Raw genomic sequence first — 1,153,433 nt, forward strand, 5'->3', positions numbered from 1 at the left:
TGGTAGCTTGGCATGAGCAGTAGGATTAACTTCAGAGTGCTAGCTTTAAAGTATTTGTACCAACACACACAGTAACTTAATGAAAACACTACAAAATGACACAGCACAGGTTTGGAAGAATAGAAAATATTTCTCTAAACAAAACAAGACCAAAATGACAAAAATCCACAATACACAAGTCAAGTTATCACCAACAATTCTAAAAGAGTCTTCATGTAATTTTAAACACACACTAACACTGTTAGTGTGAAAATGTACCTTGGGTGTGTCAAAAATAACCCTGCACAGGCGAGTGTGTGTCTAAAAGGGCTTACGATGCATCGATATCACTCACGAGTGAGACCTTGCATTGTTTCTCCTTTCTTCAGGTCAGGGCACGTCGTTTCTTCTCTCCGCAGGTGTGCAATGTGTCGATCCGGTCAGCACTCTAGGGTCCAGGCAGGCCTTGCGTTGTTTTTATATGCCCAGTGGTACTTGCGTCGGAAATCCAGCCGCACGATGATCCGAAAACCACGCAGCGCGGGTTGCGATCTCACCAGCCTCCGTCAGCGATACTGTGCATCATTTCTCCAGCTCCGTGCATCTCTTCTTCTGTCACATTGCAGGCGAGCGTTGATTTTCAACTGTGAAGCCGGGGGCACGTCAATTTTTCAGCTGCAGATCTGAGTTGCATCGATCTTTTCCCCGCACGTAGTTCTGTGCGTGGAGTTCTTCTTCTTAGGCTGCCAGCTTTTCCTTTCATGGTCCCAGGAACTGGATGGGTACCACTTGGCAGAGTAGGAGTCTCTCCAAAGACTCCAGGTGCTGGCAGAGAGAAGTCTTTGCTGTCCCTGAGAATTCAAACAACAGGAGGCAAGATCTAAATCAAGCCCTTGGAGATCTTCACAAGATGGAAGGCACACAAAGTCCAGTCTTTGCCCTCTTACTCTTGCAGAAGCAGCAACTGCAGGATAGCTCCACAAAGCACAGTCACAGACAGGGCAGCTCTTCTTCCTCAGCTCTTCAGCTCTTCTCCAGGCAGAGGTTCCTCTTGGTTTCCAGAAGTGTTCTAAAGTTTGTGGTTTTGGGTGCCCTTCTTATACCCAATTTCTCCTTTAAAGTAGGGCTACTTCAAAGCAAAGGCTCTCTTGATTGTGAAATCCTGCCTTGCCCAGGCCAGGCTCCAGACACTCACCAGGGGGTTAGAGAATGCATTGTGTGAGGGCAGGCACAGCCCTTTCACGTGTGAGTGACCACTCCTCCCATCCCTCCTAGCACAAATGGCTCATCAGGAAATGCAGACTACACCCCAGCTCCCTTTGCGTCACTGTGTAGTGTGAGGTGCAACCAGCCCAATTGTCAAACTGACCCAGACAGGGAATCCACAAACAGGCAGAGACACAGAAATGGTGTAAGCAAGAAAATGCTCACTTTCTAAAAGTGGCATTTTCAAACACACAATCTGAAAATCAACTTTACTAAAAGATGTATTTTTAGATTGTCAGCTCAGAGACCCCAAACTCCACATGTCCATCTGCTCCCAAAGGGAACCTACACTTTAATCAGATTTAAAGGTAGCCCCCATGTTAAACTGTGAGAGGGGCAGGCCTTGCAACAGTGAAAAATGTATTTAGCAGTATTTCACTGTCAGGACATATAGAACACATTACTATATGTTCTACCTTAACCATACACTGCACCCTGCCCTTGGGGCTACCTAGGGCCTAACTTAGGGGTGTCTTATATGTAAGAAAAAGGGAGGTTTAGGCCTGGCAAGTGGGTCCGAATTTACAGTTACAAACTGCACACACAGACACTGCAATGGCAGGTCTGAGACATGATTACAGAACTACTAATGTGGGTGACACAATCAGTGCTGCAGGTCCACTAGTAGCATATGATTTATAGGCCCTGGCACCTCTAGTGCACTTTACTAGGGACATACTAGTAAATCAAATATGCCAATCATGGATAAACCAATAAACAATACAATTTATACAGAGAGCATATGCACTTTAGCACTGGTTAGCAGAGGTAAAGTGTTCAAAGTTCAAAAGCCAACAGAAACTGGCCAGAAAAAATAGGAGGCAGGAGGCAAAAAGATTGGGGATAACCCTGCAGAAGGGCGAAATCCCACAATGGCAACCAGGAGGAATTTGATTTTCATGGGGTTTAGTATCAGCTAGTTTGCTCACATCTGGGTTTGCATTTGTTTGAGGCACACTTTGTGCTTTTGTATATCTTTGGTTGAGGAGATTTTGAGAGACAGGAGGAAAGCATCAGCATGCTGGTGGATCTTGCAGTTGCTGTCTACAAGGATGCCTTGCAAGGGTTCCATATAAAGGTTAAAAATGATGGGAGACAGGTAGGAGCCCTGTGGGCCTTAGAAGATGATGAGAGAGACCAGCATTTGGTAGTTCTTATTACAAATAATTGCTGTTGGTTGGTGAGGTAGGATGGCAACTGTTATACAATTGACCCAGTGAAGCCCAATGGAGTTCTGAGGGCCTGGATTCATGCTGGATGTGTGCAGACCAGTCAAACAGGACTGCGAGGCAAGGCTCATTCATGTTCTTGAGGAAGAGGGTATCATCACATTTTTGAAGCATGGCTGCCTCAATAATGCAGCTGGTATGAAGCTGAATGATAGTCTCAAAGTAGGTTATTCTTGGTGAGGTGCTCTTGTACCTGGGTGGTAGTAGCCCTTGTGGTGATTTTTCCAACAATTGGAGGTGGGGTTATACAGCAGTAGTTAGGAAAGTCGGTTGGGTGGGATTTTTCATCAGGGAGAATCTGCCCAGTGCCCTTAAGATAGCGAGGCATTGACAATGTGAAGACAGGATTGTAAGAGTTTCCCCCTGTGAATACATGATGATGGAGGGGGAACCATGTCATCTTTGTAAGAGGTGGCTTTGAGTGAGTCCAGAATGGTGAATAGTTGTGCATGGGAGATAGTGGTGAAAGTTGACCAGTTATTAATGTGGAAGCTAGATATAGGTATTTGTGTAGAGGACAGTGATGGATTATTGACATTAGATCTGATTTTGTTGATTGTATTTGTGAAAAAAAGGTTAATAACTTTGCATCTTTCAGCAAGGCGTGGGTTAGCAGTTTCTGGGATGGGGTTTGGGACAGTGCTTGACAGACTTAAAGATGGATTTGCTTCTGATGATATCTCTACTGGTGGAGTCTTGCAGGAGGTGACTTCAGATGTTGTGATAATGAAATGATTGTGGGTCAGCATCACCAATGGTCTTTGCTGGAGCTTCGTGTTGGCAGTCATTGTGCTGTAATTTCTGTAGCCCATATTGCAGATGTCACATTTTCTGGTCATCACTGGTGGTTGCTGTAATGTGAAGAGATGGTCTTCACTGGAACTTCACGGTGTGGGTGGTGCAATGGGATGTGGTCACAAAGAGCCCAAACTTAAGTATTACACATTCTCTCCCAACGAGCCCTGACTGATGCCTGCCAAGGGACCAGGCCCTGTGGGCATCCCTTGTGGATCAGGAATTCATTCCAGTAGAAGTTAGCGCAGCTCAGGCAGGTCCAGTTGCAGGTTCAGACACGTCTAGTTGCAGCTGGTCAGCTGGGCAGTTGCAGGGAGGTCACTGTAGCTTGTCATGTCCGTGTAACTCAAGCAGAAGGTCTGCCAACTGACGTTTGGAGTCACTCAGGTTAGCCTGGGTGAAGGTAAACAAATCCAGTCTTCCTTCTCAGAGAGTAAGGCAGTGCTCAAGCAGCAGGTTATTCCTCGGGCAGGAGGGCAGTTCTTCTGTAATGTCCAAACGTCCAGGAAGAGTGGCTCTAGAGTGCCAATATTTATACCTGGTGTCAGGTTTTCATGCAGGGGATACCCCATACTACCCCCACCTCTGGGTTGGGAAAGTTCCCCTGCCAAACTGTCTGTGGTGACAAATGGCCAGCAGGCATGGTGTCAGATTCCATTAGTGCGAGTTGGAGGCAAAGCCCCTTTGAAGTATAAATGGTGCTGGGTACAGCTCCTTCCAATGATTCTGCCAGGATGGCCCATCCTGTCCACAACTAAGCCCCCTTTATATTACTGTCTGGAAGCAATACACAAACCCCAACAGCATGTGCCCCTTGACACCTGAGAAGGCACAAATGGTTTGGGCAAGAAAATTCTAACTTTCTAAAATCGATATATTTAGAATTGTCACTAGAAATGTGACTTTACAAGTAAGGATTTTATATTACAATTGGGTTGAGTGTAAACAACATAGTTCTCACGGCTACCAATCCAAAAGTATTACTTTTTACATGTAATAAGGTCATTTAAAAAGGGCAGTTTAGGCCTGGCAAAAGGTTTATTTTGACAGGTAGAAATGGCAGTTTAAAAATTCACTACAGGCCTCAGAGGATGGTATGAGGCATATTTGAAAAGGCTACTTTAGTGGGTGGCATAATTGCTTCTGCACGCCCACTAGTAACATTTAATTTACAGGTCATGGATACATGTAATACCATTTACTAAGAACGTACAGGCAAACTAATTGTACCAATCAGGTGTAGGCCAATTTGAATATGTTTGAGGGAGAGAGCACAAGCACTTTACCAGTTGTTAGCAGAGTAACCATGCAAATCTCACAGATTATGAACAGAAGGCAAACATCAGAGGGAGACCCTGCAAAAAGGGTCAGGTCCAACAATCTGCTTAATTTCCAGGGTAGAATAGAAAGTTTCAGCCAAACAGCAACACGCAACATCAAGCAAGTGTCCTCCTCCTTCAAGGCAAAATTAGTCTAAAAGGAATAATGTGCATGAAAAGTGCAAGGTATCCACATCAACAATAGGTACTTAACAATCCCTGTGCCCCCCCTCAAAATCAGCCTACACTTTACAGTGTCCAACAACAATTCTTGAAATATTGTGTTAGGAGCACCATTGTATCAGCACACGCCATCCGAAATCCCAAAGTTCAGCCCCAGAAAAATAAGAGAACACATTACAATATTCCATATCAAGGTTTAGAAGCTCATATGCGTGAATGCTGAGCCCATATGTAGGTGTAAATCTGAGCTGTCTGTGTCATTCCCTGTTGTTGATATGCCACCTCCAGAATTGCTGGCCAGATCAAAGGTTTCCAGTTTAGGTGCCTCCACTGCCACCACCGTTGCCACACCTACAGCCCTATCATTTTTTTTCTGCATGGCTGTAGCTTCTTTAAAGGTCTGTTTTTCCTTCCTAAGGTGTACCCCTGCTCGGAGGCCCAATTGGTTGGACCCTCTTTATGGATCCTTAGTATTTGTCGCTGATGTTCTGGCTTTAATACAAATTCTGTTTTAACAGATTACCACATGCTTGTTTGTAATTCAACTCAATCCATTTATTGTCCTCTTTACCCAAATGAAAACTGTCTTATTTTGCAACAGTTCTGTTGAAATTGTTACTTGTTGGTACCTGATAAATTAATAAATGAATGAATATATTTAACATTGTATGGATGCCCGTTGCCTGTCAGCCAGTATCAAAACTTTTAGTGGATCATAACCACACTCTTGTTTTAGCAGAGCATTAGTGAATCCCTTGTGATGTCCAACTTCATGCTACACGATATCAGAACTGACAAGTACTAATACAGGTTATACAGTACATTCCCTAAAGCATCATTTCCAGTTTTATTGCATTTCAATCCATGATCCTATATGTAATGGAAATGAGAGGGCATGACCAACAAGATGCCCGACAAGACATAGGCTTGGTACCCTCTGCCCTCAAGTGCTCTCCATCCATGGTGTATATGCATCATCAGCATCTAATGAACCCCTGTTAGAATTTGGGCTACTGGTTGGCTGCGGTGTAAGCACTGGTCAAACAGTAATCACAACCCTAGTCAAGGTAAAGCACAAGCAACCCCAAATTAACCTGTACTAAACTCCCTGGTAGCTTGACACAGAGTTGTCAGGCTTAAATTAGAGGCAATGTGTAAAGTATTTGTGCAACACTTCATGAAGTAAAAGGGTAAACACACACCAAACAAAATGTATCCCAGCCCAGGTTAGAAAAATAGAGCAGAGGTTAATAAATAAAATGAGTCCAAACAACAAAAATCCACTCAGTAGAACAGGAGTTATAGATTTTTAATGATTAAACTGCAATTTAGCACCTAAAAGAATAAAGCTCCTACGCCGACTATCTGGTTGCCCTGGACCTGGTCAAAGTCAAAAGATCAGGCCAACTGTAATGGATAGTTTGGGTCGAATATAGGCCCATATCTATACCTTTTCACGCAAAAGTGGGCAAATGCAGTTTCGCGTCAAAAGGTTTAGCGCTGGTAAGCACCATTTTTTAACGCCACTGTGTTATACTATGATGATGGGTGGCGATAAAAACTTCTGACGTTAACCATTGTGCCTTAACGTTAACACCAGAAAAACAACTGTAACCTGTTTTACGACATGTAAACATGTCGCAAAACAGAAATGCAACATTTTCACCTGTAATAGTGTCAAATTCAGATGCTAATGTAGACAACAGTGCAAAGAAGAGGCAAAATGGACCCAGAAAGCCAGGAGAGACCCCATGGTCACCCCAGACAACCAGGAACCATCCAGGAGGACACACATTAGTCCCAGGGGAGGAAGAAGAAAAACCGCAAGTGTCGTTTCTGTGCAGAGGAGCATGACATTTTAGTGGGGAGGTGACAGAGCACCAGCAACAACTATTCATCACCTCCAAATTGCCAATTTGCAGGAGAGAGGCAATCTGGCAGCAGATAGTTGACAAGATCAAAAGTGTGGCAGAGGTGAGGAGAACTGTAACTGAGTGCAAGAAATGCTGGCATGATTACAAGAGAAGGACAAAGGAGAAAATGGCAAGGAACACGAAGGCTGCACTGCAAACTGGAGGTGTAAGTCCAGCACCACAAAAGGACCTGGATGAGGTGGAGCAGATGGTTGCAGCGGTCATCTCGAAAGAACTGATCACTGGTATAGAGGGACAGGACAATGCAGACTACCAGGGAACACCACAAATGCAGGATAAGTTGCATGGGGGGAAACTAGTGCAAAATTATCAAGTACAAGAAGGGGGAGGAACATAAGACACTCTCAATGCATATCAAAGGAGCGCAGAGGGACATATTGCACATGAAGCAAGTTGCTACATTCAAATGTATGCAATATAGGTATATATGTCTTGGTAGTGCCATGCACCACAACACATACATAACCTAGATATATGTTAAACCACCAGGGATACATACCTACATGTACATATGCAGCACATAGGATGGAAGTCATGAGTAATGACTCTGCCCCTGGTTGTGTCATCACAACATTCCTTGCATATAGTCAAACAAACCCTACCAAGACGACCAAGACATCAGAGACTAGGAAGTCAGTCATTACCATTCCAGGGGTTACATCATGGTGATGTCCCTTGCACAAACATCTTGCAACGGCCTTGTCTCATTGCCAAAACAAATGTGTACTGCATCTTACAGCAAACAATACATTGAAACCTTTCCCAACTGTAACCAGACATGTGCCAGAAGCACCAGGACCCCACACATAAACAACACAGCCCATAAGGCAGCCACAACTCCAATATGCAGTAAGGATGCCACTCTGGGTGCATGGCAAATTAATCTGGGAAGGAGCTGGGGAAATAGCAGGGTGGTCCTGTATCACATGAAACATGCCACTCCCCATTGTAATTAAACTGGTGTAGTATGGAGCCACACATTTTGAAGCTGATCAGAACTGTGCCACTAGAGAAAACCTGTACTACAGGCTGCAATCTCTGGGTCACAACAATTACAGGCTGACCCCACAACTACTCTGACACAACCATGTGAGACATATAGGAATGGGGAAAGAACCACAAAAATACAACACATGCTGTACATGTGTGAACATAATGGTGTACAATATCACATTGATGGGTGGGGGATGGTGCATGGGCTAGTCTGGTGTTGGCAAGGCTGCTAGTGCAGTATACACTTTGCGGTTGGCAGTATGAGTGACACGCTGGGATCGCGGGTGGAAATCTGTATCCTCATGGTAGCTCTGTGGGGCAGTTACCACCAAATAGAGTCAGTGCCAGTCTTGGAGTACATTGGGTGTGACAGGAAATGCTGCCCTTAGCTCTCCAAATCAGGCAGTGAAAAGCGCAAAGGGCCTGGGCATGGGGCCCCCAGAGGCACACCACACCACATCACCACCAGCCTTTGCATGGGGGTTTCACCGCCATGCAAAGGCTGGTAGAAAAGCAGGAACATACCTCCAATAGCAAGTCAATGATGTGACATGTCATCTGCTTGAACATTTAAAGATTGATTTTACATCATCTCATTGCAGAGGATGATGGCTCTCCTGTTGGCTCTCCTGTTGATCTGCCTGTCCTGGAGTTCCCCGATGACCTGGATGACCAGCTGACAACCATCAGCCAAGAGACCCTCCAAGATGTCCTGGTATGCCTCCTGGCACCACCTCCAGTTGCAAGGAGGACAAATAATGTAGCAGCCACTCCAGATGCCCCACCCAACACCCCAATAGTACAGCCTGCCAGCACCGACACAGCTGAGGACTTCGAGGACCATGGGACAAGTTTCGAGAGGACAGTGGTAGCAGTCCAGTGGGAGGTGGCCAAACAGGTGCAGGTGGCGATGGAGTCTGTGGCAGCCAGCCTAGAGGGGATGCTCACATGCCTTGTGACAGCCAATGAACATACAGCTACCAAATGAGGCACATACTCCATAAAGTCCAGCAGTAACCGAGGGACATAGCTGCTGCCATGACAGAGAGGTCACAACAACTGCCCTCCTAAACTGGCATCAGCATGATAGAGAACAAGCTAGGCCCCATGCAGTGGGAAGTGGCCTCCCTCAGGGCAGACATGGCTGCCTACCAGCGGGATGCTGCTTCAATCCTGAAAAATCAGCAGCTTTTCCTTGCTGCACTGATGCCATATGCTGTTCCACAAATGGCAGCTGCTGGGAATTTGGATTCCACATCTTCACCACTGAAATGTGTGTGTGGCCCCTTTGACCTACCCCACCACCACCTTCAAGGGCAGAGGAGACACCACATACATCAGAGAATGAAGATGTAGAACAGATCAGCTTCACTTGTAAGAGTTTCCGGTAGCACCAGCCAATGCCAAATGGGCACTGTTCTCCGTTGTCCTGTGCTTGAGATCATGCCAATGTTAGCACAATTGGATATGTTCACTCTTCACTCACACACTGTTGGCCTGTCTGCTATGTCATTGTCTCTCACTTACCAATTGGCAATCATTGTTCCTCTGCACTTAACAACACTTCAACCAAGCATGTTCCATGACATGTCCCTCAACCTTGGACTTGTGTTGTGTCATGATTGTATGGACTTCACAAATGGGGTCACTCAACTGGACAATATCGCACTACGACACTTGTAAATAAACACATCCTACACAAATAGCATGTCTTTGTGTATTGTGACCCATCTACTATGCTAAGTAATTATGATGTGTGTAACTATGTATGTCATTAGTCATAGAGTGTCAGTACAAGAGTGCAGGACTGTGGGAGCACAGACCTACATACAAGGTCCCAACATGACAAATGTTTATGCTGGTCTCATCCCCTACAAGCAATTCACTGAGTATGTCACAAATGAAGAACACATGAATTCTTCACTCACTACATACAGCAGAAATGGCTGTGAAACAGTTCTAGGGCAATATCGTCAGCCGGGAGTACCAGAAGAACACATTGGTGTGATATAGAAGTACCTAACCTTATTAGAGATTGCTACAGGTCAGTTTAGCAGGATAGAGTTCAAATTTAGGCTGTTGTCAGATGTGCCACATTTCCCAACATTCCTACAAAGGACCCCAACACTGACAGCTGAAGTACCCCACATGACTGTACAATACAAAGGAAACATAGTCACCTTGAGTGGTGGGTACACTGGATGGCAGAAGCATAGACAAGTAGATGTGTTGTTGCTGTCAATGTGACAGCTCATTGTCAATAGGTTATGCACATGTCAAGAGAAGTACCCGGAGGAAACACGGAATCCCTAGGCCAACACACAATTTGCACTGTGCACTCATGGGAAGACCCTGAGACACAAACATATAACACAAAATGTATAGGAGTATGCAAAATTGTTTATTAAAATGTAAGTACACCAAAAACAATAATAAAACGTGCCCTATCTTATACTAACCTTTTCTAACTATGCTTAACCAACAACTAAAGCGAACTACACTGTGCTAAACATAACTAACACATTTAACACCACACTCTAAACATTAGCCCCCCGCCCCCGTTAAGTTACAAGACACATGCAGGACAACATATACTAATCCTACACATATACTAACTAAATCTAAACAAATACATATTTATTTTGTAATTTTTTTTAAATAGAAAACACATAGATACTCCAACATGACCTACCAATAAATACGCAATAAGTAAATAACTAACCACGCGAATACACTTATCCTATCTAAACTACATACCCACACTAACCTAACACTAACCCCCTAAAACCCACAGTAAAACATAAATTAAAATCAAAAGGGAGGGGACAGAACTTGGAGGTGGCAGTTCAGAGATCACTCAAAGTTTGTCATTCTTTAGTTTTTTCTTGATGAATTTTAGCCTTTTGGTGTTAGCAGCTACCTCCTTCTCCAAACTGTCCAAACGTTTTACAACCAGGGAAACATCCCTGTAGGAAGTTGGCTCTGTATGCACTATTTCAAAGTAAGGAATAGTATGCACAGAGTCCAAGGGTTCCCCTTAGAGGTAAGATAGTGGCAAAAAGAGATAATACTAATGCTCTATTTTGTGGTAGTGTGGTCGAGCAGTAGGCTTATCAAAGGAGTAGTGTTAAGCATTTGTTGTACATACACACAGGGAATAAATGAGGAACACACACTCAGAGACAAATCCAGCCAATAGGTTTTGTTATAGAAAAATAACTTTTCTTAGTTTATTTTAAGAACCACAGGTTCAAATTCTACATGTAATATCTCATTTGAAAGGTATTGCAGGTAAGTACTTTAGGAACTTTGAATCATTACATTAGCATGTATACTTTTTACATAAAACTCAATAAGCTGTTTTAAAAGTGGACACAGTGCAATTTTCACAGTTCCTGGGGGAGGTAAAGTATTGTTAGGTTTCACAGGTAAATAAGTCACTTACAGGTTTCAGTTTTTGGTCCAAGGTAGCCCACTGTTGGGGGTTCAGAGCCACCCCAAAGTCACCACACCAGCAGCTCAGGGCCGGTCAGGTGCAGAGGTCAAAGAGGTGCGCAAAACACATAGGCTTCAATGGAGAGAAGGGGGTGCCCCGGTTCCAGTCTGCCAGCAGGTAAGTACCCGCGTCTTCGGAGGGCAGACCAGGGTTTTTTTTTAGGGCACCGGGGGGGACACGAGTCAGCACAAAAAGTACACCCTCAGCAGCGCGGGGGCGGCCGGGTGCAGTGTGCAAACACGCGTCGGGTTTCCAATGGTTTTCAATGAGAGACCAAGGGGTCTCTTCAGCGATGCAGGCAGGCAAGGGGGGGGCTCCTCGGGGTAGTCACCACCTGGGCAAGGGAGAGGGCCTCCTGGGGGTCACTCCTGCACAGGAGTTCCGTTTCTTTAGGTGCTGGGGGCTGCGGGTGCAGGGTCTTTTCCAGCCGTTGGGAAATGGAGTTCAGGCAGTCGCGGTCAGGGGGAGCCTCGGGATTCCCTCTGAAGGCGTCGCTGTGGGGGGTCAGGGGGGACAACTTTGGTTACTCACAGTCTTGGAGTCGCCGGAGGGTCCTCCCTGAGGTGTTGGTTCTCCACCAGTTGAGTCGGGGTCGCCGGGTGCAGTGTTGCAAGTCTCACGCTTCTTGCGGGGAGTTGCAGGGGTCTTTAAATCTGCTCCTTGAAACAAAGTTGCAGTTCTTTTGGAGCAGGGCCGCTGTCCTCAGGAGTTTCTTGTTTTTCTCGAAGCAGGGCAGTCCTCAGAGGATTCAGAGGTCGCTGGTCCCTTGGAAAGCGTCGCTGGAGCAGGTTTCTTTTGGAAGGCAGGAGACAGGCCGGTAAGTCTGGGGCCAAAGCAGTTGGTGTCTTCTGTTGTTCCTCTGCAGGGGTTTTTCAGCTCAGCAGTCCTCTTCTTCTTGTAGTTTCAGGAATCTAAAGTTTTAGGTTCAGGGGAGCCCTTAAATACTAAATTTAAGGGCGTGTTTAGGTCTGGGGGGTTAGTAGCCAATGGCTACTAGCCCTGAGGGTGGGTACACCCTTTTTGTGCCTCCTCCCAAGGGGAGGGGGGCACATCCCTAATCCTATTGGGGGAATCCTCCATCTGCAAGATGGAGGATTTCTAAAAGTTAGAGTCACTTCAGCTCAGGACACCCTAGGGGCTGTCCTGACTGGCCAGTGGCTCCTCCTTGTTGTTCTCATTATTTTCTCCGGCCTTGCCGCCAAAAGGTGGGGGCCGTGGTCGGAGGGGGCGGGCAACTCCACTAGCTGGAGTGTCCTGCGGTGCTGGCACAAAGGGGTGAGCCTTTGAGGCTCACCGCCAGGTGTGACAGCTCCTGCCTGGGGGAGGTGTTAGCATCTCCACCCAGTGCAGGCTTTGTTACTGGCCTCAGAGTGACAAAGGCACTCTCCCCATGGGGCCAGCAACATGTCTTGGTTGTGGCAGGATGCTGGAACCAGTCAGCCTACACAGATAGTCGGTTAAGGTTTCAGGGGGCACCTCTAAGGTGCCCTCTGGGGTGTATTTTACAATAAAATGTACACTGGCATCAGTGTGCATTTATTGTGCTGAGAAGTTTGATACCAAACTTCCCAGTTTTCAGTGTAGCCATTATGGTGTTGTGGAGTTCGTGTAAAACAGATTCCCAGACCATATACTCTTATGGCTACCCTGCACTTACAATGTCTAAGGTTTTGTTTAGACACTGTAGGGGCACAGTGCTCATGCACTGGTGCCCTCACCTATGGTATAGTGCACCCTGCCTTAGGGCTGTAAGGCCTGCTAGAGGGGTGACTTATCTATACCTGCATAGGCAGTGAGAGGCTGGCATGGCACCCTGAGGGGAGTGCCATGTCGACTTACTCGTTTTGTTCTCACCAGCACACACAAGCTGGCAAGCAGTGTGTCTGTGCTGAGTGAGGGGTCTGCAGGGTGGCATAAGACATGCTGCAGCCCTTAGAGACCTTCCTTGGCATCAGGGCCCTTGGTACCAGGGGTACCATTTACAAGGGACTTATCTGGATGCCAGGGTGTGCCAATTGTGGATACAAAAGTACAGGTTAGGGAAAGAACACTGGTGCTGGGGCCTGGTTAGCAGGCCTCAGCACACTTTCAATTCAAAACATAGCATCAGCAAAGGCAAAAAGTCAGGGGGTAACCATGCCAAGGAGGCATTTCCTTACAATCCCTCTGTAGATCCTGCAGCAATTGCGTGTCCATGGCAGCAGGTGGTGTGGGCTGTTGCACTGTTGTTTTTGTGGTTGCAGCCAATGTTGTGGGTGGCCTCCCTGCACTGCTGAGGAGCTAGGTGTCTGCTATGCCTTCTTAGCCAGTGTGGGGCCCGCATTCCCCTGTTGCCCTCTCTGCACGGTTGCAACAAGCCATTTTTCGGAACCCAGATTCCACTGCCAGGAAAAGGCGGTACCTCACTGCCCTCTTTTGAAATTCATGCAGCTCATCATTGGCCTTGTTGTCAGCTGTTAAATTTAAATGGAGACAGGCAATCATCAGTGTCAGCAGATTAGCAGCTTACATTACTAAATCGAAATACACATGTACTCCAACTCACATTCCAGAAAAGACAATGGCCCTGATAAATGTAACAACAACGGTACCTTAGCATCATATTTATGACACAGAAGCAACGCAAACCAAGAAAATGAACCAAGCATTTGAAAGTGTGCATTGCTTTTGCATAAAAAAGAATAATGTAAAGGCAGCGCTAACTTTACATAGATCAGGCCCAAACTTCCTCATCATCTGTGTCTTTTTCCAACCATACATCACCAGTAACTTGCTCATGTTCTTGGGAGGATGGAATGCTGTTGGTAACCATGAGGGGTCAGAGCTGATAGGTACACATGCAATCCTGATCAATGTGACTGTCTCTTACACTGTGAGCATCACATCTACCTACAAGTTTAGTATTGATTTCCCCCGGAGCCTAAGGGGGGGATGTTATGCAACCCATCATCTCATCTGTCCTGGTCATCCACCAAGGCATGCCCAGTCATACATGGAGTCAAGGGGTGGATCATATGTTAGGAGGGCTGATAACTAGGAAGCTGGTATCCATAGGTCTATCACATCTACATTCATGTGTCCATGTGTAGACAGCCATCAATACCAGATCTGCCACTACTATTCCTTTAGCACCCATTTCCATGCCAGCACACATTTGGCCTGGACCTGCACACAAGCCAATTACATTCCACATAAGTGTAACATGCATGGAGTAAAAAAGACGGAGCACCATGCTGGGGGAAAATTTTCAGGCCAGTTCTCCATCTTCATGACAATACAGAGATGCACCAAATTGGGTTCAATATGGTGCATCCCTTTGTTGTAAGAATGATGGAGTGCGCCACTGACAATATTCTCACAGTATTGCACTCTGTCATTCTTAGTCACATATGGCCCTACATGTGGCTTGTCACCATCTTGTGTACATAATTCTGGCCATTGTGCACCACAAGCCTCATAAGATGTGACCCTCTGGTGGTACATGGGGATCCTTTAAATGGGCCATAATGTCAGCATCCAGCCTACTTCAAAATCTGATCATTGGACAGCTTATCACATATGGCATTATATTCAACACACATGACTCACTCACACCAAACCCTGGATTACTTCACACGACACACATTGTCACACTTACTGGATACATTTTTGTCCTCAAATCGTGCCACTTTCCCAATTGTTTAGGGGGCAGGTCCACCTGTAAGACATGAATGATAAACCATGCTTAGTGTCAAATCATAGTCCGATTGGACAACAAATTTCAGAGTGAACTAGTTGAGAGGAGTGAGCTTTTTATCATAGTTGAAAACAGTGCAACAGACACACCACTACAATCACACAATGACACTGACACTCAGGTGAGTTAGAGCCACACATCTGAACACTAACACTGGGCCAGAGATTCATGTAGTGCTACACCTTGAAACATCTATATGCCGGCCACCTGTAGAAGACGGAATAATATGGTATAAGAACAAGTTGTGTAAAAAACATGACACTACCCTGGTGCTTTGCAAGTCCTTCAAGTCACCCAGAGGCGCTTTGTGATAGACATGACACTCAATTTTAAGTCTGCAATGATCATGCATTGATTAATCTTTGACTGATGTGGCAAAGTAGTCTAATGGTATGAAATGCCCCATAGTCATTGCCCGTAAGGTGGATAAAACCCCATTTGCTAATATAATGGCTGAGGCAGAGGTCATATGCGTGAACTGTGGAGAAAGTTGCTCTATGCATGCATTGCGCCACTTTGTTGACACAATCCAGGGAAAATACGGTAGGCTGGCAGTGCATTTGTATTTCATACATGACACTATGCCGGGGCACAGGTGTCACTGTGGCCTCTGAAATGTGTGCCTTCATGATGGTTGTGCAGGACTCCTCAGACATCTGACCTGCATTGGTATCAATGTTGGACATGTGAACTCCATGGCTAGACTGGTGCACTTCATTCTGGTTGCATACAACCTGTCCACAAGCATTGCATGTAGCACTCCAACTCATCTGCTACTGTCATTCAAGAGCAGTGAACAGTCAGTAGTATGCCAATGGGAGACTCACCAACAGGGCCGCCGATATCAATCCCAAGGTCATCAAGCAGATCCTGCTCCCTGGCCACCATATCTGCCCAGCGATAGTTTAGCTGGTGCTCGTTTCTGCCGGTCCTGTATACTCGCTTCCGGTTGTGGAGCACCTTACACCTCCACAGCCGCCTGGCATTGGTCTGGTATCCCTGGATGCCCGGCATCCCATCTCAAGCATCATTGGCAGGTAGTGAGATACCAGTCACACAAATCCACTTAGCTCATCCTCTGACATCCTCGTCAACCTCCCCCTACCAGACATGTCAAATATGGTCAAAGTTGACCCCAAATAACAAGAACAAAAAAAAAAAAAGAAACTTAACCCCACTCACTTATCCAACTATCCCAAATGAGCAACTAACCTGGACAGACACCCCACAGTACAAATACAAATAGTGACCAAAACCTCAACTACTGGGACAAAATGCACACAATATATAACAGGACACGACAGGAGGGACACCTTCAATACACAACCAAGACTCAACCACCAGCTCCAAAACACAACCACACAGTCACAAAGGCACAGACTGTAAAGAGAAAAAGAAACTACACCCACTGTACCATGCTTGTAGACAGGATTTCCTGTCCTGTGTGTCACATTTTTCAGTTATGCATGTATTTATGTGACGCATTTGACATTTGCGTAGGGTTTTTAGACACATAATCCACGTGTGTTGTTAACTTTTTTTTTTTTTTTTTTATTGTTCGGTAAGGAAAGAGAGGTAATTTACATTAATTTTCCAATTTGATCTATAACATAGGAGATCAAAGATAAAAACATAATCTAAATGCAAATTTTTTTTACCTTCCGTAGAGGGGCAGATCTTTTAGCCACAGCCCTCCCAACACCCTTAGTGAGCCAGGATCCATTCTTGAAATTGCCCCCATATAACTTTTCCTTTTCTCTTAGCCACTCTCCCCTTCCGTTCATACAGAGCGACTTCAAGGTGATACACGGATAACAATTTGCCCAACCACTGTTGCCACTATGGGGGTAGTGGGACCAACCATGCAGAGGAAATGCACAATCGATAAACCGCCATAGCCATAAAAATAAAAGCTCTGTGCATTTCCCCCGTTGTCTCTGCAATCCCCAAAACCACGATCTCAGGGGTAAGATCAACTTCATATCCCACTACTCCTTTCATCACAAAGTGAATACCCTCTTTCAACGCCGTCAGCTTCCCACAGGTGGCAAACATATGAATGATATCCGCTCCAATTACCCCACACCTTGGACAATTTATCCCTTGTAACCCACCCCATTTGGTGAGATGAGCTGGTGTATAGTATAAATCAAACACCGTCTTATAGTGTTGTGCTTGTAGCGAGGAGGACAATAGCATGGTACATCCCAGCACTAATGATTTAAAAAATTTGGTACCACCCTCTGCAAACTTGCCCTCCCACTTCTCGCTATGTTTCTCCAGATCATTGGGCTGTTCTGACATCAATGTTGAATAAATTAGCCCTATTGCTATATTAGGTTTTTCAATTAAATCCTCCAAAAAGGGATTACTTGCGAATCCCTGTGCCCCCCCTTTTTTACTAAAAAAAATCTCTTTATCTGCAAATATTTGAAAAAATCCCTTCTCTCAAGACTAAACTGTTCTTGAAGATTCTCGAAAGACTTAACCCCAAAATTATCAAAGAGATCCACTTGCCTTCTTATGCCTAGAGAAGCCCATTTTATCCTTAAATATTTCAGGCAAGGACGGGTTATTGTTTATTAACCTCTTTGGTGCGGGCATCGGCCACTGGCCGACGGCCACACACCCTCCCTGGTGCGGGTCACGACCAGTGGCCGACACCAGGAAGGGCATTAATAAATCCTCGGGTGCGTTGCACCCGAGGCTTTTTTTTTTTTTTTAAACTTCCCCCGGGAGACACGGAAGCTTCCGTGTCTCCCCCCGCCCCCCACCCGCCTCTCTGTGACGTCAGCGCGCCGCGAGGCGCGCTGACGTTTCAAAGGTGTTTTCCCCATCAAAGCAGGAAGCAGCCTTGCGGCCGCTTCCTGCTTTGATGGGGAAAACGGCCTTTTCCACGTTCGGGAAGGCCTCGTAAGAAAGGGGAGAGTCTCCCCTTTCTTACGAGGCCTTCCTGAAAGTGTTTCCTGGCCCCCGGTCGCAGCTGTGCTGCGATCGGGGGCCAGGAAACACTTTCAGGTTTCCTGGCTCCCCCGATCGCAGCACAGCTGCGATCGGGGGGCCAGGAAACACTTTGAAAACGCCTTGTAAGAAAGGGGAGAGTCTCCCCTTTCTTACGAGGCCTTCTGAAACTGTTTCCTGGCCCCCGATCGCAGCACAGCTGCGATCGGGGGCCAGGAAACACCACTAGACACTAAGGATTTCACTTTGGGGGGGCGGCCCCCCCGGAAAACGGGCCGCCCCCCCGCATAATTAAAAAAAAAAAAAAAAAGGTAGGTGCCACCTGGGGGCGGGGGTCGCGCCCCCCCCAGGGGATTTAAAAAAAAATAATAATAATCAAAAATAAATAAAATGAAATGACAGGGGGTCGCCCGTGGGCAGGGTGACCCCCTGTGGGGGGCAATATTTTTTTTTTAGATGTTGTAGGGTTTCCCTGGGGGCCATTTTGCCCCCCAAGGAAACCATACAACAACTAAAAAAAAATAGATATATATAGATCTATATATATCTATGTAGATAGATATATCTAGGTACATGGATATATCTATAGATATATCTATGTAGATAGATATATATATATATATATATATATATATATAGAGGTAGATCTATATCAAAGAGATTTATAAAGCGCGCTACTCACCTGTGAGGGTCTCAAGGCGCTGGGGGGGGGGACGGGGGGAGGGAAAGGGGCTGGGAGGTTCACTGTTCGAAAAGCCAGGTTTTGAGGCCCTTCCTGAAAAGAAGTAGGTTTTGGGTCTTGCGAAGGTGGGTTGTGAGGGTGTTCCAGGTTTTAGGTGCAAGGTAGGAGAAGGATCTGCCCCCGGTGGTGGTGTGTTTGATGCGGGGGACAGAGGCGAGAGAGAGGTCAGCTGAGCGGACGTTTCGTGTGGGGGTGTGGAAGGTGACTCTCGTTGAGGTAAGCAGGGCCTGTGTTGTGGAGTGATTTGTGTGCGAGGATGAGGATCTTGAAGGTGATCCTTTTGTCAATGGGGAGCCAGTGGAGGGATTTGAGGTGTGGAGAGATGTGTTTGTGTCGGCGGAGGTCGAGGATGAGTCGTGCTGCTGAGTTCTGGATGCGTGTAGTTTGCGCTTGAGTTTTAGAGTGGTGCCGGCGTAGAGGGCGTTTCCGTAATCAAGCCTGCTGCTGATGAGTGCGTGAGTGACAGTTTTTCTGGTCTCTGTGGGGATCCATTTGAATGTTTTTCAGTATACGGAGTGTGTTGAAGCATGAGGAGGTAAGAGCGTTGATTTGTTGGGTCATCGAGAGGGAGGAGTCTAGGATGATGCTGAGGTTGCGTGCGTGGTTGGCGGGGGTGGGTGCAGGGCCTAGCGTGGTGGGCCACCATGGGGGGTCCCAGGTGTTTTTGTGTGGGCCAATGAGGATTATTTCGGTTTTGCTTGAGTTGAGTTTCAGGTAGTTGGTTGTCATATATATATCACTTTTGTCAATATGTGTGTGGTTTCCCTGGGGGGAAAAGGGTCCGACTTGTCTAGTGGCAGTTTTAGTGCCATAAAGAAGCGCAGAAGGTTTATATGCCTACTGCAAAGAGCAAATCTGTATTTTATGTAAATAGCTGAGTACATTAGTAAAGTCTATGGAGAGATGAAGGGCACTTTTGCTGGGTGGTAATGAGGGAATCCGAGGAGGAGGGAGTGGGAGCACCAAGAATGATTGTTGGACTGGGCGCAGGAGGTGCTAAAGACTGTGACGAATGGTATGTGACAAGGTGTTTTTTGAGTGTCTTGAAAGTACGTGCTGATTGAGGGAAGAAGCGCAGGTAAGTTGGCCTCTACTGTTGCACGTATCTCACACACACCATCGATTTTGTGACTGTCTACGTAGGCTAGTGTTTTAGAGCGACAGTTTAGCCAATAGCAGAGATGGCATCTTGATGGATGACTGCTGCCTGCACTCGGGTTATAGAGGACCGCTTTGACAAAGGATCAGAGACTGAGACATCAGATACTGAGACAGCATCTGAGGGATAGGAAATGGCGCAGACTCTGGGAGTGATTTTTCAGTCAGAGGAGTCCCATTCGATAACTCCTCTTCCAGTACATTATGAGGGAGGTGATGAGGACAGTCCTGCTGTCCCTTCGCAAGCTGTTCGTGCAACTGGGTAATAGTGGGTTAGGCCAACCCAGAGAGCAGGTGAATGCGGCGGCAAGCAGAGAGAGAGTGCTCTCTTGGGAGCTCCCCAATTTAGTTCAGCCCCAAATTCCACCACCCAAATCATATTGTGGAGACATCAAAATTGTCTATGGCAAAACAAACTGGTTTTGTAAGGCAGGCAGCTGTGTTTTTGGTCCTGGATTCGGCGGCCATATAGAGAAACACACTAAAACCAAACATTTCTGGAAACTAGACATTCGGGGGAGTCCACAGAGGTGTGACTTGTGTGGATTCCCCAAAGTTTTCTTACCCAGAATACCCTGCAAAGCTGAAATGTTGAAAAAAAACTCAATTTTTCTCGCATTTCTGTCACACAAACTACAGGAATATGCTGGGATCCACAACATTCCTACCACCCAGTGACTCCTCACCTGTCCTGATAAAAACACTACCCCACTTGAGTGCCTACACCTAGTGCCTGTGTCAGGAATGGATCACCCCAGGGTCAACAGCTGCCTCACGTAAGGACCAACATTGACCGTTGTGTGATCTATTCCTGTCGCAGGCACCAGGCCTAAGCACACAAGTGAGGTATCATATTTATCGGGAGACTTGGGGGAACGCTGGGTGGAAGGAAATTTGTGGCTCCTCTCAGATTCCAGAACTTTCTGTCACCGAAATGTGAGGAAAACTTGTTTTTTTAGTCACTTTTTGAGGTTTGCAAAGGATTCTGGGTAACAGAACCTGGTCCGAGCCCCGCAAGTCACCCCTCCTTGGATTCCCCTAGGTCTCTAGTTTTCAGAAATGCACAGGTTTGGTAGGTTTCCCTAGGTGCCGGCTGAGCTAGAGGCCAAAATCTACAGGTAGGCACTTCGCAAAAAACACCTCTGTTTTCTTCCAAAAATGTTGATGTGTCCACGTTGCGCTTTGGGGCGTTTCCTGTTGCGGGCGCTTGGCCTACCCACACAAGTGAGGTATCATTTTTATCGGGAGACTTGGGGGAACGCCGGGTGGAAGGAAATTTGTGGCTCCTCTCAGATTCCAGAACTTTCTGTCACCGAAATGTGAGGAAAACTTGTTTTTTTAGCCACTTTTTGAGGTTTGCAAAGGATTCTGGGTAACAGAACCTGGTCCGAGCCCCGCAAGTCACCCCTCCTTGGATTCCCCTAGGTCTCTAGTTTTCAGAAATGCACAGGTTTGGTAGGTTTCCCTAGGTGCCGGCTGAGCTTGAGGCCAAAATCTACAGGTAGGCACTTCGCAAAAACACCTCTGTTTTCTTCCAAAAATTTGGATGTGTCCACGTTGCGCTTTGGGGCGTTTCCTGTCGCGGGCGCTAGGCCTACCCACACAAGTGAGGTATCATTTTTATCGGGAGACTTGGGGGAACGCCGGGTGGAAGGAAATTTGTGGCTCTTCTCAGATTCCAGAACTTTCTGTCACCGAAATGTGAGGAAATCTTGTTTTTTTTGGCCACTTTTTGAGGTTTGCAAAGGATTCTGGGTAACAGAACCTGGTCCGAGCCCCGCAAGTCACCCCTCCTTGGATTCCCCTATGTCTCTAGTTTTCAGAAATGCACAGGTTTGGTAGGTTTCCCTAGGTGCCGGCTGAGCTAGAGGCCAAAATCTACAGGTAGGCACTTCGCAAAAAACACCTCTGTTTTCTTCCAAAAATGTGGATGTGTCCACGTTGCGCTTTGGGGCGTTTCCTGTCGCGGGCGCTAGGCCTACCCACACAAGTGAGGTATCATTTTTATCGGGAGACTTGGGGAAACGCTGGGTGGAAGGAAATTTGAGGCTCCTCTCAGATTCCAGAACTTTCTGTCACCGAAATGTTAGGAAAACTTGTTTTTTTAGCCACTTTTTGAGGTTTGCAAAGGATTCTGGGTAACAGAACCTGGTCCGAGCCCCGCAAGTCACCCCTCCTTGGATTCCCCTAGGTCTCTAGTTTTCAGAAATGCACAGTTTTGGTAGGTTTCCCTATGTGCCGGCTGAGCTAGAGGCCAAAATCTACAGGTAGGCACTTTGGAAAAAACACCTCTGTTTTCTATAAAAAAAATAGGATGTGTCCATGTTGTGTTTTGGGGCATTTCCTGACGCGGGCACTAGGCCTACCCACACAAGTGAGGTATCATTTTTATCGGGAGACTTGGGGGAACATAGAATAGCAAAACAAGTGTTATTGCCCCTTATCTTTCTCTACATTTTTTCCTTCCAAATATAAGAGAGTGTGTAAAAAAGACGTCTATTTGAGAAATGCCCTGCAATTCACATGCTAGTATGGGCACCTCGGAATTCAGCGATGTGCAAATAACCACTGCTCCTCAAAACCTTATCTTGATCCCATTTTGGAAATGCAAAGGTTTTCTTGATACCTCTTTTTCACTCTTCATATTTCAGCAAATGAATTGCTGTATACCCAGTATAGAATGAAAACCAACTGCAGGGTGCAGCTCATTTATTGGCTCTGGGTACCTAGGGTTCTTGATGAACCTACAAGCCCTTTATATCCCCGCAACCAGAAGAGTCCAGCAGACAAAACGGTATATTGCTTTCAGAAATCTGACATTGCAGGAAAAAGTTACAGAGTAAAACATAAAGAAAAATGGCTGTTGTTTTCAGCTCAATTTCAATATTTTTTTATTTCAGCTGTTATTTTCTGTAGGAAAACCTTGTAGGATCTACACAAATGACCCCTTGCTGAATTCAGAATTTTGTCTAGTTTTCAGAAATGTTTAGCATTCTGGGATCCAGCATTGGTTTCACACCCATTCCTGTCACTAACTGGAAGGAGGCTGAAAGCACCAAATATAGTAAAAATGGGGTATGTCCCAGTAAAATGGCAAATTTGTGTTGAAAAATTTGGTTTTCTGATTCAAGTCTGCCCGTTCCTGAAAGGTGGGAAGATAGTGATTTCAGCACCAGAAACCCTTTGTTGATGGCATTTTCAGGGAAAAAACCACAAGCCTTCTTCGGCAGCCCTTTTTTCCCATTTTTTTGGAAAAAACTAAATTTTCACTGTATTTTGGCTTTTTTCTTGGTCTCCTCCAGGGGAAACCACCAACTCTGGGTACCATTAGAATCCCTAGGATGTTGGAAAAAAAGGACGCAAATTTGGCATGGTTAGCTTATGTGGACAAAAAGTTATGAAGCCCTAAGCGCGAACTACCCCAAATAGCCAAAAAAGGGCTCAGCACTGGGGGGGGGGGAAAGGCCCAGCAGCTAAGGGGTTAAAGTATAATAATTAAATCTTCCCAGCCCCCTCTTCTTCCGCCAAGGTCGCCAGCATCTATAGGCAGCCTCCAATACCTTATATCATACTTTCTTGTAGTACCCGGGTTCATGAAAGATTAGCAGACTTCCATTCGCTATTGGTCCTACCAGCAGTTCGTAGATGTTTGGACAGTATTGTACCCCAGTCTTACCCATCTTCCCCCCCAATAGTGGGCGCATATACTGAAAGGCTGCTGCAAGCTGATACAATTTCAAATCGGAAGAGCCCACCCCCCCTTTTCCCGAGGTAGAGACATAAATTTGCTCGCTCTCCTACATCTGCTGTATGCCCATATAAATCTTATTATTAGTTGAGCTATCTCATCGAAACGGGAATTTATAAAGCTCAATCTAATATATACAACAGTTTAGGAAGGAGGATCATTTTAACCACATTACATCTTCCCATTATGGTCATATGTAAATTATTCCATTTTTCAAATCTTGTTTAGCTTTACCTAATATCGGGTCCAGATCCAGATTAACAATCTCTCCTACCCTTGGGATGATATTGATGCCAAGATATAGTGAATGATCGACCCTCCGGTTATCCTGTGTATTCACATGTCTATTAGTCAACAGCTGGGTTTTAGCTCTATTTAACAAATAGCCAGAGAACATCTCAAATGTATTTGTCACCTCTTCAATTTCTTTCAATGCAACATCTGGGTTAGAGGTTATAATAGCTACATCATCTGCATATGCCAAGACTTTTGTATCCCAGCCAAACCTACGAACTGGCAATATAATATTATTCCCTTCCAGCTGTCTGAGCAAGGGATCTATATAGATAGCAAATAACAGTGGGGAGCGTGGACACCCCTGTCTGGTGCCCCGCTTCACTTGAATACACTCAGATTGCCCACCCATTAACTGTATTCGCAACCCAGGGGACCTATAGATAGCCTTTATTGCTAAGATAAATTTCTCCCTGAACCCATACATTTTCAATACCTGCCGCAGATAATTCCAATTTACCCTATCAAATGCCTTCTCAGCATCTAACAGTACCACAGCCATAGGTTCTTCCGCCACCTCTGTAGCTTCGAAAAGCGTAATGAACCTCCTAATGTGTTCGGTGGTATCCCTCCCCGGGATAAACCCGTGTTGTTTTGATATGACTAATTTCTCTATAACCGCAAGAATTTTTTAATAGATTTTTACGTCACTATTTATCAATGTGATTGGCCGATATAAACCTCGGTTCTGTGGGGTCTTCCCTTTCTTCAAAAAGACCACCATATTAGCCATATCCTAAAATGGCGGGGATTTGCTACCATTTTGCACTTGAATAAATAATTCCATCATCAAAGGGAATAAAAGTGTTTTAAAACTTTTATAAAATTCTAAGGGAATTGCATCAGGACCAGAGGCTTTTCCCGTAGAGAGATCGTTCAATGCCATTTCTAATTCCCAGCTGTCGATATGCCCCTCCAGATTCACATAGTCTTCATCTGATAGTTTACTTGTCTTAATAGACCTAAAAAATTCCAACATCTCTACCTCTGTACATGGAGGTGGAGCATTGTAAAGCTCTATATAATACCTCTGGAACACTTCGCTAATCCCAACCGTATCTACTACAAGTTGTCCTTGTTGATCCCTGATTTCTCTAATGACCCTGATTGCCGTTTTATGGTGTGCTTTCGCCGCCAACAGGTGCCCAGACCTCTTTCCATATTCATACGCTTCAGTGCATTTAGCCAAGTATTATTCCGCAATCTTCCTTGCGGTAGCCTCGTTTATTGCTGCTTTTAGGTTAGCGATCCGCTCCTGAATACTATTTATACCTTCCCCCATTTCTATAGCTATAATCAACTGCCTTTCTACAGCTCTAAGCTTAATGTATGTATCTTACATTAAAGCCTGAGCAATTTTCTGTTTCCTGAGACTAAAACGTAAGGTTTCCCCCGCACCCCTGCCTTTAAAGTGTCCCATACTATTTCAAGCGGGGCAGTCCCCTAATTAAACTCCAAAAATTCGGTTATCCACTTCCTCATATGAGCACAGGATTCGGGGTCCATAAGAAGCCCTCTTTCAAAAGTCCACCTCCTAACCTTATGCTCGAGGCCATCTAGATCTAAGTCTAATACTAATGGGTTGTGATCCGACATGAATCGTGGATATAATTCCATACTAGCTCGCACTAGCATATCAGAAGATGTAAAAAAAAAATCTAACCGAGCAAGCTTTGCATGAGGGGCGGAATAATAAGTATACCCCGGATTTGGTTCGCACAGCTTTACCCACTAACCCTAACTCCTTCGGCAGCCCTATCATAGCGTTATACACCTGGGGCTTCCGACCCTGGTAATCCTTATTTGTAGTTGCTGATAAATCCTGCAGTCCATCCCAGCATCCATTAAAGTTGAAATCACCACAAAGAATATAAGGGGGGCCATCCTGCTAACTCTACTGCCAAAAAGTCCAATACAGCTGGGTCATCAGTTACTGCACATATATAGAGCATAGGGTAAAGCACCCTTTTCCATAATGACATTCTACTATCGCCCATCTTCCATTCCTGTCTGCCATCTGTCTCGTATATTTTAATGTATTGCTCCGATCCAATACTGCCACCCCTTTAGTCTTAACACCTTGTTCTGAACTGATGACCACTCTCATACCCAATGAGCCTAAAATTCCGCTATTATTGTATTCCACATGGGTCTCCTGTAAGCAGCATATATCAGCTCTGAGGATTTTCAAATCTTCTGCAATTTTTCACCATTTCGGGGGTCATTTAAACCACAAATATTAATTGATGCTATTCAGAGTCTGGTCATTTTTTTCCGCTTTCTTTTTCCCCCGCCTACTTTCCAACACTTCTCCATCTCCTTGAATCATACCTGGGGTTTCATTCTTCTCTTTTTCTACTTTTTCTACTCCATTGACCTTACAGATCCCATTCTCCCTTTCTTTTCTGCTTTTTTCCTTCAATCCATCCCCCTGTACCCTCTTATCCCCCTTCACCCCCCTCCGTAACCCTCACCCAGCCACCCCACCCCCTCGCCAGACGGTCTGGCTAGGACCTCCCTCTCCCATCCAACCACCCCCCACCCTGCTGAGCAATCAGACCACCACTGGCCTGAATGTTGGTGTCACGTAGGTGTATGCCGCCACCCCACCCCCAGACTGCCGTATTTGAATTTCATGTATCGACCCCTGAAAATGATATTACCAAGAGGCCAATCCCTCACTTCTTTACATCTTTAAGCCCCATTAGATACTCTTTTGCCTGAACCTCCGATGTGAACACTCTTCCTTTCCCATTCACCACTATTTCTAAACGTGTGTGGTTTACGTTGACGCATGACGGTTATGCATCAATTTCACAGAAGGCTGCATTAGGAGGAGTGTGAAGGTAGAATTCACGCTATGGGCCCATGTGTCATTTTCTTTGAATTTCCAGATGTTTTAGACGCATTTGTGTCATATATTTTGACTTGTTTTCCTGACTGTGTGGTTTTTCGCATTGTCCTTGTAGGAGGCTGGACTGGCATATAGTGGGTACCTGATGGTACTTACACCTTGTGCCAGGTCCAGTTATCCTTATTAGTAGATTAGTAGTGTTCTAGCAGCTTAGGCTGAACTAGGAGACATGCAAAGCTCCTACTATAACACTTATATCATATAGCACTATATCATATGAATCACAAAACTCAGAGTTACTAAAAATAAAGGTACTTTATTTTAGTGACAATGTGCCAAAAATATCTCAGAGGAAATACTGCCTTAAGAGGTAAGTAAAACACACAAAATATACACACAAACCAAAATCAGGTAAGTAAACAGTTAGAAAAGTAGTGCTAACACTGTAGAATACAATAGGATGCAATAGGCCTAGGGGCAACATAACACATATACTAAGAAAGTGGAAGGCGAACCACTTAGGGACCCCAGGCCTAGTGTAGTGTGTAGAGGGTTGTTGGGAGTGTAGGAAAACACTAAAGATACCCCACCCCAAGACCCTGAAAAATAGGAGTAAAGTGACCATACTGCCCCAGAAACACACTAAAGTCGTGATAGGAGATTCTGCAAAGACCACAACTGACTGCAAAGCACTGAAGACAGATTCCTGGACCTGAGGACCTGTAAAGAAGTGGACCAAGTCCAAGAGTCATGAAAATGTCCAGGGGGCCAGGAGCCCACTAAACCCCGGATGAAGGTGCAAAATGGCTGCCTCTGGGTGGAAGAAGCTGAAGATTCTGCAACAACGGAAGATGCCAGGAACTTCTCCTTTTCAAGCTTTGAAAAGTTTGAATTTTGTTTCCTCTTTTCTTTAAAAGTTCTAAAATGTTTTTCTCTCTATCTTAACCTCTTTCTTAACAACTATGTCTGCATTAGAGCTCACTCCCACAGTTGATCAGGCAACCTATGGTAGTTTAAACTTTAAACGTTTGAGGGGTCTCTGCATAGAAAGAGGTTTAAGCATTGGTAAGAACCCTACCAAAGATCTTCTCCTTAGCCTTCTACTAGAAAGTGACCAGAACCAGTGTGCCCATCCCAGGATCAGGAGGTAGAGGAGGGGGGTACCCAGCAAGAATCAGGGGAGGGCCCTGAGGACTCTAGGGAGGGTTCATCCAAAGACCTGTCAGCTAACAGGCCATCTAGTGAAGCTGGTAGTGGGAGTGGGGTCACACATCAGTAGGGCACCTTTCACTCCAAAGGCCAGGTAACTAGAGTCCAGCCAGTTAGAGACAGGTCCACTTCTGCCAATTCCCACATTTCCTCTGTGTCTCAGAATTCCCAAACCTCCCACCCTGAGGATAATACCCTAGACAGGGAACTCAGAAAGCTGAGGTTGGAAGAGGCCAGACTGAAGCTGAGACAGCAGCAGTTGGCCTTAGACAGGGAATCTATAGATGTAGAGAGGGAAAGGCAGAGGTTGGGGTTAGTTCCCCAATGGTGGCAGCAGCAGTGTTCTTGATAGTAATCCTGTAAGAGAACAGGACTCTAGGAACCTGCACAAGATTGTCCCCCCTTACAAGGAGGAGGATGACATAAACAAGTGGTTTGCTGCACTTGAGAGGGCCTGTGTGGTACAGTTGGTCCCTCAAAGGCAGTGGGCTACAATCTTGTGGTTATAGGCTCCTTACTGTTAGAGAAAGTGATGCCAATAACTACAAAGTTTTGAAGGATGCACTCTTAGATGGATTTGGCTTAACCACTGAACAATACAGGATAACGTTCAGAGATACCAGAAAAGAGTCCTCTCAGGACTGGACAGACTTTGTAGACTGTTCAGTGAAGGCCTTTGAGGGATGGTTATATGGCAGTAAGGTGACTGACTATAAAAGCCTATATAATCTAATCCTGAGAGAGCATATTTTGAATAATTGTGTGTCTGACTTGTTGCATCAGTACATGGTAGACTCCTATCTGACCTCTCCTCAATAATTGGGAAAGAGGGCAGACAAATGGGTCAGAACAAGAGTGAACAGAAAAGTTCATACAGGTGGTGACAAGGATGGCAAGAAGAAGGATGGTAAGTCTTCTGACAAGGGTGGGGACAAAGATAAGTCTTCATCAGGCCCACAAAAATCCTCTGGGGGTGGTGGGTCCAAATCCTCTTCTAACAATCAAATGAAGCCATGGTGTTATTTATGTAAAAGTAAAGGCCACTTGGCAAGTGATTCCACCTGCCCAAAGAAAAACACCAAGGCTCCCACTACCACAACCCCAACTGTGTCCTCTAGTGCCCCTAGAAATAACAGTGGTGGTGGGAAGTATACTACAAATAGCCAATCAAAGTGTGCAGCTGGGCTCAGCACTGGTAGTGTAGTTGGAGTTGGTCTTGTTAGGGAGACCACAGAGGCTGTTTTAGTCTCTGATGGTAGTATTGACTTTTCCACCTTAGTTGCTTGTCCCCTTAATATGGGTAATTACAAGCAACTTCCCCTAATAAATGGTGTTGAGGTTGAGGCCTACGGGGATACAGGAGCCAGTGTCACTATGGTGACTGAGAAACTGGTTCACCCTGATCAACACCTACTTGGTCAACAGTACCAAATGACTGATGCTCGTAAAAACACTCTTAGCCACCCCATTGCTGTTGTGAATCTCAACTGGGGGGGAGGGTTACTGGTACAAAGAAAGTTGTGGTAGCCACTGATTTACCTGTGGACTGCTTACTAGGCAATGATTTGAAGATATCAGCTTGGGCTGAAGTGGAGTTGGAGGCTCATGCAGCAATGCTGGGCATTCCAGGGCATATATTTGCTCTCAAAAGGGCTCAGGCCCAGAAGCAAAGAGGACAGGGAAGCTTGGATCCTGGAACAATGGACCAAGCTGTCAAACAGCAGAATGGGGAGATCACTAATAGCCATAAGGTCTATTGGGAAGATAACCTCCTTTATACTGAGTCAAGGGACCCTAAACCTAGAGCTGCCAGGAGATTGGTCATCCTTTTGCGGTATAGGGAGTTTCTTCTGACCTTGGCACATTATATTCCTTTGGCTGGGCATTTGGGCCAGAGTAAAACTTGGGACAGACTTGTTCCATTGTTTCACTGGCCTCACATGTGAGAGGACACTAAGGAGTTTTGTCACTCCTGTGTGACCTGCCAAGCCAGTGGCAAGACTGGTGGCATACCTAAGGCCCCCTTAATTCCACTCCCTGTGGTTGGGATGCCCTTTGAAAGGGTAGGGGTTGACATAGTTGGCCCCCTTGACCCTCCAACAGCTTCAGGCAATAGGTTTATCCTTGTGGTAGTGGACCATGCCACTAGGTATCCTGACGCCATACCCTTAAGGACCACTACAGCTCCTGCAGTGGCAAAGGCCCTCCTGGGAATCTTTTCCAGAGTGGGTTTCCCTAAGGAAGTGGTGTCAGACAGAGGTAGTAACTTCATGTCTGAATACCTCAAAGCTATGGGAAAGGAGTGAGGTGTAACTTATAAAGTCACTACTCCTTATCATCCACAGACAAATGGTCTGGTTGAGAGGTTTAATAAAACTCGCAAAGGTATGATTATGGGACTCCCTGAAAAACTCAGAAGGAGATGGGATGTCCTGTTGCCATGCCTCCTTTTTGCTTATAAGAAGGTACCCCAAAAAGGAGTGGGCTTTAGCCCCTTTGAGCTTCTCTTTGGGGACCCTGTAAGAGATCCCCTTGCACTTGTGAAGGAGGGTTGGGAATAACCTCTAAAAGCTCCAAAGCAAGACATTGTGGACTATGTACTTGGCCTAAGATCCAGAACGGCTGAGTACATGAAAAAGGCCAGTAAAAACATTCAGGCCAGCCTAGAGCTCCAAAAGCAATGGCATGACCAGAATGCTGTCCTGACCCAGTACCAACCAGGACAAAAGGTGTTGGTATTGGAGCCTTTGGCCCCAAGAGCACTCCAGGACAAATAGAGTGGACCCCATTTCATTGTTGAAATAAAGGGTAAGGTCACCTACTTGGTAGACCTGGGCACCGCCAGGAATCCCCTTAGGGTGTCAATCGCCTGAAAACTTACTATGACAGGGCTGACTTAACCCTGCTCATGGCAACTGATGAGGGGCAGGAAGAAGAGAGTGACCCTTCCTCTGACCTCTTCTCCACCACTGAAGCTGATGGCTTAGTGGATGGAGTGGTGCTTGCAGATAGCCTTACTGCCGAGCAGAAGGACAACTGTATAAATCTCCTAGGCCAATTCTCTGACCTCTTCTCACTGATACCAGGTACAAATACCTGGCGTGAGTACACAATCAACCCTGGAGACCGTTTACCTGTCAAAAGTAAGATTTATAGGCAGCCTGGCCATGTCAGATATTGCATAAAACAAGAGGTACAGAAAATGCTGGACCTAGGGGTGATTGAGCCTTCAGAGAGCCCATGGGCTAGCCCAGGTGTGCTTGTCCCAAAACCTCACAGTAAGGATGGTAAAAGAGAAATTAGGTTTTGTGTTGACTACAGAGGTCTCAATAAAGTAACCAAAACTGATGCTCACCCTATATCCAGGGCAGTAATTAAGCACTTGTGACTTAACTGCAGGGTATTGGCAGATTAAGTTGTCAGAAGGTGCTAAACATCAAACAGCATTTTCCACCATTGGAGGGCACTATCAGTTAACTGTTATGCCCTTTGGTTTGAAAAATGCACCTGCTACTTTTCAGAGGTTGGTGAACACAGTCCTGCAAGGTTTGGAAGCTTTTAGTGAAGCATGTCTAGATGATATTGCTATCTTTAGCTCCACCTGGGATGAGCACCTGGTCCACCTATGGAAAGGTCTGGAGGCCCTGCAAAAGGCAGGCCTCACTATCAAGGGTTCAAAGTGCCAGATGGGGCAGGGGAAAGTGGTTTATCTGGGCCACCTGGTAGGTGGGGAACAGATTGCACCACTGCAGGGGAGGATCCAGACCATTATGGAATGGGCTCCTCCTACAACTCAAACCCAGGTGAGAGCCTTCCTTGGCCTCACAGGGTACTATAGGAGGTTCACCAAGAATTATGGCTCCATTGCAGCCCCTCTTAATGACCTCACTAGTAAGAAGATGCCTAAAAAGGTATTGTGGACAGCTAGGTGCCAAAAGGCTTTTGATGAGCTAAAACAGGCCATGTGCTCTACACCTGTCCTAAAAAGCCCTTGTTACTCCAAGAAATTGATTGTCCAGACTGATGCTTCTGAATTAGGGGTTGGGGCAGTTCTATCACAGCTTAACACTGAGGGCCACGATCAAACTTTTGCTTTTATCAGCAGGAGGTTGACCCTTAGAGGAAAGCGTTGGTCTGCCATAGAGAGGGAGGCCTTTGCTGTGGTCTGGGCACTGAAACAGTTGAGACCATACCTGTTTGGCACTCACTTTATTGTTCAGACAGACCACAAACCTCTATTATGTCTTAAACAAATGAAAGGTGAAAAAACTAAATTGTTGAGGTGGTCCATCTCCCTATAGGGAATGGACTATACAGTGGAACATAGACCTGGGAGTACCCACTCCAATGCAGATGGACTATCCAGATATTTCCACTTAGACAATGAAGACTCATCTAGGCAAGGGTAGCCTTATTGTCCCTCGTTTGGGGGGGGGGTTGTGTAGGAAAGTACCATCTTGTCTGGCATGTTACCCCCATTTTTACTTGTGTGTCAGTTTGTTTTTGCCTGTCTCACTGGGATCCTGCTAGCCAGGACCCCAGTGCTCATAGTTGTGGCCTGAATGTGTGTTTCCTGTGTAGTGCCTAACTGTGTCACTGAGGCTCTGCTAATCAGAACCTCAGTGCTTACGCTCTCTCTTCCTTTAAAATGGTCACTGCAGGCTAGTGACCCTTTTTACCAATTCTAATTGGCACACTGGAACACCCTTATAATTCCCTAGTATATGGTACCTAGGTACCCGGGGTAATGGGGTTCCAGGAGATCCCTCTGGGCTGCAGTATTTCTTTTGCCACCCATAGGGAGCTCAGACCAATATTACACAGGTCTGCCACTGCAGCCTGAGTGAAGTAACGTCCACGTTATTTTGCAGCCATTTTACACTGCACTTAAGTAACTTACAAGTCACCTATATGTCTAACCCTCACTTAGTGAAGGTTAGGTGCAAAGTTACTAAGTGTGAGGGCACCCTGGCACTAGTCAAGGAGCCCCAATATAGTTCAGGGCAATTTCCCCGCATTTTGTGAGTGCGGGGACACCATTACACGCGTGCACTACATATAGGTCAATACCTATAGGTAGTTTCACAATAGTAACTCCGAACATAACACACTCTGCCTACATTCCGCCCAGAATATGTTTTGATCACAAAAGTTTGATTAAACATGTTGCATTTACCAATGGTTGTTGGTTTTGTGTGGTAGACCTGCAACCCTAGCTGCATATGTTCTCATCCATACTGATGTGTATTCCACAGACGTGTCCGTGCAATGAGTGATGTCATGTGTACCCTTTGTCAGGACTGGACCCCATGGCAGTGGCAGGAAAGATTACCATGGATAGACTGCACAGGCCCAGCTTCTTCCATTGTTTGTTAAACCTTGGCAAATCATGATGACCATAGTTACCAATGATGTCCCCCCCTTGTCACACATGTTCCATGCAGCCATTGTAGCTCTCACACTGAGTTGTGACAGTGCTCTGTTCCAACAGAAACACATTTCTATTTTTTGACATGACTCATGTGTGGGCCCCTTGCATACATCCTATTTGGGCATGATGTAGCTGTGTGTAATGACTTATTGATTAACAAATTGGCAATGTGGATGTACAAGATATCTTGTGGTCCATAGATTGTGTCCTTCAGTTGTCACATACTACTGATGAGGCTGTTAGTAATGTATGTGATGGTGGCAGTACAATCTTCCACGTCACATATGATGTCACAACAGTACTTGTCAGATTCGTATTTGTAACATGCTGGCTGAGGTTAGACTCACATTCCTATGGTATAAGTAGTGGAGACTGAAGAGACCAAAGCACGATCGGTTGTATAAGTGAAGAGTTTATTTACAAAATTGACAAGGTGAATTAAGCGGTTCTTAAAAGTTCTCAACTGTGTGCTGTCTCTGGCGAACCCCAGCAGCTGTGTTGTGCTGTTCCTACTCCATATCGTCACCACCTGTAGGAAAGTACCATCTTGCCTGGCATGTTACCCCCATTTTTACTTGTGTGTCAGTTTGTTTTTGCCTGTTTCACTGAGATCCTGCTAGCCAGGACCCCAGTGCTCATAGTTTGTGGCCTGAATGTGTTCCCTGTGTGGTGCCTAACTGTGTCACTGAGGCTCTGCTAACCAGAACCTCAGTGCTTATGCTCTCTCTGTCTTTAAAAATGGCACTGCAGGCTAGTGACCATTTTTACCAATTCTGAATGGCACACTGAAACACCTTTATAATTCCCTAGTATATGGTACCTAGGTACCCAGGGTATTGGGGTACCAGGAGATCCCTATGGGCTGCAGCATTTCTTTTTCCACCCATAGGGAGGTCGGACAATTCTTACACAGGACTGCCACTGCAGCCTGAGTGAAATAACGTCCACGTTATTTCACAGCCATTTAGCACTGCACTTAAGTAACTTATAAGTCACCTATATGTCTAACCCTCACTTGGCGAAGATTAGGTGCAAAGTTACTAAGTGTGAGGGAACCCTGGCACTAGCCAAGGTGAACCCCACATTGTTTAGGGTAATTTCCCCAGACTTTGCGAGTGCGGGACACCACTAAACGTGTGCACTACATATAGGTCAATACCTATATGTAGCTTCGCAATGGTAAGTCTGAATATGGCCATGTACCATGTCTAAGATCATGGAATTGTCCCCCCATGGCAAATCTGGTAATGGGGTGCCAATCCCATGCATCCCCGGGGCTCCAGCATGGACCCGGGGAACTGCCAAACCAGCTCTCTGGGGTTTTCACTGCAGCTATCGCTGCTGCCAACCCACAGACTGGGCAGCTCAGTCCCAAGAAGGCAGAACAAAGGATTTCCTCGGAGAGAGGGTGTTACACCCTCTCCCTTTGGAAATAGGTGTTAAGAGTTGGGGAGGAGTAACCTCCCCAAACCTCTGGAAATGCTTTGAAGGGCACAGATGGTACCCTCTTTGCATAAGCCGGTCTATACCGGTTCAGGGATCCCCCAGCCCCTGCTCAGGCGCGAAACTGGACAAAGGAAAGGGGAGTGACCACTCCCCTGTCCATAACCACCCCAGGGGTGGTCCTGGAGCTCCTCCAGTGTGTCCCAGACCTCTGCCATCTTGAATGCAGAGGTGTGAGGGCACAGTGGAGGCCTCTGAGTGGTCAGTGCCAACAGGTGGCGTTAGAGACCCCTCCTGATAGGTGCTTACCTGGTTAGGTGGCCAGTCCTCCTCTGAGGGCTATTTAGGGTCTCTCCTGTGGGTTTCTCTTCCAATAATGAATGCAAGAGCTCACCAGAGTTCCTCTACATCTCCCTCTTTGATTCTACCAAGGATCGACAGCTGACTGCTCCAGGACACCTGCAAAACTGCAACAAAATAGCAAGAAGACTACCAGCGACGTTGTAGCACCTAATCCTGCCGGCTTTCTCGACTGTTTCCTGGTGGTGCATGCTCTGGGGGCTGTCTGCCTTCACCCTGCAGTGGAAGCCAAGAAGAAATCTCCTGTGGGTTGACGGAATGTACCCCCTGCTAACGCAGGCACCAAACTTCTGCTTCACCGGTCATCTGGGTCACCTCTCATCATGACGAGCGTGGTCCCTGGAACACAGGAGCTGGATCCAAGTGACCCCGACAGTCCAGTGATCCATCTGTCCAAATTTGGTGGAGGTAAGTCCTTGCCTCCCCACGTCAGATAGTAATCCTGTGTACTGCATGAACTGCAGCTGCTAGGGCTTCTGTGCACTTTGCAAGGAATCCCATGTGCACAGCACAGCCCAGGTCCCCACCACTCCATCCTGCATTGATCAACTCACTGAGTTAACCGCCGGCTTCGTGGGACCCTGTTTTGTGGTGTTGATACGACCGCCATGCTCAGTTCTCTTGAACCCATGTTCAAGTACTTCTGTGGGTGCTGCCTGCTTCTGCTTGGGCTCTCTCTGTTGCTGAGCGCCCCCTCTGTCTCCTAGTCCAAGTGGCGACCTCCTGGTCCTTCCTGGGCATGGGCAGCACCCTTTTTTTTCAACTGCGACCTTTGCTGCCAGCAAGGCTTGTTTGCGATCTTTCTGTGTGGAAACAACTGTGCATCCTCCAGCACGCAATGTGACATCTTCTGTGCAAAGGAGAATGTCCTGGCATCTTCAGTTGTTGCAAAATCTTCATCTTCTTCCACCTGGAGGCAGTCATTTTGCACATTCATCCGGGGTTTAGTGGGCTCCTGCTCCCCCTGGACACTTGCATGACTCTTGGACTTGGTCCCCTTCCTTTGCAGGTCCTCAGGTCCAGGAATCCGTCTTCAGTTCTTTGCATTCAGTTGTCTTTGCAGAATCCCCTATCTCGACTTCACTGTCTTTCTGGGGTAGTAGGGTAACTTTACTCCTACTTTTCAGGGTCTTGGGGTGGGGTATCTTCGACCCGCTTTGTGTTTTCTTACACCCCCAGGGACCCTCTACATGCTACACTAGGCCTGGGGTCCCTAAGTGGTTTGCATTCCACTTTTTTAGTATATGGTTTGTGTTGCCCCTAGGCCCGTTGCATCCTATTGTATTCTACAGTGTTTGCACTACTTTTCAAACTGTTTACTTACCTGATTTTGGCTTGTGTTTGTATATTTTGTGTATTTTTCTTACCTCCTAAGGGAGTATATCCTCTGAGATATTTTTGGCACATTGTCACTAAAATAAAGTATCTTTATTTTTGGTAACTCTGACTATTGTGATTCTTATGATATAGTGCTATATGATATAAGTGGTACAGTAGCAACTTTGCATGTCTCCTAGTTCAGCCTAAGCTGCTCTGCTATTGCTACCTCTTTCAGCCTAAGCTGCTAGAACACTAGTAATCTACTAATAAGGGATAACTGGACCTGGCACAAGGCGTAAGTACCATCAGGTACCCACCATAAGCCAGGCCAGCCTCCTACACCACCAACCTCCTCTTCCTCATCAGGCAGGTCATCAACCTGGTCAAACATAGGAGCGTTCATCTGCACGCATATGTTGTGCAGGATAGCACACGTCAGGATGATTTTACGCACAATGTGTGAGGTATTTAGGACGCTTTCCCCTGTGAGCTCTAGGCACCTGAATCTTATTTTCAGTATGCTAAATGTCCTTTCCACGATATTGCGTGTCTTATGGTGCCCCTCATTGTATGCACGCTCTGCTGCTGTGCTTGGATTTGGAAATGGGGTCATCATCCACGGTTGTATGCCATAACCCTGATCCGCTGCTAAAGATAAAAGGTGTAAGTTGTTGGCTTGCAACAGGTTTGTCATGTAGCATGGCAGTTGTTATTTTGAGATGGTTGTGACGCATACGTGTTTGTGGTATGGTGTGAGTTCCTGGCCTTGTGCAAAGTTTGATTAGCACTGTGTTGTTGAACATGACACTCTTGTGGATTGGCTCAAGGACCTGGGACATATAGGCCCTCATTATGACATTGGCGGTAAGTCCTGCTTACCGCCATGCTGACCGCCGCCAACATACCGGCGCAGTGACAGATTACTGCTACCCATATTATGACACACACATACCAATTCGTCACTATACAGACACAGACACAAGTCCGCCAGTCCAAAGGTCAGTGATAAATTGGTGATACCAAAACCCACACTGTTACGCCAAAAGAACTACGCCCAAAGCATTATGACCCACAAATCACCGCAGCAGACATTCAATGGCGCTAAATCATTGGTGGTACATACCGCCAAACGCAAAATACACACACACATACAAAACTGCATTACATTGGAAAATTCAAGCTACACACACCTGACATACATACACACACCACGCCCACACAATCACAACACTATAAAACACACACACACAATACCCGCTACCCCTTACGATAAAAAAATATTGCCAACTGAGAGAGACAGACCAAGAGCACCCACAGCACCAGAGCCACAAAACACCATCGCCCATACACTATCCACGCACCTTACAGCACACACCCCAATACATCACCCCACACACCCTCACATACACCACACACACTACACCCATGGCACCACAAAGACACCCCAGGTTCTCAGAGGAGGAGCTAAGGGTCATGGTGGAGGAAATCATCTGGGTAGAGCCACAGGTATTCAGATCACAGGTGCAGCAGACATTCATTGCTAGGAAGATGGAGCTATGGCGGAGGATCGTGGACAAGGTCAACGCAATAGGACAGCACCCAAGAACAAGGGATGACATCAGGAAGAGGTAGAACGACCTACGGGGGAAGGTGCGTTTTGTGGCAGCAAGGCACCAGATAGCAGTACAGAGGACTGGTGGTGGACCCTCACCTCTTCCCCCACAACTAACATGGGAGGAGCAAGTCTTGGCAATCATGCATCCTGAGGGCCTGGCAGGAGTAGCAGGAGGACTGGACTCTGGTAAGTCAACTCTCTATTGCTATCACCCCCCTACCTGCATGCCATCACATACCCCACCCCTGCCCTCACCTCATCAACCCACCACCTCACATACACCCCACCATCACAACCCACTCATCCCAATGCCAAGCCCTGCACATAACACCAATGCACGGACCCCCATCACAGACCTGCATGGACACACATCACTAAAGCATGCACACTAGAGACAGTCACCTAGCCCACCAAATCACTACTCACACAAGGCTAAGCTGCCAGGGCAATAACAACCTTAGAAGGCAACACACCCATGTTCAAGATGGCACACACATAACAATAACACTGCATTTACATCCCCACAGGTCCCCCATCCAATGTCACAGAAGAAGAGCTGTCAGCAACATCCAGTCACCCCCCCAGAACATGCCCACAGTGATGACATCAGGAATATATCCCACATATGGGATGCTGCTATTCCTCAAGATAAAGGAATCGTGCACAGACCCAGGATACTCAGCATTGACATGGGAGATGTGCTGCTCCGCCAGGCACTCTATCTGAACATTCATCGAGTGAAAGCTCTTTCGATTTCTGAACACCTGTTCATTTCTCCGGGGGGGGGGACAAATGCAATAAGTGTACCATCAATCACCCAAATAATGTTGGGGATATCTCCCATATCATAGAAATCAGCTTTCACAGTGGCCAAATCCTCCACCTGAGGGAAAACATTGTAGCTGTGCATGTGTTTAATCAGGGCAGACGACACTCTGGTCCGCACTATTGAGAACATTGGCTGAGACATTCCTGCTGCCAAGCCCACTGTCACTTGGAAAGAACCGTTTGCCAAGAAATGGAGCACAGATAGGACTTGCACAAGAGGGGGGATCCCAGTGCGGTGAGGGATAGCAGATATGAGGTGTGGCTCCAATTGGGTACAGAGCTCTGTGATTGTGGCCCTGTCAAGTCTGTAGGTGAGGATAATGTGCCTGTCCTCCATTGTTGCCAAGTCCACCAGGGGTCTGTACACGGGGAGATGTCTCCATCTCCTATTCATCTGCAGCAGTTGTACTCTGGGGGGCAAAAGAGTGAGCAGCTGGTCAGTATTCCACATTTCCAAACTGCACACTGTATTGCATATTGTGACAGAAACAGTATGTTTTTGGATAGGCCCAAATGGTGCCTATGTGTACTGTGACGCAGTTAGGTGCCATGGCCTGCCCCCCTGTCCTGTGTGGATGGACATGTGGAAATTAGGTAATGCCGCTGACGTGGGGTGCCGTTGCGGGAAGCAGTGGAGTACCGCCGTGCAACTCCTCATTGGTTGTCATTGGGCCCTATGGGTTACAGTGGTCAATGGTGAAGTATGCCAGCGGTGGGGGTACGCACCGCCACGGACGTGACTGCCATTTCCTATCTGTTCTCTCACTTGCTACCTGACATTCAACAGTAGAGGACCTACACTGCAAGTGCTGCTGTGACCTGTCTCGAGTCACTGGGGAAAGGGCCCCTGCCTTCACCGCTGCAGAGTTGGAGAGAATGGTGGATGGGGTCCTTCCCCAGTACCGAATGCTCTATGGGCCTCCAGACCAACAGGTGAGTACACTGTGAGCAAGATGCATGGGGCATGAATGAATGTAGTGCTGTGTGTGAGGGCCTCATGTAAGGGGAAGTTGGTGGAAGGGTCCTGGGCAGCAGGCTGCATGCTATGGTGGGACATGAGTGTAACAGGCCAGACGGTATGGCTGATACCTTTTTCTTTCTTTATTTGTCTGCAGGTCAGCGCCCATCAGAAAAAGGGCATATGGTGTACCATTGCCAAGGACGTGCGGACCCTGGGGGTCTATGGCAGGCGGTGCACCCACTGTCGCAAATGGTGGGAGGACCTGAGATGCTGGGCACGGAATACGGCGGAGGTCCAGCTGGTGATGGCCTCCCAACAAGCAACAAGCAAACCCTGACGCCCCTGATGTTCCACATACTGGCGGCGGCCTATCCGAAGCTGGATGGGCGCTTAAGGGCATCACAGCAGCCACAAGGGGGTGAGTATAGTTTCCAAATCTACTAATTGTGCGTGGTGGGGTGGTCTACGGGTGGGGGATGCGGGACTTTGGGTGCCCCTAGGCCAGGCTGGACATTGCAGGGTAGGTCCCATGTTGGGCAGGGGCTAATGAACACCACCTCCTACAAAGTTAGTAGGCATGCACTACTGGGCAGGGTTCTGTGGGTGTCAGGTATGCTGCTATTGGCATTAGGTATTCCTGTCCTTGGGCTGGTGACTAGCATTGTGACTGGTAGTGCATTGCATAGTGCGTAGGCCTGTTCTCTGTGTGAGGGTTCTGTGTACGCCAACGGTGTTGTTTGGGCGGCCATTGACCAAGTGTATCCTTTGACTCTCCCCCTTTTTTGTCACCCTGTCCTTCTGTGCATTAGCATCAACTGGCAGAGGAGCAGTGGCACCGACGACGGAGGGAGCTGCATCCCACAAGGCCCATGAGGCCGAAGCCACCAACGGTGAAGGCACCCGTTGGACGGAGAGCAAGGGTAGCACCACGGCAGAGACAGGAGGGGACACTTCTGACAGTGATACCTCCTCCGATGGAAGCTCCCTGCTGGTGGCGGACACCTCTGTGCCCACCCCTACTACAGGTACAGCCGCCACCCCCGTACCAGTGCCGCCCTCCCAGTAGCCCCTCAGCGAGTTTCCCATGCTCGCTCACCCAGGAGGGTGGGCATCTCCTTCTCCCCAGGCACCTCAGGCCCTGCCCCAGTCAGCCCTGCTGCCCTGAGTGAGGAGGCTATTGACCTCCTGCGATCCATCTCTGTTGGGCAGTCAACCATGGTGAATGCCATCCAGGGGCTGCCAGGCCATTTGCAACAAACAAATGTATTCCTGAATGGCATTCACTCTGGCATGGCTGCCCAACAGAGATCAATCCAGGCTCTGGCGTCCCCCGTGATGGCAGCCGTTGTCCCTGTCTCTAGCCTTCCCCCTCCAACTTCCTCTACCCAGTCCCATTCCCCTCAACCCCAATCTATCCCAAGCACACATTCAGACCAGAACGCACCCAAGACAACACACAGGAGTGGCTCAGGCAAACACAAGCACCACACATCATCCCACAGGCACTCACACAAATACCATCCAGATGCAGACACACCAACATCCACTGCCTCCACTGAGTCCCCCTCCTCCTCCTCGTCCACCACCCTCCCAGTAGAATCTCCACTCACACCTGCATGTACTACATCCTCATCCACTACCCCATCACCATCATGCCTATCATCACACACCCCTCACTGACAGTCATCACCCCCACCTCCATGCCCACGTCCCCTGTGTCCTCTCCCACTGTGTCTGTGCCCCCTCCTCCCAAAGTACACAAACGCAAGCACTCAAACACCCAACAGCCATCTACCTCACAACAGCATCCATCCCATGCACCTGCACCCAAACACAGCAGACAGACACCTCCTACAACCACTCACTCTTCCTCCACTCCCAACCCTTCACGCCCCAGTGTCCCTAAGAATCTTTTCCTCTCTGTTGTTGAACTCTTCCCTACAACTGTCCCCATCCTCCATGTCGGGCCAGGGTGGTCAGAACCCAGCCGAGCACCTCAGCCACCCAGTCCACGGCCACAGTAGTGTCAGCAGCTACTGCAGGCGTGAGAGGCTCCAGGGAACCAGTCACCAGCACTGACAGTGTGCCTGCACCAGCTGCCAAGGGGAAAGGCAAGGAGGCACCATCAGCTGCCAAGGGGAAAGGCAAGGAGGCCTTACCAGCTGCCAAGGGCAAGGAGGCACCACCAGCTGCCAAGGGCAAGGAGGCCCACCAGCTGCCACGGGCAAAGGCAAGGGGACTGCCCTGCAGCCCAGAAGGACAGGAAGCTTGGTGCTGGGACTGATTCTGAGCCCCAAACACCAACCATGGCGGTTCAGCCGTCCGAGGCTGCAGGGGAAGGACTGGAGCCTCCCTCCACCATTGGCAAGCCCAACACCAGCACCGTCATCAGCACCGTCACCAGCACTGCCACCAGCACCACTGCCAGCACCACTGCCAGCAGCAGCAGCCAGAGTATGCAGTTGCTGAGGCTGTAGGGGATGGGCTGGAGCCTCCCCCCACCACTGGCATTCCTGACACCAGCACAACCACCAGTACCACAACCAGCACTGCCACCAGCACCACTGCCAGCAGCAGCAGTCCCAGTGGGCAGCCATCCGAGGCTGCAGGGGATGGGCTGGAGCCTTCCCCCACCACTGCCAGCACCGACACCAGCACCGCCACTGCCACCACTGAGCAGCCGTCACTGCCGGCGGGTAGTGTGTAGTCCTGCCTCCATGGACTGTAGCTTATCCTAGACCCTGCAAATCCTGTGTGTGTGACACCCAGGTGAGAGAATGTGACCTGGCACTCCCCAAGTGCTGCATCACAGGGCACCAGGCCCCCTCCAGAACCAGTGGAAGAAACCATCAACTCACCCCCTCCTTGGCAGGATGAAGCACACTGGGCACAAGGCCCTCTCCAGAACCAGTGGAAGAAGCTATCCACTCACCCCATCCTTGCCAGGATGAAGCACACTGGGCACAAGGCCCCCTCCAGAACCAGCGGAAGAAGCCATCCACTCACCCCATCCTAGCCAGGATGAAGCACACTGGGCACTATGCCCCCTCAAGAACTAGTGGAAGAAATCATCCACTTACCCCCTCCTTGCCAGGATGAAGCACACTGGGCAAAAGGCCCCTTCCAGAACCAGTGGAAGAAGCCATCCACTCACCCCTCCTTGCCAGTATGAAGCACACTGGGCACCAGGCCCACTCCAGAACCAGTGGAAGAAGCCATCCACTCACCCCGTCCTTGCCAGGATAAAGCACACTGGGCGCCAGGCCCCCTCCAGAACCAGTGGAAGAAGCCAACCACTCAACTCATCCTTGCCAGGATTAAGCACACTGGGCACAAGGCCCCCTCCAGAACCAGTGGAGAAGCCATCCACTTGAGAGACGGTGGCTTTGCACTCCCCAGGACCAAGCAGCGGGCAAACCACCCACTTGAGAGACTGTGGCTTTGCACTCCCCATTTCCAAGCAGTGGGAAAACCACCCACTTGAGAGACTGTGGCTTTGCACTCACCAGGACCAAGCAGTGGGCAAATCACCCACTTGAGAGACTGTGACTTTGCACTCCCCAGGACCAAGCAGTGGGCAGACCACCCACTTGAGAGACTGTGGCCCTGAACTCCCCAGGACTTCACACAGGGCATGTAGCCCCCTCCAGGACCAGTGGTGTTGTACCCTTTCCGGCTGAGGTGCACCCCCATTCCCCATCCCCCTGAGGTAACTGTGTATTTTCGACCTGATGCTCCTGCTGTGTTCTCTCCGTGTTGTTGCAGGAGTCACATGGTGTCTTGGCCTATGTGATGTGGCCCTGTGGCCCACGGACATTGTGGACTGGGCTGTGTCCCTCCATTTGTATATATGTATATACTGTTTTGATTTTAAAGCACGATTTTCTACACTTTTATATTATTACACTCACTTTAATCAATTCCTTTTGTCCTTGCATTATTTCTGAGTGGTACGGGGTGAATATGTAATGTTACTGCATCTGGTTATATTTATGGTGTTGAGAGTGGCGGTGTTGTGTGTTGCATGTTTGTGTCACTCTCTTCTTCCTCCCTTCCTCCCCTGTGTGCTAGGCGGCAGTACTCACCGTGGTTGTCTTCGCCGGCGTTGGTGTTCATAGTGAAGAACGAGATAAACGAGCATGGGGAACACCTGCAACTCGGGCTCCCTGGCGGCGTGGTTCTTCCTTGTGTCTCCAGGGGTGAGTCCTTTGCCTTCTGTGTACTGTTTCTGCCGTGCTTTTGATGTCGTTGTTACCGCCCCAGAAAAGGTGGCGAATAGGCCTGTTGTAATACTGTGGGCGGTACATTGTCTTCCGCCTGGCTGTTGGTGGTTACTGATGTAGTGCTTGTTGCTACCACCATGGCAGTCTGTGTGTTAAAGGGCTGTCTGTCTGAGCGGTTACCGCCGTGGTGATAGTTCCATTTTTGTTACAACTGGCCTGTTGGCAGTATTACCGCCACTTTATCACCGACCGCCAGGGTTGCAATGAAGGCCATAATTTGGAATCCATACTGATGCTCAGTATGCATGTACCATGTGTTGTGTGGAGCACCTTTGTATCAGGGTGCTATCACTAGAGGGGACATGACCTTTCCTCACAACACAATGGGGTCAGATGTGGTGATAATGTGGTATCCCTACAGAGCCTGGACAGCCCAGCCATTTTGACACATGTCATTTCAGATGAAGTGCAACACTTAGGCCCATTTTAATGAGTAAGTGGCAATGCACAACACAGCTTCAACATTGGCAACACTCTGCTGCAACTTTTTCACTATGCATGTTTGACATGCTACTAGGCAACACTTTGTTGTCCTCTGCGCAACCTTGCACCAGGGTGCCTGGCTAGATGCCCTGTGGAGGTAGATGTATCTGTGCAGAAAGGGACACCTTCCTGTACATATACTGTTTTGATGGCCAATTGGCTCTTTCTGTGTGTGCAGCAGTATGCTGCATGCATTGGTGGCACATTCATATGAGGTCATATCACAGTCTATTTCCTTATTGCAACCTGCAAATGTCACCCCTGAGTTGATGTTTGGTGACACCTACATCTGAGTCAGCATCATCATGCTATGTATCTTGTGGTGACAGACCTGCAGCAACAAACATTGCATGCCCCTTCCACACTAAGTGCTGCATGGGAGGGTGGCCGATTTACAATGTGGCTTCAAGTCACAAAAGAGTGGTCATCCGCAAACTTGAACATACAGTGCAGGCCATGACAATGGCACTGAGGCCTCTTTCATAGGTCCCTTAGTGATCCAGAGTGGCAGCTGTTGTTTGTGCCAGCCATCAGGTGTCCAAAGGTGTTTATCCCATTATTTCAGGATGATCCACATTACTACCAGTGTGTCTCTTATCTTCCAAAACATGAATCAGCATTTATACACATGCACAGTGCAGGCTATGGGATGGAGCTTAGCTACTCAGCAAATGTGTCCCTTAGCACATTGCATATATAGTCATTGATGTAATACTCCTACAGGGCCCCATTATGGCATCCATGATCTGCACTGTCTAACAGTGACTCTGCCCTATGGTGGTCCATTTATTGTTTATGGTACAGACATGATGGTGTTGTGGGACAGTAAGTGGTGCATGTGAGATGGCACTACAGTAGGTGTGGTGCCACTTCTCACAAATCTGGCACATGGTATGTGATGTCTGTTAATGTTGCATTCCTATATGTGTGACCCAATGCATCAGGCAGATGTATATGCGCACTACAGGTAAGTCAGGTATGTGTTGATGAGATGTAGTTGGCATTGGCTACAGTTGTCTGGCATTTTATGTTTGGTCTGGCAGAGACTTGCACAGCATGATTTGAGGGGTCTGTGCCTATGTGTCAACATCAGGGCGGTGTGCGCTCTACGGGCGACAAGAATGCAAAAACCCAACAGTTTCAAGCTAACATAATTTATGCATTGTGATGATATGATGTTGTTTATCCTTTTGCATTGCAGAGTTTAATCTTAAAGACTTTTGTTCGGCATGCATATAAATAGTGTTCACATGCTATGTAGTGCTGCAGGTTTTCAGACTGTGTCAGGGTGTGGTCCCCTTCCAGGGCCTTCTAGAAGCTTTCCCTGCAGCATGCCTGGGTGTGGTTTGTGGGCTGGGCCAAGACTCTATATAAGGGAGTCAGCCCAGCTCCACGTGCTCACTATTCAGAGGTCCCGGAGCAGAGCAGTAGCAACTTCCTGAGCTCCTGTTCCGGTAGCCTACTTTGATCTTCCAGGCCTCTGCCCTTCATTTTACATTGGTGATCCTTTATCAGTGCAGTAAGATGGAGGTTGGGCTGGGCCCCGACCCCATTACCGAGGACGCTCGAGTTCTTGGGCCTAATTCTTGCATGATAAACAATTTTACTCTTGCGCGTGTGAATGTGCGCTTGGGCGTTTCGTGGCATTTGCATGCTGATACTAGAATCGGCAAGACTCACAATTCTTTTTCCGTGCTTAATTCATGTTATTCATTGTGCGCTACCATTCCTTGACAGTTACATGGTGGCATTCGAATCGGCAAGACGCGCGATTCATGTTCTTGTGATTCAACCCTTGATATTCATTGTGCGCTACCAATCCTGGGCAGTTACATGGTGGCATTCGAATTGCCAAGACGCGCAATTCATTTTCTTGTGATTTAACCCTTGATATTCATTGTGCGCTACCAATCCTGGGCAGTTACATGGTGGCATTCAAATCGGCAAGACGCGCGATTCATATTATTGTGATTTAACCCTTGATATTCATTGTGCGCTACCATTCCTTGGCAGTTACATGGTGACATTCGAATCGGCAAGACGCACGATTCTTTCCTCATGCTTAATTCATGGTATTCATTGTGCGCTACCATTCCTTGGCAGTTACATGGTGGCATTTGAATCGGCAAGACGCGCGATTCATTTTCTTGTGATTTAACCCTTGATATTCATTGTGCGCTACCATTCCTTGGCAGTTACATGGTGGCATTCGAATCGGCAAGACGCGTGATTATTTCCTCGTGCTTAATTCATGTTATTCATTGTGCGCTACCATTCTTTGGCAGTTACATGGTGGCATTCAAATCGGCAAGACGCGCGATACTTTCCTCGTGCTTAATTCATGTTATTCATTGTGCGCTACCATTCCTTGGCAGTTACATGGTGGTACTCGAATCGGCAAGACGCGCGATTCATTTTGCTGTGTTTTGAAATCACGGTGTTCATTATGCGCTACCATTCTAAGGCATTTAGGGCCAGATGTATTAAAAAGTTTTGCACTCGCAAACGGTGCGAATTGGTAAATTCGCCCGTTTGCGAGTGCAAAACAGTGGTCTGCAATGCATGAAATGCATTCGCAGACCACAAGTAAGAAATCGCAAAAATTGCGATTTCTTCCATTGCGACCTGGAAATTGTGAGTTGCAATTCGCGATTCGCAATTTCCAGGTCGCAAGGCTATGCAGAACAAAATCGCAAATATCGATTTTTCCAAAAATGGCATTTTGCACTTGCAAAATACCATGAAATGCAACCAGGTGGTAACCTGGTGCAAAATTTAAAAATGCAGTAAAACTGCATTTTTAAATTGAACATGTAAAGCACACATGCCCTTTTGGCATGTGTGTACCTTACAAGTTAAAAAAAAAAAAATTGTGGTGCAGGAGAGGGGGCCTTAGGCCCCCAGCACCCTGGCCTTTTGCATTTCCAAAATTGCGATTTCTGGTTCAGAAATCGCAATTTTGGAAATGCAAAAAATCGCAGCTATGGGCCAACAGGCCCATAGCTGCGAATGGGGCCGGTATCGCAATTTGCGATTCGGTAATAGCATTTGCGATTTTTAAGAAATCGCTATTACCGATTCGCAAATGTGATACATGACCCTTTGCGAGTCGGTAATAGCGATTTCTTAAAAATCGCTATTACCGAATCGCAATGGGCCGTGATGATACATCTGGCCCTTACTTGGTAGTTTTCAAGTTGACAAGTTGCGTGATTTATTCCTCGAATCTACGTTGTGTTATTCATGGTGCACAATCCTTCTATGGTGTTTACTACCTATGTCAAAATCTGCAATGTGCGCAATTCATGTTCCGACAATTTTAGAGAACAAAAAAGGCCAGAGTTCTAGATGTAATGTTGTGTGTTCCTAATATGTTTTCTCAAAAAAGATTCACATGATGGTTTAGAAATTATTCAGATTGTTTCCTGATTCTCATGCAAAGGAAAGTACTTGAATTTGAAAGTTTCATTTAACCTTTCTTGATTCCCTCACAGGTATCCAGTCATCTTGAAGATTGGTCATTTTAAGTCTATGCTTAGATTGTTCATGTTTTCAGAATGACGATGCTTAGAGTCATAGCCTAGTACTGATTTCATGAGATGTAATTTTGATGTTGTGTGTTTTAACTTTTTGCTTCCTACAGGTCTCCTTCCCAGCTGTTCCCTTCCTAATCCTCTTTTCCCCACTTGGACTCTCTTAGACTCTGTGACAAATCTAATCAGAGTATTGGAGCTGTCTTGTGGTGGAAGTGTTGGGAACGTGCACAGACCCCGAGGATCTGGTGACTCTGACACTATGTGTGACTTATGTTACATGAGCATGGTGTATGCCATTGACATTTTTGTGCTATTCTTTGTTTGGTGTACTGTGTGTATGAAGTGTACGCAGTAGGCAACCTGTAGGCACTTGTAGTGGTTTGTGTACATCTTCTGTTTGCAAAGGGTACACATCTGCCCCTGTCCTTCACGTGGGATGCCTATCAAGTTCTGGGTGTGTTACGTAAATGTGGGTGTATTTTGTGTTGTGCACTAATTGTGCTGTACTGCACATGGTGCATATGTGTTGTTACCTGCATATCTGTGTTACCCTGGCCATGTGTTTTTGGAGTGGTGTATGTCTTGTGTGTCCGACAGGGTTGGTGTGTTGTATGTACATTTCTAGGTTTATTGACTTACCCACAAGTAGGCCATTTCCATATTGGCCATCCTGAAAGAGTTAGTTGATCCTGCTTTGCCTGAATATGTAGGCGTCATGGACACTCCCAGGATACTTGGCCAAAATGTTTGTGAATAGTCCTGGGTGGTCTACTACGGCCTGCACATTTATGGAATGCGTGTGTTTGCGATTCTGGTATAAGTGCTCTGTTGCTGCAGATGGAGCAAGTCAGACATAGGTGCAGTCAATCGCAGAGAGCACAAGCGGGAAGCCATCAAATTGGTAGAACCCCTATTTTATCTCCTGCTGCCTTTGCTGGGTGTTGGGAAAGCTGATGTGGCGGGGTGTCAGATAGATAATTGCGTCTAACACTTTTGGCAGGAACACAAAGTAAGACTGCTGTGATACACCAGCAACCAGGGCAACTGTTGAAATGAGCAACTTGCCAGCATGGGCAGGACAGCTAGCAGCTTTGTCACAGGTGGTATATTATGTGGAGTCTGCAGGCTTTGATCTGTGGCTCAATGTGGTGCAGTAGGTATAATATGGCTTGCAAGTTGAGTCTCTATGTCCTTATGATGTCTTGTTCCCTGAGGCCAAGAAGGATTGTCCTGTTTCAGAATATCCTTTCCTGCCTTCTGTGTTGCCTTTGTGGGCCCCGTTGCGGTGGTTGTGGTTGCTGCAGTGGTTGTGGTGGTTGCTGTTGTTGCTGCTGTCCTCTATGTTGTCTCACAAACTGGAGCAGTAGCACGTCCATCTTGTCCTGTAATGTTGCTTCTGTGAGTTTTCCTTAAGTAGTGGTGTGTGGGCCTCATTTTAACACCTGGTCCGCCCCAGCATTAACATTTGATGCTAATCAGAGTTAACGTAATGTTTTGGTCTGCCTCCCACCCGTGCGTCATTTTTGCCTTGGTGGATAAATATGGCGCTAGGGGCTTAGACTAGTTTTTTGGGACGGGAACGCCTACCTTGCATCTCATTGACACAAGGACGTTTCACCCATCAAAAAAATGATTTGAACTCCAATATTTTGATGCTAGACTGGTCTAACGTCAAAATATAAATAAGAAGTTAAGTTTTCACTGAATAAGCATAAAAAATTACGCTAATTCACTGCAAAACAATTATAAATATGGGCCTTAGTTCCTTATTAGTCCAGCTGAAGTTTTACTTTTACAGGTTTTGTGCCAAGAGTCCGGTTCACATTGACGAAAGTCAAGAGGAGCAAGGAGAGTGTGGTAGGCAGTAGTCGGCATGGCATGAGGGCCAGGCTGGGCATTCTGGGCAGGCAATCTGGTTCTTCTAGCTGGTGGTCCCCCGCAAACGGTCTATGATGGTGTGAAAAGAGATGGGCTGGTGGTGGTTCGCAATGATTTTCATGGCGAATGGTGTGGTTCTGGTGCAAGGGGTCCATTTGTGTTTGTGATTGCAAGAGCTCGAGAGCCACACCAAAGGCTTAGACCTGGGATGCACCATTTGGGGTTCAGGAACTCACTGAAGACAAGTCCAAAAGCTGTTGGAGAACCTTTCATATCCCTGAGGCTCAAATCAAGATGCCAGCAGACTAACCCTTTGAGTTACTCAGGAAACCTTGTTTCAAGACGAAGTTGCAAGTCCAGTTCTTCTTCCCCAAGCAAGAGGGTAGCAGGCAGCAGATCAGCACAACAGTGCAGCAGTTCCTTGTAGAGCAGCAATCCAGCAGAGTGTAAGTCCTTGTAACAACACAGCAGTCCTTCTTCCTGGCAGAGTATGCACAGGTACAGACGTGTACTGAAGTGGTGCTATCTCGGGTCCTTCTTTTATTCACAGTTGTGCCATTGGAGTATGGAGAAGCTTCTAGAGGCATGCATTTGAAGTGCACAGATGCCTTGCCTTCCTGGCACTGGCTCTTGGCTAACTACAGGGAGTGGGTGTCCCATTGTGTGCTGCAGGGCACAGCCTATTTAGGAATAAGTGAGGCTTGGCCCAGCTCCTCCCTCCCATCCTGCTAGTGATGGCCCATTTAGTTACACCCAAGCTCTCATTGTGTGTGCCTGTCTAGGAAGAATACAACAATGCCCATCTGCCAACTGCACCCGGTCATGTGACCAGAGACAGGCTGTAGGAACAAAATGGATTAGGCAATCAAATGACTTTCTAAAAGTGGCATTTTCAGAACTGGAATTTAAACTCCGACTTCACCAGAAGTTAGGATTTTAAGTTAGGATTCCAGAGACACCAAACATGAGTCTGTTTGTCTCTTCCTATTTGGAAATTACACTTTTAAAATGTAAAAAGGCAACTCCAATGTTATTGTATGGAAGAGATAGGCCTTGCAATAATGCAAAGCAAATTTAAGAGTTTTTCACTACCAGGTATGTAAAACTTAAAAGTACATGTCCTATCTGTTAAACACACTGAACCAGGCCCTCTGGGTTGTTCGGGATCTACGCTAGGGGTGACATATTTATAAAAAAGCGGAAGGTTTTGGCCTGGATTAAGGCCTAAGTTGCAAGGTTGAAATGGCAGTTTAAACTGCACACACATGCTCTGCAATGGCAGGCCTGAGACATTTGTCATGGGTTACTTCAGTGGATGGCACAATCAGCGCAGCAGGCCCACTATTAGCATTTAATTGACATGTCCTGGGTACATGTAATGCATTTTACTAGGGACCTACAAGTAAACTAAATATGCCAATTGGGTGTAAACCAATTCTATCATGATTTAGGGAGAGAGCACAAGCGCTTTAGCACTAGTTAACAGTGATAAAGTGCACAGAGAGCTTAGGTTCACAAAATTACATTCAGCACAAATAGGAGGGATGAAGGCAAAAACGTGTTAGGATGACCCTGCAGAAAGGACCATTCTCAGCCACATTTTTAAGGTATCTTGTGAAACAGCAGCACACAGCACAGCCACCTTCAGCCCCACTATGCCAACAAAATCCTAAGTGCTATTTTTGAGCTTCATTATAATATAATTTTGAGTACAACACCCATAAGGCATCCCTTAAATGACACTAGAAGGGTTTGTGACAAAACAAACAGTCCTATGCTACACTAAGATATAAACATAATAGCATCGCTCAACGTGCACATTTTCATTAGTAAACCCATTGTGAAATTTACTATTGTATATTACACATTTCAAATGTTTCCTAAATTATATTGGTGGCAGTATCTCTTAATTTCCATATTGTTCAACTCAGCTGAGGAACTCACATGTCGAACATATTTCTAAAGCGATTGGCATTAAAAACAAGCCCAGAGGTCATGATACAATTCCATTTTTTTCCCTGTCCCCTAAAGCCCATGGACACCTCTTTATGACCAAATAACTGCAGGTGCTCAAATTCAAACCTAACATGCAGTTTGATGAATGCTGTCAATAACAATTACAATGACTCATGCAAAAGATTATTTAAAACAACCATTTTTCATGTAGCATTGTGGCATAAGCTAGGAACTTTTTGCCTTGCCACTGTTAGTGTATGCTGTTGTAAAACTGTACTACTACTTTTTCATGTGTAAGTGTTTATTTTGCATGTGAATGCCATTACTGAAAGATAAAAAAAGCCAATGAACCTGTGTGCCATGTATTATGCAGTAGTGAGTGGAACAAAAATGTAAATGACACACTGTCTGACCAGTGAATGAAGAGAGCTGGCCTAAACCCCCTAGTAACAAGTAGATGGTCATAATATCCCTCGGGTATACATCATAAGGATATTGCAAATCACAGATGAGTTCGGTGACCACATAGAGGAGCAAGGCTGAGTTCTTTTATGAAGCCATGGAACTCCAAGGTGACCTGCCTTTGCCTTCCAATGTATGGCAAGAGATACCTTGGCCCATATTTATGGGAAAATGATGGAGCGCGATGCTGCGCCAAAATTGGCAGCGCTGCACTCCGAAATTTTCACAACACTGGGATGCTCTGTATTTAATTGAATATGGCTCACCCCTGTGCTGTCCCCTGCTCTGGCACTAAATTTAGCTGCCAGCACCAACACAGGCATCCTTGCAGCCTCGTGCAAGGATGTCTGCATTGAGGGGTGTGATTGTTTATTTGCGGGAAGGTGTCTCTTACTGCACATAAACAATCACTAATGGTGCTTTGGCACTTATGTGTGTGCTTCACTTTTGTGTGACACAGAAGTGCCAAAGTGGCATTTTCAAATGATTGTTTATGTGCAGCAAGGGACACCTAAATTTCTGGCATTTTGCTCACTCTATGTGTGCTGCAGCATGCAGCACGCATAACAAAGCAAAAAACGAGGAGGAAAAGTATTCCTCCTCGTTGTGCCTTGCTAATGCCACCCCTGGGGTGGCATTATATTTTGTCGCTGCCTCAGGTTTACGGAATCTCGTAAATCTGAAGTAGCGTCAAAATGCAATGGCACGCCCATAGCAACACCCATTGCATGCACCTCTGAAGCAGAAAACTGCTTTGGATGGGCCCATATTTACAAGGAGGCATAACGCTGCAAAAAGTGGCATTACCCCTCCTTGTAAATATGGAGTAGAGGTTAGCCCCACTAGAGCATCATGTACAGTGACGCTCCAGTGGCACTAGGGGCTCTTAAATATGCCCCCTAATTCTTTATAATACATGGCCACACCATAACCTTTGCTTCAAGCCACTTAAATCTTTGGTTTAGTGCTCTTTCATATGAAAAAGATAGAATCTTTGTAAACATGAAGAATAAAATAAGAATCTCTAGTGCAAAATTAAACACTCCAAAAAGCAGTTAGATATTTGTTGGAAATGGATCTTACGATCAGTTTGGTACAAACCAGATTAAAAGAAAAGCGCTACAGCACAGAATGCAGAGAGATTCTGTTGTACCTAAAAGCACCTGAAGTATTCGAAAAATAAACATGTTAAAATACATATCAATTAATCAATCAACCAGTCAGTCAGGATTTATAGAGCACTGTAGTCCCCACGAGAATATCGAGGTGCTGCAATCCAAGCTGCTCTGGAGGCATCAGTTGAAAAGCCAGTTCTTGATTCCCCTTCTGAACTCCTGAAGAGAGAGTGAAGTCCGGAGACGGAGAGGAAGCTGTCCCAGGATTTCTTAGCAAAGGAGCAGCATCCTCTGTTGCTTCGGTAAATAAGGGATATGTGAGAGGGAAGCAGATCGCAGCAGTCTGGAGGGTAGGTGAAAGCTCAGGCAGTGGTTGAAGTATGCTGTTCCTTGGTTGTGAAGTGCCTTGCAGGAAAGAGTCAGAATTTTGAATTGGCATCTCTTTTGGACAGGGAGCCAGTTGAGTTTACTCAGGTAAGGGTGATGTAGGTCCATCTCGATAGGTCAAGGATGAGTCTGGCCAAAGAGTTTTGTATGGTCTGCAGTCTCTTGAGGAGGTGTGAAGTAATTCTTGCAGAGTGTGTTTCTGTAGTCCAAGCGCTGATGATGACGGCCTGAGTGACAGTGAGTCTTGTGGAGGCCAGGAGCCATTTGAAAATCTTTCAGAGCATGTGCAGGGGAAAAGTGGTTAGAACCCAAATGCAATAAGTTATTACAGTTGAGTGGCTACATCACAAGAAGCTGTGTTAACGAGATTAGAGACAAGCTTTTATACAGGAATTGTGGGCTTCCATTTAGTATGTATACATATAATATTATTAAGTCAAAAGGTCTTGCTTAGCTACTAACCTTAAAAAGAAACAAAACAGTAAAGAACTGTATATCATATTAAATCATTATGAAAACCAACTTGAGAACATGTAACATTTATGCAAGAAAAAGGGAGTGAAATTCCAATGCCGTTTATCCTGTTCTACCCCTCTGTCCTCACCAATCCATTTGAGCTCAGTGCTGTCTTTGAGAACCCAGATACCCTTATGTGTTCTAATTTACATGAGGGGGTCACTGCCCTGTCCTTCAAAAATGACTCCCAGACATTTGTTGTCATTGTTAGTAGGGAATGACTTTTTGGGGAAAAAATGAAACAATGTGGTGAAAAGAGGCTTACCTTCTTTACATTGCATTTGGTAGGGCTCTGTTTTCCAATCTTTGTACAGCTCTTCTTGATGATTCTAGATCCACAAGTTCACAACCATTCCTTTCTTCTCAACCTCAACCCAGCCCATTGATTCACCCATTAGCTCTGCTCTCATTCCTAGCAGCAATCCTTTGATCCAAACAATATTAGTCAGTCATGGCCTGGTCTAGACAACTTCCTAATCAGGCCCTTTAAATACTGGCTCCAGTCAGCAGTGTGTTTTGATTCAGTCAATGCAGTTCACACCTTTTTTTGTGGAGAAGAACCTATTTGCTCACCTTATTCATCCGAGAAATCTGGCACCCTGTAGGGACCTTTAGAAAAATAAGAAAGGAGACCCTACTGCATTAAGGCAGCTTTCATTGTCCCAAGGTAGCCTCTCTGATTCCAGGACTCTAAGTCCTATCGTACTATCCCCCGCAATGCAGAGATATAAAAGAGTTTGCTTTACATCAGTTTTGTATATGTGTTATGTGTATTGGGCTAATAGGGAGGTACAGTGAGATATTGGTATTTTTGTGAAGGTGTGTGGGAGTAAGGAAAGGGAAGAGGAAGAGATAGAGTTAGCATAATGAATATATTTGCTAGCTAGAAGTTTATTGGGTTTTATTTTCGAAAGTACCAGCTGGTCAATTAGTGGACAAATACACCCAGTTCAAGAATCTGTGTTTGATTCCTGGTTCGAATTCTGGCAGATCCACTAAGTCTTAATTCTCTCCAAGCTCAATAAAATTGGTACCTATAAGTTGGATAATAAACATCTGATGTTGCCAAGAGTACCAAGAAGCCCTTAGGGGTAAACATCTACTTTTCGAATACACAAATTAGGATACATTGATTCTTCTTTGAGCTGAATATGCAACATTTCCTGCCTAGCTTCTTTTTTCCAACGAATCTGAAAAACAAGACTCCCATCATTATCGGGTAACCATTCCATGCATGCTTATTATATGAACCCAAAGGACCCCATTGAGGCGTTAGCAGCGCAATGACTGGACAGGAATCTAAAACTGTTTTTGTAGTCCCCCTGATGAAGGGGGCTTCCCAATGGTTCCTACAGTTCTTTGGATTGATTTGTATGAATACAGTGTTATTACACCTTGTCTTTTATCATATATGACTAGTGAATTTATTATTATATCCTATTTTGATGTGTCTAATATGAGATGTTTTATGTATTAGTCTGTCATTTGTATTGGTCTTTATGAATTGTTTATTGTCTGAGGGTGAGTAGATTGAAGATCATTGTGTACATAGGCCCTCTTTAAAACCCTGGCGGTCGGTGCTAAAGCGGCAGTAAGACTGCCAACAGGCCGGCATTAAAAAAATTGAATCATGACCATGGCAGAAACCGCCAACATAGACAGCCACTTTAACACTCCGACCGCCACGGCGGTACAAACAAACAGCATGGTGGTCACCGCCAACAGACAGGCGGAAGACATTTTACCGCCCACACTATTATGACAGGACAATCCACCACCTTTTCCAGGGTGGATTCAATGCGAACAAAAACACGGCGGAAACAGGACTTGGAAGGGAAAAAACTCACCTCTACACACCCCACGAGGAACCAGGACGCCATGGAGCCTGAACTCCAAATACTCCCTGCAGTAGTGTTCCTGCTCCTCTACCAGGAGCAAGACTGACGGCTGCGACAACCGCGGTGAGTACTGCACCTACAACACAGGGGAGCGGGGAGGGAAAAGAGAGTGACACACACATGCAACACGCAACACCAACACCCCCACCCCCACCCCCACCCAGCCCCCATTAACACACACACCAATACATGCTGAAACATTACATTTACACCCCCCAAACCTCCCTGGAAGAACGCAATGAAAAAATGAAATGAGTGTAACCATTGTAATCTTGAAAAATCCATTAGCCAAAAATATATATACAGATTAAACAATTATGTACACCAAGTATTCAAGTCCAGGTATTGCACCTATATAGTCCGTGGGCCACTGGGCCCAAAATGTATGGGCGAAGCCCACACTCGATACCCGATGGAAACGGAGAGAACACTGCAGGGGCATCTGAATGAAATAAAACAGGCACCTCAGGGGGAAGGGAAAGGGGGGCACCTCAGCCGGATGAGTGCACAACGCCAGCTCCACGAGGGGGCTCCATGCCCATTCTGCGGTGGTGCCACTGGCTCAGGCTGTCACCGGGCCGCTGGCGGCGGGGTCACTAGCAGCGGTGCTTGCGGCGGTCATTGGGGTGGCGGTGCATGCAGCGGACATTGTGCCTGTGGTGCTGGTGGCGGCCTCACTCACTGCGGTGCAGGTGGCTGGCTCATTAACTGCCGTGCTGGTGGCTGGCACACTGACTGTCGTGCTGGCGGCGGTGTCAGTAGCGGTGGTGCTGGTGGTGGGCTCACTGACTGCGGTGCTGGCGACGGTGGCAGTAGCGGCGGTGCTGGTGGTGGGCTCACTGACTGCGGTGCTGCTGAAGTTCACAGTGTCTGCGGTGCTGGTGAAGGGCTCAGTATCTGGGGTGCTGGCAGCGTTTTCCGTGGTGGCGGTGGTGGCGGTGCATGTGGCGGGGCCGGTGGCGTTCTTGTCCGCCGTGCAGTTTGGCGGCGACGTTGACTTGCCTTTCTTTTTCAGGCTCTTCCACCTTGGATGGTGGCGCAGCTGTCTTGACACTCCCAACTATTGTCTTGGCTGAGCCCTTGGTGGCAGGTGTTTTGGCCTTCTCCCTCTGGGATGTGGGCAACTTTTTCTGTTTTGGCGGTGGGGGAATGTCCTTGGCCTCGCTCCTTGGGACACTGGCAGCCCTGTTGCTTGGCGCACTGCAAAATCCAGGTATTGCTGGCCCCACTGTGGTGGCTGATGTACAGGGTTGGGACCTGCAAAGGTGGGCCCTAGGGGACGGACGGGGGGAGGTGTAGGGAAGAGGTCAACATTTAAGAGGAAAAGTTTTTTAGACACACTGGGACGGGTAGATGGAGGGGGTTTGGGAGTGGAGGAAGAGGTAGTGGTTGTAGGAGGTGTTCGTTTGCTGACTTTGGGTGAAGGTGCATGGGCTGGAGGATGTTGTGAGGTGGATGGCTGTTGGGTGGGTGTGTGACTGCGTTTGTGTACTTTGGGAGGAGGGCTCACAGACACACTGGGAGAGGACAAAGAGGATGTGTGAATGGTAGTGGGGGTGGTGAGTGCACATGAGTGGTGTGTGGTGATGGGCGTGTAGGTGATGGAGGTAGTGGCTGAAGATGTAGTGCATGCAGGTGTGAGTGGAGACGTGACAGGGAGGGAGGAGGGAGACGTGGAGGAGGGGGACACAGTGGAGGCAGTTGATGTTGGAATGTGTGCATGGGTATGATGCTTGTGTGAGTGCTTGTGGGATGTGTGGTGCTTATGTTTGCCAGAGCCACCCTTGTGTGTTGAGGTGTGTGCCTGCTGGTCTGATGGCGTGCTTGGGATACTGACTCCATTGTCTCGCCCTCCAGGACCATGTGGGATGCAGCTCCCTCCTGCTCCGGTGGCACAGCTCCTCCGCCTGATGATGCTAATACACACAAGAACAGGGAGACCACAAAAGGGGGGGAAGAAAGAAGAAAGACATGTTCAGTGCATGCAGTATCGCTACAGTTGGCAGACACTACAGACACAGCAGCCCTCTGCACTACACCATGCACTTAGAGTTCCCTAAGTAATCACAGGGACATGGGGTACATGGCCTATGCCCGATTGCTGCCCACCTGGAAGTCAAAGGAGCCTGATTAGGTGTTGATGGCTCTTACCATTGGTGGGGTTGGGGTGCCACTTAGCCTGCCTCACAAAGGGTCCTTGCCTACAAAGCTCGCCCTAGTCTAGGGGAACCCACTGCCCAGCTCCCCCAGCTAGACACCTCCAATGCGTGCAGAGTCAGATGGATGTGACAGTACTTACCCCCTTGTGTCTGCTGTGATGCCCTCAAGCGCCCATCCAACTCCGGACATGCCACCGCCAGGATCCGGAACATCAGTGGGGTTATGGTGCGACAGGCACCCCTCCCACGTTGGGAGGCCATCCCCAGCTGGGCCTCCGCCGTCTTCTTGCTCCAGCGGCGAATGTACCCCCATCTTTTACAACAGTTGGTGCTCTATCTGTGGTGGACACCCAGGGTCTGGACGTCCTTGGCGATGGCATGCCAAATATCCTTCTGGTGGGCGCTGACCTAGAGGATTAGTTCATGGGAAAAGGTAAAACTTTAACCGTCCAGACCGTCACAGTCATTGGCCCACGTTCCCACCCTTGCCCTGATGCACATACACACACCGTCCGATCATGCAGGCCTCACCCCCCGATTTCTTCCATCCACACCACTCCAAACGGGTATTTCCCATACATCACGCTCACAGTGTACTCACCTGTTTGTCTGAAGGACCATAGAATAGCGTGTACTGGGGGAGGACCCCATCCACTAGTTTCTCCAACTCCTCCGATGTGAAGGCAAGGGCCCTTTCCCCAGACACATGAGCCATCCTCACTTCCAGACTCAGGTCACGCAGCACTTGCAGTGTAGGTCCTCTCCTGTCGTAGATCAGGTATCAAGTGAGCGAACAGACAGAAACCGCCGGCGTACATCGTCATTGGCTCATGGGACCCATAGGGCCCAATGTTAACCAATGCAGGATTGCGCCGCGGTCTTCGACCGCATACCGCGACGGTGTACAACGCCAGCGCAGTTACCTCATTTCCCCTTGTCCCACATTACAGGTCAGGCAGCCGCCATTTCGGGGGGCCATATGGCATTACTTTTAAATGCGTCACACATATCTAGGCCTTGCATACACACAGAGACAGGCAAATAGCGGATTGAGAAATGTGTGCAATAATTTGCACTACCTCAGTGTTGGCTGACTCTGTGCTCGCTGTTCTCATCCATAGGACACGTCCGCTGGGGCAGGTGAGGAGATGGCGGCATCCTCCGGTGTACAGACCGCTGGTTGACCTGTCGACAATGGAAGAGAGACATGTAATAGTCACCTACAGACTTGATCGTGCCACAATCCAGGAACTGTGTGCCCAGTTGGAGCCAGACCTGATGTCAGCTATCCGCCTTCCCACAGGAATCCCCCCTCTAGTGCAGGTCCTGTCAGCACTCCTTTTTCTGGCAAGTGGGTCTTTTCAAACAACGGTGGCCATAGCATCAGGGATGTCCCAGCCTATGTTCTCCAACGTGTTGTCCAGAGTGTTGTCTGCCCTGTTGAAACACATGCGCAGCCATATCGTGTTCCCTCAGGTGGAGGATTTGCCCACAGTGAAAGGTGACTTCTATGCCCTGGGACATATCCCCAACCTCATAGGTACCATTGATGGGATACATGTGGCCTTGGTACCCCCCCCCCCACATGAGTGAACAGGTGTACAGAAACCGGAAGAGCTACCATTCAATGAATGTGCAGATGGTGTGTTTGGCCGACCAGTACATCTCCCATGTGAACCCCAAGTTTCCTGGCTCAGTGCATGACGCTTACATTATGAGGAATAGCAGCATCCCTTATGTGATGGGGCAAGTCCAGAGGCACCGTATATGGCTAATAGGTGAGGACAAGGACCATATACCCTGTGAATAGTTGTCTGGGTCTGGGGTTGTCCCTAAGGGTTAGTGTGTGTCTAACAGATTTCCCTCGACATTTGCAGGTGACTCTGGTTACCCCAACCTGTCATGGCTGCTGACCCCAGTGAGAAATCCCAGGACAAGGGCAGAGGAACGCTACAATGAGGCACATGGGCGAACTAGGAGAGTGATAGAAAGGACCTTCGGTGGTTCCCTATACTACTCACCAAAGAAGGTGTGCAAGATCATCGTGGCCTGCTGTATGCTGCACAACTTGGCCTTGCGACGACAGGTGCCTTTTCTGCAGGAGGATGGTTCAGAAGGCAGCTGTGGAGCCTGTGGACAGTGAAGAAGAGGAGGCAGAAGAAGAGGACATAAACAACAGAAACAACATGATCCAGCAATACTTCCAGTGAGACACAGGTAAGAAGACATCACTGCTCCTACATCTGATTAAATTGTTAGACCTATCATCTGTCTGTCACTTCCACCCAGTGTATTGACCCTGATTTGTCACTTTGCCTTTCCATTTCACAGATGTGGGTCCCACTGTGTGACCTCTGCTATGTTACCTCATGGACTAGAGCTGTGTGACATAGGTATGTTGACAATACAATGGACATTGCTATTTTCCTCAGTTATTGAAAATACACATTTGTGAAAGCAGAGACTGACTCCAGACTGTTTTGTGATTCAGGGGTGTTTATTTAAGTGCTAAATGGTGGAGGGAGTTGTAAAATGGTCATGGGTGATGGTGGAGGAATGCCCATGGCAGAGTTCAGTTATTTGTCTCACAGGTGCATTGTCCAAAGGGACATAGGAAGTGGAGCAATGGCAGTTTAAGGATGGAGAGGGTGACAAAGTGGGACAGAAGAATGACAATCAGGGTGGTCTCATTTCTTGGCAGGGGTCTTGGCATTGTTCTCTGTCTTTGTCCTGGATCTCAGGGACCGCTTGCGTGGTGGTTCTCCATCTGCAGGGGGTGGGGTGCTGGTGTGGTGGTCCTGTGGCGGTGCCTCCTGTCCACTAGTGCCAGCGGAGGTTGTGGGCAGTTTATCATCCAGGCTAGTGTCAGGGGCCCCTTGTTGTGCCACAGTGTCTTTCCTGGTGTTCACGAGGTCCTTCAGCACCCCTACAATGGTGCCCAGGGTGGTGTTGATGGAACTGAGTTCCTCCCTGAACCCCAAATACTGTTCCTCCTGCAGCTGCTGGGTCTCCTGAAACTTGTCCAGTACCGTTGCCATCGTCTCCTGGGAATGATGGTACACTCCCATGATGTTGGAGAGGGCCTTGTGAAGCGTGGGTTCCCTGTTCCTGTCCTCCCCCTGTCGCACAGCAGACCTCCCAGTTCCCCGGTTTTTCTGGGCCTCTGTCCCCTGAACCGTGTGCCCACTGCCCCCAGGTCCCTGCTGTTCTTGGGGTGGTGGGTTTGCCTGGCTTCCTTGTAGTGGAGGACACACTGCAGCTTGACGTGTCCTGGGGACAAAGGTATAGGCCCGCTGGGTGGGTGCTGTGCTGGTGTTTCCTGAGGGGGGAGGCTCTGTGGTGGCCTGTGACTGTGTCAGGGGAACCGACTGTCCCGGGGTCCCAGATGGGCTGGGCTGGTTATCTAGATCCAGTTGACAGAGCTGCTGTCATCACTGTGGGCCTCTTCTGTGGGGGGGTGGACATGTCTGGAACCTCCTTTCCGGTGACGTTGGGTAGGGGTCCTGCAGGGGTGTGAAGGCATGATTATTGCATCTGTGTGTGCCATGGTGTGCAATGGGTGGGTGACCCTGTACCCCAGTGCTTACATTCTTGTGTAGGACCTTGTGTGATAATTGTTTTGGGGTCTGTGTGGGTATATGTAGTGGACATGCTTTGGTGATGGCTGTCCATGCTTTGTTGTTGCATGCAGGGCTTGGTGTTGGGATGTGTGGTTGGTGATAATGGAATATATGTGAGGAGTTGGAGTGATGCGGGTGAGGGCGAGGGTAGGGGTATGTGATAGCATGCAGGTAGGGTGGGGGATATGGTAGTTAAAGATTTGACTTACCAGAGTCCAATCCTCCAGCTACTCCTGCAAGGCCCCAGGATGCAGTATAGCCAAGACCTGCTCCTCTGATGTTGTTAGTTGTGGGGGAGGAGGTGGAGGTCCGCCGCCAGTCCTCTGAACTGCAATGTGGGGTCTTGAGACCATGGAATGCACCATCCCCTGTAGGTCGTTCCACCTCTTCCTGATGTCATCCCGTGTTCTTGGATGCTGTCCCACTGCGTTGACCCTGTCCATGATTCTGCGCCATAGCTATGGAGGTTTGCTGCACCTGTGATCCGAATAGCTGTGGTTCTACCCGGATGATTTCCTCCACCATGACCCTGAGCTCCTCCTCAGAAAACCTTGTGTGTCTTTGCGGTGCCATGGGGTGGTGTGGGTGATGTGTGAGGTGGTGTGCGTTGTGATGTGTGGGGTGATGTTTTGGGGTGTGTGGTGTTTTGTGCGTGGATGTGTATGATTGATGGTGTTGTGTGCCTCTGGATGCTGGTGTGGTCTTTGCTTTTCTGTCTCTCTGCTTCTTCCAAATTGTTCATTGTAAGGGTTTGTGGGTAATGTGGGTGTGTGTTTTATATTGTATTGGGTGTGTGGGAGTGGTGTGTGTATGTGTATCAGGTGTGTGTATTTCAAATTGTCCAATATGGTTGTGTTTTGTAAATGTGTGTGTATTTTGAGCACAGCGGTGTGTACCGCCAATGGTTTACCTCGGTTGAAAGACTGCCACGTGAATTTGTGGGTCATGATAGTGTGGGCGTATTCCTGTTGGCGTGACTGTGGAGGTTTTGTTATCGCCAGTTTATCACTGACCTTTGGTGTGGCGGACTTCTGTGGGTGTCTGGATTTTGGCGGATTACGAGCTGTGGGTCGTAATAGCTGTAGCGGAATTCCGCCGCGGCGGCGATGTGTTGGCGGTCTTCTGCACGGTGGTAAGCAGGATTTACCGCCAACGTTGTAATGAGGGCCTTAGTCTTTAGTTATTTTTGTATAGTATTGTGTTTTATTCCTTGTTTTATGTTTATTTTTCATATAAATAATAAAATATTGATTAAATATGTGATTGATCTCATGATATATTTTTGTTTTTTGTTTTGAAAAGATAGATTTACAGTACAGTATTGTTTGTCCTCAGATAGGACATATAGGATAATGAGAGTTTGACATACATTATATATTTTTACTATATATATATCCTGATGTTCTTCTATATAAATCTATATAGTGGTATTCAATAGTAGTTCTGTTTCTTCTTCCTTGTTTCAATGATTACTTCCCTGGATGAGCTACTAGATTTAATCAGGGACCCTCTATGGTTTTCTTACAATAATTCCTTTATAATCGGTGACTTGTGATGCATTCAGTTGCCTATCATAAAGAAAAGACATCAAAACTCCACTGTAATAACGTATTAGAATTACATTCTGACATCACAAAGATTGCTGCCGAAGCAGTAGCCAGGGGAAAGGTAGGTCTGTCAGGGGGAATAATTAGGAAACAAAGCAAAATGTTGCTTTTCTTTCTTTTGCTCTGTTTTTGGAGCTGTATAGTGACAAGCAGAAAGGAGATATTTATGACAACATTGGATTGTTGTGTAGCCATTTTAGCTATAGCTCCATGCACATTATTTTAACATACTAGGCCGCTGTGCACTTGAACCTAGATATATTTTATTCGGCTCCGCATTGTTATTATTATAATGACCATTTTTACGGTCTTGTTTTATTTTCATCTATCTAACTGTTTTTGCCTACCTAGCACTCTGTTCTCAAACAATACTTTGTAGCTCATTCTGTGCTTCATTCAAGGCTACAGTTCGGTACATTGCCGGTGAACGTGGTAGAAGTTTAGTCTCCAACATTCGTAGAAAATACACATCCTTACGTAGGTAAATTTTTTCAGAACATCAGCTGTGTTGTTATATAAACACTTCCTTGTCTCTTACACGTTAGAGGGAGATTCTAGCCAGGCAACCAAGACTGTATTCTGATTGCTGAATGCTTCACTACAGATGCTAACGCAAACCACAGGCCTTTGCTCAGGTATGAGGGTTGATGTCTTCCCGGGGGAACTTGAAAGGCAGAACTAGAGTTAAACATCCTGTGCTCAAATTATAGCTTAGACAGGAAATTGTCCATTGATCATAGTGACAATATGATAGCGTTGTTTTTATGCTTCACTCTTCTCGTCACAATTTTAATACTGTCGTGTTGTGTCGTCCTGGTAATTGCAGCTCACTCTTTGCAATGTAAGATGCAGTCATTTTATTAAACTCATTATTGAAATACATACTGCCTCTGTTTGTTTTTTATATATGAGGCTGCATTGTAAATGAGAAAACCGGATGTGACCTGAATGACCACGACTTCCCTGAGAAGCCCAGTAGGTCATGCGCTCGGCTGCCCAATCATCACTACCCTCTGGTAGAGATGAGGGACTGCTAGTTAGCCGGAGCAAAACCTGGATTTAGAGTGACAGGCGTCACCCGCAGTGGGTTAGACTCAGTGTCCCACACTGTGGACTATCCTGCTGCTCAAAATCCAGTAGTCTCATTAGGATAATGAGAGCCTACACAACAGGATTTTGCCAAATATGATTGTTGGGGTGCCTGGTCTTGTGATCATTCCTTGGAACAGACTTTGCTCCATTTCACCTTTTCTTTGTAAATTTTAATCATTTCACACTAGGCACATATTGCTACCATTTCCTAAAAAGTGTGGTTCTGTGCACCGAATCAGTTTGAGATTTTTAGAATTGCTGGGTACAGAGGAAGTCTGCTTTCGGATGGGTATGTTGTGGAAGCTTGCTGTTCATCAGAGGAAAATTATGATTAACTGATTCCTCTAAGAAGATAACTTTTGCTTTGATTGATATATGGACTCTCTAATTACTAGTCCCTTCCACAGACAATGAACCACATCCTGTTTATTATCTCATTGATTGGTTGTTTTTATCTTTGTGTGCATGCTTCTGAATTGTTTTCTGTCACAATTGTATATCTTATTTTTTATTCTGGTGTATTTTGCTCTGCTTTTATGCACACTTATGGTACGCAAATACAGTCTTAGAATTGAACTGAACTGGCAACATGTTTATTTCTTGCACGCCATAGGTATTTATGGAAAACTTCAAATCTCTCTGCATGTTTCTACACATTCCAAGCTATTGCGCCTTTTTAATATCTTTTACAACAAGTATCTAACAGCTTTCTGATGTGGTTAATTTTGATCTAGAGAGTCTATTTTTAATCTTCATGTTTACAAATATGCTTTCTCTTTCATAGGAAAGAGGTACCCACCAAGGCTTTAAGTGGTTTAACGGACAGGTGATAGTGTGACCATGTATTTTAGGGAATAACATAGGCCCTTCCATTTAGAGTGAGGATATTGTAAGTAACCTCAGAGTTGCATTATCATATAAAGAAACTCGGCCTTTAGCTTCATTCCTCTATGTGGATATGGAAGTCCTTGGTGACTTGCAATATTCTTCTAATGTTTAGCAAGAGGTAAATGATCCCATATGTAGAGTCATCCAAGTGTTTTTTTCTGTTCTATCACCTGACGATCTTCTTGTTATGAGATCAACTTTGCATGATGCATAATCAGTCCTTTAAATAAGGAGGCCTAGTGTGGTGTTTATTCAAAATGTCTCCAGGGTGCAGATTATGAAGTGAGGACACCAAACATGCTTCCTAAAGGTTTCCTATACTACAAGGAGGGTTTATTCACTTCCTTCCATAAAAAAGCTATTCGGCGTGCTCACAGAAGCAGCACTTGATTTTCCTCAAAATGAGACACTGCTGACCTCATGTATGCAAGTGTGTTTAAAGATATTTTACTCCAAACGTTCTTGAGTCTGAATGGTACTATTGGATGAATTAAATACCACTCAACAAATGCAGTATTGTGCAATGTCTGCTTAGCTAGAGAGTTGCCCATAAAAGGCATTAACCAATACCGTAAGGTGGGCATCTGTTTACTTGAGGTGACTCTTCTAATTGGGGTCAAACAGGGCCCTCAAAGTTTCTTACTTAACTTTAAGAAACATGCATCTAACACTAAGGGGGTCATTATGACCCTGGCGGAAGGCGAGAAGCGGCGGTAAGAGCCCAACAGGCTGGCGGTCTTTTTTTTTGTATTATGACCATGGCAGTTACCGCCATGGTCATCCGCCAATTCTCCGTTCCGCCCCCCCAGGGCGGAGACAACCGCCTGGCTGGAGACCTGGGTCTCCAGCCCGGCGGTCATCACTATACCGCCAGCGGTATTTTGACCCGGCTTACCGCCGTGGATTTCCTGCGCTTGGAACCGCCATGAAATCCATGGCGGTAAGCACTATCAGTGCCAGGGAATTCCTTCCCTGGCACTGATAGGGGTCTCCCCCACCCCCATCCCGACTCCCTCCCCTACACCCCCCACCACCCCTGCCACCCCCCAAAGGTGGCAGGGCCCCCCTCCCCACCCTGACCCCCAACATCACAGAAACTCACACACACACAACACGCATGCAGGCACCACCAACACACACACGCACACACGCCGACATACATGCCTACATCCACACACACAGTCAGACACGCACACCCACATACAAACATACACGCACACATCCATACAGACATACCCACAGACATACACGCACTCATTCCCAAAACACGTAACACCCCCGCAAGCATACACGCACTCACACACCCCCTCTACATACACAGACGCACACCCCCATGCACCCACACAACACACAACACCCCACCACCCCCCTCCCCTAACGGACGATCCTGTTCCGTTGATCCTCCGGGAAGGGACGGGAGCCATGGGGGCAGCTCCGCCGACACCACACCGCCAACCGAACACCGCCACAGCGAATCACAGTACGTGATTCGCTGGGCGGTGTTCTGTTGGCGTGGCAGTGGAGGTGGAGCAACCTCCACTTCCCCGCCTCCCGCCAGTATGGCTGTTGCCGGCTCTCCGGCCGTAAAAGGACGGAGAGCTGCCAATGGTCATAATAGGCCAAGCGGCAAACCGCCACCACTGGCGGTCTTCCGCGCTGCGGTCCCTCGGCGGTCTTGTAAAAAGACTGCCAAGGTTGTAATGACCACCTAAAACTGTTAAGCATTGCCCCACTTTATGTAATTTAATACATCATTGCTCCCAAAAACATAGCCCTCGATAATTAGAAGCAGTTAGCTCTACAATAGTATTGTTCAATTACCCATCATGAGTATTATTTCAAAGCATAAATAACTCTAAAACCCTCTATTGATATCAGTATGCAATCTAACACAGCCTTTGTATGTGCAGAGAAGCGTGTGCTGTGAGGGGGTTATTTTTTAAAGAAGAAACCATTTAATGTATGAAAATATAAACAGTGTCAAAAGCTCAACAGGTCTACTTCGAGTTTGGTCGCAGGAAAGGATGCACTAAAAAAAATATTACCATCTCTTGTCTGACCTGTATTCTTGTCACCTCAAACTAGATTTTATGTCAATACCAGGGGCTCATAATATACTGTAATATCAATATAAGTGCACTGTTCCACAAGAGAGAGAGAAACAAGACAACCAATCGAGTTTGGAAGTGGCAAATAAGTACTGAGTATACTCAGGAGGGCCCTCAAGCACCCACTTGGGTGACAGGTATCATCATCGGGCTTACTCCTCGCCAGACTGGTGATGCAATTCCTGGCGGGCTACCCAGCATTCTGGGTGGCACTCAACCATTGTAAAATTGCTAACAAGATTAAAAACAAAAATATAAGAGTGTTGCTGGAAATAATGTACCATTACACTCTATAATTAGGGAAGGTAGTTTACCTAATCCTACATGGTCAACATGTTTCGCGTCTATGGTTGGTCACAGAGTGATCCAGTGACGCTTCTTCAGGACCCACAAAAAAAAGCCTTTGATTATTGAACTACTTCTCCTATGTGTCATAAATTAACCAAGTGCACATATAGTCACTTACGCGTCTACAGGCGCGCGGCAGGGGGCAGGTTCCTTGACGAACCAAGGAATATATGAATTCGTTCTCGTTGGTTGATGCTAGCGCAGACCTAGGGAGCCCAATCTCTAATATGGGATGGGCGACTGTACTGACCAACTGACTTAGGTATATTCTGTCTTCTCTGTAAGTGACTATATGTGCACTTGGTTAATTTATGACACATAGGAGAAGTAGTTCAATAATCAAAGGCTTTTTTTCGTGGGTCCTGAAGAAGCGTCACTGGATCACTCTGTGACCAACCATAGACGCGAAACATGTTGACCATGTAGGATTAGGTAAACTACCTTCCCTAATTATAGAGTGTAATGGTATATTATTTCCAGCAACACTCTTATATTTTTGTTTTTAATCTTGGCCTGAACGCAATCCCTATCGCATTAAAATAATGGCTCAGGTTCAGAGCTAATTTTAAGAGTTTTGTCTCTCTTTCTACACTCTCCGTTTCTTACTCAGTTTTTTTCCCAGACCCTTGTTGTTAGCAATTTTACAATGGTTGAGTGCCACCCAGAATGCTGGGTAGCCCGCCAGGCATTGCAGCACCAGTCTGGCGAGGAGTAAGCCCGATGATGATACCTGTCACCCAAGTGGGTGCTTGAGGGCCCTCCTGAGTATACTCAGTACTTATTCGCCACTTCCAAACTCGATTGGTTGTCTTGTTTCTCTCTCTCTTGTGGAACAGTGCACTTCTATTGATATTACAGGTTCATTTTGGGAGACTGTGCACTGTACCAGTAAATCTCACAGTCCCCATATTTGTTTATAGCTCATAATATACTGTCTTACTTGCTGATGTATTGTGTAGCAGCCAAATAGCTATGCAATATTAACACGCTAATGAACGACCTAACCAGCACTCCCTGGTGCTGGATTACCAATGTCGATAACACAGGTCCCTCATTATAACACTTGTGTGAGAAAACAGGGCTGATTGTAGAGGCCCTCTAACTTTTTGCCCCCATTTTCCACTTTTTGCTGGTGTTTTCCTGACTCTGATGGTGCCCTGGGTACTGCTAACCAGTCCCAGGGCCTGTGGTAGGGCATGTAGGTTTAGGGACCACAGCATAGGTAGTGCACCCAGAGGTGTACTGCTGAGGTGCCCTCTGTCATTGTAAAGGCAGGTCTGCCTTGCTGGCTGCTTTTAAATGAAAGTTACATGCAAATTCGACTTTGGAATTAAAAGTAGTTCCAAAGTCTTAAACTACCTTATTTTTACATATAAGTCACCCCTAAGGTGTGCCCTCTGTGCCCCTAGGGCTGGGTGCCATGTAACTATAAGCAGGGACTTTATAAAAATAGTTTTGTAAGCCCTGGTGAGATAAAAACAGCCACGTTCGTTTTTCCCTCATTGTAGTAAATGGCCTTCATAGGCTAGAATGGGGAGACTTTATTTTAATTTTTAAGGTCTCCTTATATGATGCATACCAAGAATTTGGTATCAAATTAATTGTTGTAATAAATCCCACAACTTCCAGTTGTTGAATTTAATATAACTTGTTCAGGTAAAGCATTTTAAACTTTACCTGAAAAGTTGCCAATTTCAGCCCTGCATTGTTTTTGCTGCTGTGCTCTGATTGGCCAGCCTCTAGCAGCTTGGCCAAGCTGCCTTAATGAGGTGTGAAGTGGCCTGGCTTCACACAAAGGAATGTGCCTGTGGGAAGGAATCTCCCCTCAGCAGATGGTGTGGCAGGAAGGGGAGGGCTGCCAAACTGGTCTTCAAAGGCAGAGAAGGACATTTGGAGCAACCAGCAACACCCCGCTTCCTGCAACCCCTGACAACTAGGTGCCCCCTTGATTAGATTGGGAGAGGGCAGGAGAGGGGTGTGTTTATGATTTTTAGCCACACCAGTGGGTGGGCTCAGCCAGATGTAACCTCCAAAAATCAGATTCAGCCATGATGGATTTTTAGAGAATGTTGCCTCCTGGGATTGATTTTTGCCACACTTCCCAGGAAGTGGTCATCACAGGGGGAAGGACCCTGCACCTGATTGGAGAACCAGGACCCCCCTGCTTTTCACCCAGGAGCAAGGATAAAACTGGCAGACCTGCACCCACACCTCAGTTCCCTACGACATCCAACAAGGAAGAACAACAGAAGAAGAAGGACTGCCCTGCTGGACCCCTGGCCTGCACCTGGAACCTGCACTCAGAAGGACTGCACCAGCTGCACACTTGGGCTTCTCCAAAAGAAGGACTTTGCTTGGCTTCAACTGCTTCAAGGAGGGACTCCCTGTTTGCTACAGGTGAAAAATTGCTAACCAGAGTCCCCTGCACCAACTCCTGAAGAAAGCGACCAGCTGACCACTGTCCAGTGGCCAAAAAGGAGTTTGCCCCGGGTGCATTCTGGGAGTTGTAGTCTGCACCCCCCAAGGACCATCTTAGAACTTCTGGACCCTTGGGGTGAGCTGTGGACCTCAAAAGAACCTTAAAAGGACATCTGGGAGAAGCCCCAGCAGTTTGAAGAAGTTTGGACAACTTTTGAAAAAAAAGCTCCATAGAGGGACCGACCCTCCGCAGCAACTCTAGCCGGCTTGCCTCAACCGCGACCCGGCCTGATTTTCTGGTTCGTCCCGATAAAGAAAAATCTCAGAAAAAGAGACTAAGTCCGAAGGTAAAAATTTGACCGGGAACTCCCAGCCAGCGTATCCGAGGAGGGCTCCATGGACGTCGGATCAAGATCCAGATTTACCCCGGTCAAAGGATTTTCACCTCGAAAAAACGACTGAGTCCGAAGGTTAAAATCTCCACCGAGGATTCTAGCATCGCGTATCCGGAGAAGGGCTCCAGGAGGTCGGATTGGACTGGCAGGTTCGTCCCGCTGAAGAAAATCTAGAAAAAAAAGACTAAGGGGGTTCCATTAGTCCATTATATCCTATGGAACTCGTAATACGGCTGGTGGTATATCCGTCACTTTACCGTCACTTTTGGGACGGATTAACACCTCCTCCAAAGTTGTAAAAACCCCCTAAGTGTGAAGGTAAACTTTTAACCGAGGCCTCCCGCGGCCTGTAGACGAGCAGGGCTCCATCGCGGTCGGCCTTAAACTTTGACTTTGCCCCGGTCGAGGTGCAACCAGATGACCAGATTGGCGCTTTTTGTTTCTAGGCGCTAAAAAAATTATAATTCTTTAAAAATTCATATCTCCGGTTCCCCTTATCCAATTTTATTCGTTTTGGTGTCATTTTAAAGATACAAATAAAATCTATTGTTATAAATTGGTTTTGGATTTTTAAACTTTTTCCTGTGTTTTATTTAATTACTGTTTTGTGATATTTGAATGCTTTACAGTCTGTCTCCTAAGTTAAGCCTTGATGCTCGTTGCCAAGCTACCAAGGGTTGAGCTGGGTTTAATTTATTGAGACCTAACTGGACCTTAGTGGAGGTTAGTGGCCTATTGCTAAGTGTAGGTTCCTACCTGCCCTTACCAATAACCCATTTTCCAACATTTTTGGTGAGCAGTGGTGGAATCCTGTACTTTTGTTCAGTATCACGTTACAGTTTTAAGTAAAACAAATTAAAAATCCTTTAAATTGTCCTAGTGCAAAAATTGTTTTTAATTTTTAATTTGGATTCATTTCATTTATTGAATTTCTGTGATTTTTCTAAATTCTTGTTTCCAATTTTTGCAAAAAGTTTTTGTCGACACAAAACTAGGGAACGATGGAGCTTGATCTGGCTAGCCTACCCACACTGACAGTAGTCCAGCTTAGGGGGTTGTGTACTGAAAGAGGGTTGCCTGCAACCACTGACCACAGGAAGCATGTCCTGATCAAATCCCTGACAGCATGGGCAGAGGCCCAAGAGGTAGACCCAGAGGAAGCTCCAGAGGAGGGAGAAGTAGAGGAGGATGCTAGCTCTCACCACTCAGGGGAGGGAGGGCATCTGAGCCTAAGTGAGGATGAGGAAGACCGGTCCTCATTACATACAGTGACTAGGGGCAGTCCCAAAGCTAGTTGGGGGAAGGGGTCCCTTCAGGAGGAGAGAACCTGTCCCTCAGAGAAAGAGAGCTGGAGGCCCAGCTAGCATTTATAGCTTTGGAAGCACAGAAGCTGGCCCTAGAAAAGAAAAAGTTGGCAAAGAGAGAGAAAAGAGATTGTGGCAGCGACAGAGAAGTTGAGGTGTCCATGGGTGGTTTTTTTTGCCCCAGATTACCCAAGGGGGTGGTTCCTGCTTATGTAGAGGGGGATGATATAGACAAGTGGTTGGAGGCCTTTGAGAGGGCACTCCAAATGAGAAGGGTTAGGCCTCAATACTGGGGTTCCCTTTTGTGGGAGTTGGTCCCCAAATCAGGGAGGGATAGTCTTCTTACCTTAAGGGGGGAGGAGGCAGATTCATACCCTAGTATGAAGAGGTGCTTAACCAAGAAGTTTGGTCTAACCCCAGAGCAGTATAGAATGAAGTTCAGGGACACCCAGAAGGTCAGTTCCCAGTCTTGGGTTGACTTTGTAGACACCTCACTTAAGGCACTAGAGGGCTGGATTATTGGTAACAAAGTAAATACTTATGAGGGGTTATACAATCTGATCATGAGAGAGCACATCTTGACCAATTGTATCCAAGAAAGGTTACGCCAGCATCTAGTGGACTCTAAGCAGACCAACCCTAGAGAGGTAGGGGAGGCAGCTGATGAGTGGTTGAGAACCAGGGTGGTTGTCAAGTCCCAGGGGGGAGACTCCAAGAAGAGGGGGTCAGGTCCCCAAAAACCTAAGGAGGGAGGTGGTAAGCCCACCACAGAGACTCCCTCTGTACCCCAGAACCCTAAGAAGGAGGAGAGTAAATCCCATTCCCACTCTGACAAGCAGAGACAGGGAGACCCAGGGTTAAAAAAACTCTTGGACAGTAAGGCTTGCTTTGACTGTCAGCAGACAGGTCACTTCAGAGGAGATGCAGCCTGTCCAAAGAAGGTGGTTAGCACTGGGGTGTCCAGTGTAGCCATGGAGGAGGACTCCTCAGATGATGAAGTCCTCCTAGCATTGAGCTGGGAGACAGGACCAGATGGTAAGCTGGTGATCCCTGAGGGTGGCAGTAGGCACTTCCACCCCATTCAGGTGAATGGGATCCCTACCACTGGCCTGAGAGACACCTGTGCCAGTCACACTATGGTGAGTGACCGGTTAGTGACCCCAGACATGTATGTCCCAGGAGAGACCAGGAAAGTCAGGATAGCCACAGGGGAGGTCACCTCCAAACCTGTAGCCATAGTGCCCTTTAGAGAGGGAGGCTGTCCTTGACTGGTTTAGGGTGGTAGTCATTGCTGACCTCCCCCTAGATTGTATCCTGGGCAATGACCTCCTAGAGGTGAGTTTGGTCCCAGATGGGGTGGTCGCCCAGGGCGCCCCCCCAACCCAAAGTACTGGGGAGTCTGTCCCTACACTTAGGAGACAGGGGTCCCCAAGAAAAGGAAAGAAGAAAAGGAAAGGTAGGCCACTCTTAAAGAGAGTTCCAGGGAGCCAAAGGCCTTCTGCCCCAGTAGGGGGGGAGCCCAGAGTTAGCACTGGTGAGGCCTCACCTGACCCCAAGGAAGTCCTGAGTAGTCAGGCAGCTGTCCAGATGCAGGGTGTTGCCCCTGCACGGTCAGAAGGGAGAGTGGAAGGAGGGTGTCTGCCACAGGAGGTGGTAGCCCCCCACTCTAGACAGCAAGAGAGATACCAGGACCCCACAGTTGCCCCTAAAGCAGCTCAGCCACCTGTCAGTGGAGAGCTTAGGGTGTGGTTCTGGGTACTGACAGCTGTCAGTATCCTCTGCTGGGTGCTAGGCCTCCTGGCAGCACTGTACTTGGCCTGGGAGGCAGACCCCAGGGCCAATAGCAAAGTAGGCCCCCTGAACCTGTTGGTCATGGTGGGGTTGCTCAAGTGTTGGGTGACCTCTTTGGGTAAGCTAGGTGTTGCCCTAGCAAAGTTAGGAGTAGGGGAGGTGGGCACCTCACTACCCAAGTTGGCAGAGAGAGAGGTGGAAGACCCCCCTAGAGGGACGTTTCAGTTTGAGATAGGTCCTTTCACTGTTGGGGTGGGTTCACTACCCAGAGGGAGTGACCATGACAGGAGGATGTAAGGCAGAGTAGGCCGTGCAAAGGGACAGCCAGTTTTCTTCACTGTCTTCCTCGCCTAACAAGCCAGGAAGACTCTCCCAGGATGGGCTGAGTCTCCTGGGCGTGTGGGCTGGGGGGGGGACTTGTGTGAGAAAACAGGGCTGATTGTAGAGGCCCCCTAACTTTTTGCACCCATTTTTCACTTTTTGCTGGTGTTTTCCTGACTCTGATGGTGTCCTGGGTACTGCTAACCAGTCCCAGGGCCTGTGCTCTGTGTAAAATGGATATGCAAATTAGGCTAATTATAATTGGCTAAGTTAACCTACCTATAAGTCCCTAGTATATGGTAGGGCATGTAGGTTTAGGGACCACAGCATAGGTAGTGCACCCAGAGGTGTACTGCTGAGGTGTCCACTGTCATTGTAAAGGCAGGTCTGTCTTGCTGGCTGCTTTTAAATCAAAGTTACATGAAAATTCGAATTTGGAATTAAAAGTAGTTCCAAAGTCTTAAACTACCTTATTATTACATATAAGTAACCCCTAAGGTGTGCCCTATGTGCCCCTAGGGCTGGGTGCCATGTAGCTATAAGCAGGGACTTTATAAAAATAGTTTTGTAAACCCTGGTTGAGATAAAAACAGCCACATTCGTTTTCCCCTCATTGTAGTAAATGTCCTTCAAAGGCTAGAATGGGGAGACTTTATTTTAATTTTTAAAGTCTCCTTATATGATGCATACCAAGAATTTGGTATCAAATTAATTGTTGTAATAAATCCCACAACTTCCAGTTGTGGGATTTAATATAACTTGTTCAGGTAAAGAGTTTTAAACTTTACCTGAAAAGTTGCCAATTTCAGCCCTGCATTGTTTTTGCTGCTGTGCTCTGATTGGCCAGCCTCTAGAAGCTTGGCCAAGCTGCCTTGATGAGGTGTGAACTGGCCTGGCTTCACACAAAGGAATGTGCCTGTGGGAAGGAATCTCCCCTCAGCAGATGGTGAGGCAGGAAGGGGGAGGGCTGCCAAACTGGTCTTCAAAGGCAGAGAAGGACATTTGGAGCAACCAGCAACACCCCCACATCCTGCAACCCCAGACAAATAGGTGCCCCCTTGATTAGATTAGGAGAGGGCAGGAGAGGGGTGTGTTTATGATTTTTAGCCACACCAGTGGGTGGGCTCAGCCAGATGTAACCTCCAAAAATCAGATTCAGCCATGATGGATTTTTAGAGAATGTTGCCTCCTGGGATTCATTTTTGCCACACTTCCCAGGAAGTGGTCATCACAGGGGGAAGGACCCTGCACCTGATTGGAGAACCAGGACCCCCCTGCTTTTCACCCAGGAGCAAGGATAAAACTGGCAGACCTGCACCCACACCTCAGTTCCCTACCACATCCAACAAGGAAGAACAACAGAAGAAGAAGGACTGCCCTGCTGGACCCCTGGCCTGCACCTGGAACCTGCACTCAGAAGGACTGCACCAGCTGCACACTTGGGCTTCACCACAAGAAGGACTTTGCCCGGCTTCAACTGCTTCAAGGAGGGACTCCCTGTTTTCTACAGGTGAAAAATTGCTAACCAGAGTCCCCTGCACCAACTCCTGAAGAAAGCGACCAGCTGACCACTGTCCAGTGGCCAAAAAGGAGTTTGCGCCAGGTGCATTCTGGGAGTTGTAGTCCGCACCCCCCAAGGACCATCTCAGAACTTCTGGACCCTTGGGGTGAGCTGTGGACCTCAAAAGAACCTTAAAAGGACATCTGGGAGAAGCCCCAGAAGTTTGGAGAAGTTTGGACAACTTTTGAAAAAAAAGCTCCATAGAGAGACCGACCCGCCGCGGCAACTCTAGCCGGCTTGCCTCAACCGCGACCCGGCCTGATTTGCTGGTTTGTCCCGGTAAAGAAAAATCTCTGAAAAAGACACTACGTCCAAAGGTAAAAAGTTGACCGGGACCTCCCAGCCAGCGTATCAGAGGAGGGACCCATGGACGTCGGATCAAGATCCAGGTTTACCCCGGTCGAAGGATTTTCACCTCGAAAAAATGACTACGTCCGAAGGTGAAAATCTCCACTGAGGATTCTAGCATCGCGTATCCGGAGAAGGGCTCCAGGAGGTCGGATTGGACTGGCAGGTTCGTCCCGCTGAAGAAAATCTATGAAAAAAAGACTAAGGGGGTCACTCCAACCCTGGCGGTCGGTGTTAAAGCGGCGGCCAATCCGCCAACAGGCAGGCAGTAAAAAAAATGGAATTCTGACCCTGGCGGGAACCGCCAACACAGCCCGCCACTTTAACACTCCGACCGCCACGGCGGGGCAAACAAACAGCGCAGCGGTCACCGCCAACAGACAGGCGGCAGACAATGTACCGCCCACCCTATCACGACCCACCAATCCGCCACCTTTTCCGGGGCGGGAGCCCCATCGATAAAAACACGGCAGAAACAGACCACGAACGGGAAAATGCTCACCTTTATACACTCCACGAGCAATCTGGACTGCATGGAACCCGAATTAAACATCCTACCAGCGATTGTCTACCTGCTCCTCTACCAGGAGCACAAACGCTGCCGCAGGAGACAACGGTGAGTACTGCACCTACGACACAGGGGAGGGGGGAGGAGAAAAGGTAGCGGGCACACACATACGCGACACCCCCCCCCCAAATCCCCACACACCAAAGCAGAGCAACAAGTCAGATTTACACCCCCCAAACCCCCCCGGAATAATTCAAAGACAAAATAAAATGATCATTAAAATAGAAGTATATTAAAGCATATTTGAACTGAAGTGAAATATGAGATATTTAAAATAAATAAATCACAACATGAACAATGTATACATAGTCCAAAAGTCTGGCACATATTGGGTACATGCCATTGTTCGTGGGCCAATGTGCATTAACACATGGGCAAAGCCCACACACGAGACCCGATTCCATTGGAGAGAACACTGCTGGGGCATCAGATAATAAAACCACAGGCACCTCAGTGGGAAGGGAAGGGGGGGCACCTCAGCCACATGAGTCCACGACGCCAAATCCACGAGGGGCCTCCATGCCCACTGTACCATCCTGGGGAGTGCAAAGCCACAGTCTCTCAAGTCTCTACAGTGGGTGGGTTGCCCACTGTACCATCCTGGGGAGTGCAAAGCCACAGTCTCTCAAGTCTCTACAATGTGTGGGTTGCCCACTGTACCATCCTGGGGAGTGCAAAGCCACAGTCTCTCAAGTCTCTACAGTGGGTGGGTTGCCCACTGTACCATCCTGGGGAGTGCAAAGCCACAGTCCATCTGGTGGATTACACTCTCCACTGGTTATGGAGGAGGCATGGTGCCTAGAGTGCTTTGTGAAGCCCTGCCCGACACAGATCCGGCCCTACCAATGGGCCAGCGGTGCTTGAGATGAAGGGCCCAGCGGAGTGGTGCTTGAGAGGAAGGGCCCAGCGGAGCGGTGCAGAGACGTCGGGGCCCAGCGGAGCGGTGCTTGAGATGAAGGGCCCAACGGAGCGGTGCTTGAGATGAAGGGCCCGCGGAGCGGTGCTTGACAGGAAGGGCCCAGCGGAGCGGTGCTTGAGATGAAGGGCCCAGCGGAGCGGTGCTTGAGATGAAGGGCCCAGCGGAGAGGTGCTTGAGAGGAAGGGCCCAGCGGAGCGGTGCAGAGACGGCGGGCCCAGCGGAGCGGTGCTTGAGATGAAGGGCCCAGCAGAGCGGTGTTTGAGAGGAAGGGCCCAGCGGAGCGGTGCTTGAGATGAAGGGCCCAGCGGAGCGGTGCTTGAGATGAAGGGCCCAGCGGAGCAGTGCTTGAGAGGAAGGCCCAGCGGAGCAGTGCTTGACAGGAAGGGCCCAGCAGAGCGGTGCTTGAGAGGAAGGGCCCAGCGGAGCGGTGCTTGACAGGAAGGGCCCAGCGGAGCGGTGCTTGACAGGAAGGGCCCAGCGGAGCGGTGCAGAGACGGCGGGGCCCAGCGGAGCGGTGCTTGAGATGAAGGGCCCAGCGGAGCGGTGCTTGAGATGAAGGGCCCAGCGGAGCAGTGCTTGAGATGGCGGGGCCCAGCGGAGCGGTGCTTGAGATGAAGGGCCCAGCGGAGCGGTGCTTGACAGGAAGGACCCAGCGGAACGGTGCTTGAGATGAAGGGCCCAGCGGAGCGGTGCTTGAGACGGCGGGGCCCAGCGGAGCGGTGCTTGAGATGAAGGGCCCAGCGGAGCGGTGCTTGAGAGGAAGGGCCCAGCGGAGCGGTGCTTGACAGGAAGGGCCCAGCTGAGCGGTGCTTGAGATGAAGGGCCCAGCGGAGCGGTGCTTGAGATGAAGGGCCCAGCGGAGCGGTGCTTGACAGGAAGGACCCAGCGGAACGGTGCTTGAGATGAAGGGCCCAGCGGAGCGGTGCTTGAGACGGCGGGGCCCAGCGGAGCGGTGCTTGAGATGAAGGGCCCAGCGGAGCGGTGCTTGAGAGGAAGGGCCCAGCGGAGCGGTGCTTGACAGGAAGGGCCCAGCTGAGCGGTGCTTGAGATGAAGGGCCCAGCGGAGCGGTGCTTGAGATGAAGGGCCCAGCGGAGCAGTGCTTGAGATGGCGGGGCCCAGCGGAGCGGTGCTTGAGATGAAGGGCCCAGCGGAGCGGTGCTTGACAGGAAGGACCCAGCGGAACGGTGCTTGAGATGAAGGGCCCAGCGGAGCGGTGCTTGAGACGGCGGGGCCCAGCGGAGCGGTGCTTGAGATGAAGGGCCCAGCGGAGCGGTGCTTGAGAGGAAGGGCCCAGCGGAGCGGTGCTTGACAGGAAGGGCCCAGCTGAGCGGTGCTTGAGATGAAGGGCCCAGCGGAGCGGTGCTTGAGATGAAGGGCCCAGCGGAGCGGTGCTTGACAGGAAGGGCCCAGCGGAGCGGTGCTTCTGACGGCGGGCCCTGTTCAGCGGTGCTTGTCTTGGCGGGGCCCTGTTCAGCGGTGCTTCTCACGGCGGGGCCCTGTTCAGCGGTGCTTGTCTTGGCGGGGCCCTGTTCAGCGGTGCTTCTCACTGTGGGCCCTGTTCAGCGGTGCCTGTCTTGGCGGGGCCCTGTTCAGCGGTGCTTGTCTTGGCGGGCCCTGTTCAGCGGTGCTTGTCTTGGCGGGTCCCTGTTCAGCGGTGCTTGTCTTGGCGGGGCCCTGTTCAGCGGTGCTTCTCACGGCGGGGCCCTGTTCAGCGGTGCCTGTCTTGGCGGGGCCCTGTTCAGCGGTGCTTGTCTTGGCGGGGCCCTGTTCAGCGGTGCTTCTCACGGCGGGCCCTGTTCAGCGGTGCCTGTCTTGGCGGGGCCCTGTTCAGCGGTGCTTGTCTTGGCGGGGCCCTGTTCAGCGGTGCTTGTCTTGGCGGGGCCCTGTTCAGTGGTGCTTCTCACGGCGGGGCCCTGTTCATCGGTGCCTGTCTTGGCGGGGCCCTGTTCAGCGGTGCTTGTCTTGGCGGGGCCCTGTTCAGCGGTGCTTCTCACGGCGGGGCCCTGTTCAGCGGTGCCTGTCTTGGCGGGGCCCTGTTCAGCGGTGCTTGTCTTGGCGGGGCCCTGTTCAGCGGTGCTTGTCTTGGCGGGTCCCTGTTAAGCGGTGCTTGTCTTGGCGGGGCCCTGTTCAGCGGTGCTTCTCACGGCGGGGCCCTGTTCAGCGGTGCCTGTCTTGGCGGGGCCCTGTTCAGCGGTGCTTGTCTTGGCGGGGCCCTGTTCAGCGGTGCTTGTCTTGGCGGGGCCCTGTTCAGCGGTGCTTGTCTTGGCGGGGCCCTGTTCAGCGGTGCTTCTCACGGCGGGGCCCTGTTCAGCGGTGCTTGTCTTGTGTTCCTAGGGAACCAGATCTGGGCAATCATTCCCGCTCAGTCGCCACCTGGGCCCGTGGGTGTCCTCCGTCACACCCCAAATGGGGCTGGTGGGGCCCTCCTGGGCAGCTCACCTGCTGCCGGACTTGTCCGCCCTGCTGCCCTTGCCCCCCTTGGCGGAATCTCTGGTTCCCTTGCCTCCCTTTGTGGATGGGCCAGGTGACGGTGCAAGGGTGGTGTCCTTGGGGGCAGCCGTCTCAGGCCTGTTGCGCCGGCCCTTCCCTTTTTTTGTTCTTTTCCCAGGGGGTGGCCTGCTGCTGGCCGATGTTCCTGCCCTAGGAGCTGGTGGACTCCAATAGCCCTGAACGATGGTCCTAGTAGGTGCAGGGCTTGTGGTGGCTGAGGTGCTGTTTGGACTCTTGCGAGATGGAGGGGGTGGGTCAGGTGATGCAAAGAGGTTAATTTTGGAGAGGAACAACTTTTTTGGAGCAATGGGAAGGGTAGGTGCAGTGGGTATGGGAGTGGAGGGAGAGGATGTGGTTGTAGGAGAGTCAAGTGTGCTGTCTTTGGGTGCAGGTGCTTGTGCTGGAGGCTGTCGTGAGGTGGATGGCTGTTGGGTGGGTGACTGCCTGCGTTTGTGTGGTTGGAAGAGGGGGTGACAGACACAGTGGGAGAGGACACAGGGGACGTGTAAATGGCAGTGGTGACTGCACGTGTGCGGACTGTTCTTGTGGGTGTGGTGGTGATGGACGTACTGGCTGATGGTGGTGTGCATGCAGGTGTGAGTGGAGACGTCACAGGGAGGGAGGAGGGAGACGAGGAGGAGGGGGACACAGAGGAGGCAGTGGCTGTTGGCATGTCTGCATGTGGGTGTTGCTTGGGTGAATGCTTGTGTGATCTGTGGTGCTTATGTCTGGATGAGCTGCCCTTGGGTGTTGAGGTGTGTGCAGGCTGGTCTGTAGGTGTGTCTGGGATAGGCAGAGGAACAGGGGAGTGGGACTGGGTTGATGAAGTTGGAGGGGGGAGGCTAGTCACAGGGACAATTGCTGCCGTCAGTGCTGAGGCCAGAGCGTTGAACGATCGCTGATGAGCAGCCTGACCCGAATGAATGCCCTCCAGTTATGCATTGCTCCGATGCACCTCCCTTTCTACCCCCTGGATGGCATTCAAAAGGGTAGACTGCCCAACAATGAGCGTCTGGAGGAGGTCAATGATCTCCGCACTGAGGGCAGCAGGGGTAACTGGGGCAGGACCTGAGGTGCCAGGGGCGAAGGAGATGCCCGGCTTCCTGGCCGAGCGGGCACGGGGCGAACGCTGAGGGGCTGCTGGGAGGGCGGGGCTGGTGTGCTGGGTTGCGGCTGTACCTGTTGTTGCGGTGGGCACGGGTGGTACCGCCACCACAAGGGAGCTCCCTTCCGAGGACGTGTCGGTGTCGCTGACGTCTCCATGGGTGTGGAGCCCCCCTCGCCCTCCGTCTCACTGGTGTACTCTGAGTCGGTTGCATGGCCCTCCGGGACCATGTGAGATGCAGCTCCCTCGTGCGCCGATGCCACTACTCCTCCGCCTGATGATGCTAATGCACACATGAACAGGAAAACCAAAAAAAGGGGGGAGATGAAAGAAAGACATGTTGAGTGCATGCATTGGCGGCCCCGTTGGCGGAGAGGACAGACACAGAAGCCCCCTGCACTACGCCGCGCACTCGGGGTACACTACTCAATTATTGTGACTTGGCCTACAAGTCAATGGACGACAAATGCACACATAGGTGAGGCCCAACCATGGATATCTGTACTTAGCACCCTACAGAGGTGGGGGGCGGGGGCACAGGGCCATGCCTAACGGAGGGGCCTAGCCTACAGAAACCGCCCTAGAGATAGCCACAGCCCTCCTCCCCCACCCAGACACCTCCACTGTGCGCTAATATAGCAGAATGTGCTGATACTCACCCCTTTGTGTCTGCTGTGATGTCCTCATGCGCCCATCCAAATCGGGGTAGGCCACCGCCAGGATCCGGGACATCAGGGGGGTCAATTGCCGTGTGGCACCCCTCCTAGGTTGGGAGGCCATCCCCAGCAGAGCCTCTGCGGTCTTTCTGCTCCCGCGGCGGCAGTGGGTGCCCCGTCTGTTGTGGACCCCCAGGGCCTGGACCACCTTGGCGATGGCACGCCAAATGTCGATCTTCTGATGGGCGCTGACCTATGTGACATGGACAGGATGGAACAAGAAATATCATCACTTCCCTGCATGGTCGATGTGAGTGGCCCCCCCTCCCCAACCTTGCCATGTGGCACATGCTCTCATCTGTCGTGCGTTGCACTCCCCATTCGCACCCCTCCACACCATCTTACACCCACCCCACTCAACACAGGCATAGCCCATACTACGTGCTCCCTGTGTACTTACCTGTTGGTCTGGAGGACCGTAGAGTAGCGCATACTGGGGGAGGACCCCATCCACAAGTTTCTCCAATTCCTCAGATGTGAAGGCAGGGGCCCTTTCCCCAGTCGCAGCAGCCATTGTATCTCCCAGACCGAGGTCACAGCAGCACTTGCAGTATAGGTCCTCTCCTGTGGATGATCAGGTCTCGAGTGATTAAGCAGTTAGAAAATGGCGGTCACGTCCGCGGCGGTGCGTACCGCGACCGCCGGCGCACATCGTCATTGGCTCCTGAGACCCATAGGGTTCAATGTTAACCAATGCTGCTTTGCGCCGCGGTCTTCGACCTCCTACCGCCACGGTGTGCCACGCCAGCGCATTGACCTCACATCCCATTGTCACACTTCACAGGTCAGGCAGCCGCCATTTCAAGGGCCTACATGGCTTAATTTCTACTGCGTCACACAGGCCTAGGCCTTGCATTGCCACTCATACAAGCCATTCAATGCATAGCGAATCGTGTTTTGTGCAAGCTGTGGTTACGTACCTGTGGGTTGCTTGACTCTGTGCTCCATGTTGTCCGCTGGGACTTGCGAGGAGATGGAGGAATCCTCCTGTGTACAGACCGCTGGTGGACCTGCGAACAATGGAAGAACGACATGTCATACTGACATACAGACTTGACCGAGCCACTATACATGAACTGTGTGCCCAGCTGGAGCCAGACCTGATGTCCCCCATTCGCCAACCCACAGGGATTCCCCCTCTGGTGCAGGTTCTGTCAGTACTCCATTTTTTGGCAAGTGGATCATTCCAAACAACAGTGGCCATATCATCAGGGATGTCTCAGCCTATGTTTTCTAAGGTTTTGTCCAGAGTGTTGTCTGCCCTGATGAAATACATGCAGAGCTACATTGTTTTCCCTGAGGTGAGCGATTTGTCTACAGTGAAGGGTGATTTCTATGCCCTTGGACATATCCCCAACATCACTGGTGCCATTGATGGGACCCATGTGGCTTTGGTTCCCCCCAGTGGAAGTGAGCAGGTGTACAGGAACAGAAAAAGTTATCATTCGATGGATGTCCAGGTGGTCTGTTTGGCTGACCAGTACATCTCCCATGTAAATGCCAAGTTCCCTGGGTCTGTGCATGACGCGTATATCATGCGAAACAGCAGCATCCCTTATGAGATGGAACAGCTACAGAGACACCGTGTGTGGCTAATAGGTGACTCTGGTTACCCCAATCTGTCGTGGCTACTTACCCCAGTGAGGAATCCCAGGACAAGGGCAGAGGAACGCTACAATGAGGCCCATGGGCGAACTAGGAGGGTTATAGAAAGAACCTTCAGCCTCCTGAAGGCCAGGTTTAGGTGTCTGCATGTGACAGGTGGATCCCTAATGTACTCACCAAAGAAGGTGTGCCATATCATCGTGGCCTGCTGTATGCTTCACAACCTGGCTTTGCGACGCCAGGTGCCTTTCCTGCAGGAGGATGGTCCAGATGGTGGTGTTGTAGCAGCTGTGGAACCTGTGGAGAGTGAAGATGAGGAAGACGATGGGGACGACACAGACAACAGGGACACAGTGATACAACAGTATTTTCAGTAGCACACAGGTACGAATCAACCACGCCATTTTACATTTACTTAAAGTCTCCTGCCTCTCTACTGTCTGAGTTCCCCCCCAGTTCCTGTTAACTGAGTTGTGACTTCCCCTTCCGTTTTCAGAGCTGTGGGCCCCACTGCGTGACCTCTGCTTTGTTTGCCCATGGACTACAGCTGTGTGACAGTGGTATGTTGTCATCACAATGTAACTGAACATTTTGGCACCGTTATGTCTAATACATTTGTTCAAAATACAAGCAGACTCCAGATTTTTTTAGTGCAAAAAGTGATTTAATTAAAGTGCTAAATTTAAGGAACATGATTGTAAAACGGGGATGGGTGATGGTGGAGTAATGTCCATGGCAGAGTCCAGTTCTCAGTCGCACAGGTGCATTGTCCATATGCCTGTGGAAGGATGGAGCAGGGGCAGTTCAAGGTTGGACAGGGTGACAATGTGGGACAGTGGGATGACATCAGGGGGTATCGTTTGCTGGCGGGGGTCTTGCAATCCTACTCTGTCTTCTTGTGAGATCTCAGGTTCCGCTTGCGGGTTGGTTCTTCTTCTGCAGGAGGTGGGGTTCTGATGGCCTGTCGTTGTGTGGGGGCCTCCTGTCCACTAGCGCCGGCAGAGGTGGTAGGCTGTTCCTGGTCCAGGCTAGTGACAGGGGCCCTTTGTGGTGCACATGGTCCCGCAATGTGGTGACTATCTGGGTTAGGGCCACGACGATGGTCCCCATTGCGGAACTAATGTTCCTCAGTTCCTCTCTGAACCCCATGTACTGTTGCTCCTGCATGACCTGGATCTCCTGGAACCTGGCCAGTACCGTAGCCATCGTCTCCTGGGAGTGGTGGTATGCTCCCATGAGGGAGGAGAGGGCCTCTTGGAGAGTCGGTTCCCTGGGCCTGTCCCCCCCCGTCGCACAGCAGCCCTCCCAGTTCCCCTGTTTCCCTGGGCCTCTGTCCCCTGGACGGTGTGCCCACTACCACTGCCCCCAGGTCCCTGTTGTTGTTGGGGTGGTGGGTCAACCTGGGTGCCCTGTAGTGGTGGACACACCGCTGATTGACGTGTCCTGGAGACAGAGGCATGGGCCCGCTGGGTGGGAGCTGTGCTGGTGTTCCCAGAGGGGGTTAGGTCTGGTGTAGCCTGTGGCTGTCTGTGGGGAACCGACTGTCCCGAGGTCCCCGATGGGCCGGGCTGGTCATCAGGGTCCAGGGAGACAGAGCTGCTGTCATCACTGGGGGCCTCTTCTGGGGGTGGGATGGACATCTCTGGACCCTCCGTGGTGGTGTGGTGGCGTTCGGGTCCTGCAGGGGTATAAGAGTTTGGTTTTTGCTTCTGTGTGTGGCATTTCGGGTAATGGGTGGGTGGCCGTGTCCCCCAGTGCTGGCATTCCCTTGTGGGGGCTTTTGTGACGTGGCTTGTGGGGGTGATGAGTGTGTGCAGTGGGCATGCTTTGGGGATGGGTGTCCATGCTTTGGGGACGCACGCAGGGCTAGGTTTTGGGATGGGTGGGATGTGATGGTGAGCCATTTGCAAGGAATTGGTGTGATGGGGGTGGGGGTGAGGGTGGGGGTATGATTTGGCATGCAGGTGGGGTGGGGGGAATGAAGTAATGAAGATTTGACTTACCAGAGTCCATTCCTCCGCCTACTCCTGCGAGGCCCTCAGAATGCAGGATGTGCAAGACTTCCTCCTCAAATGCTGTGAATTCTGGGGGAGTAGGTGGGGGTCCGCCGCCAGTCTTCTGCGTCGCAATGTTGTGCCTTGATACCATGGAACACACCTTCCCCCGTAGGTCGTTCCACCGCTTCCTGATGTCGTCCCGATTGCGTGGATGCTGTCCCACAGCGTTGACCCTGTCCACTATTCTTTGCCATAGCTCCATCTTCCTGGCAATGGTGGTGTGCTGCACCTGTGCCCTGAAGAGCTGGGGCTCTACACGAACTATTTCCTCCACCATGACCCTGAGTTCTGCGTCAGAGAACCTGGGGTGTCTTTGGGGTGCCATGGGGTGGTGTGGTTGAGGTGAGGGGTGGTGTATGTGTTGTAGAGTGTGGTGGGTGTGGTGGTGTATAGTGTTTTGTGCGTGGAAATTGTGTGGGTGATGTTGTGATTTGCCTCTGTGTGATGATGTACTCTATGCTGTGCTCTCTCTCTCTGTCCTTCACTCGCAATTGTGGTCGTAGGGGTTTGTGGGTGATGTGGGTGTGTGTTTTATATTTAATTGGGTGTGTGGGAGTGGTGTGTGTATGTGTCTCAGGTGTGTGTATTTTGAATTATCCAATGTGGTAGTGTTTTGTAAAGGTGTGTGTATTTTGACCGCGGCGGTGTGTACCGCCAATGGAATACCGCGGTTGAAAGACCGCTGCAGGGATTTGTGGGTCGGAATGGTATGGGCGTATTTCTGTTGGCGTGACGGTGGAGGTTTGGTCATCGCCAGTTTCCCGCTGACCTTTGGTGTGACGGACTTTTGTGGATGTCGGGTTTTTGGCGGTTTGCCAGTTGCGGGTCAGAATGACCGTGGCAGGTTTACCACGGCCGCGGCGGTGTTATGGCGGTCTTCTGGCCGGCGGTATGCAACTTTTACCGCCGAGGTCAGAATGACCCCCTAAGTGTGAAGGTAAACTTTTAACCGAGGCCTCCCACGGCCTGTAGCCGAGCAGGGATCCATCACGGTCGGCCTTAAACTTTGACTTTGCCCCAGTCGAGGTGCAACCAGATGACCCGATTGTCGCTTTTTGTTTCTAGGCGCTAAAAAAAAAAAAATCTTTAATAATTCATATCTCCGGTTCCCCTTATCCGATTTTATTTGTTTTGGTGTCATTTTAGAGATAAAAATATAATCTATTTTTATAAATTGGTTTTGGATTTTTAAACTGTTTCCTGTGTTTTATTTAATTACTGTTTTGTGATATTTGAATGCTTTACATTCTGTCTCCTAAGTTAAGCCTTGACGCTCGTTGCCAAGCTACCAAGGGTTGAGCTGGGTTTAATTTACTGAGACCTAACTGGACCTTAGTGGAGGTTAGTGGCCTATTGCTAAGTGTAGGAACCTACCTGCCCTTACCAATAACCCATTTTCCAACAAACACTATAAATAGACACCCCTCCTTACAACACTATAAATAGACACTCTACAGTCTAATACTTCCTCTGTCTTGCTGCTATTCACACACATTGGATTTATTGTGCTTCTTATCATGAGTATTGTACTATCTGATGACTGTTGCTTACCAATGTCAATTCTTATTTTTTTACCTCCCAGCTGACTCTTTTCCCTGGGTTACATGTTGTGATCTTTCTGTCCTACTGGGCCTGCATTAACAAGCTTAGCAGTTCCCCTTTTCTAGCGTGTGCACACTGTCTTTCTTTTCCTCACAGCACTAGTCATAGAGAACCAAGTGTTGTTCAAAGCTGGTCTCTGACATTCTTCAACATTTGTACCACCTCTACACTCACCATACAGTTACATTGTCTGTCGCAAGGAAGCAAAGGCAAAAGGTTTTGCCTTTGCTGACTCGTGAAGGATAGTGTAGCTGTGCAGCTCGAAAATCACTGTAAGTTATTGTATTCAGCAATGGTTTCCAATCTGTGGTCCGGGAACTGCTGGGGGTCCTTGAAGCCGACTCAGGGGGTCAGTGACTGTTTAGAAAATTTAATAATCTTAACAGATTAATAACAGGTATATACATTTAAAAAAACAAAATGTAAATCTGTGCATTTTAAAATGTTCTATAAAAGTGAAGGAATTTAAAATTGGAGCTTAAAAATTAAGTTAATGACCTCATTTTGATTAGTGGAAGCAGTTTAAATGCATCAAACAGAATGCAGTATGGACAACTAGTGGCCTCAATTGGATTTAGAAAATGTCCAGCCTTCCCATTAAAATTTAGATTATTTTATATTTGTTTGCAAATTAAATAAACAATTGAATATTTTGTGTATTTGTTTGATAAATGCATGTTTCTGTATTTTCTGTGTATTGTTCTGCAGTTCAAATAATCGAAAGTGCTAGACTGTAGCCTCCTAATTCAAGTAATGACTCAGTTGGGGTTCCGGGAATCCAATAGTGATTCATTGGGGGTCCCTGAGTCCTAGTAATGGTAAGAAATATAACACACATTGTAAATTGCTAAAAATGTGCTATTGCAGCTGAACAGTATGTGGTGCTTTGTTTTGTATTCAAAACTATTTATTGGTTTTGAGGGTATTCAGGGGAAATAGCATACGTGTTGTATACAATGCATACAAAGTTTGAATAGTGGGATGACACTACAAACCCATGATGTGACATAAGAGATGCTGTTCAGAGTAAAGCCTTGTTGGTTATAACCTCATTATTAAGTGGTGTAGCGAGTAAGAGGACGAGGGAGAGGGTGGAGGGTGAGGAGAAAAATGAAGCCCACAGGAAATAGAGAGAGGTGAGGTGGGAGAAGAAGATGTAAATGTGGCAGACTGAGAGATGTGGAGGTGATGTGTAGTGATAGTGCAATTCTAAGTGACTTGGTGGTAGCTTGCTGTAGTATATACGTGGTTTATATCCCTCAGTGATCATTAAGGTTATGCTTGGATATCGGTGAAGAAGAAGTCTTACAGTGCCTTAAGTTTTTTTATATATAGATCTAATTTATTCCATAGTTTGTGCAGGCTCTGGGAGTTGATGTGGATCATACATATGCCTTCCAGGAATTGTGGGTTAGAAAATGGAACATTTGTACTCATATGAAATATATTGTACTCCTCTACTTAGTAGGAGGTCTAAGATACTTGTGGACAGTGTGTTTAGCTTTATTTTAAGGGTGATAGACCAAGGACCTAGTGCTCTGTATACAAGTTAAGAGGAAACCTGGGGTCAAAAATGTCAGTTATTATGTTTTGGATTTTCTTCCAAAATGGTTATAGCATATTACAGTTGAATAGCATGTGCTTGACAGTGCCTGGAGATTTGTGACAGTTAAAGCATTAGTCTGATTCTAGAAGAACTAGTTTAAAGAGTTTTTCTGGTGTCTAGTGAGCTTCAGTTAAAGTCCCATATTTGCATTGCGAGAGGATGGAAGATCCTTTATTCTTGTGTCAGAGGGTCCAGAGTTTCTTCCAGGTATATTCAGTTATGGTCATGTGATCAATTGAGGGTGTGGATTAAAGCATCTGTTTTGAATCTCCGCTATCAGTTTATTATTAGCATCGCAGGAATTTAAGATTGTATATGTTATGGCTGCTGCATGAGGTAGTTTAGATAGTTGTGTGACAAAGTTAATAAGGTCTGATTTGTGGGGTTTATTACATTTATTTAAAGAGAACTTGAGTTTGAGGAAGTTGTAGACATCTTTATTATCAAGGTTGTGTGTGGCCTGCAAGTCTGTGAATAATTTGGATTTGGCTGCTGAACTAGAGCATTAACAACTTTTGTTGCCCATTAACTCTATATTGGAGATTTGCCTTCAATTTTAATGTTGTTATTGTTACAAAGAAATGTTAATCGTATCTTGAATGTTGTTTGGGACATTTTTATGAAGGCTTTTAAAAGCAGCCATGGTATTTTTGATTGTGGTCTGGGATTCTTGTATTTCAAGTGATATTTAATCATTAACGTTGACAATAGAGGGAGGGTTTTTGTGAGGTGTTTATATGTATATGGTGCTTTAAATGATCATATAGTCAGGTTGTCTTGTGTTAGAGGTTTAAAGCTTCTGAAGTATAGTTATTGATGTCCCTCTTGCCCTGAAGAAGCGCTAATATGTACTGCAAAATACTTGTTGGCTGTCCATGTAGCTGTCCAGGCGCTGTATGTTGGAAGGAACAATGGACTTTCTTATCTTTATGATTTGAAGAGTCACACAGAATTTATAATACTTATTGATATACTTTTATTCTATTCCTCAAGAGTGGTATTACGCTTTCGAAACATGAACTGTGGTTGATGAATATCATTTAAGTTTGTATGAGTAATTGAGCAATACATATGACAAATTGACCAATAAATACATTCTTATGTTTATAAATACAGTAGGTGGTTATATGCAATGTTAACAGTATTCCCACACTCTATGGTTGCATGTTATAAACCCTTAAAGTCAGAGGGGAAGTTGGCTTAGTTGGAGTACTGCACAGGGATTAGAGTTCTGATGTCCCCTATATAGGTTATTCCATCTGCCTTTTAGGCAAAGTTAGCAGTGCAATATGAGTCAGATGAATGAGCAAAGGAAAGTAATAGCACAAAAGACCTTTCAGAACTCTCCAAGTGGACACAAAGAGCCATCGCCCTATTAGGCAATGCTAACACTGAAATATCTATGGGGATACACAAAGATTTACTTTTAAAGTGGGATCCTAACCTTTAGAAATTGGCTTCCTTACTTGTTGGCCAAGAAGCAAAGGGTCAACTATTTAATGACAATTTCATTAGTACATTTTTCAAATATGTTAACACTCTGAGTTCCATTGATGTGGTACAACTTTACGTTAAACAAATCTTTTGACAACATACTTTTACTCAGACCATCGGAAAAATATGCTATTCTGATGGGTATAGGCAATTCAATACAAGGTCTCAGTTTGATCGTAAGAGAGCCACATCTTGGTACCAGTACAGTAGACCTACTGTCCAGTCACAAAGAAAAAGGGATGAGAGATACCAAACCAGATGCTATTCCAGGCGTAATGTTACCACCTGTGTGTATAAAGCCTCTTCCAACAATATTGGGGGATTGAGTTTTAGGGCCTGATTACAACTTTGGAGGAGGTGTTAATCCGTCCCAAATGTGACGGATATACCACCAGCCGTATTACGAGTTCCATAGGATATAATGGACTCGTAATACGGCTGGTGGTATATCCGTCACTTTACCGTCACTTTTGGGACGGATTAACACCTCCTCCAAAGTTGTAATCAGGCCCTTAGTGTTTTACCAGTCATAGCTTAAGCTTTCAACAGATTTCTGGGTTCTTCAAACCGTGGATGGCTATCAAAATTAGTTTTACAGTGAGCCCCCTTCCAATCATTTCTCTCACACTGATACCAAACTTAATTTTCAGGAAATAAAATGATTACTTTTAAAGGGAGCGACACAGAAAACAACTTCCCATTCTACACACATTTTTAAGCAATCTACTTTGGGTTGAAAACAGAAACAAAAAACTGAGGCCCAGAATAAAGATGAAGCAATTAAACCATTATGTTGTACACAGACAATTCAAAATTGAAACGACTTTCCGCCTCAGAGACTGTCTATAACCTGGATGGTGTGTCTAGATTTGAAGGATGTCTATCTCTCAGTGCCAATATATCCACCTTATTTGCAAATTCCTACAGTTCAAATGAGATGACTGCTTGTATCAGTTTACAGCTCTTTCATTTGTTTTTTCTTTGGCCCCTTGCTGCTTTATTGGACTGCTAAAACAGCTATTACTCACCTATGTGCTCATGAATTTTGTTAAATTATATTTAGAAGATGTTATTATTCTGTCTCAAGGCAAGAATATTCTGTTAGTCAGTTATAAGTTGCAATTGCTTTTCTAAAAAATGTGGGTTTTGTTATAAACTAACAGAAGTCCTTGCTAATACTCATACAATTCATAGAATTCCTAGGTATTCTTATGAACTTACAGTCATGGATCTTAAAAAACTCCTAAATTCAAAACAGATCCTAATCAGGAAGGAACTCTCACATTTGATGCTAATTACTAACATATCCCTACATCATTTGCATGCATAGTCGGGCTTTTAGCTTCCTTGATCAAGGAAGATTTCTCGGGCCCACTGCATTGCCTTGGCCGCCAGAATCCCAAACTTGAAAAAAGGTCTAAGCTATTCAGATCTAATTTTGTAAGGACAGGAAACAAAAAAAGATGCAAAGTAGTGTTTGGAACACTTACAAGCATGGAACAGAAGGTCACATTTTTATTCTACCCCAGATCTTCTATTAGCTTCTGGGCAAGTTCATCATGATGGAGACCTTGCAATGGCTTGTTCTAAACTGGTGGCATATGGTCACATCAGGAGTCCATGATGCATACAAATTATTTAGAGCTTCTTGCAGACTCTTTGTGAGCCACACACTTTCAAATGTTCACAACAATTATTTCATTTTCCTCAGGATGTGGTGAGCTATATCAATCACTTTCAAGAAGCAGGCTCCAAAATTATAACAAACCCAGTGAAACAGTGTTGAGAAATCTGTCTCCAACACAATAACTTTGTGACAGCGAACTATTCACTGGGCCAACTGAATTCAGTAATGGATTGGTGCTCCTCGCATCTCAGTGATTACAACAACTGGAAACCTCATGTTCCAGTTGCCAACATGTTAAAGAAATGTGGGGTTCCCTATCTATAGATCTTTGTGCATTCAGACTCAACAAACACTTTCTCCAACTTTACAGCTTAAGACCAGATCCAATGGTGTCAGCCACAGATGCATTTTTCAAGTCTACGGACCATATACTCATTTCTTCTGTTGACCTCTCATTGTATATCCAAGGTCAGATGATAACTATTCTCAGTGAGCATAATGATTCCCTTCTGGCCATCGTTGTTTTGGCATCTTCAATGCTTGGAGGTTTCAGTAATCCCTGATGTGTAACATTACTTTTGTTGGAAACAGTTGGTTTCACCAACAAAGCCTGGTCGCCAGCAACTTCTAAGGTTTACAAATCAGCATGGATTCACAGGCCTAACTGATGTTTGGAATCAAATTCAAATCCCATTTCATTAGATGTCTCACTCTTTCTACTAAGTACAATTATTTCTGGGAGATTGATCTACTTTTAAATATGATTAATGTTTGGTCTGATAATCCATCATTGTGTTTAAAAGCCTTATCAGCAAAATGTTCAATGTTGTGATGCTTAGCCTCTTCCAAAAGAGTGTCAGATGTCAAAGCCTTGTATCGTTTGGGAAGACAAATTACTAATGGTGTTTTATTTAATATTAAGAAAATAGCAAAAACATTACACTCAACAATAGAATATCCAGCGTGTCTGCATGATCCAAAACTTTGCCTTCAAAGATGTATAAAATAATGTGAATCTGAAACAGTTGATCTTGGAAATTTGACTTGTCATTGGCTCATTTCCTTTGTCTAACTCCATTCTCCTTTTTCTTCAACTACTCTAGCAAAATTGGTCAAAAGGGTTATGTGCTAAGTAGGCATTGACATTTACAACTTGAGAACACATTCCTCCAAAGGAGCAAGATATTCTGAGAACAGCTGATTGGTCTTCAGGCATTTTAGAACATTCTACTGTAAACCATTTATTTATTTTGCTCTCACAATTCTAATTATGCTTTTAAAACACATAATGAGTCTTGATGTAAAATGTGAATTTTTCAAGAGCTATTGCAGGAAAGTCACAATTTTATGAAAGACACAGAAACTATTATGATCCCAACTAAATTATGAAAGTGATGTTTTTATATTAGTTGACTTCCTCTTTTTGGGACATATTTGAAAGCCTCTCGTGCCATTCTAATGCCACATTAGCATCATTTTTTTACGCTAATGTGGCGTTAGAAGGCCAAAAATGCAGCGCCACATTTACAAAGTGGCACAATGCATACATTGCGCCGCTTTGTAACCTTTTGCACTACATTATGCCTGTGCTAGGCATAATGTATGCAAAGGGGACATTCCCCATTAAAGAGGCCGAAAAAATGACATAAGGAAATCTAACAGATTTACTTGCGTCATTTTTTGTCACTTTTAACGCTGGCTCAGAGCAGGCGTTAAAAGAGGGCATGGCATTGAATACAATGGACCCCTATGTATTCTGCAGGAGTAGCACCAACATTTTTGCGCTACTCCTGCAGAGTACATCAATAGCGTAAAAAAATGATACTATTGCCTCCTACCCTGAACCATGGTCCACAGTATTTTAAATACGGTGCACACATGGTGGTGGTAAGGGGACACTAAAGTGTGCAAGAAAAGTGGTGCTGCACTATGTGCAGTGCCACTTTTCTTAAATATGCCCCTTTGTTTTTAGAAGTTACCTTTATGCTGCTTTCATTGCCACAATCTACAATTGGTCATTTCAGACCAGCAATGCCTAAGATGTCAAGGAGTGAGTTCTATTCTTCCTGATGCTAATTATTTGTATTTACTTCATCCTATACCACTGACGTGACTGACCTTTGTAGTTCCAAGAAAGGAAAGAGGAAGTGGTGAACAGAGAGAGAGTCTATTTATAATTTTATAATACATGGGAGCCTGTAATCCCTGTACAAGAGTTTGTCTCGAGTTTCCTTATTACAGGCTACTTGAGATGTTCCTACGCATCTATAGTGATAAATGACATAGCCGCTCAACTGTACTAACACATTACATTTGAGTTCTGACAATGCCTGCTGCCAGAGCCAGCAGCCCAGGGTAAGTGCTGGTTATATAGCAAAACAACAGATGAATTTAAAAACCAAAGATAAACCATGACTTTTCCTTCTGATCTGATATTCTAAATAATGTGATCTTGGAAAGCAAAAATGATATAATTAGGACATGTTTATTTTCCCCACACTTTAGATAAACATAAAAACAGGGGAATCTCTGCATCTTTCACACATTCTGAGCTACAGCAATTTATTTGTAAATCTGATTTGTATTAAACTGAAACTGATTGTAATATATTTTTAAACACATATCTAACTGGTTTTTGGTGTGTCCGCGTCTGCAATGGAGATTCTAAATTTCTTCTTCATGTTTACAAACATCCTGTCTTCGTCATAAGAAAAAGCACAACACCAATTATTTAAATGGTTTGTGGGAAGTGTTCTGGTATGACCATGTAGTGAAAGGAACAAAGTATCTGTCATGAAATGACATGAAATGATATGGTCATGAAATTCATAATGTGACTTATAAAATTCTCATAATATACGATGGGGTACTTTATCACATTAAATACGACATCTGGGTTACCTGCATTGGTAGTCGGGCACCAGAGATTGCTGGTTACTGTATTCTATTTTTGTTAGTATTTGACCTTACTATAGCATTGCTATGTTAGAAATCAGCAATGAAGACAACAATATACTCCTTCTGTTTCTTTAATAAAATTAGGACTTTCTGGAATAGCTCTTGAAAAATCCACATTTATTTTGAATTCTACTGTAAGCATGACCTGAGCCTCGAACGCTCAGCTTTCAATCAACAAATTGGCTAGGAAAGGCCGATTTTAGAATAATACACACGTTGCATAGAAGAAAACACCTATTATCCTGGCTTTACAAACAAAAAGGTCTTCGTATACCACAAGTAAATAGCAAACAGAAAAGGTTCATCACTTGCACTGGCCTACACTTAAGATTATAAGAAACATAGATTGAAGGTCCCCCACAAGAATGACGTTTCTTTGATTTGTGTTTGCTGGGATGGCAAATTCAGTTTAGGAACCTGATTGATTTTGTAGTCAGTCTTTCCAGTAAGGCAATAATGTCACAGGAGCTAATTCATGGCTCCCTCGCAATGCACTGATAATTACCCACAAATTATGGAACTTATGACATCTTTGATTACAATGTAATATTTGAAGTAAAACTTTTGACAAAAAAACTGCATGTCGGGGCAGTGAGTTATAGTTACCTTAGGGCATGAGTTTTAATAAGTAGAGATAACTCTAACTATAACTGGCAAATTTCAAAGATTTCGTACGTTTAAAATGTGAGCCTAACTATAACATCCATGTAACGTTTGTGTCTGAGAGTGAGTGCGTGAGGGTCTGACTGAGGCTGTGAATGAGTGCATGAGGATCTGAGTAGGTCTGTGAGTGGGTGCATATTGGAAAGTACTAAAATGAGGGACAAACAAATTTGGCTAGTTTCCTCACCAGAGCTTATAAAACATCTTTTAAAAGGTCCCTGCTTATAGTTACACTACACTCAACCCTGGGGGCACCTAGGGCACACCTTAGGGATGACCTATATGTAAAAATAACATAGTTTAAGACTTTGGAAGTACTTGTAATTCCAAAGTCGAATTTGCAGGTAACTTTATTTTAAAAGCAGCCAGAAAGGCAGCCCTGCCTTTAAAATGACACTAGGCACCTCATCAGTGTACTTATGGGTGCAATACCTGTGATGGGGTCCCTAAACCTACATACCCTACCATGTACTAGGGACTTATAGGTAGGTTGACACAGACCATTATAATTAGCCCAATTTGCATTATCATTTTACTCAGAGCACAGGCCCTGGTACTGGTTAGCAGTGACCAGGGTACCATCAGAGTCAGGAAAGCACCAGCAAAAAGTGAAAACTGGGGCAAACAGTTAGAAGGCTTCTACAATCAGCCCAATTTTCCCACCGTTCGTGAGTATTTGAGTGGGTCTGTGAGTGGGTGCAACAGACGAAAGCCAAGAGGAGAAGAGGAGTCGGACTGCGGAACAGAAATCTCGGTGACCCAGGAGGAGTAACTCGAACTCGAACCTACCATCCACGCTTCAGGACAAGCGTGGCAACCTCAGGTGCCTTCCGGGATCAAGCAAGGGGTGCAAGGGTGGTTGGGTGGGGAGAAGGGAACGAGAAACAAGGGGGAGTGGGAAGACAGGAAAAGAAGGGGAAGAAAATGGGGAAAACGTTCACAGAAAAGTACAAGGAACAGAGAAAACAACAATACATATATATATACCAGCAGTAGGAAAACCAAGGGCAGTAAAGAAGACGCGGGATTGCTACTCATTAGGGCAAAAGAACCAGCTTAAAGGGCAGAAGGGTACAAAAAAAAGGGAAGAAAAAAAAGGAAGAAAGAGGAGGGAAGCATGACAGAAGCTACAAAGACAGAGAGGTACAAAAGAAGTACAAAGAAGAGTCAGTAGAGGAGAAGAAGCAAGAAAAGGATCCTACAATAGAAAGTGTTTCCAGTAAATAGGAGGAAGATATAGCAATACATAACTCTTGTTAGAAGAGGTGCCAGTGAGAGATAAAAGGAAACAAAAAGACTTTAGAAAGACAAGAGAGAGAGAAAGCCCCTACAGTACGACAAAGAAGAAAGAAATGCAGGGTAGGGAAAGAAAAGAGCCACCAGATAAAAGAAAAGGAACTTACCAATACTTTCTCTTGTTCTTTTCTCACATGCGCTTCCTGGGAGCCCTGCAAGAGAGAAAATCAAGGAAGAGGTGAAACGCCAGGAGAAGGAAACGAAAAAGGAAACAGCACAGGAAGGACACTTATATGTCATGCCAGATATTCCTAAAGCCAATAAAGTACACCTGAAACCAACCATCCCTATCTCTTCGTGTCGTCCTTGACCCCGTCCGGTCACAGACATATTTGTGTACGATTTGAAAACAAAAATGCATTTCTTATTTAAAAAAATAATATTTTTTTCATTTAAAAAAAAAGGATCCAGTTGGACTCGAACCCACAATGTTTAGGGGGAAGGTCTGTGACCTCCACTCTGAGATATAGATTTTCTTTTTTTTATTGTTTTTTTAAGCCTTTTATGGGCTATCTGGGACCGCGAGGTAGCCCTCAAGGGCTCCGCCGCCATCCCTATATACATAGTATTTTTAAATAAAAAGCCTTTCACGGGCTATCTGAGACCACAGGCTTTAAGGCTCCCCCTGCAGTGCCAAATATCTGGGACCGCGAGGGAGCCCTCAAGGGTTCCCCCGTGGTCCCTATATATTTATACATATATATCGCCTTTAGGTAGTTATAGATAGGACCTAGTTTCAATAGAAAAGGCTGTTTTTTGCTTGCCTACATCTTTGGCTCAGCTTGACGAATCTTCACAAAATTTTGTGAAAAACGTTCAACAGTCACATGAGCTGCTGTCTGGAAAGTTTTAGCATGATTTATCAAGCTGTGTCTGAGATAAACGAGGGGTGAAATTTAAAGCACTTCTAATGTTAATTCTTCAGGAAAAACTGAACAGCGATAGCGCAAAAACCACTGGGCAGAATGACACCAAATTTGGCAGAAAGGTAGCTCTTGGTCCAGATAGAGCCCTTTTCGTTTTTTGGTGTCAATCCGTTCAGTAATTTTTGAGAAATTTAAGGAAATCCAAATTTGTATATTTAGGGATGTGAAGGATTGGGGACCCCTCACGATCTCATTCTGAGATCTGATTGGCTGGCAACACTTCAAACCAGGAAGTGTTGGCAGCCATCTTGGGACTCGGCTTGAGCCAAGACACAGAAAAAAATACAAAAAGGGCCAGGGTATGAACACCCTGACCCCTTAGCTCTGGTTCAGTGGTCCCAAACAGAACCCCCAGGACTACAAAGCTTTTTTTTTTCAAATTTACCACGGAATCATGACAGGGTCATAAATGCACAGTAACATTTTTTTAAAAGACAAGTACGGCTCTTGTGCTTGTTTTTAAAAAAGCCCATAGGTGGGCCAGATCCTGGGGTCATTGGTTACTTTTTATTAGTGGGGGGCTCCTGGCCTCCCGCAGACCACCACCCCAAGGAGCAAAAATACTTTTTATATGTGGGGGAGACCCAAAGGCACTGTGATGAAATGTTGTGAGTGTGTCAGTAGTCTTATAAATCTCTGAATGAGTATGTGAGCAGTTGTATGTGTGGATGTACAATTGTTTGTAAGGGATATGAGTGGGTGTCATAGCTTTTTTTGTAGATAATGTCATTAGTGATGTCACTGACCATGTCATGAGTGATGTAATATGTGAGGTCAAAAGCAGTGCATTATGGGGCACAAGTTATAGTTAGCTGAGGTTACTATAACTGTTGAATTTCTCTTGTTTTGTATGTGTGAAATGTGAGCCTAATTATAACGTCCATGTAACCTTTGCTTTCTTTAGTGAATATATATATATGTATATATGTGAATCTTTGCCTCTTTTTGACAAATATTCACAAATGTGTCCACAAAACAAAGTCTGAACCACCTCAGCCTCTCCCAGGAAAGTTTTGGGAGGATCATTCAAGCGGGGCTGAGGAAAAGGGGAGGGGAGGGGTTCCAAAAAGGCGTTACCCATTCATTTTTCTAAACTGCAAAAATTGCTGAACAGATTCACAACAAATTTGTCAGAGAGCTAGAGCTTGTTACAGAAAGTGTGTTTTTTGTAATTTGGTGTAAATCTGTATCCTTGTTTTTTGAGCGAATGATGCTCCAAAGCTTTGTTTATTTCACATTGTGTGGGATCCGCAGGGCCAACAGATCTCATGCTGAGAACTGATTGGTTGCCACCACATCAGCAAGGAGTCTTGATTTAAAACCCTATCTTATGGTGAAGTCAGATTTTAAATTAAATTCCAATTCTGAAAAGGGCACATTTAAAAAGTTGCCTTTTTAAATCTTAGCCATTTGATGCCTGCTCAATGTCTCTGATCACATGACTAGGTATAGTTGGCAGTTGGGCTTTGTGTGTTCCTTATAGACAGCCAAAAACAATGGGGGCCTAGCTGTGACTGGAAGGGCCATTACTGATAGGATAGGAGGCAGAAGATGGGGCCCACCCCAGTTATACATGAATGGGCCATGTCCTGCCTCCACACATAGGGATTAATAACCCTGTTTTGTCACTTCAGCCAGCTAGGAGCTGAATCAGGAGAAGTAGGGAATTCCATGTACTCCAGTGACACTTTCTAGAAGCTTATCCCACCTTTCAGAACCTGGACACCAGTGTATAAAAGATAGACCTCAGACACCACCACTTCAGCACACTTCTGATCTGGTGGATACTCTGCCAGGAAGAAGGACTGCTGTGCTGTTACAAAGACAGCTAGTCTGCTGAAATGCTACTCTGAAGGAACTGCTGCCTTGCTGTGCTGACCTGCAGTCAGCTAGACTCTTGCCTGGGAACAAGAACTGGACCTCAAACCCATCTTGGAACCAGGACCACAGAGTGACTCAAAGAGCTAGTCTGCTGACGTTCAGATCTGAGCCTCAGTGGCACAAATGGCTCCCCAAAAGGTCCTGAACCTGTCTTCTTTGAGTTCCTGACCTCCAAGAGGTACCTCTCGAGTGCTGGACCCTTGGATTGGCTCTTGAGCTCTTAAATACAAGATTATGGATCTTTGTGACCATGAGCAGGCCTATTTGCACCGGAACCGTGCTGCTTGCACAGAAAATCAGCACGAGCCACCACAATCCTGCCTCTTCACTCACCATGCATCATTTTCCTGCGTGAACTGCCAACATGAAGTTCTAGCCAAACCATCTGAGATGCCCGGTCTGCCCCACCAACCACCTCTAGCTACACTTTCCTTACTCCCTGCAACCTTCTTCCACACAAACAGGCTGTTGTCACAAAACTTGAGAAAGTAAACCTTCAGTGGGGCTTATCTGGGACTGTATGGTGCCTGCACTCTATCGCAGTTGGCTTGAACTTTTGACTTTGACCCTTTTTTTTTTTGTTATTATTTTTTACCAGGATCGAATAACACCGAAACAAAACAAGATACATTATCACTTTCAGTTCAAAAATAAAAAAGTTGTGTACAATCAGTCAAAAAAAGTTTTAAGCCATAAACAAATAAACAAAATCAGCCAGGCTTTTCTAAGAAATAATCCCCCCAAATCAGGGATAACTTTTTAGCACTACCTACTCTGCTAGCACATCTCATCTCCTGAGCCCTGACTTGCGTCATCTTACAACGACATTCTTGACTAGTGGGAGACAGCTCAGAGCACCAATTTCTCAACAGAAAAGACCTAGCAACCGCAGTGGTGATAAATACGAGCTTCTTCCACCTAGAAGGGAGTCTTGCCTCATGATCGTAGCCCAAACTCATCAGCCAAATGCTGGGAGATATGGAAACCAGCGCCATAGTTGTTAACATCACAAACATTCCATCCCCATATCCCTGTATACATCGGCATGTCGCAATCACATGAGTCCAGCCTGCCACTCCTACTTCCTTACAATGAAAACACATATTGGGATAGCCGTTCCCCATGCGAGACAGGGCCTGCGGGGTTCGATACAATAACCATTTGCTGAAAAATATAATTCAGTGCCAGTTAGCCCCTCTAGGAACTGAGAAATTTAGATGATTAATGGTCTCCCAGCAATCACTTGAAAGCTCTAAGCCCTCCTGACGAGCCCATTTCCTTTGAGCTTTTATCCCAAGATCTGCTTTGTCCCTGTCTGCCAGAAGCCTTCTCCACGACCCTGCAGTCCTTATCGCAGGAGGATCCACCAGTTCTGAGACCAACAACTGGACGTTAACAATAGAATTGACATCTAAATCCCTCAAAATATCTAACAAAATATTATAGGATCCAACCAACAGGAAATCATTTTTAATAGCAGACAGAATATTTAATGGATTTTCCCAGTTGTCATTGGCACGGAAATCCCCAATTTTACTGAATCCAGCGTGCTCCCATCTCCTTACTAATTCTTCATTAAGCTGAGCACAAGAGTGGAGCAAGATCTGTGTAGGAGGAGTGTCGAAATCTAAAAATGGGATTGAATATTTTCTAAAGAAGTCTGATCTTCTCTTAAAAAAACATTTGAAAATCTTATAGCAAACTTTTTTAGGCGATTTCGCCAAGAGTGCTGAGTTACGAATATTATGCTCCCTACATATTAAAACTCGAAAATCAGAGCCTGCCAAATTATCCATTTTAAAGGTAGCGCAGTAATGTGCAAAAAAAGCAAAATAATAGTCTTTGAAATTTGGCAAAGCTAATCCCCCCTTTTCTTTAGCCGCATATAGTATACTTAATGCGGCTCGAGCCTTCTGGTTTTGCCAAATAAAAGGGTGGAATATGGATTCCAGTTTTCTGATTTTTCTTTGCGTTAGAACACACGGGATGGCCGCAAACAAAAAAATTGAAGAGTGGTAAGATTGACATTTTAATTAACGCAATTCGACCTAGTATAAAGAGGGGAAGGGACCTCCACCGGGCAACCAGAGCCTGAGTTTTCTGAAGTAATGGAGCAAAATTTAGATCATACAGGTCTCCTATATTGGCCGAGAAATAAATCCCTAAATATCTCTTTGGATTGGCATTCACACACCCTCTTAATTCAGGAAGCAGATTGATAGGAGAAGTGCCGCAAAGAATAATATCAGTCTCACTCATATTGATCTTATAGCCACCAATTTGCTCAAATTCATTAAATACATTGAAAACCGCTCCCTGAGAAGAATGTTCTATATTTAAGAACATGATGATGTCATCAGCATTGAGTTTGATCTTTCCCATTGACTTTAAAGGAGGTTGAATCTGAATGTGTTGTCTAATTCTAATGGCTAGAGGCTCAATAAAAAGAGCGAATAATATGGGGGATAAAGGCCAACCCTGACTAGTCCTTCGTTGTATTTAAAGTTGGCCGATGCACTTTGAGTTTATAATAATATTGGCCTATGAATTTAAGTACAACCTTTGAATTAGTGCAGTAACCTGAGAAGGCACCTTGTAGCTAGACAGAACTGCAAAAAGCGTGTCCCATCCAACCAAGTCAAATGCTTTTTCTGCATCTTGCAAAAGAATGATGGCAGGGACATTATTAGAAGGAAAATAATCAAGAGCCTCCGCTAAAAAATGTGTATTTGTAGGCAGTTGCCGGCCAGCTATAAACCCATTTTGATCGGGATGTACCAGTTTATTAACTACCCCATTAAGCCTATTGGCCAAAAGTTTTGTGATAATTTTATAAACTGTGTCTAACAATTAAATTGGACGATATGCATTAGGGTCCTCCCTGTCCTTGTTTTTCTTAGGAAAGCTAACCACGTTTCCTGAATGCCAGGTCTTAGGAATCTGCTCAGTAGGCCTTTAATTAAGGCCATAAAATCCTCTGCGAATGCGTTTATAAAAGCCTTATAAAACTCAGCCGGGAAGCTATCCGGTCCACAGGCTCTCCCCATGGGGAGGTTCTTAACAACGTCTAGGAGTTCTGGCTTCGTAAATGGCTGTGACAGCACTTCGCAGTCTTCGTCTGAGAGACTGGGAATTTCCAGGTCCCTCAGGAGTTTCTCAATAGTCCTGGGATCGATAGCTGGGGCATAACTATAAATTTGTCTATAATGCTCCAGCATAATTTTATCAACAGCTCCGGGGTCAGTGTGTCTAGCCCCGGTGACAGGACATCTTAGAGCATGTATGATATTACCAGCAATACGATCTCGAGCTTGCCATTCCCAACATTTTCCTGTAAAGTTACTCTCTTCGTAGACCTTTTGTTTATAAGTCCGATATTATATATACACCTTCTTAAAAAAGTTATCAGCCAATGCCTTCTTAGCAGCTTCAAAAGACTGCCTATTAGTATCCGAGGGGGCATGTAGATAGGCAATTAAACACTTTTGGACTGCCTCTTCCAGTGCAGTAATTTGTTGTCTCAAAAACAATTTATCAGCTGCCTCTTTGGCAATTACCCAGCCCCTAAAAAAGGCCCTATCCAGTTCGAACAGATTACTGCAGTTGGAACTCCATGCTTTTAGGCACTATGTTGCAGTTTATTTTTTAAAAATCCATAACTTCAGTTCTACTGATTGGATTTTTGTCATGTTAGTCTTGTTGTGTTAATTGAATTAAACACTATTATTCTTGTAAGGTGTTTTCACTGTTCTACTCTTTCATGTGTTAAATATATATACATATATATGTATGAGAACACTTCGTACGGCGTTCCCTTGCCGCGCCTAAACGCCAATGGTGGCAGTCCTCGGCGCGCACCACGGCGTCTAACATCCAACACTTCCTTAAAGAATTTAAGGCAGACAGCACTCCACGAGTGAATAAACTGTAAGTTTTATTGCCAGAAACAGGAATGCGTTTCGGCGTTACCGCCTTCGTCAACCTACGGGCCGCCTTCTTGGCCCTCTTTATATACCATTCAATTGTGAAAACACCATTGCCCCAATATATTTATTATTAAAACACAGTGAATAAGAAAACAATAACTATGACGCTCACCACCAAACCTTAACTCATTGTGTAACGAAATTCTAAATTTTAAAGAAAATTTTTGTTTGTTCTTAAAATTTTCTTTACATTCAATGCCTCTCTAAATATTTCATGTTTAATCAAATGTGGGTGCTCTCGTTCTTGTGTGGCCTCCCAGTTGGCTTCCCTATGTCTAAAGAATGGACTCAGGGACTGTAATGGCCGCATGCCTTCTGATTTAAATACTGCACCCACATTCAAACAAGGCATGTCTACCAGTGTTATTGATTATTATCTAGTGGACGTCAGATTGTGGTCTTTATTAAAGGATATGAAGGTGGAACCCCGGTGGGAGAGTGACCATAACCCCTTGCTTCTTACCCTGCAAGGGGATGTATTTAGGAGGTCACTGAACAATCAACATACAGTGGTTCCATCTCCACTCTTGAACAACAATCATGCACAGGTTTGTTGGCCAAAGGTGTTGTCTATCCCCTATTTGATAGGTGGGATTTACAAAATGTTTGTCGAAGAACTGGCAGTTTCTAACGAGCATGACGCCAATAATGTTCCTATTCCTAATATTCATGATAATATGTTGACAAAATTACAGTTTCTTTTATAAAAAGTCTTGTCTTAAGCCCCGCGATGCTAACATGAATAGTAATGGATGGTTTAATGAAGTCTGTTCTAAGGCTAAGTATGCACTAAAAACTGCTATGACGACTGGCTCCCTAGGGGAGATTCAATTAGCCAGATGTACATATAAGGAGGCCATACTGCAAGCAAAAAAGACATGGGAAGATTCTATTTGGCGGGAACTGCTTGATGCATCCAAATCTAATAACAATATGATGTTTTGGGAATTATTGTTTAAAAGACAAAGAGGGGGAAAGAGTAACATTAGGAGTCATATAAAACCCGAGAGTTGGGTGGATTATTTCACCCAGCTCTATGTTACCCCCTGTAATTCTTCAATTGGTAATCCCCAAATCTGTGATTCTGTTTCCCTACAGCTGGCCAGTTTGAATATTAGCCTTGACTCATTTGGGTCGGGCATTTATATCTCTGAGGACTGTATCATCTTTTCCTTAGAGGAAACTATAGCCGCAATTAATTCCTTAAAATCAGGCAAAGCACCTGGTCCGGATAAGTTACAGGGAGATCTATATAAATCAGAGCCAATTATATGGTTCTGGTATATAAATTTGATCTTGAATAAAATTGTTGCAGTTGGTGCAATCCTGAGTACTTGAAAAGGGGCTGAAATCATCCCTTTTTACAAAGGGTAATGTAAATCTTCCAGCTAATTATAGACCTATTAGCCTCATTGATAATCTACAGAAATGTTTTGCTGAACAACTCATGGGGAGGCTTGTAAGTTGGGTTCAAGATCATCAGGTCCTTTCCTCGTTACAGGCGGGCTTTCGCCCAAAAACCAGTACGATAGACCAGGTTTTTAGGCTGGTGCTCTTATACTGGAAATATGTAGTCCTTGCCAAGCAATATTTATATGTTATTTTTGTGGACCTACGATCTGCTTTTTGACCTGGTCTCAAGAGAAAAACTATGGGAAGTACTACATAGATTGGGCACTCCAATTATTATATAATCCATCTCTTACAGCGGCTGCATGAAAATGCATATGTGCAAGTGCGATGGGGTAATCAAGGCGAGTTGACTGAAAATAGTCCTATTCAGAGGGGAGTTTGTCAGGGTTGTGTCCTGGCCCTGATTTTATTCACCTTATTTATTAATGAGGTGGTACAAGTTTTGATCTCCTGTCAAAATGATGCTCCCACACTGAATGCGCAGAAAATCCCCATTTTACTTTTTGCTGACGATTCTCTTCTCCAAGATCCCTATAGGTCTCCAAATCCTTGTTGATAGATTCAAATCATTTTGTATGGACTATGGGTTTGAGTTGAATGTCAGTAAAACTAAATTAATGGTGTTTAGTCCTGGACCTTGTAGGAGATGCACTATTAACTTGGATAGGACTTCCTTCAGTAAGGTCAGTTCAATAGGTTATTTGGGTGTGAGGATATCAAGTAAATTACACTAGGAGGACCAGATCAGCAAAAGTGTGGGGCTCCTCCAGCATAGAGCGGCCGCTATGCTGCGCTTTTACAAAAGTTCTGTATTCAAAGCTGTATCTCCAGCTATTAAAATCTATTTGGCAAAGGCGAAGGGAGCGGCCGCCTATGGTGCTGAGATATGGGGGTTCTCTAACCGTAAAAGACTAACTGTGAGTGAAAATAATTTTGCCAGGGCTCTAATTGCGTGCTCTCGTAGCAAACCCTTGATCCCAATGTTTCTGGACTTAGGGTTCAATTGTATAGCTGATCTGGTAGCTTTAAGACCTTTACTCTTTTGGATGAGGATTTGAACGGTTTCCGAACTTGCCATATATAGGGACTCCCTTCTTGATTTACTAAAGAGACCTAACATGGTTACCATCCCATGGTTTAGACATGTGTCCAATTGGTTTCATATTTTGGGTCTGGGAGTTTTAGGGAGAACCCACAAAATTTGAAAACATCTCATAAAATTACCTTGAAAACAGCTTATTGGTCCTACGTAAAAAATGATTCCATCTGTTGTAAATCATAGGGTCGGTTGACCAATCTATTCATTGAATTTAAGTGGTATCCCCAGTATGACCCATATTTAGATATAATACCAGATTTATTGGGCAAGGGCCTATACTCTTGCTTCCGTTTTAGGAGCTTACCGCTGATGTCTTTAACAAGTAGTTGGGGATTAATTCCTTTCTCTGATTTCTGTCCAGCATGCTATGGTAGCTCAGAAACTGCTGAACACTTTATGTTTTTTTGTCCTGCCTATTCCATTCCTCTGTCAAAATGGATCTGCAGAATTTGTCGAGAATTGGGTTTGAATCAATGTTGTACAGCTATACGGGTTTTAAAAGCAATATTTCCAACTATTTAATTCTCGCAGTTAGCAAGTTTCTTGTGGCCGCATGGCATATACAAAGTCGCATTTTAAATAACTCTTCCTGATGGAATATTAGGTATGCAAGTATTTTAGGGCTATGAAGTTTAAAATTGTATTTATTCGTTTTCTGTTTTTATATTTTGTATAGGTTTTAAATTTTGAATTTAAATTGTATTATGATGCTTTGATGGTTATTTGACCGAATAAAGCTTGTTTTGTACTGTATCCCATATATGACTCACAAAGCCACTGACAATCATAGAATAGTGGCATAAGGGCAAATGGATGGAATTATGGCAAATATTTACAAGTAACTGGGACAGCACGGCACTGTATCGAAATTGGCAGTGCCACACTGCATCACTTCTGAAATGTAGGGAGGTCCCATTTTTACAAAAATATGGCGCACCCCTGTGTTTCCCTTGGCGCTGGTGCTAAATTTAGCTGCCAGTGCCAACGCAGGCATCCATGCACCATAGTTCTAGGGTGTCTGCATTGATTGTTTATATGCAGAAAGGGACACCTTCTTGCACATACACAATTATTCATGGCGTTTTGCTCTTCCTTTGTGTGCTGCACAATGCAGCACACATAGAAAAAGCTAAAATGAGGAAGAAAAAAAAGGATTTCTCCTAGTTCAATCATTCTAACGCCACACCTGGGGTCCTCAAACACTTGCATGCTTTAAACAATTGGCTAAAATGTGTGCAAATCGTGTAACAGAGGACCGGCTGTGGAGTATATCTTCCTTTTTGAGGTGGACCTTGACAATCAGATTGATGCAATGGGCTAAACAGAGCACTCTGAATTTTAATCTATTTTATTTGTCTTTGACAATATTACTGTCTTCGTCATTGGCAGCAAATCTTATTTTCATATCCTCTGGTTGAAGTTGTTCATAGACCTTAATATTGAATTGTCCCATTTTTTTGTTCCTGTATTTTGGAGAACATTGCAAATGGTGCATGCTGATGAACATTTTTAAATACATCAGTAATGGAGGCACTAATTGATTGCCTTCCCTTAGAGGGCTTCAAGCAACAGCAAGATTCGGCATACAGACAATCCATGTGTTGATGTCAGGCCCGTAGTCAAGGTGATGTGTTGATTTTGTCCACACAGTGGTGCAATGCATCGGTTCTGAGGGTGAAGAGTTGAGATGCGTTGGTTCTGAAGCTTCCTTTTTTGTTTCTATAGACCTGAAGAAGCAGAGTTTCTGTGAAACACTTGTTGGATGCTTCAGTGCTAAGAATGCAGATTACTATAGTGCCTAGATGGCGAATACAATGGGAAACAAATGGAAAATTATTTGTAAAGACATGTGATCAAATCTGGATTTGAATGGATGTCATTGATGGATAAATTAGAATATTATGCATATTATGGAGGAAAGAGGGTTTCTTATGAAGTGCTATACTTATGCTTATATGCTTTAACAGAATAATATAAAAAAAATTAATCACCCATTTTTCCCTCGTGGTGTATTTCATGTTATGCATTTGATTGGTTTAAATATGCCCACGATACCCCATTTGAAATGATTTTGAAGTGCGATGCGGCGGGATTCTCCACACAGTTGAGGCGATATGCCGGTCACTACAAGGCGCTGCAATAGCAATGTCTGAATCGAGTGTCAGGCTCTCAAGGCAATGCAGTGGTTCTACTCCTGCAACAGGTTTATGCACCGGTTGTGCTCCAAGCAGACTGGAGATGCATCGATTTTTTTGGTGCAAGTATCTGGGTTACTTCAAGTGAACAAGACACAGGAGCAGGAGTAGAGACTTATATAGCCCTGAGTCTCATGCAACAGGAGGGAAGCCGACAAGCCCTTGGGGATCACTTGGGTTGCAAGGAAGAGACCAGCTCTCCCTCAGCAGGGTCAGAGAGCAGCAGACAGCCAAGAAGCACAGCAGAAAAACAGTCCTTACAGGTCACACAGTCCCGCAGACTAACAGTCCTTGTTTCAGCACACCAGTTCTTCTGACAGACTCCAGTTATTGGTTCAAAAGAGTCTGATTTAGTTGGGTCTCAGACACATTATTTATACTCAGTTGTGCCTTTGAAATGGGCATGACTTCAGAGAAAGGTCTTTGAAGTGCACAGAGGCGTTCTCAGCCCTGGCTCCAGTCGATGTGTAGGGGTAATCACCCCTTTGTTTGGGGTTAGGCACTGCTTATTTAGGTGAAAGTGTAAACCCATTCCTTCCTTCTCAGGAAGAGCCATCAGAATGCAGATGAGTGCTCAGACACACCTAACCTTCCTGTGTTTGTGGCTGTCTAGAGGGAACGCACAAAGTGTAGCTGTCACCCACCCCAGATACGTATTGGAGAGAGGATGCAGTCACATAGAGCTGTAAGAGCAGAGAAGGTTAAATTGTCTTAAGGATCCTTGTATCTCTATAAGACTGCTGGATTGGGGACAGCAGCAACTCTGATTGTAGGCAACTGAGTCCCTCCCACAACAGTAGGCAACTGTCAACCCATTCCTCCCGGTTCTCTAGCAGCACTTCACCCAATAACATGAACAGTAAAGGTGATTTCTGGCAGCCTAGCACATGGACTCTGAAATCCTCTCAAGGATTTGTAGTGCACTAAGTCTTACCCTTTTCTCCCATTAGAAATGAGTCTCTTTCACGCACACAGGCAAAGAAGAAGATGCAGGAAAGTGTTCAAGATATTTATTGAAAAGACTGCAATCTACTGTAAAATACATGAGCTGCAATCATTAGGATAATAACAAGAGACAAAATCAGGATTGTGAAAATAAGCGATGTTAATATGAACAACCCTAACATTTTACAATGAACATGAAAACTGCTCCCTAGAAGCGTATTGTCTACCCTAAAGAGAGCAAGACATGATAAACCTAATCTGCCCAAACCAAGTCCATGAGAAGCGCCCCATCCCCATTAACTTTGAACAAGGTCGGCCCCCAGTCCCCAATTCAAGCAATGTAAAGACCCAAAGGCAGAGGACTGCTGCAAAATGACACACAGATTATATGGAAGATTCTGGGTGGAACCCCCTCTAATGACCTTGGACTCACAAAGTGTTTACATAAGGCCCATGCTATTGTTTGTGCAGACAAACCTGACATGGGTATGTACCTAAGCGTTAGATTGTATGTGCAAACTTGAATTGTCAATACCATAACAAAAATGCCAGACATGTTCATATTTTGTGAAGCAGGGGGACATGCTGACAATTCAATACGTACTTTACTGATAATGACGCTTTCATGGAATGGCACCGGATTATAACATGAAAACCTTTCTTAAAAAATGCAGGAACTGCAAATACTGTTAAAATGAATAATAAAACAGAGCATGTGCATCTAGGTAAAAAGGGCACAGGCCTGCAAGCCGAGGTTAAGTTAAATTCCTGTACCAGATCAACCTAAAAGGGATCCACAACAAACTCCAACTTTACCAGTAAAGAGGATTTATCATTACCATTCCAGTGATATGAAACACAACATAGGTACTCCTTCTCAATTAGGAATTACAGCTTAAAGATGTAAAAGGAAGTCCCAATATTAACCTATGATGTGAGTTTTTTCACTACTAGTAATTCCAAAACTTAAATGTACATGCCTTACCTTTTACTTACACAGCACCCTGTCTTATGGGCTACCTGGGGCCTAGCTTAGGGGTGACATATATGTAATAAAAGGAGAGTTTAAAGCTTGGCTAAGAGTTTTAAATGCCAAGTTAATGTGGCAGTAAAACTGCACAACAGTCTCTGCAGTGTCAGGACTGAGACATGTTTAATGGGCTACTTGTGTGGGTGTCACAAGCAGTGCTGCAAACCCACTATTAACATTTAATTTGCAGGTTCTGGGTATATGGTAAACCACTTTACAAAGGAACAAGATGACCACAGCACACAGAAGTGTATAGTGCAATTGTGTAGCAAGGATAAGTATCCCTGATGGTGTATTTGAGGTCGGAGAAAGCAAAAAGTTGTAGAAGTCCCAAATCTTGTTTGTAGAAAGTGTCTTTATTGGTAGGTACTATTGCACCCAAGACCTACTCACCTTACCGCAGGGTTCTTTCGCAGCCTACCTTTCTGGCCAGACGGCCCAGCCTTGATGAAGTCACCTGAGTGACGAAACACGTGTTGGCTGTATCTCGACGAAGGCACAATCCTTTGACCAATAGTACCTACAAATAAAGACTCTTTCTACGAACAAGATTTGGGACTTCTACAACTTTTTGCTTTCTCCGACCTCAAATACACCATCAGGGATACTTATCCTTGCTACACAATTGGACTATACACTTCTGTGTGCTGTGGTCATCTTGTTCTGTTTGTCTCTGGGTACTCTGGTACCCTATTTGGTGCCTACTGGGTAGTAAGGCACTTGGCCAGTTTGCACCAGACTCTGTTTACATCTACGTCTGTCAAATATATTGTTTTACTGCCTAGATGTGCGGCACCTTTTCACCCATACTACCCTTGTGTTTGGTCTACACTTTACAAAGGACTTACAGGTAAATTATATATGACAATTGTGTCTACTAGTGTTACCATGTTTAGAAGCAAAAAAAGGAGGTAAGCAGGCCAAATGTTTGGGGGAAGAACACTCTAATGCTGACAGGTCTAACATGTTTCCCCCCAGCTGAAAGTAGGGAGATCTACCCAATCTCTAGGGAGTTCTCATCAGTAAGGTGGAAAAGCGTGGAATGACCATCACATTTGGTGTGGTCTATCCCTGGTCTGTGTCCCACCCTAAAGTCCATACCCTGTATGGCGATGGACCAACTCAACAATTTTGGATTCTTATCCCTTATTTGCATTAGCCACCTGAGGGGTCTGTGGTCAGTCCAAATCAGGAAGTGAGTACCAAACAGATATGGCCTCAACGTCTTCAGTGCCCAGACCACAGCAAAAGCTTCTCTTTCTATAGCACTCCACCTTTATTCCTTGGGAGTAACCTCTTGAAGATGATGGCTACAGGTTGGTTTAGGCCCTCTTCATTAGGTTGTGATAGTACTGCCCCTATGTCATGCTATGAGGCATCTGTCTGAATGATAAACTCCTTGGATAAGTCAGGGGCCTTGAGCACAGGGGCCGTGCACATAGCCTACTTAACCATACGTGGTAGTCCAACCCCCACTGTGCATGGCTTTTGACCAAGCCGAGCAGGGTGGGTATTGGGCCAGAACTCTGGCCAGCTCTTACCGCAAGTCAGTGTCATCAGCTTAGTGTTTGGCTGTGTAGCAGGGTTTGGCTAGAGGGTGTGTACCAGTACTCCTCTGGTAACCAATCCTTGCTGCCCATGACTAAAAACTGTGTGCAGCTGGGTATAACTGTCCATGGAGTGTTGCAGCCCAGCACTACTCCCCCCCTACAGATTGTGGGCAGCCCCCAAGTGTGACCAATAACCAAGTGCAGTGGTGGTAAAAAGAAAAGTTTTCCTTTTTCTTAAAATAAATAAATTCCTATGCTGTGTACACAAACATTGCGGTCCAGCGATATCCAATATTCAGAAATTCAGCATAGATTTGTTGGGGATTTTTTTTTATTTACCAGTACTACATTTGCAGACTTCCCTGTCAAAGTGGTAAGGGTAATGCGATTTATAATCTCATCCTAAGATGATTTACAATTGCATGATGAGTCGGCTGGAGGTTGGGCCCTATGGTTCATGATAGGATTCTCGTCCACTCTGGCTGGTTGATGAATTGATGGCTCAGGCGGGCAGACCTTCAGGAGGTTAAGATGACAATGCACTCCATTTGTGGTCTTCAGTGACAAATGTTGGGCTGCTTCTAGGTGCTTCACAATTCAGCTGCAGCGAAGTAGTCTGATCGGGTGCACTTCTGGTCAGCATCTCAGGCAGTCACAAAGTCACGTTGGCATACAGTATACAAATATCTGAATGCAGCAGATTCAACTGCAGTGGCGTTTCTTGCTCAGGCACATGTTGGAAAAGGACTAACCACTCAGTCATTTGGGCTAACCGGGCAAGTGCCACATGCCTGCCATCAGTTACTTTTTCCGCAGTCCAGGCTTCTTTGGCAAGTGCCAAGGGCTGCAACAGCCAGGGTCCATTTCAGGCATATTTCAGACAAGTTGCACAGACTAGAAGCATGCAAGTTTTGTTGGGGATATCCACTTGGGCACACGTTAGCAAGTGCTGTGGATCCTTCGACTCAGTTAGGGTGACAAGCTTCTAACCTAGAGCATGCTGGTTATATCCTTGGGAGTCTCTGGTGGACTGACCCTTAGCTCCAGGTCAACTGCTTTTGTCCACACAGGCAATCTACTTTTCCTACAGGGTTGACTCGCTCCTTCCATCTTCTCTCAGACAGTTGACTTCAAGGTTTTTCAGAACAGGAGACAGTTCTTCCTTCAGATCATGTTCCAGCTGATGTTCACACACCTAGGGAAGCTGGCTGTCAGGCAGTCACCAACTCTGGTTGTGCATTAGTCCTGTGGATGCTCTGAAATAAAACCTTGTTCATCAGAGAGAACTTGGAACCGGAACAGTGGGTCAACAGTTTCCACTTTTATACAGGGATTGGAGATGCATAATCTGAGTCTCTAGTTTCACAACTGTTTGGAGCACATATTCCTCTCAGGCTGACTGCTATAAATTATTGTTTTCAAAAGTACCTTATTGGGTTTCCAACGCTAGAAGCAGAGAAAGCATACATTATTTAAATATTGTGATTGGCATAGGGTATGAGTACAGCCCAGTTGAGCAACCCAGACAGCCTCAACAGAACTCTTCTGTGCTTTCTTGGTCACATTTATTTAAATGTATTCTGGGACCTCATGTGATACTAAAAGTCTCCAGCATTGTGCCTGGCAAAACACTGATGTGAATCCCCGCTATATGGATAGCAGGAGGGAATGGAGGAAGCCTATGTGTTGGAGGAAGTGAGAGTTGGCTTTAAGGTTACTTAGACTTAAGTCAGCACAACAAAAATGGGGTAATTAGTGGCAGTAGAGACCTACTCTCCTTTCTTTTCTTTTTTTCTTTTTTTTTATTACTACCCAAAAAAAAACATAGACATAAGTATAGTTACCAAGAACCACAACAATAAATCTGCAGATCATTTAACCACATATAACATATCTTTGTAAAATCGTCACTTATTGACAAGCCATTCACCCAAGACCCCCCATATTTCTCGCCCTTTTTGTCTCCCTCTTTTCCCTTTTCGCTCACCCAAGGCCTTTTCCAGCTGATATACTGCAAGGAGACGATCTAGCCAATTCTGATATGTAGGGGGTGTTTGATCAAGCCATACCGAAGAAATACACAGTCGATATACTGACATAACCATAAAATTTTCTAACAGTAGGCCTCCTTTTCTTCATAACCACCCCCGGTGATAACTCGATTTCTAATCCTACAACATCTTTAACAAACTGTTCCACTTTTCCTAGAAGATTCACTAATTTTATACAGGTCACAAACATATGGATTATATCCACCCCGTGTTGCTGACATCTTGGGCAATGTACTCCTTGTTCTCGACCCCATTGTGCTAAATTCCCGGGAGTGATATACAACTCAAATATTGTTTTATAATGTTGTGCCTGGAGAGATGCTGACAACAGGGAGGTGCGCCCTAACTAGAGAGACTCATAGAAAGCTTCCTCTTCCACATTTAACTTAACACTCCATTTTTGACTATGCTTCACCAGATCATCAGATAGGTTATCTGTCAATTCCACGTATAGTAATCGTATCGTATTCTCATCAGGTGAAATCATCTTTTCTAGTAAAGAATTCTTAACAAACCCTACTGGTCCACCTTCTCTCCTTTCAAAAGGCTGGTGCGACAGATTGGGCCAGAAGGGTTGACCTGACCACACAGTGGCCCATCAGCACTCCAGCACTGAAGATAAAGCATATTTTTGGTGCTGCATTGTAGTAAGATTGTATGCTGACAGGTGCTTTTATGGAGTACCCATATCCAGCCAAGCTTGCGTCCGGATATTTGGAGTGACCAAGTACGTGCAACACAAAATAAGTCAGATTGACAGGCCTGTGAAGCTGGCATGCAGTGATTTCAATCATACAGAGAAGTCCTGAACTAATTGGAGTAGGACTGTTAACAGAGGTGATTCACCCTGAGCCCAGCATGAATAGTACATTAAATAAAAGGATGTCATAGGACCTAAGGAGAGGTTCAGAGACCTAATAGAAATGCATTTCTTTAATGTAGTGCACAAACTAGTAGACATACTTTTGAGTTTATTTCTTATGACTGTAATTCTGATAGTTCTCAGTTAAAGACTTTACTAAGAGAGATTAAATGTATTTGCATATGAACAGAGCTTTGCAATCCTAAGAAAGGGACAGTCACATTATACTAGGAAAGAGACCCAGTGGTGGAAAGTTTGAGAGACCAATGGGCCATGGGAGAATTCGGATGCACCGAAATATGAGGTTGACAGTTGTGGAAGGTTTGTATTCTGAATTGTTATTTCACTAGTGTTTTGGGACCTCAGAAGGAGTTGGTTGAGAAATGAAGCGAGATGCAGGGCTTAAAGATGTGGGGTGGCATGTTTTCTGATTTCTTGTCTATTCCCTATCCCACTTCAGAATATAATAGACTAGAATAGATGGAATCGATTTGTATTAACATAAAAACACAGTTTTAAAGCGTGCGTAGGTGGGGAAAATGCTTGAAATACTTGATGTTTTATACTTTGTATCTGAGAACATCGTTATTTGTACCACTCCCTTATTGGTAAGGCGTAATGCAATGAACCCTAGCTTAGCTGCTATGGGTAAAAGACTAAATAGCAGATACAAGGCAAGAAGTAAAAGTTGCCCTGGTTTGTATGGTGTACTAGAGCAGTATGCATTATAATGGGGTTAACCGCTAGTACTAGCATGAGTTGTCCAGTATAGACAGTATGGAAACTTAAAGATGCACATACATAGTCTCTCACTTGATAGGAAACCTTACAATCTTGCACACCTCAATAAGCTTTCACTGATTCTCTTAATGTACATAAAGCTGGGTGGAAATCCACCCAACCATCTGAAACACAAAATTGTCATCACTGCACATCATAAAACAGAATGAGAAATGTGCAATGAGTTTTGGCTTGGAAGTTCAGAAAGTATAATTAGTACTATGCCATATTCTTTTAACCGTTAAACCCTTGGCCTGTAACCACCTTTGCAGTTTTTACATATGTATGTGTAGTGTTTTATGTTTCACTTCAAGCATTCTACATGTGCTGGGTTGAGAACGTCCTTGGTAAAACGGATGTGCACCCTTGCCCTGAGTAACCCAACAGGATGTGAAAAAGGCATCATGATTTTCTTTTGGCCCCAGCCCACAGGGAATCCTGCCTGGAGTGTACCACCAGAGCCAGGGCCTGGCTCTGAGGTCAGGAGAGGCATCCACGTGTACTCTGTAATGGACCCAAGACTATTGGGATATGTACTGTGAACAGTGGTGGCAGCTTATTGTTTTTTAATCTATAGTATTGGACAGGCTGTTTTACCTGTTGAAATTGAGAGTGCAATAACTACCTGCTCCTACAAAGCTGCTCATGCAAAGTTTTAATCATGTCATGCCTAGACACAGTACTGATATCCCTTGTGTATACTGAGTGAGTATATGTATGGTGAATGGTTCTTTGCCAGTGTATGAATGTTGAACTCAATGGAACCCATTTTAGATGCCCCTGTTTTGACATGGCATAAGATGGAGGTTAGTATACATTCTCCATAGTGGAAGGGTGTTTCATGTATTCCTGAGCTGGAGGGTGAAAATAGGTGCAGAGGTGTGCAGAAACTCAGTGGAAATCTTTTTCAAAGAATGATTAGTCCTGAGAACTGCCATTTAGTTGATGGCGGGGAATAGTGGTAAGCCAGCAGATTCAGTTTTTAGAGGGAGACAAGATTCTGGGTAGAGCTTCAATCACAACAAACTGGTTCCTGGACTTCAGGAGGTGGATCTACATTCCCTGACCAGGAATCCTGTAAAAAAAGGGGACTAAACTCTCCCACGTTGTTCCAGTTGCCTGCTTCTTCACGGACCAAGGACTAGGAGTAATTTGGGAGCTGCTGTGGTCCAGGGTGTTTATTGCTGATAGCCATTATCCCAGAGGTAAAGGGACATCACTCAGGTCTGCAAAGTATACTGGAAAGCTGTGGGTCTGCATGCGATCTTGGAGCTTGCTTACCAAGATGTGCGAAAGAGCACCAACTTGAACCTGTGATAAGCCAGTGTGTCTGCTCCTGTGACCATCAAAGAGGAAGACCAGAGGACCCGTGCTGGCTCTACCTTTGCTGCACTCTGAAGGCCGCAAATCTGGACTGGAATATGGAATTCCTCAGCCACACGTGACAGACAGCCCAATCAAGAGTGCCTACTTCCTATGCTGCTGCATTTTTCATGGGCTCGAAGTGGAGAGGAGGAGGAGCTGCCTGAACGAGCCCCTGCAGTGTTGGCTCTGTGCAGCCGAAGACTGCATACATGCGCTTGGAGATCCTCTGTGCATTTCACCTGGGGTAAGGCCAGTGCTTTAACAAAACAGTGACTGAGATCTTGATTAATATGTTTTAGTGTGTCTCTGTTGAGATTATTGCAGCCCTAAGAAGAGAATTGCCTAATCAAAGCACAGAGACTAAACTATGAGCCACAAAACTCAGGAAAGATGCTCCATTTCAACTTAGTGAGCCTGCACCTGTGTTTTAATTTAAAACGTTTGTTTGTCTGTGCAAGCAACGCCAGTAACATCCATCGGATACCCTCCCTGTAGTTTTTCATATTCCATATACCAAGCAACTAAACTATGGAATTCATTACCCCCAAACATAAGAACCACAGATAACTATCTTGTCTTCAGAAGACTACTCAAGAGTTGGCTCTTTCCTTCATAACCACCATATTCAAACAGCTACGGACTGCAAATGCCTGTGTTGATAAATATTTTTAATCTGATTATGCGTCTTTAGGAAATATGTAACGCTACTATGTCTTAACAATAAATCACACACATACTCTTTAAACCTGTTTAATGTATATTTACTCATGGTTTAAACATGTAAATGTATGTATATATATATATATATATATATATATATATATATACATATAAATGTGTGTGTGTATTTATGTATTCATGTGTGAATGTATGTGTGTGTGTGTATATATATATATATATGTGTGTGTATGTTATTCTATGCTTAACATGTTCATAGATAATTACATAGCTCCTAGATAAGTTGTTATTTTAGATACTTATGAATCCTTGCTCTCATTTAATATCACACTGATCAAATGTTTTATTATTATAAGCATTGTCTATTTAATAATTGAGTAGAGATAAATAAATGTTGGAAAGGTACACTTATTAATTAACATCAAAAATTACAAATCTTGAAAGTCTGTGTTTATACTATACTACTTTTCTTCTCATACTATACCCATTATTATATTCCTTGAACATATATTCCCTTACTTTGTATATACATATCTACTTATTCATTACTCTAGTCCTACTGTCCCTACTGTATTAGAGAAAAATGTAATAAAAAATAAAATAAAATCTGTAAATAAAATTCAAATTATAAATAAGTAAATAATAAAAAATAAAATAAAAAAAATTAAATAAAAGTAATGATCATAAAATATGTGTGTGTATATATATATATATATATATATATATATATATATATATATATATATATATATATATAAATACATTATTATATTTTAAGTCTCTTGTAAGCTTTACTTTGTCTGCCAATCACTATATGTCATGTCTCTATCAATCTATCCTCCATCCCCACTCTAACTCATCCCAAACCCATTCTGCTACTTTCATCTCCTAAATAACCCTGCCTAAGCTCTTCCCTCACCTTCCACATGTAACTCACCCAAACCTCAGTTTAGTACCATGATCCCCCAAACACCCCTGTTAAATTCTCCCTCATTTATCTCACGTTTGACTCATCCAAAACCCCTCCTCCTACTATGATCTCCCTAACCCTTTCCACAGACTCTTCCCTCCTCCATCCCCCATTTACTCATCCCAAGCCTCATCCTATTACTATAAACTCCCACTTAACACTTCTGGATTCTTCTCTCTTCTACCCCTCCATTACTCCAGTCACACCAACTAACAAACTCACATATCCGTGGCGCAAATTAACTCATAATAATACTAAAACTATACTCATATTTCCCTTTACTAATCCACAACTAATTCCTTTTGGGTTCCGGAGTAGCGTGCTACTCACCGAAAAGCGCTTTGACACCTCATCAGTGGTAGTAAGCGCTATGTAAATACTATTACAATACAATACAATCTGTTTCATTAAAAGATCACTGCAGTTGATCTGGAGGTTTTGGCTTACATGGTTCCTATGCAAGTTATCAACTGTGCTCCTAACTATAACTGCATTTTTTCTACTGAAAAACAAAGGTTAAGAATTGAAATGACATTGCAGTTTGGGTGTTAGTTTTAGTCTAATATTTGAAAAACAAAGCTCTTAGAAATGCATTGAAAAACACAGTTACATTACAGTTGTGGTTACCAACAAAACTAAAAACACTGTAATTCACCAGTTATATTTAATTGAACTAACAATAATGTGTGTACTGCTCATGCGCTGCTCATGAATCCATATATCACATCACTCATGACATGTTAAATGACATAATTGATGATATCACAGATGACATCTCATTGACATCATGAATGGATGTTGACATAATAATACCAAACCCAACCATAACGTCCCTATAGCCCTTGTTTTTTCAGGGAATTTCTAGGGTTTTTAGGTCATGTTCCAAACTGATGTTTTTTGGGACATAGCCTGTGTTTATGACTAATGCTCTGCTAAACTACATACCCCACCCTTTGCAGGTGTCTGACCTCAGTTGCAGACCGCCTTCAGATGGGCATGCTGGGAGTAAGGGACAAAGTCCCATTCTGTACAAGTATTCAATGCATATACTGTTCAGATGTGCACAGTGAGTATGAATTGCTGAGCTTGTTTGCAGGCCTGGGGGTCACAAGTGAGACCCTCCATCCTTTCCTTCCATAGTCATGCCAACCTGCATCGCAAAGCCATATGCCGTGCATAGGTCCTGCACCTTCCCCTTTCTGAGGACCAGGTCCTACTTCACATTGCCTGCTGCTGTGTGTAGAAGGAAAGGTGCAAAGACCTGGCCTGTGGCCAGCCCCTGTATCCTGCTCTCCACAAGGGCTTAACAGTGTTGTGCATAGTTTTTTCTGAATTTGTAGTACAGAAATGGCCAATAGTAGCAAAAGTTCCCTCGGTCAATCAGATGGAGTATTTTTATTTTTTATTTTGAAGACATAGAATATCTGATGTTCTGGTATGATGGATCCTCTGTGATGTAAAAGTCCAGATATCTATAACTTTCACTGAGGGTTAACTCCCTCTTGCATATCCAAGTCCTTTTTTTAAAGAAAATAATACTTTTGGAACATCTCTTTTTTTCCACTCCAGTTTGACTGATCAGCAAAAAACGTTCAAGGAAGGGCCCAACTGGGATGAGATTTTTAAGTGTTGTGCAGATTCGGCAAATGTTGCCAAGGTTATTAAGAGAACAAAAAATGCCTCACATAGAAAAACTCAGACCCGAATATAACTACACCTGTCCTATTGCATGTCACATCAAAAATAGTTTCTAGCTCAAAAGGAACATGTAATACATACAATACATTTGTAGGTGCTTTTATTGCTTAAAGTGCTGTCAAATGAAAACACAAAACATGGACAATATTTCACAATTTCCTGTGAGATATAGATGTTATCATCTGAATGATAGATCCCAAACCATATATCTCTGAACATTATACTGACCTTCAGAGAGTGAAAAGGCTTTTCATTAACAATCTCCTAGAGAAGTCAGGTCTTAGTTTTGTGAGTACTGCACCACTCTGGAAAAACCTTGTTGGCCTAGTAGGAGATTTCTGTTTTTGAATCAAAGCCATCATGATCCCCAAGAAGGAATCCATTTGGGAGAGGGTACTATAGAAAGGGGAGACTATCCCAATTCTAATGGTGCCTCTCTTAATGTTTTCCTTACCAAAGTAAATTGCACTCACAGACACTGGATTCGTAAAAAAATGTCAGCTGTTATTTAACCCTGGCAAAAAGTTGGCTTATCCCTCTCCAATGGGGGATAACATTGGGAAGTTCCAAATCACCCCTCAGGGAAGTAAAAAGGATTTTCTATTATCATAGAATGTAAGGTAACTGATGTATTCATTAATCACAAAATCAGCTAGCACAACATTGTACAAAATCATCTCTAAGTGCTCATTCAAAACACAGGAGAAGGATCTAAGCTCAAAAACCCCTTCCCATTGTCGAAGTAAGCCTCAGCAAGGCCTATTAGTGCAAGAGGTTCGCCCTTCTCTGCACAAAGTCCTCAGACCATATAGGAAGAAGTTGCCACAGAAACTGAAATAAAAGACAAAGTTTATTAAACCTCATGAGGTGGTACTACATTTCAAACAGCACCCTTCGGTAATGTTTGAAGTAGCACACTGAACTAAGAGGGCATGGTCCTTTTATACCCACGCAGGGGCTAAAAGAAGGTGGTACAATTATAGAAGCAAGACTTATATACATATAAGGTCATATGGAAGTCCACAGTCAACAGGTAGGAGGGGCTAACAGTTTTCAAGGACTAGTTGACACATTACTGTCTGTTACTAATTACTAACAGCTGCAGATCTTACTGGGCATGTGCGAAAGTGGGAGATGCTAAATATAACTTGTCACTAGACAGATTTTCAAGAGTAGTTAACAGGAAGGTGGGACAGAGCACATGGCGAGCACATGGCAGCATGTGGCAGAGATAATGGCTGCCATGAATACAAAATGGATTCCGCGAAATGTTCACAATGGTTGCTAAATACAAGATGTCTTCTGCTAATGCTTAATCTAATCACTACTAAATTACAACAGACCACCCTTTCAGCATTAGCTGAAGACATTCGTCTTTCTGGGATAACCTAAATATTCATCATGTATATTTATGCTCATCATTTCAGCTATTTCCTTATCTAACATGTGTTGTGCTTTCATTTCTGTAATATCTCTTTTGGTAGGCATACAAGCAGTAATACACATGGAGCAGAACATTGGACCACACTGAATACAGATACAGCATGTGAAAAATATTGTAATCATTGCACACAGGATAGTCAGTAGTTTCCAGCCCCAGGCGGAAACAAGAGCCCAAAACCATCCAGAAAAAGTCCAAGTACCAGTCTCTGTGTGAATTTCTTCAGCAATTTTATGCAATTTAGATATTATATCATATACTGAAGGTGAGTGATCTGGAATGATGAGACATGCACCACCTCGATCAGCTAATATCACATCTAGTACAATACGATTTTGGAGCGCTACAATCCTCGCAATTTGGAGCTCCTCTGTAATATTCTCAAGTGCCAGAGCTGCCTGATTGGTAACAGCTTCCTCAACCCTAGTCAATCGTTCCACTTTCCTACTGTTTAACGCAGCACCCACAAAGGAGAACAACCCTAAATTAAAATCAACATATTGTTTCAGGCTAGTGTCCGTTTGGTCTACCTCATTTGTACTTATTGTCCATTTATATCTATTTTTAATGGTGTCATTAAACAGTTTAAAATCTCGGTGATATGATGCAGGTGCCAAAAACACGGGGGGTAATAGAAAAGATACATAACACACACCTGACCACCCAACAGGTAGATGGTAATATCCATATTTACCACAAAAAAAATATGTATTATGTGAAGCTGTAAAACTGCTATTATTTACACCCTCAACAGTTAAAGTCAAGGTACAATCGCTTGTCCCCACTGGAATTCGCCCAATGCTACGTATACATAAATCTGCTTTAGTTTTTGTAACAGAAATCACAAATTGTTCTTTCTTGTCAGAGTCTCTTATATTTGTGAAGACACATGGTATTTAAACATTGCCCGGTTGATACTCTTCCCATTCCCATTTAGTTCCTTTGGCTTGGGGATACCCATCTTTGTCTTGGTAGCATACTTTATTCAGGGGAAAAAAAAAGTCTGCCCTCTGTACGTTTTCCAGATGCGAACAAAAGTGAATACCAAGCTTGACAAGAACCATTGTGTGAAAAAGGAAGAGGAATGAATGGTGTTCCTCCTTTCTTTTAATGCGCAGGTATCATTCCACATACTCAACAGTTAGTAGTATTTGTAGCATTATGAGTATGATGTAACATCTGAATGAAAGTAGTACGATTGACGGTGCTTCTGCTCATGATAGGGAAGTGTAAAGTAATAGTGATCCTCTGGTACTGGAGTACTGGCAACAAAAAACTCACGAGCAGGAGCCATCTTTTCAACAAACCAGGTGATTATTGCCATGACCACCAAAACAAAACAAAAAAACATAGTACTAATGATCACTTTGTTATTCATTTTAGCAACAGTGATAATCGACCCTTCCAGAAATTAATTAAAAACAATCGTTGGAGCTCTTATCCCTGGGCAGCTGCTGATTTCTTCACCATGGGCCAAGACGGGTGTCACTACTCTAATGCATGGCTGATCCCCCCCTTGCCACATTGGCTCTCTGTTTCACTAACCCAGGGCGGTAGCTCAACCAGTTTTTTTCAGCACTATAGATTCTTTCCTCGGTCTCAAATTATATCGCGACACTCCAGAAATCGTATGGTCCGGGAAGAACTCCGCAGATTCGTCAAGTGATATAGCACGGCCTTTCTCTGTAGTCAAGATCTCTCGATGATCGGTCAGCACAGCAGGTTCCACCAAGGTAGGTAGCACTCTCTTGCAGTGAGTACTATGGACCCAATTCTTTCGGTTCGTCACTCGAACTGCTGTCCTTGTCACAAGGAGCTCCTGCTCTGGGCCTCGCCACCTTGGTTCCAAGATGCCTGATCTCTCAAAGGACTTAATCATCACCTGGTCACCAGGTCGGAGTTCATGGCCTTCACCTGTAGATCTGTCAGGAAGTGCTTCTCGAACCTGTTGATGAATAGAAACCAAATTGTCGGTTAACTGTGCCAAATAATCATTCATCAGGACACAAGGTACATCATATACAGAATTTGGCTTAGGAACTCCCCAAATATTCATTGGCCTTCCAAATACTATTTCATAGGGGGTAAGGCCTGTTTGAGAGTGTGGCACTGACCTAATAGACAATAATGCCAACGGTAATGCATCCGACCAAGTTAAAGATGTGGAAGCCTGTATCTTCGCTAACTTCAGCTTCAAAGTAGCATTATACCTTTCCACCAACCCTGCTGATTGTGGGTGGAAAACCGCATGGAACTTCTGTTTGATCCCTAATCCTTGTAGGACATACTTAATAACTTCCCCAACAAAATGAGGTCCGTTATCATTCCATAAAAGTCTGCAAACACCGAACCTAGGGAAACATTCTTTCAAAAGCACCTTCGCTGTGGTAATGGCAGTATTATCCTTTGTGGGGTATGCCTCTATCCATTTAATAAAGGCACATACTACCACCAACACATACTTTAAATTGTTGCAGCGTTCAAGCTGAATATAATCCATTTGTAGAACTTCGAAAGGTGCAGTTGGTGTAGCAAACCCTCCCACAGGAGTTCGTGTCCCTTTTCCAGGATTGTATTGTAAACAGATCAAACAAGACTGTACTACTCTCTTAGCTGTACTACAAAATTTCTGGATGCTCCCAAACTTGCGAAAGCAACTTCGTTATTGTTGAAGCTCCAACATGTGCCAGTCCATGTGCCATCTGAACCATAGGTTATACAAAAGCTATAGGCAATTTCCATTTATCCATCTGCTTATTCCGCCAACAGCCCTCATCATCCAATTCTCCTTCTTCAGACCATTGCTCACGTTCTTTCACAGAAGCAGATTTCTGTATATCTAATAAGCCTTGTCTAGCATTATACCAACGTTCAGCTTGTGACTTCACTACATACATAGAAGTAGTACTTTGCTGCGTCGCAGTCTCACGTGCTACGCAGTCCGCAAGGGCATTACCTTGCCCTATCTTATCGTTCACTTTCTTGTGTGCACTACATTTCACAATAGCTATTTTCTTTGGATATGTCAATGCAGTCAAGAGGTTATGCACTAATTATCCGTGCATTATCTGCATCCCATGGGACGTGAGAAAGCCTCTCTCCTTCCAAAGGAGAACAAAATCATGAGCCACTCCATAAGCATAGCAGCTGTCTGTATAAATGTTCACATATAAGTCAGTACTAAGCTCACATGCTTGTGTCAAAGCTATTAGTTCAGCTGCTTGAGATGACTTCTGTGATATACGAGCTGTCTCCACTACCGTGTGTATTGTGGTGATTGCATATGCAGCTGAGGTCGTACCGTCTGGCAACTTCAAACAAGACCCATCAACCCACAATTACCCGTCTACATCTGGAAGGGGCGTATCTTGCAAATCAATAAGACCCTTTGTCTGTTCTTCAGTAAGGAATATACAATCATGTGTTTCTTGTGACTGAGGCTGAGTCACCAGATATGGCAACAAAGTGGCTGGATTTAGTGTTGCACATCTCTTCAGTGTAATGTGAGGAGCCAGCAATGTCAATACATATCCTGTCAGGCAAGCGCTAGTTAAATGTTGTATATTTGTTTGATTTAAAAGAGCATCAACCGCATGGGGTACTAACAACAACAGCTTATGTGACAAAACTATCCCTTCACTCTGATGTATTGACACAGCTGTTGCCGCAACTGAACAAAAACACACAGGCAAAGCTCAAGCGACAGAATCAAGTACTGCTGAAAAATATGCACAGGGACGCTACTTATCGCCATGTGTCTGTACTAAAACTGACAATGCACATCCATCTTTCTCATGTAAGTTAAGTGCAAAAGGCTTCGTGTAATCTGGAGTACCTAACACTGGTGAAGAACAAAGGGCTTGTCGTAGCTGCCGGAAAGCAGTCTCACATTCATCTGTCCATGGGAGGGGCATTGGAGTATCTTTAGTCAAAAGTGCTAGCAAAGGTTTGACAATGTGTGAAAACCCTAATATCCATTGCCTGCAAAAAGAAGTAAGACCAAGGAATGCACAAACATCTTTCTGAGTAGAGGGTACTGGTGTGTCTAAAATTGTTCGAATACGATCTGATGTAAGTGCACGGCCCTTCTTAGACAAAAGGTGACCTAAATATGTTACCTTTGGTGTACAATATTGCAATTTCTTTCGTGACACTTTATGATGGTGTGAGGCAAGAAAAGAAAGTAAGGACAAAGTGGACTTTTCACATTGCTCAGGGGTATCAGCTGCCAACAAACTACAATCGACATATTGTATGAGAGCCACACCTTCAGGCAAAACAAAAAAATCAAGTAGTCATTTTAACGCTTGACTATAAATACTAGGACTCTCAGTATAGCCTTGAGGAACTCTGCTAAATCTATCTGATCGTTTATTTAAAGTAAAACCAAACAAATATCGTCTGTCAGGATGAATAGGAATCGAAAAGAAAGCATTCTTCAAGTCTATCACAGAGAACGTAGTTGCTGTCGGGGGAACCAAAGTAAGAAGTTTTGTGATGTCAGATAGCACAGGATATTGTGGTACCACAATCTTATTTACTTTTCATAAATCAATAATGAATCTGTAAATCCTAGTATCAGTATTCTTTTCAAAATAGGAAGAATCGGACTGTTACAAACATTATACGGAACTTTCTCAACAACTCCAACTGCAACAAGATCATGCACAATTTGTGTGAGTGCTTCTTCGCCCTCCTGTGAAATGTTGTATTGAGGCAAACGTGGCAATACAGCTCCCTCCTTGACACTAATATGTACTGGTGGAATAATCATTTGTCCTACATCAGTATCTGAAGTAACCCACAAAGTACTAGGGAGTGAAGCTAATGCAATTTCCTCTTTAACAAGACAAACTCTTTCCATCACAGGATGATTATCATTCAAAATAACACGCACCCCTTCAGGAGAACATTGTACTGTAGCCCTGAAATACTTGAGCATATCAAGACCCACATTATTGTCTGGTGTATTCGGAGAAAGCAAAAACGGACATGGAGCAGTAAATTTATCAACATGGAATGCAAGTGGTTGTGACAATGGGCTAGGGGAAGGTGTTCCATTGAAACCTATCGATGTAATGGTTAAGCCAGACAGGGGAGCCCTTGAAATCAATTGTTTAGACAAGGCGCTACAAGTAGCTCCTGTATCAACCAGAAACTGATCAGTAGAACCCAAAACATGTGCTGTAACATAGGGACCCCTCTGATCTACTGGAACTTCAACTGATTCCTTACCCCATCCTAGGCAATCCTATGCATAAGCAGAATCTTGGAAATCAGGCTGCACATAGTTAGACATCTGGTATTGGTTCCGTCTATCAAAAGTGTTAAACCCATCCTGCCCTCGTACATTAGCATCAACCCTAGCATGATCATTCATGCTTCTTCTAGGCCCTGAATATCCTGAGCGATTTCTCATTTGTCCCCAACCACGTGAACACTGCTGAACACGTAGTGCTGGGCAATCGGCAGCCCAATGCCCAAATTTCTTACAATACGCACACTGATCAACAGACAAATTCGAACGAGTGTAAGAAGAACCATAAGATCCACATCCACCTCTATCACTACCTCTAAACGGCGGACCATAAGCTTGAGCCACCATAACCTTTGTCTTTAATTCTTTTATCTTTTTATCCTCGCTACCTTTTGCTTCTAATTCCTGACGTTCATAATACTGAGCAATAGTCAAAAAAGAAACCGGAGTAGAGGTAGTCCATGAACTTTCATTAGCTTTTAAATGACTGGCTATTCCTGGTAACAGATTTGCGACATATTTATCGACAAAGAAATGTCTGTCCGTATCATCTGACAATAACTGGCCACTAAAATCATGAAATGCTTCTTCAAAGCGTGCAAAGAAATCAGAGACCGATTCATCTGCCTTTTGCTTACAAGACGCTAAAACAGTCCAATCTATCTTTTTAGGGGGAATAATCATTTTTAACTTAACTAATATGGCTGTGGGAAGATCTAGAATCAACTGATACAGCTTTTTCGCAGGTTCCCTATACCCGTCCATCTGTTCTAACTCTTTCCATGACGCCCCAAAAACTACACGATCATCAACTTTACGAACAGTTCTTCACATATCTGGTGGTAATATCAATCCGAAAAATAAATCAATGTCAGCCAAAGTCATAGTACAAGAACTAATTGCTCCCTCAACTTCCTCATAAATGGCAGCTGGATTTTTCTGCGGGTCAAGTAATGCTGTTTTACGTGCCATTACATCTGCCCTATTCCAAGGATTATACACCCAATTATACATAAAATAACCCTTAGCGTCAACAGAAGTTTTATCATCACTTGTACCCGATCCTTTAGGAGGAACATACAAAGGCGCAGCCTCCCGCATTGGTTTCACGTGAACTTTCATAGTCTTATCAGTTCTGAAGATGGAAGCTTGCACCCCGCCGGTCTGAGATGTCCATGCAACTACGTCCACGGCCCTTTTCTCCCCTCGCAAACGGTCTGCCGCAACACATAATTTCACCGAACGCCTGATTGCATCAGCCACCTCAGAGAAAACAAAAAGACCATCACGCATTTGCTTACGATCAGCTGCTACATCATCAGGCTCTAACTCATCAGAATATTTCCGAAATAGTTCAATAACTTCTGTGCCAAATGCCTCAGTAAAATATAGCTGCCCCTTTTCCGTCCACCCTTTCATGTTGTCTAAAAGTTCAGAAGCAGAGACAACGCTACAAATTGTTTTACGAGCAATAGATCTGAGCTCAGACGCACGGTCAGCAGGCAACATAGAGCGTCTGTCTCGTATCTTCTGTTGCTCCATACCGGAGACCTCAGCTAACTCATAAGGGGCAGAAGGAACGACATACGGAGGTGGAGGGCGATCTAGTAACAAAAAATCATCATGCGGTTTATTAAGGATAGGATAGAGAGGTTACCAAACAGTGTATTGGCCAGTTACCTGTAATTTACGTTCTTTATCTTCTATCTCCTTTAAATCGTTTATTTCTTTCTTTCTCATTTCCAATGCTTTCACATTTACATTCTTCCGCTGCTCTTTCTCAAGCAAGGCTTGCTCACGCTTTCTTCGTCCACGCACGTCTTTCTCCCACATTCGTACACAGTCAAACATATCTTGCCTAGACCTTCGCTTACACATACATTGTTCCACATACCCAATCTTTCACAAACCAAATGATCCATGCATAGGCCAACGTAACTCAGGATCCGCACGAGTGTATTTATTCCATAATGTGCTGTACATTATAGAAGAAAGACCATGTTTAACATACATATCTCTATTGGGCGTCCCCTCTGGGGGTGCCAGTTGCGATTCTTCCATTCTCAAATTGGTACCATTACAAAAGCAACACATCTTACGAAGTGCGCTAAAAACAGGCATGCCAAAAATAATGCAGAATATGCAGTATTATAATCAAAGTAGCACTTAAGGTGCCGTTCAAATCAAAATTAAATTGGAGAAAACTCTCCTCATTACCTGCCTATATAAATTGCAATTTATATATTAATTCAAAGGACACAAATTGACTAGTCACCCAAAACACGAGAGCCACAGTAAGTGGTGAACCAAAGGCATCAAAACCCACAGCAAGTGCCGTAAAACGGCTCTTACCAATCACAGTGCGTCCAGGTTCCAACTGCTAAGTTCTAAAATCGACCAAATGGTCACTGCATGACGAATTAACAAAAAGGATCTCAGTCAAGGACCGGCGCCACCTGGGTGGTCAAATCAGAAAGAAGGGAAAAACGCCGTGGTTGCGAAGACTCGGGTCTCCTCAGGCATTGATCGTCCGCAGCAAGATCCCAATCCTTCGTCGCGACCAATCTGTCGGGCGTCCGAGTCGCCGATGAGTCCCTGTTCGGGTGCCAATTTCTCGAAGTAAGCCTCAGCAAGGCCTACTAGTGCAAGGGGTTCGCCCTTCTCTGCACAAAGTACTCAGACCATATAGGAAGAAGTTGCCACAGAAACTGAAATAAAAGACAAAGTTTATTAAACCTCAAGAGGTGGTACTACAGTTCAAACAGCACCCTTTGGTAATGTTTGAAGTAACACACTGAACTAAGAGAGCATGGTCCTTTCATACCCACGCAGGGGCTAAAAGAAGGTGGTACAATTATAGAAGCAAGACTTATATACATATAAGGTCATATGGAAATGCACAGTCAACAGGTAGGAGGGGCTAACAGTTTTCAAGGACTAGTTGACACATTACTGTCTGTTACTAATTACTAACAGCTGCAGATCTTACTGGGCATATGCGAAAGTGGGAGATGCTAAATATATATCGTCACTAGACAGATTTTCAAGAGTAGTTAACAGGAAGGTAGGACAGAGCACATGGCGAGCACATGGCAGCATGTGGCAGAGATAATGGCTGCCATGAATACAAAATGGATTCCGCTAAATGTTCACAATAGTTGCTAAATACAGGATGTCTTCTGCAAATGCATAATCTAATCGCTACCAAATTATGTACCATACTTCAGCAATAATGATGCATCTGGCATTAGAACCATTCAGTGCTTCCATGCTTTCATCAACTAATTATGAGCATTTGAAAAAAGGATGGCTACATTCCTTACAAAGCGCAAATTTCTCCTTACAGAAATGGGCACTGACAGCTTCATTTACTAGCCCTTTGTACCAACTCGATGTATTTTTTTTTCTAACACAGTGGTGGTGCTAGCACTGCACTACACTGCTCCATATTTTCAAACTGACACAGTAGGCCCACTTTGTCAGTTTGTAAAGCCCTGCGTCACATTTTACCTGCGCCGGTTATATAGTATGCAGGGTGGGTGTTCCCTCTGAAAAAGCCACGTTGCGTCAGAATTTCTGATGCATCTGTGAAAATGTGTGCTATGGAGCGCTGTATTGTAAATACAGTGCATCCATGGCGTTGTTAGGGGATGTGCAGCAGGTGCAAGAAATCTGCGTCAGATTCTTGTAAATTAGGCCCAGACTGATCAAAAGAAGAGAAAGCAGTTTCATTGTCATGACTTCTACTATCACATATGCAGTTGGCTAACGTTTTTTTTGGCTTCACTACAGAGTAAACCCTTCAGATAAAGTGCACACATATAAGATCTATAAGGCCAAACTGGAGACAATCATTCAGATACTAAAAGGTTCATTTTATTGTCATATATAAGAGGCTTAATGAAGTTGTTACCATTACTTGATGATTCCCTATATTGTCCTGTTCATAATATGTTTGCTTCAGAATGGCTCTTTCTATAAATACTATTGTGTCTTGATCCAACCATGTTTTTTGCAGCTCAAGCTCAGAACGCTATCACACCTAAGTATGTCTCTTAGCTGGAATGATAAAATCTTTAGTCTTATATTGGAACACAAACTCTTGTATCATGCACTGTTTCTCAATACCTAATATTTTACACCTTTTCTCATAGACCGCCAGGGTGGCTGTCCACGGAAGCACCGCCAACAGGCTGGTGGTGCTTCATGTGGAATTCCGACCGCGGCTGTAAAGCTGCGGTCGCCCAGCCGGGTCCGGCGGTTTCCCGCCGGATTAGCCCCGGCTGGGAGAATCCTCCATGGCGGCGCTGCAAGCAGCGCCGCCATGGGGATTCCAACCCCCTTCCCGCCAGCCTGTTTCTGGTGGTTTTCACCGCCAGAAACAGGATGGCGGGAACGGGTGTCGTGGGGCCCCCTAACAGGGCCCCAGCATGATTTTCACTGTCTGCATAGCAGACAGTGAAAATCGCGACGGGTGCAACTGCACCCGTCGCACCCCTGCAACACCGCCGGCTCCATTCGGAGCCGGCTTCTGTGTTGCAGGGCCTTTCCCACTGGGCCGGCGGGCGCTCCCTTGGTGGGCGGCCGCCGACCCAGCGGTAAAGTCTGAATGGCCTCCGCGGTCTTTTGACCGCGGAGCGGCCAATTGGCGGTTTCCGCTTGGCGGGCGCCAATATTGGAATGACCCCCTGAGTCTTTTGTATTCATGATACTGTTAAAAGGATGGCAATAACTAGTGCCAATATTTTGAGGAGAACTGCCTTGATGCATTTGTTCAAGGCTGTATCATCTGCATAGAGTAAGCTCATTAAAGGTTTTCTATTTAAATAGAGGACATCAACAGAATTTGATTTGATGCTAGCTAAGAAACAAGGTTGTTAATAAAAAGTTTACGTAAAATGGGAGCAAAGTGACACCCTTGTTGCAGGCCCTTATTTATCATATATTCCTTTGTCAATTCACGTCTAGACTCAGCTATGCCCTATCCAAGTTATTTGGTAAATCAAATCTCTTGGGTAATGGAGGAGATGCACATTTTGTAAAACCTCTTTCAGTCTCCTACTGTCAATATCATCAAAGTAGCATTCACATCAAAGAAATTATAGAAAAACTAACTTTGACATCTTTGAATATTGAGCACATCAAATTCACACTTTGGAAAAACTTCCCAATAGGTCAACTAGAGCATTCCTGACAATCCTCCAAATATGGCAGGTAAGAATAGATTGGTGTTATTGGTAGTGGTGGAATTAGTAGCATTATTATTGTTACATCACCTATTTTTTTAATTTCATCAAGATGACCTGACAATACGATGGCTGTCCGTGGTGATAACAAAAAGCAATTCAAAAGCATTGCTGGGGTTAGACTTGCACTAGAGTCATGGTAAATAAATTACAAAAGTCCTGCTACAGTTAAAAAGAGGTTTTATCTAGACAATGCACATATGAGATAAAGAATTTGCTGTGACAAAAACTGCAATAGTTGTGTGTAAACTTTTAGAAAAAAGTCCCTCATACATGTTCAGTACAAATGCTCCAGAAGAGGTGTAATAATACCCTAAACAGACAGCAAAATGAAAGTGAAAAATATATATTTCTCTCAGTTTCTCTAAGATGTTATGGACAATGCCGGAAACCAGAGGCTGAAAAAGTGTGATCTGATCTGAGCCTGATCCAAATGAGCTAATGTGTAAATGTTGATGATCCAAACCTCTTTAAATACACATTTGACTAACAAACTACTCAGGGATTAATTATCATCACTATGCTGATGATATCTGTAAGAACGTGGATTGTTAGTTGAATAGGATGGTAGCCCTCTTCAAGTAATAATGGCACGGATCCTTACTAGGTCTAGTTAGGTCTGAATACTTTAAACTTGAGCTTAAACCTTGGTAGCTGTAGCACAGATCAGACAGGCGTAACATAGTAGAAATGTGTAAAGCATTACTCAGTACAAAAACAGTAGAAAGGGCAATAAAATTCCACTACAGTTCATAAAATTTGTAAACATTTTATTCATTAAAAAGATACCAAAATGAGAAAAATCTGATGTAGGGAACCAGAAATATGATTTTTCAAATTTTCAGATGATTCTATCACCAAAAAGCGCAAAGCGCCAACTGTGGGCGGGTATCAGGTCACATTAGACTGGTCCAAATCAAGGTGATGGGCCATATACTAGGACCTGGTTTGCCTCCTGCGGAAGGCCCCTTGCTGGCCAGATTCTTTGGATGCCTTCACCCGTGAAGATTTCTACCTTCTCTAACTTTTTTTTGGAAGTCAGGATCCTTTCCGCATGGTAGACCAGCTAGTTGAGTCCCACTGGCTTTTTGACTTTGGCAGCTATGGCTCAGCAGTTGTTCGCTGGTGGCGCTTTAGGTGAAATCCTTGGAAAAAAGTACCAACTTTTAGGGTTAGGCAGAGGGATTATACTCTGACAACGGCCACAGGACCTAAGGGGCAGAAGATGGCAGTCAGGCCAGTTGGAACTGGTCAGCTGGGCTCCCAGATTTTGTGTCCCTGTAGCTTAACAGGGGCTGGCCAAGCAACCCTTGGAGTTCCCTCTTAGGTCATGTGTTCAAATGGGTTCAAACGGGAGTAGGTCCCACCCTTTGGGTTTCTCTACATAGGTTCCTCTTTATGAAGTCCAATGGCTTCAGCCAGTGCAGTGTTACAGTTGAGAAATCTTCTTAACAAACGTTCCCACCAATTTTAGGTCCATCTCAGTCAGTAACCCGCCTGTAAACAGATTGTCCTGCACATTTTGTCTGTGACCAAGCGTTCTGCTTTTCTTTCAGTACCAATAATATACTCAACAAATACAATTTTTTTTATTTTTCGATTGAAGGAATAGTAGTACAATTGAAAAGGATATATAATGATTTGAGGACAGTTAATACATTCTGAGAGCCTCATTCGAAAAACATCGGTAAAACCCATTCTGACAGTAGGAACTTGAGCCTAAATTGGCAGCTATGCCTGAACTTGCACTATTTGCAGACATAGGGCCTCATTACGAGTTTGGCAGTGGGACCGACTGACCACCATAGTGGTGGCTGCTGGTATACTGCCATGTAGGCAGACACACAGACCGCTGTATTATGAGTAAACAGCCAGGATCTAGCCAAAACACAGCCAAAAAAACAATCCCGCCAGGACTCTGGAGGGTGGAAAATAGGCAGTCCGACCACCAGCATAGGCAGCATGTCAACCAACCACCGACCGTATTACAAGTCAAAAATGGCAATGACCATCCTGCTTTGGCAGTCCTCCAATGGCAGTCCGAACTGTGGCGGTTGGCACTTACACTACTCCACAGTAGTGTAACACTACTCCAGTTTGGATACACAGCTCATACATTACTACACATTGGATGCATTTGAAAACAACACAGCTGACCTATATTCACACACCGACACACCTGAAAACCACACTATAAAACACACCCCTTCCACACCACAATCCTTTGCATTTCCCACAGCAAGACCCAACAGGACAGCTCAAAAGAGAGAGTTTCCGAACCATAGATTGGGCACCCCTCCAACTATCACAACCACATATCGCACATCCTCAACCCACACCAATCACATCCAGTTGCACAAACCCACTCTAATTACTCCCCATCACCTGTTTAGCACCCAGCACCAACCAGTTTTTTGCTACTACCACAGTTACCCCAGAAAAATCCCTGTTTCACAGATGACCAGTTAAGAGTCATTGTGGATAAAATCATTAGAGTAGAGCCCCAAATATTTGGACCCCAAGTCCAGCAAACAACTATAGCTAGGAAAGTGGAAATGTGGCAAAGAATCATGAACAGAATGAATTCCTTAGGCAGCTCCCAGCGCATAAGGGACGAAATCAGGAAGAGGTAGAATTACCTCAGGGGCAAGGTCCATCTCATGGCATCTAGGCACCAGATTGTATTCCTGAAGACTAGCAGTGGTACCCCAACTCCTCCCCTACAGCTCACATTATGGGAGAAGAAGGTCTTAGCCATCCTGCATCTTGTGGGCTTGAAAGTAATACTTGGGGTAGTTGAGTCAGATAAGTCACAATTATTAAAATGGCACCAAAATGCTATGTCATGCATGCTCACTGATCACATTTGCCCACCTTGACTGTCAACCCACTCACCAGCCCAGTCGCCACCTGTCCAAAGACCACTGTTTGACATCTCACATGGGAACTAGACTGACCTGGGGGAATCACATCTTGCATACTATGTCCCAGCAGACTCTGTTCTGTTTTACCATTACCTAAACTGGAACATTGTACCACACTCAAAATCACCTTGTCCTCCAATTTTCTCGTTAATGGTACTCACCTGAAAGAAGGACAACTGTAAAGTGTGTGGGAGTAGGCCAATCACTGACAGGAATGACAAGGCCAGGGGCAATACTAGTGTCACCCCCCCGCCGACACTGTATACCCTGATACAAAAAACCCTTCTCCCTTTACTCACCCATCAAACTGTTTTCACCTGACAGGAGGATAACTCTATAGTATGTGTGATTCAGGGAGAGAAATGGCTAGAACTCATAGAAGGATCCCTTACTCTCATTCCAAGTAATAGTCCACTGTACACCTGCCAAAATACCTTTCCTGGGAATACACACATGAGGTGCACACACCTGGGTTAGTTACATTGAACAACTGGATGTAGTACAGGGAGTCACATGGCTGCTAAAGCCAGGAGGCTAGGTCTACCCAATCCAATGACCCAGTCCACTCTGCATATGTTCAAATACCGTATTGGCATACTTGCTATGGAAGTCTACTCACCTCAGAGGACAGACAATGTGAACTGTGAGTTGTGATATGAGTAACTGCACTATAAATCCCAGGAGGGCCTGGCCATGCAACTCCAAACAGTAGGCCAGTGTCCATATGACATTGCGCCACTGCCCATGAACCCAGTAATGAACCTGGGAGGGACAAGGATATAGGTCATGCTACACCATTTGATGTAGCCACACACTCAGATTTATCTTGAGATGCTGTGCCACAGTGAAAATATCCTGGACAGGTAGAACAGACAAATCTTAAGCCCCAAGATACGTCATCTGTATGGCATTGGCACTAGTCACATCCACAATGCATCTGCCACAGGATGACAACTATCACTTTTCCTCCAAGGTTCTGCCAATGCCTGCATGACAGACAACTAGGTTTCAAGATGATTCAAACAACATCCTGCCCAGCCACTGTTCTGCCTGCACTGCTGGCATGATATGAGTCCATTACCATCCTTCCAACACCTAATATTTCCAGACAGTCTAATGGAACTTATTTTCATTATCCAATCTCCAATTTTACAATCTTGCTCTCTTACCCTATGTTTACTGTCAAAATATATTTCGGTAAAGATTTTTGATTTGCAATGGTGTTTGAAGCTTTCCCTTTGTCTGTGCATGCACAAAAACAGTTTTTGAATGTAAACTTGTAACCTAATCTGGACATACTTTAGATCTGGGATCCCGTTTACAGAAAAAATGAAATGGAGAAATGTGGTATTGTGTGGTGTTTTACCGTATGAACTCTTCTTCAGGAGTTCTCATGTCATCTCTATTCCCTCCTTCAGGGATTTGGTCATTCATCCCATGAGACCATTAGAAGATGTTGAAGAGCTTCCTTCAAATGCTTTATTTTATGTGCATGAGTAAAATCTTTCATCTGTGCCGATGTGAAATGTCTGCCAATGTCTGTTAGCAGCTCGTACGGAGGACCTTCCACATTAAAAATTCTACTAAAAAATGTTATTACAACTGCCATAGTTGGTGCTGAAGTACATTCAAAATAGACCAATTTAGGCTAATAGTAAATCAGTACTATAAGGTATTTAGTATCCGCAGGTAAAAGCTCAATTGGTCCTGATCTAGAATTACCTTACACCAAGCATCTACTGGTAGTGGCACAACATGCTGGGGAGTGTGACTTGTCTTCCAATGTTTGTCAGATAAAATACAAATGTTACAATTGTCTATCCACTTTGAAACCTGAGCGTCCATTGAAGGTCACCAAAAATGTTGTTTAATGTTTCTAGATGTTCCACCCACTCCAAGGATGAACTTCATGAGCAGCTCCAATGAGCTGCTCATGAAGGTCACACACCGACACAGGTGATATGCAAATATCACCAAGCATAAGGATGCCGTTCACAATTGATATCTCATTGCTTACCTGAGCAGATGGTTTGAGAGGTGAAAGTAAGGACCTCTCTTTAGGCTATCCTTTTTTAACATGATCCATAGCCGTACAAACTACTTCATCTCTTTCCATTGCGGCTAACAAGTTTTAACAGAGGATTCTATCACTTCTTACACTGTGGTCACTACACACTGTACCTCATCTAAGTCTTCAACCTGAGTGGGGACTTGAATAGGCATCCTAGAAAGACAATCAGCCCTAATATTGCACCCCCCAGAAATGTATCTAATGGTAAAATTGTATTCTTGCAAAATGTTTCTTACTAGCTTCGCAGTGGCTTTGCCTGTCCCATTACCATTAAGTAGCCATAAGAGAGGCTTGTGGTCAGTGAAAATCTAAAATTTGATCCCTCCAAAAATGTTTGACATTTCTCTACTGTCCATGAATATGCAAGAGCCTCCCTATGTATTATGCTGTAGTGGACTTCTGATTGCTTTAAAATTCTTAATGCAAACGCTATTGTTTTTTCTTTACCAGAAACCCACTGAGATAAAACTGCACCTAAGCCCTACTGGCTGGTCTCTACAGTGAAAAAACACTTTGGGCCAGCTGGGAATTGTGAAAGAGCATGTGCAGAAATAATAAAAAAATTTACCTTTTCAAAGGACTTATTGGTTATGGTATACAATTTTGCCCGTTTTTTAAAAGGTTAGGTAGGGGTTGAACAACTTGGGCATAAAAATAAATAAATCTAGAGTAGTAGTATTTGCTCATACCAAGAAATGACCTAGGGCATCTTTGTCCTTGGGAGGTGTACCCTCATAAATGTCTTGTATGAGCGAGAACTTTTGTCTGATGCCTGATGGGCCTAAATAGTCCAACTCAGTAGCTAAGAATCAACATTTCTCTCGCTTGTATGTGATCCCAGTGTTTCTAAATATGTCTAACACTCTAGTCAAAATTGTTTTGTTTCGATTCACTGTTTCTGAAAAGATTAGGACATCATCCTGATATGCCTAGACACCATCAATTTGGGACAATAATGTATCCATTTGAAATATGCTTGCTGCTGAAGCTAACCCAAAGGGCAATCTCAAAAACGTATCTGCTCCAAAGGCTGACACACAAAGGTAGTTAGATCTTGTGATTCTGTGGCTAAAGGAATCTGGTGGTATGCTGACCTTAGGTCTAAAAGGCTGAAAGCTTTTGCAGTACCAATATTGGCTAATAGATCCTGTATTTCAGAGAGGGAATGACAATCAATAATGATATTCTTATTGAGGGTGCATAAATCAGCACATAAACACAATTACTCTGTCTTTTTTCAAACAATGACAGTAAGGATGACTCATTCTGATGAATCTGTGGTAGTGATTATTACTTTCTCCACAAGTTTGTGTAATGGTTTTCCAAGATTCTTCTCTCACACTAAGTGGAATTGACCTGACCGTATGTGCTACAGGAACAGTGTTCTGTTTGAGTTTGATTAAATGTTCAACTTTGTTGATGTTTACATCTTTGTGTTAAACACTCTGGATATTTATCTACACTCATATTACTAAAATCATTGTCAACTTTGCTTATGAGAGGAACACATGTATCATTCAGTTGCACTGGATTGTCCAGGTACTAGTTTTAGATTAATTCTTGCTAGATCTTACCATCCAATTATATTGTTCCTTTCATTGCAACATACACTTTAGTTTTTATGTGTCTTCCTAAACACATCAGCTCATCCCACAAGTACCCTAACATCTCAATTTCCTGATCCCCATAAGCTTTAGGTAAGATATGGGTTGGATGAAGATGAGTGATGTACCGCAGATCCAAAATGATAGTGACTGCTGTTCCAGAATCCGCCATCATGGTCGGAGTTAAATTGGCAACCTTATTATCACAAAATGGGACTTTATCTTTTTTAGTCATTTGAAAATTAACTTTAACTGTCAGTGCATCTTCGTTACATCAATTATGCAATCCTGCATACTATTTTCATTAAAATTAAGTTTGCTAACTTGGACCACATTCTTTCCTGCCTTACACACACTTTGAAAGTGTCCTTTCTTATGGCATTTGTTACATCATTTGTCAATAGCAGGACATGCAGAGTCATTGCTCAAGTGTGATTTTGAACCACACTTGAATCAAGCTACGCCAATGTTTTTTTCTGAATATTCTTTGTGGGCTTGTCTTTAAAAGAATCTGCAGTGATGGATTCTGAGTTCTGCATCAAATTAACAGAAGCAAAATTAGGAGTGTCACTAGCTATGCACTTGCTCGAAATTATGGCCCGTTCAATCCTTTTCACTATGTCCACCACATCAGAAAGTGACAGATCTCTACAGCTAAGTAGGCATTTCTGTCTCTCCTTTAAACAACAAATATAAATGAATTGGTCTCTGATATAAGTATCTAATGATGAGCCAAAATTGCAAGTTGAATTCAAATTTCTCAAAGCTGAAACATACACTGGGTTGTTCCATTTATTTGTCACTTAACTTTTTGACAGCTTCTGTATGAATATCACAGTCATCAAAAGCACCAGAAAGGGGACTTACTACTGGTAAAATGTTGAAGATTTGCTGCCCTTCTTGACTGACTGAACACAAGGGCAAGTTTTCTACTAGAAGGAAATCTTTCCACATTAACAACAATGAGAAATTTTTCTAAAGAGCAACACCATACTTTCCAGGGTTTTAGTGCTTTTGCTGGTAGCGGCAGGAATGGTGTCAATTGTTTCAATTGTTGTGACGTTGCCATAACTCAGTAAATGCTAGTTAATGTAAAGCAGTAAACATACTCAAGTTGTGTGTTCTTCTGTAATCCTTCCAGAGGTTGCACAAGGAAACGTAATATGCCAATCCAGTTAATGTGCATGACACCTTGAGAACAAATTTGAAACTGAAGAAAACCCAATAGAAACATATTTGGCTGAGCCCATTTCAAGATGGCCGCCACAAATAGCATGATGACGTCACTAACCTATGTGACATGGTAACCAATAAAATACTGGTTTCTTTCAAACAGCGCATTGCTAGGGTAGTAGCGTGCGCAGTGAAGAAAAGGGGCTGGAGGTCACATGTGCTGGAGAAATCCCAACAAAAACCTCTATACAGTCCTTGCTCTGCTGAAACTCCAAAGGCTGTGAATAATGATGCTGCACATCTGGGAAAATCCATAGCCACCAGCCAGCAGGAGTGTGCACCGGAGAGAATCAGCGGGACAGCCAAAATGCCATACATTTTTAAAATCCATGGAGGTGGGCTCAATGAAGCAGTGATCCATATCGCCAAGTGTAAAATAAAAATCCAAGGCAGGGGTATCTCATAAAAATAGTCTATTTTGTATCAAAGGGAGGATTCTGCAGCTAGAGGATCCTTGTCCTGTGACTTCCAGCATAATCACTTTGCAAAGGCGTTTGAAACTCCCAGCGGAAGAAGGTGAGTATGTGAACACACGTCAAGCAACAACAATTCTACCATGTAATTGTTAAACAGTAACAATTCCATATGACTACAAAACATGAAGAAAGGACTATACCCAACCTGTACAAGACTCTTTAACCTGTATTTAGCGGATCTGTCTGCAAAGTTAAATGTGGAATCATCCCATTCCTCCTCTCTGGGTGGCCAGCAACTATCTAATATGTTATATGCAGATGAACTATTACTAATTAGCAACACCAGTATAGGCATGCAGAAACTGCTAAACAAATTAGAAGAGTTTGTAAGGATAAATGAATTAGAAATCAACCAAAACAAATCTAAAATGATTACCATAAATCGCAGACCCACCAGCCAGCGTAAATGGTAACTAAATGAAAAGACTTTGGAGGAAGTAAACACCTACAGAAACCTAGGAGTCGTGGTCGATGCCAAGTGCAACTTCGAACAACAAAAAGAAGCAATGAAAAACAAGGCGCAGACACTTGCTTATGCCTCTTGCAAACTCTCTAATTCAATCTGTGGCCATGCCTTGAACCCCTTGACAGCCATAATGAGAGCAAAATTATTGCCAACCCTCTCATATGGGGCAGAAATAATGAGGGGTAAGGAGGTTGCTCTTTTGGAGAAGCTTTTGATAAAGACGCACAGGCATGTCTTTCAGTTACCAAGGCATGCCTCCGCAGCCCCGGTCAGACTAGAATTCATGTCGGTTAAGCAGTCGCTGGTTCGCCCGGCAGCATTCATCAAATGTTGTTACAAACTGAGTTGCACCCAAAAAGGATCGTTAGCCAACCTAGTCTGGCAGGAAATCACCCTAGAAAGATGGAATGGAAACTACAAAAGGTATCTGGAAAAGAGTATAAGCCTCTTGAACCTAGGTGGGGTATGGGATCAGTCGCTTCCCACACCAGCTTTTAACTTTTCAAGTAAACTACAGAGCTGGTTAAAAGACAGGGAGGCTCTGACCAAAAGGTCACAGGGCTGGCTGATTCTCAAATCGTATAAAACTCGTAAGGAATCATCACTTATGGCTGCCCCCTATTCACGGAAAATTAAGCAACGCTTTCTAAGGCTCAGGCTGGGGTACGCCAGACCTCCTGCCAAATTGGAAGAAGGGGCCACGAGCGGGCATGCATGAGTGCCGCCTTTGTCATCTGGCAGTAGAAAACTTGGTGCATGTGGTCTGCATTTGCCCGGCCCTGGCTGTAGAAAGAAAACGCCTACTGAAAAAAGAACTAAATGGCTAAGGGATTAGGGGCCAGATGTAGCAAACCATTTGCGACTCGCAAACGGCGAAAATCGCCGTTTGCGAGTCGCAAACGTGGGTTTGCCATGCAGAAATGCATATTGCGAGTCGTTACCGACTCGCAATATGCATTTCCGACTCGCAAATAGGAAGGGGTGTTCCCTTCCTATTTGCGAGTCGCAGTGGGATGCAATACCATTTGCGACCGCGTACGCGGTCGCAAATGGCATCGCAGTTACCATCCACTTCAAGTGGATGGTAACGCACTCGCAAATTGGAAGGGGTCCCCATGGGACCCCTTCCATTTTGTGACTGGACCCAAAAATATTTTTTCAGGGCAGGGAGTGGTCCAAGAGACCACTCCCTGCCCTGAAAAAATATGGAAACAAAAGGTTTCGTTTTTTTTTTAAGTGCAGCTCGTTTTCCTGTAAGGAAAACGGGCTACACTTTAAAAAAAAAAAACTGCTTTATTTAAAAGCAGGTCACGAACATGGAGGTCTGCTGACGTCAGCAGGCCTCCATGTTAGCGAGTGCCTATACTCGCTATGGGGCCGCAATTTGCGACCCACCCCATGAATATTCATGAGGTGGGTCATTGCGACCCCATAGCGAGTCGCAGTCGGTGTCTGAGACACCGTACTGCATAGCAATTTGCGACTTGCAAATTGCGAGTCGCAGTGACTCGCAATTTGCAAGTCGCAAATTGCCGATTTGCTACATCTGGCCCTTGATCCTGTAGACAAGCACTAAATGAAGCATTCAATCTGCAAAACACCATATTGAATATTAGATTGGTTAAATTTTTTTAAATCTATTCCGGTAAAATAACATCTGCTGAAGCAAGCCTGAGATAGGGAGGGCGCAAATAAAGCCAAAATCCATTTACTTTGAGTAAACACATCAAAGCAAGAAAGGTAATTTGGTAACATCGCTGGTCACACAGCTAGACCGCTATGAAGTCTTGCACCAGTAACCGGAGTCAAGTAGGAGTAATTCAAATTTGTAGAATGTATTTAGCTCTTCCCAGTTTTATACATTTATGTAATTTATATGTTTCAGTGTACTAACATGGTTCTGTCAAATTTTATGTTGAAGGATTACTTTTATGGTTTTAATTAACTAATAAAATAAACATTCTCTCTCTCTCATGTGACTACAAAACATGAGGAAGGACTACACACAACCTGTACAAGCACTCATTACACACGTATTGCGGTACTTTGACAGCTAGTGTCATTAATGTAGGAGGCTGGTCTGGTTTGTAGAAGGTACCTATGGTACGAAAGTGGAATACGAATGTCGGTTTCCGACCTAGGCAAGTTTAGTGTGTAGAGGGGAGCTAGGAGTACTAGAAAAACCCAAAGGTAAGTACTAGATCCCACCTCAGTGCCTAGGAAAACAAGAGCAAAACGCAGTAACTTTTCCAGACCACACACAGTAACTAGAAAGAAGATTATGCTAGAACTAGAAGAGATTGCAAGACACCAACAGTGGAGTCCTGGACCTGAAGACCTGTGGAAGAAGGGGACCATGTCCAAGAAGCACAGAAGAGTCCAGGGAGAACAGGAGCCCCTGACAAACCGGATGAAGGTGCAAAAGTAGAACCACTGATGAAGAACAGTCACTATTGCACCCAAGAAGTCAGAGTCAGGTTCCTGGTTGGTGCAAGTGATGTCTCACGCCGGATAGAGGATTGCAGTCTGGTTTGCGTCGCTGGAGTCCGCCAACAGACCTTGGCACTTGCAAAGCTCTCGGTTAGCAGAAAATGGCGCTGCATGGGACCATGAAGAACTAGGTGGACTCTTCCCAGGAGGGGGAGTGGAAGGGGGCTCTCAGCAACTCATAGAGCCCACAGAAGACCAGGCAGCGCACACAGGAGTCCCACAGCATGTGGACAAAGGAAGGTGCAAAAGAAGCCCATGCAGCAGGACAACAAAGGCTCCCACGTCGCTGAAGAACCACTCAGGAAGCTTTGAGTTGCAGGATAGAGTGCTGGGGGCTGGAGCTGCAAGATGCATGAAGAACTTCATGGAAGGATGGCAACAAGCCTTGGCAACTGAAAAACACGCAGTGCATGCGGGTGCTGTCTTGTGTGGGAAGGCAAGCTCTCACCTCCACCAAATTTGGACAGTAGGCCGTCAGGACCATCGGGATCACTTCTGTCTACCACCCATGATACAGGATCCACACAGCTTAGCTGGAGAGGGGATCCACACAGCCACTCGTCATTGCTGTAGGTGCCTACTTAAGCAGGGGAGTGACTCCTTCACCTCAAGGGAGATTCCTTCACTCTTCTGGTGCAGGCTGAAGATGGGCTATCCTTAGAGCATGCATGACTGGGAAACAATTGCAGTTGCTGGCAGGAGCTGAAGAAACAATGTTGCAGAAGGTGTCTTGATTCTTTGTTGCAGTTTTCAGAGTTCCTGGAGGGTCCAGATACAGTTTCATTGGTGAGTTGAAGTGGAGGATGCAGAGGATTCCTGCTGGAGTCTTGCTATCCGAATCTGAAGAATCACCCAAAGGAGAGACCCTAAATAGCCCTGAAAGGTAGATTGGTCAGCTAAACAGGTAAGCACCTATCAGGGGAGGGCTCTGACATCACCTGCTGGCACTGGCCACTCAGATGCTCCCAGAGTTCCCTACCATCTTGGAATCCAAGATGGCAAAACCCAGGGACCCTCTGGAGGAGCTCTGAGCACCACCCCTGGGGTAGTGATGGACAGGGGAGTGGTCACTCCCCTTTCCTTTGTCCAGTTTTGCACCAGAGCAGGGACTGTGGGTCCCCGAACTGGTGTAGACTGGATTATGCAAGGAGGGTACCAAATGTGCAGTTCAAAGCATTTCCAGCAGCTTGGGGAGGCTACCCCTCCCAAGTCTGTAACACCTATTTCTTAAGGGAGAGGGTGTAACACTCCTCTCCCAAAGGAAATCCTTTGTTATGCCTTCCTGGGCTTGAGCTTTTTAAGCAACAGAAACCTGTCTGTGAGGTGGCAGCAGCTGGGGCTGCCTGAAAAACCTCAGGAGGCTTTAATGGCAGTACGGGGGTCCTCTAAGGAGCCACCAGAATGCATGAGATCATACAACCAATGCTTGCAAAAGCATGGGGGTATGATTCCTACATGTTTGATTCCAAACATGCCTATGTTCGGAGTTACCATTATGTAGTTAGACATAGGTAGGGACCTATGTCCAGTACACATATAAAATGGCGTCCCCACACTCATGAAGTCCGAGAGATTGGTCCTGAAGGTCATGAGGGCACCTCTACTAGAGCAAGGGTGCCCTCACATACAGTTACTTTGCACCCTGCCATCAGGGCAGGAGGACCTGCTGTGGGGGTGTCTTAAAGAGGCCTGGTGCATGCACCCTTTCACGCAGGCTGCAATGGCAGTCCTGCTGAAGCCGTTGCATGGGCTCCATATGGGTGGCAAAATAAATGCTGCAGCCCATAGGGATACCCTGGAACAGCAATGCCCTGGGTACCTAATTAAATATGCAAGGGACTTATAAGGGGGCACCAGAATGCCAATTGTGATTGAAATACTGGTTTACCATTATGCAACAACCAAATTTAGAGGAGAGAGAGCATAATCACTGGGGTCCTGGTTAGCAGAGTATACCCTCTCCCACAAAATGCACAAATGCCAGATGGATAATTATCCGTAAAACTTCTATGGTTGCTCTGTGAATGTTGATAATACAGCTTTTGGAGCAGTGGCATCTGTACACTTTTAAAAGTAAGCATGAGTAAAATTTAGATATTTTGAAATGCTAAAAACCTAGTGATATTTTTTTTTGCAAGATTATGCTTAAGAAAAGTTTTTGTTGGACCTAACATTATAAGACTTGGGGTCTCATTTACAAGAATCTATCACATTTGCCCTGATGTATCAGATTTCCTACGACACCCTAATGATCCCACTGATGTTCTAGTCCAATTATGCACTGTATTTGCAATACAGAGCTCCATGGTGCACGTTTTCACAGATGGGTCAGAAATTCTGATGCATCTGTTCGCGCTAAACTAACGCATTGCTGGACTAGCTAAGAAAATGATGCTACTCCAGCATTGTGAAGAGGCCCCCATAGAATGATGCAGTAAAATGTAGTAAGTTCTGCAGGGCTTTTCCCGTGGGAACGCCTATCCTGCATACATTATACATGGTGCAGGCATAATATGACACAAGGATTTACAAAATAACACAATGGGCCCAATGTGTCAGTTTGTAAATCTGCAGCAGTGTAAAACACTGCTTGCGCCACCACTGCCTCAAAAAAAAATGATGCAAAGGTGGCACAAAGGCCTTATAAAGGAGGCCCTTAATGTCTGTCAAATTGAAACTCCAAACTAATCAAAAAATTCACTCATAAACACCGGAAATGTGGCTGCGGTGTCTGATGTATCACCTTTCTATTTTCCATCCATACGGCTGATTAATTTTCCTTTCTCCCATTCAAGGTCTAAAGATGTGCTTTGGCACAGACTGGGTCGGCTTGACATGGTTCTTTAAATAGACACCGTTTCATTGCTCCTCAAAGAAACTGTTTCTTATTCACTGGACAGGATGCAGTAAATCTTCAGCAGAAAGGCGTCAGGGTTGGTTTCTCTATTGGAAGTCGTTATTAATACAGCCAATGAATCAAAAGAAACAAGACACGGCCTAATGTTTTCAGGGCCGTTTGATGAAGAAATGACAACAAATTACTTCTCTTTATACAAATGTAAAGTTTTCAATTCTGGGCAGCAACACGATAAACCCCTTTGAGCTCAAGTGCTTACCCATAAGGTTAAAGGATAAATACCGTATGACCTTTCCCTTAATGAACAATAGGGATAAAAATCTTATGAAATTGCTCATTATGACACAGTCGTACACTCACACTTTGAAAAGGTGACTATATATAGACTTATTTTATTTTCATGAATATAATTTGCCAGGAAAACTGTGAAGCAGGCAGTTCAAAGTGAGAACCAAGTTTCTATCACTACTGCATCGTGTATGTTTGTGTTTCTTCTCTTTTCTCAGTAAAACTAATGAAAAGAGCCAATCACACTGAAACACTGAGCCACTGATGCTTGCACAATATCAAAAGGTTCTCTGCTGCTAATTTTATGCAGGTGCAAATAAAAAAAAACGAGCATTGGCTAAGCTAAAAAGTGTGATATTTGCAGCCAACCTTTTGATTTCATCAATCCTTGTTTTGTTTTGCAATGGTTTCTCCATAAGTATATTGTTGGGGAAGCTGCCAGGTTCTCATCAATCTATAAACTAACCACAGAAGCACTGCCCAGTCCTGGGTTGCTTGTGTTCCAGTTCAGAGAAGACCTGGCCTGGCAGTTCGGGCTGGGCTGTTCCAACTGGAGTAGAGTGAAGACTGATTTCCATATACCTGGTTCCAAACTGTGGCGGCATGGTGTGCAAAAATAATGTTGCATTGGGTTACATCCTGAGTAATTATCAGTGACTGAGATTAATTCAAGCATTCATTCCATCACTCCAGTTTGTCACTTTAAGTGGGACAGGTATGCCCAAATGTGGGTCCCATGCACTGGACTGGACTGATTTGCACATAACTGGGTCAAAACTGAAGTGGCATGATGTGCAAAATAACAATGGACTGTGGTGCGGCCCGAGTAATTACCACAAGCAGAGAATAATTCAAGCATTGCATCCTTCCCCTTTTTGTGTACTACTCATAGCAAGTATGGCACTGCATAATTTTCCCTACTGCTTGCAATGCAGTGCTGCGAATTTTCACGCTTTTAGTTTTTAGTAACATGTCTTAGTGGATTGAGAATATTTGTACATGTCTTCCTCTATTGTCTCAGCCCTGAGAAAATCAATGATTGTGGTATTGAATGGATTGGATCAAAGAAGGTTTATCCTTTATAGGGGTAGAATTAAAGTGTGAAGCGAGGTTTATGACTTAGGAAGGGGTATGATGAGTAAGAGAACTTTACATGTAATAAATTGATTTGTCTCTATGGATCACTGTTTGAAATAGTGTTGACATTGCTACTTAAAGCAGCATATTGTTATAAATATAGGGGTATGTTTATGAGAAATTCACGCAGCACAGAATTTCTTTTGCTACGCTGAGCTGCATGACAGGGAAAGGGCAGGAATGCACCACATTTAAAAGAATATGGCGTATTCCTGACTTTTCCCTGTGCTGGAGCCTTTTAGGCTGTCTAGTGCCACTATGGTGCAACGGGTGCCTGCGTTGTAAGGAGGACTGTTTTTTAGCAGGAAGCTATCCCTTCCTGCAAATAAAAATCCCCTGAGGCATTGTCCTCATTCTATGTGTACTGAAGAATGCAACATACTAAAATAGGGGGGGGAATGAAGAAATGTTTTTTCCTTACGCCTCACCCGGGTCGGCATAGCAGTTTTGGCGTATTCCCAGGGCAACCACTTTTGGCAAATCTTGGAATGCACCAAAAGCCATGGGTGTTGTATGGGAACACCCATGCAACACCCATGGAAAGCCTCCCTGGGGCAGAGTAATGCAATACAGTGATTTATGCTGCGTTGTATTACTCTGGATTTATCTAGTCACTCATGGCCATGCCAAGGTGGCTTTGCGTGGCTTGATAAATCGCATTTTGGAGTTGTGTCACGCATGCACCATGGTGAGTGGTGCAAGAGCAATGTAACTCTCTCATAAATATGGCTCATAGCATATTTTTCTGAAATGAAAATAAAGAAAGCTAATGTGGAGTTGGCAACACCCCAAAAAATGAATCGTTCATCGTGTGAAATTGTCATTTATGAACCTCTCTGTGTGGCGAAACTGAGGTTATAAGGTTATGATCACATCCATTCAAAATTGATAACTTAATCTGTGGCAACACAAAACTTATGTATGCATAGGCAGATGAAATCAGGGTATTTCACATTTTGCACAGATGTGTGAGGTCTGAGAAGTTTGACAATGAAATTCACTAGCCCTTGCAGATATTCTGCCAACCAACTAACTGGAATTTACACTGCAGGAATTTGTTGGGGCTGTGTTTAATTACCTCTCTTTTTCTTGAACCCATGGTACTTTTTCCCCTAGAGGACTTCCCTGAACCTGAAATAACCATTGGTAATTTCTGGCACAGGAAATGGAAAAGGGCAGTGGCATGGCCAAAGCTGGGTAGGCAGCTGCTCTTCGCTGCACTGCTACAAAAAGTAGGTTTTAACATCTCTGTGGTTAAAGAATTCTGTCAACTGTGCAGTTGTGTGAGTTGTCAGTTCACAACTTAGAACTTCCCACTTTACTTTTTCTTTTTTTTACCCCCTCTATGACCAGAAAAGTAGCACTGACTACTTCACTCCCTTCTATGGATCTATTTCACGCTCTTTTGAATCGAATTCCACTTGTGCTCTGCTCTACTCTTCTCTTCCTCTATCCAGTCTTCTCTTCACTCTGTTATGTCCAGTATGCATTGGAGTAATTCTCAGTGACTTTCAACGAAATTGCTAGACAGTCGGCGAAAAAGACTTGCGCACTTTAAAGTGCACAGCTCACTGCTTCCATTCAGCAGCAGTGGCTCCGCCTCGTCCTGATATTCTGTTTAGGACGGAGATGGAAAATAAAATTATAACAAATTAACTTTATTACCATTTTATTTGTCATCACTGGGAGCCATTTTAGGCAAAAGGACAACACAGTTTTTTACACTAGGAAAAATTTCACACTAAAAATAGGGCAAAAAGCACCAAAAACAAGAATTGCTCACATTCTGTTTTTCCTGTGGTTTTGTGATATTTTTTTCACAAAGAATGGTGCATTTCAGTGTAAACGTTTACTACAAATGACATCCAATTACTAGGGGGGTGGGTCTATCTCATGCAATTCTGTGCAGCATAATCATGTGGAATTACCTAAAAATTCAGCAACATAATATAAGGTATCACATCATTTTTTACAAAGATTGGTGCATTTCAGTGTAACTTTTTCCAACGAATGACATACAACTACTAGTTTTGGGCCTATTTCATGTAATTCCATGTAGCATGATCATGTGGATTTACCTAAAAATTCAGCAAATCAATATTACGTAGAACCTTGTGAGGAGTAATTCTGTGATTGGTGCTATTGCTTAGCCCAAAAATGGCAACTTGCATGCAAGGATCCATTTTACTCTAGGAAATAGCACTAAATGCAACAGAATACGAATACTGAGCGCGAGTAACCACTACACTCTCTAAATATGCTCTTGGGATAAGATTTCACCCCAACGTATTACAAGCATTCAGCGCTATTTCCTTACTTGAAAATAAACCCCCATGTTCAAAATGGGTGCAAGCAGCCATAGTTGTATTAAGAAGTAGAACTAAATGTAGCAGAACATGAACAGCTTGCACTCACTAAATGTGCCGCTGTGGTAGGATTTTTCCCCGAAGTTACGCAAGCAGGTGACACATAATTATTGGTAATTCTACACCAAGGAGCAACATGGAATCACTGAAAATACTCAGATTAATCTGGTATAACTGAAATTCCATCCAGGGTTAGCAATTATGTGACATGGCATAGTCAGGAAACATCCTCAACAATGACTCTGGACGAACGATGCCGTGAACAACGTGAGTGTAACCACGCTTTCAGGAACAATGACTGCTTTTTTCTCTGCCTTAACCATACATGTGCTTAACAACGCATATGCGTGGTTAAGGCAGAGAAAAAAGGCAAAGTGGATCGGGAGATGATGTGATCAGGTAAGTGGAGTTTGGGCAGCGTTTAGGGGGTAGGTTTTAGGGGTGGGGATGGATTAAGGGCTTGGGGTGGGGGGTCGGGGTAGTTTTGTTTTTGGGGTGGGGGAGTCGGGATAGTTTTTGTTTTAAGGGTGGGGGATCGAGATAGTTCTGTTTTTAAATGCAGGGTGGGGGAATCTGGGTAGTTTTTTTTTAGTGGCGAGATAGGGGGTTTAGGGTATTTCTGTTTTTGGTGGCAGGGCTGGGGGTTGGGGTAGTTCTGCTTTTAGGGGCAGGGTGGGTGAATTGGGGTAGTTCTGTTTTTAGAGGCTGGGTTGGGGGTTTGGGTACTTTTGTTTTTGGGGGGCAGTGTAGTTTTGTTTTTAGTGGTGGGTGTGGGGGGATAAGGTTAGTTTAGTTTTTAGGGGCAGGGTGGTATTTAGGGGTGGGAGATCGGGGAAGTTCTGTTTTTAGGGGTGATGGTGGGGGAGGGATAGTTTTGTTTTTGGGATGGGGTGGGGCAGGGTAGTTTTGTTTTTGGGGTGGGGTAGTTTTGTTTTTAGGGGCGGGGTGGGTGGGCCAGGGTAGTTTGTTTTTTAGGGGCAGGGGTGGGGGATCGGGGTAGTTCTCTTTTTAGGGGTGGGGTAATTTTGTTGTGGGAGGTGGGATCGTTTTGTATTTTGGGGGTGGGGTAGTTTTGTTTTTCCTGGTGAGCATTGGAGTAGTTAGGTTTTGAGGGGTTGGAGTGGGGGGGATTGGGTAGTTTGTTTTTTAGGGGCGAGGGTGGGGAGTCGGGGTCGTTTTGTTTTTAGGGGCAGGGTTGGGGGATCGGGGTAGTTTGATTTTTAGGGTGGGGTGGGGGAATCAGGGTAGTTTAGTTTTTAGGGGCTAGGTGGTATTTAGGGGTGGGGATTGTGGTTGTTCTGTTTTATGTGGTGATGGCAGGGGGTGAGGTAGTTTTGTTTTTGGGATGGGGGTAGGGGTAGTTTTATTTTTAGGGGTGAGAGTGGGGGGTCGGGTAGTTTTTTTTTAGGGGCGAGGATGGGGGGGTCAGGGTGGTTTGGTTTTTAGGGGCAGGGGTGTGGAATCGGGCTAGTTCTGTTTTTAGGGGCAGGGTGGGGTAGTTTTGTTGTGGGTGTGGCATACTTTTGTTTTTGGGGTAGGACGGAGTAGTTTTGTTTTTACTGGCAAGCATTGGAGTAGTTAGGTTGTCGGGCAGTGTTGTTTTGTTTTTAGGGTCAGGGGTGAGGGGGTCGCTGTAATTTTGTTTTTAGGGGTGGGGTAGTTTTGTTTTGGGGTGGGGGACAGGGAAGTTTTGTTTTTAGGGGTGGTGGGACTGGGGTAGCTTTGTTTTTAGGGGCAGGGTTGTGGGTCAGGGTTGTTTTGTTTTCAGGGGTGGGGGATCAGATTGTTTTGTTTTTAGCGGTAAGTGTAGTTTTAGTTTTAGGGTGGGGTGGGAGGATTGGGTAGTTTGATTTTTATGGGTGTGGTGGGGAATCAGGTTAGTTTGGTTTTTAGGGGTGGGGGATAGGGGCAGTTTGGTTTTTAGGGGTGGGGAGAGGGGATCAGGGTGGTTTGGTTTTTAGGGGCAGGGTGGGGGTTTGGGGTAGTTTTGCTTTTAGGAGCGGGTAGTTTTGTTTTAGGGGTAGTGGGGTAGGGTAGTTTTGTTTTTAGGGGTGGGGGATCGGGGTAGTTTTGTTTTGAGTGGCAGGGTTGGGGGTCAGGGTTGTTTTGTTTTTATTGGTAGGGGATGGGGTAGTTTTGTTTGTAGGGGTGGGGTTCGGGGTAGTTTTGTTTTTAGGGTTGAGAGGTCAGGTAGTTTTGGTTTTAGGGGTGGGGTGAGGGTTTGGGGCAGTTTTGTTTTTGAGGGTGGAGGTAGGGGGGTCAGGGTACTTTTGTTTTTGTGGGAGTAGTGTGGGGGTCAGGGTACTTTTTTTTGGGGGGGCAGGAATGAAGGGGTCTGGGCAGTTTTGTTTTTAGGTGTGGGGTGGTGGGGCAGGTTAGTTTTGTTTTTAGGAATGGGGATAAGGGTAGTTTAGTTTTTAGGGGTGGGTTTGGGGGGTCAGGGTAGTTTTGTTTTTAGGGTGGAGGATTGGGGTTGTTTTGTTTTTAGGGGTGGGGGTTGGGGTAGTTTTGGTTTTAGGGGTTAGGGTAAGGGGCAGGGTGGGGGGGTCGGGGTACTTTTGTTTTTGGGGGTGTGGGGTTGGGGTAGTTTTGTTTTTAGGGTGTGGGGATGGGAGGATTGTAGTAGTTTCATTTTTAGGGGCAGGGTGGGGGAAGGGGTAGTTTGTTCTTTAGGGGTGGGCTTGGGGGATCAGGCATTTTCGTTTTTAGGGGTGAGGAGGGGGATCGGGGTAGTTTGGTTTTTAGTGGCAGGGTGGGTGGTTGGGGTAGTTTTGTTTTTGGGGATGGGGCTGGGTAGTTTTGCTTTTAGGGGTAGGGGTGGGGTGGTCATGGTAATTTTTTTTTTAGGGTTGGGGTAGTTTTTTTTTTGGGGTGGTAGAGTAGGATAGATTTGTTTTTAGGGGTGGGTGGATTGGGGTAATTTTGTTTTTAGTGGAGGGCTTGAGGGGTCGGCGTAGTTTTGTTTTTAGGGGTGGGGGATCAGGGTAGTTTTGTTTTTAGGTGTGGGGTTGGGGTAGTTTTGTTTTTAGGGATGAGAGGTGGGGGGTCAGGGTAGTTTTGTTTTTACGGTTGGGGTTCGGGGTACTTTTGTTTTTGGGGGTGGTGTTGGGGGGGCGGGGTAGTTTTGTTTTTAGTGGTAGGGGTGGGGATGTGGGGGTTGGGATAGTTTGTTTTTAGGGGCAGGGTGGGGAGATCGGGGTACTTTGGTTTTTAGAGGTGGGGTGGGAGGATCGGGGTAGTTTGGTTTTTAGGGGCAGGGTGAGGGAATTGGGTCAGTTTCTTTTTCAGGGGCGGCGAGGGGGCATCATGGTAGTTTAGTTTTTAGGGGCAGGGGTAGGGGTCAGGGTAGTTTTGTTTTTGGGGTGAGAGGTCAGGGTAGTTTGGTTTTTAGGGTCAGGATGGGGGATAAGGGTACTTTTGTCTTTTTGGGTGGGGTCAGGTTAGTTCTGTTTTTAGGGGTCAGGGTGGGATGTTGGTTATTTTTAGGGTGGGTGGGGGTCAGGGAAGGTTTCAGGGCTCAGGATGGGTAGGAGGTGTTGGGGTACTTATGTTTTAGTTGCAGGGGTTGGGGAGTCGGGGTAGTTTTAGTATTAGGGGTGGGGTACTTCTGGGCCTAAGGGCAGGTTGGGGGGTGGGATGCTCGATCCACACATGTCGTTCCCACACATGCCTTTACTAGGCATACTTTTACAATGAAAAATCATTGTAAAGGCATGCGTGGTAAAGGCATTTGTGGTAACAACGCGGTCGTTGTTCCAACCACGTCGTTCAGGCATGCGTGGTTATCACATTTGTTGTTCCATCATACATTCAGTATAATCATGTAATTTCAGGAATTTTGCATGAAAAATGTAATACAGAATTCTTGAAATTAGGTAAATTATACCCACATAATTTAAATTCTTCCAAGCAATAGTAATTTGCAATATTTTGTGCTGCAAAAGTGAAATGTGATACCTGTTATTACACCATTTAGTCATGTAAAGTAAATTAGATTTTTTTGTGATAAAACACCTATCCCAGGAAAATCGAAACAGTGATAGAGGAATTACTAAACAAACACGCGGCTGTTCTTTTTAAAAGTGTACCAAAATCAAGTGAAAACTAACTTTGAGATGAATTTTTACTTGAGCTGGCCAATCGGATAAAAGTTTTTGCACAAAACGCAAAAGAGAAAATGCCACAGTGATGCCTTTTTACTTGCTATATCAACTTCCTCTTCCGTGTTCTTTTTTGAACCATTGGTCATTTTGGATCTAGATTCTTTATGAAAAGTACCTTTTATCATTTGTCTGCAATCTATGCTGCATAACATACCCTTGGACATGTTATACTTTTGGGCAAAACCAAGTACGTTGCACATGTACGGGCCCACTGTTTTGTGTCTGTCTGTGAGGAGGCTGTTTAATGTGCATAATATGCAACATTAAATAATCTGAGGCTGGGGTAGTTGTTGCTTAAGGCTGTTTGTGTTTGGAAAAATGTTAACGTTTATTTTGAACATTTTTATCGCTTTCCATGTTAATGTGCTGCTATTATTGTTTATCTTGGCTGACTTTTTGCATTCTTGTTACTGCTCAGCTGGTGGTGCATAGGCTTGCATACGAGCCCTGGTAATTTTTAGGTTCATATTTCTGTAAACCTTTCAATGCAATGTTGCAAATCTTCGTTGGTGAAGGGTAAGGAAGGGGCGCCAACTAGTGAAGGCAGCCAGAATCGCTTTGTCCTCCATTCCGCCTCCTTGCTTCCATGTGCTTATTCACCACTCTTTGGAACCAGAATAGCCATGTGCATGTCCATCATTGCTCGGGTACAATTCGGAATAAGTGTTATTAGGTCTTGCTAGCTGTAGCGGAAGAGGTCTTTGACACCTCATGTTACAATACAGTGCAGAACAATACATAGAAGGGTATATATATAGAGAGAGTGCCCTTTGTTTTCTTTATGGTATACCATTGGCTGGATGGGCTGTCCATCAAGCCCATGACGTTTCATGGGCTGTGCAAATGGTTAGGGGTTATGCTTGGTGTTGGATTTCATTGAGTACTCCTTCCCTGTTCTTGCTATTTTGTTTTATCTGTCTTCTTTCCCTTTCTGAATATCCCCTACTCCTTTCAATCATGTATGTGCTTTCACATCCAGTCCCTTTTATTTCACATATCCCCTGAGGTCTAAACGAATGGGCTACTTCTCCTCTTCTAGACTTGTAAGCAGCAGCTCACTCACATTTCCCCACAGACTTGGTTCACATTTGAGAACAAGGTGATAACATAGGCAGTTCTAGGCCATGCCTGACCACTGTCAGGGTTGTCCCTTCCTGGCACTTGCCCAAAACAATAACACTGTTTTGAACCATGTGCTGCCCTTGATTGGTTCATATTTCTTCTCTATAGGTGCAAAGAATGGCTCTGCAGCACCCAGCCTGTACTTACATCAGCAGTGTGGAATAGCAGGGAGAACAGCTTGATTTTACTTTTAGCATAACTGAAACTTAAGCCGGTGCGCTGGTCCCTAGTTCCTGCTATCTGCTCAGCCTCCATGTCATTATAAATCCCTGTATCCAGGAAGTCCACTTTTGTTTTAGGAGCATATAAATAACAAGGATAATCACAATGAGGTAGTTTGTTCGGCTGTGCCTCAAGCACGGGACCAGGGGCGGACTGGCCAACAGGGCACTCTAGCAACTTATAAAACACCTATGCAGCATGTACCCACAATTTCGGAACTGCCCTGATTTGCACATATGGGCCACTGCTTTAGCCATCTAATTCGCTAAGGGCACAACTTTTATTCTCATGTTCGGTCCTTTCTGTCCCAATCAACCCTGCATGGGACTCAGCAGAGCGAAAGTAACTGAAAAGGGAGTGTTAGGTAAAAGTGAAGCACATCAGCCGTTCTGTGGATCTGGAGGTTCCAATAAAAAAAGAAAATCACCCACTAGTGTGATCTCTGTTTGACCCCAGTGGTAAGGTTATTTTTTTAGCAAGTCATTTCGAACTGTAATCTTTCCAATCATTTATGTGCTTTTACATCCAGTCCCTGCAAGGGACTGCTTAGATAAATAAACATTACCTCATGCCCATCTTTCTCTCCCTAGACCTTACTGGTGGAGTTCCCCCCATTTCCCTGACCCTAACAAGCAATTTACTGCCTTGACGTATAATATAGCAGGTTAGACCATGAGAAGTTATCTGATTATTTTCATTACAACAAGCGAGACTAATGGAGGTATAATTCTAGTTTCATGGCTGCGCTGTAGTGAACCGTCTTTGTTTATTCTTATTAGGCCAGGGCAAAATGTCTATTTGCGCCAGAATAATTCGAGTAATTTTGGTAATTCTCCATCACTCTTTGATGCATAATTACTGATAATAATGTGTTCATGGCTGCTCGTGTAATTAGGAGTAATTTGCGGGAAAACGTCCTACTACTAGAGCATATTTAGCCGGTGAAAGCAGCTGTGAACAATTCTCTTTATGTTCTGTTGAAGTCACACTATTTCCCTAGTGCAAAATGCATCCACAGGTCCATTTTGGATTCAAGGTTGCATTTTGTGCTAAGCAACTAGCTCTAAATGCTGTGAGTAAGTTGGGGAAAAATCCTACCGCTAGTGCACATTCATGTTCTGAATTACTCTTTGGGTAATTCCACATGATTACGATGAACAGAATAATGCAAGTTGTGCCTACCCTTAGTTATCTGCACTTTCTGCAGGTGCTAGTTATACATTGGCAGATGCAAGGCGAGAGCTGGGAGCACGTTTTGGCGGCCCAGCTAATTGGAGATGGATGGCATGCTATGGCGGACTAAAATCACCAAGGACCTCTTACCTTGGAGAGCAACCTTGGAGCGTGTTCGCATGTGCATCTTCTGCAGAGGAAATTCGGTATTTTTATGTTTTCATCAATCATTTTAGAATTGAGACTGGGTTGCTAAGCAATCACTATCGAAGAAAGTACTCTTCTTCTATGTTGCATGCTTCATAAAGGACCCAAAAGCAATTATGAAGAGAAATCAAGTAGAGCCTTTCTCTTTTGAAGCAAGCAGAGCCTTTCTTTTTTGAAACAAGACTCAATTTCCTTAATGGCTGTTCCAAAAATGATTGACAGTCTAGTGGAAGATGCCGCTACAGGCAGAGAAGGGGCTCTTCCTCCAAAAATGTTCAGAGTATCCCCTGACAATTTTGATCATGCATGCATGAGAAAGATGTCAAGCGGTGTTACTTTAATGTAAGGATTCATAAGTACTTAGGGCCTCATTCCGACCCTGGCGGTCATGGACCGCCAGGGCCGGGGACGGAGGAAGCACCGGCAACAGGCTGGCGGTGCTTCAGGGGCAATTCTGACCGCGGCGGTAAAGCCGCGGTCAGAAAAGGGAAACCGGCGGTTTCCCGCTGGTTTTCCCCTGCCCCAGGGAATCCTCCACGGCGGCGCTGCAAGCAGCGCCGCCATGGGGATTCCGACCCCCTTCCCGCCATCCTGTCCCTGGCGGTTTTTACCGCCAGGAACAGGATGGCGGGAACGGGTGTCGTGGGGCCCCCTAACAGGGCCCCATAATGATTTTCAGTGTCTGCTTAGCAGACACTGAAAATCGCGACGGGTGCCACTGCACCCGTCGCACCCCAGCAACTTCGCCGGCTCCATTCGGAGCCGGCTTCATCGTGGCTGGGTCTTTCCCGCTGGGCGGGCGGGCGGGCGGCCTTTTGGCGGTCGCCCGCCCGCCCAGCGGGAAAGTCAGAATGACCGCCGTGGTCATTTGACCGCGGTGCGGTCTTCTGGCGGGGGAACTTTGGCGGGCGGCCTCCGCCGCCCGCCGAAGTTGGAATGACCCCCTTAGTCTAGCTAGTGACTGGGACTTTTTCAGTGAGCTTGAATTGGTCGCAGTACATGCAGCAGTAAAGAAGAGGCTGATGGTAGAATAGTAGGAAGTAGACCACCAGTCTTTTCGCAGATGTTTGTTCTACCAATGTCTCTTACACAACTTTGCAGAGGAATTCTCACCTACAGTCAAGGAGGACTGTCTCATAGCACGTTTCCTTTTAAGGGTTTAGCATTTTTTGAAGAAGCAGTGCTTCCTGAAAAAGTAAATTGTATTTAGAAGCAGCAATTAAAGATCATAAGTAACTTTAGACTTTGCGGTCAGAGCAAGCACCTACGCAAATTATACAATTTGGTCCCTATTGAAAGACTTTCAGTCTTTGCCTGATCAGATCCATGACAGCTCAGATTTGACACCATCCATTGCCAGCATGGAACAATAGGTGTGTTTCCTATCTGATGACTCTTTTAGTTTGCTACAAATACACAGAAAGAGAGCAAGGGAAGCAAGGCTAACCCACACCGCCTCCCAAAAGAAACTAAGTAATCACAAAAGGTGTGGGGTAGTAGGAACAGGGGGTAAGACTGGGTTAGTCTTTAACCAGTTCCTAGTTGCATTAGGTTGCTTGATAGGGGGTGCTGTGTTGCCCTACAGGAGTAGCAGGGGATTTTCCTTTACGGACTAGGTGGTCTCACACACATAATAGTGTCTTGCTTCATCATATGACCACCTAGCCCCACCTAAGTAAGATGATACTACTCAGGCGGACTCGACCTCTGGTTAAAAGAACCAGAGGGAGTGCTGAAATTGAATTGTCTGGATAGTTACAGTGATCCAGAGGGGGTGAATAATAAAATGACATAACATGTCACCGGTGGCTCTTGTTAGTTTTAATGGTGGTGCATGTTGGTAAGACTAAAACTAAGGGGGAAGGCTCGTTAGAGGATAATGTCTCTTGGAGTCTAAAAGGGGTTGAACATGACCAACATGTTTCTGCCCTCACTAAGTGCTGGTGGGTCAGGGGCGGAGCACCTGTAATGAGTACGGTGCTCAAAGTGAAAGTGTGTGTCCTACCTGAACAGGTAGTTCACGGTGGGGTAGGCCTATAGTAAATGATAAATAAATCACAATTAATTCAGAGTGACAGAGAGGTGGCAAACCACAGCACACGACACAGCAATCAGTGAGAAAATGAAAAAATGCACTCACACATGCATGCAATTGTGACTTACCCCGGAGCTGGGGGCGTATTGCCTCTGGTCTGGCTAGAACCGGGGGGGGGGGGGGTTTCCCTTGTAGTCACACTCTGAGGAGATTAAGGGTTTAGCAAGAGGGGACAAGGAGAAGAAAGAGAGCTAAGGACGCATAGTGTGCTTAGCAGAAAGGAGGAAACTGCGCAGGGTGCGCTACAGCCAGGGAGAGGCCAATAGGGCAGGTTAGTGAGGTAAGGAAAGGGCAAGGGGTGAAAAGATAAAGAGAAAGATCTAGGTACAGAGAGAGAGAGAAGGAATGTCACAGTGAAAAAAAGAAAGAAAAAGAAAAAGAAGAAGGAAGAAAAGGAAAAAAGGAAAAAGAAAGAAAGCAGAGGAAATACAGATAGAAGAGGCTACCAGAAGGATGACCGGTAGCAATGAAAGGAAAAGAAAAAGAAGATGAAGATTTCACGGGCCAAATTAGCCCACACTTACCACGCCAAAGGGAATACCATGGGGGGTACCTACGTGCCGGAGCCAAGCCGCTCTGGTACTGTCTGACCGACTTGCCAGGTCTTTATGAGGAGCTCAAGCCAATCGACGCGGAGCTGCCGAGGTCAGGGGCGGTGCCCGGTAGTTACACTCAGGTGTGCTGCGCGTCGAAGAGCCCAGTGCGTCGGGAAAAGCGGTGCCCCCTCGGGGGCTGTGCGGGGTGCGGAGCCTCAGGGGCCCCGATTGGTCTAAGTGAAACGCACCACCCCGCGGGGGCACCCGGATACGGGGCCCCGCGGGGAGCGTCGCGTATGGTGACAGTGAGGAGGAACAGGACGCCCCGCCCGCGGCGCGGCTAGCGCGCACGGGCGACCGTCCTGCAGTGACGCGTCTCGCGATGCGTGGCGCGCCACTGGACCCGTGGGACTCTGGGGAAGTGAGTCCCACGGGGGGAACGGGCCTGGTCGTCCAAGGAGGGCGACCAGGAGAAAAAAAGGAGAGAAAAAAAGAACGGGAAGGGGGGAAAGAAAGTGGGGGGGGGCAAAAACAGGGGAAGAGGGGGAACACTAAAGAGGGGGGGCAAAACAATAAAAAAGAGGAATGGAGAGAAAGAGGAGAAGAAGGGAGACTGGCAATGTGGGACTAAGGGCGGGGAACAGCGCTGGGGCTAAAATAGAAAGACGGGGTAAAGGAGAGGACGAAGGGGAAGAGAGCAGAAGGGTAGGGGGGAAGAAAGAAAGAAAGAAAGAGAAGAGAAAGTGGAGGGGGGGAAAAAGAAGGGGGGGAAACAAGGAAAGCCTGAGAAGAAAAAGGGAAAGAAAGACCGAGTGAGATGAAATGAATAGAAAAAAAGGAAAGAAAGAGAGGAGAAAGTAGGGGGGGGGAGGAAAAAAAAAAAAGGGGGGGGGGGGAAAAGGAAAGCCTGGGAAGAAGAAGGGAAGACCAGAGGCAATACGCCCCCAGCTCCGGGGTAAGTCACAACTGCATGCATTTGTGAGTGCATTTTTTCATTTTCTCACTGATTGCTGTGTCGTGTGCTGTGGTTTGCCACCTCTCTGTCACTCTGAATTAATTGTGATTTATTTATCATTTACTATAGGCCTACCCCACCGTGAACTACCTGTTCAGGTAGGACACACACTTTCACTTTGAGCACCGTACTCATTACAGGTGCTCCGAACCTGACGAATGCCCCTGACCCACCAGCACTTAGTGAGGGCAGAAACATGTTGGTCATGTTCAACCCCTTTTAGACTCCAAGAGACATTATCCTCTAACGAGCCTTCCCCCTTAGTTTTAGTCTTACCAACATGCACCACCATTAAAACTAACAAGAGCCACCGGTGACATGTTAGGTAATTTTATTATTCACCCCCTCTGGATCACTGTAACTATCCAGACAATTCAATTTCAGCACTCCCTCTGGTTCTTTTAACCAGAGGTCGAGTCCGCCTGAGTAGTATCATCTTACTTAGGTGGGGCTAGGTGGTCATATGATGAAGCAAGACACTATTATGTGTGTGAGACCACCTAGTCCGTAAAGGAAAATCCCCTGCTACTCCTGTAGGGCAACACAGCACCCCCTATCAAGCAACCTAATGCAACCAGGAACTGGTTAAAGACTAACCCAGTCTTACCCCCTGTTCCTACTACCCCACACCTTTTGTGATTACTTAGTTTCTTTTGGGAGGCGGTGTGGGTTAGCCTTGCTTCCCTTGCTCTCTTTCTGTGTATTTGTAGTTAGCGCAGCAGCCAGCTGTGAGAGTCTTGTTCTATAAACCCTGTGACAGGCGCACAGGTCAACTAGAAACCTCTGCCATACTCCTCCGGGTATGGCTGAAGGACTTGCCTTCAGCGAGGAGGAGCTCCAGGCCATCCTCGCAGCACCCTCACTTTTAGGAGATTCTTCACTTTCCAAGACAATAGCCCAATTAGGGGACTGGGACACTTTGATCGAACTAAAAAGGACACAAGTTAAAACCATACTACATGGGGCTGTCCTCACTGAATATCTGAGGAAAAACGCAGCACCAAATGGGCTGATCATCACTACTGAACCGCGTATCTTCCTAGAAGATAAAGAATTTAGAAAAGACTGGTCATTAATAGCCTGGAAGTGCACACGTGATTGGTTAATCCTAATCATTAATACAGCCACCAGACTATCAGATACCCTAATGATTCAAATCAAAGTGGCAGAAAGTAACCTAAAAACTGGACTTGCAGCCGCGGCATTTAAGAAGAAACTAGAAGAAACTAATAAGACAATCGGTGAGTTCAAAGACTACTTGACTCACCGTAAAATTGCCAAATTCCAGAAAGATCTGGACAGGTTCTCCCTAGAGAGAGTACATCCCTACTCCAGGGAAGATTTTGTAGCCCAATCCTCTTTGCCTTCCGACACCTCCTCGGGGGGTTACTCCAGTTCAGACTCCGACTCTAACCGGACACAACCAACACGGCCAAGGCGGGGTAGGAGGGGGAATACTCGGAATAACTGGCCTACACCATTCACAGGCCCACCACCCCCGCTGCTGAACATACCTCCCTGGGGATGGCCCTCCCCTTATGGGCCACCCAACCAATTCCAAGCCCCACTATATCCCCAGTCACAAACGACGTGGTCTTATCCCAATGTTCCTTTTTTTGGGAGAGGCCCCGGACGGGGCAGGGACAGGAAAAAGGGAGTCAGTTGGAACCTAAAGGAGGGACCAACAGACGACGAATCCCCCAGCACCAGCAGAACGTAACTAAGGGGTCCACTACTGTCGTCAACTTAAGCTCACGAGTGCTAAATACTAACGAACTCCAAGCCTTAGAGAAAGGTCTGGGTTTCGTCCCCACCCCAAAACTTGACGTCTTTAAATTAAGGATAGAACTAGCAGAGTTCTTTCGGAAGATCAGGCTTAGAACCTTCTTTCTCCAGAACCCCGAACCCAACCCGGAACGTGATCAAAACACTGGGCTACGTCCCAAATCCAAATCCACTCCCACCTCCCACCTCATGCCACCCGAAGTCTTGGCATTTGAAAAATCGGTGAGCAGGAGGATTGACGATCTACAGAAGACTCAGAGGGAGTCTGTCCACAACATCAGCACTGAAGAACTTTCAGCCCTCCACGACCTTAGTAACGACTCTTCCATCACTATCAAACCAGCCGACAAGGGCGGGGCTATAGTAATAATGCCCACAGTGATGTACAATTCCGAATGCCTACGCCTACTAAATAATGACCATCACTACAAGAGACTATCAAGGTACCCAACAGAAGAGGTCAGGGAAGAGATCACTTTCCTTGTAGACAAGGGCATGAGCAATGGTTGGATCACCAAACATGAGGCCTCCTTCCTCACTCAACCTGATCCAAAAACTCCGTATTTCTATATTCTGCCCAAAATCCACAAGGACAAGCATCCACCCCCGGGGAGACCAATTGTTTCCGGGATTGGTTCTTTGCTGGAACCTCTGTCGCAATTCTGCGACTGGTTTCTTCAACCTTTCGTGAAACAAATTCCCACCTACCTAAAAGACACAACAGACGTGCTCTCCCTTTTAAACACCTTAGAATTTGACAAAGATAGCGAACATCTCATGACATTGGATGTGGAGTCGCTATACACCAATATTCCACAAGAAGCAACTCTCGAAGTGGTCAGCGATCTATTAAATAAGGGCACCTGGAATTACATCACCCCTCCAGAATTCATCCTGGATTTAGCCCATTTAGCTCTCACCAGAAATTTCTTTGAGTTCGACAAGAACTTCTTCTTACAGATCCAGGGCACCTCAATGGGGAGCACCTTTGCACCCAGCCTGGCATGCCTATACGTGGATCACTTCGAGAAAACAATGGTACTTACTGAAGAAAACCCATATATCAACCATATCAGGTTATGGAAAAGATATATCGATGACATCCTGATTATCTGGAGAGGTACAAGGGAAGAAGCAACCATCTTCATCACGTGGCTTAACACCCTTAATCTCTTTCTAAGATTCACAGCCACAGTAGGCAACCCGGCAGTCTCCTTTCTCGACCTACTAATAACTGAGAGAAATGGCTCCCTTATAACAGAAGTGTATTACAAGCCCACTGATAGGAACACTCTCCTCCAGTTTCAGAGCTTTCATCCACGCTCCCTCAGGGAAAACCTCCCAGTGGGGCAATACCTCCGCCTTAGACGGAACTGTACGGAACTAACGGACTACAAAAAGCATGCTCAGCTACTTAGTGGCAAACTTCGAGCAAGAGGATACCCGGATCACCTATTGAGGAGAGCAGATAAACGGGCCCGTGTGAGCCCCAGAGAGACTCTACTGCACCCAAGCAGTCGAAGCAATAAGGGGAACCCCTTGATCTGTGTGACCACATTCAACCCAGCGTCCAACATGATCAAAAAAATAATAAATGAAGACTGGAAAATCCTCACCTCTGGTGGTCTCCCTTTTGAGATCCCCATGAATGCCTACAGAAAGGCAAAAAGCATCCGGGATATGATCGTGCACACCCGCCCTCGGATAAATCCCACCACAAGCAGACAGAAGACCCTCTGGGACCTTCCCCCTCCCAAAGGACATTACCCTTGCGGCAATTGCAGTGTTTGCACCTTTACTAAGAAAACCCTCACACTTGACTTGGGATTACAAACACCCTGGGAGCTTAGGCAACTAACGAACTGCAACAGTAAAAATGTGGTGTATATGATCACATGTCCTTGTGACAAGAAATACATTGGGATGACGACACAAAGAGTGGGCACACGCATCTGCGAGCATAGAAGCACCATCCAGTGCAAAAGAGATGCCACAAGACTCACAGAGCACTATATCTCCAGCAATCACCATCCTGATGATATGCAGTGGGTGGTACTGGATCAACTTAAATCCACAGCAATCAATGCCAAACACAAGCTCCTAATGTATGAACAGAGATGGATTTGGAGGCTGCGAACAGACACCCTAGGACTGAATGACGATATTCAATGGTCAGCTCTATGCTGATGACTTAAAATACCAAAAATGAGACCTCGGTTCTATGACAACCCAACTAGAATCATAACTAGTATTAGATAACTTGACTGACATTCCTCGAGCCCTGCTTATCCCCATTGCGGGACCTATTAATTTTCATACTTGTGCATCATAACCTTACCTGACCTACCAGAGCAGTTCCCCCCACCCCTAGTAGACCAGCTATTGTCGTTCTTTCACCCTCCCTTTCCCCCCCCCCGGATTTTTCCCCCCCTCCTTTTCTTTCTTTTCTATTTTCTAAACATCATCTGGATTCCCCCCACTCCCCGCCCCTGGGGTTTGTCTCCCTCCTTTCTTTCCATATTTTTCTTCCTCTTCTTTCCCCCTCCTTTTCCCCCCCTTCGTCTTATCCTTCCTGCCTTCTCTGTCCATAACCTCCTCTCCCCTTCCCTGCTTTAAAGCCCCCCTTTTTATAATAATTTCCCCTTTTTTCTATTCATTTCATCTCCCTCGGTCTTTCTTTCCCTTCTTCTTCCCAGGCTTTCCTTTTTTCCCCCCCCTTTTTTTTTTTTTTTCCCCCCCCCCCTACTTTCTCCTCTCTTTCTTTCCTTTTTTTCTATTCATTTCATCTCCCTCGGTCTTTCTTTCCCTTTTTCTTCTCAGGCTTTCCTTGTTTCCCCCCCTTCTTTTTCCCCCCCTCCACTTTCTCTTCTCTTTCTTTCTTTCTTCCCCCCTACCCTTCTGCTCTCTTCCCCTTTGTCCTCTCCTTTACCCCGTCTTTCTATTTTAGCCCCAGCGCTGTTCCCCGCCCTTAGTCCCACATTGCCAGTCTCCCTTCTTCTCCTCTTTCTCTCCCTTCCTCTTTTTTATTGTTTTGCCCCCCCTCTTTAGTGTTCCCCCTCTTCCCCTGTTTCCCCCCCCCCCCCCCTTTCTTTCCCCCCTTCCCGTTCTTTTTTTCTCTCCTTTTTTTCTCCTGGTCGCCCTCCTTGGACGACCAGGCCCGTTCCCCCCGTGGGACTCACTTCCCCAGAGTCCCACGGGTCCAGTGGCGCGCCGCGCATCGCGAGACGCGTCACTGCAGGACGGTCGCCCGTGCGCGCTAGCCGCGCCGCGGGCGGGGCGTCCTGTTCCTCCTCACTGTCACCATACGCGACGCTCCCCGCGGGGCCCCGTATCCGGGTGCCCCTGCGGGGTGGTGCGCTTCACTTAGACCAATCGGGGCCCTTGAGGCTCCGCACCCCGCACAGCCACCGAGGGGGCGCGGCTTTTCCCGACGCACTGGGCTCTTCGACGCGCAGCACACCTGAGTGTAACTACCGGGCACCGCCCCTGACCTCGGCAGCTCCGCGTCGATTGGCTTGAGCTCCTCATAAAGACCTGGCAAGTCGGTCAGACAGTACCAGAGCGGCCTGGCTCCGGCACGTAGGTACCCCCCATGGTATTCCCTTTGGCGTGGTAAGTGTGGGCTAATTTGGCCCGTGAAATCTTCATCTTCTTTTTCTTTTCCTTTCATTGCTACCGGTCATCCTTCTGGTAGCCTCTTCTATCTGTATTTCCTCTGCTTTCTTTCTTTTTCCTTTTTTCCTTTTCTTCCTTCTTCTTTTTCTTTTTCTTTCTTTTTTTCACTGTGACATTCCTTCTCTCTCTCTCTGTACCTAGATCTTTCTCTTTATCTTTTCACCCCTTGCCCTTTCCTTACCTCACTAACCTGCCCTATTGGCCTCCCCCTGGCTGTAGCGCACCCCGCGCAGTTTCCTCCTTTCTGCTAAGCACACTATGCGTCCTTAGCTCTCTTTCTTCTCCTTGTCCCCTCTTGCTAAACCCTTAATCTCCTCAGAGTGTGACTACAAGGGAAACCCCCCCCCCCGGTTCTAGCCAGACCAGAGGCAATACGCCCCCAGCTCCGGGGTAAGTCACAATTGCATGCATGTGTGAGTGCATTTTTTCATTTTCTCACTGATTGCTGTGTCATGTGCTGTGGTTTGCCACCGCTCTGTCACTCTGAATTAATTGTGATTTATTTATCATTTACTATAGGCCTACCCCACCGTGAACTACCTGTTCAGGTAGGACACACACTTTCACTTTGAGCACCGTACTCATTACAGGTGCTCCGACCCTGACGAATGCCCCTGACCCACCAGCACTTAGTGAGGGCAGAAACATGTTGGTCATGTTCAACCCCTTTTAGACTCCAAGAGACATTATCCTCTAACGAGCCTTCCCCCTTAGTTTTAGTCTTACCAACATGCACCACCATTAAAACTAACAAGAGCCACCAGTGACATGTTAGGTAATTTTATTATTCACCCCCTCTGGATCACTGTAACTATCCAGACAATTCAATTTCAGCACTCCCTCTGGTTCTTTTAACCAGAGGTCGAGTCCGCCTGAGTAGTATCATCTTACTTAGGTGGGGCTAGGTGGTCATATGATGAAGCAAGACACTATTATGTGTGTGAGACCACCTAGTCCGTAAAGGAAAATCCCCTGCTACTCCTGTAGGGCAACACAGCACCCCCTATCAAGCAACCTAATGCAACCAGGAACTGGTTAAAGACTAACCCAGTCTTACCCCCTGTTCCTACTACCCCACACCTTTTGTGATTACTCTTTTAGTTTGCTGGCATCAGCCTCCTTGTCTTCTGGAGAAGCTATTGCAGCCAGGAAACACTAATCTAAAAGTTTGTTGAAGGCAGAATCTTCTCAGAAGGCATTGCTGATACATCTCCGCTTCACCTGAGCTAACTTTTAGGGCCAAAGCTTGAAGACCCAGTTAAAAAGTCAGTGGAGGATCACAAGCTGCTCCAGACGGTGTGTTTGACATTCAAGGAAAGTTGACCACCAAACTAGAGGGTATTTGGGCCTGGTTCTCTGGTAGGAGGAACGTCACAGCCCTTGCAAGGGATGGACATGACCAGAAGCCCCTTAACTCAGACAGAGCTCATTCTCAGACAACCCAGCTAGCTGTGTAGCCAGACCTTGAAGAATCTTGACTGTGCCGAAGGAGTCCAGAGCACTGTTAGGGGTTGATCAAAATGTTGAACTTCTGGAAAAGCCACATTCCAAACAAATGGGCCCTGAAGATTGTAGCTTCAGGATATCACATAAAGTTGTCTCAGGTCCCTCAGGAGACTTTTCTACAAACCCCAATACCTGGAGACTTTGAGAGATGTTCAATTTTATGAGAAGGGGTGCAAATCCTCCTGATCAAAGCTGTAATAATACGATTATCAGAAGTTCAGAGGAGGGCTAGTTGCTACTCAATACTTTTCCTGGTACAGAAGTTATCATACCCATTTCCCACTTAAATATCTTCAGTTCTTTCGATCCACATTAGACATTCAAGATGACAACCTTATCAAGCATTTTTCCATTCTTGAAGCACAAAGACTTCATGGTTTCAATAGACATTCTAGATGAATTTTTGCATGTATCAAAGAACACATCATCCAAGAGATTCCTTAGATTGTGTATCGTGGAGCACCATCTTAAATGTTTGGTCCTTCCATTTGAGTTGGCAAAAGCCCAAAAGGTGTTCACAGAGCTGTTGACTCCAGTTGTAGATAGATTACATTATTTAGGAATTTCTCTCTTCCATTATATCAATAATTGGTTGGTTATGTACCTTTCTTTTTCTAAGGCTTTGGAGGCGGTGGGATTGGTGCTCAAGGTTCTGGATGAACATGGGTTTCTGATGAACTGGTTTCTGATAAACTTCTTAAGTTCACATCTTATCCTATCACTGTCAAACCAGTTCATGGGAGCACTGTTCAATTAGAAAGTTAGAAGAGTGTTTTGACTAACTACAGAAGAGTAGATCAACTGTCTATCTGCCGGGTAACCTATTGAGGCAAAGAGCTACTGCAATACAATGGCTGACCTTAAAAGGGATATGGCTTCCGCAGAGTCTTGGTCCCATGGGCTCATTTGCATATGTACCAACTACAGGGCACCTGCTATAGCATTAAAAACATTATCAAAAGAGAAGGAGTACCTGATACCAGTAAACTCTCTGATTTTCATCTCTCTACAATGGTGGCTTGATCAGGGAAATTGTCATTTTTAGTTTCCACTTTTCAATTGTGTGAGCATGGATGCAAATTCAACAGGTCAGGGAGTGACCCTAAACTCACTAGAGGTTCAAGGAAAATGTGATCTCCAAGAATGTTACATGTCTTCAAATTGGAAAGAGTTAAACGTGCAGTTGTCATTAACCCAATTCTCTCTGTGTCTAAGGGAACATGCTGTCGAAATTTGGAAGGACAATGTGGTGGCAAAGTCCTTGAAAAGCCACTGGAGGGCAGGTTTCCTAAATCTGTGCCTAGTAGCACAGGGGTAGGAACTTGGGCAGAGAACAATCAAACCAATGTCAGTAAAATTTACATTCCAGGGAAACAAGACTCCCGTGCAGATCACTTCAGACGATCATTTCCAACCTCAACCTTCTGGTGCCTTCATCTGAGTGTTTTCAAGATGTTGGCTGAGAGGTTGGGAATCCCTTGGTTGGATCTCATTGCACACAAAGAGAATCATTTATTCCTACAATTTTGTTTCTGGAACAATCCAACCGAGGCTGGGCACAGGATGATCAATTACTTGGCCTCAGATCCGGATTAAACAGATCGGATCTCAAGAATGTTCTGCTAATGTTGCAGCAGAAATTCAGCAGTCCAGACATCCAGCAACCTTGAAGATCTATAATCATCATTAGTAATCCTTCGCGAATGGGTTATGTCTAAAGGATTTTTTTTCATTCTGTGTGCTCCGGTAAGTGTGCTGGACTTTCCCAGAGATGGTGTCCTCCTGAGATTAGCTGTGTCTACCCTTAGAAGCCAGTAGGCAGCAATTTGCGCCTTTAGAGGAATGGACTGTTCAGTAATAACTAGTCCTGTGGGCAAGTTGTGAAGGAGTGAACGAGTTTCTCATTGAAAAGACCAGTGCTACATTCCTCTATACTCACTTAGGATCAACCCTTCATTTTAAAAGCTTTCCACTCTCCACTCTTTGAACCTCTAGAGACAGTAGATGTGAACATTTTGTTATACTAGGTGCTGTTTTTGGCAACTATTTGTTCAGGGGTAAAATTGAGAAATTGGGTGCCTTGTTATAATCTGATCCTTTTTAGTGTTTTTTTAAGACTGTGGGCCTGATTTAAATTTGCCAGAGGGGTTACTCTGTCTCAAACATGACAGATATGCTGTCCACTGTATTACAAGTTCCATAGGCTATAATGGAATGGTAATGCAGCGGATGGGATATCTATCAAATTTGTGACAGAGTAACCTCTGTCAAACTCTAAATCAGGCCCTAAGTAATTCTTCGAAGACTGGGGTCATGTTTCCTTCTTAAGTCTCAGTCATATTTTATCTGTCTTCAGGTTTAGTTCTTCCTTCTTTTCATGCCAATTCCAGCTCCCAGGCAGAATTCTAATGACATACTCTGGATGTTTTTTGATATTTTTCTATTTATTTTAGGAGAATCGTTCCATTTCAGAAGTGAACTCCTTGTTTGTCACCTTCAGACGGTCTGGAGAGGAACTAAAGCCATCTACTTCCACATTGAATAGCTTGTTAAAGCCAACTATTATTGGTGTTTATGAATCAGAAGGGAAAATCATATCAGAGACAGGTCAGGGCAGATCCATTAGTGGACTGGCTATGTCATGGGCTTCTTTAAAGTTGCATTAATGAAAGGGCTTTGTTCAGCTGCTAGGTAGTCTACCCCACACAAATTCATGACTCAATATAGATTTCACTTGGAAGTGGAGTCTTGTGCTGACTTCGAGGTAAAAATACTAGATTTAGTAAGTATATTGTAATTTCATTAATGTTTATTATTTACATTCACAGGACGTAGCAGATGAAATGACTGTTTTCATGTTACTAGTTGATTGATGTCTTCTTGTGTAAACACTCCACCAGTAAGGACTGGGGAGAGGAAGACCGGGGAGGAGTTAATGACCTCATTGCTTAACGGTAATCTTCATTCACTCACTTGGCAGCAACAGCATCAACTATGGCAGTTTGACTCAGTGACACTTTTGTTGAGATCCATTATCCAATCAGGACAAATTGTGCACCTGGGGCATCTTTTGTGTATATGTTTAAAAGGTGAAACTCCAGTGGTGCTATGCGGGGTGATCAAATAATTCCAAATCTTCTTTCTGAAGAAATTCTCTAACATTATAACCCATGGCAAACACTGTTTGTACACCCTCCTGGAGGACATAGCTCATTCTTTCCACTAAATCATATGAAGTCAGGGAAGATAAGGCAACGTGCTTTGAATTGAAAAAGTTACTTGTTTGTATGGATGTAAAATGGGCACAGTTATCATTGACAACTTCCTTTAGTGCACTCTCAGTTTCAAAACCTTTTTTAAAAACATGATAACAACATCTGTATTGGGTACTGGAGTAAACTCAAGGTACATCCATTTTGAAATGTATTTCAGTAGAACCAGCACCTATCATTTCCCAATAGGCAGAAGTTCAAACTGACCTGCAAAATCTAGAACCACCTTTGATCATACATCTTCAGGCAAAGGAACCATATAGAGTGGAGTTTAATGTGTTTTCCAATGTTTGTCAGATAATTAGCAAGTACTTCACTTGTCAATAAATCTAAATATATGTGATTCCATAGAACTATTTCACCAATAGAACTAATAGAACTATTTCAAGTTCCATTGAATCCAAAATGACCAGTATGTACTTCTTCAATCAAGACTTCTCATCCGAAACCTGAAGAAAAGGTCTCAAGGAAGACTCCACATTTCTCCCTGAAAGGCTGAATGATATTTATAAGCTTCTAGCCACTTTTAGGACATGATTATCCCTTTGTTATCAAAAATGGTTTCCACCAGGTTCACAACACACTCAACCTTGTCATTCATAAGTTCCACTTCATCATCAATAGGCATTCTGGATAGATAAATTGCTCTGACATTTCTCCCACAAACTATATACTTAACAATGAAACTGTACTCCTGAAGCAGTGATGACAATCTGACCAACCTCAAAGAAGTATTTCCATTTCTATAACCACTGAGCTCGTAAAGTAGAGGTTTATGATCTGTGAAAAGATCAAAATGTAAGTTCCATAAAAAAAGTTGTAAAGCTTTCTATGGTACAGCTTTGTGCTAGTGCTTCATACTCAAATTGTACTTTAACTGGATTCTGATTTCCTCAAATAGCGTGTAGCAAAGGCAGTCATATGCTCCCTACAATCACTCATTTGGGATAACATAGCACCAAGACCAACCTGGCTGGCATTTACAGTCAGACACTTTTATTCATGCAACAAATGGGATTAATGCAGATGAGGAAACTATGAACTGCTTAATTTTCAAAAAAGTGTTATTAACTGTGTCAGACCAAATGTACTTTTCACCCTTCCTCAGTAGATTGCGTAAAGCATGCACAATGAAAGTTTATCCTTTCACAAAGTGTTGCTATTACTCGCTCAGATCCAAGGAAGAGCTAACAGTGTCTTTATCTCTGGGTGCATCCATATCATGAACGGTCCAAATAACGGAAATGTTTGGACCTATGTTATGACACATATAGTTAATCTCCAGAGACAAAAATTGACACTTGTCACATTGCAAGGTAATATCATGTTCTTTGAAAATAGTCAGGACTTTATGCAATGCCTAATTATCATCTTGGACATCGTTGGCAAAGAATAGGACATCTTTCTGGAAGGCCTGAACAGCCACAATGCCTACTATTCGGTCCGCAGAGGCCAGTCCCAATGGTGACCTGCAGTTGTTGAATGCCCAGAAAGGTGTTCTGAACATGGGTAACTCCTGAGAATTTGCAATTAGGGGAATCTGGTGATTGGCAGATCTAAGATAAAGTAGTGAGAAAAATTCTGCATGTCCAATCTTAGCAAATAGTTCATTAATTGAAGAAAAAGGGTGACAGTCTAAGAGTCTATTTTTAATGAGAATACAAAGATCCACACATAGAAGGATTGTGTCAGATTTCTGTCATACAAGAACCATTGGACTCACCCTTTCAGCTGAGTTGGTGGGTTAAATATTGCCTTCCATTACTAGGCTAACCATTAATTTTTGGAGTTCCCCTCTGATGTTCAGTGGAATGGGCCTGACTTTATGAAAAACTTGTCTGGTGTTTTTCTGAAGTCTAGTTTTGTGAATACACTTGCTGATAATTCTAATTTTCTCATAAACAAATTGCTGGGAATTTATCAGTAATGTATTTGACAGAATCAGTGTCAACATTTTCTACCAAGGAATCAGGAAGCTCAGCAATCATAACAAGAGGATCAGCCACAGAGACTGAAACTCTGAGACCCAGCTTGGAACTTTTGACCTTCATCATGGAATCAGTGACTACATCGAAGGTGAACACCATGTTGAAATGGTTTATGAGGAAATCATTGTGACCCAAATCAACACCGCTTACTTTGATTTGATAGGCGTCCTGCTACTTTTGCAAACACTAGGAATGTGGCCCACTTTTTTGCACTTGTTACAGTGTTTGCCTTGTGTAGAAAAGTTTAGGTTGTTACTCAAATGTCTTTTGGAATCACTTCTGAAACACACAGGCCCTCATTATGACATTGGTGGTAAATCCCACTTACTGCCATGCTGACTGCCGCCAACATACCGCCACCGCAGCGGATATCCGTTCACCATATTATGACACACACACACTAATCCACCACTATTCAGCCACAGACACATGTCCGCTAAACCAAAGGTCAGTGATAAACTGCCGGTATCAATACCCACACCATTACGCCAACAGAACAACGCCCTCAACATTATGACCCACGAATCACCACGGCCGACATTCAATGGTGGTAAACCACTGGTGGTACATACTGGTGCGCTCAAAATACACACACACATACCAAACAACACCACATTGGTCAATTCAAACTACACACACCTGACAACCATACACACACCACATCCACACACCCACACCACTATAAAACACACACCCACATTACCCACAACCCTTTACGACTACAAACCATTGCCACCAGAGAGAGACAGCAAGACCACTCACACAACCAGAGCCACATACCACCAACACCTATACACCACCCATCCACCTCACAACACACACCACAACACATCACCCTACACACCCTCACCCACAATACTCACACAATACCCATGGCACCACAACGATACCCCAGATTCTCTGAGGAGGAGCTAAGGGTCATGGTGGAGAAAATCATCCGGGTAGAGCCTCAGCTATTTGGGGCAAAGGTGCAGCAGATATCCATTGCTAGGAAGGTGGAGCTATGGCGGATGATTGTGGACAGGGTCAACGCCATGGGACAGTACCCCAGAACAAGGGATGACATCAGAAAAAGGTGGAACGACCTACGGGGGAGGGTACGTTCCATTGCAGCAAAAATCCAACTCGCTGTACAGAGTACTGGCCGGGTACCCCCACCTCCTCCCCCACAACTACCAACATGGGAGGAGCAAGTCTTGGCAATCATGTATCCTGAAGGCCTTGCAGGAGTAGAAGGAGGACTGGAGTCTGGTAAGTCAACTCTATACTACTATAACCCCCCTACCTGCATGTCAACACATAACCCCACCCTCACCCTCACTCCATCACTCCACCACTTCCCACATACCCCACCATCACATCTCACTCATCCCAATGCCAAGCCCTGCATGCTCTACCAATGCCTGGACACCACTCACAGACCTGCATGGACACTCATCACTAAAGCATGCACACTATAGAGAACTAATCATCCCACCATATACCAACGTCCCCAAGTGAAAGCTGCCAGAGGAAAAAACAACCATAGAGGGCAAGCAGTCCATGCACAATATGTCACACACAGAAACAATAACACTGCCTCAACATCCACACAGATATCACCGGAGAACAGGTTCCAGCAACATCCAGTCCCCCCCACAGAAGAGGCCCACAGTGATGACAGCGACTCTGCTCACCTGGATCTAGATGTCCAACCTGGCCCATCAGGGACCTCTGGACAGTCGGTTACCCAGCCACAGTCACACACCACCACAGAGCCTCCCCCATCAGGAAACACCACCACAGCACCCACCCAGCATGCCCATACTTCTGTCCCCAGGACACATCAATCAGCAGTGTGCCCACTACTACAGGGACCCCAGGGCACACCACAAACCCAAGACAATTAGGGACCTGGGGTCAGTGGCAGTGGGCACACTGTTCAGGGGACAGAGGCACAGGGAAGACTGCTGTGCACCAGGGGGAGGACAAGCCCAAGGAACCGACTCTCCAGGAGGCACTCACCGAGATCCTAGGAGCATACCAACATTCCCAGGATACGCTGGGCCAGATCCTCGACAACGTGCAGGAGAACAGGCGGCTGCAGGTGGGACACTACCAGGGGATCAAGGAGGACTTGAAGTTCATTAACACCACCCTGGTCACTATTGCAGGGGTGCTGGTAGACATGGCCAATATTATGAGGGAGACAGTGTCACACCAGCGGGCCCCTGCCACTAGCCAGACTACTGAACTGAACAGCCCTCCACCTTCACTGTTGCTAGTGGACCGGAGGCCCCTCCACAGGACCAATGAGCCATCAGCACCCCTCCCCCTGCAGAAGGAGAACCACCCCGCAAACATTCCCTGCGATCCAGGCAGAAGCCAGAGACTATTGCCAAGACCCCTGCCAGGAAATGAGACTCTCCTAATTGTCACCCTTGTGTCCCACTCTGTCACCCTGTCCACCTTGAACTGCCATTGCTCTCCATCCTATGCCCCCTTGGACAATGCACCTGTGCTACAAATAGACTGGAACTATACCCTGGACTTTCCTCCATCATCACCCAAGCCCATTGCACTTCCCCCTTTTCTTCGTAGCACTGCAATAAACACACTTTGAAAAAATACAAGTATGGAGTATGTCGAATGATTGAATTATGTATTAGTTTAACAAGGTTTAAACATTGCAATTCAACTCTTACCTGTGTGTCATTGGAAGTATTGCCTAATCACTGCAGATCTGTTGTCTTCATCCTCATCCTCTGCCTCCTCATCTTTACTGTCCACAGGGTCCACTGCTGCCACACTGCCATCTCCAGCCTCCTCCTCCTGCAGAAAAGGCACATAGGCGGTCATTCCAACCTCGGCGGTAAAAGGCGCTTACCGCCAGACAGAAGACCGCCATAACACCGCCGCGGTCGCGGTAAACCGCCACGGTCATTCTCACCCACAACAGGCAAACCGCCAAAATACCGACATCCACAAAAGTCCGCCACACCAAAGGTCAGCGATAAACTGGCGATGACCAAACCTCCACCGTCACGCCAACAGAAATACGCCCATGCCATTACGACCCACGAATCCACGCGGCGGTCTTTCAACTGCGGTATTCTATTGGCGGTACACACCGCCGCGGTCGAAATACACATACTCGTACAAAACACTACCACATTGGACAATTCGAAATACACACACCTGATACAGATACACACACCACTCCCACACACCCAATACAATATAAAACACACACCCACATCACCCACAAACCCCTACGACCAGATATTCAGAGAGAAAGCGAGAGAGAGACACCACAGTCAACTACCAAGCATCCACAGGCACACAATACCAATACCCACAGAACTTCCACGCACCTCACACAACACACCACTAAATAGCACCCCACCTATCACTACACACTCCACCCCACACATCATCCACACCACCCCATGGCACCTCAAAGACACCCCAGGTTCTCAGATGATGAACTCAGGGTCATGGTGGAGGAAATCGTATGAGTAGAGCCCCAGCTGTTCGGGACACAGGTGCAGCACACCACCATTGCCAGGAAGATGGAGCTATGGAGCAGAATAGTTGACAGGGTCAACGCTGTGGGACAGCACCCAAGAAATAGGGACGACATCAGGAAGCGGTGGAACGACCTACGGGGGAAGGTGCGTTCCATGGTATCAAGGCACAACATCGCAGTACAGCGGACTGGCGGCGGACCCCCATCTCCTCCCCCACAACTAACAACATGGGAGGAGCATGGCTTGGCGATTCTGCATCCTGAGGGTCTCGCAGGAGTAGATGGAGGAATGGACTCGTGTTAGTCAAATCTTCACTATTACATCCCCCATCCTACCTGCATGCCATCACATACCCCCATCCTCACCCTCACCCCCATCACTCCAACTCCTCACAAATGTCCCAATATCACAAACCACCCATCCCAACACCAAGCCCCACATGCAACACCAAAGCATGGACACCTATCACCAAAGCATGCCCATTGCACATACCCATACACCCCCTAAACCATCATCACACAAGGTCCCACACAGGAATGCAAGCACTGGGGTACACGGTCACCCACCCATTGCACACCATGGCGCACACAGATGTAATAAACATCCTTTTATACCCCTGCAGGACCCCTACCCAACGTCACCGGACAGGAGGGTCCACACATGTCCACACCACCAACAGAAGAGGCCCACAGTGAGGACAGCACCTCTGTCCAACTGGATCTAGATGACAAGCCCGGCCCATCGGGGACCTCTGGACAGTCGGTTCCCATCACACAGTCACAGGCCACTACAGAGCTTCCACCCTCAGCACCCACCTAGTGGGCCCATACCTCTATCCCCAGGACACGTCAATCAGCAGCGTGTCCACCACTACAGGGAACCCAGACTAACCCACCACCCCAACAACAACAGGGACCTGGGGGCAGTGGTAGTGGGCACACGGTCCAGGGGACGGCGGCCCAGGAACACAGGGGAACTGGGAGGGCTGCTGTGCGACAGGGGGAGGACAGGACCAGGGAACCCTCTCTCCACGAGGCCCTCACCTCCATCATGGGAGCCTACCACCACTCCCAGGAGACGATGGCAACGGTACTGGCCAAGTTTCAGGAGACCCAGCGCCTGCAGGAGGAACAGTATTTGGGCTTCAGGGATGAACTCAGAACCATCAATTCCACCATGGGCACCATCGTAGGGGTGCTGAAGGAAGTACTCAACACCAGGAGGGACACTGTGGCACAACAAGGGGCCCCTGACACTAGCATGGCTGATGAACTTCCCACCACCTCCGTGGGCGCTAGTGGACAGGACGCCCCGCCACAGGACCACCACACCAACACTCCACCCCCTGCAGAGGGAGAACCACCCCGTAAATGGTCCCTGAGATCCAGGACAAAGACAGAGAACAATGCCAAGACCCCTGCCAAGAAATTAGACCACCCTGAATGTCATCTTTATTTCCCCCTTTTTTGTCACCCTGTCCATCCTCAAACTGCCCCAGCTCCACTTCCTATGCCCATTTGGGCAATGCACCTGTGAGACTAATAGACTGGACTCTGCCATGGACATTCCTCCACCATCACCCCTCACCATTTTACAACACCCTCCAATATTTAGCACTTACATAAACACCCTTGAAGCACAAAACAATCTGGAGTCAGTCTGTGATTTCAAAATTGTGTATTAGCAATTACAGTGACAAAATGCTCTTTCAAATGTAATGTCAACATACCTATGTCACACAGCTCTAGTCCATGAGGAAACAAAGCAGATGTCACACAGTGGGACCCACATCTGTGAAATCGTAAGGGAAAGTGACAACTCAGTGACCATACAGTCGGTGAAAACAACAGACAGTAGAGAGGTAGTAGTGTTAAAGTACATGTAGTAGGCAGGTCTGTACTCTAACCTGTGTCTCACTGGAAATATTGCAGGATCACCGAGTTCCTGTTGTCCATGTCCTCCTCTTCTGCTTCCTTGTCTTCACTGTCCGCAGGCTCCACAGCTGCAACAACACCGCCATCTGGACCATCCTCCTGCAGAAAAGGCACCTGTCATTGCAAAGCTAAGTTGTGAAGCATACAGCAGGCCACGATGATCTGGCACACCTTCTTTGGTGAGTAGAATAGGGATCCACCTGTCATATGGAGGCACCTGAACCTGGCCTTCAGGAGGTAGAAGGTCCGTTCGATAATCCGCCGAGTTCGCCCATGGGCCTCATTGTAGCGTTCCTCTGCTCTTGTCCTGGGATTCCTCACTGGGGTCAGTAGCCATGACAGGTTGGGGTAACCAGAGTCACCTGCAAATGGCGAGGGACAACTGTTAGACACACACTAACCTGTAGGGATATCCCCAGACCCAGACAACCATTCCCACTGTCTTGCTTCCAGGTGCTCACCTAATAGCCACACACGGTGCCTCTGGAGTTGCCCCATCACATAAGGGATGCTGCTATTCCGCAGGATGTAGGAGTCATGCACTGAGCCAGGGAACTTGGCATTCACATGGGAGATGTACTGGTCTGCCAAACACACCATCTGCACATTCATGGAATGATAACTCTTCCGGTTTCTGTACTCCTGTTCACTCCTGCGGGGGGGACCAAAAGCCACATGTGTCCCATCAATGGCACCTATGATGTTGGGGATATGTCCCAGGGCATAGAAATCACCTTTCACTGTCGGCAAATCCTCCACCTGAGGGAAAACAATGTAACTCCGCATGTGTTTCAGCAGGGCAGACACCACTCTGGACAACACGTTGGAAAACATAGGCTGGGACATCCCTGATGCTATGGCCACAGTTGTTTGAAATGATCCACTTACAAGGAAATGAAGCACTGACAGCACCTGCACTTGAGGGGGGATTCCTGTGGGATGGCGGATAGCTGACATCAGGTCTGGCTCTAGCTCGGTACACAGTTCATGGATTGTGGCACGGTCAAGCCTGTAGGTGATGATCACATGTCTTTCCTCCATTGTCGACAGGTCCACCAGCGGTCTGTACACCGGAGGATACTGCCATCTCCTCACATGTCCCAGGGGACGGTGCCTATGAAGGACAAAAGCGAGCACAAAGTCAATCAACTCTAAGGTAGGTACCCACAGCTTACACAGAACACAAATCCTAATCCGAAAAGTGGCCTGTATGTGTGTTGAGTCTAGGCCTAGGTATGTGTGGGCCCCTGAAATGGCAGCTGCCTGACCTCTAAAGTGGGATAATGGGATGTGAGGTAACTGCGCTGGCGTTGTACAACGTCGCGGTAGGCGGTCGAAGACCGCGGCGCAATGCTGCATTGGTTAACATTGGACCCTATGGGTCCCAGAAGCCAATGACGATGTACGCCGGCGGTGACAGTACGCACCGCTGTGGACGTGACCGCCATTTTCTATCTGTTCAATCACTCGATACCTGATCTTCGACAGGAGAGGACCTACACTGCAAGTGCTGCTGTGACCTTGGTCTGGAAGAGACAATGGCTCGAGTGTCTGGGGAAAGGGCCCCTGCCTTCACATCGGAGGGGTTGGAGAAACTCGTGGATGGGGTCCTCCCCCAGTACACGCTACTCTACGGTCCTCCAGACAAACAGGTAAGTACACTGGGAGCATGCTGTATGGGCTATGCCTGTGTGAAGTGGGGTGGATGAAAAATGGGGGGGGGGAGACTGAGGCGAGCATGAAACGACGATGAATGCATGTGCCACATGGCAAGGTTAGGGGTGGGGGCCAATGACTGTGACTGTGCAGTGGGTAATAAAATTTATCTTCCCCCGTACTATTCATGTAGGTCAGCGCCCACCAGAAAAAAGATATTTGGCGTGCCATCGCCAAGGACGTCTGGACCCTGGGGGTCTACGACAGACGGAGAACCCACTGCCGCAAAAGATGGGTGGACATTCGCCGCTGGACCAAGAAGACGACGGAGGCTCAGCTGGGGATGGCCTCCCAACGTGGGAGGGGTGCCCGTCGCACCATGACCCCCCTGATGTTCAGGATCCTGGCGGTGGCATACCCAGAGTTGGATGGGCGCTGGAGGACATCACAGCAGCCACAAGGGGGTGAGTACACTCTCATCCTGCTGATTTTGCGCGCAGGGGAGGTGTCTGGGTGGGGGAGGTGGCCTGTGGGATTCCCTAGGCTAGGGCGAGTTTAGTAGGCAAGGTCCCTCCGTAAGGCAGGCCATGTGGCACCCCACCCCACCTCTGTAGAGTGCGAAGTACACCTAGTCATGCCCCTGTTTCATCCATGTGTGCAGATGTCATCCATAGCCGTGTAGGCCATTTCCCAGGGATTGAACAATGGAGCCCAAGAGTGTGGCGTAGTGCAGGGGGCTTCTGTGTCTGTCGTGTCCGCCAACGGTAGCGGTAATGCATGCACTCAACATGTCTTTCTTCTGTCGCCCCCCCCCTTTTTGCGGTCTCCCTGTTCTTGTGTTCATTAACATCATCAGGCGGAGGAGCAGTGGCACCTGAGCACAAGGGAGCTGCATCCCACATGGCCCTGGAGGTCGACACTACGGACTCGGAGTTCACCAGTGGGACGGAGGGCGAGGGGAGCTACACTGAGGGGACAGGAGATGACACCAGCGACACGGACTCGTCCTCTGATGGGAGCTCCCTTGTGGTGGCGGCAACATCTGTGCCCCCCGCATCTACAGGTACAGCCGCCACCCCCTCTACCAGCACCGCCCTCCCAGCAGCCCCTCAGACTTTGCCCCATGCCTGGTCACCCAGGAGGGTGGGCATCACCTTCGCCCTAGGCACCTCAGGCCCTGCCCCAGTCACCCCTGCTGCCCTCAGTGAGGAGGCCATTGACCTCCTCAGGTCCCTCACTGTTGGGCAGTCTGCCATTTTGAATGCCATCCAGGATGTAGAAAGGCAGTTGCAACAAACAAATGAATTCCTGGAGGGCATTCATTCTGGTCAGGCGACCCTTCAGCAAGCTTTTCAGACTCTGGCCTCAGCACTGATGGCAGCCTTTGTCCCCTTCTCTAGCCTCCTCCCTCCAACTTCCACCACCCAGACCCAATCCCCTGAACCCCAGCCTATCCCAAGCACACCTTAAGATCAGCATGAACACACGTCAACACACAAGGGAAGCTCAGGCAAACATAAGCACCACACATCCCACAGGAACTCACGCAAACATCACACATGTGCAGACACACCAACATCCACTGCCTCCACTGTGTCCCTCTCCTCCTCTTCTCCCTCCTCCCTCCCAGTCTCGTCTACACTCACACCTGCATGCACTACATCTACATCCACTACTACCATCACCAGCACACACACCAGCACACCCCGCTTACGTGCAGTCACCACCCCCACTACCATTCACACGTCCCCTGTGTCCTCTCCCAGTGTGTCTGTGACGCCACCTCCCAAGATACACAAACGCAGGCACACACCCACCCAACAGCCATCCACCTCACGACAGCCTCCAGCGCATGCACCTTCACCCAAAGTCACCAAACGAATACCTCCTACAACCACAACCTCTTCCTCCACTCCCAAACCCCCTCCAGCTACCCGTCCCAGTGTCTCCCAAAAACTTTTCCTGTCCAACCTTGTCCTCTTTCCCACACCTCCCCCACCCCGTCCGTCTCCTAGGGCCTTACTCTCCAGGTCCCAACCTAGCACCTCAGCCACAACATCTCCGGGACCTGTGGTGCCTGTAGTCACCGGAATCTGGAGTGCACCGGCCACCAGGGCAGCCAGTGTGGCACGGAGCCACAGCACGGACAGTCCCCCACCTGTCAAGCATCAAAAGTTGGCCAGTGCCCGGCGGGAGAGGGGGAAGACTCCAGCCACCAAAGCCACTCCCAGGGGTCCCGGTGGGAGTGTGGAGTCAGCTACGACACCTTCCAAGGTGGGGAAGGGCCACAAGAAACCCGGCAAGTCTGGGAAGAGCAGCACGGCGGAGAAGACCGTCATCATCCCGCTGCCCAGGAGGCCACCGTCATCATCCCTGCTGCCCAGGAGGCCACCACCAGCACCTGCCCTGCTGCCCAGGAGGCCACTGCCATCATCCCCGCTGCCCAGGAGGCCACCACCAGCACCTGCCCTGCTGCCCAAGAGGCCACTGCCATGATCCCCGCTGCCCAGGAGGCCACCACCATCATCCCCGCTGCCCAGGAGGCCACCGCCAGCACAAGCCCCACTGAGCTAGAGAGGACCACCAGCACAAGCCCCTCTGGGCTAGAGAGGACCGCCAGCACAAGCCCCACTGGGCTAGAGAGGACCGTCAGCACAAGCCCCGCTGGGCTAGAGAGGACCGCCAGCACAAGCCCGCTGGGCTAGAAAGGACCGCCAGCAGCTGAGTCACTGCAAAGGAGCCCGCCGCCTCAAGCACCGCTGAACAGGGCACCGCCGCTACAAGCACCGCTGAACAGGCCACCGCCGCTACAAGCACTGCTGAACAGGGCACCGCCGCTACAAGCACTGCTGAACAGGGCACCGCCTCCTCAAGCACCGCTGAACAGGGCACCGCCACCACAAGCCCCGCTGGCTCATGAGCGCCAAGGGCACTGACGCTACTGAGTCTGTCACAAGCAGGATGAAGCACTCCTGGCACAATGCCCCCTCCAGATCCAGTGGAGAAAGACATCCACTACCTCTGTCCTTAGCAGGATGAAGCACTCTGGGCACAGAGACCCCTCCAGAACCAGTGGAGAAAGACATCCACTACCTCTGTCCTTAGCAGCACCCTGGGCACCATGCCCCCTCCAGAACCAGTGGAGAAAAACATCCACTACCTCTGTCCTTAGCAGGATTAAGCACTCTGGGCACAGAGCCCCCTCCAGAACCAGTGGAGAAAGACATCCACTACCTCTGTCCTTAGCAGGATGAAGCACTCTGGGCACAGAGCCCCCTCCAGAACCAGTGGAGACTGTCATCCACTACCTCTGTCCTTAGCAGGATGAAGCACTCTAGGCACCATGCCCCCTCCAGAACCAGTTTAGACTGTTATCCACTTGAGAGACTGTGGCTTTGCACTCCCCAGGATGGAACAGTGGGCAACCCACCCACTGTATAGACTTGAGAGACTGTGGCTTTGCACTCCCCAGGATGGAACAGTGGGCAACCCACCCACTGTATAGACTTGAGAGACTGTGGCTTTGCACTCCCCAGGATTGTACAGTGGGGAACCCATCCACTGTATAGACTTGAGAGACTGTGGCTTTGCACTCCCCAGGATGGAACAGTGGGCAACCCACCCACTGTATAGACTTGAGAGACTGTGACTTTACACTCCCCAGGATTGTACAGTGGGCAGCCCACCCACTGTATAGACTTGTGAGACTATGGCTTTGCACTCCCAAGGATGGAACAGTGGGCAACCCACCCACTGTAGAGACTTGATAGACTGTGGCTTTGCACTCCCCAGGATTGAACAGTGGGAATGTGGCCCTCTCATGGATTTGGCGTCGTGCACTCAACCCCTCCAGAACCAGTTGAGACTGTTATCCACTTGAGAGACTGTGGCTTTGCACTCCCCAGGATGGACCAGTGGGCAACCCACCCACTGTAGAGACTTGATAGACTGTGGCTTTGCACTCCCCAGGATTGAACAGTGGGAATGTGGCCCTCTCATGGATTTGGCGTCGTGCACTCAACCCCTCCAGAACCAGTTGAGACTGTTATCCACTTGAGAGACTGTGGCTTTGCACTCCCCAGGATGGAACAGTGGGCAACCCACCCACTGTATAGACTTGAGAGACTGTGGCTTTGCACTCCCCAGGATGGAACAGTGGGCAACCCACCCACTGTATAGACTTGAGAGATTGTGGCTTTGCACTCCCCAGGATTGTACAGTGGGGAACCCACCCACTGTATAGACTTGAGAGACTGTGGCTTTGCACTCCCCAGGATGGAACAGTGGGCAACCCACCCACTGTATAGACTTGAGAGACTGTGACTTTACACTCCCCAGGATTGTACAGTGGGCAGCCCACCCACTGTATAGACTTGTGAGACTATGGCTTTGCACTCCCAAGGATGGAACAGTGGGCAACCCACCCACTGTAGAGACTTGATAGACTGTGGCTTTGCACTCCCCAGGATTGAACAGTGGGAATGTGGCCCTCTCATGGATTTGGCGTCGTGCACTCAACCAGTTGAGGTGCCCCCCCTTTCCCTCCCCCTGAGGTGCCTGTTTTCTTGCTCTCTGATGCCCTTGCAGTGTTCTCTCCGTCATGGTCGGGGATCTTGTGTGGGCCTCGCCCATACCGTGTGGGCCCAGTGTTCCACGGACTTCATTAGAGCACTACCTGGACTACTAAGCTTGGTGTATATTTTGTTTATGGTGTATAAATATATTTTTGAGTATATTACAATGGTTACACTCATTTCCTTTTGTCTTTGCATTCTTCCGGGGGGAAGCTGGGGGGTGTAACTGTAATGTATCATGCTGTATTGGTGTGTTTGTTGTAGTGGGTGATGGTGGGGGTGTTGCGTGTGTGTCCCCCTGTTTTTTGCCTCCCCCCTCCCCTGTGTCGTAGGTGCAGTACTCACCGTTGTCTTCGCCGCCGGTGTTCGTGCTCCTGGTAGAGGAGCAAGAAGATAAGGGCTGGCAGGATGTGCAGCTCTGGTTGCATGGCGTCTGGATTCCTCGTGGGGTGTGTAGAGGTAAGCGTTTTCCCTTCGAAGTCCTGTTTCCACCGTGTTTTTCTCCGCGGTGAATCCGCCTCGGAAAAGGTGGTGGATTGGTAGGTTGTGATACTGTGGGCGGTACTTTGTCTTCCGCCTGTCTGTTGGCGGTGACCGCCAAGCTGTTTGTCTGTACCGCCGTGGCGGTCGGAGTGTTAAAGTGGCTGTCTTTGTTGGCGGTTTCTGCCACGGTCGTGATTCCAATTTTTTTACCGCCGGCCTATTGGCGGTCTTACCGCCGCTTTAACACCGTCCGCCAGGGTTGTAATGACCACCTAAATGTCTTTTAGTGCCAAGAAACTGAAAGTGCCACTTGGGATATCTGGTCGCTCTTCGACCGGGGCAAAGTCAAAATTTGAGGCTGACATCCATGGAGCCCAGCTCAACTACAGCAAGCAGGAGGCCTCAGTCAAAAGTTTACCTCTGGACTTAGGGCCTCATCATGACATCGGCGTGAGTGATAAAGTGGCAGAAATACCGCCCACAGGCAGGCGGTAATTACTGTCAAAATATGACTATGGCGGTGAGAACTCCCTTTCACAGCCAATGCCCACACCATCTGCCAGGGTATTAACACCACGCACCACGGTGGTAGCCATCAACAGCAAGGAGGAAGACAAAGTACCGCCCACCATATTATGACACAGCACACCGCCAAGATTTCCGGGGCGGTGCCAACACCATCAAAAGCCTGGTGGAAACCCAACACAGAAAAAAAGACTCACCAACAAGTACACAGAGGACTCTCCACCACATGGAACTGGAACTGCAAGTCTTCCTGCTGCTCTTCTATGCCATGCTCCACCTGGAACACCAATGATAACGAAGATGACAATGGTGAGTACAGCTGCCTAGCACACAAGGGATGGAGGGAGGAAAACGAGAGTGACACACACACCCACGACACGCACCAGACACACACCATACACACAACCAGCATCAGACGTAAACCAATCGCACACAACACACGGCACACTAAAACATGGACCAGATTATGTAAGTACTGAAAATATGTGTAGCAAGGGAAAAGCCACTACATAAACATGTTATGTACAATTGTCCACAAAGGGCCAATGCCCATTCCAAAGTACAAAGGGCCCACATAGCCACAGGGCACAGTTCAAGGCCCAACTTGTGTCCTGACATCAACTGCACAGAACTCTGCAGGGGCATCATGCTATAAGTGGGCAGACACTTCAGGGGGAAGGGGGCATTGGGGGCACCTCAGCTGAGTTGGGGCACTTGCCCACTGCTTCTGGAGGGGCTCCATGTCCATTTCTCAGTGCTGGGGAGTGCAAGGCCACAGTCTCTGGAGTGGGTGTCTTACCCACTGCTTCTGGAGCTGGCTCCATGCCCATTTTTCTGTGCTGGGGAGTGCAAGGCCACAGTCTCTGGAGTGGGTGACTTTCCCACTGCTTCTGGAGGGGGTTCCATGCCCATTTCTCTGTGCTGGGGAGTGCAAGGCCACAGTCTCTGGAGTGGGTGACTTTCCCACTGCTTCTGGAGGGGGCTCGTGTTACAACAGTCGTAGGAGGATAGCCTACATGCCCTCTGCTAGAGGTGAGGGCTGCCCTGTCTCATCTAAAGGTGAGGTTGCACTGTCTCAGCAGGTGAAGGTGCCTTCTGGGCAGCCTCTTCTGGAGGTGAGGGCTCCATGGCCACTGGTGGTGGTGGCAATAGTGTCATCCTGCCAGCCTCTGCTGGAGGTGAGGGCTGCACTGTGTCAGCAGGTGAAGGTGCCCCCTGGGCAGCCTCTGCTGGAGGTGAAGGCTACACAATCTCAGCGGGTGAAGGTGCAGCCTCTGCAGGAGGAGTGGGCTGCACTGCTTCAGCTGGAGGGGAGGGCTCCGTGACCGCTGGTGGTGGTGTCACCTTGCCAGCCTCTGCTAGAGTCGGGAGCTTCTTCCCCTTCATGGCAGACGTTGAGGGCTTCTTCAGCCTAATGGCAGGAGGCGCGGGCTCCTTCCTTTTCATGGCAGGAGTTGAGGGCTTCTTCCCCTTCATGGCAGGAGGCGAGGGCTTCTTCCTCTTCATGGCAGGATGTGCGGCCTTCTTCCCCTTCATGGCAGTAATCGAGGGCTTTTTCCCCTTCATGGCAGTGGCTGTGGGATCCTTACCCTTCCTGGATGGTGGAGTGGGAACCATCACTGTCTTACCTTTGCAACTAGGAGGCGCCTCCACTGTCCATGTGGACACAGGGGGGCAGGGGTAGAGAAGAGGTAAAGTTGGGCAAGGAAAAGCTTTTTAAGGACAGTGGGGGGATAGGGGTAGGGATGAAAATTGAGTTTTAGGGAGTTTGTTGTTGGAGTAGTACGTCTGCTGGACTTAGGTGCAGGGGGGACAGACAGGGTTGGAGAGGATACAGGGGACGCGTTCATGGATGTTGTGGAGGTATCTGCTAGTGGGGTTGAGGAGACTGGGACTGGGAAGTGGTAGTTGGAGGGAGGACGGTAGGGAAAGGGACAATGGCTGCCATCAGAGAGGAGGCCAGTGCCTGAATCAATCTCTGTTGGGCTGCCAATCAATCGTGGATGCCATCCAGGAATGCATTACATTGCTGCATCTGGAATGCCAGCCTCTGGACGGTATTCACCATGGTTGACTTCTCTACAGAGATGGATCTCAGGAGGGCAAATTACTCCTCACTCAGTGCAGCAGGGCTCACTGGGGCAGGGCCTGAGGTGCCTGTGGCAAAGGAGATGCCCATCCTCCTGGGTGAGCAGGCATGGGCAACTTGCTGAGGGGCTACTGGAAGGGCAGTGCTGGAATAGGGTGGTGGCTGTACTTGCATCTGGGGTGGTCACAGAGCTGTCTGCCACCACCAGAGAGCTTCCATCGGAGGAGGTATCTGAGTTCTGTGATGTCACCTCCTGTCCCCACCGTGGTGCTCCCCTCACCCTCTGTCCCACTGGTTCCCTCAGTGTCGGTGGACTCTGCCTCCTGGGTCCTGTGGGATGCAGCTCCCTCCGGTGCCCCTGCTCCTCCACCAGATGATGCTAATGCACACATGGACAGGATGACAGAAGATAAAGGGGGGGGAGAGAAAGAGAACACAGGATCAATTACTGCAGCAAGACCACTGTTGGCATACACAACACCGTCACACACAGGGATCAGAATTGAACACCACGCATTGCACTGCCCTTGATTGGGCTAGATGCCACAGCAAGATGAGGGCCAAACACAGTCAAATGCATGCCTCCTGGGACCCACTAAGCCCTGTCTGACATGGAATGCAACCTATCTAGGTTACTTTTCTTTTCCCTTTCAGCCATTACCCTTGAGTTGGATCACACTGCAATGTCTGGCCAGGCATTAAGGGGCACCCACTAACTGACACCCACCACCTGGAACACATGCCACCTACAAATTATTGTAGTAATGCCCACTGTCCTCACCCCCCTTGTGGCTGCTGTGATGCCCTCAAGACCCCATCCAGCTCTGGGTAGGCCACCGTCAGTTTGCGGGCCATCAGGTGGATCAGGTTCCAACAGGCACCCCTTCCTCGTTGGAAGGTCATCCCCAGCTGGACCTCAGCGGTCTTCTGTGAACAGTGTCTCAGGTTCTCCCACCGTTTCCAACAGTGGGTGCTCCACCTGCAATAGATCCCCAGGATCCGCATGTTGTTGGCGATGGCACCCCATAACCCCTTCTTTTGATGGGAGCTGACCTGCAGAGGTGATACAGACAGGAGGACACCATTACACATACAATCCACATATGGCCTACCAATCCCGTTTCTGTCACCATTGGCACACACATGGGCCAGCGCACAACAGGTACACCACCACATTACATTCCCCCCTGACACAATGCATGCACACACATCTCCATGCATCCTTCCATCATGCATCGTGCCCAAGGTGTACTCACCTGTTGGTCTGGAGGCCCATACAGCAGTCGGTACTGGAGTAGTACCGCATTCATCAATCGCTCCAACTCCGCCGAAGTGAAGGCAGAGGCCCTTTCCTCGTTCACACAGGCCATGGTAGGATCCAGTCACAGGTCCCTAAATATATTAGGGACTTATAGGTAGGTTGATATAGCCAATTATAATTAGCCTCATTTGCATAATCCATTTTACACAGAACACTGGCCCTGGGACGGGTTAGCAGTACCCAGGGCACAACCAAGTGTCAGTAACCACCAGTATCTGTCCAAACAGTTGGGGGGTGACCAGGGCAAAAAAGGAGGACTTTCCAAGATTCCTCATCCCATTATCTTGGGCACATTCAGAAAATGGTTTCCTTCATGCTTTTGCTCTGATACTTTTATTCATTTGATTTTGAAAATGTGAATAGATGCATGGTCTCTGCACAATAAAACATTATGAGCTGCAGCTCAGTTATGTATTGCATGTTTTGGACAATTAACAAATGCTATGAGCCTTATGAACATAATTGTATATTTCTTTTGTTGATCCAGTCATAGAGGCATAAATTTACAGATCATCACCTGTTTTTTCAAACTTATTTAAATTAGCTTTTGATTTCAGTGGTTAGTTTCTTTAGGAAACCATGAACAATCTAAATTAAGGACTCCTTGCTGACTTCAGAATGTTGTCTAAAATTCAGAAGTATGTAGCTTTCTGGGTTTAACCACAGATTTTTTACCTGTTTCCACCACAAACTGTAAGTAGGCAGAAAAATCGACTACCACTTAGGACATTGCAAAAACTGCCTTAAAAGGGTTTTTTAACAACTGTTTTTGAAAGCTAGGAAGAGGTTGATCTTAGCCTAATACATCTTTTCTTGATGTTACTTATAGAAAAAATACTTTCCTGCAGACCACTGTTTCCAATTTGTACAAAAACACATCATGTTGCTACATGTTGGCAATGTTATTGGTTTCCTTAAGGGAAATTAATAAATCTGTGACCTTTAGGATCCTCAATATTTGGGGGAAATGGCTGCAAGTTTGGCCAGGATAACTTCTATTGAAAAAGCTATGTAGTTTTGAAGTGCAAGTTGCCTCTAGCATCAAAAAATGCCTCAGTACTGTAGGGGAAAGCTTCAGCACTTAAGGAGGTAACTGAAGATGACGACAATGTGTAAAACCTATAGAAGTAAAAAGAATTGGTAAGCTAGGCCAATAAGATAGTTAAATCCTCTACCTTATCCACAGTAATCATGGTATACTGTATAAGTCAATATTGTAGTAGAACTATCAGCTGACATGGATTCACAATTATCATGATAATGGTTAATTTAATTGCCAACACTTTCCTACAGTAACTGACAAGCCCAAAGCAACAGCAACAATTGATTTCATTTTAGAAAATATATTATGAATGCATAGATTACCTACAGTAACAATCTCAGGAATAGGATTTCAGCTCATTTTACGATTTCAACATTCTGTAAAGCAGTAGGATCTGAAGCCCATCTCCATATCATCTGCAGTCTGCTGGTCAAAGAAACCAAATGAATTCAAATTTAGAAACATCTTTGTGATAGTTTCTGGAAGAACAAACATCGTGAGAACAATATTTTCGGTTGGAAGAGTTTTATCAAAATAGTTCACTTGATGCTCATGTGTGTTACAGCCCATTCTTTCTGGACCATGGCTAACATCCTAATTTCCTGGTAGATCTAAGACAATCTATGTCATCCATTCCTTCTGAGACGGAGTGTATTCATATGATTACTAATACTCAGGAGGAAATCAAAGCAGCATTATAAAGTTATACAAGAAATAAGTTGACAAAAAACAGCGACAAGCCCCAGTATATTAGGCAGGAAATGCTTTATGGTTTTCTAAAAATATTATACTTGTACTCTTGTGGAAATAGAAAGTTTCAACCTTATTGTTATAAATTGGGTCTCTAGTTGGCAGAGGTATACTCCCTGAAAATGTAGGGACCACATTCCTAGTCAGGGTAGGTCAGTGACACGCCTTAAGTTAACCTGTGCTCACCCTTTAGTAGCTTGGCACAGACGAGGCAGGCTTAATTTAAGGGCAATGTGTAAAGTATTTGTGCAACACTTAAAACAGTGAAAACATCTTACAAAGGGCGATCGCAATGAAGCATGGACTGGCTACAGAGACCCACCTTGTCCCACTGAAAAAATACCTTATATTGAAGGTTGTGATGATGTCAAGATCTGATGTAAGGAGCAGAGGGGGCGATGTGAAGGGGATGCGTCTGTTCTGATCCACGAAGTCTGGGATGCATCATTGGCTAACCCTTGGCATTGAAGATGATGAGCCATCATCGATCTGCCCAGCTAGCAACGTGAAGGTGATGTGTCAGGCTGAGGGCAATTCATTGACTCCGAGCCACGCAGTCGACATTGCAATGTCTTTGTCTTCAAGGGGTGCGATGATATGTTGACATCGGGCAGTCGATGCTCTGATTCCGATCGGCACTGTGACAGCTATGTGTGGATTTTTGTAGAAACAGCTGAAGAACCCACTTCCAAGGGCTCAGCACTGGAACGACTTTGCAACCTGGGCTCACACTTGGCAGAATCCAGAAGCTATTGCAGCGTGAAGTAACGTTTTGATGTCTCTGAAACTTCATAACAGGAGTCAAGCCATCAACCCCTTGATGTCACTTTGTTCTGGTGATGTAAAGATGTAGGTCCAGTCCTTCTCACTCCCAGGCAAGGAGGGCAGCAGGGTAGACACAGCAAAGCAGGAGACCGGCAAATTACAGCAGAGTTCCTGCAGAGTGACAGTCCTTTCAGCAGAATTTCCTCAGGTCCAGACGTGTACTGATTTGGTGAGTCAGAAGTCTAATTCTTATACCCAGTTGTGCCTTTGAAGTGGGGGAAACTTCAAAGAGAGGTTTTGAAGTGCACAAAGTCCCTACCCTTCGTACCCTGGCTCAAGACACACCACAGATGGGTTATGCAGCACTTTGTGAGGGCTCAGGACGCAGCCAGTTCAGGTGTAAGTGTGAGCTCCTTCCTCCCATCCTGCCCAGGATGACCCATCAATATTCAGATAGCACTCATTCCTACCTAGGCTCTCTTTGTGTGTGGCTGACTGGAGGGAATGCACAAGAGCCAAGCCATCACCCACCCAGACATATATTCAGAGACAAGCAAAAGGCAATAGATGATTTCAAGTAAGAAAATGTCAACTTTTCATAAGTGGCATTTTCAAAATTGCAATTCAAAATCTGACTTGACCATAACTTGTGATTTTAAATTGTGTTTCCAGATACACCAAACTTGGGGGGGTCACATCTCTTCCCAATTGGATATTAATCTTCACTATCTGGACATGTAAAGCTTAAAAGTACATGCCCAACTTTTTAAATGCACTGTACCCTGCCCTGGGACGTCTTGGACCTACATTAGGGGTGACACGTGTATTAAAAAGGAAGATTTGGGCCTGGCAAGATTAATTTGCCAGATCAACATGCCAGTTTAAAATTACACACACAGGCTCTGCAATGGCAGGCCTGAGTCATGTTTAAAGGTCTACTGAAGTGGAGGGGCACAATCAGTGCTGCAAGCCCACCAGTAGCATTTAATCTGCAGGCCTAGGGCAGAGATAGTACACTTTACTATAGAAATGTATTATGCCAATTGTGGATAAGCCCGTGATATCATGTTATATGGAAAGAGTACATGTACTTTGGTTCTTGTTAGCAGTGGTAAAGTGTCCAGAGTCCTAAAGCCAGCAAAAATTAAGTCAGCAAACAGGCGTTCAGAAAACAAAAAGTTTAAGGGAAGCCACACCAAGGATGCCAGGTCTAACACGTGTCTCCACCAGCTGAAATTCAGGAGAGCTACCCAAGCCCTGGGGAATTCTCTGCACTAAGACAGAAGAACCTGGAAAAACCATCAGCGTTGGGGTGATAGAGAGATGAATCACCTCAACAGTTTGGTATTCTCAGCCTTCACCTGCATTAACCATCTGAGGGGCCTGTGGTCTGTCTGAACCTACACGTGATACCACCCAGGCATGGCCTTAGCTTCTTCAGCACAAAGACCACAGAAAAGGCTTCACTTTCTATTGCACTCCATGTCACAACTCCATTGTGTACCCTATGTGCTGTGGGTTTCACTACCAGGCTCATGTTATTCTTCCCTTATGGTGCCTCCCTGTCCTGAGCACTCCAAGTCACTCTTCACTTCTGGGGCCTTCTTGTTTTGAGTACTCCGTGACCCCCCTCACAGGAAGCTTGAACAATTAAACCTCCTGTTCCAGTGCTAAGCATGTTTGCTCTGTTTTTAAACCTGTGGATTATCATGTGTCTTTAGGACAAGTTACGCTATCTACTCTGAGCCACTGAACTGTATCATCATACACTTGGGTTTCTGTTATACTTGTTTATTCTTTCCAATTACCGTTTGCACCTGCCAATTGTAAGGCCTCATATCCGTTGTATGTTACACTTGATTTTCCCCTGGTTCATTGGGATATTCCACACATCTATATGGGAGACATGTGCCTTCTGGAGCAATCTTTTCTTCCAATGTAACTACCCCTTCTGAACCAGCATCAGCACTTGGCCTTGTTCCAATTCTGCGCAAACATCATCCCTTGACTCACCTCCTGAATTGCCCAGAACTTCCAGTGCTGTAGTTTTCTACAGTTGAAGTTTGTCTGGAGATTCCCTGGGCTCCAGCTCCCTCTACACATCCTTTGTCTTTGCCTCATACACAGCTCTTCTTGTTCCCTGGCAACTTCAAGAGTCAATTCCTCAAGATCTTCTCAAAAACAGGACAAACGTAAGACCTTAACTAAGTATTCAATATTAGGTTAGTGCACACTAATCGTCTTATAGTAGTAGCAGGCCTGAGTATCAACATCTTTAAGACTATAGGCTAGGCTTTAGTTCCTTCTCCATAATTTTCCTCCACCTCTCCTTGCCTGTACATGCTCTGGACCCTTCCTGCAACCTTGGAATTTGAACTATTATTACACAAGGACTAGAGACTTAACTTGTCTGTTTCTCTGATGTACAGTAATGCCATGAAGAATTTCCTTCAGAGTGATTAGTATGTGCATGAACCTTGTGTACTACAACCTGTGCTTCTAGCATACCTAGGGAGTGTTCTTAACTCTAACCTGTGTTCCAAGTGTAGTCTTGGGAGTGTCCCCAACTCAAACCTATGTTTTGAGTGTAGCCTTGGGAGTGTTCTTAACTCCAACCTGTGTTCCAAGTGTAACTTTGGGGGTGCTCCCAACTCCAATCCATGATTCAAGTATATCCTTGAGAGTGCCAGTAACTCCAACTTATGTTCTGAGTGTAACCTTAAAAGTGCCAGCAGCTCCAACACATGTTCCGGGGGTAACCCTGAGAGTGCTAGTAACTCCAATCCATGTCCTCAGTTTACCCATGAGAGTGCCAGTAACTCTAATCTAGTTTTTGAGTTTATCCAAGGAGTGTCAAAAGCCCCGAGCAGTATTTTGAGTTCTGCCTCAAGAGTCTCAGAGACACTTATCTAGGAACGTGGTTATCCTGCTGTCATGCTGTGATTTTGAAGAAATCTGAAAGTGTTTGTCACTAAAGTTAACACATTGTTAAAGTATGTAGAGGCCTGCTAGTGTATTGATGGTAATTGCCTCCTCTTCCTAGTGTTATGAGTCTTCACGAAACCAAAGGTTCTGGTCCAGTCCACACCCACTTTTGCAAACACAGAAGGTATTATGAGCAACACATCTTATTAAGTAGTATTACACAATCGCTGAATGGTTCCAGCTCTGCAAGTCTCTCTTTTTCTTATTTTGTCCCAACTTCCCTTCCCCCTCGGGATGGTGCAGGGTCTTGGAGTTCTGTCCCTGGACCTTGTGTAATCGTGAGAGGGATAGGAGGTCCAGCTTCTGCTTCAGTGCAACCTCTGTGGTTAGGACCAGATGAGTGCCCAACACTTCACCTCTGTTCCCTAGGAAGTAGCCTCATGCTGACGAAGGCTATAGGTTGATCAAGACCCTCTTCAAATAGCTGTGAGAGCATTGCCCTACAATAAATTCTTGGGGGCAGTAAGGGTCCTTGAGCCCTGTTGCTGTGCACATGGCCTCCTTCAGGACATCAAAAGCTTTCTGATATGACTCTGTCCTAATCACCTGACATGGCTGCTTCCTGGAAGTCACCTCTGCAAGGGGGAAACAATGGTACCATACTCCTTGACGAATCTCCTTTAATGACCAGTGAGGCCTGCAAAAGCTCTCACTTCTGTCTGGGTCTTGGGGGATATCCAAACCCAAAATGATTTCAATCGTGGCCTGGAGATGCTGCACTTTGCCACCTCCCACGGGGTGACCCAATTAGGTCACAGAACCCTGCCCTATCTGGCACTTACTGGCCTTGATAGTCAGGCCTGCCCTCTGCAGACCCTGAAGCACTTCCCTAAGGTGGCACAGGTGGTCCTCTCAGCTAGAACTGAAGACCACAGTGTTGTCTAGATAGGCGGCACTGAAGTTCTCCATCTCAGCCAGGACCTGGTTGACCAACCTTTAGAGGGTGGCAGGGGTGTTCTTCAACCTGAAGGGCATGAGTCGGACCTGGAAGTGCCCTGCCGGCGTAGGAAACGCTGACCTCTCTCTTGTCCCCTTGGTCAAGGCAATCTGCCAATATCCAGACTTTAAGTCAAATGTGCCGAGAAACTTGGAAGATTCAAGACTATCTATGAGCTCATCAGCTCTGGGGATGGAGTGTGAGTCTGACATAGTGACCATATTGAGCCCAAAGTAGTCCACACAGAATCTAAGTTAAGGTGTGACACCTGGAGGGACCAACAGCACTTGGATGGTCCAAGGGCTATTAGAGGGCTCAATTACCCCTAACACTAGCATTTTGAAGACCTCCTCCTTATTGGAAAACCTGTAAATTGTGTTCTTTACAGGTGTGCTGTCCCCAGTACCAATACCATGGGTGCACAATATAGTGAGTCTTGGGTTAAGGAAGAACAAAGAGGCAAACTGCCCCAGCAACTGGTGGCAGTCTCTCTGTTGGTCTAGTATCAATGTAGGCGAGAGGCTGACACCCTCCACTGACCTATCCTGCTCCTTGGAAGTCAGACGGTCAGGAAGAAGTGCACTATCCTCTTCCACCCCATCATCTGTGACCGGAAGCATGGTAATCTCAGACCTCACGAATTGGGGTTTGAGGCAATTAATATGTAGGACCATCAAAGGGTTCCCAGGAGTCTTGATGCCCCCCAGGAAGGTGACCTCACTCTTATGCTCTTTTACCTCATAGGGCCCAGACCAGTCATCTGGGCCCTCTGACCCACAATTTTTGGCCAAGCTGAAACTCAACCAGAGTGGCATTGTGGTCAAACCAGTGCTTCATGTCCTCCTAGCTGGCTTCCAGATTCGCCTGGGTGACTTTCCAGAAGCTGGCAGTTTGGTTACAAAGGGCCAGTATGTAGCTGACTACATGCTAGAAGGCTCTCCCAGGAGCTTGCTCCCAGCTGTCCTTTGCCAAGCTGAGAGGCCCTCTCACAGGGTGCCCATACAGAAATTCAAAGGGGCTGTAACCAAACCCCTTCTGTGGTACCTCCCTTTATGAAACAAAAGACATGGGAGGAGGACATCCCACTTATACCTCATTGGTTCGGGTAGACACAAAATCATGCCTTTGAGGGTTTGGTTGAAACTTTCAACCAACCCCTTGGGTTTGGGGTGGTAAGGAATGGAGAGCTTGTAGGTTACCCCATACTCCTTGCACATGGCCTTCATGTAATTAGACGTGAAATTGGTACCCTGGTCATATTCCACCTCCTTGGGGAAACCCACACATAAAGATCCCCATCAGTGCCCTGGGAACCGCAGGTGCCATGACAGTCCTTAGAGGGATAGCTTCTGGGTACTGGGTTGCATGGTCCACCAATACCAGAACAAATCTGTTGCCCATGGCTATCTTGAGGTCCAGAGGCCCAATGGTGGAGATGCCCAATGGCAGGTAGGACAAGACCTACAAAATGCATCTGAAGCCTTCTTCATTTGAGGCTAGTAAAAGTGGGTGACAAGCTGATCAAAGGCCTTGCCTTTCCCAAGATGACCTGCCAATGCCACATCATGAGCCAGGCCCATTAGGAAGGCCTAGTAGCACTGGGGAACCATCAACACCCGTGTCACACCAGGCTCCAGAGCCTTAGGCTCACTATACACGAGATCAATCTCCTAGTAGCTCAGGGGCTTGCCAGAGGCATCATCAGCTGCATGGGCCTCAGCCTACTGCTGAAGACTCACAAGAGTAGGCCATTCCATCTGTGCCTTTCAGAACTCCTCCCTGGTGGTACTCCCTTCCTGCTTTTGACAGCAGTTTGACAGCTCAAGTAGGTTCCCTAGTTCGGCCTCTTCCTCCCCTGTAGGTACCAGTGTGCTCCCCCTCAGTCTTAGCCACCTCCTTGACTGTGGGAGTTTCAGGGCCAAATCTGAATGCTGATTTGCTCACAATGAGCTTCTAAATTGGTCATTGAAAGTGTACTTTAATTACAACATAATTAGTTGCTTCATTTTTTGGGCTTAAAAATAAAATGATACACATATAACAATATGTATAAAAAACAGTAGTCTTAAATCACAATTATCTACAAAAACATATAGACAATCATATACAGAAACTGTCTTCATCAATCTCCAGGAGTTTTTGAAGAATGTGGTTGTCTAAATACATTTAAACTTCAATTCACATGGAAGAGGTAGTTGCGACAGCTATCACATCATAACTTTCTATATTCCTTAACTACTTGTTAAAGGAGAGATGTGTGCTCAAATCATAGTCCATAAACTTAATATTTCTTGCAACCTCCCTATTAAAAGGTCGACGCGTTTCGGCCCCTCCACATATGGGCCTCATCAGGACTCATGGAGAGATAAAGACCTATAAATGTAATAATTATACAAAACTAAGTTTGAATTATCCATGATATATCGTACCAAAATGTGGTGTTGTTAGTCTTTATAATTATCATACTCTCAATCTATTTGTGCAATCAAAAATCTCAATCACTAATGTGGTTTAGTATACTTAGAAAGAAAGAGAGAAAAATATATAATTAACATGCTCTCTATCCATTTGTGCAGTTAACAAATCACTGCTAAAAATGTGATTCAAATTACGTAAGGAAAAGAAAAGACAAAATATAGATACCCACCTCACCATCATGATTAATCCATAATATTAACTGCCTTACAATATGAGTCCGAAACTCTCCAAACAAGCAGCCTCTATATATCTACAAGTAAAAGAAACAAGTTTATTGCTGTCTGGGAATCGGGTACAAAGTCGCTAGTATAACTTATTAAAGCAATTCAGATCAAACAGGTCAAATGCTTTTATGAACTTACTTCTTTCTTTATGGAAAATCTGCTAATTGTTTGGCAAATCAGCCCTCCTGCGTGCTAGACGCGCTCCCGTTGCTGTTCATCCTGGATGTGGCGGTGGGCATTTTAGAACCGGGAAATAACCACGGCGGCCATCTTAACTGCTGGTGGCTTATTAGATCGCACCCCATTTTCAAAAGCACAGACGGTTTTGGATATTAGACCGCCCGACTGTCTCCACTTCTAACTTTATGCCTCTCGTTGGCAAATCAGCCCTCCAACACGCTAGACGCGTACCCGTTGTTGTTAATCACGGCTGTGGCTGCGGCTATTTTAGAACAGGGAAATATATCCCTGTGGTAATAACCGCGGCGACCATCTTAACTGCTGGCTGCTTACTTAATCATACCAAGTTTTCTAAAACACAGACGTTTTTCAATATTAGACAATCAGACTGTCTCCTCATTATATCAAATTACCCAAACTTTCTTTGCGGTCCAAAAGGAAGCATAAATGATAATCGTTGTAACAGCAGCCATCTTAACTATTGGAAACATTTCAGGTACAGCTAGTGGCCATCGTAAGCTGGTTGAGAATTTAAGTAACAAGGTACAAAACATTTCAATATCTTATGATATCATTATTTATTTACACAATCAAAATATCAGTGAAACGATTCTGGAAAACCAAATTTGACAAATTTAAGAGGACTGATTATCAGTGTTGTAGCAGAGTTATTTGCTAAGCGAGAACATTACCAGTCATCCAAGTATATAATCAATTGTTTCTTCAGCTATTTTTTTAAAACTTATCACTGTCTGCAGGAATAAACTCTCTATAGGTACACGTTACGTGCTTAAACAACACCTTATGTTAAAAGGATTTTGGAGAATCCGAGATATAAACATATAACACAAATTTGTGTATTCATTAGTTCCTTGGACTCTTCTTTAACATGAAGTGAACATCCTTAGTCTCTATACCTCATTGGACCCAAGAGACCAGAGTTAGATATTTCCCATCTGTGTACTGGTAAACATTTATCCATATAACATTTTTACCACCATGATGACATAATTTACAATTAAATTAAACACCATAGTTCATCCTGGTCATTCAGGCCACATCTTGCTGTACCATATTTCTCAATAAGTCTTGCCTCCGTCATTCTCAGATTTCTATTAAGTCCCTGACTTAATTCAAGTGTATCCCTTGCAAAACTGTCCACCAGATGTCGTCTGGTTTATGATTCAATTCTCTATAATGTTCCACCAAAGGAGCACCTCTAATTCCGCATTTATTTCTTGATCTGTGTTGGAGGATTCTCATCTTAACTGCTTGAGATGTTTGTCCAATATACACCAGTTCCCTTGGGGCACTTGATGCAATACATCATGTTCTTGGTGTTGCAATTGGAGAAACATCTTTGTCGATGTACTTGACCGTTTATCCTTATTTAATTATTATCGTTTGTGAATTGACAGGCTACACAATTCTGACATCTATAATGACCTTGTAAAGGTCTTGTAAAGGGCAATTGTAACATCATTCTCAGATCTTTTTTCTTTTTGTCCCTGGGCAAAGATTCTTTTACCAAGAGGTTTTGCAAATTTTGAGCTTTTTTGAAAGCGAACAAGGGTTTCTCAATTTTTAGTCTACTCAATATTCTCCAGTTACTCTCTATGATTGATCTTATTTTGTTTGCTATAGGACAGTAAGTCATCACACACGTTAAAGCAGTGTCTTTTTTCTTTTGTTTAGGAGTCAAAAGTGCCTCTCTGGGTGTGTACGAGGCTCTTTTTAAAGCATTTCTGACAATTTTTTTTGGGTATCCCCTGTGCACCAATTTATTCGTCAACTCAATTGCATTCTCAAAATAGTTTTCATTGTTACTACAATTTCTTCTAAGTCGTACAAATTGGCCATAAGGTAATTTTTCTTTTAATGTTCTTGGATGACCCCTTGAAAAATGAAGCAGAGTGTTAAGGTCGGTCGGTTTTTTGTATAGATTTACTTCTAAATGACCTGCTTTGGCTAATATCCATAAATCTAAGAAATTAATTTTCTTAGTATCACAATTCAGTGCAAATTGGAAATCTATTGTACGCTGATTGAGCCAATAATGGAAGGAGGATAACACTGCTCTCTCGCCTTCCCAAATCATTAATATGTCATCAATATATCTAAACCACTTGATGATGTTCTCTCTGTATGGGTTAGAAGTCAAATACACCCACTTTTTTTCAAAGTAATCAATGACAAGGTTCGCTATCTCCGGTGCAAAACTGCAACCCATGGCTACTCCTTTTTTTTTGTAAATAAAAGGTCTCTTGATACATAAAAAAATAAGCAAATAATTATGTTGTAATTAAAGTACGCTTTCAATGACCAATTCAGAAGCTCATTGTGAGTAAATCAACATTCAGATTTGTTCCTACTATTGTACCACTTGTGTTTATATTTTGTATTTACTCTACCCAGATATAGTAGGATATTAGGGTAGACCCCTTTTTCTTCCTTATATTGTGGGAGTTTCAGGGGCAGGTATACTACTCCCCTTGCCCTTCCTCTTCTTGAAAGGACCCTGTGCCATTCTTCAGGGCTCCAAATCCTCATGACTACCATCTCAGGCTGCCATGCACTGTATGGTCAAGTGCATTCATGCAGGCAACCCCAACATTCCTAAGTGTGACTTGAGTTCCACCTCCTTCTAGGCATCATGCTCCAGGTCATTACAAAGCAGATAGTCCACAAGAATGGATGGACTCACAGCTATCCTCAAGGTGCCTGACCCCCCTCATTTACAGGAAAGGAGACTATCTGCTCTGAAGACACCAGATGGCACCAGACGATTGCCATGCTGGCTCTTTTGTCTCTCAGGGCCTCTACCCCTGCCTACTGATGGTGACCCATTGACTTTACCTTCTAGTATTGTCAGGCATGTGGGTCCTCTGACCCATTTCTCCATCACCTAGGGACACTAGGGTAACTTCTGCGCTGTCCCCCAAACTATCTGGCACAATCTCCTTCTCATGTGATACATCAGCTAATCCCAGTGACTGCCCACCGGTGGGCAGCTGTGCTCTCTTGGGACACTTAGCATCTCCCTTGAAGTGCCCTTGCTGCTGACAATCAAGGCACTTCAGGGGTCCCTTCCCTACAGACATACTGTCAGGGAACCATTTCTTCCTCTTTTCAGTAGGGGGTTGGGGGTCCTAACCCACATAACTAGTTTGGGGCCATTTATAAAACGTGTCGCTCTTGCTCTTTTCTCCCTCCTTCATGTGGTGATGACCCTGCCCACCCTTGTGGTCATCCCCCAGATACCTTCTAATGGACCCTGGTGTTGACCGAGTGGTCTGCCTCCTTAGCAAGCTCCCTCGGGTCAGACAGCTTACTGTCAGCAAGATGTTGGTGTGGATCCTGGAAACAAAGACTGAACATGTGCTCTTTTGTAATCAGGTTATACAGCCCAGAAATACTTCACCTCACTGCCCTTCACCAAACCATCTAGTGCCTTCAAAAGATATCCACACAATCTGCACAGGCCTGATGCTAAAGCGTCTGACTGTCCCTGAACATCTGTCTATAATTTTCTGAAGTCAGAGCAAAATTCCTGACTAGGCCCTCTTTTATTGGGGGGGATGCCTCATCATGTAAGCCCCCTTTAGGGCCGGTAGATTTCAAATTGATGCTAAGTTTTAGAGTCAATTCACAATCTTTAAGAACATTGAAAACCCCTTTCAGATTGGTCATTACAACTGAGCAAAACCTGACAAAATACTTAAAGATCACCAAAGTGTAGTATCTTTCGAGGTGACTTAACCTTCAGAGGGAAATTAAATACAGCTTTCCTGAAGGTCATTCACTCATCTCTGTTTTCGTCAAGTAGGATAACTTTAAATTAAGTCATAACACTACCTGGGCATGAAAGAAATGCCACATTTACAGAATTAGTGAGAAAACAGATCAGATCATTCCACTCCACCGGTAGAGTCAGACTAGAAACAAATAATTATTCAAATGATAGAGTGAAATTTACACATGTATTGATAAGCATTTCTCATATTATTGCAGAGTGATTTGTAAAGTAAAACAAACAGGCAGACGCCATGTGGTGCCATGCAGATGAGTGTCAGATATACTGCAATGGGACTACTCTAAGTAATGTTGCTGGCATTAGCATACATATCATTTTTTTCTTCTTTTCCAGTGATATGTACATCAACTAAAATGGAAGCCATATTACACATAAAAGCCCACACAAAGAAACTAGTTAGACAAGGTCTCGTACAGCAGCACTAACATCTGCTGTTTCTCCCATTCTCCTTCCCCTGTGGACTACATCTTCCAACCATTAATTTCTTCTCCTGGCTGTGGGAACTGTTCATGAGTGAGGTGTGAATTAACACTGGGATCATGATGCCCCTGAAGTGGAATATCTGGTATTCTTTAACAACACTATATTTCACTTCTACTTTGTACGTAAAATGTCTGTCCCACTGTATAGGGGTCCCACTCAGCACTTTTCTTTGGAATGCTTGATGTGTAATGGAGAGGATCAGTAAGGAGATCTTACAGGCAACTAATGGACAGTAATGAGTTTGTAATGTTTCTGCTTTGAGATGCTAAGGCATATCTAAAGCGGGTGTCTTGTATCTTATAAGCCTGCGTATGTGCTGTAGTGAGTGGTTAGAATGAGAAAGAACAAGAGTGATAATCCCTTGCACACAATGGAGAACTCGTAAGTGAGTGAATACCCTTCTAATGAGTCTAGAGACCTGACAGCGGGTTTCACAACTAAATTCACCTAAAGATTCAAATTACATCCAGCACATACAACCTTTTTGCCGCTACAGATCTATATGTGCAACAGACAGTTGGTAAGACCAGCTCAGTTGGTCAGAAGTTCTGGTCAATTCAAAATGAGTAATATGTGCCATAGATCCAGTTTTGCTGCCATTTAGTTATATGTGGATCCTGGAGGAATTGACACTTCACTAAGGTTACTGCAAACATCTACTTTATTGAACCACTACAAGTGGCCTAAGATGGCAGCAGTTTCACACAAGTTGGAAAGGGGAAAGGGAGCATTACATTTTATAAAAAATGTTTGCCTGGGACACATGGAGATCCATGTGTAGCAACAGGTCTCTGGTCTAATAGTTCTTTAACAGTAACAGTAGAAGATCCTGTACGTCTACCCACTTGGGTAGAAAAGTTCCAATATATGAGATAAATTTGTGAATAACATCTGAAGTAGTATGATATCATCTTAGGGAGTTCTTTGTATGCTTATATACCCACTTGGGTGTTATAGGATTCAATGTTAGCAATTGAGACATGGGTATGAATATTTAAGATTTATAAGAAAAAATATATTACATTTTAAATTTCAAATTCTGAAAGTATTTATATTTAATGTACCTTGAGATTATAATGAATGATTTTATAATTTTGTACATTTGCTATTAGATTTTACTTGCTGATTAATGATGTCATAAGGAATGTTTATGACAGATCTTGAACAAGTATTAGAGTCAAATTGGATTAACAACTTGCAAGATTATGTTACTAACTATTGTGTAATTGGTGTATAGATGCACTTTAAGATGGCCGCTGCAATATGTGTTTCATGGTGGATGAATTTAGAATTTGTCTGTTTTTTATGTTTATGATCAACTTGGTTTTTTATGTGGAGCACTCCAGCAATGACTTATCCATGAGTAAGGCTGTTGCCGAAACGCGTTGGATGTTTGTGCTGAAATAAATTCAATTTTTCCCATTGGAGATGTCCTGGTTCTCCTGATATCTAAGGGAGTGTTGGAGGATATATATATATGGCCCCAAAATGGCCCCATCTAGGTGCGCTCCATTAAGTCGGTGCTCGTGTCAGGGACGGGCCAGCCCTGTGAACAATTCTCCACCAAATGACGAGAAGTCACACAAGGCACTCACAGCAATCCTTTAGTTTCTTCTTTATTCATTCAACAAAGATCGAGTTAACCATCACCCCCAACGCGTTTCAGCCAACAAGGTCTTGATCACGGTGAGTGAGTTATTGATTTTCACCTAAGTTATGGTCTCTCCCATTTCATATCTTAATGGGGCATTATGGGATATGTAGTCCTGACATTTACAAATATAACACCAAATAGTGAATAAAAAAACAAATATTTACACTAAACCCATTCTCTCCATATATTAGACAAAAACTACATATATACAACCATTATTTTACCTACTCTCACTTGCAAACACCAATTTTAAATTTGGGGTCTCAAACACCTTTGGTTGAAAGAACCACACCTATTATATCACTTTTTGGGCTAGTTCTCACTCTATGCAGTCCAAATAGTATCATTCAAGTATGTTTGTGAGATTTACATTTGTAGAACTATACCCTTGACATAATTTGGACATTCCTCACATTCTATGTAGTATTCATAATTTCTCATGAGTTAATGGTATCACATCATGCAAATCACCAATTATTTTGATAAGTGGTTCAGAATGAATCCATGCAGTCCAAATAGGGTCAATCAAGTATTTTTGCGAGATTTACATTTGTACAACTATCCCCTAGACATAATTTGGACATTCCTCACATTCTATGTAGTATTCATCATTTCTCATGAGGTAATGGTATCACACCATGCAAATCTCCAATTATTCTGATAAGTGGCTTAGAAGAATTTACAAAGGTGATAACAAAACACATCAAAAACCCAATATAAATACTCAGAGATCAAACATAGGGGAGTTATAAGCTATAGATGGCAATACAGTTCTTCCTTCCCATTGATCCCATACGGGGTCTTGGTTTTTAAATTAATAATAAACCTACTTTCTAGGCGTCTCAACTGTTGAACTCTATCCCCACCTCTTTCCTGTGTTTTAATCATGGATATACCAAAAAACATCATATGTAACTGATCAGCTCTCTCATGATTTTTCAAATGTTTGGTCATTGCATAATTCATGTCAACATTGTGTACTGCCCTAATGTGTTCCAATATTCATTTTTTCAGTGGACAGATAGTACTACCTACATATCTCATACCACAGAGACATTCTATGACATATACTACAAACGTAGTATCACATGTAATCCTTTCTTCAATTGGAATGTCTCTGCCCTGAGAGTCCTCTATTTTTTCCCTATTGCTCCCAATCTTGCACGCTTTGCATTTATTGCAACAGAAAAAACCTTTCTGCAAGACTGTTAGCCAATTCGACACAGCTGGTAGTTCAAAATGGCTTTTTATTAACATCTTTCAAACATGGTACCTTCCCATATGTTACATAAGGTTGTTCTCCCACTCTTAGACCAACATCCATATATTTTTTGATCAGGTGCCAGTGTCTATTCAGAATATTAAAAATGTGTGGGTTTTCTTTGCTATAATTCAAAATCAATCGTATCTTATCATCTTTCACCACTGGTCTTTGATCCACCACTTTGACCAAGGTCTGAGTTCTAGTTTTTTGTTTTGCTTTCTATTTTCCCTGTTTTACATCTCTAGCCTTATATCCTCTTGCCAGAAACCTTAATTCCATCTCTTCAAATTTCTTATCCATATCATCTTCGTTAGAACAATTTCTCTTAATCCTAATGAATTCTTCATATTGGATACTTTTTAGGAGTGATTTGGGATGGAAACTTGATCCATGTAGGATTGTGTTAGTGGCTGTTGGTTTACGATATAATTTTGTTTGTAGTGTATTATCCTCTATATACACCATCACATCTAGAAATTCTATAGAGACCTTATTCATTTTACATGTAAATTGAAGTCCTATATTATTACTATTTAGTTTGTTAAGGAACTCCACAAACATATTTTCAGTACCATTCCAAATGATGCATAGATCAGCTATGTATCTTAACCAGACTAAAACTTTCTCCATATGGTGTTCATTTTCTTCCCCTCAAGCTATGTGCTTCTCCCACCAACCCATCGTCAAATTCACAGAGCTTGGAGAAAATGAAACTCCCATGGCAGTCCCACAAATTTGTTGGTAGATGTCATGATGAAAAATAAATACATTGTTACACAAACACAGTTCTACCATTTCTGCCAACATTTTTGTTTTAGAAAATGAATACTTTTCTGCTGTAAGAAATATTTTACCACTTTCATTGCCAATTTATGAGAAATTGATGTATAGAGGGAAACAAAATCTATGGTGATCAGAATATAATCTGTCTGCCATATTACACCTTGCAGAAGTCTCAAGAAATCTCCTGAACCCTTTATATATGAGTTAAGATCTTTCAACATTGGTTCTAAGAAATAGTCCGCATATTCAGATACTTTTTCATATAACAAACCACAGCTAGAGATAATGGGTCTCCCTGGTTTTTTTAACGTCTTATGAATTTTTGGTAAAAAGTACAAAGTAGGCAAAATTGGATTGTCATTCCTTATGAACTTCAGTTCATCCACACTAATCAAGCCATCTGAGAACCACTTCTTTAATTTCTGATTTAGATCCAATACCAGATTGTTCATCGGATTTTTGCTCAATTTACAATAGTTTGTCTCCACGCTCAATTGTTTATAGGCCTCTTCTAAATGGTCATTGTTCTCTCAGATCACAATAAATTCCTTCTTTGTCCACCGGTTTTATCTCTATATTGTGATTAGCTATTAACTCCTTCAATTCCTCACGTCGTTCTTTCATCAGATTTTCTTTTCCTTTGTTGTTTCTATTGTATTGTATTTTTTCCAAATACATAACAACTAGATCATGGAATACATCGATCTTATTTCCTGGTGTTAATACTGGGTAGAACTTGGATTTAGGCTTAAACTTAGTACTCTCCCGTTGTTCAATATCAATCCCTAATGTAGATAATATTTGTGTTTCCGTCAAATTCTCATCTTCTAAATCATGCATTAGATCATCTGCAGTTTTTAGCTCTGATTTTTGTTCTATTATCAAGTCTGATTTCCAAATAATTTCCATTTCCCTTGTTGTACTCATATTTTCTGATTTGAGAAATATTTGCCAATTTTAGCTTCCACAAAAATTTATATAGATCAATCCTCATTTGTAAAAAATCATGATATTTTTCTGGGCAAAAGCTTAGGTCTTTCTGCAAAACGCTTACTAACATCCGTTAGTTGATGACTTGACAGATTCACAATCAAATTGTCTGCCTTTTCAGGATTAGTTATTATGTCCTTCATTTTTCCGACTGCGTAGCATGTAATCCTTTCCTCTTTCTGGTCCCCCTTCTTGTTTTCCTATGTCCCTTGTTTCCTTCGTTCTTTCCCATCCTCGGCCTCTGCCTCTGTTCTGTGGTGTATTTTGATCCAAGTACACTAGCTTCATTTCGTCTAAAAAAGTAGTCTTCTTCCCACTGGTACTTGGACCTTCACCTTCACTTTGATCCGTCTCCGAACCGCTATTTTCCATAACTTCAGTCTCTTCCAAATGTATTGCTCCTGTATGTAATTGTTGTTTGAGAATATCAAACCTTTTAGCAAAAGTTAGGATATGGCCTGTTTCATAATCCTCATCGCTTAGGAATTTATTTCTCTTCCGATCTTCTATTTGATTTTCATACTTATCCACAGTCATGTTCAGCGCTTTTTTGTATTTTTCTTGTTCCTCTCCCGGATCCAATGCCTGTATCCTCATCTCTAATTCCTTGATACTCTCTCTTAACTTCAGGATAACCTTTTTGGCATACTTGAGGACGATTTCCATCATATGTTTAGAACATTGCATGCTTCTGGCTCCCCATTCCTCTAGCATCTCAGGATATGTGTCTGGGTGATTCGGAAGAGTAAAAATTTGTAACGCCCTTGGTACCCATTCCATTTGTATATATTTTACAAAATAATAATTTCCCAGCTTTTCGAAATCTCTTTTTTCATCAACCATTCTAATTGTATGTATAGTTAATATTGTCTTTTGGTAATGTTCTTCCATCCCCTCGGGACACCTTGGTAGTTTGTGATCCATTTTTCGTACAAAAAGTCAATTCTGCTCATTGTATTCTTCTTGCGGCCCTCTCTTCCATGTTGGTGGATTGATTAATCCTCAAATTTGGATGTTTAATAAGCAAGGTCTGAGTAGCAATTCAAAATAAAATAAAACCAATCCTAGATTACTCAAAAAGTCACTCTTGATGGGTATTCTCGATCTAATGTTGTTATATATTTATATACTGCAAAAACAATAAGGAAACCCGGGTTCTTTATTAAGTAAAACTATTCTGTTACCTCTTTGAACCACTGTGAAATGTATACTTTTATTCTATAATAGAGTTGTGCCATTTGCCTGAAGAACAGTCCAAACATCCATCATGGCTTCCACCGAGCCCACAAATTTGGTAATTCAATTCAACAGTTCGACCCTTATTTTCATGTTTACTTCTGGGACATACTCCAAATTGTATTCATGAGAGTTTATCACCAAATGATTTTTTTTTGTTTTTTTACCTTTTTTTCCTTTTTTTTCCTTTTTGCCACAACACAATGTGTTCACTCTTCTAGAAAATGCAGTAAGGAAAAAAAGCCCTTTGTAATTTACCCGCTTTAATGCATTCAATGTTCTGGGGAATGCAATAAAGACAAGATGCAGTTTATAATTTACACGCTTTGTATCATCTGCACTTTAGACAAATGCACGCTTGGAGACTCTTTGCCTTCCAATCGTGTTTACTCTGTGTTCCATCTTTTCCACAGAGCTCCCCAAATGCCAAACAAAACGAAACAAAAACAAACCACATGGCTTCAAACAGAACACCGGCACTGCCTCCACACTCGGACGTGTTCTTTAAATGTTGCCGCGAGTCAGAGTCATTACAAAGCAACTTCCGTTTAGCAGATTGTACACCTCAAAATGTGAGTCTTTTCTGCGTTTTATTACTCATGCACATCTTTTTACTCCTTCAAAAAAGCCACTCACAATTACAAACGAAATATCGATGTTAAGTTAATTACGAGGTGCTCAGAACATCTCTCTGCCAGCAGATTGGGCCGAGTGTTAATCTCACCGGGGTTTGTTCGTTATAATGTTGCTAAATATGCCCATTTGTCCGGCAATTTCTTATCTCAGCAGAGTCTAAGCTCTGCGTTCATCCCACACTTTCTCCACTCTTCGTTAAGCAACTATAATGTTATTTTATAATATATTATTTATATATGTATATATATATATATATATATATATTCACTTAAAAAACAAAGGTTACAGGGATGTTATAGTTAGGTTCTGAATTTACTCGCACAAAACCCCAGAAATTCAGCAGTCAGAGCCACAGTAGAGCCACAATTGTTTGGAGCCCAAGTCCAGCATACTCCTCTCAGTAGGGAAATGGAAATGTGGCAAAGGATCGTCAACAGAGTGAATGCTGTTAGCACCACCCTGCACACAAAGGAGGACATTAGGAAGAGGTGGAAGACCTGAGGGGCAAGGTGCATTCCTTGGCTTCCAGGCAACAGATGGAGGCTAACAAGACTGGTGGTGACCCTCCCAGTGCCCTATTGAGTCTCTTTCTCTGGGAGGAGAGGTTCTTATCCATCCTGCATCCTGGGGGTTTGACAAGAATACCTGGGGGAGGGGAGTCTGGTGAGTTGCAACACAAAAACATTAAAAAGAATGCAATGTCCTGCATGCTCACAGCTCAGCTTTTGCCATTGTCTTGTTCATGTACTTTAGCAACATTCAATACCCACAGCTTCCAAAGCTCATCACATACCATCAGTCGAAATTGTGCCTATAGGTCTTTCCATGTCAAAAAATCATCCCAGGAGTCATGGTATGTTCCAACATGAAAATATGTGTACAAACCTAAATGCAGTCTGCCTACAGATATGTAATACCCAATATTTGTCAAGTGTTGGGAAGTGGAGGGGGTGACCTGACTGCAATTCACATGAGGCCCTGTGTCTGTAATTACAACCACAATCCCACTGTTAATTTGTCCATATTCCACTTAACTCACAAAGGAAGTTTACTCACCTGGGAGGATACCATTTGTCAAGTGTTGGGAAGTAGAGGGATTGACCTGACTGCGAAGCCCAACAGCCCTGTTTCTTCTAACTCCACCCACCATCACAGTATTCACTTGCCCAAATATATGCCTGTTGTTAACTCTAAAATAAAGTTTACTCACCTGCGAGGATACCATTTGTCAAGTGTTGGGAAGTAGAGGGAGTGACCTGACTGCAAAGCTCAATAGACCCTGTGCCTGTCATTCTAGCCACCAGCCCAATGTTCACCTGCCCATATACCCCTGTTTGTTAACTCTCAAATGAGGTTTACTCACCTGGGAGGATACAATTTATCAAGTGTTGGGAAGAAGACGGAGTGAGCTGACTGCAACTCCCAGGAGGACATGTGTCTGTCATTCCAACCACCAGCCCAGTGTTCACTTGCCCATAGACACCTGTTTGCTAACTCTCAGATAATGTTTACTTACCTGGGAGGATACCATTGTTCAAGTGTTGGGAAGTAGAGGGACCTGACTGCATAGCCCAATAGAGCCTGTTTCTCTCACTCCAACCACCAGCCCAGTATTCACTTGTCCATATACCCCGTTTGTTAACTAGCAAACAAAGATTACTCATTTGGGAGGATACAATTTGCCAAGTGTTTGGGGGTAGAGGGAGTAACCTGACTCCAACTCCGACAAGGCTCTGTGTCTGTCATTCGAACCACCAGCCCAGTGTTCACTTGCTCATATACCCCTGGTTGCTAACTCTCACATAACATTTACTTACCTGGGAGGATACCATTTGTCAAGTATTGGGAAGTAGAGGGAGTGACCTGACTGCATAGCCCAATTTGGAACAAGGCCCTGTTTCTCTCACTCCAACCACCAGCCCTGTGTTCACTTGCCCATATATCCCTGTTTGTTAACTATCAAATGAAGTTTACTCATCTGGGAGGGTATCATTTGTCAAGTGTTGGGAAGTGGAAGAAGTGAACTGACAGCAACTCCCAGGAGGTTGTATGTCTGTCATTCCAACACCACCCCAGTGTTCATTTACCCATATCCCCCTGTTTGTTAACTATCAAATGAAGTTTACTCACCTGGGAGGATACAATTTGTCAAGTATTGGGAAGTAGAGGGAATGACCTGACTGCAACTCCCACGTGGCCCTGTGTCTGTCATTCCAACCACCAGCCTAGTATTCACATGCCCATGCTTGTTTATTCTCAAATGAAGTTTACTCACCTGGGAGGATGTCATTTGTCAAGTGATGGGAAGATGGGAGAGTGAAGCGACTGCAAAGCCCCTTGGGACCCCCACATTCAGATTTCATTTACCCCCAGGGAGGTGGCGTGACCAAGGGCTCTGGGGGAGGCCACACAGGCCTCCCCCATTTCAAATTTTTGTTTTGCCCTGGGGAGGTGGTGGTCCCCAGGGAGCAGGGGGGCTGTGCGTCCCTCCACATTTTGTCTATGATCTCCCAGGGGAGGTGGTGTTCCCAGAGGCTAATACAAGCCCTAGTAGGGATACCCAGTGCACCCCTCTTTTTTAAAGCTCCCCCGATGCCCCCAGGACCTGGCCCACCCATGTTCAAAAGAAAAGGGTAGGAGACCTCAGTTTTTTTAAATGTCAGGAAAATCCGCTGATCCAGATCTGTGGATTTTCCTGACATTTAAAAAGAATACCTTTTAGCCTTGGCTGGGTCCATGAGGGACCCCCATACAAAGGCTAGGGACTCAGGGTGACCCTCCCCTGGAACTTTTTTTTTTCATTTTCTCTTTTTTTGTGGGACTTGGCTGAAGCTGAGTCCCAAGATGGCTGCCAGCACTTCCTTGTTGAAGTGTTGGCAGCCAATCAGATATCAGCAAGGAGACAGTGGGATCCATGGAGGTTCTACATACCTAAATATCTATATTTTTTAAAGTCTAATATCTACAAAACTACTAAAATGATTTACACCAAATCACAAAAAGCACGCTTTCCTGTCTGTACAAGAGATTAAAAAATCATTCTCTTGAAGGTTTTACTCTGTATCACCACCACCCTATACTTCTATCAATCTATCCTCTTTCTCAACTCTCTGACTCATCCCAATCATAATCTACTACTATCATCTCACAAATACCCTTTCATAGACTTTTCCCTCCTCTAGCCCTCCTGGCTTACCCCAAACCTCAGTTTTCTACTATGATCTCCCAAACACCTCTACTAAATTCTCCCACATGTATCTCTCTTTTGATTCATCCCAAACCTCATTTTACTACTATGATCTCCCTAATCCCTTTCTACAGAATCTTCCCTCCTCCATCTCTCCTTTACTCATCCCAAGCCTTGTCTTACTAGTATGATCTCCGAATGACCACTTCTGGATTCCTCCCTCTTCTATACCTCCATTATTCCATTCAGTCTAACTAACAGACTCACATGACCTCCACTCAGATTAACTCATACCTCCCTATACTAATACTGTACTCATATTTCCCTATCCTCATCCACCACTAATCCTTTTGGGTTCTGGAGTAGCATGCTACTCACTGAAAAGCAATTCAACACCTCATCAGGGGTAGTAAATGCTATATAAAGACAATTACAATATGCACCTGACCATGGAAGCCATCTAAGAATCATTATATTTTTCCGCTTTTAAGTACACTCAGATTGCATTAAGATATCGCTGCATCAAATTAACAAGTATCAGTCACAAAGACATTCAGTGAATTCATCTTTCTCTGTGACATGTATTAGAGCACTGAATAGTGGCAATGTGGCACTTCTATACTCCAGCTCATCTCAATAAACTGCAGTAGTCATCCAATTGAAAAACAAGTGGCTGCATTGTACAGTGCCTAAAACCTTGGGAATCTGTGTCTCTTTTTCTTGCATCCCTCTTATGGCCATGCCTAAAATCATAAACCAGCAACCATGCACTGAGTTACTACATTTAAGAACACACAACTCATAACCCTGAAATTAATATTTGCCCTATAATAATCACTGCTTAGAATAGAGTAGGTGCAACCATATATAAATAACGTTTCTAAAGTGAAAATAAATGTACTTTTTTGGCATTCATGTACATGCACCATGAACAACAGTCTCTTATGCTTTGTGCTTCCTTTCAGTTCACAACAAATATTTACAGAAAATGGTGCATTGGTTGTACATGTTTAACCTAAATGGTGTGTAATTATGTGAAGAGGCGTAATAACAAAATTTGGGGAATTTTGCATACACAATCACGCCGCCTGTAGGAAATACACCTTTTCTGCGTGGACATCCCTCAATTTGTTTCCCTTTCTGCGAAACCCTATATTTTTCTGTAGAGCTCTATGCACTTTACCCCTGGTGACTAATAGTAATATGCCTGTCCAACCCCTTTTAACATGGGTGAATTGGCATAATGCTAACTGGAATCTATTAGTTACATATAAGTCAGTATTATATGATACAAACTGTGCCCAGAGTCTGTAATTTAAATGTCACTAGTGCAATGCAGCAGCTATTGTACTTTCCACTTACAGACAGTGCAAACATGACTTCAGGTTTATCACCGTAGCCTGAGAGAGTTAAAAATATGCACTTCAAAGTGTCAAAATAAACCATTTTGACATGCCTAAACCTTCCTTTAATTAATATTAAGTCGCCCATAAGTATGCTTTATACTTCATAAGGCCATTGCATGATGTTTAAAAGTAGGACATGTAGAAGTTCAATATGTCCTTACAGTGACTAGCACCTAAAAGGTATTTTCATTGTAGCAAGGCTGGCCGTTCCATGGAGAAACTGTGGGGTGCACTATTAACTTTAATGATGAAATATCTGCTAGGACACTATGAGAAATACCATTATTTCACTCTTGGTAATATTTATCAAAAACTCAATTCATTACTTAAGTTGGATTTTAAGTAAATATTTGGGAAAATGTACTTTTAGGAAGTTACCTTTTCCCTGTCTAAAACATCCAGAGGCTAATTTGCACTAACACCCACCAGCAGCTCCTGGACTGCCAAAGCTTGGAATGAAGTGTGAAAACTGCTCCCAGAGCAGAACCAAAGGCCTTGATGTGGACAGGTGTTTCTGTTTATCTGGCCAGATGACCATTTGGGCAGTACCCAGGAGCTTATTTAAATTCAAAGGGGCCTCTCCTGTCACAGCCAGAGATGACACCTGAACTGACATGTTTTTTGTTCCCTCAGTCAAGTAGGTACCAATTGTTGTGGGAAGGGAGCTTCCCCTAGTAATAGTATGGGGTGACATTATCCTGGCCACTCCTCTGAGATGGGCACACAGATTCTGCACAATGGGAGAAGGATTTCACCATCTTGAATTTGGGCAGAGAGGGGCACTGTGGAATTGTTTGAAGCAGGGCATCTCAGAAAAGTGGGTAAAGTGGCTAGAGTAAACCCTGAGAACTTTTACAGAATTGAGAAGGGAGGAGCTAGGAGTCACCGCCACTACAATGTAGTGCCAGGCATAAATGTGGCATCCCTAGTACTCCTCTCAGAGCACTACTGTACCTGAGGAAGTTTGGAAGAGAATTGAACCAACTGTCTGAGAACTAAGCAGAAGCTTGAAAGATTGGACCTATTTGCTCTTGCACTCAAGACACTCCAAGAGTTATAAGGCTGACCTCCCATTAAATCTAGAGGGACACAAAAAAGAAACAAGAGGCCTTTCATGAAGATTTCAGTTTGACCAGTTCCAACTATAACTGGCCTACACCTGCTGTTGTCCTCTGCTGAAATGAGCCCAGAACCCGAGGTGCTGTCCCTGGCCTCCTCAAACCCTTCACTCAGTCTGGGTGAACTTCCTCTACCACCACTGAAAGCCTGGGCTTTGCAAACTTTTTGGCTCAAAAGACCTCAAGAGCTCAAGAGGACAGGGAAAAACCTGCCAAGCCAATTTGACCACAGTGCATTGCTGCAGAGGTGAAGATTTCACCAACTCAGAGCTTCTCTACAGCAGCTAATTGGATTCATCAGAAACTCACAGAGAAAGTGTCAGACATCATGGAGCCCTCTTTGGCTACAGCCTGCAGTCTTGCCCAACAGGAGGTATCCAAGCTCCAAAAAAGTGACTGAATGTGAAAAAATAAATCAGTGTGCAGGATGGCTACCCTACTTTACAGAGACCTCCTCAGCTACAGCCTGCTGCTTGTCCTGATGAAGATTTTGACTTCCATTATCGAGTCCTAAAGTAAACCATCGAACCTGGTCAAACCTGGTTTCTCTATCTGGCATGCGCTCTATCACAGCTGGTCCCAAATCATGCCTGGGCCCCAGTCTACTGTGACCCGTTGCCAGCTGTTGATGTTTTACATTTTTTTGGCACTATTTTTTTTTTTTTTAATTCAATTATATCTCCTGTTTCCCTTACTTGATTTTTGTTGTTTTGGTGTCATTTCATTTAGTAAAAATGTACTCTATTTTTGTAAAATAATTAGGGATTTTTCTTGGGTGCTGTTTTGTCTTTATTACTGTTTTGGTATTGCATAAATACTTTATGGTTGCAAACTAAGTCCCTCATTACGAACACAGCGGTAAACACACCACCAGCGGTGGTGGCGGTAACAACCGCCAACAGTTGTGCAGTCTGGACCGCCAAATAAGGAACCACCTTAAACACAGGCAGCCTGAAGACCACTCACCACCAGCAGAGGAGTGCCGACATTGGCGGCAGAGCCCGCCCACAGGCCGACGGAAAGGCCCTACTCGCCCATCAAATAATGAAGCACTAGACCGCCGTCAGTTCCGGGGCTGCAACCACCGCCAAGCAGAGCCAGGCAGAAACAAAACAAATAAAAGGAAACACTCACCAGAGGCACACGCAACACGCTGAAGCAGAAATGGATAGAGAGTTGCAGATCATGCCAGCCCTGCTCCTTGCCATATACCTCCACGACCGAGACCGCTGATGAAGACGACAGTAAGTACCGCAACCTACTAAACAAGGGAAGAAAGGGCACAGTTACACACCCACCCACTCCACCCACCCCGCAATGCACCCACAACCCTTCACAACAGCACAAGCCATACACCCCACAGCAAGAGGTACTTACCCGACACAAGGCAAATCCAACCTGCCCAAAGTACACACATGTGCCCAACACCCCCAAGCAAAGAAACAATGAACCACGGATCCTGAGTGTGCCATAAACAACACTGGTCACACATGAATTTTTTTTCAGCTCAATGAGCAATATAAGTGCAACATAAGGCCAATGGCCAGTCCAGTGTACATAGGCTGATGGGCCAAATTGGCCCCAACTTGACTCCCACAAGTGCAAAGGTACTCCTCCTCATACTCATACTCCTCAACAATAGGGCATCCAGCCACCTCAGGGAACAGGGGCAGCGGGTGGTGGGGACTTACGACTGGGAGGGGGGGCGTGTCCTTACGTTTGGATGGTGGAGGGGGTTGGATCTGGACCTTGAGGCAGGTGGAGCGGATTTGGCCTGGGGTGCTATCACGGGGTCTTTTGCTCACAGGGGAGGTAGCACGGGAATGGGAAGGGAGAACAGGGGCAGGCTGTGACCTGAGAGGAGTGGACAGGGCAAGGAGGTGGGCACGTTTAGGGACAATATGGGGTGGGCCAGTGGGTTTGAATAGGTCTACACAGGATAGGAAAAGTTCCTTAGGGGCAAATGGGGTGGACCTAGAGGAAGGCATGGGAGTGGAGGTAGAGGGAGTGGTTGTGACAGGTGTAGGTGTGCCTGACATGGGTGCAGGTGACTGGACAGTATGCTGAGGTGTGGTGGATGTGTGATGGGTGGGTGTTTTGGTGCGTTTGAGTGTCTTGGGAGGGGGTGGACACAGTGGGACAAGACAGGCTGGCAGTGTAAATGTATGTTGTCTGGGTGTCTGCAAGTCTGGTGAATGTGCTGCATGTGTCAACTAAAGTTGTGGTGAGTGCAGGTGTGGTGTCTGGGGTGCATGAATGGCTGTCTGATATTGTGGTGACTGCAAGAATAGGATTAGCAACATTGAATGAGGGTGCAGAGCATGTGGTGTGCATGTATAGGGGACAGACAGGGAGCCGAAAGATGCCGACAGACTGCGGGAAGTGGATGTTGGTGTGTGTGCCTATGTATATTGGCTGTGTGTATGCCTGTGGTGGGACGTGTGGTGCTTGTGTTTTGAAGTGTGCTTCTTGTGTGTTGGGGTGTGTGCCTGCGTGTCAGAATGTGTGCTTTGGAGGGGTGAAGGGAGTGGGGTGCTGGAAGGGGTAGAGGTGGTTGGAGGGGGGATGGAATGACCAGGGACACTGGCTGCCATCAAAGAGGAGGCCAGCGCCTGAAAAGATCTCTGTGGGCCAGACACAGTACCGTAAACGCCATCCAGATAGGCATTGGTCTGCTGCACCTCTGATGCTAGCCCCTGGATGGCATTGACGATGGTTGTCTGCCCTACAGAGATGGTTCTCAGGAGGTCAATAGCCTCCTCCATGAGGGCAGCAGGGCCGACTGGGGCAGGGGATAAGGTGCCTGGGGCGAAGGAGATGCCCACCCTTCTGGGTGAGTGGGCACAGGCAACTCGGTGGGGAGCAAATGGGAGGGCGGTGATGGTATGGGGGTGGCGGAAGATGACACAGAATGGGTGGGCCCACTAGGGCCCGCCACGGCCAGGGAGCTCCCATCAGAGGTATCAGAGTCACTACCTCCAGTTGCCTCCCCTGTGGTGCTCCCCTCACCCTCCAACCCACTGGTCCGCTTGGCGTCGGACGACTCTGCCTCCGTGGTACCGTGGGGCCCTGCATCCCCACTCGCCGGTGCCTCAGCTCCCTCACCAGATGATGCTGATGTACACAGACAACACCAGAGAACAGGGATGAGGAGACAAAACAGGCAATACAATTGTAAATAGCTGAATGGAGGTACATAACTGGTTCACACATACACCCACTCTGCAACTTTCAGACCATACAGCACCTGCAGCTACCTACACATGGCTATGCCCTTGACTAGTGGCCACAACCCTGCTCTACAGCCATCCCCCACAGCGCTGAAGGACCTGAAGTCCTGTAGACCTGACCCTTATAACCCTACTCCCCATGGGGGCAATTATGTAGATGGACATCAGTCAGAGTCCCTGCCACTAGACAGCATACATACGACCGCACACACATACACATCCATCAAGGAGCCAAAGTATGGTTTTTGTACTCACCCCCTTGTGACTGCTGTGCAACCTTCAAGCGCCAATCCTGGTCCGTGTACGACATTTATAACAGCACAACAGCACACACGCCAGCAGCTTGTCAGGAACCCTGGACTATACAGTGTCACACATGCACACATGTTTACAGCCATCTACCACCATTTCACACATCCATGCCCCCCAATCCTCCTACTCACCTTTACCTCTGGCCAACCGTAGAGCTTGGCGTGCAGGGGCAGGACCCTGTCCACGAGCTTCTCCAATTCCTCACTGGTGAAGGCCGGGGCCCTTTCCCCTGCCACACGTGCCATTTCCAAGACCAGAGGCAGGACACAGCAGCACACTCAGTGGAGTACCTGCAAGCATGAGATCCGAGAGTCAAGTGAAGTTGGGGTGATGAGTTAGCGTACGCACCGCAGCGGTGTGCACCGTCCCCATCGGCGGAAATTATGACACGCTAAGAATACCCATTGACAACAATGTTAACCAATAAATTTGCGCATGGCGGTAAACACCGCCTTACGCTATTATGTCAACCGCTAGTGGTATGAGGTCACTTCCACCACAACACTTCTGGATTACAGGGGGCAGACATTTTGGCCTTAACTACACAGTTGTTAAATCCTCATCTGCCACACGCAGGCCCTATTGTCTCAAACACCCATAGGCATGAACCAATATACATTTGCTCACCTGAACAGTCCTGATGTATCATTGTGGACATGTTGCTACAGTGTCACACATGCTATGCATATGTGTCGTCGACAATCATGCCAGCAGTGCTGAATAGGAAACATTGTGGGCATATGTATGTGTGTTCTTCACATGTGTTCTCAACTCCTCCTAGGTACAGACCCTTGTGGCGAGGGAGGGCCCCATTGGTGTACAGACCACATGTTGATTTGCGGACCATGGTGGAGCGTCACATCATTATCAATTACAGACTGCTACTGTTCATGAACTTTGTGCATTACTGGATCCAGCACTGAGACCGGCTAATCGTAATCAGCATGCCATCCCTACTGAAGTGCAGGTGCTCTCTGCACTCCATTTCCTAGGCACAGGCTCATTTTAAGTGATAGTGGGCATGGGTGCAGGTTTTTCACAGCCAATGTTTAGCATTATACTGTCCAGATTCCTGAATGCACCTGCAGTCCTATGTGAGGTTTCCCCAAAGTGCTGACCTCCCTGCCATCAAGTCGGATTTCTATGCCTTTGCCAACATACCCCATGTGATAGATGCCATCAATGGAACCCACATTGCTCTCATCCCCCTAAGAGTCAGTGAACAGGTATACAGAAACAGGAAGAACTTTCATTCCATGAACATTCAATTGGTGTGAACTGCAGACCAGTACATCTCACATGTGAATGCCTTGTTCCCTGGATCAGACCATGATTCCTTTGTGCTAAGAAACAGCAATGTGCCACACAAGATGGAACAACTACAAGGTGACAGAGGATGGATTATAGGTAGGTGTGTCTGACACTTATTGCCACATAGCCGACAACCAGGCTGTCTGCCACTGGGGGTTGTCATTGACAGTCCTGTTTAGCTCCCTTTGTTAGGTGATTCTGGCTACCCCAACATGTGTTGGCTCCTGACACCAGTGAGGAATCCTAGGGCAGATACAGAGAGGAATTACAATGAGTCCCATGGACGTACTAGGAGGGTGATGGAGTGCACAATAGGTCTCCTGAAGGCTAGGTTTTGTTGCCTACATATCTCTGGCGGATCCCTGGCCTATGAGCCTGAAAAGGCGTGCAGAATAGTGGTGGCCTGCTGCATGCTGCACAACGTGGCTGTGATGTATTCTAAACCCCCTCTTGGAGGAGGATGGTGCTGTATATCCAGACCTTCTTCCTCAGAGAGGGGGTGAGAGTGATGGTGATGATGAGGAGGGGGAAGATGTACATTCCAGGAACCAACTGATACAACTCTACTTCCAGTAACTATGTGGTACTAATCAATGAGATTGCTGTCTGTGCAGCATACTGTCAGTGTGCCTTTTCATTGAGGGGGTGTTGGGTCAATAGACATTGCCACTGTGACCAGGTCTGCATAGGGCATATAACAGTATGGTAATATTGTTTTACAATTCTGTTGGCACAACCACATGTTATGTGTGGTGTGCAATTTCTGCTACTCAGATAAGAATAAATTATTTATAAGATAATTGCATCCATATTTCAATTTGTTTCGACATAATAACAGGGGACATTGTAATTAGTAAACTGGTGTTTTATTTGGTGCAGGGATTACAGTGTGCAGTTTACAGTGATGGGAACGGGCTACTGGAGGTTGTACAATATGGCAACATGGTCGCAGCATTTGTTGGCAGTGGTGGTATGTCCATCTAACATTTCCAATGTTTTGTGTTGTTTTTACACGGTTTGGTCGTTGGTTCAGTGTGACACTTGGAGGACAGTTCTTGCCAGAGTCACTTCTTTCAGGGGCATTGGTCTTGGCAGGTGTTCCTGTCCCATATCTTGGCCTGAGGGACCGTTTGGGTGCCTGGTGTTGGCCTGTATGGGTTGAGATGCAGGTCACCTGTGTGTCCTGAGATGGTGGCACAAGTCCAGTTGCTGCTGCTGATGTTGTTGCCCGGTCTGTATCTTGGCCTTTAGTAGGGGCTTCCTGGTCTGTGGGGGCCTCAGGCTGTGTTGGGACAAGGTACAAGAGCGCACCTGCTATGGTGGCCATTGTGGCATTGTGCAGTTTCCACTGCTCTATGGCCTCTTGGTGGTATCCTACCTGCATCCTTTGACTCTGCTCCAGGGTGGACACTATCTAGGCCAATCTGTCCTGGGTACTGTGGTATGCTCGCACGACCTCAGGGATCACATCCTGGGCTGCAGCATCCATCCTGTGGCCTCCCCCCTTGGGCCACTGCTGCCCTCCCACTGGGCCTAGTCCACTGTGCCTGTGTCCCCTGCACAGGTCTGGCGGTACCACTTGTACTGGGGCCATCGTCTTTCTGCCTATTGGTAAGGGGTGACTGTGGCCTCTGTCCATATGTTCCACCAGTCTATGGCCTGGATACACAGGTGTGGGGATGGTTGTCCTGGGCTAATGTTGTTGGTTCGGTGGTAGGGGTGTCAGTTGTGTCCTGGGTGGGGCTGCTGGATGGTGACAGTCCAGGACTGTGTGAGGGGCCAGGGTGTTCATCAATGTCCAGGGTTCCATCTCCAGTGTCCATGTGTGGTGCCTCTATCTCCCTGTGGGGCACTGCCACTCCTTGTCCTGTCCATCAGGGCGGCATGGGTGGGGTGCCTGTTGGGGGGAGTGGACATCTCTGTTACAATTGGATGATTGGATGGGGTGCACAGGTCTGGGCTGTTTTGTGCAGGTTTTTACACTTTGGGGCCATGCAGGGTGCCTTTGTGAGGTTTGCATTGCATTTTGCTCAGAATGTGGAGGTGCATTGTGGGTGGTGTAGTGCCTTTGTGATTCCTTGCAGGGGTAGGTAGCTGTTCACAGGGGGAGGGATGTGGGCCTGTTAGTGGGTTTGTGGGCATGCAGGGTGACTGGGTGTTGTGAATGTGGGCTGGGTGGGGTATTGGTCCTGGTGGCTGTTGGAGGGGTGCGGTGGTGCATACATTACAGGTGTGATGGATATGGGGTAACTGTAGATGACTTACCCGAGTCCATTCCTCCAGTGAGTCCAGTGAGTCCCCCTCAGGGTGCAGGATGGCCAATACCTTTTCCTCCCAATCTGTGTAGACGGGTGGTGTTGGTGGAGGTCCTCCCCCAGTCTTCTGGACTGCAATGTGGTGCCGGGATGCCATGGACCTCACCTTCCCACGCATGTCGTTCCATCTCTTGCAGATGTCGTCCCTCGTGCGTGGATGGTGTCCTACTGCATTGACCTTGTTCACTATTATCTGCCATAGCTCCATCTTCCTGGCGATGGGTGTGTGCTGGACCTGTGCCCCGAATAATTGTGGCTCGACCTTCAGTATCTTGTCCACCATGGTCTTTAGCTCCCTTTCTGTGAAGCGTGGGTGTTTGGGGCGTGCCCTGGTGTGTGTTGTGAATGGTGTGTTGTGTGGATCTAGGTGAGGGTGCTCTTGTGTGATTAGGTGTATGTATTGTGTATTGTAGCGTTCGGTGTCTGCCTAAGGGGTTCTCTGTATCAGTTGTCCTAATTTTGTTGCAAAGGATTGTGGGGTGTGTCTGTGAGTGTTTTATAGTGTTGTGGATGTGTGTCAGGTGTGTGGGTTTCAAACTTGCCAATGTGTACATTTCTTACTGTTGGGTCCACTTGCCGGCTGTGGCGGTCTGTACCGCCAATGGTTGTTCGGCTTCCACTGACCGCCGCGGTGATTTGTGCATCATTATTTGGAGGGCGGGGTGTTTGTGTGCTCGGCGGTGGCGGGGTGGGAGATTTTTGTCAGTTTCTGATTTTTGCATCATTATATGGTGGGTTTCTGTTCACCGCCAATGGGGTCTTCTGTTCGCCGTTGGCACGGTGGTCGATGGTGTTTACCGCCGTGTCCATAATGAGGGCTTAAGTCTTTGTGCTCTATGCCTTAGCTAACAGGGGATTGAGTTCCGGTTAATTTAGCGACTTTAGTGGGTTACCTGGACAAAGAATGTGTTTATTGCTTGACGTGAATCCAAATTCTTCCACCAACATGATTTAAATTTCACCCTGATATATTGATGCCTCCACTGCTCTTGTCTTTTATGTGTGGAAAGCTCCTCCTCGACTGTAGAGATATCTACACATGTAGCTCTATGTTTTAGTAGTAAATGTGGGAGTGATGGGGGAGTGGCTGGAAAATATGGAATTTTTGCAAATAAAGGTGGGGGTTGGATGAGGGACAGTAAGAAGGTGTTAAGAGAGCGCTAAAGACGAGTTTAGGAAAGGCCAGGCCTCTAACCACAAAAGAGTAAGCCCATTGCTCTTCACAAGCTGTACTTTTATAGTTACTCCAGCCAAAAAGACCAAAACAGTTGTAAATATCAGAGCTGGTGTAACTCCAGCACCACACATGGCCAACCACTGGCACTGCGGTACCCTCTTTTGGAAGATAATGGAAGTAGGGACTGAACAAACAACTCCATTGAAAATATTGCTTCAATAAATTAATTATTTTTACTTTTCAAAAAATATATATACACATTTAGCTGAATGTTAAAAATTAAATATAAATTACAAATATACTTGTTTTATTTTTAAGTATGTAATAAACCTTTTTTTTTAAAGCATCTTTTTGTTAAAGAAAATAATATTTAAAATTCATGTCATACATATCTTTTTGCAACAGTTAATACTTAATAAATAAATATCAAAAATACGTGTTTGTGAATTATTTTAAATAATGTTAATTTCATTTATTATAGTTAAAACAACTAAATACTTAATTCAAGATTAACAGTGCTGTAGCGTTTTTAAAAACGTTCTTACTTTTTAAATAAATATATAGCCTTAAGTTACATTAACACCTAGCATAAAAATTTACTTTTTTACAATATTAACCTTCCTATATGTTAACAGGGAAATATTCACCCTGATAGTGGGGAATGTCAAGTTTGCGAAGCTTCAAATTGCACCAAATTTATGGAACCCCACAAGCCAGCGCAAAGGGTGGGCCAGCGTCTGGGAAAATAACGTTAGCTGGGTAGGGATGGCGGTACGAGGGAAGGTGGTTTTGCACCAAAAAATGACGCTATACTAGTTAGAGGCAAAAAAATGCCTTTAGGAAGTCTAGCGTAATTTCCTGATGCAAAACTACCCATACCACATGACTCCTGTCTTACAAAAAGACAGGAGTCATGACCACCACCCCAATGACCAGCACAGGGGTTAAGGGTCCCCTGGGCATGGCCATTGCACTCAGTGCCATGTAGGGGGGCCCATTTCAGGGTCCCAAATTGCACTTCAACATTTTTGTTTAAATACTTTCCTCTACTTACCCTTCTTACCTGGAATGGGGTCCCCCCATCCTCTGGTGTCCCTCTGGTGGGAGTGCGGGTGTTATTGGGGCTTGGGATGGGCACCTGTGGGTTCTTTCCATGGTGTTTGACCATGGAAGTCGGTCCACAGGTTTCCTAACGCTTGCCCTGACACAGGCGTTAAATAATAGCGCTAAGCAGGTTTAGTGCCATTATTTAAGCCCACCTCCCCGTGCACCTTTTTTGCACAAGAGGATAAATAAGGCGCTATGGGCTTTGAGTAATTTTTTGGATGGGAACGCCTACCTTGCATCTTATTGACACAAGGTGGTTTCACGCATCCCAAAAATTACTTTAACTCCAAAATGTTGACGCTAGACAGGTCTAGCGTCAAAATATAAATATGGAGTTAAGTTTGAGCTGAATTTACATTAAAAAAATGATTCTAATTCAGTGCAAAGAAAGCATAAATATGCCCCTAAAATTCTACTGGTTCTACCCTGTTTCAGGGGGTGGGAAATGTAACATTTCACTCGCAAAAGGTGAATAGCCAAAAGTAATAACGTTACAAAAAAGTTTAAGAGCAAACTTTCACTTGTAGATATTTTTAGATATGGGTTTACTTTTCAGAAACCACCCCTGCATGTTTTAGTACATCATTATCAAGTAATCCCTATTAAAAATATTAATTCTGCGTTTTTGCCGGCTTCACTTTATTGATGTGGCGTCGTTTTTGAGCTGTTTCAAGAATGCCTTGCAATCTGCATGCAGTGGCAGAAATTCCTTGGCTGCTATCCAATATTAGAGTTAAAGTGTTGAGTCTCCGTTCAGACAAGCTGATATAGTTTTTGGCAACACATAAACCCTGAGATCGCGGATAAATCAACTGGATGAATGATTATTTACCCGGACTCGCCTTCTGAGAACAGGTTCTGTTTGCAAGCTGCCATTTCTCTAGTCAAAGTCAACTTTATAGATGCGAGTGAACAGAAAATCCCTGCACAATGACTCATTCAGACCTCCCCACATGGAGGACCTGCTCACATGGCAGAGTTGCAGTGTGCAGTCTCAGAGCTGAACCAGCGTCCCTAAAATATTCTTAGAAAAACATGTTAAAGTTTTTTTTTTTAATGCATTCTGTTTGTCGTTGAGAAACACAACACTTTAGCCGCTTTGAACTTGGTGGCACTGAAAATATTTAGGTTAAATAAGCAGAATATTGGGAGTCTGAATGAGGCTATTTTTCAGCATTTCTCCGCTGCTTCGATTCAATAGAGAGACTCTTGTAATGGGCAGGACTGCAGACTTTAAACAAGCAGACTGGGCGAAATAGGATGAAGAAGCAACTGAACAAGTATAAATATTCGGTGGAATATTTTCCCTTCAGCTCATCGGAATGAATGGAACTTTGGAGTAAAGTGATGCTAATTTTTCAGTGTTTTCTTTTTTCAAAGTGACTATAAGGTGTGCTTTTCTTTCCTAAATTCGGCGCGATTGCTCGCATGAGATGCAAGTGCAAACGAAGACAATGAAGAACCGGTTCGTTCATAAAACCACTGTGCAAAAAAACAGAGAAGCTGAATGTGCAAGGAAAGCACAGGCACGCCTGCTGGTTCTTTTTAGAAGTCAACTATTTCCCTCGAGTGCTGTTCTTTTGATTCCTGTGTACACAGAGCTGATGAATTTACGGTATGTTCAGCCCGACAGTCTATGCAGTCAGATATCATCAAGCAGACCATCTGTACGGGCTCCTATTTGTTCAGCGTTTCTCTGTGAATAGGTACTTCAATATCCTGTGGTCGAGGTGTCAGGAGTGAAGTAAGCTGCAGTCAGTGTGGCGAGTTTCAAACCTTTAACTGTGATGTGAGCATGGAGGCAGCCATCACTGAGGACTTTCTTCTTTTGGTAACCACTGAAAAAGTCCGTAGGCCATCACATTAATGTACAACGTTGGCAACAGACACTTTGTCAGCACCTCTCTCATTTGTTGCTCAACTTGGAAAGTAAACCTCTCCAGTTTTGCGTGCTCCCAAAAGAGATGACGGAGACATTTTTACTATTGTTTTGTTAAAAACGCATTCGGTTAATTTCATACGTTGGCCTTAGTAACTTTACTATGTTAGCTCTCCATTCACTTAGACACAAGACCATAGCAATTAATGCAGACATAATGAAAGGCTTGAGTATGTCAACTTTCTATATTTCAGCATCCATAACAGTCTTATGCCACAGAATGCCATGGTGCACCTGGAGTGTGGCATAACGAGACAAGCATTTGTAATGCAAAAGGTCTCGCATTTGCTTGAGTTAGAGCTATTGGTGTTTTAAATGCATAACTGAACTTTATCGCCACATAAATTGGTCAACCATGCCGCATAATGTGGTCCTCTCTGCCACATAATTCTAGTGGCCCTTCATATAACTAAAGCACTTCCATTTACCTTCTTCCTCTATCTGCAGCAAAAAATGAAAATATTGTCATTATTTATTATTTTTTTATATTATTATTTTGTGTTTTTTCATAATACCCCTCAGATTAAGTTTTCAGACTAATTATTAATGTAGGAACATAGGCCCTCATTACAACCCTGGCGGTCAGTGTTAAAGCGGCGGTAATACCGCAAACAGGCCGGCGGGAAAAAAAATGGAATCATGACCATGGCGGAAACCGCCAACATAGACAGCCACTTTAACACTCCGACCGCCACAGCGGTAGAAACAAACACTGTGGCGGTAACCGCCAACAGACAGGCGGAAGACAATGTACCGTCCACCGTATCACAACAGGCCTATCCGCCACCTTTTCCGGGGCAGAACCAACGCAAACAAAAACACGGCGGAAACAGTACACAGAAGGGAAAACGCTCACCCATCCACACCCCACGAGGAACCAGGACGCCATGGAGCCTGAATTGCAGATACTGCTGATGCTGGTCTTCCTTTTCTTCTATCAGGAGCACCAAAGACGGTGGAGACGACCACGGTGAGTACTGCACTTACAACACAGGGGCTGGGGGAGGGAAAAGAGAGTGACACACACACGCAACACGTAACACCCCCACCCTCACCCACAACACCATACACGCAAATACATGCAGCAACAGTACACATACACCCCCCCACCCCCTGGAAGAACGCAAGGACAAAATTAAATGATTTGAACAAATGTAATCATGTGAAATCTCATTATCAAAGTTTAAAATCCAGTAAATACAATTATGTACACCAACTACACAAGTCCGGATAGTGCACTAATCATTGTCTGTGGACACATGGGCCCGAAATGCATGGGCGAAGCCCACACATGATACCTGACTCCAAACGGAGAGAACACTGGAGGGACATCAGATCAAAATGAAACAGGCACGTCAGGAAGAGGGGGAGGGGGGCATCTCAGCCAGATGAACGCACAAAGCCACTGCTGCACGAGGGGGCTCCATGTCCACTGCTTTATCCTGGGGAGTGGAAAGCCACAGTCTCTCAAGTCTCTCCAGTGGGTGGTTTGCCCACTGCTTTATCCTGGGGAGTGCAAAGCCACATTCTTTCAAGTCTCTCCAGTGGGTGGTTTGCCCACTGCTTTATCCCGGGGAGTGCAAAGCCACAGCCTCTCAAGTGGATGTCATTCTCCACTGGTTCTGGAGGGGGCCTGGTGCCCAGAGTGCTTCACCCTGCCAAGGACTGAGGTAGTGGATGCCTTTCTCCACTGGTTCTGGAGGGGGCCTGGTGCCCAGAGTGCTTCATCCTGCCAAGGACTGAGGTAGTGGATGTATCACTCCACTGGTTCTGGGGGGGCCTGGTGCCCAGAGTGCTACATCCTGCCAGGGACTGAGGTAGTGGATGTATCTCTCCACTGATTCTGGAGGGGGCCTGGTGCACAGAGTGCTCCATGTGCAGTGTGGCCAGTACAATTCACTCACCTGGGTGTGCGTGGCATGACATTGGTGAGGTACAGGGAGCATGATACGCCATGGAGGCAGCAACATACCCCACACTGCTGCGGCTTCGCATTCCACCTGCAGGTGCCAACAGTGATGACAGTAATGCTTCATGGAAGCTGCCCAGGGTCCTGGAACTCACCACCAGCCTCGGACGACTGACCACTGGGGATGGTAATCATTTCAGCAGTGCTGCCACTGTGCGAGGACGTCGCGGGTCCTGTAGTGGCAGTGCTGGCGGCGGTGTCTGTGGTGGCGGCGGGGTCTGAGGTGGCGGGGCTGGTGGTGGGGCATGTGTCAGCACCTGCTGAGGGAGAAAGTAGGATGTCTCCTGCAGCCTTGGACGGCTGCCCACCGGGGAAGAGGCTGGGGACTGTCGCAGCGGCTGAAGACGTGTCAGCGGCAGTGCAGGTGGCGGTGCAGGTGGCGGTGCAGGTGGCGGTGCAGGTGGTGGTGTTCAGTTGGCGTGGACGTGGACAGAAGGTGTGACACTGGTCCCTCAGTCTGTACCACCATGCCCTCTCCTGACCTGCCCTTCTGTTTTTGGGGCTTCCCCACCTTTGATGGTGGTGCAGTTGTCTTGCCACTACTCCCTTTCGTTTTTGCTGACCCCTTGATGGCTGGTGGTTTCGTCTTCTCCCTCCGGGATGTGGGCACCTTTTTCACCTTGGTAGGTGGTGGAATGTCCTTGCCATCGCTACGTGGCACACTGGCAGCCCTGATGGTTGGCGCACTCCTTGACCCCACACTTGCTGGCACCACTGTCCCTGGAGATGTGGTGGCTGAGGTGCTGGGCTGGGACCTGGAAAGCCTGGCCTTAGGGGAAGGACGTGGGGGGAGGTGTAGGGAAGAGGTCAATGTTAGCCAGGAAACGTTTTTTAGACATACTGGGATGGGTAGATGGAGGGGGCTTGGGAGTGGAGGATGAGGTAGTAGTTGTGGTTGTAAGTCTGCTGAATTTGGGTGAAGGTGCATGGGCTGGAGGCTGCTGTGAGGTGGATGGCGGTTGGGTGGGTGTGTGCCTGTGTTTGTGTACTTTGGGAGGAGGGCTCACAGACCTACTGGTAGAGGACACTGGGGATGTGTGAATGGTAGTGGGTGTGGTAAGTGCACGTGTGTGGTGATGGGCGTGCTGGTGATGGAGGTAGTGGCTGAGGATATAGTGCATGCAGGTGTGAGTGGAGACGAGACTGGGAGGGAGGAGGGAGACGTGGTGGAGGGGGACACTGTGGAGGAAGTGGATGTTGGTATGTGTGCATGGGTATGGTGCTTGTGTGAGTGCCTATTGGATGTGTGTTGCTTATGTTTGCCTGAGCCACTCTTATGTGTTGATGTGTGTGCATGCTGGTCTGATGGTGTGCTTTTGATAGGGTGACGTACAGGGGATTGGGTCTGGGTGGAGGAGGTTGGAGGGGGAGGCTGGACACAGGGACAATGGCTGCCATCAGTGCTGAGGCCAGAGCCTGAAATGCTCTCTGTTGGGCTGCCTGGCCAGAATGAATGCCCTCCAGGTATGCATTTGTTTGTTGCAAATGCCTCTCAACACCCTGGATGGAATTCAGAATGGTAGATTGCCCAACAGTGAGGGATCTCAGGTGGTCAATAGCCTCCTCACTGAGGGCAGCAGGGCTGACTGGGGCAGGGCCTGAGGTGCCTGGGGCGAAGGAGATGCCCACCCTACTGGGTGAGCGGGCACAGGACAGATGCTGAGGGGCTGTTGGGAGGGCGGTGCTGGTAGGGGGGTGGCGGCTGTACCTGTTGATGCGGTGGGCACAGAGGGGCCCGCCACCGCAAGGGAGCTCCCATCAGAGGAGGAGTACCGGTCGCTGCTCTCTGCTCCTGTCCCCGTGGTGGAGCTCCCCTCACCCTCCGTCCTACTGGTGTCTTCAGACTCCGTAGCTTCACCCTCCAGGGCCAAGTGGGATGCAGCTCCCTCCTGCTCTTTTGCCAATGCTCCTCCGCCTGATGATGCTATTGCACACAAGAACAGGGATACCACAACAAGGGGGGGTGAGACAGAAGAAAGACATGTTCAGGGCATGCAACACCACTACCGTTGGCAGACACAACAGACAGTGAGCAGCCCTCTGCACTACGCCATGCACTTATAGTTCCTAGATTTTTCACATGCCCATGGGGTACGAGGCCTAAGCCCAATTGCTGCACACCTGGAAGTCACAGGAGCCTGACTAGGTGTAGATGGCTGTTACCGCTAGTGGGGTTGGGGTGCCACATAGCCTGCCTCAAAAGGGACTTTGCCTACCAAGATCGCCCTGGCCTAGGGGAACCCACTGCCCACCTCCCCCGCCCAGACACCTCGTAATGCGCGCAGAGTCAGCTGAATGAGAGTGTACTCACCCCCTTGTGGCTGCTGTGATGCCCTCAAGCGCCTATCCAACTTCGGATAGGCCACCGCCGGGATCCGGAACATCAGGGGGGTCATGGTGCGACGGGCACCCCTTCCACGTTGGGAGGCCATCACCAGCTGGGCCTTCCCCATCTTCTTGCTCCAGCGGCGCAGGTCCTCCCATCTTTTACGGCAGTGGGTGCTCTGTCTGTGGTAGACCCCCAGGGTCCGGACGTCCTTGGCGATGGCAAGCCAAATAGCCTTCTTCTGGTGGGCGCTGACCTAGAGGAATGGTACAGGGGAAAGGACATTACTCACCCGGCCGGACCCTCATACTCATTGCCCACCAGTTCCCACCCATGCCATGACGCACATACACTCACCATCCGCACATGTAGGCCTCATCCCCCCCATGTATCTTCCAGCCACACCACTCAAAGCAGGCATTGCCCATTCAGCATGCTCACAGTGTACTCACCTGTTTGTCTGGAGGACCGTACAGTTGCGTGTACTGGGGGAGGACCCCATCCACTAGTTTCTCCAACTCCTCCGAACTGAAGGCAGGGGCCCTTTCCCCAGACACATGAGCCATCGTTGCTTCCAGACACATGTCACAGCAGCACTTGCAGTGTAGGTCCTCTCCTTTTGAAGGTCAGGTATCAAGTGAGTGAGCAGACAGAAAATGGCAGTCACGTCCGCGGTGGTGCGTACCGTCACAGCCGGCATACATTGTCATTGGCTCCTCGGACCGATAGGGCCCAATGTTAACCAATGCTGAATTGCGCCGCTGTCTTCGACCACCCACTGCGACGGAGTACAGCGCCAGCGCAGTTACCTCATATCCCCTTGTCCCCCCTTACAGGTCAGGCAGCCGCCATTTCAGGGGGACACATGGCATTAATAATAACTGCATCACACCTATCTAGGCCTGGAATACACACAGTTACAGGCACATTGCAGATTAATACATTTCTGCAAATGACATTTTGAGATACCTCAGTGTTGGATGACTCTCTGCTCACTGTTCTCCTCCATAGGGCACATCTGCTGGGACAGGTGATGAGATGGCGGCATCCTCCGGTGTACAGACCCCTGGTGGACCTGTCGACAATGGAAGAGAGACACATCATATTCACATACAGACTTGATCGTGCAACAATCCAGGAACTGTGTGCCCAGTTGGAGCCAGAACTGATATCAGCTATTCGCCATCCCACAGGGATACCCCCTCTAGTGCAGGTCCTGTCAGTACTCCATTTCCTGGCAAGTGGTTCCTTTCAAACAACAGTGGCCATTGCATCAGGGATATCCCAGCCACTGTTCTCTAACATGTTGTCCAGAGTGTTGTCTGCCCTGCTGAAACACATGCGCAGCTACATCGTGTTCCCTCAGGTGGAGGATTTGCTCACAGTGAAAGGTGACTTCTATGCCCTGGGACATATCCCCAACACCATAGGTGCCATTGATGGGACACATGTGGCATTAGTACCCCCACGCAGGAGTGAACAGGTGTACAGAAACCGGAAGAGCTACCATTCGATGAATGTGCAGATGATGGTGTGTTTGGCAGACCAGTACATCTCCCATGTGAATGCCAAGTTTCCTGGCACAGTGCATGATGCTTACATTTTGAGGAATAGCAGCATCCCTTATGTGATGGGGCAACTCCAGAGGCACCGTGTGTGGCTAATAGGTGAGGCCAAGGACCCAATACAGTGTGAATAGGTGTCTGGGTATGGGGTTGTCCCTAAGGGTTAGTGTGTGTGTAACAGTTGTCCCTCGATATTTGCAGGTGACTCTGGTTACCCCAACCTGTCATGGCTACTGACCCCAGTGAGGAATCCCAGGACAAGGGCAGAGGAACGCTACAATGAGGCACATGGGTGAACTAGGAGGGTGATCGAATGCACCTTCGGCCTCCTGAAGGCCAGATTCCGGTGCCTCCATATGACAGGTGGTTCCCTATACTACTCATCAAAGAAGGTGTGCCAGATCATTGTGGCCTGCTGTATGCTGCACAACCTGGCTTTGCGACGCCAGGTGCCTTTTCTGCAGGAGGATGGGCCAGCTGATGGTCTTGTGGCAGCTGTGGAGCCTGTGGACAGTGAAGAAGAGGAGGCAGAAGAAGAGGATATCGACAACCAAAACAACATAATCATGCAATACTTCCAGTGAGACACAGGTAAGAAGATGTCACTGCTTCCCACATCTCATACTATTGTTGGAGCTAGCATAAGTCTGTCATTTTCACTCAGTGTATGGACCCTGACTTGTCACTTTGGCTTTCCATTTCACAGATGTAGGTCCCACTTTGTGCCCTCTGCTATATTTCCTCCTGGTCTACAGCTGTATTACATTGGTATGTGCACAAGTAAATTGACATTGCTATATTCCATGGTTATTGCAATTACACATTTGTGAAAGCACAGACAGACTCCAGATTGTTTTGTGATTCAAGTGTGTTTATTTCTGTGCTTATAAGTGGAGAGGGTTGTAAAATGGGCTGGGGGGATGGTGGAGGAATGTCCATGGCAGAGTCCAGTCTATTTGTTTCACAGGTGCATTGTCCTAAGGGGCATGGGAAGTGGAGCAATGGCAGTTTAAGAATGGACAGGGTGACAAAGTGGGACAGAAGGGTGACATTCAGGGGGGTCTCATTTCCTGGCAGAGGTGTTGGCAATGTTCTCTGTCTCGTTCCTGGATCTCAGGGACCGTTTGTGAGGTGGTTCTCCATCTGCAGGGGGTGGGGTGCTGGTGTCGTGTTCCTGTGGCAGTGCTTCCTGTCCACTAGCGCCGGCGGAGGTGGGGGGCTGTTCATCGTCCAGGCTAGTGTCAGGGCCCCTTGTTGTGCCACTGTGTCCCTTCTGGTGTTGACAAGGTCTTGCAGCACCCCTGCAATGGTGACCAGGGTGTTGTTAACGGACTTCAAGTCCTCCCTGATCCCCAGGTAGTGTTCCTCCTGCAGCCGCTGGGTCTCCTGAAACCTGGCCAGTACCGTTGCCATAGTCTTCTGGGAATTATGGTAAGCTCCCATGATGTTGGAGAGTGCCTCGTGGAGAGTGGGTTCCCTGGGCCTGTCCTCCCCCTGTCGTACAGCAGTCCTCCCAGCTTCACTGTTGTCCTGTGCCTCTGTCCCCTGAACCATGTGCCCACTGCCACTGCCCCCAGGTCCCTGATCGTCCTGTGTTAGTGGGGTTGCCTGGGTTCCCTGTAGTGGTGGACACACTGCTGATTGACGTGTCCTGGGGACAGAGGGATGGACCCGCTGGGTGGGTGCTGTGCTGGTGTTTCCTGAGGGGGGAGGCTCTGTGGTGGCTTGTGACTGTGTCAGGGGAACCGACTGTCCCTGATGGGCCGGGCTGGTCATCTTGATCCAGTTGTGCAGAGCTGCTGTCATCACTATGGGTCTCTTCTGTGGGGGGACTGGATATGTCTGGCACCTCCTGTCCGGTGACGTTGGGGAGGGGTCCTGTATGGGTGTAAAAGCATGATTATTGCATCTGTGTGTGCCATCGTGTGCAATGGGTGAGTGACCCTCTACTCCAGTGCTTGCATTCTTGGCTTGGTCCTAGTATGATCGTTGGTTTGGGGTCTGTGTGGGTATCTGTACTGGACATGCTTTGCTGATGGGTGTCCATTCATTGATGTTACATATAGGGCTTGTTTTTGGGATGTGTGGGTTGTGTTGGTGGGGTATCTGTGGGTTGTTGGGGTGATGGGTGTGAGGGTAAGGGTGGGGTATGTGATGGCATGCAGGTAGGATGGGGGATAAAGTAGTAAAGATTTGCCTTACCAGAGTCCAGTCCTCCTGCTACTCCTGCAAGGCCCTAAGGATGATTATTTCCAAGACTTGATCCTCCCATGTTGTTAGTTGTGGGGGAGGAGGTGTGGGTCCATCGACAGTCCTCTGTATGTCTACCTGGTATCTTGCAACCATGGAACGCACCTTCCCCCGTAGGTCATTCCATCTCTTCCTGATGTCATCCCTTGTTCTGGGGTACTGTTCCACGGCGTTGACCCTGTCCACGACTCTCTGCCATAGCTCCATCTTCCTTGCAATTGACGTCTGCTGCAACTGTGATCCGAATAGCTGTGGCTCTACCCGGATGATTTCCTCCACCATGACCCTTAGCTCCTCCTCTGAAAACCTGGGGTGTGTTTGGGGTGCCATGGATGTGGTGTGAGTGGTATGTGTGAGGATGTGTGGGGTGATGTATTGTGGTGTGTGCTGTGAGGTGCGTGGGTGGTGTATGGGTGATGGTGTTTTTGTGGCTCAGATTGAGTGGGTGCTCCTGGCTTATCTCTCTCTCTGTTTGCAATCTTTTTTTTTGTTGAAAGGGTTGTCGGTAATAAGGGTGTGTGTTTTATGTTGGATTGAGTGTGTGGGTGTGGTGTGTGTATATGTGTCAGGTGTGTGTAGATTGAATTGTCCAATGTGGTGTGGTTTTGTAAGTGTGTGTGTATTGTGAGCGCGGCTGTGTGTACCGCCAATGGTTTACCGCGGTTGAAGGACCTCTGCAGTGAGTCGTGGGTCCTGATACCTGTGGACGTATTTCTTTTGGCGTTACGGTGTGGGTTTTGGTATCGCCAGTTTATCACTGACCTTTGGTCTGGCGGACTTGTATGGGTGTCTGTATAGTGGCGGATTTCTCAGTGTGGGTCATAATACCCATAGCGGTATACCGCCGCGGGTACGGTATGTTGGCGGCTGTCAGCACGGCGGTAGGTGGCATTTACCACCAAGGTTGTAATGAGGGCCATAGTAGTATGTTTTATATGTCCAGACAATGAAATACTGCTAAATTTGTTTTTCACTGTTGCAAGGCCTGTCCCTCTCATAGGTTAACATGGGGGCTACCTTTAAATATAATTAAAGTGTAGATTCCCTTTGGGAGTGGATGGACGTTTGGAGTTTGGGATCTCTGAACTCACAATTTAAAAATATATCTTTTAGTAAAGTTGATTTTAAGATTGTGTGTTTGAAAATGTCACTTCTAGAAAGTGAGCATTTTCTTGCTTATACCATTTCTGTGACTCTGCCTGTGTGTGGATTTCTTTGTCTGGGTCAGTGTGACAGTTGGACTGGTTGCACCTTACACTAGTCAGTGACACAAAGGGAGCTGGGGTGTAGTCTGCATTTCCTGACAAGCAATCTGTGGGAGGGGAGGAGTGGTCACTCACACCTGAAAGGGATGTGCCTGCTCTCACACAATGCAATCTCCAACCCCCTGGTGAGTGTCTGGGGCCTGACCTGGGCCAGGCAGGATTTCACATTCAAGAGAGACTTTGCTTTGAAGTAGGCCTACTTCGATGGAGACATTGGGTACAAGAAGGGCACCCAAAACCACAGACTTTAGAACACTTCTGGAAACCAAGAAGAACCTCTGCCTGGAGAAGAGATGAAGAGCTGAGGAAGAAGAGCTGCCCTGCCTATGTCTGTGCTTTGTGGAGCTGTCCTGCAGTTGCTGTTTCTGCCTGTGCTAGAGAATAAAAGCTGGCCTTTGTGTTGCCTTCCTTCTTGTGAAGAACTCTCGAAGGGCTTCATTTAGAGCTTGCCTCCTGTTGTTTGAAGTCTCAGGGACAGCAAAGACCTCTCTGCCAGCATCTGGAGTCTCGGGAGAGACTCCTACTCTGCCCTGTGGTGCCCATCCAGTTCCTGGGACCCCGAAAGGAGAAGCCGGCAGCCCAAGAGAAAGAAATCCACACACAGAACGCCTTGTGGGGAAAAGATCGATGCAACTCTAATCTGCGGCTGAAAAACGATGCTCGCCTGCAACGCGACCGAAGAATCGATGGACAGAGCTGGAGAAATGACGTGCAGAATCACTGACGGATGCTGGGAGATTGCAACCTGCGCTGCGTGGTTTTCAGATCATCGTGCGGCTGCATTTCTAATGTAACCACCGCTGGGCTTGTAAAAACAACGCAAGGTCTGCCCGGCCCCGAGAGTGCTGACTGGATCAACGCATCGCTCTCCTGCGGAGTGAAGAAATGACGCTCCCCGACCTGACGAAAGGAGAAACGATGCAAGGTCTCGCTCGTGAGTGAAATCGACGCATTGCAAGCCCTTTTTGATGTCCACTCGCCCAAGACGAGTTATTTTTGACGCACCCAAGGTACATTTTCACTCTAACAGTGTTAGTGTGTATTTTAAACTACAAAAATACTCTTTTTGCTTTTTAATTGATAACTTGACTTGTGTATTGTGGATTTTTGTCGTTGTGGTCTTGTTTTGTTTAGATAAATATTTTCTATTTTTTTAAACCTGTATTGTGTCATTTTGTAGTGTTTTATTAAGTTTCTATGTGTGTTGGTACAAATACTTTACACCTAGCACTCTGAATTTAAGCCCACTTCTCGTGCCAAGCTACCAAGGGGGTAAGCATGTTTTAGCTGAGGGTGATTCTCTTTTACCCTGACTAGAGTGAGGGTCCTTGCTTGGACAGGGGATAACCTGACTGCCAACCAAAGACCCCATTTCTAACACCACCCATCACAAAGCTCCTCACTGTCCTACACATGCTGGTGTCTGAATCCTTTCAGACATCAGGGGCACTAGTCGCTGGGATCTCCCAGCCAGCATTCTTAGTCTTCCTACCAAAGGACCTAGATGCCATCATCCGCCTCACATCCCACCACATCTGCTTCCCAAACACCCAGCAACTGCAGCAGGAGACCAAGCAAGGTTTCTATCAGATTGCTGTGTTTCTCCATGTGCTGCACGCATGTCCACCTTGTGCCACCTCCAACTACGGAACACCTATACAGGAACCACAAGTACACCCATTCCATGAATGTGCGAGCCATCGTGGACCACTGTGGGTTATTCACTAACATCTTGGCCAAGTATCCCAGCAGTGTTTATGATGCATTCATATTCCGGCACTCCACCATCAACGAGCGGTTCCAGGATGGAGAATATGGCAATGGCCTACTTGTTGGCAAGTCAACAAACTGATCAAAACACACACAACACACCAACCATGTAGGACAAACAAGACACACACCACACAATTACACATGGGCAGGGCAACACAGATGTACAGGCAACAACACATATGCAACATGCTGCAGTATACGGCAATCATTGCACATCACAAACTCATACACCCACTTGTGCCTAACACAGCCACAACCTGACTCCCACATCATGGGAAGGACAGGTGGAGCCATGTCTCCTTTGCATACAGAAGCCCACAAGCCATTACAAGTGTCCCCTGGTTTACTACTAAATACACTTCACACACATCACACCAAACCAAGATTAGCTCCTCTATGTCAATGGTATATGCCATGGCTATGTTAAGAAAGTCACACTTAAGTACAGCCCCACCTAAAGCATGGTGTGCACGCCTCTGGCACAATCTACATCAAATGCCACCCAAGTGTTGCCAAAATCAACTAGATCTCATCTACACATACTTGACATACCTCTAGCGTGCACATGTATTTATTTGTCTGATGCAATGTGTTGCATACATAGGAATACATATTTAACTGTCATGAAATAACATGGGGCAGAATCATGAGAAATTGTGCCACACCTACTCTTCTGCCACCTCACATGCACCACTTATCGCCCCCAACACCATCATGTCTGTTCAGTAAATTAATTGTTCAAATTTCTTTATTGATTTATTTTTTTATTATTATTAGAACAGAGAGTTACACAGCACTCTAGAACTGAAAATACGTACATCCAACCAACCTCACCACCTCACCCAGTGCACAATTAAGCCATCCAGTCCTGTATTTGAGCCACCCGACTTCCTTAGTGTTCTCCCACTTGGGTCCTTTAGGTGTCATCCCATTCTGATAGCAGTAGAAGTTGCGGGTATTTTGGGCAGGTCAGCTCCTGGAAATCTCAGGAGAAAAGTGAGAGAAAGGAGTGCCATATTTCTCTGAAGGATTGTCCCTGTGACACGAGGGTGAGTGTAATCTTTTCCATCCCCAGAATCCGCCATAGCCGATGCAGCCAACCTAGCTGTGTGGGAATTTGTGCAGTTCCCCAGTGGGTCAGTATGTTTTGTAGGGCTGCTCCTAAAACTAAGCCAAACTTACCAGTAAATCAAATATGCCAATCACGGATAACCCAATCACCAATCCAATTTACATAGGGAACAATTACACTTTAGCACTGATCGGTAGTGGTAAAGTGCGCAGAGACAATAAACCAGAAAAAACAGAGTCCAGTATACCATAACAGGAGGTGGGAAGGCAGAAAGACAGGGGAGACATGCCGAAAATCTTCCAGGTCTAACAGTCACTCACATGACAGATCAATTGCATGGTACTAACTGTTACCACCTAGCCCATACATATTTTGGAGTCCAACATCAGTCTCAGGTGTGGCATGCAGGAATATGTTCACCATTGATCAATACTGTCAGAGACCCAATATCAACCTGAGTGGGAGCAGACCTAGCTATAAAGGTAGCATTTGGCAAAAGATTCAACAACACTGAGATGATTTCAGATCTCAACATCATTCAGTCATGGTGAAACTTTGCTAGGTTGTGGCATGCAGGAAGTATGGCAAATCCAAGTTAAAGTAGGAGGCTGGCCTGGTTTGTAGTGGGTATATAAGGTACTTAGACCTTATACCAGGTCTAGCTATCCCTTATTATTGAAATGTAGGCAGTGTATAGAATCCAGGCTTTATATATGTAGCTGTAGCTGAGCAGCCTAGACTTGTCTAGGAGACATGCAAAGCTCAGGCAATATCATTGTAGTCACACAGTACTCACAAATGAAAATACTCAGTGTTACAAAAATAAAGATACTTTATTTTGGTGACACAAATACCAAAAATACCACAGAGATGATACCATCTTAGACGATAAGTAATACACAAATTATACACACTAGTATGCAAAACAGGTGTAAAAGCAGTTAGAAAACAGAGCAATCAGTGAAAATCACAATAGTTAGAAATAGGCCTGGGGGAACACAAACCATATACTAAGAAAGTGGAATGCAACTGTTAGTTTCCCACCTAGGCAAGTGTAGTGTGTAGAGGGGAGCTAGGAGCACTAGAAAACCCCAAAGACTAAGACCTAGAGCCATCCCAGTGACCAGGAAAACAGGAGTAAATCACAGTACCTATCCCAGAACACACAGAAACAAAAAAGAAGATTATGCAAGAACCAGAAGAGACTGCAAGACAACAACAGTAGATTCTTAGACCTGACGACCTATGGAAGAAGGGGACCAAGTCCAAGGAGCATAGAAGAGTCCAGGGAGAACAAGAGCCTCTGCTAACCCGGATGAATGTGCAAAAGAAGAACTACTGATGAAGAAGAACAGTCAGTACTGCACCCAAGAAAAAGTAGTCGGTTTCCTGGTAGGTGAAAATTTCGTCCCACACTGGATGGATGATTGCAGTCTGGTTTGTGTCACTGGAGTCAACCAACAAGCCTTGGCACACGTAAGGCTCACGGTTAGCAGAAAATGGCGCTGCCCGGGACCAGGAAAGACCAGGTGGAATCTACCCAGGAGGAGGATTTAAAGGGAATTCTCAGGAAGCCCACAGAAGACCAGGCAGCATGCACAGGAGTCAAACAGCACGGGGACAAAGAAGGTGCAAAATAGGCCTAGGCAGCACAGCTGCAATTCTCCCACGCCACTGGAGAACCACTCAGGAAGCTGTGCATCAGAGGATAGAGTGCAGTGGGCCAGGGCTGCAAGACACATGAAGAATTTTGTGGAAGAATGCCAACAAGCCTTGGTTACTGCAAAACACACGTGCACGGGGGTACTGTCTTGCGTGGGGAGACAAGCACTTACCTCCACCAAAGTTGGACTGTAGGACGTCAGGACCGTCTGGACCACTTCAGTCCACCAGCTGTGATGCAGGATCCATGCAACTCAGCAGGAGAGGATATCCATGCAGTCGGTCGTCGTTGCAGTAGTGCCTGCTGAAGCAGGGGAGTGAAGCCTTCATCCCACAGGAGATTCCTTCACTCTTCTGGTGCAGCCTGAAGACGGGCTGCCCTCAGATGATGCACGATATGGAAACAGTTGCAGTTGCTGGCAGGAGCTAAAGATACAATATTGCCAAAGGCATCTTGCTTCTTTGTTGCAGTTTGGAGAGCTCCTGGAGGGTTCAGATGCAGTTTCTTTGGTGAGACGTTGAAGTGGAGGATGCAGAGGATTCCTACTGGATTCTTGCAATCCGAATCTGAGGACCCACCCAAATGAGAGACCCTAAATAGCCCTGAAAAGGGGACTGGTCACGTAACCAGGTAAGCACCTATCAGAGGAGGGCTCTGACATCACCTGTTGGCACTGGCCACTCAGATGCTACCAGACTTCCCTGCTAACCTTGAATCCAAGATGGTTAAACCCAGGGACACTATGGAGGAGCTCTGCTCTGAGCACCACCCCTGGGGTGGTAATGGACAGGGGAGTGGTCATTCCCTTTCCTTTCTCCAGTTTCGCACCAGAGCAGGAACTGGGGGTCCCTGAACCAGTGTAGACTGGAATATGCAAGGATGGCACCAAATGTGCCCTTCAAAGTATTTCCAATGGCTTAGTGGGGCTAACACTCTCAAGCGTGTAACACCTATTTCCAAAGGGAAAGTGTGTAACGCCCCTCTCCCAAGGGAAATCCTTTGTTCTGCCTTCCTGGGCTTGAGCTTTTCAAGCAACAGGAGGGCAGAAACCTGTCTGTGAGGTGGCCGTAGCTGGGGCTGCATGGAAAACATCAGAAGGCTGTAATGACAGTACTGGATGTCCTCTAAGGAGCCCCCAGAGTGCATTGGGTCATACAACCAATGCTTGCAATAGCATAGGGGTATGATTCCTATATGTTTGATACCAAAATGACTATGTTTGGAGTTACCATTATGTAGCTGGATATAGGTAGTGATGCATGTTCAGTACACGCGTAAAATGTCATCTCCACACTCATGAAGTCTGGGAAAATGGTCATGGAAGTTGTGGGGGCACCTCTGCTAGTGCAGGACCACACAGGCTGCAATGGCAGTCCTGCAGAAGCCTTTGCATGGCCTCCCTATGGCTAGCAAAAGATATGCTGCAGCCCATAGGGATCACCTGGAACCCCGTTGCACTGGGTACCTTAGTAGAGGTGAGAGAGCATAATCACTAGGGTTGTGGATAGCAGGATCCCAGTGAACACAGTCAAGCACACTGACATCAGGCAGAAAATGGGGGTAACCATGGTAAAAAGAGGGTATTTTCCTACACAGGTCCAAAGGAGGATGTGGATGGAGAGTTCAGAGATACCCAGATATACTTTCAATACAACAAGTCATGTGACTTGGAGTCAATACAAGTGATGTGGTATCTGTAATGCCATGTGTGTGTGTGGCACTCATGACATCTTACTAATACCAACAATTGGACAGTAACAAGCAAGTTGCCAGTATTAGGAGATGGGTACCTCTGCACATAACACAAGTCACATGTTGGATACTGTCCTTATATGAACAGACAATGTTGCTGTGGAAGATGGGTGCAAAGTGTTAGCAGCCAAAAGACTGGAAGCAATGGAGGACACAATACATATCTTAACAGTAATGGTTGAAAAAAGAGGATAATGAAAAGACATACTCCAAAACAGATGCAACACATCAATGTCTACATGTCTAATTTTCACAAATGTACATTGAGGGTGGCCAGGTACGTGCATGACCCAGACATGTATGGCACTAATATACCATGGTATTTGGCCATTGCACGGCACCATGACAGGAGGAATGCACAGACAACACATCTGTACCATGCCATCTGTCCAACATTAAGGTCAGAATAGTCATACAATCCCTAATCAAGCTGCACATGGAACCAACTAAAGACTTCCAATAATGAGACATGTCCCACACATGCAAGCACCCAAGCTCTGTACCTGAGAGTGGAAGGCTGAATTCAAGTACCGCAGAAGAAATCACTACATGCTGGTCTATATGACCACATTTGTGCATGTCTCCAACTACTGGGGAGTGTGCATAGGCTGCTGAATAACAATCATTAATGGTTGAGATCCCAGCTCAATAAACCCACACATCACCACTCTGACTACAACAACGTATGATATTGTCAGGTGCCTGATGCATGTGCAAAGGGGGCAGAGTAAAGTGGAGCACCATTAACCTGCCCCTTCACATGCAACCATGGGTTTGTGTTGCCACACATACTCACACAGTGATGATGATGAGTAGGTCTGCCATCCATGCAACACTGCAACACTCCTACACAGTGGTACGGCATAGTATGTGACAGTGATGACAAAGATGATGATGACCAATCTGAGTGACCATTTGGAGGCTGGCACACATATACCACATATCTCTGCACACTTGTACCACGAGTATGGAGTAGGCATGGTAATGTGTATGGAGTCAGTACAGAAGACAACCAAGCACAACAATGATGACCTAGGTATCACAAGACCTGTGACAGTAAAAAATATTCATCAAATAGGTGCTGAGATATGTAAATATAGGTGGCAGTGGTGTGACTAAACATGCAATAATAAAATGGCAACTTCTGTCTATGAAGGAAGGTTGTGATGTGAACTTCCGCATCACCCTGACAAACCCGTGTAACAGAAATTACACAACACATGTCTTTACACACACACATGGCATATACCATAAATCACTAACACAGGTGTTCAGAACATTTCCAGCAACTAAGATGCATGGTGAACCACATGGCACACATGTAGTTGAGCAACATGAAATAACATCCTACGACAAATGACAGAGTCAACACACATGCACAGGTGACTTGCCAGGAATTATGTGATGTCAATGCAGTCCAAGTCCACTGCATACTCTGAGTCCAAAATGTAATGGGTGACACATGCCTTAGCATGTTTTGAAGATAGGACATAAGATATATCCTGTTGTAGGTATGCGTAAATATTTTGTTACAGACATAACTATGTGGTCCACCTAATAATTATGACCCCCACACAAATGCACACACATTGCACACATGCCAACATTCATGTGATCACAGTGTCAGTATACATGCACATATGCACATAGTATGAGTGATTTCATGCAGCTGACTCATAAACACACTTATTGGTTGAACATTCCAATGTCACTGTAATGTCATTACTGCATGGACTTGAGCATGTAACCATACCCCATGTACCACATTGTAGCACACGCCATATAACATGTTAAGTCAATCAGGGTGGTGTCAAGGCCTTCAATGCAAAAAGTGACACAAATCTGACATCTGTCAATAACAATTACGCAGATGCATCAACACAACAGTGCAATGGGAAGAAAATGAACGTTGGGCCCTGAGCGGCAAAATAATGTTCACACTACTTTCTGTACACCATGCAGAAAAATTGTCGCATGACCATCATACATCACAAAATAATCGATGCATAACCGTCATGCGTCCCAAAAAATCGAGGCATGACTGCCATACGTCAATAAAAACAATGCATGAACCCAAAGCCGCAAAAAAAGATGCATGACTGAAAAATGTGACGCCCATGCCCAGGAAGTGATGTATCAGGATATCCTGCCTGCAAGCATGGTACAGTGAGCGTAGTTTCACTTTCACTTCACAGTCTTTTCCCCTGTGACTGTGTGTGGTTGTGTCGGTGAGATACTGGTGGTATGCGGAGTGTACCCATTGTATTGTGTCCTGTGTTGTGTCCTGTGTATTTTGTGTAGATGTTGTCTAATTTCTTAAATTTTGTGTAGTAGTTGTATTGTATTTGTCACTGTATTGTGGGGTGATTCCTGGTGTAGTTAAGTTGTTGCGGTAGTTTGGGTTAGTTGGAGGGTTAAGTTTCCGTAATCTTTATACTTTTTTCCATTCCCCAGGGGAATGTCCGTGAAAGGGAGGATGAGTAGGATGTCTGCTGATGAGCTGGGGGGGGTCATCTGGCTGGTGGCACACTACCTCCTTCCGATGCTGGAACTGGGTGGCCAGGTGATCCTCTGCTACCCCACGTAGGCAAGGCGGCTGCAGAGGGGCAAGGTGCTCTACCACCTGACCAGGATTTTCAAGACCGGACGGAATGACCACCGGATAAAGCATCACTGGGCAGATCTGCTGTCAAGGGAGCAGGATCTCCTTGACCATTTCGGTGTTGTGATTGGTGGAACTGTTGGTAAGTATGCCATTGGCATGCATCTCCACTTGTTTGCATGTGCATGACAGTTGCAGATCAGTTTGAGTGCTGCATGCAATGGTTATAAACATGTTGTATGCAATCTGTATAAAGAGTCTCTGCGCCACTTTAGGCCTGAAGTAAAAATGTACAACAAATAAGCTAATGCATGACAGATGTATCATTAACCATGCACAACCATCACAAAGTGTTGTGATGCATGCATAGTGTAACTTGGTAATGAGCAGCTGCAAATGATGGCTGTGCAATGCAACAGGCATGAACGTGTGTTCCCAAACTCATTTGGAAGGCCAAAGTACATTCCTTTGAGTCTGAAGATTATTCCCTATGTGTAACTTCCAATCACTCTGAATGGCTGCTGAAAGTAGGTCTGATATGTGTGCATGTAAATGTATGAGAAGGGCCTCCTTGTACCCCGTAGAAGTTGTGATGTCCTGCTGAGTGCATCATTGAACTTCACATGAATAGATAAAGTTGGACCACAACGGCATCATGCTGTGACTCATATCTGGCAACACACACTTGGCAGTGAGTAAGGGGTGCTCTGAGAGCCACAAGGACAGAATGGATGCAAGATCAGGCATTAAAAGGGGGCTTCCGTAATTTAGTATGGGCCCCTATGTATTATGCAGGAGTAGCACCAATATGTTGGGGCTACTTCTGCAGAGTACGTCATGAAAATGCCCCTACCCTGCGCCACGGTGCGCCAAATTTATCATACGGTGCACACATGGTAGCGGGCGCTAAGCGGCTCAGGGAAAGTGTTGCTGCAATCGGTGCACTGACACTTTCCATAAATCTGCCCCTTTGTGTCATAAGCCAAGGCCATGTAAAGAAGCTTTTCCATGCAGTGGCTCCAGACTACTGGCAGTACCACATTCCAGTTCATTGTATATCACATACCGCCTATTCAATATCACAAACCACACACATGTGCAGTGTCTGTTCCACGGGCCTGTTGCTTCTCACTGACAGAATGGGGCTGCACTGCATCAGCTCCATCACTGGCACATCACTCACTAACCTGCACCACCAGATGCATCCTTTGACCACTGATCAAGTGTGTCTGTATTGAGCCGTATGTCTATCCTCATATACATATCCCTTACTGGACTAACAATGTTAAAACATGGCAACAATGGCAGGCCTCCTGGGTCCTGTGGGATGCAGCTCCCTCCATCACCGGTGCCTCTGCTTCTCTGCCAGATGATGCTAATGCACATAAGGACAGGGTGACAAAACAAAAAGTGGGGGGGAAGAGACAAAGGATACACTTGGTCAATGGCGGCAACAACACCACCGTTAGCGTATACAACACACACACACAGGGAACAGCCCTACGCACTAGGCAATGCAATACCAGTCACAATGCTAGTCACCAGGCCATGGATAGGAACACCTAAAGCAAATTGCAGATACCTGAGACCCACAGACCCCTACCCAGTAGTGGATTCCTACTAGCTTGGTTGGAGGTATTTTATATCAGAACCCTGCCCAACATGGGACCTACTCTGCAATGTCAGGACTGGCCTAGGGGCACCCACAGGCCTACATCCCCCACCCAAATACCACCCCACCAGGTGCAAGTTTGTTATTGGGGCACTTTACTCACCCCGTGTGGATGCTGTGATGCCCCCAAGCGCCCATCCAGCTCCGGATAGGCCACCGCCAGTATGTGGGCCATCAAGGGGGTCAGGGTTCGACTGGCACCCCTTCCTCGTTGGGAGGCCATCCCCAGCTGGGCCTCCACCGTCTTCTGTGCCCAGCATCTCAGGTCCTCCCAGCGTTTACGACAGTGGGTGCTCCACCTGCCATAGACCCCCAGGGTCCGCATGTCTTTGGCAATGGCACGTCATATACCATTTTTCTGATGGACGCTGACTGGCAGGGAAATGGACACAGGGAAAGGTATTAGTCCTACTGTCCTGCCTGTTACATGCGATTGACCATGCCCCCATAAGTGAACGAGGAGGGGACAGAGAAAAGAGACTACGACAATTGGAGTCTAAACACATCTTGGAGATTCGAACCTTGACCCCTCTGGGGATGAATCAGGACGAGGAGTTATTTGTACATTTGTAATTTTACATGGCAGCCATTGCAAATAATCATGAAACACAATTTTTTCTATTTTCCATTCTGTAGCACTTGCAGCTAATATTTAGTTTGGTTAATATTTTAGTTTTTTTATTATGGGGGAGACACGGACAGTATGTCACGCACGCACATTTATGAGGTGTATCAACATATTGATTAAATTGGTTTTGTTTTGCGGTAACTACAACTCCCAGAATGCAGCATTATAAGTTTATAGTGCACTAGTTAATAATTGAAGTTATTTGGAAATTATGGGTGAGTTTTAGTTGTGCAGACTGAAGTTATTAAACTTAACAAGCAGAGAGAAGTAGTTTCAAAGTGCATTTAGAAATATGTTGGGTCTTAATGAGTTGTTATCTGTAGATATAAATGTGGAAACAGAAACCCCCTACTGGAAATGCCCGTGATCAAGGTCTCTCAGACCGAAACGCGTTGGGCGGGTGATTGTTGAGCGGTAAAAGAAGTTAACAGAGCCTGAATAAATGAATTTTGTGAAATAAGAGATCCCGGAGTGCGGTCGTTCGTGAAGTATTTCATGAATGTTGTTGATAAATTACGGAGTGTCCTGCCGTCACCAGCACCACCGCTGAATTAAGCGCGCTAGTACATGCCAAACAGGGACAGTCTTTGAAATGCTTATATATATATACGTGTCTCATAAGGGGATGCTCTGGTGGCGCTATGGGCTGCGTCATGTTTACAAGGTGTCATTAAGCCACTTATTGTGGCTTGATGCCACCTTCTACATAGAGCCCCTTCCCATGCTTCAATTTGCATGGAAGGGGTATGCAATGGCTGTTGCTGTGTGTGATCCACACCAACACTGATTGCATTTTGATGCTGTCCCAGATTTACGTGTTTTTGTACACCTGAAGCAGCGCCAATAACTAACACCATTCCAGGGGTGGCCTTACCAAGCCACAATGATGAAGTATACTTTAATTCCTCTTCATATTTAGCTTTGTCTATGTGTGCTGCATTCCACAGCAAACATGGACCTAGCAAATTGCCTTTTCAGTTTCTAGTTGTGCAGGAAGGTACTCCTTCCTACAGAACAATAATCTCTCCCTCAACGCAGCCATTCTTGAACTATGCTGCAAGGGATGTGGCGTTGGGGCAGGACAGCTATCTAACCACTGGCACAGGGTTGGACACAGGGATGGCCGATATGGGTATGATTTGTTATGACAACTGCGTTTTGTAAATGACAGTCCCACCTAATTTTGTACTGAGCGTGCCACCTTCATTTCCACTTTGATAAGGGCCTCTAGCTGGTTTGATGGAGAGATTGCAGCTACTTGAACAACTGTATACATGGGCCCTCATTATGAGTCTGGCTGTCCTGTGACCACCAGACTTGCAGTGCTGATCGGACCACTGCCAACAGCGGTGGTCAAACTCGAACATTAGGACTGTGGTGAAAGTGGTTACGGTCCAATTGCCTTGCACTGCCAGGATGCTGGCAGCAAACAGCTTGGCAATGCCACTGGTCTTATTAAACCAGGTCAGGACTGCAATCAGCGCTGCTCTCCAGATTATGATCCCCCTTTTCCACCGGCCTTTGCATGGTGGTCCAACCTCCATGCAAAGTCTGGTGGTAATGGGGTGTGGCTGGCCCCTTGGTGCCCCCTTGTGCTTTCCACTACCTGATTTACAGGCAGTGAAAAGCGCAGCGTGTGCTTTCACACACCACGCACCCCAACATTGGCGGTGGCTGTATTACAATCCAGTGATAATGTTGTGGTGACATTCGCACAGAGCTGGCAATACGAAACCACGATGCCACCCCTGTCCCAACTGGAAACTTGTAATGCCTACCACAGAGGGAAGCCCACACTGGTGATCTTACCAACGCTGGACTTTCCAGAGCACCATCCATCGCACACCAGTGTTGAAATGGGCGCCCTAGTGTTTACAGACATATGCCACATGTTGTATTTGTATTATTGTTTCCCAATTACCATATGGGTAATTTGGTTGTGTCAGAGTTATTGTGATTTCACCCTGTATATGTTGTGTTCTACAGGTTGCAAGTTTTAGTGCAGATATTTCTCTGGTGGCACGGTTCAGATCAGCCTCAGTGGATGTTTCTTAACACTGCACCAGGTTAGATACGCAGGGAAGGGTCATGTTTACTGAGATATGGGACCGCCCTGCAATTCCCCCTGAGGCTTCACAGATTTGTTCCCCCTGCACCGAGACAGGCATTGTTTCAGCATAATGAAGGTGTGGCTGCCTTTAGGGGATGAATTGTATATGTGCTGGGTGGTGTCCCTTCCTGTACATGTGCAAGTCATGTCAGCTAAGGTGGTACTTCAATGTGTGCTGCTAGATGCAGCACACATGTGTTTAGGCAAGGGGACATATAGGTAGGGGAGTATTTTAGCAAGATACACCACCATGACCTGACCCCAGGAATGGTATTGACTTTCTTCCTAGTCTCAGATGTCTAAGTTGTGTATAAGGTATAAGAGCTTTGACAATACGCAAGGGGTGTTGTGATGGCACAGCCACAGTATTTAGATGTCTCTTCCAGCCAATGTACTGCATATGTAAGTGTTGGAGTATAGCCCTGGTGATTGGTGTATGTCCATGTTGTGTATAAGTTTAAGTGCATAGCACAACCAAGTCACGTGTAAATGTGCTGCTTGTCTGAGGATAGGGCATCTTAAATCAGGGCCAATGTGTCCGAATGGAATCCCTTAGTTTGCATTGAGTGTGTCCTATGTACCTCCCCCTTCTGGCATTTGTAAAATTGCAGTTATTTCCCCCATGCAACTTACCCTGCATTTGTGGTGGTTGTTGGAAATCTGCGCTGTCTTATCCTTGAATTCCTGTGATCAGCTCTTCCGGGATGACCACTGCAACCCTCTCCTCCAGCTCATCCAGGTCCTCCTGTGGTACAGGACTTCCACATCCAGTCTGCAGTGCTGCCTTTCTGTTCCTGGCCATTTTCTCCTTAGTTCTGCACTTGCAATCATGCCAGTGCTTCTTGCACTCAGTGGCAGTTCTCTTCACCTCTGCCACACTGTTGATTTTGTCCAGTATTTGCTGCCATATAGCCTCCCTCTTACCAATTGGCAATTTGGAGGTGACGAAGAGCTGCTGGTGGTACTCCATCACCTCTCTGACAAGGATGTCATGCTCCTCCTCACTGAACCAACACTTGCGCTTTTTCTTTTCCTTCTCCTGGGACTTCTGTGTATTCTCGTGGCTGGTACTTGGATGTATGGGGTCTTCTTGGGGTCTTTCCTGGCCTGACGTATCTATCTTCCTTTGCAATTGCACTCTTTCCTGCATGAGCGTTTACATTTGAAGTTAATGTGGTGTAAAGATGGCGCTAATCCATTTGCAACATATACATGTGCAGCAAAATGGGCACTTTTGCAGCATTAACGTAATTTTGACTTATGACAGGGCACAAGGGTTAGAGTCATTTTGTTTGATGCTGACCATTCATTAGTGCCGGCTTGCACCATTCCATAAATATGGCACCCGTCTGGCGCTGATAAATAAAGCAAGCCTGCGCTAAACTTTTTGACGCAAAACTGCATTTGCACAGTTTTGAGTCAAAAGTATAAATATGGACCACAATTTATCCCTCTACTGGCTCCTGGGAGGAAAGACCAGATCATTAAGCACAGAGAGCTGGAGATTTCCACAGTGCAAGACGTTAAGATCACGTCCCTAGCACTACATCTGTTTGAACTGCTTGGTCCTTATACGCCTTTGAGGCACAGCTCCATGCTACCTCAACTTGTAAGTACTTTCTTCTGCTCTTTCACAGGAACTCCAGCAGATGTTTTCATATTGAAACAATCCTCCACAGGAAAGTAAATGCTTGCTTTGCAATCCAAAGTAACTTGGAACTGAGCATCTAGAGATATTACCACCTTTATATGCATGTTCCAGGAACCTTTAATGTGATTTTGCCTGCTTATATGGTCCTAGCAGAAATCATGCATTACATTCTACTAAAAAGTAATCCCACTGGTAGGGTGGTAGTTTGAATTTTCATGAGTAACCACTTGTGGTGATCTCCAGATAGTATAACATGCAAGGTGAACGTCAGCTATTCTGAAGTTTAGTAATGCATACATGTAATGCATGCTATCAAGGCACACAGAGACAGACGATAAGCTAATGTCCCTGGGACATGTAACTCAAGTTTTGGATACTTGCCTCAACTTTCTACATGCTTGAATTGCAGCACGAGCATTGTTATCAGGATGACCATTTCAAAGGGAAGGATGATATTTTTTATTTATGTGTAATTTGCTCACATATCAGCAATGTGTGGGCCTGGTTTAGGCAGCTACCGATTTGATTTTGTGTCTGATCATGAAGATTATCACACTTAATTTAGATTTTTGAAAATAGCTTAAGTGAAAAAAAGGTTGCAGGTAGTGCTACATGATATCAATAGGGTAGTACGTAATTAGGGCTCCCGGTTTTATGATATTTATTTTTTAACATTTTTGTCTTTATTTATCCACATTTATTTTTTGGCCATCTGATTGGTATTTATCCATATTTATTTTCTGTTTTAAGAATAAATGGAGTTGTAAACTGGCACATTTCAGAATTATTTAACTGATAACTGGGCACTCATACGTTGCTGCCTGTCACGTTTTAGCATAATTAAGCAGATAAATATAGTGAAACACTACACCCACAGGTAAATATCAGGATTATAGTGCAACTGTATGTTGACATATCCCTGTATCTCGGAAAATCTCAGCTTGTTTTTGTACTTCCCTATTATGTTTATCTGCTCAGCTGTTGTCCTAGAAATCATGAGACATCATGGAGAGTCCCCCACAAGAAGTGCTATTTTCTGTATTTCTCTGCTTTAAAAAAAGATACAGACAGGAAACATGCTGTTTTCTGTCTATATTTATCTGTAATTACAGTAAAAATGGAAAACTGGGAGTAATTAAGTAACAAATAGTCTTTCTACATTTCATTATTTTCTTTTCTCTTTTCCTACCATTACTGGATTGTTCTTTTTCCCTTCCTCCTTTGTTCACTTGTGTTCCCTTATCCTACATTCCAAGTGTCTACCAGTTTATCATAGTCTCTGCTTTACATCCTTGCAGATGTTTATTCTTTCCTACTACCCCGAGGCAGGATACACAGTTATCATCGGTGTGAGCTTTTGAATATGCTGGTTAATTAATGTTTTCTCAATATCTTCCTATCATACTATTAATTTCCAATTACTCAAAGGTAGATTCTTGTTAGAAATGGGGTTTCTGGTTGGCTAAGGTATGCACCTAAGCCAGGCAGAACCCACCACTCTAGTCCGGACAAGAACGTTACACACCGAAGATAATCTGTGCTCACTGTGCTAATGCTGCAGCAGCAGGTCAATTAACACTACGGCCCTCATTTTGACATTGGTGGTCAAATGACCACCATGCTGGTGATAGCAGTACTACCATCACCAGGCTGGCGGTGAAGACTGCCAAATTATGACCATGGCCGTGATTCCTCCCATATACAGCCAATGTACCACCTGGACCGCCAGTGCAGTCCAGCCACCGACCAAGGTGGTTGCCATCCTCAGGCTGGCGGAACACCATTCCCCGCCCACCATATTATGACATAGCACACCACCAGGATTTTCCGGGGCGGGACCACCACCATGAAAAGCCTGGTAAAAACTAATCATACAAAAGGAGACACTCGCCTTCATGGACACAGAGGAGTCCGCGGCCGCCTTGTAACCTGAACTGGAAGCCCTGCCGATGCTGTACCATGCGATGGCAACCCAGGTGCAGCAATACTGCCGACAATGATGAATACAGCCATCTAGCACACAAGTAAGGAAGGGAGAGTGACACACCCACATGCAAAACACACACCAGACACACATACCACACACCGAAAACAATCTGCTGAGAAATCCAAAAGCAACATAAGCCAGAAGTAAAGAAAGCCAGGGCAAATACCTTTGGACCAAACACTGTATTCTGGTGGGAATAGCACCCACAACAATATCACAACTATGTACAAAGGGCCATTGGCCAGTCCAATGTGAGAAACAACCCACAGGGCAACAAACAAGGCCCAACTTGACTCCTGACAGCTCGAGGCACTCCACTTGGCAGGGACATCATTATGCAAGGTAGGTACTTCAGGGACCTCGAGGAGGTGGGGGGGGTTCTTTAGATGGGGGGCCTTGGGCTTTGGATTGGGAGGGACGGGCCTTTGCTCTTCTGTTTAGGGGTGGAGGAGTGGGCTTGGAGCAGGTGGTCAGAGTGTCAGTCTTGTGCCCCTATGTGGGAGATTTTGCTGCAGGGGGAGGGACATGAGAGGGCTGGGAGCTGGAGGTACTGGGCTGAGGGAGCGGGACCTTCCTTTTCCAGACAGGACGGGGTGGGAGAGGAGGAGGAAGAGGTCAAGGTGGGAGAGGAACAGTTTTTTGGGTACAATGGGGTGGGCTGAGGGAGCGTGTTTGGGAATGGAAGTAGAGGGAGTGGAGTAGGTGTGTTGTAGGAGGAGTAGGTTACAGGTGCATGTACAGTGTGTGTGTGTGTGATGTGGGTGGCTGTTGAGTGTCTGAGTGGGAGCGTTTATGTGTTTTGGGAGGAGGTTGGGCAGACAGGGTAGGAAAGGACAAACAGGTAGTGTGCATGCATGTTGTGGTGGTATCTGCAAGTGAGGTGGGTGTGCTGCATGTGGTTGTGATGGTGGTGGTGACTGTGCATGTGGTGAATGGGGTTCTAGTCTGAATGTCTGCTGTTGTGGTGACTGTGGGCAAGGCTGTACAGGTGGCAGGATCAGGACTGAAGATGCAGTGCTTGCAGGTGTGAGTGACTGTGAGGGAAGAGGAGGAGGGGGAGACAGTGGAGGCAGTGACTTTTTTTCTGTGTGCTTTTGTGTGTTAGCTGTGTTTATGCTTGTGGTGTGATCTGTGCTTGTCTGTGCGAGCCCTGTCTGTTGTCTTGGGTGCTGGTCTGATTGTGTGCTTGGGATGTGTGGATGGAGAGGGCTGTGGGACTGGGAACAGGTAGTTGGAGAGGGGACGGAAGAACCAGGGACACTGGCTGCCATCAAAGAGGAGGACACAGACTGAAACAAGTCACAGTAAATGCCCTCCAGCTAGGCATTGCATTGCTGCTTCTGGGATGCTGTCCGCTGGATGGCATTCACTATGGTTAACTGCCCCACAGAGATGAAACTCAGGAGATCAATAACCTTCTCAGTGAGGGCAGCAGGGCTGACTGGGGAAGGGCCTGAGGTGCCTAGGGCGAAGGAGACATCCATCCTCTTGGGTGAGCGCGCACGGTCAACTGGGTGGGGGGCTACTGGGAGGGCGGTGCTGGTACCCGGGTGGAGAAGATGATGTAGCTGGGGTGGTCCCAGAGGGGTCTGCCTCCACCAGCAGGCTTCCATCAGTGGAGAAATCAGAGTCAATAGTATCAGTTCCTGTTCTTTTGTGGTGCTCCCCTTGCCATCCAACCCACTGGCCCCCTCAGTGGCAGTGGACTCTGCCTCCTGAGTCCTGTGTGCTACAGCTCCTCCACTCACCGGTACACCTACTCCTTCGCCAGATGATGCAGACACACATTGACAGGATGAGAAAAGGAGAGAGGGAGGGGGAGAAAGAAAGGGAGTACAGGGTCAATTACAGCAACAACAGCACAAATGGCATACACACCACAATGACTCACTGAGACTAACACTGTGCAGTATGAACCGCAATACCAAACCATTGTCTGGGAATAACAGCAGAAATGAACGCAAACACAACTATCTGCACACCTACTGGGACTCACGAAGCCATGTCTGCCATGGTATGACAGCTACTTGGCAATACCAAATGTACGTGCATTGCTAAGCAGGATTCTATAAGATTAACCGAACAGGCATATTGGGCCATACACTGACTAGTATGTTGCACCCATACAACATATCAGGCATCAAAAAATAATTCCACAAGTGCGTTCTCAACCCCTTGTGGCTACTGTGCTGACTTCAAGAACCCATCCAACTCTGGATTGGCCAGCACTAGTATGCGGGCTAGTAGGGGGGTCAGTGTCCAATTGGCAACCCTCCTTCTTTGGGAGGACGTCCCCAGCAGGGCCTCTGTGGTCTTCCTGGCCCAGCGTCGACCAGTTCTCCTACCTCTTTCTGCAGTGGGCGGTCCACAGAGCATGTACCCCCACTGTCCACAGGTCCTTGGTGATGGCATGATATAAACCTTTCTCTGATGGGCGCTGACCTGCATAGGGAACACAAAGGAAAGGTCACATTGAACTCCACACTACATTATGTTACAGCAATGGCTTACGTACTCCATAGATCCCACATAAACCTCACACATTACTCATACCTCTGCGTACACTTTGCATGCATCAAATATACACTCCCCAAATGACACACTGGCAGCACGCACATACATCTACATACAGCCATGTCGCATGAAAAGTACCCAAAAGGGGCTCAGCTGTTGATATCGAGGTACATATAACTGTCCATACAAGGGTAGCATGAGCCATTATGGGTTCCAGACACAGGACACAGCAACACATGCAGTGGAGGTGTTGATGTGTTGAGAGCCAGGAATCAAGTGAAGTGGGATAGAGAAAATGGTGATCACATCCGTGCCGGTGAACACCGTCACCACAGGTGATGATGATCATTGGTTCCTGTGCTCCATAGACTTCCATGTTAACCAATGAGGAGTTGCACTGCAGTGCAAACCACCACACGCCATGCATTTGGAGGAGTGAGGTCACTTCTATCTGTCTCTGCATACAGGACAGGCGGTTGCCAATTCATAATGCTGGTACTCATGGCAGTAAATTTAATGTGCGTCATGGGTAACAATGGTAGACACCAAGGCAATTCCAGTCCACTACATACTTTGGTTTGCTTGTAGACTCTGGCACTCAAATTAGATCTCATACCAGTGCACTACTTGCAGATGAGTAGTTGACAGAACATTTAAAATCGGATGCTACTAATCAAGACACATGACTCCGACTACATCTGTGAGACACAATGGCTAATGAAAAGTATTGGTATTTTTGAGGAAGTCTGTTTGTATGTAGGGGACATCAGTGCAAATTTCAATCATTGTTTGAATAAATTTAGTGTGACTGCTCTGTGTACTGTGATATTGTGTGTCCATTTTTCCTGTAGTCACACACTTCCGATGTTTGGTTTACTTAGATACCAACCACTGAGGAGGAAGAGGCAAGCACCCATGTACAGACCCCTAGTCGATTTGACTACACTGGAAGAACAACACATTATAATGACCTATTGTCTGGACAGGACCACAATTACTGAACTGTGTCAACAATTGGAGCCAGGTCTGATTCCTGCTATTCTTGGCACTACAGCAATACCCCCTGCAGTACAGGTACTGTTAGTGCTCCACTTCCTGGTCAGTGGTTCTTTCCAGGTGACTGTGGGCTTGGCTGCAGGAATGTCACCACCAATGTTTTCAAATGTGCTGAAAAGACTTTTGGCTGCCTTGCTGACACACATGAGCAGCTATATCTCACTCCCCCAGAGTGAAGATTTGCCCCAGGGAAGGCTGCATTCTACACAAACCACATGTGATTGGGGCCATTGAAGACCCAAATTGCCTTGATCCCTCCCAGGACAAATGAGCAGGTCTACAGAAAGAGGAAGAGTTTCATTCAATAAATGTCCAGATGGTGTGTCTTGCAGATCAATACATGATGCCTATGCATTGAGGAATAGCAGCATTCCACAGGTGATGGCACGACTAGAGTGTGGCTCATAGGTGAGCTAGAGGTTTCACCCAATGTATGTCACTGTATGCCACCTGAAGTTGTACTCTGTGCTATTGAAAATGAGTAATGTGCATCTCTCTCTACTTCCAGGTGAGTCTGGCTACCCAAACCTATCCTGGCTGTTGACATTAGTGAACAATTTGAGGACAGGGGCAGAAAATCATTACAATGAAGCACATGATCATACCAGAAAGGTCTTTTGGGCTACTGAAAGCCAGGTTCCAATGTCTCCATGTATCTGGTGGATCCCTACTCTACGCCCCTGGCAAGGTCTGACAGATAGTGGTGGCTTGCTGCTTGCTGCACAATTTGCCCCTCAGATGCCATGTGCCATATCTGCAGGAGAACGGGGAGACAAAGCACCTGTGACAGCAGAGAACACTGAAGACAGTGATGAGGATGGGGAGGATTATGATGTGGACAACAGGACACATCTGATACAGCAGTACTTCAAATGACACTCAGATAAGACTGTACTTTTGTTCATACCTCTATTACAGTTAAGTGCTGTGTGGCTGCTGCGTTGTACCAAACATAAATGTCTGCATTATGTGAGCTGGCACTGTTCCATCTGTGGTCAGTCGTACCAGTGTTATATTGTATAAGCTCATTCAGCCCATGCAATGTGTCAGTAGGTTAGCATTCTCAAATACATTCCCACTACCAACTGTGTCCTCATCCTATACAGTACATATGTGACTTACAACCTGCTTACACAACCGATCTCAATTTCCCTGACAGTGTGGACCAGACTAGATAGTCCACAGGAGCAATTGGCATGCTGACAACATGGCATAGCTAATACTGTGTGAGGGCCTGTAATGGGTTATTTCTCCTCACTTATGGTGTTATGAGTCAACTGTTGAGCAAATTACTGAATAGAAGTGACCAGCTAAATGTAGGCTGTTATGTTAGAGGAGCTCATGTTGCTATACTTTCTTTATTTCTCAAATAACTGTCACTAATATTTTCCCTTTTTGCAGATGTTGGTGTGGTCACAACTGTGAACTAATGTGATGACTACAGATTGCTTTCACACAGTTTGGTGGATGGTGGCTTGTGGCATGCTCTCACACTGGTTATGTGTACCCCAACTGTCCAATGTATGGATTCACAGATTATATTGTTGTATATAAAGCACAAAACCTTCAGTTGTGTTCAAGTGTGTTTATTGAAGTGACAATAAGGAAAGGATAGTGCAATAGAGTGGAATGATGGTGGACAAAAACTTTGGTGTAGTGGCCTAGTTGGTTTGTAGCACAGGACCAGTATCCGTGGGGCCATAGGAAAAGTGGCAATGGCAGTCCAAAGTGAACAAGGTGTCTCAGTGGCACACAAGCGAGGCATTCAGGAGGGGCTCATTTCCTTGCGGTGGTTTGAGTCTTGGCTACAGTCTCTGGTGTCTGTCTGGGTCACAGGAAAAGTTTGCGGCTGCAGCAGGAGGGGTGCTGGTGGCCTGTGAGTCTTGAGGCAGGTCCTCGTGTCCACTAGCTGTAGCAGATGTGGACGACAGGTGAGTACACTGGCTAGTGGAAGGGGCCTTCTGGTGTGTTGTGTACTCACGCATGATGTTCACCATGTCACCCAGCACCTCTGCAATGGAGGCCATGTTGGAATTTAAGCTTTGCAATTGCTGCATGACCTCCTGGTGGTGTTCCCCCTGCAGTTGTTGGTTCTCCTGCAAGATGGTAAGTACCTGGCCCATCCTGTCCTGGGATTTCTGGTAGGCTCCCAGGACATGTGTGAGTGCCTCCTGAGCAGTCGGTTCCCTGGGTTGGGCATCCCCTTGTTGCACAGCTAACCTCCCACTGGCCCTGGCCCCCTGTGCCTGTGTCCCCTGAACTGTGTGCCCACTCCCACTAACACCAGGACCTTCATTGTCTTGCCTGTGGGGTGTCAACTCGGGTCCCTGTACAGGTGGGCACACTGTTGAATGACGTGTCCTAGGGACAGAGGTTTAGAGATGTTGGGTGGTTGCTGTGGTGTTGGACTCTGATGGGGGGCCCTGTGGTGGACCGGGTGTTGGCTGTGGTGCCCGACTGACCAGTGGTCCCAGATGGGCCAGGGAGATCATCCAGATCAAGACATCCAGAGTTGTCATCACTGAGGGCTTCTTCTGGTGAAAGGACTGGGTTGCCGTGGCACATGCTTGTCGCTGTCATTGACTGGGGTACCTGTGGACAGATTTGTTAGACTGATTGTCAGTTACAGATTCAGCATTTCTGGCTTTCCCTATGGAATTGGTGATGTCCTTCCACCTATGGTTCATGTATGGTGATGGATTGTGGGTTTGGTAGTGGTACATGCTGCCCATGCCATTACTCTTGTGTGTGCATGCAGAGCTGGGAGGGATGTGCTTACAGTGGGTAGGGCATACATGGGTACACAGTTGAGGGTGGTCATAAGGATGGTTCTCTGTATGGGATGGAGTGGGGTGAAAGGAGTCGGGGGAGGAGTGACATGTCATGCAGGTATCAGTGGTGTTGAGGTGGTAATGGTGACTTACCATTGTCCAGCCCTCCAGTGATTCCAGTGAGGCCCGCTGGATGCAGGATAGCCAAGACTTTATCCTCTCATGCTGTCAACTGTGAAGGAGGAGGTGGGGGTCCACCGCCAGTCTTCATGATGGCAACGTGGTGCCTGAAGGCCACTGCGCGCACGTTCCCCCGTAGGTTGTTCCACCTCTTTCGAGTGTCGTCCCTTGTGCGTGGATAGGTTCCCATGGAGTTTACCTTGTCCACGATGCTTCGCACAGCTCCTTCTTCCTGGCCTTGGATATCCGCTGGACCTGTGCACCAAACAGCTGTGGCTCAACCCTGATGTTTTCTTCCACCATCACCTGAAACTCCTCATTAGTGAAGCGGGGGTTCTTTTGTGGGGACATGCCCATTGTGTAGTGTGTGTGCTATGCTGAGGTTGTTAGGTGTTGAGGTATGGTGTGTGGTGTGTGATGTGTGATGGGTTTATAGGTGGTTGTAAAGTGTGTGTGCAGTTCTGTCAATGTATGTGCTGGCAACATGTAGCAGGATTGTCGAGTTTGCAAAGAATTGTGGGTTGTGTGGGGGTATGTTTTATAGTGCTGTTGGTGGGTGTGTATAGTGTGCCTATGTGTCAGGTGTGGGTTTTTCAATCTGGCCAATGTTGGCTTCTGTTGGTGTGGAGTGGCCAAATCGACCGCAGTGGTCTGCACCGCCAATGGGTAACTGCCATTGAGTGTCTGCTGTGGTGATTCGTGGTTCATAATTTGGAGGGCGGTATATTGCAGGCGTAATGGGGAGGGCAGTGGGTCCGACAGTTTTTTGCCTCCGTTGGGTCTGGTTGATTTGTTGTTGTGGCTGGTTTCTGTCAGTTTTGTGTTTGTGTGTTGTAATCTGGTGGGTGGATTGCCACCTCCGTGGCAGTCTGTTGGTTGCCCTCACCACAGCGGTCTTAGGAAAAGACCGCCAATGTCATGATGAGGGCCTATATTCTGTCCACGACACTTTAAGCAATTGAAGGTTAAATATGCTGTGTCTCGTCTTGCTAATTAGTTTTTCAGTGGAAACTATTGTTTCACTCCGTATCTTCACTCCACTAAGGATACTTTAAACCTGCTAATGACCTTTGCAGCAGCAATACATTTCTAAACAGGCTACTTTAGAAACTTTTGGTTCGATTACAATAGGAAACAAGTGAAATTCAGATCACCATTTACTTTGATGTGGTCTCAGACTCTGTCCCTAGGCTCACTATATCGGTGACCATTGACAACAATACCTTGTTTTAGAGCCTGTTTTCCCTACCTAGCTACAAGGAACACCTCCATCCATTCACTGCTGTTCCTTGAACAAGAGACATCTGGTAGAGCAGGAAACAATTTGCTCCATCAAACATTACAGCCCGGAAAGCAGTTACAGAGCCGGGTCTGAGGACTGTCTTTCAAAGTACATCAGTTCGGAACACATTTTATACCATTCTTGGTGACCATAAAATGAGAACAGCTGCCCTAGAGTCATGAACATACATTTTAGAGAGTGAATGCTGGTGGGCTCCAACCTGGCATGGACACAAATATGGGCCATCAAGTTCTTATCCAGATGTCCAGCCTGAGGGGTGCGTGGTCACCTCGTGTGCTGTGGGTGTTGGGTGTTAATTTGCTGGGTGTACTTAACTACATGCAGTGTCTAACTTTATGGTGGTTAGGAATGTCTGTGTCCCACTGGCCATGTGTGCTTTATTGGTGCCAGTCTCCTGCGGCTCTGGCAGCATAGCTGCCTCTCTGTGGGACCTTCATCTAAGATGTCCTATGTGTGTGTTTGGCTGTCAGACAAATCTTATCCTACTGGTGATCTGTCAGTCATTAACCTTCAGACCTGGGCTACAGTGCCTGCCTGACCAAATACCTTTATGCTGGGGTTGGTGGAGAGTTCACAGTGGGAGAATCTAATAGCAGTGATGCAATTTTGGTTGAATATGAAATGTATTGTTTATATACAGAGATACCCTATTATTGTGCGCATCAACTCTGTTTTATTTAGATCAAGCTTCTCAGGGTTGCCTCCTCCCTCCAGGTTCTTACAGAGACTGCTTTCAGTCCTGGACTTTTGTGTGATAGCCTAATACATTTTGGGTGCTGTAGTATTTTTTGCTTCCCTTGAATTAATTAGAGACTCATACCTGAAATCAGTGATTTGAGTTGAAAGGTTCAGGTCAGGACTCAGTGGGGCCAAGTTCCATTATTTCACGCAAATGATCCCAGCAAGGCAACGTGCTGAATTACGTGAAAAGGAGATAGTGAACATGCACCATATCTACGAAGATATGGCACGTTTCTGCTCTCTGCTGGTGCTGGCATAATGTGTGCTGCCTGGCACCAACACAGGCACCCTTGTGTCCTGGAGCAAGGGTGCCTGTGCTACAAGAAGGGATACCTTCCTGCACCAAAACAATCCTACAAGACAAATTACTCTTTTAATGCATGATTCACAATGCATCACACATAGAAAGAGAAAGTAACAATGAAAAATAAAGATGCTTCTCCTTGTTACACCTCTCTGAGTTAGGCACATCATTTTGGTGCAATTCCAGGTTTATTGACTTTAGTAAATCTGGAATTGTATCAAGTTCTATGGGTGGATGCACACGCTTCACCCAATTGAATGCCTACTTAACGTGCACTGTTTTACTGTTAATTTATGATGTTTAACTATGCTTCATGGCCATCCCCTAACTTTAGTAAAAGATACTGCTGCATAATATATCATAGGGCTGCTCCTTCACAAAAGATGTATTTTAAAGATTGCTACTACTTTTTTGATCACAAGTCACATTGATTAGGTCATATCATGTCATGTCAGGTGTTTGTTCAATATCTGTGGTTGAACTGGGCTCAATTATTGGCCTGTTCTCTGGAGTACCAATTCAGCACAGAGCAGATGCACCATTTGCAAGTGGTTGTATAATCCTGCTTTGTTAACATGCATGATGCTTTATCCATTCTAGGACTGCTTGTTGACAACTATAAATGCAGACACGGGGTCATAGTAAGTCCCAACTAATGATTAATTTGTAAGATAATAAGTGCTGTATCCATTACTGGCAATTTTCAGGATTTCCAAATACCAAGATTGCATAGTCTTGATTGCACCTCATGCCTCCTTCTTCCACCACTAGACACTTTATGCGTCTAATTATTACTCTTGTAGGATATTTTTCATCTCTTCTTTCTCGCACTATCACTGCATTCTGTCTTTCCTTTCCTCTTCCTTTCCTCTATTTGTATTTTTCTCTCTCATGCTTTAGTCAAAGACTAATGAGAAAAAGGAAGTGCTGGTCACTAAAAATAAATGCAGGTGTGGCCCGCATGGAACCACCAGCTCAAATTAGGCTCTGATCAAGATCGAGTGCCATCCCTATACTTGCATTTAAAATGATTTGGTAATGCGATCTTCTCCTTTGAAGGAGCTATGTACCATACTAAAAGTATGCCGATTGCAAAATAAATATCAGAGCAAGCTTGGAGTGATTCATGAGCCCGCTGACTTTGGCCCTATTATCCACAATTGGCAATCATTCTGCATTGGACAGCTTCTATTTTGCAAAGCTTTACAAACTGAAGATGCAGTACGTAAACCTTCTGTGCATTGCAACTGCATATGTGGTTGAAAACCTCGCTAGGGATATAGCCCAATTATGAACCACTTTTCCTAATGATAACCAAGGAATCACAATATTGACACTGGGGATCAAAGACATTTGAACCATAAGGCTAAAAGTTTAGTGGTGGAGCAGTATAATTAATACTATAGGCATTTTATATACTTAATGTGCGTTTAACTGTAATAATTTTGGTGTATTCTTTCATGAAATAATAAAAAGCACCCATATACCCATACATTTTGCTGAAATTTAAGAACACTTAATAAATGTATTCATCATGACAGAAAATGTTTGCCCCACTTAAATTACATTTGATACAATAATTTATGCTAACTTGAAGAACCTGTTTTGAATCTAATTTTGGCCTAACCTGTAACTAGGTCCTAGTGCTCATGTTGTGTTTTGGAAAATGCTTTGCAAGTATTTCATTTTCTCTGCACTGCATTGGAGTACAACAAAACTCCAAGTTACAGCCTCGCAGGGTAATGTTAAACAGACCTGAAAACCTGTAAAAATAACTAACGTTAAGGCAAGAGGAGGTGGGGGTGAAAGAAGTAATTCGGGTGAGCCAGGGTAACAGCCCCTCGCTTTTGAATGACACAGAAGTGAGATTATCAGCAGCCCCCATGTGAAAGAATAGGGGTCCTTAAATTGGTTAATTGGTGGAGATTGATATAATGGAACCTTCTAGAATCTTTCATCACACTTTCACACTTTAATTGTGCACTGACTCACAATATTGACCCAGGGGCTCAAAGACATTTGAACCACCAGGCTAGAAGTTTAAGGGTGGCGCAGTATAATTTACCACCCAGTGCTTTATAGGCAACTTATATACTTAATATGTGTTTTACGGTATTAATTTTTGTGAATTTCTTTACAAATTAATAAAAGCCACCCATATACCCATATATTTAGCTGAGATGTAATAAATGTATTCACCAAGAATTAAAATGTATGCTCTGCTTAAATTACATTTGATATAATAATTTATGAAAACTGTATTTGTTCAAGAACCTATTTTGAGTCTAATTTTTAGCCTTAATTAGTGCCCACATTGCATTTTGTAAAATGTTTCACAAATATTTCATTTTTTCTCCACTGTGGGTGTGTATCAACGTGCTTGTTAAGTTACAATCGAAATCATTGTTCAGTTTGTTAGAATAGGAGTCTGATTGATATCTTTAAATGGAAGTTGACCTCAGATATAAAGACTGAGATGGGGGAGATACCGTCCTGAACCAGGCAGACTGGAGTGCTATTACATCCAAGATCACCCACATGACTGCTTTTTTGTTGAGAGCTGGGAATTTAGAGAATCTAACTACTCCCAGGGGTGTCAGGCTGCAAAGCCAGTGGAGCCAGGGGAGGCTGTGGTAGGAAACTGACAGCAGGCCACCTAGGAAGTGCTCCTAGGAGTGTCAGGCTGCAGCGCTGATTCCCCTCTGGGGGAGGATGAAGCGGCTGGTCGTGACCAGGTAGCAGGATGCCAGCATCGGGAACATTATAACGGTGGCCAGAGCAAGTGGAATTAAACCCCCTCCCAGAACAGAAGACAGCTGTAGAAGAAGTAGGCATGTGACAGACTATTGTGAAGGGGGGCCAGGCAAAGAAATAGACATGTATTGAGGAGTACAACAAAACTCCAAATTACAGCCCCACAGGGTAAAATTAAAAAAGACCTGAGAACCTGTAAAAATAACTAAGGGCAAGAGGTGGTGGGGTAAAAACGTAATTCAGTGAGCCAGGGTAACAGTCCCTCGCTTATGGTTAACACAGAAGTGATCTTATCAGCAGCCCCCATGCAAATTAGTAGGGGTGGCTCACTATAACAAACAGCACCTGAGAGTAACCCCCACTCTGACATGCTTCAAAATTCTGCCCAAACCTACCATTGGGGATGACTTGGAGGGAAAGGAAGGTGATTGTAGGGTTGGAAGGAGAGAATTCATCAGCATAAAAAGAAGTACATCCAGCAACCCCCTTTCACAGCAACTACAGGGTTTGATCACCTGAACATCGCATTTAAAAATTTGAGGATGGATGACATAGTACAAAAGAATAGATAACAAGCACTGGCTGAGGTGATGGCTAAGGAGGGAGGGAAACCTTGGAGAGTTTGCAGGAGAGGTTGGAGTAGGGACTGAAGGGAGGCATTGTCATTGGTAATGAAATAGGTTACACAAGATACCCCAGGAAACTGCAAAGTTGGGGCATAATTTATTGAGAGGGGACCCAGTGGAAAGAACATGGGTTTACCACCTCCACAGCAAATGAGGGAGAAATTCAGGGTATGTGCGAAAGCTTGTCGGAAAACTTGATTCACTGGTTTCTAAGAAGGAAGGCTGTGGATGACACTGTGGCAGAATTGAAAGCTGCTGCTACAAATGATAGAGAGGAGATGAGTGCTATAAAACTCAGGGAGAGAGAACGAGAGTGAGAGCACCAAGATAAACTCCAATCACTAGAAAATAGTGCAAGGGGAAATAACATAAGAGTCTTGAATGTGCCGGGGGGGGCGGAAGGCAGTGACATCAAAAGGTTCATTGCAGCTCTACTTAAAGCAGTGGCTCTGTTAGAATTTTCAGAAGGTGCCCTTGTTAACAATATTCAATGGGGTCCATAGAGACCCATTTAGAAAACATCCCAGTAGGAGGAAATTAAAGAAGCTCCTAGTGAATTTTCTAACATACTCTATAAAAGAGCAGATCTTAGCCAATGCACATAAACAGAAATCCCTGAAAGGAAGAAGGTTTGCCTTTGAGATCAGGTTAGCTATCTCACCTACCACCCTGAATAAACAATGAGAGTTGGGGACACAGAGAAGTTCAAGAGGCTAGGCGCTACGGGCCAACTGAAATTCCCCACCATCTTGAAAGTAATGTATAACAATGAAAAGGCACAACTTGAGCAACCACAATGAAGCAGACATGTTGATTGAGGCAATGAGGGGGCAATTCACAGGGAGACAAGTACATATGGAGCAAGTCGCTAGAGGTAAGCCTGCCTGATATTTCTCATTTCTTCTGTTTATTTCTTGAAACATGTTTTCCTTTGAAATTCCATAACAAGCACTAAAGGGGATTGTAAAAGCCATGAGAAAGTAAGGGAAGGTCATCTGGGCAGAGTGCAGGTCAGAGGTAGGGGGAGCACTAGGTGGGGAGTTTAGGAGAAAAAGGAAAAAATGATAAAAACACCCTCAGAATATCAAGGAGCTGAGGAAAGATAGGTGACAAGCTAGATCAGTACAATATCTAAAGGACTCAGTGGCTCAAATTACAATCTTGAAAGAGACCGATCTTACTAGGAAGGAATTTCTAGAGCTATTTAGTAAGCACAAAAGTGGGTACAACAAGTGGTATGCACTGACCAGACTTGTAATGTGACAGGGGTAGCAATCCTTGAAAAACAGCAACTTGATGCAACCATAATAGAGACTGAGATGGATAAGATGAGCACATGGGTTATTGCTACCCTACAATTGCACTGTAAAAAATATAATCTGGTGGAATCCTATGTGTTCAATGTGGAGGATTTTAACCCCCTGAAGGTAGTCTTCCCAAAATTGTTGCCTTTCTGCACTCCAATTATTATGGCCAGAGACTTTAACATTATTATGGATAGCAACCTAGATAGGTCTAATAACAGTAGGGCAAAAAGGTATCCCAACTTATCACAAAATGCAGGTATACCTAAAAAACATGATGAGTCACTAAAGTTTGTGCAAAATATGGAGGGTAAGATCAGGGAGAGATCGAGGATACAATTTCCAAAACAAAAAATATGCCCACTCTTTCCAGGATAGACTTATACTTGTAGATCAAGGCATCTGTGAAGATATTAAAGAGGTTAAACGTGTAACTGTTCACCTCTCTGACCATGCAATGGTTTTCCAGGAAATGAATCTGATCACCAGGCAAGAAGTAAAGAGGTGGTCATGAGACAGGTTCCTGCTATTAGACCAAGAGATTATTGAACATTTAAGAGCAGCAACCAACAAGTTATTGACCATGAATATCGACTCAGTACCACTACATATAGTTTGGGATGACTTGAAGGCACATTTGGGGGGGGGGGGGCTAATTAGCATTGTTGCCCAGAAGAACAGGGAATTTAGAAGAGAGGTCAAGACATCAGAGAAGAAATTGTGTCAGTTAGAGAACCTGTCCTTAGGCCAACAGTAGACACTTGAAAATTAAAGGGCATTGGAGAAAGGAGTGCTAGTGAGGAAAGAGCAACTTACAATTATATTGGAGGCACAAGTCATTGCAAGATGTGAGGTATTTAAGCTGGCTCATTTTGAGTACAGAGAGAGTGTAGGGAAACTGTTGGCTTGGAAAACCAGAATGGATCAGGTTAGGAGTATAGTGCAGGAAATAAAGGTTGAAGTGACAGGCCTAACCTCTTCAAATACTCATGCCATCGAAAAGGCCTTTCTTAATTTTTCCACAGATTTATATTGTGAGAACTTGAAAATTACAGAGGAGAATGTATGGGAGTAGCTGGGACATGCTTAATAAATTGACAGAAGATCAGAAAGCCCAACTAGAAGAAGAGATAGGCCAACATGAGGTTAGGCAGTCAGTTAACCTGACCAAGAGAGGGAAAGCAGCCGGCCCGGACAATTTTCCTAATGGGTTTCATTAGGAGAGATAACAACACCCTTCATTTCTAGGTTGTTCTTTGAAATTTTAGAAAATAGGACACCGCTTCCACATGGGAAGAGGCTGTAGTTTCTCTAATCTTAAACCCAGAGAAAAAACCTAAGCTTTGCAAGAAGGGGAGTCATGTAGACCCATATTGCTTCTAAGTAGTGACTATTAAATCTTTACCAACATTCTGGCCAAAAGGTGAAGTCAGGTAGCGGGAAACCTGGTGCCCTGGGACCATAAGGGCTTTATGAAGGGTAGATATCTCCATAAATTGACACATGAGTTTGTATGTACAATTGATCTGACCATTACCTTTGGAGCCCCACCGTGGCAGTTTTACACTTGATGCTACTAAGGCATTTGATAGGGCAAACTTGGGCCCCTTGGCCCAAATCCTTATAGATGCAGAACAACAACAGAGTTAAAAAATGTGAGAGGGACAAGACAAGGATGCCCTTTCTCCCCATTGCTTTTTAACTTATATATCAAACCACTGGCAAGGAAGTTGAGGGGAGAGAAAAAGATAACCCCCTTTAAGTATGATACATGGGGAATAAAAGATCTCCTTGTACGCAGATGATTTGATGATATATACCGCAGATTTACAATCATCGCTACCAGCAGCAACTGGTAGTGGACTTTGGAAAGGTATCAGGTTATGTAGTGGAGTTCTCAAGATGGAGATAATGGTCTGGATAATCAGGGAGCTCAAACAGAGATGACATACCTTGGGGTTATAATCACAAAGGATTTAAACAAGATCACATAATCCAGCTTTAAAAGTGTGATAAAAGAGGTACACTGTCTTTTGTCCAGCTGGTCTTATCTACTGTTAACAATCTGAAGTAGGGCCAACCTGATCAAAATTACCTTTGTACCAAAATGTACCTTCCTGTTTAATTCTATTCCTATGTACTTTAGAAAAAGAATGGTTGGAAAGGCTGCAGGACATCATAAGCTCATGGCCTTGAAAGGCTTGCAAATCTCAGTTGAAGAACGGTAGGTCTATACTTATGGAACCCGTGGCAAGGAAGAGCTCATTTAAAATGAAGGGGTGAATCCCACTACCTGTTTAACTTTGGGGATGTCAAATTCTACAAAAAAATAAGATTGAATGTATTACAGACAATGGCTTACTTTTGGTCACGGTCATGAAGGGCAACAAACCTTGCATATTAAAGCAGATATGCACTATTTTGGGAGTTCTCTGGTACACCTGATTGCCTTGGAGACAAATTGGGAATTCCCATCAATAAGACTGAGATACAATATTGTGGACAGTTAATACAGTACAGGGAGTTAATCCCGCGGGTATAGCTACAAAGGGCAGCTCAGGGTAAAATCACAGGTTGGCAACTAAAAGGTTGGACCCCAGACTGGAGGGCCGAGGATGGGAACTCAAATGAACTCAAAGGACAGTTAATGAAGGGGATAATGAGAAAGAGTGCTGACTCATGTTGGTACTGGATGATCGTAGACAGTATGGACGAGGACTTTGCAATCACAGATGACTTATGGGGAAGAAGCTTGCCGCAACTACAGACTCAAGACATCTGGCAAGTATCAATGTGCTTACTTTACACTTTGCATATCTGAGAAGAAATCACCTCCTTTCCCTTCATAAAACCTTTTGGTCCCCAACTAAGATTTCAAAATTGGGGAAAAGGGTCCCACTGTGCTGCATGAAGTGTGGTCTGAAAAAAAACAGATGGCATTCATCTTTTTATGGATTGCCCAAAGATACAACAATTCTGGGATGATGTAAGTAGGACCTTAAGTCAGATGCTCCAATCAGACATCGAGGTAAGCCTAGGATTAATCATTTTTGTGCAAGCATAGAAGGCGGTGAACTTGAACACAAGGGATAGTGAACTAGTGTTCTATTTGAAGTTGCTGAAGAGCAGGGTGATTTGCAGGAAGTGGGTTTCAAAAGATCCTCCCACTAATACTGAGAGGCTCGGTTCAGGGATATATACTTTGAAAATGGATATTTTACCCAGGCTTTCAAATAGATTGCATGTTTGGGGGCAACTGATTATGTAGTTGGGGAAGAATGTGGTGGAAAGGTGACCATCAAGGTCCCAGGATTACACCAGACCTTGAACTTAGAAATCCAGATGGTCTGGGTTAAGTTCAGAGAAGGTCAACAATATCTTCCCAGGCTCGTAGGACTAGGGCCCCAGACAGAAAAGATGGGCAATATCATGCAGCTGTAGGTTGGCAACTGGAAGTAAAAAGGTGATAATAAAAAAAAAAATCAGACGCCCATAAATCCAGTGGGGGAATCTCTTTGAAGACTTTACTAAGATAGTGAGATTTAAGGAATCCCACTCTATTAAGAGCTATCTGTATGTGATGAGGAAAAATTTTGTTTTTGCGATAGTATGAAATGCTAAAATCAATTTATTAACAGGGTAGACATTTTGACATGAAAATAACAACTCTGACCATTTCAACAACAAATCAATCCAGCTTAGAAAAAAAGTGCCATGAAATTCCATGTAGGTTTAAAAAAATCTGTTCCTAGAATTAAGAAGATTTCAAAATATCATTCAGCTCCATCAAGACATAAAGATACATGAGTGAGACTGGAACATGTGTCAATAGTAACCATCATTCCACCCATTAAATCCTGCAGAAATGATCCTCATCTACACATCAAATAGAAAAAAGAAACAAGTGTCATGTACTCCTTCAAAATGTAAGCAGTTAGCTATTAATAAAACACTAATTAGTTAGCTTGTGAATAAACCCAGGTTCAAAGAAATGCCTGTCGAGACACACATTCAAAGAGAAGATGTTTAAATTGTTCCCCACTTTCAAACCCACAGGGTGTTACCAATTACGGTCTAATAACCATCAGGGCCTTTATTCATGGATAGAGTGCTAGGACACACATCAGGAAAATATTTTGTGCTGTAACACGTCCTGCAGGATCCTATCCCTCCAATCTCTCCAAAGAATCACCATTGTCATCCTGCTTTAGGCATATTAAACGGATTTAATAAATTAGGGTGAGATCTGAAAGGTTTTCACAATCACCTCATCAGCAGCTCCTTGTGACAGGCTTGGCATTTAGGCAGCACTTCCACTCAACAATCAGAGAGGGCAGTCAAATTACCACAGTGGCACACCCAGCACATGGATAACATTATCCAGAATCTCAATTTTTCATTGAGTTTCAGACATCCATGACATTCTCTATAAAGGACTCTAGGTCTTGCAACACAGCAGTGATGTTTGTTAAGTGCTTATTCAGCACTAGCCTTTCTGTTTTGACTTTGCCCTCAAATCATTTTTATATTATGTACTGCATTTTCTATTGAGATGTTGTCTTTTTTAGATTGAAATGGAGGCCATTAACACAATGTAGGAGGGATCTTTTGCCTTGAGCTAGCTCAGCTTCTTCCACAAGCTCAGCATCAGAAGCATCTGATGAGATCTTGGACAATGTATATTTCAGTGCAAATAAGTTGCTGCGTAGGTTCTCATTATCCTAATGAGACTTCTGGATTCGGGCTACAGAATCACCTGTTCTGCGGGGGACTGAATCTAACCCAGCACCATGTGACACCTGTTGGCCTAATCCGGGTTTGTTCTGGCTAACTAGAAGTGCCTCACCTCTACCTAAGGGCAGGGATGATTGGGGCAACCGGGCCATTGACATACATGACACCTCAGGGGAATTGTGGTCACTCAGATCTCATCTGGTTCTTTCAGTTCCATTAGACTCACATATGCAAGGACAACCAGAGGCAGAGTAAAGTTCAATAGGGTTTTATTGAAGGAGCTTCATTTTAGACAATAAAGCATGTATTGCAATAACTAGGATGACGAGCACAATAAGATTAAAATTGTGACAAGGAGAGCAAAACACAAGAATAGCGCTACCACACTGTCACTGAGGTTTGTAGGGATAGTTCCTACATAAACTATGTTAGAGCACAGCATGTTAAGCTCTAATTCCACCTTTCAGGTTCTCCTCATACCTGACCAATAGGCCTGTAGTCTACATAAGCAGCTGTAGCTAGACTATCAGCAATCAGCACTCAGTCGTGGTCATCCGGCTGGAATCTCCCCCTAACATACATGAGTCAAAGTAGTGTTTTCATCATAAAACTTGTGATGTTCCAAGAAAGGACCCCCACATAAGAGTGTGTATGTTTCTGTGAACATTGGAGACAAAGTGTTCCACTTTTCCTGGCAACCTATCTTACTACAGCCTTGAGAAAAGCACAAAGTGAAAGAAATGTCTTGTTTAAGAAAGCAGTGCTGACCTAGGCGAAGAACAACTAGATGGAGAAAACAAAATAAGACCGCAAATGTGGCTAATGTTAATAATAATATAACAAAGCTAAATAAAATATATCTAGGTTAAAGTGCACGGAGGCAGGCCTAGTTTGCTAAAATAATGTGTATAAAACTATAGCTAAAAGGGCTACACAACAAAGTCATCTTTTCACTTCTACCCCCTAGCCCTGGTGTCGCACAGGCTGGTAATGTAGAGTGCCAACTACATGAAGCAAGTCAGATTAGCTCAGTGAATTACTACTGTCATTCTATAAACACAGATAGCACCGCCACCCCTCCACCGTCGGGAGCCACAAAAGACAGATATTCAATTGAAGGCAAAGTCTGCAGGTTTCGTGCTCTGATGATTTGAAAGATCCTTTCTGCTTGTTTCCTTATACCCATCACAGCTCTAGTTATGCTGCTGCTTACAAAATAAGTTTTTCTTCTCGCTTTTAGTCACATACAATGCCAATGGACTCTAAACTGCTTTCAAACTCTCACCCAGGACAGAGGTGAAAATAGAACTTCCACCACTGGCACGGAGGACCCATCCCACAGAGTGTGACAGTAGACTGACCATGGATAATCTGATCACTGCGACAGGTTAATACATCCTTGTTGGTCTCACAACTAGTAGTCTGCTGGGCCCACCAAAGACATACAGCCTTACAGCCATACACAAGTGGTGGCACTCAAATCTTGAGAAAAGTGCCATCCAGGGTGTTGAGAGGCATTTGCAACAAACAAATGCATACCTGGAGGGCATTCATTCTGGGCAGGCGGCCCAACAGACAGCATATCAGGCTCTGGCCTCAGCATTGATGGCAGCCATTGTCCCTGTGTCCAGCCTCCCCCCTCCAACTTCCTCCACCCAGACCCAATCTCCTGTTCCTCAGCCTATCCCAAGCACACCATCAGACCAGCATGCACCCTCATCAACACACAAGAGTGGACATGGCAAACATAAGCACCACATATCCCACAAGCACTCACACAAGCACCATACCCATGCAGACACAGCAACATCCACTGCCTCCACTGTGTCCCCCTCCTCCACGTCCTCCTCCTCCCTCCCTGTCTCGTCTCCACTCACACCTGCATGCATTACATCTTCAGCCACTACCTCCATCACCAGCACGCCCATCACCCCACACCGCTCACGTGCAATCACCACCCCCACTACCATGCACACATCCCCAGTGTCCTCTCCCAGTGTGTCTGTGAGCCCTCCTCCCAAAGTACACAAACGCAGGCACACACCCACCCAACAGCTATCCACCTCACAACAGCCTCTGGCCCATGCACCTTCTCCCAAATTCAGCAAACGTACACCTCCTACTACCACTACCTCTTCCTCCACTCCCAAACCCCCATCATCTTCCCGTCTCAGTGTGTCTAAAAAACTTTTCCTGCCAAACTTTGACCTCTTCCCTTCACCTCCCCCCACCGTCCTTCCCCTAGGGCCAGGCGTTCCCGGTCCCTGCCCAGCACCTCAGCCACCAAATCCCCAGGCACTGTGGCGCCAGCAACTGCGGGGTCATTGAGTGCGCCACCCATCAGGGCTGCCAGTGTGCCACGTTGCGAGGCCAAGGACATTCCGCCACCTGCCAAGGTGAAGAAGGTGCCCACATCCCAGAGGGAAAAGCCGCACCTACCAGCCACCGAGGGCTCTGCCAAAACAAAAGGGGACAGTGGCAAGACACCTGCGGCACCATCAAAGGTGGGGAAGGGACAAAAGCAGAAGAGCAGGTCAGGACAGGGCACGGTGGCACCGACTGAGGGACTAGTGTCACCCATTCTGTCCACGACTACACCAACCTGTACGCCGGCGAACACCGCAATCTGCCCAGTCACCAGCACTGCCACCAGCACCGCCACCTCCACCGCCACCAGCACCGCCACCTGCACAGCCACCTGCACCGGCACGTCTGCTACCTCAGCAACAGTCCCCAGCATCTTCCCCAGTGGGCAGCCGTCCAAGGCTGCAGGAGACGTCCTGCTGTGTCCCTCAACAGGTGCTGACACATGCACCACCGCCAGCACCGCTGCCACAGACACCGCTGCAAGCACCGCCACCAGCCCCGCGACGTGCTCGGACAGTGGCACCACCGCTGACATGGCTACCATCCCTAGTGGTCAGCCGTCCGAGGCTGGAGGAGACTTTCTGGACCCGGCCCAGCTTCCATGAGGCATGACTTCCATCACTGTTTGCACCTGCAGGTGGAAGGAGAAGCCACAGCAGTGTAGGCTATGTCTCTGCCTCCATGGCATATCATGCTACCTGTTCCTAGGCAATCTCGTGGCACACAGACACAGGTGAGAGAATGGGACTGGCACAATGCATGTGGAGCACTCTGGGCATCAAGCCCCCTCCAGAACCAGTGGAGAATCACATCTACTACCTCAGTCCTTGGCAGGATGAAGCACTCTGGGCACAAGGCCCCCTCCAGAACCAGTGGAGAATGTTATCCACTTGAGAGACTGTGGCTTTGCACTCCCCAGGATAAAGCAGTGGGCAAACCACCCACTGTAAAGGCTCGAGAGACTGTGGCTTTGCACTCCCCAGGATAAAGCAGTGGGCAAACCACCCACTGGAAAGACTTGAGAGACTGTGGCTTTGCATTCTCCAGGATACAGCAGTGGGCAAACCACCCACTGGAAAACTTGAGAGACTGTGGCTTTGCACTCCCCAGGATACAGCAGTGGGCAAACCACCCACTGTAAAGACTTGAGAGACTGTGGCTTTGAACTCCCCAGGATACAGAAAAGGGTGTGAAGCCCCCTCGTGTAGCAGTGGCGTTGAGCGTTCATCCACCTGAGGTGCCCCCCTTCCTTTCCCACTGAGGTGCCTGTTTTTTTTCGATCTGATCACCCTTCAGTGTTCTCTCCGTTTCGAGTCAGGTATCTTGTGTTGGCTTTGCCCATGCATTTTGGGACCACTGGTCCACGGACAATGATTGGTACACTATCCGGACTTGTGTAGTTAGTATACATATTTGTATATACTGAATTTTGAACTTTCACTATCAGATTTTTCATGATTACAATCGTTACAATCATTTAATTTTGCCCTTGCGTTCTTTCAGTGGATGAGGGGTGTATATGTAACGTCGCTGCATGTATTTGTGTTTATGGTGTTGTGGGTGAGGGTGGGGGTGAGGGTATTGCGTGTTGCGTGTGTGTGTCACTCTCTTTTCCCTCCCCCCCTCCCCTGTGTTGTAGGTGCAGTACTCAACGTGGTCGTCGACGGCATCTGTCCTGCTCCTGATAGAGCAGGAGGAAGACCAGCATGGGCAGGAACTGTAGATCGAGCTCCATGGCGTCCTGGTTCCTCATTTGGTGTCGAGAGGTGAGTGGTTTCCCTTCTGTGTACTGTTTCCGCCGTGCTTTTGATAGCGTTGGTTCCACCCCGGAAAAGGTGTTGAATAGGCCTGCTGTTATACGGTGGGCGGTACTTTGTCCTCCGCCTGTCTGTTGGAGGTTGCTGCTGCGGTGTTTGTTTCTACCGCCGTGGCTGTCGGAGTGTTAAAGTTGCTGTCTACGTTGGCGGTTTCCGCCATGGTCGTGATTCCACTTTTTTTTCTGCTGGCCTGTTGGCGGTTTTACCGCTGCTTTACCACCGTCCGCCAGGGTTGCAATGAGGGCCTAAATGTTGAAATAAAGGAATATTAAAAATGAGTAGGGAAAAAAGATAATTTTAATGTTTTTATCTGTAACGTTTTGTCACAAAGGCCATTTCACAAAAGTCATATTCCAATATGTAGGCTAGTCCCTTTGGTTTGTGAGGATATATAGGGTTTGTAGGTTCTCTAAGAACCCAAGGTACTCAGAAACAACAACAGAGCTACACTGTACAATGATTTTTCTTTGTGTACTGAGTATAGACTTATTCAAATGCTGAAATATGTAGAGTGGCCAATGGGTATCATGAAAACATATGGATTTCTAAAATGGGCAAAGGATATGAGGTTTAAGAGCAGTGGTGTTTTGTACATCTCTGAATTGGTGGGTACCTGTACTAACATATGACTTAGAGGGCATTTTTCAAAATATCACCTTTCCTACACATTGGCTAATATTTGGAAGGCACAAATGCAATGAAATCAAGTTGGTAATGATAAGTGTTCTACTATTCTACGCTTGCACAGATCTTCCAATAAAAATGGTACCTCACCTGTGTGGATAAGCCTAGTGGCTGTAACCAGAAATGGCCCCAAACACAATATGGACACAGCACATTTTTCCACTGCAAACTGACCTTTTTCCATTGTGGATAGCTATGTATTTTAGTCCCTATCTCAGCTGTCCCCCATGGAAACCTAGCAAACCTGAACATTTTTGAAAATTTGACACCTTGGGGAATCAAAGGTATGTTGATTATGTGGCTCTCACAAGGTTTTTGGATTCACCTACAAACCTTAAACTTTGACTAAAAACACATTTTCTGTAATTTCTGTAATAGAAAGTTCTGGCATCTGTGGGAAGTCACAAACTTCCTCCAATCCAGAATTCCCCCAAGTCTCCCCCAAAAAATGAATGGTTAGGCATAGTGCCCACAGTAGGAAATGGCCCAAAACACAACATTGATATATCACATTTTCCCATTAAAAACTAACTCTTTCTTTGCAAAGCGGGTAACTGTGTATTTTGGGCTTAAAACTAGACACATTGGGGAATCCAGAGTGTAGTGATTTGTGTCGCTCTCACCAGGTTTGTTTGCCCACAATCCCTTGCAAACATCAAACTTTGAATAAGAAGCACATTTTCCTCACATTTCTGTGGTGGAAATTTCTGGAATCTGAGGGAAGCCACAAACTTCCCTCCACGCATCATTCCCACAAGCTGCCTTTCTGGCTAAAAACAGTGCCTCACTTGTGTGGTTAGACTGATTGTCCACAGCAGAAAACGGCTCAAAATGCAACCTGGACACATCACATTTTTCCACTTACAACTGACCCTTTCTTTCCATAGTGGGTAGCTGTGAATTTTGGGCCATGGCTCAGCTGGTACCTCGGAAAACCTAGCAAACTTGTATATTTTTTTTAAACTAGATACCTGGGCGAATCCAGGGAATAGTGACTTGCATGGCTTTCACCTGTTTTTTTTAAACCCAGAATTCCTTAAAAACCTCAAATATTGACAAAAAAAATCCTCACATTTCTGAGATGGAAAGTTCTGTAATTTGTGGAAAGTCATAAACTTCCTTGCACCCAGTATTCCCACAAGCTGCCTGAGAAAAATGGTACCTCACTTGTGTTGGTAAGCCTAGTGCTTGTGGCAGGAAAAGGCCAAGAAAACAAAATGAATGCATCATATTTTTCTACTCATTAACTTTTTTGAACAAAAGGTAGCTGTTTGTTTTTCCATAAATCAGCCGACACGTATGGAAACCCAGAAAATGTACACAGTTTTGAAAACTAAATATGCATGGATATCTAGGGTACGGTGCATAGATCTCACTAATTAATTTTACCCAGAATCTCTTGCAAACTCTAAACTTTATAAAAACATACATTTCCCTCACATGTCTGTGATGGAAAGTTCTTAAATCTGTGGGGAGTCATCAATTTCCTACTACCCTATATGTCCCCTAATAAGAATGTTATCCCAGGTGTGTCAGTGAGCCAAGAGACCATGACACAAAAATCCCTGAAGTGCTATGTTGATAGATAAACAATAGGGTTAGCTACAGTATTTAGGGCTGTGCCTTGGTGCAATCATGCAAACGTACAAACCACATACTTTTTAAAAAGTAGACAAACAGAGAATTCCAGGGTGGGGTACTTTGTATGGACCCCATGAGGTTTGCTTACTCACAATGCCCTGCACACCTCAAACTTTACCTGAAACCACTGATTTTCCTTACAGTTCTGTGATCGGAACATAGGCAATCCACAGGAATCCACACAATGTCCACCATTTATTGTTACCTCACTTATGTCGATAAAAATACTGTACCACTTGTGTGGCTGGGCTTAGTGGTGGCAATGTGAACTGTTCAAACCAAGGTAATGGGAGCCCTGGCAGGGGGACTCATATTGACCCTGGTTTGATCTGCTTCTGTTGCAGACAGTATGCCCAACTACACAAGTGGCACAGCGATTTTATCAGCACCAGTGGAGCAATGGTGAGTGGTAGTAATTTTGTGGATTGCTATTGATTCTGGAACTTTCCATCACTGAAGTATGTTGAATGTGAGTGAAAATCATGGAATATCTCTAGTGGAATCAAACCTGTTGAGTAAACCGAGGGAAAACACAAGCTGGGGCAACAAATGTTAAACATGATTATGGTAGCCCTGCTTTAACAGTCAGGGCAGAGCAGGCTTGGGGTGTGACAAGTCCAGAATTGTAACTGACTGAGTGAAAGATTTTTAGGCAGACTCGCAGTGAAAGAAGCAAGCTGAAATAACTTGGCTGGTATGATGCAAGCAGTATGGTACTTTTTTCTTTTAAGAAAAAGTTTGGAAGACAGATTTATGTGGCGTTATATTTTTGTGCATCATTAAAAAGGTCCAGAATCCGTTTTCACACTAATTTACATGTATACACTGATACAGTATTGTTGCTTTTGAATTTCCTATGTTATGTTAAAGTGTGTCTTCTGTTAACTAATAAGCAGTTTAGATACAAATGCCATCTTTTCCAAGATATTCATTTTGAACAGCAGAGCCCTAAGCTCAATACGCCAGTGACTGCACTCTACATAGACTTTCTAATTTGTTGAGTGTGGTTAGTGAACCCATCATATCAGGTGACAGGGACTATGATAGTTGCTAAAAGCTGATTATAGATGAGGGACACAAGTCATCATGCCTCTACTTCAAAGCTACTCCTAAATGGAAGATACAATATTGGCCCTTTTCTAGAAATTCCATGCAGGCTACCATAACAGTGGCTTCTACATTGCTCCCTCTTTTATGTACAACACTATGGCCCTCATTACAACCCTGGCGGTTGGTGTTATAGTGACAGTCATACCGCCTACAGGCCGGCGATAACTACCGCCAAATTATGATCATGGCGGAACGATTCTCCAAAAGACAGCCAATATACCACCCGAACTGCCAGGGTAGAAACAACAGCCACCCCAGCAGTAGCCGCCTACAGCCAGGTGGAAGTCAATCTTCCACCCACCATATTATGACCCAGGAAATCGCCACCTTTTCCGGGGTAGTACCAACAACATCAAAAGCCTGGTGGAAACTGAGATCAGAAGGGAATGGACTCACCATTCAAGACACAGGGAATAACCACGCCACCATGGAGCCTGAACTGCATGTCTTCGATGGAGAGTACAGCGGTCTAGCACACAAGGGAGGGGGAGAGGAAAACAAGAGTGACACACACATGCACAACACCCCCCAACACCATACACACAATCAGCTGCATTACAAAGACAATTTTACTCTGTTACTCAGATAAATAATGCAAGGACAAAATGATTTCCAAAAAGTGAATGTAATGAGATCAACACAGCATGAAAAATAAGTTAGGCAAGACAATAGATATATACATATGTACAGAAAAAGGGACACAACCCAGTCCACTATTGCATAGCCCAGATGGCCACAGGCCAAAGTCCAAGGCCACACATGTTACCTGCTTCAACATGGAGAGAACACAACAGGGGCATCCGTTGGTAAATAGGCAGGTACCTCAGGGGGACGGGGGACACCTCAGCCTGGAGATCTTACAAGACCACTGGTTCTGGAGGGGCAACCTGCCCTGTGCTTGATCCTGGGGAGTGCAAGTCCACAGTCTCTAAGGTGGGTGTCTTCCCCACTGGTTCTGGAGGGGGCAATATGCCCTGTGCTTGATCCTGGGGAGTGGTGGGCCACAGTCTCTCAGGTGGGTGTCATACCCACTGGTTCTAGAGGGGGCATCATGCCCTGTGCTCTTGATCCTGGGGAGTGTTGGGCATGTGGGTGTCTTGCTCACTGGTTCTGGAGGGTGCATCGTGCCCTGTGCTCTTGATCCTGGGGAGTATTGGGCATGTGGGTGTCTTGCCCACAGGTTCTGGAGGGGACATCATGCCCTGTGCTCTTGATCCTGGGGAGTGTTGGGCCACAGTCTCTTGAGTGGGTGTCATACCCACTGAATTTGCAGGGGGCAGGCCGCACAGCAGCCCATGGAGGCAGTATTACATACCGTCTGCCGGCAGTGATCCCCTGCAACCTCAAATGGCTGCTCAGTGGTGGTTCTGCTGGTAAAGGGGGGAGGCTCTTGCCCAACCCCTGCAACCTCAAACGGCTGCACAACCAAGGTTTGTGGTGGGGCTTCATCACAGTTCCTGCCCTAGGCCCCATGGTCTTCCTGCCTGCTGGTGCAGGCTCCTTGCTCTTACTAGCAGCTGAAGTAGGCTCCTTGCTCTTCCTGGCAGCTGGGGCAGGCTCATTTCCCTTCTTGCCTTCTGGTGCTGGGTCCTTTGTCTTCCTGGCAGCAGGGGCAGTCTCCTATCCCTTCTTGCCTGCTGGTGCAGGCTCCTTGGACTTTCAGGCAGCTGGGGCAGGCTCCTTTCCCTCCTTGCCTGCTGATGCAGGCTCCTTGGTCTTTCTGGCAGCTGGGTCAAGTTCCTTTCCCTTGAGGCTGCCTGGTGCAGGCTCCTTCACCTTCAGGACATGTGGCCTGGATCCTTTTCCACCTCAACTGGGTGTGGTGATGACGTGGCCTGTGGACTGTGTGGCTGAGGTGCTTAACTGAGTTCTTCCTACCCTGCCCATATATGCAGGACAGAGGGAGGGGTAAGGAGGAGGTCAATGGTGGATAGGAACAGTTTTTTAGGGACATTGAGGTGGGAAGAGGGAGAAGGAATGGGAGTGGAGGAAGAGGGAGTGGTTGTTGGAGGTTTCTATCTGCTGCAATTGGGTGCAGGTGCATGGCCTGTATGCTGTTGTGAGGTGGGTGGCTGTTGGGTGTCTGAGTGCTTGCATTTGTGTACCTTAGGAGGGGGGGCAGACACAGTGGGGGAGGACACAGGGGACATGTGCATGGTTGTTTTGGAGGTGTCTGCCGGTGAGGTGTGTGTTCTGCTTGGTGTGGTGATGATGCTGTGTTGGAAAATGGGTTATTGATAGGGCAGGTAGGTACCTACACCTAGCAACAAGCCACAAACCTCCACAAAAGTACAGTTAGGTCTCAGTAAATTAATCCCAGCTCTACCCTTGGTAGCTTAGCATCGAGCGTCAAGGCTTAACTTAGGAGACAAAGTGTAAAGCATTCAAATATCACAAAACAGTAATTAAATAAAACACAGGAAACAGTTTAAAAATCCAAAACCAATTTATAAAAATAGCTTATATTTTTATCTTTAAAATGACACAAAAACGATTAAAATCGGTTCAGGGGAACCGGAGATATGAATTTTTAAAGTATTATTATTTTCTAGCGCATAGAAACAAAAAGCGCCAATCGGGTCATCTGGTTGCACCAGGACCGGGACAAAGTCAAACTTTCAGGCCGACCGCGATGGAGCCCTGCTCGGCTACAGGTCGCGGGAAGCCTCGGTTAAAAAGTTACCTTCTGACTTAGTCTTTATTTTGAAGTTTTTCTTCACCGGGACGAACCTGCCAGTTGGATCCGACCTCCTGAAGCCCTTGTCCGGATACGCGAAGTCGGTTTCCTCGGTGGTGATTTTTACCTTCGGACTTAGTCGTTTTTTCGAGATGAAAATCCTTCGACCGGGGTAAACCTGGATCTTGATCCGACGTCCGTGGAGCCCTTCTCGGATACGATGGCTGGAAGGTCCCGGTCAACTTTTTACGTTCGGACTTAGTCTCTTTTTCGGATGTTTTTCTTGACCGGGACGAACCACGAAGTCAGGCCGGGTCGCGGTTGAGGCAAGCCGGCTAGAATTTCCGCGTCGAGTCGGTCACTTTATGGAGCTTTTTTCTAAAATTTCTCCAATCTTTTCCAAACTTCTGGGGCTTCACCCAGATGTTCTTTTAAGGTTCTTTTGGGGTCCACAGCTCACCCCAAGGGTCCAGAAGTTCTGTGATGGTCCTTGGGAAGTGCGGACTTCAACTCCCAGAGTGCACCTGGCGCAAACTCCTTTTTGGCCACTGGGCAGTGGTCAGCTGGTCACTTTTTCAGGAGTTGGTGCAGGGGACTCTGGTTAGCAATTTTTCACCTGTAGCAAACAGGGAGTCCCTCCTTGAACCAGTTGAAGCCAGGCAAAGTCCTTCTTGTGGTGAAGCCCAAGTGTGCAGCTGGTGCAGTCTTTCTGAGTGCAGGGTCCAGGTGCAGTCCAGGGGTCCAGCAGGGCAGTCCTTCTTCTCCTTGTAGTTCTTTCTTCTTGAAATTTGGTGGGGATCTGAGGCGTGGGTGCAGGTCTGCCAGTTTTATCCTTGCTCCTGGGTGAAAAGCAGGGGGGCCCTGGTCCTCCAATCAGGGACAGGGTCGTCCCCCTGTGATGACCACTTCCTGGGAAGTGTGGCAAAAATCCATCCCAGAAGGCAATAGTCTCTAAAAATCCAAAATGGATGAATCTGATTTTTAGAGGAGAGATCTGGCTGAGCCCACCCACTGGTGTGGCTAAAAATCATAAACACACCCCTCTCCTGCCCTCTCCTAATCTAATCAAGGGGGCACCTAGCTGTCTGGGGTTGCAGGATGTGGGGGTGTTGCTGGGTGCTCCAGATGTCCTTCTCTGCCTTTGAAGACCAGTTTGGCAGCCCTCCCCCTTCCTGCTTCCCCATCTGCTGAGGGGAGATTCTCTCCCCCAAGCACATTCCTTTGTGTAAAGCCAGGCCACTTCACACCTCATAAAAGTGGCCTGGCAGAAGCTGCTGCAGGCTGGCCAATCAGAGCACAGCAGCAAAAACAATGCAGAGCTGAAATTGGCAACTTTTTAGGTAAAGTCTAAACTTTTTACCTGCACTAGTTATATTAAATCCAACAACTGGAAGTTGTGGGATTTATTATAACAATCAATTTGATACCAAATTCTTGGTATGTAACATTTAAGGAGACTTTAAAATTTTAAATAAAGTCTGCCCATTCTAGCCTATGAAGGCCATTTACTTCAATGAGGGAAAAACGAATTTGGCTGTTTTTACCTCACCAGGGCTTATAAATCTATTTTTATAAAGTCCCTGCTTATAGTTACATGGCACCCAGCCCTAGGGGCACATAGGGCACACCTTAGGGGTGACTTATATGTAAAAATAAGGTAGTTTAAAACTTTGGAAGTACCTTTAATTCCAAAGTCGAATTTGCATATATCTTTAATTTAAAAGCAGCCAGCAAGGCAGGCTGGCTTTTAAAATGACACTGGGCACCTCAGCAATGCACCTAGGTGTGCACCACCTATGCTGTGGTCCCTAAACCTACATGCCCTACCATATACTAGGGACTTATAGGTAGGTTAACTTAGCCAATTATAATTAGCCTAATTTGCATATCCATTTTACACAGAGCACTGGCCCTGGGACTGGTAAGCAGTACCCAGGGCACAGCCAAGAGTCAGTAACCACCAGTACCTATCCAGAAAGAGTGGGGGTGATCAGGCAAAAAAAAAGGACTTTCCTACATGCTGGTAGTGGATGATGATGTAGTGCATGCAGGTGTGAGTGTGGATGGAACTGGGTGGGAGGTGGTGGAGGACGAGGAGGGGGAGACAGTGAAAATAGCGGATGTTGGTGTGTCCACATCTGGATGGTGTTTGTGTGAGTGCATGTGGGATGAAGTATGGTGCTGGTGTTTGCCTGTACCTCGGAAGAGGTATCTGTGTCAGAACTGTCCCCTACAGTCTCCACCGTGGTGCTCCCCTCGCCCTCCGTCCCACTGGTTCCCTCAGCGTCATGGACTCTGCCTCCTGGGTCCTGTGGGATGCAGCTCCCTCCATTGCCGGTGCCTCTGCTCCTCCGCCAGATTATGCTAATGCACATAAGGACAGGATGAAAAAACAAAAAGGGGGGAAGAGACAAAGGATACACAGGGTCAATGGCTGCACCAACACCACCATTGGTGTACACTACACCCTCACATAAAGGGAACAGGCCTAAGCAATATGCCATAGCACTAGCAGAGAAATAGCTAGCAGCCAAAGCATGGCAGGGGCACACACCACCAAATGCAGCACACCTGGGACCCATCCAGCCCTGACCAGTTGTGGATGCCTACGAGCTAGGTAGCTAGATTTTCCCTTCTGAACCCTAGCCACCAGGGGACCTACTGTGCAATGCCAGACCTGGCCTAGGGGTACCCACTGACACACATCCCCCACCTGGATACCACCCTACCATGTGTAAGTTGTGATGATGGGCACTGTACTCACCCCCTTGTGGCTGCTGTGAAGCCCACAAGTGCCCATCCAACTCAGGATAGGCCACCGCCAGTATGCAGGCCATCAGGGTCAGGGTTTGATGGGTAACCCTTCTTCGTTGGGAGGCCATCTCCAGCTGGGCCTCCACCATCTTCCGTGCCCAGTTCCTCAGGTCCTACCACCTTTTGGGACAGTGGGTGCTCCACCTGGCATAGACCCCCAGGGTCTGGACCTCCTTGGTGATGGCACGCCATATACCCTTCTTTTGATGGGCGCTGACCTGCAGAGGCAATACACACAGGAACATTGAATTACACAAACAGTCCTGTGTGTTACACATTTGGCCCACCATACCCCTTTCCATCGCCATTGGCACACACATGGCCCAGTACACAACCTATGCGACGCCCAGAGGACATCCACCCAAACCACTTACACAAGGCCTTCACACACACCACTCCATGCATTCATGCCACATACATTGTGCCCACTGTGTACTCACCTGTTGGTCTGGAGGCCCATACAGCAGTCCATACTGGGGTAGGACCCCATCCATCAGTCTGTGTCACTCCTCTGAAGTGAAGGCTGGGGCCTTTTCCCCAGTCACACGGGCCATGGTAGGTGCCAGACACAGGTCACAGCAGCACATGCAGTGTAGGTCTTCTCCTGTGGAAGGTCAGGTAGCAAGTGAGAGATCAGATAGAAAATGGCGGTCACGTCCGTGGCGGTGCATACCGTCACTGCCGGCATAGATCATCTTGGCCACTGTAACCCATAGGGCCACATTTTAACCAATGAGGAGTTGCACAGCGGTTCCCGACTGCCTCCCACAACGGTGCCCAATGTCAGCGGAATTACCTCACTTCCACCTGTTCCTCCACACAGGACAGGTAGATGCCATTTCAGGGTGGGGCAAGCCCTGGTAAATTACTGCGTCACTGGTGAAATGAGGACATACTGGACAAATCACACTGATCCATTACAAGTTAACAGCATGCAAAGTTCCGTTGTGGCTCCATTGTTCAGTTTGTGACCGGCTCCTCCCTCTTTTGTCCCATAGATTTCTGTACAGTTGAATTGCAATGTTTGTACCTGTTTCAATGAATACATAATTGATATACATGACATACTCGAAACTCCAAGGGTGTTTACTGAAGTGTTAAAATATAGAGGGGCAAGTGCAATGGGATGGGGTGATGATGTAGGAAAGTCCAGGGTATTGTTCCAGTCTGTTTGTATCACAGGTGCATTGTCCAAGGGGACATAGGAAGGGGAGAAATGGCAGTTCAAGGTGGACAGGGTGACTGAGTGGGGCACAAGGGTGACAATCAGGAGAGTCTCATCTCCTGATGGGGATCTTGGCAAGTGTCTCAGGCTTCTATCTGGATTGCAGGGAATGTTTGCGAGGTGGTTCTCCTTCTGCAGGGAGAGGGGTGCTGGTAGCCTGTGAGTCCTGTGGGGGTGCCTCCTGTCCACTAGCGGTAGCGGAGGAGGAAGGGTGCACAAATAATTGGCTAGTGGCAGGGGCATGCTGTTGTGTGACTGCCTTCCTCATAATATTGGCCATGTCTGCCAGCACCCCTGATATGGAGATCAGGGTGTTGTTGATGGCCTGCATGTCCTCCCTGATCCCCTTGTTCTGTCTCTCCTGCAGCCACCTGTTCTCCTGCACATTGTCCAGGATTTGGCCCATCACATCCTGGGAATGTTGATAGGCTCCCAGGATCTCTGCAAGTGCCTCCTGGAGAGTCGGTTCCCTGGGCCTGTCCTCCCCCTGGGGCACAGCAGTCCTCCCAGTTTCCCTGTTGGCCTATGCCTCTGTCCCCTGTACCATGTGGCCACTGCCATTGACCCCAGGTCCCTGATTGTCATGGGTATGAGGTGTGGCCCAGTGTCCCTGTAGAAGTGGATACACTGCTGAATGACGTGTCCTGGGGACAGAGATGTTGGTACGCTGGGTGGGTACTGTGATGGTGTTTCCTGATGGGGAGGGTCTGTGGTGGTGTATGGCTTTGACTGGTTAACCTTCTGTCCAGAGGTCCCTGATGGGCCAGGATGGTCATCCAGATCCTGAAGACCAGAGTTGCTATCATCACTGTGGGCCTCTTCTTTTGGGGGACTGGATATTGCTGGCACTTCCTCTCCGCTGACATTGGCCGGGGTACCTTTGGGGATGTAAATGATGTGTTACGGTTTCTGTGTCTGGCATATTGTGCATCCATGGCTTGCCCTCTTTAGTTGTATTTGCCCTGGCAGCTTTCATTTGTGTACATTGGTGTATGGTGGGATGATTAGTTCTCTATAGTGTGCATGCTTTAGTGATGAGTATCCATGCAGGCCTGTGATGTGTGTCCATGCATTGGTAGAGCATGCAGGGCTTGGCATTGGGATGAGTGAGATGTGATGGTGGGGTGTATGGGAAGTGGTGGAGTCATGGGAGTGAGGGTGAGGGTGGGGGTTTATGATGGCATGCAGGGGTGATAGAAGTAGAGAGTTGACTTACCAGTGTCCAGTCCTCCTACTATTCCGGCCAGGCCCTCAGGATGCAGGATTGTCAAGACTTTCTCCTCCCAAGCTGTTAGTTGTGGGGAAGGAGGTGGGGGTACAGCGAGCTGGTGTCTTGCTGCTATGGAATATACCTTCCCCCATAGGTCGTTCCACCTCTTCCTAATGTCATCCCTAGTTCTTGGGTGCTGTCCCACAGCGTTGACCCTGTCCACGATTCTCCGCCATAGCTCCATCTTCTTAGCTATCAATATCTGCTTCACCTGTGCTCCAAATAGCTGTGGATCTACCCTGATGATTTCCTCCACTATGACCCTTAGCTCCTCCTCTGTGAAACGGGGGCATCTTTGTGGTGTCATGGGTGTTGTGTGAGGTGTGTAGGTGAGGGTGTGTTGGGTAATATGTTTGGGTATTTGATGTGGGGTGCTTGAGTGGTGTATAGGTGTATATAGTGTGTGGCTCTGGTTGTGCCTGTGGTACTGATGTCTCTCTGCTGGCTATGGTTTGGAACGGTAAAGGGTTGTGGGTACTGTGGATGTGTGTTTTATAGTAGTGTGAGTGTGGTGTGTGTATGGATGACAGGTGTGTGTTGTTTTGTCTATGGGTGTCCATTTCGAGCGCAACGCTATGTACCACCAATGGTTTACTGCCACTGAATGTCCGCCGTGGTGATTTGTGGGTCTTAATGTGGTGGGCGTATTTCTGTTGGTGTGGGTTTTGATACCTCAAGCGGTCCAGTGAGGGGACGAATTAGGCGCATAGCGAGCGCCTCATTTGATGCAAGTGTGACTATAAGGGGACACTCCCCCTCCTGGAGTCTGGGGGTAAGTAGCCTTTAGACTTGGGGCCTACGCTAGGTAGTTCCTCGCTTCAGGTAGGCCTCATCATTTCTCACTTTATTGTACCCACTCTCTTACTGAGTGTTGGATGTCTATCTCTACAATGCATGACGTTAAGGAATCCTAGGCCCTGAAGAATGCCCCCAGACCTTCCTTGGCTCTTTGTAGAGGGCAGAAACATGTCGGGCATTTTTAGATAGGTGACCCAGTGAGTCCTTGTTCTCACTACGGTGTCCCATCCTTGTTTTTAACACAGCAGCAGACACCATTATTACAAATATAGATTGCGCACTGGCAACTGCTTAGGTGTTTTTATATCTTTCCCTAGCTTAGCTGGATCCCACTAATTCCAGAAAATAAAAATGTACGCACTCCCTCCTGTTCTTTTAACGGTGAGGTTGATTCCGCCCAGGTGGAATTGTCCTACCTGGGTGGGGCTAGGTGGTCAAATGATGAAGCATGACACTATTGAGTGTGTGAGACCACCTAGTCCGTAAAGGAAACACCCCCCCATCACCACTTCACAGCACTCATGCTTCATTCATACACCCAGTGAGGTCAAGGAGCTCCAGGAAAATCTCCCTTGGGTACAGCTCCTCACTATAAGTGAACCCCATACCTTTTTGTGTTTTTGGGGTTTTGATACTGCCAGTTTATCACTGACTTTTGGTGTGGCAGATTTGTGTATGTGGCTGAATACTGACAGATTGGTGTGTGTGTGTCATAATATGGTGAACGGATATCCACCACAGCAGCGGCAAGTTGGCGGCCGTCAGCGTGGCAGTAAGTGGGATTTACGGCCAATGTCATAATCAGGACCTATACACAAGTATTGTGGGAGATTGTGTGCTGGTTGGGGCTATTTTTTTGACAAATGTTGAGTGCCTACACAAATTATTTGTTTCTGTCAGTTTTTTTGTCCAACCATATGCATATGGCCAACTGGGTATTGCTGTCCACGGTAACCATATTCTAGTACCCTGTAGATGTCTGATTGGGCGGATAAATATATATTTGTGTTTTTGCCTCTGGCTGCCTCAATGATTGAGCTTACCTGCTAAAATTTGTCTTGCATGAGACCTTGCCTAGTAAACATATCACCTTAATTTTGAAGGCCTGGGTGCAATGTAAAATTCTTTAAGGCTACTGACCTGTACTGCCCCACCTTTTATAAATCCTCTGAAGATACATCACATTTTGAGTTAAATATTTTAGCGCTGGTCATGGTTTGATTAGCCCTGTCTTCTCATTTGTGCTCTAATAATACTGGCCCCATGCAGACAGTGACTGCACTATGATTGTGTTTTGGAAGCAGACTCTTCACATCAATAAAGGAAGACGTTTTGAAAGAAATATAACTAAGCATGTTGCTGATTCCATCAAAGCCAGAAATATGCCTTAGACTCTGGAGTCCTGCTGCAGCATCCACAACTGTCAAATATGTTGTAGAGAATCATATCTCTACCCTGGAGGACAAATACAATGACTCAATTGACAGAAGTATGCATAGAAATTTTCTTTGGTGTTTACATTGCAATGCCAACACACAGCTAGCCAGAATAGACTTAAAAGCATCTTGATTACCAGGATGTCAAGAATGTTGTTAGCTTGCTACATCTCTGACTCATCCTATATCGTCTCTGATATCCAGTGGGTCTTGTTTTTCATGTTTGTGGACTAAAAGTTATGTTTTCTATTTGTCTCTGACCGTAGGGTTGTGTGCTGTGTGTTGCTGCTTCATTCTGAAACTGTTTGTATTATATCACTAGACCTTCCAGTTTCATTTGAAGTATGGTTGGACCCTACCTTCAATCCTACTTTTGAAGTACTAATTGGAAAACCTTTGCAGCTAGTGGGTATCATAGTTCTATATGTGGTCGCACCAACCAAAAATCAGGATTGTGATTTGATGCCTTTACTATATAGTAGTTTGGTACTCTTGCATTGCATAGTCAGTGGGGCAAAGGGAAATACTGCTGTGTGATGGTCACGTCCACTTCTGTTTGTCTAGCTTTTGAGGGGATCCATTCACAGGGGTTATTCCCGTCAGTTCATCTGTTTTCTGCACCGGTGTAGGAGAGCTATGTGGCGATGTTCTTTTCTAAGAATTGGTGAGTGGGCATGGTCTTGAAGTGTTGACCGCATCACTCATGATTATCAGAGTTGGGGCACATCTCTTCTATCAATGTACACACTGATGTTGCCTTGGAAACATGTTTTAGGACCTCCATGTTAGTGCACAACATGGGTCCATTCTTTGATTGCACTCTCTATAAAACAAGAAATGACACAATATTTTTTCTGAATTCAATATGGACTCCTTTGCCAATACCTTATTGGTGAGTTTTTCAATCCATTATGGCAAATTAACTTTCTGTATGCTATGTTCTTTTTCTTCCTAAAGAACTATTCTGCCTCACCAAGTTTCTTTAACTATTCATTGATTTTAAGAAAGATATGTAAATCCGCTCAAATTTCTTGATTAAAATGAACATATATACATAGATTTTCATGTTTCCATTGTGTTTGCAGGCTACAACTAATAGAGACTACCACAACAAAGACTGCTCATATTCATTAGCTTCCTCATCTTGCAATTGCTGCATTTCTTTTCCTAAATATACTGCCTAGCTGAAAGGGACTGCTCACACCTTGTGCTTCATTGGTAGAGCACCATTTTTGACATTAATTCAATGTTTAAAGCCTAAGGCATTACCAAAGGTTCTTGAAAAGACACTTGGGAACCCCTGTGAAAGCTTATCTAGTGCCATTTGTTCCTTGTCAACCGTGACTTGTTCCTTTGTGTCTGGTCTCAACACCATACCAAAAAATCCTTGGTAGCACCACCCCAGAATATTAAGTCTCTTCTTAGCTATAAACATTTTACCGTGATTTTTTTGTCTTTTGAGTTCAAGCATGTCCTCTATGTAATCCCTCCAAATCTATCTCCCTTCACATGAGACAAAAGACCTATCAGGTGGCAAAAGCTTCACCACTTTTCAAAGAAGTGGTTGCATGCTGCCCTTTAAAGAGCTAGAAATATTACATGAAGAGGATGATTTGCCAAATTGCTTCATTGCTGCAATCAACATTTCTACAATCTGTGCTTGCTCAGACGATTCATGGATGAGCCTTGAGAGAGTGATGCTATACTCAATAAAGTAAACCATTCTTTATCAAAGATGGTTGGCTCTAAGAAAGGAATGTTCTCCCTGGGATTCAACCCTTTTGTTAAGATATGTGATAAATGACTATTGAGGATAGTGTTGTTTTGAGAGGCAACAGGTTAATCCCACCTTTTAGTGTTCACATGGATTTTATACACCTAAGCCATGGAAAATGGGTTATTGGTAAGGGCAGATAAGTACCTACACTTAGCAATAGGCCACTAACCTAGACTTAGGTCCAGTTAGATTTCAGTAAATGAAACCTAGCTCAACCCTTGGTAGCTTCGCAACGAGCGACAAGGCTTAACTTAGGAGACAAAGCGTAAAGCATTCAAATATCACAAAACAGTAATTAAATAAAACACAGGAAGCAGTTTAAAAATCCAAAATCAATTTATAAACATGGATTATATTTTTATCTTTAAAATGACACCAGCACAAATAGAATCGGATAAGGGGAACCGGAGATATGAATTTTTAAAGAATTAATGCTTTCTAGAGCATAGAAGCAACTAGCACTCAAAGGGTTCAAAAAGGTCACATTGGAAAGGAACAAAGTCCAGAGTTCAGGCCACCCACCGGGTAACAATGTCACACGTACTTTCAGAAGTGTTTGATTCAGGAAAGTGGTCCACAGCACCAGCCAAGGGTTCAGAGGCTCCGGTGTGCCTCCTGGGGCCTGGGACTACAACTCCCACAATGCACCTCTTCAACTTATGAAGTTGCTCCAAACATCTCCAAACTTCTGGATCTTCTTCCAGAGGTCCTTTTTGTGTCCTTGAAGTGTCCACAACTTGATCCAAGTTTCCAGAAGCTCTGAGTTGCTCCTTGGGAGTTGGGACTACAGTTCCCAGAAAGCACATGGTCAGAATCCTCAAATGGACACTGGACGCTGGTCAGCTGGTCTCTGCTTGCAGGACTTGATGCAGGAGACTCTGGGCAGCTCCTTTGTACCTGTAGCAAACATGGAGTCCCTTCTTGAAGCAGTAGAAGACAGGTAAAATCCTTTTAGTGGTGTTGCTGGGTTGCTCCAAATGTCCTTCTCTGCCTTTGAAGACCAGTTTGGCAGCCCTCCCCCTTCCTGCTTCACCATCTGCTGAGGGGAGATCTCCTCCCACAGGCACATCTCTTTGTGTGGAGCCAGGCCACCTCCCACCTCATCAAGGCAGCCTGGCCAATCAGAGCACAGCAACAAAAACACTGCAGGGCTGAAGTTGACAACTTTTCAGGTAAAGTTTAAAACTCTTTACCTGAACAAGTTATATTAAATCCCACCACTGAAAGTTGTGGGATTTATTATAACAATTAATTTGATACCAAACTTCTGGTATCTGTTACTTAAGGGGACTCTTAAAATAAAGTCTCACCATTCTAGCCTATGGAGGCCATACACTACAATGAGGGAAAACGAATTTGGCTGTTTTACCTCACCTGGGTTTATAAAACTATTTTTATAAGGTCCCTGCTTATAGATACATGGCACCCAGCCCTAGGGGCACATAGGGCACACCTTAGGGGTGACTTTAATGTAAAAATAAGGTAGTTTAAGACTTTGGAACTACTTTTAATTCCAAAGTCGAATTTGCATTTAACTTTAATTTAAAAGCAGCCAGCAAGGCAGGCCTGCCTTTAAAATGACACTGGGCACCGTGCACTACCTATGCTGGGGTCCCTAAACCTACATGCCCTACCATATACTAGGGACTTATACGTAGGTTGACTTAGCCAATTATAATTATCCTAATTTGCATACTGATTTTACACAGAGCACAGGCCCTGGGACTGGTTAGCAGTACCCAGGGCACCATCAGAGTCCGGAAAACACCAGCAAAAAGTGGAAAATGGGGGCTAAATGTTAGGGGGCCTCTGCAATCAGCCCTGTTCTCTCACAATCTGCTATCACAAAATGGAGGATTTTAACAGCTTTCTGGTGGCCTTCAGTGGGCAATGATATTAACACAGCTGTTCAGAAATACATAGTATGCAGTAATTCTGAGAAGAGTCTCAAGATGTGTTCTACCCCATTAGACCCTGTGGAGTTTCCAGACAGACCATGGAATAAAGAAGGTTAGATATAGTTGGACCATTCAATATGTATCGCTACAGCATTGTGATGCATTTTTTAGAGGATTACTATTTTGAGTGGTCTGAAGTGTGGTTTGTTCCGCATCCTACTTCCAGAAAAATCTATCGACGTCTTGAGCGGATTTTCTTTTCAAGAGAGGGGTTCTCTGAAATTTTTGTTTCAGACAATTGTAGGCAAATGGTTGGTTCTGACATAAGAGATTTCCTTTCTGATTAGGGTATGGAACACCTCAAATGTTATCTTGATCACCCACAAGCTAAAGGCCTTGTATAAATGATAAACAGGGTTTTAAAATACTGGCTAAAAAATTGATGTGTAATGAAAGAGGCGATCAAACCCCTGCTATGGTACCATAACACTACTCCTCACTCTGCCACCAAGGTCTCTAATCTTGAATGATAAAGATATTAGGAGGCTGCAAACCAACATTAATTCTGTTTCTAGCTTGGATGTCCAAATGGTTGCTTAAAGAGGAGGTGGAAGTTGATTTGGATAACAAAAAGAGTGGCTGAATCTTAGGAGAGACAAAGAATTGTCTGCAACAGGAAGCATTCCAATCAGTGGTTGCTTTCTGTTGATAATGTAGTATGCATCATGAAAGCAGGCTTCATAAAAAAATGAGATTTTTGCTTTAGTGTCCCTCTTATGCTAGAGAAGGTTTGTGGTAATAATGTGAAGGGTTAAGATGGTTAGTGGTGGAATATTGAGAGGGCCATGAGGGTGCCACCTAAATAACAAGATCATTAATGTGCAAAGCACCTTGCTTCTAATAGAACACACTTTTAGCAGATAATGCCATGCCAAACTCCCACCATAGAAGTTCGATTAATGAAAGCTATTTTTAGATCACTGTACACTCCATGAATTGTTTTTCTTAAACAAAGTATATATTGTGTTATGTGTTATGTATTGTCCCCCTTGTTTATTTTCACCTTGTTTACTTTTGTTGTGTGTTGTATGTTTGTCTGGTTAAATTGCTTCTTTTTCATAAAAATAAATATTTATAGTTCTATAAAAATATATATAGTTATATAGTAATGTAGTTATGTGCTGTCGAATTCTTGCAGCCATAGCATAGAACCTTCTGTAATATGCAGGCTGTTACAAAGGCTGCAGTGTTATGCTGCACAGGTTGTCAACTGGAGGTTTAATCAGCTATGGACATACCATATGCATGAGATGAGCAGGATAGAAAATGGCACCCACCTATAAAAAACAATCCCTAGCAGGCAACTACTTAATCTTCTCCACTGGCAGCCATGCTGAAAAGATGAAAAGGAGAAGGGTTTGAAAAAAGATGAGAACAAAATAGACAACAGACTCAGTACATTGGGGTGGGAGACGTAGTGAAGGACATACCCCAGCAGAAACTGAAAATATACTTATCATCCAGGCAGAGTGACTGACGTGAAGAGGAGACTACACTTGGAAGAACATTGTAAAATGGGAAGGCAGAAAACTGCTTAACTCTGTGAAGGCCAGAGTAAGAAGAACAGAAGGACAGCAGTTTGGAGATTGAATGGCAAAAAGTGTTCAGAAGAAGAAACGTGGTGTGAGGACCAGAGGTCCTTCTTGGCAAAGGCTTCAGAGCAGGTCAGATCCCTGGAGAGCTGTGGCACTTCCAGTGAGTGTTAAAAACTGAAATTGCAAGTTGGGAGGAAGGAAAGAATGAGGAGTGGGAGGGAAAGAAGTGAGGAGTAGGGAAAGTTGAGCCTCTCACATTTCAAGTACCAGTATGCAACCACCACTCTTTCTTGACTACTAAATATCATGGGTAATCACCCTGTTGGCAAGAGCAGTGTTGGGGCAACTAACCTAGAACTGAATAAGAAGCACTGTTCCAAAAGAAAGGAATCAATTCTACCAATTAATGTAGGGGGTCTTTTTAGTCACCATATGCATTAGTCTTACAGGAACAGTAGCCCTCACTCACCATTGGGTGACATGCTTCCTCATCGGGCCATGCTCCTCATCAGGCTAGCACTGCAATGCCTGACGGGCCCTACAAGAGGGCTTTTGCTAGAGATCTTTTAGAAAGAATGCCAGTAGTCAGGGGATGTGAGAGGAACTGGGAAGACTGCTAAAATTGGCTAAAGGTGCCCAAGAAAACTATCTTTAATACAACCTGGCAACCCTGCCAAGTTGAAAAACAAAAAAGGGGGACGTACAGAAAACAATGTTCTGGTTCCCTACCTACAACTAAGTGTATGTCTACCACTCTAATCAGAGATTTAGATATTATGGAACTGTGTATCGATATTCCCTACACTACAGAACTGCTAGTCATGGTCAAGATGTTTCTCGCCTAATGCAGTCACACGGATCAGATGGCAATTTTTCAGGACCTGTTTGTTGTGCCCAACTGACACTAAGAGAGTAAAAATACTCTACTCCTATTGCCTATGTAAGAAATAACTGAAATCTTACGCTGGAATCATAAATGTGGAGATCCTTTTAGGAAGGTGCATGGGCCCCTTGAGGATCCCATGGACGCTTGTTGCTCTTCTATCAAGACAATTTAACTGCACAGTGCCATGGTCAGTCTGACTTACCCCGTTGTCAAAGCTCTCCTGAGCTAACTCCACTGAGATAAGACGGATAAACGTGTCTGCAAAAATGCTTGAACCGAAGGATTTTTTGTTCGTGACCACATTTTCTTCTTGTCTGCATGAGAGGTGTAGGTAGAAAAGAGAGCAACCTTTCTAACCAGATCACATCCATGACCCTTGTTGACAGGGGGCGGGGTGAGAAGAGACAACAAACAATCCTACAGAGGTGGAAGGATTAAGTGAACTTGTTTCCTTCTTCCATTTTATTTACCCAGGGCATACAGTGTCTCAAGGGTACATGGGTGGGGTCCTGAAGAAGTGCCTGGAAAATAGGAGAAGAAAAAGGGAATCAACCTAAGGAAAAGGCCACCATAGACATGCACAGGAACACAGAGAAACCATTGGACTCATACCAAGAGTGATCACGAGTTACCACAAGACTACTCCAAACCAGAGAATTATGTTGTTCATTTCTTGTTTTCTAACCATGTCTACAAATAACCAACAATTGCAAAAAAACTTCTTATAAAGTCACATAACCCTTGTTCCTTACCCACCCCAGACACTGCTGTGATTTCACTGGCACTTATTTCTGGAACAAACCTTCTGCTAAATCATTTTGTTATGCTTTAATGACAACACACTTGCTTACAGATGAAGGTTTCATGGGCAGTTAGATTGACTGTATGAAAGTCTACTTTTTCAATATCCCAGCCTGGATGAGAAGACCTGCTTGAAGCACAGCCTCCATGGACAAATTTCATGCTTGAGATTAGAAACAATAGGAAAACTGTATCTCTGCAGCCAACAGCTTCCCTCCTGAATTGTTAAGTGCACCAAATCCCTCTGATTTTACTTCGATGTGAAACTCTACTACAGAACACTCTTCTCAAAGAATACATGGCGTGTATGGCTCCAGCTATCCAATCTCAGCAGAGTCAAGGGCTTTCTACTAGAACCTAACTCTAGAAGAACCGTTCATGTACTAGGCCCCTCACATAATGATGGTAAATCACCATGCACACTGGCATCTTAGAAGTATCCCCTCATCTCCCCAAATGCATAATCACAACTGATAGAGAATGAAACACTGTGAACCAGCTTCTGTGCTCTGAACACTTTAGTGACTCCATACGCTTGCCCACATAATAATTTATATCTGCTGTACCACTTTCAAGCTGGAGAAAATGAGTACTCCAGCATTCTTCGCAAGCAAGATTAACATCTTAAGTGGTCAGTGAAACATTCCCAGTGGCAACATGACCAAATTCAATAAATTTAAGTACTAGAACAATAATAAGCAACAAGAGGTCATGTCCTGCTATAAACCTCGGATTTAGAACTTGATCCTACAGAAGTGATAAGTTTAGTCAATTCTTCACTTCCAGAAGGAACAAAAAAATCTTCTTCTTGGAATAGTATTTCCATGCATTAAGTCACCAGTTCCCCTCAACTACCTGATGGCAAGGGAACAGATTAAACCCTCTAATGAAAGTGTACACTCCAGGCCCTTCACATGTTAATTGTAATTCCTGATTCATCTGGAATCACAGTTTTGTTAATTTCAAGCCATGATAGCATACTGGAATTCTGGGTATGAACTATTGACATTCCACAAGTTACATTTTGGTGGAAGTACCATCTGGAAAAATCAAAAAATTCTGACTGAAATCAGGTTCAGCATTCCTAATTCCTGTGGTAATTCTCTATTCCACTTGGGCTCACTGGGAAAATCCTTTTAATACCACAGTGTTCCCCATCCCTAAATTACCTCTAGCCATAGTTTCATTTATTTCATATTCACCAATGCCACATTAATATTCCAAGCACATCTGTAATGAGGGGCTGTTTGCTCGCTGATCTCATACAGAGCCAAATTGTTTTGTTGTTAGGACCAGGCTGTACGTATATCGTATATGAACACCTACTGGCATTACTACTGCCCTCATTATAATATTTAATCATTATGCTCAGTGACAGCTATATTTCTTTTCAAAACAAGCACCACATGCACCTAAATAGGTTTGAAGCCCAGGGTCACCTTTCCTGAAAGCAGTCATCCATTATACTGCCCGACAACTCACTTGAGTACCAAAACATGCTCACATAACAATCATACTCTAAACACAAAAACCTATCATTAACAAATAATAGACTACCTAGCACAACAAACGCCTGTCATTTCTCAGAAACACACAACTTCTATCCATTTCTGGGTAATCCCCGTATCAGCAGTGAAAAAAATGAAATCACACTTTCTATCCCTCCATCCCATCATTCTGGAATGACCCCTCACCCCCACTTGAGTATTACACCATTTATTCCCAAATAACTTTAAGCTCTCCGTGTGTCTTGACATCTTGACCCCCAACTTTCTACCCCATTCCCTAACCAGACCCATAAACCAGAGTAACACCGGCAAAAAACATAATTAACACAATTTGTAAAATTGAAAATCTGCTTCACCTGTCATCCATTTCTCATATTGCTCTTGTAACACTCCAAGAAATAGTTGATGTGAGCCTTCTATTGCTCATAGTTGATGTGAGCCTCCTATTGCTTTTGCCATTCTCCATCCATGAAACCCACATTCAATGGTATTGTATTTGCTTCTTGCTCTCCCATGCTCTGAGGCTTGATACTCACCATTAGTCCAATTCCCAAAGCCATTTAAACCTGACTTTGAGCAGAGGGGAGACCTGAATTATGATGGTAATTTTTTTTTTTTTTTCATATTCTCAAAACATGAATTTACACTCACAAGGATGAATGGTATCACAGTGGTATCCTATCATGCGTAAATAAATCTTGTCACCAGGGTGAAGAGAACCTGTTCCAGAGTGTTGAGGAATTTAAATGTAGATGACGTATAAAATAGGGGGTTTGACCCAGTTTAGGCGATAGAAGGTAGAGGCAGTTGAATACAGTCAACAAAACAAGAACTTCATTCACTGTAAATAGTTACATTATTATTCAGTCTTAGACAGCAGACTTTTTTCATCATGTCAATTTAATTTATTACACATTCTTACATTTTTCTAAATCTCAGGTGTTTTTTAAGTGCTTGCACAACATAAATATGTTGTACCATATACTAAAAAATCACATAAAACAAGGAGAACAACTTTGCACATCAGTCCTGAGCCCAACCCCTTCCTAATCAAAAACACCAAAAGGCACACAATGCCTAATCAATAAAAACTCTGGATTCAAATTTCCAACTTCACTGTTTTCAATATACATACATAAACAACTTTGATTTGGAAAAATCCCCTTATGAGGATTTTTTGAGAGGCACCCTGGCACTTCTTCACTATGCCTACGTATTCTGATCTCCTGTTGGGCATGTATTTGATGAGATCGTCTTCAAGGCCATCTACTCATATAAGCTGGGTATAATGATCACAATGTTGGGTATATTTGTAAAAAGAAGATTACACAATACTTTTGTTAAAAAACAAAGGTCCTCATTACTAGTTTGACGGGTGGTCTCTGCCGCCTACCAATCTCGTACCACCATCAGGCCGTCTGTGCGGCCTGAACACCGCCGGCTATATTAGAAGTTCACTGCAGGGCTAGTGGGTGCAAACAGCATTTTTGCCTACCGACCCTGCGGTGAACAGGGCCTTAACATTGACACCGGCTCATAATCGAGCTGGCCCCAATGTGGAGGTGCAGCGGGTGCGGCAGCACCTGTCGTGCTTTCCAATGCCAAGAATTCAAGCATTGGAAAGCGTGACTACCACCATGCAAAGTCTGGCGGAATGGGGACTCGTAATCCCCAGGGCAGAGCTGTGAGCAGCGCTACCCCGGGGGATTACAACCGCGACACAGCCAGGCTGTCGACTGGTGGCAACCTGGCAATGCCAGCGGTCTGACCATGATGCTTTTGCCACGGTTGCAATGTCACGGTTAGACAGCCACTTTTGTGGTGGTCCGACTGTGACTGTGGCCCTGGCGGTCTCGTGAACGCCAGGGTCATAATGAAGGCCTAAGTGTTTGGCCAATACTGAGAAATTGCAGGAATTAGGTAGATTACATTTATTGTTCAAACTCCTGTCTAGCAAATCATCAGGTGTGAGGCAATGGGTGTTTTTGCAGTGTCCCCCTACTTTTCAACCCCATTTCTGAGTGATACTGTCTTTTTCTGACTCTGACTGTGCCCTGGGCTGTGCTAACCAGGCACAGGGCCAGTGCTCTGTTTAAAAGGTAAATGGAAATTAGGCATAGTTACAATTGGCACTGACAACCTACCTGCAAGTCCCTAATATACAGTAGGGCATGTAGGTTTATAGGTCCAGTAGACATAATGAACTTAAGTGAGCAATAGTGTCTTGTCTGCTATCATTTTGAAAACCAGCACTGCCTTGCAGGCTGTTTTTAAGATAAAACTATGTCCAAATTCAACTTTGGAATTAAAAGTACTTACAAAGTCTTAAACTACCTTATTTTCACATTTAAGTCACCCCTAAGATCTTCCCTAGGTTCCCCAAAGGTAGGGTGCATGTTAATAATAAGCAGGCACATTATAAAATATTTTTTATATGCCCTGTCAAAGGGGAAATTTTGCAAATTTAGACTTTATTATAGCCTTAGAACCCGCCGTAGCAGGCTCTTCTGGCCATTAAAGGCCTCCTCCCGCGTTAACAAGGGAAAGGGCCTTTAATGGCAGGTAGAGCCCGCTACGATGGGTTCTAAGGCTATTTGAACATTCTGCCACTATAGGGCAGAATGCTCTATCAAATAAAACAAATTCCTCACGAAACCCGAGGGGATTAAAATTATGCTGTGAACAAAGAACATTGGAATGTTAACGCTCTGAGATTTTGCCTGTGAGTAAAAGCCCAGAGCACTCCATTGTCTGCAATGGAGCCCCCAACATTCTAATGTTCTAATAAACTTTAGTAAAGTCTTATTTCTGATGGGAGTGAGCTTGAGTAAAGCAAAGTATCAAATAATAGTGACAATAAATCCAACAACTTGCCAAGGTGGGATTTATTACAACTATTGCAGGAAAGTAGTTCCATAACTGCTTTCCTAAAGTTACCTAAGATCAGTCCTGTAGCAGCCTCCTCTGATTAGTGCGCCTTTGACAGGCTGAGACAAGCTATATTATCGCTTACAAATGCCAATATACTTGAGAACTTTGCTGAAGAACAAGACGTGGGCAGTGACACTGCTAGACAGCGCGTCAGAGGTCACGATATGTCGCCAGAGTCTGAAAGAACATCTGAATGCGACCGCAACTAGTGATTTTGTTGCAGTTGGAATGGCGGACGGGCGTGTACTCCCACCAGATAGACTTTATGACCTAAAGATCCAGATTGAGGGAGATGTAGAACGCACCATTGGTGTGATCTTTTGGGACGAACTTAATTGTGACATCCTATTAGCCGAAAGAGACTGACCGCATGAACACATCCGTAAGCTACCGCATGGGGAAAATGTGATTTTGCCTTTTTTCTCCAATCTTGTTCCAACGCTAAAAAGGAAGCATACGCTGTCAGTTGGGCTCTGGCACAGGCACCTGCATTATACCGCAATCATGTAGGTTGGGACAGGAATTCTCCGTTTTATGTAATACCTATCAGGTCCACACCGCAGCCTCAGCCACAATATCCAGTTAAGCACGAGGTGAAAGGTCCAGTGAGGGAGATCCTCACTCAGCTGGAATATCAGGGGGTAATTGAGCCCTTGCCTTTGCAATGAATAACCCATTATTCCCAGTTGCGAAGCCAGATAATTCCTATAGAATAGTCTTAGATTACAGACAATTAAACAGCCACAGTTGTACATATGCTATACAAAACTCACATAGCACAGCACTAATAAATAACATAGTGCGTAAAAAATATAAAACGACGGTGAATATATCCAACGGGTTTTTCTGTCAGAATTTAGCAGAAGAAAGTAGGGACCTCAGTGCATTCTTATTTGGCTCACAAAACGCTTTTGCCGATTACCCCAGGGCTATAAGAACAGCCTAGGACTGTTCTCAGCCTGAGTAACGTCGATATTACATGACGTTGATCCTGAGGCGTTATCCTATGTGGATGACATTTACCTCACAGACGACCTAAGCATTCATCTTGTAAGGGTCGATCACATAATTTTGGGGTTTGCAAAAGTCGGTTATAAATTCAATTTTAAGAAAAGAAAGATCGCCTTTCTCAGTGTACTGTTTCTGGGATATGAGCTATCAAATGAAGGAAAGAGCTTAGCCCCACACTTCCTGAAAAAATGTGCACAACTGCACCCACCGAATGCGCTAAGGAAACTACAGTCGCTGCTTGGTTTCTTTAATTTTGGCAGAACGTACATTCCTGACTATGCACAACGCATTAAGCCGCTATATGACTTATTACACCCAGATTTTTCTAGCAGACACTGGACAATTGAACATACACGCATCCTTAAATTTGGTCATCAGAATAATTGCGGGTACCCTTGGGTTCACATATGTCACCTTTAATGAGGATGGCATGGTGCCCATAGCATATAAATCTCATCTATACTCGAATGCAGAGCAACACTTTGCGCCCATAGAGAAAATTCTACTGCAGTTCAGATAGCTGTCATAAAAGAGAGACCACTTGCACAGGTGAAACGGATCATTGTCGTTACCCCCGTGCCGGCACTAGAGGCGTCACCAAAGCGAGTGTTCCTAACGCCAAAGCATTACATCCATGGTGGATTCAGTGGGCGACTTCTCTGACAGCTACTGCTGTGGATTATATTTTTGATCCAAAACTTCAGACACAAAGAATTTCTACAATACGAACACGAGTGCCCCGTTCCTACCTCTAGACAACTATGATACTGTCATTTAAACTGATGGTTCAGCCCAACCGGCTGTAGGTACCAAACATAATTTCTCAGCTGCTTGCGCAGCAGTGAGTGGAGTGATGAAGGATGGAATTTTCTATCCTCACAATACCTATACACAGAACCTAGGAGACTGCACAGCTCAATTGGCTGAACGTAAAGCCTTGATTTTAGTGCTAGAAAAAACAGAGACGGGAAGACTGACTTTGATAGTCTGTGATTCATATTATTGCGTTCAGTCCTACAATGATTATCTTACTCATCGGAAGCTGAAGGGGTTCAGAGATTCTAAAGGGAACACCATAAAACACAGAATACTGTGGGGTAGGTGGCTGACCTTAAGGAGAAGCTACCGTGTGTCCATGTAGTACATACATTGGGCCACCAACGTGTAGGAGTACACATTATCGGTAATACTTGAAGACCTGATGAAGCAGCCAAATCTGCAGTGGCTACGGCTTCTGTGGCTGCAGTGACTCGTTCCCATACGAGATTGGAGAATGAAATATTGACTGCCGTAAAAGTTCCGGCTGAGGGCAAGTCTCTCCCAAAAGGGTACCCTACAAACTATTCTTACCATATCAGTGCACAGAATGTTGCCTACGCAACAATTCCTGAGGTTGGAGATCGGATGATCCCCAGTGAAGACCAAAGGTTAGATCTAGTGAAAGCAGCACATGAGGGTGTCACCTCAGCTCATGCTCATGCTGGTGTTTCGGCCTCTTACAGAAACGCTTCTGGTGGCCTGGTCTATGCAGACAGACAAAACAATACATTCTCTCTTGTGACATCTGCCAGCAAATTAAGGGATCCAACATTAAACGCCCACCACAGACATCCTTCTTAGTGTCCAACAGGTCACTACAATGTGTGTACCTGGACCATTGCGGTCCACTTCAACCTGATGGTGCACACAAAAATACCTTGGTCACTGTAGATTCTTGTTCTAGATTCCTGTGGATATGGCCGCAGCGGTCAGCTGACGCTTAGACTGTTATAAAAGACTTGCTGATCTTTATAGCTACATATGTGGTTGCAGCATTTCATTCAGACCAGGGCCCTGCATTTGCCTCTAAGGCATTCAGGGACACCATGGGGACAATGGGTGTTGAACTCCATTACTTCTCACCTTACCATCCCGAGGGAAATTTGGTCGTGGAGAAGCAGAATCGTGATCTAAAGCAGTATTTAACAGCTAGAGTATTAGGTTCTGGCCGCAACTGGCTTCATCACCTATATGGGGTCCAGAGAGCACTGAATAATCTGCCAAGATGGTCCTTGGGGGGACGAACTCCCTATGAGGTTCTCTTTGGGATATCTATGTATGTCCCAGATCTTGATGGTTATGGTATGGTGGCAGCAGAAACACCTTGTGACATAAATTAATGTCTCACTGTCTTTCAGGAGCTTCAATAATTTTGAGCTGAAAAATCATCTACCAGTGCTGCCGCTTTAGGAATAAGGAATATTCCAACAACTTCCACTGGCTGGATTCCTAAAATAGGGGATCTGGTTTGTGAAAAAAATTGCTGTGAAGAAAGAATTCGGTCCATCCTACAGAGCACCAGTCTCGGTGTTGGGAATACAAGGAACAAGAACAGTGATGTTGCCACCATTGTCAGTTTCCTGAGGAAACAGATTTCTTTCGATTGACGATGTCAAATTACACCATGTGGCCGATCCTCCACAATAGACCCAGAGGTCCCTTGGGTGGTTCCCGATTCCCTCTCACTACCCAACAGGACATTCCTCTTCAGAATAGAGTAACAAATGATACTGTGGACTATGTTATGATGGACAATAATGCTATGAGTTCCTTCGCAACCATGGGGAGAGCAGAAAATGAGCTACTACTGGTTCCAGTCAACAATTCTGTGACAATTTCTAGCCAAGAGTTGGCCGTATTGTACACCAATACAATGCAGACTGATGGCACAATTTACTACGAGCCCCCACGAGAAGTCAACACATCTACAGGTACTGGACTTGCTCCTGTTTTTGCAGAGACTGGCTCTGGCTACTTTGGCGACATTGATGACTTTTCTTCGGACTCTTCGACTCCTACGATTGATAATGATTCAAGAATGCGCAAGCTCTATCAATGGCTTAAAAAGAACTACTTGACATATCCATGGAAATATGTTTATTTCTGTTTGATATTCATTTCTTTATTTTTTGGGGTTGGATTTGTGACTGTATTTTTCTTGCTTATAAATGGTCATTACATCCCTGAACACGGAACCATAACACCAATTGATGACGTTTTGACTCCACACCATTCCTCACACAAGGTCCGCAGAGACTTATCCCCGGTGAACATTTCAGCTGTACCCATTTCTGATGGGATTGAATGGGACAAAGTTCCATTTGAAATATACTGGCCTACTGAGGTCATTCAAATTCCATATGTATTCAAAATTTTAATGACAGATGTAATTACACCCAGTGTTATTTCTGATGATTGGGATGTCCAGACAGTTAGTAATTTGTTAACTGAAATGAAGGACTATTCGATATTTGAAAGTGATGATGTGCATGTAGATGTAATGAATTATGGGGCAATGTTCTGCTACAACAATTGGGGACATTACTACCTGCACCGTGCCACTAGACACAGACCTGTTCTTAATTACACACAATGGGAACATTGTTCAATGCCACCGGTGGGGAGTCCTAAAAGTTATTTGCACGAATTCACTTACTTTACTGGGCATAATACAAGAAATTCTGAGTCATATTCTTTTAAACTGCCTCGTTCAAAAATTAGGAACATTTTGCTAACTAATACAAAACTGATATATTCAGATGCCTTTGTTTCCTGTCTCACCATTGAAGGTTATGATCACTGGAAGAACAATATTGAGTTAAAGAGTGTATGGGGAATAACGACTGGCAAATACAGGGTAAAGAGGCCTTGTTTGGGGCATGCCTGATTCCGAAACAAATGATTTTTTTGAATGACAATGTACAACAGACGTCCTGCCTTGGGTTAGCACAAATAAAAGAAATTAACATGCCCAGTATCCCCACACGGCTAAATTTAATGGTTGGCAATTCTTTTTGAATAACACCGAAGAAGAGCTAGATGCAAAGGTTCAGGTTGGTACCTATAATTCTTCACTTTCTTGTCCTGGCGGGTGGTTGGTTTGGCCAATAGACACCAATGAATGTCAGGCTTGTTTTTTAAATTCCTCAGGGGGTTTTACGATTAGCTGGCCAGATCCTCGTTTTATATCGGGTCAACACACGGGGAGGGATAGTGACTACGTACAGTGTGGGTAAACTGTGTCAACAATGGGTACAGTCTAACACGTTAGCCGCAGTGAAAAAACACTGGAACACACTTTCTAAGAATATAGACTGGCAGGACTTCCTGTTAGGTCCTAGGAAAGAGTGCTCGAAAAGATTTGTATATGCGATGTATAATGAGATATGGAAACTTTCTCAGATAGAAGCCGCTGCTCGCTTAAGGCAGGTAGATAAGGAAAATTTAGAAAGAACTTTGGCGGTTGTTGATAACGGCATGAACACTCTGTCCAACAGAATTTATTTGCTAACGAATATAGTATCATCTACGATTGATATTGTTCAGTCAGACATGTCCCATTTATACCATGGACAAAGTCAGCTGCGTTCGATCATGCACTTGGTTGGACGTTACAAACATTGAAAAATGGACGTGTTCCATGGCGGTACATTAACAGTAGTGAACTGTTCGCTGCTTTTAATTTGTCTGAGAAACAACAGCCAATGGCTAAAAGGGAAGCGAGTTTCACAATGCTTCATATAGAAAAATTTGAAAAATTGCCTTTCGCGATAGCAGAGTCCTTCGACTGTCTGGCTTTTACAAGGAATTATTAATCTGCCCATATTCACCTTTCGTTTTTCACAGTGCTTGAAACATCTTGCCCGGGGCAGGTATGAGCGTTTGGGTGATAGCTATATTAGGGAGGAGTGGGAGTTGCCATTTGATTGCAAATGTCTGAACGACGAAACAGAAGTCTTTCTTAGTGGAAGCGACTGTGAAACTACTGTTAGTCATTCTATGATCTGCAAACAGTTGTACCTTCACGGCAATGCGGAGGTTGCGAACTTGGCCTGTTTTCTTAAGGGTACTCCCGTCTCTTTGATTCGACCAGCATTTCATGTACTTACCAATGGTAGTTATGTTGTGCTGAGCGATCAAAGCTGTTGCGGTATGCGACCGGGCATTGCCTACACAATTTCGGTCTCGAAGGTCGTTACGTGTTGCAGACATATTTTATTTCCCCCCACACAAGAGATAGAAGTATCAGAAATGTGGCCTCACATTGATACTATTAATGTAAATTATGACAAGCTGAGTAGGCTAAAGGCGCTACTGTTTCAGAAACAGGTCGCGTTGACATCCACCAGAGAGACGTATGCGCTCCAGATTGCGAGATCATGAGCTGGGATACAATCCCTATTAAGCACCAACTTCCCCATCACTTTGGTGAGCTGGTATCCAGAATATTTCATGCTTCAAGCACTACTGGAATTGTCCACTTCTTTAAGGCTACCAGGTCTGAATTTGTGTCCATCTTCCAAACAATCTTCGGAGTCATCCCATCGGCCATCCATTCCCTCTTTTTGAGTGTGTTTGGTGGCTTTCCTATAATTTTGGCATTATTTGGTTTAATACTGCTGCTATTTTTTCTGATTTGCAGTGGTTGTCTCTTTACAACTACACGGAACAATGGAGCAACTGCCACCAGCGCAAATGTGCTGTGAACACATGGTTCAGATCTTCAATGTTTCCTTGCTGGAAGAACTAGAGTGGAATTGGTCACTGTCATTTCGACCACTCCTCTCGTGTGTGCAGCTGGTCTTTCGCTGTGTTTGGTGCTTCTTCGAACATTTGCCAACAGTGTCTTTCATTCTTGCCAGTGTCTCCTGTGGACCCAGAACTGCTGGTTCATACACAGTCGTGCCCCATGAGACTGAGGCTGATCCGCGAGGCCACTTATGATCATTCAGAGTTGGTTCTACCATCTATGGACAATGCTGTTGACGCAGGTGGACCCGCGCTTGAGACTATTGCGCACTTTTGCTCCGTGAATCCATCTGCCCATGTGATCGATCTCACATCAGACGATTTGGCTTCATTTTTTGATGACTTTTTGCAAGGTGACTTCGGAGCTGGTCTTCAAGATCATGATTATAGTTCCACGCCAAAATGATCCACTTTGGCCTGCTGTGCTCGTCATGGTTGACTTTAAATCTCTATAGTATGTTTTAAACGTTTGATTTGAACTATGTTTTTAACATCGGGTTTTATGCTTTGCTTTTAGTGTAGAACAGCTTTTTTAACCCTTTGGATTACCACACCTTCGGTGGCGGCCAGTACTGGCGGCATACTTGTAACGGCAATGGGGAGGGTGTAGTGAATCATAGTTTGTTTTAATGGGATAACAGAAGTTAGCTTAGCTTTCGCTTGCAGACTCGTGCCCCCATCACCTAGTGACTTTTAACCTACTTAGCTTGCTCTGTCTTAGACCATTTATTTAATTAAATCTTTTAAAATGGCTGCCGTGTTTATAGTTGGACTCTTTTGTTTAGAGTTATGTCATTAGTGTCACCTCGCTAAGGCGTCAACTCATACAACAAAGACAAACAAACTATATGGGCTCACATTAGAAATTACCGTCCCAAGCATGAGGCGTTATCTATTGTTTTGGAACAACCTACGTCAGGGGTCCAGGTAGATCTCTATAAATACATCACACTTTAGACAGATAATCAGAGGGTTTCCAACCAAATACCATCGCCGTTATCAATGCTATACGTCACCTTGATGCTGACCCGCACTTCGTGTTCTGCCGAAGTCTGAGCTCGAGACCTCATTCAAGGTAACCAGGGTTGGGGGCTCCTTCCAGGGATATGGCATTGGCAGATTAGGTTTAACATACCCAGCTCTCCTCTAGGTAGAATGTTAGGCCATTATGATAGGGTACACGGACATATGACACACTTCATGTCTTCCTATGCTATTACAAGATGGTGGGGGACTTCATAATCATGATCCTAGTCTTTACAATTTTATCTCTTGTCTGTTCATTATCCTAATCATTGCAGCTAATATGATTTACCACGTTATGTTGAATAAAAACTATTGAAACATTATTGTATCTTCGTTATTGCCTGTGTTTGGTTGAGATATAATATATCTGTGAGAAAAGGGTAATCTCCGTTTAACCACGACATTCCCTGAGATGTCATACTTCTGGGTCCATGCGTAAAGGCTGCCACAAATCACCTTCGACTGTTAGGGCTGTTGGTGAGGTACTGCTTGTGAGCCAGAAGGGTTGGGGCTACAGGGGCGATTTGTTGTAGGACAGGCATAGTCACCTACAAAATAAGTACTGTCATCCCCAATCCAGCAGTCTTGCCCAGGGCAAGAGTTCAAAGAAGTGGCTTGGACTCAGACAAAGGAGACATCTGGTGGGAGGAAATTTCCTGTCTGCAGATGCCACGACAGGAAGGGGGCTAAGTAGCCAAACTGGACCTCAAAAAGTGAAAAACAGGACAGAAACCAGGCCTACCCCCACTTCCTGCACCTCCAGCCAGGTGGGAGCCTCTCTAATTAGATTAGATTGTGGACTAGAAGGTGAGTGCAGGGGAAGGTTAGCCACACATGTGAGTGGGCGTAGTCAGACCTGAACCTCCAGAAAGATCCTAAAAGGACTTGCTGGAAGAAGCTCCAGAGGTTTTGGAGCATTTGAAGAATTTTTGTGAAAAAGCTCCACAATTTGACCGACCTATCATGGAGAGACAAGCTGACGGTGTTGAATCGTAACTCAGCCTGAAATTCGGGTTTGCTCTGCTGAAGCTCCTTAGCTCTTCATCATCATCAATGAGAACCAAGACCTCTAAGAATCTCAGAAGGCTTGCCTGAAGGCAAGCCACCATCATCAAACTGTAACCCGGCCTACCGAGGAGACTCGCTCAACATCGAAGAGAAAAAGCTCCCAAAAAGTTACTAAATGCAAAGGTAAAAACTTGACGAACCCCAAGAACTCGTGGTATCTGGCCTGTGCTTCTTTGGGGTCAGCCTAAAACTTTGACTTGGTCCCGGTCTAACACGACTAGATAGATGCGCTAGGCACTTTTCGCTTTTTTTTGCTAGCAAGCACAATTTTACATTTAGCCATTCAAAATTAATATCTCCAGTTCCCTACTTTGGATTATTATTGTTTTGGTGTCATTTTAAAGATAAACGTATTCTCTATGTTATTAATTGGTATTGGAATTTTTAATTCATGTTGTCTTACTCATTTACTGTTTTGTTGATATTAAATGCTTTACACACCTATCTTTTAAGTTAAGGCTGACTGCTCATTAGCCAAGCTACCAAGAGTTGAACAAGGATTCAATTATTGAGACTTTGACAGGATCTTATTTGAGAATGTGGTGTTATTATTAGTTGTAAGTGCCTACCTGCACCTACAATTAAGCCATTTTCCAACATCAGGAAAGTGTTTACATGATGTGGAATCACATTTACAAATGTAACTCTAGTTTGACAAACATTGACAGAAGAGCACATATTTGGGGTAGTCTAGTATTTCAACAGGAGTCTAACAAACACTGGTGTAAGTGTATATTTGTGTGGTGCAAATATGCTATTCTAATTCCCGACGAATGATAATTGAGAACATGCATACAGCTGAGAGATGAGATTTACTTTAATACCTTTAGTCTAACAAACATTGTGGAAAATGCATATACTGTAAGGGACTCTCATTTACTGTATCCAAGTAAGATAAGTGCCCAATAAAAGTTATTTCAGAACTTAAGAATTCCATTTAATTTTTGTAAAATACAAAAATAGCTATATGTGATTTATTAAAAAACAATGCAAGTTATGAAATAAATCATTTATAAAAATAAGAGTAGCCACAAAACCTAAAAGAAAAGTAATAAAATCTATTACAAATGTTTGTTTTTAAATATTTTACTCTGTAATTCATTATAACTGTAATTATAAACATGTGAAGGAGTAAGTAGCAATGGCAAGGATTAAAGATGTTGTTGTGCAGCCATTTTAATTATAGCTCCATGCACCTCAGTTTTACACACTAGGCCGCTGTGCACTTTGACCTAGATATATTTTATTTGCCTTCGCATTGTTATTTTTACAATAACCAGTTTTACGGTCTTATTTTATTTTCATCTATCTAACTGTTTTTGCTTAGCCCAGCACTGTGTTCTTAAACAAGACATTCTTGATCACTTTGTGCTTCAGTCAAGGCTACAGTTTGGTACATTGCTGGTGAACGTGGTAAAAGTTTAGTCTCCAACATTCATAGAAAATACACATCCTTACGTAGGGACATTTTCTTAGAACATCAGCTGTGTTATTATAAAAACACTTGCTAGTCCCATTACACGTTGAGAGGGAGATTCCAACCAGGGAACCACGACTGTATGCTGATTGCTGAATGCTTTGCTGCAGATGCTAATGCAGACTACAGGCCTTTGCTCAGGTATGAGGGTTGATGTCCTCCCGGGGGAACATGAAAGGCAGAAGTAGAGCTTAACGTGCTGTGCTCAGATTATGACTTAGATAGGAAATAGTCTATAAATCCTAGTGACAATATGATAGCATTATTCTTATGCTTCACTCTACTCATCACCATTTTAATATTGTCATGTTGTGTCGTCCTGGTTATTGCAGCTCACACTTTGCTATCTAAAATGCAGTCGTTTTATTAAACTAATCTTTAAAACTCATACTGCCTTTCATTGTCATTTATATATGAGACCGAATTGTGAATGAGAGAACCGGATGCCACCTGAGTGACCACGACTTCCCTGAGAAGTATAATATGTCATGCGCTCGGCTGCCCAATCATCTTTATCTCCTGGTTGAGGGGAGGCACTGCTAGTTAGCCGGAGCATAACCCGGATTTGGAGCAACAGGTGTCACCCACAGTGGGTCAGACTCAGTCTCCCACACTGTGGACGATCTTGCTGCTCAAAATCCAGTAGTCTCATTAGAATAATGAGAGCCTACGCAACATGACGCCCAATGTTTGGTCAGGCTCTAATTTTCGGGTCCACCGGAATATCTCATTACATATAATGACACCTCAATACCGTATGCGGAGAGGTCCGTGGTGCTGAGGATTTCCACCACAGCTGTGCAGGTAATCTTAATACAACTGGTGGTTGTTCAAGCTTGAACTTTAAAAGGAAACCCTATTTTGGTGTGCCTTCTCTGAACTCATAGTGTTACTATCATGGAGAATCCCCAACAGGTACAAATAGCTGTTTTTATGAGACAACCTCTCACAGCACACTTATTAGCAAATGGCCTAACGGCCCAGGGAGGTCCAGTCACATTCGTGGTGGACGCCCATGCAGCTTTTAGAGCAGAACTTTTTTGCTCTTGGGTCACATTTCCAGCAGTTGATGGGAACACAAATACATTTCATCAATATACACCTGCGAATACGCCTGGACAATACAGAGCGCACGCATATTTAGAGATACCTCTATATTATCAAGAAAATAATAATTGGCTTGATGGCGCCCTACCCCACACAATATTACCAGTAAGGTTAGGTCCACTAAGTAATGACGGTCCTATCTGGCCTCTACTGGCCACCTATACACCACATCCTGCGGTTGGAAATTTAGCACTAACTGAGGTTTGTCGCTTATATATTGAACTAATAGCAATATATAGACGATTAGTACAATTTGTGATGCAAACACTAAATACAAACCTAGCAGGTGCTGCTCCAGCACATCCACATGCAGTAACGCCAGGTATAAATCCTGCGACTGTACCTTCCATTATGGGTAAAGTACCCGCCGAACGAGAGGAAGCTCCGTTTTGGTTAGCACAGAAAATGAATGTGCTGGAGGCAGTATTTCCCCATACGGGACCTCAGGATAAACATAGAATATTAACTATGTGCTTGCCCTTCGGGATGGTCCCTACAGTAGAAAACTGTAATACCTGGGGCATGGTATTTTCCGCGCTCTACACAACTGCACACGGTATACCAACACTTGCCAATTTACCAGAAGTGCTGAAACAAATTCAAGATGAACATGGGTCTGCCCTGGCCCTAGATTTGGGGATGCAATTGATGGGCAATTTTGCCACAGTATCCTCAATCATTTTAAGTAACCTTAAAGGGGAAGCAGTCGCGCTTGTAGCGTGCATGCGGCTTCGTGACGTTCCACAACAAGATCAAGAACTAGAGCTGCCTAAAATAATAGCAGAGACCTATTCAAGCATCGGTCGAGATAGCCTAGGGGTGTGATGCTATTAATTGTGTTTGACCAATGACTTTGTTTTTCACCACTGAGCATATCAGTTGCTCAATGTTCACCAGTAGCACATTATATGTTTTGTTCAGTTTAGCTGCCTATTGGCTTTAACATGGAGTTAGCCATTACATTTTGTATTCAGCTCAGCTGCCTATTGGCTTTGACATGGCATTAGCCATTACATTTTGTATTCAGTTTAGCCGCCTATTGGCTTTGACATGATATTAGACATTACATTTGATATTTAGGTTAGCTGCTTATTGGCTTTGACATGATATTAGCAGCTTAGCTGCCTATTGGCTTTGACATGACATTAGACATTACATTTGATATTTAGGTTAGCTGCCTATTGGCTTTAACGTGGGGTTAGACATTGCAGTTGAGACATTACAAATGTCTGTGTTTTTCCAAGCTGTGTTTATCCACAAGATGAACCAAGCTGTTTTCTTCACACCAGACCTTAGCTGATAAGAGCACGTAGATTTTGTGTTTACCTCGCAATCCAGTCTGAGAGCGGAATTGCTCAGGAGAACTGGCCACTCTCCAAGGTTGTTCGGATCTCACACTGAGTTTGCTTTTAAGGATGACCCTGGGCTACAGTGAGTTGGATTCGAATCTGCTTGACTTCAGGCTGGAGCTAGACGTCAGTTGCCAGTCTCCCGTTTGGGTAGATAATCTCTTTCTCACAGTTGACCGGAGTCATCAACTTGCAGACCCCAGAAAGATGAAGCTTTAGGCCCTACCGCCTTGCCCATACGGTGATGAATTTGACTTTTATGCTTTGCTTTGCAGTTATGTTATATATTTGCTGTGTACATTGCAACTGAGAAGTACTGTGATATACTTTGCTTTCATCGCTGTGACTACTTTTGAATGTGTGCTTCCAATCTACTAATTTTGTCTCTCAAGAACTTGTGGGTGGGGGAGAATTAACAACAATAAAGGTCTTCTTTGAACTCAGAAGTGCATTCCAGAGAGGTTCTATAAGCTCCGATAGGAGATAAGTAGGAAAGCAGAACAAGGGGCCACACCACAGAAACCTCAATTTCAGGGTAAATCAAACAAAGATACCCCCAAGCAAGCACCTGAGGGTAATAAGAAACGCTGGGATAAAAAGCAACAAACTCCTAAGAAAGAAAGGGGAGAATCTCTGCGTATAGAGACCCCACAAAATAGGTATAATCTCAGAAATAGGGATAATATAAAAATGCGTGATAGATATCAATATACTGATACATGCCAATCTTGTTCCTTTCAGGACTCATCGGAAAAAAGAAATGAGAGAGGTGGGCGATCAGAGCGAAGAACAGAGTACGTGAAACCGAGACAGGAATCACAACGCTCTTCTGAGGTTTCTGTTAAAAAGGAAGAGAAACCCGCCCAACAAAAACAACAATTTAAAAAGCAAAAAGTGGCAGCAGTCGCAGTCCGACATGCCACACAGGAAGAGGGTCCTCTTGAAGAACAAGAATTGGGCTCTAGCCTTGCTAGACAGCGCGACAGAGGCCACAATAGTTTGCTGGAATCTTCTAGAGCATCTGGATGTGAAAGCAACTGATGACTTTATACAAGTAGAAACTGCGGACATGCGTGTCTCCAAAACTGATAGGGTGTATAAAGTAGCGCTACAGTTAGAAGGAGACAGTGAACGCACAATAGACGCAATCTTTTGGGATCGCATAGTAAAAGTATATGATGTCATGTTGGCTGAACAAAATTGGCCGCCTGACTTTGTCCGTACCTGCCCAAATGGAGAAGATGTCATTAAGCCTTCCTTCTCGCCCCTTGTTCCAGAGGAATTCGCTGAATGCTATTCCATTGAATGGGCTCTAGCACAAGCACCTGCACTATACAGAAATCACGTAGGGTGGGATAAAGAATCCCCCTACCATGTAATTCCAATTAAAAGTTAACCTCAGCCACAACCGCAGTATCCTATAAAACATGAAGCAAAAGCACTAGTGAGAGAAATACTCACGCAATTAGAGTACCAGGGTGTGATTGAACCATGTGTCTCACCAATGAATAACCCATTATTCCCAGTAGCTAAACCAGACCATTCATACAGAATAGTCGTAGACTAGAGACATTTAAAAAGTCATACACGTACCTATGCTATCCAAAATTCGCATAGCACAGCACTAATGAGCAACATAGTGCGTAAAAAATACAAAACAACACTAAACATTTCCAATGGGTTTTTCTGCCAGAATATAGCACCTGAGAGTAGAGACTTAACAAGTTTCAGCACACTAGGCTGTCGTTATCCACAGGTGTATAAGAACAGCCCAGTACTGTTCGTGGCTCGTGTCACTGCTATTTTGCACGAGATCGACCCTGAAGCATTGTCCTATGTAGATGATATATATCTCATGGATGATGAATTACTACAACATTTAAGGCGGGTAGCCCACATTGTTGTAGGGCTTGCCAAATTTGGCTACAAATTTAACTTCAAAAAAACCAAAATAGCCTTCCTCAGTGTCAAGCTGAGCTGTCAAGTGAAGGGAAGAGCCTATCGCCACAATTCTTAGAGAAGTGCGCACAGTTACAACCACCAAATAAGATTAAAAAACTCCAATCGTTATTGGGTTTCTTAAATTTTGGCAGAACCTACATTCCAGATTATGCTACACGCATAAAACCTTTATATGACTGACTTAAAATATCCTGATTTTTCAAGTAAATTCTGGACAATTGAACATACACACATTCTGCGAGAGTTGCAGACAGACATGCTTGCAGCACAACATTTACACACAAAGGACAACAAAACGCATTTGGTCATCAGAGTAATAGCTGGGGCCATCGGTTTCACCTATGTGACATTTAATGAAGGCGAGACTGTCCCGATTGCATACAAATCACATTTGTACTCTGCAGCAGAACAATGCTTTGTTCCCACAGAGAAGATTCCCACTGCTGTACAGATGGCTGTCATTAAAGAAAGACCTCTTGCTCAAGGAAAATGCATTATTGTTGTTTCTCCAATCCCAGCCCTAGAGGCTGTTACAAAAGCTAGTGTTCCAAACGCAAAAGCATTACATCCACGTTGGATACAATGGGCTACGTCTCTGACAGCCACTGATGTAGACTACATTTTTTACCCAAAGCTACTGACTCAGGAATTTCTACAGTATGAAGTAGAACATCCAGTTCCAGCAAATACTTTGCCTATTGATCAGTATCATAGAGTCATCTACACCGATGGCTCTGCACTACCTGCAATTGGAACTAAACATCAATATTCTGCTGCATGCGCAGTCGTAAGTGGCTACATAGAAGGCGATACATTTCGCCCTCTACATACCTTTACACAATCCCTAGGGGATTGTACAGGACAATTGGCTGAGCCAAAAGCTTTGCTGATGGCACTGGAACACACGTTTCCGGCACAGCCTACGCTGATTATTTGTGATTCATATTACTGTGTCCAGTCCTTTAACAAATACCTGCATTATTGGCACCAGAATGGCTTCCGAGATTCCAAAGGCAACACCATTAAACACAGACTACTGTGGAGGAAAGTAGCTGACCTGAAAGAGATGCTACCGAATGTCCATTTTGTACACACACTTGGACACCAGCACGTTGGAATACACGTTGCTGGAAATACACTGGCTGATGAAGCCACAAAGTCAGCAGTGGCGGTAGCCACTGTAGCTGCAGTGACTCACTCGAGTTCTAAACTGGACGCAGACATTTGGGCTGCCGTGAAAGCTACAGCTGATGGTACGCCCCATCCTAAAGGATTTCCTAACAAATATCATTATCGTATGGGAAGTATGCTGAACGCTGAAGTTAAGATACCAGGCATCGGTGTACGAGACATCCCTAACAAATACATAGGACCACAATTGATTAAAGCAGCGCATGAAGGGGTGGCATCTGCCCATGCTAGTGTGGTAGCCACAATTTCGATCTTGCAGGTCCGTTATTGGTGGCCAGGTCTCTTCAAAGAGACTAAGCAGTATGTCCTTTGTTGTGACATCTGTCAACAAATCAAAGTTTCCACTGCCAAGCGCCCGCCGCAGACACCCCTCTTAATTTCAAACAAACCATTACAATGTGTGTACTTGGACCACTGTGGTCCCTTAACACCTGATAGTACATACACATATATTTTAGTTGCTGTTGATTCATGCTCCAGATTTGTATGGGTGTGGCCACAATTCTCGGCTAACGCTCGGACTGTTATTAAAGATTTGCGAATCTTTATCGGTACATTTGCAGTTGCGGCTTTCCATTCGGACCAGGGCCCTGCTTTTGCCTCAAGGGCATTCAGGGACACCATGGCTTCATTGGGGGTCCAACTCCAGTACTCGTCTCCATTTCATCCCGAGGTAAATAGTGTTGTGGAGCGATTAAACCGTGATTTAAAGCAATCCTTAACAGCCAGAATCTTAGGTACGGGTCGTAGTTGGCTTAATCACCTGTATGGAGTCCAGAGATCACTAAATAACCTGCCTAGAAGGTCCCTGGGAGGGTTGTACTTCATATGAGTGCCTGTTTGGAAGGCAAATGTATGTTCCGGATCTTGATGGTCCTGGCGTGGAGGCAGCAGAAACACCTTCTGACATAAATGAATGTGTGACTGTCTTACAGGAATTGGAACAGTTCAGTGATGATAATTCTTCCAAAAGTGCTGCCTCCACAGGAATTAAGGATGTGCTTGTAACATCTACCAGCTGGATTGACAGAGTTGGGGATCTTGTACGTGAAAAATTCACAGGGAAAAAGGAATTTGTCCCTTCCTATCGAGCACCAGTCCCTGTACTAGGGATACACGGTACCAGAATTGTAATTCTACCACCGTTGGCCGGTGCAAAGAAAATTGTTTTGTCTCCATTGACAATGTCAAACTAAACCATGTGGCCGATCCTGCACAGCCGACCAAGAGGAACATCCAGTAGGTACTGAATCCCTCTCACTACTGGTGAAGAAGTTCCTCTTCAAGTTGTTTACAACAACACCGATAGCTCTCCGAGCATGGAGAGGGTAGAAGATGATTTTGCATTAATTCCACTAATGTCAACTAATTTAGAAACCCCGTAAGAGGGCCCCACTTTGTATTTCAGTGTCTGCTGTGCATACCCACTCCGCCGGCTCCATTCGGAGCCGGCTTCCTCTTGGGGAGGGGTTTCCCACTGGGCTGGCGGGCGGCCCTCCGCCCGCCAGCCCAGCGGGAAAGCCAGAATGGCCTCCGCGGTCTTTCGCCGGGCTCAGAATGAGCCCCATAGTGTGGGAAAATTATGCCAGCAGTGGCTAAAATGATCCTCACTAGACGCAGTTAGAGAACACATCACGTAAGAAGCGTTTCTTATATGCAGTATACAATGAGATTTGGAAACTTTCCCAACAATATGCTGCTGCCTGGTTAAGGCAAATAGATCAGGAAAAATTAAAAAAGGCATTAGCTGTTGTGGATAATGGAATTTAACACCTTGTCCGACCGGATATATACAATTAACAACATTGTCTCTTCTGCTATAGACATTATACAATCTGATATGTCTTCCTTACACCATGGACAGAGTCAGATCAGGTCCATTATGCAGTTGAGTTGGACGCTTCAAACATTGAAGGTGGGTCGCGTTCCATGGCAGCACATCAGTGCAAGGGAGACATTTTCTTCTTTTAATCTAACGCGACAACAACAACTAATGGCTAAGAAGGAAGCGACTTATGTCATGCTTAACATTGAGAAATTAGAAAAGTTGCCTTTTACTGTGGCCGAAATACCATTGGCTGAGTGGTTAATACTTGGGGTTATTAATCTACCTATTTCCACACTACAATTCACCTCCTGCTTACAACACATTCCGGTAGGCAGATATGAAAAGCTGGGAGATAGTTACATCCATGAGGTGTGGGAGCTTTCCTTCTCGTACAAATGCTTCAATGGCATTAAAGAGGTCTTTCTTAGCGGTAGTGAATGCAAGACTTCAGTCAGCCATTCAATGGTTTGTAAACAGCTGTCCTCGCATGGGGCGTGTGAAGCTTCAGCTGCAAACTTGGCTTGTTATCTTAAGAGAGTTCCAGTCCCCTTGATTAGACCTACGTTCCAGGTGCTTTCAAACGGCAGCTACGTCCTTCTCAATAGTGAAGACTGTTGTGGCATGCGGGCCGGAATAGTTTACGTTGTTTCGGTCTCTAAGGTCGTTACATGCTGCGGGAACGTACTGTTTTCCCCCACTAAATTTAAGGAGGTAGCTGATATTTGGCCTTACATTGCTACTTCAAACGTGAATTTTGACAAGTTAAGTAGACTCAAGGCTTTATTGTTTCAGAAGCATGTGGCCCTTACATCTGCACGTGAGACCTACGCACATCAAGTGGCAAGGTCATCAGCAGAAATACAGTTCCTGTTAAATACGAACTTTCCGAGACACTCTGGTGAACTAGTGGGACAAATATTTAATGCATCCAGCACGACTGGAATCGCAAATTTTTTCAAAGCTGATGGTTCTGGTTTCGTTCACACCTTCTCCCCCATATTCGGTTTGATACCTTCAGCTATCCACTCAATTTTCTGTATTATTTTGGGGGGATTTCCGATAACTTTGGCTTTATTAGCTGGTATCCTGCTGTTGCTGTTGTTTATGCGCAATGGCTGTCCCGCCACAACGAGGACAAATGACGGCGCTCCCATCAGCACAGCTGTGTTGTGAGCGTATGATGCAGCATTTTGGAACAACACTCCTGGAGCAATTGGAGTGTGACTGGTCTTTGTCATTCAGACCAGTTCTGTATTGTGTGCCGCCCGTGTTTCGGTGCCTCTGGTGCTCTTTCGAACATGCCATGGAAGTTTGTCTTTCACAGCAGCTCCCCCCAGCAATAGATGCTGATCTCTTGATGTTCTTGCTGAGAGTTAATTAGTAGGCATGCGCACTGAGGCTGCGTTTGCTACTTGAAGCTAATTATGAGTTACCCTTCCTGGAGGAAGTTGCCAAAAACTCATCAATGGGCACTCCACAGGATGCCTCCTTGGTTGACACTGGGGCTATGGAACACACTTGCTCCTTGATAATTTTTGGTGCGGACTTTCTGGTTCTGTCATCTGCCGAAGTGGAAGATCTCCTGTTCTCCATCACTCGTACTTAGTTTGGAACTTTTCTAAATTGACATGTCCGTTGAATTCGGTTATCAGCCACATGCTCATGTTTTAAATTGCCAAGTAGTATGCTTGTGTGTCCTTTTAACTTGTCAAAATTGTTCTGTTTTTTAAATATATCCTAGGTTGAGCTTTTAGCAATAAAATTTTAGTTTTGGCTTTCAACCACTTTAACCGACAAGGGGAGATTTACCTAAATATATTTTATTCGGCTTCGCATTGTTAGTTTTACAATAACCAGTTTTACGGTCTTGTTTTATTTTCATCTATCTAACTGTTTTTGCTTAGCCCAGCACTGTGTTCTCAAACAAGACATTCTTGATCACTTTGTGCTTCAGTCAAGGCTACAGTTTGGTACATTGCCGGTGAACGTGGTAAAAGTTTAGTCTCCAACATTCATGGAAAATTCCATCCTTACGTAGGTACATTTTCTTAGAACATCAGCTGTGTTATTATAAAAACACTTGCTAGTCCCATTACACGTTGAGAGGGAGATTCCAACCAGGGAACCACAACTGTATGCTGATTGCTGAATGCTTTGCTGCAGATGCTAATGCAGACCACAGGCTTTTGCTCAGGTATGAGGGTTGATAACCTCCCGGGAGAACCTGAAAGGCAGAAGTAGAGCTTAACATGCTGTGCTCAGATTATGATTTAGAGAGGAAATAGTCTATAAATCCTAGTGACAATATGATAGCATTATTCTTACGCTTCACTCTCCTCATCACCATTTTAATATTATCATGGGGTGTCGTCCTGGTTATTGCAGCTCACGCTTTCCTATCTAAAATGCAGTTGTTTTAGTAAACCAATCTTTAAAACTCATACTGCCTTTCATTGTCATTTATATATGAGACCGAATTGTGAATGAGAGAACCGGATGCGACCTGAGTGACCACGACTTCCCTGAGAAGTATAATATGTCATGCGCTCGGCTGCCCGATCATCTCTATCTCGTGGTGGAGACGAGGCACTGCTAGTTAGCCGGAGCAAAACCCGGATTTGGAGCGACAGGTGTCACCCACAGTGGGTCAAACTCAGTCTCCCACACCGTGGACGATCTTGCTGCTCAAAATCCAGTAGCCTCATTAGAATAATGAGAGCCTACGCGACAATGTAGCATATCAAACAATAACAGCAGTTACTATAAACTTCAAAAATAACACAACTCACTCAAGCATAAATTCACCAACCAACGAAAAATAAATTAAATAAAATACTTAAAGAGATGCATACATGCATAGTTTTATAACTTAAAATTGATTACATGTGCAAAAGAATTTAAATCAAATAAATTGCATAATTAATATAAATTTAAATATGTTTTATAAAACACTACCCACCTAGTCTTCAGTAAACTACAGTAAACACAATACAATAGTAAACAATAAAAAATTTATTAAACCACTAAACGGATCCAAAATAATAACTTTACACACTCATTAATTAACACTAATTAATATAGAATTTGAAGGGAAAAAAATATCCACCTAATCCCAAAATAAACCAAGCGATATAGGAGAAAGCCCCCTTGTTTGTTTACTTTTACCACACAGGCTTGCAACTGAATTAAACTTTGAGGTTCACTTTACAATGTCTTTATACCAAATAAAGTTTTTTTCCCAAAAGCATAACCTTGATTGGGTTTTATGTATTCTGTTCATACTGACATGTAAGAAATTAAAGATATCTAGTGGGTTGAATTTCTATTTTCTAGGTTATTGTTACATGTGTAAAACAACTTTGCAGAAGATAAAATACAAAAAAAACCAATTTAATGCTTCTTCGTGTGATTTATTGATCAAGTCTCTGAAAGTTGCTTTGCGTGGCCTTGTAGACATAGGGGGTGATTCCAAGCTTGGCGGGCGGCGTGAGCCGCCCGCCAAGCGGGAACCGCCAGAAGACCGTACCGCGGTCAAAAGACCGCGGCGGTCATTCTGGGTTTCCCACTGGGCTGGCGGGTGACCGCCAAAAGGCCGCCCGCCAGCCCAGTGGGAAACACCCTTCCACGAGGAAGCCAGCTCCGAATGGAGCCGGCGGAGTGGAAGGGGTGCGACGGGTGCAGTAGCACCCGTCGCGAATTTCAGTGTCTGCTAGGCAGACACTGAAATTCAAAGTGGGGCCCTCTTACGGGGGCCCCTGCAGTGCCCATGCCATTGGCATGGGCACTGCAGGGGCCCCCAGGGGCCCCACGACACCCCTCACCTCCATCCTGTTCCTGGCGGGCGAAACCAGAATGGTCAGAATGCCCAAAGGAGCACCGCCAGCCTGTTGGCGGTGCTCCCGCGGACCCCGGCCCTGGCGGTTTTTACCGCCAGGGTCGGAATCACCCCTTTAGTCCTGCACTATGCGCCACTGGTGCATCATGAAACGTGACACAACTGTGGCGCACAAGGCTTATAAATAAGCCCCGCAGTGTGTTTAGCCACTCACCAGACAGAACCAGCAGCTATACACATGACATTACCTATTATAATAGTGAAAAACAAAGTGAATAACATACTGACCGTGTACCTCAGAGCGCTGGTGAAGCAAACTACTTGTTCAAAGCAACTCCAGTCTCCAATTAATAACAGAGCATTCAGCTGCTGAAATGCTAACAAGCGTGGCAACGGCTAAAGCGGTCATGTCTGTTAGTTTGAAACAAACAGGAAAACACCAAAATGGGAACATGTCTAAATATTGAGCATGAGCAAACACCGACCTTGAAACATCCAGAATTTCCCCAGAAAAGCTTAATAAAAGAATGTCACTCTGTAGTGCATATGCAACGAAAATAGTCCTTAACTGGATGAAGGAAACAGGAAGCTACATTTCTTACTATATATTTACACTGATCTTTTATATAATACCGTGTAAAATGCACTGTTTTCAATTCTTTAAAAGACGTTGCTTGAAAAATGACATTTTTATTGTCAATGCTTGTAGTAACTAGAGAATGTCATACCTTCACTGAACCCCCACAGATTCACCTGCTGGCAAATCCACAGGAGCAGCAACCATATCTTGTTCATACCCATCAGAATGCTGTAGTTTAGGAGGTACTTGTTTCATACGACAAAATGTTCCTTTCTGACCACATTCTCTGGTTCAGGTTCAGAGTAGGATAGCATGAGGGGTCAATCCCCATGCTGGTCGTGTGGACAACTGAAGGGCGTAAGGATCAATGGGAGACAAGGGGTGCATAATTGGTAAGTGGTGTGCCACTTCTTTTCTGAAGTGTCTCATTTACCACTAACACTGCAGATAGCAAGATTATAGGACCTGTAATGCCACTGCTCCCTTGCCACTGTCACAATAAAGGTTGTCACTTACTGGGAAAAACGTGAGTGTGCCATATGGGGCAGGCTGCCTTAAATCATCTGCAACAGAAAATACCTGGACTAGGGGCAGAAGCAGCTTTCACTCTCATCCATTGTGGAGGGGGTTAGCAGAGATATTGCGGATGCATAAACCAGTAAAGGTTTAAGGGCCAGATGTAGCAAAGTGTTTGCGCCTCGCAAACGGCGAAAATCGCCGTTTGCGAGGCGCAAAAGCCACTTTGCCATTCAGAAATGCATTTTGCGAGTCGGCTCCGACTCGCAAAATGCATTTCCGACTCGCAAATAGGAAGGGGTGTTCCCTTCCTATTTGCGACTCGCAGTGGGATGCAATTCCATTTGCGACCGCGTACGCGGTCGCAAATGGAGTCGCAGTTACCATCCACTTCAAGTGGATGGTAACCCACTCGCAAATTGGAAGGGGTCCCCATGGGACCCCTTCCAGTTTGGGACTGGACCCCAAACTATTTTTTCAGGGCAGGGAGTGGTCCAAGGGACCACTCCCTGCCCTGAAAAAAACCAGAAACTACAGGTTTCGGTTATTTTGAAGTGCAGCTCGTTTTCCTGTTAGGAAAACGGGCTACACTTAAAAAAAAAAACTGCTTTATTGAAAAGCAGGTCGCGAACATGGAGGTCTGCTGACGACAGCAGGCCTCCATGTTAGCGAGTGCCTATACTCGCAATGGGGCCGCAATTTGCGACCCACCTCATGAATATTCATGAGGTGGGTCATTGCGACCCCATTGCGAGTCGCAGTCGGTGTCTGAGACACCGTACTGCATAGCAATTTGCGACTTGCAAATTGCGAGTCGCAGGGACTCGCAATTTGCAAGTCGCAAATTGTCGACTTGCTACATCTGGCCCTAAATGCATTAGAGGAAGTTATGAGGATTTACTGATCAACATATTGATTGACAGATCAAATTTTGCACAGCACCCTTACCCCAAGGGATGTCTTTCACACTGAATGTATCCATTCCTCAACCAAACGTGAACAAAGGGAAAAGAGAACACTTCATTTTAAGACAATGAATACATTACATTCACCCAATTGATTTTTCCAGATCTTCTTTGCAGGCCTTAAAATTGGCAAATGCTGGCATCACAAAATCTATTGATTTTACTGTTGCTGTTACTGAATAAAACTTGAAAAAGTGAATGTTGATCACAACATACTGAAAGTCATAGTGTCAACTTATGATACCAATCATTTCATAATACAATAGTAGTTGGTAAAAACATTGAAAAGGTAACATTTACCATGAAATAACACAGAGTTGTTATAACCAATGCACTTTGAGTCATGTATAAAGTTGCATCATCTGCAATGTACACCTTGCTTTGTGAAAGAGACAGAGCAGGTTGTGGTAATCTCCGGGGTTCTGGCGCATGAGAGTTGCAGGGATGGATGTGTGAGGTTGCCATGGTGTCAGGGAGTTCGCAAATGGTGAGACGGCCGGGGGAGTCTGATGGGTGAGACATTTGTACAGTGTTTCCTAACTTGGAAATAAACCCGCTTTTCTTTAAGAAACTACCTTGGATCTGGACTCCTTCTTCGTCACTCCATTTGGCACTTTCAGATATAACAGACTACCTTTTGGGTTAGTTTCAGTGGCTTCAGTTTTTCAGCGTGTCATGGAAAACCCGCTTGGTGATTTAAGTGGTGTATCAGGATGATATACTGGTTCAGGGTAAGGATGAGGTGGGACACGTGGAAAGAGTAACGATGGTCCTTGGGAGGTTGCAAGAATGCAATCTCACTGTCAAGACTGATAAGTGCAAGTTTGGTAGTCACACTATTGATTATTTGGGCCACACTTTAACGGGGGTGGACTAATGCCCAAAGCAGAGTTGGTGGATACCATTCAGAACTCGGTGCCTCCCATAAACAAAGAGGAACGTATGAGGTTTTTGGGAATGGCAGAGTATTAAAGTAAGTTCATTAGGAATTTTGCTGATGTTACTTTAAATTTATGGCGCCTGTTGAAAAAAGGGGTTGAGTTTGAGTGGGATGCGGAGTGTGGAAAGGAATTTATGAACTGAAGAGTAGATTGTCGCTGGCTCCCAAGTTGAAATACTTTGATTCTAAGAAATGCTTGATTTTGACCATAGATATAAGTTTAAAGGGGCTGGGGTGGTGCTCCAGCAGGAAGATGGGAAGGTTGAGAATACAATCATGTTTATTTCTAGGAGTTTGAAGGGGGCTGAGGTATGTTATTCTGTCATAGAGAGGGACACCTTGGCTATTTACTGGGCCATCAGAAAGCTCAAGAAACTTTTGTGGGGGCAGGTCATTTGTAGTGAGAATGGATCATAAACCGTTATATGAGGTTTTTAAAACTAAAGTAATTGATGCGGTGTCCAGTAGAATTACTAGATGGATTGTTGCTTTGCAGGGGTACGATTTTGAAGTGAGATACATTCCAGGGGTGGAGAATGTTTCTGTTGATGCTTTGTCCAGGTTGGTGTCTTCTGAATGTGTTGGCACTCAAGAATGTGGTGGAGAGTCTGATCAGGAAGAGTGTGTTTGTGAGGTCGGATTTGAGTGTGTATCTTCACAACGATGGCTGGATGAACTAAATTCTGATAAAACTTTAAGCACTGTGAGAGGTTTGCTTGAGTCTGGGCGGAAACATAAGAGCCAGGGTGGTTTGGAATGTAAAGATTTTTGGCTGGTTAAAGATCAACTGGCGATTGAAAAGGATTTTTTGTTCAGGGGTACCAGGCTGATTCCTCCCACTAGTTTGAGGGGAGAGTTGTTGGAGCAGGCACATAAAGCTTATTCAGGAATTTTTAAAACTAAGGAAAGATTGTGAATGTCATATTGGTGGCCTGGAATGGATATCCAAATGGAAAGGTTGGTAAGAAAATGTGTGCAATGTTCTCTGAGTGTTAAGACTCTGAAGGCTGGAGTTCAACTCATGGTACTTAGGAAACATCCTGTGGGTCCTTGGCAGGGTATAGCCTTAGACATTTTAGGGCCAACATATAGTAGTAATTCTCAAGATCATGTAATTGTGGTGATGGATACCTATTGCAGATGGTGGCTTGTGCTGGCGGTCCGTCATGGCCCAGCGGGGCTTGTGCTGGCGATCCTTCATGGCCCAGCGGGGCTGGTGCTGGCGGTGGCCTCCTGGGCAGCTGGGCTGGAGCTGGTGGTGGCCTCCTGGGCAGCTGGGGCTGGCGGTGGCCTCGTGGGCAGCTGGGCTGGGGCTGGTGGTGGCCTCCTGGGCAGCTGGGCTGGGGCTGGCGGTGGCCTCCTGGGCAGCTGGGATAGGGCTGGTGGTGGACTCCTGGGCAGCGGGGATGATGGCGGTCTTCTCCGCCGTGCTGCTCTTCCCAGACTTTCCGGGTTTCTTGTGGCCCTTCCCCACCTTGGAAGGTGTCACAGCTGACTCCACACTCCCACAGGACCCCTGGGAGCGGCTTTGGTGGCTGGAGTCTTCCCCCTCTCCTGCCAGGCACTGGCCATCTTCTGATGCTTCACAGGTGGGGGACTGTCTGTGCTGTGGCTCCGTGCCATACTGGCTGTCCTGGTGGCCGGTGCACTCCAGATTCCGGTGGCTACAGGCACCACTGGTCCCGGAGATGTTGTGGCTGAGGTGCAACTTCGGGACCTATGAGATGGACGGGGTGGGGGAGGTGGGGGAAAAAGGTCAAGGGTGGACAGGAAAGGTTTTTTGGACACACTGGGACAGGTAGCTGGAGGGGGTTTAGGAGTGGAGGAAGAGGTGGTGGTAGTAGGAGGTGTACGTTTGGTGACTTTGGGTGAAGGTGCATGCGCTGGAGGCTGTCGTGATGTGGATGGCTGTTGGGTGGGTGTTTGCCTGCGTTTGTGTATCTTGGGAGGGGGCGTCTCAGACACACTGGGAGAGGACACAGGGGACGTGTGAATGGTAGTGGGGGCGGTGACTGCACGTGAGCAGGGTGTTCTGGTGGGTGTGCTGGTGAGGGACGTTGTGGCTGTAGAGGTAGTGCATGCAGGTGTGAGTGTAGACGAGACTGGGAGGGAGGAGGGAGACAACGAGGAGGGGGACACAGTGGAGGCAGTGGATGTTGGTGTGTCTGCATGTGTGTTTTGCTTGCGTGAGCGCCTGTGGGATGTGTGGTGCTTATGTGTGCCTGAGCTTCCCTTGTGTGTTGAGGTGTGTGCAGGCTGGTCTGATGGTGTGCTTGGGATAGGCAGAGGTACAGGGGATTGGGTCTGGGTGGAGGAAGTTGTAGGGGGGAGGCTAGACACGGGGACAATGGCTGCCTTCAGTGCTGAGGCCAGAGTCTGAAAAGCTCGGTGAAGGCCCGCCTGACCAGAATGAATGCCCTCCAGGAATGCATTTGTTTATTGCAACTGCCTTTCTACACCCTGGATGGCATTCAAAATGGTAGACTGCCCAACAGTGAGGGACCTGATGAGGTCAATGGCCTCCTCACCGAGGGCAGCAGGGGTGACTGGGGCGAAGGTGATGCCCACCCTCCTGGGTGAGCGGGCACGGGGCGAAGGCTGAGGGGCTGCTGGGAGGGCGGTGCTGGTAGGGGGGGTGGCGGCTGTACCTGTAGATGTGGGGGGCACAGATGTTGCCGCCACCACAAGGGATCTCCCATCAGAGGACAAGTCTGTGTCACTGGTCTCAGCTTCTGTCCCTGCCGTGGAGCTCCCCTCGCCCTCCTTCACACTGGTGAATTCCGAGTCCGTAGTCTCGCCCTCCAGGGCCATGTAGGATGCAGCTCCCTCATGCTCCGGTGGATGGCGATAGAAGAAAGACATGTTGAGTGCATGGATTACCGCTACCATTGGTGGACACGACAGACACAGAAGCCCCCTGCACTACGCCGCGCTCTTGGGCTCCACTGTTCAATTGCTGGGAAATGGCCTACAAGGCTATGGACGACATCTGCACTCATAGATGACACAGGGGCATGAATAGCTGTACTTGGCACTCAGAGGTGGGCTGGGGTGCCACATGGCTTGCCTTACGGAGGGGCCTTGCCTACGGAACTCGCCCTGGCCTAGGGAAACCCACAGCCCTCCTCCCCCACCCAGACACCTCCACTGCGCGCAAAGTCAGCAGAATGAGAGTGTACTCACCCCCTTGTGTCTGCTCTGATGCCCTCAAGCGTCCATCCAACTCCGGGTAGGCCACCGCCAGGATCCTGAACATCAGGGGGGTCATGGTGCGACGGGCACCCCTCCCACGTTGGGAGGCCATCCCCAGATGAGCCTCCGCCGTCTTCTTGCTCCAGCGGCGAATGTCCTCCCATCTTTTCCGGCAGTGGGTGCTCCGTCTGTGGTAGACCCCCAGGGACCGGACGTCCTTGACGATGGCACGCCAAATATCTTTCTTCTGGTGGGCGCTGACCTACATGAAATGTACAGGGGAAAAAGAGAAGTAATTACCAACTGCACCGTCAAAGTGATTGGCCCCCATCCCTACCCTTGCCATGTGGCACATGCATTCACCGTCTTTCATGCACGCAGCACTCTGCCCCCTTCCTTCTTACATCCAGCCCTCTCCACACAGGCATAGCCCATACAACATGCTCCCTGTGTACTTACCTGTTTGTCTGGAGGACCATAGAGTAGGTTGTACTTGGGGAGGACCCCGTCCACGAGTTTCTCCAACTCCTCCGATGTGAAGGCAGGGGCCCTTTACCCAGACGCACGAGCCATTGTCTCTTCCAGACAGAGGTCACAGCAGCACTTGCAGTGTAGGTCCTCTCCTGTCGATGATCAGGTATCGAGTGATTGAACACATAGAAAATGGCGGTCACATCCGCGGCGGTGCATACTGTCACCGCCGGCGTACATCGTCATTGGTTCCTGGGACCCATAGGGTCCAATGTTAACCAATGCAGCATTGCGCTGCGGTCTTCGACCGCCTACCGCGACGGTGTACAACACCAGCGCAGTTACCTCACATCCCATTGTCCCACTTAAGAGGTCAGGCAGCCGCCATTTCAGGGGCCCACATGGCTTCATTTTCAACTGTGTCACATATACCTAGGCCCAGACACATACAGGCCACCTTTTGTGTATGGATGGTGTTCTGTGTAAACTGTGGGTACGTACCTCTGAGTTGGTTGACTCTGTGCTCGCTGTTGTCCTTCATAGGCACCGTCCGCTGGGACATGTGAGGAGATGGCGGCATCCTCCGGTGTACCGACCGTTGGTGGACCTGTCGACAATGGAGGAGCGACATTTGACTATCACGTACAGGCTTGACCGTGCCACAATCCAGGAACTGTGTACCCAGTTGGAGCCAGACCTGTTGTCAGCAATCCGCCATCCCACAGGAATCCCCCCTCAAGTGCAGGTGCTGTCAGTGCTCCATTTCCTTGCAAGTGGCTCTTTTCAAACAACTGTGGCCATGGCATCAGGGATGTCCCAGCCTGTTTTCCAACGTATTGTCCAGAGTGTTGTCTGCCCTTCTGAAACACATGCGGAGCTACATCGTTTTCCCTCAGGTGGAGGATTTGCCTACAGTGAAAGGTGATTTTTATGCCCAGGGACATATCCCCAACATCATAGGTGCCATTGATGGGACCCATGTGGCTTTGGTCCCCCCCACAGGAGTGAACAGGTGTACAGAAACCGGAACAGTTATCATTCTATGAATGTACAGATGGTATGTTTGGCAGACCAGTACATCTCCCATTTGAATGCCATGTTCCCTGGCTCAGTGCATGACGCCCACATCCTGCGGAATAGCAGCATCCCTTATGTGATGGGTCAACTCCAGAGGCACCGTGTGTGGCTATTAGGTGAGCACCTGGTAGCAAGTCATTGGGAATGGTTGTCTGGGTCTGGGGTTATCCCTACAGGTTAGTGTGTGTCTAACAGTTGTCCCTCGTCATTTGCAGGTGACTCTAGTTACCCCAACCTGTCATGGCTACTGACCCCAGTGAGGAACCCCAGGACAAGGGCAGAGGAACGCTACAAAGAGGCCCATGGGCGAACTAGGAGGGTGATCGAGCGGACCTTCAGCCTCCTGATGGCCAGGTTCCGGTGCCCCCATATGACAGGTGGATCCCTATTCTACTCACCAAAGAAGGTGTGCCAGATCATCGTGGCCTGCTGTATGCTTAACAACTTGGCTTTGCGACGCCTGGTGCCTTTTCTGCAGGAGGATGGTCCAGATGGCGGTGTTGTGGCAGCTGTAGAGCCTGTGGACAGTAATGAGGAGGAAGCAGAGGAAGAAGAAATGCACAACAGGGACTCAGTGATCCTGCAATATTTCCAGTGAGACACAGGTAGGAATCCAAACCTGCCTACTACATGTACTTTGACACTACTACCTCTCTCATGTCTGTCGTTTTCACCCAGTGTGTGGTCACTGAGTTGTCACTTTCCCTTACGATTACACAGATGTGGGTCCCACTGTGTGACATCTGCTTAGATTCCTCATGGACTAGAGCTATGTGACATAGGTATGTTGACATTCCTATTTAAAAAACATTTTAGCACTGTAATTGCTAATACACTATTTCGAAATCACAGACAGACTCCAGATCGTTTTGTGCTTTAGGTGTGTTTATTTAAATGCTCAATATTGGAGGGGGTAGTGAAATGGTGAGGGGTGATGGCGGAGGAGTGTCCATTGCAGAGTCCAGTCTATTAGTCTCACAGGTGCATTGCCCATATGGGCATAGGAAGTGGAGCTGGGGCAGTTTAATTATGGACAGGGTGACAAAGTGGGACAGTAGGATGACAATCAGGGTGGTCTCATTTCTTGGCGGGGGTCTTGGCATCGTGCTCTGTCTTTGTCCTGGATCTCAGGGACCGTTTGCGGGGTAGTTCTCCCTCTGCTGAGGGTGGGGTGCTGGTGTGGTGGTCCTGTGGCAGGGCGTCCTGTCCACTAGCGCTGGTGGAGGTGGTGGGCAGTTCATCGTCCATGCTAGTGTCAGGGGCCCCTTGTAGTGCCACAGTGTCCCTCCTGGTGTTGAGTAGTTCCTTCAGCACCTCTACGATGGTGCCCAGAGTGTAGTTGATGGTTCTGAGTTCCTCCCTGAAGCCCATATACTGTTCCTCCTGCATGCGCTGGGTCTCCTGAAACTTGTCCAGTACTGTTGCCATCGTCTCCTGGGAGTGGTGGTAGGCTCTCATGATGGAGGAGAGGGCCTCGTGGAGAGTGGGTTCCCTTGGCCTGTCTGCCCCCTGTCGCACAGCAGCCCTCCCAGTTCCCCTGCGTTCCTGGGCCTCCGTCCCCTGGATCATGTGCCCACTACCACTGCCCCCAGGTCCGTGTTGTTGGGGTGGTGGGTTGTCCTGGGTTCCCTGTAGTGGTGGACACACTGCTAATTGACGTGTCCTGGGGACGGAGGTATGGGCCCGCTGGGTGGGTGCTGTGCTGGTGTTTGCAGAGGGGGGAAGGTCTGTGGTGGCCTGTGCCTATGTGAGGGGAACCGACTGTCCAGAGGTCCCTGATGGTCCGGGCTGGCCATCTAGATCCAGTTGGACAGAGCTGCTGTCATCACTGTGGGCCTCTTTAGTTGGTGGTGTGGACATGTGTGGACCCTCCTGTCCGGTGACGTTGGGTAGGGGTCCTGCAGGGGTATAAAAGGATGTTTATTAAATCTGTGTGTGTAATGGTGTGCAATGGGTGGGTGACCGTGTACCCCAGTGCTGGCATTCCTGTGTGGGAGCTTGTGTGATGATAGTTTAGGGGGGTGTATGGGTATGTGCAGTGGGCATGCTTTGGTGGTGGGCGTCCATGCTTTGTTGTTGCATGCAGTGCTTGGTGTTGGGATGTGTGGTTTGTGATGTTGGGACATATGTGAGCAGTTGGGTTGCTGGGGGTGAGGGTGAGGGTGGGGGTATGTGATAGCATGCAGGTAGGGTGGGGGATGTAATAGTAAAGCTTTGACTTACCAGAGTCTATTCCTCCACCTACTCCTGCGAGGCCCTCAGGATGCAGTATCGCCAAGACCTGCTCCTCCCATGTTGTTAGTTTTGGGTGAGGAGGTGGGGGTCCGCCGCCAGTCTGCTGAACCGCCAGGTGGTGTCTTGAGACCACAGAACGCACCTTCCCCGTAGGTCGTTCCACCTCTTCCTGATGTCTTCCTGATTTCTTGGGTGCTGTCCCACTGCGTTGACCCTGTCCACTATTCTTTGCCATAGCTCCATCTTCCTAGCTATGGAGGTGTGCCGCACCTGTGATCCGAATAGCTGTGGCTCTACCTGGACGATTTCCTCCACCATGACCCTGAGCTCCTCCTCCGAGAACCTGGGGAGTCTTTGCCGTGCCATGGGGTGGTGTAGGTAATGTGCGGGGTGGAGTGTGTGGTGATAAGTGTGGTGATATGTAGTGGTGTGTTGTGTGAGGTGCGTGGAAATTGTGTGGGTGATGGTGTTGTGTGCCTGTGGATGCTTGGTAGTTGTTTGTGGTATCTCTCTCTGGCCTTCTCTCGGTAATTGTGGTCGTAGGGGTTTGTGGGCGATGTGGGTGTGTGTTTTATATTGTATTGGGTGTGTGGGAGTGGTGTGTGTATGTGTATCAGGTGTGTGTATTTGGAATTGTCCAATGTGGCTGTGTTTTGTAAGAGTGTGTGTATTTTGAGCGCATCGGTGTGTACCGCCAATGGAATACCGCGGTTTAAAGACCGCCGCGTGGATTCGTGTTTCGTGATAGTGTGGGCGTATTTCTGTTGGCGTGACAGTGGAGGTTTTGTTTTCGCCTGTTTATCACTGACCTTTGGTGTGGTGGAATTGTGTGGGTGTCTGACTTTTGGCAGATTCTGAGATGTGGGTCATAATAGCTGTGGCGGATTTCCGCGGCCGCGGCGATGTATTGGCAGTCTTCTGCACGGCGGTAAGCGGCTTTTACCGCCAATGTTGTAATGACCGCCTATGTTTTAACATAGGAGTTTTATAGTCTTAAAGCTCTCTTTTTAGTAGTTTATATACAGTTCTTGTTATTGAAGTTATACATCCTATTGTTTGTGTTGAGTGTTGTGGAAGGGAGGTGTGTGGTAATTTCTGGGGATCAGGTGCGTGAGTGTTGCAGGGATGGACGCGTGAGGTTCCCATGATGTCGGGGAGTTCGTGAATGGTAAGACGGGCAGCGGAGCCGGATGGGTGAGACGTTTATACAGTGTTTCTTAACTTGGAAAAATGCCCACTTTCATTTAAGAAACTACCTTGGATCTGGAGTCTTTTTTGTGAAGTTTACACAGGTGTGCACCATACCTATCAAGATATGGCACACTCCTGCTCTCTCCTTGGGCTGGTGTACTTTTGGATGCCCAGCACCAATGTAGGTGTCTGTGTTTCAGGCAGGATTGCTTTTGTGCAGGAGGGACACCCCTTGTACAAGAACAATCCTTTGATACTCTTTCCTCTTTCCTCATGTGCTGAAAAACACAAGGGCAAATAAAGCTATTTCTTCTTGTTTCATCTCCCTTGGGAAGGCATAGCATTTAGATGGCTTCCAAGGTCTGCCACTGATGGTAAATCTGGGAATTCGTGCAAATCCATGGGTTAATGCATGGGAACACCCACACTCCACCCATAGAATGCCTCCCTTGGCCGAATCATTGACATAATATTGATCCATACATGCATTGTGCTCCCCCACCCAAGCTTGCTGCTCCTGCCGTCCCTTCTTTTTGCAATCTATTGTCCAAGTCCATGTCCCTGCTCCCTCATTACCACCCGATGTGGCCATTGTTCTGCCACTGCTCTTCACCCTGCCTAAAACAATTAGCTTGCTGTCCTCTTGCTGCCTCATCCACTTCCTGCCTACCCTCTGTTGTCGAGTCCATGCACCAGTCCCTTCCCTCCTGCCCTGCATGGTCCGATGTGCTGCCACTGCCCTACATTTAGCTTGATCTGCCTGTTCACTCCTCCTGCCTTCCATTGCTGAATTCTAAGCCCCATCATTACATTCCTTCTTAGCCTCTGTGCTTAGCTTGCTTCCCCTATCCTCCTACCTCTGCCCTCTGATGTCTCTTTCCATGCCCCTGTTCCCTCCATTTTGGCCACCATGCTCCAGGGACCCACTCCTGTCCCTCCTATCTACTCTGAGTGTTTTGTTGGGGTGCCACTGCCTCTCTCACCTGCCTACAGTGCTGAGTTGCCTGCAGCCTGTCGCTGCCACCTCAACCCTACCTGTCTGAGTTCCATGCCCCATCCCTTCCCTCATGTCGTCCATGATCCATTTTGCTGACACTCCTTTCTGCCCTCCATGCTCTGTTATGCTGCAACTGCTCCTCCTGTCTGCCTTGAGTGGTCTGTTGTGAAACCCCTTCACCTTCCCTCTCTTGTCTGTGTCCATCCCCTGCCCCCCTTGCCCATCATGGCTGTTGTGCTTCCAGTAACCCTCCTGTTTGCTAGTCATGGTCTTCTGTGTAGCTATAGCCCATTTCACCTGCCCTGGGTGGTCAGCTTGCTGCCCCTGATCCCCTCCCACCTTCCCTGCATTGTCTGTGTGTATGCCATTATAATCTCACTGTTTCCCTCCATTGTGTGTTGTGCTTCCAGTGCCCATCCCACCTGCCCTCCATGGTCAGCTTGCTGCTCCTGCCCTGCTACTTTGCCCTCCATTGTCCATGTGCAGACCCCTATCCCATGCCCCCTCCCTCCTTCCCTTCATGGTCAGTTATGCTGCAACTGACCGTTCTATCTGTTCGGTATGATCAGCTTGCGGCCCTTGGCTCTTTAATTTCTGCTCTCAGTTGCCCATGTGTATGTCTCTGTCCTATCCCTATTTCTTTCCCTCGTCCATTGTGCTGCACTGCCTTCCTACTGGCCCTGTGTGGTGTATTGTGATGCTGAAACCCCTAACGGCCATATCCGTCCTGCCCTCTGTCTTCTGTGATGTAATTTGAGATGTCATCAGTCATGTCATCAGTGATATCACTGATGATGTTATGAGTGATGTTATATGTTAGATCATAAGCAGTGTATTGAGGAGGCGTAAGTTACAATTAACACAGGTAACTGCTGAATTTCTTTGGTTTTGTATGAGTGAAATATGAGCCTAACTAAAACGCCCCTGTATTCCTTGTTTTTTGTGTCCTTTTCTATGTTTTTTTTCAATTGTATTGCCTAACTATAACGTCAATATTACCTTTGTCTTTTTCCTGTAACCCTTGGTTTTCTCAGTGAATGTCTAAGGTTTTATAAATTAAATTTCCTAACTCTAAACAGTAACCTTTGATGGTGTGTGTGCGCAATTGCATGAGTGTCTAAGTTTGTCCCTGAGTGAGTGTTTCACTGGGTGTGTGAGTGTCTGTATGGGACTTTGAGTCGCTGCATAAGTGGCTCACTGGGGGAGTGAGTGGGTATGTGAGTGGACGTTAGAGTCTCTGAGTGTTTTTTTCGAGTGCCTACATTACTGTCTAAGTCAGTCTATGAGGGAGTAGATGTGTGCCTGAGTGTGTTTATGAATAGCTGAGAGAGTGTCTGAGTGGTTCTGTGAGTGGGTGCATGAGTGCCTGGGTGGGTCTTTCAGTGGGTGTGTGACTCTGAGTGAGTCTGTGAGTGGTGCATGAGGGTTTGAGTGGGTCTGTGAGTGGGTGTGGGAGTCTGTGAGAGGGTCTGTGAGTCAGTGTCTGAGTGTCTCAGTGGGTCTGTGAGTGGGAGCATGAGAGCGGCCTAAAGGACAGTGAAAAGGAAAAGGAATAAGAACTGTTAGGAGTGTTAAGAGAGAAAACACAATGGCCCTCATTACAACCCTGGCGGTCGGTGGTAAAGCGGCGGTAAAACCGCCAACAGGCCAGCAAAAAAAAAAATGGAATTATGACCATGGCGGAAACCGCCAACATAGACAGCCACTTTAACATTCCGACCGCCACGGCGGTACAAACAAAAAGCATGGCTGTCACCGCCAACAGACAGGCGGAAGACAATGTACCGCCCACACTATTATGACAGGCCAACCCACCACCTTTTCAGGGGGTGATTCAATGCACACAAAAATGCGGCGGAAACAGGACTTGGAAGGGAAAACACTCACCTCTACACAACCCACGAAGAACCAGGACGCCATGGAGCCTGAACTCCAAATACTCCCTGCGATAATTTTCCTGCTCCTCTACCAGGAGCATGACCGACAGCGATGACGACCACGGTGAGTACTGCACCTACAACACAGGGGAGGGGGGAGGGAAAAGAGAGTGACACACACACGCAACACGCAACACCCCCACCCCCACCCTCACCCACAACACACACACCAATACATGCTGAAACATTAAATTTAAACACCCCCAAACCCCCCTGGAAGAACGCAAGGACAAAAGGAAATTATTGTAACCATTGTAATCAATAAACATCCATTAGTCAAAATTTTATATACACTATAAACAAATATGTACACCAAGAATTCAAGTCCAGGCACTGCAAATATATAGTCCGTGGACCACTGGGCCCAAAATGCATAGGCGACGCCCACACTCGATACCCGAATGAAATGGAGAGAACACTGCAGGGGCATCAGATCGAAATAAAACAGGCACCTCAGGGCGAAGGGAAAGGGTGGCACCTCAGCCGGATGACTGCACGACGCCAGCTCCACGAGGGGGCTCCATGACCATTGATGTATCCTGGGGAGTGCAAAGCCACAGTCTCTCAAGTCTCTCCAGTGGGTGGTTTGCTCACTAATTTATCCTGGGCAGTGCAAAGCCACAGTCTCTCAAGTCTTTCCAGTAGGTGGGTTGCCCACTGCTTTATCCTGGGGAGTACAAAGCCACAGTCTCTCAAGTCTCTCCAGTGGGTGGTTTGCCCACTTCTTTATCCTGGGGAGTGCAAAGCCACAGTATCTCAAGTCTTTCCAGTGGGTGGTTTGCCCACTGCTGTATTCTGGGGAGTGCAAAGCCACGGTCTCTCAGGTGGATGCCTTTCTCCACTGGTTCTGGAGGGGGCTTTGTGCCCAGAGTGCTTCATCCTGCCAAGGACTGAGGTAGTGGATGTAATACTCCACTGGTTCTGGAGGGGACACTGTGCCCAGAGTGCTTCATCCTGCAAAGAACAGAGGTAGTGGATGCCTTTCTCCACTGGTTCTGGAGGGGGCTTTGTGCACAGAGTGTTTCATCCTGCCAAGAACTAAGGTAGTGGATGCCTTTCTCCACTGGTTCTGGAGGGGGCTTTGTGCTCAGAGTGCTATAACCTGCCAAGGACTGAGGAAGTGGATGTGATACTCCACTGGTTCTGGAGGGGGCTTTGTGCCCAGAGTGCTTCATCCTGCCAAGGACTGAGGTAGTGGATGTGATACTCCACTGGTTCTGGAGGGGGCTTTGTGTCCAGAGTGCTTCATCCTGCCAAGGACTGAGGTAGTGAATGCCTTTCTCCACTGGTTCCGGAGGGGGCTTTGTGCCCAGAGTGCTTCATCCTGCCAAGGACTGAGGTAGTGGATGCCTTTCTCCACTGGTTCCGGAGGGGGCTTTGTGCCCAGAATGCTTCCTCCTGCCAAGGACTGAGGTAGTGGATGCCTTTCTCCACTGGTTCCGGAGGGGGCTTTGTGCCCAGAGTGCTTCATCCTGCCAAGGACTAAGGTAGTGGATGTGATACTCCACTGGTTCTGGAGGGGGCTTTGTGCCCAGAGTGCTTCATCCTGCCAAGGACTGAGGTAGTGGATTTGATACTCCACTCGTTCTGGAGGGGGCTTTGTGCCCAGAGTGCTTCATTCTGCCAAGGACTGACGTAGTGGATGTGATACTCCACTGGTTCTTTAGAGGGCTTTGTGCCCACAGTGCTTCATCCTGCCAAGGACTGAGGTAGTGGATGCCTTTCGCCACTGGTTCTGGAGGGGGCTTTGTGCCCAGAGTGCTTCATCCTGCCAAGGACTGAAGTAGTAGTTGTGATACTCCACTCGTTCTGGAGGGGGCTTTGTGCCCAGAGTGCTTCATTCTGCCAAGGACTGACATAGTGGATGTGATACTCCACTGGTTCTGGAGAGGGCTTTGTGCCCAGAGTGCTTCATCCTGCCAAGGACTGAGGTAGTGGATGCCTTTCTCCACTGGTTCTGGAGGGGGCTCTGTGCCCAGAGTGCTCAACCTGCCAAGGACTGAGGTAGTGGATGTGATACTCCACTGGTACTGGAGGGGGCTTTGTGCCGAGACTGCTTCATCCTGCCAAGGACTAAGGTAGTGGATGTGATACTCCACTGGTTCTGGAGGGGGCTTTGTGCCCAGAGTGCTTCATCCTGCCAAGGACTGAGGTAGTGGATGCCTTTCAACACTGGTTCTGGAGGGGGCTTTGTGCCCAGAGTGTTTCATCCTGCCAAGGACTCAGGTAGTGGATGTGAATCTCCACTGGTTCTGGAGGGGGCTTTGTGCCGAGAGTGCTTCATCCTGCCAAGGACTGAGGTAGTGGATGCCTTTCTCCACTGGATCTGGAGGGGGCTTTGCACCCAGAGTGCTTCATCCTGCCAAGGACTGAGGTAGTGGATGCCTTTATCCACTGGTTCTGGAGGGGGCTTTGTGCCCAGAGTGCTTCATCCTGCCAAGGACTGAGGTAGTGGATGCCTTTCTCCACTGGATCTGGAGGGGGCTTTGCACCCGGAGTGCTTCATCCTGCCAAGGACTGAGGTAGTGGATGCCTTTCTCCACTGGTTCTGGAGGGGGCTTTGCGCCCAGAGTGCTTCATCCTGCCAAGGACTGAGGTAGTGGATGCCTTTATCCACTGGTTCTGGAGGGGGCTTTGTGCCCAGAGTGCTTCAACCTACCAAGGACTGAGGTAATGGATGTGATACTCCACTAGTTATGGAGGGGGCTTTGTGCCCAGAGTGCTTCATCCTGCCAAAGACTAAGGTAGTGGATGTGATACTCCACCGGTTCTGGAGGGGGCTTTGTGCCCAGTGTGCTTCATCCTGCCAAGGACTGAGGTAGTGGATGCCTTTCTCCACTGGTTGCGGAGGGGGCTTTGTGCCCAGTGTGCTTCATCCTGCCAAGGACTGAGGTAGTGGATGCCTTTCTCCACTGGTTCCGGAGGGGGCTTTGTGCCCAGAGTGCTTCATCCTGCCAAGGACTGAGGTAGTGGATGCCTTTCTTTGGGTCCAGAGTGTTTCATCCTGCCAAGGACTGAGGTAGTGGATGTGAATCTCCACTGGTACTGGAGGGGGCTTTGTGCCGAGAGTGCTTCATCCTGCCAAGGACTAAGGTAGTGGATGTGATACTCCACTGGTTCTGGAGGGGGCTTTGTGCCCAGAGTGCTTCATCCTGCCAAGGACTGAGGTAGTGGATGCCTTTCAACACTGGTTCTGGAGGGGGCTTTGTGCCCAGAGTGTTTCATCCTGCCAAGGACTCAGGTAGTGGATGTGAATCTCCACTGGTTCTGGAGGGGGCTTTGTGCCGAGAGTGCTTCATCCTGCCAAGGACTGAGGTAGTGGATGCCTTTCTCCACTGGATCTGGAGGGGGCTTTGCACCCAGAGTGCTTCATCCTGCCAAGGACTGAGGTAGTGGATGCCTTTATCCACTGGTTCTGGAGGGGGCTTTGTGCCCAGAGTGCTTCATCCTACCAAGGACAGAGGTAGTGGATGCCTTTCTCCACTGGATCTGGAGGGGGCTTTGCACCCGGAGTGCTTCATCCTGCCAAGGACTGAGGTAGTGGATGCCTTTCTCCACTGGTTCTGGAGGGGGCTTTGCGCCCAGAGTGCTTCATCCTGCCAAGGACTGAGGTAGTGGATGCCTTTATCCACTGGTTCTGGAGGGGGCTTTGTGCCCAGAGTGCTTCAACCTACCAAGGACTGAGGTAATGGATGTGATACTCCACTAGTTATGGAGGGGGCTTAGTGCCCAGAGTGCTTCATCCTGCCAAGGACTGAGGTAGTGGATGTGATGCTCCACCGGTTCTGGAGGGGGCTTTGTGCCCAGTGTGCTTCATCCTGCCAAGGACTGAGGTAGTGGATGCCTTTCTCCACTGGTTGCGGAGGGGGCTTTGTGCCCAGTGTGCTTCATCCTGCCAAGGACTGAGGTAGTGGATGCCTTTCTCCACTGGTTCCGGAGGGGGCTTTGTGCCCAGAGTGCTTCATCCTGCCAAGGACTGAGGTAGTGGATGCCTTTCTTTGGGTCCAGAGTGTTTCATCCTGCCAAGGACTGAGGTAGTGGATGTGAATCTCCACTGGTTCTGGAGGGGGCTTTGTGCCCAGGGTGCTTCATCCTGCCAAGGACTGAGGTAGTGGATGCCTTTATCCACTGGTTCTGGAGGGGGCTTTGTGCCTAGAGTGCTTCATCCGGCCAAGGAACGAGGTAGTGGATGCCTTTCTCCACTGGTTCTGGAGGGGGCTTTGTGCCCAGAGTGCTTCATCCTGCCAAGGACTGAGGTAGTGGATGTGATACTCCACTCGTTCTGGAGGGGGCTTTGTGCCCAGAGTGCTTCATTCTGCCAAGGACTGAGGTAGTGGATGAGATACTCCACTCGTTCTGGAGGGGGCTTTGTGCCCAGAGTGCTTCATTCTGCCAAGGACTGAGGTAGTGGATGTGATACTCCACTGGTTCTGGAGGGGGCTTTGTGCCCAGAGTGCTTCATCCAAGGACTGAGGTAGTGGATGCCTTTCTCCACTGGTTGCGGAGGGGACTTTGTGCCCAGAGTGCTTCATCCTGCCAAGGACTGAGGTAGTGGATGCCTTTCTCCACTGGTTCTGGAGAGGGCTTTGTGCCCAGAGTGCTTCATCCTGCCAAGGACTGAGGTAGTGGATGACTTTCTCCACTGGTTGCGGACGGGACATTGTGCCCAGAGTGCTTCATTCTGCCAAGGACTGACGTAGTGGATGTGATACTCCACTGGTTCTGGAGAGGGCTTTGTGCCCAGAGTGCTTTATCCTGCCAAGGACTGAGGTAGTGGATGCCTTTCGCCACTGGTTCTGGAGGGGGCTTTGTGCCCAGAGTGCTTCATCCTGCCAAGGACTGAGGTAGTGGATGTGATACTCCACTCGTTCTGGAGGGGGCTTTGTGCCGAGAGTGCTTCATCCTGACAAGGACTAAGGTAGTGGATGTGATACTCCACTGGTTCTGGAGGGGGCTTTGTGCCCAGAGTGCTTCATCCTGCCAAGGACTGAGGTAGTGGATGCCTTTCAACACTGGTTCTGGAGGGGGCTTTGTGCCCAGAGTGTTTCATCCTGCCAAGGACTCAGGTAGTGGATGTGAATCTCCACTGGTTCTGGAGGGGGCTTTGTGCCGAGAGTGCTTCATCCTGCCAAGGACTGAGGTGGTGGATGCCTTTCTCCACTGGATCTGGAGGGGGCTTTGCACCCAGAGTGCTTCATCCTGCCAAGGACTGAGGTAGTGGATGCCTTTATCCACTGGTTCTGGAGGGGGCTTTGTGCCCAGAGTGCTTCATCCTGCCAAGGACTGAGGTAGTGGATGCCTTTCTCCACTGGATCTGGAGGGGGCTTTGCACCCGGAGTGCTTCATCCTGCCAAGGACTGAGGTAGTGGATGCCTTTCTCCACTGGTTGCGGAGGGGACTTTGTGCCCAGAGTGCTTCATCCTGCCAAGGACTGAGGTAGTGGATGCCTTTCTCCACTGGTTCTGGAGAGGGCTTTGTGCCCAGAGTGCTTCATCCTGCCAAGGACTGAGGTAGTGGATGACTTTCTCCACTGGTTGCGGACGGGACATTGTGCCCAGAGTGATTCATTCTGCCAAGGACTGACGTAGTGGATGTGATACTCCACTGGTTCTGGAGAGGGCTTTGTGCCCAGAGTGCTTTATCCTGCCAAGGACTGAGGTAGTGGATGCCTTTCGCCACTGGTTCTGGAGGGGGCTTTGTGCCCAGAGTGCTTCATCCTGCCAAGGACTGAGGTAGTGGATGTGATACTCCACTCGTTCTGGAGGGGGCTTTGTGCCGAGAGTGCTTCATCCTGACAAGGACTAAGGTAGTGGATGTGATACTCCACTGGTTCTGGAGGGGGCTTTGTGCCCAGAGTGCTTCATCCTGCCAAGGACTGAGGTAGTGGATGCCTTTCAACACTGGTTCTGGAAGGGGCTTTGTGCCCAGAGTGTTTCATCCTGCCAAGGACTCAGGTAGTGGATGTGAATCTCCACTGGTTCTGGAGGGGGCTTTGTGCCGAGAGTGCTTCATCCTGCCAAGGACTGAGGTGGTGGATGCCTTTCTCCACTGGATCTGGAGGGGGCTTTGCACCCAGAGTGCTTCATCCTGCCAAGGACTGAGGTAGTGGATGCCTTTATCCACTGGTTCTGGAGGGGGCTTTGTGCCCAGAGTGCTTCATCCTGCCAAGGACTGAGGTAGTGGATGCCTTTCTCCACTGGATCTGGAGGGGGCTTTGCACCCGGAGTGCTTCATCCTGCCAAGGACTGAGGTAGTGGATGCCTTTCTCCACTGGTTGCGGAGGGGACTTTGTGCCCAGAGTGCTTCATCCTGCCAAGGACTGAGGTAGTGGATGCCTTTCTCCACTGGTTCTGGAGAGGGCTTTGTGCCCAGAGTGCTTCATCCTGCCAAGGACTGAGGTAGTGGATGACTTTCTCCACTGGTTGCGGACGGGACATTGTGCCCAGAGTGATTCATTCTGCCAAGGACTGACGTAGTGGATGTGATACTCCACTGGTTCTGGAGAGGGCTTTGTGCCCAGAGTGCTTTATCCTGCCAAGGACTGAGGTAGTGGATGCCTTTCGCCACTGGTTCTGGAGGGGGCTTTGTGCCCAGAGTGCTTCATCCTGCCAAGGACTGAGGTAGTGGATGTGATACTCCACTCGTTCTGGAGGGGGCTTTGTGCCGAGAGTGCTTCATCCTGACAAGGACTAAGGTAGTGGATGTGATACTCCACTGGTTCTGGAGGGGGCTTTGTGCCCAGAGTGCTTCATCCTGCCAAGGACTGAGGTAGTGGATGCCTTTCAACACTGGTTCTGGAGGGGGCTTTGTGCCCAGAGTGTTTCATCCTGCCAAGGACTCAGGTAGTGGATGTGAATCTCCACTGGTTCTGGAGGGGGCTTTGTGCCGAGAGTGCTTCATCCTGCCAAGAACTGAGGTGGTGGATGCCTTTCTCCACTGGATCTGGAGGGGGCTTTGCACCCAGAGTGCTTCATCCTGCCAAGGACTGAGGTAGTGGATGCCTTTATCCACTGGTTCTGGAGGGGGCTTTGTGCCCAGAGTGCTTCATCCTGCCAAGGACTGAGGTAGTGGATGCCTTTCTCCACTGGATCTGGAGGGGGCTTTGCACCCGGAGTGCTTCATCCTGCCAAGGACTGAGGTAGTGGATGCCTTTCTCCACTGGTTCTGGAGGGGGCTTTGCGCCCAGAGTGCTTCATCCTGCCAAGGACTGAGGTAGTGGATGCCTTTATCCACTGGTTCTGGAGGGGGCTTTGTGCCCAGAGTGCTTCAACCTACCAAGGACTGAGGTAATGGATGTGATACTCCACTAGTTATGGAGGGGGCTTTGTGCCCAGAGTGCTTCATCCTGCCAAGGACTGAGGTAGTGGATGTGATACTCCACCGGTTCTGGAGGGGGCTTTGTGCCCAGTGTGCTTCATCCTGCCAAGGACTGAGGTAGTGGATGCCTTTCTCCACTGGTTGCGCAGGGGGCTTTGTGCCCAGTGTGCTTCATCCTGCCAAGGACTGAGGTAGTGGATGCCTTTCTCCACTGGTTCCGGAGGGGGCTTTGTGCCCAGAGTGCTTCATCCTGCCAAGGACTGAGGTAGTGGATGCCTTTCTTTGGGTCCAGAGTGTTTCATCCTGCCAAGGACTGAGGTAGTGGATGTGAATCTCCACTGGTACTGGAGGGGGCTTTGTGCCGAGAGTGCTTCATCCTGCCAAGGACTAAGGTAGTGGATGTGATACTCCACTGGTTCTGGAGGGGGCTTTGTGCCCAGAGTGCTTCATTCTGCCAAGGACTGAGGTAGTGAATGCCTTTCAACACTGGTTCTGGAGGGGGCTTTGTGCCCAGAGTGTTTCATCCTGCCAAGGACTCAGGTAGTGGATGTGAATCTCCACTGGTTCTGGAGGGGGCTTTGTGCCGAGAGTGCTTCATCCTGCCAAGGACTGAGGTAGTGGATGCCTTTCTCCACTGGATCTGGAGGGGGCTTTGCACCCAGAGTGCTTCATCCTGCCAAGGACTGAGGTAGTGGATGCCTTTATCCACTGGTTCTGGAGGGGGCTTTGTGCCCAGAGTGCTTCATCCTGCCAAGGACTGAGGTAGTGGATCCCTTTCTCCACTGGATCTGGAGGGGGCTTTGCACCCGGAGTGCTTCATCCTGCCAAGGACTGAGGTAGTGGATGCCTTTCTCCACTGGTTCTGGAGGGGGCTTTGCGCCCAGAGTGCTTCATCCTGCCAAGGACTGAGGTAGTGGATGCCTTTATCCACTGGTTCTGGAGGGGGCTTTGTGCCCAGAGTGCTTCAACCTACCAAGGACTTAGGTAATGGATGTGATACTCCACTAGTTATGGAGGGGGCTTTGTGCCCAGAGTGCTTCATCCTGCCAAGGACTGAGGTAGTGGATGTGATGCTCCACCGGTTCTGGAGGGGGCTTTGTGCCCAGTGTGCTTCATCCTGCCAAGGACTGAGGTAGTGGATGCCTTTCTCCACTGGTTGCGGAGGGGGCTTTGTGCCCAGTGTGCTTCATCCTGCCAAGGACTGAGGTAGTGGATGCCTTTCTCCACTGGTTCCGGAGGGGGCTTTGTGCCCAGAGTGCTTCATCCTGCCAAGGACTGAGGTAGTGGATGCCTTTCTTTGGGTCCAGAGTGTTTCATCCTGCCAAGGACTGAGGTAGTGGATGTGAATCTCCACTGGTTCTGGAGGGGGCTTTGTGCCCAGGGTGCTTCATCCTGCCAAGGACTGAGGTAGTGGATGCCTTTATCCACTGGTTCTGGAGGGGGCTTTGTGCCTAGAGTGCTTCATCCGGCCAAGGAACGAGGTAGTGGATGCCTTTCTCCACTGGTTCTGAAGGGGGCTTTGTGCCCAGAGTGCTTCATCCTGCCAAGGACTGAGGTAGTGGATGTGATACTCCACTCGTTCTGGAGGGGGCTTTGTGCCCAGAGTGCTTCATTCTGCCAAGGACTGAGGTAGTGGATGTGATACTCCACTGGTTCTGGAGGGGGCTTTGTGCCCAGAGTGCTTCATCCAAGGACTGAGGTAGTGGATGCCTTTCTCCACTGGTTGCGGAGGGGACTTTGTGCCCAGAGTGCTTCATCCTGCCAAGGACTGAGGTAGTGGATGCCTTTCTCCTCTGGTTCTGGAGAGGGCTTTGTGTCCAGAGTGCTTCATCCTGCCAAGGACTGAGGTAGTGGATGACTTTCTCCACTGGTTGCGGAGGGGACTTTGTGCCCAGAGTGCTTCATTCTGCCAAGGACTGACGTAGTGGATGTGATACTCCACTGGTTCTGGAGAGGGCTTTGTGCCCAGAGTGCTTTATCCTGCCAAGGACTGAGGTAGTGGATGCCTTTCGCCACTGGTTCTGGAGGGGGCTTTGTGCCCAGAGTGCTTCATCCTGCCAAGGACTGAGGTAGTGGATGTGATACTCCTCTGGTTCTGGAGAGGGCTTTTTGCCCAGAGTGCTTCTTCCTGCCAAGGACTGAGGTAGTGGATGCTTTTCTCCACTGGTTCTGGAGGGGGCTCTGTGCCCAGAGTGCTCAACCTGCCAAGGACTGAGGTAGTGGATGTGATACTCCACTGGTACTGGAGGGGGCTTTGTGCCCAGAGTGCTTCATCCTGCCAAGGACTAAGGTAGTGGATGTGATACTCCACTGGTTGTGGAGGGGGCTTTGTGCCTAGAGTGCTTCATCCTGCCAAGGACTGAGGTAGTGGATGCCTTTCTCCACTGGTTCTGGAGGGGGCTTTGTGCCCAGAGTGCTTCATCCTGCCAAGGACTGAGGTAGTGGATGCCTTTCTCCACTGGATCTGGAGGAGGCTTTGCACCCAGAGTGTTTCATCCTGCCAAGGACAGAGGTAGTGGATGCCTTTCTCCACTGGTTCTGGAGGGGGCTTTGTGCCCAGAGTGCTTCATCCTGCCAAGGACTGAGGTAGTGGATGCCTTTATCCACTGGTTCTGGAGGGGTCCTTGTGCCCAGAGTGCTTCATTCTGCCAAGGACTGACGTAGTGGATGTGATACTCCACTGGTTCTGGAGAGGGCTTTGTGCCCAGAGTACTTTATCCTGCCAAGGACTGAGGTAGTGGATGCCTTTCGCCACTGGTTCCGGAGGGGGCTTTGTGCCCAGAGTGCTTCATCCTGCCAAGGACTGAGGTAGTGGATGTGATACTCCACTCGTTCTGGAGGGGGCTTTGTGCCCAGAGTGCTTCATTCTGCCAAGGACTGAGGTAGTGGATGCTTTTCTCCACTGGTTCTGGAGGGGGCTCTGTGCCCAGAGTGCTCAACCTGCCAAGGAATGAGGTAGTGGATGTGATACTCCACTGGTACTGGAGGGGGCTTTGTGCCCAGAGTGCTTCATCCTGCCAAGGACTAAGGTAGTGGATGTGATACTCCACTGGTTGTGGAGGGGGCTTTGTGCCTAGAGTGCTTCATCCTGCCAAGGACTGAGGTAGTGGATGCCTTTCTCCACTGGTTCTGGAGGGGGCTTTGTGCCCAGAGTGCTTCATCCTGCCAAGGACTGAGGTAGTGGATGCCTTTCTCCACTGGATCTGGAGGGGGCTTTGCACCCAGAGTGTTTCATCCTGCCAAGGACAGAGGTAGTGGATGCCTTTCTCCACTGGTTCTGGAGGGGGCTTTGTGCCCAGAGTGCTTCATCCTGCCAAGGACTGAGGTAGTAGATGCCTTTATCCACTGGTTCTGGAGGGGTCCTTGTGCCCAGAGTGCTTCATCCTTTCAAGGACTGAGGTAGTGGATGTGATACTCCACCGGTTCTGGAGGGGGCTTTGTGCCCAAAATGCTTCATCCTGTCAAGGACTGAGGTAGTGGATGTGATACTCCACCGGTTCTGGAGGGGGCTTTGTGCCCAGTGTGTTTCATCCTGCCAAGGACTGAGGTAGTGAATGCCTTTCTCCACTGGTTCTGGAGGGGGCTTTGTGCCCAGAGTGCTTCATCCTGCCAAAGACTGAGGTAGTGGATGCCTTTCTTTGGGTCCAGAGTGTTTCATCCTGCCAAGGACTGAGGTAGTGGATGTGAATCTCCACTGGTTCTGGAGGGGGCTTTGTGTCCAGGGTGCTCCATCCTGCCAAGGACTGAGGTAGTGGATGCCTTTATCCACTGGTTCTGGAGGGGGCTTTGTGCCTAGAGTGCTTCATCCGGCCAAGGAATGAGGTAGTGGATGCCTTTCTCCACTGGTTCTGGAGGGGGCTTTGTACCCAGAGTGCTTCATCCTGCCAAGGACTGAGGTAGTTGATGTGATACTCCACTCGTTCTGGAGGGGGCTTTGTGCCCAGAGTGCTTCATCCTGCCAAGGACTGAGGTAGTGGATGCCTTTCTCCACTGGTTGCGGAGGGGACTTTGTGCCCAGAGTGCTTCATCCTGCCAAGGACTGAGGTAGTGGATGCCTTTCTCCACTGGTTCCGGAGAGGGCTTTGTGCCCAGAGTGCTTCAACCTGCCAAGGATGAGGTAGTGGATGTGACACTCCACTGATGGTGGGGCAACATCGAAGCTGCCCAGGCCCCTGGAACTGACCACCAGCCTTGTACGAATTACCAGTGGGGATGGCAGCCATGTCTGCAGTGGTGCCACTGGCTCAGGATGTCGCGTGGCCACTGGCGGTGCTTCCGGCGGAGTCAGTAGTGGCTGTGCTTGCGGCGGTCATTGGGCCGGCGGTGCTGGTGGTGGCCTCACTGACTGCGGTGCAGGTGGCTGGCTCACTGACTGCCGTACTGGTGGCTGGCTCACTGACTGCCGTGCTGGCGGTGGTGTCAGTAGTGGCGGTGCTGGTGGCGGGCTCACAGACTGCGGTGCTGGCGGCGGAGTGAGTAGCAGCGGTGCTGGTGGCGGGCTCACTGACTGCGGTGCTGGCAGCAGTGTCAGTAGCGGCGGTGCTGGTGACAGGCTCACTGACTGCGGTGCTGCTGAAGGGCACAGTGTCGGCGGTGCTGGTGAAGGGTTCAGTATCTGGGGTGCTGGCGCCGGTGTCCGTGGCGGCGGTGATTGTGGCGGTGCCGGTGGCGGTCTTGTCCGCCGTGCAGGTTGGCAGCAACATTGACTTGCCTTTCTTTTTCAGGCCACAGTCTCACAAGTCTCTCCAGTGGGTGGTTTGCCCACTGCTCTATCCTGGGGAGTGCAAAGCCACAGTCTCACAAGTCTCTCAAGTGGGTGGTTTGCCCACTGCTCTAACCTGGGGAATGCAAAGCCACAGTCTCTCAAGTGGATAACAGTCTCCACTGGTTCTGGAGGGGGCTTTGTGCCCAGAGTGCTTCATCCTGCCAAGGACTGAGGTAGTGAATGTATCTCTCCACTGTTCTGGAGGGGGCTTTGTGCCTAGAGTGCATCATCCTGCCAAGGACTGAGGTAGTGGATGCCTTTCTCCACTGGTTCTGGAGGGGGCTTTGTACTCAGAGTGCTTCATCCTGCCAAGGACTGAGGTAGTGGATGCCTTTCTTCACTGGTTCTGGAGGGGGCTTTGTGTCCAGAGTGCTTCATCCTGCCAAGGACTGAGGTAGTGGATGTGATACTCCACTGCTTCTGGAGGGGGCTTTGTGCCTAGAGTGATTCATCCTGCCAAGGACTGAGGTAGTGGATGTGAATCTCCACTGGTTCTGGAGGGGGCTTTGTGCCTAGAGTGATTCCTCCTGCCAAGGACTGAGGTAGTGGATGTGAATCTCCACTGGTTCTGGAGGGGGCTTTGTGTCCAGAGTGCTTCATCCTGCCAAGGACTGAGGTACTGGATGCCTTTCTCCACTGGTTCTGGAGGGGGCTTTGTGCCCAGATTGCTTCATCCTGCCAACGACTGAGGTAGTGGATGTGATTCTACACTGGTTCTGGAGGGAGCTTTGTGCCTAGAGTGTTTCATCCTGCTCGTGGCGGCCTCAGTAGCGTCGGAGCCTTCGGCGCTCATTGGCCTGCGGTGCTTGTTGTTGCGTGGTCCTCTGAAGCGGTGCTTGTGGTAGCGGTGTCCTTGGCAACGGTACTTGTGGCGGCGGTGTCCTCTGAAGTGGTGCTTGTGGAGGCAGTGTCCTTGGCAGCGGAGGTTGTGGTGGCGGTGTCCTCTGAAGCAGTGCTGGTGGCAGCGGTGTCCTCTGAAGCGGTGCTGGTGGTGGCGGTGTCCTTGGCAGCGGTGCTTGTGGCGGCGGTGCCCTCTGAAGCGGTGCTGGTGGCGGTGGTATCCTTGGCAGCGGTTCTGGTGGCGGTCTTTTCCGCGGTGTAGGTTTGCGGCAACTTGCCTTTCTTTCTGTGCCCCTTCCCCACCTTGGATGGTGGCGCAGCTGTCTTCCCACTCCTAACTGTACTCCTGGGAGAGCCTTTGGTGACAGATGTTTTGCCTTTCTCCCGCCGGGCAGTGGCCAACTTTTTATGCTTCTGAGGTGGGGGACTGTCCGTGGTCTGGCTCCTTGGCACACTGGCTGGCCTGCTGCTTGGCGCACTCCAGAAGCTGGTTACTGCTGGCACCACTGTTCCTGCTGATGTGGTGGCCGAGGTGCTGGGTTGGGACCTGGAAAGGTGGGACCTAGGGGACTGAAGGGGTGAGGGAGGTGAGGGGAAGAGGTCAAGGTTGGACAGGAAAGGTTTTTTGGACACACTGGGACGGGTAGATGGAGGGGGTTTGGGAGTGATGGAAGAGGTAGTGGTTGTAGGAGGTGTACGTTTGCTGACTTTGGGTGATGGTGCATGGGCTGGAGGCTGTCGTGAGGTGGATGGCTGTTGGGTGGGTTTGTGGCTGCATTTGTGTACCTTGGGAGGTGGGCTCACATACACACTGGGAGAGGACACAGGGGATGTGTGAATGGTAGTGGGGTGGTGAGTGCACGTGAGCGGGGTGTGGTGATGGGTGTGCTGGTGATGGACGAAGTGGCTGTAGATGTAGTGCATGCAGGTGTGAGTGGAGATGAGACAGGGAGGGAGGAGGGAGACGAGGAGGAGGGGGACACAGTGGAGGCAGTGGATGTTGGTATGTCTGCATGGGTATGATGCTTTTGTGAGTGCCTGTGGGATGTGTGGTGCTTATGTTTGCCAGAGCTTCCCTTGTGTGTTGAGGTGTGTGTCTGCTGGTCTGAGGGTATGCTTGGGATAGGCTGAGGTACAGGTGTTTGGGTCTGGGTGGAGGAAGTTGGAGGGGGAGGCTGGACACAGGGACAATGGCTGCCATCAGTGCTGAGGCCAGAGTCTGAAAAGCTCTTTGTTGGGCTGCCTGACCAGAATGAATTCACTCCAGGTATGCATTGGTCTTTGCAACTGCCTCTCTGCCCAACAGTGAGGGACCTGAGGAGGTCAATGGCCTCCTCACTGAGGGCAGCAGGGCTGACAGGGGCAGGGGCTGAGGTGCCTGGGGCGAAGGAGATGCCCACCCTCCTGGGTGAGCGGCCACGGGGCACACGCTGAGGGGCTGCTGGGAGGGTGGTGCTGGTAGGGGGGTGGCAGCTGTACCTGTAGATGCGGGTGGCACAGAGGGGTCCACCACCGCAAGGGAGCTCCCATCAGAGGAGGAGTCTGTGTCGCTGGTCTCAGCTCCTGTCCCCGCCGTGGAGTTCCCCTCACCCTCTGTCCCACTGGTGGCTTCAGACTCTGTTGTATCGCCCTCCAGGGCCATGTGGGATGCAGCTGCCTCCTGCTCCGGTGGCACTGCTCCTCCGCCTGATGATGCTAATGCACACAAGAACAGGGAGACCACAAAAAGGGGGGGGAAGAAAGAAGAAAGACATGTTGAGTGCATGCAATACCACTGCCGTTGGAGGACACTACGGACACAGAAGCCCCCTGCACTACGCCATGCACTTTGAGTTCCCTAATTAATCAGAGGGACATGGGTTACAAGGCCTATGCCCGATTGCTGCACACATGGAAGTCACAGGAGCATGACTAGGTGTAGTTGGCTCTGAACACAGGTGGGGTGGGGTGCCACATGGCCTGTCTTACGAAGGGACCTTGCCTACAAAACTCGCCCTGGTCTAGGGGAACCTACAGCCCACCTTCCCCACCTAGTCACCTCCAATGAGTGCAGAATCAGCTGAATGAGAGTGTACTCACCCCCTTGTGGCTGCTGTGATGCCCTCAAGCACCCGTCCAACTCCAGATACGCCACCGCCAGGATCCGGAAAATCAGGGGGGTCATGGTGCGACTGGCACACCTCCCACGTTGGGAGGCCATCCCCAGCTGGGCCTCCGCCGTCTTCTTGCTCCAGCGGCGCAGGTCCTCCCATCTTTTACGGCAGTGGGTGCTCCGTCTGTGGTGGAGCCCCAGGGTCCGGACTTCCATGGCGATGGCACGCCAAATATCCTTCTTCTGGTGGGCGCTAACCTACAGGAATTGTACAGGGGAAAAGGAGAAGATATAGCCATCCGCACCGTCACAGTCATTGGCCCGCATCCCTACCCTTGCCATGACGCACATGCACTCACCGTTGTTTCATGCACGCCTCATTCTCCCCCCCCTATCTTCCATCCACACCACTCCACACAGGCATTGCCCATTCAGCATGCTCACAGTGTACTTACCTATTTGTCTGGAGGACCGTAGAGTAGCGTGTACTGGGGGAGGACCCCATCCACTAGTTTCTCCAACTCCTCCGTGCTGAAGGCAGGGGCCCTTTCCCCAGACACATGAGCCATTGTCTCTTCCAGACTGAGGTCACAGGAGCACTTGCAGTGTAGGTCCTCTCCTGTCGGAGATCAGGTATCAAGTGAGTGAACAGATAGAAAATGGTGGTCACGTCCGCGGCGGTGCATACCGTCACCGTCGGCGTACATCGTCATTGGCTCCTGGGACCCACAAGGTCCAATGTTAACATATGCAGGATTGCGCCGCAGTCTTCGACCTTCTACCGCGACGGTGTACAACGCCAGCGCAGTTACGTCATATCCCCTTGTCCCACATTACAGGTCAGGCAGCCGCCATTTCAGGGTGCCCATGGCATTAATTTTAAATGCGTCACACATATAAAGGCACATAGCGGATTTAAAAAAATGTGGAATAAAATTTTGTTTTCGTACCTCAATGTTGGCTGACTCTCTGTTCTCCTCCATAGAGCACGTCCGCTGGGGCAGGCGAGGAGATGGCGGCATCCTCCGGTGTACAGACCGCTGGTGGACCTGTCGACAATGGAGGAGCAACATGTAATTGTCACATACAGACTGGACTGTGCCACAATCCATGAACTGTGTGCCCAGTTGGAGCCAGACCTGATGTCAGCTATCCGCCATCCCACAGGAATCCCCCCCCCCTCTAGTGCAGGTGCTGTCAGTACTCCATTTCCTGGCAAGTGGGTCTTCTCAAACTACAGTGGCCATAGCATCAGAGATGTCCAAGCCTATGTTCTCCAACGTGTTGTCTGCCCTGCTGAAACACATGTGCAGCTACATTGTTTTCCCTCTGGTGGAAGATTTGCCTACAGTGAAAGGTGAGTTCTATGCCCTGGGATATATCCCCAGCATCATTGGTGCCATTGATGGGACACATGTGGCCTTGGTCCCCCCTGCAGGAGTGAACAGGTGTACAGAAACCGGAAGAGTTACCATTCGATGAATGTGCAGAGGGTGTGTTTGACCGACCAGTACATCTCCCATGTGAATGCCAAGTTTCCTGGCTCTGTGCATGACGCTTACATTCTGAGGAATAGCATCATCCCTTATATGATGGGGCAACTCCAGAGGCACCATGTGTAGCTATTAGGTGAGGACATGGACCATATACAGTGTGACTAGGTGTCTGGGTCTGTGGATATCCCTAAGAGTTAGTGTGTGTCTAACAGTTGTCCCTCGACATTTGCAGGTGACTCTGGTTACCCCAACCTGTCATGGCTACTTACCCCAGGGAGGAATCCCAGGACAAGGGCAGAGGAACGCTACAATGAGGTCCATGGGCGAACTAGGAGGGTTATAGAGAGGACCTTCGGCCTCCTGAAGGCCAGGTTCTGGTGCCTCCATATGACAGGTGGTTCCCTATTCTACTCACCAAAGAAGGTGTGCCAGATCATCGTGGCCTGCTGTATGCTTCACAACTTGGCTTTGCGACGACAGGTGCCTTTTCTGCAGGAGAATGGTCCAGATGGAGGTGTTGAGGCAGCTGTGGAACCTGTGGACAGTGAAGACGAGGAAGCAGAAGAAGAGGATATCGACAACAGAAACATGGTGATTCATCAATACTTCCAGTGAAACACAGGTATGAAGACATCACTGTATGCTACATCTAATACCCTTGTTCTAACTCTCATCTGTCTGTCACTTTCACCCAGTGTATGGACACTGAGTTGTCACTTTCCCTTTCCATTTCACAAATGTGGGTCCCACTGTGTGACATCTGCTTTGTTTCCTCATGGACTAGAGCTGTGTGACATAGGTATGTTGACAATACAATGGATATAACAGTTTTCCACAGTTATTGCAAATACACATTTTTAAAAGCACAGACTGACTCCAGATTGTTTTGTGATTTAAGGGTGTTTATTTAAGTGCAAAATATTGGAGGGTGTTGTAAAATGGTCAGGGGTGTTGGTGGAGGAATGTCCATGGCAGAGTCCAGTCTATTTGTTTCACAGGTGCATTGTCCAAAGGGGCATAGGAAGTGGAGTTAGGGCAGTTGCTGGATGGACAGGGTGACGAAGTGGGACAGAAGGATGACAATCAGGGTGGTATAATTGTTTGGTTGGGGTCTTGGTATTGTTCTTTGTCTTTGTCCTGGGTCTCAGGGACCGTTTGAGGGGTGGTTCTCCATCTGCAGGGGCTGTGGTGCTGGTGTCGTGGTCCTGTGGCGGTGCCTCCTGTCCACTAGCGCCGGCGGAGGTGGTGGGCAGTTCATCATCCAGGCTAGTGTCAGGGGCCCCTTGTTGTGCCACAGTGTCCCTCCTGGTGTCAACGAGTTCCTTCAGCACCCCTACAATGGTGCCCAGGGTGGTATTGATGGATTTGAGTGCACCAGTTCTGCTGTATGGGGCCCCACTTTGGGGCTATACGAATAATAGGGCCCCTGTGACTGAGGAAAATCGGTTTTGCAGAAGATTACTAGGGGTGGGCCAAAATATTCCTGGTTTTTGGTTGCATGCTGAGCTGGATTTGGAGTTTATAGAAGATACCATTAAAATAGCTCCCCTTCTATTGTGGATTTCAATTTGGACTAATGAGTTTGTGTCCCTTAACAGGGAAATCCTGCGGGACAGTCTGTTATGTGATCACGCTAAGGAAATGACCTGGCTGGCATATTTAAGAAAGGTAGCCAGTGTACTGGGCGTGCAGACATTTTTGATGCTCCAGAGGGACTAACCAGGGCAGACAAACGGTAGGTGAAGGAGAACTTCCTAAAAATTCTTGGGGCCGAGGGGGAGGAGGTAGAGCTAAGGAAAAAATCAGCGAGGGATTTTATTATGATAAAGGTGGGGATGGGCCCAGAGGCCTACCTCCTGGAGGTTAAAAATGTGTGGGGAAGGACCCTTATTACGCAATTTTGTCTGCGAGCAATTAGAAGTAATTTGTGTTTTCCGTTAGGGCAGTTTGACCAAAATTCCATAAAACTGTGCCCGCGTGATGGTTCACCCCCATAGTCCTTAATTCATTTTACTACGTTTTGTGAGTTTTATGCACCTTTTAGGAAACACTATCTACTCCTTATCCTGAGGGACAGGGGATTTGTACAATATCGCCCAGACTTTTTGTGGCTGTGTATGACTTCTGATGCGTTGGTGTGGCAAGGGATAGGCTCCTTTTTAAAGGAAGCTTTAAGTTGGCAGAATAGTGTAAATTTTTTAATTCTCGTTTAGTGCTTATATACATTTTTTAAAAATTATGGTTGTATCAAATGAGTATTGTAATTCTGAATGTAATTGCCTTTTTAACGTGACTTGATGACATGTGGAAGTATACTATTTTCAGGAAACACAAAAAATATGCATGAATACATAAAATAATAAGACAAAAAGTAACGAATAATTGCAGATGGAAATGACTAAAATATAAATGTCATAACACCGGGATATCTAACTGTGATACAGAGCACAAGCAAAGGGCATTCACTACAGGATCCAATAAGTGTCAAATTAAAAGGTATGTCTTTCACCCGCCGACATGTAGAGAACTTCAAAATAACTATAAGTTGTACATGTTAAGCATTTGGCCACAAGCTATGCACGGGCCTAGCTAACTTTACCGACTCTTGTGTTCTGCTGCTTGACTTTCAAAAAGGACACTTTTCACTCTGCCGCGGTGTCTAAGTGAATGATTAATCTTCTTGGAGTTGCAAAAAAGCTACAGCAGTATGCATATGGATCCGACGAAAAATATGCGTCACACATCAGCTGGAGGAAAGAAGAATCATGGATTGAATGAACCGTATTCATATACGTTGTTTCTGGTAAACCTTTAATGTCGAATGTGGTTAATAACAAATATCACTGAGAACCCAACCTTTCGGGGGGGAGCTCCAAGGTCTTCATTCCCCAAAATAATTACAGCAAATTGTCCATTTTACAGCAAAATCTTTAAATAACTTGAATAAAACGCCAAAGGTGTATATGCCGTTCATAAGGGTTAAATTTAATAGTTACCTAGCTCTCATTATTTCAGCCAAAATAGAGTTAACCCTCGGATTACTTGCAATCATAATATCTAACTATTGCTAAAGAGGACAACTTTATTCTAGAGTACCACAACATTGTCCACAGCAGACAAGTATGGTCACTTTATGCAGGCCATTGGAATTATACGATTCTATGGCCCCAGGATTTTCTGTATAATTGTGGAATTGCTGCACTTGGTAGAGAAGACACCTTCCTGCTTGATTTGCGGATTTTAGCAAAAAAAAATTCTGTAGCTCATACAGATTAGAAGTTGCTAAATATTCTGGGACAACTTTTGCTGCACAGTGGGACTCAATTCAAAAAAGGTGGTTGATTCACCTTTCGGGTGCTTCTTGCTGTATTTAGGTGTTAAACTGGTACTAATGAGGTAAAACACTTGACAAGCAAGCGTTTAAGTGTAAAAGTGACAAAATAATTAAGTTATGCTATCACTATGGCCCTGATTTATACTTTTTGACGCAAACCTGTGCTAACGTTGGTTTGCGTCAAAAAGTATACCACCGGCTACCGCCATTCCTAGATGCCAGCCGGGCATCATCTTTAAGGAATGACGCTAGCCGGCACTAAGGCCCGGTTAGAGTCAAAATAAATAACGCTAACTGGGTAGGGGAGGTGTAGGGAAGACTGGAGGTTGTGTGTCAAAGAATGGCAATAGTCAAGTTAGTGTAAAAAAAATGACTCTAACCTGACTAGTGTCATTTTTTGATGGACAACCCCCATGGACATGACTCCTGTCTAAGTAAAGACATGAGTCATGCTCCCTGCCCAATGGCCATGCCCAGTGGACTTATGTCCCTTGGGCATGGCCATTGGACACAGTGCTGTGTAGAGGGGCCCAAGTTAGGCAACCCTATGGCACTTAAAAAATAAAAACTTAGCTGGACTTACCTAGGATGGGTCTCCCCATCCTTAGGTGTCCTCCAGGTATGGGTGGGGGTGGGTGAGGGTGTCCCTGGGTGCAGGGATGGGCACCTGTGGACTGCTTCCATGGTCTCCGATAAATTCATATTATTTTACTTTAAAGTAATTCTGTGACATTTTTCCCAAGTAAACAAATGTAACTTTGTTTTTCATTAAAAGTAATTAAATTAATTTTACACATAACTTTTTAAACATAAATAATATAAAAGTAATTTAAGTGGTTTATTTTGTATAAACATTTTTAAAAATAATTGTCATTTGATTTATTATACTTACATTAATTAAAAAATATGAAGTGTAGTTAATAGTGTTAGCTAACTTACTATACATTTATAAAGAATATATAAAATTATCTAACACTGAGATGTAACAGACAATGGCCCTCATTACAACCCTGGTGGTAAATACCGCTTACCGCCGTGCAGAAGACCGCCAACACACTGCTGCGGCCGTGGAATTCTGCCACAGCTATTACGACCCACAGCTCGGAATCCGCCAAAATCTAGACACCCACACAAGTCCGCCACACCAAAAGTCAGTGATAAACTGGCGATAACAAAACCTCCACAGTCACGCCAACAGGAATACGCCCAGACTACCACGACCCACGAATCCACGCAGCGGTCTTTGAACCGCGGTATTCCATTGGCGGTACACACCGGCGCGCTCAAAATACACACACATTTACAAAACACAACCACATTGGACAAATCGAAATACACACACCTGATACACATACACACACCACTCCCACACACCCAATACAATATAAAACACACACCCACATTACCCAAAAACCCTTACTACCATAATTGCGACTGAAGGCCAGAGAGAGACACCACCATCTACAAACTAGCATCCACAGGCACTCAACACTATCACTCACACAACATCCACACACAAAACACCACACACCCAGAAACATCACCCCACACATCACAACACACAACACCCGACACCACCCCACACATCACCCACACCACCCCATGGCAACCCATGGCACCGCAAAGACACCCAGGTTTTCTGAGGAGTTCAGGGTCATGGTGGAGGAAATCATCTGGGTAGAGCCACAGCTATTTGGAGCACAGGTGCAGCACACCACCATAGCTAGGAAGATGGAGCTATGGCGCAGAATCGTGGACAGGGTCAACGCAGTGGGACAGCACCCAAGAACACAGGATGACATCAGAAAGAGGTGGATCGACCTGCGGGGGAAGGTACGTTCCGTGGTCTCAAGACACCAGATTGCAGTTCAGAGGACTGGCGGCGGACCCCCACCTCCTCCCCCAGAACTAACAACATGGGAGAAGCAGGTCTTGGCTATACTGCATCCTGAGGGCCTCACAGGAGTAGCTGGAGGAATGGACTCTGGTAAGGCAAAGCTTTTACTACTTCATCCCTCACCCTACCTGCATGCTATCACTCACCCCATCACTCCAACTCCTCACATATGCCCCCCCTCACAAACCACATATCCCAACACCAAGGCCTGCATGCAACAACAGAGCATGGACACCCATCACCAATGCATGGCCACTGCACAGACCCACATACACCCCTAAACATTTAGCACACAATGTCCTACACAAGAATGCAAGCACTGGGGTACAGGGTCACCCACCCATTGCACACCATGGCACACACTGATGCAATAATCATGCCTTTATACCCCTGCAGGACCCTTACCCAACGTCACCGGACAGGAGGGTCCAGACATGTCCACTCCACCCACGGAAGAGACCCACAGTGATGACAGCAGCTCTGTCCAACTGGATCTAGATGTCCAGCCCAGCCCATCTGGGACCTAGGGACAGTCGGTTCCCCTGACACTGGCACAAGCCACAACAGAGCCTCCTCCCTCTGGAAACACCAGCACAGCACCCACCCAGCAGGCCCATACCTCTGTCCCCAGGACACGTCAAGCAGCAGTGTGTCCACCACTACAGGGAACCCAGGCTAACCCACCACCCCAACAACACTAGGGACCTGGGGCAGTGGCAGTGGGCACACAGTTCAGGGGACAGAGTCAAAGGAACACAGGGGAACTGGGAGGGCTGCTGTGCGACAGGGGGAGGACAGGCCCAGGGAACCCACTCTCCACGAGGCCCTCTCCAACATCATGGGAGCCTACCACCATTCCCAGGAGACAATGGCAATGGTACTGGCCATGCACTGTGTCATAAAGAATAATCAAGCGACTTTCTTCTTGACGCAGTCGTAATTCAGAGTTACCACCTCTAGGATGTGATTTAAGTCGTAGGAGGCCACAGAAGGTGAAGGTGCGTTCTTCAGGATGAAATTCTTTGAAACTATCAGCCAGAGGCTACAACCAAAAGATCCTGAAAACAACTAAGGATAAGTTAAATGGGGAGACCGTAACATAATGCTAAATAAACTGAAAAAATCTAAAAAGAATACAGTCATTCATTTTATAACCGAGTTTCACAATGGTCACCATCTGATTCGGAAACTTTTAAGAAAGCACTGGCACCTCTTACAAAATAATCCATCCATTAGTCAATACATTTCACAATATCCCCAGATAGTATTCAGAAGAGCCCCCAATCTTAGGGATAAACTTTGTCCATAATTTTTTTGGGAAAGGCCTCCCCAAAACAGACTACTACCAAGACCTCAAGGCTTTTTCACTTGCAGTAAATGTTCCATCTGTAAACTGGGGTGATCAAAAACTAAAACCATTATAAACAATGACCACCTTCATAAAATCAAAGACTTTATCAATTGTGAAAGTTCCTATGTTGTCTACCTTATCAAGTGTCCTTGCAACAAAGTCTATATAGGCAGCACCACTCGAACATTGAAAACAAGGATTCAAGAACATTTTCGGAACATCCACAAATATGATCTCAGGGCCGCGCTTATGGATCATTTCAAAGAATTTCATCCTGAAGAACGCACCTTCACCTTCTGTGACCTCCTACAACTTAACTCACATCCTAGAGGTGGTAACTCGGAATTACGACTGCATCAAGAAGAAAGTCGCTTGATTATTCTTTATGACACAGTAGGTCAAGGTCTCAACAAAGACTTAGAATGGCACTATTGGCTGCTTTAATTCACTAAGAAAGCTGCATTTTTGTGATATAATGTTTATTTATTATTTGTTTTTTTTTTCGTTTCCAAACTATCAACTAAGTAATCTATTTTATGAGCATACATTTAGTTTTCTTTCATTCTGTTTAGTATTCCGTTCTATTTATACATAGTTTTCTTTATTCCCGACTACTACCATATACATATAGTTAGGTTACTTCTTGACCCTTCTGATGTCATTAAAGAAGATATCCCTGAAATTATTGTTTAATACTTCACACTCCAGTATGAGCTTTATTAATATATATGTTTTTGCTCATTCGAATTATACTATTCATCCTCTACATTGGATCTAGGTGATATTCAACTATATTCCTAATACCTGACCCTTCCAATTAAGGGGGCTGCTTTTCTTCCCTATAATATTTTGTTATTTTCTAGATTTCAGCTCCTACATGGCAAGTTCATAATAACTCAAGTGTCAGCAATATATTATTTTTTTCAATATATTCATGAGCCAAGTCTTATTAATTAATTCATGTTTTCAATTTTTTTAATTCATTATTTTCACGTTTCACGTTTATTTTGCTCACTGTTTACTCGTACATTTCAATATAGATAGATTAGCTGCCAGTAAGTTTTTTCAAAATTGCGCGTTTTTTTCGATAATCAATATAAATGATGGACTCCCGGTGTGGAGACCATAAAACAAAAGATGGTTTTGTGGTCACTTCAGCGTTCCTAAACATGGCGGCGGCCGAGGATGCTATTCTCTTTTTTCCTTCATCAACATAAATAAAGGAATCACGATGCAAGACCACAAAATAAAAGAAGGTTTCATCACCATTTACGTGTTCCTAACAAATGTCGGCGGCCTAGGACGCGACGGACTGAACTTCTCAGAATTGCTATTACAGCAACCACTAAACGGGTAAGCTTTAGCTGTCAGCGTAAGAATTACTGGTCCTTATGACTTTTCTCTGCCTTACACTATATTTTCACATCACCGTCAGGGCTCATTTAAATATGTTTCAGTGCAGCTCATTTTCGTGTTAAAACTCAGATTTGTTTTTGAATGTATTCATATGGTGAATCTTTACTATTTATTGAATTTATTATGAGCATAACTCCATTCACCTTTGCAGCTTCAGAGCTACATGTATCATTATCATATGTTTTCTCTCCACCTTTTTTACAGATTGATTGTTACCTTATTAACATTTTGAACATTGTTGTAAGCAGACCTTAAATCACATTTATGGTATGTTTTTACTTTCCAGTTTGACTCTGTAAACTTTTAGGTGTATCCACAATAAGGATGCATAATATTTGTATATAGGAATGCTCTCTGTTCAGCTTATATGCTTTCACAATTGCATTGATGACTAACATGTGACAGGCACCATTATCGGATTTGTTGTTCTGCTTATTGCTTAAATGTTGTATTCATCATATTCTCTTTGCTAATAATTTCACTTTAGATATCACAGAATGCTCACATACACTTTCAGATTTTTTCTACTTCCTTCACCAGGAATTGATCTGTGCAACTGCACCTCTATACACGGGTATCTCTCCTTGTTACAACTTTCTGCTGACAGTACCTTGGGGTATGGTAGCACAGCAAAGTTTTTCTTCTAAAAATCTTGGGTATCCACCCTTAGGTGTTTTTTGATCTATTGATCTATATGACTAAATAGTTTTTACTTCCATCTTTAAACACACTTTATTTCATCTTCTACAGCCTTGAGAAAGCCCTGGTGGACGCACCCCATAGGGCGAAACACGTGTTGGCTGAGTACTCTTTATGTTCTACGTGTCATCTATATATTGCACTATATGCAGAAAATTAAAACTGCTCCACAAACCACAAGTCCGACTAATGTCTCAGAAAACTCTCTCAAACAATTAAGGAACATCATATGCTTAGAGAATATTGTACAACTAGGTATTCCTGAAAGCAATTAGATGCCCATACATCAATATAAATAAGTGGGAACTCACCATTTACCTATGTGTTTACTTCTCAAATGGGGGAACTAGGGTCCACTTCCTCGGTCAGAGCTCCCACGCTCACTTAATCTTATCAATGACAAGGCATTCTATACAGGAAGTCATAACTGGACCCTCACCTACCTTGACTCAGCTGCAGTCATCCCTTCTTTAATAGCTTCATTAACTTTAGATATGGCATCCATGACTTCCCAGGGCTGGAGGAGTCTGCTAGGAGAGTGCCTAAGATCAGATTTAAGTTTCCCCCCACCACTTTCTCTGTTACTTGCTGAATATTTGCCTATTCCCAGCCCAGTTGTCTACCCTGATCTTTTGGTCTCACCAGGATGGGCCCAGCCCACACTGGTTTCTGCATTATCGCAGGAAAGTTCAAAGAAATCCTAAGGGGATTATGGTAACTAAAATACTGCACTAATACTTCACTATCCGTAACCATATTCCTTATAGAAGGGGACACAAAAATATAGTCTATTGTAGTTCCAGCCCCCCTACCTACAAAAGTAGGGGCCTGGGATGTACTCACTGCTTCTCGGTCACAGATATTCAAAGGACCCAGACTCCTTAAACCCTTGATCAAGGCCCCTCCCCTCACATAGTATAATTCCTCATCTGAGTGTATCTCATGGTCCTGCTCAAAAGGGTTCATCGTGGTGCTGTAGCTCCCTAGTTTAGCATTAAAATCCTCTGACACCACCGCACAAAAATCCAGCCCGAAACCCTCCAATCTAACTTTCAATTTCTGTAAAACAGAAAAAAGGACCCTTATTTGGCAGCCAGAGTCCCAAACAGCATTGTAGAAGTTAACCAATACAATATTACAATTGTTTGAGAAGACTACTCAGGTAATTAAAAAGCCCTGATGTTTACAAGTGATTTGATAGGCTCTCGCTATTTTGGAAAATCAAAGTAGGGTGACTAAACCCCCATTAGGACGACTGCTTTGAGACCTTATGGCCGGAACTGCAAATCCTTGAAAACAATCCCACTCAACTAACCCATCGGCCAGGTCTCTTGAAGTAGGATAACATCATAGTGTCCACAAACTTCAGCCAATTGGTGTCCAAAAGCTTAGAATCATACCCTGCTACATTCCAGGAAATAAGGCAACACTTCGCATATGAACCATCCAGAACTTCAGTGCCCCCGCATACCTCTGCACATAGCGTCAATCCACCCTCTCCAAATCCGGGGGAGAAGAATCATAACTCATACTATTTGGCTGTAGGGCACCCTGCCCTGGGTTAGAATTCCTATTTGGGATAACATCATTCAACTTAGCATTATTATAGAAAAAACCCAAAGGGACCATGCCAATCTTACTCTTCAACTAGAATGCAAAACATTGAGACAAAAGGATCCTCTGAGCCACACCTGGGTGTCTACAATTTACAATTATACAATCTCCATTACCATCTTTTGCCCGCGGCCCTACCCAGTCAATTCTCCTCATAAACAGAATATCCTCAAAGTCCCTACTGACAAAGTCACAATTTTTACTTGGTCAATGACAGATCTCATTCTTCAGTTGGGCCGTTGATTCGCTGATGCCCAACGGTAAGGGTGGGACATCGGTAAGCACCACCACATAGGGTGCACAGGCTGGGGGAAGTTCCAAACAGACAAGTGGGGGCCCTTTCCCCAAATATTGATTTTGTTTTGGAGTCTCATTTCTATCTTGTACTATTACGGCTTCATCCATATGCCTGCTGCCAAATGTCCGATCATCCCTGCTCCTTTGATTTGTCCCAGCAATTGCTGGGAAAGCGCCTGTGGCAGACTCCACACAATGGCTAACGGGCCTCAAAATGGGACAGCTTGCTGGATCTCCCTCAGCTGGGGTCTAGGATTTTCCTCTTGTTGGAACACCCCCTCAGTGAAGCTACTTTGGCACCTGGCATCCAGAAGGCCCCCTGTAGCAGAATCCAACCTTGGCCTCTCTTTTCCGTTTAGCTGGGAAATTGAGGTTTCAAGCACCCGCAGTTTCTCCATAACCGGGGCCAAACAGGACTCAATCATGACATTGCATTTTGCCAACAGATTTTATGAACAGGGGCCTGGACATTGATCCACAGAACCCAGGGAAGTTGAGATAGGTTTTGCAGACGTGGGCAATTTTGTTTTCTTCCCAAGTTTCTTTTGAGTCTTATTCTTTTTTGGAGGGGGATTGCCTCTTGCTCTTTCTTGTGCCTCCCTCCAAACCCTTTGCCCTTGGTGCCCCTGCAGCCCCTATTTCTACTTGCACTGAAGTTTGGGGGAGATCCCACTGGCCAATCCGAGGCTCTCCGTCCTCAACCTCAAAGATCCCCGGATCCCCCTCTTCTGTGGAAGCTTGTTGCCAGTCCCCATCTCCAACGAGAGTCTCCTCCCTGCGGGTCGATCTGATCTCTCTTGTAACTACCCCAACAGCACGCACAAGGAAGGAATCCAATGTTGAGTTTATTTTCTCCTTTTCCCCTCCACTCTGGTCCCCACTCAACAGTGTACTTCTCCTGCCCTTCCTCACGCAATTACCAATGGAGGGCCTCACAGGACTGTCACAAAATCGATATAACATCACAACACCACAAGGTGATTTTCCACTATTCACAGAAGAAAAGACTTCACTCCGCCTGAGGGTTAGGCTAGAAGAAGCATTGTGCAGAGAAGAACCGTATAAAGTCTACAATCTTAAGACCAAGCACTTACCCCCTATACCAGGATTAAAAGGGGTGGCCCAGCCCGACCTCTTCTGGCCATTGACGGGCAAGGGACGGACCCGCCGTTGGCTTGGGCTTCGCCCGGGCCAGCCCGCGGGCGTCCCGCGTATCGGTGCAATGGCACGCTTTCACAGCGCTTCCTGGTTCCGGCTTCGCCCTCTCCTGTCAGGTTTCCTGGGACACAGAGTCCCGTAGCTGTGTTGTGCACGTCCCGCGCAACGGTGCAGTGGCAGCACTTTCACAGGCTTCCTGGTTCCGGATCCGCCCCAGCCTGTCAGGTCTCCTAAGACACGGAGGCCCTCATTACAACCCTGGCGGACGGGGGAGAAGTGGCGGTAATACCGCCAACAGGCCGGCGGGAAACAAATTGAATTATGACCATGGCGGTTACCGCCATGGTCATCTGCCAATTCCCAACTCCGACCGCCAGGGCGGGGACTACCTCTGGGCTGGAGACTTCGGTCTCCAGCCTGGCGCCCGGCACCAGGCCGCCGGCAGTATCACGACCCTGCATACCGCCATGGATTTCAGGTGGTTTGGAACCGCCATGAAATCCATGGCGGTAGGCACTATCAGTATCAGGGAATCCCTTCCCTGCCACTGATAGGGGTCTCGAACCACCTGACTCCCCAGAAACCCCGAGTCCTCCCCCGCCCCCTCACCCCCTGTCCCTCCCAAAGGTGGCAGGACCCCCCTACCCCAACATGCACAGACACACACCCGTACACATATCCTGCAACAACAAATACCCGCACACATACAAACAGATATGCGCACAGACCGACCCGCACACATTTTCCATACACACAACACACCCCCGCATGCATACACGCACTCACACACACCCTCTACATACTAACATGCACACCCCCATGAACACACACAACACCCCCCGCCCCACTCCCCTAACGGACGATCAACTTACCTTGTCCGTTGATCTTCCGGGAGGGGACAGGATCCATGGGGGCTGCTCCACCGCCAGCACACCATCACCAGAACACCGCCACACCGAATCATGGGACGTGCCCTCCAAAAGCAGTCCCAGGGGAAAAAACCCCAAAGGGAAAACCTGTGTTGCAGGAACTCCCTGGAACAAAAAATAAGCAAAAAGGTAAGTCTTCCAACAAGAAAATAATACTGGAAGAAACTAGAAGAAGCAAGGGTAAAAACTGGAGAAAAAATAACAGGAGCGAAGATCACCACCAAAGGAAGTGTTGCAGTGCAAGGAGAGCATGATTCACACTCCTTATATACCCCTAAACAGGAAATGACCAACAGGAAGAAGAAAGATGCCATATTGGATTGGGAAAGATTCATAGGAGATTATAGAGAAAGGCACAATGTTGGAAAAGGGTCCTAAGGCATGCAGGGAAAAAGAAAGGCATACTGGGGAAAAAAAAGAACATGGCTCCTAAGTGAAAAAATCAGGAAACAAGAAAAGAAGAACTCACTGAGGCCCCATGCCCATTTTGGGGCCACATGCAAGGAAATACAGAACTGAAGGAACGTGGCATGCCCGGCGGCAAGAAACATGAACCGAGGCCACACCCTGAGCAGAAGGCTCAGTTCACGCCATGGCGGGCCGCGGTGCAACACAAAGCGGGATCCGTAAAGGTGTTCTATCTGTGTTGTCCAAGTACTCACGTTTCTGGTGACCATCTAATAGTCTATCCTCAACCAAGTGCTCTAGTAGAAGGTAATGTGTGTGCCCTCTTGAGTTGTTGTATGCCACGCATTCCAAATATCAATCAATCTGACATGATCAAGTTACAAATACCCCACCCCCAAATATTCGACTTCAGATCCAGAGTAGTGGCTTTCCACCAAAGTTCAAGGAAAACAATCTGCAGTGTTAGTAGTCACAGATAATGGCCATAGTATTTCCTAGAAGAATGCCATGCAGAATGACATAGTGCTCATCTTGATTGTAAACCACCTGCAAGTTACACCAGTGAGTGCTTTTTCAAATAAGTATGGCAGCTCCCCATCATAAGCAGAATAAGGTGCTATATGAGCCTCAGCAATCGAAGATGATTGCACTCTAAACTTAGTATGGTCAGTGAGATTAATTTTCTGGAGAAAGCCAATAGCAATATGTAGTGATTTAAGTATGCACATACTTGGTGAGTTTTGTGTGGATTATTAAGGCATCCTGAAATTCTACGAAAGAAATCTAGAGAAGACATCTAGCTTGGGTGAGGTCAATCGCCTATGCAGAGTCATCAGGGGGAGGACTGTGAACTACAGCTCAAAATGTGGTTCTGTGCCTTTGGAGAGCAAAACACCTGTGATGTCTGAGTTTGAATCTGGTGATGTCAACAAAGAAAGATACATATACTATACAGAACATTCCCAACCGCACAATAAGCACGGCTACTCCAACTTGGTGTAGTATATTATCCTCCCATTTCTCCACCCAAATACACGTCTCTAGCAGGCAATCAATGAGAATGTGGGACACTGCCAAAAGTGCAGTGATAACATATTTAGAAGTACAAGAATACAAATCAGTGATGATCATGACAATACAGCCAAAATCTTACACCAAACTAGAAAGACAATCTATATTTTAATGATTAAAATGATACCACATAGAAAACAAAGTCCAACCAGTAGAACTGGAATATGTAATTTCCAAGTCTTAGGTAAAATAGCACCAAGTTCAAGCCACCCTCAATGGACCATGCAAGGATCACACTTACTTTCCAAAATGGGAATCTTTTACTTTTTAAAGCAACAGCAGTGAAATAGTGGTTCCTTTAACAATTTTGGGCTGCTTTAAAATATTTCAGTTTAGGAATGCAAACAAGGCGATGGCAATCTCCTATCCCTTGCAGGCCATTGTGTCTGTGTTTGAAGCTAATCAAGGAGATTGTAAATCGGGACCTTTTTAGTATTCATTAGATAATTAGTTATGCGACCTCCTGTGAATTGTGTTTTTGCAGACTGTCCTAAGATTGCATGAATCAATTTTCAAAATCAGATGTCAAAAGTCTTTTTCCAAATAGAAGCTTTGTACTTTTAGTATTGTGGTTCTAATATGTGCTAACAATAGAAAAGCTGTTGTTATTCTGCTCTGCCAGTCCTTAGCACAGTTTGATAAATATTCCTTTCAAATTACAGTTGGCTCTTATCCAGTTGAGAAAAAAATAACATTTTTGGAGCTGTTCAAACTCACAAATTTCTATTCGTCTTTATGAGCCAAGGCTAACATGGACTCTTGGAGGATCTATAAAGTTTTTGGAAATATGTTGTTATGGAACATAATGCAGGCAGTATTGATGTACTCTTTGTAGATTGCAGATGACAAAGAAATAATGTTACATACTGCCACAGTAGAAGTTATGTCATGAACACAAAAGACAGTTAAAGTAGTTTAGAAAAAATGATGAGGGTACTTCTTATTTGATCACTCCATTTCTATTTTAAAACAATAGAGGTATTATTTACACAACACATTAAGAGTCTGCCAAAACTCCAACAATCCTCAATTTTGATTTTTGTCTCGAGGAGGGGGGAACCAGTGAACATCTACTGTTTGTTATAAGTTGTAATGTTGATATAGATGTACATATGGGGTTTACAGACCTCTCAAGCTCTCCTTGGTGATAGACCAGATCGAAAGATGCGGGCCAACAAGGGGAGCACAAAAAGGGGGTGGGGATAGTTGGGATATGGGCACATCATGTTTTGTTAATTGGTTGCTATTGACTTTTGTGGGGACCGCTGATACACACACTGGTATCATGTGGGAAAGGGCAGAATCTAATGACAGCACACACAAATTGCACCACCAGCTCCTACAATGATCCACAACAGTAACACTGATCCCTTCTCGATCCTCACATGGATCATTAATGGACTGGGCAGCAAGATTAAAAGAGGGCTAGTGATGCAGTGCATCAAGAGACAACAACTCGACTTGGTGCTCCTCCAGGAGACGCACCTACAAGGGATGAATTGCTGTTTTCTCGGGCGTGGAGCATACTACACTCTTGTCTACAAGGGTTTCACTAAGGGGGCCCATGGAATGGCCATACTGGTGAAAAGAAGCCCCCTATTTCAGGTGGTTAAGACATGGACAGACCCTGGGAGCAGGTTTGTGGGGGTACACAGTCACTATTGTCTAAGGAAGATTAACATTGTAGAGTGTGTAGGCCAAGGCTCCAAGCCTCCACCCTAGCTGAAATTACAGACATACTTACCACTCTATCAACACATTCATAAGGGGTGAGAGGAAAAAACTTGTCCAACCTCCCAATAAATTGACTAATAACACACAAAGGACTAGAAATCAACGTGGAGACCCCAAGAATGATCCCAGCGGCTATTGACATATCATATTAGTATAGAAAAGCTGCCCTCACCCACTAATTTTGGCATGCATCATCATAATGGCAAGCGTGGGAATGTGTTAGCATAGCCCTATGATGAAGCATGCCACTATTAGTGGGCAAGGGCAGTTTTTCTGAACCAATATGCTGAGTCTCTAGCTGGTGGGATGATACTTACCACTCTACCTTCCCCCACACGTATCCTGGGTGGGGATTTCAATGATGAATGGATATCAGCCTGGACTGATCACTCCCATGTGCTGCCGCCATAAAACCAGTGGCACTAGCAGACTTTGTGGAGGGCCTGGGACTGGTGGATTTGTTGAAGTTGACACACCGACGATATTTGTACTTTCCGGGGGCCCACAAGGTATATTCACAACTCAATTACATACTAGAATCTGCGTAGGGGGAAAGAGATTTTCAAAGGGTGCGCTACCACGCAAGAGGTCTATCTGACCACTCACCCTTGAAAGCCACCTTAGGGACCTCTAGAGATAAAACAACAGCATGCTGGAAATTGAATGCATGGGATTTGGAGGGTACTTAGGTGACACAGACACTCCTACCTGAGACAGAACTATTTTTTATAAAAAATCAACACTCCATTACCTCCAAGGTGATACTATGGGAGGCCTACAAAGCTGTCCCACGTGATAGAGCACAAAATGCAATAGCACCCAAAAAGAGATGGAACACCTAGGAAGGATACTGCATTTAAAATTTAAAAGGTTCTCAAGAGAAACCACTGACCCTCTTATATTGCGGCAGATGCACTCCCTGTAAGCAGAGTATAGAGACTTGTTGCAGTTTCTGGCTATGAAACGCATACAGGCCACACACCACAGATTATATGAAGTAGGGGACAAAGCAGGGAAAATACTGGCATGGCTTCGCAAGAAAAAACAAAAGGCCAGGTGGACATGGATGTACAAATAATGAGGGAATTAGCATGATACTATGCGCATTTCTGTAGTGCCCAGCCCCACGCAGACCCGGAGACTATGCCACGCTTCCTGGCTGTGATTCTGGGTCTGACATTAGACAACACAGACAGGGAGGATCTTGAGCAAGATTTGACGCTCACCAAGGAACAGGCAGATATAGCCAAATTCTGCCCTGGGAAAACTTCCGGGTCCGATGGCTTACCCTTAGAGTTCTACAAATGGTACCCCAGCCTTTTAGGGCCTCATTTACTACACCTGTTTCAGGAAGCAGGAGAGAAAGGAAAACTTCCCACTGATCTCTGGAGTGCCCTAATCATTACAATCTACAAGCAGAGGAATCCCAGTGACAAATGTACATCATGGCGCCCAATCTTCCTACTAAATACAGAACTAAGATACTTGCCACAATCCTGGCCAAGCATCTCCTATGGGTCTTGAACACACTGATACACTGGGACCAATCCAGGCTTCATGCCTTGGAGATCGAAAGAGCAAAATATTCTGAGTGCATATAATTGTGCAATCCCAGGACACACCACAAGTCTTATCGCTTGACACAGAAAAGTCCTTTGACACAGTTCACTGGCCCTTCCTAGAGCAGATGCTGTGCAGATTCGGGTTTGGTCCCAAATTTAGACACTTGTTGGCACTCCTGTATTACAATACGATGGCCTAATTTAAATAAAACAGATTAACCTTTGGAGAATTTGCGATATCAAGAAGCACCAGACAGGGCTGCCCCTATCACTCCTTTGATTTGACCGTACTATTGAGTCCCTAGCAAACCAGATGAGACTTCACCTTGATGTACTCGGATTCCAGACCCTACACTGAGACAAACATGAGGAAAAAAGATCACTTCACAAGGACAACATACTCCTTTATATCACTGATCCCACAAAAACTACTCCACTAATTTTCCACATTATACATGAGTACAGGGCCCACTCTGGCTAAAAAATCAATTGGGACAAATCGTGCTATATAGCCCAATACACTAAAGGCTTCTCTGCCAGTGCCATGGGGTCTCTGGCACAACACAGTGGGCTTTAAATATTTAGGAATCTTTATGACAACCAAAATAGACTTCCGTGCTACCCAAAATGTAGGCTGAGTTATCACAAATTCCCAGGCAGATGTGGTGAGCTGGAAGAGACTGCCACTGACCCTGATGGGCCAAGTGGCCATTTTTAAGATGATTACCCTTCCCAAATTACTGTACATGTTACAAAACACTTACTACCCAATCCCCCAAACCTCATTCCTTACAATAAATGTGACCCTACGAACCCTACTGTGGGCTGATGGGCACCCGGGGAAAAGCATTGAAATGTTCCAATATAATCCGTACAGAGGGAGCCTTGCCCTCCTGGACGTGGCGCTACTACTGGGCAGCTCACTTGATTGCTATCAATGATTGGATACATGCCACCCAGGACAACCCCACCTGCCACCTGGAACAAGACTTTCTAGTCCCCAAAACACACCTACACTATTTATATGGAGGATCATGGTTAACCACACTCCCTCCGGCCACGCAACTTGCAATCTTAGCATGTTGCAAGGTCACCAAAATAATTGGCTGGACACGAAAGGTTACCAGACTGAGCCATCTGGGGACCGGTACATGGCTGAAAGAAATAGCAAAACTGAGGAACTTTGAGATGTAGGACGTGATAGAAATTACCACAATAGGGGATATCCTACACCAGGGAAACATCATGCCCTTCTCATCCCTATAATAAGAATATAATATGAACCAGTCCCAATTACTGAAATATGCACAAATGCGTCATGCATGGAACGCCTAGGGATTGACAGACATGGACATTCTTGAATGTGCTCCCACCTTGAGGGGTGACTTCTGACAGGGGAACTAGGTAGGGGAGCGATCTCCTGCACGTACAAAATCATAAACAACTGTTAGACCTAGCATCCTTTGCCATGGTCTCTTTTAACTTTTTGCCTTTGCTTCACAGGTTGTTGCTGCGTGCTGGACTTGCTGTTTCTTTTACTCTGGACACTTTACCACTGCGGACCACGCCTAAAGTGCAAGTGTTCCCTGTGTAAATGTCTGTGTAATTGGCTTTCCCCGGATTGGCAAATTTAATTTACTAGTAAGTCCCTAGTAAATTGCACTAGAGGGACCCAGGGCCTGTAAATCAAATGCTACTAGTGAGCCTGCAGAAGTGGTTGTGCCACCCAAATAAGTAGCCCTGTAAACATGGCACTGCAGTATTTGTGTGTGCTGTTTTAAACTATGAATTCGACCTGGCAAGTGTACCTAGTTGCCAAGCCCAAACCTTTCCTTTTCATACATGGAAGGCACCCCTAAGGTAGACCCTAGTTATCCCCATGGGCAGGGTGCAGTGTATGTTAAAGGTGGGACATGTACTGATGTGTTTTACATGTCGTAACAGTGAAATACTGCCAAATTAGTTTTTTACTGTTGCAAGGCCTATCTCTCTCATTGGTTAACATTGGAGCTGCCTTTAACTATCCTTGAAGTGCAGTTTCCCTTTGCGGGCAGATAGAAATATGGAGTTTGTGGTCTCTGAACTCACAATTTAAATATATCTCTTTTAGTGAAGTTGGTTTTTAGATTTTCAGTTTGAAAATGCCACTTTTGGAAAGTGGGCATTTTCCTGCTTAAAGCATTCTGTGACCCTGCCTGTTTGTGGATTCCCCCAGTGATACAAAAGGAGGTGTGGTGCAGCCTGCATATCCTGATGAGCCATCTGGGCCACAGTAGAGGGTGTAGTGGTCACTTATACCTGAATGGGCTGTGCCTGCCCTCACACAATGCAGTCTCCAACCCCCTGGGACCTGTCTGGGGTGTGCCTGGGCAAGGCAGGATCTTGTGAACACAGAGACTTTCCTTTGAAGTTTGCCCACTTCAAAGGCAGAAAGGGGTATAAGTAGAGACCAAAAACCCCAGACTTTAGATCACATCTGAAACCAAGAGGGACATCTGCCAAGGACAAGAGCTGCAGAGCTGAGGAGACGTTCTGCCCCTGCCTGTGACTGTGTTTTGTTGAGCTATCCTGCAGTTGCTGCTTCTGCCTGTGAATAGAGACAAAGACTGGACTTTGCTGTGCATTCCTGCTTGAGAACAATCTCCAAGGGCTTGGACTGAGCTTGCCTCCTGTTTTGAAGTCTCAGGGCTATCAAAGACGTCTTCTGTCAGTACCTGGTCTCTCTGCTGAGATTCCTGCTGTGCCAAGTTGTGCCCCATCCAGTTCCTGGGCCCTTAAAAGATGAAGTTGGCAGAACGAGGACTGAAATCCACGCACGGAACATCGTGCGGGGAAGATTTTCAACGCACTACCTGCAACGTGGCTGAAAAACAACGCACCAAGAATCGACCCTCCACCTACTTCGTAGCTGGGAGATCGACGCATCACGGCTGGAGAAACGATGCTACACCCACTTGCGACTGCTGATAACAAAGCAAACACCCATGCAGTGCAGTTTTCTAACAACATGCAACCCAATTTCTCGTACATCATCGCTGGACATCAAAGTCATTGTGAACCTGCGTGTATCCAAGGTGCCCTGTTCCGAAATCGACTCTTTTCTATCTTGCGAGGGAGAAAATTGATACATCGCGTACCCGACCAGGGAAGATACGACACACAGCCTCACTTGCGAGTAAGGAGTCGACACATTGCTGATTTTTACAACACACACTCACCAGGTACTTTATGTAAAATCAACATTGTTTCCTACAGAGTAAGATGTAGCAAAGGGTTTTTCCCATTCTGTGTCAATGGGAAAATGTGTTTGTACATATGGCCCTTATTCTTTTGAAAATTCACATCTTGACCTGTGTATGTTGGATTTTTTGTTGTTTTGGTCTTGTTTGATTTAGATAAATATTATCTGTTTTTCTAAACTGGTGTGGTGGCCATTTTATAGTGTTTTCACTGAATTACTTTGTGTGTTGGTTCAAATACTATACACATTGCCTTTGAGATAGGCCTGACTGCTTGTGCCAAGCTACCAAGGGGGTGAGCAGGGGATTTCCTAGGAGTGTAACTCCCTCACCCTGACTAGAATGAGGGTCCCTGCTTGGACAAAATGCAAACTGACTGGCAACCAGAGACCTAGGGCCAGATGTAGCAAACGATTGCGACTCGCAAACGGGCCGAATCGCAATTTGCGACAGTGCAAAATCAGAAATGGGATGCAAAAAGCCCATTTCCGACTCGCAAAAAGCGATGGGACCCGTTTAAGAGTCGCATCCGGTGCGACCCCATTTTGCGACCCGCAAATTGCAAGTCGCAATTTGCGAGTCGCAACCCATATGCAATTGCAACTCGCAAATTGCGACTAGTCTCAAAAAGCCCAGTTTGCATGTCCCATTTACCACTAACTCAGAGCAGGTGGTAACCATTACCAAAGTATAAAAGGGGACCCAGAAGGCATCTGGGTTACTCAAGATGGCGGAGATATACCTGATAGCAGTGAGGAGGAGAGTCTACGCAGCCCAGCAAAGGAGGAGGAGGGGCCACAGACAGGAGAAGATATATAGAACCAGGCAGACTCTTTTTCAGCAAACTGAAGAGGAGATCTATGACAAATACCGCCTTAGCAGCGCAGCCATTCTAGAATTAATAGATTTACTGAAACCACAGCTAGAACACAAGACTCTGCGTGGCTGCGCCATCCCTACGCATGTGCAAGTACTATGCGCACTGCACCTCTTGGCCTCAGGGAGCTATCAGGGGGTCATTGCCGTGGCAGGTGGGCTATCCCAAAGTGCAGTGTCAAGGTTCCTCAGGGCATTCCTAGATGCCTTAGTCACGCACATGTCTCACTTCATATACTTACCAAGGAATGAGGCAGAAATTAACAGCACCAAGCTGGACTTTTACCGCATTGCCCACTTTCCTCATGTCATAGGGTGTGTAGATGGGACACACATTCAAATATGCCCCCCTGCTAATCTGGAACACATTTTCCGCAACAGGAAGTGTACCCACTCACTCAACATACAGGTTGTTTGTGATGCCCATTATGTCATCACGGACATCGTAGCTAAGTTTCCTGGCAGTACCCATGACTCATACATTTTTAGGCATAGTGGGATACATCAACGCCTGGAAGGTGGGGAATTTGGAGACAGTTACCTCCTAGGTAGAGCCACAGACACTTGCAGACATACACACAGGTCACTGTGCACGACAATCTGGACTTCCTAACCGTGTACTTTTGTGCCCAACAGGTGACAGTGCATATGCTCTCAGGCCTTGGATCATGACTCCGTTTTTAACACCCAGAACTGAATCAGAGAGGCAATACAACAGTGCCCATAAGAGGACCAGGAACCTGATCGAGCGCACCTTCGGACTGCTGAAGGCAAGATTCAGATGCCTCCACCGCAGTGGAGGCGCCCTCCAATACACCCCCATTACCACTTTCAAAATTGTGGTCGCATGCGCCATCCTCCACAACATAGCCACCCGACGTGGGCTACCTCTCACCCCTGCAGACCCAGATCCTGATGATGAAGAGCAAGAACAACCACATCGCCATCATGGGGATAGGAGTCTAGCTAATCAAGGCAGACTGAGACGGGACCACATTGCAACGCAATATTTTGGACGGTACGTGTCAACTCCCACCATACTCACCTATAAACCATTTGTTAAGTGGAACAAAAATAACTGTTTTATTAATGTCATGAAGAAACTATATACAAGTTGAAATTGTCCATGGGCAGGAAAATGCCAACCAGTCATGTGGCACATTAACGCCATGTGCCACATTAATCTGTACTGGCTGTTATCTATGATCTCCTGCCCCTCCTGCCAGCCTGGCTGGTCCCTGCTGCGTCCATGGTGCTGTGCCTACCACTCCTCAGCACCCTACTGTCAGTGGCAGAGACACTGCTCACTGTTGAGCCCTCCTCCCAGGTGTATTTGTTAACTTCCTGGCTGTGATGTCATCATCATGTGCCAGGAAGTGTTTCCAGAGTGTTCTGGTATGCTTTCTGGAGTGTTCTGCTGCACCTGCAAGCAATTTTGAAGGTAATCGCAATTTGCGACACCCACTCGCTAATTGCGAGTTCGTTTTTTGCACACTCGCAAACAGCGACCTCGCAAACTGCGGACTCGCACACAGCGTTGCGAGTCTGGCTGCGAGTCGCAAAATCGGATCGCTTTTTTTTCTGACATTCCAATTTGCGACTCGCATTTTGCGAGTCGCATCAACTCGCAAAATGCGAGTCGCAATTTTTATTTTTGATACATCTGGCCCCTAATTTTTAACAGCAGCAATATGCCAGCCATCGTGATTGCTCTGCAAATTAAATGGGAACAGGACCTGAAATAACTGCAGGCCTAGACTGGGAGGAGGCACTTATCCACCCACAAGAGATAGCTATCAAATCCCACCTATGCTTGATTCAATTCAAAATTCTCCATAGATCCAATTATGACAGGCAAAAACTACACACCATGGGAATGCCCAGATATCACACATACTGGAGGACGATAACACAGGAACTCACCATATTATTAGAAGCACAAATCCTGCTAGAACAAAATAATGTTTCTATTAGGAATCCCAAACGATGTAGACATCCCACATTTAAGCTTCTGTTCTGTGCACTGGGGCTTGTGGTCGCAAAGCGGGATCTGACCAGACGCTGGGGGGCTACAGAGATGCAAAACGTATACGAGTGACAAGCAGAAATGGTATTTGTCCATGGAAAAAGTGGTCTATCACAACAGGGGCTGCCCACCTAAATTTGACAAAATATGGGGCTGGAGGAGGATGCCCAAGATATTTCTTAGGGCCAGAGTGGGGATGAGGAACTAAAGACAATGGGTTGTACCCTGTATTTCCAAGTGGTGAAGTTCATTAAAGTTGTCTGTCAAAAGTGCAATGTAAAATGTTGATTTGACTTGTTAGGGTCTATTCTTAAGATCGGTACCTACACTGTAATACATGTTCAAATGCAACAGTCCCACACATTGTTTTGTTGCAGGATAAAATAAAAATAAAAATATATTTAAAAACAACTCCAACAATCCTACTCTTCTGTCAGGAAGTATCAAACAACGCCATCCAAAATAAACAAGACATGTTCACCTTTAATGTCCATTTTTCTTGATGGTTCAGATTCTATAGTCAATCAGGGAAACAAAATAGAAAAATAACAAAATAGCAAAAATCCAAGGAGCAAACAGAACGCCTTTTCTTTCCAATTCTCGCTACCCTTAGCCCCCTATGATGAGTAGTGAACTTTTCTGTCAGAACTTGGGTGTAGGAGCCAGAAAGCTGGCCCCTCTCCACTGTAATGCAGTATGCATTCAACACATACCACATTCATAGCGAGGCACAATCATCTCTCAATCTATAATGGGAGAGACAGAGAACTACCGTCTTACCACTCTATTAGACTATGAAGCTAAATGTTTAGCAATGCTTGAATTAAAGAAAATGACTGCATAGGCAGGGTCTAACCATATAATTCTAATAACTCATACTGTCTCAAACTGGCTTTAGTAGAGGCTCTGGCATGCTTACAAACATTTTGGCCCTGTCAATTACATTTTTCAAGGTAGAAAAACTGCAAGGCATGACTTATCTCTGTTTTGTTGACTACAAGGTGGCTTTTGACTGTGTAAACCAACCAAAACTCTGGAGGAAGCTCAGGGCTTGGAGTATTCTGCCCTATTGCTTAGAACAATAGATTCAATAGAATCACTATATGGCATACTTGGGTGCGGATCAAAGTCGGAAAAGGACTCTCTTCTGTCAATAAATAATTTGCACATCTAGACGTGAATAAGGGATGTGTGCTGGTGCCATATCTCTTCAAATCTCTTTGTGACTGATCTCTACTCGGCCCTTGATGCAACCAACGGTCATGCCTCTCACCTCAGAACGTTTGCACTGAACCACTTACTCTTTGCAGATGATGTGGTCTTGTGCAGTCAAACCAAAGTAGGCCTACATAGGTTGATAAACCCCCTGTAACTATATGCTGTGAATAATGACTTAGTCACCATCAAAAATAAAAGAAAGCTGATGATGGTCAGCAAGGCAGTCACGAAGAACACATCTTGGTACTTAAGTATGCATCCCCTGGAGACAGTAACAGAATATAAGTACCTAAGAGTTTTGCTGGATGAAAATGTATTTTTTAAGCAATAGCTGCAAGAAATTGCCAATAGGAGCTACACCTTAACCATGGCCTTCAAACGCCTATATAAAATGTTGAAAGGCCCAACGCTCGATCTACAGTATTGCTGAGGGTAATGGTGGCAAAAGTTCTGGCAACTCTAACATACAGCAGTGAGCCCCTTCATGGCTGTGACGATGCCTTGCTGGACAAACATCGAGTAACGGTATACCAGTGAGTCTATCCCAAAGCTCCTCCCTTTGCTAGGTCTGCTTTGAGTTTGATCTTCTGAGGCATCGATGAACTGGCACAGCACAGCTGTCAAGTGCTGCTGAAATCACATTTTGTGGTTAACCTACAACATGGTTAGTACTAACAGCAGCAGTTCTAAAGGGTATTTTGAACAATCTTAAATTTACAACTTGGTTATCTATGGGAGCTGACAATCACATATGATGCCTTTAAAAAAATCAGTTAATATTGCAAAGACCAAGCTCTCCATACGGAAGGACAAAGATGAGCTTGCAAAAAGATCCCATCCCTGGATGGTGATTAACAGTTATTCAAAGTTGAAGCAGACAGAATCTCTGGCTTGCACATACCCGCTGCATCAAAAACTGAAGCTGTTTACGTGTTTCATGAGTTCTATTCCAGCCCTAGCAGAAAAATCATCATGGCAACTCACAAGGCAGTACACAGGCTGTCATCTGTGTAGCTTAAGCATGGAAGATCATCTCACCTTCTATGCATCTGTCCTGAAATGGCCACTGACAGGACTCTTCAATTCAAATGTACACAAAGTGTAATGGTATCCGCACATGCAGACAGGTCGTTATAGACTACCTACAACCTGACTACTCCATACTGAATTGTCAATTTGTGAAATACCTAATCAGATTTGAACAAAATATATGCAAGCTTGAAAATGTGTAAAGCATGTCACAGTGGCCCAGTGGCTATTGGAGAACAATAACTCTGTGCCGGTAACAGGGGTTAGGCTGCTAGTCAAGGAGAGGATTTAAATCACACCTTCAGGCCAATTTGGCTTCACATGTCTCTGTAAGACTGTTCTATAAAGCTGGTGTGCTTATGTTTACATTGTTACTAATTTGCTATTTAGAGAACAAAAACTCTGGGGCCAGGTTGATAGTCTGAGAGAGGATACATACCATACCCTCCAGCTATCCTGGCTCCACATGCCTTTACAAGACTACTTTGTAAAGCTGGTGTACCTGTGCTCATGATGTTATTAATCTACTTAGCCTGCAAGGGCCAGGCTGCTAGCCTGGGATAGGATCCATACCAATCCTCAGGCTATCCTGGCTCCACATTACTTTACAAGAGCACTTTATAAAGGTGGTGTGCCTGTACTCATGACATTATTAATCTACCTAGCCATCTGTTTCTAGAGACATATCCACATCTTTTTTGCTATCGTTATCTTTTAAAACTGACTTTTTATATGTGATTGTTTGTACATATTTATTGCAAGGGTTTTTATCAACTGAAGCAAATAAAGCTTCTTTGCTTTTTTACTTACTTACCTTGGGTGTGGGAAGGTGTTCTGTTCGTCTGACAGCTTGACCTCCTGGGCAGTGCCCAGGAACTGAATTAACTTCAAAGGCCTACTCTGTCACAGACAGATGAAGCTAATACCTGGACTGCCCCTTCCTTTGTCCCTCTTGTCAGTCAGGCACCAATCCAACCATCTGCTACCAGACCCAGTTTTGAGCGACAATAGAGGAGGAGTGATATCAGAACACTACTGGACCTGTGGAAGATAGAACAAGGACTGCATTTGCTGTTGAGATATGTGAGGAGACCTGAAAGGCTGGGCCTGCTCCCATTTGCACCCACGACTGAGAAGTGGACTTCAACAGTCAGCTGACTGACCTTCTGTTAAGCTACAGGGACACAACAAGCTGTTAGAAGCCCCTTTATCTGGACTGCTCAGCTGACCAGTTCTAACTGGACTTGTCCTGGACCACCCTGGTGGCTTCCGCTGGGATGAGTTGTGATGCCCAAGTATTGTACCTGAGGTCCTCTGGCCTGTGGCCTTTGGCTGAGCCAAAGTATACTTCTCTTAACATCCTGAGAAACCTGGGTTTCAGAAACTGTAACTGCAAGGACCGGTAAAAAACTGCCAAGCCAATCCGACAAAGGTGCATTGCCAGTGGGCCAAAAATGTAGGTTGCTCCCACTTTGGGCTTTATTTTGAAACAAATCCATTTAAACAGGATATCACAGAGAAGGTATGCAACATTATGAAGCTCTATTCGGCTACAACTTTTCAGCCCTGCCCCAATGGAGCAACTTGAGCTACAAAGAAGTTTGAAAGTAGACATAGGGGCTCATTATGAATGGGTCTGAACCACCATATTATTAACACAGTGAGGGCCACCTATGGCAGCTCTCCTCCAACACCAGGCAGCCACCGGCAGGCAGCCTGAAGGTGGAGGGAATCATTTTCCGACAGGGCTGCACTGCAAGCAGCGCTGCCCTTCAGATAATAATCCCTTCTGCCACCAGCCTTTCCCTGGTGGATTCCCCCGCCAGGAAAAGGCTGGTGAAAGGGGCACTGCCCATGCACATGGCATGGGCAGTGCAGGGGCCCCTGTGCGGTGCCACATCGCTCAGGTCACTGCCTGATTTACGGGCAGTGATCTGCGAGACGGGTGCAGCTGCACCCGCCAGCACACAAACATTGGCTGCTGCACCATTTGGAGCCGCTGTCAATGTTACGGCCCTTTTCCCCGCTTGGCCCGGCAGTTGGAAACACTGTTTCCGGCCACCAGCCCAGCAGGGAAAACATTATACGGCCGGCGGGGATAGTCATTCTGGCGGTCATCTATTGACCGCCAGCGCGGATCTTGGTGGTTTTAACGCCAAGATCGTAATGAGGGCCTTCATCACCAGACGACTGCACCAAAGGTATATGGCCAGTGAAGGACAGTCCCTGAGTACAATTGTTTTATTATTCCAGTTTGTTTATCAAACGTCCATTGGCTATCCAGCCTTGTGGAGCCCATCTCCGCCATATACTGCTGTCTGGCCCGCTATTGTCATGATCTGAATGCTTCTTACCACAGTTATCTGTCAATCTCGAGGCACATCCTGGTCTTTTGCTGGTTCTGGACCGACCAAGGTAAGGGCAACCCTTTTTAGTAGCCACGGTGCTGCTGATAGAGTAACACTAGGCAGACCGTGACCTCTAGAAGGATTCCCAGAGGAAAAAACATAATCCTGGGAAAAACCTCAGAAGCAAGGAACTCCTGAAAAACAGGTGAGAAAAAAGAGAAGCGTAATATAAACTGGAAACAGCAAGAACTGTAGACAAGAAAAACAGGAGAAGTCCAAAAAAATCACAGGATATAAGAGGGAGGAGCACCACCAGAACTGAAGTGTTTGCAGCGTAAAGAGCAGAAGACCAACTGTGCTAATATACTGGCAAACTGAAAGCGACACACAGGAAGTTCCTAAAACACCATCTTGAATCGGGAAAAGCCACATTAAAGTGATTGGAAAAATAGCCATGGCGTAAAAGAGGAAGCAAAGCATGCAGGGAATAAAACACAGACTCCTGGTAAGAAGAAAAAATGGCTAAGAGGGAAACCACAATGAAAGAGCAAACAAGAAAAAAAAAAAGACAGAAAATATTGGTTAAGAGAGATTATAAGGGCAAAAGGCGGGTGTAGCGCCCAAAGAGTTATGTACCGGTCACGCTGTGGACCGAAAAATAGGCAGTGGCCTGAAACGTGGCTCAAAACGTGGCCCGCTGCAGAAACTGCCGTCCAGGACACAGACTGCCAATCTGACCACGGTCCACAAGTGGGGCGCTGCAGGTCCTTGCGGCGTCACAGCTAAGGATTTTTACCTTCCATTTCAGATTCAGAAGGGAAAACCTCAACCAAGACAAGTTTATGTATGCAACCTATGTGATCCATTGTGGTTGGATTTGAAATTTAGGTACTGGTCAAGTGCAATCATTTGACCCCAAGTGGGGCAGTGATGGTATTTATATTTGACCATCATTTGACCATTGACTCCATTTTGTGCGTATGACTTCATTTTGTGCCCTGCAATAAAGTGACCCAGGAAAAAGCACCTGAATTGAGGAAGAGAACAGGTCGACCAGCCTTGCCAACTTGCAAAAATCCCTCTTGATTAACCTTTGCTTTGATTCCAGTAACAACAGCATCTCCTTCTCTGCAACCACCAGCAATCCCAAAGTGTCTGTCCTCCAAGGGGAATTAAATTTGGAGTTCTCCACTTTGATAATGAAACCCAATGAGTGGATCCACATGGTGCTCTGAACCGGCACCACTAGCATCTCCATCTTCTGTCCTAGGAATATCATGTCATCCGGATACACTACCATACTCAGTCTGTGGGCTCTGATGGATGCTGTCAGAGGTTATAACAGCTTGATGAAGCACCAAGGATAGGAGGATAATCCAAATGGACAGGACCTGAACCTGAACACCTGCTCTTGTAATAGGAATTGCAGATATTTTCTGTGCTGCTGTCAAATCAATACTGTTAGATAAGCATCTTAAGAGATCCAGCCAGAACATCTCATCTGTGGACAAAGAATATCCCCATGGCATATGATTACCTCCACTTTGAAAGGACCATAAAACGCAATTTGTTTAAATCTTTCAAGTTTATCACTGACCAATGTATTCTGTTTTTTGTTGTGTAGGAGACATGATTCTATAATTCCCTTCTACAACAGTTTATATATATTTGTGGCAACAAGATGCAATCACTCTTTGAAAGCAGTATTAATATAGGTGATCTGATTTGAACTGGGGTTGCATGAAAATTTGCCTGAAGACCCCTCACTATTTGCAATACACACAGGTCTCTTGCTATTAAACCTCACTGTTAATCAATGAGATCTAACTTGCCCTCAACTTTTTCAAGGTGAGTAGACACAATGCTTACCTTAAGCTTACCCTCCCTTTGCTGATCCTCTGCTAACAAAACGTCCTTCCCTAAATTTCTGTGGGAAGAACATTGGTCTGGTAATCCATTTTGCTGGTAGTAATAGGATCCTTAGAAGCCTGCCTGGCTAGCGGATCGACACCCATATCGACTAGCAATGGGAGAGAACCCACCAAAGATTCATGCTGAAGATGTTCAGAGAGGCAAATTCTTGAACATAATGGGCCAGATGTACCAAGCTCCCGGTTTGCATTTCTTAAATAGCATATTTTAAGAAATCGCTGTTTTAGAAATCTACTTAGCCATCTGTTTCTAGAGACATATCCACATCTTTTTTGCTATCAACGTTATCTTTTTAAACTGACTTTTTATATGTGATTGTTTGTACATATTTATTGCAAGGGTTTTTATCAACTTAAGCAAATGAAGCTTCTTTGCTTTTTTACTTACTTACCTTGGGTCTGGGAAGGTGTTCTGTTTGTCTGACAGCTTGACCACCTGGGCAGTGCCCAGGAACTGAATTAACTTCAAAGGCCTACTCCGTCACAGACAGATGAAGCTAATACCTGGACTGCCCCTTCCTTTGTCCCTCTTGTCAGTCAGGCACCAATCCAACCATCTGCTGCCAGACCCAGTTTTGATCGACAATAGAGGAGGAGTTGTTCAAGTCCCTGGCCACACCTCTAGGGTGGGAACTGGAACCTTGTGGAGGAAAGGTTCTGCATGATGGATTTAGAGAGAAGAGGCACTGCGGTAATGTTTTTTGTAGTAGGACATACAGGAACTGCTGCTCAATTGAGTGGGGTTATCCCTCAGAAAATGTTCCCATTTTGTTTGGGAGGGGCCAGGAGCCATCCCCAACCACAGGCTAGTGGCAGGCAGAAATGTGATATAAGAACACGACTGGACCTGTGGAAGATAGAACAAGGACTGCATTTGCTGTTGAGATCTGTGAGGAGACCTGAAAGGCTGGGCCTGCTCCTATTTGCACCCACGACTGAGAAGTGGACTTCAACGGTCAGCTGACTGACCTTCTATTAAGCTACAGGGACACAAAAAGCTGTTAGAAACCCCTTCAACTGGACTGCTCAGCTGACCAGTTCTAACTGGACTTGTCCTGGACCACCCTTGTGGCTTCTGGTGAGATGAGTTGTGACGCCCAAGTATTGTACCTGAGGTCCTGTGGCATTTGGCTGAGTCAAAGTATACTTCTCTTAACATCCTGAGAAACCTGGGTTTCAGAAACTTTAACTGAAAGGACCAGTAAAAAACTGCCAAGCCAATCCGACAAAGATGCATTGCCAGTGGGCCAAAAATTTAGGTTGCTCCCACTTTGAGCTTTATTTTGCAACAAATCCATTTAAACAGGATATCACAGAGAAGGTATGCAACATTATGAAGCTCTATTGGGCTACAACTTTTCAGCCCTGTCCCAATGAAGCAACTTGAGCTACAGAAAAGTTTGAAAGTAGACATAGGGAGACAGAGAGGCCCCCACCCACACAGACAAGTCTAGCTGAAAGGGAAGCATGAAGAGACTTGATGCATGTTTGTAAACATGAACTAAAACCCTTTAGTGCCATAACAGACTATGTCATTCCAACTTTCCCGCTGGGCAGGCGGGCGCCCTCCAAAAGAGCGCCCGCCGGCCCAGCGGGAAAGCCCCTGCAACAATGAAGCCGGCTCCGAATGGAGCCGGCGGAGTTGCAGGGGTGCGACGGGTGCAGTGGCACCCGTCGCTATTTTCACTGTCTGCTAAGCAGACAGTGAAAATCTTTGTGGGGCCCTGTTAGGGGGCCCCACGACACCCATTCCCGCCATCCAGGTTCTGGGGGTGAAAACCGCCAGAAACAGGCTGGCGGGAAGGGGGTCGGAATCCCCATGGCGGCGCTGCAAGCCAAAATAGAGGATTCCCTGGGCCAGGGGAAAACCGGTGGAAAACCGGCAAAGAAACCGCCGGTTCCCCTTTTCTGACCGCGGCTTTACCGCCGCGGTCAGAATAGCCCAGGAAGTACCGTCAGCCTGTTGGCGGTGCTTCCGCTGCCCTCCGCCCTGGCGGTCAGAGACCGCCAGGGTTGGAATGAGGGCCTATATGTACTACTAAGAGACCCTGTCAAATGACTTTTCATCAACCAAAAGGATTATCCCTTTGGGCCTATTCTGTCCTCTTGCAAACTCTTCATGATAGATGATAGAATAGAAATAATTAAAGATAAATAATATATTGAATCCCTGATGCCCAATATCAACCTTCTAATATTCCTATCTCCCCACTATTGACATGCCCATTGCTCTGTCCTGGGGAGAGCAAGGCTACAGTCTCTCAAGTGGGTGACTTGTCCACAAGCTCTAGAGGGGGTAACATGCCCTGTGCTTGATCCTGGGGAGTGCAAGTCTACAGTCTCTCAAATGGGTTACTTGCCCACATGCGCTGGAGGAGCGAACATGCCATTGCTCTGTCCTGGGGAGTGCAAGGCCAGAGTCTCTCAGGTGGGTGACTTCTCCACTGGTTCTGGAGGGGTCATCGTGCCCTGTGCTCTTGACCCTGGGGAGTCTGGGGTTGGTGGGTATCTTACCCACTGGTTCTGGAGGGGGCATCTGTCAGGAATCCCCAAGGTGCCTCCTGCATTATCTGTCAGCATCCCCAGGGATTAGGGTTAAATCAAATCTCTGTTCTTGGTTAAGCCTTCATGTTTCTAAGTAAAAATAATGTGCTGTGTTAAACAATTGGTTTTATCAATGCTTGTTTTACCAATGCTTGTTTGCTAATGTGAGCAGGTGTAGACATGTGCTTCTAATTGGGTGTGGTGTAGACATGTGCTTCTAATTGTGTGTGGTGACTCATCCACATGTGGAAACTCAACAGCTTTCCTGATTGGCTATAAATAGCAGAGTGAAGCATGCCTCCCTACTTGGCTTTGTTTTGCTTCCTGATCTCAGCATCTGATTTGGCAGTCCAGCCCCTGCTGTCATCCTCATATTCAGGACGTTTGAGGCAATTCTTTTCTTTGTTCCAGTACCAGCTGACACCAGGCATTCCTCCAGCACTCCAGAAATGACTGCAGCTAAGTGACTAGTATTCTCCAGGGAGTTTGTTCTTTGAGCGCCACGCTTTCCTAGAACAGCTGGTGTATTTCAGACCTCATATTTTGGCAGAGTGCTTATCTTGAAGAGACAAATGCATTTCAGAACATTCTACATTATTATCGTAGTTACTTGCCTAAACGTGCTTCAGGAAATCTGCTTGAGCTCAAGTACTACAAAAAGTGACAGTGCAATTTTACATGCTCTTACGAGCATTTCCGTGACTTTTCTTTCTCTAATAGCATAACTCTTGTATTTAAATTGTATCATTCATGCCTGTGTTTCAGGTTTGAGGAATTTGCTATTGAAGGGTTTTTTACATACACCATGAAACCAAAACAAACTGTGCCACCCTAACTGTTTAAACCCAGGGTGGACATTTGTATTTCTCGGATAGTTTTTGTTCCTTTTAGTTTAACCCTATGCATGCAGGAAAGTTATATGTGATATAGTTAATGCCCTTGTTTGTATTTCTTGTGCATGATAAGTGCAACCACAGTTCTAATTGTAGTGTGCAACAGTGAATCTCTGTGAAGCCAGCCCTTGTGTCACAGTACTAATTGTTATGGTACTCAGTTTGGGTTTTTGGTAATGCAGTGTTAGTAATTGTGCCAACAGGTATTATTACCCAAGAAAAGTGCTGGAGCTTCCCAATGTTCTTCTACCGCTCCCGTGCCTATATCAGAAAAAGAGATTCAGTTTCAAGGAAGTTGAGTGTACTAACTCTACGATCACTCTGTCAACAACGACCTGCCCCCCCAGAAGATATAGGGTGCCTGGATGGACCGGCAAGACGTGGCAGTGTTTTTTTTCTTTCTCTTCCACTTCCCATTTCCTTCTGGGACACCTGCCGGGGTTTCTGTGTCCACCAGGAAGTGCCGAGAGGTGTTCCAGGAGGTCGGGGGGCATACCATCGCCTTTGCAGACATCCTGCTTTTCAGATGAGTGGCCCCGTCTCGACAGCATTGTGCCCTATGTTCTTCATCCAGGGGAGTGCAAGGTCACAGTCTCTAAAGTGGGTGACTTGCCCACATGCTCTGGAGGGGGCAACATGCCCATTGCTCTGTCCTGGGGAGTGCAAGGCCAGAGTCTCTCAAGTGGGTGACTTGCCAACATGCTCTGGAGGGGGCAACATGCCCATTGCCCTGTCCTGGGGAGTGCAAGGCCACAGTCTCTCAAGTGGGTGACTTGCCTACATGCTGTGGAGGGGGCAACATGCCCATTGCTCTGCCCTGGAGAGTGCAAGGTCACAGCCTCTCAGGTGGGTGACTTCTCCACTGGTTCTGGAAGGGGCATCGTGCCCTGTGCTCTTGATCCCTGGGAGGTTGGGGTTGGTGGGTGTTTTACCCACCGGTTCTGGAGGGGGCATCGTGCCCTGTGCTCTTCATCCTGGGGAGTGCAAGGTCAAGGTCTCTCAGGTGGGTGTTATACCCACTGGATTTGCAGGGAGCAGGTTGCACAGCAGCCCACGGAGGCAGGACTACATACCGTCCGCCAGTGATGATGGCTGCTCAGTGGTGAAAGTGGGGCTACTGCTGCTGGTGGTGGTGGGTGAAAGCTCCAGCCCATCCCCTGCAGCCTCGTATGGCTGCCCATTGGTGGTGGTGATACTGCTGCTGCTGGTGGTGGTGGGGGGAGGCTCCATCTCATCCCCTGCAGCCTGGAACGGCTGAACAACCATGGTTGGTGGTGGGGGCTCTGTCTGAGTCCCTGCCCCTGGCTCCTTGCCCTTCCTGGCAGCAGCTGGGGCTGGCTCCTTGTCCTTCCTGGCAGCAGCTGGTGATGGCTCCTTGGTCTTCCGGGCCGCAGCTGGGGCCGGCACCCTTTCCTTTATGCTGTCTGGTGCAGGCTCCTTCACCCTCTACACAGGTGCCCTGTATCCTTTCCCACCACTAGTGGGTGTTGAGATTACTTGGCCCGTGGACAGGGTGGTTGAGGTGCTTGTCTGGGTTTTTACCACCTTGGCCAGACATGAAGGATGGCGGGGGACTGGTAGGGAAGAGGTCAAGTTGGGCAAGGAAAAGCTTTTTAGGGACAATGGGGAACGAAGAGGGAGAAGGTGTGGGAGTGGAGGAAGAGCGAGTGGTTGTAGGAGGAGTCTGTCTCCTGATTTTGGGTGCAGGTGTATGAGCTGGATGCTGTTGTGAGGTGGATGTCTGTTTGGTGTCTGAGTGCTTGCGTTTGTGTACTTTAGAGGGAAAGACACAGTAGGAGAGGACACAAAGGACGTGTGCATGGCTGTTGTGGAGGTGTCTGCCAGTGATGTGTGTGTTTTGCTAGGTGTGGTGAGTATGCAGGTAGTGGATGAGGATGTAGTGCATGTAGGTGTGAGTTTAGACGGAACTGGAAGGGAGGTGGAGGAGGAGGAGGAGGGGGAGACAGTGGAAATTGTGGATGTTGGTATTTCTGCATCTGGGTGGTGTTTGTGTGAGTGCCTGTGGAGTGATGTGTGGTGCTTGTGTTTGCCTGTGCCACTCTTGTGTGTTGTCTTGTGTGCATGATCGTCTGCCTGTGTGCTTGGGATAGGTTGGGGTTGAGTAGAATGGGATTGGGAAGAGGAAGTTGGAGGGGGGAGGGTGGAAAGAGGGACAATGGCTGCTATCAGAAAGGAGGCGAAAGCCTGGATCGATCTCTGTTGGGCTGCCAAGCCAGTGTGAATGACCTCCAGAAATGCGTTAGTTTGTTGCATTTGGGCTGCCAGATTGCATTCACAATGGTTGACTGTCCTACAGAGATGGATCTCAGGAGGTCAATAGCCTCCTCACTCACTCAGGGCAGCAGGGCTAACTGGGGCAGGGTCTGAGGTGCCTGGGGCAAAGGAGATGCCCACCCTCCAGGGTGAGTTGGCCCAGGCAAGTCACTGAGGGGCTGCTGGGAGTGCGGTGCTGGTACGGGTTGGCAACTGTACCTGTAGCTGGTGTGGCCACAGAGGTGTCCACCACCATCAGGGAGCTTCCATCGGAGGAGGTATTAGAGTCTGAACTGTCCCCTCCCTTCTCCACCGTGGTGCTCCCCTTGCCCTCCATCCCACTGGTGCCCTCAGCGTCGGTAAACTCTGCCTCCTGGGTCCTGCGGGATGCAGATCCCTCTGTCACCGGTACCTCTGCCCCTCCGCCAGATAATGCTATTGCACAGAAGGACAGGATGACAAAACAAATAGGGAAGGGAAAAAGACAAAGGATACACCTGGTCAATGGACCACTCTCACACACAGGAAACAGCCCTATGCACTATGCATTGCAGTACCAGTTATTTTGTTAGCCACCAAAGCATGGTTAGGAGCACACAGCACCAAATACAACATACCTGGGACCCAGGCAGCTCTTACCAGTACTGGATGCCTACAAGCTAGGTAGCAGGATTATCCCTTCGGGACCCTTGCCAACAGGGGACCTACTCTGCAATGTAAGGCCTGGCCTAGGGGTACCCACTGATACACATCCCCCACCTGGATACCACCCTTCCATGCATAAGTTGTAATGATGGGCACTGTACTCACCCCCTTGTTGCTGCTGTGATGCCCTCAAGCACCCATCCAGCTCAGGATAGGCCACCCTATGCAGGCCATCAGCGGGGTCAGGGTTCGATGGGCACCCCTTCCTTGTTGAGAGGCCTTCCCCAGCTGTGCCTCCGCAGTCTTCCGTGCCCAGCGTCGCAGGTCCTCCCACCATTTCCAACAGTGGGTGCTCCACCTGCCGTAGACCCCCAGGGTCTGCACGTCCTTGTCGATGGCACGCCATATACCCTTTTTTTGATGGGCAGTGACCTGCAGAGGGAATACACACAGCAAAATAGTTTCAGTCAGACAGCCTTGCCTGTTATACTTATGGCCCACCATACCCCTTCCCATCACCATTTCCACACAATTGGCCCAGCACACAACCAATACGTTGTCCAGAGGACATCCACCCACCCCCTTCACACACGCCACACCACCCCACGCATTCATGCCACATGCATCTTGCTCACAGTGTACTCACCTGTTGGTCTGGAGGCCCATATAGCAGTCCTTACTGGGGTAGGACCCCATCCACCAGTCTCTCCAACTCCTCTGAAGTGAAGGCAGGGGCTCTTTCCCCAGTCACATGGGCCATGGTAGGTTCCAGACAAAGGTCACAGCAGCACATGCAATGTAGGTCTTCTCCTGTTGAAGGTCAGGTAGCAAGTGAGAAATCAGAACGAAAATGGCAGTCACGTACGTGACGGTGCATACCGTCACGGCCGGCGTACATCACCATTGGCCATTGTACCCCTTAGGGCCCAATGTTAACCAATGAGGAGTTGCACGTTGGTTCCCGACCGTCTCCCGTTATGTCGCACAACGTCAGCGGAATTACCCCACTTCCATCTATCCCTCCATACAGGAAAGGCAGATGGCATTTCGGGGGGGGGGCAGGCCCTTGATAATAAATGTGTCACAGTTAAAAATGTAACATACAGGACAAATCCCACTTAACCATCACAAATTAACATCATGCATTGTACTGTTGTGGCTCCAATGTTCAGTTTGTGACTGGCTCCTTACTCTTCTGTCCCTTAGACTACAAACGCTGCAGATGAATAGGAGATGGAGATATACCACTGTGTATAGACCCCTGGTGGACTTGGCAACAATGGAGGACAGGCACATTATCCTCACCTATAGACTTGGCAGGGCCACAAACACAGAGCTGTGTGCCCAATTGGAGCCTGGCCTGATATCTGCTATCAGTCACCCCACTGGGATCCCCCCTCTTGTGCAAGTCCTGTCTGTGCTCTATTTCCTGGCAACTGGTTCTTTCCAAGTGACAGTGGTCTTGGAAGCAGGAATGTCACAGCCAATGTTCTCAATAGAGCTGACAAGAGTGTTGTCTGCCCTAATTAAACACATGTGCAGCTACATTGTTTTCCCCCAAGTGGAGGATTTGGCCACAGTGAAGGATGACCTCTATGCACTGGGACATGTCCCCAACATAACTGGGGTGATTGATGGAACTCATATTGCATTTGTCCCACCCCCGTCAAAATGAACAGGTGTTCAGAAATCATAAGAGTTTCCACTCCATGAATGCCCAGATGGTGTGCTTGGCGGACCAGTACATCTCCCATGTCAACGCAAAGTATCCTGGGTCTATGCATGATGCCTCCATCCTGAGGAATAGCAGCATCCCAAATGTGATGGCCCAACTACAGAGGCACCGGGCGTGGCTAATAAGTGAGCCCTGGTTCCCACCTTGTAAAGGTTGGTGTCTGGGTATGGTGTGGGCGATATAGGATATTGTGTGGCTAAATGTTGTCCCTCGATATTTGCAGGTGACTCAGGTTACCCCAACCTATCATGGCTATTGACCCCTGTGAAGAATGCCAGGACAAGGGCAGAAGAGCGTTACAATGAGGCACATGGGTGAACAAGAAGGATAATCAAAAGAACCTTCGGCCTCCTGAAGGCCAGGTTCAGGTGCCTCCATTTAACTGGTGGATTCCTGTGCTACTCACCCAAGAAGGTCTGCCAGATAACTGTAGCATGCTGCATGTTGCACAACCTTGCCTTGAGACGCCATGTGCCTTTTCTGCAGGAGGAGGAGGCTGGAGAGGGCTGTGTGGCAGCAGTGGACCCTGTGTACAGTGAGGATGAGGAGGCAGAGGATGAGGATGAGGACAACAGAACAGCAGTAATACGACAATACTTCCAATGACTCACAGGTAAGACAGTGTTACTTCACATTTCATTGTTATTATTTAGATTATTTTTGGCACTGGCATGCTGTTATTTCCCACTTCTATGCCCACTTACTGTTCCCTTTGGCAACTCATTTTGCAGATGCAGGTGCCCCACTATCACTCCTTGTGTGATCACTTTAGGAAACTACAGGTCTTTCCTATATGAACATTACTGTACAGCTGAATTGCAATGTTTGAACCTGGTTTAACAAATACATACTTAAAAAATGTTACATACTCCATCGATAGAAGAAGATGGGCAGGTGCATTGGGATGGAGTGATGATGGAGGAAAGTCCAGGGTATTGTTCCAGTCTATTTGTAGCACAGGTGCATTGTCCAAGGGGACATAGGAAGGGGAGAAATGGCAGTTCAAGGTGGACAGGGTGACAGATTGGGACACAAGGGTGACAATCAGGAGAGTCTCATTTCCTGGTGGGGGTCTTGGCAATAGTCTCTGGCTTCTGCCTGGATCGCAGGGAACGTTTGCAGGGTGGTTCACCTTCTGCTGGGGGAGGGGTGCTGGTGGCCTGTTAGTCCTGTGGCGGGGCCTCCTGTCCACTAGCGGCAGCAAAGGTGGAAGGCAGTTCAGATGGCTGGCTAGTGACAGGGGCCCGCTGGTGTGAGACTGCCTCCCTCATAATGTTGGCCATGTCTGCCAGCACCCCTGCAATGGAGACCAGGTGTGGTGTTGATGGCCTGCAATTCCTCTCTAATCCCCTGGTGTTGTCCCTCCTGCAGCCACCAGTTCTCCTGCACGTTGTCCAGGATCTGGCCCATTGTATCCTGAGAATGTTGGTAGGCTCCCAGGATCTCTGTGAGTGTCTCCTGAAGAGTCAGCTGCCTCGGCCTGTCCTCCCCCTGGCGCACAGCCCTCCTCCCAGTTTCCCTGTGGTCCTGTGCCTCTGTCCCCCTGAACCATGTGGCCACTGCCACTGACCCCAGGTCCCTGATTGTATTGGGTATGAGGTGTGTCCAGGGGTCCCTGTAGTGGTGGACACACTGCTGATTGACGTGTTCTGGGGACAGAGGTATGGATATGCTGAGTGGGTGCTGTGGTGGTATTTCCAGATGGGGGTGGCTCTGTGGTTGTCTGTGACTGGGCCTAGGTAACCGACTGTCCAGACGTCCCTGATGGGCCAGGTCGGTCATCCAGATCCAGGTGACCAGAGTTGCTGTCAACACTGTGGACCTCTTCAGTTGGGCAACTGGGTAGTGCTGGCACCTCTTCTCCGCTGACATTGGCTGGGATACCTGTTGGGATGTAAATGCTGTGTTATGGTTTCTGTGTGCGACATATTGTCCATCGGTGGGTTGCCCTATTTGTTTGTATTTGCCCTGTCAGCTTTAACTTGTGGAGGTTGGTATGTGGTGGGCTAGCTGATTCTCTCCAGTGTGCATGCTTTAGTGATAGGTGTCCATGCAGGGCTGTGAGTGTTGTCCATGCATTGGTGGTGCATGCAGGGCTTGCCATTGGGATGGGTGGGATGTGATGGTGGGGTGTGTGGGATTTGGTGGAGTGATGGGAGTGAGGGTGATGGTGGAAGTATGTGATGACATGCACGTACGGAGGGTGATAGTAGTACAGAATTCACTTATCAGAGTCTAGTCATGCTTCTACTCCGGCCAGGCCCTCAGGATGCATGATTGTTAAGACTTGCTCCTCCAATGTTGTTAGTTGTGGGGAGGAGGTGGGGTCCACCGCCAGTCCTCTGTATAGTGAGCTGGTGTCTTGCTGCTATGGAATACACCTTTCCCCGTAGGTTGTCCCACCTCTTCCTGATGTTGTCCCTTGTTCTGGGGTTCTGTCCCGTGGCATTGACCCGGTCCACGATCCTCCTCCATAGCTCCACCTTCCTAGCAATGTATATCTGTTGCACCTGTGCTCCAAATAGCTGAGGCTCTACCCTGATGATTACCTCCACCATGCCCCTTAGCTCCTCCTCTGAGAATCGGGGGTGTCATTGTGGTGCCATGGGTGTGGTGTGAGGTGAGGTGTGTAGGTGAGGGTGTGTAGGGTGATGTGTTGGGGTCTGTGATGTGGGGTGTGTGGGTGGGTGATGTATAGGTGTGGGTGGTGTGTGGCTCTGGTTTTGTCTGTGGTCGTGGGGTCTGTCTTGTGCCAGTGGTTTGTAGTTATAAGGGGTTGTGGGTAATGTGGGTGTGTGTTTTATAGTGGTGTGGGTGTGGTGTGTGTATGGGTGTCAGGTGTGCGTTATTCAAATTGACCAATGTGGTGTTGTTTTGTATGTGTGTGTGTATTTTGAGCGTGGCGGTATGTACCGCCAAAGGCTTACTGCCATTGAATGTCTGCCATGGTGATTCATGGGTCATAATACGGTGAACGTTGTTCTGTTGGCATAGCGGTGTGGGTTTTAATACTGACAGTTTATCACTGACCCTTGGTGTGGCGGACTTGTGTCTGAATAGTGACGGATTGGTGTGTGTGTGTCATAATATGGTGAATGGATATCCGCAGCCAGGGCGGTAAGTTGAAGGCAGTCAGTGTGGCGTTAAGTGAAATTTACCACCAATGTCATAATGAGGGCCTAATATCCACTATTGCATGAGTACTATAGCCTAGATTGTTCAGTGTATGGGACTTCTGTGTAGTTAAATTGCTCTCCTGCAGACAGAGAAGATAGGGGTTTTCATGTGTTCAACTCCTCTACAATAAATTAAATGTTAGCTGCTGACTGCTTACCATTAATGTTCCAGCAAAGTATGTGTACATCATGGATAACAAAATGTAGGGTACAAATGAAACTTCTCTTTTTCTCCAATTTTATTCCCAAACTAACCCCTAGTTTGCCCAACTTCAGTGAAAAACCCGGATTTGATAATGCCATTATCTCTCTTGCTCCCTACACAAGCCCTCCCCTTAGATGCCTCTTCCTCAAACCTACCAGCACCTCCTTTTCCACTCCTGTTGTCCACAGGGAAAATAAAACTTGACACTGAGTGTGATTCCCTACCCACTCATAGCTTTTTGTATACAGCAAGAACTGACTGTGGCCAGCCCCGAGGAAAAGGCAAAAACTAGCTGATATTAGACTTTTAGTTTCAGAAAGATATCTAGGATAAGGAAGAAAGAAAGGAAAAAACTGCAGCAATAAAGTAGGATGATGAAATTAGAGGAAAAAAGATAAACATGTAAAAATCACATTAGGTAGTCAAGCTTAATGTTTCTGAGGCATTCGTATTCTCCAGTCCAAATGTGCTGAGTATGTATTACAGAAAATCCTATAGCCAAACTAGTACAAAAGCCCTGAAGTAAACATAAGGTCATTTGTTGTGAGCCTCCCTGGCTGTTTAAGACAGTCCTGTGTGCTAGCTGGATCGGGGTAGTATGAGGTTTGACGCTGATAACAGATCTTCAGATTGGCTAACTTAACTAAAAAGACAGCAGCATCAACATTCTGAAAGGGTGAAAGTGTCTCACACAAATGCCATCTGTGTTCTACTGTCTCATGACAAAAGTGTGACCTAACCAGAAACTCCTCTCCACAGGCTATAATAGGTGTGCATGAGAGCGCCAGCTGAAAAACGAGTTGTCTAAAAATATAATTCCATCATAGATCAGAATAGCATGAGGGTACTGTGATGCTCTATCCTTGTTTGGCTTTCAAAAGGGGGATCTATGGATCCTTTGCATCTAGCGGTTAATGTCTCATTAGTTGAGCTGAGGAACTAAATAACGTCTAGCCTCGCCTTCGTTTCCTTCAGGAACACCGAGTTTATGAATGCTGTTCTGTTGCATACGATTCTCAACATCTTCTGATTTGACTACATGGTTACTGACTTTATTTGGTATTACTTATGCAGACTGTGTAAGACTTAAGGATAGTAACTATATATCTTACACGAGACGCCATTTGATACGTCTATATTGTTAGACATGTGACACATTACCACCTGTGCTTTCAGGTGAGAAGCTTTTAAAATAACAGACTCCTTCTTGTATTCCTCCCTGTGAAGTGGAAAAATATTGTAGCCAGGGGTGGGGGGTGCCCGATGCTCCAGCTTCTGTCCATTTGTCTGCATAAGTATTCTAATCCACAGTATCAGCAAGAGGGGGGCAGATTACTGAGCAGGAAAAACAGTAAAGCCACCAGTATTCTGGCTCAGCTTTGATAGAGGAAGGCAGGCATCCAGCTGGAGTTTGTTGGTGGGCCAGCTGTATTCCCTCAGGGTCCCGCACTGGGGCCTCTGTTACCCCCATTGTTATGAGGACCACCAATGTGTACCACGTGGTCTACCCGGATATGCCTGCATCAACTTTTGGCATCCCCTTAGGCTTTAAACAAGTTTCCGAATTAGATCACAGAACTGCATGTGCCATTTCTACTACAATTTCATTATCTAGCTCCAAGTCTGAATGTGATTCTGAGGTAGTGGCGCAGGAGTCGATAGTGAAAAAAGGCGTCCAGAATTTCTTGCCTCTCATGGACTCTTGAGGCCAGTGCATCGATATCCAAGAGTGATTGTATGGACGTAGTGTTGACTGAGGGTGTAGCAGTCATTGCATAACTTCTCCCTTTAGAAGCAGGAACAGAGATAGATAACACAATGTTATTGTTTGGAAGTTTAGCATTAACTTTTATGGCAGTAAATCCTTGGTTGCCACCAACTATAGGAAAAGACTCTGCCACTGCAGAAGCAGTATCCATAGTAGTTACTTCACTGGAGCCATTATTGCCAGAATTGGTCTTGGGAGGATCAATAGCATTATCAGGCATGGGACAGTTAGATTGAGTCGTGGATAATTGCTGCATAATGTTTTCCATGAAATGAACAATTTCAGCGTCGCCATACATGGTCTATAACAGTTGTGTAGTCCAGCATTGTCTTTTGCTGAGAAGTTACAGGATTATCACAATGAGCAGAGTTCTCTTTATCTTTTAACATCATGAGGGAAAAATTAGATTAAGCCTGTTTCTGTACAGCTCCTGTAGCTGACTAGAGACCAGCCATTCTCATAATTTAACTTGTTGTGCTCTTTGTGCACCCTCGGTACCAGGAGGTGCTTATTCTGAAGAAGGGTCAGAATCTCAGCCAACATTGCCTGCAGCCTAAGTTCTTAGGGTTTGGTTTGGTCACTGTGAGACACCTCAAGGGGCAAAATATCTCCTGCACAAATCTGGCATTCCCCATCAATATAGAGGAGGTGGACCATGTCCTCCAATGACGCGAATAGTCCTGAGACACAGAGTGATCGGAAGATTGCCCACTGAGTACTGCAGAAGAGCTGATGTTGGTGCAGTCCTTTGAGGTTTAGAATCAAAGCTAATCACGACCCAAGTAAGTAGCATGTTTTGTAGGCGTCATTCCCACCCTCTCCTTGGCAAAATCCAAAGTAATAATACCGAGATAATGGCAGGGAGTCAATGGAGCCATATGATGTCAGCCCAGTGCCTCCATCTTGCTTTATGTGCAATTTTAAATGTCGTTATGCTTAAAATTGTTGATATGTTATTTTTCTTAGTTTTAACATTGTTATATGAACTCCCAAAATGACAAAATTTTACAAACATATTCATGTTTGGAAAGAGATTAATAAAATGCATTGTCCAAAGTCCAGCAGTTTGCCAATGTAGTTAAGTTTGTAAAACAAAGAGAGAATGGCAGTCGGGCTCTAACAGTATGTAAACTGGGAATGTAATCAAATATCCAATCAGCTCGATGGTGGTAAGGGGAAAGGGTCGGATGACTAACAACCCAAATATAACCCAGGACAAAGGGGTTAAGTCAATATAATAACTAGCCCCGAGCAGTCTCCACTACACAAAAGTGTTCAAAAGTCCGAATAAGGAGTCGTGATGGTTCTGATGTCTTCTTTTATTCACTCCACAATGCTTCCTTCAATTCTCCATAGGGTGGAGTTTTCCAAATATAAAGGAAATGGTTTCATACAACCAAGCATGGCAATAGCGTCATGCAAATAACCAACAGATGCTTTGTACTACAGTGGGAATTACCGCTTTTAACTTCCTGAGGCCGAAAACAACAAACCATCAACACATCATGGTAAGTCCTGAAACCGAAAATCTTGGTACTGATAACGCGTCCAGCCCTTATAAATTACCTGTACCTGGATACGCTGGAGGTCGGTGAACCTTTTAGCCGAGTTGGGCTCTCCTCATCCTCGAATAGTCGGGTCACTTAAATCAATAATCAATAACTATTGTATCCGATAGCCAATACTCAATTAATAGATTGAAATAACACATTAGGAATCAACAACAGTTGGTATTTCGACGCACCATGACCTTTCAGTCATGAATAACCACACCGGTTTATTAAAAGTTAATGAGTTTATTTCCCTATATTAACAAAGCTAGCACCATGTATATAAGACTCAAAACCAAATGATAGATGTATACGAACATTACTAGCTGTCCATAACGGCGGAAGAAACACAATCTAGGCAAAATCTGTATTATAATGCATTCAGTTATAGCAATGCAAATCACTAATATAAGTAACTGAATTTGACTAATTTCATACATCGGTCATCATAACAAGATTTCAATTTAGCATGGTGCATCAGAAAAAAAAAAAACCTCAACTAACCTCTAATTAGCATTGGCATGTGGGGCTTCATGCAAAACAAATTTAGTCAACACAAATTTAGAAAAATTCTAGCTTGGGCCCTATAAAATTAGCAGTTGGTACCTAAAAGGAAAAACACAATGCATAATACAATTATCCTTTCATAATTACCAATTACAATCAGCATTCAAGAAAGTCTTCGTCCTTCAGGTACCGGTTCGATCAGCATGGGGCAGAATTTCAAAGGAGCAGAGTTAAACGCAAGTTTCCTTGCAGCAGCAAGGAGAAAGGGGCAAAGTTACTGCATGGGCAAGACGGGGCAATTTAAAGTTAAAGTCTCTAGGGTGAAAATTTCAAAAGTCTATTTCTCTAGAATAGAGAAATGGGCATCAAGATGTCGTCCAAGATGGCGTCTGGCATTTGGCTTCAAAATGGCATCAAGGAAAAAATGGCTGACTTCTCTTTGTCCGGTGGGTTTAAGTAAGAAACATTCCAAATTCTGCAGAGTCTTTCATTGGAGGGTTCATAGGATGGCTTGAATTTGACCAATGGAAAATGTCTTTCTCCTAGTACTCATTTATGCATACGTTGTCCTTGGAGCCTTGGAACACAAGTTGCAACACAGTTTGCCAATTATTTCGATATCAGTACTCTTATTGTCCGCACTGCAGAGACTGACCTTGCTTCAAAGGGGATGAAACTTGCCTAGCACGAAACCTTGGAGATAAGTATGTTAGTCACCCTACTGGAAAAATACAACTTTAAAGTCAAATATTTATTTGATTAGTTCAAGGAAAAGCCACACAGTTAGAATTTGAGACCAGGCAACTAGGCCAAAGCCTCTACTAAATTTAAGCTAAGCACACACAGTTTCAATAAAAAATCATGGCACACATTTGCAATGATGACGGATTACTACAATTTTCAATTCTTCATGATTAATAAAGCTCGTTTATAATATTGGCGAACTACTCCGAGGGCACAATTTCCCACGTACATTATTTTCTTTACTAAAATCACACTACATTATACGATTTTGGTTACATGATATATGAATATATGTTGGTCCTTCTTTTTCTGCGTCATCAATCCATCCTCTGATGACTAATTATGTCATCACATCAAATCTACCCACAAATTTTATCCCATTAAAAATCTGTTCTAGTAATTTGGCACTTCAGTCATTTCCCTCTTTCTTTTGGTTCCCTTTGATTTTTCTCTGTATATTTCTACTATTTTGTTTTCGATTTTCTCTTCTCTTTTCCTTTTGTTCCTTATTTTCAATATTTTATTAGCTTTCCATATTCCCCAAACACCTAATAAACAAATTAATATTATTAATATTCCTTTTACTATTTTCAGTAACAATCCGTTCCAAACGTTGCAGAGCCAATTTCCCACGGAAGCAAATCCTTTTCCAACCTTCTCCCATACTCCTGGTTCTTTTAATTCCTTCAAATCTGTACTTTCGTTAGTTAAATTTGTAAGCATCTTTCTAATTTGCCCACTGCTGTCCGGTATATAAGTACAACAGTGACGTGTACCAAGCATTTTGCAAACGCCGCCATCCTTTGCTAAAAGAATGTCTAAGGCAAGCCGATTTTGAAGAGTCATAGCTCTTTCTGCAGCAAGTTCAGCATCCATCAAGATTATAGCTCCTCAGAATTTTGTCAGCATGTTATCCACAATAGTAGACAACTTTCGTATTTTAATTGAATTCAAGATGACTCCCACTGAAGGAATCAAAGCTCCAAATATATCTCCTACCACACCAGAAGCTGTCTCCTTCTTCTGAACATGATGTGATTCAGACAGCTTTGGGAATTTCTTTAAGTCATCCAGTTGATAAACCTTTGGGAATATTATTCCCAAATAACATCTCCCATACCATCCTTTAGGAAGACGATAATAGGTGTTAAGTCCACAAATGTAATATACCCCTGGAATAACTGGGTCTTGTCCATTCAGCATGAACGTCCATTTAGGTTGAAACAAAAACAAATGTTTACATTCACTCGTTCCCACAAAGACTGTGTCATAATATGATTTATGTGTATGTATACAGAATCTCCCTACGTGTAATGTATCTAAAGCTATTTTCCCTTGTGTCTTTATCGCGGCAAAAGCATAGTTATCTACAGATGTCCTCTTATGTAATTCCCTTTCTAACTTCTCCTTCACCTCTTTCCTCCTATCGTCAGTGTTATCTAAAAAGCTTATCTCCATTGGTGAAAGCAAGCATGTAAGGTTCTCTCTATGTGTGTGAGCTGTGTGAAAAGGTGACAACTGCTCAAAGAAGCCCCTCATCAATTTTATATAATAATCTCTCGCTACTTTACTCACGTACTCGATTATGGGGATATATGCAAATGTAACATCCTGATTAGAATAAAAGTAGTGAATATACTCCTGGCCATAAAATCTGGTCATTATTAAACTACATGTAATCCCGTACGTAAGAGGCATGCTATGATATGTCACCCCTTCCACTACTGAGGTAGGTATCTGTGTGCATACATAACAATCTTTCGCATCCATGGTCTCAACATACTCACTCAGCAAGCGATAGAAAACATTGGACGAAAGTTCTTTTTTATCATGCAAATGTCTTTCGTCTTGTTTGAGTTTCTTTAAAGGTGTTAGTTCAGTAATAGGTTTAGAAGTAGAAGCATCATTCATCTCTTTCTCATCCTTTCCATGCATTCCAAGAACTATTGCTACAATGATTAGTACACATGCAGTTATTAGACCTATACACACGTATTTACAACACTTCATTTTATGCCCATGTGTAGTGTAGCCTGTCATGATCTATATAGAATCAGAAAGTTGAAGACACTTTATCAAATCGGGTTTGCTGATATATACAAAGCTGAACGAGTTCAATGTTCTCACGGTTTTTCTTTAGCAGCTTTGTCTTTTATCGGTTTAGAAGCTTTGTCTCAAAATCGGTTTCAAAGTCAGTCAAGTTTAGCAATGTCTTAGCCAGTTTAAAAGTCAATCAGGTTATCAATGTCTTATTCGGTAAAGTTCATGGAGCTTCACTTCTCAAGTGCCAAAGTGAAGTTCGGCCTCTTCGTTATCAAGACTGAGAGATACGAATTCGTCTGACCAATCGTTAGCGGCTATGTATGCCCTCCCCGAACCGGAATACCTTCTGCTCGGTATTCTTTTCCTTTTCAATTTTGCATCTCCCTTTGATTCTCTCTCGCCGGTGCTTTCTTCCTTGGCTGAGTCTTTCTCTTCACTCGATGTTGCTGTTTCGACAGACGCTTCTTTTCTTTTCTCTTTCAACTTTGGTCCTTCACTTTCGTTTAATGTTTCTCTGATCCTTACCTTCACTGATAGGCTTTGTCTTCGTTTTGCACTATTTTCGCCTGATGGACCTGCAACCGCTTCTGGAAGGGTTTGAACAGTTTCACTCTGTCCTGTCTTGTCTTCTCTCTCTAGGAGGTCAATCAGGTTTTCCTTTTCTTTTCCTGTATTGTCTGCTTCTGGGAAAGTCCTCCTCTGATCAGGCTCTCCTGCGACTTCACCTGTCTCAGGCTTTTTGTCTCCTTCACTTGTCTCAGGCTCTTTGTCCCCTTCACCTGTCTCAGGCTCTTTGTCGCCTTCAGGACCTTCGTCACTTCCGGAGGCTTCTCCTTGGTCCTCCTCAAATGAATCAGTTGCTTCTTCCTCAGAAAATATCTCTCCTTCCTCTAATTCTACCTGTTCACCTCCAGGTTCCCTTTGTTCTGTCTCGCTGCCTGGTACTCTCTTGTCAGACACTGGCGATTTCAGCGCTTCAACTTCCTCTTCTGTGGGGCACGTCACCCTTTTTGTGTGACTGGTGTGAATCCAGTTGGGAACTCCCGCACACTTCACAGCGGTGGTAGTTGTCAGAATCACTTGGAAAGGTCCTTTCCAACGGGGTTCCAGACAAGACTTCCTCACGTGCTTCTTTATCACGACCCAGTCACCTACTTTCAGGGCGTGTCCTGGACCTTGGATCGGTGGCAAGGTGGTTGCCTTCACCTGGTGAGAAAAAGAGCGCACCACATCAGCTAGACCTTTGCAGTAGTCCAACACCATATGATCTGTAATATTCAAAAGAGCATTGGCAGGAACTGCTGGAAGCCTCATGGCTCTGCCCATGAGGATCTCGTGTGGGGACAGTCCAGTTTTCCTATCAGGGGTGTTTCTCATTGACATTAACACCAAGGGCAATGCGTCAGACCACTTTAAGTTTGTTGAAGCACATATTTTCGCCATCCTTGATTTCAATGTGCCATTCATTTGCTCCACTAGACCTGAGGCTTCAGGGCGGTAGCTACAATGCAATTTTTGCTCGATGTTCAGCGCCGAACAAAGCAATTTTATTACTTTGTTATTAAAGTGACTTCCCCATCTGATTCTAAGGAGATCGGGAATCCGAAACGTGGTATTAGTTCTCTCAAGAGTAGTTTTGCAACTGTGAGACTGTCATTTCTGCGTGTAGGGTATGCTTCAATCCAGTGAATAAAAATACGCACATTCACCAACACATACTTCAAGCATCCATGCACAGGCATTTCAATAAAATCCATTTGCATCCTGCTGAATGGACCTCCTGCCCTCCCAATGTGGCTCAAATTTACTACTGTTCCTTTCCCTGCGTTCATTTGTTGACAAATGACGCAACAATGGCAAACTGCTTCACAACTTGACGGAATTTGGGATTAAACCAATCAGTTTTGAATAGTCTAACCATGGCGTCCCTCCCAAGATGGGCTTGTCCATGGTAGAATCTGGCCAACTGCGTCAACAGACTGTTTGGCAGAACCAATTTCCCTTCACTTGAAACCCACAAATCATCTAGTTTCTTTACGCATTGCAATTTGATCCATGAGAGTTTCTCATCTTCACTAACATCGTTCTGTAAGGACTTCAATTCATCCATTGTATCTACAACCTTTAGAACAAAAGCTTCACTTGGTTCAAGTTCTGGCTCATTTATCAAGTTCCATTCATCTCTGAGCAATATACAGTTCAATGCGCAAAACCTTGCGACTTGATCTGCATATCCATTTCCCAAAGAAATGTAATCCTGTGATTTCGAATGTGCACTGCATTTTACCACTGCTACTTCTCCTGGTAACTGGATGGCATGTAACAATTCTCTTATTCTTTCACCATTTTTCACTAGTGATCCTGAAGAGGTCATGAAGCCACTCTGTGACCACAACTGTCCAAAGTCATGCACTATTCCAAATCCGTACTGATTGTCAGTGTAAATGGTGACTTTTATCAATGCGGTCTAGTAAGTGCTACCAGTTCCGCTACTTGTGCAGAGTAAACTCCTTGAAGCCAAGATGCTTCCAGAACACCTGTTATTGTACATACAGCATATCCTGCTTTCAATATTCCTAGTGCATCTCTTATGCATTAACCATCAAAAAAAATAACTTCATTATTTTCTTCCAATTGGGTGTCTTTGATATCAGGTCTTGGTTTTGTACAAAATTCAGTCACCTGAAGACAGTCGTGCTCGATGTCTTCAGCGTTCTCAATTTCAGCATTTTCACTGGGAAAAAAGGTTGCTGGATTCAACGTAGTGCACCTTTTCAGCTGCACATTAGGTGATCCCAGAATTATTGTCTCGTACCTTGTAAATCTAGCACCGGTCATGTGCTGTGTTCGGGAACGTGTCAAAAGTATCTCGACTGAGTGAGGGACCATGACTGTTAAAGGATGTCCCATCACTATTCCTTCACTCTGATTTAAACTGATACCAACTGCTACTACGGCACGCAAGCACCCTGGCAGTGCTGCTGCAACCAGATCCAAAGTAGCTGAAAAATATGCTACTGGTCTGTTTATGCCACCATGGGCTTGAGTTAAGACAGACAAGGAACATGCATCACGTTCATGACAAAACAATGTGAAAGGCTTTGTGTAATCAGGCATACCTAAAGCTGGAGCCCTGCACATGCATTCCTTTAATTCAATGAAAGCATCCATCTCATCTCCTTTCAGCTCTATTTCATCCTGCGCATCTTTCTGGGTCAGTTTCAGTAAAGGTTTTGCTAGAGTTGAGAAATTGGGAATCCATTGGCGACAATAGCTCACCATTCCCAAAAACTTTCTCACCTCTCTTCTCGTCTTTGGTGGACTCATTTGAAGTACACTTGTTATTCTTTCTTTCATAATTCTTCGTGACCCTCTCTCTATTTGGTGACCCAAATATTTCACTTTCTTCTGGCAGAATTATAATTTTGAAGGGGACACTTTATGTCAGTTCCTTCCCAAATGGTTCAATAGGGCAATGGTATCAGCTGTACAGTCACTTTCTGTCTTAGATGCGATTAGCAAATCGTCAATGTACTGCACCAAGGTTGATTCAAATGGTAATTCCCATGATTCCAAATCTTTCCTTAGAATCTGATTGAAAATTAATGGTGACTCCGAAAACCCTTGAGGAATTCGACACCAACTGTAGACCCTGTCCAGGAATTTGAAACAAAAGAGAAATTGGCTGTCCTCATGAAGAGGCACAGAAAAGAATGCTTGTGACAAGTCGATGACTGAGAACCACTCAGCATCACAGGGAACTTGAAACATTATCACAGCTGGATTTGGTACTACGGGACAACATTTGACTATTATGTCATTTATCTTCCTCAAATTCTGAACAATCCGGACCTTTCCACTTGGTTTTATCAGTCCCATAATTGGTGAATTACATGGACTGCTTAACACTTCTTTTAGTACTCCCTGTTTTACAAATTCATCAATAAGTTGGGCGACTTTCATGAGGGTGTCTTGCGCCATATGGTGTTGTGGGGTCTGGGGAAAAGTTACATTTGGTTTTACAGTCACTTTCACTGGTTCTACTCCTTTGACCAATCCTACTTCTTTCCCTGTCATATCCCACACTTTCTTTCCGACTGTTTCCTGTAACTCAGCAGGAATATCTGCTTCAGTGAGCATTGGGTAAAGAGTAATCAGGGGATACTCTTCATCGACAGTTTCCACTTCGTCCCCTCCTACACCATCCTCTTCTTCCCCATCACTGTTTGTCTGGATATTAATTTCATCATTTGAACACATAATCAAACACCCCAATTTGCACAATAAGTCTCTCCCTAATAATGATATCGGGCTTGAGTCACACACCACAAATTTATGTGACCCTGGATAGTTACCAATTCTGACTTGCACTGTGATTGGGTCCGTCAGGTACCTATTTGCCACTCCCACTACTTGAACTGTTCTCCCTGAAAGTGGCAAATTTGGTACTTCAATGCTCCTAACAGTAGAGCGTGTAGCTCCAGTGTGAACCAAGAATGAAACGCGATAACCCATAACTCTTCCTTCCACATAGGGACCCTTTTGATCAACTTCCAAAGATGCTGCAAGCATACAATTTCCCTCCTCATGTGAACTTTCACTCTCCCATACATCATTTATTCCATTCTCACTGTGTAATGGGAATTGGTGTACTGTGTCATTTTGGTTCATTCCTTGACCCGTGACCTGTTGAGGAAGCATTACTTGTTGCTGATTCATTGGTGCTAAGGGTATTTGCATTTGCTGATTAGGCACCATAGGAAACTGCTGTTGCATTGGCTGCAACTGTGCCATTTGTGCACGGGGCATTTGCACCTGCTGCGGTTGTATGGGTTGTAAACCCTGCATCTGAATTACATTATTCTGAAAATGTGGATTTGGACCTTTCAATTTCGGTCCTCTCATATTCTGAAATGCATTGACATCATTGTTTTGCTGACCTACACCTTCCTGCACCATCATTGGGCACTCCCATTTCCAATGCCCGACGATTCCGCACGTGTGACATGGTATCACCTTCTTCACTGCCTGTATACCATTTGGAATCATAACAGTATTTAAGTCAGGACCATTATTCACAAAACCTCCTCGACCTCCGCCTCTCATCTGCGGCTGAAAAATAGCATTTCCCTGCTGTTGCTGCTGCGGCATCTGTTGTTGAAAACCTTGCAAACCCTGCAAACCTGTCTGAGCTGCTCTAAGCTGCATCACCATCACCTTTTCTTTCAACCTTTTCTGTTTTGTCTCAATCTCATCACTGCAGTATTTTGCATAGTTCAACACTTCATCGAACGATTTCGACTGCCAACAAATCAAATGCATTTTAATCATCTGACTAACCTCGGGTCTCAACCCTTCCACAAATCTGAACACGAAATGGAGCATGTCCTTTGCCTCAATCGTTTCCGTGCCACTGTAATTTTTAAACGCTTTCAACAATCTCTCATAGTACACATGTATCGACTCTTTAACCTCTTGTGTGTTCTGTCAATCCTCTGCCAATCCACATTTTTCGACGCAACTTTTGTTTTCAAGTGCTCAATTACCTTATGGTATAAACTCATTACCGTAGGTGATGGTGCACCTGTGTCCCTATCCCTTTCTGGTTCATTTGTTGGCCAACCTACAGCCCTTTTACAATCTTCCCATAAATCTGCCGGAACCACAATTTCAAATAAGGTATTCAGGTCTTTCCAGAGACATTTTGCGAGTTTCACAAATCTATCTGTTTGTTGATACCATTCGATCGGTTTCTCTCTTAATTTAGGGAAATCATCCGTGAAGGATTGAATATCACACCTGTGCCAGGGTACATGTACAAGTTTTCCCCCTGCTGTCTCTCTTATTGGCAACATGGTTATCAAGTCGTCATTTTGTTGTGCTTTTTCGTTCCTATCTGAGGTACTTTCCTTCTTTTTGTCCTTTTTCTTAACCCACCTGCTTTCCCACTTATCTAGACATCTCCAGACCTGCGCACTCTGCAGTATCTCCTTAAGGTGCATTTTCATCCCTGCAGATCTCATGTGTTCAAAATCTTTTGTCTCGAAGTCTAGCCTGTAACTTCTGCTCAAATGTTTAGTCTTACCTATATCGATCTTGTTTCTGTCTGCAATTTCTTGTAACTTCTTATGTATGCTGCTCACGTCTCTTGTAATCCTAGGGCACATGTATCTCAGCTCTTCTTCTGTGTATGATTCTAACCTGTTCAGACCCATTGTTCCCTCCACTAGTTCATCTGCCTCCACTCCCAATCTTATTTTATTCAGGTATTCTTCTCCCTTCCCGCTGGATGTACTCTGTGGGGAGTTCAGACTGTTGAACCATTGTGTTAGCTGTTGTGTGTTCAGTCCCATCAATGTAGCACTTACATCAACTGCTACTGATGGTTGCTGTAACGTTTCAGTCCTTGAAGTTAACTGTACTAATAGTGGTGGATTTGACCTTACCACAGTCGACGGAGCACAAATTGGAATTGGACTAAATCCCGACAAGGACCCAGATCCATTTGGCAGTGTTGCTTTTGGAGTCGTTTCTGGAGTGTTTTCTATGCATCTTCTCCCTGTCTCACTTTGTGTCATTACCCCTTGGTCGCATACGTCTGAGTTTGCATGTATATACAATGGCACTGGCGGACCCACAGTGATAGGCAGGGATATTGCATCTGGATTCTGTCTGTTCCCTGAATTCTGTGGCATGTTAATCCCCACATTATGGTTCATCATTGGTGGCATACCTAACTGGCCCTCTGTTACTCGAGTGTACCTCTGCACTTCCTGTACCTGCTTTTGAGGCATCAAAAATTGTGTTGATTCGACTTGAATCAATGTCGGTCTTTGATAACTCTGTCCTCCCTGGGCCACTAAATCAGAAGTCATTCCCAAGTTATGCTCATCACAGCAGTGCCTTTGAACCTGCGGCTGATAATTATCGACAGGTTTCAATTTAGGCACGTCAGGATATATTCTCTGAATTTGTGGTACTTGTGGTGAAAAGGGCATATCGGAACCGCTCTGCCTTTGCGATATTCTCAAATTCGGTGTTACATTACCCTGTGTTGGTTCTGGAGGGGCAGTACTAATGCTTGAGCCTTTTTCGCTTTCCACATATGGTGGCGGGCGATCATTTAACAATTGTATAATGAACTCCTCATCGTCTGACTCGTCTGACCTTTTCGAATTTCTGTTATTTTCTCTATCTCTGGACTGACTCCTATTTGTTTTATAGGTAGCTTTCCTTCCTTCCGTTTCTGCTTCATCAGTAATTGCTGGAAACAATTTAATTCCCTGCAATACGTCTGATCTCCAAACCTTTTGTGTGCTATCCCATCTAGCATCCGCTAGTGTATTTTCTACTTTTCTTATTCTTGTCTCAAATTTCTTTTGTTGTTGGTTTCTAGCTATTAGCTCCCAAATTGCTAGTGCCTCAAACTGTGCTGCACTTGGAGGTACTTTCATGTTGTATAGCGCAAATCTTAAATTCTCCAAGACTCTCAGATTAAACAACCCATGGATAGGGAACGCTACACTTCCATGCTTCTCTGTTAACTTGCACCATTGCTTTAGCCAGAGGCATGGTGCTACACCCTTTTCCTCAATCACGATATAAGCTGGTGTACCCTCAGGCGGTGTTTCTTCTCCTACATTTGCTTTAATATAAACATCTCCCCTAATGGCACTCTTAAATGGTTTGACATATTTCATCTTTCCGTCTTTTATTTTTCTAAAATATGTAATCAATAAGTGACTTTAATTCCCAGAATACTCTTTGCTTGCCTTTCCCTACCAATTGCGCTTCATGGACTGCGTTCAATCCGTGCGCCACCCTTCTCACCAACCAACCTATCCCAGCGCGGCTCCTAGTGATGTCACACCCACACACTGCGGCTGACAAAGTCCTGCGGCTTGTCCTCCTTCATTCAGCTTCACTCAAAGCTAATTTCTGCAATATACCGCGAGCACTAACCAAAAGAAGAAAACAAATCTGTCGGTTTACTACAGGAAGGGTAATACAATCGCTTCAGAAACCTTAGGGATTTTTCACTAGCCTCAGCAGTTATTCCATCTTTCTCAGTCTCCCACTTTCGCAAGTAAAATTTGACCCTCAAACTTTACTCTCAACTGATCAATGAACTATTCTAGGGCGCTTTAGAATTTGTCAAATCTCAAAGTCAAAATTTTTGCTTTCATGCCTCAATATTCATACCGACTTGTTGACCACGCCCGATCAACCTACTAAACCGAACAGATTACAACATCAATCAATTGTCTCATACACTTTTCAACATACTCCGGAGTCTCTTGACCTCGCAGGGCCCGTCTCAACATCACCAACCACGTGGACAATTTTTCTGCACAAAGCGCTACACACATGTGAAGTTCGACGACTTCCCTACCCTCACACTTTGGAGTCACACTCCTCTAAACTTCAACTGGAGTTCGTAACCCCCCCTAAAATCCTCACAAGCTTCTCAATTCACCTGCGGCAATAAGCTATGCAAGCGCAAAACCCTAACTTCACTCATACCGTCACTAGAAACGCCAAAAACATTCTCACACCTCCATGTCCTCCATTCGCAAGCTCCGAGATCCCGGGAAAGCCACTGGGGACTTAGGGCATCATCATCTCTCCAACTTGTTTTATCAAAGAAAATTCTAACCTAACTCCGTCTATTGCTCGGATAGGGTCCCAAAGGGCGAAACCATCAATCTCTGCTACCATCTACTGATAACGCGTCCAGCCCTTATAAATTACCTGTACCTGGACACGCTGGAGGTCGGTGAACCTTTTAGCTGAGTTGGGCTCTCCTCATCCTCGAATAGTCGGGTCACTTAAATCAATAATCAATAACTATTGTATCCGATAGCCAATACTCAATTAATAGATTGAAATAACACATTAGGAATCAACAACAGATGGTATTTCGACGCACCATGACCTTTCAGTCATGAATAACCACACTGGTTTATTAAAAGTTAATGAGTTTATTTCCCTATATTAACAAAGCTAGCACGATATATATAAGTCTCAAAACCAAATGTTAAATGTATACGAACATTATTAGCTGTCCATAACGGCGGAAGAACTGCAATCTAGGCAAAATCTGTATTATAACGCATTCAGTTATAGCAATGCAAATCACTAATATAAGTAACTGAATTTGACTAATTTCATATATCGGTCAGCATAACAAGATTTCAATTTAGCATGGTGCATCAGATAAAAAAAAAACTCAACTAACCTCTAATTAGCATTGGCATGTGGGGCGTCATGCAAAATGAATTTAGTCAACACAAATTTAGAAAACTTCTAGCTTGGGCTCTATAAAATTAGCAATTGGTACCTAAAAGGAAAAACACAATGCATAATATAATTATCCTTTCATAATTACCAATTACAATCAGCATTCAAGAAAGTCTTCGTCCTTCAGGTACCGGTTTGATCAGCATGGGGCAGAATTTCAAAGGGGCAGAGTTAAGGGCAAGTTTCCTTGCAGCAGCAAGGAAAAAGGGGCAAAGTTACTGCATGGGCAAGACGGGGCAATTTAAAGTTAAAGTCTCTAGGGTGAGAATTTCAAAAGTCTATTTCACTAGAATAGAGAAATGGGCATCAAGATGTCGTCCAAGATGGTGTCTGGCAGTTGGCTTCAAAATGGCATCAAGGAAAAAATGGCTGACTTCTCTTTGTCCGGTGGGTTTAAGTAAGAAACATTCCAAATTCTGCAGAGTCTTTCATTGGAGGGTTCATAGGATGGCTTCAATTTGACCAATGGAAAATGTCTTTCTCCTAGTACTCATTTATGCATACATTGTCCTTGGAGCCTTGGAACACAAGTTGCAACACAGTTTGCCAATTATTTCGATATCAGTACTCTTATTGTCCACACTGCAGAGACTGACCTTGCTTCAAAGGGGATGAAACTTGCCTAGCACGAAACCTTGGAGATAAGTATGTTAGTCATCCCTACTGGAAAAATACAACTTTAAAGTAAAATATTCATTTTATTAGTTCAAGGAAAAGCCATGCAGTTAGAATTTGAGACCGGGCAACTAGGCCAAAGCCTCTACTAAATTTAAGCTAAGCACACACAGTTTCAATAAAAAATCATGGCACACATTTGCAATTATGACGGATTACTACAATTTTCAATTCTTCATGATTAATAAAGGTTATTTATAATATTGGCGAACATTGTATGTGGCACAATTTCCCACATACATTATTTTCTTTACTAAAATCACACTACATTATACGATTTTAGTTACATGATATGTGAATATATGTTGGTCCTTCTTTTTCTGCGTCATCAGTACCGTCACCCACAAATATGTGATGCGTATTATTAAAAATACGCCCAAAATAATGTAACAGCAAAGAAATGAGGGTGCAGCGTGTCCGCCACTACCACCAATAGGTATCAAAATAAGAGGCATTACAACAAAGGGGGACATCGAGTGAGGTAAGGTCCCACGGTGCAAACTCAAACCTTTCATACGAATCACCAAATAACCATGTGCTGACCATCTGTGTCATTTGTAATGGCTAAAAATAGGCCATATCATAAATAAATAAAAAATGAACCCTAAACAAATCAGAAATCCACTCGACAAGAATAGCAATGTAAAAACAAAAAGCAACCTTCCAGTCAGTCAAATCTGAAAAACTGCCTGCGTCCTAAATGACAAAATGATTCCAGTTCCCCAAACACCTATGCATAAGCATGGGTACCCCACCATTAAAAGAGAAAAAAGTTCAAGAAATAAAGCAAAATCCATTCCATATTTTTAATTGAGGCAAGACTAGAAATGGCAAAGCCGTAACAAGCAAACTAATAACTTATCCGGCTGGCCATAAGACAAAACTGACATCTAATTGTAGGAACCCATATCTTAAAACTAATGACTAACTGCCTCATGCATTTTTTCATACCGTTGCGTTGGAGAAAAACATTCATAAATGTAAGCAGTTACAAGTAATACTCCCATATCGGTCAACAAGACAAAAACGTTGAAAGAGAAGGGGAATGAAATTCACCACCCCAATACAAAAAAAATCATGACTGATTCTGTCTTAATATAAATTCTAAAATACAATTAAACCTAGCACTTACTCGCAATTTAGGCTCCAGACAGGTAGAGTACTCCGTCCTCGTGCGACTGCGTGGACGATTGGCGCCATCATGGAACACCTTAATAAATACTGTCCATAGGTAGAGAAACCTCAAGTCCAGGTAAAGACGAACATCAGTCATGTTTACATAGTGCAAAGAAATAATACTATATGGCCACTGGTACCCATAATAAATACTAAGCATGGACTACGGAACAAAAAAAGACAAAAGGTATAAAAGAAAAAAAATGGGACAATAAACCATTTTGTTATGTGTCTTCCGATCATAAAAGGAAATACTAAGTATTGACTACCCAAAGGGATATAAAGGAACTCACAGAAAGAAAGAGGTTTTCATAAGTGTGGTTGCTGCAATATGTGCAGATAGGCCATGGATAACACACTTAGGGCCTCATTTTCGAGGCACTAACGGTACACTGTGTCACCCGAGTCACCCGAGTGTTTTCTTTTTATGGTCCTGTGGCACAGTGTGCAAGCCTATATATACAAGACCAAGCAAAGTCACCTGGCACAGCTTTTCATGTCCTTGTAAATGTGGACCCCTTTCATGCATACACTGGGTGAAAGTGGTGTTCCATGGGGTGAAAACATTGATCCATAAGGAATCTGATGCATTCCCAGATTTACAAGTCTGGAAACGTGTCAGATTCCTACTCCATCTCAGGGGAGGCATAAGAATAATGCAACGGGGAGAAATATTTTTATTTTTCCCAGTCTTTTTCCTCTTTCTGTGTATGCTGCATTTTGCAACATTCATAGAAGGAGGAAAACACCTCTTGTGATTGTTTTTGTGAAGGAAGGTACCTTCCTGCACAAAAACATTCGTACCCATAACACAAGCATCCTTGCACCAGGGTGCAAGGGTTGCCTGCATTGGCGCTAGGCAGCAATTTGTGCGCCAGCGCAGAGGGAGATGACAGCAATGTGCTAAATCTTGTAGATACAGTGCATTTCTGCCCTTTCCCGGTAGCACAGGGCAGCGCAGCAAGGCACTTGTGCCACCCTGCTTCACGGTTCTCCTAAATGAGGCCCTTAATTTTTGTTTTGACAATACACGTGCCTTTAATATTTCACCTCACATTGATTGTGGCACATAATATGCAGTCTATGCTATAATTTGTAAGTTTGGGAAGGTCTACATTGGAAGTCCAATCATGCCATTGCAAGACTGTATTTTTGAACACTTTAGAGCACTTAAACAGCTTGATGAGAATTATCCTATCGCGCAACATGCACTGAAGTGTGACAAGCAAAATACACATTTGAGTTTTCATGGAATTGATAACATTGCAAATAATGTACTAAGTGGGTATAAGGAGCTGAAACTAAGATGTTGAGAAGCAACATGGATAATGAGACATGGAGCAGTGGTACATGATTTAATATTGATAATGAATTACAGTATTTTCTGGGTGAATGATGTTTTAAATGTTTGATACTTTTGTACAATGAGACCTGTAACTGAATTTGATTAGTTTCATGTGAACGTAACATTGCTTTCTATTGCTCTATATTTTGCCCTCTGTGCTAGCTGAAATGGTTGAACATTGTCCTTAGGTATTATGATCCTGTATTCTTGCCCCCGATTTGGATGCTCATACATGATATACTTTGACAGTACAGTGATGGTTTTGTAGGCTGCTTGATTATTGATTAAAGCTTAGGGTATGTCCTTTGCAGCTTGTAGCCAATAATAGATAGCCTCTATATTATAGAGTGGTTACGAGAGGCTTCTCTGATGGTAAATGTCTTCTGGTTTTTCTCCTTTCCAGTTTTTTGTAGATTACTTTATTCAGTATTATTTAATTTGGCACAGGTTTTACTATGTGAATTGTTTAGCGTTAGGCTATGGTGTACACATAGACATAACAAGGGTTTTCTTACTTAGTATTCACAAATGTAGTCCCTCTGCTAATGTTTTGGTATCTGTTAGTGTTTGTATCTGTCAAGCAATCATGGATTTGTAAAGCCTGGCTAATCACCCATAGGGTCTGAGGGTGTGCTGCTCAGTCGAAGAGCCAGGTCTTGAGGTCCTTCCTGAACTTCGTCAGTGGTGCGGTCTTCCTGTGCTTGAGGGGTAGCTCATTCCAGGTCAAGGCTGCTAGGTAGGAGAAGAATCTTCCTCCTGCTGTGATTTTCCAGATCTTGGGGATGGCTGCAAGGGCGAGCTGGGAGGAACCAAGACATCTGATGGGTACGTAGAAGGCAAGGCAGTGGTTGAGATATGCTGCTGTTTTATTGTAGTGCCTTGTAGGTGTGGATCATGAGTTTCTATGTGATGCACTTGTTGACTGGAAGCGAGTGTAGGTCGCTGAGGTGAGAGGAGATGTGGCTGTGTCCAAGGATATCAAGGATGAGTCTGGCTGCTCCATTCTGGACTCTTTGAAGTCATGAATGAAGTTTCTTGGTGATGCCGCCATAGAGTGCATTGCCGTAGTTCAGTTTGCTGGTGCTGAGTGCATGGATGACTGTCTTCCTTGTGTCGGGAGAATCCACTTGAAAATCTTCCTCAGGAGTCGGAGGGTGTGAAAGCATGACAAAGAGACGGCGTTTACTTGATGGGTCATGGTTAGTAGTAGTCCAGGATAATGGCAAGTTGCAAACATGGTCTGCATGCCGGGGGTGATTCCCAGAGTGGCGGCCACCAGTAGTCGTTCCAGGCAGAAGGGGTGGAGCCGATTACGAGGATCTCTGTCTTGTCCGAGTTTGGCTTGAGGCAGCTGGCCTCCATCCAGGCGGGTACTGCTCTCATCCAGTTGTGGAAAGTAATTTTGGCCTGAGCAGAGACATCTGGACAGGGAGAGGTTCAGTTGGGTGTTGTTGGCATAGGAGACTATGTTTAGTCTGTGTTGTTTGGTGATCTTGGCAAGCGGGGCCATGTAGATGTTGAAAAGCATCCGCTGAGTGAAGATCCTTGGAGCACTCCGTAGCATGTGTCTTTGCGTTCTGACTTGAATGACGGTAGTCTGACACTCTGTGTTCTTCCGGTGATTAAGGACCTGATCCATTCCAGGGCTTTATCTTGGATGTCGGTGTCATGTAGTTTGTCGCAGAGGGTAGAGTGGGGGATGGTGTCAAGTGCAGCGAAGAGGTCAAGGAGGATGAGTGCGGCTGTGCCTCCCGGGTCCAGTATGATGCGTATGTCACTGGTGGCTGCTAAGAGTGTGGATTCAGTGCTGTAGTTGCCTCTGCATCCGGATTGGGATGGGTCTAGGATGCGGTGTGTCTTGAGGAATTCGGTGAATTGTTGGTTGACGTACTTATCCATTACCTTGTCTGGAAAAGGGAGCAGAGAGATGGGTCTGTAGTTCTTCAGCTCCCTATAGTCGGCAATAGTTTCTTGAGTAGTGGGGTGATTTTGGTGTGCTTCCAGTCTGAGCAAAATATGGCAGTCTCAAAGGATTGGTTGATGGTTTTGCAGAGTTTCGGTGCTATGGTGACGCTTGCCAGTTGAGGATATGATGAGGGCACGGATCTGAGGGTGCTCGAGAGTGGATGGAATTCATCAGTCTAAGAGTGTCCTCTTTGGGGGTGGGGGTCCAAGAGTTCAGTCTCTGCTGAGGTGCTAGGTCTGTGGTGGTGAGCGGTGTTTGCAGGTTTTGGTTCCTGAAACATTTGTAGATGTTCTGGATTTCGTGATGAAATTGGGTGGTGAGGTTGTTGCAGAGGTCTTGGGAGGGAGGGATGGATGAGGGGTCTGTCCCAGGGATCGTGAACTCTGTGATTATGGTGAAGAGCTCTTTGTTGTCAGTGTTGGTGTTGAAGCATGCTTGAAAGGTGGCTTTTTGGTGGCTCTGATATTCTGCTGGTGAGATGTGACTGGATTTTTGTAGGCTGTGAGGTCTTTGGTTGATTTGCTGATCCTCCATTTCCATTCCAGTCGTCTGCTTGGATTCCTGTAGGTCTGCCGTAAACCATTTAGGTGTTTTTCTCTGTCAAGTTCCAATTATTTTCCTCAGGGGAGCTACGTTGTCAGTGCGATTTGATAGCCAGAGGTGTAGGTTGCGTGCGGCTTCATTTGTGTCTGTTGCGTCTGGTGGGAGGGAGTGACTGAGAGTGATGGTGAGTTGTGCTTCTGTGACTTTACCCCAGCATCTGCCAGGGGGAGGGGGTCATAGTGGCGTGCAGTGTTCTTTGTGTAGGTGAAGTGGATGCACTTGTGGTCGGTCATGTGATGTTTGGATGTGTTGAAGATGCCAATGTTGTCGCCTGCTGAGAAAACAGGGTTGAGAATGTGTCCAGTTCTGTGGGTAGGGATGTTGACAAGTTAATTGAGGCAGAGAGTTGTGAGGTTGCCCAGGAGATTTGTAGTGTTGGGGTCATTATGGTTATCAAGGTGGAAGTTGAGGTCACCGGATAGGATGTAGTCAGAGGAGTTGAGTGTTTGAGGGTGACAAGGTCAGCGATGTCCTCGCAGAACTGAGGTCAGAGCCCGAGTGGCCTGTAGATGAGGGTGCCATAGAGGAACGTGTTTAGGTTGGTCTGTATCTGGAAATGTATATGTTCATGAGTTGACTGAGTCTGTGACTCTTTGATAGTGGTCAGGCGGAGGTTGTTCTTATAGATTAAGGCAATGCCTCCTCCAGGCCATTTGGTTCTGTCCCTGTGGATGACTTTGTACTTGTCCGGGATGGCGGTGGCTGTGGGGGTGATCCATGTCTCTGTGAAGAAGACAATGTCTGGGGCTGTAGAGTCAAGGAGGTCCCAAACGTCTACTGCATGCTTGACGAGGGAGCGTATAATGAGGAGTATGCACTTGAAGTGGACGTCCGTGCTTGGTGCGGGAACCTTATGTGGTCTTTGGAGAGTGTAGGAACAGGTGCGGCAGGAAAAAGTTTTGTTGGTGTTCTTGGGGTCAGCTTGGTGCAGGCTGGGCATATTCCAGGGTTGAGGGTGTGTAGAGTGCCAGGATCAAACCGGTGGGTAGTGCGAGGGCCAGGGTACGTGGCACTGGGCATGCCCCAGGCACGGACGGGCGCAGACGGGCTTGCCTTTGGCATGCTGTTGGCGGGGCTGCACTGCGGCTGCCATTAAGAAGGGGAGGGATGTGGGGGTCTTTTCAGCTGGAAGGCGGTAGAAGCACTTCGGGGGGGGAGACGGCGGGGCTGCAGGGACAGCAGCGGATGGGGGAAGACAAAGCAGAATCAAGAAGGAAAACAGATAAACAGGGTGAAAGAAGGGAAATAAGCAGAAATTCAAGCAGAAATAAAGGCATTAGTAAACATCAGAATTAAAGGGCAGGTAAAAAAAGACAGAGATACTTACATGCAGATGGTCACTAGGCCACCAAGGATGAGGTGCAAGCAGTAGTCTGCAGGTGGATGTGGGCCTAGAACTGAGAGTCAGGCATGCTCTTGGTTTGCCTAAGCAAAGGCAGCAGCAGGAGGAGCTGCTTTGGGCAGGGCAACAGATGCTGACCAGGAGGTCAGAGGAGTCGCACTCTCACAGTGCTGCAGCTGCCGTTAAGAAGGTAAGGGAGGTGGGGGCCTGGTCAGCTGGGAGGCGGGAGGGCAGGAAATGCACTTTGCAGGGGAAGGGGGTGGGGCCATAGGGGCAGCAGCGGCGTGGGGGAAAGACAAAACAGAATCAAGAATAAAAACAGATAAACAGGATGAAAGAAGGTAAATAAGCAGATATTAAAGCAGAAATAAAGGCAGAAGTAAAAGGAAGGAGTAAAGAGAGACAGAGATACTTAAAAGCAAATGGCAACTAAGCCACCAGGGATGAGGTGCAGACGGGAGCCTGCGGGTCGGGGTGGGCCTCAAACTGAGAGTCAGACAGGCTCTTAGTTTCGCCCAACCATAGGCAGAAGCAACAGCAGGAGGAGCTGCAGTGGGGAGAGCAACAGACCCTGACCAGGATGTCAGAGGAGTCAATTAGACAACACATTACAAGATGGCCACCATTTCGGAATATTCCTTTTGAGGATTTCTTCTTTTTTAGATTGCCTACATGATCTGGGTGACTAATAGTCTTGTCTCTTTCTTAATTTTTTTTTTATATTCCTTTGTGTAGGTCATACTTAATATTTCCTTTGATGATTGGACAACACATTACAAGATTGCAGCCATTTCTAGGATATTCTCCTTGGTGACTTCTTCTGTTTTTATTGCACCTTCTTTTCTAGGATATATAGAAGATTTAGGGGGGTTTATTGCCCTTCTTTTCTTTTATACCTTTTGTATTTTTTTTAGTGGTTTCTATCTAATATTTATTATATGTACCCGTGGACATATAGTATTAATCCTTTGCACTATTTCAAGATGGGCACTGGTCGTTTTTACCTGGACTTGAAGTTTGTCTACCTTTGGAACAGTATTTAAGGTGTTCCAAGATGGTGCCAATTGCCCATGGTGACACGGCAGGGTGGAGTCTTCTTGGCATTTTGAGCCTGTATTGGCAAGTTAGTGTTAGATTTAATTTTTTTATTCTTTATTAAGACAAAAACAGTTGTGATGTTTTATACTAGAGATTGTGAGTTTCATTCTCCTTGTCTTTGAACATTTTTGCCTTATAGACTGATTTGGGAGTATTACTTTGTAAATGCTTACGTTTATGTTGGTTTTCTCCAGCACAGTGATATGACAAAATACATGAGCAAATTAGTCATTGGTTTTAAGATACAGATTTCTACAATTAGTAGCAGTTTTGGCTTATGGGCAGCCGGATATTTATTAGTTAGCTTGATATTTCTGTGCCGTTTCTGACCTTGCCTCACTTTAAAATATTGAGTGAATTTTTTTCTAATTCTTGAACTTTTTTCTTTTTTGATGACTTGGTACTTATGCGTATGCACATATTGTTTTTGTAACTAGAACTAGTTCAGGACACAGGCCCTTTTTGGGATTATTTAACTCACCGAAAGATTGCTTTTTGTCTTTACACTGCTATTCTTGAAAAGTGGATTCCTGACGTGTTCAAATGTGTTTTAATGGCCCAATGTTGGCCATTAAAATGGCACAGATGGTCAGCACATAGTTACTTTGTGCTGTTTGTGGCAGGTTTGATTTTGCACTGTGGGACCTGTTAGAAATGGGGTCTCTAGTTGGCAGAGGTATACACCCTTGTCCAAGTAAGGACCACAATCCTAGTCAGGATAAGTCACACACAATCCAAATTATCCTGTGCCCACCCTCTGTTAGCTTGGTACTGAGCAGTCAGGCTTAACTTAGAAGGCAATGTGTAAAGTATTTGTGCAATAAATCATACAGTAACAGTGAAAACATCACAAAAATACACCACACAGGTTTAGAAAAATAGATAATATTTATCTGAATACAATAAGGTCAAAACGACAAAGATCCAATAAGCACAAGTTTTAATATCACTTTTAGAAGATTAAAAAGAGTCTTAATTCTTAGAAATAAACAGTTGTCTCTTTTTTACATACAGTACCTGGTATGCGTGAAAAATAACGATGCACGGAGATAGGAGAGGGGAAGATGCATAGAAAAATAAGGTGTGTGTCGGATTTTCCAACGTGGCAAAGATGATGCATTGTTTTTTCCACCCTGCAAGGGGCGTGCGTCATTTTTTGGTGCGCAGTCTTGGTTCCTCACTGCGATGCAGGAATATTTTGATGCCCAGGGATGATGCAGGGGAAATCCTTGATGTCCTGAAAGAAGGCACATGCATTGCTTTGATCTGGTAGGCGATGCATTACATTTTCCATCACAAGGCAGGCGCTGCGTCAAATTTCCAGTGAGGAAGTCGGGGCTGCATCATTCCTGTCGGCTGTGTGACATTTCTCTGTCGCAATGCAGGCTTTGCGTCAATTTCTGCAGGCAGTGCACTGATTTTCACCACACAAGGAGTTTCCTGAAAAGATGAAGTCCTTCTGGCCCTGAGATTTCAGAAAACAGAAGGCAAGCTCAATTCAGCCCTTGGAGAGCACTTTTGGGGAAGGCAGAGTTCTCACCAAAGTCAGAGGCCATCAGGACAACAGCAGGGCAGCAGTCCTTATCAGCAAAGCAGTCCAGATGAGTCCTTTGGGCAGCCAGGTAGTTCCTCTTGACAGGATGCAGGTGTAGGTCCAGAAGTGTCTAAGTTGGTGGGGTTAAAGAACAAGTTTATATACCCAAAATAACTTTGAAGTGAGGGAGACTTCAAAGAGTGGTTTTGAAGTGCAGAAGTTCAGCTTTCAATTCAGTCCTGTTTGCCAGGGTCCCAGTAGGGAATTTGTCAGTTTATTGTGTGAGGGCAGGCCACTGGCCTTTGTAATGTAAGTCTCAGGCCCTCCACCCTTCCAGCCCAGGAAGACCTATTCAATATGCAGAAGAATGAAGATGAGACTGAGGCCCTCATTACAACCCTGGTGGTCGGTGATAAAGCGGCGGTAATACCGACAACAGGCCGGCAGTAAAAAAAAAATTGAACTTTGACCATAGTGGAAACCACCAACACAGACAGCCACTTTAACAAACCGACTGCCACGGCGGTAGCAACAAGCACCGTGGCGGTAACCGCCAACAGCCAGGCAGAAGACAAGGTTCTGCCCACTGTATTATGAGACACCAACCCGCCACCTTTTCCGGGGTGATACCAAAACCATCAAAAGCATGGTGGAAACAGTACACAGAAGGGAAACTACTCACCTCTGGAGACTCAGGGAAAAACCACAACGCCATGGAGCCCGAACTGCAGGTGTTCCCCATGCTGATCTACCTCCTTTTCCACCAGGAATACCAATGCCGGCCACTGCCGTCTAGCACACAGGGGAGGGGAGGAAAAAGAGAGTGAGACACACACACCACAGGTAACACCCCTAGCCTCATCCCCAACACCATACACACAAACAGATGCAGTAACATTACATATCCACCCCTTACCCCTCAGAAATAACCAAGGACAAAAGGAAGTGATTAAAGTGATTGCAATAAGATGAAATACTAGAAATACGTTCTCAAAATTCAAAACAGTATTTACAGATATACAAATGGAGGGACACTGCCCAGTCCATAATGTCCGTGTGTCACGTGGCCATATCTCATAGGCCAAGGCCCCACTCCTGCCTCAATACGGAGAGAACACTGATGGGGCATCAGGTCAAAAATGTACAGGCACCTCGGGGGGAAGGAAATGGGGAAGGGAAGGGGAATGGGGGCACCTCAGCCGGAAGATGGTACAACGCCATTGCTCCTGGAGGGGGCAACATGCCCTCTATGATGTCCTTGGGAGTGCAAGGCCACAGTCTCTCAAGTGGGTGTTTTGCTCACTGCTTGGTCCTGGGGAGTGCAAAGCCACAGTCTCTCAAGTGGGCGATTTGCCCACTGCTTGGTCCTGGGGAGAGCAAAGCCACAGTCTTGCTAGTGGGTGGTTTGCCCACTGCTTGGTCCTGGGGAGTGCAAGGCCACAGTCTCTCAAGTGGGTAGTTTGCCCACTGCTTGGTCCTGGAGAGAGGAAAGCCACAGTCTCTTAGTGGGTGGGTTGCCCACTGCTTGGTCCTGGGGAGTGCAAGGCCATAGTCTCTCAAGTGAGTGGTTTGCCCACTGCTTGGTGCTGGGGAGAGCAAAGCCACTGTCTCTCTAGTGGATGGCTTCTCCACTGGTTCTGGAGGGGGCCTCATGCCCAGTGTGCTTCATCCTGGCAAGGAGGGGGTGAGTGGATGGCTTCTTCCACTGGTTCTGGAGGGGGCCTCGTGCCCAGTGTGCTTCATCCTGGCAAGGAGGGGGTGAGTGGATGCCTTCTTCCACTGGTTCTGGAGGGGGTCTTGTGCCCTGTGATGCAGCACTTGGGGAGTGCAATGTCACAGTCTCTCCCCTGGGTGTCAGACCCAGGAGATTTGCAGTGGGCAGGATGCATGACACTCTATGGAGGCCGGACTACAGTCCATCCGCCGGCAGAGACGGCTGCACAGTGGTGGCAGTGTCGGTGCTGGTGGCGGTGCTAGCAGTGGTGGGGGGAGGCTCAAGCCCTTCCCCTGCAACCTTGGATGGCTGAAGTGCCAAGGTTGGTGTTGTGGGCTGAGATTCAGTCCCAGCACCAGGCCTCCTATCCTTCCTGCCTGCAGTGGCAGGCCCTTTGTCCTTGCCCTTGGCAGCTGGTGGTGCATCCTTGCCCTTGGCAGCTGGTGGTGCCTCCTTGCCCTTGGCAGCTGGTGGTCCCTTTTAGCCCTTAGCAACTGGTGGTGCCTCCTTGCCCTTGGCAGCTGGTGGTCCCTTCTTGCCCTGGGCATCTGGTGTCCCTTCTTGCCCTTGGCAGCTGGTGGTTGTTCCTTGCCCTTGCTTCCTTGGAGCCTGTCACACCTGCTGTAGCTGCCGAAACTACAGTGGGTGTGGACTGGGTGGCTGGGGTGCTGGCCTGGTTTCTGACCACCCTGGCCCAAAGTGAAGGACGGGGGAGGGGTAGGGAAGAGGTCAAGGATGGAGAGGAAAAGTTCACTTGCATGGGAAGAGGGTGAAGGTTTGTGGTGGAGGAAGAAGGAGTGATTGTAGGAGGTGTCTGCCTGCTGTGTTTGGGTGCAGGTGCATGGGCTGGATGCTGTTGTGAGGTGGATGGCTGTTGGGTGTCCGAGTGCATGCGTTTGTGTACTTTGGGAGGAGGGGGCACAGACACAGTGGGTGAGGACACAGGGGATGTGTGCATGGATGTGGGGGTGGTGACTGCCAGTGAGGGCCGTGTGCTGATAGGCGTGATGGTGATGGAGGTAGAGAATGAAGATGTAGTGCATGCAGGTGTGAGTGTAGATGCTACTGGGAGGGAGGTGGATGAGGAGGAGGAGGAGGGGGACACAGTGGAGGCAGTGGATGTTGGTATGTCTGCTTCTGGATGGTGTTTGTGTGAATGCCTGAGGGATGATGTGTGGTGCTTGTGTTTGACTGAGCCACTCCTGAGTGTTGTCTTGGGTGCATGCTGGTCTGATTGTGTGCTTGGGATAGGTTGGGGTTCAGGGGAATGGGACTGGGTAGAAGAAGTTGGAGGGGGAGGCTAGAGACAGGGACAATGGCTGCCATCAGGGAAGAGGCCAGAGCCTGGAATGATCTCTGTTGGGCCGCCACGCCAGAGTGAATGCCCTCCAGAAATGCATTTGTTTGTTACAAATGCCCTGCCAGCCCCTGGATGGCATTCATTATGGTTGACCGCCCAACAGAGATGGATCGCAGGAGGTCAATAGCCTCCTCACTCAGGGAGGTAGGGCTGACTGGGGCAGGGCCTGAGGTGCCTGGGGCGAAGGAGATGCCCACCCTCCTGGGTGAGCGGGCACGGGAAACATGCTGAGGGGCTGCTGAGAGGGCTGTGCTGGTATGGGAGTGGCGGCTGTACCTGTAGGTGGGGTGGGCATAGAGGTCTCTGCCACCACCTTCCATCGGAGGAGGTATCACTGTCAGAACTGTTCCCTCCAGGCTCCGCCGTGGTGCTCCCCTCGCCCTCCGTCCCACTGATGCCCTCACGGTCGGTGGATTCATCCTCCAGGGCCATGTGGGATGCAGCTCCCTCCGTCGCTGGTTCCTCTGCTTCTCTGCCAGATGATGCTAATGCACATAAGTAAGGACAGGGTGACCAAACAAAAAGGGGTGGGGGAGAACCAGAGGATACATTTGGTCAATGCCAGCAACAACACCACTGTTTGGTATACACAACACACAGGCGACAGCCCTATGCACTAGGCGATGCACTACCAGTCAAAATGCTAGTCACCAGGCCATGGACAGTAATACCTAATGCCAATAACAGCATACCTGAGACCCACAGATCCCTGGCCAGTAGTAGATGCCCACTAGCATGTTTGGGGGTGGAGTACATCAGCCCCTGACCAACATGGAACCTACCCTACAATGTCCGGTCTGGCCTAGGGGAACCCACAGGTGCACATCCCCCATCCAGAGACTACCCCACCACGCGCAATTTGCAGAATTGGAAACTGTATTCACCCCTTGTGGCTGCTGTGATGCCCTCAAGCGCCCATCCAGCTCTGGATAGACCACCACCAGTATGTGGGATATCAGGGGGGATCAGGGTTCGATGGGCACCCCTTCCTCGTTGGGAGGCCAACCCCAGCTGGGCCTCTGCCATCTTCCTTGCACAGCGTCTCAGGTCCTTCCACCGTTTCCTACAGCGGTTGCTCACCCTGCTGTAGACCCTCAGGGTCCGCATCTCCTTGGCGATGGCACGTCATGTACCATTTTTCTGATGGGCACTGACCTGCAGACAAATGAATATAGAAAAAGGGATCATTCTTACCATCCGGCCTGTTATACCCATGGCCCACCATTCCCTTACGCACATACATTGCCAACCATACATGCAGCACTCTGCCCAGGACCCCTCAACCACCCTCCTTACACGAGGCCTTCACACAGCACTCCATGCATTCATACCCCATGCATCCTGCACACAGTGTACTCACCTGTTGGTCTGGAGGCCCATAAAGCAATCCTTACAGGGGTAGGACCTCATCCACCAGTCTCTCCAACTCCACCGCGGTGAAGGCAGGGGCCCTTTCCCCAGTGACTCCAGCCATGGTCGCTTCCAGAGACAGGTCACAGCAGCACTTGCAGTTTAGGTCCTCTCCTGTTGAAGGTCAGGTAGCAAGTGAGTGAACAGAGAGAAAATAGCAGTCACGTCTACGGAGGTGCGTACCGTCACCGCCGGCGTCCATCACCATTGGCTACTGTAACCCATAGGGCCCAATGCCAACCAATGAGGAGTTGCATGGCGGTCCTCGACCGCCTCCCGCAACGGCCCCCAACATCAGCGGCATTACCTCATTTCCACCTGTCCCTCCACACAGGACAAGCATCCGCCATTTCGGGGGAGGGAAGGACATAGCACCTAACTGCGTCACAGCAGACATAAGCAGATTTTGGGACTACACATCAACATACTGTTTCTGTCACAACATGCAATGCATTGTACTTTGAGGAAATGTTGAAAACTGACCAGCTGCTCACCATTTTGCCCCCTAGATTACAACCGCTGAGGAGGATTAGGAGATGGAGACATCCACCCGTGTACAGGCCCCTGGTGGACCTGGCAACAATGGAGGACAGGCACATCATCCTCGTCTACAGACTTGATAGGGCCACAACCACAGAGCTGTGTGCCTAATTGGAGCCAGACCTGATCTCAGCTATCCACAAGCCCACTGGAATCCCCCCTCTTGTGCAAGTCCTATCTGTGCTCCATTTCTTGGCAAGTGGATCCTTCCAAGTGACAGTGGCCATGACAGCAGGAATGCCCCAGCCAATCTTCTCAATAGTGCTGACCAGAGTGTTGTCTGTCCTGATGAAACACATGTGCAGCTACATCGTATTCCCCCAGATGGAGGATTTGGCCACAGTGAAAGCTGACTTCTATGCAATAGGACATATTCCCAACATTGTTGGAGCAATTGATGGTACAAATACTGCCTTTGCCACCCCACCCCCAGGAGAAATGAACAGGAGTTCAGAAATCAAAAGAGCTTTCACTCAATGAATGTTCAGATAGTGTGCCAGGCGGACCAGTACATCTCCCACGTGAATGCAAAGTATCCTGGGTCTCTGCATGATGCCTATATCCTGAGGAATAGCAGTATCCCATATGTGATGGCTCAACTCCAGATGCACAGGGTGTGGCTAATAGGTGAGCCCATGGTCCCTACCCAGTGTATGTTGATATATGGGTGTAGGGTTGGCCCCAAGGGTGAGTGTCTGGCTAGCAGGTATCCCTCGATATTTGCAGGTGATTCTGGTTACCCCAACCTCTCATGGCTACTGACCCCAGTGAGGAATGCCAGGACAAGGGCAGAGGAAATTTAGAATGAGGCACATGAGTGAACAAGAAGAATTATTGAGCGCACTTTGGCCTCCAGAAGGCCAGGTTTCGGTGACTCCATCTAACAGGTGGTTCCCTGTGCTACTCACCCAAGAAGGTCTGCCAGATCATCATGGCATGTTGCATGTTGCACAACCTTGCCTTGAGACAGCAGGTGCCTTTTCTGCAGGAGGATAAGACTGGAGATGGGCGTGTGGCAGCTGTGGAGCCTGTGGACAGTGACAAAGAGGAGGCAGAGGATGATCCCCATTGATAGAGTCTTTGAGTATTTCTGAGTATGAATTGACTACAGGCCAGACTTAGATTTTGGCTGTATTATGATCTCAATAGGATTTAATGGGATCATAATACAGCATACAAGATATCTATCACATTTGTGACAAAGTATTCCCTTCCGCCAACATCTAAATCAGGCCCTATGTGTGTAGTAGTTGACTTAATGTAGGTTTTGAATACAGCAACTTTTGCTTCTCCTTCTTTCACTATGTACTGTATATTTTGGACTACATTAGAGGCCCATGCTTTCCACTAAAAGGTAGCACCATCCAAGGCGGCTCCTCCGCTAAAGTGGAGGAGTGTCGTCCCGCTGCTTTTAGCAAAAAAATAAAGTGATATTAACAGATCGTTATTATCATTTTATTATTAGCTGAGGCGGGGTGGGCTGGGCTGGAGGGGCTTAGAGGGAGGAGTGGTTGTGCACCTTGAGGGGCATATTTCTACTCTGTTTGCACCGAATTAACGTCCTTTTTTTAAACTCTAATTTGGTGCAAAACTAACTCCATATTTATAATTTGGTGGAGTTAAAGTTTGGAAGTGGAAACCTACCTTGCCTTAATGAGATGCAAGGTAGGCGTTCCTGTGCAACAGTTGACTTTATGGCCTTAACGCCATATTTATACTCCTGTGCAAAAATGGTGCATGGGAGGGAGGAGGGTTCAAAAAATAGTTCAAAGCTTGCTTTGCCCTGTTTTTTAACCCCTGGGTCAGGGCAGGCGTTAGAGGACTTGTGGGCCTATTTCCATGGTGGAACACCATGGAATAAGCCAGCATGTGTCCTCCCCAGGCCCCAGGAGCACCCCCAACCACACCAGAGGAACTGCGGAGGATGGGGGACCCCATCCCATGTAACTACAAATAAGTACAGGTAAGTATTGCATTTTATTTTTTAAAGTGCCATAGGGGCCATTGGGGTGGTGGGCATGACTCCTGCCTTTTCTAAGGCAGGAGTCCTGTGGCATTGTAGGTTTAGCACCATAAAAAGACGCTAATCTGGTTAGAGTCCTTTTTTTTTACTATAACCTGCCTAAAGTCATTTTTTGGTGCTAAACCCCCTTCTTCTATACCGCCAGCCCCACCCGACTAACGTCATTTTTTTTTACTATAGCCTACCCTTTGCACCGGCTTGCACCATTCCATAAATATGGTGACCGGCTGGTACACAGAAATGGTGCTGCTGGTGCAAAACTTTTTGGTGCAAAACTGCTTTAGTGCAGTTTTGCACCAAAAAGTATAAATAAGGGCCTAACTGTGCATGTTTGTTTGGCCTGCCATGTCAGGCCGGCCAAACAGACATGCACAGGGTGCCACTCCCTCTATGAGTGCCGAAGCAGGGTTCTCCCACCAATCACAGCACTGCTGTCATTCTGGTGACAGCAGCGCCTGATTGGCTGAGGGGAGTCTGGAAGCCTGTGTGCTTCTGGATGAGGAGGAGGACGGAGGAGACGAAGGCGCCTGTGGCCCCAGCAGGTATTTCTTTTTTAAATATATATATATTTTTTCCATCCTCGCCCTGCCTGGCACCATCAATATGTATGAGACCCTGGGTGTAAGAAACCATTTTCTTTAAAATTGAAATAATTCAGATTTGGATTGAGTATTGCAACATTATATTTTAAGGGTCTCTATTTCCCTCATGTTGCTGATATGAACCATTTGTGCCGGACACATAATTTTGGACAAAATCACTCAATACTGACCTAATTAGGAGTATCCGGCATGCAGTGACAATGATAGGTTTGTTGCAGTATTTTATGAGTTATACAACAGTGTTCCAGCTTGGGTAGAATGCAGCAGTCCAGAATGTGTGTCTTTATAGAGCCTGGAAATTTTCACTCAGGGGAGATCTGATCCCCAGATTTATGTTTTGACCTAAGCATTAACAAATCATAGTAATGTGGATGAATTTCTAGTATCATGTAGAATACATATTTAAATGTTGGGGCAACTGTCACCTTAATAGTTTGTATTCTACCTCAAAGTGAGAGCTGATTCTGCTTTAATCTTGTGATGTTGCACTGCATTTGGTCAATCAGAGTTGTGATCCCAGTTATATTTGAGCTTCTCCTGATGGCTTTTGCCTTTGTTTCTTGGGCAAGTATAAATAACAACAGTGGGAGAGGGCATCCCTGCCAGGTTTCTCTTCCTATTTTTATTCTATCAGTAATTAATCTTTTGCTCTTTTCTTGTACAATTGGAACTAATGCCCATATCCTCCTCATTATCCTGCAGTTGAAGCCATTCTTCAGGGGAGAGGGCCATAGCTTCTTTCTGAGTACCACCAAATGCCAAATTCATGGAGTCAGGTGTAGAGATAGTCTCTTGTGGACCTGCTGCTTATCTACCTCACCTGATTCTTATTTGTTCTTCTGGACTAAGGTAGGAACTTTGACTAGTATCATGATGCCATTGTTCAAGAGTGCTATGGGTCATTAGTTTGTTGTGTACAGTGGGTCTCTCCCAGGTTTTATGTTCAGTGAGATATAGGCATTGTTTAATCCCAGGTGGAATCTGCCCATGTTTGCCATGTTGGTTGCATCTTCAAATGCACGGGTCTGCAGGGGAACTGTCCATTTGGCCGTGATTCTGTAGTAATCAATAGAGCATCTGTCATTGGAACAGAGCTTTCCCAGAGAGCAAATACCTGGCTTCACCAACTTATTAACAGGTTACCTCTGGCTCCTGTTCTATCTGTCTGGTAGTTTTGCCATCCAAATCCCATTAAGAAAATCATTATGAACACAGCATAAAAGTTGGAAAATACATAGAATAATAGGATTCAATTTATATTTCTTTTTAGTAAGCAGTCATAGAACCTCATCTGAAGGGGATGGCCTATACTGGTTCTATGTAATGAACTGTTTTTATCAGGCATTTCTTTCAGTGAGGAATACAACTCTCAGGTAGGATTTTGTTTGCTGCCTATAGAGTTTGTGCCAATGGCACAGATCCTTCATGCAGCTCTAGATATGCTGGTACATGCATGTAATATCCTTTTCTTATCTGTTGGTTGTCTATGGTGAACGTTCAGTTCAGTTCAGTTCAAGATACTTTATTTGGCTCTGTTGAGTCATAAAAGTCACAAAAGCACTCAAAAAAATAAAAAAACAAATAAAATACAGCTATAAAACAATTCACAATATCTAGAGCATATTTTCAAAACACTTATTCTAAAGTTTAAAACAGCATACATAACCATATCATTGCCCAGCTGGTCCAAATACGGAAAGGCAGCAACATGTGACTTAATGCCTGATGCACGCAAAAGAGGGCACACAAACTGTCTACTTTAGGCAGCTGTGACAGCTAGAAGTCACCAGAAGTCATAACAGGCTGCGGTATGTGATCTTTTATTTTATTTCTTCCAGGCTTTCTTTTCTCTAGATTATGTCTCTGTTTGTCTCTCTTTTTTCAGGTCTTGTCTTTGTTGATGGGTAGTCTTGGTCTTGGTTATTCAGGTGCTTCCTAACTGGGTCTTCTTTCCTTCAGGCACTTATCACGGAGTTCCACCAACGACGAAACTGGAGAGGAGAGAAAGAAGAAGCCGGTTTTGAGAAGGTATGTTGGTTGGTAACTAACACCCTATTCTCCTGTCTTCTCTCTTTTCTTCTTTTGTCTTTTAATTTCTCATTAGTTCCCTGTTTCTTTCCCTGTGTTGTTAGTGCAGATTTTCCTTTTCAAATTCTCAAAATAATAGAATCTTCTATTTTCCTTTATCTTGTGTCTCAATAATGTCCTTATCTGTTACTTCTATGTTTGATCCCTCTTGGGGTTAGTAAAGTGCTGCCCTTTCACCACATGGCTTCCTTGATTTTGGTTCTTACACCTTGTGTGTCTTTTATTGTGTTTGTTTTGCCCCTTTTTCTACCCCCCTTTCGAAAAGTTATTTATCCTGTGCACTCAGGCTTGGTAAGTGGGTTTCCGCACCCTTCCTCCCCATTCCCCAGTACACACCCCGTACCTGCTCTGGCTGGCACCAGCGCATCCTCTCCCTCCGTCGTCTCCTGGTAGCGATTCTCTTCAGGGCTGACACGTCTATATGTAACCGAAATGTAGCTCTCCCCTTTGAGCCAGTGGCTCTGCGTCTCCTGGGGACGCTGCTGCTGCTTGTCTCCACCTTCCTCTGTCTCCTGGCTGTGATTTCATCTTCCGTTTGTTGCCTCCTCCTTCCTTCGCATTACTGTCCTCCTCCGTTGTCCTGATGCTGAACTCCTTTTCCCAGCATGAGGCGTTTGAAAAATGCCCTGCCTCTTTCTCCTCAGACCCGGGCAATCGCACAGTACCACTGGGGCACTTCTTTCTCTGCCTGGCCCCTGGCGTCTTTTCACATTCACACCCCTAGAGAGTGGCTGATTGAGCCACTTCTCGGATGGATAGTGGGATAGAAAATCCACATTGGTCAGAAGGGAACCATGGGAGTGTTGAACCTGAAACGAACTACTGTAAGATGCGGGAGTTCGTTTCTTTGTGCTTGGAAAGCCAAGTCAAAGGGGCATGGTCCATAAGGAGGGTGAAGGTCCTTCCCAGGAGATAGTAGCGGAGGGATTCCACAGCCCATTTAATCACAAGGCATTCCTTCTCGACAGTTGCATAATTGTGTTCTTGGGGTAAGAGTTTTCTACTTATATAGACAATGGGATGATAGTGTCCGTCGTTCCCTTCTTGAGACAACACTGCTCCTATTCCCTGATCCAAAGCATCAGTTTGTACCTGGAATGGTTAGTGGAAGTCTGGACAATGCAAAATCAGTTCAGTAGTCAATAAAGATTTTAAGTGATGGAAACGCTGACTCTCTAAGTCTGTTAACTGGGATATGTGATTGGGCTGTTTCCAGTAGGGCCATAAGAGGGGCAGCAAGATCGGAAAAATAGGGAAGTTACATTTCTCTGGGTTGGCTGTCAAACCGGCCTGTCGAAAAGTTTCTAATATGTGCGACAGGTGTTTCAGATGATCTTCCCAAGACACTATGGGGGTCATTCTGACCCTGGCGGTCCATGACCGCCATGGCGGAGGGCGGCGGAAGCACCGCCAACAGGCTGGCGGTGCTTCCTGGGCTATTCTGACCGCCGCGGTCAGAAAAGGGGAACCGGCGGTTTCCCGCCGGATTTCCCCTGGCCCAGGGAATCCGCCATGGCGGCGCTGCTTGCAGCACCGCCATGGGGATTCCGACCCCCTTCCCGCCAGCCTGTTTCTGGCGGTGTCCACCGCCAGAACCAGGATGGCGGGAACGGGTGCCGTGGGGCCCCTGGGGGCCCCTGCACTGTCCATGCCACTGGCATGGGCAGTGCAGGGGCCCCCTAACAGGGCCCCACAAAGATTTTCACTGTCTGCTTTGCAGACAGTGAAAATCGCGACGGGTGCCACTGCACCCTTCGCACCCCTGCAACTCCGCCGTGAGCCGGCTTCCTCGTTGCAGGGGCTTACCCGCTGGGCCGGCGGACGGCCTTTTGGCGGTCTCCCGCCGGCCCAGCGGGAAAGTTGGAATGACCGCCGCCGTCTTTTGACCGTGGTGCGGTCATTCGGCGGTAACCGCATGGCAGGCGGCGACCGCCGCCCGCCGTGGTCAGAATGACCGCCTATATATGATAATATCATCTAGATAGGCTTCGGAGTACGTTTGAAAGGGTCGCAATACAATATCAATCAACCTTGGAAAAGTGGCGGGAGCTCCTTGAAGGCCAAAGGGCAATACAGTGAACTGGTACAACCCGGAGGGAGTCGCAAAGGCTGTTTTTTCCTTGTCATTTGTGGCTAGGGGAATCTCCCAGTAGCCTTTTGTTAAATCTAGAGTGGTTAGATATTTTGCCCGTCCTAATCGCTCTAGGAGATCATCTATCTGAGGCATGTGATAAGTATTGAAGTGGGAAACCAAATTGACCTGTCTGAAGTCTAAACAGATTCGGATAGATCCGTCTGGTTTGGAGACTAGGACTATAGAGGAGCACCAGGGACTAGATGATGGTTCAATAATCTCTGCTCTTACTATCGCTGTAACTTCCTTTGCTACCATCTTTTTCCTGGCTTCGGGTAGGTGGTAAGTTCTTTGATGGGAGATCCTTCCATCTATAGTACGAATGTGATGTTGTATAATATTGGTCCTGCCAGGTGTTTTTGAGAATATCGTCTGATGCTGTCGGACTGTATCTTCTAGTTGAGAACATTGAGAAGGAGTAAGATCAGTACCAAAATGGGGCATACTGTCTTGTTCAGGGTCAGAAGATGTAGGATATGATCCTACCTAAGTTTTAATAGAGCACAGCGTGTTACGCTCTAGATCTGCCCTTCAGAATCCCCTGGGAAGACATCACCCCCCATACCTGAGCAAAGGCCTGTAGTCTGCGTTAGCATCTATAGCGAAGCATTCAGCATACTTTCTTGGTTCTCTGGCTGGACTCTCCCTCTAACGCAAGGGACAGGGAATTATTTTTATAATAAAACAGCTGATATTCTGTGGGGTAAATGTGCCTGCATAGAGATGCGTGTTTTATGCGAATGTCAGACACTAAACTAACACCACATTCATCGGCAATGTACCTTGTCGTAGCCTTGAAAGAAGCACAGAGTGAGCAAGAATGTCTTGTTTGAGAACATAGTGCTGGCCTGGGCAAAACATCTAGATAAATAGAAAATAAAACAAGACCGTAAAAGTTGCTATTGTAGCAATAATAAAATGTAGCGGAGTAAAATATATCTAGGTTAGAGTACACAGCGGCAGGCCTAGTATGTTAAAATAACGTGCATGGAGCTATAGCTAAAGTGGCCACACAACAATATCATAGTTGCCCAGTCCATCCCCCTAGTTCCTAATTGGGCAGTTAATCACCAGTTATTACCCTAACCAATAATTCTCACTTTACAAATCTATGATTACTCTGTTCTCAGTTCGTTGATTGGTTCAATGTACGATGTCCTCACCATCCGGATTGTCGGGTATCGAAAATGTTGCATCTTCTTATTTAGTCAGTGTCTCTATTATTCAAGTCCTGGGAAAGTACATCCAGTCTACTCTACACATACCCATGTTTCAATTTAATTTCATAATCTCCTGTTCTTCGGTACATTGCAGAAAATTCTAACTAAGCAGACTTTATTAACATGAGCAGTTCAAGATTAGTTCAACATTTAGCTTCTCTACATTGCACGGTTATTCAGTTTCTCTATGAGGCCTGGCAAAATTAGGCCATAACTTTGGCTAAGTTGGCTCTACAATATAACGTAAAACACGCAAGTTATACATCTCAATATGAGATATTGCTATATTCTTATTATGCATTTTCATTATTTCACACAATTTTAGTCACTTATAGTAGAACTCGTGAACATTGGAAGCCACTCTTTGTGGGCACATTTTCAAACGTGCACGTTAATTTCTCTAAATTAATAATTTCTACCATTTTCTAAATAATCAAAAATACATAATACTCATTAATAATTTTAATTAACATATGCGCTTCAACAGTCTCTCCTCTGATGACTTAATACGTCATCACACTACTTTACCATCAACATTTTCACAACTCTATCTCTTCTGCATTTTGTCTTCTTCTCAAATCTTCTCTATAGATTCTTTCCCTGTTTCGTTCTTCTCTCCTCTGATTATTTTTTAGCCCTTTTCAATGTAATCTTTTGACATAATTTACATGAACCCCATAATCCTAATATGCAAGCAATCACAATTAATATTCCCTGTATAATTTTTAATAATACCCCATTCCAAATGTTACTAAGCCGATTTCCCACTGAAGCAAATCTCTTTCCAACTTTTTCCCAAACACATGGTTCTTTCAATTCCTTTAAATTCTTACTTGAGTTAGTCAGGTTAGTGAGTAAGGCCCTCATTATGACATTGGCGGGAAGTGCTGCTTACCGCCATTCTGACTGCCGCCAACATACTGCGACCGCTGGGGTATACCTCTACCCGTATTATGACCTACACACAAAAATCCATCACTATACAGTCACATACACAAGTCTGCCAGCCCAAAGGTCAGTAATAAACTGGCAGTACCAAAAGCCACACGGTTACGCCAACAGAACTACGCCCATTGCATTATGACCCATGAATCACTGAAGCGGACATTCAACTGTGGTAACCATTGGCGGTACATACCGCCGCACTCAAAATACACACAACCTAACAAAACAATACTACATTGGACAAGTCAAACTACACACACACCTGACACACATACACACACCACACCCACACACCCACACCACTATAAAACACACATTCACAATACCCACAACCCTTTTTGACTAACAAAATATGTACAACTGAGAGAGAGACACCAAGATCACCCACAGAACCAGAGCCATAGAACACCATCGCCCATACATCATCCACGCACCTCACAGCACACACCCCAAAACATCACCCCACACACCCTCACACACACCACACACATTACTCCCATGCACCACAAATACACCCCAGGTTCTCTGAAGAGGAGCTAAGGGTCATTGTGGAAGAAATCATCCGGGTAGAGTCACAGCTATTCGGATCACAGGTGCAGCAGACGTCTATTGCTAGGAAGATGGAGTATGGCGGAGAATTGTGGACAGGGTCAACGCCATGGGACAGCATCCCAGAACAAGGGATGACATCAGGAAGAGGTGGAAAGACCTACGGGGGAAGGTGCGTTCCGTGGTTGTAAGACACCAGATAGCTGCACAGAGGACTGGTGGTGGACCCACACTTTCTCCCCCACAACTAACAACATGGGAGGAGCAAGTCTTGACAATACTGCATCCTGAGGGCCTGGCAGGAGAGGCAGGAGGACTGGACTCTGGTGAGTCAAATCTCTATTACTATCACCCCCCTACCTGCATGCCATCACAAACCCCCACCCCTACCCTCATCCCCATAATTCCGCCACCTTGCATACACCTCACCATCAAAACCCACTCATCCCAATGCCAAGCCCTGCATGCACCACCAATACATTGACACCCATCACAGACCTGCATGGACAACCATCACCACTGCATGCACACTAGAGACAATCACCTAGCCCACCAAATAACTACTCACACAAAGGCTAATCTGTCATGGCAATATCAACCATAGAGGGCAACATACCCATTCACAAGATGACACACATAGAAACTATAACACTGCATTTACATCGTCACAGATCCCCCACACAACGTCACCAGAGAAGAGGTGCCAGCAACATCCAATCCCCCCACACAAGAGGCACACAGTGATGACAGCAGCTCTGCACGCCTGGATCAGGATGACCAACCTGGCCCAACAGGGATCTCTGGACAGTCAGTTACCCAGGCACGGTCTCATACCACCACAGAGCCTCTGCCCTCAGGAAACCCCAGCACAGCACCCACCCAGCGCGCCCATACCTCTGTCCCCAGGACATGTCAATCACCAGTGTGTCCACCACTACAGGGACCCCAGGCAACCCCACAAACACAGGACGATCAGGGACTGGGGTAAGTGGAAGTGGGCACACGGTTCAGGGGACAGAGGCACAGGACAACAGGGTAGCTGGGAGTACTGCTGGGCGACAGGGGGAGGACAGGGCCAGGTAATTGACTCTCCACGAAGCACTTGCAGGGATCCTGGGAGCATACCACCATTCCCAGGAGACGATGGGCCAGATACTGGCCAAGTTGCAGGAGACCCAGCGGCTGCAGGAGGGACAATACCTGGGGATCAGGGAAGACTTAAAGGACATAAACACCACCCTGGTCACCATTGCAGGGGTGCTGGCTGACATGGCCAACACCATGAGGGAGGCAGTGGCACACCAACAGGCCCCTGACACTAGCCACACTGATGAACAGCCCTCCACCTCTGCCAACGCTAGTGGACAGGAGGCCCCACCACAGGAACAACAGGCCACCAACGCCACACCCCCTGCAGAAGGAAAACCACTACACAAACGGGCCCTGCGATCCAGGCAGAAGCCAGAGGACATTGCCAAGACTCCCACCAGGAAATAAGAATCTCCTGATTGTCACCCTTGTGTCCCACTCTGTTACCCTGTCCACCTTGAACTTCCATTGCTCCCCTTTCTACGCCCCATTGGAAAATGCACCTGTGATGCAAATAGACTGGACTCTATCCTGGGCTTTTCTCCACCATTACCCCAGCCCATTGCACATCCCAATTTACCTCTCCTCACTTAAATAAACACCCTTAGAAAACATACAAGTATGGAGTATGTCAAATGATTTAAAGATGTATTTGTTTAACAATCTGTTACATTGCAATTAGACTGTACCGTTATATACATAGGTATGACATGTAATGTGCTGCAGTCAATACACCAGGAGCCAGAGTAGGGCACAAATGTTTGTGAATAGACATGTGAAAGGGTACAGTAAGTGGTCATAGTAGTGGGAACAGCAGCATGCCAGAGAAAATTCACTACACAAAACAGCAATGAAAGGTGAAGTTACAGTGTCTTACCTGTGTGTCACTGGAAGTACTGTAGAATGATAGTTATTCTTTTGTCCATATCCATATCCTCTGCCTCCTCTTCATCACTGTCCACAGGCTCCACCGCTACCACACGCCCATCTCCAGCCCCATCCTCCTGCAGAAAAGGCACCTGTCGTCTCAAGGCAACGTTGTGCAACATGCAACATGCCACGATGATCTGGCACATCTTCTTGGGTGAGTAGTACAGGGAATCACCTGTCAGATGGAGACACCAGTATCTGGCCTTCAGGAGGCCAAAGGTTCTCTCAATTATCCTCCTTGTTCGCCCATGTGCCTCATTGTAATGTTCCTCTGCCCTTGTCCTGGCATTCCTCACTGGGGTCAGTAGCCATGAGAGGTTGGGGTAACCAGAGTCACTTTCAAATATCGATGGATACCTGTTAGCCAGACACTCACCCTTAGGGCCAACCCCAGACCCATATACCAACATACACTGGGTGGGGACCATAGGCTCACCTATTAGCCACACCCGGTGCCTCTGGAGTTGAGCCATCACATATGGGAGGCTGCTATTCCTCAGGATAAAGGCATCAAGCACAGTCCCAGGATACTTTGTATTGAAATGGGAGATGTACTGGTCCACCAGGCACACTATCTGCACATTCATAGAGTGAAAGCTCTTCAGATTTCTGAACACCTGTTCATTTCTCCTGGGGGGACAAAAGCGATATGTGTACCATCAATTGCTCCAATGATGTTGGGGATATGTCCCATTGCATAGAAGTCAAATTTCACTGTGGCCAAATCCTCCACCTGGGGGAAAACGATGCAGCTGCGCATGTGTTTAATCGGGGCAGACAACACTCTGGTCAGCACTATTGAGAATATTGGCTGTGCCATCCCTGCTGCCATGGCCACTGTCACTTGGAAGGAGCCAGTTGCCAAGAAATGTAGCACTGATAGGACTTGCACAAGCAGGGGGATCACAGTGGGCTGACGGTTAGCTGAGATCAGGTCTGGCTCCAATTGGGCACACAGCTCTTGGATTGTGGCCCTATCAAATCTGTAGGTGAGTATAATGTGCCTGTCCTCCATTGTTGCCAAGTCCACCGGGGGCCTGTACACGGGGGGATGTCTCCATCTCCTACTCACCCTCAACGGTTGGGGGGCTAAACGGTGAGCAGCTGGTCATTTTCAAACATATCCTCAGAGTAAAATGCATTGCATGTTGTGACAGAAACAGTATGTTGACGTGTAGTGCCTAAATGCGCTTATGTCTGTTGTGACACAGTTAGGTTCCATGGCCTGCCCCCCCTCTAAAATGTCAGATGGCTGTCCTGTGTGGAGGGACAGGTGGAAATGAGGTAATTCCGCTGACGTTATGCGACGTTGCAGGAGGCGGTCAAGGACCGCTGTGCAACTCCTCATTGTTTATCATTGGGCCCTATGGGGTTCAGTAACCAATGGTGATGTACGCCGGTGGTGACGGTACACACTGCCGCGGACATGATTGCCATTTTCTATCTGTTCACTCACTTGCTACCTGACCTTCAACAGGAGAGGTCCTACACTGCAAGTGCTGCTGTGACCTCTGTCTGGAAGCAACCATGGCTCGAGTCTCTGGGGAAAGAGCCCCTGCCTTCACACCTGCGGAGTTGGTGAGACTGGAGGATAGGGTCCTACCCCAGTACCGATTGCTTTATGGGCCCCCAGACCAACAGATGAGTACACTGTGCACACGATGTATGGGGCATGGATGCATGGAGTGATGTGTGTGAAGGTCTCGTGTAAGAGGGGGTGGTTGAGGGGTCCTAGGCAGAGTGCTGCATGTATGGTGGTCAATGTATGTGTGTAAGGGGATGGGAGGGATAAGGTGGGCCATGGGTGTAACAGGCCGGACGGTATGACTGATCCCTTCTTATTTATTCATTTCTCTGCAGGTTAGCTGCCATCAGAAAAAGGGTATATGGCGTGCCATCGCCAAGGATATGCGGACCCTGGTGGTCTGCGGCAGGTGGGGCACCCACTGCCGCAAACAGTGGGAGGACCTGAGACGCTGGGCAAGGAAGACGGCGGAGGCCCAGCTGGGGATGGCCTCCCAATGAGGGAGGGGTACCTGTCGAACCCTGACCCCCCTGATGTTCCGCATACTGGCGGGGCCAATCCGGAGTTGGATGAGCGATTGAGGGCGTCACAGCAGCCGCAAGGGGGTGAGTACAGTTTCCAATTCTGCAAATTGCACGTGGTGGGGTGTTCTCTGGGTGGGGGATGTGCGCCTGTGGGTACCCCTAGGCTAGACTGAACATTGCAGGGTAGGTTCCATATTGGGCAGGGTCTGATATGCTCCACCCCCAAACATGCTAGTGGGCATCTACTACTAGGCAGGGATATGTGGGTCTCAGGTATGATGCTATTGGTGTTAGACATTATTCTCCATGGCCTGGTGACTAGCATTGTGACTGGTAGTGCATTGCCTAGCTGTTCCCTTTGTGTTGTTTACACCAACATTGGTGTTGTTGCTGGCATTGACCAAGTGTATCCTTTTCCTCTCCCCCCCTTTTTATTTTGTCACCCTGTCCTTATGTGCATTAGCATAATCTGGCAGAGGAGCAGAGGCACCGGCGATGGAGAGAGCTGCATCCCACATGGCCCATGAGGCCGAATCCACTGACGGTGAGGGCACCAGTGGGACGGAGGGCGAAGGGAGCACCACAGTGGAGTCTAGCTGGGACAGTTCTGACAGTGAGACCTTCTTCAATGGAAGCTCCCTCGTGGTGGCGAACACCTCTGTGGCCACCCCAACTACAGGGACAGCCACCACCCCGTACCAGCACCGCCCTCCCAGCAGCCCTTCAGTGTGTTTCCTGTGCCCGCTCACCCAGGAGGGTGGGCATTTCCTTTGCCCCAGGCACCTTAGGCCCTGCCCCAGTGAGCCCTGCTGCCCTGAGTGAGGAGGCTATTGACCTCCTGCGATCCATCTCTGTTGGGCAGTCAACCATAGTGAATACCATCCAGGGGCTGGCAGGGGATTTGCAACAAACACATGCATTTCTGGAGGTCATTCACTCTGGCGTGGCGGCCCAACAAAGATCATTCAAGGCCCTGGCCTCCTCCCTGATGGCTGCCATTGTCCCTGTCCCTAGCCTCCCCCCTCCAACTTCCTCTACCCAGTCCCATTCCCCTCAATTCCAACCTATCCCAAGCACACCATCAGACCAGCATGCACCCAAGGCAACACACTGGAGTGGCTCAGGCAAACACAAGCACCACACATCATCACACAGGCACTCACACAAACACCATCCAGAATCAGATGTGCCAACATCCACTGCCTCCACTGTATCCCCCTCCTCCTCGTCCTCCACCTCCCACCCAGTAGCATCTCCTCTCACACATGCATGCACTACATCCTCATCCACTACCTCCAGCACGCCTATCGCTACAAACCCCTCACTGGCAGGCACCCCCCCACATCCATGCACTCGTCCCCTGTGTCCTCTCCCACTGTGTCTGTGCCCCCCCCTCCCAAAGTACACAAACGCAAGCACTCAGACACCCAACAGCCATCTACCTCACAACAGCATCCGGCCCATGCACCTGCACCCAAACACAGCAGACAGACACCTCCAACCACCACTCCCTCTTCCTCCACTCCCAAATCTTCCCCCTCTCTCCACCCCAGTGTCCGTAAGAAGCTTTTTGTCTCCACCCTTGACCTCTTCCCCACCCCTCCCCCATCCTTCATTTCGGGACAGGGTGGGCAGAACCCAGGCCAGCACCTCAACCCCCATTCCACGGCCACTATAGTTTTGGCAGATACTGCAGGTGTGAGAGGCTCCAAGGAGACACCTGTCAGCACTGCTAGTGTGCCTGCAGCAGCTGCCAAGGGCAAGAAGGAACCACGTGGTACCAAGGGCAAGGAGGCACCACCAGCTACCAAGGGTAAGGCGGCACCACCAGCTGCCAAGGTCAAGAACGGACCACCAGCTGCCAAGGACAAGAGGGGACCACCAGCTGTCAAGGGCAAGGACAAAGGGCTGGCCACTGCAGGCAGGAAGGATACGAGGCCTGGTGCTGGAGCTGATTCTGAGCACACAACACCAACCATGGCACTTCAGCTGTCCGAGGCTGCAGGGGAAGGGCTGGAGCCTCCCCCCACCACTGCCAGCACTACTGCCAGCAGTAGCAGCCCCAGTGGGTAGCCATCCGAGGCTGCAGGGGAAGGGCTGGAGCCTACCCACACCACTGCCAGCACCGCCATCAGCACGGGCACTACCACTACTGTGCAGCCGTGGCCGCCAGCGGATGAACTTTAGTCCTGCCTCCATGGCATGTCATGCATCCTGCCCACTGCAAATCTCGTGGGTCTGACCCCCAGGTGAGGGACAGTGACCTTGCACTCCCCAAGTGCTGCATCACAGGGCACAAAGCCCTCTCCAGAATCAGTGGAAGAAGTCATCCATTCACCCCCTCCTTGCCAGGATGAAGCACACTGGGCACAAAGCCCCCTCCAGAACCAGTGGAAGAAGCCATCCATTCACCCCCTCCTTGCCAGGATGAAGCACACTGGGCACAAAGCCCCCTCCAGTACCAGTGGAAGAAGCCATCCACTCACCCCCTTCCTGCCAGGACAAAGCACACTGAGCACAAAGCCCCCTCCAGAACCAGTGGAAGAAGCCATCCACTCACCCCTCCTTGCCAGGATGAAGCTCACTGGAAACAAAGCCCCCTCCAGAACCAGTGGAGAAGCCACCCACTTGAGAGACTGTGGCTTTGCACTCCCCAGGACCAAGCAGTGGGCAAACCACCCACTAGAGAGACTGTGGCTTTGCACTCCCCAGGAACAAGCAGTGGGCAACCCACCCACTAGAGAGACTGTGGCATTGCACTCCCGAGGACCAAGCAGTGGGTAAACCACCCACCAGAGAGACTGTGGCCTTGCACTCGCCAGGACCGAGCAGTGGGCAAACCACCCACTAGAGAGACTGTGGCTTTGCACTTCCAAGGACCAAGCAGTGGACCAACCACTAACTTGAGAGATTGTGGTCTCGCACTCCCCAGGACCAAGCAGTGGGCAAACCGCCCACTAGAGAGACTGTGGCTTTGTACTCCTCAGGACCAAACAGTGGGCAGACTACCCACTTGAGAGACTGTGGCTTTGCGCTCCCCAGGACCAAGCAGTCGACAACCCATCCAGTAGAGAGACTGTGGCTTTGCACTCCCCAGGACCAAGAAGTGGGCAAATCACCCACTTGAGAGACTGTGGCCTTGCACTCCCCAGGACAGAGTAATGGGCATGTTGCCCCCTCCAAAAGCAGTGGCGTAGTACCATCTTCTAGCTAAGGTGACCCCCTTCCCCTTCCCCGTGAGGTGCCTGTGTATTTACGAGCTGATGCCCCAGCAGTGTTCTCTCCGTATTGAGGAAGGAGTCAAGTGGGGCCTTGGCCTATGTGATATGGCCTTGTGGCCCACGGACATTATTGACTGGACAGTGTCCCTCCATTTGTTTTCATGTATATACTGTGTTGATTTTTGAGGACATATTATTAGTATTTTATCTTATTACAATCACTTCCTTTTGTCCTTGCATTATTCCTGAGGGGTACAGGGTGAATATGTACTGTTACTACATCTGTCTGTGTGTATGGTGTTGGGGGTGGAGGTGTTGCGTGTTGCATTTGTGTGTCACTGTCTTTTTTCTCTCCCCCCTGTGTGCTAGGGGCGGTACTCACCTTAGTCGCCTTCACCGGTGTTGGTATTCCTGGTGTACGAGGAGATAGACCAGCATGGGTAACACCTGTAGTTCGGGCTCCATGGCGTCGGGGTTCTTTCCTTTGTGTCCAGAGGTGAGTCGTTTCCCTTCTGTATACTGTTTCCACCGTGCTTTTGATGGCGGTGTTACTGCCCCGGAAAAAATGGTGGATTGGTGTCTCGTAATACAGTGGGCGGAACCTTGTCTTCCGCCTGGCTGTTGGCGGTTACTGCTGCGGTGCTTGTTGCTACAGCCATGGCAGTCGATGTGGTAAAGTGGCTGTCTGTGTTGGTAGTTTCCGCCTTAGTCATAATTCCCTATTTTTACCGCCGGCCTGTTGGCGGTATTACCACAGCTATATCACAAACTGCCAGGGTAGTAATGAGGGCCTAAGTATCTTATCTCCTTACCATTGCTAGGTATGTATGAGCAGCAATGCCTAGAGTTACTAATTTTACAGACTCCGCCATCCTTTGCCAAAAGGATATCTAAAGCAAGGCAATTCTGAAGCGGCATAGCTCTATCAGCAGCTAATTCAGTATCTGTCAAGAGTATTGCCCCTGTAAAATTTGTCAACTTGTTATCCACAATAGTAGACAACTTTCGTATCTTAATCAAATTCATAATAACGCCTACTGAAGGAATCACTGCACCAAAGATATCTCCCACAATTGGGGAAGAGGTTTCCCTCATCTGTCGCTTATGATGTAATTCAGTCAGTTTCGGTAACTTCTTTAGGTCATCTATCTGATAAATCTTTGGAAAACTATCCCCAAATAACATGTCCCATACTACCCTCCTGGAAGACGGTAACAAGCATTCAGTCCACAAATATAATAGATTCAAGGAATCGCAAGGTCCTGACCATTCAACATAAAAGTAAATTTACTCTGAAACAAAAACACATGCCTACATTCACTTGTTCGCACAAATATAGTGTCAGTGCATGATTTTGGCCTATATATACGAAGCTTCCCTACGTGTAATGAATCTAATGTTAATATTCCTTGCGTTTTAATTGCAGTGTAAGCATAATCATTCTTGTAAGACCTTTTCTCTAAGCCTTTTTCTAATTTTTATTTTAATGCTTTTCTTCTATTATCAGTATGCCCTATGAAGCTCTTTTCTAAGGGTGTAAGCAAGCATGTGAGGTTGTTTTTATGTGCATATGCGGATCCGAATGTTAGTGTTGGCTCAAAGAATCCTCAAACTAATACTATATCATGATCCTTAGCTAATCTACTCAGATACCTAGTGATAGGAACAAATGAAAACACAATGTCATAATTAGAGTAAAAATATTGTATATATTCTTGATTATAGAATCTTGTTAGTAACAGATTACAGCTTATTCCGTAGGATAATGGCAAGCTGTGGTACGTAACTCCTTGCTCCACTGACAGAAGAATTTGTGTACACACAAGACAATACTTTGCATCCATTGTTTCAACATACTCACTCAACAAGCGATAGAAGACATTAGAAGATAGGTCTCCTTGTGCATTAGTATAATCATGTAAATACTTCTCATCTAACTTGAACTTTTCAAAAGCTGTTAGTGTAGTAGCCTCAAAAGCAGGTATATTATTCTTCTCTTTCATGTCAAGTACAGACATTCTGACAATCGCTACTATAAACAATATTCCACACATAATTGCCAATCCAACACTCATATATCCACAGCGCCTAGCAATTCTAACTTGATTATTAAACTCAGCCATGATCTGTAAAGAATCAGAAAGCAGAAGTAACTCTCTTATAAAGTGCAGTAAAAGAAAAGTTCTTCTCTTGCAGTTCAGTTTCACACTCAGGAACCCTTTTCCCTTGACAAAATCAATTAGAAGCTTGTCACATCCGGTTTTCAATGTCAAATCAGGTTATCAATGTCTCTTTCAGTTTAGTTTCCAACAGTCTCTTTAAAGCTTTTCAGATTAGTTCACCAATTCAGCTTCTTGATCACCTTCAGGTTTCATCAAAGTACTGACTCGGAACTTCTCTATCAAAACAAAATGACATAAACTTTCAGGACCTGCGTAACGCCGACTTGCTATTCTCTTTCTTTTCAAATTTCGATCACCACTTAATTATCCTTCACTCAATTCTTCTTTTCTCATAGTGTCCACTTCTTCCTCTATTGTTTCGTTTATGTCCAATACCTTTTTCCTCCCTATCTGCGATTCAGGCCAATTATCTCCTTTCCTTGATCCTTCTGTCAATATTATTCTCAGGATTGGACTCTTCTCTTTCTCTTTCTCCTTCTCTTTCCCTATGGTGTTTTCTCTTGATGGACCTGCAGTGGCTCAGGAGGAGTCAGATCACCTTGACTTTGATCCGTCTCAACTTTTTCCCCCTCTTGGTCTGACACTTGCTCTGTTTGCTTCTCAACGCTGTCTGCTTCTGGGAGAACTTCTACTGAGCAAGGCTCTCCCGCTGTATCCGTTGAGATCAATTCTTCTGCACCCTCCTGTAATTCTTCACCTTCGTCTCTTACAGGGGTAATAGAACCATCTTCCACGAGCTATGGTTAATTTTCAGGCTCTCTCTGTTCCTTTTCTGGTTCAGGTGCGGTAACCTGTTTCGCTGTTGTTGGTGCTCTCCACAATGCTTCTTCACGCTCCTGCAGACACACTTCTCTCTTTCTACGACTTACGTGTCTCCAGTTCTGGAGTCCTGCATACTTTACAGCTGTCGTAGTCATTAGAATCACCTGGTATGGGCCTTGCCAGCATGGCTCCAAATATGTCTTGCACACATGTTTTCGGACAACGACCCAATCACCGGCTCTCATATTGTGCCCTGGATCATGGATGGGTGGCAGGGTGCTGACCTGCACCTGCTGAGAAAAAGAGCGAACCACATCAGCCAGACCCTTGCAGTAGTCCAACACATCATTTGTAATATTTACAAGTGCATTGGCTGGAACTGCTGGCAATCTCATTGCTCTGCCCATGAGGATCTCATGGGTCAACAATCCTGTCTTCCTGTCAGGTATATTTCTCATCGACATCAAATCCAAAGGCAAAGCATCTTGCCATTTCTGATTTGTTGCTGCACACATCTTTGCAATTCTTGATTTCAAGGTACCATTCATCTGTTCCACTAGTCATGATGCTTCCAGGCGATAGCTACAATGCAACTTCTGCTCAATTTTTAGTGCTTTACATAAGAGTTTAATCACCTCGTTATTGAAGTGCATTCCCCTATCTGATTCTAAAGAGATCGGAAACTCGAAACGTGGAATCAACTCCCTAAGAAACAACTCTGCTACTGTGAGACTGTAATTTCTTCATGTGGGGTATGCTTCGATCCAGTGACTTAAAACACACACAATCACCAACACGTACTTCAGACCTCCACACGCAGGCATCTCAATGAAATTGAGTTGCCTTTTGCTGAATGGTCCTCCGGCTCTTCCAATGTTGCCCAAATTCACCACTGTCCCTTTTCCCACATTTAGCTGCTAACAAATTATACAGTGATGGCATACTTCCTCTACTGCCTGCTTAAACCTGGGATTGAACCAGTCAATCTTGAACAACCGAACCATGGCATCCCTCCCAATGTGGGCCTGGACATGGTAATATCTGGCCATCTGCGACAATAGACGATTTGGCAAGACCATCTGACCCTCCTCTGAAACCCAAATCTTATCAGGTCTTTGGACACATTTTAATTTTACCCAGAGTCATTTCTCTTCTTTGTCAACATTACTCTGCAATGTTTTCAACTCTTCCAAAGTATCGATCACTTTCAATGCAAAACTTGTACATGTATTTTCTTCCCGTGACATCAATTCCCACTTGTCTTTGAACAATATACAGTTCAATGTGCAAAACCTTGCGACTTGATCTGCATATCCATTCCCTAATGAGATGTAGTCTGTGTCTTTTGATGTGCACTACATTTCACCACGGCAATTTCTTCAGGTAACTGTATTGCATACAGCAATTCTTTTATTCTGTTGCTATTTCTTACTGGTGAACCAGTAGAGGTCAGGAAACCTCTTTGCGACCACAATCAACTAAAATCATGAACAATTCCAAATCCATATTGGCTATCCGTATAGATAGTAAATCTCACTCTAACAGAAACATGACACGCTCTAGTAAGAGCTACCAATTCTGCCACTTGTGCAGAATACACTTCTCGAAGCCATGAAGCTTCCAAAGTGCCTGTAATTGTGCACACAGCATACCCTGCTCTCAATGTTCCTGTACCATCCCAGATACATGAGCCATCAACAAAGACAATTTGGTCATTTTCTTCCAATCCAGTATCTCTAATGTCAGGTCTCGGTTCTGTACATAATTCAGTTACCTCAAGACAATCATGTTCAATGTCTTCTTCTTTTTCGATTTCAACAGTATCACTTGGAAGTAATGTTCCCGGGTTTAGCACAGTACATCTTTTCAATGTTACATTAGGAGTGCCTAAAATGCTCATCTAGTACCTTGTCAGTCTGGCACCAGTCAAGTACTGCATTTTCGTCCTTGTCAGTAAGATCTCAACAGAGTGAGGAACCATTATTGTTGGAGGGCATCCCATCACTACTCCCTCACATTGAGAAAGACTTTGACCAACTGCGGCAACAGCACGCAAACAACCTGTTAAGGCTGCTGCGACTGGGTCCAAGGTAGCTGAAAAATAGGCACTAGGCGATAAGCACGTCCATGGACCTGTGTCAAGACAGACAAAGAACAAGCATCACATTTGTGACAAAACAATATGATTGGTTTCGTGAAATCAGGCACTCCCAACTTTGGAGCTCTGCACAAACTCTCTTTCAATTCAGTGAACACTTACATGTGATCTTCATCTAGTGTAATGGGATCTGTGACATCCTTGTGTGTCAGCTGCTGCAATGGTTTGTCAGTCTCAGCAAAACTTGGAATCCACTGGCAACAATAACTTACCATTCCCAAAAACATTCTGACATCTCTCTGTGAAGTCGGAGGACTTTTCTGCAAAATCATTGTAATCCTTTCTCTGGATATTCTCCTTGACCCTTTCTCAATTTGGTGTCCCAGATATTTCACCGATTTCTGACAGTACTGCAATTTCAAAGGTGACACTTTATGTCCAAATGTTCCCAAATAATTCAACAGGGCAATCGAGTCATACTTACACTCGTCCCTTGTCCTTGAAGCAATCAATAGGTCATCAATGTACTGCACTAGAGTTGATTGATACAGTAGTTCCAATGACTCCAAGTTATTTTTCAGAATCTGACTGAACAGAGACGGTGACTCCATGTACCCTTGAGGAACCCTGCACCAGCTGTAGACGCCATCTAGGAATTTGAAACTAAAGAGAAACTGACTATTCTCATGAAGAGGCACAGAAAAGAAAGCTTGTGACAAGTCCACCACTGTGAACCATTCTGCATCGCATGGAATCAGAAGCATTATTATTGCTGGGTTTAGCACTACAGGACAACACTTCACCACCATGTCATTCAATTTTTGCAAGTCCTGCACAATTCGTACTTTCCCACACAGCTTCATTATGCCCATTATTGGTGAATTACATGAACTGCTCAACATTTCTTTCAAAACCCCTTGTTTCAAAAAATCTCTAATTATCTGCGCCACTTTCATCAGAACATCCGGTTCTATGTTATACTGTGGAAGCTGCGGGAACACTAAATTCAGCTTTAAAGTGACTTTGATCAGTTCCACACCCTTAATCAGACCCAATTCTTTACCTGTCAGGTCCCACACATTCTCTTGTACTGTTCCCTGGAAGTCTACATGCAATTCTTTCACCATAAACATTGGGAAACACTCAATCAATGGGTATTCCTCATTAATGGTTTCATTCTCAGTTTCAGGAGTTTGTTCTTCCTCGTCATCACTAATTGTCTGAACTGCTATTCCAATAGTTGAACAATTAATTGAACAGCTGGTTTTGCACAATATGTCCATTTTCAGTAGGGATACTGGACTTGAGTCACAGACTACAAACTTTTGCAGTGCCTGGAAGTTGCCAATCTCAACCTGTACTGGATCTGTGATCGAATTTGTCAACTGTCTGATCGCTCCTCGTACAACCTGAACTGTTCTACGTGAAAGAGGTAAGTTCGGCACTTCTGCACTAGGAATAAGACCCTATGACCTATCACCTTCCCTTTCACAGAGAGTCCTCATTGGTCTACTTCTAATGAAGCTGCAAGCATACATGGCTCCTCATCCGAACTATTACTCATCTATTCGTCGTTTATTTCATTCTCACTATGTAACGGGAATTGGTGTACTGTGTCATTATTTCTGTCTTGTCTCTGACCTGTGACCTGCTGAGTAAGCATCACCTGTTGCTGTTCCATTTGGCTTGATGCATCTGCATTTACTGTCTAGGTACCATAGGAACCTGCTGCTACATTGGTTGCAACTGTGTCAATTGGGTGTGAGGCATTTGTATCTGCTGCATAGGTTGAAAATTCTGCACTTGATTCATGTTATTCTGAAAATTCAGATTAAGGTGGTCATTCTGACCTCGGCGGTAAAAGGCGCCTACCGCCGGTCAGAAATCCTCCATAATTCCGCCGCGGTCGCGGTAATCCGCCACGGTCATTCTGACCCGCAGCAGCCAAACCTCCGAAAATCCGACAGCCACAACAGACCGCCAGACCAGCGGTCGGCGGAAAAGTGGAGGTGACCAAACCTCCACCGTCACGCCAACAGAAATACGCCCATGCCATTACGACCCACGAATCCACGCGGCGGTCTTTCAAACACGGTTTTCCATTGGCGGTACACACCGCCGCGGTCAGAATACACACAAACGAACAAAACTCAGCCACATTGGACGATTTGAATTCCACACACCTGATACACATACACACACCACTCCCACACACACAATACAATATAAAACACACACCCACATCACCCACAAACCCCTTCGACCAAAATCCAAAAAGAAGCACTGAGAGACACAGCAGCGATCACAGAACACCATCACACAGAGGCACACTACACCATCACCCACACAAAATCCACACACAAAACAACACACACCACCACACTCAACACACTTAACTACACATACTCCACCCCACACATCATACACACCACTCCATGGCACCCCAAAGACACCCCCGCTTCTCAGACAAAGAACTCAGGGTCATGGTGGAGGAAATCGTTCGGGTAGAGCCCCAGCTCTTCCGCACACAGGTCCAATACACCAGCATTGCCCGGAGGACGGAGCTATGGCAGAGGATTGTCGACAGGGTCAACGCTGTGGGACAGCACCCCAGAAATCGGGAAGACATCAGGAAGCGATGGCACGACCTACTGGGGAAGGTGCGTTCCATGGTATCCAGGCACAACATCGGCGTGCAGAAGACTGGCGGAGGACCCCCACCTCAACCCCCACAATTTACAACATGGGAGGAGGAAGTCTTGAACATCCTGCATCGTGACGGCCTCGCAGGAGTCGGCGGAGGAATGGATTCTGGTAAGTTGAAGCTTCAATACTGCTTCCCCCCCACCTGCATGCCAAATCATACCCCAACCCTCACCCCTATCCTCGAACCCCACCCTCACCCCCACCCCCATCCTCACCCCCATCCTCACCCCCACCCTCACCCCCACCACCATCCTCACCCCCACCACCATCCTCACCCCCACCCCCAGCACACCTATTCCCTGCCAATGTCTCACCATCACAACCCACACATCCCAAAACCTAGGCCTGCATGCGTCCACTAAGCATGGACACCCATCACCAAAGCATGCCCAATGCATATACACATCCCCCCCACAAGCCACCCTCACCAAAGCCCCCACACACGAATGCCAGATACACCCATATGGCACACATTGAAACTATAACCATACCTCTATACCCCTGCAGGACCCGACCGCCAACACACCGCCACGGAGGGCCCAGAATTCTCCACACCCCCCACCCAAGAGGCCGTCAGCGATGACAGCAGCTCTGTCGACCTGGACACTGATGACCAGCCCGGACCATCGGGGACCTCTGGACAGTCGGTTCCCCTCACACAGGCACAGGCCACTACAGACCCAAACCCCTCTGGGAACACCAGCTCCCACCCAGCGGGCCCATGCCTCTGTCTCCAGGGCGCGTCAATCTGCGGTGTGTCTACCACTACAGGGCACCCAGGATAACCCACCACCCCAACAACAACAGGGACCTGGGGGCAGTGGTAGTGGGCACACCGGCCAGGGGGCAGAGGCCCAGGGAAACAGGGCAACTCGGAGGGCAGCTGTGCGACGGGGGGGGGACGGGCCCAGGGAACCCACTCTCCACGAGGCCCTCACCACCATCATGGGAGCATACAACCGCTCCCAGGAGACAATGGCGACGGTACTGGCCAGGTTCCAGGAGATCCAGGTACTGCAGGAGGAACACTATCGGGGGTACAGGGAGGACATCAGAGCCCTCACCTCCACCCTGGTTACCATGGTAGGGCTGCTGCAGGAACTCATCAACACCAGGACGGACACTCAACAACAACAAAGGGCCCCTGCCACTAGCCTGGACCAAGAACAGCCAACCACCTCCGCCGGCGCTAGTGGACAGGAGGCCCCCGCACAACAGCAGCCCACCAGACCCCCACCTCCTGCAGGAGAAGAACCACCCCGCAAGAGGGCCCTGAGATCTCGCAAGAAGACAGAGTAGGATGTCAAGACCCCCGCCAGCAAAGGATACCACCTGATGTCATCCCACTGTCCCACATTGTCACCCTGTCCATCCTTGAACTGCCCATGCTCCATCTCTCCACAGGCCTATGGACAATGCACCTGTGTGACTGTTACTCTGGACTCTGCCATGGACATTCCTTCACCATAGCCCACACCCACTTGAAACCACCCATCCCATTTTGAGCACTGAAATAAACACCTATTTTGCACAAAACTATCTGGAGTCTGGCTGTGATTTCAAAATATTGTAATTGACATGACAGTGCAAATATGTCCTTGTACATAGTGAAGTCAACAAACAGCTGCCCCAAAGCTGTAGTCCATGGGGAAACGAAGCACAGGACTCGTAGTGGGGACCCCAGATCTGAAATAGGGAGGGAAAAGCCACAACTCAGTCATCATACACTGGGGCAAATAGACAGGCAGCAGAGATGCAGGAGAGTATTTTACATTTACAAAATTATGTTTGAATTGTTACCTGTGTCCTATTGGAAGTACTGTGCAATGATTCTGTCCCTGTTGTCTGTTTCATCCCCGTCGTCTTCCTCCTCTTCACTCTCCACAGGTTCCACAGCTGCCACAACACCACCATCTGGACCATCCTCCTGCAGGAAAGGCACCTGGCGGCGCAAAGCCAGGTTGTGAAGCATGCAGCAGGCCACGATGATGTGACACACCTTCTTAGGTGAGTACATTAGGGATCCACCTGTCATATGCAGGCACCGAAACCTGGCCTTTAGGAGGCCGAAGGTGCGTTCGATCACCCTCCTAGTACGCCCATGGGCCTCATTGTACCGTTCCTCTGCCCTGGTCCGGGGATTCCTTACTGGGGTCAGTAGCCACGACAGGTTGGGGTACCCAGAGTCCCCCAATAGCCATACACGGTGTCTCTCTAGCTGTTCCATCACGTAAGGGATGCTGCTATTCCTTAGGATGTAGGCGTCATGCACTGACCCAGGGAATTTGGCATTTACATGCGAGATGTACTGGTCAGCCAAACACACCACCTGGATGTTCATGGAATGGTAACTTTTTCTGTTCCTGTACACCTGCTCCCTGTCTCTTGGGGGAACCAAAGCCACATGGGTCCCATCAATGGCACCAATGACGTTGGGAATATGTCCAAGGGCATAGAAATCACCCTTCACTGTAGCCAATTCGCCCACCTCAGGGAAAAGGATGTAGCTCCTCATGTATTTCATCAGGGCAGACAACACTCTGGATAACACCTTCGAAAACATGGGCTGAGACATCCCAGAAGCAATTCCCACTGTTGTCTGAAATGACCCACTTGCCAAGAAATGGAGTACTGACAGGACCTGCACCAGAGGGGGAATCCCTGTGGGTTGGCGGATGGGGGACATCAGGTCGGGCTCCAGCTGGGCACACAGTTCATGTATAGTGGCACGGTCAAGCCGGTAGGTCAGGATAATGTGGCGTGCTTCCATTGTCGACAGGTCCACCAGCGGCCTGTACACGGGAGGATTCATCCGTCTCCTCGCCAAACCCAGCGGACGGTGCCTAGGAAGGACAACATGGAGCACACAGTCAAGCAACCCACAGGTACGTACTCACAGCTTGCACAGTAAACGATTCTCTATGCAGTGAATGGCGTGTCTGAGTGGCTATGCAAGGCCTAGGCCTGTGTGACGCAGTTGAAATTGAGCCATGTGGACCCTCGAAATGGCGGCTGCCTGACCTGTGAAGTGTGACAATGGAATGTGAGGTCAATGCGCTGGCGTGACACACCGCGGCGGTCGGCGGTCGAAGACCGCGGCGCGAAGCCGCATTGGTTAACATTGAAGCCTATGGGTTTCAGGAGCCAATGGCGAAGGGCGCCGGCGGTGGCGGTACGCACCGCCGCGGTACGCACCGCCGCGGGCGTGACCGCCATTTTCTATCTACTTATTCACTCGCGACTTGAACTTTCACAGGAGAGGACCTATACTGCAAGTGTTGCTGTGACCTCGGTCTGGAAGGGACAATGGCTGCTGCGCCTGGGGAAAGGGCCCCTGCCTTCACTGGAGAAGAGTTGGAGAAACTTGTGGATGGGGTCCTCCCCCAGTATGCGCTACTCTACGGTCCTCCAGACCAACAAGTGAGTTTAATTCAATATGGATTTGGGGCCACTGGCTGGCTTGGGGGCCTGGCGGGGGGCCTGGCGGGGATGGGGGGCATGTTGGGCCTGGCGGGGGGCCTGGCGGGGGGCCTGGCGGGGATGGGGGGCATGTTGGGCCTGGCGGGGGGCCTGGCGGGGGGCCTGGCGGGGATGGGGGGCATGTTGGGCCTGGCGGGGGGGCCTGGCGGGGATGGGGGGCATGTTGGGCCTGGCGGGGGGCATGGCGGGGGGCATGGCGGGGGGCCTGGCGGGGATGGGTGGCGTTGGGCCACTGGCAACGAAAATGCAGACAAACTTGAACGTGGTATTTCTCCCTCCCTGTACGTGTCACATAGGTCCGCGCCCATGAGAAGATCGGGATTTGGCGTGCCATCGCCAAGGAAGTCCGGACCCTGGGGGTCCACCATCGACGGGGCACCCACTGCCGCAAGAGGTGGGAGGACATCCGCCGCGGGACCAAGAAGACCGCCGAGTCTCTGCTGGGGATGGCCTCCCAACGTAGGCGGGGTGCCTGCCGTCAACTGACCCCCCTGATGTTCCGGATCCTGGCGGTGGCCTACCCTGATTTGGATGGGCGCGTGAGGGCAGCACAGCAGACACAAGGGGGTGAGTACAAGCATAATCTACTCTGTTGTCGAGCAGTGGAGGTGTCTGGGTGGGGGAGGAGGGCTGTGGGTCCCCCTAGGCCAGGGCAATATCTGTAGGCTGGGCACCCCCGTAAGCCCCTGTGTCCCCAGCCACCACCCTCAGTAGTGTGCCAGTACAGCCATCCCTGGGCAGTGTCATCCATGGGTGCAGTTGTCAACTCTAGGCGTGTAGGGCATGTTCCCCGGAATGCGTAGCGGACCCCAAGTGCGCAACTTAGTGCAGGGGGCATCTGTGTCTGTCATGTCCGCTAACTGTACCGGTGATCCATGTACTCAAAATCTCTTTATTTCTCTCTCCCCCCCCCTTTTTGTTTGTCTTTCTGTGCTTGTGTGCATCAGCATCATCAGGCGGAGGAGAAGTGGCATCGGGGCAGGAGGGAGCTGCATCTCACATGGCCCAGGAGGGCCATGACACAGAGTCTGACTGGACCAGTGAGACGGAGGGCGAGGGGAGCTCCACAACGGGGACGACTGGACCCTGCAGCGACACGGACACGTCCTCGGAAGGGAGCTCCCTTGCGGGGGTGGCACCATCCGTGCCCCCCGCCATTACAGGTACAGCCGCCACCCAGCGCACCATCTCCGCCCTCCCAGCAGCCCCTCAGCGTTCGCCCCGTGCCCGCTCTGCCAGGAAGCCGGGCATCTCCTTCGCCCCAGGCACCTCAGGCCCTGCCCCTGTTACCCCAGCTGCCCTCAGTGAGGAGGTCATTGACCTCCTCCGAACGATCATTGTTGGGCAGACTACCCTTTTGAATGCCATCCAGGGGGTGGAGAGGGAGGTTCATCGCAGCAATGCGTACCTGGAGGGCATTCATTCGGGTCAGGCTGCCCATCAGCGATCGTTCCAGGCTCTGGCCTCAGCACTGACGGCAGCCATTGTCCCTGTCTCCTGCCTCCCTCTACTAACTCCCTCCTCCCAGTCTCCTGTTCCTCTGCCTGTCCCACCCACACCATCAGACCAGCCTGCACACACCTCAACACCCAAGAGCAGCTCATCCAAACATAAGCACCACAGATCACGCAGACATTCACACAAGCAACATTCCGATGCAGACATGCCAACAGTCACTACCACCTCTGTGACCCCCACCTCCTCGTCTCCCTCCTCCCTCCCTGTGACGTCTACACTCACACCTTCATTCACCTCACCATCAGCCAGTGTTTCCATCACCAGCACACCCTCCAGTACAGTCCGCACACGTGCAGTCACCACCCCCACTGCCATTTACACGTCCCCTGTGTCCTCTCCCACTGTGTCTGTCACCCCCTCTTCCACACCACACAAACGCAGCCACCCACCCACCCAACAGCCATCCACCTCACGACAGCCTCCCGCACCTGCACCTGCACCCAAAGACAGCAAACTTGTCTCGCCTACAACCACATCCTCTCCCTCCACTCCCATACCCACTGTACCTACCACTATCCATTGTCCCAAGAAAATCTATCTCTCTACTGCTACCTTCTTTCCTGACCCTGAGCCCCCCCTCCTTCTCGTCGGGGTAAGAAGAGCACCTCAGCCACCACCAGCCCTGCAGCCCCCTTGACAAGGGTGCAGGGGTATTGGAGCCCACCAGCCCGCAGGTCTGGATCTTCGCCCAGCAGCAAGGGGACAGCCAGCCCACCCCCTGGGAAGAGGAGCAGAAGGCGGAAGGGCCGCCGCAGGAGCCCGGGTTCTATATCCCCCCAGGACACTAGCCAGCCACCGTCAACAGCCACAGCTCCAAAGGGAGGAAAGGGCCACAGACTCCCGACTAAGGAGGGCAAGGGCAGCAAGGCGGAGAAGTCAGGCAGCAGGCCTGCTGCCCATGGAGGACCCGTCACAGCTGCCCAGGAGGAGCCCGCAACCCCCATAGCCGCTGCCCATGGAGGACCCGTCACAGCTGTCCAGGAGGAGCCCACCACCCCCATAGCCGCTGCCCAGGGAGGACCCAGCCCAGCTGGCCAGGAGGGCCCCACCACCCACAGCCCAGGTGGGCATTGAAGGAGCACCATCCCCGCTGCCCAGGAGGGCACCACCAGGCAATGAGCAGTTGGCCATAGAATGGCCGCCGTCTCCAGCACCGCTCCGCTGGGGACCGCCGTCTCAAGATCCGCTGAACTGGGCCCTTCAAGGCAAGAACCGCTGAACTGGGCCCCGCCGTCTCCAGCACCGCTCCGCTGGGGACCGCCGTCTCAAGAACCGCTGAACTGGGCCCTTCAAGGCAAGAACCGCTGAACTGGGCCCTTCAAGGCAGGAACCGCTGAACTGGGCCCTTCAAGGCAAGAACCGCTGAACTGGGCCCTTCAAGGCAAGAACCGCTGAACTGGGCCCTTCAAGGCAAGAACCGCTGAACTGGGCCCTTCAAGGCAAGAACCGCTGAACTGGGGCCTTCAAGGCAAGAACCGCTGAACTGGGCCCTTCAAGGCAAGAACCGCTGAACTGGGCCCCGCCGTCTCCAGCACCGCTCCGCTGGGGACCGCCGTCTCAAGAACCGCTGAACTGGGCCCTTCAAGGCAAGAACCGCTGAACTGGGCCCTTCAAGGCAAGAACCGCTGAACTGGGCCCCGCCGTCTCCAGCACCGCTCCGCTGGGGACCGCCGTCTCAAGAACCGCTGAACTGGGCCCTTCAAGGCAAGAACCGCTGAACTGGGCCCTTCAAGGCAGGAACCGCTGAACTGGGCCCTTCAAGGCAAGAACCGCTGAACTGGGCCCTTCAAGGCAAGAACCGCTGAACTGGGCCCTTCAAGGCAAGAACCGCTGAACTGGGCCCTTCAAGGCAAGAACCGCTGAACTGGGCCCTTCAAGGCAAGAACCGCTGAACTGGGCCCCGCCGTCTCCAGCACCGCTCCGCTGGGGACTGCCGTCTCAAGAACCGCTGAACTGGGCCCTTCAAGGCAAGAACCGCTGAACTGGGCCCTTCAAGGCAAGAACCGCTGAACTGGGCCCCGCCGTCTCCAGCACCGCTCCGCTGGGGACCGCCGTCTCAAGAACCGCTGAACTGGGCCCTTCAAGGCAAGAACCGCTGAACTGGGCCCTTCAAGGCAGGAACCGCTGAACTGGGCCCTTCAAGGCTAGAACCGCTGAACTGGGCCCTTCAAGGCAAGAACCGCTGAACTGGGCCCTTCAAGGCAAGAACCGCTGAACTGGGCCCCGCCGTCTCCAGCACCGCTCCGCTGGGGACCGCCGTCTCAAGAACCGCTGAACTGGGCCCTTCAAGGCAAGAACCGCTGAACTGGGCCCTTCAAGGCAAGAACCGCTGAACTGGGCCCCGCCGTCTCCAGCACCGCTCCGCTGGGGACCGCCGTCTCAAGAACCGCTGAACTGGGCCCTTCAAGGCAAGAACCGCTGAACTGGGCCCTTCAAGGCAAGAACCGCTGAACTGGGCCCCGCCGTCTCCAGCACCGCTCCGCTGGGGACCGCCGTCTCAAGAACCGCTGAACTGGGCCCTTCAAGGCAAGAACCGCTGAACTGGGCCCTTCAAGGCAAGAACCGCTGCACTGGGCCCTTCAAGGCAGGAACCGCTGAACTGGGCCCTTCAAGGCAAGAACCGCTGAACTGGGCCCCGCCGTCTCCAGCACCGCTCCGCTGGGGACCGCCTTCTCAAGAACCGCTGAACTGGGCCCTTCCAGGCAAGAACCGCTGGCCCTTTGGCAGACGTGGCAGGGCAGGATCTGTCTCGGGCAGGGCTGCAGGATGTCCTCTGGCCAACATGCCTCCTCCAGTGGCAGTGGAGTCTGTTATGGACTGTATGGACTGTGGCTTTGCACTCCCCAGGATGGCCCACTGGGCAGGCCACCCACTGTATGGACTGTATGGACTGTGGCTTTGCTCTCCCCAGGATGGCCCAGTGGGCAGGCCACCCACTGTATGGACTGTATGGACTGTGTCTTTGCTCTCCCCAGGATGGCCCAGTGGGCAGGCCACCCACTGTATGGACTGTATGGACTGTGGCTTTGCTCTCCCCAGGATGGCCCAGTGGGCAGGCCACCCACGGTATGGACTGTATGGACTGTGGCTTTGCACTCCCCAGGATGGCCCAGTGGGCAGGCCACCCACGGTATGGACTGTATGGACTGTGGCTTTACTCTCCCCAGGATGGCCCAGTGGGCAGGCCACCCACTGTATGGACTGTATGGACTGTGGCTTTGCTCTCCCCAGGATGGCCCAGTGGGCAGGCCACCCACTGTATGGACTGTATGGACTGTGGCTTTGCTCTCCCCAGGATGGCCCAGTGGGCAGGCCACCCACTGGATGGACTGTATGGACTGTGGCTTTGCTCTCCCCAGGATGGCCCAGTGGGCAGGCCACCCACTGTATGGACTGTATGGACTGTGGCTTTGCACTCCCCAGGATGGCCCAGTGGTCATGGAGTCCCCTCGTGGATCTGGCGTCGTGTACTCAAGTGGCTGAGGTGCCCCCCCTTCCCTTCCCCCTGAGGTGCCTGTCCTTTTTTCTTTCTGATGCCGCTGCAGTGTTCTCTCCCTGGAGTTCTTGTCGTGGGACTGGGCCTTGCCCCTTTGCTCAGGACCCCTGTGGTCCACGGACAGTGGTTGGACTACATATAGTAGATGTATATATTTGGTACATAGTTTATTTATTTATTTGGATTACTGCTGTCCATTTTTCAATATATCTGCCCGTTTAAGATCTCTTCTTTTGGTCTTTGCATTATTTCGGAGGTGGGGTTTGTGGGTTGTGACAGTGATCTGTGGGAATGCATTGATGTGTGTGTTGTAGTGGGTGTGGGTGGGTGGGTGTGTGCCGGTAATCTTTTCCCTCCCCTGTGTCGTAGGTGCAGTACTCACCGATGTCTTCCGCGCCGCCGGGCGTGCTCCTGGTACAGGAGCAGGTATAGGAGTGCGGGGATGACCTGTAACTCGGGTTCCATACTGCCGGAATCTCGCGTGGAGTATGTGGAGGTGAGCGTTTTCCCGTTCGTAGTCTGTTTCCGCTGTGTTTTTATCTGCGGTGCTCCCGCCCCGGAAAAGGTGGCGGATTGGTGGGTCGTGATAGGGTGGGCGGTACATTGTCTGCCGCCTGGCTGTTGGCGGTGACCGCCGCGCTGTTTGTTTGTTCCGCCGTGGCGGTCGGAGTGTTAATGCGGCGGGCTGTGTTGGCGGTTCCCGCCAGGGTCAGAATTGCATATTTTGGACCGCCGGCCTGTTGGCGGGTTGGCCGCCGCTTTATCACCGACCGCCAGGGTCAGAATGAGGGCCTAAGTCCTCTCATTCCAGGGACTTTCACAGTTTGAAATGTATTAACATCACCATTTTGCTGAACAACGCAATCCTGCACCATCAATGGACACTCCTGCTTCCATTGTCCCACGTTTCTGCAAAGATGACACAGCAACATCTTTTTCATCCCTTGCACATCATTCTGAACCACTACAGTACACAAATCTGGACCACGATTCATATTTGCTCCTCGACCCCTACCTCTCATCTGAGGTTGGAACATAACAGTTCTCTGCTGCTGTGGTATCTGTTGCACTAAATCTCCTTGCACTCCTGTTTGAGCTGCCTTAATCTGCATCACCATTGCCTTCTCTTTCAACTTCTTCTGCTTCAGCTCAATCTCGTCACTACAGTATTTCGCCTACTGCAACACCTCATCAATTGGCTTCGCTGGCCAACAAATCAAATGACTCTTAATCATCTGACCTACTTCATGTCTCAATCCTTCCACAAACCTGAACACAAAGTGCAACATGTCTTTTGGTTTGATCACTTCCTTACCACTGTAATATTTGAACGCCTTCAGTAATTTCTCTTAATAAGTATGCATCAACTCCTTCACTTCCTGCACTATCTTGTCAAATCTCCACCAGTCAATATTTTTAGGATAAGTTCTCGTCTTCAGCAACTTAATCACCTTATAATAATGTTTCATTACCTCAGGTGATGGTGCACCTGTAACTCTATCCCTTTCTGGTTTACTCGTTGGCCAATCCACTTCCCTCTTACATTCAACTCACAAGTCAGCTGGAACCACTGTCTTCAACAAAGTATTCAAGTCTTCGCACAGACATTTCAAAAGCTTCACAAATCTATCTGTCTGCTGGAACCACTCAACTGGTTTCTCTCTCAACTTTTGATAATCATTTGTGAATGACAGAATATCACTCCTGTACCATGGAAAATGAACAAACTGCCCTCCTGGAATTTCCCTTATCAGTACAATTTTTACTAGATCCTTTTCTTTCTGAACACTCTCAGACCCTTCTTGTGAATCTCGTTTCCATTTATCCTTCTTCTTTGCCCATCTGCCTTCCCACATCTCCAGTGCTCCACAAATCCGAGCACTCTACAATAATTCTTTGAAATGCACTTTCATCCCTCATGTGCTCCAAATCATTTGCCTCAAAGTCTAATCTGTAACTCCTTTTAAAATGCTTTGTTTTCTCAATTTCTATGTAATTTGTATCTGCCAGGTCTGCCAATTTCTGATGTATCTTGCCCACTTCTCTCGTAATTCTCAGACACAGATATCTCAGCTCTTTTTCTGTGTAGGATTCTAACCTGTTCACTCCCATCAATCCCTCAACTAGTTCAGCTATCTCTGTAGCCAGCCTTACATGATCAATCTGCTCCTTACCCTTGGATTTCTTTTGAGGGGTATTCAGACTATCTATCCACTCTTGCTGTGCTGTCAATCCCTGCAATGTGATATTACTTGCATTCGGCAATGGCACCTGCTGTACCACTACACCTGGAGTTTGCGGTGTCAAAAGCTTCAAGCTCTGACTTACTCTTGGTCCATTTACAGCATCTGGAAGTGCAACAAGTGGACTAAGATCCATTAATGGCCTAGATCCATCGAAGGTCTGCCCCATAGATGATATTACCTGCACATGATCTCTCACCCCCCTCCTCACGAGGCTCTGTGACATTTCACCCTGTTCTTCTGTAATTGGCTTCTTCTGCGCGAACAATGGTGCTGCTGGACCAACAGTAAGTACAATGATATTGCATCTGGTGCTGCTCTGGCACCCTTATTTTGTGGAAGGGCTACTCCCTTACTCTGATTCATCACTGGTTTCACATCTGACTGTGTCCCTGTCAGTGGTGTGAACTTCGGCAAACCCTGTGGCTGTGCCTGATGCAATAATATTGGAGTCGGCTCAGTCTGAACTATTATCGCCCTCGGTACCACTTGCTCCGCAAAGACCACTAAGTTCAAAGTTGTCTCAAAAATTGAGTGAACCCTGACCTGTTTTGGCCAGGTGAACACTCCCCGCGCGCACAGCACCACCTAGCCGTGCCCATGTCTCCCCACCCCGTCCTCTCTGCTGCCAAGAGATCAAGGCCCTCCTGGACCTGATCTTCCCTGGTGTCTAGTGGTAAGCGTTAGTGTGTTTGGCAATATTTGTTTTCACTGTTTTTCCTGTAATTTCACTTTTCTTGTTTGTTTCTCTCGTTTTCACTTGTTTTTTTATTGTCACCCGTTTTTTAGTATCGCTTCTTGTGCCCCTGCGTTTCGGCTCCCCGAGCCTTCTCCCCTTCCCGCCGCTGCGTCCCTGCGGCCCCTCCCCCTCATACCCCCGTTCGCCCCCACCTTCCAGCTGCTCCTCCCTCCCCCTCCCCTTCTTAATGGCGGTCGCTGCGCGCTGAGGTGAGCGAACCCTGACCTGTTTTGGCCAGGTGAACACTCCCCGCGCGCACAGCACCACCTAGTCGTGCCGGTGTCTCCCCACCCCACCCACGCTGCTGCCAAGAGATCAAGGCCCTCCTGGACCTGATCTTCCCTGGTGTCTAGTGGTAAGCGTTAGTGTGTTTGGCAATATTTGTTTTCACAGTTTTTCCTGTAATTTCACTTTTCTTGTTTGTTTCTCTCGTTTTCACTTGTTTTTTTATTGTCACCCATTTTTTAGTATTGCTTCTTATGCCCCTGCGTTTCAGCTCCCCGAGCCTTCTCCCCTTCCCGCCACTGCATCCCTGCCGCCCTCGCGTCCCCACTCGCCCCTCCTCCCGCCCCCCAGATGCTTCTCCCTCCCCTTCTTAATGGCGGTTGTGCCAGAGGCAAGCCCGTCTGCGCCCATCCACGCCTGGACCGCTCCCAGCGCCAGAACCCCTGGACCCTGCAACCGCCAAGGCCCCAGACTCCGCTACGACTCCAGCATCCTCCTCGCACTCAACACTGGTCGAGGCACCACCTGCTTTCAAGCCACCCCGAAACGCACCCACGTACCCTTCTCCTGCCGCCCCTGTCGCTTCACCTGTGACAGAGCCACTAAACCTCCCAGGACCAGAATCAACCACCTCCACTGCATACTCTTCAACACCCGCTCCGCATGAAAGCACGCCATTGAGCTCTGGGACTTGCTGGACACCACCACCCCTGATGTATCCTTCCTGACCAAAACCTGGTGGAGCGACTACTCGGCACCCGACATCGCCATAGCCATCCCGGACTGCTAAGAGATCTCTCGCAGGGATCACGTCAACGGAATCGGAGGAGGTATAGCCATCGTCCACAAGGCCACCCTCGAAGTCCACACCCACATGGATGACACCCTCAAGTCCACCGAACACCTGCACTTCCGAATCCACACCGACCCCAACACCACCCTCAGAGGGACGCTCGTCTACAGATCCCTCGGACCCAGGGCACCGTTCAGCAACGCCAACGCCGACCTCGCCAGCACCCAGGCACTCACCTCCACGGATTACATCCTCCTCGGGGATCTAAACTTCCACCTGGAGAACAATAACGACGCCAACTCCACCACTCTGATCGACAACCTCACCAACCTCGGTCTCAGACAACTTGTCACCGCACCCACCCACGCTGCCGGCCACACACTCGACCCCATCTTATCCACAAGCACCCACGTCGCCTTCAAACACACCACCGAATTCCACTGGACCGACCACCACTGCATCCAATTCACATTCAAGAAACAAACCAAACACCACCACACTGATCTGCCGCCCCGTCGATGCTGGAGCAAAGTCACCGAAGATCAGCTGACCAACGCCCTAGCCCAGAGACCGCCTAACGACCCCACCGACCTTGACAACGCAGCCCACAACTTCAGGCAATGGATCAACAACTGTGCCAACCACCTCGCACCACTCAAGAAGCCCTCTAACAACCAAGCCAGCAAAAAAACCACCTGGTTCACCAACAACCTCCAAGCCTCAAAGCGCAACTGCCGGAAACTCAAGAAGAAATGGCTCCATGAACGCACACCCGACAGCCACACAGCACTCAAGGACGCCACATACAAACATCACTAACTCCTCAGGCTGGCCAAGAGATCCTCCTTCAAAGCCCGCCTGGATAACAACGCACACAACAGCAAAGAGCTCTTCAGCATCGGGAAGGCACTCTCCAACCCCAGCGCCAACATCAATGACATCCCACCTTCTCAAGAGCTGTGTGGCGCACTGGCCACCTCTTTCCACCCAAATATCACTGACATCCACGACAGCTTCAACACCTCGACCACCTCAACCACACCAGTCTCCTCCTCCACCAACACCACCTGTACCAACCGCCTGACTTCATGGACCAACGTCAACGACGATGAGACACGCAAGATCATGAACTCCATCCACTCAGGATCACCATCAGACCCGTGCCCACACCACGTATACAACAAAGCAGACACAGCCATCGCACCCCAACTACGGAAGGTCATCAACATCTCCTTCGAAACAGTGAGATTTCCGGAAAGCTGGAAGCACGCCGAAATCAACGCCCTTCTCCAAAAAACCAAGGCGGACTCCGAGGACCTCAAGAACTTCCGGCCCATCTCCCTGCTCCCGTTCCAGACGAAAGTCATTGAGAAAATCGTTAACACAAAACTAACCCGGCACCTCGAAGACAACAACATCCTGGACCCCTCCCAGTACGGATTCAGATGGAACCACAGCACCAAGACCGCCCTTCTCGCCGCCACAGACGACATCAGAAACCAACTCGACATTGGCGAAACATCAGTGCTCATCCTCCTAGACTTGTCTGTCGCCTTCGACACAGTCTGCCACCACACTCTGAAAACCCGCCTCCATGAAGCTGGAATCCAAGAGAAAGCCCTTGACTGGACCACATCCTTCCTCTCCGGCAGAACCCAGAGAGTCCGCCTCCCTCCCTTCCAATCCGAAGCCACCAACATCATCTGCGGCGTACCCCAGGGCTCAGCCCGACGCTGTTCAATATCTACATGGCTCCCCTCGCACAAGTGGCCCGCCAACACAACCTCAACATCATCTCCTACGCCGATGACACCCAACTCATCCTCTCCCTCACCAAGGACCGCACACCGCCAAAACCAACCTTCATGAGGGTATGAAGGCCGTTGCCGACTGGATGAGAGGCAGCCATCTGAAACTGAACTCGGACAAGACGGAGGTCCTCATCCTAGGGCCCACCCCCTCCCCCTGGGATGACTCGTGGTGGCCAACCTTGCTGGGTACCCCACCGACACAAACCGACCATGCACGCAACCTTGGTTTCATCCTCGACTCATCCCTCTCCATGTCAAAACAGGTCAACGCCATCTCCTCCTCCTGCTACAACACCCTCCGCATGCTCCGCAGGATCTACAAGTGGATTCCGACTGAAACAAGAAGAACAGTGACACCGGCCCTCGTCAGCAGCAAGCTTGACTACGGCAACGTACTCTACGCAGCTTCTACACCTCCACCCGACAGCTCCGCTCCGCCATCCTCGCCCTCACCGTCGTCCCCTGCATCCAACGAAAATCCTCCGGCGGTAGATCCTTCTCCTACCTCGCCGCCAAGACCTGGAACACCCTCCCGATCAACCTAAGACAGATCCAAGACCTGCTCACCTTCAGAAGACACCTCAAGACCTGGCTCTTCGAGCAGTAGCAGCACCCCCCCAGCGCCTTGAGACCCTTGCGGGTATTTAGTGCGCTTTACAAATGTAATGATTGATTGATTGATTGATTGAAGAATTGGTACCTCTGGATAAATTCTCTCTACCGGTGGTGGGTGCATCTGTGCTGTGACTACCGAAGTGGTTAGTGCATTCAGAGTACTCTGCACTACCCCCTGTACCTGCCCATTGTCTATTTGTACTGGTCTTTCTGTCCCTGACACTTGTGCTGGGGCAGTTGGAGCAGAACTAGTACTTGGACCCCCTACTTGCCCCGCATATGGAAGAGGTCGATCCCTCGACATCTGAGTAATAAGATCCTCAACATCTAAATCTTCTCTTTCAACGTAAGACTTTTTCTTCTTCTTAAGCCCTGACGAACTCTTATCACTCTTACTAGTATCTTCTTTCTCTTCTGACTCATACTCCTCAGTAATAGCAGGAAACAATTTAACATCCTGCAATTTTGCCATTCTCCACTTTTTCTGTTCCCAATCCCATCTTGCCTCTGCTAAGGACTTTTCTACTTTTCTTATTCTCATCTGGAATTTGATCCCTTGCTGCTGTCTTGCTATGAGTTCCCAAACCGGTAATGCTTCAAACTGTGCTGGTCTTGCAAGTGGCATTGTCTCGTACAGTGTCATTCACAACTGATCCAAAATTCTCAAATTAAACGTTCCATGCTCTGGAAAGGCTACAGCTCCCTGTTCCTCTGTCAATTTGCACCACTGCTTTAACCAAAGACATGGCGTGCCACCTCACTCCTCCATTACAATAAATGCTGGAGAATTGTCCGGTGGGGTAGGCTCCCCCACTGTTACCTTAATGTAAGTATCACCCTTCATGGCACTCCTGAATGCTTTGAAAAACGTAATCTTTCTTTCCTTTGTGTATTCGATTCAATAAGGAAATGACTTTTACTCCCAAGATCCCTTCCACCTGCCTTCTCAACCAATTGCCTCTTGTGGACAGCTGCCAATCCACTTGCGACTCTTCTCACTAACCAACCTATCCCACCACGGCTCACTCTGATGTCACACTCACACACTGCGGCTGACAAAGTCTTGCGGCTTGTCTTCCTGTTCTTCAACTCACATGAAACTAATGCAAAATTATTGCGTACACTAACCTAAAACCAATAACCAAAACATATCAGCTGGTTTACTACAGGAAGGTACACAATCGCTTCAGAGACCTTGCAGATTTTCACTGATGTCCCTTTCGCTCATGCAGCTATTCCTCTTTCTCAGTCTCCCACATTCGCAAGCAAAAGTTGACCCACAAATTTCACTCTCAACTGATCAACAGATCTGTCCTGGTGCACATAGGACTCGCCAAATCTCAGTCAAAATTTCCCTTATTCACTTAACGTACACACCGACTTGTTGACCACGCCCAATCAACCTACTAAACCAGACTTATTACATCATGTACCCAAGTGTCTCCTACACTTGTCAATATACTCCAGTGACCTAGACCACGCAGGGTCCGTACATCACCAACAACCATGTGGACACTTTTTTAGCACAAAGGGCCACATACATATGAAGTTCGACGACTCTCCTACTCTCATACTGCAGAGAACGCACACTCCTACTAACCTCAACTGGAGTACGCAGAATCCCTACTTTACCTCACATACATCACAATTCATCTGTGATTTGCTTAAGCTGTGCAAACGCAACCTACCACTTTCGAACTATCACTAAAACGCTGAGAACATACCCACTTTACTAGCAGGATCCCGGATCTGATAAAGTCATTTCTGGACTTAAGGGGACATCATTCATGCTACAATTGCCATCACGAAAATAAAATCCAAACACAATATTGATGAACAACTAACCCTAACTCAAACTTCCACCATAACCATCAGTAACACATAACTAGTTCTCCAAGGAAACTAATCATCAAGCTGCTACCAAAAACTGATAGTGCGCCTGGTTCTTAGTAAGTAAACTTACAAGGGGACGCGTATAGGTTGATGAACCTTTAGATTCACATGGAGTATCCTAGTCATGTAATAACTGATGTCTATCAATGATCAATACACTTAGCAATACATTAACCGTCAATCATTATTGTCAACATGTCATGAATAACCACAACTCAATATACGTTTAGCAAGTTTTATTTCCCTTTTAGTTACGATTCTAATGCATGAGGTTGATCTCGAACTTTATTCAAACAACTCAACATTAATTCATTAGTGACCACCAATAACATAATCTGATTAGAACTAGGGAAAACATACATTCTAATATTTCATCATATGCCAACTAAGAAGAAGATGTTGACATTAATAGCAGAGTTCAGCAAATCAGTCCATCAATCATTTGTCACTATATGTCAACGTCTCACTTATAAGAAACCCTTAACTATTCCAAATTAGCATCAACATGTGGACTTCATGCGAAAACTGTTTAGAATATGAATTTGGAAAAACACCTAACTAGGAAAAAAACTATATGAACAGTGCAGTTGTTACCTAGAAGGAAAGGCATAAAAGTGAATCAGTCACATTGTCATAGCTACCTATCCACGGAATGGATCAGCAACAAAGTCAGACTTCATCTTCAGGTCATCAATCGATCAACAACGCATCAGGATCTCAGAAGTTTGAGCCCAATGACAAAGTCTTGAATTGCATCTTCCGATATCTAACATCTGCATCAATTCTCCCCTCACATCTGAAGTTTTCACCCCTTGTCATGACATATCATAGTTTCCCAGTCCATCCCACTAATTCATAATTGGTCAGTTAATCACCAGTTATTACCCTAACCAATAATTCTCACTTTACAAATCTATGATTACGCCATTCTCAGTTCGTTGATTGGTTCACTGTACGATATCCTCACCATCTGGCTCATCAGGAATCAAAAATGTTGCATCTTCTTCTTCAGTCAGTGTCTCTATTGTTCGAGTCCTGGGAAAGTACATCCTGTCTACTCTACACATAACTTGTTTCAATTTAATTCCATCATCTCCTGTTCGTCAGTTCATAGCAGAAAATTCTAACTAAGCAGACTTTATTAACATGAGCAGTTCAAGGTTAATTCACCACTTAGCTTCTCTACATTGCACAGTTATTCAGCTTCTGTATGAGGCCTGGCAAAACTAGGCCCTAACTTCGGCTAAGTTAGCTCTACAATATGATGTAAAACACACGTTATACATCTCAATATGACATATTTCTACATTCTTATTATGCATTTTCATTATTTCACACAATTTTAGTCACTTTTAGTAGAACTCGTGAACATTGGTAGCCACTCTTCGTGGGCACATTTTCAAACGTGCAAGTCAATTTCTCTAAATTAATCATTTCTATCATTTTCTTAATAATCGAAAATACATAACACTCATTAATAATTTTAATTAACATATCTGCTTCAACAGATACATAGGGACATCTGCCTCAGAACAGTTAGTAACGTATAGGTTTTGAACCTGATCATCTTTCTCATGCCATAACTTTAGGAGATTAATGTGATATATCTGGCTTTTGCCCCCTCAGGTATTTCTATTCTGTATGTTAATGAGGTTGTTTGTTCAAAAACCGTAAATGGTCCCTGCCAACGGGCCAGTAATTTATTCTCTGTAGTTAACGTTATTGCCGTCCCTATGATTTTATTTCTGATGTTGAAAAAGGGGCCTCATTCCACCAGGATTCTGTCTGATGAGTAGACTGAAGGCTATCCAATAGTTCAGAGAATGAGATATAGTTTGTGCCTAAAATAAGTTCTTCGACAAGATTTGGGATAACTCCTACCACCACAGACTCTTCCTTGCCTCGCCAGTTTATTTGTATGATGGCAACGGGTACATTCTACTATCCCCATGTACACAGGTGATCAGGACTTGTTCACCCTAGATCCACTGATCTGGTTTGATGTAGTTTTGGTTGATAACACTTTGACTACATCCAGAATTTATTAACGTCTGTCTTCTTTCTTGATTCACTAGAAGGAAGGTGGAATACTGAGTCATGGTATTGCCTAACCATAACACCCTTCCTTCGGTCATCCCAATCTCCAAAGGTTCACCTTGATTCTTTCTTTGGGGACAGTATGGGACTATGTGTCCCCATTCTGCACAGTTGAAATATTGTGGAGTGGTGAGGGGTTCTTTTAAAGGAGCACGATTAAGTGATGGTCTTTCTATATTTGATCCTACTACCAGTATGTTTGGAATGGATTGGGGTATTATTGATTTCTGAGAAGGAGAACTAGTGGGCCTCATACTGGTGCACCAGAAATTGGGAGCACGATGATAGGCACAGGCTAATTCTACGGCGGTGGTATTATTCAGCCTAGGGTGTTATCTAATCCAGTTCCTTGTGGAGGTCGGTAATGCTTCTAGATACTGTTCCAAAACTATATTGCCTCAAACATGTCTTCCTTTGTGGTTTCGGAAGGGTTCAACCATTTCTTGGCTTCATGATGAACCCTCTAATACAAGGTTCGGGGAATTTTCCTGATTCGCCCATTTAGTATGTCTAAATCTGAGGTGATAATTTTCCCGGTCTAGCCCAACCCATTTCAGGATGGCCTCTTTTATATCTTCATATGGGGTTATGCCTCCAGGGTCAATGGCTTGATAAGCAGCCTGCAGAGGACCAGAGCAATATATTGACCCCACCTTTCCATAGGCCAAGTAGCCGAACTGGCTACCCGCTCTTTTATTTTATTTCTTCCAGGCTTTATTTTCTGTAGATTATGGGGCTCATTTTGACCTCAGCAGTCTTTTGTCAAGGCCACCGAGGGACTGCCGTGCGGAAGAACGCCAGTGGTGGCGGTTTTCAGCTCGGCGCATTATGACTGTTGGCAGCTCTCCGTCCTTTTTCGTACGGAGAGCCGCCAACAGCCATACTGACGGGCGGCGGGGAAGTGGAGGTTGCTCCACCTCCACCGCCACGTCAACAGAACACCGCCCACCGAATCATGTCCTGTGATTCGGCGTGGCGGTGTTCTGTTGACGGTGTGGTGTCGGCGGAGCAGCCCCCATTGCTCCCATCCCCTACCGGAGGATCGTCGGACCAGGTAAGTCGATCGTCCGTGAGGGGAGGGGGGTGGGGGTTGTTGTGTGTTGTGGCCATGCATGGGGGTGTGCGTGTGTGTATGTAGTGGGGATGTCTGAGTGCCTGTATGCTTGCGGGGGTGTCGTGAGTATGGGAATGAGTGCGTGTATGTCTGTAGATATGTCTGCATGGTTGTGTGCGTGTATGTTTGAATGTGGGTGTGCGTGTCTGACTGTGTGTGTGTGGATGTTTGCATGTATGTCGGTGTGTGTGCGTGTGTTGGTGGTGCCTGCGTGCATGTCGTGTGTGCATGAGTGATGTGATGTTGGGGTCGGGGTGGGGAGGGGGGTCCTGCCACCTTTGGGGGGTGGCAGGGGTAGTGGGGGTGTAGGGGAGGGAGTTGGGGTGGGGTGGGGTTGGGGGGTGGCTGGAGACCCCTATCAGTGCCAGGGAAGGAATTCCCTGGCACTGATAGTGCTTACCGCCATGGATTTAATGGCAGTTCCAACCGCAGGAAATCCATGGCGGTAAGCCAGGTCCAAATACCGCCGGCGGTATAGTGACGACCGCCGGGCTGGAAACCCTGGTCTCCAGCCCAGCGGTCGTCTCTGCCCTGGCGGGCGGAAAGAAGAAGCGGCGGATGACCATGGCGGTAACCGCCATGGTCATAATTCTAAAAAAAAGACCGCCAGCCTGTTGGCGGTCTTACCGCCGCTTCTCCGCCGTCCGCCCGGGTCGTAATGGCCCCCTATGTCTCTGTTTATCTCTCTTTTCTCAGGTCTTGTCTTTGTTGATGGGTAGTCTTGGTCTTGTTTATTCGGGTGATTCCTAACTGGGTCTTCTTTCCTTCAGGCACTCATCACGGAATTCCATCAACGACAAAACCGGAAGGGAGAGAAAGAAGAAGCTGGTTTTGAGAAGGTATGTTGGTTAGTAACTGACACCCCTGTTCTCCTGTCTTCTCTCTTTTCTTCTTTTGTCTTTAATTTCTCCTTAGTTCCCCTGTTTCTTTCCCCGTGTTGTTAGTGCAGATTTTTCTTTCCTCTCTCGCTCAATAATCAACTCTTCTCTTTTCCTTTATCTTGTGTCTCAATAATGTCCATATCTGTTATACCTATGTTTGTTCCTTACTAGGGTAAGTAAAGTGCTGCCCTTTCACCATGTGCCTTCCTTGATTTTGGTTCTTAAGGCTTGTGTCTTTTATTTTGTTCTTTTCCCCCTTTTTCTCCACCCCTTTCCAAAGATTTTTATCCCGTGCACTCAGGCTTGGTAAGTGGGTTTCCTTACCCTTCCTCCCTATTCCCCAGTACACACCCCATGCCTGCTCTGGCCACATTCTTCCTAGAACGTGTCTGGCTCCAGCACGTCCTCTCCCTCCGTCGTTTCCTGGTAGCGATTCACCGTAACCGAGATGTAGCTCTCCCCTTCGAGCCAGCGTCTCTGTGTCTCCTGGGAACGCCGCTGCTGCTTGTCTCCTCCTTCCTCCATCTCCTGGCTGTGATTTCGTCTCCCATTCATTGCCTCCTCCTTCCTTCGCATTACCACCCTCCTCCCCTGTCTTGATGCTGAACTCCTTTTCCCAGCATGGGGCGTTTGAAAAATGCCTCACCTCTTACTCCTCAGACCCAGGCAATCGCGCAGTATCCCCAGGGCACTTCTTTCTTAGCCCGGCCCCGGCGTACTATCACAGCAGTATAAAAGGTGCAAAGCAGTGTAAAGTGCATTGTGCTCTGTTCTGTCAGAATTTCACACTGACAAGAAGGAAGAGATGGTAACCATGTACCTTTGTGAGGGAAAACAGCCAAGAAATGAATTGTTATGAGACAAAACCTAGTCAGTAAAAAAGTATGTTTCTCATTGGCGATGATCTACAAATAAAGTGCTTGACCTAAAAGGGAACCACAAGGGGTACATGCTGTATCAGTCTGCAGAGTGTCGAGACATGTCTGGCAGTTATGTTGTATAAAAAGATCTTTAATTTGATTTGGGGAAATAGAAGCTTAACTGTCAGGATTATGGTAAAATGCAGGGGTACTCTCAAAGCTTACTTTGATGAACTTCAGCCAAGAAATGTCTAAACACTTATCAAGGGTCATACAGTCCTTGAATATAGTTCTACACAACTGCGCTTCTGGGTTACTCCATATCCTGTGCCATAGTAATAGAGGTTACCACCTAACAAAATCAATTATGCTGGGTAACCCAACCTCATCATGACAAAGCAGCGAAGAAGTGGGCTGAGGTACCACAAGCAATCTTCTTAGGAACTTATTTTCAACTATTTGTAGGGCTTTACAGTTAGATTACCCCCAAACTCCTGCCCTGAAAGAGGGCACCGGCATACATTTGCTTTTAAAAATGCCAAGAATTTCACTGAGCGGCTTCTGACCCAGCCACTTGGACAATCTATAAATGGCATCTATTGCCCATTGAAACTGTGTAATTCTCACATTTAATAAAAACTTCCATTGAGGGGGCCAGATAACAGCATTGTCTCACCTCCATAGATGACTGAAACTCCTCTGCAAAATCCCCACTTCTGCTATAATGCACTCAGACTGTGGGGTGACCATGGAGCCTACACAAAAGGGAGACGTTGGCACTGTTAATCCCTAACTCTAGAATAATAGACCAGACCTTTGAGCAGTCTATCCTATCAAAAGAGCTGGTTAGGTCCATAAAAGCTAGGGGGATGCAGCCATTCTGGGCCATGATATATTTTTGAAGTATTAGAGAGTGGTTTAGAAACTGTTCAGCAGTTCCCAGTCCTGGGCAGAAACCAAACGGTAAGTCTGAGGGGCCCTGTGTCTCTATAGCCCAGACTTTCAATTTGGACAGTAAAACTCTCCCTAAGATCTTAGCCATGCTGTCTAAAAGGGATATAGGACAATAAAAGTGTGATAAACTCTTGTCTCCCTTTTTTAAATATAAGGGCAATGATAGCTTCCTTCCAAGTTTTGACCAATGGTCCCATTATTGCACAGTGAATGATATTATGCAGTAAGGGAGCCCAAAACTCAGGGGGATATTTAAAAACATCTTTGCCTGAGGAATAACTCTCAATAGTTAAGGTGACGTCTGAAACTGCAATTGCCCCCCATATTGCTTGATTTGGAGAGGGAGAGCATACTTTGGGATCAAAAACTTCAGAGAAATGGGCCACCCAGTCACTGGTGGAGATCACTCAATCGATTTTAGGCATGGCCTCACCTAAGGGGTTGTATGAGTTTATGACCTGCTAAAAACTTCCGGAGTCTTTCAGGGCACTGGCTGTGCAGAAATCTTCCCAGGCCTTTATCCCAATTTTCACCTTTCTTTTGCTTGTGGTTGTTCCATACAATTTCCTAGCCCAGGTTGTTTCTAGAAGATCCTGTGGGCTCTTTTTAAATCAAGTTTTAAAAGCTTATAGGCTTTAGAGCAGGCACCATTGAACCACCTTGGATTTTCCCATCTTTAGGAGGTGTCCTAATAACTATTTAGCCTTGCATATGCAGTTATGATTTTTCAAGGATTAGAATCCTTCTGCAGGAGTATGTCAATGTCTGACTGATTATGCAATACCAAGTCCCTATGAAAAGCTTCTTTGTCAACCATTTAATGTTTGGGCCTTTATTACGGCTATAACCAATCTAGAGCTGGGAGATAATATGTGACTCCTTAATGGGGGTTAGCCTAAGGCTAGCTACAAGTGGGTTGTGGTCACTTATCCATGATGCCTTAACTTCACACATCATGACAGCCAGTAAAAGTGTCCTAGAAATGGGCACATGGGTAATGAGAGAACTAGAATTATGGCCCATAAAAGTAGGAACCTTTGACCTTCTCGATTGTAAAAGATCTAAACATAATATTATGTTGTGTGCAAGAAAAGTCTTATTCAAAACATCCCCTTAGGGTGTGTGTTTCAAAATGAGTAAGGGAGTGGTTAAACTCATCACCAATACCACACTATGAAGCTTCCTCATAAACTCAGATTTCAGTGTTAAAGTCTCCCTCCTTGACATGTGTATTCATTGTGTATTCATTATTTTGTGTAGATAGGCTTCCAAGTTGTCCACTATGCTGGCCTCTGTATGGTCAAAGATATTATTGTAAAAAATCACCAAGATAATTTTGAATGGCTTCTGTAAAGTAATCAATAACACATGGTAAAAAAGAGTTATACCCCTGTCTTACATGGAACAACTGGCCAGAGAAATAGAATCAAAAGTTACAATGCCCCCCATTGGCTTAACCCAACATGGAGAGAGTGGCAGGAATATGGTAAGTAGCATAACCATTAATATGAGGAATGTCCACAATCAATGTCTCTTGTCAACAAATAATATGGTTGGTGTCCACAATATTCAAGCATTCAGGGCAGGCCAGTTTTGTCTGAAGTCCATTCCAAGATATCATACCCAGGGTAAAGGGGCTGCACTTAAGGGTTACTTATGGGAGGTGAAGGTGGAGGAGAATTAGTTCAATCCTCAGGGGACTCTTTCCTATTCGGCAGTCAGGCCAATTGCTCATGGGTGAGAGACTAGCAAACCTATTAGAAAGGAGAAGGGAAAAATTGTGACGCAGATTTGGAGCTTCCGGATTATGCATTAAAACAGGCAAATGAGACTCATGGCACTGCCTACCCAAAGACTTATGGGCCAAAGGAGGATAAAGAAACTTTGAGGGTGAACGTTTATACTTTGTTGGTTTATGGCAGAGTGACTGAGTGAGCATAGCAATGCCTGAATGACACTAGGAGCTCTAAAGTTAATTATCACATAGTCACCCTTCATAGTTTTAGGCACAGGACCTATCCATGATGCCCTCCTTGTAGAGATAATTTCTCCTTGAAAGATCACATGGTCGAATAAAGTGGCTTCCCATCCAGTGCAGTACTTTGTTTCTCAACATAGCATGTATTTCCAAGTGCAATGGGTTAGCTTTGGGGACATTAACCAACACAATTATATACAGTGTGCATTCTGGCGGGATGTGTGGGCAAAGTAGAGGGATATCATTATTTTGGCCCACACTCACAATACCTGGCTCACTACCATGGTGCTTCTTTAGAGGGTTTTGGGGCCTCCCAGGCTTCACTACGCCTGTTAATTGACTTTTGCAACTATGATGTGAGTTTTCAGGATTGGGATCGCTATGCATACTTAAATTATAATTTCCCTCACTAGGCTTTGTCTGATGTGTTCTGAGAGGACGGGTAGCATAGGGTTGGATGGGGGGTGTCATAAGGATGGACCCGATGCTGAGGAAGCTGTAAGGGTGGAGGTCACCACAATAGGGCCATCATTTTGACTGATCTTTTCCAGCCCAGGCGGCATTTCAATTACTTCAAGCCAATCCAAAATGGGTTTTTATCTGGAATTCAAAACGGAAAGAAGAGCATTATCCACAGGGACCAGTTTGTTTAGTGCCCAAAATTCTCACCTCCCAGCTTGTAGGGGCCTTTTCATCTGTCCTAGAATGCTTGGAATTGGTTACTGTCTCAGGCCTCTTTCTTTTCCCCCTGCCCTCTTGGCCAATGGATTGAACACAGTGACTTCTGGCTCCAAGAGGATTGCAGTGCACTGAGGCCGGGGCAAGGCACCAGGCTCCAAAAGTAGGAGGTCCTGCTCCAGTGGCACCCATACAGTAGATACAAAGGATTCAATTTTTACTGATGGGGGGGATTCTTGTTGGGTTGGAGATGAAGGCAAAGAATGGTGGCTTTCTGCCAACACAATTTCCTTGCTGATGATGTCAACAGCGGAGGTAAGAAATGAATCCATAGTCATTGGATTTGCAGCTGGAGCAGATATAAAGTCTCAATTCTGAGGTTTGTGCTTTCCCATATTGAATAGGTTAAGCTATAGAAATAGAGAAAAAGTCAATGTCTAGGCAGAGTCCTCACCTCCGGGCGGCCCTGATTGTCCCAGTTTCAATGGCAGGACCTAGAGAGTGGGCCCGCCTCTTCCGGGCTCTGACCTGCGCAGACGGGCATGCTCTTGGCCCAGTCTTTGCTTGGGCGTGTCTCGTGCAGCGGGGCCTGTGGGCAGGTTTAAAGCACCTCCTGGCTCACTGATGAGGCTGAGGTGGCCCTCCTGCCTCTATCACTGCTGGGACAGAGAGTTCAGAATTGTCCTTCAGCCTACACACAAATGGCACCTGCGCAGCGGGGTCCCGTGCAAAGATTTCTGCAGGATATTTATTTCTGTGCTGTGCACTGTGTAGGTTTCTTAGTGTCTACAAAAAAATAATTACCTTGCCCACCTAAACTCATTTGACCTTATCTTGCAAAAGATGTGTCTCTTGTAGCACAACAATATCATTTTTTATGCACTAGATCTGTAAGTACCTTTTCCCTATGAGAAAGTAGGATAAGCCATACACATTAGAAGACCAGGTTTACAGATCTCAGATGGAGGTTGTATTAGGCTGAAGTGTTATTGTTGTTCAGGCTAAATGCTATTTTGTATAGAGTGTCTATGTTGTCAAAGATGACACACTGTGTGGGTGTGGGTAATTCAGTACTGAAAAGTCTCTTTTCTGCACAGAGCACAGAGTTCCCACATTTCCTTTTTTCCTGGTTTTGTTTTGTCAAGCGGTGTACTTTAGTCTGGCGGTCTGTACTTTAATCTCTGCCCTTCACTGTGGGTAAAGTAGACTAACTTCATGTGAATTTGTCGTCATTAGCTGTGTCCAATCTGGCCCATGATAAGGATTAAATGTGGGAAAAAAGAAATAGATCGAATTAGATACTATCAGGCCTTCAGGTAGATCTGGATTTATGTCTTGTTCTCATGCTTTCATGCTCCCCTAACCATTCCTTATGGGACTATCTGACATGGTTTTACAACTGGTGTGGGTAACCTGTAATGGGGGAGTGGGATTGGTGCGTTCTGACAAAAATGTTTAATGATTGTTTTGTGCTGTTACGTCAGTATCGGTCTGATTGTCAACTAGCGTGATAGAAATTGTTGTAGGTCACTCAGATCATGGAATTCCCTTGTCTCTCCACTACATGATACAATCTTTACTGCTGGGTCTGAGAGGATTACACTGCCTTAACCTTTTGCAGTTGTGAACGCTAGGTGAAGAATTTCTTATGTATCAAGTTTGTTTCATAGGTGTAATCAGCCAAAAAGGATATGGCATTGTCTTTATCATAATAAGATCCATGTTTTTTAACAGTGTGCAAGATTAGCCTAACTTGCTGATGTCTGCAGTGGCAGGCAATTACAGTTTAAGTCAGTTTCTCAGGAGGGCAGAAATTTTACTTGAGATAGTGTGTCCTATTAAATTCCAGCATAGGGTAAAATTCAAAGCCCAGTAGTAAAGGTGTCCAATTGGTCAGATATTTAATCATTTCCACTTCCTTGTCCAGCTCTGGTAGGCCAAGATGCTCAAACTATGTCTTCTACTTCGGTCTTCAAGGTGAACGACCTTCTTCTTTAGGGTCCACATGTCATTTTCCCAGTCTTGCATTTCTAATATTTTCATTTCTAGTTCATCTGTGGGTTTGTCTGTGTTTTTTTAATTGTGCCTTGAACCCAGAGAGCTTGCCATTCATATATTTCAAGTTTCTGTTAGTGGACACCGCAGTTGACACTAATGTTTCTAGTGAGAGTTTAATGCCTCTCAAATCAGCCATCAAATAATTTATTGTTAATGTCTTCATGCTTCTGTCTTTGTTCTTGTTAGAGATTGGGTCTCTCGTTTGCAGAGGTATTCACCCTGCTCCAGTAGGAACCACAATCCTAGTCAGAGTAAGTCAGATACACTCCTACATTAACCTGTGCTCAGCCTCTGAGAGCTTGGTGCAGGGCAGTCAGGCTTCACTTGAGAGGCAATTTGTAAAGTATTTGTGCAACACATTAGAAATACAGTAGCTCAATGTAAACACCACAAAATATTTATACACCAGATATTTTTCTGAGTAAAATAATACCACAACAACATAAAACAAATAAGTAGAAGTTGAGATATGAATTTTTAAAGACTCAGGGCCTCATTATGAGACTGGTGGTCTTAACGCCACCAGACTAGCGATGGGTGTCGGTCTACTGCTGCCCTGATGGTCTAACTGCCATATTAAGATTCTGGTGGTCAGACTACCAGGGGACAGCTGCCACCGCCAGGATTATGGTTCCCAGTGGGGTGGCGGTGGCTGGAGTCGTCAGCCATGGTGACACTGAGTTCAACTGTGCTAAGTCCCCTTTCCTCCAGCCATTTCATGGCATGGTCCCCGCTATGAAAAGACTGGCAGAAAGGCAGTGCTGGGGATGACAGCGGGGGCCCTCAATGCCCATAACCATATCATGGGCAGTGCAAGGGCCTCCCTGCCCAGCACCCTCAGAATGCACACTGTCTGTAATGGGGAGTTTAAGACTTGCCAAAAGGTTTTAAATGCCAAGTTGAAGTGGCAGTAAAACTGCACACACAGGCTCTGCAGTGGCAGGCCTGAGACATGTTGATGGAGCTAATAAAGTAGGTGGCACAATCAGTGCTGCAGGCCTACTAGTTGCACTTGAATTACAGGCCCAGGGTATTTGGTATACAACTTTACAAGGGACTTACAAGTAAAATAAATATGCCAATGTTATCATGTTTAGGGGAGAAGCACATGTACTTAGTGGCATAAGGATGCTCATATTACAATGAGACTGATGGATTTGGGACCGCAGCACCTTTGGCAGCTGTAGGCCCAACCCTCCTGGCTCTCTAGCAGCACCTCATCCAAACACATACAGTAAAGATGATTTGTGGCAGCCTGCACATGGAACTCTGAAGACCCCTCAGGGAAATTGTGGTAAACAAGCCTTACCCTTTTCTCTCCACATACAAGTCTCTGACACACACACAGGACAGTTTTCAATACATTTCTTGAAAAGACTAATCTCTTATACCACCGCAGTAACTGCCGCCAACATACCATCGCGGAGGTGAACATTTGTTTGTCATATTATGACACACACACACTAAACTGACAGCATTCTGCCACAAGCACATATCCACCAGGCCAAAGGCTAGTTTTTAAGTGTTGGTATGAACACCCACACCGTTACACCAACAAAACAACACCCTCCACATTATGACCTATGAATCACCACAGCTGACATTCAACGGTGGTAAAGCATTGGCTGTATACACCAGCGCAGTCAGAATGGCCACCAACATATAAAACAACACAACATTGGCCAACGTTAAAAATTCACACCTGACACTGATACACACACCACAATCCACCCACCCACCCACAGCACTATAAAACATACACCTACACTACCCACAACCCTTTCCTAACATGAAAAATAAAGAGATAGCCACGCTAATCATAGACACAACTACACATACACCATGAACACCCATTCATCTGTCATGCACCCCACACACCACCACATTACCTAATACCCACTGCAAAACACATACCACACAACACCCATGTCCCCACAAAGGCACCCCTGTTTCACTGACGAGGAGTTGAGAGTCATAGTGGAGGAAATAGTCAGGTTAGAGCCTTAGCTGTTTGGAGTACAGGTACAGCAAATCTCTATTCCAAGGAAGATGGAGCAATGGTGGAGAATTGTGGACTGGTTGAACCCCATGGGACACAACCCACGAACAAGGGATGACATCACGTCATGAAGAGGTAGAATGACCTATGGGGGAAGGTACATTCCATGGCATCAAGGCAACAGCCCACCATTCGGAGGACTGGTATTGGATCCCCACCTCCTCCCCCACGGCTGACAGGATGGGAAGAGCAATACTGCATCCTGAGGGACTCACTGGATTTGCCAGAGGACTGGACACTGGGGATTCAACATTTTCTACCTATCTCCCCACACCTTCATGCCACCACCACCCCTCACTCTGACACCCATCACTCCACTCCATCCCACACAGTGCACTAACACAAACAACAATCCTAAATGCCAAGCCCTGCATGCCATACCCACTGCATGCACATCCCTTCCAGCCCTGCATGCGCACCCACCACCCATGAATGCACAGCATGGAAAACTAACAGTCCCAACAATACATCACCATATACAAATAAAGGTGGCAGGGCAACAGCAACAATATAGGGGAAGCTAGGGATGCAGAATATGTCACAGACATGTAGCATAATATACCACTTACATCTCCACAGGTGCCCCAGCCAATCCCAGTGGCGAGGAGGTTCCATGGCTACCCAGTCCCCCACCAGAAGATGTCCCTAGTGATGAAAGCAACTCTGGACTATTGGATCTGGATGAACTGGATGAACTCCCTGGCCCATCAGAGACTACTGGTCAGTCGGATACCCCAGCCCACACCCAGTTCACCGCAGAGCCTCTCTCATCAGTATCCACCCAACATCTCCACATCTCTGTCCCCAGGACACGTCAATCAGCAGTGTGCCCACCTGTACAGGAACCCCAGTCCACACCTCACAACTAAGACAATCAGGGTCCTGGGAGAGTGGCAGTGGGCACACCGTTCAGGGGACACAAGCACAGGGGGTCAGAGACACACGGAAGACAGATGTGCGCCAGGGGGAGGACAGGCCCAGGGAACCGACTGCCCAGGATACACTCACCAATGTCCTGGGTGCTTACCAATAATCCCAGGACAAAATGGGTCAGGTGATAGACATCATGCAGAAAAACCAGCCCCTGCAGGATGAACACCACCAGGGGATCAGGAAATAATTGCAGGCCCTCACCACCACCATGGTCTCCATAGCAGGGGTGCTGGGTGACATCATGAGGGACTACACACCACACCAGCGGCCCCTACCACTAGCCAGTCAACTGAACAGCCCTCCACATCTGCTACAGCCAGTGGCCAGGAGGCCCTGCCACAGGACATACAGGCCACCAGCACCCATCCTCCTGCAGAAGGTGAACCACCACGCAAATATTCCCTGAAACCCAGACAGACACCAGAGACAGTTGCCAAGACCAAGACCACCGCCAGGAAATGAGACCCTCCTCAATGTACCCCTTGTGTTCCACTCTGTCACCTTGCCCACTTTGAACTGCCATTGCGCCCTTCCTATGGCCCCTTGGACACTGGATCTGTGCTACAAACAGACTGGACGAATATCCTGGACTTACCTCTAACATCACCCCATTCCATTGTATTATTCCTTCTAACATTTCACTTCACTAAACACTCTTGAACACATCTTGGGTGATAGTGCTTTATTTGACATCAGTAAGCAGTTGTGACCACACCAACATCTGCAAAATGGGAAGGCATATGTGACAGTCAGTTGGGATGTTAAGGAAGTGACTGCCATCATGCTACAGTCACACAGACAAATAAATAATCAGAGGAATGGTCAGTTCCACTGTCTTACCTGTGTGTCATTGGAAGTACTGCCGTGTAACTGATGTCCTGTTGTCCACATCCTCATCCTCTGCCTCATTATCCTCACTATCCTCAGGGTCCACTGATGCCACAGGAGCATTTTTACCCTCCTCCTCCTGCAGGTAGGGCACATGTTGTCTGATGGCCAGGTTGTGCAACATTTAGCATACAACAACTATATGGCAGACCTTCTCAGGGGAGTAGCAGAGAGATCCACCTGTCAGATGTAAACATCTGAACCTGGCCTTCAGGAGACCGAATGTTCTCTCAATTATTCTCCTGGTTCGCCAATGAGCATCATTATACCTATTCTCATCACCTGTCCTTGGATTCCTTACAGGAGTCAAGAGCCACGACAGGTTTGGGTAGCCAGAGTCACCTGCAAGAAGTGAGGGACAGACATTAGCCTTGCACAATGGCATGGGTGATGACTTCTGAACCCTTACACTGACATGCATTGGGTGAGGGCTCAGGCTCACCTATAAGCCACACCCTGTGCATCTTTAGTTGTGCCATCACATGTGGGATGCTGCTATTCCTCAAGACAAAGGCGTTATGCGCCGACCGAGGATACTTGGCAGTGACGTGGGCGATGTACTGGCCAGCTAGGCACACCATTTGCACATTGAGTGAGTGGAAACTCTTCTGATTCCTGAACATCTGTTCACTGGCCCAGGGGGGTGGGGGGGGGGGAACAAATGCTATATGTGTTCCGTCAATGGCCCCAATAACATTTGAAATATGTCCCATTGCATAGAAACCGGCTTTCACATTGGCCAACTCATCCACTTGGAGGAAAGCGATGTAGCTGCACATGTGTTTGAGCAGGGCAGCAAAAACCCTTGCCAGCACTATTGAGAACATTGGCTGTGACATTCCTGCAGCCAAGCCCACTGTCACTTGGAAAGAGTTGCCAGGAAATAGAGCACTGATAGGGCCTGCACAAGATGGGGAATCCCAGTGGGTTGATGAACAGCAGATATCAGATCAGGCTCCAAGTGCACACACCTCTGTGATTGTGGCCCTGTCCAGTCTATAGGTGAGCATAATGTGCCTGTCCTCCAGTGTAGACAAGTCCACAAGGGGTCTGTATACAGCAGCTTGCCTCCTCCTCCTATTCCTCCGCAGTAGTAGGTACCTAAGGGACACAAGAGTGAGAAGGGAGTGACAAACTGAACAATGGAAACACTATTTCAGTATACATTGACCATGTTTGTTACTGGACTATGTAAATGGCAATGTATGCACAATTGATAGAAATGACGCAGTTTTCAATTTAAGAATGTTGACAAGCACCATGACATGGTGACTGCTTATACTGTATGTAGGGACAGGTGGAAGTGATGTAACTCCGCCGACGTTCGGCGTCATGGCGGGAGGCGGTCCTGCACCGCCGTGCTATTCTTCATTGACTAAATTGGGGCTTATGGCATACAGGGTGCAATCAAGATCACCAGCGGTGGTGATGGTGTTCACCGCCATGGACGTGACCACCATTTTCTGACTATAACCTCACTTGATTCCTGACTTTCCACAGGACAACACCTTCATTGCGTGTGCTGCTCTGACCTGTGTCTGGAACCTGCCATGGCCTGTATGGCAGGAGAAAGGGCCCCTGCCTTCACTTTGGAGGAGTTGCAGTGCCTGGTGGATGGGGTCCTACCCTTGTATGGACAGCTGTATGGGCCTCCAGAACAACACGTGATTACAGCATGGGGACGATGCATGCAACAAGGTTGCATGGAGATGTGCGTGTGCTGACAGTGTGTCGTTTGGGTGGGGGGGTATGGTTGGTTGTAGTGTACATGCAGGTCTCCGGGTGATGTGTTGGCCTGAAATGGTTTTTGTGGGCCATATGTGTGACAGGCTGGATTGTATGGTTAACCTTTTTAGTGCGGGCGTCGGCCACTGGCCGCAGCCCACACTCCCTCCCTGGTGCTGGTCACGACCAGTGGCCGACACCAGGAAGGTTATTAATAAATCCTCGGGTGCGTCGCACCCGAGGATTTATTATTATTTTTTTCCATTCCCCGGGAGACAAGGAAGCTTCTGTGTCTCCAGCCCCCCACCCACCCCTTTGTGACGTCAGCGCGCCCGAGGAACGCTGACGTTACAAAGGTGTTTTCCCCATCAAAGCAGGAAGCAGCCTTGCGGACGCTTCCTGCTTCGATGGGGAAAACGGCCTTCCCCACGTTCGGGAAGGCCTCGTAAGAAAGGGGAGAGTCTCCCCTTTCTTACGAGGCCTTCCTGAAAGTGTTTCCTGGCCCCCGGTCGCAGCACAGCTGATTGAGGGAAGAAGCACAGGTAAGGTGGCCTCTACTGTTGCACGTATCTCACACACATCATCGATTTTGTGACTGTCTACGTAGGCTAGTGTTTTAGAGCAACAGTTTAGCCAATAGCAGAGATGGCATCTTGATGGATGACTGCTGCCTGCACTCGGGTTATAGGACCGCTCTGACATAGGATCAGAGACTGAGACATCAGATACTGAGACAGCATCTGAGGGATAGGACAATGGCGCAGACTCTGGGAGTGATTTTTCAGTCGGAGGAGTCCCATTCGATAACTCCTCTTCCAGTACATTATGAGGGAGGTGATGAGGACAGTCCTGCTGTCCCTTCGCAAGCTGTTTGTGCAACTGGGTAATAGTGGGTTAGCCCAACCCAGAGAGCAGGTGAATGCGGCGGCAAGCAGAGAGAGAGAGAGTGCTCTCTTGGGAGCTCCCCAATTTAGTTCAGCCCCAAATTCCCCCACCCAAATCGTATTGTGGAGACATCAAAATGATCTATGGCAAAACAAACTGGTTTTGTAAGGCAGGCATCTGTGTTTTTGGTCCTGGATTCGGCGACCATATAGAGAAACACACTAAACCCAAACATTTCTGGAAACTAGACATTCGGGGGAGTCCACAGAGGTGTGACTTGTGTGGATTCCCCAAAGTTTTCTTACCCAGAATACCCTGCAAATTTGAAATGTTGAATAAAAACTGTATTTTTCTCGCATTTCTGTCACACAAACTACAGGAATATGCTGGGATCCACAAAATTCCTACCACCCAGTGACTCCTCACCTGTCCTGATAAAAACACTACCCCACTTGAGTGCCTACACCTAGTGCCTGCGTCAGGAATGGATCACCCCAGGGTCAACAGCTGCCTCACATAAGGACCAACATTGACAGTTGTGTGATCTATTCCTGTCGCGGGCACCAGGCCTACCCACACAAGTGAGGTATCATATTTATCGGGAGACTTGGGGGAACGCTGGGTGGAAGGAAATTTGTGGCTCCTCTCAGATTCCAGAACTTTCTGTCACCGAAATGTGAGGAAAACTTGTTTTTTTAGCGACTTTTTGAGGTTTGCAAAGGATTCTGGGTAACAGAACCTGGTCAGAGCCCCACAAGTCACCCCATCTTGGATTCCCGTAGGTCTCTAGTTTTCAAAAATGCACAGGTTTGGTAGGTTTCCCTATGTGCCGGCTGAGCTAGAGGCCAAAATCTACAGGTAGGCACTGAAGAAAAACAGCTCTGTATTCTGTCAAAAAATGTGATGTGTCCACGTTGTGTTTTGGGGCATTTCCTGTCGCGGGCGCTAGGCCTACCCACACAAGTGAGGTATCATTTTTATCGGGAGACTTGGGGGAACGCTGGGTGGAAGGAAATTTGTGGCTCCTCTCAGATTCCAGAACTTTCTGTCACCGAAATGAGAGGAAAACGTGTTTTTTTAGCCACGTTTTGAGGTTTGCAATGGATTCTGGTTAACAGAACCTGGTCAGAGCCCCACAAGTCACCCCATCTTGGATTCCACTAAGTCTCTAGTTTTCAAAAATGCATAGGGTTGGTAGGTTTCCTTAGGTGCTGGCTGAGCTAGAGGCCAAAATCTACAGGTAGGCACTTTGCAAAAAACAGCTCTGTTTTCTGTCAAAAAATGGGATGTGTCCACGTTGTGTTTTGGGGCATTTCCTGTTGCGGGCGCTAGGCCTACCCACACAAGTGAGGTATCATTTTTATCGGGAGACTTGGGGGAACATAGAATAGCAAAACAAGTGTTATTGCCCCTTATCTTTCTCTACATTTTTTCCTTCCAAATATAAGAGAGTGTGTAAAAAAGACATCTATTTGAGAAATGCCCTGCAATTCACATGCTAGTATGGGCACCCCGGAATTCAGAGATGTGCAAATAACTACTACTACTCAAAATCTTATCTTGAGCCCATTTTGGAAATGCAAACGTTTTCTTGATACCTATTTTTCACTCTTCATATTTCAGCAAATGAATTGCTGTACACCTAGTATAGAATGAAAACCAACTGCAGGGTGCAGCTCATTTATTGGCTCTGGGTACCTAGGGTTCTTGATGAACCTACAAGCCCTTTATATCCCCGCAACCAGAAGAGTCCAGCAGACAAAACAGTATATTGCTTTTGGAAATCTGACATCGCAGGAAAAAGTTACAGAGTAAAACATAAAGAAAAATGTCTGTTGTTTTCAGCTCAATTTCAATATTTTTTTATTTCAGCTGTTATTTTCTGTAGGAAAACCTTGTAGGATCTACACAAATGACCCCTTGCTGAATTCAGAATTTTGTCTAGTTTTCAGAAATGTTTAGCATTCCGGGATCCAGCATTGGTTTCACACCCATTCCTGTCACTAACTGGAAGGAGGCTGAAAGCACCAAAAATAGTAAAAATGGGGTAGGTCCCAGTAAAATGCCAAATTTGTGTTGAAAAATGTGGTTTTCTGATTCAAGTCTGCCTGTTCCTGAAAGGTGGGAAGATAGTGATTTCAGCACCAGAAACCCTTTGTTGATGGCATTTTCAGGGAAAAAACCACAAGCCTTCTTCGGCAGCCCTTTTTTCCCATTTTTTTGGAAAAAACGAACTTTTCACTGTATTTTGGCTATTGTCTTGGTCTCCTCCAGGGGAAACCACAAACTCTGGGTACCATTAGAATCCCTAAAATGTTGGAAAAAAAGGACGCAAATTTGCCATGGTTAGCTTATGTGGACAAAAAGTTATGAAGGCCTAAGCGCGAACTACCCCAAATAGCCAAAAAAGGGCTCAGCACTGGGGGGGAAAAGGCCCAGCAGCTAAGGGGTGAATGGTGTCCTCTTGTCTGTGTTTCCTCTACAGGTCAGCGGCCATCAGAAGAAGGGATTGGGGCATGCCATCACCAAGGATGTGCAGACCCTGGGGGTCAATAGCAGGTGGAACACCCACTTCAGGAAAAGGTGGGAGGACCTGAGACGCTGGTCTGGGAAGACTGTGGATGCCCATCTGGGGATGGCCTCCCAATCAGGGAGAGGAGCCTGTCGGAACCTGATCCCCGATGGCCTGTTTACTGGTGGTGGCCTACCCAGAGCTGGATGGGCGCTTGAGGGCAGCTCAGCAGTCAGAAGGGGGTGAGTACAGTGTGTGTAACACCCATTGGTGTTGCCTGGAATAGGGTGCTGTTGGTGGGTTTCAGTCAGTGGGTGTCCCTTAATGCCAGGTCATACATTGCTGCGTGGTCCACCTCAGGGTAAATGGGTGAATACCAAATTATGTTAGCTAGATAGGTGGCAGTCCATGTCAGACAGTAGGTCTGAGGAGGTGTGCAGATGGCAGTGGTTGGCTCTCATCTTGCTGTGGTACCTAGCCAGTGAAATGCCAGTGCGGTGCATAGTGTTCATTCTTGGTCCCTGTGTGTGATGGTGATGTGTACGCCATCTGTGGTGTTGGTGCTGTAATTGACCCAGTGCTCCCTTTCTCTCCCCCCCTATTTTCTTCTGTCATCCTGTCTATGTGTGGATTAGCATCATCTGGCAGAGGAGCAGGGGGCACCCATGAGTGAGAGAGCTGCAGCCCGTGGCACCCAGGAGACAGAGTCCACCGATGCTAGGGGACCAGTGGGATAGAGGGCAAGGGGAGTACCATGGCAGGGATAGGAGGTGACAACACTGACTCTGAATCCTCCTTCGATGGGAGCTCCCTAGAGGTAGGTGACACCTCTAGAACCATCCCAGCTACAGGTACAGCTGTCACCCTGTACCAGCACTCCTCTCCCAGTAGCCCCCCACTGAGTTGTCTGTGCCCGCTCACCCAGGAGGGTGGGCATCTCCTTCATCCCAGGCACCTCAGGGCCTGCCCCAGTCCGCCCTGCTGCCCTCAAAGAGGAGGCTATTGACCTCCTGAGATCCATCTCTGTAGGGCTGCCAACCATAGTGAATGCCATCCAGGGGCTGGCATCGTACATGCAGCAATGCAATGCCTACCTGGAGGGATCCACGGTGGTCTGGCGGCCCTACAGATATAGTTTCAGGCTCTAGCCTCCTCTCTGATGGCAGCCAGTGTCCCTGGTCCTACCGTCCCTCCTCCAACTATCACTTCCCAGTCCCAGTCTCCTCAACCCCAACCCATCCTATGCACACATACAGACAAGCATGCACACAAAACATAACACAAGAGTGGCACAGACAAACACAGGCAGCAAACTTCAAGCCACAAGTACTCACACAAACAACAGACAGTTGCAAACACAATAATATCCACCGCCTCCACTGTTTTCCCCTCCTCCTCCTCCCTCACAGTCACATCCGTACTCACACCTTCAGGCACTACATCAAAAGCCACCATCACCACATCATGAAGAAACCTCCACAACATCCATCCACACGTCCTCTTGGTCCTTTCCCGGCCTGTCTGCCTCCCCTCCTAAGAGACACAAACGCTCACACTCAGATACCCAATAGCCATCCACCTCACACATGCACACTGTCCATGCACCTGCATCAAAATCCAGCAAACGTACACCCCCTACAACCACTCCATCTACCTCCACTTCCATCCCTCCTCCCACATCCTGCCCCGACATCCATAAGAAGCTTTTCCTTGCCCATCTTGACCTCTTCTCTCCCCCGCCCTGCCCATAAGTGAGGGTGCCAACGACCCAGCCCAGCACCTCAGCCAACCAGTCTGCCACTGCTCCCACCAAGAAATGTGCTGCTAGCACTAAGGGTACCCTGAGTGTGACGCCAGCTACTCCCAGTAAGTCCACACCTTGGCATCAAAATGGAGGACTAGGGTGGTGAAACCTAAGGGGCAGAGGACGGGTCAGTGGAGTCACTACCTAGACCTTGAGGCAAGGACACAAGTCACATGACAAAGGCCAAGGAGGCTCATCACAAGAAAGAGCCAGAGGATCCCCCTCCACCACCAAAGGAACCCAAGGAGCCCCCCTACCACCAGAGAAACCCAAGGAGTCCCCTCCACTATCTGAGGGCAAGGAGCCCCCTCCACCAGCGCAGGAATCCAAGGAGCCCCCTCCACCATCTGAGGGCATGTAGCCCAGTCTCCAGAGACTGCAGCCTTTCACTCCACTCCAGAGGCTATTTTGCAAGGAGCCCCCTCTGGAATCAGTGGGCATGAAACCAACTCTAGCTGAGGTGCTCCCCCAACCCCCTTTCCCTTGAGGTGCCTGCCCATTTCCAACGTGATGCTCCTAAACAGTGGAGTCTGGGTGTTGTCAGGAGTCATGTTGTGGCTTGGACCCTGTGGCCACGTGGCCTTTGGTACTTTGGACTGGCCATTGGCCCAATCTGTACATTGACATCTGCATTTTGATTTCATGATTCATTATGTTGGCTGTTGGCAGTAAATTAGTGTTTGTACTTCAGAATTGTTGTCCTTGCATTATTTGCTCGTGGGTCCTGTGACAGTCGATTTACTATGCAGCAGGTTCTGTGTATGTGGTGTGTGTGCATTGTGTGTGCTGTGCGTTTGTGTGCCACTCCTCTTTTCCTCCCTCCCTCCCTTGTGTGCTAGGGGGCTGTACTCACCCTCATCATCTTCGTTGGCGTTGGTGCTTCAGGACGGCCATGGCGTGATAGAGCATCGGGAAGAATTGGAGTTCCGGCTCCATGGCAGCTGCGGAGTCCTCTGTGTCCCTGATGGTGAGTCTTTCATTTTTTATAATGTGTTTCCACCAGTCTTTTGATGGCGTTGGTACCGCCCTGGAAATCCTGGTGGTTTACTATGTCATAATATGGTGGGCGGTACCTTGACATCCGCTTGGCTGTAGGTCAGTCGTGTTAAGGCCTTGGCATCTGGTGTGGTACATTGGCTGTCTATGTGAGGTATCACCTCCAAGGTCATAATTTGGTGGTAATTACCGCCAGGCTGTTGGTGGCATTACTGCCACTTTAACAGTGGAGGTCAGTACACTGTCAATGTCATAATGACCACCAAAATTTCTAAGTTGACAAGCCAAGCAGGCCAAGAGACAGACTGAATTAAAAGGTTATTTGGTGTCACATTTTATATTTTGAAAAAACCCAATAGTTGAATTTGAACAATAATCCTGGTTTAGCAGAAAATCTCCGATGTCAATTGAGACTAGAAAGGACTCCACTTTGGCAGGCAACAAGCTGATCAATGTATTGGCAGAAGGATCCACAGAGCAGAAGTGTGCAGAAGCCTCCTGCACAGAATGAACTACATAGGTAGGACTGTTCATTAGAGCCAGAAAATCCATGAGTGGTGGCTTAAAGGATGCCTCATGAATCAACTGCAGTCTCAAGGAGCATGTCCATGAACGAACCCTCATTGAGAACATTAACATATCCTTGTCCACAGGAGGTGCAGGCTACACGGCAAGACACACTATAGGTACACATTCAACGAGGCACCAGATGCAATGGAAGACTGGATGGACACATGTCAAGACTGTTCTGAATGTCAAAGAACAATCTAGCTCCAGCTCAGCAAGTAAGGAAGCTCTGAGATACTGCACCATACGTTCACGACACAGCTGGGCTAATAGTAGCTCTGTCACTCTGCTTTGCTGAGAGAGAACAGCCACTGTGTATCAGCAGAATTCCACCAATTAGTGCCGAAGTTATAGGGAATCCACCAAAGACACTTGAAAAGAGTGAACAAAAGCCTTTTCCATGTTTTCTTTATCAATCTGACTTAAACGTGCAGCAGCTTCCATCTTGGATAGTTTCAAGGTCTTGTTATATATGACATAAAAGAAGAGTTTTGTGTGTGGCTTCCAGGGCCCTAACAGGAAATCTTGCAGGTTGACTTCCTCATACAGGAGACAAAGGTGTTCTTTGATAGCCGTAAAAGTGGAGGAACATAGTCATTGTTGGCAGTTTACCCCCACAGTGTATGTAGTGACGATACCTGAATGTTGAGCCAAGACAAACTGAGGGTCTGGCCATCTTGCTCTGAAACCCCCTTAGAAATTAACAAAACATGCCTGGCACTCATTCATGTCCAATGTCCACAATACCCACCCACAGGGACTCAAAAGTGGGGAATTAAAGGTACCATTATGAACACAAACAGTGAGTTGTTCTTCTGTGACATTAGGAAATGTTTGCCAATTGTGAAATTTAGTAGGTGTAGGGATACTGGGCACATTAAATTCTTTTACTTGTGCTAACCCCAAACAGGATGACATGCTTTAAACAAAGCGTTCCTACCCTGTATTTGTCAATCTTGTGTTCCCCATAAACTTTTCAAGTCAATAGTGTATTTCCAGTACTAATAGCCTTCAACAGCAAGCTAGCAAACAAAGGAATTTGAATAGATCAATTTTGTGTTGGTTAGCAATATTTTCCTCATTCTGGAAGGCAGCAATTTGAAATAGTATGATTCAGCATTTCTAGTGTCAAGCTCAGTAAAATACGCAAACTTTTCTACATATGTTTTGGGACTCCCCGCAAGTGGTGTCGGACAATGTTCCCACTGTGTGTAATTGTAAACTGATCTTGGAGTACTAGTACATTTCAGAAAGAAATGCCCATAGTGGTGATAACAAAACATTTCCCCATAATTTGCTGTGTTCCTATACATGCCTTCACTTTCAAATACAGTATAATATTCAGGCTCAGGAAGCATCGAATCAACTGTTTAAACATCCCAGTCATCGGAAACAAAACCAGGTGTAAAAACATCACTCCAGGAAATTTTAAATACATATGGAATTAGAAGGACATCAGTAGGACTGTATATGTCAAATGGTACTTTATCCCACACAGTCCCATCTGGACTCAGAACTGCTGAAATGTTCATAAGGGACAAGTCTCTTTGGACCGCATGGGAAGACAGGTAAGGTGTCTAAACCTCATCCACCTGCTCAACGGCAGAATGGCCAGGAAGATAATGACTATTTATTAAAAGAAGAAAAAAATAAAAATAATGCAAGCTGAAAGGCAAGCAATGTCAGTGATATCCACAGATAGTACTACAGATAAATTAAGTAATTGTTTTTAAGGCACATGAACAGCTTACATGTCTTTCATACAGTCTCAGTTGTAGATGCAGATGATTCAGAAGAAAATACATCAATGTTAATGAAATAACCAGAAGCCATCTGTGTAAACACAGGAGCTAGTGCAGAGGTGGTGGATGGACCCATTTGTGGTAGTTCATAGTAGAAAATGTCAGCCGTCTGTACTGAATTGGAATAATAAAGTTCCAAATTTCAGACAGTAATTGTCAGTGAAATAGTAACAGGAATCAGCAGAAGCTCATTCTCCACCTTCCCCATGCTCGAGAAGCAATTGTGACATTAGTGCTGGCAGATACATTGTTTACTGCTTGTAGAGGTATATACTGTCAGGTAGTGAGAGGAGAACGAATGCTACCCGAAGGATCTCTGGGTCTACTGTGCAGGATCATTCACGGTGTGCAATGTGACGTTCAATGGAAGCAAATCTGTACTTTTTTAACCAGACACTGGTGGTATGATGATAGTTCGGGTACCATATATTCCCAGAACTTGAACCGGTACTCTGTAAGATGGGCCAAATTCCTTTTTTCACAGCAATCTTTTCCCACACTAGATCCCCCACTTTAGGAATCCAGCCCATAGATGTTGTTGGCAAATCCCTTAATCCCAAGGTGACAGCACAGACAGATGAATTCTCATCACAGAATTGCTGTAGCTCCTGTATAACAGTGACATGTTGGTTTATGTCAAACTGTGCGTTTGCCCATCAAGAGCTGGGACATAGATAGGTATCCCGAAGAGGACATCATATGGGGCGTGGCCTCCCAAGGACCTGCTGGGAGATTATTTAGTGCTCCAAGAACTGAACCTATGAATCTTGCTGTTAAGGATTGCTTTAAGTATTGGTTTATCCTTCCCACATTACTACTTCCCTCACTATGATAGGGTGCGGAATATTGGAGTTGAACAACCATTGTTCCCATGGTGTCAATGAATGTTCTAGAGTCAAAGGCAGGGCCCTGGTCTGAGTAGAATGCTGCAACCACATACAAATAGACTAGCAAATCTTTAATAACAGTTTGAGCATCAGCAGACCATTGTGGCCATAACCACAGGAATCTAGAACAAGAATCAACAGTGGCTAATATGTATTTGTATGCACTATCAGGTTGTAAGGAACCACTGTGGCCCATGTACACACATTGTAGTGGTTTGTTGGAAATTAGGAGGGATGTCTTTGGTGGGCATTTAATGGTGGACCCTTTAATTTGCTGGCAAATGTCACAACAAAGGACATATTGCTTGGTCTGTTTGTAAAGTCCTGGCCACTAAAAGTGTTTTTGTAATAGTGATATTGTAGCCGCCACACCTACGTTAGCAAAAGCGACACGCTCATGCTCTCCTTTGATGAGATCTACTCTCTGGTCCTGTTTAGGACTGGACACAGTAACACGAATCACACACAGTTAGTGTTGGTAAATCTGGATCCGGATGTTCCAGTGCCAGGACAAGAGCCTTAAGCTCTGCCAATTGTGCTGTGCAGTCCCCAAGGGTCTGTGTGTAGGTATTTTGATGGTAGAAGGTACCATCCCTCATCACTCTGCCTACAGCTACACAAGAGACTGGATATTGGTGTTTAGTACCTACAACTGGTTGTGCTGAACCATCAGTGTAAATGAGAGTTTGGTATTGATCAAGTTGTAATATATTGGTAGGTGCAGGGTACTGCTGCTTGTATTGGAGAAATTCTTGTGTCTAAAACTTTGGGTCAGAGATGTAATCAACATCAGTGGCAGTCAGGGAGGTTGCCCACTGAATCCAACGTGTATGTAATGCTTTGGCATTTGGAACGCTAGCTTTGGCAGCTGCCTCAAGGGCAGGCACTGGGGTAATGATAATAATGTGTTTTCCTTGGGCAAGTGGCCTCTCTTTAATGACAGCCATGTATACTGTTGTCAGTATTTTTTCTGTAGGTGCAAAATGTTGTTATGCATTTGAGTACTAATGAGATTGGTATGCTATTAATACTGTGTCACTCTCATTAAATATGACATAGGTGAATCCTATAGTGCCAGCAAATATTCTAAGGACCAAGTTTTTTTTTTGTCACTCATGTGTAACTGTTTTGCTTCTAGCATGTCCTGCTGCAGTTCCCTGTGAATTTGTGTGTGTTCGTCTGTCCAGTGTTTACTTTAAAAATCTGGATGAATTAGATCATAAAGTGGTTTTATGCATAGTGCATAATCAGGGATGTATGTTCTGCCAAAATTGAAGAAAGCCAGCAAAGACTGCAGTTTGTTAATAGTGTTTGAAGGTTGAAGTTGAACACATGTTTCTAGAAAGTGCTGGGTAAGGCTCTTGCCTTCATTTTATAGCTCGTATCCCTGGAATAGGACACTTAAGAAAGCAATTTTAGTTTTCTTGAAATTGAATTTGTTGCCCTGGGTGGCGAATCCTAACACAATTCGATCCACCCTGTCTAAATGTATGTTAAAGTCGTCATCTGTGAGATAAATATCATCCACGTAAGACAAAGACTTAGGATCAATCTCATGTAGTATTGATGTAACTCGGGCTGAAAACAAACCAGGGCTATTCTTATACCCTTGTGCTAATGGTGCTTGGATCCCAAATTTCAGGTGGGATTTTGGCAGAAAAAACATTGGAAATACCCAAGGTTGTTTTTTTCTTTTTTGCTCACTATGTTGTTAATCAGTGCTGTGCTGTGTGCATTTTGTATTGCATAGCAGCATGTCCGCAATGAGGAATAATGCTTATTCCTTGCAGAGACAATTACTCTCTGGTATTCAAGTTGTGAGAGAATTTCTAAAACTGAAGCTTTATCTTCAAGTTTAATAGGATATTGTGTTTGTGGCTGTGGTAAAGATCTAATGGGTACAACATGGTAGAAGGAATCTTTATCCCACCCTTCTTGGTTGAGGTAGAGGACGGAGCCTGTACTAGAGCCCAATCAGCGGCATAGGCTCCTTTTACCACATCTAGAACCAGGACTATAACCAGGATTGAGAAACAAAGAAAAATGACATCTTATCCATGTGGGAGCTTGCAGACAAATGTATGTGGCCAATCTTTTTCTGCAAATAGAATATCACAGTTTAAATTTCCCAAAATATTACTTCAATTATGCGCTCCATGTTGCCCTCTTTTTGGATATTGAATTAATAAACCCTGTTGGATGGGAAGATGCACCTGTCTCAATGAAAAGAAAGTTGTTAGTTTCTTTCATGATCTATAAGATTCTGGAGACAAATTGTGACCTTTGCTGTGCAGTCTAGCAGAGTCACTGCCTATGGCCTGTTCTACAACAATGTTCCAAGCGTGGCTGGTGGTTTTTGATTTAAATTGCAGCCATCTTTTTTCTTTTTAAATTGGGTCTTTGGTTGAGGAGTTTTGTCTTTTTTAATGTAAGCTTCTGAGGAATGTTGTGAGTCCTTCTTCGGCTTTGTGTAGTCACCTCCCATTTCAGACCATCCCAATCCATTTGTCAAGTGTGTTGTGAAAGGAAGGAGATGGACGTGTATCAGCATATTGGAACCTATCAGGACTTTTTACAGTTTCTCTATTTCTGAGATTATGGCCCTCATTATGACATTGGTGGTAAATCCCACCTACCTCCATGCTGATTGCCGCCAACATACCGCGGCGGTGGCGGATATCCACTTACCATATTATGACACACACATACCAATCCGGTACTACACAACCACACACAAAAGTCCGCAAGCCCAAAGGTCAGTGATAAACTGGTGGTATCCAAATCCACACCGTTACACCAACAGAACAACGCTCACAACATAATGACCCACGAATCACTACTGCAGACATTCAATGGCGGTAAACCATTGGCCATACATACTGTCTCACTCACAATACACACACTCAAACAAAACAACACCACATTGGTCAATTCAAACTACACATACCTGACACACATACACACACCACACCCACACCACTATAAAACGCATACCCACGTTACCCACAACCCCTTACAACTACAAGCAATTGTCACAAGACAGACACCACGACCACAGACAAGACCACAGCCATACACCACAATCACCTATACACCACCCACGCACCCCACATCACACAGCCCAATGCATCATCCTACACACCCTCACCCACACCATTCACACTACACTCATGTCACCACAGCGACACCCCAGGTTCTCTGAGGAAGAGCTAAGGGTCATGGTGGAGGAAATTATCTGGGTAGAGCCACAGCTATTTGGATCACAAGTACAGCAGATATCCTTTGCTAGGACGATGGAGCTGTGGTGGAGGTGGAGGACCGTGGACAGGGTCAACGCTGTGGGACAGCACCCGAGAACAAGGGATGACATCAGGGAGAGGTGGAATGACCTATGTGGGAAGGTGTGTTCCATTGCAGCAAGACACCAACTAGCTGTACAGTGGACCCCACCTCCTCCCCCACAACTAACAACATGGGAGGAGCAAGTCTTGGCAATCATGCATCCTGAGGGCCTGGCAGGAGTAGGAGGAGTACTGGACTTGGGTAAGTCAACTCTTTACTACTATCATACCCCCTACCTGCATGCCATCACATACCCCACCCCACCCTCACTCCCATCACTCCATCACCTCCCACACACTCCACCATCACAACCCACTCATCCCAATGCCAAGCATTGTATGCACCACCAATGCATGGGCACCACTCACAGACTTGCATAGACACCTATCACTTAAGCATGCACACTAGAGACAATCAGGTAGCCCACCAAATATCAACTCACACAAGGCAAAGCTGCCAGGGCAATAACAACCATAGAGTGCAACACACCCATGCACAAGGTGCCACACGCAGAAACAATAACACTGCATTTACATCCTCACAGGTAACCCAGGCTATGTCACTGGCGAAGAGGTGCAAGCAACATCCAGCCCCCCCCCCCAGAAGATGCCCACAGTGATGACAGCAGCTCTGCTCACCTGGATCTGGATGACCAACTTGGCCCATCAGGGGCCTCCGGATAGTCGGTTACCCAGGCACACTCTCATTCCACCACAGAGCCTCCACCCTCAGGAAACACCATCACAGCACCCACCCAGTGGGCCTATACCTCTGTCCCCAGGACATGTCAATCAGCAGTGTGTTCACCATTAGAGGGACCCCAGGCCACCCCACAAACACAGGACAATCAGGGACCTGCGGTCAGTGGCAGTAGGTACACTGTTCAGGGTTCAGAGGCACAGGACAACAGGGAAGGTGGGAGGACTGCTGTGTGACATCGGGAGGACATGCCCAGGGAACCGACCCTCCAGGAAGCACTCACCGTGATCCCAGGAGCATGTCAACATTCCCAGGATACGCTGGGCTAGATCATGGACAAGATGCAGGAGAACATGCAGGAGGGACAGTACCTGGGGATCAGGGAGGACTTGAAGGCCATTAACACCACCTTGGTCTCTATTGCAGGGGTGGTGGCAGACATGGCCAACAGTATGAGGGAGGCAGTGGCACAACAGTGGGCCCCTGATACTAACCACACTACTGAACAACCCTCCACTGCCACTAGTGGACAGGAGGCCCCGCCACAGGAACAACAGGCCACCAGCACCCCTCCCCCTGCAGAAGGGAAACCACCCCACAAACGTTCCCTGCGATCCAGACAGAAGCCAGAGACTATTGCCAAGACCCCGCCAGGAAATAAGACTCTCATAAATGTCACCCTTGTATCCCAGTGTGGCACCCTGTCCACCCTGAACTGCCATTAATCCCCTTCATATTCCTCCTTTGACACTGCACCTGTGATACAAATAGGCTGGATTCTAACTTGGACTTTCCTCCATCATCACCCCAGTCCATTCCACTACCCCCTCTTTGTCAGAGCACTGAAACAAAACACGCTTTAATGAAATACAAGTATGGTGTATGTCAAATGATTTCTAAATGTATTCTATTAACAAGGTTCAAACATTGCAATTCAACTGTACAGTAATGTTTACATAGGAACGTCCTGTAGTTGGCTGCATTGAACACACCAGGACCTATAGTTGGGCACCAACATCTGCAAAAAGAGATGCCAAAGGGTACAGTAAGTGGACATAGAAGAAGGAATCCACAGCATGCCAGTGACAATGCCACACATCAAACTGTCTATGATATGCTAAATAACACTATCTTATGTGTGTCTCATTGGAAGTATTGACGAATGACTGCACTTCTGTTGTCCTCATCCTCATCCTCTGCCTCCTCATCTTCACTGTCTACAAGGTCCACTGCTGCCACAAGGCCATCTCCAGGGTTCTTCTCCTGCAGAAAAGGCACATGGCAGCGCAAGGCAAGGTGGAGCAACATACAGCATGCAACGATGATATGGCAGACCTTCTTGAGTGAGTAGCAAAGGGATCTACCAGTTAGATGGAGGCACTAAAACTTGGCCTTTAGGAGGCAAAAGGTCCTTTCTATAATCCTTCTTGTTGGCCCATGTGCCTCATTGTAACATTTCTCTGCCCTTGTCCTGGCATTCCTCACAGGGGTCAGTAGCCATCAGAGGTTGGGGTAACCAGAGTCACCTGCAAATATTGAGGGACAACTGTTAGCCACACACTCACCCTTAGGGCCCACACCATACCCCAACATCAACATCCACTGGATGGGAACCAGGACTCACCTATTAGCCACACCCGGTGCCTCTGGAGTTGGGCCATCACATTTGGGAAGCTGTTATTCCTCAGGATAAAGGAATCATGCACAGACCCAGGATACTTAGTCCCGTATTTATACTTTTTTTGCGTCGCATTTGCGTCGTTTTTTGATGCAAAAACGGCGCAAACTTGCAAAATACCATTGTATTTTGTAGGTTTGTGCCGTTTTGCGTCAAAAAGCGGCGCAAATGCGGTGCTAAAAAAAGTATAAATACGGGCCTTAGAATTGAGGTGGGAGATCTACTGGTCCACCAGGTACACCATCTGGACATTCATGGAGTGAAAACAATTTGTGAACACCTGTTCATTTCGCCGGGGGGAGGGGACAAATGCATTATGTGTTCCATCTATTGCCCCAGTGATGTTGGGGATAAGTCCCATTGCATAGACGTCAGCTTTCGCTGTAGCCAAATCCTCCACCTGGGGGAAAACGATGTAGCTGCACATGCATCAGCACTATTGAGAACATTGGCTGTGACATTCCTGCTGCCAAGCTCACTGTCAATTGGAAAGAACCAGTTGCCAGGAAATGGAGTACAGATAGCACTTGCACAAGAGGGGGGATCCTGGTGGGGTGACGGATAGCAGATATTAGGTCAGGCTCCAATTGGGCACACAGCTCAGTGATTGTGGCCCTGTCAAGTCTATAGGTGAGGATAATGTGCCTGTCCTCCATTGTTGCCAAGTCCACCAGGGGTCTGTACACGGGGGTATGTCTCCATCTCCTATTCAACCACAGTGGTTGCAATCGATGGGGCAAAAGAGTGAGCAGCTGGTCATTATCTGTACATTCTAACCACTACAGTGCAATGCATATTGTGACTGTTACAATATTGTGGTGGGATATATTCATAATGTGAATTTGTGTACTGTGAAGCAGTTAGGATCCTTGGCCTGTCCCGTCCCCCCCAAAATGGCGTCTGCCTGTCCTGTATGGAGGGACGTGTGGAAAATAGATAATTCTGCTGACGTTGTGCGCCGTTACGGTAGGTGGTAGAGAACCGCTGTGTAACTCCTCATTGGTTATCATTGGGCCCTATGGGGTACAGTGGCCAATGGTGATGTACACCGGCGGTGACTGTATGCACCGCTGCGGACCTGACCACCATTTTTGATCTGCTCACCCACTTGCTACCTGACTTTCAACAGGAGGGGGCCTACACTGGATGTGCTGCTGTGACCTATATCTGGAACCAACCATGGCTTGTGTCACTGGGGAAAGGCCCCTGCCTTCACCTCGGCAGAGTTGGAGCAACTGGTGGATGGGGTCCTACCCCAGTATCGACGGCTGTATGGGCCTCCAGACCAACAGGTGGGTACACCATGAGTACGGTGAATGTTGCAGGAATGTATGGAGTGCTGTGTGTGAAGGCCTCAAGTGGGGGGTGGGGGGGTGGGTGGATGGGCCCTGGGAAGCATGCAGCATATATGCTTGGCCATGTCTGTGCTAATGGGGATGAGATGGGGCATGGTGGGCAATAAATGTAACAAGCAGGATGGTCAGACTAATACCTTTCCGTGTGTGTATTTCCCTGCAGGTCAGTACCCATCAAAAGAAGGAAATATGGCGTGCCATTGCCAAGGATGTGCGGACCCTGGGGGTCTATAGTAGGTGGAGCACCCACTGTCAGAAATGGTGGGAGGACCTGAGACGTTGGGCACGGGAGTCGGCGGAGGCCCAGCTGTGGATGGCCTCTCAACAAGGAAGGGGTGCCCGTCAAACCCTGACCCCCCTGATGACCCACGTACTGGCGGTGGCCTATCTGGAGGTGGATGGGTGCTTAGGGGCATCACAGCAGCCACATCGGGGTGAGTACAGTGCCCTTCATTACTACTTACGCCTGGTGGGGTAGTATCCGGGTGGGGGATGTGGGCCTGTGGGTGCCCCTAGGCCAGGCCTGACATTGCAGAGAAGGTGCCATGTTGGCCAGGGTTCTTATGTGAAAGTCCTCCAACCAAGCTAGTACGTATCCACTACTGGGCAGGGGTCTGTGGGTATCAGGTATGTTGAAATTGGCGTTAGGTGTCCCTATCCATGGGCTGGTGACTATCACTGTGACTGGTAGTGCATTGCCTAATGCGTATGGCTGTTCCTGTGTGTGAGTGTGTTGTGTACGCCAACGGTGGTGTTGGTGCCGCCATTGACCAAGTGTATCCTTTGGCCCTCTTTTTGTTTTGTCACCCTGTCCTTCTGTGCATTAGCATAATTTGGCGGAGGAGCAGAGGCACTGGAGACAAAGGGAGTTGCATCCCACAGGACCCAGGAGGCTGAATGCACCAACGGTGAGGGCACCTGTGGGACAGAGGGCGAGGGGATCACCACGGCGGAGACTGGAGGGGACAGTTCGGACATGGATACCTCCTCAGATGGAAGGTGCCCGGTGCCTGGTGGTGGCGGACACCTCTTTGCCCACCCCAGCTACAGCCGCCACCACGTACCAGCGCCACCCTCCCTGCATCCCCTCAGTGAGTTTCCAGTGCCCACTCACCCAGGATAGTGGGCATCTCCTTTGCCCCAGGGACCTCAGGCCTTGCCCCAGTGAGCCCTACTGCCCTGACTTAGGAGGCTATTGACCTCCTGCGAACCATCTCTGTTGGGCAGTCAACCATTGTGAATGCCATCCAGGGGCTGGCAGCCCAAATGCAACAGTCCAATGCATTCCTGGAGGGCATTCACACTTGCTTGGTTGCCCAACAGAGATCAATCTAGGCTCTGGCCTCCTCTCTGAGGGCAGCCATTGTCCCTGGTTCCACCCTCCAACTTCCTCTACCCAATCCCATTCCCCAGTCCTCCATCTCCCTCCAAGTTGCATCTCCACTCACACATGTGTGCACTACATCCTCATCCACTACCACCATCACCAGCACACCTATCAGAACACACGCCTCACTGGCAGTCACCACTCCCACATCCTTGCACACGTCCCCTGTGTCCTGTCCCGCTGTGTCTGTGCCCCCTCCTCCCAAAGTACACAAACGCAAGCACTCAGACAGCCAACAGCCATCCACCTCACAACAGCATCCAGCCCATGCACCTGCACCCAAACACAGCAGACAGACACCACCTACAACCACTCCCTCTTCCTCCACTCCCAGATCTTCTCCCTCTTCCCACCCCAATGTCCCTAAGAAGCTTTTCCTGTCCACCGTTGACCTCTTCCCTACCCCTCCGTTCTTCAAGTCTGGTGGGGTGGGTAAAACCCGGGCAAGCACCTCAGCCACCCAGTCCACAGGCTCAGTAGTGCCCACAGCAACTCCTGGTGGGAAAGGATCCCGGTCACCAGACACCCACACAGAAAGGGTGCCTGCCCCAAGTGCTGCCAGGAAGGGCAAGTAGCCACCCCCAGCTGCTGCAAGGAAAGGAAAGGTGCCATGTCCAGCTGCTGAACGGAAGGGAAAGGTGCCACCCCCAGCAGCTGAAAGGAAGGGCAAGGTGCCACTCCCAGCTGCTGAACGGAATTACAAGGTGCCACCCTCAGCTGCTGAACAGAAGGGAAAGGTGCTACCCCAGCTGCTGAAAGGAAGGGGAAGGTGCCACCCCCAGCTGCTGAAAAGAAGGGAAAGGTGCCACCCCCAGCTGCTGAAAGGAAGGGCAAGGGGCCTGCACCAGCAGGCAGAAAGGACAAGGGGTCTGGTGCTGGGACTCAGTTGGAGCCCAAACCACCAACCATGGTGGTGAAGCCGTCCAAGGCTGCAGGGGATGGGCTGGAGCCTCCCTCCACCACCACCACCTGCTCCAGCACCGCCACCAGCAGTAGCAGCCCCCGTCGGCAGCCATCAGAGACTGCAGGGGATGGGCTGGTGCCTCCCCCCACCACTACCAGAACCGCCACCAGCACCACCACCAGCAGTAGCAGCGCCGGTGGGCAGCCGTCTGAGGCTGCAGGAGATGGGTTGAAGCCTTCCCCCACCACTACCAGCTCCACCAGCATCACCAGCACCGTCACCAGCACCACCAGCAGCAGCAGCTCCAGTGGGCAGCCGTCCGAGGCTGCAGGGGATGGGATGGAGCATCCCCCCAACACTACCAGCTCCACTAGCAGCACCAGCACCACCACCACCACAACCAGTAGTAGCCCAGTGGGCAGCCGTCCGAGGCTGCAGGGGATGGGCTGGAGCCTCCCCCCACCACTACCAGCTCCACCTGCAGCACCAGCACCACCAGCAGCAGCCCCAGTGGGCAGCCATCTGAGGCTGCAGGGGATAGGCTGGAGCCTCCCCCCACCACTATCAGCACCGCCACCAGCACCACCACTGCCACCTCGGAGCAGCCGTCGCCACCAGTGGACAGTGTGTAGTCCTGCATCCATGGGCTGTTGTGCAGCCTGGTCCCTGCAAATCCTGTGGGTATGACACCCAGCTGAGAGACTGTGACCTTGCACTCCCCAAGATATGCATCACAGAGCACAATGCCCCCTCCAAAGCCTTCCACTCACCTCATACTCCCAAGGATGAAGATCACAGGACACGATGTCCCCTCCAGAACCAGTGGAGAAGCCCTTCCCTCACCCCATCCTCCCCAGGATGAAGCTCACTGGGCATGTTGCCCCCTCCAGAGCATGTGGGTAAGTCACCCACTGGAGAGACTGTGGCCTTGCACTCTCCAGGATGAAGCACAGGGCATGTTGGACCCTCAAGAGCATGTGGGCAAATCACCCACTCAAGAGACTGTGGTCTTGCACTCCCCAAGACGAACCACAGTGCATGTTGAACCCTCCAGGACCAGTGGCATTGTAGCATCTTCTGGCTGAGTTGCCCCCCGTTTCCCTGTCCCCCTGAGGTGCCTGGGTATTTTTTACTTGATGCCCCTGCAGTGTTTTTTCCGTGTTGTTGCAGAAGTGACTATAGTAGTTGCCTTTGCATTATTCCTGAAGGGTACGGGGTGAATATGTTAAGTTACTGCATCTGCTTGTGTGTATGGTGTTAGGGGTGTTGCATGTTGCATGTGTGTGTCACTCTCTTTTTCCTCCCCCTTCCCTGTTTGTTAGGCGGTAGTACTCACCGTGGTCGTCTTCGCCATAGTTGGTGTTCGTTGTAGAGCAGAGCGTAAAACAACATTGGGAATATGTGCAGCTCGGACTCCATGGTGGTGTGGTTCTTCCCTGAGTCTCCACAGGTAAGTCGTTTCCCTTCTGTGCAGTGTTTCCGCAAGGCTTTTGATGTTGTTGGTATCGCCCCAGAAAAGGTGACGGATTGACCTCTCATAATACAGTGGGTGGAAAATTGTCTTCTGTCTGGCTGTTGGCAGTTACCGCTGTAGTGCCCGTTGATTCCGCCCTGGCGGTCGGTGTGTTAAAGTGGCTGTCTGTTTGAGCTGTTTCCAGCGTGGTCATAATTCCCGGGGTATTACCGCCGGCCTGTTGCCAGTATTAATTTCACTTTATCACCAACTACCAGGGTTGTAATGAAGGTCTATATCTGTTCTCAGAGGTTTCCGGTTGCGCGTACTCTCCTCTTAGACTTCCTTTATTTCTTTTCTTTATCCCAGCGTTTGTTAGAACCCTCTTGTGCATGTTTAGTACCTTTCTTAGGAGTGTTGATTTGTAGGTGTGGTTTAGTTGGTCTGGCCCCCAGATCATCCCATCCATTACCAGTATAGGTTTCAGAGATAATATTTGCTGCTCACGCTCCTGTTGAAGAACCTATATGAGCCATTTGTCAATGGCCAACACTACTCATTCCCCTTTAATGTTATTTAATATATTTGAGGACACTGTGTCAAAATTCCACATCTGTTTCATCCCCAAATACAGGGCCAGGGCTGCCCTGTGTTCATATTGAATTTGTTTTAACACTGGCAATTGTTGGGGTACAATGTGTGGTAGTATAAATCACAGCAAAGCCTGAACCCCAAAAGATACAGTCCTTTATTGAGGGAACCATGCCAAATGACAAGCACATTGTGAGAATTCTGTTTGTCTTGGGGTCCTGTTTGGATAAACACTGCTTCCTGCTTTTTTGTTTTTCGTGAAATCTAGAATGGAATGGAATCTTCTCCCGCTCTCTTGGTGCTTTTCCCATTATTGAGTGGACTGTTTGTGGATCAATATCTGGAATGGTCAATTGATTAACAGCTGGAACAACCCTCCCTGGGGAAGTGTTCAAAGTCTGCATTACGAATTGCATTACAAGTCTATATATTGTTACTAGCTCATTATAAAGTGTGCGTACGTCAGCTACTTACATAACCTACACATTTGGATGTGGTGTGTATTTGGTAAGTGTCTGCCACTTCGGCCTGTCATGAGTTAAATGACCTAATCTCACAGGTTGTATTACATGTGGAAGGGTGCCATTGAACAGATTTTGATGTTCTTGATAAGAGAGAGGTAGCGCTATTGATAAGCTCAGTAGCATTGTGGTATGTTTGTTATTCTGTATGTGTGAAAAGTATGTGTATTTGCATCTGTTTCCAGAAAGGTGACCCTAGAATAAATTATTTCTGTTCCATATGTGTTGTTTGCTTTAATGATGAGTGTAACATAGCCACCTTCTTATGTTAAGCCATTGGCTAAGAGAAACTGCATCAGTGGTTGCCTGCAGTTCTCCCAAATGTTTATCACATTTGCCATACCAAAGAATAGGTGTTAGGGTTGAGAACACCAATGGGGGAAAATCCTTTTAAGGTTCAAGCTTGAACAACCTACAGCCTAGATAGGTGTGCCCTATTTAGCTGAGGAGGATTGCCCCTAAAATCAAGGACGTCTCTGTGTAATGGTTCTTATGGTACTGTTAGACTTTACATCCTTGGCGTGGTCTCCCTTAACTTTTTGCCTTTGTTTCCCAGGTTGTTGAAGTGTGCTGGACTCTGTTTTTTCTCTTTTTGTTACTCTGGGCACTTTACCACTGCTGACCAGTGTTAAAGTGCAAGTGCTCCTATACAAAATGTGTATGTAATTAGTTCATCCATGATTGGCATATTTGATTTTCTAGTAAGTCCCTAGTACAGTGCACCAGAGTTGCCCAGGGCTTGTAAATCAAATGCTATTAGTGTGCCTGCAGCACTGGTTGAGCCACCCACATTAGTAGATCTGTAATCATGGCTCAGACCTGCCAGTGTCTGTGTGTGTAGTTTTAACCTGCCAATTCGACTTGGCAAGTGTACCCACTTGCCAGGCCTCAACCTTCCCTTTTGCTGCATGTAAGACACCCCTAAAGTAGGCGTAGATAGCCCCATGGACATGATGCAGTGTTTGTTTAAGGTAGGGAATATACTAATGTGTTTTATATGTCCTAACAGTGAAATACAGCTAAATTAGTTTTTCACTATTGCAAGGCCTATCCCTCTCATAGGTTAACATAGGGGCTGCCTAATAAAGTGTAGATTCTCTTTGGGAGCGGATAGACATGTAGAATTTGGGGTCTCTGAGCTCACAATTTAAAAATACATCTTTTAGTAAAGTTGATATTAAGATTGTCTGTTTGAAAATGCCACTTTTAGAAAGTGAGCATTGTCTTGCTTAAACCATTCTGTGACTCTGCCTGTTTGTGGATTCCCTGTCTGAGTCAGTTTGACAGTATGGCTGTTTGCACCTCTCTCTAGACAGTGACACAACGGGAGCTGGAGTGGAGCCTCCATATCCTGATGAGAATATCTGTGCTAGGAGGGAGGGTAGGAGTGGTCACTCACACCTGAAAGGGCTGTGCCTGCCATCACACAATGCAGACTCCAACCCTTTGGTGTGTGTCTGGGGCCTGGCTTGGGCAAAGCAGGATTTCACAAACAAGAGAGACTTTTCTTTGAAGTAAGCCTACTTCAAAGGGTAAAATGGGTATAAGAAGGGCAGCCAAAAACCCAGACTTTAGATCACTTCTTGAAACCAAGAGGAACCCCTGCCTGGAGAAGAGCTGAGGAAGAAGAGTTGCCCTGTCTGTGACTGTACTTTGTGGCGCTATCCTGCAGTTGCTTTTTCTGCCTGTGCTAGAGGACATAGACTGAACTTTGTGTGCCTTCCTGTTTGTGAAGAACTCTCCAAGGGTTTGATACTGACCTTGCCTCCTGTTGTTGAAGTCTCAGGGACAGCAAAGCCTTCTCTCCACCAGCACCTGGAGCCTCTCCTGAGACTCCTGCCCTGCCAAGTGGTGCCCTATCCAGTTCCTGGTGCCTAGACAGGTAAAGCTGATGGACCAAAGTTGTAAATACACGAACAGATCGCCATGTGGGGAAATTTCAGGCGCAACCTCCAAGAGTGGCTAAAGAAATGACGCCACGCCGGCACCGTGGCTGAAATCGACGCAGCGCTTGTAACACAGCTGTGAAATCGACGCACGTGGCTGGAGAAAATACGCTCCACATCGCTGAAGGAGGCTGTAATGACGCAACATCACTGGGCGTGGATGAACAACGCAAGCCTGCCCGGACCTGAGGTGCTTTGTCCGGATTGATGAATCTCTCTCCTGTGGGGAAAGAAACAACACACACCGATTGGACCGGAGAAGGAGAAACAATGCACGACCTGGCTTGCGGGTCAGAAATCGACACTGCTTACCTTTTTCTACGCACACTCGCCCTAGCACTCTGAAGTTAAGCCTGCCTGCTCGTGCCAGGCTACGAAGGGGGTGAGTGGGATTAGCTGCGGGTGATTCTCTTTTACCCCTACTAGAGTTTGGGTCCTTGCTTGGACAGGGGGTAACCTAACTGCCAACCAAAGACCCCATTTCTAACAGTTACCTTCAGTGTATGTGAGACAGAGATACTCGGGAGACTTGTAAAATTAGTGCCTATACCATCGTTGGTGGCGCCATGTCATAAGGACTCTTGAATTACAATGAGACTGCTAGATTTTGGGTGGCAGCACCTCTGCTTGTAGGTGACTGAGTTACTCCCATGCCAGTTCGCAGTTGTCAGCCCATCCCTCCCATCTCTCTAGCATCAGCTCACTCCAACTCGATGATAAAGGTGATTTGTGGCTGTCTTGCGCCTGGAACTCTGAAGACCCCTCAGGGAAATTGTAGTAAACAAGCCTTACCCTTTTCTCTCCACATACAAGTCTATTAGACACACATTTAGGCAAGAAAAGAGATCCAGGATAGTTTTCAATAAATGTATTGAAAAAAACTGCAATCAATGATAAAATTCATGAGCTGCAATGATTAGGATAATGAGGAACAACTAAATCAGGATTGTGAAAATCAGAGATTGTAAATATGACCAACCCCAACAAATTGTAATGGCACAGATTTACAATTCCTACCTAAAAGCCTAATCTCTAGTCCCATAGCAAGAGCATGGTGATGCAAGCCAAATCTGTCCATGCAGTGTCCATGAGAAGCACACCCCATCCCGTTACCTTGATTCAAGGTCAGGCCTTTAGTCTTCAGATCAGGTTCCGCAGAGACACAAAGGCTGAGGTTGGATGCAAACCAGCATGAATCATGGGTGGACAATCCTGGCTGGACCCCCTTCTAACAGCTTTTGTCCTACCAGATGTTTTTATAGCGGACATGTTTATGTTCTTGCACAGAAGCCTGATGTGGGTATGTACCTAAGCGTTGGACTGTTTACTAGTCTTGTGTGCGCAATACAAAACATTATCCTGTGTGCTTCACGTTTAATTCTTGTGAACCCATCACAAAGAATATGATTCAAAGTATGTAATCCATAACACTGATGGCTACTGATTATGAAAATAAAAACATTGCCACTGAAAGAAGCTGAACTAAAATGAATAAAAATGAATAAATGAATACAGAGCTTGTTATTTGGGTAAAACGGCACAGGTTGCTAGCCTAAGCTAAGCCATCACTGTGCCCAAGCAGGATACTACAACTGGACCCACAACATTAGCACTGGTTAGCAGTGGTAAAGTGCTCAGAGTCCTAAGGTCAACAAACCGGAGGTGAAAGGTAAAAAGTCGGGGGAAAGATCAACCTAAGGATGTCAGGTCAAACAGTTCTGTCATACTTTTTCTTATTGGTGCTTGTAACTGCCTCCAAAAAAGGAGCTGGTTTGAAGTTTTATTTTGTTTATTTTATTTCTTTATTTATTTAGAGAGTTTTCTATAGCGCTGGCAAGACCAAGGGTATCAGAGCGCTTTAGAACAGTAGAAGTTTTGTTGCTGGACATGTAAAGTCAAATGGTTGCGTAAATCTGTGATTTCTTGAATAAACTTTAAATTATATTTGTCCCTGTTCTGGCTGTGTGGGCATAAAAGACCCTTGTCATCTATCAGCGTCTGTTCAATAGGCACATATATAGGGGAATCACTAAGTATATGAAGGAATTTTGAGGCAACTATCACAAAAATTAAGTGACCTTGTAGGATATATTGACTTTACTGTCACTCAGTTGAAGAGTGTAATGCACTGCTCAACCTGTAAGTGGTACAGTCATCAGCCATAACTCCAATATTGACAATGGAAAGCATGGCAAAACAAGATATATGCCTCTTGTACTTATGCTGGCATTAACTAAAAGAGCTGGACCCACGCAAAAATGACTGCCTTAATTTTATGTTAGAGAGGGGTCTTTAACAGCCTCTGGTATGCAGACTACTGGAAGCCTTTTCCCAGTGGTTCATTTTGGTACATTCAGCTTGTACCTCACAGCTGAGTATTCAGGGATGAAATCAAAGAAAAGACTTGTTTATGCATCATTAGATCAAAAAAGATTCCCATTGTAGCTGGAATTGTTTGAATTAAAGGAAACGTTGTTGTATTATTCATTAAATGTACAAGGAAGCTTTGTGTGAAACAGAGATAAAAGTGAACCCCCACAATATCAAGAAACCTACTGCCAGATTCTAAGGAGCAGCAAGCCGTTTTGCCTCACTGCCGTGCCTTTCAGGGAAAGGGCAGGACTGCTCTATATTTATCCAATACAAAACATTCTTGTCCTTTTCCTTTGTGGTGGGTCTGTTTTTAGCAGCATTGGGCCAATACAGGCACCCTTGCACCAAGGTGCAAGGGTGCCTGAATTGAATGCAGGATTGTTTTGTGCAGGAACCTTCCTGCACAAAAATAAATCCTGCAAGGTATTTTCCTCTTTCTATGTGTGCTGCAGAATGCATCACACATAGAAGAAAAGATGAAGAGAAGAAAATACATTTCTCCTCATTATGCGCCCCCCAGGGAGGTGTATCTTTTTGGTGCATTCCCAGGTTTACGAGGTTTGGGAAACCTGGGAATGCCTAAAAAAACTATGGAAGTTGTGTGGGAACACCCACGCAGTGCCCATGGAACACCTCCCTTTGCGCACAGCAATTTGCACTGCCTTGCATTGCTCCATATTTTTGAAGCCATTCAAATCCACACAAAGTGACTTTTTATAGCTTCAAAAATGTGACTTAGAGTTTTGTACCACTCACGTACCATAATGGGTGGTGCCAACACCATGCAACCCTCTCGTAAATATGCCCCTACAGGAGACACTTTCCCCAATATTGTTATCTTTGGAGTGAGAGTATTAAACATGAATCCCTCAAACTCCAACACATTCCCCAAAGATTGAAGAGGGATAATACATTTTAACGCTCCCAAAGTACAACATTTTTCACAATGTTTATAGGTTTGTAGTGGGATTAGTAAATCTGAACCCCTAAACTAAAGCGCTTTCCACAATGTGGATGGGTTTGGAGTGGAACTAGTACATTTGAACCCTGCAAAGTCCATCACTTACCCTAATGTTGTTTAGGTTAGTCAGAATGGCAAATTGTATCGCTGACCCAAAGTTCAAAATATGCCCCAGTGTCTTTCAGTTTTGAGTTGGACTAGGAAAACCTGATAAGGCTATGAGCAGCATTGCCAGCACCCACAAACATAAAGGGGGTCATTCTGACCCTGGCGGTCGGTGAAAAATCGGCGGCCAACCCGCAAACAGGCCGGCGGTCAAAAAAATGGAATTCTAACCCTGGCGGGAACCGCCAACACAGGCCGTCACTTTAACACTCCGACCACCACGGCGGGACCGACAAACAGCGCAGCGGTCACTGCCAACAGGCAGGCGGCAGACAATGTACCGCCCACCCTATCACAACTCACCAATCCGCCACCTTTTCCGGGGCAGGAGCCCCGCCGATAAAAACACAGTGGAAACAGACTACGAACGGGAAAACGCTCACCTCTACACACTCCACGAGGAAGGAGGACAGCATGGAGCCCGAATTACACATCCTACCAGCTATTGTCTACCTGCTCATCTACCAGGAGTACGAACGCCGGCGCAGACGACAATGGTGAGTACTGCACCTACGACACAGGCGAGGGGGGAGGAGGAAAGCTTACGGGCACACACATGCGCCATACACCCACCCCCCCACCACAAATACCTACACCCCAATGCCGAGCAACAAGTCAGAGTGACACCACACAAACCCCCCGGAATAATGCAAAGACACAATTTAAATGATCTATAAAATATATGTATAAATAGCTCCATTGAAGGAATGGCAAATATGCCATATAAAAGATACAAAAATAAGGAATGAACATAGGCAACAATATATCCTTGTTCAAAAAGTCCAGCACATTCCGTCAAAGTTCCATAGTCCGTGGGCCAATGTGCACAAACACATGGGCAAAGCCCACACAGGAGACCAGATACCATTGGAGAGAACACTGCAGGGGCATCAGATGATAAAACTACAGGCACCTCAAGGGGAAGGGAAGGGGGGGCACCTCAGCCACATGAGTCCACAACGCCAGATCCACGAGGGGCCTCCATGCCCACTGTCCCATCCTGGGGAGTGCAAAGCCACAGTCTCACAAGTCCCTACAGTGGGAGGCTTGCCCACTGTACCATCCTGGGGAGTGCAAAGCCACAGTCTCACAAGTCCCTACAGTGGGAGGCTTGCCCACTGGACCATCCTGGGGAGTGCAAAGCCACAGTCTCTCAAGTGTCTACAGTGGGAGGCTTGCCCACTGGACCATCCTGGGGAGTGCAAAGCCACAGTCCATCAGATGGATTACCGACTCCACTGTTATTGGAGGAGGCATGGTGCCCAGAGTGCTTCCTGAAGCCCTGCTCGACACAGAACCGGCACTGTCAATGGGCCAGCGGTGCTTGAGATGAAGGGCCCAGCGGAGCGGTGCTTGACAGGAAGGGCCCAGCGGAGCGGTGCTTGAGACGGCGGGGCCCAGCGGTGCGGTGCTTGAGATGAAGGGCCCAGCGGAGCGGTGCTTGACAGGAAGGGCCCAGCGGAGCAGTGCTTGAGATGAAGGGCCCAGCGGAGCGGTGCTTGAGACGGCGGGGCCCAGCGGAGCGGTGCTTGAGACGGCGGGGCCCAGCGGAGCGGTGCTTGAGATGAAGGGCCCAGCGGAGCGGTGCTTGAGACGGCGGTGCCCAGCGGAGCGGTGCTTGAGATGAAGGGCCCAGCGGAGCGGTGCTTGAGACGGCGGGGCCCAGCGGAGCGGTGCTTGAGACGGCGGGGCCCAGCGGAGAGGTGGTTGAGATGAAGGGCCCAGCGGAGCGGTGCTTGAGACGGCGGGGCCCAGCGGAGCGGTGCTTGAGATGAAGGGCCCAGCAGAGCGGTGCTTGAGACGGCGGGGCCCAGCGGTGCGGTGCTTGAGATGAAGGGCCCAGCGGAGCGGTGCTTGACAGGAAGGGCCCAGCGGAGCGGTGCTTGAGATGAAGGGCCCAGCGGAGCGGTGCTTGAGACGGCGGGGCACAGCGGAGCAGTGCTTGAGACGGCGGGGCCCAGCGGAGCGGTGCTTGAGATGAAGGGCCCAGCGGAGCGTTGCTTGAGACGGCGGGGCCCAGCGGTGCGGTGCTTGAGATGAAGGGCCCAGTGGAGCGGTGCTTGACAGGAGGGGCCCAGCGGAGCGGTGCTTTAGATGAAGGGCCCAGCGGAGCGGTGCTTGACAGGAAGGGCCCAGCGAAGCGGTGCTTTAGATGAAGGGCCCAGCGGAGCGGTGCTTGAGAAGGCGGGGCCCAGCGGAGCGGTGCTTGAGAAGGCGGGGCCCAGCGGTGCGATGATTGACAGGAAGGGCCCAGCGGTGCGGTTCTTGTCCCGCCGGGGCCCTGTTCAGCGGTTCTTGTCCCGGCGGGGCCCTGTTCAGCGGTGCTCCTCCCGGCGGGGCCCTGTTCAGCGGTGCTCCTCCCGGTGGGGCCCGTTCATCGGTTCTTGTCCCGGCGGGGCCCTGTTCAGCGGTGCTCCTCCCGGCGGGGCCCTGTTCAGCGGTGCTCCTCCCGGCGGGGCCCGTCCAGCGGTTCTTGTCCCGGCGGGGCCCTGTTCAGCGGTGCTCCTCCCGGCGGGGCCCTGTTCAGCGGTGCTCCTCCCGGCGGGGCCCTGTTCAGCAGTGCTCCTCCCAGCGGGGCACGTTCAGCGGTTCTTGTCCCGGCGGGGCCCTGTTCAGCGGTGCTCCTCCCGGCGGGGCCCTGTTCAGCGGTGCTCCTCCCGGCAGAGCCCATCCAGCGGTTCTTGTCCCGGCGGGGCCCTGTTCAGCGGTGCTCCTCCCGGCGGGGCCCGTTCAGCGGTTCTTGTCCCGGCGGGGCCCTGTTCAGCGGTGCTCCTCCCGGCGGGGCCCTGTTCAGCGGTGCTCCTCCCGGCGGGGCCCTGTTCAGCGGTGCTTGTCCTGTGTGTCTAGGGAGCCAGACCTGGGCAAGACTTCCCGCTCATTCACCATCCGAACTTGCGGTCGCGGCGCCCTCCTGTGATGGAGTCCTGGGCCCGTGGGTGTCGTCCGTCACACCCGGAATGGGGGTGGTGGGGCCCTCCTGGGCAGCTCGCCTGCTGCCTGACTTCTCCGCCCTGCTGCCCTTGCCCTCCTTCGCTGGAGCTCTGTGGCCCTTGCCTCCCTTGGATGATGTGGCAGGTGACGGGGCAATGCTACTGCCCTTGGTGGCAGCCATCTCAGGCTTGTCGCGCCGGGCCTCCTTCTTTTTTGTCCTCTTCCCAGGGGGAGGGGTGGCTGTCCCCTTGCTGCTGGCCGATGTTCCTGCCCTAGGATCTGGTGGACTCCAATAGCCCTGCACTATGGTCACAGTAGATGCAGGGCTGGTGGTGGCTGAGGTGCTTTTTTAACTCTTACCAGATGGAAGGGGTGGGTCAGGGATTGAAATGAGCTCAAGGTTGGAAAGGAAAACGACTTGGGAAGGACAGGGACGGGTAGCTGTAGTGGGTATGGGAGTGGAGGAAGAGGATGTGGTTGTTGGAGAGTCAAGTGTGCTGTCTTTGGGTGCAGGTGCTTGTGACGGAGGCTGTCGTGAGGTGGATGGCTGTTGGGTGGGTGGCTGCCTGCGTTTGTGTGCTTTGGAAGAGGGGGTGACAGACACACTGGGAGAGGACACAGGGGACGTGTAAATGGCAGTGGGGGTGGTGACTGCACATGTGCGGACTGTAATGGAGGGTGTGCTGGTGATGGAAGTACTGGCTGATGGTGGTGTGCATGCAGGTGTGAGTGGTGACGTCACAGGGAGGGAGGAGGGAGATGAGGAGGTGGGGGACACAGAGGTGGTAGTGACTGTTGGCATGTCTGCATCTGGATGTTGCTTGGGTGAATGCTTGTGGGATCTGTGGTGCTTATGTCTGGATGAGCTGCCCTTGGTTGTAGAGGTGTGTGCAGGCTGGTCTGATGGTGTGGATGGGATAGGCAGAGGAACAGGAGACTGGGACTGGGTGGAGGGAGTAAGAAGAGGGAGGCTGGAGACAGGGACAATGGCTGCCGTCAGTGCTGAGGCCAGAGCGTTGAACGATCGCTGATGGGCAGCCTGACCCGAATGAATGCCCTCCAGGTATGCATTGCTCCGATGCACCTCCCTTTCTACACCCTGGATGGCATTCAAAAGGGTAGACTGCCCAACAATGAGTGTCCTGAGGAGGTCAATGACCTCCTCACTGAGGGCAGCAGGGGTAACTGGGGCAGGGCCTGAGGTGCCTGGGGCGAAGGAGATGCCCGCCTTCCTGGGCGAGCGGGCACGGAGCGAAGACTGAGGGGCTGCTGGGAGGGCGGGGCTGGTGCGCTGGGTGGCGGCTGTACCTGTTGTGGCGGTGGGCACGGATGTTGCCGCCACCGCTAAGGAGCTCCCTTCCGAGGACGTGTCGGTGTCGCTGACTTCTCCATGGGTCCCCGTTGTGGAGCTCCACTCGCCCTCCGTCTCACTGGTGTACTCGGAGTCTGTTGTATGGCCCTCCGGGGCCATGTGAGATGCAGCTCCCTCGTGCGCCGATGCCACTTCTCCTCCGCCTGATGATGCTAATGCACACATGAACAGGAAGACAAATAAAATGGGGGGGGGAGAAATGAAGACAGGTTGAGTGCATGCATTGGCAACACCGTTGGCGGAGAGGACAGACACAGAAGCCCCCTGAACTAGGCCGCGCAATGGGGGTACACTACTCAGTTATTGTGACTAGGCCTACGGGTCTATGGACGACAAATGCACACATGGGTAAGGCAGGACCATGGCCAGCTGTACTTGGCACCCTACAGAGGTAGGGGCGGGGCACAGGGCCATGTCTAACGGAGGGGCCTAGCCTACAGAATGCGCCCTGGCCTGGAGATAGCCACAGCCCTCCTCCCCCACCCAGACACCTTCACTGCGCGCAAAGATAGCAGAATGTGCTGATACTCACCCCCTTGTGTCTGCTGTGATGTCCTCACGCGCCCATCCAAATCGGGGTAGGCCACCGCCAGGATACGGGACATCAGGGGGGTCAATTGCCGGCTGGCACCCCTCCTACGTTGGGAGGCCATCCCCAGCAGAGACTCGGCGGTCTTTCTGGTCCCGCGGCGGATGTCCTCCCACCTCTTTCGGCAGTGGGTGCCCCGTCTGTTGTGGACCCCCAGGGCCCGGACTTCCTTGGCGATGGCACGCCAAATGTCGATCTTCTGATGGGCGCTGACCTATGTGACATGTACAGGGTGGTAAAGGAAATCGCATCAGTTTTCTGCCTGGTCAATGTGAGTGGCCCCCCCTCCCCAACCTTGCCATGTGGCACATGCTCTCATCTTTCGTGCGTTGCACTCCTCATTCGCTCCCCTCCCCACCATCTTACATACACCCCATTCAACACAGGCATAGCCCATTCAACGTGCACCCTGTGTACTAACCTGTTGGTCTGGAGGACCGTAGAGTAGCGCATACTGGGGGAGGACCCCATCAACAAGTTTCTCCAATTGTTCGGCAGTGAAGGCAGGGGCCCTTTCCCCAGTCGCAGCAGCCATTGTATCTCCCAGACCGAGGTCACAGCAGCACTTGCAGTATAGGTCCTCTCCTGTGGATGATCAGGTCTCGAGTGATTAATCAGATAGAAAATGGCGGCCACGCCCGCGGCGGTGCGTACCGCGACCACCGGCGCACATCGTCATTGGCTCCTGAGACCCATAGGGTTCAATGTTAACCAATGCTGCTTTGCGCCGCGGTCTTCGACCGCCACGGTGTGCCACGCCAGCACAGTGACCTCACATCCCACTTTCACACTTCACAGGTCAGGCAGCCGCCATTTCAAGGGCCCACATGGCATGATTTCTACTTCGTCACACAGGCCTAGGCCTTGCATTGCCACTCATACAAGCCGTTCCATGCATAGCGATTCGTGTACTGTGCAAGCTGTGTGAACTAACCTGTGAGTTGCTTGACTCTGTGCTCCATGTTGTCCTTCCTAGGCACCGTCCGCTGGGACTTGCTAGGAGAAGGATGAATCCTCCTGTGTACCGACCGCTGGTGGACCTGTCGACAATGGAAGAACGACATATCATACTTACATACCGGCTTGACAGAGCAACTATACATGAACTATGCGCCCAGCTGGAGCCAGACCTGATGTCCCCCATCCGCCAACCCACAGGGATTCCCCCTCTGGTGCAGGTTCTGTCAGTACTCCATTTTTTGGCAACTGGGTCTTTCCAGACAACAGTGGCCATATCATCTGGGATGTCTCAGCCTATGTTTTCTAAGGTTTTGTCCAGAGTGTTGTCTGCCCTGATGAAATACATGCGGAGCTACATTATTTTCCCTGAGGTGGGCGAATTGGCTACAGTGAAGGGTGATTTCTATGCCCTTGGACATATCCCCAACATCATTGGTGCCATTGATGGGACCCATGTGGCTTTGGTTCCCCCCAAAGAAAGTGAGTAGGTGTACCGAAACAGAAAAAGTTATCATTCGATGAATGTACAGGTGGTCTGTTTGGCTGACCAGTACATCTCCCATGTAAATGCCAAGTTCCCTGGGTCAGTGCATGACGCGTATGTCATGCGAAATAGCAGCATCCCTTATGTGATGGAACAGCTACAGAGACACCGTGTGTGGCTAATTGGTGACTCTGGTTACCCCAACCTGTCATGGCTACTGACCCCAGTGAGGAATCCCCGGACCAGGGCAGAGGAACGGTACAATGAGGCCCATGGGCGATCTAGGAGGATCATAGAAAGGACCTTCGGGGTCCTGAAGGCCAGGTTTAGGTGCCTGCATATGACAGGGGGATCCCTCATGTACTCACCAAAGAAGGTGTGCCAGATCATCGTGGCCTGCTGTATGCTTCACAATCTTGCATTGCGACGCCAGGTGCCTTTTCTGCAGGAGGCTGGTCCAGATGGTGGTGTTGTTGCAGCTGTGGAGCCTGTGGAGAGTGAAGAGGAGGAAGACGACAGGGACGACACGAACAACAGGGATACAGTCATACAACAATACTTTCAGTAGCACACAGGTAAGAAACAGCCACCCCAATTTACATTTACTTGGGGCCTCATGCGTATCCACTGTCTGTGTTTCCCCCCAGTTCCTGTTAACTGATTTGTGACTTTCCCTTCCCTTTTCAGAGCTGTATGACCCACTGCCTGACTTCAGCTTTGTTTGCCCATGGACTAAAGCTTATTGAAATTGGTATGTTGTCATCACAAAGTAACTGGACATTATTGAACCGTTATGTGTAATACATTTGTTAAGAATACAAGCAGACTCCTGTTTATTTAAGTGGAATAAGTGATTTATTTTAAGTGCTACATATGGGTAAATGATTGGGAAGCGAGGATGGGTGGGGGTGGAGTAATGTCCATGGCAGAGTCCAGTTCTCAGTCGCACAGGTACATTGTCCATATGCCTGTGGAAGGATGGAGCAGGGGCAGTTCAAGGTTGGACAGGGTGACAATGTGGGACAGTGGGATGACATCAGGGGGTATCTTAGGCTGGTGGGGGTCTTGCAATCCTACTCTGTCTTCTTGTGAGATCTCAGGTTCCGCTTGCGGGGTGGTTCTTCTTCTGCAGGAGGTGGGGTTCTGGTGGCCTGTCGTTGTGTGGGGGCCTCCTGTCCACTAGCGCCGGCGGAGGTGGTAGGCTGTTCCTGGCCTGGGCTAGTGACAGGGGCCCTTTGGGGTGCCACATGGTCCCGCAATGTGGTGACAATCTGGGTAAGGGCCAGGACGATGGTCCCCATTGCAGAACCGATGTTCCTCAGTTCCTCCCTGAACCCCATGTACAGTTCCTCCTGCAGTTCCTGGAACTCCTGGAACCGGGCCAGTACCGTCGCCATCGTCTCCTGGGAGCGGTGGTGTGCTCCCATGATGGAGGAGAGGGCCTCTTGGAGACTCGGTTCCCCGGGCCTGTCCCCCCCCTGTCGCACAGCAGCCCTCCCAGTTCCCCTGTGTTCCTGGGCCTCTGTCCCCTGGACGGTGTGCCCACTACCACTGCCCCCAGGTCCCTGTTGTTGTTGCGGTGGTGGGTCAACCTGGGTGCCCTGTAGTGGTGGACACACCGCAGATTTACGTGCCCTGGAGACACAGGCATGGGCCCGCTGGGTGGGAGCTGTGCTGGTGTTCCCAGAGGGGGTTGGGTCTGGTGTAGCCTGTGGCTGTCTGTGGGGAACCGACTGTCCAGAGGTCCCCGATGGGCCGGGCTGGTCGTCTGGCTCCAGGGAGACAGAGCTGCTGACATCGCTGGGGGCCTCTTCTGGGGGTGGGATGGACATCTCTGGACCCTCCGTGGCGGTGTGGTGGCGTTCGGGTCCTGCAGGGGTATAAAGGTATGGTTATTTCTTCTGTGTGTGGCATTTCGTGTGATGGGTGGGTGTCCGTGTACCCATGTGCAGGCATTTCCTTGTGGGGGCTTTTGTGAGGGTGGCTTGTGGGGGTGATGTGTGTGTGCAGTGGGCATGCTTTGGTGATGGGTGTCCATGCTTTGGGGTCGCATGCAGGGCTTGGTGTTGGGATGGGTGGGTTGTGATGGTGAGCCTTTTGCTAGGGGTTGGTGTGATGGGGGAGGGGGTGAGGGTGGGGATATGATTTGGCATGCAGGTGGGGTGGGGGTGGGAAGCAGTAGTGAAGATTTGCCTTACCAGAGTCCATTCCTCCACCTACTCCTGCGTGGCCCTCAGGATGCAGGATGTGCAAGACTTCCTCCTCCCACGCGGTAAATTCTGGGGGAGTAGGTGGGGGTCCGCCGCCAGTCTTCTGCACTGCAATGTTGTGCCTTGATACCATGGAACGCACCTTCCCCCGTAGGTCGTTCCATCTCTTCCTGATGTCCTCCCGATTGCGTGGATGTTGTCCCACCGTGTTAACCCTGTCCACTATCCTTTGCCATTGCTCCATCTTCCTGGCAATGGTGGTGTGCTGCACCTGTGCCCCGAAGAGCTGGGGCTCTACACGGACTATTCCCTCCACCATGACCCTGTGTTCGGCGTCACTGAACCTGGGGTGTCTTTGGGGTGCCATGGGGTGGTGTGGTTGAGGTGTGGGGTGGCGTTTGTGGTGATGAGTGTGGTGCGTGTGGTGGTGTGTGGTGTTTGGTGCGTGGATTCTGTGTGGGTGATGGTGTTGTGTGCCTCTGTGTTGTGGGATTCTCTATTCTGTGCTCTGTCTCTAACCTTCGTCAATGATTTCGGGTCGTAGGGGCTTGTGGGTGATGTGGGTGTGTGTTTTATATTGTGTTGGGTGTGTGGGAGTGGTGTTAGTATGTGTATCAGGTGTGTGTATTTCGAACTGATCAATGTGGCTGAGTTTTCTATGGGTGTGTGTATTTTGACCGCGGCGGTGTGTACCGCCAATGGAATACCGCGTTTGAAAGACCGCCGCGTGGATTTGTGGGTCGGAATGGTATGGGCGTATTTCTGTTGGCATGACGGTGGAGGTTTGGTCAGTGCAATTTTTTCGCTGACCTTTGGTGTGGCGGATTTTTGAGGATGACGGGTTTTTGGCGGTTTGCCAGTTGCGGGTCAGAATGACCGTGGCGGTTTACCGTGGCCGCGGCGGTGTTATGGCGGCCTTCTGACCGGCGGTAAGCGACTTTTACCGCCGAGGTCAGAATGACCCCCAAAGTGTTACTCTACTGGGGCGTGGTCTGGCCACGCAACAATATGGCCGCCTAGACGGACAGCTCTGCCATCGGCAGGCCCTGGTTCGGGCAGGAGGGTGTCCTGACAACCGATGCCCCCTCGCAGAGGAGTTGTGGAGGACCTGTGAGGCCCCAGGGCAGCCGTCGGCTAGCTCGTTCGGGGCCACGAGAGCCCCGCCCTCATCCTCTCCTCACACGGGGCCGGATCGGACGGTGAGGCCTGCACGCTGATGAGAAGCCGCGGCCTCTGGTAAAATATTCAGGTCGGCGAGCGGAAACAGAGCCAGCTAGGAGAGGAGGTAGTGAGTGGGAGAGGGGTGCGGCAGAGGCACTGATTGTCACAGAGGACCGGCGCAGGAAAGACCCGACCTAGGGGCCAAATTTCAAGGGGGAAAAAAAAGCCAATAACACAAAGAAAATTAAATAAAGCAACAAAAAACCCTACTGATCTATGGATGCCCCCCCCAAGCCTCTCTCCCCTTGAGGACATAACCATCCCAAGAGGCACCAGTAATTCAACAGGAGTCCACCTACCCCGGCCCGGGCCATGAAGAGACCAGCGGGAGGTACAAGGCCACCTGGACCCAACTAAGGAGCAGGCAAAAGCTCCCATTAAACCCTGAGAGACCACCTCATGGCAAAGCCCCCATTGTACATTGCGTACACCGCTTCATGAGGGAATTGAACTGTGGGCACATGGAGCTGCAGAACAGCAACACTGGAAATAGACATTCTCGAACCCACAAGCTGCTCATTGAAGGACCTTACGCCACCCTAGGCTAGGTCACTATATCCTAGCCCTCTACAATACCCCCTCCTCTCCTCCCAATCAAGAGGACCTCTCTCGCACGATGTGAGGAGAGGAACCTACGCAGACGCTCTCTGACTGCAAATGGTCACCCCTACTACAAAAAGGGAGAAACGACAGACATAGCAAGTCAACTAACGGCGCTCTACTACACTGCGGAGAGAAGAACCCCATACTTTGGGCACTACCCTGCATCCGCCGCCCTCCTCATCCCGCTCCCTATTTCGTCCCACTGCAAGGGGCACAAGCACATTTGCCGCCGCACTTGCTGACATGCTGATTGAGACTCGGGGGAGCCCGCTGCGACCACGGCAGTGACCCCTCTGACGTCGTAAGGAACGTCCACCCATCGACCACGCAACAACGTTACCTCTCGTCAAGAAGCCCACGCTCCGACAGCACTCTCACTCCCATGGATGCCACGGAACAAACCTTCAAACAAACACCTGGGTAAACCAGCAAGACAGTTGCTCTTCTCAGAAGCCCTGAGACAGAACAGAGCCCTGCCTTCGACATCTCAGGAACATATGACTCACCAACCTAGTGACATGGCGGACGCCCCACAGGGTGCAACAATTGACTACATCCTGCAGGAGATATCAGCAGTGGGCCACAGGCTCGAGGGCATGGATAGCAGGATGATCTCCCTAACGGAGGAGACAAAGTCAATGCGCCTAGACATTGCGGGTTTCCAGTCAAGAGTGGCCACATTGGAGCAACAGGTAACAGTAGTGGAGACGCAAGCCACGCTCACTGCGGACAGGGACCAGGAACTCTTATACCTTCGCCGCAAGGTTATCGATCTTGAAGACAGAAGCCGCAGAGACAATGTCCGCTTCCTTGGCTTCCCAGAAGAGATTGAAGGGGCAGGCGCGCAGTCTTTCGTAAAGAACATCTTACGGTCGACTTCTCCAAAGGGACCAGTGACCGCAGAAAGGCATTCCTAGCCCTTCGCCCCACCTGCGACAACTAGAGATCAAGTTCGGCCTCTTTGAACCGGCAAGAATGTGGATCACAAAAAATAATGTATCAAAGGACTTCTACGATCTAACAGACTTGGGTCTTTACCTGGACAGCATCTCAGACCGCACATGGCCAGCCGGACCCTACCACAGGCCCAGATCACCCAAGCACAGAACCCACCATCGATGGAAACGACTCCTGAACGTCTGGACCACAACCCCTCAGAAATCTCCAACAGAGGCAGAGACCTTGAAAGACTCTAAGAACTATGACAACAGGGGCCAAATATTGCACGCAGTGGTTAAACACAGCCAGGAGACAGACAGGGAAAAATCCTGCTCTCCCTTAAAGCCCCCCCCAGCCCCCACCTGAGATGGAAAGACCAGAACAGGACATATACCTTGCAGGCTGGGAAAAGAAAAGGCATCCTTCTTCCAACCCCGTATCTACCTACCTGTTCTGAACCTACAGCCACGACGAGTGGCAGATGAGTGTTGTGTGAAGTTCTACCACTGTGCACTGTTATCCTTGTTAATTTTGTTCTGAATGTTGAGTAAATTTCTATTGGGCTACATGCTAGCCACTGATTCAGCTTTGGTGCTCTGACACCTCGCGCTCTCGCTTACATCCCTGCGTTGCCCCTGGCTATCCCGCACCACGCTCAGACCAGCCCCACATATATATATCTATATATATCCACCTACCCATCCCTTCTTTCTCCTCGCAGCCCCTTCCACCGGGAGAACAGCCAATGGTTTCTCAGCGACGGCGAAAGACGAGGGCATCGCCCCCACCCTCGACAGGACTATTTTTGGTTTCTAGGAAACACTCCCCTCTCATGCCCTCCCCCCTCCGTGCCACCACATTGATCTGTCACACAAGACACAACTTCCCTCTTCATGTCCTCTTCCTCTCCCTACTCTCCAGAACTGAAGAAAGGACATCGCCCACTGTAAAAGGGAGATGAGGGCTTCTACTGTGGCACACCGCTGTTGAAGGCAGGGTAACAGAACAAAGGGGTTACGACATCCTTGCTACCCCAAGGGCACCTGCCCTTCCTGGTCGTGGGGCCCGCTGGCTGGGACGGAGCTTCCCGATATGGGTCTAGACCAGCAGACTACAGACTCCGAAGAGCAGGGCTATAGCGCCTCTGCCTCAGCTCCTTTCATTCCTCCCCTTCCCCTCTAAATCTTTCTTTTCTTTCTTTTCCTCCCTTTTCTCTACCCCCTCACAGCTACCACTAGCTCGTATATCTATCTGAACAACCCTCCCCTTCTTTCCCCAGCTCTTCACCCCCTTTCCGCCCTTTCCCTTCTTCTCCTCCTACTTTGCTTTACTACTGTTCTCTCTATTCCTCTCTCTCTCTCTCTCTCTCTCTCTGCCTATTTTCTCCCCAGGTCGCCCCCTCTTGATCCTGCTCTCTGATCGTCGTAGCTTGATACCATCCCTGTTTCGGGTTCTCCATCACCAGCGACTCCCCCAACCTTTGCATTCTCTACTCCTCTGTCCCCCCGCTCCTTGTCCTCGTCCTTCGCCCTGTCTGCCCTCTTACACTAGCGTGAATACTCACTCCTGCTCCCCCTCCAGAGCTTATATATATCCCCTGTTCAGACCCCTTAAGCATCCTTAAACCTCTCCATCTCTCTCCTGTAAACAGCTACTACCCCCCACCAATACCCAGACGAACTCCAGACAACAGCACACATATGGCAGGATCCTCCCTGCTTACTCCCACCCCCTACTGATTGTCTCATGGAACGTAAACGGCCTGACCCACTTCATCAAGTGCAAACAAATACTCTCATACCTCCAATCGAAACGAGCAGACATTGCCCTCCAACAAGAGACCCACTTAAATAAGGAGGAATACGCCAAACTGCACCGGGATTGGGTGGGAATGGCGTTATACAGCTGCAGCCCTCCTTCTGGAGATAGAGACAAGGATCCCCCACGCAAATGTGGTGTTGCTGTAGTGATACAGAAAAATATTGCTCCCTCCCTCCGTTTCGCTCAGACCCCACCGAGATCATCTGCGGCGTACCTCAAGGCTCATCACTCAGCCCGACACTCTTCAATGTCTACATGAGCCCCCTCGCCGACATCGTACGCAAGCACGACATCATCATCACCTCCTACGCCGACGACACCCAACTTATACTCTCCCTCACCAAGGACCCCGCCAGCACCAAGACCAACCTACAAGAGGGCATGAAGGACGTCGCAGATTGGATGAGGCTCAGCCTCCTAAAGCTGAACTCTGACAAAACGGAAGTCCTCATCCTCGGCAACACCCCGTCCGCTTGGGACGACTCCTGGTGGCCCACGGCCCTCGGCACCGCATCGACCCCCGCAAACCACGCCCGCAACCTCGGCTTCATCTTGGACCCTCTTCTCACCATGACCAAGCAAGTCAACGCTGTGTCCTCCGCCTGCTTCCTCACCCTCCGCATGCTCCGCAAGATCTCCCGCTGGATCCCAGCCGACACTAGAAAAACCGTGACCCACGCCCTTGTCACGAGCCGCCTGGACTACGGCGACACCCTCTATGCTGGGACCACCGCCAAGCTCCAAAAACGCCTGCAACGTATTCAAAACGCCTCGGCCCGCCTCATCCTCGACGTACCCCGCAACAGCCACATCTCCGCACACCTGAGACACCTGCATTGGCTCCCAGTCAGCAAAAGGATCACCTTCCGACTTCTCACCCACGCACACAAAGCCCTCCACAACAAGGGACCGGATTACCTCAACCGTCGCCTCAGCTTCTACGCCCCCACCCGTCTCCTCCGTTCCTCGGGCCTCGCGCTCGCTGCCGTCCCTTGCATCCGCCGCTCCACGGCGGGTGGGAGGTCCTTCTCCTTCCTGGCAGCCAAGACCTGGAACTCCCTCCCCACCAGCCTCAGGACCACCCAGGACCACTCCTCATTCCGGAGACTCCTAAAAACCTGGCTTTTCGAGCAGCAGTAACCCCCCCCCTTTTTTTTTTTTTTTCCCTAGCGCCTTGAGACCCGCACGGGTGAGTAGCGCGCTTTATAAATATTAATGATTTGATTTGATTTGATTTGCTTGCTCGGTCTCTAAAACATGGATAGACACAGAGGGCCGATATCTGTTTGTTAAGATCAAGTTTGGAGACTCCTCCTTATGTGTGGGATCCGTCTATGCCCCCACAGGCCCCAAGCGCCTGTTACTTCTGCGACTCAACCGTCTACTGTCAGACAGAATGGGCCCCTTAGATGTGACCAACAGTGGAGACAGGGCTCTACAATCAGATGTGATGCAGGACAATGGTATGGTAGATTACTGGAGAATAGCAAACCCAACCGATGAGGAATATACCTTCCTATCATCGGTACATGGTACCCAGTCCCACCTGGATTACTTTCTTATCTCACATGGCCTAGCGGCACAGGTCACAGATGCCTGGATACTGGAGGGTGGTTTATCGGACCACTCCCCGGTGCAAATCGCGATCCAACTGGGCCTAACGTGCCCCGGTCGTAAACCCTGGAGACTGGCAGTCCACTGATACCGCTCTCCATAGGGCAAGGTAAGATTACAAGACCACATGTCCACATATGCCCAGAATAACCAAGGCTCCACTGACTCGCGAAGGGTCCTGTGGGCGGCGGCAAAGGCGACTGTGAGGTGACAGATGATGAGGGACGCAGCGCTGGCGAATCCGGACAGTATAATACAACAAGCGAACTTGGAAGAATCGGTCCATCAATTGACGAGGCAATACACAGACCACCCCTCTCTCTCCATGCGCAGGTGCCTGGAGGCCGCCCGCATGGCACTCAACGACCTGCACACCAGACAAGCCGAATACGCTCTCCAACGTATACAGGGCAGGCACTACGAGCAGGAGGAAAAAGCAGGGAGACTATTAGCGGCCCAACTTCATCAGAGAACAGCAGCCATGGCCATACCAGTGCTGACAGCCCGCTCCGGGACAACGCTCACGCACCCGTAAGACATAGTCAATGAGTTTGCATTTTACTATAGTCACCTCTATACCCCCGAGTCGACAACTACACCTGAATGCATTGACACCTTCCTAAATGGTATAGAACTACCCTCCCTCTCTGCGGAAGGACGCGCCCTACTAGAAGGAGACATCAGCCAACTGGAAATATCACAGGTTATCTCCGACCTCCCCTACCACAAATCGCTGGGTGAAGGCGGTTTCCCAGCAGGATTTTACAAATGGGCAGGGGATGAAGCACTCGATATCCTTCCCGGAGCACTAGACGAAGCTTGTCAGACGGGCTCCCTAGGCACGATCTCTAATACTGCCACAATAGCGGTAATACCGAAACCCGGATGCGATCCTCTACTCTGTAGCAGTTATCAGCCAATCTCCCTCCCAAACGGAGACATCAAGATCCTAGTTAGTGTTTTAGCGAACTGGCAACACAAAGTCATGCCCTTACTTAAACATCAATCCCCGGTGGGCTTTGTGCCTGGCCGTACCTCTAGGAACCATTTGCGTACCCTGTGCCACTCCCTAAGGACATCTAGAAACATGCCGGAAGCCGCCCTAGCTTTGTCCCTTAATGCGGAGAAGGTGTTCGATCGCATCGAATGGCCACACCTATTTGCGACCTTGGAAAGATTTGGACTCGGAGATCAGTTCATTTCCAAAGTTCGCCTCCTGTACGATAACCCAACAGCGCAGGTCAACTGTGGGGGCTTTCTCTCTGATCCCTTCCCCATTCGAAGAGGAACCCGTCAGGGATGCCCCCTTTCTCCTCTCTTATTCCTACTAGCTATGGAGCCACTCGTGACTACTATTCGCACCTCCCCTTCCATAACGGGATTTACCATACCCGGCGACATCTCCAAAATTTACCTATATGCTGACGACATCCCACTCATTATAGCAAACATCTGGAGCTCCCTTCCTGCGCTACTGGAGACCATTGAGACCTTTGCCCCCATCTCACGCTACCAAGTGAACTGGGAAAAAAATGAAGCCCTCCCCCTCTCACGCATGACAATGATAGCTGACATACACGGACATCCATTTAGATGGACTCCAAAACATCTTAAATATCTGGGAATTCTGGTCAATAGAGGACTGGACCACATGGTGATGGATAATCTTACCCCTCTGATCACACACATGAGGCTAGACTTCGACAAATGGTCCCATCCGGGCCTCTCCATGTGGGGCAGAGTACAAGCGGTGAGAATGGTCACTGTGCAGTGCTTTACCTACATTCTTGGCCTCCTTCCTCTCCAGATACCCCTCCCGCTACTCCAGTCAGTGGACGCAGAGATCAGAGCCTTCGTATGGGGCTCCATGCGACCACGCTTGGCCCCCACCAAACTTCTGGCACGCCGTTCATATGGAGGCCTGGGCCTACCCTCAGTAGAACACCCTAGCCTTACACCTGTCGACCTTAGCCACGTTAGCATCGAACATGAAAGAACCACCCCAATGGGTGGCAATTGAGAGAGCCCTGCTCCCCCATGGCGCCAGTATAGAGAGTCTATACTGCACTGACACAGCCTCCCTTATACTCGCGAATCCGATATTAAGAGCGACACAAATGCCATGGAGAAGGGCCCACTTCTTGGTTGGAGTCCATCCCTCGTTGCACACCCAGGCACTCCTGTGGAACAACAACGGATTGCGAATAGGAGGGAGGGTCTTCACTTGGCCGTCCTGGAGAGAGGCAGGTATAGTACATCTAGGCCAGATTCTACAGGACGGAGCGATTAGGACTTTTGCCTCACTGAAAGAGAGCTTGGGTCTCCATCCAAACCAAGAATGGCGGTACATGCAACTCCAACACTGCCTTCAACATAACACAAACATAGCCCACCAAGGTTCAAAATCGTCACCAGTGATGCAGTGCATCCGAACATGGGGGAAATATAAGGGTGTTTTGGCAGGCCTATATGAGGTCCTTACAATGCATAAATTCTCTCAACCCCTTTCAGAATCTCTACGTTCACAATGGCAAACCCGACTGCAGAGGCCCTTCGACACAGAAGACTGGGTGGACCTGCTAGAGGCGTTGGACAGAGGGGTTTGCGAGGTTCGCCTGAACGACTACTCCCCTCTCTTATCATCTCACAACACATGGCCACCCTTCCGGTATTACCACGTCCCTTACAGAGGCTGCTGCATACCGCACTCGCAACGGCAAAGATATGTATCCTTCGCCATTGGCGCTCGATGGACCCCCCCACAACGGGAGAGTGGTTAACAGCGATGATCCGGATAGCTGCATGTGAGAAGATCATTTACAACCTCCAATACCAGGCAGACATGTTCCTTAGAGTATGGGCCCTGTTCCTTACCGATCCTCTGCCGCCGCAACCACTATAAACACTGCAGACACTGCTCTGTCAATATTAACCCTGCAACATTGATTACTTGTCGTCTGACCCCACAACAACACCACTCGCGGCCCAGAGCCCATTCTCACCCATAATGCCTCCCCCTCTCCCTTCCACTTGCACTATTATCATGACCTAAGCATGCATACATCCTATTGCCCTTATCCACTCATCGTGTAGTTCTCTATAGCTGTTCCCCACCTCTCCTCCCCCCTGTACATTATGACTCGCACCCCATCCGTCCTCCCTCTTAATTCTTCACTCTTTCCACTATACCCATCTCCCCCCACACCCCTCCCTGTTTCCTTCCCCCCCACCCATGACATGACTTAAGTCAGGTACTTCATCCCCAGCAGACACCCCCACGCTCCAGGGCGACCCTCTCTCTATCTCCCTCTCTCTCTTTCTGCCTTTTCTCTTTCTTTTTTCTCCCTCCCTCCCCCTCTCTTCTCCCCCACCTCATTGCTTCCTTCCCTCTCTCCTCCCCTCCCCTCTCCCGCTCTATCTCCCCTATCTCACTCCCCCACTCTCTCTTACCTCCTCTCGCCTCTCCCCACTCTCTCCCCTCCCTACCTTTCTCTTTCTCCCTACTGATCCTCGACCCCCCCCTCTGGCCTCTCACGGATATATCCCTCTACTTCCCTCTCCTCCCCCCTCTGCACTTTCATACCAAAGTGACACGTTCTATATAGCACACCCCTTCGTTCCCTCTGTACAACTTTACCAACATTGAGATGGCCGGCCTGTTAGCAAATACATTCTACAATGTTTTGTGGCACGACCTGCATGATTCCCCAATCTGCCCCAGTCTCACCCCTCCCCTCTCTACCCCCCCACTCTGACCACTGCCCCCTCGACTTTCCTCATACTTGTTACCTCCTGCGAACACGATGAGGGTGTGTTACTAAGATTATAGTCAACACCAGTTGAGTTATTCTTCTAATGCATAGATATAAGAGTTAAGTATGTGTATACATATATGCCATCTCCTTCTCTGTACAAAATGTTGAATAAGCCTGCAAAGGATGACTTTTACTCACCCCCCTTTCTGTATTGTTCTCTCTCTTTTGTGGATAATGTAATAAAATAATTACAACACAAAAAAAAAAAAGTGTTACTCTACTGAAGAAGGACAAATACCCTGAAACACATGTCTAGAGATGACCACTAGTGGCTATGCCAACAATGGTGAATACTAAAGACTTTCCAAAATAATGAGTATTATTATGCACTGCATGTACTACAATGCATTTGGGTGTATTATTTTCTTGTATGCTACGCAGTGTGTTTCTGACCCCATTTTTGTTTTGGCATCCTGAAGTTATTGGCCTGACAAGCTCTTTGGGGGATGTCTGTGATTTGAGGGTACTTTAGAACATACGAAGACTGTGAGCAGCTTTGCAAGCACTCCCACATTTAAAGTGTTATTCTCTACTGAATAATGGCAAATATCTGTCCAGGGACTGAGAAAATGGCCAAACTATAGCTACATTTTAGATTTTGTGGAAAAATATGAAAAATGTGTCCAAACAAGTGCCAAGATTTTCCTAAATTGGCATCAACAAAAGGTTTGCGGTGCTAAAGCCACCATCTTTCCAACATTTAGTGACATGCATAGGTGAATCAACGTGTTACCACAGTTTGGTCATTTTTCAAAGAGGTAGTCCATTTTTCCTACTTTTTGTAATTTCAACCTACTTCTGGTTTGTTGTGGAAACCAGTGTAAAAACCATATGTGAACCAGTAAAGCTATAGATTTCTGAAAATTAGACAAACTTCTGAATTCAGCAAGAAGTCATGTGTTGATCCCTCAAGGTTTTTTTCTGAAGAAACTAACTGATGGAATAAAGAAATATCGAAAAATGAGTAGGAAAAATTGACATTTGTGGCAACCTTTACATCCTTAAGAGTTTGTCACAATGGCTGAATTACAATAGCAATATACCATTATGCCTGTTATTCCATTCTGTCTGTGTGGATTTATAGGGTTTGTAGGTTCTCCAAGAACCCAAGGTACCCAGAACCAACAACTGAGCTGCACTGTGCAATGTGCTTTTTCTTCATTTTTTACTGTATATAGCACAATTCAGATTTTGAAATATGTACTGTAAAAAATGGGAATCAAGGAAAACCATGCATTTCCAAAATGAGCACAAGATACAGAGTTCAGGAGCAATGTTTTTTTGTACATCTCTGGATTTATGGGCTCTCATGTTATTCAGAGGGCATTTTTTAAAAGGTCTACTTTTTTACACATTGGCTTATATTTGCTAGGCACAAATGCAAAAAAAATTAGAAGTTGATAACAAATGTTCTACCATTCTGTATTTCCACATAATGTCCAATAAAAATGGTACCTCCGTTGAGTTAGCAGGCCTAGTGCCCATGTAGGGAAAGGGCCCAAAACCTAACATGGACAAATCAAATTTTCCCACTTGTAATTGACTATTTTTTGCAAAGCAGGTAGCTGTGGTTTTTGGGCCCTAGCTTAGTTTGTACCTAGGAAACACCAGCAAAACAGCACAATTTTTAAAACTAGGCACCTGGGAAATCCAGGACGGGGTAACTTGCTTGGCTCTCACCAGGTGTTTTGACCCATTAGCCCTTGCAAAGCTTAAAAATTTATTAAAACACATTTTACTCACTTTTCTGTGATGGCAAATTCTGGAATCTGCGAGGAGCCACAAACTTTCATCTACCCAGCATTCCCCAAAGTCTCTCAATTCAAATGGTCTTTCACTTGTGTGGGTAGGCCTAGTGCCAGCTGGAAAGGGCCAAAAGCGCAACATGGGCACATCACATATTTCCACTCAAAACTGACTTTTTTTGCATAGTGGGTAGTTGTGAATTTGGGGTGCAATCTCAGATGGCACCTATTGAAAACTTGCAAAACTGCACACTTTTGAAAACTAGATCCCTGAGGGAATCCAGGGTGGGATGACATGTATGGCTCTCACCAGGATTTGTTGCCCAGAATTCATAGCAAACCTCCAACTTTGATGGTAAACATATTTCCCTCATATTTATGTGGAGAAAAGCTCCAGAATGTGTGTGAATCTAAAAATCTCATAACACCCAGAGTTCCCACGCCTCTCATGCAATAGTATCCCACTTGTGTGGGTGAGCCAATAGATCACCCCAGAAAAGCCCCTAAAGCTATCTGTTGAGAGGTCAGTGATACAGATGCTGTATTTGGGGCAGTGCTAATCTCTAGATGGACTAGACCCACCCCATTGTTTTATAAACAAAATAGTCCTGATATCCATTGATCTTTCTGCCCCTCAGGGGCAAATTGGGGTAAACACGCTCTTTGCCCTCCAGGGAGATGAATATACTAGTTTGTCCCCTCCAGCAGAAAAGTATGAGCTAATTTTAGAGTGTGATACCCACATCCCTTTCTTTTGCAAAATATCTGGCGTTCAGTCAGTTTTTTTCACATCTCTAAAGGGGACAAACTTCCTATTGACCCCCAAGGGGAAGGAAAACACAATTGCCCCTTCTGGGGTAGAGTTAGGGCTCAATACCAGGGTAGGCAGCCCCTCCTCCTTTTGTTTGTAATGGTGCCTTTCTGCACTCCCTGTTGTCTTGAGGGCAAACATCCTTTATGCCATGGGGGGCAGAAAAGACCTGAGGATGGGGGTGTGGGCAATGCCAGAGTTCAATGCCTGCCAAATGAAAAATACCCAGTGTTTAATGGGCTTTTTACCTCCCAGGGGGGCAGATTAATGGCAGGCTCCCCATATGGGGCAAGCTCCCCATTTGGGATAAACATCCAATCCATCCCCGTGGGGCAGAAAGATACTATTGACCATTCTGGGGCAGAGGTGTATGGCAAAAATTCTAAGGACCTCATTTAAACCTTGGGGCAGTGACTATGGAAGAGAGATAAGTGACACACAGACTGTCCCTCAGCTATAGGTGTAGCCCGCACTACACAACACACTACATTAACACAGCAACCCATTGCCATTCTGACACAACACAAACCACACATGCTGAAAACACACATTGACATATTTCCATGCCAAAACAGACATACACATATTTACACTGCACCCACACATGACACAACCACAACATCCTCCACAACTACACACTCATAAACACACTCAATCACACACAACTGCATACATCACAACAACAGGCAGCCACACAATGATCACACCCCTCTGAATGTGTCACATGGCGATACAACATCTGCCTCACATGCAAGTGACACATATGCAGACACAACCACATCACCCACTCCAGCTCCCTCCATCTAGACCAGCCAATCCCATTGCATACACAAATACATGTACTGACTCAAACACACAACTTGCAGCACAACATGACAAATACAGGTCCCCTGGCAATGTGCACAACTGGACACAGTTGACAGGTGCAAATGTACCAACATTGTGGTGCCAGCATCCATTTGCCAACCAATACTGTCACCCTACTGACAGTTGTGTACGTGAGCAATATGTGTTGTGTGCCAGTGTGTCCCCATCCATGTCTGACCCACTTCTGCCCCCACATGCGCATGTCACAGTGATTTTAAAAAATTACTGTGACGTGTATGTGCCTGCAGTTGTCCTGTGTTGTGGCATGCAGTGCCCACCCAATGTACTCTGGCAATGCAGTGTCCCTACCTTTGAGTCCAGCAATGTGGGAGGGTTGTGTTTTCACAATGGGTCAGTGGCAGCAGTGACAGCAGGTGTTGTCCAGTCAGAGATGGGAATGGAATGGGGGAAAAAAGGTGAGCTTTCACCCCAATCCACCAACTCAGATATGGAGGTCAGACCACCACTTTTTTTGGCAATGTGGCACATCCAAAACTGCAGAGCGGGAAGGGTGTGTGGGTTATTGATGGCATCCCCTTTCTCTTCTCTCACCATTGACACAGGAAGTATTTCTTGGCAGAGCTGATGGTTCAAATGCAGGCTTTCATCTATGGGTCAACCAACATCTAAATCCCGCAGGCAAACAGTCATGGCGGCAGATGAGCTTCCAGCCAAAAAGTCAATGGTGGGACCTTTATCTCAAAGATCTAAATCAGGCCCTAAGTCTCTAGGTACCAGCTTTTTAGGGTTAGACAGGAGTAGTTGACTCTGACACCTATTAAAAGGCCCCAGGACCTTCCGCACACCACTTGGGTGGTCAAGTCTCACTCCAGGAGAAGCCATCAGCATGGCCTAGAGCAGATCAACTTAGAACTGGTAAGCTGGGCTCTTCAGAAAGGTGGCCTTCTACTTACTTTGAGGTATCGGAGGTTTAACAGGAGGTCAGCCAACCGACCCTTGGAGTCTACTTCTAAGTGCTGGGTAGAGTTTGAAGCAGGCCCATTGGGTCTATCTCTATTGATTCAACAGCAGTGGAAGTCCTTTTTTGTTCCAGAAGCCCAGAGGTGTTCTGAAGAAGGCTCATCCTCAGTCTAATTGTGTTTAATCTGTATATAAGAACACTTCTGACCCTCATTAAATCTCATAACCTTAAATTAGTCAACTATGCAGATGATACTCATTAGAGTTTGTCACCATTTGGTGATTACCAGATGACAATCAATGGTCTTCATGACTATGGAAAGGACATTACCAACTGGATGAACTCTAGCTCCCTCAAATTCAATGTAAATAAACTGTTTTTTCTGTTGTTCAGCCAATAAAATTCCTCTAAGTCTCCCTCCTAACTTTTGGCCTTTGACAGCAGAGGACAAACGTACCCTGTCTGAGTCGGTCCATAATCTGGGAATCATTTTTTATAACAAACTGTCCCTTGAAGCACACATCATGAAAGCAGCTGGGACATGTTTTTCACTCCTGCAAGGGCAGCGAACAATATGTCCCATGATGCCGCGTCACACAAAACACTTAATCGTGTGCAGTGTGATCTTAAGTAGGTTCAATTATTGTACCTCCCTTCTTTTAGGCACCTCTGACTATTTACGAAACAGACTTCACAGAGTGCAAGCTGCAGCGGCCTAACTGTCTCTGAATCTAGAAAATCATCAGCCTCCGATGCAATGAAGGAGCTGCATTGGTTCCCGGTCAATCAGAGGACTCCCTTTAAATTTCTTAGCATTGTCTTCAAGGAGCTTCAGGGACTTAAGCCGATCTCTCTGCAGAACTGCTTTCCTGCTGGGACATGTATACATTCTTCGTCAGCCAATTTCATCTGTACTCCAAATTCAAGAAAATGAAACAAGGAGTCCAGGCTTTTGGAGTAAGAGCAGCCAAACTTCTTATTCTCCTTTTTGGGTGAATAAATATAAACAAAACAACATTTTTTTACAGTGGGTGCCACATTTATGTCTGGCTTGTGGCTGGAGATAGCTCCCTGTCCAATAGGAAAAAAAGATCCCTGGGGCAACTCTACCCGTTTAGATTTTGCTTTCTTGGGAATTAGCCCCAAACAATCCCACAGTGCCCAGCTCTGTCAATGTCCAACAGGACAGAATCCTTCTTCTCCTGTGTGCAGCCCTCAGGTTCTGTAGGGAAATGAGGACCTCACTTAGCAAACCAGTTCTTGTACATGTTTCTCCCACTGGGATCGGTGCCAATCATGATACTTGGAAAAGGATAGGGCAGACCTAGGTGTGAGTTACAGCTGCCTGTTACAGGGGGTGCTCCTTTGATGCTTGTGCAGTTGGTTGGCACATTTCCCAGGCCAACTTATCAAGGGTGGTCACTCTTCCTCATTGCCAAAGACCTTTTGTTTCCTTTTCTGTGAGCCATTCACATCTCCAAGCAGGCTCCTCTGTGACTTTTAGGCATTCACTCTGAAGAGGCTACTATAGGCATTAGGCAGGAAAATGGCAAGTTTCTAAAGGTGGTGTCTTTAAAACAATAATTTTAAATCTGATTTGACTATCAGATTGGATATAATATTTCTATTAATTTGAGCCTTTATGTATTATAAGGTGTTGTAATGTAACCCAGTGTTTTTCTATAGGAGAGCCAACCTTTCCACAGTGAAAAAGGACTTGGGAGGTTTTTTACAGCCAGAACATGTAAAGCCTATAAACACATGCTCTACTTTTTAAATGCCACACACCTTGCATTTAGAGTCTACCTTAGAGGTGAAATAAGTATTTAAAAGGAAGGCTTTAGACCTCTAAAAGGGTTATTTTAAGAATTTGGATCTATGGTACCCTTGTTGGGTTTGTTTTGTTTGAGTGTCATTTTATTTATTAAAATTTACTGTATTTTTCTAATTTGGTTTGATTTATTGTGTTCTGTTTTGACTTTATTGCTGTTTTGGTATAGCATAAATGCTTTACACATTGCCTTATGTTAAGCTTGTCTGCTACATGCTAGCTCATATTGGATTCAGCTCAGGTTAATTTAGTGACTTATAGGGTTCATTCTGATTATCACAGCAGGTGAGAAGTCATCCTAACTTATCCCCTTAGCTTTTTCCCCCAATTCCCACACCCATCAAGTGGTGAGCCCTTTTCTGGATGTATTGGCCCCCATTTCAACATTGGCGGTAACTACCACCTACCGCCACAGCAACGGCCACCAACATACCAGAGCAGTGGCTACCAGCCATCTACGCTTATCATGACGGCTGATGTTATACCACCAGAATGCTGGCGGAACACCGCTAACGGTCATGGCAGTGGATGGCGGTAAGTTGGCGCTGCTGCCAGCAGCACCCCCACGCCCGCAAAACACCACCGACCGTATCATGAGCAATAATACGGCCTAGCAGTGTTTTGCTGGTGGACGCTGCTGCTAACAGCAGCACCACGGACCGTCTTCAGCCGGAGGACCCTCTGTAAGCAGGTAAGTCGGGTTCTCCAACAGGAGAGGGGGCTGGGGATGTTGTGTCTATGTGGGGGGGGGGTTTATGTTTTGGAATGCGTGCATGCGGGTGTGAGTGGTAGTGCCTACCGCCATGGTTTTCGTGGCAGTAAGTTTGGCACGAAAACCATGGCGGTAGGCTGGGTCATAATCCCGAGGGTGGGATTGTGATGACCGCCAGACTGGAGACTGAAGTCCAGCGGCCATTACCACCCTGGTGGTCGGTGTGTTAAAGTGGCGGTCTTTGATGGCGGTTACAGCAGGGACAAAATCCATTTTTTTTTACAGCCGGCATGTTGGCAATATTAATGCCACTTTAACATTGACCGCCAGGGTTGTAATGTGGGCCATAGTTTTGTTTGCACTTAGGGCTCCATAACTTATTTCCACATAAGGTATCCATGCCAACTTTGCGTCCTTTTTTTCAAACATCCTGGGGACTGCAAAGGTACCCAGGGTTTGTGGATTCCCTTGGAGGAGACCAAGAAAATAGGCGAAAGATGGCAACATTTTGAGTTATTTTTATAAAAATAGGGAAAATGTGCTCCAGGTAAAAGTGGCTTTTTTCCATAAATATTATATCCACAAACAGAAGCTGTACTAAAGACACCATCTTCCCAGCTTTCAGGAACATGCAGAGCCAAATCCAAAAAATAAATTTTTTACCAAAGTTTTTACATTTTTCTAAAATGGAGCCCATTTTCCCTATTTGTTGGACTATCAACCTACCTTCAGTTTGTGGTAGAAACCAGTGTGAAACCATGGGAGAGCCAGAAAAGATATAGCTTTCTGAAAAGTATACAATATTCTGAATTAGGCAAGGGGTCATATGTTTAGATTCCTCAAGGTTTTGCCTAGGAAAATGACTGTTGAAATAAAGAAATATTAAAAATCAGTAGGAAAAACAGGCATTCGTGGCAACATTTTCATCTCTAACTTTCTGTAACGATGATTGATGGACAAAAACAATATACCATTACATCCACTAGACTCTTCTGGTTACAGAGATATGTAGGGTTTGTAGGTTCTCCATGAATCCAAGGTATCCAGAGCCAACAACTGAGGTCCAATGGTTTTTCATGGAGGACCAAGTGTAGACCAATTCTTATAGCAAAATAGGCAGAGTGAAAAAGGGGAATCAAGGAAACCTATGCATATCTGAAAAGGGAATTAGGAGTAGTGGTCATTTATTTATCTCCGGATTTGTCGGTATCCATACAAGCGTATGATGTTGAGGGTATGTTTCAAAATGTCATCTTTCTTACACACTGGCTTTCAATTGAAAGGCACATGAGGCAAAATCATATAGGTTATATCAAATGTTCTACTATACTATGCTCCCATAAGTGTCTTGATAAAAATGATACCCCACTTGTGTGGGTAGGCCTATTGCCCATGACAGGAAACATCCCAAAATGCAACATGGAAGCATCATATTTTTCCACCAAAAACTGTTCCCTTTTTTCCAGTGTAGGTAGCTCAAGATTTTGGACCCTAGCTCAACCGGCACACAGGAAAACCTATCTAACCTGTACATTTTAAAAAATTGGACACCTAGGGGTATCCAGGGTAGGCTGACTTACATGGCTCACAACATGTTTTTTACCCAGAATCCCTTGCGAACTTTGACTAAAAAAATAAATTTTCTTCAAATTTTTGTAATTGAAAGTTCTGGAATCTGTGGGGAGCCACTGACTTCCTTCTACCCAGCATTCCCCTAGGCCTTCCAATAAAAATGGTACCTAACTTGTGTGGGTAAACCTAGTGCCTGCAACAGGAAACATCCCAAAACACAGCATGGAAGCATCACATTTTTCCATTCAAAACTGGTCCTTTATTTCCAATGTGGGCAGCTTGAGATTTTGGACCCTAGTTCAGCTGGCCCCTAAGAAAACTTAGCCAGCCTGTACATTTTGTAAAACTAGACAGCTATGGGTATCCAGGATGGGCTGAATTGTATGGCTAACACCACTTGTTTTTACCTAGAATCCCTTACAAACCTGAAATGTTGAATAAAAAAACATATTTTCCTCAAATTTATCTGAAAGAAAGTACTAGAATCTGCAGGCAGTTACAAATGTCTCACCACCCAGAATTCCCCCTAGTCTCCCAGGAAAAAAGGTAGCTCACTTGTGTGGGGGGTCCATGTGCACATCAGGGAAGGGCCCAAAACATGTTAAGGTGATTATGATAACAATGGTTGGTGTACTAATTAGTCCTGGGATTGGCAACTATGTTCGGAAACCGATCAAACTCAGACATTTCTGAAAAGTAGACATCATGAGGAGTCCAGGGAGGTATCACTTGTGTGGATTTCACTCAATGGTATTACCCAGAATACCCTGCAAAGGTGAAACATTAAAAAAACACTATTATTACTTTCATTTCTGTGGTGTAAACTTTGGGAATATGCAGGGATCCACAAACTTCCTACTACCCAGGGTTTCCCAACTTGTCCACATTAAAACACTACCACACTGGTGAACCTTGGGCATAGTGCCCTTGACAAGAATTAATCACACAAGGGTTGAAGGTAGTCCTTGCAAGAGGACTACTAATGACTATGGGGTGTTTCATTCCTGATGTGAGTACTAGGACCTAATTTGTGGACCGACAGTTAGAGTACAGTCCATCAGGGTGGCAGAGGACATTACCTCCACCACACTGACTGACTGCTAGATTTAGATACGGTCACTGGACCAGCCGTCATCTGTGTACACTGACAGGAACCAATGTCACTACTGTTCCTTTCAATATGCAATGTGTTTGCTGGATGGTTACTGACAACGTACAAAACGTTTGGTGGAAGCCTGCTATCAGTCATGATGATGGCCCACCAAACCTGTTGATGTTTTGTTTTTCAGAAACAAACTCTCAAAGAGGAGTTTGTTTTTCGAATAAAAACACTAATGGCCCTGACACCCCGTGGTCACAGACAGACGATAAAAAACATTACAATGTCCACCCTAAACCAAATGGGTGGTATTAAGTCCTTACACCAATGGTCCCTGCTAGGTCAGACCAGCAGAGAAAGTATACTATTGACAGAGTCAACGGGGTCTACATTGGCAAAAATATAGGGTCTTCCTATCACCAAATGAAACCGGTGACCGAGGGTTTGGTGACCGAGGGCCTGGTTTACAATGGTGTACACCGTCCACAAATCTTTAAATGAGTCCCTAAGTCTTTTGTACGAAGCCAAAATCCTCACGGGACATGTTTGAAGGATATGTCTGGCTTAGTACTCCCAAAGTCAGATAGCCATTGGACAATTCCTTGCTGAAGCCAGTGATTTAAATGGTAAAAGCACCAAGCTGGAACATTCAAATATGCATGCAGACTTATTACATCCAAGACACACGGCCATCGATCACTGTTTATGGTTTCTTCAAGTTAAGTAAACAACTATTTGGAATCAAACAGCACTTGAGTAGATTTATGATATAATGACCTTGCTGGTAACCTACAGGTCTACACAGAAGTAGCTTTAACTGTCTGTTAAGAAGTAAGCACTCAACATAAAATGCTCATAACAACCAGAAGGCTTCTTCAGGTCAACCCTCTTCAGTAATTGCTTTTTTGAGAACCCACTTTCAGACATTAGCTCAATGGGCTCTCTGACAATACATGTAAGCTTGTTATTCACTCTGACCTCACCTTATCTCACAGATCTGATGGCTTTTACTCGCTGGGTTCCTATCTCCAAAGGTGGGGAAGTGCCACTTTCTGAAGTCTCACTATCGCTGTCAATACGTCCAGCTGCAGGTTTCTCTCCAGTAAGAGCATGACCTCTCATCTTTGTGTCTTCCAGTACCCTCTTGTGGCACTTACAATCACATGACCTCTTTTAATTGCAGGTTAGCACTATTAGTATAGTCAAAGTACCTAAGAAAATAACTGGTGTCCCTATATTCCTATGCTACAGTCAAGGCAAGGGGAATCTTGAAATCAGTAAAACTAAAGGTATGAACTGTGTCAATTATCTATTTAAAAACTTTGACTCTTTTTTAGGAATGCATGTGTTTGCGTCCCTCCTGTTTGAATAGCCAACTTGAAGACTAGACAGACTGATTGTCAGATCGCAGTGACTGATGTGATGCACTCTCATTGATGTCAATGTGGTTATGTCTGCCTAATGAAATGTTAACCCCTCGGGTGCCTCGGACATAACGGTTACGTCCTGGGCAGCACCGCTCGGGTGCCCAGGACGTAACCGTTACATCCATGTAGGGGCCCTTGGGGGAAGCGCTAACGCTTCCCCGGGGGCCTCGCACCCTTCTCCCCTGGGCAGGGATGGAAGGGGAATCATTTCCCCTTCCACCCCCGCCCCACCCCTGGCCCCCCCAAGGCATCTGATGACATCAGCGTGCAATCATGCATTGATCTCACCAGAGGCCTTCCCCTTCAATGCAAAAAGCATTTCTCCTCCAATCACATGGCGCGGCCTAGAGAGGGATCAAAGGAAAGGAAAGCCCTTTCCTTTGAAGTCTCTCTCTGCAATGCAATCTGGCAGCAGAAATGCCACTAGACACCAGGGATTTTTTTTTTTATTATTGAATAAGTGGAGCGGCCCCTTGGGCAAGGGCCACTCCTCAGGGAGGCAATTTATTTTTAGGCCATTTCTGCACCCCCGGGGGCAGATCGGCCTATTATAATTAGGCCGAAACCCCTAGACACTAGGAATATATCTATTTTTTTGTTTACTTTTTTTTTCTATAAGGGGAGCAACCCCTTAGGCAAGGGTCGCTTCCCTGGGGGGGGCAAATTGTATTGAGGACATTTCTGCCCCCCTTGGGGGCAGATCGGCCTATTTTTATTAGGGCTTGGGGCAGAAACTACTAGACACCAGGGATTTTTTTGTCAGTTTCACGTGAGGGGAGCGACCCCTTAGGCAAGGGTCGCTCCCCTAACAGGGGGGGCAAATTTGTTGTAGGCCATTTCTGCCCCTCTTGGTGTCAGATATGCCTATTGTAATTAGGCTGATCTGCCCCCAGGGGGGGCAGAAAACCCTAGACACCAGGGATTTCTTTTTTGTTTATTTTATTTTTTTATTTGTGGGGAGCGATCACTTAGGCAAGGGTCTCTCCCCTGGGGGGCAAATTGTCATTAGGACATTTCTGTCCCCCCTTGGGGGCAGATCAGCCTATTTTTATTAGGGAAACCACTAGACACCAGGGATTTTTATTTCATGCATGGGGAGCGACCTCTTAGGCAAGGGCCGTTCCCCTGGGAAGCAAATTATTTTAGGCCATTTCTGCTCCCTTGGGGGCGGATTGGCCTATTTTTATTAGGTCGATCTGCTTGGGGGCAGAAACCACTAGGCCCGGGGATTTTTTTTTGCACCAATTTCACACAAGGTGAGTGGGGGGCAAATTTGTTTCATTTCTGCTCCCCTTATGGTAGATCGGCCTATTTCTATTAGGCCAATCTTCCCCAGGGGGGGCAGAAACCACTTAGGCACCAGGGGTTGGTTTGTGTATGTATGTGTTTTGTTTGGGTGGGCAGCCCTGTGGGCAAGGGTCGCTCCCCATGGGGGCGCATTACTGTTGGCCATATCTGCCCCCCTTGAGGGCAGATCGGGCCAAAGTTGTTCTGCCCACCAGTAGGCAGATGGGGCAATTACCCCCGATCCACACCCGGGGGGGGGGCAGAGAGTCTACTAGAGGCCAGCGAATTAAAAAAAAAAAAAAATAGTGGGGTGGTGTCTACAACCAGTATGGACCTGGTTATGTTCCCACCCCAACTGAAGGGGGTAACAGTCTTTCAGCTCTCCCCCCACACTAAAACACCTTATCCCACGGCAAGCAAGAGGTCATTTGATTAGTTTGGGTTTTGGTTTTACATTTGGGCCATGAGAGCTTGTCTAATTCTCAAAATCGTCCTCTTGGAATGGTGAGGGCTGCACTTTTTGGACTTTGGGACGCTGCCATGTAGAAAAATCCACAAGACCTAGACACATCTGAAAACTAAACATCTGGGTGATTCCAGGGTGGTGTGCTACACATACACCTCACACCATATTCTTACCCACAATCATCTGCAAACCTCCAACTTCGCTGGAACGCACATATTTTCCCACATTTTTGTGATGGAACCTTCAGGAATCTGCAGGAATCTACAAAATTTCTACCACCCAGCATTGTCTCATCTATACCAATAAAAGTTCTGCCGCACTTGTCAGCCTAAAATTGTTTTTTTTTTCAAACTGCCTTTTGGGACCCTATTTGGTTCCTCCTCAATTATGATATGTTTTTAGCTCTTACCTGTCACAGGCACTTGTCCCACCTGCACAAGTGAGGTATCATTTTTACCGGGAGACTGAGGGGAATGTTGGGAGGTAGGAAATTTGGCCCGGTGCGGTGATCCCACACAGAAATGTGGGAAAAATTTGATTTGTTTAGCTAAATTTGAGGTATACTGAGTATTCTGGGTAAGATAACATTGGGGGATCCACGCAAGTCACACCTCCCGAGATTTCCTCAGGTGTCTAGTTTTCAGAAATGTTTGGGTTTGGTAGGTTTCCCTATATGGCTGCTGAGCCCAAGACCAAAAACGCAGGTCCCCATCCCCGAAAAAGCAGGTAGTTTAGTATTTGATAATTTTGATGTGTCCACTTAGTGCTTTGGGGCACCATTTGAATATGTCCCTCACTAATACGTGGGGCCTTTGGTTGGCAGTCAGGTTACCCCCTGTCCAAGAAAAGACCCTCACTCTAGTCCGGGTAAGTCACACAATCCAAATTATCCTGTGCCCAGCCCTGTTAGCTTGGCACTGAGCAGTTACTTAGAAGGCAATGTGTAAAATATTTGTGCAATAAATCATACAATAACACAATATAGCACCACAAAAATACACCACACAGTGTTTAGAAAAATATATAATATTTATCTGATAAGATGCAGGTCAAAACAATCAAGATGCAATAAGTACATGTTGAAAATATGACTGTAAAAATGATATAAAGTGTCTTCAGCTTTTTAAAAGCAATAAATGTCTCTTTCAACCACAAATTAACTGGTTTGTGTTCAAAATCTCTGCAAAGAGCCACAGAGGAGGAGATGATTGGAAAACAGGGAGGTGTGCATTGATTCCTGGGGCTGCACATGGCGATGCGTCATTTAGTTTTCATGCAAGGACGGCTTTGCATCGATTTCCGATGCTCATTCGTGGATCCTCTTTGGGTTGCGGGGTTGTGGGTTTTCATATGCCCCGGGGACGATGCGTGGATTTCCGGCAGTGACAGAACGAAGTCAGAGGGGCTGTGTCGATCCAGAGGGCATTGCGTGGAAATTTCTACTGCACGACAGGTGCTGCATCGATTCCTCTTTGGAAGTCGGGCTGCGTCGTTCCGGCTCGGATGTGCATTGATCCAGTGGGTCGTGTGTCGAATTTCCGGTTGCTATGCTGGCACTGCGTCAATCTTCTCCTTGCGAAGTCGGCTGTCTCTTTCCAGTTCGGCGTGCAGTGAATTTGTTACCACAATGCAGGCTGTGCATTGTTTCTGGCAGTCTGTGCGTCTGCTTTCGCCGCACAAGGAGTCCTTTTGTAGAGATGAAGTCTTTTTGGTCCTGAGACTTCAGGGAACAAGAGGCAGGCTCTATCCAAGCCCTTGGATAGCACTTCTCACCACAGTCAGAGAGCAGCAATGCAGCAGGGCAACAGCAAGGCAGCAGTCCTTCACAAAAAGCAGATAGGTGGGTCCTTTGGGCAGCCAGGCAGTTCTTCTAGGCAGGATGCAGGTTCTGGTTCTGCTTCTCTTCTCCAGGAAGTTTCTTTTCAGGTACAGTGTCTACTCCAGAAGCGGCTACGTTGGTAGGTTCAGAGACACTGTTTCAATACCCAAATGTGCCTTTGAAGTGGGGGATACTTCAACGAGTGACTTACAAGTGCACAAGGTCCCCTTTCAGGTCCATCCTGTCTGCCAAGGTCCCAGTAGGGGGTGTGGCAGTCCTTTGTGTGAGGGCAGGCTACTGTCCTTTGAAATGTAAGTATCAAGCCCTCCACCCTCCCAGCCCAGGAAGACCCATTCAAAATACAGATGTTTGCAAATGAGGCTGAGTATCCTGTGTTTGGGATGTGTCTGAGTGACTGCATAAGGGAGCTGTCAACTAAACCTAGCCAGACGTGGATTGGAAGGCAACGAAGGATTTAAGTGTAGAGAAATGCCCACTTTCTAAAAGTAGCCTTTCTAAAATAGTAATTTAAAATCCAACTTCACCATTAAGCAAGATTTTGTATCACCATTCTGGCCATATTAAATATGACCTCGCTACTCCTTTCAGACCAGGATCTACCACTCAAACAGTATATGAGGGTAGCCCTAATGCTATCCTATGAAAGGAGCAGGCCTCACAGCAGTGTAAAAATGAATTTAGGAGTTTTACACTATCAGGACATATAGAACACACATATTCATGTCCTGCCTTTTACTTACATAGCACACTGCCCTATGGGCTATCTAGGGCCTACTTTAGAGGTGACTTATATGTAGAAAAAGGGGAGTTTAAGGCTTGGCAAGTACTTTTAAATGCCAAGTCGAAGTGGCAGTGAAACTGCACACACAGGCACTGCAGAGGCAGGCCTGAGACATGGTTAGGGGGCTACTTGGATGGGTGGCACAACCATTGCTGCAGCCCACTAATAGCATTTAATTTACAGGCCCTGGGCACATGTAGTGCACTTGGCTAGGGATTTACAAGTAAATTGAACAAGCCAATTGGGTATGAGCCAATGTTACCATATTTTAAGGAGACAGCACATGCACTTTAGCTGCAGTGGTAAAGTGCTCAGAGTCTTAAAACCAGCAAAAATAGTATCTAAAAAGTGGAGGGAGGCAGGCAAAAAGTTAGGGGTGACCACCCTAAGGCTGTCAGATCTAACAACCACCAATAGCACCCCTCGTACCACCCCCAATAGAACCACTTATACTGCCAATGCCAAAACGACCATCAACAGTACTACCACCACCCCTGATACCAACAAAAATAGCAATGCCACAATACAGCCACCATTACCAAGTATAGCTAACTCCTATTGGTTCTAGCTTTGATCTGCTATTGCATGTTAATACGTTCCAGCCTGCCTCTGTTTGCATGCTTTATCACTTTGAAGTCAGACCTATTGAGTTTGCCACTGTTTGTCGTTGTTGCAAGACATTTTATTTAGGTCACTTTTTGCTTCTAAAGGGAGGACTAATATTAGAAGACATTAGATGAGATTAGGACTGAAAATATCGTCGTGAGTCCGAAACGGAACTGGTGTTTTTTGTTCACAATAGGAAGGTTAAGGGCTGCTCCAATTTTAAAGTTGACAGAATTCGTGAAAATGTATTACTCACTCTGCATCTATAAGGCCTTTGTGGAGTTCAATGGGGTTTATTACTTCATAGCTCCTCAATATTGTCGATTTCACTTAAATCTGTTTGCAAATTAAATAAAACATTGTGCAAGAATTTAAAATTGTTGTCACATATCTACAGCTACTTTAAAAAGTAATTCACAACTTTGGGGCAAATTTACTAAAAGTTCTCGCACAAACCAGGACAGTAACTTTTACTCTGTGTTGCGCCAGGATGAGAAAGCATCGCTTGCCCGTATCTACAAACATAAGGTGCTACTGCTGTCTTCCCCAACACTGCTGCACAGAAGGGCTGCCTAGCATCTTGTACAGACCATTGCACCACAATGCAAAGATATGTGTGTGATCCCTAGGATAGGTTTTGTACTAGTAAGTTACCTTTCAAGACTAAGGGGCTTATTTACAAGCCCCTTGCGCCACTGGTGTGTCACTTTTTATATGGGAAAAAGTGATGCACGGGCAGCACGAGGGATTTGTAAATAAGCCCCTAAGCTTAATACTTTTCACAAATTGGATATGTGCTCTACAGCGTGACACACACACAATTTGTGAGATGTTAGGAGAAATGAAAGCATTTCTTCTTGATAATGCCAGCCTAAAGGAGCTGTTTTTGACACGTAGCCCTGCCTACCAAATTTAGTAAATGGGGCTTTATATCAAAAGTTATGGGTGGTAGTATGAGAAAGCCTATATACCACCCTTGGGATGACCCTTGGATGCAAAGTAACTCAAAGCAACATAAACAGGTTATTTTCCAGCACAACAAATTAAGAGGCACATTTACTAATATCTCATAAAATGCAGCGAGGCAAACAAAGTTGCTGTCCTCTGTTATGTGAAAGGGAGAAAGAAGAAAAGCTTCATATATATTTACAAAGATATGGAAAATTTTTGCTCTCTCCTTGAACTCATGAACTACGTGCTGCCTAGCGACAATGCCTATGATATGGGCAGGATTGTTTTTGTGCAGGAAGGGATGCCTTCCTCAGAGGCATTTCACTATTTCTTTGTGTGCTGCAGAATGCAGCACACGTGGAAAGAGCACATAAAGAGTGGACATAAAATTATTTCTCCTCATCATGCCTCAGTGGGGAAGGAGTAGCATTTCAACACATTCCCAAGTTTACTAGCTTTGGCATACCTGGGAATGTGCGAAGACCCACGGGTGGATGTGTGACACCCAAGCTCCACCCATGAAACGCTTCCCAAATTGGAATATAATGTAGTGCAGGGCAGTCAGCTGCTTTACATTTCTTTGCAAAGCTGTGCGAGGTGGAGCACATTGTTCTTTGCATTGCTTTCTAAATATTACAGAAGCTGTTGTGTTGTCCTTGTGGTGCCTTCTGTGACCAAGGACAACACAAAGGTTTCATAAATCTAGGCATAAATACACTTTGCACCTGCGAAAAGGGCTGAAAATGAGTTCCTTTATGCACTATGCCAGTATCTAGATCTCAGATTATCATTTTTCCAACTCCTTTTAGGACCTAATGCATCTTTTGCTTGGCTGTTTATTGATGCATAGTCCCTCATCCTATCGATCAAAACGTGTTAAATTAAATTTTCCTAATTTTGCTTTTTTTCTATCCATTTGGCAATAGTAAAACGCATCCAAATAACAAATCGACAACGTGAAGCAGCTGGCGTTCACACATGGTACACCTTATCTGAAATGATGACAGTAAAGCACTTTATCACTGTGTCCTTTTCATAAACTCTATTTCTTGAAAATATGTGGCGCGGCACTGAGATAATATGGAAGGGAAACATAAGTGGTTTAACGTGATCTAAAATGGACCAAATTGCAATAGTCTTCGAGTCTCATTAGAATGGCAAAGAATTTTGTATGAATTCATTTTGTCAAGACACTAATTCAATTAGCGATACACATGCCAGATGTAACAGATTCTGAGCTGAAAAGCACATTATATTTGCTTGCCTCCTCTCCATCGTTTAACTGAACCATCCTTTGAGAATATCCAGATTTTCACGTGCGAGTCATATGTGACAGGAGACCGTTGCTCAGTGGGCAGAGGATTATTTTTATGTCCATAATTATACGCATAGACAGATGGGCGATATGGTGCACACCAGATGCAGTCAAATGTGTTTTTTCACAGATGCTCAATATGTAGTAGGAATTTATAGTGATTATGTAATGAATGTACATGTTCCTTTGAAATGTACTGTATTACTGGTGCAACAAAAGAGAATCAAAACAAGTGAAACTCACCTAAAGAATAAATCAATCCAGCTTCAAGAATTACTTAGGTATGGTCGAGCCAGATTTAGAACCATTGCTACCAAAAAACATTGGACACAAATTAAGTGAAGGAGTTGGCATATTTCCATACCACTGTGAACCGTTTCTTTGAGCTCCTTCCTAAAAATAAGCAATTGAGCCGGGGCAGCATAAGGTACTGTACAGAACAAATGCTAGCTGAGCTGGGCATTATGGGCCATATGTACGAAATCTTTTTCCCATAGACACAGAATGGGTAAAATCCTTTCTTACATCTGGCCCTATATGTGTAAGGCCTTTTGAAAGTTTATTTTGAGAAAGCCTTTTCATCGAATGCAAACACACGAAGAACTAGTTCTGTCTTTTAATTTAAACTTATGTAACATGAGCCAAGGACTTGAAATCAGCTCTCTTTTAAAGCCAAAACCATGGCCACAAACACACAAGCAAATTATGTATGCACGCACGCCTGTCACGTACACGCACACATGCACATTCATGTTGATGAGAACTGTCATTCCGCGCTGCTACGTTGGTGTAACATTTTAATCCTCCTAATTTTGCAAAATGTTCCAGTTTATGATTCTCAAAATCTGATCACCATGCTACTAGGGGGCTGATTCTGAGATCAGCGGGCTTAGATTTCCCCATCAGGATGGCAGATGATATTGCCTCCACCACCTCAAAGGACCTCCACCTGCTAAATCTAGAGCTGTCCACCTGCCCAGAGGCCAACTCTAAACATTGACAAGAATTGCCACAACTACAGTTTCTGTCAATATCGTAAAAGTTGGTCACCCGTCAAACTTTTACAAAGTTTTTCATTTTTTTCAAAAACAAAGTCCCAAAGTGAAAGTCTGAAAATGTAAAACAAATGACCTTTCACACCAAGGAATTCAGAGCTCTGGGCATGGTGGTTAATATGAATGGGCATGGGAGTGGCAGTCCTCCTTTTTTCTGATGAATGACCTTTTTTCTGCCGTATTATAGGTACTATTGACTAAATGAAACTGTAATTTTGTTTTTAAGACATCTGCCATATTTGTGAGGCAGTGTTCTGTCCGACAAACAGTAAATAAGGAACAATATTCCATTGTGATGTATATCATGACACATATTCCTGTGTATTTTTCAGTGATGCAGATACATTGCCGAGGGGTGATTTAACAATATATATATGTCAGAATTACATGTATGTAACAATTTAGGTAACTAGGGGCCAGATGTATCAAACATTTTGGCTGTTTGCAATCTCAAAAATGCGTTTTGGTATCGAACTAGTGCAATTTGCGATTCGGTAACTTGTTACCGAATCGCAAATTGGATTTGCTACTACATACCGATTCGGTATTAGGAAGGGGCGTGTCAAGGGCGTCCCTTCCTAATACCAAATCGCAGAGGTATGTATGATTGTTTTGTGACTGTGAATGCGGTCGCAAAACAATCGCAGTTACCACCTGCTTCAAGTAGGTGGTAACCCATTCACAAAGGGGTCCCGACCCCTTTCCCTTTATGAATTCATGTGGAGCAGGCAGTTTCCTTTAAGGAAAACGGGCTGCATTTAAAAAAAAAATGATTGCTTTATTGAAAAGCAATCGCAGACATGGTGGTCTGCTGAGCCAAGCAGGCCACCATCCCTGTGATTGTAGCCATTCGCAATGGCTCGCAAATTGCGACCTACCTCATGAATATTAATGAGGTAGGTCGATTTGCGAGCCCTTGCGAATCGCAGTATGAAACTCCTGGAGTTTCATACATTCCAATAGTGATTACTTAATTGTGATTCGCTAAAAATCACAATTAGGTAATCTCTATTGTGAAAAATGATATATCTGGTCATTTAACACTAATTTAGCCCTTGGTGAGCAGCGCGTGGTTTCTGCGGTGTGGCCTAGAATCATGACCTCTGCCACCTTTGTGGAGAATTTGCTAATGTATTAATAGACCACACCTGTCTGGTGGATAGCTCACTGCAATGTATGAAGCAGCCCTCACAGGCTCCTATTTAGTTAATCGAAGTACTCTAAGTGTACACTACGTTTAAAGCACACTATTCTTAATTCTCCTAAAAGCATTGAACAAGTTTCTAAAGTGGCAGTGGGCCGGATGACCATGGAGCTTTTCCGCTACATGGGAAATGTAGATCACTTTCTCTGCCTCTGCCCATCATGCATGTTGAAAAGGAGCAAGGACAACTAGTGCTGGTTGTCATTTTTTAAATTAAGTAGGTCAAATAGGCCTGAGAGAAATTTTAATAAATCTGGCTTAATTGGCGAGTTTTGATGTTATTGTGCAAAATTACCAAGATTACTCAATAATGCCACTTTGCATAATTTGGGAGAGAAATGTTAACGTGAAGATGTACAGTTTGGATAATTTTGGAACACTAACGGCATCTCAGTTAGGCCCAAATTGAGGAAAAATGATGCACAACTGTGCTAGCGAAAAACAACACTAATGCTGCAAAAATGGCGTTAGCATGTTTAGAAGCACGTTTTTTGATGCTAATTGTGATAGCGCCATATTTTGTGGTACTAGCGTAAAAAAAGCCCGCTTCATTACCAAACAAGCCACAAGGACCCAAGATGGACACTGTAGGTCAGGAGAGACCCCAGAGACACCCAAATCAGCCCAGGTCAAGCCAGGATGGACGAGCAAAATCACAGGAGATGGAGAAAAGGAAGCAGAAGTGTCTCTTCAGTGAGAAGGAGAATAACATCTTGGTCAGAGAGGTGACAGAGCACCAACACCAGCTCTTTGCCAATAGGTAGGAAGGAGGCCATATGACAGTCAATTGTCAATAAAGTCAACAGTGTGGCAGAGGTGAAGATGACTGTCATAGATTGTAAGGAGCACTGACACTATTGCAAATGCAGAACTAAAGAGAAATTGGGCAGGAATCGAAAGGCAGCACTGCAGCCTGCAGGTGGTAGTCACGCACCCCATGAGGACCTGGATGACTTGGAGGAGATGGTGGCAGTGGTCACCCCAGAGGAGCTGGTTAACGGAGTCTCAGGACAGGACAGTGCAGACTTCCAAGACCTACCACAAATGAAGAATAAGTTGCAGTTGGGGGCAATCTTGAAACTAACAATGGCAGAAGGGGGAGGCACATGAGACACATTGAATGCATGGTAAAGGCTTGCATCCGGACACATTAATGGCCAAACACTTGTAATGCACTCACACCTTCCCCCCCTATATGCACAGACCATTACCTAGCCCTCACATGAAACCCTACACTGTTGCAACTGAACCACCTGCCCATGTGTAACACTCATTGGTACACAGGGTGAGCCAAAAATAACTGCAAGACGCCTTTACACGCCATTGGGAATGGCCATAAAAGTGAACAGACACAACACATGGGGCATGACTGTGATCATCATCTGTGCTGCTGTACAAGTAGCTCCCATGTCACCAAGTAGCAAGTCTGCCTGTGTAGTGGGAATGGTTGTTGTCCTGCACAAAGGGACATCTTCGTGCATAATATCAGCTACAAGTGGTCTCACTGTCTCACTAAGGGCCCATATATACAAGCCCTTACTTCAACATTAGCATCATATCTAATAATGCCAATGTGGACTCAAGCCGCCCATTCCGTTTGTGCTACCTTAACAAAGTCACACAATGCATGCATAGATCCACTTTGTATATACTTGCACTACAGTATGCCTGTGCATTATATGATGTATGCAAGGAAATCTTTCTTATGCAGGGAGGGAAGAACAAATGGGGCAGACATTCCATAAAGGCTGCACTGTGCTACCTGTAAACCTAATTTGTAAGGTCTGCCAAAGGCATATGTGAAAGTGAGCCAGCAGTCTAAGCAATGGACCTGCCTGTGCTTTACTGCACTAGTGACATCATTTATGGTGCCAATGCAGTAAAGCGCCACAATAGTGACAAAACTCATGAGGCTACTGGGGAAATGTCCACCATCCTGACCAGTAATGTAAATAAGGTGCTTTCATGATTTTGTTGGCTGGGGCAAGGGGGCTGCTAGGAAAATGGTGGTCTGTGATCAATGTGCCAAATACACTGAACATTTGCCCTCTGTGTGATGCACAATGCAACACACAATGAACAACTATAATCTTACGAAATACAAACTTGTCAGGCACCCATTTGTCACTCCCACACCACCCTTGAGTTCCTAGACTACACTAAACCAAATAGAGATGTACAATATTTTTAAAGGTATCTGAAGCTGGGTGGATCAGACATGTGTTGCATGGGAGTATCCCAAATATACACATTGAATGCCTACTATATGAAGTGTCAGGTGTGAGAGGGGGACATGAGATTTAGGACAGGAAAAAGTATGCAAAGTGCCTTACCTTGGCATGGTAATTATGAGCTACTATTACCTACCACTGAAGTGTAAGGTAAAAGAATATGCATTGGTAGAGCACTACGATGTCTATGTCCGGATATCATGGCCCATTTATGAAGAAAGATGCAGTGCAACAGCTCAGCTTGCTGTGTTGTGCTGCATAATTTCAAAGGTGCAGGGATGTATACTTGTCACAGATAGTCAATGCATCCCTTTATTAACCTTATTTATGTCAAAACATATGATAGACAATACCAACTTTGCTACACAAGCTGTATGGTATAGGGGTGTTCCTCTTGCCGTTCCCAATGCACATGTGCCGGAAGGTACAAATCCTGCAAATTCAACTAACGTGGATGCTGTCTGCCACTAGCAATGATTAAAGATGATGATTTCAACACACATAGAAAGTAGTCCACAATAGCATTATAACAATGTCAGTCACCAGTACTACGACTACAATGCTACCCCTGATGTGGTTTCCCAACATGATGCATCCGCACATCAACAAGCCTCAAAATGTGCATGGTCCTCATGCCACCTCACATGTGTTGTCAGAGTGATGGGAGTGGGTAGGCTTTCCACATGCATCCCCCTAGCCACTTTGAGTCATGTGTTCACCATCCTGCACCACACAACGCAACGATGGACCACCACATGTATATGTGTGGAAACAGGAAGGTCTACCTTCCAGCAAAACAACACTCATTTCATAGATACAGGCATCCTTGCAGGTCTGCAACAAGGAAACCTTTGATGCATGGATGAGTTTTGCTGTGCAAGAATGGAAACATTTCTGTTGGCACACATACACATAAGGTGGCCGAATCTCACAATGAGTGGTGCAGGATGCTGGACACATGACTCAAGGTGGCTCGGAGAATACAAGAATACATATTGACAGCTCAGACCCTTCCATCACTCCATCAACACGCACAGGGTGGCAGAGTAATCAGTTACTTACTCAACTATCTCTAGAACCAAATGCAAAACACTCTGTAAATCTCAATTTTTGGTGTGTGCACAAATCCCTAACCATGCTCATGGCATGCATATGTAACACAGTCAAATAAATTAAAGGAGTACATATGCAGGAGACCTTGATACGGTGGGGGTAACACACTGAGAAACGTGGACTGGCAGATTGTGCCAATGGTGACTTCCATAGAAATGATGCTCAGGTGGCACAGTGTGCCACTAGGGGTCCATAAATTTGTGCCTTGATGTGTGGGTCAGTACTATGTCACCACCAATAGCTAGAAAATAATGACTCATGTCAACAGCCACCACAGTCCAATATTGACCTTTTATTATCCCCTTGCAGAGGATGAAACCTTACCTCCTACAGATGTGCCTGTTCTGGATTTTTCTGATGATCTGGATGACCAGCTGGCAATCATCAATGCTGACACTCTCCAGGATGTCCTGGGTTTCTCCGTTCACAGTGAGGACACAAAACATTGCTGGGTATCGACTTGAACCACCCAACAACCAACACACTGCACCAACCAGTCCAGCCACAGCCTTGGACTCTGAGGACCCAGACATTACCTTTCAGAGAACAGCGCTAGGCGTCCAGCAGGGAGCTGGCACAGCAGGTACAGGTGGAGATGGAGACCATGATGGGCAGCCTAGAGTGAGTGCAGAGATGCCTCAATCCAAATAAGGGCAACTCTGCTGCCAACAGAGGCACCCACTCTCCGCTACGTGGACTCCAGCAATCCCTGGCGGACAGAGATGCTGTCCTGAGGCAGAGGCTGAAACAGTTGCCCTCCCAAAATGGCAGCAGCATGATTTATAACAGGCTGGGGACAATCCAAAATGTCATGGAGTCCATGCAGTGGGATCTGGCCCCCCTCATTAAAAACATGGTTGCCTACCACCATGGTGTAGCTGCTGTGCTGTGAAACCAGGAGTTCCTCCTTGCTGCTGTGATGCCTTTCACTTTCCCACAAATGGCAGCTGCCGAGACCTTTGCTTCCACATCCCTATCCCCTGATGTGTGTGTGCCCTCCTCAACTTCAACAGGAAAACCACCCATGTCACAGGAGGCACCACACACATCAATGTGGAAGAAACAACATTCACTATAAAAACCACAGGGTAGCTACAGTCTGTGCCACATGGACAGTATTTCATTAGTTCTATGCTAGGGATAATGCCACTGCAGTGACAGCTTCCAACATGCCTTCTTCACTCTACCACAGTTGACTGGTCATGCCTGGACTGCCATAGTCTCAATTCCTGCCTATTGTGAATGAGAACACCTCCTCACTGATGTTCACCTCTCCTACACATATGTGATGATATGTCCCTCACCCTCAGACTCTGGCTGGCCATTCAATGGCTTTGTATCTCTCATAGGTTCAGTGAATAGTACATTGTACATCATCTGATACAAAACTTGCACATTTAAATAAATTACCACAATCTTATATGTACAGTTTTTTTTCTGTGATCCATCAATTGTTTCAAATGTATGCATTGTGTGAAACATGACACTGACTACAGAACAAAAGGACATGTGTTGCTTTCTGTCAGATCCAAAGCCACACACATAGAACCAAACGTGACTAAGGTGACTGAAAGCATTGTGGACTACGATAAAAGTTTGGAGTCTACCAAGCATGTGGTAAACAGGTACCATGCAAGTTTACATATGGCATGTGTGGTTCAGAACACAAATGTCTGGAAGTATCCCTGATGATTTTACATGTACAGACCTAATGTGACCAAGAACATAAGCATATGCTAGACTGTGAAGGGCAGCTGTTTGTGTGCCAGTATCCATTACCCAAATGAGGTGGAGTGCAATATTCCGAACTTCCCAACAATGAATGTTAGATAACTTACCACGGACAGTAGATATTGCCTGATTATCTGTTTTAGAAGTTGTATACCTGCACAATCAGAGTGTCAGGAATTGGACTGAATAGCGTATTGAATAGATGATTTCACACCGCTGCCAATGAGCTGGCCCTTGGTCATAGGGAGTACACATATTCACAGATGTAAATCAATATTAAAAGCACACTCAAAGGCATTTTTCTAATGTGAGCAGTACAGACATGATAACACCCAGACAGTCAATCATCATTGACAACATATTGCAGGAAACTAACAAGACTTATTAATTCCAAAAATCACTACCTAATAAAAACCCTAAACTACACATTAACCTAACCTATACTAACTAAACTTAACTTATACCTACAACTAACTATCCTAATCTAAATGTATCTTGTACATGTAACACCACACAATAAACATTGGCCCCCACCCTCAATAAGAGACAATAGACGAGAAGGACAACATAAACTAAAGGTAAACATAGACTGCCTAAGCCTATTGCCTAAACAAATATACATCTTTTGTATTTTTTTTTTTACATATACCCCTATAAATAACCCCCAAACAAATATTCCAAAATCCCACCCCCCAACTATACCATCTATGTCCTAAAACTAACCTACTATATGCCTACCCATCTAAAACCCACTAAAACTATTTAAAGTAAAAACTAGGGTAAAAGAAGGTACTGGGCAGAGGAAGGGGGTTAGTCAGTGCTTCTTCAGTTTTCTTTTTTATGCACATTAAGGGGGTCTTTCCGACCCTGGCGGTCAAGGACCGCCGGGGCCGGGGTCGTCGGGAGCACCGCCAACAGGCTGGCGGTGCTCCGCAGGGCATTCTGACCGCGGCGGTATGGCCGCGGTCCGCCATGGGGGATTCCGACCCCCTCACCGCCATCCTGTTCCTGGCGGTTCCGACCGCCAGGAACAGGATGGCGGTGAGGGGTGTCGTGGGGCCCCTGGGGGCCCCTGCAGTGCCCATGCCAATGGCATGGGCACTGCAGGGGCCCCCGTAAGAGGGCCCCACTTTGAATTTCAGTGTCTGCTTAGCAGACACTGAAATTCGCGACAGGTGCTACTGCACCCGTCGCACCCTTCCCACTCCGCCGGCTCCATTCGGAGCCGGCTTCCTCGTGGGAAGGGGTTTCCCGCTGGGCTGGCGGGCGGCCTTCTGGCGGTCGCCCGCCAGCCCAGCGGGAAAGCCAGAATGGCCTCGGCGGTCTCTCAACCGCGGAGCGGCCATATGGCGGTTCCCGCCAGGCGGGCGGCGACCACCGCCCGCCGGCCTCAGAATTAGGCCCTAAATGTTTGTAGTTGTGCTCATTAGCCCCCTCCAGTTTGGCCAACCTCAGTTTGCTATCCAGCACGTCCTTACGCATTTCTTGCTCAAATGTGGAGGCAGTGGAAGCTGGTGGTGGCTGTGATGCTGTTGTGGTAGAGGCTATAGATGTTGATGAGGCGGAACCTGCAGATCCATAGCTCTGTGTTGAATTTCCACTAGCTTTTTCGCTTGTGGCTGCCTGCTTGGCTGGTCCTCCATAAGGCGATGCCTGCCACGACCACAATGACTTCTCATGCCTGCGGTACCCCCTCTGGACCTCTAAGATGTGCCTGGATCGCTCAGCCCTCTTTTCAAAGACACACTTCTGTACAGGCATCCTTAAGGCCGCTAAAACATGAGGGGAACATGTCATCTGGAACTGCGCTGGGTAGAGGAAGAACAAGCCTGTAATGGAAACAGCATCTTCAGTTGACACGTGAAGTCCACCAGACCTCATGAAATAACTTCAAGCCCAAACTCCATACTCCATACCAATCTGCCACCCAAGCATCTACGTTATAATTTTCATGTCGCAGGGAAAATGGCTATCCAGTATTGCACACTATTTGTGCACAAGCTTGAAACATCTCCTAAGTACCAGGTAAACGCTCACCAGGCACATCTAATACACACGTTATGTAACCATGCTCGCTCACACTCCTCATGATGGGTAGATTATGTAGGTTAATCTCCACACATCTTGATTTACTACAATCCATAGACATGGACCACAATCATCCAGAGAAGAGCTGAAATCTCAATGTGTACCTAACAAAGTGTTGGCATTGTCAAATAGCTCCTCGAGTGGCCAGTGTATCACTTCATTTCGGACGAGTAGTGAAGCCCTGGTGGTGCACATATCTCATTGATAAGCCCCTTTGAGACCTCCACACATGGGCACAACTTCTAGCATCTCCAAAGTAACTTTGTGCAACGTGTGGCACAGTTCAACAATTTGTGCTGTGACAAATATGTTGCCAACATCCATACATTTCTGAGACCCAGTACCTCTGACATTTAACTTGACTGACATCACTGTGCTTGTGTACATATCTACCTTTCCGAAAGACTCACACATCCATTGCAGCACATGTTGGCACCTGTGCATTATTGTTTTGCATTCAACTTCCTCAACATTAAAGCAGATATGATGGTGATACCCATGGAGAGAGAATTATGTTTTAATTGACACACATGCCATTTTAACATGGCATTGCATACATCATACTATCTCACAGACAACCCTCAATCTACACATTTGACATACAAGGTAACACTCACTGGAAAACATAGCTTTGTGGGTGTTGTCCAAGGAAAAGCATGGACAACTGTTACACATTCAACTTGTTTAGCTGCTTGACCTAGTTAACCAAGGTTTAGGAATGAGCAACTGGCATCTATAAAATGTCATATAGACAGACATTGTAAGCTCACAAGATCACATACAGATATAAGATTCACCCATACAGACATGTTTCAAATACATACGTAACAATGTTGTGGGTACAGGACACTTTCAGTTTTCTAAAGCGTCGTACTTCGTAGTAAACCCATGTGAAAAATGAGCATCAACTCAGATGCTCCACTTTTTCTGCCGCTCCCTACTACCACATAACTCCATCATGTGTGTGCGATATTTGACATACGGTGCACCATATCACATGTCAGGACACTAACATCGTAAACTATAATGTTATGCTGGGACGTAGCCTGTTTTGCACCATACATGAAGGTCCCAAATCTTGTGAGTGTAATTAGAAACATTTAAAACAATGGGAGTGTCATGTAACCAACCTGCTTTAGGCACGCATTCGAGTTAACTCCAAAAATGGTGCAGTGGAACCTAGTAGCTTTAACTGCTCTGGTTTTGTGTGTCTCCTACAGCAGGAGTACACACCTTGCATTCTTCATGCCTGGCTCAGGCATTATGTGGCACTAGGGTAGAAAAGTGCCACAATGCTTGGACAGCACAACTTTTGACATATGATGTGGCACTACTTGCCTCCATCAGCCACATTACCGTCAAAAACTATGACACTAATGGTGAAGTTTGAGCAACTTCTTACACTTGAGTCCTTGTTGTGTCACTCTGCACATACATGACTCAAAAAACACACACATCCATGACTACCAATACTCCAGCATCATGTTTGTCATCACTTAAACATTACTTTGCAAATTTCCACAGTTGTCAAGCCCATGATGGACATGAACATTTGCGCCTGGGAAACATGAACCTTTGCACCATTGCTGATGTGTGTTTTGTTTTGGACACTTCAATATGTATATGCAATACACAAGGTATAAAGAGAGTAATGTAATAATTGTCTGGAACTGCTGCATTGGTGACCTCTCATGAATGCAGGTTGGCTGAGACACAAAAGTTGCTGTCATCAGCTTTGTCATGCCATGCTGAAGTAATTATTATGTCCTACTGTCAGGCACATGCAAATAAGGATGTGGATATGAATAAGGGGTACTTACCAACAGATCTGCAAGACGAATGACCAGGTGATCGAGGAGATCCCTTTCACAACTGATGAGGTCTGCCCACCAGTACTGCAACTGGTGGTTGGTGCACTCCACCGACCAGATGCATCTAAGCTGGAAGAGCACCTTGCCGCAGTGCAGCTTCCATGCCTCTGTTGGGTAGCCCATGTTCACACGGTCAACCATAGACACTATGTTGGGGAGGTAGTGACACACTAACCAGATGAACCCTCCGAGTTCTTCCCCATTTATCCTCTGCACCCTACCGTTCCCTGACATGTTGCAGCTTCCCTCCACTGCAACCTAAATACCTCACAAAAAATAAAAAACTGTTCCCCAAAAACCCCCAACTAACCCAACAACCTTAACCACCCCAAGACAGGACATTAATGAACAATAATATGACAATAAATTATAAGATGGACAAGACACAGACAAGACACAGCACAAAAGACTCAAAATCCAACACTCCTCACCCAGCACAAGCACCACACAACCTCTCACAAGCACAGACTATTATGCTGCAAAGTAAAAGTGAAAGTAAGTTAACTTTTTAGTGTGTGCAGCAAGGAAGACCTATTACATCACTTGCTGGGTGTATGTGTCTTGTTTTTTGAGATGCGTTGTTTTTTTTGATGCATGACGTTCATGCATGAAATTTTGTATGAAGGCTGACATGACGACTTAGATTATGCGCAGTGGTGTGAGGCCTCATTTTTGGTAAATGCGATGTTTGAAGTACTATCGCATGCATCTTTTTTTTACGCTTGATGGCCATGTGTGGATTTTTGTACGAAGGCTGATAAGGCATGACAACTTAGATTATGCGGGCATGGTGTGAGGCATCATTTTTGGTATTTGGGATGAATGTAGAACAACTGTATGCGTACATTTTTTACTCATGACGGGCATGCATGGATTTTACAGGGAAGGCTTGCAGGGCACCCAGATTCACAGTCCTAGTTTTAGGAGCTATGCATCTTAATTGTTCATATGGTAGGGTAACATGTGTATGCATGAGTATTTCACTGTGTACCAGTAACATAGGAATGTGTTTCCACATGTTTGTAGGTGTGTGTGATGCAGGGGGGACTGATACTGTTTGCAAATGTGTATGAAGACTCTTTTCCACATACAGTTTTCCACATGTGTACAATGTGTGTACTGTGAGCATACACATGTTATGGAACTCCTATTGTATGTCTACCACATTGTTATGTCAGTTTGTTTCACAACACAGCATAAGACAGGATGGCCCATGTCCAAAACATGCTCATGCATATGATACCCTTGGCAAATCTTTAGCAAAGAATGCTGTTGGTGAAGGCATGGTTAAGATCCGGTAACCCATGACAATGTAAGTACAAGTATGTCTCACACTCTGGTGTGTTCTAAGGGCCAAACTTCATGATGCAAAGCAACTTGTGTGACGTATAGTTCCCCATGCATGCAAATTGTTGGAGATGGTTTGCTGACTTGTGCCATTGTTGGTATGTATGTGACATAGATATGTTTCATATCTGAAAGGTAATGCATACTACAGTGGTGTGTTTAGGGATATGACAAGTACCAGTTGTCCATCCCAGCATGGATATATGTAGGCCATTGTCTCAAGGCTGTGTACTCATATCTGTGTTTACAATGTTTTTCTATGTGGAAACATATGTAGTGTTCATATAAGTTTGTAGGCACATATGTGGCAAACACACGTACACATTTTCATATGTAAATTGTACCCTTTTGTCTGTATGCAATAGACAGCACCAAGCCTGGTCCACCTAGGTGGGAAATGTGTGCTAAGATTTAGGACTTATATGTTTAGCACAAACACTTGGAATGTACCATGACTTACCCTTTTGTTTAATTGCCAGATTTCCCTATTAGCATACAATCTGCGTGGCAGGGCTGCTCTCAGACAGTGATGGTGCTCTAGTTACCAGTGTTCAAGTAGCACTTTGTATGCCCACACAGGCCCATTGTTTCATGTATTGACACAGGTTGACTGTGGTAACCTCAGGTCAGTTCACTGTGCACAGGCAGCAGGTCTGCATACATAGGTGAGATTATTCCTATGATGCTTGGTTAAATCATTGATAGATTGTGGAACTGGGTCATATCAGCAGACCCAGGGAACAGATACTGTCATTTGTCACTTGCTTCTGTCACATTAGTTTGTGCTGGCCAAGCACATAGTTGTAGTCATTGACAATGTGACTGCAATATGTACGGACCTACACATTCTCTGTGAACATGTGTGTGGTGTTACATCGAAACATTGATGCGTTATACAGTGAGTCTTAGTCTATGTGGGTGCCTTAACACACATGGATGGCATATTTTATCAGGTATGATTCTACTTCATCGTTGCTGGCATAATTTCTGTTGATTACCCTTAGTACCCATCTTCGTCATCAACATTGTCCCTTCATTCATGCACAGCATACTAAGTCAGGCTGGTGAACTTTATAGATGGACACAGCTTCTGTCACTGGCTAAGAAATATTTGCCCTCACATTTCCAGGCTTTGCTAGATCACATGACTGACCCCCACACATTACTGAACACCAGCCACATCACTTGTGTACTGTCTGAGTCACCTCCACATATTGGATCTCAAAGTGACGCAAGATAGTCTGTCAGCTGTCCTTCACCATCATTTATTCGACATGAGCATGCACTCACATCTGCGTTCTTCAAACTATGTAACATTTACCATGAGTGTATTTAGTATGTGTGATTACTCATGACAGCTATGAGTAGAGGAAATGCAACATTCAACCTATCTGTCTCCTTCATCATACGTACAATTTGGCAATAGTCTGTGACTTGTTTGGACATTGCTTGCCTTACATGCACATTCCAAACTGGATTGAGAGTGAGAGATCTAGACATTTAGGAGTTTTGGTCCTTGTATGTCACTCTTTCATGGTCAAACATGTGAGTGCCACTGAGGAGTATGTTTTCAATAATCACGTGTGATAGTGTCATTCAGACTTTGCTTGGTTACCCAGCAGACACAAACCTGCCGTTGTAAGTAATTGCTATCCTTTTCCTACTTAGGCCATACATCTGAACAGCAGTCTTTGTGTGTTTTTCTAGGATTGCTGCACGTATATGTCAATCAACACACTTGTGTGATATGTGTGTGACATTGTAAAGTGTTATTGCTACAGACTATGCCTACATTTCACCCACACATTCATGTGTTACTGCATTCTATGTATTTGTCTTTAGTTCCTGACTACGTTCCATAGTTATTTACATCTATTGTAGTGTAGTCATGCTCTCTGAGATATGGGCAGGTAAAAAATTGTATGTGATTGTGATAATGAATACGCCATGAGAGATCAGACTTAAAGTGATTTTCCTGCAATATTTTAAGGATTGAATCTTGTAGTACAGTGTCTAAGAGAAAATATTGTGCACAATTTGGTGTCTTCTGTGTGCTCCAGCAGCAGAGTTTGGTAGTTCCCAATCCTCCTATTGTTCATAATTGTCCTAACCCTCCTCACTGGGTACATATACCTTTTTGTCCCAGAGGACATTGGTGCATACACAGATGTTGTGCAAAATAGCACATGCAAGTATTATTTTACACACAAGGGGTGGTGCATATCACAGGCTTCCTCCTGTTTGGGCTAGGTATCTGCCCCTGGATTTGAGGAGGCCAAATATCCTCTCTACCACATTCCTGGTTCTTCTGTGAGCTTCACTGTAAGCCCGCTCAGCATCAGTTGTTGAATATCCAAATGGGTTCAGGGCCCGTGACTGGATGCCGTAATCTTGGTCTGCTACAAAGGAATGTGAGAAAATGTGTTGACGTGCATATTTGTTATTTTCTATGTGCCATGGCACATATTTGTTTTCAGTGAAGTGGTGATTCAGACTAGTATTTTGTGTGTTCCTGTTTGAATGGATGGTTGTATTGGCGTGTGGTGGTGCACTTACCAATCCTGGGTTGTGCCTCAGGGACCTGGTGATTGTTAATTAATTTCTGGTCTGACAGTTCACTCATGTAGAATATGTGTGGTGTTTTCTATATTTGACCCAGAGGCCCAAATTTAAGAGGGCCTAGCTCCTCCTTACACCACATTAGCTTATTTGTTTTGAAGCTAATGTGGCCCAACGAGGCCAAAAGCACTGCAACATATTTACAAAGTGGTGCATTGCACCACTTTATAACTCCTTGCTCCACATTATGCCTGTGCCAGGCATCAAGAATGCAATAGGGGCGTTCCTCCATTAGGGGGACTAAAATGGTGCAGTGGAATCTAAGAGCCTGCATCACTTTTAATGCCTGCACAGAGCAGGCGTTAAAAGGGGGCACACCGTTGCTTTCAATCGGCCCTATGTACTGTGAAGGATTTGCACCCAAATGTTTGCGCTAATCCTACACAGTCTATCAATAGCGTCAAATATCGTGCTTCTATTGCCCTTACTCTGTGCCATAATGTGCCATATATTAAATGTGGTGCACCAATGGTGGTAATGGTGGTGGTAGGGGGCCACTAAGGAGCGCAAGAATATGTGGCGCTGCTTTGAATGCTGTGCCACTTTTCTTATATTTGGCCCTTATCCCTTAACTTTGGACCTAGAGAAGAGTGATGGTTGTAAAATCTGTAGCTATTTTGTGTGCTGTGTGCCATGTGACAGTTGTTTCACCCTGTGTGTTGCATGTGAATCCCATCCCTTTGCCCTTGAAATACCTCCCTATCACAAAGTGTTGGTGTTGCCACTTGCTGGCTGGCATGTAAATGTGCATGTGGTACATATGCACAGTGTGGTACATTTGTACGGGATGTATTGTGACGTATGAACGAATTTGCAGACACCTGTGGGACAGGAGAGGGTAGGAGCTGCCTGAGAGCACTGTCCTGCATCACCTGTCCAGCCCTGCAATGTCCCATGTCTCCTCCATAGTTTGTATTTCTGGCCTTTACAAGTGCATTGGCAGTAGTTCAGCTGCCACGCTCCACTGTTGGCACCCTTACATCATGGTAAGGAGATGTGAGATTTATGTGTATGATTGTTGGTCTGCTGGGAGGTATCCATTCCTAAGCATGATCTATCATTGATGGCAATGTTGTAGTTTAATGTGTGCTGCACTATGCACCACACAAGGGAAAGGTGAACACAATGAGTATGTTTTGGTGATATGTAGATGGTGATGGAACCACTAAGGTGACATTAATTATGAATGCTTCCTCAGGTTTCTACAGCATAGTAAATGTGAGGCAGTGCCAATATGTGAATTGTTTGACGGCGGCATGGCCAATGCAATACACATAGCTGAGCTATTCCAAGTATTATGTGTAATATACCTGTGGACACATGTAATGGTTTGACCCCAGCTTTTGTATGCAAAGGGGGACATTGCTCCACCAGTTCATCATGTGAAGTGTCAGTCAGGTGGTGCTTTGTACTTGTACATATGGGTGTATGTGAAGATTATGTACATTAAATGCAATGTGGTGAGGCATATGGCATATGAGTTGTTGTCTAAACATCTGTATTTCCCAGTCCAGGTGTGTTTAGAGTAGTGTATGTATTGTTTGTCCAAACGTTTAGTGTGTTGTCTGTGTTATGAATCGTATGCTGACTTACTTACAAGTAGGCCATTGCCACATTGACAATCCTGGAATCGTTGATTTAATTTTTGAGTTTTTGCAGATTTAGGCATCATGGACGATGCCGGGAAGTTTTGCAAGCATGTTGTTGAATATGCCACAATGGTCCACAATGGCACATTGATTGAGTGTGTATGTTCCCGGTTCCTACAGAGGTGTTCCCTTGCAGCAGGAGGGACAAGTAGGACATGGGTGCAGTCCATTGCACCCAGCAATTTGATAGAATCCTTGCTTGGTCTCCTGCTGCAATTGCTCGGTGTTGGGGAACCAGATGTGGTAGGGTGTGAGGTAGATGATGGCGTCCAGGATCATAGGAAGGAAGGCAGAAAGGGATGGTTGTGATGTCCCACTCACTTGTGCTGCAGTGGTCCGAAATGATCCAGAGGCCTGCATGTGGAGGACAGCCAGGAGTCTAGTCATGGATAGTATGGTTATGTGGCTTTCCACTCGTGCTGTGATGTCAGAGCAATGTAGTGGAGCAGCCGTACAATGGACTCCCGCTTCAGACGGTAGAGTCTGATGACCTCTTCTTCCCTGAGACCAAGGATGGATGCATCTTGGCGAAATATCCTCTCCCTCCTTCTGTGTTGCCTTCGTGGCTACAGTGGTGGTAGTTGAGGTTCCTGTGGTGGTGCTGGTGGCACTTGGCATTGTCGCTCTCGTCTTCTTCGGCTGCCAAGCAATAGGAGTAACAGGCCCATGTTGTCCAGTTGCTTTCCAGGGATCCTTCTGTGTGTTTTCCTTATGTAGTTGTGGCTCAGCCTCTTTTTAACACCTGGTCTGACCAGGCATTAAAATGTTGACACTAATCGGAATTAGCATCATTTTTGGACCTGGTTCTATGTGTGCGTCATTTTTCCATTGACTTGTAGACATGGCGCTAGCTGGCTACCATAATTTTTGGGAGGGAACACCTACCTTGCATATTGTTGTCGTTAAGCAACACAAGTTGAGGTGGTGCTCTAAAAAAATGACCTAAGGTGCAGAAATTTGTCGCTAGATTTCTCTAGTAACATTTTCTAAATATGGGCAGAGTTAGCATCGCTTTGGCATTGAAACAATGGTGCAAAGGTGGTGCTAACATTTCTGAAATCAGGGCCTAAATGTTTTGAATGTGAGTGGAAGTTCATTTATCCTTTATTGTGGGCAGTCAACAAACATTTCAGATAAGTGTTTTTACTGAACAAACCGATCAGCTAATTCATGAGTGCAAAATTAAAAATCTGAATGCATGCAGTGATATTTTGAATAAGAGAAGCTGGAAATCAACTTGAAATTACATTTCCAAGTTGAATTTAAATCCTGAATGGACAGTTCTGGCAATTGCATAACTATGTGTACTTATGTTTAATTTTGGATGATGTGGCTTTGGTATTTCCTGGGTGCACAAACTTTAGGTTATGACCTGCCAGATCTTTACCGTGGGATAAGCTATTGCCTAAGCAGTGCATGTAAACAAAAAAACAAAAGCATTACTAAACTGCAACATTACATGCAACTTTCCTTATACACAATAATGTTATGGAATGTAATGAATTTTAATAATAGAAAGTAAAACTATGTTCATGAAGTTTGTGGCAAGCAGACCACCATTCTGCAGAGGGACAGAGGTCATATCTTACCCTGCCTTGACAGATGACTGCCACAAAATGTAAATATCTCTGCCTGCGTGGTGGCAATCTCTGTGCCATCAGATGAGCTGCCTCCATCGTAGTCAATCTGGAGGTACCATTAGTTGGTTCTTATAGATATTTCAAAAGATGTTTTTTGTTCTCTCAATCGAATAACCAAATCAGGAGTTTATTCAAGAAAATAAAACACTAATGTCCCTGACTCACTGGGAAATTTCTCATGTGTGTAGTGTTAATTTTCATTTTTTTCTGTTCACAACTGCCAGTCTTTCCCTGGTGGTCTGGAACAAAAATGAAATCCATGTCACAATGTCAGTTCTGCATAGTGTAGATAGTGTGAGTTAATTGGAACAAGTGCACACTCTCCGTGGGTCTCTGAGTCTAATACTTCCACCAGCAGGGACATGACAGTTCACCCAAATAGACCTGGTGAACCAACAATTAGGTGAACATGGTTTTCTACCACATTACTGGTAGAGTTATGCTATGACAAATAACACAACGATCCAGTGCAAGTGAAGTTATTTAAATGGTAGGTTTAGTGGAGTAAGCAAACGGACAGCACATGACTAGCCCTCATGACCGGCGACTGCCCCAGGATCATTTGATAGAGGTCCGAGAATGGCTGTTGCCTGTAGGTTCCAAGAGTTCCAAACTGAAAATCAGACCATACAACACAACACACATCTGCCCTCTACATTAATAATAAAGAACATTTACCACTACCTTGATGACAAAAGTATGTGAGTTTAAACATAAACATATATTTTTATGATAACAGTGACAATAAACAGGTAAAACAATCTTATAAGTGAAACTGTAAAACTGGAAAATAGTCAGACTACTTTAACACATTGGGGGCCAATACGAGTTTGGTGGTACCAGGACCGCCATGCTGGCCGCGGCTGTTGTACCACCAATGGGTTGGCGGAGAAGACCGCCAAATTATTACCATGGTGGTCTTCCCAACAGCCAGTTCGGTCATGCCTCCACCGATGGCTGTAGGCACCATCAGGCCGGCGGAAACCATGTTCCCGCCGGACACGTTACTTGCACACCGCCAAGGTTTCCACCAAGGACGCACCACCACGAAAACCCTGGCGGAAATCAACTCTGTAAAAGGAGACATTCACCTCGGGGAACACATACCAGTCTGGAGCTTCCTTGGACCAGTCTTCCCACGGCTCCTGCTCATGCAATGACTCTGGAACCAGCGACGGCTACAAAGACAACAACTGTGACTACACACACCTACCTGACACTGTAGCAGAAACCCAGATTACACACCTACACACAGCATACACATCCGGGATGACAGCTGATGGTGACACACACACATGTAACCACACACCCATATGCAAACACACACACACCTGAATACACACCTACACCCATACTACACACACACCCAAACAACACAAACCACGGGCAACACACACGTGCAATACACACAGCAACCCGTAGATACACAGCACCGGCACAGTCGAACACAACAATAGAGAACAGTATTGATTCACATAATGGCACCACAAACGTAACTACACAAACGCTTCATCAAGCAATTGAGCTTGGGCATGAGAGGGGGTTCCTTAGGCTATGGTTTGGGCTAAGGAGGGATTGACTTCTTGGGGGGTATGGGTACTAGCAAGGGGGCAGGGGAGGACTTGGAGGTGGAAAGGTTATACTTGGGGAGGGACACAGACCATTTGAGGTTATCATGGGGTGGGAGAGGAGTAGCTAACAGGGAAGTCTCTGAGAAGAAATGCTTTTTAGACACACAGAGCGGTCATGGCAAAAAGGTTTGGGAGTGGAGGTAGAGGGAGTGGTTATAGGAGGTGTTGGTGTGGATGTGTTTGGTGCAAGTGCATGCAATAAATGCTTGTGGGTGCTGGGTGTCTGTTGGGTGGGTAATTGTGGGTGTTTATGTGTCTTGGGAAGAGGGGGAGGAGGTTCTGGGAGCTGCCATGCTTTATTGTATTGTATTGTAATAGTATTTATATAGCGCTTACTACCCCTGATGAGGCGTCAAAGCGCTTTTCGATGAGTAGCACGCTACTCCGGAACCCAACAAGAATTAGTGATGGATTAGTATCATTTAATAATGAGTACAGTTTTAGTATTATTATGAGTTAATTTGAGCCGCGGATATGAGAGTTTGTTAGTTAGATTGACTGGAGTAATGTAGGGGTGGAGGAGGAAAGAAATCCAGAAGTGTTAATTGGGAGTATATCCTTCATTTACTCAACCCAAAGGCTTGGGATGAATAAAGGGGGGCAAAGGGGGGAGAGTATGTGGAAGGGTTAGGGAGAGCATAGTAGTAGAGTGAGATGAATGCAGGAGAATTTAGTAGGGTTGTGTGGGAGGTCACAGAGGTAGAGTGGGGGTTTGGTGAGTTAGATGTGGAGGTGGAGGGAAGAGCTTAGGCAGAGATATTTAGGAGATGAAAGTGGTCGAAGGGATTTGGGATGAGTCAGAGTGAGAATGGAGGATAGTTTGATAGAGACATGACATAAGAGTGATGAGTAGATAAGTGTGATAAAATGAGAGCAGAAATTCATAGATATCTAGTATAACAACCCAAAAACCAGAAGTCATGCAATGATCCACAAACATGCCAAGCAAAGAAACAACATATACACATACATACACATATATATATATATATATATATATATATATATATATATATATATATATATATAAATTTATACCCCCACACACACATGAATACACACACATATGCACATACAATACATAATTAGAATCATGGGTAAAAAATACTTAGTCAGATAGGTTTAAAAGAGTGTGTGTGTATTTTATTGTTATGACAGTAGCAATACATATTTTCCAAAGAAACTATAAATAAATAGAAATATACATATAATCTGAAAAAAAATATTTATCCACATAGGCATATGCAGTTCATAGTTGTTTGAAAAGGTGGTTATGAAGGAAAGAGCCAACTCTTGAATAGTTTTCTGAAGACAAGAAAGTTATCTGTGGCTCTTATAGTTGGGGGTAATGAATTCCATAGTTTGGCTGCTTGGACGGAGAAGGATGTACCACCTACAGTCTTTTTCTTGTATGGTGGTGTTCTAAGGCGGGGTGCCAGTCTTGAGCGGAGGGTTCTTTGTTGGATGTATTTGGTAATTTTCTTTCTGATAAAAAGCGGTCCTGTTCCATGTATAGCTTTGTGGGTGATACAAAGCAGCTTGAAAGTGCATCTTCTGGCAACGGGTAACCAGTGTAGTGCTCTCAAGGCAGGGGAGATGTGGGCTTGCGGCTTTATATGTAGTAGTAGCCTGGCTGCGGAATTCTGGATACGTTGTAGTTTTTTCATAACAGATAGAGATGATCCATGGTAGAGGCTATTGGCATAATCCAGTTTGGATAATACAAGTGAGATAGTAGCTTGCACCTTGTGTGGAAATCCGAGGTGGGGGAAGATGCGTCGTGAAGTGTTTAAGGTGATGAAGCTTGTGCGTGCTAATTTGTCTACTTGGGCATTCATAGTTAGCTTGGAATCCATGGTGATTCCTAGGTTTTTCACTTCCTTGGATAATTGAGGTGGTGGTCCAAGATCGTCAGGCCAGACGCACAGAGGGTCATAATGTTTCCAGTCACCATATATGAGTATTTCTGTTTTGGAGGTATTTAGATTGAGATGGCTCCAGGCCATCCACTGATCAACGGATCTGAGGCAACTGAAGATTTGTGAGTTTTCAATGTTTTTGGGGTCTTCTAATTGAAGTAGTATTTGTGTGTCATCTGCATAGTTGTAGCATGTGAGATGGAAATCATTAATCAGTTCTGGTAAAGATATCATGTAGATGTTAAAAAGCAAAGGTGAGATGATTGACCCTTGGGGGACTCCTGTTTTTGTGAGGTAGGGTTCGGATGAGAAGGGGGGTGGGTGGATGATATTCGCTCTTTTTTGGAGATAGGAAGTAATCCAGTCGAGAGCAATCCCTTGTATGCCGGCTTCGTGGAGTCTTTGAGTTAGGGTGTCATGGTCAACCGTATCAAAGGCAGCTGAGAGGTCCAAGAGAAGTAGTGCAGCAACTCCATTTCGGTCGACTGTGTTTTTAAGATCGTCCCAGATTGCCATGAGTGCCGATTCAGTGCTTCTTCCTGGGCGGAATCCAGTCTGGAAGTCTGAAAGTATAGAATTGTCTTCAATGAATTGTGACATCTGGGCGAATGCTGCTCTTTCTATCAATTTGCCCAGGAAAGGTCCATTTGTGATAGGTCTGTAGTTGTTGGGGTCTTGCGGGTCTAGGTTTGTTTTCTTTAATAATGGTCGTATGTATGCCTTTTTCAGGTCTGTAGGAAAAGTTCCTGAAGTTAAAGAGTTGTTGATGATTCTTCTTACAGGTGTGGCAGCAGAAGTATATGGGTGACTGTCTGTTGGTGTCTGTAGGTATTGTGGATGTGGTGCATGTGGGAGTGTCGTGGTTGTGGTGGCTGCGGATGTGGTGACTAGGGTGGATGTCTGCAGTGTTCTGACTGTGGGTAAGATAGGAGTTGTGGCTGGATCAGTCAATGTTGGTGCAGTGGCTGCAGGTGTGCCTGGTGTAGTGTCTGTGAAGGAGGGGGTGGTGAGGCAGTCGGTGCAGGTAGTGGAAATTGCTATGGCTGCAGGTGGGTGTTGTTAGTGTGCATGCCAGTGGTGGGTCTTGTGGTGCTTGTGTTTGTCAGTGGTACCTCTGGCTGTTGAAGTGGATGCATGCTTGTGTATCTGTGTGCTTTGGCTGGGTTTAGGAAGAAATGTTGGGGAAGAGATAGGTGGGGGAATGGTAGGCAAAGGATGACTGTCTGCCATCAGTTTGGTCGGCAGAGCTTGAAGGGATCTCAGTAGGCCAGCCAGTGCACTGTGAATGCCCTCCAGGAGCACATTGCTCTGCTGGTCTTGAGCTGCCAGTTTCTGGATGGAATTCATGATGGTCAACTGACCCACAGAGGTCGACTGACCCACAGAGGTCAATAGCCTCCTCACTGAGGGCAGCAGGGCTGACTGTGGCAGGGGCAGAGATGCCTGCATTGAAGGAGATGCCCACCCTCCAGGGTGAGCAGGCACGGCGACTAGGTGGGGAGCTACAGGAAAGGCAGTGCCAGTAAGGGGGTGGCAGACAATGATGGTGCTGGGGTTGGCCCAGAAGGGTCTGCCACCACCAGGAAGTGTCCATGGGAGGAGATTCCAAAGATGACATAGATGATCTGTTCCCCCTGTGGCACTCCCTTCACCTTCCTTGCCACTGGGTCTCTCACTGTTGCTGGTAGCAGTAATTTGGGTCCCGTGGCCTACAGCATACCCACTTGCCTGTGCCCCTTCTTCTTCGCCTATCAATGCTGATGCACAAATATAGAGAGAAGGAGGGAGGGAGGGATTAGGGAGATAAGGAGAGAGAGGGTTAACACACATCTCACATACACACTTGTAAACATGCACACCTGTGACAATACATATTCTGCCTAGGCTATCTCAGGTGCCAATACACATGTCCTACATCATGTCACAACATGTCACGACTACCCATCCCTGTATGTCAACCCTCACACCTACATCTAAATCCAAGTAAGTCTGCATGACTGGAGTCATCCACATGATCACCACCATAGCCATGTCTGTATACACATCATGCCCTGGATGAAAAGGAAATGTATCCCTGAATTCACATTATACATCTCCATGCTCTTATCGCCCATTGGAAGTGCAGCTGACTTAACCAAATACATCAGGCCTGTACAGTAGCAACAGCTAATCAGTCCATGCCCTTTGTGAGATATCCATGACAGAAAATACTACTACACTCACACACCACACAGCATCTGCCTGTCACAATACATGGCTGACATAACACTCTGTACAATAATGGCAATTTGTATCCAATGACTGAGCAATTCACTACAAGTAAGACAGCCATACAGGTGACATCTGATGTGTACAATACAAGTTATGGATACAGGCATGTGATTAGTCTGACCCAATCACAGAGGAAGATCTGCAGACACCAAACACATATGTATCACATCTAATCATACATGTAAGTGCATCTACAATGGCTTATATTGCCCATATTACACATCCATACCCAATCATTGAGTGCAGTATAACAACTGATGAACATCAGGAACACACATATGACATCATGGCCCTCATACAAAACCACCACACATGTATTTTAACCAGTAGGACTCCAGAACATCATAACATCACCCTCACTCACACCATTCCAGTTTTGGGAATAACTGTACCGAAGTCCAGACAACACATAAATCTGACAGTCAATACACGTATGCAATATGAACACATGGTCCAACACCACTGCTGTTGCACTGACAACACATCACACTACTACATAGGGCAGCCTCAGAAGAGAAAATACAACATTCAATTCACATCAGCATATCATAAGTCATACAATACCCAATCCTGTCCCAATCACCAACTTAAACTAGGCCAAGGGTGGCTGACATTTTCACACTTCATCAGATGTGCACCCAAGTAACAATTGGGACATGATGTAGGTAGATAATAAGCTATGGTGCACTATAATTGCTAGGACATTGGCATACATGGCATTAACATTACATGTTGTGAATGACGAGGTCTGTCTAGGCACTTACCACTTCTAGTACTATCCAATTGTGTTCAAGGTTTCATCACCACAAGTCTGCACTTAGAAATGCATGTTGCTTGCTATCAGACCATTTCAAAGGTACATTTCAAATTAGACTACTTGGCCAACCTTCACACACCCAATAGATAGCAGATTACCAATATATGGGGGTACAACTGTCAAGTCATTAGTCTAGTCCTAGTCAAACCATATCTGTGGTGGAAATATAATGGCTGCCTCACATGGAGTCAACACTATTACCAGTACCTGATTTATATAGTCTAAATGATAAAAGCTGAGTCACACAGATGTGCATATAGGTGTGCTATACAGATTGGAGTAGACTGACACCTTAGAGCCACAAATGCCCAAATGCAGATGGGTGAAGCAGGTCATACTCAATGGGTAGGGTGGTACACAAGCTCATATCCATAGTAAAGGCAGGATGGAGTCACACATGTGCCAATAAGATGAGAACATCTCCACAATGCAAACATGTAGAATTCTGAATATGGGAGATGTACATCTGCTGACAGCAAGCCATCAAGACACATCTACAACTAATGCTCATGCAGGGTGGTTACTACCTATTCCCCCCAAGTCTACATACATGTTGCATTGACTACATTTTCACATAAGCTACAGTGAGGCAGATAATCCCATATAACCCAAGCCAAGTTTCAGGATACAGTTAGTTCTGACCCCCTTGTGGCTGCTGTGCTACCCTCAAATACCCATCCACCTCAGGGTAGGCCACCGCCAAAATGCAGGCCATTACGGTGTCATGGTCTGATAGGAACCCCTCCTTCATTGGAAAGATGCCTCTCCCTCATTGGGAGGACATCCCCAACTGGGCCTCTGCAGTCTTCTGGGCTTGGTGAATCATATCCTCCTAATGCTTGCGACAATGGGTGTTCTCCCAGCTATGGACCCCCAGTGTCTGCACTTCCTTAGCGACGGCATGCCAGATCCCTTTCTTCTGATGGGCATTCACCTGCATGGATGAGACAAACAAAAGGAGAAAGTCATGCACATTGGCACCATATTACCAGTAGAGGCCTGTACACATCAGACTCACCAAGTACCCAAACATACCCATCCTCTCTGCTCAAACGCTTTCACTTGGGATCTGTTTCACCTCGAGGACCTGTTTCCTCCCAGGGACCTATTTTGTTCCTTGTCTGATCTCACCTTCCCCAGCTCCTTCACTAATGCTGCACACCTCTTGCCCCACCATTTACCATTTTTCACCATGATCGCATATTTAGAAACTCTGATTAAACGGGTCGCTGGGAAAAACTTTGAACCCTTACTTTTCTTACCCTGAGGTCTTTTGATTTTCACCAAATCTCCGACCTCAATTGCACTTCTCTCACCTTATTCAACACATCATACTTCTCCCTATTTTTCCTTTGTGCCTTAACAACTCAGTTGCACACCTCCTCCAGATATGGTAGTTTCTTCGCAGCCTTGGTTTTATCTAACACCACCATCCTGGTGACAGTTCAGAAAGAGAGCGTCTTCCCCTTAACAGCACAAACGGGGAACCTCCTGTGGATGAATGCAGGTTGTTAAGGTAACTCCATAATCTCTCTTGGACATTTTTCCTTACATCATCACTAGAATATAAAGCAATCTGAATGCTCTCCTTGATCATTCTGTTGACTCTCTCTACTAATCCGTTACCCTGTGGACTATACAAAGCCACCAAAAGGCATTTGATGCCAGATGAATTGAGGAACTTTTTCATGCTACTGAATTTGAACTTCACCCCATTATCGGTCATTATAGCTTCAGGTACACCTTTCCTCTTGAACAACTTGGATAGATAATCAATGACCAATCTTGTGCAGGGTTCTCTCATAAATTCACACTCTAACCACTGAGTTAAATAGTCTACGATCATCAATTCATACCTCATGTTGATGGGCAAGTCATTGATGGGACCAACGAAGTTCATACCCAATTTCTCCCAGGGTTTTCTCGGAAACTGCACTGTACACAGCAGGGTGTTACATACCCTAAGGACTTTTCTGCTTGGTTGCAGCCTCTGCAGCAACCCACCATTACCTCAATCTGTCCATCCATTCCAGGCAACCAATAGTAGCTGCTCACACGTTTCTTGGTTCCTGTCATGCCTCCATGGCCCTCATAAGCTAACTCTACCAATTGCATTCTAAAAACGGGAGGGGATATTTACAAGTTACGCCTCCACACTAACCCTGCTTCTACTGATAATTCTTCTTTAATTTTGAATTATGGTTTGAACTCGTCACTTAATTTCTTTCAGAGGGCCACCCTGCTGTTATGAATTTCGTCAGTGCAACCTGGCACTGATCTTCCTTAGCCTTCGCATCCCACTCCTGTAATGAAATCTGTTAGACTTTTCATCCTTGCCGTGGTCTCCCTTAACTTTTTGCCTCTGTTTCCCAGGTTGCTGATGTGCACTGGATTCTGTTTTTGCTGTTTTTGTTACTCTGGGCACTTTACCACTGCTAACCAATGCGAAAGCGCAAGTACTCCTGTACAAAAGGTGTATGTAATTGGTTCATCCATGATTGGCATATTTGATTTACTGGTAAATCTCTAGTACAGTGCACTAGAGGTACCCAGGGCCTGGAAATCAAATGCTACTAGTGGGCCTGCAGCACTGTTTGTGCCACCCACATTAGTAGCTCTGTAATAATGTCTCAGACCTGCCACTGCAGTGTCTGTGTGCAATTTTAACTGTAAATTCGACTTGGCAAGTGTAGCTACTTGCCAGGCCTAAACCTTCAATTTTCTTACATATAAGACACCCCTAAGGTAGGCCCTAGGTAGCCATAAGGTAAGCCCTAGGTAGCCCCAAGGGCAAGATGCAGTGTATGGTTAATGTAGGACGTACAGGTGGTCATTATGAACACGGTGGTATTACCTGCAGTGTTCATTCTGGTGGTCTAAACATAGACCGCCAGCCCCCTTGAGACCCCGCTGGCCGTATAAACAACATTCCATTGGGCCGGCGGGCGAAAACAGTGCTTCCGCCAGCCAGCACAGCACATGGAGCTGTCGTCAATGCTGCACTGTGCCATGAATCGGGCAGTGACCTGCGCAATGGGGCTGTGCACGGGGGCCCCGGAGCACCCCTTCGGCCAGCCTTTCCCTGGCAGGGAAATCCTTTGGAAAACCACCAGGGAAAGGCTGGAGGAACAAGGGTTCTCTATCCGGAGGGCGGTGCTCCTTGCAGCGCTGCACTGTCGGATAGAGAAATCCGCCATCGTCAAGCTGCCTGTTGTCAGAAGCCTGGTGGTGGCGGAGGGTCGCCTCTGGCGGTCTTCCATGTTGTTTATATGGTGATCCAGACCGCCATGCGATGGCAGTAATTTCGGCCGCCGCTGGCATGGCGGTCTGGACTGCCATGTTCATAATGAGGCCCATAGTAACATGTTTCATATGTCCTGATAGTGAAATACTGCTAAGTTTGTTTTTCACTGTTGCAATGCCTTTCCCTCTCATAGGTTACAATGGGGGCTGCCTTTAAATATGACTAAAGTGTGGAGTGGATAGACATGTGGAGTTTGGGGTCTCTGAGCTCACAATTTAGAAATACATCTTTTAGTAAAGTTGATTTAAAGATTGTGTGTTTGAAAATGCCACTTTTAGAAAGTGAGCATTTTCTTGCTTAAACCATTTCTGTGACTCTGCCTGTTTGTGGATTCCCTGTCTTGGTCAATTTGACAGTTGGGCTGGTTGCACCTCTCACTAGACAGTGACACAAAGGGAGCTGGGGTGTAGCCTGCATATCCTGATGAGCCATCTGTGCTAGGAGGGAGGGAAGGAGTGGTCACTAACACCTGAAAGGGCTGTGCCTGCCCTCACACAATGCTGTCTCCAACCCCCTGGTGTGTGTCTTGGGCCTGGCCTGGGCAAGGCACTATTTCACAAACAAGAGAGATTTTGCTTTGAAGTAGGCATACCTCAAAGGGCAAAATGGGTTTAAGAAGGGCACCCAAAACCACTGACTTTAGAACACTTCTGGAAACCAAGAGGAACCTCTGCCTGGAGAACAGCTGAAGAGCTGAGGAAGAGGAGCTTCCCTGCCTGTGACTGTGCTTTGTGGAGCTATCCTGCAGTGGCTGCTTCTGCCTGTGCTAGAGGACAAAGACTGGACTTTGTGCTGCCTTCCTTCTCGTTAAGAACTCTCCAAGGGCTTGATTTAGAGCTTGCCTCCTGTTGTTTGTAGTCTCAGGGAGAGCAAATATTTTTCTCTGGGCCATCACCTGGACCCTCTGCTGAGACTCCTATTCTGCCAAGTAGTGCCCGTCCAGTTCCTGGGACCCTGAAAGGAGAAGCTGGCAGCCCAAGAGTGAGAAATCCATGCATAGACCGCCGTGCGGGGAAAAGATCAACGTGATTCCGATCTGTGGCTGCAAAATCAACACCCTTCTGGCTTCATGGCTGAAAATCTACTCTCACCTGCAACACGACCAGAAGATCAATGCCCACGGCTGGAGAAACTACGTGTAACACTGCTGACAAAGGCTGGTGATATCGCAACCCACGCAGCGTGGTATTCAGATCCTCGTGTGGCTGGATTTCTGATGCAAATACCATTGGGCATGTGAGAACGAGCCAAGGCTTGCCTGGACCCGAGAGTGCTGACCGGATCGACACATTGCTCTCCTGTGGAGAGAAGAAACGATGCACGCTGACCCGACAAAGGGAGAAATGACGCAAGGTCTCGCTCGTGAGTGATATCGATGCATCGCAAGCTCTTTTTGATGCACACTCACCCGTGCTGGGTTATTTTTGACACACTCAAGGTACATTTTCACGCAAACAGTGTTAATGTGTGTTTAAAATTACTTGAAGACTCTTTTTGCATTTTTAGTGATAACTTGACTTGTGTATTGTGGATTTTTGTTGTTTTGGTCTTGTTTTGTTTAGATAAATATTTGCTATTTTGTAGTGCTTTCATTAAGTTACTGTGGGGGTCATTCTGACCCTGGCGGCCGGTGATAATGCGGCGGCCAACCCGCCAACAGGCAGGCGGTCAAAAAAAAGGTATTCTGACCCTGGCGGGAACCGCCAACACAGACCGCCACGGCGGGACAGACAAACAGCTCGGCGGTCACCGCCAACAGCCAGGCGGCAGACAATGTACCGCCCACCCTATCACGACCCACCAATCTGCCACCTTTTCCGGGGCGGGAGCCCCGCAGATAAAAACACGGCGGAAACAGACTACGAACGGGAAAACGCTCACCTATACACACTCCACGAGGAAGGAGGACAGCATGGAGCCCGAATTACACATCCTACCGGCTATTGTCTACCTGCTCATCTACCACGAGTACGAACGCCGGCGCAGACGACAACGGTGAGTACTGCACCTACGACACAGGGGAGGGGGGAGGAGGAAAGCTTACGGGCACACACATATGCGACCCCCCCCCCCAACTATCTACACACCAATGCAGAGCACCAAGTCACAGTGACACCACCCAAACCCCCCGGAATAATGCAAAGACATAATTAAAGTGAGAAACAACATTTATGTATATAAGAGGTTCTATGAAGTCATGTTAAAATAGCAATATGAATATTAAAAAAAATAACGAAACCGATAAACATAGGCAATAAGTCCTGCACAGTCACCTAAATTTCCACTGTCCGTGGGCCAAAGTGGATCAACACATGGGCAAAGCCCACACAGGAGACCTGAGTCCGTTGGAGAGAACACTGCTGGGGCATCAGATGACAAAACAACAGGCACCTCAGGGGGAAGGGAAGGGGGGGCACCTCAGCCACATGAGTCCACGACGCCAGATCCACGAAGGCTCCACCATGCCCACTGTGCCATCCTGGGGAGTGCAAAGCCACAGTCTCACAAGTCTCTACAGTGGGTGGGTGGCCAACTGTGCCATCCTGGGGAGTGCAAAGCCACAGTCTCACAAGTCTCTACAGTGGGTGGGTTGCCCACCGTGCCATCCTAGGGAGTGCAAAGCCACAGTCCATCAGGTGGATTACAGAGACCACTGGTCATGGAGGAGCCATGGTGGGCAGAGTGAGGCGTGAAGGCCTGCCCGACACAGAACCGGGACTGCTAAAGGGCCAGCGGTGCTTGAGACGGCGGGGCCCAGCGGAGCGGTGCTTGACAGGAAGGGCCCAGCAGAGCGGTGCTTGACAGGAAGGGCCCAGCGGAGCGGTGCTTGAGATGGCGGGGCCCAGCGGAGCGGTGCTTGACAGGAAGGGCCCAGCGGAGCGGTGCTTGACAGGAAGGGCCCAGCAGAGCGGTGCTTGAGAAGGCGGGGCCCAGCGGAGCGGTGCTTGACAGGAAGGTCCCAGCGGAGCGGTGCTTGAGACGGCGGGGCCCAGCGGAGCGGTGCTTGACAGGAAGGGCCCAGCGGAGCGGTGCTTGAGACGGCGGGGCCCAGCGGAGCGGTGCTTGACATTAAGGGCCCAGCGGAGCGGTGCTTGAGACGGTGGGGCCCAGCGGAGCGGTGCTTGAAAGGAAGGGCCCAGCGGAGCGGTGCTTGAGACGGCGGGGCCCAGCGGAGCGGTGCTTGAAAGGAAGGGCCCAGCGGAGCGGTGCTTGAGACGGCGAGGCCCAGCGGAGCGGTGCTTGACAGGAAGGGCACAGTGGAGCGGTGCTTGAGACGGCGGGGCCCAGCGGAGCGGTGCTTGACAGGAAGGGCCCAGCGGCGCGGTGCTTGAGACGGCGGGGCCCAGCGGAGCGGTGCTTGAAAGGAAGGGCCCAGCGGAGCGGTGCTTGAGACGGCGAGGCCCAGCGGAGCGGTGCTTGACAGGAAGGGCCCAGCGGAGCGGTGCTTGAGACGGCGGGGCCCAGCGGAGCAGTGCTTGACAGGAAGGGCCCAGCGGAGCGGTGCTTGAGACGGCGAGTCCCAGCGGAGCGGTGCTTGAAAGGAAGGGCCCAGCGGAGCGGTGCTTGACAGGAAGGGCCCAGCGGAGCAGTGCTTGAGACGGCAGGGCCCAGCGGAGCGGTGCTTGACAGGAAGGGCCCAGCGGAGCGGTGCTTGACAGGAAGGGTCCAGCGGAGCGGTGCTTGACAGGAAGGGCCCAGCGGAGCGGTGCTTGAGACGGCGGGGCCCAGCGGAGCGGTGCTTGACAGGAAGGGCCCAGCAGAGCGGTGCTTTACAGGAAGGGCCCAGCGGAGCGGTGTCTTTCTGCACGGCGGGGCCCTCTTCAGCGGTGTCTTTCTGCACGGCGGGGCCCTCTTCAGCGGTGTCTTTCTGCACGGCGGGGCCCTCTTCAGCAGTGCCTCTCTGCACGGCGGGGCCCTCTTCAGCGGTGCCTCTCTGCACAGCGGGGCCCTCTTCAGCGGTGTCTTTCTGCACGGCGGGGCCCTCTTCAGCGGTGTCTTTCTGCACGGCGGGCCCTCTTCAGCGGTGTCTTTCTGCACGGCGGGGCCCTCTTCAGCGGTGCTTGTCCAGTCATCCCAGGGACCCAGACCTGGCCAGGACTCCCTGCTTATTCGCCCTCCGACCGTGCAGTTGCTGGACCCTTCTGTGACGGAGTCCTGGGCACATGGGTGTCCTCCCTCACACCCGGGATGGGGCTTGTGGGGCCCTCCTGGTCCGCGCCCCTGCTGGCTGACTTCTCCGCCCTGCTGCCCTTGCCCTCCTTCGATGCGGCTCTCTGGCCCTTGCCTCCCCTGGATGTTGTGGCAGGTGAGGGCCCAGGACTTCGCTCCTTGGGGGCAGCCGTGTCAGTTTTCTCGCGGCGGCCCCTGATTTTATGGGTCCTCTTCCCAGGGGTGGGGGTGGCTGTTCCCTTGCTGCTGGCCGATGTATCTGTGCTGGGGAAGGGTGGACTCCAAAACCCCTGCACAACGGTGACACTTGAAGCAGGGCTGGTGGTGGCTGAGGTGCTCTTGGGACTCTTAGCAGATGGAGGGGGTGGGTCAGGTGGGGCAAAGAGGTTAAGTTTGGAGAGGTAAAGTTTTTTTCGGACCAATGTAAAAGGTAGGTGTAGTGGGTATGGGAGTGGAGGAAGAGGATGTGGTTGTAGGAGAGTCAGGTGTGCTGTCTTTGGGTGCAGGTGCTTGTGACGTAGGCTGTCGTGAGGTGGTTGGCTGTTGGGTGGGTGGCTGTCTGCGTTTGTGTGTCTTGGAAGAGGGGGTGACAGACACAGTGGGAGAGGACACAGGGGACGTGTAAATGGCAGTGGGGGTGGTGACTGCACGTGGGCGGACTGTACTGGAGGGTGTGCTGGTGATGGAAGTACTGGCTGATGGTGGTGTGCATGCAGGTGTGAGTGGAGACGTCACAGGGAGGGAGGAGGGAGACGAGGAGGTGGGGGACACAGGGGTGGTAGTGACTGTTGGCATGTCTGCATCTGGGTGTTGCTTGGGTGAATGCTTGTGTGATCTGTGGTGCTTATGTCTGGATGAGCTGCCCTTGGGTGTTGAGGTGTGTGCAGGCTGGTCTGATGGTGTGGATGGGATAGGCTGAGGAACATGAGACAGAGACAGGGTGGAGGCAGATAGAAGAGGGAGGCTGGAAACAGGGACAATGGCTGCCGTCAGTGCTGAGGCCAGAGCATTGAACGATCGTTGATGGGCAGCCTGACCCGAATGAATGCCCTCCAGGTATGCATTGCTCCGATGCACCTCCCTCTCTACCCCCTGGATGGCATTCAAAAGGGTAGACTGCCCAACAATGATGGTCTGTAGGAGGTCAATGACCTCCGCACTGAGGGCAGCAGGGGTAACGGGGGCAGGGCCTGAGGTGCCTGGGGCGAAGGAGATGCCCGCCTTCTTGGGCGAGCGGCCACGGAGCGAAGGCTGAGGGGCTGCTGGGAGGGCGGAGCTGGAGCGCTGGGTGGCGGCTGTACCTGTAGAGGCGGGGGACCCGGATGTTGCCGCCACCGCTAGGGAGCTCCCTTCCGAGGACGTGTCGGTGTCGCTGGTGTCACCACGGGTCCCCGTTGTGGTGCTCCCCTCGCCCTCCGTATCACTGGTGACCTCGGTGTCTGTACCATGGCCCACCGGGGCCTTGTGAGTTGCAGCTCCCTCGTGCTCCGATGCCAATTCTCCTCCGCCTGATGATGCTAATGCACACATGCACAAGAAGACAAATAAAAAGGGTGGGGGGAGAAATAAAAACAGGTTGAGTGCATGCATTGTCAACACCATTGGCGGAGAGGACAGACACAGGAGCCTCATGCACTACGCCGCGCAATCGGGGTACACTACTCAGTACTTGTGACTAGGCCAACAGGTATATGGACAATATATGCGCACATGGGTGATGCAGGACCATGGATTGCTGTACTTGGCACCCTACAGAGGTGAGGGGCGGGGGCACAGGGCCATGCCTAAAGGAGGGGACTACACTACAGAAAGCGCCCTGGCCTAATGTCACCCACAGCCCTCCTCCCCCACCCAGACACCTCCACTGCGCGTAAAGCTAGCAGTATGTGCTGGTACTCACCCCCTTGTGTCTGCTGTGATGTCCTCACGTGCCCATCCAAATCGGGGTAGGCCACCGCCAGGATCCGGGACATCAGGGCGGTCAAGGTACGACTGGCACCCCTCCTACGTTGGGAGGCCATCCCCAGCAGTGACTCGGCGGTCTTCCTGGTCCCGCGGCAGATGTCCTCCCACCTCTTTCGGCAGTGGGTGCCCCGTCTTGTGTGGACCCCCAGGGCCCAGACTTCCTTGGCGATGGCACACCAAATGTCGACTTTCTGATGGGCGCTGACCTATTTGACATGTACGGGGTGGGAAAGGAAATTTCAACATTTTTCTGCATGTTAGATGTGATTGCCCCCCCCTCCCCAACCCTGCCATGTGGCACATGCTCTCATCTGTCGTGCCTTGCCCTCCTCATTCGCTCCCCACCCCACCATCTTACATCCACCATACACGACCCAGGCATAGCCCATTCAACGTGCACCCAGTGTACTTACCTGTTGGTCTGGAGGACCGTAGAGTAGCGCATACTAGGGTAGGACCCCGTCCACAAGTTTCTCCAACTCTTCTGAAGTGAAGGCAGGTGCCCTTTCCCCAGTCGCAGCAGCCATTGTCTCTTCCAGACCGAGGTCACAGCAGCACTTGCAGTATAGGTCCTCTCCTGTGGATGATCAGGTCTCGAGTGATTAAGCAGATAGAAAATGGCGGTCACGCCCGCGGCGGTGCGTACCGCGACCGCCGGCGCACATTGTCATTGGCTCCTGAGACCCATAGGGTTCAATGTTAACCAATGCTGCTTTGCGCCACGGTCTTCGACCGCCTACCGCCACGGTGAGCCACGCCAGCGCAGTGACCTCACATCCCACTGTCACACTTCACAGGTCAGGCAGCCGCCATTTCAAGGGCCCACATGGCCTGATTTCTACTGCGTCACACAGGCCTAGGCCTTGCATTGCCACTCATACAAGCCATTCAATGCATAGCGAATCGTGTAATGTGCAAGCTGTGGGAACGAACCTGAGGGTTGCTTGATTCTGTGCTCCATGTTGTCCTTCCTAGGCACCGTCCGCTGGGACTTACGAGGAGAAGGATGAATCCTCCCGTGTACCGACCGCTGGTGGACCTGTCGACAATGGAAGAACGACATATTATACTTCGATACCGACTTGACCGAGCCACTATACATGAACTGTGTGCCCAGCTGGAGCCAGACCTGATGTCCCCCATCCGCCAACCCACAGGGATTCCCCCTCTGGTGCAGGTTCTGTCAGTACTCCACTTTTTGGCTAGTGGCTCTTTTCAGACAACAGTGGCCATGTCATCAGGGATGTCTCAGCCTATGTTTTCTAAGGTTTTGTCCAGAGTGTTGTCTGCCCTGATGAAATACATGCGAAGATACATTGTTTTCCCTGAGGAGGGTGATTTGGCCACTGTGAAGGGTGATTTCTATGCCCTTGGACATATCCCCAACATCATTGGTGCCATTGATGGGACCCATGTGGCTTTAGTACCCCAAAAGACAATGAGCAGGTGTACAGAAATAGAAAAAGTTATCATTCGATGAATGTCCAGGTGGTCTGTTTGGCTGACCAGTACATCTCCCATGTAAATGCCAAGTTTCTGGGTCAGTGCATGACGCGTATGTCATGCGAAATAGCAGCATCCCTTATGTGATGGAACAGCTACAGAGACACCGTGTGTGGCTAATAGGTGACTCTGGTTACCCCAACCTGCCTTGGATATTGACCCCAGTGAGGAATCCCCAGACCAGGGCAGAGGAACGGTACAATGAGGCCCATGGGCGAACTAGGAGGATCATAGAAAGGACCTTCGGGGTCCTGAAGGCCAGGTTTAGGTGCCTGCATATGACAGGGGGATCCCTCATGTACTCACCAAAGAAGGTGTGTCATATCGTCGTGGCCTTCTGTATGCTTCACAATCTTGCATTGCGACGCCAGGTGCCTTTCCTGCAGGAGGATGGTCCAGATGGTGGTGTTGTAGCAGCTGTGGAGCCTGTGGAGAGTGAAGAGGAGGAAGACGACGGGGACGACACGGACAACAGGGACACAGTTATACAACAGTATTTTCAGTAGCACCCAGGTAAGAATCACCCACGCCATTTTACATTTACTTCTGGCCTCCTGCATCTCTACTTTCTGTGTTTCCCCCCAGTTCCTTTTAACTGATTCTTGACTTTCCCTTCCCTTTTCAGAGCTGTATGACCCACAGCGTGACTTCTGCTTTGTTTGCCCATGGACTAATGCTTCTTGACACTGGTATGTTGTCATCACAATGTAAAAGAACATTATTGCACCGTTATGTGTAATACATTTGTAAAGAATACAAGCAGACTCCTGACATTTGAAGTGCAATTGGTGATTTATTTTAAGTGCTGCGTATAGGTCCGTGATAGTAAAACGGTGATGGGTGGGGATGGAGTCATGTCCATGGCAGAGTCCAGTTCTCAGTAGCACAGGTGCGATGTCCATATGCCTGTGGAAGGATGGAGCAGGGGCAGTTCAAGGTTGGACAGGGTGCCAATGTGGGACAGTGGGATGACATCAGGGGGTATCTTAGGCTGGCGGGGGTCTTGGCATCCTACTCTGTCTTCTTGTGTGATCTCAGGTTCCGCTTGCGGGGTGGTTGATCTTCAGCAGGAGGTGGGGTTCTGGTGGCCTGTCGGGGTGTGGGGGCCTCCTGTCCACTTGCGCCGGCGGAGGTGGTAGGCTGTTCGTCGTCCGGGCTGGTGACAGGTGCCCTTTGGGGTGCCACATGGTCCCGCAATGTGGTGACTATCTGGTTGAGGGCCAGGACGATGGTCCCCATTGCGGTCCCGATGTGCCGGAGTTCTTCTCTGAACCCCATGTACCGTTCCTCCTGCTGTGCCTGGATCTCCTGGAACCTGGCCAGTACCGTCGCCATCGTCTCCTGGGAGCGGTGGTATGCTCCCATGATGGTGGTGAGGGCCTCTTGGAGAGTGGGTTCCCTGGGCCGGTCAACCCCCTCTGGCACAGCAGCCCTCCCAGTTGCCCTGTTTCCCCGGGCCTCTGTCCCCTGGACGGTGTGCCCACTACCACTGCCCCCAGGTCCCTGTTGTTGTTGGGGTGGTGGGTCAGCCTGGGTGCCCTGTAGTGGCGGACACACCGCTGATTGACGCGTCCTGGAGACAGTGGCATGGGCCCGCTGGGTGGGAGCTGTGCTGGTATTCCCAGAGGGGGTTGGGTCTGCTGCGGCCTGTGTCTGTGTGTGGGGAACCGACTGTCCAGAGGTCCCCGATGGTCCGGGCTGGTCATCAGGTTCCAGGTCGACAGAGCTGCTGTCATCACTGGGGGCCTGTTCTGGGGGCAGGATGGACAAATCTGGACCCTCCTGGCCGGTGTGTTGGCGTTCGGGCCCTGCAGGGGTAAAAGAGTATGGTTATTGCTTCTGTGTGTGCCATGGCGTGCGATTTGTGGGTGCCCTTGTCCCCCAGTGCTGGCATTCCCTTGTGGGAGGAGTTGTGAGGGTGGTTTGGGGGGGGGGGGTTGGGTCTGTGCAGTGGTCATGCTTGGGTGATGGGTGTCCATGGTTTGTGTTGGCATTCAGGGATTGGGGTTGTGTTGGGTGGGTTGTGCTGGTGAGACATTGGCAGGGTGGAAGTGTGCTGGGGGGCTGGGGGTGAGGGTGGGGCTGCGGGTTGGCATGCTGGTGGTTGGGGGGGGTGAAGTATTTGGGATTAGACTTACCAGAGTCCATTCCTCCGCCTACTCCAGCGAGGCCCGCAGGATGCAGGATGTTCAAGACCTCTTGCTCCCATGATGTGAATTCGGGTGGAGTGGGTGGGGGTCCGCCGCAGTCTTCTGCACAGCGATGTTGTGTCTTGACACCATCGACCGCACTTTCCCCCGTAGGTCGTTCCACCCCTTTCGGATGTCTTCCCGGTTTCTGGGATGCTGTCCCACAGCGTTGACCCTGTCGACGATCTTTTGCCATAGCTCCGCCGAATAGCTGGGGCTCTACCCTGATTATTTCCTCCACCATTACCCTGAGTTCTTGGTCCGAGAACCTGGGGTGTCTTTGGGGTGCCATGGGGTGGTGTGGGGTGGTGTTTGTGGTGATGAGTGTGGTGTGTGTGGTGGTGTGTGGTGTTTTGTGCGTGGATGTGGTGTGGGTGATGATGTTGTGTTCCTCTGTGTGTTGGGGTTTGTGTTAGCTGTGCTCTCTCTCTCTCTCTATCTCTATCTCTCTCTCTCTCTCTCTCTCTCTCTTGCCTTCTCTCCGAATTTCTAGTAGTGGGGGTTTGTGGGTGATGTGGGTGTGTGTTTTATAGTTGATTGGATGTGTGGGTGTGGTGTGTGTATGTGTATCAGGTGTGTGTATTACGAATTGTCCAATGTGGCTGTGTTTTGTAAAGGTGTGTGTATTTTGACCGCGGCGGTGTGTACCCCCAATGGAATTCCGCGGTTGAAAGACCGCCGCGTGGATTCGTGGGTCGTAATGGCATGGGCGTGTTCGTGTTGGCGTGACGGTGGAGGTTTGGTCATCTCCAGTTTATCGCTGACCGCTGATGAGGCGGCCTTCCGTGGATGTCGGGTTTTTGGCGGTTTTGAAGTTGTGGGTCAGAATGACCGTGGTGGTTTGCCGCGGCGGTAGAATGGCGGACTTCTGACCGGCGGTAAGAGCCTTTTACCGCCAGGGTCAGAATGACCCCCTGTGTGTGTTGGTACAAATACTTTACACCTAGCACTCTGAAGTTAAGCCTACTGCTCATGCCAAGCTACCAAGGGGGTAAGCCGGGGTTAGCTGAAGGTGATTCTCTTTTACCCTGACTAGAGTGAGGGTCCTTGCTTGGACAGGGGGTAACCTGACTGCCAACCAGAGACCCCATTTCTAACAAAATCATACCCACAGCAACCACTAGCCCATCCCCTTTTCCAACCACACCCTCCACATCCTCCTCCTTTCCTGTTTCTAAACCATCTTTCACCAGGCACCTAGATAAAAAATCTGATCTCAGATTTTTTTGGCCCTGGGATTTGCCTAACATCAAAATTGTATTCAAGCATTCTCGTCTGAAGCCTGACAAGTCCCAATATAAGTACTTTTTGGCCACTAAATACATTAACGGCTTGTGGTCTGTGAGTAGAGAACATTTTCTACTCCAGAGGTAAGTCGAAAAGTGCCACATGCCAACGCTTCTCTCTCAGTGGCACTATAATTGAGTTCAGCAGGTGAAAGGCTCCTGGAGGCAAATGCTATTGTCTTCTCCTTCCCATCTACCATTTGTGAGAGGACCATGCCTAACCCTACTGCACTGGCATCAACTGTAACAATTGACACAGCATAATTTCTAAAGTACTAAGGGGCATATTTATACTCCGTTTGCGCCGAATTAGCGTCGTTTTTTTTTATGCAAATTCGGCGCAAAACTAACGCCATATTTATACTTTGGCGCTAGACGCGTCTAGCGCCAAAGTATGAGTAAAGAGCGTAATTTTTGTGCGTGAACGCCTTCCTTGCGTTAATGAGATGCAAGGTAGGCGTTCCCGTCCAAAAAAATGACTGCGACGCAAATGCGTCGTATTTATACTCCCGGGCAAAAATCACGCCCGGGAGTTGGCGGGGCAGAAAACCCTGCATTTGCGCCACTTTTTAACGCCTGGGTCAGGGCAGGCGTTAAGGGACCTGTGGGCTCAAAATGAGCCCACAGCTGCCCTCCCATGCCCCCAGGGACCCCCCCTGCCACCCTTGCCCACCCCAGGAGGACACCCAAGGATGGAGGGACCCACCCCAGGGACATTCAGGTAAGTTCAGGTAAGTATACATTTTTTATTTATTTTTATTTTTTTTTGGCATAGGGGGGCCTGATTTTTGCCCCCCTACATGCCACAATGCCCAATGATCATGCCCAGGGGACACAAGTCCCCTGGGCATGGCCATTGGACAAGGGGGCATGACTCCTGTCTTTACTAAGACAGGAGTCATGTAAATGGCGTCTGGGCATCGTTTAAAATGGCGCAAATCGGGTTAAGACTTTTTTTGCGTCAACCTGACTTGCGCCATTTTTAAGACGCCCTAACGCCATTTTTCCCTACGCCGGCGCTGCCTGGTGTACGTGGTTTTTTTCCACGCACACCAGGCAGCGGCGGTCTGCTTGCGCCGGCTAACGCCATTCAATAAATACGGCGCCCGCATGGCGCTTCAGAATGGCGTTAGCCGGCGCAAATTTTTTTGGTGCTAAGCGTCAAAAAGTATAAATACGGGCCTAAGTTCCTTTTTACAGTTTTTCCTACTGACCATTTGATTCTCTTCATCACCCCACTTCAATGTTTTTACTTTACCCCTCCGCTGCTCAATCAGATAAGCAAAATTCTCTATAAATCTGAAATAATATTAACATAGCCTAAGGAAAGATCTAAGCTGATCTTTGTCTTCAGGTTGGGGACTCATTTTATTGGCGTATACTAAGCCTGTTTTTGGTATGATACCTTTCCCTGAAATCACATGCCCTAAATATTCCCCTTCCGAAACAAGGAAGGTGCACTTCTCTTTCATAACTGTGAGACCGTAGGCTCTCAATGTACTAAAGACCCCACCCAAGACTTTTAAGTGATCACTTCTATTTTCTGTGTACACTAAAATGTCATCTGGATACACCATTACTTCATTGTTGCTACCAAACAAGTTGTACATTAGCTTTTGAAAAACCAATGCTGCCAAGGCTAAACCAAAAGGTAAGCACAAAAATCTATAGGCATCAAAAGGTGCTTTGAATACTGTGAGTGATTTGAATTCATCAAACAATTCTTATTGATGATAGGCAGCTCTCAGATCAATCGTAGAAAACAATTTAGCACTTCCAAGATGGGCCAGCAATTCTTGTATTTATGGAAGGGGGAAACAGTCTACTAAAATGTTCTTATTTAATGACCAGAGCTCACCACATAGTCTGATTTTCCCATTCCTTTTTTTAGCCACCACAATCCGTGAAATCCATTTGGAGGAGTCTATGGGTTCGATAACTCCTTCTGAACATAGCTTATACAAATTATATTTCAATTGACTGCTCACAGTCAGCAGGACATTTCTGACTTCATGCACTATGAGCATGGAATCATTTTTCAATACAATTTTATGTTTATAACCCTTGACCAGACTCAATTGATCCTCAAACAATATAGCGTTGGCATTCAAAAGATCACCTAGAGTCTGAAGTGGGTCAAAGGCAGGAGGGCATTACACTAAGGAAATAAGATGCACTGTGCCAGGTCTCAACACTATACCAAAATCACCTTGATATTTCCAACCCAATATGTTGTAACCTCTCTTTGCCACATACACCTTAGTTGATAGCAATCTATCTTGGAATGTTATTACTTCTGGAAAGAATCCTAATAAATCAATGGTGTGAACCCCAAAAACCACTGTGCAGAGGACTAAGCTTGACTTCACCCCAAATACTCCGGAATAATTGGTGTGGTATTACAGCAATAGGCGAGCCAGAGTCTACCATGATGGAGAATTTAACACTACACATTTTTACATCACTCACAGGGTACCTTGCATTAGTAGGACTTTGCCTGTCATTAACCATTTTGATAGAGAGTACTACTCTGCTATCAACTGGTGTCTTTGAGTTATGCTCCGAACAGCTTTCTGCCTGATCAATGAAATTCATTCTCTGAACATTCTCACAAACGTTTGCAAAGTAACCCACGTTTTCACAAGTTAGACACATGTTGTTAACCTCCGGGAAATTCTTAAAATTGGTCAAGTGTGACATGGCACCACATCTATGACAAGAATTACTATTTGCAGAAGTGCTAAAATTAACAGATTTTCTGTCCTTTCAATTATTTTTCTTTCTAGTGTTGTTGAAGTTAGTCTTGCTACAGATGGTGTTAATTTGTTCCACACTGGAATCATCTCTGTTCTTGTCCAATTCTTTGATGCCATTACTGATCTTTGCATTTCCCCTGCAATCTGTAATGTTTCTTGTAGATTAGGATTACTTCAACACAGTAGCTTCCCTTTCAATGCGTCTGTCAAAGCAATTTAATACAAATTGATCCCTCTAATAATTTCAACATTTTTCTGCATGTTAGATGTGATTGCCCCCCCCTCCCCAACCCTGCCATGTGGCACATGCTCTCATCTGTCGTGCCTTGCCCTCCTCATTCGCTCCCCACCCCACCATCTTACATCCACCATACACGACCCAGGCATAGCCCATTCAACGTGCACCCAGTGTACTTACCTGTTGGTCTGGAGGACCGTAGAGTAGCGCATACTAGGGTAGGACCCCGTCCACAAGTTTCTCCAACTCTTCTGAAGTGAAGGCAGGGGCCCTTTCCCCAGTCGCAGCAGCCATTGTCTCTTCCAGACCGAGGTCACAGCAGCACTTGCAGTATAGGTCCTCTCCTGTGGATGATCAGGTCTCGAGTGATTAAGCAGATAGAAAATGGCGGTCACGCCCGCGGCGGTGCGTACCGCGGCGGTGCGTACCGCGGCGGTGCGTACCGCGACCGCCGGCGCACATTGTCATTGGCTCCTGAGACCCATAGGGTTCTATGTTAACCAATGCTGCTTTGCGCCACGGTCTTCCACTATACCAAAATCACCTTGATATTTCCAACCCAATATGTTGTAACCTCTCTTTGCCACATACACCTTAGTTGATAGCAATCTATCTTGGAATGTTATTACTTCTGGAAAGAATCCTAATAAATCAATGGTGTGAACCCCAAAAACCACTGTGCAGAGGACTAAGCTTGACTTCACCCCAAATACTCCGGAATAATTGGTGTGGTATTACAGCAATAGGCGAGCCAGAGTCTACCATGATGGAGAATTTAACACTACACATTTTTACAACACTCACAGGGTACCTTGCATTAGTAGGACTTTGCCTGTCATTAACCATTTTGATAGAGAGTACTACTCTGCTATCAACTGGTGTCTTTGAGTTATGCTCCGAACAGCTTTCTGCCTGATCAATGAAATTCATTCTCTGAACATTCTCACAAACGTTTGCAAAGTAACCCACGTTTTCACAAGTTAGACACATGTTGTTAACCTCCGGGAAATTCTTAAAATTGGTCAAGTGTGACATGGCACCACATCTATGACAAGAATTACTATTTGCAGAAGTGCTAAAATTAACAGATTTTCTGTCCTTTCAATTATTTTTCTTTCTAGTGTTGTTGAAGTTAGTCTTGCTACAGATGGTGTTAATTTGTTCCACACTGGAATCATCTCTGTTCTTGTCCAATTCTTTGATGCCATTACTGATCTTTGCATTTCCCCTGCAATCTGTAATGTTTCTTGTAGATTAGGATTACTTCAACACAGTAGCTTCCCTTTCAATGCGTCTGTCAAAGCAATTTAATACAAATTGATCCCTCTAATAATTACCCTATAATGAACCCTATGGGTCTCAGGAGCCAATGACAATGTGCGCCGGCGGTCGCGGTACGCACCGCCGCGGGCGTGACCGCCATTTTCTATCTGCTTAATCACTCGAGACCTGATCATCCACAGGAGAGGACCTATACTGCAAGTGCTGCTGTGACCTCGGTCTGGAAGAGACAATGGCTGCTGCGACTGGGGAAAGGGCCCCTGCCTTCACTTCAGAAGAGTTGGAGAAACTTGTGGACGGGGTCCTACCCTAGTATGCGCTACTCTACGGTCCTCCAGACCAACAGGTAAGTACACTGGGTGCACGTTGAATGGGCTATGCCTGGGTCGTGTATGGTGGATGTAAGATGGTGGGGTGGGGAGCGAATGAGGAGGGCAAGGCACAACAGATGAGAGCATGTGCCACATGGCAGGGTTGGGGAGGGGGGGGCAATCACATCTAACATGCAGAAAAATGTTGAAATTTCCTTTCCCACCCCGTACATGTCAAATAGGTCAGCGCCCATCAGAAAGTCGACATTTGGTGTGCCATCGCCAAGGAAGTCTGGGCCCTGGGGGTCCACACAAGACGGGGCACCCACTGCCGAAAGAGGTGGGAGGACATCTGCCGCGGGACCAGGAAGACCGCCGAGTCACTGCTGGGGAATTTCTAAGGAGCCATCGAAGTCACAAGTGTCAGCAAGTATTCTTAATTAGGCTAAAAAGTCATCAATTCATGTGTTAACTGTTTGGATATAAAGAATATGTGGTGCTCTACAAGTATGCTTGTGTCATCTTTGAAATTGTCTTGTAATCTGTGTACGGCTTCAAAGTAATCATTCCATTCTTCATCTAGTGAACATGCCATTACAGGTAAATGATCAAAAATCCTTTGCCCTTCAGTGCCTAAGCTATTGTACAGTAGTGCTTTTTTCTGGTTGGGCTAAAATTCTCACATCAATTGCTATAATATAACTGTTGAAGTTTTTAAACAAATGCTTCCATTTGAGTTTAAAAACTCCAGGTTCAGAAAGGAACGGTGTAGGAAAGTTTGCATTCTGCATGATGTATACTATATAAACTTTGAATATATAATTGAGAAGTGTAAACAATATCTACTATAGGAGTGCCAATCGCTGAATAGTATTAGCACATTTGAAAAAAACAATTGTTATCAGCATGTCAGAGTGTGCCGATCACCAATACATCATGTATTCCATTTTTTAAAATATGCTTTTAAATATTGTATTACATTATTTGAAAAAGCGCTGACATGTTCTGTAGTTTCTCCAGACATAGCCGCCTAATCGGCACATTATTGATGTGCTGATCGCTGATACAGCAGGACAGTCATACATCAGCACCGTATGAATATTAGCACCATACAGGCGTGCCGATCCCTGAATGGACTTGAAATTTCATGTTGTAAAATGGCCTCCACGCCCAGTGACAACTATTTTTAAGGTAGATGGAGCTTGTGTGAGGTGCGCCAGCAGAGTTTGCTGAGTGGAAGCCAAGGAATGGAGGTGGGCCGGACGCACTTAGGCCCATATTTATACTTTTTTAGCGCCGCATTTGTGTCTTTTTTTGACACACAAGCGACACAAACTTGCAAAATACAATTGTATTTTGTAAATTTGCGCCATTTTGGCGTCATAAACCGCCACAAATGCAGCGCTAAAAAAGTATAAATATGGGCCTTAAACCATCAAAAAAGCTTAAATAAAGCACATACAGGTTGTGGAGGCCGGAACTTTGAAAAATGTAAGCAAAATCTTCTTAACTCTTAACTTACTTGGTCCGCATATTGAATATTGAAGGTGCCTGTGATGCCGTCTCAGGTCGAGGCCAGGGCCTACGGCTCCTATATAGCTGTTGTGACTGGTGCTGTCCATGAATGGGTCCTTCCTCTCTTCACCAAAATGTGTTATGGTGAATTACACGAAGATCCAATGCAAGTGAAGATATTTAAACTGAAGGTTTATTGGAGTAAGCATACTAACAGCCCACAACTAGCCCTGCCGACCACCCCAGGTTCAACTGACAGTGGTCTTAGAACAGCCATCGCCTATAGGTTCCAAGAGTTCCAAACTGGAATTCAGACCATACAACACAACAAGTATCCAGTCGCTAAACTCTAAGTAACACCCAAAGTCATGTGGCTAAACTGTGGCCCAGGCTGCTGTGAATATATATTCAAAATGTGTTTTATTCAGCAAATTTGTTGTAAAAAACTAATCATAAAGGAGGAACATGTATGACATGTTTAACAATACATTTATAATCAGTATCATGAATGGAATAATAACTAAATACGTTGACACTTTTTGATGTTCAGACCTATTTTTTACAATAGATACACAGCAAAATTATAGTCCTTTTAAAAGATACATCATGCTACACAATCCACTTTAGGCATGTAGATTTTTGACAAGCATTCTAAGATGAAAAAACATTTGGCAACATATTCTTCTACCTCAGTACAAAACTACACTATGGTGGCCAGCAGAAATGATCAAGGGCCTGACTATGACCATGGCGGAGGGGATTACTCTATCACAAACGTGACGGAAATCCTGTCCGCCATATTAAAAGTTCTACAGGATATAAAGGAACTTGTAATATGGCGGGTGGAATATCCGTCACATTTGTGACAGAGTAATCCCCTCTGCCAAGGTCATAATCAGGTCCTAAGTTCTTTCTTTACATTTGTGTTTACTATATGACAGTACTTATAATTATTTGTTCCAAACCGTCTCCTCCTTTTTAAACATTTACTAAATTAAAGGAAAATATGAAATAAATCTAAGTAAAAATAAAGAAAAAAACATATATTATTATTATTTCTAGGCCCATGACCTCATTTGTTTAAATGTCATGCAATTATGATTTATAAATTGACCTGTTTGCCTGCTATGTGGTATAACAGTGAGCACTTTGCCAGGGCATCCTTAGCCATTGCTTCTTCCCAGAATAACAACTTGGCAGTAGCAATGGTTGAACTGTTTTCAGCTCAGTGATGGGAAGTATAGTTTTTCAGAAGTAGGTCCTTTGTGCTGAAGTAAAGGGATCCTGCCGATGGACATTCCAGAGTGGATGATGCATACTTACAATATTCTAACAGTAAGTTCATCACTGATGTTGCTCATCCACCAAATGGGAACTGGACTTCATTGATGAACATGTCTCAATGTCATCCATGGCAGGTGAGTACATCAATCTCCATGGTGCGTCTGCTGAGATTATCAGTCATTGTTACGAAGGTAAATGCCTGACAAGACAACTGAGAGGAAATCCATCTTTATTGGACACAGCCATTATCATCTATGCTGTGTTTATCATGTTGACAGTAATGATGCCATATATCTACAACACTTAAACTACTCAGAACAAATGGCAGATGCACCATGACGGATGACAAATTCAAAGACTGACAAAAACTCTATATAAGAAGTACTCTGTTATTGATATCCCCGTTGTCTCCAAACACCCTATAAGAAAGTGAATTGTTAATAGAAGTGGATTGTAGTCCACTACAAGTAACAAAGACACTAATCTGTTAGGTCTTGTTAAAGGTTTGATAAATTTAAACCTCAGTTCACCCCCGGTAGCAGAGAGGCTTATTTTAACATGTGTAAATTTAGAAGTACCATAACAGTTAAAAGTCAAAAACAGAACACAATACAAATACCTCTTCAGTTTTTAAAACAAGAGTGAAAATTAATGGGCAAAATGGCCCCAACTGATAAAAGCACAAAAAAGGAACCCGAAGAAACACATTTTTAAAGGTTTAAGTGATAAAGCACTAGGAAGAAGTAAAGTGGCACTGCTAGTCTAGGGTTGCTATTGACCGGTGCCTACGTGTAATTTCAGGTTGACAACCAGCATAGGTTATGCAAACCATGTAAGTTCATCCAAGTTGGAAGTATTGCCTTGTGACTTAGGGCCAGATGTAGCAACGGTTTTCCATGTCGCAAACAGCGAATTTCGCGCATAGCGGTGCCCTATTCCCGCTTTGCGAGTCGGTAACCTGGTTACTGACTCACAAAATGGGACTGCGAGTCGCAAATAGGAAGGTGTGTTCCCCTTCCTATTTGCGAGTCGCAGCGCGATGCTGCATTGCTTTGTGACCGCAGACCCCTTCCCCTTTGTTAATGGCATGGAAAACAATTTTTGCTCTGAAAAAATGAAACTGTAACTTTTAATTTTTTCATTTTGTAATGCATCTCGTTTTCCTTTAGGAAAATGGGCTGCATTACAAAAAAAAGAACTGCTTTATTTAAAAGCAGTCACAGACATGGTGGTCTGCTGTCTCCAGCAGGCCACCATCCCTGTGAGTGCTGCGAATCGCAAGGGGGTGCGACCCACCTCATTAATATTAATGAGGTTGGCCTTTGCGACCCCCTTGCGAGTCGCAGATGGTGTCAGGAATATACCTACATCTGGCCCCAAGTCCCTGAAATTGAAATTAAAATCCTCTAGCAAGGCATGGTTGTATAAGAATGTCACAAGGCTGGATAGCTTTTTGACAAAGTCTAGCTGAAGCAACTGTTTTGAATGAGAAAAGCTCCAAGCTGGAAAATTCAAATTTTACATCCAGAGAAGTCTTCCTATTGGTTCTTTACATTTTGCTCCATTGCCAGATCCAGATTTCTTCATTTTGTATCAAGGTTCTGATTTAGATTGTTGAGCTTGTTATTTACTCCATTGGGGTGACAGAGTCAAACACATGGGGTCTGATTCACAAAGGTAAGATTAGACCTAAAGTCTAAGTTTAGACCAAAAGAATCTGGCCCTCTGTCACTCTGACAGAGCAACTGTACTGTTTATTTAGAGATGTCCGCCTACACTGCCTGGTACCACCATTACCGCCGTCCCTGTCAATGTAATGAAAGTGTGCTGAGCAACTCTGTCAATATTGAGGTATTGTAGGGCACACTTTCAATATACTTTGTATTTTCAAAAGCAAAATCTCAAAGGAGAAATTCCTTCTATAAATGAAAAAAAGCAATGACCCCTTCAACATGGGAGGGGGTTCAGCAAAATGTTTTCACTTTCACTTACCACTGTATTTTGGATGGCAGTTTGTGAAAGTAAAAAGTAAAACTGGGCATTTGTCCACCCATTCAAAATATCGCAGCCAGACAAACAGCTGAACTTCTCATGGTCCTTACTCTGTCGGGCCATTGGGGGAGGTTGTCAGCAGCCACTGACAGAATAGAGTTGTTACTGACTCTAAATGATGTGGGCAGGACTTCAATTGGGTGAACAGGGTATTCTCTTGTCTTTGTAATGGAGTACGTATTTGCCAAACCCTAAATAAGGCCCTAAGTCTGTTTTTTAAAGCTCAGTATCCACTAGTAGGAAAATTGTGCAGGACATATCTGACCATGAGTTGAAATGAGGCTGGATACCTTTTGGTTATGGGTCCGCTGAAAGGGATTTGGTATTGTGGAAAAGCTTCAAGCAGGGAAAACTTCATTCTTTAGCCTAGTGAAGTTGTACCTTTGGCAAATTCGCTTTGAGACTTGGTCCCATCTTTTTCAGACGCATTAGCAGAAGTCCTGTTTGACACAACTAAGGTTCACAAAAGCTGAGAAACAGCACTTGAGGGCACGACTCACCCTGGGAAAGGACACCAGAAGGGTCTATTCCAGTTACTGGTGCTACTGGTCTGCTAGGCACTTCATGCGAAAAGTCTTTTGTAGCTTGTGTGTTCCTGCAACCAGACAGTGGAAGCAGGTCCATCCCTTCAGGTCCTCTCACAGGTCTCAAACATCAGGCACAGTCCTCCTTGTGGTCTTCCACAGGTTCAGAAAGCATCCTGAGGAGTGTGCCGTGGGACACCAATTTTATGACTGGCATGACCTAGTGGGTTGGGTAACTCCTGGCTCCTTCCTGCCCAATGGGATAAACACTCCCAGGATCAACTCTTCACACTTTTGCAGCAGTTTCTGTTTTCCCTACTGCAAACAATCCTACAGTGCAACTTACTCCCGAAATCAAAGATGAAGACTCTCTTTCCCCCTTGCACAGAGCATGTGGGCCCACCCAAATATGAGGCCAGGGTAATGAACAGTTCTCTACTCTGTGTTCATTCAAAACTGGCCCTGGAGGTAGCTCTTCACTCACTGGGGGGTTGCCATCCTTAATAAGGAAACAAAGGCACGTCCTCTCAAAGGCTAACTTGCCATTTACTTGTGACAGGCTAGGTACCTTTGAAGTTAAATCAGTATTTGGGCTCATCTCAAATGATCTTCCTACCAGGGGGAAGAACACTTTTCCCCACATCCAGGCCAATGTCCCTGCTCTCCGAGCAGTTTGTAAACTCCATCAAAGATATGCTCAGGCTGGGTGGTTGCTGGAGAGCTAATTCAAAGTAGCATCCAGGAACTTCAGTCAGGAAAAAGTTAACTTTACTAAACATCATGCCTTCTAAGTATTCATTAAAAATCAGACTTTCCGTTCCATTCAGCTCTTAATAGATTTTAAAAATAGTGGTTTAATCATTGTGTTAACTGGTTCCAAGCTCAAGTTAGCATAATTAGGGGCATATTTATACTCCGTTTGCGCCGAATTTGCGTCGTTTTTTTCGACGCAAATTCGACGCAAAACTAACTCCATATTTATACTTTGGCGTTAGACGTGTCTAGGGCCAAAGTATGAGGAAAGAGCGTCATTTTTTTGCGTGAATGCCTTCCTTGCGTTAATGAGATGCAAGGTAGGCGTTCCCGTCCAAAAAAATGACTGCGACACAAATGCGTCGTATTTATACTCCCGGGCAAAAATCACGCCCGGGAGTAGGCGGGGCAAAAAACCCCACATTTGCGCCTCTTTTTAACGCCTGGGTCAGGGCAGGCGTTAAGGGACCTGTGGGCTCAAAATGAGCCCACAGCTGCCCTCCCATGCCCCCAGGGACCCCCCCTGCCACCCTTGCCCACCCCAGGAGGACACCCAAGGATGGAGGGACCCATCCCAGGGACATTCAGGTAAGTTCAGGTAAGTATAAGTTTTTATTTTTTTTATATATTTTTTTGGCATAGGGGGGCCTGATTTGTGCCCCCCTACATGCCTCAATGCCCAATGACCATGCCCAGGGGACAAAAGTCCCCTGGGCATGGCCATTGGGCAAGGGGGCATGACTCCTGTCTTTACTAAGACAGGAGTCATGTAAATGGCGTCTGGGCGTCGTTAAAAATGGTGCAAATCGGGTGGAGGCGATTTTTTAGCGTCAACCTGACTTGCACCATTTTTAAGACGCCCTAACGTCATTTTCCCCAACGCCAGCGCTGCCTGGTGTACGTGTTTTTTTTCCACGCACACCAGGCAGCGCCGGTCTGCTAGCGCCGGCTAACGCCATTCAATAAATACGGCGCCCGCATGGCGCTTCAGAATGGCGTTAGCCGGCGCTAAACTTTTTGACGCTAAACTGCGTTAGCGCAGTTTAGCGTCAAAAAGTATAAATACGGGCCCTAATATTTTAATCAGTACTCTAGTTTTCCTTATAGGATAAATTGGCCTGCCACAATAAAAGTAGCTTTTGGGATCTTGCCATTGTAGTGACATGGTAATACATGTACCACTCTTAGTATCATGCACCCTGTCTTGTCTGCTACATGGTCTACGTAGGAATGACATAAATAATTACAAGGCAGGGTTCTCTCCTGTCCAAAGGGTTATTTTGATAGGTCAGGCTGCAAGTTTAACCTTCAGCAGCCAGGCTACAATGGGATGTTTTCCTTGTCACACTGGTGCATATCATAATAAGTGCAATTGTTGACAGGTGATATTTAACCTTGTGTGCCACTCAACAGGATCCTCACAGGGCCATTCTTTCTCCAGGTACTTTCTTCCTCTTCACAGGTCCACTGTTCTTGGCAGGCATGCAGAAGGCTGGGGCTCCAGGTTCATGGCAAGTGGTCTTGACTTGCTGGGTGATGAACTCACACCCACCAGGAAGACTAGCAGACCCTGGTCCCCTGGCCCTTGTTGCAGCAGGTCAAAGTCTTAGTTTCCTTCTTTCCACACTGATGAAAAGGTTGTATGATTGTGTAGTCCATATCCAGACAGATGAGATTTAGGGCCAGATGTAGGAAAATCCGATTTTGCGACTTGCAAATTGCGAGTCTGACCGACTCGCAATTTGCAAGTCGCAAAATCGGATGCAGGATGGTGTCCCTGACACCATCTGCGAATCGCAAGGGGGTCGCAAAGACCCACCTCATTAATATTAATGAGGAGGGTTGCAATTTGCGACCCCCTTGTGATTCCCTGCACTCACAGGGATGGTGGCCTGCTGGAGACAGCAGGCCACCATGTCTGTGACTGCTTTTTTAATAAAGCAGTTTTTTTTTTTGGTATTGCAGTCCGTTTTCCTTATAGGAAAACGAGTTGCAATACACTCGAGAAAATGAAACCATTTGGTTTAATTTTTACAGAGTAGGCAGTGGTCCATAGGACCACTGCTTGCTCTGAAAAAAAATCTTTTGGGCCATTCACATTCCTTTTGCGAATGGGTTAGCACCCACTTCACATGGGTGCTAACTGCGAATTGCTTTGCGACCGCGTTCGCGGTCACAAAGCAATTCTGCATCGCGATGCGACTCGCAAATAGGAAGGGGAGCACCCCTTCCTATTTGCGAGTCGCATTCCCAGTTTGCGAGTCGGTAACCAAGTTACCAACTCACAAAATGGGAATGTGCATCGCAATGCGCGTTTTGCATGGCGCAAACTGCGATTTTCGCAGTTTGCGCCATGCAAAACGTTTTCTACATCTGGCCCTTAGTGCCTGTTAATTCATGTTATGAGTATCAACACTTAAAAAGGGTCCTCTCCTCTGTATTTTGTCAAAGGTACAGTCTGCCAGAGCAGGAGCATGCTGCAATTCAAATTGAACAACAACATCAGCCAATGGAGTAACAAGGAATCACACCTGATCAGCCTCCACTGAAATATACCTCAAAAAGGTTTAAATGCTTTAGCTTTCCCCTCTATTATAATTCACTGCCCTATAGTGCCAACATTATCAGACGAACCATATCACTTGACAGTGAGCTAAGGCCCCACTGACCAGTAACTCTTGAATCAAAGAGACCTCTGAAGCACACAAAGGATACTCTTATCCCCTCCGACCAATGTGTGTGCTCCCACCCCAGCCCTCAGAAATGTCAGTAATTGCCATCTCCTCCAACTACCTTTCAAAACCCTAGGCTTCCAAAAGGAACCCAGAGGCCCCCATGCCATAGATTTGGTAATACTGCATGATTGTTTTCACTAATTCTGGAGACAGGGTTGCATTATGGCTGCCTCCGTATGGCTTTGATGTGATCAACTGATGATTTATCACTGTTCTCTTTACCTTGCTGTACAGGTATGTCTACTATTTTCCTTGTCGTCTTGCCAATATACATACATACCGGTCAGTTTCTTTACAGGGCTCACTGCTTACGTTTGCAAATCTTTTTCCCTCTCCAGTTATTTACTACGTTTTCTAAGTTGTATTTGTCTTAGGCTCTCTGTGAACTGACTGTGATTCCAAGAGGCAACCACATCAGCCACAGACCTGCTTTGACTATCATCATTACCTTTTATAGGTAACAACATTTTGGGGTATTTCACTTGACTATTTTGAATGCTAACCACCTTCTGTAGTATAAGTGTTCTTTCCCTGATGCATCCCTATTCCTCTGGGTCAACAACTTTTGGCTGGTTTTATACATATTTCTTTCTCACTTACCTAATCTCTTTTTATATAAATATTTATTTTTCCTTTTTTCATGTAGTACTGGTGGCACACTTTCGGAGTGATTTATTTAATTAAGGGATGACTCCACTTACCCTGGAATTCTATGTACCTGATCTGAACACTATTGATGTAGGTGTATGTTTTTGTTGGTTTCAGTTTTATTGTATGATAATAGGGTGTTTCTTTGATAAGTGTTTTTGCAGTCTTGGGAAAGACGTCAAAAAAGAAACACATGCCAGCTGCCTGCTTGTTGTGGAATAAACATTTATTGTTATGAACTATTCTGGTTTTGTATATTAACTGGACGCACTGTTTGATCCTATTAACACTTGTAAACTGTTTTCTGCTCTGGGTAACCTATAGACTGAAGTTGTAAAGTATGTATGCATCATACAAAAAGTAATACAGTGAAACACTACACAAGAAAAATCCCATAACAATTCAGAAAAATAGAGTACAATTAAATAATGTATTTGACACCAGTAGAATGCAGAGATACCTTTACTCATCGAACTCACAAGTGTCAGGTGACCCGCCCTGATGTCGTCAATGACAGGGAGCCCTCCCCTGAACTGACATAGGTGTAGGTGGGTCACATAGGTTGTGACAGCATTTGAACATGTGTTAGTCACATGCCAGAGAGCTTGCCATAGTGTCTAGGGCTATGGGATATGTAGAATTGTAGCCCTACCAGTGTGCACCGTGTTTCTGAGTCTCAGGGTATGCCTCGGCATGTCCAGACAGTCACAGCCCTGCACCAGCTGTCTGGCCCATCAGAGAAAGGGTCGGCATGAATACACAGCCAACCTCCTCACTGCTGTCTAATCCAAAGGGGGGCTGGTCAAATGTGGCTTTAAAAAAAGAAAGTGTCTTATCTTAGAACCAACTAGACAATTTTGAAATGAAACCCTAAGACACAGATGCATGATCCAAACTTCCCAGGAGAGGCCTCATACGAGATTAGCAAATGTCAAAGTTTAATGACCACAAATGCTTACAGACTCGATGGTTGAAGCAGGCAGATGCTGTGAAATGAAAAGCTGGAGCACAATGCATATTTCTGTGCCCATCCCCTCCACAAAGTGAGGCCTGTGCATAATTAACTGGTTGTAGCAAGTATAAAAGCCCCCATCAGGGATCATACACACAACCACATTCACAAGTCACTTTGAACTACTTAGTTGAAGTTTGCAGAGAGCAGGGCTACCCCAGGAAAAGGAGAAAAAGTATGAAGGGCAGGGTGCAAAGTGCTAATGCAAGCCATCTTCTACTCAAGGTAAATAACTATGGCATGTTTTATATTTATTTACAATGAAGTTTTAACACAGGGTAGGTTTGTATTTATTGTAACTAATCATGCCCCCCTCTTGGAACTTTAAGGCTTTTACAACTCATTGAAGCCTTTTTTTAGGGTGTGTGCCACTGTAGGGTCAGAGTGACCACAATATACTAAATAATTTACAAATAAAAAACAATGCTTTCATGTACCCACCCAAAGGTGTCATTATTTATAGGGTGGCTGTCTGCGCCCTCACCGGTAGTGCCTAGTTGTAGGTGTGGAAGTAGTGAGGTATCTGTTGAGGGTTGTATTTATTTATTAAAGGGTTAGGCACCATGCGCCGTTCACCTTATAGGTCTTTCTTCTTTTTTTTAAATTGTGTCAGTCAGCCAGGAATTCTGATAGTTTGACAGTGAAAATGGTACTCTTTTGTAATTAGCATTGCAGATTCAAATTAGGCTGCTAAATGGTAACATTTTCATTTTCTTGCTGCAGATAGAGCAATGGAAGCACTTTAGTTATATGCAGAGCTATTGGAATCATGTGGCAGGAGAGGACCAAATTATGTGGCAGGGTTGACCAATTTATGTGGCAAGAAAAGTTAAATTATGCATTTACAACGTCAATAGCTCTAACTCTTGCAAATGCGAAACCCATTGCATTGCAAAGGCTTGTTTTTTTTTGTTCATAGCAAATGCCCAATGTAAAAAAGTAAGTGCCGGCGTCCAAAACTCTCCTCTGAAACACACGGCGGCTGTATTTAAAATGTGTGTGCACAGAACCCTGAGACATGGTAATCCTAAACCGTCTAGGGTCTTTCTTTAATACAATTTACACACAATCTCAGCCCCCACTTCAGGTGCCGCTTGTAGCTTTCTGCTTGTGCCCCCTGTGTAACAGTATTACCACCTTTTTATCTTTTCATAGTCTTTTTAATATATGTGTTGTGCGTGCAGTAAATCTTGTGAACAGAAAAGTATGTGTGGCACAGGGCCTAGCCAGGATCATAATTTAAAACGGCTGTTGAAAGAGACTTCTTGAGGGTTTCTGTTCATATGCTTAGCTTTTCACAGGTTATGGAGACAAAGTGCAGCTGGGAGTCGGGGTGCTACAGCAAATCCTAGAGGCTCAAGACGCCACGCCCATAGCGCAGAAGGATACGGCTCTTGCATATAAATAAAATGGGCCCTGGTGTAAACACTGTGTTAGCATCAACCCTGAAAGTCCGAAAACCCCAGAGAGACCCTGTAGGTGGGGCCCTCAGAGACCGTGCCAAGTGCATGTATTATACTGTAAATGTCACATTTATTCAGTTTTTCCTTACAGAATCTGGAGGCATACAAGGACAACATACCGCTGCAAAAGGTAGAACTAAGAGCAAAAAAGGTGGTCCAAAAATGGAAGTCTTCAACACCTAAAGATGGTCCTCCTATAAAGAAAGGGATGACCACAAAGGAACACATCAGGTGCATTCTTACAAGATGCAGTCAAAAGAATCCTAATAGCTTTCTCTCTCAAGCAGCGTGTTCCTCTAGCATATAGTAAGGTGTGGTATACATTTTTTTAATGTGATAATATTTAATGAGTATTATTATGTTTACATCGTAGAGCTGCCACAAAAGATCTCTGTAGGAGTCCTGCGTAAGATTCATCAGACTTTGTGGCCTATAAAGTACATTACCAAGGCCTATCAAAACACTCAGACATCAACAACTGGTGAGAGCTGCACTGTGCGTCAGGACAAACCATGTGCTGACTCTGCAAATAACTGTCATAGACAGGGTACTAACTTTAAGCCATACACCACTTTAAAAGTAAAGCCTAAAACCAGTACATTGAACACTCCTACAAGAACTTCATCTGTGGATTGGACTGGGGACCCCAAGGCTGTGCACTTCCAGCTGCAGACAAACACTAGCAGAGGTCATGTAAAACCATTGAAAGGGATCCCAAGCCATGCAAAAACCCTTAAGCGAATCGCTTCTCCTTAAAGAATCGGAAGAAGAAGCCAGCGGCCCTACAAACAGTTCTGTTAGATCTATCCTTAAAAAGTACACCTCAGGCAAGTCCCTATAATCCACAGGTTTCTAAATGTTCATCAACGGGGGTGTCTAATGTAGATGTGCTCCCCGGAGGATCATCGCCAAAAACTGTCCATAATTATCCTGCATAGTCTTTGGGACTCGAGGCTTGAAAATGATCACTCCATAGAGGACCCTTATTCTGCGTGTATAGGGCTTCTCATGGCATTGACTGGTGTGATGGAAAGTTCTGAAACACCAGCAGCAGCCATGTACATTGGATCTGTTAGTGTAGACCCCGGGGGACAGCAGTCACATGTTGCACAATCACCTGTTCCTGTCTCTGCGCTTCCTACACCTAAGCGGCTCGGAGCTATTACAACCAGTATGTACATTCACCATATCCAATGTCCCTGATTACACCACTGGGATCGTACGATCCCACCAGCCCCCATCAAGTGTAAACCCAACATTACTCACCCCAACGGTAGTACAGGCTGGAGTAGGTTTCAAAATCAGAGTTTTGAAACAGCATCTAGCGGGGAACTGTCCTCCGGGGGGGCCCGGGTGCTTGCATTGGGATCCTGTTTTTTTGACCCACCCAAGTCCTGACCTTCAGAATGGGGCCATTGATGGTAACCAGAGACCTGTATGAAGTGTGCTTCGTAGTAATATACAACCCACCCCAACTGCTTCAGCTAATGCCCAGAATATGATGTTTTGGACCCAAAAACTGTTCTAGGGACATATATCAAAGACATATAACAGGCTGTCAGAAAGCTAAAATCCAAGACCTTAAAACTGGAGAAGGCAGGAAGCACAAACAGGCCCTTGAGGTATGCACAGAGGGAGATAATTCAGAGGGTTGAAAGCTGTAGAAAAGAGGCGTTACAAGCTTTTGAAGCGACTGTTGCAGACATAGGTGTAATACCAGCATGATTAGGCCTACGACGCTCTCCAAAGAGCGCCGGTTCCACATTTATTAACGAAGCTGTCCAGAGGGCAAAATATAAAAATAAGGCTCAAGATATACTTACTAAAGCCTTTCCACTCTTACAAGTCCTCAAGAACAAAAAGCAGCTAGAAACCCTCAACTAAGGCTTAAAAGTTACAAACACATTGACAGCACCATCTAAAGCAGCCCCTGTTAGGCCTCAAATGTAAATTTAGGAGAGAACATCACAAGCTCCAGACATTTCAGCCGCTCACAGGGTAAAGTTGAGAGACTCGAACACGGTGAACACCCAGAAAGGTCTGCTGCTGGGTCTGTAGTAGGGGGGGCTGCGAGGACACCGCTCACAAATACACTGTGACACTTCAAATAGGCTGTGGGAGGTTGCCTAAAAACGGGTGGGCCTATAAGAAACAAAAGTGGACTAATTGCGCTAAGCTGTGTGGGGTTTTAATAAGTAAATTATAGAAAGCAAGAATGGATGCTACAAGGAGGCTTAAAAATACGCCTGCTCAGAACCAAGGTCAACCATCCCAAATCACTCATTTGAGAGCTCGCCAACCAACACCAACCCCCCAATTTGAGGATTTAGACCCTGTGTTTTTAGAGAGAGTTAAAAGGTACAGTCGTACTGTAGAGAGATTGAATGCTACAGAGCATTAGGAAGAATTCAGGTTTGCTAACCTGGAGCGCATAGCTCCTCTGATCAAGCCGGTTTTAGCTATCCATCATGCCGTACAAATGCACATAGAAAGCTTTTTACACACTGTGGTGCCTAATGATTTCTTCCAACTACAATTCCAGGGACAGGGCATTGACAGTCCCTTGTTCACCAGAAGGACATACTGCGATGTATTTGATGTTGTAAAATTTCTAGAAAAACTCTCTGATCTTTTACAGAGTAATGCAAAGCTACTAGTATATGGGACCTTCAGAGTCCTCGCCCTTGTTGTTCAGGGCCGTGAGGGTGGTGTTTTCAGGCCTCTAAAGAGTATCTTGTACAGTAAAACCATTTATAAGAAACAGTGTTGTTTGCTAAACTTTAACAACAGAACATCCAACACTTATCGTGTGGCTACTGGCATCGCCAGGTTACTGATGGATTGCACCACTCCTGATGCTGATATTATGCCTAGAGTGGTTGAAGCCCATGCAACACTTGAAATATCACACAACAGACTGGTCGGTTTTGGGGACCTAGGGCTTTTTGAGAACAATTTTAAGTTCTTTACCACAACCGCTCTTGGAAGTACTTCACAACCAGGAGCGTGTGAAAAACAAGACTGTTTATGTTTTTCATCATGAAAATCACTTGTATGGCATCTTGATCCTGAATGGTTTTTTAGGAGGTAAGTATGTGTGTGTCCATTGCGACCACATTAACCCTAGTCAGTCAACTCATTGTGAAATGCACTGTGAAATTTGTCAAATGGATGGTTGATCAGAAGGGGAGTTGTTGCACATGTAATCTGTTTTGTCACTCACAAAACTGTTTGAGCATACACAACAACAAGTTTGTTCAGTGCATCCTTAAAACAGACTGTAGGGGGTGTAGTCGCTACATAGCTGATAATCACAAATACAAAGGCATGAAATGTTCCAGGTGGATGGTGTCTTTTCTGGCGGGAACAGAACACAGGTGTTATATGGTTAAAGAGCAACCCCAGACCAAAACAGAGGACTACATAGTGTTCAATATAGAATGTATACAAAAGACCAGTGTCCACCAACCTAACTATATTTACACTTATCATTTAACTTACAATGACAAGTGGGAGTTTGAAGGCTGTTCATGTGTGAAGGATTTCCTCAACACTTTCATTCAGCCAAAATTCAAAGGGTATACCCTGATAGCTCATAACACGAAAGTGTATCACTCATTCTTTATATTGCAAAGCATGATTCCTGAAAAGCTCCCAGTCGAAGTAATGACTAGGGGCTTCAAACTGATGCTGTGATGGTCTGTGCCTTTACTAATAAGGTTCATAGATCCCCTGAATTTTCTGCCCATGAAATTGCGCATGTTGCCAAAAGCCTTTGGTTTTCCAGGGTGTAGAGGTTATTTCTCCACTTTTTTAACACCTGGGTGAATCAAAATTTTGAGGGTCCCATGCCTGTGGAGAAAGAGAGCTTTCTACAATGGTATGGTGAAAACTGTGAAAATAAGTTTAATTTTCATTCAGAGTTGAAAGCTTACTGTCAGGCAAATATAATCATCTTGAGAAAAACATGCAATCTCTTCAGAGACGTTGTGGTGGAGATGACTACACAGGAAAAGATTTTGAATATGCTGAGTTCCATATGTATGTCTATTTACAAGCATGTTTTTAAAACCTAAAAGCATAGCTCTCTTACCTCCCAACCTCTATAACAGTAAACAGAAGCATAATTCAATCCCCTCCATCCAATGGCTCATGTACATCTCTGACAAAGAAAACATCTTCAGTCAGCACACCTTACAGGGTGGGGAATATTGGGGCGTTATCACCTAGATAGGTATGCCATAACTGAGTGCCAAAGTCCTTTGAATACAGTGGATGCTTTTCCCACAGTTATCCTCATTGTTACAATCCCTATGAGTTTAACAGGCTGTTGGGTACAACGTTTGAGCACTTACACTGCCGTAGTCTGGTGAAGGTGAAATATGTTGAATAATTAGGATTTTTATGATATCCCTTTCGGAGCATGAGTGGATAGATATGCTAACATCATATGCTGAACTCGGCTCTTTCATTAAGAGTCACAAGTTACGCAAACCTGTGGAGCCCTGCAATCCCTTATTTGGAGGTCGTACAAAAGCTATAAAGGGCCGTAGGTGAGGGTGAGGAAATACATTATTACGATTGCACGAGTCTGTATCCATTTGTGAACAAACTGAAGTTATTCCCCTTAAGCCATCCCACCATCATATATAGGGACATTAAACCCATAGGCGATTACTTTGGGCTAATTAAATGCCAAATCTACCCACACCGGAGGCTTTACTTCGCAATGCTACCGTACAGAGTGGATGGTAAGCTAATGTTGCCACTAGGTCGAACATGCGCTGAAAGTAAAGAGCCTAACGAGTGCAGACACAATGATGAGCAAATTATGTTAGCGGGGACCTGCTGTTGCATTGAGCTACAAGCGGCCCTAGGGAAAAGATACAGTCTTGGTAAAATACTGGAAATATGTCACTTTAAAAGAACTACAACCCAGCTCTTTTCTGACTATATCAACTTATTTCTCAGAGACAATCAGGAGGCATTGGAATTTCCAGAATGGTGAGACCTCGAAGCAAAATTACAGTGATGATTACTACACTCACAAGGGTATTAGCTTGAGACCTAAGTCCATTGAAGTAAACCCCGCCAGGCGTCTGTTAGGCAAGTTCTGCCTCAACTCCTTAAAGGAACGTTCGCACGGCATACAAACTTGTCAAACACTACCATAATAACAGAGCCTGATAAATTGTTTGAGTACCTTTTTGTGCCATGTTACGAGGTGTCCAGCTGCAAGTTTATTGATGATGAGACCGAAGCTCTGTGTTGTAAAAACACAAAAGAGTACCCCACAATGTGTAACAATTTACACATATTCATAGCCTGTTTCACAACCGCTCATGCTCGTTTAGAGCTTTACAGTATGTTGGATCATCTTCAGGACAAGTGTTCATACCACAATACCTACATTTTTGTGACCAAAGTAGGGGAGGAAGACCCTCCACTAAGTGAGTGTATAGGTGATTTGACAAGCAAGCAAGAAAAGGACAAGTAAATAGTGGAGTTCACCTCATGTGAGCCCAACACCTATTCTTAAAAAACATCAAACGAGCAGTGTGTATGAAAGTCAAAGGCATCACCTTAAATGTTAATAACACTGTCAAAATCAATTTTGAGAGTCTAAATGACCGGGTGAATGGCTACGCTATATCGAGCAACTGCAAAAATGTTAAAACTATTGTTGTAAAACAGCCTAGCATTGTCTGGTCCAAAAAACGATGGGAAATTACAACCCAACTGTTGCAAAAAAACAAAACAAACACGTAGTGTTTGAAAAAAGCCTCCTGACTGAAGACTACAAAGCTCTACTGTACAGTTATTAAAGTTGCATTGGAGTCTCGCATCCCCCCGACTATGGACACCAGGTTGTAACATCCGTTATACTGCATTTTGCAGGTCCCTCAAATTGTGGGAAAAGTTGTTTTATGAAGAAGCTATTAGAAAATGCTCCAGGGGATTTATTCAAAACCCCTAACAATATTGTTTGGCTTTATTCATGCTGGCAAGATCTTTATATGGAGCTATCCCTAAGGTTCCCCTACATCAAATTTATAGAAGGCATACCTAGTTATCTCAACAACACTTTGTTATCGACAGGCCTTGTAAACAATTTGATTGCAGATGATTTTATGCGTGAAGGTGGTGATCACCCTGAAATAGAAAAAACGTTCACTCAATATTCAAACCATCACAATATAAGCATATGCTACATCGTGCTGAACTTGATTTACAAAGGTAAATGCAGCCATTCTATAGTTCTCATGAATCACACCTTGTTTTATTTAAAAACCCCTGTGACAAACAGCAGATATCCATCATCGCTAAACAGATGTACCCAGAAACACACAGTGGCTGATTTACGAGGCCTTAGAGCCTCCTTTTGCCACATTAGAGTCATTTTTTGGGGGCTACTGTAGCCCAACGAGGCCAAAATCACTGCACCAAATTTACAAAGTGGAGCAATGCATGCATTGCACCACTTTGTAACCCTTTGTGCTATATCATGCATGAAGCAGGCATAATTTATGCAACGGGTGCTTCAGGGGGGCCAAACAAATGGTGCAAAGAAATTGTAGAGATTTCTTTGCGTCATTTATTTCTGCACTTTTAACACCTGCTCAGAGCTGAGACGCTGGGCACGGAAGACTGCGGAGGCCCAGCTGGCGATGACCTCCCAACAAAGAAGGGTTGCCCGTCGATCCCTGACGCCCCTGATGGCTTGCATACTAGGGTTGGCCTATCCTGAGCTGGATGGGTGCTTTAGGGCATCACAGCAGCCACAAGGGGTGAGTACAGTGCCCATCATTACAATTTACGTATGGTAGGGTGGTATCTGGGTGGGGGATCTGTGTCAGTGGGTACCCCTAGGCCAGGCCTGACATTGATGCGTGGGTCCCAGGTATGTTGTATTTGGTGGTGTGTGCCCCTCCCCATGACTTGGTGGCTAATTATTTCTTTGGTTGTGCAATGCATATTGTGTGGGGCTGTTCCCTGTGTGTGAGGGTGATGTGTATGCCAACGGTCGTGTTGGTGCATCCATTGACCCAGTGTATCCTTTGTCTCTTCCCCCCTTTTTTGTTTTGTCATCCTTTCCTTATGTGCATTAGCATCATCTGGGGGAGGAGCAGAGGCACTGGCCATGGAGGGAGCTGCATCTCACAGGACCCTGAAGGCAGAGTCCACCGACGGTGAGGGCACCAGTGGGATGGAGGGTGAAGGGAGCACCATGGTGGAGACTGGAGGGGACAATTCAGACACAGATACCTCCTCTGATGGAAGCTCCCTGGTGGTGCCCACACTTCTGTGACCACCCCAGCTACAGATACAGCCGCCACCCCCATACCAGCACCGTCCTCCAAGCATCCCCTCATCAAGTTGCCCATGCCTGCTCACCCAGGACGGTGGGCATCTCCTTCACCCCAGGCATCTCAGGCCCTTCCTCAGTGAGCCCTGTTGTCCTGAGTGAGGAGGCTACTGACCTCCTGAGATCCATCTCTGAAAGGCAGTCAACCATTGTGAATGCCATCCAGGGGCTGGCAGCCCAGATGCAACAATCTAATGCATTCCTGGAGGGCATTCACACTGGATTGGTCATCCAAAAGAGATCAATTCAGGCTCTGGCCTCCTCTCTGATGGCAGCCATTGTCCCTGTTTCTTCTGTACCCCCTCCAACTTCCTCTGTCCAGTCCCATTCCCCTCAACCCCAACCTATCCCAAGCACACATACAGACAAGCATGCACACAAGACAACACCCAAAAGTGTCACAGGCAAACACAAACACACACTTCATCCCTCACACACTCACACAAACACCATCCAGTTGCAGACACAACAACATCCACTATTTCTACTGTCTCCCCTCCTCCTCCACCACCCACCCAGTTACGTCCACACTCACACCTGCATACACTACACCATCATCCACTACCAGCATCATCACCAAGCCAAGCAGAACACACACCTCACTGGCAGACACCTCCACAACAGCCATGCACACGTCCTGTGTGTCCTCTCCCACTGTGTCTGTCCCCCCTCCTAAAGTACACAAACGCAAGCACTCAGACACCCAACAGCCATCCACCTCACAACAGCATACATCCCATGCACCTGCACCCAAAAGGAGCAGACAGACACCTCCAACAACCACTCCCTCATCCTCCACTCCCATTCCCTCTCCCTCTTCCCACCCCAATGTCCCTAAAATGCTGTTCCTATCCATCATTGACCTCTTCCCTACCCTTACCCCCATCCTGCACATATGGGCAGGATATCACGAACCCAGTCAAACACCCCAGCCACACAGTCCAAGGGTCCTCACTTCACCCGCTCGTGGTGGAAAGGGAACTAGGTCACATGTCCTGAAGGGTAAGGAGCCTGCACCTGCCACCCGAAAGGCCAAGGAGCCTGCACCAGCAGGCAGGAAGAGCAAGGAGCCTGCACCAGCAGGCAGGAAGAGCAAAGAGCCTGCCCCAGCAGGCAGGAAGAGCAAGGAGTCTGCACCAGCAGACAGGAAGAGCAAGGAGTCTGGACCATGGACTGTGACAGAGCCCCCACCACCAGCCAATGTTGTGCATCCATCTGAGGGTGCAGGGGATGGGCAGGAGCCTTCTCCCACCAGCAGCACCACCACTGTGTGGGCTGAACATTGACTTCTGCCTCGCTGTAGGTGGCTACCACAGTGGTGACTGTTGTTGCTGCCCTGGCGTTCGATGTGGTACATTGGCTGCCTTTCGGAGATCTTTCCCCCATGGTCATAATTTGGTGGTAGTTACTGTGGGCCTGTTGGGGGTATTACTGCCACTTTATCACTGACTGCCAGGGTCATAATGAGGGCCTTAGTAATAAAAGTGCTTCCCTCATTTTTAAGAAGAAACTTGTAAGGCAGTCGGATGGTTTTATAGGTTCGGTATTTGGCATAGCGATACAGTTAATTGCAAGCCTCCTAGCAGGGAAGTGATGCATCACGCCCAAAAGATGTACCTGGTGCAGCTGGAACAGTGGGGCCCATCTACGGATGACACTTGGGATATAAGGAAAAACTAAACACTACGTCTAGATGCTAAGATTAAAGACATTTTAAACAGTACTGTTCTAAAACCTCATGACAAAGCAGGTCTTTACTCCAAAAGTCTACAAAACTTTTCGCAATAATACAAGCAATAGTCTTGTGAAAAAAACAAACTGATGCCTGACTCTGAACTGCCTCTAACAAACCCTGCAATGCCTCAAAATCAACAACAACCAATGTCGTCACCACCACCATCCCCAGACTTCTTTGTTGAAGAGCTTTTAAAGAATATAAGTCAAAGGTACAGAGGTAGCGCAAATGTTGCTAAGTAAAATGTTGACTTTAAAAGACCTGACCTTGTGAAATGAGCGGGATGAATTCCTCTACAAAGGCCATCTGGTTGCTAGGTCCCACATGTGCAACCATGTCAAAGGTCTCATGAACCCCAAAACACTAACGCTCCAGAACACTCCTAGAGGTTGGGACCAGTTTCTGCATGCCTCCACGGAACTCAACATTCCTTCGACTATCGTCTGTAATGCCAACTACAGATGTATGATTAAAAGTTTTAAAGCCCCATCCCCCAGTTGCCTGCAGCATCTTTTATTCTGCAGCTATTCCCTACCCGGAGCACACCTGCACTGTCTGTGGAACCCTAAAAAAATGTTCCTGTCCAAACCTCACGTGGTTAAATGTCTGACCTTTCATCTGACTTTTAATCTGCTGTATATGTGTTACAATGTTTGTATATATAACTTTGCAAAGGATGATGTTTTGAAGGATTTTTCTTCATTTATTTCTTTAGTGAGTTTAGCAGCGTAATGTTTATACTAAACATTTTCTTAACTTTTCATTACGCTTATGTGATCTTTTAAAAACCTTTTAAAAAATGTGTGTCCCAGTGTCAGAATAAAGATGTATAGTCTGAAGTCAAGTTTGAATTCTTTTATTGTAGACATTCATCGTTATACATACAGGTGTTACGCAACTTTGAACTTTCTGACAAACACCATATTCTGTTTTCACAGGCAACTCCAATAACTTTTCTGGTCAACGTTTATCAATCCCTCCTACCTAGCTCCACCTGCTGTATCTGATACTCTCAAGAGCCTGCCAGCTTTGAGATCGAGGCCTGCCTCCACTCACAGGCTCCCAGCTGCACCTCATCCCTCGTGGCCTAGTCACCATCTGCTTCTGTCTGATTCCTGTCTTTCTGCTTTCTCTAGTTTCACTCTTTTCTTTTTTCACTTTTTGCCAATTTTTGTGTTTTGCTCATTCCCATTGCTGTGCTTCTCTCTCTGCTACCTTTGACCCTGCTGCCCTGCTTACTAAGCTCTTTTCCCACCATCTTGCCTTCCAGCTTTCCAGATCCTCCCACCTCCTTCCCCTTCTTAAGGGTGGCCGCTGCGTAGTGAGGGGCGACTCCACTGACCTTTCTGGTCGTGTTTGTCACTCCCTCCTACCTAGCTCCAACTGCTGCAACCATTCTTCTCAAGAGCTTTTAGGCTCTGCGATCAAGGCCCACCTCCGCCCACAGGCTCCCTCCTGCGCCTCATCCCTGGTACCCTAGTGGCCATCTGCTGTCTGTTTCCTATCTTTCTGTCTTTCTGATTTCTCTGTTTTCACTCTCCTTTTTTCACTTTTTGCTGCTTTTTGCATTTTGAGACTCCCCTTTCCCATGCTTCCCTCCCTGCCGCTGCTGTGCCTGCAGCCACACCCTCACCCACGAAGTGCTTTTTCCACCCTCCTGCCTCCCAGCGGTCCAGACCCTCCCATGTCCCTCCCCTTCTTAAGGGTGCCTGCTGCACGGCCACACCACAGGTGCAGGCAAGCCCGTCTGTGCCTGGACTGCACCCAGCACCAGGGACTCTGGTCCTCGCTCCATCTGTCGATTTAACTCCAACCATCTACGCACCCTCAACTGGGAAAATTCTCAGCCTGCCACCTAGACGACCCTAGGAACAGCCATGGACCCTTCTTGTGCCTTCCATGCTCCCGCAATCTCCACCGACCACAACCCTATCCAGCTCCTAGCCCTGACGGCCACCACAAGTGCATACTCCTCAACACACGCTCCCCCATCAAGTGCATAGTAGAAGTCTGGGACCTCCTCGACTTAACCGCGCCTGACGTTGCCTTCCTCACTGAGACCTGGATCACTGCACCTCGGTCCCGGACATCCCAACACTATACCAGACAACCACAAAATGATTCACAAAGATAGAGCCAACTGTCCAGGAGGCGCCATCGCCATAGTCTACAGGATCACCTTCCACCTCACAACCACTGAGTCACAGAAGTCAACCTATGAATACCTACACTTCCAGATCCAGACCAACCCCAACTCCTCCCTCTGCTGCACATTCGTCTACAGACCACCTGGCCCCCGACCTCAATTCAGCAAAGCCATCACAGACCTCATTACTCCCCAAGCGCTCGCCTCCACTGACTACATCCTACTCGGAGACCTCAACTTTCACCTTGAAATCCACGATGACCCCAACTAGCTTCTTGGACAACCACAACACGGCCTCAAACAATTTGTCAGCGTCCCCACCCGCACAAGTGGACACACCTGCGACCTCGTCTTCTCAGCAGTGAACAACATCGCCATCTCCCAGACCTCTCAGTACCATTGGACAGACCACAAGTGTGTCCACTTCACTTTCACGAAGAACACTGCATGCCAATATGACCCCTGCCACCCTGGCAGACACTGGGGCAAAGTCACAGAGGCACAACTCACCAGCTCACTCAACCACTCACCCACCACCTGCTGCAGCAAATGAATCTGCACCTAATCTACACCGCTGGATATTGGAATGCACTTACAGCGTAGCTCCCCTCAGGAATCCTGCAGGAAACTGATAAAGCAATACACCTAGATGGTTCATTACAGACCTACGAGAATCCAAACGCTCCTGCAGGCAACTGTAATGGAAATAGAGAAGTAGCAAATCAACTGAAGACCACATAGCCCACAAGAACGCAGTCACCATGCACCACCATACATCAGAGCCGCCAAGAAAGCAGCCATGCAAGAACTGCTCAGCACCAGCTCTCACAACACCAAGGAGCTCTTCATCATCATCAGAGTTCACAAACCCCAGGACAGACACCTCTTCCATCCCTCCATCTCAAGACCTCTCGACGACCTTGCCACCTTCTTACACCAGAAAATCCATGACATTTACAAAGTCTTCAAGAACCAAAACCCACCCACACCTCCCACAAACACCACCACGGACCCTGCGCAACAGTAAATCTAGAACCTGGGCTCCAGAGGAAACTCATGAACACCATGCACTCAGGAGAACCCTCAGATCTGTGCCCACATCACATCCTCAACCTGGCCAGTGCCACCATAGCACCTGAGCTTTGTCGGACTACCAACCAATCCTTCAAGACAGCCACCTTCCCACACGACTGGAAGAACGCAGAGATCAACCCGCTACTCAAGAAACCTACCGCCGACCCAGGGGAGCTTAAGAAATACAGACTCATCTCTCTGCTCCCTTTCCTAGCCAATGTAATGGAAAAGGCCGTCATTCAGTAATTCACTGAATACCTCGAGACTCACCAGTTTCTATACTCATCCCAATCCGGATTCAGGAGCAACCACAGCACGGAAACAGCACTCCTAGCAGCCACCGATGACATCCGTGCCATACTAGGCCATGGAGACACAGCTGCACTCATCCTCCTCGACCTCTCCTCCGCATTCGACACCATCACCCACTCCACCCTCTGTGCCAGACTCCACGACACCGGCATCCGCAACAAAGCACTGGAATGGATTAGATCCTTCCTCTTCGGAAGAACACAGAGTGTCAGACTACAATGATTCACATTGGAACCCAAGGAAACATGCTGCAGAGTCCCCCAAGGATCATCACTTAGCCTGAGCTCTTCAACATCTACATGGCCCGGTCACTAAGTTATCAGACAACACTGCCTAAATATTTGCTCCTATACCGACGACATCCAACTGCTCATCTCCCTGACCGACTATCCAGTAAAGGCCAAGAGAAATTTCCACAATGAGATGAGAGCAGTTGCCACCTGGATGGAAGCCAGCTGCCTCAAACTCAACTCAGACAATACAGAGGTCTTCGTAAGCGGCTCTACCCCCTCTGCCTGGAACCACTCCTGAAGGCCTACCCCACTGGGAAATGTCCCCGCTCCCACGCACTTTGCACGTAATCTGGGCATCATCCTGGACTCCTCTCTATCCATGACCTGCCAAGTCAACATTGTCTTGTTGTCATGCTTCCACACCCTTGTACTGTTTAGAAAGATTTTCAAGTGGATCTCCATCGAGACAAAGAGTATAGTCACCCACGCACTCTTCAGTAGCAAGCTGGACTACGGCAACGCACTCTAAGCCAGCATTACCAAACACTGCAATTAAGACTACAAAGAATCCAGAAAGCAGCAGCCAGGCTCAGCCTGGACATCCCCTGACACAGCCACATCTCCTCCCACCTCACAGAACTAAACTGGCTCTCAGTCAACAAGCGCATCACCTACAAACTTCTGACACCTACAAGGCACTACGCAACATAGAACAGGCCTGCCTCAACCGCACTCAAATCCATTCCCAAGATGTGAAAAAGCACAGCAGGAGGAAGATCCTTCACCTATCTCACAGCCCGGACAAGCTACCTCTCAAACTCAGACAGACCGCATCACTGAAGCAGTTCAGGAAAGACCTCATGACCTGGCTATTCGATTAAGCAGCATGCCCACAAACAGCACCTTGCGATCCTATGGGTGATTAGCCGTGCTATAGAAATACTGATTGATTGATTGATTGACATAGGCCTGGCATTTTCTTTCACATATTTCACAACAATACTGTTATTGTTTACTGGATCACTCAAATATAGACTTAAAAAAATTGTAAAGGTCACGTCCTCAGTCATTGTACTAATAAAATATATACAGTGTTCCCCACATGTGATAGCTAGAGAATCCTGTACCTGCATCTTGTTATACTCTACCCTAGCAGCAGCTTTTTTTACATACTTGAATACAGGTTTTGTACAGATGCTATGTTCGAGGAATGTCACTGAACTGCAGAACACTGTAACCTTGTCTCTATCGAAAAACAGGGCCACCCAGTGTGTTCACTCTTGTAGTGTGGATCTGTGTTGAAGACATACGTGCAGGATCTTTCTACCCCTGATTTGTCCCAATTTCCTTCTCTTGATATGGTGAACCCAGACTCCTGCAGGTGTTTTCCTGGTTATCAAAACCAGACCAAGATATTCCCTGATAAAATTAGCTGTTCCAAAACTAGGTTTGTACAGTTTGTACCCCTGCATGTTAAGTCGGTCTCTGAGGGTGATGTTCACCTGATTATACATGGTTGCAATGGGATAGGTGATAGTCACCACTTTAGTGGTTTTTACTATGTTGGAATCGTCCGCTTTGAAGATTTTACAGATAAGGTGCAACAGCATATTGTTGCGATCCAGATACATATCTGTGGACCCGGACACAAAAAACTCTATTGGCGCAGAAAGCATCAGAGCAGCTAGCAGCATTACCTCAATAAAAAAAATGTTTTCGATGCTGGGCTGGGTGGGCTTTCGAGAAAACAAGTCTAACTTTGATTTAGCGCATTCACCTGATGCACAATGTATGAAGGCCATGTTTCTGGCTGTTGCGCTTTAAAATATATTTACGCTAGCACCCGTTCTCTTCTTCTTTGAAGCTCTCCTCTGACTTAATGATTGTCTTTTGTGAGTGCTTTTTGAAGAGCGCCTTCTTTTTTGTGTCTTGAAGCTCCTTGCTTCCTTTTAACATGTGTGCAAGACTTGTCCACCAGCCTGCTCTTTCTTGGAGTTGTTTATTCATGCTTTGGACAACGGCAGACTTCACAGAATCCACAACATCCTGTGCAATGTTTGTAGCCGCCGCTTCTACAGTGGAGATTTGCAATTTCATAGCCTCTTCTCTAAAGCGGCATGGCTCTTCTAAACAAACTAGGGAAGAAACCCCTCAATCCAGCCCTGTACATAACAGGGGCCCCTTGAAAGAGTGGTGGTGGTCCACCAGGATGGTGTCTATATTATTAATCCCTGTATATAGAGGGATCACCATATATTTTCATAATCACCATGATGACTTCTTAATAGTCGCTGTTGAGTCACAGACTTAAATGAAGCTTAACAATCACTTTCCAGTATTTTACCTACATCGGCTCAGACTGGTAATCGAAGATCATGATCAAAATAGTGTCAAAATGTTTTTTAGAAATTGCCATAGTCTTGTTTGTTGTATTAAATATTAAACATTGTGTTATTTTCACCCTTCACCTGGACCCAACTTAGCAGCGGTGAATAACTATCCCGATCCTCTGCTGCTCTACAATGTATATAGGAGAGTAGAGTAGAGTGTATAGAAGCTGTTGTTAATATTGGGGCAAGACAGGTCCGGTTCTCCTTGGCTTTTTATATGTTGTACTGTTCCCAAAACCCTTCTTTATTAACCCATATATCTAAACATAGTATTGTGATTTGGAGCTTTAAGAAACACCTTCTTTTTAACATTATCGAACACTAGCTGAATATTTTTACGCGTTTCAGTGTTGGGTAAGGATTTGTTTATGGATTCGACCACCGCAGTGACGGATGGGTAACAGCCGTGTGGAAAGCCGACGTGGATGCTCAAATGGTCCTCATCATTCTGTACAGTAAATTTGGCCTTGGGGATTGAAAATGAATTCCATGTTCTAGGATATTGGATTTCTGTTAGGGCTACCTCCCAATCCCCTTTCAGGTCCACAGGTTTAGCCAATTTCATGGTATAATTACAAATTTGATTGTCAGTGAACATGTTCTTTGAGGCGTTGGACGGCGTTGGACAGCAATATAAGATGGCGTTGTCTCCAACTTGATGCCTACAGTGAGAGCTCCTTGTACTCACACACACTGCAGGGAGATAGCCAACACCCAGCTATTAAATTTCTTGGGCCATCCCCTCCATTTGACAAAGACCTGCCTGTTAGCCCCGCTACCTTTTCTTTTCAGAATCTTTTCAACCCTGTACAACTTGTGCAGATCATCAGGTACCTTTTGTAAATCCTCCTTGCAAAAGACTCCAGACACCGTTTCCCCATCATAGTCCTTTACCCTGAAATATATACATCCTCTTTAAGCTCCACACTTTCCACTGTGAATATCTTGTCACTGAAAGTCTGCAGGTAACCCTTCACAAAGACCCCTTTCAATTTTGAAACCCTAACATGGTCACCTACTTTTAAAAGAGGCTTCTTTAGACCTGCAGCAAACTGGCTCCCGTACACCGTTCTCCACACCTTTAATAAATTATCTGGCATTACCTCTATAGGAGATGTTTTGATGGTTCTGTGGTAACGGGTGTTATAAACATCTTTAAAAGCCTGTAGAACATCAACATATTGGTAGGTGTTGTAGGATTGCGAAATATCTCCACATCTTAGACTTTAAAGGTCTGTTAAGATGCTCTATAACAGCTGCTTTTACCTCAGTGTGTGTTACAAAATGATGAACATCATGCTGTTTTAATAATTTCTGAAACAATTTAACAATTATTTTCCTGAGTCTGTTTGTCATTTTTGAGGGATTTGTGTTTTCCTGAAGATGGCTTTAAATGCGTTGGTGACGCTAGCCCCACTTTTATCGCTTACTGCTTCTGCAAAGGAGTACTTGGACAATACATCTATGACCGTTAATATATATCGAGCACCGTTATTATGCTTTGCTACATCCTGAAGACTGATTATGTCCGCCTGCCATTGATTATCCATTTTCGAATTAACAATGGTAGGTCTCGTCTTAAAACGTCACCTGGCTGGTTTGAGGAGTGAATACGCCTCTCCCCCAGATAACCATCTCTTCACCATCGCTCTGTTTATTGGCTCATTTTAAACTAGAGGAATCCTAAACAGTGATTTGGTGCTCCCAAAGCTACCGAACCCCCTTGTATCATAATAAAGCTTCCTTAACCCGTACACAACATTTTATGAGACGCTACAACCCAGGAAATGAAATACGTCTGTTTAGTGTAGAAAATGTTATAAAAAATAAAGATTGTTAGCAAAACATTAACACAGCATACTTTACAGTTTCTTGGTTCGTGTCTTGTCATTATTGTTGGGCAGACACAACTTCTTGCTCTCCCCTCCTATAACTTTGTACACTCAGGATACTGAAAGCATTCAAAGGTTTATGCAGTTCTAGGCCAAACAATACAAAACCTTTATTTCTGAAATAATTTTCAGTCAGAAACTTCAAGTTGCTGCATAACCCAGTCGTCGGTCACAGTCTTAATTCCCATGTATGACATTGGTATACGCTCCAGTATTTATCCATTGCAGGTAGCCACGTGTTGATACATCATTTGGTGATACACTCAAGACTGTCACACTGCATCACTGCTGGTGGCTCACAAAGCTTCAGATGAGGTAGTTTTACAGGGTGTATTTCAGCTCTTCTTTCTTAACCAGCACATATACCAATATGGCAATACAGATGTATCCTGGGTGTAACTCATAGACATATTGAGTAGCTACATTCTGATGCTCGTCCTTACAGTGAGTATGTAATGTTAAATAACACATTAATGATCCAGCTACCCTTGGACTCAGCATTTTCTTTAAAACTGTCCTCATAGGGCAAAGGAGCTGATTCTTCTATTCTTAAAATAAATATCATACATACCTCTTTCTATGAACTGTTCTTTCATCTTTCTATCAAAATATGTTCACATCTCTTGCATACACTTGATTTTTGAGCCTGGCTCGCTGGAGTATTCGATCTCTTTTAGAATTGTTGACAAGACCTTAATCATATCAGGATGGACATATTTATTTTTGGTGGACAACCCATACACCACCCTTAACAGCTTATATTCCTTGTATGGGTCTAGCCTGCTACATATACGGCGGAATGTTCTTGATGTGTATGAGTCATATAGACACTCGTGAGCCTCCTGCTGCAGATCATTAATTTTATGACCATAGCAAATGCTGTAATAATCATGTTTGACACAGGTGCTCACAACAGTCACAGCAAAACATTTAAAAGTCCACATAGCACCGTAGGGGAAGCCCAGAATTTCCACTTCTAAATCAGTAGAACTGGATATATGCAATTTGAAACTTTTAGGTACAAATAGTGCTTAAAAACACAAAGTGCCTACTACGGTTACCTGGTCACCTCGGACAAGGATAAATTCACAGATTCAGGCACACCACAATGGAGCTCAGGTTGGATACAGGAACTGTAAGAGGCTGGCCTGGTTTGTATTGGGTACCTTGGGTACCTACACCTTATACCCGTTCCAGGTATCCCTTATTAGTGAAGTAGTAGTGTTCTAGCAGCTTTGGCTGATAGAGGTAGCTATAGCAGAGCAGCTTAGGCTGAACTAGGAGATATGCAAAGATCGTGCAATACCACTTATAGTTACACAGTTCTTATACACAAGTAAAGACAACACTCAGTATTACCAAAAATAGAGGTAGTTTATTTGGGTAACACAGTACTAAAAATATCTTAGAGGCAATACTCCTTCTGGATGTAAGTATGATACACAATATATACACTAGACACCAAAATAAGGTAAGTAATTAGACATAGGATAGTGCAAACAATAGGAAATGCTACAGATTGCAATGGGAGAAAATAGGTCTAGGGGCAACACAAACCATATACTAAGAAAGTGGAATGCGAATTACGAATTCTCACCTAGACAAGTGTAGTGTGTGCCGAATCCGGGAGAGTAGGAATACAGTAAAGGTAAGTAAATTACCCCACCCCAGAGCCCAAAGAAGCATGAGTAAAGTACTGCAAGCTTCCTTAGGACACACTACACCTTGTGATTGGGATTTTGCAGTAACCAACCAAGTCTGCAAACAACAACTGCTGGATTCCTGGACCTGAAGTCCTGCAAAAGAAGGGGACAAAGTCCAGAAGTCAAAAGAAGTTCCAGGAAGGGCAGGAGCCTCTGCCAACCCAGAAGAGGGTGCAAAAGAAGAGTCCCCGGTATGACGAAGACTGCAGGAATGCACCCTAGGAAGATGCCAGCGGGTTCCTGCACAATGCAAAGGATGTCCCACGACGTGAAGATGGATGCAGACATGATTTCGTATTGGAGGTCACCAAGAAGCCTTGGTTACGACAAAAGTGCGTTTTGCATCAAAATGGCTTTGGCTGGGTCCAGGAGGGACCTGAGGGCCTCAGCTCTGTGTGAGGAGGAAGAGGGGGCTCTCAGCACTTTAGAGAGCCCTCAGGATACCAGACAGCACCCAAGGGAGTCCCAGGCCACAGGGACCAAAGAGATGCAAAGCTCAGTTGGTGCAGCACAACAAAGGAGTGTCCCGTGCCACCGGAGAACAACTCAGCAATTTGAGCGTCACAGGATGGAGTGCTGGGGACCTGGGCTAGGCTATGCACGAAGGAATTTTGCAAATACTGTAGTGCACAGAGTCCTCAGGAGGTGAAGAAGATGCAGTACACAGGGGTACTGCTGCTCACAGGGAAGGCAAGGTCTTACCTCCTCCAAATTGTGTCAGCATTGCTGTGAGAGGAGTCCAAGGGTACCAGTCGTTGTCTTGGAAGGTGCCTGCAAGAGCAGGGGAGTGACTCTGTCACCCCACAGGAGATTTCTTAGGTCCTTCTGGTGCAGGATGAAGACAGGCAGTCCTCAGAGCGTGCACACTGTGGAAACTGTTGCAGTTGCTGGCTGGAGCATAAGGTGCAGAAGAAAAGTATGCCTTGTGGATACTTTGTTGCTGTTACAGCGGTTCCTGGAGCAGGCTGCGGTTGATCTGAAGTCAGAGGATGAAGTAGTAGTTGCAGAGAATTCCTGAAGGAAACTTGCAAGCTGAATCTGAAGAGAACCCACAGGAGAGACACTAAATTGCTGTGAGAGGGCGATTGGCTACCTTATCAGGTAGGAACCTATCAGAAGGGGTCTCTGACATCACCTGCTGGCACTGGCCCCTCAGAGCCCTCCAAAGTGCCCCCACACCTTGCAAAGCAAGATGGCTGAAGTCTGGGACACACTGGAGGAGCTCTGGGCACCACCCCTAGGGTGGTGATGGACAGGTGAGTAGTCACTCCCCATTCCTTTGTCCAGTTTCATGCCAGAGCAGGGGACAAGGGGTTCCTGAACCTGTGTAGACTGGCTTATGCAAGGAGGGCACAATCTGTGCCCTTCAAAGCATTTCCAGAGGCTCAGGGAGGCTACCCCTCCCCAGCCTGTAACACATATTCCCAAAGGAAGAGGGTGTAACACCCTGCTGTCAGAGTAAATGCTTTTATCTGCCTTCCTGGGACTCAGCTGCTCAGACCCCAGGAGGGCAGAACCCTGTCTGCGAGGTGGCAGCAGCTGTAGCTGCATTGCAAGCCTCAGAGAGCTGGTTTGGCAGTACTGGGGGTCCATAGTGGAGCCCCCAGGATGCATGGAATTGGCTCTCCAATACCAGATTTGGAATGGGGGACAATCTCATGATCTTAGACATGTTACATGACCATATTCGGAGTTACCATTGTGAAGCTAAATATAGGTATTGACCTATATGTAGTGCACACATGTAATGACGTCCCCGCACTCACAAAGTCCCGGGTAATGGCCCTGAACTATGTGGGGGCGCCTTTGCTAGTGAAAGGGTGCCCTCACACTTAGTAACTTTGCACCTAATCTTTAGCAAGTGAAGGTTAGACATACAGGGGACTTATAAGTTACTTAAGTGCAATGAAAATGGCTGTGAAATAACGTGTGCGTTATTTCACGCAGGCTGCAATGGCAGGCCTGTGGAAGGGTTTTTCTGAGCTCCCTATGGGTGGCAAAAGAAATGCTGCAGCCCATATGGATCTCCTACAACCCCAATGCCCTGGGTACCTAGGTGCCATATGCCAGGGACTTATAAGGGGGGTCAAGTGTGCCAATTGAAAATGGTAAATGAAGTCACTAGCCTACAGTGACAAATTTAAAAGCATGGAGAGCATGAGCACTGAGGTTCTGATTAGCAGAGCCTCAGTGACACAGTCAAGCACTATACAGACACACACATTAGGCCATAAACTATGAGCACTGGGGTCCTGACAAGCAGGATCCCAGTGAGACAGGCAAAAACATATTGACATACAGGTACAAATGTGGGTAACTTGCCAAGGAAAATGGTACTTTCCTACAGGGACCAAGTCAGTCCTGCTGGGAAATGTACCTTAAATCCTGGTTGTGGAGCACTGCAGAGCACAGAGGAGGATTTATTGTGCAGCAGCGGTTCCAATGAGCTGTGGGGGATGTGATGCAGACTTGCATAGAGGTTTTATCACTGCATCATTTCCAATGAGGAGCTGCAAGGTCCGGGTCAGGATACATTGCACAGCAATGGATCTGATGATCTGCCAGGGCTGCGAGGCACACTTGCATCATGGCTGCATCACACTTCATCGGATCTGATGAGGCACTGCAAACCTGTGTCAGGTTTGGATTACACTACATCTGTTCTGGTAGAGACCACAGCTGGGCTGGGGGAGCACATTTAACCTCGCTTCCAGGGGTCTAGGACTGAAGAGGCAGCACTTGGAAGATGAGGACTCACAGCAGGCAGAGTCAAATTGTGGGGGTCAAGATAGTTGGAATCTTTTACAGGGCAGCAGAGTAGCAGGGCAGCAGGACAGCAGGGCAGTCCTTCTTTCAGCATCACGGCAGAACTTCTACTGAGTCTCCCCTAAGTCGAGAAGTTTACTGAACAGTTGGGTTTGAGGGTCCACTACTTATTCCTGGTGCCTACTTTGAACTGGGATATGCTTCTAGACTCCTCCCCAACAGACCTACAGACCTTCCTGCCCTGGCCTCAGGTTGCCTGGGGGCATTACATGAGTGTGTTGAGCCAGAGCCTTTGTGATGTGCAAGCGTGCTAGATAACAGCTCCTCCCCCTCATCCTGACTGCGATGACCTATCATGCCAACTCCTTGTCCCCCTTTGTCTCACCTCCTGGGAGCAATACAGAAAAAACACGCTAGCTACACATAGTCATGTGACCCTGGATGCAGGCTGCAGGCACCAAAGGGTTGGGACAAGAGAACGCCAGCTTTCTAATAGTGACATTTTCAAAATCGTGACATAAAATCTAATCTCACATTAAAGAGAGTTTTAAATTATAATTCTTTAGACACCAAACTGAACATTCCATCTTGCTCCGAAATTAAAGTTATCATCTAATTAATGTAATAAGGCAACCCAATGATATCCTATGAGATTGACCTTAGAGTAGTGAAAAACAAATGTATGGGTTTTGCACTGCAAGGACACATAAAAGTTAAAAGTACATGTCCAACTCTTTTAATACACTACACTGACCTCGGGCTGTTAAGGGCCTACCCTAGGGGGGACATATGTATTAAAAAAGAAGGATTAGTCCTGACAAAGGTGGATATTGCCATGTCAAAATGGCAGTCTAAAACTGCACACACAGGCTTTGATGGCAGACATGAGGCATGTTTAAAGGGTTACTTAAAAGGGAGGCACAATCAGTGTTGCAGGCCCACTCACTTGTGCATTTAATTTACAGACCCTGGTATATGTAGTGCCATTTTGCTAGGGACTTACAAGTGAACTAAATGTGCCAATTGGGTGTAAGCTAATGTCACCTTGTTTAAAGAAAAGAGCACAAGCACTTTAGTACTGGTTAGCAGTAGTAAAATGTGCAGAGTCCTAAGGCTAACAAAAACAGATTCAACAAAAACAGAAGGATTATGGTAAAATGTTTGGGGGGAACAACACTATTAGAAATTGGGACTCCGGTTGGCAGAGGTATGCACCCTGTCCAAGTTGGGACCACAATCCTAGTCAGGGTAAGTTAGATCCACAACCTAAATTAACCTGTGCTCACCCCCTGGTAGCTTGACACAGAGCAGGCAATGTATGAAGTATTTGTGAAACACTTATTCACATAACACAGTGAAAGACATGTGCAAGTGTGCTAGATAACAGCTCCTCCCCCTCATCCTGACTGGGATGACCTATCATGCCAACACCTTGTCCCCCTTTGTCTCACCTCCTGGGAGCAATACAGAAAAAACACGCTAGCTACACCTAGTCATGTGACCCAGGATGCAGGCTGCAGGCACCAAAGGGTTGGGACAAGAGAACGCCAGCTTTCTAATAGTGACATTTTCAAAATTGTGACATCAAATCTAATCTCACATTAAAGAGAGTTTTAAATTATAATTCTTTAGACACCAAACTGAACATTCCATCTTGCTCCAAAATTAAAGTTATCATCTAATTAATGTAATAAGGCAATCCAATGATATCCTATGAGATTGACCTTAGAGTAGTGAAAAACAAATGTATGGGTTTTGCACTGCAAGGACACATAAAAGTTAAAAGTACATGTCCAACTCTTTTAATACACTACACTGACCTCGGGCTGTTAAGGGCCTACCCTAGGGGGGACATATGTATTAAAAAAGAAGGATTAGTCCTGACAAAGGTGGATATTGCCATGTCAAAATGGCAGTCTAAAACTGCACACACAGGCTTTGATGGCAGACATGAGGCATGTTTAAAGGGTTACTTAAAAGGGAGGCACAATCAGTGTTGCAGGCCCACTCACTTGTGCATTTAATTTACAGACCCTGGTATATGTAGTGCCATTTTGCTAGGGACTTACAAGTGAACTAAATGTGCCAATTCGGTGTAAGCTAATGTCACCTTGTTTAAAGAAAAGAGCACAAGCACTTTAGTACTGGTTAGCAGTAGTAAAATGTGCAGAGTCCTAAGGCTAACAAAAACAGATTCAACAAAAACAGAAGGATTATGGTAAAAATTTTGGGGGGAACAACACTATTAGAAATTGGGACTCCGGTTGGCAGAGGTATGCACCCTGTCCAAGTTGGGACCACAATCCTAGTCAGGGTAAGTTAGATCCACAACCTAAATTAACCTGTGCTCACCCCCTGGTAGCTTGACACAGAGCAGGCAATGTATGAAGTATTTGTGAAACACTTATTCACATAACACAGTGAAAGACACTACAAAAAGACTTAACACCAGTTTAGAAAAATAGATATATTTCACCTGGATAAGTTAAGACCCAAAATGACGAAAATCCAATAAACTATTCCAGAGTTATTCCCTTGAGAACAAATGTAATTGGTTGTTAATCAAAGAATTGATGTAAATCTCCTTGAAATGGTGGAGGAGTGCTTAGTGTCTCTATGGCGCTGAGGTAAGGGAAAAGTATATCCTGATGGTTTGTATGCGGCCTCAGAAAGTATATGTGGTGCTCCTTTTAGGGGACATACAACCAGGTGGTGCGGCTCATCTAGTGGCCATGGAGGGAAGTTGGAGGTGCCTTGTTGGATTACAGTGATGGTGCAGCAGCCAAAGAGTTTTCCTGGAAGCCAGTAACCTCTGACTCACCCTGGAGGTGCTCAGGGATGCCGGCGGGCTGCCCGACCCTAAGGACACAGTCCCACCTAGAAGGAGTTGTCATACAGTGTGCATACTGCAGGGCTCAAGGCAGGGCAGGCGGGTGGATATCCAATGTAACAGGCACTGCCCCGTCTGAAGGGAGGTGTTGTGCAACGACATAGCCTGTGTGGAGCAGATGAGTCCTGCGGCAGCACTCAGAGTTTTTGTTGCAAGATGTTTTCGAGCAGCAGTGTACCCAAGCACAGCCCATCATGCTCCTACTGCCCTCAGTCTTGGAAAGAGGTCTTTGATGCTCCAGGGACCTCTAGAGAACCAAGGGCAAGCCAGCAAGCCCTTGGAGACTGTTAGGGTAAGCAAGGACAGTTGATAGAGTCCATTCCTTCTCCTGCAAGACTGAAGCAGCAGGCCAACACACAGTGCAATAACAAAGTGGCAGTCCCTCCTACAGTCCAGCACACAGCAGCAGTACGCCAACAGAGCAATGCAGAGCAGAGTGGCAGTCCCTCCTGGCAGCACAGCAGTCCTTCTTCCTGACAGAGTTTCCCTGTCCCAGATGAGTTCGGATTTGGTGGGGTTTGGCATCCAGCATTTATACTTTGTTGCTCAGGTTCTGGAAGGTTGGAGAAACTTCCAGACATTCCTTTGAAGTCCCCAAGGTCCCTTTCCTGCCCCCCAGGTGACAGGCAGTACACAGAGGGTTATGCAGCCCTTTGTATGAGGAGAGGCACATCACTATTCAGGAGTAAGTGTTAGCTCCTACATCCCACATAGCCCAAGAAGACCCCTCAGCCTGGTGATGGGGGATCAATATGATAATACCATACCCAAGCTCCCTTTGTGTGTGACTATCTAGTGGGACTGCACAGAGCAGAGCTGCCAGCTACCCCAGACATGTATTCAGAGGCTGGCAGAGGCACAAAACTGTTAAAGTAAGAAAATGCCAACTTTCTAAAAGTGGCATTGTCAGTCTTACAATTCAAAATCTGACTTCACCATAAATTGTGATTTTGAATTGAGTCCGGGGACACCAAATTCCATATTTCTATCTCATCTCAATTGGAAGTTATCCTTAAAATATTTTTTAAGGAAACCCCAATGCTATTCCATGGGAGTGATAGGCCTTGCAATAGTGAAAAACAAATGTAGCAGTTTTTTACTATCTGGACATTTTAAACCTAAAAAGCATTGGTTCAACGTTTTTATATACCCTGCACCCTGTCCTTGGGGATAACTAGAGCCTACCTGAGGGGTGACTTACAGGCACTGAAAGGGAAAGTTTGGGCCTGGCAAGTAGGTACACTTTCCAGGTCAAAATGTGAGTTTAAAACTGTGCACACAGGCTCTGCAGTGGCAGGCCTGAGACATGTTGGAGAGGCTACTGTAGTGGTTGGACAATCAGTGCTGTGGCCCACTGGTAGCATTTAATATACAGTCCCCGGGCACATATAGTGCACTTTACTAGGAACATACAAGTAAATTAGATATGCAAATTGCGGAGAAGCCTATGTTACCATGTTTTAGAGGACAAAGCACCTGCACTTAAGCAGTGGTCAGCAGTGGTAAAGGGCATAGATCCCTAAAGGCCAGTAAAAATAGGTCAGAAAAACAGTAGGTCATGGGACAGGGACAAAAAGTTAGGGGAGACCACACCAAGGATTCCAGGTTTAACAAAACACCCTAAAGCTAACAGAGCTAACAATATGCTATTTTTGTAGCAGACCTATACTGCACTCTCACTATCCTCCTCACCAATGGAGAATGGGTCTACATTGGATGCATAGTGACCATATCGAAGGCAACATTCTGACCTCCACACCATGAAAGAAAGAAAACTGATTGGGAAATACATATTAGATTACAGCTCAATATTGACCTCAGAAAACATCTTGAAAACAGAGCTTATTCCAAATATTTCAACAGCAATCTCACCATTTGTTAAGATTACACATGTGTGCAGTGGGACCATTTCACAATACTGTTCCTTAATCAAATGTAATTTCACAACTAACACATCTATTTTCCTCGTACACCGATTGTTGGTAAGTTAATGAGCAACTTTTTATGATGTTTATTTTAAAGATTTAAAACGTCTTTACAAATTTAATAATCTTCACATTTATTCAGTACACATGATTCAGCCTATCCCAGCCAAAGTCAAAATGATATGTTTTCTTGGACCTCCCAGAGTTGTTTGATTCTTTTTCTTTTTACCCCTGGAACTAAGGACTTATCAAAGTTGTCCTCTAGCAATACAAGAATACACAAGTGTAACAAAAACCTAGATGAGATTTACCAAACAAAAAGGCTAATTATATGGCCCTGCACAACTTGGTAAATCTGGAGTAACGCAAAGCAGTGCAAATAGCTGCCTTGCATTACTCTATATGGTGGGGTCATTACATGTATGGAGCATGGGTATTCCCCCACATCCACCCATGTATTCATAGGCATTCCCAGATGTTCCAAAACTGTTAGACCTGGGAATGCATCACAGTAGTACTCCTAGACCCCAGAGGTGCAGCCAGGAGAAATATCTTTCTTTCTCCTCATTGTTTCCTCTTTCTAAGTGTGCCGCATTCTATAGCACACTAGAAAGAGGAATGTGCCTCTAAGGAGTGTTTTTGCGCAGAAAGGCGCACCTTCTTGCACAAAAACAATCCTTCCTTTAACACACGATGTCTGCATTGGTGCTAGGCTGCTAACTGTGCACTAGTGCAGGCAGAGAACAGGATCACGTCATATCTTGAATAAATGGCACATTCCTGTCCTCCCTTTTTCACACAGGGCACCACAGCAAGGTGTCTTGCTGCATTGTGCTGCACGAAAGCTTGATAAATCTGACACTTAATGTGCCAACCCCCATCAGAAACTCAGTTGGGATGCAATCAATACACAACCCACTGCACAATGTTTGTGAAAGAAGTGCTTTTGGTAACAATCAGTTCCAAAAGCTGAGTGAGGGACAGTCAGTGGACACCCAAACCCTCTTTTGTAAAGGAATAACACGTCAAAAAGCACTAGCAAACAGACTACACATTTAAATGTTTATTTTAAATTTCTAATCTAGTGCATATGATATGAATGGTAACCACACAGAAAACAAACTGTAATGTAGTGAAAAAATGTATAAGTAATGAGAACAACAGGAAACATTCCAAAATGGTTATTGCATTTTATGGCACCAACACATTTGTTGGATGAGGTCTGGGAGCTATGATAGTTCTAGCAGAATAGAAAATAAACTTCCCAATACTGATTTTCAAAAGTGGTGCTCCTTGCATTTGTTCACTTACAAAGGGATATATTATTTTGGTCATTTTGGTAATCGCAGTGCTGTCTAAGATCCACAGCACACTCTCATTCATTATTGTGGCTAATTACAATGCCGCAGTTACTGTTCCTAGGCCTTTTAAACACATTTGCCAGTGTGTCCAAATTTGTAGTCTATAGATCAATAATATATAGTTACATTGAAGAGAGGCATTTTAAATGTCTATACTGCAACAAACTGACATTAAGTTGTGTTTTCATTGTAATATGATTCAGAGATCCTTAGGGAAGAAACTGCTAATTCAGTGTAAGAGGTGGAAAATAATTAGGTCGTCATTAGCTGAAGCAAACTGAACTATCCCTTACTTAAACAGTATAATCTTAATTCCTTTTCTTCAATTGTACTGCGTTCGTTCATTTTTTAATGATACATCATCTATGAATCTAATCTGGTTTCTATTTGATATCCTTTATCGAAACCTTCTGTACTTCTCTGTAATGCATTATAAACCAAAAGTAGAGAAACAATGTCTTTGAGGTTTATTCCTCCTTGCGTTCCTTGTTCATTTGCAAAGTGTTTGATGAGAGGAGACAGCTTCATGGAAAAGTGATTTTAAATAGCATATCACAGAAGGAATCGTATAGACCAAGTGGGATTCACTGAAATAGCACATAAAACTCCAACAAAAAAACAAGATACAATATTTGATCACTTTATGTTGAATCAGACCCTTTCAAGTACCAAAAAGACATTGAAGCTTCAAATACTGTGAATGCTAGCAGAGTTGTGTGACAAACCATGGAAACTAAAGAGCAAGATGCTAGAAAAGAAAAACCTGCAACTTCAAACATTTTATGGACTTTCATATACATACATTGATAACTTGCCAGTAACAGCCGGATCTTCAGATTTTGGCAGAAACTAAAGCTTCCAAAATTCTTTGCAGGCAGTGAGGATACTGAAAGAACACTATTATGAACAATCAGATTTAGACCACATAAAAAAGCTGCAGTAGTATATATAGTCCAAACCTCTCATTGTATTTCATTGAACTTTTTGAAGCAGAGAGGCCCACAGCCTAAGGGGCGAGAATACTGCAGGATCCTATTCAAAGTCAGGCAGAGCGGATTCCTGAGTGGACTTGTTCGTCCTGGTCACATAAGGTGGTGGACTTGCAACTGGATTGTCCAGGTGCCTGAACCCAAGACCTGCAGCCCCGTTTACAAGGCCTTTACACTGCTACTACATCATTTCTTTTGATGCACTGGTGGCGCAAGAATAACAGCATATTTACAAAGTGACGCTAGTGGCCTCTAGCATCACTTTATTTCCCCTGTCTGCCATTTTTTCCATAACTTTGGAGCTGGTTGTGTCAGATGACGACTATGAAATGCAAGGTAGGCATTCCCCCTTGAAAAATCATGCAGGACTGACGCAGCCGTATTCACAAGTTTTTTAGAAAATTACGCACCCTTTGAAAAAGTCACACAGAGTCTCCAATGCATCAAAAGGATAATGCCTGGTCAGACCAGACATATAAATGATGCATTGGTACGGATACATAAGGAGAACATATCCAACTCACCCTAGTCACATAAATTGATACATCCTTGTCTAGGCTCTACTGGGGATGTCTGACAAGTCTGACAAGCCTGGTCCATGTGTGTCCCATTGGCTCTCACAGTGTTAAAATACATGAGTATTGCATGTCTACACCCACTGCCACAAACAAGCAACACCACCTTGATGCAGCAAGTAGCAACGCTGTGATGTACGCTGCCTTGGTGTCCTTAGTATGTCAGAGGTAACACAAAGGCATGCATGGTGGTCTACCATCGCACCATCAGCATGAGTAAAAATCATGTGCAGCACAAATCATTTGAAATGGATTAGTCAGGGCACCTTCACATGCTACCCCATGTGGAAATGGCACCTTAAACACAACAGTATCCACACCAAGTTACTATAGTATAATTACTGCGAATCCACAACGGCCCTTTGCACAAACTTTGGGGTCCCCCAGGTCTCTGCAACTGCCTGAAATTGCAGCACGAGTATGTGCTGACATTCATGACAAAGCTGTGGCATAGGAACACTTACAGTGGCTGTGGCATCAACAAAGGGTGAATAAGTGTATAGGGGTGGAAGCGTAACAATAGCGAATAGGAGAGGAGCGGTATTGTCTCAGTGACATCCATTTGTATCTCACATTTTAAAAAACAGAAACAAATCAAGGACTTTGCCCCTTAAACGTACAGAGTGCAGCTGACTGATGAGAATTTTATGATCTACAGAATTAAATGCCGCTGAATGATACAGTAACATCAGGGCATTTGCATGACGATTGTCAGCCAATAGATGACAAGAGTTCCCTACTTCATAATAGGTAATTCAGTGCTAAAATGGGGGTGGAAACATGCTTAAGCATTATCCACACTCCATTAATTTACAAAAACGAACACAGTTGTTGAGCTATCAATGCTGCAAGAGTTTTAGCCTCCGCTAAGAAAATCAATGGAGGGCAATAAAAGTTCCATCTCATATTTTTAGTAACAGTATCACCATTCACATTTTTTATACATTGGGAATGGATCCAGTGAAGAGAGAGGGACTGAAAATGTACAACAGGGCTGGGGTAAGATAGCCCTTTAACAAGATAATAAATTTAACAAGAAAAGGGCCTAAAGAAGTATCTGATGTACACTCCGATACTAAATTCTGGTCAGAAAAGGTCTAAGAGAAGGACAGATTACGAAGTTGCAGCTCATGTAGATTTGTGGCTGTAGGTCTGAAGGTTGGAAAAATAGTTTGTAAGGTAAAGTGACTCTAATGTTCTCAATTTTCAGAACGAAAACAGTTCACAGTTCATTGCAGAAAGAGTGTGAGTAAAAAAGGTGATTGGTGATATTGGTTACTTAAGCATGCTCAGAGCCAAGCTTTTACTGGCATCAGTTCGAGTTGTGCAGTATGATTCTTATTTAGCAGTAGGGTCAGACTTGGTAATAGGATCACTGGGCAGAGATCCTATTGTATCTGGGACACGTTGAATTTTTCGAGGAGGGATCTTTCTTTGGCTAAAGTTGAATACAACATTAAGATTCATAATGACACAATGCTGGCTTTAGGGCTGGTCATCAATTCCAGAATGTGGTCAGCATTATGTGCTGCTGAAAGGACAAACTGATAAAAAAATCAAGACTGAATATTATTTGTGAGTTGTCTCAGTTACCTAAATGAATACAACATTTCCTACAATAATCGGGTGAACATAGAGGGTACTTTAAATAGCCAGCATTATGTAAATCTGTAGAAAAAAGTTGGACACGCCTGGGAGCTTGATATAACAGAGTAAAAGAGAGTAATTGATGGACATGGGGAAAAATTATAATTGAACTCAGTTCTGAAATGGCTGTGGCATGGGTGGATAAAATGGTGAAAAATAATATTTTTTTATAAAAATGGCCACACCAGCACCAATCAATCCGAGCATGTATGTACTCAGTAGCCCATTTGGCGCTGGATCGTACCACAGGTTGTGCCATGTTTTTGTCATAAATAAAACACCTTTGCTGTGATCAACTAATATATCATAGAGTTTAGTGAAGTGTTTGAGTAGGAAGATTGTGTTGATTAGGGCAGCTTCCAAAGCTAAAGGGCTACAATAAACGGTGGGTTCTCCTTGGTCACAAAAAAATTATCTGAAGAGACCGAAAAGTATTACAAAGTTCTTTGGCAAAAAAGAAGCATTGCCACACAATACTTTCAGCTCTTTCCAGTTACACCTGATCCTGGGTAATAAGGAGAAAGTTGATGCCTTCCTAAAGAGGGATATGGCACTAGGTGGAAAACCTGAAGTGTTTAGGACATGGATGGACATAGACCAGCTTCCTTTGGTGCACCACTAGTATGTCAGGCTACAGTGCTCATGTTATCTCTTGCTATGTCTCTTCCGATGCTCATAAGATCGGAAAAAAGCAAGACTACTGGGAAATATACTGCAATGAGCAAGCAGAAGGGAGGAAAAAACAAGGAGGGAGCGCTACGTCTGGTCAGAGTGGGGCAGAAAATGTGCCTGGGCACCAAAATAAAAGTGTCCCCCCCCTTACTGAATCAGATAGCTTAAAAAAGTGGCCCATATTTGCAAATAGGGTAGTTCTGAACTTGTAACGACATCTCGTATGGGTGTTTTGGAAAGTGTGGAAGACTGCATTTATTTGTACTTGCTACAGTCAATGGTTGTGGTCATTCCAGGAAATTCAACAGTAAAAACCTGCCCAACAGACCATAAACAAGCCCACAAAAATGCACACAAAAAACAGCCGACGAACTGACCTATCAGACCAGCACCTGGGGCACTGTCTGATTGCCCTATAGGCCTGTCTGAAACCGTGAGGTAGAAAGAGTTAGGTGCTGTAAAAGAGCTCTTTACAAACTGTTTGCCCAAACCTAAAAACGCAGATGAAAACATGTAAAACTAGAGTTCACATTTAATCTGTGGACACCAGATAAGCCTGATTGCAACAGACATGAAGTTAATTAGAACCATCAAGAAACAAGCATTTGCAATGCAATAGGTCTCACATTTGCTTCTGTTACAGCTATTGGTGTTGTAAATGCATAACTCGACTTTTATGCCACATAAATTGGTCAACCATGCAGCATAATGTGGTCCTCCCTGCCACATAATTCTAGTGGAACTGCATATAACTAAAGCACTTCCATTTACCTTCTTCCTCTATCTGCAGCAGAAAATGAAAATATTGCCATTATTTGTCATATTTTTTATATTGTTATTTTGTGTTTTTTCATAACACCCCTCCAATTAAGTTTTAAGACTAATTATTAATGTAGGAACATAGTATGTTAACACACTTACTGCTGAAAATGAACAATAAAAATGAAAACATGACCAAATAGAAACCCTAATACTTCAGCCCATCCACTATGTAAATAGCATACATAGGCCCTCATTCCGCTCGCCAAGTTGTAACCGCTGTGCGGGCGCCAATGCAAATGGAGCCAGTGGTGTTGCGGCCGTGCGACGGGTGCAGTTGCACCCGTCGCGCTTTTCACTGTCTGCTGTGCAGACAGTAAAAAGCTGTGTGGGGCTGTGCCAGGGGCCCCGCGACTCCCCGTTCCTACCACCATGGAAAGGCTGATGGGAAGGGGACTCGTAATCCCCTGGGCAGCGCTGCCCTGGCGGATTACAACTGCCGGGACCAACGTGGCGGAAAACTGCCAGTCCCGGCGGTGCGACTGTGGCGTTTCCGCCACGTCGTAATCCACGAGTTTGCACCGCCAGCCTATTGGCGGTACAACCTCCAAAACGGCGGTCTTTGACTTTGGTTGTAATGAGGGCCATTGTCTCCCTATTTCATCACTAGTAATACTAGCTTTAACCAGAGATGCCCCTGTTCCATAGAAGAGGGCCCAACATAATGGTTATTTACATGATAGTCCTATTTTGAAGTTCAGTACTTAAAATAGCAGAATTAAAATAAGCACAAGCTGGGATGATAACTCCACAGTGACTCATAATTGGCTACAAAATTACATCTTGTTATAGCAAGAGAAACATCTCTATTTCCTATGAATAACGCCATTGTGAATGGTGACAAACCAACTGTGACTCATACTTAAACACAAAGATTTACAAAAAATAGTGGCAACTATACAAGATCTGAAGGAATCACATTTTACACACTGATCTGCTTTGAGGAAAATATTGAGTTGCAATTTTTTGCATAGAAAGTGAAATGTACGTTTTAAAGTAACAGATTAAAGCAAAGTTCGTTCTCGCTTGTTGCTATGTTCAGGATGCACTGTGGAAAACAAATGTAAATAAATATTGATTACAAAGTTAAAGTAGAAAAACAATGAGTAGCGTGTTCGTATTTTTGGTTTATGTTTCCACCATTCCGAAAGCAGACAGGTAAGCACTGAATAAAGACAATCATTATAAATGTTAATTGTGAAGAACACTGCTCTTTACACTCGTTGCCATCCAGCTATGAAAGTGTAACAAACAAATAAAGGGTGAAAGCTGAAGAGCGGCTGCGAGTAGTGATATATGGGCCTGCAGCAGCAGTTCATTTAGCAGATTTTATCAGATGTCTGCTGGTTTGTTTTACAGCACAGGAGCAGAGCGACTTGTGATTAAGAAGAGCACTGCGCTTTATGATCTGTGCCAGCGCACCATGAAAGTCGAACATGTACATGTTGAAAGCTGCAGTGTGCATTTTATCCGCCCCTCCAAGAGGACTCTTGCGAGCATGTTCCTTGTGCACCGCAGTTACTCTTCCAGGCTCCGGGTCAGGTAAAAGTGACAGTTGGATATGGGGCCAGCAACAGAAGAGTTAATGAAGCTGCTTTAATCAGAGGTCGTCTCGCTCGTGTTTTTACACTAAAACAATAATACAAACAAGCATTTGAACTGCAATAGGTCTCGTGTTCGCTCGAGTTTGAGCTATTAGCATTTTCTTGCCACACAAACTGAAAATAAAAAGTAAAACAGTTGACATAAGCGGTTGGTTCAAATCGCTGCCATGAGCTCGCAGAGACAGACAAAAGGAACAAGCATTTGCAATGCAAGAACTGAAAATGCGTGAGGGAGAGTAAGGAATGGAATAAACAAAGTCACACATGACTGCAGATGAAAATAAGTAATAGACTAGAGCAGAAACAGACTGGAGCTACTGAAACATCCAGTGCTCTGGTCAAATGCTATTAGCCTTTGAAAAAAGTAATCCCTAATCACATGCTACATAGGCACAAGTGGAAGGGTACAAGTACTAGGGCCATGCTCCAGGGGAGTGTACAACTGTGGAAAAGGTGGGACAAAGAGCAAGGACTGACCACCAGCAAGCAAGGATTTTTTAAGGACACTGAAACAAACCAGTGAAAAAGCAGAGAACCCACAAAGAAGTATAGTAGTATATACTAAAGAATATACAAGAGGTCTCGAATGCTCGACCTTAAAAGACACAGACACGACAGGAAAAATTATATATTTCAGAAGAGGAGAAGTAAAAACCAGAGAATGGGGAGAAGTTTAAAATTGGTGTAGGGAAATATGCTATTTTCGACTACCTCGAGTGAGGAATGAATCAAGCAAGACTTCACCTCTCGTTAGTCACAGGCCCTCTTAAACCCCACCCAAGCCAATGCACAGCATAATATTAGTGACCCATCTGCAAATATACTGTACAATATTTTATGATGGATCAACCCACCCACTCATAGGGAATTATGACATTATTGGGATGTTTATCACACTCACAAAGGTTGTCAGTGGTTGGCCTGACTGGAGAGCAGGGACTGCATTTCAAGGAAATAGTTGCTTTTATTACTCTAGATCAGCATGTTTGCTTTGGGAGCTTTAAACAAAGTTATTTCACCTTAACGAGAGCACTAGGATTGCAGTGAAGCGAAATACATCGCTTTAAGTTACTGATATAGTAATGGGCTCATTTGCTTTTCTAGATAAATCATTGAAACAGTTCAGGTATATTTACCCTGGCTTCAAATAATGCATTAGTGAGCCATATTAATGTTTTCGGACTCAATGCACACAATTATTTATTTTGTTTGTACATATTTTTGCACATGGAAATTGTATACTACGATGACATTGAAATAAAGATGTGGAAAAGGAACTTAATGATTCACTCTAAGCATTGCTTTTTATAAGAGCATCCGACCTGGACCCAGTTATCGTGGCAAATGCATGCTATTTTGCCCTTTTCACTGGCGAACATGTTTCCTTTGCTTAAAAACAATGAACATATGTTTTCAGGAAAGTACCAACGGCTATAAAGGAAGCTCGTGCATTCTTGCCTGTCTAGCAAACCAGAATACTCACATTATGATTTATGAAATAAAATTCCAGATATGCGTGTCAACACCAGGGACTGGACATGGCATAAATACAGCAATAAAATATTCACAACTTGTGCCACAAACCGCCCTCGTTATCCAAACATTAAAGGGGGACAGTTTATCCCCCTACATACCATTTAGGAAACAAATAATAAAAAAAGAAGCCTCCTAGACTTTTCTTTTACGTAGTTTGTCAGATGTGTTCTTCTTTTTTGGGTGGTATATTATGACCTTGCGAATGCCTTTTAATGCAGAAATTTATGAGCTCAAATATCTGAACCTGATTATGAGCAGATGGTGCTCAAGCTCTTTGAGCATCAGAATATCATATCGACATATTTGAACACAGCTGGCAAACAGACGTGCATGCATGCCAGCAAAATCATACTCGGGAGAGTATGTAAATGGAACAAGAGATAGAACTCTGAAAACGTAATATTCAGCACTGATGCTACGACAGTAAATGTGTACATCCTTGCCATTTCACTAACCTGCTGCATAAAGCGCTAAAGAAGCTAAGAGCAATTTTCTACGGTATACGTGACTGGTTATATACCTCTCTTTGATGATTTATAACAACATAAACGGAAGGGTGCCTGCGAGTTGCAAAGGTTTCATTGATTCGAACACAGGCTCTTCGTGGGCTCTCATCACGAATGGCTCTTTATTCCGATGGAACCAGTAGTGGGGATTAGGAGCTCTATGCGCTCCTAGATTCCACTCCGAGATTCTGGCTGTTAAATCTCTAGGTGAAAGTCTGGGCCAAAATGAGAATTTACCGGGCACCATACCTAAAATGACTGATTCCCCTGGTAATGCCTCATTTCTTAGTGGACCCTGAGGCTTCATTTCCCAAAGAGTGGAACATTCAGCATCCCAAGAGCTGCAGTACATCTACAGGGTCGAGTCTAAAGAGGGCCTTATATTGACAGTTCAGTTCTGGTGCAATCAAGTTAAACTTTCTTACGTACGAGGTCAGCAAGAGTTCTCGGTTTATTTGGCTTAATAATGTTAAAAACAAGTTTAAATCACAAAAGGAGGAAGCACAGTGCCCGGCATACTGTCGTATTGTGGGAAATTAAGTGCATGAAAGCACTTCAGTTGACAGTCTCTAGTACTCACCATTGCTGGTTCAGCCAGTGCTGTATATCTCTAGACATATCTTTCAGGACTGTTATCCTTCTCCAATAGATAGTAACAAGTTCAGGCTTTTCAGGCTTCGTGCTAATCCCAGAGCATAGGTGCATCTCAGAGCTTGTCACCCCAATAATTCTTGAGACCCATGTTACAATGGGGTAATGATCCCAAACGTATTTTGGGTAATGCAACAAGACTCTAATGCCTATTACCTCTTGTCCCTCCCTCGCCTTCCTTATAACCAATGAGGCTTCCTGCCTCCCACTAGACCCTCCCTTCCCCTTTTTAAACCCCCCCTCCCCCACCCCTACCACCTCCTGTTCTTTTTGTCTAGCCCACGCTAGACTTACCTTTTCTCTTTCCTCCACGGCGGGGCCTGGGGGACGTCGTATCAGCACTCCTCGGGCGCGGGGCTCCGTGAGGTGTGCTCTGGCCAGTCGCGTCTTTTCAGAGCAGGCGGGGCTGCTCGTAAGACGCGTCCTGGGAGTCGGCTGACGGGGTCAGCCGGCTCTTTGCGGCTGGGGTGTCAATTTCCGGTTTCCTCAGCCGCGGAGCCGCATAGAGGTGCCGAGGAGCAATTTTTTCGATCCCGCACTGGTAGGGTGGGCGTTCTGACCGCTATTTTATCTGCATTCTTTGATTTTGGCTTTGTGGAGATTGGTTAATGGTTGTGTTGTGGGAGGTCCTGGGCCCTGTATATTTGGGAGTGTATTCAGGAAGGTGGTAGTGTTTTTTGATTCTACCATGCCTAAGGTGCCTGCTAAGCGACGGAGGATTCTTTCTTCCTCCTCCTCAGATGAGGAGGGTGCTGCTGTCATTTCAACCCCTGGGGGTCCCCAGATTCCGGGGGGTGGTGCTGCGCCACTCATGTCCAGGGAGGAGGTGCAGGAGATGATCGAGGTGGCTGTTTCCAGGGCTCTTCAGGCAGGAATGGCCAGGCCTAGTCGGTCTAAAATTGCACATACTCCTGCTACTGCGGGGAGGTCCTCCTCAGAGGATGAGGAGGGGGAGGCTCCATCTACTTCCTCTGGGGGGAAATATGTATCCAGAGAGGAGATGTGGGAGGTGATGGCACATGTACGGGACAATTTAGGGTTTCCAGTGTTTCAGCCTACGAACTCTGACTCTCACTTATTCCCGCAATATCAGACGCCTTCTAAGTTTGCCATGCCTTTTCAGGGACCTGTGAAGGATATGGTGTTTCGCAAATGGAAGGATGTGGATAAGGCTCAGGTTCCACGATTCCTTCAGAAACTTTATTTACTTGAGGGAGAGGATGTATTACCTCCATCTGTCCGCCTGGATTCAATTTTGGCTACCCTGATTGGCAAAACGGCAGTCAATCCGGAGGATTGTGTGCCTACTGATGCCACAGACCGTAAGGTGGATTCAGGGCTCAAGAGGGCTTTTGCGGCTGAGAATCTGGCACTGAGAGCAGGTATATATTCTGCTTATGCGGCCCAGTCGTTGGTGCAGGACTTTGATAAGCTGGCTGTGGCTGTTCAGGAAGGGACGGAGTGTTCCGAACTCCGGGCTGGTATGGAGCAGCAGGCCAGGTTGTTGGCGGATGTAGCGTCAGATGTGGTCCGTACTTCGGCTCTGGCGTCTGGAGCTTTGATTGGGGCCCGTAGGTCCCTCTGGTTGCGATCCTGGAAAGCCGACCCTGGGGAAAAGTCTGCCCTCCTGAGACTGCCTTTTGAGGGTTGTAGCTTGTTTGGAGATCAATTGCCTTCCATGCTTTCCAAGGCGTTTAAGGAAAGGAAGCATGCCTTGCCTTATAAAGGGGGTTCTGCTTCTGGGAAAGGGTGGAAGAAGCATTACCGTTCTTCTCCCAAGATGGATGCAAAATCTTTTTCTTTTAGGAAACGTCGTTTTCAGCCTCGTTTTTCCCCTAAGAAAGCAGCTCCTTCGAACCGGGGTGGGTTCAAGAAGGGGTCCTGACAATCACTGTGGGCCTGGCATAGGGCAGGTTGGGGAAAGGCTGAGGCACTTTCTTTCAACTTGGCAGGAGAGTGTCAGCGATCATTGGGTGCTGGACATTGTGGCCAATGGTTACGTCATCGATTTTGTTGTGGTGCCTCCGGATTCGGGGGTGCGTCCCACTCCTCTGCCTACAGTCGGGGCACGGAGAGAGGCATTGTTGGACGGGACTTGCTTTTGAAAGGGGCCATTTCCCGCGTTCCCCTGGAAGAAAGGGGTCAGGGCACTTATTCTGTCTTGTTTCTGGTTCAGAAGGTTTCAGGGGGGTTTCGGCCTGTGCTCAATCTGAAAGAAGTGAATGCTTGGATCAAGACAGTGCATTTACGCATGCTGTCAATTCAGACTATTTTCCCATTGGTTAGTCAGGGGGACTTTCTGGTGTCACTGGATCTGCAGGATGCTTACCTACATGTGCCTGTGGCAAAGACTTCTCAGAGGTTCCTAAGGTTTGCTGTAGATCAGGAGCATTATCAGTTTTGTGTACTGCCTTTCGGCCTCAAGTCTTCTCCTCAGATTTTTACAAAGGTGCTGGCCCCCCTGGTGGCTTTGCTGCATTCAGAAGGGGTGTTTATTCATCCATATCTGGACGACATCCTGATTCATGCGCCCTCGCAGGGCCTGTTGCGGAGGCAGGTGGCCCGGGTTCTGGTGGTCCTGCAAAACCACGGGTTTTGGATCAACTGGGGGAAATCAGATTTGGTCCCGTCCCAGGATCTGGTTTTTCTAGGGGCTCGTTTCGGACTCTTCTAGGTTTGGTGACAGTGTCAGAAAAGAGGTTAGGTGTACTCCAGTCAATGGTGAGGGAGGTTCTGTTACGGACGCCCCTGTGCTCTTCTGTGGTTGCGCCTGCAAGGTCATTTGGCGTCGGTGATATTTCTGGTCCCTTTGGCGCATTTCCATCTTCTTTGCTTGATGACCTGGTTCCTGGGAAGGTGGGCACCAGGGTCCGGTTCTCTGATGACCAGGATTCCGGGGTCAGGGCTGATTCGCAGGGAGTTGAGATGGTGGTTGGATTCCAATCATCTTCGGGTAGGGGTGTCTTTGTCTCCTCTAAGCCCGGTGGTGGTGACAACGGATGCCAGCCTCTCCGGATGGGGTGCTTGGATGGGGTCGGCACAGATTCAGGGGTTCTGGTCCCCGCTGGAGGCCAATCGATCATCGAATTGGCGCGAATTGAAAGCTGTATTGTTGGCTCTGACACATTTCCAGGTGTCCCTGAAGGGGGCTGCGGTTCTTATTCGGACGAACAACTTAGTGGCCAAAGCTTATGTCAACCGACAGGGGGGGACCAGGTTGAGGGCTTTGTTCGGTCTGGCCAGGAAGATTTTTTTGTGGGCTCAGGAGTGGGTTCCTTCTCTCCGGGCTACGTACATTCGGGGGGTGGTCAATGTTCGGGCGGATCTGCTGAGCAGGGTGATTCCTTCCTCTCAACTTTTCTCCCTCCGGAAGTCACTGTTTCTTCATCTGGTTCGTCTCTGGGGTCTTCCAGTGCTGGATGTGTTTGCGTCCATGGAAAATGCGAAGCTCCGTAGCTTCTGCTCCCGGTTTCGGTGTCCTCAGGCTTGGGAGGTGGACGGGATGTCGTGTCTTTGGCCGAGGAGCCTTTTGTACGCTTTCCCACCATTTCAGCTGATCCGGTCTTTTCTGTTGAGGGTGTGGCATCTGGGGGCCAGGGTTATCTTGATTGTGCCCCATTAGCCGAGGGTGAATTGGTTTCCATTGCTGCAGCTGATGGCATCCGGCCGGATGTGGCCTCTTCCTCTTTGTCCGTCGCCCCTGGAGTTTCCTTGCCTCTCGATGGGGTCATTGAGGAGGTTACACTTGACGGCCAGGAAGTTGAACGCCGGGGTTTGACGGGTCTGGGGGTACCAGTGACTTTGAGTTCTACTTTGCTGGCTTCCAGGTGGCGTTCCACTTGGCTTTCCTATGGTAGACAGTGGAAGGTTTTTTCTTCTTGGTGCTTCCGGCATAAATTGGATCCTACCTGCGCGTCTATCTTTGATGTGATGCGGTTCTTACAGGATGGTGCACAATTGGGGTTGTCAGTGGCATCTCTGCGGGTGCAGTGGGCGGCTATTTAGGCGTTTAGGGGTCCGTGGCGCAATCTTCCGGATGAGGGTCATTTGATGCCTAGATTTTTTCAGGGGCTTCTTAATTTGTTTCCTCGCCCTGTACGTTCTTTTCCTTCGTGGGATCTTTCTTTGGTTTTAGATGCATTGACTGCTGCCCCTTTTGAACCTCTGGGGGAATGTGATTTGCGCCATCTTTCTTTGAAAACATTCTTTTTGGTGGCCATTACTTCGGCCCGCCGTTTAGGGGAATTGGGGGCCTTGGCCTGTTCTTTTCCTTTTTGTAAAGTTTTTCAGGATCGGGTGATTCTTGTTCCGGTGCCTTCATTTATTCCAAAAGTTAATTCTCCTTTCCATGCTCGCCAGGAGGTCATCCTTCCTTCATTTTGTCCGAATCCTTCCTCGGTGGAGGAGGTTCGTTTACATTCTTTAGATGTGCCCAGCGCTTTGTTGGAGTATCTGCGTGTGGTGGCTCCTTTCCGTAAGGGTGATTCACTTTTTGTGAATTTCGGTCCGGCCCGTAAAAGGGAAAAGCTGTCCACGGCTTCCTTGAGTCGGTGGGTGAGATCGTTGATTATGTTGGCCTATTCTTTGAAAGGGGTGGTTCCTCCCCAGGGGATTCAGGGTCGTTCTACCAGGGGTATGGCAGATACAGTGGCTGAGCTTCAGGGGACTTCAGTGGTGGAAATTTTCAGGGCCGCCACTTGGGCCTCTCCTTCGACGTTTGTTCAGCATTACAAGTATAGGCTGACTGACTTGGGTGGTTTGGAGTCGGTGTTGGGTCACCGGGTCTTATCCTCTATGAGGTAATAGGGGTTGGGTCTTGGTGGCCTGTATGCATTATAATAAACTTCTTGCAACTCAGTGTCCGTCTCCTGTGTGTTTCTTGCTATGTCTCATTGGTTATAAGGAAGGCGAGGGAGGGACGGGAGGTAATGCGTCCATTTTCTTACGATAATGGCATTACTCCTAGTCCTAATCCATCGCCTTCCTTTCCGTTCCCTCCCGCCCCCCCCAGTACGGACTGTCTGAGTTGCTACTTGGGCTTGGTTTTTGTACAGGAGGTGGTAGGGGTGGGGGGGGGATTTTAAAAAGGGGAAGGGAGAGTCTAGTGGGAGGCAGGAAGCCTCATTGGTTACAAGGAAGGTGAGGGAGTAGGACTGGGAGTAATGCCATTATCGTAAGAAAATGGACGCATTATCATACAGCTTAGAAGGATGGAGCACACACCCGCTACAATCTGTATTTGTATTGGACTAGAGGCCAGATGTACATAGACATCTGTTTTGCGCTTTCATAATTGTAAATCTTTGCGATTCCCAATTAGGAAATCGCAAACTGCAAGGTACTAATGTGTCTCAGACACATTTAGGGATTCACAGTGGGTCACAAATTGACCTGCCTCATCAATATTCATGAGGCAGCTCGCAATTTGCTGCCTATTGTGAATGGCTACAACCACAGGGATGGTGGCCTGCTGGGCTCAGCAGACCACCATATCTGCAATTACTTTTTCAGTAAAGCATTTTTTTGTAATGCAGCCTGTTTTCCTTAAAGGAAAAAGGGATGCATTACAAAAAGAAAAAGAAAAAGTTTTCTTTTCGGTTTTTAGGAGTAGGCAGTGGTGCCTGCTCGTAAAAAATTTTTTCATCCACATTCACAAAGGGGAAGGGGCCCCTGGAGGACCCTTTACCGTTTGCGAATGAGTTACCGCCTCCTCTACGGAGTCGATAAAATATGAATATTTTGCAAATCATTCATACATGCCAGTGCTATTTGGTAATAGGAAGGTACACCTAAATACGCCCATTCCTAATACCTAATCGCAAAAGCAAAATGAGATTCAGTAATAAGTTACTGAGTAGCATTTTGCTTTTTGTACATAGGAAAAAAAAATATTCCGGTCGCAAACAGCCATTTGTGACTGGTAAAAACCTTTGCACATTGGGCCCTAAGGCCCATATTTATACTTTTTTGATGCAAAACTGCGCCAACGCAGTTTTGCGTCAAAATGTTTAACGCCTGCTAACGCCAGTTCGTTGTGCCGCTCGGGCATCAAATTTATACTTTGACTCACGGCAGTGCAAACCACTGGTGTGAGTAATTTTTTTCTACTCAAACCAATGCGTCACGTTGTACAGAAAAACAACGTTAATGCAGCGAAAATGACTTTGATCCGGTTTACGATGTCGCAAACCGGGTAAGCGCCTTTTTTTGATGCAATTGCGTCAAAAAGCGGCACAAACACAGCAAAATGTGCAAAGGAGAGACAAAATGGATCCCAGAAGCTTGGACAGACCCCAGGAAGATGACAACAGACCAAGAACCAGCCAGGAGGACCCACACAAGACCCAGGAGAGGAAGAAGAAGAATAGAAAGTGTTGGTTCAGTGCAGAGGAGCAGGAAATACTGGTGAAAGAGGTGACGGAACACCAGCACCAACTGTTTGTCACCTCTAAATTGCCAATTATTAGGAGAGAGGCATTATGGCAACAAATTGTTGACAAGATAAACAGTGTGGAAGAAATACCGAGAACAGTCATCGAGTGCAAGAAACGCTGGCATGACTGCAAGCACAGGACCAACGAAAAGATGACCAGGAGGGCAGCACTGCAGACTGGAGGAGAGAGGCCTCCACTGCAATAGGCCCTGGACCACATGGAGGAGATGGTGGCAGCCATCATCCCTGAGGAGATTGTCACAGGGATTCAAGGACAGGACAGCACAGACTTTCAGGAGACAACACAGATGCAGGGTAAGTCGCATGGGGAAATAAAATGCACAAATGGTAACTGTAAGAAGGAGGGGTGGACATACCTACTACACAATGCATGTATGTCATGATATTCAAGGAGTGGAATGGGTAAAGGTGCACCGCACGGGGGCATGGCCTGTTCAGAGGAAACCTGGGGCACAGTACTACACTACACCAACAACCTTTGCATGGGGTATGCTGCCATGCCTAGGATATTGGAAAGGTAAAGCCAGTCCAGGAGGGTAGGGTACAACGTATAACTGGCTTGCTGTCACATGACAGCTGGTATTCTCCCTACATGAACTAGAGCTCAATTAACAGTCCGCAAGTGGATCGTAATATTGACAACAGTTGCCACTACCACCTCTGCTATGAGTGCAGGTCAAGTAGCTAATAGCAGTTACGTGCCCATGGATCAAACACACCCAAATTAGAGGGTTCAGGATGACAACTGTATCAATCCCCTGTAATCAATACAAATGTGCTAATCCTGTCAACTGTGAATGTCCATAGTTGCAACAAACATCAGCCATTGTCATAAACATTATGAGGTACACAGCACTGATGTCATACCCATGCTGCACATGTCAGGGTCCACCCTGTTCCTGGGTCACAATAGCTGCAATAACACCATGCAACATCCCAACTGTTATACTGCTCAGACAACAGCATTGAGGGGGAGGACATATGTCACCGGCTAGTGAAATACACCCAAACAGTCAGAAGAGGAAATGGAACACTGCTAGGACCATCAGTCCAATCCTATGTAGCACACATTCCCCAACATCAACATTAGACACTACCAATGCTGACATATGTAGTGTGCGATGCCAATGCTATACATAGTATATGCTAGGTCTCAGCAACATATAGCTGGATGTGAAATATCAGAGACTGGGGCAGTTCCAGATTGTTAAGTGTGGTGCAAGTGCCATCAGAACACCCATAGCCAGTGCAAGGCCCCACCATGAGAATGGAAGTTCACGGAGAGTTGAGTATGACAAGAAGGTGGCAATATACAATTTGGGCAGAACCCCAAACTGCCCACAATACATGTGACATGCAGGTGGGCACAGGCCTGGGAGAATGCTAATATTAAAGACAGGAACAATGAACAGGAACCAAGATCACAATGTGCAACTAATAGGAAGGCAGGCACATCACATTACAAATGCCACAACACAGACTCACTAATTGTACAATATCTCATTGCAGAGGACGATGGCTCTCCTGGGGATATGTCTGTCCTGGACTTCCCTGATGACATGGATGACGAGCTGACAAACATTAGGCAGCAGACCCTCCAAGATGTCCTTGGAACCCTCCAGACCCAACCTTCAGTCACAAGGAGGAGCACAGATACAGCAGCCATCTCAGAGGAAACACCCACCACCCCAATTGTACGACCTGCTGGCTCCAACCCAGCTGAGGACTCTGATGACACTGGTACCAGCTTTGAGAGAACTGTAGTTGGAGTACAGCGGGAGTGTGTTGCCCCTTCACACCCACCACCACCAAGGGCAGAGGAGACAACACACACATCAGAAGATGAAGACGTGGAACAGATCACCTTCACCCGTAAGAGTACCCGGTAGCAATAGTCCCTGCCACCTAGCCACTTATAACCAAGGTCCTATGCTTTGTAACATGCGAGTCTTGCAACAGCTGCTCTCAAGCACTGTTCTCCAGCCCACTGTTTATCTTGTCACAATGCCCTGTGATTGTCTCTCACTACCTCATTGGCAATTCATGTCCCTATGCACTGTATGACACTTCATTCTAGCATGTCCAATGACATGTCCTTTTGCGCCTGTTTAGGATCATAAGGTGTCACACTAATGGACTCATAATCATGGACAATTTAAATATAGCACTACAGCACTTTAAAATAAATAGCACTTACACAACCACTTTGTCTCTGTGTAATGTGACACATCAAACGTGAGGGAGACTAGTGATGTCTGCATCATGTCAATGCCCATAGAATGTTAATACAAATGCCTTGAAAGATTGTGGCCTGATAATTATGCACTGGGGTCTGGATTGCACCATCATCTGCCCTTCCTGAGGGTTAATTCTGAGGTCAATAGAAAATACACAGTATAATGCTGTGCCAGACAGAATAAGTCTTCTTCAAGGAATGTCCAAGCAGAAAAATATTGTCTAATCATTTTTCTTCCAGGCAATCTTTACGTATGTGAAATTTGACTCAAATTTTTCATCACACACACCATACAGCAGGAATGGATGTGTATGAGTGTACGTACAAATAAGTAATTTGGCTGTAGAATGTAACAAATCATAGGTGTTAGTCATGTATACTATACTACATGGGATTATACCACCACTCACCTCATCAGGGTTCATATGAACATCAGGCTGCAGGCAGACGTAACACAGTCTCCTCAATACCAAATCTGGTCTCAAAGTATGTCAGATTGAAAACATACATCCAAACCTAACAAAACATTGGGATCCATAGAAACCGTGAGTGATGGGTGCAATGGATGGCAGTTGCACAGAGAAGTAGCTTTGGTGTAGCTGCCAATGTGACAGCTCAATTGGGATTTGGATGCAGGATTGAACACAAATGCAAATACTGAATTGACACTGTTCACTCATGCCAAGGCCCTGATCCCCAAGCATATGACACATACTGTAAAGGGGTACCTAAATATTTCTTTAACTGTGAAAAAGGATACTAAAACTTGGGGAAACACCTTAACTAACCTAACCTATCCTAACTACACATTACCCACAACTGGCTCTAACTATCCTAACCTAAACTTACTTATCACATTTAACTAAACACTCTAAACATCAACCCCACCACCCCCCTTATATGACGGGACACATGGAGGACAACATCTACTAACCTAAACACATACTATCTTATACTAAACAAATATATTTTTTTATACACAAAAACCCCAACATCATTGAACACACATACAAAAACATGTAGAAAGATCATACCCTCCATCCCCCAACCCACTACTAACTTGTTGTTGGTTGTCCTCTTGGTGGTGCCATGCTTGGAGGGGGAGGTGCAGGTGCTGCTGTCAGTGGTGCTGGAGCTGAAGAAGTCAAAGGTCCTGCAGGGGTTGCTGACACCCTTGGTGCCACCTTGGTCGTAGTGGTGGTGCTGGTGGTGACGGCTGTTGTGGACACATAAGGGCCCCTTTGGGCAAATGCCCTCCACACCTCTGAGGCTCTTTCATGGCGATAACAGCGTGCCATGTGGCGGAACACAGACTCCACATCCAGAACGTGGCAGTAACGCATTGCCCTCCGCTGAAATTCACGGATCTGGCTGGCATCCATGTTGGCTGCTGTTAAACGACAAACATTAGGAACATCATTGTGTGATACAGCTACTGATGTTAATCAGACAATACATCTGATGTAGCTTAAACAGGCCTTATCACCATACAGATCACAGATTCCCCCTGAGGAAGTACATGCCAACGCAGCCTACACATGTCCTAGCTAACAGCAGAGCAATGCTCTAACAGATGTGTACCAACTTAAATGATCTAAGCATCATTGTTCAGCCATTAGTCACATAACAAATGCTGCAAGTCCTCCACATGTGCCAGGTCAACTAATGACTATCTTCTGGATGACAATCAAGGACCACAACATCTGTGATTTGTAAATGGAATTGCCAGGATGGTATGCAGTTGCAAATCAAGAGTGGGTATCCTAGGTATGGACAAGTGATTTATAGATTTACACACGTAGGTACACATTTCATAACCCTAAGTCTGTGCCTCGGGGGGGATGGACAAGCAACACATACTTTCAAACATCAAGGACACCCAGGAAGCTTTGGATAGCTGTACATGGGTTTAGTCCATCACAGGTAAGGAGGCTGTTCAACTAGGATAGATACAAGCCTTGGACAATCCCATCCACATTTATGTTTGTAATTGCAGGCAATTGTCAACATCATTTGATACCACCAATACCTCTTCTACAGAAAGAAGATAGATGCAACCACACATCTGGGCAGGAGCTGCATGCACACCTATGACATTGTACTCAAGTGTACACATACATGTAGCACAACATGTGGAGCTACATGCTGCTAAGAAGTCAACCACACAGTCGAACATGTTCATTAGTGAACAGGGAGGCTCAAGTCTGTGGGTAAGACTTTGGCAACCCTATTCTGTGAGATTCAGGGTGTGACTTGCTGACTAAATCATGAATATGGACCTCTGCTAATTTTTCTCTAGAAAACTTTTATCAACAAATGTCACCCTCTTCACATGGCCATGTCTACAGGGCTGCACTACAATCCCAAAATATGGCTATACGCTACTGATTGTCCAACTCAAATATGGAAAAAAAAGTCAGACTCCAGTCAAGTTACATATCAGATCATGTGCCAGCACATCATACCTTGCTATGTGTCCAACACACAGGAGTCAATCACACAACAGCTGCAAACACAACACAGAACAAAAATATCAACACTTACTGGATATGTCTGGGTCCGCAAATCGAGACACTTCTCCGATTGAGTAGGGGGCAGGTCCACCTGTAAAACATGGAAGGGTGAAATGTGCACAATGTCTGCGAACTGTACAACACTTGGAACAAAAACTCACTGTGTGTGACCTTATATATGATAAACCAGCACCTCAGGAATGTAGTCACCCCAACAGATATACCACTGCAAACATGTATTGACCCTGTCACTCCAGTGAGTGATGCACACACATATGCACACATGCAGTGGCCCTTACAATCATGTGGTGACAAACATGATTACTCAGTTGGGTGCAGATTTATTTATAGAGGGTACTCCATTTCATCATTTGTTGCAATGAGAGACATGCAAAGCCACATTCCTGGTGCACTGCAATACCAGTCACTCAGGTATTGTGGCTTGTGCATCGAGGGACAATCAGTTACTGTGTGATGCTCATGTGGGTTGAGTTTAGCTCATGCATTAGTATGCTTTCTATGGTCCATTATATGTGGGCCTGTGTTGTGTATAGGTTACATATGCCACATTGCCAGTGTACCCTGAGCCGTATATGCCCCCAATGACACCATTATGGCAGGGATCCGGTGTGTTACTTGATGACAATCTTACGCTAAACATGGATTGGCCATTTATCTAAATCAAAACAACAAAGAGATATATGCTGACAGTGTATATTGTGGTCATCCATGACAGAATGCATGGACACAGGTGTGGTCATTGCACCTGCAATGCGTCACTCATTGCCCTGTGTACCCATAATGGGTTTTGGAAAACACAGTTAGCCACATTCATCATCTTACATTTGCCAAGTTGGGAGATCAATGGGTATACAGCACACTGACACTGTCACATTATTAAAACATGGTTTTGCAAATGTACCACTGTGTCAATCATGATGATGTAGGTTTCATTTTGTGTGTACCTTCGGAATGGCAGAAGTCACAGGAATGCTGTTGTTCTGATCTTAGCATACACCCATGCCTGTGATAGCCTCCATACTGGGAAGTTAGCTATTGTACATATGCTGCACTAGATCAGCAGGGGTGTACCAAACAAAACTAGCAAAGTATTAAGGAACTTTATATGTATGATGGAATTGGTCAGGGGTCCCTTGCACAACATCATGCACTTAATACATTGTGACCATGCATTCCCCAACGTCAGGTATCCCATAATGACCCCATAACTTATGAGAAGTGCATGGCAATAGAGTAACACAGATGGGAAATGCATTACCTCTGTTCCAGCTATTGTGCCCAAGACCAATTTAAAACACACAGGTACAATGAACAGAGGGCCAGGGATAGTTGTTATCCCTCATTTTGTATCATTTGCTTCATATTATATGCTACAGCTATGGAAAGTAGCACCAAACATTTAGAAATGAACCCATGTGCATTACTTTGGCATCTATTCATAATTTAATTGCGGCACAACCAAGTCAAACTATCAGCCTAAGATATTACCAGAGGTTAGAAAGAAATTGGTACGCATGGGCCAGAATACAGTTCAGACACTTATTCAAAATAATTGGGGAACACATTAATTCTTTGAATTAGCTGGTGAAAAACATCTCTTTCCTGGTACACTCATAGACCATGTATAAAACATATGTTAGAGCTGCATTAGCATCATCTATTGACGTGAAGGCAGCACTGATTTACAAGCTCCAGTTGTGTTTTGTAACTTAGTGCAGCTGTTGCGTCAACAAATGACGGTAATGTTTAGCAAATATTGTATAACTCAGAGTCACTGTGGCCCATATTTATACTTTTTGACGCTAAACTGCGCTAACGCAGTTTAGCGTGAAAAAAATTTGCGCCGTCTAACGCCATTCTGAAGCGCCATGCGGGCGCCGTATTTATGGAATGGCGTTAGACGGCGCAATCAGACCGGCGCTGCCTGGTGTGCGTGGAAAAAAACCACGTAGACCAGGCAGCTCCGGCGTTGGGAAAAAATGACGTTAGGGCGTCTTAAAATGGCGCAAGTCAGGTTGACGCTAAAAAATCGTCTTAACCCGACTTGCGCCATTTTTTAACGACGCCCATCCCCCATCAACATGACTCCTATCATTGTAAAGATAGGAGTCATGCCCCCTTGCCCAATGGCCATGCCCAGGGGACTTCTGTCCCCTGGGCATGGTCATTGGGCATAGTGGCATGTAGGGGGGCACAAATCAGGCCCCCCTATGCCACAAAAAAATTATAAAAAAAAAAAAAAAAATACTTACCTGAACTTACCTGAATGTCCCTGGGGTGGGTCCCTCCAGCCTTGGGTGTCCTCCTGGGGTGGGCAAGGGTGGCAGGGGGGGTCCCTGGGGGCAGGGGAGGGCACTCTGGGCTCATTTTGAGCCCACTTGTCCCTTAACGCCATGCCTGACCCAGGCGTTAAAAAGCGGCGCAAATGCGCCGTTTTTAGCCACGCCCACTCCCGGGCGTCTCTTTTGCCCGGGAGTATAAATACCACGTAAAGGCCTGGGAGTCATTTTTTAAGACGGGAACGCCTCCCTTGCATATCATTAACGCAAGGAAGGGGTTCACGCTAAAAAATGACGCACATTCCGGGAACTTTGGCGCTAGACGCCTCTAACGCCATAGTATAAATATGGCGTTAGTTGGCGTTAGTTTAGCGTCGAATTTGCGTCGAAAAAAACGACGCAAATTCGGCGCAACCAGAGTATAAATACGGCCCTGTATGTTTAACTTGCATTCCACATGTCCAAAAACATTGCCTGCAGCATATCAACAAATCTGCTACTGGCACTACAGAGCACTTAAATGTGCACATTACTCTGAATTGTACTCACCAACAGGGCCACCAATCACAATACCCAGGTGGTCCAACAGGTCTTGCTCTCTAGCAATCAGGTCAGCCCAGCTGTGCTTTAGTTGGTGGTCGTTGCGCAATGTGTTGTAGACGCGACACAGATGGTACAAGACCTTTGACCACCGGAGCCTCCTCGTCTCTGTGTGATACCCCTGTATCACCCTGCCACCTGCTTCGATCATCAAGGTGAGGAAGTGGCACACCAGCCAAATGAATCCCCCCAACTCCTCCTCACCCATTCTCCCCAGACGTGGCCTACCCAACATGACAGATAGAATATGAAAAATAAAGGGTACAGACGATACTAAAGGGAAAGGAGGGAGGAAAATGAGAAAAAGGTAACCCTAAAACAGCCCAACTATCCCCAAACTAACAATACCCACAACAGACTACCAACAGTACAAAGACAAAATTTGACACCAAAAATGACAATTAAACACTTACAAAGAACAACTGAGATACTTACAAATAACATAGATGACAAATTGGATGGCACACAGGAGACAAAGGTGGTCATTCTGACCTCGGCGGTAAAAGGCGCCTACCGCCGGTCAGAAATCCTCCATAATCCCGCCGCGGTCGCGGAAACCCGCCACGGTCATTCTGACCCGCAGAAGGCAAACCTCAGAAAATCCGACCGCCACAACAGACCGCCAGACCAGCGGTCGGCGGAAAGGTGGAGGTGACCAAACCTCCACCGCCACGCCAACAGAAATACGCCCATGCCATTACGACCCACGAATCCACGCGGCGGTCATTCAAACGCGGTATTCCATTGGCGGGACACACCGGCGCGGTCAGAATACACACAAACGAACAAAACTCACCCACATTGGACGATTTGAATCCCACACACCTGATACACATACACACACCACTCCCACACACACAATACAATATAAAACACCCACCCACATCACCCACAAACCCCTACGCTTAAAAATTCGTAAAGAAGACAAGAGCGAGACACCAGCATCCAAAACATAACAGCCACAGCCACTCAACACCATCACCCACACACTATCCACACACAAAACAACACACACCACCACACTCAACTCACTTAAATACACATACTCCACCCCACACATCATACACACCACCCCATGGCACCCCAAAGACAACCCCGCTTCACAGACGAAGAACTCAGGGTTATGGTGGAGGAAATCGTTCGTGTAGAGCCCCAGCTGTTCGGCACACAGATACAATACACCAGCATTGCCCGGAGGACGGAGCTATGGCAGAGGATTGTCGACAGGGTGAACGCAGTGGGACAGCACCCCAGAAATCGGGAAGACATCAGGAAGCGATGGAACGACCTACGGGGGAAGGTGCGTTCCATGGTATCCAGGCACAACATCGCCGTGCAGAAGACTGGCGGAGGACCCCCACCTCAACCCCCACAATTCACATCATGGGAGGAGGAAGTCTTGAACATCCTGCATCCTGACGGCCTCGCAGGAGTCGGCGGAGGAATGGATACTGGTAAGTTGAAGCTTCAATACTGCTTCCCCCCCACCTGCATGCCAAATCAGACCCCAACCCTCACCCCCATCCTCGAACCCCACCCTCACCCCCACCCCCATCCTCACCCCCACCCTCACCCCCACCACCATCCTCACCCCCACCACCATCCTCACCCCCACCCCCAGCACACCTATTCCCCGCCAATGTCTCACCATCACAACCCACACATCCCAAAACTTAGGCCTGCATGCGTCCACTAAGCATGGACACCCATCACCAAAGCATGCCCAATGCATATACACATCCCCCCCACAAGCCACCCTCACCAAAGCCCCCACACACGAATGCCAGCACTTGGGGACACGGGAACCCACAGATACACCCATATGCCACACATTGAAACTATAACCATACCTCTATACCCCTGCAGGACCCGACCGTCAACACACCGCGGCGGAGGGGCCAGAATTATCCACACCCCCCACCCAAGAGGCCGTCAGCGATGACAGCAGCTCTGTCGATCTGGACACCGATGACCAGCCCGGACCATCGGGGACCTCTGGACAGTCGGTTCCCCTCACACAGGCACAGGCCACTATAGACCCTAACCCCTCTGGGAACACCAGCACAGCTCCCACCCAGCGGGCCCATGCCTCTGTCTCCAGGGCGCGTCAATCTGCGGTGTGTCTACCACTACAGGGCACCCAGGATAACCCACCACCCCAACAACAACAGGGACCTGGGGGCAGTGGTAGTGGGCACACCGGCCAGGGGGCAGAGGCCCAGGGAAACAGGGCAACTCGGCGGGCAGCTGTGCGACAGGGGGGGGAGGAGAGGCCCAGGGAACCCACTCTCCACGAGGTCCTCACCACCATCATGGAAGCATACAACCGCTCCCAGGAGACGATGGCGACGGTACTGGCCCGGTTCCAGGAGATCCAGGTGCTGCAGGAGGAACACTATCGGGGGTACAGGGAGGACATCAGAGCCATCAACACCACCCTGGTTACCATGGTAGGGCTGCTGCAGGACCTCGTAAACAGCAGGGCGGACACTGAACAACACCCAAGGGCCCCTGCCACTAGCCTGGACCAAGAACAGCCATCCACCTCCGCCGGCGCTAGTGGACAGGAGGCCCCCGCTCAGCAGCAGCCCACCAGACCCCCACCTCCTGCAGGAGAAGAACCACCCCGCAAGAGGGCCCTGAGATCTCGCAAGACAGAGTAGGATGTCAAGACCCCCGCCAGCAATGGATACCACCTGATGTCATCCCACTGTCCCACATTGTCACCCTGTCCATCCTCGAACTGCCCATGCTCCATCTCTCCACAGGCCTCTGGACAATGCACCTGTGTGACTGTTACTCTGGACTCTGCCATGGACATTCCTTCACCATAGCCCCCACCCACTTGAAACCACCCATCCCATTTTGAGCACTTCAATAAACACCTATTTTGCACCAAAATATCAGGAGTCTGGCTGTGATTTCAATAGATTGTAATTGACATGACAGTGCAAATATGTCCTTGTACATGGTGAAGTCAACAAACAGCTGCCACAAAGCTGTAGTCCATGGGGAAACGAAGCACAGGACTCGTAGTGGGGACCCCAGATCTGAAATAGGGAGGGAAAAGCCAAAACTCAGTCATCATACACTGGGGCAAATAGACAGGCAGCAGAGATGCTGCAGAGTAGTTAACATTTACTAAATTATCTTTGAAATGTTACCTGTGTCCTATTGGAAGTACTGTTCAATGATTCTGTCCCTGTTGTCTGTTTCAGCCCCGTCGTCTTCCTCCTCGTCACTCTCCTCAGGTTCCACCGCTGCCACAACACCACCGTCTCGACCATCCTCCTGCAGGAAAGGCACCTGGCGGCGCAAAGCCAGGTTGTGAAGCATGCAGCAGGCCACGATGATGTGACACACCTTCTTAGGTGAGTACATTAGGGATCCACCGGTCATATGCAGGCAGCGAAACCTGGCCTTTAGGAGGCCAAAGGTGCGTTCGATCACCCTCCTAGTACGCCCATGGGCCTCATTGTACCGTTCCTCTGCCCTGGTCCGGGGATTCCTTACTGGGGTCAGTAGCCACGACAGGTTGGGGTACCCAGAGTCCCCCACTAGCCATACACGGTGTCTCTGTAGCTGTTCCATCACGTAAGGGATGCTGCTATTCCTCAGGATGTAGGCGTCATGCACTGACCCTGGGAATTTGGCATTTACATGCGAGATGTACTGGTCAGCCAAACACACCACCTGGATGTTCATTGAATGGTAACTTTTTCTGTTCCTGTACACCTGCTCCCTGTCTCTTGGGGGAACCCAAGCCACATGGGTCCCATCAATGGCACCAATTACGTTGGGAATATGTCCAAGGGCGTAGAAATCACCCTTCACTGTAGCCAATTCGCCCACCTCAGGGAAAATGATGTAGTTCCTCACGGATTTCATCAGGGCAGACAACACTCTGGATAACACCTTTGAAAACATGGGCTGAGACATCCCGGAAGCAATTCCCACGGTTGTCTGAAATGACCCACTTGCCAAGAAATGTAGTACTGACATGACCTGCACCAGAGGGGGAATCCCTGTGGGTTGGCGGATGGGGGACATCAGGTCGGGCTCCAGCCGGGCACACAGTTCATGGATAGTGGCACGGTTAAGACGGTAGGTCAGGATAATGTGGCGTTCTTCCATTGTCGACAGGTCCACCAGCGGTCGGTACACGGGAGGATTCATCCGTCTCCTCGCCCAACCCAGCGGACGGTGCCTAGGAAGGACAACATGGAGCACACAGTCAGGCAACCCACAGGTACGTACTCACAGCTAGCACAGTATACGATTCTCTATGCAGTGAATGGCGTGTCTGAGTGGCTATGCAAGGCCTAGGCCTGTGTGACGCAGTTGAAATTGAGCCATGTGGGCCCTGGAAATGGCGGCTGCCTGACCTGTGAAGTGTGACAATGGGATGTGAGGTCAATGCGCTGGCGTGGCACACCGCGGCGGGCGGCGGGCGAAGACCGCGGCGCGAAGCCGCATTGGTTAACATTGAAGCCTATGGGTTTCAGGAGCCAATGGCGAAGGGCGCCGGCGGTGGCGGGACGCACCGCCGCGGTACGCACCGCCGCTGGCGTGACCTCCATTTTCTATCTACTTATCCACTTGCGACTTGAACTTTCACAGGAGAGGACCTATACTGCAAGTGTTGCTGTGACCTCGGTCTGGAAGGGACAATGGCTGCTGCGACTGGGGAAAGGGCCCCTGCCTTCACTGGAGAGGAGTTGGAGAAACTTGTGGATGGGGTCCTCCCCCAGTATGCGCTACTCTACGGTCCTCCAGACCAACAAGTGAGTTTAATTCAATCTGGATTTGGGGCCACTGGCTGGCTTGGGGGCCTGGCGGGGATGGGGGGCATGTTGGGCATGGCGGGGGGCCTGGCGGGGGGCCTGGCGGGGATGGGGGGCATGTTGGGCCTGGCGGGGGGCCTGGCGGGGATGGGGGGCATGTTGGGCATGGCGGGGGGCCTGGCGGGGGGCCTGGCGGGGATGGGGGGCATGTTGGGCATGGCGGGGGGCCTGGCGGGGGGCCTGGCGGGGATGGGGGGCATGTTGGGCCTGGCGGGGGGCCTGGCGGGGATGGGGGGCATGTTGGGCATGGCGGGGGGCCTGGCGGGGATGGGGGGCATGTTGGGCCTGGCGGGGGGCCTGGCGGGGATGGGGGGCATGTTGGGCATGGCGGGGGGCCTGGCGGGGGGCCTGGCGGGGATGGGGGGCATGTTGGGCCTGGCGGGGGGCCTGGCGGGGATGGGGGGCATGTTGGGCATGGCGGGGGCCTGGCGGGGGGCCTGGCGGGGATGGGGGGCATGTTGGGCCTGGCGGGGGGGCCTGGCGGGGATGGGGGGCATGTTGGGCATGGCGGGGGGCCTGGCGGGGGGCCTGGCGGGGATGGGGGGCATGTTGGGCATGGCGGGGGGCCTGGCGGGGGGCCTGGCGGGGATGGGGGGCGTTGGGCCACTGGAAAGGAAAATGCTGAGTAACTTGAACGTGGTATTTCTCCCTCCCTGTACGTGTCACATAGGTCCGCGCCCATGAGAAGATCGGGATTTGGCGTGCCATCGCCAAGGAAGTCCGGGCCCTGGGGGTCCACCATCGACGGGGCACCCACTGCCGCAAGAGGTGGGAGGACATCCGCCGCGGGACCAAGAAGACCGCCGAGTCTCTGCTGGGGATGGCCTCCCAACGTAGGCGGGGTGCCTGCCGTCAACTGAGCCCCCTGATGTTCCGGATCCTGGCGGTGGCCTACCCTGATTTGGATGGGCGCGTGAGGGCAGCACAGCAGACACAAGGGGGTGAGTCCAAGCATTATCTACTCTGTTGTCGCGCAGTGGAGGTGTCTGGGTGGGGGAGGAGGGCTGTGGGTCCCCCTAGGCCAGGGCGATATCTGTAGGCTGGGCACCCCCGTAAGCCCCTGTGTCCCCAGCCACCACCCTCAGTAGTTTGTCAGTACAGCCATCCCTGGGCCGTGTCATCCATGGGTGCAGTTGTCAACTCTAGGCGTGTAGGGCATGTTCCACGGAATGCGTAGCGGACCCCAAGTGCGCAACTTAGTGCAGGGGGCATCTGTGTCTGTCATGTCCGCTAACTGTACCGGAGATCCATGTACTCAATATCCCTTTATTTCTCTCTCCCCCCCCCCCTTTTTGTTTGTCTTTCTGTGCTTGTGTGCATCAGCATCATCAGGCGGAGGAGAAGTGGCATCGGGGCAGGAGGGAGCTGCATCTCACATGGCCCAGGAGGGCCATGCCACAGAGTCAGACTGGACCAGTGAGACGGAGGGCGAGGGGAGCTCCACGACGGGGACGACTGGACCCTGCAGCGACACGGACACGTCCTCGGAAGGGGGCTCCCTTGCGGGGGTGGCACCATCCGTGCCCCCCGCCATTACAGGTACAGCCGCCACCCAGCGCACCATCTCCGCCCTCCCAGCAGCCCCTCCGTCCGCGTTCGCCCCGTGCCCGCTCTGCCAGGAAGCCGGGCATCTCCTTCGCCCCAGGCACCTCAGGCCCTGCCCCTGTTACCCCCGCTGCCCTCAGTGAGGAGGTCATTGACCTCCTCCGAACGCTCATTGTTGGGCAGACTACCCTTTTGAATGCCATCCAGGGGGTGGAGAGGGAGGTTCATCGCAGCAATGCGTACCTGGAGGGCATTCATTCGGGTCAGGCTGCCCATCAGCGATCGTTCCAGGCTCTGGCCTCAGCACTGACGGCAGCCATTGTCCCTGTCTCCTGCCTGCCTCTACTAACTCCCTCCTCCCAGTCTCCTGTTCCTCTGCCTGTCCCACCCACACCATCAGACCAGCCTGCACACACCTCAACACCCAAGAGAAGCTCATCCAAACATAAGCACCACAGATCACGCAGACATTCACACACGCAACATTCCGATGCAGACATGCCAACAGTCACTACCACCTCTGTGACCCCCACCTCCTCGTCTCCCTCCTCCCTCCCTGTGACGTCTACACTCACACCTCCATTCACCTCACCATCAGCCAGTGTTTCCATCACCAGCACACCCTCCACTCCAGTCCGCACACGTGCAGTCACCACCCCCACTGCCATTTACACGTCCCCTGTGTCCTCTCCCACTGTGTCTGTCACCCCCTCTTCCACACCACACAAACGCAGCCACCCACCCACCCAACAGCCATCCACCTCACGACAGCCTATCCCTCCTGCACCTGCACCCAAAGACAGCAAACGTGACTCACCTACAACCACATCCTCTCCCTCCACTCCCATTCCCACTGAACCTACCACTCTCCATTGTCCCAAGAAGCTCTTCCTCGCCACTACTAACTTCTTTCCTGACCCTGAGCCCCCCCCTCCTTCTCGTCGGGGTAAGAAGAGCACCTCAGCCACCACCAGCCCTGCAGCCCCCTTGACAAGGGTGCAGGGGTATTGGAGCCCGCCAGCCCGCATGTCTGGATCTTCGCCCAGCAGCAAGGGGACAGCCAGCCCACCCCCTGGGAAGAGGAGCAGAAGGCGGAAGGGGCGCCGCAGGAGCCCGCCTTCTACATCCCCCCCGGACACCACCCAGAGACAGTCACCAGCCACAGCTCCAAAGGGAGGAAAGGGCCACAGGCCGACGACTAAGGAGGGCAAGGGCAGCAAGTTGGAGAGGTCAGGCAGCAGGCCTGCTGCCCAGGAGGAGCCCACAACCCCCATAGCCGCTGCCCCGGGAGGAACCGGCACAGCTGACCCGGGAGAGCCCACCAGCCCCATAGCCGCTGCCCAGGGAGGACCCAGCCCAGCTGGCCAGGAGGGCCCCACCACCCACAGCCCAGGTGGGCAGTGAAGGAGCACCATCCCCGCTGCCCAGGAGGGCACCACCAGGCATTTAGCAGTTGGCCATAGACCGTCCGCCGTCTCAAGAACCGCTGAACTGGGCCCTTCAAGGCAAGAACCGCTGAACTGGGCCCTTCAAGGCAAGAACCGCTGAACTGGGCCCCGCCGTCTCAAGAACCGCTGAACTGGGCCCTTCAAGGCAAGAACCGCTGAACTGTGCCCCGCCGTCTCAAGAACCGCTGAACTGGGCCCCGCCGTCTCAAGAACCGCTGAACTGGGCCCTTCAAGGCAAGAACCGCTGAACTGGGCCCTTCAAGGCAAGAACCGCTGAACTGGGCCCCGCCGTCTCAAGAACCGCTGAACTGGGCCCTTCAAGGCAAGAACCGCTGAACTGGGCCCTTCAAGGCAAGAACCGCTGAACTGGGCCCCGCCGTCTCAAGAACCGCTGAACTGGGCCCCGCCGTCTCAAGAACCGCTGAACTGGGCCCCGCCGTCTCAAGAACCGCTGAACTGGGCCCTTCAAGGCAAGAACCGCTGAACTGGGCCCTTCAAGGCAAGAACCGCTGAACTGGGCCCCGCCGTCTCAAGAACCGCTGAACTGGGCCCCGCCGTCTCAAGAACCGCTGAACTGGGCCCTTCAAGGCAAGAACCGCTGAACTGGGCCCTTCAAGGCAAGAACCGCTGAACTGGGCCCCGCCGTCTCAAGAACCGCTGAACTGGGCCCCGCCGTCTCAAGAACCGCTGAACTGGGCCCTTCAAGGCAAGAACCGCTGAACTGGGCCCTTCAAGGCAAGAACCGCTGAACTGGGCCCCGCCGTCTCAAGAACCGCTGAACTGGGCCCCGCCGTCTCAAGAACCGCTGAACTGGGCCCTTCAAGGCAAGAACCGCTGAACTGGGCCCCGCCGTCTCAAGAACCGCTGAACTGGGCCCTTCAAGGCAAGAACCGCTGAACTGTGCCCCGCCGTCTCAAGAACCGCTGAACTGGGCCCCGCCGTCTCAAGAACCGCTGAACTGGGCCCTTCAAGGCAAGAACCGCTGAACTGGGCCCTTCAAGGCAAGAACCGCTGAACTGGGCCCCGCCGTCTCAAGAACCGCTGAACTGGGCCCCGCCGTCTCAAGAACCGCTGAACTGGGCCCTTCAGGGCAAGAACCGCTGGCCCTTTGGCAGACGTGGCAGGGCAGGATCTATCTCGGGCAGGGCTGCAGGATGTCCTCTGGCCAACTTGCCTCCTCCAGTGGCAGTGGGGTCTGTTATGGACTGTATGGACTGTGGCTTTGCTCTCCCCAGGATGGCCCAGTGGGCAGGCCACCCACTGTGTGGACTGTTTGGACTGTGGCTTTGCTCTCCCCAGGATGGCCCAGTGGGCAGGCCACCCACTGTGTGGACTGTATGGACTGTGGCTTTGCTCTCCCCAGGATGGCCCAGTGGGCAGGCCACTACTGTATGGACTGTTTGGACTGTGGCTTTGCTCTCCCCAGGATGGCCCAGTGGGCAGGCCACCCACTGTATGGACTGTATGGACTGTGGCTTTGCTCTCCCCAGGATGGCCCAGTGGGCAGGCCACCCACTGTATGGACTGTTTGGACTGTGGCTTTGCTCTCCCCAGGATGGCCCAGTGGGCAGGCCACCCACTGTATGGACTGTATGGACTGTGGCTTTGCTCTCCCCAGGATGGCCCAGTGGGCAGGCCACCCACTGTATGGACTGTTTGGACTGTGGCTTTGCTCTCCCCAGGATGGCCCAGTGGGCAGGCCACCCACTGTATGGACTGTTTGGACTGTGGCTTTGCTCTCCCCAGGATGGCCCAGTGGGCAGGCCACCCACTGTATGGACTGTTTGGACTGTGGCTTTGCTCTCCCCAGGATGGCCCAGTGGGCAGGCCACCCACTGTATGGACTGTATGGACTGTGGCTTTGCTCTCCCCAGGATGGCCCAGTGGGCAGGCCACCCACTGTATGGACTGTTTGGACTGTGGCTTTGCTCTCCCCAGGATGGCCCAGTGGGCAGGCCACCCACTGTATGGACTGTTTGGACTGTGGCTTTGCTCTCCCCAGGATGGCCCAGTGGGCAGGCCACCCACTGTATGGACTGTTTGGACTGTGGCTTTGCTCTCCCCAGGATGGCCCAGTGGGCAGGCCACCCACTGTATGGACTGTATGGACTGTGGCTTTCCTCTCCCCAGGATGGCCCAGTGGGCAGGCCACCCACTGTATGGACTGTATGGACTGTGGCTTTGCTCTCCCCAGGATGGCCCAGTGGGCAGGCCACCCACTGTATGGACTGTATGGACTGTGGCTTTGCTCTCCCCAGGATGGCCCAGTGGTCATGGAGTCCCCTCGTGGATCTGGCGTTGTGTACTCAAGTGGCTGAGGTGCCCCCCCTTCCCTTCCCCCTGAGGTGCCTGTCCTATTTTCTTTCTGATGCCCCTGCAGTGTTCTCTCCGTGGAGTTCTTGTCGTGGGACTGGGCCTTGCCCCTTTGCACAGGACCCCTGTGATCCACGGACAGTGGTTGGACTACATTTAGTAGCTGTATATATTTTGTACATAGTTTATTTATTTTTTGGGATTAATGGCGTCCATATTTCAATATATCTGGCCGTTTATGATCTCTTCTTTTGGTCTTTGCATTATTTCGGAGGGGGGTGGTTTGTGGGTTGTGACAGTGATCTGTGGGAATGCATTGATGTGTGTGTTGTAGTGGGTGTGGGTGGGTGGGTGTGTGCCGGTAATCTTTTCCCTCCCCTGTGTCGTAGGTGCAGTACTCACCGATGTCTTCCGCACCGCCGGGCGTGCTCCTGGTATATGAGGAGGAATAGGAGTGCGGGGATGACCTGTAACTCTGGCTCCATACTGCCGGAATCTCGCGTGGAGTGCGTAGAGGTGAGCGTTTTCCCGTTCGTAGTCTGTTTCCGCCGTGTTCTTATCGGCGGTGCTCCCGCCCCGGAAAAGGTGGCAGATTGGTGGGTCGTAATAGGGTGGGCGGTACTTTGTCTGCCGCCGGGCTGTTGGCGGGAACCGCCGCGCTGTTTGTTTGTACCGCTGTGGCGGTCGGAGTGTTAAGTTGGCGGGCTGTGTTGGCGGTTCCCGCCAGGGTCAGAATTGCATATTTTAGACCGCCGGCCTGTTGGCGGCTTGGCCGCCGCTTTATCACCGACCGCCAGGGTCAGAATGAGGGCCAAAATCACAATTGGGACAGACAAAACTCTGAGCACAGCCACACAACCTAGAAAAATCACAGACTGCAAAGTGAAAGTGAAAGTACACCCACTGTACCAATTCTGTAAATAGGATATCCTATTACATCACTTCCTGCCTCAAATGCGTTTCGTTTTTATTATGATGCGTCAAAATATTATGACACTTACAGTCTGTGCGTCAACTTTTTTTGACGCACATGCTTAAAAATTACCCCGCATACATAGTTCCAAATATTTGCCATTGGTAACCAATTTCATGGGGTACAGTGTAGGAATTACCGCTCGGGCCAATGGATGTATCATGGCTGTGAGCATTATTTTTCTATGCATATGCAGCAAATTTTGATGCATATGGGTCTTTTTTGATGTTTATGTGTCAAAATATATGTATTTTACTAGGTTTGGGTTATTTCTAACATTTTTATAGTACATGACAGCTGTAACTATACAGAGATAGGATGTTTGCACCTACATTTTGTATTCCAGTGTTTGGGCACATGTGGCAGATCACACTACTAAAGACCATGATCCTCTAGTTGTTGTACTGGATTAGCACTCTTCACTGATGCAATAGATACCCAAACCTTTGGAATACAAAATTATATTAACCAGTTTGAGCAGGTTGTGCATCAGTAGAGGATAGCAAGGCTACGCAACTTAATACATTAACTCATAGCTTGTGTGTCAATGTCTGTGAATTGGCTTTTTCAATTTTAGTTGGCCCTCTGTGTGAACATCACAAGACGTGTTTTCATGAATGTGCTTGTATGCATGTGTTGTAAATGTGGATAACCATCAGATGCTATTCAGGGTAGCAATGAGTCTGCAAATGTTTTTGTCATACATGTAGCGACAAATGGTGTGTGAACTTCCCTGACTTTTGGGACAAAAGCATCTCCCATGACAAACCATGCACAGGATAGATAGAGGACGGGTGATAATGGCAATGTTACAAGACTAAGCCATCACATGTACTGGAATGTTAGATACCACTTCCTGGTCACTTGTTTATATACTACGCATGAGGCCAGGCATCTGAAAATGCTATGTATATACAGTGTTTGTGACACAGAGTCCCAAAACAAAAACAAAAATGTAATGTCACTCCACAGTTTGAGTCATATAAATGACCTATGTTTCTCTTGTGGCAGTGAAGGACCAGCACACCAAGCAGCATGTGTTCACATATTTCCAGTGGTAAATTGCACAAAGGTGTCCATTTCAAGTGTGTGGCCATGTGTACCCTGTGTCATTATTGGGGTCCATGTTGTCACAGTTACGTGCAGGTCTAGTCAGGAGTCTGTGGAGCCATTCCCTGCATTAACAGAGTATCCTTCAAAGCAGAATTGAACGAAAGCCAAAGAGGAACTGAAAAAACACATGGGGATAGTCCAGCTATGGCATAGTAGAAGTTTTATGAGACTGACAACAGGGCAACCATGGTGTGCTCACAAAGTTGATGAATCAGTAATTTTAAACCGGCAGGTTTCATCACAACATTTGTACACAGGGTGGCCTCTAAAATTCCCACTGCAACCGGGAACATCAGTGCCTCTGTGCTGATTAATCTCACAACTATTCACCACGCAAGCCCCATCAATAGGTTCGGGCCGATGTGAATCTGTGTGCGGACTGTCAGGGTACAAACATGTTTTGTCCTTTCATGCACATTATCAAACGTTATTTGTTTTCTGGAGGCACCATACCCAATCCATGCATTCAGCCATGGAACACTGTCACTGTTTGTCACTCATGCATACATGAAACCCAGACAAGGGATGGGTCGTGATTAGGCTATTTGAAGACATGTCCCACACCATGAAACAATAAATAAACTGATTACGCTATACAATCTATTTGAGGATTTACTGTAGACCTACCAGACACAATAACCCATGAGGAAAGTGAGGGCATGGAAAGAAACTATGAGACAAATGTAGCCACAGGGAACCTTTATGGTAACAGAAAGACAGAAAACAATCAGGCTAACAGGATGGAGGCTCTGTCAGGAACTAACATGAACAAGGCAAATACACAGTGAGCAGACTGGGAAAAGCAGGAACAACACTGTGGAAAAAGAAAACTGTATTTGTCCTGTGGGCTACAACGTTACACAGTGCATAACAAGGATATACATATAATTGCAGCTTCTAAGCCGTTCCAGGCAGCAGCACGGGCAGAGCAGATTCAAATGGCTGGTCTGCATGGAAGTGCTCACAGGTGTGTGCAGCTTCAGTCTCTCACAAGTCCTGTAGGTGAGAATCAGGTTCAAAGGGCCAACAGTACCTTTCACATGGGAAGCAATGGACAGGTGATTACAGGTCCTACCGACTACTAGGCAGTGCATTACCTGACCTGAAGTCCATGCAGACAGATGAACTATGACTATGACATGCCATGACATGCCATACTAAAGAGGGAAGCACACTAGAGTCAGAATGTGAGTCTGGGTGTGTGTAGATGAAGGATTATCTGGGTACAAATAGTCTATTTCCAGGGCCCTCTAGAGAAGGGTTGGGGGGAGAGACTGAAAACATGGGAGTGGCAGGACTTATGACCTGGAATGCCATGCGTAGGGAATGTCTTGTGAGCAATGCTTGTCATACCTGGGGCACTCGTGCTATCCATTTGCAGCTTACATGGACTTCTTATCACACATACTCCTTGCAGAGATAGCTGATGTCACACTTACTGCTGTCAAGGGTCTGGTCATAGATTCCTGTTACCAATGCAATGGCACATCCACTGCCTCATGTGTGAGGCAGTTATTTACCTTATGAATGATGGTGTCTTAGTTGTGTGCCATATGCTGCAATGAACCATGTTGCCAACATGTATGTGTGCCATAGCTGTGGTCCTCTGATATTGACCTTCAAATGTGCAATGGACAGGAAATATGTCATTTACACTGTATGTGAAGTTGGGTGTACATTCATACCCATCAAATGTGATGTGGATTTTTCAGTATCCTAATCTGTATATCTGCAATGCTCCATGAGGCTAAACTCTGATTATGAATCCTAGGGATAATGTGATGCATAAATAATTACCCAGACCATGATAAAGCGATTAGTATAGGTGTTTAATCACATATTGTAAGACAGTGGTGATGGTGACTATGGTTAAAAGACATTTTGTACAATGCGTTATCTCTGATGCAATCCTGCTGCAGTGTTTGGATGGTCCCCTTCATGTTGATGGACACCATCCTCCTCTTCCTCCTCTTCAGGCATTTGTGGGTCTGGTTCATAGAGGGGAATGTTCTTCCTTACACAAATGTTGTGCAGGATGGCACAGGTCAAAATGATCTTGCAGACCATTTCAGGTGAGTATAGGAGGCTGCCTCCGGTGATGTCGAGACATCTGAATCTTGACATCAGGATGTCAAAGGTCCTCTCTACTATGGTGCGTGTCCTCCAATGTGCATCATTATAGGCACGCTCTGATGCTGTGCTTGGGTTTGCAAATGGGGTCATGATCCATGGCTGGATCCCATACCCCTGATCAGCTGAAAGAGAAGATGAGTGAACATTTTTGATGGAGCTTGCACCATGATTATCACTTTGCATGGCAGTTGTTCTCTTGTGTTGTCTGTGACTCATCTGTGTTTGTGTTATTGTGTGGAATCCTAGGCTTCTAGGATGTACCATCGGCATTGGGATGTTTCATTATCTGAACTGGTGTTTGGCTGATGGACCGGATGTCAGCAATATTTTTGTAGACTTGCAGTACATTGTGTACTCCCATGCATTATGTCATGTGAAAGAGGTGTCCATGTGTCTTAACTGGGGGTGACATGATACTTCCATACACAGAATCAATTACACAGTGGTGGTAACACGGTTGCATCTGTATGGCCTGGACATCCCATCCAATTTAACATATGCAATAGAATTTGTTAAACATCAGTGAGGCCCTTTGATTTGGCTAGGTGACATTGTACAACACATCTCCATAGGTTGGCAGCACTGACGTGTTGACAATTGACAATGCACAAATATCCCATGTGTGACAAGTTCTCTGCAGACCTATTTATCTGCCCTTACCGAGTTGACTCATGTTCAAACGTGTACCTACACTACTGAACCTGGTCCAATTCAGCTGGCTAACTTGGTTGTGGAGTTGACGGTTTAAGTGTCAAAAGGTCCATATGCCTGTACATCTGTTGTGTACATGTGTAATTTTCTCAAACCGTATGTGTAGGAATGTGCACTTTGCAATGTTGTCACATCAATATGTGTTCTTAGCACAGTCCACTTGCTTATTGGTAGTGGGCAAAATCAGACCAGGAATGATGTGAGATGTTGATACAGCCTCAATGATTCCATGTCCCATTCATTAGAGTCATCATCATCATCATCATGCTATGTGTGTCATGGTATTATACCTGCAGCTAAACACATTGTATACCCCTTACACTGTACATATTGTTTGGAAGGGTATGAGATTGAGTGTTATTGATGTGATATTGTAAGATTAATCTTCCAAGTTGTACTGGCAGTTAAGGCCATGTCATTGTCACTGTGTGGTTTTAAATTGTCCCCTTGTGTCTGGGGCCTGGCATCTGTTGTTATTTTCATCTGTCATTTGTCCCTAGGTGTGTATCTAATTGGGTCAGGAAATCAAACATGACTAGCAGTGTCACAACCTCAGTGTCTTCCTGGCCACGTGTCAATGTATTGATGTATGTGTTGTGTGTCCTACAGGGTTGCTGTGCTGTGTGTATATGAGTAGGTTTCTGTACTTACCAACAAGTAGGCCATTTCCATATCATCCATCCTGGAAGTGTTGATTGATGGTGCAGTGGCGGAAGATGAATGAATCATGTACACTCTCGGGATACTTTGCCACGATGTTGGTGATCAAACCCCGGTGATCGACAATGGCCTGCACATTGATGGAGTGTGTGTGCTTCCTGTTGCGGTATAGCTGCTCAGTTGCAACAGGTGGCACAATCCGTACATGTGTGCAGTCAATGGCACCAAGTACGTGTCGGAAGCCGTTGATTTGGTAGAAGCCCTGTTTGGTCTCCTGCTGCTTCTGCTTTGTGTTGGGGAAGCTGATATGGTGGGGAGTGAGGGAGATGATGGCATCCAATATCTTGGATAGGAAGGCAGAGAATGAGGGCTGTGAGATCCTGGCAACCAGGGCACCAGTGGTTTGAAACAAGCCACTTGCCAACATGTGGAGGACAGCTAGCAGCTTGGTCTCTGGTGAAAAGATGTGGGGTGTCTGCAATCTGGGTGCCAACTGTGGCTCAATGTGGCACAGCAGCTGCTGAATGGCTTGCCAGTTGAGTCTGTACCTCTGGATGATGTCTTGTTGCCTGAGTCTCAGAAGGGTTGTCCTGGTGCAGAATATCCTCTCCTGCCTTCTGCGTTGCCTTTGAGGTCCCTGCTGATGTGGTGGAAGCTGTTGCTGTTGGTCCTGTGCTCTGCTTCTTCGTGCATGCTGGATGAATAGCACCTACATGTCTTCCTTTTGGAGCTCTGCTGTTGCTTCTGTGTGTTTTCCTTAAGTACTGGTGTGTTTGCCCCATTTTAATGCCTGCCCTGACCCAGGTGTTACTTTTTGACAGAAATCGGGCTGTGCGCCATTTTTCGACTCAGCCTCTCAGCCGTGTGGGATTTTTGCATGGTAGGATAAATATGGCTCACAGGTGTTCAAGTCATTTTCTGGACAGGAACGCCTACCTTGCATGTCATTAACACAAGGCGGTTTCTACGCATGTAGAAAATGAAGGACACAGCGGAATTTTGGCATTCGCGGGGTAGGGCGTTAAAGTATAAATATAGTGTAGGGTTTGCACTGAATTTGCATCAAAATTTTTGACGCAAATTCAGCGCAGGCAGATTATAAATATGCCCCTAAGTCTTTTAACATGCATATAAAAATAATGAACAATACGTGGCACATTCATGTTTTTCCAAAACCCAAACAGAATATGATAGTTATTGCATGTCTACAAAGATCTGATTTCATGTATTTCACATGTTCACACTTGTTTTATAGTTGAATGTCTGGTTGTCAGGAATCATACAATGGAAAATTAGGAAAAGACACCGATCACCTGAGATCACAAAGCAATATTGGAACACAAGAAGTCAGTATAGGAAACAAATGGAGTGGGGACCCAAGAAGGCAGGACAATGGCAGCTGGGGCCCAAAGGGATTAAGTGAGACTTCTGGTTCAGGTTAACCATAGGACCAAATAGAAGAATGCTCGGAGAAAAAACTGGTGCTTCCAGTAGCATTGAATTTTAAACTTGCCATACAACTGTTCAGTTGTGTAGTCATTTGGTAATTAGTTTGACAACCATATCCCCTTTCCTGTACCTTTGTTGTGTTTTCCCTTCTTTCCTTGTTTCTCCCCTTTCCTGTAGTTACCATCATGTTTGCTCATCCACACCCATTGACTATGCTGGATTTCTTATATACTCTGTGCTGCTACCTGAACTATAACTGGCATAACTTACTTGGTATTTTCCTGTTTTAGCATCCTTCACCATCATATGGCTGTCTCCCGCAGTCTCCAGATTATTGATTTTGTGAAAGGGATTCAGGTAGTCCTTTGGCTCATTATCAGCATTTGTCTTGCGAGACCTGTTAAGTCCCAGTCTGAAGTGATTTGCATTTGTATTGGGAAAACAATTGTTTGATCAATCAATACTCTGTCATCTATTCTGTAAGTATGATTTTCGTGTAATTCTGGGAGTGTGTCAACTGGTCTGACAAGACTTACTTGTCTGAGGCATCATATTGACACCATTGATCACTGCTTGTTTTCTCCTTTTTGCAACACCATGTTCAATTTTCCAAATAGAGAACACTAGCTTTCAAGTCAAATTCTAATCTACTGGCCACATATCACTTTTGATGTAGAGGCATGGCGATTGGCAACGGGATCTTAAATACTAAGGGCCATATTTATACTTTTTGACGCAAAACTGCGCTAACACAGTTTTGCGCCCAAAAAAGTAGCGCCGGCTAACGCCATTCTGAAGCGCCATGCGGGCGCCGTATTTATTGAATGGCGTTAGCCGGCGTTAGCCGACCGGCGCTGCCTGGTGTGCGTGAAAAAAAAACACGTACACCAGTAAGCGCCGGCGTAGGGAAAAATGGCGTTTGGGTGTCCAAAAATGGAGCAAGTCAGGCTGAGGCAAAAAAATCATCTTAACCCGATTTGCGCCATTTTTTTTTGGCGCCCAGACGCCATTAACATGACTCCTGTCTTAGCAAAGACAGGAGTCATGCCCCCTTGCCCAATGGCCATGCCCAGGGGACTTCTGTCCCCTGGGCATGGTCATTGGGCATAGTGGCATGTAGGGGGGCACAAATCAGGCCCCCCTATGCCACAAAAAAAAATTAAAAAAAATACTTACCACAACTTACCTTTTCTTCCCTGGGATGGGTCCCTCCATCCTTGGGTGTCCTCCTGGGGTGGGCAAGGGTGGCAGGGGGTGTCCCTGGGGGCTTGGGAGGGCACCTCTGGGCTCATTCTGAGCCCACAGGTCCCTTAACGCCTGCCCTGACCCAGGCGCTAAAATCCGGCGCAAATGCGGGTTTTTTAGTCCCGCCCACTCCCGGGCGTCATTTTTGCCCGGGAGTATAAATACGACGCATATGCATCGCAGTCATTTTTTAAGACGGGAATGCCTACCTTGCATATCATTAACGCAAGGAAGGTGTTCACGCCAAAAAATGACGCTAACTCCATGAACTTTGGCGCTAGACGCGTCTAACGCCAAAGTATAAATATGGAGGTAGTTTTGCGTCGAATTTGCGACGAAAAAAACGACGCAAATTCGGCGCAAACGGAGTATAAATATGCCCCTAAAGGTCCTCACACTATTTAAACATTTTGTAATCTCATGATGTGTGTCACTATTTTGAATTTCTTCCATTTTGGAGCACTCGTGTGCTGCTTATATATTACTGCATGAAAAGACTGGAGCAGCATGTAAGTGAGGACCTGTAAAGGAAGGGGACCAAGTCCAAGAGTCACAAAAGTGTCCGGGGGGGGGAGGAGCCCGCTAAATCCCAGATGGAGGTGCAAAAGGGCTGCCTCCGGGTGGAAGAAGCTGAAGATTCTGCAACAACAGAAGATGCCAGGACCTTCTCCTTTGCACAGAAGATGTCTCATGGCGTGCTGGAGGATGCAGAGTTGTTTCCATGCAGAAAGACCACAAACAAACATTGCTAGCTGCAAAGGCTGCAGTTGAAGAAAATGGGTGCTGCCCGGGCCCAGGAAGGACCAGGAGGTCGCCCCTTGGAGGAGGAGATAGAGGGGGCACTCAGCAGCACAGGGACCCCACGCAGAAGCAGGCAGCACCTGCAGAAGCACTTGAACAGGCGTTCAAGAAATCTCAGCATGGCGGTCATCTCAACACTACAAAGGAGGGTTCCACGAAGTCGGTGGTCAACTCAGCGAGTTGAGTAATGCAGAATGGAGTGCTGGGGATCTAGGCTATTCTGTGCACGAAGGATTCCTTGCAAAAGTGCACAGAAGCCCTAGCAGCTGCATTTCACGCAGTACACAGGATTACTGTCTGGCACGGGGAGGCAAGGATTTACCTCCACCAAATTTGTACAGAAGGGCCTCTGGACTGTCGTGGTCACATGGATCCAGCCCCTGTGTTCCAGGGACCAAGTTCGTCAAGATGAGAGGGGACCCAGAGGACCGGTGATGCAGAAGTTTGGTGCCTGCGTTAGCAGGGGGAAGATTCCGTCGACCCACTGGAGATTTCTTCTTGGCTCCAGTGCAGGGTGAAGGCAGACAGCCGTCAGAGCATGCACCACCAGGAAACAGTCGAGAAAGCCTGCAGGATTAGGCACTACAATGTTGCTGGTAGTCTTCTTCCTACTTTTTTGTGGTTTTGCAGGTGTCCTGGAGCAGTCAACGGTTGATCCTTGGCAGAAGTCGAAGAGAGAGATGCAGAGGAACTTTGGTGAGCTCTTGTATTTGTTATCTGAAGAGAAACCCACAGGAGAGACCCTAAATAGCCCTCAGAGGAGGATTGGCCACCTAATCAGGTAAGCACCAATCAGGAGGGGTCTCTGACGTCACCTGCTGGCACTGGCCACTCAGAGGTCTTCATTGTGCCCTCACACCTCTGCATTCAAGATGGCATAGGTTTGGGACATACTGGAGGAGCTCTGGGCACCACCCTGGGGTGGTGATGGACAGGGGAGTGGTCACTCCCCTTTTCTTTGTACAGTTTCGCGCCAGAGCAGGGGATGGGGGATCCCTGAACTGGTGTAGACCTGCTTATGCAAGGAGGGCACCATGTGTGCCCTTCAAAGCATTTCCAGAGGCTGGGGGAGGCTACTCCTCCCCAGCCCTTGACACCTATTTCCAAAGGGAGAGGGTGTAACACCCTCTCCCAGAGGAAATCCTTTGTTCTGCCTTCCCGGGACTGGGCTGCCCAGACCCCAGGAGGGCAGAAGTCTGTCTGTGGGTTGCCAGCAGCGGTAGCTGCAGTGAAAACCCCAGAGAGCTAGTTTGGCAGTACCCGGGGTCCATGCTGGAGTCCCGGGGATGCATGGGATTAGCCCCCTAATACCAGATTTGCCATGGGGGGACAATTCCATGATTTTAGACATGTTACATGGCCATATTCAGAGTTACCATTCTGAAGCTACATATAGGTATTGACCTATATGTAGTGCACACATGTAATGGTGTCCTCGCAATCACAAAGTCTGGTGAAATTGCCCTGAATTATGTGGGGGCACCTTGGCTAGTGCCAGGATGCCCTCACACTTAGTAACTTTGCACCTAACCTTCACTAGGTTGAGGTTTAGACATATAGGTGACTTATAAGTTACTTAAGTGCAGTGTAAAACGTCTGTGAAATAACGTGGACATTATTTCACTCAGGCTGCAGTGCAGTCCTTTGTAAGAATTGTCTGAGCTCTCTATGGGTGGGAAAAGAAATGCTGCAGCCCACAGGGATCTCGTGGAACCCCAATACCCTGGGTACCTAGGTACCATATACTAGGGAATTATAAGGGTGCTCCAGTGTGCCAATCAGAATTGGTGAAAATGGTCACTAGCCTACAGTGACAATTTTAAAAGCAGAGAGAGCATAAGCACTGGGGTTCTGGTTAGCAGAGCCTCATTAACTCAGTTAGGCACCATACAGGGGACACATTTAGGCCACAAACTATGAGCACTGGGGTCCTGGCTAGAAGGATCCTAGTGAGACAGACAAAAACAAACTGAAACGCAAGTAAAAATGGGGGTAACATGCCAGGAAAGATTGTACTTTCCTACACTCTCTGTGTACACTGTATTTGCATTAGGCCTTTACATAAATGGCATATTTGATTTATTAGTAAGTCCCAAGCAAAGTGCACTAGAAGGGCCCAGGGCCTGTAAATCAAATGCTGCTAGTGGTCATGCAGTACTGATTGTGCCACCCACATGAGTAGCCCTGTAAACATGGCTCAGACCTGACACTGCAGTGTCTGTGTGTGCAGTTTTAAACTACCAATTTGACCTGGCAAGTGTACCCACTTGCCAGGCCCAAACCTTCCCTTTTTGTACATGTAAGGTACCCCTAAGGTAGGCCCTTGGTCGCCCCATGGGCAGGGCGCAGTGTACGTTAAAGGTAGGACATGCAGTGGTGTGTTTTACATGTCCTGACTGTGAAGTACTGCCAAATTAGTTTTTCACTGGTGCAAGGCCTATCTCTCCCACAGGTTAACTTGGGGGCTGCCTTTAAATACCTTTTAAGTGCAGTTTCCCTTTGGGAGAAGCTGGAGATGTGGAGTATACATCTTTTGGTAAAAATGGTTTTTAGATTGTCAGTTTGAAAATGCCACTTTTAGAAAGAGGGCAGTTTCTTGCTTAACCATTCTGTATCTCTGCCTTCTTGTGTATTCCATGTCTGGGTCAGAATGACAGCTGGGCTGTTAGTGGATCTCCACTAGACAGTGATACAAAGGGAATTGGGTTATAGCCTGCATATCCTGATGAGTCTCCTGGGCTACGGTGGGGAGGGAGGAGCTGACACTTACACCTGAAAGGGCTGTGCCTCACTCAATGCAGGCTCCGACCCCATGGTGTCTGTCTTGGGCCAGGCCTTGGCAAGCAAAGATCTTGTCAACAACAGAGACTTTCCTTTGAAGTTTGCCTACTTCAAAGGCAGAAAGAGGTATAAGTAGTGGACCCAAAATCTCAGATTTTTATTTCTGGATCAAGAGGAACCTCTGACAAGGAGAAGAGCTGGAGAAGTACTGCCCCTTTTCCTGTGAGTGTGCTTTGCTGGGTTGGCCTGCAGTTGCTGGTTCTGCCTGAAAAAGGACAAAGACTAGACTTTGTGGTATATTCCTGCTTGTGACGTGTCTCCAAGGGCTTGCACTGGGCTTGTCTCCTGTTTTGAAGTCTCCGGGTCATCACAGATTTCCTCCGCCATGACCTGTTCTCTCTGCTGAGACTCCTACTCTGCCAAGTGGTGCCCACTCCAGTCCATGGGCCATTGTGGAACCAAGGTAGAAAAACATGCACAGGAGCTGTACGGGAAACAATTTGATGCACCACCTGCAAACTGGCTGTAAAAACAATGCATCACCTGCATCACGGCTGAGAAATCATCACACATCCTACATCGTGGCTGGGAAATTGACGCATCACCTGCATCGCGGCTTGAGAAACAACGCAACACCCGCTTGTGGTTGCTGAAATCACCACAACCCCCACACAGCATTGTGAGTCATCACCGTGGCGCTGGATTTCGCACGCATAGTTGCTGGGCGTCAAAATCTTCGTGAACCTGCGTGGACCCAAGCAGCCTGTATGGAAATTGACACATCACTCTCTTGTGGGAAAGAAAACGATGCATTGCCTACCCGACCGGAGAAGCAACAACACACGGCCTCACTTGCAAGTAAGGAATCGATGCATCACTGACTTTTCCGATGCACGCTCACCTGTGCGGCTTTTATTTTTGATGCAAACCAGGTACTTTGTGTAACATCAATGCATCCATTGCTTTCAATGGAGTAAGACTCTTATTAATTTACAAATTCATACTTTTTTTGGGTCATTTTGGTCTTGTTTGTTTTAGATAAGAATTGGCTATTTTTCCAAACTGATGTGGTGTCCATTTTGTAATGTTTTCACTGTATTACTGTGTGTGTTGGTACAAATACTTTACACATTGACTGACTGCTTGTGCAAAGCTACCAAAGGGTTGAGTGTGTATCTCCATTGCCCTGACTCGAGTGAGTGTCCCTGATTGGACAGAGTGCAAAGAGACTGCCAACCAGAGACCCATATATAAATATATTTATATTACATATGTCACTTAGTTGTACAGATCAATGACTTCCTCTTGCTGCGCAAAGCAAGCACAGGCAGACATCCCCTATGCCAGAGTACATGAAAAAGTTAACCTGTTCACACTCTCAGAGGCTGAAATCCTTTACTCCATCAATGATGTGCTTCTAGAAAGCCTTGTTCACAATTATCAGTTTCACATAAAAGTGCAGAGTTAGTTACACAGTTCTATTGCTAAAATCCATCAATTTAGTATTACAAATAGGTCTAGAACCCTTGGTTACAAGGTATTGACTTTATCTCTTTGTCTTGAAGTTATTCAATGCAGCCTGCAGACATTCTTTACAATCAGAAGTGATGAGTCAGAGTAGTGGAGTCCTGTGTCTCTGTTTTCCCTTTTTAATGCTCTTTTCCAGCCTCATCCACTGGCCCTCATATTCCTATGTATCTGGTCACAGGTAGGGGTGGTCAGCCACAGAAACATGCATTGCTCCCAGTGGATCACAAACACAAAGAATAGTGCACCCTGAGATAAACAATTCAATTTACACTGAAGATCTGAGATTGCAAGAAGCAAAAACTAAATTTTGGAAGACAAAATATAAACAAATATCCTCATTTATGGAAAAATGACTAAGACAAGCAATGACTAAGGCCCTAATTATGACATTGGTGGTACAACAACAACAACAAATACTTTATTTCGGCTAAAAAGCCATAAAAGTGAGCAATTAACACCATAACATATCGATTTGTGGAAAGAAAAAATAAACAAAATACCATATTATACATATTAAAATCCTAAATGAATTTTAAAATCACATGATTTTAAGACAATACAATACAAACATTATTATTCTTTAAATCTTAAAATCCTATCATTTTAAATATAAAAAGTTAATAACTTGTTATCTTGTTCCAATCAAATCGAATAATAAATTATTATAATAAATAACTAAGACCAATTTTTAAAATAAACAATTATAACAACTCTCTAGTTCTTATAGCCCATGCACTTTGCAGATATCTTGCAACTGAAAATACTATTTTATCATTTGTATCAGTTATCATCAATCGCAATGCTATTTTCCATTCCCTTATCCCCAATAGTCTGCATAACGGGGCAATCCACTTCTTCCTCGGGGCCACATATCTAGGGCAAAAGAACATAAAGTGCGCAAGTGATTCTGTAGTTTTTTTACAAAAATGACAAAGTATTAAATTCCGGTCCTCCGCTCTCCATCTCACAGTAAATGTCTTGAGCGGGAGGATCCCTAACCTGAACTTAATATAAAGCGCTTTGACATAGGGGGTATTTACATTATCCATATATACCTCAAATTTAGGACTACATTTATGGTCTAAAAACTGCAAGGTCCGACTTCCTTTACAATTATACCATGTTTGGAACAAAATATTCTCCCAATAACACCTATTTATTCGGTCTTTTACTTCCTTGGTCAGATTCTGAGGAGCACTCCAGACCTCTTCCATATTAAGAAGTTTACACATATCTCTAATGTGTCTCAACCATGGGATCTTTACTACACAATCATCTACTAAGAACTCTTCTAATGCTATCTGGAGAGTTGACAGATGCTCAGAGGTCCAAAGGCGAACCCAATACTTAAGTGGTCTTAATGCAATTACGTTGTGTATCTCATTTAGAGCTAAGTCAAATCTGAGGGGGATGAGGGGGGTACTCATTGGCAATCGTAAGAAATTTCTTAAAAAGCGATTTTCTACTATAGTCAAACACCTAGAATTAGTGTGTCCCCAAAGCTCAGCACCATAGATTGAAGCTGCAACTGCCGCTGCTTTGTAAACAGTAATAGCAGGTGATATCTCCCCTTCTGAAATATTGGCAATTTTCCTCTCTATCACTGTTGACCTCTGCCTAAGGGCCATCGAACTCTTTTCAATCTGCGCCGACCATCCTTGGTCATCACTTAATCTAATCCCCAGATAATCAAATTGACTGACTTTCTCCACTAATTTGCCTGCTATGGTCATTTTCCCCCTAAAGGATTTGTGCGGATTAAAAACCATAAACTTTGATTTGATTGGGTTTATTTCAAGACCTCTTTCAAGACAGAATTGATAAAAAGCATCCAATTCATTTTGCAAGCCCGTAGGTGTTCTCGAAATTAGTAAAGTGTCGTCAGCTAACATTAAAATGGGAACAGAGGATCCAGCTAACTTTGGGGCGTCATGTTTACATTTTAGTAGTTGGTCCGCCGCACCATTAATGTAGAGGTTAAACAATGTTGGGGCCAAAATGCACCCTTGTCTCACCCCCCTATTAACAGGTATAGCTTGTGTTAGATCACCACTTTGGGACCAGCGAACTTTGGCATACGTCCCCTCATGTAAGTACCTTATCAGACTTAATAGTTCTCCATCGAGTTGATAGCTCTCCAACACACTCCACAGTTGGTCCCTTGGGACCATATCAAAGGCAGCTTTTAAGTCAATGAAGGCTACATACAGGTGACATTTCTTTAGTGACAAATATTTCCAACAAAGGAGATTAAATCTGAATACCTGATCTATTGTACTCATTCCTTTTCTAGAGCCTGCCTGGAAATCAGAAAGGATATGGGATTCCTCTATCCATGCCTGTAATCTATTCAATACCTGCTTGCTAAATATTTTTTGACTAACATCAAGCAGGCTGATAGGCCTATAATTAGTAGGTTCTTCCCTTGACCCTTTTTTGTAGATGGGAACTATTATTGCTCCTTGCCACGAGGGAGGAAGTCCTCCCCCCCTCAATATCTCGTTGCTAAGGGCATTTAGATACAGGGACCAAGTTGTAGGTCTAGACAGAAATAGATCACCAGGTATGCCATCCAGCCCAGGGGCCTTCCCTTTACGGACCGATTGGAGAGCCAGAGTAGTTTCTTTCAGGGTGAAAAGATCCAGGGCAAATTTAGGTGACGGAAATCCCCCAGAAGGTGATGAGTTTATTGAGTTAGGGCAAGAATCATTAGATTTTGCTAATGAAATAATTGCACTACTGGTATAAGGTTTCCTATATACATTTTTAAAATGTGTCACCCAAATTTCGGGCTGGATTCCAGGGTGATTCTCCATATCATGGGAATTACCTTTATATGCCACTAATTTCCAGAATAATTTGGAGTCCTTCCCATGGAGTGCTTCTACCAACCTATTCCAGTAATTAGCTTCCCACTCTTTTTTTGCATTTTTTAGTGCAATTTTATACGCAGTCCTAGATTCTCTAATCTCTCTGGACATCCCTGCCTTCAGCGCTCCCAATAGGTGTAATTTGGCCTGACGGCAGCAGTTGGAAAACCAGCTTGTCGATTTTGTCCCATTCTGTGTCCGCCTCCTTACTACCTGAAACTGCAATTTTAACTGGTTGATCAGAGAGTCATGCAAGTTGATCAGGTCCACCATTATAATATTTGCATACTTCAGTGGGGACAGAGTTTTTACAACTATTTGGTAAATTAATAGTTGGAAATTAACATCACCCTCCACCCATTCCCATTTCACATTTTTAAAGTCATTTGTATTTTCTAAGGCGTAACCTTCGGCCCATGCTGTCATAGTTTTACAAGTGAATAGAGTAGAGAAAAAGGTGGTACTCAGAGCATAATGGTCACTGCCATTGCGAGGGAGAATGACCATATCTATGAGCGAATTCCAAAGAATATCATCTACGAATACATAATCAAGGTGACTAGAATATATTCCTCTCCTATATGTGGGCGATGCCGGGGTATCTGACCTGGTGTTCCCATTTATTTTTCTTAGCCCCTTTATTGCTATTAGATCTTCTAATAAGTCTAATGCACCCCCTTCTTTCTTGTTTGTAGCCTTGACCGGTCCAGATTTATCCCATGTTTCTGCACACTGGATTCCTTTTTGTTGGGTATCATCAAGGCCATTCAAATGCATATTAAAATCTCCTGCAACAATAAGGCCCTGCCCTCCCGGTAGGGTGTTAAGAAAGTCTGTTAATATATTAATCAGTACCTTCCTAATCCTATGAATGCCAGGCCTAACATATATGTTAAGAATAACTATACTAAAGGACCCTCTAGCAGTGCTAAGTTCAACCTCAACAGCTAGCAGATCCCTGGAAGGGGTTACTAGCTCCCTAACTTTGGGAAATAAATCATGTTTTAGCCAAATTATCAAACCCCCTGCTGCCCTACCAGATAATGAAGGACGCGCGGTCTTTTGGAAGGTCCAATAACCTTCTCTGCTGGTCACGGATGAAGCCCATGTTTCCTGGAGTAGAATAATATGGTGTTTATCTATAAAACTACACCAGTCAGGGATACTTGTTTTCTGGAACAACCCTGCCACATTCTACGATAAGAGCCTAATCGGCGGGTCGAGTTTGTCCCCCTTATCTATTTGTTTCTCACCGTTATTATTTAAGCGAGGTGTGGGGCCATATGCGATCCCCTCTGCTAGGGCACTACAATATACTTTTTGCTCCTCTCTCCAATTGTACAATATCTGATTATTTGCTGAGATAGAATCTGGACTGGATCTACCCTCTCTCCCACCCTTTATCCTAAGGGCTTCACGTCAATCTATATCTGAGGTTGAACTACACTTTACATTCCTTTGGGTCTTTCTGGAAGTGTCTGTATGCAGAATTGATCGAATATTATGTCTCTCCAGAGGGAACTGATTTTCCACTAGTTGAGGGATTTTTTGGGTAAGTGACACTTGTGATGAAACGTCCGGTCTCATTCTTAAATCTAATGACAAAAGGCCCTTCACTAAGGTCTGGCTCCTCAATTTAAACCCGATGAGATCTGTTGACGATCCTTCTCTTGAGTATCTTTGTGCAGTGACTATATCATCCCTTATAATTGATCTACATTTCTTTGTCACCCTTATCCAATGGATTACTTTGTTTATGAGGGAATCCCCTGGTTCTCTATGACCGTTGCTTAGCTTAGGAACATTTGTCATGTATATATCGTGTCCACTATATCTAGTCTGAGTTGGGGGAGCATCACTCCAAAGGTCTGGTGACCTTTTATCCACGAGTCGAAGTCTACGAGTCTCATGATTAGGACCTCTTTTCCTGTTTATATCCCAATTATTGGAAGAGTCCTCACCAGATGAAGTGCTTGGGCCCCTTTGAAGATTCTGAGTTGCCACTTCGATCCTTTCCCCCCTTCGCATTTCTGTCATTGATAGTTCGTGTAGGAGAGTTTTCTTTGCCGTGAGGTTAGAGGCAGGTTTGGGTGTTGTTTTCCTTATATCCCCAACTATTGCAGAGATGCCATCCAACTTCTCATATATCATATGGCTAAAGGATGTAAGATATTCTCTGAGACTCAATATTTCAGCTCTTATTTCTACTAGTTGTTGCTCTGCTAAAAGTCCCCTCTGCGTGGGTACAGATGTTGGCGTCTCCTCTTTATCCCTTAGAATACTCCTCTCGGGGTCACATGGCGCTAATAAACCGAGAGTTGAAAAACGATTAGTACAATTTAATAGAGGGGATACAGCACCCAACTGAGCGGGCAAACACGGATTAGAACTCTCAGTTAGATGGTTGAGTTTTCCTGACCTATTTTGATCTAAATTAGGTCCCTGTGGATTAGGTGCCAGTGGTACTCTACCCATGGGGCCAAAGAAAGATTTTATATCCTTTGTAGTATCGTTAAGACCTTTTTTTTGAGATTTTGAAGCCTTGGTAGCTAACAAGCTTTCCACTTCCACTATAAGATCGTCAATTTGAGACAGTGTACAGTTCTCAGCAGAGTGGCGAGGTACTTTCTTTGCCCCTCCCTGCTCAGTGGGGTTACCGCTCGCTTTCCTCTTCCCCATCCTGATTAAGAGTTTCCTAAATCCAATGTCCCCAAAATATGCGGGGAAGAGAGAAAAGGTGCAATCACTACAGCAGTGTATGAAAGTTTTAGCTTGCCTACTAACAATAATTAAAAGCTTGCAAGTTGGATTTTCATTGACATTGGTGGTAAATCTCGCTTACCGCCATGCTGGCGGGCGCCAACATACCACAGCGGTGACGGATATCCGTTTTCCATTTTATGACATACACACCAATCTGACAGAATACAGCCACATACACAAATCCTTCAGACCAAAGGTCAGTGATAAAGTGGCAGACCCAACACCCATACTGTTACGCCAACAAAACAACACCCATCACATTATGACCCACAAATCAAGGCAGCGGACATGCAAAGGCGGTAAACCATTGGCAGTACACATCGCCACGCTCAGAATGGACACCCACATACAAAACAATACTACGTTGGCCAATACCAAAGACACTCACCTGACACCCATACACCCACCACACCTACACACCCACACTGCTATAAAACACCCACCCACATTACCCACAACCCTTTACCAACAACAATTTTTGCCAGGAGATTGACACGAACAGCACAGAGACAACTAGACACACACACGACTCACACCCATACATTCCTCACACACTCTACATCACACACCCCAACCCATTACTCAACACACTCTCGCCAACACACACCACACAACATCAATGGCACCACAAATGCACCCCCATTTCATTGAGGAGGAGTTAAGGGTCATGGTGGAGGAACTTGCCAGGGTAGAGCCGCAGCTGTTTGGAGCACAGGCACAGAAAATATCCATTGCCAGGAAGATGGAGCTATGGCGGAGAGTCTTGGACAGGTTGAATGCCATGGGAAAGCACCCAAGAACAGGGGGGACATCAGGAAGATGGGGAACGACCTACGGGGAAGGTACGTTCCATTGCAGCAGGGCACCAGCTCGCCAATCAGAGGACTGGCGGTGGACCTCTACCTCCTTCCCCACAGTTCACAGCATGCGAGGAGCAAGTACTGGCATTACTGCATCCTGAGGGACTCGCTGGAGTAGCCGGAGGACTGGACAATGGTAAGTAAACATTTAACACTTATCACCTCCCATACCTACATTCCATCATACCCCCTCACCCTGACTCCCATCACTCCACTCCATCCCACATACTGAACCTACACATATGACTATCCCCAATGTCAAGCCCTGCATGCTATGCCAATGAATGGGCACCACTCCCAGCCCTGCATGGACACCCATCACTAAAGCATGTACAGCATAGGTTAACTAACATTCCCACAATACATCACCATACACAAGCAAAAGGTGGCAGGGCAACACCAACGATAGAGGGGAAGCCAGGGACGTATAATACGTCATACACATGAAGCATAATACATCATTTACATTCCCACAGGTACCCCAGCCAATATCAGTGGAGAGGAGGTGCCACGACTATCCAGTCCCCCAACAGAAGTTGCCCCCAGTGATGACAGTAAATCTGGACTTCGGGATCTGGAGGACCTACCTGGCCCATCAGGGACCACTGGACAGCCGGTCACCTAAGCACAATCACAGTCTACCACAAAGCCTCCCCCATCAGGATCCAACACCACAGCACACTTCTGTCCCCAGGACACGTCAATCAGCAGTGTGCTCACCTGTACAGGGACTCCAGGCCACACCTCGCCCCCAAGAAAATCAGGGACCTGGGGTCAGTGGCAGAGGGCACACTGTTCTGGGGACAGGGGCACAGGCCAACAGGGACACTGGGAGGATTCTGTGTGCCAGGGGGAGGACAGGACCAGGGGACTGACTCTCCAGGAGGCACTCTCTGAGATCCTGGAGTCTACCAACATTCTAAGGATTTGATGGGCCAGATCCTTGACAACGTGCAAGAGAACAGACAGCTGCAGGAGGGACATTATCAGGGGACCAGGGAGAACTTGCAGGCCATCAACACCACCCTTATCTCCATAGCAGAGGTTCTGGCAGACATGGCCAATATCATGAGGGAGGCAACAGCACATCAGCAGGCCCCTACCACTAGCCAGTCAACTGAACAGCCCTGCCACTTCTGCTGCTGTTAGTGACCAGGAGGACCCACCACAGGACCCACAGGCTGGCAGCATCCCTCCCCATGCAGAAGGTAAACCACCCCGTAAAAGTTACCTGTGACCCAGACAGAAGCCAGAGACAATTCCCAATTGTCCCCCTTGTGTACCACACTGTCATCTTGTCCACCTTGACCTGCCTTTGCTCCCCTTCCTTTGGCCACTTGGACACTGCACCTGTGCTACAAACAGACTGGAACAATACCCTGGAATTTTCTCCATCATCACCCCATTCAATTGCACTTTCCCCCTCATTTTTTTTTAGCACTACAATAAACACCCTTGAACACAACTCAAATACTTGCATGACGTGTTGAAACAGTGTATTCATAGTGTATTCATGGAAACAGTTACATCCGTTGCAAAGTAACTGTACAGTGTGAGAGCATAGAAGTAATGACCTGTAGCTGGCTGTAGTCAGCGCATCAGTACACTACACAGTTATCATTACAACAACATCTGTAAAATTATAATCCATAGGTGACAGTAAGTAGAGGTAAAAAGTGGGTAATGCCATCATGCCACAGCCACACAGAATACACCAATAGTCATTGAAATGTGAAGTTGCAAATACTCACCTGTGTGTAATTGGAAGTACTCATGGATAACTGTGGTTCTGTTGTCCTCATCCTCATCTTCAGCCTCATCATCGTCACTGTCATCAGGGGCTACTGCAGCCACAGGGGCATCTCCAGCCTCCATCTGCAGAAAAGTTACATGGCGTCTGAGGGCCAGGTTGTGCAACATGCAGCATGACACAACTATCTGGCAGACATTCTTGGGTGAGTAGCACAGGGATTCACCTGTCAGATGGAGGCACCTAAACCTGGCCTTCAGGAGCCTGAAGGTTCTCTTGATGATCCTTCTGGTTTGCCCATGTGCCTCATTATAACGTTCTTCAGCCCTTGTCCTGGCATTCTACACTGGGGTCAGCAGCCACAATAGGTTTTAGGTAGCCGGAGTCATGTGCAGGTATTGAGTGACCACATTTAGCCATACACTATCCTATGAGGTAAACACCAGAGGCATACACTAACATACACTGGGTGGGGACCAAGGCTCAACTATTAGACAAACACTGTGCCTCTGGAGTTGGGCCATCAAATCTGGGATGCTGCTATTCCTCAGGACAAAGACATCATGCACTGATCCAGGATACTTAGCATTGACGTGGGAGATGTACTGGTCCACCAGGCACACCATCTGCACATTCATGCAGTGGAAACTCTTAAATTTTGTGTACACCTGTTCATTCTGGCGGGCGGGCAAACACAATATGTGTCCTGTCAGTCGCACCAATAATATTGGGGATATGTCCCATTGTATAGAATCCGTCTTTCACAGTGGCCAAATCTTCCACCTGTGGGAATGCTATGTAGCTGCACATGTGTTTTACCAGGGCAGATAACACTCTTGCTAGCACGACTGATAACATTGGCTGCGACATTCCCGCTGCCAAGCCCACAGTCACTTGGAAAGAACCTGTCGCTCAGGAAATGGAGCACTGATAGCACTTGCACAAGAGGGTGATCCCAGTCAGATGATGGGTGGCAGATATCAGGTTAGGCTCCAACTCGGCACACATCTCTGTGATTGTGGCCCTGTCCAGTCCATACGTGAGGATAATGTGCCTCTCCTCCAGTTTAGCTAAGTCCCCCAGGGGTCTGTTCACAGGGGTTTGTCTTCACCTCCTAATCATCTGCAGCCCTAGGTATCTAAGGGACACAGGAGTGAGTAGGCTATTACAGTTTGAACAACTAAACCACAACATCAGTCCACGTGGTGCACTTATTGTATTGGGCAAGTCTAAATGTCAAAGTATGTGCCTATTTAACCTGTGACGCAGTAACAGTTGATAGGCCTGTCCCCCCCTGAAATAGCGACCGCCTGTCCTGTATGGAGGGGACAGGTGGCAGTGGGGTAATTCTGCCGACGTTGGGCGTTGTGGCGGTCGGCGGTTTTGCACCACCGTGCAATTCCTCATTGGATAATATTGGGCCCTGTGGAGTACAGTGGCCAATGTGGATGTATGCCTGTGGTGAAAGTGTACACTGCCGCGGACGTGACCGCCAATTCCTAACTCAATCCTCACTTGTTTCCTGACCATCAACAGGAGAAGACCTACACTGCATTTGCTGCTGCGACCTGTGTCTCAAACCTACCATGGCCAGTGTGACTGGGAAAAGGGCCTCAGCCTTCACTTTGAAGGAGTTGGAGCGACTGGTGGGTGGGGTGGGTGGGATCCCACCCCAGTACGGACAGCTGTATGGGCCCCCAGACCAACAGGTGAGTACACTTTGGGCACAATTCATGTGGCATGGATGCATGGAGATGTGTGTGAAGGCACAGTAAGGGTGGGTGGGGGGTTAGCGGTGTACATGTTGTAAACTGGCCTATGTGTGTGCCTGGTGATGGAATCGGTGATGGTAGGCCATGTGTGTGACAGGTTGGACAGTTTTTTTAATGGAGTTCTACTGTCTGTATTACCTCTGTAGGTCAGCGCCCATCAAAAGAAGGGATTATGGCGTCCCATTGCCAAGGACGTGAGGACCCTGGGCATCTATGGCAGACGGAGCACCCACTGTCGGAAATGGTGGGAGGACCTGAGACGCTGGGCAGGGAAGACTGCAGAGGCTCAGCTGGGGATTGCCTCCCAATGAGGAAGGGTTGCCCGTTGGACCCTGCCACACCTGATGGCCCGCATACTGGTGGTGGCCTACCCTGAGCTGGATGGGCACTTAAAGGAATCACAGCAGCCACACAGGGGTGAGTACAGGTGGTCTTGTTAGAGATCCATCTCTGTAGGGTGGATGGGGTCCTATCCCAGTACGGACAGCTGTATGGGCCTCCAGATCAACAGGTGCGTACACTTTGGGCACGATGCATGTGGTATGGATGCATGGACATGTGTGTGAAGGCATTGTGTAAGGGTGTGTGTACATGTTGTGAGATGGCCTATGTGTGTGCCAATGGTGATGGAATCGGGTATGGTGGGCAATGTGTGTGACAGGCCGGACAGTTTGTTTAATGGAGTTCTCTTGTATGTTTTACCACTGCAGGTGAGCGCCCATCAAAAGAAGGGATTATTACATGCCATTGCCAAGGACCTGCGCACCCTGGGGGTCTATGGCAGGCAGAGCACACACTGTCGGAAAGGGTGGGAGGACCTGAGATGCTGGGCATGGAAGACCTCAGAGGCCTAGCTGGTGATGGCCTCCCAACAAGGAAGGGGTACCCGTTGGACCCTGACCGCCCTGATGGCCCGCATGCTGTCAGTGGCCTACCCTGGGCTGGATGGGCGCTTGAGGGAATCTTAGCAGCCACAATGGGGTGAGTACAGTGTGTTTCATCACATATTTTGGCTGGTCGGGTGGTATCTGGGTGTTGGATGTGTGTTAGTGGGTGCCCCTAAGGCCAGGCCAGACATGGCAGTATGGGTCATCTCTAGTGTAATGGTTGCATGGCACATACAGGTAACCTAGCTTGTTAGTAGTCCATTTCAGGCAGGACATTGTGGGTCCCAGGTGTGCTGCAGTTGGCGGTGTGTGGTCCTCATCTTGCCTTAGTGACTAGACATATCACTGGTAGTGTAATGCATATTGCTTAAGCCTGTTCCCTTTGTGTGACGGTGGTGTGCATGCCAATGGTGGGCCTGCACCACCTGTAAAGAAGGGGAAGGAACCTGCACCACCTGTAAAGAAGGGAAAGGAGCCTGCACCACCTGGAAAGAAGGGGAAAAGGCCTGCACCACCATGCAGAGCGGGGAAGAGCCCATCCACCCATGCCAGGAAGGGTAAGAGATACTCGCCCCATGTACTGTAGGAGATGAAGCACTCTACACCAGCGGAGGCTGTCAGGCTGACACCTCCACCACCACCAGCTGTCATGGGGCCCCCACCGCCAGCTGAGGAAGTGCAGCCATCAGAGAGTGCAGAGGCTGCCCAGGAGGCTCCTCCATCCACCACCACAGTGCAGCCATCAGACACTGCAGAAGCTGCCCAGGAGGCTCTTTCATCCACCACAACAGTGCAGCTATCAGACAGTGCAGAGGCTGTCCAGGAGGCTCCTCCATCCACCACCACAGTGCAGCCATCACCGCCAGAGGACGTCATGTAGGCCACACTCCAGGGGCTGCTGTGCGAGTTACCCCGTCCAGAACCAGTGGGGTAGTCACCCACTCCAGAGACAGTGGCCTTGCACTCCCCAGGACAGAGCAATGGGCATGTTGCCCCCTCCAGAACCAGTGAGGAAGTCACCCACTCGAGAGACTGTGGACTTGCACTACCCAAGTCAGAACAATGGGCAGGTTGCCCCCTCCAGAACCAGTGTGGAATTCACCCACTTGAGAGACTGTGGCCTTGCACTCTCCAGGACAGAGTAATATGCATGTTGCTCCCTCCAGAACCGGTGGGGAAGTCACCCAATCCAGAGAATGTGGCCTTGCACTCCCCAGAACAGAGCAATGGGCATGGAGCCCCTTCCAGCACCAGTGGGAAAGGTCCCGTATTCGGCTGAGGTGCCCCCATCTCCCTGAGGTGCCTTTCCACTTTCAGAATGATACCCCTGCAGTGTTCTCTCCAGATATGTCTGGACACAGGTTGGGCCTTGGACTTTGCCCTGTGGCCTTGTGTGCCCTTGTGACTTTCGACTGGGCATTGGCCCTTCATGTACATCTGTAGATATATTTGGTTCATGTGGTGGGTTTTGCTATGCTGATACATTGCCAATACTTCAGTAATCTGGTCCGTGTTTTATTATGCTGTGTGTCGTGTGCCATTGGTTTACGTGTGCGGCTAGTTGTGTGTATGGTTTGTGTGTGTGTCTGGTGTGTTTTGTGTGTGTGTGTGTCACTCTCATTTTCCTCCCATCCTCCCTTGTGTGCTAGGTGGCTGTACTCACCCTCGTCGTCTTCATCGGTGTTGGTGTTCCAGGTGGAGCATTACGTAGAAGATAATCAGGAAAACTTGCAGTTCGGGTTCCATGGCAGGGTACTTCTTCCCTGTGTCTCCAATGGTGACTCCTTTCACTCCTTTCACTTCTGAGCTCTGTTTCCACCAGGCTTTTATTGGCATTGGTACCGCCCGGGAAAAGGTGGAGGTTTGCTGTGTCTTAATATGGTGGGCGGTACTTTGTCTTCTGCTTGGCTGTTGGCGGCTACCGCCGTGGTGAGTGTTGTTTCCACCCTGGCGGTTGGTGTGGTACATTGGATGTCTATGGGAGTTATCACCGCCATGGTCATAACTTGGCGGAATGTACTGCTAGCCTGTTGGCGGTATTCCCGCCACTTTATCATTCACCGCCAGGGTCATAATGAGGGCCTAAATAAGTATCAAACACAATGACTATGCACTTCTCTTTAAATCTTTATATGTGCAAATTTGCAAATCTAAAGTTCTCCAAAAGGTTAGGCTTTGAAACGCATCTTGTATTTTTTCATATGTCATGTGTAATGTTTATATGACAAAATAGTGGAGCCAAAGCTATTAAAATACAAAAAATATTGCCAAAAAATATCAAGGACGCAAATACAGACTTTACATATTTTGAATGTAAAAGACAAAACATCAACCCCCTAAAATATAGAGGACAAATTATTGTCACATAGCAAGTAATTATGATGATTTGTTTTATATCATCATCACTAAGAACATATATTTATTTAAAAGAATGTTACATTCTAAAAAATACATATAATATATAAAAGCGAAAATTTAATTCTATAACTTATGAATTTCAAATGCAACATCAGGCTCATCTTGCATACAGTGTTACTCTTGTCTCACCACATACTTACAATTTCAATATTTTATTTTATTTTTTGAGGTGAACATTAAAGGCCTGAATAGAGTTTGGTGAAGAGGTTAGTTACTCCATCACAAAAGTGATGGTTTCCCATCCCTCATATTAAAATTTCATAATAGCCTGTGGAAATTGTAATATGGCAGACGGGATGCCCACTACATTAATGTAATCCCTCCACCAAACTCTATATCAGGTCCTAAGTGTCTGCCCACTAGTTCAGAAAAAGAATGAATAACATTTTTATTTTCACAATTGACACTTCCTGATAATATCAACTGTTTGTTTCCAATTTTATTTGTGAATGTTGAAATTACATTTTCAAAATGACGCAGATGAGAGACTCATATGTTGTCCTTTATTTTCACAGTGTGGGATTGTTTGACATCCAACTTTGTATTGATGGATGCTTGTAATTTACGATTGATGTCATGACAAACGTGTTTTACATGCCAAAACAGGTAGATGTCTTCCCAGACTGTATGCTGGCTTTGAGTGCCAAGATCTTCCTGGATACAGGTGCAAGGTACACCATGAATATGCATGCATATATACATGTATGTATGTATATAGACATATATATATGTGTGTATGTAGATGTATGTATTACCTACTGGTGGTCACCAGTAGGTAGTTACACTTAGGACCTAGTTTCCATAGGAAAAGCATTTTTTGACTTGGCTATAACTTTGTTGCCATTTGACAAAAGTTCATAACATTTTCAAAGAAAAGAATCTTGTTGAGTCTTGTTCTGCATCAAAAGCTTTGGAATGATCCGATAAGCAGGAGCTGAGAAAAAGGGGAAGACAAAAACGTGTCCTTCCCATTTTAATTTCCATAGAGATTTTAGACACAACTGCAGCCCAAACATCTGCACTAAATTGCACCAAATTTGGCAGGAAGGTAGATTTTGGTCCAGAATATTTGGTTTAAATGTGTTCAGTAGTTTTTGAGATATTAAAGTAAAAAGAAATGTGTACATCTGGGTGGAGCCTAAGCACAAATCTCATGGTGACATCTGATTGGCTGTCACTTTAACCAGAAAGTGATAACAGTCATCTTTGGACCAATATACAGGATAGCATCCCATTGAAATGCATTGTGGTGAATGGCAGTTTTTGAGGGTCCCAAAAAAGAGAACGTGTAAAAGGTGATAACAGATTTTAGTTACAATATATATGGTGATTTTAACCTGATTTCCCCCAAAAGGTTGTGGAAGGTGCTGCAAAAGCTAAAATAAGAGAATATTTTCTGTAAATTAACACTATGGGGGTCATTATGACCCTGGCGGAAGGCGGAGAACCGGCGGTAAGACCGCCAACAGGCTGGCGGTCTTACTTTGTGGAATTATGACCATGGCGGTTACCGCCATGGTCATCCGCCAGTTCTCCGTTCTGCCCGCCGGTCTGGAGACCTGGGTCTCCAGCCCGGCGCCCGGCACTATACCGCCGGCGGGATTTGGACCCGGCTTACCGCCGTGGATTTCCAGTGGTTTTAACCTGATAGGGTCTCCCCCACCCCCCACCCCGACTCCCTCCCCTACCCCCCCCCACCAGCCCTGCCACCACCCAAAGGTGGCAGGCCGCCCTCCCCACCCGACCCCTAACATCACTTCACCCATACCCACATGATACGCACGCAGGCACCACCTACATACTTACACGCACACACGCCGACATACATGCCTACATCCACACACACAGTCATAGACGCACACTCACATTCAAACATACACGCACACATCCATACAGACATACCCACAGACATACACGCACTCATTCCCATACACACGACACCCCCGCAGGCATACACGCACTCACACACCCCCTCTACATACACACACGCACACCCCCATGCACCCACACAACACACAACACCGCCCCACCCCCCTCCCCTCACGGACGATCGACTTACCTGGTCCGACGATCCTCCGGGAGGGGACGGGAGCCATGGGGGCAGCTCCGCCGACACCACACCGCCAACAGAACACCGCCACGGCGAATCACAGGACGTGATTCGCTGGGTGGTGTTCTGTTGGCGTGGCGGTGGAGGTGGAGCAACCTCCACTTCCCCGCCTCCCGCTAGTATGGCTGTTGGCGGCTCTCTGTCTGTAAAAGGACGGAGAGCTGCCAACGGTCATAATAGGCCGAGCGGCAAACCGCCACCACTGGCAGTCTTACGCACGGCAGTCCCTCTGCGGTCTTTTAAAAAGACCGCCGAGGTCAAAATGACCCCCTATGTTTCTCAGCCACATGAAATTGAAGTCTGACATGCTCAGTAAAACATGAACTTTCACCTGGAGCAGCCTGTCAGTTTATTTTCTAGTGTTCTACTGCAGCGTACCAGAGTGTTTTAAAGAACAGCTAGAGTGCTAACAGTCTAACTTGTGACAAAAGTGTGGAACACCTGAAGCCATCTTGATTGAATCAACCTGGCAAAACATAGAACATTTAATTTAGATGGGAACAAAATGAGGGTGTTAAGTTTGTCCCAGAAATATATGGTATTTTCTTAATATATGTGTGTGTGTGTGTGTGTGTGTATTTAGTATTTTTACACATAACAGTCACCACTCCATAGTTATTGTAGGTATTGTTAAGTCAGAGTTTCCAGAGGAAGAACATTTTTGATTTGCTAATATCCCTGACATCCCTTGACAACTCTACATAATACTATGGAGAACATGTTATTTCATCTCAGCTTTTCAAGGGAAGTTTCATCAAGCAGGGGCTAATAAAGAAGTGTTATAGAGTCCCAAAATGCAGTTTACAATTTTAATTCCCAAACTTAACTCTGAGATTGTTTTTAAAAAAACAGCTGAATGGAATGTCACATAATTTTGCAAAATATTAGAAGATTACTCAGACAGTGTTCCTTTTGTCATTTGACATTAATCACTACAACCAATATTGGAGAAATTAGTGCTTATAGACAGGTTTAGATTGGGAATGAAGGAGTTCAAAGGTTAGGTATATCTGAACTGTTGGTATCCGGATATGCTCTGATGGGCCTAAATACAAGAGGACCAGACAATCCTGTGAGAGGCTGCCCACAACATGAGCAATATGATGTGGTCATGTGGCAGCCATTACAAGGCCCATGGACATGATCCCTCTGTCCTGAAAGAGAACTTGCAAACTTGCATCCATGTCATGCACTGTTTTTATGACCTCACATATTATATCTTCATGACATGTTAACTACACCTTTGTTTGCATCACTAATGCCACCTCACATTGCATCATTTTTTACATCACTGATTCCAACATCCATAATTCTGCTGTTTTCAATAAATATTATTTTTCTAATGATGTGAATGACAAATTTTAATGATTACATTTTATGCATAAAAGTAGTTAAACCCATTTTTTAATTCATCACTTTGGATTTACTGTTTTGTGACAGTATAACATGTTAGGTATTGAGTAGATTTGTATAGGTTAACAACCTTAATTTGAAACATACTGGAGGAGCTCATGTTATAATAATATTATAATATCTCATATAGTAATATTATAGTTAAATATTTCTTCAATGGCTATGTATGTGTATACACCACTTTTTGGGTCTACTCACAAAAGTAACTTGTGCCTATCTACCACAGTACTCAGTAGTAAATTTACAATATATTCTCTTTGCCCTTTCTGAATGTAAGTCACTCCTAGGTGCCGCCTTACATGTCTTGACATCAGTGAATTTTACACCAAGATTTACTGTTGTAAAGTTGCTACTCATAACTTTTCACAGGTAGTTGGAGACCTCTGCCACTGTGATGGAGGTTTCCATATGGAAAAGTATAGGGGAAAATTGTACTACTGTTTTAGGAGCCTTTAGTTGTAGTAGCTTTAGAAGTGTAGTTTCTGAATAGCAGTGGGCTTATTCATTTTTGGGCAGGTGTTTGTATTTGCATGTCACTCCCTAAATCCATCCTTATTCCACCCTAAATCACACCCATTTAGGTGTGCCCATTTTCCAGTCACTTCCCGTGGTACTTCCATATTTGCTATTAAAACTAGGCCAGGGTAGAAAACTTGGCTTCACTCACAGAGTTTTTGGAATTCGGGTACTTCATGCTACATGGAGTAGCACAGAGTTCCTGAATTTGCCATTCGGCATGAAGCGAAGTTCATTCACACGCAAAATATTTTTTTATTGGAACTCATGAGCGAGCACCAAGATACTCTTGTACAAGGGTGTTGTTTGTTTGCTTGGGCATGCACTAGTATTTATTTTACTTTAACTTTATTTTTAAAGTTTATAGTGGTGGGTGGCCTGGAATTAAAATATGAGCCTAATTATTTATTTTGCATTTCATTGATTTTTCATTTTTTGTAAAGGAAAATTCTTGCCTTCAGTACCTTTTCTACATGTTTGCAACATTTGTAATATTATTTTACTTTGTGGCCTAGATTTCCAAGGGCCATCTAGCCAGAAGGCCCAGTGCTAGTAGTCATCAGTGCATGAAATAAACATTTCAGTGGTATATGTTTTTAAAACCTCATGTAGGGATGGCATTGGATTGAATTTTAAAATGTTGGCTACTGTTTGCATTTCATTTTTTTTGCAAAATGTGTATATGTTGTGGGGCAATACTTGATGGCAAAGGAGGATGTGTGTTGTTGTGAACGTTTTTTAGCTCAGTTAATTTTCATGTTTTGCACTGCTGAATTAATGTTAGTGTTTTTTTCAGTTTTACCACCATGTCTCCTTATGGCTAGTGTGAGTGTGTGTCATCATACACTATTTGTCTTTGTTTTTTTTTGTCCTGTGGCCAGGGACAATTTTGTGCAATCTATGTTCATAGGCTTGCATGTGTTCCTTGTTCTTCATGCCTTCTTGATCGCACTTGGTGTTTGACCATGTGGCTGGAGGGCATGTTGTGTGTCCAGCCAGTGTGTCTTTGCCGTAGGCTTGCATGTGTTCTTTGTTCTCCAAGCATCATTGCTCCTTGTTGTTGTTGTTTGACCATGTGGATGTTGGTCATTTTGTGCATCCAACCAGTGTGTCTTTGCCATAAGCGTGCATGTCTTTGTTGTTCTCCTTGCTCCTTGTTGTTGTTTTACTATGTGGCTGGTGGCCATTTTGTACATCCACCCAGTGTCTCTATGCCACAGGCTTGCATGTGTTTTTTCTTCTCCTTGCTCTTTGTTGTTTGACCCTGTGTCTGGCAGCCATTTTTTGCATCCAGGCAATGTGTCTTTGCCTTATGCTTGCATGTCTTCTTTGTTTTCCTTGCTTCTTGTTGTTGTTTGACCATGTGGCTGGCAGACATTTTCTTCATCCAGCCAGTGCGTCTTTGCCATAGGCTTGCATGTGTTCTTTGTTTGTCATGCCTCCTTGCTCCTTGTTGTTGTTTGGCCATGTGGCTGGCAGCCATTTTGTGCATCCAGCCAGTGTGTCTTTACTATAGGCTTTAATATGTTCTTTGTTCTAGGTGCCTCCTTGTCTGTTGTTGTTGTTTGACCAAATGGCTGGCAGCCATTTTGTGCATCCAGCAAGTGTGTCTTTGCTATAGGCTTGCATGGGTTCTTTCTTCTACTTGCTCCATGTTGTTGTTTGACCATGTGGCTGGCAGCTATTTTGTGCATTCAGCCAGTGTGTCGTTCTCCATAGGCTTGTATGTGTTTTTTTTTTGCCATGCCTCCTTGTGTCTTGTTGTTGTTTGACCATGTGGCAGGCAGCCCTTTTATGCAGGCAACCAGTGTGCCTTTGCCATAGGCTTGCAAACAAATACCTGCAAATATTGCTTATTTGTTTAATTTAAGTTTATACTTTTTTTATTTTATGTTTTAATTTTATTTTTAATTAAATTTTATATTTTTATTTTAACTTTCTATTTTATTTTTTCATTTAATTTCTTTTTTATAATTTCAATCTTAATTTTTTAATTTTTGTTTTTAATGTTTTTTTTATTTTTTATTTTTTATTATTTCAATTTATTTAAATCTGGATTTTGCTTTGATCCATCCATCTATCTATCCCCCCATCCATCCCTCCATCTATCCATCCATTCATCCACCATAGGCGAACAGCCGTGCTGCAGCATTCAGTTTCTTTAGGTATATACTAATTCCATTTCCCATTGGACACCCTGGCTGCGGTGCACTGCAGATACATCAGCAGCATAATTCATTTTTTTATGATTTGCTGCCATAGTTTTTGTTAAGGATTATTTCATTAACCCATGCACCTCTCTCAGACTATCACAGATGTCTCATTTAAAACAGATGGAGATAAATCAAAGAGTTATATCTGCATGTCGTGTTGCCTGATATGAACTGACATTCTATAGTGTGGTGTTGTGATTTGACTTTGCAATGTTTGATTACATAAGTAACCAACCGCACTAATATTTCATTTATCTGTACTATTTTAAACTGCAACAATGCCATGTTTCACTAGCTACATGTTTTTCTTGATTGGTTGCTTTTAGGTGCACAACAGAAACGATGCCACATCACTCACAGTACTAGCAAAGAGAAGGCCTGTACAGTTATTTTAGTCCTCCAATCTCTTCTGTTTGTGCAGCTTCGTGCCACTGCCAACTGAGAGCTTTAAGATGGCCCAGTAGAAGGTTGCTCCCACGAAAGTGGTCAGTGATGAGAGAAAGGTGCTCCCCAAAAAATTGTCAGTGAGAAGAAGCAGCTTTTCACCAGTGGCATGTCAACCGCATCCTTTTTTCGGGAGATGAGTGTTTGCCTCACTGTCCTCTGGCGAGGAACCTAGGAGAGGGATTCTCACTTCTACAGCACCAACCCAACCTAAGCCCAAGACTATATCTGTCAGTAAGGTAGTCACTACAATCATGCGATGCCGATAAGCAATGACGTAAAGTGGGTATGTCCCTTTTGCAAAGTAGTACCCAATCATTTCAGGAAAAAGAGCCGAGTGGACAGCAGCTGCAGCCAGCATTCCTTATGAAAAAACATCACACAATGCGGTGGGAGCAGCACCTTAAAAGAAATTGCTGAACATGATTGTGATGATGAAGGTGAGGAGAGCTGGGAAACATCCGATACAACTGCTCAAATCATGGTGAAAGGTGAGGAAGAACACAAAACAGCCCCGTCCTCAGCGGTGCACCAGAATCACCCACCTCAGCAACGTCACAATGGCACAGGAAAGACTCAGGGTCAGAAGGAGACACCACAGCATATGTCAACTGCACAATAATGCACATTGGGTCTACCACCACCTACTTCTAGAAAGTCACCTGCATCAATGGCCCCAGAAAAGAAGAAAACTCAGGCTACTGTCATGGGTATGTTTTGGTAGGAGAGGCCTTGCGACCGCAACCACCCAATGGCACGTTTGTACAATGGGGAGCCGGCAAAAATGCTAGTGCTGGACCTCCTTCCTTTTTCTTTTGGGGAGGAAGTGGGATTCTTAGAACTTGTGCCATCCATTTTACCAGGATTGCTGTTCCAGAGTTGCGGCACAATGTGCTGCAAACGGTCGGACAAGCTTTGAAGCAAAGTGTTGTCCACACTATCCACTTGATGACAGACATGTGGATCAGTTGTCAGGCTACTGATTACATGTCCACTGCACACTAGATATCTTTTGTGGGGGTAAAGCAAAAGCTATCTACTGGTCTTGGTCCTGCAGAATCTTTTAAGAGCCTTCGGCAGCATGCCCCAGTAGTCATGTTTGCCATGGAGAAATCACATACAGCTGTAAACATCTTGGATGAATTTAATAGTAAGGGGTTTGAATACCTGTGAATCAGAGGTCTCCGAATTGGATTTGTTGCCATGGACAATGACAGTAACATAGTCAAGGCCATTGCAGATGATGGCTATTTCAGGGTCCTTTGTTTGGTGCACTGCATCAACCTGGTTGTGCAAGACTTTCTAAAGAAAAAAGAAGACATAGTCAGCCACATACTGACCACTTGCAGATTAATGTGCACTCTTTTCAGCCATTCTTTTAAAGCCCAGAAGTAGGTGCAGATTATTCAGCATGCTAACAGAGTACCGGTTAAAGCACTGATACAGGAGGTGCCAACATGTTAGAACTCAACCTATTATATGTTGCAACATCTGTTTGACCAGTACAGATGGATCAATGAGTATGCCATTCAAAGAAGGAATGCAATTGGGAAAGCTATGACCATGGATGTGGAAAAATGGAGCCTTGCCAAATGCCTGCTCCCTTTTGAGGTTTTCACGTGGGAAGTTAGCAAGGAGGACAGTACGATGGGCCAAGCTATCTCATTGTTGCATCTGCTACAGGATTAGCTAAAGAAGGTGTCTTAAAGGTTTGCACTCGGAAGTGTGAATGAAAAACCAGACCTGGATGGGAGCCTGAGCTATTGCTTGACTTGAAATGCAAGGCTGCGAAATAACATTATCTTATCAAAAAGAGTACATCTGTGCCACTCTACTTGATCCACGCTATAAAAAAAATTCTTCCCACTTTCATTCCTTTTTCGAAAGGGGATGTTTTAAAATACAACAGATGAATTGTTGAGCAATCCAGAGAACTGGAAGAACGGCTGGAACTTAGAGTCCCACTTCTCAGTTCTGGGGTTCCACCTTCAGCTTCCAGAGAGGGTAGTCTTGTCTCACAGCAGACAACATGAACAACAAGAACACCGGCAACAACTGCATCAGAAGAAACTGACCTAACCGATGAATTGGCTTGGTTTCAAGCGGCAGGTTTTAAGCCTAGTGCAGAGACAAAGTCAAAAGAGGTTGAGCAACTGGCAACAAAAATCACACTTCCAAGGAAGTTGTAGGAGTATCTGGATAACCCAAAAGAGGTGCATGTGAATCAAAACCCATTGGTGTATTGGTTTGGGAAGATGTGCCACTGACCACAGCTCAGCAGGCTGGCAATAAAGTATCTGGTTTGTTTAACCTCATAAGTGTGGGTGTCAGCCACTGGCCCACACACCCTCCCTGGTACGAGTAACGACCAGTGACCAACACCAGGGAGGGGTTTGATTTTTTTTTTTTTTAAACCCCCCTGGAAGACACAGAAGAGTTTCCGTGGCTCCCCCCACTCCCCCCACCTGCTCGTTTGTGATGTCAGTGAGCCGCGAGTCGTGCTGACGTCACACTTGTTTTCACCAGAGCAGAAAGCAACAGATAAGGCCGCTTCCTACTCCGGTGGGGAAAACGGGCCCGAACGGGCTTCCCCACCGTTTGGGAAGGCCTCGTTTGAAAGAGGAGATTCTCCCCTTTCAAACGAGGCCTTCCTGAAATGGTTTTCTGATGGTTTCGGTTGCAATCCAGGGCTAGGAAACCCCACTAGACACCAGGGATTTTACTTGGGGTGGGTCGGTCCCCTCTGAAAATGGGTCAGAATCCCCCTGGGAGCACATTTAAAAAAATTAATAAAATGAGTTTAGTAAATTTAAAAACTGTTTTTTTGTTTTGTTTTTGAAGTAATGAAATTGACAGGGGTCAACCGTGAGCAGTGGAAACCATGCAGCTAGTAAATATATATATATATATATATGTCTTTATACATATATATATATGTCTTTATATATATTTATCTATTTATATGCATATATATATATATATATATATATATATATATATATATATATATATATTTGCCTCCAGTTCTCTTGCAGTTTGCGTCTTTAAGGCAATGCACATACTTCAACTGACACATTTTAACTGTAGCTTTTGGGCAGCAAAAAAAAAGTCTAGTAACTCTTGTGATTATGTTTCTGCTAGAAAAGGATCTGACTTTTATCTAGTGGCAGTTTTGATGCCATAAAGTAGCACAGAAGGTTCATATGCCTACTGCAAAGATCAAAACTGTATTATATGTGAATAGCTGAGTAGATTAGTAAAGCCAGCCATTATTTGAGCTATAATACAAATGAAATGTGTGTGTGAGGGTGGCTATGGAGAGATGAAGGGCACTTTTGCTGGGTGGTAGTGAGGGAATCCCAAGAGAAGGTCATGGGAGTGGGAGCACCAATAATGATTGTTGGACTGGGTGCTAAAGACTGTGACGACTGGTATGTGACAAGGTGAAGTAATAGTGTGTCTTTTTTGTTTTTTTGAGTGTCTTCAGAGAACGTGCGGACTGAGGGAAGAAGCGAAGGTAAGGTGACTTCTCCTGTTGCATGCATCACACACACACCCACCAGCAATTTTCTGACTGTCTATGGAGGCTAGTGTTTTAGAGTGACAGTTTAGCCATTAGCAGAGATGGCGTCTTGTTGGATGACTGCTGCTCAAGCCCTAAATCAGGTTATAGAGGACAGCTCTGACATAGGATCAGAGATAGAGACAGCAGAAACTGAGAACAGCATCTGAGGGATAGGACATGGCGCAGACTCTAGGACTGATTTTTCAGTCGGAGGAGTACCATCCGATAACTCCTCTTCCAGTGATTCTGAGGGAGGTGATAAGTACAGTCCTGCTGTCCCTTTGAAAGCACGGTTTGTGCAGCGGGACAATAACGGGTTAGCCCAACCCAGAGAGCAGGTGCATGTGGTGTCAAGCACGGAGGGAGTGCTCTCTTGGGAGCTCCCCAATTTAGTTCAGCCCCAAATTCCACCACCCAAATCGTATTGTAGAGACATCAAAATTATCTATCACAAAACCACCTGGTTTTGAAAGGCAGGCACCTGCATTTTTGGTCCTGTGCTCGGTGGCCATATAGAGAAACCTACCAAACCCAGACATTTCTAGAAACTAGATACACAGAGGAGTCCACAGAGGTGAAGCTCTTGTGGATTCCCCAAAGTTTTCTTACCCAGAATACCCTGTAAAGGTGAAATGTTGAACAAAAACTCAATTTGTTCTTACATTTCTGTCACACAAACTATAGGAATATGCTGGGATCCACAAAATTCCTACCACCTAGTGTTTCCCCACCTGTCCTGATAAAAACGCTACCCCACTTGAGTGCCTCTACCTAGTGCCTGTGTCAGGAATGGATCACCCCAGGGCCAACAGTTGCCCTCATGTAAGGACTAATATTGACCGTTGTGTGATCTATTCCTGACACAGGCACTAAGCCTACCCACACAAGTGTGTTACCCCATCCTGGGTTCCCCTAGGCGTCTAGTTTTCAGAAATGTCCAGGTTTGCTAGGTTTTCCTAAGTGCTGGCTGATCTAGAGGCCAAAATGCACAGCTAGACACTGCAAAAAACAGGTCAGTTTTCTTTCGGAAAAGATGATGTGTCCGTGTTGTGTTTTGGGGCTTTTCCTGTGTGGGCACTAGGGCTACCCACACAAGTGAGGTACCATTTATATCAGGAGACTTGGGGGAATGCTGGGTGGAAGAAAGTTTGTGGCTCCTTGTAGGAGGCTGGCCTGGATTATAGTGGGTTCCTTGTGGTACTTACACCTTGTGCCAGGTCCAGTTATCCCTTATTAGTAGATTAGTAGTGTTCTAGCAGCTTAGGCTGATAGAGATAGCTATAGCAGAGCAGCTTAGGCTGAACTAGGAGACATGCAAAGCCCCTACTATACTCAGAGTGACTAAAAATAAAGGTACTTTATTTTAGTGACAATATGCCAAAAGTATCTCAGAGAAAAGAAAAGTAGTGCAAACACTGTAGAACACAATAGAATGCAATAGGAGACAATAGGCCTAGGGGTAACACAAACCATATACTCCAAAAGTGGAATGCGAACCACAAATGGACCCCAGGCCTACTGTAGTGTGCAGAGGGTCGCTGGGAGTGTAAGAAAACACTAATGGGGGTCCAAGATATCCCACCCCAAGACCCTGAAAAGAAGGAGTAAAGTTACCATACTACCCCAGAAAGACGGTAACGTCGAGATAGGGGATTCTGCAAAGACAACATCTGACTGCAAAGCACTGAAGACAGATTCCTGGACCTGAGGACCTGCAAAGGAAGGGGACCAAGTCCAAGAGTCACGCAAGTGTCCAGGGGGGGCAGGAGCCCACTAAACCCCTGATGAAGGTGCAAAGGGGCTGCCTCTGAGTGGAAGAAGCCAAAGATCCTGCAACAACGGAAGGTGCCAGGAATTTCTCCTTTGGTCAGAAGATGTCCCATGGCGTGCTGGAGAATGCACAGTTGTTTCCATGCAGAAAGACTGCAAACAAGCCGTGCTAGCTGCAAGAGTAGCGATTGAAGATATTGGGTGCTGTCAGGGTCCAAGAAGGAACAGGAGGTTGCTCCCTGGATGAGAATACAGAGGGGGCACTCAGCAATAGAGAGAGCCCATGCAGAAGAAGGCAGCACACGCAGAAGCACTTGAACAGGTGTTCAAGAAATCTGAGCATGGCGATTGTCTCAGCACAACAAAAGAGGGTCCAACAAAGTGGGTGGTCAACTCAGTGAGTTGAGCAATACAGGACAGAGTGCAGGGGACCTGGGCTAGGCTGTGCATGAAGGAATCCTTGCAAGAGTGCACAGAAGCCTTAGCAGCTGCAGATCACGCAGTACACAGGATTACTGTCTGGCGTGGGGAGGCAAGGACATACCTCCACCAAGTTTGGACAGAAGGACCACTAGACTGTCGGGGTTACTTGGATCCAGCTCCTGTGTTCCAGGGACAAAGCTCGTCAAGATGAGATGGGACCCAGAGGACCAATGATGCAGAAGTTTGGTGCCTGCGTTAGCAGGGGGAAGATTCCTTCGACCCACAGGAGATTTCTTCTTGGCTTCAAGTGCAGAATGAAGGCAGACAGCCTTCAGATCATGCACCACCAGGAATCAGTCGAGAAAGCCGGCAGGATTAGGCGCTAAAATGTTGCTGGTAGTCTTCTTGCTACTTTGTTGTGGTTTTGCAGGTGTCCTGGAGCAGTCAGTGGTCGATCCTTGGCAGAAGTCGAAGAGAGAAGTGCAGAGGAACTCTGGTGAGCTCTTGCATTCATTATCAGAAGAGGAACACACAGTAGAGACCCTAAATAGCCCTCAGAGGAGGATTGGCTATCTAACCAGGTAAGAGCCTATGAGGAGGGGTCTCTGATGTCACCTGCTGGCACTGGTCACTCAGAGGTTTCCATTGTGCCCTCACACCTCTGCATTCAAGATGGCAGAGGTCTGGGACACACTGGAGGAGCTCTGGGCACCACCCCTGGGGTAGTGATGGACAGGGAGTGGTCACTCCCCTTTCCTTTGTCCAGTTTCGCCCCAGAGCAGGGCCTGGGGGCTCCCTGAACCGGCGTAGACTGGCTTATGCAAGGAGGGCACCATCTGTGCCCTTCAAAGCATTTCCAGGGGCTAGGGGAGGCTATTCCTCCCCAGCTCTCAACACCTATTTCCAAAGGGAGAGGGTGAAACACCCTCTCTCAGAGGAAATCATTTGTTCTGCCTTCTTGGGACTGGGCTGCCCAGACCCCAGGAGGGCAGAAACCTGTTGGCAGTACCCGGAGTCCATGCTGGAGCCCCGGGGATGCATGGGATTGGCACCCCAATACCAGATTTGGCTTGAGGGGATAATTCCATGATCTTAGACATGTTACATGGCCATGTTTGGAGTTACCATTGTGAAGCTACACATAGGTATTGACCTAAATGTAGTTCACATGTGTAATGGTGTCCCCGCACTCACAAAGTCCAGGGAAATTGCCCGGAACAATGTGGGGACACATTGGCTACTGCCAGGGTCCCCACACACTTAGGGGGTCATTACAACATTGGCGGTAAAAGCCGTTTACCGCCGTGCAGAAGACGGCCAAAACACCGCCGCGGCCGAGGAAATCCGCCACAGCTATTACGACCCACAGCTCGGAATCCGCCAAAATCCAGACACCCACACAAGTCCGCCACACCAAAGGTCAGTGATAAACTGCCGAAAACAAAACCTCCACTGTCACGCCAACAGAAATACGCCCACACTATCACAACCCACGAATCCACATGGCGGTCTTTCAACCGCGGTATTCCATTGGCGGTACACACCGCCGCGCTCAAAATACCCACACTCTTACAAAACACAGCCACATTGGACAAGTCCAAATACAAACACCTGATACACATACACACACCACTCCCATACACCCAATACAATATAAAACACACACACAAACCACTAATACCAAAAATTCCGAAAGAAGGCCAGAGAGAGACACCACAAACAACTACCAAGCATCCACAGGCACAAAATTCCATCACCAACAGAACGTCCACGCACCTCACACAACACACCACAACATATCAGCACACCTATCACCACACACACCACCACACACATCACCCACACCACCCCATGGCACGGCAAAGACACCCCAGGTTCTCTGAGGAGGAGCTCAGGGTCATGGTGGAGGAAATCGTCCGGGTAGAGCCACAGCTATTCGGAGCCCAGGTGCAGCACACCTCCATAGCTAGGAAGATGGAGCTGTGGCGAAGAATACTGGACAGGGTCAACGCAGTGGGACAGCACCCAAGAAATCGGGATGACATCAGGAAGAGGTAGAACGACCCACGGGGGAAGGTGCGTTCCGTGGTCTCAAGACACCACCTTGCGGTTCAGCGGACTGGCGGCGGACCCTCACCTTCTCCCCCACAACTAACAACATGGGAGGAGCAGGTCTTGGCGATTCTGCATCCTGAGGGCCTTGCAGGAGTAGATGGAGGAATGGACTCTGGTAAGTCAAATCTTAACTATTACATCCCCCACCCTACCTGCATGCCATCACATACCCCCACCCTCACCCCCATCACTCCAACTCCTCACAAATTCCCCAATATCACAAACCACCCATCCCAACACCGAGCCCTGCATGCAACACCAAAGCATGGACACCAATCACCAAAGCATGGCCACTGCACATACCCATACACCCCATAAACTACCATCACACAAAGTCCCACACAAGAATGCAAGCACTGGGGTACACGGTCACCCACCCATTGCACACCATGGTACACACAGATGTAATAAACATCCTTTTATACCCCTGCAGGACCCCTACCCAACGTCACCGGACAGGAGGGTCCACACATGTCCACACTACCAACAGAAGAGGCCCACAGTGATGACACCAGCTCTGTCCAACTGGATCTAGATGACCAGCCCGGCCCATCGGGGACCTCTGGAAAGTCGGTTCCCCTCACACAGTCACAGGCCACAACAGACTTTCCTCCCTCTTGAAACACCAGCACAGCACCCACCCAGCGGGCCCATACGAGTGAGGGTTAGACACATAGGTGACTTACAAGTTACTTAAGTGCAGTGTAAAATGGCTGAGAAATAACTTGGACGTTATTTCACTCAGGCTGCAGTGGCAGTCCTGTGTAAGAATTGTCTGAGCTCCCTATGGGTGGCAAAAGAAATGCTGTAGCCCATAGAGATCTCCTAGAACCCCAATACCTAGGTACCATATACTAGGGAATTATAAGAGTGTTCCAGTGTGCCAATCAGAATTGGTAAAATTAGTCACTAGCCTGCAGTGACAATTTTAAAAGCAGAGAGAGCATACACACTGAGGTTTTGGTTAGCAGAGCCTCAGTGATACAGTTAGGCACCACACAGGGAACACATATAGGCCACAAACTATGAGCACTTGGGTCCTGGCTAGCAGAACCTGGTGAGAGCCCCACAAGGCACCCCATCCTGGATTCCTCTTGGTGTCTAGTTTTCAGAAATGTATATATTTTCTAGGCTTTCCAAGGTGCCAGCTGAGCTGGAGGCCAAAATCCACAGCTAGGCACTTTGCAAAAAACAGGACAGTTTTCTTTGGGAAAATGTGATGTGTCCACGTTTGGTTTTGGGGCATTTCCTTTCACGGGCACTAGGCCTACCCACACAAGTGAGGTACCATTTTATCAGGAGACTTGGGGGAATGCTGGGTGGAAGGAAGTTTGTGGCTCCTCTCAGATTCCAGCACTTTGCAGCACCAAAATGTGAGGGAAAAGTGTTTTTTGACAGATTTTGAGATTTGCAAAGGAATCTGGGTAACAGAACCTGTTGGGAGCCCCACAAGTCCCCACAAGTTCCCCTAGGTGTCCAGTTATAATAATTGCACAGGTTTGGTAGGTTTCCCTAAGTGCTGGCTGAGCTAGAGGCCAAAATCCATAGCTAGGCACTTTCCGAAAAACACATAAAATTTCAATGTAAAAATGTGATGTGCCCATTTTGCATTTCCAGTCGCGGGCACTAGGCCTACCCACACAAATTAGGTACCATTTTTATCAGGAGACTTGGAGAAACACAGAATAGAAGAATACGTGTTATTGTCCCTTGTCTTTCTCCACAGTTTTTCATTCCAAACATAAGCCAGTGTGTAAAAAAGAAGTCTATTTGAGAAATGCCCTGTAATTCACATGCTACTATGGGGACCCCGGAATTCAGAGATGTGCAAATAACCACTGCTTCTCAATACCTTATTTTCTGCCTATTTTGGAAATACAAAGGTTTCCTTGATACCTATTTTTCACGCTTTATATTCACCAAATTAATTGCTGTATACCCTGTATACAATGAAAACCCATTGCAAGGTGCAGCTTATTTATTGGCTCTGATTACCTAGGGTTCTCGATGAACCTACAAGCCCTATATATCCCTGCAACTAGAAGAGTCCAGCAGATGTAATGGTATATTGCTTTAAAAAATCTGCCATAGCTTGAAAAAGTTATAGAAGAAAACATGGACAGAAATGGCTCTTTTTTCACCTAATTTTCAATATATTTTTTATTTCAGCTGTTACTTTCTGTAGGAAAACCTTGAAGGATCTTCACAAATGACCCTTTGCTGAATTCAGAATTATGTCTACTTTTCAGAAATATTTAGCTGTCTGGGATTCAGCATTAGTTGTACACCCATTTCTGTCACTAACTGGAAGGAGGCTGAAACCACAAAAAATAGTAAAAATAGGGTATGTCCCAGTAAAATGCCAAAATTGTGTTGAAAACTGTGATTTTCTGAGTCAAGTCTGCCTGTTCCTGAAAGCTGGGATAATGGTGATTTTATCACTGCAAACCCCTTCTTAATGCCATTTTCAGGGAAAAAACATATGCTTTCTTCTTCAGCCCTTTTTTCCCATTTTTCTGATTTTTTTTTTAATTTTAGCTGTATTTTGGCTAATTTCTTGGTCTCCTCCAGGGGAACCCTCAAACTCTGGGTACCTTTAGAATCCTGAGATTTTGGGAAAAAAGGACACAAATTTGGCATGGATAGCTTATGTGGACAAAAAGTTATGAAGGTCTAAGCGCAAACTACCCTAAATAGCGAATAAAGGGCTCAGCACTAGGGAGGGAAAGGACCAGCAGCTAAGGGGTTAAAACACTGGCAAAAGGGGTTAAAAGACTGGCAAAATTCCAATGTGTTGCTATCATCAAAGAGGAGATCATTTTGTTTATCAACCACCATGCTTGGATTAAAAAATGTAACTACTAACTATTGCACCAAAGAGTGGTTCTATATTGAGTGATTGTGAGGGATGATTGATGATTGATGATGTATATGGTGGTTGACAGTGAGGGAGGGTGTTCAAGAAATTTGTAACCTTGATTTCGATAATTTGCAATGTTTAGGGGCTGATGGGTGATCTGTTTTTCCTAAAAGTGATTGACCTTTCAAACTCAGCAACATTTACCTTCAGGGTCCACTCCTTTTTTCTGGTTCCTCAGAGACCAGAACATTAATTTTACACAAAATACTCCAATTCTGTTTCACTATTTGTTTTTCAACAGCAGTGCATGACAGAAGTCTACCTCACTTGGTTTGGGACTGGGACGGACTTACTCGGAATCAGGAGGAGGAGGAGGATAGAAGGACTCAGGACAGGACTACCTAAACAGCTGGAGGGAGAAAGTTATAGACTTCAAAGAGAAACCATTATGATGGCGAAGACTCTGAGGCCTAGTAATTACTTAGCTCTGTGGACTGGAGAGAGATGCATTGATTTGGGAAATGCTGCTGAGTGTATGTTTGTTGCATTGCTGGCTCAAATGTGAAACTTCTCCTAATGTTCTTGTTCTGCCTCTGAGACTTCTTGGTACACTCCTGACTCCTTAGGAACATTACCTTGCTTCCTTTTGTCCTTCTCCTTTAATCTATAATATAATGGATGTTTTTCAATATGCAGGCATTTTCCCTGTCCTCTCCTGCATGAAGAAAACTTGGTAAAAGCTCAACACTCTACCTTACCTACTGGACAGGTTCAGTCAGGCACCCAAGAGTGATAGACATTCCAAGAAGAATGGAGATGTGCCGTCCAATTTGGCAATACAGAATAATTTTCCTTTTAACAATCATAATTTTTATAACTTGGTGGGTTCAATCCTCAATAATTTGTATTGTTCAAACCTAGAAGACATAGCATTTTGAGATATACTGGTTCTTTCTGGGGCAGAATGATTGCTTGCAATGTATTTAACTGAACTGTGTCATACTTATCCCATCATTGTTTTTTCCACAATTGATTGATGGTGGTGTGCTATTCAGCACCCCAATGAATATTGTTAAGGTTCCTTTTGTGTAGTGTTTTGTCACAGCTTTCCCTAAATCCCCTGTCCCATCCATTCAATGTGCCACTAAACCTCTTACCTTGGTCTGTGTGATTTATTGACATTCAGCTTAATTCTACACCATAAATGGATCACACACTTGCTAGGGCGGATGTGGTGAAAGTGACACCAACTTACTGCATAACCTTCTATTAACTGAAAAATATTCCACACTGGCCCTTCAACATCATTATTAAGGCCTTGTGTTCTGTGTTGTATAAATGCTTAGCCTTGTCCAACCACCTGAGCTGACTTCACCTGACTCGAGAATTTAATTTCCTAAGTTTAGTTTTCATTAAATACTAGCTCCTCAATGCTCAGAAGAAGTTGACATTGCTAGTTTTTACTATCATGATAGGTGTTCTTTGTTGTGTGTCAAATATTGTCATTGTGGTAGTTCAGTCTATCTAAAGATATAGGCCCTCATTACAACCCTGGCGGTCGGTGATAAAGCGGTGGTAATACCGCCAACAGGCCGGCGGTAACAAAAATGGAATTATGATCACAGCGAAAACCACTCAGACAGACAGACACTTTAACACACCGACCGCCAGGGCAGAAGCAACAAGCACCACAGCCGTAACTGCCAACAGCCAGGCGGAAGACAATCTTACACCCACTGTATTATGACCAGTCTATCCACCACCTTTTCCGAGCCGGTACCAATGACATCAAAAGCCTGGCGAAAACACTGCACAGATGGGAAACGATTCACCTGTGGAGACTTAGGGCACAACCATGGAGCCTGAGCTGCACGTCTTCCCCATGCTCGTCTACCTTCTGCTTCATTATGAACACCAACGCCGGCGAGGACGACCACGGTGAGTACTGCCTCCTAGCACACAGGGGAGGGGGGAGGAAAAAGAGAGTGACACACACACGCAACACACAACACCACCAACACCATACACACAACCAGATGCAGTAACATTACATATTCACCCCGTATCCCTCAGGAATAATGCAAGGACAAAATGATTTTAAGAAAGTGAGTGTAATACATAAAAATACTATGAATAAGTCCAAACGTATATACATATTTACAAATGTAGGGACACTTCCCAGTCCTCAATGTCTGTGGGCCACAGGGCCACAACACATAGGCAAAGGCCCCATCTCACTCCTCCAACAACATGGAGAGAACACTGCAGGGGCATCAGGTCGAAAACAGACAGGCACATCAGGAGGATAGGGAGTGGGGGGGCACCTCAGCTGGAACATGGTACAACGCCACTGGTCCTGGATGGGGCTACAAGCCTTGTGCGCTGTCCTGGGGAGTGCAAGGCCACAGTCTCTCAAGTGGGTGGTTTGCCCACTGCTTGGTCCCGAGGAGTGCAAAGCCACAGTCTCTCAAGTGGGTGGTTTGCCCACTGCTTGGTCCCTGGGAGTGCAAGACCACAGTCTCTCAAGTGGGTGGTTTGCCCACTACTTGGTCCTGGGGAGTGTAAGGCCACAGTCTCTCAAGTGGGTGGTTTGCCCACTGCTTGGACCTGGGGAGTGCGAAGCCACAGTCTCTCAAGTGGGTGGTTTGACCACTGCTTGGTCCTGGGGAGTGCAAAGCCACAGTCTCTCAAGTGGGTGACTACTTCCACTGGTTCTGGAGGGGGCATTGTGCCCAATGAGCGTCATCCTGTGGAGGATGGGGTGAGTGGATGGCTTCTTCCACTGGTTCTGGAGGGGGCATTGTGCCCAGTGAGCATCATCTTGTGGAGGATGGGGTGAGTGGATGTGCCCAGTGAGCTTCATCCTGGGGAGGATGGGGTGAGTGTATGGCTTCTTCCACTGGTTCTGTAGGGGACATTGTGCCCTGTGATGCAGATCTTGGGGAGTGCAAGCTCACAGTCTCTCACCTGGGTATCACACCCACATGATTTGCTGGTGCCAGGTCGACAACAGCCCATGGACACACAACTACACATTGTCCGCCAGCAGTGACAGCTGCTCGCTGGTGGCAATGGTGGTGCTGCTGGTTGAGCTGGCACTGGGCTCCGGTCCATCCCCTGCAGCCTAGGACGGCTGTCCACTGGGGCTGCTGCTGCTGGCAGTGGTGCTGGTGGTGGTGCTGGCAGTGGTTGTCAGAGGCTCCAGCCCATCTCAGACGTCTGCCCACTGGGGCTGCTGCTGCTGGCAGTGGTGCTGGTGGCAGTGCTGGCAGTGGTAGGGGGCGGCTCCAGCCCATCCTCTGCAGCCTCGGACGGCTGCCCACTGTTGCTGCTGCTGCAGGCAGTGGTGCTGGTGGCTGTACTGGCGGCGTTGCCAGTGGCAGTGCTGGTGGCAGCGCTGGTTGCAGTGCTGGCAGTGGTGAGGGGAGGCTCCAGCCTTTCCCTTGCAGCCTCGGGTGGCTGAACCACCATGGTTGGTGGTGAGGGCTCCGAATGAGTCCCAGCACCAGGCCTCCTTTCCTTCCTGCCTGCAGGTACAGGCCCCTTGTCCTTCCTGTCAGTAGCCTGGTATTGCTCCTTGCCCTTCCCTATAGCAGCTGGGGTGCCTCCTTGCACTTCCCTGTAGCAGCTGGGCGTGCCTCCTTACCCTTCTTTGAGGTAGGTGGGAGTGCCTCCTTGCCCTTCCTCGAGGCAGCTGGTGGTGCCACCTTGGTCTTCCTTACAGCACCTGATGCAGGCACCCTTTCACTGTGGCTGCCTGGTGCCCGGTATCCTCTCCCACCTGGAGTAGGTGTCGACACTACGGAGGCCGTAGACTGGGTGGCTGAGGTGCTTGCCTCGGTTCTGACCACCCTGGCCCAACTCTATGTATATATGGATATATGTACACACCCTGGCCCAACGTGAAGGATGGGGGTGGTAAGGAAGAGGTTAACGGTGGACAGGAAAAGTTTCTTAGGGACTTTGGGGCAGGAAGAGGGTGAAGGTTTGGGAGTGGAGGAAGAGGAAGTGGTTGTAGGAGGTGTCTGTCTGCTGTGTTTGGGTTCAGGTGCATGGGCTGGATGCTGTTGTGAGGTGGATGGCTGTTGGGTGCCTGAGTGCTTGAGTTTGTGTAATTTGGGAGGAGGGGGCACAGAAACAGTGGGAGAGGACACAGTGGACGTGTACATGGATGCGGGGTGGTGACTGCCAGTGAGGGGTGTGTAGTTATAGGTGTGCTGGTGATGATGGTAGTGGATGAGGATGTAGTGAATGCAGGTGTGAGTGGAGAAGCAACAGGGAGGGAGTCGGATGATGAGGAGGAGGGGGGCACAGTGGAGAAGGTGGATGTTGGTATGCCTGTGGGATGAAGTGTGGTTCTTGTGTTTGCCATGTCCACTTTTGTGTGTTGTCCTGGGTGCATGCTCGTATGACTGTGTGCTTGGGATAGGTTGGGGTTGAGGGGAATGGGATTGGGCAGAGGAAGTTGGAGGGGAGAGGCTAGAAACAGGGACAATGGCTGCCATCAGAGAGGAGGCCAGAGCCTGGATTGATCTCTGTTGGGCTGCCATGCCAGTGTGAATGCCCTCCAGGAATGCATTTGTCTGTTGCATTTGGGCTGCCAGCCCCTGGGTGGCATTCACAAAGGTTGACTGCCCAACACAGATGGATCGCATGAGATCAATAGCCTCCTCACTCAGGGCAGCAGGGCTAACTGGGGCAGGGCCTGAGGTGCCTGGGGCGAAGGGGATGCCCACTCTCCTGGTTGAGCGGGCACGGGAAACTCGATGAGGGGCTGCTGGGAGGGCGGTGTTGGTACGGGGGTGGCGGCTGTACCTCTAGTTGGGGTGGCCACAGAGGTGTCCACCACCACCAGGGAGCTTCCATCTGAGGAGGTTTCAGTGTCAGAACTGTCCCCTCTAGTCTCCGCCAATGTGCTTCCCTCGCCCTCTGTCCCACTGGTGACCTCACCGTCAGTGGATTCGGCATCCTGGGTCCTGTGGGATGCAGCTCCCTCCATCGCCGGTGCCCCTGCTCCTCTGCCAGATGATGCTAATGTACAGAAGGACAGGATGGCAAAACAAAAAGTGGGGGAAGTGACAAAGGATACACTTGTTCAATGGCGGCAACAACATGACCATTGGCATACACTACACACTCACACACAGAGAACAGTCTTAATCACTAGGCAATGCACTACCGGTCATAATGCTAGTCACCAGCCCATGGACAGGGACACCTAACGCAAATTGCAGCATACCTGAGACCCAAACACCCCTGCCCAGTAGTGGATACCTACTAGCTTGGTTGGAGGAAGTTTACATCAGGCCGTGCCCAACATGGGACCTACCCTGCAGTGTCCGGCCTGGCCTAGGGGTATCCACAGACCTACTTCCCCTACCCAAATACCACCCCACCCGGTGCAAGTAGTGTATTGGGGCACTGTACTCACCCTCTTGTGGCTGCTGTGATGCCCCCAAGTGCCCATCCAGCTCCAGATAGGCCACCGCCAGTATGTGGGCTATCAGGGGGGTCAGGGTTCGACAAGCATCCCTTCCTCGTTGGATGGCAATCCCCAGCTGGGACTCCGCCATCTTCCATGCCCAGAGTCTCAGGTCCTCCCACCGTTACCGACAGTGGGTGCTCCACCTGCCGTAGACTCCCAGGGTCCACACATCCTTGGCGATGGTACGCCATATACCCTTTTTCTGATGGGCGCTGACCTGCAGAGAAATACACATAGGAAAAGGTATCAGTCAGACCATCCTACCTGTTACACTCATGGCCCACCATAGCCTTTCCCATCCCTGAATGCACAGACATGGCCCAGCATACATGCTGCACGCTGCCCAGGGCCCATCCACCAACCCCCCCACACGAGGCCTTCACACACACCACTCCATGCGTTCATGCCCCATGCATCGTGCTCACAGTGTACTCACCTGTTTGGTCCGGAGGCCCATACAGCATTCGGTACTGGGGTAGGACCCCATCCTCCAGTCTCTCCATCTCCGATGAGGTGAAGGCTGGGGCCCTTTCCCCAGTGACACGAGCCATAGTTGGTTCCGGACACAGGTCACAGCAGCACATGCAGTGTAGGTCCTCTCCTGTTGAAGCACAGGTGGCAAGTGAGTGAACAGCTAGAAAATGGCGGTCACATCCACAGCAGTGAGTACCGTCACTGCCGGCGTACATCACCATTGGCCACTGTACCCCATAGAGGCCAAAAATAACCAATGAGGAGTTGCACGGAGGTTCTTGACCGCCTCCCACAATGGCGCACAATGTCAGCGAAATAACCTCATTTCCACATGTCCCTCCATACATGACAGGCGGACGCCATTTCAGGGGGGGGCAGGCCATGGCACCTAACTGCGTCACAGTAAACATAAGCACCATTTGGACCTCTCTAACAATATACTGTTACATTCACAACATGCAATGAACTGTAGTGGTTGGAAATATGAGATCCTGACCTGCTGCTCACCATTTTGCCCGATAGGTTGCAACCGCTGCAGGTGAATAGGAGATGGAGACATCCCCCTGTGTACAGACCCCTGGTGGACTTGGCAACAATGGAGGAAAGACACATTATCCTCACCTATAGACTTGACAGGGCCACAGTCACAGAGCTGAGTGCCTAATTGCAGCCTGACCTGATATTTGCTATCCGTCACCCCACTGGGAAGCCCCCTCTTGTGGCAAGTCCTATCTGTGCTCCATTTCACTGCAACTGGCTCCTTCTAAGTGACAGTGGGCTTGGCAGCAGGAATGTCAATATTCTCAATAGTGCTGACCAGAGTGTTGGCTTCCCTGATTAAACACATGCGCAGCTACATCATTTTCCCACAGGTGGAGGATTTGGCCACAGTGAGAGCTGATTTCTATGCAATGGGACATATCCCCACCATCATTGGAGCAATTGATGGTGCACATTTTGCATTTGCCTCCCCCCCAGAGAAATGAACAGGTGTTCAAAAATCGAAAGACCTTTCAATCAATGAATGTGCAGATAGTGTGCCTGGCGGACCAGTACATCTCAATGCAAAGTATCCTGGGTCGGTGTATGATGCCTTTATCCTGAGGATCAGCAGCATCCCATATGTGATGGCTCAACTCCAGAGGAACAGGGTGTGGCTAATAGGTGAGCCCTGGTTCCCATCCAGTGGGTGTTGGTGTATGGGTATGGTGTGGGCCCTAAGGGTTAGTGTGTGTCTGACAGTTGTCCCTCGATATTTGCAGGTGACTCTGGTTACCCCAGCCTCTCATGGCTACTGACCCCTGTGAGGAATCCCAGGACACAGGCAGAGGAAAGTCACAATGAGGCACATGGGTGAACAAGAAGGATTATAGAAAGAACCTTTGGCCTCCTAAAGGCCAGGTTTTGGTGCCTCCATCTAACAGGTGGATCCCTGTGCTACTCACCCAAGAAGGTCTGCAAGATCATCGTGGCATGCTGTATGTTGTACAACCTTGCCTTACGTCGCCAGGTGCCTTTTCTGCAGGAGAATGAGGCTGTAGATGGCCGTGTGGCAGCAGTGGACCCTGTGGATATTGAAGAAGAGGAGGATTAAGGATGAGGACAACAGACGTGCAATCATACGTGAATACTTCCAATGACACAGGTAAGACAGTGTAACTTAAGATGTAATTGACAGTTTTGTGTTTGACATTGTCACTGGCAGGCTGATTTTCCCTCTTCCATGGCCACTCACTGTACCCTTTGGCATCTCTATTTGCAGATATTTGTGCCCCACTACCGCTCCTGGTGTGTTGCCGCAGCCAACTACAGGTCTTTCCTATGTATACATTATTGTACAGTTGTGTTGCAATGTTTAAACCTTGTTAAATGAATTCATACTTAAATCTTTTGACATAATCCATAGTTGTTTTCAAAGGTTGCTTATTTAAGTGCTAAAAAGTAGCGAGGAATGTACAATGGGCTTGGGTGACTGTGGAGGAAAGTCCAGGACAGAGTCCAGTCTATGTGGATCACAGGTGCATTGTCCAAGGGGGCATATGAAGGGGAGCAATGGCAGGTCAAGGCGGACAGGGTGACAGGGTGGGACACAAGGGTGACATTCAGGAGAGTCTTATTTCCTGGCTGGGGTCTTGGCAATAGTCTCTGGCTTCTGCCTGGTTTGCAGGGAACGTTTGGGGGTGGATCTCCTTCTGCAGGGGAATGGGTGCTAGTGGCCTGTTGGTCCTGTGGCAGGGCATCCTGCCCACTAGCGGCAGTGGAGGTGGAGGGCTGCTCATCGGTTTGGCTAGTGGTAGGGGCCCTGTGTTTTGACACTGCCTCCTTCATAGTGTTGGCCATGTCTGCCAGCACCCCTGCAATGGTGACCATGGTGGTGTTGATGTCCTTCAAGTCCTCCCTGATCCCCAAGTACTGTCCCTCCTGCAGCCACTGGTTCTCCTGCATCTAGTCCAGTATCTGGCCCAGCGTATCCTGGGAATGTTGATATGCTCCCCGGATCATGATGAGTGCCTCCTGGAGAGTCGGTTCCCTGGGCCTGTCCTCCCCCTGGCACACAGCAGTCCTCCCAGCTTCCCTGTTGTACGGTGCCTCTGTCCCCTGTACCGTGTGCCCACTGCCACTGACCCCAGGTCCTTGATCGTCCTGTGTTTGTGGTGTTGCCTGGTGTCCCTGCAGTGGTAGCCACACTGCTGATTGATGTGGCCTGGGAACAGAGGTATGGGCCTGCTGGGTGGGTGCTGTGGTTATGTTTCCTGAGGCGGGAGGATCTGTGGTGGTATGGGACTGTGCCTCGGTAACCGACTGTCGGGAGATCCCTGATGGGCCAGGTTGGTCATCCAGATCCTGGCGTCTAGAACTGGTGTCATCACTGTGGGTCTCTTCTGGGGAGGACTGGATGTTGCTGGCACCTCCTCTCCTGTGACGTGGGCTGGGGGACCTGCGGGGATGTAAATGCAGTGTTATTGTTTCTGCGTGTGACATCTTGTGCATGGTTGTGTTGCCCTCTATGATTGTTATTGCCCTGGCAGCTTTGCCTTGTGTGGGTTGTTATTTGGTGGGCTAGCTGATTGTCTCTAGTGTGCATGCTTTAATGATAGGTGTCCATGCAGGTCTATGATGGGTGTCCATGCATTGGTGTTGCAGGCAGGGCTTGGCATTGGGATGAATGGGTTATGATGGTGGGGTGTGTGGGAGGTGGTAGAGTGATGGGAGTGATGGGGGTGAGGGTGGGGTGGGGGTATGTGATGGCATACAGGTAGCCGGCTGATAGCAATAGGGATTTGACTTACCAGACTCCAGTTCTCCTCCTACTCCTGCCAGGCCCTCAGGATGCATGATTGCCAAGACTTGTTCCTCCCATGTTGTTAGTTCTGGGGGAGGAGGTGGGAGTCCACCGCCAGTCGTCTGTGCTGCTATTTTTTGTCTTGCTGCCACGGAACGCACCTTCCCCCATAGGTCATTCCACCTCTTCCTGATGTCATCCCTTGTTCTGGGGTGCTGTCCCACGGCGTTGACCCTGTCCACGATTCTCTGCCATAGCTCCATCTTTCTAGCAATGGATGTGTGCTGCACCTGTGATCTGAATAGCTGTGGCTCCACCTGAATAATTTCCTCCACCATGACCCTTAGCTCCTCCTCTGAGAACCTGGGTGTCATTGTGGTGCCATGGGTGTAATGTGAGTGGTGTGGGTGAGGGTGTGTGGGGTGATCAGTTGGGGTGTATGATGTAAGGTGCGTGGATGGTGTATGGGTGATGGTGTTCTGTGGCTCAGGTTGCGTGAGTGCTCTTGCTGTATCTCTCTCTGTTGGCAATTCTTTCTAGTCATAAAGGGTTGTGGATAATGTGGGTGTGTGTTATATACTGGGGTGGGTGTGGTGTGTGTATGTGTGTCAGGTGTGTGTAGTTTGAATTGTCCAATGTGGTGTTGTTTTGTATGTGTGCTTTTATTTTGATTGCGGCGGTCTGTACCACCAATGGTTTAGCGCCATTGAATGTCCACTGTTGTGATTCATGGGTCATAATATTGTGGGCCTAGTTCTGTTGGCGTAATGGTGTAGGTTTTGATACCGCCAGTTTATCACTGGCCTTTGGGCTGGCAGACTTGTGTGTGCGGCTGTATAGTGATGGATTGTTATCAATGTTCCCTCTAATTTTTTTCCACTGTGTGCGGCAGTGTGCGGTCTCTGTGCGCTGCAGCCAAGGATACGTGCGCCACAAATTGACCATTCACGCGCGTGCAGCGCATAACTAGCCATGATCTTTGGCATTAGCCTCTCCATACCACTAAAGCAAAAAAGGGATATCAATGCTCCATGCAATAGGGCATTAAGGCAGTTTTGTGACCTGGTTGCACACCCCAAGGACATGACCTGTTAGGGGAGCACGTATATTGCTCTAAAAGGCTTTTTTAGGCTTAGAAAGTGATAACGTATATAAACTACCACAAAGTATAGGAATGGTGGAACATTTGATAACAGCACATTTTCTACTGTTCTGAAGCATTTCCTAGCTCATTAACCATTAATTTCAAAGAGAAATATCACTTGCTCGCTTGTCTGCTAAAGTACGCCAAATGATGTTTAAAACACTCCCCGCGGCATTTAAACGCTGTTTTCATTGACTTCAATCCAGATTCAAATATGAGCATTATCTGCCTTAGGGGAGCACGTATATCGCTCTAAAAGGCTTATTTAGGCTTAGAAAGTGATAACGCATATAAACTACCACAAAGTAAAGGAATGGTGGAACATTTGATAACAGCACATTTTCTACTGTTCTGAAGCATTTCCTAGCTCATTAACCATTAATTTCCAAGACAAATATCACTTGCTCGCTTGAATGCAAAAGTACGCCAAATGATGTTTAAAACACTCCCAGCGGCATTTAAACACTGTTTTCATTGACTTCAATCCAGATTCAAATATGAGCATTATCTGCCTTAGGGGAGCAAGTATATCGCTCTAAAAGGCTTATTTAGGCTTAGAAAGTGATAACACATATAAACTACCACAAAGTATAGGAATGGTGGAACATTTGATAACAGCACATTTTCTACTGTTCTGAAGCATTTCCTAGCTCATTAACCATTAATTTCCAAGACAAATATCACTTGCTCGCTTGTATGCTAAAGTAGCCAAATGATGTTTAAAACACTCCCCGTGGCATTTAAACACTGTTTTCATTTACTTCAATCCAGATTCAAATATGAGCATTATCTACCTTAGGGGAGCACGTATATCGCTCTAAAAGGCTTATTTAGGCTTAGAAAGTGATAACGCATATAAACTACCACAAAGTATAGGAATGGTGGAACATTTGATAACAGCACATTTTCTACTGTTCTGAAGCATTTCCTAGCTCATTAACCATTCATTTCCAAGACAAATATCACTTGATCGCTTGTATGCTAAAGCTCGCCAAATGATGTTTAAAACACTCCCCGCGGCATTTAAACGCTGTTTTCATTGACTTCAATCCAGATTCAAATATGAGCATTATCTGCCTTAGGGGAGCCCGTATATCGCTCTAAAAGGCTTATTTAGGCTTAGAAAGTGATAACGCATATAAACTACCACAAAGTATAGGAATGGTGGAACATTTGATAACAGCACATTTTCTACTGTTCTGAAGCATTTCCTAGCTCACTAACCATTGATTTCCAAGACAAATATCACCTGCTCGCTTGTATGCTAAAGTAGCCAAATGATGTTTAAAACACTCCCCGCGGCATTTAAACGCTGTTTTCATTGACTTCAATCCAGATTCAAATATGAGCATTATCTGCCTTAGGGGAGCACGTATATCGCTCTAAAAGGCTTATTTAGGCTTAGAAAGTGATAACGCATATAAACTACCACAAAGTATAGGAATGGTGGAACATTTGCTAACCACACATTTTCTACTGTTCTGAACCATTTCCTAGCTCATTAACCATTAATTTCCAAGACAAATATCACTTGCTCGCTTGTATGCTAAAGCATGCCAAATGATGTTTAAAACACTCCCGCGGCATTTAAATGCTGTTTTCATTGACTTCAATCCAGAATCAAATATGAGCATTATCTGCCTTAGGGGAGCACGTATATCGCTCTAAAAGGCTTATTTAGGCTTAGAAAGTGATAACGCATATAAACTACCACAAAGTATAGGAATGGTGGAACATTTGATAACAGCACATTTTCTACTGTTCTGAAGCACTTCCTAGCTCATTAACTATTAATTTCCAAGACAAATATCACTTGCTCGCTTGTATGCTAAAGTAGCCAAATTATGTTTAAAACACTCCCCGCGGCATTTAAACGCTGTTTTCATTGACTTCAATCCAGATTCAAATATGAGCATTATCTAACTTAGGGGAGCACGTATATCGCTCTAAAAGGCTTATTTAGGCTTAGAAAGTGATAACGCATATAAACTACCAAAAAGTATAGGAATGGTGGAACATTTGCTAACCACACATTTTCTACTGTTCTGAAGCATTTCCTAGCTCATTAACCATTAATTTCCAAGACAAATATCACTTGCTCGCTTGTATGCTAAAGCATGCCAAATGATGTTTAAAACACTCCCCGCGGCATTTAAACGATGTTTTCATTTACTTCAATCCAGATTCAAATATGAGCATTATCTGCCTTAGGGGAGCACGTATATCGCTCTGAAAAGCTTATTTAGGCTTAGAAAGTGATAACGCATATAAACTACCACTAAGTATAGCAATGGTGGAACATTTGATAACAGCACATTTTCTACTGTCCTGAAGCATTTCCTAGCTCATTAACCATTAATTTCCAAGACAAATATCACTTGCTCGCTTGTATGCTAAAGAAGCCAAATGATGTTTAAAACACTCCCCGCGGCATTTAAACGCTGTTTTCATTGACTTCAATCCAGATTCAAATATGAGCATTATCTGCCTCAGGGGAGCACGTATATCGCTCTAAAAGGCTTATTTAGGCTTAGAAAGTGATAACGCATATAAACTACCACAAAGTATAGGAATGGTGGACCATTTGATAACAGCACATTTTCCACTGTTCTGAAGCATTTCCTAGCTCATTAACCATTAATTTCCAAGACAAATATCACTTGCTCGCTTGTATGCTAAAGCACGCCAAATGATGTTTAAAACACTACCCGTGGCATTTAAACGCTGTTTTCATTGACTTCAATCCAGATTCAAATATGAGCATTATCTGCCTTAGGGGAGCACGTATATCGCTGTAAAAGGCTTATTTAGGCTTAAAAAGTGATAACGCATATAAACTACCACAAAGTATAGGAATGGTGGAACATTTGATAACAGCACATTTTCTACTGTTCTGAAGCATTTCCTAGCTCATTAACCATTAATTTCCATGAAAAATATCACTTGCTCGCTTGTATGCTAAAGTAGCCAAATGATGTTTAAAACACTCCCCATGGCATTTAAACACTGTTTTCATTGACTTCAATCCAGATTCAAATATGAGCATTATCTACCTTAGGGGAGCACTCTAAAAGGCTTATTTAGGCTTAGAAAGTGATAACGCATATAAACTACCACAAAGTATAGCAATGGTGGAACATTTGATAACAGCACATTTTCTACTGTTCTGAAGCATTTCCTAGCTCATTAACCATTAATTTCCAAGACAAATATCACTTGCTTGCTTGTATGCTAAAGTGGCCAAATGATGTTTAAAACACTCCCCGCGGCATTTAAACGCTGTTTTCATTGACTTCAATCCAGATTCAAATATGAGCATCATCTGCCTTAGGGGAGCACGTATATCGCTCTAAAAGGCTTATTTAGGCTTAGAAAGTAATAACGCATATAAACTACCACAAAGTATAGGAATGGTGGACCATTTGATAACAGCACATTTTCTACTGTTCTGGAGCATTTCCTAGCTCATTAACCATTCATTTCCAAGACGAATATCACTTGCTCGCTTGTATGCTAAAGCAAGCCAAATGATGTTTAAAACACTCCCCGCGGCATTTAAACACTGTTTTCACTGACTTCAATCCAGATTCAAATATGAGCATTATCTGCCTTAGGGGAGCACGTATATCGCTCTAAAAGGCTTATTTAGGCTTAGAAAGTGATAACGCATATAAACTACCACAAAGTATAGGAATGGTGGAACATTTGATAACAGCACATTTTCTACTCTTCTGAAGCATTTCCTAGCTCATTAACTATTAATTTCCAAGACAAATATCACTTGCTCGCTTGTATGCTAAAGTAGCCAAATGATGTTTAAAGCACTCCCCGCGGCATTTAAACGCTGTTTTCATTGACTTCAATCCAGATTCAAATATGAGCATTATCTGCCTTAGGGGAGCACGTATATCGCTCTAAAAGGCTTATTTAGGCTTAGAAAGTGATAACGCATATAAACTACCACAAAGTATAGGAATGGTGGAACATTTGATAACAGCACATTTTCTACTGTTCTGAAGCATTTCCTAGCTCATTAACTATTAATTTCCAAGACAAATATCACTTGCTCGCTTGTATGCTAAAGTAGCCAAATGATGTGTAAAACACTCCCCGTGGCATTTAAACGCTGTTTTCATTGACTTCAATCCAGATTCAAATATGAGCATTATCTGCCTTAGGGGAGCAGGTATATCGCTCTAAAAGGCTTATTTAGGCTTAGGAAGTGATAACGCATATAAACTACCACAAAGTATAGGAATGGTGGAACATTTGATAACAGCACATTTTCTACTGTTCTGAAGCATTTCCTAGCTCATTAACTATTAATTTCCAAGACAAATATCACTTGCTCGCTTGTATGCTAAAGTAGCCAAATGATGTTTAAAGCACTCCCGCTGCATTTAAACGCTGTTTTCATTGACTTCAATCCAGATTCAAATATGAGCATTATCTGCCTTAGGGGAGCACGTGTATCGCTCTAAAAGGCTTATTTAGGCTTAGAAAGTGATAACGCATATAAACTACCACAAAGTATAGGAATGGTGGAACATTTGATAACAGCACATTTTCTACTGTTCTGAAGCATTTCCTAGCTCATTAACTATTAATTTCCAAGACAAATATCACTTGCTCGCTTGTATGCTAAAGTAGCCAAATGATGTTTAAAACACTCCCCGCGGCATTTAAACGCTGTTTTCATTGACTTCAATCCAGATTCAAATATGAGCATTATCTGCCTTAGGGGAGCACGTATATCGCTCTAAAAGGCTTATTTAGGCTTAGAAAGTGATAACGCATATAAACTACCACAAAGTATAGGAATGGTGGAACATTTGATAACAGCACATTTTCTACTGTTCTGAAGCATTTCCTAGCTCATTAACCATTAATTTCCAAGACAAATATCACTTGCTCTCTAGTATGCTAAAGCATGCCAAATGATGTTTAAAACACTCCCCGCGGCATTTAAACGATGTTTTCATTTACTTCAATCCAGATTCAAATATGAGCATTATCTGCCTTAGGGGAGCACGTATATCGCTCTGAAAAGCTTATTTAGGCTTAGAAAGTGATAACGCATATAAACTACCACAAAGTATAGCAATGGTGGAACATTTGATAACAGCACATTTTCTACTGTCCTGAAGCATTTCCTAGCTCATTAACCATTAATTTCCAAGACAAATATCACTTGCTCGCTTGTATGCTAAAGTAGCCAAATGATGTTTAAAAAACTCCCCGCGGCATTTAAACGCTGTTTTCATTGACTTCAATCCAGATTCAAATATGAGCATTATCTGCCTTAGGGGAGCACGTATATCGCTCTAAAAGGCTTATTTAGGCTTAGAAAGTGATAACGCATATAAACTACCACAAAGTATAGGAATGGTGGACCATTTGATAACAGCACATTTTCCACTGTTCTGAAGTATTTCCTAGCTCATTAACCATTAATTTCCAAGACAAATATCACTTGCTCGCTTGTATGCTAAAGCACGCCAAATGATGTTTAAAACACTCCCCGCGGCATTTAAACGCTGTTTTCATTGACTTCAATCCAGATTCAAATATGAGCATTATCTGCCTTAGGGGAGCACGTATATCGCTCTAAAAGGCTTATTTAGGCTTAAAAAGTGATAACGCATATAAACTACCACAAAGTATAAGGAATGGTGGAACATTTGATAACAGCACATTTTCTACTGTTCTGAAGCATTTCCTAGCTCATTAACCATTAATTTCCAAGACAAATATCACTTGCTCGCTTGTATGCTAAAGTAGCCAAATGATGTTTAAAACACTCCCTGTGGCATTTAAACACTGTTTTCATTGACTTCAATCCAGATTCAAATATGAGCATTATCTACCTTAGGGGAGCACTCTAAAAGGCTTATTTAGGCTTAGAAAGTGATAACGCATATAAACTACCACAAAGTATAGGAATGGTGGAACATTTGATAACAGCACATTTTCTACTGTTCTGAAGCATTTCCTAGCTCATTAACCATTAATTTCCAAGACAAATATCACTTGCTCGCTTGTATGCTAAAGCATGCCAAAAAATGTTTAAAACACTCCCCGCGGCATTTAAACGATGTTTTCATTGACTTCAATCCAGATTCAAATATGAGCATTATCTGCCTTAGGGGAGCACGTATATCACTCTAAAAGCTTATTTAGGCTTAGAAAGTGATAACGCATATAAACTACCACAAAGTATAGCAATGGTGGAACATTTGATAACAGCACATTTTCTACTGTTCTGAAGCATTTCCTAGCTCATTAACCATTAATTTCCAAGACAAATATCACTTGCTTGCTTGTATGCTAAAGTGGCCAAATGATGTTTAAAACACTCCCCGCGGCATTTAAACGCTGTTTTCATTGACTTCAATCCAGATTCAAATATGAGCATTATCTGCCTTAGGGGAGCACGTATATCACTCTAAAAGGCTTATTTAGGCTTAGAAAGTGATAACGCATATAAACTACCACAAAGTATAGGAATGGTGGACCATTTGATAACAGCACATTTTCTACTGTTCTGGAGCATTTCCAAGCTCATTAACCATTAATTTCCAAGACAAATATCACTTGCTCGCTTGTATGCTAAAGCACGCCAAATGATGTTTAAAACACTCCCCGCGGCATTTAAACGCTGTTTTCACTGACTTCAATCCAGATTCAAATATGAGCATTATCTGCCTTAGGGGAGCACGTATATCGCTCTAAAAGGCTTATTTAGGCTTAGAAAGTGATAACGCATATAAACTACGACAAAGTATAGGAATGGTGGAACATTTGATAACAGCACATTTTCTACTGTTCTGAAGCATTTCCTAGCTCATTAACTATTAATTTCCAAGACAAATATCACTTGCTCGCTTGTATGCTAAAGTAGCCAAATGATGTTTTAAGCACTCCCCGCGGCATTTAAACGCTGTTTTCATTGACTTCAATCCAGATTCAAATATGAGCATTATCTGCCTTAGGGGAGCACGTATATCGCTCTAAAAGGCTTATTTAGGCTTAGAAGGTGATAACGCATATAAACTACCACAAAGTATAGGAATGGTGGAATATTTGATAACAGCACATTTTCTACTGTTCTGAAGCATTTCCTAGCTCATTAACTATTAATTTCCAAGACAAATATCACTTGCTCGCTTGTATGCTAAAGTAGCCAAATGATGTTTAAAACACTCCCCGTGGCATTTAAACGCTGTTTTCATTGACTTCAATCCAGATTCAAATATGAGCATTATCTGCCTTAGGGGAGCACGTATATCGCTCTAAAAGGCTTATTTAGGCTTAGAAAGTGATAACGCATATAAACTACCACAAAGTATAGGAATGGTGGAACATTTGATAACAGCACGTTTTCTACTGTTCTGAAGCATTTCCTAGCTCATTAACTATTAATTTCCAAGACAAATATCACTTGCTCGCTTGTATGCTAAAGTAGCCAAATGATGTTTAAAGCACTCCCGCGGCATTTAAACGCTGTTTTCATTGACTTCAATCCAGATTCAAATATGAGCATTATCTGCCTTTGGGGAGCACGTATATCGCTCTAAAAGGCTTATTTAGGCTTAGAAAGTGATAACGCATATAAACTACCACAAAGTATAGGAATGGTGGAACATTTGATAACAGCACATTTTCTACTGTTCTGAAGCATTTCCTAGCTCATTAACTATTAATTTCCAAGACAAATATCACTTGCTCGCTTGTATGCTAAAGTAGCCAAATGATGTTTAAAACACTCCCTGCGGCATTTAAACGCTGTTTTCATTGACTTCAATCCAGATTCAAATATGAGCATTATCTGCCTTAGGGGAGCACGTATATCGCTCTAAAAGGCTTATTTAGGCTTAGAAAGTGATAACGCATATAAACTACCACAAAGTATAGGAATGGTGGAATATTTGATAACAGCACATTTTCTACTGTTCTGAAGCATTTCCTAGCTCATTAACCATTAATTTCCAAGACAAATATCACTTGCTCGCTTGTATGCTAAAGCATGCCAAATGATGTTTAAAACACTCCCGCGGCATTTAAACGCTGTTTTCATTGACTTCAATCCAGATTCAAATATGAGCATTATCTACCTTAGGGGAGCACGTATATCACTCTAAAAGGCTTTTTTAGGCTTAGAAAGTGATAACGTATATAAACTACCACAAAGTATAGGAATGGTGGAACATTTGATAACAGCACATTTTCTACTGTTCTGAAGCATTTCCTAGCTCATTAACCATTAATTTCCAAGACAAATATCACTTGCTCGCTTGTATGCTAAAGTAGCCAAATGATGTTTAAAACATTCCCCGCTGCATTTAAACGCTGTTTTCATTGACTTCAATCCAGATTCAAATATGACCCTTATCTGCCGTAGGGGAGCACGTATATCGCTCTAAAAGGCTTATTTAGGCTTAGAAAGTGATAGCGCATATAAACTACCACAAAGTATAGGAATGGTGGAACATTAGATAACAGCACTACGTGCACGCTTGCGAAAGGGGGCTGCGCGATGGGGGAAGGAAAGGTGCGCGCGCGCTCGCGCGCGCACCTTACAGGGAACATTGATTGCTATGTGTGTGCCATAATATGGGTAAGCAGAATTTACCACCAATATCATAATGAGGGCCATAATATAATACATGATCCACTAACTTTCAGTTGACAGTGTTGGATAACTCTAGGATTAATCCTGCAGTTGGAGTTACCATAGATGGGAGTGGCATTCTGTGCCTTCCCTGTTAGTGCGCTAGTCTTCCACTCATACTACCACCCCCTTAAGGTAAGATCCTACCTTGGGAAAACCCTGTAGTAAGAAGGGTATGTATCAGCCCTCACCTCATCTATTCAGGTAAGAGAAGAACTATGGATTGAAGTGAACTTGTATAGTTAGTAATTAACTTCTACTAAAGAAAATGGTGCTTATGTGTACCTAGGTCATTGCAGGCAAAATAGGCAATTACAATCATCCTGTAGTGGTCAATATGGTTACAGAGGGCAGTAGAGCGAGGGTACACTTTTTTTAGAATATTTTAAAAACAGGCTACACTAAAAGATAGCACTGCAAACTAAAGCAGGAAAATAAACTTTTGAGGCAAAAATAAAGTAAAATAAATTCTCCCCTTTTATTTTTTACAATAGAAAAACCGCCCTTTCCACCTACAAGAGGCCCACCCCAAACAACTGGCCTTGTCCCCAAAAGTCCAACAAAAGTCTACAACAAAAGAAACAAATGTCCACAATGAACATCCAAAGAAAAAGTCCAAAGTGCAAAAAAAAACAATCCAAACTCCCTTCTCACCTCTCCATCCACAACAAGTCCCTCCCACCTAATTGTTTTTAAAAAGAGCTAGAAGAGTGTATTATAGATGTGGGTTTAGTGCTGGTCCAGGCTCTGCTCTTTCTGGTCCAGGAAGGACCTTGCCTGGCAGTTCGCGATGGACTGTTCCCATGGGGGATAGGGTCAAGACTGGTTTGCATATGGCTGGGTCCAATCTTGGGTTGCATGATGAGCAAAAAAATGATGTGTTAAACCCAGGTTTGGGGATGAGTGTTTGAAAAGTTTCAGCTCCCTGCCCATCATCCTTTTGTGTTGCTAAATGTGCCCTAAGTGGGAAAGGGCATGCCTAGACATGGGTCCCGTGCTCACTGTGCCAATGGATTCAAGCTAGCATGGCTGATGAAGGGTGATACCCTGAAACCAGTCACAGCGTGCTTGTTTCTGGTCCAGGGAGGACCTGCAGTTCGGGCTGGACTGTTCCCATGGTGAATAGGGTCAAGACTGATTTGCATATGGCTGGGTCCAAACTGGGATGGCATGGTGAAAAAAGAACAATGGATTAAACCCAGATCTGTGACCGGGGTGAGTGTATGACAAGTTTCACGACTCTGTCCATCATCCTTTTGTGTTGCTATATTAGTAATTGTAAATAAGCAAGCAATGTGATTTACCACCGCCTGCTTCTGCCGTCAATTCTCCCCTTCCAACTGAATCACCTCCTGCAGCACAATTTGATCCAGCAGCACTGGTGGTCGGTGTGGCTACAAAAACTGCAACACATCACTACAGTTCGGTTAACACTGCAGTATCTTCTATCAAAAATATCTCTCTGGGCATTTTGTTGGTTCCAAATATTAGAAAAGTCAGGTTGTCAAGCCAGTGAAAAACCTTTTTTTAATGGAGGGGCAGGCTGATAGCCTATCATGATGATGAATCTGAATCACTGAAGCGCAATGAAGGAGTGGAATAATAATGGTCAATGAAAGACATAATGGGCCTCATTATGACATTGGCGGTAAATCCCGCTTACCGCCACGCTGATGGCCGATAACATACTGCCGCAGTGGCGGATATCCGTTTTCCATATTGTGACACACACCCACCAATCTGACAGAATACAGCCACAAATGCAAATCCGCCAGACCAAAGGTCAGTGATAAACTGGCGGTCCGAAAACCCATACAGTTACGCCAACAAAACAACACCCATCACATTGTGACCCACGAATCACCATGGCGGACATTCAAAGGCGGTAAACCATTGGGGGTACACACCGGAGCAGTCAGAATGAACACTCACACACAAAACAACACTACATTTGCCAATACCAAAAACACACACCTGACACCCATACACACACCACACCCACACCACTATAAAACACACACTGATATTAACCACAACCCTTTCTCCAACAACAATTACTGCCAGGAGATTGACACAAATAGCACAGAGACAACTAGACAAACACACCACTCAAACCCATACATACCTCACACACTCCACATCACACACCCCACCACATTACTCAACACACTCTCCCCAACACACACCACACAGTACCCATGGAACCACAAAGGCACCCCCGTTTCACTAAGGAGGAGTTAAGGGTCATGGTGGAGGAACTTGTCAGGGAAGAGCCACGGCTCTTTGTAGCACAGGCACAGCAGATTTCCATTGCCAAGAAAATGGAGCTATGGCGGAGAATCATGGGCAGGGTGAACGTCGAGGGACAGCACCCAAGAACGAGGGACGACATCAGGAAAAGGTGGAATGACCTACCGGGGAAGGTGCGTTCCATAGCAGCAAGGCACCAGCTTGCCATACAGAGGACTGGGGGTGGACCACCACCTCCTCCCCCACAGCTCACAGCATGAGAGCAGCAAGTCCTGGCAATACTGTATCCTGAGGGACTCGCTGGAGTAGCCGGAGGACTGGACACTGGTGAGTCAACATTTAACAATTATCACCCCCATACCTGTATGCCATCACACCCCCTCACCCTCACTCCCATCACTCCACTACATCCCACGCACTGCACCTACACATATGACTAACCCCAATGCCAAGCCCTGCATGCTATACCAATGCATGGACATCCCTCCCAGCCCTGCATGGTCACCCATCACTAAAGCATGCACAGCATAGGGAAACTATAATTCCCACAAAACATCACTATACACAAGCAAAAGGTGGCAGGGCCACACCAACGATAGAGGGGAAGCCAGAGATGTACAATATGTCATACACATGAAGCATAATACATCACATACATCCCCACAGGTAACCCAGCCAATGTCAGTGGAGAGGAGGTGCCACAACTATCCAGTCCCCCAACAGAAGATGCCCCAGAGGACCTACCTGGCCCATTAGGGACCACTGGACAGCCGGTCACCCAAGCAAAATCACAGTGAACCACAGAGCCTCCCCATCAGGATCCAACACCACAGAACCTACCCAGTGTACCCACACCTCTGTCCCCAGGACACATCAATCACCAGTGTGCTCACCTGTACAGGGACTCCAGGCCACACCTCGCACCTAAGACAATCAGGGACCGAGGGTCAGTGACAGTGGGCACACCATTCAGGGAACAGGGGTACAGGCCAACAGGGACAGTGGGAGGACTGCTGTGTGCCAGGGTGAGGAAAGGACCAGGGAACCCACTCACCAGGAGGCACTGTCCATGACCCTGGGAGTCTACAAACATTCTAAGGATATGATGGGCCAGATCCTTGACAACGTGCAAGAGAACAGACAGCTGCAGGAGGGACATTATCAGGGGACCAGGGAGGACTTGCAGGCCATCAACACCACCCTTATCTCTATAGCAGGGGTGCTGGCAGACATGGCCAACATCATGAGGGAGGCAACAGCACATCAGCAGGCCCCTACCACTAGCCAGTCAACTGAACAGCCCTGCCACTTCCGCGCTGTTAGTGACCAAGAGGACCCGCCACAGGACCCACAGGCCGCCAGCATCCCTCCCCATGCAGAAAGTGAACCACCCTGCAAACATTCCCTGCGACCCTGAAAGATGCCACTGACAATTGCCAAGACACCACCTTGTGTCCCACACTGTCACCTTGTCCACCTTGAACTGTCTTTGCTCCTCTTCCTATGGCTACTTGGACACTGCACCTGTGCCACAAACAGACTGGAAAAATACAGTGGACTTTAATCCATCATCACCCCATTCCACTGCACTTCCCCTCAGTTTCTTAGCATTACAATAAACACCCTTGAACACAACTCAAATACTTGTATGTCAGGTGTTGAAACAGTGTATTAATGGAAACAGTTACATCCATTGCAAATGAACCGTACATTGTGAGAGCATAGAAATAATGACCTGTGGCTTTGCTGTAGTCAGCACAGTTGTAATTGCACCAACATCTGTAAAATTATAATCCATAGGTGACAGCAAGTAGAGGTAAAAAGTGAGTAATGCCATCATGCTACAGCCGCACAGAATACACCGATAGTCATTAAAATGTGAAGTTACACTGACTCACCTATGTGTCCTTGGAAGTACTGACAGATAACTGTCGTTCTGTTGTACTCATCCTCATCTTCAGCCTCTTCATCCTCAGTGTCATCAGGGTCTACTGCAGTCACAGGGGCATCTTCAATCTCCTCCTCCTGCAGAAAAGGTACATGGCGTCTGAGAGCCAGGTTGTGCAACATGCAGCATGCCACAACTATCTGCAGACCTTCTTGGGTGAGTAGCACAGGGATCCACCTGTCAGATGGAGGCACCTGAACCTGGCCTTCAAAAGGACGAAGGTTCTCTAGATGATCCTTCTGATTCACCCATGTGCCTCATGACAACGTTCTTCAGCCCTTGACCTGGCATTCCTCACAGGGGTCAGCAGCCATTATAGGTTTGGGTAGCCAGAGTCACCTGCAGGTATTGAGGGACAACATTTAGCCACACACTATCCTACCGGGCTAACATCAGAGGCATACACTAACATACAATGAGTAAAGGCCAAGGCTCACCTATTAGCCTCACCCTGTGCCTCTGTAGTTGGGCCATCACATTTGGGATGCTGCTATTCCTCAGGACAAAGTCATCATGCACCAACCCAGAATACTTAGCATTGATGTTGAAGATGTACTGGTCTGCCAGGAACACCATCTGCACATTCATTGAGTGGAATCTCTTATGATTCCTGTACACCTGTTCATTCTGGCGGGGGACAAACACAACATGTGTCCCGTCAATCTCACCAATATTATTGGGGATATGTCCCATTGCATAGAATCCAGCCTTCACATTGGCCAACTCTTCAACCTTGGGGAAAGCTATGTAGCTGCACATGTGTTTTACCAGGGCAGACAACACTCTTGCCAGCACGATTGAGAACATTGGCTATGACATTCCTTCTGCCCAGCCCACTGTCACTTGGAAAGAACCTGTCGCCAGGAAATGGAGCACTGATAGCAGTTGCACAAGAGGGGGGATCCCAGTCAGATGACGGATAGCAGATATCAGGTTAGGCTCCAACTGGCCACACAGCTCTGTGATTGTGGCCCTGTCCAGTCTATGGGTGAGGATAATGTGCCCGTCCTCCAGTGTAGCTAAGTCCACCATGGGTCTGTACATGGGGCATAGTCTCCACCTCCTATTCATCCAGAGCGGTAGTTATCTAAGGAACACAAGAGTGAGTAAGGTGTCACAGTTTGAACAACTAAACCTCAACATCAGTCCACATGGTGCACTTATATAAAGGGACAGTGTAAATGTCGAAGTATGTGCCTATTTAACCTGTGATGCAGTAATTGTTGATAGGCCTGTCCCCCCCTGAAATGGCGACCTCCTGTCCTGTATGGAGGGACAGGTGGAAGTGAGGTAATACCGCTGAAGTCAGGCGTCGTGGGGGTAGGCGGTCGTGCACCGACGTGCAATTCTTCATTGGATTATAGTGGGCCCTATAGAGTAAAGTGACCAATGGGGATGTACGCCGGCGGTGACGGTGTACACCGCCACGGACGTGACCGCCATTTTCTAACTCAATCCTCACTTGTTTCCTGACCATCAACAGGAGAAGACCTACACTGCGTGTGCTGCTGTGACCTGGGTCTAGAACCTACCATGGCCCATGTGACTGGGAAAAGGGCCTCAGCCTTCACTTTGAAGGAGTTGGAGCGACTGGTGGGTGGGGTGGGTGGGGTGGGTGGGGTGGGATCCCACCCCAGTACGGACAGCTGTATGGGCCCCCAGACCAACAGGTGAGTACACTTTGGGCACAATTCATGTGGCATGGATGCATGGAGATGTGTGTGAAGGCACAGTAAGGGTGGGTGGGGGGTTAGCGGTGTACATGTTGTAAACTTGCCTATGTGTGTGCCTGGTGATGGAATCAGTGATGGTAGGCCATGTGTGTGACAGGTTGGACAGTTTTTTTAATGGAGTTCTACTGTCTGTATTACCTCTGTAGGTCAGCGCCCATCAAAAGAAGGGATTATGGCGTCCCATTTCCAAGGACGTGAGGACCCTGGGCATCTATGGCAGACGGAGCACCCACTGTCGGAAATGGTGGGAGGACCTGAGACGCTGGGCAGGGAAGACTGCAGAGGCTCAGCTGGGGATTGCCTCCCAATGAGGAAGGGTTGCCCGTTGGACCCTGCCACACCTGATGGCCCGCATACTGGTGGTGGCCTACCCTGAGCTGGATGGGCACTTAAAGGAATCACAGCAGCCACACGGGGGTGAGTACAGGTGGTCTTGTTAGAGATCCATCTCTGTAGGGCAGTCAACCATAGTGAATGCCATCCAGGGGCTGGCATCCCAGATGCAGCAATGCAATGCATTCCTGGAGGGCATTCACTGTGTATTGGCACCCCAACAGAGATTGATTCAGGCTCTGGTCTCCTCTCTGATGGCAACCATTTTCCCTGTTTCTACTGTTCCTCTGCAACTACCACTTCCCAGTCCCATTCTCCTCTACCCCAACCCATCCCAGGCACACATACAGATGAGCATGCACACAAGACAACACCCAAGAGTGTCACAGGCAAACACAAGCACCACACTTCATCCCACAAGCGCTCACGCAAACACCATGCAGTTCCAGACACCACAACATCCACTGAATCCACTGTCTCCCCTCCTCCTCCTCCTCCACCAGTTCCCTCCCAGTCATGTCCACACTCACACCTGCATGCAGTACATCAACATCAACTACCAGCATCACCACACCAAGCAGAACACACACCTCACTGGCAGACACCTCCACAACAACCATGCACGTGTCCCCTCTGTCCTCTCCCACCCTGTCTGTCCCCCCAAAGGACTCAAATGCAAGCATTCACACACCCAACAGCCATCCAACTCACATCACAACACTACCCATGCACCTGCACCAAAGTCCAGCAGACATACACCTTCAACAACCACTCCCTTATCCTCTACTCCCATTACTCCTCCCTCCTGCCGCCCCACCGTCCCTAAAAAGGTTTCCTTTCCCAATTTGACCTCTTCCCTACCCCTCCACCCCGTCCTGCCCATATGGGCAGGGTACCAAAGACACAGCCCAGCACCTCAGCCAAACAGTCCACGGGGACAGTGGTAGTACCACCTACTCGTGGTGGTAAGCATACCACACCTTCATCGAAGAAGGGGAAGGAGCCAACACCACCAGGAAAGAAGGGGAAGGGGCCTGCACCACCTGTAAAGAGGGGGAAGGAGCCTGCACCACCTGGAAAGAAGGGGAAGGAGCTTGCACCATCAGGCAGATAGTGGAAGAGCCCATCCACCCCTGCCAGGAATGCTAAGGGTTTCATGCCCCATGTACTGGAGAAGATGAAGCACTCTACACCAGCTATCACAGGGCCCCCACCACCAGCTGAGGAAGTGCAGCCATCAGACAGTGCAGAGGCCGCCCAGGAGACTCCTCCATCCACCACCACGGTACAGCCATCAGACAGTGCAGAGGCTGCCCAGGAGGCTCCTTCATCAACCACCACACTGCAGCCATCAGACAGTGCAGAAGCTGCCCAGGAGGCTCCTCCATGCACCACCACAGTGCAGCCATCAGACAGTGCAGAGGCTGCCCAGGAGGCTCCTCCATCCACTACCAGACTGCAGCCGTCACTGCCAGCGGATGCCATGTAGGCCACACTCCAGGGGCTGATATACGAGTTGCCTCCTCCAGAACCAGTGGGGAAGTCACCCACTCCAGAGACAGTGGCCTTGCATTCCAGAGGACAGAGCCACGGGCATGTTTGCCCCCTCCAGAACCAGTGGGGAAGTTCCCATATTCGGCTGAGGTCCCCTCATCCCATCCCCCTGAGGTGCCTTCCCACTTGCAAAATGATGCCCCTGCAATGTTCTCTAGGGATGTGTCAGGATACAGGTTGGGCCTTGGACTTTGCCCTGTGGCCTTGTGTGCCCTTATGACTTTGGACTGGGCATTGGCCCTTTATGAACATCTGTAAATATACTTGGTTCGTGTGGTGGGTTTTGCCATGCTAATACAGTGTCAGTACTTCAGCAATCTGGTCTGTGTTTTATTATGCCATGTGTCGTGTGACATTGGTTTACATGTGCAGCTGTTTGTGTGTATGGTGTGTGTATGTCGGGTGTCTGTCGTGCGTGTGTGTGCCACTGTCATTTTCCTCCCTCCCTCCCTTGTGTGCTAGGCGCTGTACTCACCGTCATCGTCTTCATCGGCATAGGTGTTCCAGGTGGAGCATTACGTAGAAGATAATCGGGAAGACTTGCAGTTCGGGTTTTAAGGGGGCATAGATCATCCCTGTGTCTCCAATGGTGAGTCCTTTCACTTCTGAGCTCTGTTTCCGCCAGGCTTTTGTTGGCATTGGTACCGCCACGGAAAAGGTGGAGGTTTGCTGTGTCTTAATATGGTGGGCGGTACTTTATCTTCTACCTGGCTGTTGCCAGCTACTGCCGTGGGGAGTATTGTGCTACATTGGCTGTCTATGGGAGTTATCACCGCCATGGTCATAATTTGGCAGAATGTACCGCCAGCCTGTTGGCTGTATTACTGCCACTTTATCACTCACCGCCAGGGTCATAATGAGGCCCATAGTGTTGGTTGGCAAATGCAATGGGACCGCATATGTTCCAGCTATGCTGCACTGTCTTGAGAACTGCTGGTATACTGTACAGATGAATTACACAGCACATCATTGAGTGTTGGGGGGTTCATGACCATGGCCACTCTCTTGTTAACTGTTAGAACATGAGCAAGAAAAGTAAAGCCTTCTCACCAAACATACCTGGTGAATATTATTTATAATACTAGCTTACTTTGGTCTGCAATCTTCACAGTAGACAGTAAAGTACCAAAACCCTGTTCTTAGTCTTACAGTACCACAAGATATATGTGGGAGAGAGAAAGATTACCAACAAAGCAGAAGAAATGTACAGACCTGAAAAAGTCAGCTACCAAAAAAATAAACACTCAATAGGAAAAAAGATAATACAGGGATGACAGGAATTAAACAAAATTGGATAGGGGAGTTTGAAAAAAAGGAGACCATATTAAAAAACAAGGCAAAATTAAAAGTAGTATATTAGTGGGCACAGGTAAAAGTTAGGGAAATAATAATAAATAACAGGGCTTTTTGGGATGAGCAGAGCTATCTGCAGTGGCACTGGTGGACGGCGTCTTCTCCCCAGCTCTTCCCGGACCCACCTCTGTGCTGCCCCTCTTCATGCCCTTGGGTGCTAATGTAAGAAATAAGGAAGATAAAAAAATAGATTAATGGTACAGTTAATTTCCACAAAATTATTATAACAGGGAAACACAGTAACATTATACTTATCTAAATCAAAACACCTATGGTACTAGTATTTTGACAATGGTTGAGATGGCCATACTAATCCTAAAATCCCTGTTCCATATTTCCTTTACAAAAACTACATTTGGAACTAATGCATTGCAATGAATGATCTTTGATTCTATTCTCATTTCTCAACCCCCTTGATGGACCAACTCAGTCTCCCTTATTTGCAATGCACAGATGCATACTAGTACTACATATCACTGTGAAATTGCTTGGCACTGTACGAGCTACATAAAGAAAGTTACAGAGAACGCTAACTCACTGATATCACAAATCCACTCTGGTTACAGTAGGACAAAGGAGTCTGCAATGACTTCTGAAATGATCTGCCAAAGTAAGCACCAACGAGTACGCTCAGGTAGCACCGAACACCTGCTTAGCTCAAAATGGCTCACATAATAATATTCTTAACATAAACTAAACATAACTTACCTCTGTGTGTGAGCAGAAGCTATTGTGAAAAAAAGTTAGCATTGTAGCGCAAAAACACAACAAATAATGAATACTCACCGAACCCCAAAACTTGGACGACTAGCAGGTCAAGCAGGTCCTGCTCCCAGTCTAGGATATCCACCCAGTTGTGTGTCAGCTGATGGGTGGTGCACTGGTCTTGGCTGGTGTGCTGCACATACCTAATTACCCTCCTCCAACACAGTTGATACTCCTACTGAGGGTATCTATTGCCAGGCCTGCAGCCTGTTACCAGCATGTAGGGGAGGTGGTGCTACACAAAAAAAAACACTGCCACCTTCACCTCACAGAATATTGCCTGAGGCTACACCTCTTGGCGGTGCTGTCATACACGAAGAAGGCGACTGCTGCTGCTGGCTGTTCAAGGGGGTCTAGCGCTGCCACTCCTCTAATCACCCTGCTCTGTCATGGCGCTCTGTGGGTTAGAGAAAAGAAACAGGAAAAGGAAGAAAGGAAGGAAAGAAGTAAGGAAGGATGAATAAGAAGTAAAGCTAAAAATAAACAAACATACAAAAAGTCACAAAAATAAAAAAAAAACATAAAATACACACTAATACAATAAAAAGGAGGGGTGTACTGATTAGGAGGGTGGAGGATTGAAAAGATTAGGAAGTTATTCAAAGATAGACCCAGCACCATGAATAGAGTATGAAAGCCAGATGGCCACGTCCATGCAAATTGTGTGGTGCCTTTCATGTGCAATTTTGAATGAGAAGATATAATCTGCATTGCGTTTGATGTTAAATTTGATGGAATGGGGGCGCTCTTTAAAAATCAGCCTACTCGTGAAACTCTGCGCAGCACCCCAGAAATTTTAGATCTCTCTTTGGAGTTCCATTTAGCTTAACTCCACAAACTCTGCCCAGGCCTAATTAAAACATAGATTTACATTTGCACATATCTCTGCACATTGTACTATATTGTAATTGCAATTATAGACTGCTTACTACCCCTGAAGAAGCATTGAATTGCTTTATGGCTAAAAGGCATGCTGCTGCAGCACCCAAGGTTATTGGTTAGCCCAGCTCTTATTGGGATTAGTCTTGTGTACTCAGTTGAGAATACTGTCAGGCTGCATAAATTAAAAACCATGCTCAAATAAACCATTCTATGCTAGATTAAATTATATGGGGTTATGTGTGTCCATTAGTGTTAGCTCACGCAAATTGCTGGTGTACTAAAAAAATAAGACAGCTGAATATTATATTGTTAGGCTGCAGAAATATTGTTTCAAAGAAAAAAAATTGTACTCTATTAGTTGAAGCATGAGCAATTTGCAGAAATACCAAAATTGAGATTAAGGCAGCCAGTATGCAATTTAGAGCTGTCTACGTTCAGAGTAAGAAATGCAGAGGATGGAGTCTCAAGCCAGAAAGCCAGATGTGTTCATCTGACATGTGGTGAGATCCCCACACAGAACAGATTGAAGTGACTTAGGTCTCCACACATAGGTCAGAAAACAGCATTTTGTAGTAAATGAGCAGTACTGCTGTGGTACTAATTTTCTTACTAAAACATGCAGTTTGTGACTACACCTTCTTGTGATTATATGCTATGATAGGAGTATGTTTTTGTAACTACCTCTCTATTTACTAATGCATATTGTAGCATGCTATATGCTAATACAGTACCTATGTGTTGTTGATTGTACTTGTAGATTTGTGGTTGTTTGACACCAGCAGCCATGTGTTTGTTTTTGCTGTGTTGATGTTTCTGTGTTGGTGAATTTGAGATACTTAGTGGGTGTCTTTTGGTTGGTTGTTCATCATAAAGTGGTTTTTAACAGTGGTGTGTTTGACCTTTGTTTGTAACTCATTACTTTTTAAACTTTCAAAATGTTCTTAAACTTTTTTTCAGACTTTGACCCATGGTCTGGGAGATTGAGAGCCTGATTTAGAGTTTGGTGGATGGGTTACTTTATCGCAAACGTGACAGATATCCCGTCCACAACATTACAATCTCCATAGGCTAAAATGGGATTCTAATATGGCAGACGTTCCAGACAGAGTAACCCCCCTCCACCAAACTCTTAATCAGGCCCTGTGTGTTTGCTCATTTCCTCCAAACAAATGCCCTTCTTTCATTCTTTGCATTATGTTATTAAGAACATCTGCAGGTGGCGATCTTCGTCCTCTTCTGCTTGCTGATGAGCTTCTAGTGTTGATTATTGTGTGGAACATTAAGCTTTTGTTAATTTCCCCCCAAAAAGACCTTCTTACGTTGATTACACTATGATGTTGAGAACACTGCAGGGAGTGATCTTTTTCCACATTTGGTTGCGGGGGGACTTCGAGTGGCAGGGTTTCCACCTCCCCTTTCACTCGCTGTTGCCTCTGCATTTTCACTTCGAAGCATCCATCATGATGCATGGCCTCATGCGTTTCAGCATGCCAAGGGTACTGACCAAGTACATCCAAGCATATCTGCCCTGCAGCACCTGGTCTTATGAAGTGAACATCACCTTTCATGCTCAATTTCAAAGAGAGGGAGCACACCTTTCAGGCATTAACATCTTCTGTACTGCAGGTTGTGCAAACAATTCTACACAAGCTTCTAGATTAGGGTGTGGAGCACTGGCAGCCCTTGATATTTTCCACCTCCTCAAAATAGTCCTCTTTCTGTGTTTGAGAAGAAGAACTCCTTTGCATCTTCATGCAGCTTTCTGGATTTGTTGCTGCTGGGATGGCATAATTCTGACACACATTTCCCTTCTGTATCTCTAAGAGGAAAGAGAAAAGGTGTCATACAAAGTGTGGATCTTTTCTTCTGGAGGCCTTCATCTTTCTTTTTAGACAGTGTAAATTGTTTAAGTAATGAGATAGTACTTTTCTACTTTTTTTTGTTTTCAGATTCACAAATCCTCAGCCACTGCAATGGAAACAATACTATGGTGCGACAGCTTTCTAACGAGATCGGGAAGGTGGAACTTCCTTTCTCATAGCTTCAAATAAAAAATGAGAGTTGTGTTATTTACAAGTTGAGTTTGATAAAAAAAAACTCATTTAATTGTTTGATACAAAGGTTTTTTTATGTTCACCTTTCAAGTTCTTTTGGATCTCCTGTACTGGGAAATGGAACTGGGGTTGCAGGTCATGCCGTTTGAGGTGCAGAAAGTTTGCAAAATTTGTGACCTTTTGCACATTTTATTACACTCCTTGTCTGTAGCAAAGTAGACCGTCTGCTTGGTTTACTGTCTCCTCCTCCTTTCTGGAAAGAAATCTACCCTGACTTCTAGAGGGAAAGAGGAGAGTGGAAACCCAGAGATCATGTGGCAGTTTTTCTCCATGCCAAGTATGTGATGTGTACTCTGTGCTATGAAAATGTAAACTGAGAAAAAGAAAGATGCTGACGAAGCATCTATTTCTGCAGATGATTTACAAAATACCGTCCTTCCTGGTAGGCAGTTAATGAATGATGTTTGGGATGAAATATATCCATCTGTCACCACGGTGGGATTACACGGTTTGGTATGGTTTGGTACACAGTTATATCACGTTGTGAACTAAGTACAAGAGCAGGAAAATATCAGCTGCTTCTGCATCAGAAGACCTGAAGGAAATATTTCTTTCATTTCTTATCCCAGTCTTTTTCTTCCTACTGTTGTACTTTAGTTTTGTTGACTCCAAAAAGAGAAAAAACATACAAAAAACATAAAAAAGTCTTTACAAATAAATAAATCAAACGCCCCAAAAATAATCTTTTAGAACCCACTAAAATTGCTTAAACATATAAAAAAGATAAATATTTTATTGCATCTGGCCTGTTCTGTTTGCTAGGTATGGTACATATCTGTAATAGTGTTAAACTGGTTGTAACAACTTTAGTTAATTAATCTTTCCTCTAGCCAAACATGTTTATTTATTTGTCCTCCTACTAATGTGGATTTGATTTCACTGATTTCAAGCTGAAGTGTAATTGTTGGGAAGACGTTCTTTAGTTTTTGAATGCTATTACTCGGATGCCACTTGGGTGTAGCAAGGCTAGCACCTATAGGTTCTGATACAAAGCCTAACATCCACTAAATAGCCAAACCTGGCTTTGCATCAAAAAAGTAATGTCTCCTTGAAGTAGACTATAACAAAGGGGGAAATATTTAAGGCCAGATTTCAGAAAAACACCACTTTGCTTGCGCCCCATGGCACCCCCCTAATGCCACCAAGTGTGCGCCATATCTAAGATACTGTGCACCATGGCGGTAGATAGGGAACTAGCATCAACATTTTCAACGCTAGTTTGGAGCTTTGCAGGATTTGCGTCAAAAATGTTGACGCTAAACCTGCAAAGCCCATTGAGGCCCATTGTAAACAATGATGTGCCTCCTTTCAATGCCTGCTCTGAGCAGGATTTAAAAGTGCCGTAAACAATAAGGCAAAGAAATCTGTTAGATTTCTTTGTACCATTTTTTCCACCCCCCTAACGGGGGATGCCTCCTTTGCATACATTACGCCTGGCGCAGGCATAATCTGGCACAAAGCAGTGCTTAATTTGTGTTTGTTGTTTCCGGTGCTGAGCACCAGCACTTATTTTTGAGGGCCAGCACTTATCCTTCTGTCTCAAGCATTTACAGTGGCCAAAAGGCACATATGGGAAAGATGGAGAAAGAGAAAAACGTAAAAGCGTCACAAAGGTAGAAAGCAGAGAGTGGAAAGAGTGAGCTGAAGGGGCAGGGAGTGGCTGTAAATGGATTAAAGTGGCATGAGATCGCTTCAGAATTACCCCGCTTCAGTATTCTATGCTCGCACATTTAAATGTAGCAACCGCATGTTTAAAAGGAGGGCTTTGGACACCGGCACATATTGATTTACAAATTAAGCACTGGCGCAAAGAGTCACAAAGTGGCACAAAGCATGCATTGCGCTACTTTGTAAATTTGGAGTGCCGATTTTGGCATTGTTGGGCCACATTAGCATAGAGAATAACACTAACGTGGTGCAAGGAGGCAATAGGGGCTCTTACATGTGCCCTTTAATTTCTCCCAATATCTCGTGCATTGGTTGTATGCCAAAATGCACAGCACACTTCCAATGTGTGAGGTCCTTTTGAAATGGGTTTAGGTATAGGCATCTGTACTGAAAGGGTGTGCTACCAGTTCAAATCCTCTGTTAGACTATACACATTCACTTCTGCACTCTGGGGTGAAGCTATGCACCATGCAAGGCAGCCTGTTTATAGCACCGGTGCAGGGAATGACAGCAGAAGGACAGTTTGAGTAGGCATGGCTCTGTGCTATTTCCCCCCTCTTGCTCAACACATCACAGAAATTTCCCACATCAAGGTCCCTAAGCCCCTACCCCCTGGAGCAAATATTTAATTAAAGGAGTGGTGCACCCTCTCCAAGTCTTGAAAGGCGCCAGGGACCCCATCCTCAGGCCTGGCTCAATTATTTTATCCCTGGGAGCCCACCCCTGGGACATTGTTTCCAGGGAGAACTTGTATGCTCCCACTAGCAGGAGTTGCAAACATTCTACTGCTGGATGAGAACACACAGTTTTCCCTGCCCAGCTCTTGTGGGCAGTGAAACAGAGATTGTGTCTGCCTGGCAGAAGCAGAGATATAAAGCTGCTTCCACTGGATGGGAGCAAGGAGAGCTCCTGCTTCACCCAGGATGGGTGCATGCCAGTGGACTGCGGGAGCCCTGAGGCTCACCCTGCAGCCCCCAATGGAAGGTGACTTTTAGGTGCCCTGGATGAGCACTAGTGCATCAACCTTAAGCCCTGGGGATGATGTCCCCAAGGCCATTATTGGCTCAGGGAAGGGTTGGCACATCCTGGGCCCCGGTCATGGGGTCTCCAGATCCAGTGTTGGCTTGAGGAGGGGGCCACATGCCCGCTCCCCTTTAAATGAAGGTGGAACCTGGAGAATGTGGTCCTTAGGGCCAGTACTGGCTCAGGGAGGGAGGTGCACCACCCCTCCTGAATATCCAAAAAAGGGAAAAAATGTTTCCTCCTAATTGGTGTTGGCAGGGATGCAAGCAGGGCCTCGGGGTCTGGGTCTCCCCCACACAGCCCTCAACAAACGCATGGGGACTCTCCAAAATATACATTCAAAAAAATTAATATTATAGAAAAGGAATGCGCTCTTTAAAAGGAGTGCCCCATAATGCCTTGTGAGTCCTTTTCAGGCATTCAGGTATTGGTGCAGGGTAATACTCCTTCATAAACGTAACAGATATCCTGTCCGCCTTATAACGATCCCATGATATCCTATGGAGATCATAATAAGACGGACAGGATATCAGTCATGTTTGTAGCAGAGTATTCCCACTGCCAAGACCCACATCAGCCCATTGTTTTTGAGCCTGGTGCTGTCACTAGAAATGTTAGGGACATCACGTATCATTTTTTAATGTAGTGGGGGACTAAAGCAGCCCCCAGGAGTTTAAAAAAAATGAAAACCAGTAATCCTCCTGAGTCATTAAATCCATGACCGCAGGAGAGTGTGCCATATTTTTAAAGCACTCCTAGCGAGAGCCTTATGCTCTTCAGCTTGAGTGCATGACTCCCCCGTGATCAGTTCTATAGCTGAATTTTGTAGCTTAAAACATGTTAAAAAAGACTCAAAGACCTTTTAATGGTTCATTCTTTATTGGATTTTATTTGAAAAAGTTCAAAACAACAATAGTTGTGACATATCTGCATCACCTATGTAAAGCAAACTTTTTTGCCCATCCCAGTATGTGCCATATAATCCTGTTCCTTCCCTCAACTCACACCACACATATATTAACAGCAGATATAGCAAGAGATAACGATCACAAGTAGACAAAACTCTAGGTTGCCAGTTGTTAAACAGGCTTCCATGATAGCAAAGGTTACTTCCATGGAATTGCTACTCTATAGAAGGCCAAGTATCTGCACAGCACCAAGTCATGCATTCTGAGTTCGGTATATATAGATCCATAATCCAGTCCTTGAATGTAGGTGCCCACCTTCATCTACAGCAACAGGCAATACATCTCTTAGCAAGCGGTAAGGCTGAGTGAGTGGCAGACAATTCTTTGACATTCCTAAGGATAGCCATGAGAGGAATCAACAATATCTCCTCTTCTAGCATGATGGAAAGGGCAGCTTGAACCTCTGGTCTGTAGGACAGCACAGGCCCACAGGATCAAGCTAAGTGGAGGAAATCAGTGCCATCTATCCCACATCTGGTGCATCAATCATCATGTTTAAGAGCAAATTTATGCAGTTTGACAGGGGAATAGTATGCCCAGTGAAGGAACTTGAAATGGATACTTTTTAGTCTACTTCTGGATGATATCTGCATTGTCTGCATGCAGCAGTAGCCCTACTGCTCATCAGAGAGTGCAGCAACTAGTTCTGCTTCCCATTGTTGCTGAGCCTTACCCCTGTGGTATGGAGATTTAGCCAGAGCACAACAGTAATGGGAGGAGACCAGATGTTTAGTACTGATAGCCTGTAGCATGTTGTGTAGTGTGACAAAGGTGAAAGATCCAGCTGAGAGATCTATGACAGCCTCGTTGGAGTTGGACTTCAGGTAAATGTATGTATAGACATCCAGGGGAGAGCACTGCTCATCTCCTACATGTACTGCTTGTGTAATAGACCATCAAGATACAGATTGCCCCAGAAGATGAGGCCTCTTCTTTTGAGTTGGAGTCTACACAGGGATTCATGTTTGACCAGCAACAGAAGGTGATATTACAGAGAGCGCAGAGGAGAGTAAATAACAGTCTTTCCCACTTTATGGCATAGTCTCTGCCACACAGTAGTAGGGCAAGCAACCATGAATGAAGGGTCTGAGGGATTACCCAAAGGGGTGTCTATGAATGAAGCAGAGGAATTGGTGCCATACATCATTGTTCAATAGCCAAATGGGGGAGAAACAGGGTGGGACAATATTAATTGATAGGATTTTGAGCTTGAGAGAATAGATAATAAAGCTCCATGTCTGGCCCTTGAAAGCCCCCCTCCTCGAAAGGTAATATGAGATATCCCATTTTATGCTGAACTGTTTCCTTGACCAGGTTAGCCTAATCTTCTGAGTCTTCAGTGTGCTAAAAAAGTTTACAATAGTGGAATGATGATATTCAGAATGAGGTACAATAATTTAGAGATGAGCATAATCTTCTCTTATGCAATGTGCCCTGCAAGTGACAATAGGAGACATGAAGGGACCATAGCACCAGTTGGCACAGTCTGGGAGGCTTTCAAGGTCACCATTAGTGGACTTTGCCTTGGCAAGATTGGAGTGTGTCACTCTCACTTCAGGATCACCTATCTAGGCTGGAAAGGGACCATAAATGCGTAGAAGCACTACAATCTGTTGCCAGTGACCCCATTGACAACACAGCACTTCAAATCCACATTGACAGAATGTCACGATGTGGCCACTAAGAAAGATGCTTCTGCACAAATATGCAGTTGCATGAGTCTATGGTGACTTACTGGTGAAAACATGTGCTACTTTGATAAGTCGCCCATGTCCCGCCAATGAGTTCTGGGCCTCAGGGGGATCAGGATCAGATTCATATCAGTACTCCTAGCATACTGTGGGCCTTCACAGCCTTCTGCAGCTCCCTCTATGCCTTCTGACAGAGGGAGCCTTTCTGGAAGACTTGGATCTAGGCTGGTTGAGCGATGCCCTGTGCACCTTTCTTGAACAAGATTTCACCAAAGACGAGATCCATGAGGTGATACAACTGCAGGCCGTCAAAGCTTCAGAATCCAATGGGCTGCCCGCTGAATTTGATAAGACCTACACTGACATCCCGGCCCCACTTGCGTTTACATAGAAGCAAGGCAGATGGGCAGCTGCCATCAACTATGCTGTCTACTAGGCTCTCTACTAAAGCCTTGTAAACTTCCTGATTAGATCGTGTCCTATTGACTGCTATCCCTGATCAACTATGATGTCAAAATATTTGCTAAGTTACTTGCCAACCAGCCGGCCCTCCTTATGACATACCTGGTACGCCTGATCAGTCTGAATACATACATTATGTTCCACTTCCTACAAGTTGCAAACACTCTTTGAAGTCTTGCAGGACATTGATCCAAAGCTCTTGGCAGCATCTGTCTTTTTAGATGCCACTAAAGTCTTTGACTCCCTTGAATGGGACAGTCTGCAGACTTTTCATTGCAACATGGGATTCACTCACACTTTTATGTACTGGATCGCACTCCTCTATTCCAACCCTGTGGCCAGGGTGCACATTAACAGAGTTGTCTGCCCCACCTTTTCAAATAATTAGGGGTACCAGGCAGAGGTGCCTGCTATCACCCTTACTTTTTGCCTTCGCAACTGAGCTCCTAACCACCCAGTTGAGTCAGTGGTATTGTGATTTTGCATTGTGAGATGCCAGCTAACATCTAAATTCCATGAATTTGGACAATATTACATTATTTCTTTGGGACTCTCATTTGAGCCTGAATGGTAGGTAGTGAGAGTTCATAAAATGTGGTGGATTGTTGGGCATTCAAATCAATTGGGAGAACCCACATCCCTTTCCTCTCATGCAGGCCATTACACTGTTCATCCCAGACTTTTCACTGCAGTGGTGTGCAACAGAGCTAAAGTACCTGGGTATGGTGCTATCCTGTGATAGGGACGATATCCGCTCTAGTTACAGAACTTCACTCAGTGCACTCACTGATCAAATCACACAGTGATTTATCTTTCAATAAAGGATTATTAATGTTTTCTAAAGACAATCAGATCTATTAAACATTGTACTGTGTGAATTAATCAAATGAATATTTTATCATAATTATTCAAAAAAATGTACAAATACAATACATGAAAGATAACGGTCTCATTGTTATTTTGTATTGTGAACCCACAGAACTTAACACACATTGGCAATATAACAGCTTTTACCCCTTGGCGCTCAAGTATGGTCTACCATTCAGGCAATTTCTCAGACACTGCCATAATGGTACTCTCTAAGAAGATTACTTTAAGGAGACTGTAATACTCTGTGCCTAATTGCGGGAGAGGGGCTATCCCAAACACCTCAATAAGAACTCTATGAAGAGGGTAGGGTATATTCCTAGTGAAGAAATCTTAGAGACCAGAGAGAAGCCCACATTTAATAACATTGTTTGTGTTGCCACATAATGTCCTGATACCAATAAGATAGTTAAGATCATTAAAAAAATATTGGCCCATTCTGAGAACCTTGGACCCTTTCTGAGAACTGCCTTTATTTTTCATATAAGAAAAGGCAAACATAAAAGATCATTTAGTACACGCTGACAGGAATGTTCCCAAAACAGATCTCACAGTACTCTCAATAATGGGCCTTAGCCCTGTTAGGGGTCAATATAAATGTAGGAGCTGTATTGCTTCTCAGTACACCTCAGTAGGAAAGTCCTCCTTATTGCCCTGGTCACTCCCAAACCTTTTGGACAGATACTGGTGATTACTGACTCTTGGCTGTACCCTGGGTACTGCTAAATAGTCCGAGGGCCAGTGCTCTGTGTAAATAGGATTATGCAAATTAGGTTAATTATAATTGTCTGTATCAACCTACCTATAAGTCCCTGGTATATGGTAGGGCATGTAGGTTTGGAGACCCCACCATAGGTAGTGCACCCATAGGTGCATTGCTGAAGTGCCCAGTATCATTTTAAAGGCAGGCCTGCATCGCTCGCTACCTTCAATTTAAAGTTAACCCCAAATTCGACTTTGGAATTAAAAGTACTTCCAAAGTCTTAAACTACCTCATTTGTACAAATAAGTCACCCGTGAGGTGTGCCCTAGGTGTCCCCAGGGTTGGGTGCAGTGCAACTATAAGTATGGCACTTTATAAAAGATGTTCTATAAGCCCTGGTGAGGGAAAAATAGCTCAATTTGGTTTGCCCCATTATAGTGAATAGGCTCTGTAGGCTAACATGAGAATACTTTATTTGTAATTAATAAAGTCTCAAAAGGAGCTAAGTATTTCAAGTTTGGTATCAAACTTATTGTTCTAATATATCTAACAACTTGTCATTGTTGATTTTAATATAACTAACTCAAGGAAAGAGTTTCAGAACTCTACCTGAAAGTTGCCAGTTTCAGTTCTATAGTGCCCTTTTCTGATTGGGAAGCCTGTGGCAGCGTGGCCAGGCTACCTTGATGAGGTGTGTAGTGGCATATGCTGAACACAAAGGAAGTGCCTAAGGAAGGAGAACTGCCTCAGCAGATGGTGAAAGAGGATGGGGGAGAACAACCAAACTGTACTAAAAGGAGAGAAGAACATTTGGTCCTGCAAGTGGACCTCCCCTATTTCCTGCAAAACCAGACAACCAGGTGACCCTGATAAGATTAGGAGAGGGCTGGAAATGGGTGTGTTAAGAAAAACCTAGCCACACCAGTGGGTGGGTTCAGCCAAACCTAACCTCTAAATTTCTGCCATTTTGTATTTTTCAGAAATGTTGCTCCCTGGGATTGTTTTTTGCCACACTTCCAAGGAAGTGGTCTTCCAAGAGAGTGGTGGCCTACATATGATCGGACAGTTGCCCTCCTGCTTTCCACCCCAGGAACAAGGATAAATATGGCAGAGATGCACCCACATGACAGATCCCTACATGTAACAAGACAAGAAGAAGAATGACTGCCCTGCTGGACCCCTACCTGCACCTGGAGACTTCACGCTGAAGGACTGCACCAGCTGCACACTTGGGCTTCACCACAAAAAGGACTTTACCTGTCCTCAACTATTTCAAGAAGGGACCCCCTGTTTGCTATAGTTAGAAAATAGCTGTCCAGAGTCATTTGCATCACACCCTTAAGAAACTGACCAGCTGACCAGTGGCTGGTAGTAAGTTATGGATTTGTACTAGATGCATTCTGGGAGTTTATGTCTTAACCCTCAAGGAGCAACTCAGAGCTTCTGGAAACTTGGGGTGAGTTGTGGACTCCTAAAGGACCTTCAAAGACCTTCTGGAAGAAGATCCATAAGTTTGGAGAAGAATGGAGAACTTTTAGAAAAAAGCTATGTAAGTGAACTGACCTGACGTCATGAGTCAAGCCGGCCTACATCAACCATGACCTGGCCTAACTTGCAGGTTTGTCCCGCTGAAAAGATCCAGAGCCCCAGACTTCCAGGAATCTTCTGGGGACTCATGGAAAGGGAATCCAACAACTTAAACTCAAAATCAGCTTGCTTTGGAGTGTCGTCTGTTGAGGGAAAGAAAAAGCTAAAAAAAAGTGACAAAATCTGAACATAAAAAGTTGACCGAGGCTTCCCGTGCAACATATCTAAAAAGCGCTCCAGGGAGTTCGGATCCAATTTCAAGTTTGCCCAGATAAAGGGTTCCGTCATGAAAAATCATTTAAGTCTGAAGGTAGAATTCTTCACCGAGGGCTCCTGCTACACTCATCTGAATAGGGCTGCAGGGAAGTCGGATCCAACTTGCAACTGGTGAAGAAACTCATCCTGAAAAAAAAGACTAAGGGCCTAATTATGACTTTGGACATCTTTTGTCAAGACGGCCACCAAAATACTGCCATGTTGGCAGTAATCCAACTGCCGTATTAAGAGTCACACTGTGTAGACCGCCGAAAAACAACTCGATTCCCGAAATTGCCAGAACAGTGGAGGACAGAAAAGAGGTGGTCCCACCCCCAGCACCGCCAGCCCGACAAAAATCTTCCCATCATATTACTATCCACAAATCATGACAGCGTTTCTTCTATGGTGGAAAACCATTGGTGGTGTGAACCGTGGCGGTCTCAACTCACTTCTGTCACAACACCACTCCACATTGGGTAGTCTGAATGCCCCACACCTGATACACATCCACACACCTGACACACCTACTCAGTGCTCTATCTAACACACCCCTACACAACCCACAATCACACAGCGAAAGACAACGAACATCTCAGAGAGTCAAAATTAGTAAGGATAGGCACCCATTTACACTTCACGAGTCACACATCACACACCCGCACAACAAACAAAGCACACATATTAGTACAACGCACAATCCACAAACCCCTTAACCCACTCACATCACAGCACCTACACCTCACCATTTACTTAATTCTGTACCTTTTTACTTTGAACACAACCACACCGTCTACACAGCCACTACCATGTCCCCACAAAAAAACCCATGTTTCACTGATGAGGAGTAGAGGGTCATGGTGGATGAAATTGTCAGGGTAGAGCCACACCTGTGCAGAGCACAGGTACAAACCTCTATTGCCTGGAAAATGGAGCTGTGGGAAAGGATAGTCGTCAATTGTGTGGGCAGCTATCCACGCACACTGGAGGACATCAGGAAGAGGTGGAATGACCTCAGAGAAAGGTATGTTCCATGGCATCCAGGTACCAGCTCGTAGCACAGAAGACCTGCGATGGACCCCCACCTCCCCACTCTACATCCACATCTTGGGAGGAAAAGGTGTTGGACATACTGCATCCTGAGGGCCCAACAGGAATACCTGGGGAATGGAGTCTGGCAAGTACCAACAATATTCAGGTCACACAATTGTCCTGTCCTGCATGCTCCCTTACCACCTATATCTGGTCCACATTACATTTTACCCACAACAACTCTCACCTAATCACCTAATACCCCTCCCTGGCATGCCATGTATCCACTAAACACATCTGGCCCCACAGACCTTACAACTGGCATGTTGAGCACTAGGTGATCATAGCACTGCAACTCCCAGAATGTCATGCATGTCAAAGCAATATCCCATCTAACCCATCTTAATTGTACTAGTGTGGAACAGTACATGGTGATGACAGCAATGTAATGGCTCACTCACACTAACACCCCAACCAAAACACAGCTATAGCCAAGTGCCCATATATAATGGCCACACATCAAAGACCCCCGCTAAAAACATAATAACCTGGTTTGGAAAGTCAAATGGCTGAGTGGATGCACATGCTTTACATCGAGATATAGGTCACTGTCCATTGTAAACTCACATACTGTGTTCCTACAAGGACACCAGTGTACATTCTGTAGCTCTCATTTGTGCCAGCTATCATGCCAGACAGTTCACTAGGCAACAGAGGTGAAAATTAATGTCAATTATCTGACAGTACCAGATGCCATCAGCTGAACAATCACTACCAACATAGTTTAGCAGCATAGAACATGGTGTATGAAACTGAGGTTACAGAGTTTTATGTTGTATCCAAGTTACATAGTGCATCAGCTGTCAATGTCGTTGCTGGGGATCATGTCAAGGTACTGTGTGCAACTCACACAACTGCAAATACCTCCATTGTAAACTGAACTCTGTGTTCCACTCCCTACACAGGAAACATTGCCATTGTCAACATGGAGAGGATACTAGAGACTGCCACTACCCCTCTGGATGAAGGCCCCAGTGAGGACAATACCCCCTGGATGTCTGGACACTGACAAAGAACCTGGCCCATCTGGGACACCTGGTCAGTCAACAACTGTCAGCCTGACCACAGCAACTCCACCCAGCCCTGTAGCATATATATCACAGGCAACCATTCGCCCATAACCTGTGTCCCAAGGACTGTGTCATCCATTGTGTGCCACACAATACAGGTACCTGAGTCTCACCTTTCCACCCCTGACAATGAAGGACCTGTCACTGCTGATAGTGGGCACACTGTGCCAGGGGAACAGGCACGTGGGGGCAGGGTGTGTCGGAGAGATGCTGTGGGCCAGAGGATGGGATCTCAAAGGGACACTAATGACCAAGATACTGCCTCCCAAGTCTTGGGAGCCTACCAAAGATCCCAAGGCATTATAGGCCAAGTTATCACCATGTTAGGTGAAATCCAAAAGCTGCAGATGGACAACCACCAGGAAGTCATGCAGCAGTGGCAGGCACAAAATGCCCACTTGGCTTCCATTGCAGAGTTGCTGAGAGACTTGAATAACACACTGAGTAGGTCTTGTACTCAACATATGGCCCCTTCCACTAGCAATGATACATCAGGATCTTCTACATCTGCTGCTGCTAGTGAAATGGAGGCCCTGCCAGGGGAAGGACATGCCTCAGACACCCTACCCTCTGTAGCTGAAGAACCCCCCACATACGTGGACGTCCACCCAGACATCCTGCAGGAGCAGATACCAAGACCAAACCCACAGCCAGGAAGTAAACCTCTCTTGAACTGTTCCCCTTGTGTGCCACAGATATGCCCTGTTGACTGATCTGTAACCAATCTCCATTTTCCTATGGTGCAAGGACACTGGACCTGTGTTCCCAAATGGTGTAGCAGCTACCCTGATGATGTCATCCACCATGGCAAAACCTATCACCTTTTTTTGTGTCAGTTTAACGTTCATTGTCACATATGTGTTTTGTTTCTCTACAATCAATCTCACTTAAACACAGATCCTCTGTATGTCTCTTTTATCAACAGTCATGCATGCCAACTCTAGTCTGATCATGTCCCACTGTATTGTACACCCATTGTTATGAACCCCATACGTGGACTCCATCATAATGAGACTCATTGCAATAGGAATGTAACTGTACACATACCAAATACATTATTCAATTGTATTTTTTCATTTAACAAAAAGAAAGACAAAGCTTTGCATGGTAAATGCATACATAGTAAAAGTATATGCAGTAAAAGATACTTTCATGTAATCCTATGTATGTATGTGGTAAAGGCAGATGTGGTAAAGACGTGTGGTAAATGTATATGTGTTGGTAAGACTGTGCGGTAAAGGCATGAGTGATAAAGGCTTGCTTTATTCCGTCACACATCAGTTGTGCATCACTTAAAAAAAAGACTACATCTTCTTCTCATAGAAACAATAAAGAAGGAAACTTTTTAGACTGATAGTAGTATCAACATTTACCCTCTGCAATGTGACCATAAACGTGGGACTAATATTTGCCACTTTCTTCCAGATTATCCCAGCCGAGGTACTACACAGAGTACCAGAGGAATGCCTCTAATCCAGGGCTGATGTTGCTGGCATCCAGTCTCATACAGGTCAGGAGACATCATCAGGAAAGTATGCTAGGAGCTGCTGGAGAAGCTGTAGGGCTGCCTTGGTGCATCGCTACCAGATCCTGTCTGCAGGGGACCAGGAGATATGCATTCAGTAGAAGACTACTGAGAGAACCAAACCATTGTACCTGATTGGAAGGAACAGCCCAAAAAAGTTGACTAATGTGAGGTAATGCATGAGCTAACCTGATTGCTGGGGTAGACCTCCTTGCATCTCTGGTTGCTTATAAATTATCATTACCATACTGCATCCAAGACACCCATGGGAAACGAGGGGGAGAAGCTGGGGGGTAACCAAAGTGCTGCAGTGGGTCTCCCTGTCTCCCATTTGTAGATTGAACCCCAACTGGTGTGCTACACCAAATGAGGAGAAAAAAGGGACTGAGAGAGCATGACTTCTGAATACTGTGCCCAGCAACTGGCATCCTATAAAAGAGAGGAGGAATGCTGAAGAATAAAAAGTTACTGACACTGGAGGGTGAGCATATCATTTGTTTGGAACAGAGGCATTGCTTTTGAGCCTCCTCCTGCTGAAGCCTGGAGCTGCAACTGCAGACCAGTTGTGCTCTGCATATAGTGCAACAGGTATCATGCAGTCATTGTGAAAGCTGATGTAACTCACACCACAGGTGGCTGGTCTAAGCATGGATAGTAGCAACCAAACAAGATTGCTGTGACAAGCAATTGATGCAAATGCGAGTCTGTAAGGGGCAGGCATCAGTGTGTAAGTAAAAAATCCTTGGATTAGGGTGAGTGCAATAACAACCCACTAATGCATGTCCCATGACTTACCTACAAAGAGCAACTGTATATTTATTCCTCTGTTGGGATATGTTTCAATTCACATACAGATTGTCACATACCCTGTTCAATGATGTTTCCATGGACAACCTGGCAGGTACCTGTCCATAGGGAAATCACCTAGTCACACATGTGGCCAAATACTGCTAGCAAAAACAAACACATGTACCTAACATTACCTGAGCAGACATGATAACTCCTGCACAGGAAATCATGATTGAACCTCATATGTAGCAAACCACGAAATTCAAAAACACCTTAACCTAATTCGTTCTATACATTTAATGGCACATGATAAGCATCAACCTCCCACCACCCCCCTAAAACACATCTGCAGACAACGACAACAATAACTACATCTATACATAAACTAACTAAACATTTAGGCCCAAACAAATATACATTTGTGTAAATTGTTTGAACAAATAGCTGTTTTTGTTATTTTTTCATTTTCTGTAAACATATAACTACTAACAATCAGTAACAGATATGCTAACAATACATACAGCATGAATGAGAGTAGCACCAGGATGTCTGCTAAGGTGTAACACAACTCTAAACTACATGATACAGAAGATAGGGGCATGTCACCCTACCAACAAGGCAGGAGCCACACAGATTGGTACTTTGTATCACCTTGCAAATGCTTATCACATACTCATACAATAGCTTCCAAATATGCATATCCCATGGCACAGGCAGACATCAGTACTGATCTACCCATACCTAGAAACTTTCACTTAAATTTACCACATACCTGTAGGCTTGTCACACCTCTGTCAGTCCACAGTGACATGCACATTGGTCTGCAAAGTAGGAACAAACTGACAGCTAGTTTCAATGTAGAATGCATAAAACCGTTACCATTGTACAAAGAGAGGCTATGGCCTCACATTTACACATGAGCCAGAAACATATTCAAACACAAATGATAGCATTAGCCAACCTCATGTGCCCTATGGGTGAACTTGACAGGAAAACACTTTACCACCCTAGTGTCCTGACAGTCTAACAATGTCAGGCACACTCCACTTAATCAACACTCATAGTACCTGGTATCAGCAATGTCCACTTCTCATGCCTATCTACAATTCCCATTTGCTTCTTACACTGTCTGTCGTTTGCCAAGGGTGATCAGCCAAACAGGATCTAGGGAAATCTGTGTTTGCAAGAGAAGAGGGATGGGGCATAGCAGTATAAACTCCTCAGTTCAAGGAAGTCATGTCCACAAGTGTAACTTTGCACATGCCATAACAATGCATGATAATGAAGACCACTCTGTGTTCTGTAAACAATACAATTTACAGTTTGCACCACAACTCACCCATAGGCATCGGAGCTATCTACAACCCCACAGATGGTGCAGTGAAAGAGGTGACATATAACCCATCTACTGCAGGTTGCAAATTTGACCCACAACATTACGTCTACTTCACATACCTTTTAGTCAGTTGAAGTACTGATTGATGAGATCTGCCCTAGAGTCTCCTGCTTCATCTTCTTCTGACTCTTCATCCCTTGGCAATTCTGCATTAACACCCACAGGTACTGCTGGCTACCCCTCATCTGGTATGAATGATATCTGTCGTCTCAGGGCTAGATTGTGAAGCATACAATAGGGACTGGTGAAATGTACGGGTCTGCCAGACACACCACCTGAACATTGATTGAGTGGTAGTTTTTCCTGTTCCTGTATACCTGTTCATTGTTACTGGGGAGAACCAAGGTTACATGAGTGCCATCTATGACTTCAAGTGGAATGTGACCCATAGGATAAAACTCTGCCTTCACATAGGTCAAATCCGCATGTTAGGGAAACCTGATGTAGCTGTCCACGTGTTTAAACAATGCACACAGAACATCACTCAACATCAAGCTGTACATGGGCTGAGACATTCCTTCAGTTAGGGCCACTGTATTCTAAAAGGACTCAGTGGCCAGGAAACATAGCACTGACGAGACATGAACGATGTGAGGTAGATTATAGGGTTTGCAAATGGTAGGCATCAGATCTGGCTCCAATTGATCGGAAAGATCCATGACAGTATGACGTTTCAGCCAATAGGTCTGGATACAATCTATCTTTTCCATGGTGTGCAGGTCTACTAGTGGATGGTACACTGGTGGTTGTCATCCTTTCCTCATGACAGGAAAACTATGTGAAGAAATGAATAAGATAGTATGTGACACGCAGCATGCAGACATCCTGTAAAGTCATTAACCCAACTACCACATATCTGCTGTCGAGGCCAGTTACAACCTCAGATATCCACATTACAGCACATAGGTATTAACCCAATGATACCCTCATTGGGGCACTTTCCCCCACTTAACTACTGAACTACACATACAGATTAATCAGTTACTGTACATGGTTGTCACAACAACATGTCTTACAGTGATTGTTGCACATCATCTATGTTTTCAAGAAACCATGTGAACATCTGAGTACGTGTATATTGCTAACACCACATGGCCTCCTGTAACACCGTATTTACTGCACAGATGCACATATTGACAACGAAATATAAGGCAGTACTTACAGTTGTACTACACAATATGGGGTATGGTGAATGACGCAGATGCTAAAACTCTTCCATACATGTAATGTGTTTAAAATGGCAGCTGCCTGACCTACTATACTGGACAAATGGAAGGGACCTAAATCCACCAGCGGAAATCGTGATGGCGGTAGGCAGTCACAACCATGGTGGAAGTTGTCATTGGAAGACATTGCTGCCTTTGGTGAACTTGAGTCAGTGGCGATGTCCACCAGTGGTGACGATCCTATACGTGGCGGTCATGACCACCATCTTCTGCAGTATTGCTCACTTGACTCCTGACGCTGTTGCCAGCAAGACCTCCACTACCTGAGCTGCTGCATTCTGCCCCTTGGAGCTATCATGCTCCATCCTGTAGGTGATAGGGCTCCAGCCGTCACTCCTGAGGAGCTGGATAAGCTCGTGGAGGAGGTCCTACCCCTATATGAACAGCTGTAAGGTGTACAAGAGGAGCAGGTGAGTGCAATGCAACACCTATGTATGATAGGTGTAGTGAATGATGGTGTACTGAATTTTTACGTAGTGAAGGTGTTGATGCATGGAGATGATTATCTGTAAATGAGTGTGATTTGAGAGGATGGGAATGTTTGTCTACTTGCTGTCACTGTTGTGTACTGACCACTGCTATTGGTATGGTGCATGTGGACATGACTTTTTTCTTATGTGTGTGTCATCCAGGCAGGTCAATGCTCATCAGAAGAAGGGAATTTGGCATGCCATCGCCAAGCACATGCAGACCCTGGAGGTCCACAGCTTTTGGAGCACCCACTGAGACGCTGGGACCGGAGGACCGCAACGGCTCAGCTATTGATGTCCTCCCAATGAGAGAGGGGTGCCCTTCGGACCTTGACCCACCTAATGGCCCGCATTTTGGCAGTGGCCTACTCTGAGGTTGATTGGCGTATGAGGGCAGCACAGCAGCCAGAAGGCAGTAAGTACTGACAGAGCCCATGTACTTGCCTCTGATAGTTTAGTGTATGATGTCTGAGTATTGCAGCTGTGACACCGTGGTAAATGCTACAGGTATGGTGACTACTAATAAGACGTGGTACTACAATTGCCATCATACAAACACAGATGTGGCCATTGTATTGTGCAAGGGAAAATGTTAATCAGATTTGTCTACCAAATACTATGACTGCATGTGGAGATGCACATGTGACTGAGTCATATGTGCGACTCTACTCAGCCATACATATCTGTAACCTGCTCTGTCATCCTTCCCACCTAGTGTTACCAAGTCAGTTTACCCAAATTGTGAGTTGTATAGCTTTTTGGTGTCTGGCCACTCCTATTCCACTGGATCTTCTCTATGTACAACATTGGGTCTCACAGATGAGTATCAGGGCCAAGTAATCCTGTGTCCTGAAATAGTTGGACACTTCATGTGAGATTGTCATCCAAATCAGGCTTTTGGTATGGCCAACTTACAACACTCCCCATGAGGTCTGAGGAGGTGACCCCATTGTCATGGCAAATTCGTACAATGGGAAATATGAAGTTTGAAGTGTGGACATCCTACAATGGGGAACTTATGGTGACAATAACACATTGACATTTCATGGTATGGCATTGACATGTGTACAAATACCTTTTATCCTAATTCATTTGGTGTAGAGTAGAGTAGGTAAATGCTAGTCTGCTGAACCCTTAGTCCATGTGTATTGTCCATGCTACATAGGCCAATCCAATACCTACATGAGTGCAACATATAGGCCCTCATTACAAAATTGGCGGTAAAGACCGCCTACCGCCATGGCGACAGCCGGCAACATACTGTCTCCGTGGCTACCAGCCGGCAAAGTGTTTTATGACCGCTGATGGGATTCCGCCAGAAATCTGGCTGAACACCGCCGATGGTCATGGCGTGGACGGCGGCAAGGCAGCGCTGCTGACAACAGCACTGCCACGCCAGCAAAACACCACCTAACATATCATGAGCAATGATATGGGCTGGCGGTGTTTTGCTGGCAGACGCTGCTGCTGACAGCAGCGCTGCGGACCGTCTCCAGCTGGAGGACCCCCTGCAAGCAGGTAAGTCGGGTTCTCCGACCGGAGAGAGGGGTGGGGGTTATTGTGTGTATGTGGGTGTGTGTGTGTATGTTTTGGGATGCGTGCATGCGAGTGTGAGTTGCATTGGATGCATGCGTGAATTAGTGATTGTGAGTATTATTTGTTGTGGATGCATGTGTGTGACAAGGTATGTTGGTGTGTGTTGTGGTGTGTGGGTATGTATGTGTGCATGCGTGTGTGGGGGTGGGTATGCGTGTGTGCATGTGTGTAAATGGGTGAGCGTGTGGGTGTGTATATGTGCGGGGCAGGAGCAGGTAGGGGAGGCTGGGAGAAGACTCTGGGAGGGGGTGGGGGGCTGCAGAGACCCCTATCAGTGCCAGGGAAGGGATTCCCTGGCACTGATAGTGCCTACCGCCATAGTTTTTGTGGCGGTACAGAAACCACAAAAACCATAGCGGTAGGCCAGGTCGTAATGCCGAGGGTGGGAATGTGACGCCCGCCGGTCTGGAGACCAAAGTCTCCAGCCCAGCAGCTGTTACCACCCTGGCGGTTGGTGTGTTGAAGTGGCGGTGTTGGATGGTGGTAACCGCCAGGGTCCCAATCCCATTTTTTTTACCACCGGCCTGTTGGCGGTATTACCGCCACTCTAACACTGACCACCAGGGTTGTAATTAGGGCCATAGTATTTGCTGCTTACATCATGTCTCAATTGACACTTTCAATTTGATATTCAGCCTCTTTTTCTTAGATATACTTTTGCAAATCTGAGGCTGTTTGGACAGTTTTGGTTAAGGCTATGCTTATATCTGCCTGACTCAGCGGTGTAGAAGGTGTTCTATTTTACATACACCTGTTGGTGTTGTTGGATATGTTGTCATTCAATTAGGTTGACGCTAGGTGTATGTGTCATTAATGGATACAACAGAAATCAGTGTGTAAGTGTAAGTTCTGGAATTAGGTAGCATTAATCACGTCTGGACAGTTGTTATTGATGTAGGTGTTCATATGTTGTCATGTAGAGGTTTCTATTCAGCATGTATGGTGGAATGGTATGAGCCCTTCATTGACGTTGTTTGGTGTCCATTGTTTTGTTGCTGTAACTATGCTGTCTGTGGTTGTCCGTGGATGTATTCTGTGTGCTAGGTAGGTCACTATTGCAGTACATAGGACTCTTGTCTATGTGACAGAGTATCTGATTAGGGGCTGCAGAATATCCTAATGAATCATTTCCTAGTATTTAGATAGATGTTTCAGTGACATGCTATGTCATTTTGTGATGCACACTGTATGGAAATGCCACATGTAGGGTACTCATCTGGCTTTTCTGCCATTGGGTACGTTGTGTACAGAATGATCACATAGGCATGTTATTGGAAAGCAACATGCTGTGTCATATGTGAAGTGAGATGAGTTTACCTTCATGGAACTTGAGTTTTGGTGATGGACTGGGCAGGTGTTGAGTAGGAGTAGGCATTATATTGTGTTACCAGTCAACAGTCATTTCCTTGCACTGATTTGAAGATGGGCAGTGATGATTGGTATGGGGATAGATTTCTGATGTAGTCAATCCATCTTGCACATGATGCTTTTGAGTTACAGCTGATTTAATGGGATGGTGAAGTCATGGTCAGATGGTTGGCTTATATCATGGGTCTCTCTCTATGTTTGTGCTTCAATATCAGCAGGTGAAGGAGATTGGGCACAGCCGAGTGGGAAAGCTACCGGCCACGGGACCCAGAGTGCTGAGACCACCGACATTGAGGGACGCAGTGGCCTGGAGGGTAGGGGGAGAGCCACAGGGGAAACAGGATGCACATCTTCTTCATTGGAATCCTCTTCCTGTGAACACTCCCTGGCAGTGGCGGACCCATCTGGGACCACCCCAGCACCATCTCTGTCTGCCACCTTCCTTACTACCACCTTCCTCCTTGTAGCTCTCCACCCAGTTGGCTGTGACCGCTCACCCAGGAGGGTGGGCATCTCCTTTGCCGCAGGCACCTTTGCCCCTGTCAACCCTGTTGCCCTCAGTGAGGAGGCTACTGACCTCCTGAGGTCCATCTCTGTGGGTCAGTTGACAATTGTGAATGCCATCCAGGGATTGGCAACTCAAGTCCAACAGAGTAAAGCGTTCCTGGAAGGCATTCCCAAAGCCCTGGCTGGCCTATAGAGATCATTTCAGGCTTTGGCCTCCTCACTGATGGAAGTCAGCCACTTTTTTCTTCTATCCCCAATCCCTCTTCCTCTTTCCAATCACAAGCCCCTCTTCCCCGACCCAGCCAAAATACACAGACAGACAAGCATGCTTCCACGTCATCAACCATGGTTAGCTCAGTAAAACACAAGTTCTAAAACACAAGATCCACAAGACACACCACCGACATGCACACAAGCAACATATACCTACACACACATTAACAGTCACTACCTGCCCTAAAATTCCCACCACCCCCAGCATCACATACACAACACCTGGCACACCTGCAGATACCACACCAACATTCACAGATCCAGTCACTACACCTATCTTACTCACAGACGGCACTACAGCCGACCCGTAGACTTCCACACCAATCACCAGACCCACAGATATCACAACCACAGACACTCCTATATGCAGCATATCCACCATACCTGCAATCACCACCCCAACAGACAGTCACCCACCTACCACGGTACACCCCAGCACCCTACCCCCTCAGTCCTGTACGCCCTTACTCACCCACCCAACAGACAGCCATCACCCACAAACATACCTCCTAGACAGACGCACCCATGATGAGCACACCATGTCAGATGATCACTCCCTCATCCTACACTCCCAAACCCCCTTCTGATGGCAGTCCCTGTGTGTCTAATAAAGTTTTCCTTTCAGTTTTTTACTTTTTCCCTACTCCCCTTCACCAGTGAGACCCCTAAATACTCTGTTTCCACCTCCAAGGCCTCCACTGCCTCCCTGCAAGTTCACATGCCCCTCCCCCACCAAGAAATGTACCCCTCCCAAGAGAACCCAACCCTCCCCTAAGCCTAGACCTAACCCCTCCAAGCTGAACCCGAAAGGACCCCCTCCCAAGCCTAAGCCCAAACCCCCTGCTCCACCCCCCACAATAATCCCTGAGGTGCCTGCCTGCCGCCTTGACGCCCCTACCTGTGGAGGTTACAATGCATTCATGAGTCAAGTTATCAGCTACATAACATAGACATAGTTGGCACATGAGGCAACAATTCAAAGGTGTGCCATTACACAAACATAGGGACTGTGCTCTATGCGTAGTCTGATCCTAGTAATGCATGCACTTTCACATATATACACTCCCAACACAGACATTGAACGCATAGAAAGACAAGAAACAGGAAAACCAACTATTCACAGGCAACAAGGCAATCCCAATTACTTTTTACATGCATTCCACATCGCAATTTACATAAATTCACATATTTTCCCCAGTGCATCAACAAAATAGACACATGAGCCCAATGAGTGTTTTTTCAGCTATCTCATCAGCCAAAAATGATGCTTTCTAATGGTGCTGTGTAATGCCTTCTGTGAAATCCACGCATTGGCATGAAGCATCAGAAATATCGATGCATTGGCTGAAAACGTGCTGCATCCACACAGGAAGTGATGAAATGGCTGCGCCATGCTGCAAACCCAGACTGTGAAGTTACTTTCACCTTCTCTTCAACTCACAGTCCTTGTGACTATGCCTGGGAGAGGTTGTGTTGTGGTGCTGCTAGAGAGAGGAGTGCTAGTGTTGGAGTCTGTTGTGCTGTCTGCTGTCCATGAAGTGTACCTACATCTCAATTGTCCTTTGTATTTGTATTTTGTATTGTTCTGTACTGTGTTTTGTCAAGTGTATTTCTTTGGGCTAATATAGTTCTTGGGGGGCACAAATGAATGCCCTGGAGTTTGGAGGGTTCTTCTGGCTGATGACGCACTACCTGTCCAACATGGTGGCCAATGGAGAACATGCTATACAGGGTTATGAGACAGAGGCCTGCAAGCTGTGGTGGAGAAGTTCCGCTTCCACATGCAGTGGCTATTCGGGATGGAGCAGACAATCCACTGGCTGAAGCATCACTGGATGGACAGGATCAGAAGGGGACATGACCTCGTTGACTACCTCAGAATAGAAGTCGGTGGAACTGTTGTAAGTACACATATTTTGTGAACAAATCTTTGGATTTTACTTACATTTAGATGTCAGGTGTTCTTAAGGCTCAGTTACTAAGGCCCTCATTCCGACCCTGGCGGTTTCAAACCGCCAGGGTGGAGGACTGCGGGAGCACCGCCGACAGGCCGGCGGTGCTCCAATGGGCATTCCGACCGCGGCGGTAAAGCCGCGGTCGGACCGGCAACACTGGCGGTCTCCCGCCAGTGTACCGCCGCCCATAGGAATCCTCCAAGGCGGCGCAGCTAGCTGCGCCGCCGAGGGGATTCCGACCCCCCCTACCGCCATCCAGTTCCCGGCGGTTCTCCCGCCGGGAACCGGATGGCGGTAGGGGGGGGTCGCTGGGCCCCTGGGGGCCCCTGCAGTGCCCATGCCACTGGCATGGGCACTGCAGGGGCCCCCGTAAGAGGGCCCCTAAATGTATTTCACTGTCTGCTTTGCAGACAGTGAAATACGCGACGGGTGCAACTGCACCCGTCGCACAGCTTCCACTCCGCCGGCTCGATTCCGAGCCGGCTTCATCGTGGAAGCCTCTTTCCCGCTGGGCTGGCGGGCGGCCTGAAGGCGGCCGCCCGCCAGCCCAGCGGGAAAGTCAGAATCACCGCCGCGGTCTTTCGACCGCGGAACGGTATTCTGGCGGCCCCCGACAGGCCGGCGGCGACCGCCGCCGGCCAATGTCGGAATGAGGGCCTAAGTTTTGAGGCATATCTGCAATTCGTGTTGCTGCGCTGACCTGCATCAAAATAAAAGGGCAGCAATACACTTTATCTATGAGATATGACGCATTCCTGTCCTTGTCCCTTGTGCTGGTGCAAAAAATTGCTGCCGAACGCCAATGCAGGCACCATTATGACATGGTGAAAGGGTGCATGGTTTACAGGGATGATTGTTTATATGCAATCATTAATTACATTTTCCTTTGTCTATTTGTGCTGTAGAATGCAGCACACATAGGAAGAGGAAAAAAAACATGGAGAAATAATGTAATTTCTCACCATTAAGCCACTGTGACGCCACCCTTAAGGTGGCATATGACTCTGAGGCATTCCCAGACTTGTGAATATGGGCTGGCACACTGTACCACTGAAACATAAAGAAAATGATTCTCCAGTGATGCAGTGTGCTGCTTTTGCTTGTGAATAAGGCCCATAGTGTCAGTGGATCATATGTGTTAGCGCACAAATCCCATCACCTCACAAAACAGATTTTTCATAGACAAGTCTGTCATGCGTCCACACTGAGCAGTGACCCTAGCATACCTGTTATCCACTTTCTCTGTTAGCAACATGGTGCACATGTTAACAGATGTGCAGTGTGCAACCCGAGGAAGTGTACTCCTTTCCAAAACATGGCCTGCTGCCTGGACATTTGCTAACTTGGGCTGCCCTGGGGGACGTGTTTTTCCAGGAGGAGTACTATTTTGTGACACTTCACTTGATCATGTTTCATGAAATGAGGCATAATGTAAGTTCTGACACGTGGACTGACATACATCTGAATATATCTCACACATGTGTGTCTGATTTAAAATTATTGAGCTTTGGCGATGGAAAAGACAGATATTGGCAGATATTGATATCCGTTAAATAAGGGAACAATGTTGGCTAACTTTTGATGTGTATAGCATAGACATGTACATATGAAGAAAGGAGTGAGGTGGGGTATTGCTAGTTCTGGTTGAGTGTGGTCTGTGAGTTATTCAGGTGCAGAATGCCATTAAGCTCTGCTACCCTGGTGAAATATTGGGGCAGTGAGTCATTTGAAATGAAATGGTTTCACAATGTGCCCAAGAGATGTATGTATTGTTTCATCATATGTGTGGGTAGACGTCAACTTGTCCTACCAATGTATATCACTGAGGCACGTCAAGTGAGCCATTTAAGTTGTTACAACCAGAGTTGTGCCATGGCCATTTGCAAATCATGTGTAATGTTCAATATTTGACCACAGTGTTTGTTTTCTACAATCACAGCGCAATGTTTCATTTGATGACTTGCAGGTGGATCCGAGCCTTACATAGCTGGAGAGGTTGAGATCTTCACTGACCCCGATGCTACCCATGAGTGCCATCCTGTACGTCTAATGGGTAGTGCAAGGATTGTGTGTGATGTTTTATGCTTTGTGTAATGCCATGTTCAAAGTGCATCTATTCAAAATCAAGCTCCATATGTTACCTATGAATCTGGACGCAAGGTAGAGGCAATGTCCTGGATGTACAGTTGCCTATGACTTATGTCAAGGAGGTTATGTTTGCTATCACTGAGGGGCCACATGCTTGCTGGTATGACTAAAGAGCAATGATCACAGTGCCAGGATCTGTGAAGGTAAGTGGTGTTGAATTCCTAGGTGAACATGGCAGGGGATGGTATACCTAACAAATGCATTTCAGATGCACATATATGCTGTTGTTGCTCATAGTCCATCTATGTCTGATGTGTATGGCTATCCCACTTTTAGTGGGTGGGGGTTGATGTGTAGTTTATATGTTTACAGAAAATGAAAAAATAACAAAAATAGCTATTTTTTCAAACAAATTACAAAAATATATATTTGTTTGGGCCTAAATGTTTAGTTAGTTTATGTATAGATGTAGTTATTGTTGTTGTTGTTGTCTGCAGATGTGTTTTAGGGGGGTGGTGGGAGGTTGATGCTTATCATGTGCCATTAAATGTATATAACGAATTAGGTTAAGGTTTTATTGAATTTTGTGGTTTGCTACATATGAGTTTCAATCATGATTTCCTGTGCAGGAGTTATCATGTCTGATAAGGTAATGTTAGATACATGTGTTTGTTTTTGCTAGCAGTATTTGGACACATGTGTGACTAGGTGATTTCCCTATGGACAGGTAGCTGTCAGGTTGGCCATGGAAACATCATTGAGCAAGGTATGTGACAATCTGGATGTGAATGGAAACATATCCCAACAGAGGAATAAATATACAGTTGCTCTGTGTAGGTAAGTCATGGGACATGCATTGGTGGGTTGTTATTGCACCCACCCTAATCCAAGGATTTTTTACTTACACACTGATGCCTGCCCCTTACAGACTCACATTTGCATCAATTGCTTATCACAGCAATCTTGTTTGGTTGCTACTATCCATGCTTAGACCAGCCACCTGTGGTGTGAGTTACATCAGCTTTCACAATGACTGCATGATACCCGTTGCACTATATGCAGAGCACAACTGGTCTGCAGTTGCAGCTCCAGGCTTCAGCAGGAGGAGGCTCAAAAGCAATGCCTCTGTTCCAAACAAATGATATGCTCACCCTCCAGTGTCAGTAACTTTTTATTCTTCAGCATTCCTCCTCTCTTTTATAGGATGCCGGTTGCTGGGCACAATATTCAGAAGTCATGCTCTCTCAGTCCCTTTTTTTCTCCTCATTTGGTGTAGCACACCAGTTGTGGTTCAATCTACAAATGGGAGGCAGGGAGACCCACTGCAGCTCTTTGGTCCCCCCCAGCTTCTCCCCCTCGTTTCCCATGGGTGTCTTGGATGCAGTATGGTAATGATAATTTATAAGTAATCTGAGATGCAAGGAGGTCTACCCCAGCAATCAGGTTGCTCACGCATTACCTCACATTAGTCAACTTTTTGGGGCTGTTCCTTCCAATCAGGTACAATGGTTTGGTTCTCTCAGTAGTCTTCTACTGAATGCATATCTCCTGGTCCCCTGCAGACAGGATCTAGTAGCGATGCACCAAGGCAGCCCTAAAGCTTCTCCAGCAGCTCCCAGCACACTTTCCTGATGATGTCTCCTGACTTGTATGAGACTGGATGCCAGCAACATCTGCCCTGGATTAGAGTCATTCCTCTGGTACTCTGTGTAGTACCTTGGCTGGGATAATCTGGAAGAAAGTGGCAAATATTAGTCCCACTTTTATGGTCACATTGCAGAGAGTAAATGTTGATACTACTATCAGTCTAAAAAGGTTCCTTCTTTATTGTTTATATGAGAAGAAGATGTAGTCTTTTTTTTAAGTGATGCACAACTGATGTGTGACAGAATAACGCAAGCCTTTATCACTCGTGCCTTTACCACACAGTCTTACCAATGCATATACATTTACCACACGTCTTTACCACATCTGCCTTTACCACATACATACATAGGATTACATGAAAGAATATTTTACTGCGTATACTTTTACTATGTATGCATTTACCATGCAAAGCTTAGTCTTTCTTTTTGTTAAATGAAAAAATACAATTGAATACAAAAAAAGAAGAACAAAAAATAATATATTTTTAGCCAAATACAGTTAAATAGCAAACAAATATATTTTTACCAACATAATAAGTACTGCTGTATAGTGCATAAGTATGAAAGAGAACACAGCACTATGCAACAGTACCCACATGTTTTTAACCAACAAAAAAAACACAAAAAAAGATATGAAAGTATTATCTTTTCCATTCCTACACAACATCTAACTCTGTCCCCAGCCAAGGTGGTGGACAAAGTCTCTAAGGAAGGTCAAAAACATGTAAAAAAAATATACATTTAGGGCCAGATGTAGCAAAGTTTTGCGAGTCGCAAATGGCCCGAATCGTTATTTGCGACCCCGCAAAATCCGAAATGGGATGCAAAAATCCCATTTCCGATTAGCAAATAGTGATGCGACCCAGCACCGAGTCGCAAAAATTCCAACCTGATTTTGCGACCAGCAATCAGGAAGTCGCAAATTGCAGTCGCAAACCATATGCAAAAGCCAGTCGCAAATTGGAACTAGTCGCAAAAAGCCTGTTTTGCACACCCAGATTGCCACTGTTTCAGAGCAGGTCGGAACCTGTAGTGCTTTCCTCTTATCTAGTTTCTAAAGCACTAACATAACACAACAGAAATGCACTTCTGAGGTCAAGAAGACTTTTATTGTTGTTAATTCTTCCCCAACCACAATTTTTATGTATGACGAATTAGTAGCTTTCAAGCCCGCGTTAATCAAACAAAATATATCAGTTTGCAATATACACAGCAGGTTATATTTATAAGATATTGAATGCAAAGCAAAACAAATACTTCACCGTGTGGGAAACTATTTACAGCTTCATCTTTCTAAGGTCTGCAAGCTGATGACCCCTGTCAGCCGCGAGAAAGAGATTCATCTACCCACACGGGATTGCTGGCAGCTGGCGCCAAGCTCCAGCACGAGGTCCGGCAGATTCGAATCTGACCCTCTGCAGCCTGTTACATTTGTTACAAAGGTGTGCCCCCTCCTCTCAGACCTGGGAAACTGAGCAAGCCTTTTGGAGACTGGCCAGGTCTCCAAGACTACTCCTGTTCCCAAGCTCAAGCAGAGAGAACAACACCATGTACCCTCTCTTATCAGGTCTAGTCTACTGTGAGAAAAAACATCTAAGGTCTCTGGTGCAAAAACACAGCTTGGAAAAATACAGCTTGGATTCTCAACTGCAATGTTTGACTCCACGTTAAAGGCAATGGGCAGCTAACCTAAATATCAAATGCAATGTCATGTTAAAGGCAATAGGCAGCTAACCTAAATATCAAATGCAATGTCTAGTGTCATGTCAAAGCCAATAGGCAGCTGAGCTGAATACAAAATGCAATGTATAATATCATGTCAAAGCCAATAGGCAGCGGAGCTGAATACAAAATGTAATGTATAATATCATGTCAAAGCCAATAGGCAGTTAAGCTGAATACAAAATGCAATATATAATATCATGTCAAAGCCCATAGGCAGAATATCTAATAGCATGTCAAAGTCAATAGGCAGCTAAATTGAATACATCATGTCAAAGCCAATAGGAATGCAATGTCAAAGCCAATAGGCGGCTAGACTGGATACAGCATGTCAAAGCCAATAGGCAGAATACAGAATGTAATGACTAATGCAATGTCAAAGCCCATAGGCGGCTAAACTGAACAAAACATACCATGTGCTACTGGTGAACGTTGAGCAACTAATATGCGCAGTGGTGAAACACAAAGTCATTGGTCAAACAAACTCCTTCAAATGGCAGTACATTCCGCCCTTTGACCAATTAATTTTTGTTTCACATATCTCTTGTTTCAAACAAAAACACACAAAAAACAAAACATTATCAGCAAGTCAGATTTGAATGATCAAAGCAATCCCTGTAAAGCAATAGAAGTGAATTAACACATTGATTTCATAACCTTTCACATCAGATACATCTACATAGAAAAGACTGGGCAATTTTTATACTCTGAATGAGTCTCTAACCCAACAGTGTTAGCAATTTGATGTGGCATGAGTTCTGCTCATGTAAAGGTGCACGGTCCACCTGAAAGGTTTTCTTGAAGGTAAGCAAAAGTCAGAGTTCCATATGAGAGGGAAGAAAAAAAAAAAATCACAGCTTAGTTCCAGTGGAAGAATGCAATCAAACAAGTTGAACTTGAACTGAAGGCGCAGTTTGCGCAAAATGGATCCATGGTGCCAGCACTTTACTCAGCCAGGTTCAGGTTGGGGGTTCGGTCCCTTCCCCGACCCCACACGCACACACTGGAAAGGGGACCACACAGCACACTCAGGGACAGTGGCGAAACGTGGTAGGATCTGCAAAAGAAACAAGTATGACTTTTCTTGCAAATAACATTTTTCATTTAAACTGCACCCTTTCTCTTTCTTTCCCTGTTTTATTATCAGCAGGACGTTTTTGGGGCCCTTTGTTATATTCTCTGCAGGTTCTGGAGGGTCACTTAGGGCTTCAGCCCACACATCAGCACTGAGGTTTTTATCTGCTGCGCCACAGCTTCCCTTTTTCTTGCACTGTCAGAAGGGCTGGGGTAGACTCATTCTTTACCAAACCTCCATTCACTGCACTTTTGTCAATTTGGGCCATTCTGTCTCCAATTTGTATGAATGAATCAGATTTTTTTCTAGGTATCAGCATAATTTCGATTTTTCCTTGGTAATTTGCAGCAATCACTCTCCCTAAAACCTGATCAATTTGCCATTTCTGATCTGGTAACTTTCCTCTCCCCAACTGCTCTGTGACTGCTTGCATGACAGATTGCTTTTGTGCGTGCTGCACAGTTTTTATCAAATCTAGGGGAATGTGCATCTCTCTCATCTCTGCCCACCTGTAAGTGGCTTTTTCTCTCAGCTGTTCACATTTCTGGGGAACCCACTTAGCCATCCCCACTAAGGCAGAATTCTGGGTGTATACTTCTCTCTCTGAATTTTTCTGATTAACATCTGCAAGGTAATTGAACCAGTTAGGTACAAGCCATGTGGCTAAAACATTATCAAAGAACCAAAAATCAGCGTAAAAATGACACATCTCACGTAGCTCTTGCTTTAAAATCTGACACACATTATACAACGCTGTTCCTTCTCCTGTGCCAGAAAACAACATTTCAGTCAATGAATCATTAGTAAAACAAACATGCTTTTTATCTTCAGTGGACACAAATTCAAATGGTGCACACAATTTCACCGGTAATTCTTTTACCTGTGGTACTCTAGCCCTGTCTTGCAAGTACCAGATCCATTGTATGATTCTAGCTAGGGGCACTATTTTCTTTCCTTGTTCTTGAGTTACATGTACATAAGTATTTCCTTCTTGCACTGCGCAAAAACCTAAAGTCTGCATTATTTCATTTGCCAAATCACAAGCGCGCAGCTGCATATTATTTTTCACAGTGACCCTATACAAAAGTGTTAGGATTTCTCTCAAATGAGGGATATTCTTTTTCCAAAAATCAAACAAGCTAATGAAACTCTTTTGTTTTACTTGTGCATTTTGCAACGGTAACTCGTAAATCACATTCTGGTCTCTCTCCTCCGTGTTATCAGTTAAGGAATGCATTTTGTCTGCCAAAAACCCTGGCTCACACGAAAACTCAGTGCAGCTCGGAGCTGTCTTAACCCCCTCATTACTGGAATGGGAAAAGAAAGAACCAACATTTTTATAACTTTCAGCATTATTTTGAATGATTGTATCCTGGCTAATTTGCTCACGTAAATTCCTATTTTCATGTTCCAACTTCCTACATTTCTCCTGCATTTCTCTGTAAGCAGATAAAGGTATCCAGACCTTTCTGTCATCATTACTTCCAAAAGACACTTTTTCTACATATGTACAACAGAAATTATTTCTCAAAACACTATCTGTAATTCCCCAAACAGAAAACAATTCACAGTTTTTCTTAGCACCATCGGGCAGTTTACCAACACATGCATTCTCAGACATGGTCTGCCGTGCTACTGTGATTCTCCAAAAAAAAACAATTTCTGTAATTCTCCAAACAACAAAAACAATTACACTTTTAAAGTGTGCACTTAGAAATCTACCAACTCGTCAACACCCTCTTAATCACCTCTTAATGACCGGCCCCACTTCTGGTACCAATTGTAGTGCTTTCCTCTTATCTAGTTTCTAAAGCACTAACATAACACAACAGAAATGCACTTCTGAGGTCAAGAAGACTTTTATTGTTGTTAATTCTTCCCCAACCACAATTTTTATGTATGACGTATTAGTAGCTTTCAAGCCCGCGTTAATCAAACAAAATATATCAGTTTGCAATATACACAGCAGGTTATATTTATAAGATATTGAATGCAAAGCAAAACAAATACTTCACCGTGTGGGAAACTATTTACAGCTTCATCTTTCTAAGGTAAAACATAGAATACGGCAGTTATTTTACTGAAGTAAAGGTACCCTTTACTAAACATGTGAAACAGATGCTTATCATCCTGTGATCAGTAGTACACTGCCATCTGAAGTGACCACACAACAGAATTACTACAGAGAGACTATTCAAAATAGTGTCATTCACCTGTCACAGTAAGAAGCAATAAAAATGTTAATATGTGTTAAAATGGAAAACATATCAAAGCTAATACCAAATTCAAATTCAAAGTCAGCTTTATTTTGATTTAAGATAATAAACTATGGGCCATATTTATACTCCGTTTGCGCCAAATTTGCGTCGTTTTTTTCGACGCAAATTCGGCGCAAAACTAACGCCATATTTATACTTTGGCGTTAGACGCGTCTAGCGCCAAAGTAGGAGGAAAGAGCGTCATTTTTTTGCGTGAACGCCTTCCTTGCGTTAATGAGATGCAAGGTAGGCGTTCCCGTCCAAAAAAATGACTGCGCCGCAAATGCGTCGTATTTATACTCCCGGGCAAAAATCACGCCCGGGAGTGGCCGGGTCAAAAAAACCCGCATTTGCGCCGCTTTTTAACGCCAGGGTCAGGGCAGGCGTTAAGGGACCTGTAGGCTCAAAATGAGCCCACAGCTGCCCTCCCATGCCCCCAGGGACCACCCCTGCCACCCTTGCCCACCCAAGGATGGAGGGACCCATCCCAGGGACATTCAGGTAAGTTCAGGTAAGTAAAATTTTTATTTTTTATTTTTTTATTTTTTGGCATAGGGGGGCCTGATTTGTGCCCCCCTACATGCCTCAATGCCCAATGACCATGCCCAGGGGACAGGAGTCCCCTGGGCATGGCCATTGGGCAAGGGGGCATGACTCCTGTCTTTACTAAGACAGGAGTCATGTAAATGGCGTCTGGGCGTCGTTAAAAATGGCGCAAATCGGGTGGAGGCGATTTTTTAGCGTCAACCTGACTTGCACCATTTTTAAGACGCCCTTTTTTTCCACGCACACCAGGCAGCGCCGGTCTGCTTGCGCCGGCTAACGCCATTCAATAAATGCGGCGCCCGCATGGCGCTTCAGAATGGCGTTAGCCGGCGCAAAAAATTTTGACGCTAAACTGCGTTAGCGCAGTTTAGCGTCAAAAAGTATAAATACGGGCCTATATGAGCAAAACCATCACACATATTAAAAGATCATCAAATAAAAACACAATACAGCAATAAGAGCGAGAGGTTTTGCTGGGGCATCCAGTAAGTACATAGCAGCTTGCATTGATTAAACATTCACATTTCATGATAAATAAATAACAGAACCCAATATTAAAACACTTAAACCAAAAACTTAGGGTACCCAGGTCACAAAATCAATTAGCTAGAACACCAAGGTACGCCTGTGCAATAAGGCGTGTTTAAGAAAAGTGGTGACTCCTATGCAAATTTTTGGGTTTAGGAGAGAATGTAAATACAAGAGAACTGGGACGTGCCAAGAAATTGAAACCTCTTTAAACAATGGAAAAAGAAACGCCCTAACATAGCCATTGAAGAAACCGAAAAAAAAAGTAAAATGAGCAAGGGTTTGCAGGGATCGCTCATGACAGGGACAAGTCATAATGACCTTTGAATTAAATTTGCGGCCCCATTGGGAATGGCCACCCTCCCAGGGATGGCGGCCTGCTGGAGACAGCAGACCACCATGTCTGTGACTGCTTTTAAATAAAGGAAAACAAGATGCATTTCAAAAACAAAAATGAAAAGTCCGTGGAACCACTACATGGTCTGAAAAAATATTTTCGCTGCCATTCACAAAGGAAAAGGGGTCCCGTGGGACTCCTTCCCATTTGCGAATGGGTTAGCACCAGTTTGAAACTGGTGTTAACTGCGATTGTTTTGCAACTGCATTCGCGGACACAAAACAATCATACATACCATTTGGATTTGGTATTAGGAAGGGACACCCTTAACATGCCCCTTCCTAATACTGAATCGCAAAACCTAAACTGTGATTACGTAACAATCCAAATCATACATAAAGATGGAGACATTATGGGGCATATTTATACTCCATTTGCGCCGAATTTGCGTCGTTTTTTTCTACGCAAATTCGACGCAAAACTAACTCCATATTTATACTTTGGCGTTAGACGCGTCTAGCGCCAAAGTTCATGGAGTTAGCGTCATTTTTTTGCGTGAACACCTTCCTTGCGTTAATGATATGCAAGGTAGGCGTTCCCGTCTTAAAAAATGACTGCGATGCATATGCGTCGTATTTATACTCCCGGGCAAAAATGACGCCCGGGAGTGGGCGGGACTAAAAAACCCGCATTTGCGCCAGATTTTAGCGCCTGGGTCAGGGCAGGCGTTAAGGGACCTGTGGGCTCAGAATGAGCCCAGAGGTGCCCTCCCAAGCCCCCAGGGACACCCCCTGCCACCCTTGCCCACCCAAGGATGGAGGGACCCATCCCAGGGAAGAAAAGGTAAGTTGTGGTAAGTATTTTTTTTAATTTTTTTTTTTGGCATAGGGGGGCCTGATTTGTGCCCCCCTACATGCCACTATGCCCAATGACCATGCCCAGGGGACAGAAGTCCCCTGGGCATGGCCATTGGGCAAGGGGGCATGACTCATGTCTTTGCTAAGACAGGAGTCATGTTAATGGCGTCTGGGCGCCCAAAAAAAATGGCGCAAATCGGGTTAAGACGATTTTTTTTGCCTCAGCCTGACTTGCCCCATTTTTGGACGCCCAAACGCCATTTTTCCCTACACCGGCGCTGCCTGGTGTACGTGGTTTTTTTTCACGCACACCAGGCAGCGCCAGTCGGCTAATTCCGGCTAACGCCATTCAATAAATACGGCGCCCGCATGGCGCTTCAGAAATGCGTTAGTGCAGTTTTGCGTCAAAAAGTATAAATATGGCCCTTACAGTCATAATACACCCCCTTTGGGTGGGTCTCTCACACTGCACAGCAACACTACTCAAAAAATATGTTCACACAGCTCAGACATAGGGTGAGTAAAGGCTCCCCAACACTGTCTCAGAGATCACCAACAACATACAAAATTCTCTTCTACAAATACAATTCACACACTCACATTCCACACATGGACTGTCATCACCTACAACACACATATGCATGGATGTGGCAATGAACACAAACACCACCTCCATTAAACAGCCCTGTGATGGACACACACACATCACACATATCACAGCACAATGGAAGGACAATGGTATGCATAATAGACAGGGAGACAAATAGACAAAGAGCACTATGCTGACAATTATTCCACAATAGGGATGACGGCATCAGGAGTACTCAGGGAAGGAGTTTGCATTGGGACACATATCACAATGTGGTTGGAGGCAACCGGAGAAAGGTCCAGGTCAAACAAAAAATCTTTCAGGATGATCATCAGAAGGGGGGCAGGATTAGGAATTTAGGGAGTGGTTGTCTGCCATGTTGGTGTGGATGTTCCGGTTGCGTGCTTCTGGGGGACATTGCACCATGAATGCCTTCCAGGAATGCATTAGTCTGTTGTAATGGACTTGCCAATCCATGGATGCCATTCACAATGTCTGTCTGACCCGCAGAGATACTTTTCAGGTCAATGGCCTCCTCACTGAGGGCAGCAGGGATAACAGGGGCTGTGTGGAAGTGCTTGTGGTGAAAGAGACGCCCACCTTCCTAGGTGAGTGGGTACGGCCAACTTAGCAGGGAGCAACAGGGTGGGCGGTGATAGAACAGGGGATGGCGGACAAGGATGATACAGGGTGATGTCTCAATGGGTCAGCCACCCCTAGGAGTGTCCATGGGAGGAAGAATTCGATGTTGATGATGTTGCGGTCTCCCCTGTGGGACTCCCCTCACCCTCCAGGCTACTGGGTCCCTCTGCATCAGTGGTGTCTTGATCTGAGGTCCGATGGCCAGATGCTTTCCCACTCGGCTGGGCCCTGTCTCCTTCACTTGCTGGTGCTGATGCTGTAACACAAAGTCCATGTCCATGATAACACTTGAACAACATAATGGCCCTCATTATAACAACGGCAGTATAGACCACCTACCGCCACAGTGATGGCCGCCACCATACCTACTTGCTTCCATATTATGACCGTAGCCGGAATCCCGCCAGAGGGATGGCAGAATTCCAGCTGCGGCAATGGCGGCGGACATCGGTAAGGTGGTGCTGCTGCCAGCAGTAGCGCCACGCCAGTAGACCGCCTGGGGGTTTGGGTGTCTGTGCGTGCGTGCGGGTGTGTGTTTCATGTGGAATGCGTGTGTGCATTTATGGTTGTGAGTGTGCGTGTATGTTGTGTTGTGTTAATGCGTGTGTGCTTGTATGTATGTCAGTATGTGTTGATGTGTGTGTGAATGGATGGATGCATGCATGGGTGAATGTGTGTATGTGGGTGAATGCGTATGTGCGATGGTATGTGAATGTGCGTGTATGTTGTGGGGGGGGTCTGGAGTGGGAGGAGGGGCGGGGAGAAACCAGGATAGGGAAGATGGACGGGGGAGACACCTATCAGTGACAGGGAAGGGATTCCCTGTCACTGATAGTGCCTACCGCCATGGTTTTCGTGGCCGTAAGGAAGCCACGAAAACCATGGTGGTAGGCGGGGTCATAATCCCACGGGTGGGACTTTGACGGCCGCCTGGCTGGAGACTGAAGTCTCCAGCCCGGCGGCTGTTAACGCCGTGGCAGATGGAGTGGTACATTGGCGGTTTGGCTTGCACCAAACTGCCAATGTCATATTTTGGGGAAAGGTATCGCCAGCCTGTGGGCAGTACTTTTCCCAAAAATACTGTTGCCCGCCACGGTCATAATGAGGGCCAATATGCCATTTACTCACTCCCTTGTGGCTGCCCTCAAATGCCCATCAATCTCCAGATTGGCCACCACCAGAATGTGGGCCATTAGAGGGGTCATGGTCCAATAAGCACCCCACCCATGTTGGGGTTACAGCAGCCCCAGCTGGGCCTCTGTGATCCTCTAGGCCCAGCGACTCAGGTCCTCCCACCTTTTGCTGCAGTGGATGCTCCACTGGCCAAGGACCCATGGGGTCCGCACCTTTTTGGCGATGGCTCTCCATAACCCTTCTTTTGATGCGCATTAACCTGCATGGATGCAAAAGACACAACAAAAGATCATGGGCCTCATACACTAAGAAGTGGTGCAGTGAGGTGCTGCACCAAATTTGACAGTGCAGTGCTACATTAATTCAGAAATGCAGAGATGCACCTTGTTTAATACAATGTGGCATACCCCTGTGTTTTCCCTAGCACTGGCGCTAACATAAGCTGCCTAGCTTCAACTTGGCACCCTTGCATGATAGTGCAAGGGTGCATGCATTGCAGGAAATAATTGTTTATGTGCAGGAAGGTGTCCCTTCCGGCACATAAACAAACAATAATGGCGATTTGATAGTCCTATGTGTGCTGCACAATGCAGCACTAATAGGAGTAGCAAATCATCATTATATTATAATTGTTTATGTTTAATGGTGTCTTGATCTTCATATTTGTGCACAGGACAAATACTACCTGTGTGAAAGTGACAACAGGGCTGTGGGAGTAAGGAACCTGTCAAGAGTCAAAGACACACATTGACAATGATGCTGAGTGAACATGTGCACTAGATCAGTGTTAGACCTGGCATTCTTGGCCACTGACCAGTGCTAAAGTGCAAGTGCTCCCTCTGTGAAATTGTATGCGTAATTGGTTTTTCCATGATTGGCATATTTGATTTACTAGTAAGTCCCTAGTAAAGTGCACTAGTGGGCCTACAGCACTGATTTTGCCACCCACCTGATTAGCCCTGTAAACATGGCTCAGATCTGCCACTGCAGTGTCTGTGTGTGCAGTTTTTAAGCTGCCAGTTTGACCTCGAAAACGTAGCCACTTGCCAGGCCTAATCCTTCCCTTTTTATACATGTAAGGCACCCCTAATGTAGGCCCTAGTTAGCCCCATGGGCAGGGTGCAGTCTATTTTAAAGGCGGGACATGTGCTGATGTGGTTTACATGTCCCAACAATGAAATAGTGCCAAATTGTTTTTTCACTGTTGCAAGGCCTATCTCTCTCATAGATTAACATGGGGGTTACCTTTGAATAGTTTTTAAGTGCAGTTTCCCTTAGAGAGCAAATTAAAAAATACATCTTTTAGTGAAGTTGGTTTTTAGATTGTTAGTTTGAAAATGCCACTTTTAGAAAGTAGACATTTTCTTGCTTATACCATTTCTGTGACTCTGCCTATTTGTGGATTCCCTGTCTGGGTTGGTTTGACAGTTGTGCTGGTTGCACTTCACACTAGACAGTGACACAAAGGGAGCTGGGGCATAGCCTGCATATCCTGATGAGCCATCTCAGATAGAGTGGAGAGAGTAGTGGTCACTTACACCTGAATGGGCTGTGCCTGCCCTCACACAAAGCAGTCTCCAGCCCCCTGGTGTGTGTCCGGTGCCTGGGCAAGGCAGGATCCTGTAAACAACAGAGATCTTTCTTTGAAGCTGGGCAACTTCAAAGGCAGAAAGGGGTATAAGTATTGGACCCAAATCCCAGACTTCAGATTTCTTCAAGATTTGCTTCTGGAACAAAGAGGAACCTCTGCCAAGGAGAAGAGCTGAAGATCTGGGGAGAAGTGACTGAGCTTGCCTCTTGTTTCGGAAGCCTCAGGGACAACAAGGGCTTCAACAACCAGTCTCTAAGTCTGCATGCTGTGAACACTAGCTTGTCAGAGTGTGCCATTCCAGTTCCTGGGCCCCTGAGAGTGAAATTCTGGTAAAATCCAGTGAAACTACGCCTACCTATGCCATCCAACCTCGCAAGGACGCTGCTGCATGGAACCCGTGACGTAACCTGCACCTGAAGCAGTGGACCTCGCAGAAGTGTGACTACCCCACCGACATCATAGGCCCTCCGTGACCGATGCTGCTGATGTCCAAAGAACTCACAAGATCGGAGTGTCGTAGCACCAATGTTTATGACACCCAACTCCGTCGCAGCACCTGTGTTGTGACCGCAACTCCATGAGGTCGCCCCATAGCATTGTGACTTCCCTGGACTGCAACTTTGCCGGAGGTGCCAAGGGACAGACTCCTAGCAACCAATGCCACCTCACTTCCACCGCTCCACAGCAAGGACCTGACGCATCTTTGTGATGCCTCCGCTCCTTCATCTTGCAGCACCGGAACAGCCGCCGCCTCGGATCTAGCAACTTCTCACTCCCTACTCCGTGCACCAGCCTGTTTTCCACACTTTTGTCGAGGTACTGTACCTATGGGGGTACGTGTGACTCCGTAAACGGCACCAGTGGCGTCGCATTTTGAGAAATGACTTTGACACGACGTTGCTTAACATCAAATTGCAGCATTGGTGCTTCTAGGCACTATTTTTGTGTTTTTAATTGCTAAAATCATATTTTTTAACTGTGGATTGTGGATTTGTATTGTATTTGCTCTTGTTTATTTATATAAATATTTTCTATTTTTCTAAACCTGTGTGGTGTCTATTTTGTATTGTTTCACTGTAATACTGTGAGTGTTGGTACAAATACTTTACACATTGCTTCTGTGCTAAGCCTTTCTGCTTGTGGCAAGCTACTAACGGGGTGGGCGGGGGTTAACCAGGTGTGTTTGCCCTTTGCCCTGACTAGATTGAGGATCCTTGCTTGGACAGTGGGCAAGACCACATTTCTAACATTTGGTGGTAGCGGTGGGATTGGACTTTTATTTGCACTTGACATACAGTGATTTCTATTTTCAGTGCAGACCATTACGTAACCACACACCACTTGTTTTGTGATTTAGCTTTTTCTCCTTTTCCACTTCATCTGTATGCATTATTTTTGATTTTTGAACTTCTCATTTGGAACTCTTTATTCTGCCTTTGTAACTTTGCACTTTTGACTTGCCATCATGTCTCAGTCTAGACATTCCCCAGCTGGAGCTGTGTTTGAGTTGGAGAAGCCGGAGCGTTATACAGTTGCTCAACTGAAACAGTTCAGTAAGGATCCTGCCTGTCCCATTAGGAGCTCCACCAGGAAGGAGGAGATGCAAAAGACACTGAGGGCTTGGGTGACAGCCAAGGAGTCTGGGGGGGCACACGGAGGAGGAGATTTCAGGTGAGAAGATGCAAGACAGCCATGAGTGTGTAGTAGAGGTACCTGTGCTGCCTGGAGGGTGGGTCTCCTGGGTGGGTAGCAGTGTGTCCTCTAAGGGTCTGACTCCTGAAAAGTTGCAGGACAGACAGGCAGAGAGGGCGTACCTGTTTGAATTAGAGAAGCTTAAGTTGGAGAGGGAGATGGAAGAAAGGAGGGTGGCCATTGAGGAGAAAAAGATGCCCTTGGATCATGAGCTTAGTTTGAGGGAAGATGCCCTTGGATCATGAGCTTAGTTTGAGGGAACTAGGTCAGAGGAGCCAGTCTAGTAGAGATGGTGGCACCAGTACCAAAATACAGCCTGAGAAGAGGATGTGCATTCCTAAAGACATAGTGAAGGATCATAAGAAGGAGGATGATATCTACTTATGGTGTAAGGGGTATGAGTCTCCTCTCCACATAAACATGGTCCCTGAAGCACACTGGGGGGCGGGTCTGTGGCAGCACTTCGAGGTAGAAGGGAGGGACCCCTTTACATCCTTAGGGGATTAACAGGGACTCACCCATACTATCATGAAGGACACCCTACTCACAAAGTATGGTCTCACCCCTGAGCAGTACAAGGACAAGTTTAGGTCCGACAAACAAACTTGGCTAGAATGTGATGACTCTTTCTGCAGTTCACTGGATGGTTGGATGAAGGGCAGTAAGGTAACAACTTATGAGAGGCTTTACAACTTGATTGCTTGGGAGCACTTGTACAGGTTTTGTTTTCCAGAACTGCGCCAGCACCTGATTGACAGCGAGCTGACTGACTCTAGGAAGATTGTGCAAGAAGCGGACTGTTAGGAGAGCACCAGGGGACCAAAAGAGGTATAGGGGAGTCCACGCCAAGTATGGGCAGGGTCCCTCTCAGAAGAATAGGTGGGTAAGGGTAAACAGGGTGAGTGTGCTAAAGGGCCCCAACCTAGTTCCTAGGGTAAGGTTTCCCTGCCCCTAGTTGAAATGATGCTATAGTTTTCTAAAAGGAAACCTGCAGAGGGGCATTCCCGCAAGTGTTATGCATGTGACCAGGTAGGTCATGTGAGGGGGGATCCCAAATGTCCCAAGCGGACACTGGTACCCACTGGTGCTCAGTTACAGGGTTTCGCCAGTGTAGTGCTCGGGAGGAGTTGGTTCCAGGTGCGTGGGAGCCAGCTGAGATGACAATTTTCTCACTAGGGGGCAGTGAGATGGTCCAGAGAACCCCTGTTCCTGAGAACACTAAAAAGTACAGGCAATGGGTGACCATCAATAGGTGATCATCAATGGACAGATGGTGGAGGCTCTGAAAGACACAGAAGCCAGTGTGACTACTGTGAGAAGTCACCCGGTGTCTGAAGAGCAGATAGATCCCCATGTACTTCACCAAGTAGGTGCGGTAGACAACTCAGAGTGCCTGTGCAGAGTGGCGCAGGTTCCCTTTAAATGGGGGGGGTGTGGTTTCAGGTGCCTTGAGAGTAGCAGTGAGTCCAACCATGCCTTTGGATTGTGTACTTGGCAATGACCTGGAAGATTCCCCTTGGAAGGAGGTGGAACACATGTCTTCCCAGGTTGTTGTTGTGTGCTGAACTCTGTTTTTGCAATTTGTGTTACTCTGGGCACTTTACCACTGCTGACCAGTGCTAAAGTGCAAGTGTTCCCTATGAGAAATTGTATGTGTAATTGACTTTTCCATGATTGCCATATTTGATTTACTAGAAAGTCCCTAGTAAAGTGCACTAGAGGTGCCTAGGACCTGTAAATCAAATGCTACTTGTGGGCCAGCAGCACTGATTGTGCCACCCACATGTGTGGCCCTGTAAACATGGCTCAGGCCTGCCACTGCAGTGTCTGTGTGTGCAATTTTTAAACTGCAAATTCGCCCAAACCTTCCCTTTTTATATGTGTAAGGTACCCCTAAGGTAGGCCCTAGGTAGCCACATGGGCAGGATGCATTGTATGTTAAAGGTGGGACATGTACTGATGTCTTTTACATGTCCTAACAGTGAAATACTGCCAAATTAGGTTTTCACTTTTGCAAGGCCTATCACTCTCAAAGATTAACATGGGGACTGCCTTTAAGTATTCTTAAAGTGCAGTTTCCCTTTGTCAGCAGATAGAGATCTGGAGTTTGGGGTCTCTGAACTCACAATTTAACAATACATATTTTAGTAAAGTTATTTTTTAGATCGTTAGATTGAAAATGCCACTTTTAGAAAGTAGACATTTTCTTACTTTAACCATTCTGTGACTCTGCCTGTTTGTAGATTCAATGTCTGGGTCAGACAGGGAGGAGTGGTCACTTATACCTGAATAGGCTGTGCCTGCCCTCACACCATGGAGTCTCCATCCCCCTGGTTTGTGTCTGGTGTCTGGCCTGGACAACGCAGGATCCTGTAAACAACAGAGATTTTTATTTGAAGTTGGGTAGCTTCAAAGGCAAAAAGGGGTATAATTATTGGACCCAAAACCCCAGGCTTTAAATTTCTTCAAGACTTGCTTCCGAAACCAAGAGGAACCTCTCCCAAGGAAAAGAGCTGAAGAGTTGAGGAGAAGTGCTGCCCCTGCCTGTGCTTTGTTGGGCTATCCTGCAGTTGCTGGTTCTGCCTGTGAAAAGGGACAAAGACTCGACTTTGTGGTATTTTCCTGCTTGAGAAGAATGTCCAAAGGCTTGGACTGAGCTTGGCTCCTGTTTTTGAAGCCTCAGGGACAGCAAGGGCTTTGAGCCTGCATGCTGTGGACTCTAGCTTGTCAGAGAGTGCCACTCTAGTTCCGTGGCCATAGAGAGTGAATTTCTGATAAAGTCCTGTGAAACGATGCCAGACGACACTGTGCAACTTCGCAAGGATGTCGCTGCATGGAACCCATAACGCTGCCTTCACCTGAAGCCATGGACCTCGCAGAAGCTCGACGACCTCACTGAAATCATAGACCCCATGTCGCCGACCCCACTGACATCTCAAGAACTCTCAAGATTGGAGTGTCATAGCACTGACGTTCGTGACACCAGAATCTGTCACATTACCTGTGACCCTGTGACATTACTGTGACCCCATGAAGCTGCCCTGCATCATTGTGACTTCGCTGGGCTTCAACTTTGCCGGAGGTGCCCAGTGACCGACTCCTCGCAACGATGCCACGTCACCTCCACCACTCCGCTGCCTTTGCTCCTTTGCCTCACATCATTGAAACTTACGCCACCTCGGGTCCAGCAACGCCTTGCTCCCCAACTCCGTGCACTGGTCTGTTTTCCACACATTTGCTAAGGTACTGTACCTAGGGGTCTGCTTGACTCCGTAAATGGTGCCAGTGGTGTTGCATTGTGGGAAACGACTTTGTCACAATGTCCCTTAATATCAAATTTGAGCATTTGTGCTTTTTCTGCACTATTTTTGTGTTTTTAATTGCTAAAATCATATTTTATTATTATGTATTGTGGATTTTTATCATATTTGGTCTTGTTTATTTAGATACATATTCACTATTGTTCTAAACCTGTGTAGTGTCCATTTTGTAGTATTTCACTGTATTACTGTGTGTGCTCATACAAATACTTTACACGTTGCTACTGGGTTGAGCCTTCCTGCTGGTTCCAAGCTACTAAGCGGGTGAGCAGGGTTTAACAAGGTGTATTTCTTCTTTGCCCTGACTAGAGTGAGGGTCCTTGATTGGACAGGGGCAACCTGACTGCCAACCAAAGACCACATTTCTAACAATCAGTGACTCACCTTTGGACCCATTTTTAATCTTGCATTCTGGGCATGATTTGACACTAAAGTCTAATATTGCCAACATGACAGGATCTGATGAGGTAGCGGGAGTGGGCACAGTGCCACAGATGCATAGCCACACTGACTCCAGCCTAGACTAGGACCCATACTGGGAGATACATGTGACAGGCCATGGTCTCTGCAGGCTGAGCATACATAACCTGCAAGACCCTACATTCTCATCACTTCCATGCATGACAGTACATCATGTAGCCAATAGCATATTGGCATGTGGTGTGTGTGGTACACTGAAGGGCAGAGAAAGTCACAAGATGCCTTCCAAACAACAATCTAGAAAGGGCAGATATATGAAGAAATCTCTGTGACAACATGCACATTGCTCACAGCTGACACATACAACATGGATGTTCATCTCATGCTGTCATGCACATACATGTTGTCAGATATGCACAACAAGAATGAGGAAAGAGAGGTCAGTGGATGGCAGTAATGTCTCCTCACCCAGTTATGTGCATCCAACACAAGGAGGATCTAGGAACCCCAAAATCACACACAACACAATGTGAATGATCTTAACATAGGGCACTGGCCACCAATACCTTCCCATTGACCGTCACATTAATGCCACTCAGACTGCACCTACAGGCACATGAGTAGCCATCCTGGCACACATGGCCACATTGTAGCCTGTGAGGAGGGAAACAATGGTAAAGTACAGACAAAACTGTGCACATGAGGTATTTGCTTGTGCATCTGGTGCACAATAGAGCTGTTCATAAAGGGTCAGGACCTCGTCAACTAACCTCTTCAGCTCCTCTGGAGAGATGACTGGTGCTCTCTCACCTGATGGTCATGGCATGAATGCTCCGAGAGGCGGTACACAGCAGGTTATTAGTGGTGGTCATGCTGGCGGTAGTGTCAGGAGTCAAGTGAGTGATTCTGCAGAACATGGCGGTCAAGTCCTCCACATACACAGTTGCCAGTCACGGCAGACACAGCCATTGCAACAGTGCTAGCCTATGGCTGTTTCTACTATGGTTGTAACCGCCTACCACTATGATGACTTACACCGATGATCGCAGGCGGTTCCTCATGTCCAGTGGAGTAGGTCAGGCAGCCGCCATTATAGAGGCCTGAAATGCTGTATTGGGCTTCAAAAGCTGTGTCACACCCCAAAAAAGTTGTTTTGGGCACACAGAGATGCTTATCCAGTCTTGTAATGTAGGTCCTACTACTCAGACACCATTGTAGTATGCTGCAGAGCACAGATGGTATTTTACAATGGGGCACAGTCTACCCCCGTCAAAGGTCATTTCTGTGGTCAGAATTTCTAGTCACATTTGGAGGGGCATTTATGATGCACTTATTTGAGTTTGGTCCAGATACTTATTGTGGACATATGTGTGGCAAACGATGGGTCTCACATGTGACCCTTGTGTTATCCACAGGTATGATGCATACTGGTTACTATGTCTTACCCTTCTAAAATGACTTGTCACTTTATCATTGACATGCATCATGTATGCAGTTGGGGACACAATTACTAATTTCTTGTCATATTTAGGTACCCAGGGAGAGGGAGGATACATCAACCATCTGTCTACCGACCACTGAGAGACCTTCAGACCATGGGGGAACGCCATATTATGATGCACTACCAACTCAATAGGCAAACAATAGTGGACTTCTTTCGTCAGTTGGAGCCAAATCTGATGCCAACTATAAGTTATCAAACCAGCACACCACCCACTGTGCAAGTCATGTCAGTATTGCACTTCCGAGCCACAGGGTCGTTCCAACATACAGTGGCCCTGTCAGCTGGCATTTCCCAACCTTTGTTCAGTCTGGTTTTGAAGGATGTCCTCTCAGCAATTTGAAATATCTGGACAGCTATATCCAGTTTCCCAGACATCAGGATTTAGTGTATCAGAAGTCTGACTTTCATGGTTTTGCATATCTTCCACATGTGGCGGGGGCTGTTGATAGCACACATGCTGGCTTGGTCCCACAGCATGCCATTAAACAAATGTATAGCAATATAAAGAATGTCCATTCCATCAACGTCCAAGTTGTCTGTTTGGTGGATCTCTCCAGTTCAGTCTGTGCCTGTTATCTAGGTTCAGTCCATGATTCATTCATTATTGTGGAACAGCACTATCACCCAGCTGATGTTACAACTGTATCAAGAGAGGGCCTGGCTGGTTGGGACGTCATATCTGTCCTGTTTGTATGTGTGCAATATCTAATGCCACAATTCTGTTAAGAGGGACTTATTGTTGCACATATGTCCCATTCCTTAAATGGAGACTTTGCATATCCAAACAGTCCTGGGTTGTTGACGCCACTAAGGAATTACTACACAAGGGAAAGTCTGCTTCAATGAGGCCCAGGAAAGAACAAGGCAGGTAGTGGAGCAGACGTTTGGGCTCCTGAAGGCCATATTTAGGTTTATGTACCGGATAGGTGAAGCCCTTCTGTACTTAACCATAAAAGTGTGTCAGATCACCGTGGCATACTGCATGCTCCACAACATTGCCCTGCGGAGAAATATCCCATACATCCCAGAGGAGGGGAACCTGCAGTGCCACTGGGTGAGCCTCCTGAAATGCTAAGTGAGGATGACAGTGGTGAAGAGGAAGGAGCTGACTTGCGGGAAGATCTCATCAATACCAGCTTTTATTGAGTGTAAATATGTCATGTGATATAATGACTGTGACTGTAGGAAGAACTGCACTTGTTAGAAAATGTGTAGTAGATTGTTTTTTCAGAGTTGTGACATTGGCAGGTATCTTATGCTGCTCTGACACAGGAAGTGGACATGGATTGTTCCAAGTAATGTAGGTCTCAGATTTGGGATATATGAGACCTGTGCCAAGGCAGCTTGGATAGTGTTTAGGTGGATGTTCAGAAGTCCACATTTTACTTGTTTAGTGTGCTGTGCTGGGTTGAGTGCATCATGTGCAATCATGTGGCCTTGAAATATGTTATCCTCATGTGCAAGCAAGGCCTTCACCCTTCACATGGGCTGAACACCCTTCTTGTATGATCTGTATGTAGCTGTAGATGTGTTTCATTACTGCAGGCCACAGTGCCTGTGCCACAACACTGACACATGTTTGTGTCATACCACCGGATGTTGGTCATTGGATCATGATGTACCTGTGATCAAGAAATGTTGTTCTGCCCTCTGTCTGCACCTTGGTGTATGTGATGTTGTATTGCTTTGGTGTGGTATTTGATAAGGCTCAAGCGGGTGCCCCCATCCACTTTTCTGTTTGCCTATTCCACAGGACAATGTTTGACAAGGCCCTTTTGTTCCGTGGTTGGGGGAGGCTGTACCTTGATCTGTGTACCTTTACACAATTTGAGTCACCCAGTGTACAGTGGAATAAAAAGTTTGGTGTGACCAGACCTTTGTACCAATGTGTTTGTGTGTATTGGTTGTAATCCTTAGCAGGACACTGTACCTGTAACACATCCCTCCTTGCACTGGTGTCTTGTGTCTTCATCACTTGCTTCACATGGTCTTTCATCTCAACATAACAAAAGTTGAAACAAAAGCAAAAGATATAAACTTTGTGATAGGTGGTATTTATTGTAAATTAGTGCATAGATGTCAGAGTCACCAGATCCTCGGGGTCTGTGCACGTTCCCAACACGTCCACCACTGAACAGCTCCAAGACTCTGATAGAAAAATCACAGAGACTGAGAGAGTTCAAGAGGGGAAGAGGGGATTAGGAAGGGAACAGCTGGGAAGGAGACCTGTAGTAAGAAAAAGGTTAGAACACACAATATGAAAATTATATCTCCTGAAATCAATACTAGACTATGATTCTAAGCCTAGTCACTCTGAAAACATTAACAATCTAAGAGTTAAGTTTAAAATGACTAGGTTTCAAGATGGACGGATACAAGTAGGGGAATCAAGATGAATTCAACTAAAACTTTCTTATTCAAGTACTTTCCTTTACATGAGAATCAGAAAAACATTCTGACTTTTAAACCAGTCATATAAATCCTGTTTTGAGAATGTTTACTAGGACCATACAATATTGCATCTAGAAACTCTGGCCTTCTGTGTACTCTTAAAATGTTTCAACACAAGTTGCGCATATTGCAGATATACAGTATATATAAATGTATATGTACATAAATATATATATATATATATATATATATATATATATATATAGTAAACACCATAAAAGGATTGTGCACCATGAATAACACAATATGGATTCAGGAAACAAATCACATAACTTGTCAACTCGAATATTACATAATAAATATCTTAGAATAGTGGCATACAATAAACAACATGAAATAAACTCGAGGAGAGAATCATGCTTCTTGCCGATTCGAGTGTCACCATGTAAAATACCAAGAAATAGTAGCACGCAATGAATATCAAAGTCAAATCATCATTAATCGAATTGCGCGTCTTGCCGATTCATAAAACACAATATAAATGTCAAGAAATAACAGCTCACAATAAATAACAAGATCAAAGTACAATGAAACGAATCGCGCTTCTTTTGCCGATTCTTAAGCCACCATGTAAATGTTAAGAAATGGTAGCGCGCAATGAACAACAAAGTTAAATCCTCATGAAACGAGTTGTGCGTCTTGCCAATTCGTAAAACATAATGTAAATGTCAAGAAATAGTAGCGTGCAATGGACAACAATGTTTAAACACCATAAAACGAATTGCGGGTCTTGCCGATTCTTGAGCCACCATGCCAATGTCAAGAAATGGTACCACGCAATGAATAACAAAGTCAAACCTTTATGAAACAAATTGCGCGTCTTGCCTATTTGTAAACTACCATACAAATGTCAAGAAATGGTAGCGCACAAGTAATCTGTTACTCATTTAAGAATTAAACCAAGAATATGAAAATTCTCAATAACGGTGTTGGGACAGTCCAACCACCGTCTTACCACCTGGAACAATGATCACCAATGAAGGATGAAGGGCAGAAGACTGGAAGATCCAAATCCGCCGGGACAGGAGCTTAGGAAGAAGCTGCTGCTCTGCACCGGGACCTCTGAATAGTGAGCACTGGGAGTTGGGCTGGCTCTCTTTTATAAAGTCTTGGCCCAGCCCAGAACCACTACCCAGGCATGTTGCAGAGAAAGTCTCTGGAAGACCCTGGAAAGGGGCCACACCCTAACACACTCTGAAATCCTGCAGCAATACATTACAAAGGAACAGTTTTTGTAAGCATATTAAAAATAAGTTTTCAGGATTGAACTTTGCAATGCAAAAGGTTAAACCACAACATATCAGCACAATGCATAAATTACGTTGTTTTGAGAGTGCTGGGTTTTTGCATTTTTGTCGCCAACCGAGCGCGTACTGCTCTGGTGTTGACAGTACTCCCCTCTCCCAGACTCGCTCTAGGGCATGGTTTGCTTGGATTAAGACGATGAAAGCGTCTCACAAGTACTGGAGCATGAACATCAGATGCGGAAACCCATGAGTTACTTTCAGGGTCTTAACCTTTCCATGAGATTAAGTACCATAGATTACGCCCTCTCAGTTTAGAATCCAACACTTTCTTGACTTCGTATTCTTCTTCCCCTTGTACTAGAACAGGAGCTGGATGAGGGTGGACCCTTTTGGACTCACTTTTTCAAGAGGGAAGTGTGGAACTCTGGATGAATCCGTAAGGATCTGGGCAATTGTAGTTTATAGGTCACCGGATTGATTTGCTGATGGACAGTATAAGGACCTATGAATATGGGGTTAAACATGTGCTTCTTCTTGAAGTCTATGGAGGTCATTATAACCCTGGCGGTCTTTGACCGCCAGGGCCAAAATGACGAGAGCACCGCCAACAGGCTGGCGGTGACTCCCCGCGTATTTGGACCACGGCGGTAGCGCCGCGGTCGCACCGCCGGGGCCAGCGGTATACCGCCATTTCAGCCCCGGCGGTGATAATCCACCAGGGCAGCGCTGCGAGCAGCGCTGCCCTGGGGATTATGACTCCCCTACCGCCAGCCTGTTTCTGGCAGTTTGCACCGCAGGAAGAGGCTGGTGGTAAGGGGACTCAGGGGGCCCCTGGGGGCCCCTGCACTGCCCATGCACTTGGCATGGGCAGTGCAGGGGCCCACAGGCAGAGCACCGTTGCGCATTTCACTGCCCGAATTGTAGGCAGTGAAATGCGCAACGGGTGCTACTGCACCCACTGCACATCAGCATTGCTGCCGGCTCAATTACGAACCGGCGGCAATGTTGATGTGACTTTTCCGCCGGGCCAGCGGACGGTAACTCTGTTACCGTCCGCTGGCCCAGCGGAAAGGTCAAAATAGGGAGCCAGCCATACCGCCAGCAATGGCGGTATTCTGGCACCCGCAACCTCGGCGGTCTGCCATGCAGACTGCCGAGGTTTTAATTACCCCCTATATGTTTTGTGGTAAGCCACACTTTGTCACCTGGTTGATATTGCGGTCCCTCACAATGTTGCTTGTCAAAATGCCTTTTATATTTTTGTTTGGCTTTTTCTAAATGCTGTTGAATCAGTTTCTGGGTTTGATGTAAATGCTGAATGGTTTCTGACACAGCTGGAGTAAGAGAACTTTCTTGAGGAATTGTGATGGGCAAGGTGTCAGGATGATAGCCAAATAAACCAAAAAAGGGTGTAACGCCAATAAAAGTGTGGAATGAGTTATTGTAAGCTAACTCAGCTAACCAGAGCATAGATGTCCAAGAATGAAATGCCTTTTCAGCGTAGGCACGTAGGTATTGTTTCAAAGTCTGATTTAGTCTCTCCGTTTGACCATCTGTTTGAGGATGGTGACTAGTAGATAGCGTAGATGTCACTTGGAGTGTTTTACACCATGTCTTCCAGAAATTGGAGGAAAATTGTGACACCCGATCGGAGAGGATAACCTTTGGCAGTCCATGATAACGAACCACTCTGTTTAGTAAAATAGTTGCCAATTCACTAGAAGTGGGCAATTTTTTACAGGCGATGAAAGGTCCATATTTCGTGAGACTGTCTACTACCGCCAGAATTACTGAATGCTGTTGAACCACTGGCAGACCGGTAATAAAGTCTAAAGAAATGTGCTCCCATGGATGACTTGGGGTTGGAAGTGGATGTAACAACCCATTTGGTTTTGAATGACTTGTTTTAATGCAAGCACAAACTTCACAGTTATTTACCATTGGTTTTACATCTTTTGTTAAGGTAGGCCACCAAAAATAGCGCTGGATCAGTTCAAGAGTTTTAGGAGTACCTGGGTGACCTGCCATAGGTATAACATGCAACCAATGAAACACTATCTTGCGAAGTTTGGTAGTGGGTACAAACAAACGAGCGTCATGAAAGGGTAAACCTTGCTTGATTGACCTTTTGGGATCTGCTTGGGCCCATGTTTGCCATTTTTCAACAGTGAATGAGTTGCCAATTTCTTCAAAAAAAGCTTCAGTTTTTATGATACATAGAACCTTGCCAGGAGCAATGATAGCTCTGGAGGCTTGAAATGCAGGCAACGTGGTAGACTCTTGAAGGACAAGGCGTCAGCCTTGTGATTATCTTTACCAGGCCGAAAGGTTACTACAAAATCTAATTCGGCAAAAAAAAGCATCCAGTGTAATTGCAGAGGGGTCAAAAGTCTGGCGGAACTCATGAATTGAAGATTACGATGACCAGTATATACTGTGACAGTGTATGTGGCACCCAACAAATGATGTCTCCATTCTTTAAAGGCATCACAAATCGCCAGAAGCTCTTTTTCAGCAATGACATAGTTCTGTTCGGCTTCGTTCAACTTCCGAGACATATAAGCTACAGGATGAAGTTGACCAGTGTCTTTATTTCGTTGTGATAAGACGGCTCCTATTGCTACATCTGAAGCATCAGCTTCCAATATGAAAGGTTGATTCGCATCAGGATGAGTCAAGACTGGGGCAGTGGAGAAAGCTTTCTTCAAAGTCGAGAAGGCTTGATCAGCTTCTGGGGACCATACATACTTTTCTTTCTTTCTTAGTAGCTTAGTGATTGGGGCCACTGTCTGGGAGAAATGGTTTATGAACCTCCAGTAAAAATTAGCAAACCCCTGGAAACATTGTACATCACGAACAGTCTTTGGGGTGGGCCAATCAGATACGGCTTTTACTTTCTTTTCTGCCATCACCATACCTTGAGGGGTAAGAATAACCCCTAAAAACTCAACTGTGGTAACATGAAACTCACACTTGGTTAGTTTGCAATATAAATGGTGTTTTCGAAGGGCTGCAAGAATTTTCTTGACATGTTGGACATGTTCGTTTTCATTGTCTGAGTAGATCAAAATGTCATCGATGTAGACTATGGCAAATATGTTGAGGTACTCTCTAAGAACGTCATTCAAGAAAAATGTAAATGCTGCTGGAGCATTACACAGACCAAAAGGCATGACAGTGTATTAAAAAAGGCCATATCTTGTCTTGAACGCTGTTTTCCATTCGTCACCCTCTCTCAGTCTGACCAAATGATAAGCACCTCGAAGGTCAAGCTTCGTGTAGATTTTTGCTCTCTTTACTTGTACCAATAAGACCGGAATTAGGGGTAAAGGATATTTATTCTTGATGGTGACTTTGTTCAAACCCCTATAGTCGATGCAAGTTCGAAGTTCTCCATTAGCTTTTGAAACGAAAAACAAAGGCAAAGCTGCAGGAGACTTAGAGGTGCGAATGAAGCCTTTCTCCAAAAATTGATCTAGGTATTTTTGTAAATGTTGATTTTCATGTTCTAACAGGGCATATACACGACAGTTGGGAAGTATCGCACCTGGGACTAGATCAATTTGACAGTCATAAAATCTATGAGGAGGTAGAGTCTCTGATCCTTTCTCATCAAATACATCTTTGTAAGATGAATACTGTTTGGGCAGCTGAATTTCTTTCTCTGCGGCAGTAGCTATGTAAGAGTTGCAAACTTTTGGTACTTGAATCTTTTGGAGACATTGTTCATTACATAGGGCAGATGAGAACACGATTTTTGTTCTGCCCAATTGATCTCCGGATTGTGATGAGATAACCATGGCAAGCCGAGGATAATCCCATAATGGGGAGCATGGATCACGTCAAGGATAATTTTCTCTTTATGTTTCTTTCTTTGATTCTTATCTTCAAAAATCATCGACAAGGGGATAGTCTGAAGAGTTACCAGACCTCCAGTCAAGAGTTTTCCATCGACTGCCTGGATGATTTCTGGGGTCTTCTTTTCAATACATGGGATCCCCAATGCACGAACCAATTGGACATCAACAAAGATTCCAGTAGCCACAGAATCGACTAGAGCTTTTTTTAAATAGATCTTTTTCTTGACCTAAACTCTTATTTCCAGTTTAAGATGTCTAGATTGTGAAGGGTCCAGGTTACACCCAAGAGCAACCCTTCTCTGCATCTTGGGTGTTTTAGTTTTCCAATTCGACTGGTGCATTGGCTGCGACCTTCTGAACTGGACCTTGCTTGTTCTTTGGTTTGATTGGACAATCTTTGGCAAAATTACCTTTTCGCCCACAATAAAGACATTGTCCATTTTTTCTGCGTAGGTCCTTTTCATCTTTGGTCGAAGGTCTTCTGATGGTTCCAATTTCCATCTGTTCCGGCGTTCTTTCTTTCGGAGTTCGAGAGTCTCTGTTATCATGAACGCGCCATGAATATTTTTCAATCTTTTTGCGCGTTCCTTTACATTCTGCTAAACGATGATCAAGTCTCAAGACAAGATTTATTAATTCTTGACAGTCTGTAGGTTGTGGGTCGATTTGCGATAAGATATCTTTGAGTTCCTCTTTGAGTCCCTTGTAAAACAAGACCGCTTGTTTTTCTTCAGGCCAGGATGTCTCGGCAACCAGCCGGTTAAAGCTGGTTAAATACGACACTAGGTCTTGATTCCCTTGGCGTAAATCTAATAATTCAAGATCTGCTGACTGTGTTACAGTTCTACGATCAAAAACTTTCTCAAATTCACAAACAACATTTCTCCAGTTGTACAACAAGGGACTATGGGGGTGATTCTAAGCCCTCCAAAATACCGCTCCGCGGTCGAAAGACCGCTGAGGGTATTTTGGGTTTTGCACTGGGCTGGCGGGCGACCGCCAAAAGGCCGCCCGCCAGCCCAGTGCAAAACACCCTTCCCACGAGGACGCCGGCTCAGAATTGAGCCGGCGGAGTGGGAAGGTGCGACGGGTGCAGTGGCACCCGTCGCGTATTTCAGTGTCTGCAAAGCAGACACTGAAATACAAAGTGGGGCCCTCTTACGGGGGCCCCTGCAGTGCCCATGCCATTGGATGGGCACTGCAGGGGCCCCCAGGGGCCCCACGACACCCCATACCGCCATCCTGTTCCTGGCGGGCGAACCGCCAGGAACAGGATGGCGGTATGGGGTGTCAGAATCCTCCATGGCGGCGCAGCGAGCTGCGCCGCCATGGAGGATTCATTTGGGCAGCGGAAAACCGGTGGGAGACCGCCGGTTTTTCCGCATCTGACCGCGGCCAAACCGCCGCGGTCAGAATGCCCTGCGGGGCACCGCCAGCCTGTTGGCGGTGCTCCCGCCAACCCTGGCGAATGACCCCCTATGTTTACGCACAAGAGGAATTGGCCAAGTAGCTGCATCCCCAGACAGATATGATAACAAGAAAGCTACTTTGGACTGGGAATCGGGGAAAGTATTTGGTCTGCAGGTGAAGTGTAGTTCCACTTGAACCAGGAAAGATTGCGCTTTCAAAGGGTCACCTGAGAAATGTTCTGGGGGAGCTAAAGGAATTGCAGAAGGAACATTTTGGGAAATCGGATTACTTCCAGAAGCCTGAGAAGAAGTACCTGGCCAAGACACACCTGTGGGACTTTGTTCCTTCTTCTCTACCTTATCTTGCAACTGACTCACTCTCTCTGCTAAGCTAGTTGTCAATTCTTTGGATTATACCACCTCTGCTTGGAGCTGGGTGATAGCCTTGACTAACTCGTCTAGCGTGGCCATGCTGAGAACATACACAAGCCAGGAGGATAATAATTTGTGGGCTCACTATTCTGTCAGAGTCACCAGATCCTCGGGGTCTGTGCACGTTCCCAACACGTCCACCACTGAACAGCTCCAAGACTCTGATAGATAAATCACAGAGACTGAGAGAGTTCAAGAGGGGAAGAGGGGATTAGGAAGGGAACTGCTAGGAAGGAGACCTGTAGTAAGAAAAAGGCTAGAACACACAATATGAAAATTATATCTCCTGAAATCAATACTAGACTATGATTCTAAGCCTAGTCACTCTGACAACATGAATAATCTAAGAGTTAAGTTTAAAATGACTAAGTTTTAAGATGGCCGGATACCTGTAGGGGAATCAAGATGAATTAAACTAAAACTTTCCTCTACATGAGAATCAGAAAAACATTCAGACTAAATTTTAAACCGGTCATATAAATCCTGTTTTGAGAATGTATACTAGGACCATACAATATTGCCTCTAGAAATTCTGGCCTTCTGTGTACTTTTAAAATGTTTCAACACAAATTGCGCATATTGCATATATATATATATATATATATATATATATATATATATATATATATATATAGTAAACACCATAAAAGGATTGGGCACCATGAATTACACAATATGGATTCAGGAAACAAATCACATAACTTGTCAACTCGAATATTACATAATAAATATCTAAGAATAGTGGCATACAATAAACAACATGAAATAAACTCGAGGAGAGAATCGTGCGTCTTGCCGATTCGAGTGTCACCATGTAAAATACCAAGAAAGATTCGGATGAGGACAGCACCTGCCCCTCCATAGACTCAGAGACTTGTGATAGTTCTACAGCGCCTTTAACCCCTATTTCTGTGTTGAGGGGCGCCACAGTCAAACGCCAATCAAAGCAGACTGAGGTAACTAGACTAGACAAAGCTGGTGAGTCCAGTGAGAAGAGGAGAAAAAAAAGAAGGCGTCTAGGACGAGAGCTATGTCCTGGGACTACACAGAAACACAACAACTGCTGCATAGTATGGGTGACCTTTCAGTGGCTCCAGCTCAGACAGAGGCTAATGTTCTGAATGTAGAGACTGCGCCCCCTTCCCCTTCTCTACACCTTATTTACCAGATTATCACGTCACAGCATAAGCAAACGCAGAGGGACAGCAAGAAAGCCAGGGTGGCCACGAAGCAGTTACAAGTTGCAATCAGTAAGGTTGCGAAGACATGCTCTGAAATTGGGGAGCGGATTGCTGCTATTGAGTGCCGGGCGGACGCACTTGAGTCAGATCTGGGTGCAGTGACAAAACAAGCCGCTATGCATGAGAGTCAACTCTCTGATATTCAGTGGAAAGTAGAGGACTTTGAAAATCGGCAACGTCGTAACAACTTGCGCTTAATTGGGATACAAGAAGGTGTAGAAGGGCAGGACTCAAGAGCCTTTATAATTAGATTGCTTAAAACAGCGCTTCCGGAGCAGACGGGATGGGATTGGGAGAAAGAGATACAGAGAGCCCATCGGTTTCCACTACGTCCGAGGAATCAACAATTAACAGGAGCAAGTGGAACAGCCCAGCAACATCCCAGGGCCTTTATAGTCTATTTTGGCAATTATCTGTTGCGCCAAATAGTTTTCGAGAAAGCCCACCCTGCTGCCAGGATTAGCTGTGAGGGCTGCACATTCTTCTCCCGCCCCGACTTCTGCCATGCTACGGTAGAGAGACGATGGCGTTTGAGACAACTCATTAGCCCCTTCCAGGAGAAGGGAGCGGAAGCCTATCTACTGTCCCCGGCTCGACTTAAGACTATATATAATGGGATGATACAAGTGTTTGCATCCAAGATCAAAGCCAAGGAGTATTTGCAGTCTTTGACTTAACTGTTGATACATGGTTGATACATGGTAAAAAAAAAAAAAAGAGTAGGGCTCATTTAAAAAAAAGAAAAAAAAAAAGGAGAAGGGAAAATGAAAGGGGCGGGTGATAGAGGCGGGTAGCCTGGGGAGAGCAGAAGAGGAGGAGGGGTGCTCTTATTGAAATGGTTGGTTTGTGAGGGTCTAGTCTTTTAGGGGAAACAATTTTTCTTTGGTTAGCCAATTTGTTTAATTTAGGAGTCGCTGCAGGAGCCCCTCAAGGGGGGAGGGCTGCTTGTACTTCTTGCAGACTAGAGTCTGGAAGCCTCATTTGGTTGGGTGGTGGGTGGGTGGGGGTAGGGTTTCTTTTTGTGGGTGGGGTGGTGATTGGTGGGGTGGGCTGGGCTTGGGTAGGTTTTGCATGGGAGATGCACAGAAATATGCATTTGAAGGCACAGGAGATTATTAGGTGTATGATGAAACAAGATGTAAGTTTGGGTGTATTTGTTACAGTTTTCAATGGGGGATCGTAATGTTTTACGGGTAGCCACCTTAAATATATGTGGGCTAAATGACTCTAAGAAAAGACGTCTCGCCACTCAGGAGCTCAGAACATTAAGGGCAGATATAATTTGTTTGCAAGAAACACATGTTACCCCGGCTAAAAAAAAATTGTTGGATTTTCCTGGTTTCCAATTAGTCGCGTACACCACCCAAGAAACGAACACTAGAGGGGTTGCAGTACTTACACGGCGAGATCTTCTTAAGGTGGTCAAGAAAAAGGTTGATAACATGGGCCGATGGGTGATAATAGAGTGTGTTATGGGACAATCGACTTTTACTGTGTGTTCTATCTGTGGCTCCAATGTTGATGATCCGGCTGGTATTAACATGTTGAATACTGAACTTGCGCTCTGGGCCTTACCGCTTATTGTATGTGGGGATTTTAAATACATACTGAGACTAATATTCCCTTGCAGAATCAGGGTTCATATGTCGGACGAAAGCCGAAGGTGTTTCGGCCTTACAAATGTTGGTGCAGACTCATGGTCTTGTGGATGCATGGCAGCATTGTATGCCTATGGATCCTGGCTACACTTTTTTTTCATACCCCCACCGAAAATCTGTCCGATTAGACTATTTTTTTTTGTCTCCATCATTATGCGAAGCAATTCTGGTGGAAAAATTCCCTATGGTCATATCTGACCATAATCCCTTGGTAGTACAACTCTCGGACTTGCGTAAGGAGCGACATTTGAGACCCTGGTCTTTTGACCGGGGCTTGCTGCTTGACTCAGTTTATGTGTCACGGATGAAAGTATGGCTAACTGAGTTTTGAAGTTTTAACAGGGGTACGGCTCCACCGGGGGTGTTATGGGATGCTTTAAAGGCCGCTATCCGCGGGGAAACTCTGAGTTACGCCCTTAAGCGGGAGAAACAACGGCACCTGGCTATATCTGCGGCCCAGACCGAATTGGCCTCTCTGGAGAGTCAGATAGTGGGGCTTGCAAGGAATAATGCTCCAATACAAGATACTTTGGATAAGATTACGGTCACGAGGGCCAAGATCATTCAGCTGTATTTAGACCAAGACATTATTAAGGCCCAGATTCGTACGCAGGAATGTTATGAGTTTAGTGAGAGGGTGGGCAAGGTGCTTGCATATAAGACTAGACAAAAGGCGGCTCGGAGTGCCATTGTGGCAATTAAAGATAGGCAGGGGCAGACTGTTTATGGAGATAGGTTAGTATTACAGGTGTTTAAAGAATATTATTCTGCATTGTATCAGCAGGAAAACCTCTTCTCGGATGAGAGTGACGAAAAGATTGCTCAGTATTTGAGTGATATGTCGTGCCCAAAGCTATTGCAAGAGGAGGGCTGTCAATTGACTGCCCCCATTGAGTTGGATGAGATTATCTCGGCTCTAACTGCTATATCTAATGGGAAAGCTACTGGCCCTGATATGATCCCAATAGAATTCTTTAAAACGTTTTTTGAGGAATTGAAGGACGATATCATGGCACTCTTTACGTCAGTACAGGCTGGAGAGCGGGCGCCGGGTTCATGGCTGGAGTCTAACATTGTTATATTTTTTAAAAAAGAGAAGAACCCGCTTCTACCAGGCTCCTACCGACCTATCTCATTGATAAACGTGGACGCTAAATGGTATGCCAAAATCCTTGCGGTTAGGCTTATTCGAGTTATTGGTGGGCTTGTTTCCCCTTGCAACATGGGTTTATTCCCGGGCGGGTTATCACCATGTTAGATGCATCTCAGGCTATGGCGGCCCCTATGGCATTAATATTATTAGATGCCGAAAAGGCTTTTGATCGGGTCAATTGGAAATACTTATGGATAGTGCTCAGTAAAGTTAATATAGGGGCTGGTTTTATTAAGGCTATACAAGGTTTATATCAGAAGCCCCTTGCTCGAATTCAATTAGCCGGGGCAATTTCAGAACCCTTCTATATTACAAGAGGAACTAGGCAGGGCTATCCCTGCTCCCCTTTACTGTTTGCACTCTATATAGACCCCTTGATTCAGAAGTTATTGCAAAGTACATTGATCTCGCCTATGGTAATGGCGGAGGGCAGGTTTAAAATTTCGGCACATGCTGATGACATAGCCGTCACTACTCCTGAACCAGGGAAGGCGATCGAACAAACAGAGAAACTAGCCTCGGAGTTTGGGGAAATCTCAGGCTATGCATTAAATAGGAGTAAATGCCAAATAATGGGCAATGAGTGGGCCATTATTGAAGACAACAGGAGGGCCAATCAAGTGACCTATCTAGGTGTCAGATTGTCGGCTAATTTGGATTTGATAGTAGAGAGCAATCTTGCTCCTGTCTTAGCTAAAACCAGGAAAGAGTTTTATCATATGAACAATCTGCATTTAACAATTATTGGTAGATGCAATCTAATTAAAATGATTCTTTTACCTAGGGTTCTATATTTTTTCCGCACTATCCCGCTGAAATTTAATAAAGAATGGTTTAAGCATATGGAGAGCTTAGCGACTAGTTTTATCTGGTCTTTCAAAAAAGTACGGCGAGCATATAAGTATTTAGTGCTACCCAGAGAGAGGGGGGGGTGGGCGGCTCCTCATTTTCTTTTTTATTACTGGGTATCAGCACTGCAATATATCCAACCATTAATTAATCGACAGGCTGATAATCGAGATTTTGGCGAAATCTGTCCTACTATATATAATATGATTTGGGGAAGTCATGCCAATGCAGCTTTCTTGAGAACAGTGGAGCCTAGTTATTTAAAAAAAGTTAAGTTCAAGACTGTCTGGGCTGCATTTAAGGTGTGGACCAATGTTAAAAAAAAAAATGGAATCGGCCGGATCAATTTTTACACCCCAATTTTGAATTCGTCGGTACTTCCTGACATTTTTAAGGATGAATACTGTGCCAGGTGGGCACAGTTTGGTGTTCGGTGTATTGGTGATTTCTATGGGAATACCCACCTTAAATCTTTTGAAGAACTGACAAGTGAATTCTCATTGAACACTAAGGATTTTTTAAAATATTTGCAAATCAGACATTTTTTGGGGGTTAATTTTGGGTCAGCATCTGGCCAGGTGGGGGATAGAATCCCAGTTATTGAGGTTCTTCATAACTCCACGAGATGGCGGGTTTGCTCGCTTTATCCGCTCTTCTTGAACTTAATGCCAGATGACTTGAGTAAACCGGCGGAGAGGTGGGCTCGGAATATCGGAGCTTCTGAAGTGGCAGTACGTACTTCTTTAGATATGGCACAGCGTTTTATATTATCTGCTGGGCCACAAGCCCAACATTATAAGACTATTTTTCACTTATATTATACTCCCGCTAAGCTATTTAATTGGGGCAGTTCAAGGGGGGTGGTGTGTCCCAGATGTAAGAGTGTATCGGCTGATCTGCTACATATGTTTTTTAAGTGCAGCAGGCTACATGAACTTTTTTCTGATATGGCTAACTTTTTAACTAGGCTAACCCATCGGGAGGTGGAAATTACGCCGCAATTAGTATTACTTGGAACTGATGGAGTGGCATACCCAGAATATTCACAGAGGTTTTTGTTTCTAGCCATGTCTGTGGCCCGTTGCTGTATTGCATCCAATTGGTTGGAATCAACTCCACCAACTTTTAACCATTGGCTGGTTCGGATGTGCTCATTGTTTTATTTAGAGATGGGCTCTTATGCGTGTAAGGGCCGCAGGCGTAGACGGATGGGTGAAGCTATCTGGGCACAATGGCTAGGCAATAATGAATCAGGCTCATAGGGGATTTATTCATTTATTCATTTATTTAATCATGCTCAATTTTGGCACTTTATTAGTATTCTAGGGTCGTGAACAGGCTATTTCATACGCCCCCTCTCAGTGGTCTTGATGCCTGCTGTAGATTGATGAAATGTATTTATGTAATGATGTGTATTTATTTAATGTATTCATTGTATTTATTCAGCCTTCTTTCTGCTTTGGTATTTGTACACTGTGCATCTTCAAATAAAAAAAATAAAAAAAAGGAAGGGGTAGAGCCTTGCTGTTGATCCCTGCTCAGGGTGGTGTTGATGTCCCTCAGCACCACTGTTAGGGACGCCCTGTTGATATTGTAGTCCTCCCACTGTGCACACACTTCCTATTTGAAATCTCTCTGCAGCTGCTTCTTTTATGGAGTTCAGTTAGTACCTGGTCCATCATGCCTTGGAACTCCTGATAGACCCCCAAGACATGGCTGATGGTGTCCTGGCCAGAAGCATCCCCAGTGGCCTCACCCCACTGTCATACATCTTCCCTCACACACACCCTACCCCCACTGCCCTGTGCCTTGCAACAGTGTGTCCTCTGCCACTGGTTACTGGACCATTGTTGTCAGAGATGTTGTGGTGTGACTCAGAATCCTGAACTGAGGGACACAAGATGGTTGTCAGTGTTCTAGGGGTACAGGTTGGGGTAGGTCACATGATTGCCCATGATGTTGAGGCAACTGGCCTGGGAAGTGTTGATGTGGGTGCAGTGAGACTCACTGGTGGACTCTGACCAGGTTGCCCAGATGGTCAGAACTGTCCTCCACGTCCAGATGTCCAGGAGTGTTGTCATCACTAAGGGCTTCATCCTGGGGGGTAGTGGCAGTCTCTTCAGTGGCCTCTGTGTTGCCAGTGGCAGCACAACCTGTTGACATGAAAGATACAATGTTACTGGCTGTATTGTGATATCTACTTCCCATTGTTTACAGCAGTGGTTCCCAATCTGTGCGCCACAGCACCCCTGTGCGCCGTCACAACTGGCCAGGGGCGTCGTGCTACAAGCACACAGATTTAAGGGAACATGTGACTATACAACTGCCTGGAAGCACTGGGACTTGCATCAATGCTTGAAGGTTGTGGCACACGAAGTAGCCCATCCTGAGGCAGAATCCGGGGGCCCTTGCATCCTTTTACTTTAGGCTTGTGTACCACCATAAACTCTCAAAAGACAAGCACCTGGTCCCTGGGGGCGCCTCAAAAGCAAGATAATTGAGCTCCTGTTGTAATTGAAATACAGTATGAAAGGATGCGATGGAAATGTGGTGCTTCAGATAATGCGCCCTACATTAGTATTTATGGGCCGCTTAATTAAATCATTTACAAAATAAATGAATGTGACACAACGTAGACCACACGAATGTGGGTCTGTCAGTGAAGAACGGTAAAACGTTGTTATGGCCAGTGCAATTTGAAGGGAGATGAGGAGTCAGGTGTCCTTGATAAGAAGCATACTTCATCGGTTTCTCTATAGAAACTGCCAGGTGTTATCTGCCCTGTGGGCGATAGATGTTTCTCATATCCTCCACTTTACATCTGCATATTTGGTTATTTTCTTAGATTCAGTCAAATCAGAAATTAAATCATTTTACAACATTTTTTGCAATGGTACATTCCATTTATTCTAAAATGGTACCATACATGTACTTCTTTTTAATGAAACTGAATTCTGCTTGCATGCACATGTACTGTTTGCATTTGGCAGTTGCACTTATTTAGCGCAATGAGGTGACGCACTGCCTTTCACCGTTAAGCATTGCAGTGATGTAATCTGGATGAAACAGAGCTATATATGGGGAAGACAGATAGACAGCCCCCCCACAGAGTGAGGGCTTGAGGGTGATTCATGTTAGAGCGGAACTGCAACTTTCCAGTCAGTTTTTTTATTCACTATTTTGACAGTACTCAAGCTGTTTTCAAAAAGTGTTCCACAATGTCATTGTGAGGAACATTTCATTGGTTGCATGTTTAAGTTGTACTTCCTAAAAATTGGGTGTGTGAAAACAATGACTTTGGTACTAAAATTATGTGAGAGTTTTGGTTAAAGATATCTTTGCTGCACAATAACACTTGGAAATAAAAATGAACTCAGGCACGTAATTGGATTTTCATGTCTTCTGCAGCAATGTGTATACTGTTTGTGAGCGGAGCCAACTCAACTCTTCCTCACAATGAGGTTGATACAATGAGTATGAACAGGGTTGAATAATAATACACCCTCATATTAAAGCTGCAAGTGAAGGCTCACTTGGAGGGCAATAAACAAACAAAGAAGAAAAACACACAAGGTGACAAGGTGCATCAAGAGTCCATGCTAGGAAACCCCAGAAAATTAAGATGTTAGGGAGAAGGGGGTACCTTGCTGGCGTGGTCTTAGATTTGCGGACATAACTCCCAGGCAGTGGGCATGTTTCTAGGCTTTCAGGATGTATATAATTAGAATACCTTCATCTTCGTCCCAGTTATTTTTAGAGATTAAAATGGAAGTAATCCTGAGGCTGGGCTTACATTACCCCGCCACCAAAAAAAAAGAAACAAAATGGGGAGCCGCGGACAACGTCCTATAGGTCAAGGGAGCCTCAGGTTGAAAAAGTTTGGGAACCTCTGGTTTACAGTGACATTCCACAGAGACCTTGTACATAGTTGCTTAGCAGGTAAACCTATTGTGACAGATATGTATGGTAATGGTTGTATTGACATGACATTTGTGGAGCATTCCAGCTCTCCTTGCCTGTCACAGCTGCTGAGATGTGCAAAACATTGCCCCTTGGGGGTGTGGCCTGAGCGTGTCAACTTGCCACCAGTGCAGGCCAAACAGTGGCTAGTCAAGTTAGTTTTTTGGCTATTTTGAGGCCTAGTTGAAAGTGATACAGGCAGATCGAGGAGTTTGTAGTAATTGTGACCGAAGTCATCATGAGGTTTGTAAAGAGTTTATGTGTGTGCGCCCAATACCAATTTGATTATGCCTCTTGCGACCTTTGGGGTCATTGTTTAGCATCCTGGATAAGCAGTCCTGCTTGTCCTCATTGGTTTCATCTTGGGTTAGTAGGTGAAGATGGAGCTAGGTAGCCAGACACATCTGAGAGTTGGGCATGATCTGTATGCTGCTCACCCTGAGGGTGGTGAACCTCAAATGTGACTTATCAGGCAAGGGTATTTTGATCAAGTGACCACTGGCGTGGTTTTTTGATATTCCTGGAAGTCAGAGTCATGTCACTGTCTCCACTGCACACACTTGATAATTTACATTGTCCAAGGTGTGTAGAGTTTATTTGGTACTTCTCTACTAGATGGGTTTAAGCAACAGAACACTGATTTTGGAGTAAGTATGTGGGACAGGGCCTGTTAGGCTTAGCTTTCTAGTCACTCCCTTTACCTCTCAGCATTTCACAAATGGTATCCTCCCAGGTGAGTACACATCATTTGGGATTTGGCTGTTCATGCATATGGAACCTGAGCTTGTGCTGGAGTGTGAGCTACATAGGCTCCTGCCTTAGCAGTCCTGTCACTCTCTCTTCTACACACACTGTACAAACGGTATACACACTTCAGAATAAACTGACATTGAGAGATGGGAAATTGTTCTTTTTGATCTAATGCACACTGTTCTGGTGTTTGTAGTCAGAGTAACAGTGCCTCCTGTGAGTTGCAGTCAGGGAAATCTAGGTACTTGACACATCTGACCATTGTCAACCCCCAAGGTGAGTACACTTGATTTGTGAGTTAACGGACAGGGGTATTTGGACAAGGGTATACTGTACTGGTGTTTGGGGTTGTATAAACAGTGCCTCCTGGGATTTGCAGTCCTGTCACTCTCTCTACTGCACAGACCATACAAATGTTGTTCCCCCAGGTCAGTACACTTCAATTTAGAGTTACCAAACAGGGGTATTTGCACAAGTGCACACTCGGCTGGTGGTTGAACTTTCAGACAAAATACCTGTTGAACGTTGCAGCCCTGTCATTCCCTGTAAGACATACACTATACAAATGTGACTCCTCCAGGTGAGTAAACTTAATTTGAGAGATTACCAAAAGGCTATTTGGACAAGAGGGGTGAGTACACTTCATTTGAGACTTGTCAAACAAGGGTATTTGTAGCAGTGAACCCTAGGCTGGTGGTTGGATTCAAAGACAGAGGGCCTTCCTGGCCTTTGCAGTCCTGCCAGTCCCTGTAGTACACACACTATACAATTGTGAACCCCCAGATGAGAACACTCCATTTGAGACTTGCAAAACAAGGGTATTTGTCGCAGTGAACCCTGGGCTGGTGGTTGAACTCACCGACACAGGAACTTCCTTGCCTTTGCAGTCCTATCAGTCCATGTAGTACACACTTCACAAATGTGAACTCCCCTTGAGAGATTACCAAAAGGGTATGTGGACAAGAGTATTTGCACTCCTGTCACCCCCTGTAATACGCACTCTATGCGTAAAAATAAATCACAGTTGGGTACACTCCAATTAGGAGTTCACATGTAGGAGTATTTGAAGGGGAGAACACTGGGCTGCTGGGTGGAGTGACAGTGAAGGTGGCAAAAGTTGAGCAGAGAGCATGCATGACATGGCAGTTTGGTTACCTTTTCTGGATTGTGACTTATCAGACTCCACTCCCCCAGGTATTCCTGTCAAGCCCTCAGAATGCAGGATGGCCAAGACCTTCTCCTCCCAGAGAAAGAGATGTAATGGGGCATTAGGAGGGCCACTGCCAGTTTTCTTGACCTGCAGCTGGTCCTGGGAGACAAAGGAATGGACTTTACCCCTGATGTTGTTCCACCTCTTCCTGATATCCTCCTTTATGCGCAAGGTGGGGCCTACAGCATTGACTTTGTCAACTATTAGGGGTTGGCAGTGAACTCTGCTGTGCTCACGGAGTTTGCAGAGCTTTTCCCACTCCACACTCCAAATAGATCATGGAGTTCCTAGCGGAGCAGAGTTTTTTTCCTTGTTCGCGCTCACCAACGTTAAGTTGGCGAGCGAGTTAAATCTTACTCATACCACCTCCCAGTGAAATTTCTTAATGTGGGCAGTCATGGGTGGTCGCTACCACTTGAGTGGAGAAGCCTTCCGATTCCATTGAGGAAGCTGCTGTTCAAGTACAAAATATACTCGAGAGGCAGAAAAGAAGCAGCACCCTCTTGCAATGCACATGGGTCCGTTTGCGTTGATTTCATAGCGCAGACAAATTTCTGGTGCTAAAAATCCAAATGAACGGCATGACCAAAATGCACTCCACTACTCATGGCACTCCGCATAGTGTGGCAGAGTTTTTTGGCCACTTTGCGAAGTTCTGCGTAGCACATGTCTGCGAACTCTGCTCAGACCCATCAACTATCCTGTCCCACATTTTGATTTTCATACTGAGAGAAGCATGCTGGGCTCCAAGCAATTGTTGCTGTACTCTAATGAATTCAGCCACCATGACTTTCAACTCATCCTCAGTAAAACATGTTTTTAGAAGTGTACTGGAAAAATAAAATTTGAAAAAAAGGGTTACAGTGGGTAACTTAACTAGGGTAGTGCAAAAGGGTGTGAATGGAGTAAAGTGTGTGTAGGATGTGATATGGAATGTTGGAAAAAAAATTGAAGGGGTGCCTATTCTTTAGAGTTTGATTTGTTACATGCTCTGGCTTCTGTATCTATCAGTGAAGATGCAGAGGATTGTGGTATGTGAAGAGGTGTGTTTTATAGTGCCCTTTGCAGGTGTGTCCAGTGTGGCAATGTGTGTCAGCTGCGTTGTTTTCAAATCCATCCAATATGCTGTTGTGTATTACTTTGGTGACCACGAATCGCCATGGTTCGGACCACCATTGGCTGACCACCATATGTGCCCCACACTGCGAGTTTTGCCCGTGATATGGCTGGAGGTCGGAACACCTATTTCTGGACCTCTGCACCACTGCCGATCTGCCTTTTTTGGTTGTCATACGTTTTGGGACCGCCAACATGGATGTCTGGTGGTTCGACCGCCAAACTCATAATGAGGCCCAAAGTTTTCCAAAAAGGATAATTTCACAATCATTGTAAGGTACTCTGAATCCCCCAATTTCGGAAAAAAAAGAAAGAAATGTCTGAGAGACTATTGGTGAAAATTCTGTAATTTTCATTGATGGGAGTTTCTGAGAACTTAGGCAATCTTGCGTAAATTCTACAGTATTAAACTTAAAAACAACTTTTTGTGGCTACTCTCCTATTTTACACTCTAAGGGCCAGATGTATCAATTTTCCCAATAGCGATTACCTAATTTTTTGTGAATCACAATTAGGTAATCGCTATTTAAATGTATGAAACTCCAGGACTTTCATTTAGCGATTCCCAAAGGCTCGCAAATAGACCTACCTCATTAATATTTATGAGATAGGTCACAATTTGTGACCCATTGTGAATGCCTACAATCACAGGGATAGTGGTCTGCTGGGCTCAGCAGACCACCATGTCTGTGATTGCTTTTAAATAAAGCAATTTTTTTTTTAACGCAGCCTGTTTTCCTTATAGAAAAACGGGATGTGTTTAAAAAGAAAAAGGAAAAGTTGTCTTTTCATTTTTTTAAAGTAGGCAGTGGTCCATGTGACCACTGCCTGCTCCTAAAAAATGTTTTAGCATGAATTCACAAAGGGGAAGGGGTCCCTTGGGGACCCTTTCCCATTTGAGAATGGGTTACAACCTACTTGAAGTAGGTGGTAAAATGTGAATGTTTTGTGATCGCATTTTGGTCTCAAAACATTCCTACATACTACTGCGATTCGGTGTCAGGGAGGGCGCCCTTGACACGCACCTTCCTAATGCAGAATTGGTATTTAGTCGCAATTCCAATTTGCAATTTGGTAACAAGTTACCGAATCGCAAATTGAGACTCAAACATACCAAAATAGCCAACGTGCCACAGCAAAAATCCATCAGCAGACCCTATTTCTTTTTTTAATAAACAACTTCCATCTACTACTTTTTCTTCTTCACCATCTGTAAATTATGCCATAATGCAAGTAAGAAAAGGGCTAATATTTGAAAATAAGTGTACTTCAAAAATTGTGTTGCTTCTTGCAAACAAAATTGCCCAAATGTGATCCTTTTCTTCTTTTCTTTTTTTGCCCCGGAATAACTTCTTACTTCCTGGAGTCATGAAAAGTTTTTAGAAACACACCACAATTTTTTTTAAATGTCATATTTTTACAAAGAAGGTTAAAAAAGAAACATTACCTTTTTTTATTTTCCAAACCTATATCATAACAAATAAACAACTGTCCCAATGTGCACATATGAAAACAATCTGTATGTGAATGTAAAACATACTAAAAAGTACCTGCCTCTAGCTCTTCTTACCATATAGGTGCTAGCATATCTGTAGTAAATTAGATTATTTTTACCTGAGGTCAGCTCCTTCATCCATCCAATCATGACAGCCATGCTCCACTGACTAGAAACACATACAAAACCTCTGACGTCAACCTGAAAAAAGAGAAATAAAAATGCATATTTTCTTCCACTAAAATGAATAGAAAGAAGTGGGAGAACGTATTATTCATAAATTTAAAAAATATTTATTAACTTTTAAATAATATTGTTTCATTTTTTTAAATATATTACAGTATTTAATAAAAATGTTATTTGTTTTAGTTTAAACGTTTTTAAACATTATTTAACTTAATTTTATCATATTTCTTCCTTTCAAAATTATTCTTACTTTTTTTAATATATAAATATTGTGTTATATTTTTTATAACAATTTTACTTTTTAATTATACTCCAAATAAATAATGTTAATTTTAGAAAATATACTTCAAGAAATTGATAGCAGTAAGTGCTCTTTATTTTAGTACCTGGGTACCAATACACTTCTCCACCCATACCCCTACACTCCTTACATTCTGCTCCAAAAAATATTTTACACATGAAATGTAGGTATGTTCATATATTTTTATATTGTTAAGTATATATTAGAATATTTATTATAAATTATTTACAATTTATACTTATTTTAATTTAATATGCCAACATTTAAAATATTGCCTTGGTACTAATACACTTCCCCACCTTTAGCCATGGTATCTCTAACATCCTGCTCCTAAAATAACTTTTCAAAATCAAATAAAATATTTTCAATCTATTATTCATTTTTTAATTATTTGTATATTTTTTCTAAATTAATACTCAACCTAGTTAGTACCTGAGTATCAATAAACCTTCCCATCCCTATCCCATGTTTTCCTATCATTCTGTCCTTAATAAATAATTACTGAATTAAATAAACACATATGAATACAACAGTAATATATGGAAAAAAACACAGACATATATATATATATATATATATATATATATATATATATATATATATAAAATTAATACTTCAGCAATTTAAAAAAAGTAATAACTGGGTATTATACACTTCTCACCCACAGCCCATGCATCCCTAACATCTTGCATCTAACAATATGTTTTCTAAATTAAATAATATTTCAATCTCTTTTTAATAATTACTTGTTTATATTTATTATAAATAATTACTCTATAATTAAATGAGTACCTGAGTATAGATGTACTTCCCCACCAATAGCTCCTGTATCGTTAACATTCTGCTCCTAATAGTACATTTATATATCAAAAGTAACATATAATAATCCAACATTAATATATGAAATATTCACAGATTTTTTTAATTAATACGTTAATATCTGAGCATTATTACTTCCCCACCCAAAGCCCCAATATCCTTAACAGCATGCCCCTAATCAATATTTGTTAAGTAATGTATGATTGTAATATATTTATATTTTATATATAATTTTCAAAATGAAAGAAATGACAGACAAAAATGCTACTTTTTAAAACAATCACCCACTACACACTCATACTGACCATTATGCATAGTAAAGGCATGCATGTAAATGGAATGCATGTTAATGATATGCATGGTAATGGTACATGCGTGGTAAATGCATGCACGGTAAAGACGTGTTGTAAAGGCTGTTTTCCATGCACAACAGGTAGTGATGAGGAGTATCCAAAAATGAAGCACACAAGCCATGAACATCATCACACATGGCAACATTGCACCTGGCAGACAACAATATTTGTGAGTAGCACCTTTGGGAGAGATGCTTGGATGATTTCCACTGCACTACATTGGAGATTGCTCTCTCTACCTCCCAACACCCTTAATCAAGCAACATGGTGGTGCTCAGAAGAGTTAATCAGGTGTTCTGCTTAAAAAGTCATTGTTCCATAACTAAAGTAGAAGTTTCTCTATCACCTCACACCTTACTCTCTGATACTAAACCTGGAGCTCAGGAATGTGAGCAATATACTTTGCCAGTCTGGGGAAGCTGTGCGTCAACCTCTATCTTGTGTCACGCTTTACGAATAGTGATCCAAAATTCCGCTAGCCTTACAATCATACATTCAACAAGTATTGTTGCTGCTAGTTAGTATTTATACTCCTGTTGGAAATGGCTTCTCTGCAGGGTCACCCCCAAACTTGTTGCCTTCCTCCTCTACTTTTTCTGACCTCATATTTGCAGGTTTTAGGACTCTGGACACTTTACCACTGCTAACCAGTGCTAAAGTGCATTTGCTCTCACCCTTAAAACATGGTAACATTGGCTCATATCCAATTGGCATATTTAATTTACTTGTAAGTCCCTAGTACAGTGTACTACATGTGCCCAGGGCCTGTAACTTAAATACTACTACTGGGCCTTCAGCCCTGGTAGTGGCACTCATATAAATAGCCCCTTAACCATGTCTCAGGCCTGTCATTCCAAGGCCTGTGTGTGCAGTTTCACTGCCACTTCGACATGGCATCTAAAAGTACTTGTCAAGGCTTAAACTCCTCTTTTTCTACATAAAAGTCACCCCTAAGGTAGGCCCTAGGTAAGCCATGGGGCAGGGTGCTATGTAAGTAAAAGGCAGGACATCTACATGTGTGTTTTATATGTCCTGGTAGTGGAAAACTCCACAAATTGTTTTCCACTACTGTGTGGCTTCTCCCTGCATAGGCTACCAATAAGGCTACCCTCATATACTGTTTGAGTGGTAGATTTTGAGCAGAAAGTGGTAAATAGGTCATATTTAGTATGTCCAGAATGGTAATATTGGTTGGATTTTATATTACTATTTTGGGAATGCCACTTTTAGAAAGTGAACATTTCTCTGCACCCACAATCCATCTGTGCCTTACATCCTGTCTCCAATCAATGTCTGGACTGGGCTGGTTGACAGCTTCCTTGTGCATTTCACCCAGACAACCACCAACACAGGATACTCAATCACACCTGCACTCATCTGCATGCTGAATGAGTCTTCCTAGGCTGGAAGGGTGGAGGGCCTGACACATTTCAAAGGACAGTGACCTGCCTTCACACAATGGACTGCCAAACCCCCTACTGGGACCCTGCCAGACCTGTACTGAAAGAGGACCTTGTTCATTTCAAAACAATTCTTTGAAGTCTCCCCTACTACAAAAGGCATTTTGGGGTATATAAACTGGGTCCCTGACCCCACTAAATCAGACACTTCTGGACCTAAACCTGAAACCTGTCAGGAGGAACCACCGGCTGCTCAAAGGACTCATCTGGACTGCTTTACTGTGAAGGACTGCTGCCCTGCTGTTGCCCTGCTGCCCTGCTGACCTCTGACTTTGCTGAGAGGTGCTCGCCAAGGGCTTCGATTGAGCTTGTCTCCTGTTTTCTGAAGTCTTCGGGCCAAAAAGACTTCATCTCCTTAAGGAACTCCTTGTGCGCTGAAAATCAATGCACAGCCTGCCGGAAACGAAGCACAGACTGCCTTGTGACGAGAAAATTGCTGCACAGCCACACCGGAATGACACGGCCCAACTTCCAAGTGAAGAATCAACGCTGCGCCAACCTTGCTCCCAGGAATTTGATGCACAGTCCTACCGGATCACCACACAGCCGGACCGGAATGACGCAGCCCGACTTCCGAGTGAAGAATTGACGCAGCGCCTACTGTGCAACGGAAAATACGACGCATCGCCATACCGGATCAATGCAATGCCCAGGATTTCCATGCATCATCCATGCCCATCAAAAAGATCCCCGCATCACAGTGAGGAACCAAGACTGCATGCGGGATATCAATGCAATGCCCCTTGCGTGGAAAAGAAATGATGCATCCTATTTTTCCACACATCCCCTCCTCTGCGGTCTCCGTGCATGTAATTTTTGACGCAAACCAGGTGCTTTGTGAAACCAAGAGACATCTGTTGATATCTAAGATTAAAGACTCTTTTTACTCTTGCAAAAGTGACACCTCAAAGTGGTAATTGAATCTATATAGGACTTTACCTTAATTTAACCAGATAAATAGCTTATATTTTTCTAAACCTGTGTGGCATATTTTCGTGGTGTTTTCACTGGTTACTGTATGATTTATTGCACAACTATTTACACAGTGCCTTCTAAGTTAAGCCTGACTGTTCAGTGCCAAGCTACCAGAGCGTGGGCACAGGATAATTTGGATTGTGTGTGACTTACCCTGACCAGGATTGTGGTCCCTATTTGGACAAAACAGTATACCTCTGCCAACTAAAGACCCAATTTCTAACACTCCCTATATAAACAACACTCACTCAGTTGTGTCATCAGAGGTACGAGGAACATCATGGTAGTGGAAATGAATGCAAGTGAAACTGGTAGGCATCTCACTGTCCAAAAACAGCAAAAAGGACTGTCCTGTACTACAGATCATGAACATGGTATGATGCAAATACATCCCCATGATTATGCCCTGAGACATGTACAGAACTAGTGTCTGTAGTAGTTTCACAGGAAGGCAAGCTTGGTGCACAATTACAGAACAGATAACTACTCTCTGGTGTCATAACTTTTCACACAGCCTAGATCTCAGCACACATGCATGCTCATGACAGTGGTGCAATTCTGTAACGTCTGTTGGGGAAATTACTTTCACAACACAGCTCCTCATACATAGCACTATTTAAAGAACATATGTTTCTAATAACCTTAAATTGCTGAACGCCTTGAAACCATGTGAAGTATCTTCCTTTTACCCCTAGACACTTCTTAGAAAATAATTATTAACATCTGGTGTAAAATGCAGACTCGTTATAGTGGAAAATATTTTTCTACAATTAGAATCAGTCATTAAGGTCAGCAATACAGGATGTTTCTTTTATGCTTCCTTATGACATGATGCTACATTAGTCTACAATACACCATGACACAATGTTGATTAAACCACCTACATTTCAGTAATGTAATTTTAAAATTATGTTGTTCTAACTGATATGTATTTGGAATTGTACATGTATTCATTTAGCAAATGCTTATACAAAAAGTAAAATATCCTGTGAAAGGAATTTTTTGTTGTGAGTTGGTTACAGCCTCCCCTGTGCATGAAACACCATAACACATCCTAAAAACTGTCCTGTGACTTCTGAGGACCTTCTCACAAATGTAAATGTGCATGCATAGATTTTCTCATGTGTAGATCTACTCCTATACCTAAAAGTAAATATCTTAATGGATGGAATTTACCATTTCCATATGTAGACTTATCTATAACCTCTCAATTGAATGGGGAGACTCCAACAAATGATTTATGAGCATAAAGGTACTATTAATGTCTTATCCCCTTCTTGTACAGATCTGTTGAACTAAGATCTCCCTGTGGGATGTCATAGGAAATGTTATGATAATATAGTTTACTGAAATAAATGAAGGCTAACATGACGTTTTAGTTAGATGAATATGTCAGTGGCAACATTACCACTTTGGCAAAAAACACAGCAACTTACCAGTAGTAGTTAGCTCTGTTACAATGTCATCTGTCATGTCATAAATGATGTCATAGAACATGCCATGAGTGGTATAATACGTGAGGCCATAAGCAGTGCAGGCAGAGGCTAAAGTTATAGCTAGATTTCTAACTATAACTGAGTTAACTATATCTTTTGCCCCCACCTGTACTGCTCATGGCCTCACATATTACATCACTTATGACATGTTCTATGACGTCCTTCATGACATAAATTACATCTCAATGAAAAACATATGTGCTCCTAATGACTCATAAATGTGTGCACGTATTGAACACAATATAAATCTTTGTAGTTAATAGTAACTTTGTGTGCAGGTGGCAGCATGTTCCACACCATTTTTTGCGCGGCAAAAAAAGTTTCCGACAGGGCTAAGATTCTACTTAGTACATATTATTCGGGGAGCACGTCAGGCATTGCAGTGCCGGCCTGGCGTGGAGCAATTCCCGATGATGATGCCAGTCATCCAATGTGATGCATGAGGGCTTTTGCTCATGAATTATTAGGTTCCCTAGACCGTTTTGTTAGCTTTTGGAACAGTGTATGCTTAATTTGTTTATGATTATGACCTGCACCACTGTCAGCTCCTCAAGAACATTGTTCCCAGTGGAGATGGCTGTCGTTTGGCGCTCCGACTGCAAAACTCTTAATTTGGCTGTCAGACTGCCAAACCGGCAGTGGACATGACTGCTATTGCGGGTCTGGCCATCTGTTGATGGCCAGACTTGTAGTGAGGCCCTAAATATTGTAAGCAGCCTTGAGTTATTAGACAGAATTGTCTCAGCTGACAATTTCTAAATAACATGGAAATCTGTGTGCACCACGTACTAATATATATACAGGTGCTTCTTTTGCTTCAGAAGATGGGCTATCTGTAAAGTTTTCACCACAGTGTAAAGGCCCAAGTAGCATGACCTTTATAAACATGTGTCCTTGGTTAATTTAAGTGAATAATCTCTCTTTGGACATGTTTTGCATAGAGTGTATACTGTTCTTAGCAGATATTTTCTAATATTCTGTGGTGTAGTTCTCATGACAGTTTCACTGTATGGAACAGAGTAAACTGTCTCCACAACATGAAAACTGTTTACAGTACCCACTTTTCTAGTGATATCCACTTAGTTTCTCACAGTAGGTTTAATGATATGAGAAGTTTAATACAGGTAAAGACTGTACATAGTAGGGCATTAGTTATGTAACAAAGCTTAAGTATCTGGAGGAACTTGGGGCCTAATTATGCATGGGGGCCCTCAACCATGTCGTGGGCAGTGCAGGAGCTCCCCTTCTCAGCATTCTCGTAATGCGCAGTCTGCTTTGAAGACAGTTCACATTCGGATTTTGCTGTAGTGCTAAGGTGTTGGCATCCCCTCCCTTAAGGGAGGGGAGACCAATACCATAGGTCTTGGGAATATCGTATTGTGATCATTCCCGCTGGTCAGCCTGGTGGGAACGTCATAATGTGACAGGGGTGAGGCAGCCATGTTGATAGCCCCTTCCTCTCTGCGAGTTTGATGGTGGGCTCGTAATGAGCCCCTTGGTCTTCTCTGAACAGTTGTATACAGACTGAACACCATGTGCAGTTTCAAGACCCCCAGCCTTGTAATGAGGTTCAGAGCCATCAACTGTTTCATATTTATATGACTCTGTTCCTTACAAGTTTGAATATGTTGTCTCAAAGGTTGTTTACCATTAATATATTTTTAACTCTTAATTTGCATGTAAATCGAATAAACATCTACTTTGGCCTTCAGAGCATTCCACATATTGGTAAGTGCAAAGCAGAGACCTCTATTAAGGACTCTTATTCCAGAATCTGAAGGTTCTCAATCAGATAAATTAGTAACAATGTTCTCTATTTGCCCATTTCTTTTCTGCTTTGTGCTCTGGTTTTGAATCCCTGTCTTTGTTTTCTACGACATGATCTTGAATCTACCTCCCTTGTGTCTTCTTGCTCTTGATTTCATGAAGTACCTCTCTCTATCGCCTTCATAGGAACTTCTATTTATAACAATCTTAGAGCCTCATTAGGAGGAGTTTGCACCCTCTGCAGAACTTCCGATGGGGAGGTTGCCACCACACTGGCTGGTTACCTCCGTGCCAGACCCATTAAGAGTTTGCTGCTGGGCTGGTTGGTGGAAACAGCCTAGCTGGAAACAGATGCCAGCATTCTCTCCGCATCATAATGAAGGCGGTGGGAATGCTGCCACTGGAGGGTGCACCAGCACTTTCTCAATGTTCACTGTCTGCACAGCAGACAGTGAACATTTCAACGGTGTTTGGCAGGGGGGCCCCTGCACTGCCCAACCCAAGTGCATGGGTTGTGCAGGCCCCCACGTGATACCCTGCACCAGTTTTCCGGCATCCTTTTCAGGCAGTAAAACTGCCATAAAAAGGCTGGTGGAGAACGGGGTCACAATCCCCAGGGCAGCACTGCATGCTGAGGTTATCATCCACATCTATTCTTGCAAACCTTGCCAACTTTCAATGTGCTGTCAGTTTGTTTGGTATGAGTATATACGCTGCCAAAATTGTAATCACCTCATCTCTTTATAATTGTGGGGCATATTTATGGGATAGAGGTGAAATGCAGCACAGCAAGTTACCTTGTTGCACTGTCCTGCATCACTGGAAAAGGGCAGGAATATGTTGTATTTAAGGAATACAGTGCATTCCTGACTTTTCCCATTATGCTGGCACCCCTTTGGCAGCCTAGCACCAATGCAAACACACTTGCATCATGGATGCCTGTGTTGCATGCAGGGTTGATTTTGTGCAGGAAGACACACCTTGCTGCACAAAAAGAATCCTGCGAGGCATATTCCTCTATCTATGTGTGCTGCAGTATGCAGACACATAGAAAGAGGGAGTAACAAGGAGAAATAATGATATTTCTCCTCGTTACACCTCTCCTGGGAGACAAATCTTTTTGGTGAAGTCACAGGTTTGCATGCTCTTGTAAATCTGAGAATGCATCAAAATCAATGGGAATTGTTTGGGGACACCAATGTAATGCCCATGGAATGCCTTCCAAGGGCAGAGTAAGGCAACTCAGTGATTTGCACTACGTTGCTTTACTCTAGGTTTTTGGAGCCATTCAAAGCCACGCAAAGTTGGCAGTTTGTTTCAGGCATACATCACGTTGTATTGTGCAAACATGACGCAACCCTCTAGTAAATATGCCTTATAGTTTGTCACAATTTTTTTAAATATTTGTCCATGATGTCTTCCAGAATATCATTATTCTAAGGAGTATTTTCTGGGCAACATTATGCTCTATTTCTTTTTTACTGGCTTCTATAGCTTTAATAGCTTCAATTTGCTTGAACAATGTACATTTCTGTATTTCTAAAAACCCATTTAGCATTTCTATCACATCTCTAGAAGTTTGATCTAATTTAGCATCTAATTTCTCCGCCTTCTGTTTGTGTAAATCATCTTTTGAGGGAAAGGTGTTATTACAAAGTTCCCTAGCTATACAATTCACTGTGATGTGCTTTTTAGGAGTCATCACAGCTCACCACTTAGCCCACCCTTTCTTATGAATGTGTTCCAGCTTAATAAATAATTATCCGGGGCTGTTATTTTTAAAACAATCCATAATGCATCTATTTAATACTTCATATTGACCACAATTCTAAACCACAAGAAAAACAAGACTCTTTATTGAGGGACCACTGTACTATTAAATTAATTTGTGTAGTCACCAATGTCATATTCTCTGGCAACTGTTGATATATGATATGTCATTGAGGAAAGAATGCACAGTGATTTGGTATATTAAAATTGTATTCCTCATTATTCACCCCCAAACCTTTTGATTGATACTGGTGGTTGCTGACTTTGACTGTGCCCTGTGCACTGCTAATCATTTCTAGGGCCAGTGCTCTGTTTAAAATGGTATATGCAAAACAGGCATAATTATAATTGGCTCTGACAACCTACCTATAGGTCCCTAGTATATGGTAGGGCATGTAGATTTAGGTACCCCGTGGTAGTTAGGGCACCCATGGGTGCACTCCTGTGGTCTCTGGTGTCATTATAAAATTAGACCTACCTTGCTGGCTGCTTTTAAATTAAAGTTAACCCCAAATTCAGCTTTGGAATTAAAAGTACTTTTAAAGTCTCAAACTGCCCTAATTATCCATATAAGTCACCCCTAAGGTCTCCCCTAGGTGCCCCAATGGCTAGGTGCATTGTAAATATAAGCAGGGACTTTATAAAAGATGCTTTATAAGCCCTGGTGAGGGGAAACAGACAAATGTTTTATCCCTTTTGTACTACTGTTGCTCCATAGGCTAAAATTGGGAGACTCTATTTAACAATAATAGAGTCTCATTTCTGATAGCAAAGAGCTAAATATATCATGTTTGATATCAAATTAAAAGTTAAAATAAATCCAAGGACTTGCCAATGTTGGATTTATTATAACTAGGACAGGAAAGAGTTTTAGAACTCTTTCTGAAAGTTACCAAAATCAGACATGTAGTGCCATTTCCTGATTGGTCAGCCTCTGGCAGCCTGAGCCAAGCTACCTTAAATAGGTGTGAAGTGGCCTATGCTGAAACAAAGGAAGCCTCTGGTGGGGGAAGAATTGCTGAAGCAGATGGCACAGCAGAAAGGAGGATAGAGTGGCCAAAACTGGTTTTCAAAGGAGGAAAAGCCACCCGGGACCCAGTGATTGGATTAGGAGAGAGGCTAGAAGATGTGTGTAAGGGAAACTTTACCACACTGGTAGGTGGGTCCAGCCAGATGTAATCTCCAACAAGGAATTTCCTCCATGTTTGATTTTTAAAGTATGGTGCTTTCTGGGATTGATTTTTGCCACACTTCGCAGGGAGTGCTCACCCAGAAGGAGGCACCCTGCACCCCATTGGTCAGGGGTGCCTCCCCTTTTTGTCAACCCAACAGCAAGGATAAATATGACAGAGCTGCCCAGCAATTCAGACCCCTGCCGGAAGAAGATACTGGAGAAAAATGATTGCCCTGCTGAACCCCAGGTCTACCGCTGAAGGACTGCACCCACAAGGACTGCACTAGCTGCACACTCCGGACTTCACCACAAGAAGGACTTTGCCTTGCTTCTACACCTCCAGGAGTGGACTCCCTGTAAGCTACAGGTACAAAGGTGCTGACCAGAGTACCCTGCATCAAGTCTTGCAAGAAGAGCCAAGTTGACCAGCGTCCATTTGAGGAGTCTGGCCAGGTGCATTCTGGGAACTGTAGTCCCAACTTTCAAGGAGAAACTCATAGCTTCTGGAATCTTGGATCACGTTTGTGGACACTTCAAGGACCCAAAAAAGACTTTTGGAAGAAGATCCAGAAGTTTAGAGCAACTTTGTGAAAAAGCTCCATAAGGTGACTGACCTATCGATGAGAGTCAAGTTGGCGACATTGAACCGAGACCCAGCTTGAGTTTCAGCTTCGTCCCGCTAAAGCTTGGAGCTTTTCCTCATAAATGAAACTTCCTGGAGTTGACTGTGACCTTGTGCTGAGCCAAATCGTCAATGTTGCAACGCAAGCTAGCCTGAAGAGGAGCCTCGCCTGTGGTTGGCGGTCAGACCATCATATTACTATGCCTGTTGTTCCATAGATGAAAGACCGCCACAGTCCTGCCGGCACTGGCAGGCAATGTAGACCGCTGCAGCCGCGAGATAGGCTAAAGAGTCTGTCACAGAATGGACAACTAGTGGTTCCACCAGACATATTATGATGTTGATTTCCACTGACGTCACTATGGCAGTCCAACCACCATGTCTCAGCTGGCGGAAATGGAGGCATATCAGTCAAGAAAGCTGTAGGCAGCTTCACACATCCTGTGCTGCCATTGACCCACTCCTTCATGTCCTGCCTCTTCTGATAGAAGTAGCCCAAAACAATGCCACAACCGACAGTAAGACAAAACATCTACACATGTACCTGAACTCAACAGCAAATCGATGCACTCTCATAGACGCAGTATGGGGGCTGTGTACCGTTGACCAAGTATACATTTGTGTTCCCAGGTTAGAGTAGTACACAACGTATGACCCAGTCTCAGTCCCATGATGCCACCTGTGGGGAGTTACCTGACACTACACTGCCACACCCTACAAAACCACACCAGTCTACACATCCCAGTTTCAGGGACACTGAGATGTACATAACATTGTGTCATGCAACAGCAACACCACATCAATATCACACCTACTATTTGAACTGACACCGTCACATTGCTCACATACCATGGCCTGTGGTGAAATTGAAGACACATATGTATTGATGTGTCATGTAGCCCAAACACCCCTTCCCTGCAACATCCCTGTACTGGACCCACACATATCAAACACATTGCAAGAGAATGGACGGTAAATGGGGTGCACAATATTTTGTGAGACAAATATCCTAAGCTCACAATGTCAACAATACATTCAGAATAGGGATGGTGGCATCAGGTGGACTCCAAGAAGGATGCTACCCTGGGACACATTTCACTTTGCACAAGCCCTAAAACACTATTTGCACAGGAAATGGGGCTCCATGTATCTCGGCGACAACCAATAATATAACCAAGTGCCATGCATGTGTGCCAAGTGTGTAAGTGTAAGTCAAAAGTCACACATATAGATGAAGTAAGTGGAAGGTATACACAGGAAAATAGACACATGGTCAGTCAAATGTATACCAAGGTAGCACAATTGAACACCCCCCCCATGTGTGGACCAACAAAACTCTAGCTTGCAAACATGATACAAATGTCCAATCAATATCAGGGGGACAGATATGACCCAATAAATGTTAAAATTGGTCAAGCCAAGATGGCATACTTACCATATCAACAACACATAAAGCAATGACACCCATATTGGATTACCACCCAAATGTCCATCCATTGTACATCTCTGCTTGTCCTGGATGACACTAGCACTGCTGCTTCCAAAGTTCTTGTCAACAACAGCAAATGGATCAGCAGTCAGGGTTAACCAAACACAACTGTAGGCATACATCACAAATTACTCAGGAATAACAATAGGGTAGAAAAGTAATGGGAGGACAAATGTTTGTCCAAAAACAGATGGGGTTATTAAAATAACTCAGATTTTGATTAAAGGCAAATGGCAAGTCCACATGCATCAGCACATGCACATTGCTATGTACCACAAACTGACTTCCTGTTCACTGCCACTGGAACCTCCATAGAAAGGGGCATCAAGAGGGCATGCCAGGCACCTCACTGATCACCCTTGGGTAGGGTGCAGTCTGATTAAGGATAAGTGGGTTTGTTTTTGCGAGGGGTGGGCTTAACTTTGGGAGAGGTGGGCATATTCTGGAGGGTGGGAGGTGTATGGTTGGTTTCAGGGGGGGCAGAGGCAGGTATGACAGGGGAGGACTTAGAAGTGGGAAAGATGGATCAGGATCTGGGTGAAGTCCTTTTAATTTTGATAGGGGAGGTTTCACAAGAGTAAGGGCAAAGTCAAACAGGAAAATGTATTTGGGAAAATGGGTAGTGTTAGAAATGGGGTCTTTGGTTGGCAGTCAGGTTACCCCCTGTCCCTCTAGTCAGGGTAAGTCACACACAGTCCAAATTATCCTGTGCCCACCGTCTGGTAGCTTGGCACTGAGTAGTCAGGCTTAACTTAGAAGGCAATGTGTAAAGTATTTGTGCAATAAATCATAACATAACACCATATAGCACCACAAAAATACACCACACAGGGTTTAGAAAAATCTATAATATTTATCTGATAAGATGCAGATCAAAACAATTGAAATGCAATAAGTATACGCTGAAATATTACTGTAAAAGTAATATAAAGGCACTCATTACAACCCTGGCGGTCGGTGATAAAGCGGCGGTGGTAAAAAAAACGGAATCACTTTAACACTCCGACCGCCACGGCGGTAGAAACAAACACCACGGCGGTAACCGCAAATGCCTCTCTACATCCTTGATGGCATTCAAAATGGTTGACTGCCCAACAGTGAGGGATCTCAGGAGGTCAATAGCCTCCACACTGAGGGCAGCAGGGCTGACTGGGGCAGGGCCTGAGGTGCCTGGGGCAAAGGAGATGCCCACCCTCCTGGGTGAGGAAATGGGAAACACTCTGAGGGGCTGCTGGGAGGGCGTTGCTGGTGGGGGGTGGCGGCTGTACCTGTTGTTGGGTGGGCACAGGTGTGCCCGCCACCGCAAGGGAGCTCCCATCAGAGGAGAAGTCACTGTCACTGGTGTCCCCTCCTGTCTCCATCGTGGAGCTCCCCTCACCCTCCGTCCCACTGGTGCCTTTAGACTCCGTACATTCTCCCTCCCGGGCCATGTGAGTTGCAGCTCCCTCCTGCTCCGGTGCCACTGTTCCTCCGCCAGGTTATGCTAATGCACACAAGGACAGGGTGACAAAACAAAAAGGGGGGGAAAGACAAAGGAGACACATGGTCAATGCCAGCAACACCACTACCGTTGGCAGACACAACACACAGGGAGCAGACCTATGCACAAGCCCATGCACTAACAGTTCTTAGGAAAATCACCTGCCCATGGGGGACTATGCCTAACCCCATTTGCTGCATACCTGGAACCCACAGGAGCCTGACTAATTGTAGATGGCTACTACCACTATTGGGGTTGGAGTGCCACAGAGCCTGCCTAACAAGGGACCTACCCTAGCAAGTTCGCACTGGCCTAGGGGAACCCAGAGCCCACATCCCCCACCCAGACACCTCGTAAAGCGCGCAGAGTCTGCTGAATGAGGCTGTACTCACCCCCTTGTGGCTGCTGTGTTGCGCTAAAGCACCCATCCAACTCCGGATATGCCACCGCCAGGATCCGGAACATCAGGGGGGTCATGGTGCGATGGGCACCCCTTCCATGTTGGGAGGCCATCCTCAGCTGGGCCTCCACCATCTTCTTGATCCAGCGGCGCAGGTCCTCCAATCCTGCACGCCAAATAACCTTCTTCTGGTGGGCGCTGACCTAGAGGAAAGGTAAAGTAAGAATGGAACTTACTCCCTGTCCAGTTCTTCTTACTCTTTGCCCACCAGTTCCCACCCATGCCCTGAAACACATACACTGACCATCCTCACATGCAGGCCACAGCCATCCCCACAACATGTATCTTCCATCAGACCACTCCATACATTCATATCCCATCCATCATGCTCACAGTGTACTCACCTGTTTGTCTGGAGGACCGTAGAGCAGCGTGTACTGGGGAAGGACCCCATTCACCAGTTTGTCCAACTTCTCCTCGGTGAAGGCAGGGGCCCTTTCCCCAGACACTGTAGCCATTGTCGTTTACAGACTGAGGTCACAGCAGTACTTGCAGTGTAGGTCCTCTCCTGTTAAAGGTCAGGTATCAAGTGAGTGAACAGATAGAAAATAGTGGTCAAGTTCGCGGCAGCGCGTTCCGTCACCGCCAGCGTACATCGTCATTGGCTCATGGAACCCATAGGGCCCAATGATAACCAATGCTGAATTGCGCGGCGGTCTTCGACCGCCTACCGCGAAGCTGCACAATGCCAGCACAGTTACCTCATTTCCCCTTTGTCCCTCCTTACAGGTCAGGCAGCCGCCATTTCAGGGAGGCACAAGGCAGGACACCTAACTGCGTCACAGCACATTTGGGCAGGAATACGGACAGACAGCACCACACACCGATTAAATCACATTAGTGCAAAACACCCTCTGCTCACCATTCTCCTCCATAGGGCACATCCGCTGGGGCAGATGATGAGATGCCGTCATCCTCCGGTGTACAGACCCCTGGTGGACCTGTCGACAATAGAAGACAGACACATCATTATCACCTACAGACTTGATCGTGCCACAATCCAAGAACTGTCTGCCCAATTGTAGTCTGACCTGATGTCAGCTATCCGCCATCCCACAGGTATCCCCCCTCTAGTGCAGGTCCTATCAGTGCTCCATTTCATGGCCAGTGGTTCCTTTCAAGTAACAGTAGCCATGGCATCAGGGATGTCACAGCCAATGTTCTCTAACGTGTTGACCAGAATGTTGTCTGCCCTGCTGAAACACATGCTCAGCTACATCGTATTCCCCTAGGTGGAGGATTTGCCCACAGTGAAAGGTGACTTCTATGCCCTGGGACATATCCCCAACATCATTGGTGCCATTGATGGTATACATGTGGCATTTTCCCTCCCGCAGGAATGTACAGGTGTACAGAAATCGTAAAAGCTACCATTCCATGAATGTGCAGATGGTGTGTTTGGCAGACCAGTACATCTCTCATGTGAATGCCAAGTATCCTGGCTCTGTGCATGACCCTTACATTTTGAGGAATAGCAGCATCCCTTATGTGATGGGGCAACTCCAGTGGCATCGTGTGTGGCTAATAGGTGAGCACAAGGTCCCCACACAGTATGAATAGGTGTCTGGGTATGTGATAGTCCCTAGGGGTTGGTGTATGTCTAACAGATATCCCCCTGCATTTGCAGGTGACTCTGGTTACTCCAACCTGTCATGGCTACTGACCCCAGTGAGGAATCCCAGGACAAGGGAAGATGAACGCTACAATGAGGCACATGGGCAAACTAGGAGGATTATAAAGCGGACTTTCGGCCTCCTGAAGGCCAGATTTTGGTGCCTCCATTTAACAGGTGGCTCCCTATACTACTCACAGAGGAAGGTGTGCCAGATAATCGTGGCATGCTGTATATTGCACAACCTGGCATTGCGACGCCAGGTGCCTTTTCTGCAGGAGGATGGCCCTGATGTTGGTTTTGTGGCAGCTGTGGAGCCTATGGACAGTGAAGAAGAGGAGGTAGAAGAAGAAGATATTGACAACTGAAACAACATCATCATGCAGTACTTCCAGTGAGACACAGGTAAGAGACTAGCACAGCTCCTCTCATATCAGACTACTGTAGGACATTGTATAAGTCTGCCTTTTTACCTCTGTGTATGGACCCTGACAGTTCACTTTGGCTTTCCTTTTCACAGATCTGGGACCACATTCTGCCTTCTGCTTTGTTCACTGCTGCCCAACAACTGTTATACTTTGGTATGTGCAAATGAACATTAAAATTGATATTTTTCAAAGAGGTTGTAATAACACATTTGTGAAAGTACAGACTGGCTCCAGATTGTTTTGTGATTCAAGGGTGTTTATTTAAGTGCTAATAAGTGGAAGGGGATGTGCAATGCACTGTGGTGATGGTGGTGGAATATCCATGGTAGAGTCCGGTCTCTTTGTATCACAGGTGCATTGTCCAAGGGGGCATAGGAAGAGAAGCAATGGCAGTTCGGGGTGGTCACGGTGACATAGTGGGACAGAAGGGTGACAATCAGGAGAGTCTTATTTCCTGGCAGAGTCTTGGCAATGTTCTCTGTCTTGTGCCTGGATCACAGGGACCATTTGCGGGGTGGTTCTCCTTCTGCAGGGGGTGGGGTGCTGGTGGCCTGTTGGTCTTGTGGCGGGACCTACTGTCCACTAGCACCGGCGGACGTGGAGGGCTGTTCATCGTTCGGGCTGGTATCACTGGCCCGGTGGTGTGCCACTGTCTCCCTCATGGTGTTGGCCATGTCTGCCAGCACCCCTGCTATGGTGACCAGGGTGGTGTTAATGGACTTCAAGTCCTCCCTGATCCCCAGGTACTGTTCCTCCTGCAGCCGCTGGGTCTCCTGAAACTTGGCCAGTACCGTGTCCATGGTCTCATGAAAATGGTGGTATGCTCCCATGATGTTGGAGAGTGCCTCGTAGAGAGTGGGTTCCCTGGGCCTGTCCTCCCCCTGTCGCACAGCAGTCCTCCCAGCTTCCCTGTTGTCCTGTGCCTCTGTCAGCTGAACCGTGTGCCCACTGCCACTGACCCCAGGTCCCTGATCATCCTGGGTTAGTGGGTTTGCCTGGGGTCCCTGTAGTGGTGGACACACTGCTGATTGGCGTGTCCTGGGGACAGTGGCATGGGCCCTGTTGGGGTGTAAATGCATAGTTATTGTATCTATGTGCGCCATCTTGTGCAGTGGGTGAGTTTCCCTCTACTTCTGTGCTTGCATTATCACCTTGGCCCTTGCGTGAGTGGTGATTGTGTGCCCTGGCTGAGTCTCTCTACTGGACATGCTTTGGTGATGGGTGTCCATGCAGGTCTGTGATGGGTGTCCATGCAGGGCTTGGTATTGGAATGTGTGGGTTGTGATAGTGGAGTATCTGTGAGGTGTTGGGTGATGGGTGTGAGGGTAGGGGTAGGTGTTTTGTGATGGCATGCAGGTAGGGTGGGGGATATAGTAATAAAGATTTGACTTACCAGAGCCCAGTCCTCCTGATACTCCTGCAAGGCCCTCAGGCTGCATGATCACCAAGACTTTCTCCTCCCATGTTGTTAGTTGTGGGGGAGGAGGTGGGGGTCCACCGCCAGTCCTCTGTACGGCTACCTGGTGTCTGGATACCACAGAACGCATCTTCCCCCGTAGGTCGTTCCACCTCTTCCTGATGTCATCCTGTGTTCTTGGATGCTGTCTCACTGCGTTAACCCTGTCGACAATTCTCCACCATAGCTCCATCTTCCTTGCAATGGATGTCTGCTGCACCTGTGATCCGTATAGCTGTGGCTCTACCCAGATGATTTCCTCCACCATGCCCTGGGCTCCTCCTCAGAAAACCTGGGGTGTCTTTGAGGTGCCATGATGTGGTGTAGGTGATGTGTGAGGTGATGGTTGATATGACGTGTGCTGTGATGTGTTCTTTGAGATGTGTGGATGGTGTATGAGTTATGGTGTTGTGTGCCTCTGGATGCTGGTGTTGTCTTTGCTATTCTTTCTATCTGCTTCTTCCAAAAATGTTGTTGTAAGGGGTTGTGGGTAATGTGGGTGTGTGTTTTATAGTGGTGTGAGTGTGTGGATGTGGTGTGCTTATGTGTGTCAGGTGTGTGTATTTTGAATTGTCCAATGTGGTTGTGTTTTGTAAGTGTGTGTGTATTTGTGTACCGCAGCGGTGTGTACTACCAATGGATTACTGTGGTTGAAAGACCGCCGCGTTGATTCATGGGTCGTGCTAGTGTTGGCGTATTCCTGTTGGCGTAATGGTGTGGGTTTTGCTATCGCCAGTTTATCACTGACCTTTGGTGACCTTTGGTGTGGCGGACTTGTGTGGGTGTCTGTATTGTGGCTGATTTCTAGATGTGGGTCAGATTTCCGCCGCGGCCACGGTATGTTAGCAGCCATCGGCACGACGGTCAGCGGCCTTTAACGCCAGGGTTGTAATGAGGGCCAAAGTGTCTTACAGTTGAAATATTACTGTAAAAGCAATAAAAAGTGCCTTAAGTTCTCCTAGAAAAAAATGTGTCTCTTGCAGGGTTTGCATTAAAAAATCTTAGCAAGGGACCGCAGAGTAGGATATGCATGGAAAAAGGTAGGTGTGCGTTGGTTTCACCCTTTCGCACACGGACGCGTGTCGTTATTTTCCATGCTGGAAAGACAGTGCTTTGATTTCCGGTGCGTGGACTTGGGTCCTCTTAGGGTTGCAGGTTTTTCGAATGCCCCGGGGACGATGCATGGAATACTGAGCGAGGTCACAGGTACTGCGTCGATTCCGGTGGGCGATGCGTGACATTTTCTCCCGCACGGCAAGCGCTGTGTTTGTTCCTCTCAGGAAGTTGGGCTGCATCGCTCTGAGTCGGCTTGTGTCCATTCAGTAGGGCCGTGCATCGAAGTTCTGGTTGTGTCACTGGCGCTGCATCGATCTTCTGTCGCAAAGTCGGTCTGCGTCGTTCTGGTCTCAGCGTGCTGTTAATTTTTCACTGCGTGCAGGATGTGCGTAGTTTTTGGCAGGCGGTGTGTCAAATTTTTGCTGCACAGGGATTCCAGTTGCAGGAGAGAAGTCTTTTTGGTCCTGAGAATTCAGGGAACAGCAGGTAAGCTCTATCCAAGCCCTTGGAGAGCACTTCTGCAGCACAGCAAGAGAGCAGCAAGACAGCAGGGCAACAGCAAGGCAGCAGTCCTTCTTAGAAAGCAGCCAGCTGAGTCCTTTGGGAAGCTAAGGCAGTTCTTCTTGGCAGGGTGCAGGTTCTGGTTCAGTTTTCTTCTCCAGGAAGTGTCTGAATTGGTAGGGTCAGAGACCCTGCTTAAATATCCAAATGTGCCTTTGAAGTGCGGGAGACTTCAAAGAGTGGCTTAGAATTGCACAAGGTCCCCTTTCAGTTCCATCCTGTCTGTCAGAGTCCCAGTAGGGGGTGTGGCAGTCCTTTGTGTGAGGGCAGGCTACTGTCCTTTGACATGCAAGTATCAAGACCTCCACCCTCCCAGCCCAGGAAGACCCATTCAAAATGCAGCTGTATGCAAGTGAGGCTGAGTATCCTCTGTTTGGGATGTGTCTGAGTGATTGCACAAGGGAGCTGTCCACTAAACCTAGCCAGGCGTGGTTTGGAAGGCACAGAAGGATTTAAGTGTAAAGAAATGCTCACTTTCTAAAAGTAGCATTTCTAAAAAAGTAATATAAAATCCAACTTCACCATTAAGCAGGATTTTGTATCAGCATTCTGGCCATACTAAATATGTCCTGGCTACTCCTTTCAGATCAGGATCTACCACTCCAACAGTATATGAGGGTAGCCCCAATGCTATCCTATGAAAGGAGCAGGCCTTATAGCAGTGTAAAAACGAATTTAGATGTTTTACACTACTAGGACATATAGAACACACATGTTCATGTCCTGCCTTTTATGTACATAGCACCCTGGCCTATGGGCTACCTAGTGCTTACCTTAGAGGTGACTTATACGTAGAAAAAGGGACGTTTAAGGCTTGGCAAGTACTTTTAAATGCCAAGTCGAAGTGGCAGTGAAACTGCACACACAGGCACTGCAGAGGCAGGCCTGAGACATGGTTAGGAGGCTACTTAGGTTGGTGGCACAACTAGTGCTGCAGCCCACTAGTAGCATTTAATTTACAGGCCCTGGGCACAGGTAGTGCACTTGACTACGGACTAACAAGTAAATTAAATAAGCCAATCGGGAATGAGCCAATGTCACCATGTTTTAAGGAGAGAGCATACTCACTTTAGCACTGGTTAGCAGTGGTAAAGTGCGCAGGGTTCTAAAGCCAGCAAAAATGAGATCAGAAAAAGAGGAGGAGGAAGGCAAAAAGTCTGGGGACGACCCCGCAGAAAGGCCATTTCTAACAGGTAGGGTCTACAGAAGGGATTAGGGGTTGGGAGTTTGAGAAAGTGCTTTTGTTAGCTGTGGGTGTTGGTGTGTGTGTGTGTTTGAGATATGCTTGGGTTTGGGTGGTATCTGATGGGTGTATGAGTGTGGGTGTTTGCATCTCTTGGGGGCTGTGTGGTAGATGGGATGGCTAGGGTGAGTGTGGCAGCTGTCTGTGGTTGTTGGTGTGGTGTCAGAGGTATGGTGTGTGTGTGGTGTGTGGGTCTGTGGGTGTTGAGGTGGTGTCTGGGGGTATGGTGTGTGGATTGTGTGGGTCCGTGGGTATTGGGGTGGTGTCAGGGGGTATGGTGTGTGGTTGGTGGGGGTGGTATCTGCGGTATGATGTGTTGTGGCTGTGTCTGTGGGTGTTAGGGAGGTATCTGGGGGTATGGTGTGTGTGGTGTGTGTGGTATGTGGGTCTGTAGCTGTGGGCCAGGGACTGGGGTACAGTGGGAGTGGTGTGGTGTGTGGGTCTGTATGTGTTAGGCTGGTATCTGTTGGAATGGTGGGTGTGATGGTATGTGTGAATGACTGTTGAGTGCTTGGTTGTGGGGTGTCTTGTGGTGCTTGTGCTTATGTGTGCTGCTTGTGTGTGTTGAAATGGGTACAAGCAGATGTGTGTGTGTGCTTGGGACAGGTATGGGAACAGGGAAATTGGATAGGGAAGAGAACTGTGGGGGTGGAAGGCTGCGGTCAGTGCGGAGGCCAGAGCCAGAAGAGATCTCTGTAGGTGAGACATGGCACTATGAATGCCTTCCCACTACACAACCACCTGCGGAAGTTGGCTGCCCTATAACTAGATGGCATTCAAAATGGCAGTCTGACCCACAGAGATACTCCTCAGGAGGTAAATAGCCCCCTCACTCAGGGCAGCAGAGGTAACGGTGCAGGGGGTGTGGTGCATGGTGAGAAGGAGATGTCCAACCTCTTGGGTGGGCATCCACGGTCAATTTGATGGGGAGCAACAGAGAGGGTGGAGATGGAACTGTGGGTTGCAGTCAAGTATGAAACAGGTACAGGTCCTGCTGGGTCAGCCACCACTAGGGAGGTGCCACTGGAGGAAGAATTTGAAGATGAAGATGCTGATCTTGTGTCTTCTGTGGCACTCCCCTCACACTTCGGGCAACTGGATCCCTCAGTGTTTAATGTCTCTTGACTGGAGTTACCATGGCTAGGTGCTTCCCCACTGGTTTTGGTCCTGTCTCCTCTGCTTGCCTATGCTGATGCTGAAATTACAAAGACAAATAGGGTCACTACATGTATCTGATCCCTACATGTGTCTGATCACACTTGAACAACAGCTTTGATAACCAAACATTACTCTAATGTGCAGTAGCCCCCAGTCACAAGCTGCAGAAAGGTGGCTTCAACATTTGATACACCACATGCATGCAGGCTACATGAACTGTGAACAGTTGACCACAGGAAAACCAGGATTACAGACAACTCCAATTACATGGGTGGAGTTGTACAACCACAATACCCATGCAGCAAGTAGGAGACCGTATCACCTTGAATGGTTTGGCTTATGTAGCATCCCTCAGTAACAAATAGTATGGCAAGGTCAAGTTCAATCTCAAAGATCCCACACAAGATCATGCATCCAGATAATCTTCACAGACCCAACACTATGGGGGTTATTCTAACTTTGGAGGAGGTGTTAATCCGTCCCAAAAGTGACGGAAAAGTGACGGATTTACCACCAGCCGTATTACGAGTCCATTATATCCTATGGAACTCGTAATACGGCTGGTGGTATATCCGTCACTTTACCGTGACTTTTGGGACGGATTAACACTCCTCCAAAGTTAGAATAACCCCCTATATTATGATGAAATGATCACCAAACAATCCAGCCATGTTGCAGCAAGAAGTACAGTAGCCAAAAGAAGGTGACATGGTAACAACCATGCCACACTGTAAAAAATCCCCATTGGAAACTTAACTTCACAATATGCCTATTGACTAAATAGGCTCATGGAAGTTCAACTACTGTTAATATGATATATAACACATCTCGCACAGAAACGTACACTGGAGAATTGTCCTAAATGTCTGGGACATTTGTCTACAAATATCCACACCACAATGAATCAGCTAGCCTCAGGGAACACCCTTGTCTTCACTGGTACTGCTCGGAATACCCTACTCAGATTGCACAAGTAAAAGCCAATAGTCCATTAAATGTCGTTGAGGCTCGGTGACTCTCTAGTACCTGTAGAAGACCTTTAACATGTTTCCTAGTGTGAAGGCACATCACTGTCTCTTTCTGACATGCATAGACAGATTCACTTGGATGAATGAGTGTACAAACCACATATGATTCCCACATTCCTGTAAGTCACTACATGATGTATGTCAACAGTTGGGTAATGATCATTTGCCATTTAACATGTGCTAAGCACTTTGCCAAATGATTCTACATCAATGTCATGGAAATGCATAATGTGTGTAAAAACTGTAGTCATACCTGTTATGTCCTTCATTGCTTCTGGAATTGTACATGCCAAATTACATGGAGTGATGGGTGAGGGTATATGTGAATCACCAAGCAATGGTGACACACTCCCGTCTGTGGCACCACGTGAACTGTAGCCCTGTCACATATATCCATTTCCAAATACATGTTGACATGCACACATATGTGAGTGAATCAGACATCATCCCTTGAAGACATGTAGACCATGCATGAAACAGCAGTGAAAATGAAATATCAAAAGTGAAAGGTACACATGCTAACATGCAGGCACAGGGAATGATGGCAACTATTATGATACCAAAATCATGTCAGTGCACATTCACTGCTTACTAAGGGAAAAGGATTTCTCTGTGAGAGCACTCAAAGTGCAATGTATGCTCTGACACCTATATGATGGCCACCTTCAAATGAGAGACAGGAATGAGGCACCAGCACTTGTCACACACTGAACACAAGTGGCCTAAGGGGGACTGATGCCAATACACTCACTTGAGCAGACACATGGAAGAGTACAGTATTATATTTCATCATGTTGTTTGTTGCTAGAGCTGACACACAGAAGACAAGTGGACTGTTGGGTATAAATGACACACACCGCAACAAACAACATGACCTGATTAATCACTGTACTCAGCCATGTTTTGGCCCCTAAGAGAACATTGGTAGTGGAATATACTCTGTTGTGTCCTAGGTCACTGGGCCAATAGTCAAGGCACATCAGCATGCACCATCCTCCAAACCTACACAATTAATTACTCATCTTGTGTGTTACACATTGCTCATCTCCAATCTTCAAGAGGAGATGGCAGAATCTAACACTTCAACTTAGTAATGTTACAGGCAGGAAAATGGCCAGGACTCACCTCTTTGTAGCTGCTGTGCTACCCTTGGATGCCCATCAAGCTCAGGGAAGGCCATAACCAGAATGCAGGCCATTAAGGGGGTCAGGCTCCTGTGTGTGCCCTGCCCACGTTGGGAGGACAGCCCCAGCTGAACCACTGTGATCTTTGGGCCCAATGTGTCAGGTTCTCCCACCTCTTGTGACAGAGGCCACTGTGCTAGCTATGGGCCCCCAGGGCCCATACCTTCCCGGTGATGGCTCTCCAAATCTCTTTCTTCTGATGGGTGTTGACATAAATGGATAGAAAGGACAAATGGAAAAGTTACAGTTCCATTTATTCGTTCAACTGGTTTCACACACACATTTCAGAAACACAAGGCACACCACAACTGTGAAGCACAAATGCTGATAATTACAGGGATAGAAATGCATACTTTTGGAGTCATATGCAGACTAAACCACTACCCTGCTCACGGCCCACATTGACTAAGCAAGCCCACTGGAATCAGGTAGCCCAGACTCAAGCAACATGTACTGTGATGAGAGCCACAATAAAACACAGCACACCATTGTGACCTTCTGAAGGGTACACTCCTTGGGCCGGACTGGACAGACATATTTACATAAGCCACATTGACTCAATGCATACAGTCCCTCCAGGCAACTACCATAGTACAGACTACACCCTAAGATGTAAGTGACAATGAAAGGGCTGCCATGAGTGGCACGGAAAGTCTATTCCCTGTCCTGTGCATGTGTGAACATGTTGCCTACCCGATGCAATCTCATTACACTTCAGATTGGGTTTGTGTGGCATATACTTGTAGCACAGAAATACCTTTTAACATATGTGGCAATCTACAGAAAAGGCATCCAACATACTAAGGTATGTTTAGTCTGATGGACTGCATGTAACCAAGCTAATGAGTCACATGTCATGCCCTCCCCTGAATCAACCAGCTATATGCACTATAGGTTTGTCACTTGTGCAAAACATCTATAGTGCACAAATAGGACTCATGTAAAAGTAACAACAGAGCTGTGAGAATAAGGGCCCTGTCATAAGTCAATGACATACCTTGCCAATGAGGATCAAAGCAGATATGTACTAGTTCGGGGGTTACATCAGTACACATTCCTAATGTTGTCAATGTGCAAAAGTTTCAGGCCAAATCTTGTCACTGAAGACTCATTTTGCCACATCCAAGGATCTGCAGGTCTACAGGGAATGGGACTGGAGCCACAATTATGTAGCCACTGTAACTCTACCCCATACTGGGAGAAACAGCCTTGGTCTCTGCAGGCTGAGCATTCAGAACCTACATGACACCCAGATGTCTATCACCTCCATGCATGACAGTACATCCTGTACCAATCCTCTACGTGGCTTTAGGGATGTGTGGCACTCTGAAGGACACAGTGAGTTTTACATGTTCTCATATATCAGTTCAGCAGGACAAGACATGGGCTGAATGATCTGTGGGAATCTACACATTGCTATCAAATCCTAACATGTCTCAAACAGTATACACACACAGCTCATAGCGTAATGCACATACATGTTGTTTTAAATTTACAAACATCATATCCAAAAATATATCATTGCATGGCTGTAAAGTCCCCTTGCCTAGATATATGAATGCAACAGAAGGAGGATCTAGGGCTCATCACAAAACATTAAACACCAAACACAATGGTAATGTGAAATACATAGAGTAGTTATCTCCACGACCAGCATAATGTACATCTCATGTATGGAACACAGCATTTGACAACAGGCACCCAAAAAGTCCCACCGGCGCTCCTAGGCACATTGTACCCTATGAGGAAGGAAAGGATGGTGTCAAACAAATATGCCTATGAGGTTCTTACTTGCTCCTCGGGTGAGCCACATAGCTGAGCATGGAGGAAAGTACCTCCTCATGCGCCTCTCATGCTCCTTAGGAGAGAAGGCAGGGGCCCTTTCACCTCCTTGGCCTTGCATGATTGCACCCAGAGATGGCACACATCAGCTGAAGTGGTGAAGGTGTTGATGGCAACAGTGTCAGAAGTCAAGTGAGTGAATTAGCAAAATGTGGTGTACATGTACAGCACGTACACAGTAATCGCCGCTGACAGACACAGCCATTGGCCCGTGACCATCGCAGTCACCAATGTTAGCCAATGGCTGTGTCTGCTGTGGTTGAAACTGTCACCATGCAGACAACTTCCACCTGGGGCAATACATAGGCCCTCATTCTGACCTTGGCGGTCTTTTCGCAAGACCGCCGAGTTACCGCCGCGGTAAAGACCGCCGACCACGGCGGTATGCCGCTGCGCGTATTCCGACCGCTGGGAGCGTTCCGCCGGAATACCGCCAGCAGCCACACTGGCGGTCGGCGGGAAAGTGGAGACTGGTCAACCTCCACCGCCACGCCAGCAGAACACCGCCCCCAGAATTACGACCCACATTTCTGTGTGGCGGTCTTCTGTTGGCGGTCTTCTGTTGGCGGTCTTCTGTTGGCGGTCACGTCCCTATGGCTCCCGTCGCCTCCCGGAGGACCAACGCACAAGGTAAGTTGATCGTCCGTGAGGGGAGGGGGTGGGGGGGTGTTGTGTGATGTGTGCGTGCATGGGGGTGTGCGTGTGAGTGTGTAGAGGGGGTGTGTGAGTGCGTGCATGCGGGCGGGGATTGCTGCTGTGCCTATGGGCAATGTGTGTAGTTCGGCGGGTGCGCATGTCGGCATGTATGTGTGCGGGTATGTGTCCCCGTTGTGTATGTGTGTGTGTAGGGGGTGTGTATATGTGCATGTTGGGGGTGTGTGCATGTCGGGGTGCGTGTATGTGCATGTCGGGGTGGGGGTGGGGAGGGGGTTCGTACCACCTCTGGGGGGTGGCAGGGGGGTGGAGGGTGTGGGGGGAGGACTCGGGGGGGCAGTGGGGGGTGGGGGAGACCCCTATCAGTGCCAGGGAAGGAATTCCCTGGCCCCGATAGTGCCTACCGCCATGGTTCGCATGGCGGTTCCCGAACGCAAGAAACCGCGGCGGTAAGCAGGGTCATGATAGCGTTGGCGGTCTTGGGTCGACCGCCGGACCGGAGTGCGCAGACTCCAGCCCGTCGGTCATGACCGCCGTGGCTGTCGGAGTGGGGAAGTGGCGGTCGGTCGCGGCGGGGACCGCCGCGGTCAGAATGCCATTTTTAATACCGCCGGTCTGTTCGCGGTCCGACCGCCGCCTCTCCGCCGACCGCCAAGGTCAGAATGAGGGCCATAATGTCCAATGAACTAGGTCAGGCATCTGCCATTTTGGAGGTGTTACGACAGTGCTGGGCCTTGTTAAATGTGTCACAACAACAATATATGTGTCTGATCTTCTCAAAAAATGTAAAGCAGCCTTGTTGTGTGGGTTTTCCTACACAATCACCAGTGTAGTGTGTTGCTTGAAACAGATAGGGTGTTACGGCAGTGCACTGTCCACCGCCTGATGACAGTATTTTTGGAGGTCGGAACAGACTGTTAATTTTCGAGGGGCACATGAGGAGCAGATACCCAAACCCATGTTGAAACAAATGAGTAGACAACCATGGGGCTCACATTTGGCCCTTGAGTAGTAGACACCTTTGATGTGTAATTAGTGTGATGTTTTTCCAGTCAATAATGCTTTATCACATGATTTTGGTTATAGTCATCAATGTATGTTGGTGTGGACACAGTGACTAATGCTCCAACTCATATAATTCCACAAATAGGTATCCTGGGAGAGGGAGGAGGCGATAAGGTCCAGTGCACCATCTATTGCCAGACCTTCAAACAATGGAAGAATGACACCTCATCAAACAGTTCCTTCTGAATAGGAAAATTATACTGGATTTATGTCATCAGTTGGAGCCAGATCTGCTGTCTGACACAAATCCAAGATGCGTACCACCTATTGTTAAAAGCACGGTAGTATTACTTTTCCTGGCTACAAGGCTGTTCCAATATACAGTGGCCATTCCAACCCATGTTCTGTGGTGTGTTAAGAGAAGTGCTACCAGCAATGATGAAACACGTTGACAGCTACATCATGTTCCCCAGACGTGAGGATTTAGCCAATATGAAGGATGACTTCTATGGTTTTGGTCAACTCCCACATGCGTTGGGAGACATTGATGGCATACGTAGTGCCTTGGTGCCACCGCAGGCCAGTGAACTAGTCTATTGCTACAGGAAGCACTTACATTCTATCAACATGCAAGTTGTCTGCTTGTCAGATCTCTACATCTCAAATGTCTGTGCCTAGTTTCCAGGTTCAGCCCATGATTCCTTTGTAATGCGGAACAGCACCATACCCCAGCTGGTGTCACAACTGCAACCAGAGGGGACATGGCTGGGTGGTAAGCCACATCTGTCCTGATTTTGTGTGTGCGATATCATGTGCTACAATCATGAAGTGAGTAACCACTGTGGCACATATGTCTCATTCCAAAACAGGAGACTCAGGGTACCCAAACCACTCTTGGTTATTGACACTGCTGACGAACCCTACTACACCAGAGGAAGTCCGCTTCAATGAGCCCCATGGAAGACCATGGCGGGAAGTGGAGTGGACTTCTGGGCTCCTGAAGGCCATATTTCTCATGTGGCATGCTCCATAACATTGCCTGTGGAGGAATATTCCTTACATTCCAGAAGCTGGGGTGCCTGCAGTGCCAGAACATGATAGTGGGAAAGAGGAAAACGCTGACTTGTGACGAAATCTCATCAACAACTTCATCTCATGAGTGTAAGTATGTAATGAGATGTCATGAATTTGATTGTACAATGAACTGTGGTTGTGATAATGTGTGGAGTATAATTTTAGAAATAGTTAGGGAGCTGATGCTCAGGCAAAATCTGCCAAAGTGTGTTTGATGAGGAAGTTTTTGACAAATTTGCATTTTGATGATATTGCTTTGTTTCAGTGATATTTTTCTACTGGACTTTGTTCTACAGACTTTTGCTACATGACTTGTGTCACACATATGGTTTCATAACTATACTCCTTGTTTTGTTCTTTATTTAGGTACCTTCATCATGATATCTTCATTTGGGCATTTCAGAGTTGTGACACTGGCAGGTATATCGTGCTGTTGGGACATACAAAGTGGACATGGATTGTTGCTGCAAATGTATGTCACAGACATTGGGTGTAGAAATCATGTGTCAATACAGCTTGCACAGTGAGAAGATGGAAGTGCGGAATACTCTGCTGGACTTGTTTGGTGTTGTGTGGTGGCCATGATGCATCATGTGTGTCCTCATGTTGTCAGTAAAAATGTTGTTGTAGGCCAAAATCATGTCAGTTCCCCTTCACATTGGTTAACCACTCTTTTTGTCTGAACTGTGTAGCTGTTTCATCATTTTAGGCCATAGTACCTGTGGCACATCATTGACATTTGTTTATGCAATATAACCAGATGCAGTTGCATTAGGTTGTATTGACCCTGTGATCATGGACAGTTGTAGTGACATATGTATGGGTTTTGCATTATATGAGGAGGGGTTCCTTTTGAGAGCTAGAGGATATGGCTCCAGGGGATGATATGAACCATATCCATTTTGCCTATTTAGCAGGATAATGTCTGATGTGTCCATTACTACAATGTTTTGGGGTCTGTACCAGCATATTTGGTTGCCTACACAGTCTGATATGGTCATGTCTGCATTTTATGTTTCTGGCATCTTGACAGCAAATGTGCTGAACAAAGTAATCAAATCTCTTCTGAAGCAAGACACTTGCATGTATGTGTTGACGTGTAATGTTTGTAATCCTCAGATGGACAAATTGTACATGCAGCATATCCCTGCTTGCACCAGTAGCTTGTATCTTCATCATATGGTTCACATGGTCTTACACAGCTAAATAGCTAAATGTGAGTTTTAAGACAGCAGACAATACGTTTGTGTTGGGTGAATGCCATTACAGAAAATACATTTGAAACAGAAATAAATAAAAATGTAAAGTGAAGAGGGATCAGTCATGGAGTAGATGCCACACCATTGGAAGTCCACAAGACTCCTCCAATAGGAACTGGAATGTGGTTCAGGAACAGTCCACTGAGTGTATGTGTGAAAAACAAAGGAGGACATTAAGGAAGAGGTTTTTTGCTGGTAGTGGTGGGTGTCTTGCCATCCGCATTTCCTGGATTCTTGCATGGATGTCTCTGCTTGCAAAGGGGGGGTCAGCTGCTGCAGAGGATGGGGTATCTGATGGTGGTTTTGCCTCTGGAAAGGCTTCCCTTATTGTGGGTGCTGCAGATGTACTTGGCATCGAGATATTTGGCCTACAGGAAGGGGTGAATGGTGGTGGTTAAGCACTGCTCAGGGCTTGTGAGGATGTCCATCAGCATCCCTATTGGGGTACCTATGTTGGTATTGTGGTTATACATTTTTTGAATCATGTCTTTCTGCAGCTGCTTCATTTCCCCGAGTTCAGTTAGCACCTGGCACATTATGCCTTGGGACTCCTGATAGACCCCCAAGACTTGGCTGATCGACAGCAGCCCCAATGGCCTCCCTTGCTGGCCCACTACATCCCTCCCATGCACCCTACCCCCACAAGCCTGTGGCCTTGACACAGAGTGCCCTCTCCAACTGGGTCCCAGACCCTTAGTGTCAGGAGTGTTGGGTTGAACCCCAGGATCCAGGACTGGAGGGCACGAGATGGTTGAAACAGTGCTAGGTACATAGGTTGAGGGGTGCGTTGTTGCCTGTGATGTTGATGCAACAGGGCCGGGAGATGTCATAGTGGGCACAGTGAGACTCACTGTTGCCCTGTGACCAGGCTGTCTAGATATGCCAGGACCATCCTTCACGCCAACAAGTCCAGGAGTTTTGTCATCACTGAGGGCTTGATCTGAGTGTGAGTGGTCATTGACAAGGTCTGCGGAGGGGCTGTGCCAGTTTGACCTGTTGAATAAGAGAGTACATTGTCATTGGTTGAAGTGTGACATTACCTCCAAAGGTTTTGTGTTACAGTAATTAGAGACATGGGACATTTGTAAGTGCCTAAACTATAAGAGTCAAGCAGTTCATTAGATGTGCTGATCAGTTGCACCTTGGATGAGGGAATGAAAATGACATCTTATCAACAGTGAAGCCAAGTGAGGCAACATGTGCATTGGACCATTCTGAGGCCTAGTTGAGTGTGATACAGACAAACATACAACTTTGTTGTATCTGTAGTCATTATGTGTAGAGTGCTGTGTCAATGTGTTTGCTGCTGATACCAATCTGCTGATGCAACTTATGGCATTCAGAATACTTGGTGTACACACTTGGTAAGGTGCCATTCCTGTCCTCAATGGTTTAAACTTGGGCCACAAGGTCAAAATGGAGATAGGTAGACAGACACATCTCTGTGTTGAGCATGATCTGTATATTAAACAGGTGTATTTGGGCAAGTGAACACTGGGCTGATGTTTGCAGTTACAGAAACAGGGCCTCCTGAGAGTTGCAGTGAGGTCATTCCCTCTACTTTACAACATTTGACAAATGGTATACTCCTAGGTGAGTAAACGTCTTTTGAGAGTTCACTAACAGGTGAATTTGGGCAGATGAACACTGGGATGGTGTATGGAGTTACAGAAACAGGCTCTATTGGGCTTTGAAATCGGCTCACTCCCTGTACTTCCCAACACTTGACAAATGGTATAGCCACAGGTGAGTAAACATCATTTGAGAGTTCCCAAACAGGTGTATATGGGCAAGTAAGTAATGGGCTGATCGTTGGAGTTACAGTAACAGGGCTCCTGTGAGTTGCAGTCAGGACACTCCGTCTACTTCCCAACCATTGACAAATGGTGTACTTCCAGGTGAGTAAACAACATTTGAGAGTTCACAAACAGCTGTATCTGGGAAAGTGAACACTGGGCTGATGTTTAGAGTTACAGACACAGGGCCTATTGGGCTTTACAGTCAAGTCACTCCATCTACTTCCCAACACTTGACAAATGGCATACTCCCAGTTGAGCAAATGTTATTGGAGAATTCACCAAGAGGTTATTTGAGCAACTGAACACTGGGCTGGTGTTTAGATTTACAGAAACAGGGCCAACTGGGAGTTGCAATTAGGTCACTTCCTTTACTTCCCAACACTCGACAAATGGTATGATCCCAGGTGAGTAAACTCCTTTTGAGAGATCACAAACAGGTGTGTTTGGGCTAGTGAACACTAGGCTGGTGTTTGGAGTTACAGAAACAAGGGCTATTGGGCCTTGCAGTCAGGTCACTCTCTCTACTTCACACACTAGACAAATGTTGGATATTAGCTATCTGTTGCCGGGCTCCATATAGGTTGGAGCATACATCTACATGTTAAGAAATACCATGAGTCTTGGGATGAATTTCTGATATTGAAACATTTACAGGCACCATTCCAACTTATGGCATGTAATGGGCCGTGATAGCTGTGATGTTCAGTCCAACAATACATATTGGTAGTCTTACATCTCAGATACTCTGGTTATTGAATGCTGGTAAAGTCAATGAATGACACAGTGACAATTCTGAGCATGCATGGCATTGCAGCTCTGTGACCGTTTTTGTGTTGTAACTTACCAGACTCTTCTTCCCCAGGTATTCCTGTCAAGCCCTCAGGATGCAGGATGGCCAACAGCTACTCTTCCCAGGAAAAGAGCTGTAATGGGGCACTGGTAGGGTCACCACCAGTCTTGTTGGCCTGCTTCTGTTGCCTGGAGGCCAGGGAATGCACCTTGCCTCTGAGGTCATTCCACCTCTTCCTAATGTCCTTCTTTATGTGCAGGGTAGTGCCTACAGCATTCGCTCTGTCAACAATCCTTTGCCAGTTCCATTTTCCTACTGATAGTGTGCTGGACGTGGGCTCCAAACAATTGTGGCTCTACTCTTATGATTTCATCCACCATCACTCTCACCTCATCCTCTGAGAAATGGGGATTTGTGTGACGTGACATGGTGGGGAATTAAAATAGGTGACAGGGAGGAAAGTGATGTTGGCAGTAAATAACGAAACGCCTGTCGAAGGGGTTTTAAAGATAGTGAAAAAAGGGTTGCCTTATCTCTCTGAACAAAATCAAATCTTGGTTGCAGTAGAGATGCAAAGGCTCCTTGTCTGTGAAGGAGTTTGCTTTCAGGTGTGATTTGCAGGTGTGTCTACTGGACCCATGTTTGTAAGCTGTGTTGTTTTTTAATTCATCCAATGGTCACTTGTCTGTTGCTTTGATAAATGTTTACGGTGGTGATTGACTGCCGTTGACTACCAACCGCAAGAGGACTGCCACGTGGACTGTTTGTAATCGGCTCGGCGGTTGGCCACAGAGCTGATGATGCCAGACTCTGGACTCTTGGCTTGGCGGGTGGCAGTTCTGCCTGTATTCATCCTAATAGCTTTTAGGGACCACCGCCGCAGTGGTCCTTTTGAGTCGGACGCCTTGGCGGTACGACCATCAAACTTGTAATCGGGTCCTAAGTCAGAAGGTAAAATTTTAAATGAGGACAACCGCTCAGTGTATCGGACTTGGGATCCATTGTGGTCAGCGTCAAACTTTTACTTTGTCCCGGTCAAGCAAGACCAGATGTCCCCAGCTGGTGCTTTTTGTCTTTAGGCACTGGAAAGCAAATTTTTACATTTAGGGCCTCATTACGACCCTGGCGGTCATAGACCGCCAGGGTGGAGGCCGGAGGTAGCACCGCCAACAGGCTGGCGGTGCTACATCAGGTATTCCGACTGCGGCTGTGAAGCCGCGGTCCCCCAGCCGGGTCCGGCGGTTTCCCGACGGATTTCTCCCGGCTGGGGGAATCCTCCATGGCGGATTCCGACCCCCTTCCCGCCAGCCTGTTCCTGGCAGTTTACACCGCCAGGAAGAGGCTGGTGGGACCGGGTGTTGTGGGGCCCCTGGGGGGCCCTGCACTGCCCATGCCACTGGCATGGGCAGTGCAGGGGCCCCCTAACAGGGCCCCAGCAAGATTTTCAGTGTCTGCTTGGCAGACACTGAAAATCGCGACGGGTGCAACTGCACCCGTCGCACCCCAGCAAATCCGCCGGCTCCATTCGGAGCCGGCTTCATCTTTGCTGGGGCTTTCCCGCTGGGCCGGCGGGCGATCTTTTGAAGATCGCCCGCCGGCCCAGCGGGAAAGATAGAATGCTCCCCGCGGTCATTTGACTGCAGGGCGGTGTTTGGGCGGTGCCCGCCGCCCGCCGAGGTCGGAATGACCCCCTTAATCTTCAAAAATCATATCTCCAGTTCCCTAAATTGAGCTTTGTCATTTTGTTGTCATTTTAAAGATGAAAAGTTGTCCTAGTTTTTTAAATTGGTGTTTGATTTCTATTGTGTGTTGTCTTTTTTCTTATTTGCAGTTTTCTTGATATTAAGGGCCTCATTATGACCCTGGCGGTAGAGAACCGCCAGGGCCAATGGGGGCGGGATCACCGCCGACAGGCCGGCGGTGCTCCCTTGGGCATTCTGACCGCGGCGCTTTGGCCGCGGTCAGAACGGGAAAACCGGCGGTCTCCCGCCGGTTTTCCACTGCCCGTAAGAATCCTCCAAGGCGGCGCAGCTCGCTGCGCCGCCAAGGGGATTCTGACAATCCCTACCGCCATCCTGTTCCGGTAGGGATTGTCGTGGGGCCCCTGGGGGCCCCTGCAGTGCCCATGCCAATGGCATGGGCACTGCAGGGGCCCCCGTAAGAGGGCCCCGCTAGTATTTCACTGTCTGCATTGCAGACAGTGAAATACGCGACGGGTGCAGTAACACCCGTCGCACCTTCCCACTCCGCCGGCTCGATTACGAGCCGGCATCCTCGTGGGAAGGGAGTTTTTCCCTGGGCTGGCGGGCGGTCTTTTGGAGACCGCCCGCCAGCCCAGGGAAAAACTCATAATACCCTCCGCGGTCTTCTGACCGCGGAGCGGTATTATGGAGGGCGGCATCCTGGCGGGCGGCCTCTACCGCCCGCCAGGGTCATAATGAGGCCCTAAATGCTTTACACACCTGTCTCCTAAGTTAAGCCTAACTGCTCATGGGCCAAGCTACCAAGGGTTGAGCAAGGATTAATTTATGGAGACCTTGACTGGACCTAGTGTGGAATTGTGTCCTGTTACTAAGTGTAGGTACCTACCTGCTCTTACTAATAATCCACTTTCGAACACAAAGGGCCTGATTACAACTTTGGAGGACGGTGTTAAACCGTCCCAAAAGTGGCGGATATACCACCTACCGTATTACGAGTCCATTATATCCTATGGAACTCGTAATACGGTAGGTGGTATATCCGTCACTTTTGGGACGGTTTAACACCGTCCTCCAAAGTTGTAATCAGGCCCAAAGTATGTAAACTCAATATTTGTGTTGATTATATTTTTGGTACATATCTTGTGTCCCGATGTTTTGTCATACAACGGCTCTGAGATGTCCACACAGTAGTAACAGAAGAGCAACGCGTAGAAACTGGCATTTGGCAGTAAGCCATATTATATTGTGTGATGGGAGTACCATGTTGTGACGAACAAATAACCAATAGGAATGGAAACTATAACAAAATCACCATGGCATGTGCTCTGAGGGGTCCAACGAGGATTGGCAGAGGATCAACTGATAGGAATGGGAATGGTGCAATCATTGGACTGAGGCTGTGCAACAAGACATAAGGCCTCATTACGAAGTTGTGGTGGCTTGTGCCACAGTCAGACCACCAACACAGCCTGTTTCCCTCCACAGGCGGGACTGGCGGTGCTCGCAGTCTGAATCCTCCAGAGCAGCGCTGTGAGCAGTGCAGCCCTGGGGATTACGACTCCCTTCTACGCCAGCTTTTACATGGGGGTAGCACCGCCATGTAATAGCTGGTGGAGACAGGGTGCAGGGGGCCCCATGGCAGCGTCGACCAACAAGTTGAGGAGTACAAGGAATTCATCAAATTTATAGACTATGAGATAGGATTATACCGAACTTAATCAGCACAAACAGTTATCAACCAGTGAAGGTATTTATCACTTCCACCTCACACAGAGGACTGCTTTTTGGTAAAGTTGTTAGTCAGCCCACAGTCGTGAATAGCAAAGGAAGTTTTTAGTGCAACATTCTTTGCACTTAGTACCTTGTCTTGGAAATTTGTGATGTATAATCGTGTATATATTTCTGTGATGTGATGTATATATGTTTTTTAGTGTTGTCTATTGTGTCAAAATTGTATATTATATGTGTTGTTCCTTAAGAGAAGGAGTAGGACAAAGGGAGACAAAAATACATTTGTTTATAAAAAGCATTAGTGCTAGAAATGATATATAAACTTTCCAGTGGCCATTTAATGTCTTCACTGTGATATATAACACATTTTTATTTTTCCCTACTCTATACCAGTATTGTATCTGCCGACTCAATTATGAGCTGGTGTCAATGTTGTGGGCTGTACTGAAGGAGTCCGCAGGAAGGTGGCCACACTGGCGGCAACCTGACAGCGGGAGGTTGGCTGATGGCCTTTTCTGTCGGCCAAACTCATAATGACCTCCTTAGTGTATGCTTGAGGTGTCCCCAGATGGAGTTGCTAGGTGCAACCTATAGAAATGGACATTATACCCAGAGACTGATAGAGGAGAAACTCATTGGCGTTGACCATAAGCCTCTGCCCATTGTCCTATCTCTAAGGTGTTCACCAGAAGGCAAATGAGAAGCAGTCATAAAAATGAACATTTTAAGCTAGCCATAGTGGAGCTTCTGAGGATGAGAGTTCAGTGTAATGGTTTCAATTTGATCCACTTTCTGTAGGTTGTCTTATTGGTCACTTGTAGTGACAGAGGTCTTTATGGGAAGGAGAGAGAAGCGGATGAGGTGGAGGTTTGTTGTCATTGTGATGACTCCCAGCAAAGCAAAGATTTATTCTAAGGTGTGTCCAAGTGTGATAGGTTCAAGGTTAAATATTTAGAGTTTTCTCATGCAGGATCGTGGTTGAGCAAGGTCTGCATTGTCATACTAGACACTTATGTCTCCCAGAACACAGAGATTGTTCTAATTTACTGTGATCTCGGACATATCATAGGCAAATCCTTGATCGTTTTGAAGGATTATTATATCCCAGAATTGAAAATGAGAAGGTAAGAGATGGGAGCAATGGGCTAGAAGTGATTTAGATTATGCCATGTTAATATTTTTTAATTGCTTGGAAAGTGTTCTTGAAAACATCTGACAATCCACCTCAAGTCCTTTTGGAAATAGGTGAGGGTTCAGTAATTAGGGTTTGTTGCCTCATGAAGGACCAGGCATGTCATCTCCTTTCAGGTTTCGGTGATGAACAGGACGTTTGCTTTGATGTAGAAAACATTTTGCAGATATTTAGGAGGTTAATGATTAGAGTAATGAGTTAAAAAAGCTGCTCAGTCAGGAAAGGGCAAATGGGAGACAACCTGTACTGGGAAGAAAAGTTTGGAAAGAGTAATTTGATGGTGGATGAAATTGAAGTTTATGTAGATTTGGAAGACCCTTATTCTAGTTCAACCTCAAGAAAGATGACTTTAGAGGGTTGTGCTGTTGAAAGCTGTTCTGTCCAAAACACATCGACCCTTTGTTTAGGAAGATGGCTCTATATATACTATCTCAAAGTGAGATATAGTGTGCACAGAGTCCAGGGGTTCCCTAAGATGCTTGACAGAGGCAATATTAGAATATACTAATGCTCTATTTGTGATAGTGTGTTTGAGCAGTTAGGCTTATCTGAGGGTAGTATTAAGCTCTACTTGTACAAACACAAGCAACAAATGAGAACACACACTCAATGACTTAACTCCAGGCCAATAGGTTTTTATATAGAAAAATATTATTTTCGTAATTTATTTTAGAACCACAAGATTCAAATTGCAAGTAAGTACATTAAATGTAAGGTACTTTGCATAGGTATAGTTAGGACTTTGAACCAAAACAGTAATGTACACAGTTTTTCATAAAAAGGCAATAAGCTATTTTAAAAGTGGACACTGCAATATTTAACAGTTCCTAGGGGAGGTAAGTACAGTTAGGTTAATGTGGTAAAGCACTTACAATTTCAGCCTCCCGGGCATAGGTAGTCTACTGTTGCGGGCAGTCACGGTCAGGGGGGTCCTCGGGATTCCCTCTGCAAGCGTCGTCGTGGGGGTGCTGAGAAGTTAGCCCAGGGTAGACACATCGTCAGAGTTGCCTGGGGATCCTCTCTGGGTCATTGGTGTCTCTGGACATGGGCCAGGGGCTTTGGGTGCCGAGTGGTGGAGACTCACGCTTCTGGAGTGAGGTAAGAGTCTCTTTAAAATGGTTTCTTCTTGCTTGGTTGGACTGGTCTGCTGTCCACTGGAGTTCTTGATCCTTTGTAGTTGCAGGGCAGTCCTCTGAGTCGGCGGAGGTCGCTGGTCCCGCAGGATGTATCACTGGTGCAGGTTCTCTGAAGTTGGAAACAGGCCTCCTTCTCTGCGGGGCTTTTCAGCTAAGCAGTCCTTCGTCTTTGTAGGTTATAAGGAATCTGAAATCCTAGGTTCATGGTCACCCCTACATACTGGAATTAGGGGTGTGCTAGGTTCAAAGGGCAGTAGCCAATGGCTACTGTCCTTGAGGGTGGCTACACCCTCCTTGTGCTCCCTCCCATAGGGACATCCCTATCCCTATTGGGCTAAATCCTCCAAAACAAAATGGAGGATTTTCCAAGGAGGGGGTCACTTCAGCTCTGGTCACCTTAGGGGTGGACCTGGCTGAGGGGGTGACTCCTCCTTGTTTTTCTCATTATCTCCCCGGACTTACCACCAAAAGTGGGGGCTGTGTCCAGGGGGCAGGCACTTCCACTAGCTAGATGCCGTAGGGCATTGTAACACGAAGCCTGAGCCTTTGAGGCTTACCGCCAGGTGTTCCTGCAGGGGTTTAGTGTGAAGCACCTCCACCCGTCTCTCAGTAGCAGTCACCGAAGGATTGGGTAAAATACAGAGGGCATCTCTAAGATGCCCTCTGTGTGCATTTTTAAATAAATCCAACACTGGCATCAGTGTGGGTTTATTATTCTGAGAAGTTTGATACAAAACTTCCCAGTATTCAGTGTAGCCATTTTGGAACTGCGGAGTTTGTTTTGACAAACTCCCAGACCATATACTTAATATGGCCACACTGTACTTGCAATGTCTAAGAATGGACTTAGACACTGTAGGGGCATATTGCTCATGCAGCTATGCCCTCACCTGTGGTACAGTTCACTCTGCCTTAGAGCCTTAAGGCCTGCTAGAGGGGTGACTCACCTATGCCACAGGCAGTATTTTGTGTGCATGGCATCCTGAGGGGGATGCCATATCGACTTTGCCTTTTTCTCCCCACCAACACATACGATCTGCAATGACAGCGTGCATGTGTTAAATGAGGGGTCCCTTAGGGCTGCACAACACATGCTGCAGCTCTTAGGGACCTTCCCTGGTCACAGGGCCCATGGTGCCTCTGGTAACTTTTACAAGGGACTTATCTGTGTGCCAGGGGTGTGCCATTTGTGGAAACAATGGTACATTTTTAGAGAAAGAACACTGGTGCTGGGGTCTGGTTAGCAGGGTCTCAGCACACTCTCAGTCAAGTCAGCATCAATATGAGGCAAAATGTGGGGGGGTAGCTGCAACAAGGAGCCTTTTTCCTACACCTTGTCAAAAGAAATGTGCAGCAACCGATATGGTTAAGATACTACATCTGTAAATCATATATTGTTGAATTAGAGGTAGAGTTTCTCTTCTACGCAATTAACATCAAGGTCTTTATTCTATTAAAACCTTTATCTGTTTCACCCTGTTTATGTGGCTAGTGTGTTGGTTGTCAATGATGTTCTTTTTTCCAGATTTGTTCTTTTGTTTGGTTCAGTGTTTTATCAGTTTAATTCTTCCTGCACATCAAGGAATGTTAATTTCTGTCGTATGTTTCTATATCAGTATTCTCGTGTGATCCTGCCCTGAAATAAACCAGTGTCATATGGGTTCATTTGTAGAATGTGCGTATAAGCATTCTTGTCAGTAAGGTGAAGTCTGGATGCACTGTAGGATCGTTTGTTGTTAAGCTGTGTATTCAAATAAAGATCCTTTCATCTATTTGCGTGGAACCAGTGTTTGTGTAGTGGACAGACAACCCCAATAAAAGTCCACTGTGTGCGTGTGCTTGTCAAAAAACCCGAAGGTACACAGGGAGATATTTCCAATCTCTAAATTATTACATCACACTTTATTGCTATTTGCACGTCCCAAAAGTTCTGGAGAATCTTTAAAATACTGGCCATTCTAAGATCTCTTTGATGACCATGGTGTTACCGAAGCTATGTTTTCATAATTCATTTTCTGTCTCACTATCTTTTTCTTTTTCTGGTTTCACAACAAAGTCATCAAATGCAACACGCGCTTTTTCCATGAACGCACAGCTCACTAGCTAAACCACTTTGTCAGGAGCTTAAGTACACTCTTCAGCTGAAACTGTCAATTTAAACTTTCCTATGTAGGCCCTCCCCCTGCTTTTGGCTCATCTGTCGCATTACTCTGCGTTTACAGAAAGAGACAGCGACACCACAGAGCGTGTTTGTGGTTAGGTCCTCTATGGTAAGGATCCAGAAATGTATTGCATTACCATAATTGTTAGTTATTTTACAGATGTGGCCTTTGACATAGTGCTTAACTCTAAATAATGATACATTTCTTGCAATATCGGAATGATTTATTTAATTTGTGTTTGGTTTGAATGAACACTAATTGCAGTTCCTAATGCTACAACTTCCCAAAGTGTCCAAAACATCTTAGCGGTGCCACAGCCTATTTCCGCGTTTCCTTCCCAATAAGCCTAATTTCTCTTAAGGTTTTAAGGAATAAAACAGTTTTTGGATAGAGGTATACAAATTAGATTCACGCAGCGGTGCCTTTGAATTGGGAGTGCGATGGGGCCCAAAACTGCATGGGAAGAGTAAAACGCATAGAGGCAGAAGCATGATTTGCTTATTGCATTTTTGATACCATTAAGATTATTCTTTTTTTCAAGGCTCTTCTAGTCCCTAAGCTTGTACAGATCCAGAATTTCTTAAAAAGCGGACTTTGAAACGAAATCCTAATCTATCTAACAGTGGCCTAAAGTAATCCATGTCAGCAAAGTCAACAACGCAATCCCTGTTTGCAGTTCACATGTTTTTTGCGTTCCCTGGGATCATCTGCCTGTTCCAGTGGTTCCAGATGTTGTGTTTTTGTCTCTTAAGCATCAGGCAACTCTTCTGTAGTGCAAACTGTAAACTTCGTAACACCAGCTCGCCGGACCGGTCAGTACTGCTGCTGCAGTGGTGGTCCGACTGCCACATAAAGGCCCTGGCAGTCGGACCGCCAGAGTTCAGACAGTATCACTGGGATCCACGATCCCAATGGCCTAGCAGTGTCGGAGATCGTAATCCGCTAGGCCAGCACTGCATGAGCCGCCTTGAAAAGGCAGGTGGAGAACAGGTGCAAGGGGCTACGGGGGGCCGCTGCACTGCTCATGCACTTGGCATGGGCAGTGCAGGGGTCCTGCTGCCCAGCACCATCGCAATGTTTACTGTCTGCTGTGCAAACAGTGAACATTGTGAAGGTGCTGGTGCACCCTGCAGTGATAGCATTGCCACAGCTCGATTACAAGCCGGAGACAATGATGCTGCCTGTTTCCTGCTCGGCTGGCGGGTGAAAACCTAGTTGGGAGAGGGAGGTAGCCAGTGTCGCGGCAACCTCCTCGTCAAAAGTTCAGCAGGCAGTGCAAACCATCAACCGAACTCCTAATCAGGCCCTAAGTCACTTCCATGTGATAGGGTTGGGTTTTATGACGGGCATGATTGCTGCACTGCCATATGTGACAGGGACAGAGCAGGCATTCAACATATCTACTAATATATATGGGACATCCCTGCTGGTGCACTGAGCGCTGCTTAGTGGAAACACAGGCACCCCGGCGCCATGTTGCAAAGGTGCCTATGTAACAGGCAGGAATGTCCTTGTGGAGGAAGGGACACCTCCCTGCACAAAAACAATCCAGAGAGCAAAAGCATTTTCATCTTTCTACATGTGCTGCAGAATGTAGCACACATAGAAAGAGGAAATAAGGAGGAGAATTAACAGTCTCCATGTTACGTCTCTTTTGGGATTGCATAGCATTTTAACACATTTCCAGGTTTATGACCCTTAGTAAATCTGGGAATGCACCAAAATCAATGGGAGAATGTGTGGAAATGCACACGCTCCACCCATAAAACTTCTTCTCAACTTGAGCTACCCTTCATTACTTTAGATTTACTAAGCCATGGAGAGCCCTGCTAGGTGGCTTTGCATGACTTAGTAAATCTGACTTAAGGTCTTGCTTTACGTTGCATCGCTGTGCATGACATAAAAGCAACACAAGCCCTTAGTAAATCTGGGCCTAAGTGCAAATCCAAGAATTTTCCTCTCTGCAAGTGCACAGAGCAATGGCCATATATCAATTCATTTTAATTTATGGAAAGTGTGTGAGGGTGTTTCCAGCTGTTAATATATGCAGAGCACTGAAACAAAAGAAACAAATAGGAAGTGCATGCTTTTGGGTGAGTGCATGGGTTGTGTTTGTGAGGGGATGGTGAAGAGGAGGAGATGAAAGAAAGTAAGTGCAGAAAAAGAGAAGTAAAATACATTCTAAAAAGGAAAGATGTGAGGTGTGAGATATGTATATAGGGAATGGCAGAAGTATGTAGCTAGAATAGGGGCAAAAGTGTCAAACAGAATGAGAGACTGTAAAGGAAAGTGGTGTGTGGGGAGTTTGGCAGTAATTGAGACACTCCATAGACATATTCTATTCTGATCATTTGAAGCTAAAACTTTACTCAATTATTTGTTGCTGCCAAGGAGTTTTGGCAAAGCTAGTAGGTCTGGTTTGTATTAATGCCCATTGTTATGGTATATCCCTGGAAGTAATAACATAAAATTCACAGTTGTAGCACTGGATTTTAGCATACATTTTTCAAGTCACGGCGTTAATTACAAACGCCACACCTCTTGGAAAAGATTTATAGTTACACAACTTTGGTCATGCTCCTTTTTACAGAATTTCTTTACTCTCCTTTTTCTTTCAACGTAAGCACTGACCTTATGTTAACTTAAGTTGAATTGCCCCCAGCTAGTTTCATGCTGTAATAATATTAATACAAAACTGTAATTATACAGTTTGACTGAGACAGTTTACTGCAGTACTTGTGCAAGAATGAGCTGGTAGGAATACGCTCAGGGAATACGTTTGGTAGCTCTTTTAACTTTGGAAAAGGAAAGTTTTTTTAAGAATGTCCTGAAAGAGAATTCATTTCCTGGATGTCAGTTAGTAGCAGTTTTCTCCAGATTTTCAGATTCATAACTGACACTGCTTTTCAGAAGTAAAATATGAAAGTCTCAAGTTAATATACCTATGCTGTTAGGAAATGCCATAAAAATGGTTTGTAAAATGGAGAATCGCCTTTAAGATTCCAGTAGTCCAGCAAAAGGATTTGACTGTGTGAGAGCTTGCTTATAGTCAAATCTAAGTGTACTTTGGGTTACATGGGGCCAGATGTTCAAAACTTTTTGCACGCCGCAAACAGCTAATTTTGCTGTTTGCAACGTGCGAAAAGCACATCGCAATGCTCAATCCCCATTTTGCGAGTCGGTAACCTGGTTACCGATTTGCAAAACGGAACTGCGAGTCGCAATTAGGAAGGGGTGTTCCCCTTCCTAATTGCTAGTCGCAGCGCAATGGTGTATTGTTTTGTGACCGCAAACTCCCAGAACCCCTTCCCCTTTGTGAATGGCATTGAAAACATTTTTTCAGAGCAGGCAGTGGTCCTATGGACCACTGCCTGCTCTGAAAAAATGAAACAAAAACGTTTCCTTTTTTCGTTTTGTAATGCAACTCGTTTTCCTTGAAGGAAAACGGGCTGCATTACAAAAAAAAAACTGCTTTATTTAAAAGCAGTCACAGACATGGTGGTCTGCTGTCTCCCTGTGAGTGCTGCGAGTCTCAAGGGGGTTGCAAATTGAGACCCATCTCATTAATATTAATGAGGTGGGCCTTTGCGACCCCCCTTGCGAGTCTCTCTGACTCGTAATTTGCGAGTCACAATACAGACTATACTTACATCTGGCCCATGGTCCTTCATTTCCTAAGCTTAAGTTCTGCAACAGGAGCACATCTTGAGTGACCTCTCTTATGATAAGACTGTGCCTGTCACCTCAAGACTCAGCAATGTGTATTGATAAGAAGAATGAGGATATTTAGAACAAACGTGGAGAACATTTTGCATTTTTGCATTGAACTGCTATTATTTGGTTGAAGGGTTTAATCATATGTTAAAATCAAAATATTTATGCCGAAACCATGATCATCGCCTACTTTAAAAGTACTATTTGTTTTTTTCATATGGAATAAATGCCTGTGGCCTGCATACTGCATGATAATCTCATGGTGGAACAATAGCCTCCTGAGCTGTCTTACTGATTTTGGTTTCAGCCAATCTTTGTAAGTCTTCTGTGATCATTAATGGTCACCCTACGTATTGGGGAGATTTTTTGTACATAATTGAAGCATACACATCTATATTTTAAAAATAAAAAAAACTAATATAACTTCCCTACTTACAACTATGAAAACATGTTTCTGTTCAAATGAATAAAATATAATCTCATATAATTTTTAAAGGCCATATATGGAATAAAGTGTCCCTTGCCCTGCATCATAAATGTATTCCAAGTCACAGAGAATGTCCTTGACCATTTAGAAAACTGAGGCCGAAGGCTGAGTTACTCATAAATTCAAGGAAGTAAGTCTAAGATGACTTGCAATATAATTTCAACATATGGTCATGGGTATTTTAATTCATATAATACATTGTAAATACCACTACCCAGCACAGAAATTGTTTAACTCATTAGTGTTACCGTTTTGCTCCTTTATATTTATAAAATAGTATGACTGCCTTCATAAAGAATACAAATGGAGTCTGTAGTTCAAAATTAAACACACCGAAAACTGTTAGTAATTTGCTGCAAAATTATATTAGAATCTCTTTTACCTTTCCTCGGTTAATTAGAGAAGATGGGCAATGAGCTGAACTGAAGCACCTAGCTTAGACATGATTTTGGCACCTTGTTCGATACTAGATGCGTTTATGGGTCAATTCTGGATAGCAGCCCTGACCTCGGTTCAAAATGATGTAATGGTGTTTTCCAGTTTAGACCATGTTCTTGATAATACTATTCTTACTGATCTTTCTGTAGTTATTGATTTTATCATAACATTATGTCATTGCCGCACACTAAATAAAAACTCAGAGGCTATGAGTCATGAATGTCTGAGAATGGCAATCTAATACAATTGCGACAAATTACACAGGGCCTCATTACAGGTTTGATGGTCCCAAGACCGCCATGGTGGTGGTGGCAGTCGTACCGCCAAAAGGCTGGCAGACAAGACTGACAAATTATGACTTTGGTGGCATTCTCTACGGCATATAGCCAAAGCACTGCCAGACACCACTGCGGTCTGACCACCACAGATGTCTGAATGCACCTGCAGGCCGGCAGAGACCATCTTTCCACTTGACATATTATGAGGCTGAACACCAGCAAGATTTCTGCTGTGGTTGCACGACCATGGAAACCCTAACGGAATCAAACTCTATAAAAGGAAACTCCAACCTTCAGGACACCAAACATGTCTGGAGCCACAATAGAACCAGAACTAGATATCATCCCACTGCTCCTGCTCATCGAAAGACATTGGAATCTGTGCTGCAGACAGCAACCATAAGAACACACACTTACCTGTTACTATTGTATATTGTTAATTTGTGTACACTCACACAACATACCACCAGGAAGTGGGTGCAAGGCGACACTCACACATAACTGTACACTGACATGCACACTCACATACAGACATACAGACAACCACACACACAGTACACACATTACAGCCAGCACAGACACACGTCAAAAACACACATGCACAGAAAGACAGCTCAGGCCCAGTCTCACACAATAACACACAGCACTACATCATGTCACAACAACACCACAACCCCATCATCCTCAACACATTGGCACGCACTCACAATAGACACTTCCCAGGGACACATCACACATACAACACAACCTACAACCAACATGGAATGAACACACACAAGTACACAATCAGACAACTTACCAATCGACACACACATCACACACACAGCACATCATTCCTATCATCACATGCACAAAACACGCACACTCACACAGTCAAAGCTTACAAAGCCACACAACACAGCAACAAAAACATGTCAACAACACATGCCCATCACACAACACACACCCTATCCCTAGGGGTCCAAAGCACTGCACACACCTACACATACTGATCATACAATACAGGAAGCACAAGCACCACACACACACAAATACTGACATGCAACCAATGTCAGTCAGGAACAACTCTAACCTAGTAAAAGAAATACAAGACAAAGATGTGACCAGGGAACCAACAACTGTTTGGTGTGAATATATTTTGAACCATAAATGTCAAAGGCCATAGGCCAGTCCATAGTCACAATAGTGTGCACCAAAGGCACATATTGGTGCCTTAAACTTGACTTCTAACTGCCATGTAACCACAGGTAGGGGCATCAAGGGGGCAGACAGGCACCCCAGGGATCATCTGGAGGTGTCAGAGGGGGCGTTAGGGATAGACTTTGGAGAGGGGCTTGGGAGGGGGTTTAGGTTTAGGCTTGGGGGAGGGGTAGGGCTTCATTGGAGGGATAGACGCCTTGGTGGAGGAAGGGGCATGGATACTTGGAGGGGGTAAGAAGAGGCCTTGGAGGTGGAAGAGATGGACCTGAGGAGGGTAACAGTATGTTTAGGAGTTTCACAGGGGAAGAGGAGTAGGGAAAATGGCAAACTCAGAAAGGAATTATTTATTAGACATACAGGGACGGTCAGAGAAAAAGAGTCTGGGTGTGAAGGGGCAGAGAGTGGCTGTATGAGATGTTGGTGTGAATGTCTTGTATGCATGGTTGTGGGAGGTATGCTTGTGGGTGTCTGTTGGGTGGGTGAGTGAGAGCGTTTATGTGTTTTTGGGCTCAGAAGGGTGGAGGTGCTAGAAGCTGCCATGGTGGGTGCATGGATGTCTGTTGGGGTGGTGACTGCAGGTATGGTGGATGTGCTGCATGTAGGAGTGTCAGTGCTTGTGGTGTCTGCGGATGTGGTGACTGGGGTGGATGTATGAGGGTCTGCTGTGGTGCTGTCTGTGGGTAGGATAGGTGTAGTGGCTGAATCTGTGAATGTTGGCATTGTATCTGCATGTGTACCTGGTGGGCTGTCTGAGATGCTGGGGGTGGTGGAGGTGTCAGGGCAGGTTGTAACTGTTGCTGTGTGTGCATCTGAATGTTGCTTGTGTGGATGCTGGCAGTGCGTCTTGTGGTGTGTTTGTCTGAGCTACCTTTGGATGTTGAGGTGGATGCATGCCTGTCTGTTTGTGTGCTTTGGCTGGCTCGGGGAAGAGGGGTTTGGGATTCGGAAAAGGAAGATGGAGGGGGATGGCAGACAAAGGGTGACTGGCTGCCACCAGTGTGGAGGCCACAGCCTGAAAGAATCCCTGTAGGCCTGCCAGTGCACTGTAAATGACCTCCAGGAACACATTACTCTCTTTGATTTGAGTTGCCAGTCCCTGAATAGCATTTACAATGGACGACTGACCCATAGAGATGGACCTCAGGAGGTCAATAGCCTCCTCACTGAGGGCAGCAGGGCTAACAGGGGCTGGGGTAGAGGTGCCTTTGGTAAAGGGGATGACTACCCTCTTGGGTGAGCGGGCATGGCCAACTAGGTGGGGAGCTACACAGAGGGTGGTTATAGAAAGAGGGATGGCAGACAGAGATGGCCCTGGGGTGGTTCAAGATGAGTCACCCACTGCCAAGGAATGTCCACTAGAGGAGGATTCCAAAGACGATGAGATGGATCCTGTCTACCCCATGGCACTTCCCATGCCCTCTGGGCCACTGGGTCCCTCGGTGTTGGTGATATCATGACTTGAGGTCCTGTGGCCAGCAGATTCCTCTCTCGGCTGTGCCCCGTCTCCTTCACCTGCCGATGCTGATGTTGGAAAACAGAAAGAGAGGTAGAGTCATCCCATTCTTATCATACGCACACTGTACACATCATTCTCATTACATCCAGTTGTGCTACACCCCCAGGTAAAACCAGGTTAGTGCCAACATTATGTCACAAAAAGATACTATATATAACCCTACATTACAACAATGTCACACACCAGCTAAGCCACCTATCGCACAAGTACTATACCATCATATCAGTAGAGCTATCACACTAACCATACCATGACAACCTGACTTGGCAACATGGTTCTGGATCCTATCCACAGCAACATAGTCAACCAACAACCAAGCAATGGGAACAAGTGGTAACATTCATTCCCACATATCACAGTCACAAAATCTACACATACTATTAGCTGATGTCATGTACCAGGAAAGGAACCTTATCTTATGCCAAACACAAGAAAGCATGTTGCATAAAAGCCAAAACTATTTCATCATAGAGACCTTCACAATTGAAAATTGAAAACATGCAACTACTATATTTGGCATTTCCTAATTTGGAGTATGATAGAGTCTAAACACATAGAATCAACATATGTTTGATGAATAGTGATGGTACCTACTTTTTTGTCCTACTCATCTCCACCTGTAAACAAGGTTTTACACACTTATAGTTGTCTAATTAGCCCATAGCATTTACACACAGACACCCACAGGTAGCACAACTACTCCTTCAATATAATGGACACCTTTCATGTGCATGAAGGCCACATACTGTGCAATGTATCATGATGATTGGTAACAACAATAGTCCAATGTTTGAATTGTAACATCACTATCCACACTTCAGACATGAGTAGTCTAACATCTGTATCAGAATTTGTCAATAACATAAAACCACATCTTAGAATACCATGATAGAGACATACACCTTGAGGCCAGCCAAATGACTGACTAGACATACCATTTCACCTGCATGTGAATATAAACTATAACAACCGCACCACAATGTAGCCAGTGCAAGCAATAGGTTTCCATACTAAAGACAATCAAAACATTTCCAACATAGCAAACGAAAGTATGTCTAAGGTACATTACAATGTTTATTGATCAAAGAGCCTTACAATGTGAACATCATGTTAGCAAAAACCTGTGAATGATGTAATTGTCCATAGGATTTCTTGGCCTATTTAGCATGCCTACAACACAGTGAATAAGTAAATAGCTGTGTAGCCACTCACCATTCAATTAACATGTACATGGTACTAACATTTAGAGCTCTGATAACAATGTATGTGACAAAATAGCAGTCTAGCAATACCTCCATGATTTACAACATGTAGAATGGCCACTCAGATGAGACATTACAGGGGCCAAAGCACAGTCCTCACTTACCAAATGGGTTCACCTCCTAACAGCTCTGAGTAAATTTAGCAAGTATGGCATGTGAAATATCAGATGGACATCACAGCCTCAAATTAAGTTGTCACTCATCAGAAACCTCATGTAAAGTAGGTATGACTAAAACTTGTCAGACTCTATGATGCACATAGACATGGATCAAGGGGCATTGGAATGGAGAGAGGGCAAATACCTGAGAATGTACCATGTTGATATTGAGAGTATGGATCTGTAGGTGCAAGTAACTTCCAGCAGAGTATATATAGCACTATAGTGGTACACATATGACACATCCACATGTGCATCATCATATCCTTTTGTACAGAAGGGATAACATAGGTTAGTAATATGTCCCTATTCACAATAGTATGTACACACCTGTGTACCAGTGTCGAGGACTTTACATCTATGTGTTCTTTGTAGATCTTTGACCCTTGGCACTTACCACATTGTCACACCATAGATTCTATCACTTCATACACTGACCTGGCACGGGGATAACAATGTGTTAAGTCAGTACATACCCCCTTGTGGCTGTGGTGCTGCCCTCAAATGCCTATCCAGATCAGGGTAGGCCACTGCCAATATGGGGGCTATTTGGGGGTCAAGATCCAACGGGCACCCCTTCCTCCTTGAGAGGACATCGCCAGCTGGGCCTCTGCAGTCTTCCAGGCCCAGCATTGCAGGTCCTCCCACCGCTTCCTACAGTAGGTGCTCAGCAGGCTGTGGACCCCCCAGGGTCTGCACTTTCTTGGCGATGGCACACCAGATCCCATTTTTCTGGTGGGTGTTGACCTGCATGGATGACACAGATATGAGGAGAAAGCTATGTCCACATGCACAATCCTAAAACAAGAAGGGTGAAACAAAAGTTTGTGCAAGTAGCCATTCACACACTTCCTCCAACATCCCCTTCTATGTGGAATGACCATTTTCAGACAGTCCATGTGTGAAGTCGAGTCAGGTATACAACATACATATCCAGTACCAGGTTGTGAGAAACTGGGGCTGATTGCAGAGGCCCCCTAACTTTTTGCCCCCATTTTCCACTTTATGCTGGTGTTTTCCTGACTCTGATGGTGCCCTGGGTACTGCTAACCAGTCCCAGGGCCTGTGCTCTGTGTAAAATGGATATGCAAATTAGGCTAATTATAATTGGCTAAGTTAACCTACCTATAAGTCCCTAGTATATGGTAGGGCATGTAGGTTTAGGGACCACAGCATAGGTGGTGCACACCTAGGTGCATTGCTGAGGTGCCCAGTGTCATTTTAAAAGCAAGCCTGCCTTGCTGGCTGCTTTTAAATTAAAGTTATATGCAAATTCGACTTTGGAATTAAAGGTACTTCCAAAGTCTTAAATTACCTTATTTTTACATATAAGTCACCCCTAAGGTGTGCCCTATGTGCCCCTAGGGCTGGGTGCCATGTAACTATAAGCAGGGACTTTATAAAAATAGATTTATAAGCCCTGGTGAGGTAAAAACAGCCAAATTCGTTTTTCCCTCATTGAAGTAAATGGCCTTCATAGGCTAGAATGGGCAGACTTTATTTTAAATTTTAAAGTCTCCTTAAATGTTACATACCAAGAATTTGGTATCAAATTGATTGTTATAATAAATCCCACAACTTCCAGTTGTTGGATTTAATATAACTAGTGCAGGTAAAAAGTTTAGACTTTACCTAAAAAGTTGCCAATTTCAGCTCTGCATTGTTTTTGCTGCTGTGCTCTGATTGGCCAGCCTGCAGCAGCTTCTGCCAGGCTACTTTAATGAGGTGTGAAGTGGCCTGACTTCACACAAAGGAATGTGCTTGGGGGAGAGAATCTCCCCTCAGCAGATGGGGAAGCAGGAAGGGGGAGGGCTGCCAAACTGGTCTTCAAAGGCAGAGAAGGACATCTGGAGCACCCAGCAACACCCCCACATCCTGCAACCCCAGACAGCTAGGTGCCCCCTTGATTAGATTAGGAGAGGGCAGGAGAGGGGTGTGTTTATGATTTTTAGCCACACCAGTGGGTGGGCTCAGCCAGATCTCTCCTCCAAAAATCAGATTCATCCATTTTGGATTTTTAGAGACTATTGCCTTCTGGGATGGATTTTTGCCACACTTCCCAGGAAGTGGTCAGCACAGGGGGACGACCCTGTCCCTGATTGGAGGACCAGGGCCCCCCTGCTTTTCACCCAGGAGCAAGGATAAAACTGGCAGACCTGCACCCACGCCTCAGATCCCCACCAAATTTCAAGAAGAAAGAACTACAAGGAGAAGAAGGACTGCCCTGCTGGACCCCTGGCCTGCACCTGGACCCTGCACTCAGAAAGACTGCACCAGCTGCACACTTGGGCTTCACCACAAGAAGGACTTTGCCTGGCTTCCACTGGTTCAAGGAGGGACTCCCTGTTTGCTACAGGTGAAAAATTGCTAACCAGAGTCCCCTGCACCAACTCCTGAAAAAGTGACCAGCTGACCACTGCCCAGTGGCCAAAAAGGAGTTTGCGCCAGGTGCACTCTGGGAGTTGAAGTCCGCACTTCCCAAGGACCATCACAGAACTTCTGGACCCTTGGGGTGAGCTGTGGACCCCAAAAGAACCTTAAAAGAACATCTGGGTGAAGCCCCAGAAGTTTGGAAAAGATTGGAGAAATTTTAGAAAAAAGCTCCATAAAGTGACCGACTCGACGCGGAAATTCTAGCCGGCTTGCCTCAACCGCGACCCGGCCTGACTTCGTGGTTCGTCCCGGTGAAGAAAAACTTCAAAATAAAGACTAAGGCCCTCATTCTGACCCTGGCGGTCGGCGGAGAGACGGCGGTCGGACCGCGAACAGACCGGCGGTATTAAAAATGGCATTCTGACCGCGGCGGTCCCCGCCGCGACCGACCGCTACTTCTCCACTCCGACCGCCGCGGCGGTCATGACCGCGGGGCTGGAGTTTGCGCACTCCGGCCCGGCGGTCGTCCCAAGACCGCCAAGGGTATTATGACCCTGCCTACCGCCGCGGTTTCTTGCGGGCGGCAACCGCCGTGCGAACCATGGCGGTAAGCACTATCGGGGCCAGGGAATTCCTTCCCTGGCACTGATAGGGGTCTCCCCCACCCCCCACTACCCACCCGAGTCCTCCCCCCACACCCTCCACCCCCCTGCCACCCCCCAGAGGTGGTACGAACCCCCTCCCCACCCCCACCCCGACATGCACATACATGTACCCCGACATGCACACACCCCCAACATGCACATATACACACCCCCTACACACACATACACAACGGGGACACATACCCGCACACATACATGCCGACATGCGCACCTGCCGAACAGCACACATTACCCATAGACACAGCAGCACCCCCCGCCCGCATACACGCACTCACACACCCCCTCTACACACTCACACGCACACCCCCATGCACGCCCACATCACACAACACCCCCCCACCCCCTCCCCTCACGGACGATCAACTTACCTTGTGCGTTGGTCCTCCGGGAGGCGACGGGAGCCATAGGGACGTGACCGCCAACAGAAGACCGCCAACAGAAGACCGCCACACAGAAATGTGGGTCGTAATTCTGTGGGCGGTGTTCTGCTGGCGTGGCGGTGGAGGTTGACCAGTCTCCACTTTCCCGCCGACCGCCAGTGTGGCTGCTGGCGGTTTTCCGGCGGAACGCTCCCAGCGGTCAGAATGCGCACAGCGGCACACTGCCGCGGTCGGCGGTCTTCACCGCGGCGGTAACTCAGCGGTCTTGCGAAAAGACCGCCAAGGTCAGAATGAGGGCCTAAGTCAGAAGGTAACTTTTTAACCGAGGCTTCCCGCGACCTGTAGCCGAGCAGGGCTCCATCGCGGTCGGCCTGAAAGTTTGACTTTGTCCCGGTCCTGGTGCAACCAGATGACCCGATTGGCGCTTTTTGTTTCTATGCGCTAGAAAATAATAATACTTTAAAAATTCATATCTCCGGTTCCCCTGAACCGATTTTAATCGTTTTTGTGTCATTTTAAAGATAAAAATATAAGCTATTTTTATAAATTGGTCTTGGATTTTTAAACTGTTTCCTGTGTTTTATTTAATTACTGTTGTGTGATATTTGAATGCTTTACACTTTGTCTCCTAAGTTAAGCCTTGACGCTCGATGCCAAGCTACCAAGGGTAGAGCTGGGATTAATTTACTGAGACCTAACTGTACTTTTGTGGAGGTTTGTGGCTTGTTGCTAGGTGTAGGTACCTACCTGCACTATCAATAACCCATTTTCCAACATAATTGGAAGCAGCGACGGGATCCTGTACTTGTGTTCAATATCACGTTACAGTTTTAGATAAAACAAATTAAAAATCCTTTAAATTGTCCTAGTGCAAAAATTGTTTTTAATTTTTAATTTTAATTTTTTTTAAAAATTAATTTGGATTAATTTCAATTATTGAATTTTTGTAATTTTTCTAAATTCCTGTTACCAATTTTTGCAAAAAGTTTTTGTTGACACAAAACTAGGGAACCATGGAGCTTGATCTGGCTAGCCTACCTACACTGACAGTAGTCCAGCTTAGGGGGTTGTGTGTTGAGAGAGGGTTGCCTGCAACCACTAATCTCAGGAAGGAAATCCTAATTAAATCCCTGACAGCATGGGCTGAGGACCAAGAGGTAGAGACAGAGGAAGCTCCAGAGGAGGAAGAAAAAGAGGAAGATGCTAACTCTAACCACTCAGGGGAGGGAAGGCATCAGACCCCAAGTGAGGAAGAGGAGGAACGGTCCTCACTGGATACAGTCACTAGGGGCAGACCCAAAGCTAGTGGTAGGAAGAGGGTCCTTTCAGGAGGAGAGAACCCATCCATCAGGGAAAGAGAGCTGGAAGCCCAGCTAGCCTACATAGCTTTGGAGGCAGATAAGCTTGCCCTAGAAAAAAAGAAGTGGGCAAGCAAAGAAAAAAAAGATGGAAGCAGCGATAAAGAAGCTGAGGTGTCCATGGGTGGGGGAGTTTGCCCCAGATTACCCAAGGGGGTGGTTCCTGCTTATGTAGAGGGGGATGACATAGATAAGTGGCTAGGGGCCTTTGAGAGGGCACTCCAAATGAGAAGGGTTAGGCCTCAATACTGGGGTTCCCTTTTGTGGGAGTTGGTCCCCAACTCAGGGAGGGATAGGCTTCTGACCTTAAGGGGGGAGGAGGCAGATTCATACCCTAGTATGAAGAGGTGCTTAGTCAAGAAGTTTGGTCTGACCCCAGAGCAATATAGAATGAAGTTCAGGGACACCCAGAAGGTCAGTACCCAGTCTTGGGTTGACTTTGTGGACACCTCACTAAAGGCACTAGAGGGCTGGATTATTGGCAACAAAGTTAATACTTATGAGGGGTTATACAATCTAATCATGAGAGAGCACATCTTGACCAATTGTATCCAAGAAAGGTTACGCCAGCATCTAGTGGACTCTAAGCTGACCAACCCTAGAGAGCTAGGGGAGGCAGCTGATGAGTGGTTGAGAACCAGGGTGGTTGTCAAGTCCCAGGGGGGAGACTCCAAGAAGGGGGGGACAGGTCCCCAAAAACCTAAGGAGGGAGGTGGTAAGCCCACCACAGAGACTCCCTCTGTACCCCAGAACCCTAAGAAGGAGGAGAGTAAATCCAACTCCCAATCTGACATGCAGAGACAGGGAGACCCAGGGTTAAAAAAGCTCTTGGACAGTAGGGCTTGCTTTGACTGTCAGCAGACAGGTCACTTCAGAGGAGATGCAGCCTGTCCAAAGAAAGTGGTTAGCACTGGGCTGTCCAGTGTAGCCATAGAGGAGGATTCCTCAGATGATGAAGTCCTCCTAGCATTGTGCTGGGAGACAGGACCAGATGGTAAGCTGGTGATCCCTGAGGGTGGGAGTAGGCACTTCCACCACATTCAAGTGAATGGGATCCCTACCACTGGCCTGAGAGACACCTGTGCCAGTCACACTGTAGTGAGTGACCGGTTAGTGACCCCAGACATGTATGTCCCAGGAAAGACAAGGAAAGTCAGGATAGCCACAGGGGAGGTCACCTCCAAACCTGTAGCCATAGTGCCCCTAGAGAGGGAGGGTATCCTTGACTGGATTAGGGTGGTAGTCAGTGCTGACCTTCCCCTAGATTGTATCCTGGGCAATGACCTCCCAGAGGTGAGTCTGGTCACAGATGGGGTGGTCGCCCAGGGCGCCCCCCCAACCCAAAGTCCTGGGGAGTCAGTCCCTACAGTTAGGAGACAGGGGTCCCCAAGAAAAGGAAAGAAGAAAAGGAAGGGTAGGCCACTCTTAAAGAGAGTTCCAGGGAGCCAAAGGCCTTCTGCCCCAGTAAGGGGGGAGCCCAGAGGTGGCACTGGTGAGGCCTCACCTGACCCCAAGGAAGTCCTGAGTAGTCAGGCAGCTGTCCAGATGCAAGGTGTTGCCCCTGCACTGACAGAAGGGAGAGTGGAAGGAGGGTGTCTGCCACAGGAGGTGGTAGCCCCCCACTCTAGACAGCAAGAGGGGTGCCAGGACCCCAAAGTTGCCCTTAAAGCAGCTCAGCCACCTGTCAGTGGAGAGCTTAGGGTGTGGTTCTGGGTACTGACAGCTGTCAGTAGCCTCTGCTGGGTGCTAGCCTTCCTGGCAGCACTGTACTTGGCCTGGGAGGCAGACCCCAGGGCCAATAGCAAAGTAGGCCCCCTGACCCTGTTGGTCATGGTGGGGTTGCTCAAGTGTTGGGTGACCTCTTTGGGTAAGCTAGGTGTTGCCCTAGCAAAGTTAGGAGTAGGGGAGGTGGGCACCTCACTACCCAAGTTGGCAGAGAGAGAGGAGGAAGACCCCCCTAGAGGGAAGTTTCAGTTTGGGTTGGGTCCTTTTACTGTTGGGATGGCTTCACTACCCAGAGGGAGTGACCCTGACAGGAGGATATAAGGCAGAGTAGGCCCTGCAAAGGGACAGCCAGTTTTCTGCACTGTCTTCCTCGCCTAACAAGCCAGGAAGACTCACCCAGGGTTGGGCTGAGTCTCCTGGGCGTGTGGGCTGGGGGGGGGGTTGTGTGAGAAACTGGGGCTGATTGCAGAGGCCCCCTAACTTTTTGCCCCCATTTTCCACTTTATGCTGGTGTTTTCCTGACTCTGATGGTGCCCTGGGTACTGCTAACCAGTCCCAGGGCCTGTGCTCTGTGTAAAATGGATATGCAAATTAGGCTAATTATAATTGGCTAAGTTAACCTACCTATAAGTCCCTAGTATATGGTAGGGCATGTAGGTTTAGGGACCACAGCATAGGTGGTGCACACCTAGGTGCATTGCTGAGGTGCCCAGTGTCATTTTAAAAGCAAGCCTGCCTTGCTGGCTGCTTTTAAATTAAAGTTATATGCAAATTCGACTTTGGAATTAAAGGTACTTCCAAAGTCTTAAATTACCTTATTTTTACATATAAGTCACCCCTAAGGTGTGCCCTATGTGCCCCTAGGGCTGGGTGCCATGTAACTATAAGCAGGGACTTTATAAAAATAGATTTATAAGCCCTGGTGAGGTAAAAACAGCCAAATTCGTTTTTCCCTCATTGAAGTAAATGGCCTTCATAGGCTAGAATGGGCAGACTTTATTTTAAATTTTAAAGTCTCCTTAAATGTTACATACCAAGAATTTGGTATCAAATTGATTGTTATAATAAATCCCACAACTTCCAGTTGTTGGATTTAATATAACTAGTGCAGGTAAAAAGTTTAGACTTTACCTAAAAAGTTGCCAATTTCAGCTCTGCATTGTTTTTGCTGCTGTGCTCTGATTGGCCAGCCTGCAGCAGCTTCTGCCAGGCTACTTTAATGAGGTGTGAAGTGGCCTGACTTCACACAAAGGAATGTGCTTGGGGGAGAGAATCTCCCCTCAGCAGATGGGGAAGCAGGAAGGGGGAGGGCTGCCAAACTGGTCTTCAAAGGCAGAGAAGGACATCTGGAGCACCCAGCAACACCCCCACATCCTGCAACCCCAGACAGCTAGGTGCCCCCTTGATTAGATTAGGAGAGGGCAGGAGAGGGGTGTGTTTATGATTTTTAGCCACACCAGTGGGTGGGCTCAGCCAGATCTCTCCTCCAAAAATCAGATTCATCCATTTTGGATTTTTAGAGACTATTGCCTTCTGGGATGGATTTTTGCCACACTTCCCAGGAAGTGGTCAGCACAGGGGGACGACCCTGTCCCTGATTGGAGGACCAGGGCCCCCCTGCTTTTCACCCAGGAGCAAGGATAAAACTGGCAGACCTGCACCCACGCCTCAGATCCCCACCAAATTTCAAGAAGAAAGAACTACAAGGAGAAGAAGGACTGCCCTGCTGGACCCCTGGCCTGCACCTGGACCCTGCACTCAGAAAGACTGCACCAGCTGCACACTTGGGCTTCACCACAAGAAGGACTTTGCCTGGCTTCCACTGGTTCAAGGAGGGACTCCCTGTTTGCTACAGGTGAAAAATTGCTAACCAGAGTCCCCTGCACCAACTCCTGAAAAAGTGACCAGCTGACCACTGCCCAGTGGCCAAAAAGGAGTTTGCGCCAGGTGCACTCTGGGAGTTGAAGTCCGCACTTCCCAAGGACCATCACAGAACTTCTGGACCCTTGGGGTGAGCTGTGGACCCCAAAAGAACCTTAAAAGAACATCTGGGTGAAGCCCCAGAAGTTTGGAAAAGATTGGAGAAATTTTAGAAAAAAGCTCCATAAAGTGACCGACTCGACGCGGAAATTCTAGCCGACTTGCCTCAACCGCGACCCGGCCTGACTTCGTGGTTCGTCCCGGTGAAGAAAAACTTCAAAATAAAGACTAAGTCAGAAGGTAACTTTTTAACCGAGGCTTCCCGCGACCTGTAGCCGAGCAGGGCTCCATCGCGGTCGGCCTGAAAGTTTGACTTTGTCCCGGTCCTGGTGCAACCAGATGACCCGATTGGCGCTTTTTGTTTCTATGCGCTAGAAAATAATAATACTTTAAAAATTCATATCTCCGGTTCCCCTGAACCGATTTTAATCGTTTTTGTGTCATTTTAAAGATAAAAATATAAGCTATTTTTATAAATTGGTCTTGGATTTTTAAACTGTTTCCTGTGTTTTATTTAATTACTGTTGTGTGATATTTGAATGCTTTACACTTTGTCTCCTAAGTTAAGCCTTGACGCTCGATGCCAAGCTACCAAGGGTAGAGCTGGGATTAATTTACTGAGACCTAACTGTACTTTTGTGGAGGTTTGTGGCTTGTTGCTAGGTGTAGGTACCTACCTGCACTATCAATAACCCATTTTCCAACACAGGTCTTGGCTAGAAACAAATGACCAGGCCACAAGCATGTCTTTAAGCATGGTATAAGTATACAATTATTTCAAACACCACCTTCGTTTATCCTGTTACACAGTTTTTCAGCAGGTCAGATAAATCACACACTCCCTACTATGTATCAGGGATCAAAACCATCTATTCACATGTGCACATGTCCATCTACCCACACATATCATCCCAATCCTTCACTCCACTACATGTCATTAACATCGGAATTCTCTCAACATTTCATATATTGATATTGCAGTGCACTTACCTGCTCCGCTGGTGTACCATAGAGCTGTTCATACAGGGGTAGGACCTCCTCCACAAGCTTGTCCAGCTTATAAGCCAAGAAGGCAGGGGCCCTATCAACTGTAGGGCGTGGCATGACTGCTCCCAGAGGCAGGACACAGCAGCTCAGGTCGTGGAGATCTTTGCTGGCAGCAGTGTCAAACGTCAAGTGAGGCATGCAGCATGAGATGGCGGTCACGTCTGCCACGTACAGGACGATCCCATTTGCCCAAGTCCACCAAAGGCAGCTATGTGTTCCAATGGCAACGTCCACTGTGATTGTGACCGCTTACCGCCATGACGACATCCTCCGGCTGAATTAGGTCACTTCCTGATGTCCAGGACAGTAGGTCAGGCAGCTGTCATTTTGAGTCTCATACATGTAAGTTAGGGTTATGAAAGTTGCATCATTGACTAAGATTCATATTTGTGATAATGTGTTAACTGTTGGTTTAATGCAAACATGTAGCAATGTGCATGTAATATGTATTGGATGTGAAAATGAAGCATTCTGAGTTATATACATTAAACAATATTGTTAGCAGAGTAATGACGATCCAAACATAATATAGGTGTTCCAACTATGTTACACGTGTTCAGTAAGCTGATGACACTTTTGCAGTCAGTGACATGTTTCTCCATTCAAAGAACATGCTAGGGGTAAAGGGATCTGATTACAGTATTTAGGCAAATGTTGCCTAGGTATGTCCTGAGTACAACCTTCACACAGTTTCATGTGACATAATGTGGCGTTATCAGTGACGTTGGTGTGATCATAGTGTATAGATCGAGTCATACTCATACTTTCTGGTGTGGTGCCACATAGTTACCCTGGCATGAGAACAGCAAGACCACCTCCATTCAACCGTCCACTAGCAGACCTTCACACAATGGAGGAGCGATGTATCATCCAAGTATACCACCTGAATAGACAATCATTGATCTCTGTCGTCATTTGGAGCCAGATCTGATGCCTGTCATTCGTAATCCCAATTGCATATCTCTCATTGCCCAAGTCATGTCAGTGTTACACTTCCTGGGCACGGGGTCCTTTTAAAATTGGATCCTATTAAAATACAGTGACCCTAACTGCAGGTATGTCTCATCCCAAGTTCAGTCTGGTTTTGAAGGCTGTACTATCAGCATTTTTAAAACACCTGACAGCTATATCAGATTTCCCCAGTGTGAGGATTTGACCCATATAAAGGGTGCTTTTTATGCTTTAGGACACATTTCACATGTGGCTGGAGCCATAAATGACACCCATGCTGCCTTGGTTCACCCAAGTGCCCATTAACAGGTATATAGGAACTGAAAAACTTCCACTCAATCAACCTCCAAGTTGTTTGTTTGACTGACTTCTACATTTCTCAAGTTTGTGCTAGGTATCCTGGGTCAGTCCATGAATCTTTCATCATGGGGAACAGCAATATCCACTGCCAATGTCACAAGTGTACACAGAGAGGGCCTGGATGGTTGGTAAGTCATATTTGTAAAGTGTGTCTTTACCTTTTATCTGCTACCATATATGTGGATGTCCAAGATTAATGTTTGGATTTTTGTAACCCTACCTTACAGGGGACTCTAGCTACCCAAACCATCCTTGGTTGTTGACACCAGTGAGGTACCCAACCACTCCAGGTTAAGTCTGCTTCAATGATGCCCCCAGAATGACAAGGCATGTAGTGGAGCAGACTTTTGGGCCCCTGGAAGCAAGATTTTGCAGCAGTGATAAGTGTGGAGGAGTCATCCTCTATTCACCCGCAAGGTTTGTAAAATTGCTGTTGACTGCTGCATGCTCCACACCCTCACCCTGAGATGGCAGATCCCATTCATACCAGGTAAGGGGGAGCCAGCAGACCCTGTGGGTGGAAATGCAAATTTGCCAAGTGAGGATGAGAATGATAAGCATGAAGCTGGATACACCACGGCTCATCTCATCAATCAGTTCTTCAAATGAATCGAGGTATGTGATGTGCTGTAATAAAAGGGATTCAGTGGGGTATTGGCGAGGCTATGAATGTCAGATAAGATTCTTACTATGACCCTCACATGGGTCATAAGTGGGTCCAAAGCCCATGACTCAGAAATGCATGCAGGTTGTTACTTGGACCTGTGTACAAAACTGTTATGTATGTAGTCTAATGTTTTCACAATGCACAAAGTAACATATGTACATATGATTTGGCAGTGTAATGTGCTTGTATCAATGAGACCTATACCTAATGTTTGTCAATTCCAGATTCCATATTGACTGCTTGGCTCATCCTCATTTGGCAATTTCAGACAGTGTAACAGGCAGATGGGATTTGCAGACTGACATGTGAAGTGAACATGGATTAAAACAGGTACCGTCTGGCATGAGATTTGTGGTGTGTGAGTTCTGTGTCCTGACTGTCAGGACAGTGGGATGGCAGTGTCCTTTTCCACACTAAAGACCTTTTTAGTATTATAGGTTGGGCCAATGTGGCCATGTGATAATTTGTCTCTGACACATGTCATAATGTGGTATCCAGAACCTCTAACATCATTATGTTTTGTGTTGTATGTAAACAAACGTGCACATAGCTGTCGGTGTTTCCACTTTGCAGACCAATGTGCATGTGTCTGAATACTAACATAGCTGAGTGGCAAGCCAACACATACCTGACCATGGTGAATGGGATGTGTCATGACTGTAGACATTAGTACTAGCCTCTGTCTGTTTCATGGGGTATGGTCATTTGGGAACTGTGGTCTGGGTATGTGATAAGACTTTAGCTGGAGATACATTGAACCAATCTGTTTGCCTCCTGGGATACTGAAAGACTGGCATGACCCTAACTTCAGAAGTGTTTGACATCTATGCTGCAACACTGAAGTTAGCAGCAGTACTTCATTATGTGATAATTGGCATCCTCCAAATAAAGATGTGGGAATGTACAATACAAGTGATTTGTGTCATGTATTTGATACATTGCTGATTCATTATGTATCCTGGTTGTTAGAGAGGAACATTTTGATACAAGCCTATCATACATGATAGTAATATATGGTTGATAAATCACACTAACACATGATCTGTGGTTAAGTGGTATTTATTGGGGAGTGATCAACAAAACGAGTGATGAGAAACAAAAATAACACAAAGTAAACAGTGAAGTGTTCAGTCATCGTGGATGAACTAATCAGGGTAGCTGCTACACCATTTGGAAACACAAGCCCAGTGTCCTTGTACCAGGAAAATTTACATAGATTTCAAAACAGTCAACAGGGTGTAAGTGTGCTACACAAGGGGAACAAATCAGTAGAGGTTCACTTCCTGGCAGTGGGTTTGGTCTTGGCATCTGCTCCTCCTGGATGTCCGGGTGGATGTCCAGGGTTGCGGGGAGTTTTTCTGCTACAGAGGGTGGGGTGTCTGAGGTATTCCCTTCCCCTGGCAGGGCCTCTATTTCACTAGCAGCCACAGATGTAAAAGGCCCTGATGTTATATTTTGCTAGTGGAAGAGGCCTGATGTTGGGTACAAAACCTACTCAGGGTGTAATTCATGTCCCTCAACACCCCGCAATGGAAGCCAGGATGGCATTTTGGGCCTGCCACTGCTACATGGATTTCTGGTGGTTGTCCCTCTGCAGCTATCGTATCTCCCCTATCATGGTCAGCATGTTGCCCATCATGCCTTGGGAATGTTGGTAGTCTCCCAAGACTTGGGAGATTGTGTCCTGGCCTGTTGTTTCCCTTGCAGCCTCTATCCTCTGGGCCACACCATCCCTCCCACGCATCCTACCCCCACGTACCTGTGCCCTTGGCACAGTTTGGCCACTCTCACTAGTGGCAGGACCATCATTGTCAGGGGTGACAACAGGAGAATCAGGTACCTGTACAGGTGGCACACAATGGATGACACTGTCCATGGGACACAGGTTTGGGAACAAATGATTGCCTGTGATGCGGATTCAATAGGGCTGGGAGGAGTTGATATGGGCATGGTGAGGCTCACAGCTGTTGACTGACCAGGTGTCCCTGATGGGCCAGCTTCGTCCTCAGTGCCCAAACATCCAGGGTTGTTTTCCTTACAGGGGCCTTAATCCAGAGGGGTAGTGTCAGTCTCTGGTGTCCTCTTCATGTTGAGAATGGCAAGGTAACCTGTAGGAGAAGTAGAACACACAGTTGCTGTAAATGATGCAACAAGTGATGTTTAACTTTGACAACTAGACATGCTATGTGATGTGTACACACTGCCTTTACATGATTCCCTGATATGGCAAAGACAGATGCTTCAAAATGTGGGTTAGAGCAATGCGGGACCCAGAGATTTGCAATTGCATACACCAGACTCCAAGCTCTTGGAGAATGTTGGGGTTTAGATGATTGCTAATACCCTCACATATTGTTTGAGTAAAGACATGATAATGTACATTTCTCTCCTAGTAAGGTGTATGGCATCATTGATTCAACTGAGAGCTGGAAAATGCACAATGGTGACAAAGCTGGCACACAGTATGGGAGCTAATGTTTGACCTGGGCCTCTATATGGTTGTACTGCAAGTGCATCCAGTTTTCCATATAGTCCTCTCCCCCCAGGTGAGTATAGCTGTATTGTGCTTGTAATAGTACTGGTTGTGAGCCATAGATTTGCTGTTATTGCCATGAACTGCAAGAAAGTGGTGCCTTCAGGAGGGGTTACATTGATTGTTAGTTTCACATGCAGGACATTTTAAAATGTAGTACACTGTTCATCGTTTCTTACAGGTAGAACAGTAACTGTTGGGAGTTGTAGTGCTGTCAATCCCTGTACTTCACATGCCATACACAAACACTGTGGCCCCAGGTGAGTTTAGTTGACATGTGGCATCCCAGAGAGGGCTATTTAGGCATTTGAACACAGGGGTGGTGGGTGGTTTGGGCATTGAGGTGGGGAAAGGTGATCAGTGAGCATGCAAGACGTTTTAGTGATCTGAACGGTGTAGTGACATACCAGATTCCACTCCTCCAGCTATTCCTGTCAGACCCTCAGTCTGTCCAAGACATTCTCCTCCCATGATCTAAAAGTAGGGGGAGGAGGAGGGTGTCCATCGCCAATCTTGCAGACCACTGGCTGGTGTCTGGCGGCCATGGAACATACCTTCCCCCTGAGGTCCTCCATTATGCGTGTTGATCTGCCTATAGAATTCACCCTCTCAACTATCCTTTGCCACAAAACCATTTTCCTGGCTAATGATGTTTACTGAACCTGTGCTCGAAAAAGGTATGGCTTTACTCTGACAATTTCATCCACCATAACCCTCAACTCATCATCAGTGAAAGATGGATGTTTTTTTGGGGACATGGTAGCGGTGGAAGAGATAGTGAGGTAGTGAAAAATGTGTTGGAAAATTTCTAGTGATGACCAGCGGGTGCTGTGATGTGAGTGAGTGACGGTTGTTGTGTATTGTGTGGGTTACAAAATTGTGTGTTGTGTATGTGGTGCAAGTGTAGGATGAGTGCTGAGTTAAATTTGGAGGGGTGCCTATTGTTTGTTTTGTTGTTTAAAAAAAAATATTTTTCTAGTCTCTGGCTGTGAGTGGCGTGCTGGTTGCAAAGGATTGTGGGTTGTGTAGGGGTGTGTTTTATAATGCAGTGTGTAGGTGTCTCAGATGTGTGGATGTGTGTCAGGTGTGGAGTATTCAAACTATCTAATGTGGTGTTGTGTTTTGACTGATGTGACGTCAGACTAAAGTGGTTCCCACCGCCAATGGTTTTCCATCATGCAAGAACTGCTCTTGTGGTTTGTGGATTGTAATTTGTTCTGAGGCTTTTTGGCGGGCTGGTGGAGCTGGTGGTCGAACCGCCTTTTTTCCGTCCTACGGTGTCCTGGCTGTTTTGGGAATTCGGCTTTTTTTTGGCAGACTGCACTATGTAACTCTTTAGATGGCGGACGGATGACCACCAACATGGCATTTTTTGGGAAGTCACCACCACAGCAGTCTTACCATAAACTGCCAGACTCGTAATGAGGCCCATAATGTTTACTATTAAAAATATAGACTTCACCTACTGTATAAGATTACAACTTTTTTTTTCAAAACATTTTACTCTCTGGCACATTTTCCACTTTATGGATTCACTTACTGCTTTCTATATCGTCCGAACATTTATGGCAAAGGCTGTAAGTGGTAAACAATTATAAAAGTTATCGTGCATTCCTTTACATCCACTCGAATTTAAACCTTTTCACATATCAAGTCAATGCTGTCATTACTTTAAGGGCTAGAATGTAAATGTCCCAATCGACCAACTACACATGCAGGATATTTTATTACAAAACCATAAAGGCTGCCATCACTTGGTGAGCCCTGGAATCTAGTAAATCTTGCCTTGTGATCACTTTATCAGAGCTTCCCTTTTTTTGTTCTTTCTTTATTTTTTACAAAGCCAACAGAGTTTCAGGTATATGTCCAGATTTGCAAAGACTTTGCGTCCAGAGTATGTTATTTTTTAACATGGACCTGGTCTAAAGTCCACTGGTAGGATTTGCATTGTATTGCTACCCAAATTAATGCAATGAAGAGCAGTGTATCTTCCTTTGATATTTTCTGTCAATGAGGCATTTCAGGGGTGGTGCATGGGTGTGCCGATGCAATCACCGATTGATTTTTTACGCAAATCCTTATCGCCAAAAATGCCTGAGTGAGGCATGATGTATTCTAGAACACACAAATTGGAAAACATCTTAAAATATAGTTTTTGTACAAGAGGGTACCCCTTCATTCACAAACTCTATCCTGAACACAGCACCAGCACACTTGCACTATTGAGCAAAGCTGCCTGCATGGGCCCATGGCTGCCAAAATTGCATAAGAGCAGTGAGAGAGTAGAACTGCATCACTTCTTATTAGAAATGGTGCAGTTCCTCCCTCTCCAGTACAGTGGAGGGAGTTTAATTGCTGAACTGTGTTACATAAACTCTTTGTAAATATGGCCCACAGTGATTTGCAAGATTTGATTCCCAATACCTGGATGTTGCCTTTTTATTATGAGTTCTTGTTAGACCAGTCACCCTTAGGGTGGTCTTCCCCCAAACATTTTGCCATCTGTCTCCACTTTTACTGATCTCCCTCTTGCTGGTTAGCGGATTGTGTGCATTTTACTACTGCTAACCAGTGGTAAGTGCATGTGCTACCTCATTAAAACATGATAACATTGGCTCATCCCCAACTGGCACATTTCATTTACTTGTAAACACCTAGTAAAGTGGCACTACATGTTCTCAGCTCTGTAAATGCTACTAGTGGGCCTGAGGCACTGACTGTGCCACCCACTTAAGTAGACCTAAACATGTCTCAAGCCTGCCATTGCAGCCTCTGTGTCCAGTTTTCTCTGCCACTTCAACTTGGCAATATACGCCTTTTACCAGGCTCAAATGTTCCCTTTTTATACATATAAATTACCCCAAGGGGAGGCCATGAACATCACAGAGGGTAGGGTGCAATGTATTTAAAGGTAGGTCAGGTACTTGAGTTTTACATATGCAGGTAGTGAATAACTCTTGAAATTATTTTTCACTGCTGAGAGGCCTACCACTCAAAGATTCCTTATTACATTTTATAAGTGCCATTTCCAAATAAGATTTGGTAAGCAGTTTATGCTTAGGGTCTCTGGAATCCTAATGTAAAATCCTAACATATCATAAAGTCTGATTTTAAATTACAATTTTGAAAATGGCACTTTTAGAAAGTGGCATTTTCCTGCATTAGCCATGTAGGACCACATGTATGAAGCTTTTTTTTTTCATTCGCAAATGGCCTGAATCTGGCTTTTTGTGAATGCAAAAAGGCATTTTTGTATGCACCAAGGCCAAATTGTGATTTAGTAACCTGTTTGCGATTTGGTATTAGGAAGGGCCATGCTTAAGATGTCCCTTCCTAATACTGAATCGCAGTTGTATGCATGAATATATTGTGAAAGTTGTCCACTAACTTCAAGAAGGTGGTAACACATTCACAAATGGAAAAGTGTCCCCTTCGAGAATGGTTGTAAAAATATTATCCTAAAATGAAAAGAAAACTTTTCATTTTATTTTTTTGAAACTCTTTGGGTTTTCTTTTAAGGGAAACGGGCTTCATTTAAAAAAAGATTGCCATATTTAAAAGCAACCACTAACATTGTGGTCTGCTGAGTCTCCTGAGTTATCACAAGGGCTAGTGTGCTGGACTCCTGATCTGAGCCTTAGGGACATAACATGCTCCCTATCATATTGCCCTGACCCCTGGACCCAGCTGCAGTGAGTTCCTGACTCCCAGTGGTGCCCTGCAGGTTCTTGACCTTGTGCCTCAGTGGACAGAATTCAAGCTTTTGTGCTCTTTGCAACCATCAACGGGCCTGTTAACACTGAGACTGACTGTCAGCCCGACTCTTCATGCTTCAGCATCGACCGCTCACAGGAAGTGCAGACGGGAAGCTCCAGCAATGCCAGCCCATGATGCTGACTTGCTCTTTGCGCTGTGTTGACAGCCTCCTGCGATGTTCGCTCTGCTGTTTCTGGCCCTCCTCAATGTGAATAGAACTCTTGGCACAGACTTGAGAAGGTAAACCTCAGTGAGCCTAACCTGGTAACTGTATCTGACCTGCGTTCCATTGTGGTCAGCCTGAAAGTGTGACTTTGACCTAGTCCGGTGTGACCAAAATCCTGAATTGGTATTTTGTGCTTTTGGGTGTCATGGTCACTAAATTCTTTAAAAAAATAATAACTCAGGTTCTACTGTTTGGATTTGTTTAGTTTTGGTCTTGTTTTATTGAAACAATTAGCTCTATTTTTCTAAACTAGTGTGAGATACTTTTATTGTGTACTTTCAATCTGATACTGTATGAAGTGTTGCACAAATACTTTACCCATTGCTTGTAAGTTAAGCCTGACTGCTTTGTGACAAACTACCAAAGGGTTGAGCATAGGTTAATTTTGGGTTTGCTTGTGACTTCACCTGTCAAGGATTGTGGTTTCTGCTTGTCCAGGGCTCACACCCCAGTCAAGCAGTAATCCAAATTCTTACACTTCTCTAGCAGGCTATTCATAGTGTGGATAGTGGGATTATAAATATGTGAATTATTGATATATCTCTAGAGTAACCATTATGAGTTTTGAAATATGTGAATCTTTAGAAAGTTAAGGATCAGGATCCTCATGGAAAGTTGTGATGAAAATTATCATACCAAATAACTGTATTCCTGAAGCAGGTGTTGAAGGCAAAGTGGCTGGCTTTATTGGCAAGTATAGAGGAGCATTGTCTGTCTTTTTGTTCATAAGGAAACCCTACTAGTGCTGCATCTGCTCCAAATGAGAGATCGTTTCCCCAAAGTGGGGTCAACAACATCATAAACAGAACTGTGAAACGTGATATACTTTTTATGGCAACAGTTGGCTGAGGTACATATGTTAACTGATGCATCTAAAGCAAACAATCTGTTTCTTGAGATTTGCCAGAACTTTTGAAAGTGGCACCCATGTGGGACAGTGTCTACAGGCTCAGTTTCATTTTCCAAAGTCACTACTCACTGACAAACGTATTTTGTTATGTTATGTTACAAAAACGAAAATGTAGCTTTCTGCTAACTAAAGAAATGTTTTACTAAAACAGTTAACTTTGTGAAAATGAACGGTCTAGAGCTAGTGAGTTTGGTGCCTATTTTAAATTCCAGAAGATTGTACTGTGATAAATATTTACCTCCTCTGTACAAGCATTGTGAGCAAAGTGAATGGAGCAGGTTTTGTTGGAAGATTATGAGCCAGTCTTTAGCAGTCTGCATTTAGCAATTTTGTTATACTGTAGTTACCTTTATGGATAAAATATATCACTTTCTGGGTTATATCTGATTGCAGAGATTTGGGCTTGTTGATGCAGATTCACAACATTTAGAGAATATAGGCCCTCATTACAACTTTAGCGGGCGGCAACCACCGCCCGCCAAGTTGTATCCGCCATGCGGCCGCCAATGCGGCCGCCAATGCAGCCGCACTCCCACGGTAGCCATAACAACATCCCCGCTGGGCAGAAACCAAGTTTCCGCCCGCTGGCCCAGCGGGGATGTCGGCCGCAACACAGTAGCTGGCTCCAAATGGAGCCGGCAGTGTTGCGCCGGTGCGACGGGTGCAGTTGCACCCGTCGCGCTTTTGACTGTCTGCTATGCAGACAGTCAAAAGCTCCATGGGGCCGTGGCAGGGGGCCCCGCGACTCCCCTTTCCGACAGCCTTTTCATGGCGGTTCCTACCACCATGAAAAGGCTGGCGGGAGGGGGACTCGTGATCCCCTGGGCAGCGCTGCCGTGGGGGATTACAACTGCCGGGACCAATGTGGCAGGAAACCGCTGGTACCGGCGGAGCGACTGTGGCGCTTCCGCCGTGGTCGTAATCCCCGAGTTTGTACCGCCAGCCTGTTTTGCAGTAGAAACTCCAGAACAGCCCTGGCAGTCTTTGACCGCCAGGGTTGTAATGAGGGCCTTAATGTCATTCCATAACCAATTAAAGATGGTAAAGCATGACAACTGGATTTTCCCTTCATACATTTGTCTAAATATCAAACTACTGTGCCTGTAACCAACAGATATAATTGTGTGTCATCAGCATATAAGTCTTGAAGAATGATATGTTTCAGATAATCAAGTGCATGACCAAAGTGATACTATGGGCCTGGTCTAGAACTGGGCGGATGGGTTACTCTGTCACGATGGTGATAGATATCCTGTCTGCCGAAATCTAAATACCATTCTATCCTATGGGATTCAGATTTTGGCGTATGGCATATCTGTCACCGTTGTGATGGAGTAACCGTCTGCCCAATTCTAAATCACGTCCTGCGTCCTTTATGAAAATGCAGACACAGTTGCATTTTGCACACCTAGCTTAACCTTCAAGCTTACATCAAGCAATAGGTAGGTGGGAGTATATTACTGCTGTGAAATTTGAGCACCAGAAAACTATTAAATTACCTCAAATGCTGGGCAAGATGCAGACACATATACAGCAAAGGTTAAATGCACACGAGGTAAAACATGACATAGTCAACATATGTGACAGTACAACAGAAAACATGAACATTACCAGGAGGCGGGTAGCCTGTTTAACCCTATAATAAGTGGTAAAACCCCACTGAAAAGGAAAAACCCATCATGAGTGCAAACATATAAGTGCTGATAAACACCTGCACAACCAAAATCTAATCTGCCTTTTAAAGAAATGAAAGTGAGAGAGAATGGGTCTTTTTTTCATCAGTATAACTTTGTTATTCAAGGTAGTAACAAGAAATATTGGATTATTCTGGTTGCATTATATTGTTTAGGGAAATCACTAAAATATTATTTCTTCTTTCTTTTGTTTCCTCCACTTGTTAGTGCTTGTATTTAAGGTGCAGGGTTGAGAAGTATGGTATAGATCTGATCTCATTATTTTATCCACTTAAAATTACCCTGGAATATTAGAATCATATTTGATCTTTAGTCATTTGTCAATTCTTTCACTGATTGATTAAATGGTGGGTTCATCACAATTTTGGCCAGTATGAACTATCACATTTACCCAAGACACTAAAAAGGTAAAACCATTTGCTATACTAGCCCCTTTTTCTACCAAACAGGCTAACTACCAAACACCACAGGCTTTCAACTTTCAATGAATGAATGAATGAATGAATGAATAGAAACCTTTATTCAATTACATCACAATAATCATAAAAGAACATAAAGCACAATAAAACACAGGCAATAAATACAAACCCAATCCATTCAGTATAGATTAAAAACACAGTGGCACAGTATAATTAATAATTCAAAGCCTTACTCCAAGCCAATACACCCTATACAAAAGGGAGCTCTGTCCATACCACCTCCTTACTTTTTAATACCTGTAAAAGCAAGAGCACTGGTCTATACTGCCGAAAGTCCCTGGACTTAAAAATAGACAGCAGGTATCTACACCACCAAAAATCATAATACCAAAAAAAGAAAACAAAAGGTTGTAACTCTTTTGTTGTCCTTTTTTCTTCCAGTTTTATTGCACTCCTTTTGAATGAAAAATAAATAGAAGTTAAGTTAATCATTGGGAAATGCATTTTTACATTAATAAAGCTCAGTTGGTTAATGTGATTCCTGCACATATCTGTTCATGTAGCCAGAGAGGCAAGGAATTGAATCCTGGGTGGTGCAGTCAAGAACAGTGACATCTATTTATAGTGTAGCGATCTCCCAGGCCGAGACATAAAGCACTGTGAATATGTGAGTCATTGTTTTAAAATCACATTACATACAGTATAGAATAGGCTGCTGCAAAATGTGGAAACAAATTTAGTGTTTAAGATAAAACAAGTGCTTTCAACTAACACAAAACTTTTTAATACTCGCCTATTAGAAGGATGCCATCCTGAATTCAACTGGTAATGCCCTGTTACCATTCAAAAATAATGTATTGTTTTAACATAATGCTTCAAAGGACTCCCTTTACTAAAGCCTATATTTGCACCCAATCTTTAGACTTATTGATTAACCAACTGAACCCGTTTACATTTCTTAGCTTCATAGTGCATTAGACATCCTTCCTCCCATTTATACAAGAGGCACCTCAAGATCAGCATTAACAGTTGAGGAACAGTTGTTTTTTAAACAGAGAATATGGGTGCTGTTTTGTAAAAGTAAAAAGCCTGGGAGCGTTGCTCTCAATAGATTTTGTTCATTTCCACCTCTGCATATGGATCACAATTCTTTATTCTGGTGAGGAAACGTCACATACAAGTAGGGCAAAGCAAACACAGATTTAGCAACTATGCATTGTGTGAAATGCCCTGGACTCACCGCTGTAATTAACACACAATTTAAAATGTCTTCTTTTTCTCTTAATATAGACAAAAAACAGACCCGCCAATCAAGTTATTTTTCAGTGAAACCTTTTATTGTATAATATTTGACTATTTTATATGTTGTCATGCAATGCTATGTTTTGCAAGAGTCAGATGGACTGGTGGCAGGGGCGGCTCCTCCACATGAGCGAGGAGTGTCGCCCCACTACAAAAATACCCCCAAAAATGTCCCAGAACTGAAAAATAAAATGGCACTAAACTTTCTTTATTACCATTTTATTTTTCAGTACCCCATCCTGAACCGGAGCGTCAGGTCAGGGTGGGGCAATTGCTGCCGAGTGGCAGCAGGGATTTGTGCACTTGTTTAAAGTGCGCATGTCCTTTTGGCCGGCCGTCTTGTGACGGCCAGTCTGACATGCGCACTTTAAACTTCTCTAACCCAGCTGTCTTATGACAGTTAGGTTAGAGAAAGCACAGGCCTCCAGCACTCTTGTGAGAACTGAGAAAGGCCACTCCCACCAATCCTGACACTGGTTTCATGCTAGTTACCAGCATGAAAGCAGCGTCAGGATTTGTTAGTGCTGTTTCCTGATCCCCGTGGCCGCGTTAGACCTGCCACAATGAGAGTAGAAGAGGACACCACGAGGACAGGAAGACACCCATAGGTAAGTAACTTTAAAAAAAAAGTATTATCATTCTACCCCCCGCTGTAACTACAAGCCAGCCATCACTGACTGTCGGTGTACTTTCTTGAAGAGCACTTTTTTTGTTGTTGTGGTAGCCAAAGGCTAGGAATCTACTTCACAATCCTATCAGGTGGGTCAGAATTAATTGTTAGATTCAGAAATATCCAGTGTTCACATGCTGACTTTATCCAACATCCTAGGTGCACCCAGATTATTTTTATGCAGATGAAGACCATCTATATTTGGAACAGTCATGTGCTTTGCAGCATTATGAAAAAAAAACTTTCTAATAGATCCGGATTTGGATGAATGAACATAAACTTGTGTGAAATTTGTGAAGATCATTTTTCTCTTAATGATGGTTCCCCATATACTGCCACACTGACTGGCATTAATTAAGATCATTGATGACTGCCCTGTGGCCCGGCATAGTTTCCTACTGCAATTCTCTTAATGATGGAACCACTATGTATTGGCAGCCAGTTATTAGGATCTATGGAAGTGGAAAGAATCTAGGAGATCCTTGTAACAAGAATTGTTTGTTGTCACTAAAACATCTAGACCTCTGGAACCAAATACTACTATGAGCTCACTAAATGCAGAAGATAACCCTTTTAGACTGTGACTCTCATCTGATAGTGAAATCCAGTTGTCAAGGGTTATTCTTGCTGGGTGATGTGAGGTAGCACAATCAGATATATGCAATGTCTTTTATCAACAAGCATTTTCAATGCAACGGGGCTTGCTTTTGCTCGAGTTGGAGCTATTTGCGTTGTAAACTCCTAACCTAACTTTTTGTGCCACACAAATTAAAAGAAAAAAACACAGAGCAATCGTGCTATGTAAAATGCAGTGCGATCACGCTGAAATTGAAAACAAAAAAAAGTAGCACGATTGCGCAATGTAAACCCCTGCCAATCGCACTGCGGGGAAAATTAACAGATAAAGTAGTTCAGGAACCAGGCTCAAAACATCAAGCCTTGTATGTTTCTAGTAGTTTACTGGTGCTGTGTAGGTGGGCTAAACACCGGAAAAGGCATGGTGTATGCATGCCTTTCACAAATGAAAGCAAGCAGATTTTAAAGAGCAAGCCCAGGAACCAATGAAATAGACCGACGTGACCTGGGCATGGTTTGAAGCCCAAAGAGAGATTACTTTATGGACGGAGCGCTTTTCTCTCGCCCATAAAAATGCTTAAGATCTTACTTCATAGGTAAAGGGTCCATAGTGTTGTTAAAGGTATAGCTTTATCTTCAAATATGTTACATTCAAGACTATTGATGAAGACAGCCTATCCCTACCAGGTCTTCAGGGTGAATTTTTGTAAATAATCAGTTTATCTGGAGACCTCCTGACGGCATACTGGCAGTGCACTGAATGTGTTTGTGTGTTGGATTTGGATTCAACATTTGGACATGGGCACATACCATCTCACTAACATTCACAGTTAGCTGTGTTCTGCAGTATCACAGCTGGTGGAGAAGAGACCGGGTCACTAGGACATTTACACAGCCAAAGTCCTCAGATTCTACAGAACGTGAGAGCTCAAGGAAACACTATGAGGGTGTGTGTATGTCATCAGGGAATTGATTCAACCTATGTGATCACCTGGCTCACCATGAGGGGATACACAAGACCTGCAAAATCATGGTTAAAAAATGGGGAAATTGATCACAAAGGGAGTATGTTTCACGAACAAGCCTGCCTGTGTTAGGTCTTCATTATAGATTTTCATTTTTAGCTTGACATCTCTTTATAATAGTGACTTTTCACATAGTTTTTCACTAATATGAGAATGTGCTAAACACACATTTATTCTTGGTAGGCATTGTCACTCTGTAACCTGCATGTTCAGTCCAGGGACATACCCTTGTTTTCCTTTTCTGTGCTCATTAGGGGATGACCTGTTTGTGCTAGATGAACCAAATGGGTTCCACACCACTTCACAGTGCAATAAGGAAATTGATTTATTCTATAAACAGCATTGATGGTTTTCTGGTTGAGAAGGGCACTACACTCTAGATTATCATGGAACCACTGTGAACTGTGACTGAGATGGAGCTCTGCTTACTCTGACCTCCATCCTGCAAAGGATTGGGTTCCTGACACCGAAGACCAAGTTATGGGGGTCACACTACCCCAAGTAATCTGGCAGAGGGTACTACTGCTATGCTGTCTTTAGTTTAGTATTAGATACAGAAAGGAGTGACCCAACATTATTACCAATAAACATGGTTGAATTTTTTATGTTGTTTACCATTTTAATAATACTGAATTCAGTAACATCTCTTGTCTTTCTAATAATCACTGTTCATGCTTTTATTATAAGAATGCAATCGTTTCAATGTTTGAAAATGCATTTTCATATCTTTCTTTGTTTACCTTATGCATGCCCAAACTAAAAGATTAGATCTGTTTCCACCTATTCCTTGAGAATCTGAGTGTCATGTACGAGGTTACCAAAAACATCTATTATCCTGGTCAGTTTAGGGGTTTCAATGTGGTACTGTGAGCTAGCCAAAACAAGCCACCAATTACTGGTTATATATGTAGACTAAGGGCCTGATTTAGAGTTTGGTGGATGGGTTACTCCATCACAATGGTGACTGTGTATCCCGTCTGCCGAAATCTAAATCCCCTTATATCCTATGGGATTCATATTTCGGTGGACGGGATATCCATCACCATTGTGATGGAGTAATCCCTCCACCAAAACCTAAATCAGGCCATAAAGTTCTATGTTTGGAAGTTCTTGTTGTTACATACACAGTCCTACTATATCGTAGGAACTGTATAATATGGCACCACCAACATTTTAGGTTGGGTACTCAATGCTGGGTATCCTGAGTAGTTCTTGTGTGTGTGCCCAAAGCTTCTTTTTTACCTCTGTACGGAGATGTCGGTGGGGAAAAGGATTAATCCTCTTCAGCTCAATAGGAAGCACCTATTTATGGTTTTGTGTAGGTTGTTCAAGCTTGAACATTTGAAAGGATTACCCCACTATAGTGTTACCTTTTTTCGAATTCCATTAATTAAATATGGTGTAACCAGGAAATATTCCTGTTAATTGTAGACAGGAAGTAACTGTACATTTAACTGCACATGGGATCTTCAATGGCGTTGGAAATGTTCCCTTCGTGGTTGAGGCATACAAAGCTTATGAATGTAAAGTTTTTTATTCCTGGGTTAATTTCCCTGCAGTCGAATCTAACACACGAACATTTCATACACACAATGAAAATATAAGGATAAAACTAATACACAGAGTCCATCTCCACAACCAGAGTCCACAGAAAAACAATGCAATTTAGGTAACAATGATACAAATAAACAGTATTCTGATACATGTCCTTCTCGTTCCTTTTAGGACTCTTCAGACAGAAAGTCAGTGAGAGTGGGGTGAGGCGAACACTGACAAGAAGAGTATGGGAAAACTGAAAAAGGACTCACAAAGCTCCTCTGTTCTCATCATGAAAAAAGGAAGGACATTTTCCACAACAAAAACACAATTTCAAAAAGAAGAAAGTGGAAGGAATTTCTGATAAATATGCCACAAATTCTCAGGATGCTTCTTCTGAAACATGACGTGGGCTAAATCATTGCTTGGCAGCAGGACAGGGATCACAATAGTTTGCAGAATCTTCAAGAGTTTCTTGCGGCAAGACCCACTAATAACTTCATACAAGTTGAAACTCCAAATCAGCGGCTAATCACTCCTGATAGACTTTGTGATTTGGACATCCAAATCAAGGTCCACATACTGCATACTATTAAAGTAATATTATGGCAAAACTTGTCTAAGGCTTATGACATTCTTATGGCTGAGATAGATTGCCTGCCTAAGTTTGTTAGAAAAGTCTCAGTGGGAGAGGATATAATATTACTATCCTTTTCTGTTCTCATTCCCGATGAAGTTAAGGAAGCATACGCCACTGAATGGGGTAAAGACTCAACTTATCACATTACACCTATAAGGTCCAGCCCGCAAGTGCACCCACAATACTGTATTAAACATGAAGCTAAATGCCCTCTTAGGGAAGTTCTATCAAAATTAGAATATCAAAGTGCCACTGAACTGTGTATCTACCCTAGGAATAATTCTGTACTTCCTGTAGCTAAACCAGATCATTCCTATTGCATAGTTTTAGATTATATAAATTTAAACAGTCATACTCAGATTTTTGCTATATGAAATTCACACAGCACAGCTTTGATGAACAAAATGTTAAATAAAAAATACAAAACTACATTGGACCTATCCAACTGCTTTTTCTGTCAAAACATAGGGGCAGATTTATGGGAAGTGACACCACACCGAGTGCAGCGCCACTTTCCCTGCGCCACTTAGCGACCCCTACCGTCACCATGTGTGTGCCATATTTAAAATACGTACCATGGTGCACCAAGGCGCAGGGTAGGGGGCAATAGCGTCATTCAATGTGATGCCATTGATGTACTCTGCAGGAGTAGCATCAAATTGTTGGCGCTACTCCTGCAGAGTACATAGGGGCCCATTCTAATGAATGGAAGCCCCCTTTTAACACCTGCTTTGAGCAGGCGTTAAAAGTGGCGTAAAAAATGGCTCATGTAAATCTCATAGATTTCCTTGTGCCATTTTTTTGGCCTCCCCCAACGGGGGAACTCCCCCTTTCCATACATTATGCCTGGACAGTTTACCACTTTAGGCACCCAGATAAGATTCTGTTGGCTCCTTCAAGGGCATAAGCAGAGTCCAGGTCTGTTTCCTGCCCATGTAATATCAATTTTAAAAGAAATTGACTCAGAATCGTTGTCTTACGTTGAAGGCATTTACTTCACAGATGATGATTTAAACACACATTTGGCCATAGTCTATAGTATACGACTATGATTTGCTGAACATGGTTATAATTTCAATTTTCCAAAATCTAAATTTGCTTTTCTTAGTTTACTGTTATTATCAAATCAAGGCAGAAGCCTTGCACCGCTCTTCTTGCAGAAGTGTGCTCTTTTACAACCACCAAATACATTAAAAAAGCTACAGTCACTTTCAGGCTTTCTAAACATTCATAGAACATACATACCGGATTATGTGCAATGGGTTAAAACATTGTACGATTTAATACGTCCTGATTTTTAAGACAAACATTGGACTACAGAACATGCTTACATTCTCAGACCATTGCAAACAGACCTGCTTGCTTCCAAACACTTACACACTTGTGTTAACACCATTAGCTCCATTATCTGCATAATTGTGGGGTCTACATGCTACACATGTCACCTTTGATGAAGGTGAATCTCTACTGATTGCATTTAAATCGGATTTACATTCAAATGCAGAAATGCATTTTGAATCAACAGAAAAAAATCTGAGTGCCATTCAAACAGCTGTCCTAAAGGAATATTCATTGACTCAGAAGAAATGCATAATTGTGGTTTCTCCCTTTCCAGCCTTAGAGCCTGTCACAAAGACAAGCATTCCTAATGCCAAAGCCTTACATCTATGATGGATCCAGTGGGCTACTTCCTTGACAGTTACTGATGTAGATTATGCTTTTGACCCTACACTAAGAACACAGGGATTTCTCCAGTATGAGCAAGAATACCCTATGTTAAATTAAAGTTTGCCTCTAGGTCAGTGTGATTACGTATTATATACTGATGGTTCAGCCCAGCCTTCAGTTGGTACTAAGCATAAGCACTCTGCAGCATGTGCTGCAGTGAAGAGTGTCATGAAAGGTGGTGAATTGCAGGCACAAAAAACACATACAGAAACTTTGGGTAACTGTACCGCCCATCTAGCTGAATTGAAAGCTTCTGGCACTGCGGAATACGGATCCAGAATTCTTGACACTTATTGTGGTGATTCCTATCCCACACATATCCTACACATGTACAGTCCTATAATGATAATTTAAATTATTGGTGCTCTTAAGGTAACGCTATCAAGCATAAGTGCTTCAGGGGAAAGGTGGCAGCTCTTAAAAATGCTTTCCCTTGGGCTCATGACATTCAGACATTGAGTCATAAAAGTGTTGAGGTGCACATTACAGGGAATTCATTGGCTGACAAAGCTGCTAAAGCAGCTGTTCAGAATGTTGTAGTAGCTGCAATTACTTATTCCAATGTGAGAAGATATCATGGCATTATGGCTGCAGTCACTTCTTCGGCTAGTGGCACACCCTGCCAAAAAATATCCCAGCAACATATTCCTTTCTGTTGGGTCCCTAAAGGTGGGTGACTGAGTGATACCAAACCAGGACTTCAGATTAGAATTATGATTGCTGCTCATTAAGAAGTAGCATCTGCCCTTGCTGGTGCGATGGCTACAGTTTCCTTGTTACATAAATGCTACTGTTGGCAGGGTTTTTATAAACAAACTAAAATATATGTCCTTTGTTGTGACATTTGTCATCAAATTAAAAGTTCCACCATTGTCCTCCCACCACAGACACCACTTCTAGTTTCAAATAAGCCACTACAATGCATCTATTTAGATCATTAAAAGTTTCACCATTGTCTGCCCACCACAGACACTACTTCTAGTCTCAAATAAGCCACTACAATGCATCTATTTATATCATTGCGGACCACTCCATAAGCATGGTATGTTTACATTTATTTTATTGGTTGTCAATTCATGTTGTCATTTTCTATGGGTATGGCCACAGCGATCAGCTGATGCTTCAACTGTTGTTAAAGATTTGCAGGTCTTTATAAAAACATATGCCTTGGCAGCATTCCACTCGAACCAGGGAACGGCTCTTGCCTCTAGGGCTTACTGGGATACCCGGGGCACCCTGGATCCTGCTGTGCATTATTGTGCCCTCTACAAACCTGAGGAAAATTCAATAATGGAACATAAGAACTTTGACTGAAAGCAGTCTTTAACAGTTAGAGTGTTAGGTTCAGTTTGTAGTTGACTCATCACCTGTATGGAGTCCAGAGAGCTATAAATATCCGTCTAGAAGATCTTTAGGTGGTTGGACCCTCTATGAGTTCCTTTTGGGGTCCAAATAAATGTTCTAGATCTTAATATCCCTGGCACTGTGGCAGCAGATGTGACCTTTGACATCAATGAATGTTTTGCTGTTTTACAGGAATTACAAGACTTCCGAGAGGAGAGCTTGAATGAGAATTCTAAACATTCTTACACTGATGAACTGAAAGAGCAACCAGCAATTCTGGCTGAATTGCTAAAGTTAGGGGTTTAGTCTGGTAGAAGATTGCACATAAAAAAATGTGTCCCATCCTACCAACCTCAGGTGTCTGTCCTTGCTGTTCAAGGTACTCAAACTGTGCATTTGCCACTGATTGCTGGTTGTAAACAGAAACAACACGTTTAGATTGATTTGATCAAGTTATATTATGTGGCCAGCTCTCCACAGTAGGCCATGAGGGTATCTGGAAAATTACTTATCTCCTCTCCCTATCCAGCAAGAGATAGCTTCTGCACATATTAGGCAGTCTTAGTCTCAGTACTCCCCGGCAGTGGAATTTTGATGCTGAACATTACCTGCTGCCTGTTACTAGTGCCAATACACAATACATTTCTAATATGGGTCTACAGCTTTCAACAGCTGCTTCTTATTATGAAATTATACATCATCAAACACCTTTGAAGGAATCGGTTGGCCCTCATTTGCCTCATGAGGTCCCTGTGTTTGTACTGCCTCTGGTTATTTTGCAGACACTGATGATTTTTCTTCAAATTCTTCACAAACTTCCTTGCATGGTGCACGTGCACTGTGGTGTTGGTTGAAAAAGACTTACCTGAGTTCTCCATCATCCAGTATTACAGTATTTTCCCTGCTGGTGAATGGACACTATCTGCCCAATCGTTTTTCTCTGAAACTGGTAGCTGAAGTACTTGAGCCCCATTCTTCCTCACATTAGGTCTGAAAGCACTTGTCCCTTGTGAACATTACTGCATTTCCTATCCATGATGGTATTGCTTTGGACAAAGTCCCCAATTAAATTTTTGGTCCCACAGAAACTTAGCAAATTACTTATGTTTTCAAGATTGCTATGGATGATCTTGCCACCGCAAGTTCCATCTCTGTGGAATGGGAGGTTGCGACTGTTTCAAATATTGTATCTAAATTAGAATCTTATACTGTATTCAAAAATCGGGATTTGTATTTGAATTCTGCAAATTATGGAGAAATGTTTTGCTACCATCATTATGCACATCACAGAGCTAGTAATCCAAGTGCTGTTTTTAAACACAGTTGGAACACTGCCTAACACCACCTGTAGGGAGTCCCCAACAATATTTTTTAAAGTTCCCTTATTTTTCTGGTAGTGTTCCCACAGATCGGGTTTAATGTTATTATAGGCTTAGGCCTTCCCATGCAAATAAAAATATACTACACAAACAACATTGATTTATTCTGAACAATTCCCAATTGACGTTCAAAGGTTATGAATATGGAAGGACCATATTGATTTAAAATTAGTTTGGGGTACACAACACTGACAGGTCCAGGGCATTGATCCTTAATTTAGGGCTTGTCTAATCCCATGACAAATGATGTTTTTAAACAAAATAGAACAACAGACTATGGGGGTCATTATGACCCTGGCGGTCTTGAGACCACGTGGGGGTCAGGCAGCCACATTATGACTGTGGTGGTAGAGTAACTGTCGGACCTCCAGCACCTCCATAAGAGGGACTTGCGGTGCTGGTGGTCATTATACATCAGGGTTGTGCTGCAAGCAGCGCTGCTCTGAGGATTACAGCCCCCTTCTCCGCCAGCGGTCACATGGTGGTAGCACTGCCATATAACTGCTGGCAGAGACTGGGTGCAGGGGGCTCTAGGGGCTTTGCAGACAGTGAACATTGTGACGGGTGCTGGTGAACCCTAAACACTACAGCATTGCTGCAGGCTCTATTATAAGCCAGGGTTAATATTGTAGGCCATTTCCCGCTGGGCCAGTGGGCAGAAACACCATTTCCGCCCGCTGACCCAGCAGGAAACTCTTAATGGGGCCCGATGGAAGGTGGCCGCACTGGCAGCAACCAGTTTATCGAGACTTGGGCAGACTGGCTTTTCAATCTGCCAAAACTATGTGTATTGAATTTGCTAACGTTAAAAATGTAAACACACCTAGCCATCCCTCTGTTGCACAGGTTGACAAATGGCAACAGTACTTTATTCTCACAGAAGACTAGCTTAACAAAATGGTGCAGAATGCTAGGTACAATTCTTCAATTTGCAGTTCAAATGGGTGGTTGGTGTGGCCTGTTGACATTAATGGCTGCATTTCACTTTTTTCAACTCTTCTACAGGTTTTAAAGCTAGCAGGCCAGACCCCAGGTATGTTCAGTGACAACACTCAGATGCAGTAACTACTAATAGTAAATGTAATTTATATTAGCAATGGTTAGAACGTTCAACTTTGCCCGCTTTTAAGCAACGTTTGTCACTTCTTTCAGTCAACATGGATCTACAAGATGTTTTATTAGGTTCTAGATCCCCCTGTTCTTAACGTTTCTTATATGCCAGTTATAATCTAATTTAGAAAATTTCACAAAGGCTGTTGAATGGTCACATCAAATTGATAAGGAAAATTTAGAAAAAGCATTGGCGGTTGTTGATAATGGCATGACTACATTGTCTACTCGTATATATTCATTGAATAATATTGAGTCGTCTTCATTTCATATCATACAAAATGACACATCCACACTTTCACCTTCCATTAATTGTGTTTTTCGAAAACAAGTAAGGGTGTATTGACTAATGTACTGCCTCCTCCTGGAGCCCTAGGGGGTTTCAGCATTTCCCCTCTAAGGTATGATCACTTGGTGCCTTTGCTATATTGAAGGTGGTATGCACTTTTATCACTCTGCACTGATTGCATAGCTGTACACATGTACATGTTTGATTCTCATGATAATTATTCCTCCATAATTATGAAGGCTAGGGCCGGCTGCCTATCTCACTCATTTCAAGGTTTGTAGGATAACCACTATTTCTTTCTTTGGAGAAGGGTATTATGACATGGGACTCTAATTGCAGCATCCTACAGTTAGTTGGTTAATAATTCACCATAAATCTTCCATTATTGGTGGGGACTAGTGCTGACTGCCTATCTCTCTCACTATGAGGTTTGTGTGAGTATTACTATTCCCTGTTTTAGGGGAGACGCCATTGCATGGGTAGTTTTCAGTTGCAGCTCTTTACAGTCAGGTGGTTGATAATTTGTCATATTCCACAATGCCTGTTGGGAGCACTCCCTATCAAATAAGACACACTAAGGGTGTTAACTCACCTTTAGCGTTAATGCCTTTTCAGTGACATCACTTCCCGTAGTGCTATAGACAATACACACAAAGGGGGTTGTAGAGTCATATAACAGGGGCATTGAACAATTGATAGATTGAGCCTCCACCCTTAACTTTTTTGGCTTTTTTTTTAGCTTTCTGTGACATTGTGATGCATGGTTACGCACTTCAATATAATATATTACACTATTTTGTGGGGAAGTTTGAGTCTCTTTGTTGCCAAAAAATGTTTGTCTCTTTTTCCTTCAGGGAATATTGATGCCTTTCTTCAGATGAAGTAAGTCAGTGCACTTACCATTAGGGTATAATGGCCTTTCTGGCACTCAGGGGATCTGGTAGATTGAGTTCCTGAAGAAAGCTGATGACCTTTATAGACACAAGTAGGTTGAAACATGTTGACCACTTCTATAAATGTGAAGGATTTATAACCTATTCCCAACACATCACACTTGTTTTAAATCTTGCCTCTTTCCCAATTTTTATAAAATAGCATCAACCTGGGAGAGGAGGTAATTTTATTCCACTGCACTTTTTCACAGATCCCACCATGTCCCTATACCAAGAGACTCTTCCTCCGGTTGGAGGTTAGACCCGATGATGAGGCTAACAGCTGTTAGTACATCAGTGGCTGACAACTTACTGCTGAAATAAACCAGCTGTTGTGGATCGCAATACACTTTTGAAGAGATTTGTTGATCTTTAGATTGGTGTGGTTTCACTACCCTCTGATATTTCTCTGCAAGTTTACACTGTCAAAGTAAATTAAGGTCGATTTTGTAATTGAGTTGAACATAGCAGGTTCTAAAATCAAAAAGAATGGTATGTAAATATTTGAATGCAACACAACTGTTTTTGCCTTGTAGTATTTCATGTATCCAACATGAAATGGCAAAGAAAAACGTGACTTACACTATACTTAATAAAGAGCACTTAGAAGAACTGCTCTTCACAGAAGCTAAAACACCTTCAGATGTATGGTTATTCCATGTTTTCATTTATTTACCTATCTCTACGTTTCATTTCACATCACATAGGAAACATTTTGAAGTAGGAAAGTACAAACAAATTGGTGGAAATGTTTTACTTGGTTTTTCTTAGTGGAAATGTGCCATTCATTAATTTGTAAAGAGATAACACTGCCTGAAGCATGCAGTACATCAAATTTATTGCATTATTTGAAGGGAGTTCCTGTATCTTTCATTAAGCCAGTGTTTTTGTGGCTTTCTAATGAAAGTAACTTGATTCTGAATGACCGAGGTTTGTATGGAACAAAGCCAGGTGTCCCTAATATTGTAACTGTTTTCACGGTCATGAGTTGCTGTATTACTATCCTACATTCCCCTACATACATACACGGCTGGGGAAGTTACCTTTTGCCCAACAGTCCCTATTTCAATAACTTTGATGAGTTAAACCAACTGAAAGACTTATTGCTTCACAAAGACTTGGCCCTAACATCTGCCAGAGAAGATTTTGATATCCAAGTTGCTGGCTCTTCCTCAGAAGTGTAATCCTTCCTGCGCACAAATTTGATGCTGCATTTTGTTGAACTGAGCACTGCATTTTAATGCTTCAAACATCGCTGGAGTGGTGCACTTTTTTAAAGCAGTAGGGTCAGGATTTGTTTTTGCATTTCAGATTGTTCTTGGAGTGATTCTATCGTTTCAACATTCTATATTTTCAAGCCTATTTGGAGGCATTCTGCTTGTGCTGTTCCTGTTGATCAGTATTTTGGTCCTATTTTTTCTGCTCGATAATGGATATTTCACAACAAGATCAAGTGGTGATGGAACTGCCACATGTCCTTCTGTGTCATGAACATATGGTCCAGTACTTTGGAGTGTCCTTAGTAGGGGAACTAAATGAGAACTTTGTCTTGCCTGCATGGTTTTGGAGTTTGCTGTCTGTGTTTCACTGTCTGTGGCTCTCTTTCAAGTGTGCACTAGACTTCTGCCTTGCTACAAAATTGCTCCAGACTATGAGCAAGAACCTGCTACTATATCCTTTGCGGGTGCACCCCCAGTGTTGTCCTATGTTGCTAACCTTGCTGACGGATGTTTACTATTAGTTGTCTGCACAACTTTCAATAGATGCTTCAGTTTCAGGTTCTATGGCCCCTGGCTCCTCTTCTGAGGCTGCACTTCGTGCACCAATACCTTTGGCTTCTGCTAAATGGGTGGTACTGACAATGTTGGTTCCTTGGAACGTTCTCTTCAGGCCTCTGTCGATCTATCATCTGCAGACGTGGGTTCCCTTTAGGACTCCAATGACTGTATTGACATGTTACATGTTTCAGGGATACTGTCCTGTACTTCCGGTGCCTCCTAGAATGTATAATTCGGCACTTTGTTTTATCTCCATTTTATATTTTCATTTTTAGCTTGACATCTCTTGCTGATGGTGACTTATCACATAGTTTCCACTAACACAAGCATGTGCTACAAATGCATTTATTCTTGATAGGCATTGTCACCTTTTAGTCTGCACATTCACTCCAGGGACGTACAGTCAGAATGTGATGCCCCTGTTTTCCTTTTCTGTGCTCATTAGGAGACAACCTGTTTGTGCTAGATGAACCAAGGTAGCTGTTCTGCACCTCTGTCACACTGCAACAACAAAAGTATTTTATTTTATAAACAGTGTCCATGCTACACTCGTTGAGAGGAGCACCAGATTATTATGGAACCGCTGTGAACTGTGACTGAGGTGCAGCCCTGCTGGCTTGACCTCCTGTAAAGGAAGTAACCTGTACACCGAGGCTGGCTTCCTGATGCCTAAGACCACGTTTTGTGGGTTAGACTATCTAAGTGATCTGGAAAGTGCTGTACTTTTATATTTCCAAATTACCTACTCAGACTAAATAATAATAGAAAATGCACAATGAATTACAGAGATCCACTTTAACTATCCCAGAAAAGAAAACCATGCAGCATAAAAAGTAACTTGAGAGCATTACCAACAAAACTTACAATTATTAATTATAAATGAGTAAAAAATAATACTTGCATTTTCAGACATGTATCAAAAAATAAATTATTTGAAAAAAGTAATTACAATATATAAAATTTGCATTGTAAAAATGTAGAAATATAATTATTTAAATCAAAATATTTCAAAAAGGTTTTAATAAAGGTATTTTAAAAGCATACTAACTAGAGAAAACTTCAACAATATTAAAACTAAATGTTTTAAAAAATGAAAAAACAACATTTCAGTTTTCCATTATTAAAAAACAAAAAATGAATTTAAATGAAATTATAATCTAAGAGAAAATACTTTATTATAAAAAACAAAAAAAGTAAAAAGAACAAATTAACCCAGTTTTAAATTTAAGAAACCTAAAAACTGCCAAATGTAAATTACACTCAACCCCCTACCCCTATATGCTCAACATCCCTCCCCTAAAACTGTTATACAACAAATACAAACAATTAAAAACACATATGATATATTAATACACAAAATACAGTAAGAAATTATATACATTATAACAATATAACACACAGCTATATTTTTACCGAATATATTAAAAAATTCAAATAAAACAGTACCAATACTACAGTAACAACACCAGTGATAATCTGACCCACAACATTAACAACATAACGACATTTTAGACACCATATATCTGTCTCATTATATTTTTTCCATAATATTTTGTCAGGAAACCAACCTCATAGGTATGTGAGTTCTCTTGTCTTCAGTGCATGCACAATGTGTCTCCTTCTTTGGTCATTGGTGGGAGATGACAAGAGCTTTGCTCTCGATAGTGCGGTTCTTGTGTTTGGACAGGGCAGTGACAGAACCTTTTCTGGGGGTCATTACGAGTTTGGAAGTCGGAAACATGCGACTGCAAAACTACCGACGAGGAGACCACTATGGTGCTGGTGGTCTCCCCACCTGCCTCATTACAACTTTCCCTCTGGACTGATGGGTGACTGATGGGTGCAGCATCATTGTTCCCAGCTAATTGATCCGGCGGCAATGCTGCCACATGCAGGATACTGGGCAGGGAGACCCCTGCACTGCCCAGGCCATGGGTATCAGCAGTGCAGGGGCCCCCCTAAGGCCCCCATACTTATTCTCCACTAGCCTTTTCATGGCAGTCAGACTGCCATGAAAAGGCTGGCGGAGAACAAGGCTGTAATCAGCCTGGCTGATCACAACTAAGAACGCCGTCATCCCATCAGAGATCCTAGTGGAGTCAGCGGTCCCCTGGCGGTCGGACTGCCAGATTCGTAATGTGGTGGTTTTCAGACCGCCACACTTGTAATTAGGCCCTCTGTTGTCAGCTGCATTTTTTACTCAGGCAACATTAATCCATAGCACATTGTAGTTGGGTTTTTGAGACAATAAAAGGCAGCACAAAAGAGAGTCTACATTCTACTGCAGCAAGGCACAGCAGTGCAATTCTTTGAACCTGGTCCCACTCAACAGGGGTGCAGAAAAATTTCCTGCTTCTGGCTCTGAAATAAAATATCTGACTTACAATCACACCAAGCTAGCACACCTTTAGCCAGGGATGAGCTCACCTTTTGTTTCCTATTTATCTTCCTTTCAAGATCCAACTAATTGGTTTGACATAGCAGATTGAGGATGCACTGGTAGTAGGAGTAGCATGGCAAGGAGTCCTGCACTGTGATACAGGTAAGGTTTTTTCTCACGGTGACCAAACCAAGTAAAAGCGGTGGCCAACGTGTGCTGTTTAAATACCGACACTCCAAAGATGATCATAAAGCTTTTGCAAGAGCACAAGAGTGTTATTCATGTGATGGGAGTGCATGGGAGGCATTCCTGAGGAAGTGTATTCTGCAGAGTAGACTATAGGCTTAGGAGTTGCTGGGCAGGCCCTGAGGGCCCTTAGGATCACAGAGAGCCTGTCCCCGGTCTGGGGCATGCCCTCTATGCTGACTTGTCTCCATTAGTTGCTGCTAGGAGCCATGCAATAGCAAGAACTTTTAGTTGCCTGCCTTGTCCGCATTAAGGGTTCTCACTGGTGCCGGTCTGGGCACCATCCAGGCAGGCCTTGACAACTCAAATGGAAGTACAGCAAATGATCAGTATTTTTTATTTGTCAGTTAATTGATCCAAATCACAAATGCTATATTCTGTCTACCATGACCTGTGCAGGAGTGGGAGAGAAAGGAGTGAGCTCAACAATAATATACAAAAGGTAGGAAAGAGATGACAGTTTTTTCAAAATTGTATTTATCATTTCCTGCATGAGTCCTCTGAACAAAGGGAAAAACAATAGGCAACTTTTCCCACACAACTACTGTAATACATTATTAGCTGTCACTTTGGTCACTTTGTGTATATTACAGCCTCATACTTGGGGTGTGCGAATGATGTACGGTAGGGAAACAAAATGACATGACCCCAACATGTGTGCCCCAAGGCTGTAAGGGTCCCAAAAGACACCCATAGGTTTAGTACTTCTGACACCACCAATGCACCAAGAGAGACTGTGTTATGGGTGAACAGTAACAGGAGTTGTAACTGACTCTGGTGTATGTGGGTATTCTCCCTCAGCTTCTCCAATCTCCTTATTGATAGGTCTGGTATGGACCCCAATAATTTTTGGGGTGATTGTGGGGAGGAGTCAACTCATTGTACCAATCAGTCTGGGCGTTGCAGTATGTCATGTCTTTGTGCCAGTCTCTTAGCATAAGCAATTGCCCATGGTCCCACTACATTGTCACCTGGTGCTAGCAAGTAGAAGACCTATGGCCACCAGTCTCCTAACCCCTTTCCTTACGTCTTTGTCATAGCTGAGTAGAGGCAACAAATGTGTAGCCGTCAATCTGAGACCTACTATGTGTTCCAACTCTAAAAATATTGCCATCCAGAATTTATGTACGCCCAGGCAGGTCCATGACATGCAGAGAAAGTCAGCATCGCCCCCTCCACATCTCGGACAGGCAGCTGTGATGCACAGTGCATACTTTCGGAGACTATCAGGTGTGCAATAAACTTGATTGAGATATTTAAAGTGGATATGTCTATGCCTCACATTTATGGGAAATGGATTGTGTCATAGAACAACAGTATGCCCATTGAGCATCAGTTAATGCGATGCCTAGGTCTCTTTGCCAGTCGAGTCTAGCCTTAAGTAATCCGGAAATACAAGCTTCTTGTGCAAAGGCATATAGCCTGTGACCAGTTTCCCCGTGCTGTCTCTTGTTTCAACCAGGATGGTGCCTGCAGTTCAGGTGGCTCAAGAGGTTTGTCCCGAACTATCTCCCTAAGGCCTTAAAGTATTGGTATTTCAAGAATGGAGTCAATGTTGCAGGGTGTTTGGCGTAAGTGTCCCAGGGGCTCATACTGCCATCCTGGAAAAAATTGGCCATAGTTTCAATTCCTAGTTTATGGAACTTATCTGCTGTGCCTCTTTCCCAACCCAGTGGGAATCCAGCACACCAGTCGACCTGTGTGTGTTTAGAATATAGTAGGGGTAGTGCCTGTTGGGTCATGAAACTGTGCCATACGTGTGCTGTAGTATTCAAGGAATCAAAAGTGCCATATCATCATTTCGGAGGCATAAAATTTCACTGCGGAAGTGTGTGTGGGCTCGAGATGTCATGTTCGATGTAGGAATGGGGTGGGTCATAGGGACCATGGATCCAGCTATGCGCGAGCATAGGTCTCCAGGTTGGGGGCATTCAACGCACCTATATTGTATGGCAATGTAAGGACATTCCATTGGACCCAGGTTGTTTCCCCGCCCAAGCAAGTCCAACCAGGAGAGAATGCAACTTACCATATAACAACCGGGAAAGCAGCATTGGAATGTTTTGAAATAAAAATAAAAACCTCGGCAGGAGCATCATTTTCATGAGGGCTATGTGCCCCACTAGGGAGAGGGGGAGCTTGATCCGTCAATCTACAGCTTCCGATAATTTCTGTATTGCTCAACCATAGTTATCAAGCAGGGCAACAGATGGGTCTGTGTGTATCTGAACCCCCAGGTACTGGACAGAGTCTGTTGTTCACGCATGGGAAACTCCATTGGCACTGGAGTCATGGTCGGAATGAGGGGGGACATAATAGATTTGGCTCAGTTAATCTCATGGAGCAAAGGTGAGAGATTGCGACCTGGGCTGCAAACATGCAAGAGGATGTCATCAGCAGAAGAATATTGTCAAAGTGCATCCGAGGGAGTGGATACCTCCATGGCTATGATATTCCTGCAAGGCACTTGCTAATGGCTCTGCTACCAGAGCTTACAGGAAGGGCCACAATGGGCACCCCTGCCTGAAACCTCTGGTGATTTCTGTAGAATCTGAGATGATTCTGTTAACCCTCACGTGTGCCGTTGGGCTGGTGTATAGGGTCTGCACAAGTTGGAGAAACACCTCCCCCACTTCGATACGGTGCAGTACTGCCAGTATAAAACTCCATTCAACTGGATTGAAGGCCATTTCTGCATCTAAGAAGACCGCTGCTGCACGCACTGCTAGGTCGACTTGTTGTTTAGTGCCAAATAAAGTTCTGAAGCTCACTGTGAAAATACGACCAGGTATGAAACCTGCCTGTTCTGGCTTTACCACCCTGGGTAGGAGTGGTGATAATCTATTAGCTAGGATTTTGGCATACATTTTAGTGTTGATGTTGAGTAGGGAGAGGGGCCTATATGAGTAGCATTGTTGCAGGGGTTTACCAGGCTTAAGTAGAGTGTCAATTATAGCCTCTCTCATTGACACTGGCATGAGAGCATCACAAAGTAGATCTCACCAAACAAAGTCTGTATATGGGGTATTAGTATCGCTTTGTAGGCCTTGTAAAATGCTACTGTGAGCCCATCCAAGTCCTGAGCCTTTCATGCCGCCATATCTTTAAGGGCCTTGCTTATATCTGTTGGTTGCAATGGGGACATTCTGTATTCCATATTGGCATTATTTAACTAGAGCATGGCTATATTTTCCAGGTAGTCTGTAGTGGTGGGTTCATCTCACGTGAGCTTAGATGTGTATAAATCTGCATAATAATCTGTAAATCTATTTGCGACACCCATTAGATCACAAGTTGATTGCCCCTCTTCCGTTAGTACCTTCAAGGCTACATTCAGTTCCTTATAGGGTCTCAACAATGCTGCCAACGCTGAACTAGGGTGTTCGCACTCCCCATAGGAGCAGGGTGCATCATATTTACCTCAGTGGTGCAATTTGGCCTGGTCAGTGTCATGGAATTTGGTTGGTTTCTCTTTGATTAGTGACAGTAGGCTACTGTCTGCTGAGGCTAAGTGCTCTCTCTCCAATTCAGCTATCTCTCTTGCCAACCGGGCCAGTCGGCCTTTTGTGGATTTCAAGACGCCTGCGAGCTTAGCGATGGTTATCCCTTATATAAATACTTTAAAGGTCTCCCATACTACATTAACTTTGGAAACCGTCCTAATATTGATGCAGAAGAATTCTTCTATAACCTGTGCTAAGTTGCTTTTGAATGCCACATCCAGCCGTGAGTAAGACGGAAAGTTCCACGTGAAAGGGGCAGCCCTACATTTATGAGTCTCTAGTGTTAAGAGGACCAGGGAATGATTGGAATATGTCCTGGGTAAGGGTTTACAGTCTATTGTTCATGACACAAGGCTTCTGGACACCAGCCAGTAGTCAATATGTGTATGTAAATTATACACTGCAGAATAGTGAGTGTAGTCTCCCATTGTAGAAAACCTATGTCTCCATATGTCGACGAGCCCAGTGTTGACCGCAATTTCAATCACAGCATGCACTGCAGCAGAAGGGCTCCAATGATGGATCCAGCACACAATAAAAGTTGTCCCCCAAATCTGCTGTATATCGCCCCATCTGAAAGTGTTATCGTAATTGGGACCATACAGCCCAATAAGCAAAAACGTTAAATCATCTTTACTACAACGCACAATAGTGAACCTGCCATTTGGGTCACATGCGAGTTCCTGGAGTGCACCCCTGAAATATTACAAGCCTATATCAGCACCCCTCAGGAGTGCAAGCTATATCCTGCAGCTACAAATTGGCCCTGTAGCTTATGTGGGGTCAGTATCAGACTGTTTGGAGCTAGGTGTTTTTCTTTAATTATTGCTATGTCTATATGATGGAGCTTTAAATATGCAATAACTTTCCTCACCTTTCTATGGTCATTGAGGCCCCTAACGTTCCAAGTTAGTAACTTTATAAGCATGTGGTGAGAGGGGCCATCAGGCCCTGTGTTGACCTCTGTCAAGTGTCGCTGTCGGTAAAATGTGGTTGGAGTAGCACAGACCAACAGTGTGTTATTAAATGTTGTGTGGAATAAACAAGAACAACAAACAGAACAGACCCAATATCCCACCCCCCACCCATGACGGCCAACCCTCATGTACCATGTTGATATACGTAAATGCCAACCCTGTCCCACCCGCCTCCCTCCTAATGAGAACATCTCCTAGAAACTGTGCAGAGCACATGGTGGCAGATGTTACCAGCCAGCAATCCATAGCCCATGGGTCACTGATTGGTGCTGTCTCTATCCCTTGAGATGGAATACATTGCACCCCAGACATTGTGCAGTTTGTGTAGTGCCATTTACGAGTCTTGTCCACAGCCATTAGAGTGTGAGGAGCCGAGGTATGGAGAGCATAGGGACTTCAAGGCTCAGGCCACCGGAAGTGCGCAATCCTTTTGTCTCTATTGTCTCTTTTTTTAGCGAACCCACAGCAGGTCATCCACATTGCCCTGATTGTTGCAGGAAAACCAGCAGCCAAGCTGTCCAATGAGTTCCTCATGAGGGAGTCATAGTGGGTGATTGATGCTGCTCACCAGCCACCACTCTGCACTTCAGAAATTGTTGAAATTGTTTATGATCACTGAATAGTACTGGCTTGCCGTCCGCCACCACTCAGAGCTTAGCTGGGTATAGCATGGGGTATTCCAGGTTAAGTTCTTGTAGTTGACTTTTGGCAGGTTTCCTGGCCTCCTTTTACGTGCTGGGTGATATCTGGATATAAAAAGATGTCCAAGCCCTCATGTCGTAAGGTCTTGAGTTGTTGCCCTCTTCAGGGCCGCATCACTATACCTGTAATTAGGTAGTTTTGCTATCACAGGGCGAGGCAGTGCCCCCGGCAGCAGCCAGGGAGCCAATGAGCAGTGGGCTTGTTCAACCACGGGGTGTCTGAAAAGGTTTCTCGTCCCAGTACTGTGATGAAAAGTTTGTCATTGTAGCGCTCCGTGATACCATTGGCTGTTGATTCAGCAATGCCCACCATCTGTATGTTGCTTCTGCGCGAGTGGGCCTCAAAATCTTCAACTTTAGCTTGTAACACTGCAGCTGTCTTGTCAATTTTAGACTGGTAATCGCTATTGGAAGTCATGATACATCTGGCCCTAAGTATGTACTTCTCCTGTATAGGAAACGTACCTGCAATACGGATGAGAGAGGAAACGTGACAAATAGAATTGAGAAATGGGGCAGGAAACTGGAAATATTCAGATGGTAGGCAGTTCAGCAAAAAACACAAGACTGCAGGATGCCTGAGCAAGGGCTGGCATTTTGAACTCACGAGGCATGAATTTGAAGGGAAGCAAGTTTCCACTGTAAAATAGGGAAAAGAGTCAGGTGATGAAGTAGACAGGTGAATCTGAAGGAGAGAGTTTTTTAGGAGTGATTCGGAGAGCAGAACTGGAGGGAAGTGCATTGCTATGTGTTTGCCCAACACAGAAAACAAACGCATCGCATTGACATGATATGTTTCAGGGACAATGCCCTGACATGCACTATTTTATGTGATTATAAAAAGAATGTGTATTAAATATATTTTATCGTGTTTCAGACTTTATTCGCGATCAAAAGAAAGCAGTGTCGAGAGAAAGAACATGATTGAATGCTAGATTGAGGGATTTATAAGCTTCAGATGTACTGGTCCGAGAAGCTGCAGTCCCTGCAGGCACGTCTGTCCCATCAGCCTTTCCTTTCCTTTCTGTCTGCAGCACAGGTGCTACTTGCTTGAGGGTTCACTCAGAACGGAGATGACTAAACAATATGAGGTGAGCCTCGGGCTAGCTAATTTATCAGTCTTTTAACCTGGCTACATTAAATTATTAAGAGTCAGGAATATGATTTCAAATATCTGTATCGGAAATACTATTTAAGTAGGCAGAGTAAATTGTGATTGCATTTTATGCGCATTTTATATAGCCTTTGTCCAGGTTTTAAAGCAGAACAGAAATGTTAATTTAATATATGCAACTGAGAACACTGAGAAAAAGATAGATACAGTCTTCAAAGTTGTATTACAATTAAGATTTTTGGTCACATTTAGTACAAAGTGATGCAGCACAAATTTGGCAGCGCCAAGTTTGGCAGCGTCACGCTGCATCAGTTCAGAAATGCAGGGATGCGCCGTATTTAAGACGATATGGCGCCCCCCTGTGTTTTCCCTAGCGCTGGCACAAAATGTAGCTGCCTAGCGCCAACACAGGCACCCTTGCACCATGGTGCAAAGGTGCCTGCATTGCAGGGAATTATTGTTTATGTGTAGGAAGGTGTCCCTTCCTGCACGTTAGCAGTCCATAATGGTGATTTGCTAGTCCTATGTATGCAACAGAATGCAGCACACATAGGAAAAGCAAAAAGGAGGAGAAACAAAAGTATTTTTCCTTGTTGCGCCATGCTAACGCCAACCCTGGGGTGGCATTAATTTTTGGGACTGCCTCAGGTTTACAAATCCTCATAAATCTGGGGCAGCGTCAAAATGCAATGGGTGTTGCAGTGGAATACCCACAGCAACACCCATTGCATGCCCCTTTCATCCAAAGTGATGTGTGTAAAGGGGCCATGTTTACAAAGCAGCGTTAAGGCACAAAAAGTGGCTTAACAGCGCTATGTAAATATGGGGCAGGTCATTGCTCCACCGGAACGTTGGTAAAAGTGACAATCCAGTTGTGCAATGCCCTTGTAAATTAGGGCAGTTGATCTCTTGTCTATTCCTTGGAGGGGTTATTGGGAGAATGGTGAATTGGAACTTGTGATATTAGACAAGTTCAGGTGGCTTTTAACCTCCTACTTTTCACTTTAGAGGGGTGGCAGACACACACATAGTGGATAGCCTGGTCTGTATGTCAAGTTTTCACTTACCTGTCAGTAGATATTGTAGTGAGCCCCCTGGGCTGTCTTGAGGTGGCCTGTTGCCTTGGATTTGCACCTTCTACATTCTCTGGCAAGGCATGCATGACCACAGGCTATATAAAAAAGAGGTTGATTACCTGGTGTCACACTGTCGTCTTCGGTTCTTGGGTAACCCCTGCACAGTATAGCACTGTCAAATACACTAGGCCGGTGACCTCCACCGTGGTCCAGCACATCCAGGATCAGCCAGCCTGATCCTCCAAGGCCGAGCCATGTGCACTTGCAAGTACAAACCAGGCCTGCACATTGCCCTAGAAACCCTGTCAAAACCCGGACATTGCACCTGAATAGGGCTCCAGTGTGAACAACAAAGCACAAGCATTTACGCATAAAGACCTACAGACTGTTCCAGATGGATGTGTGTGCTTCTTTTTCCCCTGGGGAGTGTGAAACCCATGTCCAGTACCAGGCGCACGTGCAGCGTACCAGCTGCTACCTACTTCAGAGGACATGAGTGAGTAGCACTTACTGCAGTTTGCCTGCCTACTGCTGCTGGGAGGTGAGGGAATCCTGCATGAACCACCTCCTCACTGTGGCTAATGATGCTTACGCAGCACCCCACAAGGGCAACAACTTTGATTAGTACCCCATTAACATGCACTAGTGGGTGTCCTGCAGCCCTTCAGGGAGCTTGCTGACCCTGCAACCACATCGCCCTGCTGGAAGATATAAGTGGAGAGGCTTGACAACTACTTCATTGCCACCCGAGAAAATGATGAGGCCACCAAGCACTCTCCTACTCCATTTTGTTGGAGAAGAAATGTATAAGCTATTCAAGCACCTCCCCAACACTGTTGCAGCAAATCACAGTCAGAGCACTTAATACACAGTTTGACCTGCAATTAAACCCAGACTTTGAGTGGTTAAAATTCTGCCCGGCCCGTCAGTGAGAAGGAGACTCTACTGACACATTTTATGTACGTCCATGCAAACTCACCAGCACATGTACAGCAGATGATCATCCAAAAGAAATAGTGGCACAAATCATCGAAGGATGCTGGAACAAAACACTTCCAGGCCTCATCCTCAGACAACCGAATATAAGTCTAGACAACATCTTCATCATGGCCAGGTCCCAAAATCTGTCAGCTGCGGGGGCCTCCGAGATGGACATCCCCATCATACAGACACCTGAAAAAAAAACACCATGAATGTCGAATGAGCAAATGCCATGTTCACGAAAGTAAAGGCAAACAAGTCCAAGCCACCCGCTCGGCCAACAACAGGGTCCCATTGCAAATATTGTGGTCATGAGGAACACCCCCTGGATAACTGCCCAGCCCAGGGATGCAAGATAAATCACTTTGCAGTGGTGTGCTGCAGAGGGCAAAGAGGAAGAGGCACAAAAGGGAGGCGACCCCGGATGAAAGCAGTGCAACAGTTGTCCTTGAAGGAACCTGAGCCCCATGGAGCTACCAAATATCAAAAACGTATTAGGTCATTACAGACAATGACAGGAGGACTCGCCATTGGAAGATGAGGAGGAAGTCTTCCTCATCTTATTCAGAAATGGCCTAAAGAGACACAGAAGGCCACAACCCACCTGTAGAGTAGAAATCACCATATCAGAAGTCAAAGCTCTCATTGACACAGGGGCGTCAGTGATTATAATGGTCCAACACTGTCGCCACCTCAGGGCGAAACCTGCTCTCGCTCCATCACATGCCAAGATATTCACTAATGGGAGTCAGTTCCCACTACTCCTCAGTGGCTGCATGACAGTAAATATATGATCAAATAACCAAGAAATTCTAGCAACAGTCCATGTAGTTGATAAAGAAGCTGACACCCTGCTACAGAGTCATGCAGCTGAAGACCTAGGGATTGTGTTGTTTGTTTGCAAAGTAAAGACATATCAAGTCTACAAACTATTGAATCAATTCCCTGGACTATTCGACTGCACATTGACAAAACAGTCAAGCCTGTGGCACTTCACCAACAACATGTGCCTTTTCACCTGTGGCCTCTAGTCAAACAAGAACTGTAAAAACTTGAAAGTCAAGGTGTTATCGAAAAGGTGCCCAGTCCAAACGCCATGGGTGACCCCATGGTTATAACCAAAAATCCTACATAACCTGGTTAAGTGAATTTCAACACAAACCTCCCCAACAAATCTATAAAGTGGGAGAGGCACATCATGCCAACAATGGACAACAATATTGCCGACCTGAACTGAGCATGGTGGTTCTCCAAACTAGATCACAATGCTGCATATCACCAACTGCTCCTCTTGGAAGAAAGCAGATACATAACAACATTTTCCACATACCTTGGCCTGCATGTGCTACAAAAGACTGAACTTGGCATTTCCTCAGCGGCAGGGGTGTTTCAGGATGCCACACAAGAGACACTATCAGGACACCAAGGAGTCATGAATGTAAGCTACTATATTCTAATCTACTCTATAACAGTTGAGGCGTACCAGAAACACCTTTGTCCCACATTAAAATGCCTGTGGGAGCACTGTGTTCCTCTGCATAGAGAAAACCGCTCTTTCTTCCAGACGTTCATAGAATTCTTGGAATATGTGTTCAATCAAGATGAAGTACAAGAAGATCCCAGGAAATTGCATGCCATACAACAGCCCCAGTTTCAACCACTGTATCTGAAGCCTGTAGTTTTCTGGGTATGGTCACATATTGCGGCAGGTTCTTCCACAACCTTGCCATGAATGCAGAGCCCCTGAAAGCCCTTACCAAAGCCTTTACCTGCTGGAAGTGGGGCCAATGCAAGAAAGAGGCATTCCAAAAGATTAAAGCAGCTCTCCTGAGTGGAACAAAAATGGTGTACTTTGGCCTGAAAAAGCATACAGAACTACTCATTGTTGCAAGTCCAGTAGGCCTAGAGGCTGTTTTTCCCCAAAAAGATGAACCAGTGGAGTGGGCACCCCTTGCGTTCGCCAGACGAGCTCTCACACCAACCGAAGCACAGTATGCCCAAATTAACCGAGAGGTTCTTGCCATCAAATCGGTATGTGAACACTTTCACCTCTATCTCTGTGGGAGGCCCTTCAGAGTGGTCACAGATCACCAGCCACTCGTACCTCATTTTGGTGGCATGGCACCTCATCCTCCTCCCTGTAATGAATTCTAGGCTATTCAGCTGCAGCCCTTCCATCTCAAAGGAGTCTATCAGCAAGGATCCAAAAACCACGCAGACTTCCTCTCTTACCATCCATCCCAGGCAGCAGATAATGGTGAGGATGACAAAGAGTTGATGGAAACATACATCTGTATGGTGACCCACAGTGCCTGCTAAAAGCATTGACCCTGCCCGAGATTGAAGAAGCCAACACCAGAGATGCAGTGCTGTCAAAAGTGAAAGAGGCTTTACAGTGAGGCCCGTGACAGAATTTCCTAAGAGGTGCCAACAGCTAGCAGGGCCCGGACAAGGAAAGACTCACCCAAATGTGGAGTGTTAGAAATAGGGTTCCTGGTTGGCTAGGGCAGGCTCCTCAGCCAGACAGGGACCACCATTCTAGTCAGGGTAAGGGAGCTATACACCTAAAACTACCCCTGCTTGCCCCCTTGGTAGCTTGGCACAATAAGTCAGGCTTATCCCAGAGGCAATGTGTAAAGTGTTTGCACAACACACACTACACCACTGACCCAATAAGTACACCACAAAGGAAAGACAACAAGTTATATAAAAATAATCTGGATTGCACAAAGCATCATTAGACCAAACACAACATGTGTCAGTGATACCCTGCTACACAAGCAGTTGTCAGAACATCACACAGGTTAGTAGGAACACCTCCACCTAGTTAGTACTGGCGGGGAGACTTCTTTTAATCTTCCCACGTGCAGCGTTTTTAGTGTGGCTGCCCGTGAGCGCGCAGCGCAGCCACTGCAGGTACAGCATGACCATTCCCTCAACTCCACAGGGATCATCTCTGTGATCTGAGGTCTGGGGGGGGAAGAACACCACTCCAGGCCATGCAGGGTATTCTAACAGATCCTCCCACTGCCGCGTGGCACTGTCGCTGGGGGTCCCAGCACTAAGTGTCACCATGCCGGACCCAACACTATTGGAGAACCTTGCATGGCTCCCACCCCAGGTTATCGTCGATGAAGCAGTTCCTGCTCCATGGCATCAGTAAGGTCACACCGGGCCGGCAGGTGTGTCCTCAGAGGGGGGACTCCTCTCTCATGCAGCATTTTGCCACAGGCAACGCGTCTCCACACCAGGAATGGTTGCCTGCTGGTATCCAGGGGCACTAGACGGAGTGCACCTTGTACGTGCTCAACTGACACTGTTGGCGTCCACTGTCATAGGTTCTCTTTCTTCCTGGTCCCTCAGCATGCGCTTCCTGGACTCCTGACCACACGTTGGTCAGGTCTGGAGAATCATACCCAGCTCCCACCAGGCAATCTCCAGTTCTGGTTAAAAGCTTTACTCAGTACAGGATGTAGAAGGCAGAGGGAAAGGGGGCACACCACCCAGCCCCTGGATACAACAGGGGGAGCACCAAATGCAGGGGAGGGAACAGAAGGCCAGCACATAAGGCAGTCATGCAAGGTTGTAGTACTTTATGTAGCCCAACAACTACAGGCAGCAGTCCAGGGCCACAAGTCCAGGAGTCAAGATGGCAGTTTCTTGCAGCATAACAGCCCCCTCCAGCAGCATGCGGGTCCAGGTCCATGCAGTGTCTAATAAATGTGGAGAACAACTCCCTGTACTTGTACTCATTTTGCACAGCTTCCACAAAGGTAAAGCGGGGGTTCCCACCAGTTCTAACCGGTTCCAGGAATGTTCCCTTCTCCTCCAACACTGTCTCCAGACATCAGTAGGGGGAAAATGAGCTCTTTGTGTGAGGCCAGATGCATGTGTGTTCCGCCTCTATCTCTCCCAGCCCAGGAAGACCACTCAGTATGCAGATGTACTCCTATTACACCTCCACCTTTCCTGTGTACTGGCTGTTGAAAAGTATGCACAAAGCCCAGCTGTCATACTGCCCCAGATGTGGTTTGGAGTCAAGCTGCAAAACACCAGAGTCAGAAGCACAGAGAAAGGATCACTTTCTAAATGTGGCATCTCTACAATGGTAATACAAAAATCCTCCTACACCAAAAATCAGCAATTCTCACTACCATTCTAACCATATCAAACATGCCTACACCACCCCTCCTAGATTTTCAAAGCAATCCTAGGAGAGGCAGCACTCACAGCAGTAAGAAACAAAATAGGCTGTTTGTCACTACAAGGACAGGCCACACAACCAGCACGTGTCCTATTTTTTACCTACACAGCACCCTGGCCATAGGAATACCTAGGGCCTACCTTTAAGGTGACTTATATGTAGCAAAAGGGGAGTTCCAGGCCTGGCAAGCAAATTTAGATGCCAGGTCCCTGTGGTAATAACTGCGCACGCACCCCCTGCAGCGACACGCCTGAGACACGGAAAACGTGTGGTTCCCAAACCTCAAGGCTGCAGTAGATAACTTAGTAGGACCGACAATGCCCAGCATTCAAACTCACCAGCTCCCAGGAAGCCCCAGAACCAATTATCACTGAAGGACCCTGCACCACCGCATGGTCAAATGTGAGCATGGACTTTGGGGGGTTTCTCTGATGGTAGAGTTGCCATGGTCCTCGTGGACAGCTGATCAAAATATCTGATTGTTGATGTTGTAGACACAACAGCATTATTTAAAGTAGCACCAGTGCTAGAGAGAGTCATCTCACTGTCCGGCCTACCAGAATATATTAGTATGGAGATGGACATCTCTTCCAAAGGTCAAAGAACTTCTCGGGATTCAACATCAAGCAAATAGGGAGGCTGCGAGCTTCATGTGCACCCTAAATAAATCTCTCCAAAATGGCACCATAGAAGGGACTAACTGCAAACTCAGTCTCCAGCAGTCCTTACATGAATACCGAGGAACGCTACATTGCACTATCCAGCACCACCCGTGGGCTCTGATACTCAGTGGATACAGTAGAGATACAATCCCAATTCACCCAGTGGAGTCCATTGGCCTACGATCTAGTGACCGTGCATGCAACAATGAGTGTGCAAGCAGAAAGAGGGGAGCAATGGATTGACCTACCAGGCAAGGGTACAAAGTAATTATAAAAGACAGAAGACCGGGGGGGGGGATGTTTAGAACACCTTTCGAACCAGGGACATGGATAGTCCTTGAAGTAGAAGGCACTAAGATAACAGCCCAAAAGGGCAATTAGACAGTATCCAGAAAGATCCTGTGGTTTCGCAAAGAAGATATACCAAGCCAATCAGAGTCAGAGGATGGAGAAGGAAGCATGACAGCTGATGATCCCCCCACGGACGAGAGTCACGTCTACCCCACTGAAGGCTACAGAACTCCAGAGCGGACCACCACAGGAGAAGGTAGTGGTAGGGACACTCATAATGACCTGAGCCAAGACGAAGCTCACCAGGGGTATAATCTCATACCAAATCCACACCAAAGCCAACGTCTTAAAGACTTTGCATGCTAAATTTCAAGGTACAACTTGATGTTGAGTTGGGAAGGGATGTATTGAGCCACCCGGGCTGTCCCAAGGTGGCTTGTTACCCTGGATATGCACATAGCTAATAAATAATTTACCAGTGGATTTCTGACAGGCATAAATGGGTTAACTACTGTTGATTTTGCTTTCCGGTATGCAAGGAAATTTGAAGTAGTAAAAACAACAAGACCGACAGGCGGGAAATAATCAATATAACGCTTACTTTGCATTCTAAATAGCATCTACAAACGTACACGTGTGGCCATTCACAAGCATCGATTTGACTCCTGTAAGTGGATGGAAATGTACTTCTCTTCCAGGATTAGGGAAGGCAAACAGGTTGCCTCCATGTTTGTTGGGGGGTATAGGAGAGGGAGTTTTAAGCAGAGAAACACGTTTTCCCCAAGGAGGTCACAAAAGAAATAAACTTTTTATTTGCACCCCAGCATTTATTCCCCATGCTTAAATCTACGCTAAGGAGAGTCCCACAATGTGGGGAGTAAAAGCCAACTGGAGATTTCACATGACATTCTAAGTAGTGTGCCTGGAAGTTTGCACCTATTGCAGTTTTGACAGTGCAATCACACCACATGAAAGCAGTCTGCATGTTCCTTGGGTTTGGATTGAGATATATGTGCAGGGCAGTGTTTGGTTTTGTTGCTGGCCTATCAGGCTGATCCATAGGTTAAATCTAGTATGTGCTAGCAAAACTTACGGTTGAGTGATAGTACTGAAATAACAGACCCCAGAGCTGTACATGATTCAAGGGAAATGGTATTGCTGATCTGTCGATTTCTTTTATTGAAAACAGAGATTTCATATCTTTACAGCTCTTTAGTCACAATAATAGTGCTTCATGGACTAGTAGGATATGTTCTATAGTTGGACAGCAGTAGCAATACTCATTCCCACACAAGAGGAGTTTTCCACTACTGCAGCTGTTGTACCTGTTTTCATGACATGACAAAGCTATTTCCAACAGTGTAAATATTTGTGTTACGGAAGCTAGGAGTGATACTGCTCTAGATTTAGCACACCATTGCCTCCTTGCCCATAACCTTTCTTAGCATTAGAGAAGCTGCAGATCTTGCAGAGCGTTTCAGATGTGAGCAGGGTGTAGTGTGCAGTTTAGAAGCTCAGGGCCACATTTACAAGAGACCTGCTCTGTCCTACCATTACTTTTTATGACGCTCCGCTGGTGCTGACCTCTCCTTCATATCTATGAGGTGATGCATAGCCACTCCTCGTGGCTTTGCATGGCCTCATAAATATGGAGTAAGGCAAGGAAGCACAAAACGCAGCATTGCCTTACTCTATATCAAGGAGGCGTTCCATGGGGTTGCAGTGGGTTTTCCCATTCAACACTGTTATATCTATGGCTTGTGGCCATAAGGGCTTGTAGCATCTTGTGGTGTCTCCATGCTGCTTCTCCGCTCAAACATTTGGTTTGGAATGTTGAGGGCGGAGAGGCAGTTGGAGATGCTGGTGAGTCGGAGGTCTGCGAGAGTCTACCTGCATTTGCAAAGAGTTATCCAAATAAATATCATCTTTGATTAAGGATACCGGAGCCTCCATCACTTTACAGCAGTGGTGATGCAAGGGAAATAAACCAGTTGGTGAACTCAAAGATGAACTTACAGGTTGATGGTGACACATGCTTCTGGTCTTAAGACATCATGAGTTTTAATGCAGGTGGCTGTAAGAGCAATTTTGCATATTGCGGCAAGGATTTCCATGTTACCTCACAAAATTTCTTTTGCACAGGTTTTCAGTCAGTGATTGCTACGTCCATGCTCATCAGGGAACACAGAAAAATATAACCTCCACCAGCTGTAAACATTGAACAGAATGTAATGCTTGGCAACCATTTTGATTGCCTTTTTTTTCCAAATGAAGGTCAGGCATCACAGTGGCAGCCATTTATACCTTACTGAACCCTTTGTGAGACCAACAGCCATCTTAAAAATGCATAGTTATCTATTAAAAGACTGTTGCTGACATAATATGCAGTGACAGGCGCACCTTTATTAATTTTTGAGAATTATATACTCAATCTTCAGTCTTATATTGGTGAGAGTCATGGCAACAGGCACACTTTTAAACGTGGTTGCATGTTTTAATTTAAGCCTGCTCCTGATTTATTATTTGGTGACAGGCACGCCTTTTGGTACAGTGACAGGCACACCTTTGTGACCTTTGGCACCACTTCCTATAATTCTGCCTGTTGTGGGTGGACATTGTACTGGATGGCAACTGCATTGCTTAGCCTGTTGCAAATGGTTAATTATCAATTTTTACGGTGACCAGCACACCTTATCTATCTATATTTTTGTGTACTGTGTGTGCATAACATACAGTGAAGCAAACTATTTCCTAATTACACATGAAGTTAACTATCTAGCATGCAGACTATTAACCCTCCTCTATAATTTTTACAATCTCCAGGTGAGCCCAACATTCCTTGGAAGAAGTGGATTAGGGCATTCTATGCATTTCTACGAGCACTAGATGATTTTACATTTAACTGACAGAAGAATATGGTTGCTAGAACATTCAGTGAGTGTGGAAGGTCAAGACAAATGTATTTATCTTCCTATATGCACACCAGAGTATGATGAAGAACTGTATGAATGTGAGGAAGCTGTTAAGAGAATAAAGTAACATTTTTCAAAATCACCAAATTTAGTTGTAAGAAGACACAAGTTTTTCTCCAGGGAGTAGTCTGCCACAGAAACAGTAGATGTGTATGTAGCTTCATTACGGGTCCTGGCAGCTAAATGTGAATTTGGAAATTTTACTGAATAACTGATCAGAGATTAATTAGTAATAGGCTGCCATGATAAAAAGATTCAGGAGAGATTACTTATGTGTGAAAATCCTCAACTGGATGAAACTGTAGAAATAGCAAATTCTATTGAAGATTCCAAAACTCGGCTAAAGAACTTAATAAAGCTGATGACACAGAGTTGTTGGGTAAAGGTAGTAAATCAAATTTGAACAGAGCATCAAACAAAAACGAAAGCATTTGAAACAAAAAACATGGGTACTAGCAACATATATTATTGATGTGGATCCAAGTCTCACAAAGTGTCATACAAACAGTGTCCAGCTATTGCTATGGAATGTAACAAATGGGGGGCCATAGGTCATTTTGCAAGGATATGTCGGTTAAGTGCCTAAAAGGGGAAAGTGAATTTGGTAACTGAAGACCAGGACGAGGGTTTATCTGATCAAATGAATAATACGTTGCTATATGTTAATGTTCTAAAGCAGGAGGGATCTAATAAGGTGAACTCACTGATGACATATAACATGGAAAATGTAAATACTGATTATCTTGTTCATTGTATTAGTATTCATGAAAATGATACACCTGCACCGAGGGCTCCTGTAGAGATATTCAGGTTAAAACGAATATGATACCATTATTGACAAACTCAAGATCCAGAATTACCATCGTTTCAGAAAGTACTGTTCTTAAATACAATATTAGTAAAATGCTATCTCCTCCAGATGTTTCCTCTCAAGGATATGATGGTACAAAGATTGATCTGATGGGGTTCTTTGAAATGGTATTTGTCTTTAACGATCATGAAGTGCAAGAGAAAGTGTATGTGTCACTCAAGGGATCAGATATTTTGGATGGCCCCACTAAGCATGCTTGGATATTATTCTTAATCATGGTGTTGATAGTCAAGTTTTGACTATGGTTGATGGTCAAATGAGTGAACAAGTTGATCGATTAGATTTTCTACTTAAGATGCATGATAACATTTTTAATGACCAATTGCGGAGATTGAGCGGATTTGAACATGTTAACAAATTAAAGGAAGAGTGTGCGCCTGTCAAGCGTAAGTTAAGAGTGGTATCACTAAGCCTGAGAATCAGTCTGAAGGATAATCTATGCAAGGACAGGGTAATTGAACTGATTGTATCATCTCTGTGCTTGTCACCCATAGTGGTTGCTTGAAAAAATAACAATGAGATGAGAATGTATATTGATCTAAGAAGCTTGAACCAAGCTTTACCTATGCCTGTACCAAAAATAGATGAAATTATTTGTATGTTGGATGGAGCTAATATGTTTTCTAAACTGGATCCACAATCAATGGTCATCAAGTTTTTTTTAGCAAAATAATCCAGGCATCTAACTAATTTTATCACACCAAAAGACATGCATCAATTTTGCAGGATGCCTTTTGGTCTTGCTTCTGCTGAGGTGGTTTTCCAGAGTGATGTTGGATGTTTTAAAGGACTGGAAGGAGTGCTTGTATTTCAAGATGATGTATTGGTTGCTTGTATTTCAAGATGATGTATTGGTTTTTGGGAAGGACAAGTTTGAACAGAAAGGTAGATCAAATGTGGTTTTAACTGTAATGAGTGAGAGCGGGTTGAAATTGAGAAGCGATAAATGTGTGTTTGGTGTCCAAGAAGTGGAATATTTGGGCCATGTTGTTTCTGGGAAGGGAATTGGTCCACAACCAGAATTGATGAAAGCCAATGAGGCGGTATCAGTTCCGTCAGACAAGGAACAGTTACAGGAATTATTGGGATTATGTGAATACTATACAAAATTTGTGAGGGATTTCTCCACCATTGCAGATTCTCTTTTTGCTTTGTTGAAAAAGAATTTCCTGCAGATCAAGACCCATGATCCTCTATTAAGTCTGTTTAGTCCTGGTGAGATGTTAATTATAACAGTGGATGCAAGCACAGTTGGTCTTGGGGCGGTACTGTCTCACATCAGAGGAGATGATGTGTACACTGTTGCTTTTGCATCTCATACACCCAGACCATTCGAGAGACAATATTTGGTTATTGAACATGAAATGCTTGCATGTTTTTAGGCAGTGTAGCACTTTAGGGCCTATGTATGTGGTATCAGATTCAAATTAAGGTCAGATCACAAGCCATTAATACCTATTATGAATGGTACAAATGTACATTCTTCTAAAGCCACGGCTAGATTGGTGAGGCTGAGTGTGAAACTATTGGAGTATGACTTTGTTGTTGAGTACATTCCAGGCGGAAAACACAAGAAGGCTGATTATTTTTCCAGATTGCCAGTTCCGGGAGAAGAAGAAGTATTGGATGATCAGCAAGATGTGGAATGTCTTGTGGCACATGTATTCTGGTTGGATATCAACGCCCATATTCATACTTTTTTGGCGCCTCATTTGCGTCATTTTTTTACTCAAAAGCAGCACAAACGTACAAAATATAATTGTATTTTGTAAGTTTGCACCGCTTTTGCATTAAAAATGACGCAAATGCGGCGCTAAAAAAGTATAAATATGGTCCCAAGTGAGTAGGTGAAAGAAAATGGAGATGGGTCTTAGTCAAGATACAGCAATAAATAAGGTAATAGAATACACAAGGAAGGGTTGGCCAAGTGAAGGCAACCTTGCTGTTGAACTTCAATCGTACAGCAAGGTGCAATCAGAACTTTCATTTGGAAGATGGATTGCTATTTAGAACTGCCTAATTGGTTCCTCCTAGTGTTGTCGGGGAGAGACTGATTAACATAAGTCATGAAGGTCATCTGGGTATGACTATGACTAAAAGGATATTGAGGGAAACCTTCTGGTGGCTTAGGATGGACAAAGATGTGGGAGATTGCATTGGGAAATGTATGAATTGTATGTCACATGATAAGCGTATGAAGTATGCAACACCATTGATGGTTATTCTGGAAAACCCCCAGAAAGTGTGGGAAAAAGTGAGTATAGATTTTCTTGGAACTTTCCAAGTTCTACCTCAGTGTCAACAATTCAAAATTGTTTTGATTGACCATTTATCTAAATGGCTTGAAGTTAAATTTATTTGTGAGCCTAACAACAGAAGTGTTACAACATTTTTAACTGATGTTTATGCAAGAAAACGGTTCCCTTCTTAATTGTTATCTGATAATGGAGTGCAGTTTGTTTAATTAGAAATGGAAGAATTTTTAACAAATGCATAGATCAAACACAACAGGCATAGTCTGTGCTATCCCCAGGGAAATGATCAAGTTGAAAGGGCCAACAGAATAGTTTTGGACTGTGTGGGGGTGGCTATACTTGAAAGGAATTGATGTGGGAGATGTAATACGTGCTATGCTTTGGTCATATCGCAATACTCCTCATAGCATGACAGGCATCACACCATCCACTGAGGAGCGGGGCAGAGGAGCTCAGGATTTGTTGAGGCAAGCTTGGTTAAACAAATTATCCACAATGAAATCCAGCAATGTTAATGCACTTGAATTTGAGATGGCCAGGGACAGAATTAGAGAAAGTCAAGCTAAGAGCAAAATAAGGTATGATATTATTAAAGGAACTAAACCTGTAATATTTCAAAGGGGTGTTTTGTATGTGTGAAATTACCTAATGTCATGTGTGCCAAGAGGAAAATAGAATTTTTTTCCTGCTCGTTCTGTGGAGGAAGTAATCAAAAATAGATGTACTATAAGATTGCAAAATGGATGGTGGTGGAAATGTACAAGATTAGTCAAAGTTATAAGTGCTGTACAGAATTGCAATCAACCTGTGGGGAACAGGGTGATGAAAGATGATTTACCTTTCACTATGGAAAGATGTATCCATAAGATTTCTAAGAAATTCATAGACTTTTCTGTTAACTTGAAATGCAGTTTGTTTTGCATTGCATGCTGATTTATTCAAATCTATTTTCATACAAGTATTCACTCTTGTTGATGATTTCACTTTTACTTTCTATATTTTTTAGATATTTTTTGTTAGGTAAATTGGTGCACAGTATCTTATTTTGTTTTGTTCTCCTTGTAGGATTATAGTGCATGTTAATCTACAATTGCTCTATATTTTGTTCAATGGAAAAAGGTGGAGGTGTGTTATATCCATGGTTCGTTACCGTAAGGACTCGTTGCATCCCAGGGCGTCTTCACGCTGCTTCTCTGCTCAAACATTCTGTTTGGAATATCGGGGGCAGAGATGCAGTTGGAGATGCCGGTGAGTTGGAGGTCAGTGAGTGGCTTCCGGCATTTGTAAGGAGTTATCTAAATAAATATAATCTTTGAATAAAGATACCAGAGTCTCTCTCACTTTGAAACATGGGTGTTGACACATTACCGGATTTACAAGTATCTTTAAACCTGGGAATGTGTCAAAACTGTGCTCCTCCCCAGGGGAGGTGTAACAAGGAGAAATACCTTTATTTCTCCTCGATGTTTCCTCTTTCTATGTGTGTAGCACACATAGAAAAAGGAAAACACTCCCTTCCTGCAAAAAGCAATCATGCCAACAATGCAGACACTCTTGCACCATGGTCCAAGGGTGCCTGTGTTGTCACTAGGCACAAGTGTGTGCGCCTGTTCTGGAAGAAGGGATGGGAAGGTGAAGGGAAGGTGCTGCATTTCATTAATTTGGTGCATTCCTACCCTTTTCTTTTGACGCAGGGCAACACAGCAAAGTGACTTGCTGCACTGCACTGCGACAAACACTCATAATTGAAACCATCTGTGTAGAAAGGGGATGATAGATTCAAGTGGGAGCTCAAGTGGGAGGGTTTGAAAACTGCAGAATTCATGATAGTGAGGAGTTCATGGTGCAAAAGCATAGGGAGCGCAGACTGCAAAGGGTAAGGAATCTGTAGCAAAAGGTAGTGGTAAATCCAAAGGAGTGGAAAGTGCAAGAGTTGAGAGTACAAGATAAAGGGTGAAAGGAACATAGGGCAGAGTTTAGTAAGGAATGTAAAGATTGTGAGAGTGCAGAATTCAAGGGTATGGACAGTGCACGGTCAATGGGTAGAAGGCAAAGTTGCATTGATTGATAACCACATTGCCGATACCATTGCAGTTTTCAAAGTGGTAGAAAGTACTCAGTGCAAGGGGGTGAGAGGGCAGAATGCACAGGGGCAGAGTGCAAGGAAGTTGGGACAGCTGAATACATTGGAGAGTTCAGGTTACATGGGACAGGTAGAACTGCAACGTGGTGGGCAAGGGAAGAGGTGAAACACAAGATGCATATTGTGCAATGATAGTGCAGGGCAATGTGAAATGCAAGGTACAGCAGAAGTGCAGGGTGCAAAGGGGAGCACATTCCCCTTTAAGAAACCTAACAGGTACAGATTTATTTTCAAAGTATAATAGCGCTTATGGTGCTATTAGAGCACTATTGGAATATTCCAAAGACATCTCCATGCCTCCCACCAATATATGTAGGCATTTATTCTCCGATACACCTGTGCATAGAGACAGTTTTGTATATATGAATATTTAAATTTATGCATGCACTCATACCACACACACATAGAGTCTCTCACACACCCATTAACACTCACATGCATACATAAATGCTTATCCATACCCACAAGTGGAACACATAGAGACACTTGATGTCCCAATATCTCAACACTTTCATACCCATTCTCAGAAACACATACACACAAACACACACACATACACACAATTGTATACACCAATACACACATTCAAACAATGACGATACTCCTTACACAAACCCACCCAGTAATACATAGTAAATGCTCTGCAACCTGACATCAACTTGTTGCAACCAAGTACATATTAGAGTCACATGGAAAATGTCCAGCTCCCAAATATGCCCTTGAAACTTGTTAATCCAAATGAATAGCTCCAGTGCCCCTTGCATTATGTGAGAACAGCAGGCATTTGTTAGGACATGTACCTTGATACTGATAGCAAATAGGGTCACTTCACTTTCTTAAAGGGAGAAAATTAAGGATTCCTAGCAACTACAGCCAAAGGTACAAAGGACATCCTTTAGAGTTTGGCTGATGTAGAGCATCCATCACAAAAATGGCTGGGAACCTCTTCACCAAACGTTCAGTTCTCTCACCAACAGTTGATTTGAAGTCTTGTGAGATTCCCAACTTGCTGACAGGGATTTTTGGCCAGGTTGTCTTTTGTCAAGTAAGTATAGGCTACAGCTTGGGTAGATTTGTGGGACTGATGTGCCACTACCACCCTATACATGGGAGCCCAGTTCTGCAATAGAATACCAGTGTCACATAAGAAGGGGAGGCTGGAACTTGAGGAGTTTCACTCTACAGAATTCCGCAGAGTTACATTAAAGCTCCGCAAGATTCTGCAGATATCTGCAAGTGGGTGAAAATTGGCACACTGTGCTGCTCATGCTAATTTTTAGCACCCGGAGCTCATTTGGTGCTGAAGAATCAGTGCAAACTGCACCACACGGCACACCAGAGGGTGCAGCTGCTCAAACTGAGTTTGCTGCCTCTCAAGGGGATTTTCTACTTGAGGCGCAGCTTTCTCATCATGAACAGTCACGACCACCCAGGACCATTCATGTAGAGCAAATATTGCTAGACGCCCCCCCATAGCATCTGAAAATCATGCTAGAGGACGTCAATTCTCACTCACCAACCTACCATTGGTGAGTTGTGTGTGAGAGAACATCCATCACACAGCAGTTGGTGAAATGTGGCTAGAACTCAGTGTGACACGAGTAACATGGAGAGGCATTTATCTCCCATTCCTTTACATAATCAAGCAGTACTTTTAATAGTATATTAGAAATAGTTCCAAAAGAAATGAAATACCAACATATAAAAATCACACAGCACACAATGAACAGATTAAATACTGTAATAATGCACTGAAACAATGATCTGTCAATGTGAAATGTACTTTTTGGGAAACCAATACCAAGAATACATAACAGGTCCCTGTCTGAGTCCTCTTTTTAAATCTAATGTTTGCTTTAATGATCATAAGTAAAGAACACACCTGGAAGGAAAAGACAGAAACAATGCAATGAGGATGCAGAAACACAAGGTTTACAAAGAGCTATTGTTGCATAGCATTAAGCTCGCACTGTAGCAAATGGTGTAATGTAGCTATTTTGATAAAAAGTTATACTTTGTCCTCTTCGGTATAGATTAATGCTCTTAACTCAAAGGTTTTGTAAACATATAAACAAAGTAAAAAGCTACAAGCCTAAAAATGCACATGGCTTATAATTAGGCCTGGGCATAACTCGCTAAGTTATACACCACAGAATTTCATGGGGTTACAAAAAAATCCACAAGATTCCTCAGAATTTCACAAATAGGTAGAAAAATACTAGTCAGGCTGTTTGTGCAGCTTTTTCCAGCCAGTAGCACATTCCACACTGAAAAATCAGTGCAAATTGGACCATGCGGTGTGTAAGGACGTAGCCATTTCAATTTGCCTGCTTCTGTTCCACTTTTCTTGCTAGCTGCCTTTTCCTCCATCCAACCTAATCCAACCCAACTGCTCTTCCCTAGTCCCAATCCAAATTAATTGTATTTGTTGTGTTACTGTCTCACTTTCCATGTGTTTATTTTTGTGTTTATTAAATGTTTCTGTGACTTTTTTTATTTATTTTTATTTTCCTTTCATGGCCTGTTCTCTCTGTCTGTCCTTCTGTTTCTTCCTTTCCCATTCCTATCACAGTCCTAATCACTCCAAACTTCAGTGTTCCATCCCAGTCCCAATGGCAAAAACAGGCATCACAAGCACCACTGCACCCCAACCCAATGCAGACGATGCACAAAGGAAGGGGTGCTACCCTGCCAACTCATTAGTAAGGCATAGGTGACCGCACTTATTTTCCACGTGCTGTACCATCTCCCCCACATGCTGGAAGCAGGCGGTAGGCCTGGGAAAGGCAATGCTCTGTGAGAGTGTTGGGTGCTCTGAGGGTGAGTACAACAGCAGTAAGCAGTAATGGAATGAGGTTTTATAACCCTAAAAAGAGAATATCGTTGGCTGTAATCATACGGATATGATTGAGGCACTTATCACAAATTTCGATAATTGCTTAAGTTTATAAAATGCTTGAAGTGAACTTTAATAGGTGAGCAACAGCAATTAAGTTGCTAAATGTCTTAGCACTAAGCTTAAAGGGAACTCAATAGTGAATAATAACAGTTAAACATAAGTATGATTTACATTGTAGCCATCAAATTAGCCATGGACTGTATACTGTATACTTTATTTACATTTCATTTTACCTATGCCCCTTCCGCAGGATCAAATTAATATGTGATAAAATAACGTATTTGGTAAATAATAATGAAAGTGTATCTATTGACATAAAAACGTGATTCTCCCAAAAAAAGTTGTTTAAAAAGATTCTGCAGAGTTCAAAAAGATGCATATTGTAGGATTAAGTCCATTAACAGATATGATTTAACAGGATTGTTGTTTTTATAATGAATTTATATTGGGTTGACTTCAACATCCAGAATGCATCATAATTGGCAGGACGGATAGTTGCTATATAAAGTGAAAGAAAGAAAGGACTCACTAACCGTGAAACGCGTTGGTGGTTGTTGCATTGTTCTAAACTGAAATAAATTCATGTTATCTGGGACTTCATGGAGTGAGGTGAACTTTCTTGTTAAATTATATATATACACACACACACACACACACACACACATATATATATGTATGTATGTCCACCTTCCTTCGTTAATACACAAGGATACGGCACTCCACAGACGAAAAAGAATTAAACATCCATTTATTCGACACACGAAGGAACGCGTTTCAGCATTAATGCCTTTGTCAACCTGGCGGTCGCCATATTGGAGCCACAATTTATGTCACATGATCAGGCTTGGAAATACATGGTAACGGCGAGTCTTCTGTAATTCTGACATTCCAGATTAAGTAAATTTAACATTGTTACTTAAAACTTTGCAATCTCGCGAATATTCTCACAATATGTGCACAATTATTACATTGAATTGCCACATTAAAAGTTTTGTTTGTAAAAAACCAATTCATCCCAAATAAAACATAATGACATGGATAGAATTCCAATGTTGGTTCAATCATAATCGCGATTTACAATTTGCCTTCTATGTTCGATTATTGCAGTGAATTGCCACGGTTTCAAACATAAACATAAACATAAGAATCATAATTATTCCCACATATGGCAATCCTAATCCTGAATTATTAAAAGAATGGGCAAACCATAATACCCAAAGCTCGATGGGAATGATGAGAATATTGATGAAGTATGCTCAAATGTATAGAGACAATGTAATAGAACAGATTGAAACAGTTAGCAAACAAATAGATATCCTAACTGATAAGAAGTTAGTAGAAACCTTGAATCAAACAATGGAAGACCGTTTAAGAAAAGTGGAAGAAGACATTGCACAGAAAAAAGCATGAAAATTTATTAGAGATCAAATAGATTATGAAACAGGTCAGATTTATACATTTGCTAGGAAGTTTGATTACTGGAGAAGACAAAGGTTGAATGGATCTCACATTAAGGAAACAAAAGTAATAACGGGGAGAAAAAAATGTTGTGGTTAGTGAAAGCTCAGATACAGATGTGGAAGAAACAGGAAGAGTTCAATCTCATACCACCCTACAGGAAGAGTTTGATTTTTTAAGGCGAGATCGAAGGACCAATCATTAGCCATGGCGAGGAAGTGGCAAATTCAAAGGAAGAGGAAGAAGAGACGAGTAGGTAAAAGAGACAAGTATAGACGAACAAGGAAAGATGACTCGGAGCAACAAACGATATTGAAAGACAATAAGACAATTTTGAATTTATCTGACTGTTTATTTGATGAACAAGATGAAAAAAACTGTCTCTCGAATTGTCGTTTTGTGAAACGAACAAATTTGATTATGTAAAAAGTAGAATAGAACTTTTTCTCTTTGTGAGAAAATTAAAACTAATGACAATCCATAAACTTAAAGGTGAAAAAGCAAAATTAGAAACTAGAGGAGATACAACTCAGGAGCAACAAAATGTATTAAGGGAGGACATTTTTCTGATGAAAGTATTATGGGAACTAGAAGAAAATGCCATGGAAAATATTGATGAGATGAGAGTTCTAGAAAGATTAGAGTCTGGAAGTGTAAAACTTGATGAAGAGGGAAGATCCTGTTTAAAATCAAAATCGAAAATGATTCCACCATACTGTGGAGATTTGTTGGATCAGTTTGCGGTAATAATAACAAAAGAATTGAAAAGGTTAAGAAATAAAGAAATGGAGAACACCAAAAGGAAGCTAACAAGCTACAATAAAACATTAGACAAATTATCTAAGAATTCACAAATTGTACTGAAAAGAGAGGTAATGTTGTGATATGGCCCATTAAAGACTATATGAATAAAGCTTTCAAACAATTAAATGATGAAACCTGTTGTAAGTGGGTAGATTTGAGATATGTTGATGATATAAAAAGAGAGTTTGAAGTAAATTTGAGCTTGTGGAAAGCGCAAGGGTTAATCACCAATGAGGAATATAATTTTTTGAAGGTAGATTATCCTAAACTTCCAGTATTTTACCTGATTCCTAAGATGCACAAAAATGAGAGGAAACCTCTAGGTATACCTATTGTATCAATACATGACAGCCTATTTGAATTCATGTCACAGTATATTGAAGCATTTTTAAATTCCGTTAGTAGAAGGCCTACTTTCATATTTGAAAGATACCACCAAGTTTTTACAATGTGTTTTTGATATGAGTTGGGATACTAACATGATTCTTATGGCTTTGGATGTTACAGCTTTATATTTGTGTATTTGGCATGCAAATGGAATGAGAGCCGTAGAACATTTTCTGAGAGCAAGACCTACTGGACTTTAAAAACATAGCAAAATGTTGATTTCAATTATAAATTGGTGTTTGAAACACAATATGTTCTTTTTCAATAATGACATTTTTGTACAAAAGTGCAGTACGGCGATGGGAGCTTGCTTTGCCCCAAGCTACGCAAATCTGTATATGGGCTGGTGGGAAGAACAGATACTCCATTAGTATTCCATTAGATGTATGGAATGATAATATTGTCATGTGGGTAAGATATATAGACTATATTTTTGTCATATGGAAAGGTGACAACCAAAGTGCAAAATCCTTTGTTGATGCTATTAATGAGAATGATTTAAATTTAAAATTTACAGCTAATATACATACTCAAGAAACATACTTTCTGGATGTCAAAATTAAGATAGAAAATGGTAAAATGGAAACCTCAGTATATAGGAAACCCACTGCAGAGAACAGCATATTGCATGCAAGTAGTTTTCACCTGCAATCATTGAAGGAAAGCATTCTGGTAGGGGAATTATTAAGAGCCAAAAGAATCTGTAGCACAACTAGTGTTTTTGTATCAGAGCAAGAGGATTTAGTAATGAGATTAAGAATAAGGGGTTACTCTGATGCAAAATTGGAAAGTGCTAAAAAGAAAGTGGAATCACGTACCAAAGACTCCTTTTTATTTAGTACACAGGATAATAGAAAGAAAAAGGATAATAAGCCTTCAGGATCATACAGACGCATAACTACATATAATAGGGCGCATATGCAAGTTAGGAGGATATTACAAATGCACTGGCACGTATTGAAAAGCGACCCTGTTATAGGAACACTCATACCTACCAAACCACTGATAACATACAGAAAAAGTAGATCTATGAGAGATGCACTGGGTAAGAGTGACATTAAAATACAGGAAGCGGAGAATACTTGGTTAAAACAACAGGATGGGTTTTACAAATGTTCTAAATGTAAAGCATGCAAAAATGGTGAGATCATGAAGTCATTGATGGTAGAACACAAGATAATTCATAACATTAAAGGGCACTACGCCTGTAAAAGTGATTTTGTAATAAATGTTCTAAGATGCAGCTGTCCTAAGATATATGCGGGAAGGACCAAATTGCAAGTACATAAAAGGATTCTACAACACTTAAGAGCAATTCAAAACATGGATGAAACTTACCCTGCTCGACATATGCATGAAAGACACAATGGAAAGGTGGATGAAATAAAACATAGTGTAATTGATGGAACTAATAAAGATATAAGAGGAGGCAATAGAGAAAAAAAACTAAGAATTTTGTAGTCAAGATATAAATTGAAGTTAGACACTAAAGAACCTATAGGTTTAAATAGCAGTGAAGAACTGTCTATACATTTATAAGTATACAGTTAGAGTGAAAATAAGTAATATTAACCCCTTCACTGCCAGGCCTTTTCCCCCTCCTGTGCCGAGCCTTTTCTTGGCTATTTGGGGCAGTTCGCGCTTAGGCCCTCATAACTTTTTGTTCACATAAGCTACCCTTGCCAAATTTGCGTCCTTTTTTTCCAACATCCTAGGGATTCTAGAGGTACCCAGAGTTTATGGGTTCCCCAGAAGGAGGCCAAGAAATTAGCCAAAATACAGTGAAAATTTCATTTTTTTCAAAAAAAGGGGCTGCAGAAGAAGGCTTGTGGTTTATTCCCTGAAAATGGCATCAACAAAGGGTTTGCGGTGCTAAAATCACCAGCTTCCCAGCTTTCAGGAACAGGCAGACTTGAATCAGAAAACCCAATTTTTCAACACAATTTTGCCATTTTACTGGGACATACCCCATTTTTACGATTTTTTGTGCTTTCAGCCTCCTTCCAGTCAGTGACAGAAATGGGCATGAAACCAATGATGGATCCCAGGAACCGAAACATTTCTGAAAAGTAGACAAAATTCTGAATTCATCACGGGGTAATTTGTGTAGATCCTACAAGGGTTTCCTACAGAAAATAACAACTGGAATTTTTTTTATTGAAATTGAGGTGAAAAAATCTGCAATTTTTCTCTATGTTTTACCTTGTAACTTTTTCCTGCAATGTTAGATTTTTTAAAGCAATATACCGTTACGTCTGCTGGACTCTTCTGGTTGCGGGGATATATAGGGCTTGTAGGTTCATCAAGAACTCTAGGTACCCAGAGCCCATAAATGACCTGCACCCTGCCTTGGGTTTTCATTCTATACAGGGTATACAGCAATTCATTTGCTGAAATATAAAGAGTAAAAAATAGCTATCAAGAAAACTTTTGTATTTCCAAAATGGGCATAAGATAAGGTGTTGAGAAGCAGTGATTATTTGAACATCTCTGAACTCCGGGGTGCCCATACTAGCATGTGAACTACAGGGCATTTCTCAAATAGACGTCTTTTTTACACATCTCTTAGGAACAGTGTATCACTTTATAAGTCACATGTATTGGAGGGTATACACTGGACCTTTAATCCTCCTCATCCCCATTATTTTTGTTGTGTACAGTACAGCAGCTTTGCTGTGGGATTTATATTAGTCTACTCCAGACCTCCCCAAATGGATAATTTCCAGGGACTCAGCTTTGACGACGATATCGTCTCAGCAATTTTACAGACCCCTTCCATTTTGGAACATGAGGGTGCTGGACCTTTGGGTCCCACTAAAGCAGAATGGGATAAACTGTCTTCTCTGAAACGAGATTTGATTAAAACAGTACTTCATGGTACAATAATGACAGAATACTTAAGAGCCAACATAGCCCCTAATGGACTCCTTGTGTCCAATATGCCGCGCATTTTCCTACAAGACTTGGTCTTTAGGAAAGATTGGGCACAAATTGCCTGGAAATGCACTCGCGATTGGTTGGTACTTATCATCAACACCTCCAGGCGATTAGCAGAATCCATGGCTGTACAGATTTCCTTTATGGAAAACACACTGAAAACCACGGTGTCTATTTCAGCATTCAAAAGCCGACTAGCTGAAATTAATTCGGACTTGAATGAGTCAAAAGAATTTTTGACTCAACAGAAAATCACTAAATTACAGAAGGACATCAGCAAATTTAGTAGAGAAAAAGTCTATCCCTACATCAAGGAAGACTACTCTGCTGACACTCAATCCGTTTCATCGGACGAGTCTTCTACAGCACCTAGGAGACCCCGTAAATATAGCCACAGCTCCTCATCAGACGGGTGGAGTACTGATGAAGATAGACCACAACCGTTTTTCAATTTTCCTCAATACCACCCTGGACAACCGTTGGGGTGGCAACAACCCTTCCCCTTTTACCAACCCCGCCATATGCTACCGTACATGCCTTTTTTAGGCAACGGCAGGGGCAGGGGAAGAGGCAGAAGGCGAGGAAGAGGCAGAAGAGTTCACTGGGCACAGGAGGAACCTCAGATGGTCACACGGAGCCAGGGCAGAGTCCAACAACCAAAGACTTAGTTGTAAACTTGTCTGCGAGACCGCTCTCCCTTGAAGAAACCTCGGTCCTTAATAGGGGTTTGGGGTTTGTACCTACCCCGAGGGAGGACTTCTTTCGCCTTCAATGTGAGCTTGCACAATTTTTTAGGAAGATTCGATTACAGGCCTTTTTCCAAGATAAAATCACAGACAACACACCTGTTGATTCAGGCCTTAAGAAACCATCGAAATTTATGCCACCTTCATCTGCCATGCCATGTGAGATCCTGGCATTTGAGAAGGCCGTAAACACTGATTTAAATAAATTACGACCCAAACAGAGCTTCAATAATATACCTAGAAATGAGAATGAGGCTCTCAGAAGGTTGGCAACCGACGACAGCATCATCATCAAACCAGCAGACAAAGGTGGTGCTATAGTCATATTGAACTCAAAAGACTACAGACAAGAATGCCTTCGTCTTCTTAGTGACTCTACCTACTATGCACAAATTACGAGTGATCCGACAACCAGAATCCAAACTGAGATTCGAGGAATGATTAGTGAGGCTTCTCATAATGCATGGATTTCACAGAAAGAAGCAGAATTTCTAGACACTACAAATCCTATAATACCTTACTTTTACTGCCTCCCTAAGATTCACAAAGGGAAGATACCTCCACCAGGTCGCCCGATAGTGTCAGGAATTGGCTCTATCCTGGAACCCCTATCTGCATTCTGTGATAATTTTTTACAACCTCTTGTGCAGCAATCAACCACATATTTGAAAGACACGAGAGATGTCTTAAACCTTATAGAGTCCATCAATACTACAGGTGACGTCCAAGCTTTAATTACCTTGGATGTCGAATCTCTATACACTAATATCCCTCAACAAGCCACCCTGGGAGTAGTAGAGGCGGCCCTGCTCTCAGCCTCACTTGATTCGGCTACCCCCGTGCACTTTATTATGCACTGTGCCAATTTGGCTATGACAGAAAATGTCTTTCAGTTTGAAGACCTGTTATTCCACCAGATTCGAGGTACCTCAATGGGTAGTACCTTTGCTCCCAGTTTAGCGTGTCTCTACATGTATGATTTTGAGAAACAATTCATACTGCCTGAGTCGAACCCTTTTTTTGACAATATTAAATTATGGCGTTGTTACATTGACGACATCCTGGTCATCTGGCAGGGCCCTACCGAGGAGGTAACAGCCTTTACAACTTGGGTCAATAATTTGAACCCCTTTCTACATTTCACATCATCAGTTTCAACAACCACGATCCCGTTTTTAGATCTGATGATCAGTATTGTTGGAGGGAAATTGGAGACCCATACATATAAAAAGATGACAGATCGCAACAGTTTATTATTGTACGATAGTTTTCATCCTAAAGCACTTAGAGACAATTTACCCTTTGGCCAATTTTTACGGCTACGTCGCAATTGCAGTAGTACCAGCTCATTTGATATACAAGCTACTGAATTAAGACATAAACTAAGCGACCGTCACTACCCCACCAGAGTGGTACATACAGCTTACAAGCGAGCCAAATATAGTGACAGAGACTCACTATTGCATCCGGCACCTCGACATTCAGAAAATAAACTGACCTGTGTCAGCACTTTCACACCATTGTCTAATACCATCAAGAAAATCATCAACCACAGATGGGATATCCTTTGCAGTGGTGGTGTGAATGTCTCGAAACCTGTATTTGCCTTTAAAAGGACTACAAATCTTAAAGATATACTGGTCCACACTCGACCCAAACCTCGGTCCCCGCCCAACAAGCAAGGGACCCTCTGGGGACTACCACCAGTGACTGGCCATTTCCCTTGTGGTAGCTGCAATGTATGCTCACTCACGAAACAACTAGATTCATTGGATTTAGCACCTATTGGCAACTGGCGTTTACTTAAGCACACTAATTGCAACACTAAATATTGTGTATATTTAATGACTTGCCCATGTAACTTACAATATGTTGGGATGACCACAAGAGCGGTTAAACTTAGAATTAATGAACACCGCAGTAACATCCGCTGCGGACGAGCCACTACCAAACTTAGCATGCATTATATTGAAACACAACACAGCCCTGATGACATGTGGTGGGTTGTATTACAGACATGTGCTCACAAGGAGGCTAGGCCCCTCTTTGAACTAGAGCAGCGCTGGGTATTTAGACTTGGGACCCATCAGAGGGGACTGAATGATGATATCCCTTGGATGAGTCTCTCCTCTTGAAACACATGATAGGCATAGTGACTTTTCAATGAGGCAAGTACTTTTGTACTAATTAGTCTATTTTTTGACATTTAGTTATCACTAACCAGTATAAGAAACACTAGTCGACAACTGGTGATAGACTATGAATTGAGAACATATCCCTTCTCCCGATGTCTAATGTAAATGTATCAAATGAGGCACATTGTAACCGTTTCTAAAAGTTTTTTCAAATAACAATGTCTCTACTGCATTATGTAATCACCAATCATCACGAGAAATTGACCTCAAACGATGAAATAGGTCTTTACTCCTTCCATTGGTTTTTATATAAAGGAACCAATTAGGCGCATTGAAGTCATCCTGGTTATATGTTGAAACCGTTCTTCGACCGTCTGTTGTGACAAATAGATAATTTTTATTCTGTCCCCTTTAAGATGGCCGCCATATCAGAGCCGGACTCTCTATGAGTCCGTCGGCTATTTCTTTGTACGTCGCTTCCGGGACACACCCGCGTCCCTTAGCAACGCAGACAGCGATCTCCGATCGCGCGCACAGGACGACGTATTCTTAAACCCTGGGCTCGCGCTTCCAGCTAATATCCGGGAGCGAGTCCGTGGGGTAGGTTGAGCCGCCCTCCACCAGATCCAAAACAAGTAAGTGCGCTTTTACGCGCTGTTTGAATGTTATTCTGGCATGTGTGCTGCAGTTGGCTCCCTTTGCCCGTATTGATGAGAAAAAGGTTTTTTTGTCAGGCTTCCGTTTCTTATGTTTTTCAACGAACCGGCAGCAAATAGGCATGCACGACTACCAGTCTAACTGTACAGTGGATCTACTATTTGTCTGTTCCACGATTAGGTAGGAACACCACTTATGGACATTTAGTAACTGTTTCAACTTCACTGAAAACCCATGCACTTGAAGTATAACCACCATTAATAAGTGTTCCTTTCATTACCACCAAATGAATAAGATGTCTTTCTACAGAGGGAACTCTCTTCTGATTTGACTTGTGATACCCATAAATATCTATTGTTTTTTTCGTGTTTTTTTGTTTTTCCTTTTCTCCATTGGGTGAAGGGCATGACATACCTTACAATGTTTATACCTGTTTCCTCATTTTCTATTTCTGACATGACAAAGAGTATGTTGTGCTGATCTGGCTTATGGCCCGCGTGATCCCATGAAGCCCCTACTCAATCTGGGAGGGTAAGCATAATTTTTTGTATACTTAAGCATGGCTGTGCGATCACATACACTACCACCGTGTGCCACACAGTTTGTTGTTCATTCTGCTTCGTTTGCCTCGAGAAAATTTCTTGGGATATAACTTATGTTTGATATTTGATATTTTTTCAGGGTGACGATTAGGAACTATACACTTGGTCACAATAGACTTGTGTAAGTGACTGACGATTACTTTTTTTGACTATTAGCAACACTATATAACAGCTAAATTTAGCTTTAAAATTGGAGAAGTTCTTTTACACTAGGTCCTGAAGAAGCGTCACTGGATCCATCCTGGACCACTGGGACGCGAAACATGTCGACCCCATTTTGAGGTAGGGTCTCACAGTGTCCTGACCCTACCATTAGACACGTAGTTTGAAAGTGGTTGAGCATTACCTCTACCTCACTTTTTCTGTTATTTTAACCTTGGCCTTTACCCTACACAAATAGAATAAAATCAGCATTTATCAAGGGTCCTGAGCCAATTTTATTTCTATTTTTCCATCTTTTTTTGAACTCTCCCCTCTTCTTCCTCCCTACTCATTTGCGGGACAGTGAGGCATCATCGAAAAAGATCTCCGGCAAAGAGCCCCCCCTATGGGTGGTGCCCGTCAGACATTGCAGCGCCGGTCTGACGAGGAGCTTGTCCGATGATGAAGCATGACACCCATTTGGGTGTGTGAGGACTCTTGCTCCTATTAATTAGGATCCTAGAGTACTTTCCTTAGTTCACCCTGATCTCTTAGGAACAGTGTATCACTTTATAAGTCACATGTATTGGAGGGTATACACTGGACCTTTAATCCTCCTCATCCCCATTATTTTTATTTTTGTTGTCTTTTTTACACACTCTCTTTTATTTGGAAGGAACAAATGTAGAGAAAGACAAGGGGCAATAACACTTGTTTTGCTATTTTCTTTTCCCCCAAGTCTCCCAATAAAAATGATTCCTCACTTGTGTGGGTAGGCCTAGCGCCCGCGACAGGAAATGCCCCAAAATACAACGTGGACACATCCCATTTTTTACAGAAAACAGAGGTGTTTTTTGCAAAGTGCCTACCTGTAGATTTTGGCCCCTAACTCAGCCGACACCTAGGGAAACCTGCTAAACCAGCACATTTTTAAAAACTAGAGACCCAGGGGAATACAAGATGGGGTGACTTGTGGGGCTTTGACCAGGTTCTGTTACCCAGAATCCTTTGCAAACCTCAGAATTTGGCTAAAAAAACAAATTTTCCTCACATTTCGGTGACAGAAAGTTCTGGACTCTAAGAGGAGCCACAAATTTCCTTCCGCCCAGCCTTCCCCCAATTCTCCCGATAAAAATGGTACCTCACTTGTGTGGGTAGGCCTAGCGCCCACGAAAGGAAATGGCCCAAAACACAACGTGGACACATCCCATTTTTTTACAGAAAACAGAGGTTTTTTGCAAAGTGCCTACTGTAGATTTTGGCCCCTAGCTCAGCCGGCACCTAGGGTACCTACCAAACCAGCACATTTTTTAAAACTAGAGACCTAGGGGAATCCAAGATGGGGTGACTTGTGGGGCTCTGACCAGGTTCTGTTACCCAGAATCTTTTGCAAACCTCAAAATTTGGCTAAAAAAAACACATTTTCCTCACATTTCGGTGACAGAAAGTTCTGGAATCTGAGAGGAGCCACAAATTTCCTTCCACCCAGCGTTCCCTCCAGTCTCCCGATGAAAATGGTACCTCACTTGTGTGGGTAGGCCTAGCGCCCACGAAAGGAAATGGCCCAAAACAGAACGTGGACACATCCCAATTTTTTTACAGAAAACAGAGGTATTTTTTGCAAAGTGCCTACCTGTAGATTTTGGCCCCTAGCTCAGTCGGCACCAAGGGAAACCTGCCAAACCAGCACATTTTTGAAAACTAGAGACCTAGGGGAATACAAGATGGGGTGACTTGTGGGGCTTTGACCAGGTTCTGTTACCCAGAATCCTTTGCAAACCTCAGAATTTGGCTAAAAAAACACATTTTCCTCACATTTCGGTGACAGAAAGTTCTGGACTCTGAGAGGAGCCACAAATTTCCTTCCGCCCAGCCTTCCCCCAATTCTCCCAATAAAAATGGTACCTCACTTGTGTGGGTAGGACTAGCGCCCACGAAAGGAAATGGCCCAAAACACAACGTGGACACATCCCATTTTTTTACAGAAAACAGAGGTGTTTTTTGCAAAGTGCCTACCTGTAGATTTTGGCCCCTAGCTCAGCCGGCACCTAGGGAAACCTACCAAACCAGCACATTTTTTAAAACTAGAGACCTAGGGGAATCCAAAATGGGGTGACTTGTGGGGCTCTGACCAGGTTCTGTTATCCAGAATCCTTTGCAAACCTCAAAATGTGGCTAATAAAACACATTTTCCTCACATTTCGGTGACAGAAAGTTCTGGAATCTGAGAGTGTTCTGCTTTCCTACATATCTCCTATCGGAGCTTACAGAACCTCTCTGGAATGCACTTCTGAGTTCAAAGAAGATCTTTATTGTTGTTAATTCTCCCCCACCCACAAGTTCTTGAGAGACGAAATTAGTAGATTTCAAGCACACAACGTAGTCGCAGCAATGAAAGCAAAATATATCACAGTACTTCTCAGTTGCAATGTACACAGCAAATATATGTATGATTATAGTATAGCAAAGCATAAAAGACAAAATTCATCACCGTATGGGCAAGTAGGGCCTATCTTCAGCTTCATCTTTCTGGGGTCTGCAAGTTGATGACTCCGGTCAACTGAGAGAAAGAGATTATCTACCCAAACAGGAGACTGGCAACTGACGTCTGGCTCCAGCCTGAAGTCAAGCAGATTCGAATCCAACTCACTGTAACCCAGAGTCATCCTTAACCCCTTAGCTGCTGGGCCTTTTCCCCCCCAGTGCTGAGCCCTTTTTTGGCTATTTGGGGTAGTTCGCGCTTAGGGCTTCATAACTTTTTGTCCACATAAGCTAACCACGCCAAATTTGCGTCCTTTTTTTCCAACATCCTAGGGATTCTAATGGTACCCAGAGTTTGTGGTTTACCCTGGAGGAGACCAAGAAAATAGCCAAAATACAGTGAAAATTTAGTTTTTTCCAAAAAAATGGGAAAAAAGGGCCGCCGAAGAAGGCTTGTGGTTTTTTCCCTGAAAATGCCATCAACAAAGGGTTTCTGGTGCTGAAATCACTATCTCCCCACCTTTCAGGAACGGGCAGACTTGAATCAGAAAACCACATTTTCCAACACAAATTTGGCATTTTACTGGGACATACCCCATTTTTACTATTTTTGGTGCTTTCAACCTCCTTCCAGTTAGTGACAGGAATGGGTATGAAACCAATGCTGGATCCCGGAAAGCTAAACATTTCTGAAAACTAGACAAAATTCTGAATTCAGCAAGGGGTCATTTGTGTAGATCCTACAAGGTTTTCCTACAGAAAATAACAGCTGAAATAAAAAAATATTGAAATTGAGCTGAAAACAACAGCCATTTTTCTTTATGTTTTACTCTGTAACTTTTTCCTGCGATGTCAGATTTCTGAAAGCAATATACCGTTTTGTCTGCTGGACTCTTCTGGTTGCGGGGATATAAAGGGCTTATAGGTTCAACAAGAACCCTAGGTACCCAGAGCCAATAAATGAGGTGCACCCTGCAGTTGGTTTTCATTCTATACTGGGTATACAGCAATTCATTTGCTGAAATATGAGGAGTGAAAAAGAGGTATCAAGAAAACCTTTGCATTTCCAAAATGGGATCAAGATAAGGTTTTGAGGAGCAGTGGTTATTTGCACATCTTTGAATTCCGAGGTGCCCATACTAGCATGTGAATTGCAGGGCATTTCTCAAATAGACGTCTTTTTTACATACTCTCTTATATTTGGAAGGAAAAAATGTAGAGAAAGATAAGGGGAAATAACACTTGTTTTGCTATTCTATGTTCCCCCAAGTCTCCCGAAAAAAATGATACCTCACTTGTGTGGGTAGGCCTAGCGCCCGCGACAGGAAATGCCCCAAAACACAACGTGGACACATCCCATTTTTTCACAAAATACAGAGCTGTTTTTTTGCAAAGTGCCTACCTGTGGATTATGGCCTCTAGCTCAGCCGGCACATAGGGAAACCTACCAAACCTGTACATTTTTGAAAACTAGAGATCTAGGGGAATCCAAGATAGGGTGACTCGCGGGGCTCTGACCAGGTTCTGTTACCCAGAATCCTTTGCAAACCTCAAAAAGTGGCTAAAAAAACAAGTTTTCCTCACATTTCGGTGACAGAAAGTTCTGGAATCTGAGAGGAGCCTCAAATTTCCTTCCACCCAGCGTCCCCCCAAGTCTCCCGATAAAAATGATACCTCACTTGTGTGGGTAGGCCTAGCGCCCGCGACAGGAAATGCCCCAAAACACAACGTGGACACATCACAGAAAACAGAGCTGTTTTTTGCAAAGTGCCTACCTGTAGATTTTGGCCTCTAGCTCAGCCGGCACCTAGGGAAACCTACCAAACCTGTACATTTTTGAAAACTAGAGACCTAGGGGAATCCAAGATGGGGTGACTCGCGGGGCTCTGACCAGGTTCTGTTACCCAGAATCCTTTGCAAACCTCAAAAAGTGGCTAAAAAAACAAGTTTTCCTCACATTTCGGTGACAGAAAGTTCTGGAATCGGAGAGGAGCCTCAAATTTCCTTCCACCCAGCGTCCCCCCAAGTCTCCCGATAAAAATGATACCTCACTTGTGTGGGTAGGCCTAGCGCCCGCGACAGGAAATGCCCCAAAACACAACGTGGACACATCACAGAAAACAGAGCTGTTTTTTGCAAAGTGCCTACCTGTAGATTTTGGCTTCTAGCTCAGCCGGCACCTAGGGAAACCTACCAAACCTGTACATTTTTAAAAACTAGAGACCTAGGGGAATCCAAGATGGGGTGACTCGCGGGGCTCTGACCAGGTTCTGTTACCCAGAATCCTTTGCAAACCTCAAAAAGTGGCTAAAAAAACAAGTTTTCCTCACATTTCGGTGACAGAAAGTTCTGGAATCGGAGAGGAGCCTCAAATTTCCTTCCACCCAGCGTCCCCCCAAGTCTCCCGATAAAAATTATACCTCACTTGTGTGGGTAGGCCTAGCGCCCACGACAGGAAATGCCCCAAAACACAACGTGGACACATCACAGAAAACAGAGCTGTTTTTTGCAAAGTGCCTACCAGTAGATTTTGGCCTCTAGCTCAGCCGGCACCTAGGGAAACCTACCAAACCTGTACATTTTTGAAAACTAGAGACCTAGGGGAATCCAAGATGGGGTGACTCGCGAGGCTCTGACCAGGTTCTGTTACCCAGAATCCTTTGCAAACCTCAAAAAGTGGCTAAAAAAACAAGTTTTCCTCACATTTCGGTGACAGAAAGTTCTGGAATCGGAGAGGAGCCTCAAATTTCCTTCCACGCAGCGTCCCCCCAAGTCTCCCGATAAAAATGATACCTCACTTGTGTGGGTAGGCCTAGCGCACGCGACAGGAAATGCCCCAAAACACAACGTGGACACATCACAGAAAACAGAGCTGTTTTTTGCAAAGTGCCTACCTGTAGATTTTGGCCTCTAGCTCAGCCGGCACCTAGGGAAACCTACCAAACCTGTACATTTCTGAAAACTAGAGACCTAGGGGAATCCAAGATGGGGTGACTCGCGGGGCTCGGACCAGGTTCTGTTACCCAGAATCCTTTGCAAACCTCAAAAAGTGGCTAAAAAAACAAGTTTTCCTCACATTTCGGTGACAGAAAGTTCTGGAATCGGAGAGGAGCCTCAAATTTCCTTCCACCCAGCGTCCCCCCAAGTCTCCCGATAAAAATGATACCTCACTTGTGTGGGTAGGCCTAGCGCCCGCGACAGGAAATACCCCAAAACACAACGTGGACACATCACAGAAAACAGAGCTGTTTTTTGCAAAGTGCCTACCTGTAGATTTTGGCCTCTAGCTCAGCCGGCACCTAGGGAAACCTACCAAACCTGTACATTTCTGAAAACTAGAGACCTAGGGGAATCCAAGGAGGGGTGACTTGCAGGGCTCGGACCAGGTTCTGTTACCCAGAATCCTTTGCAAACCTCAAAAAGTGGCTAAAAAAACAAGTTTTCCTCACATTTCGGTGACAGAAAGTTCTGGAATCTGAGAGGAGCCACAAATTTCCTTCCACCCAGCGTTCCCCCACGCCTCCCGATAAAAATGATACCTCACTTGTGTGGTTAGGCCTGGTGCCTGCGACAGGAATAGATCACACAACGGTCAATGTTGGTCCTTACGTGAAGCAGCTGTTGACCCTGGGGTGATCCATTCCTGACACAGACACTAGGTGTAGGCACTCAAGTGGGGTAGTGTTTTTATCAGGACAGGTGAGGAGTCACTGGGTGGTAGGAATATTGTGGATCCCAGCATATTCCTGTAGTTTGTGTGACAGAAATGCGAGAAACATTTAGTTTTTTTTCAACATTTCAGCTTTGCAGGGTATTCTGGGTAAGAAAACTTTGGGGAAGCCACACAAGTCACACCTCTGTGGACTCCCCCGAATGTCTAGTTTCCAGAAATGTTTGGGTTTAGTGTGTTTCTCTATATGGCCGCCGAATCCAGGACCAAAAACACAGGTGCCTGCCTTACAAAACCAGTTTGTTTTGCCATGGATAATTTTGATGTCTCCACAATATGATTTGGGTGGTGGAATTTGGGGCTGAACTAAATTGGGGAGCTCCCAAGAGAGCACTCTCTCTCTGCTTGCCGCCACATTCACCTGCTCTCTGGGTTGACCTAACCCACTATTACCCAGTTGCACAAACAGCTTGCGAAGGGACAGCAGGACTGTCCTCATCACCTCCCTCATAATGTACTGGAAGAGGAGTTATCGAATGGGACTCCTCTGACTGAAAAATCACTCCCAGAGTCTGCGCCATTGTCCTATCCCTCAGATGCTGTCTCAGTATCTGATGTCTCAGTCTCTGATCCTATGTCAGAGCGGTCCTCTATAACCCGAGTGTAGGCAGCAGTCATCCATCAAGATGCCATCTCTGCTATTGGCTAAACTGTTGCTCTAAAACACTAGCCTACGTAGACAGTCACAAAATCGATGGTGTGTGAGATACGTGCAACAGTAGAGACCACCTTACCTGCGCTTCTTCCCTCAATCAGCACGTACTTTCAAGACACTCAAAAAACACCTTGTCACATACCATTCGTCACAGTCTTTAGCACCTCCTGCGCCCAGTCCAACAATCATTATTGGTGCTCCCACTCCCTCCTCCTCGGATTCCCTCATTACCACCCAGCAAAAGTGCCCTTCATCTCTCCATAGACTTTGCTAATGTACTCAGCTATTTACATAAAATACAGATTTGCTCTTTGCAGTAGGCATACAAACCTTCTGCGCTTCTTTATGGCACTAAAACTGCCACTAGACAAGTCGGACCCTTTTCCCCCCAGGGAAACCACACACATATTGACAAAAGTGATATATATATGACAGCCAATCACCTGAAACTCAACTCAAGCAAAACCGAAATAATCCTCTTTGGCCCACACAAAAACACCTGGGACCCCCCATGGTGGCCCACCACGCTAGGCCCTGCACCCACCCCCGCCAACCACGCACGCAACCTCAGCATCATCCTAGACTCCTCCCTCTCGATGACCCAACAAATCAACGCTCTCACCTCCTCATGCTTCAACACACTCCGTATACTGAAAAACATTCAAATGGATCCCCACAGAGACCAGAAAAACTGTCACTCACGCACACATCAGCAGCAGGCTTGATTACGGAAACGCCCTCTACGCCGACACCACTCTAAAACTCAAGCGCAAACTACACGCATCTAGAACTCAGCAGCACGACTCATCCTCGACCTCCGCCGACACGAACACATCTCTCCACACCTCAAATCCCTCCACTGGCTCCCCATTGACAAAAGGATCACCTTCAAGATCCTCATCCTCGCACACAAATCACTCCACAACACAGGCCCTGCCTACCTCAACGAGAGTCACCTTCCACACCCCCACACGAAACGTCCGCTCAGCTGACCTCTCTCTCGCCTCTGTCCCCCGCATCAAACACACCACCACCGGGGGCAGATCCTTCTCCTACCTTGCACCCAAAACCTGGAACGCCCTCACAACCCACCTTCGCAAGACCCAAAACCTACTTCTTTTCAGGAAGGGCCTCAAAACCTGGCTTTTCGAACAGTGAACCTCCCAGCCCCTTTCCCTCCCCCCGCCCCCCCCCAAGCGCCTTGAGACCCTCACAGGTGAGTAGCACACTTTATAAATCTCTTTGGTATATATAGATCTACCTCTATATATATATATATATCTATGTACATAGATATATCTATAGATATATCCATGTACATAGATATATCTATCTACATAGATATATCTATCTACATAGATATATAAATATAGATCTATATATAGATCTATTTTTTTTAGTTGTTGTATAGTTTCCTTGGGGGCCAAAATGGCCCCCAGGGAGACCCTACAACATCTAAAAAAAAAATTGCCCCCACAGGGGGTCACCCTGCCGACGGGCGACCCCCTGTCATTTTTTTTTTTTTTTCATTTTTAAAAAAAAAAAAAAAAAACAATCCCCGGGGGGGGGCCTACCTTTTTTTTTTTTTATTAATTATGCCCCCGGGGGGGGGGGCGGCCCGTTTTCCGAGGGGGCCGCCCCCCCAAAGTGAAATCCCTGGCGTCTAGTGGTGTTTCCTGGCCCCCGATCGCAGCTGTGCTGCGATCGGGGGCCAGGAAACACTTTGAGAAGGCCTCGTAAGAAAGGGGAGACTCTCCCCCTTTCTTACGAGGCCTTCTCAAACTGTTTCTGGCCCCCGATCGCAGCACAGCTGCGATCGGGGCCAGAAACAGTTTGAGAAGGCCTCGTAAGAAAGGGGAGAGTCTCCCCTTTCTTACGAGGCCTTTTCAAAGTGTTTCCTGGCCCCCCGATCGCAGCTGTGCTGCGATCGGGGGGCCAGGAAACCTGAAAGTGTTTCCTGGCCCCCGATCGCAGCACAGCTGCGACCGGGGGGCCAGGAAACACTTTCAGGAAGGCCTCGTAAGAAAGGGGAGACACTCCCCTTTCTTACGAGGCCTTCCCGAACGTGAGAAAGGCCGTTTTCCCCATCAAAGCAGGAAGCGGCCGCAAGGCTGCTTCCTGCTTTGATGGGGAAAACACCTTTGCAACGTCAGCGCGCCGCGAGGCGCGCTGACGTCACAAAGGGGCGGGTGGGGGGGCGGGGGGAGACACGGAAGCTTCCGTGTCTCCCGGGGGGGGGTTTAAAAAAAAAAAAAAATCCTCGGGTGCGACGCACCCGAGGATTTATTGATACCCTTCCTGGTGTCGGCCACTGGTCGTGACCCGCACCAGGGAGGGTGTGTGGGCGTCGGCCAGTGGCCGACGCCCGCACCTATCAGGTTAAAAGCAAACTCAGTGTGAGATTTGAACGGCCTTGGAGAATGGCCAGTTCTCTGAGCCATTCCGCTCTCAGACTGGATTGCGAGGTAAACACAAAATCTAGTTGCTCTTATCAGCTAAGGTCTGGTAGGTCTCCCAATAAAAATGGTACCTCACTTGTGTGGGTAGGCCTAGTGCCCACGAAAGGAAATGGCCCAAAACACAACATGGACACATCACATTTTTTCACAGAAAACAGTGCCTACTTGTGGATTTTGGCCTATAGCTCAGCCGACACCTGGGGAAACCTAGCAAACCAGCACATTTCTGAAAACTAGACACCTAGGGGAATCCAAGATGGGGTGACTTGTGAGGCTCTGACCAGATTCTGTTACCCAGAATCCTTTCCAAACCTCACAATTTGGCCAAAAAAACACTTTTCCTCTAATTTCGGTGACAGAAAGTTCTGGAATCTGAGAAGAGCCACAAATGTCCTTCCACCCAGCGTTCCCCCAAGTCTCCTGATAAAAATGGTTCCTCACTTGTGCGGGTGGGCCTAGCGCCCACGAAAGGAAATGGCCCAAAACACAACGTGGACACATCACATTTTTTCACAGAAAACAGAGGTGTTTTTTGCAAAGTGCCTACCTGTGGATTTTGGCCTCTAGCTCAGCCGGCCCCAGGGGGGCAGAAATTGCCTAAAATAAATCCCCCCCCCCACCCTCCCGGGGAGCGACCCTTGCCTACGGGGTCGCTCCCCTTGCGTGACGGCGCAAAAAGAAGATACCCAGTGCCTAGTGGTTTCTGTCCCCCTTGGGGGCAGATTCACCTAAAATTGGCCGATCTGCCCCCAAAGCGGGCAGAAACGGCCTAAATACAATTTGCCCCTCCAGGGGAGTGACCCTTGCCTAAGGGGTCGCTCCCCATCTAAAAAAAAAAAAACAAACAAAAAAAATTTGCCTTGGCGCCTAGAGGTTTCTGCCCCCCGGGGGCAGATCGGCCTAATAACAATAGGCTGATCTGCTGCCAGGGGGGGCAGAAATGGCCTAAAATATATGTGCCCCCCCCACCCCTCCCAGGGAGCGACCCTTGCCTACGGGGTCGCTCCCCTTGCCTGACGTCACAAAAAAAAAGATCCCTGGTGCCTAGTGGTTTCTGCACCCTTTGGGGGCAGATCGGCCTAATTAAAATAGGCTGATCCCCTGGGGGACAGAAATGGCCTAAAATAAATTTGCTCCCCAGGGGAACGACCCTTGCCTAAGGGGTCGCTCCCCTTACGTGAAATTCACGAACAAAAAAAAAAAATCCCTGGTGTCTAGTGGTTTCTGCCCCCTATGGGAGCGACCCTTGCCTAAGGGGTCGCTCCCCAGATCTAAAACAAAAAACAAAACAAAAAAACAAAATTATTCCTGTTGCCTAAAGCATTTCTCTTCCGATCACGCTGGAAGCTGAGCTTCCAGCGCGATGGGGGAGGCTCTGTGACAAACAGCGCGTGCTCACGCGCTGATGTCACGGGGGGGTGGGGGGGTGGCAGTGTGCAGCAGAACATAACCGTTACGTCTGCGGCACAGAACCGGTTAATTCAGTGATTGGCAGTACACCATCTACGCTCATGTCAACAATTGTTACCATATCACAAATAATATGCAACTAATGGGGGGAATGTAAATGAATTATTAAATACAGCAATTAGCCACATAATGGATATGAATTTTGAAAAATGAGTAACCTCAGTAACCTCAGTAAAGAAAATTAGATGTTATGTAAACAATATGGACTTTGAAATTGAGGTTATGATTGAATTGGTATGTGTTTTGGGTGCACTATTCGGGTTATTATGTTTATGTTTATGTTTGAAACCGTGGTAATTCAATGCAATAATCGAATAGAGAAGGCAAATTGTAAATTGCGGTTATGATTGAACCGGCATTGGAATTCTATCCATGTCATTACATTTTATTTGGGATGAATTGGTTTTACAAACGAAACGTTTAATGTGTCAATTCAATGTAATAATTGTGCACATATTGTGAGAATATTCGCAAGATTGGGAAGTTTTAAGTAACAATGTAAAACTTAGTTAATCTGGAATTACAGAAGAATCGCTATTATATGTATTTCCAAGCCTGATCATGTGACATAAATAGTGGTTCCAATGTGGCAACCGCCAGGTTGACAAAGGCAGTAATGCTGAAATGCGTTACTTTGCGTGTCGAAGAAATGAATGTTTAATTCTTCTTCTTCTGTGGAGTGCTGTATCCTTGTGTATTAACGAAGGAAAGTGGACAGAGTTAGACGTGATGGTGCGCATCCGATAATGGCACCACCAGCGGTCAGGCGTGGACAAGATACACTACAAACAAGTGATCATATATATATAGAGGTTTTATTTTGTTTTGTTTTTTAGCTCATGCATGTGGAAAAAAAACATCCTAAGGGAACTATTACATGGGCCCCCGCCATGCACAGTGTTCTTCTCAATAACTTTACTGTAAATGTTACATTGTCTTTTCACATAAACGGTCCTATTGAGTGGTCGGTTAAGATATTATGTTGGGTCACAACAAAATATTAGCTCATGATTCACTTCAGTGGTGTTGATTGCGATTATCGCAACCCGACTTTGCATTGCACGAGTTTGGGTACAATCTACCCCTTCTACAGTTTCAAAATGGTGCTCACTCTGTTTACAGATTTATGAACTCAAGGCTGATAGTCATAAATTGAGAGGTTCTGAGGCATGGGAGCAGTTCTGCAGGGTGTGGGCTAATCTGTTTTTATTTGAGTATCTGTTCCAGACACCTATTGTATACATGTGTTCATTCTTTTGTGTGATGCTGTGTGCTGTTTTTTTCCTCATTGTAACAACCTTAATAAATATTATTAAATAAATAAATAATATTTATGGTATACCAAGTGGGTTTGCAGGACCTAAATTAGGCAGCATATTTGTACTTGTGGCATCAAAAACTATTTTAAATTAAAATAATTCTCATCTACAAGTTCTTGGTCCAGCATTTCAATTTAGATCTTGAACTCTGGTATTGTGATATTGGGTTTGTAGTCATAAAAATCTACCTCATAAGACATACATGTTCCAATCAATTTTTCCTCTTTTTGCCATGTTTTAAAAAGCTATAACAGTGCAAGAAAATAAAATGATTTGTTTGCAGGATTATCATATGTAGGCTTGCTGTGATTCATTAGTGTAGGTTTGGAATGGTATATTAAGCAACCGTCTTTTCCCTGTGCATGACATTTTCCAGTATGAACATCCTCAATTACATTATTTCTGTAAGTATAAAGTTATGCTACTTCAAATAGTGAGAAGATTTCCAATAAAGGGCTTCTGTTATGATAGTACCGGTCTATTACATTTGTTTTCACAATGCCTTGGTTTTCAGGATCAAAGTGAGCTAGATATTTAATCTCAGTTAATTTTCCTAAAACTATTTTTCATGAGAAAGCTAATCCTAAACTAAATCATGTAATGGCATAACATTATTCACTCTTCCTCTTTTTAAAACTGGCCTTGTGAATCTAAACTGACATTTAGGGGCATATTTATTCGGCATTTGTGCCAAATTTGCGCCATTTTTTTACGCAAATTTGGTGCAAAACTAACTCCATATTTATATTTTGACGTTAGACACGTCTAACATCAAAATATTGGAATTTGCAGCATTTTTTAGATGCATGAACCTATCTTGCATCAATAAGATGCAAGCGTTCCCATCTAAAAAATGGTGCTAACCCCATGGCCCCATATTTATCCCCCATGCTAAAATGACGCACGGGTGGGATGAGGGGCTAGAGAATGGTGCAAAGGCTGGTCAGACCAGGCGTTAGGGGATCTGTGGACCCATTTCCATGGTTAAATACCATTGAATGGGTCCACAGGTGCCCTCCCCAAGCACCAGGAACACCCCCACCCCCACCAGAGGGACACCAGAGGATGAGGGACCCCATCCCAGGTGAGTAGGGTAAGTATAGGTAAGTCTTTTTTTTTTTTTTACATTAAAGTGCCACCAGGGGCCCAACTTGGGGCCCCCTGCATGGCATAGGATGCAATGGCCATGCCCTGGGGACACTGGTCCCCTGTGCTGGCCATTGGGGTGGTGGGAATGACTCCTGTCATTTCTAATACAGGAGTCATGTGGTATGGATGGTTTTGCATCAGAAAATGATGATAGTCTGGTTGGAAACATTTTTCTTTCCTCTAACCAGTAATTTTTTGGTGCAAAACCCCCTTCTCCAATACCCCCACCCCCACCTGGCTAACGTCATTTTTTTTCACGCTAGCCCACCCTTTATACAGGCTTGCACCATTCCATAAATATGGTGCCAGGCTTGGGCACAGGAATGGCGCAAACTGGTGCTAAACGTTTTGATGCAAAACTGCGTTAGTGCAGTTTTGCATCAAAAAGTATAAATATGCCCCTTAGTATACTGTTTTGATCTGTTTTGGAATTTTCTTAAACAGTATTTTCCGCATTTGTGGGTTTAAAATTTAATAACTTGTTCAAACAATTATTTGTTACTTTCTTTATTTGGAATGTTGCAACTAACATATTTTTCATTAAACTGAAGAACAGATTCATCAGAGTCATAGCAACATGTTTGTGCATTTTTTATCCATAGTAGCACATGAATATGAGACGAATATTATTTTTTGTATTTATAAAAATAAATATACTTTATGCCGGATAATGATAGAGTGCATATTCATTATTCACAAATCATGCAAGTATATATAGTATATTATTATATCAATGTGTTTATTATAAATTGCAAATGACATGCCTGTACTAAACATGATTGTGTACTATGTAAACATCTATCTATCTATATTCACTGAAAGAAACAAAGGTTGCAGGGGCATCACAGTTAGGAAATAGAATTTAAAAAAAAACTTAGAAAATCACTAAAAAAACAAAGGTTGCAGGGACATTATATTTAGGTGTCGATTTTACGCTCACAAAACCATAGACATTCAGCTGTTATATTTAGAGTTATTTCAAGTAACTATAGGTAACTATAACTGGTGCCATCGCCATGCACAGTTTTCTCATCACTAATTTTTCTGTAAATGTTACAGTGATATTATCAATGATGTGACAGATGATGTCATGAGTGATGTAATAGCTGGGGTAATTAGCTTTGCATGGAGTGGGCGCAAGTTATCGTTAGCTTGGGCATGAGTTATAGTTAATTGAAATAACTCTAACAGCTGAGTTTCTTTGTTTTTTTGTGTGCATAAAATCTGAACTTAAATATAATGTCCTTGTAACCTTTGGAATTTCTAAGTTTAAAAAAAATTATATTTCCTAACTATGGATCTGAATTAGATGTTGGCGGTAATGGTCCTGCCGTTGAGTTTTCGACTAAAAACCCATCCGCGGTTGTGATGCTCTGCCCGATATATTTAGATGTTAGCGGAGGCATAGGTGAAAGACCACCGATGGTCTGCTGTCACCCCCCGGAAATCACCACCCGCGTTGATGGTGCCATAGGCTAAAGCGGCTGGTAATGGAATGCCAGCCCCTGTCACCACCAAGCCAATCCCAAATGCATTCCTGCCAATGCAACTGTGGTGGCTAAACCTCCAAAACTGAGTTGGCAGATTGGGAGCCACATAAGCACAAAACTCACCTTTTTAGCTCATTCCACAATTCCTGCTTTCATTAACCCGCTTCAGTCAGTCCTGCCATTGCTCCTGGGGCAAGTCCAAGAAGGAAATCAATTCCCTCATCCCAGGAACTGAAAGTAAGTGATGGTCATTCCTGATCTCCATTGAGTTGTTGCTTCACAGTAGTACTGGACTGGTGCATGGATAAATATTGTTAACAAACAACAACATAATGATGCACAATTCTTAAGTGTGTAATGTTGTAGTTAGAAAATTTATCAAAACAGACCTTGAGATATAAGTAGCACCCCCCAAAATGTTATGAACTGCCTTCATGGCAATGGACACCTACACAAAAAGTCACAGCAATCAGGGAGAGGACTGTGTTCTCATAGGTGTGTACAATAATTCCCCCAAAATATCAGAAGCATCAACTGAAACAGTGTATTCAATCTAAACCAAACAAACCAATGATAATGTAGCAATTACACTACAACATACTACAGGTGGGTGTGCACAGATTACATTGCCAAGCTTGCTGCCAAACTGCTAACATGGCAGAGATATATGAAGGTCACATGTCCTCTTGGTCTATGCAATATATCACAAACATTAAATGTCACCTAGCTGTAAGGTGCCAGGTTCTCTGTGTAATGCATGTGTGCATATCATTGACACATCAGGTCAAAATAAACACACATGCATTCTCCAGTGACAATAACAAAAACAGATTTAATTTAAGTGTGTCTCCAGTAACAACATGCATGCTTACACCACACTTAGGGCCAGATGTAGGTACAGAACAATTTGCGAGTTGCAAATTGCGAGTCATACCGACTCGCAATTTGCAACTCGCAAAAGTGTATGCAGAAAGGTCTCTCAGACACCTTCTGTGACTCTCTATGGGGTCGCAAAGACCCACCTCATGAATATTAATGAGGTGGGACACATTTTGCGACCCCATAGCGAGTCCATGCACTCACAGGGATGGTGGACTGCTGAAGACAGCAGACCTCCATGTCTGTGACTGCTTTTTTAATAAAGCAGTTTTTTTTTCTTTTTTGCAGCCCGTTTTCCTTAAAGGAAAACGAGTTGCAAAAAGAAAAACTTCCGAAACCATTTGGTTTTGGTTTTTTCAGAGTAGGCAGTGGTCCGTAGGACCACTGCCAGCTCTGAATTTTTTTTTTTTCCGGCATTCACAAAGGGGAAGGGGTCCCATGGGGACCCCTTCCCTTTTGCGAATGAGTTACTGCGAGTTGGTTTGCGACCGCATTCGCGGTCACAAAGCAACTCAGCATGGCGAAGCAGTCGCAAATAGGAAGGGAACACCCCTTCCTATTTGTGAGTCGCATCCTCAAATTGCGAGTCGATACCGACTCACAATTTGAGATTGTGCATTGTGTTCGGCCTTTTGCATGCCGCAAACTGCGTTTTTCGCAGTTTGCGACATGCAAAAGGCTTCCTACATCTGGCCCTAAATATGTCCATCACAAATGTACAACACTAATGTATGCATTTTTTTAAAATGAGGTACAATACACAAACTGTGTTGGTCACCGCCACAAATGAGAGTAACATTCATCAAATAAGGCCAGGACAAACATGTTCTTAAAATAAAAATGAATTATAAACATGAGATTATTCTCTCATAAAAAGTAAACAAAGAGTACATAAGAAAAATAAGGCACTAGGTCTGTAGTCCAGAGTGTGGGTGCATGCCCACAGCTTGCCTCCTAATGTCACTGCCAAAATAAACCTTCTCTGGAAGGGGCATCTATGAGGCAAAGAGCAGGTACCTCAGTGATCTCACTGGAGGGTCTGTGGGTTTGAGAGTGGTGTTTTTGGGTTTGAGAGGAGTGGGTTTGGGAGGTGTGGGTTTGGTAGGGGTGGGATGGGATTTAAAAGGGATGGGTTAGGGATTTAGAAGAGGTGAAAAGCCTTTTGGGAGGGGTGAATTTATGTCTGGAAGGGGTGGAGTGAGATGTGGAAGAGGTGGTTTGGCATGTGAAAGGGGTGTGTTGGGAGATGGAAGGGCTGGAAAGAAGTTTGCAAGAGGTGGTTTTGAGTTTGGAAGGGGTCAGGGCCGGGGAAAAAAAGGGATAGGGTGGTTTTAAGGGAATACAGATTGGGAGATAGTGGGAGTGGCTGTGTCTTTGGTGTGTGTATGTGTGTTAAAGGTGTGGGTTCCCGATGGTCTAGTGTATGTGCTGTATGTTTAGATTTGTGTTTCTTACTGATTGTCTGCTGGGTAGGTGTATGTGGGCGTTTGGGTTCAGTATGTAAATGTGGATGTGTGTGTTGTAGATGTGGTACGCAAGGGAACAGGTCTACCTCAATTGGAAGAAATTCCATTTCATCAATGTGCAAGTTGTTTGCTTACTGGATTTACACAGCTCAAGGGTGCGTGCCCATTTCCCTAAGTGAACAAAGGATTTATTTTCAATACAGAACAGCACCATACCCATGCAGATGTCACAACTTGGACCAGAGAGGCCTGACTTGTTGATAGGTACAATATGCCTTGCCTGAATCCTAATTTAGAAAGGGACAATGGCTTGATATGTAAGTAATATGATGATGTGTTGTTTACTTGTAGGAGACTAAGGCTCTCATTACGACCCTGGCGGTAACGTCTGCTGACCGGCGTGCTGACGGCCGCCATCATACCGTGTCACGGCAGAAATCCGCTACGGGTATTATGACTCACACTTAGAAATCCTCCACAAGACAGACACCCATACAAGTCCGCCACACCAAAGGTCAGTGATAAACTGGCGGTACCAAAACCCACACCGTTACACCAACAGGAATACGTCCACACTATCACAACCCATGAATCAATGCGGCGGTCATTCAACCGCGGTAATCCATTGGCGGTACACACCGCTGCGCTCAAAATACACACACATTTACAAAACACAGCCACATTGGACAATTCAAAATACACACACCTGATACACATACACACACCACACCCACACACTCACACCACTATAAAACACACACCCACATTACCCACAACCCCTTACAACGATATTTTTGGAAGAAGCAGAAAGACAGAAAAGCTACAACAACACCAGCATCCCGAGGCACACAACACCATCACTCATTCACCATCCACGCACCTCAAAGAACACACCTCAACACACCACCCCACACATCAGATCAACCATCACCTCACACATCACCCACACCACATGATGGCACCTCAAAGACACCCCAGGTTTTCTGAGGAGGAGCTCAGGGTCATGGTGGAGGAAATCATCCAGGTAGAGCCACAGCTATTCGGATCACAGGTGCAGCAGACGTCCATTGCAAGGAAGATGGAGCTATGGCAGAGAATTGTCGACATAGTCAATGCAGTGGGACAGCATCCAAGAACACGGGATGACATCAAGAAGAGGTGGAACGACCTACGGGGGAAGGTATGTTCTGTGGTATCCAGGCACCAGGTAGCCGTACAGAGGACTGGCAGTGGACCCCCGCCTCCTCCCCCACAACTAACAACATGGGAGGAACAAGTATTGGCAATCATGCATCCTGAGGGCCTCGCAGGAGTAGCAGGAGGATTGGACTCTTGTAAGTTATATCTTTACTACTATATCCCCCACCCTACCTGCATGCCATCACAAACTTCTACCCCTACCTTCACGCCCAACACCTCACAGATACCCCACCATCACAACCCACACATCCCTGCATGTGACAACAATGCATGGACACCCATCACAGACCTGCATGGACACCCATCACCACAGCATGTCCAAGGGAGAGACTCACCCAGGGCACACAATCACCACTCACACGAGGCCCAAGGCGATAATGCAAGCACAGGAGTAGAGGGAAACACACCCACTGCACAAGATGGAACAGACAGATACAATAACAATGCATTTACACCCCAACAGGACCCCTACACAACGTCACCGGACAGGAGGTGCCAGCCATATCCAGTCCCCCTACAGAAGAGGCCCACAGTGACAACAGCAGCTCTGCACGCCTGGATCAAGATGACCAGCCTGGCCCATCAGGGACCTCTGGACAGTCGGTTCCCCTGCCACAGGCCCAAGCCACCACAGAACCTCCCCCCTCATGAAACACCACCACAGCACCCACCCAGCGGGCCCATGCCACTGTCCCCAGGACACATCAATCAGCAGTGTGTCCACCACTACAGGGACCCCAGGCAACCCCACTAACCCAGGACGATCAGGGACCTGGGGTCAGTGGCAGTGGGCAGAGGCATAGGACAACAGGGAAACTGGGAGGACTGCTGTGCGACAGGGCGAGGACAGGCCCAGGGAACCCACTCTCCACAAGGCACTCTCAAACATCATGGGAGCATAACACTATTCCCAGGAGACTCTGGGCATGGTACTGGCCAAGTTTCAGGAGACCCAGAGGCTGCAGGAGGAACAGTACATGGGGATTAGGGAGGACTTGAAGTCCATTAACACCACCCTGGTCACCATTGCAGGGGTGCTAGCAGACATGGCCAACACCATGAGGGTGACAGTGGCATAGCACCGGGCCCCTGACACCAGCCCGAATGATGAACAGCCTTTCACGTCTGCTGGCACTAGTGGACAGGAGGTCCCGCCACAGGAACAACAGGCCAACAGCACCCCATCCCCTGCAGAAGGAGAACCACCCTGAAAACGGTCCATGTGATCCAGGCACAAGACAGAGAACATTGCCAAGACCCCTGCCAGGAAGTAAGACTCGCCTGATTATCACCCTTCTGTCCCTCTATGTCACGCTGACCACCTTGAACTGACATTGCTCCACTCCCTATGCCCCATTGGACACTGCACCTGTGATACAAAGAGACTGGACTCTACCATGGATATTCCTCCCCCAACACCCCAGCCCATTTTATATCCCCCTCTACTTATTAGCACTGAAATAAACACCCTTGAATCACAAAACAATCTGGACCAATGTATAATTACAACCTCTTAGATAAATATCAATGTAAATGTTTATTTGCACATACCAAAGTATGACAGTTGTTGGGCAGCAGTAAACATAGCAGAAGGCAGAATGTGGTACCCAGATGTGTGAAAAGGAAAGCCAAAGTGAACTGTCAGGGTCCATACACATAGGTAAAAAAGCTGACTTATACAATGTCCTACAGTAGTCAGATATGAGATGAGCAGTGCCAGTCTCTTACCTGTATCTCACTGGAAGTACTGAATGATGATATTTTTTCGGTGGTCAATATCTTCTTCCTCGGCCTCCTCTTCCTCACTGTCCACAGGCTCAACAGCTGCCACAAGACCAACATCAGGGCCATCCCCCTGCAGAAAATGCACCTGGCATCGCAAAGCCATGTTGTGAAACATACAGCATGCCACGATGATCTGGCACACCTTCTTGGGTGAGTAGTATAGGGAGCCACCTGTTAGATGGAGGCACCGGAATCTGGCCTTCAGGAGACCGAATGTCTACTCAATTATCCTCCTAGTTCGCCCATGTGCCTCATTGTAGCGTTCCTCTGCCCTTGTCCTGGCATTCCTCACTGGAGTCAGTAGCCATGAGAGCTTGGGGTAACCAGAGTCACCTGTAAATGTTGAGGGATATCTGTTAGACATACACAAACCCCTAGGGACTACCCCATACCCAGACACCTACTCATGCTGTGTGGGGACCTTGGGCTCACCTATTAGCCACACACAGTGCCTCATAAGGGATGCTGCTATTCCTCAAACTGTAAGCGTCATGCACAGAGCCAGGATACTTGGCATTCACAAGAGAGATGTACTGGTCTGCTAAACACACCATCTGCACATTCATGGAATGGTGGCTTTTACGATTTCTGTACACCTGCTCATTCCTGCGGGGGGGACAAATGTCACATGTGTACCATCAATGGCACCAATGATGTTGAGGATATGTCCCAGGGCATAGAAGTCAGTTTTCACTGTGGGCAAATCCTCCACCTGGGGGAAAACTATGTGGCTGCGCATGTGTTTCAGCAGGGCAGATAACACTCTGAACAACACGTTAGAGAACATTGGCTGAGAAATCCCTGATGCCATGGTCACTGTTGTTTGAAAGGAACCACTGGCCAGGAAATGGAGCACTGACAGGACCTGCACTAGAGGGGGGGATACCTGTGGGATGGCGGATAGCTGACATCAGGTCTGGCTCCAGCTGGGCACACAGTTCCAGGATTGTGGCACGATCAAGCCTGTAGGTGATGATCACATGTCTTTCCTCCATTGTCGACAGGTCCACCAGCGGTCTGTACACCGGAGGATGCCACCATCTCCTCACATGTCCCAGTGGACGGTGCCTATGAAGGACAACAGCGAGCACAGAGTCAACCAACTCAGAGGTACGTACCCACAGCTTACGCAAAAAACAAATCATAATCCGAAATTTGGCCTGTATGAGTGTTGAGGCAAGGCCTAGGTATGTGTGACACAGTTAGAAATGAAGCCATGTGGGCCCCTGAAATGGCGGCTGCCTCACCTGTAAAGTGGGACAATGGGATGTGAGGTAACTGCACTGGAGTTGTACACCGTCGCAATAGGTGGTGGAAGACCGCGGCACAATTCTGCATTGGTTAACATTGGACCCTATGGGTCCCAGGAGCCAATGACGATGTACGCTGGCGGTGACGGTACGCACCGCCGCGGACGTGACCGCCATTGTTCAATCACTCGATACCTGATCTTCGACAGGAAAGGACCTACACTGCAAGTGCTGCTGTGACCTCAGTCTGGAAGAGACAATGGCTCGTGGTTCTGGAGAAAGGGCCCCTGCCTTCACATCGGAGGAGTTGGAGAAACTCATGGATGGGGTCCTCCTCCAGTACATGCTATTCTACGGTCCTCCAGACAAACAGGTAAGTACACTGGGAGCATGCTGTATGGGCTATGCCTGTGTGGAGTGGGGTGGATGAAAGATGGGGGGGAGATTGAGGCGTGCATGAAACGACGGTGAGTGCATGTGCCACATGGCAAGGGTAGGGATGGGGGCCAATGACTGTAACGGTGCAGTTGGTAATAACTTTTCTTTTCCCCCTGTACAATTCATGTAGGTCAGCGCCCACCAGAAAAAGGATATTTGGCGTGCCATCGCCAAGGAAGTCCGGACCCTGGGGGTTTACCACAGACGGAGCACCCACTGCCGCAAGAGATGGGGGGACATTCGCCGCTGGAGCAAGAAGACGGCGGAGGCCCAGCTGGAGATGGCCTCCCAATTTGGGAGGGGTGCCCGTCGCACCATGACCCCCCTGATGTTCAGGATCCTGGCGGTGGCGTACCCGGAGTTGGATGGGCGCTTGAGGGCATCTCAGCAGCCACAAGGGGGTGAGTACACTCTCATTCTGCTGAATTTGCGCGCAGTGGAGGTGTCTGGGTGGAGGAGATGGGCTGTGGGTTTCACTAGGCCAGGGCGAGTGTGCTAGTTAGGTCCCCTTCTTCTGGCAGACCCTGTGGCACCCCACCTCACCTGTGTACAATGCCAAGTACACCTAGTCAGGCTCCTGTGTCATCCATGTGTGCAGATGTCAACCATAGCCTTGTAGGCCATGTCCCAGGGATTGAACAGTGGACTCCAAGTGCGCAGCGTAGTGCAGGGGGCTTCTGTGTCTGTCATGTCCGCCAACGGTAGCGGTAATGCATGCACTCAACATGTCTTTCGTCTGTGCCCCCCCTTTTTGTGGTCTCCCTGTTCTTGTGTGCATTAGCATCAACAGGCGGAGGAGCAGTGGCACTACAGCAGGAGGGAGCCGCATCCCACATGGCCCTGGAGGGCGAGACAATGGACTCGGAGTTCACCAGTGGGACGGAGGGCGAGGGGAGCTCCACGGCGGGGACAGGAGCTGAGACCAGTGATACGGACTCGTCCTCTGATGGGAGCTCCCTTGTGGTGGCGGCAACATCTGTGCCCCCCGCATCTACAGGTACAGCTGCCACCCCCCCACCAGCACTGCCCTCCCAGCAGCCCCTCAGCCTTTGCCCTGTGCCCGCTCACCCAGGAGGGTGGCCATCACCTTCGCCCCAGGCACCTCAGCCCCTGCCCCAGTCACCCCTGCTGCCCTCAGTGAGGAGGCCATTGATCTCCTCAGGTCCCTCACTGTTGGGCAGTCTACCATTTTGAATGCCATCCAGGGTGCAGAGAGGCAGTTGCAACAAACAAATGCATTCCTGGAGGGCATTCATTCTTGTCAGGCGGCCCTTCAGCGAGCTTTTCAGACTCTGGCCTCAGCACTGATGGCAGCCATTGTCCCTGTGTCTAGCCTCCCCCCTCCAACTTCCTCCACCCAGACCCAATCCCCTCTACCTCAGCCTATCCCAAGCACACCTTCAGACCAGCATGCACACACCTCAACACGCAAGGGAAGCTCTGGCAAACATAAGCACCACACGTCCCACAGGCACTCACGCAAGCATCACACACATGCAGACACACCAACATCCACTGCCTCCACTGTGTCGCCCTCCTCCTCCTCTCCCTCCTCCCTCCCAGTCTCGTCTCCATGCACACCTGCATGCACTACATCTATAGCCACTACTTCCATCACCAGCACACACGCCACCACACCCCGCTCACGTGCAGTCCCCACCCCCACTGCCATTCACACATCCCCTGTGTCCTATCCCAGTGTGTCTGTGATGCCACCTCCCAAGATACACAAACTCAGGTACACACCAACCCAACAGCCATCCACCTCACGACAGCCTCCAGCACATGCACCTTCACCCAAAGTCACCAAACGAACACCTCCTACAACCACAACCTCTTCCTCCACTCCCAAACCCCCTCCAGCTACCCGTCCCAGTGTTCCCAAGAAACTTTTCCTGTCCAACCTTACCCTCTTTCCCTCACCTCCCCACCCCGTCAGTCTCCTAGGGCCCGACTCTCCAGGGCCCAACCTAGCACCTCAGCCACAACATCTCCGGGACCAGTGGTGCCTGTAGTCACCGGAATCTGGCGTTCACTGGCCACCAGGGCAGTCAGTGTGGCACGGAGCCACAGCACAGACAGTCTACCACCTGTCAAACATCAAAAGTTGGCCAGTGCCCGGTGGGAGAGGGGGAAGACTCCAGCCACCAAAGACGCTCCCAGGGGTACAGGTGGGAGTGTGGAGTCAGCTGCTACACCTTCCAAGGTGGTGATGGGCCACAAGAAAGTCAGCAAGTCTGGGAAGAGCAGCACGGTGGAGAAGACCTCCATCATCCTCGCTGCCCAGGAGGCCACAGCCAGCACCAGCCCAGCTGCCCAGCAGGCCACCCCCATCATCCCCGCTGCCCAGGAGGCCACCGCCATTATCCCCGCTGCCCAGGCCACCACCAGCATCAGCCCTGCTACCCAGGAGGCCACCGCCAGCACCAGCCCAGCTGCCCAGGAGGCCACTGCCATCATCCCCGCTGCCCAGGAGGCCACCGCCATTATCCCCGCTGCCCAGGAGGCCACCATCATCCCTGCTGCCTAGGAGGGTACCGCCAGCACCAGCCCTGCTGCCCAGGAGGCCACCGCCAACAACAGCACTGCTGCGCAGGAGGCCAGCACCAGCCCAGCTGCCCAGGAGGCCCCCGCCAGCACCAGCCCAGCTGCCCAGGAGGCCACCGCCATCATCCCCGCTGCCCAGGAGGCCACCGCCAGCACCAGCCCCACTGGGACAGACAGGACTGCCAGCACCAGTCCCGCTGGGCCAGATAGAACCGCCAGCACCAGCGCCGCTAGGCCAGACAGGACCGCCAGCACCAGCCCCGCTGGGCCTGACTGGACTGCCAGCAGCTGAGTCACTGCCAAGGGCCCCGCCGCCACAAGCACCGCTGAACAGGACACCGACGCAACAAGCACCGCTGCCAAGGACACCGCCGCAACAAGCACCGCTGGCCCATGAGCACCAAGGGCACTGACACTACTGAGTCCGTCACAAGCAGGATGAAGCACTCTGGGCACAAGGCCCCCTCCAGAACCAGTGGAGAGATACATCCACTACCTCAGTCCTTGCCAGGATGAAGCACTCTGGGCACAAGGCCCCCTCCAGAACCAGTGGAGAGATACATCCACTACCTCTGTCCATGGCAGGAAGAAGCACTCTGGGCACAAGGCCCCCTCCAGGACCAGTGGAGAATCACATCCACTACCTCTGTCCTTGACAGGAAGAAGCACTCTGGGCACAAGGCCCCCTCCAGATCCAGTGGAGAGATACATCCACTACCTCAGTCCTTGGCAGGATAAAGCACTCTGGGCGCAAGGCCCCCTCCAGAACCAGTGGAGAGCTCCATCCACTACCTCTGTCCTTGTCAGGATGAAGCACTCTGGGCACAAGGCCCCCTCCAGAACCAGTGGAGCGATCCATCCACTACCTCTGTCCTTGGCAGGATGAAGCACTCTGGGCACAAGGCCCCCTCCAGAACCAGTGAAGAGATACATCCACTACCTCTGTCCTTGGCAGGAAGAAGCACTCTAGGCACACAGCCCCCTCCAGAACCAGTGGAGAATCACATCCACTACCTCTGTCCTTGGCAGGAAGAAACACTCTGGTCACAAGGCCCCCTCCAGAACCAGTGGAGAGATACATCCACTACCTCTGTCCTTGGCAGGATGAAGCACTCTGGGCACAAGGCCCCCTCCAGAACCAGTGGAGAAAGGCATACACCTGAGAGACCGTGGCTTTGCACTCCCCAGGATGTAGCAGTGGGCAACCCACCCACTGTAGAGACTTGAGAGACTGTGGCTTTGCACTCCCCAGGATGGAACAGTGGGCAACCCACCAACTGTAGAGACTTCACAGACTGTGGCTTTGCACTCCCCAGGATAAAGCAGTGGGCAACCCACCCACTGTAGAGACTTGAGAGACTGAGGCTTTGCACTCCCCAGGATGGAACATTGGGCATGTGGCCCCCTCGTGGATTTGGCGTTGTGCACTCAACTGGCTGAGGTGCCCCCTTTCCCTTCCCCCTGAGGTGCCTGTTTTGTTGCTATCTGATGCCCCTGCAGTGTTCTCTCTGTCATGTTCGGGGATTGAGTGTGGGCCTCGCTCATGCCGTGTGGGCCCAGTGTTCCATGGACTTCAATGGAGCACTACCTGGACTACTATTCTTGGTGTATATATTTGTTAATGGTGTATATATATTGTTGCGTACTGGATTTTAATAGATTACATTGGTTACACTCATTTGCTTTTGTCTTTGTATTCTTCAGGGAGGTTTGGGGGGTGTAACTGTAATGTATCATGCTGTATTAGTGTGTGTGTTGTAGTGGGTGAGGGCGGGGGTGGGGGTGTTGCGTGTGTGTCCCCGTTTTTTCCCTCCCCCTCCCCTGTGTCGTAGGTGCAGTACTCACCGTTGTCTTCAAACGCCGGCGTTCGTGCTCCTGGTAGTGGAGCAAGAAGATGAGAGCTGGCAGGATCTGGAGCTCGGGTTCCATGGCTTCCGGATTCCTCGTGGGGTGTGTAGAAGTGAGCGTTTTCCCTTCGGAGTCCTGTTTCCGACGTGTTTTTGTCTGCGGTGAATCCGCCCCGGAAAAGGTGGCAGATTGGTAGGTTGTGATACTGTGGGCGGTACATTGTCCTCCACCTGTCTGTTGGCGGTGACCGCCAAGCTGTTTGTTTGTACCGCCATGGCGGTTGGAGTGTTAAAGTGGCTGTCTTTGTTGGTGGTTTCCGCCATGGTCGTAATTGCAATTTTTTTATCGCCGGCTTGTTGGCGGTCTTACTGCTGCTTTAACACCGACCGCCAGGGTTGTAATGACCACCTATATGTCGTAATTATTTCAGAATGTTCTGGTGATATATAGCGAGGGTCTGACCTACTCGTTCGGAAACCCCCAGAGGAGGTGACAAAACGTTGATGACACCCGTTGGTATCTATTGGCCACAATAACCACCCGCCTGGACGTGTCAGTGAAGCATTAAATGTACCATTCTGGACCCCTTCAGAAAGCTCACTAAAAGTTGCATTTGTGTACTTTTGCCAGTTATCAAATTTTGCAGGGGCAGGGATGCTAGGCATGTTTAATTCTCTGATTGTAGCTAAGCCTAAGCAGCTGGTCTGTTGTACTGTTTCATTTAAAAAAAAAACATTTGAACGGGAATGAGACACGCTCTAAACAATGTTTCTCTACCGTTAGTTTGCCAATTTTTTGTTCCCCAAACACTTTTCAAATCAATATTTTTGGACCAATATTCATAATCTTCAATTGATAACCGGGAAACAAAGGAGTCCGAATATATAAATTTTGTGTTGGTCAGCAACATTTGTTTATCTTTAGTCGGAGTTAACTTGAAATAATATGGGGGGCGTGGCCAAGATGGCGACCGGAGCGGCAGCATAAACTGCGGCTCCGATCCCTGGCCCGGTAAAGCATCCTGTGAAAGGCGCCCGGGCCCCCCCCAGAGTGGGTCCGACTGCCGTTAAGGGGGCTGCCCGGGGGCGGCATCGTTGAACGCGGCCGGAGACGCGATACCATCGCACGGCTGGCGATCGGCCGGGTTGAGGCCGTGATTGTGCTGCGGACAACGCGCTCGCGGCGAGCGCTACACGGAGTCACTCGCGACCTGCTCCCAGAACACGGGTTTGCGATCTGCTGTGGCGACACAACACCATCGTTTTTTACCCGGTGGTGAGAGGCGCTGGGGTGCGCCGTCTGGCCACGAGCACTCTGGAGGGGCGGTGCCGTCCAGGCCACCTCCGACACGGCGCCATCTTATCGAGATAAGCCCTGCCGTAGCAGGCTTACCTGTTTTACACCCAGTGAATGGGGCTCCCCGTACTGTGGCTCTCTTGCTGATCTGCGACAACACACCGTTCCGCGGCCGACCTGGAGGTCAGACCGCACGGGACACGCCTCCTGTTGGTGTGGCCTGGGGATCGCGCCGCATGCATGGAGGGCGCCAGCGGGAACTCTACACAGAACTGTACGCCGTTGCGACGCGCCGGCCCGTGAGGAACATCTTGCAAGGGCGGCACCGGCTGGAATCTATGCACTGCGGCGAAGCCCCTCGCGGGCCGAGACCTGTCGAGGTAGGTCCCCCCGCACCATAATTACCGAGGTGAGCAGCCGGTGCGGTTGACTGTGTCCTGGCTCCCTCCGCTTACCCACAGCTACATGGCGCCCCGCGCTCTGGCTACTGATTAGTCCATCGCATCAACAGGCCCACCAGGCGGCGGCCAATACTCAACACCTCTGCATCCTTTGCATATAACAGCGCCTAATTCTATCATAAAAGGCCCACTGGCGCGTGGGTGGCGCTGCGCAACTGCGCGTCTCATCAGGGCGCACACCCCGAAAACTCACTCTGCGTCGTTGCTGTGTGGTGGCATCGTCCTGTGGCATCCCTGCTCCCTGCACGGAGCAGTCCGTGAAAACAGGTACACAAATTAACCGGCTCCAGTGTTGCAGGCCACGTTGGATGATTAATTGTGGCCAACTAAATGTACTGATTCAATGCGGATTGCTACACCAGCACAGGGGGCCACAGCCGCAGCCCCTACTGTACGGATCCTTGTCCTGCACTGGCCCGTGCTCCACCTCTAGGAGATAGAGGTATCAGGAAGTCAGCTATCTGGGAGAGTGGAAAACACATAACGGACCTGGCCGTCTATAAGGGGAGTGCCTATTGATGACAGTTATCGTGTGGTAGGGCGCACATGCATGAATCATCCCTCTTGGGACACTAGTTACCATGTGCTGCTGCAACTTCCGTCACAATGCACAGCGTATTGCTCCCTATCCCACCAGTCTTACAAAGCCAACCAGCACTGTCATTAGTAAGTGTCACAAGTGATAGCAAAAGTACCAGGCCCTTATCTATCTAAAGCCTTGCTTGATCCTGGCCTTGCTCCTCCTCAACGCCTAGGTTGAACTGGCAGGACACTTGACTAGGTCGCACATACTGCTTCGCATTTTCTCAGCACGCTAACGCCTAAGAGCTCCTGTACTTGCCAAATGGTCAAACCAAAAACCTCACGTGCACCGCTGGGCAAGATGGAACACGCCACCTCATCCTCCTCAGAGCCCTATGCCACCACACAAGTGGCACTTCAGAAGCTAGAATTGACCCTACAATCACACACATCACAATTTGAAAAGATACTACAAGCCATTCTAGACACTAAAACTACTCTAGAAGCTAAAATAGGTTCGGTAACAGAAGATCTTAACATACTTCGCACTGACCAACACGCACTGGCTGATAGGGTATCGGAACTTGAAAGAGATACTGTGGCCCTCCCCCGCTCGGTGAAAGATCTCCAATCGCAACTAGTTCACTTATCGACAGAGGTGGACTCTTTAAAACGCAGAGCTGAGGATGCAGAGGGTAGATCCCGTCGCAACAATATCCGTATGGTGGGATTTCCCGAGCGTGCCGAGGGCCTCAGTGCTGAACTATTTATAGAGACATGGTTTACTGATACTATTCTGAAGGATAACATCCCGAAGTTCTTTTCTGTCGAAAGAGCACACAGGATCCCCGCCAGGCCTCCCCCTCCTGGCTTACAACCACGCCCGCTTATAGTAAGACTCCTCAATTATCGTGACAGAGATCTTATCCTACAGGTATTCCGCAAATCTGGTCCGGTAAGCTTCGAAGATGGTGTGATTACAGCCTACCCAGATTTTACAGCAGAAGTACAGAAGAAACGCAACTCTTTCTACCATGTTAAGGCGTGTCTCCGAAAACATAACATTAAGTATGCGCTGTTGTTCCCTGCCAGACTCCGGATACAAGATGACACTCGCACACTCTTTTTTACTTCTCCAGAGGACGCCTGGACCTGGCTACATGCCAAGGGGCTAGCCGATCCGTTAGACACAAATGCTCTGGGAGCCGATAGACCCTCCTCCACGTCGGGTCGTAGACAGCGCAAAAAACAAGGCGCGAAGCCCTCGCCTGAACAAGCGCAAACTGAACGCTCCCGTCTCCTGCGAGCCACATCCAGATTTGTTAACGCGTCACCTACTGCCTCCTCTACACAAGCGGACGCTGAGCAGGAACAAGATGCAAACTCTGATTCAGCTGAATCCACACGTGGCCCTACCCTCACACCACACGCAGCAGATGATATCTGCTAAGCAGCTGGGCCCTACTGGTTCTTACAAATCGGGGACAGCATCACAATACTATTACACCTCCTTCTGAGCGCCATCGGCATCTACCTGCTACGCCGCGTGATTCGATTGTGCCCCTGGGCGGCACACTCTTCACCACAAGTGAACAGGGCAGGGTAAACCCTAGACTCTGTATCAATGCTTCCCGACACCCCCCTGCTCCATGTGGACCATTCTCTCATGCCAGCAATTGCTGGAATTGATTTCTATTTTTCAATTCAGTTGTTATTGTGTGTTGTTTTAGAGTGCACCCTTTTATTTAGTCGTTGGTTTTATCACATGTTAGTTAATTGCAAATGCAGCAGCAAATGTACATGTCATGATTATCATAGCAATAGGACTACAGCTCGCAATGTCGTAGGAACAAGTTACCCAATCTTAGCGTGCGCACGTCACAATGTTTTTATGTCATGGTCCACAGACACTCATTCCCTTGGACATACGAAAACCACAAAAATATCATAGCCACTCAAACACATCAGAGTATAGCAAAATACAAGGTGCTCACATGGAATATTAGAGGCATGGCAACTCCACGGAAGCGTCAGAGGGTTTATGCCTTTCTCAAGAGACATCAGATACATATAGCATTATTGCAAGAAACACATCTCTCTAAAACTACGCTAAAAAACACACGCTCAAAATGGAAGGGGCAATTGCATGGCACAACTTCTTCATCATTTGCCCGCGGGGTAGCGATTTGGATCGCCCCCGGGGTTCCATTCACCGTGTCTCGCACACAATGTGACTCAAGTGGTCGCCACGTGATAGTTGAGGGCATACTAGACGGATCCCCTTTAGCCCTAGTTGCACTGTACTCCCCAAATGCAGACCAACGCGATTTCCTATCTACACTTTCAACCGGCAACCTTAACGACCCTACGTTGGAATGCGTTTGGGGAGGAGACTTTAACAGTGTCTTAGACACTCAAATGGACCGCTTGTTCCCCCCGCTTACCTCAGCTCCTTCCACTCGTGCCTCTCAAGCACTAGCAAGTTGGGCTTTAAACAACGGCCTGAGTGAAATATGGAGGACGGCCCATCCCGCCCAACGGGAATACTCTTATTATTCCCCTGTACATAAGTTGTATACCAGAATAGATATGGTCTTTGTATCTGCAACAGTGATTCAGAAGGTGTGCGGATCTGAATACTTAGCGCGCACTATATCAGATCATAATCTTTTATGTGTAACGATAGCTTGGGGACACATGCACACTCGCATACCAACGTGGCGTTTACAGCCGGAAGCCCTTTTAGATCCCCCCTTTCAAAAAGATATAGCTAAAAAATTAGCTGATTATTTCCTGCTAAATAAAAACTCGTCATCATCCCGCTCTATAGTGTGGGATGCCCATAAAGTGGTGATACGGGGACACTGCCTTGCAGCCACGGTAGGGGTGAGAAAAGCACTTACTAAAGAACTACAAACACTAGAGGTAAAAATCCGCAATGCGGAGGCTGCGGTTGTCAGGGACGAGTCCATACTAACAACACTGAATTCGCTTAGGGCCGCCCATAACGAAGCAGATACTAGGCTAAGCAAACATGACTACAGACATTATATAACAAGACAGCACGCTGAAGGAGGCAGATCCGGTAGACTATTAGCCTGGCTGACTCGACAGCCCTCACAGCCAACGCCTATCTGCGCGATACGCTTAAACCCCGACGTTATCGTTAACACTCAGTCTGGCATCAATGAAGCCTTTTTCATATATTATCGTACACTTTATACGTCTCCTCCACCTCCGCCGGAATCACACCTAACTGATATACTACAACTTGTCTCTCAAAACCAACTTATCCTCGATAACACCCATATTCTGGATGGCCCCATTACCATTGAAGAACTGCGCTCAGCTTTGGCACAAATGGCGCGCAGTAAAACCCCCGGGTTGGATGGACTTCCGGTGGAATATTTTAACTCTCATGCAAGTCATCTCCTGCCCCCGCTCGTAGAAGTGTTTAATGAGGCGTACCATAATTTGCAAATGCCAGACTCCATGCGCGAAGCTTTAATAGTGGTCCTTCCAAAAGCTGGTCGAGACCCCCTTGATGTTAAATCATACAGACCGCTCTCCCTCCTAAATACAGACTGCAAATTACTAGGGAAAATATTAGCGAATAGGCTCCTCCCCTACCTACCGAGTCTGATACATCAAGACCAGTCCGGCTTTATTCCCGGTAGGAGCACCTTCCTAAATATTAGGAGACTGCTTCATATAATGCATAACAACACAAACACCGAAGCGGTCGCCCTCTCCCTAGATATTGAAAAAGCGTTTGACACACTAAGCTGGAATTATCTTATTTGCACACTCAGAGCGTTCGGCTTCGGACCTGGCTTCATAAACTGGATCAAGACGTTGTACTCTAAGCCCACAGCACGTGTAAAAAATGGTTGCATTATCTCCGAAGCATTTTCCATAAGCAGAGGCACCAGACAGGGTTGCCCATTGTCCCCCTTGCTGTTTGCCATTGCTATGGAGCCACTGGCAATCAAACTACGTAGTTTCGCGTATGTGTGGGGCATCCCGGAATCTAACACCTATCATATCATATCTCTATATGTAGATGATGCCCTGATTTATCTGCGTAATCATTCTACCTCCATGTCAGAGGTGCTGAAATTGTTGGACTCTTTTGCCCTCGCTTCTGGACTTCACGTCAATTGGTCCAAACCCAGTATCTTCCCTCTTATCTCCATTCCGGCTGATGCACATACAACACTTCCACAATATAAATTACCGTGGTCATATACAACCATTAAGTACCTCGGGGTGCAGATTTACCACTCTGTTATAGATCTAAAAGAGGGCAACATTGACAGAGTAGTGAGATCCACTCGCAGCTCGATACCATTCTGGAGTTCACTGGAGTTGGGCCGGGTAGCAATTGTCAAGATGCTTATCCTCCCGAGGTTCCTATATTACTTTACTGCTCTGCCAGTGTGCCTGCCACGCTCCTTCTTTAGTAAATTACATTCAATATTAACCGACCTACTCTGGGGCAAAGATAGACGTAGAGTAGCGTTGACCATAACACAACATCCGCAGGAAATGGGCGGGCTGGGCATGCCTAACCTCGAAAGATACTACGCGGCCGCCCAATTGTCGTGGCTGACTGGATGGCTGCATGATGCCCCTTCCGCTGAGGGCGTACTGCTGCAGTCATGTATGGCCCCAAAGGGGCTGCTGCTCACATTGTTATCCACCCCTCACTCCCTACCCTCGAAACACATACTGATGGAAGCAGCTCGCTTTTGCTGGTATAGATATGTCCATGGCAAGTCCCCCTCCCCCCCTTATTCACCCTTGATACCGCTGTTTCAATTGCCGGGCACCCAAATTATTTCAACACATCATAACACACGGGACATAAATACACTGAAGGTAGGCGATCTATACTCCCATTCCGCGCTGTGCTCCTTTACGGAACTGGTGTCTGCCGGGGTGATGCACAATGGGGCCTTTTTGACATACAGCGCCATTAAACGGCTGCTAAACAAGATCTGGGGCCTCGGCAATAAAATACCCCCTGAGTCCCCATTGCTCACCACTATCCTTACAATAGGTAGCGCAAAAGTTACCATAACTAAAATATACAAAATACTATTAGCAGCAGTTTGCACTACCCTGCCGCACGCTAAAGAACGCTGGGACATGGTCCTTCCTACGCCATTACCACAAAAAACCTGGATCGCAGCTCTTGCAATGATCAAATCAATATCCCGAAATCCTCGCTTACGCTACACTCAATTCAATTATATTCACCATGCTTATTTATCCCCAGCCCGCATTCTAAGAATATACCCGAACACAACTCCGTCGTGCCCAAGATGTGCTACCCCGGCAGCCGACTTTTACCACATGGTTTGGAGTTGTCACTCAATAAACTCAGCCTGGCACTGAGTTACAAACGTTACAGCAGACATCTCATCCCTCGCATTATCCCCCACACCAGAGTCCTGCTTATTGGGCATACGTCACCGCACTAGGGGAGATAAACAGGCACACAGATTCATAGACTTAGCATTTGTTGTCTTCAAACGTCTGATTGCAACACATTGGAAGGCTCCACATGTTCCATCCCACTCGGTTTGGCTGTGCGACCTACATAGTCGCTCACAGGCTGAGGCGCAGACACTCAACCTATTGCAACGTAAAGGTCTCATTGAAGTGGGCCCTGAAGTCTGGAATACCTTTGTGGTGGCAATAGAAGCGCGTGATGACTTGCACCCCCCGTGAATAGTGCACCATACACAAACTTTACAGCAAGGTGGATACGATCAGCAGGATACTTGAACTGCCTCAATCTCAATTATAGACATTGCTGACACTCTCATTCTAATCCTCAAAGTATTAACCTAACAAACCAGGCTGTTTCCACTGCGTACAAGACTTTACGCAGGTCAAACCCAGTTCGATCAATGCCAATTAGGCTCAGCATCCCGCTGTACCCCACAAAACATAATCCTTGCCCCCACCTCTGTCCTTCGCTCTTCACACACTTACATATATCAGCTGCATTCCTTCCTCTAACCCCTCCCTACCTCGGCTTGAGGTAGCAAATATTATCAATGACTTTGGTCGTGCTTAGCTGCATTGTTATTCGGCAAGTAGTTGTCGCACAGTACTTAAGCTGTATGTTTCCTTTCTTCCTGCTCTGTTAGCAATATCTTATGTTTGTTTATAATTTGATTTTTCTCTCTCTCTTTCATACCAGTTAATATGCAACGAGGCCGTGCAAGATTATTTATGCAAGTAAATAATTCGATAAATTGTAAACAGCCAATGTACTGGTATGTGAATGTTATGTTTAATAAACAGATTAAAAAAAAAAAAACTTGAAATAATATGACTCAGCATTCATTTGATGATGTCCAGAAAAATATGTAAATTTATCAAAATAAGTTTTGGAACTCCCTTGCGGGCGAGTTGGGCAATGTTCCTATTACGTATAGTCAAATATAGTTTTTGGACTGCTTGCTTCATGCATGAAGTGGTGCCCATAATAATTATAACAAAACATGTCACCATAATTGTCTCTAAACTGGTAAACATCTTCATTTTCATAGACAGTGTAATATTGCAATTCTGTCATCATGGAGTCAACTGTCTTCACATCCCAATCATCAGATACAATGCCTGGTATTACTATATCATTCATAGATAGCTTTGGCACATACAGTATTTGAATTATTTCAGTGGGACTGTATATATCAAACATTAATTTATCCCACACAATCCCACCTGAATTGGCACTGCAGAAATGTTCACAAAGGACAAGTCTCTTCGAACCTTATGTGATGAAAAATGTGGTTTCAACACCTCCTCCACCTGTTCAACCGCTGATCTCTCAGGAAGAAAATGAACATGTATCAACAGAAAAAAAGGTAATGACAAACCCAATCCAAAGAAAAACTGCTAGCAGAGTCAATAAAAGCCACAGATAGTTCCATGGAAAAACAAAATATGTATCTTTGAGCTAACGCATCAGCTTACGTGAACCTGACAGGTCAGCAGTCGAAGAGGCAAACAAGCCCGATAGACCATCGTTGTTGTCGGCAAAGTAACCAGAGGCAGTTCGTGCAAAAGGCGTTGCCGTAGTCAATTGAGGAGTTGGTGTTTCCCGTGGTGGTACACTGTAGACAGCACCATCCATCACGTTTGTCGTCATGGTGACTTAATCAAATGTTTCTAAGTTGGTCGTTGTTAGTGGAACTAATGTGAAATCATCATCCACCCTCCTCAAGCTCGGAGATTCAACAGTGTTGGTATAGACAACTTGAAGCGGAACTTATTCTCCAGCAGTGAGAGAGATTCAGGAACTACTGGACGTTCCTCTTGGTCGGCTGTGTAGAATCGGCCACATGTTGTAACTTGACATTGTCAATAGAAACAAAGCGATTTTCTTTGGCTCCTGGCAACGGGGGTAGAATAACAGTTCTGGTTCCGTGTATCTCCAACACAGGGACTGGTGCACAATAAGAAGGGCCAAATTCTTTTTTCACTGCAACCTTTTCACACACAAGATCCCCTACCCTGGGAATACAGCCAGTAGGTGTTACTGGCACATCCTTAATTCCTGTGGAGGCAGCACTTTTAGAAGAGTTTTCTTCATGGAACTGCTGTAATTCCTGTAAAACAGTGACACGATCATTTATGTCAAAAGGTGTTTCCGCCGCCTCCACACCAGGACCATCAAGATCCGGAACAAACATTTTTGTTCCGAACAGGCACTCAGATGAAGTACGACCCCCAGGGACCTTCTAGGCAGGTTATTGAGTGCTCTCTGAACTCCATACAGGTGAGTTAGCCAACTATGACCGAATTTCCCTCGGGATGAAATGAAGACGAGTACTGGAGCTGGACCCCCAATGAAGCCATGGTGTCCCTGAATGCCCTTGAGGCAAAAGCAGGGCCCTGGTCCGAATGGAATGCCGCAACTGCATATGTACCGACAAAGACTCGTAAATCTTTAATAACAGTCCAAGCGTCAGCCGAGCATTGTGGCCACACCCACACAAATCTGGAGCAGGAATCAACAGCGACTAGTATATATTTGTATGCACTATCCGGTGTTAATGGACCACAATGATCCAGGTACACACATTGTAATGGTCTGTTTGAGATTAAGAGGGGTGTCTGCGGCGGGCGCTTAGCTGTTGAAACTTTAATTTGTTGACAGATGTCACAACAAAGGACATACTGCTTGGTCTCTTTATAGAGACCAGGCCACCAATAACGGGCCTGTAATAGTGAAATTGTAGCTGCCACGCCAGCATGTGCAGATGCCACTCCCTCATGCGCTGCTTTAATCAATTGTGGTCTTACATCTTTGTTAGGGATGTCGCGTACGCCTAAGCTTGGAATTTTAACTTCAGCGTTCAGCATACTTCCCATAAAGTTTTGTATTTTTTAGGAAATCCTTTAGGATAGGGCGTGCCATCAACCGTAGCTTTTATGGCAGCCATAATGTATGTGTCTGGTTTGGAACTCGAATGAGTCACTGCAGCTACAGTGGCAACTGCCACTGCCGACTTTACGGCTTCATAAGCCAAAGTATTTCCAGCAACGTGTATTCCAACCCGCTGGTGCCCAAGTGTATGCATAACATGGACCTTGGGCAGCGTCTCTTTCAGGTTTGCTAAATTCCCACACAGACTTTTTTTATGGTGTTGCCTTTCGAATCTCTGAACCCATTCAAGCGCCAGTAATGCAGGTATTCATTAAAAGACTGGACGCAATAATACGAATCACAAACAATCTGTGTGAACTGTGTCGGATCTGTATGTTCTAGTGCCATTAGTAGAGCTTTTAGCTCAGCCAATTGTGCTGTACAATCCCCCAAGGTCTGTGTATAGGTATGTTGGGGGAGAATTTCTCCCCCTCCATATAACCGCTCACAACCGCACATGCAGCAGAATATTGGTGTTTTGTTCCAATCGCTGGTTGCGCAGAGCCATCGGTATACATGACTACTTGATATTGATCAATAGGCAACATGTCAGCGGGAACTGGATATTCAACTTCATATTGTGGAAATTCCTGAGTTTGTAACTTTGGGTCAAAAATGTAGTCTACATCAGTGGCTGTTAAAGACTTAGCCCATTGTATCCATCGTGGGTGAAGTGCTTTTGCGTTTGGGACGCTAGCTTTTGTAACAGCCTCAAGGGCCAGAATAGGAGAAACGACAATAACGCGTTTTCCCTGGGCAAGAAGTCTCTGTTTAATAAATCGTTGTTCAGCAGCGGAATACAAGTGTGACTTGTATGCAATCGGGACCGTCTCACCTTCATTAAATGTGACATAAGTAAACCCAATGGCCCCAGCTATCACCCTGATGACCAAATGTGTCCTATTGTCCCTTGTGTGTAGATGTTTTGCTGCTAGCATATCTGATTGTAATTCTCGAAGAGTATGTGTATGTTCAATTGTCCAGAATTTGCTTGAAAAATCAGGATGTATTAATTCATATGAAGGTTTTATGCGTGTAGCATAATCCGGAATGTACGTTCTGCCAAAATTTAGAAAGCCCAACAATGATTGGAGTTTCTTAATCGTATTTGGTGGTTGCAATTGTGCACACTTTTCTAAGAATTGTGGCGCTAGGCTCTTCCCTTCATTCGACAGCTCATATCCCAGGAACAGGACGCTGAGGAAGGCAATTTTTGATTTTTTTAGGTTACATTTTTAGCCGAGTTCGGCAAACCCTACAACAATGCGGGCTACCCGTCTTAAATGCTGTAGCAACTTGTCATCCGTAAGATATATATCATCCATATATGACAACGCTTCAGGGTCTAACTCGTGTAAAATTGCAGTCACACGAGCTGCAAACAATCCTGGGCTGTTTTTATACCCCTGAGGCAAACAACAGATTTTTTTCTGGGAGCCTAGAGCGCTAAAGCTTGTTAAATCGCTGCCTTCAGGTGCTATATTCTGGCAGAAGAATCCATTTGAGATATCCAAAGTCGTTTTATATTTTTTCCGCACAATGTTGCTCATTAGTGCAGTGCTATGTGAATTTTGTATAGCATATGTACATGTATGTCCGTTCAAATGTCTGTAGTCTAAGACTATTCTATACAAATGGTCTGGTTTACCTACAGGGAATAAGGGATTATTCATCGGCGAGACACAGGGTTCGATCACCCCCTGATATTCTAATTGTGTAAGTATTTCTCTCACCGGTGCCCTTGCTTCATATTTTATGGGATACTGCGGTTGTGGCTGAGGTTCACCTTTAATGGGAATTACATGATATGGAGAATCCTTGTCCCACCCTACGTGATTTCTATATAACACAGGTGCCTGTGCGAGAGCCCATTTTATAGAATAGGACTCAGCGAGTTCCTCTTGAACAAGGGGCGAGAAGGAGGGTTTAATAACCTCCTCCCCAGCTGGGCAGGTGCGGACAAAACCAGACGGCCAATCTTGTTCGGCCAGCAAAATGTCAGATATCTTAACTACACGATCCCAGAAGATAGTGTGTATAGTGCGTTCAATGTCTCCTTCCAATTGTAAAGTTACTCTATACACCCTATCGGGTTCAGAGACACGCATATCTGCTGTTTCTACTTGTATGAAGTCATCAGTTGCTTTCACCTCCAGATGCTCTAGAAGATTCCGGCGAACTATTGTGACCTCTTCCGCGCTGTCTAGAAGTGCTAGAGCCCATTTCTTGTTCTTCAAGAGAACCCTCTTCTTGAGTGGCATGTCTAACTGAGACTGCTGCCACTTTTTTCATTTTAAACTGTTGTTTTTGTTGTACCGGTTTCTCTTCCTTCTTGACAGAAACCTCCGAAGAGCATTGTGATTCCTGTCTCGGTTTCACGTACTCTGTTCTCCGCTCTGACCGCCCACCTCTCTCATTTCTCTTTTTCGATGAGTCCGGAAAGGAACGAGATTGGCGTGTATCAGTATATTGATATCTATCAGGCGTTTTTATATTATCTCTATTTCTGAGATTATACCAATTCTGTGGGGTCTCCGTACGTGGAGATTCTCCCCTTTCTTTTTTAGGTGTTTGTTGTTTTTTCTCCCAGCGCTTCTTATTACCCTCAGGTTGCTGTTTAGTATTGTCTTTATAAATTTTTCCCTGAAATTGAGGTTTTTGCGGTCTAGCCCCCAGGCTATCTCGACCAATACTGGAATATGTTTCCGCTATTATTTTAGGCAGTTCCCACTCCTGATCTTGTTGCGGAACGTCACGAAGACGCATGCGCACTGCAAGTGCAACTGCTTCCCCTTTAAGATTTCTTAGGATTATCGAAGAAACCGTGGCAAAGTTGCCCATCAGTTGCATTCCTAAATCTAAGGCCTGGGCAGCCCTGTATTCATCTTGAATTTGTTTAAGAACTTCCGGTACATTGGCTAATGTCGGTGTACCGTGTGCCGTTGTATAGAGCGCGGCAAACACCGTGCCCCATGTATTACAATGTTCCACTGTGGGAACCATCCCAAAGGGTAAACACATAGTTGGTATTCTATGTTTGTCCTGAGGTCCCGCATGAGGAAATACCGCCTCCAGCGTATACATTTTTTGTGCCAGCCAAAATGGAGTCTCCTCCCGTTTTGCTGGGACTTTACCCATAATAGAGTGTACAGTCACCGGATTTATACCTGGTGTAACTGCGTGTGGTTGCGCTGGAGCAGCACGCGCTGGGTTTGTATTTAGTGTCTGCATCACAAATTGTACTAATCGTCTATATATCGCTGTTAAGTCAGTATATAAGCATCAAACCTCAGCCACCGCCATATTTGCAGCCGCAGGATGAGGTGTATATGTGGCAAATAAAGGCCAGGTAGGACCATCATTACTTAGTGGACCTAATCTTACTGGTAATATCGTATGGGGTAAGGAGTCATCAAGCCAATTATTATGTTCTTGATAAGATAGAGGTATCTCTAAATATGCGAATGCCCTGTATTGTCCAGGGGCGTTTGCAACTGTATATGTATGGAATGTATTTGTGTTCCCATCAACTGCTGGAAATGTGACCCAAGAGTAAAAAAAGTTCTGTTCTATAGGCTGCGTGGGCATCCACCACAAATGTGACTGGACCACCCTGGGCCGTTAGGCCGTGTGCTAGCAAATGTGGTGTGAGCGGTTGTCTCATGTTAAAAGCTATTTGTCCAACCTGGGGATTCGCCATTATAAAAGCACCACGAATTCAGAGAAGGCACACCAAGATGGGTTTTGATCCTTTTAAGGTTCAGGCTTGAACAACCACTCACTGTAAATAGGGTTACCTATACGGCAGTGGTGGAAATCCTCAGTACAAAATACGTCTCCGTATACGGAACTGAAGGATCATTATATTATATGAGACCGAGATATACCGGTGGACCCGAAAATTAGAGCCTGACCAAACGTTTGCGGCGCCATGTCACGTAGGCTCTCATTATCTCAATGAGACTACTGGATTTTGAGCGGCAAGATCATTCACAGTGTGGGGGACTAAGTCTGCCCCACGGTGAAGGACCCTTGTCACTCTAAATCCGGGTTTTGCTCCGGCTAACTAGCAGTGCCTCATCTCTCCCAAAGGGAAGAGACAAATAGGCAGCCGAGCGCATGACATCTTAGTACTTCCCAGGGAAGTCGTGGTCACTCAGGTCACAACCAGTTCTCTCATACACAGTGCGGTCTCATATATAAATAACAAAGGCAGTTTAAGTTTTAAAGATTGGTTTAATAAAACGACTGCATTTGAGATAGCAAAGCGTGAGCTGCAATAACTAGAACTACACAACACAGTAGGATTAAAATAGTAACAATGAGAGTGAAGCACAAGAATAAGGCTATCATAGTGCAACTGGATTAGGTTCTCTCTAAGTTATATTCTGAGCACAGCATGTAAAGCTCTAAGCCTACCTTTCAGGTTCCCCCGGGAGGACATAAACCCTCATGCTTGAGCAAAGGCCTGTAATCTGCATCAGCATCTGCAACGGGGCAGTCAGCATCTAGTTGTAGGTTCCTGGTCAGAATCTCCCTCTGACGTGTACTAGGACTAGAAAGTGTTTTATAACTAACACGCAGAGTTTCTAAGAAAATGTCCCTACGTAAGGATGTGTATTTTCTACGAACACTAGAGTCTAAACTTCTACCACGTTTACCGGCAGTGTACCACACTGTAGCCTTGACTGAAGCACAGAGTGAGCAAGAATGCATTGTTTGAGAACACAGTGCTGAACTAAGCTAAACAGTGTGATAGAAAGAAATAAAACAAGACTGTAAAACTGGTTATTTTAAATAACAGTGCGAGGCTAAATAAAATGTATCTGGGGCAAAGTGCACGGAGGCCTAATATGTGAATCTAACGTGCATGAAGCTATATTAAAAATGGCTACACTACATACCCACTTGGGAGACTGTGCCTTTGAACTCCCCAGGACCATGCAGTGGGCAAACCACCCACTTGAGAGACTGTGGCTTTGCACTCCCCAAGAGCAAGCAGTGGGCATTGAGCCACCTCGAGGAGCAGTGGCGTTGTCCCATCATCCGACTGAGGTGTCCCCCTCCCCTTCCCCCTGAGGTGCCTGTTTTTTTTTTTACCTGATGCCCCTGCAGTGTTCTCTCCATTTTGAGGCAGGTGTCATGTGTGGGCTTCACCCATGCTTTTTGGGACCAATGGTCCACGGACATTTAATGGGGCAGTATACGGACTTGTGTACTTGCTGTTAATATTTGTGTATACTGATGATTTAAAGTTATCTTGGGCTATCTCATTGTTCGAATATTACACTCGTTAAACTCATTTCTATTACACTTGTTAAACTCATTTCATTTGGTCCTTGAGTTCTTCCAGGGGGTGACAGGGTGTATCTGTGATGTGATTGAATATGTGTGTGTGTGTTGTTGTTGTGGGTGGGGGATGCAGGTGTTGCGTGCGGGTGTCACTCTCTTTTCCCTCCTACCCTCCCAGTGTGCTAGTTGCAGTACTCACCGTCGTCGTCGCCGCTGTCTTTGATTTTCCTGGTAAGTAAGGAGGTAGACCAGCATCGGCAGGACCCGTAACTCGGGCTCCATGGCATCCTAGTTGTTTGTTGACTGTCGAGGGGTGAGTGGTTTCTCTTCTGTGTACAGTTTCGCCGTGCTTTTGATGGCATTGGTACCGCCCCGGAAAAGCTGGCAGATTGGTGCCTTGTAATAGTGTGGGCAGTACATTGTCTTCCGCCTGTCCGTTGGCGGTTACCGCCGCTTTGTTTGTTTCTACCTCCGTGGCAGTCGGAGTGTTAAAGTGGCTGTCTGTGTTGGACGTAATTCCATTTTTTTTACGCCGGCCTGTTGGCGGTATTATCGCTGTTTTATTTCTGACCGCAAGGGTTGTAATGAGGACCTAAGTGTATCCTAACCTATCATGCTTACTGGTACCGCTGAGAAATCCAACAACACCAGGGGAAGTCTGCTTCAAGGAGGCCCATAGAAGAACACGGAGGCCAGTGGAGTGGCCTTTCGGCCTCCTGAAGGCCAGGTTTAGGTGCCTGGACAAGACTGGTGGAGCCTTCCTCTCCTCAGTTAATAAGGTGTGCCAAAACACGGTTACCTGTTATTGCAGAGGAGGGAGACCATGATGAGCCACCAGGTGAGGCTATTGAAATTGAAATGCCTAATGAAGATGACAGTGGTGAAGAAGGATTTGAGTTATGTCAAGATGTGATTGATCACTTCTATACCTGAGTGTAAGTGTACCTTTACAAATTGTAACTTCCAATGTCAGAACAACATGTGACATAGAAAACATATCAGTCTGCAATGGTAATTTGTTAGGAATAGTCAGTGCAGAAAAGGCCAGAGCAAAGATGTTAATGGATCAAAGTTTGCCTAAATTGACTACTGTGTCAGTTGCCATAGAGTAACTTTCCTTGTGCTAAGTATGTGTGTCCTCCTTACTTGTCACGCGAATCATAATTAGTATTTGAAATCATTAATTATACCTTGTTATTCTGTTTCAGGGTCCTTCACCATGTCCTCTCCATTTGAACATTTCAAGGTTGTGACATTTGCAGTGATATGTTGCTTTTTTGAAAGTACAAATTGAACATGTGTTGATCCTGGAAAGACACACACTTGGGATGGACAGATCTTGTTCAGTCAACCTGCAGCCTTATAGAATGGAAGTTCAGGAGAATGTATCAGATCTGTTTTGTGTGTATTGGTGCCATCCAGGCAATATGTCACTTAACTTGCTCTAACTACATTTGTATACCAAGCCCCAGCATACTGTTCTCCCTTCACATTGGCTAAATCTTTAATTTGTATTCAGTGGAGTTAGCTGTTGATGTGTCTTCTCATAGTTGATAGCCCTTTTTGTAACACACCACTGAATGTTGGTGGTGTAATTGCACCAGATACTTCCACAGTGTCCTGTAATGGTCCTGTGGCCTCAAATGTTGTTACTGCCATGATGTTGACTATTGGTGTTAATGATGTAGGATTCCTATTGCAAGGGAAGGATGTGTGGCTCCATCTGAGATCATGTATCCATGATACTTTGACCATTCAATTTGCTCCCATGTGATATTCCCTTTCCTCCATGGTGTTAAGTTCAGGGCGGGTCCACCTCTGAATGGAACATACTATTGGGGTACTTCATGTTTTGGGGACATTTGCTTAGAATTCCGCAATAAGAAGTTCCATACATCTGTATGACAACAATGCATTGGGATTTTGTTTTTTCTGAATGAAATGGGGAACACATTACCTCTAGGTAATTTCTCTTTTACATTTAAAACTTGTGCATCAATACATTTTGACAAAATCATGATGAAGACAGAGATGTTTGACTGAATGCCACAGTAAAAGCAACACCAGTGTTGTAACATGATGTCCATAGTGTTTATATCCATGACACCAAGCAAATTAAAAGTGTGCAAACAAATGTGAAAAAGGCAACAGAAAATGTCTGCCATGGTGGGTGAGAGTATAGTCGTAGTGGCAAAATGTTTTGTAGTCCAATGTCCAAAATACAATTGCCCTTAGAAAAGGTAAATGTGTCCCAGAAATAGTCCACAGATTGAATGATAGACACACACAGGAGGAAATTAGGTGTGTCATCTTTTGGAGGTGGTAGAGGAGGTATTGCCAGCCTCTCCTTGAAGGTCAGATGACCACCCCCTTGAGGAGGAGGGGGAGCAGTGGTGCAGGGACTGGGGTGGGGGTAGCAGGCTTCTAATGTGGCAGGGCCTCCCTGTCTATGTCTGGTAGAGTGGCCACAGTCAGGGGCTGATGGAATTGGGAAAGCCCTGCTCACGTGATGATAAATGTCAAATAGCACCCCCTAGTCAGGGAGTTTATATTTTCTTTATGTTGGAGCATTTCCAACATGAGCTCCCTCTGCACCTCCTTGATCTCCCAGAGCTCAGTTACTACCTAGCCCATCACATCTTGGGGCTGTTGTATTGCTTTCAAGACTCAGTCAGCTGTGGTCTGGCTGACAAAGACCTCAGTGTCCTCACATTGGTAACCCATTGATTCCCTCTCACAACCCCTACCACCAATGTCCAGTGACCTTGGAGCAGTGTGCCCCATCCCACTAGGTCCTAGCAGAACGTGAGGCAGAGTGGTTGTTGGAAGAACATCTGCCAAGACTGGATAGCACAAGTTAGGTATTGGGTTCCTTGGTACACAGGAAGTGGAGGTGTCCTGCTGCTTTGATGGCGTTTCGGCAGGGGTGGGAGGTGTTAATGTGTGGGTCGAGTGTGGCTCACTGGGTCTGTCTGGCCAGACAGACCAGATGGACCAGCTGGCTCCCGATCATCCAGACCTGCAGGAGTGGAGTCCTCACTGAAGGCCTGGTTCTGGGCTGGAGTAAATGTGTCCTGCTTGACAGATTATGGTCCACTTGTCCGGGGGGTTGAGCCTGAGAAGAATGCAGAGAATGTATAATTAATATTTAGTTTGTGCATCCTATGTGTCTTTACTTACAAATGGGACAACCAGAAAAAGATAAAGCAGAGTAATAACATTGTCAGGCCTTTATGATCTGTCAGGCTGATTTACACAGTAGCAAACTCCAGTAATAATGTTGCAGAGATGTCCTGAAATGGAAAATGCTATTTTTGAAATACACATTACAAGTACCATACATTCAAGCCAACACAATGGTGAGTATCTTAGATTGCTAGACCATTCCAAGGCCTAGCGGGCTAAAAACATTTTATAAACTCGAGTTCAACTGAAAATTATGACTTGATTTGGTCATCATTTGGAAAGTATTAGGTAAGTTGTGTATGGATACTACTTCTATTTAGCATGCCACATCACAAGGTAGTAAATGTGGGATTCAAAAGTCTATGAAATGTGTAGGCATTTACATAAATTCAATGTAGGTATGAGAAGGGCTCACCATGGTTAAGGGGTACTGCAACTGACATTTTCATGCATGGCATGACATGGTGACTGTCAAATGCACATTTTTGGGAGATGTGTGCACATATGGAAGTAATGGAAGGTGGAGCAATACTGCCCTGTACTATTGTTTTGTATGTACCACAGCAGGGTATTGTGGTAGTTGTAGTCATCTGTTAACACCATAGACAATAGTTATTTTTTGGTGATTTGTACATATTTTATTTAATGACTACAGTGAAGATGAACACATATTTACAACATAGACACACAAATGGATATGATGTGAAACAGTGCAATAACCTACTTACAAGCAGTATACCTTCATGTGCAAATGGGTGGAGGTTTGTACCTGTTTGTTGTGGGAACAACATACACTGATATACAGCAAGGGACTTAGCAAATGTAATGGATGATCCATGGGGAACAACACATAATCTAACTTGACATATTGCACATTGTTACAAAAGGGAAAGACAACCATGATGCTAGTAAATGGTATGACACATTATATTTTGTGGTGTCAACATTAGATATGTCTGTTTTGATAAGGATGTAGCTCCATGCTAAAAGTTGACCTTAAGGCCAGGACTGCATTTATGATTGTTGAGACATTGCTAAATTCAACTTACCAGACTGCACTCCACCAGAGATTCCAGTCAAGCCTTCAGGATATAGGATCTGCAAGCCCTACTCTTCCTAGCGAAAGAATTGTAATGGGTGGCAGGCAGAACCACCACTGGTCCTCTGGGCCTCCAGGTGATGCTTGAAGGCCAGGGAACATACTCTTCCCTGCAGGTCATTCTACCTCCTCCTAGTCTCCTCCTGTGTGTGCAGGGTGTTAGCTACAACAGTCACTCTGTCAACTATTCTGTTCTCCATTTGCCTTTTCTGCGATCCTGAGGAATTTTGTGCTCCAAACAATTTTGGACCTAACCTAATGATTTCATCCACCATGACAGACAACTCTCCCCCTGTAAAACATGGATTTCTCTTCCCTGCCATTCTGAATATTTAAAAAAAATATTTAGTGGCCAAAAAATGAAGGGTAATGAGAGGAAGTCAAATAAACAAAGAATGTCTCCTGTGATCAAAATTCTGCTGGCTCAGTGTGTTCTGCAGTGTGATGTCAAAGGACATGGTCTGAAATAGAGTGTGTTTTATAGTGTGTTTTACAGGTGTTCAAAGTTGTCAAATATACAACTGGGTGGGCTACTGTAGGAGGCTGGACTGGCTTGTAGTGAGTACCAAGGGGTACTTGCACCTTGCACCAGGCCCAGTTATCCCTTATTAGTGTATAGGGTGTCTAGCAGCCTAGGCTGATAGATAATGGTAGCTTAGCAGAGCAGCTTAGGCTGAACTAGGAGACGTGTGAAGCTACTACAGTACCACCTAGTGTCATATGCACAATATCATAAGAAAACACAATACACAGTTATACTAAAAATAAAGGTACTTTATTTTTATGACAATATGCCAAAGTATCTTAGAGTGTACCCTCAGTGAGAGGATAGGAAATATACACAAGATATATATACACAATAGCAAAAATATGCAGTATAGTCTTAGAAAACAGTGCAAACAATGTATAGTTACAATAGGATGCAATGGGGAAACATAGGGATAGGGGCAACACAAACCATATACTCCAAAAGTGGAATGCGAACCACGAATGGACCCCAAACCTATGTGACCTTGTAGAGGGTCGCTGGGACTATTAGAAAATAGTGAGAGTTAGAAAAATAACCCTCCCCAAGACCCTGGAAAGTGAGTGCAAAGTGCACTAAAGTTCCCCTAAGGACAAAGAAGTCGTGTTAGAGGAATAATGCAGGAAAGACACAAACCAGCAATGCAACAACTGTGGATTTCCAATCTAGGGTACCTGTGGAACAAGGGGACCAAGTCCAAAAGTCACAAGCAAGTCGGAGATGGGCAGATGCCCAGGAAATGCCAGCTGCGGGTGCAAAGAAGCTTCTACTGGACAGAAGAAGCTGAGGTTTCTGCAGGAACGAAAAGGGCTAGAGACTTTCCCTTTGGTGGACTGATCCCACTCGCCGTGGAGAGTCGTGCAGAAGTGTTTTCCCGCCGAAAGAATGCCAACAAGCCTTGCTAGCTTCAAATCATGCGGTTAGGGTTTTTGGACGCTGCTGAGGCCCAGGAGGGACCAGGAGGTCGCAAATTGGACCAGCAGAGAGAGGGGACGTCGAGCAAGACAAGGAGCCCTCTCTGAAGCCGGTAGCACCCAGAGAAGTGCCAGAAACAGGCACTACAAGGATGCGTGAAACAGTGCTCGCTGAAGTTGCACAAAGGAGTCCCACGTCGCCGGAGACCAACTTAGAAAGTCGTGCAATGCAGGTTAGAGTGCCGTGGACCCAGGCTTGGCTGTGCACAAAGGATTTCCGCCGGAAGTGCACAGGGGCCGGAGTAGCTGCAAAAGTCGCGGTTCCCAGCAATGCAGCCCAGCGAGGTGACGCAAGGACTTACCTCCACTAAACTTGGACTGAAGAGTCACTGGACTGTGGGGGTCACTTGGACAGAGTTGCTGGATTCGAGGGACCTCGCTCGTTGTGCTGAGAGGAGACCCAAGGGACCGGTAATGCAGCTTTTTGGTGCCTGCGGTTGCAGGGGGAAGATTCCGTCGACCCACGGGAGATTTCTTCGGAGCTTCTGGTGCAGAGAGGAGGCAGGCTACCCCCACAGCATGCACGAGCAGGAAAACAGTCGAGAAGGCGGCAGGATCAGCGTTACAGAGTTGCAGTAGTCGTCTTTGCTACTATGTTGCAGGTTTGCAGGCTTCCAGCGCGGTCAGCAGTCGATTCCTTATCAGAAGGTGAAGAGAGAGATGCAGAGGAACTCGGATGAGCTCTTGCATTCGTTATCTAAAGTTTCCCCAGAGACAGAGACCCTAAATAGCCAGAAAAGAGGGTTTGGCTACCTAGGAGAGAGGATAGGCTACTAACACCTGAAGGAGCCTATCAGCAGGAGTCTCTGACGTCACCTGGTGGCACTGGCCACTCAGAGCAGTCCAGTGTGCCAGCAGCACCTCTGTTTCCAAGATGGCAGAGGTCTGGAGCACACTGGAGGAGCTCTGGACACCTCCCAGGGGAGGTGCAGGTCAGGGGAGTGGTCACTCCTCTTTCCTTTGTCCAGTTTCACGCCAGAGCAGGGGCTAAGGGGTCCCTGAACCGGTGTAGACTGGCTTATGCAGAATTGGGCACATCTGTGCCCAACAAAGCATTTCCAGAGGCTGGGGGAGGCTACTCTTCCCCTGCCTTCACACCATTTTCCAAAGGGAGAGGGTGTCACACCCTCTCTCAGAGGAAGTTCTTTGTTCTGCCATCCTGGGCCAGGCCTGGCTGGACCCCAGGAGGGCAGATGCCTGTCTGAGGGGTTGGCAGCAGCTGCAGTGAAACCCCAGGAAGGGCAGTTTGGCAGTCCCAGGGTCTGTGCTACAGACCACTGGGATCATGGAATTGTACCAACAATGCCAGGATGGCATAGAGGGGGCAATTCCATGATCATAGACATGTTACATGGCCATATTCGGAGTTACCATTGTGAAGCTACATATAGGTAGTGACCTATATGTAGTGCACGCGTGTAATGGTGTCCCCGCACTCACAAAGTTCAGGGAATTGGCTCTGAACAATGTGGGGGCACCTTGGGTAGTGCCAGGGTGCCCTCACACTAAGTAACTTTGCACCTAACCTTTACCAGGTAAAGGTTAGACATATAGGTGACTTATAAGTTACTTAAGTGCAGTGTAAAATGGCTGTGAAATAACGTGGACGTTATTTCACTCAGGCTGCAGTGGCAGGCCTGTGTAAGAATTGTCAGAGCTCCCTATGGGTGGCAAAAGAAATGCTGCAGCCCATAGGGATCTCCTGGAACCCCAATACCCTGGGTACCTCAGTACCCTATACTAGGGAATTATAAGGGTGTTCCAGTAAGCCAATGTAAATTGGTAAAATTGGTCACTAGCCTGTTAGTGACAATTTGAAAGTAATGAGAGAGCATAACCACTGAGGTTCTGGTTAGCAGAGCCTCAGTGAGACAGTTAGGCACCACACAGGGAACATATACATGCACACCTATGAGCACTGGGGCCCTGTGTGACAGGGTCCCAGTGACACATACATATAGGCCACAAACCTATGAGCACTGGGGTCCTGACCAGCAGGATCCCAGTGACACATAACAAACATACTGAAAACATAGTGTTTTCACTATGAGCACTGAGGCCTGGCTATCAGGATCCCAGTGAGACAGTGAAAACAGTGACAAACACCCTGACATACACTCACAAACAGGCCAAAAGTGGGGGTAACAAGGCTAGAAAGAGGCTACCTTCTCACACAACCCCCCCCCAAACCAAGGACAATAAGGCTAACCTTGGCCAGTTGAGACTTTATTGTCTAAGTGGTGATAAGTAGAGAGTAGCTCTGCAATAGACTGGTTACTCCCTTTATCATCCACTATATGGTTACTTCCCTGTGGGGATGTAAACCACCCTGTTTGAAGTTTTTTAGCTAAGCAACAATGTGAAGATGTATTTTCAGAGTTTCTATCAGTAAGTTTTAGTTTAGAGCAGTGGGAATTGTCCACTGAACCTATTTGTAGTGATGGAAATGCCAGACAGGGATGCTGTCTCAGAAAAGCCATAGCTGGGCAAAAACTTTGTCCATATGGCTGGAAGAGAGAACAGGGATGCTGTTTCTCTTGAGTTGGAGCAGGGCAGGGATGCTGTCCTATGAGCTCCACACTAGGGCAGGGATGCTGTCCTAAGTGTTGTGAGGCAGTGCAGGGTTTCTGCACCAAAGTTTCTCTGGGAGGGTTGGAGGGATGCTCCATGTTAACTAAAATGGTGCTCTTTTTGTCACCAATGTTAGTTATCCCACAGAGAGGTACTTCTACCTCAGGGAGTCCAGCTTTGCCAGCTGATGATTCCCTTGGAACAGGTGCCACCCCAGGAGAGGTTTCTCCCACCACAGGAATGGTATCCTGAATGGTAGGGTGGTTAGGGGATACTGTGATACCCTTTTTACCTGTTGATGGAGAGGGATCCTGAGTTTTCAGGCCTTCTCTCCTTTGCTTTTTCATTTCTGTAGAAATGAGAGGGAACAATTCCTCAGGGATGCCCAGCATGGCTGCATGGGCATAAAACTCTACATCAGCCCAACCTGAGGCCTCTAGGTCATTACCTAAGAGACAATCTACAGGTAAGCTAGGTGATACCACCACCTGCTTAGGGCCAGTAACTCCACCCCAACTAAACTGAATTATAGCTAAGTGAAGAAACTTAGTGGAGTTATGGACATCAATAATCTTATACTGTTGTCCAATGATGTGTTGATCAGGATGCACTAGGTTTTCAGTCACCAAAGTGATACTGGCACCTGTGTCCCTGTAGGCCAAGGCCTCAACACCATTTATTGAAACTGTCTGCCTGTACTTATCCATTGTAAGGGGACAAGCAGCCAGTGTGGCAAGGCCAATGCCACTAGGTGTGACAGAAACTGTCTTGGGAGTGACTACCCCAGTTTCTACTATGGACCCAAAAGTGAACCCAACTACACCCTTAACTTGACTGTTGCCAGCAGTCCCACCACTAGTACCACTACTGCTAGGGGCACTAGAGCTTGATGTATTAGTGGTGGTAGGCTCAGGGGGTTTACCTGGACAGGACTTATCCCCTGGCCTATGGCCTCTGTTTTTACACACAAAGCACCAAGGCTTTTTAATGTGTGTAGGTTGAGAAGAAGAGGAAGAATTAGTTTTATCCCCACCCTCTGAAGAGTGTTTAAGATTTGAAGTGGGATCTTTGGTTTTACCCTTATCCCCATGCTTATCTTGAGATTTTTCACCATCTTTCTTCTTATTGCCATCTTTGTCACCCCCTGTAAGAACTTTTCTGTTCACCCTTGTTCTGACCCATTTGTCTGCCTTCTTTCCCAATTCTTGGGGAGAGGTCAGATCAGAGTCTACCAGGTACTGGTGCAACAAATCAGACACACAATTATTAAGTATATGCTCTCTCAGGATTGTGTTATACAGGCTTTCATAATCAGTAACTTTACTGCCATGTAACCACCCCTCCAAGGCCTTCACTGAATGGTCAATGAAATCAACCCAGTCTTGTGAAGACTCCTTTTTGGTCTCTCTGAACTTTATCCTGTACTGTTCAGTGGTTAAGCCATAACCATCCAGGAGTGCATTCTTAAGAACTGTAAAATTATTGGCATCATTTTCTTTCACAGTAAGGAGCCTATCCCTACCTTTTCCACTAAATGATAGCCATAGGATAGCAGCCCACTGCCTTTGAGGGACATCCTGTACAACACAGGCCCTCTCAAGTGCAGCAAACCACTTGTTAATGTCATCCCCCTCCTTATAAGGGGGAACTATCTTGTGCAGATTCCTGGAATCATGCTCTTTTGCAGGATGACTATGGGGAATACTGCTGCTGCCACCATGGGTTTCTAAACCCAACTTCTGTCTTTCCTTCTCTAATTCAAAAGACTGTCTATCCAAATCCAGCTGTTGCTTTTTAAGCTTCAGTCTGGTTTGTTCCACCCTCAACTTATTGAGTTCCCTCTCTAACATTCTGTCATCAGGGTTGGTGGGAGGGACATTCCTAGATACAGAGGTATGATGGGAATGAACAGAAGGAGACCTGTCCCTTACAGAAGCCACCCTAACAGCTTGGTTAACAGAAACATTACTACCAGTATGGTGAGAATAAATGCTTTTGCTATGATGTGAGACAACACTATTTATATGGTGTGGCTCATCATCATTACCAACTATGCTAGACTGTCTAGTTATGGGCAGGCTAGGAAGTTTCTTTCCTGAATCTTTTCCTGGGGGAGTCCCTGAATCAGATTGAGAACTATTAGGTACTTTTTCAACAGATGAGGCACCTATGGCCTTATCCTGTTCTCTAAGCATGTTAAGTAACAGTTCCAAGGAAGGATTCTTCCCTACACTCAAACCTCTCTCTATACAGAGACTCCTTGCTCTTTTCCAGCTAAGGTTGTCATATGCAAGTTTGGACAGATCAACATTTTGGCCTGTGCCAGACATTTTTAGAGAGAGTTAAAGTGATAGAAAAGAGAAAAAAGTTTTCAGAACTTTTTGGAAAGACAGAAAAAAACTTTTTAAACTTTTAAGAACTTTTTGAAAGTTTTAGAAGTACTTTTCAGCACTTAGAAAAGAGTGAAAAGAGGAAATACAAAATTATTTGGCTATGTGTATATACACTGACCTTGTTTTGTATATGTTTCTCTTATGAAAAGTACAATGACAAGAGTGGTAAGTAGTCTCAAGCACTTATCCCACCACTGCACAACCAATGTAGGAGGCTGGACTGGCTTGTAGTGAGTACCAATGGGTACTTGCACCTTGCACCAGGCCCAGTTATCCCTTATTAGTGTATAGGGTGTCTAGCAGCTTAGGCTGATAGATAATGGTAGCTTAGCAGAGCAGCTTAGGCTGAACTAGGAGACGTGTGAAGCTACTACAGTACCACCTAGTGTCATATGCACAATATCATAAGAAAACACAATACACAGTTATACTAAAAATAAAGGTACTTTATTTTTATGACAATATGCCAAAGTATCTTAGAGTGTACCCTCAGTGAGAGGATAGGAAATATACACAAGATATATATACACAATAGCAAAAATATGCAGTATAGTCTTAGAAAACAGTGCAAACAATGTATAGTTACAATAGGATGCAATGGGGAAACATAGGGATAGGGGCAACACAAACCATATACTCCAAAAGTGGAATGCGAACCACGAATGGACCCCAAACCTATGTGACCTTGTAGAGGGTCGCTGGGACTATTAGAAAATAGTGAGAGTTAGAAAAATAACCCTCCCCAAGACCCTGGAAAGTGAGTGCAAAGTGCACTAAAGTTCCCCTAAGGACAAAGAAGTCGTGTTAGAGGAATAATGCAGGAAAGACACAAACCAGCAATGCAACAACTGTGGATTTCCAATCTAGGGTACCTGTGGAACAAGGGGACCAAGTCCAAAAGTCACAAGCAAGTCGGAGATGGGCAGATGCCCAGGAAAATGCCAGCTGCGGGTGCAAAGAAGCTTCTACTGGACAGAAGAAGCTGAGGTTTCTGCAGGAACGAAAAAGGCTAGAGACTTCCCCTTTGGTGGACGGATCCCTCTTGCCGTGGAAAGTCGTGCAGAAGTGTTTTCCCGCCGAAAGAACGCCAACAAGCCTTGCTAGTTGTAAATCGTGCGTTTGGCGTTTTTGGATGCTACTGGGGCCCAGGAGGGACCAGGAGGTCGCAAATTGGACCTGAAGAGAGAAGGGACGTCGAGCAAGACAAAGAGCCCTCACTAAAGCAGATAGCACCCGGAGAAGTGCCAGAAACAGGCACTACGAGGATGCGTGAAACGGTGCTCGCCGAAGTTGCACAAAGGAGTCCCACGTCGCCGGAGACCAACTTAAAAAAGTCGTGCAATGCAGGTTAGAGTGCCGTGGACCCTGGCTTGGCTGTGCACAAAGGATTTCCGCCGGAAGTGCACAGGGGCCGGAGTAGCTGCAAAGTCGCGGTTCCCAGCAATGCAGCCCAACGAGGTGAGGCAAGGACTTACCTCCACCAAACTTGGACTGAAGAGTCACTGGACTGTGGGGGTCACTTGGACAGAGTCGCTGGATTCGAGGGACCTCGCTCGTCGTGCTGAGAGGAGACCCAAGGGACCGGTAATGCAGCTTTTTGGTGCCTGCGGTTGCAGGGGGAAGATTCCATCGACCCACGGGAGATTTCTTCGGAGCTTCTGGTGCAGAGAGGAGGCAGGCTACCCCCACAGCATGCACAAGCAGGAAAACAGTCGAGAAGGCGGCAGGATCAGCGTTACAGAGTTGCAGTAGTCGTCTTTGCTACTATGTTGCAGGTTTGCAGGTTTGCAGGCTTCCAGCGCGGTCAGCAGTTGATTCCTTATCAGAAGGTGAAGAGAGAGATGCAGAGGAACTCGGATGAGCTCTTGCATTCGTTATCTAAAGTTTCCCCAGAGACAGAGACCCTAAATAGCCAGAAAAGAGGGTTTGGCTACCTAGGAGAGAGGATAGGCTACTAACACCTGAAGGAGCCTATCAGCAGGAGTCTATGACGTCACCTGGTGGCACTGGCCACTCAGAGCAGTCCAGTGTGCCAGCAGCACCTCTGTTTCCAAGATGGCAGAGGTCTGGAGCACACTGGAGGAGCTCTGGACACCTCCCAGGGGAGGTGCAGGTCAGGGGAGTGGTCACTCCCCTTTCCTTTGTCCAGTTTCGCGCCAGAGCAGGGGCTAAGGGGTCCCTGAACCGGTGTAGACTGGCTTATGCAGAATTGGGCACATCTGTGCCCAACAAAGCATTTCCAGAGGCTGGGGGAGGCTACTCTTCCCCTGCCTTCACACCATTTTCCAAAGGGAGAGGGTGTCACACCCTCTCTCAGAGGAAGTTCTTTGTTCTGCCATCCTGGGCCAGGCCTGGCTGGACCCCAGGAGGGCAGATGCCTGTCTGAGGGGTTGGCAGCAGCAGCTGCAGTGAAACCCCAGGAAGGGCAGTTTGGCAGTCCCAGGGTCTGTGCTACAGACCACTGGGATCATGGAATTGTACCAACAATGCCAGGATGGCATAGAGGGGGCAATTCCATGATCATAGACATGTTACATGGCCATATTCGGAGTTACCATTGTGAAGCTACATATAGGTAGTGACCTATATGTAGTGCACGCGTGTAATGGTGTCCCCGCACTCACAAAGTTCAGGGAATTGGCTCTGAACAATGTGGGGGCACCTTGGGTAGTGCCAGGGTGCCCTCACACTAAGTAACTTTGCACCTAACCTTTACCAGGTAAAGGTTAGACATATAGGTGACTTATAAGTTACTTAAGTGCAGTGTAAAATGGCTGTGAAATAACGTGGACGTTATTTCACTCAGGCTGCAGTGGCAGGCCTGTGTAAGAATTGTCAGAGCTCCCTATGGGTGGCAAAAGAAATGCTGCAGCCCATAGGGATCTCCTGGAACCCCAATACCCTGGGTACCTCAGTACCCTATACTAGGGAATTATAAGGGTGTTCCAGTAAGCCAATGTAAATTGGTAAAATTGGTCACTAGCCTGTTAGTGACAATTTGAAAGTAATGAGAGAGCATAACCACTGAGGTTCTGGTTAGCAGAGCCTCAGTGAGACAGTTAGGCACCACACAGGGAACATATACATGCACACCTATGAGCACTGGGGCCCTGTGTGACAGGGTCCCAGTGACACATACATATAGGCCACAAACCTATGAGCACTGGGGTCCTGACCAGCAGGATCCCAGTGACACATAACAAACATACTGAAAACATAGTGTTTTCACTATGAGCACTGAGGCCTGGCTATCAGGATCCCAGTGAGACAGTGAAAACAGTGACAAACACCCTGACATACACTCACAAACAGGCCAAAAGTGGGGGTAACAAGGCTAGAAAGAGGCTACCTTCTCACAGCTACTAGCTTGCAACCAATAACCACAGCCGTAGTATTTTACTGAACGGGTCCTGCCACAGACTCCCACTGCCATGGGCCCACCTCTGAAACACCGCCAGCACTACTGTGTAATCTAAATACGCTTTGAAGGATCCCGGCCTCAAGACAGCAACGGAGGTACTGCTCATCAGTAATGCAGTCCACAGCATCAGCTGTGCGATGTAACTTGCACAACGGACTGGACTCCAACACGGCGATATTTGGCTCAGCCGCAAAATCATCTAAATATGGCAGGTGGAAGACTGTCGACGTGATGGTCTTTTCAGGTCTGCACCCGACTCGGCTTGACAGTGTGACCGCCAAGATCGAAATCAGGCCATATTATGTCACTTTGCTTTTTTCAAAAAAATTCTAGATATATTTGAATGTTAAGTAAAATGTCAATCACAATGTATGGTGGGAGGGGAAAGTTGGATGCAGGGCCTGACCTGGCATTGCGCTGCTCCTTCTTCGTTGTCATCCATTATCCAAGTCCATGCCCCTGCTCCCTCATTACAACCCTGTGTGGCCATTGTTCTACCACTGCCCCTCTGCCTGTCCTGAACAGTTAGCTTGCTGCCCCATCAACCTTTTCCCCAGCCCCCTCCCTCCTACCTTGCATGGTTGAGTGTGCTGCCCCTGCCCTCCATTTAGCTTGATGTCCCTGCCCACTCCTTCTGACTTCCATTTAATAAATGTATGCCCCGCCATTGCCCTCCTGCTAAGCCTCTGGGCTTAGCTTGTGCCCCTACACCCCTGCCCTCCAATGTCTGTGTGCTTGCCCCTGCTCCCTCCTTTTTGCTCACCATGTTTCATGGCCCTGCCACAACCCCTCCCACCTGCCAAGCATAGTCAGATAACTGCTGCCTGTCCCTGCCACCCCAACCCTGATGTCTGAGTTCCATGCTTTTATTCCCTCCCTACTGCACTACATGGTCCATTTTGCTGCTTATCCTGCCTACCCCACGTGGTCTGTTGTAAGCCCCTTCCCCTGTCCCTTCTAGCCTGTGTCCAGTCCCCACCCCTCAGTTCTGTCCTTCATGGTCCTTTATGTATGCCCCTGTCCCCTCCCTCTTGCCTACTATGACGGTTGTGCTGCCACTAATCCTCCCACTTGTGATGAATGGCCTTCTGTGCTGCCATAGTCCCTCCAACCTGCCCTCTGTGGTCCCTTTGTTACCCCTGACCCACTCCCATCAACCCTCCGCTGTCTGTGTGTATGCCATTATAGGCTCATTGTTGCCCTCCTTATAGTTTTGTGCTTCCAGTGCCCATTCTACCTGCCCTTCATGGTCAACTTGCTGTTCTAGCCCTACCCCTTTGCACCCTGCCCTCTGTGCTCTCAATGGTCTCTTATACTGCCACAGCCTCTCTTGACTGTCCTGAATGGTTGGTTTGATGCCCCTGCCCCCTTTCCCCTGCTCTCAACGGTCCGTTGTGCTGCCACTGACCCTCCTGCCTGCCCAGTCATCAATTATCTGAGTCCGAGCCACTGACATCTGCCTCCCCACAGTACTAAAATGAACAACTGGATTCCTAACATTCGATACTTATTACAAAATTGTTGCATGCCTTGATGTAATCAAACTTTAATACCTAAAGCATTTCCATTAGAAATTCTAAAGATGAAAGGGTTTTATGCCCATAGAAATGATGTTTAGTGCTCTGAAATACTAAAATCAGGACATATTTTCTGAGTTCTCAAATAGCGACAAAGCGCTTTTAAATTATCAGCTATAGTGATTTTTTTATCCAGTTGATCACTTGATTATTTGTAGCACTTAGAGGAGAGGATGTAGTTTTACGGCCAAAGCTGCAAACTTTGCAACTGGGTAGCCAGGTTTGAGTTTAAGGCGTCAGCTCAACGTCCTGTTATTCTAGGCAAATCACTGAATCTACCCATGTCTAAAGGGACTTTCTTTGCTCAGGGTAGGGGATGGACCTGTTGTGGATGGAAAAGGTGGGTTTGAAAATGTGAACATAAATGGAATTTAGGTTTTTTGTCATAATTATCTGTCTTTCTATTGCTTGTTCGCATAGTATAGTATTGCTGAGTTTTGACACAAGAGTGTGATATATAGCTGCCCTCAAACATTGTCACACATTATAAACAACTTTTCTCCCTAGACTTTCCCTGCTTGAAGTCCCTTGCCATGTATGCATTCTTCAATAGGTTACTTACCTCTTCCTGAGGTCCAGTAATTTATTGTACCCCACCACCAGTGTGTCACTGTTTGGGCACGGAAAAGTGGTTAATTTCATTCTGTTTCACTTGATGAGGTTCTGAAGCACCCAGCCACCAATCAATTATACTTTAAAGTATACTAGTTAGTCTAGCTAATGCCCTTGTCTTTTGCTCTGTAACTATTTGATGATTAAGTAGTCTGTCAACATACACAAAAATGTAATATAATCTCTCCTTCCAAAAGACAACTCTGCTACTAAGTTATTATCTAGTTCTTCAAGTTCTTATTTGAATTGATTAAACAATGGTACCTCTTGCAATCTTCTCAATCCTTATCGCAGGGTTTCCCAAAATGGTCTTTTTATTAACAGTGGTGGTATTAGTGTTCTTGTGCTAACAGGGAAGACATCACAAAGCAAGGTCCTACTCACACCTATTCCAAATGAGGTAAACTCCAACTGTTGGATTGTTCAGAAAGAATATGCATCATAGGCAACTAAAGTGGAAGAAAACACTGAGTTAGTGGGTTATCAAAGGCTGAGACCAGATACCATGACAAAAACATTTCTTACTACAAAAACTAGCAGTAGTAACTTCTAAGCAAACTTGCGTCTAATTTTTTAAAACAAATAAGACTAAACTTACAAGATCCTTAAGTTAGTAAGTAACACCAGGAGGGCCCAATTCACAAAGCTAAAATTACACATTTGGTGTTAGTTTACTGTCTCTTGCAGTGTAAGTTTACAACTAGTACATTTTCCATCAGTAACTTTATGGTTAGTAAGTTTGCAAGTAGTAAGCAGACACTATCAGCTTAAAAGGAGTTATACTTACTACTACTACTAGTTAGTTACTATGTATATGAGTACCACTCATAATGGTAAAATTCTGATACTTCATTTAGACTACAAGAGTGCGCTTACAGAAAAAGTGCAACTTTTCCTTTGTGAATCAGGCCAAATGGTGCACACTAGTACTACCTACTATGGAACATACATTGCTCTGCCTCTGCACTATGAAGATGTCACCCCATTCATGCCTGGGTAGGTAAGTGGGGGTAGATGGCACGTAGTAAGTTGGTGTTGCATTCACCACATCCTCCCCACTGAGTATGTGATCCATTTATGGTGTAAAATTGTAAGTCACACCTCAGTATATCACACAGCCTGGGTGAAGAGGCTTAGGAGTTTGACGAATTGATGAGAACGAGGAGTTGGAAGAAAGTGTTCAAAGACAAACACAAGAAAACAGCAATATTCATCCGGTCGATGAGCAGCACATCATCATCACATCTGTTGTGGAAGAAATGAAGGAATGAAACAGTTCAGTCAAATGCATTGTAAACAGTCCTTCAGCCCCAGAGACACAAGTTATATTCTAAATGTTCTGTCATCTAGGTTTGAAAGATGCAAATTAGGTAGGAGTGAACCCACACAGTTCTAAACATTATGATTGTTAAACAATGATACTGTATATTAAATGCCAGATTGGGCAGTACATTTGCATTCTTCTTCTCAGAATGTCCGTCTTGGGTGCATGGCCAAAGTAGTCTGTTAAGGTAAGCAGGAGTGTGTAGGAAAGTAGCCTATTTCTATCTTGGTTACCCCCCTCTTTTGTCCTGTTTGTCAGTGTGTTTGACTGTGTCTACTGGGACCCTGCTAATCAGGACCCCAATAGTTATGCTCTGTCCCTTAAATTTGGTTGTTGAATATTGGTAACCCAGTATTCTACTCACAATTGGCATACTGGTGCCCCTTTATAAGTCGCTAGTATATGCCATTCAGGTACCTTGGGCTGTGGGGTTCCAGGGGGATCCCTATGGGCTGCAGCATATCTTTTGCCACCCATAGGGAGCCCGTAAATAGGCTTCTACAGGATCGCCATTACAGCCTATGTGAAAAGGTGCATGCACCCTTTCACTGCCATTTACACTGCACCAGGTCACTTATAAGTCACCCCTATGGCAGGCCCTCCAGCCCTGAGGGTAGGGTTCAGAGTACCTGTCTGTGAGGGCACCCATGCACTAGCAGAGCTGCCCCCACGACCTCCAGGATCATTTTCCCAGACTTTGTGTGTGTGGGGAGGCCATTTTACGCGTGTCCTGGATACAGTCACCACCTATGTCCAGCTACATGATGGTAACTCCGAGCATAGACATGTTTGGTATCAAACATGTTGCAATCATACCCCAAGGCTTTTGCAAGCTATGGTTGTATGATTCCATGCACCCTGGGGGCTCCTTAGAGGACCCCAACTATTGCCATTCTGGCCTTCTGAGGTTTTCCAGGCAACCCCAGCTGCTGACACCTCTCAGACAGGTTTCTCCCCTCCTGTCGCCTGAGAAGCTCAAGCCCAGGAAGACAGAACAAAGGATTTCCTTTTGAAAATAGGTGGTACAGGTTTGGGAGGGTAGCCGCCCCAGGCCACTGGAAACACTTTGAAGGGCACATTTGGTACCCTCCTCGCATAATCCAGTCTACACCAGTTCAGGGACCCCCAATCCCTGCTCTGGCGTAAAACTGGACAAAGACACCACCCCAGGGGTGGTGCTCAGAGCTCCTCCAGAAGGTCCCTGGGTTTAACCATCTTGGATTCCAAGTTGGCAGGGAACTCTGGGAGCATGTGAGTGGCCAGTGCCAGCAGGTGACATCAGAGCCCTTCCCCGATAGGTGCTTACATGTTTAACTGACCAATCCCCCTTTCAGGGCTATTTAGGGACTCTCCTTTCAGTGGTTCTTCAGATTCGAATTGTAAGACTCCAGCAGGAATCCTCTACATCCTTTACTTCACCTTCTCACCGAAGAAACTCCATCTGGACCTCCGGGAACTCTACAAACGGCAACAAAAAAGCAAAGATAACTTCTGCGACATTGTATCTTCAGCTCCTGCCAGCAACTGCAACTGTTTCCCAGCCGTGCATCCTCAGAGGACTGTCTTCTGCCGGCACCAGAAAAATGAAGGAATCTCTCTTGGAGTGAAGGAGTCACTCCCCTGCTTCAGCAGGCACCTCTCTGCATCGACGACCGGCTGCGTGGGTCTCCTCTTGTGATGAGCTGAGTGGATCCTGCATCACAGGTGGTGGACTGAAGTGGTCCTGATAGTCCTTACGTCCTACTGTCCAACTTTCGTGGAGGTAAGAGCCTGCCTTCCCATGCAAGACAGTATCCCCATGCACCATGTGTTTTGCAGTTGCCAAGGCTTGTTGGCATCCTTCTATGAAGTTCTTCTTGCACCGTGCAGCTCCGGCCCCCAGCACTCTACCCTGCGATGAGCAGCTTCCTGAGTGGTTCTCCGGCGGCATGGGATCCTTTGTTGTAGTGCTGCGTGGGCCTCGTTTTGTAATTTCCTTGTGCTGTGTGACTCCTGTGCATGCTGCCTGGTTTTCTGTGGGCTCTCTGAGTTTCTTAGCGCCCTCTCTGACTCCCCCTCCTGGGTAGAATCCACCTGGACCTTCCTGGTGCCGGGCAATGCCATTTTCCACTAATCGCGAGCTTTGCGTGCCCAAGACTTGTTGGTGGACTCCATTGACACAAACCAGACTGCAATCCTCCATCCGGCGTGGGACATCATCTTCACCAACCATAAACGTGCATCTGTGTTCTTGGGTGCAGTACTGACAGTTGTACTTCCCCGATGGTTCTTCTTTTGCACTTTCATCCGGGTTAACAGGGGCTCCTGTTCTCCTTGGACTCTTCTGTGCTTCTTGGACTTGGTCCCCTTCTTCCACAGGTCTCCAGGTCCAGGAATCCACTGTTGGTGTCTTGCAGTCTCTTCTGGTTCTTGCATAGTTTTCATTTTCATGTTCTTGTGTGTTCTAGGAAAAATACTGTGATTTACCCCTGCTTTCCTGGGCTCTGGGGTGGGTTCTATTAGTTACCTTTGGTGTTTTCTAATACTCCCAGTGCCCCTCTACACATTACACTTGCCTAGGTGGGAAACCAACATTCGCATTCCACTTTTTTAGTATATGGTTTGTGTTTTCCCTATGCCCACTTCTAACTATTGTGATTTTCACTATTTGCACTGTTTTCTAACTGTTTTTAAACCTTTTTCTGCATACTAGTGATATATTTTGTGTAGTATTTACCTCCTAAGGGAGTATACTCTCTATGGTATTTTTGGCATTTGTGTCACCAAATTAAAGTACCTTTATTTTTGTAACAGTGAGTATTTTCTTTCATGTGTCTAAGTACTGAGTGACTACAGTGGTATTGCATGAGATTTGCATGTCTCCTAGATAAGCCTTGGCTGATCAGCTACAGCTACCTATAGAGAGCCTGGCTTCAAGACACTGCCTACATTTCTCTAATAAGGGATAAATGGACCTGGTATAAGGTGTAGGTGCTATAGGTACCCACTACAAGCCAGGCCAGCTTCCTACAAAGTGTTATGGAGCTTTCATACAGATGAAGAGAAGGCCTGTGTGTTGTGAAAACAGCAAATGTTGATGTTGTAAAGTCAAGCAGAAGTAAAGCTTCATGAGGTGTGGACCAAGAGGCAGACCAAGAGCATAACCTTCTGCAATCATGATGACTCATGTGTGATTAACTATGAAGTGATAACAATTTTACAAGTAGATGCATATACATGGCTGATCAATCTTACAACTATCATAACATTTAGCATAGAGTGCCATCATAGACATTTCTGTTTCCAGTTACATTTCCCCTGACCACAACCACATAATTAGAGGAGATTGGCATTTGAGCAAGCACACTGCTCAGCATTTCACTAGTCAACACACCTCTCTCCAGTCCACAGGGATGAGTAGGCCTCTTTGAGTCATGTTGGCGTCCCTTTTAAATAGATTGGATGTTGAGGTAGTCTTACCCTGAGTCCTGACTCCGTCTGACTCTTGACCCAAATATTTAAGTACTTTGTGTAGATTTGTAGACTGGTCTGGCCTCTGAAGAGCCACCCCCCCTAAAAAAAAGTACATCAAGGAGTGGACAATGCAAATATATCTAGTTAAGTATGAAAGGAGTAGTCACATTCAGGCAGAATCAGCCATCATTCTCCAAACAGTTGGAAATCATTGAAATCAAGTTTACATATGAGTTGAACAACACCCTCCCTGCTGCCACCACCTGACTGATCACCACTCACACTCATTCAATGTATTTCACTTAATGGTGCAATTGTTATCTGTTTCAACCATTGTGGTACACGTTTGTCTATTGTATCTCCTCTTTTCCCAGAGGAAGCAACAAACAATGGCAGTCTTGTAAATTATTCATCTTTAATGGGGGTGCCCAGGTAGGGAATGAAAAAAGAAGGATAGGGATGAGAGGTATTATCTTCACATCCTTTAAGCAAATTGGGAGGCTTCTTCTGTGCTTACTGGCCCAACTCCAATTCATTCCATACATGTGACTAATGCTGAGGCTGCATGAGTCAGACACCAGAGGATTCTTAAAATCACACAGCACAATGCAGCAAGTCACCTTCCTGCATTGCGTTGCATGTTAAGGAAAATGCAGGAATTTGATATACTTAACATCGTATAGCTCATTCCTGAATTTTCCCTGTGCTGGTGCATAATGTGCTGCCTAGCGCCATCGCAGGCAGCCTTGTATTATGGTGCAACGGTTCCTGCATTGTAAAAACAATTATGAGAGGCATCTCCTTTTTGTATGTGTGCCGCAGAAGGCATTACACATTGAAAGAGGAAGTAATAAGGAGAAATAAAGATATCTCTCCTCATTACAACCCTCCTTCTGAGGAGTCGGATTTTTACACAGTCCTAGCTCTACCAGTAATGGTATATCTGGGAATGTACAAAAATCTATGAGCGGAAATGTGGGAACACCCAAGCTTCACTCATTGCATGTCTTGCCAGGGCAGAGTAACGCAACACAACAATTTGTGCTGCGTTGCATTACTCTAGATTTATCAAGCCAGGCAATGCCAAGCAAGGTGGTCTTGCGTGGCTTGATAAATCTAATTAAAGAGTTGTGTTGCTCTTTTGCACCATTCGTAGCACAATGACTCAAGTCTTTAATAAATATATATATAATTAATTTCTCTAGCTATACCCACTTTTTTGTGTAAAGCAGTTCAATGATAATGTGAAAGTTCTATTGTGGTCTGCTCAGTCAGAGAAATAGAGATTGTCCTCAAACTCAGGGGGTTCACCCAGAAGCTGGTCAACTAACAGACTTGAGTCTGACCATTTGTCCTCATCCTCCTACTGTGCTGCTTTAGGAACAATGTTATCTTGTAATATTGGTTTATTTTAATCATGTTCAATCACCATATATTTTGAGGTGAGAGACTGGCTCTTTTGACTGTGACATTTGCTACAGCTGCAATGAACATACTATCAGCAGACACAGTTGCTACCTGACAAGCCAGATACTTTATTTCCAGCCTGCTGAACTTGACTTAAGCCCTACCACTTGAAAAAAAAAGCTATTGCAGAGGTTGGCTTGATTGTTCTGTTGTCGGTGTTTTTTGCTAGTGTTATTGTTGCTGGTTTTGTTGCTGGTGTTGCTGGTGTTGGCGTCAGTGAGACAACATCACTACAATCTCTAGAGGCTGAAGGCTACTAACCAGAACTTTATCCAAGGACTGTAACTTCCAGCAGTATGTCTTCCAGATCACCAGCTTGCTCAACAATCTATGTTTTGTATTGTGAAACATCCCCTTCTAAAAAAGGAATGAAAGTGGTCAGGAATTGTTTGTACTGTAGATAAAGTATGGATCCACAGATGCACTCTTTGGGGGACACAATCACTCTTTGCAGGCTTGGACTAACAGCCATGTGAAGGATTAAGCTGTGAACTAACTCATACACTTCTTTGTTCACACTAGCAAACCTTTGCAATCTCTTTTTTAACCGGTCCTGAAGCAGATTCAACAACTGGATTATTGGCTCATCATACTGTCTTCCTTGCTCTTTCCCATGTGAAAACCTGAAAAGGAAGTAACATTTATGTCAGGATTTTGACTAGCCCCCATGTGTCCATCTCCATGGTCATGCTTTTCCCAGTTGCATCCCCTCATCTTTGAAGGACCTATTCGGTGATCAATCTGTACATTGCAACATGTAGTAGGTCCTGTATGATGTCTTTAACCAGCAATATTAGCACATTGGATGATCCTTAACTGTTTCTAGGCTTTAAAAGAGTGACTGAAATAAGTGCAGATTCCTCTCCAGGTAACCAGTACATTCCTGACTATGGGCCTGATCTAGAGTTTGGCGGGGGAGGGGGTGTTACTTTGTCACAAATGTGATGAATATCCCTTCTGCTCTATTACAACCCCATAATAGTCTATGGACATCATAATACAGCGGATGGGATATCTGTCATGTTTGTGATGGAGTAATCCATCTTCCAAACTCTAAATCAGGCTCTAAGGGGGTCATTACAACATTGGCGGTAAAAGCCGCTTACCACCGTGCAGAAGACCGCCAACACACCGCCGTGGCCGCGGAAATCCGCCACAGCTATTATGACCCACATCCCGAAATCCGACAAAATTCATACACCCACACAAGTCCGCCACACCAAAGGTCAGTGATAAACTGGCGAAAACAAAACCTCCACCGTCACGCCAACAGAAATACGCCCATGCTATCACGACCCACGAATCCACGCGGCGGTCTTTCAACAGCGGTATTCCATTGGCGGTACACACCGCTGCGCTCAAAATACACACACATCTCCAAAACACCACCACATTGGACAATTCGAAAGACACACACCTGATACACATACACACACCACTCCCACACACTCAATACTATATAAAACACACACCCACATCACCCACAAACCCCTACGACAACAATTGCGACAGAAGGCCAGAGAGAGACACCACCATCCACAAACTAGCAGACACAGGCACTCAACACCATCACCCACACTACTTCCAAGAACAAAACACCACACACCACTACATATCACCACACTTATCACAACATACACCACCCCACACATCACCTACACCACCCCATGGCACAGCAAAGACACCCCAGGTTCTCGGAGGAGGAGCTCAGGGTCATGGTGGAGGAAATCGTACGGGTAGAGCCACAGCTATTTGGCTCACAGGTGCAGCACACCTCCATTGCTAGGAAGATGGAGCTATGGAGAAGAATAGTCGACAGGGTCAACGCAGTGGGACAGCACCCAAGAAATAGGGACGACATCAGGAAGAGGTGGAACGACCTACGGGGGAAGGTGCGTTCCGTGGTCTCCAGACACAACATCGCGGTACAGCGGACTGGCGGCGGACCCCCATCTCCTCCCCCACAACTAACAACATGGGAGGAGCAGGTCTTGACAATAATGCATCCTGAGGGCCTCGCAGGAGTTGGTGGAGGAATGGACTCTGGTAAGTCAAATCTTAACTATCATATCCCCACCCTACCTGCATGCTATCACAGGCCCCCACCCTCGCCCCCACCCCTATCACTCTAACTCCTCACAAATGTACCAATATCACAAACCACCCATCCCAACACCAAGCCCTGCATGCAAAAACAAAGCATGGACACCCATCACTAAAGCATGCCCACTGCACATACCCATAACACCCCCTCAACCATCATCACACAAGCCCACAGACAGGAATGCCAGCACTGGGGTACACAATCACCCACCCATTGCACACCATGAAACACACAGATGCAATAATCATGCCTTTCCACCCCTGCAGGACCACTACCCAACGTCACCAGACAGGAGGGTCCAGAAATCTCCACCCCACCCACAGAAGAGGCCCACAGTGATGACAGCAGCTCTGTCCAACTGGACCTAGATGACCAGCCCGGACCATTGTGGGCCTCGGGGCAGTCGGTTACCCTCACACAGGCACAGCCCACCACAGACCTTCCACCCACTGGGAACACCAGCACAGCACCCACCCAGCGGGCACATACCTCCGTCCCCAGGACACGTCAATCAGCTGTGTGTCCACCACTACAGGGAACCCAGGATAACCCACCACCCCAACAACAACAGGGACCTGGGGGCAGTGGTAGTGGGCACACAGTCCAGGGGACGGAGGCACAGGAACACAGGGGAACTGGGAGGGCTGCCGTGCTACAGGGGGCGGACAGGCCTAGGGAACTCACTCTCCACGAGGCCCTCTCCTCCATCATGGGAGCATACCACCACTCCCAGGAGACAATGGCGACGGTCCTGGACAAGTTTCAGGAGACCCAGCGCCTGCAGGAGGAACAGTATATGGGCTTCAGGGAGGAACTCAGAACCATCAGCACCGCCCTGGGCACCATTGTAGGGGTGCTGAAGGAGATACTGAACACCAGGAGGGACACTGTGGCACTCCAAGGGGCCCCTGACACTAGCCAGGACAATGAACTGCCGACCACCTCCGCCTGCGCTAGTGGACAGGAGGCACCGCCACAGGACCACCACACCAGCACCCCACCCCCTGCAGATGGAGAACCACCCCGCAAGAGGTCCCTGAGAACCAGGAACAAGACAGAGCACGATGCCAAGACCCCTGCCAAGAAATAAGACCACCCTGATTGTCATCCTACTGTCCCACTTTGTAACCCTGTCCATATTGGAACTGCCCCAGCTCCACTTCCTATGCCCATATGGGCAATGCACCTGTGAGACTCATGGACTGGACTCTGCCATGGACAGTCCTCCACCATCACCCCTCACCATTTTACAACCCCCCTCCAATATTTAGCACTGAAATAAACACCCTTGAAGCACAAAACAACTTGGAGTCAGTCTGTGATTTAGAAAATGTATTATAGCAATAACAGTGACAAAATCCGTTCTCAAATGTAATGTCAACATACCTATGTCACACATCTCAAGTCCATGAGGAATCTAAGCAGATGACACACGTTGCAAACCACACCTGTGAAACCGTAATGGAAATGTACAACTCAGTTACCATTTTCTGGTTGAAATCGACAGACAGGATAGAGGTAGAAGTGTGAAAGTACCTGTAGTAGGCAGGAATGTATTCTCACCTGTGTCTCACTGGAAATATTGCTGGATAACTGAGTCCCTGTTGTCAATGTCTTCTTCCTCTGCTTGCTCCTCATCACTGTCCACAGGCTCCACAGCTGCCACAACACCGTCATCTGGACCATCCTCCTGCAGAAAAGGCACCTGGCGTCGCAAAGCCAAATTGTGAACCATGCAGCAGGCCATGATGATCTGGCACACCTTCCTTGGTGAGTAGAATAGGGAACCCCCTGTCATATGGAGGCACCTGAACCTGGCCTTCAGGAGGCCGAAGGTGTGTTCGATCACCCTCCTAGTCCGCCCATGGGCCTCATTGTAGCGTTCCTCTGCCCTGGTCCTGGGATTCCACACTGGGGTCAGTAGCCATGACATGTTGGGATAACCAGAGTCCCCTAATAGCCACACCCGGTGCCTCTGGAGTTGACCAATCACATAAGGGATGCTGCTATTCCGCAGGATGTAGGCGTCATGCACTGAGCCAGGGAACAGAGCATTTACCTGGGAGATGTACTGGTCTGTCAAACATACCATCTGTACATTCATCGAATGATAACTCTTCCGGTTCCTGTACACCTGTTCACTCCTGTGGGAGGGGGGGACCAGAGCTACATGGGTCCCATCAATGGCACCTATGATGTTAGGGATATGTCCAAGGGCATAGAAGTCACCTTTCACTGTAGGCAAATCCTCCACCTGAGGGAAAACGATGTAGCTCTGCATGTGTTTCAGCAGGGCAGATAACACTCTGGACAACATGTTTGAAAACATAGGCTGGGATATCCCTGATGCCATGGCCACTGTTGTTTGAAATGATCCATTTGCAAGGAAATGGAACACTGATAGCACCTGCACTTGAGGGGGGATTCCTGTGGGATGGCGGATTGCTGACATCAGGTCAGGCTTCAACTGGGTACACAGTTCCTGGATTGTGGCACGGTCAAACCTGTAGGTGATGATTAAATGTCGCTCCTCCATTGTCAACAGGTCCACCAGCGGTCGGTACACCGGAGGATTCCGCCATCTCCTCACATGTCCCAGCGGACGGTGCCTAGGAAGGACAACAGCGACCACAGAGTCAAACAACTCAGAGGTATGTACCCACAGTCTACACAGAACACGAAACATAATCCAAAAAGTTGCCTGTATGTGTGTTGAGTCTAGGCCTAGGTGTGTGACGCAGTTGAAAATGAAGCCATGTGGGCCCCTGAAAGGGCGGCTGCCTGACCTCTAAACTTGGACAATGGGATGTGAGGTAACTGCGCTGGCGTTCTACACCATCGCGGTAGGCGGTCAAAGACCGCGGCGCAATGCTGCATTGGTTAACATTGGACCCTATGGGTCCCAGGAGCCAATGACGAAGTGCGCTGGCGGTGATGGTACGCACTGCCGCGGACGTCACCGCCGCTGACGTGACCGCCATTTTCTATCTGTTCAATCACTCGATACCTGATCTTCGACAGGAGAGGACCTACATTGCAAGTGCTGCTGTGACCTTGGTCTGGAAGAGACAATGGCTCGTGCGTCTGGGGAAAGGGCCCCTGCCTTCACTGCACAGGAGTTGGAGAAGCTCGTGGACGGGGTCCTCCCCCAGTACACGCTACTCTACGGTCCTCCAGACCAACAGGTAAGTACACAGGGAGCACGTTGTATGGGCTATGCCTGAGTAGAGAGGGCTGGTTGTAAGAAGGAAGGGGCCACGGTTCTGCGTGCATGATGGACTGTGAATGCATGTGCCACATGGGAAGGGTAGGAATGTGGGCCACTCACTTCGATGGTGCAGTTGCTAATGACTTCTCTTCTTCCCTTGTACATTTCATTTAGGTCAGCGCCCACCAGAAGAAGGATATTTGGAGTGCCATCGCCAAGGACGTCCGGACCCTGGGGCTCCACCACAGACGGAGCACCCACTGCCATAAAAGATGGGAGGACATTCGCCGCTGGAGCAAGAAAACGGAGGAGGCTCAGCTGGGGGTGGCCTCCCAACGTGGGAGGGGTGCCCGTCGCACCATGACCCCCCTGATGTTCCGGATCCTGGCGGTGTCCTACCCTGAGTTGGATGGGCGCTTGAGGGCATCACAGCAGACACAAGGGGGTGAGTACAACATCATTCTGCGGACTTTGCGCACAGTGAAGGTGTCTAGGTGAGGGAGGAGGGCTGTGGGTTCTCCTAGGCAAGGGCGAGTTCCGTAGGCTAGGCCCCTCCGTAATGCAGGCCATGTGGCACTCCACCCCACCTCTGTAGAGTGCCAAGTACAGGTATACATGCCCGTGTGTCATCTATGTGTGCAGATGTCGACCATAGCCATGTAGGCCATATCCCAGGAACTGCATCTGTAGAGCCCAACAGCACGGCGTAATGCAGGGGGCTGCTGTGTCTGTATTGTCCGCCAACAGTAGCGGTAAGCCATGCACTCAATCTGTCTTTCTTCTGTCGTCCCCCCCCTTTTTGTGGTCTCCCTGTTCTTGTGTTCATCAGCATCATCAGGCGGAGGTACAGTGTTACCGGAGCACGAGGGAGCTGCATCCCACATGGCCATGGAGGGCCACACCACCGACTCAGAATACACCAGTGGGACGGAGGACGAGGGGAGCTTCACGTCGGTCACAGGATCTGCAACCAGCGACACGGACTCGTCCTCCGATGGGAGCTCCCTTGTGGTGGCGGCAAAATCTGTGCCCCCCACTTCTACAGGTACAGCCACCACCCCCCCACCAGCACCGCCCTCCCAGCAGCCCCTCAGCCTTCACTCCGTGCCCGCTCACCCAGGAGGGTGGGCATCACCTTCGCCCCAGGCACCTCAGCCCCTGCCCCTGTCACCTCTGCTGCCTTCAGTGAGGAGGCCATTGACCTCCTCAGGTCACTCACTGTTGGGCAGTCTACCATTTTGAATGCCATCCAGGGTGTAGAAAGGGAATTGCAACAGACAAATGCATTCCTGGAGGGCTTTCATTCTGGTCAGGCTGCCCTTCATCGAACCCTGCAAACTCTGGCCTCAGCACTGATGGCAGCCATTGTCCCTGTCACTAGCCTCCCCCCTCCAACTTCCTCCACCCAGACCCAATCCCCTGTTCCCCAGCCTATCCCAAGCACACCATCAGAATAGGCTGCACACACCTCACCACACAAGGGAAGCTCAGGCAAACATAAGCACCACACATCCCACAGGCACTCATGCAAGCATCACACACATACAGACACACCAACATCCACTGCCTCTACTGTATCCCCCTCCTCCTCGTCTCCCTCCTCTCTGCCAGTCTCGTCTACACTCTCACCTGCATGCACTACCACTACAGAGACTAGGTCCCGCACCAGCACACCCACCACCACACCCCGCTCACGTACACTCACCACCCCACTACCATTTACACGTCCCCTGTGTCCTCTCCCAGTGTGTCTGTGACGCCCCCTCCCAAAGTACACAAATGCAGGCACACACCCATCCAACATACATCCACCTCACAACAGCCTCCAGCGCATACACTTGCACCCAAAGCCACAAAAGTTCCACCTCCTACAACCACCTCCTCTTCCTCCACTCCCAGACCCCCTCCAGCTACCCGTCCCAGTGTTCCTAAGAAACTTTTCCTGACCAAGCTTGACCTCTTTCCCACCCCCCCTCCAATTCATAGGTCCCGCACTAGCACCTAAGCCAAAAAATCACTGGGACCAGTGGTGCCTGTTGTTAGAGGTATGTGGAGTGCACCAGGCACCAGGGCAACCAGTGTGACACGGAGCCACAGCACAGCCAGTCCCCCCCTGTGAAGCACCAGAAGTTGGACAGTGCCCGGCGGGAGTGGGGGAAGACTCCAGCCAGCAAAGCCGCTCACAAGGGTCCCGGGGGGAGTGTCCACACAGCTGTGACTCCTCCCAAGGTGGGGAAGGGGCAGAAGAAATCACCAAAGTCTGGGAGTAGCAGCACAGCGGAGAAGACCGCCATCATCCCCGCTGCCCAGGAGGCCACCGCCAGCCCAATCGTCACTGGCCAGGAGGCCACCGCCAGAGTCAGTGCCCAGGAGGGCAGCTCGATTGTCAGTGGCCAGGAGGCCACCGCCAGAGTCAGTGCCCAGGAGGGCAGCCCGATCGTCAGTGGCCAGGAGGCCACTGCCAGCCACCGCCAGCCACAGCCCAGCTTCCCAGGAGGGCCCCGGCACCCACAGCCCAGCTGCCCAATGAAGGACCGCCAGCCCCAGCCCAGCTGGGCAATGAAGGACCGTCATGGCAAGCACCGCTGAACAGGGCAAGGACCGCTGAACAGGGCAAAGGCTGCCATGGCAAGCACCTCTGAACAGGGCAACCACCGCTGAACAGGGCAAGCACCGCTGAACAGGGCAAAGACCACCATGGCAAGCACCGCTGAACAGGGCAAAGCACCGCTGAACAGGGCAAGGACCGCTGAACAGGGCAAAGACCGCCATGGCAAGCACCGCTGAACAGGGCAAGGACCACTGAACAGGGCAAAGACCGCCATGGCAAGCACCGCTGAACAGGGCAAGCACAGCTGAACAGGGCAAGGACCGCCAACTCAAGCACCGCTAGCCCATGAACGGCAGGGTCAGGGACGCAACTGGGACCGTCACGGGGAGAGTGATGCACTCTGGGTACCAGTCCCCCTCCAGAACCAGTGGAGAAAGGCATCCACTCAGTCTGTCCTTGGCAGGATGAAGCACTCTGGGCACCAGTCCCCCTCCAGAACCAGTGGAGAAAGGCATCCACTACCTCTGTCCTTGGCAGGATGAAGCACTCTGGGCACCAGTCCCCCTCCAGAACCAGTGGAGACACGCATCCACTACCTCTGTCCTTGGCAGGATGAAGCACTCTGGGCACCAGTCCCCCTCCAGAACCAGTGGAGACATGCATTCACTACCTCTGTCTTTGGCAGGATGAAGCACTCTGGGCACCAGTCCCCCTTCAGAACCAGTGGAGACATGCATCCTCTCAGTCTGTCCTTGGCAGGATGAAGCACTCTGGGCACCAGTCCACCTCCAAAACCAGTGGAGAAAGGCATCGACTCAGTCTGTCCTGCACAGGATGAAGCACTCTGGGCACCAGCCCCCCTCCAGAACCAGTGGAGACATGCATCCACTACCTCTGTCCTTGGCAGGATGACGCACTCTGGGCACCAGTCCCCCTCCAGAACCAGTGGAGACATGCATCCACTCAGTCTGTCCTGCACAGGATGAAGCACTCTGGGCACCAGTCCCCCTCCAGAACCAGTGGAGAAAGGCATCTACTCAGTCTGTCCTGCACAGGATGAAGCACTCTGGGCACCAGTCCCCCTCCAGAACCAGTGGAGACATGCATCCACTACCTCTGTTCTTGGCAGGATGAAGCACTTTGGGCACCAGTCCCCCTCCTGAACCAGTGGAGATATGCATCCACTACCTCTGTCCTTGGCAGGATGAAGCACTCTGGGCACCAGTCCCCCTCCAGAACCAGTGGAGATATGCATCCACTACCTCTGTCCTTGGCAGGATGAAGCACTCTGGGCACCAGTCCCCCTCCAGAACCAGTGGAGAAAGGCATCCACTTGAGAGACTGTGGCTTTGCACTCCCTAGGATTGAACAGTGGGCAACCCACCCGCTGTAGAGACTTGAGAGACTGTGGCTTTGCACTCCCCAGGATTGAACAGTGGGCAACCCACCCACTGTAGAGACTTGAGAGACTGTGCTTTGCACTCCCCAGGATTGAACAGTGGGCAACCCACCCACTGTATAGACTTGAGAGACTGTGGCTTTGCACTCCACGGGATTGAACAGTGGGCAACCCACCCACTGTAGAGACTTGAGACACTGTGGATTTGCACTCCCCAGGATTGAACAGTGGGCAACCCACCCACTGTAGAGACTTGAGAGACTGTGGCTTTGCACTCCCCAGGATATGGCAGTGGGCAACCCACCCACTGTAGAGACTTGAGAGACTGTGGCTTTGCACTCCCCAGGATACATCAATGGGCATGGAGCCCCCTCGTGGATCTGGCGTGGTGCACTCATCCGGCTGAGGTGCCCCCCCCCTTCCCTTCCCCCTGAAGTGCCTGTTGTATTTGTTTCTGATGCCCCAGCAGTGTTCTCTACGTTTTGATCAGGTATCTTGTGTGGGCCTCGCCCATGCATTTTGGGCCCAGTGGTCCACGGACCATGACTTGTGCATTACCTGCACTACTAATCGTAGTGTATATTTTGTTTAATGTGTATATATATATATATATATATATATATATATATATATATATTTGGTTACTGTATTTTGATATATTACAATGGTTCCACTCATTTCCTTTTGTCTTTGCATTCTTCTGGGGGGGGTTGGGGGTTGTTACTGTAATGTTTGGATATGCATTGGTGTGTGTGTTGTAGTGGGTGAGGGTCGGGGCGGGGGTGGGGGTGTTGCGTGTGTGTGTCCCTGTCTTTTGCCTCCCCCTCCCCTATGTCGTAGGTGCAGTACTCACCGTTGTCTTCGCCGCCGGCGTTGATGATCGTCGTACAGGAGCAGGAAGACTAGTGCAGGAAGGATATGGAGTTCAGGCTCCATGGTGTCGTCGTTCCTCGTGGAGTGTGTAGAGGTGAGCGTTTTCCCTTTGAAATGGCTGTTTCTGCCATGTTTTTATCCGCGGTGAATCCGCCCCGGAAAAGGTGGCGGATTGGTAGGTTGTGATACTGTGGGCGGTACATTGTCTTCCGCCTGTCTGTTGGCGGTGACCGCCGCGCTGTTTGTTTGTACCGCCGTGGCGGTAGGAGTGTTAAAGTGGCTGTCTTTGTTGGCGGTTTCCGCCACGGTCATAATTCCAATTTTTTTACCGCCGGCCTGTTGGTGCTCTTACCGCCACTTTAACACCGTCCGCCAGGGTTGTAATGACCCCCTATGTCTTCTTTTCTGAGAAAGTCCTACACAGTCAGGATGATGCAATGCACCAAACACAGGACTCTGAAATATCCAGCATTTGCCATTGCCTTGATTATATTACTGCCATTGTCCCCAAAAACAAATCAAATTCTGAGAACTCATTCAAACACCTTGCTTGTTAAAATCTTCCTAAATGTTGGCAGCTACATGGGATTTCTCCATGGTGAATATCACTGCGGTTGCATGCTGCCGAATGCCCTGAAAACCTTCCTCAGCACTATTGGGTGATCAGTCCGTGCAAACATGTAGTAGGTCAAGTTCCAACATGTTGGCACCTCCTGTATGATGGCTTTAACTGGTAAGCGATTAGCACTCTGAAAAATCTTCTACTGCTTCTGGGCTTTAAAAGAATGACTGAAATGAGTACAGATTCTTCTGTAGGTGACCATTATTTTGCTGACTATGTCTTCTGTTTTGAGGCAGTCCTACACAATCAGGATGATGCAATGTGCCATACACGAGGCCCAGAAAAATCTACCATTTGCCATGGTCTTGACTATATTACTGCTATTGCCCATGGCAACAAATCTAGTTCTGAGACCTCTGGGTTGCAGCATTTCAACCACATTGCTATTAAAGTTTTTCTATTAAAGTTTTTCTAAATGTTTGCTGCTGTGTGAGATTTCCCCCTTGGCAAAGATTGCTACTGTTGTATGCTGTGAAATGTCCATAAACATTCTTTAGCACTGAGACCTGCAGATAACTGTTGCCTAACCCCCACAAAAGAGACACAGGCCCTCATCATGACATTGGCGGTAAGTGATAAAGTGGCAGAAATACCACCAACAGGTCGACAGTATTACCGCCAAATTATGACCATGGCGGTGAGAACTTCCATAGACAGCCAATGTACCACACCATCTGATAGGGCGTTAACACCACGACCCACCGCGGTCACCATCAACAGCCAGGCAGAAGACGGAGTACCGCCCACCATATTATGACACAGGGAACCGCCAGGATTTCCAGGCGGGGGTGCCAACGCCATCAAAAGCCTGGCGGAAACAGAAAACGAAAGACTCACCAACAAGTACACAGAGGACTCTGTCGCCGCCATGGAACCGGGACTACAAGTTTTCTCAATACTCTTCTATGCCATGCTCAATCTGGAACACCAACGCGACGAAGACAACGACGTTGAGTTCAGCCACCTAGCACACAAGGGAGGAGGGGAGGAAAACGAGAGTGACACACACACTCACAACACACACCAGACACACACACAACCAGCTGTTGATGTAAACCAATGGCACACGATACACGGCACAATAAAACAAGGACCAGATTTTGGAAGTACTGAAATTGTATTTGCAAGGGAAAAGCCACCACATGAACCTGATATGTACAATTGTCCACAAAGGGCCAATGCCCAGTCCAAAGTACAAAGAGCCCACAGGGCACAGGGCACAGTCCAAGGCTCAACTTGTCTCCTGACAGCAACTGCACAGAACTCTGCAGGGGCATCATTTTGCAAGTGGGCAGGCCCCTCAGGGGGACGAAGGGGTGGGGGACACCTCAGCCGAAATTGGGAACTGTCCCACTGGTTCTGGAGGGGGCTCCATGCCAATTTCTATGTGCTGGGGAGTGCAAAGCCACAGTCTCTCAGGAGGGGGACTTTCCCACTGGTTCTGGAGGGGGCTCTATGCCCATTTCTCTGTGCTGGGGAGTGCAAGGCCACAGTCTCTCAGGTGGGTGACTTGCCCACTAGTTCTGGAGGGGGCTCCTTGTACAGCAATCTCAGGAGGGTAGCCTACATGCCCTCTGTCTGTATGTGCCTCTTCTGGAGGTGAGGGATGCACTATGTCAGCAGGTGAAGGTGCCTCCCGGGCAGCCCCTGCTGGAGGTGAGGGCTGCACTGTCTCAGTGGGTGAAGGTGCAGAGTCTGCAGGAGTGGGCTGCAGTGCCTCAGATGGAGGTGAGGGCTCCGTGACCACTGGTGGTGGTGGTGATGGTGTCATCCTGCCAGCCTCTGCTGCAGTTGAGGGCTGCACTGTGTCAGCAGATGAAGGAGCCTCCTGGGCAGCCTCTGCTTGAGGTGAGGGCTGCACTGTCTCAACGGGTGACGTGCAGCGTCTGCAGGAGGAGTGGGCTGCACTGCCTCAGCTGGAGGTGAGGGCTCCATGACCACTGGTGGTGGTGGTGGTGTCATCCTGTCAACCTCTGCTGGAGTCGAGGGCTTCTTTCCCTTCATGGCAGGAGTGGAGGGCTTCTTCCCCTTCATGGCAGGAGGTGCAGCCTCCTTCCCGTTCATGGCAGGAGTCGAGGGCTTCTTCCCCTTCATGGCAGTGGCTGTGGGATCCTTACCCTTCCTGGCTGGTGTAGTGGGAACCATCACTGTCTTGCCTCCACTACTAGGAGGTACCTCCACTGTCTGCGTGGAAGAGGGAGGAGGGATGGGAGTGGAGGTTGAGGGAGTGGTTGTTGGAGGAGTACGTCTGCTGGACTTGGGAGCATGTGCATGGGCAGTGTGCTGATGTGAGGTGGATGGCTGTTGCGTGTCTGAGTGCTTGCATTTGTGTGCTTTTGGAAGAGGGGGGACAGACAGGGTTGGGGAGGAGACAGGGACGCGTGCATGGATGTTGTGGAGGTGTCTTCTAGTGTGGTGTGTGTGCTGCTTGGAGTGGTGATGCTGGTGGTGGATGTTGAAGCAGTGCGTGCAGGTGTGAGTGTGGACATTACTGTGAGGGAGGTAGAGGAGGAGGGGCAGACAGTGAAGGAAGTGGATGTGGTTGTGTCTGCAACTGTCTGGTGTTTGCGTGAGTGCTTGTGTGTTGAAGTGTGGTGTCTGTGTTTGACTGTGCTACTCTTGTGTGTTGTCTTGTGTGCCTGCTCGTCTGTATGTGTGCATGGGATGGGTTGGGGTTGAGGAGACTGGGACTGGGAAGTGGTAGTTGGAGGGGGGCTGCAGGGACAGGGACAATGGCTGCCATCAGAGAGGAGGCCAGAGCCTGAATCGATCTATGTTGGGCCACCGTGGATGCCCTCCAGGAATGCATTGCATTGCTGCATCTGGGATGCCAGCCCCTGGATGGCATTCACAATGGTTGACTGCCCTACAGAAATGGATCTCAGGAGGTCAATAGCCTCTTCATTCAGGGCATCAGGGCTCACTGGGGCAGGGCCTGAGGTGCCTGGGGAGAAGGAGATGCCCACCCTCCTGGGTGAGCAGGCCCCTCCTGAGGGGCTACTGGGAGGACGGTGCTGGTACGGGGTGGCGGCTGTACCTGCAGCTGGGGTGGTCACAGAAGTGTCCACCACCACCAGGGAGCTCCCATCGGACGAGGTATCTGAGTCAGTGTTGTCACCTCATGTCTCCGCCCTGGCGCTCCCCTTGCCCTCCATCCCACTGGTTCCCTCGGCGTCAGTGGAGTCTGCCTCCTGGGTCCTGTGGAATGCAGCTCCCTTCTGTTGCCGGTGCCTCTGCTGCTTCGCCAGATGATGCTAATGCACATAAGGACAGGATGACAAAACAAGAAAGGGGGAAGAGAGACAAAGAATACACTGGGTCAATGACTGCACCAACACCACTGTTGGCTTACACAGAACCCTCACACACAGCTAACAGGCCTACCCACTATGCATTGCACTACCAGAGAAATGGCTAGTCACTAAGGCATGAGGAGGAGCACACACCACCTACTGCAGCACACCTGGGACCCAAGCAGCCCTGCCTAGAAGTGAATACAAACAAGCGAGGATACTTGTATTTGCCATGCAACTCTTAGCCTTCAGAGGACCTATGCTGCTATGTCTGGCCTGGCCTTAGGGGCACCAACTAATACACAACCACCACCCGGATACCACCCCACCAGCCAAAAGTTGTAATGATACCCACTGTACTTACCCCCTTGTGGCTGCTGTGATGCCCTCAAGCGCCCATCCAGCTCAGGGTAGGCCACCGCCAGTATGCAGCCATCAGGGGCATCCGGGTCCGATGGGCACCCCTTCTTCATTGGGAGGTCTTCGCCAGCTGGGCCTCCGCGGTCTTCAGTGCCCAGCATCTTAGGTCCTTGCACCGTTTTCCGACAGTGGGTGCTCCACCTGCCATAGACCCCCAAGGTCCGCATCTCCTTGGCGATGGCACGCCATATTCCCTTCTGATGGGAGCTGACCTGCAGAGGCAATACAGACAGGAGAACACCATTAGACAAACTGTCCAGCTTGTCACACATATGGCCCACCATAGCCGTTTCCATCACCATTAGCACACACATAGCCAAACGCACACCATACACCCCCAAGAGGAAATCCACCCCCCTTACACAATGCCTTCACAAAGAACTCCATGCATTCATGCCACATGCATCGTGCCCACAGTGTACTCACCTGTTGGTCAGGAAACAAGTGAGGAATGTGAAATAAAATGGCGGTCACGTCCCCATTGGCCATTGTACCCAATAGGGTCCCATATAAACCAATGAGGAATTGCGGAATTGCCCGGCGGTTCACGACCGCCTACCGCCACGGTGCACATCGTCGGCGGCAATACCTCACTTCCACCTTCCCTCCACACAGGACAGGCGGTCGCCATTTTAGGGGGGTTGAACAGGCCTATTGATAATTTCCGTGTCACAGGATATATAGGCACATACTGTTAAATAACACTGTCCCAAAACATGATTGTACGATGCGGACTGCAGTTGTGGTATAGTTGTTCATATTGTGACAGCCTACTCACTCTTGTGTCTCTTAGATACCTACCTCTGCAGATGAATAGGAGATGGAGACATACCCCAGTGTACAGACCCCTGGTGGACTTAGCTACACTGGAGGACAGGCACATTATACTCACCTATAGACTGGACAGGGCCACAATCACAGAGCTATGTGCACAGTTGGAGCCTGACCTGACCTCAGCTATCCGTCAGCCCACTGGGATCCCCCCTTTTGTGCAGGTTCTATCAGTGCTCCATTTCCTGGCAACTTGGTCTTTCCAAGTGGCTGCTGACCCCTGTGAGGAATGCCAGGACAAGGGCAGAAGAACGTTATAATGAGGCACATGGGCGAATCAGAAGGATCATTGAGATCACTTGCCTCCTGAAGGCCAGGTTCAGGTGCCTCCATCTGACAGGTTGATCTCTGTGCTACTTACCCAGGAAGGTCTGGCAGATAGTAGTGGCATGCTGCATGTTGCACAATCTGGCCCTCAGATGCCATGTACCTTTTCTGCAGGAGGAAGAGACTGGAGATGCCCCTGTGGCAGAAGTGGACCCTGAGGACAGTGAGAAGAGAAGGAGGCAGAGGATGAGGATGTGGACAACAGAACAGTAGTGATCCGTTAGTACTTCCAATGGCACACAGGTGAGACAGTGCAACTTTACATTTCTATTACTATTGGTGTATTCTGTGTGGCATTAGCATGCTGGCATTACCCACTTCTTTCCGCTACTTACTGTTACCTATGGATATTCATTTTACAGATATTGGTGATATGACAACAGTGTCCTGATGTGATTACAACAGCCAGCAACAGGTCATTCATTCTATGCTCAAACTATGTACAGTTCATTTGCAATGATTGTAGCTGTTTCAATCAATACAAATATGCAACACATGAAATATTGGTATTTGAGTTTTATCCAAGGGTGTTTATTGTTGTGCTAAAAACATATAGGGGAAAGTGCAATTGAATGAGGTGATGATGGAAGAAAGTCCAGGGTATTGTTCCAGTCTGTTTGTAGCACAGGTGCAGTGTTCATGGGGACATAGGCAGGGGAGCAATGGCAGTTCAAGGTGGACAAGGTGACGGTGTGGGATACAAGGGGGATAATCAGGATAATCTCATTTCCTGGCAGTGTTCTTGGCAAGTGTCTCTGGCTTCTGTCTGGGTTGCAGGGAATGTTTGTGGGCTGGTTCACCTTCTGCAGTGGGAGGGATGCTGGTGGCCTGTGGGTCCTGTGGCAGGGCCTCCTGGCCAATAGCGGCAGCTTGGCTAGAGGTAAGGGCCCGCTGGTGTGCTGTTACCGCCCTCATGATGCAAGTCCTCCCTGATCCCCTGATACTGTCCTTCCTGCAGCCGCCTGTTCTCCTGCACGTTGTCTAGGATCTGGCCCATTGTGTCCTGGGAATGTTGGTAGGCTCCCAGGATCTCGGTGAATGCCTCCTGGAGAGTCATTTCCCTGGGTCTGTTCACCCCCTGGTACACAGCAGCCCTCCCAGTGTCCCTGTTGGCCTGTGCCTCTGTCCCCTGAACGGTGTGCCCACTGCCACTGACCCCAGGTTCCTGATTGTCTTGTGAGAGAGGTGTGGCCTGGGGTCCATGTACAGGTGGACACACCGCTGATTGACGTATCCTAGGGACAGAGGCATGGGTATGCTGGGTGGGTGCTGTGCTGTTGGTTCCTGATGGGGGCGGCTCTGTGGTGGTCTGTGAGTGGGCTTGGGTGACCGGCTGTCCAGTGGTCCCTGATGGGCCAGGTAGGTCCTCCAGATCCAGAGGTCCAGAGTTGCTGTCATCACTGGGGGTCTCTTCTGTTGCTGGACTGGATTGTGGTGGCACCCTGCTCTCCAATGACATTGGCTGGGGTACCTGTGGGGATGTAAATGATGTATTTTGCTTCAAGTATATGCCATTTGTACTTCCGTAGCTTCCCCTCTATGGTTGTTGTTACCCTGCCAGCTTTTGCTTGTGTATGTTGGTGTATTGTGGGATTGTTAGTTTCCCTGTGCTTGGCATGCTTTAGTGATGGGTGTCCATGCAGGGCTGGGAGGGGTGTCCACACATTGATACAACATGCAGGGCCTGGCATTGGGTTTTTGAGATGTGTTGGTGAAGTGTGTGGGATGTGGTGGAGTGATGGGAGTGAGGGTGAGGGTGTGTCTTGGCATGCAGGTATGGGGGGCGATAATTGTTAAATGTTGACTTTCCAGTCCTCCAGCAACTCCAGCGAGTCCCTCAGAATGCAGTATTGCCAGTACTTGCTCCTTCCATGCTGTGAACTGTGAGGGAGGAGGTGGAGGTCCACCACCAGTCCTCTGTATGGCGAGCAGGTGTCTTGCTGCTATGGAACGTACATTCCTGCGTAGTTCGTTCCACCTCTTCCTGATGTCGTCCCTTGTTCTTGGATGCTGTCCCACAGCGTTGACCCTGTCCACGATTCTCTGCCATAGCTCCATCTTCCTTGCTATAGATATTTGCTGTACCTGTGCTCCAAAGAGCTGTGGCTCTACCCTGACAATTTCCTCCACCATGACCCTTAACTCTTCCTCAGTTAAATGGGGGTGCCTTTGTGTTGCCATGTGTGTTATGTGATGTGTGTTGGTGAGGGTGTGTTGGGTTATGTGGTGGGGTGTGTGATGTGGAGTGCGTGAGGGGTGTATGGGTGCAAGTGGTGTGTGTGTATAGTTGTCTCTGTGCTCTTCTTCTCAGTCTCCTGGTGGCAATTGTTGTTCGTACGGGGTTGTGGGCAATGTGAGTGTGTGTATTATAGTAGTGTGGGTGTGGTGTGTGTATGAATGTCAGGTGTGTGTATCTGGTATTGTCCAATGTAGTGTTTTGTATGTGGGTGTCCATTCTGAGCACGGCGTTGTGTACCGCCAATGGTTTACCACCATTTAATGTCCGCCATGATGATTCATGGGTTATAATGTGATGGGCGTTGTTTTGTTGGCGTAACGATATGGGTATTGGGACCGCTAGTTTATCACTGACCTTTGGTCTGGCGGATTTGTGTATGTGGCTGTATTCTTTCGGATTGGAGTGTGTGTGTCATAATATGGAGAATGGATATTCGCCAGCGCGGCGGTAAGTTGGCAGCCGTCAGCGTGGCTGTAAGCGGGATTTACCGGCAATGTCATAATGAGGGCCTAAATCAGTAAAGAGCTATTTTCCAGGAAAATGCTGCTATCATAATTGTTTTTTTTTTCCCTATGCATTACCAGACTTTGTGCTAGGGATTCGATATACAAAACAAAAAAATACAGGCGAAAAGGGCACCCTCTTCCTCTTTTTACTGGTGTGGTAAGATTATCATTCACCCGGACGTGGGCACCTGGCATACTACAAGTGTTACCTAATGGGCCTAAGAATGTATCCCCTATCCCAAAAAGTTTTAAATCAGTCATTAAATACTTCCAGTTAACAAGGTTAAACTACTGGCCGCATCCAAAAGTTACGATTGTCAATGGGACCTCTAAAGTTGTTTCTAATTTGATTGAGCCTATTAGTGTTTGAGTCAGCTTTGTTAAATGGATCTGGGTGAGAACATTGTGGCGAGCTAGAGCAACAGGCCGGGAGATGGTACTTTCTGGGTCAACAGCGCCAACCATGTGGTCAAGCAATCACGCTTTTCTGCTTTCTTCCCAGTCATCAATCTGCAGCCTGAACCAGGAACTAGGAAACTGCTGCTTAGTGTTATTTTACTCAACCAAGTTAACATCTTTCATTCCCATAAGGGGCTGATAATAACACATCAGGGAGAGCTGCACTGGTTTGCAGTGGCTGATGTGCTCCAGGAGCTGAGACCTGCACGGAGCATTCTGGCGAGACATTGAGCTGGCTCCGGCAGCATTGGCAGAGCCAGCACACGCAGACGCTGCTCGAGAGGCTGCAAGGAAGGAAAAACCTCACAGAGCAAAACAAGTAGCCAGCTGTTTCGGAGGCCCTGCTTACTGCTGGAAAGGGAGGAGCAAGCCTGTTTCAGTCCACAATGAGCAAATGGATGAAGGCAGCCTGAGGACAGAGGGAAAGAGCGCTTTGGGAGAATTAGGGGCGTATTTATACTTGCTTTGCGCCTTTTTACCATCATTTATTTTGACGCTAAAACTGTGCAAAGTTAACTCCATATTTATATTTTGACGCTAGACCCATCTAGCGGCAAACTACTTTGCTCTAAGTAGATGCAAGGTAGGCATTCCCATCCACAATATCACGCTAACCCCCTAATGCCTTATTTATATTCAGGTGCAAAAATGACGTGGAGTAGACAGACCCAAATAATGGTGCTAAGCCTGCTTAGCACCGTTATTTAACTCCTGGGTCTGACCAGGAGTTAGGGGACCTGTGGACCCATTTCCATGGCTAAACACCAGGGAATGTGCCCACAGGTGCCCACCCCAAGCCCCAGGAACACCCTCACCCACACCAGAGGGATGCCAAAGGGTGGGGGATATTTATATTTATATAATATCTATATTAATATAGGTATTTTTAGCTGAGAATTACATTTGTTTTTTCTGTGCCATTGGGGGCCCCCTACTTTGGGCCCCCCTGCATAGTGGCCATGCCCAGAGGACACTGATCCCCTTGGCATGGCCATTGGGGTGATGGGCATGACTCCTGTCTTTACTAAGACTGGAGTCATTTTTGGGTGCTATTGCGTCAAGATATGATGCTAGGCTGGTTAACACCACATATATTGGCATTAACCAGCTTAGCGTCATTTCTGGCACCCTAACACCATATTCCCCTACTGCCATTCCCCCCTGGCTAGAGCCTTTTTTTTGGGCTGCTAGCTGATCCTTAGTGCTGGCTTGCACCATTCCATGGTGCTTAGGAATGATGCAAGCCGGCGGTGAACTTTTTGACACAGATAAAAGTCCTCATTACAAGTCTGGTGGTCCGAGTAACAGAACACAGCCAATTCACCCCCAGTACCGCCAGTGCGGAGGGGCCACTGCAGATGGCAGTAGGCATCTCCAGGCCAGCAGAGACCATGTTTCCGCAGAGCGTATTACAAGGTTGCACACTGCCAGGATTTCCAGTGCAGTTACACTGCCCCCAAAACCCTGGCGGAAGCGAACACAATAAGAGGAGCTACTCACCTTCATGAAATCAGACACATTCGGAGCTGCCATGGAGCCAGAACTTGAAGTCTTCCCACTGTTCCTGATCACCCTGTGTCTCCTGAACCAGCGACGACGAAGATGACAACAACCGTAAGTACACCCACCAAGCACACACTGGAGGGAAAGGTATTAGAACACACACAGAACGCACTCATTCTGGACATCTAGCAACTGCCACACACATACACACAACCACACCCCATACCAAGACACACACACCTACACACACACATATGTACACAAAACACACACAGATGAACAATACACGCACCATGGCCAACACACACATGCCATACAGACCCCACACACATGTCACCGCCACACGTCATTTTGCCTTGGGAGGGGGGAACTTGGGTGAGGGAGTCGACTTCTTAGTAGGGGGAGGGGCATGGGCAACACCAGAGGAGGACTGGGAGGTGGAAGGGCTAGCGTTGGGGAGGGACATAGAGTGCTTCGGGGAACCATGGGGTGGGGGAGGGGTAGGGAGCAGGGAAAACTCAAAAAGAAAATGTTTCTTAGGAACACAAGGGTGGTCAGGGAAAAGCGTTTGGAAGTGGACACATCTAAACTACACACCCAGAGCTCTATGTAATGGCTCTGGCTGATTGTCAGTATTTGCACTCCATTACACTGGACTACTGAAGTCTCACTGCTGTTATTCTTGTGAATTATTGTGGTTTACGTGGCAAATTGCACTGTTTTTATCTACATATATTTCTGCCAGGAACCAACTAATTTTTGAGTAGCTTGTAGAATAGCCTTCATAAATGTTATGATTCAGCCGCAATAATAAGCACAGTTGGATCACACCACCAAATCCCAAGCACTGTAAAATCGACACTGTTTAGAGTGCTTGCCTCCTTATAATGAATAAAGATTCCATATATTGCCTATTTTTTTAGTAGCATAATGATTGTTTTTAATAGTATAATGTAATGGGTGGGTTGTATTGATTTATAAGATTTATTTGAATATAAGATCCACAGATAACTATCTTGCCTTCAGAAGACTACTCAAGAGTTGGCTCTTGCCTTTATAACCACCACATTCAAACAGCAATGGACTGCATATGCCTGTGTTGACAAATATTAAAAATCTGATTATTTGTATATTCTAGATATGTATAGTTCTTTAAGAAATACTGTTTCATAATACTAAATTATACACATACTCTTTAAGCCTGTTTAACAAATGTATATTTACTCATTGTTAAATACATATATATGTGTGTATGTGTGTGTGGGCATGTGTGTTTGTGTGTGTATATATCTATATATATGTGTGTGTTTGTGATTATATACATATATGTATATTATTCTATGCTTAACATGTTGATAGTACACTGCATAGCTCCTAGATAAGTTGATATATTAGATAATTACGAATCCCTGGTTTCTTTTTTATATCACAATGAGCAAATGTTATCTTAACTACTGTATTTTACAGCAAGTATTTTGCTATTGAAAAATTGAGGAAAGATAAATGAATGTTTGAAAAGTACACTTATTAATTAACTTCAAATATTACATATCTTTAAAGTCGGTGTTTATACAATACTACTTTTCTTCTCATATTAATATACCCATTATTATATTCCTTGCACATATTTTCCCTTACTATGTATTTACATATCTATTTATTTATTACTCTAGTCCTACTGTACTAGAGAAAAAATAAATAAAAATAAATACAACTAAATCTATAAATAAAATTTAAAATATAAACAATTAAATTAAATAAATAAAATAAATAAATACAAACATAAAAAATATATACATAAATAAAATAAACCAAATAAAAAAATAATATAAATGTTACTCTCTCGCAAGCTTTACTCTGACTCCCCATCACCCTATGTCTCTATCAATCTATCCTCCATCCCCAGTCTGACTCATCCCAAACCAATTCTACCACTCTCATCTCCAAAATAACCCTGCCTAAGCTCTTCCCTCCTCTACGGCATTTAGCTCTCCCCAAACCTCAGTTTACTACCATGATCTCCCAAACAACCCAACTAAATTCTCCCTCATTTATCTCACCTTTTACTCATCCAAAACCCCTTCTGTTACTATGATCTTCCTAACCTCTTTCAACAGACTCTTCCCTCCTCCAGCTCTCCTTTACTCATCCCAAGCCTCATCTTGTTACTATAAACTCCCAATTAACACTTCTGGATTCTTCGCTCTTCTATCCCTCCATTACTCTAGTCAATCCAACTGACAAACTCACATATCCTCTGCTCAAATTAACTCATAATAATATTAATACTGTACTCATATTTCCCTATACTAATCCACTACTAATTCCTCTTGGGTTCCGGAGTAGTGTGCCTCTCGCCGAAAAGCACTTTGACGCCTCGTCAGAGGTAGTAAGTGCTATATAAATACAAATACAATTACAATTGCAATTGAACGAACACTTGGCCTCCTGAAGGCCAGATTCGGGTGCCTCCATTTCTCTGATAGGTGCCCTCCTCTACATTCCCCAAAAGCTATGACAAATCATAGTAGCCTGCTGCATGCTCCACAATCTGGCCCTGAGGCATCAGATACCCCTACTATCTGAGGTGAAGGATTCAGTTGGACCAGTGGCTGGTGATGCTGACATGGAAAGTGATGAGGAGGCAGATGAGGAAGGTGGAGCTGAGTCAAGGGCTGAGTTTATCAATCAGTACTTCCAGTCACATACAGGTATTTTGTCTGTGTATTTGCAGGTCAGGTATTTCAGCATAGGTATATATTTACGGTTCCCTTGGTTTGGTATATCAGTGGAGGTATAATGTGTTCCTTTCCCCATGTGTGTGTTGTGGGAGGTGACTGACTGCATGGAATATATTCTCTCTGACATGTGTACTGTGTGCAGGGTGAAAGCATCATCTGACATGTGTACTGTCTGCAGGGTGAAAGCATCACATCTCTAATGTACAGGCCAGTATTGCATTGTCCTGTTCTCATGTCATTCCAGTTACTGATGGTGCAGTGACAATCTCTGAAACTCCTACCTATCTCTTGAGCCATGCATGTTCTGTATCCTTTGGTTACTATGCACAGTGTGGATTTTACCACATGAGAGGTGCCATGTACAGTGATTGATGATGTATGTCCTGCGTATGGTGCTGAAGAGGTGTTTTCTGTTGTGCAGTTTAGTTGTCTACTACACTGGGCACATCCACTATGGACTACATATGTGCTTTCACTCTCACCATGCCTAATGTCCTGATGATGACCTCTGTAATTGTTTTATTGCAGGTTGGATGTGTAGATCTATTCACATGTGAGGCAATAGTAGTGTCTCCCTTATATCTGCCCTGGCACATATCTGTTGAACAGTGATTACTACAGACGATACCTCCCTCTGCAATCCTTTACACTGCCTGTTGGATTGTGGCCCATTCCACTTTAACAAAAAGGTAACCATAGATGTGTTACTGTAAAAATAAATGCACATATGGAGTGGCGGTGATAAATGGTGTTTATTGTGACTTGAGTGACAAACAGGTGATGAGTGGGGTCATGGTTGAAGAAATCCTGGGAGTAGGTGGCACAGCTGTAAGTAACACATTCCCTGTGTCCATGGGCCATGGAATAATGGAGTTCAGGCATGAACAGTTAATAGGGTGTCTCAGTGGCACCCAAGGGAGAGCTATCAGGTGAGGGTAACTTTCCTGGCAGTGGTTTTGGTCTTGGCATCTGCTCCTGCTGGATGTCTGAATGGATATCCATGTTTGTGTGGGGGGGGGTCTGCAACTACAGGAGGAGGGGTGCCTGGGGTCTGTGCCTCCTCTGGCTGGGTCTCCATTCCACTAGCAGCCACAGATGTTGAGGGCTCAGATGTGATGTGGCTAGTGGAAGGGGCCTGCTGGTGGGTAAAGGAAGCACGCAGGTTGGTGTTAATGTCCCTGAGCACTCCTGCAATGGAGGCCATGGTGGCATTGATGATCTGCCACTGCTGCATGGCCTCCTGGTGGCATTCGCCCTGCAGCCTCTGGTTTTCCCCCATCATGGATATGATCTGGCCCATTCTGCCCTGGGATTGTTGATATGCTTCCAGTACTTGGGAGATGGCTTCCTGGTCAGAGGCCTCCCTCGGCTGTCCCATCCTCTGGTCCACAGGTTCCCTCCCACACCCCCATGTACCTGTGCCCCTGGCACGGTGTGCTCATTCCTAGTGTCACCAGGACCTTCATTGACTGGGCTGTGAGGCGTTGACTCAGGTTTCTGTACTGTGGGCCACACTACTTCACCAATCCTTGGGGCACAGGTTTGGGGACGAAGGGTTGGCTGAGTTGTTGTTGCCACAAGGTGAGGGTGTTGTTGTGGGCAGGGTGAGGCAGGGAGTGGTAGTCTGAGCAGGGATCCCAGATGGGCCAGGTAAGTCTTCTCTGTCCAGACATCCAGTGGCATTGTCCTCACTGGGACCTTCATCCTGAGAAGGGCTGGCAGTCTCTGATAACCTCTCCATTGTCGCTGTGGCAGGGGTAACTGTGGATGAAGTGAGAGAGAGTTATATGTTGTAGGTGTATATGGTTGTCTGTTAGTCTGATGCATAAAGTGGCTTGACTTGGTTCCAAGCAATGGCATTGACGGGTTCAGCACTGCTAACACTGTTTGTGAATGGTGGATTGAGACATGTGCACCATGCTCCTTGGGCTTGTTTGCATCAGGCTTGGTCACTTTGGCTGGGTGAGGGGGTTCTGTTCCTATGTGATGGTTTACTTGACAGGTCTGCCCTGCCAGCTGGTGGGCATTCAGGCTTGGTATATTTGATTGGGGATGGCTGTACATTGCAGCATGGTGTCCTAAAGGGAGGTGGGTATGTGTGGATGCAAAGTTGTTAGTCTTGTCTGTGCCTGTTGTACATGGAGTATGCCTCCTTATTGTCATGGCCAGGATTAGTCCATGTCAGGGTAGTCTGCCAGGGTTAGTGGACCTTTGGATTGGTGACAGTGCTGTGTCTGGCCTAGTTTTCCATTGTGTAGTGCCATCGCATTGCTGTCATTGCATGTAGTGGTCCTCAGTCAAAGCATCGAGTTGCTGTAGCTAGTGCAATTGCCATACATGCAAGAGGTGTGATGTGACATGCACAATGCAGGTTTCGTGGTGGATGGGCAAGTGCATTTTGGGAGTCATAGTGATTGTTATTGGCAGTACTATCCGTAGAATTGGCAGGGAGTGTGTGGGCACTGGGGGTGGGTGGCAGTGTGGCATGCATGAGAGGGCCATTAGGTGAGTAGGTGAGAGGTGTAGTGGGAGATGGAGTTATTTGGGTAGTGATTGGATGGTGAGGAAGCATGCTGGACAGGACGACTTACTTGCAGAGGGATGTTAGTTACTCACCAAAGTACAGTCCTCCAGGTATTCCAGTCAGGCCCTCGGGATGCAGGATGTCCAAGACCCTCTCCTTCCATGATGTGAACTCTGGGGGAGTCACATGACTCCTTTCTTCATGACCCCCAGCTGGTGCCTGGATGGCATAGAATGCACCTTCCCCCGTAGGTCATTCCACCTCTTCCTGATGTCCTCCATTGTGCGTGGATGGCTGCCCACCGAGTTGACCCTGTCGACTATTATCTGGCATACCTCCATTTTCTCCATGTCTGCTGAACCTGTGCTCCAATGACTTGTGGCTCTACCCTGAGGATTTCATCGTCCATGACCCACAACTCCTCATCAGTGAAATGTAGCTGCTTTTGGCAATGACATGGTGATTGCGTTGTGGTGGGGGTAGGTGTTGTGTGTGTGGGGTGCAGTGTAAGGTGCTTGGTGGTAGGTGGTGGTGGTTGTGTTCAGATGTTATGTGTGTATGGTGATGGTGGTACTGTGGTGCTGTGTGTGGTGAGTGTGATATGTATGTGTGTCCATGGTGTATCTGATTGAGATGTTTGATTTGTGGATTCTCGGAGTCTGTGTGAGTTGTTAGTTGCGCAACGGATTGTGGATTGTGTAGGGGGGTGTTATATAGTGCTGTGAGTGGGTGTGCCCGGTGTGTGAATGTGTGTCCGGTGTGAGGCATTCAAACTCCAATCCAATGTGGTTTTGTGTTGTGAACGGCGGTTCGGACCCCCAATGGTTTTCTGCTATGGAAGGACCACTGTGTTGTTTTGTGGCTCGTAATCTGGTGGGTGGAAATGTGTTGCCGTGGCGGTGCTGGTGGTTCAACCGCCTCTTCCCCACCCTCCTATGTTCTGGCAGTATCGAATTTGTGGCTGTTTTTAGGTTGTATACTTTGTGGACTCTTATTAAGGCGGGTGGGATACTGCCAACACTGGCAGTCTTTTGGTGGCTGCCACAGCGGCGGTCTTGCTAAAAGACTGCCAAAGTCATAAAGAGGGCCAATATCTCTATTGTGAAATGGTGACCGGCTGCTACCAAAGTACATTGCTTCTTACCAGATCATCACGGAGTGGACTGAACAACAAGTCAACATTTTTCTTGCATGCTAGGAAGACTATGGCCCTCATTCTGACCTTGGCGGTCGGCGGAGAGGCGGCGGTCGGACCGCGAACAGACCGGCGGTCCAAAAAATGGCATTCTGACCGCGGCGGTCACCGCCGCGATCGACCGCCACTTCCCCACTCCGACCGCCACGGCGGTCATGACCGACGGGCTGGAGTCTGCGCACTCCGGCCCGGCGGTCGACCCAAGACCGCCAACGGTATCATGACCCTGCTTACCGCCGCGGTTTCTGGCGGTCGGGAACCGCCATGCGAACCATGGCGGTAGGCACTATCGGGGCCAGGGAATTCCTTCCCTGGCACTGATAGGGGTCTCCCCCACCCCCCACTGCCCCCCGAGACCTCCACCCACACCCTCCACCCCCCTGCAACCCCCCAGAGGTGGTACGAACCCCCTCCCCACCCCCACCCCGACATGCACATACACGCACCCCGACATGCACACACCCCCAACATGCACATATACACACTCCCTACACACACACATACACAACGGGGACACATACCCGCACACATACATGCCGACATGCGCACCCGCCGAACTACACACATTGCCCATAGGCACAGCAGCACCCCCCGCCCGCATGCACGCACTCACACACCCCCTCTACACACTCACACCCCCATGCACGCACACATCACACAACACCCCCTCACCTCACGGACGATCAACTTACCTTGTGCGTTGGTCCTCCGGGAGGCGACAGGAGCCATGGGGAGGTGACCGCCAACAGAAGACCGCCAACAGAAGACCGCCACACAGAAATGTGGGTCGTAATTCTGTGGGCGGTGTTCTGCTGGCGTGGCGGTGGAGGTTGACCAGTCTCCACTTTCCCGCCGACCGCCAGTGTGGCTGCTGGCGGTTTTCCGGCGGAACGCTCCCAGCGGTCGGAATGCGCACAGCGGCATACCGCCGCGGTCGGCGGTCTTCACCGCGGCGGTAACTCGGTGGTCTTGCGAAAAGACCGCCAAGGTCAGAATGAGGGCCTATGTGTGATATTGTTCAACTAAAGCAGCCATTTTTAACAGCGGCAATTGAGAGGCCATCGTGGAATGATATGATAAAAGGAAAATTCTACCAAAAATAGATTGTTGGCCCAAAATAAACTAAATATATTGGGGGTAGCCCCATGAAATTATAAACGATTAAAAAATGATTGAATTGCATTCATGCAAATTGTGAATTTACAATGTATATAGCCATCTGAAACAACAAGGATAATATAGGGGGTACTACAGTGAAAACAAACTCATGGCAAACTCTAAAGAACATTGGCACCCCTAGGAGAGAGTCTGGCATATATTCGTACTAGCTATTGTCTATAAAGAATCTCTGAAGGGTTTGTTTGCCCCTCTCCAGATACCGAATTGTGAGAGTCTGCTATTTACCCTTCCTCTCAGTCCCACTTTTACCTTTTCTGGGAATTTGGCCTATAAATCCCCAGGATTTTACAGGCCCTCCTGACTTGGTTGAGGTCCTAGCAGTGGAAAAACTGAACTTCACCCTGCTTTGGGATTTTAATATATACTCTGAAAACGCACCCGATAGTGCCTCAAAGACCCGCGTATGTGATCAGGCATCACTTCAACTTTACCAACGAATAATAGGTCCTACTCATAACCAATGTCACACTATTGACCTAATTCTCACCAATTTAAGTCACATAGAGGTGCATAGCCCTGTTTCTCCACCTTGGAACAACCATTATCTGCTTCCTTTCACTGTGCCTGATATCTCCATACCTCCTCCAGACGGGCCTTCGCTGGTCTAAGTTGAACATGGGGGAGTGATTCAGGGTTTTGGACACTACAAGGCCTACTCAGGGTAGTCAAGTCGCCTTGTCTTCAAGGAGCTTTATTGAATGGATCACAGTCCTTCCAATGAAGCAGCTCAAATATGGGCGACTAGGTAAATATCCACTTAGGCCCATATTTAAATTTTTTCATGCAAAACTGCACTAACGCAGTTTTGTGTAAAAACGTTTACTGCCAGCTAGCACCATTCCAAGATGCCGGCCGGGTGTCTTATTTATGGAATGCTGCAATCTCACGCAAAGGGTGGGCTAACGTCAAAGAAAATGACATTAGCCGGCTGGGGGTGGTGGTGTGGGAGAAGGGGGTTTTGCACCAAAAAATGACATTAGGCTGGTAAAAAAATTATGACTCTAACCAGCCCAGTGTCATTTCATAACGCAAAACCTACCATATCACATGACTCCTGTCTTAGAAAAGACAGGATTCATGCCCACCACCCCAATGGCCTGCACAGGGGACAAGGGTCCCCTGGGAAAGGCCATTGCACCTAGTGCCATGAGGGGGCCATTTCAGGGCCCCCTATGGCATTTTAAAAAATAATGTAAATACTTACCTATACTTACCTGGGATGGGGTCCCCCATCCTCTGCTGCCCCTCTGGTGTGGGTGGAGGTGTCCCTGAGGCATGGGGAGAGCACCTGTGGGCTTATTCCATAATGGTACACCATGGAAATAGGTCCCCTAACTCCAGCCCTGACCCAGGCGTTAAATATTGGAGCTAAGCAAGCTTTGCACCATTATTTAGGCCCACCTCCCTCCTGTGCACCATTTTTGCACAGGAGGTTTAATAATGCGCCTGGGCCTTAAAGTCCTTTTTTGCCCGGGAACGCCTACCTTGCATCTCATTGATGCAAGGTTGATACCCACTAGCAAAAAATGACTTTAACTCCATAACTTTGGCGCTAGACAGGTCTAGCCCCAAAGTATAAATATGGAGATGGGTTTGTGCTGAATTAGCATAAAAAAAATGCTGCTTCAGCGCAAACCTAGTATAAATCTGGGCCTTAGTTTGAAAAAGGAGTTTAAGCAGTAAGAGAGAATTTGGAGAAAGTATATGATGCACTCAATAAGGCAAAATATAGGAATGCAGTCAGGCACTACCACTCTGAAACCAGAGTTGCTCAATTGACCTATTACTTCTGAAAAATCGAGCAGTCTCCAAACTCCCGCAAGGAGATATTTCAAATCTTCAAAGATATCACAGAGTCTGAGGCCCTCATTACAACATTGGCGGGCGTCAACCGCCAGGCCGCCAAGTTGTAACCGCCGTGCGGCCGCCAATGCGCCCGCACTACTGCAGTGGCCATTACGACATCCCCGCTGGGATGGCAGGCGGAAACCAAGTTTCCGCCCGCCGGCCCAGCGGGGATGTCGGCCGCAACACAGGAGCCGGCTCCTAATGGAGCCGGCGGTGTTGCGGCGGTGCGATGGCTGCAGTTGCACCCGTCGCGCTTTTCATTGTCTGCTATGCAGACAGTGAAAAGCTTCATGGGGCTGTGCCAGGGGGCCCCTGCACTGCCCATGCTGAAGGCCACGTCTCCCCTTTCCGAAAGCCTTTTCATGGCAGTTCCTACCGCCATGAAAAGGCTGGTGGGAGGGGGACTCGTAATCCCCTGGGCAGCACTGCAAGCAGTGCTGCCCTGGAGGATTACAACCGCCGGGACCAACGTGGCAGAAAACCGCCAGTCCCGGTGGTGCGACTGCGGCATTTCCGCTGCGGTCGTAATTCCTAAGATTGACCGCCAGGGTTGTAATGAGGCCCTAAATCTTCTAATGAGGCCTCAGCAGCCTCCAGTGAGCATAGTAATAACTTGGCCCTTTCTTTCTTGCTGGGGGTTTCCAAGCTTCTAGAAAAACATGTCAATACACCCCTCTGAGCCTTTTTGGAGTCCCATCAGAGTCATCATACTACTCAAAAGGGATTTTGCATGGAAACGGTCCTGTTGGCAGCATTGGAGGAAGCTTGACGGCTGTTGGATTAAGGAGGCTCAGCAATAATTATTGTTTTAGATCTTATTGGGGCCTTTGATACGATGGACCATGTTACTCTTCTTCTCCATCTAGTGCATGCTGGCATTGAAGGTCTAGCCTTAAAGTGGTTCTCTTCCATATGGAAAATAGAACCTTCCAGGTTCTTGATCGTACATTTTACTCCAATACTATTTCAATAAGGTGTGGGGTGCCCCAGAGGTCCTCCCTGAGCCCCATTCTCTTTAACATTTATATGCTCCCACTGGTGGTGATTGTTTGCTCCTATGGGCTGGTTATAATTTCTTACGTGGATGGTACTCAGCTGGTGATTTCAATTTCCCCCTCCTCTTGCCCCTACCAGCTCAGTCTTTCTCCCTGTCTCCAGGAAGTAGCTAGTTGGATGGATAACTGTAAACTCAAACTAAATGAAGATAAAATAGAGGTGATGATACTGGGTAATAATTTGTGTAGGTGGTTCCCCACAGCAAGCTCTGCTCTGCTCGGAAAACGTACCCAGTCCTAATCCTGTGTTGGAAAACCTTGGCATGTGGCTTGATAACAGGCACACGATGGATCAAGAGGGAAAGTATCTCGCTGCCAGATGTTTCAGTATCCTGAGATTATTAAGAAAGGTAATGAATCTTTTGCCTTTTCCTGTAAAAGTACTTTAGGCCCTCATCAACTCTTGGATTGATTACGGAAATTCCTTGTATCTGGGTTCCCCTCAATATTTTACTAAGAAACTACAAGTTATTCAAAACACTGCAGTGTGTCTTCTTATGAACGTTCAGAGGCAGGCTTCAATAAACACTGCTTTGAAAGAGCTTTATTGGCTTCCTGTTAAGCAGCAGATGTGATTCAAAGAGTGTGTATTTTACATAGAGCTTTGCAGAAAAGAAGCCCTCAACTGTTAGGTCCTTTTGCCATTCCCCATGTACCTGGGAGGTTACTAAGATCCTCCTAAGCCTCTCTGCTTCAGGTCCCCAGGATCAATCTTCCTGGGTGGCCGTTCTTTTTCCTATCTGTCCCAAAACTATGGAACACTCTTCCTTTGAAATTGCAGCCTATGACCAACAAGTATCTCCTTCATGAGGCCCTGAAAACCTGTCTGTTTAGACTCTAGTCCCACGGTGCATGTTTCTTACAGTACTGCCATCTGCCTAGCGCTGGGAGGCCTACGGGTAGCCATGTGCTTTATACATCGGATAGAATAGAATAGAATACTACTTTTGCTTCGATCATTAGAAATAAAAAGCATCACGAGTGACCCTCAGGTTGTATGTAAATGCCAAAAAACCTTTAAATCATTTGTCTTGTTCACAAACGCATAAACATCTAACCTGTTTACAAGTGTGAAAAAAACTGTCATATGACAAGTAATGTTATGTAATAAAGTTTTATTGTGCTTCATCAATGTTACTTGCCCTTACGAAAATAGGACATCTCAATCCGATCATTAAGCCCTTTTGCTTGTAGTGTAGTGTTGTGATCCAAAATAATTCTCTCTGGCAAATATATATATATTTTTTTGTGTTAAATTCCAGATTACATTTAATTTTCTCAACAATTTCATGCTAATCAAAAGGTCTTAATGTTCCAACTCAGATGTCTTGTTTTCTCAGTGACAAGTAACATTGATGAAGGACAGTAGACCTTTATTACACAATGTTCCTTGACTTATGTCAGATTTGTGTTGTCAACTGGTTATATGCTTTAGACTGAGCTAAATCCTAATACACAGCAATAAATCCTATTTGGTGTGTTTTGTCAGTATTTCACATGCTATGTATCACATGGCAATAGTTTCCTATTCACTACATTGACCTACTGCTACACTGCAATTCTTTATTCCACCTATACTTAGCTCTCAAGAATTGCAAACATATACATACCTTAAACTATAGTGGGAGATCAATGTAATAGATGTAATACTGCTTTAGGTTGATATTAAACTTGTTGAAAGCATCATGCAACCATCCCTATTTGACCTTGTAACCAATAGCTTTTGACCATATTTGTTATAGAGAACCACAGCTTTCTAGGGCCTTGGCCTCAAATATTATAAGGGGCTCTATTTCACAATACATTGTTTAGGCAAGTAGAAAATAAAACGTTGTGGAAAGAGTAATTGAGATGGGGAACATTTGAATGTTATTGATCATATGTTATTCAAATAGCAATAACCTATGTAATTTGCCTTACACCTTTTTACATGTCATTGCACAGGCTGAAAACACACATATCCAGCAGGAAGAAGAAAAGACTAGATGTCAAAATGTTTCCCGCTGAACTATGAAAATCTGGAATCCCTTCCTTAACCAAATGCAGCAAGGTTTACACTTTCTTCACTTCTTCTGGAACAAACAGAAATCCCACACATCACACCCCATTCATGTGTAACCTTTGATGATAAACCCCTGCTAAGAGACACCCTCTACGTCTACTAGGCCCACATCCCATCCTCCCAGTCATTATCATACCTTTATGTTTACCTATCTTTAAAAAGATACTCTAGTAATATGAGGAAGCTGATATGATAGCTTAAATACTCACATATTTAATAACAAAATATTGACAAGAACAATATTTTTAATACAGGGTGATGTCCTTCAAAGTTCGCTCTGTGGTGGTGACTCCTTCTGCAAGTCCCACTGGTCATACTGCAACTGCCCCAAGTCTGCAACCATGGTGTTTATTTTCAGTTCAAGCACCTCGCACAAAGCAGTGATGGCCTGTAGTATAGTGTCCAACGTCACCCCCTTGTGTCCCATGAGTGGAGGACCAGCATCCGAGGCTATGTCCATCCTGTTAGTGGGAATGTGTTCCTACACTGGGCAGGGGTCATGTGACTCCTTTTTTTCTGAATATTTACCCATCTTGGTGCAGCAATGCAGAGGTGAGGGATGGGCTATAGAGGGCAGGCTCTGCACAATTTGGTAGGTATTGGTAGGACCTAGCTTCAGGTGGGGGGGGCTACCCATACTTCCAGCGCACCTGTTGCAGACCACAATCAGGAGAATGGGGGGAAGCAAGAAGAGGCCTCAGTGCCGAGTCCCAGTGCACAGGCTGGAGGGTGAGTGCCCACGGAGGGCACCCTAAAGAGAAGCAAGCACCCAATTGTGCCCTCAGCCCATTTAGGAGATCCAAATACCTGATCAAAGATATTGGTAGGTACTAGGATCCATCACCCTTTGCCTCATATTATCAGTCAGTGAAGTTTCAGGTCCATAGACCATGCACCGGGCAGGGCACAACAGTGGGGGTGGCGAAGAAATCACCAGCTGAGATCAGTAAGAAACTCAGAGCCACAGAGAACCCCCCAACACACATGCACCACTCTGGGAGCCAGCAAAGGAAACGAGCTGAACCTCCGCTAGGGGGGTTCTGCAACAATTCATTTGATACGTGTTCTGTAGAGTCCTCTGGGGGGCTTGTGCCTCACAGAGCCACAATGCTCTTTCCTGGCTCCACAATGCTCTCAGAGTAGTCATATCACCCCCCAACAATTGATTCAAGCTGGTTGTGGGCACAGGGCACTGGAGAAATAAAGCACCAGGCGCTCCTCTAGTAGCCAGGTCCACCACAGGGGAATCGCGGGGCACCAACCTGGCAACTAAGTCCCAGGCTGGCTACTCTGCTCTGCTTGAGAGGCACTGTGTGCTCTCTGGTCATCACTTGACCACCACAGCGGTCAAGTAGCTCCCTCCAATGCGCCATGGATAGCACAATTTCTGTGGGGCCCTCAGCTCACCAGAGGGGGCCCTCCACAAGCACAGGGCACCACTTTAGAGGATTCCTGCTGTTGTGTGGGAGATGACAGAAATGCAGGGGTGCTAGGCTGAAATAGGCCACGTGGACTGAACACTGTACGTACAGCGAGGGGGCCCTGGTACACACCCACCTGCCTCAGCCAGAGGCATCGGGTGGTCCACCAGCACTCACTGGGCTGTTGGTGTGCATGTGGGAAGTCCACTGTCTGGGTGCGTCAAATATGCAGGGTGCTGCTCCCCACGCAGAAGGTCTCAAACACCTCACTCAGCCAAAGTGCTGCAGCCCCTCTCCATGCATCACTGCCTGCACAACCTCCAGCAGCAGTAACCCCCCTCTAAATCCATGGACCCTGAACGGGGGCAGGGCCACTATGATGCTCAGATGTCTGGGTCATCTTAGTCTACTCTTCACCCCCTCAGCACAATACGGCGATTGGGGCAGTGGACACCAGAGATCAGAGTGCCTTCCCCACGCTCCTGTGGCCATTTTAGAGGGTGGTATTGTGGGTCTCAGCAGTGGCTTTCTCAGTGAAGCTCCCTACGCACACTCACAGGCTCCAGGGTCGAGATGGGTGTACAGGGTGTACAGCAGGCTCAGGTATAGTGTACTTGGGATTGTTCAAAATAGGGCAGGATGTACCTGGATGGTGAAGTTTGGCCGGAAGCATCGCAGCTCATGTCCTAGTCAATAGGCACCCAGCTATGCCCCACTAACAATATAAATATATATATAAATCCTACAAACCTATTTAATTATAAAGTATTTGAAGAAACTTCTTTTCTATTTTAAAAGTAATGTAACAATAATGTTAAGTTTAAATGTATAAATGTTATTAAGTTTAACTCAATTAATTTTAATTAATTATAACATCACTCATACATACAAAATATGTGTCACTTTAGTTGGGAGTTGATTTTTTAATTTAAACTTGAGAAAATAATTTTTAAGTAATTTAAAGTAATAGTTATTAGTACTGTAGGATTTTTCTTTAGTTATACATTTAAAATATATATATATATATATATATATATATATATATATATATATACGAATAATTAACATTATTATTTAACATAGAATGTTTTTACAATCTTTTTCCAAGTTTAATGAACAATACTTTTCCTCTATGCTTTTTTATAGGGAGATTCCTTAGTCAAGCCAAAGATCCCTGAGTATTTGCCCATTTCTTAAAAATATGCCACAGGACATTTTGAGCAGAAACATCTTACATTAGGTCAAATTGTGGCACACATTTAACAGAATACATAAACCAGAGAAATGATAGAAATTGTGAAAAAATAAGTAGTTTTGTTGTGAAGAGACAGCAACACACCATCGGAGACGACATATAGGGGGCCATTCTGACCTCGGCGGTAAAAGGCGCTTAACGCCGGTCAGAAGACCGCCATAACACCGCCGCGGCCGCGGTAAACCGCCACGGTCATTCTGACCCGCAACTGGAAAACCGCCAAAAACCCAACATCCACAAAAGTCCGCCACACCAAAGGTCAGCGAAAAAAAGGCGATGACCAAACCTCCACCGTCACGCCAACAGAAATACGCCCATACCATTACAACCCACGAATCCACGCGGCAGTCTTTCAAACGCGGTATTCCATTGGCGGTACACACCGCCGCGGTCAAAATACACACACCCTTACAAAACACAACCACATTGGACAATTTGAAATACACACACCTGAGACACATACACACACCACCCCCACACACCCAATACAATATAAAACACACACCCACATTACCCACAAACCCTTACTTCCACAATTGCGAATCAAGGACAGAGAGAGACAGCACTGCTTAGAGTAGACCATCACACAGAGGCTAATCACAACATCACCCACACAATTACAACGCACAAAACACCATACACCACCACACTCACCACACTCCACAACACATACAACATCCCTCACCTCATCCACACCACCCCATGGCACCCCAAAGACACCCCAGGTTCTCTGAGGCAGAACTCAGGGTCATGGTGGAGGAAATAGTATGTGTAGAGCCCCAGCTCTTCGGGGCACAGGTGCAGCATACAACAATTGCTAGGAAGATGGAGCTATGGCAAAGGATAGTCGACAGGGTCAACGCGGTGGGACAGCATCCACGCAATCGGGAGGACATCAGGAAGAGATGGAACGACCTACGGGGGAAGGTGCGTTCCATGGTATCAAGGCACAACATTGCGGTGCAGAAGACTGGCGGCGGACCCCCACCTACTCCCCCAGAATTCACAGCATGGGAGGAGGAAGTTTTGCACATCCTGCATCCTGAGGGCCTCGCAGGAGTATCTGGAGGAATGGACTCTGGTAAGTCAAATCTTAACTACTACTTCCCACCCCCACCCCATCTGCATGCCAGCACATAGCCCCACCCTCACCCCCACCCCCATCACACCAACTCCTTCCAAATGTACCACCATCACAACCCACCCATCCCAACACCTAGGCCTGCATGCGACCACAAAGCATGGACACCCATCACCAAAGCATGCCCACTGCACATAACCATCTCCCCCACAAGCCACCCTCACAAAAGCCCCCACACGGGAATGCCTGCACTTGGGTACACGGACACCCATCCATCCCACGAAAAGCCACACACAGAACCAATAACCATACCCTTATACCCCTGCAGGACCCGAACGCCACCACACCGCCACGGAGGGTCCAGAGATGTCCATCCCACCCCCAGAAGAGGCCCCCAGCGATGACAGCAGCTCTGTCGACCTGGACCCAGATGACCAGCCCGGCCCATCGGGGACCTCTGGACAGTCGGTTCCCCACAGACAGCCACAGGCTACACCAGACCTAACCCCCTCTGGGAACACCAGCACAGCTCCCACCCAGCGGGCCCATGCCTATGTCTCCAGGACACGTCAATCAGCGGTGTGTCCGCCACTACAGGGCACCCAGGTTGACGCACCACCCCAACAACAACAGGGACCTGGGGGCAGTGGTAGAGGGCACACTGTCCAGGGGACAGAGGCCCAGGGAAACAGGGGAACTGGGAGGGCTGCTGTGCGACGGGGGGGGGACAGGCCCAGGGAACCGACTCTCCAAGAGGCCCTCACCACCATCATGGGAGCATACCACCACTCCCAGGAGACGATGGCGACGGTACTGGCCAGGTTCCAGGAGATCCAGGCAAAGCAGGAGGAACGGTACATGGGGTTCAGAGAGGAACTGAGGAACATCGGTTCCGCAATGGGGACCATCGTCCTGGCCCTTAACCAGATAGTCACCACATTGCGGGACCATGTGGCACCCCAAAGGGCCCCTGTCACTAGCCCAGGCCAGGAACAGCCTACCACCTCCGCCGGCGCTAGTGGACAGGAGGCCCCCACACAACGTCAGGCCACCAGAACCCCACCTCCTGCTGAAGAACAACCACCCCGCAAGCGGAACCTGAGATCACACAAGAAGACAGAGTAGGATTGCAAGACCCCCACCAGCATAAGATACCCCCTGATGTCATCCCACTGTCCCACATTGTCACCCTGTCTAACCTTGAACTGCCCCTGCTCCATCCTTCCACAGGCATATGGACAATGCACCTGTGCGACTGAGAACTGGACTCTGCCATGGACATTTCTCCACCCCCACCCATCACCGTTTTACTATCATGTACCTATATGTAGCACTTATAATAAATCACCTATTGCACTTACAATTTCAGGAGTCTGCTTTTATTTTACTATTATGTATCACACATAACGGTGCAATTATGTTCTGTTACATTGTAATGACAACATACCAATGACAACAAGCTGTAGTCCATGGGCAAACAAAGCAGAAGTCACGCAGTTGGTCAAACAACTCTGAAAAGTGAAGGGAAAGTCACAATTCAGCTAAAAGGAAATGGTGGGAAACACAGAAAGTAGAGACGCAGGAGGCCTCAAGTAAATGTAAAATGGCGTGGGTGAATCTTACCTGTGTGCTACTGAAAATACTGTTGTATAACTGTATCCCTGTTGTCCGTGTTGTCCCCGTCGTCTTCCTCCTCTTCACTCTCCACAGGCTCCACAGCTGCTACAACACCACCATCTGGACCATCCTCCTGCAGGAAAGGCACCTGGCGTCGCAATGCAAGATTGTGAAGCATACAGCAGGCCACGATGATATGGCACACCTTCTTTGGTGAATACATTAGGGATCCACCTGTCATATGCAGGCACCTAAACCTGGCCTTCAGGACCCCGAAGGTCCTTTCTATTATCCTCCTAGTTTGCCCATGGGCCTCATTGTACCGTTCCTCTGCCCTTGTCCTGGGATTCCTCACTGGGGTCAATAGCCAGGAGAGGTTGGGGTAACCAGAGTCACCTAATAACCACACACGGTGTCTCTGTAGCTGTTCCGTCACATAGGGGACGCTGCTATTTCGCATAACATACGCGTCATGCACTGACCCAGGGAACTTGGCATTCACATGGGAGATGTACTGGTCTGCCAAACAGACCACCTGGACATTCATAGAATGATAACTCTTTCTATTTCTGTACAACTGCTCACTGCCTTTGGGGGCTACCAAAGCCACATGGGTCCCATCAATGTCACCAATGATGTTGGGTATATGTCCAAGGGCATAGAAATCACCCTTCAATGTAGCCAAATCATCCTCCTCAGGGAAAACAATGTAGCTCCGCATGTATTTCATCAGGGCAGACAACACTCTGGACAAAACCTTAGAAAACATAGGCTGAGACATCCCTGATGACATGGCCACTGTTGTCTGAAAAGACCCACTTGCCAAAAAATGGAGTACTGACAGAACCTGCACCAGAGGGGGAATCCCTGTGGGTTGGCGGATGGGGGACATCAGTTCTGGCTCCAGCTGGGCACACAGTTCATGAATAGTAGCTCTGTCAAGTCTGTAACGAAGTATAATATGTCGTTCTTCCATTGTCGACAGGTCCACCAGCGGTCGGTACACGGGAGGATTCATCCTTCTCCTCGCAAGTCCCAGCGGACGGTGCCTAGGAAGGACAACATGGAGTACAGAGTCAAGCAAGCCACAGGTTCGTTCAAACAGCTTGCACAGTAAATGAATCGCAATGCAGTGAAAGGCGTGTATGAGTGCCAATGCACGGCCTAGGCCTGTGTGACGCAGTAGAAATTAAGCCATGTGGGCCTTTGAAATGGCGGCTGCCTGACCTGTGAAGTGTGACAATGGGATGTGAGGTCAATGCGCTGGCGTGGCACACCGTGGCGGTAGGCGGTCGAAGACCGCGGTGCGAAGCCGCATTGGTTAACATTGAACCCTATGGGTCTCAGTAGCCAATGACGATGTGCGCCGGCGGTCGCGGTACGCCATTTTCTAGCTGCTTAATCACTCGAGACCTGATCATCCACAGGAGAGGACCTATACTGCAAGTGCTGCTGTGACCTCGGTCTGGGAGATACTATGGCTGCTGCGACTGGGGAAAGGGCCCCTGCCTTCACTTCAGAAGAGTTGGAGAAACTTGTTGATGGGGTCCTCCCCCAGTATGCGCTACTCTACGGTCCTCCAGACCAACAGGTGAGTACACTGGGTGCACGTTGAATGGGCTATGCCTGTGTTGAGTGGGGTGTATGAAAGACGGTGGGGAGGGGAGCGAATGAGGAGTGCAACGCACAACAGATGAGAGCATGTGCCACATGCCAAGGTTGGGGGGGGAGGGGCCACTCACATCTACCATGCAGAAAAGTGATGATATTTCGTTTCCCACCCTGTACATGTCACATAGGTCAGCGCCCATCAGAAGATTGAGATTTGGCGTGCCATCGCCAAGGACGTCCGGGCCCTGGGGGTCCACAACAGACGGGGCACCCACTGCCGAAAGAGGTGGGAGGACATCTGCCGCGGGACCAGGAAGACCACCGAGTCTCTGCTGGGGATGGCCTCCCAACGTAGGAGGGGTGCCAGCCGCCAATTGACCCCCCTGATGTCCCGGATCCTGGCCGTGGCCTACCCCGATTTGGATGGGCGCGTGGGGACATCACAGCAGACACAAGGGGGTGAGTATCAGCACATTCTGCTATCTTTGCACGCAGTGGAGGTGTCTGGGTTGGGGAGGAGGGCTGTGGGTGACTTTAGGCCAGGGCGCTTTCGGTAGGCTAGTCCCCTCCTTTAGGCGTGGCCCTGTGCCGCCGCCCCCCACCTCTGTAGGGTGCCAAGTCGAGCTATCCATGGTCCTGCATCACCCATGTGTACATTTGTTGTCCATAGACCTGTAGGCCTAGTCACAAGTACTGAGTAGTGTACCCCGATTGCGCGGCGTAGTGCAGGGGGCTTCTGTGTCTGTCCTCTCCGCCAACGGTGTTGCCAATGCATGCACTCAACCTGTCTTTATTTCTCCCCCCACCCATTTTCTTTATCTTCCTGTGCATGTGTGCATTAGCATCATCAGGCGGAGGAGAATTGGCATCGGAGCACGAGGGAGCTGCAACTCACATGGCTCCGGAGGGCCATGCTACAGACACCGAGTTCACCAGTGAGACGGAGGGCGAGGGGAGCTCCACAACGGGGACCCGTGGAGACGTCAGCGACACCGACACGTCCTCGGAAGGGAGCTCCCTTGCGGTGGCGGCAACATCCGTGCCCACCGCCACAACAGGTACAGCCGCCACCCAGCGCACCAGCCCCGCCCTCCCAGCAGCCCCTCGGCTTTCGCTCCGTGCCCGCTCGCCCGGGAAGGCGAGCATCTCCTTCGCCCCAGGCACCTCAGGCCCTGCCCCAGTTACCCCTGCTGCCCTCAGTGAGGAGGTCATTGACCTCCTCAGGACACTCATTGTTGGGCAGTCTACCCTCTTGAATGCCATCCAGGGTGTAGAAAGGGAGGTGCATCGGAGCAATGCATACCTGGAGGGCATTCATTCGGGTCAGGCTGCCCATCAACGATCGTTCAATGCTCTGGCCTCAGCACTGACGACAGCCATTGTCCCGGTTTCCAGCCTCCCTCTTCTAACTGCCTCCACCCAGTCCCAGTCTCCTGTTCCTCTGCCTATCCCATCCACACCATCAGACCAGCCTGCACACACCTCAACACCCAAGGGCAGCTCATCCAGACATAAGCACCACAGATCCCACAAGCATTCACACAAACAACATCCAGATGCAGACATGGCAACAGTCACTACCACCTCTGTGTCCCCCTCCTCCTCGTCTCCCTCCTCCCTCCCTGTGACATCTCCACTCACACCTGCATGCACACCACCATCAGCCAGTACTTCCATCACCAGCACACCCTCCAGTACAGTCCGCACACGTGCAGTCACCACCCCCACTGCCATTTACACGTCCCTTGTGTCCTCTCCCAGTGTGTCTGTCACCCCCTCTTCCAAAACACACAAACGCAGGCAGCCACCCACCCAACAGCCATCCACCTCACCACAGCCTACGTCACAAGCACCTGCACCCAAAGACAGCACACTTGACTCTCCTACAACCACATCCTCTTCCTCCACTCCCATACCCACTGCACCTACCATTCTCATTGCTCCTAAAAAACTTTTCCTCTCCAAAGTTAACCTCTTTGCATCACCTGACCCACCCCCTCCATCTGGTAAGAGTCCTAAGAGCACCTCAGCCACCACCAGCCCTGCATCGAGGGTGACCATTGTGCACGGGTTTTGGAGTCCACCTTTCCCGAGTGCAGATACATCGGCCAGCAGCAAGGGGACAGCCAGCCCACCCCCTGGGAAGAGAACCCGAAAAACAAAGGGCCGGCGCGAGAAGGCTGAGACGGCTGCCACCAAGGAGCGTAGTCGTGGCCCGTCACCTGCCACAACATCAAGGGGAGGCAAGGGCCAGAGAGCTTCATCGAAGGAGGGCAAGGGCAGCAGGGCGGAGAAGTCAGCCAGCAGGCGCGCGGACCAGGAGGGCCCCACCAGACCCATACCGGGTGTGACGGAGGACACCCACGGGCCCAGGACTCCATCACAGGAGGGGCCAGCAACCGCACGGTCGGAGGGCGACTAAGCGGGGAGTCCTGGCCAGGTCTGGCTCCCTTGAAAGACAGGACAAGCACTGCTGAAGAGGGCCCCGCCAAGACAGGCACCGCTGAAGAGGGCCCCGCCAAGACAGGCACCGCTGAAGAGGGCCCCGCCGTGAAGAGCACCGCTGAAGAGGGCCCCGCCAAGACAGGCACCGCTGAAGAGGGCCCCGCCAAGACAGGCACTGCTGAAGAGGGCCCCGCCAAGACAGGCACCGCTGAAGAGGGCCCCGCCGTGAAGAGCACCGCTGAAGAGGGCCCCGCCAAGACAGGCACCGCTGAAGAGGGCCCCGCCGTGAAGAGCACCGCTGAAGAGGGCCCCACCAAGACAGGCACCGCTGAACAGGGCCCGCCGTCTCAAGCACCGCTCCGCTGGGCCCTTCCTGTCAAGCACCGCTCCGCTGGGCCCTTCCTGTCAAGCACCGCTCCGCTGGGCCCTTCCTGTCAAGCACCGCTCCGCTGGGCCCTTCATCTCAAGCACCACTCCGCTGGGCCCTTCCTGTCAAGCACCGCTCCGCTGGGCCCTTCCTGTCAAGCACCGCTCCGCTGGGCCCCGCTGTCTCAAGCACCGCTCCGCTGGGCCCTTCAACTCTAGCACCGCTCCGCTGGGCCCTTCCTGTCAAGCACCGCTCCGCTGGGCCCTTCCTGTCAAGCACCGCTCCTCTGGGCCCTTCCTGTCAAGCACCGCTCCGCTGGGCCCTTCCTGTCAAGCACCGCTCCTCTGGGCCCTTCCTGTCAAGCACCGCTCCGCTGGGCCCTTCCTGTCAATCACCGCTCCGCTGGGCCCTTCCTGTCAAGCACCGCTCCACTGGGCCCTTCATCTCAAGCACCGCTCCGCTGGGCCCTTCCTGTCAAGCACCGCTCCGCTGGGCCCTTCATCTCAAGCACCGCTCCGCTGGGCCCTTCCTGTCAAGCACCGCTCCGCTGGGCCCCGCCGTCTCAAGCACTGCTCCGCTGGGCCCTTCAACTCTAGCACCGCTCCGCTGGGCCCTTCCTGTCAAGCACTGCTCTGCTGGGCCCTTCATCTCAAGCACCGCTCCGCTGGGCCCTTCCTGTCAAGCACTGCTCCGCTGGGCCCTTCCTGTCAAGCACCGCTCCGCTGGGCCCTTCCTGTCAAGCACCGCTCCGCTGTGCCCTTCCTGTCAAGCACCGCTCCGCTGGGCCCCGCCGTCTCAAGCACTGCTGGCCCATTGCCGGTTCTGTGTCGAGCTGGTGTTCACGCTGCACTCTGAGCACCCTGCCTCCTCCAATACCAGTGGAGTCGGTTATCCATCTGATGGACTGTGGCTTTGAACTCCCCAGGATGGCACAGTGGGCAACCCACCCACTGTAGAGACTTGAGAGACTGTGGCTTTGCACTCCCCAGGATGGTACAGTGGGCAATCCACCCACTGTAGAGACTTGTGAGACTGTGGCTTTGCACTCCCTAGGATGGCACAGTGGGCAATCCACCCACTGTAGAGACTTGTGAGACTGTGGCTTTGCACTCCCCAGGATGGCACAGTGGGCAATCCACCCACTGTAGAGACTTGTGAGACTGTGGCTTTGCACTCCCCAGGATGGCACAGTGGCCATGGAGGGCCCTCGTGGATCTGGTGTCGTGGACTCCTGTGGCTGAGGTGCCCCCCCTTCCCTTCCCCCTGAGGTGCCTGTAGTTTTATCATCTGATGCCCCAGCAGTGTTCTCTCCAATGGTATCTGGTCTCCTGTGTGGGCTTTGCCCATGTGTTTGTGGACATTGGCCCACGGACTGTGGAACTTTAACAAAATGAGCTGGACTTCTTGCCTATGTATTTAGATTTAGCACTGTTCATTTGTTTTTTTAAATATTTAAAATAGATGATTTTCCATGACTTCAATGAACCTCTGAGTTGTTGCTCTGCATTGGTGTGTAGATAGTTGGGGGGGGGTGTATGGCGTATGTGTGTGCCCGTAAGCTTTCCTCCTCCCCCCTCCCCTGTGTCGTAGGTGCAGTACTCACCGTTGTCGTCTACGCCGGCGTTCGTACTCATGGTAGATGAGCAGGTAGACAATAGCTGGTAGGATGTTTAATTCGGGTTCCATGCTGTCCCGGTTCCTCGTGGAGTGTGTATATGTGAGCGTTTTCCCGTTCGTAGTCTGTTTCCGCCGTGTTTTTATCGGCGGGGCTCCCGCCCCGGAAAAGGTGGCGGATTGGTGAGTTGTGATAGGGTGGGCGGTACATTGTCTGTCGCCTGCCTGTTGGCGGTGACAGCCGCGCTGTTTGTCTGTCCCGCCGTGGCGGTCGGAGTGTTAAAGTGGCGGGCTGTGTTGGGGGTTCCCGCCAGGGTCAGAATTCCTTTTTTTTAACCGCCTGCCTGTTGGCGGGTTGGCCGCCGCTTTATCACCGACCGCCAGGGTTGGAATCACCCCCATAGTTAAACTTCATCCAGGTGGCTGCCACATCCCATGAAACCACATAAGATGTGTTGGTATATGAAATTTCTGAAGAATTTTGGATTATTTGTTGGTCCTCCATAAAATTTGCAGTGCTCCTGTAGGACATTTCCATAAGAAGGCCACAAATTCACACGTGTTCTACATAGTACCATTTTGTGCATGTAGGGATGCTCTCTTCCTCCTGTCCTTAATCTCTAACATCAACTAGGATATGATTGCTGGGGTATTTCTGGGGTGGCAGTGGAGGTGCATAAGGGACCGAGGCAAGGGTAGCATGACCTACCAACAATCATGATGACATACAAAATTCAGGTACTGATGGGTGTTGGTGAACACTTGGATAAGAGCCACATGGTCCTTAGCCCACATATCTTTCAGGGGAACTTAAAGTGACCACTTGCATGGGTCTTTTCCCAACAGTTCAAGCAATCACTCTGGTGCTTAGTGTTCCCAGTTTTTTGTACATTTGCATGGTCTCCTAAAATTTTAAACAGTACTTAAAAGGAGTATGTCAGAATGTCATAAATAATTCATCCATCATAATCACAACATCAGCTTTCTACTCTCATCCAGTTCCATTTTCACTGAGTAAGATTTCTGCTTTCTCAACCTGGCTTGTGAACCTCATATGCTAACTCACAACAGATACAGCAACACATCTCTACCCACAAAATATATTTCCGCACAGTGGACTGGGACTTGAGAGAGTGAGGGGAAGAATTTTCAGTTGTAGCCACAGCTACTATAACTACTGGAGCAGTGAAACCTCCCAGGGCCCCAAACCTCAGTTTCACCTCCAGAAGAGCATGGACCATATCTTTCTCTTTTTTTAATCTCCTTTAATGCTTCTTAGGAGCTTTCTCTTTTTCTTGGCCTCAGTCAACTTGGCTGTTTTTCTTTCCATCTTCTTCAAAACAGATCAGAGAGTTACAGTACTTGAATAGACTGGATGTGCTAAGAATTTAGAAGTTTCAAGATTTGGGTCTTTCTCAAGAAGAGTCTTGTCTCTCGGGAAGTCTGGTCCTTTTAAATGGAATCTAACAAAAATGGCTTGAGATACTCTGTTTTGACCTGTCTGAATTTGTCCTCCTCCTTTCATGGGTCTCTATTTCCAGCTCTCATCAAAGTCTTGTATATGTTTAAAATATAATCTATTTTACTGTTCTAAGGGTTAACTGTTCACTATAATAATGTTTGTTCTTACTGAAAACTGAACAACTAGCTGTCAACTGTATATTGTTACGTCAACTCCTGGATTTGCAGGCATCACTTACCAATATTAAAGATGATAATGCAGGTCCTCCCTGTTAAAGTCAAACATTAGGTAGCCCATCTGTAATGAGAAGTTAGACATGCTGGGAGAGCTTGGTAGAGCAGTCAAGAGCTAGCTCAAAAAGAAGAGGGGGTAACTAATTACAATAAAATACAGTTATCACAGTTGCCAAAAAGATACCATGTATAAGTGTTGTTATTTGACATAAAAAACAGCATTTATACAAACAACACAGCATCAACACTCCATACCTACATTACAGAAAAAATATATTGAATGCAACCCCACCCATCTAGTGTGATCCATATATACTTTGTTTACTTTTCACAGAAGTGTAATCATGTTGTTTTCCTAGGTTGCTGGAACACAAGCAACCTAGGACCAGTTTTACCCTAGTAAGGGCACGTCAGCAACTTCTAGCTAGGTTACAGTGACATAGTGTGCATGGGACCCATGTCTGGGCATACCAGTTCCACTTGAAATGACACACTAAAGTATACAAAAAGCAATGGATAGAATGCTCAAAATAGTCACAGTCACTGGTAATTACTTGAGTAGCATACCTGGCTGATGAGCAAGTTAAGACCCTAACTAGGGCAAGACCAATCCTGCGTTACCAGTCAAGCAGTCTGCAGGAAAGTTCTCCTTTTTGCCCTGGTCACCCACTAACGTTTTCGACAGATTCTGGTGGTTACTGACTCTTGGCTGTGACCTGGGTACTGCTTACCAGTCCTGGGCCAGTGGTCTGTGTTATGTGGATATGCAAATTAGGCTAATTATAACTGGCAGTATCAACCTACCTATAAGTCTCTAGTATATGGTAGGACATGTAGGCTTAAGGGCCCCAGCATAGGTAGTACACCCATAGGTGCACTGCTGAGGTGCCCAGTGTCATTTTAAATGCAGGCCTGCCTAGCAGGATGCTTTTAAACTAAAGTTATCTGCAAACTTGACTTTGGAATTAAAAGGACTTCCAAAGCCTTAAACTACCATATTTTTACATGTAAGTCACTCCTAAGGTGTGCCCTAAGTGCCAAAGTAGTGAATGGGCTCAATAGGCTAAAATGGGGAGAACCTATTTTAATTAATAGAGGCCCAATAGGAGCTTCAAGTGTGGTATCAAACAGATTGCTATAATAAATGCAACAACTTGCCATTGTTGAATTTAATATAACTAGTTCAGGGAAAGAGTTTTAGAACTCCACCTGAAAGTTGCCAACTTCAGCTCCATAGTGCCCTTCTCTGATTGGCCAGTCTGCACCCACACTGTAGAACCCTACAAGCAACAACAGAAGAAGAAGGATTGCCCCGCTGGACCCCTGACCTGCACTTGGACACTGCACTCTTAAGGACTGCACCAGCTGGGCTTAACCATTAAAAAGACTTTGCCTGGCTTAAACTGGTTTAAGAAGGGACTCCCTGCTGGCTACAGGTGAAAAATAGCTAACCAGAGTCCCCCGCATCACATCCTGAAGAAACAGACCAGCTGACCACTGTCCAGTGGTCATTTTGGAGTTTGAATCAGGTGCATTCTGGGAGTTGGAGTCCTAGCCCTCAAGGAGCAACTCAGAGCTTCTGGAACCTTGGGGTGAGCTGTGGACTCCTAGATGACATTCAAAGACCTTCTGGAAGCAGATCCAGAAGTATGGAGGAGATTGGAGAACTTTTGGTAAAAATATCAATGAAGGAACCGACACGCCGTAGTGAGACGAGCCGGCTTACTTCAACCGCAACCCGGTCTGACTTGCAGGATTGTCCTGCTAAAAAGCTGTGGAGCCCCCGCGTTCCAGGATTTCATTGGGGGCTCCTGGAAAGGTAATTTGACGACCTTGCATTGAAATCGGCTTGCTGTAGAGGGTCGACCCCCCTTCGGAAGGAAAAAGCTCCAATAAAGTGACAAAGTCCGAACTTAAAACGTTGACTGGGACATCACGAGCAGCACATCTGAGGAGGGCTACAGGGACGTCGGATTAAGATTCAGCTTTGGCCTGGATGAAGATTTCCGTCTAAGTCTGATCGTAGAATTCTTTACCAAGGTCTCCTGCGATGTGTATCCAAAGAGGGCTCCAGGAATGCCGATCGGATTGGTGACTTCATCCCGCTGAAGAAAATCTTCAAGAAAAAGAGTAAGGCCCTCATTACAACATTGGCGGTAAATCCCACTTACCGCCATGCAGAAGCCAGCCAACACACTGCTGCGGTGGCGGAATTCCGCTATACCTATTACGACCCATAGCTCGGAATCCACCATAATCCAGACACCAACAGAAGTCCGCCACACCAAAGGTCAGTGATAAACTGGCGATAACAAAACCGACACCGTCACGCCAACAGGAATACGCTCACAGTATCACGACCCACGAATCCATGCGGCGGTCTTTCAACCGCAGTATTCCATTGGCGGTACACACCGCCGTGCTCAAAATACATACACATTTACAAAACACAACCACATTGAACAATTCCAAATACACACACCACTCCCACACACCCAAACCAATATAAAGCACACACCCATATCACCCAAAAACCCTTACTACCAACATTTTGAAAGAAGGCCAGAGAGAGACACCACCAGAAACAACACTAGCCTCCACAGACACACAACATCATCACTCACACAACATCCACGCACCTCAAACAACACACAACACAACCCCTCACACATCACAACCGACACGACCTCACACATCACCCAGACCACATCATGGCACCTCAACGACACCCCAGGTTCTCTGAGGAGGCGCTCAGGGTCATGGTGGAGGAAATCGTCGGGGTAGAGCCACAGCTATTCGGATCACAGGTGCAGCACACCTCCATTGCTAGGAAGATGGAGCTATGGTGCAGAATCGTCTACAGGGTCAATGCAGTGGGACAGCATCCAAGAACTAGGGATGACATCAGGAAGAGGTGGAACGACCTATGGGGGAAGGTGCGTTCCGTGGTCTCCAGATACCAGATTCCAGTACAGAGGACTGGCGGTGGACCCCCACCTCCTCCCCCACAACTAACAACATGGGAGGAGCAAGTCTCGGCAATACTGCATCCTGAGGGCCTCGCAGGAGTAGCAGGAGGAATGGACTCTGGTAAGTCAAATCTTAACTATTATATCCCCTACCCTACCTGCATGCCATCACATACCCCCACCCTCACCCCATCACCCCATCACTCCAACACCTCACCTCACCTTATGTCCCACTATCAGAACCCAACCATCCCAACACCGAGCCCTGCATGCAACACCAAAGCATGGACACCCATCACCAAAGCATGTCCACTACAGATACCCACACAGACCCCAAACCAAATATCACACAAGGACCTAGGCAAGAATGCAAGGACTGGAGTACAGGGTCACTCACCCATTGCACACAATGGCACACACAGATGCAATAATCATGCCTTTACACCCCTGCAGGACCCCTACCCAACGTCCCCGGACAGGAGATTCTAGACATAGCCAGTCCCCCCACAGAAGAGGCCCACAGTGATGACAGCAGCTCTGCACAACTGGATCAAGATGACCAGCCCGGCCCATCTGGGACCTCGGGACAGTCGGTTCCCCTGACACTGGCACAAGCCACCAAAGAGCCTCCCCCCTGAGGAAACACCAACACAGCACCCACCCAGCAGGCCCATACCTCTGTCCCCAGGACACGTCAAGCAGCAGTGTGTCCACCACTACAGGGAACCCAGGCAAACCCACCACCCCATGAAAATCCGGGACCTGGGGGCAGTGGCAGTGGGCATACGGTTCAGAGGACAGACGAACAGGAAAACAGGGGAACTGGGAGAACTGCTGTGCGACAGGGGCAGGACAGGCCCAGGGAACCCACTCTCCACGAGGCACTCTCCAACATCATGGGAGCATACCATCATTCCCAGGAGACGATGGCAACGGTACTGGGCAACTTTCAGGAGACACAGGGGGTCATTCTGACCCTGGCGGTAATTACCGCCATGGCGGAGGTCGGCGGTAGCACCGCCAACAGGCTGGCGGTGCACCGCTGGGCATTCTGACCTTGACCGCTGGGCGGCTGCCCTTGAGAATCCTCCATGGCGGCGGAGCGCGCTCCGCCGCCATGGGGATTCTGACACCCCCTACCGCCATCCAGTTCCTGGCGGTTCTCCCGCCGGGAACAGGATGGCGGTAGGGGGTGCCGCGGGGCCCCTGGGGGCCCCTGCAGTGCCCATGCCAATGGCATGGGCACTGCAGGGGCCCCCGTAAGAGGGCCCCAAAAAGAACTTCAGTGTCTGCCTAGCAGACACTGAAATTCGCGACGGGTGCAACTGCACCCGTCGCACCTTCCCACACCGCCAGCTCAATTCTGAGCCGGCGTCCTTGTGGGAAGGGTGTTTCCCGCTGGGCTGGCGGGCGGACTTTCGGCGGTCGCCCGCCAGCCCAGTGGGAAAGCCAGAATGACCGCCACGGTCTTTTGACCGCGGAGCGGTCTTTCGGCGGGAACCGCGTGGCGGGCGGCGACCGCCGTCCGCCGCGGTCAGAATGACCTCCACAGTGGCTGCAGGTGGAACACTATCTGGGGATCAGGGAGGAACTCAAGTCCATTAACAACACCCTGCTCACCACTGCAGGGGTGCTACAGGACCTTGTCAACACCAGGAGGGACACTGTGGCACAACAAGGGGCCCCTGACACTAGCCTGGATGATGAACAGTCCTCCACCTCCGCCAGCACTAGTGGACAGGAGGCACCGCCACAGGACAACAACACCAGCACCCCACCCTCTGCAGATGGAGAGCCATCCCGCAAACGGTCCCTGAGATCCAGGCACAAGACAGAGAAAATTGACAAGACCCCTGCCAGGAAATGAGACCCCCCTGAATGTCACCCTTCTGTCCCACTTTGTCACCCTGTCTATCCTACAACTGCCTTTGCTCCACTTCCTATGCCACTTTGGACAATGCACCTGTGAAACAAATAGACTGGACTCTGCCATGGACATTCCTCCACCATCACCCCTGCCCATTTTACAACTCCTCCACTTATTTGCACAGAAATAAACACACTTCAATCACAAAACAATCTGGAGTCAGTCTGTGCTTTCACAAATGTGTAATTGCAATAACAATGGAATATAGCAATGTCAATTTAATTGTTTACATACCGATGAAACCTAGCTGTAGGGCTGGATGAAAAATAGCAGAGGGCACAAAGTGGGATCCCACATCTGGTAAATGGAAAGGCAAAGTGACAAGTCATTGTCCATATACTGAGTGAAAATGACAGACATGATAGCTCAAACAATTGTATGAGATGTGGGAGGCAGTGACATCTTCTTTCCCGTGTCTCACTGCTGGATAACGTTGTTTCTGTTGTCGATATCCTGTCCACAGGCTCCACAGCTGCCACAAGACCTCCAGCTGGACCCTCCTCCTGCAGAAAAGGCGCCTGTCGTCGCAAAGCCAGGTGGTGCAGCATACAGCAGGCCACGATGATCTGGCACGCCTTCTTTGGTGAGTAGTAGAGAGTACCACCTTTCATATGGAGGCACCAGAACCTGGCCTTCAGGAGGCTGAAGATCGTTTCTATCACCCTCCTAGTTCACCCATGTGCTTCATTGTAGCGTTCCTCTGCCCTTGTACTGGGATTCCTCACTGGGGTCAGTAGCCATGACAGATTGGGATAACCAGAGTCACCTGCAAATGTCGAGGAGTATCTGTTAGACACACACTAACCCGTAGGGACAACCCCATACCCAGACAACTATTCACACTGTATGGGGTCCTTGTCCTCACCTATTAGCCACACACGGTGACTCTGGAGTTGCCCCATCACATAAGGGATGCTGCTATTCCTTAAAATGTAGGCGTCATGCACCGAGCCAGGAAATTTGGCATTCACATAGGAGATGTACTGGTCTGCCAAACACACCATCTGCACATTCATTGAATGGTAGCTGTTCCGGTTTCTATACACCTGTTCACTCCTGCTGGGGGGTACCAAGGCCAAATGTGCCCCATCAATGGCACCTATGATGTTGGGGATATGTCCCAGGGCATAGAAGTCACCTTTCACTGTGGGCAAATCCTCCACCTGAGGGAAAACGATGTAGCTGCGCATGTGTTTCAGCAGGGCAGACAACACTCTGGACAACACGTTAGAGAACATTGGCTGGGACATCCCTGATGCAACGGCCACTGTTGTTTGAAATGATCCACTTGCCTGAAAATGGAGTACTGACAGGACCTGCACTAGAGGGGGGATTCCAGTGGGATGGTGGATAGCTGACATCAGGTCTGGCTCCAACTGGGCACACAGTTCATGGATTGTTGCACGATCAAGTCTGTAGGTGACTATTACGCGTTTCTCTTCCATTGTCGACAGGTCCACCAGTGGTGGGGATATGAGGTAACTGCGCTGGCGTTCTACACCGTCACGGTAGGCACTCAAAGACCGCAGCGCAATCTTCCATTGGTTAACATTGGACCCTATATGTCCGAGGAGCCAATGGTGATGCACGCTGGTGGTGACAGTATGCTGTCTATTCACTCACTTGATACCTGACCTTCAACAGGAGAGGACGTACACTGCAAATGCTGCTGTGACCTCAGTCTGGAAGCGACAATGGCTCATGTGTCTGGGGAAAGGCCCCCTGCCTTCACTTTGGAGGAGTTGCAGAAACTAGTGGGTGGGGTCCTCCCCCAGTACACACAACTGTGCGGTCCTCCAGACAAACAGGTGAGTACACTATGAGCTTGCTGCATGGGCAATGCCTGTTTGGAGTAGTGTGGATGGAAGATACATGGGGGGGGGAGTCAGGCATGCATCAGCAGACGATGAGTGTCTGTGCGTCAGGGCAAGGGTGGGAACGTGGGCCAGTGAGTATGACGCTCCGGACGGGTAAAGATTTTCTTTTTCCCCTGTTCTATTCCTCTAGCTCAGCGCCCACCAGAAGAAGGATATTTGGTGTGCCATCCCTAAGGAAGTCCGGACCCTGGGGGTCCACCACAGACAGAGCACCCACTGCCGGAAAAGATGGGAGGACCTTCGTCGCTGGAGCAAGAAGACGGCGGAGGCCCAGCTGGGGATGGCCTCCAAACATGGGAGGGGTGCCCGTCGCACCATGACCCCTCTGATTTTTCAGATCCGGGCGGCGGCGTATCCAGAGTTGGATGGGCGCTTGAGGGCATCACAGCAGCCACAAGGGGGTGAGTACAATCACATTCAGCTGACTCTGAGCACATTATGGGGTGTCTGGGTGGGGGAGGTGGGCAGTGGTTCCCCTAGGTCAGGCAGAGCTTGGTAGGCAAGGTCCCTTGTGAGGTAGGTTCCGTGGAACCCCACCCCACTAGTGGTTAGTGCCATCTACACCTAGTCAGGTTCCTGTGACTTCCATATGTGCAGCAATCAGGCTTAGGCCTTGGACCCCATGGGCATGTGATAAATCTAGGAACTATAAGTGCATGGCGTAGTGCAGAGGGCTGCTGTGTCAGTAGTGTCCGCCAACAGTGGTGGTGTTGCATGCACTGAACATGTCTTTCTTCTGTCTTCCCCCCCTTTTAATGGTCTCTCTGTTCTTGTGTGCAATAGCATCATCAGGCGGAGGAGCAGTGGCACTGGAGCAGGAGGGAGTTGCATCCCACTTGGCCCTGGAAGGCGACACAACAGAGTCTGAAGCCACCAGTGGGACGGAGGGCAAGGAGAGCTCTACGACGGGGACAGGAGCAGAGACCAGCGAAAGCGACTCCTCCTCTGAAGGGAGCTCCCTTGCAGTGGCGGGCCGCCTGTGCCCCCCGCATCAACAGGTACAGCCGCCACCCCTCCTACCAGCACCGCCCTCCCAGCAGCCCCTCAGCGTGTGTCCCGTGCCCGCTCACCCAGGAGGGTGTGCATCTCCTTCGCCCCAGGCATCTCAGGCCCGGCCCCAGTCAGCCCAGCTGCCCTCAGTGAGGAGGCTATTGACCTCCTGAGATCCTTCACTTTTGGGCAGTCTACCATTGTGAATGCCATCCAGGGTGTCGAGAGGGATTTGCAACAAACAAATGCATACCTGGAGGGCATTCATTCTGGCCAGGCAGCCCAACAGAGAACATTTCAGGCTCTGGCCTCAGCACTGATGGCAGCCATTGTCCCTGTGTCCAGCCTCCCCCTCCAACTTCCTCCACCCAGACCCAATCCCCTGTACCTCAGCCTATCCCAAGCACACCATCAGACCAGCATGCACACACCTCAACACACAAGAGTGGCTCAGGCAAACATAAGCACCACACATCCCACAGGCACTCACACAAGCATCACACACATGCAGACATACCAACATCCACTGCCTCCACTGTGTCCCCCTCCTCCACGTCTCCCTCCTCCCTGCCAGTCTCGTCTACACTCACACCTGCATGCACTACATCTTCAGCCACTACTTCCATCACCAGCACGCCCACCACCACATACCGCTTACGTGCACTCACCACCCCCACTACCATGCACACATCCCCAGTGTCCTCTCCCAGTGTTCAAGTGAGCCCTCCTCCCAAACTACACAAACGCAGGCACACACCCACCCAACAGCCATCCACCTCACAACAGCCTCCAGCCCATGCACCTTCACCCAAATTCAGCAGACGTACACCTCCTACAACCACTACCTCTTCCTCCACTCCCAAACCCCCACCATCTACCCATCCCAGTGTGTCAAAAAAACTTTTCCTGGCTAATATTGACCTCTTCCCTACACCTCCCCCCCGTCCTTCCCCTAGGGCCAGGCTTTCCAGGTCCCAACCCAGCACCTCATCCACCACATCCCCAGGCACAGTGGTGCCAGCAACTGTGGGCTATTGGAGTGCGCCAACCATCAGGGCTGCCAGTGTGCCACAGAGCGAGTGCAAGGACATCCCGCCACCTGCCAAGCTAAAAAGGTTGCCCACATCCCGGAGGGAGAAGACGAAAACACCTGCCACCAAGGGCTCAGGGAAAACGAAAGGGGATAGTGGCAAGACAGCTGCGCCACCTTCAAAGGTGGGGAAGGGTCAAAAACTGAAGGGCAGGTCAGGAGAGGGCATGGTGGCACCGACTGAGGGACCAGTGTCACACCTTCTGTCCACGTCGATGCCAACTTGTATGGCGTAGAAGACCGCCACCTGCACCGCCACAGAGCCCGCCACCAGCACCACTGCCACAGATCCCGCAGCCAGCACCGCTGCCACAGAGCCCGCAGCCAGCACCGCCGCCACAGATCCCGCAGCCAGCACTGCCGCCAGAGCCCACAGCCAGCACCGCTGCCACAGAGCCTGCAGCCAGCATCGCCACCACAGAGCCCGCAGCCAGCACCGCCGTGACTGACACCGCCGCAAGCACTGCCGCGACTGACACCGCCTGAAGCACTGCCAGCGGCCCCAAGACATCCTGAGCCTGTGGCACCACTGCAGACATGGCTGCCATCCCCAGTGATCATCCGTCCGATGAAGCACTCTGGGCACAAAGCCCCCTCCAGAACCAGTGGAGTATCACATCCACTACCTCTGTCCTTGGCAGGATGAAGCACTCTGGGCACCAAGCCCTCTCCAGAACCAGTGGAGTATCACATCCACTACCTCTGTCTTTGGCAGGATGAAGCACTCTGGGCACCAAGCCCCCTCCAGAACCAGTGGAGAATCACATCCACTACCTCGGTCCTTGGCAGGATGAAGCACTCTGGGCACCAAACCCCCTCCAGAACCAGTGGATTATCACATCCACTACCTCTGTCCTTGGGAGGATGAAACACTCTGGGCACCAAGCCCCCTCCAGAAGCAGTGGAGACTGTTATCCACTTGAGAGACAGTGGTTTTGCACTCCCCAGGATTAAGCAGTGGGCAAACCACCCACTTGAGAGTCTTACGAGACTGTGGCTTTGCACTCCCCAGGATAAAGCAGTGGGCAACCCACCCCCTTGAGAGATTTGAGAGACTCTGGCTTTGCATTCCCCAGGATAAAGCAGTGGGCAACCCACCCACTTGAGAGTCTTGAGAGACTGTGGCTTTGCACTCCCCAGGATAAAGCAGTGGGCAAACCACCCACTGGAGAGATTTGAGAGACTGTGGCTTTGCACTCCCCAGGATAAAGCAGTAGGCGAACCACCCACTTGAGAGACTTGAGAGACTGTGGCTTTGCACTCCCCAGGATGCAGCAGTGGGCAAACCACCCACTGGAGAGACTTGAGAGACTGTGGCTTTGCACTCCCCAGGATAAAGCAGTGGGCAACCCACCCACTTGAGAGACTCTGGCTTTGCACTTCCCAGGATGCAGCAGTGGTCAAACCTCCCACTTGAGAGACTTGAGAGACTGTGGCTTTGCACTCCCCAGGATTCATCAATGAGCATGGAGCCCCCTCGTGGAGCAGTGGTGTAGTGCATTCATCAGGCTGAGGTGCCCCCCTCCCCCTGAGGTGCCTGTATATTTTATATGTGTTCTCTCTGTTTCCAGTCAGGTATCTAGTGTGGGCCTCGCCCATGCATTTTGGGCCCAGTGGTCCACGGACAATGATTGGTGCACTATCCGGACTTTTGTAGTTGGTGTACATATTTGTATAAACTGAATTTGGAGTTTTGACTACTGGATTTTTATTGATTACAATCATTCAAATCAATTCCTTTTGTCCTTGCGTTATTCAAGGGGGGTGGGGGGGTGTATATGTAATGTTGCAGCATGTATTTGTGTGTATGGTGTTGTGGGTGAGGGTGGGGGTGGGGCTGTTGCATGTTGCGTGTGTGTGTCACTCTCTTTTCCCTCCCCCCCTCCCCTGTGTTGTAGGTGCAGTACTCACCGTGGTCGTCGCCGCCGTCTCTGGAGCTCCTGATAGAGGAGCAGGAAGACCATCGCCAGCAGGATCTGCAGTTCTGGCTCCATGGCATCCTGGTTCCTCGTGGGGTGTGGAGAGGTGAGTGATTTCCTCTTCTGTTTACTGTTTCCACAGTGTTTTTATTTGCGTTGGTTCCGCCCCGGAAAAGGTGGCGGATTGCCGTGTTGTGATAGGGTGGGCGATACATTGTCTTCCGCCTGTCTGTTGGCGGTTACCGCCGCGCTGTTTGTTTGTACTGCCGTGGCTGTCGGAGTGTTAAAGTGGCTGTCTATGTTGGCGGTTTTTGCCGTGGTCATAATTCCATTTTTTTTTCCACTGGCCTGTTGGCGGTATTACTGCCGCTTTAACACCGACCGCCAGGGTTGTAATGAGGGCCTAAGTCTGAAGGTAAACTTTTAACCTAGGCCTCCCCTTGCTGTAGCTGAGCAGGGCACCACCACTGTCGGCCTCAAACTTTGACTTTGCCCTGGTCGAGGCGCCACCAGATATACCAAGTGGTGCTTTTAGTTTCTTTGAGCTAAAAACATTAATTCTTAAAAAATTCATATCTCCGGGTCTCCTCCTCCGAGTTTATTTGTTTCGGTGTCACATTAAAGATAAAAATATTTCCTATTGTTATAAATTGGCTTTGGATTTTCAAACTGCTGTGTTTTACTTTATTACTGTTTTGTGATACTTGAATGCTTTACACACTTTGGCCCTCATTTTGACCCTGGCTGTCTTTTGACCGCCAGGGTTAATGTGGAGGTATTACTGCCAACAGGCTGCTGGTGTATACCGCCACATTATGAGTGTGGCGGGTTGGCCGCTGCCAACCCGCCACATCACCACTCATACCTCTATGGCAGTATGAACTGCCAGGCTGGAGATGTTCATCTCTGACCCGGCGGCTCACAGAGTACCGCCGGAGGTATTGTGAGCCGACCTTCCGCTATGGTTTCCGCGGGTGGCACAATGCCACGTAAACCACGGCGGAAGGGCCTACCAGTGACAGGGAATTCCTTCCCTGTCACCGGTTGACAGCTCCCCCACCCCTCCTGCAAGCACCTAACCCCCCATGTAACCCCTCTCACGCACCCCCATCCAAACTCCCCCTCCCCCTGATGCAAACGCCCCTCCACCCCTCAGATCCATTCACAAAACCTCAACTCCATTCACACATGCACTCATAGACACGCATATACTCACACTCATCCATACACGCATTCATTCATGCATACTCACACGCATTCAGGCATGCATACACACAGACATCCAAACATGCATACTCACATACATACACACTGACATGCAGACACGCACTCACTTCAACATTCATACATGCATTGACTCACAAGCATACAATCATGCACACACCCCAACACTCACATTCACACACACAAACACACATTCATACACACGCAGATACCACACACTCACACACTGCACCCACCCTCCCATCCCCCTCCCCTGTTGGACGATTACCTTACCTGTTCCAGGGAGAAGGTCACCCAGTAGGGAACGGGAAGGGGCGCTGCTACATCCAGCAGCGCCCTGCCAGCAGGACACTGCCAGGCCATATTAAAAGTCTTAATACGGCTGACGGCGTCCTACTAGCGGGGCGGTGCAGGGCGTAGCACCACAGGACACCACCATCCGCCAGCATGGCTACTGCCGGATTTCCGCCCTTAGTGTGGCGGAAGTCCGGCAGTGTCCATAATCCAGCAGACGGATGGTCGCCTCTGTGGCGGTATGTTGCCGCCTGTGGCATCGGCGGTATTCAAAGAATACCGCCAATGCCATAATGACCCCCTTTGTCTCCTAAGTTAAGCCTTGTTACTCATTACCAAGCTACCAAGGGGTGAGCTGAGACCTAACTGAACATTGTGGGGGTTAGTGGCCTATTGCAAAGTGTAGGCACTTACCTGGCCTTACCAATAATCTATTTTCCAACGCAGTCCATCACTTTTTGTATACTATAATTCTAGAAAGGATAGGAAGGACATTGAATTGGGGATGGAAGGCAAGGTGGACTCAGATCTGGCTCCCTGGGACAGAAGTAACTTTCACAGTGGTACTATCAACGATCATAAAAATAGGTCTTGAACCTACCATATATCCCCTACTAATGCCAACCTTTTTTAAGTCAGTGCTATATTCCCTAAATTATAGTGTTTAGGGAAGGGGTGAAGCATCCTCTTATTAAGGAGGCAGCCCTGCTGCGAACTTCACACTGTGTCCTTAATGTAGATTTTAGGAATGGGGTCTTTGCTTGACAGTCAGATTAACCCCTGTCCAAGCAAGGACCCTCACTCTAGTTAGGGTGAAGGAGAATCACCCTCAGTTAACCCCCGCTCAACCCCTTGGTAGCTTGGCATGAGCAGGCAGACTTAACTTCAGAAGCGATGTATAAAGTATTTGTACCAACACACACAGTAATACAGTGAAAACACTACAAAGTAGACACCACACCAGTTTAGAAAAATAGGTAAGATTTATTTAAATCAAACAAGACCAGAACAACAAAAATCGAACATACACAAGCCAAGATATGAATTTTAAAAAGAATAAGAGTCTTGATCCTTAGAAAACAGTGAGAATGCTGTTGTTACACAAAGTACCTGGTTAGCATAAAAAATAAAGCCGCACGGGTGAGCGTGCGTCGGAAAGGGGTAGCAACGCGTCAATTCCTAACTCGCAAGTGAGGCTGTGCGTCGTTCTTTTCTCCGGTCGGGTTGGTGATGCGTTGTTTTTCTCCCGCGCAAGAGAGCGATGCATCAATTTCAGGACGCAGCACCTCGGATCCATACAGGGTCGGGTTGACTACGACGCACAGGGATGATGCGTGGAAAATCTAGTCACACAGTATCCAGAAAACCGCGCTACATGGGGTTTGCATCGTTATCAGCCTCTATAAGCAGGTGTTGGGCGTCGTTTCTCCAGACGTGATGCGTCGATCTCTCAGCCACAATGCAGGTGGAGCGTTGATTTCAGCTGAGAAGCCAGTGGCACGTTGTTTGTCAGCCACGTTGCGAAAGGTGTGTCGAAAATTTCCCTGCACAGAATTATGTGCGTGGAATTTCAGGTCTTGTCTGCCAACTTCACCTTTCAAGGGCCCAAGGACTGGATAGGGCACCACTTGGCAGGGCAGGAAAGGAGTCTCAGCAGAGAGTCCAGGTGCTGGCAGGGGAAGTCTTTGATGGCCCTGAGACATAAACAACAGGAGGCAAGCTCAGTTCAAGCCCTTGGAGATTCTTCTCAAGCAGGAATGCACAACAAAGTCCAGTCTTTGTCCCCTTTCACAGGCGGAAGCAGCAACTGCACGATAGCCAAACAAAGCACAGTCACAGGCAGGGGCAGCACTTCTCCTCAGCTCTTCAGCTCTTCTCATTGGCAGAGGTTCCTCTTGATTCCAGAAGTCATCTAATTTTCAGGGGTTTGGGGTCCACTCTTTATACCCCTTTCTGCCTTTGAATAGGCAAACTTCAAAGGAAATTCTCTCTTGTTTGTAAGATCCTGCCTTGCCCAGGTAAGGCCCCAGACACACACCAGGGGGTTGGAGACTGCAGTGTGTGAAGGCAGGCACAGCCCCTTCAGGTGTGAATGACCACTCATCCCCTCCCTCCCAGCACAGATGGCTCATCAGGATATGCAGGCTACACCCCAGCTCTCTTTGTGTCTCTGTCTAGAGGAGAGGTGCAAACAGTCCAACTGTCAAACTGACCCATACAGGGAATCCTCAAACAGGCTGAGTCGCAGAATGGTTTAAGCAAGAAAATGCCTACTTTCTAAAAGTGTCATTTTCAAACATGCACTCTAAAAACAACCTTTACCAAAAGATGTATTTTTAAATTGTGAATTCAGAGACCCTAAACTCCAACTTCTATCTGCTCCCAAAGGGAATTTGCACTTTAATAATATTTAAAGGTAGCCCCCATTTTAACCTATGAAAGAGATAGGCTTGCACAGTGAAAACCAAATTTGGCAGTATTTCACTATTAGGACATATAAAGCACATTAGTATATGTCCTACCTTAAACATACACTACACCCTGCCCATCTGGCTACCTAGGACCTACCTGAGGAGTGCCTTACATGTATGAAAAGGGATGGTTTAGGCCTGGCAAGTGAGTATACTTGCCTAGTCGAATTGGCAGTTTAAAACTGCACATACAGACACTGCAGTGGCAGGTCTGGGCCATGTTTACAGGGCTACTCATGTGGGTGGCACAACCAGTGCTGCAGGCCCACTAGTAGTGTTTGATTTACAGGCCCTGGGCACCTCTAGTGAAAACGCGTCCCACCCTAGGTAATTTACTTAGTCTGTGACTCGTTTTAGGCCAATGAACCTTTTGACCCTGATTGGAGACACCTTAAGACGAGACCTCTGTCCAGCAGGTCAATCAATAGATCAATAACCTCCTCAATGGTCACAGTAACAAATCAATCAAATTAGTTAATCACATCAATATGAATTTGAAACGCAACATGACCTTTCAGCCATGAATACCCACACAAATTTAGTAAGATTTATGATATTTATTCCCTATTGGTGACACTCTACTAGCAAGTTTATTAGTCTCAACACCAGAAAACACATAAACATTGTCATAATGTGGCAACTCTAATAAGATTTGAGCAAAGCAAAGATTATAAACATTAGAACAAAACACGGCGTCAACATGTATCTATTTAGCAGAGTATCATTAGCGCATCTATTCAACACAGCAAAGATTCAGTCATTTTGTCTTTTTGCACCCAATATAAGTGAACTCCTTGACTAACCTCGAATTAGCATCAGCATGTTGGGCTTCATGCAAAACAATTTAGTAACATAATGTGGAAAACATCTAACTATGGTCTCTGTCAAAAGCAGTTGGTACCTAGAAAGTAAAGGCAAGCAGACAATTACAATTTCATTATCATATAGTTACCCTCCGTAACGGGTCAGCATACAGAGTCCGTCTTCGTCCTAAGGACAGCAGTCAATTCTCCATCCGCCAGGATAGAACAGCAAAGTCACAGAAACTAGGGCAGAAAATTCTTCCCTCTTAAGGAGGAGAAGAACTAAGATCTCAAGTAAGACAAGGTGAGGATGGTTTGGAAAATCAAAACAACAAGGGTGAAGACGGAATGCCAGAGTAACAGCAGGGGTGTCCCTCTAATGGCTGATGTCTCCTTGTGACACAACATTAAATTGAATTTGCCAGACAAGTCTCTAATTTCCCATTGGTCAGTATTTGGTGCACCACTATCTTTATCCAATGGTTGAGTTGTCACCTTACTAGAAATTTCACCTAGGACAGTTCTCAAACAGTTCATTGGCTCCTGTGATTTACGTATTCATCGGGTGAGATGGCAGGTAGGAAAAGTTACACGCACAACTCCAGTCAGAAGCTCCATTGTCTTTACCAGTTCAGGCGACCTTGTACCTGTTGCAAATTACACTGTTGCATTCAGCAAGAACGTCTCCTTGAGCAAGTCGGGTCTCATGGGAAAGAATTTACTACGGCTACACACATCTCTAACTTCTGGAAAACGACAGCTTTATGTCCTTCAGGAAGACAGCACATTGCACGTTAGAAAACACATTTAATATGAGACCAAGCAGCTAGGCCCAGACTCTTGCTAACTGAGGCCTTGTGTCTAAATTAGCAAATTCTAACTACAAGATTCATAAAGCAGGTATAAATTCACACATTAGTACATCATTAATTCATCCTTAGTCAAATTCATTTAATCAACGTATGCATTGGTGGCCACTCCTCGTGGGCACCTTTCAAATGCGTACATTAGAAACATATTAATGCGTTTTCTATGCAGCTTCATTACACATTATTTTGCAAGCAGTTCATGTTAATTTTGATTATAAAAGCAACACTCCAACACTAGTGCACTGTACTAGGGACTTACTAGTAAATCAAATATGCCAATCATGAAAAGCCAATGACACACACATTTTACACAGGAGCACTTGAACTTTAGCACTGGGTAGCAGAGGTAAAGTGTGCAGAGTATCTAAAACAGCAAAAACAGAGTCCAGCACACATCAACAACCTGGGAAACAGAGGCAAAAAGTTAGGGGAGACCACGCCAAGGATGCCAAGTCTGACAAATACACACTGTGGCACAGATTCCACATTGTAGCACAGATCAGGCTTAAAGCCATGAATGTACGCTTTAAAGGACGTAATAGTTGTTTCAAGAATTGTTCATTATTTAGTACTGAAGAATTGCAAGGTTAAATCTAGTTTTCATATTTTGATGAATCATTTTTACTGAGTTTTATTGCTCTGGGCTTCACAGGTGCAAAGTAAGACGAATTGCATCCAGGTAGTGACAATATTTGCTATGCATTGCAAGGAACCAGGGGGACACAGAGAGTTCACACCTATCAGCTATTGCCTTTCACGATGCCTCGTTGCATTATGCATATTTCTTTGTCCCACCAAGCATTTGGTGGGGAATGTTTATTTTCTACAGTTTATAAACAAAATGGTTGACCCAAGTTCATGATGCATTTGAGCCAATGATAAACTGTCCATTTAGGCTGTCAGCTCTTTAAAAGTCTCCTGTGAACAAAGCCCAGACACTCGTCGTTCTGTGAGAAAAGCACATATATGTTTCCATACCTTAAGGCGCATTCTGAACAGTGCTCGTTTATAAGTCATACCTGTGTTTTCAGATGTCAGTTCATGAAATGAACTGAGCTATACTTCAGGCCGCAAGGAGCACGTTTATAAACACACCCTCTTTCAATTCGAAAAACCTTCTCGAAATCTTTTTTTTTCATCAGTGTAACATGATTTATTCAGCAGATGTTATTGAATCTGTGATATACCCACACGGGGATTGTGTCTACAAGAAATGTTTTACCTGGGGCTAGAGCAGCTAATCCTCTTCTCCAACTCTTCTGGTGATAGGAGGCGTCTTCTACTTGACAGCCTTTCACATGCCAGTAACAAATATAAACACAGAGAAATCTCGATCATAAGTGTTTTTTTATGATGTAAGCTTGAACGGTCATGTGCTTCGTGGAATGCAGAAGGCAATGCACATATTTTAACTTTATGCGACGTGTCCGCTTTAGTCTGCGTATTCATAAAGGCTCTTATCTCTCTTCAGGCTTCCCCGTTAACACATATAATAGATGTTGTCACTCCTTTAATTCGCATATAGCAGGTACCACACACCCAATTAGTTCACTTTTAGACACACTTCACAATAGGTGGGATAAGTCCCATTTTTTGTACTTAGCTCGAAACCATCCATTTTGTTAACAAGTAGGGCTTGTACAATGCTATTGCTGGCCTAGGTGTTGTTACGTGTCAGTGCTCCAACCACCCAATTTGCTGCTTAAAGAGTTACTTGGTGCCTAATTCTGGCGTGCCCTGGAACCCATGCCTACACCCAATGCCTTCCTTTAAACGTAGAAACTCCTTATGTCAAACAACCTTTTTCACCGAATCCTTCGCCAAATGTGTTCTCTCTCACAGTGAAACATTCCTTAATACACCCTTCAGTAAAAACACCTTCCAACATTTTACAATAATGTACCAACAAATCCCTTAAAGCAAATTAAATCAATCTATCTATCTATCTATCTATCTATCTATCTATCTATCTATCTATCTATCTATCTATCTATCTATCTATCTATCTATCTATCTATCTATCTATCTATCCAGCCAGTCGTCCGTCCGTCCATCTAGGTTACCAAATATTTATGCTGTCTAAGCTTGATTACCAGCTTTCATCTGCAACTTTCCTTTTATCCCGTTTTCAATGCCTGTACACATCTTTCTTTGCATCTCATGTCCCCATGAGCAGATTTAGGGCCTGATTTATGAAACGTTTGCGCCGCCTTTGCGTCATCTTTTGACGCAAAAGTGGGGCAAACTTACAAAATAAAAATTATATTTTGTAAGTTTGCACCGCTTTTACGTCAAAACATGACACAAAGGTGGCGCAAACTTTTCATAAATCAGGCCCTTGGTGTTCTCCCTCACACGGTTCTGCATCTACCGCTCACCTTTGCTTCTACAGGTCTTTCCTCTTACACATAACCCGTGCAGGTCTCCATGCTTCCTTTGATTTCTCCCCGGCAGGTGTCCATATCTGCTTGGAGCTCTTACTTGCAGCTTCACTCTCCTCCATATTTAATCTCCCGAACATCTGACTTCCCCCACGCATAGGTACACCCAGCAGATTGCTCTTCTTTTCACTTCTCCGGTGAAATTTGCCTCATCCTCCGACCTCTTCCCTTTGTTTTTCCATGCTTCTTTTCAGCCCATCGCTGTATGTCTTTCCTGTCACTTTTGCCTCTCTTACATATAGCTTTCTTCATTCTGCTTCAGTGGTTCCCCCCCCTTCCCACTAATGCTGAGTCTCTTGCTACCGTCACTCACTCTAGTTCTCACTGTATTTTTCCCTCCTCATTGTAAGCGTTCTTCCCAAAGTCTACTATCTGCATCCTGCGTTTTACTTGAGTTTTTGTAGCCCACGGAGCAAGTGATTAAGCTGTTCGAGGATGAAGAGTCTTTTGGTGTGAGCGTGTGCTATATTCTTCACTGAGACTTGCTTAGTTTGAGAACAAGGACTCTGAGCTCTGCCTGTCTCAAGATATTAAATACACACTGTAGGAAAGTACCATCTTGCCTGGCATGTTACCCCCATTTTTCACTGTATATATGTTGTTTTAGTTGTATGTGTCACTGGGACCCTGGTAACCCAGGGCCCCAGTGCTCATAAGTGTGCCTGAATGTGTTACCTGTGTAGTGACTAACTGTCTCACTGAGGCTCTGCTAATCAGAACCTCAGTGGTTATGCTCTCTCATTTCTTTCCAAATTGTCACTAACAGGCTAGTGACCATTTTTACCAATTTACATTGGCTTACTGGAACACCCTTATAATTCCCTAGTATATGGTACTGAGGTACCCAGGGTATTGGGGTTCCAGGAGATCCCTATGGGCTGCAGCATTTCTTTTGCCACCCATAGGGAGCTCTGACAATTCTTACACAGGCCTGCCACTGCAGCCTGAGTGAAATAACGTCCACGTTATTTCACAGCCATTTTACACTGCACTTAAGTAACTTATAAGTCACCTATATGTCTAACCTTTACCTGGTAAAGGTTAGGTGCAAAGTTACTTAGTGTGAGGGCACCCTGGCACTAGCCAAGGTGCCCCCACATTGTTCAGAGCCAATTCCCTGAACTTTGTGAGTGCGGGGACACCATTACACGCGTGCACTAAATATAGGTCACTACCTATATGTAGCTTCACAATGGTAACTCCGAATATGGCCATGTAACATGTCTATGATCATGGAATTGCCCCCTCTATGCCATCCTGGCATAGTTGGCACAATCCCATGATCCCAGTGGTCTGTAGCACAGACCCTGGTACTGCCAAACTGCCCTTCCTGGGGTTTCACTGCAGCTGCTGCTGCCAACCCCTCAGACAGGCATCTGCCCTCCTGGGGTCCAGCCAGGCCTGGCCCAGGATGGCAGAACAAAGGACTTCCTCTGAGAGAGGGTGTTACACCCTCTCCCTTTGGAAAATTGTGTGAAGGCAGGGGAGGAGTAGCCTCCCCCAGCCTCTGGAAATGCTTTGTTGGGCACAGATGTGCCCAATTGTGCATAAGCCAGTCTACACCGGTTCAGGGGACCCCTTAGCCCTGCTCTGGCGCGAAACTGGACAAAGGAAAGGGGAGTGACCACTCCCCTGACCTGCACCTCCCCTGGGAGGTGTCCAGAGCTCCTCCAGTGTGCTCCAGACCTCTGCCATCTTGGAAACAGAGGTGCTGCTGGCACACTGGACTGCTCTGAGTGGCCAGTGCCACCAGGTGACGTCAGAGACTCCTTGTGGTAGGCTCCTTCAGGTGTTGCTAGCCTATCCTCTCTCCTAGGTAGCCAAACCCTCTTTTCTGGCTATTTAGGGTCTCTGTCTCTGGGTAAACTTTAGATAACGAATGCAAGAGCTCATCCGAGTTCCTCTGCATCTCTCTCTTCACCTTCTGATAAGGAATCGACTGCTGACCGCGCTGGAAGCCTGCAAACCTGCAACATAGTAGCAAAGACGACTACTGCAACTCTGTAACGCTGATCCTGCCGCCTTCTCGACTGTTTTCCTGCTTGTGCATGCTGTGGGGGTAGCCTGCCTCCTCTCTGCACCAGAAGCTCCGAAGAAATCTCCCGTGGGTCGACGGAATCTTCCCCCTGCAACCGCAGGCACCAAAAAGCTGCATTACCGGTCCCTTGGGTCTCCTCTCAGCACGACGAGCGAGGTCCCTCGAATCCAGCAACTCTGTCCAAGTGACCCCCACAGTCCAGTGACTCTTCAGTCCAAGTTTAGTGGAGGTAAGTCCTTGCCTCACCTCGCTGGGCTGCATTGCTGGGAACCGCGACTTTTGCAGCTACTCCGGCCCCTGTGCACTTCCGGCAGAAATCCTTTGTGCACAGCCAAGCCTGGGTCCACGGCACTCTAACCTGCATTGCACGACTTTCTAAGTTGGTCTCCGGCGACGTGGGACTCCTTTGTGCAACTTCAGCGAGCACTGTTTCATGCATCCTTGTAGTGCCTGTTTCTGGCACTTCTCTGGGTGCTACCGGCTTCAGAGAGGGCTCCTTGTCTTGCTCGACGTCCTCTCTCTCTGCTGGTCCAATTTGCGACCTCCTGGTCCCTCCTGGGCCTCAGCAGCGTCCAAAAACCCTAACCGCATGATTTGAAGCTAGCAAGGCTTGTTGGCATTCTTTCGGCGGGAAAACACTTCTGCACGACTCTCCACGGCGAGTGGGATCAGTCCACCAAAGGGAAAGTCTCTAGCCCTTTTCGTTCCTGCAGAAACCTCAGCTTCTTCTGTACAGTAGAAGCTTCTTTGCACCCGCAGCTGGCATTTCCTGGGCATTTGCCCATCTCCGACTTGCTTGTGACTTTTGGACTTGGTCCCCTTGTTCCACAGGTACCCTAGATTGGAAATCCACAGTGTTGCATTGCTGGTTTGTGTCTTTCCTGCATTATTCCTCTAACACGACTTCTTTGTCCTTAGGGGAACTTTAGTGCACTTTGCACTCACTTTTCAGGGTCTTGGGAGGGTTATTTTTCTAACTCTCACTATTTTCTAATAGTCCCAGCGACCCTCTACAAGGTCACATAGGTTTGGGGTCCATTCGTGGTTCGCATTCCACTTTTGGAGTATATGGTTTGTGTTGCCCCTATCCCTATGTTTCCCCATTGCATCCTATTGTAACTATACATTGTTTGCACTGTTTTCTAAGACTATACTGCATATTTTTGCTATTGTGTATATATATCTTGTGTATATTTCCTATCCTCTCACTGAGGGTACACTCTAAGATACTTTGGCATATTGTCATAAAAATAAAGTACCTTTATTTTTAGTATAACTGTGTATTGTGTTTTCTTATGATATTGTGCATATGACACTAAGTGGTACTGTAGTAGCTTCACACGTCTCCTAGTTCAGCCTAAGCTGCTCTGCTAAGCTACCATTATCTATCAGCCTAAGCTGCTAGACACCCTATACACTAATAAGGGATAACTGGGCCTGGTGCAAGGTGCAAGTACCCCTTGGTACTCACTACAAGCCAGTCCAGCCTCCTACATTGGTTGTGCAGCGGTGGGATAAGTGCTTTGAGACTACTTACCACTCTTGTCATTGTACTTTTCATAAGAGAAAAATATACAAAACAAGGTCAGTGTATATACACATAGCCAAAAAGTTTAGCATTTCCTCTTTTCACTCTTTTCTAAGTGCTGAAAAGTACTGCTAACTTTCTAAAAAGTTCTAAAAAGTTTAAAAAGTTTTTTTTCTCTGTCTTTCTAAAAGCTCTGACAAACTTTTTATCTTTTACTATCACTTTAACTCTCTCTAAAAATGTCTGGCACAGGCCAAAATGTTGATCTGTCCAAACTTGCATATGATCACCTTAGCTGGAAAGGAGCAAGGAATCTCTGCATAGAGAGAGGTTTGAGTGTAGGGAAGAATCCTTCCTTAGAACTGTTAATTAACATGCTTAGAGTACAGGATAAGGCCATAAGTGCCCAATCTGTAGAAAAAGTAGCTAATGGTTCTCAATCAGATCCAGGGACTCCCCCAGGAAAAGATTCAGGAAAGAAACTTCCTAGCCTGCCCATTACTAGACAGTCTAGCATAGTTGGTAATGATGAGGAGCCACACCATATAAATAGTGTTGTCTCACATCATAGCAAAAGCATTTATTCTCACCATACTGGTAGTGATGTTTCTGTTAGCCAAGCTGTTAGGGTGGCTTCTGTAAGGGACAGGTCTCCTTCTGTCCATTCTCACCATACTTCTGTTTCAAGGCATGTCCCTCCCACCCACCCTGATGACAGATTGTTAGAAAGGGAGCTCAATAGATTGAGAGTGGAACAAACCAGACTGAAGCTCAAGAAGCAACAGCTGGATTTGGATAGACAGACTTTAGAAGTAGAGAAGGAGAGACAGAAACTGGGTTTAGAAACCCATGGTGGCAGCAGCAGTATTCTCCATAGTCATCCTGTAAAAGAGCATGATTCCAGGAATCTGCACAAGATAGTTCCCCCTTATAAGGAGGGGGATGACATTAACAAGTGGTTTGCTGCACTTGAGAGGGCCTGTGTTGTACAGGATGTCCCTCAAAGGCAGTGAGCTGCTATCCTATGGCTATCATTTAGTGGAAAAGGTAGGGATAGGCTCCTTACTGTGAAAGAAAATGATGCTAATAATTTCCAAGTTCTTAAGAATGCACTCCTGGATGGTTATGGCTTAACCACTGAACAGTACAGGATAAAGTTCAGAGAGACCAAAAAGGAGTCTTCACAAGACTGGGTTGATTTCATTGACCATTCAGTGAAGGCCTTGGAGGGGTGGTTACATGGCAGTAAAGTTACTGATTATGACAGCCTGTATAACTTGATCCTGAGAGAGCATATTCTTAATAATTGTGTGTCTGATTTGTTGCACCAGTACTTGGTGGACTCTGATCTGACCTCTCCCCAAGAATTGGGAAAGAAGGCAGACAAATGGGTCAGAACAAGGGTGAACAGAAAAGTTCATACAGGGGGTGACAAAGATGGCAACAAAAAGAAGGATGGTAAGTCTTCTGACAAGGGTGGGGACAAATCTAAAAATGAGTCTTCATCAGGCCCACAAAAACACTCTGGTGGGGGTGGTGGGCCCAAATCCTCTTTTAATCAGAACAAGGACAAGAAACCATGGTGCTATTTATGTAAAATAAAAGGCCATTGGACAACAGATCCCAGTTGTCCAAAGAAAGGCACCAAGCCTCCTACCACTACAACCCCTACTGCTACACCTAGTGTCCCTACTAATAGCAGTGGTGGTGGGAGCAAACCTACTAATAGCCAATCCAAGGGAGTAGCTGGGCTCACTATTGGTAACTTAGTTGGGGTTGGCCTTGTTAGGGAGGCCACAGAGGCCGTGTTAGTCTCTGAGGGGGCTATTGATTTAGCCACCTTAGTTGCTTGTCCCCTTAATATGGATAAGTACAAGCAGCTACCCCTAACAAATGGTGTTGAGGTTCAGGCCTACAGGGACACTGGTGCCAGTGTGACTATGGTCATAGAGAAACTGGTCCACCCTGAACAACACCTACTTGGTCACCAGTACCAAGTAACCGATGCTCACAACAACACACTTAGCCACCCCATGGCTGTTGTAAATCTCAACTGGGGGGGGTTACTGGTCCAAAGAAAGTTGTGGTAGCTTCAGATTTACCTGTAGACTGTCTATTAGGGAATGATTTGGAGACATCAGCTTGGTCAGATGTGGAGTTGGAGGCCCATGCAGCAATGCTGGGCATCCCAGGGCATATTTTTGCTTTCACAAGGGCTCAGGCCAAAAAGCAAAAAGGACAGGGAAGCTTGGATCCTGGAACAATGGACCAAGTGCTCCCTAAAGCTAGGGCTAGTAGAAGCAAACCACTTCCTACTATCCCTCCCTCTACAGTGGATTCTACTTCTGAGGAAGAAGAATTCCCTCCCTGTGCAGAACCTACACCAGAGGAGCTGGAAGCAGACACTGCTGAGCTTTTGGGTGAAGGGGGGCCTGCCAGAGAGGAGCTGAGTGTGGCACAGCAAACCTGTCCCACATTAGAGGGTCTCAGACAGCAAGCTGTCAAACAGGCTAATGGGGATGTCAGTGACTCTCACAGAGTTTACTGGGAGGACAACCTCTTGTACACTGAGCATAGGGATCCTAAACCTGGAGCTGCCAGGAGATTAGTGATTCCTCAGGAGTACAGAAAGTTCCTCCTAACACTGGCACATGACATTCCCCTAGCTGGGCACCTGGGTCAAATGAAAACTTGGGACAGACTGGTTCCATTGTTTCATTGGCCTAGGATGTCTGAGGACACAAAGGAATTTTGTAAGTCCTGTGAAACCTGTCAAGCCAGTGGCAAGACAGGTGGCACCCCAAAGGCACCCCTTATTCCACTGCCTGTGGTTGGGGTTCCCTTTGAAAGGGTAGGGGTTGACATAGTTGGCCCCCTTGACCCACCTACTGCTTCAGGCAATAGGTTTATCTTGGTGGTAGTGGACCATGCCACAAGATATCCTGAAGCTATTCCTTTAAGGACCACTACAGCACCTGCAGTGGCAAAGGCCCTCCTGGGAATATTTTCCAGGGTGGGCTTCCCAAAGGAAGTGGTATCAGACAGGGGAAGCAATTTCATGTCTGCATACTTAAAGGCCATGTGGAAGGAGTGTGGTGTAACGTACAAGTTCACAACACCCTATCATCCACAAACAAATGGACTGGTGGAGAGATTTAATAAAACTCTCAAAGGCATGATTATGGGTCTCCCTGAAAAACTCCGCAGGAGATGGGATATCCTTCTACCATGCCTCCTTTTTGCCTACAGGGAGGTACCCCAGAAAGGAGTGGGCTTCAGCCCCTTTGAACTTCTTTTTGGACACCCTGTTAGGGGTCCACTCACACTTGTAAAGGAGGGTTGGGAACAACCTTTAAAAGCTCCTAAGCAGGATATTGTGGATTATGTACTTGGCCTCAGATCAAGGATGGCTGAGTACATGAAAAAGGCCAGTAAAAACCTTCAGGCCAGCCAAGAGCTCCAGAAGCAATGGCATGATCAGAAGGCTGTTTTGGTTCAGTACCAACCAGGGCAGAAAGTGTGGGTCTTGGAGCCTGTGGCCCCAAGAGCACTCCAAGATAAATGGAGTGGTCCCCACACAATTGTTGAAAAGAAGGGAGAAGTCACCTATTTAGTTGACTTAGGCACTGCCAGGAGTCCCCTTAAGGTGCTCCATGTCAACCGCCTGAAACCCTACTATGACAGGGCTGATCTCACCCTGCTCATGGCAACTGATGAGGGACAGGAAGAAGACAGTGATCCTCTACCTGATCTCTTCTCTTCCACAGAACAAGATGCTCTTGTGGAAGGTGTAGTTTTGGCTGATTGTCTTACTGCTGAGCAGAAAGACAATTGCATAAATCTCCTAGATCAATTCTCTGAACTCTTCTCTACTGTGCCAGGTACCACTTCTTGGTGTGAGCACACTATAGATACTGGAGACAGTTTACCTGTCAAAAGTAAGATCTATAGGCAGCCTGACCATGTCAGGGACTGCATAAAGCAAGAGGTCCAGAAAATGTTAGAACTAGGAGTGGTTGAGCACTCTGACAGTCCATGGGCTTATCCTGTGGTACTGGTACCAAAACCCCATTCCAAAGATGGAAAGAAGGAAATGCGGTTTTGTGTAGACTATAGAGGTCTCAACTTGGTAACCAAAACTGATGCTCACCCTATACCCAGGGCAGATGAGCTCATAGATACACTGGCATCTGCCAAGTATCTAAGCACTTTTGATTTGACTGCAGGGTATTGGCAGATCAAATTATCAGAAGATGCTAAACCTAAGACTGCATTTTCTACCATTGGAGGACATTACCAGTTTACTGTAATGCCTTTTGGTTTGAAAAATGCACCTGCCACTTTTCAGAGGTTGGTGAACACAGTCCTGCAAGGGCTGGAAGCTTTCAGTGCAGCATATTTGGACGATATAGCTGTCTTTAGCTCCAGCTGGGATGATCACCTGGTCCACCTATGGAAAGTTTTGGAGGCCCTGCAAAAGGCAGGCCTCACTATCAAGGCTTCAAAGTGCCAGATAGGGCAGGGTAAGGTGGTTTATCTGGGACACCTTGTTGGTGGGGAACAGATTGCACCACTTCAGGGGAAAATCCAAACAATTATTGATTGGGTTCCCCCTACCACTCAGACTCAGGTGAGAGCCTTCCTAGGCCTCACTGGGTATTACAGGAGGTTCATTAAGAACTATGGCTCCATTGCAGCCCCTCTTAATGACCTCACATCCAAGAAAATGCCTAAAAAGGTATTATGGACAGCAAACTGTCAGAAAGCTTTTGAGGAGCTGAAGCAGGCCATGTGCTCTGCACCTGTCCTGAAAAGCCCTTGTTACTCTAAAAAATTCTATGTCCAAACTGATGCATCTGAATTAGGAGTAGGGGCAGTCCTATCACAACTTAATTCTGAGGGCCAGGATCAACCTGTTGCTTTTATTAGTAGGAGGTTGACCCCTAGAGAAAAGCGTTGGTCTGCCATTGAGAGGGAGGCCTTTGCTGTGGTCTGGGCTCTGAAGAAGTTGAGGCCATACCTGTTTGGCACTCACTTCATTGTTCAGACAGACCACAAACCTCTACTTTGGCTAAAACAAATGAAAGGTGAAAATCCTAAATTGTTGAGGTGGTCCATATCCCTACAGGGAATGGACTATACAGTGGAACATAGACCTGGGAGTAGCCACTCCAATGCAGATGGACTCTCCAGATATTTCCACTTAGACAATGAAGACTCATCAGGTCATGGCTAGTCTTACTGTCCTTCGTTTGGGGGGGGGGTTGTGTAGGAAAGTACCATCTTGCCTGGCATGTTACCCCCATTTTTCACTGTATATATGTTGTTTTAGTTGTATGTGTCACTGGGACCCTGGTAACCCAGGGCCCCAGTGCTCATAAGTGTGCCTGAATGTGTTACCTGTGTAGTGACTAACTGTCTCACTGAGGCTCTGCTAATCAGAACCTAAGTGGTTATGCTCTCTCATTTCTTTCCAAATTGTCACTAACAGGCTAGTGACCATTTTTACCAATTTACATTGGCTTACTGGAACACCCTTATAATTCCCTAGTATATGGTACTGAGGTACCCAGGGTATTGGGGTTCCAGGAGATCCCTATGGGCTGCAGCATTTCTTTTGCCACCCATAGGGAGCTCTGACAATTCTTACACAGGCCTGCCACTGCAGCCTGAGTGAAATAACGTCCACGTTATTTCACAGCCATTTTACACTGCACTTAAGTAACTTATAAGTCACCTATATGTCTAACCTTTACCTGGTAAAGGTTAGGTGCAAAGTTACTTAGTGTGAGGGCACCCTGGCACTAGCCAAGGTGCCCCCACATTGTTCAGAGCCAATTCCCTGAACTTTGTGAGTGCGGGGACACCATTACACGCGTGCACTACATATAGGTCACTACCTATATGTAGCTTCACAATGGTAACTCCGAATATGGCCATGTAACATGTCTATGATCATGGAATTGCCCCCTCTATGCCATCCTGGCATAGTTGGCACAATCCCATGATCCCAGTGGTCTGTAGCACAGACCCTGGTACTGCCAAACTGCCCTTCCTGGGGTTTCACTGCAGCTGCTGCTGCCAACCCCTCAGACAGGCATCTGCCCTCCTGGGGTCCAGCCAGGCCTGGCCCAGGATGGCAGAACAAAGGACTTCCTCTGAGAGAGGGTGTTACACCCTCTCCCTTTGGAAAATGGTGTGAAGGCAGGGCAGGAGTAGCCTCCCCCAGCCCCTGGAAATGCTTTGTTGGGCACAGATGTGCCCAATTGTGCATAAGCCAGTCTACACCGGTTCAGGGGACCCCTTAGCCCTGCTCTGGCGCGAAACTGGACAAAGGAAAGGGGAGTGACCACTCCCCTGACCTGCACCTCCCCTGGGAGGTGTCCAGAGCTCCTCCAGTGTGCTCCAGACCTCTGCCATCTTGGAAACAGAGGTGCTGCTGGCACACTGGACTGCTCTGAGTGGCCAGTGCCACCAGGTGACGTCAGAGACTCCTTGTGATAGGCTCATTCAGGTGTTGCTAGCCTATCCTCTCTCCTAGGTAGCCAAACCCTCTTTTCTGGCTATTTAGGGTCTCTGTCTCTGGGGAAACTTTAGATAACGAATGCAAGAGCTCATCCGAGTTCCTCTGCATCTCTCTCTTCACCTTCTGATAAGGAATCGACTGCTGACCGCGCTGGAAGCCTGCAAACCTGCAACATAGTAGCAAAGACGACTACTGCAACTCTGTAACGCTGATCCTGCCGCCTTCTCAACTGTTTTCCTGCTTGTGCATGCTGTGGGGGTAGTCTGCCTCCTCTCTGCACCAGAAGCTCCGAAGAAATCTCCCGTGGGTCAACGGAATCTTCCCCCTGCAACCGCAGGCACCAAAAAGCTGCATTACCGGTCCCTTGGGTCTCCTCTCAGCACAACGAGCGAGGTCCCTCGAATCCAGCGACTCTGTCCAAGTGACCCCCACAGTCCAGTGACTCTTCAGTCCAAGTTTGGTGGAGGTAAGTCCTTGCCTCACCTCGCTGGGCTGCATTGCTGGGAACCGCGACTTTTGCAGCTACTCCGGCCCCTGTGCACTTCCGGCAGAAATCCTTTGTGCACAGCCAAGCCTGGGTCCACGGCACTCTAACCTGCATTGCACGACTTTCTAAGTTGGTCTCCGGCGACGTGGGACTCCTTTGTGCAACTTCGGCGAGCACCGTTTCACGCATCCTTGTAGTGCCTGTTTCTGGCACTTTTCCGGGTGCTACCGGCTTCAGAGAGGGCTCCTTATCTTGCTCGACGTCCCCTTTCTCATCTGGTCCAATTTGCGACCTCCTGGTCCCTCCTGGGCCTCAGCAGCGTCAAAAACGCTAACCGCACGATTTGCAGCTACAAGGCTTGTTGGCGTTCTTTCGGCGGGAAAACACTTCTGCACGACTCTCCACGGCAAGTGGGATCCGTCCACCAAAGGGGAGGTCTCTAGCCCTTTTCGTTCCTGCAGAAACCTCAGCTTCTTCTGTACAGTAGAAGCTTCTTTGCACCCGCAGCTGGCATTTCCTGGGCATTTGCCCATCTCCGACTTGCTTGTGACTTTTGGACTTGGTCCCCTTGTTCCACAGGTACCCTAGATTGGAAATCCACAGTGTTGCATTGCTGGTTTGTGTCTTTCCTGCATTATTCCTCTAACACGACTTCTTTGTCCTTAGGTGAACTTTAGTGCACTTTGCACTCACTTTTCAGGGTCTTGGGGAGGGTTATTTTTCTAACTCTCACTATTTTCTAATAGTTCCAGCGACCCTCTACAAGGTCACATAGGTTTGGGGTCCATTCGTGGTTCGCATTCCACTTTTGGAGTATATGGTTTGTGTTGCCCCTATCCCTATGTTTCCCCATTGCATCCTATTGTAACTATACATTGTTTGCACTGTTTTCTAAGACTATACTGCATATTTTTGCTATTGTGTATATATATCTTGTGTATATTTCCTATCTTCTCACTGAGGGTACACTCTAAGATACTTTGGCATATTTTCATAAAAATAAAGTACCTTTATTTTTAGTATAACTGTGTATTGTGTTTTCTTATGATATTGTGCATATGAAACTAAGTGGTACTGTAGTAGCTTCACACGTCTCCTAGTTCAGCCTAAGCTGCTCTGCTAAGCTACCATTATCTATCAGCCTAAGCTGCTAGACACCCTATACACTAATAAGGGATAACTGGGCCTGGTGCAAGGTGCAAGTACCCCTTGGTACTCACTACAAGCCAGTCCAGCCTCCTACATTTGAATGAGTCTTTTGGTGTGAGCGTGTGCTATATTCTTCACTGAGACTTGCTTAGTTTGAGAACAAGGACTCTGAGCTCTGCCTGTCTCAAGATATTAAATACACACACATATCTATCTTGAGAAACCACGGATGCCAACATGGGTTGGCTTGCCCAGTACCTACGTCTGCCCAGTGAACAATAAATATCTTCCCAAAGTTCTCCAAAATGCCCATTGGTGATTGTATGGAAGAGATAGAGTTCGTATCGTTTCATGTAAACCGATGCAATAAAATCAAGTCTTTACTGACATTTTTGTAGAAAAGGTAGCCTGAAATAGCATGTTACCTGTGCAACTAACTTCTTATGCTCTATTGGTTAGATGTACCTATGGGTTAGTGGCACTAATGTGTAAAATAGCAAATTGTAAATTGTGATGGTAAAGAACTCACATTTTGTGATCTGGTAAATGTAATGTACTATCGGGTCAATGTTCCAAATAGCAGTTTTTCAAAGATTTGCTTTCCTGAGACACTGTTTAGATAAAAGCACTTTGATTGCAAAACACAAACCTTACACAGACGCACAAATATTACATCAAAATTAGAAAATGCATTGTTGCACTCACACTGAAAAGCACAGGAGTTGGTAAATAATCGAGCATATGCATGTTATCGTATGAGAAAATGTGAAATGTCAGTTCAGATATCCTTGCTCATATATATGATTTTCCTTTATTTATCCCCCATAACAGATATACGTTTGTGTGTCTGTCTCTTTTTATGTTCTACAACGGTTTATTGTATATGATTTTCACGGTCCTAACCGAGACTTAAAAACTTTATTGTAATTACAGAACTGATCCACTTATTTTATGTTCTATAATGGCCCAATGTATATGATTATCAAGGCCTGAATCGAGAAATAAGCCCTATATTGCCATTTAGAACTGATGCACTTTGTAAATATGAGGTATTATTCCTGCTGGTATTTGTATATAATCTGTAATTTTGTCATTGTTCCTTTAAAATTAATAAAAAATATGTAAAGCACAGGAGTTGGCAAGAAACAAATGCTGGGCATCCCATCTGATGGAAGCTGCTAAAAATGCAAGCCAGGAAGGTCAACAGAGGAATCAGGAAGAAAAATAAAACAGAAATTTCCAATGAAGAAATTGAAATACTTTTGGATGAATGAGTGGCCAATAATGAGTAGCTTTTTGGGAAAGCTTCTTTAACTATTCCATAAGCCACCAAAAACAGAATCTGGAGCATAATAAAAAAGTGCACTAATACTGTGGGGTACTAACACACAATGCGGCAAAAATAAGAAAGCCATAGTATGACTTTAGCTCAAGAACTAAGGAGAAGCTTGCAAGTAGCAGGAGGAAAGTTGCTGGAACTTGAGGGGCCCCATCAACACAGCCATCACACACATTTGTGGATAAAGGAATAAAAAAATAAGTTAATATCAGAGGCTGTGTCTGGACTTACTTCTATTGACATGTCTCCACCTCCTCAGCCATCCTTAGGTTAGTGAATTAGAAGCCAGCAAATTCACTATGTATTTTTTTAATACAATTACCTTTATAAGTGTAACATGATATTTAATTTCTCCAAAATAACTTCAAAAAAATCCAAAATCTATTTTGTTTTGCATGGTAAGATACATTATGAGATTTGCATTCCACTGCTGGTAATGCTACATTTCTTCTTCAACATTATTTGACAATTAATTATCTGAAATGAGGTTAACAAATTTTAGCAATATAGTTACCATTACTTATTTGATGTATTTTATGCAACAAATACATTTTAAAAACATACAGTACTCCGATAAATTACACATGTTTCTACAAGTTACCAATGCAGTCCATGTCGTTGAGCCATGTCCGACTGTTAATCAGGGCCATATGTACCAAGCTATTACAACTTTCACAAACGGCTTAGTTTACAGAATTTTTGCGTTTACATCAAGACAAATATTCATTTTAATGCACAAACCAAAATTTGTCATTCTGCTATCACATTGCACAATTACACAACAGGTTTTTCTAGTGGCATTTAGGAATAGGCGTTCCTATCCTTTCATTGAGTCGCAGGCGGCTATGTGTTTTTTTCTTTTCTTTGGCCCAAATGCTGGCACTAATCATTTGCAGTTACCATCCTTATCAAGCTGGTGCTTACCCATTTGCAAAAGGGGAGGGGTCCCCATGGGATCCCTTCCTCTTTGTGAATGCATGGTCCAAAATATTTTCTGAGCAAGAAGTTTTGCCACGGACCACTGACTGCTAAAAAAAGAATATCTTTCAGAAATCAAATAGGTATTTTAAAAAACATTCTGTTCAATCCTGCTGAAATAAGGATGCAATCAAAAGAATATTTACATCCCAATATGAAAACAGTCACAGACATGGTGGTCTGCTGAGCCCAGCAGGCCAGCATCCCTGTGAGTGCCGCTATTCCCAAGGGGTTAGCAAATTGAGACCTACCTCATCATTATTCAAGAGGTAGGTCATTTGCTACCACCTTTTTGATTTGCAAACAGTGTCATTTTGAGTATTCTACCTCTGATCATCCAACTCGTAATTGCTAGTTGCTAAGTCTTGCAATGTGTGAAACACAAAACTTGATATAGGTACATTAGGCCCTGAGTGACACATTTCAGGTGCAAAGACTACGCCCGTGCCCATGCATTGGGTCAATGACAATCAGCTAAGACACTGTCAACATACCATATTTCACAGTTTTAGCACAGCAAAGTGAGCAATCCATGTTTAGTGCAACATTGTCATCATTACACACACATGATCCCTGCCATCAAGTTGGTGTAGGGGGCATATACAGCTTAGGGGACACTGCCAATGAGGCATTTGTTACCTACGTACAACGGTGCCACATCTGTTATGGACCACTGAATGCACAATAATTGCTGACTGAAAATTGACCCACATGTCCATCAGACAGTTAATCATTGTCCCTTGATGCACAAGCCACAATACCTGAGTCACTTGCATTACAATGCACCAGGGAAGTGCCATGGCAATTGTCACCCAATTACAAATAATGACATGGAGTACCATCTGAAATGGATTAGCCACAAAACGTTTGTAGGGAGTTGGCTCTGTATGCACTATTTCAAAGTAAGGAATAGTATGCACAGAGTCCAAGGGTTCCCCTTATAGGTAAGATAGTGGCAAAAAGAGATAATACTAATGATCTATTTTGTGGTAGTGTGGTCAAGCAGTAGGCTTATCAAAGGAGTAGTGTTAAGCATTTGTTGTACATACACAAGCAATAAATGAGGAACACACACTCAAAGACAATTCCAGGCCAATAGGTTTTTGTATAGAAAAATATATTTTCTTAGTTTATTTTAAGAACCACAGGTTCAAATTTTACATGTAATACTTCAAATGAAAGGTATTGCAGGTAGGCACTTTAGGAACTTTGAATAATCAAAATAGCATACACAGTTTTCATATAAATCACATATAGATATTTTAGAACTAGACACAGTGCAATTTTCAACAGTTCCTGGGGGGAGTAAGAGTTTGTTAGTTTTTGCAGGTAAGTAAACCACCTACGGGGTTCAAGTTTGGGTCCAAGGTAGCCCACCGTTGGGGGTTCAGAGAAACCCCAAAGTTACCACACCAGCAGCTCAGGGGCGGTCAGGTGCAGAGGTCAAAGTGGTGCCCAAAACGCATAGGCTTCAATGGAGAAGGGGGTGCCCCGGTTCCAGTCTGTCAGCAGGTAAGTACCCGCATCTTCGGAGGGCAGACCAGGGGGGTTTTGTAGGGCACCGGGGGGGACACAAGTCAGCACAGAAAGTACACCCTCAGCTGCGCGGGGACGGCCGGGTGCAGTGTGCAAACAAGCGTCGGTTTGTAATAGGAATCAATGGGAGACCAAGGGGTCTCTTCAGCGATGCAGGCAGGCAAGGGGGGGCTCCTCGGGGTAGCCACCACCTGGGCAAGGGAGAGGGCCTCCTGGGGGTCACTCCTGCACTGGAGTTTGGATCCTTCAGGTCCTGGGGGCTGCGGGTGCAGAGTCTTTACCAGGCGTCGCGATCTGAGGAGCAGGCAGGGGGAGCCTCGGGATTCCCTCTGCAGGCGTCACTGTGGGGGCTCAGGGGGGGCAACTCTGGCTACTCACGGTCTCGCAGTCGCCGGGGAGTCCTCCCTGAAGTGTTTGTTCTCCACAAGTCGAGCCGGGGGCGTCGGATGCAGAGTAGCAAGTCTCACGCTTCCGGAGGGAAACGCAAGTTGTTTTAAAGTTGCTCCTTTGTAACAAAGTTGCAGTCTTGGGTGGACACAGCCGCTGTCCTCGGGAGTTCTTGGTCCCTTTAGAGCAGGGCAGTCCTCTGAGGATTCAGAGGTCGCTGGTCCCTGGGAAAAGCGTCGCTGGAGCAGTGTCTTTAGAAGGGGGGGAGACAGGCCGGTAGAGCTGGGGCCAAATTCTCTGCAGGGTTTTTCAGCTTAGCAGTCCTCTTCTTCTTAGGTTGCAGGAATCTGAGTTCCTAGGTTCTGGGGAGCCCCTAAATACTGAATTTAGGGGTGTTTTTAGGTCTAGGGGGTTAGTAGCCAGTGGCTACTAGCCCTGAGGGTGGCTACACCCTCTTTGTGCCTCCTCCCTGAGGGGAGGGGGCACATCCCTAATCCTATTGGGGGAATCCTCCATCTGCAAGATGGAGGATTTCTAAAAGTCAGAGTCACCTCAGTTCAGGACACCTTAGGGGCTGTCCTGACTGGCCAGTGACTCCTCCTTGTTTTTCTCATTATCTCTCCTGGACTTGCCGCCAAAAGTGGGGGCTGTGTCCAGGGGGCGGGCATCTCCACTAGCTGGAGTGCCCTGGGGCACTGTAACACGAAGCCTGAGCCTTTGAGGCTCACTGCAAGGTGTTACAGTTCCTGCAGGGGGGAGGTGTTAAGCACCTCCACCCAGAGCAGGCTTTTGTTTCTGTCCTCAGAGAGCACAAAGGCCCTCACCACATGGGGTCAGAAACTCGTCTCTCAGCAACCGGCTGGCACAGACCCGTCAGTCCTGCAATGAACAATTGGGTAAAATACAGGGGGCATCTCTAAGATGCCCTCTGTGTGCATTTTTTAATAAATCCAACACTGGCATCAGTGTGGGTTTATTATTCTGAGAGGTTTGATGCTAAACTTCCCAGTATTCAGTGTAGCCATTATGGAGCTGTGGAGTTCGTTTTTGACAGACTCCCAGACCATATACTCTTATGGCTACCCTGCACTTACAATGTCTAAGGTTTTTCTTAGACACTGTAGGGGCATAGTGCTCATGCACCTATGCCCTCACCTGTGGTATAGTGCACCCTGCCTTAGGGCTGTAAGGCCTGCTAGAGGGGTGACTTACCTATGCCACAGGCAGTGTGAGGTTGGCATGGCACCCTGAGGGGAGTGCCATGTCGACTTAGTCATTTTCTCCCCATCAGCACACACAAGCTGGCAAACAGTGTGTCTGTGCTGAGTGAGGAGTCCCAAGGTTGGCATAAGACATGCTGCAGCCCTTGGAGACCTTCCCTGGCATCAGGGCCCTTGGTACCAGGGGTACCAGTTACAAGGGACTTACCTGGGTGCCAGGGTTGTGCCAATTGTGGAGACAATGGTACATTTTAGGTAAAAGAACACTGGTGCTGGGGCCTGGTTAGCAGGGTCCCAGCACACTTCTCAGTCAAGTCAGCATCAGTATCAGGCAAAAGGTGGGGGGTAACTGCAACAGGGAGCCATTTCTTTACAACTTTGAAGTCAGGTTTAGCACCACATGATTGTTAGGACCAGTGCATGTGTGCGTATGTTTGTCCATCACTCATTGGAGTGTCAGTGTCAATGCAAGTTTGCAGTGGTATGTCTGCTCAATCTTATAAAATGTCACACACTGTGATATGTTGTACCCACGTTTGTACAGTGATCAGATATTGAGCATATATCTTCTTTCCATATCTTACAGGTGGACCAACACCCTATACCATTGGGGAAGTGGCTCAATTCGAGGACCCAAACATATCCGGTAAGTGTGAAAATATCTGTGCTGTGTAGTGATTGCAGGTGTTGTGTGATTGACTCTTGTGTGGTGGACTCATTGCAAGATATGATGAGCTGGGAAGATATGATGATCTGATATATGACTTGACTGGAGGTTTAAATAGTTTTCCATGCAAGGGTTAGACATTCACTGGCAGAGAGTCATATCTTTGGAGTCTTTTGCTACACAATAGGCAGCAGCAGGTGAACTAGGTGATTGGTAGGCACATGAAGGTCCACATTTGATTTGGAGGTGGTCCAGTGTCAGAATATTGACAGCAAGTCGTATCCTAATTTACACTAGACAGTGATGCATCTGTTTTCCACACAAATTTGCACATCACTGGATTGTAATGTACATGTAGGACTGTATGGGAGACTGTCCTCCAGCATCTGGCCCCAAATCTTGTACTCCATTTACGTGGCTCTTATGTGGTATGTTAAAGGCATGCATGCAGGTCAAGGCCAGACGTGTGCTTGCATCACTGTGGGTGATTTTGGAAATGTGTTGGCAGATCTGATGTTGATGGTTGTCCACAAATGGAATCATGAATGTAGATGTGATTGACCAATAGATAACTCACTCCTAGTAGGCAGGCCTCCTCACATGTGTTCGACTCACTAAACCCATGTACAGCTGGACATGGCCTTGTGCTTGTCCTTGACAGTTGTGATGATTTATTGCATGCCCATTCCCCCTGAAGCACAGGGGTAGGGGGGGAACAAATATGTAGGTAGGTGTGATGATCACAGTGTAGATGACAGACATCTAATTCAAACATGCATGTGTCCCAAACAACACTGACCCCTTATGATTATCAACCGCATACCACCATGCCAATTGCATACCCAAAACACAGGTCTTGTGTGCCTTGAAGTTGATCCAGATGATAGGGATTAGTCAGCCTGGCACATGTTAAGTACTTGCTGCATTAGCATTGTGACACATTGCACTACATAAATGTACAGATCAGTTTATTTGGTACACACCCTGTTGTGCTTTGCTGTGCTGTTAGATACTTCATGGGTAGGCCGTGTTGCCATGTCATTCTTCAGGGACAATGTATCATCTGTACTGTGATTTGGACTGCATGTGCAATTTGAGGGAGAGTGTTAGATTATCATCTCTACATGCATCACACAATGATGACACTAATGTTTGCCTGTCTCTTTTTTAAAGCTGCCAACATGAATTCCGCAGAGATTAGAGAGTTCCAGAGGCGGGCAGTGAGATACTGGCATGTCCTGGATGTGGAGTCTGGGTTTAGAATGATGGCAAGACGCTATCATCGGGAGAGAGCCACAGGAGCATGGCGGGCTTTTAGCCAATGGGGCCCGGCATTGGCCACAACAGGTGTCACTACCACCACGACTGCAGCCAGTGGCCCAGTGGCCACCAGTATATCAGCCCCACCTGCTGCACCCTCAACCTCGGAAGTACAGCCACAACGCCTGCTGCACTGTCACTTCCTGCACCCCCAACCACGACACCTGCAGTTGCGGACACAGACCGCCACAGTAGCTGCTCTGGACATGGCCGCAATCAGGCAGCTACAGAGGGATACGCGGAAGGTCCTGCGTAAAATTGACAGTCTCCGGCGAGACGTTGATCGTAATAGCGGAGGCTAAAATCCATTAAAAAGCTCTGAGAAGGGCAAACCTTTAACTCCTGCATTGCCTCACCCCTAATTCCGTCCCCTCCCTCCTCTTTCCTTATCCTGCTTATTAGTGGGTTTAGGGGGTTTAGTGATAGGTTAGAGTAGGGTAGTAGTTTAGATAGGATAAGTAGGTTGTAGGGGACGTGGCCAGCATTGAGTTTAATCTTGTAGATACCTTGGCCCTCACATATACTATTTTACACAGCATTTGCCTCATTTTTTAACCCAACAGCAGTACAAACTTACAAATTCTAATGCTATTTTTTAAGTTTGTGCTGCTTTTACTTCAGAAATGAGCCACAGGCAGCACAGATGATTTGAGAATCAAGACCTTTGTGCATGAATATCTGCCCACATTATTTCTGCGCTCTTGTATTGTCACTCTGTGACCATTGACATGTTACATGCATCACAAATCTCCAGCAAGTTAGATGTGTCACATTACACAGAGACAAAGTGCGTGTGTAGGTGCTGTTTATTTTGAAGTGCTGTGTGCAATATTTGCATAGTCCAGGTTTGTGAGTCCATTAGTGTGAAGCATTCTTTTGTGACGCAACACAAGTGCAAGGTTGAGGGACAATTAATTGGACATGCTGAGATGGAGTTTCATTCAGTGCAGAGGAACATTAATTGCGAATTGGGTAGTGAGAGTCAATTGCTATCCATAGTTGTAAGGTTAACTGTGTGTCAGAGAAGCGTGCATGTCACCAACTGTAGCAAGGCTGGCATGTTGTGAATCACAGGACAAAGTAAAATCAGTGCCCATGTTGCATGGGCTGGTGCTACAGGGTACTCCTATGGGTGAAGGTGATCTGTTCTACATCTTCATCCTCTGATGTGTGTGTCATCTCCTCTGCCTTTGATGGTGGTGGCGGTGAGTTTGAGGGGGCAACACACACTTCAGTGGTTGGAGAAGTGAACTACGAATTCCTGGCAGCAGCCAACTGTGTAACTATGTAGGGCATAACTGTAGCAGGGAGGAGCTGCTGATTATTGAGTATGGCAGCAACATCCCTGTGGTAGGCAGCCATGTGTGCCCTGAAGGAGTCCAGCTTGTTATCATGCATGCAGCTGCAAGATTGTGAGGGCAGGTGTTGTTGCAACTAACTCACATCAGTGGTGAGGTCCCTCACAGACTGTTGGACAACTTGCAGTTGTGATTGGGTGAGTTGTGTGGCTGCTGACTGTTCTGTGGATGTCATCATGCACCTGCGCATCCCCTCAAGGATGGCTGCCATAGTTTGCATCCCCACCCGCACCTCCTTGGCCAGATCCCGCTTTACTTCCAAAACTGTCCTATCAAAGGTGGTCCCAGTGTCATCAGAGTCCTCAGCTGTGTTTGAGCAGGCAGGTCGTACTACTGGGGTGGTGGGTGGGTCCTCTGGTATGGCTTCTACATGTGTGCTCCTCCTTGCGACTGGAGGTGATGTCTGGAGGGTTCCCAGGACATCTTGGAGGGTTTCTTGAATGATGGTTGTCAGCTTGTCATCCATGTCATCAGGGTAGTCCAGGACAGGCAGATCCACAGGAGAGCCAATGAGATATTGTACAATTAGTGTGTCTTTGTTGTGACAGTTGTAATATGACATCACTGACTTCCTATTGGTGGAACATTGTAATCTGGGTTCCCGTTCTTTGTTCCTGTCATTAATGTTTGCATTATCTCAGGCCTATGCCCCACATGCATGTCATATGTAGTGTGGGCAGTTTGGGGAATTATCAGCGTCACATCCTCTAGGTGTAGGTACTGTCCAAATTGTGGCTTTCCACCTTCTTGTCCTAAGCAACCCTCCCTCTGCTTCCATTGGCATGGTGAGGCCTTGCAATGCTTGTTGGTGTGCTGATGCCACATGCACCACACATGACAATATGGCCGCTCCCAGTCTATCATTTTTCACATACACCTATACAGTGCTGAAACCTAGAACCATACTGTGTATTGCATTAGCATGACGCAATACATGTGTCAGCATTGGTAGTTTCTCAGGTTGTTGTTTGCGTATGTGTGCTGCATTGCATTGCACTGATGGGCCTGGCAGAGTTCCATTTCCTCTTATGACTGTACGGGTGTGTTTCCCTAGCTACACATATATGTCCTCCCCCTCTATGCTGTTGTCTTAGCACCGTGACACTTGAGATGTTGCATGGTGGCATTGCAGGTATTGTGACACATGAACAGGGGTAGACCCTGGAATGTGCAGCATGGGTATGAGATTACTGCTGTGTACTTCATAATGAATGTGACAGTGCCTTATGTTTATTGAGTCTATGGACATGAGCAGTTGACAGGAGTTGCACTTTGAGTGTGTTTGTGCCATGGGCACCTAATTGCCATTTTCGGATTGACCAGCACACACAGCACAGGTAGTAGTGCCAAGTGTTGTCAATGGTAAATGCCGCTTGAGCTAATGGCCTGGGACTAGGCATTGTCCTCTAGTTTACATTCAGACAATACCAGCAGTCCTGTGATAGCAACCCATTTTTACGTTCCACCCTAGCCTCCTGGTCTTCTTTCGTTTTTCCAGCAGCCTTGACAGGGCCGTGTACCCCCATCCAAAGGTTGTTGGTGTTGTGTTGTGCCCCTGGATGCCGGTGCACAGCCCATGCACCCATGCCATGCCTCTTTGCCGGTTCTACTGCCTGATTTTCAGGGCTGACATGCATTGTGTAGTAGGTATGTACCTCCCCCTTCTTGCACATGCCATTGAGGCATTTTTGTCCCCCATGCAACTTACCCGGCATAAATGTTCTTTCCTGGAAGTCTGTGCTGTCCTGCGATTCCTGTGATGATCTCCTCCGGGATGATGGCTGCAACAATCTCCTCCATCTTGTCCAGGGCCTCCTGCGGTGCTGGACTCTCACCTCCGGTCTGCAATGCTGCCTTCCTGATCCTGGCCATTTTCTCCTTTGTCCTGCGCTTGCAGTCATGCCAATGACAGTTCTCCTGACCTCTGCCACACTGTTAATCTTGTCCACAATTTGTTGCCAAATTGCCTCTCTCCTTCCAATTGGCAATTTGGAGGTGATAAATAATTGATGCTGGTGCTCTGTCACCTCTCTGACCAGTATTTCATGCTCCTCTGCACTGAAGCAAGACTTCCTCTTCTTCTTGTCTCTCCCCTGGGTCTTGTCTGTGTTCTCCTGGCTGGTTCCTGGTAGACTGGGGTCTCCCTGGGGTCTCTCCTGGCTTCTGGGATCCATTTTGGGGCTCCTTAGCACAGTTTGCTGCGCTTGCACCACTTTTTGACGTGAAAAATGGCGCATATCCAATTTGCGATGATTTCCATGTCATAAACCAGATTAGAGTCATTTTTCCTGCGTTAACGTCATTTTGCCTTACGACAAGGTGCAATAGTTAGCATTAAAAACAAAGATTCTAACCTGTTCTTAGCGCCGCCATGAGTCAAAGTATAAATTTGACGCACGGGTGACACTAAGAAATGGCGAGAGTCTGCATTAGATACAATTTTTGACGCAAAACTGCGTTAGGGCAGTTTTGCGTCAAAAAGTATAAATATGGGCCATAGTCAGAAGGTAAAACTGCCACCCGGGACAAACTTGGTTTCAGTATCCGCCCTCACTCCATCACAGCCAGCCACAAATTGTGACTTCGATCCGGTCTAGTGCAACCAGTTCTCCGTGGTTGGCATTTTGTGCTTTTTGGCACTAAAATATCATTCAAATTGTAATAATTCTTATCTCTGGTTCCCTACATCTGATTTTTGTCATTTTGTTGTGTTTCTTCACTAACATTTTCCCTATTTTTCAAATTGGAGTACGATTTTCATTGTGTTGTGTTTTCCACCTTTCAACTGTTTTGATACAGATAAATGCTTTACACATTTCTCCTAAGTTAAGCCTGTCTCTTCTGTGCTACAGTTACCAGGTGTTGAGTTCTAGTTTAAAATATGGAGACTTCCATGGACCTAGTAAGGAAAAGTGCCAATATTACTTGAAAAGGACTACCCTGCACTTCAAATAATAATCCACTTTCTCCCACAAAATAATTGAGGTTTTTGTAGAGTTCAGATCCTGTGTTGAAGTATTTAAATGAGCTCTCAAATTAGATGGATAAAGAAAATTATTAATTTTGAAGTAAAGTGATGGGCCATGAATTATACTATTCGGTCCAGTAGGGAACCCTGATGCCTCTGATTGTATATTGAGTTGTTTAGAGACTGCAGGGTTACATTGTTCTTTCTTCTTGTTTAACACCAGTGGTCAGTCATTTGTGGGAAGTTATTCAATTAATGTTAGTATGCAGAGTTCAATAAACAGACTTATCACACCTCAAATCAAACTGGCATTACATACACCTATATGCATATGTGTAATCATAAGATGCTTTTTGTTTGGAATGTCTCCACAAACACTGATGATTAACCTAAGAAGCAAACTCTGGTGTCATTGGGGGTGTTAAACCTCCTCTAAAATTTCTCTTTATCTCAAGTCAGCTAAGTCAGCACTAACATTAGCATGAAATATCATGTCCTACATTTCCATAGTCTTCTGGTCATAGAGGCCAAACAGAGGTTACTGCAATGCTTCAAGCTGTTATGATTATCATGTTTTTCCTACTTCTAGGTATCCTTCTTTTAGGTTACACATGTTAATCATGGAAATGTGAAATGATTTAGATGTGATAGATTAAAATAGAATACACATTAATTTTATGTCAGGTATCTCTGTAAGGTGATAATAAAATCTGCTTGAATATATTCACAGTATTTAATCTGAGTTGACTATTCTGTTATAAATAACTGCCACTGAGTTGTGAATAAGATTTCGTGGAGTCTTCTGTATTGTTCAAAGAACACAGTCTTGCAGCATTAAAACACATAAAGGGGTATCAGGCCACTTTCTGTTAATTGTCTACACTGAAAGGTTCATCCTCAACTAAATACAGTCATATAAGATAAGCACAGGGTGCAATGGGTGAGAAAGGAACTTTGCATCCATTGGCACAGACAAGATAGGCCATGCAGAATTGCATCATCTATTTTTGCTGAGGGCTGACGAGAGTCATTCAGCCATCACTTGCTGAGTTTATCAGCCGACTACCAGAGGAGAGGGGGATAGTAGACTTTGTTAGTATATTGAACATAAATTCTTATTGTTCAAGAGGTATGTGGTGTGAATCATGTCTGAAACTCAGATTAGGATTTCGGGGACAGATTAATGTATTTGTGACTGCAAAGGGTCTGATTTTGAGAATCAGGCTGTTTGCGACCACATAAAGGCCTGAGTATTTTTACAAAACATAATTGCTATTTGGTAACACATTACCAAATTCCACTTTAGTTTTGTGGCAAATACCGACTTAGTATTTGGAAGGAGGATGTTTAGAGTGTCCTTTCCAAATACGGAATTGGACTGGTATGTATTAATGTCTTGCGACTGAATTCTGATCCTCAAACATTTATCTTTTACCACCTCCATTTTAGAGTAGGTTCCCTGAAATTGCTTTTAATCATTTTTTGATAAATCTACATGCTTCTTTCACCAACATGATACCTCCAACATGATAGACAACAGGCGAGAAGGTATGTTATGTTATGTTATGGTATGTTACATGGGTTCTCGCAGACATTTACTCAGGGGCCAAATGGTCAAATAGTTTGTTTGTGGTGTGAATGAGGGCTCTACTGATGCCAGCGGAGTGGTGCTGGGGGAGTGTAGGGTAGCTGTAGGGGAAGTGAAGCATGTACATATTGTGCTGAATTGAATTACACAAAGTGGAACCAGAAAACATGGGATCAATCCCAGCTCCCCCACGTGACCAACTTGTGTGACCCTAGGCAATTGTTTTATTTCACTGTCACTCATTTTTTATTATCACGTATAAGAGAAACTAAAAATACATGATTTCAGGATGTGTGCTGTACAAAATCTTCTCTTGTGTTTGATTTAAAACCTTCTCTTGTGTTTGATTTTTACATGTTTGCTGCAAGCTATCTTCAAATATGAAATTGTTCCTAAAATTAAGTGGTGCAGGACACTTTTGTTTCATCCTTTCTTGAACTGCAATGAACCTTTAAGTAGATGCTTGCCTATTTATATAACAGCTTTTTAATGTTAGTGTTAAGTCCAGAATGGTGTTGACCAGAAGCCCACATGTAAAGGTCAGAAGGGCCGTATGTGGCCCCTGGCCTGTACTTTGAGTATCACTGTTATGTTATGTTATGATTTATGCTCTCATTGTTATTAAATCACGCAATTCATCTGTGAAGTTATCCAGGTGCCAAGTAGCTGGTGTGTGAGGCTTTGAAAGCATCTTTTTCTAATTGCCATTGCCTGGTTCGTCATTTCTGGTCCAAATGTTTACAGTGTTGCTTAGCCATTCTGAGGTCATCAGGGTACCTGTTGGTTTGTGCTATTTTTTTCTGTGTGGTTTCATTTGTTGAGGGCAAACGGTGATCCACCTGATGGAGTTTTCGATGTTGCATGCCGAGAGGGCCATTTGGTCCAGTTTGTTCTTGTAGAGGGAAGTCATCCAATCTACCTCTCTTACGTTGTTCTAGTGTGGAGTGCTGGGCCTTCTGTGAATGTTTTACAGTGTTGATGGAAGTTTGATTGTGAAACTGACTATAGCGTGGTCTGTCCACGTGACTGGTCTTGGTGTGTTGATTCTGATGTTGTTGAAGGATGTGAAGACTGGATCTAGGATGTGCCATGTGGTGTGGGTGGGCTCTGTGATGAGTTGCATTTTCTCCCAGGTTTCTTAGGCTTTCAAGAAGGGCAACTGAATTGGGGTTGGTCCAGTCTTCTAGACAGAAATTGACATCTCATAGGAGGAGAAATGCACCAGAGTCGAGGACTTAGGGGACAATGAGGTCTGTAATGTTGCTAGTGGAGTCACCTTAGAGGGCCTGAGGGTAGTAGAGTTCCAAGCAGGATAAAGTTTGCTGAGATTTGAAATTTAAAGATGAGGTGTCCCATTTAGTTTGTTCCAGCTTCAGAAGAGGCGTGCAGTTGATGGTAGTTTTGTAAATGATGGCAATACCTCCTCCAACCTGTTTAAGTGATCTTGCCTGGTGATCCTGAATGAGCTGTGGATGGTGGTAGCAATGTCCAGCATTGAAGATGTGGTCAGCCATGTTTCCGTGAGGTAGAGGAGGTCCGGGGCATCATCGCCAAGCAGGTCAATGCTCTCCATAGCATGCTTACTGAGTGAGGGGGTGATAAGGAGCACGCATGATATTGGTGTGTGGAGGGTACAAGTGTGTTTGTTGGTAGAATGTGTGCGGGGTTGGGTGTTACACATCAGTTCTTGGTTGGAGTTGCGATAGAGATGTTGCTGGTAAAGCAGCAAATGGACCAAGGGAAAGCTCCTTCCGTGTTGTTTGGCGTGACACACCAGCAGAGGGTGGTGTGGCATCCGCGGTTCAAGGCTTGAAGGAGAGTGGCATGGTAATAATGAGTCAGGGGAGGGCCAGGGTTTCTGCCAATGGGTGTAGCCAAGGCATAGATGAGTGCAAACAATCTTACCTTTCCCTGCAGTGCATGCGCTGTGCATCCACACTAGGTCTGCCATTAAGTAGGTCCGGGGAGGAAGAAGGCCTTCAGAGGGTGATGCAGGGGGCTGGGGTGGAGTGTGACTGCAGGAAAGGAGAGAGACGCAAGGAACACGTAAGGAGCAAGGGAGGAGGTAGGTGGCCACAGAGAGGTCAAGAAAGGGACACAGGAAAGTGGACATGCAGCAAAAAGGGAGACAAATTGCAGAAAGGTCAGAGAAGGAGAGATAGGCAAGAGGAATGGCACAAAAGTGAGAAAATACAAAAAAGTGAGAGAAAAGCAACAAGGCAGGAGAAGTGGCACAAAAGTCAAAGAAAGTGTGTGAGAAAATGCACCAGAAGCTAGAGAAAAGGCACAAAAAAGTTGCAGAAAGACTGTGAGAATTAGGAAAAAAAGAAAAAAGAGAGAAAGAAAAGGCACAAAAAGTTGCAGAGAGTGTAAGAAGAAAGACAAAAAGAACAAGAGAAAAGGCACAAAGATCTAAAGAGGTAACACAAAAGTAATAGAAAGAGTGAGGGAAAAGGCACAAGAGGAAGTAATAGGCACATAGAGCAAGGGAAGTGGCACAAAAGTCACAGAGATAAAGAGAGAGAGAGAGAGAGCAAGGTGAGCGAGAACGAGCGCAAGAAGAAGAAAGGCAAGCAAGATGTTTTGTGGTGCTGAGTAGGGTCCACAAGGCCCTTGATTGGTTGGAGCACCATCATCATGTACCTGCTTAATGACTGGTCAGTGCTGTGGCCACCATTTAGTAGCTCCAGGGAGAGGGAAGAAGTGCAGACAGCGGTGGACAGGGCTGAGTAGGAGCTCAACAGCAGGGAAGAAGAGAGGTACAAGGATCAAGTAATGAGGAGGGAGGTGATACAGAGAGTGTGGGAAACAGGAGCAAAAAGGGGCACGCAGAGAAGACGGAGAGACACAAATAAATGTCACACATAGAGATGGCAAAGGTCAGAAAAAAGGCAAAACAAATGGGGTAAGGAGCACGAACAGGCAAACGAGAACAGAAGTGGCACAAAAGTTACATAAAGAGTGGAAGAAAAGACACAAAGAGCAAGAGAATGGGCACAACGAGTGAGAAAAGTGGCCCAAATTTCACAAAGAAAGAGAGAACAAGGAGAGAGACAGACAGAGGGAGAGATGCAAGGCAGGTGCCTCAAGGGGCTGGAGCTGGGGCAGTAGGGGGCTTGACCAGCCTTGACCAGTCAGAGAATTCAGGGGGTGCTTGACCTTATGCACCTGATTAATCAAGTGCAAGTCTGATCGGCCCATGAAGTGGGGAATCAGCATAACATAAACAGTGTGGGCAAATGTATGGAATATGGACATAATGTTATCACTGAAAACGGAAGCCTAACTGTTTTGGTGGAAAAGCATGAGCATTTTTTACATGGAATAGCAGTGCCTATGGCAGTCTAGTTTGTCAGGAGGCAAGGATAGTGAGAATGAAGGCACAAGATTACTTATTACACCTGTCAGTCTGTTTTGTGCCATTTTGGGACTGTTGCAGTCTGTTAGTGATATTTCAAACCCGTAAGAGAAGTGTATCACGATTGTAGGCACCTCACTCTCCCACAACATCTCTTGCAGTATCTGTTATTGACATTTCGCTGAAGTACTGTGTCCATTACACTAATATGTTGCCTACTTTCATTCCCTGTGCAACAGGTAAAGATGCATCTAGTAATGGGTTTGGATTTGAGAGTCTGTGGTAGGAGGGTCAAGCGTGGTTGTGGCCAAAAATACTACCAAGTACTTCCTCCAATCCCAAAAATGTGTTAGGAATCTCTAGGCCCTATGGGCAAGTACTGCCTTGTCGTAGTGATGCTTTTAGAGCTGATGCTGGACTGTCTATGACTGTAGTTGGGACATTGGTGCCCCTATGAACTGTTAATACTCTCCCAGCAACAATTGTTGCCTGAGGATAGTTATATTATGACTCGAAATGCCCAAGAGACTGAAGTTGACTTCTACACATTCCTTAATGCAAACATACAGTTTGAAAACAAGAATCAACAAGTCAGTCATATTTGAAGTGCATACCTTGAAAAAATATGAGTGTAACAACTTAATTCACAAACTTAGGGCCAGATGTATCAAGAATGCATTTTGCGAATCGGAAATAGCGATTTTTAAGAAATCGCTATTTCTGATTCGCAAAATGCAATGTGTCACATTTGCGATTGGGTAATAGCGATTTCTTAAAAATCGCAAATGCTATTACCGAATTGCAAATTGCGATACAGCCCCCATTCGCATCTATGGGCATATCGGCCCATATTTGCGAACATTTAGCATATCCCAAGTTGCAAATTCCTAACTGGAATTCGCAATTTTGGGAAATGCAAAGTCCAGGGTGCTGGGGGCCTAAGGCCCCCTCTGCTGCACCCCAAAACATTTTTATACAACATGTAAGGTGCACACATGCCAAAAGGACATATGTGCTTTACATGTAAATTTTAAAAATACATTTTAAATGCATTTTTTAAATTTGGCCATGGTTACTACCAAGTTCAACTTGGTGGTAAGAGCGATTCCTTAATGCCCAATTCGCGTTAAGGAATTGCTTCTTACATGTGCTTTAGAATCCGCAAATAAGGAATCCTTATTTGCGATTTCTTATTTAGAGAGTCGCATTTTGCGACTCTCTAAACAGGGTCGCAATTTTAAGGAATCGCTATTTTAGCGATTCCTTAAAATTGCATTCAGAATGCCTTTGATACATTCTGAAATGGCTTTTTGCATTCGCAAATGGGCATTCGCGCCGTTTGCAAATGCAAAAACCTTTGATACATCTGGCCCTTAATCTCTAATCTGTTTTACAATTTTATGTGTTTTTCAGAGAAACTCGTAACAGATCTGATTATATACTTTATTTGGCCTACTTCTTTTATTATTCCTTTTGACAGCAAAACTGTTGTCAAATCTTATGTGATCGACAGAAAAATAGATTTACAACAAAGGTAGTAAGTGTGACTTACCTGTTGGTGAAAGTGTAAATTAATGACAATAGGCGTTTACGAGAGCAATTTGTCATAATCTGTATAAAGGACCAGAACGTACGTGGCCAGGCCTGTTGGATGCTGCAATACCCATGTTGCCTTTCTGTACTTCATAGATGGAGTTCTGAATGTATATTTAAATGTGTTTTGAGTAGTTTATCTACATGACATTTTAATCCACTCAGATCCCTTGAAAGCATGCAAACAACATGTTAGGGTAGTCTAACAACAGTCTCACACAACTATTGTAGATTTTCTGGGTTTCATAATTATTCTTGTGGACTCTAAGATGAATTAGAAAAGTGTCTGATTAGTCAGTTGTCAACACCAACTTCAGTAAAGGCTACACAAAGTTTTTTCCGCTTTGCTATCTTTTATTGAAAGTTTGTTCATCAGTCTTCTGAAAAGGTAAGACTTGTCACTGGATTACTATGTGAAGAAGACATTTTTGTATTGTCCACATAGGCTGATCAGACATTTTGTTTTCTGAAATCACAACTGTGCACCAGTTTTGCAACATACCAGTGTGGAACATCTATTTATTGTAGAATCAGAAACGTCCTACCTTATTAAGGGAGTAAGTTTGTCTCAATAAAACTGAAATACTGAGCAGGTTCATCCAGAACCTTTTTTTCTCAAACATTTTCTCCAGCACAGCTAAATCACATTATCACCAATGAGGCGCATTTGGCAATTCAGAGGTCTTTCGTGGAGTGAAAACATTATTTGCTGTATCAAGATACACTGTTTACTGGAATACTATTTCAAAGAAAATCTATGTATTTGCTACCATTTCAGTTAAGACAAGAGATTATGAACTAGCTTCACAATTCTAAGATGACCAGGCATTTAGAATAGACAAAACATAAGTTTCAGATGAGAGAGATTTTTGGTGGCTAGCCTTATTTGCAGATGTGAAACAATAGGTTGAAATTATTTTCATTTCTGCTCTGATTAAAAGTTTACGTATAAAACATGCAAGCCTTTTGATACATTTACCTGTTCCACCTAGTTCCTGAAATACAAAGTCAGCTAATTCTGTATTAGAACTACCCAAGAGTCAAGTTTGCATTGTGGTTTCGGTGGTAGCAGATTTAACTAAAACTGGACATTTTATTTAATTGTCAGTGTTACCTGCTTCTGAAAGGTTAGTATAAATCTTTCCATCATTCTGCTGCATGGTATCCAACACATTGTAATTACTGACAGTGTGTTTCAATGGACCTGAAACTGTTGGTCTGCTTCATATAATGAAGTGAATATGGAACTCAGTTGTCTAATATTTATATTCCACAGTCAGACAGACTAAGACATTAAATCAATTTGTTGAACAACATTCTCCTGCCTTTTACATGTAGGGACATCATCTTACAATGTTACCAATGGAAATGCCCTCATCTACATCAGTGCATTTAGTACAAGAGCAGTTATTTGAATTGAATCAAGTGTGGGTACTCAAAAATGTATATTTGAAAAAGTCTTATAAGCTACAATCAAAATGTGTTGGTTCTCTTTCTATAGAACAGGTTGTCAATCCAATCACTGTATGTGAGAAAACAGGGCTGATTGCAGAGGCCCCATAACTTTTTGCCCCCATTTTCCTCTTTTTGCTGGTGTTTTCCTGACTTTGATGGTGCCCTGGGTACTGCTAACCAGTCCCAGGGCCTGTGCTCTGTGTAAAATGGATATGCAAATTAGGCTAATTATAATTGGCTAAGTTAACCTACCTATAAGTCCCTAGTATATGGTAGGGCATGTAGGTTTAGGGACCACAGCATAGGTGGTGCACACCTAGGTGCACTGCTGAGGTGCCCAGTGTCATTTTAAAAGCAGGCCTGCCTTGCTGGCTGCTTTTAAATTAAAGTTATATGCAAATTCGACTTTGGAATTAAAAGTAGTTCCAAAGTCTTAAACTACCTTATTTTTACATATAAGTCACCCCTAAGGTGTGCCCTATGTGCCCCTAGGGCTGGGTGCCATGTAACTATAAGCAGGGACTTTATAAAAATAGATTTATAAGCCCTGGTGAGGTAAAAACAGCCAAATTCGTTTTTCCCTCATTGAAGTAAATGGCCTTCATAGGCTAGAATGGGCAGACTTTATTTTAAATTTTAAAGTCTCCTTAAATGTTACATACCAAGAATTTGGTATCAAATTAATTGTTGTAATAAATCCCACAACTTCCAGTTGTTGGATTTAATATAACTTGTCCAGGTAAAAAGTTTAGACTTTACCTAAAAAGTTGCCAATTTCAGCTCTGCATTGTTTTTGCTGCTGTGCTCTGATTGGCCAGCTGCAGCAGCTTCTGCCAGGCTGCCTTAATGAGGTGTGAAGTGGCCTGGCTTCACACAAAGGAATGTGCTTGGGGGAGAGAATCTCCCCTCAGCAGATGGTGAGGCAGGAAGGGGGAGGGCTGCCAAACTGGTCTTCAAAGGCAGAGAAGGACATTTGGAGCACCCAGCAACACCCCCACATCCTGCAACCCCAGACAGCTAGGTGCCCCCTTGATTAGATTAGGAGAGGGCAGGAGAGGGGTGTGTTTATGATTTTTAGCCACACCAGTGGGTGGGCTCAGCCAGATGTAACCTCCAAAAATCAGATTCATCCATGTTGGATTTTTAGAGACTGTTGCCTTCTGGGATGGATTTTTGCCACACTTCCCAGGAAGTGGTCATCACAGGGGGACGACCCTGTCCCTGATTGGAGAACCAGGGCCCCCCTGCTTTTCACCCAGGAGCAAGGATAAAACTGGCAGACCTGCCCCCACACCTCAGATCCCCTCCAGAATTCAACAAGAAAGGAACTAAAGAAGAAGAAGGACTGCCCTGCTGGACCCCTGGCCTGCACCTGGACCCTGCACTCAGAAGGACTGCACCAGCTGCACACTTGGGCTTCACCACAAGAAGGACTTTGCCTGGCTTCAACTGGTTCAAGGAGGGACTCCCTGTTTGCTACAGGTGAAAAATTGCTAACCAGAGTCCCCTGCACCAACTCCTGAAGAAAGCGACCAGCTGACCACTGTCCAGTGGCCAAAAAGGAGTTTGCGCCAGGTGCATTCTGGGAGTTGAAGTCCGCACCCCCCAAGGACCATCACAGAACTTCTGGACCCTTGGGGTGAGCTGTGGACCCCAAAAGAACCTTAAAAGAACATCTGGGTGAAGCCCCAGAAGTTTGGAAAAGATTTGAGAATTTTTGGAAAAAAGCTCCAGAGAGGGACCGACCCGCCGCGGAAATTCTAGCCGGCATGCCTCAATCGCGACCCGGCTTGACTTCGTGGTTCGTCCCGGTAAAGAAAAACATCCAAAAAAGAGACTAAGTCCGAACGTAAAAAGTTGACCGGGACCTCCCAGCCATCGTATCCGAGAAGGGCTCCATGGACGTCGGATCAAGATCCAGGTTTACCCCGGTCGAAGGATTTTCATCTCGAAAAAACGACTAAGTCCGAAGGTAAAAGTCTCCACCGAGGAAACCCACATCGCGTATCTGGACAAGGGCTCCAGGAGGTCGGATTCAACTGGCAGGTTCGTCCCGGTGAAGAAAAACTTCAAAATAAAGACTAAGTCAGAAGGTAACTTTTTAACCGAGGCCTCCCGCGACCTGTAGCCGAGCAGGGCTCCATCGCGGTCGGCCTGAAAGTTTGACTTTGCCCCGGTCGAGGTGCAACCAGATGACCCGATTGGCGCTTTTTGTTTCTAAGCGCTAGAAAAGTAATAATTCTTTAAAAATTCATATCTCCGGTTCCCCTGAACCGATTTTAATCGTTTTTGTGTCATTTTAAAGATAAAAATATAAACTATTTTTATAAATTGGTTTTGGATTTTTAAACTGTTTCCTGTGTTTTATTTAATTACTGTTTTGTGATATTTGAATGCTTTACACTTTGTTTCCTAAGTTAAGCCTTGACGCTCGTTGCCAAGCTACCAAGGGTTGAGCTGGGATTAATTTACTGAGACCTAACTGTACCTATGTGGAGGTTAGTGGCTTGTTGCTAGGTGTAGGTACCTACCTGCCCTACCAATAACCCATTTTCCAACATAATTGGAAGCAGCGACGGGATCCTGTACTTGTGTTCAATATCACGTTACAGTTTTAGGTAAAACAAATTAAAAATCCTTTAAATTGTCCTAGTGCAAAAATTGTTTTTAATTTTTAATTTGGATTAATTTCAATTATTGAATTTTTGTAATTTTTCTAAATTCTTGTTTCCAATTTTTGCAAAAAGTTTTAGTTGACACAAAACTAGGGAACCATGGAGCTTGATCTGGCTAGCCTACCCACACTGACAGTAGTCCAGCTTAGGGGGTTGTGTATTGAAAGAGGGTTGCCTGCAACCACTGATCTCAGGAAGCAAATCCTGATCACATCCCTGACAGCATGGGCTGAGACCCAAGAGGTAGAGTCAGAAGAAGCTCCAGAGGAGGGAGAAAGAAGGGAGGATGCAAGCTCTAACCACTCAGGGGAGGGAAGGCATCTGAGCCCAAGTGAGGATGAGGAAGAACGGTCCTCAGTAAATACAGTCACTAGGGGCAGATCCAACGCTAGTGGTGGGAAGGGGGTCCTTTCAGGAGGAGAGAACCCATCCATCACAGAAAGAGAGCTGGAGGCCCAGCTAGCATACATAGCTTTGGAAGCAGAGAAGCTGGCCCTTGAAAAGAAAAAGTGGGCATACAAAGAAAAAAGAGATGGAAGCAGCGATAAAGAAGCTGAGGTGTCCATGGGTGGGGGAGTTTGCCCCAGATTACCCAAGGGGGTAGTTCCTGCTTATGTAGAGGGGGATGACATAGATAAGTGGCTAGGGGCCTTTGAGAGGGCACTCCAAATGAGAAGGGTTAGGCCTCAATACTGGGGTTCCCTTTTGTGGGAGTTGGTCCCCAACTCAGGGAGGGATAGGCTTCTGACCTTAAGGGGGGAGGAGGCAGATTCATACCCTAGTATGAAGAGGTGCTTAGCCAAGAAGTTTGGTCTGACCCCAGAGCAATATAGAATGAAGTTCAGGGACACCCAGAAGGTCAGTACCCAGTCTTGGGTTGACTTTGTGGACATTTCATTAAAGGCACTAGAGGGCTGGATTATTGGTAACAAAGTAGATACTTATGAGGGCTTATACAATCTGATCATGGGAGAGCACATCTTGACCAATTGTACCCAAGAAAGGTTACGACAGCATCTAGTGGACTCTAAGCAGACCAACCCTAGAGAGCTAGGGGAGGCAGCTGATGAGTGGTTGAGAACCAGGGTGGTTGTCAAGTCCCAGGGGGGAGACTCCAAGAAGGGGGGGACAGGTCCCCAAAAACCTAAGGAGGGAGGTGGTAAGCCCACCACAGAGACTCCCTCTGTACCCCAGAACCCTAAGAAGGAGGAGAGTAAATCCCACTCTGACCAGCAGAGACAGTTAGACCCCAGGGCCAATAGCAAAGTAGGCCCCCTGACCCTATTGGTCATGGTGGGGTTGCTCAAGTGTTGGGTGACCTCTTTGGGTAAGCTAGGTGTTGCCCTAGCAGAGTTTGGAGTAGGGGAGGTGGGCACCTCACTACCCAAGTTGGCAGAGAGAAAGGAGGAAGACCCCCCTAGAGGGAAGTTTCAGTTTGAGTTGGGTCCTTTTACTGTTGGGATGGCTTCACTACCCATAGGGAGTGACCCTGACAGGAGGATATAAGGCAGAGTAGGCCCTGCAAAGGGACCGCCAGTTTTCTTCACTGTCTTCCTCGCCTAACAAGCCAGGAAGACTCTCCCAGGGTTGGGCTGAGTCTCCTGGGCGTGTGGGCTGGGGGGGGGTTGTGTGAGAAAACAGGGCTGATTGCAGAGGCCCCATAACTTTTTGCCCCCATTTTCCTCTTTTTGCTGGTGTTTTCCTGACTTTGATGGTGCCCTGGGTACTGCTAACCAGTCCCAGGGCCTGTGCTCTGTGTAAAATGGATATGCAAATTAGGCTAATTATAATTGGCTAAGTTAACCTACCTATAAGTCCCTAGTATATGGTAGGGCATGTAGGTTTAGGGACCACAGCATAGGTGGTGCACACCTAGGTGCACTGCTGAGGTGCCCAGTGTCATTTTAAAAGCAGGCCTGCCTTGCTGGCTGCTTTTAAATTAAAGTTATATGCAAATTCGACTTTGGAATTAAAAGTAGTTCCAAAGTCTTAAACTACCTTATTTTTACATATAAGTCACCCCTAAGGTGTGCCCTATGTGCCCCTAGGGCTGGGTGCCATGTAACTATAAGCAGGGACTTTATTAAAATAGATTTATAAGCCCTGGTGAAGTAAAAACAGCCAAATTCGTTTTTCCCTCATTGAAGTAAATGGCCTTCATAGGCTAGAATGGGCAGACTTTATTTTAAATTTTAAAGTCTCCTTAAATGTTACATACCAAGAATTTGGTATCAAATTAATTGTTGTAATAAATCCCACAACTTCCAGTTGTTGGATTTAATATAACTTGTCCAGGTAAAAAGTTTAGACTTTACCTAAAAAGTTGCCAATTTCAGCTCTGCATTGTTTTTGCTGCTGTGTTGTGATTGGCCAGCCTGCAGCAGCTTCTGCCAGGCTGCCTTAATGAGGTGTGAAGTGGCCTGGCTTCACACAAAGGAATGTGCTTGGGGGAGAGAATCTCCCCTCAGCAGATGGTGAGGCAGGAAGGGGGAGGGCTGCCAAACTGGTCTTCAAAGGCAGAGAAGGACATTTGGAGCACCCAGCAACACCACCACATCCTGCAACCCCAGACAGCTAGGTGCCCCCTTGATTAGATTAGGAGAGGGCAGGAGAGGGGTGTGTTTATGATTTTTAGCCACACCAGTGGGTGGGCTCAGCCAGATGTAACCTCCAAAAATCAGATTCATCCATGTTGGATTTTTAGAGACTGTTGCCTTCTGGGATGGATTTTTGCCACACTTCCCAGGAAGTGGTCATCACAGGGGGACGACCCTGTCCCTGATTGGAGAACCAGGGCCCCCCTGCTTTTCACCCAGGAGCAAGGATAAAACTGGCAGACCTGCCCCCACACCTCAGATCCCCTCCAGAATTCAACAAGAAAGGAACTAAAGAAGAAGAAGGACTGCCCTGCTGGACCCCTGGCCTGCACCTGGACCCTGCACTCAGAAGGACTGCACCAGCTGCACACTTGGGCTTCACCACAAGAAGGACTTTGCCTGGCTTCAACTGGTTCAAGGAGGGACTCCCTGTTTGCTACAGGTGAAAAATTGCTAACCAGAGTCCCCTGCACCAACTCCTGAAGAAAGCGACCAGCTGACCACTGTCCAGTGGCCAAAAAGGAGTTTGCGCCAGGTGCATTCTGGGAGTTGAAGTCCGCACCCCCCAAGGACCATCACAGAACTTCTGGACCCTTGGGGTGAGCTGTGGACCCCAAAAGAACCTTAAAAGAACATCTGGGTGAAGCCCCAGAAGTTTGGAAAAGATTTGAGAATTTTTGGAAAAAAGCTCCAGAGAGGGACCGACCCGCCGCGGAAATTCTAGCCGGCTTGCCTCAATCGCGACCCGGCCTGACTTCGTGGTTCATCCCGGTAAAGAAAAACATCCAAAAAAGAGACTAAGTCCGAACGTAAAAAGTTGACCGGGACCTCCCAGCCATCGTATCCGAGAAGGGCTCCATGGACGTCGGATCAAGATCCAGGTTTTACCCCGGTCGAAGGATTTTCATCTCGAAAAAACGACTAAGTCCGAAGGTAAAAGTCTCCACCGAGGAAACCCACATCGCGTATCTGGACAAGGGCTCCAGGAGGTCGGATTCAACTGGCAGGTTCGTCCCGGTGAAGAAAAACTTCAAAATAAAGACTAAGTCAGAAGGTAACTTTTTAACTGAGGCCTCCCGCGACCTGTAGCCGAGCAGGGCTCCATCGCGGTCGGCCTGAAAGTTTGACTTTGCCCCGGTCGAGGTGCAACCAGATGACCCGATTGGCGCTTTTTGTTTCTAAGCGCTAGAAAAGTAATAATTCTTTAAAAATTCATATCTCCGGTTCCCCTGAACCGATTTTAATCGTTTTTGTGTCATTTTAAAGATAAAAATTTAAACTATTTTTATAAATTGGTTTTGGATTTTTAAACTGTTTCCTGTGTTTTATTTAATTACTGTTTTGTGATATTTGAATGCTTTACACTTTGTCTCCTAAGTTAAGCCTTGACGCTCGTTGCCAAGCTACCAAGGGTTGAGCTGGGATTAATTTACTGAGACCTAACTGTACCTATGTGGAGGTTAGTGGCTTGTTGCTAGGTGTAGGTACCTACCTGCCCTACCAATAACCCATTTTCCAACACTGTATAATTAAACTTGCTACATTCTAGGAAAATATGTCCTGTATTCCAAGGGGCATTGTTGAGACCTGCACAAACATGTTTTGCTCCAAATCCTATGCCAGGTTAGGTGGATTCTGAAAAAGAATTTGAAGTGCATAAAACAAAGGTAGATGCAAAGATTGTTAGTAAATAATTGCAATACCTGGTAAATTGGATAGATTTGGCTCTAAGGCGCAATCTTGGGAACTGGCCTCTAATATTCCTGCCCCCAGCTTTGTATCTGAATTTTAAGCCAAAAGTCTAGGCAAACAAGGAGTTACACGTCTGAGGCAGTGATGCTTAGGAGTGCACTCTCATGACCTGTATGGAGAAATTGCACTTACCTTCCTATGGTTGTTGGATAAGCAAGCACAATACTTTGTTACATTCATGCTGGAGAAAGAAAGTTTGTCAGTGCACTCAAACTGTAAGCACTACTTGGCAAATGGCTTTGTGTTTCTACATATAGAAGGTTGAACTCGGAATCAGAAACTGCGTTTATCATCAGGCCACATAATGCTCATGGTGCTCTGTAATTAGTGGATGTGATTTTGAAGAAATTGAGGGTCAGATTTATCAAGGTTTCGCATTTCCATGCAAAACATAGTTGAGATTTATCAAGCCATGCAAGGCCACCTGACGTGGCACTTAATGGCTTAATAAATCTAGAGAAATGCAGTACATTACAAATCACTGCCTTAGTTTACTCTGCAGCAGGGAGACGGACCATGTGTGGAACATGGTTTTTGCCACCATCCATATATGGATTTTTGCACATCCCCAGATTTGTCATTTAGTGCTAGACCTGGGAATGTGGCAAAATGCTACTCCTCCCTAGGTGAGGCGTGACAAAGAGAAATATCTTTGTTTCTCCTAATTTTTTGCATTCTGCAGCACACATATAAAGAGGGAAAAGTTTCTCAGGATTCTTTTTGTACTGTTAGGTGTTCCTTCTTGACATTATAAAAATCCTGCCTACAATATAGGCACCCTCGCACCATGATGCAAGGGTGCCTGCACTGGTGCTAGGCAGCCAATAGTGGGCCAGCACTAGGAAAGGACAGGAAAGCACTGTATTGTGGTAAATATGGCCCATTTTTGCCCTTTCCCCTTCATGCAGCGCAGTGCACCAAGGTGGCTCGCTGTGTTGCGCTGAAGGAAAGAATGATAAATCTGACCCTCTGTGTAGATCTGCCCATCTTCAAATCTTATTACCCATAGCATATCATTGTTTTACCAGTCCATGATGCCCAACAGAGAGGCTATTTTGGAACTTTAAAACAATGATGCACAATGCACTATACCATTCCACAATGGCCACCCATTGCTGTGTGTACGTTTTAACTAATTTTCTATTGCAAGATAATGCCCCCACATGTATGTGGCAGTTTTCTTTTTTCTTTTTTCTTTTAAATATATCTTCTATAAGCCTTTCAAATGTTATGTGTTGATAGGTAAGATAATGAGTCAGTGGGTCTTTGAATAGACAAATAAGTACAAAGATGAGTTACCGAGTGCATGTGTGATGAGTTACTAGGTTCGTAACCTCACCAGATACACTTTTAATTAGGAACCAGGTATATCGGATTAGACTTGACACTGCTTTTTTGTATATTCTGCTCCTGCTTCTTTTTTCTGTTCAACATTTTAATGCAACTTATTCATCAAGCCACTATATTTGTAGCTTGCACTTTCCGAGTTTCAACTTATGTTAATTTGCTTGGATTGTGATAGGAGAGTCACAATGTTTTACTCTATTGATAGCATTAAGAATCTATTGAACATTGTGAGAATTATAGACTACAGATTTATTTTGAAACCCAATTCTGATTGTGTCCACTTAGTACTACCAAGGTGTCAGTTTTTTGATGGATTTTACATATCAATCTATTTCATCCACTTTTGTGTCCTGCTCTCTTTTTTATCTGAGCTAAGTTATTTGATTTCCTCCTTGGTATAAACTATTATGGACACGTTTGAATCCCGAATCATGGATTTGTGTTTGTACAAAGCATTCTACGGGAAATGGATGAGTAGTCAAGCATTTATGAGACAATGATATACTTTATTGACATTTGCTTCTATGGCCACATCATTTTGCAATGTAGTTTGATTAGAATCAATACAAAGGTGCTTTTGGTGGAAATGGTTCACGTGGCAGGTTAATTATAGTTATAATTGTAGTGCACAATGTTTTCATCACTTGGTAGTTCAACGTTTTCTTACCTCTTGTGATGTATATTTATGTGATTGTCCCTTTGTTTCTGGTATATATTCAATATTGCACTCTTTTAGTTGATTTCCAGCCGTTCAGGCTAACTCTCTGTCTATTTCTTCTTGCTGTCCACTTCATAATTGCTGGCTTGCAAGGTCAGGTCCCCACCCCCGCCTCCGTTTCTGCGGTATACCTGGATGTCTGGATACGTGTTTGGTAGCACAAAAACGAACAAGAGTATCACAGTTACATATCGAATAGCCGGATGTTTACCGTATCTTTGTATCTTTGCCATACGTCTCTAGATGCACATACAGCCAGCCATTGTTTATATGTGTTGCACTCTTTTAATTTTGAAAATGTGTTTGTTAGTCGTGCTAGGCAGCCACAAGCACAATTCATTTCTCTGTTGTCTCGATGTATTTAGAACGAGCACTCCTGATTGCTCTGGGTATTATGAAATATGAGCGCGCTTATCCAACATGCTTGTATATATTTTGTTCTTGCACTTTAATGCATGGGTTTTACCCTGAGAATAAATGAGTTCAATGTGCTTTGAACTTTCAAAAAAGATTCCTTAGATGAAGATAGTGTCCTAGCTTTTCCTATTTAAAAGTAAATCCCGTCAACTGTAATCTATGATTTAAAATCATATTTAGACCTAAGTCGTTTGTCATGTGATACCATGTAAGTCCCAGCGTGGCATTTCTTGACATGAGGATCTTTTTGAGATTGGTCTTCCTGCTGTATGTCAATGTCTCAATGTACGCTATTTAGACAATGTTTTGTGCTTCTGTCATTTCAGTAAGGCCAGCCTGTGCTGCTCACAATTTCGCTATCATCAATGCTTCTTTCTTCATCACCTTCCTTTCTGCGTTTTCTCCCTTTTGGCTGAGCTGAATATATTGCAAGTCAGTCTACTTGAAATTATTTCCTGTATGCCCGTTTTCCAGGAAATGATTGTAAACTGTGATTCTTGACAATGAATACTTAATCAAGCATGAACTTGTTTTTAAATGAAATCTAAATATGCTGCTTTTGTGGTCATTTTTAGATGATTATGGTGTCCAGGTTGTGATCGAATGTGTTACCTTTAAACAACTAGGCAAATAGAACACCACTACTATCAATTAACATTATTAGACAATCAGCAATACTAGAATGTTAAGGCTGCAGAGTTGTTATAGGGTTCCTACAAATACAATAGGACTGTGTATTAGATCAACACAAACTTCACAATATAGAGATGTAGTCCACATATATCAGAAGTAAGTGTTGTGGTATCTTGGCTTGCTCACAGTACCACCTCTAACCGCCAAACAGACCAGGAAAAGATGTTGGCAACCTCGAACATGACACACTGATTCCCAAGGAATCTGTAAAACAGATTTAACCCTTATGTTAGTCACTCTGCATGCCCAAGGTAAGCACAAGAAAAATATGAAAGAGCATTTTCAAATCATTTATTGAAATGATTGTATTCTTGTATAGAAAGCATGAGCTGTGATTCTTAGAAAGATGAGCCATACTACTGTAATCAGCATTATTAGAATGGTAAACAATATGAACAATGCAACCATGGTACTTGTTGCAAATGTTTGCTTACTTCTATCTGTATCTAATGCTATACTAAAGAGAGCATAGCGGGAGTAACCTCTGCCGTATCACTTGGTGTTAGGTGTCAGAAAGCCAGTACAGGTTATCCTTCTTGGTAGGTCAGAGTCAGCAGGGCTGCACCTCAGTCACAGCTCACAGAGGATCCATGATAATCCCAGCATAAAGTGCTCATCTCGCTGAGCCACAGCACAGAAGCTGACCATATACTAAAGTAACATTTTTATCACATTGTGACAGATGTGCAGGACAACATTTGTTTTATCTCGCTAAAATGAAGTGTCTCCTAACAAGCACAGCAAGAATGCAAAATAATTGCCTTGTGTTCTAAAATGTATGACTTGAGACCTAGCTGTACAGACTACAGGGCATCAGTGCCTATCAGAAATGCACATACAGCACATTCATGCATTACAGTGTGGAAAAGGTAAACGCTGAGAGAGATGTCATCTTAAGGAGTTGATTCCAAAATGAGATTCCACATGAGCCACACTACAGAGTAAACTACATTAAATTATATTTTTTAACATATATTTTTGTTTCATGTATTGTGTGCTGAAACTGGCTAGTTTCAAGAATAGAAGTTGCCTAAAATTTACCAATAGATACCTTAATATGAAGACTGGAGTCTTTAAACTCATAATGTTCACGTTTATGTAACCTTTTTATGTTTGACATTAGCCAAGACCTTTACATTTTAATACAATTATCTGCATAATACACTTACTGAAAGGGACGTTAAGCCACCTGTCTTCGTCCAGTGATTTGTTGTTGTGTCATTCACATTTTGCTTCCACCCACTACTGCATACACCATGAAGCAACTGGTCAGCATACTTAAACTACTGGTTAACTTCACTTTGAGTGACTGTATTTTGCTCTTTCACAAGGAGCTCACCCACAAACAAGGTAGTTCAGTGCCAGTATTTGTACTTTACAATTACTTTAGTGTTGCCTATGTGTTTAAAGTATGATGTCATAGCAGGAAACTTTTAATATGAGCACTGGGTACACTGCAGCTTTATCAGATCCCATCTAGTCCTAATTCTGTGATAAATTCCCTTTGTTGAGGACTTTGTTTATCTGCCTGCTGCTATTTCAAAGCATAACAGATTGTGTCCATTTGAAACTGTTCTGTATTATGTTCTCCTCTTTTTGCTGCATGGAATGAAGTGGAATTTAACGTATTAATTCAAGCATGACACACACATGATATTATGGGATGTGTATTTATAAGTGGACAATTCTGCAGAATTATTTATCCTGGACTCAGGTTTGCCAATGATTCCTCAATAAACTTTGTCAAGGAAGAAATACAGCTTTTATTATATTTATTTTGTAATACATTTATTTAAAAATAGGTAAGGTATAATTTTGCTTTTACTATCCAATATTTCATGCTGTGAGTCACAAAAATGACAGGTGGAATTGCAATTATTTTCATGTGGTGGTAAGGTAGTTCATCTACAATATAATAGCAGAAACATTTGAAGCCAGTGAGGTGATTTATTACCAGTTTAAATATGTATACATTTATAAGCCAGTTTGACAGCTCATTTTTGGAATTAGTGATACCTTTGTGTGCTGCTGATAGCTCAGTGGGTGATTTAGAATAAGATATCCCGATCTGTAATGCAACCTTTGTCCTTCTGATCCTTTTATTTAATGCATAGCCAGCATTCTTTGTGTCATAATGTTTCTGTGAAATAAACACATCTGTATATAAATTTGTATGCTGTAATAACAATAGTGCAAAAAATCTGAGACTAGTATGAAAAAGTTGTGGGAAACACAGCCTTCTTTATTAGGAAAGTATAAAAAGCAGATCATCAATACATTACAAAATTTTAGTGTGGGAAATTGGGTTATGTGGGATGTTAAAGCTGCTCAAGCAACAGCCACAATCCCTGTCATGGTGAGCCACGGAAGTCACTAAATTAGCATGTACTTAACTCTCTGGTGGCTTGACACAAAAGAAGTCAGACTTAATTTAGGGGCAATGTGTAAAGTATGTATGCTGCACACAAACTGTAATAAAGTAAAAACACAAAACAAGTATAAACCCACAAAAATGTAGAAAAATAGAGTACATTTTAATAAATTATTAATTAGTAAAACCTGTGCTATGATTTTTTAAAGTTTACGTGAAAAACTAGCACCTAAAAGTTAAAAGCCCCAACTGTGGCCATCTAGTCATGCAAAACTGTGTCAAAATAATAAAATATGGTTGAGCGCAAAGGAGCACAAGTTGGATACAAAAAGTGAATTGGGCTACATCAGCACTTACCTTCAGACTTAGAAGAAATTTGAACAAAACGTCTCCGAAAAGGTATAGTTGAGTGGGGCAAGGCTTTAGGCAGTGTCTGAGGAGGAGGCGTTGATGTCAGCAGACAAAGTTGTTGTGCAGATTTCTACCTTTGGACATTTTAGCAAATTGAAAATCTCTAGCAGGATGAGGCTGGAGGCTGTAGCCGATGAGAGTTCCATGTGACCAGAAATCCATTTGGCAAATAAAGATTTGCTGCTTCAGAGAAGATCATAGTGGGAGCTGCCGCAAAGTCAGGACAACAGGAAATGCACCTTGGGTGGATCAATGAGCAGGTTGGTCCTGGTCTTCTCTTAGTTCTCACAGCAGTTTTCAGCTAAAAGTTTTCCAAGTCCCACGTTTTGTAATTTGCCTATCTGGGCACTTTAAGCACGAACATTAAGGGTCCAGGACTGAAGGGGCACCACATTGGGGTCTAGGACTCACTCGGGCTGGGTACAGGTGTGGGGTGAAGATGGTTGAAGCCTTTTTTGTCCCTGGGGCTTTGATCAGAAAGCCAGCCAACTAGCTCCTGGAGTCACTCTGATAGTCCTGAGTTCAGCAGGGGGATAGGGCTCAAGCAGTAGGGCAGGCTTTTGAGGGTTCAAGACAGGCTTCAGCCAGCAAAGCAGTCCTTCCAGGTGCAGCAAAGCAGTCTTCTGAAGTACACAGCAGGCCAAAGCAGCAGGCAGTCCACTAAGAGGCCTTCAGCAGGTGCAGAAAGTAACCTCAAGAGTGGTTCTCAGGATCCTATTTTTATACCTGGTGCCTTCTTTGAAGTCGGAGAAGTTTCTAGATAATTCTCTTTGGAGGTCTTGAAGCTTCCTGCTTCCGCTGCCCTCTCTCCAAGCTGGCTGCATGAACAATGGTGAGGCGACAAGTCCTTTGTGTGAAGGCAGAGCACAGCATAGACAGTTGCAAGTAGGACTGTGCTCAGCTCTGTCCCCCTTATCCTGCTGCTGTTTGCCCATCCTGGTACAACTAACCCCTCTATTGCATGCCTGTCTAGGAGACATAAACAAAGTCCAACTGCCAACTGCACCCTGTCATGTGGCCCAGGAACAGGCTGCAGCTACCAAATAGTTAGGGCCGGAAAATGCCAACTTTCTAAGAGTGGCATTTTCAAAATTGTAACCTAAAATCCAAGTTTGTTATTAAAGAGGATTTTTAATTACAGTGTTATAGATACCAACATGAAATGCAGATCTGTTGCCAAACAAAAGTCAGCACATATTAAATGTAAAAATGTAACCCAATTTTATCTTATGGGACAGATATGGCTCACAGTAGTGAAACATTAATTTGAGAGTTTTTCACTACTGGGACATAAAAATGGAGTTGGCTGGGCAAAGGGGTTACTTTGCCAAGTCAAATTGGCAGTTTCAATGTGCACACATGCTGCAATGGCAGACCTGGGACATGTTTTAAGGGGCTAACTAAGTAGGTGGAACAATAAGTGCTGGAGGCCCACTAACAGCACCTAATGTACAGGCCCTGGGCACATGTAGTGCACTTTACTAGCGACTTATAAGTAAATTAAATACGCCAATGAGGTGTAGGACAATTTTACCATGTTTTAGGGAGAGAGCACAAAAACTTTAGCACTGGTTAGCAGTCCTAAAGAAAACAAAAACAAATTAAATGTAGCAAATAATTGTGTTAATGTTCAAAAGGTAAGAATATACCTTTAGTCTTGAATGTGTAACCAGGTGTTAGATCAGATATTGCCTCCCTGACTAAGGCCCAGGCTCTTTTCACTTCAAGGGTAATAACGTATACAAGCCAATTCCAATCCACAAAAGAAAACAAATACTGCCACCATGCTGGATGCTCAAGAGCCTCCTTCTAGAGCCATACCCATGCTTTCCCTAGCCTGGCAGTTGTGACTGCTAGGAAAACCCAGCCAATGGAAGGGAATGCTGGGCAAGGGTCCCAGCATGATAGTTTTAGATTCCAGCTAAGTATTGATGTTCAGAAGGCGGTTTATATGATCGAACACTTTGGTCCACGACGGAATGATAACTGGACAATTCACAAAACTACATGTGGTATCTGCTTCAGAGTTCTTCCCTAGGAAACAATTAAAGGGCTCCCTGAGACCCCTTTTGTACAGTTTCTGTGGTGTATAATATAGATCATAAAAAGTATGAATCTTAAACTGAGAAACATTAATGATGGCCTGTGCAAGCTGATTAGTTCATATGATATCTGCATGAGAAACTTCAATACCAAGATTAATGGACCATTTGCCGACCAGGTGGTCAAATCTGTGGTCAAATCTTTGTGGTTCTTTGTTCATCAGGATCTAATACATAAATGTGAAAATACCTGTGACTAAGCTCGTTGACTAAGATGTCCAAAAATTAATTGTGAGTCAGATCGTTCTCATTGGTTCAGAGATGCAGGAAAACTATGACTATCAAAAAAATCCACTCTTCAGCATTCCATATTTATTAATCAGTTCGTCACATTACTGTGTTGTTCCATTTGTATAAAGCTGATCAAAGGTCAAAAATTGTAGCCCCCTCCAACAACTTAAATAACTGCCATGGACAAACATCAGTAATTTGGATTTATAACCAAGAGATGTATATTGATGGACATTTGATATGCTACACATGGACCAAATAGCCAGCAAGATCTTATGATAGACAAGAAGTGTTTTAAACCTTGTGTGCTTGAAGTAAGCAGTGTCTATCAATCCATTCTTAGGTAGATTAACAGGACAGAAAACCTGGTAGCCCGCAAAGAGCTTACCAAGGTCTCATTTACGTGATCTGACAAAAGCTGTGAGCCCAAAATGTAAATGAGGAAATGTAGTAACACCAGACAGATGGAAACACAATACCTCCCTCACTAAGGGGCAGTTACAAATAATGTATGAATCATCATGCCTTTTAAATTGCTAGATACATTTCTGTCAAGTAGCTTTGGCCTTCTTAAAAAAAACCTTGAAAAAATAGAGGAATGGACCTAAACAGGTTGAGGTAATGAGGCAGTATGACCATTTTAATAACATTGCATGTACCTATTAGCCCCAAATGCAGCCTGTCACATTTTCTAAATGTGGCAAGAAAATTCAAGTCTAATGAGTCATAATTAATGGTAATAAATGCTCCATACTAATAAAAATATGAATTCCTATGTATGCCACATAGAGGTCATATAGAATTTCTGGTGATATGTTTGCTGAAGGACTGGAAGATTGCGACTCAATAACAGTATGTCCATATATTCAACCATTTTGAGCAATACTACCTGTATTTTAAACTGGGTTTTTTTTAAAGTCAAAGAGCCCTTCTTATATTTCTCCTGTGAAGTTGGAGAAGATTTTAGATAGAGAGTGGGCGGAAGGGCTCTGGCACTCCAGCTTCTGTCGCCTTTGTGCCTGCCTGAATAATCTGCCCTACCTTATCAGCAGGATTGGACTCAGAGGGCTGAACCAAATGAATACTATCACCACTAATATCCAAACTCAACTCAGATAAAGGAGCCCTCTGAAATTCATTGGTCAGAGCCAGATCTGTTCCCTCAGGAACCCAGAATAGCTCATCACCTTTAGGCCCCCCATGGTCCTTAATATTATAAGGACTAACTAAGGACCCTATTTCCAATGACCAGACCTGCCTGTCCATGACAATTTGTGGCAGCCTGCCTTTGAGAATTTATTGGGCATCAAGGACCTGAACACCTAGCAGCCACTACCTGAGCATTTCTTGCTACATTTTCATCATCCAACTAAAAGTTCTACTCTGATTCTGGTAGCACGGCTGCCAGCTTCAGCGAGATTGGATAGTGAAAATAAAACCTTCAGCATATCTTGAGTCTCCTGAACCATAGGGGCCATAGCTTTGCTCTCGGGCATGATTGCATAGTTCTGATAGTAGTGGGGATAGTATCGTCATTGTGAGGCAGCACCCCTTTCCTGCAGGAACAGAGAGAAGCAAAAAAAATGTTACCACCTGCATTAGCTGTAATTGGTATAGATCCTGGGTGGACCCCATATATAGCTGAAGTCCTGTCTGCTGCAACAGCAGTATCAGTAATAGCCACTTCTCAGGAACCATTGGAGCCAGTATGTAATCTTGGGTGGGTCACTAGGAGTATTAGCCATGCAACAATTAACCAAACTCATGGATAATTGCTGTATGGTATGCACCACGGAATGGCCTATAGCAGGGCAAATTATGGTTCATCACTAAAGTGCAGTTTCTACCAGTGAAGTTAAAGTGCATGACAGGGGCGGCAACTCCACAAGAGTGGAGGAGCATCTCCCCCTTAAAAAATGCCCCCAGAACTGAAAAATAAAATGGTAATAAAGTTCTTTATTACCATTTTATTTTTCAATACCCTATCCTGAACCAAGTGTTAGGATGCGGCGGGGCTACTGCTGCTGAGTGACAGCAGCAAGGAGCTGTGCACTTTAGTTTAGAGTGCGATGGCCAGCCTGACATGCTCACTTTAAACTTCTCTAGCCTAGCAGTCTTAGGACAGCGGGGTTTGAGAAAGCACAGGCCTCCAGCGCTCTTGTGAGCGCTGAGAGAGGCTGTTACCACCAATCCTAATTTAGCTTTCATGCTGGTTTGCCAGCATGAAAGCAGTGTCAGGACTTGTTAGTGCTGTTTCCTGGTCCCCGCGGCCATGTTGGAGCTTTCAGAAGCACGACGACAAGAGAGGAGGATGCCCTGAGGAGAGGAAGATGCTGTCAGGTAACTACAAGTCAGCTGCCACTGATGCCATGAGGCCTAGTTCCCTTAGCACTAGTGCCGGAGCTCAGCATGGATGCAGTAGGACACCACTACTGGCAGTATGGCTCCCACGCAGGTCTGACATTCCCATCCAGCACCCAGGAGTCAGTGAGTGTACACCTCCAATGATGCAGAGAGCCTTGAGGAACTGAGCAATTGGAGAGATGCCCACTGAGCGCAACAAGAGGGTTCAGTCGAGTGTAGATCTGTGAAGTTTGGCATCGAAGTTAAACAGGCACCTATTCAGCAACATATCCATTAGGAGTTGCTGTCTTTTGCTCTTCTCTCCTAGTCTATCCTCAGTTGTCCTGCATTTGTCCATGACACAGTGAGAGAGTCATAAAAGCAGATAAGGGAAGAGCCATCCCAGTCCCGCTATCTTTCTCTATAACCACCAAAAACCAGAGAGGACAGCCTTTTGAAGTACAACAATAACACAAACATCAGCTTATTTGAACTCTGACTATAAGCTCATGAGAGTGCTATAGCTTTGCAACCTTGTCTGTCGTTCATTCTTTCTGTATTTCTGTCTTTCTTTCTTTCTTTCTTTCTTTCTTTCTTGCCTTCCATATTTCTTTCTTCTTCCCATCAGTCCTTTTGCCTTTCTTTCTTTTTCCTTTCTTTCTTTCCCGTTTGCTTTATGTCTTTCTCTCTTACCTTCTCTCTGTTTTTCTTTCTTTTGATCCTTTTTTCTTTCTTTCAAGCATACTTTCTTTTATATCTTTCATACTTTCTTTCTTTCTTTCTTTCTTCCCTGCCTTTTTCTCAAAAGCAAGAGGCTGGTAGCCAATGCAAAACCGATTAGCGTTTTAGGGTTCTGTTAGCCAAAACCATTTGATTTTAATAAAATTATTGGGCACATTTATCAATATCTCATGCAGCACAGGGCAGCAAGTTACCTTGCTTTGCTGTGTGAAATGATAGGACTGCCCCATAATTAACATAATATGGTGCATTCCTTTCCTTTCCTTGCTCTAGCACCATTTTGGCTGCCTAGCACAGAGAAAGACATCCTTGCACCATGGTGCAAGGGTGCCTGTGTTGCAGACAGGACTTGGTGTTGTGCAGGAAGGGCACCTTCCAGCACAAAAACAATCCTCTGAGGCATTTTCCTTTTTTATGTGTTGCCTCAGAATGCAGCACACGTAGAAAGATGAAAAAAACGAAGAGAAATAAAGACATTTCTCCTTATGGGCCTTACCTGGGGTGGCATAGCATTTTGACACATTCCCATGTCAACCAGTAATGTTAAATATGGGAATGTGCCAAAACCTATGGGTAGGTGCATGGGAACACCTACACTCCACCCATGCCACACCTCCCTGGGGCAGAGTAACGCAATGCTACAATTTGCGCTGTGTTGCGTTACTCTCGATTTATCAAGCCTCAAAGGGCCACACAAGGTGGCCTTGCATGGCTTGTTAAATCTAAGTTAGAAGTTGTATCACCCTTGCGCCCTGATGGATAATGCAAGGCCATGCAACTACCTGATAAATATGCCTCTCTGTGTATACCACAGTTACTTCTAGGGGTTTTCATCCAGGCTTTATGCATTTGTCTGTGGTTGTGTCATTTCCCATGTTTTTCCATCCACTGCAGCATGCATCAAGGGGAAAAGTTTCAGCCCACTTCAGCCATTGGTTGACTGCACTATGAATTACTGCATACTGCCCCTTCAAAAGGAGCACATCCACATACAATGCGGTTCATTCTGAGGAAGGTAGGATTACAATAAAATGTGATTTTTTGACACCAAAACACAATTTTGCTTTAGCCGATGCTTTGTATTTAGACTGATGAGGGTTGGCAACTTCCAAAAATATAATGTTTAGCAAAAACCACAACAAAACAAAAACAAGAGTTGCCAAAAGTCAGATAACCAACACCAGAACTAGTGGCTTTGCTAATGGTTGTTTAAAATGTAACCGTCTTACTGTTCACCTGGAGATTCAAAATGTCTTGCAATTACTAGATGCACATTTTTTTCTCTATTTTTCTCATACTGCCTTTCCATGGGTTTCCCTTTGCGGTTAACAGTCTTGAAAAGGCCCTTGGCAAACTACAACTCCGCAATACAAATCAGTTGTGTACTTCACCTCTAGCATCCAAAAAATGTAATTTTGTACATCTTGTATAGATTATTAAACCACAAATTTTATGTTTACTATTGTTATGTAATATAAGACTAACAAGGAAGGTGAGGGTTTGAGCACCAGCTAACTAACTTTAAATTATGAAGCAAGATCATAAACGATTCCAGCCCTAATGCTGCCTAAATGTTATATTGGATAATTAGTGCCATATTTTTAGGCCCCTAGCGCCACCGGAGCGTCACTTTTAGTGACGCTTCGGTGGCGCTAAGCACAGTGCCGTATTTACAAGGTGGCGTTAAGTCACTTTTGTGGTTTAACGCCACCTTGTAAATACAGCCCCTTCCCACGCAGCACTGTGCGTGGAAGGGGCGTGCAATGGGTGTTGCTGTGGGTTATGCCACAGCAACACCCATTGCTTTTTGATGCTGCTTCAGATTTATGAAATCTCGTAAACCTGAGGCAGCACCAAAATCTAACACCACCTCCAGGGGTGGCGTTAGCAAGGTCCAACGAGGAGGACTACTTTTTATTCCTCCTCGTTTTTTGCTTTTCCTATATGTGCTGCATTTTGCCGCAAGCATAGAAAAAGCAAAATGCCATAAATGATTGTTTATACGCGGGAAGGTGTCCTTTCTGCACATGAACAATGATTTGAAAATTACTCTTTGGCACTTCTGTGGTTGCTGCATTGTGCAGCACACACAGAAGTGCCAAAGCACCATTAGTGATTGTTTATGTGCAGGAAGGAACACCTTCTCGCACATAAACAATCACACCCCTCAACACAGACATCCTTGCACGATGGTGCAAGGATGCCTGTGTTGGCGCTAGCAGATAAATTTAGAGCCAGCACAGGGGGAAATGCAGGGTTGCGCTGTATTCCCTTAAATACAACGCATCCCTGCGTTTCTAAAGTGACACATTGCGGCGCTGCCCTTGTTAGCGCAACACCGGTTGCGCCCCTTTTCTTTTCTTCTGGCCCTTAGTTTATACAGTGAGACAGCTAAGGGTAAGGAGTTTTGTTGAAGGGTTATATGACAGCCTGAGACCAGCGACTGAAATTGTGAAAACATTTAAAGAACATTTATTATGCTAATTCAAGTTTCAAATTAAGCGTTATCAATAAACTGTATATTGATCGCCATTGATATAGAATTAAACGTAGGGCCAGGCAATTCATATGACAATACGTATTACAAAACCATGACTAGATTCATATCAGGAAGTTGACAAGAATGTAAGAACACAGAGAAAACAATTCTCCCATGTGAGAAAGGTATAAATGATTCAACGTTTAAATTACAATAATCCTGAACTTTATCTTAAATCTGAATCACGGGGAAACAGTCAATACAAAAAACAACACAACTAGCCCCAACTGTCTGTGCATGATAATCGGAACTAGTCTCGGATTGAATTGCCCTGTGACATTAGAATACCGTATTGACAGTAAGTCTTATGACAAAGAGTTGCAGCTCCATTGCCTTGTTGCTTTTGAGCATGCTATATCTGTTGTTCTATGTATCACCGTGTGAGCACTTAAGAGCACCAAACACTTTACACGAAGCAGTAGATGTTGTATAGTTTGTAAATGTGTTTTGTTATTCCTATCGGCTGATTCTCTGTGATTCGGAATTATTGTGAATTGCCAAATGATGATGATTTCAATTTTTAATCATTTACACTTTTACCTATGAGATTGTTATATTCTATGAGTTAATTTCCCCTGGTTCCTTGTGGTTATTTGATAGGGCAGCCCCTGTTATTGTTTAATTGAGAATACAAGAACAGTAACACAAAGAAATTGAGATTCCAACAGAGCAACTGACTTACCTGACTGGAACGCACACTAACAAAACGGTAACACTGTAAAAGGGAATCGACCTGCAAAAGAGATGGACTATTTTGAAAATGTAACAGAAAAGTAGTGTGCAGCAAATAACCAGAATTCACAGCAGGAAAACATCAAGGGAGGAATTGATACATGACAAAAGAATAAATGAGGAAGAATGAGGGCAGCTGCTACAAAAGCACGAGCTCGGAGAAAGTATTTGTCATAGCAAAGATGTGCCCCACAGGCTCTGGGACAGCTAATACCATCTTATTATAGGGAAAGATGAACTTTGTAGACGGTACCATTGTATCTGTGGCCTAATATGTGCCCCCTAAAATATTATAATAAAAACGATTATGCATGCTTAGTCTGCCTATTCGGACCTTCAAATGAACAAACGCCACATGCATGTGTAACTGATTTACAGCTGGATGGTAGTGTAAAAATTTCTGATTTCTGGAGAAAATACTAAATATTGAGGATAATATACGCACAGCATTTTCCCCATCATAGGCCCCCTATCGTAGACGTAATTTGGCTGGTAAATTTTCATCTGTATTCAGCACTCTCTCCAAAATACACATTATCACAGAATCCTCATTCAGGCCCATGGCTTTTAAATTTGGATTAGCACATTTTCTGTCTTTCTCCTTTCTCTTATTGTTTTTGCCTCATGTGTCATCGGACCAACTGCTCATATTGGAGTACATGCCCCTACTCTGACAACTCATTGGTGCATATATTATAGCCTTAGAGCCAGTTGCTGAGGGCTATCCCAGTTGTTAAGGGTCATGAACCCAATTTATAGTCCCAAGCCACAAGTGAGGGCCTACAACAAGTGAGAGGGTCTTTAACAACTGCAATAGCCTGAGGCAGAAGGGCTATTGGGCTATTGGAACATTCCACCCACTGAGGGTAGAATGTTCTACATTGGAAAGGCAGAAAAAGAAACACAAGCATTGGAATGTTGGCGCAGAAGGCTCATATCTGCTGTTTATAAGCTACTCTATTGCCTTCAATGAAGCTCCCAACATTCCATTGTTCCAATAATCAAAATATTGAGCTAGAGTCCTCTTTTTCAGAATGGGATGAAATAGCAATCCTTTCAAGAGTGTATAAGAAATTTAACTGGATGGAGTGTGTGAAAGGGGACATCTCCATTCTTCTCAGTGCCTCCGATGAGCATGAAACATTGATAAGGGTAGTCTGTTTAGACCAGGAATACCTGCAACTCAACTGTCTCCTAGCACGTGGAATGTCTTCCTTACGGGGATGATTATCACCAGGGTGCTTGCAGATGGGTAGAGCCTTCTCATTTTTTTACTAACAGATAGGGCAGAAAGGTTTGCAACCATTTCTTTCGTTGTGACATTATTTCTATTTGTTGGACCAACGTCATTATCCAAATTGTTTATAACTGTCCAAACTCATCAGTCCTCAGCCCCTCCATCCATCATAAATATATGTCAATTGTGTTTCTATATAACCTTTCAATTGTTCACTCTCAGTTTGTTCTTCCTTCCCTGCTTCTTGTTGCAAAATGAAAGCTTACTCCAATGTATCTTTTTAAACTTCTTAACTTCTATTAATACCCCCATTTTCTAACAGAAGTTTCTTTGGTTATGAAGTTTTGTAACTGAGTTATTTGCACTGTCTACCATGGGTAGATTTTGAATGATTAATATTTGTGATAGAACAATATTATCATAAATGGGTAATCTAATGTTGGAATTAAGAGATGAGTTTAAAGCTTATTTTGGATACCTGGAGCCAATCTCGTACACAAGGTCCACCAGTTTGCACTATTAAATATATTAAGGAGATACTCCAAAATCCTAACAGGACAAGAAAAAAAGAGGAATCAATATTTCCGATGACCACACCTTAACCAAAGCTACCTTCTACATGACAAATTTCAACAAAGGGTCTAATTTAAACAAAAAATTGTCTGACCATCAAGCACTGCATCAGTCCGGTATGAAATCTACTTCCTGTTTCAAGGGGTGGAATCCCCATGCATTCAATAACCACAATCCTTGTCAGAATGGTAGCATGGCACAAAGCAGTTAGGCTTAGCATCAATGGAATATGTAAAGTATTTATGAAGTATACAAAGAGTAATAAAGTAAAAACATAACACGAGAAAAATCCCACACCAATTTAGAAAAGTAGAATAAAGATTAGTTAATAAAATGATCTCAGAACAAAAATCCAATCAGTAGAACCGGAGATATTCACTTTTAAGGTTTTTTGGTGAAAATAGCACCTAAAAGCACAAAGTGCCATTCACGGTCATCTGGTCGTTCTAGACTGGGGAAAAGTCATGAGTTCAGGCTAACTGTGAAGGAGCGCATGTCAGATATAGGGACCAGGCTAGTCCTGCTGAAAAGTTACCTTTTGAATCAGTCACAAAGAGTTCTGATTGTGTTGGAGGAGGCCACAAGAAGCAGGCAAAGTGCTGCGGATGGTCACTGCTGTAGCACAAGTGCAGGCCAGGTGTTGCAGATGGCAAGCTTACCCTTGGAGTTCACATCCCAGCTAAGGGACACCAAGGCAAGTTCTGTGCTCTGCTTCTGGGTACTACCTCCCCCTAAGGCCATATTGGCCACCCCTGCAGAGTTTCCACCGGTAGGTTCCTTTTCTTCTGCCCTAACGGAGAAGAACAAAAGCATCAGGGTTGAAAATGGGGGCCGTGGCCGCCGCACACCTGAACATCCCCCTTATTCCTAGAAGGGGCATGGGAGCCCTTTTCCCCCACATTATTTTTGGTCCTGTCTTGAACACTGTGGACCTTCCCCTTCCTCTGCTAGGGGAAACCTAAACCACCCTCTTCGGGGTCACTCCCAGGTACCTTTTGATAGACCTGGTACTGCACCAAAGGTCTGCTTCCTTGGAAAGCTTCCTGCAGTCAGTGAGGTTGTTATCTATTAGGTGTTAGCATAGCTCTGGAAAACAAAGGCAGAACATTCACTCTCTTAAAAACAGACTGCACAACACCTCTTAAGTATTCACCTCACTACCCTTTACCCAACCATCAAGCACCCTACAAATTAGGGTTCAAATAATTCTCCCAGGACTGGTGAGACAGTTTTGGACTGTCCTCCAAACTTTAACCTATACTGGTCTGGGGGTGAGACCATACTTCCTGACAAGGGACTCTTTCATGAGTGGGTACTTCATCCTTTCATCCTGCCCTAGGGCCAATAAGGACTCTCTCCCCTCAGTGGGTATATTCTTCAAGACAATGGTTCCCCAATCCCCTTCTGGGACCCTGTGCTTCTGTAGAGCTACTTATTATGCTTCAAAACACTTGTCTATGTCATCCCCCACTTCAACGTTAGGCACCAGTTCCTTGGGTTTATAGACCCTTCACTCTCCATTGGACACTGTGAAGTCACTGCCACTGTTTCTCCAGGACTCTGTGAGCTTCTGCATTTTGAAGTCAAGTTCCTTTAGATGCACTACATGTGCACACAACATCCTTTTCTCCTCAAAGGCTCTACCAGCCTTTCTCTCCTCTGCAGCCGTTCCAGTTTGACTAGCTGCAGCTTCAGGTCACTCTCAGCCTATCTGTCCTCCAAATCTTCAGGAGGCTAGTTGTGAGGGTGTTGCTTCCGACACTGAATCCAGAAGGGAATCCCACTCTGGGGTCCCTTCTCTCTCTTCTGGAGCTATCATCAAAACATACTCCTCTTCTAGATATACTCCTCTACTGGAAAATTTACATTATATCGACCCATACAATACCAAAACACAAAAATATTAGAAACAATCACAAACATATTGACTTTCTATACTAGTAAAATCACAAATATCAAGAACAAATATATCATTGTTAAAAATATACATTTTTAAGTACATTGAGAAAAATATTGGATAGCAAATAAGAAAATATAGAATATTCCAAAAGTATTGTTAAACACAAAATCAAAATTCAGTAGTCACCAAAACAAGTAAGCATTCATTAATACATATTTTGAAACACTTTTTACATAAAACAAATACTTAAAATAAAAATATTATGTTTTATTCACATACTTAAGTAAACCAAAAATATATCAGACTTATTTTTCACCTCCCAAAAATATCTAATAAAAATTCTAACAATCCAACTGTGAATTAATGTAAGCATGAACTAAAAGCATTTAAAATACAACCTAAATATTTATGGATTTATACAAATAGCTACATATATATGTATACATACATGTTATATATATATATATATATATATATAAAAATAACTTGAGGGGGCATGTCCCGCTCGCCTCTTTAAAACATGCCATTTATCTGAGACATTAAAGTATGGAGGTGAGCGATGGAAGGAAGGGATCTATTTTACCTCTCTTTTCACAGTTCAAAATTTCCTGGTGGTTGATGATAAAACATAATTAGCACACCAGCTCTATGGGCTAATGCACTGAAAAAGAACATTAACTGGATCATGGTGCCCTATGGGAAAGGTAGTTTGTGATTATCAAGTCATGTGTGTCATGAACTAAAAGCACTTGCTTTGTGTACACCTCTAACTACTTACCTATGGTTAAGGCATTTCAGCCAAAACACATCAGGCAGATTTTGTGGGAGTTGCTGCCTTTATAGTGAATAAACACTGGGATGTTTTCCTGGTGCCTCAGAATTTGTGTGTTTTTGATGTTAGCTGAGGCTGCCCTGCATAGTTGGTGCCCCCCGCACGGAGCATGTGTATACATATGTATAAATCAGTTCCACAAACATTCCTCCTTTGCTGGGACCTCCACAACTCTGGTGCTCACCAGGGTGAGGTACCCAGTAAAATCACAGCCACACTCCTCACTTCCAACATGAAGTTAGCAAGCACTCCATGAAGAAAAGACACTTAATCCATTATTGTATGGGTGGAACCATCCAATGTTTATGTCAGCGTCCTGGTACAACAAGAGGAAACCTAATGCATTTTGGCACAGAGCCGCCTTGATCATGGGTGAGTTAGTTTTCTTCCAAACACCATTTTTAAATGCTTGAGTGCAAATAACATGAAAGATGGACAAATGTGATGAAACATAACCAACATGGGAAAACAGAAAGAGACTCAGTCAGAAAAATAGATGACCATTTTGAAGTGGAAAAAGAATTTAAGGAATATATACCTTGCTAATAATAACTGTGTAGAGTAAACATCATAAATACATACATTCTGCTAAGAGTTTCATCAAATTGTCTCTGACACAACAACATGTTGATCTGCCAGGATAAATAGAAATGGCAGCACCCTTCTGGAAAAGTCCATGTGGCGCCCTCAATATATGTCAATATATCAGCTTAAATTCTTAATATCATGATCATTTTCTCATAGATGATTAATGTATAATATGCATTCGCAATTCACTACACTAATAATGACACATTGCTCATGCATGTTCTAATCAAAATAATTTTTTAATGAATCAGATGCATAACCAAAAGTATAAAATAATCTTGAAGTCAAACTGTTATCTCTGCCCACATATGCATAATGGCTCACTAGATATATTCTGCACAATGATGTCATATTATGATAATTGTGCTTCAGAAATCATCACACTCAAATAGCCTTGATTATTAGATATAAGGATGCATGCAAATCTTCTGCAGCATAAATAAAACATAATTCTCCAAAATAGTCAATTATGGTCAGCAAAGCTCCAATTCCTTCCGGTTTTAACGGATACTAATAAACTGCCCTCAACCTATATACAAAAAGGACAAATAAACTTGATGCATGCCATCCACTGACGCATTATAATTCAAAACAGATATCTGAGCTCTTTTGCAATATGTAGGTATGACGAACAGATCAAGGAGCCAGTTCCAATGATGCCAGTACTACAACTAGTCAGACATGACAGTTTCAAATGGCCACACCCAAGTAGTGCCATGTGGAAACTAGAAATACCACTATTAAAATCCAATTTAAAATGTGACAGAATAAAACATACCATAAAACCAACATCATCTGTAGATATACAGCATGAGGAAAACTGAGTATCTAAGAATACCATGTATATGCCACTCAACACTTAGACCTTCAGCAACGTGTACAGATTAGAATGATTATGCATACACAGATAAGCTGGGAGATAAATTGTGCAAAGAGATCAGTCACACAAATGAGTTGATAAAAGTCACTATTCAAGCCATTCAGGATCTTACTACTGAGTTCAAGAATTAACCTAGACTCCAGCTGTCTGAGTTTCAGTACACAGTTCCCTCCTCTTACAGAGACTAGTACTCTGTCCAGGGCAAAAAAGGGTAACAGATTCCTGTTACTTTGATGAATAGCCTCAAAGTGATGTGCCACCGGATATCGTTTGTCCCTGTTTTATATGGCCTGCATATGTTCTAGTACTTGCTTTTTCAGTGGAAGGGTGGTACTGCCAACATAATTGTTTTCACTGGGGCAAATCAAAACATATACATAAAGTGGAGTGGCAGTGGCAGTTTGGATGTTTCTCAATCCGTATATGGGTGTTACTCAAGGGGCAATGATATTCCTTCACATTGTGGCTAAATCTACAGGCCTTACAACCACCACACCTATAAAAGTCCCATATGGTAATGTCCAATTTCTTAGAATTACTTGTGATCTCACGTTTACACCTTCTATCCTTAAGGGAGCTACCCTTTCTGAAAGTAATGCTAGGGTGATTGTCTAATATCTCTGCAAGTGGATTTTACATTTTCAAAACCACCCAGTATTTAGTAAGTATATATCTTATGTCTCTGGCACTGTTGTTAAAAGTGGTAATAAATCTGATCTTGCTGGGGGTGTCACATTTTGGGGTAAGTTTCAGAGTCAACAGTGTATCTCTACTGAATCTTCAGGGTCTTTGCTAAAGCATCTTGAACTATTTTTTCTTTATAACCCTTCTCATGAAACCATGATAGCATTATAGTAAACTCCTCCTTGAAAGTCAAATCACTGCTGCAGTTCCTGCGATCCTGCAAAAACTCACTGTAAGGAACACTGTTTATGAGGCTTTTGGGATGACTGCTTCTAGCATGCAGCAGAGAAATACCTGCTTTTGCTTTGTGATGTAGTGTAGTAGGTTTCTTATTGTCCATGACTGTCACTTTTGTATCAAGAGAATAAACAGTTTCTTTGCTGATGCAGCACTCCAGCTTCAGATTAAGAGTGTTATTATTCATTTTAGCAATAAATTCCAACACCTGTTCCTCATTGCTCTTCCATATTATGAATGGGTCGTCGATATAGCTCAGCCATAGTATTACATGTGTGCCAAGCTCATCAATAGTCTCGGACACCTGTTGCTCCCACCAGCCCATCACTACCAGCTTTTGCTTGGTGGGAGCTGTCACACCTCCCACCAAGCAAAAGCAAACAGCTATCTCCCGTAGGTGAGCACCTCAGGAGATAGCAGGAGTCGGTCATTGGATGGGGCAGCGCCCAGGGCCATCAAAGGCTCCTTTCTTTTGCACAGGCCAGCCCCAGGAAGGTGGTGGTCCCCAAAGCTGTATATGCCCCCCCCTCCTTGTTTTAAAGTTAGTTATTGGCCCCAGGGAGGTGGTGGTCCCCGGGGCCAGTGGTCCGAGCAGACCACTCCATAATGTTCAATTTAGCCTCCAGAGGTAGTGATCCCTGGGGCATATGACAGGCTCGGGAGGGGGGTCCATGCAGCCCTCTCCCTTTTTCCCCCTTTTTCCTTTTTTAGAAAATGCCCCTGGGAGTTGGTGGTCTTGAGGCCTGGGGAGGGGTCCACGCACCCCCCTCATAAATTTTTTATGTAGTCTGGGGAGATGGTGGTCCCAAGGTCAATAGAAAGGCATTGGAAGGGGGGCCCCATGCACCCCCCTCCATTTTATGAAATCGGCATGCCCCCCGGACCTATCCATCTATGGGCTACATTGAGTACAAGCCCTGGATGCTGCGCTTGTTTTCTTTATGGGGAAGTTCGCAGATTCTCCATGAATTTTGCATAGATTTTTTCAAAATCTATTTTTGACCCTGGTGGGTTCCCAGGGAGACCCGAGCACCAAGGCTATGGGGTTAGGGTATTTGTATCCCGCCCTTTTTTTTGCATTTGTTTTACTTGGCTGAAGCCAGCTCCGGTTCTTTCCCAATCATCTAGCATATCCAGTAGTGTAATTCAGGAGTTGGGGTCCATAGATCTTCCTGTGACCCATAACAGTGTCTGAAATATTGATGAGTAACCATTTTTATTCACTCCCACACCACATGGAAGAAATCTTGTGATGAAGTCCTATAGGACTTATCCTATGGGATAGGACAGTCTTATATTTTTCATGTGCAGAGACTCCGCAGACCTCAATATACTACCATTAAAATATCTCTGCGAATAGTACATATTTGTAAACAGTCACAAAAGTGTATGTCTACCTTTGTGAACCAGACCATTGATGTATTTCTCAATGAGGTTTCCCTTGTACTTCAGGCCAAGCTTCCTAAGTTGAAGCAAAGTTACCATTATTGAAACCCTTTGTACTATTTAGGTATTTTTGCTTCTACGATCAAAGCACTTATCAAGACTGTATTCCATTTGGCAAAGCTAAGCAGGTTGCTTCCTACAGCACACATTCTCAAAATAATCTGTATTCATGCATTTGAAGCACCAAAGTGTACATATAAGCATAACTGCAGACAAGAGCAAAGTATAATGATTGACAATCTGTCTAAGTGTATGGAAGAATGAATTGAGAAAAGAATGATGTTTTTGAATGCTACCCAGGGTTATTCCCTCTGGTAAGATCAATTGCAAATAGTCCTCCAATCACTTTATGTGTGATTGATGTAACGCCCTATGTGGCCATGAATATACACAGACATAGGTCCTGTGCTTTTAGAAAGTAGGAGTTTTCTTACTTTAACCATTCTGTGCCGTACTCTGCCTCTGAATACACGTCTTAGTTTAGGTGACAGCTACATTTGTGAATTCTCTCCAGACAGTCACAAATAGGAAAGGCTGGGTGTGAGAGGAGATACATCTGCATTCATCTGCATACTGATGTCGTCCAGGGCAGGGAGAGGGAGAGGCAGTTTGCACTTACATATGAATAAGCTGTGTCCCGCCCTCACACAAAGGGCTGATTACCCCTTACTGGTAGTCTGGAGCCAAGGCTGGGTTGAAAGGGATCCTTGTGCACTTCAGTAAATTCTTTTGAAGTTACCCCTTCATGAAAGGCCATTTTGGGTATAAGTACTGGGCCTCTTACACATATACGCAGAATACTTCAGTACTGAGGACAATCTACCAAGAAGAAGGACCGCTGTGCTGTCTGGAGTGACTGCCACTTTGTTGTTTGCTCTGTTTTATTGTCCGGCTGCTTCTTGCCTGGGAGGGAGAGAATCTTGTCCAACGCTGTACATCCTGCAATATAAAGTTTCTCCAAGGGGCTGACTGAGCTTGTCTCCTGTTTCTGAAGTGTAGGGGATATCAAAGAATTCACCTCAATCTTACTACCAGCACCTGGGCTCCTCTGCTGTTAGTCCTGCTCTGCCAAGTTGTGCCAAATCCAGCCCTGGGCCCTTAGAGGTGAGTGTGGTGCTGCAACACAAGAACTGACGCTGTCACTTGGAACGAAGGCATCCTGCTGCAGAAATGCTGCTTTGCCGTTGCTTGCACTGAAGTCGGGGATACCACTCGCCAACAGTTAAACACAATGATCCCAACTTACAGCGCACCCCCACCTTGACTGATGCAGCACTGACGCATCAGGACAAGTACTCATCGCTTCTGGACATCTACGCATCACCAGCATTGCCCGATCAGGAAACAACCACATATCCTGCAAGCGTGGTGCATCCCCTCCTCTAGATCAACACATTATCATGAGCATCGACCTAACAAAGGTACTGTCAGAGGTTCTGCATGACTCCTGTATTCGGGCCATGCTCCATGGCAGTCGGACTACACTTTTGAATTTGCCCTGGTCCAAACTAGCACCACCAGATAGCCCCAGTTGGAGCTTTTGCCTTCTAAGCACTGTATTTTGGTTTAATCTTTGAAAATTCAAAACTTGACTTGTTTATGTTGATTTTGGTCATTTAGGTCTTATTTGACTCAGATAAATATTTGCTATTTTTCTAAACTGGTATGGTGTACTTTTGCAAAGCTTTCATGGTGTTACTGTGTGTGCTTAAATACTTTAAACATTTCCTCTTTAATTTAGCCTGACTGCTTTGTGTCAAGCTACCAGAGGGTGAGCACAGGTAAATATGTAATGTGTATCTTACTTGCCCTGACAAGGACTGTGGTCCCTACTTGGACAGAGTGCAAACCTCTGCCAAGTAGAGACCCGATTTCAGAAATCAGTGCAACATAATACCTTTTGTATTTTGTGCATCTAGTCCAGTGGGTGCTGTCCCCATACAACATGGGCTACAATCTGTCTTTTTATGGACATATGCAGTAAGCACTTTTATCAGGAAATGTCTTCCAGTGCCTGTCTGTTCATTATCATTGAGAAGCGTAGACTTGAATGTGGTACACGTACATTCAGAGTTATCATGCAGAATTACATAATTTACTAATGCATTTTTTCCTGGTACATCTGTAAATTGAAAAGCCAATAGACCTGTGAGAAAAGAGGGCTGATTGCAGAGGCCCCCTAACTTTTTGCCTCAGTTTTTCACTTTTTGCTGGTGTTTTCCCGACTCTGATGGTGCCCTGGGTACTGCTAACCAGTCCCAGGGCCTGTGCTCTGTGTAAAATGAGTATGCAAATTTGGCTAATTATAATTGGCTATGTCAACCTACCTATAAGTCCCTAGTATATGGTAGGTCACGAAGGTTTAGGGACCCCCAGCATAGGTAGTACACCCATATGTGTACTGCTGAGGTACCCAGTGTCATTTTAAAGGCAGGCCTGCCTTGCTGGCTGCTTTTAAACTAACGTTATATGCAAAGTCAACTTTGGAATTAAAAGCACTTCCAAAGTCTTAAACTACCTTATTGTTACCTAAGGTGTGACCTATGAGCCCATAGAGTTGGGTGCCATGTAACTATAATCAGAGACCTTATAAAAATTGTTTTATAAGCCCTGGTGAGGTAAAACAGTAAAATTTGTTTTTCCCTCACTGTAGTGAATGGCCTCCATAGGCTAAAATGAGGAATACCCATGTTTGAATAAAACATAGACAAAATTATAGGATTGCAGCTATTGATAAGTGTGGATGCTTCACTTCTCTTAATGGTGTATGTATAATTTGGAGATTTGCCAGTGACTGTATGTCTAACATGAAACAGTTTACTCTTCCTTAAGAGGTTACAGGCGTAGGGAAACCAAAAATACACTTGGTGTAGTATTTTCTTTTTGTTCCATATCTGCAATGACAGTATTTTCCACAATTGTGGGTTTGAAATCACAAAACCTGCTGCCTAGGGCATCCATTCTCACTCTCATTGGGAATTTCATGTTATATAATGCTAAATAAGTGACAGTACTCACTCATCAGTATCTTGTTTTGTCACACAATTTACCAATAGTAACATAAGAATATGTGGTGCACTTCTATCTTAGTATTCTTTGCTCCAAAAGTAGGAGGATTTCTTGTGTTGCAGCTAAAGTGGCTGGTGGGGTACTAATTTCTTGATGCTGACCTGTGTTCATGGGGAGCGGTATATGTCAAAGAGGCTCGACCTAATAATAGGTAATGTGGATGATGGGACTGGCATCTAGATGTAGAAGTTTGTTCAGAGTGACATCTGAAGGTATAAGATGCTTGGCCTACTAATAAGTGATGTGTGTTGTGGGGGACTGACCTCTTGATTCACAGCTTTGTTCTGGGTGAAAGGTCTTTGTAGAAGAGGCTCATGCCTCTAAAACGTGATGTGTGATAGTGAGGGACTGGTCTCTTGAGGCTCACTTATGTTCAGTGGGACAGCTGCATGTAGAATAGGCTCAGCCTACTAATATGTGATGTGTGTGGTAGTCTACTGATCTACAGCTTTGTTCGGGGAAAAAAATTATGTAGAATAGGCTTTGCCAACTGGTAAATGATTTGAATTGTGGGGGAGTGAGTCCTTCACATTGAGCTTTGTTCTGGATGACAAGTGTATTTAGTAGAGGTTTAGCTTACTTGTACTTGAACTGTGTAGTGGGGAGAGGCCCCTTCAGGGCTTTCTTCAAGGAGAACACTGTATGCAAAAGTGGCTTGGCCTATTAATAGTTGAAGTGTCAGGTGGTTGGACTGGCCTTTAAATGCACAACTTTGTTCAGGCCAAAACCTGTATGTAGAAGAGGCTCGGCCTACTAATAGGTAATGTGAGTGGTGGGGGACTAGACTCTTGATGCTGATCTTTGCATAGGAGGACAGCCAAACGTGGAAAAGACTCAGCCTACTAATATGTGATGTGTACCCTGGTGGACTGGCTTCTTAATGCAGTGCTTGTATGCATTAGTAGGCTTGGCCTACTAATATGTGATGCGTATGGTGGAGTACTTCCATCTTGATGCTCAACCTTCATCAGGGCAAAAGCTGTATTTAGAAGAGGCTTCACCTTCTATTAGATGATATCTTTAGTGGTGGACAGAGCTTTGTTCTGGGTGATCGGTATATATAGTAAAGGCTTGGCGTACTAGTATGCTATGTGAGGTGAATCTTCAGGTAGAGCTTTGTTCAGGGTGAAAGACGCATGTAGAAGAAACTTGGCTTAGTAATAGGTGATGTGTGTGGTGGGGTACTGACCTCTTGATGCACAGCTATCTTCGGGGTGACAACTGTATGTAGAACAGGCTTTGCCTTTTAGTAGATTATATGTATAGTGTGAGACTGATCCCTTCATTTTGGGTGTATTTAGTACAGTCTTGGCATACTATTACTTGATGTGAGTAGTGGGGGAATGGCCTCTTCAGGCAGAGCTTTGTTCAGGGCAAGAAATTTATTTAACAGGTTCTCAACTTACTAATAGTGATGTTTCTGATGGGGGTCTTGACGCAGAGCTTTGTTCGGAATGAAAGCTGTATGCAGCCTAGTAATAGGTGATGTGTGTGGTGGGTTACTGGCCTCTTGAAGCACAGCTTACTTCAGGGTGACAACTGTATGTAGAAGAGGCTTCTCCTACCAATAGATGATGTGAATAGTGGGTTACAGATCCCTTCATATTGAGCTTTGGTCTGGGTGACAGGTGTATTCAGTAGAGGCTTGGCGTACTAGTACTGTGTGTAGTGGGGGACTGATCTCTTCAGGCGGGGCTTTGTTCATGGTGAAAGTTACATGTAAAAGAGGCCCCGGACTACTAAAAAGGTGATGTGTGTCATGGGAGATTGGGCTCTTGCTACTTACCTTTGCTCAAAAGAACAGGTGTATGTGGAAGAGGCCCAGTCAACTATTAGTGATATGTGTGGAATGGGACTGGCCTCTTTTGGCTGAGCTTTGTTCAAGGTGAAAGTAGTATGTACGAGAGGCTCTGCCTACTAATAGGTAATGTGTCTGCTGGTGGATTGGGATGGTGATGCTGACGTTTGTTCAGGGGGACAGCTCCATGTGGAAGAGACCCAGCCTAATAATAGATGATATGTGTAGTGCGGGAAGGGCATCTTCAGAGTGATTTTTGTTCAGGGTAAAAGTAGCATGTAGAAGAGGTTCAGCCTACTAATTGCTATTGTATCTAGTATAGGACTAACCTATTGATGCTGACCATTGCTCAGGGGGGACCTATAAGTGGAAAAGGTTTAGCCTACTAATAATAGATGTATCTCATGAGGGGCTTGTCTCCTGTGGCTGACCTTTGTTCAGGAGAACACTTTAATATAAAAGAGACTCAGCCTACTAATAGGGAATGAGCATAGTGGGGGCTGGCCTCTTGATGCACAGCGTTAGAGGTACAGCAGTATGTAAAAGAGGCTTTGCCTACTAGTAGATTACATCTATACTGGAAAACTCACTCATTCAGAGTGTTGGCATAATTATGCTTGATGTGTATGGTGGGGGACTTGTCTCTTCTGGCTGAGGGTTGTGCAGGGTGTATAGAAGAGGCTTGTGGACAACTGGCAATGTGTCTGGTGGGGCACTGGCCTCTCCATAAACTACCACACCATAGACACACATTTTAGTTGGCTACGGCTCTTCTGCATTTTTCTTTGACCCTGAACACAGATATTCACAGAGATGCCAGTTCCTCACCATAGATATCATTTATTATTTGAGCAAGATTTTTGTTCACACAGTTTTTCTCAGAAAGTTCTTCCTAGAGTGGGCAATCCCCCGCTACTGGCAATACATATGTAGAGCAAGCCTTTTCAATATAGAGCTTTCATCAATAACATAGGTTCTCATGAATAGAGCACTACTAGTCACCACACACATCACTTAACACTTGGGAAGCTTCTTCTACAAACAGTTGTCTTTCGTGACTGAGCTCTTCACAGTCCACACATATCCCCTTTTACTTGATCACGCTTCTTCTATATACAACTTTCCACTTCAACAGAGGTCCTCCCACACACTTCACCTACTACTTGACAAGCTTCTTCTACAAACAGACTTAGCCCTGAACAGAACTGTACAATAAGACACCAGACTCCCACCACAGGAAACTCTTTATTAGTTTTTCAAGACTGTTACCCATACAGCATTGGCCCTAGACTGAGCTCTTCACAGACAGTATAGCACTCCGACCACAAATATGACCTATTCCTTCTATATATAGCATTCATTCTTGTCAGACATATTTTTAGAGATACTAATCTCCCAGCAGACACATCACCAATTAGTTATCCAAGTGTTATCTAATTTTGGTTGTCACACTAAATAGCCCTCATGAGGGACAGGGAAGTCCCCCACCATAAACTTCACATATTAGTAGGCAGAATATCTTCTACGTACAGCTTTCACCTTGAACAATGGTCTTTGTAGAGATACCACTCCTCCTCCAATGACATTACCCAAGAGTAGGCTGAATCTCTTCTATTTAAAGCAGTGTGATCTCTTCACAGATAGTGTACCCTGTTATCACCAGTACCTATTATGTTGCAACTACACAGGACCTTTTTTTAAAAAAACAAATTGCTTATTCTCATTATTCAGACATTTCATTCACATGATTATAAATGTTTTTGATGTCCTACATTTCTCTTGAGTCAACATTATGACTCACTATAAAATCTTTTTCCTAAAGCCTATAACATAACACCCATTAGTACACAATGTATGATGTGCAAATTGCCTTAAACTTTATATCCATTTGCAGTAATCAAAAATAAAACACACATATTCTATTCATCAAATCAAATTCTTAGCAATTCCACTGAAAGACAGCCAAAACAAACTTTTGCAAGCACATACCTATATATCTAAAGTATTGCATATGTCCCCAAATATGAAATTGCTTATAAAAAAAAGAAAATACATGTATATACCCATGAAATGTATCTTCCTCCATCTATGTAGGTCTTAACAACAGTTCAATCCATACTCCACATATTTTATAATGTGTTAAACAAATTAACACATTTTCAAACATCTAAGGAATATACAGTCAGTACAAATACCTGAAAAAAAGCTGTTGATTTAATGTAGGTGGATGAAGTAATGTGTGCCACACTCAAATCATCACACTTCTGAAAACCAGAGCCAAAGAAGAGTTCACCCCCTGCACCTTCTCACCAACCAGAGATAAACTCAAATGGCAAGGGTTATGCATGGGATATATATATCTGTAGCCTTGAACCCCTCAGCCAATAACATTGCAGCTGCACTGTCACTTTTGGTTGAACGTCATGTACCCTCTTTTTATGTGCTGTGCTTGATTCACAAATCCACTGCAAATTTTCAACCTGCAAATGTCACCCAGAGAAGCTTATATATTGGGATCCACTGATCCATCGTAGCACTCTGTGCAACCCCCGTATAGCTCCACAATGGATCTGGAGATCTGCAATACAGCCTTAAAATAGACTAAGGGAAAAGGAAAAATATGTCATTTTTATTTATTCTTATTTATTCTCTCCCTTTCATTTAAAAAGTGGCCAGTATAGAATGTCAACCCATTTGCGTGCTTCATTTGCAATATAACTGTACACTAACCATTGCAGCCTTCCCTGATGATCCACAAACTCATTTTCCATGACTACCAATTAAACTATTCCTGTAAGCAAGGTACAGGTCAAACGTTCATAAAGCTTTGTCAACTTTGCAGGTGTGGTTTATATTCTCATGAAGACACCCTCTGGGGTTAAAACATATATCCTATTACAAACACCATAACAGTTAAGATATTTGTCCAGAAAATGCAATGCATATTGCAATTATTCACTACCTAATCTATTGTTCAGCACTCCAACAACAGCCACCTACATCCTTTGTGCTGCCTTTTATTTCAGAATTGTCTTGAAACCCTGTGCTGTTTGTGAAAATATTCCATTCTGCTACTCACTCCTACTATATCAAGCTCCTGCATACCTGCATAATGGTTAGCGTGTGGACTCTCGGCCACAGCCTTGTGTTTGCCAAAAATCATAGCATTAAAAGGGATTTTGCATTCTCCCAAGTGGACATTACTTGGATTGGCTATAAAGAATGAAATGGCATCAACTATTGCCTATGATGGAAAACATTTTGGATTGTGAGCATTGAGACCTCATGATTGTGCACTGTGTTGGCAACTATCTGGGCACAATAAGTTGCCTTTCTGCACTGATTTATGTGAAAGGTTAGTAAATCTGGCCCCACATTTCTCTAAAAAATCCTGAAAGGATTTATACCAAATTACAAAAAACAATCTTTCTGGACCCTAGCTTTCTGCCATATTTGGTGTGATTCCATCCAACCTTTTTTGTGGTATCATTTTCCTATGGAAAAATGAATAGAGAAAAAGTGTAATCTCACATTTTGGGGACCCCCCTTTTATCTTTGCACCCACTTAACAATTTAACACAAAAAGTTTCATCATCACAAAATGTAGAAGGAGCTATAGGTCTGGAATGTTTTGTAGTGATTCTTCAAATGGGTGTAACGTTATTAAGGAGCAAAAATCAGAGGAATGTTTATCTTCGAGAACACTAAATATAACTGCAGTGTAGCAATCAGATTTAATTTGACTTCTTTCTTCTTATATAGTGTATGTGATGTATGTGTCTATTAGGTTATATAATCATGTGACCATAAATGTGTATTTTACTTGTAAATGTAGTAATTCTGAAACTTTACAAATGCAGTCTAATTTATTTTTTGAGCTTCATTGCTACTTTTACTAGCATTGTGCTGTATACGATGCCCAAAGTAAATGATAGCAAATCATTGTTATAAAAATGCAATTATCATGTGCTCCATATAGTAATTTGTTTAGCTCATTGCTAGCTCACTTCTTTACTTTGTTGCACAGGACAGCATAAGGAACATGGTTTTTGTTTAGCTTGTTGGACACAGTTTTATTTTGTGAACCAGAGAGCATGCAAAGAAAACATATGTAGAATAATATGTATTCTATTTGTATTTTTTTTTTTTTTTTTTTCCATTAGCATGTGACCATACATTGGTCTTTCAGTTGTTCATGTAGTAAATCTGAAACTTTACATAACAGTCTAGTTCAATTTTTGGGTTCCTTTTTTGAGCTTCCTTGCTACCTTTCTTAGAATTGTGCTACATATGAAACAACAGATATCTATATGTATGCGTGCCTTATAACATACCAACCACTAAACCAATTAGGTTGCCTCATAAAAAGAATTAGCTGCATCCCACATTCTACATTTCTGCCAATTTGTGTGCAAATCCATATTGCTCTTTTTTGCTATGTGCGCAGCAAAAAGTCTGTTTTGGGACACCCCGTTAACTTTATACCTCCTTGATGAATCACCACACAACTTCCATCATCCAGCAGTGTACATCGTGGAAATAGTTCTGGAAAGTTTTCACAGCGATTTATCAAATGGCTGCAAAGTTATCAAGAGAAGGCCCTATGTCTGCCAATCCTTATTATAACTACAATATGGCTACACTGCCACTCTGTGATCTCTCTCTCTCTCGTTCTGTCTATATAAAAGAATGCATCAAAAATTAGCTTTTTTCTCAAAATTATTCTTTACTGCTTTTCTTCACAGTATATCTATAAACACAGCCAACTCGCTTTCCTCTATTATTGGAACTTCTTCAAGGCTGTTAACAAAAATTATAAATACAATACCATTGACAAATATTGTACTCTTAGGACAACATTGTGTCACATTCAACATATACTAATCCATTATGCTGTACCAGATAAATACAAAGAAGTAAAACAGACAATTAGAAATATAATTGACAACTATCATACTCTTAGAACAAGATTGGGTTGTATTCAACATATCCCAATCCATTATACTGTACCAAATCCATTACACTGATGAGCAAAGAAGACATGTCACTCTACATATATCAACGTAAGGGGTATTGTGCCAGGACCAAAAGTTACATACCTTCCTAGCCTTTATATGTACATCTTCAAATTATATCCTCGCAGGTTGAAAGCTAACCACTACCAAGACCTCGTACTGTGCTTGTTTGCAAGATTAAAATATGTTTGTGATGAGCTAACATCCAGGAAGATATTGAGTATTCTTATGCATATGTGTTGCAATGAGTTTCTATATTTGAAACAACATCAAATAATTTAAGCATAAATAAGTGTATAGTCTCTTCCTTGCAGAGCTAAAAACTTAACAAAGAGCACCCACTTTTTAGCACTATTTTTAAGACTTAGAGCGTTTCAATCTGTGTGAATCATACTGATTACATGTAGGCTGTCCTGCTTCAGTTTTTATTTTGTGGTGTTTTCTCAGTTCTTGTCAGTGTTTATTCAGCTGTTATGCCTTATTCACAAAGGTAAACTTATTCTTTTGTGTAAGCTCACTTTTTTTGCCATTCATAAACTATGAGTTAAAAGAAAGGTTATGGCTTCTGAGACTCTGTGGCCAGGACAGAGAACTCTACACACAAAAAGACAGAACTGCCTTGCAGTCTAAGGCCCCTAATGCTTGATGCTTTAAATATGCTCACCTCTGCCTTTCTGCACTCTTTGCCTGGCTATTTTAGGTGGTTATGGTGCTGCATCTGCCAAGTGTCCCTGTAGCAAATGTCTCACTTTAGGTCAGTCCTGATCTTTTAACAGACATCACATTGTATCCTGTTCAGGGGGTAGTCAGTATTTATCAGTAAGTCTATGTTTACCCTGATGATGGCTGTTTTCCTTTCAGTAGGGCTTTAGCAGTTATTATAGAATTAAACCTTAAACATTATAGCCTAATAATATCAAATACTGCATGAGCACCACCTTGGTAAAGTATCTTATTTGTCTCCAGTAAGATCTTTTTTTACTGGTGCTTTGAAATGAATATTAATATCTGAATTGACCTACCTGGACACTGTTGCCCTCTGTGCCATCTCAAACACATCTCCTGTTTGTTCACAGAAGCTCAGCTGTAATATAGTTACAACCTGTATGCTCAGAGTTACTTATCATTCAGTCATTGCAAAGTCAATGTGACTTGTTTGTTCATTTGACCTAAGCAAGACAACAGAAAAAATGTGATACAGAGTATGTCATTTGTTTAAGTTATAGAATTAAAGCAGTCTCACTAGATACTGAGATTCTGCCCTGTGTCGGCCTGTCTTCTGAATGGTGTAAAGGGTAAGCCTCATCTTGAAACTTATATTGATGTAAACAAATCTAAAGGTGTAATACGATTAACCCCTTCGCTGCCAGGCCTTTTCCCCCTCCTGTGCCAGGCCTTTATTTGCCTATTTGGGGCAGTTCGCGCTTAGGCCCTCATAACTTTTTGTCCACATAAGCTAACCAAGCCAAATTTGCGTCCTTTTTTTCCAACATCCTAGGGATTCTAGAGGTACCCAGACTTTGTGGGTTCCCTTGAAGGAGGCCAAGAAATTGGCCAAAATACAGTGACAATTTTTTTTTTTTTTTTTTAAATTGGAAAAAGTGGCTGCAGAAGAAGGCTTGTGGATTTTCCCCTGAAAATGGCATCAACAAAGGGCTTGCAGTGCTAAACTCAGCAGCTTCCCAGCTTTCAGGAACAGGCAGACTTGAATCAGAAAACCCAATTTCTCAACACAATTGTGGCATTTTACTGGGGCATACCTCATTTTTGCAATTTTTTGTGCTTTCCGCCTCCTTCCAGTCAGTGACAGGAATGGGCATGAAACCAATGCTGGATCCCAGAAACCTAACCATTTCTGAAAAGTAGACAAAATTCTGAATTCAGCAAGGGGTCATTTGTGTAGATCCTACAAGGGTTTCCTACAGAAAATAACAGCTGAAAAAGCAAAATATTGAAATTGAGGTGAAAAAACCATCAATTTTTCTCTACGTTTTACTCTGTAACTTTTCCCTGCAATGTCAGATTATGGAAAGCAATATACTGTTACGTCTGCTGGACTCCTCTGGTTGCGGGGATATATAGGGCTTGTAGGTTCATCAAGAACCCGAGGAACCCAGAGCCAATAAATGAGCTGCACCCTGCAGTGCGTTTTCATTCTATACCTGGTATACAGCAATTCATTTGCTGAAATATAAAGAGTAAAAAATTGCTATCAGGAAAACCTTTGCATTTCCAAAAAGGGCACAAGATAAGGTGCTGAGGAGCAATGGTTATTTGCACATCTCTGAATTCTGGGGTGACCATACTAGCATGTGAATTATAGGGAATTTCTCAAATAGATGTCTTTTTTACACACTCTCCTATATTTGGAAGGAAAAAATGTAGAGAAAGACAAGGGGCAATAGCACTTGTTTTGCTAATCTATGTTCCCCCAAGTCTCCCGATAAAAATGATACCTCACTTGTGTGGGTAGGCCTAGCGCCCGCGACAGGAAACGCCCCAAAACGCAACGTGGACACATCCCTTTTTTTTTAAAGAAAACAGAGGTGTTTTTTGCGAAGTGCCTACCTGCAGATTTTGGCCTCTAGCTCAGCCGGCACCTAGGGAAACCTACCAAACCTGTGCATTTCTGAAAACTAGAGACGTAGGGGAATCCAAGGAGGGGTGACTTGCGGGGCTCGGACCAGGTTCTGTTACCCAGAATCCTTTGCAAACCTCAAAATTTGGCTAAAAAAACACATGTTCCTCACATTTCTGTGGCAGAAAGTTCTGGAATCTGAGAGGAGCCACAAATTTCCTTCCACTCAGCTTTCCCCCAAGTCTCCCGATAAAAATGATACCTCACTTGTGTGGGTAGGCCTAGCGCCCGCGACAGGAAACACCCCAAAGCGCAACGTGGACACATCCAAAATTTTGGAAGAAAACAGGTGTTTTTTGCGAAGTGCCTACCTGTAGATTTTGGCCTCTAGCTCAGCCGGCACATAGGGAAACCTACCAAACCTGTGCATTTCTGAAAACTAGAGACCTAGGGGAATCCAAGGAGGGGTGACTTGCGGGGCTCGGACCAGGTTCTGTTACCCAGAATCCTTTGCAAACCTCAAAATTTGGCTAAAAAAACACATGTTCCTCACATTTCTGTGGCAGAAAGTTCTGGAATCTGAGAGGAGCCACAAATTTCCTTCCACCCAGCGTTCCCCCAAGTCTCCCGATAAAAATGATACCTCACTTGTGTGGGTAGGCCTAGCGCCGGCGACAGGAAACACCCCAAAGCGCAACGTGGACACATCAAAAATTTTGGAAGAAAACAGAGGTGTTTTTTGCGAAGTGCCTACCTGTAGATTTTGGCCTTTAGCTCAGCCGGCACCTAGGGAAACCTACCAAACCTGTGCATTTCTGAAAACTAGAGACCTACGGGAATCCAAGGAGGGGTGACTTGCGGGGCTCGGACTAGGTTCTGTTACCCAGAATCCTTTGCAAACCTCAAAATTTGGCTAAAAAAACACATGTTCCTCACATTTCTGTGGCAGAAAGTTCTGGAATCTGAGAGGAGCCACAAATTTCCTTCCACCCAGCGTTCCCCCAAGTCTCCCGATAAAAATGATACCTCACTTGTGTGGGTAGGCCTAGCGCCGGCGACAGGAAACACCCCAAAGCGCAACGTAGACACATCAAAAATTTTGGAAGAAAACAGAGGTGTTTTTTGTGAAGTGCCTACCTGTAGATTTTGGCCTCTAGCTCAGCCGGCACCTAGGGAAACCTACCAAACCTGTGCATTTCTGAAAACTAGAGACCTAGGGGAATCCAAGATGGGGTGACTTGCGGGGCTCGGACCAGGTTCTGTTACCCAGAATCCTTTGCAAATCTCAAAATTTGGCTAAAAAAACACATGTTCCTCACATTTCTGTGGCAGAAAGTTCTGGAATCTGAGAGGAGCCACAAATTTCCTTCCACCCAGCGTTCCCCCAAGTCTCCCGATAAAAATGATACCTCACTTGCATGGGTAGGCCTAGCGCCCCCGACAGGAAACACCCCAAAGCGCAACGTGGACACATCCAAAATTTTGGAAGAAAACAGAGGTGTTTTTTGCGAAGTGCCTACCTGTAGATTTTGGCCTCTAGCTCAGCCGGCACCTAGGGAAACCTACCAAACCTGTGCATTTCTGAAAACTAGAGACCTAGGGGAATCCAAGATGGGGTGACTTGTGGGGCTCGGACCAGGTTCTGTTACCCAGAATCCATTGCAAACCTCAAAATTTGGCTAAAAAAACACATGTTCCTCACATTTCAGTGGCAGAAAGTTCTGGAATCTGAGAGGAGCCACAAATTTCCTTCCACCCAGCATTCCCCTAAGTCTCTCGATAAAAATGGTACCTCACTTCTGTGGGTAGGCCTAGCGCCCACGAAAGGAAATGGCCCAAAACACAACGTGGACAGAACATATTTTTTCACAGAAAACAGAGGTGTTTTTTGCAAAGTGCCTACCTGTGGAGTTTGGCCTCCAGCTCAGCCAGCCCGGGAGGGGGGGGGGCAGAAATGCCCTAAAATAAATTTGACCCCCCAAGCCCCCCCTGCCCCTGCCCGGGAGCGACCCTTGCCTACGGGGTCGCTCCCCCTGCGTGACATTGGCGCCAAAAAACAAATCCCCGGTGCCTAGTGGTTTCTGCCCCCCTTGGGGGCAGATTGACCTAAAATCGGCCAATCTGCCCCCAGGGGGGCAGAAATGGTCTAAATACAATTTGCCCCCCAGGGGAGCGACCCTTGCCTGATGGGTCGCTCCCCATCTCTAAAAAAAGAAACAACAACAAAAAAAAAACAAAAAAAAAATTTGCCCTGGCGCCTAGTGGTTTCTGCCCCCCCTGGGGGCAGAAATGGCCTAAAATAAATTTGACCCCCCAAACCCCCCCCGGGAGCGACCCTTGCCTACTGGGTCGCTCCCGCTGCGTGACATTGGCGCCAAAAAACAAATCCCAGGTGCCTAGTGGTTTCTGCCCCCTTGGGGGCAGATTGACCTAAAATCGGCCAATCTTCCCCCATGGGGGGGCAGAAATGGCCTAAATACAATTTGCCCCCCAAGGGGAGCGACCCTTGCCTGATGGGTCGCTCCCCATCTCTAAAAAAAGTAACAACAACAAAAAAAAATACCCCAAAAAAAATTGCCCTGGCGCCTAGAGGTTTCTGCCCCCACTGGGGGCAGAAATGGCCTAACATAAATTGCCCTCCCCCCCAGGGAGCGACCCTTGCCTAAGGGGTCGCTCCCTTTGCGTGAAATACACGCAAAGAAAAAACTCCCTGGTGTCTAGTGGTTTCTACCCCCTTGGGGGCAGATTGGCCTCATCAAAATAGGCCAATCTGCCCCCAAGGGGGGCAGAAATGGCCAAAATATAATTTTCCCCCAAGGGGAGCGACCCTTGCCTAAGGGGTCGCTCCCCACCAAAAAAAAAAAAAAAAAAATCTTGAAAAAAAAAACAAAAAAAAAATGGTCCCTGGTGCCTAGAGGTTTCTGCCCCCCCTGGGGGCAGATCGGCCTAATAGTAGGCCGATCTGCCCCCAGGGGGGGCAGAAAAGGCCTTCCCGAAAATATGCCCCCCCTGGGAGCGACCCTTGCCCAAGGGGTCGCTCCCTTTTGTCAATAACAGAAAAAAAAAAAAATCCCTGGTGTCTAGTGGGGTTTTAAAAGCTGGATTGCAAGCAATCCGGCTTTTGAAACCCTCGGAGGGACTTCAAAGGGAAGGAAATACTTTTCCTTCCCTTTGAAGCCCCTCCGGGCCTCCCAGTGATTGAAAGAGAAATGCTTTTGCATTTCTTTTTCAATCGCGCTGGAAGCAGAGCTTCCAGCGCGACTAGGGAGGCCCCTGTGACAAATCAGCGCGCGCTCGCGCACTGACGTCACAGGGGGATGTGGGGGGGGGTCGGGGTGGAAGGGGAAGGTCTTCCCCTTCCATCCCCGACTTGGGGGGGGGGAGGGGGGTGCACGGGGGGCGCGCTAGCGCCCCCCCAAGTTCCCCTGTGCCATGGACGAGATGATCTCGTCCAAGGCACAGGGGAACTTTAGCCTTGGACGAGATCATCTCGTCCAAGGCACAGAACCGGTTAACATCAGAAAAGAACATCAACATGAGACCATGAGGGGCCTCACCATTTTGGTCCAGTTTGATGTTTATACCACACAAAACACAGTAGGTGAAGCCTAAAATCACCTAAAATCAAGCCTAAAAGAGATATGTAAATGCCATATTGGAACTTGTAATGAGTGAACTTGAGCCCTAATTAAACATCTTGGGTTCTGCATTAAAAGTCAGCATGTAAAATGGGCATCATCTTGCATCCCAGGTTGAAAGGAACCGACTGGCCTGTAGTAAAGCGGTAGTCCTACATCTTATAATTACATAAATTATCATTTCAAAATGTGATGAATGGTGTGAGAAAATGCTGCTATTTGCTTGATCATCTCTATTTTTTAGGAACTATGCTGTTTGTTTTTAGACTCTCCTCACCAGGACTCTACTTACCAGGCCCCTGCACATGCGCTCTGAGTCCTAAAATATTGTTGAAAAGGTTAACATTCCTGAATGACACACTTAACTTTCCTATAAGTTCCTAGTATTGGTACACTGTGTGTCCAGGACCTATAGGTTACATGGCACTAATGGATTGTAGCACTTATTGTTCCACCAATAAAGTGACCATGTAAACCATGACTATAGGCCTTCCATAGCAGCCCTTGAGTCATGCTGTTTGCAACCTGCCATTTTGACCTGTCAAAGCACTCTTTTTCCAGGCATAAACCTTCCTTTTAAATAGCAGAAGTCACACCCACGGTGGGCCTTACCGACCATAAGGCAGGGTGCATTGAATTTAGAAGAAAGGCATATTAATGTAATGTTGTTACATGTCCTTACAGCAATAAAGTCCACCAAACCTGTTTTTCACTGTAGCAGAGCTGACTGTGCCATAGAAAACACTGCATTACTTTATTGCACTTAATATAGCTAACTTTAGATCGGTACCTGCTAGAAAAATACTTCAAACACCCATTTTCATAGTTTAGCAAAATACAAGGTAATACTAAATTCTATTTCAGAAATAGTGACATTAGAAAGTCAATATTTTTCTGCCTAGGAGTAGCATTTACAGATTTAATCATCAGCAGTCACCTGGCAGCCGGCTGAACCTCTGCAAGGTGGCTCCCAAAAAATGGAACAAAGGAGCCTTGGGTATGAGGAGGTATGATCTCCTCCTGACAAGGTGGCCCGGGAAATGTGCCTACCAACTGCAAACATTTTAAAGGGTCATCCCCTGTCAGTGACAGATGTAACTCACACTTAAACCAGCCTTCCCATTGTCCAGAGTGGATGGCAACAGTCCATTGTGGGGCAAACCTGTTTCAGAACTAGTTTGAAAGGGAAGTTTACAAGGGAAGTTGCTCTTTCCAGAGCTCTGCCCAGGGGAAGAAAGATTCTGCATCTTAGAGTTTGGGGTAGCAGTACACTGTGGGATTGCTAAGACCAAAACCCCAGGAAATTATGTCAAAGTGGGTGACATTGCCCCTGGAAACTTTACTCCATTTATCAGGAAGTTTCTCCCTCCTACAAGCTAGTGCTAGGCAGAAATGTGGTACCACTAGGCACCTTCTTCAGAACACATCTGGGCATGTGGAGAACATTATAAGGATTGTACCTGCTGTTGAACCTGTGGAGAGAACCCTTAAGGGCTAGACCTGCTTCTGCTTGTACCTAGGTCAAAGATGCGGACTCCAAGGGTGAGTTGGTTGATTTCCTGTTAAAGTACAGGACCGCAAATGCTGCAAGAAGTCTACTTTTTCCAAGAGCCCTATTGTCCAGTTCCAACTCAGTTTGTCTTAGACAGTATTGATAACTTCTGTGAAAATAAGTCCTAACTTCCAAGTTGTGCAACACCAGGACCTGGATTCTTGGCTGGTGCTAGACTGTATAACTATGACCCTAAAATCTACAAAACTGGAGACTTAGAAACTTCTTTAGAACTTTTTCTCAAGAGGACCAGCAGATACCAGGACCTATGTCAAAGCCGCAGCCCCTCAGTTGAATCACCAGTCAGATTCAGCTTGCCAGTTTCCACTGCTGAAAAGATTTCACTTCCAGAAAAGTTTCTAAGTAGGAACATAGAGGTCATCATAGGGGACATTCAACAAGGCCTATGTAAAACAGCACATGAGTGCCTATGAGGCCTTCCTGGATACATATCTCTGATTTTGACCTCTCAAAGGTTTCCCGCTGTCCACTCGACCATACCAAGATTCCCACCCAAGCTGAGGCTCACTCTTAAGACCTGAGCTTCACCAGGACGCTGCCATTGAGCCCTCCTTCAGAACCAGCTTGCAGCTCAACCCTGTTGTGTCCTCATCCTCGGATGTGTCCTCATCCTCAGACGCACCCCCTCCGCCTGGAACGACTCCTGGTGGCCCACCGCCCTCGGACCCCCACCCACCCCAGCCAGCCACGCACGAAACCTCAGCTTCGTCCTCGACTCTGCTCTCACCATGTCCAAACAGATCAACGCCGTCTCCTCTTCTTGTTTCAACACCCTCCGCATGCTCCGCAGGATCTTCAAGTGGATTCCAACAAGAACCAGGAAGACGGTGACTCAAGCCCTCGTCAGTAGCAGACTTGACTACGGCAACGCACTCTACACCGGCATCCCAACGAAAGACATCAAACGACTCCAACGCATCCAGAACGCATCCGCCCGCCTTATCCTCGACATACCCCGCCAATGTCACATCTCCCCCCACCTGAAGGACCTCCACTGGCTCCCTGTGGAAAAAAGGATCACCTTCAAACTCCTCACCCACGCACACAAGGCTCTACACAACACCGGACCCACCTACCTGAACACCAGACTCAACTTCTATGTCCCCACACGTCAACTCCGCTCTGCCAACCTCGCCCTCGCCATCGTCCCCCGAATCCAGCGCAAGACCTCTGGCGGCAGATCCTTCTCCTTCCTCGCCGCCAAGACCTGGAACTCTCTCCCCACCTCACTACGCCAGACCCAGGACCTCCTCACCTTCAGGAGACACCTCAAGACATGGCTCTTCGAACGCTAGCAGCACCCCCCCCCCCTCCCCAGCGCCTCGAAACCCTGACGGGTACATAGCGCGCTTTATAAATTCACTGATTGATTGATTGATTGATTTGATGACCATTGACCAGAATCATTCTCCAGAAAATCCACAAAAACAGAAGATAAATTTTCCATCACGACAAACCTTGTCCCTATACCAGACTGGCAGTGGCTAGGCATCAGCCTTCACTTTTGACTTTGACCCAATTAGCACCTTGTACTTTTAGGCGCTAATGTGACTTAAATCTTCTACAAATTATATCTCTGGTTCCCTACATCTAATTTTTGTTATTTCGGTCCCTACTGGTTCATTACATTTTATTATTATTTATAAATTGGGTTGATTGTCTTGTTGTTTCTATTTTACTAACTACTTTGATACTGATAAATGCTTTACACATTTCTCCTAAGTTAAGCCTGTCTGCTCTTTGTTAGAGTTACCAAGGGTGGATATAAGATTTAAATTATTGAAACCTAACTGGACCTGATATGGAATTGTAACATTATTATATGGTTAGGACTCATATCCCCTCCCAGAATCCACATTCTCACACATGGTATCACTATCTTGGAAAATAGTTACAGTACAGATCTACTTGTTTACTATTCTATTGAAAAAATAAATAAATATATCAACGTTCCTGATAACGTGTTGAGAGATTTTATGGTTGTAAAACATAACATCTACTAACCACAGGAGTTATCTTCAGTAAAAACAATTTAATTTGAACATAGAGTAAGAAAGCAAATGTTGGACAATATCTGCTTTATTTGTTGTGTGGAAGGTGTGGTGACTTGGTGGCATGCCATGCGCCATCTTTAAACCCCTATTTCTATCTTACCGGAATCAGTGACCGAGAAACCGGAACTCGCTGGAATAACATGTGTTGCAGAACAAAGACGTGATCTTGGAAATGGTTCAGCAGTTTAAGTTGGATGTATTGTGCCCAACACTAGTCTTTAATAGACGTTCAAAAAACTAAACATTAGTTATTTGGAAAAAATCTCTCTCTATATATGATGAAATAGATAATGCCCTATTTAATACCTCTTTTGCATTATTGTGGCTTAAGGGCCTCAAATCAAAATGAAAAATGTGAAATCATCTGAAGATAGTTAATGTGTAATTTATGTCAGTGGGACTTGCAGGCCTCAAAATGAGGCTGAGAAAATAGTATCATCTGAAAAACAGAAGAACGAGTCACCATTGTACTTTTCAAGGAAGAGATGTAATTTTCAGACTTTGATGCAGATTATATTTAAAAACATAGGGGCATCCCTAGTGCTACCATGTGCCGCCATGGACTCATTTTTTATGCTAAGGGGGTGCTAAGGTGACTTTCCCCTGTGCTGTATTTACAAGTGGCGCAATGCTTGCACTGTGCCACTTTGCAACCCCTTGTGCCACATTATGCCTGCGTCAGATATAATGTATGCAAGGGGGCATCCGACGCAGGGAGGCCCATAAAAATGGTGCAGTGAAATTTACATTTTACTGCGCCATTTTTTCGAACATCTTTGATGCCTGCTCAGACCAAGCGTTAAAATGGCGCATCCATTTTAAGCAATGGGCCTCCCTGTGCTTTGCTGCACTAACGTTAACATTTTTGATGTTAGTGTAGCAAAGCATCGCAATAGCATCGAAAATGTTGATCCTATTGTCCTAACGACCACCATGGTGCGCTGTATTGTAAATATGGTGCAACCATTGTGTTGTTAGGTGGAGCAGGGGCGACGCAAGAAAAGTGGCGCATCGGGACCGATGCGCCACTTTCTTGTAAATATGTCCCATAACATCTTCCATCTTGTTCTGAGCTTCTGAGAATCTACTGTTTCGTATTCACAAAGAATACTTTTATTTAGCTACTAAAAATGCATTTAGTAGATTGGTATTGCAGAGCCAACATTCCTATAGCAGGTACCTGCCAGTATTCCTTTATTTCAATGAGTATTTCTGTTTCTGTGTGTCTGAGGGCATGAGAAATCAACATTATATCCAAACCACAGGAAGACAACACAGAATCAGATGATTTCTCACCCAAACACCTGTCCTTACTTTCTTCTAGTTCAAGGAAATGTCGTCCTAATAACACAAAAAACAGTGAAATTGGAATATGTTGCTGTTTGCCTTTCATTCTAATTGTAAAGGTGATACATTGCCTGCAGCGAATAAACGTGTACGACCTAAACAGGTCGGTCAATTGCCCACAACATATTTATGCTTATTTAAAATTCTCTTTGGCTTTTTCGTATCATTTTCTTCTAGAAGTTATTAAGACAATGGAGTGGAAGGTTTCAGCTTTAAGGTGGCAGTAACATAAATTTAACAGCAAAAAAATCATCTTGAAACATAGAAATCATGTGATCGTCTCCATGCTCACATGCTGTAAAACTAAACAAACATGCCTTTGGGGTTGCCTGTAGCAATGTAACTTCAATGGGGAAAGTCTGCCCGAAATAGGAAGGTGCTGTCGATATTCTGCTACTTTGGAAGCTCAGATGGTTTAGGTCTAGTCAACAGACAATCCTTTTGTTTGCCATACATAACATACTTAGGCCCATATTTATACTTTTTGACGCACAACTGCACCAATGCAGTTGTGCGTCAAAAATGTTACCGCCGGCTAACGCCATTCCAACGCGCCATGCGGGCGCCTTATTTATGGAATGACGTTAGCCGGCGCTGCGGACTGGTGTGCGTAAAAAAAATGACTCACACCAGGCAGCACCGGCGTATGGGAAAATGGGGTTTGTGCGTCAAAAAATGGTGCAAGTCAGGTCTGAGGCAAAATTCAGGCCCAAACCGGATTTGCGCCACTTTTTTTACGCCCAACCTCCATTGACATGACTCCTGTCTTAGCAAAGACAGGAGTCATGCCCCCTTGCCCAATGGCCATGCCCAGAGGACTTATATGTCCCCTGGGCATGGTCATTGGGCATAGTGTCATGCAGGGGGGCCCAAATCAGGCCCCCAAATGCCACAAACAAAAATCGTTAAAAAATACTTACCCAAACTTACCTTTACTTCTCTGGGATGGGTCCCTCCATCCTTGGGTGTCCTCCTGAGGTGGGCAAGGATGGCAGGGGGTGTCCCTGGGGGCAGGGGAGGGCACCTCTGGGCTCCTTCCGAGCCCACAGGTCCCTCAACGCCTGCCCTGACCCAGGCGTTAAAAAACGGCACCCATCAGGCTGTGCGCTATTTTTTAAGGCCCACCCCCTCCTGTGCGTCAAAATGACGCCAGAGTATAAATAAGGGGCACAGGCCTTAAGGTCATTTTTTGGAAGGGAACGCCTACCTTGCATATAATTAACGCAAGGCTGGTTCCCCCTTCCAAAAAATGACGCACATGGTGGAATTTTGACGCCCATGGGGTCGGGCGTCAAAGTATAAATATGGGGCAGGTTTTGCGCTGATTGTGCGTCAAAATTTTTGACGCACATTCGGCGCAAACAGAGTATAAATATGCCCCTTAGAGTGGGCATTGCGTCGGTCTCTTTTTCATGATTGAATGGCTTCTCTTGTGTCTGCTCTTGATTCCGTTCTATTTTTGGGTTAGTTCCGACCATAAGTACTTTGACTCACAGTCATTTAATTGGCTGAGTTGTATCTTTACTGCTGACTTGATTACACTCTTTGTTAGGTCTCAGCTGCAGACAGATTTAGTTGCCTGTTGGCCAGACCTATTGTTTTTAATATACATAGAGTAAGCTTTGGCTCAGCCCCCTGCTCGTGATTGGATGTCTTTGTTATCTATCTGATTTCGTTGTTTGTGATTCAGTAGCTTTCCTTCGCTGTATTAGTCCCATCTAGGAGCATTTTGGCCTCACATTTCTCCTGTAGAATGAGTTATATCCTTCCCCTTTCAGATGGTGGAACTCTTTATTTTACTATGAACACTTCAAGGATGTACATGTTTCATCCTCCCTTATGTGTAGCTGCTCCCTCACATTCCCCTTTCCACCCCTCCAAGTTAAGATTTTGCTTTACCTGTCTCTCTCACCATTTTATTTGATTTTCTTTTTTAATTCAGCCACCCCTTACCTCTCGCCTCTCATTGGCCATTCCTTTCCACACACACTTCATTTGCTCCAAATTTGTTTCTTCACCGAGAGTAAGAGAGGCAAAAACAAACAAAGAGGAAGGGCAGAGGGAGAGAAAGACAGAATAAATGTCAGAAAGGGAGCAACCAAGAATTGGCACGAGTGACACAGAGGGACAGAGAATGCCTGGTAGTGCATTAAGGAGGCATGAGAAAGATTTAGGACTACACTTACTTTGATTTCTAAGAAGAGGTTTGGGCACCGGCAGATAATTTGTTTACAAATTGAGCCCTGGGTGCTAAGCTCAGCTGTGTGCCTGTACTAGGCTATGAACTGTATTCAAAGGCATGTATTTGGTTGTTCCACATTTAAATGAGCTGCCTAATGTGCATTGTTCTCCTATCTATCGAACCTTCTCTCAAATGCTGTTATTTTCTTAAATGTGTAGATTTCTTCAGAATTAAAATTAAGATCCCGTTAACCATGTTTATCTTTATCTCTCAGTTCGCCAAAGTCAGATTTATTGTTCTTTAACTCAGACAGAGTTTGCCCTCATCTCTCTGGGCTGGTGCATGTCCATTATTGGAAACTGATAAGCATTGTTTCAACAATTTTACTACTACTTCTGCTACAGATACTACTATCAAAGCTACTATACACCAAATTATGCCCATGACAGGCTATTTGGTTTCTATTGCCCAAGGTTTACTATAATATGAATATTATGTTAGTAACACAATCTTAAAATATATAGGAGCAGATTTAAGGAAAGTAGCGCTGCACCCAGTGCAGCGCAACTTTCCCTGCACCCTTAGCGCCCCACCGCCACCATGTGTGCGCTGTATTTAAAATACAGCATACCATGGCGCACGGTAGGGGGCAATAGCGTCATCATTTGTGATGGTATTTATGTACTCTGCATGAGTAGCGCCAAAATGCTGCCACTACTCCTGCAGAGTACATAGGGGCCCATCATAAATCACAATATGTTCTGAGCAGGCATTAAATTGCTGAAAACAATGTTGCAAGGAAATCTCTTAGATTTCCTTATGCCATTATTTCAGCCCCCCTAACGGGGGAATGCCCCCCTTGCTACATTATGCCTGGCACAAGCATAATGTGGTGCAAGGGTTTACAAAGTGGCACAATTCAAACATTACATCACTTTGTAAAAATGGCGTGAGGGAAATGCCACTTTAACACCACATTTGCCTCAAAATAAATGCCACAAATGTGGTGCAAGGTGGCACTAGGGGCTTATAAATATGCCCCATAGGATTTCTATTCAGGATTTGGGGTAGCAAAGCAATCTGGGTAATGCTATAAAATGTTTCAAAGCTATTTAATTAAATCTTTATAATCTTAAAAAAATTAACAGTGACATCTGTTATTTTCTAACTTGAGTGGAAACAAACTTTATATTAATGTACTTTTATCTCCCTGAGGCTTAAAACTAGATTTACCAGTCAGCCTCTCCATAGCTGGAATACTCATCCTAGGTTAGGACAATAACTTACATCTCAGTCCAACAAGAGCAAATGGGTGTAACGTTTTAACCACTTAGCAGAAATGGTCTATCTTCAAGTGCACAGGAAGAGTTGGCAGAACAGAGGGCCTTCAGATGCTAGGGAGGGTTTCTCCTATTTGTTTCCCAGACCCTCCTAGGTAGCCAGACTACAGTAACAGTAGGGAAGAGAACCAATTTGATCCCTGCCTCCAGGGGGGAGGAGAGCTTATCTAAATAGGAGTACATCTAAGGAGCTGAAAACATCCCTGCCTGGAGGCAGAATGGTTCAGCGATATTGAAATGGAAGCTTGTGGGCAATTCAAATGAAAGCCAAAGAGGAAGTGCTGCAAAAAAGAGGGGGAGGATTGCAAGAAAGTCCTCAGGACTGGGTGCCAAATTTCTCAAAATACTGGCTAGTGCACAGGATAAATCTGACACAGGCAGGTGAAAGTAAATGAGAACTCTGTCACTACTCTGAGGGACACTGGAGCCAGACAGACCATGGTAGTGGAAAGGCTGGTTTCCTAGGAGCAGTACACCAGTCAGGTGTCTAGTATAACTCAGGCCCAGGGACAGGACTTTATCCGCCCCATGGCCCTTGTATTCCTGGAGTAGGATGGGGAGGTGACTCAGAGAAGGGTCACAGTTAGTCACCAGATGCCCATTGACTGTATTCTGGGGAATGAGGTGCCATCTGTAATAGAAGAGCTAGGAAGGGCAGCTACCCAGGGTACCCTGAAGCTCAGACATTAGGGCATACCACTCCCAAACGGAGGGTACAGAGGCCCTGATGAAGGGGGAGGAAGGACTCTTCCCTGACTCCTGTTCAGACTCGGGGTAAACATCCTGAGCTGAGTGACCAGTCTCACGCTTCTCCCCTGGACTGGTGGGAAGGAAAGTGAAAAAAAGGTGTCTAATATCTCTGGCTTTTGCCCCTCACTCTGCGAAATTATAGAGGTCAGAGATCCCTGGATGGCCTGGGTCCTGGCTCTTGACACCGACAGTTGTCAGTGGCCTCTGTTGGTTGCTGTCCTTATGGGTAGAGTTTTCCTTTGGTTGGGGCCTGAAGTCTGATCCAAGGGTTGGAGTAGATCCATCACTTTGTAGGCCATGGCGGCAATGCCTACCTACCAGGAAGCATTTGTGAACAAAATACGGACAGGTGCTGCATAAATGGAGTCCATAGGTGAGGAGAAGGGTACCCCATGGGTCAGTCTAGTGGCTCAGGCTAGTGTAGACCAAGGGATCAAACTGAATTCAGAGGGGCATAGAACTGGCAAAAGCCTCTGCAGTAGAGAGCCAGTGTCAATGTTCTATCACTTGAGCAGGGAAGTCCATCAAGGTATTGCTTAGTCTCCCCTGGCTTTAGGCTGGAGGTAGGTCCTGCTGGTTGTTGGACCTGGTCCTCTCTACAGGCTCATCCCCAAACGTTTTGCCGTTTACCCTCCACTATTTATTAAATTTCTTTTTGTTATCCAAAGAACTCTGTGCACTTTATTATTAAATGCTACCGGTGGGCCTGCAGCACCAATTGTATTATCACTTAAGTAGCAAACATGTCCCAGGCCTCCATCTGAAGTCTGAATGCAGTTTTAAATTGCCAATATGACTTGGCATTGAATCCCCTTGTGAATCCTTAAACTCCCCTTTTTATTACATGGAAGACACCCCTAAGGTAGGCCCTAGGTAGCCATATAGGGCAGATTGCTATGTAATTCAAAGGTTGGACATGTATTGTTAAATTTTACATGTTCTGGTGGTGAAAGACGTTCACATTTCTTTTTTTCAGTACTGTGAGGCCTACCCCTTTCATAGGATAACATTGAGGATTCTTTATTACATTTAATAAGCTGTAATTGCAAATTGGGGACAAGAATCTAACTCATGTTTGGTATCTATGCAATTGGAATGATAAAACCTCTTTAATGATAAAGTGGGATTTTTCAGCACAATTTTGAAAATGTCACTTTCAGAAAGATGGAATTTTACTGCCCTTAGCCCTTTTGTGCATGGAGCCTGTCTTGGGTCATATGACTGGGTGTAGGTCAGATAGACTTTGTGTATTCTTCCCAGAGAGGAAACAAGCATTACAATGTGGTCATCACCACCACTGATAGTTACCACAAAACAATTACCAGGAATGTACTGTTACCAAGCATGCTTTTACCACACATGCCTTTACAATGAATTTTGTTTATATGAGACATATATGTCGTAAAGGTTTTAAAGGTAAGGGTTATTTTTTTACTTTTTGAAAAGGCATAAAGGTTGAAGGCTCATGCATGATAAAGGTTTTACAGGTAAGTACAGGTCAGCATATATATATATATATATATATATATATATATATATATATATATATTCACTGAAAAGACAAATGTTACAGGGGCGTTACAGTTAGGTTCTGAATTTACTCATACACAACCATAGAAATTCAGAAGTTGTAGTAAGAGTTCTTACAAGCAACTATAACTCATGCCCTTAGATAACTATAACTCATGTCCCTGTAACCCTTAGTATTTTCAGTGAATTTCTAAGTTTTTTAAAATTCTATTTCCTAACTCTAATGTCTCTGTAGCCTTTGTTTTTTTTCAGTGAATTTCTACATTTTTTAATGTAAAGTAATTTCAATTACTATACGTTAATCCAATCACCACCACGCATGCCTTTGGCTGTGCACTGCGGCAGTTGGCCCTAAACCCTGACCTGCAGTCAGGCCCTGCACCCAACACCTGCAGCCACCCAACCCTGCCCTGCACATGGTCAAAGGCCATGTGCAGTCAGGCTTGGCCACAGGGCCTAGCCTGTAGCCAGTCCCTGTGGCCAACCCTTATAACAACCCAACCCTGCACAGGCCCCCCTTATCAGACTGATCTCGGCTGGGGGACCCCTTCCCCCAGAGTCCAACCTAAATATTATTATTTTTTGGGAGGGAGGAGGGGTTGCGCTGCCCCCTCTGCCCGATCTCAGCCCAATAGACCCCATCCCCTAGGGGCCTGACCCAAATATTAAATTTTGGGATGAGAGGGCCATGCAGCCCCCTCCTCAGGCCGATCTCGGCCCTGGGTACCCCATCCCCAGGGCATAGACTAATTCATACTTTTTTTAGTTTTTGGGGGAGAGGGGGGGGGGGGTTGCGCGTTCCCCCTCCCCAGGCTGATCTCGGCCCTGGGAACCCCATCCCACAGGGCCCTGTCATGTGTCCTCCAGGCTTAAGTGTAGACTCTGCATTTAACATTGGTAGTACTTAATTCAAAGAAGGAATGCCATGTGTAGCTTTATCACAGGTTAGAACTCTGTCCTGTTTGTGTCTAATAGACTTTGATGACAGGTAACTAAATGCTGATTAAAATTTTGTGATAGAGTACAACTGTTTGAGAAACCTGTATGCACCTCATTTAGGACACTATGCAGTCTATGAAAAACTTAGATTATTACCAAAACGAAAAATTGTGAAGGATCATACTGACGTTTCTGAGAAAAAGAGACAAAAACCAAAGGAATAAGTATTGGAGAAAAACTAAAGTAACAAAGGTGGTGAAGTTGTAGGTTATAATTTTTCAAACAAATCTGGAGTCAACTGCTATGCCAATGTAGCTCTCAATGCACTATTCTCTTTACCTGCTTTGATTCATGCAATTAAACAGAATAAGGAAGATTATGCTCTGCACTCGTTATATTGTTAGAATGCTTGTCTTGTGCTAGAAGTAAAACATATGCTGCATCTTATATTGGAGATCTTGTTGATGTGAGCACCTGATCTGTACAGTTCAAACAAAACACTAAAGAAGATGCACTATAATTCTTGATGGTCATGATTGGTATCTTAGAGAAAGAGATGGTACCTATTGAAGAACTATTTGGACTAAGTTACTCATGGCAGCACGACTGTGAAAATTGTTGCTTCTCTTCAAAAACAGAAGTACGTTCATAACGATTTATCTAGTTAGCTCTACCAGCCTGTAAAACTATCAGTTTTGACAAGTTGTTGAAAGACGCTTTATAAAATAATACGTGCACAAAATACAACTCAGATCTTCTATCAACTTTGAACATACATAGATCTGGCAAGTATATTACAACGACAAAATAAGGCATCATACTGTCGAATGGGATGATGTTTTTCTAAGGGATTGCAAATCTTCAACTATTCCTACTGTTGGATGGAAATCACAGTCATAGTACTAAACTGGAAATGGAGATTACAAACTTTGAACTAGAAGAAACATCTACAAAAGATACAAAGCAAGGCTGCCAAAGTTCTGTTTCAAGAACAGCTGGAAAATAATTTAAATAATAATACCACAGATACAGGGGTTAATTACGAGTTTGATGGACTCCATCTGTCAAACTCCCATCAAGGGTCTCCGCCACCTACATGGCAACCTCCCTGACAGAGTTATTATGGGTTTCCTGCTAGGTCAGCGGGAGGAAACCTACTGATTCATACACTAATACTCCCAACCATACACTATTGCATAGTCTAAAAGATCCAGACACACACTGATGCCTATATTATCACTCCCAAGCACACACTGATGCATACAGTAACTCATCCAGGCACACACTGATGCATACAGTTACACATTCAGGCATACACTGATGCATACGCTTCCACATGTAAGCAGATGCATGCAGTGACACGGCCAAGTGCACACTGATTCATACACTATCACACGCAGGCCAGGCACACACTGATCAATACACTGACACATCCAGGGACACACTAATGCATACACCAACCCATGCATGCATAAACTAATGCATAGAGTAACACATGCAACAACACATTGTTGCATACACTGACGGATCCAGGCAGATACTGATGCGTACACTGACAGATCCAGGCACTCACTGATACATACACTTACTGAACCAGGCACACACGGATGCATCCCCTGACACAGCCAGGCATACACTGCTGCATTCACTGACACACCATGACACACACTGATGCATACAAGGTCACACGCAGGGACATACTGATGCATACTCTAACACATCCAGGTAGACACTACTTTATACAGTGACACACCCAGGCACACACTGACGCATACACTGGCACACTCCCCGCTCAAGACATTAACAGCACGATGGAGATTGGAGGACTGTAACTCAATATACTGTCATTATTGTGAAAAGACAATAGAGTCACTTGCGCACTTTATGTTTTTTTGCCCTAGATATTTGGTACCTAGAAAGAAGTGGATTGCCCCGCTATGTAGGTTAATTGGGATAAGGGAATGGAATACAGCATTACGGCTTCTGACAACTGACACAAATGATAAAATAGTATTTTCAGTTGTGAGATACTTGCAAGTGCATGGGCTATAAGAACTAAAGAATTGCCATAATTGTGTGTTTTTTTTTTTGGTCTTAGATCATATTTATTTAATATAATAGGTTTTAACTAGTTGGAGAAAGATATAATGGCCTAATATTTTACAGTTAACATTTTGGGATCTTAAGGTTTTAAGAATAATGTTTGCTTGCACTGTTTTTTACAACTTTGTGATCTTACAACTTATTTAGGACTTTTGAAGTAAACATTGGTATCCTTTGCTTAACTCCTCTCTCCTAAAATTGATTACTGTCATCAATAACAAAATAGTTTTCCTAGTTGCGTGATACTTGCAAAGTACACCGGATACAAGGAACAGAGAATTGCCATAACTGTGTGTTTAACACATTGGTTTTAGATTATATTTATCCAACATAACAAGTTTTAATTGATTGGAGTTAAGATAAAGTGACCTAATACATTATATTTAGTACTTTGGAATTTTAGGTTTTTAAAAACAATGTTTGTCTGGCATCGTTTTTTCTTTTATGTGATCGTATAACTTATCTAGTTTTCTTAAAGTAAATTGTGTTACCTTTTGATCATTTCTTCTCTCTTATAATCGACATGTCGTTCAATCATGATATGGCGTTTTATTGTTTACTTTTATGGCTTATAGCCGAAATAAAGTTACTCTTTGATTTGATTTGATTTGATTTGACACACCTAGGAACATACTGATGCATACACTGACACAGCCATGCAAACAATGATGCATATACTAACATATCCAGGCACACACTGATGTATACACTACCACATCCAGAGACACACTGATGCATACACTAACACACCCAGAAACACACTCATACATACATTTTTGGAAAGTGGATTACTGGTAAGGGCAGGTAAGTACTTATATTTAGCAATAGGCCACTAACCCCCAGTAGGTCCAGTCATGTCTCAATAAATTAATCTCCGCTCAACCCTTGGTAGCTTGGCAATGAGCGACAAGGCTTAACTTAGGAGACAAGTTTGTAAAGCAATTAAAAATCACAAAACAGTAAATAAGTGAAACAAAAAATTAAAATCCAACACACATTTTTAAAATTAGAGTATATTTTTATCTTTAAAATGACACGAAAAAAATTAAAATTGGATAATGGAAAGCATAGATATGAATTTTTAAAGAATTAATGTTTTCTAGCGCATAGAAACTAAAAGCGCCAATCTGGTCATCTGGTTGCACTAGATCAGGGCAAAGTCAAAGTGCTCGGCTACAGCAAACGGGAGACCTCAGTCAAAAGTTTATTTTTAGACTTAGTCTTTTTGTGAAGATGTCCTTCAGTGGGAAGAAGTCACCAATCTGACCCAACCTCTCTGGACCCCTCTTCGGATATGCATCACAGGAGACCTCGTGAAGAATTCTACTTTAAGACTTAGATGATTTTGTAGGGCGGAAAGCTTCATCTGGGCCAAAGCTGATGTTGATCCAACGTCCCTGGAGCCCTGCTCAGATACGCTGCATTGGAAGTCCCAGTCAACTTTCTACATTCGAACTTTGTCAAATTTTTTGGAGCTTTTTCCTGCCGAAGGGGAATGACCCTCCACAGCAAGCCAATTTCAATGTGAGATCGTCGGATCACCTTTCCATGAGCCCCTGGTGAAGTCCTAGAAGTCTGAAGGGCCCGGGATTTTCAGCGGGATGGGCCTGCAAGTCAGCAAGGTAGCGGTTGAGGTAAGCCAGCTTGACTCACCACGGTGGGTCAGTGCCTTTATGGAGCTTTTTTCCAAAAGTTCTCCAAATTTTTCCAAAGTTCTGGATCTTCTTCCAGAAAGTCTGAGAAGGTCCTTTAGGAATCCACAACTCACCCAAGGTTCCAGAAGCTCTGAGTTGCTCCTTGAGGGTTAGGACTCCAACCCCCAGAATGCACCTCGTTCAAATCCAAAAATGACCACTAGCCACTGGTCAGCTAGTCAGTTCCTTCAGGTTTTGATGCAGGGGACTCTGGTTAGCTATCTTTCACAGAGCACAGGCCCTGGGATTGGTTAGCAGTACACCAGCAAAAAGTAAAAAATGGGAGCATAAATTTAGGGGGTCTCGGTAATCAGCCCTGTTTTCTCACACAGACCATGGTAGTGGAATTCCAGTTTCTCCAGAGGAGTACACCAGTCAGGTGTGCAGGATAACACAGGCCTAGGGGCAGGTCCTTGTCTGCTCCAGGTGGGGCGATGTGCCAGAGAATGGTCATAGTTAGGCTTTGGATGCAACAGACTGCCGTCTGGGCCATGAGTTGCGACCGGTGTCAGGAGGGCTGATAGGGCGGCCTCCCAGTGAGCTTGAAAGTTCAGCCATCTGGGAGTTACACTCCAAAGCCGAGGGTATAGAAGTACAGATGGAGGGGAAGCAGGAGGAGAGAAAAAGAAGGGTACCTAATACCTAGGGCTGTTGCCCTCTACTCTGAGAGACCGCAAAGGATAGCGGCCTGGATGGCCTTGGGCATGGCTCGTAACACTGACAGATGTCAGTGGCCTCTGTTGGTTACTGTGCTTATGGGCAGAGTTTTCCTTGAGTTGGGGAAACACATTTGATCCAAGGGGTGGAATGGTCAACATCACTTTATTGGCCATGATGATACTGTCTGCCTACTGGGATGCACCCTGTGAGCAAGTTTAATATTGCACGTATGGGGTCCATAGGGGAGGGAAGGGTTCCCCATAGGTCAATACAGGGGCTCAGGAGAGTGTAGTCAGAGGGATCCAACTGAATTCATAAGGGTGTAGAACTGACAAGTGTCTCTACAGTAGAGGGTCATTGTCCACGTTCTATCACCTAATGAAGTAAAAAAGCCTACCAAGACGCTCTCCCGCTCCTCACAGCCAGTTCCAATGTCAATGGGACTCTTTGCACAGACTTAATGTGGGGTATAACCTTGCCACCAGCCTGAACTTCTGACTATGACCCAGTCCAGCGTGACCAGATATCCATAGTTGGAGCTTTGTGCTTAGTCGTGATGTTATTGGGATAAAATCTGAGGCCAGAGAAAGGTAAACGTGCATCTGGATGTTTTAAAAATAGATCTGAGGTGAACTGTTTCTTCTGTTCTACAAAGGCTTTGTCAACATCAGGATGCCAATGAAATGCAACACATTTTTTCACTAATTTAGTGATTGGAGAGACAATCTGAAAATAATCTTTGATGAATCAATGGTAAAAAATAGTGATAACCCCAAACGTTTGTATATCGTTCATTGATTTAAGAGTGGGCTAGTCCAGGAGTACTCTGATTTTCCGGCCATCATTTTCAGACTCTCCAAATACACAATCAATCCAAAAAATACCACTTTATATATGGAAAAACATTTCTCTGCTTTGGTTTCTAAATGATTTTCTCTTAATTTTTCTAGTACTAGACACATGAATGACATGATCTTCAAGATATCTTGAAATCATTAGAATCTCCTAATTATTTGCAATGACAAATATGTATATATTCTCAGACGAAATCGTTGATGAAAAATTGAAAAGCTGTGAATGCATTACATAATCCAAATGGCATTATTTGATATTCAAATAGACCAAATTTTGTTCTGAACCCTGTTTTCCACTCATTACTTTCCTGTACACAAATTAGGTGATAAGCTCCACTTAGATCTATTTAGGTAAATGTATTTGCTGTAAAGAAATGGGGTGTATTATATGGTTCAATTGTGCAACCTCACCCTGTAGTACACTTACTAACTCTCGCTAAATCCAGTAGGTTTCATCTGGAAAATGCTCAGCTGAACCCTGGGTAGCTGTGGCACTGAGCAGCATGGCACTTACACAGAGGAACAAGTGTAAAGAATTTAAACAGCACCAAAACAATTAAAGAATTTTACAAATCACTCAAGGAAACTA

The sequence above is a fragment of the Pleurodeles waltl genome, chromosome 5, assembly GCF_031143425.1.
Source record: "Pleurodeles waltl isolate 20211129_DDA chromosome 5, aPleWal1.hap1.20221129, whole genome shotgun sequence".
Taxonomy (NCBI): domain Eukaryota; kingdom Metazoa; phylum Chordata; class Amphibia; order Caudata; family Salamandridae; genus Pleurodeles; species Pleurodeles waltl.